This window comes from Homalodisca vitripennis, chromosome 7 (genome assembly GCF_021130785.1).
Source record: "Homalodisca vitripennis isolate AUS2020 chromosome 7, UT_GWSS_2.1, whole genome shotgun sequence".
NCBI classification, from domain to species: domain Eukaryota; kingdom Metazoa; phylum Arthropoda; class Insecta; order Hemiptera; family Cicadellidae; genus Homalodisca; species Homalodisca vitripennis.
This window is the reverse complement of record NC_060213.1, coordinates 127,627,411-128,707,606: the sequence shown is the minus strand read 5'-3', so window position 1 is coordinate 128,707,606 and position 1,080,196 is coordinate 127,627,411. Positions and strand designations below refer to the sequence as shown.

At 34.7% G+C, this 1,080,196-nt stretch overlaps 12 protein-coding genes across 25 annotated transcripts; 7 read left to right on the top strand and 5 right to left on the bottom strand.

Moving 5' to 3' along the window:
• Nucleotides 1–51,656: 51,656 nt before the first annotated feature.
• LOC124366307 lies at nucleotides 51,657–169,307 on the top strand. 2 transcript variants are annotated; one of them, XM_046822748.1, is made up of 47 exons: nucleotides 51,657–51,697; nucleotides 52,580–52,663; nucleotides 59,971–60,091; nucleotides 61,369–61,478; nucleotides 62,449–62,658; nucleotides 63,331–63,409; nucleotides 68,276–68,317; nucleotides 69,511–69,656; nucleotides 71,135–71,341; nucleotides 72,109–72,187; nucleotides 73,965–74,024; nucleotides 76,715–76,815; nucleotides 78,243–78,458; nucleotides 81,327–81,405; nucleotides 82,292–82,339; nucleotides 84,188–84,309; nucleotides 85,437–85,652; nucleotides 87,638–87,719; nucleotides 89,850–89,879; nucleotides 92,047–92,082; nucleotides 92,570–92,679; nucleotides 95,366–95,590; nucleotides 96,790–96,874; nucleotides 98,305–98,373; nucleotides 98,571–98,720; nucleotides 104,088–104,260; nucleotides 104,374–104,589; nucleotides 105,081–105,153; nucleotides 124,412–124,468; nucleotides 126,883–126,939; nucleotides 128,593–128,690; nucleotides 129,767–129,982; nucleotides 130,366–130,441; nucleotides 131,328–131,503; nucleotides 135,321–135,464; nucleotides 136,352–136,421; nucleotides 140,043–140,129; nucleotides 152,538–152,659; nucleotides 153,646–153,780; nucleotides 155,836–155,908; nucleotides 157,258–157,364; nucleotides 157,451–157,666; nucleotides 158,743–158,833; nucleotides 165,933–165,986; nucleotides 167,214–167,333; nucleotides 168,739–168,860; nucleotides 169,182–169,307. In XM_046822748.1, the coding sequence occupies exons 3-47, from the start codon at nucleotides 59,999–60,001 to the stop codon at nucleotides 169,264–169,266; spliced, it is 5,163 nt and encodes a 1,720-aa protein (XP_046678704.1). In that variant the 5' UTR covers nucleotides 51,657–51,697; nucleotides 52,580–52,663; nucleotides 59,971–59,998; the 3' UTR covers nucleotides 169,267–169,307. The 2 variants fall into 2 exon arrangements, with proteins under 2 accessions (XP_046678704.1, XP_046678705.1); XM_046822749.1 differs by lacking the exon at nucleotides 68,276–68,317.
• Nucleotides 169,308–172,027: 2,720 nt separating this feature from the next.
• Nucleotides 172,028–214,416, top strand: LOC124366306. Its single transcript, XM_046822747.1, has 19 exons — nucleotides 172,028–172,257; nucleotides 172,948–173,044; nucleotides 173,122–173,214; nucleotides 176,289–176,348; nucleotides 177,841–177,921; nucleotides 178,907–179,046; nucleotides 182,094–182,303; nucleotides 182,594–182,666; nucleotides 183,318–183,380; nucleotides 188,335–188,376; nucleotides 188,877–188,930; nucleotides 189,727–189,860; nucleotides 191,711–191,917; nucleotides 193,716–193,812; nucleotides 199,064–199,117; nucleotides 207,311–207,444; nucleotides 208,511–208,723; nucleotides 212,019–212,112; nucleotides 213,328–214,416. Exons 1-19 carry the CDS (start codon nucleotides 172,091–172,093, stop codon nucleotides 213,571–213,573), a joined length of 2,259 nt encoding a protein of 752 aa, XP_046678703.1. The 5' UTR covers nucleotides 172,028–172,090; the 3' UTR covers nucleotides 213,574–214,416.
• A 7,186-nt stretch (nucleotides 214,417–221,602) lies between these two features.
• On the bottom strand, nucleotides 221,603–235,862 carry LOC124366305. The gene is made up of 3 exons (XM_046822745.1): nucleotides 235,702–235,862; nucleotides 224,188–224,312; nucleotides 221,603–223,435 (listed from the first exon to the last, which is right to left on the bottom strand). The coding sequence occupies exons 1-3, from the start codon at nucleotides 235,783–235,785 to the stop codon at nucleotides 223,303–223,305; spliced, it is 342 nt and encodes a 113-aa protein (XP_046678701.1). The 5' UTR covers nucleotides 235,786–235,862; the 3' UTR covers nucleotides 221,603–223,302.
• Nucleotides 235,863–304,061: 68,199 nt separating this feature from the next.
• Nucleotides 304,062–309,586, bottom strand: LOC124366304 (enolase). Its single transcript, XM_046822744.1, is given in 8 exon segments — nucleotides 304,062–304,332; nucleotides 304,412–304,481; nucleotides 304,483–304,546; nucleotides 304,785–304,930; nucleotides 306,932–306,988; nucleotides 306,991–307,110; nucleotides 308,643–308,763; nucleotides 309,466–309,586. Coding segments are annotated over 7 exon segments (771 nt in total). The 5' UTR covers nucleotides 308,706–308,763; nucleotides 309,466–309,586; the 3' UTR covers nucleotides 304,062–304,081.
• A 23,080-nt stretch (nucleotides 309,587–332,666) lies between these two features.
• Nucleotides 332,667–517,184, top strand: LOC124366884 (hemocytin-like). Its single transcript, XM_046823484.1, is given in 86 exon segments — nucleotides 332,667–332,815; nucleotides 340,561–340,641; nucleotides 341,746–341,838; nucleotides 344,531–344,586; nucleotides 346,584–346,644; nucleotides 358,017–358,144; nucleotides 359,223–359,382; nucleotides 360,689–360,816; nucleotides 362,041–362,136; nucleotides 362,237–362,428; nucleotides 365,400–365,646; nucleotides 367,066–367,217; nucleotides 369,555–369,697; nucleotides 371,834–371,984; nucleotides 400,357–400,472; nucleotides 402,970–403,135; nucleotides 404,235–404,303; nucleotides 409,858–410,020; nucleotides 411,219–411,249; nucleotides 411,252–411,416; nucleotides 411,678–411,870; nucleotides 413,268–413,356; nucleotides 415,539–415,761; nucleotides 426,837–427,007; nucleotides 431,111–431,363; nucleotides 432,255–432,408; nucleotides 433,759–433,937; nucleotides 434,934–435,114; nucleotides 436,029–436,159; nucleotides 437,375–437,495; nucleotides 438,593–438,736; nucleotides 439,774–439,892; nucleotides 441,297–441,427; nucleotides 443,090–443,218; nucleotides 447,536–447,692; nucleotides 448,621–448,849; nucleotides 451,137–451,314; nucleotides 452,100–452,234; nucleotides 453,826–454,026; nucleotides 455,510–455,693; nucleotides 456,842–457,014; nucleotides 458,201–458,272; nucleotides 461,149–461,268; nucleotides 465,837–465,955; nucleotides 466,660–466,901; nucleotides 468,573–468,864; nucleotides 469,341–469,581; nucleotides 471,210–471,367; nucleotides 472,315–472,470; nucleotides 473,707–473,854; nucleotides 475,332–475,509; nucleotides 476,460–476,565; nucleotides 477,964–478,258; nucleotides 479,378–479,679; nucleotides 480,613–480,793; nucleotides 482,310–482,437; nucleotides 483,229–483,354; nucleotides 483,999–484,307; nucleotides 486,024–486,226; nucleotides 487,087–487,292; nucleotides 488,959–489,147; nucleotides 491,513–491,637; nucleotides 495,906–496,019; nucleotides 498,565–498,723; nucleotides 498,957–499,115; nucleotides 499,163–499,321; nucleotides 499,370–499,486; nucleotides 499,576–499,734; nucleotides 499,782–499,898; nucleotides 499,988–500,104; nucleotides 500,194–500,310; nucleotides 500,400–500,516; nucleotides 500,606–500,801; nucleotides 502,539–502,646; nucleotides 502,874–502,986; nucleotides 503,486–503,657; nucleotides 504,905–505,029; nucleotides 506,392–506,505; nucleotides 509,027–509,150; nucleotides 510,248–510,364; nucleotides 511,394–511,606; nucleotides 512,019–512,122; nucleotides 513,343–513,540; nucleotides 513,897–514,019; nucleotides 516,216–516,371; nucleotides 517,042–517,184. Coding segments are annotated over 86 exon segments (13,191 nt in total). The 5' UTR covers nucleotides 332,667–332,717; the 3' UTR covers nucleotides 517,168–517,184.
• Nucleotides 517,185–520,917: 3,733 nt separating this feature from the next.
• LOC124366302 (mediator of RNA polymerase II transcription subunit 1) lies at nucleotides 520,918–569,083 on the bottom strand. 3 transcript variants are annotated; one of them, XM_046822741.1, is made up of 13 exons: nucleotides 568,772–569,083; nucleotides 564,211–564,409; nucleotides 563,238–563,371; nucleotides 558,643–558,781; nucleotides 557,105–557,209; nucleotides 554,963–555,101; nucleotides 552,464–552,647; nucleotides 549,277–549,502; nucleotides 548,667–548,847; nucleotides 544,074–544,163; nucleotides 540,743–540,826; nucleotides 532,082–532,277; nucleotides 520,918–530,871 (listed from the first exon to the last, which is right to left on the bottom strand). In XM_046822741.1, the coding sequence occupies exons 2-13, from the start codon at nucleotides 564,322–564,324 to the stop codon at nucleotides 528,228–528,230; spliced, it is 4,236 nt and encodes a 1,411-aa protein (XP_046678697.1). In that variant the 5' UTR covers nucleotides 564,325–564,409; nucleotides 568,772–569,083; the 3' UTR covers nucleotides 520,918–528,227. The 3 variants fall into 3 exon arrangements, with proteins under 3 accessions (XP_046678697.1, XP_046678698.1, XP_046678699.1); XM_046822742.1 differs by lacking the exon at nucleotides 544,074–544,163; XM_046822743.1 differs by lacking the exons at nucleotides 540,743–540,826; nucleotides 544,074–544,163.
• Nucleotides 569,084–590,447: 21,364 nt separating this feature from the next.
• Nucleotides 590,448–758,074, top strand: LOC124366301 (protein alan shepard). 10 transcript variants are annotated; one of them, XM_046822737.1, is made up of 12 exons: nucleotides 590,448–590,837; nucleotides 604,736–604,892; nucleotides 685,503–685,700; nucleotides 723,724–723,938; nucleotides 727,458–727,516; nucleotides 733,644–733,768; nucleotides 743,378–743,535; nucleotides 745,011–745,170; nucleotides 746,517–746,714; nucleotides 747,627–747,731; nucleotides 749,540–749,675; nucleotides 751,328–751,446. In XM_046822737.1, coding segments are annotated over exons 2-12 (1,503 nt in total). In that variant the 5' UTR covers nucleotides 590,448–590,837; nucleotides 604,736–604,745; the 3' UTR covers nucleotides 751,330–751,446. The 10 variants fall into 10 exon arrangements, with proteins under 10 accessions (XP_046678693.1, XP_046678689.1, XP_046678688.1 ...); XM_046822733.1 differs by lacking the exon at nucleotides 590,448–590,837 and adding an exon at nucleotides 590,867–591,120; XM_046822732.1 differs by lacking the exons at nucleotides 590,448–590,837; nucleotides 751,328–751,446 and adding exons at nucleotides 591,098–591,228; nucleotides 751,832–758,074.
• A 10,196-nt stretch (nucleotides 758,075–768,270) lies between these two features.
• Nucleotides 768,271–771,328, bottom strand: LOC124366883. Its single transcript, XM_046823483.1, has 2 exons — nucleotides 771,118–771,328; nucleotides 768,271–770,608 (listed from the first exon to the last, which is right to left on the bottom strand). Exons 1-2 carry the CDS (start codon nucleotides 771,326–771,328, stop codon nucleotides 770,052–770,054), a joined length of 768 nt encoding a protein of 255 aa, XP_046679439.1. The 3' UTR covers nucleotides 768,271–770,051.
• Nucleotides 771,304–790,901, bottom strand: LOC124366300. Its single transcript, XM_046822729.1, has 6 exons — nucleotides 790,764–790,901; nucleotides 788,096–788,292; nucleotides 779,951–780,094; nucleotides 774,328–778,871; nucleotides 773,038–773,139; nucleotides 771,304–771,438 (listed from the first exon to the last, which is right to left on the bottom strand). Exons 1-6 carry the CDS (start codon nucleotides 790,781–790,783, stop codon nucleotides 771,346–771,348), a joined length of 5,100 nt encoding a protein of 1,699 aa, XP_046678685.1. The 5' UTR covers nucleotides 790,784–790,901; the 3' UTR covers nucleotides 771,304–771,345.
• A 6,239-nt stretch (nucleotides 790,902–797,140) lies between these two features.
• On the top strand, nucleotides 797,141–808,010 carry LOC124366299 (40S ribosomal protein S9). Of its 2 annotated transcripts, none has more exons than XM_046822728.1 (5): nucleotides 797,141–797,215; nucleotides 800,761–800,993; nucleotides 804,603–804,721; nucleotides 805,455–805,522; nucleotides 807,800–808,010. In XM_046822728.1, exons 2-5 carry the CDS (start codon nucleotides 800,771–800,773, stop codon nucleotides 807,969–807,971), a joined length of 582 nt encoding a protein of 193 aa, XP_046678684.1. In that variant the 5' UTR covers nucleotides 797,141–797,215; nucleotides 800,761–800,770; the 3' UTR covers nucleotides 807,972–808,010. The 2 variants fall into 2 exon arrangements, with proteins under 2 accessions (XP_046678684.1, XP_046678683.1); XM_046822727.1 differs by having other exon boundaries at nucleotides 797,170–797,235.
• A 3,729-nt stretch (nucleotides 808,011–811,739) lies between these two features.
• LOC124366298 (methyltransferase-like protein) lies at nucleotides 811,740–823,158 on the top strand. The gene is made up of 6 exons (XM_046822726.1): nucleotides 811,740–811,924; nucleotides 813,463–813,615; nucleotides 815,824–816,243; nucleotides 817,476–817,589; nucleotides 817,718–817,890; nucleotides 822,987–823,158. The coding sequence occupies exons 1-6, from the start codon at nucleotides 811,761–811,763 to the stop codon at nucleotides 823,133–823,135; spliced, it is 1,173 nt and encodes a 390-aa protein (XP_046678682.1). The 5' UTR covers nucleotides 811,740–811,760; the 3' UTR covers nucleotides 823,136–823,158.
• Nucleotides 823,159–827,128: 3,970 nt separating this feature from the next.
• Nucleotides 827,129–1,069,046, top strand: LOC124366297 (Ca(2+)/calmodulin-responsive adenylate cyclase-like). Its single transcript, XM_046822724.1, has 27 exons — nucleotides 827,129–827,501; nucleotides 924,428–924,499; nucleotides 950,518–950,845; nucleotides 970,393–970,656; nucleotides 974,610–974,759; nucleotides 979,678–979,796; nucleotides 981,059–981,170; nucleotides 982,636–982,763; nucleotides 984,424–984,582; nucleotides 985,639–985,783; nucleotides 1,001,258–1,001,440; nucleotides 1,004,079–1,004,084; nucleotides 1,009,145–1,009,231; nucleotides 1,010,577–1,010,762; nucleotides 1,013,504–1,013,650; nucleotides 1,016,823–1,017,063; nucleotides 1,018,263–1,018,401; nucleotides 1,021,004–1,021,124; nucleotides 1,028,949–1,029,068; nucleotides 1,034,461–1,034,622; nucleotides 1,043,620–1,043,961; nucleotides 1,045,500–1,045,674; nucleotides 1,047,188–1,047,404; nucleotides 1,049,107–1,050,354; nucleotides 1,059,712–1,059,814; nucleotides 1,060,160–1,060,343; nucleotides 1,066,434–1,069,046. Exons 3-27 carry the CDS (start codon nucleotides 950,552–950,554, stop codon nucleotides 1,066,724–1,066,726), a joined length of 5,325 nt encoding a protein of 1,774 aa, XP_046678680.1. The 5' UTR covers nucleotides 827,129–827,501; nucleotides 924,428–924,499; nucleotides 950,518–950,551; the 3' UTR covers nucleotides 1,066,727–1,069,046.
• Nucleotides 1,069,047–1,080,196: the final 11,150 nt, after the last annotated feature.

Here is a 1,080,196-nt window from a genome sequence, read left to right as displayed (position 1 = left end):
CAAATGTGAAGGTGAACATTGTAATGCATTACACTTTCCTCAGCTTGTTACCTATATTTTAAATTTAGTGGAACGCCTGCTGTTATGGTGCCGATTTTGTATATGTAGAAATAACTGCTAGTTCTGCGGCTGTAAAGAGTCTTTTAACACAATACAAAATTGATTATTCAACGAAGACGATTTGCCTGCGAGAGCAGACCAGTTTTTAACGAAACATATAATTAGTTTAGAAGGCCACTTGAAAATTGCTGCTGCGCGAAAGGTTAGTTCCATAACCTTGGATGAAGCGCTTTCTGATATCGAAAAAGAAAGAATCTCAACAATGAAAAAGTCGACTGAGTTCGAGATAAAAAAGTCGCATTCTCGGACCATAACGCAGCCTTTAGTGGCCACAGATTGGAGTGTGTCCATATTATTCAATAAGAAACTGTCCAGGTGGTGCACACAACTGCATTAAATGCAAAAGCCGATGCACATTACCTTCGAGTCATGTTCAAAAGCAATTAGGTTTGAGGAAGGTTTTGGGCAGAAAAGAATATGCACATCTTGTTTCACAGAAAATTTGCCTGAAGACATATCTAGAGAGATCTGAAAGGGATTAGGATATTTTCTAATTAAATATATTCCCCACCAAAGCAAAAGTACGTACGATTCAGAGGAAATAACCAGTTCATTGAAAAGAAAACAGGAAGATGATATTGATAAGTATTGGAAGAAGACTAAGAAATTAAATTATAAATCTCACTTGATTAAGCAACCTGATATAACTGACGGAGGCATCTTAGGCATAGGCCCAAGACCAGTCGGTGTCCTAAAAAATGGCAACTGTGCTGTAAACTTGAAGGCAATTAAACATTCGGCAGTTTTTCACAAATTTTAGCCTACTGTTTTAATGATATTGGGATATTTAAATCATTCGTTGACGCATTACAGGACCCCACCATAACAACAGAGTTTTAAAAATTTTGCCAACAACACATATAACAATATACTAAAATTACTCCTTCAAAGTTTTCCAGAGCAACACACCTATCCAGGTGCAATACCTGCACTATATACTGAGCACACTATTACCACTATGATATAACAAATGTTGCAAGACTTTCCATCAATGAAATAAACCATTACTGCGAACTAACTAAAACGTTAAAACGGTGCAGTGTTGCGGTTTCTGTGTATGAAAACACAATAAATTATTTAAATAGTTAATTTATTAAACGGTATGATGGAAAATGAAACAGTCCTGTGTAATGACTGTAAAGGTCACAAATATATGTACAGATTCCTATCTGAGAAATGGATTTTCTTGGAATTAGTAAATAATATGGAAGAAGATAACTCAGACATTGTACGGGAGCTTGAGGTAGATATAACGTATTTTTACATTACTTCTTAAATTCTTGCTGTTGTCTATTCCAATATGTATTATTTTAATTGAAAAATAATTCTTTACATATTACATTTCTAATTGCCTTATTTTTACGTACCGTACTTCATAGCTCATTTTTGTTTCTATAATCTACCTGTGTACATAGGATTGTACAGAAACATCCTTTGAAACATTTAGGCTAGTACGGATATGTTCAGACCATAACATTAACGTTTTTGTAACGTGAGATATCCTTCTACTTTCAAGTACACAATATCTAGCCACCATGTTTAATATTTCGCCCTACATGGATTTGAAGGATATTTTATAAATTGTGTTTAAATTACGCACATTTGTCAAACGCACTTGATTTTGTAGTTACTTTTATACACACATTTTCTGGTAGACACAAAATCTTTAGTATCTTTACTGAATGACATTTTCATTAACATAGTTTTTAAAAGAAGTATTTTGTACTACGTTTTTTTATGTTGACTCTAATAACAGGTAACTTTGTTGCTTCTCTTTTATTAATGTCGTTTGAGTACCTTATACATGATTTTTTTTTTTTTTTTTTTTTTTTACTTCCTTGGGGCGGCCTACTGCCTTGCCACTTAAGCCTCAAGGGGCCTTTTGCGCACCCGAAAACACCATGAGGACTACCAGTCTACAACTTCAGCAGTTCAACAAACCGCCGAAAACAACCTATCAAGTCCTCCTGGGAAAGCTCGCCACCCCTGTTCAAGCTACCAAAGATGGCATTACCGCTCCTCTTGCTATTGCTGGGCAATCAAAGAGCAGGTGCTCAGCAGTCTCCTCCTTGCTCATTACACCTTCCACAGAGCGGATCCTCCTGAAGGATACCAAACTCTGTGTAGATGCTTCTTCAGGTGACCATGCCCCGTAATGAGACCAATGACCTTGGAAGACATTGATCTGTTTAATGAGAGAAGGTCCGAGGCCACCTTGGAGGAAGGTGACTGTAATACCATTCTACTCACTCTCAAACCCGGATGCAACCTCCACCTTCTCCCATGCTCCGCGCGAATCCATTTCGAGACAACCCTAGAGGATTCACACCTTGGAACACCGCAGAATGGTTGAGGGCCCGTCATAATTGTTGCTGAGCCCTGGTTGGCCAGGGCATCAGCTCTTTCGTTCCCAGAAATCCCCTTATGACCAGGAACCCAACAAACGGTTACATTGTTGATTCTGGCAAGGGAGGAAACGGTCTGATAGCAACCCCAAACCATTTTTGGATTTGATTGCGCAAGAATCCAGCGCCATCAGCGCTGCCTGGACTGTCCGTGAAAATGTTAATCGTCTTGCCCCTATATCGCAGACGAAGATTCTCACGAGCACATTCCATAATGGCTGCGACCTCCGCTTGAAAGACTGTCGGATACGGACCCATAGGAACCACCCAGCTCCCTACATGGTCTCACTCCCAGAATTCCAGCACCTGTGCCGCTTTTTGTTTTAGAGCCGTCTGTGTACCATTCGAGCTCCGCTGGTGGAAGAGGTTGCTTCCCCTCTGACCAATCATCCCTTGAGGGCAAAAATAATCCTAAAAGGGTTTGTCAAAGGAAAACTTTTGTGGCATCTGATCAGAGATCATATGCAAAAACATCCTCCTGTATCAGAGTGCTAATTCTGCAGTGCCCACCCGCTGCAGCCCGACCAGAATCCCGTCTGCTGCAGACAGTAGGCACTCTTCCTGGCCATCAGCTCGAATGACAATGTCCAGGGGGGGCGAGATTAAGACAACAGTCCAGAGCCGCGCCTGGCGCACTAGGAAAGGCCCCTGTGATAGCGACGCAGGCCATCCTTTGGATACCTGCCAAACGTGCTACCACCGTTTTGGCTTCCATTTTTTTGGCCACCATACGACAGCTCCGTACATTAGTGGCAGGTCTGACCACGGAAACATAAAGCCAGTACAAGAGCCTCGGCTTTCAGTCCCCCAGGGCCCACCTATCACACGTCTGCATTGCATTAGAGACCACTTACCCCTGGCAATGACCCTTTCTAGATTGAGAGGTCCCCCAGTTTAGAACCCTATCTAGGATCACGCCCAGGTACTTGACCTCAGGCTTCAGCTCAACGGGTGAGCCCTTTAAATAGAAAAGGACCAATGCCCTCCATCTGTCGCCCTCCTGGTAAAGGCAACCACGGCAGCCTTGGTGGGGTTGACGGTGAGGCCAACCTTATCACACCAGTTTCCCACCATGTTCAGAGCAGCATTGGTCAATTCCGTGATTGTTGTGTTGAACTTGCCACTCACAAGAATCACAATATCATCTGCGTACCCTTGTGCAAAGCACACCGCTGCTATTCAAAGAATTCAGCAGGTCATCCACAACCAGGTTCCACAGAAGAGGAGAGAGAACGCCGCCCTGCGGACAGCCCCTCGTAGCCTTTGCACAACACTTGCTCCCATGAGGGTTGAAACAACAACCCTGTCCGTGAGCAAGGCCCCTATCCAGTCACACACCCTGACCATCAACGCCACGTCCCGAGACCGCATTGATAATCGCCTGAGTGGCTGTATTATCAAAGGCACCTTCAATGTCTAAAAAGACTCCTATGGCTACCTCTTTTGCCGCCAGCGTCTTCTCAATCCTGCATACCAATTGATGCAGGGCCGAGTCGCATGACTTTCCTGGAGTGTAGGTCATGCTGGTTAGGATGCAAAGGTCGCTCCAGAAGAGCTCCCTCCCAAACAAACCTGGCAACCATTTTCTCCATGGTTTTGAGAAGGAAGGAGGACAGGCCATATCGGCCTGAAAGACTTCCGGCCGATCCATGCCCGCCCCTCCCCTGCTTCGGTATGAACACCACTCTGGACACTCTCCAGGGTAGTGGGATGTACCTGAGAGCCACGGAGGCTCTGAACAGTCTGCACAGCTGTGGAAGGAGAATGTCCAATCCCCGCTGCAAGCAAACCGGTCTCACCCCGTCGCCCCCCAGGAGCCTTGTAAGGACTGAATGAGTTAATAGCCCACTCAATCCTACTGAAGGTAACAATACGGTGCGCCAGACTCCACTGCGAATGAGTGGCGCGACCCGCATTTCTTCCCCTCACTTTCGGGGTGGTTGTTCACCCTCATGAACAATACAGTCCGGGAAGTGTGTTCCCATCATGACTTTCAGATAACTCCTTCCGGCTCAGTAATGTAAACACCTTGATCGTCCTTGAGACTACCAAGCGGCGAGATGGGATTCTTTGCCAATAGCTTTTGCAGCCTTGCACTGCCCTGCACACTGTCAATATCGGTGCAGAGCTTCTTCCAGGCTAACCTCTTAGCCGTACGAACCTTGCGGTTGTACAGTGCAAGAGCCTCGTGGTAGTGTCCCAAGTACACCAAGTTTTGGCTCTCCTGAATAGAGCCCTGACCCTCTTCCTCAAAGAGGCCAATTCAGAGCTCCACCAGGCTACCTTAGATCTGTTTTTTGTTTATAATCGGGCAGCTGAGATCGAAGGAGCCGACAATCGCAGAAGTTAGACCGTCAGCAGATTCGTCAAGCTGCGCCGCGCTGTGAATCCGTTTTCCCATTAGTGGAATCAGAATCCAGCCGTGCCCTGAGGTTTTTCCTTGTAGGATACCCAGTTTGTGTTCCTCGGATTCCTATACTGAACTTTTTCCAGCATCTGTTCACACCGATCTTAAAACAGATGTGAGCATGATCAGAGAGGGAAGGCTCGTCCAGACACATGCCAGCCATTGCATCCGACCAGCCATACCCTCCGACATCATGGTCACATCTAGCACCTCCCTTTCTTGTCCTCGTGCGAAACGTGGGCACATTTCCCACATTTGCGATCATTAGACTACGGGACATTATGTATTCTAGAAGTAACTTACCTCTGTTATTAGTGTTGGTGCTGCCCCCACGCCTCGTTGTGCGAGTTGGCGTCGCATCCCACCACCAGTCTCCGCTCCACTCCTCCCAACATGGTCCACCAAGGCAGCCAGTTCCCTGGAGGGCGTGGACTCCCGCATCATCATTACGGTAGATATGATGATGCAACTAGCAGGGCTCGTCCAGTACCAGCCCACCATCAACCTGACTGTGGCGAGATCCTGCAACAAAATTCCAGAACAGGAATGCTGTCCACCCTTGTTGCTTACAACAATACATGTCCTGGCATTTTCAACCTGGGCACTAAATATTTTCACCCCTGTCATTGAAAGCCCTGATATTTTTCCCTTGCTGATCCAAGGTTCCTGTATCAGAGCCACGTGAAAATCTTCCGACAGGAAGCGTCTGCAGAATACAGCCGAGGCAGCCTTATTGTGCTGCAGGTTGATCTGAAGAACCTTGATCCCCATGATCAACCGCCCCACCCCGCGCCCTCAGCTGGACCTGCTCCACACCAATGAACACCCTCCAGCCCCTCCCCTTAAGAGTGGTTGAAGACTGTTCATCTATTAAAATTACAAGAGTTCTGGAATCTCCCGTGTGGACAATCTCCAACAACCCTCCAGTCCGACACAGAGATCCCAGCATTCTGTTTATTAATGGCCTTGAGAATGGTCGCAGAGTCCTTCCCGGCCATGGGACCATCGACCCTTAGGAAGACCTTGGTAGATCTTATGAGGTCTTTGTAGTCCCCACAGATTCACCCCTATTCCCCCAGGGGCCACCGATCCCCAGCCCCGGAGCCCAGACCCCGCAGCCAATCCCTTGTCTCGTCATTGCCACAAAGCATGACGAGAGCCCCCCTTTCGGGGAGGGAACACCTTTTTGAACTGCAGGCACACACCCTCTGCTGAGAGTACCTCGTCGAGAATGCGCCCCCGAAGTTCCATAGCCTCCTCCTCTGAGAGGCGCCTCTCAGGAAAGTTAGCAGGGACCAAGACTAGCTTATGTCCCCGTTCAGAACTTCCCTGAATGTTTCTCCCCAACCCCTCCTCCGTTGAGGGATTGGTACTCGTCGCATGCGCTGCTTGCTCAGGAGGTGCGGTCGGGCGCCTCTTCGGCAGGGGTTTTTTCCGCCGAAGAACCGCCCCGAGCGCCCTCTCTTCCCAATAGGAGTAGAGACCGCACCTGCAGTTGCCTCCGGTGCTGCCTCCCTCTGTCTTTTTAATCTTCCTTCTTTCATTGGCCGACCTCTTGCCCGTTTGCCTCCTCCATTGACTGTCCGGAAGCCAGGTGCCGTCGGCCTTTTTCTGCTCCATCGCCCCAACGTTTGCGCAGTTTAAAGGGGAGCTTAAGGTTTGTAGTCCATTACACATGCTCCAGTGTCTGTGTCCATGGACTCAACCCTTCCGCTAGCATCATCGAGTACTACATCGTCGTCGATGGTGGTATAGCGCTAGAAGAACAGGCAGATACATCCAAGGAGGCCTGGGTGCCGGATGCAACTGCCCGTTGCAGTTCTTCCAGATCTAAATCTGTTGGTGTTTTTTGTTTATTTTTAAAAGACTCCATAAAAGGTCCCACGAGTACCGAGGAAAATAACAGTCCAGTTTATACATGATTAGGCGGTATTTATTGTTCAGACGCATTTTCTGATCATAATATACAATATGAATTCTTGTAATTCATTATATTCAATTGTTCTGATTTTCCAACTTAAAATGCATTTAATGCAATGAATGTTCAATACAATTTAATTACACTTATGTAATTAAATTGTATTGTAACGTTCAAGATTATATTTTTTCAGATCATACCATGTGAGTTACCTATTTAACTCACTGTAAAAAACATCAAATATTAACTAAGAGAACTTATAGGGTTTAGTGGAAAAAAGAAAGTATTCACAACGTAGGCCACTACAACGCGTTTGTTAAACGTGCCAATGACGCATGGAAGATGTATGATGACACCAAAGACACAAACTTTATACAGTGTATCCCAAGCGCATCAGTACCCTGCCAGGTTGTATTGTATACTGTTTAATCATAACCATCATAGTTTAAAATGACTATGGATTTATGTATTTAATTATTTTTAAGTATATAATTTATTTTGTAGTGTTTAAATCTGTATAGAATGGATTGTAGTGATCTTAATCTTTTTAATTCGTTAGTTAATAACGTTTGAAATTTTATATATATCACTACTATGTGACGTACTGAATTATGTATTAAAATTTAGGTATTATAAGTTAATGTTATATTATGTAATGTAATGTGTAAGAGTTGATGTTAATAAGGATATATAACTTGTAAAACTCTGTTTTATATTTTCTATTGTCCATTAATTGCATTAAATAACAGTAATATTCATGAGTGGTTCCATTATGATATATCTTCCTCTATTGTTTAAGTGGTTTTAAATTTTACAGTAACGAAATCTTACTTGTTGTTTGGTAAAAGATGTACAACTATGTACCATTTTGTTATACTATTTTAATTCATTTGTAATATTTTATAAATATAGTTCATTCTCAATTATTTTTCATTTTAAGCTATTGAATCATTTTTACGAAAAGTTATGTATTAGTTGTTTTATTCTTGTTGGTGTGGCCTATTAGAAATCTGCTAATGTTAAACTGTTTTAACTATACAACACCAGTATTATTAATGTTCTTTACAACTCTATTATTTTCTCCTGATATTTGATAATTATTATGCGAATTGTATATCTATTTATTATGTTATATAACAAGAATATTTAAAATGTTTATTTTAATTACTTTTTCAAAAATACGGCTTAAAAAGATTTTCAACTTAACCGACTCTATCATTTTATATAGATGAGTGCCCCCAATTATTTCCCTATGCTATGGTCCCAATTTACTACAAACGCATGGCAAAGGGTCATTTATTTAAGAAGGACATACTTAAATTTGTATTGTTTTAAAATAATGTAAAACATTCTAACGGTGATTCTAAATACTGATACTGATCCTGAACATACCAACACGTTTAAAGTTGGTACGGTATTGTAGATTAGATCTTTTACTTCCCTTATCCAGGCTGGCGTAAACCTTCTTTGTCTCTTTTATTCATTTTTGTTGATCACTTTTTTAAAGAAAGGGTTACAACTATCAGCAATTTGTGAATAATTAGAACATCGCTGGCCCGGCCACATGTTTTTGTTAAAAACTGTTTATTGCTTTGATTATAAAATTATGGTACGGCTGTACAAATTATTTAAAAAAATCAGTACTAAATCGTGGTATGATTATTTTTGTTAAATTCCAAGATGGCTGGGTCTGAGGGATGGTCTGGCCACTTCGTTTTTATCAATAATTTTCTATTGCTTTGGGTATAAATTCTGATACTTCCGTACAAATTAGTACTAAATAAGTACTAAGCTTTGCATAAAATTGTTTCCAGGAAATTCCACCAACGGCATAAAATTCTAACACGTTCTAACGGACATGTCGCTCGCCCGGCCACTACGTTTTTGTTTATAACCTTTTATTGTGTGGAGTACAAATTTGGATACTGTAGTAAAAATTAGTACAAAATGAGTACTAAATCGTGGTGTAATTTCTTAAATGGAATCCAACATGGCCGGGCCAGCGACATTGACATAAAAAGAGGAATGTTTATACAAATGTATTTATCCTTCTGTTTTCTCATTGTCATCTTGGTTAGCCATAGGACTAATGTAAATAATTTGCGAATGCTTAGCCAAATACTAGGGACTGACATGCATCATCACTTAAATCAATATTGTCTATGTAGAATAAAGATTCATGCAAAGTTTAAAGTGTATGGGAGCTATTATTTTGTCATATCGTGCGGATTGACAGACAGAAATTAAATTTCCCCATCCCCTTCGATAGGCTTAGCTAGATTTCAGTCACCAATCAGATGTGTAATAAATTAAAGGCTTAGCAAACTAAATTTTAAAATGGTGTGAATTGAAGAAATACTTTTATTTTTGTTAAATTTTGTACTGTGGTTATGTAACAAAAAATAAAACCTAGTCAATAAAGTAACAGAATAAAAGGTTTTAATCATCTCAAAACAAACCATATAGTCTAAGAGACCGCGACGCCCAGGAATTCGTTATTTCATAAAATCTGACAACTTGTCAGTATACGAGTACTATACTGGTATAAACGTACCTTGAGTATGGAGCCTGGGTCGCGGTGGCTTCGACAGGTAACAGGTAGTAAAGGTGAGTGAAATCACAGTTTAAATTCGTAATAGTGTAAAGCTCAGTTTTTATACATTTCAACATTAAACAACGATAGAAAGCTGCATGTGCGATGCCGGACACTTAGTATAGTTCCAACCCCCTGCCAGGCACCCCTAAAGTACGATTAATAAAAATAGTAGGTACTTTCGTCATATTATAAAACCTGAAATTTATATATGTTATTAGGGGAACTATAAAACGATGTTTTCTCAGTTCCCAGACACTTTCTATGGTTCCTTCATGCAGCCAGGCACCTCAAAAGTTACTCTAGGTGCGAGCGCGAGAGATATACATACAAGCGGGTGCGAGTGAGATAGTACGTAATGTCTACGGCGACTTTTACTGCGCATCAGCTGTCTTATACTCCGAACGTTTGTTTGAATACATAGTAGTGTGAACGGTTATGCGTATAATATGTGTATTATTGAAATTTATTGTTTTTAAAATCGTGGTGCGTTTTTGAAAAAGTACTATCATGGAAGTAGAAGGAGCTCAATTACGTTGCTTTGTATGTGACAAGAGTGACGGAAAAATCAATCTATTTTCCGAAGAAACATTAAAAAAGTGTCACAGTGTTTTGAAAGCTCGAAAAAAACATAGCCTCAAATATTCTAATGTTATTTTGCCGAAAGAATATACGGATGGAGGATATCACCGTGCATGCCACAAAACATTCACCGGGCTTAATAAGCAATATTTTAAATCCGAACCAATCAGTTCTAAAAACCAATCGACTTGTATAGTTATTGTTCAACCTTCTACCTCGACAGAGCAACTCAACTATCCAGTTACACTTTTGGAACCTGTAATAACTACACAACCAGCTTTAATACCTGATTCGGAGGCAGTACCAGGCACTAGTGGTCAAGAAGGCCTGACTCTTAATGAAGCAGACATTAGTCACGAACATCATGCAACTGAAGAAGATAATATTTCAATCAGAATTGATGCTAGCGTTAATGACTCTACAGATGTTTGTATATTTTGTACAAAAAAAAAGAAAAAAGTCAGGTCGAAAATGCTTCCACTTCATGCTGCTGAAACAAAAAAAATTTACGTCTACTGTTTTACTTTCTATTGAGGATTTGGAGGAATACCAGGAATTATTTAAAAGACTCGAAAATTATTCTGCTCCGAAAATATACTACCACGCAGATTGTCGAGTAGCATTTAACAATGATATAGTACTGAAAAAAAATCTAGTAAAAATCCATGGCATTTCCACCGGGAATTTCATAAAGCGGTATTTGATGATATTAGCAACGTAATCGAAGAAGACGTAATCAAAAAAGGGCGCTGTTTTCTATTAACACATTTACATTAGCTATATATGGATTCCTTAGGAAAGCTCTTGAAAGAAAATTCACTTGACATGAACGTAGCTTTCACAGCACACCACCTTGAAGAAAAAATTTTGAAAATTATTCCAAAACTGTACAATTTTTTACTATTCGTAACAAAAAAGTAATGGCTCCGAAATATTTGCAAAGTATAGACGAGACAATACTTAAAAGCTTACAGACAGAGAATATTTTACAAAAAACTGCATTAATTTTGAGAAAAGTTATTCTGGGAATAGACAAAAAAATTACCCTCTAAAAATATTACAGCACAGCATTTAATCGCAGGAGAAGTATCTATACCGCAACCTTTATTGGAACACACTACTATGTATTCAAACAAACGTTCGGAGTATAAGGCAGCTGATGCGCAGTAAAAGTCGCCGTAGACATTACGTACTATCTCACTCGCACCCGCTTGTATGTATATCTCTCGCGCTCGCACCTAGAGTAACTTTTGAGGTGCCTGGCTGCATGAAGGAACCATAGAAAGTGTCTGGGAACTGAGAAAACATCGTTTTATAGTTCCCCTAATAACATATATAAATTTCAGGTTTTATAATATGACGAAAGTACCTACTATTTTTATTAATCGTACTTTAGGGGTGCCTGGCAGGGGGTTGGAACTATACTAAGTGTCCGGCATCGCACATGCAGCTTTCTATCGTTGTTTAATGTTGAAATGTATAAAAACTGAGCTTTACACTATTACGAATTTAAACTGTGATTTCACTCACCTTTACTACCTGTTACCTGTCGAAGCCACCGCGACCCAGGCTCCATACTCAAGGTACGTTTATACCAGTATAGTACTCGTATACTGACAAGTTGTCAGATTTTATGAAATAACGAATGCCTGGGCGTCGCGGGCTCTTGCTCTAATAGAAAATAACAATACAGAATAATAAAATAAGTTTTGACAAAACACATGTAATGTAACTCTGCCTTACAATTCTCTTCAAAACAACACTTTTCTCAAATATTAGTTGCCAGATTGATCAAGATGGGCTATTAAAAGGTTTTCTGGAATGAATAAACATTCGTTCATAATGTTCTGTCATAGTAAAGGCCTAATAGAATATAAGGAATTAGTTAAGACATACTCCCATTCATTTATTCTTTAATTGCGACTTTTTAGCAACATTGAAATAGCCTTCCAGATTATGCCGTTGTAATGTTCGATCTTCCCAAGAGGATTCACTCCTGGCTAGTAATGATGATTTGATAGGTCTATTCTACTGTGGGAGATGTTGGAGTTGGTGGGGTTCGTTCCCTAAAAATCAAAGGTTCTTGTCAAACAAGACATAAGGGGATGTCACCTCCTCCCTGCTTTGACTGGAGAGGTTGGCTTCAGAGCTGGCTTTCCCTTCTTCCGAGAATACATGACTTGAGATTATAACCCTAAAATTTTCTCATAAATCTCGGCAGAAGGCAGCCCCTACTCCCAACCTTTCTTTCTAGACTATCCTCTTACTCCGGAAACAGCGCAAATGTCCTTATATGATTAGGTGCAAATTTGTAAGCTTCTTGTCCTAAGAGAACAAAAACACTCGATCTGGCCATTACCTTGAGGATTATATGGTGTAGTTCTACATGTCGCTATGACTTTAGAGTTAAGAAAGTCTTTAAGATATTTTGACATGAACGATGACTTCCTGTCAGTATGAATATAAGTGGGTAGTACAAATAAACAAAACAGGTCACATAACTTTTCCATTACCGTGCTCGACGTTATGACGGGGTATGGATAAGCAAAAGGAAAACGTGAGAATTCATCAATATACGTCAGTAAATTTTTGTTTTTGAAGTTTGTTGGCAATGGGTCCCTTAAATCTATGTTTAATCTTTCAAATGGAGCAGTACATTTTATTAACACTTTTTCTTGCAGTTTATAAACGCGAGGTTTTATTTCTGCGTAGAAACCATCTTCTTTATTTCCTCCAAAGAACAAGGTAGATTCCGACTTCTTACCCAGTGAGCTATCCTAGTAATTCCAGGATGACAAATTTAAGCATGGAGTTGATAGAGTTTATTGTTGCCTGTTGATCCGCAAACTCTGGACACTCACAGCAATAGAATGATCAGATGCATCCGTTTCAACTCAAACAAAATACGTTTATCTATGGCAGAAATGGCTGATTTCATTATTTCAAGTTTTCTAAGTCTGAAGCAGCCTGAGATGAAACTGGAAGTGTTTTCGTTTGTATTAAACTTCAAACTTTGTATGAATAGTGCGGTATCGACTTAGAATAATGTCATAGAATACCAATAGTTCTTCTTAACGGAGTTGTAAATGAAATGAAAATTCCTTTATTTAAACAGGCAAAGGTAGGGCCTCATGGCCCTTTCTTACACTTAACCTGTCTGATCAATAATTATTAACAAATATTAACCAAATTAATATTAACACTGTGTCTGTAGGTAGTGGTAGATTTTCTAGTGGTTTGAGTGTGATCAGGTCTAATAGTTCTGTTAATTATTTCATAGCCTAATAGTTTTATTGGCCGGAGAGAATAGCTGCTTTTCTTATCATTTATGGTAAGTCAAAATTTCTTGACAGCAGCAAGGAACTTATTTAGGTTAATATCATGTTCAAGTTGATCCCTTTCCACAAACTGTAAAGATTCCATCTAGATTTTCAGATTTTATAATGCCATCGACCACCCTCTGGAAACAAGCTACACCATTTACGTTACCCCAAATGTAATTTTGGTAAAGTGATAAAGCCTACAGGTAGCTTCAAACGCAGTTTATTTCCTTTTAACATCTCGTATGGGAATTTGATGATAAGCACTAGACAATTCGATGGTGCCAAAACAGAATATTTCGACACTTGAGAGACAACATGCTCTATGCTAGGTAGAGGATAAGCATCTAAGAGAGTAAAGCGGTTGATATTTTGAGAATAGTCTATCACCATTAGTATTATTCTATTATTATTATTATTCTAATCATTATTACCATTAGAGAATATGATTTTCACTAGTAGTAACAAGAGTTTTAGTTCTTGGTGATTGACTTTCCTCTATTACTCCATCTGCTAATAATTTGCCAACTTCATTCTGAATTAATATTATTAACTGAATTCCTTTAAGACTTAGTAGTAATCGGTAGTAAATTTTAAATCAGGTTTCCGAATAAAGGAGGAGGTTCAAATCGAGCATGAGATAGAGAAAAAACAATAAGTAGAGATTTGAATCCACCAAAATTCAGTTGAATTTGAAAACGATTTTTTAATAAATCATGACAACGTCATCAGCACAAAGATCTTTTAATACTGCAAGTATTGCTCTTGTGTATGAATCCTCAAGGCAGAGGCCATTGAAACCTTACCAAATCGAGGGATAAGTCTGATGTTAATCCCAGAAAAAACTAATCACTTTAAAAACTCTGAGCTTCCAGTATCTATTAATGCCTCCGCTTCGTATTTTTAATGGTTACTTTAACAACAGCATGTTTAAAGGGTGAAGGAGAAGTTGTTGTAACAGTAGCAACAATATTTGAACTAGTTGTAGAACAGCATTAGAAGTTTTAATGTTGTTTTTCTTTAGTCTTGACCTACAAACCTTAGAGTAATGTCCTGATTTTGAACAAATGTTATATATATCGTCTTTAGCAGGACAGTTTATGCGCGGATGTCGACTGTATCCACAAAAGTAGCATTTAGCAGAAGGGACAGCCGAAATCTGTGAGTCTTTATTGTCAGGAGGAACATTTATGGGTATAGAAGCATTTAAAACAACATAAACATTAGAATAGCATGCTGATTGATGAGCTACTCTAAAACAAGAGCCTGCTTAGAAGCTTGTTCTATAGTTAAATTATTATTTTCTAAGAGCTGTTGTCGAAGACAACTGTCCACTTAGAAACGCATCTCGAATAAAGTTATGTTTTGTGATTTTCAGCAGTAACTGCTCATCTTCTTTGGATGATATGTTATTTACAAACGTTCTAAACCAGTACCTACAGTAATTCCAAACTTTAGAGCAAGAGGGGTCAGTATCAAATTAGTCAGGTCTTAAAAACGTACCATGTAAATTAGAATTAGAATAAAACAGGAAACATACTATTTAACATTTAAATTATACGATATGATTAAATTATAATGAAAAATAAAACCGTTAATAAAGTGACAGAATAAAGGTTTCATCTCAAAACAAACCATAAAAAATTAATACAGTCGTACAATACAGAATAATAATAAGTTTTAACAAAACACATGTGATGTGAACATATGATAGTTTGTGTTAATTAATTATTCACCACAAAGTCCTCCTCCGTAGACTAATGGTTATATATATATATATATATATATATATATATATATATATATATATATATATATATATATATATATATATATATATACAAGGTGTTTGAAATGTCTGGGTACGGCTTAATATTTTACAAACCATATCAGATAACATCTATAAAATTTACACAGTGTCATATGGCTATGTAAACTACTTTTCCTTGCTATTACCATGATATGCCAACCATGGGGTGACGGCCCACAGAGGAAAACATGGAAATCTTAAATTAAAGCATGGGTCGAGTGATACCTCATTTGAAAGAGCTCACTTAGTAGAGTTGAATGCCGCAAACCGCATCTCAAAAGGTTTATCCAATTAGAAATGGCGGGTTGTTTTAGGTACACGTTGTGAAGTACATTATGCGCTGCCATTTCTGGCTGGATCGTCGTATTCTGATACGGTAGGCGGCGTTTCTTATATCCTTTTTGAGAACGACATTATGTCGAAGTATTAAAGGATTGTACTTTTTCTTTTATTGTTGTAGGAGCCTCTGCGCATTTATATTTTCCACACAACACACACAATAATATATATACATAAGCAGGCCTGAGAAGCCAATTTATGCCAAAAGGTAGTTACCATTAAGATGGGGGTTTATGCACGTCTTTAAAATTATAGTACCAGTTAGAAAGTAACTTGGTCCTCTTTATGTATTCGATTAATATAAATATGATACATGTAAATTTCATAACGAATTAATTTCATAAGACCTTTTACGTTTTCATTTGAAAATTGAAATGTAATTTATGAAATAAACAATAAGGTTAATCATGTTGTTGTTTTCAATTAGGGATATCATTCAGTTAGCTTTTTGTGATATACTATATTTCCATCTCAACACAGTTATGTCCTTTTCCTGTCCGTTATTTTGCATCCATAGAACCTCAAAGCCAAAGCATTTAGCTCCGACGAAAATGGCGTCTGTTTCTGTTTAGAAATAATAACATTAGTACTATCGTGCTGTATTAGAAGTAATCTATATTCGTATATTTTTGTCCATAGTTAAGTTTCGGTAAGTTATATTAATTTTATTACTTACGTAAATTAGTGCCTACAAATTAGTTTCTTTAATCCATTATTCGATGTTATTCAGGGATTCCAAGAGTAGAAGCTCCTTTCAGTGGTCATATCGTATGATCTGAAGAGTATCATAATCCATACTAAAGGAGAGGTTTCTGCTAGCAAAGTCGTACGCGTTGTTATTGTGATTCGCTAATTCAAATTAATATTGTTTATAACGTGATTGATTACTAAATGCTATAGGCCTAATTGCTGGAAATTGCGTACACGATACAGTTTAATCTGTAGCTATTTACACTGTAAAGTAACTTTGCTGTTTTTGAATAAATAGTATCCCCTTTGTAGTTCATTATTGTAGTATTTTAAGTTTCCTCTATATTCATTAAAAAACCCAAATGATGAGCAAAATACATTAGAAAGAAAGAAAGGATATTCGTGTTTGATTTAAATTGTTAAGAGATCCTAAATAGGGTAAAAGTTTATTTTTTTATGATAAATGCAAATTTGTTGAAAGAATATTGCAAACATCGGGGGAGACATGCTCTTGAAGTCAAGTAATGAAAGAAGTGGCATAATAGAGGAGTTTTGGGATGGAACCCTTAAAAAAGCACTAAGAAATTATAAAAAATATAGATAGGCCTAGTCCTAGCTCATTATAACAATCAAACTGGTTTGAAATAGGCTTTAAGCAGACCAGTGTGAAACTGCCAATGAATTTCCCCTCACTACTCCCAATATACTTCATACTTAATTCCCACTACTTCCAAATCAAGAGAAGAAAATGGTGAATGGCAGTCATTAAAACTAAGTTCCAAATGTAATCTGTTTGCTAAATAAAACAATCTATGGGTTGCTACATTACGTAACTAAATATAAATTTATTGTTTATAATTAGGCCTACACTGACAGCAACTGAAACAGAAATAATCTATAAAAGTCACAACGACACAAATTCATAAAGATTGACATATATGCATTTAGACAGTCTGAACTGTACTTTTCCTCTAAAATACAAAACAGCTCCAGCAAGCCACATATATTATGTGAAAGTATGTAATATACATTACAAAATAACATATGATATATCTTGTTTTACACGCTGAGAATTGTTTTATTAAGCTACCAATGAGTTCATAATCATACATTTGTACATAGAGGGTCCAAACTTTTAAGTTAAAAAAAAAATACAAAACGGCTCCAGGACGGCACATATACTACTTAAAAGTACATTATGACATACAATACATCTGGTTTTAAGTGCTGAGAAATTTTATGTTAGGCTAATAATGAGTTAACATTCTTCAAGTTTTGCTGGTAGGTGGTCCGAACTTTGTTTTTCTCAAAAATAAAAACGGCTCCAGGATGACACATATACCACATGAAAGTACACAATATATACTACATAATGACATGCAATACATCTGGTTTATATGCACTGAGAAATTGTTTAATACTACGCATTACATTTCTACATGTAGCAAAAGCTAGATATAGCATGGGGTTTTTTCATCTTTCCCAACTCTGAATAGATAGCAGAAGTTATGCTAAGTATAGTAGAATCTGATAGATATATAATGTTATATGTAGCACTTTTCAAACTGAGATGTTGTACTTGTAGCAAATATTATATAATATTTATGTATATATGTAGTACTATCTGGTATAAGTAATTTTTCTATGTTATTACTAATATAGTTATTTAACTAATGCTACATGTAATATTTAGCATATTTTGCTACATGGTGTAAACCCGCCTTTATATTGGAGTTCAACAAATGTAATTTTACATGGAATTAGATAAAATCTATTTTTCCGTATCTCCTAGTGCAGGGGCTCTCAAAATTGCAGGCTTTGTGCCTCCCTTAGTACACTAAAATTTGGTCACATCTCCCTTCTACAACCATCACCTTATGAGGTCAACAATTTCAATAAACTAGTTTCAAACGTCTAGGCCACATGGTGTCATTACTCAAAACAGCATTTGCAAAAAAGCATTGAATAATAACCGTTATTTTTAATACAAAATTTATCCATTTTTAATATAATCATCACTATACCATCATTGCTTTTGAAGTATTCTAGGCAATTGTTAGGCCTACTACAACACTAAACTTGTCTGTCGCACTTTTTATGTTTACTGGTCCAACAAACCGCAGTATACTACACTAATAAACCATGCAAGCATCACGAATCACTCAATAAATAAACTGACACATATTGCATTATCCAAGTTGTTCTTCAACACTTTCCTATTATTCTAATACACTGACGCCTCCCTTGAAAATCTGCCACTCCTCTCCAGCGGGGCGCACCCCCCAGGTTGAGAACCACTGCACTAAAGTGTCATATGCTTTTCAATGAAATTCATCAACCCCAAAAGCTAAAGCCTAGTTACGCCACTGAGTGAAACATAAATAGAAATATTATATAGCAATTTTATGTCAAAAGTCACCTAGTTTGAGAAAAAAAAAACTGGTTATTTATTGGGTTTTGGGATATCACCGATAACCATTTAGAAATCCTTTACAATATTCACTGTAAATTTTGACGAGTTAGCACCATGAGTTTAGGCATGAAAACTAAAAGTATCAATTTGTCATATAAATATCATTCATGATAAGGCCCTTTGGAATTTTATGTTTCCTGATAAATACTATGGTATCTCAAGAGCTTGTTTTTTGTTCGTTGCCATCACAAGAGGTGCTGCCACACTGGTGGTGAGACTTTGGAAATTTAATACATTACCTCTTAATTTTTGTTCTTAAATTTGTTGTGCTAATTAAAGTTTACATTGTTGGAAAAATTGTATTGGTGGTTTGAGATGACTTTTTACCATCCCCCAGTCCCGTAGTTCTTTAAATTATTAGGTTAAATTTGGGTAAGTAAGAGTAACTCAATACCTTTTAATGGTTTCGTGTTAAAATTGATGGTTCTAATGACAGTTTAAACCAATAAGAATATTGTAAGTTGGTTTTAGATTGCTGTTAAAGATACATTGCTTTTTATAATCGGCTAATTTACAGATTTCATCAATCATTTTCATATGACTGGAATATGAATTATACAATTAATATAAATAACAGTTCTGGGGTATCTAACTGATAATAGAAAAACAAATTATGTCCATATATGGTGTATGGAACCGTACTGAATTTACAAAACGAAATGCCATAAACAACCTACTATGTTAGACAAAAAGATGAATGACACAAAAACCTGGAAAAGTCCACATTTGTGTTTGCAATATATGACTTCCTACATCACATCCTAATAACAAAAAAAAGATCTACAGTATAACCTTGTGTAGCTTATTTCCTCATTGATCCAATAATGCATTAATAATTGGTATTAGGCAGTGCATATAATTATTATAAAAAGATATAGTAAAAAGGGGATGGTTGATTGACAAAAAGTGTTAAACTAACACTAGAGAAACATTGTACCTTGGTCAATAGAAAAGTCTATCAACACACCAAGGTTGAATTCAAAATTGTGTGGAGTTAGGATAAAAAACAAGTATTTCACCCTTTCAAAGCTGGTGTATGGGCTGTTATCCAGGTTCTCAGATGGTTGGAGACCTCCTAAATTGGAGATAATGTCAATAAAGAGAAGTATTTTTTTAATAAATTTGAGAACTAACTTTTCTGGCAAATTAAAAGTAATTGGGTAAAAAAATGAACTGAAGTAGAAAAATGTAGTGTTAATTAGTAGTTTTCAGATACCTGCTTATCCTACAGAATTTGCTAACTTAATCGCATACAACTAAGATTTAAACATCTGACAATTTAGATCACATTTTCTTAACCCGGCAACTGGAAGCCTGCCATATATCTGGTAGTAAAGGTCATGTCTAATATATAATTGTTACGTTTGTTCTTGACAGAAGTAATAAAATGTAATACGGATACCCTGTCTATCCTTCTGTCTGATATAATGTTTGGTCAGAATTAACCCATAGTCAAGAGCAACAACATGCATTGTTTAGTTTGATTTGTGATAATCTTCCATATGACATGTACAGTATGAAAATGGATAAAAGTGAATATTCAATTGTATTTAGATATAGCACATGATCTCTTAAGCATAAAATTACTAAAATTGGGATTGGAGATGAAGAAACGAGGATAGATGACTAGGAGGAGGAAAGTAATGTGTACACAATCACTCTAACCATCACTGTGATTGTTTTACACAATGCGATGCCATCAATCATTGCTCCATCCAATAAATGAATTGGTAGTAAAATTCACATTCATATTATTGGTAGTAATAGTAATAAAAAGGATCAAAAACAAATACCAGGTTGCTCTTACTTTCAGTGATTTAAGGGTGCACTGTATTAAATGAGATTTCTTAAGGGTTTTTTTATCATACATATGAGTGTTGTTTTATACCTAACAAAAACATGTCACAAAATATATATTTTCTTTTCAAAGAAACAAAACGCTTATAAAATTATTGTTAGTCAAGTTATATGACTGATTTGAGACCAAAAGTGTGTCATGTGAATTAATTAATTTAGCCAATAATTTAATTAAAGAGTGGTTAATATAGGAATAAAGGATAAAACACTTCTATATTCAACTGACCTAACTTTGAATAAAGCTTCAGAAGTCTTTTTTGGAAGTATAAAACATGTCTAATACCTTACTTACCACTTCCATCTAGTATACAATGCAGAAAACTTAAGAGTCTGCAAAATCAACCCTTGTACAGAAGGTATAGTTAGTGGATGTGAACTTGTGATTTCAAGCTTAAAAAAATAATTCTAAGGAACATATGTTACTGCACCCAATTCCAGAGTTTCTAATGGCATAAGGTAGGAAGGAATATCCACCACATATTTTCCAAGGTGAGAAACAATGTTAAAATTATTTCTCAAAGTGTATTGAAATAGGAATTTTACGCTTAATGTGTTCTCATGCTGTTATTCAACTTAGGTCTATTTTCATTAAACCTAAAATCCCAAAACACATTGGTAATGCATACAATACATGGTTACTGGTTTATCTTTTAAGGAATTCAGTAGTTTGTGAAAATTTAATCGTGTAATGACTAGTTCCTAATACTGCAATTGTCAAGGGATGGCTGAGCGAGCAATTAAAATGTAAAATGAATCTTGAAAAGAAATATTTCATGAAGAAATCTTAATTGCACTGTTGGTTTTAAAAAATAAAATATTAATTAGAGATTTTAAATCATGTCGGTAAAAGTTGCAATTATTTTAGAAACTTAATTTACTCGTATAGAACTTTTTTGATATCCCAGCATTGAGAATAGTTTTATAATGTCATTTTGTGAATAAGTTTATTACACTTTTATTCTGCGATCAATATTTTAAAGTAACTCAAGAATGTCAAAGTATGCTGCTACATTAGTGAGACCTCAAGTATTGAATGGTTACAGAATATAAAATACTGTCACAAGTTCTCCTAATCATGCTATTGGTAAGTTGTACAAAATTCATGTAAATGAAGAGAGACTTTAAAACCATTATATGAAAAGTACAATACTTGGCCTGAGAGTAAAAGCAATTAAATGTAAGGAAGGAGTTCAACAACCAAAAAAATCGTGAGACATAAAAAATGATAATGAGGCAGTAATAAATGTTATAAGAAATCTCATTTTTACTATGCATGAGTTAATGCATAAAATATAATATTGGTAACATATTATACCAACTCGAGTCTGCGCACAGGCATCATAGCCCATGCAGGCTCATTTCCCGAGGACAATGTTTTTATACATGATGTTATTTTTTATGATGTTTATTCTATGATGATTATTTCTTATTCTTTGTTCACATTTCAAATTTCGTTCGGTATTGTAAAAATTTAGAAGTTAATTGTACAGATTATATTGTAATATTGTACATAGCCTATATTTGGGAAATAAATCAATTCATTCATTCATTCATATTATCGGTACGAAGCTGTTGAAGTAAGATATACAGTTCCAAATTTAAGTTTGTAGACTATTTGGATAACCATAACTTAAAAACTGTCTTCTACAAATCTGAAAAAGTCTACATACTTACATGAGACTAAACATGCAGAAATAAATATAAATATTTGTATTTTAAGATACTTTAAGGTGAAAGAGTAGCATGTACTGTCCAAAATTTAAGTTTTTTTAAGAACTGTACATCTATCTATAAATAATGCAATAATCTCATCTAGAAATCCAAAAATGTAGACATAATTATGTAACTCAAAACATCCATAAACAAAAAATAAATATTTATGTAATAAGAAAACTTTATGACATACTTGTAGAATATAGAACCAAAAATTAGAACACATAGTTACATGAATAATTTACTTATTTTGTGTGTGCATTACCAACTGTCGTAATCACATCTATGTTTAGAGTAATTTAACTAATATGTGTCCATAGTGGGTTTTAAACTTATCTAGGTGTTAGATTTATATGGGTTAAACATGCTAGCAGTGTGTTTATTTAAGTTAATCTCAACTAGAATCAAGAATTGTATTGCCATTGAAAATACAACTTTATGTTGAATAGGCAATTTATATTTCTAATTTACACAAACTGAACTGATTTTAACATTGGAAAAAAAATAAAAAGCTAAAATCAGTAGTTATAGCATAATGAGAACTATTACAAATAACTATTAAGAATAGTTAATTTAGGTCAATTACTTTGATCAACTATAAATATACAGTTTAAAATAAACTTAAAAGTAAATAACATATACAATTATTATTAAAAATGTACAGTTTAAAAATATATAATTTAAAATATACTTTAATACATACTAAATAAAACAGTATAAATTAATGGGGTTTTCTAAAACTGCTTAGTCACAATGGTTAAGAGCTAAAACTGTACATCACAATTGCAATTAAAAAACTCATTTGTACTCTAAAATGGAGTTTGTATAAGCCAATTATATATATATTGTGTTTGAAGAGTCTAAAATTTACATATTTTGCACTATCAAGCAGCCTTAAAAAAAAATAAATACAGTCTAGTTTGAAAGAGGTGACAGTTTTAGCCAGTCAGTGAGGAAGTATATTAAGTTTAGCTCCACCTCTAGCATTATACTGGTGAGTATCCTTTCTAGTTAGAAAATTCTGTACGTTTGTTTTGGAATATAATAGTACCTTTACAGTGAGCAAGCAAACCCACTCCTGCAATGCTACAGACTGGCTTTTTCTGTAATAAAAGAATGTCATGTACATTTGGAAAATGTCCCCAAGCTAGTATTGATTACTCTGGCAAAATGGACTACTGTTTACCTACACAGCTAGTAGGTGAAGAGTAGGTTACTTGTGATCTCTTGGTAAAGCACAAGTAGGACAGCCCCACGTGTCCAGGGGCAAAGACAGCTTTGACGAGTTCCTCTACTTCCTGTTCTTTGAAATGTTCTATTATTTACTGTTTATACCATGGTAGTGCCTCATTCGCTAGATGGAAGTGGTGTGAATGAACAGTCCCAAATAACAAGATATGAAATCTTGTGTGCGAACATTATAAAATGAGAAACTTTTTACATTTTGAACAATAATAAAACATTTTATAATTTATAATTACAAGGGAATTGTGAAGTATTTGGGTACAAGTTCGCAACTGACGGTTCTGTTTGGCTATGATTGCTGACCTAGAATGTGAAATGCTCCTTGGCTATCACACAGATTAAAGATCCAAGAAAACCTGCCTGATTTAAGTTCTACTATAAGTTACAAATTATAATTTAAATAACCCAGTGTTACTCAGAATACTTTTGTTGTATTTTTCAGAACCATGAGAGGTAGAAAGACATCCAGACTAAAAAATGAACCGGTAAGTAAAAATAATTAGTGAAAATTATTTACAACTCTTTTGCGGTTTTTGGGAATTATCAGTTTTATTATGTTTTAATAGATTTCCCAGATTAATTGATGAGAATGAAAAATGATCAGTTTTTTGGTGAATTTAGCGCATAAGAACAACATTGAGTTTTGAAAAATAGTGTTAAGTTGAAAATACTTGAGTAAAGCAGCGTTTACTTTGCTCAACTTCCTTGATTCCAGTTTCTTTCAGGATTTACACTATAGTCAAGTAAAATTAATCATTTTTGTAAGCTTCAATTCAAGTGGAGCACTTGAAAGAGTTTTAAATGCTACTCTTTCAATGAGGAGTAGGGGGGAGTAGGATATTGGGATTTCATAAATCTCAAGGAATTCAATAATTTGTGCACTGTTCCACTTCTTTTTTTTCAGACATTGTTCAAATAACATGCATGGAAAAACCAGTGAATATATCATCATATTTTTAGGTAACCTACTCTATATCTTAATTTGTAGCAAGTACATACGATCGAACTTGAATGTGGGGGATCAAATAAACTTGAATCAAGTAACTTGACCAATGTAAACAGTGATTTAAGAAATCAATATTTTCAGTAAATTAAAGTAAGATTCTATAAATATGTGAATTAAACAATATTCCAACGTTCCTGAAGACCAAAAGGCGTTGTGTAGTACAGTATGTGAAAATGGCCCGCTCGAAAATGCTCATGAATGAAATTTTCTTGTTGGATTCTAAGGAGTTCTAAATTCCTTTAAACTTGCATGGAGCTGGCAGTGTAAAATGAAGGAGTGAATTTCTACAGTTAATAATTATATAAACATCTTAAAAATGGATGTGTACCAGGTTTGTTTGAATATTAAAAAAAGTGAATAAATCTCAGATAAATATATTTTATATTGGCTGTAAAGGAAGGAATGTACAGATGAAATTAGGAGACTTTGTGGCAGATTAAAAACAATGATACTACGGGATACTGTTAAGCACTGATTTGTAACAGTTATAGGATGGAATTACTCCTATATCCTAGAATACTGGATTGCACGGCTCGCCAAGTATAATATATTTTGTGTGGGGTAAAGGAGGGAATATATGCACTGGTAGTCAAAGTCAAAATCTCTTTATTTACATAGTCTTCAAGACTAGTAGTGGCATCAACATGATACAATACATAGTAATAAAGTGAAACAATGTAATAGAACTAAAGTAAAAATATTACATTTAACTTTTAGTCTTTATAAAAATGATTGTCTCCAATTGTAAAATTTGTTCAAGAAATAAAACGGTTGTTCTTGCAGCCAGGTTGTTAGGTATCTTTTAAAATGAAGGTGGCTGGTTGTCTTTATTTCCTCTGCTAGTATGTTCCATATTTTTCCACCAGTGTAACTTGGTTTCTTCTCAGTGGATGTTAGTCTGTGTACTGGAAGGCATAAGTTTCTTGCATTTCTGGTGTTGTATTGATGATATTGTACTTCGCTGCATGCGGTTTCATGTGCATTAATGTAGACGTAGGTAGCAGTTTCCAGAATATAAAGGTTGATGACTGTAAGAATCTTCAGTTCACAGGAAGATTCCTCTACAGGTTTGTCTAGGTGGTAATGTCCTCAGTATTCTGATGGCTCTTTTTTGTAGATTTGTTGAAGACATGTTGAATGTTTAACATAGTGGTTCCACCCCAAACAACAATCCCATACTGTAGGTGGGTTTCAAAGAGAGCGTGATAAGCAGTTTTGGCGGTAGTAAAGTCGCTTATGGTCATCATTCTACGCATCACAAATAATTCTGAACTTAGTTTATTGCAAAGAGAGTTAATATGAGGTGTCCATGATAAACTGTCATCTATTATAATGCCAAGATATTTGGTTGAGGTAACTTCTTCAAGATCAGGGAGTCGCCCTACGGTCTTTCTGTCTCTTCGAAATATTATTTGTTGACTTTTACTTTCATTAGCTACTAGTCGTTGGTAGAAGAAGGAGAGACTTTACAGTGGGTTCAATACAAAAACAATCACTAACCTATATTTTGTGTTGGTTGTATGAAGGAGGAAATGTATATACATCACAATATTGAAGGAAATCTTCTCGATCGTGGTCATTTGACAATTGACTTTGCTCTCTTGAATATATGGACAAACCAAAGCCAAATTTCATCTTGTGTAACTAGAGTTGACAAAACTATTATTTCAAAATGGTCAAGACATTCTCGGATGGCATTATTTCTGTTGATTTTGTGTGCTTCAGAAAACTTCTTGAACATCCATTTTGCTTACTAACTTGCAATATTTCGATTATACTTTACAATTTAATGAAATTCTGTTTTGAAAAGTTTATACATAGTAGTCAAATTGTGCTCAGAGAGAAGACTTACTTCAAACTTCTGCACTATGTGCTTAGAGAGAAGATTTACTTCAAACTTCTGCAGTATGCCGTCACAATGGACAGCCGTTTACTCCTCCATCACGAATATTTGTCCTTCCAGAAGTGTGTTGATATTCCGTTGTCTGCATAAGTTAAAAGAGTTTGTTAAGAATCATAGGACGTTCATGTCCTTAGCATCTGTGTTCTGCTCAAGAATCAAGAGAATCAAGAATCAAGAAGCTCACTTTGCACTTGGCAAGAACTGGAATGAGGATAAGTATTTCTACCCTTTACTTTCAATAGCTTCTTGCTATTCAGCAGTTATACCGATTTGTCCCATCAAAATTCCCTGGAAGAGCTACATGCCTTGCATAATCTTACTTTTGAAAAATGCTGTAAGCTTAAGTACTGTAGAGGGAAGGTGATTTTTGTATGTGTGTTGCGGAACTAATTTCCCTATTAGACTGGTAACCTTAGTTTTCTGCCAATGCCATTGTGTGATCCTAATGAAATATTAAAAGCGTTGGCTGGTGGGATGGATAGATATATGTGTTAATAGACTTTACTTATAATTTGTTATGTATGTTTTACAACATAAGTGATAATATTTAGATTAAGATATTTTGGATTTTGAATTATAACATTGGGTAGCTTCCTGCATGGTGCAACATCTTTCAGTGGTGTTGGATGATCCTCAGCCACAAATTAATGTCATATTCTTATGAAAGGACAACTTTTCACCAATTCACTTAACTCTAGATGTGATAAAAAAAAAAACATTAAATAATAGGTCTAATAATTATTATTAATATTTCATCTATTATTTTATATTTTATTAGTGTTAAAATCTTGCACTTATTTATTTTTAGGGTTGTAAATAGACAACTTAGGAAAAAAAAAATAATTTTATGATAATATCTTTATAGACATAAATTGAAAGTGTGGAAATGTAGCTTAAAGTATTGTTTTACAGGATGCTCCTGTTCATAAGGAGGAGGTAAAAATGGAGATAAAAGAAGAGTACAATTCTGATAACGAGTACAGAACCGAAGATGAGGTATTTATTGATACATTTAGTTTTTTTTCTTCACTTGTTCATCTCATGCTTTTTTTAAGGGTAATATGAGTTTATTAATGTAGAATACTATTAATAAAGTAAATATAAAATGCAAGGAATGTGCGTTTTTGAAATAAAATATCTATTCACCCTAAAAATGTACTAAAAATTGTTTTATTTTTGAATAGTTGCAAATATTAGATGTGGGAAATAGGATGTGGGTACCTAGTTTTAGAAGATGACTTAGAGGAATGTGTGAAAACATAAAATGAAATTATCATTGTGGGTAGTTTCAGTTGTTTAGTTCTGGCAATATTCTCCTGATAATGGCAAAGTAAATGTCAAATGCTTTGCCATTTATCTGGTGTAAAAACCTCCTCATTTAACTAATTATCACAAAGTAAAAACAAATGAACCACAATTATTAAACAAATCTTGATCTACACATTTATACAATAAATAAGTAATCTAATTTTTACAAGCTGACATAAAAAATTTAAAATAAAACCAATACAAAATCACATAAACTTTTAATGTTTAGAAGATGTCTACAGGAAGAAAAAAAATTGAACAATGGAATTTATTAACCAAATGACAGAATACAGTTGTTAAAATACTTTTGTTGCACTTAAGAAAAAGTAGTCAAGTACTTCTTTTCAGTTATGAATCTATACATAGCAGTTTGTATTTTCTGAAGTTAAAAGAGTAGTAATTATTACTGTTATCTCAAACTAATGTGAGATTACACGCATTTCTCTTTTGTTTGTTTGAAAATACGTAACTGTTTCAAAATTGTCAAAAACAGTCTGGTGTGTTTGTTTCAAATTTCCTAATGGTAGGTAATTAACCCTGTGGGTCTGATATAAATAATCCGTTGTCATTGTTTTATTTATTTATAGTTATTTCAATGTTTTATGCTATAAAAGGATTAGGTATTAATATCATCAAAACGAGCAACAGTGCAATGTTTCTGGAAAATACCACAGTCATCCTATAGTTTATTGCTGTCAAAAGGTTAATTAGTCTTTCAATATTGTTAGCTTATGATCTAAATTTTCTGGTTCACATCATGTTGAAACATTGTTAATACAATTCTAAAAATCTTTAAGTTTCTCAATCTCGCTGTGGAAAGCTATATTGTCAACAGAGATGTTAAATATTTCAAGATTTTCAACTTTGAAAACAATTTTTAAACGTGGTATGAGACTTAGATTATAGGTTTTAATACTTTATTTTATTTTTAGCTTGTAATTCAAAACTATCGAAGTAGCTTGTACAAAACAATTAGAAAGCAGTTTTTTTACCACCACTTATAAACAATCTGTGGTAGAAAAAATTGTAAATACAAACATTATTTTTTTACTTGGGGGTATGAAATAATCTATCACGTTATTTAAAAATGTTGAACTATGGAAGGTTTTATTTGGTTCCAAAATGAAACATTTGGGGTGGTCAAGATGTTTTAAAATATGTTAAAATACTAAAACTAAACGTCCACGACCACCATTTGGTACACATTTGGTCCATGTTTACATTAAAATTGGCGATAAGACTAAACGTCCATAACTACCATTTGGTCTACGTTTACATTAAAAATGAGTGCTAAGATTAAACGACCACAATTTGGACCACGTTTACATTAAAAATGGGTGTTAAGACTAAACGTCAACGACCAGCATTTGGTCCACGTTTACATTAAAGATTCTTTGAATTGAACCCATGACTTTAGATTTTCAAAGTATCATACAGTTAGAAATGATTAAAAAGTTAAAAAAAGAATTTTCATTGTCAACTGTTGTAAATCTAAGACTACAAATATTGCCTTAAACACAATATGTACTGTAATGTATGTCTGCTAGGTGCCCGTGCCAGAGTCTGAAGTACTGCCTGGACCAAAGGGACAGCCCATGTACTATGATGGCATGGGTTACTACTATAACCAGCTCAGAGAAGACAAGACAATCAGGTAGGCATACTCTGTCACATTTCTCTGTGAAGAAAGTAAAATCCGAACAACTATCAGTGAGCAGAGGAGTACCTCAAGGCTCCGTACTCGGACCTGTTTTGTACATTCTAGTAACTAATGACTTCTCAGACTATCTTAAGGACTACTGCAAAATAGTAATGTACGCTGATGACACAGCTCTGATTTTAGCAAATAAGGACAAGGACCAACTCGACATAGACTCTTTTATTGCATATAACCAGGCAAAACAATACTGCTGTCTCAACGATCTGGTTTTAAATGAGTTTTTTTAAGACACAGCAATTAATTTTCACAGCTAGACCAAACAACTTCCATGGCGTCCCAGAAATAACAACAATAGAAACAGGAAAATACCTTGGAATAATCTTAGATCAAAATCTCTCTTGGGAACCCCATATAAACCAACTCTGTCACAAACTTAACAGCAGCCTATATGCAGTACGGAGAATGAAACAAATCAGCAGCACCCGAGTAGCTTTAACAGCTTACTACTCCCTGTTAGAATCTCACCTGAGATATGGTCTGATCGTCTGGGGAAGCACGACAATCGCAAACCTTCAACGGGTACTTATTATCCAAAAAAGTGCTATTAGGATTCTAAAAGAACTAGGACCACTAGACTCGTGTCGAGCTGCCTTCAGGGAGTTGGGAATCTTGACTGTGGTAAACATCTACATCCAAGAAACAATCCTCTTTGCAATAAGAACAGGCCAAGCAAGAACTGGTGACAACCATCCCTACAGCACCAGAAACAGGAGCAACTTCCTCCTCAATCAGCACCATCTGAGCTTGTTTGAGAAAAAACCGTCGTACAGAGGAGCGCTGTTTTTCAACAAACTGCCCGAATCCTTGAGGAAGCTTCCAGAGAAGAACTTCAAATCTTCCTTAAAATGCTGGCTTCTGGAGCGTCCACACTACACCGTACAAGAGTTCACCCAATGGAGAACCAGCATCTTGTAATAACAGACACTGAATTGAACACAAATTGTAACACTAACACAAGTGACCTTTGCTCTGTTCTCTATGAATATGTGCAATAAAATAAATAAATAAAAAATAAAAATACATTTGTTTACATTTAAGTTAAAGGCCGCCTCACACCGAACGTTCATCCATCCACTGGACGGATTTTATGCCTTGGAGGTCCGTGGGGTACTACCTCACACCTCAAACGTCTGTCCACTAGGTGGGCGAATTTGTTTGCATCTTGTCTTTCAGTTGAGTTGTGACCTCCATAAAAAAAATTGAAATAATTGCATTTGGTGTATAAGTGTAACAGTGATATTGTGAGAAGTGTACCATAGATTGCTGCTGACAGTTCCAATAGTGATGACGAAAATACAGTCATGCTGTATTCAGTTATTAAACGAAAACATTGGAGAGATTCAGACGGTACTTTAGACTAAGTAAAGAACAATTCAAAGAGGTTTTGACATTTATAGATTATGATATGAAGAGGGAAGATATGAATTACAGGAAATCAATCACAAGTAGTGGGCGGCTGGTTGTATGCTAGAAGTAAGCTTTTTAAAATTATTAAGAACCAGCAAAATTCCAAAGGTATTTTTTTTTTAGTTAATATCGGAAAAATAATTTTATACATTCATAAAAACTCAAAATTCATATTTTGCTTTTACAATAAAAGGCAAGATATTTTTTGTATTTTATTTCTTATTTCCGATCTGGGCAATAGCAATAACGTGTATGAAACTGTAAAATTATATTTTATTTAGAAACATTTTGTGTGCCATACAATTTTATTGCAAAAGATTTTATTGCAATCTGCTCTGTACTCCATTGATGAGTTCTATTTTCTGTAATTGGCTATGTTTTTAAACTCACAGTAAAAAGATATAGCACTTTGGATAACCAGATGTTTTCTTAATAATAGTGGTAGCATTCCTCATAAACTTTAATAAAATGAAAAACAATGTAAAATGAATTTTTTTGTAATTTCTAAAAATAAATTTTGTGTTTACTTATAAGTATAATGATGACTGTAAGATTTTTAGACATAAAATACACTATTTCATGTAACTGTTGTTATATTTATGAAAAAGAGATTTTGAATTGAATTGAATTGAACAGTTTTCTGGTGGATCAGAGGAAACAATTCTACAGATGTAGTAATTTGATATATAATAATATTATGACGTTTTACAATAATGTTGCTTTTAACGTTTATTTTCTCTAAACTTGTAATAAAATTTAACAGCTCCTTTCAAAAGATTGTAATGCTGTTAAATTTTCTTTCTCTATTAGTGCCCAGAGATTGTCTCCAATGCTGGCTGTTATACTTTCACTATAGTACAGTGGCCAGTTGCTATATATATTGTGTCTTTTTAAAGTGTAGTACCAAAATCTTTCTGACTTTTTTACTTAATGCCTATTTGTTTGCATTGTCAACTGTTAGTATTAACATTTTTTGTATTGTTTGTTCAGAAGGTTCTGGCTCATTCACCAGCACCTTAGAATATTAAGACATTCACTTCCAGAACTGACACATGCTGTCTCTTCTGAGTAGTCCATAACTAGACGTGCCACTTGGGAGCCAAACTGTTAACCCTATGTTCTCTAAGGCTTACTTACAGAAACTGCCTAGAGAAAACCGTTTTGTTTTAGTGATCGATGGTTATTGTTCTAGTGTGCTCAAACTTGTAATGGTTATAGCACAAACAGTGTCCTGTGTTTCTATAAAGGCTGTTGTGTTGGAAGGGTGTTGGTGTGTTGCCACACCGGATGTGGTGCAACGGCAGAGATGGCACTGTACCCTGGCGCACCTATCTCTCTCCTGGGCTCCAGCAAGTGTCACAACCACCCGCCCAACCAGTCACGGCGTGAGCGTCTCTGCTTCTTGCAGAATATAAAGACTCGTCATGCTGCCGAGAACATTCCTTTCACCGTCATATTCCAAGAGGAGGCTGAGAAGTAACATTTATATTTTATAACTTTCATCCTCCATTAACCTGTTTAGAATTATAAATTTTCAGATTTTCTACGATAATGAGATGGTCAAGTTTTTACAAAAATGAGAAATAGTATCGTCTGCACTATACAATACAAATATTCAAATGATGTTTTTCATTAAGACAAAACAGTTCAAATATAGTTTGTTTTGTTCAGAAACAATTTATTAACCTCTAAAACTATGTTTTGCATATAAAATTTTAGTTTTTGTTTGAAACAAATTTGGAAATATAAAATAAAGAAAACCCCTTATTTTATAATTTAGCTAATAACAGGGTGTAATCAACTGAGGCAAAAGCCCTTGAATAATCAAATGAACCAAAAGGGCTTCTTGGAAACTCAACATTGTGAGTTATCCACAGATATACATGTGGAGAGTATTGACGAATTGTAGAAATTCATTTATTTGATAGTGCACTACTCTCTCAAGTCCTTTAGAGAGAGAAGGAAGATTGCTTATTGGTCTGTAGTCTTGTGGGAGCGAAGGGATGAGATCTTGTTTAACAACTAGCTGTACTGTGGCCATCTTTATTTTAGCCCCATAAGAACAATGTTAAACTTCAAACTCTTTTTAGCACTAAGTTTTAGTCATATAATTATGTAAGATGTCTCATTTTAAAATTATGAATAATGAGCATCCAAATGCTTTTTATTTTGAAAAAAATCAGCTAAAAAGCGTTTGAATGTGTATTAATGTTATCTTTGTAATGGAACACCTTCCATAATTTTATCACCAAAAATGACGGAGTAAAAATTTAACATTGTTTTTTATGGTGTCATTTCACTACAGCCAGCTCTTAAAGTCAGACACGTCTTAAAGTCTTAAAAGTCTTAAAGTCTTTTTTGACAAAATACCAGACTCCAGACAGATTAAAAATGTGCAGGAAGAGTAGCAAAGAGAATTTTAATTTTGTGAGCTCCTATAACATTTGTATGTATTTGGTAAATAGCTTTGAGAGTGTTCGTATGTAATTACAATACAATCTCATTTATCTGTTTGAAGAATAAACAATATTGTAGAATTTCAAGTATAATTTGTTTTTCCATGTCGAAATGCTGTGATGAACTCTTGAGCTTATTTTGCTGCATGTGGACTTTTAAACATGTTTTTCCACAGTTTAAAAATGGAATAAAAATGTTATAGAGTATACTTCTTGAAATTTGAGGAAACTCCTCTGATAACAAAGACATTGTGAAGTTTCTGTTCCTTTTCACTTTCTGTACCAGATCGTAGGTGACCATTGAGGGTCATCCACTCCGATTCTTATGAACATTCTTTCGGCCATCTTTTAAAGGTCTCACCTATTTGAAAGCCATTTCATCACTCTCAACGTTTTGTCCGTATACTTCACAATTCTGACAGTGAATTTCAACTACATTGACGCCTTTAGCGGCCAAGAAAACAAATAACACCAAATTCTTCTCGATGACAGAATTCTCAATTGACAGTGGTATTTGAAATATCCAATAACATGCAAAAATGATCAAGACAATATGCAAGTGCACGACACTGACCGCAGCGCTGCAGTGGCAGAATTTTAAAATGGTACTTACTTTAAAAATGTGCCTTGTGTGTGTGTGTGTGTGTGTGTGTGTGTGTGTGTGTGTGTGTGTGTGTATATACGTATATAAATGAACTTTTTTCTGATTTGTGTGATATCAGAAGAGATGGCCCCTGGAGCATGGCGGAGAGCTGGGAGGGGACAGCGTTTGACAGAAAATACTACTAAATTAAATTTTTTCCCAATTTGTTGTCAAATAAATAACTTAATAATTTTTTAAGGAATCCCATTGGAGCAAGTTTCTTCTCGTTTGACAAAATCGAAAAACATCTGAAGAAGAAACTAAGTGAAAGCGAGACAGTTTTGGAGGTAAGCATTCAAGCGTATTTACTCCTGTACAGTACATTTGTTCTACTGAAACAATTGATATAAGGCGAATGAGTTGCTAGCATGGGTTCTAAATTTAGGGTTGGGATCTTAAATGACTACAACTGTTTATTGTCATTTAGCCCACCAAGGGAAGGATACCTGCAAGGACAATAATGAAGACAAGGGGCCGTCCCAGCCCTCAGGAGGAGCCCTTACGGAAGAAAGCAAAGAAAGAAGTACCCACAGGAACGTGAGTAGATTGTATATACACAAATCTAATAGTGTACTTTAATTTTTTCCAGTTTCATTTAGGTTGTCAGCTGACATTGTATTTTTCATTTAATTTTGTTGGTATATAACAAACTGTTGGTGCTTTATGTAATGTTATCTATTTAGAAAATCTATATACATTACCTTACTGTTTTATACGCCATGTTTTATATTTGTAAACAAAATTTCACCAAATTTTAAGTTGTAGTAAACAAACTCGTTACAGTATGTTATTCAACTATTTGCACAATTTTCTCAGAGGTTAAGTTAACTGAGGGCTGACAGACAGGATAACAGGATTTCGAACCTTTGCCATCGTTATGACTGGAATCGATGCTCTTCGTCAGATCGAAATGAATATATCCTCAAATTGTGTGATACCTTTTGTCACCATAACGATGGTAAATTTAAAAAATTCTGTTATCCTGTCAAACCTTCCATCGTCAGTAACAAACTTTAAACAAAGAACTGAGGGCTAATGAGTGCCATCTTAGTGCCAACCAAACTTAGGCACTTCTATTTTCCATAATTTATAAATAGAATGAATTGCAAAATGAGGTATCGATATCTAACTTTTACTCCAGATTACACCAGTGACGAATTTGAAATATCTAATGCATTGTAAATATTATTTAAACACTGTTATTTAATTATTGCTGTAGTAGTGGCTTAAAATGTTCTACTATAAGATTATGTTTATTATTTTAGCCCTGGCAACTTGTCAAAAAAGTTGGAGCTGTTAAAATCTCTGCAGAATATTCCATCAGGCGCAGACACCAACTTAAGTGAAGGGGTGAGTTCAGTTTTTTTTAGCATTTAGATTAAAAGTGAGGCATCTCATATAAATTTTAAACACAGGCTAAATTACATAATTTAGTTGGTTGTTTAATCATAAATGATGTTAGTTTAAGAATGTAACAGGATGAAAGGTGGTTCAAGTTCAGCCGAGTAATGTAAGTCATCTCTATTAGCACATTTTACACTATTACAAATTGTAATACAAAACAGGTGCTTCGTCATAACATAAACTTCCCAACTAAAATAATTTAAAACTATTAAAACATACAATTAAAATTCACAATAAAAACGGTTTATATATATATAAAGTTCTGAAAATTGACTGAAAAAGAAAATTTGTCATTTACTGAGTAATAGGCCTTATGTAAGAGAAGGTTTTTAATTTTGTTTGAAAATTTTTTGTATGATGAATTTTCAAATCATTGTGGTAAAGAATTGAATAGCTTAATTTGTACATAACATGGTGTTTGTTCGAATAATTTGTCCTATGAATTGGAATTGAAAGCTGATCTCTGTCTTGTATTATAACTATGGGCAATGACGGTTTCTAGTGCTAAATATTGTTTCGATACAAATAAAGTAAAATCTCAAAAATATAAAGTACTGTAAATATCTTGTAGCCTTTTAAACAATATCTGCGTGTTGTCCTGGAGCTAGATTTGGTTAATATGCGTACTGCTTAATTTGTAATTTGAATGCACCCTGCAATTTATGTGACCATGCCCATAGTGTAATACCATACTTCGTTATGGAATGGAAGTACCCATAATATATCATTTTTAAAACTTCAAAACTCACTATATTTTGTAAAAACATTAATACATAGCAAGCAGAACTGAGTTTTTATAACTTTTCTATATCGGGTATGCCATCTTAAATAGATGTTCATTCAATTTTATACCCAAGAAAGAAATGGTTTTTACTTTCTCTAATTCGATTGTACTCAAAATAGCTAGGCTCAAATAATTTTTATTTTTAAATGTTCTAAAATTAATTAACTTTGATATTGTGTTATTTATTATTAAACCATTTGAATGCAACTATTCATTTAATTTTGATATTATTTCTATAATTTTATTTTCTAAAAGATGCATGTTTGGTTCTTTAAGAATTACCGATGCGTCATCTGCATATGAAGCAAGTGAGTAATGTGAGAGTAAGGTTAACACATTCGCTGCGGTAAATGATGCAAAGTACGAACCTAAAATGGGGAAAATACAATTTGTTTCACTCACCTAAAACTGACGTTTGGGTATCCAAAAAGTTCATTGAAGATGTCCAGGAACCCTAATTGACTAGAATTGATGATGTTGTTTAGAGGCTGGAATTTCAGCAAACTGGAATTAATGAATAGAAAATCAGCCTCTTCTTTGAAAAAAGTTTCAATCTAACATAATTTACGTAGTACAAAATTGTTATTCGACTGTTGAGTGGAAAATTTGTATACATTTACAGCAACTGTTGCAGGTTGATAAGCCATCAGAAAGGTTGCCTGGACCTCACCCTCACGCCTTTGTGTATTACGATGGGAAGGGACATTACTACAAAGCCTTGTCCATATCCGACAATACACGGTTAGTAGGGTAACAGATTAGTTATTACTGATCACAGGCCTGCCATGTGTAATGTACTAAGGATAATCACATTGACAGCCACATTCAGTGTGCAGTAGAATAGAATTAAATAAAATATTTTACAAGCAGGAGAGAAACTAAGAATAATTTTTACTGGAACGTTCTTTTCTTCAAATCTCTCTGTATTTTTCATACAGTTATTATTATTAACGCATAATAAATTAATTTATTTATTTTTTAAATATATTTACTTTAATAAATTAATGAGAATAGAATAAAATAATTATGAAATACAATATTGCTAATTCATTATTAATTTTGTTTAACCCTTTGGCCACCAACATCCGATTGACCAGACTGACGAGGTTCGGTCGAAGAATGCCAAATTCCAACTGTTTGGGCAGAAACTGGTAACATCTGTTTGACTAGCCATTCAGGAAAAGCATACTAAAACATTTATTTTATAACTTTTAAAGTTTGTTTTAATTGTTTTGGAGTTTTATTGAAGTAAATAAGACTGACTGTACACAATCACCAAGTTGGTAGTGCTGATTACATTGTCACAGCTGTCTGTATTGAATTAATTAAATTATTTAATGGAATTTGTTTTGTAAGCAATAGAGTGAGTAGTACAGCTAAAGGTGGCAAAATGTAAAAGTACAAGGTACTTTTCTAAAAACTGCAAGTAAAGAGTTCACACACTATGTAATCCTAAACATACTATGTATATTCAAAGTAATATGAACAAATTTATATATTTTAAAGAAATAGAAGAAACATTTTTCACCATTCTATTTACTATTGTTATTGATAGTATATGTTGTTTTTTATTAATTTATGACGCAAATTCTGTACTTAAAGTTCATGAATAAAGCATGCTGACTTCTGACTTCTGACTTCTAAAATTTTAAAAACTAGTTATTATTGGATTTCCTGCTCCTTTTTTTTTTAAAGAAAATCTTTAAAAATAACTATAGACAATGAAAATGGCCATTGTTATCATAATTTACTATCATGCAATAGCATATAAATATTAGCAAACATATATTGGTATTGCCACATTACAAAAGTAATATTTAAAGTTGTGTTGATTATTATACAATTATATATATTCAATAGTACATATAATTAGCTACAAAAAATCAGTTTGCCTAAATGCTAAGTACAATACATAGGAAAATGTAATACATTGTAAAAACGTTTAAGTAAACTTTAGGTAATTTCAGGTGGTACCTTAGGCATAAATGTCCAAAGGATTAACCTAATAAATATTATACCTTAATATTTAGTTAAATTAATAGGTAACTGTTATATTGAAAATTGCCTTATTTCATGTTGTAATTCCCTGAAGAAGTATATAACTTTTAGAAAAGTGAAAAGAATATTATAGTTAAAATTACAGTATTATTACTATGGTAAAAGAAATTCATGTATTTCTATCTCGTGGATTTACTTGGTACTGGAATCTATGTTTTGAATATTACAACCTTAGAAAAATAATTAATATAATTAAATACAAGGATACTTCATGGCCTTCAGGGATTTTAATCAAATCATCACTCACAAGAAAAGTTAACGATTATTGTTTTGTCGTGGATATTAATTTTTCCATTGATCAATGAATTCTCTTTAATTCACATTGTGCCACACTGATAAGCAATCACTAAATGTTAATTTCACTACATTTTTTCCCTTATTATAAGAGTAATTTTATTCTATAATTATAAAGTTGATGGAACTATGTGTTTTGTTGTGTTTATTTTACGGTATATTGTTTATTTAGAAATAAAACTATTCATTATGCCATAACTGTAACATTTTCACAGTAAAACTATTATCTGATGATCAATTTTGACTGGGTTGATTCTGGCGTTTATAAGAAAAAGAAAATGAGAGTGAACAGGTTTGTCAACACCGTTCACGGGGGTCTAAGAACATAGATAAATCAATCTTTGTACTGACAGTCTAGAAAAGTGTACATGCATCTTAACTCATTTCCGCTGACAAGCCTCATACTTCCTTGTAACCCTTTGGGTGCTGAGTTTTCAACGGTGCTGTCACCAAATACTACCCGGTTTATTTACCATGCACAGAGCTGCTCCACAGTCAGCATATACATTTAGTATATTTCTCGTCCACTACAATTAATTTCAGCAAAATCTTCATTTATCAAACTTCCAGAATATCCTGAATCGTCACATCAGATCGTGGTTAATAAATTGAGTCCAAATCCCGATCATCATCATTCTCAAAAAATGTACACACGGTGGATGCGAACTCACAACAACACATCTAAACAAATTTCAAACTGATAAAACATCCTTTTCATTATTGCAAATAATTCCTGATATAATGACTAAACTACAAAGTAGAAAATAAATAACAATTAAAGCAGGAAACGCATTTGAAAAAACTGAAAAACAACAACATTGTGTCTCTAACGTCCAGGTAAAACTTTACCATGTGCTTTCGTGATAGTTCCTTTGTTGATCATCAGAGTGTAGCAGCAATTAAACAGCACTACTGTGGATTTGTAGTAGTTCAGATAAACACTACTAGAGGTCAGTGTGTATCATCTTACAGCTGCTAGGTGTCGTGTAGCGAAGCATCTGTTTGGTACGTGATAACACAGGCGTAACATTTGAGAGCAAAGTAGGATCGCCTGTGTTAACACGGACGCAGCAGTTGAGAAGTTAAAGATTTAAAAAAAATTATAGTTTGATATTAGAAAATTGTTAAATAAACAGTATGTGTAGTTAAATTGTAGCCATTTCTAGTTTTGTAATGCCAGTGTTCAACTATGGAAATTCATAACAGATTAATAAATATCAATTTAGAATATAATATCTCTTCTGTCCTTGTATTTTTGATCAATATAAAATGTGTCTGGATGTGTACGTGTTCTCAGATACTTGAAGTGTACAGTCAACGAGTGTCTGGCCAGAGCTGTGATGAGGCTGGAGGACAATTCTCCCATCTCTCTAGAGGTGTACAGTCCACCCCACAACCATCCCCCGCAGGTCAGTGGAACAGTGTAATTATTTCAGTAGTGCATTGTCAAAATACCTTAGAACGTGTCAAGAAGTGACTATGAGGTTACGATTATCAGGTATTTGAAGAAAAAATGTATTTACTCCAGATATATAGGCTAATGCATCAAAATGTTTTCATACTTGAAGTTATTATACACTTATGTGTTCTGAAAATAAGTAATTTGATTTGATTTTGAATACATGAATCACCTTTATTTTCAATTTTATTGAATATTGCAGTGGTATCAAAAAATAAAAACATTTAAATTATTGTTGCGAGTTTGGTTTTGGCTGTTTGCATGTAAAATAGCGTCTTGTATGTATGAGACAGTGGCCGCCACTATTGTGATACAAAGATCCTTAAGGACCCTAGTGGCTCATTTCTGTATAACAACGCTTTTGTGAGTGGATTTTCAAGTAAATCCCAAGCAATATCGACTCATTCTCATTTCAGTTTTACGGTTCACACAGAATACAGTCTTAAGATTACTATGAGTACAATTAGTGTATTTATCTCGTTAGTTATAAATTGTGACTGATGGAATTTAAGAGGACTGGTGAACATAACAGATCATAATTGTAAAATTCTCAAGTATGGAGCCGCAAAAGGCCGAAGAAAGCCTAGAAACCAGATAAAAGTGGCTAATTTTTTTGTACCCATTAAGCATAATTTTATATTGTTAGAAACACTGTATGTCTCTCAGTTATTTTGTAAATTTTATGTTTGTTTTAATACAAACTATGTAAACCTGTAGAAAATAAACCTATAAGTAATTTTTTTACATCTATCTGAAAGGTATCTTAATGTTAATTAATAATTATTCTAAATTAGAAGGGAAAATAATCCACTTTCTGAAAGAATAACATGATTTTTAACATTTGTCATGGTTATATGCTACAAAGATGGAACACTACACTCTAAGGGTTGGAATATATCCTCTTCCTTATGTGTAAAAAGACTTAATACATATAGTTGTCATTTTTACATCTGAAGAAAAGGTTAGATTCCAATCGTCGAAATGAGAATCCACCTACTGTCCAAACAAAAAACATCTGTCTACTGTAAAAGGCAATTCTAACTAATTAAAATGCTTATAATAATAAGAAACAAATTTATTCTGAATAAAGAGTCAAATATGAGTGTTATTAATTAAACAGAAAGTCTAAATGGTTTCTTGCTTTTCAGCCTAAAGAAAATAAAAGAGTGAAGCTTGATGCCCCAACCTCAACTCCTGCCAGTTCATCAACTACTAATAAGAGCACTGTGAGTTCTACTTCGTTTTACATCATTTAGTTTAGTTTTATTCAAATTCTTTATTGCCACAACTTACATAGTATATGTTCTTTTAATCCAGCACAGCTGAGCTGGGGGAACAGGTGACATTGTCAGGGTATAAAATTGAACTGTCAGTTATGAAAATTCGTCACAGTAAAGTGTATGAATTTATGACGTAAACATGTTTAATGTTATTAAATTAAATTGCAAAATGTTATCATCAAAATTAAATGTATTTATTATTTACAATGTTATTAACTTATTGTATCACATAAATATTCGTCGATAGTAGCAGGCAATTCATTGTATAATTTTTCTCTAAACCACTGTGGTGAGCACTCAGACAAACAATGTCTATGAATCGGAAATTGCATTATATCTCTCTTTTTTTATAATCATGTATTATAATTATTGTTATAGTGATTTGCAAAGAAGAGCTTAGCATTCTGTCTTACAAACAATAAACATCTCTGCAAATGAACTAATGGACTGTTTAATAAATTTAAATCTGTATATATTCCTTTGCATGAAGTTCTTTTGGAAAACTTCATCATCCTTGAATATTTCTTGTGGATTTTGAAAATGTTTTCCAACCTACTAGAACTTCTGCAAACTTCAATGCTATGTTGTATGACTGAATCAAAAATAGCAAGCAATAAATTATAAGCTTTATTTTTGTGTCTACATCATTTCTCAAGGTTGACATCTAGAAACAAGCTGAGTTAAGCTTTCTTCCCAAAATTTGAAAATATTCTATCCATTTTATATTTGAGTCTATGCGGATTCCTAAAATATTTGATGGTTTAAAACCTTTAATGTGTTGACTTTTTAACTTGATATTAAAGTCGATGGTTCTGGCTTTGAATAATTTGGAAACCAACTAATTGTATTTTAGTAGGGTTCAATTTTAAACCATTTGCTATGAACCATCTTCATAATTCAAAAAGAGAGTCTTGAATCAAAATGAAGGGCCAATATTAGAAGTGGATTTGAGAATTGCTGTTGCACATCTACATATAATCTTAAACTAGTATTTGTGTTTAGTGTGTAAGTTTAGTGTCCTCATGTCCTATGGGAAGAAACTTTTGGCCAATTCTGATCCGTCAAACAACTCTGGGTCGCATGAAGTAGGAGGTATTTCTTACCGATGGAAGTACATTCAGTTTCTTTAAATAAACATCCAAACAATTACTTTCCAATAAAAGCACATATATGAAGGGAAAATAGGTGCCTTAGGTGCCCAGCATTGAACTTCTTGGGTTCGTGTTTTTAAGACGCTGCTGTGGATTAAACACAAGATGGATGCACACTCAGTGTGAGAGGTGTGACATGTCTGACTGTGCTCTCTCAGCACAATTTTGCAATGCTAGATATTTCCCACTGAAAGGAAGTAACTTCCAAATAGCAGCGGAATATTTTTTGACTGGTAGGCAATTCTACCCGCATTAGTTGCATTGTTATATAACACAAGTTAAACATAAAAACTGTACAAAACTCTTTGTTTAAGGTTTGTCATTAACTACAGAAGGTTTGAAGGGATAATAGGACGTTGTTCACTTGCTATCATTATCGAATGTCCATTTTGTACCTATAAAGATGGCAAATGTTAGAAAGCCTGTTATCCTGTAGAAACCTCTTAACCATTTTTTTCAAAATATGTTTTGTCTACTTATGTTATTGTGAAGTATAGTTTTCATCTAAACAATTTTTTACGCTCAATGTGTCTGAGATGATTGAGGAGGTGGAAAGCCATATCACTGTTAAATTTTAAATTCTCTCATGATGCAAGCATATATTTTAAGTTTCCTAAGTTTATGTTGCTGGCAATAACTAATTTAAAAGGAAATTAGAAAAATGGAATCGTACACATTTTATAAGACTGTAGTGTAAGGGGAAGGTTGCAGCTCCCTAACGAAGAGGCATGGGTTCAATTCCCAGTCAGGTTAATACAAATTTGCAAATGGGCTTGTAATTTTCCCTGATAAAAACATTTAGTGGAATCTCGTATTAAAAAATCCCACCGGTGTAGAAATAACACCCTTAACAGATTTTAATCAATTGGACTGTAGATTTCCATCAATCCTAGGACCACAAGATTCGTATCTATCTTCATTAAAATATGTTCTGTTTATGTTTCCAGACCAAGACACCAACACCAAGACGAACAGCAAGGAAGAAGACGGGAGTGTATAGAAGAGCTTCACATTCTGAATTTGATTCTGCTAAGGATACTTCACTGGTCAGTATAAAACATATTTTGCTTTTAAGATGTCATTGTGAGTCTTGACCATGAAAATGTCGGATGAAGTTTCTTAATTTCTTGTCTTTATCTATTTAGTTTGAATATTAACTGTAATACCTCAAGAGACAACATTACTGTACTTTTTAAATTGTGGTCAAGGGCGGAGATTTTATGAGCACTCAGAGATTCCGTTTAGAACTGAAAATATTGTTATGCTTTGATCAAAAGTCAAGTGTGTCTTATATTTAATCTGTTGAGTAGTGTGCGCAGCATATGTTGTGTATTGTGACGGCTAAATTCACATGCATACTATTTGACTGGTAACAGACGATCAGGTAATAAAAGTTTCAAAACATCAAATCATTACAGAATAACCATAAAGATTTAAAAAGATTACAAAAAAAAAAAAAATGACTTTATGAATAATTCCTAATCCGACACACTTCAATATTCTGTAGAGTATTAAATGTATGCTAGCTGGTAGTTACATGAGTGCTTGCCGGTGCACCGACAGGACATCACCTAGTCAATACTCGCTCACACAACGCTCGTGTACGTCTACGGGAGTCAAAGGGTTAACATTGTTCTTATGGGTTAAATCGCACAGTTTTTTTTACTACAGCTGCCTGTTAGTGTAATTCAAATGGAACCACAAAAATAAAAATAACAGTTTAAATTCATTTAAAAATTTACAAAAATTAAAATTCAAAACAGCAACTAATCGGAAAAATTACTAAAATAAAATTTAGAGAACATATTTAATTTTACTCTAAAATCAAACTGGCATGAAATCAAAGTTTTCTGAACATTTAATATCATCAAACCATTCTAATCAAGGTCTTGAAAAAAATTTATAAATTTTAAGTTTTGAGAAAAAAGGTGTAAAAATGAATACCAAAGAAGAATTACAAATTATTATTTACTTTAAGAAAGGTTCTCAAAATTCACTCAATATTATACAAATCAAAAATAAAAATCGTAAAGGAAAAGTCTACATAAAACTACCAAGAACAAAAAAAGTTTGATCCATCATACGTATTTACTCCTTTATATTTATTTATTATATTTAAAAAAATATTATTATAGTGATCATGGGTTCGGACCGGGAAGTAATAAAAAATGAAATTTGTTAGGGTTCCGTGGTTTATTACAACTAATTTGTAATATATTTATAGTATGCCTATGTAGTGGATTAATGAATAAATCGTATATACTGTATTCTCTTGAATATTCAATTCAATGCATTTCAAATTCCTTGATTTATTAAGTATGCAATGTGTACAGTGAGTAGCATCAACATTAATATCTATACAACTATGTCATACAGGGTGGAAAAAAAGTATGGAAACGCTTTCACTAATTTTGTATGGCTTCACTTATACAAATTAAATTTTGTACATCACCACTTGTATTAAGAACCTAGTTTTTGAGACCAGTGGGGACATTTTATCTTTTCAGGGGGACGGCCCGTGAGGAGTCGGACGAAAATCTTAAATGTAAGCATAGGCCGAGTTTGGTATCAAATTAAAGGTATAGTAAAGAGAAACTCATTACCGCAAACCGCACTTAAAAAGGTTGACCCTATCCAGAGTACGGGCCGTTTGAATTTCATAAGTAACGTTTGATTAATTATATTATTTTTCCGCAATTTCACAGTCTCAAGTAAACTGTTCTGACTGAAAATGACACTTTATGAAACACTATTATCCAAAAGAATTAAATTAAAAATTATCTATGTAGTACAAAAAATAACCATACCTTTTAAATAAGGTGCTCAAACTGCTCTCCGAACACTTGTTGGCAATGAGCTAGTCTATTATAAAAACCTACTGCAGTTACATTTTGAAGCATCTCGGGTTTAATTCTTCTTGCTTCTTCTAATAAACGATTTGTCAGCTCCTCAATGTTGGCTGGTTTAGTTTTATACACATTATCTTTTAAGAAGCCCCACAAAAAGAAATCTAGTGGATTAAGATCCGATGACCTAGCCGGCCACTCAACGGTACCCCTGCGACCAATCCAACGGTTAGGAAACACTTCATCTAACAGATTGCGCACCCGCAAATAGTAATGGGGCGGTGCTCCATCTTGCTGAAACCATACTGCATTAAAATTTGCCCCAAGAAGAGCACGCACTGCTGGCAAAATGTTATTTGTTAACATATTGAAATAAATTTCGCCTGTTAGATTTCCATCTATCACAAACGGTCCTACAATGTTATTGTTTATTATTCCAGCCCACATATTCACTTTCTGAGGCCTTTGTGTGTGGCCTTCTATCATCCAGTGTGGATTATGGTCGGCCCAGTAACGGCAATTATGCCTATTAACTTGTCCATTAACAAAGAATGTAGCTTCATCTGAAAACAATATCGAACTTAAAAAATTTTGAATTTCTTCACACTTTCTCATCATTATTTCGCAAAATTCAGTCATTCGGTCAAAATCGTCCTCTGCAAGTTCTTGGATTAGGGTTACTTTAAAAGGGTGATACTTGTTTTTGTGTAAAACATTCAACACTGAGGTATGGCTCATATCAAGATCTTCTGCAGCCACTCTGGCCGAGGTGCTGGGATTTTCAACAAATGTTTGGAGTACATCCAAAGATTTTTGTTCATTTGTTGCCGATTTAGGCCTGCCACTTCTTTCGCGATCTTTGACTGTTCTACTTTCTTCAAATCTTTTTACTGTCTTAAACACTGTTGACTTACTAATTGGGGGTCTATCAAGAAAAGTGTCATTAAACAAATGCGCTGTTTCTTCATAGGGACGAACTAGATATCCATACCCACGCATCATAAGCAGCGTGATTCTCTCAAACTCACTAAGTGACGTTGCTTTTAAAACTAGTAGAATAAAATGTAAACACTTAAGTAAAAAAATGTATAACTATCGCAGTACCTTCTAGTGAAGACTTTCGACTTTATCTTACGTGGACGAAATTATAACGTAGACTAAAAACCAATCTGATATTGAAAATACAAAACTGTGGAGTTTTGCTGAGACAATACTGTTTGTATTGCCTAAACCGGTTTATGTTTGCCTGAGATAAAAGGGCTGGAGGGACTGGACCTTGACCTCATGTTGATAAGGAGTTAAGGTGGTATTATTGAATACTCTCAGTTTCTTGAAGACAAGACAGGAAAACCCCTATTTACTGCTATCCAACAAATGTAGAGGTAAAAAAAATACTTTTTTGTTGGAAATTGTTTTTCAAATTTACATAACCGATATAAAACATACTACTGAAAGTAAATTAGTTACTTCACAAGACAAAATTACTAAATTTCTTTACCATGAACTTCATACGGCCCGTACTCTGGATAGGGTCAACCTTTTTAAGTGCGGTTTGCGGTAATGAGTTTCTATTTACTAGACCTTTAATTTGATACCAAACTCGGCCTATGCCTACATTTAAGATTTTCGTCCGACTCCTCACGGGCCGTCCCCCTGAAAAGATAAAATGTCCCCACTGGTCTCAAAAACTAGGTTCTTAATACAAGTGGTGATGTACAAAATTTAATTTGTATAAGTGAAGCCATACAAAATTAGTGAAAGCGTTTCCATACTTTTTTTCCACCCTGTATATCCTAATATGAACTATTCATATCCTAATATGAAACTATCCTAATATGACAGTTTACTGTGTTCTAAACTTTAAAAATAGTTGCTTTAAGTAAGATTCAAAATAATTTATTTTTAAAAATATCTTCATTGAGTAAAGAGCCAGATTCGTTAAGTATGATTACACTTTGTATTTATAATTATTTACATTTGTAATTGTACTAGTTCTAAATTCTGTGGGAGAGATGTAATTGGACCTTTATACGCATAAAATATATTTTCTTCAAAAAAGCTTGAGTTTATGTACCTGCAAGGGACAATTTGTGTAGCTTTTGTAATTATCTTATTTGCTAAGTACAAATTTGATTTTCTCTTTACATACAGCACCATCTCTAATACATTCAAACAATAAACAGTAATAATGCCTAATTCCCCAAATATATTTATATATTTAATGCAGAGGACTAAATATATTTTGACGATTCAGACAATGAAAGTGGCAGAAGAAGAAGAAGAAGTCCCTGTAAAGAAATACTCTGAGAAACTGTCAGGCCCTGAGTTCTACCACGATTTCAAAGGAAACTATTACTTCACTGTCCGAGTAAAACATGGCATAAGGTTAGTTTCACTTATATATTACACTATGGTTACTTATAAAAGTAATGTATGCATATTTTTTTAGAACAATAAAGTATTTATTTTAAGGTGAATTTTTTACAGTACGTCCAATTAAAAAAAGATTCATAGCTTTATGCAGTTGTTCAATAAAATACAGCATTCATTATACAATCTGATATGTAGATACAAGATCTTTGTTGGTTTATGTAATATCACATCACTGTTGTCTTCTTATAGTGTTATCTATAGAAGCGTTATCGCTGTTGCCAAACAGATTGTCTGGATCATTGGTAACATTTGGCTTGGTAAATATAATCTGCGTTACACCCCATTCTAAATTTTCAATATAATATAATCTTTATTATTTGTTTTTAACTAGAAAGTAATAAATCAATACCCTTAAGTCATGATACGTTTTAAAATACAGTATTGTTAATCTGAAGTAACTGGTGGATTTTAAATGAATTGAAAAGTTAACAATTTAAGGGGACTGGGATGGTCTATTTGGTCAAAAATATAAATTTTTAGTTTTTACAATTTTGCCATGTTTAGATTTTCTTCTTTTATTCATGTCTAAGATTATAACTTTCTGAGAAGTAATGAAATAATTATTTTGATTATTGTAATGTTGTGCAGGGTAGTTTGGTGCCTCAGCTTAAGCTTCTCAAAGATTGAGATTTGGCATCAGTTTTTCTTCATGCTAATTTTATGTAGAAGAATAAATACTTTAGTTCTCACATAATAATAATAATAATTGGGATCGTTATCAACCATCATAATCATTTAATTAACTCAGGTTTAATGTGTGAAAGTCTTTGTACTGTTAGTAACAACAGATTTTATTAGATGACGATTGTAAAACAAGATCAAGTTAGGATACTTCTGGGTGTGGAGAGGTGTGAGAAAGTATAATAAGTTTGCTGGAGAGAACTATTGTATGTGGTATGAAGCCGTAAATGAATGCGGAAGTCAGAACCAGAGTAAATGTTTGGTTTTTGCAAAGTTAAAGCTTTGCAGAAAAACTAAATTCAAACAAGTCTCTTAGAGACTTCTTAACTACGAGGGCTATCCAGAAAGTGGTTTATGTTTTGATATAAACAAAAAACAAAGTACAAGAAAAGTTGTATTATATACATTTGAAAGTGACACAAAATAGTATTTTTAAACATAGTCACCTTACAAATTTAGGCACTTATCATAGTGGTGAACTAGTTTTGAAATTTCAATCACTTTTGCCTGAGACTTCAATCAGATAGTTTCACCTTCCCACAGTTTTTAGAGGAATGTGTGTACCCCACTCTGTAGACTAATTTGGTTTGATAATTCACATTTTTACCCAAGTCTAATCTCCTGTAATGATTCGATCGAGCAGCGAGTCACCATCTTTTCTGTAAGTGTCCAAAAATTTCAACGAAGCAGCTGTACACTGATTTTATGGGTTTCTGTTAATATTTTTCTGTACCCATCTTGCACAAAATTTTATGATAACCTAACTTCTGTGCAACAATGTTGTGTAACAAATTCCTTGAAATTTGAGAAAAACTAAGTGAGAGTCCTGTTATTCTTTAATCTTCTCATCAACTTTAGAGACAATTTCATCGGTCACAATGCTCTGCCATCCACTTTGTTCGTCATCATGCACATTAGTTCGGCCATTTTAAAACCAAATGCACCACTAAAGCACTCCACCTTCAGTGATCACATCGTTCCCATAAACTTCACGGATTTGGCAATAAATCTCAATTGGTTTATTAACAGCAATTTTATTATAACAACACAAGCTGTGAAATGTTGAAGATGGAGCTTTTATTGGCTACTTGTTAACTTATTTACATTCAAACACAAACCAATATTTAAAACTTTTATTTTTGTGAGGCTTTTCGGTAGCAAGGCTATCTTCGTCAGACACATCACAAAAATAAAAGTTTTAAATATTGGTTTATGTATTTGAATGTAAATAAGTTAAAAAAAGCTTTATTACCAACCACACTTCACAACTAACCGATTTTCAATTATATTACATATTTTAAACTGCTATTGTAAAACAATAAGGATCGACAGTAACATTTCACTAGCACGGCTGGATAGCCACTGAACAGAGAAATGCTCTGACATCAAAATTGCTGTGATGGTCCCGCCCCTAGTCTCTACAGAGCGAAACGTAATCTACTTTCCGGATAGTCCTCGTAATACACCAACCATTAGCCTACTCTAAGTTCATGTACTGCGACTGCCAGGTGCCTGAGATGTCTGGTCCCCACATGCCAGGCTGAGGCTCGTATGAAGGTAGGAGACAATGCAGAGATCCAGCCAGCAAAGGGAAGTCGTCCCCACAACCATCTACCCGATCTTGACACCCGCTACTGCGATAAGATCAACCAGGTACCCCACAGATCACAGTTTGTCATACCTCAAAATTTGACAGTATCCATTGTATGGGATTTGGAAAAGAAAAAATAAAAGTAGTAAAAATAATAAAAATTCAAGAGTATGATAATTGTTTTCTTTCATTACGAACATGCAAAAAGTGGTAATGCTCATAGTGTATGGTTCTCTTATGTGTAGTATATTCTTGAAATGAAAACAAAAGTATTTATTGATAGATGGTCATTAATGTTTGTCTGTTTGAGTAAATCGATAATCAATGATTAATAAAAAGCCACCTTAGTTTTTCTCCACTCTGTTATTTCAGTTTGTTAAATATTTAGTATAAAGCATTTTCTCAATTATTTATGAACTTCTGTAGATTAAATGAGATGTATACAAGAACTGTAAGTATGGAATATTGTCAGTATGGCAGTGGATGGGTGTTTCAGTTGGAAAACCAATGGTTGGAGTGGGTACCGTCCGAGCGGTTGCCCAGCCTGAGTCTGCAGTACTGCTGCTACTACGACGGCAAGGGATTCTACTTCCACCAGACGACGCAGAAGGACAATATACGGTATTGTAGTGCTGCTATTATTTCCTTGAAAAATATTAAAGGCAATAGAAAATTGTTAGCCTTTTAAAACCCTTATTGAAATACGTTTATAATATGTAGACATTCTTAATATTTTTGGTTTTGTAATAAGATTAATAAACTAAATTAGCCCTTAAGTGTGTACAGGTGTTTACATTTAAACCTAAAATCTTTAATATTTTAGAATAAACAATCCTGTCTGTTTGCAATTTTTATTGAACCTGACCAATCATAATAAGAACTAAGTTATGGTGGAAAATGTTTAAAATTATTAAAAAATAACCAGAATGGATACACGTGTGTTCCAGGTATCTCAGTTGTATCGAGTCAGGGTGTCCAGTGAGGGCGCACATGTGCACACAGAAGGATGCCCCCATCTCAGTGACCCCGCTGAAACCCCCTCACAACCACGCCCCTGACTATACGCTGCGCGACGCTCTGCTGTTCATCGATGCGGTGAGAGTGCGTGTCCGTTCTGACACAGAGCCTCGCGTCGCCATCCAACAAGAGACTGCCAGGTCAGTTTGAAACAGACATATTGACTGCAGAGGTTGCAGCTCATTGTAATCAAAAGGATTGAATTTCTGGCTTTTGCCATTGTTATATGTTACACAATGTATAACACAACATTTCGAGAATTGACATCTATTCTCTCCATCGGGTGAAAAAAATAGTTCATTACAAAACCAAGAAAAAGATGAAAAGGATGGATTTCAATCCTCGAAACATGTTAAACGGTTTGTAACATATAACAATGGCTAATGTCTGAAATCCTATTATTCTTTAAAAATCTTCCATCATCAATAACAAACTTTAATCATTGTAATCAAGGTGCTAATTTTCATTGATTTAATTTCAGGAATCCAGTCGGAGCCGAAAGAGTTGATTTGTCAATGTTGGAGTCTTGTTTGGATTTTGCGAGTGAGGTACGTTTGGTTTACTCAGCAATACTTATCACATTTTTTATTGATAGGGTACTAGAGATTCAATCATAAAAAGTACTTTTTTAGCTAGGTATACTTGATAAACACTATTTGTACTTCATTGACAATTTTTGCTTCACTCTTCTAAATTGTTGATTTTATTCTCCATATCTTAATGTATAATTTGTATTTTTCAGATTTCCGAAAATATGTCGAATAAAAACGTCACAGAAGACGAAGTAAGTAAAATATTTTGTAGTAAATAAAAAATAATTTTGCTGATCAAAACTATTATTATTGAACTTAAGTTTATGAACATCATAACTAACTTCATGAACTTATCTGCAAGAATAAGTTTTTTCTCCTTCATACTTTTTATAGATCTGCACTCAGGCAGATAAAAAGATTTGTTTTCGGTTAAAGTAATGTTTTTAAATTAAAGAATTAAAGCTGAGAGAGTATAACTAAGAGATTTACACAATTGCTATGAACTACCAGACATAAGACAACAATTGTTAATTTAAAATTAGGCCTGTGCTGGGCCTAAAACATAAACATAAACCAGAGCCCCCTTTCATGTAAATATATCAAATTAAAAACTATAATCTCAGTATAAAGAGATTTGAACCCATTCCCAGGTGAAGTAGTCAAATGAGACAACACTGTATACCACGAGATTGGAATCTCACTAGTGAGACAAAACATCAAGGTGTTCAAATCTCCAATTCATGAAGTAAAAAGTGCAGAAGAATCGCAGAATATGACGAAATTGAAAATATGTAAATCACTGCTAGTAATGGTTAGAATTTACACGTTTATAAAACTTGATAATCTCTTGTTTGCAGTATTTATCCATATTGTTATATTTGAATAATAATAATAATAATAATACATGTTGACTGTTTTCCAATGTTGAACCTATAATTCTGAAATAATAATAATAAATTCTAAAAATAATTTTTACTACACTATTTTTTTTTAATTATAATAAAAAATATTACGTTTGTTAAGAGGGTGTATTTTAATTTAGTGTAAATAAAGGCCTATAATTTTGTTAGCAAAAAAGAGTTTTGTCTATCATTAGTGTAGGCCTATATTTAATTTTTAATTTTTGTTTTTAGGTAGATTTTACATCATGTATAAAGCCACTTAATTCGGTCTCTTCTAAGAATTCTGCTGAGAGTCTACTACATGTAAAAAATCATGTAAGTATAATTCGTAAGAAGAACAGTCAGTATCGGTTTGTGACAATGGCAGCCTGTTGTGTATGTGAGTTTTTATTTTAGTTCAGTTATTAATTCTTTGACTCGTAATCCCGCAGTAAATTCGGGAGTGCCCTATGTGCCGCCTGCAGTAATCCCGATAGCCATAAGGGAAGCGCTATGGTGCTGAACAGTTTTCACGATAATGTTTCGTGATGAATAATCTCTTGCTTGAATATGAATGCGATCTAGCGGAATAAATGAGAAACAGTTTCAAGTAGTTTTCATTGTTCCCACTAGATCACAGTTGTTCTTTTATTTATTTCTTTCAGACCCAATTATTGACGGTATTCAGGCCATATGACTGTATTCATTCGGTTGTTCCAAGTAATCAGCTGATTCTATTACTGTTTGTGTAGTGAATACAGGTTGTAACCTCACTTTTACGTTACCGGTTGCCCTGATTTAAAACGTTTTGTTGTGTTTGTTGAGTAAATAAACATGGCTGTTTGTGTAATTACGTAAAATGGCGCAAGAAAGACTTACGGACGAATTTTTGTCTAAGATACATGAGACTTGGTAAATAAGTTCCTCATGGTCCAAGTAAAAATTCTGTTTTTTTTTTTTGGGGTGAAAAGCTCAAAGAACAGCAAAGTTAAGGGCAACAGCTTTCTGACACCGTGTAGGTATTTAGTGAAATGTTGGATACCATATATGGATAACAAGAGATTGTATGTATTTTATTCAGTTGTGTTCTTAGACACCCCTTTGTATCAATTTATTAAAATAAAAATAAAAATGTGAATTCAATAAAAATTTCTTTAATCCTCAGTTAAGTACATTTTAAATAATTCCGAGCCATTTCCATTTTCGTTTTTAACTCATAATTGCTGTTTACTTCAAAATTCCTCTTTATTCCTGTCAATCAATCAATCAATCAATCAATCATTTATTGTCAGAACACAAAGTGTATAACAACGTCAACAGTTAAAGGATAACAACAATCCACACTAACGTATAATTATTAAATACAAATACATTTTAAAAATACATCAACCCTTAAATACATGTTTTTATTTACTATATTAAAGATTAAAGTCTTTGGTCATTTTGTAAGACATTGTCAAAATGGTGAATATTTTGTTCAATAAAACTAGGCCTAATTTAAAATTACAATTTAACAGTCTAGGTTTTAAAATGAACTAAAAATTTATAAAATACAGAGATGCCAGAGGACCGAAACCAGGTTGAAAGTTACCCTATACATCAAAGTACTCACTTACACTATACAAGCATCTTTCAGTCAACCATAACTTAATAGCAATTTTAAAACCTGTTTAGGGACATGCCTTTGACGTCACTAGGTAAATGCATTGAATAACTTAATGCCTTGATATATAAAGCTGTTTTGAGTGCTAGAGTAATTATATCTTTTTGTAACAATATTATGCCTATTCCTTGTTTCATAGCCATGAATATCAGTTATATGTTGAAAGCCATAGAGGTTTTTTCTTTAATGTACATTAGTGTAGAAAAAACATACATTGATGGGAGGGAAAGAATGCCTAATTTTATAAAATATGGTCTACAGTGAGTCAAATCTGGCAAACTGCAAATAAGCCTAATGATTCTTTTTTGCAAAACAAACAACTTATCACAATAGCCAGAGTTTCCCCAAAGGATGATTCCATAGTTTAGCTGACTATGTACAAAGGCATAATACACACTAAGCAGGATGTCCCGAGTTACTTTATTTCTTAAAGATCTTATCAAGAATATGCCTTTTGATATCTTTGTTGCCCACATAATCAATATGATGTTGCCATTTTAAATCACTCTGCAAATATATGCCAAGAAACTTGAGAGGAGGATCACAGCCCCCTTTATTTGAAAGACTTAAAGTGAGATCTTGTGTTTTTTGAGAGTTTAGCTTAAGTTTGTTGGCACTACACCAATCGAGGATGGTCTCAGAACTGTCTGTTAAAATGGCATTGGTATTATCTACACACTTATCTTGTATACACATTCCCAAGTCATCTGCAAACAAAAAGGTCTTTATACTGTTACTTTGCAAATTGTATGGAAGGTCGTTGATATACAGGACAAAAAGCATTGGCCCCAAAATGGAACCTTGTGGAACTCCATGGAGTACATACAGTGTGCTAGAAAAGTTGCCGTTTAGGAACACGGTTTGACGTCTATTTTCTAAATATGATTTTAACAGGCTTACAACAGAATTACTGAAAAAGTAAATAAGGTAACTTATTTACCAAGATGTTGTGGTCCACAGTGTCAAAGGCCTTGGACATATCATAGGATCTCAGAACTACACTATTATGGTTCTCAATACCTTCATAGGAGTTTGATAATTACTTGTTGAACAGCTTCAACAGTGCTCTTCTTTGGTCTAAAGCCAAACTGACTTTTTGACAATAAGTCATTGATTTCCAAAAAGTGCACAAGCTGACCATGTAAAAGTCGCTCCAAGACTTTTGACACTGTGGGCACAATAGATATAGGTCTATAATTGTCACATAACTCTTTTGCTCCTCTTTTGTGTATGGGTATTACCTTACTAACCTTCAATAAGTCAGGAAAAACACCTTGAGTGATACTTAAATTGAATAAGTAAGTGAGGACTTCACAAAATAAAAACAGAAGCAATTTTTAGAATGGCAGCATTTAGCCCATAGACATCCAAGCATGAGCTTTCTCATATTTCATTTATGGCTTTAAAAACTTCTTCTACAGTAAAACATTAATATTAAAACTATATTTACAAATCTATTACAATCACAGTTGACACTATTTACATAAAAGATATGGTCCTTCTATACTACAAGGCACCTTGGTTGTAATGTCATTTACACAATCCACAAAATATTTATTAAATTTATCTGCTGTCAAAGAAACTGGCGTTGGCAGAGGTTACTGTTACTCTTCGTACAGCTATTGATAATTGACCAAGCAGCCTTGGTTTTATTCAAGGAAGCATTTACCATATCACAATTTGCAGATAATTTTTGCTTTTTGAATTTCATCATCTTGATAGAGCTTTTTAACTGACTTATAACTATTGTAAATCTTGCCATCAAGATCTATACTATTCTTTAACAAAAAATGCAGCCTATCTAGATCCCTTTTAATAGAAACAAGACCCTCATGATACCAATTGCTACTTTTGGCTTTTTCTCCCAGTTGTGCTACCACCAAACTTAGTCCTAAATGGGAAGGAACTAATTTACAGCCCCATATGAGAGAATCAAAGAACAATTGAAACTTATGATTTACAATCACTACCATTACTATATACATCAAGCCAACTTATTTTTCTTTAAGTAAAACAAAAATATATTTTTGTTTTCACAGTTTAGTATTCTAGAATGACCGACAGGCTTGAAAGGTCGGTTAGATTGTATTTCATTATCGATACATGCCTTAAAAACTATTGCATTGTGATCGGATACACCAATATGTAACTACAGTCGCTGTCCATCTGTCTGGATGCAATGAGGTTATTAATGTTGTCGATACATGTACCGCCCCCATCAGAAGTGGCGTTAGGTCTTGTAATCTCAACTACTGCTGGAGTTAGATTAAAACTGTTTTATCAAGTTTTGAAGTTGTAGAGTTTCACTAGTGTTAGACATAAAATCTATGTTGAAGTCCCCCACCAGAATAAGATTTAAGTTCCCACCATAGAGACTGGAAAAAACATCATGTAGCTTATCTAGGAAAGCATAGGTGTTTACCTTGTGGTGGACGGTAGAATGACACAACCACATTTTGAAATCACAAAGGAGAACTGCTGCCGCCTCGAATTGAAGCTCTTCAACCACTGATGGAAGTTCTGTCGTAGATCACAGAGTTTATGTGTTCCTTTATGAAGATCAAAGTTCCTCCTCTCTGTTTGGTTTTCCTACAAAAATAGCTGACAGTACGGTAGCCAGGGATAACAAGATTGCTGATATCGTTATCAGAGATCCAGTGTTCACATATACAAATAACATCTAGATTGTTATTATCAGCAACTAGTTTAAGAATATCAGTTTTATTTATCAAACCTTGTACATTCCACAACATCAGTGAAAAATTATTCTTGTATAGGCCTAACGTATTTGGTACCAACACGGTCTTCATCTCCAAAAAAGAATGTTTTGAAGAATCAGAGTTGCCTTTGTTTGAATATCTAAAGCGACTTATGTAAATACCTTCAGCCAAAAATCTGCATCAAACACCTTATTCCACAGTGATAAGGGAACACCAACCTTAAAGGAACTATATCCTGGACGTCTGTTTTTTAACTTGGTTACCTCATAATTAGCTTTAGCACTGCCACTCAGATACTCTTTGATATCTTCACATTCCACATTTTCAGAAAATCTTGAAACAAAAACAGTCTGTACCTTTCTACTACTTTTAGTTTGGCATCAGTCACAGTTGCACGACCTGTAAAAAAACTTATGTTTGTTAGCACCAGTCTTGCGCTGAGGTGTGTATGAGGTGCGCTTATTGTGCTTTTTATATTTAACCTCAACAAAACCATCATTGCTGTCACTTTCCTCCAACTCCGTTAATGTTGATTTAGGCCTAGGTGGTAATACTGCAGATCTTCTAGTGTGTTGATAACCCTCCAAATCTGATGCACTGTCAGATTTACATAGGTCAATAGTCCGACCAGTTTCACGCCGGTCTAAACTGTCAGATTTTTCCAGATGTAGACATAACATGTCTGTTCTCATTATTACTATCTATCATAGGATAGAAAGAGTTAGTATTTTTAGAGGTAGATTTCAGTATACCAGAGTAAAGACACTCGCTCACTGTCACTTGGCCTAGTCAAAAAGTCCCCAATTGCCTCTGTGTGGGCCTTGAAGAACGGAAGATAACTTCACATTATCAGATTGCACTGACCTAATCTGTTCTTGAAGTTCTCGCATATTTTTTGTAAGATCAAAAATTTGATCAGTCAAAATTCTAATATGTACAATACAGTCACATGAGCAATTACACTCAACTTTCTCAGATAAATTAGACGAGTCACTCACAGTCCTCTCACGTTGCTCCAACCGTTTACAGCTGTCACAAACAAAATTAGATTTTTCGTCTTTAGAAAACGAGAAATCTTTCTTACTTTTCCCGGCACATTTAAAGTGAAAACCACTTCATACAGTTTCCTTCACATCTGTTAATGCAAAATTTTACACATTAGCAATTTGGAAAAAAAATAGTTCTAACTATCAATAAATTTATAATCTATTTGAAACATTAAAACTAAATTAATACCCTGGATAATTTAAGTTTTTGTGGTTATGTATGTGAAACAAAACACAATACAAAAGGGTATTTTATGTTAGAAAAAGTAAACATTCAGTAGTGTTCATTGAACAAGTAATAAACAACTATCCTATCTCTACAACATCTCCTATACCATTATCAGTTAAGGAGTGTGGTTGAAGGGCTAGTTCGTCACCTCACCATTGGACTCACGAGTGCAGAGGGTTGGAGCCAGCCTGGTACTTGGCTATCTGCGGATCAGTCATCTGTCATTCCTATGAACACAACTGCATGATCATGGAAATTTTACTGTGTTATATATTGTTTGGTATCATTTTTCTTGTAATGATGTTTACAGTTTATAAATATTATACTTAGCTTTGCAAAACGGATATCCGTTGATTTGGCCCGCGGTCCCGCCCGCCCGCCCGCTTAATTTCATTTTTTATAAAATGTAAACAATCTATATAATACGTATGAATCAAGTATTGATTTGATTCATATACCATTGGAAAGGTAAAGAATTGCAGAACACAGCACTTATTTTTTTATTGTTCTATGACAGCTGTGTAATTTTATAATGACGTTGCTATTTTTGTCTTTGTAAGTATTTTGTAGTTTTATAACAAAATATTACTATTTATAAAACAATAAAAAATTTATGGTTATTTTAAAATTTTACAAAACCCCAAAACATTATTAGAGTAACTGTTTTATCTGGTAATTATCCCTTTCTTAGGTACATATTATAACAATTCTGGTTTCTACTAACCATAAAAAGTGAAAACCTTTGGTTTTCTCACAATAATTATTATTATAGTTTATTCTAAATAAAATGATACCGAATATAGTTATTTTTACAGTTTATAACAATTTATAAACATTATTACAAATTTATGTGTTTTTGATTTAAAAAACCACGCTTCTTATACTACTTTCAGTTTTTGCGCTAAAACTTAATTTATTCACCGAAAGACTCATACAACTCGTATAAATTTTCTGAAATTAGACTAAATTTGTGACTTTTTGGCTATTTTGGAATTTGAAATGTATAAATTTAACTATATTTTTCAGGCACACCCCCTTTCCCTTTTTAAATGCAAAAAACAACAAAAATGTTTCCACTCACAATAAAAAATTCAAATAAAAAATATTTACCCCAGTTACTTATTATTATTGTATTATATTGTTCATTGTGAACAAAATACCAGATACAGTTAGGTTTGCAGTATTATATTATTTATTATAGTGTACAGGTTTATAGAGTAAGATAAGTATTACACACTGCTGGAAAGCATTCACATTGATTGATACATTGGGATAGTATTGGACGAGGAGGAGGGTTTAGGATTTGGATAGAGAGGGGTATCAGGCAATGACCACAACTGTGGTAAGGCAAGGTACTGATTGCGCACAATACTGAAATTGCAGACAACTAACAAGCATGATGACAGTGAGGTGATTGGCATGGGAAGGGGAAGGATTTCATTTATGTCACTTGACGCGGACGTTACAACCAATGCAGCTGCTATGTAAACAGCCATAGTACATTTGTATACTGCCACATTCTTTTAGGAATCCCAAGTTTGGGAATAATATACAATAGACAAAAATTTTGATTTACACAATACAAGTATAAAATATCTACATTGTTTAGTAATAATTAAAATATTTAAAAAAATTTACATTGAAATTTCTTTATATAAGACTGTCCTATCAAATTAATGTTCTTGACATACTAAAGGTCCTTGCAGGTGGTAAGACCAGCCGTTTTAGGTTATAGCTGAGAAGAAGATATTGAGGTTTAGCATTGTTGTTGTTCTCTTGCAGGTTGGCCACATATATGGGCCCAATAATCACAGTTTCCAAGTTCACGCAAGACAATATCTGCTGCCTAATCTATGTCACAATCTATATGCTTATAATAGATGAAATTCATCTTTTTGTTGTTACTTCAATAATACTGATTTGGTGTCCTATGTTTATGTCAAACTGTGGTTGTAATTCTGCATTCAATCTTGTTGTTTTTACAGTTTTCTACCAATGCACTTGTCTTAAACAATGTTGAAAAGAAGAAGCAAAACTGCTGAAAATGGAATTTTCCAGGAAAACAATATTTCCCAGGATAACAAGTCACAAGATAATGCTACAAAGGTGAGATAAATAAAGATGATCTATTATAACAAATGCAGAGGTAATAGGCAAAATGTGTTGGACTCTATATTGTAAAACTAGATTATAATTCAACATGTATATATGGTAGGTCATTGTGGCTTTTGTAAAATGGCTAAATAAAATGAATGTGTGGTGTGAAGGTACTTTAACCCTCCAAGAGCTGAATATATTCACTTGTAATGCTTCATGATTTTTGGGAGTTTTTCAAGCGTATGTTGAAAGTAAATCAACATTGAAAATAGTACATTGAAATTAACAAAGTGTAAAGTAGTATATATTTTTTTCAACAAAAGCTACAGGATGATAACAAAATAATTATAATTACTTACCATTGCATGTTGAAAAGTTATAAACCGTTTTAGAGAAGAACACAATTTTCTCAGCTAAAAATACAAAATTAATACAAATATATTTTAAATAAAAATAAACACAGGAACAAAAATGTGTTGTTTGTGCCCGTTGAAAACCCTACAAATCTGCTAGTGAAACAATTACTACAACAGGTGAGTTTGATAGCACCCAAAGAGAATCCAAGTGAGTATTTTAATTATTTTGGACCTATATTATGATTAAAAAAGCTAAAAATCTCAAATACACTAAAAGAAAGTTAAAAGTTAAACTACTTTAGTTATAAACAACATCAAAATAACTTGGATGGAGTGACTCCCACAAGTAAAGATGATTCCAGCTGATGATATGCATAGCTAAAATCATCTGTACTCTAACGATGGTATTAAGTTATAAAAAACTAGAGACGGCATGTGGATAAATTAATACTACTTTTTTTGTTATTACTATATAAAATACAATGTGAACTATTATCATTTATGAATGTTATCTCGTTTACCGTAAATGTTGACCTAACCTCGTCTAGTGCATTGTCAATTGTTTGTGGATTAAAAAATATATATTAGAAATATATAACTGTTCATTAACTAGTAATTATCCTTTGTTTAGGGTTCGTTATTAACCATTAAAGAGTTGAAAGGATACGAAATATTTTCAATCTTTATGCTGTTATGTAATATTAAAACTCACATGGTGTTTTGCATTTTTGAGTCATAAAAAACTGTCACCGAACTTTTTCTATTTTTTGAAAATTGCATTTCTATATGGTGGAGTGTTCTAGTGGCATTTATGAGTTTTATTTGCTATTACCTCCCCCCCCTCCAGCGTGGCTGTTAATAATGTCTACCATACTGATAAGCTAGTATCAGCTCTGTTATTTGTATATTGTACTGACACGTTTCTTGCAGCCTACCTGTATCATGTCCGAGAAGGTACCTGCCATGCTGTTGGACTCTTGGCTCTACCACGATGGCAATGGCTTCTACTACTGCACTAGATGTATCACCCAAGATAAAAGGTACCAAAGATTTACGTATTCAAATAATACAGTCAGGAACTAAACTGAAACTGATTAATAAACGTACAAAATATCACACTATTCAGTATGTTGTGTGCTCAAAGTTTTATTTATACTATACTGCAGTTCTATTTATCTGTTATTTTCTACAAAATATCTGTGATAATTTTGGTTAATCGGAAAATTTGCGTGATCCAAGAAGAGTTTTGTCGTTTTAACTCTTCCCACGCTGTAGACCGATATATCGGAATGGTAGACTTTGACCAAATACAGTTAAATCCGATATTATAGATAATGTATCTTGAAGAGTTTTTTTAGTTCACAAAAGGCCTTAAAAATCCCTTTGCACGCTCTGTGCTTATCGCGGTTTCCAAGGAAGTGTATTTATAATTGACCTTCACTCTGTGGTAGGGGAGGTGAACTCCGATCACCCACTTGTCAGTTCTACGTGTCCTATAGAGCCATAACCAAACATATCTGTGGCGTGTATTTCTGCTTTTCTGGTTGTCACAATAGTGCCCTGAGCGCATACATACGTATCTTGTTATTATTCTTCATCACGTGGTAGTGTTGAGATTAGTTTGAAATATTTATCTTGTTTTACTATAAAATTAAAATTAATTTAAAATAAACAGTTTTTTTAAAATAGTTCTTTATTATTTTTATCAATAAATGCAACAATTTTAAGTAAAATGCCCTGTTTATACTTTTTTTGCTTTTACCTTTTATAGTTGAGTTATAATAAAAATTAGCTTTGAACTTTAAGAATCACAATGTTTTTACTTGTCTTGGCGTTATAGGAAAGTTAATATATTTATTAGTGACGTGTTAAGGGGTAATTTGACTTAATTAAACTTTATAGTTTGAATGTGTAATACTTGTGTATTTCACTCATTGAGATTTCTGTACTTTTGAGTTTTGATATGACTCAGTCGGGATAATTCATCGAGATTTGTCGTTGATGTAACAGATACTTGAGCTGTTCAGTGCCTAAGTGTGAGGCGCGGGGGTGGATGACTCTGGAGCGGGGGGCTCCCATCACTCTTCGCCGGTCCCACAACCACGGACCCCAGCCCCCCCACTATCTGCAGGAGCTGTGGTTCTTCCATAGACTCAAGCTGAGAGCACAGAGGGAGGTGGACATTCCGTTCTCCAAGATATATCAGGAGGAAGCCACTAAGTGAGTCATCTGATAGTTTGTTATAGCTTCCGTAATGCAACAAGGAAACTACGTTTTTGAATAATAATACCCTCCTCAAAGATTGCTCATTTTCATGTGGGGAGGAGCTCTCATAGCAAACAGCACACTTTATTTGATTACAAGTCCTTTTTGTATTACATAATTATATTTTATATGAAAAAAGAGTATTCATTTGTGAGGTGGAAATCAAAAAGGGACATCTTTTGTGCAATTTTCAGTTTTTAGTTATTAATATTTTTAAACTCACATTTAAATTCTAAATAATTGTGTGCAAGTTCTGGGTCTCTACGATCTTTTTTGTTTTGAGTTACGGAAAAGGGCATTCTGAGAAAAATTAATTTATAAAGTTTTAATGAGGTCAGAACCTCTCTTCAAGACCATATTAAAATAGTCCGAAAATGTCCTGTCAAATCTAGAACTTTGTCCTAGTACATTGAGTATCTGCTAGAATTCAGGAGACCTTTGACTTTTTGAATAATTGTTTGTTTATGTATTGTGTGCTGTCCAATAAAATAATAATTTTATGAGATTTAGCCTTGTTGCAGAAGTTCAATAACATCTCTAAATATTACTAGTATTCAAGGCCATTTGTTTTATTTGAAACATATGCATTACTAAGATTTAAAATAATATTGATTGTGTTTCGCGTAGGAACCCTGAAGGAGCTGCCTTGATCTCGGAAACAGAAGCCATCAACCTGTTGGAAAAGTTGTTTATGTTCAATGTAGGGGTAAGTTAACAAATTGTACAATTTAATTATTCTTAAATTTCTGTTGTTTTAAAAAAAATATCACTGAGCGGGCACTAAAGAATCTGAGTGCCTGGTGGATCTCATCTTGTATAAAATTTAGCAGATCAGATATAAAATTTATTCAAATTTAATATAGAGAGAGATCTGTTGTGACTAAGTGAAAGCTTGGTAAGTCTCCGGTAATGAAAAGTTACAGCTAAGCTTCTTGAAAATTAGTAAATACCCTAAGAATACGTTAAAACTAAATTTTATTGATGGTTAAATTTTTAAAAATGGTTTATTATATGGTTCTTCTGTAATATTGAATAATTTTCCATTACGCATTATTGATTTCAAATTAGATCACACATTTTTTTTGTAGGTTATGGCTGCTTTAATTTAACACATTCGAGTCTACGCTCGAGCCAGACGCGAGCGCCGTTGTTTAAACCCCCGGCCGGCGCTCGAGCGTGACTCGAGCACAGCTTTGCCGATTGATATACGGAGTTGCTCGAGTGATATTCGAGTGCCGTCTGCTGCATTAGAAAGCCAGCGTTAATGGTTAGTTCAGAACAATTCCGCTAGGCGCTACTACGTCATACCCGCTTGAGGCTTTTGTTTATCCACTGACGTGGCCTGGCGCGTCGTCAGTCTGTCTACGACAACAATAATTTTTTTAGCATTTGAAATTTTTTTGGCAATTAAAATAATTATTTGTAAATATGTATATAGTAAATGCCTTTAAAAAAATTGAAATTACTTGTTTTATTTATTCAAAAGTTAGTTTTCAAGTAACACCAAACATGCATGAGTTTTTATTTTTCTTCAAAAAGTGTAAGTTTTGAAATTTTTTTTAAAATTAATTAGATTTTATAGGAATACAGTTTAACATATCATTTTAAAGAGGAAAGTAGAACTTTCAAGAAAATATAATATCTTATACATAATATTTAACAGTTTTCTAAAAAAAAAATCTGAAAACCAATTAATTTATGCAGACCGGGTTATAAAAACAGCAAATAGCGAGCCAGACTCCAATGTGTTAAATGCTGTAACTATGAAGTATTACTTTATTTGTTCGAAGACGATTATTTTTATATTTTTGTTATGGAAGTTTCTAACATTTATTTCTAATGTTAGAGCTGTGATTCCTCCAACTGGTTCTGTCTACAAGATAATGTCACAACTTAAGGATTGTAAATAGTGCCGAGTCACTTTTACAGCTCAAATCTCAAAATACTTCATTATATCATTGTTGAAAAGCTGTTTATTGTATTGCCAACTTATGAAATGACAATTTCATGCAAAACATCATTCTGTATTTTTAAACCAAATTAAATCAACCTGTACAGTGTGCCAGCAGCACCAGAACACATTGCTACAATCAATCTACTCTATTTAATAATTTTACATTTAAGAATTGAAATTTACAATTTATTAGTAGGAATTTTATTTTTGTAATGGGTAGTTAACAAACTTATTGTCAGTAAAATGTAAAAGGTGTTTTGTACTGTTATGAATAAAAAATTCATTTAATCAACGATCTATTAGCTTTTTGTGTACTTTATTTACACTGCTTGGTTCAGAATAAAATATTCTACAAGTTTTAAAAATTTTGATATGTTTCTTGGTGAAATTACAAAGTTATTGCTGCCCAAAAATGAAAAAATGTGTTTTTTTCACTCCATTTTGCATTTACTTAACTTACAGTTATGGGACCTGGGGAAGTGACTTGGGCAGTATTTACAACCCTTACATTGTAACATTATCTTGGAGATGTAACATAGATCTTATCTAGTAGCAGACTATGTCTAAAATTGCAATTTAAATCAAAATACTACTGTATCGAATATGCACGTGCCTTTTGTGCCTGTTCACACCCATTTTATATGTCATGCACATTTCCCTGTCCACTTACTTTATAAAATATGCAATTAAAATAAAATAATTATCAATCTTCCATGTATTAGTTTTAGTAAATTTTGAAAATGATTTCACTTATTTTGTTAGTTAATTGATTTTCATTACAAAATTTGTATTACAAGAAATCTTAGTCAGGCGTCAAATCATAATTATAATGTAACTATTATAATTATAATTAATTTGCTGTGTTAAAATAATATTGTGTCATAGTGAATTGAAATACAAATTTTAATCTAGCTAATTAAATACAACTTAAATTTAAATATCAACAGTTTTGCTATTAATTTTCAAAGAATACATACAAACATTCTTTTAAAAACTATAGCTTTGACAATTTATTAACTACTCACTTTCAGTAGTTAATACGCAATCTGGCCGTCACAATATAAGTAGAATGATATTACTATGTTCATATATTTTTATATTAACCTCTCAACTGCCACAACCGTGTTAACATGTGTAACCCTGCTTTGCGGTCAACTACCACAACTGCACAATTCTTTTCCCAAAATTTTCTCAAACTCAACCCAGAAAAAACAAAATGCATGGTCATTCAGACCCAGCAAAGAAAATCCAAAACTGAGCTTTCAGGAGCCCCTGTCATTTGCATTGGTGATGTTGAGTTGGAAACGACCTCAACAGCAAAACTGTTGGGGGTGATGTTGGACGAGGGTTTGTGTTGGACTGAGCAGTTGGTGGCATTAGAAAGCAAGCTCTCAAAAGGAATCTTTGTCATTCGAAGCCTCAGTGCTTTCAAAAATCTGAAACTCATGAAAAATGTCTACCACTGCTTGGTCGAATCGCACATCTCCTACTCAATCGCCCTGTGGGGAGCAAAGGAGTCAGCCTTGAGCAAAATTTTCATTGTTCAAAAAAAGGCAATCAGAGCAATGCTGAGACTGCCCCCTCAAGCCCATTGCAAGCAACACTTTCAAAGGCTGGAAATCTGTACTATACCTAGTCTTTACATTTATGAAATGGCAAACTACATTAAGTTCAACCATCTTGAATTTGTTAATAACACCCATAGGTACGATACTAGAAACAAACATTTGTATTCTGAGCAGCATAACCTAAAAATGTTTGAAACAAAACCACTCTACTCAGGTCTTAAAATTTATCAAAAACTACCACTTTCCATTAGAAACATTCCTGTAAACAAATTCAAGAGTGAACTCAAAGATTTTTTAATAAAAAAAAGTTATTACTCATTGTCAGAGTTTTTAACAGAAAGTTAACACCCCCCCCCCCCCCCCCCCCCCCGTGACCCTTTCCTAGGGCACTAATGACTCGTCCAACGCCGTTACCAGGCCAACTGGACATGACATCAAGTACAAGTAAGTAAGTAAGTAAGTTGTATTTAACCATTTGCATACAGCTGTCTGGTTACGCAATGGCTGAAAGCTGGAAATGAATTTTAATTTACTCTAGTGGTGTTTCTTTGTACTAAGTTAAATCTTCGATAATGCTGTTTGATTCCTATTACGTTCTAGTGGAAAATTTAGGAACTATTACCAAACCACTTTGCGCGTCTTTATAACCTGCTTGTTAAAACAGAACGTTGTCTGCTGCGTGTTTTCATTTTGCAATCATGAGTTTAGTGTTTTACATTTTGATTTGTGTAAACCCAGCTGGGATCACTTCTGGCTGGTTTATATCTTCCAGTTGAACCTACTACTGGGTACAGCAAAAACCGATGTGTCACTTCAATCTGGGTAACGTTATGGATGTCCAGGAGCAACACATCACTAACTGCAAATGTTGAGATTCTGGGGTGCAAGGGCAATTCGATAGGTCTAGTCTACTGCGGGAGATGATTGTTGGAGTTCGGTGGGGTTCGTTTCCTACCAGAGGTAATTGCTAGCCTCAAGGGTGTGCCACCCTCTGCCTGCTTTGACTGGAGAGGCTGGTTCAGAGCTGGCCTCCACTGGCCTCCAAAGCTGTCCCCCCAGGGGACATGACTTTGAGATTAGTGCCCTAATTCTTCCTCATGGATCTCGATAGGAGGCGGCCCCTACCCTCTAACCTTACCCATCCTGAATATCCTTTCACTCCGGAAGCAATGCTAAGGTTCTTATAGGACAAAGTGTAATTTATAAGCTTCTTGTCCTAAGAGAATTTAACAAAATCTTGACGTAGTTCACCAACTATTGGAAAGAAACCTTGAATCTCGGCTCAGATTCCAGAATAAAGGAGGACGTCTAAAACCAGGAGAAACACCCCTGAGACTTTCTGAAAGGCATATGCCTTTGCTTGTACCGTCAAAAGAAAAGAAAAGAGCATCTTCTTGACAGTATAATGTTTGTTATAAATAGTGCATCTAGTGTAAAATAATACTTTTAGTGTGTAAAACTTCCATTTCAACTTTAAAATTTTATAAGATTACAGAGGTAAGAGAAACAAATATGTTATATTATTTCCTCCTCCCTCTCTCTACCGATTTTTCTCCCCCCCACCAAAAATTAGAGTGACCACTCATTCATCAATCATCTATTACTTGTATACTTTCATGCGTTCATTGTTAATAAATACCCTGTTAGTTTGGACAGGGGTGGTGAATTTTCCCAGGAGGACTTGATAGGTTGTTTTCGGCGGTTTGTGGAACTGCTGAAGTTATAGACTGGTGGGCCTCATGGTGTGTTTCCGGGGTGCGCAAACAGCCCTTGAGGCTTAAGTGCATGGCAGTAGGCCGCCCCAAGGGGGAAAAAAACTTCAAACAATAAAAGCAATTGTTTTTAATAGCTTGTAAAATAAAGTCGGCAGAGTGCCATTTCACTGCAGCTTAAAAGTCAGCTGTTAAGGGGTTAATGAATGTTGTTATTTTACTTGTTAGCTATTTCTATGTAACTGTCCCAATCATAATTCTAATATTTAAAAGATATTCTCTATATTTATATCAAATGATAAGCATTTTTATTCTTGATATTGTTTTTAATTTTACAGGCAGTAGAGTCTGGTTCTGATCCAAAATCCATAAAACGTGTGGTTAGTATTTGCAGTTTTCATTGTACAGCTAGTGTAAAATTTGACGAAAATGTCACTTTATTTTTGAATTATCTCTATGCATAAATTTCGAATGGGGTTTTTTTATGGATTTTTAAGAAATTTTCCTTGATTTCCATTTAAGCACAAAATACTGTATAAACGTGTGCCTTAAAATACATAATTTTTCTGTACAGTGTACGTTAGTGTAACGTAGATCCTATTGAGATACAGTTTTGGCTGAAATAAAAATATATTTCCCGCGGTTGTAGATTGGTGATTGTTTTAAAACTAAATAGCAGCATAACATTACTCAAAAACAAAATAATAAAAAAATATAAAATGTTTATACATGTTTATTAAAAGCAGGTGAAACTAAGTGAAAATTAAAGTAAAAAAATGAATACTAAAGAAGAATTACAAACTCTAATGAACTATTAAAAAGATCCTCAAAATTTATAGAATATTATGCAAGTTAATAATACAAATCCTATATTAAAACAAATTGTGAAATTAAAAGAAAAGTCCATGTAAATTGTATGGATATTTTACCAACTATTTGCATATCTGTTTGTAATTTTTATTCTAATTTTTGGGGTATTAATATAAAGTTACTGTGATTATTGGCTTAATCCCAAAGCATGTCAGTATAACATTAATAAACTAAAATGTTTCAAAGCTGATGAATTTACTATAATTTCATACACATATATATATATATATATATATCCGGGTTGGAGTCTCGGCGGAGCAAGTACTTTTTGTGATTCAATGTTTATAGAAATTAAATTTGGCTATTGACATTTATAGAAATTTAATTAATCTAAATAAAAGTTGTGTGACAGGTACTTGGTCTTCCGAACATATGTTAGTTTGGTTATTTAAACGCATATGTGACAGAAACGGCCATGTACAATATAATTGAATTGTAAAAAGTAAGGGCTCTGTGGTGTAGTGGTAGCACACTCACCCGGCAAGTGAGAGATCTGGGTTCGAGACTTGGCGGAGCAAGTATTTTTTGTGATTTAATGTTTATTGAAATTAAATTCTGTTACTCCCGTTTATACAAATGAATGTATGTGTGTATGTATAAACATCCTGAAAATAGTGAAATTCCTTAACAAGCAGAAAAAAAATTCCAATCGAAGTAAGTTTGGAAAGATATTACTATAATACTGATAGTGATATTGTGGCAGACTGTGGAGCCGAGCGACATGGTGAACGTTCCGTGCACTCAACCGGCAGAGAAGCTACCCGCTCCACAGTTGGACAAGGAGTGGCACTACCACGACGGCCAGGGCTTCTACTACATTGTGGACAAGCACCTCAAGAGCAATGTGATGTGAGTTTTCTTGGCTTGACATTAATTTGTTTATAAAGACACCGTAATAGATCCACTTACTTGGCGTTTCTACTGAGTTGTTAGCGAGCATCTCAAGGTCAACAGGAATTGTCTGTCTGTATATGTTAGTGGTGTAATACCATGTGTGAGGCTATGAGCCTTGATTGGCAATGTTCTGTTAAAACAAGGTTGTGTGCCTTGCTCTCCACCTCTCCAGGTGACTGAAATCTGTCATCTGCTGTAATGGATTTACTAGTAACTCATTGTAACTGCTCGGTTACCAACTCGAATTGTATTACAATTTTATAAACTGAGGTATATTATTCAGTCTGTAGTAAATTTTGAAAACACTCCTAGTAAAAGGAGTTTTTTAAAGCAATTTGAACGCTTATACTGCCAAGTGGAAGTCAGTGGAAGTGTATCAATTTGATGTATCCTCACAATTAACATTGTCTCGTTGTGGTTTCACACCTAACTACGACTGAAGAGACTAAAAAAAGTCGTAACAATAATAGCACACTCGATGACCCAAGAAGATGGCACATATATATTTTTTTTCTCTTAGGACAAGAAGCTTAAAAATTGCACGTAGTCTTAAAAGGACCTTTACACTGCTTCCGGAGTGACAGGATGTTCTGAATGGGTAAGGTTGGGAGTAGGGACCACCTCCTGTCGAGATCCATCAGGAAGAATTTAGGGCATTAACCTCAATCATGTCCCCTCGAAAGAAGGGGGAGCCAGAAGATGTCAGACCCTTTTGTCTAGATTAGTAAGAACCTTTGACTCTTTCCCACCAACTCCAACAGTCATCAGCTGCAGTAAACTAAACCTATCGAACTACCCTTTCAACCCAGAATCTTGAAAATTGCGGTTAGTGATGTGCCGCTCCCGGACATCCATAAGGTTGTCCAGATTTCGGTTTGCTGTGCCCAGTGTGGGTTCAACTGGAAGCTATAAACCAGCCAGAAGTGAACTCTTCTGGGTAATAGAAGATGGCATGTTAGCATTTAACTAATCGCAGGCTCAACAAAATTTTGAAGCTCTAACCACACTGCTAATGCAGAGTCAGACACACACGAGGTGATATGTGCACTGACTACAGTGCTCGCAGAGGCTGAGGTTTTGGTTTTGAACTTTAAGATATACGGAGAACCGTAATTACAAAGAGTTAATCTTTTACTAATCGAAAGAAAATTAATCAACATGTAATTAGACCTAGTTGAACAGAAACAATTTTATGCTTAATTGGGTTTGAACACCGGACAAATTGTGTTCAACGAGCGTAAACGTGCTGCTGTTTCTGAGATGACAGTGATCTAATCGTTCTCAGTTGAGTCTAGTATGACTGGACCTCCAGATTGTAACTGCATCACTCTATCACTAACACTATCATCCAGTTTCCATGTTGAGTGTTATGACAATTAGGTGCAGGTATTTCTTTGTATCTACTGTTTTGTAAATTATAAATTTTGTCACAGGAACCTGAAGTGTCTTAGCTACCACTCGTGCCCTGGCCGGGGCTCCCTAACGGTCCAGGCGGGGGCTTCCATCCTCCTCAAGGTCAGACATAACCATGAGCCAGACCTGTTGTACCGTGAGATCTGCCTCTTCTCTCACACTGTCAAGCGGAGAGCCAGAGATGAGACTACTCCCATCTCCACAATTTACACTGAAGGGGTTGCTCTGTATGTACATGTCTTTTTGTTTTTATTTTAGGGTCTAAATTAAATTAATCTCTTTTCTCACCAATATATACAATGCATTTAAAAATAATTAACTGACTATCAAGTGTCAACATTTTGTGACCCGCTTCCGGCCCCATATTCAGAACTAATTTTAAACATTTTTCTGTGTCTTCTTCAAGACCACACTTTCATTAAAGACTACCCGACAGGGCAGGACAGTGTTAAGCTCTTTCCTCTTTATGTAGTTTAATATTTATAGTGAATTAATCAACTATGATTAACTAAACTTTCGAAACAACCAAATTCTCATGAAATTGTTTAAAAACTGTGTTTAAATGTTTAATATTTAAATATTAACTTTTTAGAATCATAAATTGTTAACAAGAATTTTATTTAATATAAGGTGCTACGATTTCGACTCTAGAAACTTAACTTTTATGTGTCATTATGATGTGGTATTTTTGAAAGTTATTTCTATAAATCTGTGAGAAGCTACTTTCATTGCTAAATTGTATTACCTGTTTAAACCAATTGATCAGCGAATTAATGATTAATGTATTATCCTCATTATTAGTAATGATTATTATAATACAACATTTTTATACCAATTTTAAATAAAAAATGTCTCAGTACTGGTCTTTGTGGCATACCTGTTACTTCATTTACATTTATTACAATTGCTATTATTTCTCCTTGCCATCATTCATTATTGATTATTGTATTATTCTCTTGATGCTTCATTCATAACAAGTGTTTGTTTGATGTAGGTACCCAGCTGCCGCAGCCACCATGCAAGAGAGTAAAGTGAAAGATAAACTTATCAAGATAAGGAAGTGTATAAAGGGTGTAAGTCAACAGTTTATTAGTCATTCATAGTGGCGTAACTATTGGGGGGGATGAGGGGAGAAAAGATTCCCCCGAAAACCCCCAAAAAGATTGTACAATAGTAACAGTTAAACTTGGTTTGAAACACAGCATTTAAGTATTTTACTTGTCTTTTTAACTTATTCAAATTTATTTTATAACCCCTGTGTTGGATACTCTGCCAGATTCATCCCCCAAAACCGAGTTTTTGTTACGTCACGGCCATTAAAATGATTGTAATTGTTGCGATGAATTTAAAAATAAATTATGCCAAAACTGGTCTTCTCTACTAAAAAGTTAATTTATTCATTAATTCAATAAAAATTACACATTCTGTAGCAGAGCTAAAATAAACATGTGAATTGTCAGAATCAAACCAACCAACAAATAAAGAGAAAGAGAAATCAAAAGTACAAATAACATTTGGGCTTAATAAAATTATCTAAGGCATATAAGAAATATAAATTAAGTACTAAAGTACTCTTCAACATAGTAATATGCCTTTTTTAAAAGATTCTGGCAATTTATTGTAAAGTTCTATTGCAGAATAATACACTCCCTGCTGATAGTTTTAACCGATAAACAGGATAGTGAAGTATCTGATTCCTTGTATTGTAAGGCTAGTTGCACACACACCGATTTTGGACGACCGATTTTTTACCGGCCGTCCAAATTCCAATAGTGAACTGAATGAGGGAACGGAACCTGGCACACACGCCGACAGCTGATCGGCGCCGGTTCACATTGGAATTTGGACGGCCGGTAAAAATCGGTCGTCCAAAATCGGTGTGTGTGCAACTAGCCTAAGGGTGAAATATTTGATTTTTATGGAACTGTTTACTATTATATTTGTAAAAACTTCAAAAATGTACAGAGATGGGAGGGTCAAAATGTTCTTATTTATGAAAAATGGTTTACATGACTGTTGGGATCGGAGCTTAAACATAATTCTTATAATACGTTTTTGTAATTTGAACACAGTTTTTGAGTTCAATTTCCTCAAAATGCCACCGAATATCTCAGGTGCGAGAAAACATATGCGTAGTAGACAGACTTAATAGTATAAAAATTTGTTACAGAGCTAATTTGTTCTCAAAGCAAAACAAACTATATTTAGTTTTTTTTTTATTAGTTGCTCTACGTTTTTGCTCTAAGTATTATGTCACTGTTTCTGGTCATGAATGTCTGCATGTTAGTAAGAGTTAGTAAGTTCCTGTAAAATCTAATCTAATCTAAATTAATGGTAAAAAAATTTAAGTTGTCTATAAAAACTGTCATTATCTAGTCAAATATCATTTCCATGTCTAAACATGGCTTCATCCACAATTACTCCCACTGCTGATTAAATGTATAATTCCATAATAATTCAAGTAGGTTTGAAAGGCTCAACTAATATTAGATCCAAAACTGACCACGTTTTAGTTTAAAAATTGCATACAGTTTAGTTTAAAAAAATTTGTTATTCAAAGTGTAATAAACTCACACTTTTAGTATTTTGTTTTATATAGTACTTGATTGAATTTTAAAATTGCAAAAATACATTTTAAATGTCAAAAGTATTGCTATTTTTTTGTGTTTCCTGAAACTAATGGAAAAAGGTCAGTTTAGGATGTTTTTACTCAAATGTACTCAACCTTTATCTTTTATGTTGGTAATTCTTATTTTAGGTATAAATAGGTGTTGTACAGTTGTAATTTTAAGTAAACCATTGGAATTCTTTCATTACACAAAGGTTGTTAAAATGTTGTATTTGTTACAGCAACTGGATTTGCCTTCATACAGTGATGATTATGGTGATAAGGACCTTTACTATGGGCAGGTAATAATATTTTCTGGATATTCACACCTATACATGTCATTGAGACACAGCACAACGTTGTGTGTAACACATGGAAACTGCTGTCTTGATTATGACACACGGTATAACAACAATCATGTATTGCTCTTACAAGAGTGGTTGTTTGTTAGTTAACCCATTGAAGAAGCAATTAACCTAGCCTGTCCTGGACTGAATGTTTGAATAGATTTCAGATACTGTCCAAGTATCTGTCTACTTTTGAAGTACGCAAATTGTCTTGTTCCATAGAGTAGTGGAGGAACTTTAAACTCATTCAACAACTATAACAGTTAAACACTAAACATTGAGAACACGATACATAGAATGTAAGCAGAACATTAAAGTGATGAAAATTGAGCACATGGCAAAATATAAACAATAACTAAACAAGCTATTAGTTGTGGTTCCAGTGTGCAGACAAAACAAATTGAAACGGAATAATTGCTTATAAGGATGCACTAGGGCACAAAACTGCGATCTAGCGGAAAAACAAACAAATGCGTGATCGTTAGGGTCTAGAAAGAGCACATTGAGTGCCGCTCGGGCAAGATTCTTCAGTCCCGCTCGCTCGCGACGAGTGATGCTCGGGCAAGTTCCCCAGTGGGTTAATCAAATGTATATAACTTGTTGATAATACTTGAAAGTGAAATTACCTACAAATAGATACAAGGATTTCCGGACATTTGCCATTGTCAGTCACACAAGAAATCGATAAACTACGTTTCGAGATCTGCAATGTGATATCTTCCTCAGGTAGTAACTAACCTAACACATAACTAAAATCTAGGTTAAAATAAACAAATCATACCAGAGCGTTGTGTCACATATATCAGGTATCACAACAGTAATGTTGTGTATCAAATCCATGCACACTATCAGAATCAGAAATTTATTGTCACGTAACGTTACATAATTAAATGAACAGATGACTCGTCAATATAGTTTAAAATATACTAATCCTAATAAAAAAAGTTATAAACATAATTAATAATTCATTGATAAATAATCAATATTAATTTCACAAACAGTGATCCAGTATGTATATAAAACATTAAATTCTAATGGTACAGGTACAGGTTATAATTCATATTAAAATTAAATAAATCTAGATGTAGCTATTATTATCCTAAAATAAAATAATTTACAAGACATAAAACATATTTAAAAATAATTTGTGATAAAATAAATACAGTGGAATTATATATATATATATATATATATATATATATTAGATAGATAAGATTGTCGTGTATGCTTAATATAGAGATCATATTTTCTCTTCTCAAATGGTAAAATACAGGGTGTTCATTTGAAAACTTCAAACTTGTATTAAAAGATTTATCGTCCAAATATCAAAATTCTGTAAACAGGAGTGTATAGTACTAATTGGGGGGGAATTATTTTCAAAATGGGGGTACTCACCCCCATGCACCCCATACCCAAAGCCAAAATTTTGAAATGGCAACTATACCTTGTGAAACCTCAAATTATTTCATTTTTTTTACCAAAATACAGCATTTTTTATGAGCTTAAATTTTGGCTTTGGATACATGGGGGTGAGAACAACTCCCAATTTTGAAAATAATTCCCCCCCAATTAGTACTATACACTCCCGTTTACAGAATTTTAATACTTGGGCTATAAATCTTTTAATATGAATTTGAAGTTTTCAAATGAACACCCATATATATTATATTGAAGTTGAAAAAAATGAAAATAATTCTTAACACAGGAGTATTCTTCATTATTAACAATACGTGCGTAATGATTAATTAATTTTATTTCAACTGAGGAAGTTCTTAAGTATTTTGTCCAGATCAGATAGATTCTGATGTTGGGTGTACTACAGGGTGCAGTTCTCTCCTCCTAAAGGGACTTTTAACACCAAGTGATCAGTGTGGATATCAGTGTGATTAGTGTGTGACACATTATCACTCATTCCAATAAAATAGTGTGAACTCCACCAATCCTACTTAAATAACTAATTGGAACTTCTGAGGGTCTTGACTCAGGTAAATGAGCTACTCGCGTGACAATTTAATTTCAATAAATAATTTTATCTTCGAATCTTTACTCACTTACATAATCGGTCTTTAAATCAGTGTTATGAAGTAATATACCAACTAATTTAGAAACAAATTAATTTTGGAAGATAATTTTAACAATGTTAAATTAACTAGAGAGAGAGAGGACGCAGACTGAGATGTTAACTACCTTTAATTTTGAACGCGACTGACGACCACCGGATCAGCAGGTCAAGCGGTGGTCATCGCCTAAGTGGCCGTGGTCAGTCAAAAAGGACTAGGGCCTGTGTTAGAGGCTAGCTAGCACTGGTCAGCAAGACACAAGGCTAGCTGCACAATTCCAGGTCCATAACTTTGTACAACTTCTATTGTAATAATATTTAATTCTAGTTCCTGAACTAAAAACTTTAAATTACTTGGTTGGTGATGGGTTAAGTAATATTGAGAAAATTAGTTTCTTTTAAACCGGAATAATTATGTGACCAATATAGGTTATATTTATTCTCGCAGTTAACATATGTTTTATCTAGCAGTAACGATTTCAAAACGCGTTATGGCGTTACAATAGCCTCAGACTTTCTTTGAAATTTGGCCATCTGTTTGTTGCAAGACTACGCCAGCTCTGTCACTGTGTGAAACGTGTTTCAGTGCCTGAAAGAGTCTGAAGTGTTACAAGGACGTTACAAGCCTGTGTACCATGACAGGAAAGGTTACTACTTCCTGGAGACGTTCTCTTCTGACAGCCTCAGGTACGACTTAGTCTAGTGTTACCTACTGAGAACAGATTCAATTTTAAATGGGTTGTCATGTTAACCCTTTGAGTGCCAAATATTTACTGAGTGGGTGTACTGAAAAGTGCCAGATATTTTTCTTGTGGACGTACCTAAAAGTGCCAGCTGTTTCTAAGGCATTTTGCAAGGTTTCAGTAAAAGATTCACAGTTTTATTGTTTAATAAACTATCTACATATTTTTTTCTCTGAAAACTCTGCCTAATTAACATAAAATAATAAAGTTACTATAAAATTAAATTTAGGAATACAAAAAATGGACTTACCTAAAAAATTCCAGAATTTATTTATAAATTTCATTTTTCAACCAAATTATCATTACCAAAAGAATTCATATCCAGTTCTTTGTCCATATCACTGGAAAGAGTATTCAATTGTCTATAAATCTTGAAAAATTCATAGCATTATCTTCAATAATGAGTGAGTTATATAACTTTTAAGTAACTGATAAATATGCGTCACAATCTGTTGACAGTGATGTCAGTGTCTTCTAGATTGATTTTTGTTAAAGTCAGTTGATTGGAAGTGTACTGTAACAATTTATTTTTAAAAGAACAGTTCCTCATGAACAGCTTAATATGATATTAGTTTAAAAATGTAAATAATTTTGTACTTTTAGTGATTTTTTTCTCGAACATTCAGTAAAATTGGATGTTGGTACTCACTCAACGGGTTAATATACCACCACTTCCAGAAAAGTTTTGTAGATCGATGATGGTGCAGGTCACTGGCATATTGTCTGCCTGCAAGAATAGCACTGTAAACAAAATAAACGACTGACCTGGATCTTATTGGTTAAATTTAATTCTTAGCATTTTGCATTCATAACACCATAGGGCTGGAGGCTATAACAACATTCACATTCATTGTTGGTTTATCTGATGTTGTTATAATATTATTCGCCTCAATTTTTTGTGGTGTTGTGAATGAAGATGTTATTATTAATTAATATGTCACCAAATCAATAATAAGTTAATTTAAGATTTCCTTCACATTCATGAAAGCCTTAAGACATCTAGAAAGTAGAAAAGAGAGACTAAAATCATCTAAAACGTAGACACTAAATGAGCCTCCAATTACCTTGACGTAGAAGCGAGTTGAAACTGAAAGTACCTTGTACCTAGATACTGGTTTAACCTAGTATCCTGAGCTAATAATTAAATTCAGTGCAAAGTTAACACGTTTTTAATTTTGTATTTCCTTATGTCAAGTGAAATATTTTCTATAATCGTATTTATTCAATTTCAACGAGAAATAAAAATATTATTTTGAATGCTCCAAACTAACTTTAGTTTACGAAAGTGTACTAAATTGGTACTCTACTCTTTTGTTCCATACTCATATACCAATAGAGAAGTGATTTAATGAACTGTATCTGTATGTACAGGTACCTGATGTGTGTTGAGCCGCACTGCCTTGCTCAGGCCAAGATGGCTCTGGAGGACAGTGCTCCTGTACTCCCACAGGTCACCTCGGGCAGTCACAACCATGCTCCGGATCTGCTACGGGCCTCCTGTTTCTCTTTCCTAGACTCTCTACGGCACCGGGTGCGCTCAGAACTCGGCAAGGACGTAGATGCCATCTACAGGGAAGAGTGTGACAAGTGAGTTGACTGATAGCTGTAAACACGGTTCCGTCTGAGCACAAGGTTTTTACTATTGAAGAGATAATTTTCTTTATGAACATTATATTAACGTTTAGTGTAGTTCAACTTAAACTTTATATTTGGGACTAATATGATGTTGAATTGATACAATTTAAATTGGTAGAACTGAGGTGATTCATTAATTGGTACAAAAAAACTGAGGAAGGGAGTTTTTCATATTTAAAAACTAAGTGAGTTAATCCAGCTAAATTTGTGTTATAATTCTGAGTAAACTACAGCAAATGCAGTATAGAGGAAGCACTAGGTAATAGGTGACTCCACCTTGTGCAAATTCTGTATAGAGGAAGCATTAGGTGATAGGTGAATCCACTTTATGCAAATGCTGTACAGAGGAAGCACTTGATGATATGTCACTCCACCTTATGCAAATGCTGTACAGAAGAAGCACTAGGTGATAGGTGAATCCACCTTGTGCAAATGCTGTATAGAGGAAGCACTTGGTGATAGGTGAATCCACTTTATGCAAATGCTGAATAGAGGAACCACTTGATGATATGTCACTCCACCTTATGCAAATGCTGTACAGAAGAAGCAGTAGGTGATAGGTGTATCCACCTTGTGCAAATGCTGTATAGAGGAAGCACTTGGTGATAGGTGAACCCACTTTATGCAAATGCTGTACAGAAGAAGCACTTGGTGATAGGTGAAACCACCTTATACAAATGCTATTTAGAGGAAGCACTTGGTGATATTAGACTCCACCTTGTGCAAATGCTGTACAGAAGAAGCATTTGGTGATAGGTGATTCCACCTTATGCAAATGCTGTATAGAGGAACCACTTGATGATATGTCACTCCACCTTATGCAAATGCTGTACAGAAGAAGCACTAGGTGATAGGTGAATCCACCTTGTGCAAATGCTGTATAGAGGAAGCACTTGGTGATAGGTGAATCCACTTTATGCAAATGCTGAATAGAGGAACCACTTGATGATATGTCACTCCACCTTATGCAAATGCTGTACAGAAGAAGCAGTAGGTGATAGGTGTATCCACCTTGTGCAAATGCTGTATAGAGGAAGCACTTGGTGATAGGTGAACCCACTTTATGCAAATGCTGTACAGAAGAAGCACTTGGTGATAGGTGAAACCACCTTATACAAATGCTATTTAGAGGAAGCACTTGGTGATATTAGACTCCACCTTGTGCAAATGCTGTACAGAAGAAGCACTTGGTGATAGGTGATTCCACCTTATGCAAATGCTGTATAGAGGAACCACTTGATGATATGTCACTCCACCTTATGCAAATGCTGTACAGAAGAAGCACTAGGTGATAGATGAATCCACCTTGTGCAAATGCTGTATAGAGGAAGCACTTGGTGATAGGTGAATCCACTTTATGCAAGTGCTATTTAGAGGAAGCACTTGGTGATATTAGACTCCATCTTGTGCAAATGCTGTACAGAAGAAGCACTAGGTGATAGGTGAATCCACCTTGTTCAAATGCTGTACAGAGGAAGCACTAGGTGAAAGGTGACTCCTCTTTATGCAAATGCTGTATAGAGGAACCACTTGATGATATGTCACTCCACCTTATGCAAATGCTGTACAGAAGAAGCAGTAGGTGATAGGTGAATCCACCTTGTGCAAATGCTGTATAGAGGAAGCACTTGGTGATAGGTGAATTCACTTTATGCAAATGCTGAACAGAAGAAGCAGTAGGTGATAGGTGAATCCACCTTATGCAAATGCTGTATAGAGGAACTACTTGGTGATAGGTGAATCCACCTTGTGCAAATGCTGTACAGATGAAGCACTAGGTGAAAGGTGACTCCACTTTATGCAAATTCTGTATAGAGGAAGCACTAGGTGATAGGTGAATCCACCTTGTGCAAATTCTGTATAGAGGAAGCATTAGGTGATAGGTGAATCCACTTTATGCAAATGCTGTACAGAGGAAGCACTAGGTGAAAGGTGACTCCACCTTACGCAAATGCTGTATAGAGGAAGCACTAGGTGATAGGTGAAACCACCTTGTGCAAATGCTGTATAGAACAAGCACTAGGTGATAGGTGAATCCACTTTATGCAAATTCTGTATAGAGGAAGCCCTTGACGATATGTGAATCCTGTGCAAAAGCTGTACAGAGGAAACTCTTGGTAATGGTGACTCCACCTTGTGCAAATGCTGTATAAAAGAAGCACATTTGTGATAGGTTTCACCATCTTATGCTAGTATCTGAGTTAGTACCTGCTTAAATTCACATACAAAATATGGACTTATAAATAAATGTTGAAAAGATAAAGATAAATCCATATATTATTTATTATAAATTAAGAACCAATGTAATGTTAGGAACTGGACTGTTATCTGTAACTCTGTGAAGTGATCAACATCCTAGGCCGTCATCCATTGAAACAGATCCATTCAATCTACACTAAAGGCTTTCTTCGACTCTGGTATTAAAAGTTTCTGAATACTATTAGGAATAGCTATTTTCAGATTGGCTATTAAATTATTTCATGTTAAAATAATCAAATTTGAAAAGTTATCAAACTTAAAACAGTTATTTATTGTAAAAATAGAACATAAACTAATTCATTTTCCATAGAAAAAATTTATACAATTGAAATTGGGAAATCTTGACATTATATGCTCAATTAAATGATGAGTTATGATGATGTTTATTCTTATAAAATACTGTAATTTCCTTTCTACAATGAGATAACTAATAAAACCAGGTTAAGTTGTATTGTGTTCATTATGGAATATCTAAAACTTCTTAATATAAAACATAAGCACTATAATATTGTCCAATAAGTGCCTGCAGTATACATGTGACATTGCTGGCTTGTGTTGCAGAGAGCCAGTGGTGGCTGCTCAGTTATCGAAGAATTCTTTGCTGAAGATTTTGTTGGAAATTCGTCATGATGAAGAAAGGGTGAGGATTTGTCTAAAGTTTTACTGTATTGTGTTGTGTTTAGCTTACTATGAAATTGTTAACCTCCTACTAATGATTTGTACTGCTAGTATATACAGTTATGTTTCAAGTCTTAAATAAGTCAGGGTCTGTGTTATCGAGATCTCAGAAGGAACTACAGTCATACTTGGGATGGACAAGTGTTGGGAGTGGAAGAAGATAGTAGTGGCAGAGAGACTTTAGGTTAGGGGCATCGACATGCTCATACATCCTACCTTTGGAATTTTGAATATTAAACATTTTAATAAAACTGTGTTTTTGATAGTAAGAAAAGAATTTTTTATATTGGAGATATAAAAAAATGTGCAGTAAAATTTATAATTTTCTTAAAATAAAATGGAAACTGTAGCAAACCTTGTTACTTAATTAATTTCGCTAAAACTTGTGAAAGACATTTGTCTAGTTACTGTGTTTGTTATATAGAGCAGTTGGTTATAAGAATAGTAGAATGATAGAATTCAATTTATTAATGTACAGTAGAGGTAATTTAGGTTACAAATTTTTTAAGTTTTGTTGAAAAGATTTTGGATTTGTTTGTTTTTTTTCTTTACTGATTACTTTCTGTAAAGTTTTTATTTGATTTGAGTTTTTCAGGCTACATACAGAGAGGTATTATTTTACTTTGGTTTTTCGATTATCGATTTTTTTAAATAAAAATAATTTGATATTGAATTTGACTTTATTTTATTTCAATATAACAATAAAATTTCACTATTAAAAATTTATATTTATAAACCATATTTTATATTTGTAACCTCTTACATCTATAAAACTTTAAAGTGATGACTTTTCTAAAACTATATTCTTATAATTGGTGACAATGCTTACTGATGAAGTTATGTTTCAGGGAATTGACACGAGAATACCCAAGAACGAAAATGACAACCAAATTGAGGTGAATAAAATTTTATATAAAAACAAGTTGAGTAAATGTCATAGTTTTATGAGAATACATGCCTCATCTCATACTATCCCTCAATTAATTGATGTAAACTTTATTCTTTCTTTTATATAAAGCATTCTGATTCTGATTATGTTGTCTTACAAGACAAGTTTTTTTAGCTCACAGTGTTCAAAGTGATGTGTAAAAAAAGAGGATGTTAAAATTTATATTTTTTATTTATAATACGAGGGTCGTCCACAAAGTAACCTCTGTTTTGAAATAAAAAATAAACCAGTTGAGATACAAAAAGTTTATTATGTAAATGTTAAAACTACGGTTTTTCTCTACTTTTCTATATATTCACCATACAAATTCAAGCACTTATCATATCTTTTAACAGTTGTTGAAATTCCGTCTTTAAAAAAATCTGCCGCCTGAGAACGTAGCCAGCCTGTCACAGTGTTTTGAAGCTCTTCATCACTCGCAAACCTCTGAGATGCAAGCCACCGCTTCATGTATGGTAAAAGATGGAAATCACTGGGAGCCAGGTCCGGGCTGTAAGGGGGGTGCTCAAAAACGTCCCATTTGAACTTTTCCAAAAGTTCTGTTGTTCTTTGAGCTGTATGAGGGCGGGCGTTGTCATGGACAAACACACCACCATATGTCAGAAGACCACGACGCTTGTTTTGAATCGCTCGTAGCCGTTTTAAGGTTATAAGGACCACAGTAAGCTGCTGCTGTAATGGTCGTACCACGCTCCATAAATTCAACGTGCAAGTTGCCCTTAGCATCCCACTTTGTTCACCAAGTCATCACTGACAGGAGACGTCCGGTCTTCATTGTGAACGTTCGTTCTTCCATTTTAAAAAAACGAACCCATTGACGGACTACACCTTCGCTCATAATGTTTGGGCCATAAGCCGTACTCAATTCACAATGAATTTCAGCAGCTGTGTAACTTTTCGACCACAGAAATCTTATTACACCACGCACTTCACACTTGGCGGGATTTTCTATCACGGCGCTCATGTTTTTACGTTGTAGCAAAAGAACGCGCGATCGCACGACGCTCTCTCTTGCACAGCTACAAGTGTACTGAACGGCTGTGCACACCGATGTGAGAATGTCGGCGCTACCCCCACTACTTATCGCGCCACACCCAAACGGCGGTTACTTTATGGACGACCCTCGTAGTTGCACACCATTATTTTTTTAATATATCACTATCTGCATGCAAAGTTTGGTATCTGTAACTGTAAAGTTCTAAAGTAATTATTTATAAATTTACAGTTTATTTATAAAAAACTGCAATGGTGGCTAGCGGCTAAATGACACATTCTCTATGTTTATGGACCATTTTTTGTTTGATATGATGAGTACCATCAGTCACAGAAGTTTGTGACATCCTTTTTTGAACAACCTGTAATATATTATATATTACGTTAAATAAACAAATATAAATAAGTATAAGTTTTAGGATTGGATATTTTATAACTTATCTAATTGTCTTAAATTCACACAAAAAGTGTACTATAAAGTTTTAAGCGTTTTAACTTGTTCTGAAGTTTTCTTACAAGAAAATGTGAATTTCTTAAAAAAAGTCATAAGATACAATAATCACAATGAACTCAATGTTTGCTTTAAAATAAAAGCAAACAGTTTGAACGTGACAATATTCCAATTAAAACTATTTTACTGTATTACTGGCTAATATATGACATGAGGACATTGCCTTTCTACAAATGAATATTATTAGATTCATTATTGTTTCTTATACAATTTGAAACTGCTTTATAGTATTGAACTTTGGATATTGATATTTGAAACTGATCTAAAAATACGGGATGTTGTCATGTATAGGAGGAGGAGTTGTGGTGTAGTGACGTGCCGGCTGAAAGGTTACCATGTGAACAATACAGAGGGTGGGTCTACCATGACTCCAGAGGCTACTACTATTGCTGTCATCGTACTGTCAACAAAAGGTACATGTTGATTCTCTGACTTCATCTTCTCTAGTTTGTAATCTTCTCAGTGTATTTGTATCTTCTAGATCCACTAAAGATCTATTTGGTGAATTTACAGCATTATCATGAGGTTAGATCATTTTAAAGCTATGATTTTAAAGTCGGTTTGTCTCAAGAAGGGAGTACATTGGAAGTCTGAAAATTGAGTTTGGTCCTGCAGCACCATTCCATGCTACTATTTTTAGGTGGTATTCGGAATTTCAAAGGGGGTGAAATTCGCTTGAAGATGACGAACGTTCAGGAAGGCTGCATTTCTGTTGTCACTCAAGAAAACATTGATTGGGTGCTCTTCCTAGGGATTGAATCTCTGTGTCAGAGCGAATAATTATGATGACTTTTCAAAAGTCAGGAAAAATTATTTCTCGATGGGTAACCCACAATTTGACAGTGAGCAAAAAGCTGAGTATGTGAGAGTCAGCCAACATAACCTTCAACTGCGTAATAATGGTGCTCATTGCATTGTTTCCAAAATTGTCACTGGTGATCAGATGTATATCCTATTTTTACATTCCAACTGGAGGTGAGGTTCATGTATGGTTGTTTGAAAATGAGCCATCACCCACAATGATTGAGAAACATTAATGTACGCTGTTTTCTTCAGGGGCGTGGGATTGTTGAAGCCTATTGAGATGGAGGGTCAAAAGACAGCTAGTTGGTACACAGAACAATACTCGCCAGAAGTTCTTCTGGACTTGAAAATTTAAAATTAAATTTTGCATCATGACAATGTCTCTTGTCACACTGCTGTAAAAATCATGATATTTTCAGCTAATATCGCTGTATGCGATTTTGAGTTATTCATCAATCTAAAGCAACATTTAAAATTTATGATGAGATTAAAAAATTCAGTGGCTAGGTTTTTTGAAGGAGTTCCAACAAAAGTGAATTGACGTTGTAAGAGATTACTTTGAACACGATTAACGTTTGGTAAGTCAGCACAAAAACTCTTCATATGTCTCAAAACTTACAGTACCGTAACCTTTTTACTCATTAAATTTTTTAAAAATCAGTGTTGTAATATCCTATGAAAGATGATTAGTTTGAATATTTTTGTGTAAGTACGTTATGTATGTTTGGTGATACAGGAGACATTTGCGATGCTGCGAGAAGCAATGTGACGCAACTGCCTGGCTCGATGAAAAGCCTGATGCTCCTGTGAGTCGTGCGAGAGGTAGCCCTCTACACAACCATGCGCCGAATAAGCATTGGTGGACTCTGCTGAAGTTCCTGCACAGGGTGACGACCAGAGCTCATCATGAATACCTCCCTCTAACAGCAATATTCGAGCAGGAGGCCAAGACGTGAGTATCGGCTGGTTTTATGTCGGGTTTATTGCAATTCTATTTGAACTCATAGCACAAGAATAATTTATTGTAATTTTGAGTGGAAAGCAATAATAACTAAATTGCTCTCTCTTTTAACCCTTTCACGGTTTTTGACGTAATATTACATTCGTAGCGAATGTGTAAAATTGTGCTACTAACATAATATTACATATCGTTTCTGTTTTGTTCTGTTGTCTGCCGTAATATTGTGCAAGAAGCATTTCTATGACAACCCCATGTCACGTAGGTAGTTCTGGTGTTTTCTACTAGATGTCAGCACTTCCTTCGTCCTCTGTCAGGAGTTTTTGCACCTTTTTGAGTTCTCTGTAGTCGCATAATGCAGACAGCTACCATGTATTGTTGCATATAACCCACCTATCCTGAAGTATATATCTAAACTCTACAAACCTATCTCTGTTGAAAATTAAACAGCAACTACAGTACATTCAGCAAAATTGTGATAGAACAGTAAAATTCTTACTTTAATATGATACTTGTTCAGAGTTAGTCAGGTATTTATTTGTCACGTAAGTTTACATAATCATCTAAAAGGATGTTAAGAATATATCTAAGAATGAGTGTGATGCCAAGTTGAATATGATGTTTCATCTTAGTGATCCATTGGCCTAGACTCACGTATATACCACGTGCAGTGATGCACGGACCGAACCTGGACTCACTTGCGCAGCACGATCTGTTGACGTTGCGATGTACTATTTAAAGTATTTATAGTTTTTCCCGTTAGATGGTATGCCAATACGCTTTCTGCAAACCTTTTGAGTTGTTGGTGAGTTCAGGTGTGCCAACTATGGCAGAAAAATATCACTTTTTTCAATAATTGTAATCTATTTACCAGTGCTTATTTTGTGTTGATACTAGGATTATGTTAGTCAAAAATTACGGCTAGCACTTCTGACAATATTATTGAAAGTTTATTACAGTAGTTTTATAAAATCCATTTAAATATTTATTTGTGGTATTCGGTAAAATTTTGTTTTGTTGCAAGGCTAAAGGCTAGCCTGCAAAGTAGAAACTACGTTGTTTGTCGTTTGTTTGTGAAGTTTTATTTTTTTCTTTATTATTTTTAATTTTAATTTTTTTATTTTATTTTTACAGTGTATTTTTTTAGTATAGTTCTGTGTTTTTATATGCAAATTGTGTGTGAATGCTACAAAATCTGCGACCCGTGCAAACTGATGGAAAAACTGCACTTGATGAGTACTCAAATATAATTTTTTTAAATAATAAATGTTCAAATAAAAATTTTAATATGATTTATGTTTCATGACAAAGAGTTACTGAACTAAAGTTTTTTCACATAAAAACCCAACATTTTTGTTATAATTAACATTATTAGTAAATTTAAAACTAAATAAAAATTAATTTTATAGTTGTAAAATGTAGCCTAGTGTTGTACAATTTTATAGTTGTAACATGATGGTAAAATAACCATGGTAATAACTTAATTAGTTAGGTTTCTATAAAAATTATACAAAACCTTTACACTTTCAGCAAAATTAATTGCTAGTTCAGGTCCATGCAGCACCAGAAAAACTACTAGGCCAATGGGTTAAGCTTACGCAGTAGTATCCATGACTATCATCTAAGTTTTTTGTTGATACCTTCAAAACATTGTGTTGCACCTATGTGCAACACAGGTGCAACACAATGTGCAGGTGTGAGATGATAAGTCATGAAGTGTAATGCCAAGATGAATGTAATATATCTTCTGTGTACCCTGCAGGCTATATTTTTGGTTTAGCAGATAAATATAATTTATGTTATTGAACTTTTTGTGTTTAGATATTTGAGAACAAACTAATAATAAATTAAAAGCCAAAATTGTGGTGGCTAGATGAAAAATAAGTTATAGTAACTAATCAACAGTCAAATATTTTTAATCGTGATCATTACCACAATTTTATTTTTTAAATAGTGTTACCATTTACGTTTGTTGGCAGACATCCAGAAGGTGCGGCTTTGATACCACAACACAAAGTCAGAGAAACACTTTATAAACTCACCGTCAACAAATATTTTAAGGTTTGTTATAGTTATAGTTTACTGCTTAGTTATTGCTCTAGTTAATCCTTCAGAAGCAGACTAAGACTGCTATATGAATTTCAGCAAATGAGTGACAAAGCTGTACTGTACTAAATAATGCACATTTGTATGTACGAAGATTGTTTGGAAAATAAGTTGCTTTAACAAATAAAACATTGCACATACACTTTTTGTATTATATATATTTGAAAGAGTAACAATTAAACTATTTTTAACATTTATAGCTAAGCACTTATCTAGGTAAAAGTTTTTCAGTAACTATTGAACAAAATTCTGCCGCCTATGCACGTAATTGATCACCGTAATTTTCATGGCAATGAGGTGTGGCACCATTCCATTGATTTTCTTATTTTTTAACCTTGATTTAAGAAACTTGTAATTCATTCCAGTGACAATGTGGTTTTAAAAAAATCACCTTCTCTATGGTACCGGATAAGAAACTTTAGAACTGGTTCCATTCTCTTTGTTTTAAGTTCATCGGTCAAGAGTTTCGGTACCCACCAGGCAGAAGTTTTATGATATCAAGTGCCAAAGTCACAAGTTCTGTGTACACTAGATCTGTGATTTTGAATCTTTGATTATACTAAACATAATGATTGATTCATTGGTAACTACTTTGCCACTTCGCTTTTTGTCCTGAACATTGGAGGAAAACTGCCACCATTTTAACTGCAGTATCGTTCATAGTGTCATCTCCATACACGGATCAAAATTCTCGATGAATTTCCATCGAGTGCATGTATTTACCAAAAGAAATCTAATAATGCTGTGTAGTTCACATTTTGCAGGAGAGTTGAGTGCAGTGGCTGTTTTAAACACCAGTTTAGAGCACATAGAATGACAATGACATTCACTGTGACACTGCCAAATCATAATAAACGCAGCTACACGGCCCCACTCAGATCACAACGCTATTCCTACATGTTCTGCAATCAGATGCCTTGGCAACTTACTTTCCGGACAACCCTCATATTTGAAGAAAGACCTGTATCTTAAGTTGTATCCAACAAACATATTTTGGTTATGGTTGGGCTGTTATGTTGGAGTAAAATTAAACACAACAAAAGTAGAAGGCAACAAAGTGCTGCGCGTTTGTAAATGCATGTAACTTGATTACAAACTTGCGTTTGAAGGTTTATAAACATTATGATGAGTCTACTATTGGTAAACATTATTATCTAGTGGTTACTTACATGGCCAATAATAAAACAATATGGGCTACCTCCATAACGAGACAGATTACAATTAGTAGATGTCAGCAACATTGATAGCTGGGTAAGTTTACTAGAAGGGTAAAAATAATTAGTTACAATATTGTTTATTTCGTCAAAATGGATTTAAAATTATTTATAGTGTAATAAATAATATTGAAACTGTTTTGGAAACTGATAACATTATTATACTACCAAGTAAAAAGTTTAGAAATGCTTTGCAATTTTGGTATGGTTGGTATCTTTTGCATAAATAACATCCTCCCAACAATCGACAGCTGGTCCTCAGGGAGCTGGATACCAAACAACCAAACTGCACTGCAACTGCAACTGTGGGGGTTGGTTTGGGGGGGGGATACTGTGTTCAACCAAACTGTTTAAAAGTTGTCTACTTATCAGAAAACATTTGTAGAGAGTTGCTGCTAGGTCAACCTACCCTTATTTAAGGCTCATGTTGTATAATAATTGTTACTATGGTTAGGTACTTTACAGCTAATTCCTGTACCAATTTCAAATGTAGGTCACATAATTGTAACATAACCACGTGACCTTTACTCTGATCTCTAGGAATATGAATAATAAAGAATTTCTGATTCTGAATTTATGATTTCTGATATCTCAATAAAATAAATTTTTCTATATAAAAATTTGCTGCTCACAACAACATTTTCTCTAATTTTTTCTAAAATTATTTATATAATCTACAGTGTTTATTTAGTTATGTGTGTAAAATTTGTTATGGTTTTATGTAGCTGCTAGGAAAAAGCATACTTTTAAAACATTTAAATTGCGTTAAAGAAAATATTTTGCAAAAAATTGTATTATTTTTTTATAGTAGGACTAATTAAATACGCTATCAGTATTTTTATACAATAATGGAATTTTTTTTCTTTTTCAGGATATAAGTACAGAAGAACTTAATCCAGGGGTAAGTGATTAAGCTGTGATTAATACTCACAAGTAATTTAGAAGTATTAAATGAATTACTAGATATCCATGTCATGCACTCCTGTATTGTTTGTGTATATTGCTGCATCATGAATAGCAGTGAATTATCTTATGAAAAATGATGTTATCATTATATATAAAAGTTCACAATCTCAATCTAGGATAACAAATCACATCTATAACTTATAAAGCTTATTATTTATGTGTTCTACAACAACCTGTGTGTCACCTCAATGGTTGGAATAAATTCCAATCATCCCCTACCACCTACCTACCCCCTTTCCTATACTTGTTATAGTTCTGTACCTGTGACTATGCAAGAACACAGTCCTGTGAACTGTCCACATTTACACATGTAATAGTTTAAATTGAGATTTTTTCCACTATAAAAATCATGTGATGGCTATTTAACCTTTCTACACATAATGTAGATATGGTGGAAAAGGTTGGTTCAATGCGAATGTTGTTTAGCTTTTTCGCTCAATGAAACTAAAATTGACATGGCTATTGGTTGTTTTGGTTTAACAAATGAAGCATATTCATAAAGTAAGGACCGTTTGGTCACAGGAAAAAAAACTCATTAGAAACACATTTTATTGGCATATTTAGTTAGCTACAAATCTACTTCACTTATCTACATAATTGCCATTAAATCATAAGCATTTTTCGCATTGTTGCATTCGAGCATTTGAAGCATTTTTCAGCTTCTTTAACCTCTCTCCATAGAAGCTTGCCACCTGAGAGCTGAACCAGTTGATGCCGTTCTTCAATTCCTCCTCTGTTTCAAAACATTATCCACCGAGCCACCGTTTTAAGTACAAGAAGGTAGTAGCTAGGTACAAGGTCAGGACTGTACTGTGGGTGGTCAAACAGTTGCTAATGAAAATCTTGAATTTTCTCCCTAGTTTTGGCAGCAATGTGAGGACGTGCTTTATAATGAAGGAGGATTACGTTATATGACAGTTTCCCACATCGTTTGTTCTGGATAGCATGTCTCAGTTTGTTAAGCTTTTCACAGTACACATCACTGTAATTGTTGTCCAACTTTCTATCAAATGTACCTAAAGAACACCCTTTATGTCCCAAAAAATGGTAGCCAGCAATTTTCGATTTGTGTTCGGAGTTTGGTTAAACTTTTTAGGTTTTGGTGAAGATGAGTGTAGCCACTGCATCGATTGCTGTTTTTTTCTGAACTGATATAGAATATCCACATCTCATCCCTGGTAACAATGGGAGAAAATTAGTTCTCCCCATCTAATGGTAAAGGCCCAAAATCTCTCACCCACTGGACATTATTTGCTCTTTGTGGTGGTCGGTCAGCAGTTTTGGTACCCATTTTGCACACAATCTGTGGTAACCGAGGTTTTCCGTGATAATATTGTAGACAGTAGTGCGTCCAAATTTAGGAAATTGTTCAGCTAGGCCATTAATCGTCAAACGACAATCAGATCGCAGTTTTTGGTCTAATTGCGAAACAATTTCATCGGTGAGGATACTGGATCTGCCATTCCGCACTTCATGTAATTCAATTTTAATAGAGCACTCTAAATATTTAGAAATAATAGTTTTAATCACTAGGTCTTAGGAGCAAATGGGGATCTTTTCTGTACGCAATAGTGTTTTATGAGCTTGAAAATACAATTATGTGCCTAGACAATGAATTGTTCAAAGAACAATCAAAATGTTTTTTATCATACGGAAAACAACGTATAAGTTTTATTTGATTTTTATCATATAACTCGTTATAGTAACACTGCATGCAACATATATGTGGTTATAGTTCACACATTACTTTTTATGCTTGTTTTAAAATGTCGTCAGAATTTCCATTTCACAATATCCATTGTATTCTTCAAGTTCTTCCATTAATAGAGGTTTATAAGATTGGCACTAGCAACTGGAGGGTCAACCTGTCTGTTGGTTGCAACACAACAGTAGCAGTTATAGCTAGCTTAATGTGGAATAACCTTAATTATGAGTCAGAATTGGATTTGTAGATTACCTAAGTATGTTAGTCAATATGTAGATTGAAAATAAAGTTTTATGAGTTAAGTTTTGCTTAAATTATCATACAAAATTAAACATTTCCCCTTATGGTCAAGATTTGATTTAAATTTCTTTTAATATTAATCTTTATTCTTTTTCAGGTCAGAAGGATTGATGAATTGTTTCAAAATGATGATGTGAGTAAACATGTACAAATTTCTGTATTTTAATTAATTAATATTTTTATTTAAAATAACAATTAAGTGATAAAGGTTAGGGGAGTTTTTTTGGGAAAAGATGTAGCAAAATTATCCCCCTCAGTAATTGCCCTTAGTTCAAGTTGGCCCTACACTAAGAGAATGTGAATAGCGAAATTACACATTATAAAATTGTAATACTATCTATGTCTTAAAATCAATGGCATACATGGCTTTAAAAGTACCAATGGAAAGATTTAAAAAATTCAAATACAATAAAAATGCATTTTGTAATAAATTAATGAAATATATGAGTCTTTAGTGGGTGGGGTAGTAGGTTGGTAGCAATTTACCCTTTTTAATATTGCTACTTTTATCATGACAAAACTGAGGCAAAGCATTAGACAATAGGATAAGAGGTAAGTATATGGCGCAAATAGTTAATGTGAACCTATTACAGTACTAAACCTTGTTACATGTGTTGCAGTATTCCATGTCACCATGTGAGGTGTTACACTCTGTGCACTCTGGAAAGCCAATATATTACAACGGGTCTGGACATTACTATAGAAGTCACCAAGAGACCTCAGACAGGAAGTAAGCGTATTGCTCTGTAGTACTCAGAAAGGAAATAAGTAAAGTATCTGTAGTAACAATTCAGGAACCATTTAAATGGAGTTTTTAGCAGTAAAGCACCATAACTGATTTTAAAATCTAAATTTAAAGTAGTCTTTTGGTTAAATAAATGTGCTCTATTACAAGACTAGTGTTACATGTTTAAACTAAGTTTTTTAAGAATTCAGAAAAGTGAACTATTGGTTATCTGAGGAGGTGGCAAGTTTTTTATAAAAGAGTACAGTATGCCTATTCTAAATTGAGTTGAAAGTTATGATAAGTTTAAATTTTTGATGTATTTACAACTAGATTTTTTTTCCTTATAGTATTGATACGCCATATTTAAGCATATGTATAAATCTTGCTCATCTGCTGTGTTAGTGAGAATGAATGTGGTGTCATCTGCATACGTAAGCAAGTGCTGAGGTAGTCCAAATATTGTGGAAAATGTTTAACCCTGGAACTGGCGGTCATATTTCTCTCAGTGGCAGAGTGTTTTTGGTACTTCATACATTGCCGTATATTTATTTTATTATTACATGTTTACTATAAAGTACCTATGTCATATTATATATTTCTTTATTCAGCATTGTTCAAGGAACATTTTTCACATAATATAATTAAAACAAAAAAATTCCCTTATTCTACCTCTTCATGAAAAATAATTTTCTTTAGAAAAAATAAAAATTAGTTCAAAGTTTTTGATTTGTAAAATTATTGTTGTTAGTGATATGCAAAATTCAAAATATAAAAAAGGAAGAGCATTTAATTCTGAGTAAAAATAAAACAACACATAGTTTATAAGGTATTTATTTTTACATGTGGTAAACGATACAAAAATCATACACTGACATTCGAAAGTGCTACTTACCAACAAAAGTAAGAACTTCAAAACTCACTTGGATTTGTATAATCTTGTAACTATTAGTTTATATTAATTTTTTATTTTTTTTATTTTTTATTATATATTTTTTTAATTATGTTCTGAGTAAATGTCTAAATCGGAATCCTAATCCTTGCTTATTTCATGTACAACTAGTTCTCGAATGTCACTTGAACGATCGCGGAAATTACGATCCATTACGTAAACACATACAAAAAACTTACATTATTGTGTTATATACACACACCCATCATTACAACTAACTCAAACAAACAATAAACCAGACAGAACACCATGCAGCTGACGAAATAACAATAGCCGAATGAACCAGTTGACTCACGCTGCGTGCGCAACTAGCGCGGTACGCGGGAGATGGTAAACAAACAGTTTAGAGATTATAAAACATATGGACGTATAACGAAAACGATAAAATTATTTATTAGTGTATTATTTACATAAATTGAACCTTTCTCTTTTGATTGGTATCAATGTACAGCTAGTTTTCGAATGTCACTTGAACGATCGCGGAAATTACGATCCATTACGTAAACACGCACAAAAAACTTACTATTATTGTGTCATATACACAACCATCATTACAACGAACTCAAACAAACAATAAACCAAACAGAACACCATGCAACTGACGAAATAACAATAGCCGAATGAACCAGTTGTCTCTCGCTGCGCGCAAAACTAGCGCGGTACGCGGGAAAAAGTAAACAAACAGTTCAGATATTATAAAACGTATGGACGTGTAACGAAACGATAAAATTATTTGTTAGTGTATTATTTACATAAATTGAACCTTCCTCTTTCGATTGGTATCAATACCGATACTCTTTGATCCAGTTTTAAGTACGTAATATTGAGAAATAAAAGACGTATTAAAACGCCCGATATCGGGCGCTGCCATCTAGGATGCGACTAAAACGCCCGATATCGGGCGTTTGCCAGTTCCAGGGTTAATGAATAAAATGAACAGGATAGCACCCAGAACTAACCCCTGGGGAACGCCTCCATTAATTTCTTTTGGGCTGGATTTCACATTCTGCCATGTTTTGTTTGCTGTACAATTTTAATTCTACCACTTGGCTACGTTTGTTCAGCTATGAGGTGAACCCTTTTTTTTTGCTGTTCCCGTCATGCCCAGTGATTTCAATTTAGAAAGTACAAGATCATGTCCAAGAGAGACAAAAGCATTACTAAAATCTAATAATATTCCTGTAGTTAGACTCCCTTTGACAAATTGATCTAAAACATGTACTTTGAGACTGATTAGTGCTGATGTTGTTGATGTACCTTTTCTAAATACATGTTGTTTGCTTGTTATTGGATTTTTTTTCTCTAGCTGTTTTACCGGTCTTGCAAGAACTACCTTTTCTATCACTTTGGAAAGTTTGATACAAGATATGTGTCTGTAGTTTCTAATATCTACTGTGGAACCTTTTTTATGTTTTGGTTATTCATGATTATAACATTTGTATGTTTTAAGCTTTAAATCTGCTGCTTTAAAACAGATTGAGTTTGGATGTAATAGAATATTAAAACCTGTAGAAGTTTAGTTCAGCTTTCTATGGGTTTCTCTCTTTTAGTTGATTTCTGAAAAAAGTATATGTTTTATACGATTTGCTATCATATGTTATAGAAAAAGTATTAGATAGTTGTTTTATTAACAAACTTATGTAAAACAGTACTATCTTTGGGAAGCCCATTAATTTCTTTGTTTTAGCTGTGTATATTACTTAACACACAGAAATTACATGTCAAACCATGTTTGCTTAGATACCTGCTGTGTGTGAAGCCCTTGTGCAGTGCAAGAGCATACGTTGTGCTGTCAAACCCCTCAAACTTCTTCGAGTCATCATCGCCCAAACACAACCACGAGGCTGACCTCTGCTATCGTGACAGGCTTGTGTTCGTCCATAGCGTGCGCAGTCGTGTCCTTAGTGAGGCCACACCTGTCGATACCATCTTGGAGCAGGAAGTTATGTTGACACCACACACTGTGTAAGCGCAACCATATAGGAAAATTTAGATTTTTTGTGAACTCATGCATTTTTAAAAAGATCCTCTATATCAACTATTATCATGCATTTTTAAAAGATCCTCTATATCAACTATTATACGCTTGAGTTTTATCAATCTGGTGGAGTTGCATGTACTCCACATGTCATCAGATTAATCATAGAAGTGATTGATGGTGCACTAATAAAGGATGATATTATAAAGTTTCCTTGAGCTGCAAAATAAGCAGAGCCAAACGTGTTAACTTGATTTCTTTCAGAATTGATGTATATATTTCCAGTCTAAAACTGCTTAATAACTGTTGAATACAGAACTGTATTCAACCCATGCCTCATCCTTGAATGAATGAGGCCCAGATGGTTTTAAAGGCATAACTATCAATAGTCCTTAGGAACCATTAGAACCAGTGGGTCACAAATTATCTATGCCTTTGTCCTTTTGTGCTGATAGTGTACATTTTAAGTTTTATACAATACTTTTATAACAATGATTGTTTAGTTAGTGAAGTTGTTCAACATATGGAACTGCATGATGAGTTTCAACTGCTGAACTGTACTTTCTGGTAGATGATTGTAATGGTTTATGTATTTGACGAGATGAAATTAAATAACATTAGTGGAAGTAATAAAATGCAATTAGGAGATAAAAGTGTTATAAGTTTATTAGAATCATTTCAACAATTTTTGTAGATAATAAGACTTAAATTTGAAAAACGATTACGGGAGAAATTAAAACACAGTATAGAATGCTTTATTTTTAAAACTAGTGGGTAATGATTAAATATGTTGTCCATTAGACGATATGTTTTCTTATGGCTAAGGGTGGTTTTAAAAGTTTTAGAAGGCCGCTCTAACTGGCAAAATTTCCTTTAATGGTTATGAAACGAAATTGTTTAACCTTTTAAATCTTAGTTACTAATAAAACAGCAATTATCAAATTCCGAATCAAGAATTGAGACCACAATTTTGTTATCAGTATCTGATTCGAATTTATTTTGCATGGGTCCATACCAATGTATATATATATATATATATAATGTACTACATTAATTTGGAAACATGTGACAAATTAGTCATGGGAGCTAAAAATCATAAATTTTGTAACCATCATTCAGTAGTAATTGGTATCTTTTCTCTTAATGTTGTTTTCTTGCAACATAAATGCAATTGTTTTCTGTTCAGGAAATCTCACGGAGCAGCAGACTTGTCTAAGGATCCTTCCATCAAAAACATGATGTACAGATTACGAAAATCCAAAAATATTGAGGTAAGTACTTTGCCCTATTGTAAACGGATGAAGGTTCATGCTGTGATATATACTTAAGTTCAAATTGACATCTACTTATGGCCCAGGTTAAATTTTCAAACCTTTGCACTCAACAGGCCATTAAGTGTGGTCCAAACTTATCTCTTGCACAACTGAAGTTGGAATTACAGGTAGTTGTCCTTTCAGGTAGTGGCCCTGCTGGGTTCTGCATTACCTTTTGGCGCTTGCGTAACCATGTACATTTCTTCAACTCATATTTAAATGGCATTATTTGACTTCGGCTCTTTAACCCATTGCGGATCACTGAAAAGCTGGGCTGGTCACGTAGCGGCCGGGCCTAACGGCACGATGATGAACGGCGGATGACGAGCTCAGGTCGCAAAAGCGGTCTGCTTTTATGTTTCCCTCCAAATAGTTCTTTTAATGTCTGATAGATCGGGCGATCGTCTTCGTTTGTCAACTAAGAGTGTTTAACAACGGTGTACGTTTAGAGTTTTCAAAAGTTTTATAAATATCCTACAGATCGCAGTTGTATGTCGAAGTTGAAAAATCATTCATATGAGTTTACTCTCTGCTTTTTAGCGCTTCTGATTGGGTGTTTTCCTCAGTTGTTACTATAATACTTTTGAGGTTAGTGACACAACTAAAAGACGCTGACGCACATGTTGGCGGGTTTAGTCTAGACAATGACCCGGATGTTGCAATCGCTTCGCCCGAGCCGCTTTATTTAGACTATGATTCAAACATCATCCCTGCCACCCTGGAACCTTGCTCGTGTGTTATCGTTCCTACATCACGGATACCCCAGCAGGCCCATGTTCCATCTGTACGAATACCTTCACAGCTGAATTTTCTAATATACAATAGTGAGCGATACGATGTGGCGCACCATTGCTGTTCGTGCGGCTGCTGACCTTAAATTAATTCGTGCCCGCTGGTGCCCGCGCGCCACAACACGTTCCGCAATGGGTTAAATGACTGATGTTTAAATGCAAACTTTTTCAATTGATTAATTATTACTTGCTCTTAAACATGCCAAATTAGCATGTAATTTAAGTTATAGGTTAACCTATTTTATAGCCATTTTTGTTTGCGAAATAAAAATATAATTAGTCTGAAATGGGTCTCTAATATCAACAGACTGTAAACTCGTTTCCACTGAGTAGGGTTCTATTATTTGTATTCTAACAATATAGCCATTTCGTCAGTGTTGAGCTTAAATAATGTTTTTGTATTTTTAATTGTACATTTAAATGCTTAGTTTTCTAACTTGTTATATTTTTGAATATTCTGAAGAAAAATTGTGATTTTATGTATTTGTTTTTAAGTAAATACTGTAACAAATTCATATTTTTGTAAAAATTTGTTAATAATGTGTTATACTCTGAAGAAGTTAAGTTAATGCTAATATTGTTGTGTAAATGTTTCAGGAACAGTTAGAAGATCATGTTATAGAAGACATTGATGACAAGACAGACCAAGAGAGTATCATGAGTGAGGTAATTGGTCTTCTATATAATTTAAGAAAGCATTTGAGCTCTTTTAGATTAAATATAGTAGTTTTTTATTCAGACATATATAAGTGAAAATTGAAAGGGTTTTACGTTTTAATCCCTTTCTAAGTATCGTTGATTAGAAATATTAGCATTCTTATTAGGATATTGTATGCTTAATAAATGTAACCTATTGTTTATAGGATTCCTACTTGAATTTGGATGAGCTAAAGGACAGGTGTAATGTGGATGATGTCATCCATGAGAATGGATCTGTGGAGGACACAGACTGGGAACAGGAATACACGGAGGAGGAATATTTGGATGAGGACAGACCGGAACATCTGGACCGTGTAAGTGATTTTCTCCGCATTTCTCTGCATTGTTACGAACCACCAGTTGTGTTTCCCCCAATCTGGCAAAATTTTAATGTGGTAAAGTACACCCTTTCATACCCAACACTCTTACATCCGAAATTTTGTATTGAACTCATTACACGGGAACACTCGTATTACAATTTTTAGTAATATAAATATATTCAAGTTATACTAGAGAGCAATGCTTTTAGCATTATTAGTAGCATGTGATGTTGTATAAAAATATAAACTTGTACGCAATATCAAAGTGTGGTATGAAGGGCAGAGAGATGACTGTAGTGCAGTCATTGAAGCGAAAAATACGGTCTTACCTCCGAATTTTTTTACTGTGAACCGATTTGCATGAAATTTTGGAATTAGGCTCATCTTACCCTTAACTTCAAAAGTGAAAATAATCTGAACTCCGCCTATTATTTTTAAGGGGTGTAAACAACCCCTTAATGGAAAAATCGACATTGAGCCATTTTATCGCTACAAAACATGTTTAATAGTAAGTGGTGAAATTTTAAAGTGTTTTCTAACACAATTATCTCATATTAAAATCACTTTCAACCCCTTGAAAATCTTACAACCCTTGCAAACAACCCCTAAATTGAAAAAATCACAAAAAAATACTTTGGTATGACATAAAAAGATGTAAGTATAAAGTAATATTTTATATTCTCTATAATAATTATCAAATTTTTAACCCCCTTTCAACCCTTGAAATCTACCTCTTGATAAAAAATTGTTAAAAATTGTTTTGATAAAATGAAAAGGATTTAAATATTATTCCACACTCTCGAAAATGATTATCATATTATTCCACACTCTCGAAAATGATTATCATATTATTAAGCTTTTCTACCCTTAAAACTATTCCTAAATTAAAACAGTAAATATATATGATTACATATTTCAAAATAATTTAATTTAGAGTAAAAAATTGCCATTTATTGAATAATATATTTACAAATTTTATAAAATTCACTCAAATGTGTTATATATACATATAAGAACGTTGGTATGTATTCATGCCTACGTTTCCAAAATATATGAGCCATATTATGTATATATATATATATATATACACATTACAATAGTTTTGGATCTCTATTATACTGCGTACTTTCACATTGCTCAAAATATTCACAGTCCGAAATTTTCAGTTACTAAGCAGAAAAAAATATGATAAGTTTTTTGACCATAACTCCTTCAATTTTCATGCTATCACAATTTTAAAAAACCATTTTAAAGGTAATTAAAAGAGCTACAACATCCTTCATTGCAATATATAGTAAAAAACCTTTTTCTCAAACGGTGAAGGGTTAAAGGGCTTAAGAGAGGCTGCTACGCGCTCTTTAACCCTTTCAGTGCCAGACATTCTCCCTAGTGCGCGTAGAAGAAGAGCCAGGCTATAATTGCCAATTTTTCAGCAGTTTGCAAAAACTGTCACAGTTTTGTTATTTATTTATGAAAATTGTTACTTTTTGTTTTGTTTTGCTCTAAACAATGTGCTTTAAATTAATACTGGAAAATAAATTTACTACAACGTGCATTAAAAATATAAAACTAGAAAAACTTTTTACTTACATAAAATTTTATGATGAATTTTTCAGTTTGGTGTAAATATAAGGCCAGTAAAAAAATCCTTATTCACTAAATTGAGTATGTATTTGAACCTCCACATACTTTTGAACACATACACAAAAAAGTTTTACATCTATCTTCAAAAATAAAGGTTTTTATCATTGTTTTTAAAAAATAACGCGTATTTGGATTTTTCGCACATCTTGCGGTACTTTGGGATTATACCGTCCACACCAGTATGAAGAACACAAAAATAAAAATTTTAAGAAATAAACATTATAGAACGAAAAAACAACTCTTTAATTACAAAATTACAAACTTACAACGATTATCAATTGTTAATGGGGTCAGATTCCGTTATATGCCCCCAACGCTTAAACGTTTTTCAATGAACTTATAAAACGATGTAATTAAGTAACAGAACTAATATTCCATTTATCAACAAGCATTTCCAGGTATTGTGATCGGTATTATTGTCGCTGTTATCTTATCTTTCTCGAGAATCCCGATTACGGCAGGTCGCTTATCTTTCTCGAGAATCCCGATTACGGCACGTTATCTACTAGACCGCTCGACTTTGACCCTGTCTGAGGATGGGGAGGGGTTTGCGATAAGACAATTCCTGTTTTATATTGACGAAATATTGTTCTAAGCTAATCTAGTAATCAGTATAATCAAAATGTCAAATAACGATTCATGTTTGGGTGTGGTCGGTATAATCCCAAAGTACCCATCTTGCTAAACACTCTCCGTTTCACTATCACTCACAACAACATTACTATCGTCTTCTAACACTCTCCGTACAGTGTTTTCACTAAGAGGTGATGCAATACGCTTCATTTTGTAAAAATTTTACAACAATAAACGAAACAACAAGTTAGCTCGCAATCGGCGAAACTGCGTAGTTGGTTAGTAAACAACAGACGACAGCTGACTCAGACTAGCGACGTTCACAGCCACTTGATTTTGTTTTATTTATAACACTAATGTAATGGAAATACATTCAACTGAATGTTTTCTATTAGTTTATATCTTTATAAATACAATTATAACAACATTTGGATTGTTTAGATATTTTTTTGTATTTTTTACGAATATTTTAAAACACGTCCGTGTAGTCGGACGCTGGCTCTTCTTGCACATTTTATGTACGTCCGTGTAGTCGGACGTTGGCACTGAAAGGGTTAAACAATCATATTTCCGTCAATTTTTGTTTGACAGAAAAATCTAAAAATCCAAATTGTTTGTCAGAAATATACCTACATTTTTCATCCCTACACTTTTATACGTATATGTCGTCATTTTTTAGATATTATGAAAAAAGGTGTTTTTAAAAAAAATTGAATCTTTTTTTAATCGTGACCTTTTTGAAAAATATGTGTCTTGAAGCAGCCAAACTGATAAAATCTATCAAAATCTTCATAATAAAGTAGATTCTAGGCAGAATACGATTAATTTTAATTTTGGTGGAAATGGCACTTATGAAACCCATTGATTTAAAAGAAAAAACATTAGATGCTCCTCTTATTTGCAATACAGCTCACTTATTTTACGTGCAAAAGACTTTTAATAGTGCTCATTTTAAAGCTTATTTCAAGCACTATAAAACTCTTTTTTATTAGAATGCCTAAAATGCATCTGCTCGCCGCTAGATGGCATTGACCACATCGATTAAATTTCAGACAAAATAAAAAACGGCTTTGATTTTTAATATCTAGCTTAATATTGCCGTTCATTGTTGTACCTGCTACAATTGTGTTCTTTATACAATTTTCGATAAAACGTATATTTTTGGAGATATTTGCAAAAAACCGATGAAAAACGTAAAAAAATTGCGAATTTTCAATTGCCAATAACTTGAAAAGTATTGGATTTTTCAAAAAACGTTATAGATGTTTTTTTGCTTAAAATTAGGCCTTCTATCAATATCCGAGGTTATTTGGAAAAAAATAAATTCACCCCCGAGAAGGGGTGGCAACCACCCCCAGGGTGGTTGCGGAGTTCAAATCATTTTCACTTTTGAAGTTAAGGGTAAGATGAACCTAATTCCAAAATTTTATGCAATTCGGTTCACAGTAAAAAAATTCGGAGCAATAATGCTTCAATGACTGCACTACTGACCTTGAATGTAAAAGTGTTATCGTACTATGTTCTGATTGGTGGCTATATATCAGCAACTGTACAATGTTAGTGTCAAATTCCTAGATGCTGAAAACACAAAACATGATACATGGTGCAGTTTTAGTTCTATACTGCTTTTTATTATACCTAAATTTACTAATCCGGATTATTCCGTATTCGGATTACCCAACTTTACTTTAGTTTGAATATTGGTGCTTTTACTATATTTTAAACCAAACATTAGTCACAAGTTGTTTGTGCAGCTCATTCAAAATATTCTGTCAGTAACTAACACTTTAATGTTTTATTGCAGAACAATAATATAATATTAAAAATAAACACTTGTGTTCCTGTGGACTGATAACTATACAATTAGACCACAGATAATGTTTGCATATTTTTTGCTATATCTGACAATGTAGTACTGTAGTACAAATTATATTTAATACAACAAATTAAATATGCACATTTAAGTCAGTCAATCTGTTAAAAATTGTTTCCGCAAAATGTCACTTAATTTGTTTTTTTGCGTAAAGTTTTAATGAAACAAAATCTATGCTAACAAATTGCTTGATAATGGGGTTTTCACATAGTTTTTATGTTTCTCATGTGAGTTTAATAGCTTAATCAACTCCTATTCACTTGTCAGCTTTTGTGGTTTCAATTTAATCCTCCAACTGCCATTCAACGGATATCCATTGTTTGTTTTTGTTTCTTAAAACGCAATCAATGGATATCACCCGCCCGCTTAATCTCATTTGTGATAATATGTAAACAATCAATTATCGAAGTGATTCATACACCATTGGAAAGGTAAAGAGTTGCCAAACACAGAGCACTGGATTTTTATTGCTCTATGACAGCGGTGTAATTTTAGAATGACGTTACCATTTTCGTCTTTGCAGAACAAATAATGTCACCCACTTTTTTGTTCTTGTAAGTGTTTTATAGTTTTATGACATAATATTACTATATCTATTTATATACAATACTATAATAATCTATGACCTTTAAGTTATTATAAAATTTTACAAAACCCCAGAACATTATTAGAATAACTGTTTTATCAGGTAATTATCCATTTTTTTTAGAAACATTATAACAATTTTGGTTTTTAATAACAATAAAAAATAAAAATCTTAAGTTTTCTCAAATATTTACTATTATAGCATTCTCTAGTTTATTGTAAATAACATGAGACATAGTTTACATTTTATAAGAGTTTATAAACATTTAAAAATGTTATGTGTTTTTGATCACAAAACCCACGTTTCTTGTACTACTTTCAGTTTATGCGCTAAAACTAATTTATTCACCCAAAGACTAATACAAAACTATACATTTTCTGCAACCAGACTAAATTTGTAACATTTAGGTTATCTTGGAATTAGAAATTTATATACTTCACTGTATTTTCCAGGCACACCACTCCTCCTTAAATAATTTGTACTTAATTGCTTTTCACCTCATATTTGAATGTGTGTGGGTTTTTGTCCAAACATTAAAAGAATACATTTGTTATAGGAATGCGACTATACATACATTTTATGTATAGTTCCAGTCCATAATTATTTTATATATTTTCCAAATTACTTTAAAAAAACCTTTTTGATTTATAAGTTCTTTCTGATCAAGTTTTATGCTCTGTTCTAGCAAAAGGACGAAAAACTTAAAAACAACTTGAAGAAAGAGTTGACAAATATATTCGAGAAGCCTTACGGCAAATATCCACCTTCGGAGAAACTGGCCAGTCGCAGCAAAAATTCTATAGTCCATAATGGGGAGGGATATTACTACCACTACGCCTATGCCAAGGGAGATATTCAGTAAGTCTTACTAGTATGTGAGTGGTAACTAAACAGTTTTGTGAAATTCTTGATCTCATTACGATAATATTAGAGAAGTATGAGCTGTACGGTTGAAGTATGGTTTGTGTCAGGTACATGCGGTGTACTGAGAGCCAGTGTAAGGCCCGCGGGTGGATGCCTTCGAACAATCCTGGTGAGCCGGTCATCCCTACCAGGGGTAGTCCCGTACACAATCACCAGCCCAACTTCACCCGGCGCAAGCAGCTTCTGTTTGTACACAGGTGCAAGTTGCGAGCTGCAAACGAGACTCTGTCGATAAACGAGATATGGGACGCTGAAGCTGCTCGGTAATTATGTTGTGCTCTCATAATGTTATCGAGGAGGAGATGCGTCGAATATAAATTTTGTGTTCATAGAAATCAAATTAAAAAAGTTTCAGAAACTGTTCCTTTGATTTCTTGAACTGTTTTGTAATCACTTTTGAGCGAAGATTTTGATTTATTATGGCCTGTTGGAAGAGATTACCATTTAAATTGCCCCATGTCCTACTATCGCAATGTGTTGGGAAAGGCCACAAATAAAACTAAAATTAAGCAATCTTTAATTACTCTAATAATCATTTCCTGAATCATTGAATTATTTTTCTTTACAATTCAGTTTCCAAGCTATTATTATTGGTTACATCATGTTTCTAAATGTGTTAGAAAATCAGATACTGGTGTCTGCTCAGTGCTTACTTCTTATGTTTGTGTCTATTTTACTGCTTTGTAAACATTTTGTAAGTCTAAACAGAAGCGGCAGTTCTCTGCAATGTTTGTGACAAGATGATACGTTTCAGAGATCCTGTGACTGCTAGTCAGGTGTCTGCTCAGAATGTCAAGTCTCAAATGAAAAGATATCGCTCGGAGAGTGTAAGTGTTTACATCTTCATTCATTATATAATAACTATCCACGTATTATTTTTTCATGTTAAATTTTGAGTCACTGAACTGCCCTCATATATATTAAGGACACAAAGAACTTCCTGGATCGTTAATGTACACCAACCTACTCTGCTCTTATGCCTCATGCACATGAGAAATTCTTGGACCAGAGACCAAACAACACATTTGCTGGAACAGATATCAACAATTCTGGTTGACTCATCACTACTTGTAACAACTACAGTTTCTCAATAACATCCTCAAAAAAGACTTCAAAACTTGTCAAGTCCAACCTATACTAAATGCCTCCTTTAATTCCCCAAACTACTGTGTTTAGGCAGCTGTCTAATTAAAAACAATTCTTGCTCATCCCAAAGTTCCTGATCCCAACATAACATAGACCACCATAGAACGTGACTCTTATCCACGTGGAAACCAGAAGTGCAAGACTTGTAATGTGCATGAGCTTACAAAGAATTTTAAGAGCTCACTCACCCGAGCGTTCTATTAAATACTTGTGGCACTGAAAATCAGATGTGCAAACACTGTCCTGCTCAGTACATAAACCCAATATCCAATAGCTTACACTCCTACAAACCAACTCGCAGTCCTGTACCAACTTGAATGCAGACACTGTCCTGTTCAATACATATACCTAATATCCAATAGCCTACACTCCTACAAACCATCCTGCAGTCCTGTACCAACTTGAGTGCAGACACTGTCCTGTTCAGTACATAAACCCAGTATCCAATAGCCTACACTCCTACAAACCATCCACAGTCAGAATCAGAATCAGAATCAGAAACATCTTTATTCATATTAATACACATGGTGTACATAAAGAATGGGTGTCAATCCAATATAATTAAATAACATTATTAACATTAACATCATTGTTAACAATAGTAACAGGTCACCAATTCATTATATAATACAATAGTTTCATACTAAAAATTATTAAAAATTACAAATGAAAATTTAAAAAATTAAAGTTAAAGAAACAAAAATGTAATAAACTGTTTTTATCCATGTTTTCCACTATGGATTCAAAAAATTCAGAAAAACGAATACAGGGGAAGGTTAGTTAAATATATTTTTAGTTTAACATTGAATAAATTATTATTTTCCAGTAATTTTATGTAGTTTTGGCAACAAGTTGAAGAATTTAGCTCCCATGTATTTTGGTTTTTTTACAAAAAAATTCCAAATTATGTCGGATTGACTGCCATATTATTTCTATTTCTTGTATTATATGAGTGGTTTTTACCACATTTTTCAATATCATTTATTCGATTTTTCACTGACAGTATAGTGTCATATATGTATGCACTATAGACAGTCATGATTTCTAATTGAGGAAAGTGGTTTTTTACGGATTCATTCCATTGTAAGCCGAGCATAATTACGAATTGCCTTTTTTTGTTACAGTTAGGATTGAATTTAAATTTCTAATTGAAGTTGATCCATATAGGGCAATACCAAAAACAATATGTGAATGAATATGAGAAAAGTATACTGACTTCAAAGTATTGTTTGTACATAATTTTGATATTCTTCGAAGAGCATAAAGACCAGAACCCATTTTTGAAAGTACACTGTCTATGTGTTTATTCCATGACAATGAGCTATCCAATGTTAATCCCAGAAATTTTACCTCCTCGACTTTTGCTATAGAAATTTGATCCATTCGTATACTAGGATTAATTTTGTTTCTACACCGGTTAGTATTAAATTCAATATAGTTTTGTTTTGGTTGGATTTAGAATTAAATTATTATTTTCTTGGAAAAATTGATTTAAATTGGATAGACTAAGAAACGCATCCATTTCAATGTCATACTTAGTTGGTGCGCTTATTCGCAGAGTGGCATCATCAGCATACAAACATAATTTTTCCAATTCAGGAAGACCTTTTAGGTAGCAGAGAAATAGCAGAGGTCCCAATATGGAACCTTGAGGAACCCCAAAAATGGTTTGTTTTTAAATTTGATTTGTAGTTGATACTAAAATTATTTTTAGTGTTTTGGTGAGCTATTTCTACAAATTGTTGCCTATTTTGTAAGTATGATTTAAACCAATTGTATTCATTTTCTTTAATACCTAGTAATGCTAATTTAGACAGTAATGTGGTGTGACAAAAACACTATCAAAAGCCTTATGTAAGTCCATGAACACTCCTATCACTTTATCTCCTCTATCAATAGAATCAATCACGCCTTCTAGAAACTCAGTGGCAGCTGTGACAACAGATTTCCTTTTTCTGAAGCCGTGTTGTATGTTATCAATTAAATCATTTTCTTCTAGATAACTGATCAACTGATCAGCCATTGCCCGCTCAAATATTTTGATATAACTGGTAGCAAAGCAAGTGGCCGATAATTTGCAGCATCCATCTGATCGCCTTTTTTGAAAAGAGTTTAATTTTTGTTATTTTTAAGTTTTTCTGGAAAAATTCCAGATAATAAGGAAGAATTAACTATATGAAGCAAGGGATCAATTAGAAATTCCATTACACTTTTTAATTACAGGTACTGGTATGTCATCATATCCAGTGCTATAACTGTTATTTAAACTGCTAATAATTTTTTACCATATCTTTTCTATCAAGTAATCTACATTTGAACTGATTTGGTATATTCTTGTATATTAAAGCTTGAAGTGGTTAAATTAAATGTTTAAATTTACTTTGTCCCTAATTATGTTAATATAATACTCATTAAAAACTTCACAAAACTTTTTTAGGATGTGTTATTGTAATATTGTTGTGCCTTAGTTGTATGTTTTTTATGTTTAATTTAGGCTGACCAATTTCGGAATTAATAATTTTTCCAGGTATCCCTTTGACAATTTTTGGATTTTTTTAATTTTTGTATCATAGTAACTTTGTTTTTCTTGTATAATTTTCTTTTTAAAAAGGTTGTATTTATGTTTGGTGAGCTCAATATTTCTTTGTGATTTATTTGTTCTGGCCAGATTACTTTCATGGATTAAATTCCTTTTTTTCTATTTTTAAAATCTTCAGTAAACCAGGGTTTTTTATCTAAGTGTTTACGAACTTTTACTATTGGAAAAAAAGTATTAAAATATTGTAAAAAAATATACAAATAAATATGTCATATTTAAAATTATCATTAGCTGTATATAGTTGTAACCATTTCTCTAAAGCTTAATGCTTGTTTAAAATTTTTCATATTTTTCATCAGAGAAAATCCTGGAGTATTTGAAATTCATAGTTTGGTGGCTTTTTTTATACTAAAGGTATTGATTCGTATACCCTAATGAGCTGACCATCGTGATCCGACAACAACGTATTCAAGCACTCGACTTGTATCTGTGATTGTTTAAAATTTGTTAATACATTGTCAATAGCTGATTGTGTGTATTTCTGGTGATCCTGGTGAGAAAGTCAACCAAGTATTTCATATTTCATATCATACTGTTTTAGAATTTGCTCCAATTTTTTTCCGAGAATTATTTTTTTCTAAGGTATTGATATTAATGTCTCCAGATATTATTATGTATTTATACTTATTAATTAGGATGCTTAAGAGGTAGTTCAACTTTCCCATAAATATATCTATGGTTTTCACTGATTGGAGACCTATAAATTCCCCCCAACAATATTTTTATTTTTCCAAACTGAATTTCAACCAGACACAATTCAAAGATTTGATCATTTAAAAGGGATTTAATAGCCGGAAACATAATTTTTTTTTACCTTCATAATGTTTTTTGCTAAAATAATTTACACCTCCTCCCGTCATACTATCTCTAGAATAGTGGAGCATAAATGTTATAGTTAAGGACATTAAGTCTGTTAATTTCATCTATTTTCATTTTGTGTTCTGTAATAACTAATATGTCTGGTTTTATTTCGTCAATTGTAATTTCTAATGATCAATTTTTGGGAATTAAAGAATTTATGTTTTGGTGAAATATTGTTATACCAATAGGAGTGTTCTCAACATTATTCATTACCCTAGTAACATCCCTAGTATTGAAATTATCATTAAATGAAAGCATTGTGCACAATGCTTTCACCAGATTTCTACATATGGGATCCTCCATACATATGGGTCCACCATTTACTAGAACTAATTTTTAAGCTAACAGTTTTGACATGGTCTTGAAAGTTAACTTCATTGTTTTACATGGCTTAACCCTTTGGATGCCAAGCAAATTTCAAGATTCGTTTTTGAGTAATGCCATGCATGTGAGCTGTGGATGTTTCCTGAGTGCCAGTGGTAAATGGCCTATAACAGCCAAGTGTGCCAAGCACAAAACAGCTAATTTTGTTATGTTAGACTAAAAATTGTATAACTCCAATCCTAATACTGATAAATGGACAATTCTTTTTTTGTTTTGTAGGTTAGTTATGAAATATATGTTATGTTATAACAAAGTTTTATGATAATATCCAAAAATATATAATAAGTAAACTAAAAAATAAATAAAATAAAAAAACTTTTTTTATTTTATTTTTTTTTTAATTAGAAAACTTATATTATTTTACTATTTATGTAGACATATGTTACATTTTACATTAGTATGTATAATTATGAACCAATATAGAAAATTTCAGAAAGAAATATTGAGAAATAAAAGTTTTATAAGATCTTTAATAATCAATCAATCAATCAATCAATAATATCTTTATTCAAGACATACATAAAATGTACATGAATGCGTCATTCTTAATAAATAAATATTTTAAGGTGATGTTATATTAGTTGTACATACATTACAATCCTTTTAATGTCAATTATTTTAAAAATCTTAACATAGTTAAAAAATAGGTTTAATATTATTTAAATTAATTTTATTACCAAATTATAATTAATTCCACTAGACTTCAGAAATCAAAATCAAAATACAAGGCTCTGGGAGTAAAACTCTTCAAAGTTATAACATGACAAATCAATTAAAAACTGTTTTAATTTATTTCTGAATCTAACACTATTGTTTTCATTTCCTGATGCTACCTGGCAGGTTTCCCCATAAACTTGATTCCCATATAAGTTGGGCTTTGCTTAAATTTTTCTTTATTATGTTGTTTTATTACAAAGTTATTTTTGTTCCTAGTGTTATAATCATGAACATGTAGTTGTCGTGGTAATTTAGTCTCATTATTTTTTTACATATAATAATACTGTTCTATATATGTAGAGGCTGTATACAGTCATAAACTCGAGCTCTTTAAAATGTAACTTACATGACTCATCTTTTTTGAGTTTTAGAATCACCCTAATTGCCTCCTTTTGTAGACGTAAAATTTTATTCAGGTTTACAGCACTTGTTCCCCCATACACTTCAATCCCGTATGCGATATGTGAATGAACCATGGCATAGTACACTGATTTCAAGGTTTGTTTATTACAAAAAGGTGCTAGCCTTCTTAGTGCAAAAATTCCTGAACCTAATTTGTTACATATTTTTTGTACATGAATGTTCCAATTAAGTGTACTATCTAAATGTAGCCCTAAAAATTTAGTTTCTTTATCCAGGTTTTTCATATTAATTTTGTTTGATTCAAACATTTTTGCAAGTAAACTGTATAAAAGTAGTTTTATTATCATTGAGTAAAAGATTTCTGTTATTTAAATAACTTTTTAACAATGAAACTGATTCGTTACATTTCTTTTTAGTTGTACCTAATTCCATATCGGCAATGCACAAGCTTATATCATCCGCATACAAACAAACAAATTTTTACTATTATCAATTATATCATACAGATAATTAGGTAAACCCCCCAAGTAGCACAAAAAAAAAACAGAAAGGGCCTAATATTGACCCCATGTGGGACAGAGTAGGTCACTTTTTTTTTGTATGAGACCTAACATCATTGCTGATTATTTTTATTTAAATACTTAAACATTAACAAACTGTTGACGGCCTTCCAAGTACGACTTAATCCAGCTAAGTTCTTTACCAATGATACCATAGCTTTTTTTAATTTTTCTAGTAATATTTTATGATCAACACTGTCAAATGCTTTGGTCAAATCTAGGAAGGCGCCAACAATGTTGTATCCCTCATCTAAGTTCTCTAAAATGTGTTCAATATAATTTCTTAATGCTGTTAATGTGGATCTATTTTTCCTGTATCCATGTTGATCAATGTCAAGTAGTTTATTGTTTTCAAAATAGTCAACTAATTGAATCAGCACACACTTTTCAAATATTTTAGATAATGACGGTTGAATAGACAATGGTCTGTAGTTAAAGAGGATCAGTACAATCCCCTTTTTTATGTACTGGTATTACTTTTGAAACCTTTAATTGAGAAGGGATATATTCCAGTTATGAGTGATGCATTAATTACATGTAAAAAGAGGTTTAATTAGTGGTAATTTCGCTTCCTTAACAATTTTCATGGGTATGTCATCATACCCTGCTGACCACTTAGGTTTTATTGAATCAATTATCGTATGTAGAGTCTTATCATCAATTGTATTACAAATAAATCTGGATTCCGTTACTTGCTGTATCGAATCCTCTGTTTGAACATCATTTTTACTTAGATTAGGGATAACATGAGTATCAACCATTTCAACAAAATTGTTATTAAAAATATTTGCAACTTTGTATGGATCCTCTATAAGAATATCATCCTTTTTAAGTACAATGTTATTAGGTGACTGCTTTTCTTTTTTATTTTTTGTTTCACTATTAATGATATTCCAAATTGTTTTGTTAACATTAGTGGACTTTTTTATTTTTAAATCAAAATGTTTTTTCTTTTTACATAAAATTGTTTTTTTGAGATATTTCTTATGTGCTTTCATATTTTCTTTTAGATTTATATTACTCTTATCTTTCCTATACTGCTGATGCATGTCAATAAGCTTATCATGCTCATTAACAATTTCATCATCCACCCACTTTTTATTTTGGTTTCCTTTTGTAATTTTAGTCAGAGGGAAATGCAAATCAAAATAATATTTGAGCAAGTTGTAAAAAATAAAGAAAACTTATCTTCACCAGAACTTTGGTAAAGTTCGGTCCAGTCTTGTTTCTCCAAGTCGTCTTTAAACAAGTCAATTTTATCTTTTCCATACTTCCTGCCATTACTGTATTTTTTGTATTATGACCTCTTTTATTATTTATGTTTACTATTTTAAAAAGTTGTGCATCATGGTCCGATAGAGCTGTTATCAAACATTCCACTTCAAAAGAATTTTCGTCTAGGTTTGTGATGAAATTATCAATAGCAGATTCACATGTTTTCTGTTATTCTAGTAGGTATTTTTTATAGTATATTGAAACCCATGCATATTGATAAGACTAACAAAGTCTGTTTTCTTTCTGCCCTCCCTCAAAACATCCACATTAATATCCCCACCTATTAAAACATTTTTGTTTATTTTACAAATTTTCTGCCAAAAATGTGTTTAATTTTTTCAAGAAAAATGTCTATTTTCTCAGAGGGTGTTCTATAAAGTCCAGCTACAATAAATTTTGTCTGGTCTATCTTAATTTCTATAGCACATGACTCAAAAACTTTATCTTGATTTAAAGTGTTTATAGCATTAAAAGAAATTTTTTTCACACTACTTTAATTTCTCTGATACTTAGTATTAAAACCAAACCCCTCCCCCCTGACAAGAATTTCTTACATACCAGTTTATGCAAGAATAGCCAGGTATTTTAATTTTATCTATTATATTTTCGTTTAGTTTGTGTTCTGTTAGAAACTACTACATCAGGATTTATTTCCTGTAATATAATAATTAATGCGTCAATTCTAGATTCCAAATGTTGGATGTTTTTGATGGAAGACAATTAAGTCATTTGTTAACATATTCCCTGTATTATTATTATTTTTTAGATGTATGACTAGTGCCTAATTTTCTATGTCTGTTAGAATTGATGCAGTTATTATTTATGTTAATGGTGGGAACACCGTTAGATCTAAAAAAACTTGAGCTCTTATTCTCTATGTCCACAGTCTTAATTAAGCTTGACATTAAGTTATTCTTAGGTTGGCTTGTCCTGCTAGTAGAAAAAAGATTCCAGTTGCTTAGGGCTAATACTAGAGTTTTCTGAACCTAAAAACATCACTTATCACTTCACTATCCCCCATACTAACTTTTTCACCCCCCTCCACACAACACACCACCGGTGACAACATCGATGCAACCCTTAGGAACCTCGGAGAAAGTGATGGATTTTCTTTGCTGTGACCAAAGAGAGTAAATTTTGTGACGAAGATTTCTCTGCAAAGTCAGTGACTGATAGTCCATTCCACAGTTGTCGGTTTGAATTTTCATTACGTATGATGATTGAAATAGAAGCTCCTGTGGTCTGCTGAAAGTTCACTATATTGGCAGCAAAGATGTCTAATGGAATATTATCCGAACACAACCCATGGGGGAGCATATTAATTTCTTTAAACCCCTTCTTTTAAAGTCTTCTGTGAAATTTATGAATGCAGTGTTGTAATCTGATATATGTGGTTTACTATTATAATGTGGTTTTGTGACTAAACCGTAGAAGTTCGCTCCATTTGGAATTTTTTGATGGGTTAGATATTTACTCTGGAGAGATGGTGGTTTACCAATTAGATTTTTAAAAACTGTTTGCCACCCCCAGCACTCATATTTCTTTCATGATCAAGGTCTCCAGAAATGCAGTGGGCAAAAGCCCAGAGATCCTTGTTTAAGTTTGTTTTAATTAATTGTTTCATGTCAGATTTAATTACATCTATCTGGCAATCTCCCTTCATTGATTTAAAAGGATCGTCTTTGTCACCTGTTTTATTATTTGGTAATTCCCCATCAGATATAAATGAGCAATTACTAAGAGAATTTTATTAACATATAAGCCAACTTTCTTTTACCTCGATAATTAAGGTGCAGGCCATGTCGAGTAAAGTGAAACCTTTTCAGCTCTTCAAGATCAATGACAACTACTCTGTTCATCCTCACTGCAAGTTCTCTTATATAGCTGTTTACCAAACATATTTCATCATGAAGAGGATCACCCAGTTCTAGGTCGTAACGATGGGGTATAGTGGTTATTAGTATAGTTTTACTTTTACTTAGCAATTTCAAGTCTTTTTCTAAGTTACTGTAAATGTTCATAGTTGTTTTATTTGTAACATCATTTGTACCCGCAATTATTACTACCGGATGGTGGCCAGATCTTTCAGCTTGTCTATAAACTTCCTGAGTTGATGCCCCGGGTATAACTAGACCATTTATTCTAATTATTGCCCTTACTACAGGTGTCGATTATTTCTGGAAGATCTCTCCCATGGCTATCTGTGTAAAACTCAACTGTCATTGGCAGAGCCTCATTCACACCTCCTTTATGAGTTTCTTCCATGGTTGTAGATTTGTTATCATGCTGCATCCTCATTAAGTCAGTATTGTTATTAAGCCCGCAGAGGAGCCAAACAATTGGCTGCACTTTGGACCGAAAGAGACTCCCTTACCCACGATTTAAATAAGAGTTCTTTTACTGTAGAGCAATCCAATTTCAGATATTGGTTATTAAACCATAAATAAGCAAGACATGACCTCTCATTATTATGTCACTCTCATGTATGTAGCCAATGATGAACTATTATGATCAAATTTGAGATGTTGTTTTCAATGATGCCTCTCATCAGCCAGTCAACGAAACAGCAGCATGTATATGCCGCAGTCAAGTGAATTGTTCTGCTGGGGACAAACAACGCTTTTAAAAGTAGCTTGTTCAGAAGAGACACACTTTGTTAGTTTATTGAACATTTCTACGGCTGGTTTTAAGTTGTATTGTTTGAATTGAATCAAAATAGTAGAAAGTATTGTCAGTTCTAAGATAAAACAAGAGACTCCAGTGTGTGCCTGAACCCTCCCCTTCATTACTGCATTATTAACTGGAATAAAAATGTAGCTTTTGTCTTTTAGCGAAGATACCACCAAATTGATATCAGTGGAAACTCCTGATGGCATGGCTAACCCTGGGTCTATAAAAGCAATATTGAGAGCTTCCATTTCACAGTTGTTTAAAGTTTTAAAATATACTTCAATAGTATCGTCGGTTATCCATTCATTCCCCAAGAGAGCAAGACCGTAGCTACTATTGTCTATGGTTTGACTGCCAATGCTTTGTTGATTTATTTTTAGTTGTGTATTGCTGGATGAAGGTAGTATACACTTTTTCTGGGATGAGTTTAGAAGCGATTTCAGAATTTTATGTTCTGTTTTCAAGTTATTAAGTTCTTTCGATACATTCTCATGCACTGAAATCAATTCACTTTTTTGCTTGTCGGCACTGTTTATAAGCATTTTAAGGTGTTTTTACTTCTTGCAAGGCACGTTTCAATTTATCTGTACATTTTTGCTTATCCTCTTCAAGTTCAAAAAAATAAGATTACTTTGGAGTTCTGCATCAGTTTTAGATTTTTCATGTAAAAAATTAATTTTTACTAATTTAATTCCAGTTTCCATCCTCTCCTTTTCCTTTGCTAAGACATTGTTTTTATTTTCCATTTCCTGTATTTTGCAATCCATTTCTAAATTCACTTTTGTTTCATAATTTTTTTAATTGAAAAATTTGTTGCTTTAATTTCTCATTTTCTTCTACTAATAAGGTACCAGCTGTAGCAGCGAGTGTGAAGAGTGGAATTAATATCAACATCACTCTCATTGCCAAGGTTCTGAATTTGCTCCTTTAAATTGTCCAAACTGATGTTTAAATTGGGATTATTTAAGTTATGAATGCAGTTTAAACATTTCCAGTTGTTTGAATTTTCTTTACTCAATTTATTAAAACTCTGCATCGGTCAAGCTAGTACATTTTTTATGATACCACAATTTACACACACCATTACAAAGTACTTGCTGATGATCTAATCCCCGACCCACAAACTCCACAGGGAAATTTAGGCATTTTTTTATATATATATATATTTTTTTTTTTTTTTTGCAGTGATAAGTTTGGTAGTTTAATAATAAATATAGTTAAAGGAAAGATAAATTAATAAACTGTTATTATCACAATTATTCACATATAGCAAATATATGTATCTCAATAATATTGTGACTGTAAATAATTACTGTGTTTTATCTGAACTACACAAAATAATATTGCTGGTAAAAAGTAGTCTCAGTTTGAACCCAATCCTGGGAAAGTAGGCAAACAGTAACAGTAAAGTTGCCAGTGACCTTGACTATTGAGCCATTCAGGATGGCAAGATAACAGCTGCAGTCTGTTTAAAGTTAAAGCTGTTTGACATTTGTCTGGTAATAATTTAGTGTGCCTGTTCCCTGTTTCAAAGTTACTAACATGAATCAGAGTAGTGTTTCACTTCCTGTTCAGCCACTAATTTAATCAACCAATATTTAATTAAGACAATTTTTATTTTTACTTATATATCTCACTTGTAACTTTGGATATGATAAAAAATAAAGTCATTATTATACTTTTCATCTCATAGAGTGCTTCATTGTTTAAAAAAAAAACTCCAATTAAAAACTGTGCTTAAAAATGTGCTTTGACAATGCCAAAACTGTAAGTATTTTTATTTCTAATACTTTCTTTACTGATAAAAGATAATTGAAACCTGATACTTGTGTTGAGTTATGGTGTCTATTAAACTGTAGTTACCCACTTAAAAAGGTATCCCAATCACATATTACAGCACCCAATCATAAATCAAAACTGACACTGAAATCACCAACACTTCATACTATATGATTACATCCAATACACTTCCAAAACTTTACATTTGGACTAAAATGCTAAAATATTGACAATGTAATGTAAGGGAATGTTATTGTAAGGGCTTTTCTAAACAAAACTATATTTTATTAAACTAGCATTGAGATGGTTGAAAAACATTGGTTAGGACCCTAATGCATGTTCACAAAAAATAAAAATCTTGACAAATTAGCCTATTTTTTTATATTATTTGCTTTTACTCTCACCCTCAGTTATTGAAAGGCAGAAAAAGTTCAATCTTCAATCACTCACTATTTTTAGTGCCCTATAGTCTATAGCATAGGCCTATTGAAAAATGTTACTAAGTTTATAAAAAACTATGCAAAGAAATGTCTCTATATATACCAATATATACATTTTTACATAAACGTTCAGTCTATTTACACTCGTGGCGGGGGAGACAGTCAAGGTGGCAACCCCGGGTGCACTTGACACATACTGTCCTGGACCGTTATATATATATATATATATATATTATATCCTGTCCGACAAATTATATATTAATTTGTTTAAGTAACTCTTCCCCTTTCGTTTGATGTATCTGTTATGAAGATTCGCTTACTATATGATTTAAAAAAATAATATAATCGCAAAGCCGAAAATATCGGCCCGCGGCACACCTCGGTTTAAATATAGTGAGCCGATAATATCGGCCCTTGGCACCCAAAGGGTTAATGGTGTTCCTCTAAAAAAAGATTTTGGCTGGAGGGTGAAGGATGTGCTTGAGTCCGTTTGTTTGCATCCACAGCTGGACTTTTCTGATTTTTTGTGGCTTCAGCATAGCTGTCCTCCCCTGGCATTGTTTTGGCTTGTGTTTGGCCGCAAAGATCACTAGCCGATTTTCTATGTTCCTCTGATTCCATAGAGATGGGTCCTTTTTACTAGATATTAACTCTTTTAGCTTGATGTTGAACTCATCATGACTTAAACCGTTCCTTAATACCCTATAAGATTTTTGAAAGTAGGATGAAATGATTATTTGAGCTCCAGTTTGCTTTCGGAACTCAAGAAGGTTCTTTGCAAAGTGTTCTAGCTGAATCCTGTCCCTCACACATCCTATTGGGGAGCAAATGAGTTTTTTTCAAATTGTTGGCCAAAAAGTATTTTGTCATAAGTTGAAAAGCCTTGTTGGTGACCGTAGGTTTATCGAAGAAGTGGTCCTTTGTAATCAAACTGAAGATTGTAGCTCCATCGGTTGCTTTCTGCTGAGCGAGATGGTCTTCCACACAATGAACCGTTGCAGGTCTCCCAAAGTGTCTTCTGAAAACCACCGCTACGCCAGCACTCATCTGTCTAGGTCTTCAAAATCTGACGGAAATGCTGTGCGCAAATCCAACTCTCTGGTCCTTGTAGTGTTCTTCAATTAGACACTCCATATTTGTTTCCACAACTTCGATTGGAGGGCTCTCAACTGTTCGTTTTGGGCTAGAGTCCTGGTATACTTTAAGTTTACCATGCCAGATACAAATTTTACGAATGATGAGATGTGCCAACTTCACTTTTCCTTGTTGGTTGAGGTGGAGACCTTGTCTTGTGAAATGGATTCTCTTGAAGTCATCCAGACATAACAAATGTGCATTCTCTACTCTGTAAGCTAGTTCAGCAATGTAGTTGTTTACTTCTCTCAGTCGAATGTTTACTGGGTGCTTAAGAGGGTAGTCGTATCTGGTTGGGATTGTCGTTATAAAGGCAGGCCTAGATTTACTAAGTTGACTGAGTTTAGACTCCAAATCCTTGTATATCTCGGGAACAGTTACCCTGAAGACTGTTATTACTTCCACCAATTGATTACAACTGGATATTTTTCTTGAGTCATTGCCGAATCAACCAATTGACCAAGAGTTGTATTAGCTCTTACATAGCCGAAAACATTAAACTTACCTCCAGTTATATACTTTCAATTTCATTAGCAAGGGCCCTTCCCTTGGCTGTCTGAGCAAATAGTTAAATTTGTTTTTGGGGTACATTACCACACATTTTCTTGAAAATACTTTTTTTTTTATGATTTTGAGTCTTTGTTATGCAATTTTTACCATTAAGTACTTTTTTTGAAGTCCTGGGCTTTTTTGGAAATTTTTTGAAGTTGGCTGTATCTGATTCTTCTTGTGCACTGAGGTTACTTTCAGATTTAGATGGTCTTAGTAAATCGTAACGATTGCTTGTGGGTAACTGAAATTTGGCTGGGCCTCGCTGCTTTTGTCCATAATGCCGTGAGGATGCCACTTTGAACCATTGACTGTCGCCTCCCTGCCTTCTTTCTCCCCTCTCTAACACATTGGGTTGTGTATTGTCCCTCTTCATGACGTTTTCCAGGCTTTTTGATCATTAAATCATATAGTTCTTCTTTTGTAATTTGTAAAGAGCTGTATAATACATACGCAATTAATGATCTTTTGGTTATTACTTCTTTTGCACTAATAGTGGCATTTTGCAAAAAGCCAAAGTTCAAAGCTGAATCCATGGTGATGTCTTGAACTAGGGATTCCACATTCCAACATACAAAGACCCCGCAGTCAAAGCCATTCGACTGCTGAGGGCTCTTATAAGTGACACAAACTCGGAGGTTTCCATGTCAAGACCCAAGTGACTTGCTAGTTTCTGTGCTACAATTTTTGCTGCCGGTAGGTTAAGGTTTGTTCACTGAATCTAGGTAGAAAAACTTGTTTAGCTGCACGATCGTAAACTAATGTGCTCCAATGCGTCCCATGGCCAACTGTGTACAGATCCTCTGAATCATTTACTGGCATAATAATCACGTTCTTGGATTTCAAGTCGTGATGTTCCGTTAAGAAGGAAGAATCTGTCAGATTTTTTTAAGCCGTGTACAATCAATGGGTTTGAGAATAATACAGGATTTTTTTTTAAGAAACCTGTTATTCAAAATTTCTAGGTACGGTTGTATTGTAAGATCAGTGAGGTATTTTTTACTTAATAGCTCTTTTGTACGATCAAGGTTATTTTTCTCCGTTGTACCACCCCTATCAGTCAGGAGTTCTGTTGTTAGATCACGCGCAGCCTCCTCTGCATCACTTTGGTTTGATTGGGATTCTTGTGGAGTTATGCAGGAATCTGTTACACTTTCAGTTCCATCTAAACTCTCAATTGGAGTGGTGATTGATGTTTCACTGTTAGGGCTTTGACTTGTAGAGCTTTCAGCAGATGACATGGTGCGACCCTTCTTTTTCGCACCAGCTGAAAAATTGTCCTGTACCAACTTGAATGCAGACACTGTCCTGTTCAGTAGATAGAGCCAGTATGCAATAGCCTACACTCCTACAAACCATCCAGCAGCCCTGTACCAATTTGAGTGCAGACACTGTCCTGTTCAGTACATACACCTAATATCCAATAGCCTACACTCCTACAAACCATCCAGCAGCCCTGTACCAATTTGAGTGCAGACACTGTCCTGTTCAGTACATACACCTAATATCCAATAGCTTACACTCCTACAAACCATCCCACAGTCCTGTACCAACTTGAGTGCAGACACTGTCCTGTGCAATACATACACCTAATATCCAATGGCCTACACTCCTACAAACCATCCAGCAGCCCTGTACCAATTTGAGTGCAGACACTGTCCTGTTCAGTACATACACCTAATATCCAATAGCCTACACTCCTACAAACCATCCCACAGTCCTGTACCAACTTAAGTGCAGACACTGTCCTGTTCAATACATACACCTAATATCCAATAGCCTACACTCCTACAAACCATCCTGCAGTCCTGTACCAACTTGAGTGCAGACACTGTCCTGTTCAGTACATACACCTAATATCCAATAGCCTACACTCCTACAAACCATCCAGCAGCCCTGTACCAATTTGAGTGCAGACACTGTCCTGTTCAGTACATACACCTAATATCCAATAGCCTACACTCCTACAAACCATCCAGCAGCCCTGTACCAATTTGAGTGCAGACACTGTCCTGTTCAGTAGATAGAGCCAGTATGCAATAGCCTACACTCCTACAAACCATCCAGCAGCCCTGTACCAATTTGAGTGCAGACACTGTCCTGTTCAGTACATACACCTAATATCCAATAGCCTACACTCCTACAAACCATCCCACAGTCCTGTACCAACTTGAGTGCAGACACTGTCCTGTTCAGTACATACACCTATATCCAATATCCAATAGCACTCCTACAAACAAACCATCCAGCAGCCCTGTACCAATTTGAGTGCAGACACTGTCCTGTTCAGTACATACACCTAATATCCAATAGCCTACACTCCTACAAACCATCCAGCAGTCCCTGTACCAACTTGAGTGCAGACACTGTCCTGTTCAGTACATACACCTAATATCCAATAGCCTACACTCCTACAAACCATCCCACAGTCCTGTACCAACTTGAGTGCAGACACTGTCCTGTTCAGTACATACACCTAATATCCAATAGCCTACACTCCTACAAACCATCCCACAGTCCCTGTACCAATTTGAGTGCAGACACTGTCCTGTTCAGTACATACACCTAATATCCAATAGCCTACACTCCTACAAACCATCCCACAGTCCTGTACCAACTTGAGTGCAGACACTGTCCTGTTCAGTACATACACCTAATATCCAATAGCCTACACTCCTACAAACCATCCCACAGTCCTGTACCAACTTGAGTGCAGACACTGTCCTGTTCAGTACATACACCTAATATCCAATAGCCTACACTCCTACAAACCATCCTGCAGTCCTGTACCAACTTGAGTGCAGACACTGTCCTGTTCAGTACATACATACACCTAATATCCAATAGCCTACACTCCTACAAACCATCCAGCAGCCCTGTACCAATTTGAGTGCAGACACTGTCCTGTTCAGTACATACACCTAATATCCAATAGCCTACACTCCTACAAACCATCCAGCAGCCCTGTACCAATTTGAGTGCAGACACTGTCCTGTTCAGTACATACACCTAATATCCAATAGCCTACACTCCTACAAACCATCCCACAGTCCTGTACCAACTTGAGTGCAGACACTGTCCTGTGCAGTACATAGAGCCTAATATGCAATAGCCTACACTCCTACAAACCATCCAGCAGCCCTGTACCAATTTGAGTGCAGACACTGTCCTGTTCAGTACATACACCTGATAACCAATAACCTACACTCCTACAAACCATCCAGCAGCCCTGTACCAATTTGAGTGCAGACACTGTCCTGTTCAGTACATACACCTAATATCCAATAGCCTACACTCCTACAAACCATCCCACAGTCCTGTACCAACTTGAGTGCAGACACTGTCCTGTTCAGTACATACACCTAATATCCAATAGCCTACACTCCTACAAACCATCCAGCAGTCCTGTACCAATTTGAGTGCAGACACTGTCCTGTTCAGTACATACACCTAATATCCAATAGCCTACACTCCTACAAACCATCCCACAGTCCTGTACCAACTTGAGTGCAGACACTGTCCTGTTCAGTACATACACCTAATATCCAATAGCCTACACTCCTACAAACCATCCCACAGTCCTGTACCAACTTGAGTGCAGACACTGTCCTGTTCAGTACATACACCTAATATCCAATAGCCTACACTCCTACAAACCATCCAGCAGCCCTGTACCAATTTGAGTGCAGACACTGTCCTGTTCAGTACATACACCTAATATCCAATAGCCTACACTCCTACAAACCATCCCACAGTCCTGTACCAACTTGAGTGCAGACACTGTCCTGTTCAGTACATACACCTAATATCCAATAGCCTACACTCCTACAAACCATCCTGCAGTCCTGTACCAACTTGAGTGCAGACACTGTCCTGTTCAGTACATACACCTAATATCCAATAGCCTACACTCCTACAAACCATCCCACAGTCCTGTACCAACTTGAGTGCAGACACTGTCCTGTTCAGTACATACACCTAATATCCAATAGCCTACACTCCTACAAACCATCCCACAGCCCTGTACCAATTTGAGTGCAGACACTGTCCTGTTCAGTACATACACCTAATATCCAATAGCCTACACTCCTACAAACCATCCCACAGTCCTGTACCAACTTGAGTGCAGACACTGTCCTGTTCAGTACATACACCTAATATCCAATAGCCTACACTCCTACAAACCATCCCACAGTCCTGTACCAACTTGAGTGCAGACACTGTCCTGTTCAGTACATACACCTAATATCCAATAGCCTACACTCCTACAAACCATCCCACAGTCCTGTACCAACTTGAGTGCAGTGCAGACACTGTCCTGTTCAGTACATACACCTAATATCCAATAGCCTACACTCCTACAAACCATCCAGCAGTCCCTGTACCAACTTGAGTGCAGACACTGTCCTGTTCAGTACATACACCTAATATCCAATAGCCTACACTCCTACAAACCATCCAGCAGTCCTGTACCAATTTGAGTGCAGACACTGTCCTGTTCAGTACATACACCTAATATCCAATAGCCTACACTCCTACAAACCATCCCACAGTCCTGTACCAACTTGAGTGCAGACACTGTCCTGTTCAGTACATAGAGCCTAATATCCAATAGCCTACACTCCTACAAACCATCCAGCAGCCCTGTACCAATTTGAGTGCAGACACTGTCCTGTTCAGTACATACACCTAATATCCAATAGCCTACACTCCTACAAACCATCCCACAGTCCTGTACCAACTTGAGTGCAGACACTGTCCTGTTCAGTACATACACCTAATATCCAATAGCCTACACTCCTACAAACCATCCCACAGTCCTGTACCAACTTGAGTGCAGACACTGTCCTGTTCAGTACATACACCTAATATCCAATAGCCTACACTCCTACAAACCATCCCACAGCCCTGTACCAATTGAGTGCAGACACTGTCCTGTTCAGTACATACACCTAATATCCAATAGCCTACACTCCTACAAACCATCCAGCAGCCCTGTACCAATTTGAGTGCAGACACTGTCCTGTTCAGTACATACACCTAATATCCAATAGCCTACACTCCTACAAACCATCCCACAGTCCTGTACCAACTTGAGTGCAGACACTGTCCTGTTCAATACATACACCTAATATCCAATAGCCTACACTCCTACAAACCATCCTGCAGTCCTGTACCAACTTGAGTGCAGCACTGTCCTGTGCAATACATACACCTAATATTCAATAGGCCTACACTCCTACAAACCATCCTGCAGTCCTGTACCAACTTGAGTGCAGACACTGTCCTGTGCAATACATACACCTAATATCCAATGGCCTACACTCCTACAAACCATCCAGCAGCCCTGTACCAATTTGAGTGCAGAGACTGTCCTGTTCAGTACATACGTGATAACCATGATTGGACGCTTTAAGTTGGATCTATCTGTAGTTTACAAAAAGTCCAGTGATCATGAAATATTTATTTTTGTGTGTTAATTTTAATGATGATATGTAAGGAGAAGAGGATTAATCTTTCAATTTCTTAATGTTATAAAAAAAGTAAATGTCAACTAGAATTTAAGTTTTTATACTTATTGGTATAACAATATGTTTTTTTATCCCAGACTGATGGTCCAACCACCTTAGATTCCGCAAGGTCCTGCAATGGTGGAGAACAATCTGTAAGTCTTTCCTTTACTAAATTTGTTCTACCTTAATGCATACATTTCACACTTCTGACAAATGTCTTTGTGTGTCAAATATTAATTTGCAAGATTAGTTATCAAATCCTTAGAACTCCATCCTATACTGAAAGGCAACAGGCAAGCCTTTCGTCATCAGAGTGATCCCAATTCTAATTATGTAGTGTGGGCGCACGGACACCAACCATGGGGAAATGTGTCTTGACTAATAACATTGTGCTAACAAATATGAGCAATGCAGCTACATTTACCTTAATTTTGGAGGAGGTTTTGAGTTTCCTATAACCAACCCTTCATTTACACTGTCCAACCTGGTCCACAATTGGCATGTGTTCTCTAATTACTATCATGTACTGGTTGATATTGAAATTACAGGGCCAAGTTTGATAGTGAATAGAGTTCCACAACTGGCTGACTGGATGATGTTCCGTGAAGCTCTACAGATAACCTTGGGACATTAGGAGTCATATTTTCCGGACACAGACAGTCTTGAATAAAGAATCAATAGCCTGTACAGTGCTATCCTCAAAGCCTATGATAAAAGCTTGTTTGGGTAAGTGAAGCAGGAAATGGCTAAGTGAAGTGTGTCCTGGTGGAATAGTAAGCTAAAGGTTTTGTAAACAGAGCCAGAATGCTCCTTAACAAAGCTAAGAGACTGAGCCAGTTGATTGAATACAATGCTAAGAGACTGAGCCAGTGGGCTGAATACAAAGCCAAGAGACTGAGCCAGTAGACTGAATACAAAGCCAAGAGACTGAGCCAGTGGACTGAATACAAAGCTGCTTTGGCTGATTATAATGAAGAACTCCACAAGTATAAACGAAAGACACAGACAGACTTCTACAGCATGATAGAATTGACTCCTGTAATGTCCAGACTGCAGTTAGCCCTTATAAAAGACATACCAATGATTTAAGTGAAGAGGACGGAGGCAGTTTTCATTCTGCCTCCATGAAGGGAACAAATAATAGTTCAGTACAAGCATTCAGTTACGTGTAAATTACAATTTCAACTCACCATACACTCTTGTCGTCTTGTATAAGTCTCTGGTTCTCCCTGTTCTGGAGTATGGATCGGTCATTTGGTCGCCCTACCAATTCAACCATATCGCCCAACTACAGGGTGTCCAGGAGCGCTTCATCAGGATGCTTGGCTCCAGGTTGGGTTTCACTTACCGCACAACTCCTATAAGCGAAGTCGAGAGTCAATTTAACCTCCTACCTCTACATAGAAGACGTCAGCTCACGGATCTGGTGACTCTTTTCAAACTGGTGAATGGACTCCTTGACTGCCCAGGTCTCCTCAGTGGCATTGACTTCTCCATCTCAAGAGGAACTCGTTCGATGACCATCTTCCGTAGACGCTACCATCCTACTTACTACGCTTACCACAGTGGTCTCTCTAGACTTCTTAGAACTGGAAGTGATGATGCTGCTCCACATGTTGATTTCTTCAATGAGACTGTCGCATCCTTCAAGAGAAAAGTGGCTTCCCTTGTAAACAACTAACTAGTAGCCTGCCCCCTCGCGCGCGCGCACGCACACACACACTCAAACACGCACGTCACTGGTATGCATGTAGTGGATTTAGTTTATATTTATTTAAATGTTAAATTATTTAAGATGTTAAGATGTTGTTGATTATTTATTAGGTTTACGCATGTTACTGATTATTTATCTTTTTTTGCATGTCGCTAGTTATTTATTGTTACTTTTGCATGTGTCAATTTTTGTTATCACTTAGTTGTTATTTAATTCTTATCATACACTACACATTTATTACTGTTGCTTCGTTTTTATATTTAACTATTTATTATTGTTTTTGTTTTTTTTTACCTTTTCGTTGGTTATTTGTTAACTCATATTTATTACTAATTCGCTGTTTTTTTTATTACTTATTTTAACACTGTTTTGTTATTTAATTATATATGTATACATTATATTAGTGCTATTAATAGTTTATACTCCTTTTAACTTATTACATGTACAAGTGGTGTAATTCCGTTGGAAGAATAAATAAATAAAATAAATAAATAAATAAATTTTAAGATTATTATTTTCTTAGATTGTGCTTTCTTAGGCACAGAGCTGATTGGAATTGTATAGAAAAAGTAAACTCCTAATGTATTATAAGTTGAAATAATTTGTTAAAATGATTGTTCTCTGCATTATTCAAATCTTGAATCTTTGTGCTCACACTCCCTGAGTTGTTACGATACACTCGACGGGTATGTGGCATTATCAGTTCACGATCATACAATAATAAATCACAGGAAACAAAATTGTCACAATTAGCTCTGTTATGAATTTACTTGCTTCCCTTCTAGTTGTTTAACTTAACTGACCTTGCTTTTTTACATTTTTATAACTTTTTAAAATTTAATATGTTTACAGAAGGATGCAGCTGATGTTAAACACAACTTTGCCAAAAATGAACCAGATGATATTGATGTAAGTAAGCTCTGTTATATCACATTGTCCCATTTTTACTCGTCATGTTTGCACACAGGAACCACAACCAACAGCTTGTTTTGTTATTGTTTACATTTTACCATATGCTCAATTTTCGTCACTTCAATGTTCTGCTTACATTCTATGTATCATGTTCTCACTGTTTAGTGTTTAACTTTTTATAGTTGTTGAATGAGTTTTTAGTCCTTTCGCTACCTCATGGAACAAGACAATTTGTGTACTTCAGATGTAGACAGATACAGACAGTGATATTGAGATATAAAAGATACTCAAAGACTGACACAGAAGTGAATTATAAAAAGTGAATGAATGGTCATTGTATGTAATGTAAATAGTTTATTTTCATTTTCATTTTAATAATAACAATTGAATGTAACAAGCAGTTTTGTCTCATCTCCCAGACAAACTAATTCAAGAGCTTGTCATTAAATCATAAGAAAGTGAAAAAATGTAAGAGAATTTGGATTGTTTTGCTATTATGCTTTATAATTAAGTAATCCAATAAAAACTGGTTTTACATGTATAAAAACATTGTGCTGTTTTAAATAAAAACATTATTGAAATAGATAAACAAAAGAAGTAATAAAATGCTGATAGTTGCTTTTAATTTTTTGTTTTTCTTACTACAAAAAGTTGTAAAAATATACTAAAAAAATTAATAAAAATTATTTGGAGAAAGCAACAAACGCTATTGTAGAGCAACCAAACAGACTAAAATGTCCTGAAATTTTGACTAATTTATCTGTATCCAAACTCATTTTATTAATATTTTAGTACACGCTTGCATTTTTTCCAAAATCAATTCAAACATTCAGTCCTAGACAGGCTAGGTTAATTGCTTCCTCAATGGGTTAATTATCATGTAGTAAATTTTAGTGAAAAACATTTTGTTTGGTTTAATATTGCTAAATAAAATGCACAACCAACATCCACATAGTTTATTGCATTCAATAGAGCAGCTCTTCCGTTTTCTTTCTAAGACTTGGTTGTCTATATAATAACTGGCCTAATTTAGCTATGAAATAATCCGTGTGTTCTATGGCCATAAATATACACTGCACCGCATCAGTATAGTTGCAAAGACAAAATAACACATTAATATCTCTAAAATTGTTGACTATAGCAGATCGCCTGTGAAATGAGGTGTTCGACAGCTAGCAGTGTACCAACCCTCAGGTACCAATTGTGAAATGTTTTCAATATAATTATTAATAATTATATGACTATGTAAGATATATTATACAGAAAAAGCACTGTGATTTCTGTCTTTTGATTGGGATTAATATTTCACACTGAAATGTTTGATGTGTTAAAAGGATTGCACCAACAGCAATCAGATTGCTCTGCACCTTTTCTTGGGTTATCAACAATGCAAATGTAATGCCACCAGAAAGCAGAAGTGAAGTTTGAGGTGGTTATCCATTCAGCAATATTTAACATGATCTGGAAGCAATATTGAACTATTAATAAACTTAAAAGAAAGAATTTAAACATTTCCGTAACTTCTGTAAATGAACTAAACTGCCCGTCAGCTGTACATGCTACACGCAGATCTCACCATTAGTTACAATCTTGTTCATTGTAAACATTACATGTGTGTTGGGTAAAAGTGTTGAGCCTCCAATGTTACAGGGGGAAGTCGCCGAGAGAATTCCCTCCCTGGGCGAAGACACGTTGTGGCACGTGGCCGGTTACTTCTACTCCACCTACAAGACCATTGGGAGTGTAGAGTGAGTTGTATTCATCTAAGTTCACCTAGAAAACTCCAATAGTATTTTTTAATCTTTTTTTAATTTCTAATAATTAGCTAGTTAATGATAACATGCTTGTTTATTTAAAACCCTTAACCTTTTATTAGCAGTCATTGTTAAAAGTATATACCAAAACTGTATTAGATTTATTTTAATCTCAGACGTTATGTTACACAATATTTTCAGCAATTTTCACTCATGAAACTTCATCAACTACGTAAATTCCACATACTTTCTATTCTATATTTAACTATCAAAACCAAATATCCTGTTTATCTGTTTGATCATTTCAACTTTATCTGGGGAGCCACATTACTATCAATTCCAATTCATAGATAAAAAATGTTTAATAGGTCCTTTACTTTTGAAACTTGTCGTCTTTGAAATGCTCTCCCCGATGATATTAGATGTATTGAGGACCGTGCACGCTTCACGGCGGGGGTTAGAGGTCTGCTGCTGTGGGGGTGACAGGTGGTGCTGCTTGTTGCCATCATGTGGTCAGCTGTTGTGTTAGACTGATTGAATGTGTCTTTTTGTTCTTCATTTTGAATTTTTCTTGTATTTATTACAATATTTTTTCTTTTGTATTTTAAGTTTTGAATTCATTTTATATTTAGATTTTTGCTTCATATAATTTAATTTTGTATAGGTTAAGCAATTTTGTTATTTTATATTTAAAGTATAAGTTAATAATTTAATGCAATTTTGTATCATACTATTGTATATCTACGTATACAATATGAGATTTAGTGGTAGAGAGAGCTTGATAGCCCTAACTTCGCCTCTTTAATAAAGGCATTTTCCATTTCAAAACTATTAATGATATTTTGTAAATAACCTAATAATAATAATACTAGCATAATTTTCCCATTTAGAAGAAGTTATTGAATTTCAAAATATAAGAGCATTGTGTTTTATGTAGATAGACATTAGTGTATACAGATGTTGGTTACTACATCTAAAGTCGTAGTACACAATCATTTAAAAGTAATTGCTAACTGTTTGCTTAGCATTCATTTAAAATGTTAAATATACCAAGGTGTTCCTGTGTGCAGGAAAGTCGCCTGTGTGGAGAAGGGCTGTGATGTCAAGGCGGAAGTGACAGTGCCAGACGATGGAGAGCCAAGTCTCCGATTGGAGGAGAACAAGAGACACTCCCATGTGCCGGACTGGCACCGTCGCAGAGAGCTGCTTTTCATCGACCGGTGCAAACGTAGAGCTGTTACTAGCCAGCAGACCGTTAACGAGATCTACCGTGAGGAGGCATCCAAGTGAGTGCTGAGATTTTAAAATAAAACTGTTAGTTCCTTCAAAAAGAGACAAAGTTTTTATTTTTATGCCTTGGCCATCAACCCTTTTTGGCGACTTATACTTTTTAGATATTAAAGTAGGCTGACTCAGGAATACTTGCCCAGAAAAATTTAATGTTGTGTTGAAACTGAAGATTTTAATTTTACCCATTTAAAAATCATTATTAGATAAGATTTGAAGTGCTTTTGTTTTATCCAAAATGTTGTTGATACAAACTGAATTGGTCCTATCAAGTTTGAAATTTTGTTGTGAAATAAACCGCCTACCATTCTAAGAATTAGGTGATTTTCAATTAAGTTTTCTTTTAATAATTCTTTTAGTGATTGACCCTTTTTTGTTGCAGAGAGCCAGAAGTTGCAGGCAAACTCAGCGCAGCGAGAGTCAAACAAGCTATGGTGGCAGCAAAAAGAACCCACAAGGTTAGTTTCTAATATCGATCAACAAATAATGTATAACCACACTAATATAAACCATATCTTATGTGCAAAATCTTTAGTGAGAGAAAAAAATAGTTTCAATATTTAGTGAAGCAAAACTACGTATTATAGCACATTGCCAAAAAACTTATTATTAGGGATGGGTCAATTCCGATCTCGATATTTATTCTTACTGTTATTGATGTATAAGAGGCATATCGAGAAAGTAAGTTTACTAAATTTTTGTAGGTTACATTAGTACATATCAAAGCTATTTTTCGACATAGTTACAATTCCTCTTAATGCAGTTGATGAACCGGGATATTACTTTTTTATGCCTTTCTGGGAGTTGTTTCCCTCTAACCCCTTCAACCACTCCTCTACTTCCCCTTCTCCTCCTCGTTGGTTGAAAACCTTTTTCCACCCATGTGGAACTTCAAGGAGGTAAAGAGGTAGTAATCTGAAGGTGCTAGGTCAAGGATTGTGCGGGATAGTTCAAGACATCTCTTTAAAATGAGTTCCTTCGGAGCATTGGCTGTCTGTTGTTTGGCATTGTTGTGCAGCAGGGAATGTATTATTTATACAGGAATCAGTACCTAATTCCGAATTGAGGCCAAATTTTGGTTTAAATATCAGATTTTTTGTATTGGCCCATCTCTAATAAATTTTTTTTAGAATCTGGATTTATTCATATTTCTTAGAAACAAATAACAATAATCAGAATCGAATTAAGAATTGAGAATCAAAATCAAAATGTAGATATCAGAATCAAACTTTTTTAATCCGATCATCACTATTTTCTTGATAGCAATTATTACACAACCAGTTATGACCTTGAATCAGTCAACAACTGGGTTTGATAATGATATGTGTTGTTAAATTTGCTCAGAATAAGATGGATTACATAATGGAGGAGGGACAAGATAATGAGGATGAAGGGCTGGACGAGGACGAGTCTGCAGCGAGTCAATCAGAATGTCTCCTGAGTCAAGAGGATGGAGGCATGGTCTACCACGATGGCTCAGGTCACTTCTACAAGGAACTCGCTGTGGAGAAGTCCATCAGGTGAGTATTGCAGGAGGAAGGAATTAGGTTTATATTCTAACATCAAACAAATCATCTGTTCTTACAATGGCTTTTTTTCCTTCATCGTCGGACCTTAGTATCTGTGGTGGTAGGTGGCTTCATCATAAAATTATAATAACAACAAAATAGGCATTTTTGCCGAGTGGACTGAATAATCTTGCCCGAGCGGCACTCATTGTGCTCTTTCTAGATGCTAATAATCACGTAATTCAGGCATAAGCAATTATTCCGTTTCAATTCGTCATGTTTGCACACTGGAATCACAACTAATAGCTTGTTTTGTTATTGTTTACATATTGCCATATGCTCAATTTTCATCACTTCAATGTTCTGCTGTTGTTGTTGAATGAGTTTTTAGTTCTTCTGCTAATCCATAGAACAAGATAATTTGTGTACTTTAGAAGTAGACAGATACTTGGACAATGATATTGAGATACCAAAGATACTCAAAGACTGACACAGAAAAGTGAATTATAAAAAGTAAATGAATGGTCATTTCATGTAATGTAAATAGTTTATTTTAATAATAACAATCTAATGTAACAATCAGTTTTATCTCATCTCCCAGGCAACTAATTCAGGATCTTGTCATAAAATTATAAAAAAGTGAAAAAATGTAAATGAATTTTGATTGTTTTGTTGTTATGCTTTATAATTAAGTTAACCAAAAATAAACTGGTTTTCCAATTTTTGTAAAAGAATTGAAATTATTAACCCATTAGCTACCAATGACGTATATTGCTTGTCATTAGTTGGCATCAGTGTAATTACCTTTGACGGTCGCTGCCCATCACCTAAATTCATAATGTGGCAGTCGAAAAATATTCCCGATATGGTCTGTTAAAATATAACATGTTTGATTTTTGAAGCTGGTCGACTCTCAAAATTGGTTGTTGTTTACCGTTTCATCTGTTGATTGTTTGTTATAATTAGTTGCTGTCTGAAATCGTGTCACGGCCAGATCACGTTCTTTTCTGAGAGTTCTAGTTAACTTTGTGGAGAACATACTCAGTGATGGTAACTTTGTTGATGAGATTTTAAGTGAAAAAGTAGTGAAAGAAAGAAGAATTTCTTGAAGATAAAAATTATGTGACAAGCCTAACCTTTAACCCTAGAACTGGCGGTCATTTCATCCTGTAGTGTCGGGCTGTTTTGGAGCTTCGCGCAAGGTTTTTTTAAAAAAATTATTAAAAATATAAAATAAAAGCAATATAAATAAGAGTATATATTTTTGTGTTCAGAATTAAACGTAGAATTGCACTATATTGTAAAATTAACCATCAAAAATTTTCTAATAAACACTTTTTTTAATCAAATATAAAATTTACGAAAAATATTTCTTAAATTTGGGGGGGGACCATACCTAGCAAATGAAGTTATAGTGAGAAATATTTATAAGTGAGATAGCCATTCTGTGTCAAATTTTATCTAGTTTCAGAAAAACATAAACATTATACACATTTATGAAAGCATCATAAAGCTATAGAACAAAAAGCAGCGATGCGTATAAATTCTGAAAATCGGGTGTACACGTAAGACTTTGGTAAAACAAGTTTTGCTAATACATTTATCTATGAATACATGTTATTTTGCATATTTTATTACTTAGAATAAAATAGAATATACAGTAGTAATGAAATAATTACCATAAATTATTTTTTGAAAAGTAAAAAAGTTAAATTTTTCCATTATTCAAAAATTTTGCGAAAACTTTTCATTCAGCAAAATATAAAATAGTTTCTAAAGCTTGTACTATATCAAAATTTATAAATTTATGGTTTATAAGTAATATGAAATATTATGTAGTTAGAAAACTATAAATATAACTAAAGATATTGAAAAAATATAGAATAACCCAAACAGTTATTATATATAACCAAAGAAATTACAGGCAATATATATATTATTGTGAAAACTATCTATTTACCAAAAATAAATAGTTACCTCAGAGCTAAAAGAGTGCTATAAATAACGTTTAGTAAGTGAAAACAATAACAAACTATGTGAAATGAATTTTAGCCAAGTCATTTTGCCATAGCCTACACAAAGCCGGTAATTTCTCAAACATATTTCAGTAAATAGAAAATGATTTATTCTAAAATATATATGTTTACACTACTACGACATCAAACAACACACTACACATTAAATACGACACTAAAACACGCGTAAAACTATTAAAACTTACAAATATCCACAGCTCGGCACGAAAGTGATTACAGAACGGCAGCGGCAATATGGCGGTCACAACAAACGGCGTCGCGTTTTCTTTTACGTTCAAAATAACAAGCTTGCTACGTCATCATAACCATAATACAAAGAGGAATAAAACTCCTCTGTTCCTTAGCATTTTTCTTCCCGAATCCAATGGTGCATGAATTATATCGATACGTTACCGGAGTATATTATAAAAAGTAATTATACGAGGGAATGTTTGATCGACAAAATTTTGACGGTTAACACCACAAAAGCGGCATTAACCGACATAATTATGTCGATTAACAGTTCTAGGGTTAAACTTGGGAGTGGCCAAGGCAAGCTAATGATCCACAAAATTTTATTTTTAGTGGTGGATCTGGTATAAATCTAAAGGTTGCTAGGCAACTAAATACTTAATATACAAGATAATAAAATACAAATTTATCATTTTATATGGTCATTTGATATTTTTAATTCACCTTAAGTCTCACACAATGATTTCGATTGCATATTGAAAAATTAATTCTTTACTGAGGGTAAAAATATTTGAATTTTAATTGGTAGTCACCCATTTTACCAAATCCTTTGAAATTCCACAGACTTGCTTGGACAAATGTATTGCATTGAAATATAGTTTGTAAAGCTTTGCTATTTTAGAAATTTAGAAATTGCTATTCATGTCAGCTGACTAGTCACAGCAGACAGATGTATTTCACTACGATTTGAATATTCCACTTTGCTTTATGTTTTTAGATCAAAATGATAAAGAGTTAGTATAGGAGTTAAATTTTAGTTTGTAATTTATTTGATTTGATGATGATTAAAAGGAATCGTTCAAAGTCTCCCGTAAGCAAAAATACACCAATTAGTAACTTAGTTGCAAGTAGCGTGCATGTGGGCAATGACGTCAATTTGAGTGAAGCGATCTTGACATTCCGAAGATATTTTCTACTGATATAAATTTAAAAGTTTTTTTTAATATATGGTATAAACAGTTTTAATAATTTTATCAGAAATAGCTTTTGTTTAATGTAAAGTATTATGAATTTCAAAACCTGTGTTACATTTACTTGCTCAGAAATGGCAAAAAAGAAAAATCGTCAACGCTTCCTTACAAAAATTGATGTTACTCGACTTGTAAATATAGTAGGCATAAAACTTTTGTTTCTTTTAATTAAGAATTAAGTTTAACATAAAATAAATAGATATTTGTGTGTCAAACATTTTTTTAGCTATATGGTTTAAAACAAGCTTGAAAGTTTAAAATTTTTATTTATTTTCTATATATAAATATTTAAAAAAATCATGTTCAAGACACTACATATTTAATTTGTTTTTATTTCTGTAAACTACATTTAATAAGAAGTAGGACAAAGAAGTATTAGCATGATAACTAAAAAAATAGCCTATTTATGAGTTGTTTACAAAACTAATACATTTTGTCAAAGAATGGCTTGGGATTCTTGGGATATCTCTTAATATAATGCCCGGTGTTAAAAGGGTTAAGGTTAACGATTTAGCTGGAACTTTATTTTGTAACAAAGTGATATAAAATTTGTGGAAGCACAGAGTTGCATCTGATAAGTGTGGTTGTCAGGTTACTGAAGTGCCTGGACTGTGCGGTACAAGCTAAGATGGCTCTGACACCCGCCAATGCTCCGATAGTACTCTTGGACAGCTCGGCTCAACATTGTCACACGGCAGATCTCAACCGTCTCAGTCATAGCTCAAATGCCAATTCGTGAGTCACAAAAATGTGTATATTTTATTGACAGTGTTATAAAACACTCACCAACACTCACAACAAAATATGCTATTACATGATTATCCTATCATGTAAACACATCTTCCTCAAGGAGACTACTATTCATGCGAACACAACATGTGAGCCCATACAAACCTCAAGTATTACTCCTTGCTAGCAGTTTTTATGATGAACTGTTATTTCAGCAATTTTAAGTTTAATAATCAAAATTGTAATATTTAAAATAACACAAAAGTATTTTTTTCATTTTGGTTCATATTTACAGTGGCAGCTTGTTTTAATCCTATTGATCTGTCTATAAACACAATTCTTAAAACATAATTTGTCATTTAAGATTTGTCGTAGTATGTATAAACTTCAAGATATAATTAAAATATTTTTAAACACTGACTTTTTCAGTTAACACAATTTTATAGATGTATATCTCAATAAGCTTTGTTGAGGTGATGTAAACACATTTATCTAAAAATGGTTATGAAAAATGTATTTTACCTGTTCATGTTTTTAGGAAATGCTCCACTAGTTCACCTGACAATATTATAAACACAAGTAGACCCGTAGTCTCTTAAAACACTCATTGGACTTTTTTTGCTCAGAGCCAAACCTGTATGGACTAAGTATTTTGTTATATTTCTTGTATATAATTCCTTGTATTCGAGTATATAAAAACGTGTTTTGCAGCAGTAAAATTATTTTAATTTGGATAATAGCTTTGAATTACTGCTTATAAAATTATGGATGTGTTTAAGTTTTAGTTGGAACATTCCACTGACTGCTGATCATTAGACTGTGTCTGTCCCTCTCAGACCTCCTTTGGACATACTTTAAACAATTTACAAGAATAATATATTTCTGTTTTCTAGTGAACCAAAGAAGCCCAGGCCCAGGCTAGGGCCCAAGTCGGTGAAGTGCCAGTTGTCTGATGAAGAAGAAGTGAGTACACATATTTGTCCTGACCACATAAATATTTAGATTTCTTAAAAATTCCAAGTGTATCAGGACTTAATTTACACCCTGTATGTAGGCCAAAATGCGTTTAAGAGCCGGCTGTATTAAAACAACATTGAGTTTTCCTTATAAGAGCAATGTAAAAACTCATTCACTTTTACACCCTTACTTGTCATCATAGCGTTACGGTAGGTCTCTCTTTTTAAAGAAAGAATAATTAATACGCATCCAAAAGCTATTTAGTTCTTTTGTAAAATGTGTAATTTCTTAACCCTTTGGCTGCTAAGAATTTTTTGACATGTTATCCCAAAAGTGCTCAGGTTTTTATCGGATTTTATCCCAAAAGTGCTAAGCCTAAAATGGTGAATTTGTAGAGTTTTACTAAAAAAATCATAAGTTCCTCAAATTTTAACCTATTTCATTGATTTATGTTTTGTTTTGTAGTATAATATATGTAAGAAAATAAAAAATAATACATTTTGAAAAATACAAAACTATGTAAAGAAATAATTAAATATTTTTTTGTTTTTGTTTTTTTTTTTCAACATTGACACAGAAAAACATAATTAAATTTAACTTTTATTTTTTTAAATACATTTTTACCTAAAACCATATGTTGTTTTGAGTACATACTTAAATGTTCATGCAAAAATATAGATTTTTACTTATGTAATGAAAAAAACAAAAAACTTACCCTGTGCTATCTAGATCACAGCTGTTTTTGACGTTAGTGTACTTTAAAAAACCAGCAAATACAAGTGTTGTTATTATTTTTAAGGAAAAGTAAACTTATTCAACTGTCATTTACCGCAATCCGCGTGTAAATAATGTAATATTTAGTGCTGGAAAAAAAATTCGCAACAACGAAGTATCGTTCCATAGCATTTTTCGGAACAAAGGCCAACTACGATATATCGTTGCATGCCATTTTTTGGCACGATTACCAAAAACGACATATCATTGCATAGCAGCCAAAGGGTTAATATTGAAACAATGAAGTACAAACAAATTTTAGAATTTTTTGGAATAATCTATAAAAATATCGAAATAACTAAAAAGCGCTTGGATGTGTGTTAATTATATTTCCAAAATAAGACACCTCCCATAATTCTGTGTTTAGAAATAAAGTCGTAAAAGTAAATTATGGGTTAACATCATTCTAATGGAGCTACAATCAAGATGGCCACCAGTAAAGCATTTTCAGTAACTTACAAATACCAACAGTTAAAAGTTAAATTCTTCTTCTTTTTGTTTGCACAAACAGAATTATAATAGCGTAAATCATAAAAAAAAAAAATTAAAATTTTTGTTGTATAAAAATTGTTTACCGTTAATTTGCTATACAATGTCTGCTAGAAAAGTATCTGACCTTATTTATTTTGTGAAAACCTGATGGATGTAAATCAAGTGGGCTTCCATGAACCGATCTTGAATCTTTACGGCTATTTGTGAATCTTCCCACCTGTGGATAGTGTCAGTTGCTAAAAATGAGAGTTAGGCATGTAGGATCATATATATTTATAAAGACAAGAGTTTCAATAATTAACGTGTAAGTATTCCGATTCATACCACATTGAAACTTTGATTACACAATAAATTAAATTCTTTAAATATTTTGGCCTCACTGTGGAGGGAAGTGGGCCAACATCGGAAATGTTTAAATCTCCAGAGATACAGAGAATTTGAAATTGCAATCTGTGCATGTGTGATGTAGTATCTCTAAATTTAAATTCCACTCTACGCCCTTCAAAATACACCGGATGACTATACACATGACAAGTACATTACCGGTTTATAGAGGACCTATTATAGTTCCTTATGGTTTCTCAAAAAACATTTAACCCCCTCCCGTACAAGAGGCCCAAATAGACTTGCTGTCCAAACGGACCATGTGGGAGGCGGCCATATAAGTGGTCCGAATCAGCCTGCCAATCATAAGTACGCAGTATGTTAGTTCCTTGACAAGTGCTGCATTGTAGATATGATATTAGGAACTATTTTGATTAGTTGGTGGTTGCAGAACATTTCCCTGTTCTTTTTTTATTTTTCTCTTGCTTGTTTATGTTTTTGCACATGCTTATTTGCTGATATATATATTTTAGTACCTCTGCAAACATGGCGAGTTCAAGTCGTAACACTAGTTGCAGCAAAATAGGTCATAAATTAGACAGCTTCAACATTGTTACAAGTATGCTGTTTTAAAATTATTTTACTCTGTATTTTTGCAACTTTAACATTAAAAATAAAACAGTGCCCACCAATGGAAACGAAAAACTAAGAATAATTTATTTATCACCTTAATAAGTACCTTTAAAACACATTTTGGTACTTTAGTGATTGTTACTTTTGAAGGCATATTTTAAAGCTTTAAAACGGTACTAAAAACATAATTTTAGCTTAGAAGACAACTTTTGTATGAAGTAACGAGTTAACCAGTATGTTTTTTGCTTGAGCGACTGGTTAAATAGGTCTTTCTACGGGCACATCGGAACTACTTAACGCATACAGGAGAGGATTAAACAATAGTTATAATAATACAATTCCTTTGTTTAAAGGTTATTTTTGACGATGGAAGGATTGTGAAGGAAACAGGATTGAGTCAGAAAAACAGAATTGTGATAAATTTGCGTTTATGTCAATCCCTTATGTGCCGGGATTATCGGAGAAAATTAGAAGAGTAGGTAGAAAGTACAACATTAGAACCGCGTTTAAAACACACAACACTCTTAGACAAAGTCTCGTAAAAACAAAACCAAAAAATGGCACACAGGATTCCAAAAACTGTGTTTACAGTATAAAATGTAGCTGCAATAGGGAATACATAGGCGAGACAAAAAGACCACTAAACGTAAGGATAAAAGAACACAAAGAAAACACGAGAAAGGGTTTCACAGAAAAGTCAAAAATTGCACACCATTGTTGGTCCGAAGACCATCATATGAATTGGGATGAAGCCCACATAATACATCGGGAACCACATTTCTTCAAAAGGAAATTAATTGAGGCAACATACATTAAATTGGCAGACCAACCAATCAGTCAACCATCAGTCGAGATTAGGCCGCTTTGGTTGCCAATTCTAAAAAATGAACTAAAGAGAAAACCAAAAGTATCAAACGGATCGGATATTTGTAATAAACCAATGCGGAGTCACAATATGGTTTTAAGAAGTTCATCTCGCATGAACCAATAATAACGAAAGGGCCCATTCCTGTTCCCCTTCCCTTGTATTTCCGCCATCTTGTTTTAGCCAGCCGTCACGATTGCCATTGGCTAGCCCCTCTGGTCAGTCGTAGGTGGTTAGTAGACGAGTGAAGACGTATTGTGACCTGTATTCCGTAGTTTAGTTTTAATGATTAGTGTTTTGTATAGTTTTGTATTAAGTGCATGTCTTTAGTGTTAGTGAAGTTGACAACAACATGTAGGTTGTGATTCCTGACTTAGGCGTGCCACAACGCTTTAGTAAGATTTGTTTATTTTAACCTAGTTTGTAATTATGTATTAGGTTAGTTCTTTACCTGAAGAAGAGATCAGATTGCAGATCTCGAAACGTAGTGTTACTGTTTTCTTGTTTCACTGAATACAATTCCATTCCTCTTGTTCCAGAGAGACAGTGACGTGGACGCTCAGGCTGACCAGAGGTACACGGACTACGTCACTCTGGAGGATGAAGAGGACAACTTTGACCAGGAGGTGACTATTCTTCAGACCAACTTCACATCTGTAGTGTATAAGTGAATTCTAATAATTATGTCACATAAATATTATACTTGCATTATTATTTTAACCACTGCCAGTGTAAGAGAGTTCCAAAATAAATTTTTATTCTTTCTTAACTTGTCTGTTGCGATTATATTTCATTTTTCCCGATTCCTAGGAATTCCTGTGTTTTCCCATTTTTAGTGAACATATTTTTCCAAGCTTTAGTTGAAAGTATAATTTTTTTAATTACACCTTATGATAAAATATGCAACACACCAGATATACCAGTACCTGACGGTACATGATTTTACATGGTACTTACTACCATTTCTTATGCATTAGAAAATTCTCTTGAATATTTAGTTAAAATTGATCACTATAAAGTGGGTAAAAATATTCACGGCCATTCCTAGGAAGAGGCAATTTTCTGTCTAGCTCTATTAACTAGATTTTAATAGCATTCCTCTCTCTTGCCAGCTTTAACAAATCATAGTTAGGGGAACACGGGTTTTACCAGTAGCTCTGTCTTACCGGCAATGCAGTGACACAGAAAATATACTAGCTTTGCGTCTCATTCTCAGTGAAATATAGGGAACATTCCGGTTTCTTTAGCAATTCTGATTTGCCAACCTCGGAACAATATTGGAAATATATAAGCTTTGCTGACAGTTTTTCTTACAACTCTGTTTTAATCAATCCAATAATAATATAAGATCGTTTTACTATTTTTCAAATAGTGATTTTTTCCATATTTCCTAAATGGTCTCCACAACATTCTTGGCTGAAGATGTAGTATTGGACTTTTTTCTGTATTTTCTTGTATGATAAAATATATTGAACAAATATAATGTGCACATATTGTGCAACCCATTTTTTGAAATTAGTTTATGTGATCTTTTTGGCTGAAGAAGCAGTATTTGCCTTTATGGTCTGAAAAATATAAGACTGTGCCTGAGACATTGATGTTTCAATACAAGATTGTGGGCTTCGTCTCAAAGAGCGGAGTTGTGTTAGTCTTTTTTTGGAGTTGAGGAAAATCAGGTTTGGCAGAGAAATCATTGCTGATTCAATGGTATTCATTCAATTCATTTCAGATGTATTCACAGAGGAAACATTCTCTCACATGAGATTATAAAAATAAATTTGTGAGTTAGCTCATGTTATTTATTGCAACATAGCAGATAAGAGCATGTGAGTTAAGGGGAACATGTATCAATAGAAGAAACGTTTTTGGTTAATCAAATCCATGTGATAATTTTTTTAAACATCTTGTATCTATAATAATACACAATATTCAACAAAACAATCCTCTCACCCATGAAGTATAAGTTGATATGTTTGAGTCCTCAAACTAAATTCTTGGATACACTATTATTTATCAATATAATTCCTGTACAAGAGGAGTACCCCAAGGTTCTGTCCTGAAACCAATACTCTTTATTTTAATAAAATGACTTTCCCATAGTAATCTAAAACAAAAACAAAAACAAAAATACAGTTATGTATGCTGATGACATTATACTGTTAATAAAAAACAACACAGCAGCTGAACTATTCTACAACATTAAAACAGCTTTGAATACAACAACACTGTAAAATGGTTTATCTAGCAACAAACCCCACCAAGATGACTCAAATCCACTTCTGTACAAAAAAAGACTCTCCAACTGAGCAATTATTACGGAAGAAAGTTATACAAAATTGCTTGGCATGGTGCTTGATGACAAGTTAACTTGGACAGACCACATGCAAAAAAAACAGTACAAGCATGTGTTGTCAGAAGAATAAAATGGATCGCAGGACTTGCAGCAGCTAAAACATTTGTCCTGGTAGAAATCGCACATCCATTATGGTCTACTAGTCTGGGGAGGAACATCAGCATGCAATGTCAACTGGATTCTCCTCCTCCAAAAAATGTTGTTAGAGCTCTGGCAAACCTTGAACCATGCCAAACCTGCAGACAAAGGTTTCAAGACAGAGATCATTACAATTGTATCTGTACATACAAGAAAGTATTCTCTATGTAGATACACTTCAACCACTTGTCAGTTCATCGCACCACTCTATCAGAGGGAAAACTATCTTATGCTGAACGCAAGATTTGGAACCATCTATCAGCATTCATGAAGGACTTCACCTGAGACAAACTCAGCAGAGAGTTAAGGATGTGGCTAATAACCATACTACAGGCTAAGCGAATTCCTTAAAGACAAGTACTTCAATAAACTGGACATATCTGAAAATTTATAAATTGACAATGTTTTGTTATTGTTGCTGAATTTACAATAAAACATGCTTTGACTTTTGACTTGAGTTGATTATTTTGGGAAATATTAGTAATTTATAGTTCTATCTAAAATCTTCAGTTTTCATTAGAATTTTATGTACTCTATTAATCATTGATTTCAATGCAGCCTTTTTTGTGATGTGTGTGATTTAATGAGGAAAGATAACTCAATGTGTGTGTTAGTTTTCTGTAAATTTTGAAGTAGTTTTACTTCTTATTGGTTATGATTAAATCAAAGTAGTTTATTACATCCATTTCCTTCAATGTAATGAATAAAATATAAGTTGTTTTTTTAACACATGTTACTTTAATTTCTATATTGGTTTTTATTATCTATCTTATGATTGTTTCATTAGGACTGAAATGTGTTTAGAGTGGATTAAAATGTGTTTATGCTTTGTTATTATTATTAATTTTACTAAACATTTTTGTTATTTTAAATTTTAATAAACATTTTTGGATGACTACATTACTACAAAATTTTAGTCTTATGGGAAAAGGTTTAAAAAACTTAGTACATTTATCTAAAACAAAATTTTAAATATTAAATACTGGTCAGTAAATTTAAAGCATTCAACAAATGAATGAAGCTTCTTGGTGCATTGGAAAGATTTTAATTTGACAAGTAAAATTATTGCCCACTTTCTGATGTTAAATTTTATTTTTACAATAAAAAACTAGCGCTGGAAAATGTGTTATGTACTAGTGGTTTTAAAACATTCAACAATTGTTTAATCTGTAGTTGAATAATGAATATGGGTTATTCTACCAAATAGAAGGAATGTTTATTTTTAAGCAAAAGAATTCAATGTTTTTTTTTTCTTTTATTTGTGTGAGGAAGAGGTACTTCAAAGGCTTTTGAGATTTCAATTTATATTAAAATTGCAATGTACTCCAAGTTTGCATGTTATGTATGAAACCCTAGTTGGCACTAGGTATTTATTGAAAAAGCTCTGATGGTCTGAAATGTGTCTTTAAAATTTAATAAATTTACTTTCTTTTGTGTGTATTTTGTAAACTTTTGTATTTGGAGTATATGAGGGCAGTCCAGAAAGTAAAAAACATTTTGAAATAAAAAATGATCACAATGAAGGCAAAAATTGTTATTATATTCATGTTAACACTAAAAGGCATGTTTTTTTTAAAATAAGTACCGTTTTTAAACTCTGCCACTGCAGCGCTACTGTTGATGTCTGTGCTTCTGCCCTGTCTACCTTCATCTATCTGATGGCAAGCCACAAACACATCTACGGCAAAATCTATCTTTTGTATCTTTTTAATGCGTATTTTAAATGCCTCTGTCGATTGAGAATCACGTCGACTATGAAAGAAGTGCCGTTATTTTTTCTTAGTTATAAATGCGTGAAAGCAAATTAAATTCTAGTCAGAACTGTGGAGTGTATGGACAAATTTCATATGAGTGATGGAATGGCATCTAAGTGATCAAGAGCATTGTATGAGACCGAAAAAATGTTCTTATTGAGTTATGAAATGGACGATTCTTGATGACGACTGACAGTTTGGTGCAGAGAGCGAATGAAAAAGTGAAAATGACTGAGGTTTCACAATATTTTCATTATCAGAGGAGTTTCTTCAAGTTTCAAGACGTATCTGTTTGACATTTTTATTGAACGTTTTAACAGTTGAAAAAAGGTTTGTTTTGCTGTATGACATTGCCCGTCCACATGTGACAAAACAAAGCTTTAGATCACATTTGGCCAATAACAATCTGTGCATCCTCCATGCAGCCCCAATCTGATTCCTTGTGACTACCAATTTTGTAACTGAAGAAGCATCTTGAAGGTCCACGGCATGATGAAATAGAATGAAAAGGATTGTGTTGCAATCGCTGTTAAATCTTTCATCAAAATTCTATGACAACGATATACTAAAGGTTGTTTTTTTATGTGATAAATGCCTTAATAATATTATTAACAAACATGTGGAAAAGTAAAATAGTTTGGGCTTTCATATAAAATTGTTACTTTCTTATTTATCAAAATGGTACTTACTTAAAAAGCTCTGTAAATTTTTAGACTGTTTTTCAACTTAATCGTCATTCAAATTAAAGGCTTATTCCATCTTTGAAGAAATCCTCCACTTGAGATTCGGCGTCACTATTAAAGCGCTGTGTTGTGAGCCAGGTCTTGATTGCTGGAAAGAGGTGGTAGTCACTTAGTGCAAGATCTAGGCTGTATTGATGATAATCGAACACCTTCGATCCAAATCATCAAAGAGCTGTATGATAGGCTGGATGTAGACATGCATTGTCATGAAAAAAAAATATTTTTAGTTCAGTTGTCCCTAACGCTTGTTGTGTATTGCCCCCCCTGTAGTTTTTACAGTGTTTAAGAATACCTTTCTGCATTGATTGTAGAGCCCTATTCAATGAAACCAACCAGAATCATATGTGTATTATTCCAGAACAGTTGCCATGATAATGTAGGCTGACAGAGTTTAGAGAAATTGTTTTTGTTTTTGGAGAAAGTGTATGTCTCCATTCCATAGACTGCTTTTTTGTTTCACAATTAACATGCGTAACCCATGTTTCACCACTTTAAGATCAAGATCAAGAAGTTTATTGCCATGTTTATCAAAGTCTGCAAGGAAATCAGCAAGTCTTTATTTTTTGAGGAAGAAATGTAAGACTGTAAGAAATTTTGAAACCCAAAATTTGTGGCAGTTAAGCTTCTTCACAACAATTTCTTGAAAGAATGTTCTGAAAGTTCAGTGACCACAAAACAGTGATTTTCATACATTTTTTTTATTGCTTTTTGTAAAAAAATCTTCAGTAAACAGGCTGGATCAACTACTGTGAACATTGAAGTGGAATTTTGAAAATCAGTACACCACTGCATCATGGTGCATAAATGTCACAAAATTGGAGATGGACTTCAATCAGATTGTTGTAGGTTTTTGCCAATCAGCTCTTCATACATGGTAGAATTTTGAATTGCAGCGTACTTTTAACAAGTCACCGTGAGAAAAGTAGGAGAGATACAGACCACCTGCTACCGCAGCTCGATACATACTGAGCATAGGAATCTTTTTACCCAAAACCCAAAGATGGAGGCTGTAACCCCATTCACTTCTGAGCTATTCCTAAACGCCTAGTGCTTTCTGAGCAATCCTTTTTAATTGAAAAGATATATCTTTTTAGTGGATTTTTAACTACTGATGGAGATACATTACAGTGTTCAATGTTCTGTCTCCTAAATAATGAGGTTATTTCTAATCATTTAAACGTTCTAAACCAAACAAATTTAGTTATGAAACATATAGCTAGAAATATAATAAAGGAGAAAAAGTTAAAACATAATTAAGATATTTGAAATCTAAATTAGTTCAGCACAATGTAAACATAAAATGGATGATTGCTCTATATGATCATTATTGATCTCTGCAGTATAAGGCAAAGATAGTACAATTCATTTTTGATATATTTATATAAACTAGTGCAACTATCCCCAGAAGGATTCACTTCTAGCTGTTTCATTTATATCTGGGTAACCCATTGGGATCACTGGAGTGTGCCTATGTGGCCTAGGCGATGCCTTTAACCCGCGAGAACTCGCGCTACAAGAAGTTACACAAGAACTCGCGTTGTTAGATCGAATCTAACATCCTCCAACCAACCAAGAACGGCTTTTTCATGGTGGTCTTCATTCATTGCAATAATTGTAAAGTCATAAAAGAGCAATCTACGAAACATAACTCAAAAGCAAACTGAAAAACAAGAAAAATCACTAAACTGATGGATTTAAACTGGCAGTTACGCGATCACTCGCGCCGTTAGATCGCTCCTAACACCGGGCTGACGTAATCACTCACGCTGTTAGATTGAAACTAATAACCCGCGAGGAGCGTCCATCCCCCCCCACCATGACGCCCCACCCCAGCGACTTCTACTGTCTAAACATGATGCAATACGCAGCAGACATACCCATAGAAGCATAAATTAAGGGTTCAGTGTTGTAAGGTAACAAATAAAAAAAATGTTATATAACACAACAAATATGTTAGATTCAATCTAATAGCGTGAGTGCTCCCGGGTTAAATGCTGTCCTAACCCTTTTAGGACCGGGCAGTAACTGCCATTTTATAACAGACGAAAAGAAGTATTTTTACTTCTTAACATTCAACCAAAGTTAGAAATTAAATTTTTTATGATAGTCTTAGACATGCTATTTAGTAAATCAAAATAACATTTTGCAATGAAATTGTAAATGCTTTTAACTCCTCATACGTTGCTATGGAAATCTGTTGTCATCGTAATCGTCAGCTGTGATACTAAATGCAAGTATCTGCTTTGTTGAAGGATGAGCTTTGCTTATTTGAAAAACTGTTTTCTATTATTTGATACATAAAACTCACAATTATCGAATAATTTTATAAAATTATTGGATAATTTTGAGTTTTCTTTTATCAAATAATAGAAAATCTGCTTTGTTGTTTATAACTAATTATTCACACCTTACAAATTAATAGTACATATAAAATTAATCGGGAGTACCAATGGCCAAGCGGTCTAAGTCTTTGGACTTTGGGTCTGAGTTAGAGATAGAGTAGGTTCAAATCCTGTCTGAGACCTTAACACTTTTTATCAGTATAATCAACCTTGTACAATATTGACACTCCCCTTTCTTCTGTTTGATAAGATCCTCACACAGACCAGTGGCTTATATGGACGGACAGAATAAGGCTTAAAAGTGGATCGGCCTCTCCTTTTTTATAAAAAAAAGAAAGAATTCTACTGTCATACTATGTTGCCTCCCTAAATAAAAATAGTTATTTCTAATTTTATTACTTGTTTTATCAAAGTAAACTCTTTAAATTATTTTTATTTTTATAAGACTAATATATAAAGAACATTTAATAATAAATATTTTGGTACCGTAAAAATACGGTTAAGTGTTAAAAAAATAAGAGTATACAAATTTATGTTAAGGAATATTTTATCTGGTGCTAAAATGGTTGCTTTCTTGAAAATTGTAATCCAGCCAGTAGAGAGCCTATCATCTCCAGCAGCAATGACACTGGTTAATTTGGCGTTAGCAGTGGCCACTGTAAAATTAGTATATTTATCCAGGGAGATGTCTAGCGCATGATCTCTTATCGAATGCCTCAAAAGCTTTCCTCGGAGAATCCCTAGGGCAATCATCTCTCCCATAGAAATTTGGTCTGAGAGGAGCAAAATCCATCTATTAGCAGAGCCTCAATGGTTTACTTACAGCTTTAAGACAAAAAGTAGAACAGGTGTTAAAATTTCAGGGATGAGGTCATATAGGAAATTGGTGAACTTTTGGATTTTTGTTATACAGTTTTCCAAGCAGAGATGTAGTGTTCTTGTAATAATGTTTTTCTGCAGTATAGAGCCAATAAATTAAACATGTTCACTCATAGCTAGGTGATTTAACTCCAAAATTGTCTGAAATTGCTACCAAATTGTTTCTTCTGTCGGTAGTATCAACAAAGTTATTGTTTGTTGGGTTCCAGGCTGCAGAAATGCAGAGGTGTGAGAAATATTTGCTAAGAATCAAACATAATAGGGTCATAACATTCTGTGGCTTTTAAAGCTATTTTATTTGTTTTCTTTTAAGTTAACATAAAGAAATATTATCACTTATACTTTGTGTTCACTCACCTAGACATTAATCATTGAGTACAGTCGCATTAATTCTCTACAAGTACGTATGTCACTCATTTGAAATTAATGAGTTTTTTGTTTGTATATAATAATATTGAATCAATTAAACAATAAATCGTACTATTCCCACATGTGAGGAATATTTCTATTGTTTAAAACATTCATAGATAACACAAAATTGTTACAAGATTAGTTTATACAAAGAGGTGGATTTAAACGCACAGAATGTATCGACTCTCAGAAGATAATCAGAACAGAAATATGATGGAGGGTAAATGAGGTTTAAAATAAGTGTTGTTTCATCATTACACAACAAATAGTCTGTATTTCATTGTTGATAAGACACTTTATTACGCAAAGCAATGTAAACAGATACTGGTCAACTTTGAGTCTGCATAGTAGTAATAACAATCAAATATCTTCATAATTGTCATTTTAATATTTTACACCAATTGATAAAACCACAATAATATCAAATAACTATTTAACGTAATCTTGTAATAATTTATTAAAACCTAATGAACTATAATCTAGAAAATTAAATAATTAATTGAGGTTTAAAATAGTATAGGAGAGCCCAGAAATTTAAATAAATTGATAAATAAATATTAAATAATAAATTGTAGTGTCTTATATGACTAAGCTGTTAAAACATTATCTTTTCATATTAGAGTATGTATTTCATTTATTGATCACTAGATTGTAAAGTATAAGCTGGAACATTGTTTCAGACTTCATAATTAAAACAGCACTTTTACGAGAAATAAGAAGTCCTTGGTCAATTAAAATGTTTTGGTGCAAGAATTGTAAGCCTCCGAGCACTGAGACATAAGTAGTGAAAATTAAATTAATGCTTTTGAAATGTGTTTGACACGGTTTCAATTTTTGAAGATGTGCGTAAATGAAAACTGTAGAAAATGAAAAAGCGCGGCTATGAACTCTGAAATTGATTCAAATTGCTGTTTGTTTGATTATGGTTAATGATTATTTACAGTATGTTTAATTAAAAATTCCCTTAAAAATCATTACAAAATTATCTTGGCTTCAAAATAAATACTTCTTTAGAAACAAAAATTCAAGTTTGTGGACATCATGCCACTTTATTGTATACTAGCAGTTACCCACAGCTTCTAACACAATTTTGTTTTGAAAAACATGGACACCATAGCATATCCTTTTTAAATGGCATTTCAAACAATCCTTAGATAAGTGGTAGTCACTGATAGGTATTCTAATCTCTTGTTCTATTTTAGATTTAGGTTTATAGGGTCCTGAAGTTGGAAACTGAAACTGTTTTCAATAAGTACCTCCAAAATTTCTCCCCGATGTTTCATGATATTTTATCGAATAGTTACAATGATACAAATTCAGTAACAATTGAACTATTTTAGGCCAGTGTGGAGAAATCAGAAAATTTAAAAGAAGACTAAAGTCACAGTTTTTAGCTATTCAGCTATGATGTAATAAAGGATGGAATTTTACTGTAGTTGATTAAAATCCCCCAAAGAAACTCAGACAAAGAAAACTTTTTGTGTAACATGACATTTGTATACCTCTCTTTCGAGTTTTGAGAGTAACAATACTGTTTGTATTTCATGTCACCAGAGAGTGTCAAGGTTCCGTAAGGTTCACATCAGCTGGTATAAACAAAATGGTATTTGTAAACTGTACTAGTTTTAATTTTCTAGTTGTTTTAGTAAAGCAAGTTTTTTGTGTTTGGTGATTTCACAATTAATCTAGGAAAGGAGCAATACATTTCTCTGAAGTTAGGCAGAAAGTTTACATAACATATGGTGTTGCAAGTCGCTTTTGGATATAAATCCCAAAGTGCTGTCATGAGTGATATAACAGATTTAGAAGGATGGACATCATCATTAACTGACAAAGAACTTGTTACAAGAGCAAACACTCCAGTGCAATTAAATATCATAGGAGGTAGCTAAATCACCTTATTTACAATGTGATTCTTTAATTAAGAGTAGAACAAAACCTCTTTTGGACTTTTCATGAATGACCTCTATATGGATTGGAAGCAGTTCTGTTAAACCCAACTTGTATATTATAGTCATAAACACATTTTACTTAAGTTTGTGCATATCATAGTATAGATCACAACAAAACATTGTATAGATCAGATACCATAAATACAAACTCTTAAAAATCTAAGTCCAAGAAATTAAAAAAAAATATTAATGTAATAATGATCTGAGCTCCCTGGTAATGGAGTAAGGGTAAAAGATATTCAAAGTGTCATAAAAAATCAAATTGGTTACTGACAAAAACGTAAAAGTCATCAAAATTCAAACGGTATGTCAAATGAATTAAACTGCTGATACCATTCTGCTTGTCAAAATGAATAGTCACTCAATTTTTAAACATTGATATTTAAGCTGTATAATATTTAGGATATTTTAAGTGTCCCAATATTTTTTATATCAAATATTTTAACAGATTAAGTTTATATTTTTGTAAAGTATATATAATTTAAATAATTCTTATTGTTGTTACATTTAAACAGGATATAAAAAGACACTTAATTTCTATTATCAACCTTTTTTAATTTTTGAAGTCTTAATTTTTCAATGTAATTAATAGAAGTTTAAGTCTGGAAAAATAGTTGGAAAGGTGGGATTATGCCATCCTGATGGCTTGCAAGTTGTGTATGTTTTAAAAGCAGAGCATATGATCAAACCGTATCTCAAAGTTTAGTTTTCTTGTCTGGAGATGCCTGAAAAAAGTAGAATGATGTGGAAATCTTGTATTAAAATAAAACAGGATTTATATTTTTGTTAAGCAATATTAAGAGGCAATGCATATTTGTTCAGAACCCGTAGTCAGTTCGATAAGGAAGCATAAAAGGCGGAGATGTTTTCCACACATTAACAAGTATAGACTAACATGACCACGCATGATGGCAGACATGCCAGAAGATCCAATTAAAATTTCAAGCCAATAGGATTTTTTGTTTTAAGTAATTTTTCAATTTTACAAAAATGTGCAATAGGGATCCTTGCCAACCTTTAAAAAACGGAAACATACCAAAATGCCTTCAAGGAATTAAACATCGTGACATTTGTTAATTTGTATTATATAAAAGATTTAATCTTACAATATATCAAACAAGACATGCATCTGACTTTGTGACTACATGACAAAAAATGAGTGAACACTTTTTGAGGAATAAACCTAACTATATTGCCATTAGACTGCATAACCATCTCCCAGATTATCTAAGGATACTGACTGGCAGATCTGAAGAAAAATCTAAGAAATTGGCTAATGGACCAACCAGTCTATACTTTGGATGGGTTCTATCATTTATGAGATTACAAATTTTGTAAACTGAATGAAAGTAATATGACGTCATTGTTTTTTTTTTTCAAAGAAAATACAAATAAAAAGATTTATTCTATGACAAAAAATGAGTGAACACTTTTTGAGGAATAAACCTAACTATATTGCCATTAGACTGCATAACCACCTCCCAGACTATCTAAGGATACTGACTGGCAGATCTGAAGAACAATCTAAGAAATTGGCTAATGGACCAACCAGTCTATACTTTGGATGGGGTCTATCATTTATGAGATTACGAATTTTGTAAACTGAATGAAAGTAATATGACGTCATTGTTTTTTTTTTTTCAAAGAAAATACAAATAAAAAGACTATTCTATCCTATTTTGTAAAATACGCTGCAACAACGTAATTAATACAAGTTCCACAGAATTCTGGTGCAAATGTATGGATCCCTGTTCTTTAGTACTGTGTTCAAGCCATGCGTATTTGGAACAACGATCTGTCCTGACAAGTTGGTATTTACTGGGAATAATTTCAACATTGTGGCAGCAAATGTTTTCAAGAAAGTTCTGAAATTCAATTTGCACAGTAGGCCTGTCTTATAGTGTGAACGTTACGTTTAGATCCAGTTCTCCTTCCTCTTACTGCAACATCTGAAATCTGTCAACTCCTGGAATTTGGAGTTATATTCATCTGAAGAGATAAAAAAAAAATAGGTGACGAAGAAGCTTAAAATGAACTCTGCATTGTTCCAACATCTGAGATATCTAGTCTATGAAATATAGTGTAATATTCGTGATGAAATATTCTCATTGTCTCATCGGGTGCACAATTGAGTGCACTACAATGTTTTCGACACAATATCTAAACTTCATGGAACATCCAAATTTTCTACAACATAACATTCACATTGTAAACTTAAAATTCACATTAAGTCAACCCTTCCCACCATAGCTACGTTGTCTTATAGTGTGTTTAACAGTTTCAAAATAATTAATATAAATAAACCCACTCAACTAACACAAGAAATACATAGATCGTAACACAAGGAATCACCTGAATCTAATTCGTTGTGAGAGAAAAATAATCAGTTGAAAACAATGGCATGTTGTAACTGTGACAGTTGTCTAAATCATGGCAAAAGTAACACGTTTGAATTGTTTCAGGCGATGAACGTTGATGATGATCCTGACTTTGAGCCTTCGCCGAGGAAGTCAGATGAATGTACAAAGTTGTATCATGATGGCAATGGGTACTACTATATGCTTGTGAAAGACAAAAACGGAAGGTAATTAGTTGTTCTGAATGAATTATTTTGTTAGATGTTTTAGTAGTTGTGTTTCTATCTATACCATTAAATTTGACAGAAGTTAGTATTGTGCCCTTGCCTGTTGTTGGGAAGGTAAAAAGTAAATAAATAACAAATGTACCAAGATAGACCATACACGTTATTAGTGGGTTTAATGCATGATTAGTTTGTTTCATGCATTTGTTTCACCTGAATTAAAAACTGGAAATAGGAAACAAATAAAGTACAGATTGTGCATTCATGTTGTGTTCAGGACAGTACCAGTAACATCAGTAAAACCATTGGATAATTCAGCAGAGTATAAATCCACAAGTGGTGTAGAGGATTTTTTCTGATTTATTTTTGAACGATTATATCCGTCCAATGAAAATGAGCTTAATGCCAGATACCACTTTACAGCTTAATCTAATACACAGTCACATACATACATTTGTAATTATTACTAGATTCTTTGACTAAAGGGACAATAAAATCTTATATTCATACTTTAATTTTGATAAATTTTGCACTTTCTGCATTGAGTGGTGTTTGGATGGAAGCAGTCTGGTAAGTAGCTTTTGGCTATACACAAAATTTAATTTCCGAGATCTATACACAAAATTTAATTTCCGAGATCTCGTCATCCTTATCTGGAACACTGGTGTGTGGAACCTTCACACTGTCTGGTCTTGGCAGTAAATTTTAAAAATGTTGTACCATAAATAAACATCGTATGGTTTGAAGCAGTGAGTGAAGATGTATTTGGATGGCTGTCTATCAGTTAAAATTGGCCTAAACTTCTTCCACACTTCTCAGTTTCTTTACACAACTTTAACTAAGAGAATTAATAAAATCTTGAAGATTTTGTTACATTAAACACGAAAGGCTTCACAAAAATAAAATTTCTTATTTATTGGAGTGTTTATTCCTAAATTAAGTATTTTTCCTTAGTTATAAAACATTGTATAATATGATGTGGTGGACAGGAAGCTACACTGCAAGACGAGATGTGGTGTGACCGTCGCTCTTGGGCCGAGGGAGAAGCCTCTGACCAGACTGCTCAACTCCAGTATTTCTCATACACATCCTCCAGTCCAGCTGACCCCCAGAAGCAATGTCAGGTCAGTTACTGAAACCATAGGCCTCAAGTATTAATAATCCTTTTGTAAAACAAACATTGTGGAATTTTATTCCAAAACCTCCCAAAATGTCCCTAATATTTATACATTTGGTGGCAATCCAATAAGTAGCAAATTTTCTGTAAGTTTATTAGGGGCCCATCTTGATTTTGACATGAAATGGAATACTCATTTAAACACATTATCGAAGCAGCTAAATTCATCTACATTCGCCATGAGGTGCCTTTCTACATTTGCCTCAGAACAAGTTCTTAAACTGTTCTTAACTTAGGCTTATTTGTCAAAGCTGAGGTACGGAATAATATTTTGGGAATTTTCTAGTGTCATCAACTTTAATAGAGTATTCTCTCTTCAAAAGAGAGCGTTGAGGGTCGTCTGGGGAATGAGATCAGATGAGAGCTGTAGAGAGCGTTTCCGATCTAGTGGGATCCTTACCTTGGCCTCCCTTCTCATTTTTCATTCGACAATGTTTGTTTATGAAAATAAAAATCTTTTTCCACATTGAAATCATGATTTCACACGGCACAGAAATTACCTAATTTCATACCGTTTCAGACTCAATCTTTCAAAAACTCAATTTAAAATTTTGCTTCTAAACTGTACAATTTACTTTCAAATGTAATCAAAATTCAAACAAATGTAAACAGTTTCAAAAATTATTTAAAGACTTACTTGATAGGGAAGGCTTTCTTCAGTCTCCACGAGGCTCTCGTGATACCCATGTTAGACCGATTTTTTTGCAGTAGGAATATCTTAAAAACGTTACAAGAATTTATTGTGTTTTACCTTTAAATTGTATGCTGTTCTGTTGCTTTTTTATAATTACTTTTGACACTGATGTTTTGACTTGCACAGAAAACCTTTGAGTTCTATTGTGTGAATAAATTATTCTTATTCTTAGTACATTTGAAGTGTATTAATCATTAAAATGCGAGTTGTATCTATCAAATAAAGACATCTCCCAAGATTCTATGGCTAAAAATGAGGCCATAAAAGTGAGAAAGGTTTTATCCTTCGCACGCCGCTAATAAAGCTATTGATTTCTTTATAACACCAAGACATCTATAAAATATATTTTTGTTTAAGTTTAAAGCTAATTTTTTATTATAAATATGATATAAGAGGTAACACACAAAAATATTAAACTGGGAATTTTAGTTAAAATTAGCATATTTCTTGATAAAAATAACAATTTGCTATACTCTAAATTTTATATAAATTCAAATTCTTGGAAGAAACTAATAAAACTGATAAATTATGTAAACTACTAGTTATTAGAGCATCTCCTTATCTAAGGTTTCACAGATAAAGTCTATCATCTGATCTTATCATCTGGGTAGACAAGGGATATATTTGGTTATGGCTCTGTAGGGCACACAGAACAGAGGAGCAGGTGGACTGGATGGCGCTAGACAAAGGGCATCCCTCTCCCCCTACTACAAAGTGAAGGTCGTCTCTAAATACTTCCTCACCAACCGTGATAGGCAAGGAGCATACACCTGCCATTTCGAAGGTCTTTTGTGAACTAAGAAAAACTCTTCAAGAAACACAATGTTTAATGTTTGATATACTCGTGTTTGACGTTTTGGTCAAAATCTACCATTCTGATATATCTGTCTATGGCGTGGGAAGGTTCAACATTGTTCTTTTGATGTTATAACTAAGATGGCCACCAGTACACTCGGCTCTTTTTGTAAAAAAGAAATTCATATTTTTGTAAAACAGAGGTGATTTCCTGTGTAATTTAGTCAACCCATTTTCACATATTGAAACTGTTTAAGGATATCATTAATCAGTTTAACGTTCAGTAATATAGAAGGAGGGGAAGGCGAAAAAAGAAGATGTGTTATAAAATTGGCCCTAACCTCAACCCTAATATAGTGCCATCATTATTGCACTTATAACATCGTTAATTAGAGTTTGTTATAGTAAGGCTTCGAAGGAAACTCATTAAAAAAAATTTGTTAAAATATAAAATAAATTATGGAAATGGTGATTTTCCACATTATTTTTTGTTAAAAAGATTTTTGTTTCCAGGAACAGTTCTGATGAATCTGATAGTGAAGACGAGTATACCCAGGAAGAATATTTAGATGATGATGACATGATGGTGAGTTAAACTTATCTCTGTATGTATTTTAAAAATTTATATTTTTATTTATATACATAGAGGCATTCTATGTTATGTCTAGTGCACAGACTGATTTTGAGACTGACAATATAATAATAACGCATGGCCCATAATTATTATCTATGATGTCTGTGTTGTTTAATCAATCTCTTTTGTGCTTATTAAGAATACAATCCTGCTACCACACGTGTAAACTTTAAAAACAGAAATTAACATTTAAAGAAGAAAATAATAAATAATCCATTGGTGTGAACTGTGAATGAATGAGAAACGTGACAAAAACCAAAGATGTGGACTGATGGAACACAGATTGACAGACAGCATACACAAAGGATAAAATCTGATGTGACATACACAAAATTGACCAAAAGAACTAAAGCTTTATTGCAATATAAATTTCACATTTCACTGCTTTAACAGCTTGCATGGGAAGAGGAAAAAGATGGAAGTTCTGCAACTTTAGTGGTTCTACTGTTATTTCCATTAGATATCTAGATATTTTTATTAACATTCACCATCAGTAAAAATCAATGTGAGTTATTTACTCATACTAAATTAGATTGATTTAAAATAAGCTAATTATTTTCATAATCTGATCTGAGTTTATATTAATAATTTCTCCTGGAAACCAATGTGATTTCATACTTTTATCTCTCTTTAGTTTTAACATAGAGTAGTTAGTTATCGTTATAGCTCATTAAGTGTATATGTTTATAATACAGTAAATTTTAAATTAATTGAAATGTAAAATTTGTTGGTGTCTCCTATTGTGTATTAATATAAAGTTCAATTTTAAGACCATTTAAAAAATTGAAAAAAATTAGATACTTGATTAAATTTAGTCATTGGAATTGTCTTAATTCAATCTCTTCACTCACGTCACTTAAATCTGGGCAACCTTATGGATGTCCAGGAGCAGCACATCACTAACTGCAAATTTCTAGATTCTGGGGTGCAAGGGTAATTCGATAGGTCTAGTCTACTGCAGGAGATGACTGTTGAAGTTGATAGGGTTAGTTCCCTAATTATCAGAGGTTCTTGTTAGTCTCAACAAGGTTGTGCCACCCCCTGCCTACTTTGACTGGAGAGGCTGTTTCAGAGCTGGCCTCCCCTTCTTACGGAGGGACATGACTTTGAGATTAGACCCTAATTCTTCCTCATGAATTTTGATAGGAGGCAGCCCATACTCCCTAACCGTACCCATCCTGAATATCCTGTCACTCCGGAAGCAGCGCTAAGGTCCTTATAGGACTAAGTGCAATTTATAAACTTCTTGTCCTAAGAGAACAAAACAAAATCACTGAATCCTTGTTCCTCTTGTTTACTAGGAAGGGAAACCCTCTGAGCTGGTGCATGGACGTAGGCCAGGCAGCTACAACTTCCACGATGGGAATGGGTTTTACTACAAGACACATATGACTACTGACCGACACAGGTTTGTCCTCAGAAATTGTAACATACTTAGATCATCAACAGAATAGTGAGGTAGCAGACAGAGATCTAACAGTGAAGTGGGTGCAGGTACCTGAACTGCGTGATGCATGGTTGTAAGGCACGTGCTTACATGCACAAGGATCGGGACAATGCTCCAATTTTCCCACGACCTACGTCCTGTGAACACAACCACCGGCCTGACTTTACTTACAAGAACTTCACCTACTTCCTGGAGAAGTGCAAGACCCGTGCTCTCGAGGAGGAGACCCCCATCAAGCAGATCTACGAGGAGGAGACTGCTCTGTGAGTCACCCAAACACTGACATTTCTTTATGTGTTGTATTCTTAATTTTTATATCATGCTTTGTGTTCATCATTTAAAATTAATATACCAATTCATAATGAACAAAGCAGATTGTTTCTTTATAAAAGTAATGTATTGGTCGATATTTTTTAGTTGGATTTAAATCTATTACAAATAAGTTTTATACATTTGGTGTGTATGTTGTGGTTTATATTTATAAATTTAAGTACTTTTAGATAATAAGAATAATTTTGGACGAAGCAGGATTTTTCCTGTTATTTGCCATTGTGTCAGTGATACACAAAATCATCACATAATCACAATAAAAGTTCATCTAGAATGAAGCAATAATAAAAAAGGCAAACTCCTGTTTCCTGTTCTGCTGACATCTTGTTTCTGCCATTTTACTATTGGCCTCTGATCAATTCTTAATGGGTGGTCATTTAATGCAGACCTATTGTGACCTGTATTCTGTTGTTCAGTTATAATAATTAGTATGTTGTTTTTATTAAGTACATTTTCTAGAGGTAATGTTGATGAATTTGACACACAATATAGTTGTTGTGATTTCGGACTTGTGCATTTCATAATGCTCTGGTACGATTTGTTTACTTTAATCAAGACTCTAGTTAAGTTTTAGGTTTGTTACTCACTCAAGTAAGAGGTCAGATTACAAATCTCAAAACACAGTGTTACTGATTTCATTTATCACTGATTACAAATGTACAGAAAAATCCTGTTTCCTTCACAGTCCTTCCATCATTAAAAACAAACTTTTATATGGAAGAATAATTTTATTGTGATTTTTGTAAAAACCAAAAATGTTTGATAATATACAGTGATAAGCGTTATACAGGACGTTTAAAAAGACTGTTACAAAATAATGTTAATTTATTTGCAGACGAAGAGTAAGAAAATCATGAAAACTGCATAAAACAATTTGTTGCATTAATAAGTTTTAATATATATTGCAAAAGCTTTTAATATACACTACAAATGCGTGATATGAGTTACTCCACAAATGTCCAGCCGATACTGTTTTGCTTGAACTAAACCAGCTGATTGTTATTTCCAGAGATCCAGTATCTGCTGGGAAAATATCAAAAATAAACTTGATCCAAAGAATGTCACGAATCCGGGCTGGTTTCACAGGAACCAAGTCAATGGTAAGTGATACTGTTCTTGCACTTAGCTTCTACTGTATTATGAAATTAAAATGGCTGATTAATGGAATATCAGTCATCTAGGAGCTACTTTTTGTGTAAAAAAAGTATAAAAAATCTGCAATCCATAGTTTACCTTGGACTTGCCAAAAAACATTTGACGGTGATGTGCCAGCTTTTTACAACACAAATTTGTATTCCCATTGCCTTTGAAAAAACCTTATCATACAATCCTCAGGCTGGTGGAAGGGTCATGTCATGCTAGAAGTGTGTAGTTAAAGGAAGTGCGATTCCATTAGCTGTGACCAGTGTAATGTGAAGATGCTGCAGTGCACATTCGTATAAGGGGGGATCGTAAAATTAGGTTCCTAAAACTAGCATAATATATAAAGCATAACATATATAAAGAGCATAAATAAGACTTGAAGGCAAAATCCGATAATATATGCATGTGGGGGTGGGAGCTCTGCTCAGCTGGGTACACTACCAAGATCCACTACCAAGGACATCCGAGACGGGACTCTCAACTGCCACTACCACCAGGTGTGAAATTCATGCTGTATTATGTTTTTTAAATGCAGAAAGATTTTACCTATAAATATTTATTACCGAACAAAGTTTATGGAAAAAATTACAGCTACTCTTCAATATGTATTCTAGTGGTGTAAGGAAATTCACTCAGAGTTGATTGGAAATTCAGAATAGATAGTGGAGCAAAAGAGTCTTAGTTTCAAACGAATTTCTTGAAATCCAAAAAAAGGTCTGCAACAAAGAAGCTTAAAATGAACTCTTTACATCATTTCTACATCAGAGACACCTTGACTACAAAATATTAGAAAATAGTGTAATGTAGGTGAAGAGGTATTTTCATTGTATCAACAGGTGCACAATTGAGTGCTCTATGATGTTTGTGACACAATCTCATGTCACGAGATCACAAGGTCCATCATTGCTGTCATATGTGGAAAACTGTGCTGTCACAATGTGTGCATGCTTTGGATACCTTCAATATTCCTAAAAGACCACTACTAGAAATATTTTATGTTTTGGTTAATAATTTCTTAGACAATACAAAAATAATGAAGTTGTTGCATTGCATGGTTAAGGGTGATAAAATGAGGTTTATTTTAGCTCTGGAAATCAAGCAACTACACACCTTTGCTGAAGTCAAAGAATTAAAAAAAATTGCAGTCCGCTTTAGCCATCTTTTGGAACATGAAAGGGCTATTGTTGGCCAACATATCTCCAAGGTCAACAACATACTTGAGATATTATGACATACAGCGAAAACTAAATTCGAGTGATCCAGGATCACTAAATAGAAAGATTGACTAAAGGTTTGATTTTTTCTTACGATGGAACTTGATCCCTCCTCTCTCTCGTGAAACCCAAAAACTGTTGACTGAATTTGGCAGAACTGCCTCTCTAAGGCTCAAACCTAGACTCATCTGACTATCCTTCTTTCCCAAAATTAAAGGAACATCTTGATGTCCTATACTTTTTGACGGATGATGAATTGACAATAGACAATAGACAATAGACAAAAAATTCCTTTATTAACATGCTCATTGAGAACAGTTATTAGCGTCATAGTAAACACTACAAGTGTTTTTTTTACAAAATATAAAGTTTTGTAATGATATAAAAAGATTACATTGTAAAATTTAAATGTCAAATACTCTTTGAAAAAATTCTTCTATGGAGTAGAAGGGGCGGTCAGCAAGCCATTTGTGTAGTGGCTGGTTTGAGTTCATTCTCTCCTTTGTCTCTCAGCTCTGATGGCAGGTGGTTGTGAAGCTTCCTCCCGATGTATGTAGGCTTTCTTTTCGAACTGTGACAGTCGGTGGGCTGGAAGGTCATACAAAGTAGTGTCTCTGAGGTTGTACTGATGAACTTCACCCCGCTTTGGTAGGCCCTCTCTTACTGTGTGCATCACAGTTTCTTGAATGTATAGTGATACGATAGTGAGGATCTTGTGGGTTCTAAAGGCTTCTCTACAGCTGTTGGTGGTTTGCAGTCCTGCAAGTGTTCTGACTGCGGTTTTTGTTTTTTGAGAACCCTTTGAATCTGACCAGCTGATGTTCCTCCCCATGCTACTAAACCATATCTTATGTGAGCCTCAAACAAAGCGAAATAAGCAGCTCTTGTAGTTGTTTCATCAGTAGAAGCTTTGATGTTTTTAATTGCATAGAGGCTGGAACTTAACTTCCCACAGAGTTTGTCTACATGAGAAGTCCAGGATAAGTTTTTTATCCAGAGTTTATGCCCAAAAACTTGACTTCGTCATTCATTGCAACATCTGGTATACATGGCACACATTCAGATTCAGATCTCCTTCCAAAAGCTATTTGGGCAGTTTTGGTAGTGTTTACTGCTAAGTCATTGTTATGACAGTAACTGATAGGGTCATGTTGAGGGATAGGTAGGATGTGATTGCCATATTTTCAGTTGAGGTTTCACTAAACATCAAGGTTGTGTCGTCACATACATCAAGGTTAAGCATGCATCACCAATGTATTGAGTAAGTCGTTAGTGAAAAGGATGAAGAGTACTGGTCCAAGAACAGATCCTTGGGGGACACCTCGGTTTACAGGTAGGAGACTAGATCTTACATAATTGGATATTCCATTTTCTGTTTTGCTTAGCTCAACCAGTTGTTTTCGTCCTCCAAGGTAACTTTGGAACCAATTTTTAGCTGTTCCTGCTACTCCTAAGTTTTCCAGTTTCCGGATGATGAGATCATGGCTAAGACAGTCAAACGCTTTACTAAAGTCTAGGAAAATTCCAGTAGTTAAATTCCCTTCTTCAATACTATCTATAAGAGACTCTACCATTTTTATTATTGCAGTGGTGGTAGACCTGCCTTTAGTAAAGCCATGTTGACAGTTTGTCAGTAGATTATGTTTTTCGCAGTGGTCCAGTAGCCTTCTGAGAACAATTCTTTCGCACAGTTTTGAGAAAGTGGATACAAGAGAGATAGGTCTATAATTACTGGGATCTAAGTAGCTTCCATTTTTATATTTTGGATACACTTTTGATAGTTTTTAGAGCTGAAGGAAATTTACCACTTCTGAAAGACTTATTGAATATGTCGACGAGGGGCAGTGCAAGTTCTTCAGGGCAAAATTTGAGTATTTTTGAAGAAATCTCATCTAAACTGATGAGTTTTTTGATTTGAGGTTGTTAATGATTGTTCTGACTTCATTTTCATTTGTTTCTCGAAGGTTTATGAGCTGTTGAAGTGTTGGCTGTACAGGTGGTAAAAAAGTTCTTATTATTCCATTATTTTTTTCTAACGTTTTTTCAGCTATGTGTAAAAAGTGAGAGTTTAGATGGTCTGCTACTTCTACAGAGTTGTCAATGATTTTTCCATTAACTTCTAGCTTTATTTCGTTCACTGACTTTCCTTTCTTGGACCATGTTGTGTTTATAACTTCCCACATAGCCTTGGATTTATTGTCGGCACGGGCAATCTGATGCCGCTTGTTTTCTGAGGAGTTTCAGGTCGTAGGTCATAGTTTTTTTTACATCTTATTGATCTCTTCCTTGTCATCAATAGATCCTGTCATTTTCATATTTACTAAGGGCTATCAGGTATCTGTCCTTTAGTCTATTGGCTTCTTGGTCAGCAAAATATTTAGGTTTTAGTTTATGGCGTGTTTTAAATTTCCTCTGAGGGCATGCTGCATCCATGGCAAGTCGTAGAGTAGAGCTCAATCTTTCAAAAGCTTCGTCAGCATCTTCAGTTTGCAGAATGTTTGACCAGTTCTCTTTCCCCAAGTATGCATTTGAGCTCTTGAAGATTTTTTCTTCTGAGGCAGCGACTCATTCTGAGTGGATTATCCTGTATTACTGCGAAGTTGACCTCACAGCTTTGGGCAGTATGGTCTGAGATGCCAGCATGGATAACCTTTGTGTCAAGCTTCTTCAGTGTCAATATTAGAACAAATCCAGTCGATAGAGGATTGTGTAGTTGGGGTAATTCTGGTCGCTGGAAAGTTGTACCCTCTTGCTGTTATGAGAGGCCAGAGTCTCATCTAATAAAGTACTTCTTCTGTCAGGATTTAAAAATGTCAACGTTTATGTCCCCCATTATGACCAGAGGATAGTAGTCTATTCTTGTACTAGTGATTATATTAGACACTGTTTCTAGCGCTAAATCAAAATCTCCGTTAGGAGATCTGTATGTACCAAGAATGTGGATAACTGATTGTTTAAGCCTGATTTTGATCAGAGCAGCCTCAAGCGTAATCTCTCTGCAGAACTGGACAACAATAAGTTCTTTCTGTATGCCTCACAAGGTTTTTGTCAAACATAGATAGCAACCCCACCTTTCCTATGTTCTGTTCTACAGAAGTGGGCCTTGAGATAGTATCCTGTGATTACGGTGTTTTCTATTTGGTCTCGTTTAAGACCATGCTCTGTCTGAATTAGTACGTTTGGCTTAATTTTTTGAACTAGATGTTGAAGTCTATTAATTTTATTTGAAATTTCTTGTGTGTTTTGATGCAGAATGAGGAGACTTGATGGATTTTTAAAAAATATTTTTGTGTGATGATCCTGGAATCTCTCTGCTGTGCTACACTAATATTTTGTTCCAGAATATTTTTGTTTGTATCTTTTCTTTTTTTGATGATTCTCTTCTAAAAAATGAGAGTTTGGAATGGACATTAACAAGTTTATTTGGTGATAAAAAAGGTGATCCTGCAATGTTGCTGGAGTCACTGTCATAATTGTCATATTCGGTAGTATTGGGACAGTTCTTCAGTTGGAGTTTGACTTTGGTTGTGCAGTTTTTTTGACGGAGTTTGTCTGATTTCTCCCTGTTGTTGCATTAGTCGAGAGTTTTATTGTTGGATCTTGACGGGTTTTCCCAGGCTGATTTTGGTTAGATGTGATTTTACTGGCTAGATTTTTATTAAAAAATTCTTCTATGCTTTCATTTTGTCTCGGAGTTTAGCAGAAGTAGGGGGGAGTTTGTCTATCTTATTAGTGTTATTAGAGATCAAAGGCATGGATTCCTTATTGGTTTCCGAGCTCTGTTGAGTAGATATGCTGGTATCATACATGGTTGTATAGATTGTGGGGTTGGGTTTTGAGGTTTTCATTTTTTGAACTTGTAAGGAAATACTAAATTTGTTTTGGATTTTCTTAGCATTATTTGTTCCCCAAAAGGTTTTTTAAGAGGGGTACGGCAAGGTGTAGAATTCTTTGTTTTCCCCACTGTTTTTTTACTAATGTTTTGTCCTTCTTGTCTGCCAGATTTTTCACCTCTGCTTCCAAAATTTTGAGTTTTTCTTCAAATAAATTCTGATTTTTCCTTAGAAGTCCTATTTCTGTGGAAAAGAGAGGAAGGGTTGAATTTATGAGTTGGTGTTATGTTCTGTTTGGGATTCAGCGTTTTTCATCAACTTTTTCCTCTTTATAACTTAAGTTTTGCCTATTTGAGAGTTTTCTTTTCAAATTTATAATTTCCTTATCGAGTTCATTTATTTTTAATTCAATATTTATTGAGAAGTTCTGCTTGCTTTCTGTCATGGTCTTCAAAAATACTTTGCACTTTGAGAAGATTTTCTTTATCCCTGATTCCTTGTGATTCCAGTTCAGCATTTTTTTCTTGAAGTTTTTCCATGGCAAACATATATTTTTTCTTCACAGTTTTCTAATTCTTCAATTTTGGCCTCCATGTTGGTCAGCTTACTACTTAGTTTGGTATTTTGTGATTTTAAAAAATTGTTCTCGTCTAACAATGCAGAACCAATTTTAGCAGCTGCAAGTAAGTTGTCTTCAGTATTTTCTGGGTTAAGTTCCATAATACTTTGTTCAAGTTCTTGGATTGAAGAGTTAGAGCTATTTAATTTCCATTTGTACAGGGAGTTGCGTTTTCGGACTACATATCTGTGAGGAGCTGCATTTCTTGCACATCCAGTTTGTGTAGAGTCTTTTTTTGAGAGATCTTCAATTCCTTACTTGATAGGTTGACACAGTCTGCATGGTACCATGTTTTACAATTGCCATTACAAAATATTCCTTTATAATCTGACCCCTATTGTACAAATTCCACAAGGATATATTGCATTTTAAATTCCACAGTCTCTACAGACTGTTTGTGTTTGTGAAATATATTAACACATACACATATACATGTATATGGTCAAATAGTAGTAAGGTTAAAAATGATAAAATTTCAGTTTTTTTTTTATTTTATTTTTTTTTTTTTCTTGAGAGTTTGGCTGATTTTCAAAGTTTAAATCAAAAAATTCCACAGATTGTCAAGGATAATATTAGTGCTCTTGTATAGGGAGATTATATAGAGAGAACTGAAGGCCATTCAGTTCCTGATAGAACTGACAACAGAATTGTATATCATGGGAATATAAACATTGGATTATTGTCTACTGAATGCTTGAATATAAATTACCACTTAAAACAAATGGCAGAAATTTAAAATTTTAAAATTAAGCATGTTACAATTTTAATGAGTTGAACAATGTTGTCTATTAAGAAAAAGCCTCATTTTGCAATATCTCCTCATATTTGTATTAGATCATGTGCTGTAGTATTATAATTAAAATTATGTGTCATAATGTCTTTGTTTCTATCATGAATCGTAGAATTTCATATTATTTCAACAGACATCTCAATAAAGACTTCAAATGTGCTTGGTACTTTTAGCAATGTGTAAGGTAAAAGAAAACTAAAGGGTTACAATATTAGTAACTAATTCCAAATAGTGTTAATATGGTAATAATTACTGTTAAGTATCAGTACTATTTTGTGCTATAAGAAGTTTTGTTCTAAAAACATTGGTGATAAAACTCTAATTTATATCTAACATATTGATTAACTAAATTTCTTCAGATATTGTTGAATGTTGCCTGTTTTGGTTACAAAATCTTTCACTTTCTTAATAAAAACAATTCAAAAGTATGCACAGTTTCTCAAAACTTGGTGTCCTAAAAGTTTGAAGCTTACAGGTTCTGTTCTCAGTGTACGTAAGCATATAATTTTCTCAGTTAATGTCTCTTATTGTAATGATTATTTAAGTAAAGAAACCTAAAGTTGAGTGATTATAAATTAAAAATGCTATAACATTTTTCAGCCACCCACTCAGATTTTGCTTGATCCGGCTGAGGAGGCAAGGAAAGATGGACAGGTGAGTCCAATCATAGTTCTTTGATCATATTTCAATTTTTCAAATGGACTGTACAAGGTCTGTAAAAAAGAATGCCAGGGTTCTGAACGGCTATTACTTAAATACTATTTAAGACAACTCAACGATTTAAACATCAAATGGAAGTTGGAAAAACTAAGTTTTGTTTCCCTGTAGCATGGGAGAAAACGTTGATCTTGGCTTGTGCAGTGGCAGTCAGCTATTGTGACTGATGCGCCTTGTGCCAGTCGTGAGTACGATGTTCATGGTACAACATAAGACACAATACAATCTGTGGTATGCAGAATTGAAATCTATTGTTAGTGTGCAGTATCGGTTTCGAATTATGTATCAAGGTCAAAATTCACCAGATGATAATCCAATTCGTCGCTGGTTTAACCAGTTTCGTGACACAGGAAGTGCATTGAAAAGCCATTCAACTGGCATTTTAGAAGCTTGAAGTATTAATGTTTTATGAATAACCTCTTGGGCTCTCAATTTGAGTATATTTAACTAAAAAACTTCGTCAGACAATCAGTTTTTTTCAAGCTTTCGTTGCAAGATTGTCAGATTTCTTTGATTTTGTCATCACTTGTTTTTAGCCAGCTAGTTAACTGTTAAACTGGTTAAACCAGTGACGGAATTGCTTTATCATCTGCTGAATTTTGACCTTGATGTGTAACTGGAAACTGACGCTGCACACTAAGAATCAATTTCAATTGATCTGTGGGGAGGGGTCTGTTAAACCCTTTAGTTAAACTGTTTTACTTAATACAGTTTTTACACTCAAATCAAATTTGTATTAGTGATGGTCAAGGTTTGTGACATCTAGATTAAATACTAAATTATATATCGTTATTAAAAAAATATAAATGGAAACCTTGAATTCATGTTTTTAACATTGATTTGTAATTGCTTGAAAGGAACTTCGTCAAAAAGCTTTTTAAGTCTTAAATATAATTATTTCAGTAGTTCCTAAATTTGAATAATCATAGCCCAGAATTTGTCTAGTATGTTTGGGTCAATTATGCACACTAAAAAATCTCTGGTTATGATTTAATTAAGGAACTTGGAAGAAAGAATTTTAGGAATTACAATGCTATTTTATTAAATTGCATTATTGATTATATATATATATATATATATATATATATATATATATATATATATATATATATATATATATATAAAATATTATATTATTTTGTGAAACAGAATTTTATGTTTTAGTCAAAGCTGTCAGAGTTTTTGATGGACCCTTCTGACATTCATAAGGAGGACTTCACTGATTTTGAAGATAACAGTCAAAATGAGCAAACTACTTTCAAAAGTGAGGCGAAGGGTGGAAAGGTAAGTAACTGTTGTAGTGGAGGAAGGGGTCAAAAGCCTTGTAGACTCGTGTATGTATGGTTAAATATAGGCAGTCAATGGTTTGAAAGAGTCTTTCGGTTTCCAATAATTGAATTTTTGATGTTTTAAAAACTTAAAAGAACCACCAAGCCTCACCTAAATAGCAGGCTGAAATAAGTCGCATTAATGAGAAGATTAGTATTTTGCCATTACTAATAGTTTTTTTAACCCTCTGACTGATAATAAGAAACTCCCAGAATGATACACCGGTTTTTGTCTTTGTAAAGCAAAAAAATGTGCAAAAAATACGTGCTTAATGGTAAAAAATATATGAAAATAAGTAATACGTGTTATATATAAATTTGTTTGTTAGAAACCAGAGAAAATGTTAAAATAATACAAATATACACTTGCTTGAGTATTGTTTCTTTTATCTGTACATAAATTAAAAAATGTGTATTTTAAATTTTTTGTTTTCTAAGTTTCTTTTCATGTAACTTTCACATGACTTGAGGTAGTAAGATATTGTAAATGAACAAAATATACAGTTTTGTAGTGAACAAAAGGATTATAACATATATATATATATATATATATATATATATATATATATATATATATACTTATTTACAACACAAAACAGTTTTTGGATAAAAATGTAAAGTATGTACTACTTTTTTTGGCAGTACGCATCAATTTGGTGTTTGATGAATTCTTTGGCCAAGAGAAATATCAGATAATGATGAATTTTTTCACTGTTACTATCAATTTTCACAACCAAACTCTTAATAATCATCCAGACTACCTGAAAACAAATCTGATAAGAAATATCATCCTGCACTTCATTTGCCGATATGTCACTTTCATCATCAGAAATAATATTTTCATCATCTAATAGTTCACGTATATCACTTGAACAACAAGGATCGGCCATTTCACAACATAACAATAAATTATAAACAATTATCCTACATAATAACCTAGCAACAGTAGTAACAAAGATCGTCAAGGCTGTGCAGCACGTCACCAGCTGCATAGTCCGTTAGCTGTATGCTGTACGGTATTTGGATCGATATCAGCTGACGAGTAATATTACGAATATAAAATGAATTGATATTCATAAGTAGAGGATTCGACTGGTGCAAGTTATGTCTTTAAATTGTTTTAGCCTCGGAATTTACACCAAGTTGGACTAGTCGGCTCTGGTTCCTGACAAGATTGGAGGGTCAGTAAACTAACCTGGTTGGTCTTGTACAAATCTGGGAGAGTGTAAATTTTATGTTGGTCTCAGGTAGACATGCTGTTGGTAACAGACAATGGTCTCTTTCTAATTAGGAATGACAAATGTAGATTTTTAATGAGAGTGCAGTTTTAAAGATGATACATGTTGGTAACACTGTTGCAGATAGGAGAACATGGCAGCACACCCCAGTCAGAAGTATTGCCTGGTTTACGCCCCAACTCCAGCATGTACCATGATCTCCAAGGACACTATTTCATTTTCAACGCACTCAAAGAAAATAAAAGGTAACTCTTCTGTAAAGTCAATTTTAAAATTTCAGCACAATTTTATTTCTTTGATAGACAAAACTACAAAAAGGGATCAGTTCTGTACAGTACGTACATGAAATATGGCTGAGGAAGTGACATGTTTTTTTAGATGTATAAAAACATAATTTTCCTAAGTAATACTAAATGCAGTCATTATTTTACCCATTTCGTGATCAGTCTATTTGTTTATGTCGAGTTTGAGCCTCCATGTGGGTTTGCAATGGCGGCTCCGTACACAACCACCGACTTCCGTCGCAAGAACTAGTGATATGAGAAAGACTACCCGACATGTTGCAGGTACCTCCGTTGTATTGAGCCAACATGTCGAGTGCGAGCCTCCATGCGGCTGTACGATGGAGCTCCGATAGTTCTGCAGCGGTGACTCCGTACACAACCACCGAGCCGACTTCCGGCACAAGAACTAGTGATATGTGAAAGACTACCCGACATGTTGCAGGTACCTCCGTTGTATTGAGCCAAACATGTCGGAGTGCGAGCCCTCCATGCGGCTGTACGATGGAGCTCCGATAGTCTGCAGCAGTGACTCCGTACACACAACCACGAGCCGACTTCCGGCACAAGAACTAGTGATAAGTGAAAGACTACCCGACATGTTGCAGGTACCTCCGTTGTATTGAGCCAACATGTCGAGTGCGAGCCTCCATGCGGCTGTACGATGGAGCTCCGATAGTCTGCAGCAGTGACCTCCGTACACAACCACCGACTTCCGTCGCAAGAACTAGTGATTATGAAAAGACTACCCGACATGTTGCAGGTACCTCCGTTGTATTGAGCCAACATGTCGAGTGCGAGCCTCCATGCGGCTGTACGATGGAGCTCCCGATAGTCTGCAGCAGTGACTTCCGTACACAACCACCGACTTCCGTCGCAAGAACTAGTGATTATGAGAAAGACTACCCGACATGTTGCAGGTACCTCCGTTGTATTGAGCCAACATGTCGAGTGCGAGCCTCCATGCGGCTGTACGATGGAGCTCCGATAGTCTGCAAGCAGTGACTCCGTACACAACCACCGAGCCGACTTCCGGCACAAGAACTAGTGATATGTGAAAGACCTACCCCGACATGTTGCAGGTACCTCCGTTGTATTGAGCCAACATGTCGAGTGCGAGCCTCCATGCGGCTGTACGATGGAGCTCCGATAGTCTGCAGCAGTGACTCCGTACACAACCACCGTGCCGACTTCCGGCACAAGAACTAGTGATATGTGAAAGACTACCCGACATGTTGCAGGTACCTCCGTTGTATTGAGCCAACATGTCGAGTGCGAGCCTCCATGCGGCTGTACGATGGAGCTCCGATAGTCTGCAGCAGTGACTCCGTACACACAACCACCGAGCCGACTTCGGCACAAGAACTAGTGATATGTGAAAGACTACCCGACATGTTGCAGGTACCTCCGTTGTATTGAGCCAACATGTCGAGTGCGAGCCTCCATGCGGCTGTACGATGGAGCCCGATAGTCTGCAGCAGTGACTCCGTACACAACCACCGAGCCGACTTCCGGCACAAGAACTAGAACTGATATGTGAAAGACACCCGACATGTTGCAGGTTACCTCCGTTGTATTGAGCCAACATGTCGAGTGCGAGCCTCCATGCGGCTGTACGATGGAGCTCCGATAGTCTGCAGCAGCAGTGACTCCGTACACAACCACCGACTTCCGTCGCAAGAACTAGTGATATGTGAAAGACTACCCGACATGTTGCAGGTACCTCCGTTGTATTGAGCCAACATGTCGAGTGCGAGCCTCCATGCGGCTGTTACGATGGAGCTCCGATAGTCTGCAGCAGTGACTCCGTTACACAACCACCGAGCCGACTTCCGGCGCAAGAACTAGTGATATGTGAAAGACTACCCGACATGTTGCAGGGTACCTCCGTTGTATTGAGCCAACATGTCGAGTGCGAGCCTCCATGCGGCTGTACGATGGAGCTCCGATAGTCTGCAGCAGTGAACTCCGTACACAACCACCCGACTTCCGTCGCAAAGAACTAGTGATATGTGAAAGACTACCCGACATGTTGCATGGTACCTCCGTTGTATTGAGCCAACATGTCGAGTGCGAGCCTCCATGCGGCTGTACGATGGAGCTCCGATAGTCTGCAGCAGTGACTTCCGTACACAACCACCGAGCCGACTTCCGGCACAAGAACTAGTGATATGTGAAAGGAACCTACCCGACATGTTGCAGGTACCTCCGTTGTATTGAGCCAACATGTCGAGTGCGAGCCTCCATGCGGCTGTACGATGGAGCTCCGATATTCTGCAGCAGTGACTCCGTACACAACCACTGACTTCCGTCGCAAGAACTAGTGATATGTGAAAGACTACCCGACATGTTGCAGGTACCTCCGTTGTATTGAGCCAATATGTCGAGTGCGAGCCTCCATGCGGCTGTACGATGGAGCTCCGATAGTCTGCAGCAGTGACTCCGTACACAACCACCGGCCGACTTCCGTCGCAAGAGAACTAGTGATATGTGAAAGACTACCCGACATGTTGCAGGTACCTCCGTTGTATTGACCAACATGTCGAGTGCGAGCCTCCATGCGGCTGTACGATGGAGCTCCGATAGTCTGCAGCAGTGACTCCGTACACAACCACCGAGCCGACTTCCGGCACAAGAACTAGTGATATGTGAAAGACTACCCGACATGTTGCAGGTACCTCCGTTGTATTGAGCCAACATGTCGAGTGCGAGCCTCCATGCGGCTGTACGATGGAGCTCCGATAGTCTGCAGCAGTGACTCCGTACACAACCACCGAGCCGACTTCCGTCGCAAGAACTAGTGATATGTGAAAGACTACCCGACATGTTGCAGGTACCTCCGTTGTATTGAGCCAACATGTCGAGTGCGAGCCTCCATGCGGCTGTACGATGGAGCTCCGATAGTCTGCAGCAGTGACTCCGTACACAACCACCGAGCCGACTTCCGGCACAAGAACTAGTGATATGTGAAAGACTACCCGACATGTTGCAGGTACCTCCGTTGTATTGAGCCAACATGTCGAGTGCGAGCCTCCATGCGGCTGTACGATGGAGCTCCGATAGTCTGCAGCAGTGACTCCGTACACAACCACCGGGCCGACTTCCGGCACAAGAACTAGTGATATGTGAAAGACTACCCGACATGTTGCAGGTACCTCCGTTGTATTGAGCCAACATGTCGAGTGCGAGCCTCCATGCGGCTGTACGATGGAGCTCCGATAGTCTGCAGCAGTGACTCCGTACACAACCACCGGGCCGACTTCCGGCGCAAGAACTTTGTCCTGTTTCTGCAACACTGTAAGCAGCGAGCTCTCGAGGAGACCACCAACATCCAAGACATTTACGCTGAAGAGGCTAAGAGGTGATGTTTCAACCTATCTGTTGACTAGGTGTCAGCAATGCAATAAGATGTTGTAGTCTAGGATGAGTGCAACATATACATGTATTATTCATTACCAATTGACCAACATAAACAAGAGATCTTGTTTAAAATAAAAGTCTTATTTTAAGAAACATACAAATGGATTTTACTAACAGATCTGAACATATAAAGTTTATTATTAGGGTATGAAAAACTGTTACTTAACTTCTGTAAAACTTAATATTACGTCGAAACTATTCATTGTCATTAACTTGTTTTAGATACTCAATTGGTGTTACTATTACATTTTTGTTGTAATGTAACCTAATGACTAGAATGTTTTCATTTTTTTGTTATTTTCATGTATTTATTTAAAATTCCGGTTTGAATATTTTTTTAATGTGTCCATTTATTTTTGAAAACCTACCTTGTTTCTCATTAACCCTGAAAGATTTGTATAGAAAGAGGATCTTCTTGACAAGTATAAGTGAACAATAATTTTTAGGGTAAATCTTATTTGACGATAACATGGTAGTAGTGGATAAATCCTCAGATGGTAATGAAATTGATACTTAATTAGTGCATTTTTCACTCTTATTCAAATTGTAAATATTAGTGTACTATGGGATTAAAAAAGGGTATCTTGACGTGAATTACTGTGGTGAAATAACATTGTCGGTTGTGCCACAGGGATCCTGTGTCTGCCGCCATGATCTCCAGTTACAACCTGATACAACGGATGATGCGGGCCAGGAAGCACACTACCAAGTACTACCCTACAGTCGAGGTACTTGACTACTCTTATTACGTTGTTTAAGTAACTTTACATCGGTAGATTCTTACGTTTGCTATCTCTGACCTCAGGACCAGTCAGAGTTTGTGCAGGCTTGTACCTCGACTCACACATCTACCGAGGTCCCTCCCAGTGAACTGGTGAACGAGGACTCGTGCTCTCAGGTACTAAATTTGAATCTAATTTTTGTTATCTATCATATCAAACATTTGTAGTGCATATTAACTCTTTGACATCAAATTCATATGATTGTTCTCTAATATTGCCAGGCCACAAATGTGGCCATGGGATGTTCTCTGCCTCAGATCGGTGATTTATGACCACATCTTTCCCACGCCCAGTGGCCCTTGCTGTTGTGCCATTCAGCTCGCCGGGCCACTAAGTGTGGCCTACTATATTGCACAGTTATTAAATTCGATCCTCATCCAGTTGTGGCTGGAAAGTGCTGCAATCTCTCGGCCAAATAAGTATCTAAATTAATATTTCTCTCTTTGCAGCACATACAACCCACACATCGCTCAGATTAATTTATTTTTCCAACTGTCAGTGTCACTGTAGCTGCGATGGTGTATCCTATATATTTATTAAAATACTAGTGCATTTGGCGGAGAAGAAGCTCAAAATATGGAAACGAGATAACATTCTGTTAATACTAGAGACCTAAGTGAGACGGATTGTATTTTTATCCTGGAAGTAAAAATACTTTTAAAACAGATCAACCTATAGCTTAAATTGCATATTACTTGTTTAGTTTAAAATCAAATAATAGATAACCACTTGATAAAATTTAAACGTTAAAGCTAATAAACTTTGTAAATTATTTGGGAATTAAATTTAAATCTTAGTAATTAAAAGAGCTGAAGATCAAATAATGCCATTTGAATCCGAGTAAAAGTGAAGTACATGGTAGCGCAAGTGCTATGTGTTGACACAGAACTCAGCCGGCCACTATGAGAGGCCTGGCAAGCTGAGAGGAAAACCACATGAGACTAAATCTGAGCTGAACGAGAGGAGAATTTAGGCCACATTTGTGGCCTCCCGATCACATAGAGTTAATATTTTTGTAATGTACATTATAGCTTATTAATATAACAAATTGTTTGGAGTTTCATGATTTCGTCTGCAAATTAATTAACCTTATTTTTGCACATTTATTTTTGAAAATCCCGGTATTTTGTTTTCAAATAAGATATATAGTTTTACTGAGATAAACTTTGTATGAAGTAGAAAGTGTTTTCATGGCTAATAAATGTTAAATATAGCTCTCCTTTGTACATACTTTAGTGAATAATTTGTAAACATATCACGTAAATAAATAATAATAATATCACAGCTATACAGGGGTGCTGAAAAGTCCCGGGACGGTCTAATAACTTTTGAACTAATTACAATATAAGAACCAAAATTTACATCAAGCTTTTGCTCATATAAAACTATTATTTTATGTATTTCACCATGATATCCTGCTTATGGGGGACGTCCCGCTAGGGGTTGGTGAAAATTCTTAAATAGAAGCATAGGTCGAGTCGTACATCAAATTAAAGCTCTTTTAATTAGAAACATTTTGGCGAAAATCTGACGTAAAACAGTTGACGCATTACAAAATGGCGGACACTCAAAGATTATAAAATACAGAATTTTTCAAATGCAAACATTCTGGTTGTTGGAGAAAACTGAGACACTTAATTTTTTTATTTTACTTCAAATCACTTACCAAATCAGTTACAACAAATGTTCAAAGTGTTTGCCTTCAGTTTGCTGACAATATCCCAATCGATTGTAGAACGCTGATATCGCATTGTTTATCTGGAAATTCCTTATCAGCAGGTAAGGTTATTACCTTCCTTATCTGGAAGGTAATCAGCTGGAGCAAACAAGACCAAAAAGACAACAATGAAATTGCCAGCTGACAGATACAGTTGTTTTATCAACTCAGTCACTTAGAAGTCTTCAAGCCCTAATTTTGCAAGTAGTTTCAGTAGTGCTAGTTTATTTTGCTATGGCGCTTTCCGAGAGAGAAAGAATAACTTTATTAATGATGCGCGGGTTTGGTGACCGTATTAGATCATGTGATGAGGTAAGGCATCTGTTTAATGAAAATATCTGGTTTCAGCAAGATGGAGCCCCCTCCACATTATGGCGTACATGTAAGACATTTTTTAGACAATGTCTTTCCACATAAGTGGATTGGTAGAAGGGGAACAGTAGAATGGCCTGCCCTTTCTCCAGATTTGTCCCCTTTAGACTACTTCTTTTGGGGCTACCTCAAAGAAAAAGTGTTTAAAACAAAACCTCAAAATTTGGATGAGTTGAGAAACCGTATTGTAAGAGAAGCTCAGGGTGTTCCTGTCCAAGCTTTAAACAATGCGATATCAGCGTTCTACAATCAATTGGGATATTGTCAGCAAACTGAAGGCAAACACTTTGAACATTTGTTATAACTGTTTTGGTAAGTGATTTGAAGTAAAATAAAAGATTAAGTGTCTCAGTTTTCTCTAACAACCAGAATGTTTGCATTTGAAAAATTCTGTATTTTATAATCTTTGAGTGTCCGCCATTTTGTAATGCGTCAACTGTTTTTACGTCAAATTTTCGCCAAAATGTTTCTAATTAAAAGAGCTTTAATTTGATGTACGACTCGACCTATGCTTCTATTTAAGAATTTTCACCAACCCCTAGCGGGACGTCCCCCATAAGCAGGATATCATGGTGAAATACATAAAATAATAGTTTTATATGAGCAAAAGCTTGATGTAAATTTTGGTTCTTATATTGTAATTAGTTCAAAAGTTATTAGACCGTCCCGGGACTTTTCAGCATCCCTGTATATGTAGAGGTATAGACATAGAAAACATTTTGAGTACCGTACATCTAGATCCCATATAAGTAAATCTTTATTGACAGGATGGCAAAATAAGATGATTTGGGCAAAATTAAAAATTTTGTATAATATGCTTTTAAGTGATTCTGTAGTCATCCTGATTGTAAAGTTAATTTCAATGTGTGAAAAGCTGCTTATGAATTCACCATTAACCAAGCATCATAATTTCAACCTTATTTACACTTTTGTGAATACTAAAATTTAAGTTTTTTCTGTGACAAAACTGTAGTTTAAAAAGTTGTGTCTTTTGCTACATCATAAAAAGTGAATAATCTTGTATAAATAACCTACTGATAATTTTACTCCAGTTTTATATCCAGATTTAGTTGACTAACTGAATAATTATTTAAATTTCAGGATGTCGACATCTGTGATAACATTCAGGCTGAGACAGTGTTTGGTGAATCTTCAGATGAGGTGTGTCTAAAGTCTACTGGTGTAATTTATTTTATATCGTTTGTTTGACTCTGTAAATGAATAAACGTGATTTTAAAAAGCCAGTGCCATATTCTAGGTTCCTTGTTAGTGATAAATTGAGATAAAGCTAAGTGTAGCTGAGAGGTTCTATACAATCACAGAACAGAGAACAGACAGAACGACAGCCTCACCAGTAAAAGGAGGTTGATTGAATACTCGCTGAAGTCACGGCATGTGATTTGTTTCCTAGTTCAGATCGACTAGTGTTCAATCCAAAACTTTTTCCAACAAAATGTAGTCATAGCTGAGTGTTGTTTAATTATTTATATCACATCATTACCAATAAATTATTAAGGAATAGATAATTTTTTATTTATAACCATCTTAACTGATGAATAGATCATATTTATATAGACTTGCATGAGTAGCAGTTGTTATTAAAATACTGTACTCCATATTGTGTATTATAATTCAACTCAAGTAGTCAATTATGATTTAAGTTTAAAATATCCTTTAGTCAGAAGAAAGGTAGATTCCAAAAGGTCATGGACAGATCAGGAACAATCTGTTTTTAAAATACTCAAGTTGGAGTCCCACAAGGCTCTGTTTTGGGTACATTCTTGTTTGTAGTTGCAGTAAATGATTGTGATTTCAATACTCCATGCAAATCAATGTTATTCAGCCCAATATTATGACAATCAATACACAAATGTTTAAGTAAATAAACAAACAAATAAACAGAACATGTTTAAATTAAATTAAAACTAAAGGTAAAAACCAAATGATTACTAAAATCTTAACATACTGATATCAAAAACCAAAAACATGGTAACTCAACTTTTCTTTCTCAATACTCAACATTTAAATAGTCTATTTTAGAAAATGAAAGTAGTCCAAGAATGGTTTAATTGATTGTCATCATATTGTGCTTAATTTGTAAGCAACTTTATAAATTTTCATTTTTGATCAAAGTTTTATTGTATCAACTTCTCAATATTTATAGTTTATGTAATACATTAAGTGACATGTAATTTACTTTGTCTATTGCCATGTGCTTAACTGCAATTAAATTCTTTATTTGGTTTTAATATAAATGCAATGTTTTTTTAAAACACTAGAATATATTAAAATATAATATTTTTATTACTTAACGGTAAAAATTTAGGGATTGAATAAAAATTATGAAATTTGGCTTTAAATTGGCTTTTTGAAAACTTATTGTTCAAATTTTATGCCTAAAAGTATTTTTATGTGTGTTTGCTACGATACAATATGGTAAATATATTTTTAACCGGTATCGTGTGGAATATGAATGAACATTTAGTATCTAAAAGTATAGATTATAAAAGTATATCTAAAAGCGTAGAAATATGTATACTTTATACTTGGTTGTGTCAAAAATAAAAAGATTATACACAGTTAAAATATTGAAATTGTGAAATAAAGGAAGTTTGTGAATATTCTAATAGTAGAATTACCATTCATGTTTTAGGACCAGGATCAGGAATCGGAAGCCATAGAGAAAGCCATCAGCCAACTTGTTCATGAGCCTGAAGATGAAAAGAAGTTAAAGGTTTGTTGTATTTTGTACAAAAGTCTTTCTTTACAAAATGGACAATAATATGTTATTAATCTGGGATCATAAAAATGTTGTAAAATAACCTAATTTCTGCCCCTTACAAAGTACAGGATAAGGATGGTCTTACCTTTATGGTCGCACAACATTCTGGAAGTTTATCCTTCTTGTCAGTAGTGAGATATTGAGTAGGAATATTGTGTTCCAACTCAGCACATCTTCAGCCAGAACAGAAGATAACAGAGAAATCACTGATTTTAAATTTTTGAAATATCCACAGCCGCCAATATAAAATCGTCAACCTTTCCTTGCTGTCTATTTTATATATTTGTTATATTTACAAACAATACTACATTTACCAAAAACATTTACTACATAGACTGTTTTTAGTTATAAATGTATACATACATATGTTAGTTTAATTTGTATGAGGTTAAGTGGTAGAGAGGACTTTATAGTCCTAACTTCGCCTCTAATAAAGTCATTTTTCATTTCATTTTACCCAATATGCCCAGTTCATCTTTCTAGTTATTCAATAAGACTTTAGGAGAGGGAGGAAGTTAATGGGATATTTACGTCTGGCAGTTGTTCTTGAATATGTCAAGCAAAGGAAAGTATTATGTGTGATGTAACTTATCATCTGGTATTTTATCACTTCCATTCCAGACCAGCCAAAATAATGTGACTGATGATTTATTCCTTATTTCTTTTGGAAATAACACTGATCAGTTCTACTCTATAAGTTTAGTAATGATAAATTATTATGAAGTTAATCTAATTTATTTATCTAATAAATCAAATTTTTTGTAATTATTACATTTTGAGATTTTATAAAGTACATTGAGACTTGAATTATCCATGATGATTGCCTAAAAAATGCACCATTGCAAATTTATCATTGTTATTTAAATTTCTGGCTTTACGGTTAGATATTTTATACTTCAAAATCAAGTGATGTAAAAAGCTGTGTGTGTGTTCGCAGGAGCAACAAGAGAGAGGTCCGGTGCCTGAGGACCAGCTGGAGGCTGCGGAAATGCTGCCTGGTATTCGCCCTAACTCCACCATGTACCACGACGGGAGAGGCTACTACTATGTTTTCAATACAATGAGAGAAAATGTCTGGTGAGGTCAACAAACAAGAGAACTGTACTACTATCTCTATATTCTAATTTCATTATAAATGGAATAAAAAATATGTTTCGTAGAGTATAAAACTATACAAAATTTGAATAAATAGATCAATTTTTGTGATTATTTACCATTGTTTTGTAAAATACATCATATATCGTACAGTACATATATCGAGATACCTACTAGCTACTAGTTGTGTAACAACAAGGGGTTCCATTAGCTTCTAGCTGGAGCTGCAGCAAAGTACTCTCACCAAGTCATAGTTGGACCTGCAGTAAGGCACTCTCACTAGCTCCTAGCTGAAACTGCTGCAAGGCACTCTCACTAGATCCTAGCTGGAACTGCTGCAAGGTACTTTCTCCAGCTCCTAGCTGAAACTACTGCAAGGCACTATCAATAGATCTTATTTGTATCTGCAGTAAGACACTCTCACTAGCTCCTAGCTGGGACTGCTGCAAAGCACTCTCACTAGCTCCAAGCTGGAACTGCAGAAAGGTAATATCAATTGAGCCTAACTAGATCGGAAGGAAGGCACTATTACTTGCTCTTAGCTGGAACTACAATAAGGTACTGTCCCTAGTGTCTTGGTAGATATGCAGGAAGGCACTCTTGCTTATGCCAAGATTGAGGTTTCTCGTTAAACAAAAGGGTATACAATAACTTGATATTTTGGTACCATCTGCAAAGTATGCAGATCAGGAGTCTAATAAATAGTATATTTATCTACAGGAAACTGCTGAAATTGTGCAATTCTGAATGTATCTATTTTTGAATTAAGTGAAATTTCATTTTTCATTAATATAGTTTTTGCTGTATAAATCAGAGAAAATTTAAGAGTTTAAGTACCGGATGCTTTTCCTCATCCAAGAGTAATCACCTAGACCTGAATATCTGGTCTTAAGAGTCTGGATTGTTTGGATGGATGCCCTACATCTGGAATTTTGTTACAGCCCTCCTAATATTGGACACTGACCTACCATGTAAATGCTCTGACACTCAATCTTGAACTACAGTCGTGTCCTGATCATGTGTTGCATGAACACGGATTTAGTAATGAAAATGCAGATTAATGATTACAGATAACATACTTAATACTGTGTTCCACTGAACGCTGCATATTGTACTGGATCCCATAAACCCTTAGACATGATTAAAGTTAGCAATCTTAATGACATTGTTTACAAAGGACTTGTTCGATTCTGATTTTACTTTATTTGATTTTGAAAACCTGGTTTAAAAAATGTTTTATGAGCAATTTTGTGTTTTTTAGTGTTCTAGAAGAAGTAAAGAACACCTGTACTGGTCTATGGTGTATTTATTACCATAACACAGCTACTTTTAATACATTGTATATAGTGTCAGCACATTGTGGAATTCCTTTGCAAAAAAATCCTTGGAGAGCCGGAATTGGTTTACTTCAGCTGTTAAACCATATTTTTTTTACAATCATCAGTCTTTTATAGAGGCAGAATGAATGTGTGAGTCTATATTGATTGAAAATACTGCTTAATTTGAATGTAATACACATAGACTATTTGCTTTTATTTTATCGGAAGCATTATTGTTTTATTACTGTAAGACTAACTAAATAATGTATTATTTTGTTTTTGTGTGAAGTATTTCATTGTTAGGTTATGTTTTCAAAGTTAATATTTATTATTCATAAAAATATTTAGTTTTATTTTTTTATAGTGTTATAAATAATTTGTTGTACTTATACAAGAGTTATCCAGAAAGTACTGGCTTTTATGTATAGTGGAGGAAGCACCGCCATATTGATCTTGGTGTGTACAGTGGTTCAATACAGTTCTAACTGTGCAAGGCAGAGCATCGTGCCTACACGCATTATCTCTTGTATAACCTCAAAACATGAGTGCATTAATAGAAAAAGTAGGAAGTAAGTGGTTCTTTGTTTAAAGTTTGTTATTGATGATGGAAGGTTTAACCAGGTAACAGGATTTTGGACATTTGCCATCGTTATAGTTACAAAAGGTATAACACAACATTTCGAGGATTGGAATCTATCCTCTTCGTCAAGTGGGGGTGGTATTAGTAAATACAAAAATAAAGAACAGAAAGAAGAAGAAAAGAAGGGAGAAAAATGGGTTCAAACATACCCAAAAGCTGCTTGGAGTCTAGTCCAGGTGTTGTCACTGCAAAGAATGCAAGTCCCGAGCACAAGCCACGAGAACAAGAAACACATCACACCAGCACAGATGAAAAAATTTCTTTGGCACCGCGTCGTATCATCTGAACGTCTTTATCACTTTGTCTTTAAAAATTACTTATATTAGCCAAGATTCATTGTGTGTTGTGTGTGGTTTATGGCCCTAACATGATTGAAGGTGTAATGGGTGCGATTGAAAAAAAAAATGAAAGAAGCCTGTAAACCTTTGTCAATGAAGAAAGTCATGACTACAAAGACTCATGACTTTTTGGGATGCTAAGGGCATCTTACTCGTGGAACATGGTACGATCATCACTTCTGGAGCCTACTCTGATACTTTGGAAAGACTAAAAAGAGCAATCCAAAACTAGCGTCGTGGCCTTCTCACATGTGGTGTGTTTTTACTTTGGGTGCATTTTTAGCCCAAGTTCAAATGCAACATATTTTATCAACCTCCATAAAGTCCAAACATGGTTTCTAGTGATTATCATATGTTCCTGAATATGAAGCAGTGGTTAGCGTCCTAGCGGTTTACTGAAGACAAAGAGCTTCAAAGTTCTGTGACAGGTTGGTTACATTCATACGTAGCAGATTTTTTTTGCAAGGGGTATTTTTAAGACTGTTCAAAGATATGATGAATGTTTGAATCGATTTTTGTATCTTCACAGATCTACTTTATTTCAAGACAGGTTACTTTCTGGATACCCCTTGTTTATTTATTAGGTTAGTCTAAGAAAGGATTATTCAACCTTAACTTTATGTAGTAGAAAAAGAGTAAAATCATTCAATACCAATATAACTGTCTGAATGAGTGTGTATTGTAATCAAAATCATCAATCTGATAATTTGGCCCGAATCTGAATAATTACAGGTATCTACGTTGTATAGAGCCTCAGTGTCGGGTGAGGGCCCACATGATGCCAGGGGACAACAGTCCCGTAGTTCAGTCAGCCAATACGCTACACAATCACCGGCCTGATTACAAGCGGAAACAGTTTGTGCTGTGGATGGAGCACACCAAGCATAGAGCAGCCACTGAAGACCTACCAATACCCACCATCTACGCAGAGGAAGCTGCTAGGTAAGAAAACAGTCCTGTAGTTTAATCAGTTAATACGCTACACAATCACCAGCCTGATTACAAGAGGAAACAGTTTGTGTAGTGGATCAACTACACCAAACAGCATAGTAAGGCTTTTCTTTTAATTTAAATTTTTATTGTACAAGTTGTTGTATAAAGAGTATCTCTCAGTATCAAAATATTAAATTTACAGTTCAATACCCACTGGTAACAGTGTACCATTCACCTTACTATTTTAAAAATAGTCGTGCAACATTTGTATGTTTTTCACTCCATTACCGTTCTTTCAGGGACCCAGAATCTGCCAGTCTCATTTCAGCAGAAAACATGAAGACGAGGATGCACCGAGCACGAAAATCCAATGTAAGAATCTCAGAAGTATGTTTTTACCGTGCCGTATCTTAACTGTAGTACATTGGTGTTTGAGTTTCTTTAACACCACTGAGATGGATGACTACTTCAATTATGATTTTGCAAACGATTATTATTCTAATTACCACGGTTTTTGACTCAATTATTGATTACCCACCTGGGCACTTAACCATCACAGCCATCTTAGTATTTTATCAATATAAACAGTATGGTAATTTTCCCTATTTACTAATGAGCTTTGTACAAAATTTATCGGTTTCTTTCATTTGCTACTAGGTAGAGTGCAATCAGAATCTTTCAAGAGGGAACAGATTTCAGCATTGATATATCTTGTAATAGATTGTTGTGTAGTGTAAGATTGTGTGAGGGCAATGAGCTGGCCAGTTTGTTCAGCTGCTAAATGATAAACAATAAGCGAAACGTTACTTACTTTTCTAAGCTAATAATGCAAGTATGTATCGGCTGATTTGCTGACATCTGTTTACAATGCAATTCGTTCAACATGAGTAGAATAAAGTGGATTAATGGAACAAATTGCAAATTGTTCCCGATTTTAGAGTTGGGTGAATTATTGGAAATATAGTATAGTATTGTGTATTGGCTGGCTCATTTATTATATACATTGTGTAACTCTATTTTCAGAATTTCAAGATGGATTTTGGTGAAGGAGAAATAGGTTCTGCTGAAGAAGCAGTTGAAGAGCAAGTAAGTATTATCATAGCTACTGTGTTTTGGGGGATATTTAATGAATGTAGGACAGATTTCTAAGTTTTTATGAAAATGAAGTATGTTGAGTGTTTCATTATACTGTCCGGTTTTGTTGAATTTCATGATGACATGACATAACCACTTATAAGTCTTAAAACCTTTAAAAATTCTGTTTACTTTTATATTTTCTTGACACTTTATTAGTGCTAAATGCTCACATTAAATTAAATTCATTAATCACCCTATAAACACAAAGATTTTAGTATAAATTCATTTTATTTGTAGTATGCAATCTAAAAGAGAATGAACAAGAAGTTTAGATAAAAACTTAAATGTTACACAAACTATTTATATAACTATTGTGTATATACATTTCAAGAACAGTGAAATTTAAGGCAAACCAAACCAGTTTTTGGTATTAGATTTTCGGCAGGTTGTGAATAACATCAGGCGTACCTTTATCGATTGGAAGTATATACCTCCTCCTCCTCTTCTTCTTCAAGTGTTAAAAATTTTGAATAGTATTTTGTACTTACTGGGCACTACATTAAACTTTGAGAGAGATTAAACTTAAATGTTCATTGTTATCAACTTGAAGAGACGGATAGGTTGCAAGAAACAGATAGATTGCAAGAGACAGATAGATTACAAGAGAAAGATAGTTGCAAGAGACAGATAGATTGCAAGAGACAGATAGATTACAAGAGACAGGTAGGTTGCAAAAGACAGATAGATTGCAAGAGACAGATAGATTACAAGAGACAGATAGGTTGCAAGAGACAGATAGATTGCAAGAGACGGATAGATTACAAGAGACAGATAGATTTCAAGAGACAGGTAGGGTTGCAAGAAACGATAGATTGCAAGAGACAGATAGATTACAAGAGACAGATAGATTTCAAGAGAAAGATAGGTTGCAAGAGACAGGTAGATTGCAAGAGACAGATAGATTTCAAGAGAAAGATAGGTTTCAAGAGACAGATAGATTGCAAGAGACAAATAGATTTCAAGAGACAGATAGATTACAAGAGACGGATAGATTTCAAGAGACAGGTAGGTTGCAAGAGACAGATAGATTGCAAGAGACAGATAGATTACAAGAGACAGATAAGGTTGCCTCTCCACATTTTCTAAGGTCTTGGAAAGGCTCTTTCTTATCCGTCTTGAATCTTTCCTTGAATTGAACAAGGTGGTCTATCACCAACAATTTGGGTTAGAAAGGGTGTTTCTACTACAGATGCAATATTTTAATTTTGTATCAGAGATTGTTTCTTCGCTTGATGATCACAGGTACACCTTTGCTCTGTTTTTGGACCAAAGTAAGGCGTTCGATGTAGTACCTCACAATTTGTTACTTGAAAAAGTCCGACAGGTCGGTATTAGAGGCAAGGCTATATGATTGGGTTTCATCTTTTGTGCTCAACCGAAAACAAGTGGTGGCTGTTCCATATATTGACAGTTTCGGATTGCCTGGGCACATACGAGTCGAAGGAGTTGTCTACTTTGACAGGTGTGCCACAGGGTTCCGTTCTCGGACCTATACTTTTTCTCTTATTTGTGAATGATATCCCTACAGCTGTAAATATGGGTAACTTATATCTTTTTGCTGATGACACATCCTTCAGCATTTCCAATGGAAACAGAGAGCGACTAGAAACTGATATATTTATTCAGAGTAGTTCTTTGTTACAATGGCTGGAAAAAACCAACTTCATGTAAATGTAAAGAAGACAAAACTTGTTGAATTCTATTTAAGATCGTCTCGAACAGATGCAAACTCTTCTGATATAGTCATTGGCAACTTTCGTCTTAGTCCTAGTCCCAGCGCTGATTTTCTGGGTCTGGTAATTGATTGTAATTTGTCCTTTCACAATCACATCGACAAAGTAATTAAAAAATTAAGCAGCAGTCCTGTTCATCTTACGAAGATTGGCTGCTTTTTTCTAGTAAAGATGTTTTGCTGACAGCTTACTATGGGTGCTTCTACACTTACATGAGTTATGGCTTGATCGTCATATGGGGTCATGAATCCACTAAGACTAAAGCCTTGTTTACCCTCCAGAAGAAAGCCATAAGAGTGATATGTGGACTCAAATCGTTCTCAGTCATGTAGAGGATTTTTTAGACAAAATAAATTGTTGACGTTTCCTAGTCTATATATACTGGAATGTTTGACATTTGTCTTTAAAAACAAACACCTTTTTCCCAGTACAACAGTCAAATTATAATCTCTCCGCGGTACAAATTCCTTAACTCTTCCAAAACATTCAACAACATTCTTTGAAAAACAAACCCTTTACTCTTGCATAAAATTTTTCAATAACTTGCCATCTGGGTTCAAGGAGGCCAACACTTCAATATCATTTAGGAGGAAGATAAAGTGCTTGTTATCTGAAAAGGAATATTATAGTACTAATTGTTTTCTAATTGATAAGGACCTTTAGTTATTTTAGAAACTAGGCTAGTTCATTTTCAATGTACACTAGACGATTGTTATGCATGTAAAATGTCTTCAACAATAAAAATAATTTGATTTGATTTGATTTGAGACAGATAGGTTGCAAGAGACAGATAGATTGCAAGAGACGGATAGATTACAAGAGACAGATAGATTTCAAGAGACAGGTAGGTTGCAAGAAACAGATAGATTGCAAGAGACAGATAGATTACAAGAGACAGATAGATTTCAAGAGAAAGATAGGTTGCAAGAGACAGGTAGATTGCAAGAGACAGATAGATTTCAAGAGAAAGATAGGTTTTGCAAGAGACAGATAGATTGGCAAGAGACAAATAGATTTCAAGAGACAGATAGATTACAAGAGACAGATAGATTTCAAGAGACAGATAGATTGCAAGAGACAGATAGATTACAAGAGACAGATAGGTTGCAAGAGACAGATAGATTACAAGAGACAGATAGAATTTCAAGAGACAGATAGGTTGCAAGAGACAAATAGATTTCAAGAGACAGATAGATTACAAGAGACAGATAGATTACAAGAGACAGATAGATTTCAAGAGACAGATAGATTTCAAGAGACAGATAGATTACAAGAGACAGATAGATTTCAAGAGACAGATAGATTGCAAGAGACAGATAGGTTTACAAATCTCTCTCTATGTTCTTTTTGTCACCCATTTCCTATGGTGAGGAGAAAGAACTGAAAACAAAGTTGGAATGATTTTTTTGAAGTAGTTAATAGGGTACACTGGTATAACTGGTTATAACTGGTAAATGCTGATAATAAAGGTATATGTATTTATATGAGATACTTATATAATTAGGGTGCAACACAAATAATACGTTATGTTAGCCTGTTTCTTGTCCACAGTGGGAGTTAGGATGTGAACACTATTAGGTGATGTTGATCTTTTAATTTTCAATTCTTATATGATATACTGCCTCAAGTATTTAAACACATTCTAATAATAATTCAATACAAAATAAGACATACATTAGTTAACAAATTATACTTACTTATATTTACGAATTGAAAAGTAAGTACAGGGTCCACCAATGAGACAGGAAGATTTGAGGTCAGGCTTATAATGTGTGTGGTGAAGTAGTGGGGAACAAATTCACTGACCTGTTCGAACCCATTTGTCTTGCCATTTAGTTTAAAATGAAGCATTGGACTTGTGAGCATCGCAATTACGCAGTTAAAGCCTACTATCAAAATGGCGAGAGTTTAGTGCAAACGTGTTGTGACTTTTGACAGCATTTCAACATACAGCGCAACCAACCTGTTCCGTCCGATACCGCGATTAACACATGGGTAAACAACCTAGAGCTAACTGGATTGATGTTTAAAAAAATAGGTGATAGTGTCAAAACAGTTCGAATCCTTGAAAATGTTGAACGTGTTTGACAAGCAATGTTGAGAAGTCCATGTTGATCGGCCATTCGACAAGTAATTTCATTGGTGGATCCTGTATTAGCTTACCTAACAACAGTGAATAAACAAAACTAAAATCCTCAATTTAAACATATCATAAAAATATCAATTTTAATTAAAACATATGATTTTGATTTTTGTTATTATTAGGAAATGAACTAATTTGAATGTATGTTATAGAGGTAAAGACTGAGTAACGTCATAACGTCTTTCAAAACGTACCATTATTATTTGATAAATTGGTTTTTTTAATCGGTTTAACCCTTTGTGCCGAGTTTTCAACGTTCCTGTCCCCCGGTACTGCCGTGTTTAAGTGCTGTGCACAGAGCTGCTCCCTGACAACATACATGTAACGTGTTTATTGTCTACCACAATCAACCTTGGCAATATCTTTATTTATGAAACTGCTGCCAGAATCTTCTGATTCGTTACGTCAGATCGTGGTTAATATATTGAGTCCACATCACAACACCGTAATTCTAAGAAAAGTTACAAACTGCTGAGCGCCTAACTTACAACAAAGTATCTGGACAAATTTAAAATTGATCAAAAGTCCTTATCATTACTACAAATAATTCCTGCCATACCTACTGAACCATAATCAAAATAATATCATAAACAAAAATTGAAAACAACAACGTTCTATTTTTAACGTTCAGGTAAAACTTCACCATGTGCTTATGCGATAATTCTTGAATTGATCTCCAGAGTGTTGTAGCTGTAACATGTGTATAAATACTCTAGTTCAGGGTTTTTTTACACAAATCTGTTTTCCACACTGTTGATAAGCCAAACTGCTTTAAATATAATTTTTTTTCTTTGTTAATTTTATTTTATTTTAAAGTTTTGGATCCATGTTTGAGTTTTTGAATATGTTATTCAGCTAGAATATATTTGGCTACATTTTTTAATACTTATATAAAGTTTAGAGTGAAATCAAATAAAACTAACATTTTTCACATTACATTTGGAAGAATAAAAGGAAAGTGGTGTGGAATAAGTTTGATTATTATATTGAATAAATTTTCTATATAAATTGTCTTCTGTCTGTGTAGGAACAATCTGAGGTAAAAATGAAACAAGAAAACGTCTCAATTGTAAGTAATAGACAGTATTATTTACCTTCATATTGTGCATTCTACTTTGCACATTACAAGTACGGTACAAATTAATATTAAACCACCATAGTGTATTTTTTTTTTTTTTATACTGTAATAGTAACTCTTATTTTCTTTTAAAGTTATAGATCCATGATTGGGTTTTTGAATATGTTATTCTTGTTGAAATGTAGTATTTTTCCAAATGTATTAAATTTATTTTTTAAGAAAAATCATGTAAAAAACTTACTTTTATGTGGATATCTTGTGTTTGTGGTATCAGTAGTGGAGCAAAATTTTAATTTAGAGAATACGGAATGAATTACTGTATTTAAATAATTATTCACCTGTTGAAAGATATTTTCCATGATTTTAGTCAAAATTGGAATGATAGAGATAGGCCAATAGTTTGCTGAATTATTTTGTTCACTGTTTGTAGTTGTGATTAGGAATAACTGAAATTTAAATCAAATGTGTAGTAATCCTTTCTCTGAATGCAGGAAAAGGATGTTGTACAAACTGCGCAAGAAGGAGCTGAGGAACAACAGACCTTTGTAAGTTCACTTCATTAGAATTTATTCTACCTTTATTTCAGTTAGTCCTGTCGTTATGCTTTGATCTCAATTTTTATTTTTATTTTAATGTTTTTGGTTTCATTCAAATAGGAATTTATTGTATTTGTCCTGGAAAGAGTGACCTAGTAGAGAAAATATTTTTCTCTATACGTGGCATATAGCTCAAGATGTACATTGTTTTAAAGTGTAATGTAAGATGTACATCAAGTAAAGTCCAAAGCCCAACCTAAAAATAAGAATTTTATATTATAATAACTGATACCAGGTTTTTTCCCTTTAGCATTCATCTCTGCTAAAAACTCCTTTTTAATGATGTACGTCTTGAGCTAAGCTTTACGGTAAAAACTCCTTGTAGACCATTCTCCGTTGGATGTTTAACTTTTACAACTTATTAAACACAAGAACAACACTTATTAGACAAGAATATTAAACCATGTAGAACAGGACCTATATTGTAAATGTTTCAAACTTTAAAACAGCATAATTTTTTAAAGAGTGAACCCTTTAAAGTCGAATTTGCGACATTGTACTCTACTAATAAAGATTTTTAATTTGATGTACTACTCGATCTATGCTCTCATTTAAGATTTTCTTCTGACTCCTTGTGGGCCATCACCTTGATATGACAACAAAAATTGTAGTCACTTCAAAAAGTAGATTTATAGCTGCATTAATGATGTACCAAGTTTTATTGCTTTACCTTAATCGTTCAGGAGTTAACAAGCCAGTGCGGGGCTTTTTTTACACCCTGTATATTAATAATGTGATGTGACAGGAGAGCTTAGAAGACAGCAATACAGTGTACTTGTACCACCAGCCGCCTGTCAAGACATCGACGACTCAGAAACCGACATTCTACGACGACAAAGGTTACTGCTATCAGCAGACCACCATACGCAGCCTCGTTAGGTAAGTTAGTAGTAAACTTAGTATGTGGCACGTGCCATTTCCAGGTTTATTATTTTTTTTCTGAGAGAAATAGACGATTGTCCCCGCACTTAGTCCTAAAAAGGATCTTTGAACCTCCCTTACTTATTTATGTTCTCAGAATCTGAGACTTTTACAGAGGCCGATCAGGGCTCCTTTTCTCTAATGTCTTTGGGGCTGAGGAGATATGCTCCTAGGAATCTTTTCCAAATTGTAGATATGGCAGGACAGTTGACCTTTTGTGCTCCGCTGATTCCTCCGCTTCTCCGCAGAGTCTGCATTCATCAGCCTGGCTTAGGCCCACCTTCATAAGGTGTTTTCTAAGAGGGCCATGTCCTGTCAGCATCCCTAAATTATCATTCTTATATCCTTCTTACTCTGATCTAGGAGAGATGCCCACCCTTTAGCATAAAGAGAGATAAACATTTTGATTGTCTTAATCCTGAGGTCCTACTCCAATTAAAGTATCCTCTTTTCCTAATCTTTTACAAGAGCTTTGCTGTAGGAGAAAGCTATCCCGCAATCCGGCTCTGTGCCCACCATAATGGACTCCACTCCCTTTTTGGCGAGGGTATCTGCTTTTTCATTACCATGAATGCCCTCATGGTCCGGCATCCAAATGAGTGTTACTCTATTTCTCTTAGGCAGTTCTACCACAGCATTCTTGCATTCCCAGACTGCTTTTGAATCAAACGAACTTTTGAATCAAAGGTATCAAGTGCCTTCAGTGCATTTCTAATTTCAAAGGTTGATTAAATATTCTGTTAACCCTTTGAGTGCCAACAGCTGATGTGATCGGCCTGCGGGTATTTCCTAAAAGTGATGAGGGCCGACTAGATTGGTTTCTCAAATATTATTTATTCTGTTACTAAATTTTGAGATATGGGATTGTACTTAGTCTCATTTTATACATAATAAATCAAATAAACATAGATTATATATCTTGATTTGATTTTTATACAACTAGTTAAACCTATTTGCCTAATATGAGACACCTGTTATGTGAGTGCAGATTTTCAATATTTTGCACTAATATATAAGAAAAGTCACACTCAATATTACAGATACTTACTTTGAAACAGCATGTTATACTTGTTACTACTTACATGTGAAACAATGGAAAAGTTGCACACAAATGTGTTATAGAAATGTTTGTGTATAAAATTTTAATTTAAAAATTTCAACAGATTTTATCATCCAAATAAATATTAAAAGTCACATTCTACTTTTCCCTCGACACAATAAATAAAAAATCATCACATTGTGTTTATTTTTTTTTAATTTGTAAATTATGTTGTGGAACACTACACAAATACCAAACTTAAAAAATCAAAACTCAGTTATTCAAATACTTAATTTTTTGAAGTTTGATATTTTTGTTCCTACGTATATAAGGAACAATAAAAAAGATGCATACAAATAAATTAAGATAAAAAAATTAAAAAATTGTTTACTGTAAAAACATTTTGTAGTTACAAAATTTAATATTTTGTTTGTATTTTTATACTTAAACATTTTTTATAATCCAGATAAATATAATATGTTTTATAGATAAATTTATAGCCTACTTTTCCCCCTAAATAATAAAAACACATCAGCTCATTATGTTTATTTTTTTAAGTTGTGAATTATTTAGCTGTACACTACACAAACACCAAAAGAGTGCTTGGCACTGAGAGAGGTGACCTGTCATAAATGCTTTAGCCACTGAAAGCGCCACTCCCTCAAAAGTGCTTGGCACTTAAAAGGTTAATGAAAGTCCTTGAAATTTTCAAGTCAATTAGAGTGGTCTTTTGATAATTTGTTCTACAAGACAATGTTTCTTTTGGCAGGTACCTGAAGTGTATAGAGCCTACCTGCAAGGCTCGGGCTAGCATGCATCTAGAAGAAGAGTCCTCCATCATGCTGAATAAACAATGCTCATACCACAACCACGAACCTGATTCCTCCGAGATCACCATGCTGCTAGACCCAGATGGGCAGTTAGTTAGTGCAGATAACACACCTATACAGGTCATCTACACGGACGAGAATGGCGGGTACGTGAAGTTAGGCAACTCTTAACAAAAGTCAACATCTTTTTTATGAGAAAATTCATTGGTTTAAAATAGTACATATATATCAAAACAAGATTATTTTGATAAGTTTTTGTAATGTCTGGCATAAAACCATAAATAAGTACAATTACTATCCGCAAGAGCAAAGAAGAGCTCTTGCTCGGTCAGCTGTATATCTAAGCATTTGTGTTGCATTTTTACTTAACGATTTGAGCATACCTAGTCTATTAGCCAATGATTAAATCGTTTTAAAATGTAACTTGGTAATTTGGTTGATGCATTAATTGTTGCTGTTATTCTAAATAAGAGCTGATATTATTAAATCGTTATTGGAAATATACAGACAAAGTGTTATTTTCAGAAAGAGAATGTTTTTAAAGTTAATGTTTAGAAGTATTCGTTAATATACTTTAATTTGACTTAAGAGATCAACACTTAAATTTATATATATATATATATATATATATATATATATATATATATATATATATATATATATATATATATATATATATATTTAACTTAAGTGTACATATTTCAGGGGTGTGCATATGCTCAGCAAAACCTGAAATTTTGTTAACTTTGGAAAACTCAGGGAAATCAAGCAATTTTAAAAATATCTCGGAAATTCCTTAAAAGCTGTTGTCACCGAAAATATTTCATCTTTTTGTTGAAAATCTCAAATTTAAATAAGGAAGGATCTTTTAATGTCTTGGTTAAAAGTTGTGAATCACTGAAGTGGAATGTTTAATTTTGAATGCACCGAATCTTCAGCAAAATTTTTGATTCACAATCGAATCTGCCGTAATTAATTATCACAGGACACTAATTACTGAATGCTGAAAGATGTTTTTGCTGTGCTTTGTGTTTTTAAAACCGTAAATATAAAAGTCCACTGATAAATTATCATACTTCTGTAAATAATGTTTTGTTTACGATTAGTATTTTCTATATTTACATCCAGACATCACCGTGAGTCTGCTGCATCTATTTGCAAACGACCGCTGATTGACAATGCGCAAACTACCAATCACTGGAACATATTTTTGTTGTGCTTTGTGATTTTAAAGCCGTTAATGTATAACCCAATTAACAATTATCGTATTAAAAAAATAATAGTTTGCTTACAGTTTTGTATTTATTTATTTGCATTTCCGCAAGTCTGATGTGTATTTTCTGAACAGAGCTTTTACGAAGATAGCTGCTAACAGATTTAATGAGTTACCAGTTTATAAGAAAAGTTTTTTGAAGAAACATATTTAGTTAAAGAATTGGAAGGGAAAGTTAAAGTTTTAGTTAAAAAATTAGCTATCGTCTAATAGTAGCTTTGTTTTTTATGTCCAAGTTACAAACACTGAATATTGTGTCAACAAATATATATATATGTATATATATATATATGTATATATATATATATATATATATATATATAATATATATATATATATATAATATATATATATGTATATATATATATATATATATATATATATATAATATATATATATGTATATATATATATATATATATATATAATATATTTTATAATATTCATTCTTTGCTATATTGTGAGTGCCAATATGTTTTCATTTTTTCCAGACAGTTTGTGAACTTTACTATTATGACTTAAAGCGTGAGAATAGTTGTTGCTTTCCATCTAATTATATTTATACTCTTTTGTCAGTGTCTCTAGAAATTCCTAGAGTTTGGTCTGATATTCAGGGAATTTCATTCCAGTAAATGTATATCAATTCTCTACTGATGTAAGATGTTTTTGCAGAGAGCAGGTAGCACTGTGTCACATCGCTGAGACACCAACGCCGCGCAAACGACCGTACAAGCAGAGACAGATGCCTGAACTCACCATCGATCCTGACGTGAGTGAGAAATCTACCTAATATTTTTTTACTGTGTACCAAATGGACAAAACACGGGTTGGATACCGCTGAGGTCGTAGTAATGAATAATCGATTTGCAGAGTTTACTTATATTTTTAATTGTGGCAAATAAACATAAAAGCACCGCTTCTAGATGTTCAAAATAAAATAATGTAAAATTCAATTCAATTCAATTCAATTCCAATTCGTTTATTGCCGTTAAATAACATATGTTTACAATTGGCTTTGGCCATTAGAGTCAATTAAATGGTAGCACATGATACCAATAAAATAGCAGACATTTGACTTCAGTGAAGAATTTATGTAAGGAGTGCTTGTGTTTGTCAATGTTGGTCTTAAGTCTTAATCTAAATATAACAATTAACAATATATAAACAATTAACAAAATAGCAATATAACAAAACATAACAATTAATAAAAATTAACAATCAATAAATACCTAGTAATACAATAACAAAATAATACAAAATTACAAAATATGAGAAATAAATTATGATATAAAAATATTACACCTAAAATATTATGTCATCTTATGAAACATTGTTGAATTCGTCTAAACTATAAAAAGCTTTTTTAAAAACCATTTCTTAAGAAACTAATTTAAAACTATTTACAGACAAAGACTTTACATTTAAAGGGGTAATTTGTTAAAAAGCTTTATTCCAATATGTATTAATTACTTTTTGTCTTACTTAGACGTACAAATTCTTCATCAATAAGTTTTTATCTTCTGGTGTAATATACATGTTTACATGCTTCGTAAATTAAATTCTGCATAATGGTCTTTAACATACATAATTGATTGAAACATGAACACACAGGGTAACGTTTTTTTTTTTTTTTTTTTTTTTTTTTTTTTTTTTTTTTTTTTTTTTTTTTTTTTTTTTTTTTTTTTTTTTTTTTTTTTTTTTTTTTTTTTTTTTATTTTTTTTTTTTTTTTTTTTTTTTTTTTATTTTTTTTTTTTTTTTTTTTTTTTTTTTTTTATTTTTTTTTTTTTTTTTTTTTTTTTTTTTTTTTTTTTTTTTTTTTTTTTTTAAGAAAATACTCAGATCACATAAAATGGCGGTGCTACATGATTCTTGTCCCAATTCCCCACTATACATTCTAACGCCTCTTTTGCCATATAAAACCTGTTGAGCCCCAGAGGAGTTTTCCCCTGCAAGAGTTTGTACCGTATAATCGCGTGACAGGAAAAAAAGATAGTAAGCATTTAAAATAAGTTCCCTACTAGACATGTTTTTAGTTTCCTTAATAAGAAAAGAACTTTACCAATTTTTTACACAATTGATTTGTATGTTCCATTCCAACAAGCTTGCAGTCTAGATTTATTCCTACGGAGTTTCTAACAGATCTATTTCGAGTGTTTTTAAGCCCAAAAAACAAGTCTTTCATCAGTCTTATTTTATTAAGTATAATTATTATTTCAAGCCATAATGGCAAGACTTCTTTAAAATGTGGTTTCACTGTCTTCGTTAATATATTAAGATCTTTTCCTGCATTTAACAAGTGTTGTGTCATCAGCATATAAAGCACAATTAAAAAAAAAACACTATGGGGGAATAATGACAAAACTTTGGACGGTCATTTGTAAAAAATAATAAAAAGAAATGGGCCCAAGTACGGAGCCCTGGGAACCCCGGTTTAATACTTTTATGCAGGCTGATTGTTGTCACCATTTTAACCATTTGATATTCTATCCATCAAGTACGACTCTTAATAGAGTTAGCTCATTTTGCAGAAACCGTAAAATTCAGTTTTGTCATAAGAATATCGTGAACAACAATGTCTAACGCTTTACTTAGTGTCCCAACAAGGTTGCATGAGTATAATTTTTTTCCTTCGAATCCTGAAATACATAGGACACAATATTGTCTATAGCTTTGAGGTTATAGATAGACCCTTCCAAAAACCATATTGACTTGATGATAGAAATCTATATTATTTTCAAAGTACTTATTGAGTTGTTCCTTAATTATACTTCAACAACTTTTGACATACAGGGACTAGTGATATTGACGAATCAAAGTAATTTTGAGAGTAAATAACTACCTTTCTTAAAAACAGTAATGGAATGGTATACTCTTTCAGACAATTAGGATCAGATTCCCTCAAAAAAACTGCTATCCACGGTTTATCAATAGGACCAGAAGAACATAAGCAAAACACTGTAACAATGCTTTAATACATAGTTTGCGCAGAGATAAAACCATAAAAAATCTCTCGGACTTGATACGACTGCAGTTTTTTATACATCTTTCTACATCATGTTATCAGAGTTACATCATTCCATTTAAATTATCGGTCACAATGCGTCCTAAAGCAATGTGTGGTTTATCAGCATTTTGTCTACATTTAACAATATTGGCTGGTTCTTTCGAGAAATTTTGTATAACATATACATTACACAAATATTTACAAAAGTACATCGGCTTCAAAATTCTCTCAGCAGAAGAAAGGAAAACTATGTTTTTGGTTTGCTGCTCTCACCTCCCCATTTCTGAACTTTAATGACCTTCCAAGCTGCCTTACACTTGTGTACCAGAAGTTCTAGTTATCTAAAAAACTGATCATTGCTCTCAACCATTTGCCTATTCTAATTTTCATACCTATACATTTTCTTTTTAAATCTAGCATACCTCCTTTGTACACGTGATTGGTTATAGATTAGTCCAAAATAAAGTAAAATTAGATTTTTTAATATTTTTTACATTTTATGAGTGTAAACCAGTTTTTTTAACAGATCCGAAAATCACTGAGGTTTTTCACGCGATTGCTCCATCTTTCTTAATTTATATATAGGACAGACATGGTATTAAAGAATCAAGAGACCAGCCCCTCCAAGCAAAAATTGAAAAGCCTGTCAACAACAACAAAACTTTGACAGTTCCCAAGCCAATCTATTCACCTTAACCTAAACTTATAACAAATCGTATTTACAGAATAATTATATTCAAAGTCTACAAAGTACTTACTGTTGATTTGCGGGCTCCTCTGCAACTTACATTTTTTAATTTCCTGGCTATTGATTTTCAATTTAACATCCATTCTACAATGATCTCTTTATAATTCCAAATGATCGGCAGAGATCTGTGGCTGAATTATTTCCACATGAATATTCTCATTATTTGTATTGTAATAATGTTAGTCAAGATAGCGCATTTAATCGAGTTGGGTTTTTGTTTAAAACAATACACGTTTATGAGATCTTAACATATCCTGAAAATTAATTATTTTTTTATCTGTAAACCCGAATATCCAAATTAATGTCACATATAACCAATTAACAACTCTTAATTTGCGTTACCTTTATTCAAAAAGACAGTATCCAAATTGAGCAACACGTTGCTGCCAAATAGAGTGATAATGAACTAAATGATATCATGGGGGTGGGCCTAATTGTTCCATCGTTCTATGGGAAATTTTGAATAAGAACTTGATAATTATTAAAACTTAAAATTGACTTCCCTTCACATTGATGTTGACTCACAACCGCGGACGTCAGCATCTTGGCTCAACATTGCAGCTGTAGTCAGAAAAAGTGAAGATTATTAGACTAAAAGTCTAAAAATGAATGCTGGAAGCACTCGAAGTTGTACTCATAGTTAAAATCAAACTCAGATACTCGAAGTTAAACTCGCGGACAAAGCAAGTGAGGTGTTGCTTGGCAGCAGGAATGGCAGCTACAAAGTTCACGAGAGAAAAATAATACACGTCCCAATTAGGTTATTAATGCACAAAGAATTTAGTTCCAAGAACATCGGATGTAACTTATATTAACCAGTAAAGAGTAACAGGGTTGTGAAAATATGTATTATATAAAATATGACTAAATAATGGTACAATTTGCTGAGACTATAAGATATTTGAAGTTGAGTCCAGTACAACTCTAATTCGTAATTTAGCATCAAGCCGACGTTTTCAAAGCTTATTTTGTCCTTCCAGATGTTATGCTACTTATACGTTATAGTAATCTGACGTTGAGTAAGTAATTTGGATCTACTAAATACCAAAATATGAACTAAATTAAAATGAGTAAGTTGTACCGTTATTATAGTACATATATTATATTACTTTGGAGCTAATACTTTATAAATCAAAACCACTTTTCGGAAATACTTGATTTATTCCGAATTAAAGTTCACCCAAAAAATTTAACAAAGTTTATAAACTTTAGATTTGATTTTCTTCAAAAACTTCTCACAATCAATTTTTTTTTTACTTTTTACTTTACTTTACTTTACTTTTACAATCGGTCAAATCTAATTAAGAGTCTGTTAAAAAAAAAAAAGAATTAAAATTAAAATGAAACTAAAAATGTATACTTCTCCAAAAATGGTTTAAATTAACAAAATAAAATAAAAAGTTCTCTTCTCAAAATATTCAAAATCAAAATAACACAAAACTTGATATTAACTTTACGATCACAGTCTAATTGACAATACTTCAGAAATTGAATTAATTCACAGACTCTGTAATATGGGAAACTTTAGAAATTTAATCACAACAGTATAAAAATAAAAGATATTAACTAAACGCTGGCACGGGACTTACTACTTTGAAGACTATGGAGGCTGATAGGAAACTAATACGCACTAAAGAAAATTAATAACTTGATTTAAATTACACCCGATAAAAAGGAATTACTCTATATCCCAAACTAGAGGATTAGAGGAAGAACTACTGCTTCTCAACTGGACGTCTGCACCCTGTCGTCGATACTCCAACACTGCTCCCCCTCTCTCAAGCCAACCGGCTCGGGAACGTATCACCGTAGACATCTCGATCAGCTGATTTACTTGTCTCGAACCAACAAACAATGTCCACGCACAGCGTCTAGTTAACAAAAGAGCCTACTTCCTACCGCGATTCAGCATAATAATTACAACTACGGTACAAAGTTCAGATTCTCTATTGCTCAACATAAATCTATTTGTGGATTTTTCAATGTTTATTATCTAACTAGAGATAACATTTACAAAACCTCATGTTTAGTTGCACCTCAGAATGAAAATAAATATATTATTGTAGTTCCTAGTTTCATCGTTCTTGGAACAACTGGAAACTAACAACAAAATGTCAAGTTGCGGTTTTTCTAGAAACACAATTGTTCATTCCGCTTAGAGTCCTATCTTATCACTTGTTAGGACGTGCCTATTATTGAACTATATCTTTTCCGGCGTACAGTAATTATTCTGCTTCTATTATAATGCATTCACTATTTTGTTTCAGGAACCTGTAGACACAAATTTGTCTTCTGAGGTGGATGTTGCTGCCGGGGACTATGTGAGTTATATAATGAAATATCATTCCATATTTCATTCCATATTATATATATATATATATATATATATATATATATATATATATATGCCTCATATTATGACTATACACCTCTTTATTTTGGGCACATTATAAAAACACTTTCAAAAGTTACAAATACAATTATTAACCCTTTGGATGCCAACGTACCGGTATATACGGCCGTCGGCTACTCAACTGAAAATCGCCAACGGCCGTAATATAGGTACGTCACGTTTTTCACGCTGTAATTTTCTGTATAGTTTATCTTATTGCCGCGAAATTTTGACTAATCGATAGTCGATTAGTTGCTTTGCAACCAAAAAGTAGTTAATTCGTTTTTATGGACTGTTTGTTTGGTTCGTATTTGAGCTACGCAGCTGTTGAATTGATTTGGTCGAGATTGAGGTTACGTTCGTGTTGCTATGCGTTGTTTACGTTTGTAATTCTCTCATTACTTTTGTTGTTAGGGCATTTTTATTATGCCCCTTTTATTAGATACATTGGTACTTTGGGATTATACAGACTACACCCAGACATGAATCGTTATTTTTGACATTTAGCTTCAACTGATTAATATATTCTATGTAAAACAATATTTTCGTCGATATAAAAACAGGAACTGTCTTATCGCAAACCCCTCCCCATCCTCAGACAGTTGACATTTAGCTTCTACTGATTACTAGATTAGCGTAGAACAATATTTCGTCAGTATAAAACAGGGGAATTGTCCTTATCGCAAACCCCTTCCCCATCCTCAGACAGAGGTCAAAGTTCGAGCGGTGTAGTAGTAGAATAACGTGATTGCAGAGTCTCGCCACCGCCCGTTGTCCTCCGCTTTGTGTTGTACTTTCGTATTTTACCCCTACATTTCTCCAAACACAAAAATTCAACAAAAACAAACATTACCAAATAAAAACTAAAACTCTTTAATTGAAAAAAAAACACACACACAAAACTTGTCATTATTCTTGATCAAACTCCTCCACCCAAAATGCGAGTGCCTCCGGCACGAAGGTGCTTCCCGAAGCTCGCGCTGATGTCAACGAATGATAAAACATCCCTCGAGATTAGTATCTATCAGTAAATATAATTCTAGAGGGGCTGATCAGAAATATAAATTGAATTGTAATGCGAAATGCCCAATTATGTACCGTGCAAAAAAACTTAAATAAATCATGTGATGCCGGCGCGGCTCTGCCGTAATCGGGATTCTCGAGAAAGATAGAGATAACAGCGAACCACCAATACCGATCACAATACCTGGAAAATGCTTTTTTATTGATTGTTTGGAATGTTAGTTACGTTACTCAAATACATCGTTTTATAATGTTCTAAGTTCATTGAAAAAAGTTTAAGCGAATCTGACCTCATTAAACAATGCTAAATCTTTGTATGTAGTAATTTTGTAATTAAAAAGTTGTTTTTTCGTTCTACAATGTTTTGTTTATATAAAATATATCTTATAAATTTATATTTTTGTGTTCTTCATAGTGTGTGGTTGGTATAATCCCAAGTACCGATTGGTATAGTGTCAAATATTGATTTGTGAATATAGTGTAACGCATATACATACAACGTCCATGCAAATTACCTAAAAACTGTGCCCGTGGTCACATTTAGTGAAAAAAAAATCATAACTGGACTTCTAAATAAGGTAGGCTTTTAAAATTTGTAATTAGGTTAAGGGTTAGATATAGTTTACATAGGATATAACAGGGAAATCAGTATACATTTTCATTTTTAAACCACTTATTTGTGCTAAAAAAAATGTTTTTTGGAAATTTAATTTTTTTTTTCTTAATTTTTAACTTTTTATAAGTTTAAATACATTATGCAACTCAAATTTACGTAACAGAACAAGGGCATTTCATAAAGCAAAATAATGGTAAAAAAATCATCAATATCTGTTAAAAATAAAAAAGTTATGATACATTTAGTGAAAGCTTGCAAAACTGCTGTAAATTGCCCTTGGCGTTTCTGGGTAGTTACTTTTGGAAAATGGGCCTGGCACATCCAAAGGGCTTAAATATACGAGGGTAATTCGGAAAGTAAGGTCCGAATTCGCGTTAACCAGACATAACAGTAAGCGAGCAATGAAATGCGCATGCGCCGTGACTCCCGGCATGGCATTGCGCGCAGTAACGACGCCATTTGCAGTGAAATCGTTGTAGTCTGCCGTTTTCTGTGGCTTTTTAAAATGTTTTTAAAAACTATTTGAAAGAACGTCCCGCCGACTGTGAAATAACGGTCTGTGATACAGTTTTTGACAGCCAAAGAACGTTTCAGCAGCGGATATTCCATCGACAGGATTAGCATGAAGTGTAACGGTCCAATGCAATGAGTGGCAGAAAAGTTGCGGAAGTGGGTGATAGGTTTTAAAGATGGACGGGAAATATGTCCATGACGAACCACGATCTGGTCGACGACCGTCAGTGATCACCGAAGATTTGGTGAAAGCCGTTGATGAAAACATTCGTGAAGATCGGCGATTCACTGTTTCTTCATTAGCATAGAATATCCAAACGTGAGCACATTGTTTAAAATTTGTTTCTGAAAATTTGGATTTTTGCAAATTTTTGCTCACGTGGGGTTCACAGGCTGCTTACTGAGGAACACAAACAAAGAAGAATGGCTGTTGCTCTTGAATTTTTGATCCCAATATCATCATCAGGAAGGTGATAACCTTTAGACCACATTGATGGACGGGTGACGAGACATGGGTTTCCCACATAACCCCAGAAACGAAACGCCAGTCGATGGAGTGGTGTCACTCGACGGTCACCTAGGGGGGTTTTTAAAGTGGTTTAACAAGACTGGGTTATCGTAGACCCCCTCCACCTGGATGTCATCAGGAAGAACAGTCGACATCGGTTGAAATTATACCCGGTTCTCTACAAGCGTCTCCATCTACTAAATCCTGGGTCGGGAGGATAACTGTCCACTGAAGGTCCAGCACTCAGTTACTTAACCCACAACTATGATGACAATTATAACCCTATCCTCTAGAGTTAAGTGTAATTTGGTAAACAAAACATACTCTGGGGTCTAGTCTTAGATTACTAATCTTAAATATTCAGTCTCTAAGAAATAAACTTAATTGAGCTAGACATAATATTAGATCTGAGTTGAACATTGGCTGAAAACTAATGTGGTTTGTCTGAGTGAACATTGGCTACATGAGGATGAAATGATCAATATTTGTTCCTAATTGGAGATTTGATACTGAGCGTCATTAGATTACTGTAGGAAAACCTCCCCGTTAAGTGTGTGGTGGCTCATTCCTAATTTTTAAATGTATGAACCTAGACTTAAGTTTCTAGATTTTAGAGTTTTGATAAGTCTATTTCTACTGACTTAAATCTGTAAATTTAATTCTCTTTGTGAACTGGCCTCTGCAATTAAGCTGGCTTGATTTATTTTTCTTATTTATTAGATCATAAATGAATATGTATTATAGCAACCCCTAGAAACATGCTCTGATTTTTAGACACTTTTTGAATTGATTATTTGGATAAAGTTTATCATGTCTTTTTTAATGATTTTAATTAAAAATGTAAATACTTATTTTAACTGGAGATCTGAATGTGGATCTCATTTATAAAGTTGGGAGAGTGATCTGAATGTTTCAGTTTATTTGTAAATAAGAGCTTTAGATTCAAACTGGGATTTATATTCCATAAATAGTTTTTACCAACTAGAAACACAGGCCTTGACTAGACAACATGTACACAAATATTGCATAAAAAGCTATGCCAATTCTACCTTATTGAAGCAACCGATATTTATTGTCCGATCAATTGCTGGCATTTTATGTTGATATTTAAATTGGAAAGTTTTAACAACTCCAGGAATATGGATTAGTTCTAAGATTATAAATGAGGCAATCTATCACATTACACCTGTTATAGAATAAGTAATCTTAAGGAATGCTCTCAGTATATTGACAAGGAAGATTGGGATTTTTATTTAACAAGTGATAGTTTAGATGTAAATGCAAAATCTGTTTAAAATGTTCTTAAATATTTTGAACATACTCATATATTTAATATACTGTAATTTGACCACTTTTCTTTTGTTTTACAATGTTAAACTCTTAGTAAAGCTAATACAAAAAGAACCGAAACAGTTGTCATGGTACACTCCTGAAATGTGAAGCGGGTATGAGGTCTTTCCATTTTTGTCTTCCCTATGATAAATGGAAAAGTCACACTTAAGTATAATCACCATTTATAAGATTAGGTTTAAGAATTCTTAAGAAGCTATTATACAGTAAACGGGTTAGGCAATCGACTAAAGCAAAAAAATCTGCAAATGATTTACTCATCATGAACTCCTTAGCAAAATAATAGAAACCTGTATAATTGGATGGCAGTATAAGCCAGAAAGGAAGCAGGGGGATTTTATTTCCAAAAGTAGAGACAGGTAATGATACCAGTAACTCCTGATTATTTAGACAAATCATTTTGTAAGAAGAACCTGTTAATCTTGGGCCTTGGAAGCTTTGATACTCAATACTCTGTCCTTACTTTTGTGATATTTGTTGCAAATAACTTTTCTTCTTGCCATCCAAAACGGTTTTACAAGTAACTTTAGTTGGGAAGCTTTTAATACTAAGTGAAATGGTAAGAGCAGCAGTAATTTGACTTAAGTGTATCGAAGAGTGAAGATATTTATGGTCTTTCCAATTTTGTCTTTAAGAATATAGTTGTCATCGATTTGAAATCTTATCACCCATTAACCTGCCTTATAAACCCAAATATTAAATTGTTATAAGTGTATTTCCCAACTGGTCTAACAATACTGTAAAGTTCAGGCCCTAGGAGCTGCTGATAAAAAAGGACAAAAAGAAAAGCCCGAGAACTATAAGACCCTATTACTATGGCGTGTAACCAACCCTTAGCAAAATAGGAAAGAGAATACCTGATTATGTTTTAAACCAATTATATACAAGTATTTTACCGAAACACAATCTACTGTACAAAAAACCAATTTGGATTATCAAGGGCCGAAATTCACTCTACTGCTAAGGCTATAGAATGTCTAGTAAATTCAATTCTTAGTGGGTCTCAGAACGGACGGTGGGTTACCATTTATAGATCTAACAAAGGGTGGTATTTTTGATGTTGTTACTCCACTCTATTGGGGTGGGGTGTCGTTGAAAAAACTTAATTTTTAATGGTGTTAAGAAAACAAAAGAATTAAAGGTTGGATTCAAAGTTACCTAAACAAATAGAATGCAAATGGATAACTGTAAACCATGTTTCGTTTAGGGAGTATCAGAAGGTGGTAAAAGAGAGCAGGTGGTTATCCCCAAGGCTGCTTGTACTCGGTCCGTTTTTGTATTTTTAGTCTTTAAGAAATGATTTTCAAGTGTACATGTTTCCATCTAATAGTCTGTACTTTATGCAGACGATACAACTCTTCTTTGTTCTAATGTAGATGTGTGGCCAAAACTTAATGTACATTTAATTAAATGCTCTTCAACAAGCTAAAAAGATTGGTATTTGCAGCCCAACAACCTTATTATAATGAAAATAATGACTCAAAACATAATTTTTACATACAATAATAATTTAAATTTAGACGATAAATACATTAAACCTGTTAAGCTCTTGGGGATTGTACTTGACAGTAAACTTAGCTGGAGGCCACATGTGGAAGGTATCTGTAAAAAACAACTTTCTAGAGTAATCTTTCTCCTACGTAAACTTAAGTACTGTGTTATATTTTGAAGCATTGTTAATGACCATACTTTGGACTGTTTCATATACACCTTTGTTATGGTACACCGTCTATGGGGCAACTCTGGTGCCTCCAAAAAGTTTTTCTTGTGGCTAAAAAAAAGGCAATCCAGGTTAATTGGCGGATCTTTTATAATCAAGAGTCACTGCAGACAGTCTTTTTGTAATTTTTAAAATAATGGATCTCTTTGCTTGTATTTATTATATATCTCAGAATTTAGTGTCGTTTGTTAGAGAAAATATCAAAACCTTTATCTCTCATTGAGATTTAGTACATGATTATAACACTAGGTTTCGATATAATCTTGTAGTTCCTCAAAGTAAGACTAACTCGGACTTATAATAGTTACCATTCCTCAACAACTAGATTATTCACATAAACTACCCATTTTTTAGCTATAAGAGAACGTACCGAATTAATAAGTTTAAATTAAGGATTTCAACTTGGCTTAAGACAAAAGTTTTTTATTCTGTTGACGAGTACATGAAGTGCAACATGTTTGATCTGTTACAAAATACCATCTGGTTAATGTATCTAAATTAGTAGTAAGCAAATTAGTTTTTAGTTTGTTATGAGAATATGTATTTTATTCATGACGAAGCCTATTGTAACTGAAAATGTTTTTTAATGGCCAATAAAGATCTTGAATCGTCGCAGGCGGCCGACTTCTATGACACCGGGATTATAAAACTTGTAGATCGTGATGACAAGTGTTTGAACAAAAGTGGAAATTATGTAGAAAAAATAGTGATTGATATCAGGAATAAAATAAAACAAGTTTTTTTGAAAAAATCTGTTGTGGTTTGTTTTAATAAAAAACGGACCTTACTTTCCGAATTACCCTCGTAACTATACTAATCACTATAATATACCCTAGACAATTACTGTCACAATTTTGTTAAGTTCATTCAAGGACAAGTCGAGTATAGTCCAAAGTCTAGTTCTGGTTGTGGTTCTCCAAGGTCATTTGGCGAGCTTAGATTTTATGTTAACAATTCTCTTTCTATTTATGTACTTACTTATGTCCAGAAAATTTATTGCGATATTTATATTTACATCCCCCCTATATTTACATATTAAGTAAGTATGTTCCCTCTACTTTTAAGGTCTTCATTGATTTTTTTCAGCAGCTGCAACACTCTTCATCTTTTTTTCTTGGTTACACAATCCCTCAGCCTTGTATATAATAAAGCATTGGTTAATTAGTATTGAAGTAAATTCGAGTAAATAGAATTGTTGTGAAGATACGTTGTATCTTGGAAATGAAAATGAAAATGAAAATTCGTTTATTTAAACAGACAAAGTTAGGGCCTCATGGCCCTTTCTTACACTTAACCTGTTTGATCAATAATTATTAACAAATATTAACCAAATTAATATTAACACTAATCTACCTTACTAAATACATTAAATTAAACATTATTCTAAACACTACAAAATTATAAATATAATACTTCTAAATAAAAAATAAATAAAAATATAATTATACAATCATAACGCAAAATAATATTACAACTTCCATTTTTAATAAGAACCAAAAACTATAATACCTAATAAAAATAATTTATAAATATATAATAAGAATATTTTTGAAATAGATAATATATATGCAGTTTTGTCTCACTCACACTCCTCACACACAATGCCAGCAACCACACCCACAGACCCCTAGGATGGACCCACCCCGACCATCCGTTCATGGTACAAACGTCTTAGTTGAGTGATGAGTACAATCTTACTTTGAAGATGTGACTCAGTAAAGCCCATAAGAGCACTTGTTCTTCATTTATAATAAATGCATTTTTCATGAATCTTGTTTTGGTTAGTAGGTTCCCAGAATTAAATATAGTTCTATAACGAAACCTCTGGGCTACATCCTTTGTGATTATGAGATGGGAGTTTGTGGTAATTTTTGATGGTGCAGAGACCTCCTCCAGTTTTATTATATATAATAAATATGTTTTTTCACAGATCTGGTTTTGGTTAGGTTCCCAGAACTAAATATAGTTATATAACGAAACCTCTGGGCTACATCCTTTGTGACTATGAGATGGGAGCTTGTGGCAATTTTTGACGGTGCTGAAACCTACTCCAGTTTTGTTATATATAATAAATCACACAACAGAAACCTAAATTCTCAATACTTTGAATTTTGGATGATTTGTGATCATACTGATTTTGTAGGGAAATTTTGTGTCTCCCCGAAATTTGACATTACAAGAATTGTAAATACACTCAATGCTTTACAATGCATGCACAAACTAGAGGACCTCTAGCATTATGATAGAGGGGGAAGAACACATTGAGAGTAGAGGAAATCTCGTAATTAATTAATGTAATTTTTGAACTTTCAATCCACTAGGTAATATTTAGTACTAAGATAACAACTTTAGAGGAACAAGTGATGAGATTTCCCGCATGTCTTGTTTACAGTACCACAACGAGGACCAGCAGCGGTATCCGTTGCGGCCCTCGGAGGTGATACCTGGCCTGAGACCTGACGCCAACAACTATCATGATGGCAATGGTTTCTACTACGAACTCAACCGACTTAGCCAGAACATCAGGTCAGACACACAGCAACTGCTGTTATTTGCAGTTATTAACAAAGCAGGTTACATATTACTGTAGTTGTTTTACAAAAGTGGTACAACACAAAAGAAAGCACTGATTCTACAGACACAGTCATTATAATGTTAACCCTTTGCGCTCGAAAGGCCAGCAGCACTGGCCACACCGAAGTTGTAGACAGCTTGCATTAGTTTTGCCGTACTTTGTCCTCGCAACTCGTATGGCCAATACACATGGTCGCGCTACTTTCATTGTCAGCTTGGCGGCCATATTTGTCGTTTGCCTCCCAAATCGGAATTATTTTTCAATATCCTCTGCGTTATTTGCAAGTAATTATGTTTAATGAAAACTAATTCTAAAATTTATTAAAGATAAACATTCATTTGGGAAATCTAACTCATACATATATTTTTAAAAATATATGTAAACAAAATATTATAAAGTAGGCATTTACAGGTATGTTATACACAGACATAAACTATTTTACATTTTTCTGTCTTTAAAATTTTTCACGGAATAAAACATTTTTTAAATACACACCTATGTATACTCAAGAATAGTTAGCACATGTCTTCTAGTAAAGTTTCTAGGTTTCTATCCCTTCTATCATTTCAGCGTGTAGGCCCACTGTGTGTTATTCGTCTTATTTGCACAGTCAATGTTTAGAAAATAATTATAAGCTAATTTAACATTTTACTGCTTTACGTAATAATTACTTAAAAAAAAAAAAAAAACAACTGATCGATAGATTTAGCTCTCACCATTCATTATAAAACAAAGAGAATATTAGAAAATAACTGCTATGTTTAGTGGCCAGTGGTGCTGGCCTTACAAGCTATGGACATATTATATCTTACAGCTGGACATACGAGCTGAGAAAACATTATTGCAAAAATTAATCTGTGCTTCCGACAAAATGGTGGCTGGCCATACGAGCCCAAGGACAAATTATAAATAATGCCTTCGAGTGCATAGGGTTAAGGATATTGCCATTGTTCATCATAATGAGGAAGGAATTAACACCAAGCTAAGTGTTTCACATGGAGTTATATTCTTCTGTAGGTATCTCAAGTGTCTCATCAAGGACTGCAAGGCCAGAGCATACATGGACACGCTGAAGAAGAATGCTCCCATCATCCAGACGAACTTCGCTCGACACAACCACGGTCCGGACCTGTTCCGCAAGCAGTTCACAGTGTTCCTGCATCGCGTGACGCGCCGCGCTGCCATGGAGGACACACCTATCAATGTCATCTACCAACAGGAGGCTGAGAGGTAACCGACCATGTTTTAATTTGTGATTTTTGAACAAAATATCATTTTTTATTGTTGTACAGCCTATGTCATAACTGTCATATATCATCAAAAAACTGTACACACAATTAAATTCTTAGGATATTTCCACTGTTTCTTTTCACCGGGTTATGGCTCAGTCTGCAGTAGGTAAACAAATCTTAAAGTGTGATACCGTCTCCAGTTTGTGAACACATTAGCCACACAAATAATAATAAATAAATAATAATGAGGACAAAAAAGTCAGCCATAGCAGAATAAATAGTTACAAAACCAAACATACACTATAATTTAATAAAACAGAATACATTTCCAGAATGCTATACTATTGTAACTTCTTGTATGAAGATTTACTATTGTCATAATCTTCAGGATTTTAAGAGCTTCTCTACAACTTTCTCCTAAGCCTAACTCAGCTAAGGCTCCTATGGACCTCTTTTGCAATACCAATACTCTGAATATTTCTTACCGAGGTTCCTCCCCATACCAATAGGCCATATCTGAGGTGTGCTTTAAATAAATAATGGTAGGCAATGTTTGCAGTAGACTTGTTACATGCAGATTTTGTGCGTTTTATCACATAAAGAGAGGAATTTAGCTTTGAGAGGAGATTGTCTACGTAACAACAATGAATTATTTGGCTGAATTTCATTCTCTGTTTACTCATTATTTCTGTAAATAAAACAAAGATAGTTTACGGAAATTTGGACTTAGGAGACAGGTGTAACAAGTGTTTAAGGTTTGAGGTTGAATGGATGAGATTGCTTTACAGCCGTCACTCAGCCTCTTTAACACGTTAGCTGCCAACCCCGAAAATTACGTTTTAGCGCTAAAGTGCCAAATTTTTAAAAGATAAATTGTTGTAACCTTTTGTTATTTTTCTCTTCTTTGGTTACTAATAAACATGATTTTATGATTTATGTATATTTATTACGTTTATAAAGCGTCGTGCACATTGGCCTGACAGAGTTTTTTACAATGCGATATATTACATAAATCGTTTGCCGTCGGGCCTATACGCCAGACGCCTGATTCAGGGATATTCAGTTTTGTTGATGTGCAGCCTCAATAATTTCTGTGCTTTAGTTCTCTGTCTGCAATTGCATCAGCTTACTTCTAACCTGCCTTTTCCACATAGCTGAGTGCTAATTGACGCGTTTTGTTACTCGAATCCTACATTGTGTTTTTTATAAGTAATGTTTCGATAGTTGTGCGTGTATACTAGTGATCAGTAAAAATGAGTGGCGATAATCTTCTTACGGATGAAATAGAACGTATGATTGAGAATCCGTCTTCCCCGGGTGATATATTTGCCGTTATAAGTGATGATGACAGTGTGGAGTGATGATGAACGTGCAAGAAGAGCCACGCATTCCAAATGTGACCACTATAGGGCACCACTACCTGACGTCATCTGCTTTTGTTGGTGGAGGAGTACAAAAACGCCGACACACCAAGTATTTAGGTAGCAAGAAATTTGACACAAGTAACTACGTTTTGCAGTGAATGTCCTGAAAAACCATTTTTGTGTGAAACATGTTTCAAAATTATACACAAATAGTATATCTTCATTCATCTTTTGTATAGGGTAATTTTGTATTTACTTATTTTTCTTTACTTATAAGAATTGAATTATTTGAATAGTAAGGAAAGCAAAAAAAATGAAAATAAATAAGATACAACTTTTTATTTACTACATTTACTTTTTGTGAAACTTATGAAATAAATCTCTTTTTACTGTAAAATAACAAATCATATATTTTATTCTTCCTGGTAGCAATAATAAGGCTAAAACCTTATTATTTTATATTCTAACACTTATAAAAATACCCGTCGGGCAATGTGGCCCGACGAAAATGTCCAATGTAGCAATCTCATTCATATCACTAATAACGAAAATAAACACAACAAACAACGTTCTATTAATAGCAGAACTCTTCATAGTTCAATCAGTTTCAGTTAGAGTCGTCAGGGTGCAGCACAGGCACGAAGGTAATCACAATGGCGGGTACCGTCATTGTTATGCTGTCGGGCCACTTTATCCGACGTGCAATCTCTTAAAGACGTAGAGCGTCGGTCCATTTGGCCCGACGTGGCAGCTAACGTGTTAATAAAGGTATTTTTCATTTCATTCCATTTAAAGTGTTACATCTGGACAACAAAACTGTTATTTCCATCTGTTCACACCTGTTTCTTCTCTCCATATCAATATTCTTCCCACCAACACATAAATGAGGTACCAAATCAATGAAAATGTGTGGTGCTTGGCTTTTTAATTAATTACACTATGATGTAGTTATTGTTTATTATTATCTATAGCACATTTCTGATTAATTTTGATAACCTGGAAATGCGTGATTCACACAGAGTATTTTCCTAATCAGTGGGACTTGCGTGTTGTGAATTCTAGATAGAATTAAAATTAATGGACACGATTGGTAGTACTAATTTAACCCTTAGAGGCCGTGCTGAAATTGGCTAATTTTCCTTTAGGGCTCACTTATTGAAAAACCCAAAGATAATTTTTCTGAACACCTTATTATTTATATTTGTATCTTTGTTAAAAGTTAAAAAAAGCATAAACAAATATTTTTGTAAAATTTTTGGGTAAGAGTGGCTATATATAATTTTTTTAAACTTTTGCTTGAACTATAATTGTTTTCTGCGCCTTTGCTGTATGTAAATTGTAAAAAGCCAAACGAATATTTAATTTAATCAGTTTTATTACAAATATGTTGTTATATATAGAACATAAATGTATAAAATCAAGTACGCACAATATAAGTGAAACGCACAGTGGTTGGATTATGACTAGCGCTGCGCGTATACGCTTCATTAGCACTGTTCGTTACCTTCAGCCACCTCGCTTCACGCTATAAATAGATGCAAAGTAGGCGTTGAACCACATTTTGTAGTCTTTGAAACCAAAACCAGATTCGTGTTATTCCATGCGTGGAATAACGCGTATATGCGTCAAAGGCGCTAAGAGCAAAAGTCATGAGATTGTGTATATGCGTCAAAGGCGTCAAAGGCGCTAAGAGCAAAAGTCATGAGATTGTGTATATGCGTCAAAGCGCTAAGAGCAAAAGTCATGAGATTGTGTATATGCGTCAAAGGCGCTAAGAGCAAAAGTCATGAGATTTGTATATGCGTCAAAAGCGTTTGGTGGGTTAAATATAGTTTTTTGTCGTATTTTTATTGTTTAAGCTCATGTATATGTTCTGGTTTCTTAATAGTGATCTCATATATTCCAATACATAAAACCATTGTTTTTCAGAGACCCACAATCAGCAAGTCAGATCCGTATGGAAAATGTAAAGCAGAGGATGATGCGGTTCAGGAAGAAGCACAGAAAAGCTAATAATACTGATGTAAGTCTAGTGCTGTTTGCTGTTGTAAGATCCAAGTAATTTGTTGGCAGTTGATACACTAATAGTCCATACTTGCTACATTAGTTAGATCTTTAGCTTCGGTAATGTATTTTCTTGTCACCCTCTTTGTATGACCCTCCCTAATACATTTAACAAATTTGTTAAGTTCTATTAGAGTTTAGGTTTCTGAGTTGGGCAAAAAAATAAAATCTGAGCTTTTTTAAAGATTTTATACTTTGTATGTTTTACAATGTCACTAATGAATTGATCAAAGTTTTCATTATCTGGTTTAGCCATTTTTATAGTTAGTGTAATGTAAAACTATAAAGAATTCACTGCGAAGACAGATACAATCACTTAAAGAAATAAGACCTATTAGTCGCAATATTATACAGGAACAAAGCTTACACGCCGGTCTCAAGAGTTGCACTGGCACTCTTGCCATATTGAAAAACACGCCAGTGTACAGTCCAAAATTGCGATCGGAAGGTACAAAAACTAGTTTCGAATCGATAACAGGAAGCCAAGAACAATGAATGGAGTGTATCTGTTATCTGATGTTTATGAAAAAAAATTAAATTATGAGATTTCCTGTCATACGCGTCATGAGCCAGTTTTAATGCACGAGCTTTCCCGTAATACGTGTTGGAATGGTTAAATTTGCATATATTGAAGGAAACAGGATTTTTCCGGACATTTGCCATTGTTCAGTAAAACAAAAAATCAGTAACACTACGTTTCGAGATCTGAATAGTTAGTATTGTGTTTAGTTTTTTATTAAATGCGTGTTTTAGAGTTAGTGAAGTTGACACACAACGTGGTGGTTGTGATTCCTGACTTTGGCATGTCACAACGCTCTGGTATGATTTGTTTATTTTAACCTAGTTTGTAATTATGTGTTTGGTTAGTTATTTATCTGAAGAAGAGATCAGATTGCAGATCTCGAATCGTATTGCTACTGATTTTTTGTTTCATTGAACAAAGGCAAATGGCCAGAAAAATCCTGTTTCCTTCACAATCCTTCCATCGTCAAAAATAACTTCAAACAAAGAATTGCATATATTATCAAAGTATGAGGTGTCAAACTGTATCTTTCTATTCCTTTTGGTCCATGACCGATTGACCTCAAATTGTGAGGTAAGGTATGTGTAGTATGTATTGAAATCTTCTGTTTAAAGTAGAAATAAAAAATTAATGTTGTATGTTTTCTAACAGGTCGGAGAGGAGAAGGGTGAAGGGGGGGTGTATCACCTGGTGGAGGGAGACCTGGGGGAGAGTTACTACATCCAGTACGGGGAGGGGGAGGGGGAGGAGGAGGCTGGGGTTGAGGGAGAACCGTACCTCGGCCAGTACGAAGGTCATGAGGATGATGAGGCTGATGAGACCAGTATGTATCAGGGCTATGTGGTCAGTGAGGTGGAGGTGGAGTCGTCTCAGCAGCATCAGTTCGGGTCGGCTTAAGTCTTGTACAGAGCAAATAGACTAAAAATACTTTAGGATTACTTTTGTACATGATTTTATTTTTACTTTTTAATTATTTATACATAATTCTGATGTGTTGTTTTTGCTGTAGTTTGACTTTTTGAAACTTGAGTGCTGAAATTATTCAATATAAGAATTTTTTATGGGTGATTATAACATTTAAACTGTCTATAATATGTTTAATTGAATAAAGCAATAATTGTAATTTATGGTTTATATATTCAAACAAAATTATTTTGTTGATTACTTGTAAAATACCTATGTGTATTTTTTTAAACAAAGATGGATTTTCTTTTGAAGTTGTGGATGTAAACAGTTAGGCTTTGCACAATCCATTGAAATGTAAAACATTTCAAGTATTAAAGTATACAAACAAAGTTTTGGTTTTATTTAAAAATATTCAAAGAATAAATTATTTATTAAGATTATTTTTGTTTTGTACACAACATAAGAGTAAACACAGGTTTAATAAACTTTTGAAGCAGTTTTGAATTTAGATAATTATTGGATTAGTTATGTTATTTTATATTTGTTTACAATGGCTTGTGAAATATAGGATTAAGTAATTAATGCTGGTTCGTTTTCTTTATTTAATAAAAGTCTTAACAGTATTTAAAAATTATATAATTTAAAACAATAATTTATTATTTTATTGTTACTATAAAATTGATTTTATCACCTTAATTTAGTTTCTCTAAACATTTTAGAACATTTATGAGAATCCAAACTCCATTGTAAAAATTACGTCTTTAAGTCTTGGATTAAAATGTTTTTGATATAGAATATTTTTGTGTATAATAAACCAAGAAATGGAAAAACAAACACATTTGACTGTATTTTTATTTACAACCCCCTAAAAGGTGATCAACTATAGTTCCTGTACGATTTATTTATGAGGTCTTTCATCATAATCGTTGATGAATGGTAAATTCCCGGAATACTGGAAAGAAATATTGTTATCCCTTTGCCCAAAGTAACCAGACCAACTGCACACAGCAGCTATGACCAATTACTATTCTTCCTGCCATGTCGAAAATCCTTGAAAAGATCGCTATCCGCCAATTAAACAGCTTCATAGAGGACAAAACTACTACCAAATCTGGCTTCAGGAAAGTTTATAGTACAGGAACAGCACTATTGAATTTGTTCAGTGACCTTTACGATGCAAAAGATACTGGGAAATTAAGCTCAGTTGTGCTACTTGATTACTCTCAAGCATTTGAATCTATTAATCATGAGATGCTTGAGATTTTATGGATGTGATGATAAGACTGTGGCCTGGTTTCAAACTTATTTGAATAGTCAAGTGCAGGTTACAAAACTGGGGAGTGAGAAAACAGAGCCGCTACAACGACAGCTTGGTGTTCCACAGGGCAGCTGTTTGGCGCCCATATTGTTCAATCTGTACACTTCTGATTTTCCCGGTACTGCACTGTTCATCAGTATGCTGATGATTTCCAATTGCACTTGTCATATGAGCCTAGTTTGATGCATGAGGAAATTGACACCATCAATTCTTATCTGCTCAATATTCACAAATGGTCAGAGAGCAATGATCTCAGACAATGTGGGCAAGTGCACTGTCTTGCATACTGCTCCACAAGAATTAGTGTGGGCCCTCAGTGAAAATTTTGTGCAGGTTATACTCGACGAAGAGAGCTAACAGTCTCTGATAAGATTAAGACTCTTGGAGTTGTGTTACTTTGTCTGACCATGTTACTTGCACAATTCAGAGAGCACTAGGTAGGCTGAGAGGCTTGTGCAGATGTAGAGATATACTTCCGGGATCTGCAAGGCTGTGGATCATGGACTCACTGGTACTGGCGGTATTTCAATACTGCTATCCTGCATACAGTAACAGCATCTCTGTGGGAGCCAAAGAAAGAATCCAAAAAATGCAAAACAGCGATGTCAGATTTGTGTATGGCTTGAGACATTATGATCATGTGTATCCCTATAGGGATGCTGCCAATCCGTTACCAATGGTAGCCGTTTGTATGATAATGGTGTTACGTTTGATCCACAAGGTCCTTGTTACTGGGGAACCACTGTATATAGGCGAGAGGCTTCAGTACAGAGGAGAGGTTGCTGAACATTAGCACCTGCCAAGGCTGATAGCAATAGGTAATACAAAATAAATATCTGAAAAAATACTGAATGTACATAACGATGCATTAGACAAACATGTTTGAAGCAATGGGCTGTGATTAGTTTATAGTGTTTTTATTCATTTTAGCTTTAGAATTTTAACTTTATTGTACTGCCTTGTATTTATCCTTTTTGTTACTTAGTGTAGTTAGAAATTAAGTATTCTTGTAGTATTATGATCAAAGTTGATCTGAAAAACAGTTTGTACTGAAAATAAAAATATACATGAAAATAAAGGCATTTTATTATTATTATATTATTATCAGGTGCATAATAATAAGTAAAATTGAATCATCAGATAAAAAAAATAATTTCTTTAGACCAAATACCACAGAATACATTAAATCTTAATATCAAGGAGATTGTTATGCTAAGCAAGTTTACAACACCTGGAGTTATAAAGTGAATTTAGATCAGCTGGTGACTTTACAAAAATGGAATTTTATTCTTTTGAATGATGGCTTAATAGGAGACTGAGAAGAAGCATTTCTCATCAAAGTTTAATTGAGTTATTAAATACAGTAATACTTTTATTATTTGTATTAAATTGGTGAATTTCGATTTTTGAATCCAAGAACAGAAAAGACATTTACTAGATGATGAACACTTGAATATTGGATGACAACCAGAACTCTCAGATCTGCAAAGATTACTACTACCAGTATTAAATCTACACTAAGCCGACAAGGATGATTGGAAGATGAATAAGTGTCAATGGAACATACAAAGTAAAACTGGATTTGAACTCAAGTAAGATCTACCCAATTTATGATTCCAAATTTTTCAAAATTTAAACCTATTTTTGTATAAATTCAAATTTCATATGTACCTCAATTTTTCCTATGTTGGATATAATTTTTTTTATTTGCCCATGGCAGTATAATCCATGAAACCCTGTATGTGACAAATAAACTCAATAGCAATTATTGTAAATCAAACGTTTATTTATTTTATTTATATCAATAGCTAGTAAGCAAGGGCAAAGTACGGGTTAAATAAATAAATAAAGCAAAAAGAAAAATTTAACAATATTATAACGTATTTATTAAGATGTTTGGAATAAATTCCTTTATGAGGAAAAAGAATACATTAAAATAACCTTAAGTAGGTGACATATACAAATAAGGAACAACAAAATGTTTATTTTTGTTTTACCAATATTTCATTTAAAAAACGAAAAATACTTTTACAATCAAAACATTTTAATTTGAAATCCATGTATTATAGAACAAAAGTATATACAGTTTCAGACAAATTAAGAAAAAAATAATGCTTCTATGGATTTTTCAACAAAGCACGTTAGCAGACAAACCCATGCATTCAGCCAGCTGGGAATGAACAGAAAATAAAGAGAACTAAAAGATTCACTAGCCATCCATAAGGCCTTTTTTGCGCAAAGAATAAAATTATAATCAGTAAAGCTGCACAGACGATCTTCACGGCCTCAAACATTACAAAAACACAATATACATGTAATTAAATAGAATTGAAAATCTCTTTATTCATTGAATATACATTTTGTATACATCGAATAGCGTCATAAAAATTACTTAACTAATATACTTATAAACTAAGAGGTTATAATGTGATAAAATACTCTAATCCTATAGTCAATTTGATCACAAATACCCCAATAATTGCAGCTTCAGCCATAACACAGATTTATTTTAAAAAATACAGAAATAGTTGACAATATAAATAATTAAAATGAAACATTTTAAAACTATAACAATAATTGGAGCAATTGGAAAAACTTATAAATATTAATAAATGTAAAGAATACATAATATTTCCAATTTATTTATTTTTCGTGCAAGGCCTTTCAAAACCGAAGGTTTCCTCATCAGGCGACTCCACAAATAAATATTTACATAATATTTATTACAATTAAAATACCATATGGTGTAAATATGTAAATAAAAAGATTTTGGAAGCATTTTAGCCAGTATGAAAATTAGATATGGCTGCGGTGTAATTTTTTAATAAATTGAGAAGAAAGAAGACTGGAATTTTCAATAGGGCCCTCTTCATTGTTTATGAGTTTTTCTTTATTTATGTTTATGTGTAGTGTTTCCCAAGCATTTAAGTTCATTGGTTTTATGTTCTGTGTCCTGATTCGATGCAGTGCTTGGCTACAGCAGATTTTTTCAACTCTTCCATATTTTGTGTTCGATAAATGCTCTTTAAATTGTGTTTTTATTGTTCTTTTTGTTTGTCTAGTATAAATTTTGTCACAGTCATCGGATCCAATTTCATAAATTCCCGATTTATTGTCATTTGAAATTTTGTCTTTAGGGTTTCCCCAAATTTGGGATAGTTTGTTGCTTGTTCTGTGAGTGACTGTTTTATTTGTATGTTTTTTAAAAATTTTACATATTTGGTTCGAGAAAGTGCTGTATGTTGTGCAAATAAATTCTTGTTTTATGTCTTGAGGTAGCCTTAATGTTGTCTTATGTTTTATAGTTCTTCTTTTCAATGCTTTTTTCACCATATTGTCAATAAGTTGTGAAGTGTAACCATTAAACATAGCAATATTTCTTATGTAATTTAGTTCTTTATTGTAGTTTTCTGTTGAAAGTAGTGTATTTAAAAGTCTGTAAATCATAGAATTAAATGTTGCCCTTTTTTGTGCAGGTGGATGATTAGAATCATTGATGAATTTATTAATTTACTTTCTTCTCAATTTATTAAAAAATTAGACCGTAGCCATATCTAATTTTCATACTAGCTAAAATACTTCCAAAATCTTTTTATTTACATATTTACACCATATGGTATTTTAATTGTAATAAATATTATGTAATTATTTATTTGTGGAGTCGCCTTATGAGGAAACCTTTGGTTTTGAAAGGCCTCACATGAAAAATGAATAAATTGGAAATATTATGTATTCTTTATATTTATTACTATTTATAACAATAATAATAATATATTTCACTAATCAACAATAAATTAGCAACAATAATTTGAATAAATTTCTAACGACGTTATCGTATCACCTATTGGCCAGCTGGTATTTTTCGCATGGATATCGATCGACTATATATAGTCGTCCGGTCGTTTTTGTATAGTTATCTAACGGTAATATATAGTCAGCTGGTCAGCGGAAGGTGAAATAGAGTTGAACTCAACATTCGCATTGAATCAACACTTCCCACCATAGCTATGTTATGTGTCGTACTAAATTGATTTAAAAGATGAGTTTTTTTAGAGAGTTTGATTATTTTATTTTATTAAAAGATGTAAAAGCATTTGAAAAAAGAAGTTTTGACTCTAAATTTAGATATCTGAGAATGTCAATGAATAGGATATTTATAGTTTTTATGAATGTTTGACTATTACTCCACTGTAAATATCACAAATACCGTATAATGGAACTTGACAAAATATTAATTTGTTGTAAGGAATATTTTGTTGGTTTTATCAATGTATTGAAAAACTTGATTGTTCTGAAGAACTAAAAATTCAAGATTTCTATTCAATCTGAACAGACGAGACGTTGAAAAAGATTATCAGAACATGTAAGTATACATGAAAAAAAAGTGAAAGACTTTAAAATATATGAAATGATCAAATTTATACAATATTCAAGATGTTCTATTACATGCAGAGTTGCTGCATTTCGATAATAAAAAACATATATGAAGGAATATATCGATTTTAATACTAATATGAAAGCTTGAGCTACAAGTGATCTCAAAAAAGATTTTTATTAGTTAATAAAGAATTCAATCTTTGTAAATCAAATGAGCAATTTTCATCTTCCATTTTTGAAGCCTCTATCACCAGATGAAACCATAATCGAATTACATTTACTAAAAATGAAAACTATATGCTTAAGATTCATAGTAAAGGCCTAATATTACATAAGTATAGTAAAATAATTAAAAGGTACACTGTAAAATATTTTTATATGGGTTATTATTTAGCAATTTACTACAATTTATTTTTATAGAGGATGAGAACCCTAAAAAATATTTTTCAAGAAACAATTTGGAATAAACGACAGTTATGGGAATATTAAGAAAAATTGGAAGACTAGTAAATGAATATCCAAAACTAAAACTGCTATCAGTTTCAAGTGAAAAATTCTGAAAGATCCATAAAAAAATCTGTTAAAATATAAAAATATGAAGAATTTTGAGAAAGGTGTAATGGCTAATTAGGCTAGCTGTTGAAGTAGGAACATTGTGTGAATTTAGTGAAATACTGAATTGTAGACAAATTAATTAGTTTTTTTATGTTGAAAAATGAAGATCTATGAAGGTTTTTATTAGTTTTTAGTGATTATAAAATAGTCAAAAAACTGTAATAGACTGGTGAATACTCTCAAGGTCTAGCATTACTAGTCAACAGATGTATTAGCCAAATGAATACAATTCGTAATAGATTGCAATGAACAGTTCAAGGACAAACGTTATGGATCGAAACTTGGAAAGTCAAGGAATGTCATGTGCCATTCAATAAATCTAGTATTCTTTTCTCAAATGTGATTACGGTTTTTCTCGTATTCTCACATTTTTTTCAGCAAACTCAAAGAAGTTTCCCATTTGAAGTAAATGAAATGTTGATCTAGATCTATATCTAAAAATGTAATAAATAATTCTTTTTTTTATTTTAACCAAGGATCATTCAAAATGATTAATTCGGTAATCTACTGAATTTATTATAATTGTATTCTTTTATACATTCTTTAAGTACTAAAAATCATAGAGACTTTTCTGAGTTCATGTTTCATGTTATATTTATACAGGACGAATTTGACTATTTAACAATTAATTTTTTTATTTAAGAGTTTCTCTTAAAATTTTGATACATTTTCACGAATTGTATATAAGCTTTTTTAAAAAAAAAAAATTTGTTTAACCTCAATAATTTTTCAAGACCAAAATTTGATTTGTAAATTTCCTTGAATGTTTATAATCGTTTAAATATTTTGTGATATTCATGTTTTTACTTTATTTTTATAAGAGTTTGATTGATTTTAGATGTTTTTAGTAATATGGCAATAAGTTTTATAGATTTTCTAATCTTCTCGGCTTTGAAGTGTTCCAGAAACAATAAATTATTATCTGCTTATAATAAAGAAGTCAGTAGTCACTGATTGTTTAGCTTCCACCAATAAAAATACAGCTCCACTCACTTGTATAAGTAGATGTGTATTACTGTCTCTTCCAGTTAAATATTTTTACTGAAGATGGTTCGCAACAACAAGGCATACACATGTTCGGCAAAACAACTGGTACTGAGTTCAAACATATTTTATAACGAGTGTACAAAACAACTTCAATAAACTAGTAATCTCATCGGTTAAATACAGCAATCACCTGATTAACTGCAACTAAACAACATTAATAACTCGATTTGTTTGTTATAAATGAGGGATGGTACTCTGTAAAACTTTCAAAATCTTTTGTTTTTGAATTAGTATAGTTTGATAATGTTGTATGGCAGGCATTGTAAAACCTCATACGATATTTTCCAAGGATTAATTTTCTAAGGACTAATTTTGAATACTCATCAGCTGAACCTCCAAACAGGGAAAAACCTTTTTCTCTCTCCACACCAAAAAGCACTTTTTGAAGAAAAGCCATGTTACATCCTCTTTTTGAAGAAAAGCTTTCTTACATCGGCTGAAAACTGTGGAACACTCTCCTAGACTATTAAAAGACTAACGAGAGATGCTCTGTAGAGGAAACTTCACAACTTCCTTGTAAACCAGCCAGTTTACACCCTTGAAGAATTCCGGGAAGCATTCTAACATCATATATTGTCAACGATATTAATTTTTGTCTATTGTCTAAAACAATAAAAGGTGATGGATGACTCAGGAAAAGGGTTGCCGTAAAGAAAACACAAGTTTGGTACGAAAATATATTGTATTAGCCTAAGATGTCGTGAAATGGCACATAGTATTGATGAGAGTAGAAAATTACAAAAGTAGCTCAACAATACTGCAAATCTGACTATCACTATCTTAGGAACGGCTATAAAAATACAATACTTTAAGGTAGGGTTTTACTCGATAATAGTCTTTATTACATTGTGTGTTCTCATATTATCCTCATATATCAATACAATGATAGGGTGTATACAACATGATTCGTCTACATACAAAAATCATCAGCTTGAGTCGGGGAATGGAGAACCGTGTACGCTATGAGCAGAATAGACACAATAAATACAAATCTTAAATGGTATGTTACACGACTACGTGAACTGAGTACAAACGCACATAAATAAGAAAAGCTGATTTGGATGCCGGCTACCTGGGTTAAAAATTAATTTCACAACTTATCCTGTATAATTTAACTGTAGTTGTAATGATTAATGCTTAGGTTGTAGTACATCATTACAATGTTCAGTACGGTTAGACATAATGTTTATCACAACACTAAGCAGACTCGTGCTGATGTATCTGATGTATTTTACATCTGAATTGTGTTTACGTCTGCAGCATATCCGCTCTTTCCAACTGATTAAGAGAGTTAAGTACAATAGTCTAACAATACTGGAAGCAGTAACTATAACTTGTAAACAAAATTTTGGTGTAAAATTTGACTCCTTTACTATCTACAAACTATCGTATACCCTTTTGAAAAGACTAAAAAACAACACGTTCACTGTAGCTATAAACTTGTACGGTTAGAAAGTTTACCGATGTTCAGCAAACGTGTCGATCTCAGAGTTTACGAGCAGCCAAATTTTACACCACGAATCTAGAATGCTCTACATAAACTAGAAGCTAGTAGTACAAAATCGAACTACATTAAATGGTATCTTAAAATAATGACATTGTAAAAAAACAAACAACTAACTACTACTGTAATAAATATAGATTGACAAGATCTGGAACTAGCCCCGACCGTCATACAGGAACATAGATAGCAGAGTCTAACACAACAGATCTGGCGTAAAGGCTCTGGACAGGGGACACTTCAGTGTTTGTGGTAGCACCTTTCGAATATTTCAGAATAAAACTACAAGCGAAGTATCACAAATTCAGGTCTACAAGGTGGTACTCATCTTCGTGAGCTACCGATAAATTTTTGTCAAAGTTTGTAATATTTGTTCTACGAAGAATTTGTTTTCGTGATTTCAGTGTAAAGTGTCAAATGTGTAATACGTCTTAGGAAGTCCAGGATGTCTTCACTTGTTATGATATGTGTTGGTACTTATAAAACACTTGATAGAATTGCAACTTTGAAGTGCTTTAGATTTTTCTGGCAATTTGAACGTTAGTTTGACACAAGTGGAGATGGTAAGTCGCGATTGTAGCGAGGAACATGTGGTCTGAACAACCACCACACTTTAGAACAAGTGAAGAGATCTTGGACTGCGTTAAGACCTAAGCGCTCATTTGTCATTTTACACAGAAAATGAAGAGCCTGTAATTTTACAACTAGTCATTACTACTCGAAAACTTCTGTTTTCACGTCAAGTCCAAAAAACCCGTCACCAAAAATCTATAAAATGTCATGCTGATAAAAATATTAAAAAGTGGCAGTTCTAGAAGGTCCAGTCTTGTCCATTGCCTTTAGTCCCAGGAGTCCAGGAGAGTTACGTGGTGGCGGCTGGAGGCTCGGTGTCGGACTCCGAAGGGTTGGCCTCGACACGGCAGCGGTAGACGTACGCGCTCACCGAGAGGTCGTCATCCGTGCGGAGGCAGGACTTGCCCTTGGGGCAGACGCACCTGAGACACAGACAGAGAGTTCAAGATGAGGAGAGCAGTAGGAGAGAGTTAGTACTTGTAGTAAAACATAAAAAATAGATGTAAAAAACATATTAAAAAACTAGTTTTTAGCCTGAAAGAACAAGGAGAAATGTTAAAGCATGGTATTGAAAACAGCAACAAAGATAAGCGGTCATTGGATTAGGAACTTTAGAGATGAAATATGGCTTTACAAATATAAAAGAAACTAAAAAGACATAATTTAGGTATTTCAGATAAAACACGATAACAGACCAAAGATTTGTTGTTTGAAATTTATTGAAATACAATTTAATATAACTTACAAAACTGAAAAAGGTGAACACTGTAGTGTGTAGGGTTTTAGTGAAATTGGAAAACACGATATAAGAATCTAGTATAGTCTAACGAAATGTATGTAGCTTTCGTGACCAATTAAGGGTTGAGAAATAATCAAGCTGGAAAGGTTACAAATATTATAGTTTGAAAGATAATCAGAAAGATTAAATAAGACGTTTCTCGATCTTGTGACGAAAAATTAGTGTTGGAGCGCTATCAGCAAAGCCGCATGTGAACCTGACGCACCGATATTCCAGGAAATTCCTGGATTATCGCAAATTCTCCTGATTGGTCGCAGCCCTGGAGGGCGGGGCTTCGCTCTCAACACTCGCTGAATGAACTGTGAAGCGATTGATTTTATCTGTTTGAAACTCTCATCTCCACGGTACAAACACATTTCCACATATGAAACTTACGTGTTCTTCATGAAGTAATCGACTGTGCGAGTAAAGGGGATGTAGACTGCCCAGCCACAGGGGTTAGCGGGGTGACACTCCTTGTCGTCCGAGCTGTTGGAGGTCGACTCTGAAGAAACGGCCCGCTGGAACAATACAGACTCTTCAGTTATCGCTCCCAGAGCGAGAGGAACCTGGGAATGTGGGAGAGAATAGAAAAACTGTGAGGTCATCGGCGAGGATAACATGAATGGAAAGGTAAGAGAGATATTGGTCACGGGGCACTCGTTATTCCTAAAATATATACTGTTTAATGAGTATCGCACAGTTTCGTTAACAGCCATTTGCTTTACTGTACAGCATCCAGTAGGGTGGTACAATTTTTCATCCCATCAAAATTTAAATCCGGAGAAAATCTCTTTTCTTGTTTAATTTTATGGATGATGGTTAAATCAATCTAAATGGTTGTTTTGTCGTAAGTATATCCAAGTCCACATTTCATATCTTTGAGACATATCTCATCTTTGAAGTGGAGGTTCCAGTGATGAAGTTCCAAATGTTTAAACGTGCACGTGGATAACGTGTTCAACTGTTTAATTTCAAGTTCCCATTCCTCTTTATCTTTACAACATGGCTTTTAAAGCCACCCGAATTGAATTGTATGGATTTGAAAATATCCCATTTTAAAAGTGGAGAGGGGTTCTTCAATAGTTATAGTAATATGCCTTCGCCGTAAAACTCCATGTGAAGTATCAATGAAACAAAGCAGAGAAGCCTCTTAAACGAATTTTTAAGAGGGTAAAGTAGTGAATGGGAAGTAATTCTAAGATACATTTGACCTTCTCTCACTAAGTAGATTGATGACTTCTCCGGTTATAGGTCTGATTACGGGACATGGTCACCTGAGGAAGCACCTTCACAGAGTTGGCATCCTTCGGGAGGATCCGCTCTTTAGAATGTGTGACGAGCAGGAGGAAACTGCTGAACACTGCTTTTTGATTGTCCTTCAATAGCAAGGGAGCGGTGTGCCATCTTTGGTAGTTTGGACAAGGGTGGTGAATTTCCCCAGGAGGACCTGATAGGTTGTTTTCGGCGGTTTGTAGAACTGCTGAAATCATAGACTGGTAGGCCTCATTGTGTGCTTCCGGGGTGCGCAAAAAGCCCTTGAGGCTTAAGTGAATGGCAATAGGCCGCCCCATAGAAGAAGAAGATACATTTTAAGGGCAATTATAAAATCCAGTATTGCAATTACTAATCCCTCAAGGTTGAATCAAAACATGCATTTGGTAAACCGATGTTTTAACACATTCCTCCAAGCTCCTAAAACACAACACTTTGGTCAAAAGTAATCCTGCAGGCTCTAGGGAATTCCCAGACAATAATTTCCCGGCGGACATGAAATGTGGGTCATCCCGGCATGTTGGAGCATTACCACAAGGAACTGGCAATGATTGAATGAGGTGTTTTAATATGCCTACTGTACTGTTGTTAGTTGTATCGAAAGAGCAGAGAAAACTTGTCACTACAGCGATAACAACTTCAGTATACTCTCCCCCCCCTTGACTAACTCATTGTGACCTTTTATCTACGCGCTTTGTACGCCAGTCGATACTTTTGCGACGTAATTGTAAGAACGTATGACAATAAAACGTGATACCATGCAGGCACGTGTTTTGCGTGGCGTTTTCATCAAACCGACAAATCTTGATCATCATCGCTATATTAATGAGTAAATCATTATGATCACTAATCTATTTATTATTCACTGAGCTTTAGGGAAACCACTGATGGGAATGGACAAATTTCATTTATGTCTATCTGTCTAATCACAAGATATCCCGAAAACGAACTTACCCATAGACTTGAAAATTGTGCATGATACTTCAGTTGTGTATGAAGAACACTGAGTTTGATGATGATGCATGTTACACCACGGCATTTAGCTGAGCGTTAGAGAATATATTTACATTGGTGTTATAAGGTAACCATGATTGCAATGAGAAAATATATCTGAAAAAATAATTTTGTAAACAAACTCAATACGGGTAGAGTACGATAAGCGGACCCGGTTTTTTTATATCGAAGTATGTAATCATCGATACCTAATATTCGCATCTAAAATTCTAGACTATTAATCGATATAAAAGTATCTATAGTCCTCTATAACAAACATATGTTTTAAATTAAAATATGAATTTAATATTTACAGTGATGAAACAAATTATTATAACCAAAATTAGGAAAACTGAAGACGACCATATTTGCTCCTCTCACAGTTACAGTTGTTTCTCTCTCACAAATTTCACATAATGGGTTTTTCAGTCCAACATGTTGAAGCCACGTAAAACATGTCTTATCATCAAAGCAATGTCGTGTAGTTTTCTAAAGTTGACTGCTATCTTAAATAATCAAATGTTACTTATGTAAAATTGAAATATTACCTTATGTTTATTATTTGAAAGTGTTTACAGCTGTTCATATAGATTATTTAAGTTAATTGTTCAAAATAATTAATCAGTATCTATTGATTATATCGAATGTTATGATTAAGTAATATCGTTTGCCAATTTCGATATAAAAAACCGGGTCCGCTTATCGTACCTTACCCCTCAATACATCCATAGAAGATTTTACACATGTGAAAATATTAACACATGTAGCCTAACTATTCCAATACATACAACATAACTTCACAGTGACTTAGTGTGTAAGACTTTTATTATTTAAACAACTTATATGAAACCCAACTTAATAAAAAATCTGAATTATAATCTAGCAAGATACAATGTCGATAAATAGTTCATAAAATATGTACATTTAAAATTTTGCAGAACACTTCATATCTATAAGAATGGGTTCTATGAATTTTTTCTTATTTTCTGTTTATCTATCTGTCCGCATGCTTATTTGAGAATGAAATTAGCTGTAGGCTTTGAATTTGTCATACAACCTCAAAGAAGACTGTTACGACACGTGTTGTGGCGCACTTCTACCTTGTAAATAGTCAGTGGAAATAAAACAAGACTTTTGAGTGAAACGCATTCTATTGACTAATTCTATTGACACATGTTGAAGACAAGAGATCTAAGACGCAATTAAATCGCATTATTAATGAATGAATTGTGTAACCATTGTATAATTAAAGACATCATTACTTCTTAATATAAACATAGACTGAGCTCGAAATAATACATAGATTTTTTGCATCCTTAAAAGAAAGCTACACAGCGCTACATCGCTTTCTATTCGAATCACTGATTCAAACGCCTAACTATCGCATTGTCAATTGATAACGATTAGTATATTGTATTGCTATTTATTACAAAATACATTTATCGCTGGTTTGACGGCAATTGGAAATAATAATACACAAGTCCAAACATGCAATATCATTTTTACGAACTTTAACTGCGAAAAATTGTTCTTTCAAGTGCAAAAAATAACCAAATTGGTAACAACATTAGACTTAGAGAATGTTAAAATCGTCGGATTTTAAAATCAGTATACTAAAGAGGTACTCCCAGTCTACCAAACACAGTTTGGGTTTTTTTGGAAAGGCAGCATAAGGGAACGCTTCTGAAGCGTTGGGAACTTCTAGTACAAAAGTTTTCTCAGAATTATAGGTTAGAATGGTGGTGAGCTACATGAAACATTTTAGCCTCCTTCTAAGAACCGAAATAATAAAGGCCGGAGATAATTATGTCAGTGGCTATAAAAAGCAGATCGAATATCCGTGCCGCCCAGACGAGACACAAGATGGCGCCAAAATACTTCGCCAGACCATCTGCAAGTCAAGGTCATGTTTACTACGCAGTGGTCACGTGTTTTGCTCATTCAGGCAGCGCTGGCTGACTAAACCCAACAGCCGTTATCTCTCCGTGGAATGTTGTTTGCCCTGCTGTTTATTTTCTGACCACATTTTTCAATCAGATGGGAGCCCATTGTTTATCCTTTGTTAAATCTGAAATTATTCAGTTACTTTTGTTTGTTCGGATAATTTTACCCGTGTATTTGATTTGATTACGCGCAAAATTTAGTTTCAGTGGTGAGTTTCTATTTAATGTCAATTAGAACAATAGTTAATTTAGTATATAAATTCATAACTGACTATTATGGTACAATGTTTAGAATCAAGTTTCACTAGGAAATATTTTTCTGGAGAACGTGTGGTGTTAGTTTTATTATCGTACGATAGCGTAGACTATACGATGACCCAACCCCAAGGTTATCTAAAGTGAGAAGGTTAGATAGTAGTAGACATGCGTCATGTCAACCCTTCGATTTATCATCAGTTTTGTGAATTACATTAGACAAAATCACTGGCATAATTTAGAGCTCTGCTTATGTATTGTAACTACACATTTCCAATACAGTTATCATTCCTTGATACCTTTATCGTGCATTATGACTCCGTGAAAGATAATGGGACTTTGTATTATTCGGAGGTCACTATTTTTGGAAGAGTATTTCTCACTGAGGACCTAAAAAACTACAATATTGGAAAGAACAGACTTTATTTGACTTACTGTGAAAATTGCATGCCATTATGTCTTTCGGTTCTTGTTTCTGGCTCTCAAAAGGAAGCCATGTCGGCGAAAAGCACACTCTGTCCCTATCTACTACTTGTTATTACGCGATATAAGTAGGTATATAGATTAGATTATCATAAATATGTTACTTGTAGTACCTACCAAACTTAAAGATAAGCTTTATGCTCACGTGATCTGAGCTTAATTTACCTCGAGGGATGATTTTTTTTTTTTATTAGAACCCGCATTGATGGGTACTTTCCCGACCTCAGATCAAGAGCTAGATCATCCAACGTGATTTGACGGAAAAGTTGGATGATCTGGGACGTGATCTGAGGTCGGGAAAGTACGTCTCATTTTCGCGCACCAATAAATTTATTACTATCTATATTTTTATTTTGACACATATAAGGAGTTAGAGCATATTTTGTCACCGCAGTGACCGAAGGAGTTGACTGGTAAAAATGGCCTAATTTGTATTGGCTTATTATTCCAAAATATGTTTAGTTTTTTATAAAACAAGTTTAAGAACCGTGTAAAGTGGTGTTTAATCTGGGAAAGTATATTTTCACAACCCAGCGTGCTTAAAGACATTCAAGATTTAAATATTTGAATACACTGGTGCCCATCAACTAAAAACAGCCCCCGCGGCTCCCGAGCAAGATCCGCCCCTGGACGAAAGGTGCACCGCACCTGCACTATTATCCACGGCAATGCCGGGACGAGAGAGTAAGTAAACGGTGCCTGCAACTGCAATCTGCAATAATTGCAGGTTGCAGTAACGGAGGCTGAGGTCATTCTAATGGTGGAAAGGCCGACCGACAAATGTTGATCTGTCTGACTTCTCTCTGGATAACAATATGAAGAAATCGGACGCAGGCCTATTAGTTCCTTTTACGGGTTATCCAACGGTTGTGTTACGGCACTGTAAATGTGTATGAATCAGCGAATCGTCTCTTGCCCATTTCTCTAAGTTCAGGGAATCTAGATGGACGTCTACTGCAAAGGTGCGATTGTGTCAGCAGCGGACTTCAATCAATCGTTTACTGTACTGTAGTGGATAACGTTGATCCTTACCCCCATTAAAAAACTAATCTAACACCATTAGAACGCCCATTAAACGTTAAACACTCTTATCTATGCTATATAACACGCTTGTGGAAACGATAACTGTCCCAAAATAGCGCAAACAAGTTGAAACTTGATACAAAAATAGAATTTTATATACGTCACGGCTAAGTTCGTTGACCAGCTTGGTAAGCCATTTCGTTTCATTAAGGCGGCTGTTGAGAAAATGAGAAAAAATCATAACTCCGTAATTTACTGACCTAGAGAAGAAGTGCCCTGGAAAGATTAAAACAGTTTATAAACTTTGTGTTATTAATGTTTTTGTATCTCGAACTCCTTTAGAGATGTCGTGTACATGTGAATCCCATAAGAGATCCAAATCACTGAAAACTGCAAAAAGAAGCGCTGGAAGTTGAAATTTGGTACAAAACTGTATCTAATAACCATTGGCTAGCTTAGTTCACTATTTCGTCCGAATATGGCGGCTCTTCAAATGATTAAAAATCATAACTCATTTATATATGGATCTAGGGGGGGGGGAATTAAGATTGGAAATAACATTTTATATACTTTTTATTATTAAAAAGCGGGTTTCAATATGGGGACATGTAAATTCATAAAAAGCCTAAGATTTTGGTGTTTCTGGACCTGTTAAAAGTATCGAAAAATATAAAGTTCTCTTAATGTTTAAAGGTTAACATTGTTATTATACGGCTAAAATCAAGATGGCCACCATCATAGCTAGCCCCATAGAGGAAGAAAACCAGAATTACTTACTTGGCAATTTCTGAAATATGATTTGAATAAAATTAAAAAGAAAGGAACCTACGAAAATAAATGTTTTTGAGACGCATGACGTTATTGCAACGGATAGTGAACACGAACGTGAACAGTCCCCTCCACCCATCCTTCTCTTGGTGAACTTCTCAACCAAAGATAGAGAACACGAACGTGAACAGTCCCCCTCCACCCATCCTTCTGTTGGTGAACTTCTCAACCAAAGGTAGAGAACACGAACGTGAACAGTCCCCTCCATGCATCATTCTCTTAGTGAACTTCTCAACCAAAGGCAGAGAACACGAACGTGAACAGTCCCCCTCCATCCATCCTTCTCTTGGTGAACTTCTCAACCAAAGGCAGAGAACACGAACGTGAACAGTCCCCCTCCATCCATCCTTCTCTTGGTGAACTTCTCAACCAAAGGCAGAGAACACGAACGTGGACAGTCCCCCTCCATCCACCCTTCTCTTAGCGAACTTCTCAACCAAAGGTAGAGAACACGAACGTGAACAGTCCCCTCCACCCATCCTTCTCTTGGTGAACTTCTCAACCTAAGGTAGAGAACACGAACGTGAACAGTCCCCCTCCATCCATCATTCTCTTAGCGAACTTCTCAACCTAAGGTAGAGAACACGAACGTGGACAGTCCCCCTCCATCCACCCTTCTCTTAGCGAACTTCTCAACCAAAGGTAGAGAACACGAACGTGAACAGTCCCCCTCCATCCATCCTTATCTTAGTGAACTTCTCAACCAAAGGTAGTGAACACGAACGTGAACAGTCCCCCTCCATCCATCCTTCTCTTAGTGAACTTATCAACCAAAGGCAGAGAACACGAACGTGAACAGTCCCCCTCTATTCATCCTTCTCTTAGTGAACTTCTCAACCAAAGAAATTGATTTATAATCATTTATCGTTGTTGGAGCTGTAAAGATTGAGAATTGAAAAACAATTTTAGAGGTGTTCACGTAAACTATTTACACGATGTTTTTAGTAAATTACCAGGATGGTAATTTGTCCATTGGTAATTACCAAGATAGTATAAATTATGTCAAGGTTTGTGATTTAGGTTTTATGAATATAATTCGTCAGACTCTCTAACAGCTTGGCTCGCCGTATGACCGAGGCTCGTCAGGCTACAACCTGTCACATTTCACACATGGGCGGCCGATGATTCCTGTAGAGATTTAGTTACGTCAGCCTCTGCTCGTGTGGGGCTTGTTTACATAAATAGACTTTCAGCCTCGGACACAAGGCGAGGAAATATTCTTTAGTCGCCACGTTATTGCTATGTTTGTTATTGCTATGTTTGTCATTGCTATGTTTTGTTATTGCTATGTTTGTTATTGCTATGTTTGTTATTGCTATGTTTGTTATTGAACTCTCTCTGCAACAATTAAGACTGCCACGAAAATCCATAGAAATATAAAAACCCTTAATATTGGTTCTACATAATACATCATGTATTATTTTTTAATCAGACAAAATTGTTAAGGTTATGTTTCCCTATACCTGTTTTTTTATTTACTCAAAATTTCAGTTGTAAGCCTAAAACACTAAAATATTTCTTTTTTACTACTAAAAATTTCAGTTGTACGCATAATACACTTCAATATTTGCTTTTTTTGTTTTTTTTACTCAAAATTTCTGTTGCAAGCCTAAAACACTAAAATATGTCTTTATTATTCAAACTTTTAGTTGTACGCATAAGACACTAAAATATTTCTTTTTTACTACTCAAGATTTCAGTTGTACGCATAAAACACTACAATATTTGCTTTTTTTGTTTACTCAAAATTTCTGTTGCAAGCCTAAAACACTAAAATATGTCTTTATTACTCAAACTTTCAGTTGTACGCATAAAACACTACAATATTTGCTTTTTTGTTTACTCAAAATTTCTGTTGCAAGCCTAAAACACTAAAATATGTCTTTATTATTCAAACTTTCAGTTGTACGCATAAAACACTAAAATATTTCTTTTTTTAATTACTCAATTTTTTAGTAGTACGCCTAAAACACAAAAACATTTGTATTTTTTAATTCCTCAAACTCTTAGTTGCACGCCTAAAAACACTTAAATATTTGTTTTTTTTTAACTATTAAAACTATCGGTTGTAATCCTGAAACACTAAAATATTTTTATTAATCATTGAAACTTTCTGATGTAAGCCTACAAACACTTAAATATTTAACATCATCACTACATTTAGAACATACAAACCAATAAAACTTTTATTTTTGTGACGCCTTTCGATAAACACACCACAAATTGTAAAATAAAATTGTGATGTGTCTGACGAAGATAGCCCTGCTATCGAAAGGCCTCACAAAAATAAAGGTTTCAAGTATTGGTTTGTATGTTCTAAATTTAGTGATTAAGTTAATAAAATCCAATAGAAGCTTCTTCTTCAACTTAAATATTTGTTTTTTTTTTTATTACTCAAACTTCCAGTTGTAACCCTAAAAATTTCAAAGGTGCCTATAATTAATCGTCTCTTAAAAATGAAACTTTTTCCAAAGCTTATGTCTAAAAATAAGAAATGTAATTATCAATATTGTCATGACTGTACAAAAAACAAGATTGCAACTGACGAGAACACTGAGAGGTGTAAAAAAACAAACAAAAACACGTGTCGACCTAACCTAACACCTTGGCAAGCAGGATCGTGGAGGCGTAAATCTCTGACCTCAAGTAACTTTACTCGGCTAAAACATCACACATAACTGCGTTTCCGAAATGTGTGCAAGACCTTGTATAACTTTATATGAGAAAAATGTACGTAGAACGTTGCAGTATAGGTGCCGTAGATTTGCTACAATTACAATGTGAATCGTTGAGCATTTCAGTCGCACAAGTAGCATGTTTCCAATTGGGAGATTTTAATAATAACGAATAGAGTCAAAGTTTAGTTTTAGCTTTTTGATGTGGATTTTTCCAACTTGTCACCCAGGGCAATGCCTAATTTGGCAGTGGTTGATGGCAGAAGGGGGAGGGAGGAGTCACGGGCAAAACGAGCTGATGTAACTCACGGGCGAACTACGTAGTTACCTCGATATCACCGCCCGTGTGCCAAGAACAGAACAAAATACTAAAAATATAACTATTAGTTATGTAACCGAACTATTTTTTGGGGAAATGTAGATAATACTACTTACTTTAGCTTAATTCAGTACGAAGATAAATAATAAAAATCTAGAATGCTGTCCAGTATTATACTGTTCAAATGCTATAGACCTAATAACTATACATACGAGATTCGTAAAATTGGGTAAACTGATGAACTGATTAATATATTTTTCAAAGTGCATGACAGAGCATTGGCAAGTTGAAATATGTTAGGTTTGGATCTTTAAGTCAAAAAGGTGGTTTCGTAAATTTGCCTTCCACACATGTAAGCATTAATTAAGATCAAACGTGCCGGACTTATTTTATTTTAAATTACAGTTTAAAGTTATATGTCATGTTTTCGTAACTTTTAATTTAATAATTTTTTCTCAAGATTTAATGTTTTAGCCGAAAAAGAAACTATTTCAAATATAATTTTATCAATTTTGATTTCATTTTCAATTAGTCACACAGACTGAATCCTTCATGAAGTTGTAATTCCAAAACTCTTAAATTTTTCATTTTGTAAAATCCAAGTGTTGGTAACACTGAAAATTTGGTCAGTTACACAAGAAATCAGTAACAATGCGATTGATCTGCAATCTGATCTCTTCCTCATGTAGATAAATAGGGTAACACATAACTAAAATCTAGGTTAAACCAAGCAAACAATACCTAGAGTATAGTCATAGCGCGAGTTCCCTCGTAGTTTTAATCACCTGAGGAAGAGATCAGATTGCAGATCTCAAAACGTAGTGATAATTAATTTTTCCATCGCCAAACAACGACAAAATATGCCAAAAAATCCTGCTAACTGCTAAATCCTTCTATCGTCAACAACATTCTTGCAATAAATGAGACAGTGATATCGTGATACGATACGCGTGGTTATTATGATTTTGATCAAATGCTCTTAAATTAAGAAATGTCTCCAGATTAATTTTATTTAATAATTTTAAGTTTGAATACGTTTTTTTCCATATTTGTTAAATCCAGAAAATTAGTATTTTGTATGCATGGTGTATTTTTGTATTAAATATATAGACATTTAAATTAAACTATCACTATGTCATTAGGCCTAGCATACAATTGTTGAAATAACATCTGCATAAGAAGTATTTCATAAATATTTAATTTAGGAGTATTCTTAAAAGACAATTTATAACTATTGGAAACCAACCTGCCTTTAGTAGAAATTGCATAATACTAGTAGGCAAAAACAGTACGTATTGTATAAAGTGAGAAAAACATATGAAAAATTGTATATGTTTTTATCTTAAAATTACAAAGGAAATCCTAAAATCATCAAACCGGTCTAAATATATATGGTTTGTCGTCACTTGATTTATGTATTATACTTATGTGTTCAAAAAATAATATATTTTATTAATTATTTGTTAATTCGAATTTTAATACCTGTCTTGCCAATAACTGTTTTCCAATATTGAGCGAGTTGTAATATTGTTCTCCATAATTAATGTGTAATTAAAATATACACGAGTTTCGTTTAAGTAAAATAAGACTAATTACATTTTAGGATACACTTACAGTATAAATTTAATAAAACATAACTTTGATATAACTCAATACAATTGTAAATGTGTTACATTATATAAACATATTTAATCAAAGAAAGAAGAATACTAGAAATATGTTGTAAATTTAAGTAATTCGTTAATATTTTAATTCACAGGCTAACAAAGCTTTAGTTGGGATTTAATTAAAATTAAAATTGTTATAGGTAATTCATAAACGTTAACAATATTATTTGGCAGCAAGAACGTTCTACACAGTAATGTACATACTTATGTATGTTCATCACTGACTGAAGTACAGAATCGAAAAATGTTCTGTTTTATCGCGATTTGTTTAAGTGATTAAAATCACTTGTCATGGTTCTGGATAATTTCACCAGACAAATATTGTGTGTTATTCTAGAGTATTTATTATGAAATGAGAAATTTCATAGGATTAAACTTATCTGATGTAATTTTAAACAGGTTAACTCTCGCAAAAAAACTCATTACTTCAGTAATAGAATTTCCTTTACCTTGGACACTTCGACGGAGGCCGAAGAGACCACCGTGACGAGGAGTACAGCGGCTAAAGACAGCCGGATAACTGAAGACACCATCTCGGACACCGGAAGGTTCAGGTTCACACTACAAGATCCTCTCTAGGCTATGACTGAACGGTCTACTCAATGGTTGAATATATAGAGCGAGTCTCTTGCGGGGAGGGGGGAGTAGTTGTAGACTGAGCGGCACCGCCCCCTCCCCGCGTCAGGATCAGCTGATCCTCTCTCACTCACTCAGTACAGTTTCCGTTTCCGTCAGGTCTTCAACGGTCGACAACGTGAACTCGGGGCGACCTTTCCAAGAACGGTCCAGCCCGTCTTCCGCGCAGCAATTTACTCCGCCGGCGCGGCACGAGTTGTCATTAACAGCGAATTAACATCATTAACCAATTCCAGTTAAAAACTAACTTGTCACGGAATTTTGGCAATTTCCAAGCATGTTTTCAATTTCAAAGAAATTGATTTTGACTCAATCAATAAAATAATTTCGTTTAATAACGTTTGTATAATTCTTTCTTTATGTCATTGCCCATAGGTGGTTTGAAAAGTTTTACGGCCAGCGCTATAAATATACAACACAAAGTTTCGAGGATTGAAATCTACTCTCTTCCTCAGGTGTAAAAAAAACCTTAATACAAATACATGCACTTATATCTTTTTTTGAGTGGCAGCTACACATTTTAGGGTTTAAAAAAGTAAAGGATGTATTATTTTACCAGGTGAAGTTAAAGCTAAGTCTGACTGTTGAAACGTTTGGAATAACCGCTTAAAGGTGACTTCCGAACCACCACCAACGGCAGGGCAGGCGGGCTGCTTGCAAGGACAGGATCGCTCAGCGGTCACTCATCCAAGCAGCAGCCACGCTCGACATCGCTTGATTCGGTTATCTTGCGATAATCGTTGCACCCACTACACTGCACCCTTGGTATTACGTGGTTGTTTATATATTATGATGTTTTACAACTGAAGAAAGGGGTAGATTTAAACCCTCGAAACGTCGTGTTATACATTTTGTATAATAGTGTACAGTATTAATTACAAACTATTATGCAATAGTTTCATTGTTATTATAGTATAAACGGTAGGTAATTTTTTTAACAGTTTTAACAATGTATCTTTGATGTATCCTACATTTTACTACCTATCATAATAAGGCGGGCACTCTGTACTTTTCCAAACGTCCCAATTCGATCCATTGTTTATTCTGTACCTACTACAAAGAAGTTTTTATTTATATTCTAGATTGCAACATTTTAGTTTATACATGGCCAGAGAAATGAGAAAGTGTACAAAAGTAAATATAAGTTACAGCTGCGTTATCATAATACGTAGCCAAAGCAAATAAAAACAACAACATTGATTATTCAACCAAGTGAGGTACATATTACATCATCGTATGTTTACATCACACTCTGTTAGTCGTCTTTGGCTTAACCGCGAGAGAAACATCACAGGGTTTATATAATTAACTCCAAAATATCGGGTTATCCATAATAATTAATATTAAAACAAGAAATTAAAGCCTTTTTTAAACATTTATTTTCTAGGCATGTGTTTCAGCATTAAGACATATTCTGTAGTGTAAAATGTAATAACCTCTGAAACAAATAAATAACTAATCAAATAAGTAAACATACACGAATGGAAAATTTAGACGTGTATTAAATTTATAAACGCACTTGGAATAAACGTCTCCAACCATATTTTAGTTGAAGATTCTATCTTGTAGTTCTCAACAGAGAAACGCCAATCCAAGAGGCAGAAATCTGGGGAACAAACTGAAAACGTGGCCAGGACAAAAATTGGTGGGGGAGGGGATGTGGTCAAAAGGAAATTGGAGGCCTTCCCCGGATACATTCAATTTTTAGAAACTTTCAATTTTAAGAAGGAAAATAGTGAGTTTTTCGCAAGATTCTTTAGGTCTTTGAACAGGTTGTATTGACGATTGATATTCCTAATTTAGGAGGCACTGCTTTAGTAGGCAGTGCAGGATTAATAATCGAAATTGATTAGACTTATGTGATAATAGAATTACAAAAAGGTACTTTTATTGTCTGCAAAACACAATATCAGAGTATAAAAATCCTCATTGAGAAATTCTAATATGTATAAGAGCTTTTTGAAAAGTAAAATTCTTCTTAACGTCTGAGTGATCGCATCTAGTAGGCTACTTACTCTGGAGAAACTGATGTTTTCTTGTAGTGGACAGAAAGTAAGGCAAGTGCAATCAACCGCTTATTCCCCGTTTTGTTCCTTAAAAGGTTCTTGACCCGTTTAAATGTTGAGAACGGTGTTTTAGCAGTAAATGTCAGTAACACTGAACTATTTATATAATAAGAATCGTTAGCTAAAAAATTTATTGTAAATTTGGGGTCTTAACTTTTCCGGAAGTTGGGTCGAGACAAAAAAGCCCACTTGTTTAACGTTCGTTGTCTTAGTCAATAAGATGTATACTTTGTACAATATGTGTAATCATAATTTTATAAATTGATAAAACCTGTTTGTATATAATTATAAATGTTATGAGTATTTTTACAAATAACATAAAAAACCTTAAAATTGTACTTTAATTATATTTCTATCATTTTAATATTCTGTTAATACGTTCAGTATTTATTCTCGTTTTATATTGCCATTGTACCGTTATTTGCCATCGTTTCTTAATTTGTGCTCTTTCTACATTACTGTTAAGTTATTCTAATTTGTTTTGGTATTGTTGTCATTGCTAAGGAACTATTGTCCATTGTTTTGTTGCTACTCTCCATCTTGACTTGTTAAAATAATTTTGTAAAAATGGTGGTATTGTTGAATGAGTAAATAAATAAATGAAGACAATATTATATTATAGTTTAATAATAGTTATAGTGTATAGTTTAATAAACCATACAAGAATTCAGAGAATGTTGAAGTGAAGAAATTGTTGTACCAAAAAATGTTTCTTTAGTACTGTATATACATGAAAATAATTCAGTAATCTGGAGCGAGAACTCTAAAATACGTGATGCCCCCATTGCAATTTATTAGTTAATACTATGCACTTGCTTTTCATTGTATTAAACACTTAGTCGTGGCGTTGCAGTAACATACAAATTTCATATTTCCAATTCATTTTAAATACTACTCACTCGTAAACACATAACTCATTTGTTCGCCTGATGGTGAAACCACAGATTTTGAATTATCTCGTCTAAAAGTTAGAATGGAAAATGTGTGGTATTATGAGGGCAGTTAGAAAAGTAAGTTGTTAGGCATCTGATTACCGAAAGGGGAGAGGGTAGGTTGATTTTTGACGGGTAGATTTAGTTAGCTTAAAATATTCAATATTTCCTAAGGTCTACACTGATTTTAAATAAATAAAGATATTGTAAAGTTAATAGTCTCCCACGAACAAAAACTTCTCTGGAGCTCTCTCCCACTTAAACCACAAATTAGGCGAACATCCCTCTCTGCATCGCAAAAAAATTTTTATTAAAGCCTGTGATGCAGTTTCATAAAAGATAAACCCATGTGACATTACAGATAAAAAGTAGCCATAGTAAACCAGGTTAAGGCTAAAAGTTTAAAATTTCAGATTCATGTCCCAAAAGAGATGAAACATTTAAAAGTAAAAGTAAAGTAAAGGTGTCTTTTTTACTAGGCGAAGTTAGGGCTAAGATGATCTCTCTAACACTTAACCTGGTCACCCATCCAAGCAGCAGCCACGCTCGACGTTGCTTGATCCTGTTATCTTGCGATAACCGTTGTAGCCGCCACGCTGCGCCTTTAGAATCTACTATGATTAGTACAAATTATGTTAATGTGATTGCTCCAAAGGGAGCATCTATATTGAGACAGGAGAGAAACGGAGTTTGTTTTTAAGACCGGCAACATCATCAATTAAATCAATAATTTTTGATTGAAAGAATTATGGACGAAAATGGACAACAGCAGTATTCTCATTATCCAAATCGAGACCGTTGAGTGAAAACCATGTCCTACGATTTTTTAAACTGGACGTTAACAAATTATTATGATGTATAAGAGAATTCGCCACAACAACCACGGTAGTGTCATCCCCATATTTAAATACAGAATTTAATAATTAAACGGGTAGATTAATATCATTAACATATAAAATGAACAAGGGTCCAAGAATAGATCCTTGTGGTACGCCTTTCGTTATTGGACTTCGTCACACATGTCTTATTGATGTACCTCTACCTACACATACTGAAAACGATATGTATGGTATGATTTGAACCACAGTTGTGCGATGAATCTAATACCAGTAATCTCTAATTTAGAAAAAAAAGAGCTTCGTGATTGGTATTATCAAAAGCTTTACTGAGAACTCAGAAAATCCCATCTGCACATTGGTGAGTGTAGAGAGTTGCATGTATAATTTGAAGGAACTCTGCAATAGCCTCTGAAGTGGACTTACTGTGTTTTAGATAAGATAGAATGACTGGATTGAAAATCCACCGCTATATTATTGACCAATTTTAAAAGATTTTATTGAAATTGTCATTATTGAAATTGGTCTGTAGTTATGTCCCACAGACTGTGTGACGTATGTAAAGTCATTAAATTTCTTTTGGTAAACAAAAGGCAACTGATGGAAATTTATCGTGAATTGTGTTTTGAGCATGGAGAACACATTGTAAGATATACTGCAGCTAAAAATGGTGCCAGTTGGTTCGTGAAGAACAAACCAGTGTTCACGACAAAATGCGAAGTGGCCGACCACCCGTGGTTGCCGATGACCTCGCCGAACTCTAGTTTCCTATCCGGTACTAGGAAGAAGGTGACGATTGTTTTAAAACCACATTGTCACTGGTGATAAAACGTGGGTCTGTTATATCAGGGTCACACAAATAACACAATCAATAGAGTGAAGTATGATCTCGCCGCTGCTATTCGTTACGTGTGTATGCGGCAGAATTCTAGTTAATCGTTACTGAAATGCTTTTACCTAGATAACATAAATGTTTAAATGTAAATGATATATATATATATATATATATATATATATATAAAAATTGTTTAAGAGTTTCTCTTTCAAATATATACAATGGAAAATCTGTAAAAGTTGCATTACGAGTTTTATTTGTTAAAGTAACGCATTTTCCGAAAGTCCTTCGTATTAGATGGATTTTGTTTACAAATACCTATTCATTATTCAAAAATTCCACCCCTTTCGGAGAAAAAACGTTTTCTGTTTCTACTTCATAATGAGACGTCAGAATATCATTCAGTTTCTCTGTTATGAAGCATAATTATCTGGAATTCTGCGTAAATACAAGAGGTCAATAGACAGCTACGGTTACTCATTAGTGAGTTTCAATTCAACCGTTTTTATTTTCTTAGATAAACAGTTCTTGCGTCAATCGGATTCTTAGAACTATTTGGGGATTTTCAGTTGGAATCAATATTGATACAGCAGTACTGCTTCCGACTGAAAATTAGAAATGCATCAATGTAATGAATAAAGTGAGTTTAGAAATAAACGGATATATAGGGTGTCCCGTAATAACTGCCCAAAGTTTTACCATGTTATTCAGTAAGACAAAACATATTTTTTGTCATATAATGTATAGTCCTATCTTGCTTAGTTGCTTAGCAATAGTTATCAATTTTAAAATTTTTTAAAGACTTTGATCCAATTTTCTGTAACCGATTATTGTACGAATTTGAATAAAGTACTAATATGTTTTTATTTAAATGGGCTTTTATCTTTTATGTGCATTATCATTTTTCACTACAACTACCCTTTTTAAAAGTTATTAAGAGTTGAAATGTTTAAGTAGCTACCATTTTGTTTCAGTAAATAGCGATGTTTTGAGACTTTTGTTTATCGTGTAGACCGATAAGATAAACAAACATACAAAATTTTTAATTTAATACCTCAAACCGTTACAGAGATAAACAATATTTTATAAAAACAACAAAAAGACAAACATATGGACAACTAAGCAAGATCTATACATTGTATGACGAAAAACTATTTGTTTTGGCTTATTGAATAACATATTAAAATTTTGGGTAGTTATTATGGGACATTCTGTACAATTATATAGAATTGATCCTCCATAAGCAATGAAAAAGCATGTCCGGAAACATTATTGAATACATATACGTGTAAGATACAAATCAATGTAAGAATATGGAAGTTGTTGAATCATCCAAACCGAAAAGTTACAAAATAAAACAACGAAAATATTTTTATTCAGTGTCCTGGACAACTTTATTAACTTTCTGGACAAAGAAAGGTATACCAAGATATTGCTCAGGTCAAAACAAACATATTTCACCATATGAACATGGGTCTCCGAGGCTTAGTTTCCCATCTGTCTATCTGTATGTGTATTTTTATAAAAATTAACATCTTAAAAATTAATAAATAAAACTAAACTGAATTTGGCTAAAATTTTGACGATAACAAGACGTTACTGAAAAATATCATTAAATTATCTTTGGTATTTTCAAAATGGCGCCCATTAAAACTCTAAAACTTTAAATATCATAAAAAACCAGCAGTTTTTGTCACGAATTAAGGTTCTCAGCGAATAGGCAACAATGCAAAACTGAATAAACGGCAGCTATCAATGTGGGCTATGCCTTGTCACAGTAAAATTGCTCTAAATCGTTTAAGTATTTGATTTAAATAATTTAGTTGTCATTAGATTTGTGATAAAAATACTCTAAAACTGCTATTCTTGTTGAGAAAAATTGGTGGTTTTAAGATATTCAAAGCTTAAAAGTTTTAATTATCGCAATTTTGAAAATGTCAAAGATAATGTAATGACATATTTTTCAGTAACTGATCCTGTTATTGTAAAAATTTGTGCCAAATTTGGTATAATTTACTATTATTCTTGAATCGCATATACAGACAGACAGATGGGAAACTAAGCATCGGATACCCATGTTCAAAAGGTGAAATATGTTTGTCTTGACCTGAGCAATAACGTGGTATACCTTTGTCCAGAGAACTATGGGAACACTCTGTATAGTTTTGAACTAAACGAATAAAAATAATCACGATTCTAACCTTACTGTATATAATTTTATATGTTTCGACAAATATACACATTTCTATACATATACACACAAATATTCATCGACCACCTCACCCCCACGTGTTCAATGGAAATACGATAAACAAATCATGCAACTCTAGGCATACCCCGATCTACCCAGGTATAGTGAACCTGAAATTAGGTGACACAGTTCGAACGAGTTATAGAACTAATGAGACTATCGACCATTCTAAATTAGGAATAGGCGAACAGAAATAAAATAGTGTCTTGCTTAGAAATGCCGTCAATTTCATGTTCTGTCAGAGTAACTTCCATTGTAGTATTTTTACATTTACTCAAGTTTGTGTATGAATCACCGGTTACTGAGAACGTATACACATCATTTGTAGAATGTGTTTACACTGCACTGACTCGACAGTTGTCAGCGAAATGACAGACGTGACTTACATCTCGTCAAGAAACGTCACAGAGAACGTTTATACTCTGTGCACGAGGCTTGTTGGAGAACTATGTCAATAATTTTGTTGCTGGGTCAAAACATGTAAAGTGTGAGATAAAACAATTTTTTTTATTCAGGAAATTAATGTTCACGACTGTGCATTGTTATTCAATGTTATGACTTCATAATCGATCGTTTTATCGCATTAGTTTTAAAGCGTTTGGGAACAACACTTGGCTTTGAATTTCTTTTTAGATTTAAAGCTGACCATTTTACCATTAATTTATAGAAATGTGTATATTTGTCGAAACATATAAAATCATATACCAATTATAGATGAACTGCTACTGCAGATGTATTTACTACTTATCTAATATTATTTCAACATTTTGTAATCATTAATGTTACTGGAAAATATTTCATTTCATACTTAATTGTATTTTATTTATTCTATTATTACTTCTATTATACATACTTTTCCGTTGCATTAATGTTGAGTGTATATTCGATTTGTAAATTTCATCTCAGCATAAAACCCAATAACCATTAATACTCTGCACATGAAGAATCCAAGGTTCTTAAAATGTTTTCTTTGCATTATACCTTTAAGAAAATAAAAACACCTTTAGTAAGAGTAACCCAGGTAAGTATTGTTTACGGTTTGTGTCATGCAGATTGGTGACCGAATCGTATGAGATGGACGATGTGTGGGCTTGTCTGAATAATTGTGGTCAGTGAAAATACGAGTAGAGCAGTATTGCAGTCAATGCAGGATAATATTGTTGACTGTTTGTGTTATGCAGATTGGTGACCGAATCGTATGAGATGGAAGATGTGTGGGCTTGTCTGAATTGTGGTCAGTGAAAATACGAGTAGGGCAGTATTGCAATCAATGCAGGATAATATTGTTGACTGTTTGTGACATGTTGCAGATTAGTGACCGAATCGTATGAGATGGAAGATGTGTGGGCTTGTCTGAATTGTGGTCAGTGAAAATACGAGTAGAGCAGTATTGCAGTAAATGCAGGATAATATTGTTGACTGTTTGTGACATGTTGCAGATTGGTGACCGAATCGTATGAGATGGAAGATGTGTGGGCTTGTCCGAATTGTGGTCAGTGAAAATACGAGTAGAACAGTATTGCAGTCAATGCAGGATAATATTGTTGATTGTTTGTGACATGTTGCAGATTGGTGGCCGAATCTTATGAGATGGAAGATGTGTGGGCTTGTCTGAATTGTGGACAGTGAAAATACGAGTAGAGCAGTATTGCAGTCAATGCAGGATAATATTGTTGACTGTTTGTGTCATGCAGATTGGTGACCGAATCGTATGAGATGGACGATGTGTGGGCTTGTCTGAATTGTGGTCAGTGAAAATACAAGTAGAGCAGTATTGCAGTCAATGCAGGATAATATTGTTGACTGTTTGTGTCATGCAGATTGGTGGCCGAATCGTATGAGATGGACGATGTGTAGGCTTGTCTGAATTGTGGTCAGTGAAAATACAGTAGAGCAGTATTGCAGTCAATGCAGGATAATATTGTTGACTGTGACATGTTGCAGATTGGTGACCGAATCGTATGAGATGGAATATGCGTGGGCTTGTCTGAATTGTGGTCAATGAAAATACGAGTAGAGCAGTATTGCAGTCAATGCAGGATAATATTGTTGACTGTGACATGTTGCAGATTGGTGACCGAATCGTATTAGATGGAAGATGTGTGGGCTTGTCTGAATTGTGGTCAGTGAAAATACGAGTAGAGCAGTATTGCAGTCAATGCAGGATAATATTGTTGACTGTTTGTGACATGCAGATTGGTGACCGAATCTTATGAGATGGAAGATGTGTGGGCTTGTCTGAATTGTGGTCAGTGAAAATACGAGTAGAGCAGTATTGCAGTCAATGCAGGATAATATTGTTGACTGTTTGTGTCATGTTGCAGATTGGTGGCCGAATCATATGAGATGGAAGATGTGTGGGCTTGTCTGAATTGTGGTCAGTGAAAATACGAGTAGAGCAGTATTGCAGTCAATGCAGGATAATATTGTTGACTGTTTGTGTCATGCAGATTGGTGGCCGAATCATATGAGATGGAAGATGTGTGGGCTTGTCTGAATTGTGGTCAGTGAAAATACGAGTAGAGCAGTATTGAGTCAATGCAGGATAATATTGTTGACTGTTTGTGTCATGCAGATTGGTGGCCGAATCATATGAGATGGAAGATGTGTGGGCTTGTCTGAATTGTGGTCAGTGAAAATACGAGTAGAGCAGTATTGCAGTCAATGCAGGATAATATTGTTGACTGTTTGTGTCATGTTGCAGATTGGTGGCCGAATCATATGAGATGGAAGATGTGTGGGCTTGTCTGAATTGTGGTCAGTGAAAATACGAGTAGCTCAGTAAATAACACAACTAGTTTTTAAACTTTCTGATAAATCCAGGTCACAAGCGCGTAGAATATGCTCTGTAAAAATACATACAACCCGCAAACGAACTCCCCCTCCCAAATTCCAAGAACTGATGTGGGCTTAAGTGAAGGTAGAATTGAATAATAATAAAACGAAGATATGTAGGAAAATCCTAAGATGTGACAAATTATCAAATCTGTGTTTAGTGTTGTAGACTGAGTACAGTAAGTCTAGTTTCTAAATTTAGTTTTCTAATCACAGTCTTGGAGTGAAAACTTTGAAGAGTCATATTTCACTTACGTTTTTAAAAGCGATTATTGTATGTTTCCATTAACCTACTCAATGTAGAAAAGAATTTTATACCTTCCCTGCTGGATGAAGCTTTTAGAAATAGCCCGCTAGAGTACAGGTTTTTAATATAGTCACAAGAAACACAAGAAATCCGCTGTTCTGATTGTAGAACATGTGATATTGAGGACAATGGGTAGTTGAACAATAATACACGTCTTTGTGTTGTAAAACGCGTACCATACGTTTGTGTCATGTGTTAAGGAACTTAGCTAATAATATAGTCACTTTTCTTGATAACATTCAAAATACATTTCTGAAAACTGTTTTTATGTCCCATATGTAATTAAAACACGACTCAAAGTTTTGCAAAAAATTTTGAAATTTAAAAGTTTTTCCTTCTGATAAAACTTGAAACTTTAGCAACATAAGCGTTGAATCTCATATGTCATATTAAATCTTTTCGCAATTGTAGCTATCAAGTACAATAAATACCAACCATTGTATGATTATATCCTGCAAAACTAACTAAACAAAACTACCAGAAAGAAAGATGACGTTAAAACAAAAATATTGTTTTATTCTGTTTGTCCAATCTCGTTATATTTAGAGATAACACGAGTTTACGCTGCCATTTTATAACGAGTTTTGATTCATTACTTTACCGCTGACCGAAGCTGGCGTAATCTTGCTCACAGATTTCTGAGAAATTTTAAGTCTTCTCGTTATTTCTCTTGAAAAGTAGTTATTTTCGTCCAAAAAGACTTTGTGAGGAGAAAGATCAGTTTTCTATTTAAAAATAGATCACACATTCACAAATTTCCCGTAAAACCTTTTAACACAGACAAAAGTGGCATATAATCATAACTAAAGCACTAAAATAGTCAAGCAACTCATTTAGCGAGGTAACACAACAAAGAAAGATGGGTTGAAACAAATTTGAGGTTATGGCATAAAAAGGTGTAAAAACAGCTGACTGTATTTTTGGATTTTTTTCTGAGTTAGTTAAGTGGCATTGAAAAGTTAGTAGCGAGTGTTATAATATATAACGTGTAACATCTGTTTCTACCAAATATACGAGTACAGATACATATTGATTACAAATATTCTAAAATTGATTTAACAACACAAATTTTGGAAAAATTGGTTTGAGCCTTATAATATTAGTCACCCCTCTGCACAATGTATTGTGTCCAGGACGTAGAGAAAAACACTTGTATTTTAATACAAATTCAGAGCTATCCATTAAGTACTGCATAAATCAAAATCCAAGATAGCTATAAATTAATAATAGGGACACTTTAGAGTAGAGAACAGTTCTAATTTGTTTGCAACACATTTTAAAGACATGAATTTTTAAGGTTTTGCTTTGGGTACATTAAAACTCGATTTTAAAAATCATTAAAAGTGTTAAGTTAAACCATTATTTGCTTAGGCACCATTGTCTTACCTGAAACAACACTTAAATATGAATTTAATTTTTGTACAAAAAGGCCCCTGAGTGAGAAATATGTAACCAGATGTGTATTGAACGACGAGTACGATGGTGATTGACAGTACTTAGCGCCTGTGCAGTGACTATATCCTCCATTCATCATTATTCTTCATATATCAGTTATCGTTCGACCTATTTCACTTTTACTACAGTTTTTCAAAAAAAGGAATGACTAATAAGTAAATTCGAAATTTTCTTAAGTAATATTATTCGTAAGTTTAAATTACATAAGTATAAGTAATATTATAACACAACTTAAGTAATATTAGTTTTTCCTTTTTTTTTAAAAAAACTGTAGTAAAAGTGAAATAGGTCGAACGATAGCTGATGGATGAAGAACAATGATGAATGGAGGATATAGTCACTGCACAGGCGCTAAGTACTGTCAATCACCACCGTACTTGTCGTTTTATATTCATCTGGTTACATATTTCTTACTCAGGGCCTTACTGCCTGTGATTCTGTAAGCTGCTCAACGTGAAAACACAGACCACGGCTTTCAGGACACCAGATCACCTGCCCGCCCTCCCAGCCTACTCTCTACCCACTCTACGGCCCCTCGAGGAACGGACTGGACGACGCCGTGTTGACGAATCCGCTCTACCGCCAAATGTTCACCTTAGCAAGGTAAGTTACATACAGTAGAGGCATCTTCACCTTGTAGATGTAGATGTGTGCTTCTCGAATAGATTATAACCATAGTTTCCCAAAGTTTTTGGACCCAAGGCTCTCTTTAGGTCTGTACCTACTACTTCCCGCGGCGCCGCCTCCTCAGTTTATCTCAATAGAGGCGATGAAGAAATGAGACTTTATAATTCACATAATAATTCATTCATATCGGTAAAATATTTGTAAGTATGCCTATTGTATATTGGCCATCAAAAAATATGAAGTAAGACTCGTGTTTTTAATAAAATATGTAAAACTATGTACTACTCATTATTATTGATTTTTAAGTGCAGTTCCTTAATGAAATGTTCAGCTACTAATGTTTTTTCTATGGATCATGCAGTAGGTCCAAATCGTAATGGTCGCTCTCGATGGAACGGAGCTTGAAGTTTCACTTTCGACCCGCCATTGAAATGCCACTATCAGTAGACTACATATTACAACACATTTTTGCCAGTCAATGTCTTGCTTATTGGCTTGTGAGTGCGTCTCGCCATAACGCAATTCATGCGATGGCGTAGCAGTCTATTTTGTTCATGCTTAATTGTTTCATTGTAAAAGTAATTTTAATTAATTTGTGGAGCTTTAGGTATACCAATGATAATTAAATAATTCAATACGACATTACAAATCTTGTGTGAAGGGCTCACCTTTTACTGTATAACGAACAAAATATTAACAAAGTATTATATTTATATGGTTAGATTTCTCATTAACATTGTACCACATTAGAAATTAATTAAGGGTGGCTTGTTTGATAATACTGAAGAAGTTATAAGATCTCACTGTCATGTTACTTAGTTTATATTGATTTAGATAGTTAATGCCGGTTAAGAAGAGGTGATGAATTTTTATGAACACATTCATTTAAATAAAATTAAAAAAACTGCTTGCTTCAAGCAAAATATATTTGAATTTGCCATCTTTATGTGAGCAAAAATTATTTTCGAGTGAAACTCCACTTCCGAGTTTTGAGGCCGGGGTTCTAAGATTTGTACAGGTCACTTTGTACTATGGAAAGCCATGGCGACTACAATATATATTTTTAAACAATTTTTCAAATCAATTTACAAATTTATGCAGTCCTTAGCACTTTCAATTTTCGGCGCTCATTGGTCTACAGTCCACGAACCACGAATCTTCACGTGGGGCCTCAGCCACTAAGAGTAATAGTACGAAACATATTGCAAGCGTGGCCGTTTGGCTTTACTACTTATTAATAATCTTAAGATGTATCAATTAATAATTTGTAAAGAAAGAACTAATAGTCTACACTCTTGCAAAGTTTAAACAATATCCGGCTAAAATGCAGTAAACAACAGTTTTTTGCCACAACCTTACCTACCTGCCCCAGGTATAAAATTGTGTACTTTAGCTGGTACAGTATGGGTATTTAACATTGCTTGTTTTACCTAGTTCTTTTTTGCTGTTTGAAATTTTGTATTTCACTAATAGTGGTGTGCCTGGAGAGTTCAAAACGTCAAAACCTCGGAATACAATTACAGTGAATGAATTTATATGATCGACTTGGCATTTGGTTTTTTAAACTATTAATTGCAATGTTTACCAAATATTTTTTTGTTGATTTGATTTTTTCATTTTACAAATTATTATAAAAGACTAATTTTTTCCATATAGTTTTTGTAAAAATAATTATAACTATAACTAATGAAAGCTAATTATAAAAATGAGTAAATTAAAGATACGTGTTTATCAAGGGCAGTAGGGATCTTGAACAGGCTTGTGAAATGTGGAGGAGCGAGCGCGCGCCTGCGCGCGCGCTCTTGTTGGTGTCATATAAATGAGCATATTAAGGAGAATGAAACAAAAAGAAAATTATTAATATAATATTAGTTTATATAAACATTTTACAATTTCGTATGCATCACATACTTTCTTCAACTTCATTTATTGCTATATTTCACTTTCGGCCCCTAGGTATCTATGTTACAATACAGTAAGTTTAAAAATCATAACCATAATCATGAATCTTCACGTGGAACTGCAGGTCTTAAGTAAGCACATGATACGTAATAAAAATATGTTACTTAAACATAATCCCTAGTTATACAATTATTACAATATTCAGAGTCAAGATTCAGTAGAACCTCTGTTACTGTTGGTAGGCGAGACCCGCAATACGGCGTAACGGGTGGAATATGACTATTTAAGTTTTTTACTTTTGTTTGAGAAAAAAATCATTGCATTTTGGCTACCGTATCGTCGACGGAAAAGAAAGAGGTTCAATCGATTCTGGTTTCGTCCAGTTGATCAGAGACGTGAGGAAGTCGGGACCTTCTACGCATTATTTGATAACCTGAGAAATGACGATCTTTTGATTCAACTAGTGATATAAAATATAAAAATCTTAAGCATCATTTCCTTCCATAACTTTTAAATAAGTCACTGAAACACATACACTGAAGACAACGTCAAAACTCAACTTGAAATGCCCGGATGACAAATCGTCTAGTGTGAAAACGTGCATTTGGTCACATAGGCCGCTGAGCAGGGAGGACGACACGGCTACCGGTGACTCCAGTGGCAGAAGACGGTTACAACGCGGGTACAAATCGTGCTCGTGTTGTGACCGTACATTGTGATAGGTCTCGTGCACGTGAAATTGACCGTCCGGTTTCTCCCCCGGGTGGGCATGACCGTCCGGTTTTCCCCCCAGATGGCCAGAATCGTGCAACTTGTAAAGGGCTTTTACTACAGTCATTGTAGCAAGCTAAGTACTAAGTCTAAACCAGATCCCTGACATTCAGATATTACCTACTATCCCCTCCTATACAAGGAGACTGGAAGTACATAATTATAGCTTTACCTGGTTAAAGAATTATTATATTTTAACTGTAGTGTTAAAAGTTACACATGACTCAATGTTAGCCGATTAAGTGCAACGGTCCGTACTGTAATGAAAACTGTCATAGTTCAACAGAGTTTTCAACTTAAAAGAGACCCGAAATCTGATCAAATAACTCTTAAATTGTACTGAATTGCAACAAATGTTGAAAATGTCGTCCATCCATTTCCATACACTTGTGAAGGAAACAGGATTTTTCTGGACATCTGCAATCTGATCTCTTCTTCAGGTAATAACTAACCTAATACATGTACCATGTACCATCGACAACATTATGAACAAGTTCAGTTACTACATCAATGGCCTATTTATTTTTCCTAAACCCGAACTATTCAGGACAGATAATTTCGAAGCGGTCAAGGAATTGTTCAAGCTGTTGAGGAAAGCTTTTTAAAAAATTCGCTAAGAACTGGGAGGATGGAAATTGGACAATAGTTGCTTGAGGTGCAAGATCGTCTTTTTTGTAGTTTGGAATCACAGTGGACATCTTCAGTGCGGACGGAAAGACACCCTGTGATTATAATTATTCTATCAAAACAATCCTGTATCATCTCCATACAAGAGCGAGCTGTATGGCAAGTGAGACCATCCTGTTGCAGCCAGCAATAACGCTCATCCTCTTGCAATACACATATGAACTGCTGGATAATGTCTTGGTAGAGAGCAGCATTCACAGTTGTTTCAAAACTGCTATTATTATTAGCAAAAGGTGCTATTATTCGTCGCCTTGAAACCGAAGACCGTACGCCTATTTGTGTGTGTGTATGTGTGTGTGTGTGTGTGTATGTGTAGTTTAGATAAACATATGCGGGTTGTCAGTCCACCATGTCCGGTAGTTTTCGCTATTAACACAACCTCCAAGATATAGCCAAGCTTCATCTGTAAAGAACACTTGATCTAAAATGTCAATCTTGACCCTAATGAATGTCTTGAACCATTGGCAGTAGTAAACCATTTTGACATTATCAGCATTCTTCAGTTCATGGAAAACCTGCATTCAGTAAAATCTTTTCCCGGCTTAGTCTTCGCAAAGATTATGTGGAGATCTCGTGACTGATCCTCTAATATCCTGAACGGAGTTAATACTGATCGCTGCCTGTTTAACTACAGTGAACCTGTTTCATGAAACTTTTGAACTAACTTCTGTAATACACTTTTAACTGATGCTTCTTTTTTCTAATTTGTCCATGAATCGTTGCCGACACACAGCGGGAGATTTCATCACTAAAACGTTTTAATCACGAATACACGTTAATCAACAGTTAAACGCCTTTTAACAAACATAACCTCAACTAGGCAGCAACATAACCTCACTTTGTTCAATGCTTGACCTTCACTGGTTCAACTGCAATACACGGGGAATAAACAGCCGTCCCCACTCAAGCTCCAGTCATACCAACATTAGAAACAGTATTTTACCCGTTTCACACAAATATACGCATAAAACAAATAGTATACAGCCTAATGATCAATGGGGCCTCTTTTGAATTGAACAACCTGTATATAGTGCGTGGCACGGAACTTCTTGTAGGTACAACTAGCATAGATGTATTATGATCGATCTCTAGTCAGAGCTAAGAGAACTCAAGGCCCATCTGTTTTCTTTTAGAGTAAACGTGTAAACATTGTTCGACCGTAATTTAAGATACATGGCTTGTTTATGTCGCTAGTGATTAAATTCAGTACAGAAATTATTCTCTTTTCGATTTCAACAGTAACAACGAAGTCTTTCATGACTCTCCAAGGAATTAGGCTCACCCAGCAGAGATAAATTCTGGCCGGGTTTATACCTTCCAGTTTAACCTACCACTGGACACAGCAAAAACCGATGTGTCTCTTAAATCTGGGCAACCTTTTGGATGTGCAGGAGCGACACATCACTAACAGCAAATGTCGAGATTCTGAGGTGCAAGGGTAATTCGATAGGTCTTGTTTACTGCGGGATATGACTGTTGGACTTGGTGGAGTTCGTTGCCTAAGTGTTAAAGTTTCTTGCTAGTCTATACATAAGGATGTGCAACCCCTGCCTGTTTTGACTGGAGAGTTTGGTTCAGAGCGGACTTCCACTTCTTCCCGGGGGACATGACTTTGAGATTAGTGCCCTAATTCTTCCTCATGGGTCTCGATAGCAGGCGGCCTCTACACCCAACCTTACCCATTCTGAATTAGGTACAATACAGCGTGTATTAAAATGAATGACCTGATTTTAAAACTCAATATCTATTGCTAAAAATGTACTACAAGAATAATATTTATTGCAAAATACTCACAAAATCTTAAGCTTAATCTTAATCTTAAGCACTCTTGTATATAAGCTTCTTGTCCTAAGAGAAAAAAATGGGGCTACTGTACTAAGTTGATTTAAAACAACAAATAGCTCATTACTGAACCATATGTTGAGTCTCATAGTTTTATATTCTTACGTGTACACAATTAAGTGAGAATTATTTAAGCGGGCTTATACCTGAGAAATAGCATTTATGTGTAGCTTTATTAAATATAGAATAATTGTATTTTTAGATTTCACATTTATTCTTGATATCAGCAGAATGCTTTTATTTAAACTTGTTCCAAAAACCTGAAGGTCTTTTAGTTGATTTTAAGTTTATGTACAATAACTATGTAACTACAATACATCTTTATATGCGATTAACATCTTTAAAACAATAGCCTAATTAAGCTAACTTTATAAATGTGTTACAAATAATGCCATGTTTACAATACTGAAATTTAAATAATGCAGTGGTCCAACCGACCTATAAAGAAACTGATTTATCAGATTATGGATATTTAGAATGTGATGCAATTTAAAAAGCAAAATTATATTGAAAACTTTGTATCAGGATAAATTGAATGTGATTACAATAAGACTGTGAGTGTGACTGTCAAGGCAGTGGGATATATTGGCCGTTGCTCCCATGTAGTTTCTGTTCATATTAAGAATGGCGGCCAAGCGCTGGTTGAATCTGGATATAATTTAAAACACTTAACTTGGCCCACCTTGTCTTGGCATAGATTAATACCGGAAATGGGTTAAGTGAAGGCTGGGACAGTATTAGTACAGAGCTCATGACATTCTATGTTTCAGTGCTGACAAAACTTGGCCCATCGTATCTTCATCGGAGTAATGCCAGGAAGGGATTGAATGAGCGCGAGAAGTATATTTAGCACACGGCTGAACACGTATCTTTAGTCATGTATTGGAATCTGAAAGTCACGTGATCCATGTCACCATCGGTTCATAGAGGTCGCTCCAAGCATTATGACGTGACACGATTTACAATGGCAGTGTGGCGGTCATTCACAGGAATCTGTAGTTCACGTTATTCAATATCACTACCAAAATTGTAGTGCTCGCTCCATGGATCATGACGTGACATGATTTATAATGGCGGAGTGGCAGTATTGTATCGGCATCTGTAGTTCACGTTATCCAATATCACTACCAAAATTGTAGTGGTAGCTCCAGGGATCATGACGTGACATGATTTATAATGGCGGAGTGGCAGTATTGTATCGGCATCTGTAGTTCACGTTATTTAATATCACTACCAAAATTGTAGTGGTAGCTCCAGGTATCATGACGTGACATGATTTATAATGGCGGAGTGGCAGTATTGTATCGGCATCTGTAGTTCACGTTATCCAATATCACTACCAAAATTGTAGTGCTCGCTCCATGGATCATGACGTGACATGATTTATAATGGCGGAGTGGCAGTATTGTATCGGCATCTGTAGTTCACGTTATTTAATATATCACTACCAAAATTGTAGTGGTAGCTCCAGGTATCATGACGTGACATGATTTATAATGGCGGAGTGGCAGTATTGTATCGGCATCTGTAGTTCACGTTATCCAATACCACTACCAAAATTGTAGTGCTCGCTCCATGGATCATGACGTGACATGATTTATAATGGCGGAGTGGCAGTATTGTATCGGCATCTGTAGTTCACGTTATCCAATATCACTACCAAAATTGTAGTGGTAGCTCCAGGGATCATGACGTGACATGATTTATAATGGCGGAGTGGCAGTATTGTATCGGCATCTGTAGTTCACGTTATCCAATATCACTACCAAAATTGTAGTGGTAGCTCCAGGGATCATGACGTGACATGATTTATAATGGCGGAGTGGCAGTATTGTATCGGCATCTGTAGTTCACGTTATTTAATATCACTAACCCAAAATTAATTGTAGTCGTCGCTCTAAGCATCATGACGTGATACAATTTATAATGGCGGAGTGGCAGTCTTGTATCGGCATCTGTAGTTCACGTTATTTAATATCACTACCAAAATTAATTGTAGTCGTCGCTCTAAGCATCATGACGTGATACAATTTATAATGGCGGAGTGGCAGTCTTGTATCGGCATCTGTAGTTCACGTTATTTAATATCACTACCAAAATTAATTGTAGTCGTCGCTCCAAGCATCATGACGTGATACAATTTATAATGGCGGAGTGGCAGTCTTGTATCGGCATCTGTAGTTCAAGTGATCCAATATCACTACCAAAATCGTAGTGGCTTACGACTTATACTACCAAAATGAGGTATCACCTAATGGGTCTTTACATTTAAAAACTTTGAACAGTCCCCCCAAAATCCCATTTTGTGGAAATGGGCAACGTTGTACAGTGACTTAAAAAGTTCACTTCTATTTCCTAAACGAGTGTTCTGAGTTCCATCACCTCCACATTTATCCATACAAAAAATAAGCAGAGTGTATCTATAGCTTTTACTCACACTGTATATTTCGTTATGATTAATTTAAAATTTCCAACATAATTGTTATAATTAGCCGAAAAAAGACTATTACGTGGTCGACTATTTTAATATAAATGCTCTTAGGGGAGCAGGTCCCGTTCATCCCCCTTCAGTGCGCCCCTGCTAGGTCAGAGTCCTAGAATTCTAAGATCCAGCAAGACGCCTTCCAGTCTGTGCTGCAGTTTACTGTTTGAGCCTGGGATATTTGCTGATGTCTCTTTTTGGCTACTGCCACAAAAACTAAAAATGCTTGACACGCATGAATTATGCTGGAATCTCGATGTTTGTTTATAGAAAATAAGGCAACTTCTACGAGTATCTTATCGATGTTAAGGTTCTCTGTGTAAAGTTTACTGGATGACGAAAAAAGCACAGGACATACAACTCTCACCATAACGTGAAACAAAATTAGTTTCACCACGTTTCCATATATGTAATATGATGTCTTCCTCAAATTGGCCGGAGGATGATCTTGATCCTGTCATCTTGTACTTCGGGTAGCTGAAGCAGTCAGATCGATTCCAGTTACCAAATCCAGTTCCTTTGTATTTACGATATATAGATGCAAAATGAATCTTTAAACCTTTGCATAACACTATTTTTTGCTTCATTGATGATTTTGTAAGGTTCATGAGCTTCATCACGTTTAATTTATTTTCATTCATGTTGCAGTAATGACAACAATAACATATAGTTGTGAAACTTCATTAAATATATATATATATATATATATATATATATATATATATATATATATATATATATATGTTGTTTTTGCTTTTGAGAATTCACGGGTACATTGAGTGAATTTATATACACATTTCTTATAGACTTGTGAAACTTCGTGACATCTATTTTGGATGCTTTTTAGTATTCGCGGGTATATTGAGTGAATTTATATACACATTTCTTATATATTTGTGAAACTTAATGACATATTTTGGATGCTTTTCAGAATTCACGGACATATTGAGTGAATTTATATACACATTTCTTATATATTCGTGAAACTTTGTGACATCTATTTTGGATGCTTTTCAAAAATTCACGGGTATTTAGTGAATTTTATATATACACTTCTTATATATTTGTGAAACTTAATGACATATTTTGGATTGCTTTTCAGAATTCAAGGGCATATTGAGTGAATTTATATACACATTTCTTATATATTCGTGAAACTTTGTGACATCTATTTTGGATGCTTTTTAGTATTCGCGGGTATATTGAGTGAATTATATACACATTTCTTATATATTCGTGAAACTATGTGACATCTATTTTGGATGCTTTTTAGGATTCGCGGGTATATTGAGTGAAATTTATATACATTTCTTATATATTTGTGAAACTTAATGACATATTTTGGATGCTTTTCAGAATTTCACGGACATATTGAGTGAATTTTATATACACATTTCTTATATATTCGTGAAACTTTGTGACATATATTTTGGATGCTTTTCAAAATTCACGGGTATATTGAGTGAATTTATATATACACTTCTTATATATTTGTGAAACTTAATGACATATTTTGGATGCTTTTCAGAATTCAAGGGCATATTGAGTGAATTATATATACACATTTCTTATATATTCGTGAAACTTTGTGACATCTATTTTGGATGCTTTTTAGTATTCGCGGGTATATTGAGTGAATTTATATACACATTTCTTATATATATTTGTGAAACTTAATGACATATTTTGGATGCTTTTCAGAATTCACGGACATATTGAGTGAATTTATATACACATTTCTTATATATTCGTTGAAACTTTGTGACATCTATTTTGGATGCTTTTTAGTATTCGCGGGTATATTGAGTGAATTTATATACACATTTCTTATATATTTGTGAAACTTTGTGACATATATTTTGGATGCTTTCAGAATTCACGGACATTATTGAGGTGAATTTATATACACATTTCTTATATATTCGTGAAACTTTGTGACATCTATTTTGGATGCTTTTCAAAATTCACGGGTATATTGAGTGGATTTATATATACACTTCTTATATATTTGTGAAACTTAATGACATATTTTGGATGCTTTTCAGAATTCAAGGGCATATTGAGTGAATTTATATACACATTTCTTATATATTCGTGAAACTTTGTGACATCTATTTTGGATGCTTTTTAGTATTCGCGGGTATATTGAGTGAATTTTATATACACATTTCTTATATATTCGTGACTTTGTGACATATATTTTGGATGCTTTTTAGGATTCGCGGGTATATTGAGTGAATTTATATACACATTTCTTAATATATTTGTGAAACTTAATGACATATTTTGGATGCTTTTCAGAATTCACGGACATATTGAGTGAATTTATATACACATTTCTTATATATTCGTGAAACTTTGTGACATCTATTTTGGATGCTTTTTAGTATTCGCGGGTATATTGAGTGAATTTATATACACATTTCTTATATATTTGTGAAACTTTGTGACATCTATTTTGGATGCTTTTTAGTATTCGCGGGTATATTGAGTGAATTTATATACACATTTCTTATATATTTGTGAAACTTAATGACATATTTTTGGATGCTTTTCAGAATTCACGGACATATTGAGTGAATTTATATACACATTTCTTATATATTCGTGAAACTTTGTGACATCTATTTTGGATGCTTTTTTAGGTATTCGCGGGTATATTGAGTGAATTTATATACACATTTCTTATATATTTGTGAAACTTAATGACATATTTTGGATGCTTTTCAGAATTCACGGACATATTGAGTGAATTTATATACACATTTCTTATATATTCGTGAAACTTTGTGACATCTATTTTGGATGCTTTTTAGTATTCGCGGGTATATTGAGTGAATTTATATACACATTTCTTATATATTTGTGTGAAACTTTGTGACATCTATTTTGGATGCTTTTCAGAATTCACGGACATATTGAGTGAAATTTATATACACATTTCTTATATATTCGTGAAACTTTGTGACATCTATTTTTGGATGCTTTTCAAAATTCACGGGTATATTGAGTGAATTTATATATACACTTCTTATATATTTGTGAAACTTAATGACATATTTTGGGATGCTTTTCAGAATTCAAGGGCATATTGAGTGAATTTATATACACATTTCTTATATATTCGTGTGAAACTTTGTGACATCTATTTTGGATGCTTTTTAGTATTCGCGGGGTATATTGAGTGAATTTATATACACATTTCTTATATATTCGTGAAACTTTGTGACATTATATTTGGATGCTTTTTAGGATTCGCGGGTATATTGAGTGAATTTATATACACATTTCTTATATATTTGTGAAACTTAATGACATATTTTTGGATGCTTTTCAGAATTCACGGACATATTGAGTGAATTTATATACACATTTCTTATATATTCGTGAAACTTTGTGACATCTATTTTGGATGCTTTTTAGTATTCGCGGGTATATTGAGTGAATTTATATACACATTTCTTATATATTTGTGAAACTTTGTGACATCTATTTTGGATGCTTTTTAGTATTCGCGGGTATATTGAGTGAATTTATATACACATTTCTTATATATTCGTGAAACTTTGTGACATCTATTTTGGATGCTTTTTAGGATTCGCGGGTATATTGAGTGAATTTATATACACATTTCTTATATATTTGTGAAACTTAATGACATATTTTGGATGCTTTTCAGAATTCACGGACATATTGAGTGAATTTATATACACATTTCTTATATATTCGTGAAACTTTGTGACATCTATTTTGGATGCTTTTTAGTATTCGCGGGTATATTGAGTGAATTTATATACACATTTCTTATATATTTGTGAAACTTTGTGACATCTATTTTGGATGCTTTTTAGTATTCGCGGGTATATTGAGTGAATTTATATACACATTTCTTATATATTCGTGAAACTTTGTGACATCTATTTTGGATGCTTTTTAGGATTCGCGGGTATATTGAGTGAATTTATATACACATTTCTTATATATTTGTGAAACTTAATGACATATTTTGGATGCTTTTCAGAATTCACGGACATATTGAGTGAATTTATATACACATTTCTTATATATTCGTGAAACTTTGTGACATCTATTTTGGATGCTTTTTAGTATTCGCGGGTATATTGAGTGAATTTATATACACATTTCTTATATATTTGTGAAACTTCGTGATATCTATTTTGGACGCTTTTGAGAGTACATTGAGTGATTTTCAGACAATTGGAGTAGCCAAAAATCGAAATACACAGCACTGGGATTAGCTCAATGTCAAATATTTATTGCAGGACATATTCTTATATATCTTTTCTTATCAAAGATGGTTTTTTATCAAGTAAGTATCTCGACAAGTTTTTAGTAGGTTTCCACGTCATACATAGAAAGCTCCAAAGTTCAAGGCCTGAGCGATGGACCCCAGAGCTGACGTAATGGGCAGGTACACGAAATGAGTCCGTACAAATACAGCACTCGTTTATTTCCATACCATTTTCTTCTGTTTACATTCTGTGGTATGTTTTATGTATGCTGACAATGGAAGAACTGTAACAGCGCAACTGATCACTTTCTAGAGCTTGAATGCAACAAATCTTCGTTGTGCAAGTGTTTATCACCTCCGCCCCTTAAATAATTCATAGCCACTGACGGTCACTCGGTTAACGTCTGCTGCATAAAGATTGGCCAGTTACGGAATATTATGATTAGAATCTTCTTCTTGAGACTGCATAATACAAACGGTGAATCCGTGTTATAAGGGAACACTTGCATTAGTAACCCCATACATAGATCTCTGTTCCATATTTTACACAACAGATGCAGTTGTGTAAACCACATAAATGTTGATGAAGCGTCTTCAGTGTTATCCAAGTGGCTAGGAACAACAAACAACTGAGCACGAAAATACTCGCTGTCAAACCACCAAGTACAGAAAACTATTCGAAGTCGTCAAATTCCAGGAGTTGTTAAAGGTATCAAAGAATGGAGAGTTCCCTTTATATAAAATAATCGTTTAAAGCCTGTAATGTGTATTTCCCCCTAGAGATAATCTGTTGGAGGTTAAGATTGTGTAATGTATTAGTGTAATTTTGCTACAGTTATGTTTTTTTTTTTAAGATTGATAGAAAAGTCTGCTTTAAAATAATTTAAAAGTCCTTCCGTCATTGACTTGATCTACGTTTAATATAACATGGAATGTGTATAATTTCCACTTACTCCGATGTGTAACATTTGAAAGAAAGAAAGAAAATTTTATTTCTCACAAATAAAAAAATTACAGATACAATTTTTATAATATTGCACAGACTGACCCAAAAACATTACACGTACTTATACATAAACAATACATACATATGCAACTACAACTACAACTACAACTACTATAACACTATACATCACTATGAGAAATGAAGTAAAAACTCCAAGGCAAAGCCTGTTTGGAGTGATACATATTATCAAGTTAACAGAAAACTCGCAGCATTTACAAACAAATTCAGTAAGATTTTATCAACACTTATTTATTTTAAAATCTGAGTGAAGTTCGTGAAACCTCTACTAAATTAATACAAAAATCAACTATGTATAAAATAATCAACTAAGCCTACATGTAAAAATTTAAACAAATAAATATGAAGAACATAATGTTCTTATACGAGGCATTATTATAATTATTGGAAACAGATTACATTTAAAAATCTCATTTCAAATATTAATTTTAAAAAGGACTTGTTCAATATCTTTCATAGATAATAGCCACTTTTTAAGCAGTTTGAGAAAAAAATGTATTGAACATCGACTCTTATATGCTGCGGTAACAGGTTAAAAAGTTTTGGTACTAAAAAAATAAACGTTTTTGTGAAGAAAGTATTTGAAGGTTTTGGTACTGATAAGTATTCTGCATTGATAATATCAGAGCTCTAATTGGAAGATCACGACCTAAAATTTCAAAACGTTTACCCCATCGTATCCCATGAGCTGATGGAAGGCGACCCACAGTGGTTCAGAGAGCGGAAAACTTAGAAAATAATTCATTGTTTTTCACGTTCTTTGTTTGAAGTTTGTTTTTACGACGGATGATGAAGGAAGCAGGGGTTTTCCGGACATGATTACGATAGTTCAGTGATACAATACAATCAATGACACAACGTTTCGAGATCTGCAATCTGATCTCTTCCTCAGGTGAATGATTGGCTTAATAAATAACTACAATCTAGGTTAAAATAAACAAAACGTACCAAAGCGCTGTGACACGCATAAGTCAGGAACAACTGTTTATTCCATGCACACTAACTATAAAACATGTACTTAATAAACACTAAACACTATAATCGAAATTACAGAATACAAGGTCAAAATAGGTCTGCACTCACCGGCCAACCGAATAGAACTGTTTACTTTTATTTTTGTTTATTTACACAAACATTCTGGAATAGAATCTTGCTAAATATCTATATAAACACAGCGTCTATTGTTGTTCCATATCTCGTTGTATTTATGTTTTTATCGTTAAATTTAATTTATCTTTTGAAAAGTCAATTAATGGTTTTGACGTTTCTTCAGCAAAATTTGTATTAAAATCTGTTTTTACGTAAATTATTTTTAAGCGAATGATAAAGAACCAATGTAATTGAGTAAAGTTTATAATTATAATCAATAGAAAGACTAATTTCCTTCCAGGAATAAATTACACTACGACTTTGTAAGCTAGAAAAGATATAATCAATTCATTTTTAATCCTTTAAACATAAGTCCATAGCCCACCAAAAGAAGTAGTCACTTCAACAAAGAGCGACAGTAACCAAAATACATTATTACAAATATACATATGTATTCCAGAGAGAAAATGATCTCATGTAGTTTGTCAGCTATCTGTGCCTAAAGCTGATTCAAAATATTTTATCGTGCTAAATACCTACACGTCTTCTAGAGACGTTGTGCACCTGATGAGACAATGAGAATACTTCTTCACCTAGATTGCACTACTTTTTGTAGTCTGGGTGTTTCTGATGTCTAAACGATGTAAACAGTTCATTTTGAGCTTCTACGTCACCGACTTTTTTTTTGGATCTCGTCAGACGATCATGACTCCAGATTTCAGGAGTCAAGTCTGTAATAGGGTCAGATCCCGTTTGTTGCATTAAGAGGAAGGTGAATTTGAGCTTAATTCAACATTAACACGATTTCGGCAATGTTATTACTGTTATTTTTTCTTTTTCAGATGTTTGTTAAAATATTAGTTCAATTATAATTTTATCTGTCTATGTGCAGTTTTTGTGACTTTTATGTCACACGCATATTTCTTCTGAGTGAAAGATTTCATTTCATTTCATTTTCATTTATTTATCTCATTTACATATAATACAAACATATGATAATAATATACACGAGAAGGTACCCACATGGGCAAAAGCCTGTGTGTGAGAACCGAGTCCATCTTCACTCGAGTTTGCAATCACAATAATACTAATTGATATATAATGTAAATATTAGAACAAAATTACAATTGTATGATTTAAAGATAACTAAATAGTAAACATACTCTGTTTGGATGCATATTAACTAAATTCAAGCAGTGTAAAAAATAATAATTTAATCAGTTATGATAATGGAACGACATGACAAAGATGCAACAAATTCTAGTATATGAAGTTTTATGGCTATAAGAAGTAAGACAACATACGGGATATGCTTAAAGAGTGCCCAAGAAACCTTATTTTAAGACCTATAAAAAAGGAAAAGAATAGAAAAATAAAAAGATAAACAGAAACAAATCATTTTATTGTTGTCGATTTCTGGAACCTACACTATATCGAAATTAATGCATTCCTTAAAAAAAAAAAAAAAAAAAAAAAAAAAAAAAAAAAAAAAAAAAAAAAAAAAAAAAAAAAAAAAAAAAAAAAAAAAAAAAATGTCCCTGGTTTAACTATGTAATACTTATTATTCTGTAGTATGTTTTTTATTGGCTTGGGAGGTGTACATACTGTTTTGGTTAAGATGCTGCACAGGCTCGTCGTACTGTATGTCCTGTTATCAAGCCTGCATATTTGATACATCGCTAAACCATATATTGCGTCTGGTTAAAAACGGTTTAGTATTTTCAAATAAGTAGTTTGTGATTTAATTGTAAATATTTATTGACAAATAAATCATTATTTCGTATGTGAGAAAATTGTAGGCGCACAACGCCGAGTCCCAAACACCTGATAGTCTTGTGCCATTGCACCTTGTAGTCTCAAAATATGTAACGTTTGCTGTACGGATGCTAAAAGTTAGCAAATTTCTGCAAAGTTCTAATCCAATACGAGCTTTGTACAAAACAAAACATTATTTTAATTTACAATGTGGTTTACTACTTTGTTATTTAATAGATAATAATTATCATTCATAGTTCTCATTCACATCATCCCCCCTCTCGCCTATATGCAATGTAAAATGAAGGTAATGTTGATTTTTTCCTGTTAAAAATGATTTATTTGACAGGGATGATTTAATTTTGTTAGTTAAGCATTTTAGATCCTGACGTTAGACTGACATTTTTGAACAGTTAGGGATAAGGATAACAGGATTTCGGACATTTGCCATCGTTATATGTTACACAACGTTTCGTGGATTGGAATCTTTGAAATCTATCGTCTTTGTGAGGTGGGAGGGAGCTATTGTGGAATCTATCCTGATGAAGAGGATAGATTCCAATCCTCGAAACGTCGTGTTATACCTTTTGTAACATATAACAATGGCAAATGTCCGAAATCCTGTTATCCTTATCCCTAACTGTTCAAAAATGTCAGTCTAACGTCAGGATCTAAAATGCTTAACTAACAAAATTAAATCATCCCTGTCAAATAAATCATTTTTAACAGAAAAAAATCAACATTACCTTCATTTTACATTTTTTATCCTTTCAAATCGTCCATCATCAATAACAAACTTTAAACGAAGAGTTAGAAATAGAAAAACACTTCAAATACAAAAATGATGTTTTGTAATCTCTTATTATAAACGTTTTGCCACATTCTGTATATATTGTTTAGAATAATTAACATTTACATTTTTCAAAAAAAATGCAGTGTCGCCTTTAAAATGATGCTTCGTACGACGTAAGTTCACAAATTAAAATGTATAAAAAAATCACTCCCATCCCTCAGAATCGGCGGGGCCATTTCGAGGAATTTTTCAAAGTTGGGAATAATTTTACTGCATTTCCTGGGTCAGTAAAATTAGCGTGTGTAGATAATGACAAAGTGCTATAGATATTTGGTTTGGTCAATGTCTATACAGCAAGGGTGGTCTACCTCATACTTGCTCAGCCCTTGATTAGGGTTTCCCTTAATTCTCCCAACAAGCGTGGCTGTATATATATTTTTTACTACTGATTAAGCTTGCTTTTAACCGAAAAGCAGTCTTCCCTCTTCGTCAAGTCTCAGAGAAAATTCTGCGTGGTTCCAAACTGGGAAAGTTCCGTGATGGTCAGAATGATGAAAGTTTTGTAGGAACTTACCAAGACTATCTGCATCTTTGCTAAGGCGTAGTTTTTCTGTGAATTCCGGCCTCTTTGGGAGCGATAACGAACGCTACATCGATGTGTACGCTCAATGACCCGAGCTTAGGACTGACGTAACTCGACTACAAAACAAACCCAATTTTCTATACTTGTTTTTTAATTATTGTTTTAATTAAAAAATAAATAACATACGCTTGAATCTCATTCAGCTCCCCGTCTTAGTAGACCATGAATCTTGATGATGAATTATTTTATTGAAATAATAACTGTTATAGTGCATTTAATATGCACTTGTTTTAGCATTCAATGAGCAGTGCATAAAACTAGTAGATCAATCATTTGAGCCAAACGATCAAAAGTTGACACGATTTTTTTGTTTTTGCTTAGACTGAATATACATAGATTGCAGTTATTGTTTATAATATATCTTTAATGTGATATAATTTATTATTAATGTTGCCCTGAACGTCGGTTTCTTATTTGGGCATTTTTCTAATAAACTTTATTGAACTTTAGATATGCACGATAAAATTTAAACACAACTTTAAGTCTACATCTAGACGTTAGAATTTAACATGTAAAAAATGAAAAGAATATCTAACGAACGTATCATTTTTATGATAACAACTTTACGTAATCTATTTTGTATATAACGTTTAAACAACGCTAGAATTTCTGAAAAACGTATTATTTTGGTGATAACGACTTTATATTGTCTATAACATGTAAACAATACAAAGAATTTCTAATAAACGTATTTTTTATGATAACAACTACTGTATGTTGTCTATTTGGTGTATGACATGTAAACATTGCTACGAATTTCCTAACAAACAGTGCATAACTAATCAAGCACTATGTATATGTTTTTAAATCTGCAACAAATCGTTACTTTATAACAGTTCAAACTGCAGTTTGCGTCAAAATACATGTTTATTATTCAAATATAGCTTGGGTTGATAAGCGCAAATAAATATAAAAGCATTTTGATTCTATCAGCGACTAGACATAAACTCGGTAATACTATTAATAATATTCTTTTTCTCGCACTAGTGCGTTGAATTTCCTTCAAATAGATTTTATTTTTACGCCAGCCTTTACTTTAGAAGGTTGAATGCATTACATAGCTTTCATTGTACACAAGATGGTCCCGACAGAATCTATACTAACAAAACTTGTTGCGGAAATTTCAATAGTATTAAGATTTCTTAATCTGTACTCATGAGAAGTAGGCTTACATTCGTAGGGATGGTAATTTTTCGGACAAATAAAGCAGTGTTCAAATGTATACATGGAAGAGAATGTAAGAATTTTAATATCCGAAATAATAGATTGCACAAAGGTCTACTAGATTTACCAAAACATATATATACCCTTTACCCTTAGAGGTTATATAATAATACCCTTTTAGAGCTTAAATTTAAAATGATTTGTAGTATTTTCATTTCTCCAGATGGAAACAGCATACTCTAGGAATGAGTGTATTACGCAATACCAAGTTGTTAATTCGTAATATAAAAATGTAGATAACTGTTGTAAAACGGAAAGTCCTGAATGAACTTCCCACAAAACATTTTCTATGCTGTAAACTTCAAGTTGTCGATTACTAAATCTATTAATTTTGTTGCCAAAGATTAGACAACCACAGAACCACCAATCATCAATGACAAATCATTCGTACGAGGTTGTCGATGCTTATCATAAATTCAATTGTTCGAGTTCTATTTGTGTTTAAGAGCAATAAATTTTGTAAAATTCATTGAAACAGTGAATTAGCTTCAATTATAGATTTGATCTCTAGATCATGCTGATCTTTGGAAGAATGTGAGAAGGAGGATTTTTCTGCAAATAAGCAGACTTTACAGTCAGCTACAGATAGTTTCTTCAATAAATAGTAAAAAAAGATTGACACTAGGACTGAACCCTGCGGAACACCTATTCAGATTTCAGTATCACAGCGTTGAGTACTCTTTGTACAACCCCACTTATCTCTGACTATAATACGTTCCGACTGTTGTATACCTTCCTCTTATAAGGGCTGGCCCTATAGCACCCAAGAAACCGAGTTTACTTAAGAGTAATTCATAATAAACCATGTTGAATGCTTTTATGAGAAAACATTACCAAGAGATATGTTTTACCATTGACAATACAAAAAACTCTATCTCATCTACGGATTTTATCTCGGAAAAAATGGGGAAAAAATACTATTCTTCATTATTAGTACTAAGAAGTATTATTACTTTCAGGACTTGTACTTTCAGACAGTGTAATTAATAGTTTAACCCGTCACAGCCGGGTACAGTGTGTCCGTATGCTTCCCACGCTGCTTTCAACATCTCGATGGATTGAAGTGGAATATGCCTGTATGGTGGATTCCTTCAATAATTTATAAACACACATTCGTTTATGTGTTATTCCAGTCTGGTCATACAACATTTCAACCCCATCGCCTCAGTATTGTTTGTGTGGTAGAAGGACAGGCCTCTGTTTATTCATGTAAACTTTCATATATATATATATATATATATATATATATATATATATATATATACACACACATAATAATCAGAATGATTCCACATAATGATTAGGTACATTACGTACAATATTTTGTTGTGTTAGGTCTGTTTCATAGACCTCGTGCATTGTTGATTAATACTTAATTTGGTTTATTTGTTGCAGTATTGCAATCCAAATACATTTCCATATAAATGCTGTTTGCTAATTGAACATCTGATGAATAAATAATAAATGAAACAAACGTATTCAGAACCAATAATTAACTGCTAAAAACGGCAATCAATTTTGTAATACTTTTTTTTTACAAAAAAACCTTAAATTTCCGAAATAATTTTGTTTATGAGTCTAATAATAAAATTAACAGTAAATTCAAGACTTCTTGAACGCACAGATAAAAGCAAAACATGCCAAAATAAAAATACTCAAATCGTCGAAAAACAAATTTGTTCTTGCATAATTAGTTCTAATCGGAATATACATTCGGAAATATCCAGCTACAGTTGTAAGTTATTACTTTTTAATTTAGATTGAACAATTAAATCCAATTAACTTCCAAGCAGTAGAAACCGCTATAGCCAGCCTCTACGCTAGAACTAGTTACAACAGGTATAGCCCTAAAAATTAGTTACTTTACTTCCAGACCGTTAATTCTAAACAATAAATTTTGTTGTTACTCCATGATTCAAAACATAATCCAATATAAAACGGTGAAATAAAATCAAACGATCAAACATTCTACTTTAACTTACTTTTTTATTTTCAATCTGTACTCGTATTTCTATATAATTATGTTTTACCTCCTCGAAATAAAGCCAATCATAATAAAGCACTAGCCCCTTACCAGACCTGCAGACGTACAAGACTGTTTCTGCCAGTTTAGGTTTAACGTCTGTTGTTTTTACAGCGCGGCCAGTCGTAATAAAGCACTAGCCCCTTACCATACCTGTAGACGTACAAGACTGTTTCTGCCAGTTTAGGTTTAACATCTTCTGTTGTCTTTAGAGAGTTCCAAATTTTCCTAAGATTATAATCAATTGTGTTAACAGTTTTCCCATGTGGTTTGAACCGCAGAACACAACAGTAATACAGTAATACCAGACCTGCAGACGTACAAGACTGTTTCTGCCAGTTTAGGTTTAACGTCTGATGTCTTTACAGCGCGGCCAGTCGTAATAAATCAGAAGCCCCTTACCATACCTTTAGACGTACAAGACTGTTTCTGCCAGTTTAGGTTTAACGTCTGTTGTCTTTACACCGCGGCCAATCCTGATAAAGCACCTGCAGCCCCTTACCATACCTGTAGACGTACAAGACTGATTCTGCCAGTTTCGGTTAACCGTCTGTTGTCTTTACACCGCGGCCAATCATGATAAAGCACCAGTAGCCCCTTACCAGACCTGCAGACGTACAAGACTGTTTCTGCCAGTTTCGGTTAACCGTCTGTTGTCTTTACACCGCGGCCAATCATGATAAAGCACCAGTAGCCCCTTACCAGACCTGCAGACGTACAAGACTGTTTCTGACAGTTTCGGTTAACCGTCTGTTGTCTTTACACCGCGGCCAATCATGATAAAGCACCAGTAGCCCCTTACCAGACCTGCAGACGTACAAGACTGTTTCTGCCAGTTTCGGTTTAACGTCTGTTGTCTTTACACCGCGGCCAATCATGATAAAGCACCAGTAGCCCCTTACCAGACCTGCAGACGTACAAGACTGTTTCTGCCAGTTTCGGTTAACCGTCTGTTGTCTTTACACCGCGGCCAATCATGATAAAGCACCAGTAGCCCCTTACCATACCTGCAGACGTACAAGACTGTTTCTGCCAGTTTCGGTTAACCGTCTGTTGTCTTTACACCGCGGCCAATCATGATAAAGCACCAGTAGCCCCTTACCAGACCTGGAGACGTACAAGACTGTTTCTGCCAGTTTCGGTTAACCGTCTGTTGTCTTTACACCGCGGCCAATCATGATAAAGCACCAGTAGCCCCTTACCATACCTGCAGACGTACAAGACTGTTTCTGCCAGTTTAGGTTTAACGTATGGTGTCTTTACAGCGCGGCCAATCATGATAAAGCACCAGTAGCCCCTTACCATACCTGCAGACGTACAAGACTGTTTCTGCCAGTTTAGGTTTAACGTATGGTGTCTTTACAGCGCGGCCAATCATGATAAAGCACCAGTAGCCCCTTACCATACCTGCAGACGTACAAGACTGTTTCTGCCAGTTTAGGTTTAACGTATGGTGTCTTTACAGCGCGGCCAATCATGATAAAGCACCAGTAGCCCCTTACCATACCTGCAGACGTACAAGACTGTTTCTGCCAGTTTAGGTTTAACGTATGGTGTCTTTACAGCGCGGCCAATCATGATATAGCACTAACCCCTTACCATACCTGTAGACGTACAAGATTGGTTCTGCCAGTTTAGGTGTAACATCTGTTGTCTTTACAGCGCGGCCAATCATGATATAGCACTAACCCCTTACCATACCTGTAGACGTACAAGACTGTTTCTGCCAGTTTAGGTTTAACGTATGGTGTCTTTACAGCGCGGCCAATCATGATATAGCACTAACCCCTTACCATACCTGTAGACGTACAAGACTGTTTCTGCCAGTTTAGGTTTAACGTATGGTGTCTTTACAGCGCGGCCAATCATGATATAGCACTAACCCCTTACCAGACCTGCAGACGTACAAGACTGTTTCTGCCAGTTTAGGTTTAACGTATGGTGTCTTTACAGCGCGGCCAATCAAGATATAGCACTAACCCCTTACCATACCTGTAGACGTACAAGACTGTTTCTGCCAGTTTAGGTTCAATATCTTCTGTTGTCTTTAGAGAGTTCAAAATATCCTAAGATTATAATGTACTAGCGGGCCCGGCGCGCTTTGCTGCGCATTTCAATAATTTTTTGCAAAAGTTGCCCGCGGCTTCGCACGCAATTTCCCGTTGAAAACAGTACACTATATTCACTTATTCTTTTTCTATCACATTCTAAACATTGCTGAGATAATTGATAGTCGTTCCATCGTGAGCCTCTTGGGCGTATTATGAAGGTATGTACCATATTCCTGCCTCTATCTAGCTGTTACCCACGGCTTCGCACGCAAATCTTAAGAACCGAAGTCCTTATATTACTTAGTAAATTTTTTTTTTACTATAATAAATTTTAGATTAAATTAGTTATATCTCCGATGCCACGATTGAGCTTGCTTTGTTGTCTCGATCGAGAGAATATGTACACACGGAGTTTTGAGAACCATACTTCTGTCAAAAAAAACAACTAAGGTTGATTTTATAACATTCTTTATATTTGTAGCCAACGTAAGATAGTAATTATGATATCTGCATTACTCTTCTGATCAAGCATGAGCATGGTTTATATTAAATAAATATTGCAGTTAAAGGTGAATTTTTACGTCAAATTTGAATTGTATTATCTGGATAGTAAAGTCTATGTTTAACAGTGATTGCAAAAACAGTTTAAACAAAATTTGTCGTTTCTCTTAAGCTTACTCTATGCTTTAAAACTATAAGTGTAATATATGTTTACAAAGAACAGCTGATTAAAAATTTGAAAAGACGTTAACATATGTTTGCTGCAATGTATTTCTTATGGGTATTTCTGTAACCAGTGGGGCGGAATCCTGAATCGGGAAAGGGATGGGCATAGCTTATAAACCTTCTCCGTGGAAAAATACATATACGTACAAATTTTCATCATGATCGGTCCAATAGTTCACGATTCCATAAAGGACAAACATACAAACATTCATTTATATATATATAGATTGTGTTAACAGCTATGTATAGTGAACCGCAGAACACAAATGACAGCAATAAAAGTTCTCCTGGCCTTGGCCTTGACACAAATGACTTGTACACATTGGCAGAATCAGAAACCCTGTGATAGGGATTTTAAGAGCATCGTCATAGAATTCAATGAAACATATCCGTATTTGGCGCTTACAAGATTGACGCCGACTACTCCCCACACACTTTCCGGAAGTAATGACGCAAAACACAAACAAACATTATTTTGAAAATATTATTATTTTTTCACATTTGTTTCTTAATTACTGACGCACATGCACTGCGATAAGCGTCAAGTCCGATCGGTGCCAACTGATAACCATGATAGCGTAGCGCGACCTTTGCGAAATCACTAATAAATCTGTCAGAAACAGTGTTTCCTTAAAATCGAGTTAGAAACAAATTAAACGTTACATATGTAATTAGTACTAACAAACAGACGTAATTAGTACTTACAAAAGTGTGTTAGTGGTTGATGTGTTGACTTAAATACCAACAATTTTTGACTCATTTAAAAATTCAGTATTTCATATTATGTCATTTTTGTGCACTATATTTGTCTAAGTTTCATGTTAAAGTCGTAATGTTCGCTCTGTCTATCACGTATTCATAACTTTCATGGATAGTCATAACAACTCTACAACTTATTTTTACGTATAGTTTTATAATTTGTGGCATTATGTGGACTAATGTTTCCCACTCGTCTTATTAGTGTTATTACAACTCTTCAGAAAGCGAGTCATATGACTAATACATGGTCGCCGAGATCGTACCTCGCGGCTGGCTGTGTTTGTGGCCGATATCCTTTTAGAAGAGACTAATTCTGAAAAAATACTGGGAATGATCATGGATAGACGTAGAGGGTTTATCTGGGGCGAGCACGTTGGTACCGTTTTTGCTAGAGTCACCTCAGGCATCTATGCTCTTCGAAATCTACCAATGTTCCCTCGGAGTTGTAAAAATGGCCTATCATGTCTTAATCCATTCAGATTTTGCGTCTGGAGTGAGGATTTCGGAAGGTTGTAATTAAAACAAAATGGAGCGAATCCTCGGACTCCAAAAAGGCTGTTAGAATAGTTTGCAAAATGAATTATAGAGATTCGTGTAGGAAAGCTTTCATGGAGTTGGGATTGCTGACTCTGCCTTACCTCTAAATTCTTCAGGTGATCTTGTACTGCAGATTTAGATGCGCTTTGATTGGTGACGTTTGATGATGAAACCAGAGGTAAGGACAACTCTAGATCTCTCCAACACAGACTGTTATTACAACACCTACCGCAACAAGTTGGTGTCAGACTAATCAATAAACTCCCTAGAAGTATAAAACATTCTGACACCCAAAATCTATTTAAACTCCGTCTAAAACCTCTTTTTGTGTCTAATGTGTTTTACTCTGATGATGAATTCATGATGAACCGTTGGGATATTTTAAAGTGTTGGATGTGAAATCAGTGCGGCCGTGTTTGAATACACGTGTGTACAGTTGTAAGTCTGAATATGTGTGAATGTCTGGATCACCTATCAAACTTAAAAATCTGTTGACGATTGCGATTCAATTTCTTATTGTTACTATAATACAAGAACGGATTATTATTATTATTATCGATTAAGAGCTGGAGAGTACAGTTGTCTGATTGATGACCGAAAGAAACCTTGATGTGGCGATCTGGATTTCTTCTCTAGCTCCAGCACCAGTTACAGGAATAGGGAGATTTCCCTAATCGATCAGAGATTTGGCGTTAATTTAAGTCCAGATGCTACACTAATGAGAATGTATTTCTTCCCCCTTTTCTCTCCCTCTGCTACCCTTCTCGTTCAAGCATTAATTTTTCTCTCCCCTTTTCCAATCTCATTTGATTTTTCTTAACTTTCCCCCATGATGTAGCTTAAATCGTTGTTAAGAGAAAACAAACCATAACCCTTATAGTTATTTTGTTGTTTATGTAAAAATTGCTTACTTTACAAATCATGTGCTATATTATAACAATTATTTTTTCATTTATAATCTTTATTATTATTATTGGTTATAGTTGATTTGTTTCATCAGTACTGTTAGTGTTATGTGCAAGTTAATAGTTTTAATGCTTGTTCATGTAATTGTTACTATTACACTGTATTGTTAGTAGAGTTATTGTTTGTAATTGGTTATTACACCACGATACTGGTACTGTTTTTAGTTTTGTATAATCGGCAATAGACTTTTATTGTCATAATGTTATTGGTTATTGTTATTAGATATCGGCTATGGATCTATTTAGCTCTTGAGTTAGCTACTGAGACAGCAGTTTTGTATCAACATTGTTATCTCTTCTTAATTTTATTAATTCTGATATTGTACATTTTGTTTTTGGTTAATAGTTTTATTGTACGAGATTATATAAATACCAAAAAATTACAAGTTAAATCAGTTATGTTTGCATCCTTAAGAAAAGCGTTACCTACATAATTTTTGTACAAAACATACATTTTTGTGATATTTGGATTTTTGTAGTACTAATTATTTTAGGATTCGCTGCTGATTTCTTCCACTCACAGCTTTGTAAATGGTGGCTCTATTTAGACTACCAGTGTAATATCGAGGTAAAATCAGTTAATGCAATGATTGTGAGCTTTTATTCAAAGATTAATGGGTTAAAAAATAATTAGTACTGAAAACTGGAAAGTATTTTACTGGACATTACGATTACATAATAAAAATAAAGTTTCAACGTGCAAGACTGCCACACGAAACTAGTTTCAGACCGCGCTTCGTCTGAACATCGTACAACAATAACTATACCGTCTGAAACGATCCATTGACGTACCAATTTACATGGTACGGCGCTAGAAGAAGCCCATGATTTAGGGGGGTGCCAAACTTTTTAGAACATTTTGAAGTTTTCTCTTGATTGGGGGTAATTTAAGGGGATAGTTTCGAATGTTGAGTGTCGAGTCCTGTACACTGAACAAACTGTACACCGAGTTTATTTTAAGACCACATTCGGAACTGTACACCGAGTTTATTTTAAGACCACATTCGGAACTGTACACCGAGTTTATTTTAAAACCACATTCGGAACTGTACACCGAGTTTATTTTAAGACCACATTCGGAACTGTACACCGAGTTTATTTTAAGACCACATTCGGATTTGTAGTTTTATATTATTTTTATGTAACTTTTGACATTCTAATACAGGTTTTTTATTATATTAAAATCTACGATGTGTCAAGATAACTAGCATATGCTTTAGCGACATTATGGTTTAAATAGATACGAGTGTTGAATGACAAAAATCTTCAAATTCTAACATTTTTATTCATGAATAACCATTTGTTTACAATGCAGTTTTTGTTTTATCCCCTCTAGCCGAAGCTACTTGAGATGAAAATCTAAGGATAAAAATATATAAACGCATACTATAACCATCATTTAAAAATACAAACGTGGAGCTGAAAATTCGTTAACATCTTTCGAAGGTTGAGTGTCGAGCCCTGTACACTGTACAAACTGTAAGCCGACTTTATTTTAAGACCGCATTCGGATTTGTAGTTTTACATTATTTTTATGTACCTTTTGACACATTCTAATACAGGTTTTTTATTATATTAAAATTTACGTTTTGTCAAGATAGCTTTCGTGTGGTTTAGCGATATTCTGGTTTAAATAGACAGGAGTATTGAATGACAAAAATCTTCAAATTCAAACTTTTTTATTCATTTGCTTACAACCATTTGCTTGTAATCATTTGCTTACAATGCAGTTTTCGTTTTATCCCCTCTAGCAGAAGCTATTTGAGAGGAAATGTAAGAAAGAAAACATATAAACGCATACTACAACCATAATTTAAAAATACAAACGTGGAGTTGAAAATTCGTTAATATCTTAAATTTAAATTCCAAATATATTGTATCATTATACATTAATAACTTGATAAATAACCTAAAACAAAGACTATTGATATATATACAGCATGTAATAACACATAATTTTATATATTTTTACAATTTGGTATATTACTATTATATTTACATAACAGGAAACCCAAAAGAAATAAGGTATGAAACATATGAGAAATATATTTTGATCTCAATATGAAATACTAATTACTAATTAAGTATGTCAGGCAATATTGACATGATTCTAAATGAAAATTGAGCATAATTTTTGGGCACATAATAATTATAAAGAAATAAAAAAAAAACATTTAGCTCTTTCTTCGAGTGGAATGCGTGTTTGGTCTGCAAAAATAAAATTTCAAATCACATACAGACGGTTAACTGATCATCTCTGTCCCATCTTTATCTATATTGATGCTACTATTATATAAAAAATCTGTGTGTGTCTGTGTGCGTCTTACTCAAACACGTAAAAACTACTGGATCGAATGTACTGAAATTTTACATGCACATTTTTAAGGTCCCTGGGACACATATAGGCTCTTATTTCGAGAATCTCTCCAGGTTACGACCCACTGGTTTTCAAAACTCCCTTTTTGGCTTAGTCAGCATTTAGTAAATGTGTTTTAATCATCTGTCACAGTCAAAAATAATAAGAACTAGTAGTTACCCACGGCTTAGAACGCAATTTCATTTTTTAAATAGGGAAGCCATGAGCTTATTTATTTTAAATTTTATTGCAATTCTGAATTAAGTTGTAGTAACTGAAATATATTCTAATTTCTTTATCGTTAGAGGTATTCGATAAAATATAATGAAATATTGGAAATACATCCGACATGTTTCAGGGTTGATTATAAAAATCCGTTTCACTCTTCGACCTCAGGCCTCATCTTTAAACTTAAATCTAAAGTGGATCAAGAGTTTGGAATGTCTTTCAATGACTATCACATATCTCATCGAATTCAGGATTGTTTGGAATGCCATTTAAAAAGAATATACTCATGGTGTCCCTGTTTTTCAAAATGGAATTGCGTACGAAGCCGCGGGTAACTGCTAGTATTGCGTGTTTGTTTTTGCCCTGACCCGAATAACAACTGCTAACTAGATTTCCGAAGATTTTAAAATCACCCTGTACAAAGTTATATTTCTTATACATTCTTCATGGTAAGGTGTGAATTTTATAAATAAGTATAGACCAATTAAAAAAGTACAAATATTTACAATTCACATTCTTTATCTCCAATATATTTTCTTATACCTGAGTGCGATATATTTCGTTTTACATATGAGTTGAAAACATTAAAATGTATGTTAACTGTTTGACAGGTAAAACATAAATTGTTTATGAAATTGTGTTTTTTAATTGCAAATACTAATATTCAATTTCAATCTACGACTCAAAGTCAGGTATAAATTTGTTGTTCTAGTATAATTGTTTAAAATAACTTAACCATGACATGTTTTTTTCATCAGTAAAATAGCATGTACCTATCCTTACAACTTCATTTCACACGATACTGGTGTATGACCAACTTTGTAATCACGACACATTCAAGTAGTCGTGTTTTAATAATATTTCTTGATAATTTTTATGCAACAGACCATGAATTTAAATTTGCAGTAATTTATTTACAGTCTTTTATTACAATATAATTTTTTAACATTTTTCGAACCTGTCACTGTCTGGTCGTCAGTGAAGCTTATTAGAGGGCTGGTAAAATTTCTCTTTGTAGTACATAATAATATGGTATGCGATACATGGTCACGTGGTCTGGAATACTACTTCCCTGTAATAACAGGGTGGTAATAAACAACTTCAGTCAACACACAAAAATAAATTACATAAGGAACAGTGAAAAAATGGCAGTATAAACACTTACAAAGTATAACCGCGTATTTACAAAAATCAGTTTACGTTCAGCCCCAAATGTATGGTTATTGTTCCAAAAATTTACAATTATTGAAGATTACAGATAGCTGAAAGATTCCTAGAAAGAACTAATGTAACTTTTTTGCCATGCTCCTCTCTAATATAAATATAGTTGAATGGCAATAATAATTACAATGGCTGTTATCAACATTGCATGCAATGTTATCGCAGTTGCAGCAACATCAAGTGATCTTTTACGTCATCATGCTATTATTAAATGTTGCGAAATTCATTATATTTTTAATAAACCTCCAATGCAATCAAATCACATCGATCCTAACCTATTTTAGTCTCTTCTTACTCTACTTGCAGAAGAATGAGTATATTGATATTGGTGCACTTCTCTAGTAAAGTCTCTCTCTCTTCATTTCATACAATGATTGATAAGATCTCTCAATTTCTCAACTATTTTTGACAACGGACGCTCCGTGTTTTGGGTTGGGGGGGGGGGGGTGTGGAATCGAGTCATTTCTCGGCACTATTAATTTGAAGCATTTTAATTTAAAAGTCTGCTTTTAATAGTGCTTAAATTTTTAAGTGGACTTCGACCGTGAAAAAATAAAAAATACGCGACAAACAGTAGCCTATATATTTTACGGTTACTAAATTATCGTAAACTTTTTATCACCATTTATAAGAATTATCATTCGTACTATATTCGTTGCTATCTTCGTAGTACAGAATTATTTGTATACAAAGTGTCGTAAACTGGTTAGTTTTTTATGATAATAATAACTAATGATTTTTTTTATTTTTAAAACTATTCGTCATGTTTGAAGCCTAATGCTGATTTGCTACTTACCAGTGAATTTTAATTCGTTATGCTTATTACTTAACTTTCTCTAAATACGTCTTGATTCAAACAATACCATTAGAACATATTCATGTTATAAATAAATAGTCTACACAATATATTAAACATGTATAATGATACAAATTTGCTCCTGAAAAGTTTAAATTTTAAGTTAATTTTTATTTTACTCTATTCTCATCTCTATTTCTATAAGATTTCAACTATGATCCTAATCTTCAAATCCCTCTATTTAATCCATCTTTTAGTTTCTATTGGCCGTATTTTGGAAACAAAATTTTCACTATTGCCTTTATAACAATAATCTTAATTTTACATTATACGAATCTTCTGACACCAACTGTCCGTATCCATAATGTTATTCTAAAATAGGGTGCTAAAATCGAGTAAAAGTGTTAACACGTTAAAATAACGAAAGAGGTTCTTATTATTGGTTAGTTTTTCGTATATCTTCTGTGTTTGTGTTTTTCTATCAAATAGTACTTTACTAAGTAACTGTTAAAGCTGTGAAGAATAAATTTGGAACATATTGTGTTAACTAAAAATGGTACCTTACCTTGACAAACAGTTCCAGAATATTGTAGATGGTCACTAAATTTTTCGAAAAAATTATTTCACCGTCAGGTGGTTACAAAGTTTAAAAAAAATGCTCCACGTGGGGTTGTCAACGATTAATTTTTTTTAAATAACACAAAGTAACAACATCATAAAATAAATAAGGACAGTTGTCGATACTCTCGGAAAGTATGAAATATATAACCCATTTCAAAGATTAAGATTCAAATTGTAGTTTGGTAAACGAGAAACTTCAGATTAGCTCACATTGTATTTTTTTTATAGCCTACGTACAACCTATCACTGAAGTAATATTAATGTTTTCCTGTACAAAACCCAAAACCCCCGACTTGTAAGAAAGTGTAATGTTAAATTCCACAAAAAGCTTACTCTGTAAGAAAAATATACATGAAAGACAAGCATTTCTAAATGTTGTGCAAAGTGTGAAGGGTTGCGTTTTTAACGAACAGGCGCCGGCCTTAGCAAATTAACAAACTTTTTCAATTCAACCGAATTAAAAATTAAAATTTTAAACTCTGGTGTTGAAAATTACACGCAAAAATAACGACTTAAGAGCTCCTTAATGTGACCAATGCTAATTTCTTTTAGCAGCTCGATTAAAAATGCAATTTAAAACTGTAATATGATAACGTTTTTCTTAGAATTCCAAAATCCTGATATAACATAATTAATTAAAAGCAATACGCGTATACCTATCTTGTATGCAATTGTTTGTGTGAATTTGGTCTAAGTATAATCACAAGTTTCTGAGTTATGAATTTTCAAAGTTGCAGTGTGGATGAAAAGCGCCAAAACTGGCACATTTTCGTTCTCAACGATAATAAGACTTAAAATTATAACTTTCGTAAAATTTTTAAACGCCGAAATAAAATAGCTAAATTATAATGTAACTTCTATAATTTTAAATCTATTAGTTTGTATATAGTTACCGTCCAAACTCGGGTATATATTCTTTTTGATCCAGGAGTTGGACATCAAAAAGTTCAATATAAAGTGTAAATCCATTAAGATAAAAAAAAACTAAAATTTTGTTTGGAAAATAATGTCATAATCTTAAAAATTTATTTATTTTTCACGATACCATTAGCATTTCTTTGTGACGCCACAGATACAATCTACGTTTTGATACTAAGCATATAGAGCTATTGAAATGTATTTTATATTTTATTTTCGAATTCTATTAAATTTAATATACACTAAAATATTCACTAAGACATTTTTTTGTATTCGCACATATTAATTTAACGTAAATTTGTTGTAAATTGTGTATAAAATTAATTGTATGGTTTTTTTTATTTGTGAAATTTATAGCAACACAAACATATAGTTCAGTTAAGACCTTCATTTTTATGTTATTTTGATATTCCAATAATATTATAAATTTGAAAGTGCCTTTGTTTGTTTGGTTTGGTTTTAACGCGTAAACTACTCAACCGACTGTTCTGAAAGTTTAGAGCAACACTTACACGTACAACAACAATGTAGTTACAAGCATTACAAATTTACAAGCAATAATAAATAAATATTATATACTGTAGGTGATAACAAGGAATAAATATAATTTGTGTGTGTGTGTGTGTGTGTGTGTGTGTGTGTGTGTGTGTGTGTTTGTGTCCTAAAAATATTATAAATGTGAAAGTGCCTTTGCTTGTTTGGTTTGGTTTTAACCAGCACCAGATTTGTTTGTTCTGAAAGTTCAGAGCAGCACTTTCACGTACAACAACAATGTAGTTACAAGCATTACAAATTTATAAGCAATAATAAATAAATATATACTGTAGGTGATAACAAGGAATAAATATAATTTGTGTGTGTGTGTGTGTGTGTGTGTGTTTTGTGTCCTAAAAATATTATAAATGTGAAAGTGCCTTTGCTTGTTTGGTTTGGTTTTAACCAGCACCAGCTTTGTTTGTTCTGAAAGTTCAGAGCAGCACTTTCACGTACAACAACAATGTAGTTACAAGCATTACAAATTTATAAGCAGTAATAAATAAATATATACTGTAGGTGATAACAAGGAATAAATATAATTTGTGTGTGTGTGTGTGTTTGTGTCCTAAAAATATTATAAATGTGAAAGTGCCTTTGTTTATTTGTTTTGGTTTTCACGCTTAAACTACTCAACCGATTGTAACTGAAATTTTACATGACATTCTTGCTGCTCCTGGAACGAATATAGACTTATTCTTATTTTAAAAATACCACCGACCCCACTGGTGTTTAAAGTAGCTAAAAATCCCAACTGGTTCTCTAAAATGTTTTAATATTAATTGAATGATATTGTCAAATGTAATAAACTTTTCTGCGTAAACATTGTTTGTTATTTTCAATTTGTTTACATTTATAGTCAGTAAATAGTCAGTAACCATAATTTCGAACGCTATTTTATATTTCAGTAATATGGTAAGTACTTATATACCTTAGAAAATATCCTAAAACGCAAGAAGGTCGGAATTGACTCCAAAGACCCCCTTTGAAGGAAGAACTGTACAAGATGAAATTTCGCTGAACTGTTTTTTTTTTTGTTTTTGTTTTTTGTTTTTTTTTTTATTTATAAATTCCAGTTCTAAATTTCTAAATTATTTTAAAACATATTGTAAATTTAAAGACTGATATAAAACCCATGTTAGTTCTACTTTGACAGAAGTAGGCTTCTCTGATCTGTGTTACATATTTTATTTATCGAGAAACAAAACAATATAAACTATGGAACAAACATACTAAGAACGAAGTAAAATACAATGGCCCTAATTATACACTTTTTGACATATTTTATTGTTTGTGGCAACAAGGCAAACTCAACATTGGCGTCGAATGTATAATTCACTCGAACCAGCAGTGTTCATAAACGTGCAACGCCTGCTAAATTGCGGCGAAAAAGCGGGAACTGCTAGTATAAAATAAGACTTCCGTACCTCTAATTAACTAAAAATGAAAGGCAAATTGAATGTTTATCTTTACATTTACATTCAGCTGAATGTTTAATACATCACATGTTAGTGTTGATTAAATACAAATTTGGTATAATGTGCATGTAAATCACAGTCTGCCTGAACATGGATGAAACACAAACTCGCTGGTGGGTTTAATGCAGAGTTCTATGTACAGTTTTGCGATGTTAGTAACAGGGACAAGGCTTTAAATGAGTTTTCATTGGCCACTGGGCCGGCAAATTGTTAACGATGCCATTTACATAACAGAATTTGCAACCACCACCCATCAAAGTGTCGCTGGCCATTACGAAATCACTGGCTTTCTAGGCTGAAGGGATGTTTTTAATTAATCCGACTTTATACCGGTACAAGACTACATATACAGGGTGTTCAGTAAAAGTGTTCCAATACTTTGGAATTTTATTCTACACATAAATGAACAGAAAAGTTCATATGAAGGTGTCTCCTAAAACTTTAGCTTTCCGCCTATCTGTCTGTATGTGTTTTATTTAAAAAGTATATCTTTTGAACCAGTTAAGATAATGTTATGAAACTTGAGAATTGTATTAACCTTTGTAAAGTCCAATCACCCGTTTCAAAATGACGTGTGTTTAAAATTGTTAAAACCAAATAACAAAAACATCGGCATAGTTATAAAAGACAATGCATTGGATACCAACTATTTAATCATTTTTATACAAATTCCAACGGTACCTTTTCAAAGAAATCCGCCCGATAGACAGAAAAACTAATGGTTTTAGTACATACCTTCATTTGAACTTTTTTGCTCATTTTTATGTGTAGAACAATTCCCAAAGTATTGGAACAAGTTTACTGAACACCCTGTATAAGTTGTTCAGAAAAGGGTGTCACAAAGTTCTGTGGCTAATAGTATGCATGGATACAAGAAATTATAAATTCATAATTATTAACATACGTCCAGAAACGTATCGTTTGCTAACCACTATTTTTGTAAAACAGGTAACTAGTAAAGTTATAGATACCAAGCTTTACAGATAGGTTATGATAAATAACGGGAAAAATAAAAAGTTATTTTGTAATTTGCTTTGATATTTAAAAATGGCACATCTTGAAAATGTTTAAGTTAACAAAAACAGTACAGTCATAACAATATACAAAAGGCAACCCGTTTTGCAAAGTTTATTACAATTCCAACGTTACTTTTTCAAAGGAATCTATCAATGAGCGAACACAACCACTTTCAAATTCCTTATACCGGAAGTTAAAACAGCTGATGTCTCTCAACTGATAACGATTGATGCTTCCGGCATGAGCAAGTATACCTTGAAAGTGGTCGTGCTCGCTTATGCATTGATAGATTTCGTTGGTAAAAAAAACCGTTAGAATTGTAAGTAAAATAGCAGAATAGTTGTAAACTTTTACAACTTTACAGTTTTTAAATTTTTTTACTATACTAAAAAAGCTACAACAGGCGCCATTTTGTTAATCTCAAATCAAATCACACAACTTTTTTCTGTTTTTCTCTCATGTTTCATAACTCTATGTGCAAAGTTTCGTATCTGTAGTTTTACTAGTTCTAGTGATTTTTTTTAATAAAAAATTACTGTTAGCGGCTATTTTATTTTCGACCTATGTTTAAAAAAACACATTTAGTTTGAAATCATGAGAACGGCCAGCCACAGAAGTTTGTGACACCCTTTTCTGAACATTCTGTATACGAGTCGTTGTACGAAATTCCTTATTTCGTCTATGAAATACAGGTAATTGTAGGACCCGGTTTGTAAAATCAATATTTTTTAAGGTATAAATCGTCATGGTCTAATCTAATGAATAAAAACTCAACAAAACCTGAGACACGTTTATCTAATGACCAGTAGTATATTTTATTTCATTAACTATGCAATCAATACATCGGGTTTCTTTTAAAACGTACATCGCACCCGTGTGCAAAGGAGTCTACACTACTGAGTTACTGACACATGGCTGTCGGATGTTAGCTCCTACATAGGACCGAATTACTGACACATGGCTATCGGATGTTAGCTCCTACATAGGACCGAATTACTGACACATGGCTGTCGGATGTTAGCTCCTACATAGGTCCGAGTTACTGACACATGGCTATCGGATGTTAGCTCCTACATAGGACCGAGTTACTGACACATGGCTATCGGATGTTAGCTCCTACATAGGACCGAGTTACTGACACATGGCTATCGGATGTTAGCTCCTACATAGGACCGAGTTACCGACACATGGCTGTCGGATGTTAGCTCCTACATAGGACCGAGTTACTGACACATGGCTGTCGGATGTTAGCTCCTACATAGGACCGAGTTGCTGACACATGGCTGTCGGATGTTAGCTCCTACATAGGACCGAGTTGCTGACACATGGCTGTCGGATGTTAGCTCCTACATAGGACCGAGTTGCTGACACATGGCTGTCGGATGTTAGCTCCTACATAGGACCGAGTTGCTGACACATGGCTGTCGGATGTTAGCTCCTACATAGGACCGAGTTACCGACACATGGCTATCGGATGTTAGCTCCTACATAGGGCCGAGTTACCGACACATGGCTGTCGGATGTTAGCTCCTACATAGGACCGAGTTACTGACACATGGCTGTCGGATGTTAGCTCCTACATAGGACCGAGTTACTGACACATGGCTGTCGGATGTTAGCTCCTACATAGGACCGAGTTACTGACACATGGCTGTCGGATGTTAGCTCCTACATAGGACCGAGTTACTGACACATGGCTGTCGGATGTTAGCTCCTACATAGGACCGAGTTACTGACACATGGCTGTCGGATGTTAGCTCCTACATAGGACCGAGTTACTGACACATGGCTGTCGGATGTTAGCTCCTACATAGGACCGAGTTGCTGACACATGGCTGTCGGATGTTAGCTCCTACATAGGACCGAGTTACTGACACATGGCTGTCGGATGTTAGCTCCTACATAGGACCGAGTTACTGACACATGGCTGTCGGATGTTAGCTCCTACATAGGACCGAGTTACTGACACATGGCTGTCGGATGTTAGCTCCTACATAGGACCGAGTTGCTGACACATGGCTGTCGGATGTTAGCTCCTACATAGGACCGAGTTACTGACACATGGCTGTCGGATGTTAGCTCCTACATAGGACCGAGTTGCTGACACATGGCTGTCGGATGTTAGCTCCTACATAGGACCGAGTTGCTGACACATGGCTGTCGGATGTTAGCTCCTACATAGGACCGAGTTACTGACACATGGCTGTCGGATGTTAGCTCCTACATAGGACCGAGTTGCTGACACATGGCTATCGGATGTTAGCTCCTACATAGGACCGAGTTACTGACACATGGCTGTCGGATGTTAGCTCCTACATAGGACCGAATTACTGACACATGGCTATCGGATGTTAGCTCCTACATAGGACCGAATTACTGACACATGGCTGTCGGATGTTAGCTCCTACATAGGTCCGAGTTACTGACACATGGCTATCGGATGTTAGCTCCTACATAGGACCGAGTTACTGACACATGGCTATCGGATGTTAGCTCCTACATAGGACACTCCGCTATGGTGTTGTTAACCGTCTTTATTCACCATGACAGCGGTACTCTATCGGCATTTGTGAGTAATAAAACAAGTATATATCAGTATAAACAAATATAATTAAATATTTTACTGTTTGTGACAAAATGAATTAATTGCTTTCATAATTATGCTAAATTCATGGTGGCATAGTCACAAAAAGTATTGTATGAATTATGTGTGTAAGAGGAGATACTTTCATCTCACTGTGCTCGAAGGAGTAGGCCTACCTGTAATCTTTCCAGTACCGGAACGCGAAAGTGGGAAATGGAATCTTAGTGGCAAAAATCTGGGAATCCTCCCGCAGCAAATATTTAAAAACATATCCTCTGAAGAGGGGAAGTGATACATAATTAAAGCTATTATATCTCTATATACAGTGTCCCGTTATAACTGCCCAAAATTTTACCATGTTTTTCAATAAGCCAAAAACACATAAATTTTGTCATATAATGTATAGTCATATCTTTCTTAGTTGTTCGCCGGTCTGAATTGTTGTTGTTTTTATAAAATATGTTTTATTTCTGTAACGGTTTGAGATATTAAATTTAAAAAATTTTTAGATTCGCTAAGTCTAAAAACATCGCCATTTACCAAAACAAAATGGCAGGTACTTAACAATTTCAACCATTTATAACTTTTAAAAAGGTTAGTTTTAGTGAAAAATGATAAGGCACATAAAAATAGCCCTTTCGCATGCAAACATGTTGATCCTTTATTCAAACTCGTACTAGGCCTATATAAGAGGTTACAGAAAAAATTGCAATAATTTAGTCAGATTTTTATCACACACATTTTGTTTTAAATTTGAAGAGAAAGTTGCACTATGAACATTTTGTTTATTAGTTGAATGTATTAAACACCTGTTCATAATTTAAGTAACAATGGAAAATTGTGATGATTTGTTTACTAAAATTCACAAATAATGTAATACAGTTTTCAATTGTTGTTCGTTCATATCTATAAAATAGAAAGTTTGTTTACAGTATTTGTGACTTGTTTTAGTTTTAATTAAATTAATAATAATTTCAACTAAAAATGGAACAATTTATTGTAGCAGAATACAATGGATGTACAAACCTACAAAATGTTAATTTAATATCTCAATCCATTACAGAGATAAATATATTTCATAAAAACAACAGAAAGACAGGCAGACGGACTACACACTGTATGACAAAAATTTATATATTTTTTTAATTTAATAACATGATTTATTTTGGTCAGTTATTACGGGACAACCTGTATATATAGGATGTAAATTAAGTCCTGATACGCCTGGACATATTCCCAACGGATTGAGATATCGATGTAAAACCTTCACCATACTTATTAAAATACTTTTTCTGGCATTTTTTAATGATAAACAAATTTTATCCCCCTTTTCAAATGAGAGTAAGCTACGGGGGTAACTTTAAATTTTCAAATTGCAACTCCTATCTTGTGACATGTCATGTTAATGGCCTATTTAATAGAAAGACAATGACATGAATAAAACATCTCTACGACGTTCCTATCAAAAGTTATGGGCAAATAACTCCCTACATCTCAGGATGTAAATTAAGTCCTGATCTGGATTATATTCCAAACGGATTGAGATATTGATGTACAATCTTCTCCATACTTATCTAAAATACTTTTTTTGAATGTTTGGAACGATAAAAAAAATTTACAACCTTTTCAAAGAAAGGGGTACAGGGGGTAACTTTAAATTTTAAAATTGCAACCTCTTTGGCCTATTTAATAGAAATGACAATTACATGAATAAAACATCTCTACGACGTTCCTAGCAAAAGTTATGGGCAAATAACTCCCTACATCTCAGGATGTAAATTAAGTCCTGATACGCCTGGATATATTCCAAACGGATTGAGATATTGATGTACAATCTTCTCCATACTTATTAAAATACTTTTTTTGAATGTTTGAACGATAAAAAAAATTTACAACCTTTTCAAAGAGGGGTACGGGGGTAACTTTAAATTTTAAAATTGCAACTCCTATCTTGTGACATGTCATGTTAATGGCCTATTTAATAGAAATGACAATTACATGAATAAAACATCTCTACGACGTTCCTAGCAAAAGTTATGGGCAAATAACTCCTTACATCTCAGGATGTAAATTAAGTCCTGATACGCCTGGATATATTCCAAACGGATTGAGATATTGATGTACAATCTTCTCCATACTTATTAAAATACTTTTTTTGAATGTTTGAACGATAAAAAAAATTTACAACCTTTTCAAAGAGGGGTACGGGGGTAACTTTAAATTTTAAAATTGCAACCTCTATCTTGTGACATATCGTTATAATGGCCTATTTAATAGAAATGACAATTACATGAATAAAACATCTCTATGACGTTCCTAGCAAAAGTTATGGGCAAATAACTCCTTACATCTCAGGATGTAAATTAAGTCCTGATATGCCTGGATATATTCCAAACAGATTGAGATATTAATGTACAACCTTCTCCATACTTATTAAAATTCCTTTTTTTTTCGATTTTTTAATGGTAAAAGAATTTTCCTAAATTTCCTAATGTAATAAACATTGTATTTTGTAGCCATGAGTTATGTATTGCGCTGAATGCTAGTTCGTGAAAATATGAACGTTAACATCTTGTAGTGTCACTGTGGATACGAAATCGAACCAATTTATTATGTATCCGCAAAACAAATAATAATAGTCATTATGTACGTATCCATGTAGTTTTAATATATTTCTTTTAAATTAATATAATCAAGATTAGTGATATTATTAACAGGAATTTCATTTTTAGACAACCGAGGAGATGATCAAGTTGAGAGAGGAAGCAGGAAATTTGAACAGGAAACGGAATTAATAACGAAATTTCCAATGGAGATACACACATGCATTATATTAATTTCAATATATTTGAAGATTCTAGAATCACGACTTACATAGTATGTAGAATGTGTAAATAATTCATCTTTTGTAAGAAATTGTTGTTTTATCATACATCTTACGTGTGAAAACAATAAAATGTACTAAATAAACACGTGTTTTAGATCTTGTGCGCATGTGCGGGCAGAGCCAATGTGTGATAACAGCTGTGTACATTTTGTTTTTTACCAAATTTCAAACGTTTTGTACTGCATTCTCCGAAAGAATAGAAACTCATTTGATGCAGGATAATCGTTTTAACCGTTTTCATTTGACTTACGTATACGCTTAGAAACAGTGTGCTTAACGATTTTCCAGAGTTTTGACAGATCTTAAAAATAATTTTGAATCCCATAACCCCTACATGAATACTTTAAAATGACAACATAAATTGGCCGTTGCAGCGCATTTTAATGCTGTTTTTATTAGAACAGAGACATGAAAATGACATAAAAAGCATTTACTTAACAACCAAAAACATCTGCATGTATATGTAATAATATACATTATTCATAAGTATTAATTAATTGTATGAGTTACAACTCCTTTCTTATGCTGGAGAAGTGATTATCAATATTATTTCACAAGTTTCATTTAATAATGATTTTAATCATCCATTTAATCATAATATTTACCCGTTGCTCCAATGTCCTTTGGTAATGACCATAATTAAGGTGGCCTGCTTGAAAACAATCGTAGTAAATAAAAATGAATGAATGAATGAATTGATTTATTTCCCAAATATATGTACAATATTACAATCCAAACTTTACAAATAACTTCTAAAAATTTTTTATTACATTACCGAACAGAGTTTGAAATGAGAACAAAGAATAAATATCATAAGAAATAATCATCATCAAATAAACATCATAAAAATAACATCATAATAAAACATTGTCCTCGGGAAATGAGCCTGCATGGGCTATGATGCCTGTGCGCAGACTCGAGTTGCTCACGCCTGAAGAAATAACGGACTGGATATACATTAAACAAATGAATATATAATATAATACAAAATAATACACTATTATATACCACATACACACGTGAATCTGGAATGAATATATTAAAAGGAAAAACCCGTGTAATTTTAATATGTACCTGTTTTAAAGAATTGAATATTATTAATTTTAAAAACATTTACATATTAGCAACAAGGGTAAATAAGCAGGGTCACCGCAGATTATAATGGGGTAGTGATAATGAATAATGATGGGATAGGAGTGGTGGCTGTTCACATGTCAAACTGTCCGCCCGTAGTTCGTAGACAACACTGCCTCGGCCTCCTCAATAGACAATGATAATATCCACTGGTTAACTTTCCTTTTAAAGATAATTGTAGAAATTTCATTGAAAAAAACTAAAATTAGGAAACTGTTTACTTATATTAATAAAAAGCACGTGAGCTAGATAGTATGAGTTGGTGTTTGAATAAGATTTAGTTAATTGCAGTGGTAGAATTCCTGTTGATCTAGAATAACGTGTGTTATGTGTGTTGAGTTCTTTCAAATAAATCATCTAAATTTTTATACATGTGTATTAAAAGAAATTTTATAAAAAGTTGTCTTATTGTAAAAATTTTTGTTTCTTGAAATAAAATGGATGTTGAAAATCTATGACATTTTTTAAAAGCTACTTTCAAAATTGATTTACAACAGAAACATTACAACATTTACAACAGAAATATTACAACAGATTAGTGATACTGTAAAAATTGACATGTTTATCTTTAGCCATCTTTATTTGGAACTGTTTACAAAATTGCCTAAATTTACTACTTTTGAATGCCTGTAAATTTTACGTGGTGTGATAAAAAAATCAATTATCGAATTCTGGTAAATTATCAAATGCTATAAATTCAACATAAAAACTTATTTTCCAAACCCAACATCGATTGCACAACATTAAATAAGAAGATGTGCTATGTACCTGTAGTCTAGTATTTTGATTTAATAAATTCTTTATTTTTAATATTACACTGCTGTTAAATATTGCATTACACTTTAAGTACATATTTTCTACATTTTATGTAATCATATTTTATAATTATTTTGTCAGCAGTATCGAACATCTATCGATAATAGAGATTAATAAGTTTAAAGTTAATATTATTAGATTTTTTTAATTTAAGTAATTAAAAATTTGCCCCGAAAATTCGAATTCATCTGACTGTAACCGAATGCCAAACAGTTTGTGTATTTTGGGGCTTATCTTGGGCTTTGACTCTTTTGCTGTTATGTTCAATTTCTCTAATTAATGTCATAGTTTTAAGAAGGCATTCTTGCTGGAACATTATTTGTAAAACGCTAGGTCGTACACCAAGTGTTTTAATTTTAGTGTAATAAACCTAAAACTGAAAAGGAATAAAAGATTATATCCTGTTTGCTGGAATTTTCAATGGAAAGATTTCATAGACAGTTTGTTAACAGCATGTACAATGCGAGAAATATGTCCATGTTGGCTGCTCTCCTCTGGTAAACGTCCGATGTACTTCTAGAGTGACTCGTGTATTGTAGTAGATAAGCTAGTGTATGTATGTCAGTAGTCAGACAGTTCACATAGGCAATCACGCTGAAGCCCTTAGTGATGATGACCCTTGACTCCACAGTATCACACTTATCAAGGTCGGTAGTACGGGAACCAAAGTCAACTTTGATAACAAGACATAGCGCCGTCCATTCAAAATAGACCTTTTCTTTTGTTTTCCTACTTCTTTCTATCGGCCGCGTTATCAAAACATGCTGTACGTTCAACTTCCCCTATTGTCTTCTTTAATATATTTGTTTCTCCAAAATGCGGTGATCTAGAAACATTCAAATGTCTTGAGTATAATCAAGAACCTTAACTGAGGTATTATCCGAAACCTGACATAAATCGGGATATTTCCTTAGCATATTTGAAATAAGTAAGTGGTAGTCATTCAAGAAAACCCGAATCTCAACATTTATCTAGCGTTATACGTGGGGGGGGGGCATCTTGTTGAATTGTAAGTATGAACGGTTTTCCCCAGGAGGGTTCTTTTCTGGCTGGTTTATACCTTGCAGTTGAACCAACACTGTGCACAACAAAGACCGATGAGTCACTTAAAATTTGGTAACCCTATGAATTTCCAAGAGTGGCACATCATTAAACACAAATATAGGGATTCTGGGATGCAAGGGTAGGTCTAGCCTAGTGCGGGAGATGACTGTTTAGTTGGAGTTGGTGGGGTTCCCTAAGAATGAAAGGTTCTTGCTAGTCTAGTCAAGAGCGTGCCACCCAGGCCTGCTTTGACCGGAAAGGCTTGTTCAGAGCTGGATCCCCCTTCTTCCGAGAGGACATGACAGAGTAATGCCCTAAATTCTTCCTAGTGGGTCTCAACAAGAGGCGGCCTCTACCACCACCAACCTTACCCACCCAGAATATCTTGTCACTCCGGAAGCAGTGCAAAGGTTCTTTCAGGACTAGACGCAATTTCTAAGCTTCTTGTCCTAAAAAAGGATGGACAGTAAAGAAGATAAAGAGAGAGTCTACTGGGGTCTTCTGGCATTCATGGAATTTCGGGATGGATAATGGAGCTGCAGACAGTGGAGTTATCTTTTAATAATTATCTCGTACTTCAAGGTTGATAGGGAAACTTAACTGTTTGTGATAGGATTTCGAATGACCTCCCCGGGCATGTTAAACCAGACCTGTAACAGATAAATATAATGAAGTGCAAAGTTAAGTACCTATAAATTTTACCAACTCAGATTTCAGTGATGCTACAGCATTGATCTCATAAGAGATTTCGTAGTATAGCAGAACTTCGAGAGGGTGTTATGAGGAGAAAGGACTTCTCCAAATACTGATGCTGTCAATGACTGTTCTTTCAAGGTGCATCTATGTAGGAAGCAAGAAACGGCGATATCGTGTAGAGATCTGGACGTCTTGAAATAATCAAGTATTATCTCACAAATACCTGCGAAAACTTTCTTGTTTATGTCAGAATTCCAGGATGGAAAGGCCATTCCAAGAGGCCTTTAGTACGTGGAATAGATCAACGACGAGGAACAGGTTGTAAACATGGAGTTTTCTTCGAATGACCGTAATTTATCCAGGAATGCGAGGGACCACCTGTTGTTCGTGTTGTGGGTGTAAGAAACCCTCATTTCCATATGCAGTTCAGTTTCGCTACACCAAGTCAGATAGCTGACGTGGAAGAGATTACTCAGCAAGAAATGCTGAAGCTTGACAGGATTGCTGATTCCTGAGATGCTGAGTCGCCACAGAGGTCCGGAATTCTTTGAAGGGAATATAATGACAATGGCTAGCTTGCAAACAGTGATTCAGCGTAGTGAAACTGAAGTTGTGATGGGTCAGTTAAGATTGATGAGTCCTGAACTGCTGAATCAACACGGCACAGAAGAGTACAACGTATTCTAGTCTACTTTTGACCTATACGTGTTGCATTCCTTTGGTAAAAATATTGAAACTCCGAATTGAATTAATATTGACCCTCTCGTAAAGTTCTATGTAAATGTAACATATTATGAAATTTTAAAATATTGTTATGATGAATTACTAATTACAGGAATCTGTTAATGTACGATATATTTGGATTGCGCAATCAAAACCCTGTCAATTAAAATTTTTACCTATCTATTTATTGTGCATATATAGTTTCTATGTTATACGGAGGACTATCCAGTAGATGATAGAAGCACTGAACAGTATAGCCAAGAAGCACGCAACCACGAGATGAATGGCTGAGACTACTACGACTCGACCACACTACGACGTAGTATGACGTCACTGTCACGCCATTCATAAATGTAGGCCACTCGCGACGGGCCAGTAACTGATACAAACACTGTTTTGTGTCCGGGTCAAAGGTCGGTGCTGACCACATTTATGACGGCATGGCCTACACTTTACTATGGACCCTCGACCACGCGATCAGTTGCCGCGTAGAACAGTCCGGTACTTGTGTTCCGTGTAGCTCAAGTGTGTACCAAGGCCAGCTGATTGGTGGTGAGAGGGGGGAGGGGATCTTGTACTCATAAAGATAGGTACAATACATACAAGATATGAGTCTAACCTAAGTATGGTGTATTAATTGATATAGTGTTCTCACACACCCAAGATGTGAACCTACCATACCGCAGAGATAATTGGAGTAAAAATATTATATACATTTTATCATTGTTAATAACGTAACAATCTAAACTATTGCAAAACGTAATACAGACTCTTCGTTCAGCTTCATTTAAATGACAGTTGTGTTTAACACGTTTTAGCAGTTTATCTCGTTTCAAGTGTGTCTTGTCAATTCTTAAACAATTAATTATATTCTGTCAAACTTATTTATTTATTTCCATTACGGGGGTGATGTCCGAGGGTTGTGTACAAGAGAGGATGCGTTTACAAATCTCCTGCCCAGTTCTCACCCGAACTAACTGATTTCTGATTCGGAACTTCTGATTCGAAAATGACATATACACTAACACCTGCGCAGTGTACACTACAATCAGCACGTACACCAACAGGTACATTACTGGACTCTGTGTAACAAATACGAGTTGGCGGTTCAGTTCCCACTCGTCCTGACTGCTGATCCACAACCACTATTGACACTACAGAACACCTGTTCGCAGTGTACACTACAATCAGCACGTACACCTGATCAACGACTACTATTGACACTACATAACACCTGTTCGCAGTGTACACTACAATCAGCACATACACCTGATCAACGAGTACTATTTATACTACATAACACCTGTTCGCAGTGTACACTACAATCAGCACGTACACCTGATCAACGACTACTATTGACACTACTTAACACCTGAAGAGCGTACACTACAATCAGCATACGAGGTGAGACAATAAAGTAATGGCACTGATGTGAAAATAAAATTATGTTTATCGTTATAGTTTAGTGTCGTCTCCTTCAAAGTAGTTCCATCCTGATTGCACGCGCCTTTTCCAGCGCTTCTGCCATTGATGGTAACATTTCTGGATCTCATCTTCTGTAATATCCTCCAACGCCCTCGTTACAGTTTTTTGGACATCTTGAGTTGTTTGAAAATGGCATCCCTTCACCGCCGTATTGACTCTTGAAATAGAAAAAAGTCGCACGCAGCCATATCTGGTGAATAAGGTGGCTGTGGTAGTACTGAAATATGTTTTGAGGTTAAACATCGTACAGTATAGGATGGGGCATTATCGTAATGCAGAGTCCAATTATCAGCAATGTTGGTACGGACACGGAAGAACTCTTTTACAAAGTTATTACTAGAGGAAATGTTTATCGATTGATGTTCAGTTGTTCTTCAATCATTTTCACGGACAATCTTCGATCAGATCGTACGAGTTCACGCACCATGGTCAAGTTGACATCCGTCCGTGAGGTTGATGGTCGTCCACTGCGGCCTTCATCTTGAAAATTCGTTCTTCCTTACTAAACATTTTATGCTAATGAAAGACTTCACATAAACCCCTCTCCAAAAGCCTTTCTGAAGCTTACCATAAATGTTCGTTGCGTTTTCACACAAAGTAACACAAAATGCGCAGTATTATGCGGTTCCATTTCCGTGGCGAGAGATACAAACATGTGTTAACTTATTACAGTACAACTCAAAACTGAACAGTTGCATCGATGTGCCGATTAGACTAGAAACAGCTTATAGATCAAGGTTAAAGAAATTATTGTACCTATGCAAGCCTGCAGGTTTGCCACATCTTGCAAAGAAAATCAGTCTCAGTACTTTATTGTTGGATCTCGTATATACCTGGTGCACAACTAATATTGACACTACATATGACACCTGCACCTTTTTCACTATAATCAGAACATATATCTGATCCACAACTACTATTGACATTACATGTGACACCTGCACATTTTACACTACAATCAGAACAAATACCTGATCCACAACTACTATTGATACTACACGTGACACCTGCACCTTTTTCACTACAATCAGAACAAATACCTGATCCACAACTACTATTGGCACTACACGTGACACCAGCACATTTTACACTACAATGAGAACATGTACCTGATCCACAACTACTATTGACATTACATGTGACACCTGCACCTTTTTCACTACAATCAGAACAAATACCTAATGCAAAACTACTATTGACATTAGATGTGACACCTGCACATTTTACACTACAATCAGAACAAATACCTGATCCACAACTACTATTGACACTACACGTGACACCCGCACATTTTACACTACAATCAGAACAAATACCTGATCCACAACTACTATTGACATTACATGTGACACCTGCACCTTTTTCACTACAATCAGAACAAATACCTGATCCACAACTACTATTGACATTACATGTGACACCTGCACATTTTACACTACAATCAGAACAAATACCTGATCCACAACTACTATTGACATTACACGTGACACCTGCACATTTTACACTACAATCAGAACAAATACCTGATCCACAACTACTATTGACACTACACGTGACACCTGCACATTTTACACTACAATCAGAACAAATACCTGATCCACAACTACTATTGACATTACATGTGACACCTGCACATTTTACACTACAATCAGAACAAATACCTGATCCACAACTACTATTGACACTACACGTGACACCCGCACATTTTACACTACAATCAGAACAAATACCTGATCCACAACTACTATTGACATTACATGTGACACCTGCACCTTTTTCACTACAATCAGAACAAATACCTGATCCACAACTACTATTGACATTACATGTGACACCTGCACATTTTACACTACAATCAGAACAAATACCTGATCCACAACTACTATTGACACTACACGTGACACCCGCACATTTTACACTACAATCAGAACAAATACCTGATCCACAACTACTATTGACATTACACGTGACACCTGCACATTTTACACTACAATCAGAACAAATACCTGATGCCACAACTACTATTGACATTACATGTGACACCTGCACATTTTACACTACAATCAGAACAAATACCTGATCCACAACTACTATTGACACTACACGTGACACCCGCACATTTTACACTACAATCAGAACAAATACCTGATCCACAACTACTATTGACATTACATGTGACACCAGCACATTTTACACTACAATCAGAACAAATACCTGATCCACAACTACTATTGACATTAAATGTGACACCTGCACATTTTACACTACAATCAGAACAAATACCTGATCCACAACTACTACTGACACTACACGTGACACCCGCACATTTTACACTACAATGAGAACAAATACCTGATGCACAACTACTATTGACATTACATGTGACACCTGCACCTTTTTCACTACAATCAGAACAAATACCTGATCCACAACTACTATTGATATTACATGTGACACCTGCACCTTTTTCACTACAATCAGAACAAATACCTGATCCACAACTACTATTGACACTACACGTGACACCCGCACATTTTACACTACAATCAGAACAAATACCTGATCCACAACTACTATTGACATTACATGTGACACCTGCACCTTTTTCACTACAATCAGAACAAATACCTGATGCACAACTACTATTGACATTAGATGTGACACCTGCACATTTTACACTACAATCAGAACAAATACCTGATCCACAACTACTATTGAGACTACACGTGACACCCGCACATTTTACACTACAATCAGAACAAATACCTGATCCACAACTACTATTGACATTACATATGACACCTGCACCTTTTTCACTACAATCAGAACAAATACCTGATCCACAACTACTATTGACACTACACGTGACACCCGCACATTTTACACTACAATCAGAACAAATACCTGATCCACAACTACTATTGACATTACATGTGACACCCGCACATTTTACACTACAATCAGAACAAATACCTGATGCCACAACTACTATTGACATTAAATGTGACACCTGCACATTTTACACTACAATCAGAACAAATACCTGATCCACAACTACTATTGACACTACACGTGACACCCGCACATTTTACACTACAATCAGAACAAATACCTGATGCACAACTACTATTGACATTACATGTGACACCAGCACATTTTACACTACAATCAGAACAAATACCTGATCCACAACTACTATTGACATTACATGTGACACCTGCACATTTTTCACTACAATCAGAACAAATACCTGATCCACAACTACTATTGACACTACACGTGACACCCGCACATTTTACACTACAATCAGAACAAATACCTGATGCACAACTACTATTGACATTACATGTGACACCTGCACCTTTTTCACTACAATCAGAACAAATACCTGATCCACAACTACTATTGACATTACATGTGACACCTGCACCTTTTTCACTACAATCAGAACAAATACCTGATCCACAACTACTATTGACACTACACGTGACACCCGCACATTTTACACTACAATCAGAACAAATACCTGATGCACAACTACTATTGACATTACATGTGACACCTGCACATTTTACACTACAATCAGAACAAATACCTGATCCACAACTACTATTGACATTACATGTGACACCTGCACCTTTTTCACTACAATCAGAACAAATACCTGATCCACAACTACTATTGACATTACACGTGACACCTGCACATTTTACACTACAATCAGAACAAATACCTGATCCACAACTACTATTGACATTACATGTGACACCTGCACCTTTTTCACTACAATCAGAACAAATACCTGATCCACAACTACTATTGACATTAGATGTGACACCTGCACATTTTACACTACAATCAGAACAAATACCTGATGCACAACTACTATTGACATTACATGTGACACCTGCACATTTTACACTACAATCAGAACAAATACCTGATCCACAACTACTATTGACATTACATGTGACACCTGCACATTTTACACTACAATCAGAACAAATACCTGATCCACAACTACTATTGACATTACATGTGACACCTGCACCTTTTTCACTACAATCAGAACAAATACCTGATCCACAACTACTATTGACACTACACGTGACACCTGCACATTTTACACTACAATCAGAACAAATACCTGATCCACAACTACTATTGACATTACATGTGACACCTGCACATTTTACACTACAATCAGAACAAATACCTGATCCACAACTACTATTGACATTACATGTGACACCTGCACCTTTTTCACTACAATCAGAACAAATACCTGATCCACAACTACTATTGACATTACATGTGACACCTGCACCTTTTTCACTACAATCAGAACAAATACCTAATGCACAACTACTATTGACATTAGATGTGACACTTGCACCTTTTTCACTACAATCAGAACAAATACCTGATGCACAACTACTATTGACATTAGATGTGACACCTGCACATTTTACACTACAATCAGAACAAATACCTGATCCACAACTACTATTGACACTACACGTGACACCCGCACATTTTACACTACAATCAGAACAAATACCTGATCCACAACTACTATTGACATTACATGTGACACCTGCACATTTTACACTACAATCAGAACAAATACCTGATCCACAACTACTATTGACACTACACGTGACACCAGCACATTTTACACTACAATGAGAACATGTACCTGATCCACAACTACTATTGACATTACATGTGACACCTGCACCTTTTTCACTACAATCAGAACAAATACCTGATGCACAACTACTATTGACATTACATGTGACACCTGCACATTTTACACTACAATCAGAACAAATACCTGATCCACAACTACTATTGACATTACATGTGACACCTGCACATTTTACACTACAATCAGAACAAATACCTGATCCACAACTACTATTGACACTACACGTGACACCCGCACATTTTACACTACAATCAGAACAAATACCTGATCCACAACTACTATTGACATTACATGTGACACCTGCACATTTTACACTACAATCAGAACAAATACCTGATCCACAACTACTATTGACACTACACGTGACACCCGCACATTTTACACTACAATCAGAACAAATACCTGATCCACAACTACTATTGACATTACATGTGACACCTGCACCTTTTTCACTACAATCAGAACAAATACCTGATCCACAACTACTATTGACATTACATGTGACACCTGCACATTTTACACTACAATCAGAACAAATACCTGATCCACAACTACTATTGACACTACACGTGACACCCGCACATTTTACACTACAATCAGAACAAATACCTGATCCACAACTACTATTGACATTACATGTGACACCTGCACCTTTTTCACTACAATCAGAACAAATACCTGATCCACAACTACTATTGACATTACATGTGACACCTGCACATTTTACACTACAATCAGAACAAATACCTGATCCACAACTACTATTGACACTACACGTGACACCCGCACATTTTACACTACAATCAGAACAAATACCTGATCCACAACTACTATTGACATTACATGTGACACCTGCACATTTTACACTACAATCAGAACAAATACCTGATCCACAACTACTATTGACATTACATGTGACACCTGCACATTTTACACTACAATCAGAACAAATACCTGATCCACAACTACTATTGACATTACATGTGACACCTGCACCTTTTTCACTACAATCAGAACAAATACCTGATCCACAACTACTATTGACATTACATGTGACACCTGCACCTTTTTCACTACAATCAGAACAAATACCTGATCCACAACTACTATTGACATTACATGTGACACCTGCACATTTTACACTACAATCAGAACAAATACCTGATCCACAACTACTATTGACACTACACGTGACACCCGCACATTTTACACTACAATCAGAACAAATACCTGATGCACAACTACTATTGACATTACATGTGACACCTGCACATTTTACACTACAATCAGAACAAATACCTGATCCACAACTACTATTGACATTACATGTGACACCCGCACATTTTACACTACAATCAGAACAAATACCTGATCCACAACTACTATTGACATTACATGTGACACCTGCACCTTTTTCACTACAATCAGAACAAATACCTGATCCACAACTACTATTGACATTACATGTGACACCTGCACATTTTACACTACAATCAGAACAAATACCTGATCCACAACTACTATTGACACTACATGTGACACCTGCACATTTTACACTACAATCAGAACAAATACCTGATGGGGGGGGGGGGGGGTGGGGGGGGGGGGGGGTGGGGGGGGGGGGGGGTGGGGGGGGGGGGGGGTGGGGGGGGGGGGGGGTGGGGGGGGGGGGGGGTGGGGTGTTGTTTGCTCGTCAAGATAATTTGTTATACCTACTACTTAAATCCAACCCTTCCAATCACAATATTTTTTAAATTTGGTGTACAGGTTAGGGATCAACAGGAAATACCTGTTACTTGTCACTCGTTAGATAGTTGTGCACTTGAAGAAGTAACATCATACGGATCCATCACCATTACCCTCGAATGGATGGGTAGTTGGCGCGGTTGATGTTGCTCCACGCATCCCAGTCGGTCCCTTGGTCTGAAGGGATCCTCCTCTATGTCTGACAATGGGAACTCTCCTTGATGAATCCCTGGTTAGATTTTCAGTGAGTTGAGTCATGTCAACCCCATTTGCTCTTTGTCTGAGTTAGGGTTATCTTGAAGTCCAGGTTCGTACTTGGCCTTCCCTACAGCCACACTTATAAACTTCGTTAGCATGGAATAATAAATACCGTATTCTCTAGAATTTAAATAGAAATTAAGGGGTAGAACAGTCGCTAAAATTATTGAATTTTGTTTTTTGTGATTTTACTGAAAAATTCTTGAATTCTTCTTGGGGAAAATGGCAACAACACCACCAACAGTAGCCTAAAATATTATTTTTTTTATATTAAAACACTTGGTATTGTTAAACCACGGGAAGATCTTGATTAAATATATAATAAATATATTGTGTGGTTCAAGTGTTTTAGCGCCATTTTTCTGTAGAGAAAATCGTCTCCAGAACTCGTACCTTCTGTATTCATTCTCATTACATTATTTTATTTACTACGGGTGTTATTTTTAATTTACTCTGCATGCAGTTTATTGAGATCACTGTACTGTGCACCAGCTACGCAGCGCGTGTTATTGTAGGTCTTGGACAAGTTTTATGTTTTATATATATGTGCAGTTAGTTTGTTTACAAAACAGTTCTTCAAGATGGTGCTGAGTGAAGTGTTGAGCTTATTAGTTATGAAATCAGTTTTGCTGTTGGCTGTTTGAAATATAATGCCTGCTAAATGACTTAAGTTATACTAAAAGAAGAACCTTCCTAAGGAGGGAGAATAAATATACTAAACAAACAAACATTAGGACATTAGAATGCTAAATGAAACTGCTCAGTTCTAGCATGTAGTCTCAACTCTAGGTTTATGGAATATCCTAGAGTCCTAGTTTTGAAAGTGCATCAAAGAAAAAAACTTTCCTATTTTGTAATTAAAGCCTAGTTATAAAGAATATCTGAAGGACGCAATATTATCCAATCAAATGGTATGTAAATGTTATCTGTTGATTGTAAATACCCACTAAAGTTACTCTCAATACCTTATGCTAAATGCAAACATTACGCGACTCTAATTTGGCAATTAAAAAATTTTCTGAAGGACTCCAAAGCTATAAAGTGAAAAGGTATTGTTTCAAGTCTTCATTACTGCACACAACTGTTGTTAATAACAAGTATGTCCAAAAGGACAACATCAGTGAAAAGGAAAAAGCAAACTCTACAAAAACTAACATACTAGGTTTGTTTATGGCACCTATACGTTGGCATAGGAGTACGCCTAGCCTGGTGCTCTGAGAAAAATTTATAGGTGCTATTATGTACACATGTACCCTCCTCTAAAGCTAGTCGTAGAGGCTGTACAAGAATGAGATGAGGGTCTGAAGAAAAAGACAATGTAAAAAGGAAGCTGGAAAGATTGCAGTAGAAACCAATGGGACCAGCCACTATGGTTGACGCTGGAGCATTGCTAAAATTTATTTGTACGGTCTTTTTACCATATGAATGGAAACTACTATAGTTTGATTTCAATTGCCGTTTTCCGACAAATTGTTTGTTTGGTTGAACTTATGTACCTGTAGCTCCAGCTGATTGTTTAAGTTAGAAAGCATGATAAGATTTTGTTATCCGCTATGTCTCCTTGTAGCTCCAAGGTACTGTTTAGCTTATCAGATGAACTGGTAGTAAAATCATGACTATAAGAGAACATTCTTACATATTTGTGTACTGAAAGTATAATGAATAAAAAATCATATAAATTAGTGTGGTAAAAAATTACTTGTTTATTGGTACCTGCAATAAACAATCTAGTGTTCTATTGCTCTAAAATGTTTCAATCTACTACAGGACTTCAATTTCTAACTAAACTTAATACCAGAAACATCACTGTAAAAATTGTATTGTAAATATATATCTTGGGACTGGTTAATTAGGATACCTGCCAGGTACACTCCGAGAGTTAGTAAAAGTTAACTCATATATTAAGCATAGGCGACGTTCTCCCACTTTAGAAATCCTCGCTGTTTCTAACTATACCATCTTTTCACCAAGGAATAAAGTCTTGAATTTTAGATTTCAAATATAAATTTTATCACACTGCAAAACACCACTTTTTTCTATATAAACACTAGGAATAAAATTATATTTATCGGAATATATAAACTTGTTACTAATATGCTGTCAGTAAAAGAATTGGTCACAGTGAAACAAGTACTAATTGATATTGTTTTCACATACAGTCAGTTTGATGAATTTTTAATAAAATTATATACTACTTGTCAATGATGAGATATTTCTCATTTATTAGTTGTGTATACTACCTATTATTAAAGGAAAACAAAAAAAAAAACTGCTACTTGGAGAAAGCTTGTTACTGGTTGACTTGTAACGCAGTGATAATTTAAAAAATGTCGGAGTCATTATGGATTATCTGTGAAATTGAAAACATCAATGTTGTTCAAGGTGTGATGAAATATTTTAAAGCTCTAAGAATTAAAATCCATACATTTGGTAGATGACAACTAGAAGTTGGTGCAATGGTTCAAATGTTATAATACAAAGACTGGAAAGGCTACATTTTTCCAATCAAACAACAGAAAATAGGTAATACGAGGGCTATCCAGAAAGTTGATTTACGTCTTGATATAAACAAAAAACAAAGTACAAGAAAAAAATTGTATTATATACATTTGAAAGTGTCACTAAGATACTATTTTTCAACATGAATTCACCATACAAATTTAGGCACTTATCTTAGCGGAGAACTAGTTGTGAAATTCCAGAGTTATTCGTATAAGATTGTTGCCACCTTCGAATCGGTATCTTCTACAATCTTCTCATCGTCTTCTCATAGAGACAATTTCCATCGGTCACAATGCTTGGGCTATCCTCTTCGTTTGTCATCATTCACATTAGTTCGGCGCCCATTTTTAAACCTAATGCACATTGACACACTACACCTTCAGCAATCACTATCGTTCCCATAAACTTCACAGAGTTGGCGATAAATCTCAATTGGTTTATTGTGCTCAGCCAACAAAAAGACTATTACCCACTGCACTTCACAATTCGCAGGATTTTCAATTGAGACACACATTTTAAATTGCTATTATAAAACAACAAGGAGTGACAGTAACCTCTCACTAGCACGGCTGGATAGACACTGAACGGGAAAGGCCCTGATATCAAAATGGCTGCGACAGTTCCACCCCAAGGGTCTACAGAGTAAAACGTAATCTACTTTCTGGATAGCCCTTGTACAATGTAAAGCTCTAGTATCAAAGTACAAACCCGTTTATTAATTTTTTAAATCCACTTTTTACAATCGTGAGGAGGATACTCAGTGAGGTACTCACTTGTGGAACTCGGAGGCAGCAACATCCATTCCGATATCAATCTTGCCAGTGTAACCGGCATTCTTGATGGCCTCCTGGATGAGAGCCAGTCCCTCGTGGTTGTCCAGGATGTTGGGGGCGACGAATCCACCTTCATCTCCCACAGCAGTCGCGTCCAGATAGCCCCGAACTTGGGTGTTGATCACCTTCTTCAGGTGGTGGTACACCTCCGACCCCATCTTCATGGCCTCCGTGAACGAGCTAGCACCTGCAATACACACCCCGTTAGTAACATTCAACCGGCAGGTCTCCGGTAAACACCAGAGTCTAGTGGGTATGTCTCTCACCGGTGGGGAGGATCATGAACTCCTGCATGGCCAGCTTGTTGCCAGCATGAGAGCCTCCGTTGATGACGTATGAAGGCAGGCACAGGCAGGACAATGTTGTTGTTACCGGCCAACTCTGCGATGTACCTAAACAACACCAAATTTATCATGGAGAGTAAATATGTTTGTCACTAGAAACTAGAGCTCACGAACAGCGCTGTCACTTTAAATTATTATTCCAAAGCAATCAACATAAATTATTAATTAATATAAATTTTAAATTAGGGAAAGCTCTTTTAAAGTTTGTTCCGAATACAAAATGGCAGTGGACAATCAATCCAATATGGAAGCTATAACTAAATTGTAATGTAAATTGACACTTACTTGAAGAGAGGGAATACCCTTCTTGGCTGCCCCTGCCTTGGCAACGGCCAAAGACACTCCAAGGATGGCATTGGCTCCAAACTTGGACTTGTTCTCTGTACCGTCCAGCTTCAGCATGAACTGATCAATCTCCTTCTGCTGAGTCACCTCCAGTCCCTGGACGAGAACATCAATCATCAGTTTCCAGCCATTCAACAATACATTCACTACTAGCGTTTCCGATCGGAGACAAACCGAAATTTACCGCAGCAAGTGCTGCCATCTCCAATCAGATACCTTCCGCGATTGTTTTCTACATACGCTAAACTTTCTCAGCATCCCAGATGACGTTTTAATATTTTTATAACAGTGAATAAGTTTAAAACACAAGGGATGTACCTTTAAAATATACTATCAATCATAATTGAGGGTGATACACGCTTATCTCTGACTAAAATATGAGTATGTTCTTTAACCCATTGCGGATCGTATTGTTTTGGTGTGCGGGCACCAACAGGGCACAAGTTAATTTACGGTCAGGCGGCCGAACGAACAGCAATGGTGCGCCACATCTTATCGCTCGCTATTGTATATTAGAAAATTCAGCTGTGAAGGTATTCATTCAGATGGAACATGGGCCTGCTTAGGTATCCATGATGTAGGAATGATAACACGCGAGCAAGGTTCCGGGGTGGCAGGGATGACATGTGAATCATAGTCTAAATAAAGCGGCTCGGGCGAAGCGATTACAACATCCAGCCATTGTCTAGACTAAACCCGCTAACATGTACTTCTGCGTCATTTAGTTCTGTGTCACTAACCTCAAAAGTATTATAATAACAACTGAGGAAAACACCCAATCAGAAGCGCTAAAAAGCAGAGAGTAAAACTCATATGAATGATTTTTCAACTTCGACATACAACTGCGATCTGTAGGATATTTATAAAACTTTTTTGAAAACTCTAAACGTAGACTGTTATTAAATATTCTTAGTTGACAAATGAAGACGATCGCCGATCTATCTGACATTAACAGAACTATTTGGAGGGAAATTTAAAAGCAGACCGCTTTTGCGACCTGAGCTCGTCAGTGATCCGCAATGGGTTAACCCAGCATTAATCATACACAATCACATTTTATGCACTAGGAATCATTCTGCACTATCCTTTAGTCTAGCTGACATTAATAACCGTGTTCTTACTTGATACAATTGGTAAATACTGTTCTAGTAAATTGACAACGGTTAGGTTTTCTTTTGGTTATTTACCGTTTTCCAGAGCAGTATTCTTATACCTACACTTTTTATTGAATTAAACCATATTTACTGTAATTATTTAACTAAAATTATTGTTTTTAGTATGAGTCAGTACTGAATAAAACCTTTTATGAATATATTTCAGTACAACCCAAATTTAAAATTCTTATAATGAATTTTAAGATTTAAAGATATTACAATTTTTTCTTATTAAGAAACATTGCTACTTTAAGACGATTTGTTATTTATGTGTTGTAAGTTCATGATCATGTTTTATGTGAAACAATTGCCTTATACCTGTTTTCCAGGCATTATTTACTTAAACTCAGCTTTCGAGACAAAGTGTTGCTGACAGAGGGTTAAAAGCATAACGATTCTTCACGGGTTTCGTGTTTCGTGTGTAGGAAAGTTCCTTGAACTAAAGGTATGGAGTAACTACACCACTTATAACATTTTATATCATGCCGCATATTCCTTGACTTCTCTTTCTCAAAGATGTTAAACTTAAACTGACGAATGCTAGCATATGCTGGCAAGGCAGAATTATAAGGCCTTGTCACAGTCAGCTTTTTAACTAGCACAAAACCAATTTTCATAATTGTTTCACATCAATAATCGGAAAGAGTTATATTTTTAAAACTAAGCTAATAACCTCTCACACTCCAAGTAAAACAATAACGTAACACATAAAATAAGCTTATATAAATAACTTTTATAAATAATAAAAAAATTTTGCTACCTAAAACTCATATTGAGTTAACATGTTTAGGCTATATTTACACTTAAGTATATCAGGGAGATGTTTAATTACGTTCTTTTATTTTTAAACCAATTCTATTCTATATTTTTAGATATCACTTATTAACCTTCTATACTTCAGTAAGAGACCAAGATCGCAAAGTTTTATCTATAGTTAACTTACAGCCTTGAGGAGGGCAGGAGCGATATCATTGTTGATATTGCCGACCGCCTTGAGCACACACCCTTGCCCAGGTAACTGCTCTTGTCTCCATCCCTCAGCTCCAGGGCCTCATAGATACCAGTAGATGCCCCGGAGGGAACGGCTGCTCGGAACAACCCCAGCTCAGTCACCAGGTCCACCTAACAAGTTCATATCATTATCAGTCAAATCATTTCATCAGCTAGGAAACAACCCCAGCTCAGTCACCAGGTCCACCTAACAAGTTTCCATATCATTATCAGTCAAATCATTTCATCAGCTAGGAACAACCCCAGCTCAGTCACCAGGTCCACCTAACAAGTTCATATCATTATCAGTCAAAATCATTTCATCAGCTAGGGAACAACCCCAGCTCAGTCACCAGGTCCACCTAACAAGTTCACATCATTATCAGTCAAATCATTTCATCAGCTAGGAACAACCCCAGCTCAGTCACCAGGTCTACCTAACAGGATTCACATCATTATCAAAATTCACATCATTATCAGTCAAATCATTTCATCAGCTAGGAACAACCCAGCTCAGTAACCAGGTCCACCTAACAAGTTCACATCACATATTATCAGTCAAATCATTTCATCAGATAGGGAACACAACCCCAGCTCAGTCACCAGGTCCACCTAAACAGGTTCACATCATTAACAGTAAAAACATTTCATCAACCCGGAACAACACTAGGTCCACCTGATGGGTCCATGTCATTAACAGTCAAATAATTTCATCAGCTTGTTAGAACCCTACCTCAGTCACCAGATCTACATAACAAATTCACATTAGCAATAATAAAATCATTTAATCAGCTCGGTACAACCCAGCTCAGTCATTTGACCTACCTAATAGGTCTAAATATTAACTAAAAGTAAAAAATTTGTTTGAATTATAACACAGGTTTTAATAAGAAAGACCTCATTATAATATATTATGAGTTAACTTTTTAACTCTGCTCTTTTGAGACTAAACTATTGTAATTTATATATGCATATTACACATATACACATATTACATATATAATAATTAACTTGGGTCATTTACCATTTTAACCTTAGGTTATTTACACAATAAATACATGAAAAAAGAACAATTATTGATACTGGCATTTTAATGCACATTACCCATTTATCCTCTTTTTCTATACTTTCCCCCCTCACTGACAGACAAGACAAAGTGAAACATTTAAATTACCGGGAGGTGTAGTTGACAGAATTTATTTAATATACACATTTGAATTTATATCTTACTTTTAGAAAATTAAAAGAGTATTAAAAATAACAAGATAAATTTTATATTTAATTACAAAATTAACTATTTACATTAGTTAAAATGTAATTTTCAAAACATTACTTTTTATTCTGTAAAAAATTTTAAACTCAGATTTTTAACAAATACAAATTTCATTATTTTATATTTTTATGATTTGTAGAAACAAACCACAGCTTTTACAATATAAACTGTCACAAAACAAATATGAAACACTAAAATAATTGTGATAATATTAAAATCAACTCTTACCTCAAATATCTGGTACACTGTATAACCACACTCGTGAGGTTGTCAGTTACATCCGATTGAGGTTTCAAAAAGATTCTGCATGATAATACGTATGTTAACACCAAAACTAATTTTGATGTGACTAAAAATACGTAACATTCTAAATACTCTCACACAAGCTCACCTCAACAGTGGGGTTACCACGGGAGTCAAATATCTGGCGGGCATGAATCTTCTGGATAGGCATCTTGGAATGTGCTGCGGAGCTGTAGGATCGGCGGAGGACTTCAGCGACTGAACCTCTCCTGTAACACATACTGAGGTTAGGCTACAAGCTGTTAGGACAGGGCGTCCACAGAAAAACATCTTATGAAGGTGGGTCTTAGCCAGACTGATGAATGCAGACTCTGCGGAGAAGCAGAAGAATCAGCAGAACACATATGGCTAAATTGTCCTGCCATTACTACAGTTCGGAAAAGATTCCTAGGGGCATATATCCTCAGTCCCAAGGGTATTAGAGAACAGAGCCCTCAAATCTGATTAGTTTCTGTAAAACTCTCTGATTTTGAGGACATAAATACAAGTTCGGGAGGCACAAAGGTCGTTTTAGGACCTAAAAGTCCTTTTGCAAGTAAAAAAGTCTCTTTCCCTCAGGAAAAAAAGGCTACAAGCACAAACAATCTCATGCGCATATACGAGGTGAGGAGAGTGGCACACAACCGATCTTACATAGGGTTTCGCCCAGCTCTGTCATTGACGTAACTATATGTTTAGCAAGTCGTAATTTGATTATAAAACAACGTTTAACAAAAAATATTGTTAAATCTACTTAATTTCTGAATACGTGTAAATTATACAACTGCAAGTTGTCTGGGTACTGCAATTGAGTCATACATTGAGTTTCATGTGAACTAAATCATTGTTTACAAAAAAAATTCTATGAGTTCAATATCACTCACTAGATGGAGCTTTAGGCTAGACAGTAGGCTATTCTAGTGAACACCCACCTTTGATGGTAGACTGGTGAGACTGAGTGATACTCACTGATACTCTTCCGAGAGAGCTTATCAGTGACGTCAAGGTGGAGGCCAAGACCACTGATAGCACTAAAATAGCACTGACAAAGTTTCATGTACTTGAACGATACAATCAAAACTCTCAAGGTTATACTATACAATTTATATTGACCATTTACAGTTTCAATTTTGTTACAAAATGCATTATGGTCTTGTTTCTCACCTTGAACAGTATTTTATTCAACATAAGAGAATTTTTAACACTTACTCCTAATGAATACACAATGATTGTTGTTTCCTGTTGAAATTTGTAATTTTATTTATGAACAAATTAAAAAACATGTTGATTAAATTAGTATTTTCTGTAATTCACCATTTTCTCACTGTCTTATTCTGTGCACGGAATCAAGTCAATTAAGAACAGGCTAACCCTTTTAAAAAATAAGCCTTAAAACCTTTTTAATATAATTTATGTTCTACAAGTCTATTGAGAATGGCTCAACAATTACATTGTATTTACGGTTTCATTTTAAAACGTATTGAAATAGTTTAAAATTTTATTACGAACTAAGGTCATTTTTATGAAGGAAAACAGGATTTTTCCGGACATTTGCCATTGTTCAGTGAAACAAGAAATCAGTAACACTAAGTTTCGAGATCTGCAATCTGATCTCTTCTTCAGGTAAAGAACTAACCTATTACATAATTAATAATTAGGTTAATTAATAATTAATAATACGAAAACGTAGTGTTACTGATTTCTTGTTTTGCTGAACGATGACAAATGTCCGGAAAAAATCCTGTTTCCACAATCCTTCCATCGTCAAAAATAACCTTCAAACAGAGTAATTTTTATATTTCTAACAAAATAATGGTAAATCACCCCATTTCAGGTTGTGAATTAATTTTTGCACTACAGAATACTGTTTAAAAAATTTCCTGAAAATCTAAACTAGTCCAATAAGAAGACAACAAGTAACATTTTTCATCTGTTATAATTTAAAATTCGTAAATTTCAAGCATAGTATTTTCAACACCAAAATACAGCTTACACTTTGAAATAAATATGCAATAAGACCAACTTAAAACCATTACTGATAATAGGACGTACAAGACAAATGCCGAGATGTAGAAGATGTACTGAACTGAGGTCGCACCCATGGCTGTAGAATCACTGACCAGAAATGTAACTAATACTCAGGGGTGGTAACATCACAACATAGCACCAGGCTATAAATAGTGACAATAATGTCATACATTTATGTTATATTAGGTCAAAAGATAGTGGATGTCCCAGATCGGTATACAGATAGTGGAAATGACGAAACTTACTTTGTTTCTTTATTACTCTCAGCAATTCACACAAAATCTTCTATTAAGTCTCCCAAGAAATAACTTTAGAAAATTATATGAGTAAAATTAGCAAAAAAGTAGTTCAACGGGTAAAAGATCAAAACACATTATCCACTATACGAGAATGATGAGAGATTACAGTAAAAAAAACATGAGAATCTTCACAGTCTATGTTGTCCTAAACATTTCATCATTATAATTAGTTACATTTTATTTTTAATGACTTTACAGTAGTATATGAACTGTAGTTCATTTTATGGAAAGTATTTAATTTGTTAAATGCTGGAAAATAATTAATGCTGAAAAATACAATGGCTAATATTTTTATGCCAATGTAATTAAATTGTCTAATTAAATTGTCTAAAACCAATATTTGTCAGCACGTGCTGTGCCGCTTGCCAGATGCCAACTAAAAGAAGCGTGAGCAATTAACATGTTTAAAAGTGTTCAGCTGGCCAGGAATATTTCGACGGCTACTTCAAATAAAAAAAATTAAATATGTCAACGGTAAAATACAACCATTCAATTCACAAAACACTGTGTAGAACAGGTTATTATAATATTTGCCATAGCTATATTGGATGATTGGTTTGTGCTTCTAATTTTGTGACAATTCTATCGACCGGCAACAGCATTGTTTTTGAGTAGTTAATATAAACTGACAGTTAAAAATGAGTTCAACAAAATTAATTATTAAGACAAAACAGTTCACAATACAAAAACACATTTACTGTAGGTGTAATTTCAAAACACAGTTAAAATGTCTCATATCGCATTAAGGACCGAGAACTGTTGTTTTCAAATTTGGCTATACTAAAACCTTTTTTGTCCACAAAGACAGATTTCCAATAAAGTATTATACTACGTCTGGTAGTATAATTATTACGGTTTCTATATTAGAAGCATTTATTTATAGATTTATAAGACATAAACAATAAATCAGAATTGTAATTTGAGCAAATAGTTGCGCACAATTTAATATCATCCAAATTTAAAGCACAAATACAAATGTCACTTCAGAATATGAAATTTATGTATTTATGTATGAGTGTGTGCAAGACTACATATTCCCAGATTTAAGCTGAAAAATCTGAGTGAAACTTTATATGGGGTTTATAATTGATTTGTAGACTGTGATGGAAACAAACAACTGTTTTTGTGGGTACTGAATTAGGACAAGAAACCTATTGAAAGAAAACTAGGACTAAATTAACAATTTAAAAAATTATAATTAATGTTATAGATACAATTATTTTCCAGTCGATCTAAGCATCTGTACTGAGCATGTTAACCCATGAAAGAGATCACGTGAGCTATTGTACCCTCAGGTTGAAATAACATTGACCTAGGCCTAAGTCAACAGTTGGCATCGGCCACTGGCAATGACCAGGAGAGGCCGTAAATAGCAGTCTGTCAATGCACCCAACTGAACTGACAATTCTATTCTAGTTGTAGTATTTTCAATTTAACCACAGTAAATTTTACTTTTTTAGTTACAATTCAAGGTCTGTGGATTCGTCAACAGGAAACATCATCCTACTAAGAAACACTCCCTAAAATTATAAGGAGCAGTGTTCATGGGTTATTATACAAAATAATGTATACTGTCATATAAAAATCTAATGGTGTCTCTTTCTGTGTGTTACTCAATCACATAAAACCTACTGGACTGATTGTTACTGAAATTTTACATGGACATTCTTAGTATCTTTGGTTAACATATGGGTCTATTCCTATTTCAAAAAATCCTCCAGACTACACCCCACTATGAAGGAAACATTTGTTCAAACTTCAACACTACTGGTCTCGAATAACTCCATTTAGTCCTTATCAGCAGATATTAAATGTGTGGCAAATTCAAGAATAATTAAGTATTATAATTTATATACATCTATACAGGGGTAATGTTGGTTATTATTAATCTGTCAAAGAGAGATATGCTTATCAACAGTAAAATGCCATAGTTTATTACATCATAAGTGTGTTAACTGAACATTTGAACACTTCGACTTTAGTCTGCTGTAGACGTCTCCACACTGGCCTAAAATAGATAAATTCTTACTGAAATCGTTGGAAGCTATTCAATAAAATACCATGAAGTATTAGAGAGAAATTTCAAATGGAAAGTACAAAAACAGTTTCTCACCAACTTCAGGGTCCCTTCTTTAGACAAATCTAAAATGGATAGAGATTGGAATATCTAAGTGACTATCACTTATCTCAGGATTACTTGGAATGCCTACTTACTCTGTGTCATGGTAAATTTTTGAGTTCTGGTTGGAGAACAGAGAAAAGCTAACAAAATAAACAGCCTCTCTTTAAAGAACTAAACATGTACATGTTACTAATATCTCGCAAAATTTATAAAAATACTCAGTTACCATATACTGTACTTTTTTATCTAAAATAGTAATAGTTAAAGTTAAGAAAATTTTAATTTATTTCAAATAATAGATGATTGAAGACTTATGCCAACAATCCTAATCAGCCTTGAATCTGTCTGCTCTTGCCAATCTGATTCGGAAGCAGCCACCTGATCTGTCTTATAATATATTATATACACTAATTTATTACAAGGACGCTTAACTGATGTAGATCATGTGGACACTTTTGAATCAGGAATTACAAGTGCTTGTAGTTCCAACCCCAGCTGGCTAGCAAGTCTGTTATCCTCATTGCAATAGATACAGCCAAGTATATCTAGACAATAATGACATTGTTAATACTTGTAAAAAGTCTTATAGCAATAAATTGATTGGTTGATAAGGCATTTGACTTTGGATTATTTCACTGAAAATACCACAACACGGATTCCTAGTAGTTGTTATAAATGGAGACACTGTACGTTTATGTACATTATCAGTCTTTCGACTATCTTTTGATATCAGATAAAAATATTACTCACAAGCAGAATAATTTAACCATTAAATTCACTCACTATCTTAAACAAATAAAGAAAACCACTTTTCATTGAAAATAAAATTTGGTAGGGATATAAACCAACACTGTTCACAACTTTCAGGAGACTAACATAATATTTAAAATTTGAAAAAAATACACAACTTAGAGATTAAAATATGAAAAAAAAAATTGAATACAGCTGTAAACCCATGGTAATTGGAAGTAAACTCAAGCAATTTCTTGATTATACCACTGAATACTTGATCAGTGAAACTTATCTTTATTTTTTTCTTTAATCAAGTGGTAATACTTCATCGAACAAAGTACGGTGTCTTTAATTTATTACAATATAAGGTAAGAGTTTACCACCACACCAACGTAGTCAATGTAACAGGTAACAGGCTTCGCTGGAGGTTGTGACATTACAAAATTTCTAATTCTATAACTCACTTAATTAACAGGAGACTCGATAGTTGTGGCCTTATTGATAGGTGAACAGATAGACAGACAGAAAATCACTACCCCCCCCCCAACCACCCCCCCCACCCCCCACCCCCCCACCCCCCACCCCCCCCCCACCCCCCGAGAAAGAAATAGATTAAAAAAATTACGTTCAGGCAATTTCTTGGTTGGATAATATGGTGTACCATCTTAGAACGTATTCTGTGTCTACCGTTAGAATTCCTTAATTTCAACAAATTATAGTCTAGACAAATGACAATCTACCTCGAGATTATGAGTGTATCCACATGATACACGTCAAATATTTGTTCACCAAGTTAGAGTTCTTCATCAACAATATGTTCAAATAATAAATGTTCAGTTGTGAGTTAGCGAGGGTACAATGGTGAAGAGTGCTCCTAATAAATCAAATCCTTGTCACCGAAAAATTTAACTTTGTTTGTTTCCTCTATTATTCTTCTTCAATTTTTACTCAATGGGAGTAAAAATGTCACATACTGCAAATCATTATATGATTGGCTACTACAGTTTGTTGGACAAATTGATATTTACTTTCTATTTTCTCTCATTGCCATCATGGGTTTACCCCTATAGACCAATGTATAAAAATATTCGTTTGACGGCTCTCAGCCCAAAAATCCCAATGGAGTGGACATACACCATTCAATCGAACTCAGTTTTGGTGTGATACAGAAATGAAGCTTTTGTTGGCAAAAATTTCAACTCTATGAGCTCGTTTTTGTTTTCAAAATTATTTTGCAGACAGAAATGAAAATTTCTTCGACGGGATAGGCTTTACCACAGCATCCCCCCCCCCCCCCCCCCCCCCCCCCCCTCTGGTGTAAATATAAAAACTTAAAAAATCTAGCTCAGTTGGTAAATCAAATTAATAAACACCTTTCTTCGTTTGAAACATTATCTGACATATTTATAATAATTTTGAATTTGTGGGGTGGGGGGGGGGGGGGGTGGGGGGGGGGGGGGGTGGGGGGGGGGGGGGGTGGGGGGGGGGGGGGGTGGGGGGGGGGGGGGGTGGGGGGGGGGGGGGGTTTATAGTTTTCCAAAATCCCTTCAGTGTGCATACAATTTAGAACGAATTTGGAATTTCCTTATAAAATATTTCTCCTCTTCTTCATTATTTGTGAAAATATTTTGTTCGAATCGTAGGTTGAATACAGTTTCACTTTGCATTTAGTAAAAACCAAATAATGTGTATAATTTGTTACAATGGTTTTTATATAAAAATCTTAATCAACAAGCTTGCTGTGTCATAGATATTTATTTGTTTTTAAATGGTTTCAGATCAAGACAGGAGCACCGTGTCGGTCTGAGCGATTGGCCAAATACAACCAGATTCTGCGTATAGAGGAGGAGCTGGGCGCAGCGGCCAAGTATGCTGGCAAGAACTTCCGCCAACCCTCGTAATCCCCCAGCAGTAACGGTTACGCAGCCAGTCTGACGCAGTCTGTACTCCCCACTGCCACCAACGGTTTTCTTTCATATCATTATTTGCACAGGGTCACTATAAACTCTCTAGAGAATCTTGCCCAGAACCTATTTTGTTTTCGCTTAAAAGACAATAAAGATTTAAATTATTTATTTGTAAAGCTTTATTTAATAAGTCATATAGTGACTATTTTTGTTATTATGAGGTAAACTACCACATTACTAGATGTTTAACATCAAAATTAAGTTATATTCAAATATATGAATGTATGAATACACATTAAATGTTGTTAAAAATATGTTTTTTCAATTTATTTAATATTCTTTATAACCCTTTGACTGGTAATCCAGCAGTGAATTCGATTTCTTTTCAGTTCCAATTTACTGCCCTATGACGGTGTTCAATAACTTGTTTCCAAGTAATCAGCTGATTCTATTTCTGTTTTTTACAATTATTCTGTTATATCTTATATACTGTATGTTATAACCTAATTTTTATGTTGTCGGTTGACTTGATAATTTTAAAACATTTTGTTGTGTTTACTGTGAGTAAATAAAAAAATTTGTAGTTTATAAATACAAGAAAATACTTTAACAAATGATAAATTGAGTGATTTTTATATTACTTTTGCAAATAGTAACTTTTTGGTAGACCTATATCCCAGTGTTGTCGAGGTTACTGTAATTTGAGGAACAACATTATTAGACTCACTAGACTTGTGGCCAGCTCATCTGTAGGCAATACATATTATAAGAAGAAGAGCTTGCAGTTAAGCTTAATGAATCAAAACAAAATAGACATTAATGCTGTCAATAGCTCTCTATTAATTCTCTGAATGTTTCTACATAATTTTATTATTTTCTATTCTCAGTCTCTGCAGTATACTTGAAGTTAGACCATTTTGCATCAAATTTTCGATTTTTATTTTTCTGCAGTGTAATTTTTTTCTAGAAAATGCATTTTGTTAAATAAAATTATTCCTCTTTTTTGAATGTTCAAGCTATGTTTGAACAATGAGTATTACAAACATTGAAACTATAAGAGGTACAGTAAAGATTAAATGGACAAATTTTAATTAGGTTTACCAACCATCCTAATAGCTCCAGTTCACCTTCCTTTTATTGCAGCTTCTTGTATCTGACGCTGTCTCCGACTTGACTCCTGGAATCTGGAGTCATGTTTGTCCAAAGAGATCCTTTTGGACATTTCTGTGTAGCCTAAAAGTATTTGTTTATGGTAATTTCAGTTTCAAAGTTTTAAGTATATGAAACTGGAACAGTTCTGGTCTTCATTTCTTCCAAGATGGCAGACGATCACATTTCTGAAATGCAGTCTCATCATCCTATCTCTACGAAAGCAGTAACACAATACTGTTTACAGTCAACACGTTTGCTTTGATGGTAAATGTGGTAATCTTTCTCATATTCCAACGTGAGTCACAGATAGCTCATAAAAATGTATTACCTGTTCCAGTGTGAACTTAAACCTATGAGCCATCACGATGGTGAACTTTGGTGTCTGATAGTTTAGTGTAGGTCAGCTTTAGAGTGCTCGAGGTAAAATTGGCAAGGCTACCACTTTGTGTTCTTCTGTTAGGGAGTGTCACAGTGTACAGTGTTTACCACCCATGCCGCATACTCTTTATATTTGTTAGACTAATATTGAACTATTTAATAAATACCAAACATAACACGTAAAGATCTACCCGATGACTTGGAGGCTAATGCAATAACATAGCAGACACTTCTCTTTTTTTTTTTTTAGGGAGAGGCAGGAAAAATGCAATTACGCAGGCAGGTGGCCAGCCTGTAGTGTGGGACTCCCCTAAAAACGGGTTTACCCACTAAAAAACTTGGATTGTTTATCACATTACTTCAGGCTAGGCCTAAAATTGGCTTAAGTCCGTGGGGCTCGCTCCTTATCCAGCCGCTCGCTCAAGGGATCTGGGCCACTTCACGGTCCAGATCGGGTTTCTTTTCCAGGAGGATGCCCCGGTCGAACTGTGACAAACAATCCCAGTTCCCCTCATCCTCCATAATCTTTTTGTAGACAGTATCCACAGAAAAAAGCTCGAGTTTTCTTGTGGCCTCCAGGCGGGGCCTTTCCCAACGCGGACAGCGGAAGAAGGTGTGTTCCGCGTCGTTGGGAACGCCCGGGCAGTAGATGCAATCCGGTGGACCGGTCTTGCCCATCTGATTCAGGTACAACTTGAAATAGCCGTGACCTGTCAGGAGCTGCGTGAGGTAGTAGTCAACCTCGCCATGCCGCCTTTCGACCCATGGTTGAACCTGCTCGATGAGTCGCGCAGTCCATCGTCCTCGGTTTCGTGCTCCCAGCTGTGTTGCCACAACATAGCAGACACTGGCATAAAATATACTTATCCTTATTTCAATCCAAAATTAAATCATTATAAAACTTTTAAAATGTTTGTCCTGCAAAATAGGGTGGGCCTTTTAAAGAAATTTTAAAATTTTGTTTACGACACTATTAGTACTACAAACGTACGAGTAATTAGTTCCAACATAATTGATGTACAGACTTTTATGGTGATGGAGCATGAATGTGACTTCGATACAATGATTAGAGGGAGTAAATCTCGTCATATTCAATCATCAAATCTTTTGAATAAAATTGGAATCTTATTTTATTTAGTCGTGTTGAGATTTGGCTTTAGATATATCACATAATATAAAAGTAATAAAAAAGGTTTTCATTTCAAAAATAAAAGTATTATATTTTTTGCATATTTTATTGTCTGATTACCATGTAATTTATTATAAAATATTAAAAATTAATTTTTTAAATATTTTTTATGGCGAGATCTGAAATGAAACCAGTTATTGTTCACTACATACATATATATTTAAAAAAATTAGGTAGATTTCCAGAAATGTTTTAAAGATTTTCACCAATCATGTCCCCTCAGTCCAAAACCACCATAATCCAAACATGTACATATATTATATACAGTATGTACCAAACTTGGTACATGGCTGTGCTAGTACATAGATTGGTTGAGTTCTTTAGTCAATTGAAAGTTTCAACCCTTGAAAAGTTTCAAGATGGCGGCCATTCACATTTGAGAAAAAATTTGAACTCAACTAATTCACTATACCAACAGATACATATTTACATATATTACTTAATTATAAACAACTTTTATTCTTTCACTTTTTTCAATATCTCTTTAAGGTTTCAAGATGGTGGCCATTCGAAGTATGGAAAAGGAATGGTTATATATCTGTTATTATTCTATATAGCACAAACAAAAAAATGCTTTAAAGTTCTCAGGTCATTTAGAAAACTGATTGTTTCAATGTGTTTTTTATGTCAAATGGTTTCCAGATTTTTTTTCAGGCGGGTGTACTATTTTTTAACTATTTTGCAACATTGTGGGAGTAATTGTAAGCACGATAACTACCCTAGTTCTTAATAGATACAGGCTAAACCGTGCTGGTACAGAGGCATTATTTGTACATAATGTGGACAAAATAAATTTGTAAGCTAGTCTTAACCAATTAAATGTTTCAAGATGGTGGTCATTTGCATTTGAGAAAAATCTTTATCATGAGTATTTCACAAAATAAATCAAAATACTTTTCATAAAATTTTCAAGTAACTCCAAGAAACATTTATTCTTATTTATTTTTTCATAATTTTTCATGTTTCAATACGGTGGCCATTGAAAATTATAGAAGTATACAATGGAACTACTACCAGTTGAGTATCCTTTTGGTATAAGTGAATATGTTTACAAATAATTTCAAATTAATTGTAACTAAATCAAGTCCACTTTTTTTATAAAGAAATTGATATGGTTGTAAAAATTATTGCCTAATAAGGTTTCAAAATTATGGGCTTTTTAAATGTTTGAAAGTGTTAGATTACATTAACATGTCAACAAATTCAAAGTATTTATAGCACATTGACATTTGAATAATTATATACGAGGGGTATTAGAAAAATAAGGTTCCCAAGATTTTTAAAAATAAACAGCTCTATATTTCTACTTAGTGTTATACATCAATTTAAAAGTTAAGCTATTTTTCCATATAATCACCGTTTCTGTCCAAACACTTTTGTAGACGATGCTTCAACTTTTCTATCCCCATGTTGTATAATTCTGCCGCCAATCCTTTTAGGAATCAAGTAACCTCTTCCTTGACTTCATCATCGGTACTGGAGCGTTGGCCACCCAAGTGTTCCTTTAGTTTTGGGAATAAGTGATAATCACTTAGGGCTAGGTCTGGGCTGTAGGGGAGATGGGGTACAATAGTCCAGCCAAAATTTGTCAGCAGTTCTTGAGTTTGACGTGAGACATGAGGTCGAGCGTTGTCATGGAGAAGCCTCATACCACTGGACAATCTTCCTCTCTGGCGGTTCTGGATCGCGCTGGAAATCTCAGTAATAAGCAAAGCAAGTTCGTGAATGGTGATTCTCCGATCTTCAAGCAAATATTGTCTCAACTTTTTCAACAACTCCATCTGAAACTGAAGGCTGTCCACTTCGGTTTTCATCGTGAATTTCCATGCGGCCTTCACTGAATTCTCTATACCATTTCCGAACGTGTTGAACAGATATGCAGTTTTCCCCATAAACTTCGATTAACTGACGATGAATTTCAATAGGTTAAATCTCTTTTGCATTTAAAAAACATATCACAGCACGAATTTTGCATCTGGCGGTAACAACGATAGAGAGCTCCATCTTCGAAGGCAGCTAGGCCGGCACTGTTGGACATAGCGAGGCGCGAGTGGTATGGATAGAGAGAGGGACACCTGATGAGTAGTAGAGTGTTGCCAGATTTCTCCCAACATATCGCATTCTGTCTCGGCGGTATAGGGAACCTTATTTTCTAATACCCCTCGTAAGTAATACTAACAGGTGCATAGTCAAGTTTTTTTAAAGTATATCTAAAATACAAGCGTTGCAGTATATACTGCATGTATTGGCTATATTGTATTATGTTTATAAAGAATAACAAATCATCCTTATTTTATATAGAATGAAGTGTTAATATGGTATGATAATGAATAATTGCATGGGTTGGGATTTTAAAATTGATTAGTTATATTATTTGAAACACAGGCCAACGATGAAAAAACTTTTTTATTAAAAATACCTTATTCTAATGTTTTTTAGGTCGCTGAATCCAAATATGATGCTTAAAAAGCTGTATTACCCACAATTTCTTCACATTTTGAAGTAACATTTTTTTAACTAAGCGATTTCTACAGAGTTTAAATATAATCAAAAAAGTAGAGGTAATGGACTTAAATTGTGTTGGTAGCACTGCTGAAACACACTAAAAGATCAAAAAAGGTAGATTCCATTTGAACGTTAACAGCTGATGTTTGTTTACTGTCAATCTAACCTCACTTTCACGGTTTTTGTACACGTGCTCAACACAATGTCTAACCGCGGTTGTAAAAACTCTGTTGACAGTTTTTGTTATATTTGTGGTGAGTTTGTGATTAAAAAACACCAAAGAAACATTACGGACTTTGTGAAAAAGGTTTATCGATCATACTTTGGAACTTTACTTGGAGATCAGGATAAATATTGGGCGCCGCATAAGGTATGTTATGTATGTGTTGAAGATCTAAGAAAATGGTCAAAAAAGGAGAAAAAATCCTTCAAATTTGCTGTTCCTATGATATGGAGAGAGCCAAGAAATCATTCTGATGATTGTTACTTTTGCAGTGTTGATGTAACTGGTCACAACTCAAAAAATAAGAAGGTAATAAGCTACCCTAACCTTATGTCTGCCATCCGACCAGTGAAACACGGTCAAGATTTGCCGGTCCCTGAACCTCCAGATGATTTGGATTCCATTCAAACTGAACCATCTTATGATGTAGAATCTGAGTTAGATGAACAAGATGATGAAGAATTTCGATGTATTACAGAAAATGTAGAGCCTAAATTGTTTACTCAGATTGAACTTAATGACTTGGTTAGGGATCTAGGCTTAACTAAAGAAAAAGCTGAATTGCTTGGCTCTAGACTAAAAGAAAAGAACTTGTTGGGTGCTGGAACCAGCATTTATGTGTATAGAAAGAGAGAGCAACAATTTTCAAAGTTTTTTTGAACAAGATGGTGATTTGGTGTACTGTACAGACATTCCAGGTCTGATGAATGAATTTGGTGTTGAGTACAAAAAGGAAGACTGGAGGCTGTTCATTGACTCATCCAAAAGAAGTTTAAAGGCTGTTTTATTACACAATGGAAACCAGTACGCATCTATACCTGTTGGTCATTCTGTACACATGAAAGAAAGCTATGAAAACCTAGAAATAGTGCTGAATAAAATAGGCTATTGTGATCATGGTTGGATGATATGTGGTGATTTAAAAGTAACATGTATGCTACTTGGTCAACAAGGTGGTTTTACCAAGTTTCCATGTTTCTTGTGTGAATGGGACAGTAGGGCTAGAGATCAACATTGGTGCAAAAAGAACTGGCCTGCTAGGGAATCTTTAAAACCTTTAAAACCAGGTGAAAAGAACATTCTTCGCAAAAACCTCGTAGATCCAAAAAAAGTGCTCCTACCACCTCTTCACATAAAGTTAGGCCTCATGAAACAGTTTGTCAAGGCTTTGCCTAAAGATGGGCCATGTTTTATGTATCTCTGCCTAAAGTTTCCACACCTTTCAGAAGCTAAACTGAAAGAAGGCGTCTTTGTCGGACCAGACATTAGAAAAATAATGTTAGACCTTAACTTTGAATCGACAATGACCTCAAATGAGAAAGAAGCATGGGTGTCATTCAAGCAAGTGGTTACCAAGTTCTTGGGGAATAAAAAAGATCCAGAATATGTTGCTATTGTTGCTAACATGTTAAAGAACTTTAAAAAGTTAGGATGTTTGATGAGCCTGAAAGTTCACTTCCTGAACAGTCATCTTGATTACTTCCCGGAAAACTTGGGCGATGTAAGTGAGGAGCAAGGAGAGCGTTTTCACCAGGACATTAAACTGATGGAAAAACGCTATCAGGGCCGCTGGAACACTAACATGATGGGGGACTACTGTTGGTCACTTCACAGAGAAGTTCAGCAGGCGACTCATCGTAGAAAAAGCTACACAAGAAGTTTCAAAGAAAAGAGGGAAAGAAAATACAAACCAATCCCAGATGACTAATGGAACCTGTATTATACCACATGTATAACTCTTTCAAGTAACCTATTGTATTAATATATTCATAATTATGATGTAACATAGTGTTTCATTAATTTCACCATATACCGTATTTATACTACATAAGAAACTACATAAAAATGTATACTACATAAAAACCCAAATTGCAGAAAAACTATGGGTGATACAAAAAAACTAAGGCCAGATTTGGATTCAGCACATAAAAATCTATAAAAATCAGCTATTAAAGTAAAAAAAGTGTTCACAAAAAAATTTTTCGTTGGCCTGTGAAATCTTTCTGCATTTCATTTACACTGTAATAAGCTTTTTCTATGAGGAGGTTTTTAATACTTTTTTGAAAATTATTATTTTTAAGCTCTTTTAATGATAAACGTAAACAATTATATAATTGTGTATGCGAATTCCCATATATAGTGAACTTTTTTCAAATAAAGAAGCTTTATGATTTTGAAAGGCAAGAAGATTTGTGTGTCTATTGGGATTATGCTGATTTTTGTATTAGTCAAAGGTGTTTTGATTTTTTTGGACTAATTTCACAAATCAAAAATATATAAACCTGGTAGTGTGAGTATTTTAGATTTTTTGAACAGCGTTTGGCAGCTCTCTCTGAAGTTTGGGCAATGAATACTTTTTCAAAATCAGTAAATGAACCCCAGAGCACAATACTATATTTCAGAATCGATTGTACATAGGCATAGTATACAATTTTACAAGTAGAAATAGATACTGAATCTGCTCATATTTTCATTGCAAAGCGAAAAGAGCTTAGTTTGTTTATTTTTTGTTTTAAAATGCATTACATTTGTTTTGGATTGATTTAATAACAGTCCAGCAGAATTAAACCATTCATCAAGTTTTAGGGTTCTTACAATTGATTCCTCCACACTCATTATGTTATTTTCTTGAATTAGTATACTTGTATCGTCAGCAAAGAAAATAAAATTAGTATTTGGAAAGTCAATTGGTAAATTATTAGTGTAGGCTAGAACGAGATTTGGACCTAAAGCTGAACCCTGTGGAACACCATAAGCTGTGTTTGAGAGTTATACTCCCATCAGTGCTGTGCTAAGCAGACATCTACACTAATAACACATCTGCAATTTTACATTTCAAGATCATAGCCTCATGTGAAATCTACCTGTTTTCCAACGGAGCCAAAAAGGATATTTTTTAATCTTATAGGCCAAATTGTTTATTAAACCCATATGAACTTGTTTTTACACAAACAAGTCTTACAAGTTTACAAGATATTTAAAAATGTTATCTTATTATGAGTTAAAAGGTCATTTTTGTTACTTTTTCAAATTACTTATTACTCCGTTAAGGAGGAATCAAATTTGTGATGTGTGTTGCTATTTTCCATCACATGTACCAAATTTTTAAACATTTTCCGTGCAAGAGTTTGTCATTGTTTTGTTTCGAGGAGGCTTTAGTGGATTATTTTATTTTATGTATGTTTAGTTAAACACAAATCATATTATTTCCAGAAATTCATACTACCTTTTGACTTTTCCACTTATTTTATTCAACAATTATTTTGAACTTCTTATTCTTCTGGATGGGCCTCTAACAGTATTTTGATTGTACAGAAAATTGTATTTTATTATATATTAATATTGTTTTGTATTATATGTTACATTTTAATATACATTACATTTTATTATACGTAATAATATTCATTATTATGTTATAGCTTATGTTATCTGAATATTAGTTGATCACAATATGGGCTAAATTTACCTTTCAAATCCCATCTGACTATAAATTTTAAACATCACTTTCTAGAACAAAAAAATTTAGTATGAAAATATTTTCATACACCAGCAAACAAAATACTAATTTACCGTTTGTATCGTGAAATTCATTCATTTAGATTATACCTTAAATGTCTTTCAATATATTATGTAATGTAATACAACCACTTGTTATTCCCTTCAAATTTGGTACTGGGAATGATCTCTATATTTATCAGTAGTTCTGCGTTTGAAACAAACATTCGCAGAATTCCACATTGATAATTCCTATGTTATATGGGTCAGTTAGAGATAGCTGAGAAACATCCTGCCTGCCCCTTCCTCCATTCCTTATCTGGTCTAAGACTCCACGCTTCCTACTTGCGGTAAATGCCATTTGACCTGGTTTTACTTCCTGACTGATAACGTGGTGGTCTGTGACCACAGTACTTAGCTCCTGTATATACTGCATAAACCACAGTTTACATCTAATTGCAGTGCAACACGTGTGAAACATGAAACACATCACTGATTAAAAAATCACATGATTTCGGAATTTTATGAAGTGATTACATCAATCAACATAACCTCACAATCAAACCATAAACAGCTAAATATAACAGATAAATATAAATTATGACCAGTCACGTATTAACCCTTTCAATTTTTGGATTTTTCAAGGGTATCTGCGTGAGTTCCGGATCCTGGCATCCTGGATCCTATTCCCAAGTCCCAGCCAAGTTTTACTAGAAATGTAAACAATAGCTAAAAATTGCACAGAATTTTATTTATGGATGGGAATTCATATTTTGTATTACTACAGTATAATCTATAAAATTAATTAAACTATATTTTTCTAAACCACATATAACATTTTTTTATAAAGAAAAGTGATACCAAAAATTATTCATTCAAAATTTTAGATTCACAATGGTTGACAGTAATCACAAAAACTCCCAAGTCAAAATCAATATGTTTTTCTACTATCTATATATATAAAAATGAAACTGTTCGTGTGTAACAGCATCACTCACAAACGGCTGGACGGATTCGCCTAATTTTTTTAAAAATTTGTTCGTCTTGATCTGTAGAAGGTTATAGGATACTTTTTATCCCTTTCCCGATTCAGGATTCCGCCCCACTGGTTACAGAAATACCCGTAAGAAATGCATTGCAGCAAACATATGTTATTAAGTGAAAGAGTCTTTTCAAATATTTAATCAGCTGTTCTTTGTAAACATATATAATGCGACAAAAAATTGTTGTTATTTTTGACAGTAACTAAGTAAACATAAATATTTTTGACGTTTCTATGTAAACAAACATTTTTTGACATTTACAACGTGTCACAAATGTCAAATTTTTGATAAACGTGATTTGATATCTTTTTTACAATTTCCAAGAACAGTGTTATTTTCCATCAGTAAAAGGTTTAAAAAAAATAGGCAAGTATTTTTGTTTTCTCATGTAAATATTCTTTGAAGAATGTTTTTCTCAACATTTTTTTTTACAGAATTCCTTTGAGCAGTTTTTTGACGAATTTTATTGGAAAATAACATAATGCCGCCAAGAAAAAAAAGTGCTTTAAGCCGTCACAGCGCACGTGCGATAGCAACAAAACGAATTCGTAATAATCAAAGCAACGACCAGCGCGCAAAGGTAAACGAATTGAATCGAATACGAACATCAGCATCAAGAATGATTGATTGATGTAGCCCTCTCTACTGCCACGCGAGCGGAGCCGCGGGTTTAGGCTAGTTACACATAAAAGTAAACTAGAACCCAAGTTCTCATTTAGTTATATATTTAAAAACAGCTGAGATAATAATACAAGAACAAAATTAACATTTTTTTTTGGTTCCATTGCAATTTGTTACTGGAACATTTAATTGCAATAACAAAATGAAAAAGTACAAAGTTATGATACAATAGTTTAAACTCAATAAAATGTCATAATTCTTTTCCTAAGAGTTGTAACCCTTTTAAACCTTCTAGTACGATCTCATGTCATGAATTACATGTAAGTATTGGGTACATTTTTAATATTGTCAGAGTTCAATCAATATAATATGTTTTATACTTCTCTGTAATGTATTTATCACTCCTGTTTCTTTCATTTGCCAAGACCTAAACGTTTTAGTTTTCCAAATGACAGGTTTTCACTTTTCATGAACTTCTCATTGATTGTTACATTAACAAAGTTGTATGACTGAGGAGAGCAATATGGTGGTCATAAATTGGAGGAGGGGACAGAGCTGTCACAATGGTTCAAGGACAACAGATTTTCAAGTCCACCTCAAGAACATAACCAGGAAAAAATTTGGGGGGGTCCAGACAGCTGATATTTTTCCGTACTGGACAGAGAGTAAGGCCCCATTTTGTTCCTTAAAAAGTTCTTGACCTCTTTCTCGATCTTACAGCAGTACATGTCAGTATTACTGAATTATTTAAATAATAATAATTCTTTACTAAAAATGTAATTGAAAATTTGGGGGAGGGGTGTGACCCCTTGGACCCTCTGCTGGCTACGTCCTTGATCCACCTATGTTTTGGAATATGAGGAAGAACATGTAATGGAACAACATAATACAAAATGTCAATTTGACTGATTAAAAGGGATGCGGTCACCACATTCTCAGTAGATCATAAACCTTAAACCTCTTAAACTGTATTAAGTATGTAAGAGTAAATTGTAAACTATTTAAAACACTGAAAATTATATACCAATATAAAGCAGTGCAGCAGGACCTGTAGTATATAAATAATTAACAGCGTATATTCTTGTTCTATGTCAAGTTAATTATTACTATCCACCAACTGCACGGTTATTGCTTTTAATAAACATGAAATGGGTGTGTAGACAGATGTTAAGCTATAATTTATCCAAAACTGGTAAGGAAGGTCATTGTAAAGAATGTGTTAACAGCTCCCAAAGCTGTCCTTTGTAAGACTGACAAATAGACAATATTCTTTATTTGTACATTCTTAGAGAATTACATTAGCGTCAATACAAAATAATAAGATTTTCATAATGGTTTATGTAGTCCATTGAGTTCTCCAGCTCAGAAATTCTTCAATGGTGTAGAAGGGATGACTCAGCAGCCATCTTTTTAGTTCCTTCTTAAAGTTCAGGCTTCCTTCTTGAGATTAGATGTTATCAGGCATCATGTTGAATAACTTTTCTCCCATGTAGGAAGGTTTTTCTTCAAACAATGCTAACCTGTGAGCTGGCAAATTGAAGTTTGCAGCGTGACGAGTGTTGTGACTGTGGAGATTACTGCCTCTTGTCAAGTTTTTGTCTATTGCATACATTATCACTTGAAGAATGTAGAGTGCTACTACGGTAAGGATACCATACTCGACAAAAGCTGTTCGACAGCTCTCTCTTGGTTGCATTCCGGCCAAAATTCGCAGGCACCTCTTTTGTAAAACAAGAGGTCTTTGTAAATTCCGTAAACTAGAATTTCCCCATAAACAAAGACCATATCGGAGATGGGAGTCGAACACTGCATAATATGCAACAGTTGCTGTTTTCTTGTCACTAATTTCTTTTATTCTTTTCACCACATACAGTCCAGTACTTAGTTTTTTACATAGGTTGTCTATGTGCTGAGTCCAACTGAGGTCAAAGGTAACTAAATTGTTATACTGCACAAATCCATTTACAGAAATAAAGCGAACAGTTTTGTTGAAAATACTAATATAATCTTATTCAATAAAGATACTACTACTGGATACCAATATAATAAAGAAATGAATTAATGAGAGTCGAACTTATCTCAGCTGATAATGTAAAACATTACCTAGAAACATGTCATCCAACAGGTTCGTAAGCTCCATGAAGAAGGACAATTCCTGATTAAATCACTCGTCAACTACACATAACTCGCGAATTATAAAATTGCTGAACATATTGAAACTTTATTAATGCTGGAAGTGGCAAACGACTAGTACTAGTTAAAAAAAATAGTTGCAATCTCCTTTTTAATCAAATTTTCACTTTCAAACAATAAATTCAAATAGTGCACCAAATTATTTGGAATGATTTGCCGTTTAATTGATGTATAGTTCATTGAAATATAACACATAATACAAACACTGAAAATATATAAAGTTGCAGTACAAACTTTGGTTTACCACTTCTGTTCGTCTAGTGTTTTCTAAAACATTCAAATGAGTTTTTATACAAGTAGGACCTCTTTATTATTTTGCCTAGAAACCTTCTATGGTGCATTTTGTATATCTTAAAAATAAAAATAAATACGTTTTGTAATTTTTCTGAAGTTTTACTTTGGAAATTTTGTTTATGACTTTTGTTTATTTTCATTTTGAATGAAAAAATTAAAAATTAAATCTGTTTAAATAACTATTTACATATAAATATTTGCTGTAATGTACCAATCAAGAAAATATATAAAATAGTATAAACTTTACTTCAATAATTACATAATTCTGGCAAATAGTTACAACCCCAGGAACTCATATAACATACTTAAAATTGTAGATTTTGGTAATAACTCACACCAAACTTTAGTTTTTTTGGCACAGTTAATCTGTACACAATATAGCGTAAGTGAAAACCATAGTGTAGTATCTGATTGGCTTGAATCCTCGGACCTCCTACCCGAAGCAGCTGATGAATTTGTTGATTTTACTGCCAGAAATATTAAAGCAAAACTATTTTACATTTAATGACAAATTTTATCAGCAACCTGATGGTCAATCTAAGGTAAGATCTAGCTCAAATAGCTCGACGTTATGTCTGAAATAACAAATACGTTATGTAAAATAATAAAAACAAAAAGATTTGTTATTCTACCATAGATGTGTAACTAGGTTAAGTGTTAGAGGTCGCTTATTAACCCTAACTTCACTTAGTAAAATAAGATATACTTTACCTTTTAGATAATACATTTTTTGTTCTTTTAGGACAAGAAGCTTTGAAATTGCACCTAGTCCTAAAAGGACCTTTGAGCTGCTTCCAGAGTGGCAGGATATTCTGGATGGGTACAGTTCGGGGTGGGGCCACCCACCTCCTGTCGAAAGCCACGAGGAAGAATGTAGGGCATTAATCTGTCGTGTGCCCTCAGAATAAGAGGAAGCCAGCTCTGAAACAGCCTCTCCAGTCATCTCAGGCAGGGGGTGGCACACCCTTGTGTCTAGAGCTAGCAAGATCCTCTGGGTCCCACCAACTCCAACGATCATCTTCCACAGTAGACTAGAGCTATTGAACTACTCTTGCACCCCATAATCTCCACATTTACAGCTAGAGATGTGCCGCTCCTGGATATCCATAAGGTTGCCCAGATTTAAGTTACATATAAGTTTTTATTGTGCTCGTGTGGGTTGAACTGGAAGGTATAAACCAACGAGAAGTGAACCCTCCTGGAGTATAGATTAATGTTTTAATGGAAATGAAGAACAGCTGAATACTTCCATACTAATTTCTACTAATTAGCTCCCTCAGTGAAATTTATGCTACAATTAGAAAGATATAATAAAAGGCTTAATTTCTTCAACTAAACTTTGGGTTAAATTTATGAATTAATTTAATTTAATTATTTATAAAAAAAAACTACCACCACCAGCCAAGCTAATTCTACCAGCCCATGTCACAAAAACATGTTTCACTAAAAAGTGTCCCTGCAATGCATTAATTCACAGGAAATTAAGTGTCCCATTGAAAAATTAAAATTATTCAAAATAAATTGATGTAATTAAACATAACTATAGCTGGATACCAAAGAGCATGGTTGGCAGTATTATAACTATTCACATAAATAAAAACCATACAGTAGTTGAAAGTATAAATAGTCAAGATAACAATGTTAATACAAAGAATTGTGTTTGTATAGAGTTTAGCTACAAATGCAACTGACATACTTTTAGCACAACAGTGATAAAAAGATACTGAGGCCAAAGAATCCTAATTACAGAAACTAATGTATATAAGCTAAAAATGAGCTGATTGTCCTATAGTGTCTGTACATTGGTGAAATGGGAGAAGGATTCAACACTAATTTTAAGAATCGTCAACGTAACCCTAAAATAAACAAATATCTGTTGCGCAACACCTAATCAGTCATAGTCATTTGGTAGGTGAAATAGACAGTTTATCAGTAGTATACTTTTGTAATAAAAGTGTAATAATGAAATAACAAGTTATAAGAATATGAAATTATACATTTCAAAAGTCGTGAAATGTAGCTTTTAATTTATTTATTTATAATTTTATGGCCTACATTGGACCACTTTAGTCACTTTATATTTTCTAGTCTTTCTTCTTTTATCCACCCAATATTTCTTCATCCTTTCCGAGCGTAATTTCCTTTCCTCCTCCGGAACCACTCTTCCTATTCGTTGTTTGTTTCTTTTCAGCTGTAGTATAGAGTGTTTGTCATTTAATGTCTTTAATGTGTTTGTCTTGTGTTTTAAATCCTCTACTGTAATTTGTAACTCTCTCATATCTTCCCTTAATTCTGTGATCCATTTAATGTCACTTTTACTATACCACAGTTTTTCTACTATTTTCCTGCTAATTCTATTTTCAGGTGTTCTCAACAAATGCCCCAGGAATGATATTCGTTTCTTTTTAATTATACTTGTAATAGGTTCTATATTTTTGTAGACTGTTTCATTGGAAGCTAGTCTCCAAACTCCGTCTACTTGATAGTTTTTGTTTAAGCAAGTTCTGACTATTCTTCTCTCCATCTTAAGAACCTTATCTATTGCAATAGTATTTGTAGTAGCTTTTAATACTGAATTATAAGTTAAAATTCTGCTCTAAAATTATTTTCAACACCCTCCATATATCCTGTCTCTTTCCGATCTGATAAGGATGGTAAGCCGGGTAAGGAACGACCATTCTGCCCTTGCCGTGTTGTGCGTGGTGTTTGTGTCTGTCAAGAAATCTGCCACTGTTTATTACATTATCTGTGTTGTTCCTTTATTTATTGACTGTGTTGTGTTATATATGTTTTGTTATGTATTATATTTGAATTTATCAGGACAGAGTTTTCTGGTTAGTCAACAACTTCCATATGATTAACAGGCTAGTGATGATGACACAGTTGCATTGAAACATGTCCTATGCAAACAGTTAATAAGCTAAACAATGGTATGTAAGTAATCAAGTTAATTTCTACATATTTAAAGTAATATAGATCTCTAAATCAAAATTTTATTTGTTGATTCAATGTTGTGAGAATGGAGATTGACTACCTTGTAATTCTGTCCTTCTTAACATTGAATAGACTGACCTAGGGCTGATAAATTAGTGAATTCACTCACAGATTGTAATTTGAACATTTCCTATTTATATATTTCATGCTGTACTGTATTGTTGGGTATACAAATTGTAGGTTCAAGTTAGATGTTGAGTTCTGTAAACCAGAACCATAATAATTTATCACATATCTAGTTTTGATATCTTAAAGAAAATTTACATCTACATTCTATGGATCAAATTTTAATAGATAACAACTAATTAATGAGTAGCTAGAAATAAATGAGGAGAACTCCAAGAAGTTAATGGTTTTTGATCATCAGCTAATATATAATAGGTTTTCTCTATTTGAATTAGGTGCATAGCAATTAAATTATAAAACAAAACAACGATAAATGCAAGATTAAATAGCACACATCTCACTTAAATGTTGCTAAGAGTAGTATTGTTTGGAGATCCATTTATTTTTTTCACTGTTGTCTAAACAATGAATAAGTTAATTAGATAGAAGGTAGAAATACAAGACAACTGATTTTACTATGCCTACTTGAGAAAAGGTACCCGTAAAACCAAGAAAAAAATTTAAAATTGCCAATTACGTAGGTGCAGTTTCTTCACTGGTGTTCAAAGTTCAATTGGGTTTGTTGAATTTACATAAAAGTTGAGTATTTTATAAGTCTAGTGGTCAAAATAAGGGGTTTCTTTTTCTTTCTGCTCACTGCCTACAAAACAGAAAAGTAAGACTTTACTAAAAATTAGGACAATTATATTCTTATTCTTATTATTAGGACTTATATTCTTGGAAATAATTTTATTGAGACCATTAAAGAGTTGGCAAGTCTATTATATTTTCCCAGTGATAATGCGTTCCTGGTAAATGATAAGCAATCACCAACATCCTGTGGCAGAAGTGAGTTTGCAAGTGACCCAGCTGACATTGCTGGACCAGTCGTCTGTCCGGCACCATGTACCGGTACCATGCCGTGTGTGCCATCTTGGCTCTTGTGCCTGCTATCATCCTGGGCTTTGACCCCGGGGACCAGCAGCAGGAGGACTACGACAGGTCAGCAGTAGATACAAACAGTTTTTATGCTAATTTCCAACTTTATATTTCTCCTCTTGTCTACTTGTATTTCTTAATATCCTACAAATTTTGTAATTTAATTTAATCTTTTTTGTAAACTTGTAATATTTATAGAAAACTTATTACTCTTTGGAAAATTGTAATATATATATACAATGTTTCTTGTAAACATTGTAATGTTTATAGAAAACTTATTACTCTTTGGAAAATTGTAATATATATACATACACACACACACACACACACATATATATATATATATATATATATATAAAAACATACTAATAATTATATAATATTTTGGCATTTGCCGTTATAAAAAAAGGATTCTAAAAACTTAAATGAAAGTAACATATTCAAGTAGAATATAAAAAAAACATTTGTTTAAAAAATACAAAATTAACCTTTATTAAAAAATTGAAAACAAATACATTTTGTATAAACTAAAACAAACAAAGTATGGCACAATGAATTGATGAAGGCATGTTGGAATGACAGTTGAATTCAGCTATTAAGTATTGTTCTAATCTTTGAGATATTTGTTCTATTTCAATTGAAGATACTGTTTTAAGAGTTAAATGTTCTGGGGGAATATTATTCCACTAAATTTCTATGTTTTAATTTTGATATATATGGAATATAATATAATTAATGTGTGTTTATATATTACATTGTATTGCAATAGTCAATAATAATAATACCAACTTTTCACTCTATTTATCTTAAAAACTAAATCAATTCTCTCGACTTTCGGTACAATTCCAGGCAGGAATACATTCATGCACGTAAACATACAAAATTCGTGGGGTCAACTCCCAGGATTTTAACTGCCGCGAATATCAATCCCGAGTGTGCTCCATGGACTCACTAACTGCAAGAATATAGGCAGCTAGGGGGTTCAAGGGGTCCGGACCCTACAAATTTTCAATTACTTTTTTAGTAAACGATTATTATTATTTCAATAATTCATTATTACTGACATGTACTGCTGAAAGATCATTCTCAACAAAGAAACAGGCGAAGAACTTTTTAAGGAACAAATGGGGCCTTACTCTCTGTCCACTATGGGAAAATATTACTTGTCTGGACCCCCAAAATGTTTTCCTGGCTACGTTCTTGGCAAACTAAGTAAAAAGCACAAGACACCAGGTACTGTTTTAATCGGGTTTTGAATTGTTTGGATTGGTTTCTGAATTAAGTGTTTCAGGATGAGTGTCAATGAGTCTGATCCAGCTTTTGAAGGGAGGCGTATGTCACTGCCTCATGTAAATATATTCATTTTGATTTTGATTTTTGTCCAAAAGACTTGTGGGAGTAAATACCAACAGTATAAAGTTTTTGATAAATATTTACTATTGACAGATGCTATAAAAAGCATTCCTATGTAAATTCTGGTCTAAATGTTGTGTACAAAGTTGCATTCAGCAAAACTGCTAATACTGCTTTACTCACTCTCAGCATGCGTTTTCATGGTGTTTTTAAAGGATTGTCAGTCTATATAGAATCCCTTATACTATCCCAGTAGGTAAAATTATGCCTAATTAATATATAATCCTTGAGACAGTGGAAAATTATTGTTTATGAGAATTAACCAAAATTAGAGCTAATCAATTAAAATTATTGTTTTAATTTTTAGTACTGAATAAAATTTTTGTTAATGAGTTTTACTAGTACTAACTAACCTAAAGCTTATATTTCATGATGCATAAAATCTATGCTTTCTTATTATTGAAGAAATTAATAGCATTATGTATTTTAATTTTTGAATTAAATTGTATGTATCATATTTAATTTTTCACTTGTGTGCTTTTCAGAGGATATTCAAGTGTGTGTAACAAACCTTATGCAACAAAGTTTAAAACCAATCGAGAGTGATTTAGCATTTAGATATATTCTTAATCTAATGCTAAAATTTTTACTATTTTAACGTGCCAAAATACAAAGTACAACTAAGAAGTGCTAAAAAATTACACAAACATTCTTTCATTACATACAAGACACTGTATTTCAGCTACTTGAGAGTTCTGTAAAGTCAAAGTCTGTGTTGAGTGGGTTTCGTAGTGAACTATTGTGTTTTTCCTTGGAATAAAAAAAAGGAATAAAAAGTAATATTTAATAGAACAATTTTGTGCAGATGTGGTCTATGTAATTTTTATTTATTGATTAGCAAGAATAATTTTTCTGGAGGTATTTATAAATTAGATTTGCTTGGAAGAATCTCATCAATACCAGACATTCAGTGTAGTCTTTTTAATGGTTTCAGTTACATTTTACTAAAAATGAATATTTTATATCTTTGAGATAAACAAATTTAGAAGTATGCAGCTATGTTCCACTTTTTAAATAGGTTTAGGGGTTTGGATAGTGAAAATTTAATCAGAACGTTAAGAATATTTTCTCTAGAAATTTTGGGTCCTTTGGCAAAAAATGCAGTTTTTGAATAAAAATAAAAAAAAAACAAAAAGACATATTTTTTTGATTGTAGATAATTGTCAGCAACTAGATAAAAAGATAAAGTCACCTTACTTTTCCAAAGAGTTGGTCTTCACAGTTAGTTCAAGCTTATTTAATTTTTATTCGCTTGTCTGATGATTTAGTGCTTAAATGTGCTGAAGCTTAAAAACATAATCTGAGAAAAAAGTATTGTTTGTTAGTTTTAATTACAACAATACGAAGTAAAACTAAGAAGTGATAAAAAGTTACACAAACTTTCTTTCATTACATACAAGACACTGTATGCTACTTGAGAGTTCTGTAAAGTCAAAGTCTGTGTTGAGTGGGTTTCGTAGTGAACTATTGTGTTTTTCCTTGGAATAAAAAAAGGAATAAAAAGTAATATTTAATAGAACAATTTTGTGCAGATGTGGTCTATGTAATTTTTATTTATTGATTAGCATGAATAATTTTGTTGGAGGTATTTATAAATTAGATTTGCTTAGAAGAATCTCATCAATATCAGACATTCAGTGTAGTATTTTTAATGGTTTCAGTTACATTTTACTAGATAAAGATAAAGTCACCTTACTCTTCCAAAGAGTTGGTCTTCACAGTTAATTCAAGCTTATTTAATTTTTATTCGCTTGTCTGATGATTTAGTGCTTAAATGTGCTGAAGCTTAAAAACATAATCTGAGAAAAAAGTATTGTTTGTTAGTTTTAATTCCTAGAGCGATTGATTTCATGTGGAATTTGTTTTATTGTAGTTGTTTTAACTATTGATTGACATGTTACGGAAGAGACCCCTGTAATTTCTAGAGAGTTTCAGAATTTGTATTTGTACACATACACATTAAATTGATGCTGCAGAGCAGCAGTATCAGGAACAAAGTCACATTAAGTTAAAAATAATCTTAATCTAAAACTAAAATGTGATTTTAATATCTAAGTGAATACATTAAATTATTGTCAATATCTAAAACATAACAAATAGAATAAAATAAAATCAATATTACTCCAAACATGTGTAATTTAAAAACTCATTTGTACTATAATAGGCTTTTCTCAATAATAGTTGTAACATTTTTCTCAAAGTATTATTTTTGTAATGTTATGGTAATTTGTTATAAAATTTAATGCCTAAGTAAGTTGAACTATTTTCAAAGATGGATAGTCTATGATGAGGACATTGAAATGTCCTTTCTTTATAATATTATAATTATATGAAAGTGAAATAAAATGTTATGCAAATCTGTTCTATTTTTTAAACATATTAGTGTTTCATAAATAAATAAAGATGTTTGGGTTACTAAGTAAAATTTTGGAAAATAGGTTTGCAAGATGCTCGGAAAGAAGATTTTTTATTATTCTTACACATCTCTTTTGTAATTTAAAAACCTGATTTCACCCAACTTTCTACACATAATTAGACTGTACTGCTAAATTGACTGAATAAATGGACAGTATACTGTTCTACAAAACTCCGTTAAAGGACACTGTGATAAAACTTTTGCAATGATTTTTCTTGTTACTTACATTATTGTAAATTAAATTAAAGATAAAATCTGTAAATGCCAATTTTATAACTATAGTTGTAATTGAATATTGAAATAAAATACCAGTACCATAAAAACCTGTTGAAGGAGAAAAAAATATTAGATAGATTAGATTTTTTTTTGTATTTAGATAGGGCGCATGGATAGTTAATAAAAACATAGAAGTTGATATATATTACAAATTTGTATGAAGTACAACAAAATTAAAAGTACATTAAACCACTTAAAGATTATCAAATTGTTAGTAACTTCTTACAGAATAAAATATTCCAGATACAGCAATTTTTAATTAATATATTTCAAATTGTTTCAAATATATTACCATTGATGAAGTCTACATAATGGTGTAATAATGTACAGTAGTTGAATAATGAGGTGTAATACTCATTAGTGATTGACTCATTCCTGCCTCCCCACTCCTCATTGGTGACCTGGCTTCACTTACCTCTTGCCTATGCCCATTCTATTTCTTTCTTGGGTCTGTGGTCAAGCAGTAGAACATATACTATTTCAATTTAAGGCTTGAATGAAAGACGTCTTAAAATGAGTAGTAAAATCACTTGAAATGAGAGACGTCATTATTAATATTTGATGACAGATTTGAAGACAAATAAATATAATATAAATAAAAAGAATGGTCAGACCAGCTTGTAGTAGATTGTATAACTTTGTTGAATTTTTACAGTTTTAAGTTTAATACTACAATTTGGTAAACATAATTTTGTAGTAATAATTTTTATGTTGACATGAAAATATTTTGTTTGTTTTGGTTTCAACAAAATGTGAAAAGCACAGAGGTCATGGCTGATAACCATTAGAGAAGATGTATGTTTTCTTAAATGAAATAAGGTTAAAGACAGAAAAATGAATACATTTGCTATAAGGGCAAGTAATAAAAGTAAGGTAACTAAACATTGTTTTTAATTATATTTCACTCAAAGATTAGTCTTTTTTGAAGTTTAATGATAAATTTGTGATTTGAAACATGTTGGATTTGTAATTATCGAATGCATTGTACTCCCAGGCACCCTCACCAACTTTATAATAAAATAATTTTAATATTTTCATAATTGAATTTAAAAAAAACCCATATGGTTTACTTAAACTACATTTTTACTACACTAGTTTATATTTTCACAACATTCTGTGTAGGTTTGAATAATTTCTGTTATTATTTTTAGAGGCCATCCCTAAATTACATAACGCCTTAGGGGTGAGGGAGGGGGGATTTTGACACAGCTTTACATAACTATTGCACGTGAACAATTAAATACAGTGTCATCGAAAAATAATGCCTAGATTTAATAAAATTATAACATCAAAACCTTTCATGTTAAATGAGTAATTCTTTCACTGGACGATAACTGGTGAACGCAAGTTTTGTTTTTAGTTCGTCTGATTGTGACAAGCTGCGCAATCGTCAAGGTCAGCCGGCCACAGACGCGCCGCCGCTCAGTACGATGTTGACCGTGCAACAAAAAGCACAGTGCGTGATTTGGTACGCGGAGTCAAAGTCAATTGTCAGTGTACAGCGGCTCTTTCGGAGAACATATCCGGGTCAAACAGCACCTGATAACAAAGCTATCGTTCGATGGTTTAACCAGTTTAGGGAAACAGGGACCGTCGGCAAAAAATCTAGACCAGGCCGACCAAGAACATCAGAAGAGAATGTTGAGCGTATCCGGCAATCTTGTGTTAGGAGCCCAAAAAAATCCATTGCTCGACGAAGTCTTCAACTAAACATTCCAAAAACAACAATACAAAATGTACTGCACAAACGGCTAAGACTTCATGCGTATAAAATTCAGATAAAACAGCAAATAAAACCTACCGACCGCCCTAAACGAACTGAATTTGCAAGTTTTATGTTAAATGAAATTGATGATAATCCAAATTTTCTACAGAGAGTGTTGTTTAGTGATGAAGCTACGTTTCACATAAATGGATGTGTAAATCGTCACAATTGCTGTGTATGGGGATCGCAACAGCCAAACGAAATCCACGAGTATGTGCGTGATTCTCCCAAACTCAATGTGTGGTGCGCGTTATTTCATGACAAAGTTATTGGACCTTTCTTTTTTGTAGAAAAAACCATTACAGGCCTAGTTTACCTGGACATGCTTGAACTGTTTGTGTTCCCCCAATTAGACGATATCGAACAACAGATTGGACAGCGTTTTATGCAAGATGGGGCTCCACCTCACTACCATCGCGAGGTACGCGCTGCACTAAACGCACGCTTCCCAAACGGTTGGATTGGTAGAGCAGCCCCCATTTCATGGCCTCCTAGAAGTCCTGATCTTACCCCTTTGGATTTATTTTTCTGGGGGTACATAAAAAATATAGTTTACGCAGAAAAGATTCGGGATTTGGACCATCTTCGGGAGCGAATTTCTTAAGCAATCTTAACTGTTACGCCAGATATGATTGGACGCACGTGGCAGGAAGTTGACTACAGACTTGATATCTGCAGGGCAACGAACGGTGCTCACATTAAAACATACTAAGGTATGAAAAAAAAATTTATTTCTTACCGCACATTTTAAGACTACAACCTTTAAATTACCTTTAATAGTTTTTTTATGACAGTTATTTAAAATCTAGGCATTATTTTTCGATGACCCTGTATTTAAATTTGTTTACAAAGTTCACCCATTTCCACTCAAATATTTTAAAGTTAGTATTATATCCTCCAACCCCCCCCCCCCCAAAAGAAAGCAAACGGAACACAGCCTAAATCATCCATATAAACGCCACCTTAAATGACAAAGAGTTTAAATCTGTTTGTGTCAAGCGTTTTGGCAGAGTAGGCGTTTTGTATGCTTGAGCCAAATGTTGAGAGCAAAGATTAAACTTTGCGAATGTTGTTTCTGTTATAAATCCAAATATGCGATTTGGTAAAAAAGAATGACAAAGCGATCCGCCATGGTAGGAGACAGGAAGTGTGTTGCCTATGTCTGTACACGCGTGTACAAACAGGCGTGAGGTGCTGCAACTGGTGTAACAAGCAAGCATAGTCATATGTAAGTTATACATGTGAATTACGGTATAGTGTAACAGCACAGTGAGTGAGTGCTATGCCGAGCGATGCTGTATTGATTGTCTCGTTATGTTGAGGTTGAATTTAGATCTAAAAAATTGGCCAAAATTCAAACTCTGAGAAGAAACAGCAAGCAGTTTAAAATATGGACGGTTATAGAATGCTAGTTTCATATTAATACATCATGCTTACTTTGGAGTTTGAAATTGTCTTTATTATATTGTAATTTATAGAATAATATAAAAAGGGGGGAGCGTTGTTTGCGGTGTTCGTAATTTTTGAGGAAGTTTAATGTTAATGTTATCATTATAATATCTTTACAAAGGAAAATCTGAAAGTCTGATTTTATCATTACGTAGTCAATCATGGAGCTGCTTAGCAATTTAACCCCATTCAAAATTAATATATCCCAAAAAAGTCAATATATAGAGAGAATAAGGCTCATGTTTTTGTTATTCGTACTGATACTTTCTCTTGACCTCAGTAAAATATTGACATGCTCGTTTGGAAAGCCCCCAATCCATATCTGGAAAGTGGGAGTTTGTTCAGCAAGAAGTTTAAGCATAATCATACATAGATATAAGTTACATTACTTCAATCCTCTCCTAGTTGGTCTGGAAGCTGTTTCAGACAAACGTAATTTTATTGTCAACAGAAGTAAGATATAAAACACGTTTCTCTTTTCTCTTTCAGTTATGACGCATCTCAGCAGCAAATGATGGACTTATTTGCCCCCGAGGAATCACAGGTTCATGAAGTGATTCAACAGCCACAGTGAGTTTACTACATTACTTTCTTTCCCATTATACATTGTAAGGTAATACTAATACTGCAGCTCTATACTGAGTTGGGACCAAGTACTACCAATCTGTGTGCCGTGAGGTGTCTGTCGCCGGCAACGTGTTAATTGTTTATTTTTAGTGTTAATATATCTTTTGAACTCTACTGGTTCTACTAAATGTATCTCTATAATTGTGTGTACATGTAAGGATTGGCCTTAACAATTCGAGTGGGCCGATTATAGTGAAATTTGTCTTGTTTGTGTGCCAATGATCGCCAAATATAAATTTGTTCTATTTCTGAAAATATTATTATTACGTGCCTTACGTATTATATGGTACAAGATACACAATTCAGGTGTATCGCCAAAGACATAAATATAAACTAGCCTAACTAAAGCTAAAGTACATTTTGTATATCAATTTGCACTTACAACAGATAATATAATAAAAATAAAATAATAAGAAAAATTAAAATATGAAAAACAGGTGGGTGCAGTGAATTAGTTCCAGCTATCAAGCAAAAACTTTCCAAGGAGTACAGTAATATGCCTCCTTCACCAACTTATCCTTTACAGCCTTTAACATTTTGTCTTTGATTAAGACAAGCAATATTTTATTAATTTTTTTCAAACAAGGAGAAGTTATGGTGGGGATACTGAAATGTTGTATTATTCCTTGTATTAAAGTGGTGTGTGGAAGTAAACTCATTATACAAGGCAGGCCTATCAACAACTCTATACACGTATGACAAAACGTACTACTTCAATTGATTGGTTGCAGTACCTGGTTTGTTAATTTTTCTAATGTTTTAACTTTATGACTTCGTCAACATATATTCCTGTTGGTATCAACACCTCAAATTGTCTAAATAATGTTTGACAACTAGTTTGTTTATTTTTTTTGAGAAATTGTTCTAATTATACTCCTCTGTGCAACCAATATATTTTTACAGCCTTTTTGTGCACCCCAGACAACAATTCTGTTTCGTAAAACAGAATTGTTTACGATAAGTACATTAATCATTCTTAAGGTATCTAATATAGGATGAATGAAGTAAATGTTGGATGAAGGAATAATAGACGTATTTGTGTACCAGACATGGGTTGGGGCTGTCTATACCTGGTCTTGGACAAATTCTGCATCAAAATCCACCACGTGGCGTTCAGGCAGACCCAAGCTACTTTCAAAGGTAAGTTCATTTTCTCATCATTATTCATAATTGTTGGTCATTGACTTTTTTCATATTGAATCGTTTATATACCTTGCCATTTTAAGGTATTAATAGTACAATTTGAATAAGTTTTTTTTAGTACACTATATTCTGTTTCTTAGCAGTAGTGTAGGGGGAAGGTCAGGGAATATCGGTCAATGTACCCAGTCTGCTTCGTAGTGGCACAATGGTATTTTGATTTTTGAAATTTGGTCTAAAACAATGTTTTTTAGAAACAGATCTAGTAGTGCAATGATTATTGTATTGATATTCCAGTAGACCTGTTATGTGTGATTGATCAAAACATGATCATTGATTAATATTACAATAATGGATGAATTCATTTCAAACAACAGGTTTAATTTCAAATTAAATGATTTATAATTAGCCCAGTAGCCACAGGCAGATAATGAAGATTACGTATTATATAGTTATGATGGGTGATAAAGAGATTGGATTGTATTATTATAAGTTTGAGTTAAAACTTCCATCATGTAAATACTTTTCTTACTTTCAAAATTAAAAAAAAATTGACCTCTACACAATTGATCAAATTCTAAATGTCCTAGAATTTGAATTGCTCTCTTTTGAGTTTTTAAAATCTCTTTAATAAATCGTGAATCACCCCAGCAAACAATTCTATATCGCAATTCAGGTTAAAAATAGCCAAAATAATTTGTTTTAGCTGTACCTCAAATTTTATGAACAGCATGATATGCTGAATTTAGTTTTCCAATTAACTGACTGATTTGATTTTCCCACCTCAGATTATCATCCAATGTAACACCAGAAATTTAAAGTATTTTGTGGAAGTGAGTTTGTTTTTGTAAAAAGTTATTTCAAGTTGTCCTCTAAGGTTTTTAATAAAAAGTGAAAAATGGATATTTTTGAAATATTTACGTAAAGTTTGTTAGCCAATTAGAATTCAAATTAATGTTTTCATGTAATTTTTGAGATAGGCCAAGTTTCTTTTCAGATTTAATCAGACTTGTGTTGTCATCAGCAAAGAGAATTAATTTGTCATGTAAATTGAGCTGCTTAGTTGTCATTTATGAAAGTTAAAAATAACGTGGGGCCTAAAATGGATCCTTGGGGTACACCTGCCTCTAAATAGTGGAAAGGAGATAGGATACTTATGGACAAAGCCAGTACTGGTTGAACTATCTCTACTACCTGGCTGCGATTCCTCATAAAGCCACTAAACCGATTGAGAGCAACTCCTCTGTTACCATTGATGAGTAATCATCTTTTTGGGTATTCCCCTGTGTAGCACTAACTAGAGAAAACAAGAACAGAAACATGTTGTACTTCAAAGTTTTATCCGACTTTAAGTATCAGTCATAGATCTCAATTACACATGTTAACCAAAGTTTAGGTTGTATAAAGTAACATAGTATATAAAGAATCTTCTGAAGCATCTGAATGTTTCATTCTTCTATCTTAGCACATGTACAGAGCATCAGTGATGACAGACTAAAAGTTGAGTTTCTCTAGTAAGCTTAGCAGTAGGGTACTGCCAGTAAGGCAGTAGTGATCATTAGTTTGACAGTTCAGTGTTCAAAATGAAAAGTACCCAGAGAAAAAGAGTTACCAATTAACATTCGTCAATATTGAGTTAAAAAAATATTAATGTCCTTTGTGATAATTATGTGTTGTGAATTAAATTAATATCAAAAGAAGATGTGTGAATTACTCTATTGAAGAGTCTTTAAACATAAATTGTTACATATTAGTTTAATAAAGTTCCTTTTTACAAATTTAAAAAGCCTTTTTTTTATTTTTTAAATCTGCAAATTTACAAATTTAAAAAGTGGTGTTGGCGGACTTTATTTGAAGATATATAATATGTAACTGATTAATAGATCAACAAAAATATTTTAAAAATAAAATTATTTGCCTGAAATAAACTATTGTTATTATTTTAAATTTCTGACTTATTGTCTTCAATTAACTACTAGCTGATTCAATTATCTGTGATGAATATTCTTAATTGAACGCTAAATGTGTTCAAAATTTTGAAAATTATAATGCTGAGTTACATTAGAACTAATAATCAACGTGTGGCATTTAGATATTTTTTATCCAAACTAAACAACAGCAAAAGATTCTAAATCCAAATTGATTGACATTTAACAATCAGTTGTTGCGTGATCTAAATTAACAACATCCCTTTTATTTCAACTTTATCACCTAAAGTGAAAACTGTATGTTCTTAAACCTTATTTATTTAAAAGAACCAAATGAATACAGAAACAGCAGCTTTTACAAGTGAAACATTGGTGAAAGTTATGGAGAACTTTGAAGGACATTTGTTATGCTTACATGAGGAAGAACATCACCTTTTACTACTGATTTTCTGTACAAAACACTTTAATTTATCCTTTCCACTAAACTTTTTAAAACTGGTTAAGTTTTAGATTTCATATACACATACACATACGTATTATGTTAGCAATCTTAGTTCTGTGTAATCAAAGGTGATAACTCTTTACACACCATTTTGTACATTTTAAAAATAATACAATTAGAATATAGATTATATTCATGTCCATTATGTTTATAGTAGTTGTTTAACTATTTTGTGTTGGTGGTTGGTTGTTGTGGTTTTGGGTGCTATGACAGTGAATAAATCCAATAAACATTATTTTTTATTTCATGGTTTATTTTACAGTGGTGCTTTGGGCCATGCATTGGGAAGTCTGAGATCCTTGAAACATTTTACATTAGGTAAGTGCTAAGTAGGCTGTAGAGTAGGTATATAATTTGGAAAAACACAAAACAGTGAAGTTGTTCAGAAAGTAATGCCAATGAATTTTTTATGCAACTGTACATCGTGACTGTACCAATTATCCTATAAATAATTTTTAATTAATTTATCAAAGCTGCCTGCCCCGGAACCTTGAACATTGACTTCCATTAGTTCATAAGTTTTTTAATTTTTATTATGGGAAAACAATACAATACAAGATTTATTTCTGCCTATGATTATTATTTATATCTTCTTGTAGATTACCATCATGTGGATGTCTCCTTTGCAAAATGATTTTTCCAAGTCTATGACAAACATGTAAATTTATTGAAAATGTTTTGTTTATTTCTATTGAGTGTCTTGAATATTACTTTTCTCAGTTTCTTTAAATAAAAAAAATAAAAACAAGAACACTTAAAAAATATTCAAGTAGTCAGCAAGATGATTCCTATTGTGCATTAGACTATTAGACAGTAATTGTTGACTGATAAGGCAGAGGTTAGTTCGGTCAAAACAATCAGTTATCAACACTTCCTGAGATAGAGACAGGATCTGCGTGGCTTGCGGCTTGTGGCTTGCCGTGACAGGATATATTTGCAGCGGAAGTTGGTTCTTACCTACCTCTGCTTCTGTTGCGGTTAACTGAGACAGGAAAAGTGCAAAAGGAAGGTTAATTGTATGAAATATTAATACAAATTTTCTGTAAAGTCGTGCTCTTTCCTTAATTTTTAAATGAGGACAAATGGAAACTTCAGTGAAAGTTTATAGGGTATACTTCATTTTAAATATATTGTTTTAAAAAGAAGAATGGAAAAATAGAGGTCACTATGTTAAACCAGATAAAAATTGTATGCAACTAAAACTTTTGTTTCAGAGATTGCTATATGTTTATTTATTTTACTTTGCTATATAAGATATTTTAGATTCAACAAATCAAATTGTATCAGGATTAAGAAGCAGAAGGATGTATTGATTTTATTCATTTTTACTGGTATTTTATCAGTTACCTCATAACAATTTAAAATAGTAAACATTAAAAAAATGTAAAAAGTAATACTTTAGTTACTTTTATCAGATGTACTCCTCAATGAGATGAGTGAGCCAGACCATTTTCTCCAGCTTATGCAATTTGATATAGTATCTAGCTTTTATCTAATAATGTGCACTTTATAATGAACAGTTGTAATGTGAAACATAAATCTAATGACTGAATTACATCTAAAATGATGACCATGTTGATTGCTATATGCCTAGAGACAATACAGATTTTGATTTTCTTGAAGCTTATTAAATATCAGTTTTAAAAATTTGCAGTGTTTGATTCTGAATGCAGTTCTAATTATAACTGTTTATATGAATTTAAATGTTTAAATTATTCTTTTACAAACTTTTTCCATTTAAGAACTTATGAAACGACCTTGAGTTTTTTCTTATAAGAACAATGTTAAACCTTATTTACTTTTGCAAACCTTACTTTTGGTTGTAGTCTTATGAAAAATGTCACATTTGGAAGATCGTAAAATATGCATCTAAATGCTTTCTAGCTTTTCTTGTAAAGTTTAAACTAACCAATATAAATATTGAAAAAACTAAAAAAGTGATTAATGCATATGAATTATGTCTTTAAAATGAGACATTTCCCACAACACTACAAATAAAGTAAGGTGTAAGATTGTTTAACACATTCTTATGTGGCCCAAATTAAGATGGCTGCTACTACAGCTGGCTTAAGGACACTGGCTGTACCCTTATATATGTAAATAGTAACAACCTATATTAGTATGCCGGTAGATAAAGAGTTCATAACTTTGGAAATTTATAAAATGTACATGCACATAGAAAACATGAGTGTGTATTTTGCAATAACCCCAACATTGAATGTTCCTACCTTGAGTCACAAACATGCAATAAAATATGTAGGCAATTGTTGAAATCTGATTTGTTCAACATTGTAATCAATGGTTACGATGTACAGGAAGTTGCTCAACTCGTTTGACCTCTCCGATGAACTCTGCCCTCAAATGTTCTACTTACAGGTTTGTAAAGATCACTTAATTAATCAGATGACTAATAGTTACATACATACATAATTATAACTTCAAAGTGATGATGAGTTGTTAAGTGATAACACCATTTATCAAAACTAACCTCAAATAATTTGTATAAAATTATAATTTCTTATTGTTTTACTTTAAGTGATAACACTATTTATCAAAACTAACCTCAAATAATTTGTGTAACATTTTCTTATTGTTTTACTAAAGAGGTAATTAAAGAACTTTTGAATATATTTCTAACCATCAATTATTGCAATAATTGATAGTGCATGGTTGATTATTGATAACTTACTAAAAATCAATAATCTTGTTGCATTGCTTTCAAACTATACATGTGTTATATGCAAATACAGTGGAGTCCCCATATGAAGTATTCCGAAATAATAAATTTGTCAATATTGAATATATTTTTTAATCACTTTCAAAAGTAGGTAACACTCAATGTTTAAAATAATCCTCTTTTACAAATTACTTTGAATTAGTTTGCAAAAACAAATCTCAATGTAAAGAATTTTTTACAAATACAGAGGGAACATAAATCTCAATATTATGAATATGAAACCCCAAATATAGCAAATGCAATCTCTAATTAACAAACTTCTTAGACTTGGAACGTAGTTTTAATGTAATTGATCAAAAACTACAGAAACACGCCTCAATATGAAAAAATCTTCCCGCTTCTTATCCTCTCCTAACCATCAATCAGTCATGAGCCAGTGCTGCTGGTCAGTCATGTTATCTCTGATATGATGTTAACATCAGATACTATTACAGTTAACAGTGTTATCTATGTCGTATTTTTGTGAAATATTTGAGAGTGTGATGGTGGAGAAAACCTCGAGAAAATTTCTTTTAATAGAATTTAAGTTTAAAGTGTTGGAAGTTGTTTGACAAGACAATTTGAAAAAGAAGAAAGTAGACATTGCTAAGGAATTTAATATTACTCTGGCAACGCTATCCACAATCTTTAGAAATAAAAAGAAATAAGAGTTACGAAAACTGTTTGCAGGAATATTAAGCAAAACAAAAATTCTTAAGATTTGTTTGTAGTGAAAATTATCATTTGACCTCAATATAATAAAATGAATGGGAATGTGAATGTAATTAAAAGGTATTTAAGGTATTGGTTAGACTAATTAGTGTTAATGAATGAGTAAATGAGTACAGCTGTTATGTTTGGTATAAACAGCCCATTCTGTACTCATAGCTGTCTGTACTCATTTCCTCACTCATTATCACTATCTTTCATTACTTTTAATTACATTCACATTCAGACATAGCTTTTTTAATGCTGTCCTTAGTCCAAATAAACATAGATCAGTTATTAAAACTGTCTCAACTGGTAACAGAGTGTAGTGTGGGGGAGGTAATTAAAAGTAAACTGTTGTCATCCTTTCACATCTCGACACGCTGTTGTGTTGTGTAAAGATAGGCATGTGTAGCTTTAAGGTATTAGTGTGAACTATGTACCTTTTGTTATGAGATGATTTTTACGATTTTAACTACAAAACAAATCCATTTGGTGAAGTTATTTTTATACTGCATTCTGATAATGGAATGTTATCTCGTGTGCAAAAAAACCAACACCAGTTAATTTTTGCCCAGAAGTAAATCAATTGTTAGATTGTTAAATCGTTGAAAGTTTGGCACACATATGCTTCTCAGATTAAATAGTAATTCATGTCAAAAGAATTTTTATGAGCATCATACATCTATAGTTTTCATGTCACTGAGAAGAATTTTGTGGCATTATTAATTCAAAGTAAACAGTTACAATTCCATAGTTGAAATTGACGTCCAGAAGATTAATAAACTGAAGATTTGGCAAGTAGATATTTTAATGTGTCTGTTTGGACCATTATAACTGTAATACATTTTGATGGTTGGTGACTTTAATGCTCGTGTTGACTGGTGTGAGTGATTTACTCTTCCTTGGTTGTAGTTTGTGAATTATTTTAATGTTACTACTCCATTTACGTCATGAACTAAAATCAAGTTGATTTTTGCTTTGGCATTGCTGTACTGGTGGGGGAAGACAGATTTCATCCTCCTCTTGGGATCTGTATTCATGGCATCAGTTGGTTGAACCATTCATTCTTTTTTCAGTTTTACGGTTACTGAAAAAGAAATTATGAGAAAGGATTAGTAAGACGATAGGAGAGAAATGATAGAAACATCACTGGCACCCATAAAACTGACTCCACTGCCATGTACATATGTGAGAAGTGGATCAACTTCCTGAAACTCAACCTAGTGGTTAGCTTTCCATAAACTCATTCGGATACCTCAGTGACAATTTTCTTGAACAATTGGAATGAAAGACCTAAACAGTACCCTATTTTGGTGGAAAATTTTCATCACACAATGATATATACCAGAAATCCTCAACAGAAGCACAAGGAGAAGGATCAGTATAACGAAATCGTATGTGAGATATTTGTACATTCAAGACTTCAAAATCGGTATGGTTGCTCGGTCTACCCTCAGACACAGGAGTTGGCCTTGAAATGGCATGTTCGGGAGACTAAATGTATTTTAATTGGGCTGAACTATGGCATGTACGTAATCTAATCCTCTTATAGTCCCACAGCTCAGGAGTTATAAATATGGATGGTAATATACCTTTTACAATATTCCACATTTTAATCTGGTTTTTTTATTGTATCCTAATGAACGTTTATCTTCTTTCTAATATCCTCTTCTAAAATTGTATAAAAAATCCTTTATATATTTTTATCTTTTATATCTTATCTATTTATATCTGTTATATATTACCAGAACTTGGAAACTCACAATTTTTGTATGAGCTTCAGCATTCCTCATATATCTTGATTGAACAAAATTTAATTTAAACCTAGAATCTTTACTGGTTGAGACAGTATAATTTTTAGGTTATTTTCATTGTGTTGAAACTGTGACAGTAATTTGTAACCACTGCATTTCTGCAGACATAAATCAGGAAAGAAACATGAGTGCAGGAGTAGCCGTTATCTTCAAAAACCACTTTGGAAGACCTAAACCATCAGATTTTCTCAACAAACACTTAACCTGCCAGACTGTCAACAATGGTCCTACTGTGTATGGGTTGGTGACCAAAGACAAGTATTATAAGAAGCCATCAATGCAGGATTACAATCTAGCTTTCAACAGTCTAATTCAAGATTTTAAAAATAAACCACTTGAACAACTAATATGTTCCCCCATGGGGTGTACAAGAGATAAGATTTCAATTGATATTTTTTCAAAGAACTTGGTGCAATTTCAACAGATGACTGGAGCTAATGTTAATGTGGTTGTATATAATGAAAAACAAAAAAACTCACTATGGAATAAGAAGAGCTTTCCAGAATTTGTCAATGAGTTACGCTCATCTATTGCAAGTTACTATATTCAAACTTGTGTTCGAGTGATGCTTTGAGTCCGTCTTCTAATCAAGATTTTCCACTATCTAACCCTGAAGAATTGATGAGACCAGCTTAAGGGCAGCACCAGTCAGCGAGGGGAATAGTCTGATATCTGTCCCTGACAGCCCTACTACACACCCAGCCAGCAGCCACAAGTGCAGTACAGTGAAGAAAGTGTTACTGAAAGGTCAAAAAACTCTTTTTAGTAATGTAAGAGACTCTATCATAAATAAACACAAAAAATAAACCTGTTTTTTTAGAGAAAAATTTAAACCCCCTATAGATACTAAGCACTTTTGTTGTATTCCATCAAAATATAAGAGGACTTCAATCGTCTATAGAATCTCTCGAAATAACACTTGAAGAAATTAAACCTGACGTAGTTGTACTTTCAGAACATAAAATGGTTCAATCAAATTTGGAAAGATTAAAAATATCAAATTATAGAATAAATTCAAGTTTTGCCGCGTGAGAGATCTCGAGGTGGTGGTGTCATAATTTTGTCAAAAATACATATCAAATTTAAACCCATTGTCATTCATGAAATAAATCAACTTCTCTCTGAAACAATTTTCGAATGCTGTATGGTAGAATACAAAGGAATTCTTCCAATAAAAAATTCCAAATTATTAATTGTAGGTTTTTATAGAATCAATAATGAATCAGAACCAATATGAAAAACTCAATAAAATGTTTGAAATTTTTATTAAGAAAAAACTATAACATTGCTGTTTTTAGGAGACATAAATATTGATGTGATGGAAAAACAGCAGAAATGCTAGGGATCTCGATAATATGTTAACGGCTAATGGGATGAGGTATTTGGTGGATTTTCCCACTAGAATCACAGATAGATCAGAAAGTACGATAGACAATGTGTTTACGAATATTGAAAAGAAATATGTTTGTGTTTCAGGGTTGAATACCCAACTCTCAGATCATGATGGTCAGCTATTATTTATAAGTTCAGGTAGTAATATCTCTAAACCACCAATAGTAAAACTAGAATACTTAAGATTGTTTTCTGAAATAAATACTCATAGCTTCATACAATCATTAGAATGTGAATCGTGGATAGGGATGTATATGTCGGAACCTGACTGTAAATATGATATTTTCTATGATTTATTAATGTTTTACTTTAACTCTCATTTTCCAAGGAAGTTGTGTAGAAAACAAGGGAAAAATAAACCATGGATAACTTATGATCTGAAATTTAGAAAAACAAAAAATAATAGAATTTAGCCAGTTAATCAGAAATTCAAAAAATAAATGTATGTCTTCAGATTTAAGGAAGATAAATAAGTCTTATAGAAAAAAGGTTTACGAACATAAAAAGAATCATTTTTAATGAAAGGCTTAAAGTCTATACTAATGTAAGTAAGACTATTTGGGAAATTATTAACAATGAAGTCAGTAATAAAGAACCAAAAAATTAACAATATTAAGATAAAAGTAAATGGTCAAACCATTGACAATCCTTTGAAAGTTTGCGAAAATTTTAATAACTATTTCAGCAACATTGTAGAAAACAGAATTCTCCCAAAATTAAATTTTGATACATCTGACAAGCCCCTGTTTTACTGAAAATAGCCATGTTATTTAGTACAGAAAAATGTTTTCGATTGTAAGCCGATTGATGAGGAGGAAGTAGAAAAAAATAATTAACAATCTAAAAAACAAAAAAAGCAGTGGTTTCGATGAAATATCGATGAGTCTAATTAAGAAGGCAAAAAAACCATTAATTAAACCAATTACTCATCTTATCAATTCATCTTTTATTTTAGGTAAATTTCCATCAAAATTAAAAATGTCCAAAGTTATACCTTTTTACAAAAAAGGAGACAGAAGGAATGTTGAAAATTACAGGCCAGTATCACTCTTACCTTCCATTTCCTTCTTTTGGGCTTCATTTAAACAAATTGCATCATTCTTCTAGCGCTATTGGTTTTGTACGCCCTGGTGGTTCGTTCCAAGCAAGTACTAAATATGGAAAATATTGAGTCCGAGATTCAGGGAGCTAAAGACATTTTAGTAATGATATGTGGGACAAACGATGTAGCCCGAAATGAATCACAAGAAGCCTTAAACTGCATTTCAGACACTCTACAGCAATGCAAGGAGAAAAATGTAGTTCTGGTAGATTTGCCTAATAGATATGATCTTGCAAACTGGTCATGTGTCAATGAAGAAACAAGAAGGACCAACAGTGCCTTAAAGGATCTCATGTCAACACATAAAAATCTCAAAATTGTTGAAGCGAGCAGAGCTGAGAGGGAGATGCATACCCGGCAGGGCATGCATTTCAACACCAAAGGAAAACAATGGTTGGCTGAGCAGATCATTACAGCGATACAAGAGTTCAACCTGGAGCAACCCATAGCATCAGCGGGAGGCAGACAACTCAGCCCGAGATTGAGAGACCTGACGACCCAGGAGGGAAACGGTCAACCACCCCCACCAGGAACCAGCCCATAGAGGACGACACCTGCACTGCCAGGAAAGATTTTAGTTTTAGTTTTTAGTGATAGCAATTTAATTGGTAACTCTAGTTGTTTGTTAATACACTTAAATATTCAGGGAATTAAAAGCAAACTGGATGAACTTAACTTATTGCTTGCAGATTTGGGAGAAAAAATCTGTATAATATGCTTGAATGAACACTGGCTTTCAAAAGAAAATGTAAATTTATTGAATAATATTGAATTTTTTCAAATTAGCTGATTTTTATGTTAGAGAAAACTGTACTAGAGGAGGTTCGGCAATCTTGGTCAGAGAAAACTCTGGAATAAACTTTAAGGTCCGAAATGATTTAAAAATGTACAATGATAACTATTACTTTGAATGCTCCGTAATAGAACTTTTGGATTTAAAAACCCCAATAATTATAATATCTTTATACAGAACTCCGGATAATTGCACCCTTAATATTTTTCTTGAAAAACTTGGTGGCTTATTGGATAAATTCAGAAATAAAAAAAATGTCAATATTTTTAATAGCTACAGACTGCAACATCAATGTATTAAATAAAAAAGGAACCACAAACATTATATGAAATACTTAATTATAATGGCTTTAAAATAAATATTGTTGAGGTAACAAAGACCAGCAAGTTGAACATGTCTAGATAACATAATAACAAAAAAATAGGTTTAAGATTGATAATTTTTTCAGTTACGAATGTTGGCCTCTCTGACCACAATGCTATTATAACAACTTTGCCCATATTTGAAAATAGAAGTAGGGATAAATATGTTATTCAGAGAGATACACTAAAGAAGCTAGACATGACTTTATGATCAACGTTAAAAATACTGAATGGGAATTCAGCAATGCCAAAAAAGTGAATGAAAACTTTGATAGTTTCTTAAGAGAATTCCTTTTCATGTTTAATTGTTCTTTTCCACTTAAATCCGTCAAAATTAGAGGGAAGATTAGAGCAAAGTGGATAACAAAAGGGTTACAAATTTCAAGTAGAAATAAGAGAAAACTCCACAAACAAGCACAAGTTTCAAATGATGAAGAAATTAAAACCCATTATAAAATATATAATACAATTTTTAAAAAGGTTGTTAGAGAAGCTAAACGTAGAGCTAATGATTTTTATACATAGAACAATCTAACTGCAAGGGTTTAAAGCAGCCTGGCAAGTTATAAAACAGGAAATTGGTATAAACACAAAAAATCATGATGGAGTAAGAGAAATAGTGGTTAATGGGAAAGTAATTAGAGAACATAGTGAGATGGTTAATCATTTTAATGAATCTTATTTAAAGACTGTAGAAAACAATTGAATATAAAAAGCTCTCCGGTAAAAGCAGTGGGAAAATTACAAAAAGTTAACAGTACGTCTTTTCGTTTTTAAACCTGTTCAAGCGAAAGAAATTCATAAATTAATATCAACGTTGCCTAACAAGTGGTCTACTGGCTGGGACGAAATTCCCTCAATAAATTGTTAAAGACTGTAAGGAATATCTTGTGAAGCCAATAACAAATTTGGTTAATCAATCGTTAGGAACAGGTGTTTTTCCAGACAAGCTTAAATATTCAGTAGTGAAACCCATTTACAAAAAAGGTGAGAAAACTCAAGTCAAAAAACTATCGTCCAGTTTCATTGTTACCAGTGTTTTCCAAGCTATATGAGAAAGTAGTAAACCATCAATTATACAAATACCTAGAAAAAAATAGTCTGATTACTGGATGTCAACATGGCTTTAGAAAAAATTACTCAACTGACACAGCACTTACCAACCTTGCAGAGGAAGTTTACAGTTGCTTTGGATGGATCACAGTCTACAGTGGCAGTGTGCTGTGATTTATCAAAGGCATTTGATTGTGTAGATCATGATATCTTAATGAAGAAATTAGAATTATATGGAGTAGAGGGCACATCTTTAAATTGGTTTAAGTCATATATTTACAGAAAGAAAACAACAAAAAACAACTTTAGTATCAGACTATAAAAAGTATCATTCAGAGTATGAAAATGTAGTGTCAGGAGTTCCGCAAGGATCGATTTTAGGACCATTACTATTTACATGTATACAAATGATCTACCACAAGACATAGACACGAAATTAGTCTTATATGCTGATGACACCACAGCTATAATCAAGGAGAAAAAACTTACATGTAATGAAATTATTAGTAGAACAAACTATAGTTAAATTAGAAGAGTGGTTTAAAGTTAATGGAATGATTCTGAATACTACAAAAACAAATATTATTCACTTCAAAAACAGACAGCAAAGAGAAGAAATGTTTACAGTCACAATAGATAAAGAAAACAAATAAATAGCTGCAAAAAATGTAAAACTGTTGGGAGTTTGTTTTGATGAGCATATGACTTGGACAGAACAAATACAAAACTTATGTAAAAAACTCAATTCTATTTTGTTTCAATATGAGCTGTGTTACACACATCACAAGTTTAAAAACAAAGATGACCCTATACTATGGCTATTTTTACTCAATAATGAAGTTTGGAATTACATTGTGGGGCTCAGTAGAGATAACAGAAAAAGTGTTAAAAATCCAAAAAAAGATTATAAGAATAATGACATTCTCATCCAGAAGAAGTTCTTGTAAAGAAAAATTTAAGAAACTGAAAATTCTTACTGTCCCTTTTGTGTACAGTATGAAGTACTGAGTCAAGTTTCATCAAAATTTGAACTGGTTTTTCTAAAGAAAAAACTATTCATCAACACAATACTAGAAATTACCAATTTGTTAATATATCCTGTACACACCACAGCCATATTTGAAAAAAGTTTGTATTATATGGGTATTAAACTTTACAACAAATTGCCTAACAATTTCAAACAAATGCCACAAGTTGAATTCTTAGATAGAATAAAAAGTATGTTTGTCAAAAAGGCTTACTACAAGATTTTCCGAATTTTCTAAATGACAAAAAACATAATAATTTAGTTATGAAGATTTAAGTGTTTTTCTCCTAAGAAACTTAATTTAATATAATACAAAATTCAATAATTGATCTCCATTTTGTTATTTGAATATTGTTATATTGTTACAATTTTATTGTTTGATTTATTCATGGTTTTATTAATTTTATTGTTTTACTAATTTTATTGTTTTATTTGTTAATTGTTTTAGTAATTTATTGTTTTATTTGTTAATTATTTAACTAATTTTATTGTTTTATTTGTTAATTAGGTTAATGAATGATTGTTATTACATTATGGTGTACTACAAATTTTAATGTTATCTGACTCAGGAATGCTTTACAAAATAAATGTTTGACATAGGTTTTAATACTGTTAATTAGTTTATAGTTAATTTATTCATAGCTGAAAATATTAATACTGTTATTTAGAATAGAGCTTATTTATTTGTTAGCAAATCATTTTAGCTAGAATCTTGTTAAATCTATTAGTACTAACGATGGGAGACCGAAAAAAGGGAAATTTCTGACTATGTCATCTGTCTTACCAGCATAGCTGGATCTTGTAAGATGTAATATGGACAATAAACATTCATTCATTCATTCATTCATTCCAAAATATTTGAGAGAGCTATGTGTAATCAACTTGTAGATTATTTGGAAACAAATAATTTAATTCATAATTGTCAACATGGTTTCCGTAAAGGGAGATCAGTGACGACAGCAGCCACTTCCTTTATTGAATCAGTAATAGATGCTTTGGATTGTAATAAAAAAAAACTGTTGGACTTTTGATAGATCTTAGCAAAGCTTTTGATTCTATTTCTCACTCCAATTTACTAGAAAAATTATACAAAATAGGCATTAAAGGCAAATCTTATGACTGGATTAATATCCTACCTTGAAAACCGTAAACAGTTTTGTTAAATTAACCTATCTTGATGGTAAAAATATCGTAAATCATTACAAATCTAATGCAAAACTCATAAAACATGGCGTCTCTCAGGGATCAATTTTAGGACCAATACTATTTGTTTGCTATTTAACAGATTTTCCAGAACTCTGTTGTTCAAGTGGCATTTGCTTATATGCAGATGACACAAGTATTAATATAAATGAACCTTCCTGGAATGATTATAGAAAATTAAATTGCATAAAATATTAACAGACCTTTCACAGTACTTTACCAAAAATAACTTATTGCTTAGTCTTGATGAAAAGACTAATCTCATCTCCTTTCAAAAAAGAAACATTAAAAATAAATCTGATCCAAAAAATCTGTACAGGTGATTTTTGAAAATTAATCAAATAAATGAAAACAAACTTTCTAGGTTTGAAACTGGACCATAGCCTCAGCTGGGACGCACATGTCCAGAAGGTTATGTCAAAAAATATCATCTGGTGTTTATGCATTGAGCAAATTAAGACACCTATGTGATCATAATACACTGAAAATCATATATTTTTCTTACATTCATTCAATTATCAGTTTTGGAATCTCCTTATATGGTGCAACTAGCCAAAAAAATCTTGATTCTATTCTAAAAATGCAAAAAAAGTCTATTAGAATTATTCAGAACCTGAAACCAAAAAAACCTCAGTTAAAGAACACTTTTCAAAATTAAACATTCTTACAGTTTATGGCCTTTATGTATACGAAGTAATTGTATCTTTAAAACAAAGATATCATGATCAAATATTTAATAGTGATTTTCACATGTATAACACCAGACAAAGTAAAGATTTTGCCATTCCCACTCATCATTCGGCATTTTTTTGCGAGAAACCTCAGTAATGCAGGAATTAAATTTTTTTAACAAAATTCCAGAACATATTAAGGCTGAACCATCATTCAATAAGTTTAAAAAAAAATACTTAAGGATTACCTAACAATCAAAGTATTATACTCTTTTAAGGAATTATAAATGCAATAAAGTAAAATTAGCCTAATTTTAAGAAATGTTGAATACTTTTAAGTTAATGACACTATTCAATGTATTGACTGTAATTACCTATGAATAAAGAATTATCTGAATCTGAATCTGAATCTGTAAATTTCCAAGTCACTATGTCAGACTAGAGACGAGAAACAAGACTGCATCTATTTCAAATGTTTAATTTTAACATCTCATTTTTTTCTGTATAAAATCTGAAAATTGCTATACTTTTTCTCCCTTTTCTCCCTGTAGTGATGATATAGAAGAAATTAGATTCAAATTTCATAGGAACTGTGGAGGTGGATGTTTGCTGACAGTATCTGAGTTTATTGGATTAAGGACATCAGTGACCTCTAAGAGACTGGGCAGAATCCCCAAAATTTCCTATAATAACGCCATCTTGATATTTTATTATATTCATAAGAAAATCTTTCCCCCTGCCATGAACATTGAAATTGATTCATAGGGGTGATTAAGACATACATATAATTTCAATAAAGATTTAATCACAAAATGTACTTACTTCACCAGGACTCAAACCCGGATCTCTCACTTGCCAGGGACACTTAGATATGCCAAACATTGCTCATGTATTTGTTGTGTAGTGGGTGTCAGGCCACTTGCAAGAAGGGCTACTTATTTCCCAGCGGAGACACTCAGATATTCTTCGTCTGTGACAACGCCAAGTGGAAGGTCAAGGGCAGCACCGATGACACCATTCCCAACTGCAAGCGTGAGTCAGCCCTCAACTAAATACTGTACATGACTGTTTATCGCACTAAAGAAAAATATTCTATTTTATACTTCCAAACTCAATTTAATTATTTCATTTTAAATAAATACTAAGTTATTTGATTTTCATCCAGCTAGTATGTATTTTATAGTTATACTTAAATGAAGGTTTACCTTTGAATTTATAATGTTGGCATTGTTTACAATAATATTTTGTGGAATTTTCTGTTGGGTTTGTTTACTTGTGTGTCAAAACGTATTTTATATATATGAAGAAACATTACTAATTTACAGGATATGTTAGTTTTAAATGTCCAAGACATCTGAATTATGTTGTAAAATATTTTTGAGCAGATTTGGATGTAATTTATTTGAAAAATGTCATTTATGGGTTAAAAATCGATTTATAATCAATACTATTACTATAGAGTGCAATAAAATACAAGAACAAGAAATAATTTTAAATTCAAATTAATGTTTGACTCTTAATAATCAGGCAATATATTTATAAATTTTCAATTGTAATACAAACTGTGTGTGGTAAAAAATAACATTTTATGATCTGTCAATATTTTATTCTATCTTATTTAGTATAAAGATTCAAAACATCTTTACTTCTAAGCAAATAAAAATTACATTGTCAATAAACATAAAAATAAAACACTTGGATCAACAATGTAGGCAAGAAAAATGTGTGGAGGGAGGGTCCAGACAACTGATATTTTTCTGTAGTGGACAGAGAGTAAGGCCCCATTTTGTTGTTTACTGAATTATTTAAATAATAATAATTATTTACTAAAAAATTAATTGAAAAAATTGAAAATTTAGGAGGGTCTGGACCCCCTTTTTGGCTACGTCCTTGACTGGGATGGTACGAAGCTTGGATGATTTTAGAGTTTCCATTTCTAGACTGGTGCTAACCAAAATCAGAATGTATTATGTTGCAATAATTCCTATTTCACTGCATTAGAATGATTTAAAAACTAAAAGTCAAGTAGCCTACTACAGTTTGAAATAGAACAAATTTATCTCTTATAACTGTAACGATGTTGGTCCTGATGGGTTTACTTGTGTTGTAGCCACGTGTATCCCACCTTGTCAGCATGGAGGCTCGTGTTCCTCTCCCAACACATGTGACTGTGTGGAGCCGTTCTCTGGTCCTTACTGTCAGTACGAGCGCAAGCGTTGTCTCGGCTACCCTCCTACACCCAACAATGCTCGCAAGATCTGCAACTCCGAGTGAGTATCATTAAAATTTCCAAACTGCTGATTTTGATGGCTTAACAATATTTTGTGTCTTTGGTGGATAATTAGTAAATTTAAGTGTGAAATAGTTTTGAAAAAGATGGGAATATCTTCCATTGTCCATCACTTACCTCAAGTTACTTATGCCACTTAATAAGGGTGTGCCTACCCAGCAGGGATCACTTCTGGCTGAGTTTATACCTTCCAGTTGAACCTACCACTGGGCACAGCTAAAACCAATGTATCACTTAAATCTGGGCAACCTTATGGATGTCCAAGAGCGGCATATCACTAACCGCAAATGTCGTGATTCTGGGGTTCAAGGGCAATTCATTAGGTCTAGTCTACTGTGGGAGATGACTGTTGGAGTTGGTGGGGTTTGTTCCCTAACCTCAGAGGTTCTTGCTAGCCTCAACAAGGGTGTGCCACTCCCTGCCTGCTGTGACTGGAGAGGCTGGTTCAGAGCTGGCCTCCCCTTCTTCCAGGGGAACATGACTTTGAGATGTAGTGCTCTAATTCTTCCTCATGGATCTCGATATGAGGCGGCCCAAACTCCCTAACCTTACCCATCCTGAATATACTGTTACTCCGGAAGCAGCACAAAGGTTCTTATAGGACTAAGTGCAATTTATAAGCTTCTTGTCCTAAGAGAACAAAAAAAAAAAAAAGGGTGTGCCTGTAGAAGTTCCTGTTAATTTGCAGGAAATTGTGTGAAGCCGCAGGTACAATAATAACGCTAGTACAATAATAAGTATCTTTTTTAGATACAATAGCGATATACATAGAACTTTCTATTCTTGAACACTATTTCCGGTAAGCAAACCTCTTTTCCTTGACCAGAAGACCTATCGAACTTTTGAGAGACACAAGCTAGGGTTTTTAATCTTCTATCATCTATAATTTATTTCACTTGCATAATTGCAGCAGTAAACATAATAGTGATGATTCCATAGGTTTTTATGTAATTTTGGTTTCTCTTATATGTAAATAGTTGTAATAACTTACACAACAGATTATTCATATACAATAAAACAGGTAACACTAAATGTGAACCAAATTCCAGAGCTAAGTCAAGTAAAAGCTTGAAATACTTCGATCTTCATTCTTTAAAAATCATACTGATTTGAAAATATGACGATCAAGGTCAGTAAAATAATTTTTAGGATAATGGTGACTGTATTTTTAGTCTCAACTTTTTTGTTCTCAATATTTTTGTTTTTTAGTCTCTAATGTTTGTTCATAATCTTACTTCTAAGGAAAAATTAATGAATTTTTCAATTAATATTTTGAATATTAACAGAAGTTGCACCATCACGTGTTTGGACAAGCATCAGTTTCCTGATGGCTCGGGAATAGCCAACGTGTTCTGCAAGGAGGGGCAGTGGTCTCCTGCTAGGCCTGACTGGCCCACCATACCGGACTGCAAGCGTGAGTACATTGTGCTTTTTTCCAAATTTCAATAAGGTAATTCACCCTTATATTATAGTAACCACATCAGTATGAGCTCAGTATAATAAAATTTGTAGTGTTCTCAATTACGTTGTTTTCATGTGTTTATTAAAACCTTTGTCACCCATGGCTACAGCTTCTATAGTCCCCCCCTCTAAATATGCCACTGGCTGTGTCCTCATTTTTATGTTCCTTTCAACAATAGGCATTTGCCAAAATTAAATCCTCAATTTTGGTGTATCGTACATCAATTTCATCTTTAACTAGCCAATGCTCTGAGATGCACAGTACATTTAATCTAGTTTCCAATATAAAGAAAGGTTGAACCTCCACCACTTTATTTTGCACTAATTTATTCTAAACTGAATTATGGTATAGAAAATTGAGGAGCTCCTGACAATATAATCATACAACCGTTGAATGTAATACAAAATCACTTCATAAGAATAATTGTAAAAAGGAAAAGATATGAATCTGCATTACCTATTTATAAATATCTAAGAATATTAGCACTAAAATATTTATTTTTATTCAAAATATTAAAAATTTTCTATGTGAAAGGTGGAAACAGGAACAACAGAGTTTACCAAAGAACAAGAGGTGACATACTGTGGCTGTTCATCTTTGCCTTTTCAAATAAAAAAATTGTAAAAATAGAAAATAATTTTAGAATTAATTGTAAAATTACCTTTTAAAATTTGTTAATATTGATAACTTTTCAATTTTTAGTATAGGAGTTTGTACAGTTTTATAAAAAAAGTGTTTAATTTGTAAATTTATAACTTAAATATGTTATGTTGAAAATAACTGTTAATTGTGGGGTTTGCATACTGCAGAGTAATTGCATGATTTACTTGTTAAGATTAGACTGAACACTATACAATTAAGAACAACTTTCAGTTGAGCTAGCCATGCTTACTGGATACTGTGGCTAGTAATTCCTACCGGTACTGATGTCAAATTTTGTTAATCTTTATGTTCTTGAGAAAAGTATGTTCTATATTCTATTTATCGAGTCTATTATCTTGTCAGAGCTTTAATTTGTCATAGGCTTATTTAACTCAGGCCTAGGTTTGGGATATTAAGCTAGGTGGAAAAACATTGACACTAGGCTGAACATTATACATTTCAGGAACTAAATTACTGATTGGTGTTACTGATTTCTTATTATAGTAATCACAACTAATAATTTCTTTATTGCAGCTGTCTGCATTCCTGAATGCCAAAATGGTGGAAGTTGTATGGCATTCAACAAGTGCAACTGTGCGCAACAATTCAGAGGACCTTTCTGCCAATACCGTGAGTAGCCCTCCTTTCCGACACTCTCAATATAGAATCAATGTTACTGATGTAGACCATTCAGGCTTCAGTCACACTAATCTGGTTGTGAATATTGCAGCGGTGGATGGGTGTGACTTCCGCAAACTGAACTTCAATGGTAACTACAACTGCAGCGAGAGTGGAGGCACGTACTCTTGTAGCCTCACTTGTCCACAGGGCATGGACTTCAGCTCTCCCCCCGCCCCCTTGTACTCCTGTATGTACAGTGAGGCGCGGTACAGACCTCCCACTCCACCCCAGTGCATCTTTGGTGAGCAATCTTACACCCTTCAGTTGTGTAGCAGAACAAGATTGACCAAATATAATACACTCCTTTTATAGAAACAGATTTTAATTTGTTACTATTTATTCCTCTACAGTGGAGTAACAAGGAGATGTGTAAAACAAATTAATGCTCATTACATCATACAGTAGAAGATTTGTGAAAATTAAATTTGCCCTTCATACATGTTTTGTGAGACTTCTGTTGTGATTCACTAAACAAATTTATATTTTATGCTGATAATTTTGAATAAATTATAAAGAAATGTTTTTTTAAATATATCCAAGTACAACTTGGTTACTGTCATTGTTCCTTTAAATGTTGTTTACCTGTGGACTTAGAAGTATACTCGGACTTAGGGTCTTGAAAACTCGGCACTTGATTGATAACTCAGCGATCCGGGTAGAATCGCTAGATATATAGTAGTAGAAATATAGTAGTAAAAAACTGCATAGTAGTAGTATATAGTAGTAAGTAGAAATATAGAAGTTTCGCTACATCCTGGCAAGGTAAAGAACCCTTCACGCAGACTCGTTCAAGTTCCCGCATTCTTTTGTCTCACTCTCATACTCCTCCACCATGTCTGGTGCCGGTGGCTCAGTCATTTTCAACCTGCAGCCAGCCAGTCGATTTATTAACTGCGTTGCTAACTCTATGTGAGTGACTGCGCGCACTGTATTGTTCATATCTGTTTCAAAGTTTGTGCGTGCTGGACAGAACTTTGCGATAGTAACTTCCGTCAAAAGAAAACAAGTGAACTTGTCTATGGAGCAAAAGTTGCAGGCATTAAAGAGACTGGATAATGGGGAAAGTGTTCAGTGCAGTGGCTAAGGACTTTGGAGTCGGCATAAGTACGGTTGGAGATTGGAAGAAAAAGCGGATGGAAATCAAGTCGTGGAGTATTAAGAGAATGTTTACAGAAGCATTGAAAGAAAGGAAAAGTATGAAGGAAAGTGGCTTTGATGAGGTAAATGAAGCACTTAACATTTGGTTTCGCCAAACAACAGAGAAGGGCATGCCAATTAGTGGGCCCAATCTTGCAAGATATGGCCTTAAAATTGTATGAAGAATAATGATTCTAAATTTTTCGTAAGCACTGGCTTGCTTGATAGCTGGAAAAAAACTATGGAGTCTGGCAGCTTAATATTTTTGGAGAAAAAATTCTGGAAATTAATCAAAGTTGAGGCTTGAGTGGAGAGTAACTGAACTGTGATAGAACGGGGTTGAATTATAAACGTATACCAGCAAAAGGTTTTGCTTTCAAAGAGCAGTCAGCTCCAGATATTAAAAGGAGCAGGGAGAGGGTAACAATCCTAGCATGCAGTAAAACCATGTACATTTAAGAAAATTAAAATGGATAAACTTTCATTTTGTTACCAAAACCAGTCAAATGCCTGGATGAGTTGTGCAATTAAAAAAAAAATGGTTCCATAAAGCAATGAAATGGTTTTATCGGTTGAGCAATTTAAAAAATATAAAAACTCCCTAGAAAGGCTATTCTGATTTTGGATAATGTGTCTTTGCACCCAGACATTTAAGATTTAAAAATGGGGACATACAAGCAATATTTTTACCATCCCAAAGAACAGTGAGAGTTCGTTGAACATGATGAAGAAAATGTTAACTTACTCAACCTCCTGAAAAGAGTTCCTGGATTTGCAAAAGACAATGAAAATGACATTGAGCAATGGTTCCAGAATGATACAAAACAAGAAATTATGTCCAATTTAGAAATATTATTGCTGCTGTCACACAATTAATGGAAAGATGCCAGAAAATGAAGAAGACTTTTACGTTGAGAAATCCACTAAGCTCCTAAAATATCACATAGTGAAGGACTAAAGGCTGTTAAAACTGTCCTTCAGTATTTTTAACTACAAGGTGTATCGGTAATGGACTTACTGTTCCTTTGTGATTAATCGTTGTGAGGCAGCAAAATGCATAGTGCATTGTAGAAAACAACTGGACATTTCGCACTTCTTAAAAAAAAAAGTAGCCAGATTTTGCAGTTAATTTTCATTATGGACAACTTTATGACCATGAAGTACGTACTTTTCCTTTGTTTAAGGGTGTTTGGACAGTTTATTATCTTCTGTATTCTCAAGCAAATAATAGATACAATTACATTACTGTATTTTTTGTACTTTTCTTTTTTAACTCCATTGCTGATAACCCAGCGTTTTCACAAACTCTCCAACTCTTCGGTCCACAATAGGCCGAGTTTTTGGGACTCTATTGTACCAACTTGAAGATTCATAAACTTCATAAAAAGTCATTCATAAGTATTCATAAAAATTCAGTATGGATAAGGACTTTGTTTATGGTGTTTGGAGGTGTGAGAAAGTGACAGGATTTTCTGGATGTTTACATATATTCAGTCGTACAAGAATCATTTGCACTATGTTAAAAAATGTAATGTAGATTAATAACAATAATTTCTTTTCTATTAGAGGTTATCTTTATTTTAGTTACTAATTTATCTGAACAATAATTATAGTATTTAAATATTATATCTGAAGAAAAATAAGAGTTAGAGCTGTGAAAAATGTATATTAATGTATCTTTATTTGATTAAATTATTTGATTTTGTATAACAAATGTTCAAGTACGAGGTGGATCAGTGCTCAAGGATGTAGACAGCTAGGGGATCCAAGAGGTCTGGACCCTCCCCAAATTTTTAATTTTTTAAATGAATTTTTTAGTAAATGATTATTATTATTTAAATAATTCAGTATTACTGACATGTACTGCTGAAAGATCGTTCTCAACAAAGAAACGGGTCACCAACTTTTTAAAGAACAAAATGAGGCCTTACTCTCTGTCCATTACGGAAAAATATTAGTAGTCTGAACCCCCCAAAAACTTTTCCTGGTTACGTTCTTGTCAGTGCTGTATCTTCTAGCTTTTAGTGTATAAAATGTAGAATGTATTTAAAGATAAAAATGATTGATCTGCTCAGGTGAAGAGGACAAAAGTTCTGGCCCAAACCTAGTGTTTAGCAGAGGAGATGGAGGCAGCATACTGAGTGAGACCGAGATAGTATCTCGCTACAGTGCCCCCCGCAAGTTCCACATCTCGGACCTGCCGGTGGGTTACTCAGACCTGGTCAGCAGTCTGTTTGTGCTGGAGAAGAAGACCCCTACTCCTGGCACCTGCTTCGCTTGGGCCGGCTACCACTACAAGACCTTCGATGGCAGAATCATAAGGTACCTTTTTTGGGGTAACAAAACTGTTCTTGATTTCTCAGTACTTAAAATTGAATGGAATATTGAACAACACGTTAGTTAAGCGAGTTAAATTCTTTAAACTTATCTCAACTAAATAATATGTTTACAATTAACAACTTAATATTGAATGCAATATTGAACAGCACAATAGTTCAACTCATTAAACTTATGCCAATTAAATAATATGTTTACAATTAAGAACTTATACTGAATGCAATATTAAACAGCACAATAGTTTGACTCATTAAACTTATCACAACTAAATAGTATGTTTACAATTAATTAACAACTTAATATTGAATGCAATATTAAACAGCACAATAGTTTGACTCATTAAACTTATCACAACTAAATAATATGTTTACAATTAATTAACAACTTAATATTGAATGCAATATTGAACAGCACAATAGTTCAACTCATTAAACTTATGCCAATTAAATAATATGTTTACAATTAAGAACTTATACTGAATGCAATATTAAACAGCACAATAGTTTGACTCATTAAACTTATCACAACTAAATAGTATGTTTACAATTAATTAACAACTTAATATTGAATGCAATATTAAACAGCACAATAGTTTGACTCATTAAACTTATCACAACTAAATAATATGTTTACAATTAATTAACAACTTAATATTGAATGCAATATTGAAACAGCACAATAGTTGTGATAGTTCATCTCTTTTAACTTATCACAACTCAATAATATGTTTACAATTAACAACTTAATAGAATGCAATATTGAACAGCACAATAGTTGTGATAGTTCATCTCTTTTAACTTATCACAACTCAATAATATGTTTACAATTAACAACTTAACATAGAATGCAATATTGAACAGCACAATAGTTGTGATAGTTCATCTCTTTTAACTTATCACAACTCAATAATATGTTTACAACAACTTAACATAGAATGCAATATTGAACAGCACAATAGTTGTGATAGTTCATCTCTTTTAACTTATCACAACTAAATAAATTGTTTACCATCAACATAGAGTAGTTGTAAATCTTGGTGTAAAAGTTCACAATTGATTTAAAAATCACTATGATTATAAGGAAGAGGAGACATTTGTATGGAGTGAAGAACAATCCCAAGGGGCAGTAGGTGGAAATTACGATATAATTTTACACCTCTGGCTGTTCTATTGAATATCTAAAACATAATTTTAAGCTTTTACCTACATTTGGAAATGGGTAGGGGTGAGACTCAAACTCCTAGAAGGTCACCCAATCACACTCAGAAGTCGCCTATTTAATTTAAACTTTAAAATGTAATTCCAAAATTCTTGGATCATCTCAAAGGCGATAATGTAAAACAGCATAAAACCTGAACATTTTCACTAATTTTATTTACAACTGATGTGATGATTTGTGCGTCAGCTTCAAGAGTGGATGTACGTACACGCTGGCCAGTGACATCGTAGACAACACCTTCCAGATACAGAGCTCTACGCACAACTGCACGGCTGGCTCCTGTCACTTCAAAGTCATCCTCTACATCAACGACAAGAGATATGAGCTAGCACTCTCTGGTTAGTCATTACTATTAGATGAGACTTTTGAACAATTTAAAATAGTACTTTAACAAAACTTTCTCATGCATACTAATTAATTATTATTACATTTCTTTGCCCAAATCAAAGTTGTGACTTTTAAAATTCAAGCCACCATCCTGGTGTTATTACTGTGACACTTTAATAATATCATGGAACAGTCTTCTAAAAAAACAACCCTTTCAAGCCTGGTTTAATGGTACACAGCTCAAAAGCAACATGTATTCACATGCTTGGTGGTCATTGTAGATGGAGCTCTTACTTTCAAGAGGCATCTATAAGTCAGTAGGCAAGGTAAAGGCATGGGTTATTTTTATAAGATATGATCTATTGCTAAGGGCTCAAGCCTCAAGAGAATATTGCTCACCCTGAAAGTATAAAATAAACAGTTTACAGTTTAAGAACAAAATGCTTCTTGTGTTTTCTGTGTACATCCGGTTTGAGATAGCTCTGTAACACGTCCGATGGGGATCTTTATGGTATCCGCTGCCACCACCGGATGATTCCGGAAAAGAAAGAAATTTTCCTCAACAAAGTTTGAACTTCAGAACACTATTTATTATACTGATTGGTTTAAAAGGGGGAGAGCACTTCTGAATAAAATAAGATATTTAATTACATAGAATTTAGAAAATTGTTATAATAGAGCTTACAGAGAATCACATGTTAACGAGTCTGAGGCCTGATCTAGACTGCCTTCCAGCACACGTAGGTGCTGAGTCTGCGTTGTCAGCAGTCTTATTGCTGTCCTATTCACTTACTTTCAACACTGCTTTACACTTTATAATTATTATGTCTTCAGTTAAATATTAAGACATTTTACCGATAGGATGAAATTGTTATGTAAACAAATAAAGCATAATTTCTGTATAAATTGTTATACCTAGTTTAATTTTATTGTCAATATTATTTGAATTATAGTTCATATTAGGTTCGGGTCGTTACAGCACTAGACTATCTGGGTATCCACAGATCGGTTAAGATACCAAGATATGTTCTGTCACGTTTCATGTCATATTACTTGTCACATTATATAATTGTAAAACTATTATGCCTGTGGTACAAGGAAACTACTGCAGGTTTTAAGAATTCTTATCTGTTCTTTACATAACAGGTTTTTACAGTTCTAGCTGTTGAAGATGTTAAAAATCAAAGTGTTTTAATTAACTGTTTATATTTTAAAAAGTTATTTGAAAAGAAACTCCTGAATAACACTGAGTTAACTCATGAGAAAATGTAGAAAAGAGTAACTGTAGTAGAAAAACACCTTTTAACTGATAAAGATAAGTCAGAACAACTTTACTTCAGAACAAAATCAACAAAAATTTATTTTTGTAAATCAGAAAGCTGTGTCAAAAAGACTAAAAATGAATGTCTATATATTGTATGTATATAAAATATACAGACATATATGTATGTCTATATAATTATTATCTAAATATTATGTCTATGTATTGTTAGTTTCCCTGTTTCTTAAGTGCAAAAGAGGCATGGTTGACAGAGATCTTTAATGGGAACTTTAGGATTTGATCGCTCTGGGTACAATGAGACAAATATCACCAATATACACATAACTGTGCACATAAAACCATCAAATCAGCTGCTATCCAATACAAAACGCTTTTAGCAGTTTCACTTTTAACAATTCCAGTATTAATAAACTTGAGAATGTGTTTAGAAAATCAAACGTTAATATCTGTAGTTATTACAGTATATTCAAAACTTGAGTACAATACATTTTTACTTTGCAATTGTCCAAGGTGTCAGCCTATGAAGAATGCAAAAATGTCCTGATTTAATCATGATAAAATCTACCAAGATAACATACTTGTAAATCTTGAGTTATACTGCACACACAAACGTATTTTGTTCCATATGCAATATCTTCAGAGTCACAGTTTGCACTTGCTGGGGGAAGATTTGGTGGTTTATTTATTCAAGTGCAGAACACAGCGTTTTAGAATTCTGAAACTTGTACTAATTAGAGTTCTTTAAATATGTTGATCCATTCATTGGACATATTAAATGCAGAATTTTAGAATTCTGAAACTTTCACTAATTAGAGTTAAATAAAAAAATATTTTAGTCCATTCATTGCTAATGGTATCATAAAGAGTAGATCATAACATACATCTCTTATCTCAGCATTTGTGATAACGGACATGTATTTGTTATTAATAGCATTTTTATATACAATAATATGAAGTCCGTCTCAACTTTGACTTGCATGCAAAGTTCAGAGTGCAGCAGATTATTCAACAGCTGAAAACACTATTAGAAATTTTTGTGATGAAACTGACCGCTGACTGTTTGCAGACCAAGGACTGCCGGTGGTTGTGGGAGAGTCTCGACAATGGACTGTGCCTAGTCAGTTGGCAGACCTGCGTACTGAGATCGTGGGCTATTCTGTGGTGGCAACCCTGCAAGGTCTGGGTGTCTCCGTGCACTGGAATTTAAAGGTTTGTCACAGTAAGATTAAACAAAACTGCTTTATTCCACAATATATACAATGTACAAAGAATAACATCACTTCAATAATACTATTCCAAAATCAATTATGGAAGAAAACATACTAAGAACAAAGTAAAATACAATGGCCATAAATTTACTCTTTTTAACGTATTTTTTTGATTGTGGCAAGAAGGCAAACTCAGGATTGGCATCGAAAATATAATTCACTCGATCCAGAAGTGCTCATACAGATGCAAAACCTATGAAATTGCGTGTGAAACCGTGGGTAACTGCTAGTTTACTTATAACCTTCCTCTGAGTGCCTTAAGTGGTTTGCATATTTATACACTCAATGATAAATTAACTTCACTGTCCATTAAAATGTCCCGTATGTCGAGAGTATCAATGTGTCACGGTTGGGACTTCAATTGAATCCAATCCAAATTAATATTTGGATTAATTTCACTTACTCTATAAGTAATTATTGGTCCTTCATCTTATATAGCTGTATTTTCATTGGTAAAAGAAAAATATTTACCTACACACGATCTTTCACAACTGCAGTTGTCTACCCGAGCTCTTAGAGTAAAGATGTTAAAAGTTTGCCTTTTGGCTTAACCTCATTAAAACTAGAAGTGCTGTAATATGTTAGAACAAACTTCACTTTTTACCAAGCTGAGAGATAATGGGATCCCTACTGAGTCACAATAATCGCAGGCAACAACATTGAAAGGACTGGAAAAATAATTTTACAAGCCAATGAAACTTAAAATCAACCTAAACTAATAAGCCCATTTTTGCCTTTATGGCAGACTGTCATGGAAAACAAATTTCACTACTTCTGGAAAAAGAAGAGTTGGAAGAACTGTGGAAGTTGTAACAAATTTAGAAGAAAAATAGAAGTAAGGGAATGTTTAACCAAGTTATCTATGTATTCTTTTCAAGAAGTTTGTGATACGAATAATATATCAGTTATGTAAAAAAAAATTTAACTTAATTGTTATAATCAGGGTATATATCGGGCTTTCAAAAAGCGTGTCATGTGCCCGAGGAAGTACACATGACTGTGCATTTCCTTATTGCATTTTTATTGTTTGCTTGTCTTGGTGGTTTGTTAAATTTGATCCTGCAATTAAATAAATACCTCAGACTACTTTACCCCGTTGGGCGCACAATTGCTTAATTTTTAAGATAAATTAATTTTTTAGGTACTCCTTGGGTTACACATAGGAACATTGAAAAAACACATTGAAATAATTTTTTTTGTGCACAATTGCAAAGCCTACATACTTTTCTTGTTGTACTTAAGCGTTTAATGTAAAAAAAACATTATGGTTTTTGACCATTACTATTTAAAAATTCGACGGCATGTAAAAAAGTCCGGAAATCATCTGTCGTTGTGGACGTGTTAAGAAAATGGCAATCAACTTATTTTACTGTTATTTTTTAAAATTATTAACGTATAGTACATTAATACTAACGTAATTGGAGTAAAAGGGTAACATGTTATCTTATAAATAGCAGAAGTGATGTACTTTAATGGATACGTTATTGTAAAATACTATGTAAATAACTTTGTGATTACATTTTACTCATGAATTAGATGAGAGAAGGTGTAAGTACAATAGCGGAGCCAAACTAACAATATTCATTCAAAGTGGTTGAGTAATACATCGTACTAATTGCCTAATTAATTTATTAGAAGAATATTTAGTTAATTTTTATCTTTTACTTTTGCTGTTGTCTCATCATTTCAGTAAGTTTATTCAAATTACATTGTTTATTAGTTATAAATAAAAATAATTACAATGATTGTGTTTGTTTTCAAATAAAGCAGTGCGAGTTTTAGGACATCCAGTCATAAATACTTCAGGACACTTCTTGGGACATATTATAAATTAATGGCCTGTAATTTAATTTTTTGATGAAAATCATCTCAGACTTAATTTTGTAGATTTTCAAATATTGTTCTTTCCAAGATTCCTGAAGAATCTTTTCATAATTCAGAGTTATAAACAAATTATAGAAGATTAGTACTATCGATTCTATGTATATAAAATAATTCATATACTACATGTATGCTTGTTGATTTTATGAATTTGAACTGTACGTAGAATGATAACTTCTACTGGTTATTTGGTCAGGACACGGTGGAGGTTCAGGTGACGGAGGCGTTGTGGAATCGAACTGGAGGTCTCTGTGGCCGCATGGATGGACACGCAACCAACGACTTGGAACGTGAGCAGGACAGCGTTGTCGCGTACGCGAACAGGTGGCAGGCAAACCCACCCTCTGGTGAGTGGATATCGTCAAATTAATATGTTTACATTGCCAATTTCAGGTAGATTTCATGCAAACGCCCGTATGACCAAATTTCCAGGAGGATTTTTATGTTTTTCTGATCGTGACTCCCAAAAACTGAAACTACTATAATCCAAAAATGTATATACATGTATTATATGTATGTATGTAGTTCTTAACAGATTCAAACACCCCTTGATGGACTTCGTTACACAATCTTAAACAATTAAATGTCATTCGCATTGGGGCAACATTTAAAACTCGAAGAATTTCCATCATAGACCTAAACCCATACATTTACCAAATATATTAAATTATTATAAACAATTTGTTCACTCTAACTTTTTTCTATATTTCATAAGGTTTCATGATGGTGACGGTTTAAAGTTACAGAAGACGTATACAATTGAACCGTTATAAGTGGATATATTTACAAACATAATTTCGAAATAATAGTATCTAATTCAAGTCCATGTTTTTAGAAAGAAATTTTTATTAGAACATGCTAATAAAAATGTTTTTTGTTTAAGTTTTTGAGATTATAGAGTTTATAAAAGTTTAGAAGTGTGTTATAATTATATAAACATTGAGAGTTATTGTTCCATCAGTGTTGTGCAAATTGAACATCTAAACTAATAATGCATCTTCAGGTTGACATTTAGAGAGGATGCTTACATGTGAAATCTACCTTTCTTCCGACTAAGACGGTAGGGTTATTTATATTCTGGATATTTTGGTGTGTTTCCATACTGAGAAAGAGATTATGATGTGTAAGCACGCGAGTTTTCACTTATAACACATTATTTCGTATGACAGATAACCAGCGTTTCCCTTCTCTCATGATACTTCAGAAATAATCAGTATAACATTATGATGATATATTGAACCCTTTCTTGGAGAAATAAACAATGAAAAATTATTAAATTATAAAAATTATAATGTCCAGTGCTTTTGTACGGATCCGAAACGTGGAGGCTAAATAAGAACGATGAGAAAAAGCTTCTAGTTTTTGAGAATAGAATTTTACGTAAAATTTATGGGCCATCATATGAACAAGGGGTATGGAGAAGAAAACATAATAGAGAAATCAGGGAGCTCTACAATAGTACGGATGTAATAGGAGAAATAAAGTGCAGAAGACTCCGTTGGGCAGGCCATGTTTTGAGAAGAGAAGAGGAGTGCAAACTGAGGAGGGTAATGTACGGTAACCCAGAAGGAAGACGACCCCGTGGGAGACCGAAAGTGAGATGGTGGAACCAGGTGAAGGCTGATATGGAGAAGGTGGGCGCTTCAGAGGAAGATGCAGAGGACCGTTCAAGATGGAGGAGCTTTGTTGGTGCGGCTAAATATCACCTCCGATATAAATGGCCCTGGGAGTAAGAGTAAGAGTAAGTAAAAATTATAATATAATTAGTAGATTCATCTCAACCTGTTCCTGAAAATATTAACTATTGCGATCAAATATCAGTCCTTGTACAAAAATATTGAATGTCAGAAATTAATTGATTCTGAGAAATATTATTCAAAGTAATAATACACACACATACTACTTTCATATAATGTAACTATAGTGGAGGGTTTGATTCAATGCAAATGTTGATTTAGATCCATTTCATCATCTGCTTAGTGCAGTGTCTGAAATCTGAGTCACAAACTTGACTCCTGGAATCTTCATTCATCCCATGAACACCTCTTCATCTGGATCACACTGGATGTCTGCTGAGTAACCACACAGGCCTCTCTTGTGGTCTAGGTTTCTTGGAAGTTGAAACGATGCAGATGTGTTTTGAACGTCTTCGTTGCTGACTTCTTTTTGATCTCGTCAGGTGGACGTTGACTCCAGATTCCATGAGTCAAGTTTGTGACATTGTCATAATTTAGACACTGCACTAATCAAAAGGTGAAATGTAGCTAAAGTCAACATTTACACTCTACTTTTATCAGGTTTCCTTATAACTTTAATTAATATAATTAACCATAAACTGTTTTACGTTTCCAAATCATTTTTATTTTTAACAAAAACAGACAACCATTGGAGACAAGAATGGTCCCTTCCAAATTAATCTAAACCTTTTCTAAAAATTTGATAATTTTTTCTGGAATATCAAATCATGCTCGCTAATTATTTGGAAACTGTTATTTATTTGTAAAACGATTATATCTGTTCTGTTCGATATGGACATATAATAGTAATAAACACTTAAAGCGTGTTTACAACTACACTTTCTGCAGCCTAAAGTTTATTTGGATCATATCTACTCAATACTATTTTTTTAAACAAATTAGAAGCAGCACAGACACTTTCCTATTTATTTAATCTGTCTGTTTTATTAAATGTTATGTGTTTTTAACTTCTGTTGACTTTCTCATTTTTATACAACTGATGATGAGACTTTTGCCCCAAATATATTGCTCGTTCTACAAAAAATCTTTTGGAACTGTTGACTAGTAAAGGTACCATATATTTGTCTGTAATTAAAGTTTTGTGGATATTACAAACATGGATTTATACAAAAACAAGAAAAAAGAGCAACCTGGTTTACAGTTTGCAATCTAAGTTTTAAAAATACCTACTTATTCAGTCTAATTAGTCATAAAAATATCTAAAATTAAAGTATTAACAGTTGTAGATGAATGGAAGAGGCCCATAAACTCGTTATGATCATGAAACTTAAATGTTGGTTTAAGTTGAGCCATAATTATGATCAGAAGGGGTATACATTTTTACAAAATCTATCTAATTAAAGTTCAAGCATTAATTTTTATAAATAACTAACTGGAATTACACCATATTGTACAGTATATTGATGTGTGAGTATTAATATTTCCACTGTCACATAATTGTGTACAAGAGTATCCCATTAAAGATAAAATATCAACGACTTTGCGATAGTAAGTTTTTATGAGATTATATGCAGCCGATAAGAGACTCATGTTGATAAATTTTGTCGGTAAATTACACAACTGAAATCTACAAGAGAGAGAGCCATCTGTCGACTGTTTCTACGATGGAATCCCAGCAAAGTGTGGAGTGCACTATGAACTCTCCGTCACTTTACTACATCTACGGAGATGAAGATGTGGAAAACTTCAACGGATCTGTCAAGAGACCTTCACCATCAGCACCTCTTTATGATGAGGTCCTCCAAACAAACCAGTTGTTTTCAAATCCGACATTTCTGTCTTGTGATACACATAATAATCCCCCAGCTGACCATCTGGAATTCGGTCGTGTAACAAAGAAAAAGTGGAATACAAACGGTTTTTGCCTTTGGTTCAAAGAAATTCCGGTATGGATTAAGGTTTCCTCAATATTGGTGATTCTATTGTTGTTGCCAATTTTTTACTTTGTTATTGATTATAATTATAAAATCAACCAACAAATACTAACTAACTTTAGTCTAAATCCTTATACTGACACTGCATCTACTCTTGGATTTGAATTGCAAAAGCCATGGTTTATCTGTGGGAACACCCCTAAAACCTCATGTGTACAGTGGAAAATTATTAAGGAAGTGAAAATCCAATCGCTGCAAGTCAATGGTTACAGTTGCGACAATATACCGAATTGTAAAAAACTCATCAAGGCATATGAAGATAAGAACTATTCAGCCAAATACGGCTTCTATATCGATCACGAAGGAAATGTATATGGTGGGTTAAACTTGATGTGTCAGAAAAGTGCAGGAGAACTTTGGGTTGCAGTGATGGTTAAAGACTTCCAGAAGAACACACCTGCTTGTGATGCCTTGCTAAATCACTTCAAACAAGAAGTTTTAACTTACGGGACACAGAATAAGTTAGTGAGTGAGGACTTCAGAATCTCTTACGAGGATCCATATTGTTTGCAATGTAGGAGGTGAAAATTGTTAATAGAAGTGGTGCAAAATTCTTTGCTCTTTGTGGAAAACAGAGGCTGCTTGGCGTTGTACACACAATTTCATTATACAGTAGAGTGTCATTAATCTGTACATTAAAAATCCAAAACATCCAAAATCCAAATAACCACTTTAAACATGTGAACTATATTTTGGATGGTGCTGTGAAAAAACAATTACCTTAGAAGTGTTTGTTTTGAACCACCACTCCCCAGTGGGCGAGCTTTTTTTTTAACCCCATCGGCGTCTTATCACTGTCACCAGTCAGTTCAGTTGCTTCACTTGTTCAGAAGTGTAGTAGTAGTTACATGTTAGCGGTTTTTAGTGTTTATTAGTCTTCAGTAACATTTGTTAAATAATACATAAATTGTTTATTTTTATTTTATCATGTAATTTTTAGTGGAACTAGGAATTTCTAAGTTATGTTCAATAATCAGAACAAATCAGAAATCTGAACTGCCGTCAACCCGAATTCATTTGGATTTTTGACGCTCTACTGTAGAGCTGATCTCATTACAGTAACAGCTACTGTACTTTCTATTGAAATAAGAAAAATTCAAACTAAAATTTAATGGCAAAATATGTTTTTAAGTTTTAGAATTTGCACAGGAACCTCGAAAGAGTACTTGTATTAATGATTAATGAGACAAAATAAATATCAAACTCTCTTTATAAAAATTTAAATGCTTAGGAACATTTATTTGCCTTACAAATCTATAATATGTGATACTTTGACAAATAAATATTCTTGTTCAAGTACCTTTACTATTTGTGTGTAAAATAAAAATGGTAAAATATACTTTAATGCAATCTTAAGTTTTTAATTTACTAACATTAATAATACTATAAGGACTATAAGATCAATACATAACACATACATGGTATAAATTTAGTTTGTTTTGCCTTGATATGAAGTGAATATGTTTTACACCTTCTTTGCTCCAAAGAGATATTCCCAGCATAATGAATTGAAACTTTAACAGTGTTTTGAATGCAGCACTGTTTTCTCTACTGAAATGGACTGTATGCTATATAGTAAAAAATTCTAAAAATTAAATTATATAAATTTAAAATTCTCTTAATTTGCAACAAAACCAGTTCTGAGTCTATAAGTATAAAGAAAATTTAATGAATTTGGAAATGCAACACTATAAAGTCATATCTCTTCTCTCAAAATGAAACGATAGAGTTCAAATTCAAATATATACTGGGTGTCTTAAAAGCCCTCCCCCCAGTTAACTTTCTTTTGAATGGAGATGGAGTGATTTACTTTGGAGGATGTTTATATGACAAACTGAGGAGGTTTTTGACGTATGAAAATTTGTGACTCCCCATGTTATGTATTTACAATTAGTTTATTTTTTTGAGGCAAATAATATATTTTATATAGAATATCGTGGATTTTAGAGCTGAAAATCTTAAAACCACTGAGATACATTTCATAGAAACCATTGTAGACAATATTAATAAAGGGAATGATACAATTGGTATTTTTATAGGTCTTACTAAAGCATTTGATAGTGTATTACATGAAACATTGATAGAAAATTTAAAGAATATCGGTATTAAAAATGTTACAGTAAATTGGCTTGCTTCTTATATTTAAGAGACTACAATATGTTGACTTGCCATTTGTTACTTCATCAAATTTAATTACAAATGGAAAATCTTCTTTACAAATAATACAGCATGGAGTATCCCATGGTTCCATTCTAGGACCTTTCTTTTTCTGGTTTATTTGTGGGGTTAAAAAAATGTTTCAACAGGTGATCAGAGCAAGCTTTTTATGTGCAGATGACTCTAGTTTAATAATTACTTGAAGGAATTAGAGCTCATGCATATCAATAATCATTTTTGTAGTCAAGATTTATGACAAAACTTTAACAAAACAAATTTAATTACTTTCTGACAATCTATTAAACAAAATAGAACAAAATATAACAATTGGCAATGTAACAATTTCTCAGTTAAGATAAGCCAAATTTCTAGGATTACTTTTGAATGAGAACCTAACTTGGAATGAGTACATTTTGGCTTTGTAAAAAGTATCTCTTCCGGATTATTTGCTCTTAAATCCATGTATGTTGCTCAATAGAAATTCAGAAAACCATTTACTATGCCCGCATACAATCTCATATAAACTAACCTTTAGTAATGCATCTAGTAATAAAAATCTGCAAAGCATTCTGCAACATTTAAAAAAGCAATTAGAATAATACTAAATTTAAAGGACCAGGATTATGTGAAGGAGTATTTTTCTAAATTGGGAATTTTAACTGTTTTTGGAATTTATATACTTGAAACAGTAATGATAGATGAAATGTTTACAAATCATCTCGATTAAGGTCAGCACAACTACTTTACTCAAAATAGAAACCAATCAGCCATACATAAACACTCGTTGGAATTTCATTATAAGGAACCAAGCTCAGCAGGTATTAAGGTTATAAATAAAATCCAAAAAACTGACTTATAGATAGTAATGTATTGTTAAAAAACACTAAAAAAAATATTTTTGACTAATAAAGTTTTAAATTCATTTGAAGAATTTATGAAAATATAAAAATATTTAAAATAAAATATAATTGATGCCAATCTGTATTTTTATAATTTTAAATGTAATTCTACAAATTATATAAATAAAGTTGTTTTGAATTTGAATTTGAAAGTATTTTAAAATGAAAGTTTAATTTTTTAATTTAATTAAAAGGCTGTAATGAAAAAAGTCATATACAACCATATTACTTTCAGCAATATACTCTTTACAAATACAAATAGAAGAAACAATGTATTTACATTTTTTCATTCTACAAGTTTTATTTTATGTTAATATAATAATCTGTCACCACAAATAAATTAAATACTTAAATAATCATAATTTTTAATACAGATTACACAAGGGGGAGAGGGTGCCACACTCAAAACTTGGGGTAGGGCTCCAAAATCTTTAGATCCACCACTGAGCCCACTGGGCACTTTCTCAACCACAAAAGAAAAATTAATGTCAATATAAAAGATTTTTGTAAATTTTAATAAATTTCTTTAGAAATGAATAATCCAGTACGGTAATAATAAATTAGTACTATTCAATCAAAATTAATACAGTATTTCTTTGTGTTGTTAAAAACAGAAAGTGCCCTGTGACAAATTGGTTTTGAAAATTGTATCCCAACAATTTACTTTTTCTAGATTTTTGAGGGTTGAGGAATTATTTCTTATAAAACTGTCACCTAAAACTTATATGAGGTTTCTCGAAAAATGTGTTGTTAGGCAAACTATATAGTAACAACTCATTAGATTTTACCATCTTTCTTAATCTGAGAAATGGCCTGAACAGTCAACCGAAATTAGTTGTAAAGCCCTTTCATTATTTACAGCAGTAACAGAGTTTTTAGGGGTAATATTTACAAAATGAGTTATAATTGAGGTGATATCTAATTTTAAGCAAATTCATTTTCGTAATTTAATTCCTTCTAGTTTAAAATTAAACCAAATTAATAAATACATATTTTTGAGCCTCACTATGTCTTTAGTGACTTAAAGCACCTTATTGTTCCATTTTTAGATATTGAATAATAGCAAATCATGTGATAGATGATATTACTGTTTTAAAAAGTAAAGCTAGATTAATTTTCACCAGTTTTAAAATGAGGTACATTTTTAGCACGTTAATAAGGGAAAAACTTCCTTGTTCCTTTTGTTAGGAGAGATTTAATAAATATTTTCCTAGAAGGTTTAAAAGATATCAATACTAAAAAATTATCAATATTTATTCAGTTTCAATTTCAGATCACACTGAAAATCGTGAACATTATTTTAGGAAGGAATATTGAACATAATGTTTTGGTCTATGAAACATTACAAAACAATTTAATGTGATGATTTTATATGAATTTTGAATCCTGAATAGTATGCTTTAGTGGGGGACGAAAAGAAAATCCTTTTGATGTAACAGTTCCACAATATTAAAAGTACTGTAAATAAAATCAAAATCACATTTGATGGATCACCAGCAAGATGTAGAGTTCTTCTGACGATCTCTTAAACATTCCTTAATCTGCTTTATGGTAATGGTATATTCCAGGAGTAAGTCTGTATTAATGGTGAAAAATGCCAAAAAAAAGAGGATGAAGACAACTTTGGCCCAGAGTGGGCGATCTCTATACCAGCCACAGTAGCACGATTTTAGCCTTGCCATTTTATCTCGCTTTGTCTTCAGTTCTTCATAGGTCTCATCATGAAGCCGTGATTGCTTACAGTTTTTCACAGTAGATTGTACCTGGATGACTTCATCGTAAGAGTTCGATAACGTTGGCATGTCAACGTGGGCATTGCCACTCAAATCATCATAAATGTAGTAAAGTTCAGATGGGGATACTGATACTTCTTCTGCAGCTTCAGATTCCATCGGTGACAAACTGTATGTACTTGACAACTCATCACAGTTTTCCATTTGTCATGCTCTCTTATCACTGTAGATATCCTCTATCTTCATGTCGTGTTCTGTGTATTACATCTTTATTTCATTAACAACCAACCATTAATGAATAGTAGTTTATTTGTAAACAAACTATTGGAGATGATATGGTTGAATTCCATAATCTTCTTATTTCATACATTTTTAGGACAGAGCTTATGTTCTTGCAAATTTCTAAGATGTTTAATTAGACGATGTAACTGAATGGAGTCAAACACGTTTTTTAATTATTAGTCTTCCAACAAATTTCAGCACTAATGAAATAATAAGAGTTTTGTTCTTGGTAGGATAAGACGCGTTGTATAAAGTTTATTGTTGTTAGTGGGTAATTTTAAAGGTTTTGTGAACATACTGATATTAATTTTTTCCCAGTCTCCTTCTCAAAATTATCTATTAATAATAACATTTTCGAGAGTACACATTTTTGGTTCTATTTTAACATTAATGATGAATAATTTTTTGTAATTTTGATTAATAAATTTGAATTATATTATTTTTATTTAACTTAACCTTCTTATGTGTACTGTATGTGTTGTGTGTGTGCTTACAATGTGTGGTCATACGGTTTTTGAGGGCAACAGGAGTTTCTGACATTTACTACCATTCCCACTATGTTTCTAGATCTGCAATATACGACCTGATAAATCAATTAATCGCAATAAACATGTTGTGTAAAATTTATGCACACAACCTCTAAAACAAAGGTTACAATTCATTCCCAGTAACCAACCACTAGCAACTTACCAGGGCCCAATAGTAATTAGCGATCATCACAGTGAAAACAATTTTCTTTGCAGGATTAGGCCTGCAATTCCAAGTGAAAAACTGGTGACCTAAATGAATTTACCAATAATCATGCCAGCCTTAAAAGTTATTTTGCTACAAACAGCCTTATACAACAAATATTTTGTCCTTATAGTTAAAATTCATAGAATCTAAACATTTAAAATTAAAAATAAACGTGATTAACATAAAAATCATACAGGCATTCAGCAGTATTATCACTGCAACATGATGAGACTTACAAGGGTACGTTCTTGTCAAATCGTGCTAGTCTTTTGGAATATAGTAAAGGGTTCATTATTAAAGCATTGATAGTGATTTTGTTCAAGCGTGTTATAAAGCTAAAAAATCTTATTTGTGAGTATAAAACAAAAATGTTTAAAAATAAAGTAGGTAGGTTTTAGAAATTCTACTAAGATTTTTTTGTTTAAATTGTTTTTAGCAAAACTGCTTTGCCTAATATTTTAAAAATAAAGTTCTTAGTTTTCTATCTTATATTTGTATTAAATCTGACCATATCTACAATATGAATCACAACTGATATATCAGTATACCAATACTTACCAGAGTGAGACTGAAGAGTGATTGGAAGGAAGATAATTAATTTCACAAGTTAAGTGGGATAAAGTCTCATAGAACATGCTTTGCTGAGTATAAATCCACATTTGCATCTCAACTTGTTCTGGAGATATCCTGGAGACAGACACTGATGAGAATCTTTTCTACCCCTTTGAGTAATAGGCGTTGCTAACCACTAACACTAAAAGATTTAAAGTCTACAACTTAGTTTGATTTCAAGATATCCCTGTGTTTGGCTTGGCTAGAACTCAGCCAAATCCTATGGAAGAACATGCACCATAATCATTCTCCATCTTGCACATGTAGAAATTAAGTTGCATGCAAAAACTCAAGCCTACAGCCAATTTGTTCTTGAATTATCTCATTGAGTGATAGACTTTGTTAATGCTCAGAAAAATCCCATAGCAGGATACACACCATCATCAAACTTGTTGTTGTCTATGTACAATTGAAGATTAATACAAATTAATCAATATATCCTGCGGACAGTTAGACTTAGTGATGCACAGCAAAGTAAGACGTAATAATGGTTTAAAAAAATTAACTGAATCAGGTTACTGGAATAATCAAGAGTTTAAGAAGAAACACTTTTGGATCATTTTAAGCAATGATTATGATTATTTTAAGCAATGATTATGATCATTTTAAACAAAATGGCACTTTAACTTATGTTATGTTGACTGAAGATAGATCTCCTTAGCAAGGCTGAAATATATCTCAATACATGGTGCCAGAAAAAACATAACTTTTTTTTATACTTTGTTTTATGTTGTACTTATCACAAATTTGTGTTCAATTCATCTTGAATTTTTTCATGAAGAGATGATGAGAAACTTTTACCATTTTATATGCAGATGACACAACCTTCTTTAACGTCAGTAAAAATTTTAATGATCTTGAATTGTTGGTAAATGATACATTAAAAATATCTCAAATTGGTTTCATGCAAATGGGTCGTTGCTTAATAAGGACAAAAATAAACGAATGTTATTTAATCTTAGGCACAATTCGGATTCATTGGATGGTTTCTCAAACATAGTAAAGTTCTTGGGTATTATAGACAAAAATTTGATATGCGGGCACACATTGATTACTTAAATAAAAAGCTGTCGCGGGTTATACTTATCAATCAATCAATCAATCAATAATCTTTATTCAAGACATACATATAAATGTACATGAATGCGTCATTTCTTAATAAATAAATATTTTAAGGTGATGTTTATATATTAGTTGTACATACATTACAATCCTTTTAATGTCAATTATTTTAAAAATCTTAACATAGTTAAAAATAGGTTTAATATTATTTAAATTAATTTTATTACCAAAATTATAATTAATTCCACTAGACTTCAGAAATCAAAATCAAAATACAAGGCTCTGGGAGTAAAAACTCTTCAAAGTTATAACATGACAAATCAATTAAAAACTGTTTTAATTTATTTCTGAATCTAACACTATTGTTTTCATTCCTGATTGCTACCTGGCAGGGTTCCCCATAAACTTGATTCCCATATAAGTTTGGGCTTTGCTTAAATTTTTCTTTATTATTGTTGTTTTATTACAAAGTTATTTTTGTTCCTAGTATTATAATCATGAACATGTAGTTGTCGTGGTAATTTAGTCTCATTATTTTTTACATATAATACTGTTCTATATATATAGAGGCTGTATACAGTCATAAACTCGAGCTCTTTAAAATGTAACTTACATGACTCATCTTTTTTGAGTTTTAGAATCACCCTAATTGCCTCCTTTTGTAGACGTAAAATTTTATTCAGGTTTACAGCACTTGTTCCCCCATACACTTCAATCCCGTATGCGATATGTGAATGAACCATGGCATAGTACACTGATTTCAAGGTTTGTTTATTACAAAAAGGTGCTAGCCTTCCTTAGTGCAAAAATTCCCTGAACCTAATTTGTTACATATTTTTTTGTACATGAATGTTCCAATTAAGTGTACTATCTAAATGTAGCCCTAAAAATTTAGTTTCTTTATCCAGGTTTTTTCATATTAATTTTGTTTGATTCAACATTTTTGCAAGTAAACTGTATAAAAGTAGTTTTATTATCATTGAGTAAATAAAAGATTTCTGTTATTTAAATAACTTTTTAACAATGAAACTGATTTCGTTACATTTCTTTTTAGTTATGTACCTAATTCCATATCGCAATGCACAAGCTTATATCATCCGCATACAAACAAATTTTTACTATTATCAATTATATCATACAGATAATTAGGTAAACCCCCCAAGTAGCACAAAAACAGGAAAGGGCCTAATATTGACCCCTGTGGGACAGAGTAGGTCACATTTTTTGTATGAGACCTAACATCATGCTGATTATTTTTATTTAAATACTTAACATTAACAAAACTGTTGACGGCCTTCCAAGTACGACTTAATCCAGCTAAGTTCTTTACCAATGATACCATAGCTTTTTAATTTTTCTAGTAATATTTTTATGATCAACACTGTCAAATGCTTTGGTCAAATCTAGGAAGGCGCCAACATGTTGTATCCCTCATCTAAGTTCTCTAAAATGTGTTCAATATAATTTCTTAATGCTGTTAATGTGGATCTATTTTTCCTGTATCCATGTTGATCAATGTCAAGTAGTGTTATTGTTTTCAAAATAGTCAACTAATTGAATCAGCACACACTTTTCAAATATTTTAGATAATGACGGTTGAATAGACAATGGTCTGTAGTTAAGAGGATCAGTACAATCCCCTTTTTTATGTACTGGTATTACTTTTGAAACCTTTAATTGAGAAGGATATATTCCAGTTATGAGTGGGATGCATTAATTACATGTAAAAGAGGTTTAATTAGTGGTAATTTCGCTTCCTTAACAATTTTTCATGGGTATGTCATCATACCCTGCTGACCAATTAGGTTTTATTGAATCAATTATCGTATGTAGAGTCTTATCATCAATTGTATTACAAATAAATCTGGATTCCGTTACTTTGCTGTATCGAATCCTCTGTTTGAACATCATTTTTACTTAGATTAGGGATAACATGAGTATCAACCATTTCAACAAAAATTGTTATTAAAAATATTTGCAACTTTGTATGGATCCTCTATAAGAATATCATCCTTTTTAAGTACAATGTTATTAGGTGACTGCTTTTCTTTTTTATTTTTGTTTCACTATTAATGATATTCCAAAATTGTTTTGTTAACATTAGTGGACTTTTTTTTTTTTAAATCAAAATGTTTTTCTTTTTTTACATAAAATTGTTTTTTTGAGATATTTCTTATGTGCTTTCATATTTTCTTTTAGATTTATATTACTCTTATCTTTCCTATACTGCTGATGCATGCTCATTAACAATTTCATCATCCACCCACTTTTTATTTTGGTTTCCTTTTGTAATTTTAGTCAGAGGGAAATGCAAATTCAAAATAATATTTGAGCAAGTTGTAAAAAATAAAGAAACTTATCTTCACCAGAACTTTGGTAAAGTTCGGTCCAGTCTTGTTTCTCCAAGTCGTCTTTAAACAAGTCAATTTTATCTTTTCCATTTACTTCCTGCCCATTACTGTATTTTTTGTATTATGACCTCTTTTATTATTAATGTTTACTATTTTAAAAAGTTGTGCATCATGGGTCCGATAGAGCTGTTATCAACATTCCACTTCAAAAGAATTTTCGTCTAGGTTTTGTGATGAAATTATCAATAGCAGATTCACATGTTTCTGTTATTCTAGTAGGTATTTTTATATAGTATATTGAAACCCATGCATATTGATAAGACTAACAAAGTCTGTTTTCTTTCTGCCCTCCCTCAAAACATCCACATTAATATCCCCACCTATTAAAACATTTTTGGTTTATTTTACAAATTTCTGCCAAAAATGTGTTTAATTTTTCAAGAAAAATGTCTATTTTTCTCAGAGGGTGTTCTATAAAGTCCAGCTACAATAAATTTTGTCTGGTCTATCTTAATTTCTATAGCAACATGACTCAAAAACTTTATCTTGATTTAAAGTGTTTATAGCATTAAAAGAAAAATTTTTTTTCACACTACTTAATTTCTCTGATACTAGTATTAAAACCCCTCCCCCCTGACAAGAATTTCTTACATACCAGTTTATGCAAGAATAGCCAGGTATTTTAATTTTATCTATTATATTTTCGTTTAGTTTGTGTTCTGTTAGAACTAACTACATCAGGATTTATTTCCCTGTAATATAATATTTAATGCGTCAATTCTAGATTCCAAATGTTGGATGTTTTGATGGAAGACAATTAAGTCATTTGTTAACATATTCCCTGTATTATTATTATTTTTAGATGTATGACTAGTGCCTAATTTTCTATGTCTGTTAGAATTGATGCAGTTATTATTTATGTTAATGGTGGGAACACCGTTAGATCTAAAAAAACTTGAGCTCTTATTCTCTATGTCCACAGTCTTAATTAAGCTTGACATTAAGTTATTCTTAGGTTGGCTTGTCCTGCTAGTAGAAAAAGATTCCAGTTGCTTAGGGCTAATACTAGAGTTTTCTGAACCTAAAACATCACTTATCACTTCACTATCCCCCATACTAACTTTTTCACCCCCTCCACACAACACACCACCGGTGACAACATCGATGCAACCTTAGGAACCTCGGAGAAAGTGATGGATTTTCTTTGCTGTGACCAAAGAGAGTAAATTTTGATGACGAAGATTCTCTGCAAAGTCAGTGGACTGATAGTCCATTCCACAGTTTTGTCGGTTTTGAATTTTCATTACGTATGATGATTGAAATAGAAGCTCCTGTGGTCTGCTGAAAGTTCACTATATTGGCAGCAAAGATGTCTAATGAATATTATCCCGAACACAACCCATGGGGGAGCATATTAATTTCTTTAAACCCCTTCTTAAATAAAAAGCTGTTACGGGTTATTTATCTCTTGAATGGAATGAACAATACAATACCAGTAAATTACATTAGAGCTGCATATTTTGCCTTCTTCCAATCTGTTTTTAGATATGGACTAGTACTGTATGGTAACTGCTCTAGGATTGAAGAAATATTATTACTGCAGAAGAAGGCTATTAGAGCTCTTAAAAATGTGAGCCTAGAGCATTGTAAAACACACTTCAAGAACTTTCAATTCCAAACTGTTATAAATTTATACATATATATATATATATATATATATATATATATATATATATATATATATGTGTGTGTGTATATAAATTATTTATATATAAAAATATAGATTTACTTAAATTCAAACATGAAATTCATAACCATAACACGCGTAATAAAAATGACGCTAAAATTGGACAATGTCGGTTAAAGTAAAACCCTTTAACATCCATGTTGTGGTATCTTTGAAGTTTTATAATTTTGTTGGAAGGCAAATTAGCTCATATCCCTTTGACAGGTTAAAAAAATTCTATTCCTGGCTGTTAGAGAATCCATTTTATAGCTTAGATGAATTTTTCAAAATTAAAAATGTGGATTTTTATTGATTACTGTGTTTTTGTATTCTGTTACAATCACTGTTGTGCAGTATAAGCTTAATTATTGTTAGTTTTAAGATTTTGACGTGGCTGTAACAACAAGCTGTATTTATGACTTTGTCAATTATGTAAATTTTTAGGGCAAATAAAAATGATGAAATGATGTCTTTGACTTGTGAGAAGAAAATTCGGTCACCTCTTTGTGATAAAATGGCATCTTGATTGCCATTGTTGATGTGACTATCTTAGAGATGTATAGTAGGAGAAGGCTCCTAACGACATTTGAGTTTTGTTGAAATTCCTAACTTTTAGTTTAATGTTTTGTTCTTAATTTTCCTCAGGGGTTCCGTAGTTATCACTGATTAATCAGTTGAGTTCTGTAATCTGTATTTCAACCAAACAAGTGCCCAATTTTGTATCGGTGATGCTGTCAGTGAACGATAAGGGAAGTTTATATCAGTTTATATGAAGGAGTTTCAAAATCCAACAAAAAAACACCACTTTTTCAGTAACCTTCAAAGGGAACAATGGAATGCCTGACACAGCTATGTGCGGTTGAAGTACAAAAATAGGAGTAAAATCACTCCAAAAGACTTCCGTTTAAGTCATACATAGGACTGCAACTTGGACAGAACATGTGATGGTTAATTCCATGGGAGTGCAACTTGGACAAAACATGTTGATGGTTAATGTTTCAAAAGCCTTAATGTTAGGAATAAAAGAACAATAGTTGTTTTAAGATTCAAGATGTCTTTATTCATCATTAAGCAACAAAACAAGTTACAATATACCATCAAACTATTAGGCAGTGATAAGTAAAAAAATAATAACTTTAGCACTAGAGACTTCTTTTATTGTTGCATCTAATTTTACTTTACAATCATAAAAGTAGCATAATAAATCAATATGAACTCCATTTACAATTTATTCGCATTATAGTGAGTTATATTTGAGAAACAATAATAGGTTTTAAAATACCATGTATATAAAGATTATAAATTACAATATAGCTTAAAAGAGTAAAATATTCATGAAACTTTGCAGTTGTAAATTTAAATAAAAAAATCTACAATGGCAATAGATTAATTGTTTTATAAAACAAAGAAACCACAGAAAGCAGATTGAAATTACCTTGATTCTAAGGTATAAGTTAGAATTATGCACCGAAAAAATATTGTATAACTCCAATCATATGGATGTGAGTCAATTTCTGGTACACTTAACGTGAGTTTCTCTCCCCTAAGTGTAGCCCAATCACTGTAGCCCAATTTATTTGTCCACCATTCACCAAAATATAATTCATGCATGCCAATACTTTTGATTTCATCTTCATATATTATCAGAAGCTTTCATAAAATTCTATATGAAATTGGACACAAAATGAAATGAGCGAAAGGCAGGCAAGAAACATGGCAATTTTTACCCAAAGGGGTAGATTGGCAGCACAATTACAAAAGCACTTCAGTTTCTTTTTTATTTCATTGTTGTAGTTTCCTGGAGTTCTTAATTGAGAATTTGGAATATCTTTACTGTGAGAAGGTGCTTCAGGCTTGAAAACAGATGGCTGTGAAATATCATCGTATAGAGGAGACATAGCAGGGTGGCTTATGCAAGTGTAAATGTTAGCACTCTCTTCCTCACCATAAATATAGAAGAGCAAGTTTGGGTCCAAGTCTTCAATTACAGACTCTGGCTCCATAACAAGTGTTACAGGTATATCACACCTAATACACTCCTTCATATAAACTGATATCAACTTCCCTTATCGTTCACTGACAGCATCACCGATACAAAATTGGGCACTTGTTTGGTTGAAATACAGATTACAGAACTCAACTGATTAATCAGTGATAACTACGGAACCCCTGAGGAAAATTAAGAACAAAACATTAAACTAAAAGTTAGGAATTTCAACAAAACTCAAATGTTGTTAGGAGCCTTCTCCTACCATACATCTCTAAGATAGTCACATCAACAATGGCAATCAAGATGCCATTTTATCACAAAGAGGTGACCGAATTTTCTTCTCACAAGTCAAAGACATCATTTCATCATTTTTATTTGCCCTAAAAATTTACATAATTGACAAAGTCATAAATACAGCTTGTTGTTACAGTGTTGTTATATATATATATATATATATATATATATATATATATATATATATATATATATATATATATATATATATATATATATATATATTATTTGTAGTAAATTACTTTACAATTAAAACAAAGTGTTTTTAAAACATTGGCACTATATTTCGGTGAAAACCGTCTTCAGGTGCAAAAATTGTATAAAATATAAAAATATAAAAGAAAACAGTACAAACGAAAGTAAATACAAAAAAAAGTAAAAGTAAAAAAGAATATATATATATATATATATATATATATATATATATATATATATATATGTAAACTATTCTTCAGTCAACAGTTTCAAAAAAAAGAAATTTAATGTGGAACTTTTAATTTTAGTTAGCCATTAACAGCCAAATTTTATCTGGTCTCTAACACTATATAAAGTGTGTTTATTATGTAAAACATACTCAATTTGTGAATAAAAATGTGATTCAACACAAATCTAAAAACCTAACCATCTTTTACTCACACAAACCTTTTGTTTGTTCCTTTAATGTATGATATGATATATTACATTTATGCTTGAGATATACAAATTGGTAAGATAGGGAAGTCAGTAAAATCAGTATATCTTGAATGTCACTATGTAAACAAAGATAAGAGAGCCATATAAGCCAATTTATTGCTATAGCACTGGTAAAATGAGACAGCCAGCAGAATTAGTTCAATGTTTATATGGAACAAGTCAGATAGGATAGCCAATAAAGTCAGTATATTACTATGCCACTATGGAGCCAGAGAGGTGGAATAGCCAGTCAAGTCGTCACAATGCAATTAATAATTTATGGTGTAGGGTAACTGGCGTTCTTCTCATGATGTAGCAAGATTAGTTTAACAAGTGTATTTATTTACAAAAGGATTTTTCAGAAACATAATATTCACTGGTACAGTCGTGGGTGTGAAATTAATCAGTGGTAACGATGAAACCGTGTATCAGATTAGTGATATCTGCCATATGGTGAAGTGTTTCAACAAACTTGACACTTACATGGCAACCTTCGCTAGGGATCCAGACCACGTCACTTCAGCTCTTTATGGATAAAACACGTGAAGCAGGAGCTCACCAACAAATCATTGAAAAGAATGAAAGTTTCGGTGTTTGGTGCTGCGGGCTGCCTCTGTGGATCAAACTGATCATCGTTCTTGTTATCTTATCCATGTTTGCACTTTACTTTGATTTCAAAGAGGAAGTAAAATATTACTTCTGGACAAGGTAGTAAGAGTTGGATACTTTGCAGAGTGTCAATTCATTGCTGTATTTTTGAAACATAGTGGTTAATATTAAATCTGGATAAGATACCTATAAAATATTTAGGAACTGCCTACTGTACAGTTATTATGGACATTTTAGTAAAACGACCGTTTTATGGAAATAGGTTGATACATTACTTAAAGAAGGTAAAATGTGGGAATACTTGTCTTGGAATAAAACTAAACAGCAAGACTTGTCATCTAGAATAGATATGTCCACAAAAATGATGAGACACAAAAACCCCATTGGAACAACTGTTGCAATGTAATCCAATCCTACAGTCAGGCCTAGTACCACCATCAATGGGACCTAGTTATTAATCTCCCAGAGACGCCTTTGTTTCGACTGTCTTTGCATCTGCGACATGAAAATGAAAAGAATACAATCAGAAAGAAATCATTGTGAATAGAAAAGGAATACATGTGTGGCTAGACAACTATACTACAAGATAAAAAAATCAAGTATTCAAACAAACTCATGATGTGCTCATGTGGGATTTAAAAGACATAAAAGAATCTAACACCAAAATTGTGTTATTGTACAAGAATTAACTAGTTAAAGTTATAAAACGTCAAATATCAGTTGTGATGTAAAGTAACGTAACTATTTGATGAAGCCACAAATATATCCAACATCAAATTAATCGTTACATAGTTTTATATTTCACTGAAACAAAAAGCAATGTTCAAGGAAATGCTTGGTTTTATTTTGAAATGTACCTATTCATTATTTCAAAATACCAGTTATACCAGATTTCATAATGTTTTTGTGGTTATTTGATCACTATTAATCCATATTAAAGTTTGTCACTTTTTTCTTCGAGCGAAATTAATCAAATCTAAATGGATTTTCATTTGACCCTCCTAATGCCAGACTGAATTACACAAATTATAGTCAGATAATTAATCATGCGTTTGAAAGTCAACTCATTACTAAACGATTTGTAGTTTTTATTTAAGGTACCGTAACTAAAACAGTTTTGAAGAGTAAAAATGTAAAATAACGCAGAAAAATGTATTTGTGTTATGGATTTGTTGATGGTTTATTGCTTATTATTATATTTAAAAAAAATTATAACAGTTATTGGCTGAGTGTTAGCGAAGCCTGTTTCTCGTGGGCTGGTAAAAATTCACTCCTGTCTGTCTGTCCACATATCTCGAAAATGAACTGACCTATAGCATTGAAATAATTATTCATGAACCTTTATTTATGTATGAGGAACATGAGTTCGATTATGGTGTTGGTCATTCCAAGGAATTTAGCTGAGCATAAGCAAATATTGTTATATTGTTCTTATGGATAACCATGAGGTTAATGAGAAACTAGCACAATAAATAAATTTGTTAACAATTCCAGTATACTATTGCAAGATTTTTAACATATCATTTTTATTCATATAGTAAATATCCCAACACATCCAACATCATCTTATGATGAATTTTAAATTAAGTTTATTGCTAATACTTTTGGGATAGTAAAGTTGTTTAGGATAAATAGATGGCAACTTTCCTCTGTGTAAACAGTTTAATCAAGACATAGGTGTCAGTCCTAAACAACCAACATTGTTGTTACTGTACTAACTGTAGAATTGAAATACACAAATAAAATATATTACTAAGGCATAACATAATACTTCTGTACCATTCCATTTTTCTATTTCTTTACAGCTGCACCTCACTTTCCACTTCTTTGAAGTTTGGAAAGGACAAAAGTACTATTTGGAGAATATGTAGTGGTAAAAATAATTCACATTAAAATGGATGTTCCTGTAATTTAATATCAATGCCTAAATTACATAAATGTAGTTTAAGTTTTGATAATGCTTTGTATAAAATTAGTGAATTGCCTGTTCTTCGACAGCCTGCTTTAAGAATAATACCTTTATAAAATTAAACATTTACTCTGATTTGGTTTTTTTTTTAGTAAATAACGTGAAGCAAAATATTATTGTATTTTCACTATTCCTTTTTCATATTACCTAAAAGGCAGATAATTACAAAAAATAAATTTTTTACTGTAGCAAATTATAATATAAGAATGGCTTACAATTTAATATTTCCTAAAATAAAATGACTCATTGGGTGTAGCTTATAGTCTCACATATATACGAGTATGATTGGTTGTTGACCTGCTATTCAATTTACTTTGTTTTATTCGTTTTGCCTTCCTACATGAATAACCCCATTATGCTTATACTACTAATACACTTTTTTGACAATCCTTTGTAATATATGAAGCCTTGCTGGTCTATTATTGTGCTGTAAAATACACTAAACAATGAAGATTACAGTAGTACTCTCAACAAACCATGGTTCTGACATATCTTCCATCCCTCCCCCCAACACTTCCACGGCTATCAGCCATGACTAGTTAGTGTATAATGTTTAAGTGAAAAACTTTCATTTTCCAAGCAGTTTCCTTTAATAATTTTATATAGAAATTTTGATATGCATTTTTACAATCAAAACTAATCCGCAGCCATCCACTGCCTTCAATCATTTCAAATCTTTAACGGTTTGTGCAATCAAAAAAGTAAACAATGATAATTGCAGTAATCATAAAGATTTTTTTAAACAAAATGACACATGTAATGTTCCTTACGTTTTGATTTCACCTCCATCTCCCACCCACTCTCTTCATTATATAGTCAGTAAAATTTCCATTGTAATAAACACAAGACAGTGAGATCACAACAATGTTTAGAGAGCCAAGATAATGGTTACATTCAAGATTAAATAAAGTTTTTACGTATTTAAATTTGTATTTGAGAAAGTTTAATATGTGAACTGTTTGTAATGTAAAACTATCCTAAATATTTGTTGAGCAAATTCTAAAATTGTATATTGAGCATTATTACTTTAGTGTGTAATTAATGTCAGTGTTGGCAACACTGGTTGTTGATTATTGTGTGACAGTGTTGCCGACAATGGTTGCTGGGTAGTGTGTGACTGTGTTGCCGACAATGGTTGCTGAGTAGTGTGTCTCAGTGTTGCCGACAATGGTTGCTGAGTAGTGTGTCTCAGTGTTGCCGACAATGGTTGCTGAGTAGTGTGTGTCAGTGTTGCCGACAATGGTTGCTGAGTAGTGTGTCTCAGTGTTGCCGACAATGGTTGCTGAGTAGTGTGTGTCAGTGTTGCCGACAATGGTTGCTGAGTAGTGTGTCTCAGTGTTGCCGACAATGGTTGCTGAGTAGTGTGTCTCAGTGTTGCCGACAATGGTTGCTGAGTAGTGTGTGTCAGTGTTGCCGACAATGGTTGCTGAGTAGTGTGTCTCAGTGTTGCCGACAATGGTTGCTGAGTAGTGTGTGTCAGTGTTGCCGACAATGGTTGCTGAGTAGTGTGTCTCAGTGTTGCCGACAATGGTTGCTGAGTAGTGTGTCTCAGTGTTGCCGACAATGGTTGCTGAGTAGTGTGTGTCAGTGTTGCCGACACTGGTTGCTGAGTAGTGTGTCTCAGTGTTGCCGACAATGGTTGCTGAGTAGTTTGTCTCAGTGTTGCCGACACTGGTTGCTGAGTAGTGTGTCTCAGTGTTGCCGACAATGGTTGCTGAGTAGTGTGTCTCAGTGTTGCCGACAATGGTTGCTGAGTAGTGTGTCTCAGTGTTGCCGACAATGGTTGCTGAGTAGTGTGTCTCAGTGTTGCCGACAATGATTGCTGAGTAGTGTGTGTCAGTGTTGCCGACACTGGTTGCTGAGTAGTGTGTGTCAGTGTTGCCGACAATGGTTGCTGAGTAGTGTGTCTCAGTGTTGCCGACAATGGTTGCTGAGTAGCGTGTGACTGTGTTGCCGACAATGGTTGTTGAGTAGTGTGTCCTCGAGAACCCAGTGGTCTGGAAACATGCTTTTTTATCAAAGAATCCTCTCCAATTTAAGCAGAAGTTGTGAGGTGACAATGGAACACTTATTATCGCAGGTTTCAATACTACAACTAAAATCAGTCTGGCTGACTAAACTGAATACACTATTTGTAAAATAAGTACTAAATGTATCGCTTGTAGTATATTTCTAATTTTGTTTTGATAATTTCCTAATATGAAAAGCATTTTCAAAAGTTGTTCATGTAATAAGTAAAAATTACCACTACTTTAGTTTTCTGGCTCACACTGTTTTAACAAATTGCTAACTTAATTATTACCAAGGTATAATTTGAAATAAATTTGTGCTATAAGAAATGTTAACAAGCTAAGAAAATTTCGAAAACTGAAAACTATAGAAATTAGGTCAGAGTACTCTCCTCCCCTCATTGTGGTTTAATTGGACCTCATACACGAAAGCAATTAAGTTAAACATAAAAACCGACCAGGAAAATTATAAAAATTTAGATTTAAAATTAATTATTAATTCAGTACTATTTGTTTGATTTTATTACAAAATTATTCATATTTGTTAGCCCCTAGACTGTTTAAATTATATGGTAGAAAAGTAACTAACCTTAACAATCCTTGTTTTATTTTTTTCTATTTTACACCTGAGATTGATGTTGAAACATAATTGTCAGTCAAATTATGAAAAAAGTAAATACTTATTCCTTCTGCAGAGTCATCAATGATGAATAAGATGTAGAAAATACACACATATTCCAACATGAAGATTTAAAATGATTTGACATTGAAATTGGCCTCAGGCTAAAATAAAAAAGAAACCAAAAATTGTTAAGGTTAGTAGTTTTCTATCATAAAAAATTATGTTTTAGGAGTTTAAAAAAGTGTTATAACATTTTTTATTCACATTTTAACAATAACAATAATTACGTCAAATATGGTATTTAGCTTACCAACATTCAATCAAAATCAATCTTTAGGAGTTTAATATAGTTCATGAATCTTAATTTTTTTTTAGAAGCCAAAAAATGAAGATTATTCTTAGTACCAGTTGGATGTATTACAACCTTCACTGCTATCAGGATCAAAACAGTAATCATCCAAGTAGTCTCTCTTATAGGAAGTAACAAAATAATTGTTCTTGACACCAAAACCAGTAACATCAGTGTTAAAGTGATTTAGTGTCTGGTTCGCCTTTGAGGAGTTTGGTTTGAAATCGTCATCGAGCACAGCGACCCACAGTTCTCCTGATATGTACTGACATCCCCATGCCCGTCCGCTGTAGACAGTTCCGTCACTATCTATGTAGAAGCTGTATTTGGCAAATGGTTTGGTGTCACATTTATAAGCTGCAATCAGTTTCACACAGCTCTTTTGATCATCACAGTCCTCATCATCCATCTTCAAGGGCTCAAATTTTACGATATTCACCTGTGCCTCAACAGCGCAGTCGTCAGTCGGGTTCCAAGTAGTTACGAACCAATCCTGGTGGACATAGTCTGGCATGACATTCGGTTCTCCTCCATTCTTATTGGTTTCCATCCTCCAAAGGAACACGGCTACCACAGTTATCACCGAGATCAATATGATCATGATGATGACTTTGAACCAGGTGAATAAATCGCAACAACAAACACAATTTGACATCTGGGCGGCCGCAGTCGTGTCGCTTATGTTATTGGATCGCTGTTCTTCAACAGGTCGCATTTTGTAACACGGTGTGGCTTTGAGTGGGGGATACTTTTCTTGGCAGACTTCGTCGTACAGCTGATGAAAGGATAGCCCGTTCGTATCGAGAGTTTCGTATATTTCTTCACCGTTCAGGTAGGGAGATCCCGGTTTGGTATCCATTATCGCTGTTAATGCTTTAGAAGAAGGGCCTTGAAACTGATAATTTTTTATCTTTAATCACTAATGGAACCACTAACTGTGGCAGTACCGATGTCAGCCACAGAGTTATCACTATCTTTCTTGATAATCAGAAATAGTTACATAAATTATCATAAAATTTTGTTGGGCTGTTTTCCAAGTAAAATTATATTTGATTTATTGATCTGTGTAGGTTAAACAGAAATGTTTAATCGTGGATATGTTTCAACGTTACTTTTTTACAACAATAATGTTTTGTTCAGTTTATCTTTCCAAACATTGAAACAAAATAAATTTGTAAATTTTTATTTACATTTGAATTAGCTTGAAAAACAGTTGGACAATATGAATTTTTTGTCTAAATATACTACTGATAACTATGGATAATACTAAGGCATATACTAAAACAATGTACACCTAAATCAGTAAGGCACTTAACAGATTAAAATAAAAACCCTAATATTCATAAAATACTCTTTTAATAAATTGTTTTATACCAATGAATCATCATACAAAATTGTAAAATGTGTCAACTGGGACATTTCAAGTATTTGTATTTAAATTGTAACCAGCAAGACTGTTTAGTAATAGTACATAGGTCTGTGATGAATATATGAAAACTGTTCCACTGCCATCTCAATTAATTAAATTCAATTAGAGAAGAATTTCAGCATATAAAGCAATAATTTCCACATTAAAATAGACTCTCCCAACACCTATACAGAACAGAAAACTAAATTTTTAGTCTTAACAATAGATACTTACCTTTCCTGGACTACTTATTGGTTAGTAAACCCCATGAAAACAATGTTAAACCTCAAAAACTTTCGTGCCCTTATTTTTTGTCATAGAACTATGGGACATGCATGTTTCAATTAAAAGATATAATTAATACATGCAAAAATTTTTTTTTAGATTTATAATTTAAAAAAATTCATAATTTTTTATACTTTATTATTTGAATAACAAAAAAGAATACATTTTACATAAAAAACTAAAAGCATCTAAATATATATTAATGATATATTTAAAATAAGAGTCAATGTCTCAATTTAAAGATATAATTAATATGCATACAAATGTTCTTATTGTATTTTTTAATTTTCAAAATTTATTTATATTTATCATTTGACTAACTAAAAAAAGAATACATTTTTCATGAAATGATTGAAATATGTATTAATTATACATTTCAAATAAGACATCAACCATCATTCCATAACCAAAAATAATACCATAAAATTGTTTGAACTTTAACATTGATCTTATGGAGTAAATCTCAAGATCATTTCACTATTGAATCATACTAAGAAATATCACACGAGTCAATAACAGATGATGTATTTCAGATTTGAAGTGATGTCAATTTGATGAGAGTCCCAGGTTACGGTGCCAATTTGATGAGTGTCCCAGGTTATAGCGCCAATTTGCTATGTGTCACCCCCACGTTGGTTGCGATAATTTGCTGAAAGTCAGTTCTTTAGAGTTATTGACTCACCATGTAGTTGTACGCCCCTTGTCACCAGTGGCACGTTGTTGTACCATGTTGCTCATCATGGTTTCGGTCGCCATCTTGCCCAATGCTAGCTGTATTCCCTCGGTATTACTCAAAAATTATTAGATTTGAACGTCTCTGGTGTTATCACCAGAGACAAGTCTGTGTGTATGTCAGGGTTCCAAAATATGTTAAGTAATGATTACAAAATTTAACATCACTCCACACTTTTTATAAAAGGGATATTTAAAGAAAGTCAAACCAAGTGACCACGAGATTAATTTATTAAATGTCACACTCTCAACACATATTATAATTTCACTCACCTTGCAGTGCTTTGATAATTTTAAAAGTCTAAACAATATCCCATCCTTGATTAAATTTCAATATACTATACAACAGATCATTACTATCCCAGGAGAACTAACACAACCTCCTTGCTTCGAGTCTGGTGAAAGAAGAGCGAATCTCCGTATAAAACGACGGATACCGACTCAAAACAATACTCATCCCCTCTCTCGTTCAAATCAGCGTCTTCACGAATAAATTTAATTTAATTCTTTTTTTATAATTGTCGAAATTTATTACGTTTACTATAATTAATCAATTTAAGTATTTCTATTTTCTTTTTATTATTTTTTCAAAGCTTTTTATTTAAATTTTTAGCAACATGTGCTTTATGACGTCATCAATATACAAGTCATTCATACCACAATTGGCTTTTCTGCGTAATTCTATTTAATGTTTTTGTAAAACACGAATTTTGGTTATGTTTACTTCATTTTAATTAATCAAATCTTTTCCCGAATAAAGTTCAATAAATTTCTTCGTTATTAAATAAATCTCAATTCCGACAACATGTGATTCACTGATGTCACAGTCTGCCGATTCATTGACGTCACAGTCTGCCAATTCCCCGCGAATATTCAAATGTCGTAATTTGACCTGTTACACAGAGACATATAGATACTTTTAAAAGGTAAATTTTCCGACATTATTAGAACATTTTTTTACTTCTTACTTTTAAAAGCAACAATCGACCAAATATTTGTTTAGTAATTCAGTTATACATTTTTTAATGGAGTTATTTACAAGGTGTATATTAATACCGGGCGTCTTAAAAGTCCCTCTCTCCCTATTACCTTTGGGTTATTTTGGGAGTAAGTCAAAATTTTTAAATAGGAACCCCTAGCAAGTGACAGCTCATTTTAAAGGTATTACAAGGAGAAGAAGAATGGCACAAATTAGAGGTCTCTAATGTCACTCTATCAAATTTGGTGGCAAATTAAAGTTTGAGTTGTTTTATAAATCCCCACAGTTAAATTTAAAGTTATTGTAAGGCAGAAAAAACATTCACTGACTAGTTATTTTGAAAACTTACAACACCAAATCTTAAAACAAGTTTGACAAGAATAAAAAAACATCAAAAACTGTAATTGACACAGCATTTATTAGGTTTTCTTGTGTCTGACTGAAGCCCATTAGGAAGTTGTGGGAATACCATAGCTTGTTTCGCCATGTCATCTCTTATCGGTTACCAGTTAGTATGTGAGACACATTCAGTCTAGTTACTATGTCAAAGTGTACTATTAACTGTAAATGTTTACAAATGTTAAGTATACAGTGCTTGGTCAGTACTGTAATGTTGATATGAAAGACAAAATTACTATCTAACCTTTGCTATATAAGTAAAGTATGTTATAAAACCCATCTTAGTTGTCTGACAAAAGTAGGCTTCTCTGTCTAGTGTATGTATATATATTTTCTTGTTCAGGAAACCAAGCAAAGTCAACTGTGGAACAAACTATGCAAAGACCAGAATAAATTACAATGGCAATAAATATACATTTTTGACAGATTTTCTTGATCGTGGCAATAAGGCAAGCCTAACATTGGTGACGGAAATATAATGCATTTAAACCAGAAGTGCTTGTATATGTGCAAAGCCTACAATATTGCGGGTGTAACTTATTGATAATATGTAACAGTTGAGGGAAATCAGTTGTTTGTTACTCCTGGCTTTTACAAGCATATCTTTAAAGTGGTCGTGCTCGCTTATGAGTTTTTCCAACGGATTTTGTTCAGAAAAACACTGTTGGAATTGTTATGAAGTTTCAAAATAGTTAGTATCGTGCAAATTTTTGTATAACTGATGTAATACAGCTGATGGCTATCTAAAGACAAAATGTTTGCTGCTCCCGGCTTGTGCAAATCTACACTTAAAGTTGTCGTGCTCGCTTATGAGTTTTTCTAACGGATTTCGTTGAGAAAAGCACTGTTGGAACCGTTATGAAATTTCAAAATAGTTAGTATCTTGCAAATTTTTGTATAACTGATGTAATACAATGATGGCTATCTAAAGACAAAATGTTTGCTACTCCCGGCTTGTGCAAATCTACCTTTAAAGTGGTCGTGCTTGCTTACGCATTGTTGGATTTCATTGAGACAAGTACAGTTGGAAATAAATTAAAGTAATTAAATTGTTCAAATAGGTGGTGTCTAGTAAATGTTTTATAACTATACTGGGTGTTTTGTTATTTACTTTCAAAATTAAAATTTATTGTACTTGAATTTGCCTATGACAGAGCGATGCACCAGCTCTGTGGAGGAAGATGCCTGTGTGGATGCAGCATCTCAACAAAGTGCTCACGAGTTCTGTAATCGTCTTATGGTGGACAAGCGTTTTGAAGCATGCAGGAAGGTATGGACCTTCAACTAATTATTACCTATTTTAAGATGTGATGACAAATTTGTGTACATACTTTGTTAGAGATTAAGGTCCAAGTATTCTGTATTTATTCTCAACGTTATTATTATTTATTGATGTCTTACACAATTAATAACACTTTGATTAGCATTCTTTAATAAATAAATATTAAGAACAAATTGTTCAGCAACTTATATCCCTGCAGGAGGAAGCTTTGCAAGTTCTTATATTTAGTATGCTTGGTCGTAAGATCAAAACGGTTTTTGTGGCTTGTAAACTTTGTAGTCCTGTACAAAAGAGCTGTACAAATTTAATTGTATCATTGTGAGAAATATTTTTAAAATTTCAGTCTATACATTATTAAACATTTCGTTATAGTCAACGTTAAAACCCTTTTAACAAATATAGTATTGATAAGTAAATTAGAATTATTAGATTTAGTATCGCCTTGTAATTAAAGAGGATGGAAAACACAACTATTGAAAGAGGGATACATAGAAAATATAAGCCCTCTTTACAATCTGTCTTTTAAATAATAATGTTCATATAAGAGTAATAATAAGCGTACCACCTTAAATTTACCTCATTAAAAAGTAAAAATTATGGTTTTACTCACTCATTTTAAATAAAATTTATGTAATTGAATAAAGGTATTTGTGGATGCATCGCGGTTGCAAGATGCTATTGTGGAACATGGTATTCCTCAGAACGCTGTGCTCTATCTAGTTTTATTCTTAATTTATATAAATGATCTACCAGTTTTATAGATTTAGATAAATACCAGATTTATATAAATTAATTTCAAAGTTACCACATTGCTTATGCAGATGACACTTAGTTCCTGAACTTTACCAACAACTCAGAAGATTTACAAGAAATCTCAGAGAATGCACTGAAGATGCTCTTATGTGGTTTACATGTAATATTCAATAAAACACCATAATTTCCTTCTCTTTGTGGTCCTTGAGTGCAGTTTGCAATGATGGTAATCATACTTACTAACTGTGGCAAATATTTGTGAATTTTCTGTGATGGCCACCTGAATTGGGGCCCACGTAGTGATTACACCTTTTCTAAATTATCATCTTTAGTTATATTTTGAGGTACATAATCTCATATGTTCCAAACATTTACATAAAATCAGCCTATTTTGTATATTTTCAGTCTATATTTTTATGCGGACTTTATGGGAAAACATACAGAGTGTTAACGAACTGTCCAGTCATATATTGCGATTTGTTCTTCACACCAAGCAAACAAAAATTTATTATAACCATGGGTTTGAAATGCTTAGTTTACAACCTGTTTGTCTGCATAGGGTTTTTACTTTAGAAATCATTAGAGATCAGAAATAAAAATTTTCCACATTATTCTTTTAGTCTTATATCAAGACAATATTATATTATTACATAACATTTCTAGGTTGGGGATGGTTGAACTTTTAAAAGCTTAAAGCCATAAAAACTAATAAGAATATGAAAGTTTTTAAAGAATAATAAAAGGTGCTTGATTTAAATACATACCTCTTGATATCTAGATCATATAAATTGGTCAGTAAGTAATATAGCTATGAGCTTTTAACTATTGAAATGCATGGTTAAAGATACTGTAAACATATAAACAATGAAACTACCGTCTTATACTTTCTTTGATATCTCTTAAGGTTTAAAGTTTGGAGAAGGAATGGTTATATTTAACTAAATATGCATTGTAGAGCAAAAAAGATGTTTAGAATTGTCAGGTAATTTGCAATAATATTTACATGTTAGTGTTTCATGATGGTGGCCATTTTTGAACGCCCATTGTTAACCCTTTGGGGTTCAAGGTGGTGACTGTTCAAAGTTTGAAAAAGGGATGGTTATATCTCAGCTGTTGTTATGCATCATAGACTAAAACAAGAAAGATCTTTAGAATTTTCAACAAGAGGTATGTATTTACATGGTTTTTAATTTTTCATGAGAATTCAAGATAAAGCTGTAAAAAAATGGTTAAAATTAAACAATAACAATGAACTGTTTATAAGCATATAGAAGTGAATATTGAGTTTAGCTCCAGTTCACCTTTCTCTTAGTGCAGCTCCTGAAATCTGATGCTGTCACAGACTTTACTCCTGGAATCTGGTGTCAAGTTCGTTTTAAGAGATAAAAAAAAGTTGGTGCATAATAAGCTCAAAATGAACTATTTGCATTGTTTTCAACATCAGAGACTACAAAATAGAGTGTAATCGAAGTGAAGAGTTACCTCCAGTCTGTGACCTCGAACCATCAATATTGTTGAAATTAACCATCTAAACTACATCTACATAAAAATACATCTATAGTTTGACATTTTAAGATGACATACACATTTGCTATACGTGACATTTGCATATTGACATACATTTGCTATATGTGACATTCACCTTTATTCTGACTAACTTAGAAGGATATTGATTGTTTTATAAAGTACTTGTAATTTTGAAACTGTAACAATATATTATTGTTTGTATCAGTTCCTGCCCACAAGACAGTACTACGAGGCTTGTCGTTGGGACTATTGTTCTTGCCGTGACTGGAATCAGAAGGCCTGCGGTTGTCGGTCTATCGCCATGTTTGTGCGTGACTGTCTCCAGCACGGCGAGAAGAGCGTGGAAAACTGGCGTGACGAGGATAACTGCCGTGAGTCTGCTCCTCACTAACATTTGGGTTGTATATTACAATGAAAGAGGAATACTTAAGGAAAGAACGTGTTGAATTGAAATATAAATGCTTTTTTAACAGTTTCTTTGTTTGAATATTGTTTCTGTTTTCAGAAGTCGTTATTTTATTGTTATTTTTATTTAAAATTTGTACTGTTATTTTTGTTTTTGTGTTTAAAAGTTAAATATATCAAATGTTTAACTTATGAGAACTGTAATGTTAGTTTAATGTTTCAACAGGACATTGGAGAACTGAAGATAAGATACCGAATTCTGTGATGATCAGATACCTGAATTAATGAAATCTTATTTATTCTAACAATTTCATTTCTAGAAGTAATATAATATACAAATACAGTTTCTGGTTTTGTTTCCATAAAGGTTTCAGTGTCAGTAGTTTTATTTCTGATCCTGATTCGTAAAAATGTATTATTGAAATTAACTGTAAAAATATTGAAAGAGACTATTGTTGATCAACAAAAACTACTACTACTACTACACCACTATTGATATGGGTTTTTAAATGGTTCCTTTGCTATAACTACTTTTAAAAATATTATAAAATATTTCAGTTATAATAAAATATTGTATGAATTTTCAAAACTTTTATATATCTTCAGAAAAAGGATACTCCTAAAAATGGGAGTTTCATTTTTTAATTCTTTATCTAAAGAGATTCCATTTGGAATAACATTTTAAAATTGTGTCATGTAAAAGTTGAGTTAAAAACCTTTCTTCTTAACAATGTAGACTAAATTGAATAAATAAAAGCTTAAGCTACAAGCATGCACGTAGCCAGCAAGGGGATCCACTGGGTCGAACCCCCCCCAAATTTTCAACTGTTTTAATTTACTTTTTTAGTAAACGATTATTATTATTTAAATAATTAATTATTACTGACATGTACTGTTGAAAGATCGTTCTCAACATAGAAACAGGCCAAGAACTTTTTAAGGAACAAAATGGGACATTACTTTCTGTCCACTATGGGAAAATATCAGTTGTCTTGACCTCAATAATTTTCCTGGCTACGTTGTTGGCTACAATAAAGATGGTGACGTCTTTTTCTCATGTTACAGCCGTAGAGTGCAGTGGAGGCAGAGTATACAAGGCCTGTGGTCCTGCTTCTGTGGCTACGTGTATGACAGGTTCGTAAGCATTACTACGCCTGATCTCTTTGTAATTCTGAAACCACAATATCCATAAGTTCTGATATGAAATTATCTGTCATCTCTTTTAATTGATTTTTCTAAATAGATTTAATGTATTTATATTGACAGTTGTATAATTTTCACTCATATACATGTATTTAATGAATAAGTTTGGTAAATTAAACCCTAAAATGGAATCCAATTGTTTGTAACTGATATATTATCATTTTTTAAGCACAGAAGGAAGGAAGTTTTTTTTTTTACAACAGTTTCTAATGATTTATCATTACATAGACTAACGAATCAATAGAGCATCACACAAGGTCTGTGTTAAACTATGTCAAGGTTTAAAACATTAATAAATTGTAACAAAAACCGAGACTTTAGTGAAATTATATTTCTTTTTCGTGTTTGGTATGAAGACAAATTAAAATATTTACAGAAACAGCATAAACCTTATGAATACAAGTAATGTGTAACCAATTCAGCTACCATCCCTTATGATTTAATAGGTTCTCTCAAAAAAAATCTTGCTTCTGCCTCAGTAATATTCTGGATAGAACTGTAAATAAAACATCCCAGTAGGCAATATGTCTCTTGTTTCTTAAACATATTCTGTAATGCAGACAGACACATTTATTTATAAATCCCTCCTTTTCTAAGTTTTTATAATAATCTGAGTGTTTTGTGAAGAAATACTGACTTACATGTATTTATATAAATAAAATGATAGTCCCTTTATAAACACTTTTAAAATAATTAAACTATTGGTGTTTCAATCTCAAAATACAAGCTAGGCACCTACTTCTTGATTATAATTTTCTTCCATGTAAAGAGGTTCGTTTTATTAAGTTTTTGTGAAGTATTAAATTATATTAAAATTTTTTAAATGAAACTTCATGTTTTGAAACTATTTGTTCAGGTAAATTGATGTAGAACAAATAGATGAATCCATCAAGAGAATGGAAATGCAAATTCATCAGCTAAAAGTTCCTACATCTCTCAACAACCCTACCGACTCTCTCTACACTACTGACCCAGAGCTTAACAATACCTTATACCAAGCACCGATCAACTTTTTGACCACAAATATGGAGAATAAAACTAACCAAATTACCCCAGGAATCAGCCAAACCTGTAGTCAAAAACTGTATTACAATGAATTCGACTGTCAGACAAACAGCAGACAAAAATCCATCCCAGACAAACGGAAGTATAAAAGTCCACTGACATTTGGCAGAAAGGGGAAAAATATTTTCAGTGTATCTCTCCAAGTTGCAAAGCATGCAGCTAACAATTACAGAAAAATAGAAAATCCCCACCTTTCAGCAACAACTCGAATAGCAAAACCACCCTTTACTGCAAAAATCCGTGACAAAAATGAAGATATAGAAATCTTTTATGACAACTACATAGACTTTTACAAAATTATTAATACCCATCACGCAAATAACTCAAACAGACAAGCCTCAGAAACACAACTCTGTTTCCCAAACATTCAACCAACTCCACAAGTAAATAGAAATTTTTTAGGGTTGACAGAGAGACTAAAGTCCAAAACCTAAATTGCTGTTACAAAATAATAGACAGGAAAAGGACAAGATCTGACAAGCAAAATAAACCCTCTTTTACAATATTTCACCAAAATACAGACAGAGTATCTAATAAAATTGACAAGCTAAATACACTTCTTAACTCAATTGAACCAGACATTGTAATTCTAACAGAGCATGGACAAAAAAAGGAGACATTAGACAACACAAGACTCTTAGGATACTCATTGGTGGCAGCATACTGTAGGGAATTACACACCAAAGGAGGTGTAGCTCTTTATGTTAAAGAAGAACTAGAAAACAAAACTGAGATTGTTGACACACAAAACATTTGTGCCGAGATGCTCTGCGAAGTGGCAACATTAAAGATTAACCTAAGCAAGTCATCGTTCTATATCACAGGAGTTTATAGAACAGGAAATAACGTGGCAGAAGGCCTGGAGATCATATCGGAAGCTCTTCAAGGGATTGAAGCAGAAAAACACCCAACACTCCTCATCGGTGATATAAACATAGACTGCCTCAACAAGAAAAAGGACTCTAGTCAGCTGACTGACACATTAGCAGCATTCAACATGTACAGAATTGACTTACCTCTAACCAGAATAACACCTACTTCGATGACCTCAATAGACAGTGTGTGTACCAACCTCGGCCAAGAAGAGATCTATGTTGAAGTTTTAAATACCGGTATCTCTGACCATACAGGACAACTGTGTACAATATCCAGAAACAAAAACACATCCTCACCCAAAATGACTGTAGAAAGAAGAAATATGAGCAACAGAAACCTACTAAGGCTCAAAGAATTACTGAGGCAGCAAGAGTGGGAAGATATCTACAATACTGATGACACAAACGAAACGTACAACAAATTTAATAATGTCCTAAACCAAGCTTTAAATCAATCCTGTCCAGTAATAAAATCAAGATATAGTAAGCAGAAAAATCATTACCTTTTGAATGACCCAACTGCTCTACTCCTAAGACAAAGATTTACATCAGCTCAAACTTTGTATAACACAACAGGTAGAGAGGATGACAAGAGGAATGCTGCATTACTAAAAAAAGACTATGACCTAAGACTCCGATACCTAAGACAAAAAGATACTGCATCTAAAATTGCTGAGGCTGACAATAAAACAAAGGCACTCTGGAATATCATAAACACAGAAAGAAAATCAAAAAATGAAAAGAATCTGCCTATTAAACTTGATACAGGAGATGAAGTTACAACTAACCCAATAATAATGGCAGACTACCTAAATAATTTCTTTATTGATGCGGCTAAAAAGATTATAGACACGAATGGACTACACAAAACTCACACACTTCTGTCACCTGAAAATGTAAACTTAACACCATTACTACTCACTCACGCCAACCAACAGTTTAGAAATGTCCAAGATTATTAGGTCATTAAAAACAAAAACATCAGCTGGGTATGATAAAATCTCATCAAAGATAGTTAAGTTATGTGAAGACGAACTAATACAACCCTTAGTTAATATTACTAATAAATCATTTCAATCTGGAATCTTCCCGTCTGCATTAAAGTTGGCTAAAGTTTACCCTAAATTTAAGCAAGGCTGCACAACACAAGCACTAAACTACAGACCAATTTCTCTTATCTCAACCTTTTCTAAAGTGATTGAAAAAGTAATGTTAACTAGACTTATTGAACATCTGGTGACCAATTCTTTACTAACACCTGATCAACATGGCTTCTTAGCTGGAAAATCAACAACAACAGCCTTGATTAGTCTTACGGAGTTCATAATAGACCAACTTGAAGCAGGCAATACATGTACAGCTATTTTACTAGACTACAATAAGGCTTTCGATTGCCTCTCTCATAAACAACTCCTTGAGAAACTGTCAACACTTGGCATACAAGGTACTTCAAAAACATGGTTCACCAGCTACCTGACAGGACGAAGCCAAGTGGTTGAAATAAATCACACAAGCAGAGGGAGTATAAAAAAGATTAGATCAGTACCTAAATTTGTCTCACGCGGAGTCCCACAGGGATCAGTATTAGGTCCAGTTTTATTCATCCTCTTCTCAAATGACTTTCCTAACTATATACAAGACTATAGTAAAGGACTTATGTATGCTGATGACACAGTTCTATTACTAGGGGAAAAATTACCAAAAGATCTCGAAGTAAACGCATTTATAGCACTCAACATGGCCATTGCCATAGAAATTGCCATAGAAATGAAAGAAAAACAAAAACAAAACAGTTAGTAGGAAAATACAAAGAGGATACAGGGAGGCTGACTGAATTAGAAGAAGTCACTTCCACTAAATACTTAGGTATAACTATAGACGATGACCTCTCATGGACTCCACACATTGATTCTGTGTGCAAAAAAATCAGCACAGCACTGTATGTAATACGGCGAGTGAAAAGCATAAGTGACTTAGTTACAGCAAAAGTTGCCTACTATGCGCTGCTTGAGACACACCTCCGATATGGAATCATCGTATGGGGAGGCACCACAACAGGAAACATACAAAGGTTACTGGTGCTGCAAAAACGAGCCATAAGAATTCTGGGAAGTCTTCAATACAGGGAAACATGCAGGGATTCCTTCAAACAACTTAGAATACTAACTGTTGTAAATTTATACATCCTAGAAGCTGTGATGCATGTTCACATCAAAGCACCAGAGGCAGCAAGGACCTATGCACAAATGCATCAATATAACACAAGACATGCATCTGATTACTGCCTGCCTCGCCATAGGCTCACAGCAACTGAAAAGAGTCCAAGCTATGCTGGCGCCAAGATGTGGAACGCACTTCCTGAAGACTTGAAAAAAATAGACCGGAAACACTTCAGACTAACCCTTAAGAACTGGCTACTGGATCGACCATTTTACTCGCTAAACGAATTCTACGGAAGGAGGACCTAAGACCAACAAGACAACTAGACCTAAACCTTTATTTGTTGACACAATTACTAAACTTAAAGTTTATGTAAATAAAGATGATTTGACTTGACTTGACTTGACTTGACTTGTAGATCCGTTTTTAATTCTTGTTAATTGCCCTTTGTTGTTGCGTCGTATGTCGCAGATCAGTGTGGATTCTGTGTTAATGTTTATGGTTCCATGTTGTTATATCATAATGAAGTTATATCAGAAGTTAATTGTCATTTTTGAAAATTAGGTGTGTTGGTCAATTTTGAATAATATTTATCATAAAATTGTTTGTTACATGATAATGTTCACTATTTATATCGTGTAATACTTTATTATAAGTGTGTAAGATTTTCAACTGCTGCAACATTCTCTTTTATAATAGTAGATTTAGTACTTCATTGTATTAGTTGAGTTTCATAGAACTGATTTCACTCGCTGGGAAATAAAATCATTTACAATGCGTTCATATCATCAATTTATTAATTGAATTCACTACAGTACTTCAAACATCTTATGACATTCTCTACATACACACTCAGCACGTGTACACCAAACTTAGATACGGTAGTCTCATTTGAAAATTGTTATTAATTTTCAAATGAGACTACGGTATCTAAGTTTGGTATACACGTGCTGAGTGTTTATGTAGAGAATGTCAATTACAGTTAGATATCACATGTGGAGTAACAGCAAAGAATTTTAACACGTACTTCCCTTATGGTCTCAGTATTCCAAAGAAAGAATCAGGCCGAGATCTTTCTAACAACGTGCTGGTTTACACAACGGGGTCTACAAACCGAAAATGGAGAGAAACCAGCAGCTCTTTAGCCTCCAACTCAAACCAATATGTTCAATTTGAATGACAAACATCCTTTTTTGCATTTATTTTCAATTCCCGCTTACCGTTCTTGGCACAAACCTTTTGAATTTAAATTTAACCAATATTGATCTGTTACTAAAATATATTTGAACAAAATTGTATACATGGGAGGTTTGCAAGATCCTGCACTTGGGCTCTTTTTGTTCCTGACCTCTGCCTACGTGACTGATGATGATTATGCCTGCTAGGTGACATAGAGCTGTTGAGCTCTCAATGCGAGGAGGGCTGCTACTGCCCGAATGGCACGAGACTCCACGAGGGCAAGTGTATCCCGCAGGAAGAGTGTCCTTGCTACTTAAGAGCCAAGGCTTTCCAAACCGGTCAGAAGGTGGCTAAGGATTGTAACACTTGGTAGGTGCCAACATGTAGAAATCATATATGCATTTGAAAATTTTTAGTGATTAATCTTTCTTGTTTCCTGGATTATGTGTACTTTTAGTTTCTCACTAGGATTTGCTTTTCTGGAATTTGAATTGTGAAATTTTCAACTAATCATCAAAGTGCATAACATTTAAAAAATATAATTCTAAAAGTTAGATATTGTTAATTTTTTCTGTGGAATAAGTACTTCATTGCACAAAATTTTAATATATAAATTACTCAATCCATTCACAATCGCATAGCTATTCAGTTACTAACAGCTTTGAAGCTGAATAATATACGTTCAATTAGGCTGAACTTTTTTATTAATTTGCATCGTTTATGGGATACACAAATTTTATAAAATGTTCAGTATGGTAAAATGTCCCATTAATTAAGTTAACAGTGATACTGGTCAGGATATAAATCCAGAATTATTATAACATTAATACATTTGCTTATCTCTTTTGAAATAAAATTAGGAAAATAGTGAAGAATGATTAATAAAATTAATTGGCCAATCATATTTAATCATTCTTAAATCTTTTATTACCCTCTAAGATATTCAAACTGCATAATATAAATGTAAGTTATTCTTTGCTTTAAAACAAGATAAATTGGTTATCGACTAATAATTTATTTATCTTTGCCTTATAGTATTGGATTCTTAGTAATTAATTTAATAATCGCTTATGCAAACGTAATATGTTAATTTCTTGGATAGTCTTAACAGTAAGGAGTATCTAAAAATGGGGTCTTGAATTATGTTATTCTTGCTACATTGAGATACTATGATTATCATAGTATCATCTGATCATCTTACTTGATCATCGTACATGATAGTATCATCTATCATCTGAAAATGAAGTAACTTTTTCTCATTCCGTTCTTAAGACAAGTCAGAACTGTACAGAATAACCTTTTATCTTTTGGTTATCCTAAAAAATCAATGCTCATTTAACATATGATCAATGATTTATTACATTTTCCTTATTGAAGGCCTTTGTTAATGTTGAATTAAGTTGTGACTTGATCTTCAGAATAGTAAAATATAATGAAGAAAGTAATAAAATATAGAGTATATAAATTATTATATAGAGTCTATAAAAACAGATACTGAAATAAATATCAACTGGCAGTTATTTGTATGATATAGCAAGCTCTGATGGCTATATGTTATACTGTTTAGTGAGTGTGCGAATGGCAAATGGGTCTGTACGGAAGTTCAGTGTGTTCCGCAAGATGCGAGGCGATCGGAGACCCTCACTACCAGACATTTGACGGCAGACGATACAACTTCATGGGGAAGTGCTCTTACTATTTGCTCCATACTGACAACTACACAGTTGAGGCGGAGAACGTGGCATGTGACGGCAGGATATCACAGGTGAGACTCCTGCATTGTTTGGATTTTAGAGTTTAAACTATCGGAGACGCCCACTATCAGATGTTTGACTAAAGATGATAAGTATAATTTGCAAATTTGATGAAAAGTGGAACATTTGTCCTATATACGTACATCAGTTATACCTATTGCTTGTTAAGATTGTTGTAAAATGATTTATCACGTGAAGGAACATTTTTCAAATTGGCGATATTTATAAGGAATGATCCACTGGGAAGAAAACAAAGATGATAATTGTTGCAGAATATGGGATTCTCATTATCGACTGGCTTTACACCTTCCTGTACCAGGACCGTCACTATTAGGATGGGAAAAGATCAGGTCCTACGGCTCAAGCAACACAAGGAGATCTCTGTAAACAACGAGGATGTTGAGAATCTGCCTGTGGTTCTGGCTGGAGCATATGTTCGAGCAGCATCCTCCATGTTTGTGCAAGGTTTGGACTACGATATTTCTTATAGTGTGGGCCAGATCAATTAGTATTTAATTCAGGAAACCTCTGCTAGATTTTCTTTCAATAACTTGTTAACTCTATGTTATAAGTAACAGGAATACCTTCCCTTGAGTCAGAAGTTGGAAAGAAGTGTGCTTGTGGATGGAAGCTTTACTCTGGGACTCAGGTAGTTAATAATCATTACTAATCTTTTCTATAAACGACCCTGAAGAAATGTTTATGGAAATATGGTTTTTATCATAGGGCTTTTTATCATAGCTTTGAACTGAGAAAAAAGACCCTTATTAAATTTCCACTGACAAAATTATGTTCCTTCAGACGTAGGTGTTCCATCAGTATAGTTCCTTAGCGTCATGTTGGACAGCATTTTGAGGTGGCCTTAAAATTAAGTCTATCTTTGAATTTTAAAATATTGAATGGATTCATCGTTCTTCTACCATAACAGCCTGCATATTTTTATACATTTGTAAACACAATTTCTTCTCTTTGTGAGGATTTAGAATATTTGTTCAATTTATGACAATCTTTTCCTATGGTACTACTTTATTTAGTACTGTCCTGGGATGATGTACTTATATTTTCTGAGTGTGCTAAAGCAGTTATCTTATTTTTTATGCAAGTAGGACATTTTTGAACATTTTATTCTAGATAATGCCCTTTGACTTGATACTTGAACATTGTGTTCACTAAGTACTGTATTTAAATTTCCGTTATCGCAATTGGCTGAATTAAAATTTGTCATAAGGCAATATTATCAGTTTCTAATACTTCAATTGATGATAGTTTTAAGATTTTTTATACCGTAAAACCGATAGTATAAAGATTCACAATAAACACAGTTTGTGTACTGTTATCCAGTTAGCTGTATTCAGATTGACTTTTTAGCATATTATTCTAGAGTAAATGTTTCTTACTTGACAAGTTTGTTTACTTGAGCAAAAACTAAACATTAAAAAAAAAATCATAAGGACAATATGATTATTGAACTGTTACTTTATGTACATTATGCCCCTAACAATGTCTTTTAAAACAAGTCCTCTAGTTTTGCTCAGGTCTAGGGATTCAATTTTTTCCAACAAACATAGATCATTTAAGTTGTCGGCCACTTAATATTTGTGAATCTGGATGGATTTAATCAGATTAGCCAAATTACTAAAAAGTGACAAATTTATACATTTTATACAGTTTCAATATTTGAGGTTGTTATCTGTGCTAGATCAACTGCCTTTTTAACATGAGTTATGAGCATCTGATGGAGTATTTTTACAGATTCGGTTAGAACTGATGTTATGGATATTGACTTAAGTAATAAACTATAAGATTAATTGATAAGAAGAGTAAAGTCGGTACAATGTACGTGAAACTGTAATGTGTTCCAGTGGAGATGCCGGACGGTGTGGAGGTGTGGTGGGACGGTCAGACCAGAGTCTACATCACAGCTCCTCCTGCACTTAAGGGAAAGACAAAGGTGAGGAACACAGAACTTCTTTAATACTTTAACAGTTACTTGACCTCAATTAGCACGTTCACGACTACGTATACCCCACCAGGCACACGCGATCTTTCACAACTGCCATCTTTCACCGGGCTTTTGTAAAGTACATCGTGCGCATGTTGCATGGATTTCCTTATTGCGTTTTTATTGTTTGCCTGTCTTGTTGGGTTGATATAAATAAATGAATACTTCTGACTTTGGTATTCCGTTGGGGGCACTATTTCTTAATTTTTAAGGTGACTTGAAGTATTTTGTTTTGGTGCAAAATTGCAAAGCCTACATAATTTTCTCATTATGCTTAGACATTAAGCGTAAAAATTATGATTTTTCGCCATTATTATAGAAAAATTCAATAGCAAATAAAAAAGTCCGGAAATAAGCCGTTGTCCTGAACATGTTATTCATATTCATATTCAAATTCATTTATTCACAATTGCACAACATGTACAGAATAGTGTCATTACATTACTTTCTACAAACTCTAAGATACATTTTAAGAAATTCATGTACAAAATTCTTCTGTTAATATATCCTGTACACACCACAGCCATATTTGAAAAAAGTTTGTATTATATGGGTATTAAACTTTACAACAAAATGCCTAACAATTTCAAACAAATGCCACAAGTTGAATTCTTAGATAGAATAAAAAGTATGTTTGTCAAAAAGGCTTACTACAAGATTTCCGAATTTCTAAATGACAAAAACATAATAATTTAGTTATGAAGATTAAGTGTTTTCTCCTAAGAAACTTAATTTAATATAATACAAAATTCAATAATTGATCTCCATTTTGTTATTTGAATATTGTTATATTGTTACCAATTTTATTGTTTGATTTATTCATGGTTTTATTAATTTTATTGTTTTACTAATTTTATTGTTTTATTTGTTAATTGTTTTAGTAATTTATTGTTTTATTTGTTAATTATTTAACTAATTTTATTGTTTTATTTGTTAATTAGGTTAATGAATGATTGTTATTACATTATGGTGTACTACAATTTTAATGTTATCTGACTCAGGAATGCTTTACAAAATAAATGTTTGACATAGGTTTTAATACTGTTAATTAGTTTATAGTTAATTTATTCATAGCTGAAAATATTAATACTGTTATTTAGAATAGAGCTTATTTATTTGTTAGCAAATCATTTTAGCTAGAATCTTGTTAAATCTATTAGTACTAACGATGGGAGACCGAAAAAAGGGAAATTTCTAACTATGTCATCTGTCTTACCAGCATAGCTGGATCTTGTAAGATGTAATATGACAATAAACATTCATTCATTCATTCATTCTGTATATTAAAAAGAGTTGGCTAAGGCTTTTTATAATATTTTTTTACAATAATTTTATTTATAAAAATAATAATTTATTTAATTGTGATCTATTTAGCATACTAAAACAGCTTGATTATACTTTAATTGATATTTTACACAAATGATATTACAAACTACACATAACAATATTACAAATAATATTTAAACTATCGGTATATTATTATTAAAATAAAATAAAAAACTCCTCCAATGCATACAGGGGCCTGCCCAGCATCATTGTTTTCAGCTTAGGTTTGAATTTATATAAGTCCTCTATTGTTTTAATTTCTTTAGGCAGTCTATTGAAATATTTTATACCTGAATATGATGGTTTTTTCATACATCCTTAATTTATGTTGGTCAAAAGCCAGGTCATTTTTACACCTTGTGATTGTCTCCGTTTCTCACAAAATTATTCAAATTTCTTTTGATGAACAGACACAGCTCAAAAACATACTGGCTATAAACAGTGAGAATACCCAGCTCTGAAAAATGAATCTTTGCTGAATCATTCTATTTTAATTTTAACATGATACGAAGTGCTTTCTTTTGCAAAATTAGAATTCTATTCAGATTAGCTTTACTTGTACCACCATATACTATAATACCATAGGCAATATGTGAATGAATTAATCCGTAGTAAATTGTTTTGAGTGTATTCAAATTAGAAAATTTTGACATACGTTTCAACGCAAACAAACCGGAAGATATTTTGCTACAAATTTGGTGTATGTTTGCGTTCCAGTTTACGTTTTTGTCTAATTTTAATCCCAATTAAAGAATAAAAAGTTAATTTTTCAAAAACAGTGATTAGTGTGGCATGATCTGTATAGGGACTATGCGGCACGTTCAATGGTAACCAGAAGGATGACTTCCTGACTCCTGAGGATGATGTGGAGCAGGAGCCGTCTGCCTTCGCTGACAAGTGGAGGACTCGAGAGACCTGTGAGAACAGTGCGACTGTCTCCAGTAGCAGCCACCCCTGTGACAAGCATGTACAGAACAGGGCAGTAGCAGAGAGTTACTGTTCCAACATCACCAGCAACCTCTTTGCAGGTTAGTTCCAATCTGATTTTCAGTAGTGAATTACATTTTTTTTTTTTTTCTCTAAATTCAAGAAGCTTAGAAATTGCACCTAGTCCTGAAAGGACCTTTGCACTGCTTCTGGAGTGACAGGATATGCTGGATGGGTAAATTTGGGGGTAGGAGCCACCTCCTGTCGAGATCCATGTGGAAAAATTTAGGACATTTTCTCAGTCATGTCCCCTCATAAGAAGGGGAAGCCAGCTCTGAACCAGCCTCTCTAGTCAAAGCACACAGAGGCTGCCCTGCCCTTAAGTCTAGGCTGGCAAGAACCTTAGACTCTAACTAGAGGTGGATCTCACACAGTAGACTATACTTATTAACTACCCTTGCCCTTGCACCCCAGAATCTCGGCATTTGCGGTTAGTGATGTGTCGCTCCTGGTCATCCATAAGGTTGCCCAGATTTAAGTGACACATCGGTTTTTGCTATGTTCAGTGTGAGTTCAACTGAAAGGTATAATCCAGACAGAAGTGAACTCTCCTACAGTAGTGAATTACGTTAGTTTTTATTATTTTGGCACAGAAATAACTCTTAAGGTTAAGATTTTTAAAATAGATGTAATAATACATCATGAACTTTTCACAATTTCGTTAACTTATCTGCTATGACATATTCAAATTACTATATAATAAATTTTGTTTGTACATAATAGTTCTTCCTTTCACAATTCAGTCTATAAAAGTTTTAAGTTTTAATTTACTATACAAATTATTATTGTATTTTAATTTCTGACAATTCCAGTTTCATTTCTGGGGTGTTTGTGAACAGCAGTGCTTTGTTACTTAAGGGGATCGGTTTTAATACAATATTAAATTATCCATTAAAAAGGTTTAGTTATATTTATATTGTACATGGTTTTCTTCTTTCTGAAGTGAATGTACCAGCTTGACGAGTTTTTAAATACAGTTGCATCCTGTATGTAATTCTGCTCATCCTACCACACATATTCAAATTCAAATTCTTAATTGCCACTATTTACATAATATACATTTTTTTTTAACCAACACAGCTGAAAGAGCTGGTGACATTGTCAAGGTATGAAATAGATTTTAATACTACTATCAGTTATGAAACATTGTCAAAGTCAAATGTATGAATAAAATATGTATAATGTTATTAAATTATGAAATAGCCATACAAATAAAATGTATACATTTATGTATCTATATTCATAACGTTCTTAAATTATTGTATCACATTGATATTCTTTTCTTTTTAACATGTCTGAAAATTTTATTTTAAATTTTTTGTCTTTTCTTCCAATATGCTGTGGTGAACACTCAAACAAACAGTCTATGAATTGGAAAGAACAAAAATCTCTATTTCTTGTATTACAGTTATGGTTATAGTGATTTGTAAAAAAAGAGCTTAAAATTCTGCCTTATAAACAATATACATCTCAGCACGTAAACTGATGGACAAGTTAACATATTTAAATCTTTAAATATTCCTCTATACACAGAGTTTTCCTTTTCGAGAATGCCATAATCCTTAAATATTTGTTTTGAATTTTGAAAATGTCTTCCAGCTTACTAGAACTTCCCCAAATTTCAATGCCATATTGCATGACTGAAGGAAACATAGCATGATAAATCATAAGTTTTGTTTTTAAGTTAGCGAAATTTCTTAAGATTAACATCTGGAAACATTCAGAGTTAAGCTTTCTTCCCAAAATTTGAACATCCATTTTAGATACAATCCAATATGGCTGCCAGCCAACAATCTCAGTGAAAGTGCTCCAGTAATAAGTTATAGTTTTTAGTGGTAAAAGTAAAAAAAAACAACACCTAACTTGTGCACACTAACAACTGTCAAGTACTGTGAGTATTTTCCATTTTTTTAAATCAAGAAAACAAGTTCAATAACAACAACTTTACTTACTGCAAGAATCCTAAGCATATGACATCAACAAAAGAACACTCAAGTAACCATTACCAAGCTTAACAATACAAAAATATATGTATATTTTACATATTGAACAGCGCTATTACTGACAAAGGAGAAGCTCTGTTTAATCTAAAATAACATTTATAGGAATAATCTGGTACCATATGGTGACCTACTTACACACAGAAGTGATGAAGGCCGCCAACTGACAATATTTTGCACAGCCTAGCATCAACAAGCTGACATAATAACAACAACTCAGCATTGGCACACATTTCTACAGAGCCTACCTCAACTCTATTACTATATAGCTATTTAATTTTTTTCCTTTCTGCTATTTTTAACAACTTGACAAAATCTACTAGATATTACATTACAAAATTTATACAGGCCTGTATAATATGGACAAGCAGAATAAGACAACTTTTTCTGTAGGTGAACATGTGTTTGCAAAACTAAAAGGTTGTCCACAATGGCCAGCTGTTATTACTGACACAAATCTTGGCAAAAATGAAAACAAATACAGAGTTACCTTTTTTGGTGACAATAAAACTGCAGAAATCAAACACGCTAATCTGCTCCCCTATATAGAATATAAGACAACCTTTGGCCAACTAAAAGCAGACAACTTTAAAAATAAACTAATAAATCAGGCATTACTAGAAGCAGAGCAATCTTACAATGGCTGTAAATGTGATGACCCAAATAGTGTTCTCCATGACTCCAAACAGGATCTTGAGGACACGCAGCAGGTGGAGGCACAAGAATGTGAGCTAACCATAAATGACATTCAAACTAAAATACAGAATAGTAACGACTCAGATCTAGAAACATCCCTTTCTCTTGCCGCTGAAGCTGGCAACATACTTCTTTCAGAAAACTATAAATTAAAGCAAGACCTACATGAATTGACTCTAAAAAACTCCCATCTGGCCAAACAAATAATGGACTCCGACCAACTGGGCCACATGAAATACGAAACACAAATTGAGGAACTGGAAAATGAGAATAAAAAACTACTGAGTAGATCAGCATCCCTTACAGATACCATACAACAACTGCCATCTGACAATTTGATGCTACAAGACGAACTAACCACACACAACATAAGAAGGCTTCCCCTTTCTGCGACACGGGTAACAGCCGAGACGAGATCCTCGATAGACTGTGTATGCACCAACATCCCAGAAGCAGAGGTCACTGTAACTATTTTACAAACTGGCCTCTCCGACCATACAGCCCAATTGAGCAGCCTTAACCTAAATCAAGAGACCAACTCAACATCAAAACTAAAGCGACAAATGGGGAAAAAGAACCTTGAAAATCTCAAATCCATCTTCTACAACAAAAACTGGAATGCTGTTGAAACTGCTGAAGACACAGAAACTGCATATAATATATTCCATGACACCCTTTGTACTGCCCTAGATATCTGCTGCCCACAAAGGAAACACAAGAACAGAGGCCCTACCAAACCATCTCACTACTATGACCTGGAATCTGCCGATATGAAAGCCTCCTACCTACGAGCCCTCAACACCTATGAAACAACAGGAGACATTCGAGACAAAGAAATAATGAGAAACAGTAAGAGGATATATGACCAAAAACTAAGAACACTGCATCGGCAAGCAAACTCAAAGCACATAGAAGAATCTGACAACAAGACCAAGGCTCTATGGAGTTTGATTAATAATGAGAGGCGTGGGAAACAGTGCAACCAGGAGTGCCCTAAACTTAACATCAACAACACCACCGTAGATAATCCTACAGAAGTAGCCGAAAGCCTTAACACTTACTTTACTCAGATGGCTGGCATGACAATTCAAAACCAAATACATACCCTAGCACCTGGGTGGACAGGAATAAACCCGACCTTATTGCACATTCCCTTGCCACAGTCATTTTGCATGACACCAACAACTTGGACCGAGGTGAATCAAACAATTTGCAGCCTGAGAAACAAATCGTCCAGTGGCATAGATGAGTTTTCTTCAAAGAGTGTGAAGTTCTGTGCAAATGAATTAACCCAACCCCTTGTAGCAATCATTAACAAATCTTTTGCCAACGGTCACTTCCCCTCAAGGCTTAAAGTGTCAAAGGTCTATGCAAAACACAAGAAAGGGAAGAAATCAGACCCTCAGAACTATAGACCCATCTCGCTAATATCTACATTTGCAAAAATCATAGAGAAACTTGTTCTGAAGCGATTGATGGCCTACCTTAAACAACATGACCTAATCACAGTCAACCAACATGGATTTCAAAAAGGAAAATCAACCATATCAGCAATTATTAGCCTAGTAGAATCAATCATTGACAGCATAGATGACGAAAAGTATGTAACAGCCTTATTTCTTGACTACAGCAAGGCTTTTGACTGTTTGGGACATGACCTAATCTTAAAAAAGCTGGAAAATCTGGGAGTAAGAGGCATAGAGAACAAATGGTTCTCCAGCTACCTCCGAGGAAGGTCACAACTTGTGGAGGTACAGCATACTGAATCTTGCATCACCAGATCGTACACATCAACTCCAAAACCACTGGCACGAGGTGTGCCTCAAGGATCGGTACTTGGCCCAGTTCTTTTTATTCTTCTAACTAATGACTTCCCTACTTTCATCGCCAGCTCCAGTACTGACTGCATAATGTATGCAGACGACACTACCCTTCTTATAAAAAATGACACAGCAGATGAACTATCCCTTAACTCCTTGACTTCTCTCCAACAAGCCATCAAATACAGTGCACTGAATGATCTGGCAATAAATCCTAATAAAACAACGCAAGTGCATTTCAGTAGGAAAAAGGAAATACCAACAAATATTCCAGACATATCAGTAGTTGATAAAACACAATTTCTGGGCCTAACTATCAATAGTACACTTTCATGGAGTCATCATGTGAGCACCATTTCCAATAAAATATGTGCAGGCATATACGTTATGAGGCGACTCAAATCAGTGGGTACTCAGGGATCCGTCAAAGCTGCTTATTACGCACTGGTAGAGTCCCACATTAGATATGGTCTTATCATCTGGGGCAGCTCTACTGAAAACCTGAAAAGGATACTCTCCCTTCAAAAAAAGGCAATTAGATCCCTTGCCAATCTTGAACCTCGACAAAGCTGCAGGGAAGCGTATCCAAATTTAGGCATTCTGACTGTACCAGCCTTGTATGTATACAGGCCCGGCGACAGGGGGGGGCAAGGGGGGCAAATGCATAGGGGCCCGGGGCCACAGGGGGCCCGGGCCGACTAAAATATGTATTTTTATTTTTTTTTTATCATTGCCCATTACCATCGGCCCAGGGCCTGTGCGGTGAAAATATTCAGGAAATAACATGCAATGTTAATTTAAAACTACTTTCTATTGCTCCGATTTAAAACCAATAAAATTGTAAACACTGAGGTGGCGCGAACCGTTGTGGTTGTGGCTGTCAGACGTCGGGCCCGGGGTCCGCATCGCCCAGACGCGAAGGCAGTGACTCTTCTCCACCCCCTCCCCTCCCGGCCCCTCCCCTCCTTGCTCACTACAAGTTGCAACCTGAGCGTCGGATGACAGTGATACCGACACGATAATAAACCTAATGTTTCTTTCAATCTTGCATTTCTATGCTGGTTGCTGGTGGTAATGGTTTTATTAAGTTATCGTGATTGGTTGTTTTGTACACTTTCTAGTTTTTAGTTTGTTGTCGTGCTTAATTAGGTTTGTTGTTGTTGTTGTTGTTGTAAGGAGATTGAGATTGATTTAACCGTGAATTAAAGAAACATACAGGTGAGTTAGTAAATATTTTTATCATTTAATTTTAGAAAATAAGTTCCAAATTTCCGAAAAAATTAAAAAACTGAATAAATTTTACCATGGATCCCACATTTGATTGCGGGCCCTGTTACAGGATCAGGCTCAGGGCCCGCTCCTTCTGTTCACTTGTCATGCTGTTAGGGCATAATTAAAACATGAGATTTTTAATTTTAATGTAACGCAGATTTTTATTTTAACTGATGATTATAATATAAACATAATAAAATAAAAAATTGTAAAATATATAAACAATTAGGGACAGAGCCGGGCCCCCAGGGGCCCAGGCCTGGGACCAGGGGTCCCACCAGCCCAACCCATGTGAGCCATGATTTTTACCCCTCATTATAAATTTGAATTATACAGTAATCAGTTTCATAAAATAAATTAGGCTTACAGTTTAACTCCCGATTATCCAAGGGCTGGTTAAACCTTTAAGACGATCAACAAGGTTCCATAACAGCAAAAAATACAAATAAACTTAATTATTACTGGGTCTGCAAAATTTGAGACGTTGTAATCGTCTTATAAACGTACCTATGTAATAAGACGTGAAATTATAAATGTTACTGACGTTACTGTGTATCTAAATCTAAACTAAAACATATGAGGAGTAGGATGGTTAAAAAATTAAAAAAAAACAACACATAAATTCGGTTTGCTACTGCTACTGAACGTCGTTTTAAGTTTCAATTAATCAAGTTTATCCTATTAAATCAGAGAGAACGACGGCTCATCGCTCACTCTTTTTGTGGTTGTTCACATGCTTGTATGCCAGTATGCACGTTAGCACGTAGAAAATATATTCAATGACGACATAGTTTGGTATTGTTTCGTGGTTGGCTCGTTGGCTGATATATTGGTTGTTATGACAACCAACTTGAGGCGACGCATCGCATCACTAGTTGCGCAGTTTACGAGAGGGGAATGGGGAGTGAGGACAGGATAAACAGAGAGAGAAACAGGAAGTAAAACCCCCAATATGTTGGCAAGACAGGTAAACAATAGAGATCGCTGGGTGAACGTCTTAAAAAACTTGACCTTGGAAATCTGAGTGAGAGCGCAGCAAGCGATACAGTATCCGAAAATAGCTCAATGACTCATCACATCCCCTCACGTGTCCTGTGATTGCACCTGTCGGTTTTTGATTAGTTTAGCCCAGTTGAGAATACATTACTACTTTAAACGCAGCGTTTGATAATTTACATTCCGTATTTATTTTAGCAACTGCTCGGTTTAGGCCTAGTAATCAATACTAATTTTTAATTGTCTAATAGTGTTTATGATCAATTTGATACATTTTTAAATTTGTATTTTGATATTTAGGTTCTAAAATTCTATTTCAAATATTATTTTATGATCTGCCCACATCAATTTATTATTCTTGACTTAATCCAAGATATTTATTTTTAGGTCCATTCACAGTATTTTATAATCATCATTTCGCATAAAAAAACACCGTTATATCTCAAAATGGACACTTACAAACATAAAATTCTGGTGCTCAAAAACGTAAAGAAAGGCAAAAGAAAATTGAAAGTTCAAATAAAGGATCCAGGACATTATTTGACGTTGGAATCAAAGTAGACGTAGCTACAACTAGTTCTAACAGCGGCCCTAACGACCCTGGCGCCGCCAGGGAGAAACTTTGCGAAGTTTCTCACAGTTTTCATGAACACCCTAATACTGAAGACAGCGAAGATCTTGAAAGCTGTAGGCCTAATGCTGATGAAGGAGAAACAATGGTAGATAGCTTTACCTCAGAACCTGATCCTAAAGATGATATTGTTTTGGAAGATCACAATCGTGACATTCTAAATGCTAATGTAGATTCGGGGTTAGGAACTATAATTACCAGTTCAGATTTGGGACTTCTGAAAAACAAGGTGGTGACTGACAGTGTGTGATTGAGACTTTAGTGAAAATGGGTCCATCTTTGATGCCGTCAGATTCTGCCAAGTGATGGAAAAAGAGCGTTTCCAAAAACGGTTCTTTTTTCAAAAAGGCCGACCGAACGGAGAGAGCGTCAGAAGAGATTGGCTTGTATGGAGTGAGACTGCTGAGTCCTTATTTTGTTTTCCATGTAGACTTTTCAATAATAATAGTGGTGGGTGAAAAACACGATTCAAATAAGTCAGTTTTTGTTAAGTAACGATGGATGGAAAAAGGAATATGGATGGCGGAAGCTTTACAACAAGCTACCTTTGCATGAAAACCAGCGCTTCCCACAAAAATTGCTACATCCAATGGAGAGAGTTAGAAAGGAGGCTAAGTGATGGATCAGACATACATTCTCAACTCGACTCAGAACTGGCTTCAAGAACCAAATATTGGAGGGATATATTTCAAAGATTGCTCTCCGTGGTCATGTTCCTTGGAGAGCGAGGATTAGCTCTCAGAGGGACCTCTGAAAAAATTGGGGATCCCAACAATGGAAACTTTCTGGGTCTGATAGAGCTGTTAGCGGAATATGACCCTTTACTAAGAGAACATATTGCAAAAGTAAAAAAGGCCCAAGAAGAGGGAAAACGTGTTTCAAGCTCATTATCTGTCTAAAGACTCTCAAAATGAATTCATTCAAGTTTGTGGGGAAGGGAAAGAGTTCGACAGAAGGTATTGGAAGAAAGGAAGAAATCAAAATATTATTGCTATTATTGCTGACTCTACCCCCGATGCCTCACATACTGAGCAAAACAACGTTGATCTTGAGATATCTCTTAGATTTGTGAATCAGAATTTAAAATTTGCGAACGATTTTTAAATTTTGTTGACTGTAACAAAAAACTGGAATGGATGTGGCTAAGTTGATTATTAGCGAGCTCAACAAACACTCAATTCCGTTGAAGGAATGCAGAGGCCAGGGGTACGACAATGGATTCCAATATGGCTGGAATATACAAAGGTGCCCAAGCCATCATAATGGAGACCAACAATTTGGCTTTTTATAATAACTGTGCCGCACATAGCCTCAACCTGTGTGGGGTTAATGCTGCTGAATGCTGCGAGGGAAGCTACAACATTTTTTGGCATGCTGCAAAAGACGTATAACTTCTTTTCTAGAAGTCCCTCAAAGATGGGAGTACTTAGAAAACAGAATAGGCTCTTCTCTGCACAGTATTTCTCAAACGAGATGGTCAGCCCGAGTAGATAGTTGTGCGCCCTTTCGTAAAGCAATTTGCCTCTCATCATCAATGCCCTCAATGATTGTAAAGAACTGAATCTATCTGCAGAATGCAAGACAGATCTGAAAGGGCTATTGAAATATCTACAATCGTTTTCGAATGTATCATGATGTCGACAATATGGCTAAAGGTTGCTTGTTGCAATAGACAACAAAAATAAAGTATTACAAGCCCCGATCAACAAACTCTAGACGTTGAAAACAAAAAATCTGAATGATTTAATAGAGGAACTAAAAGTACTGAGAGACAGATGGAGCAATCTCTACACTGAGGCCCAAGCTAGTGGCAGGCAACATGGCTGAGAGTGTAGATTGCGAAACTGATTTTAAGGAAAAAAAGATTAAAGAAAAGAAAGATTTTTCATGACGAAAACAAGGGACGGCACGGAACATCAATTAAAAAACGAAGAGGAACGTTTTAGGATTGATGTCTTCTTCAAGATCTTAGACTCAGTCTTAGGGGGACTGTCTCAGAGATTCGAGTTTGCTGGAAAAATCAGCAACCTTTTCCAATGTCTTTGGAAATATATTGAGGAAGACGACAGTTTTATTGAGCAGCAATGTTTGAGTCTGTGTCAAACATACAAAGAGGATATTGAGATGGAAATTTTAAATGAATTTAAACATTTGAAATCGATTCATCGCACTAAACTTGGGGGAACAAACTCTTCAACCATTAAGTCTAATAAACGCTCTAAGGAAGAACAAACTAGATAGTTTATTTCCAAATATCACTACAGCGATCCGGTTGTTCTGTTGCATACCTGTATCTGTCAGCCAAGGGGAGAGGGAGCTTCAGTTTGATGAAAAGAATTAAAAGTGCAAATCGTTCTACGATGACGCAAGACCGCATGAATGACCTGAGTATTCTAGCCATGGAGTCAGATTTGGCACGTAGTTTGAAATATGACGACATTATAGAAGACTTTGCTGGGAAGAAGGCCCGACGAGTTGTGTTTTAGTCATGTTTAATGTTAGTGAGTAACATAGCCCAATGTTTTCTTTATTAATTTTCAATTTATGTTTTGTACAATGTTCATTAGGTTTTGTTCATTTAATTTTTTTTAGTTTTGTTCGTTAAGTGATTGTTCAATGATATTTAGTTTTTGTTTCATTAGGTTTTCCAGGAAACCTATCATTAAGTTTTGTTTTCTACTAAAAAAGGAGAGCGACACGAGTTGAACTTTAATTTTAATGATTTTATTTCTTTGTTAATTATGTTTTGTCCATTTAGTTCATTAAGTGTATATTTTTTAAGGATGGTGTTTTTGATTTTAATTAAGTTCAGTGAGTTTTGTTTTGTATTGATTTAATAGTAAAAAAATAATCACTACATAATTATAAACCTCAATTCTTTCCATTTGTTTAGCAACATTTATTTATATAACTTAAATTGAAGTAAATACAGGAAAAATCACGGATTTGGCATAATTTTGAAGAAGTGAATCATTTAACAAATAAGTAAATCAAGTAATGGTGTAGTAAGTTTTGGAATAAAATAATGCTTGCTATGTTAATATAACCAATATGGGGAATTTTGTTCTAACGTTGGGGGGGGGGTGAATTTTAATGTAATTAGGTTGGTTGCCTGTTGAATCTTTGGGGGGGGGCCCCCGGTACTTCATGATTGCATAGGGGCCCGAGAATCCTGTCGCCGGGCCTGTATGTATACGAAACAATTCTACATGTTGACAGACTCAATTTTGACACTTACAACAATTTCCATGACTACAACACACGACATGCCTCCAGATATGTTCTACCCCGCCATCGAACAGCCCTCTTTGAAAGAAAACCGTCCTACATAGGACGAAAACTCAGAAATCAACTGCCAGAAGACTTCCAATTGCTAACTGGAAACGCACTGAAGAAAGCACTTCAAGAATTCCTTGTCAAGACTCCACTCTACACCCTGGAGGAGTTCCTGGATGCAACAAACACCTAAGTGACTTTTCCTATTACATTATACTATGTTTGACTATATTACTGTACTTAATGTTCATGTAATAAAGAAATATTGATTGATTGATTGATTGATAGATTGAGTCTATGTGGATTCCTAAAATATTTGCTGATTTCAAAACTTCAGTGCGTTGGTTCTGTAACTTAATGTTAAATTCAAGATGGTTCTAGCTTTGAACAGTTTAGAAACCAACCAATTGTATGTATGTCTGTAGACTGCCACTACCTGGTTGATCCTGCTCCTTACTACGAAGACTGTCTGTATGACGTTTGCTCGTGCAATGGTCGTTTGTCGGAGTGCCTGTGTCCTGTCATAGCTGCCTACGCCAAGCAGTGTACGTTCCAGGGCGCCACCATAGACTGGAGGGATAAGGTTGTAGAATGTGGTAAGTTAAAAATCTATTATTACAAATTAAAAACAAACTAGTTTATCATCTAAAATGGGGCTTCAAAAGTGATTAACTCCAAGCTAATAAGTGAAAATTACTCTAATTTTCATTAATACAAGAGACATGCTTAGAAGCATGTTCAGAGGAAACTTTTAAACATGAGTGCAGTAGATCTGTATTTGAATCCTCATTAATAATCCTTCATTGTTGTCAGTGTGGATTCTGTGTTAATGTTTGTCACTACATAACGTTCACTATTAATTGTATGAGACTTATGTGTGTTTTCTTATTGCAGAAATTCTCTCTTTATAACAGTAGATTCACTTCATTGTATTGGTTGATTTTCACCTCATTTATTTCATTCACTGGGAAATTAAATAATTTGGAATATATTAAAATCAGTATTCAATTGTTAATTTATTGAATTGAATTGAGTTCTTATTTATATATATATATATATATATATATATATATATATATATATATATATATATACAGGGTGTATATTATGTCTGGAAACACCCAAATATATCCTTTAATAATTTAAATATAAATTTGAAACCTCTTACAATCGTGATAGAGATTGGGCATCTACTTTTTGGAACAATGTTTTGTTATGTCACACCAACGGGGGACGTCCTGCCGAGGGTATCGTGAATATTCTTAATGGAAGCCTATACCTTGTGATACATAATTTTAAAGGTAATAGCTTACTGAATTGAATGCCACAAACCGCATCTCAAAGGAATTATTCTATCAGAAAATAGAGCATTTTTAGTATTGAAAATTTACTGATGTTCAACAATGTAATTTTAACATGGTTCTTGCCACAAAATGTGTTACACTAATTTTTTAGCATTTTTTTAAATGTTCAATTAAATAAAACAAAAATTTCATTTTAAGCTGGTTCTATTAGCACAAATTTGCCAGTTTTTATTACAGTACAATTATGGAAATACTTATGTTATTGATTTCTTATTACAAATAAAAAATAATGTATGCTGTTAGAAAAGTCTTACAACAAACGTTTTACCTGCATTTGGTGTCAAAGCAATTGTTCGAACTGTGTTCCTTCTACGGTTTGACAATGAGCCAATCTTGTGTAAAATGATTCGACAGAGTTGCCTAACATTTCTTCAGTTATCAAAGCAATCTCCTCTATAATCCTGTTTCTTAGGTCTTCCAAATTATGAGGCTTTCTTCTATAAACATTGGATTTTAAATGACCCCATAGGAAATAATCGATTGGTGACAAATCCGGAGATCTTGGAGGCCATTCGATTTCTCCTCTTCGGCCAATCCATTTATGAGGAAACCTTAAATCCAAATACTCTCTTACCTGTCTCCCATAATGGGGTGGAGCACCATCCTGCTGAAACCATACATTATCAAAGTATTCTCCTGATGCAATTTGAATAGCTGGGATTATTTCATTTTGGAGCATATTGTAGTAAAGTTCGGCATTTAAATTTCCATTGATGAAAAAGGGTCCAACAATTTTGTTACCTAAAATTCCACACCATACGTTCAGTTTTTGTGGTTGCTGTGAATGGGACTCAGTAATCCAATGTGGGTTTTCACTAGCCCAGTAACGGCAATTGTGCCTGTTAACATTGCCATTTAGGAAAAAAGTTGCCTCATCAGAAAATAGTATGTTGGTCAGAAAATCTCTATTGTCATCACATTTGCGCATCACAAGTTCACAAAACTCAACTCTTCTGTCGTAATCATCCTCACTTAACTGTTGGACTAAATGAACTTTAAATGGTTTGTATTTATTAATTTTCAAAATCTTACTCACAGACATAGGGTGCATATCATGTTGCTGTGCAGCTTTTCTGAGCGATGTATGTGGGTCTTCAATAAATGTTTGCAAAACATCTAGTGCATGTTCTTCATCTGTTGCAGATTGTATCCTACCCGACTTTGGCCGATTACGTACACTCCCTGTCATTTCAAAACGCTCAATAGTTTTTGATATTGTTGAAACACTTATGGGATTCCTTTCTGGGAAAGTGTCATTAAACAAATTACAAACTTCCCGATAAGATCTTTGACGATCGCCATATCCTCGCATCATCAACAGAGTAATTCGTTCTCTTTCAGACAATTCCATTAAAATGCCAAATAAAAACTGAACTACTGTAATTAGATAACTTGTTGACAGCAATGCTTCAGAGACACTGATTAACTCGACAGGAATGATATGACCTTTGTCCATTTGTAATTCCCAAGCTTAGACCTGTCTAGTGAAAGCTCCATGCTCAACAAACTGAAACCTGTAGACCAGATGATTAATAACACAATAATGTTTCTCATAGGCTAGTGACCTTTGTCTCTTTAAACCTTCCTGCTGACTGGAAAACACCAAGTACAGATTCATAAGTAATCAGAGAAAGTGACTCATAAGTTTTATTCATTGTAATAAAAACTGGTAAATTTGTACTAATGAAACCAGCTTAAAAATAAATTGTTTATTTTATTTTAATTGAACATTTAAAAAATGCTAAAAAATTAGTGTAACACATTTTGTGGCAAGAACCATGTTAAAATTACATTGTTGAACATCAGTAAATTTTCAATACTAAAAATGCTCTATTTTCTGATAGAATAATTCCTTTGAGATGCGGTTTGTGGCATTCAATTCAGTAAGCTATTACCTTTAAAATTATGTATCACAAGGTATAGGCTTCCATTAAGAATATTCACGATACCCTCGGCAGGACGTCCCCCGTTGGTGTGACATAACAAAACATTGTTCCAAAAAGTAGATGCCCAATCTCTATCACGATTGTAAGAGGTTTCAAATTTATATTTAAATTATTAAAGGATATATTTGGGTGTTTCCAGACATAATATACACCCTGTATATATATATATTATATACAGGGTGATTCGGTTAGTGTTACCGGCACTTTCTGAGCTGATTGTACTATAAAAAATAAAGAAAAAAGTTCATATAAACATGGGTCCGGAAATGCTTCCTTACTGGGTTATGGCCAATTGAAGATTTCACCAAAAATTGTGTGCAGGAGGTCAAATGATGATTTGCCTACTGTGTTTATGAAAAGATATTTATAGGCGAATGCAACTTTTTCTAACGGATTTTTAGATGAGAAATTGAATAAAGTTCATCTCATAGCTGTATCTCATTTAGTTTTTTTGTTATACTACAAAAAACAGAAATAAAATAATTTTGAAAACACTTTTTTAAGGTTTAACGGACAATTATTTTGTTAAATAGGCATTAAAGACCCACATTTTTACAAAGAAACTTGCAGAAAATTTAATTCTGAATAAAATTATGTGCCACACGGCTATTAACAGCGAAGTATTAGTTTCTGGAATTTAATTTTACAACAAACATTCTACCAAGCAAGAAATTCCAAAGCAAAGGAAAACCGCATTTTAATGACATAGAGTAGCCTACACATAAGATTTATTAGGATGCAATTTAAATTAAGTTTTAAATAAATTATTGTTTTTCATCTAAGGTTTCAGAAAATTGTATAAAAGTGTGGTCTTCACAGTCTTTATAAAATATTTCTATTATTTCATCTGAGCCTTAAAGATTATTTCATTTAATATTAAAATACTAAATAACAGTTCACCTTTATGTTTTTTTTATTTTAATACTTATGTAACTTTACAACATGAAAGCACTTTAATATCTCTTGGATGCACTATAATAGTCTAACTTTAATAAAGTATTAGAGACCAAAGTTACAGCACTTTATTGTTGTCACTTTTAATTGATAAATCCTACAACAATCGCTCATCAAGCAAGTAATTTTGGAATTTTCTACTAGATGTCAGCACTACCTTAACCCTTCATGAGAGTTTCCACCTTAGTGAGTTCACTATAGTCACACAGTACTGATTACTAAGAGTTCTTTTTGCATCTGGAGTATTTTGCGATTTTACTTCGTGTGTTTATCCGCAGAAATATCTGACACACAAATAGACGATTGATATTGTTTCCGTGATGATGACACCAACAAATCTAGTGAAAATAACAGTGGTAAATATAAAAAACCACGATAAAATACATAAAACAGTATTCTCCAAGGTTCTGATCAGAGTCCATGGTTGTCCCCCAGGGATCCAGTGTCCTCACGGACAGCAGTACCAGGCGTGTGGGTCGACTTGTGCGCACTCCTGCAGTGACCTTGGTCGTGAGTGTCCCCGCCACTGGCAGTGTGTGGAAGGCTGCTACTGTCCATCGGGACACACCCTGGACCCTAGGACCGGGGAGTGTGTCAGCGTGGCCACATGTCCCTGCCAGCACCATGGGATGGAGTACCCACCCAACCACAAGGAAATACGCCCAGGCACCAAAGCTCTGCAGTTTTGGTCAGTGAAGTATTCTAGTGAACCTGGAGTGTTTTTCTTTTTTTCCTAAAAAAAGAAAAACACGCTTGGCTTGGCTTGTATTTTTGCCTTATTTTCCCAACTAATTATACTGGCCTGTGTGAGGAACTTATCAAACAGAATAAGGGAGAGAGATGGTATAGTAACATCAAAAGTGTTTTGTTACAGATAGGATTTGAATGTTTGCTATCTATTATAGCCAAAATTTCCAAATTCCAGCCACTTTTCCAAATTATTTTCTGGTTGTAAACAGGATCTTTTCTAGTTTATTTTGTTATTTATCTGTCGGTATTTGTGTGTATTGTGTAACCATTGAACTAAATGACAAATTTATTTCTTCACATTTTGACGCCTAGTGACTTGATGAAAATTAGTAATAAACAGCTAAATCCAGGTTTGCAATAGCCACGAAACTGTTATTGTGACAAATGTATTCTACTTTATCTTGTCAACAGTTCCAAAATTTGTTTTTGTAGAAATATTACTACATATTTTGGAATAAAAGTCCCATTGTCAGATGTATAAAAACGCACAAGTCAACAGAAGTTAAAAACACATAAAAATAAAATATAATAAAACACAAAAATTAAATTAATTAGACATATACCTGATAAATAATTTATGGTACACATAGATGGTTGACCTACCGCACACACACAACCATGGACCCAAACTGACTGTTAGGCAGCGCATCTTCTGAGGACAAAGGTTATGTCACTCCACTTCCCCTACTTCCTGATTCATTCTTATTTCTTCTTTTATATTTTGCAGTATTTTGGAATGAGCTATATCTGCATAATATTGTGGTTTTGTCAACAAATTGTGGAATAACTGTAATCAACTCGGACTAATGGACTAATTCAACTGTGACAGTGAATGTACCAACGGAGTGTGGCGCTGCTCCGCAGCTAGTGCAGAACAGATCAGAGACTACCCCAACCAGTCCTTGGATCTGACAACCTCCTGCAGTGCTACAAGACACCAGGAGTACACCCACTGTGAACCTCCGGAGCCAATCACCTGCAAGGTGAGTTCATTGTAGTGGGAGTCCACACTATGATATTAGGGATCAGATACAGATTCTCTCTGTTGTGTAGATTTGAGAGCTCTGTTTAAACTTATTCAGTCAGTACTTATATTTTTATTTTGTAAGCTTCATATTAACCCTTAGAACACTGCATATAAATTTCTGTATTCCTCCTAACGTCACAAAATTTAAATATCACTTAAAGTCATTTGCTAAAAATAATGTTCAGATGTAATGTATAGTACACAATTTGACGTAGGAACAGAGGTTGTGAGTAGACCTCAAGAATTGCTCTGTCATCCTTCTTAATAGAAAGAGCTTTTAAACGCATCAGTGTACAGGGAAAATAGCGTTCCGTTGCTATGACAACCAGTTTCAGATTGATAATAAGTGGTCGAAAATTACTAATACAGCGCATCTATTGTCTGATGTTCAGGTTAACATTCCAATGCATTTTATCACCAGTTTGCAAACTACTATGTGTGATCGGCGACAAAAATTTTAATTGCAAGAATTGTTTTTATACGAGTATTGTAGTCTTCTTTACTGCAGGGATTTCCTGTAGTGTGTGTGGGAAGGGTAAATGGTATGACCACTATTGGAGGACTTAGTGTATTGGTATGTATTTTATGCTTTATATAACTCATATCCGGCTACCAATTACACTAGGAATAGTCTTAAATATCTTATTTATTACAATACCAAACAGTATTTACAACGGGTGGACCTATACCAAAAAAAAAAAACTTTATACCAATACAAAATTGTGCTCTTAATTCTCAATTCTGAATTTGATTCCTTTTTCATTTATAACTAAGATTCTAAAAGATGAAAACCCAATGATTTTCTTCAATTGTGTTTAGGTCAGACCTTTGAAAACAAAAGGCCTCAAAAATAAAAATAAGAATGATTGGATCATTTGATTTGAAATCAATAAAGACAATAAAGACCAAGTATATTTAGTATGAAAGAGCCTCTACAATGTAAACTATGTGTTTATAAATTGTAACATTGGACTATATAGCTAATTAGTAAACAAAATAATGGTATTGTTATTTAAATAAAACGTCAGCAGTATGCTCCACCATCCTTGATGGGTTAAGCATATAATTTTTTCTCAACATTTGTTCGGTGAAGTTATGTAGAAATTTTTGGTAAGTGCTACCATTAGGAGAATTGCAATAGACTGATTTTGTATAAAAAATCTACTTTAAAATGACAAAATACTTAGTCAATTGATTAAAACCAGAATTTTCACTTTAAAATTCAAAAACTACTTTGAAGTTTAAGTTAAATATGTAATACAATAATCCTGCAACTCTCTGAATTTTGCTATATGTGTTGTGACAGAACATGCACGATCCACCAGCGTTCAGTCCATCTATCTGTCGGTCTGGTTGTATCTGTAGACGAGGTTATGTGCTTGACTCTCTCACTAAGGAATGTGTCAAGCCGTCCCAGTGTCCTTGTCATCATGGTGGACACAGCTATTCTGATGGTGACAAGATACAGGAGGACTGCAACACTTGGTGAGTTTCGATGCCAGTGGAATTTGTTGTATATGTAGACGAGGTTATGTGCTTGACTCTCTCACTAAGGAATGTGTCAAGCCGTCCCAGTGTCCTTGTCATCATGGTGGACACAGCTATTTCTGATGGTGACAAGATACAGGAGGACTGCAACACTTGGTGAGTTTCGATGCCAGTGGAATTTGTTATATATGTAGACGAGGTTATGTGCTTGACTCTCTCACTAAGGAATGTGTCAAGCCGTCCCAGTGTCCTTGTCATCATGGTGGACACAGCTATTCTGATGGTGACAAGATACAGGAGGACTGCAACACTTGGTGAGTTTCGATGCCAGTGGAATTTGTTGTATATGTAGACGAGGTTATGTGCTTGACTCTCTCACTAAGGAATGTGTCAAGCCGTCCCAGTGTCCTTGTCATCATGGTGGACACAGCTATTCTGATGGTGGCAAGATACAGGAGGACTGCAACACTTGGTGAGTTTCGATGCCAGTGGAATTTGTTATATATGTAGACGAGGTTATGTGCTTGACTCTCTCACTAAGGAATGTGTCAAGCCGTCCCAGTGTCCTTGTCATCATGGTGGACACAGCTATTCTGATGGTGACAAGATACAGGAGGACTGCAACACTTGGTGAGTTTCGATGCCAGTGGAATTTGTTGTATTTGTAGACGAGGTTATGTGCTTGACTCTCTCACTAAGGAATGTGTCAAGCCGTCCCAGTGTCCTTGTCATCATGGTGGACACAGCTATTCTGATGGTGACAAGATACAGGAGGACTGCAACACTTGATGTCTCCTTGAATGCCATGAAGAGTCTTAAACCTTGTTGGGTAGAAAGATTGCTACAGCCACTAACTAAAAATCTGAATAACGAGTAATTAATATGCCAAGTATGGATGTCAGCTGGTATCCAGGCTGTTGTTAACGAAACAATTTTGGACATTTCTGTCAGTGAAATTTTCTATGGATCCTTAAACATTTTTCTCTGTTACAGTACATGCGAGGGAGGCAAGTGGACCTGTACCCAGCACTCCTGCCCAGGTCTGTGTAGTGCTTGGGGAGATTCACACTTCCGTACGTTTGATGACCGGATCTTTGACTTCCAGGGTGCTTGTGACTATATGCTGGCCAAGGGCTCTTTGTCTGACTCTGACTCATTCAATGTGGCCCTTGAGGTAGGTCATGTGAAGTTACAGTCAATCTGAAAATCATTTACAACTTTACTAAAGGCCTATTTTAACTTTTTGTATAAAATTGGGTTGCCATAAGGGAATGTGCGAGAAAGAGGTGTTAGCTGGTGAACCCCTATAATGAGAAGAGGATGACCTCTCAAAAATATTTTGAAAATAAAATATTGGAAAAGCGTTTTAATGCATTTTAAAATAAGAAAACAATTACAGCATTAAATAAATTATATACTATAATATAATTTATCTGTATCATTTACTATGCGTACAATTCCCAAATGTTTTTGGAACAACCTTATGGGATCAAGTGATTGTAATTAATGTAATTTCCCGTAAATATCAAGTGTAGATATAGAATTTTCAAAAATTAATTTTAAATTTTAAATAACTTTTAAAAGATATTTTGAGAAGTCTAAACAACATAATCTGAAGCTATATTTGAGAAATAAAATGCTTTTAATTGACTGCCATTTGCTCTCTCTTTTTTACATTAAGCAGACAAGAGAAAACACCCTTTAACAGTTGCTAACCAGAAAAATATTGTCTTAAGAATTAGTTAAAAATACAGCTGTCACTACATCACAGTCGTAATAAACTTGCATTAAACATTAAAAATTGTAAGCTTACAATGTAATCTAAATTGTCAATGTAAACAACTTCAAGAATCAAGAATGATTTAACACAACCTATTCATTCAGGCATGAGGCGAAGTCTCCATCAGGAGATGCATAGTTATAATGGAATAAAAAAATGTTCTTTGTAGATAATCTACTGATCCATCTGAGTTTCAAATACCTTTGACTGTATCAATGTTCCAGAAGTCATTAAATAATAGTGTGAAAGAGACCCTCATGTTTGGTCATTTGGTAACCTGATGCAAATTATGTTTCTTTTGTGTTCAGATTGTCTCTTGCGGAACGTCCGGTGTGAGTTGTCCTAAAGCTGTCACTCTGTCAGTGGGCTCAGGCGACAAACACGAGACCATCACCTTCTCAACCAACAAGCCACTTCCAGTCAGCATAAACCTGGACAGGTCAGTCCACTATCCACATACTGTTGACCAAATTACCAAACTTTATTGAGGATATACTTTTGTAGTTATAATAGTCAGTTACATATTTTTAATAAATCAGATATTAAGGGCCTGGTTGAGTTAAGCTCCAGTTCATCTCGCTCTTAGTGCAGCATCTGGGATCTGACGCTGCCACAAACTTGAGTCCTGAAATCTGGATTTATGTTCGTCTGAAGAGCTTCAAAAAAAGTCGGCAACGAAGAAGCTCAAAATGAACTCAATACATCATTTTGACAGCAGATACACCTAGACCACAAAAAAGTGTAATATAGGTGAAAAGGTATTCTGATTGTCTCATCAGATTCACAGTCTAGGTGTTTCTTTTGTCAAAATGATGTATTGAGTTCATTTTGAATTTCTTTGTCACCAACATTTTTGGATTTCTTCAGACGAACATGACTCCAAATTTCAGGAGTCAAGTCTGAGACAACGTCAGATCCCAGACATTAAATCAACTCTTCCTACCATAGATATGTTATATGTAGTGAGGGCCTCTCATTAGCAAAATTTTGTACTAATGACGACAGGAAATTAATATCTTTGACAATCATTAATCTGAATCGGAGTCAAACAAAGTATTGAGAGAGAAGAGGTGGATTGGTTTTGATGTGTTAAGTAATAGAGGAATTCAGTGTTGACTAATAAGATGCATGATATTGTAAGGAAGTAAGGAGATATCTCGGTGAGTATGCTAGGGGAGAAAAGATTAGAAAATAAAAACAGTTGGGGAAGATATTGTGTCACAACACCGACCAAGATTGGAATTAGTTGAGGGCGATACATCTAGATCAAACTCAGTCTGATTCTAATAAATCATAATAAATGCGACCTTACTAATTGTAGTGAATATTATTAGACAATGCCTTTTTAAATTAATATGGAATATGGTATTGTCTTTCCATATTCTATGATTCAGTTTCAGTGTACAATTACTTTCACACCCTCTCAGTACGTTTCCGAGCAGCAAGATTCCTCAAGTGCATTTTTGATTGGCTACAAAAGTGGTCTAGGAACAGCACATACTGTATATATTAATTTTTTATGATTTGTAATAATGTAGGTCACAGCTAATAATGACTAATTGTGAATTAAGTAAATTTTAAACATGTCATCCAGAAGCTAAGAATGTTGTTGTTGTAAATATAATTTTGTTTTGAATTTCTTTTTGACTTGTAGAATCACAGTAAGACAAGCAGGGTTATTTGTGTTTGCCGAAGTGGCAGACTTGGGCATCGTGCTGCAGTGGGACAGAGGCACCAGAGTCATTCTCAAGGCAGATCCCAAGTGGAAAGGAAGGGTAATAAAGCTGTACTGTTTTTATTATAAATCCTAAAATTTATTATAGAACATTTTTCTCATAGAAAATATCCAATATTTTGTATTCCTCATTGGATAATAGACCATTAGAAAGTTGTTGTATCCTAATTATTTTCTAATGTTAGTTCTTAATATATTATTAAGTAAATTTTATGTTGATGTACTTGAACCTCTGAACGGTTTTCACTTACAGTATGATCTAAGCTGTTATGCAAGCTATCCCTGTGATTTTGCTAAGTTCCTTATGATATTCTGTTTTATTGTGCTATTACTGTATGCTAGCACTGTTTTATTCTTGTTCAGATTTTTACAAGTGAACAACATGCAGCTGTGAAATTTTGTTGGCCATTCAGTAAAAATGCTGCTGAAACTGTTTTAATGTTGAGAACAGCTTACCAAGATGACGCTATAGGAAAAACTCAATTGTAAAGTGGTTTTTTGCTCGATTTAAAAATGACGACATGCTGATTTTGACAAACCTTGTTTTGGACTTGGACCAATTGCCTAAATCGAGGGAAATGTTAAAAATTCAAGAGATTGTGCTCAGAGATTGTCGATAGATGTCGTTGATAGATCAACTGTCAGAGATTAGTTGGTTTTCTTGGATCTTGGTTCAGTGAATTTTAAAATGTCATTATACACCCTGCTGTTTGTGCACAAGAACACACCCTGCAGCAATTCACTTACATCTTGTATACAGTAGCAATTTTGTCTGGTAGTTCATACTTTTAAACATACTGTGTCTATAGACTTTTAATACATATTGATCATATATAAAATTAAATACAACAAATTTAGCCACCAAGGTAGTTCAAACATATGACAATCTGGTTTACCTTAACCTAAAAATGTACCTGATGATGAATTCTTAGAATTTGAAATGTACATCGTACGAAATAAAAAAATATATCAAAAGTGTTAAAAAGGTTTATTATTGTATATAATTTTATCAAACACTTTTTGAGGCTACATCTCTAATATTGATGCTTTTAATCAGGATGTGCTTGATTAATTGCATGTTATGTAGCCAAAATAATAAGTTTTTTTGTACCTAAATTTTGACTCAATTTGTTGCAGCTTAAAGGTCTATGTGGTAACTACAATGGAGATGAAAAGGATGATTTCCAGACACCATCAGGAGGTGTGAGTGAGGTGTCTGCCCAACTGTTTGGGGACTCCTGGAAACTGCAACCATACTGTCCTCAGGCTCGTCCTGTACTGGTGAGTATGTCAGTTGACTAGTCTAGAGATAGATGACAAGTTTCAACACTCAAAAAGTCTTCGGTGTTCCGGCCCTGACACTCAGAAGTACTGATCGAACCTTGCTTTGTGCCATCGTGGGTTAAAAATTTATCTTTGTACAGGACACCTGCAAGCTTCATCCTAATCGTAAGTCCTGGGCTGTCAAGAAGTGTGGTGTGCTCAAGTCTTCATTGTTCCGCCCCTGTAACTCAGAAGTACTGATCGAACCTTGTTTTGTGCCATCATTGGTTAAGAATTTATCTTTGTGCAGGACACCTGCAAGCTTCATCCTAATCGTAAGTCCTGGGCTGTAAAGAAGTGTGGAGTGCTCAAGTCTTCATTGTTCCACCCCTGTCACTCAGAAGTACTGATCGAACCTTGCTTTGTGCCATCATGTGTTAAGAATTTATATTTGTGCAGGACACCTGCAAGCTTCATCCTAATCGTAAGTCCTGGGCTGTCAAGAAGTGTGGTGTGCTCAAGTCTTCATTGTTCCGCCCCTGTCACTCAGAAGTACTGATCGAACCTTGTTTTGTGCCATCATGTGTTAAGAATTTATCTTTGTACAGGACACCTGCAAGCTTCATCCTAATCGTAAGTCCTGGGCTGTCAAGAAGTGTGGTGTGCTCAAGTCTTCATTGTTCCACCCCTGTCACTCAGAAGTACTGATCGAACCTTGCTTTGTGCCATCATGTGTTAAGAATTTATATTTGTACAGGACACCTGCAAGCTTCATCCTAATCGTAAGTCCTGGGCTGTCAAGAAGTGTGGAGTGCTCAAGTCTTCATTGTTCCGCCCCTGTCACTCAGAAGTACCGATCGAACCTTGCTTTGTGCCATCATGTGTTAAGAATTTATATTTGTGCAGGACACCTGCAAGCTTCATCCTAATCGTAAGTCCTGGGCTGTCAAGAAGTGTGGAGTGCTCAAGTCTTCATTGTTCCGCCCCTGTCACTCAGAAGTACTGATCGAACCTTGCTTTGTGCCATCATTGGTTAAGAATTTATCTTTGTACAGGACACCTGCAAGCTTCATCCTAATCGTAAGTCCTGGGCTGTCAAGAAGTGTGGAGTGCTCAAGTCTTCATTGTTCCGCCCCTGTCACTCTGAAGTACCGATCGAACCTTACCTTGACAGGTCAGTATATCACAGATTGTGTGGTTTAGTTTCATATTATGTACCAATAATTTTTTAACTTTTTCATGAAATACTGTTTCTAATTATAATTTAAATGTCTTGTAAACCATCATGGGTCTATTTTCTTACCTGAATCAGTGTCTTACCTGTCTACAGCCGAGCTGCATCGGTAGGCCTACTAAACGTTGTTATAGTGTTTTTAAATGTAATAATTTAACTTAGTGTTCATATATGTATGTGTGTTTTTAATTAATGATGACACCTTCTACCGAAATATTTTAATGATTGATTGTATTACTATTTTGACAATGATGTTGTAACTTAAAAATGTGTAAGCAAAATATTGTTTTGATATTGCTGATGAACGGTATATAAACACCTATTTAACACGTCCACAATGACTTGTTTCCCATCGGGTACATTCGATCTTTCACAACTTCCATCATGTATCCGGTGACACACCGGTCTTTCGTAAAGGACGTTGTGCGTTTTTATTATTTGTATGTCTCGGTGGTTTGTTAAATGTGTCCCCGTGCTTAAATAAATACCTTAGACTATTGAGTACCTCGTTGGGCACAGGATTGCTTAATCTTTTAAGTTAAATTAATTTTTTAAGTACCCCTTGAATCACATAGAAAAAATTGATGAAATATATTGAAATAATTTTGTTTATATGAAACTGCGAAGTCTACATCCATTTCTAGTTAAACTTAAATGTTCAACGTAAGAAAACCGGTTACGGTTTTTTGCCATTATTATTGAAAAATTTGACAACAAATTAAAAAAGTCCGGAAAAATCTTTTGTTGAGAACATGTTATATATTGTTTATTGCAACCCAGGGGCTAAAACATGAGTTTTGATTAATCTATTTTAATGTTATTGTTTAGTGATCTTTAATTGAATCCTAAATAGTTCATAACATTAACATGTTGTATATTACAATGGAAGATTAAAATTTTAAAGACAAGACAGGAGTAAATGTAAATTTGGATATATTTTAATACATTTAAGCTGATTGTTATTTATTAGGGTCTAAGGCTACATATAATACAATTTTTAATTGTATCAGGTTGGTTCATAAGACTTTTACATTTTGAAAAAAGCCCTAGGTTCAGCACACCAGCTGTGTGGCTACTATCTGTTTTGATAATATTTTCCTATTTCGATATTCTTAGTCTACTTTATGAAGTTGTACAACTTAAGAGATAAATCCTTTATGTAGGCCAGTCATAACAAAAGTGACAAGTGCAACTTCTATATGTTTCTGTAGATATATGTAAATGTATAAAATTAAATAATCCCTAGTTTTCCTTTTGCACAGATGCAGTTATAGTAGTTTAACGAGTTTCTCCAAGTAATAATGTTGTCAATAAGTTGCTACTCTGACGTCATGAATGTTGCAGGTGTATATTTGACACTTGTGGCTGTGACCAAGGAGGGGACTGTGAATGTTTGTGTACTGCGTTGGCCGCGTACGCACAGGAGTGCAACACACGCGGAGTACACATCAAGTGGCGTACCCAGGCATTGTGCCGTAAGTAATTAATATAATTTATGTGTACTAATTATTCTTTTCTCTGAACATCCAGAAATGTACTTGATAGTGAATTGGAAGTGTTTTTTTATACAATGCAGATGGAAGCTGAACAAAATGTAACAATAATAATGATGTAATAATTAACACTGTATTTGCATACAATCAGTTTTTTAACGTGTGTTGTGGTCCCATGTTGGCTGTGTCATATTGCTCCAAATCGGTGTTTAAATAATGGTCAAACTTCCAATTCCTACGTCGATGTGTCTTATGCTGTGGAAATTGTCTGTAGTGTTATTGGAAGTATACTGAGTGTTAGTGAAAGTACACGTTATATGTCACTAGCACTAGGTCTATATTTATCTCAGGTTTTAAGTAGGTTAAATGATAGTTCAAATTGAATATCACTGTATTGAAGGCTCCTGATAAATATGGTTATTTATATCAGGATAAAGTTCACAAATGTTCACTGGGTTCTCATCAATCACTTTGATTTTAATAAATTTTGAAATGTAATATTCTTTGAGCTAAAGCTTATTTTCTTTACTTACCACACTTCTTCGCAGATGGGATAGTCAATGATATTAAAAGAAAGCAAATCACTTTGATGTCAATTTATTTTGATGTGATACAAACAAATAATTGTAACCACTTTGCTTTGTTGTTAATTTATTCACTAAAACAATATCTCATCGCCTGGTTATAACTTTTAATGCACTATTGCACAATTCCGTATTGCATCACTACCAGGTGGATCTACCCTGCTTCAGCTCTCAAGACAGAAGAAAGATTCTCCAGCTAAAATCCTGCGTATCGGCTCAAACAATGCTCATCCCCTTTCCCGTTCAAATCAGCGTCTTCACGATTGAATATAATTTAATTCTTTTCTCATAATTATCGAATTTTATCACGTTCACTATAATTGATCAATTTAAGTCTTTCTATTTTCTTTTATTATTTTTCTATCGCTTTTTATTTAAATTTTTGCAACATGTGCTTTCTGATGGCATCAATACGCAAGTCATTTTATCCCACAATTGGCTTTTTTGCGTAATTTTATTTGGTACTTTTGTAAAAACGAATTTTGGTTATGTTTAACTCATTTTAATTATTTTAATTTGTTCCCGTATAAAGTTTAACATATTTCTCCATTATTAATTAAATAAATCTCAATTACGATAACATCTGATTTACTTACGTCACAGTCTGCTAATTCCCCGCGAATATTTAAATGTCGTAATTTAACCTGTCACATATACTAGTTCCTATACTATCCCTGGACTAAAATTATGAACAACTATTGAGAAAATGAATCATTATTACACCTTAGATAGTTTTGTTTTTATATAAAAGTAACCAAATAAAGTATACATGTAAATTAGATGATGAAATTATAATATTTTAACTAGCATTAACATTAATTATACAGCACTGAACTGATACCATCATTGCTAAGCCCTTTGTGATTAGTGCTCTACAACATTTTTGCTGTAACAGGCAAATTGTAACAAAATATAACAGTTCAAATAGTTACAAATGACTTCTGGCTTGGAAACTGGAACAGATGCAGAAGCCAGGAGATGTTACACCAGTAGGGGGGAGTGATAGATGATATTACGGACAGCAAGTTGACAATAACTCAACAGTTGTGTTGTGTTGCAGCCATACAATGTGATGAGACTTGCTCCCAGTACCAACCATGTGTGGAGACCTGCCCACTGGAGACCTGTGACAACACGCTGATGTACAAGTCTCTGTCAGTACTCTGTCAGCAGGATACCTGCGTCGAAGGTGTGTTTAAATTATTCTGTATTTATTGTGAATGCTCTTTTACTCAGTTGACTTGCTTGTGATCTGAGAAAATAATATATAAAATAATTGTTTTCTTTAGAAGCTTTATATAATGTATATGTATGGTGCAAACAGATCTTTATTATATGCCAGTTTACAAGGGGGTACCCCAAAAAAAAACCGGAATTATTTTATAAAAATTATATATTATCAAATTTTTTACAATACGACCTTATCACCTTCAAAATAATCTCCATTACAACTAATAAACTTGTCCCAACGGTATTTCCATTGATCAAAACATTTTTTGTAGTCATCTTTAGAAATGGCTGCAAGCTCGAGCTTCGTTTTTTTCTTAACCTCTTCAACGCTGTCAAATCGTTAACCTTTCAAGCCTCTTTTCATGTGTGGAAATAAAAAAAAGTCGCATGGAGTGACGTCAGGTGAGTAAGGTGCGTGGGGCAGCGGAACCATGCCGTTTTTGGCTAAAAACTGCCTAACTGAGATGGCTGTGTGTGCCGGTGCGTTGTCGTGGTGGAAGAACCAGTCTCCAGTCTGCCACAAATCGGGTCTTTTCTGGCGAACTTTTCGCTGAACCGAGCTCCAAGTTTACCCACTACTCTTTGATAGTTACTCAATTGTCTGTCGACGGTCGGTGAGCACAAGTTCACGAATTTTCACAACATTTTCGTCCGTTCGAGAGGTTGATGGATGTCCAGAACGAGGTTTGTCTTCAATCGACATGTCGCCATTTTTAAATCGAGCGAACCACTCGTAGACCTGAGTTTTCCCCATAGCATCATCTTTGTAAGCTGTATTGAACATTAAAATAGTTTCTGCAGCATTTTTACCAAGTAAAAAACAAAATTTCACAGCTGCACGTTGTTCACTTAAACTTGCCATGACAAAAAACGAAACAAGAACAAAACAGGGTTAGCGAAAACAGTCACTACGAACGAACAGAATGCACTAGGACAACGGAACTGGGGTCACTGAGCTCGCAATGGGTTGCGCGACACACGCCTAGCGGCAGGAATGTGTACGACACGCTGCCGGCTGCCAGCAATACAATTCCGGTTTTTTTTGGGTACCCCCTCGTAGTTCCAATGTTCTTCAACTCCAATTACAAGTTAATGTTAATCACCTGTACAAATTTTCTAATCGTGTGTCTAGTCTTGATAGTCAATCACCTTTACAAAGTGCCTTCAAACGACCAGCAAATCAGAAGAAACACCAAACAGGATATATACTTTAAATAGATAAACCACTCTCAGCAAATAGATATGGAGATCTACTATGTTCTCCTCTAGTATTTATTCAGATTCACTCTGTCTGCTGTATTAGCTCAGATTATTAAAGTGTTTGGTCCTGTTGCTGGATCATCGATCTGTACCTTCACTTGGTACTATTGATAGACCTGCAATAGTTAAAACTGTTACATTAGGTATAGTTACATTGATACTTAAGAAATTTTTCAAAAATGGTTACAAATTAGCAATTTTTTAAAGATTCCAACAGGAACGCAATAGTTAAGGTTACTCTTCTGTCATTATTTATACAGGGTGATTCATGAAGTTCTCCCCCACTTCTACAGCACATTGTACTAGTAAAAATAATGAAAAAATGTTATATAAACATAGGTCCGAAAACGCTTCGTTAGCGAGTTACAGCTAGCGAAAGATTTCGCCTGAATTCCTGGGTAAAGAGTAAAATAAAAGCCATACTGAACTTTTGGAAAGGTTAATTAAGTAAGAAATATCGTGGATTCTTATGTATTTTTACCTGATAAAGCTAATAAAATAGGTTTCAGAACTGTACCTGTAGTAGTTTTTTGAGGGATTCAGGGTTAAATGCAAAAAATTGGGGCACGAAACAATGTTTTTTTAAGTTTGATGTACAATAACTTTGTTAAATTGGTAATAAATACATAAATCAAACAAACATTAATTGTAGAGAATTTAATTCTGGGAAAATTTATATAATCAAAGTCTAAAATAAAACAGAAATAAGTACCAAAAAGTCGGTTTTATTCAGTATAATACATTACTAGCTGTAAAGAAATACTGTACGGTATTTAGTTAAAATAAAACAAAAAACAAAATGTTTGTTCCTTAATGATGAGATAAATTGAGAAAACAAGATTAACTGTTAAATAAATTTGTTTGTAAATAAAAATATCATGTTTTATTACGTTGTATTTTTTTTTTAAGTAAAAATTTACATCAAATGTTTCAAAATAAATGAAGCAAACATTTTCCTATTATTGTTTACTAATCATCGAAATGCAGTTTTTTGTTTTATTAATTTCTAAGTTGGTAACGCACGAATAACAGCTGATCAACAATGGTATTCTGTACTGTTACGTTAGAACTGTGTATTAGTGGTGTTTTGCAAGCTACAGCAGGAGATCGAGTACTGTGAATCGTGTTATTGAATGCAATTTTTCTGTGAGTTATAATTCGAATGTTTGTTCAGCAAAAAAATGCCTTACTTATTTACATCAGAGGAATACGCTGATATGGTTTTTATTTTGGGTTACTGTAATGGTAATGCTAGAGCTGCTGTAGAAGAATATAAACTACGTTACCCTAATAGGAGGATTCCAGATACAAAACAATTTCAGGAACTTTTCGTACTCTTCGGGAAACAGGGATTCACTACCAAGTACTAGAACCAATTATGAACGAGCTGTCCAACTTGATGATTGATATTGTTATTAATGCTGTTCATCGCAGTCCAGGTGTAAGTACACGACGTATTTCTAGGCGGATAGGAGTTTCGCAGTCAACGGTGTGGAGGTCACTTAATCGAAACAAATTTTATCCGTTTCATAAACAAAAGGTTCAACATCTACAGCTAGGAGATGGTCCGCTTCGCTTGGAGTTTTGCAACTTTTTGAATATTAATAATCAACTCTACAAGCGTATTTTGTTTACGGATGAGGCACAATTCACTCGGATGGTGTCAATAACTTGCACAATGAACACTCATGGGCAGAAGAAAATCCACATGAGGTAGTGGAACAGAACTTTCAACACCGATTTAGCGTCAATGTCTGGTGTGGCCTTTTGCACAATCGGCTGATTGGACCTTTCATATTACCTGGATGCCTAAATACTGAGTTCTATTTGCATTTCCTTCAAGAAGAGGTGCCGCAGCTGTTAGAGAATGTTTCTTTACATCTCAGACAAAATTTGTACTTCCAGCATGACGGAGCACCTCCCCACTTTTCACGTGCCGTTTTCTGCTTACTTAAATCATCACTTTCCTGGACACTGGATTGGTCGTGGAGGGCCTCACCCTTGGCCACCAAGATCACCAGATCTATCTCCATTGGAATTATTGCATCTGGGGATGGATGAAAGCATTGTATACAAGACAAAAGTGAATTCTCGTGATGAATTAATTGCCCGTATTATGGATTCGGCTGTGCAGATACAGGGAAGTCCTGAAAAATTAAGAAATGCAACAAAAGCAATACACAAACGTGCTGCAAAATGTATTGATAATGATGGCCTCATTTTCGAACATCTATTATAAAAAGGTGCGTACGGTTGGCCCAACCTGATTAATTTTGCTTAAAACTAGTAATGTATTATACTGAATAAAATCGATTTTTTGGTACTTATTTCTGTTTTATTTTAGACTTTGATTATATAAATTTTCTCAAAATTAAATTCTCTACAATTAATGTTTGTTGATTTATGTATTTATTACCAAATTTAACAAAGTTATTGTACATCAAACTTAAAAAAACATTGTTTCGTGCCCCAATATTTTGCATTTAACCCTGAATCCCTCAAAAACTACTACAGGTACAGTTCTGAAACCTATTTTATTAGCTTTATCAGGTAAAAATACATAAGAATCCACGATATTTCTTACTTAATTAACCTTTCCAAAAGTTCAGTATGGCTTTATTTTACTCTTTACCCAGGAATTCAGGCGAAATCTTTTCGCTAGCTGTAACTCGCTAACGAAGGCGTTTTCGGACCTATGTTTATATAACATTTTTTCATTATTTTTACTAGTACAATGTGCTGTAGAAGTGGGGGGAGAACTTCATGAATCACCCTGTAGTGCTGTTGTCGGAAATATTACTTAAGTGTCTTGTTGTCTCGTAGAATTATAGTTAACTTGACTTTTCACAAGAATCTGAGTTTGCCCATCATACGCTTCCTAATAGTCACTCCAAAATGACCTGATTAGGAAATAATATAAATCTTACAAAAGCGAAAAAATGTGCTGATTTTATATTTTGTATTCTCATTTTGCTGTTTCCCTGTTGTGGCATAACCAGCAAGCTATGATGAACAGGTTGCCAGATGAAGCCGTGTCCTCCGGGTCAGGTGTACCACAACATCACACACCCAGTCTGTGTGCCTGTGGCCGAGTGCAAGCCTGTCTGTCTCACGGTTGATGGGAAGGAGTACTTTGAAGGTGACTTGATGGAGGGCGATGACTGCTACAGTTGGTGAGTTCTTGGTATTTAACACAGAACAAATCTAAGTGAGGTTTTGCCGAACTCTTCACATTTGCGTTCATTTATGAGATATCTTTTTTTTGTCCTGAGGGAAAAGGATGGTTTGTCCCCACGCTTAGTCCTAAAAGGACCTTTGCGCCTCCCTTACTTAAATTTGTGTCCTCAAAATCCAAGGCTTTTGCAGAAGCCGATCAGATTTGAGGGCTCTTGTTCTCTGATGTCCTGTTCTTTTCCGAGTTTCTAAGATAGCAGGACAATCTAACCAAATATGCTCTGCTGATTCCTCCTCTTCTCCACAGAGTCTACATTTGTCAGTAGATGAAACCCACCCTCGTAAGATGTTTCCTTAGGGGGCCATGTCCTGTCAACATCCCTAATATCATCCTTACTCTGATCCAAGAGAGCTGCCCACCCTTTATCGTAAGGAGAGATAAACATTTTGGATAGTCTCAATCCTGTGGCTCTACTCCAATAAATGTTTCTTATCCTCTCTTCCCAATCTTTGACAAGAGCTTTGCTGTTGGAGAAAGTTATCCCGCAGTTTGAGATACCTTATATATACACATTTTGTAGCAATTTGTTTTTGACGATGAAAGGATTGTGAAGGAAACAGGATTTTTCCGGACATTTTCCATTGTTCAGTGATACAAAAAAATCAATGACACAATCACTGATGTATTAAAACAGAAGGTAATTTAAGTTTAATTTTTAACTGTTGGGATCACTTACAGTATTAATCATTTTGGTAAAGTATGTCACAAAATATTGAATACATTATGGTTAAAAGAGAAAATAAAATGGTCATAATTTAAGATGTTCAAGCCCAGCCTAAAGTATAGTGTAACATCCTAGGCACCAATAATTGTTTTATGGAATTGTACTCATTTAACATTGTAATTAACTGCTGACTATTGTACAGTTACTGTTCCCGCCACAAGAAGACATGTACTGGCCAGCCCTGTACCACCCCCAGTCCCCCTCCTCCCACCACCACCCCTGCCCAGGATCAGGCCATGCAGTGTGTCCCGGGTTGGTCAGAGTGGATGAGCAATGATCAGCCCATTCCGGACAAAAAGGAGTCAGACATTGAACCACTGCCTTCCCCTAGAGATTTCAAGTCTGCTGCGTTCTACGCCAAGGGACTTAAGGTAACCAATTAATTACATTGGCTGTTGGAACATAAGGAAAGTAAATATTAAATTATGCAGGATTAAAATACATCCTAAGAGCATCTCAGACATTGGGTCGACTTTGTGAGACCAGCAGAACTGGTAAACAGTTAACATGGAATGGATCACCAAGCAAGCCAGGGATCTTCAAATCTGCAAATTCTGCACAGAGATGATTCTCAGATTACTGGCCATGTTTCTTAAGAGTTAACCGCCAGTTGTTGAGAGCCCATTCCATAACGGGTACCTCCATTTTGAAAACATTACAATCAGTTTGATAGGATATATCAAACTATCCTGGAGATGAAGCTATAAGTTATTTTAAGAAAAGAGAACACAAATCTTATAAATAAAAATGAATGGTTAAATACGTTGCTGAGAACTAATCTCGAAAACAGGACCAAACAGGTTTTTTTGTATATATCTGTTGAATTCTGAGGAAAGTTTTTATGAAGATAAAAGTAAGAAAAGTTTGTCGGAATATTTAAGAATTCGGGAAAATAATTAAAATATGTATGACGCGTAATCTAAAGTTAAATGACATTAAACAGCTGTTGACACTTTCAGCTAAAGTTCATCAAAGAGGCAAAAACATTTGTTGACACTTAAATTTGTATGAAGTATAAATTGCTTGATCAGCTGTAAATGCAAATTGTAAAGACAAAATTACTATCTAATTTTTACTACTGATTACACAAGTGACAAATTTAAACCATCTAACACATTAGAAATACTATTTCAAACCTGTTATAAAACTCACCTTAATGAAGAAAGCTGTAAATGAACAAACCCAAAACTGGTTGGTTACCTTGAGCGTGTGTATGACATTTTTAGTGTGCTTTATGGAAGAACGGAGACACAAACATGCCCCAGCAAGCCATTCTTTCCCATACTAAGTTACAATCCAACAAACAAGATTTCTATCATGCAATACTTATTATAGCCTACACGTTTTTTTTGTAATGTTGAGTGGACTTAATTTCAACGATTTTCAATGGCTATTCAACTTATACCAAGAGCAGAACACAGGTGATGGAAGCTGTTACTTTTCTACCAGAGTAGCCTTTGTAGATTTAAGTAGGTATACATATATTTGCTTGATGGTGGTAACAAAATCAAAATTAATTATAGGACCAGAAATACTGTAGACCAGAAATAGAAAAGGTGGTTTCCGAGACCTACATATATATTTTCTTGGTCAGGGAACAAAACAAACTCAACTGTGAAATTGTAAGTAAATTAGTCAGGAAGTGAATTTAAACAGTAAAAACTGTTTGACCACAGTCATACTGAAGTATGTATATTTTCTTAATCGTTATAAAAAAGCCAACTCATCCATGGTACTTTAAATATTTCTTAGACCAGAAGTAGATTACAAGGACCTGTAGTAGATGCTTTTTGAACAAAGTAAGTCTTGAAAATCTACATATGTATCATGTATTTATTTTCTTATGGCACTGGGGATAACTTAGATCAAAAGTAGATCACAAAGGCTGGAGGTAGATGCTTTTGATCGAAGTAGGTTACCCTGACGATTCATGATATATATATTCAGATATATATTTTCATGATCGAGGAATACGGACAGAAAAACTCAACTCTGGTGTCAGAAATGTAATTGATGGAAACAGAAATGTTTACCCCCAACACTCACAAAACAAATATGAATCAGTAAATATTGTATTTAACTTTATAAACTCAGACCCATAGGCACTGTAATAATAAGTACCAGTTATATACATACTTCTGTTTAAAAATTATCATAGGGTCCCATCATATTACATCATAGATGCTTTCACTAAGAAGGCTACACCCATCTATTTTGAAAATTACTTGTGAAGCTGTAACAACTAGTATTTAAGTCAAATTTAAATCTGGCAAGAATAATTTAAAGAAAGATTGGAACAGTATAAAAAGAAATTGCATTCATCAAAATTGCAACAAATTTATGAAGTTAGTAAATTTAACAGTTTTAATTTTTACAAACTGGATTTATTTGATTAAGATTTTTAGTCTACAATGGAAATCACAAGTGTTTGTATAACCTTCAACAGAAGAGGGAACTGGAAACGGGTATTACTTAGTAGGTTAGGTTTGATTCACAGATGAGATGAACTACTTAATTTTAGATATTACGACATCAGTTTATTGACTCGGATATAAAAACATTGAGTTAAATATATTCTATTCATATAGATACAATGTGTAAGATTTTAGTACTCTATGGATTTCAAGCTGTAAGTGCAGCTATTGTGTGTGTGTGTAGAAGTCGGCCGCAAGAGGACAGTGTGCGCGAGAGATGATGGCAGACATTGAGTGTCGCACTGTTTACACCAATCAACACTACAAGGAAACAATGCAGGATGTAGAGTGTAGCCTGGAGCAAGGACTGGTGTGTCGAGGACAGTGCGACGATTACGAGATTAGAGTGCTGTGTCACTGTGGTCAGTATTTCTGTAATCAGTTTTATTTGCTCTGTCATACACTGAATTCTACGTTAAAATAAAATAAATGACTCATGACATTAAGATTTTAAAAATGTACACAAAGTGTAAAATCGCTTGATTTTCCGTTCTCCCTTGCGAGGTATTCACAACCTGTCATCGTACATTGTGCAGGAGATTATCAAGTATATCTGTTTAACACCAATCTCACAATGTAATAGGAGTAATTTTAATTCTTGGGTTATATTAAAGTTGTTAATTCAATAGTTTTTGGTAGCATTCAGATAGAGTAGTCACTGTGACTTAGACCCAGGAACTTTCAACAATTCAAAATATACTGTTAATTTTATTACAGGATTTTTAAAAAACTTTCAGACTTGTCTGTATTTTGAGATGACTCAGTTGTACCGAACATTAATTTCGCAGCATTTGTTTGGTTATTTGAGCACCTTGTTTGAAGCGAATCACTTTTCTGTTCTCTACATCCGAGTATATGTATAATTTATTAACAAATATTAACAGAGAAATTATTGTACTTTAGGTTCACGTATTATGCATATTTATATATTTCTAGTGAAGAATATGCATTTGAAAAACCATGGAATATGCACTAGAACGCTGGATTTTCCCAGTCTGTCCATTTTTTGTAAAGAATTGTAAAAATACTTTGAAATGAACTACAACACTTAATTTCATTATCAAACGACCATTGTTTTGTATTAAATATTTACAAATCTTGATTTTTAATTTTATTATTATTATATTTAGTATGATTTCGTGAACAGGGTCCACGACTGTAACAACTCCAACAACAGTGACAACAACTGAACTGGTGACAGAACCTTCAACAACAACAACGACGACGACGACGACAACTACAACCACTACAACATCTACTACCACAACAAGTGAACAACCAGGTGAATTTTGAATACTCTGTATCATTATAATCAATCTGGTTTCCAAAAAAAATTATGATAAATGAGTGTCCCTAGGAGTCTCTGCCCTCCTGTAACAGTAAGAATTTTGTCTATTTTCTTTTAGGCCATTAATCTTTCATTTCTGTTTCCTTACATTGGCTATATGAGAAATAAAAAAACAGTATTATATTAGTGCAGTTGAAGATTTTCTACTGCGTATATTGAATGGTTATGGAATAAATTAAAAAATGTCTTTAAGGGAAGACCAAACATGATCTGTTACACCTGGTGTAACAGCTACTTCAGCCCTTCTTGAGTTCATACAATCTTAACATATTAACAAAATAACATTTCTAAAATCATAATTATTCTGAAATGTGTTAAGTTATCTTACAGGTTTTTTTTTAACACTGATGTTAATATTACTCCCAATGTAGTTTATTCAAATTCAAATTCTTTATTGCCAGAACATCTTTACAGTGTATAACAGTGTCAGAAACAAATTCAGCATGAACTATCATTTATGATATACTTTGCCTAGACCTAATAACAAATGTCTATCCAATTGCAGTATAATAATCACTGATATCATATTGGCTGATATTAATCAATAGCTTTTTTACACTTTTCTTGAAACAGTTAATTTAAACAGATTTAAGATGAGAAGGAAGAGAGTTGTAGAGTTTATTGTCTGTTTCAGCAAAACAAGTTAAAGTGGTTTTAAGACAACATTGAGATATTCTAAGAGAATTTGAGTTTATAGTCATATGGGTATGTACAGATCTATTTGTAGGTACGGCATGTAAATTTCTTTTTGTATAAAATATAGGCAAAATACACAGTGCAGATACTGTAAGAATACCATACTTTTTAAATAAAGGTTTACAATGAGTCCTTATGTTTACATTAGCTATAATCTTAATAGCACGTTTTTGTAAAATTAATAATTGTTGTGTTACAATCATTGCCATATACAATAATTCCATAAGATAAGAAACTATGGAGGTAGGAATAGTAGACAGTAATGAGGGTGTCTGTAGTTACAATATATCTTAGCCTAATTAATATAAAAATACCCTTAGACACTTTATTGCATAACATTTCAACGTGCCTAATCCATTTGATGTTACTCTGAAGAATGACCCCGAAGAATTTAACGTAATCAATGCTCTGTTGGCTAGACGGTTTTAAACAAAATTCTAGAGTCTTGGTTTTCTCTTTATTAAGACAGAGTGAATTGGCAGCTGACCATTCCTCGATAGTGTCACTAACATTAGAAAGAACATTAGCAAAGAAAACATTATTACATTTAACTTGTACGGCCAGGTCATAAGCAAACATAAAAGAGCTTACATGGTTAGTAGCAATAGTACCGGGTAAATCATTTACGTAAGTAATAAAAAATACTGGGCCAAGGACTGAACCCATCTGTACATCTTTGTATTAATACAAAATAATAATAAAGATTACATGCGGCAGCTTGTTTAACCAGTCAATAATTTTACAGCATCCATCCTCATATTTGAAATAAATAAGTTTTCACACAAGGTTAATGGTGGATCAAACATTGAACTAAACATAACTGTTGTAGTGGTGGAGATAGTGACGTGCGATGTCTTGAAGCCCGTGTCGGTACACCCCGGGGACTGCAGCAAGTACTACCAGTGCGCTGAAACCGAGAGGGGACTGGAACAGCTGGAGCGGGAGTGCGCTCCACTCTTGTGGTTCAACCCGGAGAGTTTGAACTGTGATTGGCCCGAGACAGTGAAGCATATTCGCCCTGAGTGTACAGGTACTGTGTGTAGTTGTGTGAGAAGAGCGGATAGCCCCTCCGCCCCGAGCATTACTGTCCATCTTGTACCTTCTCTCTCTCTCTCTGCTTCTTGAGTTCCGTGTACAGATCTATAGTCTTAAAGGAATATAAAAACAACTTGTCCTTGTTTTTCCTTTACTAAAAAAACATTCAATAAAAAAATAAGATAAATAACATGGTAGGCCTCAGGTGGAGATTATGTTCCACTTTTACCACTACTTTTGGTACATTTTTATCAAATGGAATGTTATCATTTGCTAATAAGGTATTCTGGTGACCGAGTATCGTAATAACCAAATTGAGAATTTGCGTTTAGAATTACACAACTTGGATTTTCATCTGCAGATTTTTGTAGATTTCATATTCATCAATTGTAGACTATTACCAATGCCCCTTAAGTTGTAATTGATTTCAAAAATATCTTGGACTGTAATTTTTTGTTTATTTATTCATGAGTCAGGCAAATGTTGTAAACTTTAGTTTTACATGTTTGCCAAGTTTGCTTAATGTATATGCTGTAACATTCCCCACACTATTTTTAAGCTTAATTGTTCATTTGTAATATGCTTGTTTTTGTTACTAAGTGATGTAATTTTTTTAATAAAAATACATAATTTAATAAAAACCAATCAGTGCTCGTACCTGATGAGAGTAATTTGAGAAGCCATGGCATAATTAATGAATTATTGCTAGTGTTCAAAATAAAGAGAAAGAGTAATTCACAAACTTTAATGGATTTCAATAGTTAAATTTAATTACTCAAATTTTAATTTTTAATTCGATTACATTACATTAGATGCCACAGGGACTATGAACCTTTGAAGTGACAACAAAGAACTTTAATTTTAATTTTAGCAAAAAAGTGTTATCTGTTACTTAAACTCATTGTTTTCGACCAGGGAATTATGTAAACTAAAGTAAATTTTACTATAGTATCTACAATCAAAGGCTTCCCAAAACCTTCATTGAACAACACTCAGTAATATTATAACATGGGTCTGCCACTATCTATTAATATTGAAGTGTTGCTGGAAGTTATTTATAGAATGTTATACATTAATACTGCTGAAATAAGAAAACAGCAATGATGTAAAATCTTGTATTATTAATCTTTGACAGTTGATACCACCAAGGTGTAGCAGTAATTATTGAATTTTAATTACAGATCTACAACAAATGACAAAAAACTTGGGGAAACAAATGAGTATAATGATAAAATCTTAGAACAAAACTTACAACATACAGTATTAAATTTATTCTTTTATCATCCTCTGACTAGAGTTTATTATGCTTAGAAAGTACGCTATTTGTAATCTACTAGTGCTGCCACTCACTCTCTCTCTCTCTCTCTCTCTCTCTCATGTAGTGTACCCTTATCTTCAAAAAGACACTACCAAACCCTGATTCTTGCAGCTTTGGTGGTAGTCAGAAATATTCACAACTATGGAATGGAATGTTACAGTGACTGAGGGCAAACCAGTCTGCGAGGAGAGCTGGAGTGAGTGGGTGAACGTGTCACATCCTGCCAGCGAGGATGGGGACTTTGAGACTTTCTCTAAGATACAGGAGGCTGGCATCTCCTTGTGTCCTGGTGTCAACGGTCACATCAAGGACATACAATGCCAGTATCGGGCAGCACCACCCACGTCAGTAACAGTCTTGTAGTATTTCCATTGATCTTCAGTATTGATGCAAATGATGTTTTCAAATGTTTTTTTTTTTAACACACAAACATCTAAAAATGTTTTGTTTTACTGATACCTCTCAACTGTGACATGTTTGACGCTCCAGGCTTGTGGAAGCGTATCTTTAAAGTGGCCGTGCTCACAATGTATTGATAGATTTTGTTAAAAAAAGTAACTGTTGGAATTGTTATAAAAACTGCAAAATAGTTAGTGTCGTAAAATGTTTATTACCAGTGTAAAACAGGTGATGCTTATCGAAAGACAAAATGTCTTCTGCTCCCAGCTTGTGCAAGTGTACCTTTACAGGGTTGATCTACATCAACATCTAATTGTGTTCATGCTCGCTTATACAATGACAGATTTCGTTGAAACAAGTATCGTTGGAATTGTAATAAAATTGTTCAAATAGTTGGTGCCTGGTAATTTATTTATAACTATAGTGTTTTTTTTTGTTATTTGACTTGAAATGTTTTCAATAGATGCCATTTTGTTAAAGATAAAAAAATTATTTTTTTAAATTTTCCTCTTATCTATTCAAATTTATTTGCGTATATATCTAATATTAAAGTGAGCCACTTTAAAGATACGCATGCACAAACCGGAAGCACCAAACATGTCACAGTTGAGAGGTATCAGTGGAATGTTTTATCGATTTAGAAACATCGTCATTTAATAAATAAGGGTTCCAAACTCGACCCTTGAGGAAACCCGTAGGTTACAACATAATTTTTAGATTTGTTCCAATTGAATAACGCATACTGACTTTTATTTTAAAGAAATAGTTAAATCAGAACACTAATAAAAACTTAATATTGCATTTTATTTCTTAATGTAGAGAAATAATTCTATATTATAAAGCTTTTTTAATATTTAACTCTTATTATTGTTGGCAATCATAAGCTTCAACAATATTTATCATTTGAAACAATGGAACACTAAGTGAACAAGCTGTGCTCATTGTCAGAAATAATAGGATATGAGTAGGCAAAGATTTTAAGTGATAAAAACCTCCTGTATGACATCCCTGCCGTAAGAATTTATACATTTCTTATAGTAGACGTATAAATTTATTATGAGCCAGAATTGACATAACCTATGTAATTTTGCAGTAAGACTGCAACCAAGAAGGGACGCAAGCCCAGTCGGTGGACAGATAGAGATTATAGAGAGTCGGACGATGTGGATGTGATTTGTTCTCCGCAGACAGGACTGACCTGCCTCAACTACAAACAGGCAGACGGGCAGTGCCAGGACTATAGCATCAGGGTGTTGTGTGGTTGTGGTGGGTACTGGCTATAGTGTGCTTTTTATACCTCAAATAAATATAAAACTCAAGTAGTTTACAGTCTTTTCAAATATCCGTCTTTGATGTGTTTGAACCCGACGATGAACCCATTACAACAGATAAGTTAAGAACAGGACATTTCTTTACAGTTTGTCCTGAGTGATCATGGCAACCAGGCTTAGTGATTAAGTGGACGCCTCTGAAAGTCAACAAAGGAAGGAAAGGGTGCTCGTTGATAGATAATCGGTGGGAGGGGGGAGGGAAGGACTAATTCCTGTCTCTCTTTCTGGACCCCAAGGTCATTGTGTGCTTCTAAATTCTATTGGATAGGTATATATTTTTCTAATTATTTGTACCCAAATTAATTCACCAAAAGATTGACTTAGTGATAGGCCTGAAAATAATTTCAAGAAGAGGGATGAAGATATTGATCTAGCTGTTGTTCGTGAACCGTAAAACTGTATGTTACTAGATTTTAACTGTACTAATGACTCATAACCTATATACAGCTGACTAAGGATGGTATAGAAAATATTTTTATTGATTGTTACAACGTAGTAATTGATTGTTAGCAGTTTTTGTATTGAGCCACATGAGTTGTTCAAATCTCAGAATAGGGAGAGGTTTTTAGAAACATTTTGAAGTTAAGGGACCTGATTTGAGTGCAAACCACAGGCCAGCTTTTTATATTGTTTGAAGTGTGTAGGTGAGAAATATTTCAGTGTTCCTCTGTCAGTTCTTATTCTTTTATTAAAGACTCTTGTTATTCCTTTTGTATGATCTATGCAATAAAACTTTTGCACCAATGTATCTTTTGATTAGTGTAATTGTAAATGGGTACTATTCAAAAAGCCAATTAGGTTTTAAATAAAAAAAAAAGATTTGATAGTGTTGTGTTACTTATTTGGAGATATAATTTAACAAATAACAGCAGAAAATAGAAAAATAATTATATTATATTTTGGAATAATATTAATTTTCATTCTTATAATTCTTTAACAATGTTTCTTTTTCATAATACATATTTTTTTAAATTTCCCTATTAATTTGTGTATTAACAATAAATTGTGTATCTTTTTAGCCAACAACTTCAGTCCCAATACGATCAGTTTGTCTTTCTAAATGAGTTACTCATGTGTGAGATCCTTTCTTTTCTAATTGAAATTTAACTTTTATGTTCCAGAAAAAGAAGTAGAAATTGGGGTACACGAGGTTGGAATAACAGAGCAACCAAGGATCAACCCTGTGGCTGAAGGTAGCCCTGATGAAATTAAAATTATCTTTATTCATGACTTGTACATATATACAAAGAATGGTGTCAGTGTTAAATGTACACAATTAAACTAATGCTTGTGTCATGTAAATTATTCGACTTCTAGAACTGAAGGTAGCAGAACTTAACCTCATGAGTGTGTGGAAGTATGGAATATCTCCCAGAAGAAAGGGAGATCAGGGGGAAGTTCTGAATAAATGAGGTCTCAATACAGTGTATTAATGTATTTATGAAGTGTAGGAGAATGTTCAGTTTAGCTCAATTCCATCTTCCACTTAGTTTTAGTAGCAACAATTGAAATCTTGAGTCAACATCCGTCTGAACAGATCCAAAAAAATTTGGCGTCGAAGACATTCAAAACAAGCTTCTGGTATCGTATTGACATCAGTGACACCTAGACTACAAAGAAGTTTAGTAAACCCAAATTCAGTTGCTCTGCAGATGGAGTTTATTAACTGTAAACCATTCAAGAAGTTGGATAGAAGTTGTATGAAAGTGCTGGGAGAGAACTTAATAATAATTATTATGATTGGAAATTAAGCACAAACAAAAAAAGTTAGTGATTGACTATTGTGTTCACGATATAGGCCAGTAGTTTCCCATATCACTCATTTTTCCTTTTTTGTGCAAGGGTATGATCTTTACAGTTTTCATTTTACTTGAGAAACAACCTTCACTTAAACTGAAGTTAACAATGTGAAGTAAGAATAAAATTAATTCCTCCATGCTGTGTTTGACCATCATAGAAGAGTACTCATCTAGTCAGGCAGAGAGTTTTAATTTCATTTATGTTTTTATTGTTCTCAATTCTTTTTCAGAGGAAGGTTGTAACACAGTTAATGATAACCTGACATTCAGAGGAAATGTTTTTCTTACTTCTGGTTTTTCTAGCAGATTCATTTTTTAATGTTTTATTTGCTATAAAAGTAAAGAATGTATTAAATCTATTAGCAATTTCTGTTGCAGCCTCAAGTTTTGAATTGGCAATCATGATATGGTCTACGTATGAGTTATTAGAGGCTTTTTTCCTTTGACTGTTTACCAGGGTCCAGGTAGCTTTGTTTTTATTGACAGATCTTTCATGATAGTCAATACTTGCTTGTCGTCTTAAATCCTCTAGCTTCAATTTGGGTCTCACAAGACTTTCTTAAAGGGTATGCATTGTACCGAAAAGGAATGCTTTCTTAAGGGATGTTGTCAATATATAAAGAAAGCCATCATAAGCTTCTTCTGCCAGGGCTGCTTCAAAAACCTGTATCCAGTCTTGAGAAGCAAGAAGCATTTTCTGAATCGTAGTACCAACGTGTGGATGAAGTTAGTATAGTCATAGTTGCTTCAAACTATAAACTAAAAAAGTTGTTCTGTATGAACTAAAATAGCTGTAGGAATGATCAGGACATTAATATCATCCCTGAAGGCTGAGGATATGCAAACTATATTGATGGAAGGGCTTGTGTCACATGTAATTCTTGTATGCAGCAGCAAAATCCTTCCAATATCAAAACTAATTAGGAGCTCATTTAGTGTCTTTGAATCATTAGGAGTTTTTAGGCAATCAACATTGAAATCTGCAACAATGAGTTTATGATATTGAGCAGGCTTTGATTCAAAGATGGATGTGAGAATCTGGAGGGCAAGATGAAAAGATTCTTTATCTTGCCTGGGAGGTCTATAAGCACCCAGAACACACAAGTGTTCTATCTTATTAACTTTCATTGCAACTGCAGACACTTCACATACCAAGGAAAATGCTAGGGTATTTTACTTCATTGGAAATACTGTTACACTTGTATACAGTATCTTCTCCCTTAGATGTGTTTATCCTGCTAAAGGCATAAACAATTGTATAGTTTAGATATCTTGTGTTTAAAATATTCTGCTTTGCCCATGCTCTGTGATTACTAGAATTCCAGGGTGGAGAGATAAAAAGAAGATCATTCAACTTTTCTATTTTATTCCCCACTCTGTCTATATTTTGATGTAAGGTTTATCAAATTCCTGCCTTTTTTCTGCTTGAGTTTGTGAAGGCCCTGCAAGTTTTCTTGGTTTTTTCTTTTATCTTCTGACCCTCTTCTAAAAACTTTGCTGTACTTCCAGAAACAGCAGTCAGAAACAATTCCCGGTATACTATTTCTTGATGGTGGTGTGGGGGATGAAAGAGAAACTTGTGGTTTGTAACTTATTTTCTGAAGTATTATTTGAAGTAAAGTGATTGATGAAGTCATCAATATTCTCACTGAACAATCCTTCTGTGGTCTGTGCAGTTTCAGTAGTTTTGCAGACATGAGAGGTTCTTTGACTATAATTTAAAGATGTTAGTGGAAGAAGGAGAATCCACAACATTGTTGAGATTCATAGTGCGGATAGAATACTGATCTATATTTTGAAAGGTGTCAGACTTATTTTTTCTTTCAAGTAAGGATACTCTTGTTTCTTGATAGGGAGGGAAACATTCCAAGGTTGTTACTGTGAGATCTAAAGCCTTGAAACTGTTCATTAAAATGGTCATCTCCTCTGAATTTTGTACTCTCAATTTGTCTTCTGCTGATGTGGCTCTTATGTTCGATATGTTTAAAGCCTTCAGCTGTTCTTCCAAGTATAACAATCTTTTCATAGTGACGGTACTTCTTGTCTAACTGTATTTGTTTATACTGTAGCTTTATCTAAAAAGTGCTTAATAATGAATGTCAATTATCTTTAACTCATAGTTTGCCTTCGTCTGATTATTCAAAAAGGACTTCTAAATTATTGTAATATAGGAAATTAAAATATTGATCTTTCATATGTAGATAGCAATTTACACTTCTTGCAGGGTAGCTAATAATAAATTCAACATCTGTGCTATATTGTGGTTTCAGGCTGCCGAAGTGATGAACAGTGGGTTGAGTGTAATCTGCAATGTGACCAGTTGTGTCTATACTACGATCATGTGCTTCAGGTTGAGGGCAAGTGCACCACAGGGCGGAAGTGTGTTGCAGGTAGAGTATCAATCTTATTGTATCCATTGTAAAAAAGTAATTATATTTCTATAGAAGTTTTTTTTGATTTCAGACAGTTGAGATTTCTTCAGAGTTGTGAAACTTTAATTCTGATAATTTTTTGTAGAAGTTAAATTCCATGGAAATAAAATTTCTATCAAAGACTTTGTACCGTTATTTTGTTGCATTATATGCAATATATATATAATATATATATATATATATATATATATATATATATATTGTAACCTTTTTTGCAACCTTTTTACTTATAACTGGTTAGTATATTTTTCTTTGATGTTCTTGGAACTAAATCCTTGGCAGAGTAATAAACTAATTGATGTGCGCAGTAATTTTCTTTTTTATCCTGAACTTTCTAGCCATTTAACAGCTCAAGCGCGCCTTATCAACAGCAAGGGTGTTCAAGGGTCCGGACCCCCCCAAATTTTTTCAATAATTTTTTTAGTAAACAATATTATAATTATTTAAATAATTCAGTAGTACTGTTATATACTGCTTAAATATCGTTCTCAACAAAGAAACAGGTCAAGAACATTTTAAGGAAAAAAATGGGGTCTTACTCTCTGTCTACTATGGAAAAATATCTGTTGTCTGGAAATCCCCCAATTTATTTCCTGGCTACGTTCTTGATTTATTGTATTATAAATTAACCCTTTCATGTGAGACATCTATTTGGAATGTATTATGAAGTAAGTAATTTTGTATGTTATATATACGGTACTGTATATTGTGTTCATTTTATATTATATATTTATATATTTGTATTTGGGTTAATGTTTGCTCTATGGGCACAGTGAACATTTCTAAAAATGATACAAGTTCAAAAGGGTGTCACTGATTAGAAAATAGTATTGATTTAAGTTACTTACAACTTATTCATGAAATAAATATCTTCTATTATACATGAAATATACCATGTGTTCCAAATTGTATGCACACTGAAGTGATCTTGGAAACTATAAGAGATACATCAAAGATTAAATGGACAGAGTTGTGTGTAATAACAAGGCCAACAAATTAATTGAGTCAAGTTGATTATTGGTTGCCCTGTTCACACTCGCTGCGCTCAAAAAACTGTTTTAAGACCAAATTTTCATTGAGACAGCTCTCTTATTAGTAGCTATATTGAAACTTTTTTTACACGAAATCTGCATGAAATTTTTCTAGTTTTAAAATATTTTTTTAACAAAGTTTTAAGACAAGTAAGTAGGAGAATTAGGGATTGAGTAGATATTTTTAATACAATAACCTATTTTTTACCTAATTAGAAGAAAGTAGGTTTTTACTGATTTCAAAAATACAATATATTATGTTTTCTTTTACTTGTGGTTTTTATTAAATAATTCATGAAAACCCGTTTTTGTATGGTTGTGTGAAGGGAATTTTTATTCTACTATTCAGACTAGTTGGTGAACCTGATGATATTTCACTTGCATATAGACTTGGAATCAGATGTTTAGTAAAAAATTATCAGACAAGGACAGTCCAATAGTGACTGTTACTGACATTTTTTAAATAATTTATTAGCCAAATGGCTAGTTAGTTTCAAATTGTATCATAATTTATAATTTTATAAAAATTAAAAATAAAAACATCATGAAAAATAATTAAACAAACTAATTTAATTTGATTACAGCTTTTTTACTCTACTAAAAAAGTGCGCTGGCCCGCATGTTTACAAGACTTGGCACAATTGGATATTTTTATTTGGGAATAAATCAGCCATAATTAGGTTATTTAATTAGTTTCTATGATGATTTTTATAAAATTTTAGCATTAGCAGGTAGCATTATGCAAAGGTAGCAATAATATTTATTTGTATTAATGTACAAAATTTAAACTCCAATATACAGGGTGTTTCTGAAAAAAGGTGCCCATAAGTCAGGGCGTGATTCCTCACATCAAAATAAGAAAAAAAAGGTCTAATTAACATAGGTCCGAAAATGCTTAGTTACCAAGTTATACAGGGTGAAAGATTTCGTCTGAATTTCAGTTCCCTGCTGCAACGAAGCCCTACGGGTATTTTTTGGCTGTTAATTAAGATGTACAATTTAGCGTACTTTATGTAAAATGAACTGAAAAATTGAATAAAACCGTTTCCAGACCTGTAGCTACAGTAATTTTTAAGATATGTGACGAAATACCGCGAAACTTGGTCCCCGAAAAACAAGTTACATTTAGGTTTGAAGCAGATTTACTATGTTAAATGTACAATAAACACAAAATATTTTTTCACGGTACTTGTAGAAAATTTAATTTCGAAGAGAAAGATGTAAAAAAGTCTATAATAGACAAACGCAAAACTTTAAAAAATAATCCTTAATTACATACAAAACGCATGAAAAATAGACAAAATCTGTTAAGCTCTCTACAAATGTAATATTGAAATTAAAACAGCTGTTTTATTAAAACAAATTAATAAGTTACTATTATTTTTTATCAAGTAAATATTTTTAACAATCATACATTATCATACATAAAAAAAGTTATCTGAAATTATCATTCAACAAAAAAGTTACACTTGTCCTAAAAAACTAACCACGTCACAGTAGATGTTCAAAATGTTTCCCCTCATTCAAAATACAAGCAATCCAGCCGTCTTCTCATAGACTGCCGAACTCTTTCGAAGATCCCAGGTGTCTCACGTATCCTTTGAATCCCGTTAACAATCCTTATTCGCAACTCTTCTATGGTATCCACAGGCGAGTCGTAGACAAGCGTCTTTAAATGTCCCCATAAGAAAACGTCTAGAGGATTGAGGTCAGGTGACCTTGCAGGCCATGCTACTGGGGCTCCTCGACCAATCCATCTGTTTGGATATGCTTTCATTTAAAAATTCTCTTACTTGTAATGTGTAATGAGCTGGAGCTCCATCCTGCATGAACCACATGTTGTTGCGTGTGTATAGTGGCACATCTTCGAGTAACTCATTCAGATTAGTCGTCCAAGAAATGTAAATAATTTTCACCATTGAGCGTATCAGGTAAAAAACTAAAAAAATTTTATCACCCAGAATAGCAGCCCATACGTTTATAGAAAACTGATATTGGTGACGGTTCTCTGAAATAGCACGTGGATTTTTCAATTGCCCACATGTGAGTATTGTGGGTGTTAAGAATAGCCATTCTTGAAAATTTTACTTCATCAGTAAAGATAATGTAATTTAAAAAATGTGGATTTCTGCACCTTTGGATAAGCCATTGGCATAGCTGGGACACGAGGAAAGTAATCTCGAGGCAAAAGAGCCTGGACCCTTTGATAGTGATAAGAATGCAACTGCTGCTCGTGTAAAATCTTCCAGACTATTGAATTACTAACACCGAAATCCTAGGCTAGTTCTCTAGTACTTCTTCCAGGATGATTCTCTATTTCGTCCAACACGCCCTCCCTCCTCCAATTCAAGCTGTACACGTTTGTTACGTGGCCGTCCTGATCTACCAACTTTTCCAGATTTAAAGGTTCCCGTCTCGCTTAGCCTTCTATGAATGGAAGAAAACATTTTATGAGTCGGTAACTGTCTATGAGGAAAATGTTCCTGATAGAGTCGTCTAGCCTGACGACTGTTGCAATGTGCAAGACCGTACATTAAATGCATGTCTGCCATTTCACCATTAGTGTACATAATATTCATATTACCTGCCATGATGAATAAGATATTATTAGCTATCAAAAATTAACTTCAACGGCACTCGCACTAACTTGTATTAAAGTACAGATCAACACACGCACTTAATGAGCAATGGAAAAATAGCTGCTTGTAATGTTTATTTAAATTATTATAAACAATGTTACATTGTTAAAACATATGTTTTAAATAGAAATTATTTTGTTTCTCAAATCAATATATTTTAATAAAACAGCTGTTTTAATTTCAATATTACATTTGTAGAGAGCTTAACAGATTTTGTCTATTTTTCATGCGTTTTGTATGTAATTAAGGATTATTTTTTAAAGTTTGCGTTTGTCTATTATAGACTTATTTTACAATCTTTCTCTTCTAAATTAAATTTTTCTACAAGTACCGTGAAAAAATATTTTGTGTTTATTGTACATTTTAACATAGTAAATCTGCTTCAAACCTAAATGTAACTTGTTTTTCGGGACCAAGTTTCGCGTATTTCGTCACATATCTTAAAAATTACTGTAGCTACAGGTCTGGAAACGGTTTTATTCAATTTTTCAGTTCATTTTAACATAAAGTACGCTAAATTGTACATCTTAAATTAACAGCCAAAAAATACCCGTAGGGCTTCGTTGCAGCAGGGGAACTGAAATTCAGACGAAATCTTTCACCCTGTATAACTTGGTAACTAAGCATTTTCGGACCTATGTTAATTAGACCTTTTTTCTTATTTTGATGTGAGGAATCACGCCTGACTTATGGGCACCTTTTTTCAGAACACCCTGTATATTTCTATCCAATTACCTATTGAAAAGAAATAAGTTGTGAATGGTATTGATTAGAAAACAAAAAAAGTTAATTGAGATCAAGTTTATATCTGATAAATTAAGAAGTGTATTACAACAGTGTTTTCTACAATGTACAGGATGCTGGCCTACGGGTTCCGCAACTGCTTGCCCTCCTGGGTTCCGTTGGAGAGAGTGGGGTTCCTGTGTCCGCATTGATGACTGTACCTGCAGGTCAAACTCTGGAGCAATCGTCAAGGTTTGTCTTTACTTTATATATGAAAGTGTAGCTTTCGTATGTTTGTGGGTGCAAAATGTGAAAAGAAGTTTATAGGTTGCATGACTATCAATGAGTGTTTTTATATCCTTTTTAATTACTCCAATGTTTGCACATGCACAGAAATGGACCATAATTATTATTGTTTTGTTACGTTCCTGGAAAATGTAGGAAAAATAGTTTTAAATAAAAAACATGAAGAACTCTAATGACACTGTGCTGCAGTAATGCTATTTTCTATATGAATAAAACCTGAAATTGTTTAATACATTTCAAAATACTGATAGAAGTTTTAAATTTGAGCTATAGCCAAATATATTTAAAAGATTTTTAATCAGCAATCAAAACTAAAGTACTAATTTCAATTGTTTACGTAAATGTTGTGTAATTTGTTCAGTATTAAAATTAATTGGATTGGATGTATTAATTACTAAATATTTCTAGATTAAAGCTTCACCAAGTCAACATGACTTATCGGTGAGGACAGTGTTAAAGAAAAATGTACATTTATAACTTCATTAATATTATACTTTAAATTTAGTGAAAGTGATTACAACATAAAAATGAGTGGCTGTTGATAAATAAAAGGAAAATAAACCATGAGTGACTGACATTAGTTGAAAGTTTGTTGTAATAGTTAAAGAAATGCATGTGTGTAAAAATATATTATCTGAGTGACTTTGCAGCCAGGAGAGGTGATTCACGAAAGTGACTGCAAAGTCTGTATCTGTGAGAACAACCATTACACGTGTGATGACTCTGCCTGTCACACAACTACGTCTACAACCACAACCACAACTACAACAACAACAACAACAACAACAGAGACTCCAACCACAACCACAGAGCCGGTCACCACCACAGAACCAACCACAGTGTTCATACTACCCAGCACAGTGTCCCCACCCCCACCTTGTGATCGAGACAGGTCAATGCTGATTTTGTATTCCAGTACTTTTCAATTAGCTAATTTTTGATACTTTAATAAATAATGTATGTAACTTCTTTTTATAAAATATTTCGAATTGTGTTACAACGTCATACAATATTTACAGTGGTTAAATTTTTAGTACCTAATACAAGCAGGGCCGTGCGCAGAATTTTATTTAGGGGGGGGTTCTATACTTATTTTATGAAATAAAAAAGAAGAAACTTAAATAAGTAATAGATTAAAAATTAATACGTATGGAAAATGAGTTTATTATAAAATTGTAAAACTACATACTTTTAATACATTTGTAACTCATTCTTTAAACAAAGTAAAAACTTTTTCAAATAAAAACATATGTGATCTACTCTTTCAATAAGTTGATGCGTCGAGGTACAGAAAAAAATTCATCTAATACTGAGTTCACATCTACTTCAATGTCTCGATGAATGTTCAGTGATGCCAATCCGTTCAATCGATTTTCACTCATGGTAGAACGCAAATAATTTTTCAACCTGCGTAATGTTGAGAAAGAGCGTTCGTTTGTCGAAGTTGTTACTGGTAGTACAGCCATTACCCTCAAGATTTTATGGACATTAGGAAAAGCATCCTCATTGCAGACATCAAGAGCATCGAGAGAACTCAGAATTAAACTGATATATGGAAACAATATGATATATCCCAATCTTCAAGGGGGGGGTTTGAACCCCCAAAACCCCCCCCATGCGCACGGGCCTGATATACAAGTCATTTGTCATTGCCTTAAGATAAAAATCCATACCAGTCCTTTATTACCCTTGTGCATGTGAAATAGTATATAGTAAGTAATATTGATCTATTTTGTAGGATATTCATAATGAGTGAAAATAAATTCAGATACATTTAATGTAAGCTCATTACAAGTTCTTACTGTACATAAGAATGAATCTTTACTAAATTGTTTCACATAAGTAAAAGTAAAGATTCAGGTTTCCATCTAAAGTCAGTACCTGTAGTTTAATTTGAATATAATTATAATTTTTTATTTCATTAGGTTCGTTTTATTTTTTATTATATATTGATTGAGAATCCAATTAATTGGAAATTGTTACTTTTGTAGGCTCACTGGTTTTTATCAATAGAAACATATTTGTAGACACAGACATAAGTAAATTTTATTAAGGACTGAACAAATAAGTTTGTCTTACATAAATTTTCGCTTTTAGTAGGAATTTTGGAGTATTTTTACTAAGGTATTTTAAGTATCCTCAATCTTCCATAACTGGCACCAAATTTAGATATAATTATTAATAAATATTATTAATTTATATTTTCGAAAAAAAATGTAAAGATAATTTTTTAAGTATAATAGGATTTTGCCGTCGTTATATATTATAAAATATATAACACAATATTTCTAGGCTTTAAATCTGTCCTCTTCTACAGGTGAAAATATAATTAGTACACAAAAAACGAAAGGAAAGAAACAGGGTCAAACTTTTTTCTTCTTTATTTCATGTACTAATTATATTTTCACCTAAAGAAGAGGATAGATTTCAATCCCCAAAACATTGTGTAATATATTTTGTAACATATAACGATGGCAAATACTGAAATCCTACTATGTTTTCAAATCTTCCGTCGTCAATAACAAATTTGGACAAAGAATTCTAAGTGTCTGTTACATTACAGATTGGTTCCTCTGCTGGTGAGACTACCTGACTCAGCATTCACAGCATCTACTAGTCAACTGGGGTCGGAGCCGTGGCAGACACGACGCCGGGGGACTACAGGCCTCAGTGTGTGGAGACCTCAAGTATCCAGACAGAACGAGTTCTTGCAGGTGGATCTGGGCATGCCAGAACCTGTGTATGGGGTGCGCAGTGCAGGTGCCAACTCGACACAATACGTCAGTAGCTTCCAGCTGCTGTATAGCATGGACAACAATACTTTCAGCTACGTCACCCTCTACAGCCTTCCCGAGGTTAGTTCAGACCTACATTCCATCTGATCATACTTTGTGTGGGTAATGTGAGAGCCAGGTGAAAATTATCATTTTAAGAGTCATGTGTGCATAGTTTAATAACTAATGGTATTCGGTATTCAACAATTCCTAGAGTGCAGGACCTACCCAATTAAACTAAAAATATTATTTTTGTGCTCCAATTGTTTTTAATTATTGATGTCTGAATTCAATTCAAAACAATTCTAGAAATAAAACCACTTACAAAGACATAGCTTCACGTACTTAGTAATTTAGGCAACCTATTTGTTAGTTTTGTACCATGTATATTATGTGTCCTTATGACAAATCGCTTTCATAGGTTGATGGAAATAATATGTGGCTTCCTACAGACTAAGGCTGAAGACTCACAATTTAATTAAAATTAAATATAACCGTATTGAATATTTTCCCTGATCTCATTGCCAGTGAACAGACTTCCTTGTGGATGTGTGCAGGTGTTCCGAGGTTCGGTGACAGGAGAACCACTGGTACAGATGTTTGGCCAACCTATAGAAGCGCGATACATCCGCGTGTTGCCAGAAACATGGGTCGGTGATATCGCGCTCAGTCTGGAACTGCTAGGATGTGGAGAACCCACCACGACTGAGGAGCCCACCACAGAGCCTGTTACCACCACCACGGCACTGCCCACCACCACAGAACTGCTCACCACAATCCCGACCACTGTAGCGCCAGGTATGAAGCGAGGTCCAGTGGGACACTTGCGCAAAAACATATTTTTCTTAAAAGATCAATAGTAAGGCTTGAAAAATCTGTCATTAACATGTACTTGAGTATATGCTAAATATTTCAACTCTTTTTAATTGAACACCCATAATTTTCGCTTTGAAATTATACATATGATATTTAATTTTTTAATTATGTTTGTTAAAAGTAAAAGGTTCCAAATTACGGTATTCGAAAGAAAGAAATTTCTCCCACATGTGTAGATTTATTACTTTATCCCTATAATACTTTGGTAACCAGTAAACCAATATTAGATTTTCGTAATAGTATTTCATTGTCCAAATATAAACAAAAGGATGTATCACTATTAACTGAAAACATAAAGATGCTTGTTAACATAGCGATGGTTAAATGTACGTCCTACTCTAACTACTTGCTACTGAGGCATTCTAGGTAGATTTTGTATACAAAATTAACCTACTGCAATTACCCTCATGGTGGCATGTAGAGAAAATTTCTGCATAACTTCACCAAAATGATCCCCAGAGCCCAAAACAAATATATATATATATATATACTGTATATGTTGTATATATATATATCAGTGCTATATAACGTGGCTAGAAACGATATCTGTCCTAAAAAAGTTGAAACTGTTTTAGATCTTAGAAATGTCTTGGCTAAGTTAGTTGACCAGCTTGATACGCAATGTCATTTCAATATGGTGGTTGTTAAACATTTAAAATATTTAAAAGTCAGTTATTTATAAACCTAATTGAAAAAAATTCTGAAATGTCTATAAGATTTAATAAAGTTTTTGTAATAAGCAATTTATTGGTATCCCAAATAGTTTTTGAGATATTGGTTATTTATAAATCCCATAAGAACTTTGCTATCATCAATGGTGATAGGAGTGCTGAAACAAGTTCCAACTTGGTAAAAAATTGATCTTTTAAATACCTTGATTTTCATTGGCCAGCTTGGTACACCATTTTTTTCCATTGTGGTGGCCATTAAACTTTAAAAAAAGTCACAACTCCGCTATTTATGAACCTAGAGAAAAAACTAAAATTGTTCTGTAATGCTTATAGCGTTTCCTAAAATTTTTTGTCTTCCAAGAATTCAAAATAGCAGACCTGTATAGTCTTTTTTTAAAAGCTCTATACCTGCCAAATTTGAGGTCCTAGTTCAAACTGGACTACATAATCATAAAATGAAATAAATCTACAAAATAGTAGTTACTTTTTCTCATACCTCCAATGGTTAAGCCACAAAACGCCCCAAAAGTCAAAATGTGTAAAAATGTTGGGCAATTTTATAGTGGTATAAAACAGTAACTTGTACAAAAAGTTTTATCCTTGCATAATTTTACAACTTCTAAAAATTACTGTTGTATTTGTTGTGCAACTGATGGAAAATTCAGAAAATGAAACATACCTTTTGGTCTACATAACACACTGGCAAACCTCATCTTCGAATTCAATTCATCGCCTATTTTAGCTGAGCCTCAGATTTAGCAAACACTAAAAGACGTCGTAGGAAGAAACCAACAAATGTGTTGAAGCAGACGACAATTGAGTATCACTCACAATGTACTCGCACTTGTGTCTCTGCCTCATTGTGTCTTGTTTTGTCAGTCTGCACCGACGACATGGGCCTGGACGCTGGACTACTGGGAGCCCACCAAGTGACAGTTTCATCTAGTAAACAGCTCCACTTCCACCCAAGGGTGGCAGCCCTCTCTCACCCCCATGGGTGGATCCCCCTCCTGAGCTCTCCCAGTGAGTGGATACAGGTCAGTAGGCTGTCTAAATCTTTGTCTATATTTTTCTGTGAATGCTTCAGAAATATTTTGAAGGTTTTTTCAAGGCGTTGTGTATTTTAATTTGTGCAGAGTTATTCAGGGTGTTCAGTAAAAGTGTTCCAATACTTTGGGATTTTGTTCTACACATAAAAATGAGCAAAATAATTCATATGAAGTTATGTCCTAAAACCTTTAGTTTTCCGTCTATCTGTCTGTCCATGTTTTTTAACAAAAATGATATTGAACCGGTTAAGATAAAGCTATTAAACTTGAGAATTGTATTAACCTATGGTAGATATTTTTGATCATATTAATATAACATATAAATATTAACAAAATCCTTCTACTCGTTTCAAAATGGCGTCTGTTTAAAATTTTTAAAGCTAAATAACAAAAACTGGTATAGTTATAAAAAATACATAGGATACCAACTATTTAGTCATTGTTATACCGATTCCAATGGTACCTATTTGAAAGAAATTTGTCAATGCATAAGTGAGCATGATCACTTTATATGAGTAGGTATGCTAGCAGAAGCCGGGAGCAACTAAGATATTGTCTTTTGAAAAGCATCAGCTGTTTTAAATAGCTTTTAAAAATTTTACAAGATACCAACTATTTTGAAATTTTTATGACAATTCCAACGGCAGCTTTTCCAATGAAATCCGTAAATGCATAACCGGCCACTTTAAACATATGCTTGCACAAGACAGGAACAACAAACAATTTCTACCTCTCAACTGGGACATGTTCCAAGTTTCATGGCTATTTTGAGTCTGAATTTCTCTTTCACTTATAATATAAGAGCCTGTACAATATATTTTTAATCTTTTCATATTCTAGTGCCTTTTTAGTATATTTATTATTGAAGTTGTTAAAAATGTAAAGAAACTTGCTTTATAAGTAAGAAAAGCATGACAGTACTTGTGGTATTGCAGTTTGACTTACTGGAGGAGCGTATACTGACGGGTGTGAAGACCAAAGGCAGTCCTGAGGCCGTGTACGAGCCTGCCTGGGTCACCAGTTACAAGGTCACGTACAGCCATGACGGACAGAACTGGAACCTCATTCTGAGCCCAGAGCACACTGAGAAGGTAATTTATGTAACACAACACTAATATTGTAGGATCTAGTCAACTTTTAGTGCTTTTTACATGCTTCAAATATCCTGAAAAGCTGTAAGAAAAGTTGAGAATGTGGGCTGAGAGTTGTAACAAGGATTTTCAACATTTGCAATTTACTGAGTCAATGATCTGTGTAAAGACAGAAAAAAGTCCTTGTGTCTGTTTACATAATGGCTGTATATGAAGAGAAATCTTACTTCCTATTTTTTTGTTTTCTTCGGACAAGAAGCTTATAAATTACACCTAGTCCTATAAGGAACTTTGCACTGCTTTCAGAGTGACAGGATATTCTGGATGGGTAAAGTTGGGTGTAAGGACCACCTCCTATCGAGATCCATTAGGACGGATTTAGGGCACTAATCTTAAGTCATGTCCCCTCGAAAGAAGGGGATGCCAACTCTGAACCAGCCTCTCCAATCAAAGCAGGCAGGGGGTGGCACACCCTTACGTTGAGGCTAGCAAGAACCTCTGAGGTTAGGGAACGAACCCCACCAACTCCAACAGTCATCTCCTGTAGTAGACTAGACCCATCTAATTGCCCTGCACCCCAGAATCTAGACATTTGTGGTTAGTGATAAGCCAATCCTGGACATCCATAAGGTTGCCCAGATTTGTGACATATCAGTTTTTGCTGCAGTGGTAGTTTTAACTGGAAGGTATAAACCAGCCGGAAGTGATCCCTGTTGGGTGATCTTACTTCTTTGGTAGTGTATGGATCTTTCATAATTAGAAATGTCAAGATAAGTATATCCCATTTCTTGAAAAACATCGGCTCACCAGCTCATAAAAATCCCTTTAATAATAATCTTAAAAATCTTTATTATTCTTTATAAAAGAAGCATTGAAATATGAATTAGATGAAGAGCATGATGGAACATAATTAGAGCAAACATGTTTAAACAGCTGTTTTGTAAAGGTTTCTATTAAACCCATCTAGCAGGAGAACTATCAACTATGAATATGTTTGGCAGCATGTTCTCAGTGGGGGTTTTTTTTGGATCTTCCCTCATACTTCATAAGGAATAGTTAACGTGAAACTTCATTAAATTGCAAAAAACGTATGTTTTTAATCATCTGAGTCACTGGCTAAAAGATTACAGAAATGAATGTAGATAACTTCATGATACAATATGAAGTGTACTTTACATTTAACCAACTCTGTTTAGTTGTCCAGACATATACAGAATCTGTGGTCACCATTTGCAGGTATTTCTGGGTAACTACGACAGCGGATCTGTTCACACCAACTACTTCGACAAGCCAGTGCACGCGCGTTATGTGAGGGTCTACCCCAACACTTGGCACAACATGCCAGCTTTGAGATTGGAGCTACTCGGCTGCTACGAGCCTTATCGTAAGTTCTTCTTGTTATAATATCAGTAGTCTACTCATACAACAGTGCTAATCAGTTTACTTTTTTATTTTGAAACTTTTGGTTGAAACAATGTTCTCAACTGTTGATAACGGTATTTTTCAGAGATAAGCCAATTAAATTTATCAGTAATTTGGATAAGTAGCTCTCCTATTAGACTATTATCAATAATGAAATGTTTGCCTGAGTGCCCCAAGTGGTTTGCTTTTAGTGGAGTAGATGGACAACAATTTTGCCATCTTCCTTTATGGAGACAATAAATTAAACCTTTCACCCACATAATAACTCTTCCTCCATTAACCAGACCATAAGTGTAGAAGTCAAAAACAGGCTTCTATTTCAGGTTGTGTTTGTAATAAGGGATAGTCACATCCTGAAGATAACAGTACATAAAAAGAGCCTTCAAAATTTTGTCAAGTAAAGAGTTGCATACAGCCGTGAGTTTGTCCTCCGACAAATTAGGCTTAGTTGTAAACTCAAAAAGTTGAATCAGATCTAATATAGAACGGATACTATCAGTTATAAATAAATTTAAAAAGTAATGATCTTAGAAAAAATAAGATCACAGGAAACCTTATGTCAATCTTCTAATATTAGAATTATTTTAAGACAACATAAAACATCCTTAGCCATAATTTGTAGAACACAAGCAATAAAAAAGAATGTACAACTAAAAAACAGTGTTTTCAGCATATCATGTCCTTGTGTTGAGGAAGGGGAGAAAAACAGGAAAATTGGTGTAAGAGTTAACGCTCACAAAGACAGTATGAGAAAAGAGCTAATTGAAAAGTCTAAAATTGTTTAACATAATCTATATAAATAACTATCTGTTTCAAGCGGCTTTACACGCTTATCGTTAGCTTTGCCCGTGTATGAGCACTTCTGGTTCAAGTGAATTATATTTCCAATGCCGATGTAGAATTTTACTTGTTGCCTCGACCAAGAAAATCTGTCAAAGTGTATGTTTATAGCCATTGTACGAGTCCCCGTACATGTACTTTATTATAAAGTGGTCTAACACTCAAGCTTTTAACCAGAAATTTATATTAAAGACAAACGTACATAAAGACTTTTCAAATAGTGTTTGGCTATTTGATATTCGTAACTGTCTCGTAATTGCAGTTTATAATGTGCAGGAGGTTTGATAACTTTTATATTTTGCAGTGCCGCCCGGTGGCGAGTTGCATCAATGGACATAGCATATAAACCTTCTCCGTGGAGAAATACATCTACATACAAATTTTCATAATGATCGGTCAAATGGTTTCTGAGTCTATAAATTACATACAGACAAACATTAATTTATCCACATTATTTTATATATATATATAAAAGAAGTAGAACAAGAGTAGATGGACTTTAATATGTACTTTTGTATGTATTATTTCATACTCCATATTTTCACTACACTTGGGATGCTACACATTGCTTATGAAGACTGTGCACTTGACTGTTGTAGCCACAGTGACTACAGAAGCTACCACAACAGAAGAACCGATAATCACTACAGAAGGCCTGTGTAACATCTGCGAGGGCGCACCCTCTGTCAGCCCCTGCCCATGCTCTGAGACTGCCTGGTGGGATGGGGAACAGTGCACCACTCGCACACAGTGTCCGTGCTACGTCGGCCATATCACGTGAGTTTGGCTCCCATAGGATCTTGGCTTTGATGGTCACAAGTAGGAATTCAAAACAACATGTAGATATCATCGCAAAAGTGAGTTGTTATGTCCATCAAAGACTATCCTATACATTTGTATACATGAGATGATTTGACTTCTTAATCAATATGTAAAGGGAATGTTCACATTAATTCTAAATACATTTTCAGAAGTTCAAATTTCAAACTCTGCATATTGACAGGAAAACGTTGTATCAAACAAATTTAAAATGTGCTAACCATTAATGCTGCCCTTTACATATCATGAACCTATGTAGATACATCATATTGACTGTGTCTAATCTTAGTGATGTACACTTTCATTATATACAGCTAAGTAAAGAATTAAGATTGTTTTTTTACATAATATAAAATATATAAGATAAAAATACAAGGTAAGGTTAAAGTACCTATGCTGATGAAGTTATTTTTCTGCTATTCTGTTGTTAATTCTTAAAATGGCTTTTAGACAGAAATACAAAATGGCCTTTGCACAGAAATACTTTATTCTCAGAAAGCATAGCAGCTGAAGTAATTTAAAACTAGGTTAATAGTTGCACATATTTCTTGTTAGAAAATAAACTCTAGCAAGCCTACTAATTTGAAAATGATCAATTCTGTTAAATCAAAGTATAAAAATAATGTTTTGTTTAACCTTAGCATACTTAATGAATCCATTGTTTATTAATTTTATAGGTAGTTATATTTATCTATCTAGTATTTACGTAAAAATGTGAGCAATGTTGGAATAAAAATTTATACAAATGTGCCTCAAACTATCTTATTTTTAGCTGTGATGTTCAATTTTGAAAATAATTGTAAATTGGAAGGGGGTTTTCAAGGAGGTAATGAAATTAATTGAGATTGCTAGACTTTAATTAATCTGTTTGAGATCAGAAGTACTGTATGAGCTGTGTCTGTGTCCAGGTACGCTGTAGGATCCACATACGACACCGAGGACTGCGATCAGTGTATCTGCAGCCTCAACGGCCAGCCTCGGTGCTCCAAGAAGATTTGTCCCTCTTGTGCCAAGGTCAGTATCTGATTGTCAAGAGTTATTGACAGTCGACTTTTATGTAAAATTTTTTGACTTTACTGATTTGCTAAACTGAGCCTTTAAACCAGTATTGTTAATGTACTTTATATTTACAACGTCATTGTTTGGCCTCACCTGAATTTCACTCGTTTCCTCAGTTCTTTGACACCACAAAGAAATCAGTGCCATTGATTTTTCTTCACAAGCCTTTAACTCTTTGTGATCCTTGCTCCAATCACTCCATGAACACTGCATATACAAGAGAAGGACTGAAGAAAGAAAAATAGCTTTTTTTATATTTTTCTAGTTATTACGAGAACGATTCCCCATTCTCAGAATAGAATACCTTTGTTTGATACCTCTGCGTTAATTTAAAATTACTAAAGAACAACAGATCCTTTGTGATCGGCATCAATTTCATATGATTATCCTCTCATATCGCCAAGCCACAAATGGGGCCAAGGGATGTTCTTTGCCTCAGGTTGGTGATTTATGACTATTTCCTGTCCCCCAGCTTGGCGGGCCACGCCCAGTGGCCCTCACTTTTTTGCCATACAGCTCGCCAGGTCACTAAATGGTCATTAAATTCGATCCTTATCCAGTTGTGGCCAGAAAGTACTGCAACCTCAGCCAAATTAGTAACAAAATTAATATTTTTATATTTGCAGCACATACCATAGTAAACATTGTTCAGAAATATATTTGATTCAACTGTAATGTCCACTGTAAATGCCATAGTATAAGTTTATACTATCTATTTATTAAAATACTAGTGCATGTGGTAGAAACAAAGCTGGAAATATGAAAATGATATAATATTATGTTGATATTAGACACCTAATTGAGACGGATTGTACTTTTACTGTGCAAATAAAAATACTTTTAAAACAGATCAACCTACAACATAAATTGCATATTACTTGGTTTGTTTAAAAGCAAATAATAAATAACCAATCAATAAAATTTCATCCTTGAAGCCAATAAACTTTGTATATTACATAAGGATATAATTAAAATCTCTGTAATTTAAAGAACAAAAGGCTAAATACTGCCATTTAAATCCAAGTAAAAGTGACTTATGTGGTAATGCAAGGGCCTCGTGATGATGCAGAACTCACCTAGCCACTATCTGTGAACCGGCAAGCTGAGAAGACAACCCTGACAAGCTGACAAGTGACTCCGTCAGAGCTGAGGAAGGGATAAGCTTAGGCCACATTTGTGCCCTCCCAATCACAAGAGTGAAAGGCTCGTGAAGAAAAATCAATGGCCTTTATTTCTTTGGAGTGTTAAAGAGCTAAGAATTGTACATTTGACATGACTGAACTCTCATAAGGCAATGTTCAGAATTTGCTGATACTGTAATGTTGAGAACTATCAGATATTGTGTGCCTCCAGGATCTGCTAGCTGTGCTGACCCCCAGTTGCGGTTGTGTGTGTAAGCCTTGTCCTGAGGGTACGCGGATGTGCCCCACCTCCAATATCTGTGTCAACATCACTTCCTGGTGTGATGGGGTCCTGGATTGTGCCGATGATGAGGTGGACTGTACCACCACTCCTCTGCCCACCACTCCTCTGCCCACCACTCCTCTGCCCACCACTCCTCCGCCCACCACTCCTCCGCCCACCACTCCTCCGCCAACCACTCCGCCCACCACGTCTACCACACCGGCCACCACCACCACCGCTCAGAGTAAGGCAGCTGAAACCTCAATGTTTTAAATAGATTTATCATATTTTTGTCATCTCTATATATTTGAAATTGGATACTAAATCAAGGTGCTTATAATACCACCAGAAATTATATTAAATAGTGATGGGTCGATTACAAAACAATTCTATTCAGATTCTGATACCAAAGCCTGATTCCTGCATTATTTGTTACTGAAATAAGAATATAGCCTGATTCTACAAAAAGTGTATCATAATTTTGATTAGGGGTATGCCTATACAAAAATGTCTTCCTCGCCTATATAAATTCTGATGTTAAAACTTGGCTTTTTACACAAGAAATTCAAAAGTTTCAGTGCATCCTCAGCACCACACCACAGCTCAATCCTTGATCATCCCAAAATTGGTACAGCCGAGATTATGAGAGACACAATTTGATGGAAAACAATACATTCCAGTTAGAACTAATTAACATTCTAAAAAACACTTAACCCTAGAACCAGACAAAATCCCATTGAGTGTTCTATTTGATTAGTTCTTCTATAACATAACAGTGGTATGATTTGTTTAGTCACCATTGGGTGTCCTAGCATCTAATCTGTTTAAGTTCTTTAATTTATTTAAAGATTAATATCATTGTATTCGTCAAGTGTGAGTTTTTGAAATAGAAGATCAAGTCATTTTTTCGTTTGTTTCATTATTACTGTCATAAAATGTTTATTCAATTAATTTTCCAAAACAATAATTTGCACTTAATTTCATGGCATATTAAAAGATGAGTTAAATAAACATTTATCACTGTTTAGTAAGTCCGTTCCTCTATTTTAGGTAGATTTGAAGTGGTAGTTCCTTCTCTGTGGTATTTATTTTCAGTATTCGGTTATTTTCAGTTATTGTAATGTACGGAGAGATCTTTAGTCAGTTTTCTTGCCATATTTACCCTAAACTGTTAATTATCTTGCATAAACAACTTCTTGTAATTCAGTAGAAACAATAGATTTGCTGATAGAACTTTTCTACTATTCAAATATTAGCCTTAGAAACAATGTTTGGGTAGGTTTAAGTTTAAATCTGTTCTAATGAAATGTTTTATGAGGATCCTGCCAAGTGGTCGTGAATAACGTGGCTCTCCATTTTACAGTTTCAAGGATCGTAGCGTGCCCCACAGTGGAGTGTCCTGAGGGGTTCTTGGTAAATTACACCAAGCAGGAGCCAGAGAGTTCAGGATGGAGTCCATTTGGTAGGAAGAGCAAGTGGGGCTCAATGATCAAAGGACGAGCCCGCGGAGGGGTGAAAGGTGGTCGCAAGGGGGTGCCCCCCCACAAGACACGTCGACCCCCCACCAAGACACCATTGGTCTGCCCAGAGTACAAATGCGTGCCTAACAAACCTAAGGAGAAGTTCTGTCCTATTCCGAAATGCTCAGATGGATATGATTTAAAGGTAAAGACAATTGATTAGTTCTAATAGATGTACAGTGGAGTCCCGCTAATCCGAACACGTGTAATCCGAACAGGTCCAGGAGGAATTATTTATAACGATAATGAACAGTTATAGGAACTAATGTCTTAAAAAATGAAAATGGGTGCATCATTTCGTACATAAACAAAGAAAACTTTAATTAAATAGACATACAGTATTTTATTAAAACAAATTGTGTACGGTACAGTACATAAATAATGAAGTTAAATACAGTACCAAATTGAAACTTATAGGTTAAGTATGAGTTAAATTACTGTATTAAGAAGTGAAATCAAAAAAAAATTGGACGTACAGTACTGATATTATTATTGAGTACAGTATTAATTGTTAAAAGACATAAGTTCAGTTATTGTCTTCTGTCGCATTGAAGAGAGTTTATTGGATGACTCACATTGCTTAACAATAGAACTCTCACACTAAATACGGTAAATGTGCTTAGTATTCGCAAACACGTTTATTTGTCAAGAAATACAATGCAACAGTCAGAAAACATGTTTTAATAAACAATGTTGATAATTCTATAACAAAATAGACCCATTCTCAAGTTTAAAACCGTATTTTTCTGTAATTCTGGCTAATCCGAACAATCACATAATCCGAATAGGGCTCGGTCCCAATTAGGTCGGATTAACGGGACTCTACTGTACTTAATTTGTAACGTAACTTTTAATTCCAAATAATTTACTACATGTAAAACACTAACGTTTGTGTACAGTAACTTTTTTATTTGCCATCGAATTTTTCAATAATAATGGTCAAATGAAAGAGTCAAAAATGTATCAGTGTTATACTCACAATAAGGTCCAGTCCTTATGCAAAATATTAGTTTAGTATTAGAATACTAACGAACTTGAGTATTATAGAAGTGATACTAGGGTCTGTCTGTTTGTGCAGACGATAGAGGTGCAAGGCGATAAGTGTCCTGAGTACTCCTGCGAGCTGCGGCATGTGCCAGACGGCAAGTGTAACGTTACCGGCCGCACCTTCGACACCTTTGATGGCACCGAATATAAATACGACATCTGCGACCACGTCCTGGCCCAGGATACTGTCAACAAGGAGTGGCAGATCAAGTGTAAGTTTGATCACTTATCGCGTATATCCACAAGGTATAAAACTCTTACTTTATAGAGAAATAGTTACCTTTAAAAATGTGTTGGCTTGTCTGGAACAAATTTCAAAAACAGCTTTAGGTATTATTGCTGAAACCTTTGCACTGCAATGATGGCACTGGATTTGTAAACCACATGACTGAATGTTTGGAGTCTCCACTCTGTTATTGCGCAACAATGTACATAACTCTGACTCAAATTTTAATGTCACTATTTAAGCTTCAACCCTTTAAATAACTAAGATTTAAAAGTAGTTCTCAAACACAATTTTTACTAGCATTATGTTTAAAAACTTTTTAAAATTGGTTATTTATTTTTGTCTTGTAAACATACCTGTACAAGTATGTAATTACGTACATGGTACATAATTTACGCTTCTGTTTTGCTTTATTTAAAAGTATTTATAGATTTTAATTGTAAATACACAATTAGTCTGTAATATCAGCAGAATGTAAACTTATTTCCTTATTTTTAGGTTTGGCTCTACAAACTAACTGCACTTGTGTATCAATAACTTGATAGGATACACTTTAGTGGCACTGGTAACTCAGATAAAAAAACAACTCTAAATAACGTTTACCATGAAATTTGCTGCAAATAGTGAAATATTAATTTAGTTCCTTATTTTGCTGAGAGATTACAGCACTTTCCTCCCACACCTGGGAGAGGATTAATTTTTTTTAACTTGCGTAAAATAGTGAGCCACGTGTAATGATCTCCCGAGCTGAACTTAAATATTGCAGAGGGACTGACATGGTCACAATCCTCCATTTAAAAAAGGCAACTGTCATGGATACCCATAATGACCCCAAGCTGAGAAGACAATCACTTACTCTAGTGGTTAATAACAGTTTTTCATTAAGTTTCTCTCTATGTTTCTAGCCTTTGGGTGCTAGTAAGAATATTGGTCTTGCCAACAATTCTCTGTCATACTAACTTCAAAGTAATATTGGAAATAAACCAATAAACACGTAATTTTTATCCAAAATAATTGAAAAAACGAGAATGTTTATAGAAACACTGTTCGTACCATTTTCTTAAGCACTTAATGAGCAATCAATAGTGGAAGCTCATAAAAAAATAGGATTCTTATCAGAAATTTAATTAAAAAAAATGTTATTAGTTGATTAAACTAACTAGAAAACAGTAAATAATTTAAATATATATTTAAAAACATACACAAGTCATTTTTACATTACAAATTTTGTACAAATCGGATCTGTATAATCTCTCACAGAAGTCATGCAAATGGGCAACAAACATATTTCTTTACAATTCATGCTTTTATCAACTCACACCCAATATCTCTACCAAAATCTTTAAAACGGCTTTCTGTACAGATCTTGTGTGAATGTTCAACACTGCGTGTAAGGAATGAATGGGAAACAGTACTGTAGCAGTAATGTATTGCTTCTCATATACGATTTTTGCTGTTACACAAGCTTTTGTAACTGAGGCATTGGTCTGTTTTTTCTTCAGTGAAGAAGATTTGCCCCTATATTGGCTCTTGCTCCAAGGCTCTCATCATCTTCCAGCACAACCACACTCTGCAGTTCAACTCTGACCTGAGTATCCTGTACGACGGGTATTCCTACACTGTGCCTCAGGTACAACAGTGGAACTCTATTATAATTTATTAAATCAGAAGTAACTAACTACTATGCTTAATTCATGAGGATGAAACAGAATCCTCATACTGTTGCTTCACAATATGTTCGTTGAGTTTTTCGAAATATCATGTTGAGATCGGAATCATTAAACGGTCATCTTCCAACTATTTATGCCACCTCTTGTATTTAATTTCCTTGTGTTTTTGTTTTGTAAGCAGAAAATAAAGTCAAATGTACTGATAGTTTTATCACACAATGTCTTCTGATTATAGTCTACAGCGTAGTGGCAAAAATCTTGAAGTTGTGGATTTTGTTGTTTATAATTTATTTAAAACTTTATATAAATAAAATGAAATGACATTTATTTTTCATAAAAGAGATAATGGTATATACATAGGTAAATGTATGAAATACTAAAAATGGAGTGTTTAAAACACACAAAATAATTTAATTGCATCATAGCTCTTAACCAGTTATAAGAAAAAATGGCTACTACTTTCATTATAACTAATAAGATATATAAGTATTTTATATCATAGTTTGTGTGTTAGAAGATCTTTAATATGAATTGCAATTTGATCTGAGACAACATTTAAAATATTTTCAGTTCTGAACTACTTGTGATCACTAAGGTAATTGATATTACGAAGTTTAATTTCAAGTAAACATATACCTTCAGCTGAATTAGTTGATGGACATTAGTGAATTTAGTTATTTAAATGGTGTAATATGAGGACAATACATTTGTACCATTTTGAGTATTTAGTTTGTGATGATTCTGTCCACAGATGCAGAAAATTGGTCAACAGACTCGAGACTTTGCCATGAAGCAAGTGAGCAACAAGTTTATCATCTTTGCCAGCATCCTGGACTTTACAGTTATCTGGGATGTCCAGGGCAATGTCAGGATAACGGTGAGTGCCTGTACTAGTGAGAATTGTTTCATCAAGCAATAAGCAACAAGTTCATCACCTTCGCGAGCATCCTGGACTTTACAGTTATCTGGGATGTCCAGGGCAATGTCAGGATAACGGTGAGTGCCTGTACTAGTAAGAATTGTTTCATCAAGCAATAAGCAACAAGTTCATCATCTTCGCCAGCATCCTGGACTTTACAGTTATCTGGGATGTCCAGGGCAATGTCAGGATAACAGTAAGTACCTGTACTAGTGAGAATTGTTTCATCAAGCAATAAGCAACAAGTTCATCATCTTCGCCAGCATCCTGGATTTCACTGTTATCTGGGATGCCCAGGGCAATGTCAGGATAACGGTGAATGCCTGTACTAGTGAGAATTGTTTCATCAAGCAATAAGCTACAAATTCGTCATCTTCGCCAGCATCCTGGATTTCACTGTTATCTGGGATGTCCAGGGTAATGTCAGGATAACGGTGAATGCCTGTACTAGTGAGAATTGTTTCATCAAGCAATAAGCAACAAGTTCGTCATCTTCGCCAGCATCCTGGATTCACTGTTATCTGGGATGTCCAGGGCAATGTCAGGATAACGGTGATTGCCTGTACTAGTGAGAATTGTTTCATCATGCAATAAGCAACAAGTTCATCATTTTCGCCAGCATCCTTGATTTCACTGTCATCTGGTATGTCCAGGGCAATGTCAGGATAACGGTGAGTACCTGTACTAGTAAGAATGGTTTCATCAAGCAAGTGAGCAACAAGTTCATCATCTTCGCCAGCATCCTGGATTTCACTGTCATCTGGTATGTCCAGGGCAATGTCAGGATAACGGTGAGTACCTGTACTAGTAAGAATGGTTTCATCAAGCAAGTGAGCAACAAGTTCATCATCTTCGCCAGCATCCTGGATTTCACTGTCATCTGGGATGTCCAGGGCAATGTCAGGATAACGGTGATTACCTGTACTAGTGAGAATTGTTTCCTCAAGCAATAAGCAACAAGTTCATCACCTTCGCCAGCATCCTGGATTTCACTGTTATCTGGGATGTCCAGGGCAATGTCAGGATAACGGTGAGTGCCTGTACTAGTGAGAATTGTTTCATCAAGCAGTAAGCAAGAAGTTCATCATCTTTGCCACCATCCTGGACTTCACTGTCATCTGAGATGTTCAGGGCAATGTCAGGATAACAGTGAGTACTTGCACGTACTTAAAGTTCATCTTTGCCAGTATTCTGTAACTCAGATTTATTAACAAATATATGCCGAGGAGCAATGTTCTGAGCAGGCTAGTGGTTTTGTGTATTGAAACAAGGAGATTCCAGCTACGGTACATTAACAAAACTTGCTCAATTATATCTGTGTTAAAAATGATCATTTTAAAATAGCGATTTGTAAGATTATACACCCAAGGTAATGACTTTAAGTGCTCCATAAAGTGACCAATGCCAATTTGTTTTGGCCTGCCTGATCAAAAATAAAAATAAAAATCGTAATTTAATAATCAATTGCTATGTGAACTACATGTGGTTTGATTAACTCTGGCGGCATAACCATTCAATGACAAAACTACTTTGTTGTATTTTATAATTATATGTAGAATCTATTATTTCAACAGTCCAAAGAGGAAAAATTGTTGGCATGCTCACCCTCAGAATAATTTTATTGTTGCATTCCTACACAGTAAACATGTTAAAGATAGGTTGTAACCTTCTGTTTAAAATCATTTCTAATTGCTTTATAGGCACATCTTCATGTTTTGCCTATATAGTACCAACCTTAGGAGTTAAACAAAATTAAAATATATCTTGTTTTAGTCAGTGGTGTTGTAAATGTTTGATCAAAAACTAAAACGTTGTACACATACAAACGTAGAGACACATGTATTTATACTTGAGGGTACCAATTTAATTATAATCAGGCAGCACATGATCGTAGAACATCTGTAGTTAAGCTGTGATAATGATTGCATGTGTAATAAAATTTCTGATTCATAATAAACCAGAACTTTATTGATGTCCATGAACATATCAAGGTGTGAAGTGGCAATATGCCAGTGGATCTCACCACTATCAGGAAAACAATCCTAATGTCCTAAGATATAATTGAAGATGAAGCTTAAGTAACAGATAAACAAAGACACAACCTCAGTATTAAGTCTCGAGGAAAGATATAACTGAAACACAGAACCCAAGACCACACTATGAACAAAGACACAACTAGACATAGCCCAAAAATCAATCCCAAACTAAAGTTTAATATAACGTGGTATCAAAGATCTTACCACAAACAAAGATGCAACTTGACATAGTCCAACCTATAAATCCCAAACTAAAGTTTAATTTAACGTGGAATCAAAGATATTTGCTACAAATGAAGACACAACTCGACATATAATGAACTATTATGGCACAACATCATGTAGTTATTGATAGCTAATTGGAATCAAGGAACAAATATTTGGCTACCAATTTTTGTTTTCCTCACTCTTTTCCCAAGAATTCAGGTGAAACTGACTTCAGAAACAATACACCACTAATAAGAAGCAACTCAGTTATCTTACCTATTTTCTCTTACCAACAAATTGTATCAACACATCCATTTCACACCGTTTTCTGTTGGTTCGTAAATAACTCAAGACCATGCAGTATAGTTTATGTGAATTTCCCAGGTTCCAGGAAGTGCTCAAGGCCAGGTGGATGGACTCTGTGGATTCTTCGACGGAGATAAAAACAATGACCGTCGCAAGCCGGACGGCAGCCAAGCCCACACCAGTGTGGAGTTTGGTGACAGTTGGGGCCGCACAGACTGTGACACGCACGTGTGTCCTCTACACATTCAGAACATGGCTTGGGAGATGTGCAGTATCATCAAGTCAGTACCCTATCTCATACCAAGGCCGTACTATAATACAAGCCAGAGTGCATCTCACCATCAGTCGCTAGGTCACACTATCCGTCCGGAAACCTTATACTTCTCACGTATTAATCACATATGATTGATTACAAGCATGTGAATCATCTTTTATTAGTGGTCAGCTACAAAGTCTTTTGTTGTATAAACGTCTACAAAGTATTTGTCACTTTAAAATCTAATGTTGAAAGAAAATATATTCTGTTTCAATAAACAAACTAATCTTAAAAAGGCAACAGTTTCTTTAGCAAGTATGGTATTTTACTTGATTATATTTAATTGCAAAAGAAAAACTATGAAATAATAACAATTATGAGGCTGAGCGCTTGTTATTCCCAATGAATGTAGCGTAGCGGTCGGTCAAATATGTGACATGACGGTATCAAGACTCTGACGTGTATTATAGATTGATCTTGCTCATACTAAACAAGTATAAGTATCTAAGCTGTTAGATAAATATTTGCTCTTCACTCAAAGAATTTGGGTTTGATAATTTCCCAAGCCATGAATATTTCATTTAAATGTTGTTCTTGAACATAATTGTTTACGTGATAGTAATATTTTAACTCAATAATAAATAAATCTGAGAAAATATGTTGGTAATCTGAATATCTTCATTGAAGCAGATTGCAAATGGACCCTTGATCGTATCAGTATAAACATTCTCTAAATTACTTAAGGATCTCACTTTAGTGTTCACACATTGGTAATAATCATACGATTGGTCTGATTTTTTTGCAATTTTCAGAGTTAAAGAATGCAAAAATTTCAAAATATTGTGAACCTATTTCTAATAGTGTCAGTTTCTCTAACTTCTACAGAAAAGAGCCGCTGAACCAGTGCGAGGGAGCCATCAACTTGGACAAAGCTGTGTCCGTTTGTGTGGAGTCCATATGTGCATGTATGGATAGAAACGTGAGTGATCCCGAGGCCTGTCGCTGCCAGGCTCTGCTTGATATTGTCACAACATGTCAGGCCCTGCAACCACATGTTGACATGCATGCATGGCGCATGCACCACAACTGCCGTAAGTTTGTAACATCTTTGGATACAATGTTAAATTGGATTATTTTAAAAGTTTTAGACATATTTGTGACTTGTTATATTTTTTACATTATTCTTTTAAGTGATTATTATCCGAATTTGAGTGACTTAAAGCTGTAAAGTAATGCAATACAAATTACAGCAGTTATTGCGGTTTAAATAAATATTCTTCTAGTATTTTAAATCACAATATGTTAAATTAAACAGTGATGATTATTTTTAAACCTATTTATTCTAAATTTAAATGATATATTTACATGATTTTTGGCCATTTAAAGTGAATTCCTTCTATAAAATAAAATGAAAATTGTACGAAAAAGACCTCTTGATTGTTAATAAGCAATCAATTTGTCTGATTTTGTCATATCACAAAATAGTTGTTGTCTAAAATATTTACTGATGATAAAATATATAATTGTGTACACATACGTGTACTACTGACATTTCACCTTCTCTCTGCTTGCAAAAATCAGTCCATCTGGACAACCCAATGGATGTCATATTTTATAATTACAATGTAACATAAATAGCTAGAGGTGACAACATTGACATTTCTTTACCTGATATTTATTTAACAACTTTTTAACGAACTTTTTATTCAATGTCAGTTGATTGACATCAAAATTATTTCCTTATTATTTGTTGTTGAACAGTAAAATTTTAATATAATCCAACACACTATAGTACAGCACACTTGTAATCTGTCACACATTTTGGAAAAAGTAATGTATTCCGGAACAATACAAAACAACAATAATTTATACTCAACAATGTTTTTTCCGTTCTTGGTGAACACAACATTTAAGTGGGCGTGGAGAAGGAGCCAAGCATCATATTTGGCTGACTTTAGGTAATATCGACTAAACTCGAGTCACGTGACTAACCATGGTCATTGGCTGTCAGCCTGTGTAACCAGTTGCAGTCGTATCGTCTTGTTATACGTTCACACCTACTTAGTTGTCATTCTTTCAGTCTGTATTTAGTGTTAGTATACAGTAATAACTTTTTAATAAACTTTTACAGTACTACTCGTATTATAGCTCTAAAAAGCTTGCGAGTGATTGGATTGTAATCAACTAGTCACATTGGTCCTAAAGTTAATGTGTCTTCAAAAACAAACACTTGACTCTTAATATGACTCAAAAGCTTGATGTAGGGAAGTAGCTTGAGAAACCGGGGCTATGATAGCCAAGATGAACATGACCGCGACCTTGACGTTGTTCTGTCCCAATTTTTTTGATGCGTAGACAGCGAACTGTAAATATACCATTTAAAAAATTGTTTTCATAGATCCACACATAACGAGGACTACCTGAAGATTATATTCTGGCCTGTACTCAGACCGGTTTTTCGGACAATTTTATTGGGGCCCAGGCCTCGCCACACATTTATTTGAAGGGACCATGTCCACGGACATGAAGGGGTCCAGCTGAATATCTTATCCGAGGCATACCAAAGCTGAGTATGGCCCTGATTATATTTGAATAATTAAAACGTGTTTTACTTTGATTGTTTCTTTATTAGTTATGTCTACATTATTTCTCTGATATATACCCAATAATCCAGAGTAACACCTAAACTGTTTATCGTTATATAACAGACCCCAATCGGATGTAGTGCTAGAGACTTTGACACGTGTATTGTTGCAGCGGTGAACTGCTCTGCACCGTTGGTGTATAAGGAATGCTACTCACGTGCGTGTGAGCCCAGCTGTGATGATTTAATGCAGGAGGACCCGTGTCCGGCTATGGACGGAGAGTGTTTCCCAGGCTGTTACTGCCCTGATGGTCTCGTGATGGATGGCCTTCGCTGTGTCAGACCGACGGACTGCAGAGACTGTAAGTATTGTCACAGTTGCCTCCCAAGAGGAACCTGATTTTTAATAAAGATTTTTAATTTTCGCTCGAATCGTGTTACAATCTAATTATACATTGATAAATTATTCACGCACAGGCCCGTACTAAAACCGTTTTTTTTTTAGACAATTTTACCAGGGAACGGGCCCCCGCCATACGTCTGTTTGAAGTGACCATGCAATAGTGGTGGGACATTAAGAGGCCGTATATCTCTTCCGGGGGTCCCCCAAAGCTGAATACAGCTGTGCTTACACAGTATAATTATACAGCATTGCAGTTATAATTGTAAAATGTGTAGTAAAAAATGTTCCTTTTTTAAAGCAGCTGGTTTTATTATTGAACTGTAGAAAAGAAAGATAAATACCAATTAAAAATATTGGGACAAACTGACAATTGGGGGAGGATTACAGTAGGTACACAAAGGAGAGAGTCTATGTTATAAAATGATTGATGTTATAACGATTGAATGTGTCATAAATGAAATTTCATTTATCATTATGTTATTAAAATCTACGTTAACACAGAATTACTTTTGACTAGAGGCTACCAAAAATAAAGACAAGTTATTATCGTGAAATTTGTGGACTGAATTAAAGGGGAAAGGGACTGCTGCTTTCCGAGATAGGATTCACCAGGCACAGGATAAAGCAAACGACCTGGACAGTCTGTACATTCCTTGAACTTGTGATATTTGCATTGTCCGATGGCAGGGGGAAGCAAAGCACAACACAGTTTGTTTTTCAGTAACTCAGTCTTGCATTGCAGCACAGTTTCATGATGGCATGAAAGGATGTCAAGAGACAGAGAGACAAAGGTGGTGAAGAGTTCCCTGTACTAGTTTTAGAGAAAAAAGAGAGGGGGACGCCACACTATGGATGAGTTGAGAGAGTACAGGTAGACATGGGTATTTAGACATGAAACGGTTTGGGCATGGAGGGTAAGGCTTTTATGGCTAGTAGCACTATTGTAAAAAATCGGTCTGATTTTCGTCTAGGCTTTTATTGTACTTCGTTAACATAAAACTTTAGGGTACTGCTTTTCCTTCTATTTAGAAAAGTTGTATATTATTTCATCAGGTTTTTACAGTTTTCAAAATTGAAGGACTTGCGGTGTCCATTGTAAGCACTGATACCTATGTTTTTAGTTACGCTAGTATGCACTTCACTCGTGGAGCAGACAGAACTGTCTGCGTTGATCGGATGAATGAACGTTACACGTCTAGGTAATCTATCAGTACATAGAGATGGCACAACGCAGGGAAGACCTTCACACATATGCGGTCAAATGGGAGAGCGATTACTACTTCATTAATGTTAGAGCTCCGGACCAAAAGTGACTTAAGGGGCTCAAGTATCGGCTGCATACAATGTGATTGACAAGGGGCTTACTCCAAAAGCCAATCGTGTGCAAACAACTGGTCATATGATTTTATGTTCACAGCTGACTTTACTGAGCCAGTAATACAAACAGAGGTGTTATGTATAAAAGTGGCATAGTAACACAAAAAACATTAATTAAGGTGAAATTAGAATAAAGATGTTGTAAATACTATAAAATTATGGTGGCAAACCTGTTTACTCTTTCTAATGTTTTAACATTTTATTCATGACACGTTTATGGACCTCTTATGTTCTCATCATGAAATTATTTTCTTTTGAGTGTTTTCAGCAAGTAACTTAAAAACCACTAAAGAAAGGTAAAATTATTTAAAAATAGAACTTATAGGTATAACAAGTGGATTATGTACAATTTTGGAGTAGCAACGTTGAACTTTTTGAGATGTTTGTTAAAGTTATTCTGTGGTTAGAGTATGAGTGAGTGGGATAAAGTAACCATAAAATGTTAACTTACTAAAATCTCAAGGTTCATCTGCATTTCAATGTTTTATCATTCGTTTGCATTAGTAATAAAATAATATATTTCGATTCCGCTTCCCAGTGTTTTTCCAAACTAGAATAATACATGAGAAATACCTCTGACTCAATCATAGGTGCTTCTAGACAGGCAACCACCACTTTCTTAGTTTTTTAAAGTTCCAATTATTTTTATGAAACTGGATATTAAACTAACTCACAAATTCTTTTGAGTTTGTTTATTGCTAGGTTTACGTAAATACAAAACATGTGAATTCAGAGTAGAATATAAAATATATGGGAACCAAATCCATGTACCGTATACTAGATCATCTTAAACATTCATATAACATTTTTCATATACAACCCTCATGGTACAATTGTATTCATAGAGATGATACTCTTTAATTTAACTAGGGTCTACTTATTAATAATCCTTGTTTTATAGAGAATTCATGTATGTACCAATGATGTGTGTGTGTGTGATGGCACAGGTGTGTGTAACGGGTTTGGAAAGACAAGATTTGTCACGTTCGACAGAGTAGACTTCAGCTTTGACGGCAACTGTACACATGTCCTGGCCAAGACACTGGAACACTCTCATGGCCCCAAGTTCAAGGTGAGGTTCGGAAGGTATCTCTCAGAATATGCAGTCACATTAATGAATGTACAACCGTTATAAATAGTTTTATGCATGATTCTGATCCACTGACAGGAATTAAAAGGGAAACATGCACACAAGTGTTTGTTTGTAAACTGTTTTGTTTGTAAATCAAATAATGTAATGAATTTTTAAATATATACACACAAACATTATCAATAATTAAATTTAATTATCTTTATTATTTTGTTAAAAACACAATAGTTAAGTGGTAGCAGTTATATTTTTTATAATAAGAAAATAAACTTTCCTATTTTAAAGGAAAGTAGATTTTTAAATATATTTTTAGGCAAAATTTCTTATTTATAACAAAATTTAAAAATGTCAGAATCAGAATCAGAATCAGAAATTTATTGTCACATAACGTTACATAAATGTAGTAGATAAAATCTACAATGAACAGGTGACTCGTCAATATAGTTTAAAATATACTAAACCTAATTTAAAAAAAGTTATAAACATAATTAGCAATTCATTGATAAATAATCAATATTAATCGTACAAACAGTGATCCAGTATATAAAACAGTAAAACTCTAATGATACAGGTACAGATTATAATTCATATTAAAATTAAATAAAGATAGATGTAGCTATTATTACACTAAAATAAAATAATTTACAAAACATAAAACACATTTAAAAATAATTAGTGATAAAATAAATACAGTGGAATTAATATATATACATCAAAATGTTTTGATACGGTTGGGGGGTAATTTAATTAATGAAGGTTGCATCATTTAGAAAATCAGCTTCTGAATAATATTCTTTCTCTTTCTCTATTAAAATATGTTTTTTAATTTTACAGAGAACTTTTCTGGAGGCAAAGAGGATAGAGATATTGGAATTTTATTGTAAAAATTTTAGTCCTTTGTAATAAGGGGACATTTCAAATAATTTAGTTCTATGGATTGGGTATGTAAGTCTGTCTCTCTGTCTTGTATTATAATCATGATCTTTTGTGGTGATATTATTAAGTAAGTTTTTTATGGGTATACATTAAGACCTCATATATATAAAGTGATGGAATTGTCAATAAATTTAACTGTTTAAATATAGACCTACAAGATGATCTAAAATTTAATTTTGTTATGATTCTCAAAGCTCTTTTTTGCAATATAAAAATAGAAATTGCTTTGGGGGAAGAACCCCATGCCAATATACCGTATTTCATGTGAGGAAAAAAATAACCATAATACACTGTCATCATCACTCACTTGAAAACTCACAATATTTGTAAAACTTTTAAGGCAAAACACGCAGAGCTCAGCTTATTTTCCAATTTTTTCAATATGATGTTTCCAATTAATGTTTTTTGTCAATGTATAATCCTAAAAACTTTACTGTATTAGAAACACCTACCGATTCATCATTGAAATTCACGGTCTGAAGAATAGATTTATTTTGGTGTGTTTTAAAATGAACAATTTCTGATTTTTTGCTGTTTAAAAATAAACCATTTAGATTGAACCAATTATTTAATTTTAAGATAAGTGATGAGATTTTACAATGCAAACTTACAGTGTTTAGGTCTTTTACTATTGCTGTTGTATCGTCAGCATACAATATTAAAACCTTCGTCTGTTTACTTCCTGTAGGTCATTTATATAAATTAAAAATAATGTTGGCCCTAAAATGGATCCCTGAGGCACCCCCTTACTTACAGACTTCCATTCAGATTCATATTTTATGCTTCCAATTTTAATCAATGTTTTTTGTTTCCTAGATTGGAAATAAGACCTAAACCAGTTTAATTCTCTCACACCATAAAATTCCAATTTTTTAATAAGATTGTTATGTATAACGCAATCAAAAGCGCTAGATAAATCGCAGAACACACCAGCAGTGGCCCGCGACTCATCCAAGGCTTGAGAAACCTCATTTACCAAATGAGCAAGGGCCCCTTCAGTGCCATGACCTCTCCTAAAGCCAAATTGATTTTTATGAAATAAGTCATATTGTTCCAAATATCCAGTCAACTGAGAATTTACAACACTTTCAAAAATTTTTGAAAAAAACTATGGGAAACTGAAATTGGGCGATAGTTTTCAATGTGAGCTCTGTTTCCTTTTTTAAATATAGGTGTTATCACCGAATATTTCAGTCTGTCAGGAAATTCGCTCTTCATAAAAGAGAAATTAATTAATGTAACATAGTTGGGTGCAGATGTAGGGATTCACTTTTTTTATAAGGAAGGTAGGAACATCATCCCATCCTGTGGAATTTTGTATTTTTTAATTTCATTATGGCTTTTGATACATCTTTGTTTTTTACAGTTAAAAATTTGAATTCATGAGGCGTTTGTTTTCATATTATGAAAAATCATATCCTTGTTATAGGGTATACTTTTGGAAGTTTGTTTAAGTTTCTCTGCAGCTAAAGCAAAATGTTCATTGAATTCTTGAACAATTCTATTTGGATCAGATATTGTAATCATTGTCAATAATTAATTGTCCAAGACTTTTTTTTCCTTTTGACCGAATCCCAATTCAGATTTAACGACTGACCAGACAGCCTTAGATTTATTTCTTGAGTTGGAAATTAGTTCGTCATTAAACATTCGTTTAGCATTGTTAACAACTTTTCTAAATATTCCTCTGTATGTTCTATAATATTTTAAAAGAAATGGTGATTTGTTTGTTTTGACTAAGCTGTGTAACTCTCTTTTTTTTATACTTGAAATTTTTATCCCCGTAGAACACCAGGAGTTTTTAGTAAATTCTCGTCTTCCCACTAATGGTTTTCATTGGAAAACATTTCATTAAATATTAACAAGAATTCTGACAAAAAAGCATTAAAGTTATTGTTTACATTATCAGATGGGTCCAAAGTCCAATTTAGTTTTTTTTATTCTTGATTCAAAATTGAAGACATTTATTGCAGAAAAAAATCTTTTACTTATTAAAATTGATTCTCTTTTAGTTTTCTCAGGTAACTGGATGGAAACAAACAAAGAATTATGATCTGACCACCCCATGTCAAAATTTATTTTTATCATTTTCCATACAGTTCATACTTGTGAAAATGTTTGTCCTATGCATGACATTGTGAAAATCAGTAATTCTGGTTGGTGCCAAAAAATTATATAAAAACCCATTTTGTGTCAGAATGTTTTTAAAAGTTTTAACATTGTTACAATTTTCATTCAATAAGTTGATATTAAAATCAGAAGCCACCAAATACTCTGTTATTTTTATGTTTGCTAACCAAATCTAACCAATTCTGTATTTTATTTAAAAAGATTTCTGTGGAGTTTGATGAACAATATACAGCTGGTGGTGGAGTTCTATAAATAGATGCTATTGTAACATTATAATCAATTAGATTTATAAAGCAACCTTCAAAATGAAAGTCAGCATTAAAAAACATCTAAGGTTAATGTTTTTCTTCAAACTCAATACCAGATTTGACTAAGATACACGATCCACCTCTAAGAGCTGTTTTTCTTACAAAGTAAAGATGCAAGTTTAAACCCCTTTAATTTTTTTCAAAATTTCAATATTTGATTCATTTAGCCAATGTTCATTAAAAACAAATAATAGATATGTCTTTGCCTTCATGTTCAGAAAAATTTCAATGTCATTTATTTTACACAAAAAACCTTGAGTATTACAAAACATTATCCAAATGCTGTTCCTGTAATTAAATTTTAAACCATCAAATATTTTGTTATCTATACAGTATTTTTGCCTGTGAAGGTTAGTATTATTGTTCAAGATTGAAATAGTTGAATAGTTATTTGAAACTTAACACTTACCAAACACTTCGTCAAAAGCTAGTATCTTCATATTAGGGATGCTTAGTTTTGCAGTTGAAATACCATAGGAACGTACACTGATAATAAAAGTAAATTCTTCACAACTTTAGAAAATCAGTAAACAATTTTATGTATTTTATATTATTTTATTGTGTTTTGTCGGATATTGCCTAAGTATATTGTGTTGTTGTCGGATCTAGGCTAGCATATTGTGTTGTTGTCAGATACTGGCTAAGTATATTGTGCGGCTGTTGAATACTGGTTAAGTATATTATGTGGTGGTTGGATACTAGCTAATTATATTGTGTTGTTGTTGGATACAGGATAAGTATATTGTGTTGTCATCGGATATTGGCTAAGTATATTGTTGACGTCAGATACTGACTAAGTATATTGTGAGGTTGTTGGATGCTGGCTAAGCATATTATGTTGTTGTCGGATACTGGCTAAGTATATTGTGTTGTTAGGTACTGGCCACAAATGGACCGTGTGCTGATGAGTCTGGGGACACTTGTGTCAAGAGTCTGACAGTCTTGTACTTGGATCATACTGTACACCTCAGCAGCACGGGCACTGAACAGGTACTCTACCATCTACTGTTCATACTTTGATGAAAATTTAGCAATGGAATGAAATATTCTACAACTCTTATATTTAAACTTTGGTCTCTGGTTTGGTGAATGTACAGAAACAAAAATAAACAAAAAAATCTTAACAGTTTAATATTACGTTTCAACTTTACGATGTAAAGTCAAATTAGTTCCAACTGATGGTTGGTGACCAGTGGAAGAAAATTATGTAGGTAATATTCAAAATGAGTTGTAATATTCTATAAATATTAATTGATACTTTGTATCAATTATCTTTATGATTTAAAATTTAATAGAGGTGAAGGAAATTTCATTATTTAGTAATAGACCAGTTTTTACTGAGATAGTTAATTTTAGCACATGGAGGATCTCAAGTGCCAGACATAGTTATGCAGATGAGACCCCTCAGAAGTTACATAGATGAGACGTCTCAACAGGTACCGTACGCAGATGAGACCGACAGCAGATACAAAGATGAGATCCCTCAGCAGTTAAGTAGATAAAACCCCTCAACAGTTACACAGATGAGATCCCACAGCAGTTACACAGATGGCACCTCTCAGCATTTACGCAGATGAGATACTTCAGCAGTTACATAGATGAGACCCCTCAGCAGTTAAGTAGATAAAACCCCTCAACAGTTACACATGAGATCCCACAGCAGTTACACAGATGGCACCCCTCAACAGTTACACAGATGAGATCCCACAGCAGTTACACAGATGGCACCCCTCAGCATTTACGCAGATGAGATACTTCAGCAGTTACATAGATGAGACCCCTCAGCAGTTACGCAGATGAGACCCCTCAGCAGTTACACAGTTGGTACCACTCAGCAGTTACGAATATGATACTCCTCAGCAGTTACGCAGATGAGACCCCTCATCCGAGGATTTTTTCCCATTTTGATAGTTTTTGACATATTTGTTGAACACGTTATTTAAAATGTATTTATTAGAGCAATTCATTTTAAATTTTTGTCAGGATCAACTTAAATTAAATTGACACATTTGTCAATTTGTGTTTTAGTAAAAACTGTTTTAAAATTTATTTCCTTTTAATTGATGAGGGAGAGCAATGAGGGGAGTTGAAACATAGAAACCTTTCATTCTTCATATATACATCCAACAACTTGTGAGGGATGCATCTGCCATGTTAAACCTTTTATATTTGTTGATGAAGTTCAATATTCACTCCAATATTTAAGCTGTCTTCATCAATAACCTGGCGTAAAAAATAATGAAGTATTAAATTTTGAAGACTCATATTTTTTTGATGTTCTATTGCCATAGTTTTTATGCATTCTTGCTATAAATAAATTATATGATTTGTGGTACCTTTTAAAGAAATGTAGAAACGTATTGGAATTATTTTATTTTCCCGAGCAAATAAGTATTGTTTATATATATATATATATATATATATATATATATATATATATATATATAAACAATACTTATTTGCTTGGGAAAATAAAATAATTCCATTTTATATAAATTTTATATATATAAAACTTGATTTTTGGACATATACTATCTAATTTATTGTATTAGATTATTATTGTAAATACTATTTTTATTAAATAAATATATAATAGTAAAAAATAGTAAGTGTTATTAACATAAAATAAAATTTAATACAATAATGCAACTATAATTTTCTGAAATAAGGCAACATTTTGAAAATTCGTATAGTGTGCTCCAAATTTTACACACACTGAAGGAATCTTAGAAACTATAAGAGATACAGTAAAGGTTAAATGGAGAAAGTTGTGTGACAAGACCAACAAATAAACATGGTTAAGTTAATATTATTGGATGCCTACGTTCATTCTCTGTGCTCGTAAAACTGTCACAGCTGTCTTAGTAGTACCTACAATGGAGCATTTTTTACATTAAATCTGCATTAAATTTCTTCTAGTTTTTAAATATTATAGTGACCATAAAAAATGTTTTTAACATTTTTCAAGACCAGCAAGCGGAGGTGTAGGGTTCAAGTAAATTTTTATTAATGCAATGTCCCACTTTTTACGTAATTAAAAGAAATTTGGTTTATGCTAATTATTAAAAATACCATTTATGTTACACTTTCCTCATGGGTTTCATCAAATAATTCATAAAAACCATTTTTGAATGATTGTTTAAAGGGAATTTTTGTTATACTATTCGAACGGTTAGTATATGACTAATATTTCACTGGGCAGTATTTAAAAGTATTGTTTTACCACAAAAGACATTTTTAGAAAAAATACAGACAATATACAACGTTTTTTTTATTATTTCTCTATGTGTTATGTTGTATATTCACATACACGAATTACTGTCTGCAACAATGTCCTGGTTGATGATGAACCAGCTGCACTGCCCCAGTCCCTGGGTTGGGCCACCCTGAGTCTCTCAGCCAGGAAGGCTGTGACAATCTCCATCCCTGACATCCACCTGGCCCTGGTGTTCTATGGAGTGGATCATGGCTTCTCAATCTCTCTATGTCTTATGTTGTATATACAAATATTACTATTGATGTCTATTTGCAGCAGAATGTCCTGGTTGACGATGAATCAGCTGCACTGCCCCAGTCCCTGGGTTGGACCACCCTGGGTCTCTCAGCCAGCAAGGCACTGAAATTTTCCATCCCTGACATCCACCTAGACCTGGTGTTCCATGGAGTGGATCATGGCTTCTCAATCTCTCTATGTGTTATATTGTATATACAAATATTACTATTGATGTCTATTTGATGTCCTGGTTGACGATGAATCAGCTGACCCAGTTCCTGGGTTGGACCACCCTGGGTCTCTCAGCCAGCAAGGCTGTGACAATCTGACATCCACCTGGCCCTGGTGTTCTATGGAGTGGATCATGGCTTCTCAATCTCTCTATGTGTTATGTTGTATATACAAATATTACTATTGATGTTTATTTGCAACAGAATGTCCTGGTTGACGATGAACCAGCTGCACTGCCTCAGTCACTGGGTTGGGTCTCCCTGGGTCTCTCAGCCAGGAAGACTGTGACAATCTCCATCCCTGACATCCACCTGGCCCTGGTGTTCTATGGAGTGGATCATGGCTTCTCAATCTCTCTATGTGTTATGTTGTATATACAAATATTACTATTGATGTTTATTTGCAACAGAATGTCCTGGTTGACGATGAACCAGCTGCACTGCCTCAGTCACTGGGTTGGGTCACCCTGGGTCTCTCAGCCAGCAAGGCTGTGACAATCTCCATCCCTGATATCCACCTGGCCCTGGTGTTCTATGGAGTGGATCATGGCTTCTCAATCTCTCTATGTGTTATGTTGTATATACAAATATTACTATTGATGTTTATTTGCCAACAGAATGTCCTGGTTGACGATGAACCAGCTGCACTGCCTCAGTCACTGGGTTGGGTCACCCTGGGTCTCTCAGCCAGCAAGGCTGTGACACTTTCCATCCCTGACATCCACCAAGACCTGGTGTTTCATGGAGTGGATCATGGCTTCTCAATATCTCTATGTGTTATATTGTATATACAAATATTACTATTGATGTTTATTTGCAACAGAATGTCCTGGTTGATGATGAACCAGCTGCACTGCCCCAGTCCCTGGGTTGGGCCACCCTGAGTCTCTCAGCAAGGAAGGCTGTGACAATCTCCATCCCTGATATCCACCTGGCCCTGGTGTTCTATGGAGTGGATCATGGCTTCTCAATCTCTCTATGTGTTATGTTGTATATACAAATATTACTATTGATGTTTATTTGCAACAGAATGTCCTGGTTGACGATGAACCAGCTGCACTGCCTCAGTCACTGGGTTGGGTCACCCTGGGTCTCTCAGCCAGCAAGGCTGTGACACTTTCCATCCCTGACATCCACCTAGACCTGGTGTTTCATGGAGTGGATCATGGCTTCTCAATATCTCTATGTGTTATATTGTATATACAAATATTACTATTGATGTTTATTTGCAACAGAATGTCCTGGTTGACGATGAACCAGCTGCACTGCCTCAGTCACTGGGTTGGGTCACCCTGGGTCTCTCAGCCAGCAAGGCAGTGAAACTTTCCATCCCTGACATCCACCTAGACCTGGTGTTTCATGGAGTGGATCATGGCTTCTCAATATCTCTATGTGTTATATTGTATATACAAATATTACTATTGATGTCTATTTGAAACAGAATGTCCTGGTTGACGATGAATCAGCTGCACTGCCTCAGTCACTGGGTTGGGCCACCCTGGGTCTCTCAGCCAGCAAGGCAGTGACACTCTCCATCCCTGACATCCACCTGGACCTGGTGTTCCATGGAGTGGATCATGGCTTCTCAATCTCTCTACGTCTTATGTTGTATATACAAATATTACTATTGATGTTTATTTGCAACAGAATGTCCTGGTTGACGATGAACCAGCTGAACTGCCTCAGTCACTGGATTGGGCCACCCTGGGTCTCTCAGCCAGCAAGGCTGTGACACTTTCCATCCCTGACATCCACCTAGACCTGGTGTTTCATGGAGTGGATCATGGCTTCTCAATCTCTCTATGTGTTATATTGTATATACAAATATTACTATTGATGTTTATTTGCAACAGAATGTCCTGGTTGACGATGAACCAGCTGCATTGCCCCAGTCACTGAGTTGGGCCACCCTGGGTCTCTCAGCCAGCAAGGCTGTGACACTCTCCATCCCCGACATCCACTTGGACCTGGTGTTCTATGGAGTGGATCATGGCTTCACAATCAGTCTGCCCTCTCAAATTTACAAGGGTGTAACCGAAGGGTTGTGTGGTACGGTTCTACACTTAATCAGTTTACGTTTAGTGTTTAGGATAGAAGTGTACTGTCATTGGATTCTTGTTGTAATTAATTGCTTTGTAGCTTGGACAGTGTCACGATTCTTAGGTCTTTAACCACTACTTATGGCAATTATTAAGTCAAACAGAAAATTAGTTGGACCCTACATATAATAATATTCAATTAATTTATTCAAGACAATTTATTTGTATTAGAAATTTTCTGTAATTGGAGCCTTGCTCCTGCTACCTGTGACATGTCATATAAATATTTAAGAATAAAAGACCATAAATATTAAAATAATTGCAAAGCTACGTAACATTCATTTGACTACTGATTCAATTCCAAGCTATCTGTCAAAAAGTAACATGAAAGTAAATTATGCAGACAAAAATTCAAATTATATGTTTTGAATTGTTTTTGCCTAACTATTGAAATAATATAAGGTTAAAATCATCTACTTTATATAAACACTTGGTCAGTAATATATTTTCAACTTGTTACTGAATTTTTCAAAACAGTTCTAAACCCTCATGTTGTCAGGTAGTTCATTAAATAAAATAATTCTGTGTAATAAAGATAATTGTAATGGAAAATAAAACCAGTTAGTAAAGTAACAGAATAAAGGGTCGATAGTTTGAGAAATATTCTATCACTATTCACCTTTTATGATTTTCGTTAGTAGTAACAAGAGTGTGAGCTCGCCATGGTGATTGACTTTCTTTTATTACTCCATCTGCTAATAATTTTTCAATTTCATTCCAAATGAATAGTATGTTATCTTTTACTGGATGTCTTCGAAACTTAGTAGCAATCGGTTGTAAATTTTCAGTCAGGTAACGGAATAAAGGAGGAGGTTCAACTCTAGCATGAGGCAGAGAACAGATAATAATTGGAGATTTACTTCCACCAAAATTCAGTTAAATTTGAGAATGATATTTCAGTAAATCATGACCCACTATGACATCAGCACAAAGGTCTTTTAATACTGCAATTTTTCCTCTTGTGTATGAATACTCAAGGAGTTTTACATTTACAGTACAGTAGCCAACAATTTGAGAACTAAGTGAAGCAGATGCCATTGGAAACTTGCCAGATCCAGGGAAAAGTCTGATTTTACTCTGAGAAATAAACAAATCACTTAAAAAAACTCTCTGAGCTTCCACTATCTATTAATGCCTCCGCTTCGTAATTGTCAATGGTTACTTTAACCACAGCATGTTTTGAGCATGAAGGAGATGCTGGTGTAATAGTAGCAACAACGTTTGAACTAGTTGTAACAGCATTAGAAGTTTTAACGTTACTTTTCTTTAGTCTTGACCTACAGACCTTAGAGTAATGTCCCAATTCAGAACAAATGTTACATATAGCGTCTTTAGCTGGATAGTTTATGCACGGACGCCGACTGTTTCCACAAAAGTAGCATTTAGCAGAAGTGACAGCTGAAGCTGTGATTCTTGATTGTCAGGAGGAACATTGATGGGTGTAGTAGCATTTAAACAACATCAACACTAGAATAACATTCTGACTGATTATGAGCTCCTTGTAATGCAAGAGCCTGATTAGAAGCTTGTATCAGAGTTAAAGTATTATTTTCTAAGAGCCGTTGTCGAATTGTCGAAGACAAAAGCAGTTTATCTCTGAATTTGGAACTGATACCCATTAATGTAAATGCTAATGTGAATCTAATATTGATCTTTTTTAATTCACCCAAATTTATCCCTTGATTAGGAAGCTGTAATAACAACCAGACGGATGACTTCAAGACCAAGGAAGGTGAGATAACAGAAGACGCTGACAAGTTCGGGAAGAGCTGGAAGGCCACTGAACTTCCACCAGGTATTTTACATTTTTCATCAGTTTTGATAAACCCAGTTCAATTAGAAAATTAAATTAATTGTAAAAAATGAAAAATTTTGCTGTTTATATGAAGTAACGTAACTTTTCAACAAAGAAGATTTCTAGACAGAACAACTAAACACTTTGGAGCACTTACCTCTCTAATATACTGCTAAAAACATTATTTTTAATTAAATTGTGTGCCACTTAATGTTGTATTTTTTCAGTTTTGGGCACAGAAGAGCAGTGCTCTGTGAATGTTAACAAGAACAACTGCACTCTCCCCCCAGCAGAGAATGATCTCTGTCTCAAGCTCTTGGACACTGCTCTTTTTGGAAGAGTAAGTAGATTGTTTTGTTGAACTTTTATTTAAGTTATTATACTAATATATTCTTCACATAACATATGTTGTATGTGATTAAAATAATACCGTACAAACTAGTGAATTGTCTACATTATAATATAAAGTGCAGTTAAGTTAAATAAACATACAAATTGGGTGTTTAAAATTTATTAGACAAAAAAAGGATTAATTTTCGAAGAAATCAATATTGATCAAATTCTTTGTATAGATCCTTGTTACTTTCTACTAGTTACCCAGAGTCCATAGATCCTTGTTTCTACTAGTTATTCAGAATTTAAGAATCCATGTGATCTTCTAATAGTTACCCAGAGTAAATAGATCCTTTTTTCTACTAGTTACTCATAGTTAATAGATCCTTGTTACTTTATACTAGTTACCCACAGTTGAAAAATCCTTGTAACTTTCTACTAGTTACCCAGAGGTGACTAGTTGTTTCATATTTCCAATCAGTTTGTGATGTGGACTCATGTTTCAGTGCCATGCTGTGGTGGAGCCAGAACCATTTGTGAAACTGTGCCACGAGAGCTGGTGCCATAACAACCATACCGGATGCCAAGACCTGGAACCTTATGCCAAAGAGTGCCAGGCGACCGGTATCTGTCTGTCTTGGAGAGGTCCTGATCTGTGTCCTTACCAGTGTCCTCCTGGTACGTTACATATTCCATATCTTGGCTTCCTTATAAGAAAAATAACGTGTATGAAACAATACAAACATTATTACAATTGAATTATTCTCAGTCACATTATACAGAACACTTGTATTTTAAATCAGATGTAGAATTGTAGTGTGTTAAACATGCTATTGTAATTGTGTCAAGTGAATTTAACAAAGAAATATGTACCCATCAAGAACTATATTTTACTTAAACATTTGGTCAGTACTCCTAATGGCTGGTAATGACTGTAATAGCTAACTTATATGTGTTAGCTAAATAATGCAGAAATATGCAACTTGAAACATAATCTTTGCTGAAGGTTTGCAAAAAAAAATGAAGAAACCTGTCAGTACCAAATTTAACATTTTTGTTCCCATCATATTTTTAAAGTATGTAAAATACTGCTTAGTTAAACCTCTTATTTGTGTAATTAATTTATCCTACATAACTGGTATATTCCCAGAAAAAACTAAAAATAACAAAAATATAACCTCTCTAAAAAGAGGGAAATTGTTCTGAAATTACAAATTACATGCCCATAGCGCTCTTGTCGTTTTCTCCAAAATTTTTGATAAATCAATGTGTTTTTGGCTCATTAATTAAACAATTAGAAGATGGTAATCTTTACAGAATAGCATGGTTTCAGGTCATCTGACCATACCTCTGCCAAGACAGTCATAAACTTAATTAATTCTATAATTACTTCAGTGGGTCAAAGTGATAAGTTATAGGAATTTTGTTGGATCTGAATAAGACATTAGACTGTGTTAATTGATAAACTTTCAAATTTTGGAATGTATAACCTTACTCTTAGATGGTTGCATTCCTATTTATAGAGTAGAATGAAATTTATGGAACTGAGCCCACTGATAAGCCACTGACAACTTACTTTGAAAATTTCCAAAGTTACTAAAACAGTTACAAAAGATCGTTACTAACACTAATAAAATATAAAATGGATTATAAATGCATTAATACCGAGTAAGTTTACCAAGAACCAACTATGTACTGAATCCTGAATAAACTTTGTGTTGTCTGGTAACATTGTAACAAGATAGTTATCACCATAATCTCCACACAATTGAGGTTGAAGTTCTGCAGCCTTTACATTTGGTCATAGAAAATACGTGATGGTCAATAAGAGGTCTATATGTCACATGTCCGTAGTACATGGTCTATATGTAGCTGCGGTAGGTGTACACTGAGCTAGCTATACAGTATAGTGTGGTGTGTGGCAGGTCTGCAGTATCAAGCGTGTGGGCTGGGCTGTGACATCACCTGTGACAACGTGGAACTCTACCGCAAGAACCCTTCTGCTTGTGCTGCCCCCAACTCTGAGTCTTGCGTCTGTCCTTACCCTCAGGTAAACATTGAGATCAGGAGTTATGGAGGTATTTAGTTGAAAACAACAGCTAATACTAGGAAACCCACTCACTTATCAATAAATTTAAAAGTTGGCTTTGTTATACTGTAGGTGAGTCACGAGACGACCCCTGGCCCAGTACACGGTGCAGTTGTGTATTGTAGTGGTATCACCTGATTTTGCAGGCACTTACTCAGTAATGATGACAACACTAGAACACACTATCATAGCTGAAGTTTCAAGAAAGATGGTTAGTGTTCTCAATTTTCCGGTATGCAAAGAGACCAAGGGGCATCTCCTGACTCTCGTACAGTAGTGGAGTTCTTAGTCAACATAGTTTTATAAAATAATCACACTATTTCAAATTGAAATTGATCTCATTTCTTACATGAGGTTACAATTATTTAACCTTGAACTGATACGGTTCTCAGAAATTTGTTGTAATATTTATATCAGACTGAAAACTGGCCTTGAAGTCAGGGAGATGATCATGGATATTTAGATGAGTAGAGTTGTGAATATTACCCATATTGAATTTCACACTTTAGACTAGGATGCTGTGAAGATAGGGTGAGATAAGATCTCTTGGAAAGAGGGTTAAATGATCTCTTGGCCTTGATTGTTGGCCATGTTATTGGGGGGAAGGCTTTAGAGCATTGAGGACAATTTTTGCACAATTGAGATTTGCCGTCTAGGATGGCTTTGGAGACACATCAGTCTAAAGGTTCAATCTGGTTGGGAGTGGTATAAGAGGGAAAGTGAGTATTCAAATCCTATTCAGCATTCCTATTGTTTGTGACCAGAAATAAATTATGCAATTTGAGCTTGTAAGGATAGGGTTTTATTTTTTAGTCTTAAAGAAAAGAGAAATGATATGAGCCAATCATATGGCCTGATTAGTGACAATTTTGCTATCTGCCAGGGAAAGTTAGAATTTTGTAAGGACATTAAGAATGTTTATGCTGTGGTGCATGGTATCTGGTAGGAGGAGTAGAGGAAAGCCTTGGTGTTTTTGGATTGTTTCCAAAAATACTCTCAGCCAAGGTGGTTTTTAGGCCTCCCATAGGATAATGGTGACAATGAATTCAACTGCCACTAACATCCTGAGGTATGTAGTGTGTAGTGGAATCCTAATTGGCCTTGAATAAAAGATGTGGTGTGAAGTGTCAGAAGATGTGGTTAATTTTGACAAGGAGAGCCTTTGTAGAAAACATTTAAGGCCATCAAGTACTCTAACCGGTTGGGATAAGTACAAAACATTATTTTTAATGCATTGAGTTAGCTATCCAGTAACACGGTACTGGTACCCGTTATTTTTATTTATACTAAGTTCAAATTAATTGGGAGTTATAATATGTGTAGGTATGGAAGAACAATAGCTGTGTGCCTGAAAACCGCTGCCAACCCTGTGATGTGGAAGGTCACTACCCTGGGGACTCCTGGCAGCCTGATATCTGCACTACTTGTACCTGCCAGGTATCATTAATACTTTATAAACAATGTGTGTGTGTGTGTGTGTGTGTGCGTGGGAGTGCCGATGGCCGAGCAGTCTAAGTCGGACTTTCGGTCTGAGTTAGAGATAGCGCAGGTTCAAATCCTGTCTGTGACCGTTGCACTTTTTATCAGTATAATCAACCACGTACTGTATCGACTCTCCCCTTTATTCTGTTTGATAAGATCCTCGCACAGGCCAGTGGCCCATGAGGACGGACAGAATAAGGCTTAACCCTTTGAACGCCGATATAAATGTAGTTTTTTTTTATATTACGCTCATTTAAGGTGAAAAAATAAAAATAAAAATTCCTTAAAGCTATTTTTTTATTCATTCCTAATGACTAATAGTCACACACAAAAAATAAATTTTACAAAAAATGTAATACTTGCATTAAAATAATCACATTTTTTCATAATAATGGAATATTTCAATCAAAATCAAATTCAGGTTACAGAGTAATAAATACATGTGATGAAAAATATGAAAACTATGTACAAGGATAAGAAAACAAATAAAAGTGGTATATGCTGATCTGCTAGTTGATTAGTATAAAGTTCTGATAATAGATTTAGGCAGTTGTATGGTAAACTTCAAAACACAAATCGGAATGAAGCCATGGGGTCTCGAGACATGACTTGCATCCATAATTCAACAACAGAAAAGAAACAATAAAAACTTGATTATAACACCTAAAACATGGTAACAATAACTTTTTACAACTGTTTGTATATGGAATGGCAACGCAAGAACACTTCCCAAAGGCACAATGTGTTCTCCACTGATAATCGGTAATGGCGGATAGTATCGTCATCGGCGTACAGACGGGAGTAGGAAAACAGCTGCCAGCAACAAAACAATTTATTGTTTACCTACTGCGGCCAGCTGACAGCTGCAACTGGATTATTTGGTTAAGGCAGTACATTACTTAGTATTGTGGCTTATATATTGAGCTTATAAACTTAAAAAAAACAGTAATAAAATATATTTTTATCGATCGGCGGATTATTTCGTCTTTGGCGTTATAAGACCAAAAACAAAAAACATCGCGGATTATTCCGTCTACGGCGTGCTAAGGGTTAAAAGGGGATCAGCCTCTCCTTTCTTAAAAACAAAATGTCATTAAAATATTTCTTGTGATGTAGAAGGGTACTTAACCTAACAACTCCTGGCAGCCTGATATCTGCACTACTTGTACCTGCCAGGTATCATTAATACTTTATAAACAATATCATTAAATAACTGTTTATGCTTTGGTGCACCAGTCATGTACTGGTTCATAAACAAATTAATATTAATTTTGTATTATTAGAATAAATACAGCGCTATTTATAATGAATTCAATACGGTACTTCTAATTGCTTGTGGTTTGGTGCGCCAAGAAGTTAATTATTTGTTTTTTATAACCGTAATAAAGTAATACAATTTTTAATATAATGGATTTTTAAATAGTTATACTTTGGTGTACAAAACTATTTTTGGCGCATAAAGGAGATTTAGATACAATGCATTTGTTTTAATATAAAAAAAGTACAATATGGTGCATATAAAAATTGGATGGTGTCCTGAATAGTTATAATTAAGTGCTGTTTATGTTAATAATTTTATTGCTTTATTATAATAAGATATTAAAAAAGATTTTGTGCACAATTAAAATTTGTTTATATGAAATAGTTTGTCATTTAATTAAATGTAATAAAAGTAATTTCCTTGTAATTAAATGTTTTGTGCACCAAAATATAAATAATTTTTAAATTGTTTACGTTAAATATTTAATTACTTTGTTTTATCATCAGGAATTAATGAATAATAACTAGTCTTTTTTCTAGCCAAACTGTTTTTAATCTGTTTTTCATTTACAGCGTTGCCATATGGTCATTCATGAACATGACCAATTCATGAACATGACATGTTTCCGTTAGAAATAAGACCAATAGATGCTTGAAGTTCGAGAATACGTCTGAACTGCGTATATCCCTGCCTGTTGGTTCCTTCCACAGTTTTGTGACCCAATTGTAAATTTTGCTTATAAATAAAATAAAAACAAATATAGTATTGTTACATATACTTACTGTATATTAGAAGTCAAAATCAGATTTATAAAGAAAACAGCTACTAAAAAACAAGAATCAGGAAAAACCTAAAATATTTGTATATATTTTGGGTTCTCCAGGATTCCGTACCCCTCGCACCTGTGATATGTGCAATACGGTAAATCCGCCTCTGGTGTACCATATGATACTTTGAGTTTGTGTGTCCATCTACTCTTGCATAAGGAGACTGCAATACTCATCTGGTTGTTGTGCTTCTTCTGAAATGCAAGTAATTCAAATTCTGTTCTCTTGGCCAAGGTTTCAAAACTTCTTCTTGCAAGCCAATGTTCCAGATATAATTAAAATGTATCCCATGCCTTTGTAAACATCACACTACCATTATATTGCAGTGTTGGTTCTTAAGCTAACGGCTCATTTGCCACAGAAATATACAATAATTTGGTGTTCTCAGGTTGGCAACAGTGTGCAGTGCCAGCGGACTCAGTGTCCCAGCACTGCAACAGTCTGTGAGAGAGGCTTCAAGTCCATTGTAGTTCAAGGCACAGAGGCAGATTGCTGTCCTAAGTACATGTGTGGTTAGTGCTCTTACATTTTTATCTTAATACTATAGTTTAGTATTTTATTACTCTGAAGTTTAGTACTAAACAAAAATAAAATAAACAGATTATTTGCGATGCTGGAGAACTTTTCAACTGATATAAATGTTAGTTTCTAACGGCATAAAACTTCCAAATTTAATCTATATATATATATAAATGAATGTTTGTGTGTTTGTTCTTTATGGAATCGTACACTATTTGACCGATCATTATGAAAATTTGAATGTAAATGTACTTTTTGACGGAGAAGGTTTATATGCTATATTCATTTATAAAACTCACCACGAGGTGGCGCTGCAAAATATAAGTTTTACAAAGCGCCTGCACGTTATAAACTGCAATTACGAGACAGTTACGTATGTATGTATGTCTTTATGATAAATATATGGTCGAACTTAAAGCTTGACTGTTAGACCGCTTTATAATAAAATACATGTACGTGTATAATGGCTATATAATAAGCATACACAGATTTTCTTGATTGTGACAACAAAACAAACTCTACATCGGTGTTAGAAATATAATGCACTTGAACCAGAAGTGCAAATACATGGCCAAGGCTTACGTAAAGCATGCGGAGCCGCGGGAAACAGCTAGTAAGTCATAAAAACGGCTGGGAAATTCACACTGTTCTTTCCTGTTTATTCAAGCTTAAGTCAGTGTGTTATTGATATCTTGCAAAATATCTATTTGCCTGCTCATAAATCTAACACAGCAGAAAACAACATAGTAATGTATAATGTTAAAATTAAATATTTTCAACTGACTCCTTGTGTGCGGTCTCACCGATATGACACGAAACCGATAATAACTTATAAAAGTACATTTTTATGTCTAGTAATGATGTACCAAGTGTTGTTGCTTTATCTGTACTCATTCATAAAATATTAAGCCAGCCCTTTATAAAGACCCTATATACCAGTGCTGATGAATTACTTGTAAGTTGGTTACAAAGTCATCATCAATAAAAAAGTTATTTTTTTTAACATCATTGTTGGTCCTTTGTCATGGGTGAGTTTTGAACGAGAAAAATATATAATTTATACATTGTATGAATTGTTGTTGTTTGGCAGTTCTGGAACCTCGGGAACAGGAGGCTACCTGTCCACCTCCTCAGCAACCGGTCTGTGGCTACGGGCAAGTGCTGAAGACAGAGTCCGGCCCCAATGGATGTCAGGAGTTTATCTGCCGTGAGTATCTTGAGCTTACCAGTCCCTTTAAGTACAATGAATGTACAATAGCCAATCACAGAGAGCGTTTACTCACACAAGACAGTTTTCGTCTTTCACCACAGCACAGGAAAATTAACATCTGTTACACATAACGTAGCTATGGTGGGAAGGGTTCATTCAATGTGAATGTTGAGTTTAGCTCCAGTTCACCTTCCTATTACTGCAGCGTCTGGAATCTGATGCTGTCGTGGACTTGACTCCTGAAATCGTGTTTGTCTGAAGGGGTTTAAAAAAAGTTACCTACAAATAAGCTTAAAATGAACACTTTTTATGAACCATCCTGAGCCAAATGATGCCATGAGATCTCGAGTAGACAGTCTGTTGTACCTCATGTGTGTAGGCGTTGTCATGCAAGAAAATTATACTTTTTTTGATAGTTTAAATGTTCAGTAAGAATGTAGAGTAGGGAACACTTCTTGGAACTTGAGGAATCTCCTCTAATGACTAAGAAATCATAATTTGTTCACTTATTTACATTTTTTCGTTCACTCTCTGCACAGAATCTCAGTGATCATGAAGGCTGTCTACTCCGTTCCACGTCATGAACATTCTTTCAACCGTCTTTGGAAGCTCGTGCATACCACATCCCATCACATTATGTTTTGTCTGTACACTTTATACATCCGTGAATTTCAACTGTTTTCACATGTTTATCACTAAGAAAACAATAACAGTATGTACTTAACATTTAGCAGAATTCTTAATCGGCAAAGACATTTTAAAAACACATAAGCAAATGTAAACATGATCAATTGTTACTGTAAAGGCATAGGACATTGACCACAGCGTTGCAGTGGTGAAATTTCAAGACTATACTTTAAAAATACGCTTTAATACAGTTTAGCCTTGTACTGTAGGCATTGTCTATTAAGCTTATGATCGCCTTTAACATGTAACACTAAATAGTATGAATATTGTTTGTTACCTGCAGGAGTTGTCAGCCACTGTACGTAATGTTTACAATAACGTAGTGTTTGGTGCGTACAGAATGTGTGCCGAGTGACGAGTGCCCGGACGTCGATGCCATGTTAGGGCATACCGAGGAGCCTGGTATGCAGGCTGTAGTCAACACCTCAGGGTGCTGCCCCCGAGTGGAGGAGTTGTGTCGACCGGAGACCTGCCCCCCTCCCCCCACTTGTCCACCCTTTATGGAGGTGACCAAACGTGATGTTGAGCGCTGCTGCTTCGACTACAGATGCGGTTAGTACATGAAGGAACATAACTGAACCTCATGGCAGTTCTTAATGTGTTCACTGCGTTACACAAATATGTTAAACAAATTGAATTATTTAGTTGAATTAATATAAGTTGATTATGATTTAGTTTTTGCTTTTTATGTTTGTTACTTAATTTTGTCATGTGAATTGCATATATTGCACTATTTACAACTATATGTATTACTTCCTTTTCTAACAACAAGGTAATGCAATGAAAGAATTGTTTTATGTGATGCCTTGAGATCTGAAAATTATCATTAGTAGGAAGAAGCTAATTTTCTGCAACAAAGATCATAATAAAATAAAAAATATTAATGGTAATTATGCTATAAATAGTAATTGTATAAGGAATTAAATTTGTCGTAACTGATAACATAGTTATGGTTATGTTATAGAACCTCTTAAAGAAACTTGCTTGTACGAAATGGAGTTCATTGAAGACGCTGAAGGTGGAGAACGCAAACGCAAACCATCAGAGCGGTTCACTGTCGCCAAGAAGGTAATAATCACAGACTATTTCCGCTGTTGAACCTACATTGTAGTTTTTAACCTTTTAATTTTGAAGTTTTTAAATCATTGTTTTGTGCTCTTAATTTAGTAATAGAAATTGTAAGTTTTATAACAAAATAATACAAATAATATAATATAAAAACAAATAACTATGATGTTAGTTTGTGAAAATAATTCATAACTATTTGAGACATATTCATCTGTATCTTACATACAATTGTAAATAAAGATACAGAATTATGAATGGTGGAATGGCTAATACATTTAATTGTATCTTTACAGATTTAAAAAATATTACTGCAATTATTGTAATATGTCAGTTACAATAATAACTTAACTTACTTGTGTGTTGTATATGTTGTGTTATTGTTACTAGTCAGTTGAAAATCTGTGTTTACCAGCTCTAGCACTACCTAGTTTTTTAAGAGGTACAAAAGGTCCAATCACCTTCCCTAACAGGTGGTTTCAACCAACTCAAGGATGCTTATAAAATTCAAGAGACCTGCTTCTGGGGTAGGTTTGTGAGAGAGTTTAGTATTAGCTCCAGATCGACCAGTTGAAAGGTTCCCTATATGAATTCCCACTTGTGTCACCAAAACTATACCTGTGTTTCAATGCTCTCATCAGGCATGAAAAGACAGCCTCGTCCATTTGGTCTGATCTTCTCAACTGGCTTTCAGGTGTTTCTGGGCATCTGAGATGTCAGAGCCCTTATATCAACCATAAAATGCAAATATTGAGTTCAACTACTTTGCACTTAATACAGCATCTGAAATCTAACACTGCCACAGGCTTGACAACTGGAATCTGGAGTCCATGTCCATCTGAAGAGATCCAAAAAAAGTTGGTTATCACCAACTTTTTCACAAAAAGTTTGAAAACTTTTTTCAAAGAGTTCATTTGAAAGAGTGATAAAGATGTTCAAATTAACTCTTTGCATAGTTTTGACATCAGAGACACCTAGACTACAAAAGAGTGTATATAGTATTACCCAGTAGCCATCCATTGTAATCTAGATGAAGAAGTTTTCTCATTGTCTCAACTGGTACAGACTTACCGCCAAACAGAAGGTAAAATGGAGCTGAACTCAACATTCGCTATTATCGACCCTTCCAACCATAGCAATGTTACGTGTAGTATCAGAACTAATTAAGAATACTCTAGGTCTTGTGTGTAGACAGCGTAATATATTTGTCTCTCTGGTAACAGAACGGTGAGGTTTGGCAAGATGGGCCCTGTCGGGAGTGTGAATGTCAAAGCAACGTGTGGAGAGCCAAGTGTACAGTACAGCAGTGTCCTGCCCAGCCGTCAGACCCAGACTTTGTCTTTGAAGCCCAGCCACAGGCCAAGAAGTGTTGTCCTGAGTACAAGAAAACAGCCTGTCGAGTTGGCAACACCATCTACAAGGTAAATGTTTCTTCAATTAGTTATGCATTATGAGCAAGGCCCTTTGACTTCAGTCACTATTTCATTAGGTATTTAAAAAATTCCATTTTAAGCACAATTTAAATCTTGTGTGTCGAACTGATCATTTCTTTACATATCTTTTTGGAACTTTGAAATTAAACCTATCGTGTTTTTGTTTTGGAATGAAACCTAAAATAATCACAAGGTGCTTGATGGGTTTTGCTGCTTGAAATGTTTTGATAATCATTAAGTGGTGAATTTAATATTAGTAGCAAATTTCTAACAACAATAATTTCTGTAATCTCCATTCCATTCTGAATGGACTTAACTTGAACGAAAAATGTTAAACATTACAGGAAGGAGAAGTTCTTGTTGCGGCCGACGGTGATCCATGCAAGAATCTGACATGTCTGAGAACTGACTCCGGAGAACTGGTACTTCATAAGAGCACCCAGGCTTGTGATACCGAGTGCCCACTGGTGAGTTGGATCATAACTATCATATTAACATAACTTATTAGGTAAATTAACAGTTTTAGAGAGAGAAAACAACATGTATATATGAATAGCTACAAGCTCTTGTATCTGTCAACTCATAAGAAGCACTTTACAATGGTTAAAAATATATATATTTTCTTAATCCTCTGACACTGTTAATTAGTGCATGAGACGACCGCTATGGCGGGACTTTATGGAGTAAAGCTTTTATACATAGACAAAGGTTTCGTAAAACCTCAATATCTTAGCTAATTTAGATAAGATCTTCATAATTATTTTACACAAATCCTCAATGAAACTTGCAATAAATTGAATATAATTATTTTGTTATTTCTTTGATTTTTATGCTTAAATTTATTTATTACTGTCAGACAACAAAGAAACATTATAACCAGTGGTCGATTTTGCTGTCCTGCACTACCTCACTTTTATTTTGGCAGTCTTTGAGACAACTCATTAAAAAATCAAACACTTAAAAAATAAATGTTACGGAGTTGCATTTCAAATAATGCATAGTATGCAGTGATTGCAATTTTGACATCACTTATAGATTTAATCCTGAATCCAGAGCTTAATTTCTTACAAAAGTTATCCACATGAGGTGTTTTATTTATTCCAGTGACAATTACGATCCCCAGATACTTGGCTTTCTCCACTATGTCAATGTCTGGTATACCACTGGAGGAGATGACTGAATATCAAACTTCGTTCTTTCTTCTCCCAATAATTAGCTTTTTTTTACCAAGTTGTTGTTATGGCAATACTTAACTAGCCATCTTCATTGCAATGTACAATGTTACATCAAGCAAATCAGGATGTTTGTCTCGTAATAGTAAAACCGCCATCTGCGTATTTAGAGGGGTCATTTGTAAAAAGCATAAGCAAACAAGGCCCAAGACTGAACCTTGTGGCTGCTTCTAGAAATTAGTAAAGGGCTGAATCTCACTGAATGGAATGTACCTCTGTCTGAATGGATTAGCTCAACCACCTGCTGCTATGGCCTTGTTATGGCCGTGTTGTTGGAGAATGACCTTTTATAGAACTGTGCTGATTATTTTTGAGTGTTACTTTGTAAAACATGGTCCATGAGGCGAGACAAGGCTACTTTTTCAAATCATTTTGAAAATAATAGCCTCAATAGTATTGCCATTTTTGAAGTGTAGCATTACTTTAGCCAGTTTGATACTTGAAGGGAACTTCCCTTCTTCAAAAGACATGGTAATGATGTAGGTTAGAGGTTCAAAAAATCTGTTACTGCACATTTATGAATTTCAGATGTTTTAGTTTTAAGTGAAAAGATTGATTTTTTCACTTCCTTTACTGCAGTATGATTTAGAACTCAAGATAGAGAGTTGTAATTATGTGTTACTATAGGTAGGAATTGTCATGGATTCACTGCCAGAGCATTGTCAGCTACACTTATATAAACACAAGATCTAGACGACTTCACAAACTGCCACCAATTTTCTAGAGTCCCTTGCTGCCCCAATACTGAAAAACATGAGTTAAGGCAGTCTGAGAATTTTCTGGGGTCCTATTTTTTCTCCAGTTGAGGTTATATAAATTCCTGAGGTTTACATAACGTTTTTGTTTTTTTTATCCATTCACAAGTGCCCATGAAGTTTTTATTCTCCTTTCTGAGCAAGCTCTATTGTCAGCCTCCTGGCACCTCAACACTTAAAGTGTTAAGTCATATGTTTTCCTTTTAGTTGCAGTTTCTTCTTTATGCTCTAGAAATCCTATAGTATTTTAAAGTGTCTGAGCTCTTAAAAATCTTTTCTTAGTCTCTCTGCTTTGTCATCAGTTGTACTCTTTCTCCTTTACCTTTGTAATCTAGATCTTAAAAAAGACTTGCTGATAGTTCTATGTCGGAGACAGTAAAAATGTCATCCTATGATTTCTGCCATAATCTTGCTTGGATGGCCAACATGTTCCTTTCAGTAAAGATTTTTGGGTTTCATGTTTTTGGCTGCTTGCTTTGCACAGTTGAGCTGTGTAGTCAGAATTCCTGCATTCAGTATTTGAACAGATGTTCAAGATTCAGGCAACAATGTTTGCGTCTCCCATTACTAAGATAGGACAGCTCCATGTTAAAATAAAGAAAAATTAATTAATTTCATTCTGTATCATAATATATAGAAGGTTTCTTATGAATAACGAACAATGTTGTTGTTGTAGGGCTGGGAGTATACAGAGCCAGTGTTCTCGAGCCACTGCTGTGGAGAGTGCAAGCCAGTAGCGTGTGTGGTCAACGGGACTCTACACAGGAGAGATAGCAGCTGGCAGTCTCCAGACAACTGTACATCCTTTATGTGTGACATCTCAGGCAAGCAGGTTAGTCATTTGTTATAAATATGTAAGTTAATTTAACAACCAAAGGGAACCCAGCAGGGATCACTTTTGGCTGGTTTGTACCTTTCAGTTGAACCCACCACTGGGCACAGCAAAAACCCATGTGTCACTTAAATCTGGGCAACCTTATGGATGTCCAGGAGCAGTACATCACTAACCGCAAATGTCAAGATTCTGGGGTTCAGGGGCAATTCGATAGGTCTAGTCTACTGTGGGAGATGACTGTTGGAGTTGGTGGGGTTTGTTCCCTAACTTCAGAGGTTCTTACTAGCCCCAACAAGGGTCTGCCAACCCCTGCCTACTTTGACTGGAGAGGCTGGTTCACAGCTGGCCTCCCCTTCTTCTGGGGAGACATGACTTTGAGACTTAGTGCTAGACTAATTTTTCCTCATGGATCTTGATAGGAGGTGGCTCCTATTCCCTAACCTTACCCATCCAGAATATCCTTTCACTTCTGAAGCAGCGCTAAGGTTCTTATAGGACTAAGTGCAGTTTATAAGCTTCTTGTCCTAACATAACAAAAAAAGAAGAAAAAAACAACCAAAGAGGTGTAAGTAACTTTTTATAGTCACTTGCTCAATTCAATGACCAATAACTGACTTAAATCTAAATAACAATTCAGGGCTGTCCTTATTTCCTGATGTTTGTGCAGGTACAAGTGATATCGTCCCAAGAGCAGTGCCCGAGTCTTCTTGACTGCCCGGTAGAGAACCAGTACCAAGATGGCTGCTGTCTCAAGTGTAACCAGACAACAGCTGAGTCCCACAGTGAGTACTGAGATATATCTGGACTCAAGCTGATGTGTTTTACCAGAATTAAAATGTGTGCTATAGATGTAAGAGCATTAGAACTTTAGTATTAAAATTCAACGTCAAGTTAACTTTTTTTAAATGATCAAAGTTTATGTTTTCAAAGAGACACAGCCAAATGTGGCATATATGGTATAACAAGGAATACAAAAATTACAACCACATAAGAAAATTTGAGAAGTGATCAGAATTTAAATGTCTGTTCTTCAAATGCTTATTGCTCAATAAAATTTCATTGTTATTTTTTGAAATAGATCTGACACCATGGTTCTGTATTCCCTTTTAAATCTGCAATCTAACACGTGCCTAGCCTCAATGTCTGAAAGATTTTTAGTAAAAATAGAGAAACAACAAAAATTTGAATTGGAGAAATCGGTACAGTACAAAGTCGACACGCTAGTTGTTTCCAGGACAACAGGTATAATATTTAATAGGTAACTGTATAACACAGAACTTGAGATGAGTTTTGCAAATCAGTAAACAAATGAATGAAGATGGAAAATCTATTTTTTGGAAAAGAACTAATATTTGAGTTAGCTGAATAATTTCAGCTATACTCATGCTTAGAGATGATATGTATTGTTACTGTACAGTACAATTATTGGAAAGTTCAGAGTAATTATTATTGTACGCCTCATTACCTGAGTTAATTAGGACAGAAACAAAGATCAAGAGATTAATTAGGGTCGGTCGGGGTTTAAAATCGGGTACAAAAACATGCTCTTTTTAACTTTTAAGGGGCCTTTTTAAAAAGTTTCTTGAAATAAATTACAAAATAATTAACAGGTTCCAAGCTTATCATTGTGACCTCTTAGAATAGTTTAAATATGTAATAAAAGTTAATTAAAACTATTTAGTATAAAAGTAATTATTTTTTTTATAGTATACCTATTTTACCCCATGGTTTGGGGGAAAACGGGCGTATAGTAACATTGTTTTCAATAGTAAAACCACAATAATTACAAGTGCTGTAACTTATTTTACCACCAGTATTTGTGTAAAGTAGGCACAGTAAAAAATAACTAATGAAATATTTTGGTCACAAAAAAATTTATTATTACTAAAAATATCAGTTAGACAAGTTAATTTATTTAAAAAATTAAAACATAGGATAAACCAGTTCGTTGAGAGGGGCAACTTCACTACAAACTTGAAAAATCTTCCATTATAATCTGGTACAGAAAAAACATTAGAAATTTGTCCTAAATCAACCCACTCAATGTCTTCTTTATCAGGAAAAATGTAACCGCTCTCCTTCACCTTTGCATATTTGTCAAAAACTTTACGGAATATCGCTCCTTGTTGCGAAGATCCTTTGTGCAGTAATTTGTCCCCTTGTACTCCTTCACAACCGTGCCACATTCACTTTGGTAGTTTATACCTACCCATGATCCTACAGTGGGTTTCAGTAGGTTTTACGTTTTTAGGTAGGCTGCTTTCATCGTCACTTTTCTGCCGTATCAAATAAGCGTTTAGTAGCTCTAGGTTTTTTTTGCGGCTTTGCTTGGACCAATTCCAGGCTCTTGTTTTATTGTTTTTCCTAAGGCTGTAATGGGTTTAGGCCTATTAGTTTTACTTTTTATTTTCTCTTTTCTGGCATCTTCTTCTTCTTTCAGTCTGTCCATTACTTCATTTGTTGTCATTACTCTCCACAAAACTTCCTTGAACTCGTCGCCTTTTTGTCTTAGAATTTTTCAATGCATCTTTTACACTTGATGACTGTTCAGGTGACAATGTACTTAAAATTGCTTCTCTCAGTTTCTTCATTGGGTGAAGGAGAAATTTCAGGTAGGCCTGCTAAGAACTTGATGGGCCGGTGGTAAATTCTTGTACAGGGATTAGCTAACTTTAATCCAGTGGGTTCTGGTCGGCCAATGGGTGCCTCTGCGATGTCTTTGGGTGTTTCGATGGAGTTTTGCTTAGGTTGTGCTCACACTTTGTAAGTCCATTGGCCCTAGTTGGTTGTACTGAAACAATCCTTTTTTCTAAAACAGTACTTATTCACAGGATAGATCCCAGAGCCCTTAAAACCACCAATAATGTTGACTTCAGATTTGAATGAAGTCGATACCAAGTTTACTTAGAAGACTTGGAAAAAACAGCCTTGTCACACATTTTTAAAGCCGCGATTTCACGATAACCAGTTTCTTCAAAATTTCTCTCACACGCACTTTTCATAGGAGCAAATACCCCAACATCCAAATGGCTGAAGTGCATGGGATGTTATTTGGGGGCAAACACAGAAGAATTAAATGTCATTGTTCTTGCCACTCGGGTTACGTTATAGGTCAAGTGACTTCCATGTCCGTCAAACAAGACAAGAACTGGTTTTTCAAGATTTTTTTTGTCTGATTTGCAAAATTAATGAGCCATTTTTCTCAAAAAATGAAATCTATGCATCCAGCCAGACTGTGTGACTCCATAGAGTGCACCTGGCGGTCTCACTTGAACCCAAGTACTTTGCAAATCTCCCTTGTCTCTTTAAATAAACAACACACAGGTGGGTAGCGTTCACCGGATGCACTTGGCTACAAAAAAGGAACACTGTATTGCAGTCTGCCAGCTCCTCCTGATCTTGAATAGGACAACTTTTGCACTTTTAGGGACACAAGACTTACCCTTAGTGGGATCTGTGCCTAGGCCAGTTTCGTCCCAAGTTGAAATATACGTTTGGGTGATTTTCTAACCCATTTTCCACAACGAACTTGCTCCATAAATTTTTAAAAAAACTCATCTACCACAAACTGATGGACAGTCCTTCAGCCCTTGCTTTTGTTAATATTTCGGGTTTTCCGTTTTGATAGTTCATGTGGTCCCACCTTTTTTCAAACCCTCTTAAAAAGTCATACCCTGGCATATCGTCCTTGAATGGCGTCTCTTCTACCCTACTGATTTTACATAGCTTACACAACCATATATTGCAAGTCTTTTCTATCTAGTGGATAACACATTTTGCTGCATAACAATAAAGCCTCCACAATATAGTTTCTCCTCTTCCTTTTGATAGCACTGTTGCCTTTCCAGAACCAGGAGTTTTTAGGAGGATTTTTCACTCCACCGGGCCGAAGGGTTTCATAAGGAATGTTATATTTTCTTGCTGGCAGCATATACTGAGCTTCCATTGTCAACTTCCTTTACTGCTTCCTTCAAAGAATCTTCATCATATTTTTGGGTTTTTTATTCTTTATGTATGTTGCGTGGACATGATCTAAAACAAAAAAGTGAAGGTTAGTTTTTCCAGTTTTTAAAATATTATACCTATTCTTTTACCCCATTGTTAACAAATTATGAATAGCATAAATGGGGGGGGGGGTGGGGGGGGGGGGGGGTGGGGGGGGGGGGGGGTGGGGGGGGGGGGGGGTGGGGGGGGGGGGGGGTGGGGGGGGGGGGGGGTGGGGGGGAAATTTAAAAAAATGGATCTATTTTTCTTGAATTCTTTTATAAAATACAGGTTTTTTATAAAAAAAATATAACTAACTATAATCACAGCCTGACATTGTTATTTTTCTAAAAACTGTTGTTTTGCATTACAGGATCCCAAATTAATTATTTACACAACTTGCAAAATTATTGGCTAAAAAACAAAATGTATGCTTTCACCTAACAGAATTTATACAATAAGAAAATAACTATAATATACTTTGTGAAAACAAATAACAAAGAAAAATAAAAAAATATTGCTTCTAAAATGAAGGTACACAAAAGAACTGACCAATCACTATGTTCTTATCATTGTTTTATTTATCAATATATATTCATTTCTTTAGTGTTCGTACACTGGCAATAATCAGTCTAATGTACAATATAAACATCACTTCAACACTTTCTGTAAACTGTACAAAATATGTAACGTCACAAACACGTCTTCAGCTTGCACCATTTAACTCTGAAAATAAATCACACTGTACAAAATACCTAAATTGACACACCGCAAGAAATAGATCTTATCTTCTCTAGGAGCACATAAATATTATACATAAAAACAGTACGTTCTACCCAATTTGATAAAAAAAAAACTGTTTTGGATATAGAAAAAATATTTTAAGCATGATTTCAAAAAAATTTCTACACTTACAAACTTTCTTTCTTTTTTAAAAGCATTTTCTTAAAAATACACCAAAGAACTAAAACAATGTATTTATTTATTTAAACTCAGGATTAGATTTTTTTTAAGAAACTGTTCAAGTTTTAATTTCTTGACAAAGAAGTGACCCTAAAAATAAAATTAAGTCTGGCCATGATACAAACATATTATTAAATTTGTAAGTAAAACCTACATGCTAAATTTCATCATAATCATACAATCTTTTGATTAAGAAAATTTGTATCAATACAGCAGCTTGTGCCATTTTGATTAGCACCTAATAGACTAAAACTTGAAAATTAAATCAAATCACTAATCCATTTAGTAAAAGTGTTTTTTGCGAAAAACATGGTTTGTTTGAATAATAAGTTAAAAAAAACTTAAAAACTAGTGAAATACTACCACATATTTACCAGACATATCTAATTGCCATTCTCGTAAAAATCATACTACAGAAACATGGAAGCTTTGTTGAACAAATGAAATTTTTTATGATAGGTACTCATTTTTTCTAATTATAAGTAGCCTAACACCGCAAAATGAACATTTGGACTGAAATCTCTAAATCAACGTACTGCGGAACCACAATACATGATTAAAAACAAATGCAAGTCTAAAAATTGCAATTTATCTGTGACCTATCTTATTTTTTAATTATGAAATAAAATAATATTAATTACATATAAGTAAATGATAAATGATGAATGGATTTAAAAAAACTGATTTATTTTTAGGGAGGGGGAGCTTGGGTCCCCTCCTCATCTTTCAATACTAGTCATAAAATATACTATTCCTTTTGTAACAGCTGTCTCATGATGTTTTTCCTAAAAGTTCGGCTGTATTATTCATGAACGTCAGTTGACAATTAATTGAGAATAAACGACGTAATATTATCAAAATCTTAGCCAATTTATCTCTTTGCACTAAACACTAGAATACATCAAAATATGGTCAATACAATACCTACACAACATAACATCAAGGTCACTTCTAAATGCAAGGATTTTGAAGAATAACTAATTTGTTATAGTTTGACATAATTAATTATTGGTTCAGAAAGTGTGTGTCCACAACAATACAAAACTAAGAATAAGATTTTTAACACATTCACTCCCAATAGCTTAAACAAGCTGCCTTTTACTTCACATAACAACCACAATAACAAATCACTTAGGACCCAATGTGTTAAAACTATATAGCTACAAAGTTGAAAATGTTGCAGAACAAAGATAAGAATTGTTTTCCTGCGGTGTGTCACAGTACAAAATCTGTACAGTTATTGTAATTACTTAATAATAACTAAAAAAAACTACATGCTACCTACACTAAATATATTACAATACAATTTACGTCAGTCAGTCTGCGATAAATAACAGGCCGTCAACAATAATGTCGTTCTGTAATCAGGATATATGTTTAAGACAGAACTTTTATTTCAACAGCTTCTTCCGTTTCACTAAAAGCAACATTTAAAAAACAAATTCAAAACGGATGAAAATGCTCAATAATTTATGAATTTATAATGTCAATAAAATGTAGGACATTTATTAAGAGCTGTTGAACTTAAATTAAACTTCAGTTTTACCCCCAAAAGAAACATTTAGACATGCTTTTGCTTTATCCAATCCATGTTACTGTATACTGAGATAAAAAATCAAATGTAAATATTTTCAAATTTTAGATTGAATAATCAAAAATAATTTTGGAAAACTACATCACAGTTTAGCATTTATGTGACAAACCTCCAAAATCATATTTTATTTTCGGTCTATAAAACAAACGAACCTCACAAAACTCTGCTCCCAAACTAAGTGAGCAAATTGTTTAAGACCGTCATCCGAGTTTATTGTTAACACAATTAAATTCTTAAGCCCTCACCAACATTTTGACACAAAATGTACTCAATGGCTAAACTTTTAAGATTACGAAAGTGGTTAAATGATTTTATAATAAACAGAAAAACTATCCTGAGCGAAAGCTCATCTTATAGATTTTAGTGCTTGTCTGGTTGCGTTTATAACTTAAAAATTCATAACTAAAAATCTAATTTAACAAGTCACCACAAAAAAAATCAGGATTCATATAAAAATTATTATTTAGAATACATCATTTTATTTAATAACACAAATTATATTATTTTTAACTACATAAACACATGCGTAAAATTAGATAGAATACCGGTAGAGTAATTGTAACTATTTATTAGTTACAATCTTTTTAATACAAAGTAAGAGTACACTGCACTATATGTCACGTAACAGACTTCTAATAAAGTTGCATGAAAATTTTAAAAAGCTAATTTCATTTTCTAGATGTCCTGTGGACAGATAGACATACAGAAAAGAAATTATTATATTCCCCCAGTAGACAAATTAGAAATTGTATTAGCCTACTAATAGACGGGCATCAATGATGCTCAGCAAAATTCCATGGTTTGATATGCACCATCGTAGAACTCATTCTTATTTATGTAGGAATGAAGTTACATGCAAAATCCAAAGCATACAGATGAAATCTTTCATGAGAAATATTGCCACAAGATCCAGTTACATTTTTTTCCGTAATGTCAGTTTTTAAAGCAGTGTTCAAATAAAGTTCCAGTGAGCTACCAAGGACACTAACAAATACGAGTGCACTGAAGTCAAATATTGTCACAGACTTTTAACACTGACTCCAGTCAATTATATTTTATTGTTACTCTATGAATAAAAGTGTCACTTGTTAAAATCTCATACGATTGAACACAGTTCATTTACAAATGTATTTATTCAGCTATTTTCTCGTTCATTTTTTGTCATAACACAAATGTAAAAATATTTCTAACGCTCAGCCAAATCCCATGGAGTGACATGCACCATCATCGAACTCAGTCTTTCTTTCATATGAATGAAGCTTCGTGCAAAATCTCAAATCTAAAGGCTAACTAGTTTTCAAGATATAGTGCAAACAATTAGATGGACAGACAAAACAAAATTTTTCCAACCCCATGAATGATAGGCTTTGCTAAACCTCAGTAAAAAACAAAACAAACTGCGATAAAAGTCAGACATATTGCACTTCACTATCCACTTAGTTATCACCTTCATTTTCAATCTTATTTACAACATTGAATTCCATTCAAAAAAAATCATGAAGGACTTCAAAACCTATCTGAGAGTCTGATGAATTTCCGATAGAAAACTGATGATCAACACCAGTTCACGTTCTTTCCCTGCACGTTTTAACAATTTAAAGTAACTATTCACTACATAACAAGACTGTATTACATAATACTGTACAACGGTAATAACCAACATCTGTGTTATAAAATATCTACTCAAATGGTTGGTATTTTTATAATAAATATAGTAGTACGTCATACTTAAGTAAAGTGACCTTTGAGTTTTTCTCCAAGAAAAAAGGCATCTCCTTGTAGTATACTCCCTTTTTAATTGTAGAATTCTTGATGTCTTATTTTACAGCCATAATTAATACAAATCCAAATGCTTTTTTTTAGTTTTTCTTTCTTGTGCGTTATTCAGGAAAAAATATCTCACCTTTTTCTTGGTGGAAAAACTCAAATGTCAATTTACTACAGCCGGCTCTAAAAAAGGACTTTAAGATATCTGGCCATTTGGTTCAATAGATCTACAAACAGTTGTCTATGTACATACTACAAACTATAGAAAGAGAATACTCTTTCATCCTGAGTATCTTTAGACAAATGTTTACGCAAGTAAAATCGTCCCTTTCATTTAGACAGTTCAGCCTAGCAAGACTGGATACGAGACTACAATCTAAATCATAGTTGCTCCAACAATAAAACTATTCCATTAGAAAAATAAATCAACTTATTTTATTCCAGACATTGAGATATCATCAATAAAGAATTACAAAAAGATCTACAGTCGCTGAAACATTATCCAGTGAATATACTTATTTGGTAAAGCAGTTGTGGGCTTTTACATAAAATTTTATATGAAAAGAACAAAAATTAAAGTGACAAAGTGACTTGGGACAGTTACATTTCTCGTAAATTTTATTTTATTTTTGTTTAGCCCTTAATGACTAGTAGTAACTTAGTACTTTATATCTACAGAAATAAATTTCATTCAGGTGGTTTAGGCAAAACAATACCTCAAACCGATATCAAGTTATTAACTTTTTTCCCAACACAATGTAAAATTGCAGTTATGTCAAAACAATTTTTAGGACAATTCATTTTTAGGTACATTTTTAAAATTTTAAACATAAAAAAAATCAAAGGAACATTATATTTTAATGCCTGTTTAATTTTACTTATTACGTTTGCTTCTTAACTTGGACCGTTTTTCATTAATTTTGATATACTATTTAATTTCAATAAGACTGTTGAAACAAAAAATCACAACTCCATTATTTACAAATTCAGAGAAAAAAACAAACAGTGTTCTGGAATACTTAACACTTTGTAATTAACAATTCTTTTGTATCTCAAATGGTTTTTGAGATTTTTATTACACGTACAGCCCATGAGAATAAATTAATAATATTTCAGATGTTTGTGATTTTTACCTAATTCTTCCGACTAATCCGGAAAGACTACTTAAATTTAATTTCACTTGATGAAATAATTAGATGATACTGTTCAAATATTTAAAAGTATAGAACATTTTAGATACCTAACCTAAGGCTCTACAGAATGGATCAACCGTATATTGTCTACTACTTCACTAGAATGGTTAATCAAAGTGAACGTTATAAAAATTGGAGGATTTTAATACTACTCCATAATGTACAGGATAATTCCATAGTGAGTTCACAGATTGTGGAGAAAATTTCTTAGAAAACAGTGAGTAAAAACGTTCTTGTGAACAAAGGTTTTTTTTACTATTTATTCGATCTTGCATGTTTGTATGGAATATTTACTTGAACAGTTGCACATTCACGATAGATGTAATTTTTTTATAGGATTTGTTTAAGGCCCTGTCAGATTCATAGAAAATCATTCATAAATCATTACGACGTTTCGACACATGCCCCCACATGCTAGATGTCATGACTTCAGCAACTTACATTTAATAACCCACAGGGAGCCTTTTTAACACAAAGTATTTCTTAATCATGGCCAGATAAAAAACAACTGTAAAATAATCGGTTTCGGCCATAACCCTTTGGCTGTATTACAACAATATATTGTGCATGTGTTTTCCGAAAACTATTTCACAACAATGTATTGAAAACTGCTATACAATAATATTTTGTTGTTGCAAATTACTTTTCTGTAACGTTATTTTTTCATGAAACTAACGCATCTATATACCATATATAGATATATATTCAATAAATAAATTTCCTTCGTAATTTTGTACTTTCCTTTATGTTTTCATACAGGGTTGAGCGTAAAAACAATGTGGTGATTTGGATGGCCATGGTGCGCACTCAGTTGCTATGGCAGTGGAGTGACTTTATTCAGTTTCTTGTGTACATTGCGATTAATTTTCAGGATCTGTTCTTAATTATATTTACTTTTTAGATGTTCAACTAGCAATAAAAAAAATAAATCAAATATGTTGTATAACTACAAATTAAAAATTATAAAATGATAAACATATTAAAAAATGTAAATCTTTTATATTCTTGAAGATATTTTTCTCTGAAAGACAATTTTATTACCTGAGGAACAAGGCCAATTCAAGCAAATATCACGCTTCTATGATCTATAAGAAGTTACAAATTTTAAGTAAAAACACTGCAAAAAAGTCAACAGCTTGAGCTGAACAGTTTCGGGTATTGTGTTTATTTTTTTGTGAACAGCCAAAGGGTTACAAATAAAAAATATACATTTAGCTGTTTACCTTGTAGTATTTACACTCTTAATACAAACAGTATTAGGCTATACCATATATTCATAAAATACAAATGGCTTTAGCGTGATTTTCATTTATTTCCCTATAAATTATCTAAACATATTCACTACTCTGACATCACAGATATCCATTGACATCATTAAAAAAACTGTGCTGCATATAAATTTACAATCACTTATCAATTTAATCTTAAATAACATTTCTAAAGGACTAGACCAGGAGTATATTAGAACAGAATCATGTACAACATTAATTTATAAAAAGTAACAGGCCCATGTTAAATCAACAATTATTAACATTTTCTGTAGGCCTGATAAGGCCTATGCATGCCTAAAATTAGATATACTATATAGGAATAACTAGAATCAAAGTGATGGAAATAAGGTATAACCATTTTCGTTCATTAATAGTCATTTTGACATAATAATAATGAATACAAAAATATTAATGTCAGTGTACAATTGTTATACTTTAATATAAATGCAACTAAAAGTAATCACACAAAATACTATTAGTATACATATTATAACAATGAAGGTATACTTCAAATGAATTTAAAAAATAAATGGTTCAAACAGGCCAGAGCACTAAGAGAGTTGAATATTTATTTTGCATTATTTTGATTCTACTTTAACATAACCTATACAATAATAAATAAAATTAAACTAATTTATTTTGTACTTTTATTGTATAAAAAGTTTATTTTATGGCTTTTAAAAAGCCACCAAAGTTTGCATCAGATTTAAATTGCCTTTAACTTTATTAAGTTAGACAAATTATTCCTCTGAACGATTTACAATCCGTAATTTGATTAGTGGCAAGAGAATCTATCACATACTTCAATATAAAACTGAATAAAATAATAACATATAAATTAATAAAACAAAAACAATAATACCAATTAAAAACAAAACTTAAAACCATCATCGTGTGATTAGAAAAAATATAATATAGAGTATGTATTCTATCATTTGTGAAAACCACTAAATAATACTGTACAAATATATATATTCATCTTATACTAATATAAATATATATTAAACGTTTATTTGGCAATATAAAATTTACAGCACGATAAACGTATCTACATGACAATGACTGTTCCGAGACGTAGTTGCTATTTACCGATCCCCACCAGTGCCTCGTCCATAAGTTCATCATCAGTGATACATGGGGAGGCAGAGTGTGGGGAGGGGATGACTAGGGGGGAGGGTGCAGGGGACTTGACAATGTGAACCGATACAGATGGGGAAGCAGGGAATGCCGGCGGAGGGAGGGGTGGGGGAGTGTTCTTCCTCAACGGTAACACTGAACCCAATACTCTTTCTGGAACTGACATCAGCTTTTCTGGTAGAATTGATTTGGTCGGGAGAGTTGAAAAATCCAGAAGGATTTCAGCAGCTTCTTGAGGTGTCGGCATTGTTTTGGGAGGGTCAGGTGGCCGTATCGGTTCAGAGACTTCAGGCGATGGTTCATCAGAGGCAAATGACATGGATCCAATCGGGAGTTCTATTTTTAGACTGCTCAGTATGTCATCCTTGGCAGATGATACCGCTGACTCAAGTACAGGACATTCGTCTGAAATATCAATCTCCAAGGATTTCACACTTTGAGAAGGTGATATCTGTTTAGATTCACCCATCAAATCGTCTAATTTAGATACCAGTGGATATTTGGAATCTGCCTTCATGGACAAATCCATGAATTTGTTTTGATCCAAAACCTTGCTTCCATCGAATTTGTCTTTCTTCATGTTATCGTCCACATTTGAAGTTCTTTGAGACAATTTAGGTATTTGGAACTTTGTGTCTAACTGTTTCATGAAACCCTGGACCACTAGCTCTGGGGAGATAGTTGGGGGTGTGCTCAGTAGCTTGTAAGAGTCAGCATCCTCTCTGTGTGAAGTAGGACTTAGCTTCCTTGCCTCACTCTTCGATGAGCTGAAGATTGACTTATCTCCGGGCTTGGTAGATCTCGGCCTGCTGTCTCTACTGCCACTTGACTTTATAGACCTCACACTGCTCGAAGAACTTTTAGACGCTCCTAGTATTTTACTGCTTGTCTTTGTTGATGTAGTTTTGACTGAAGGAGTTTGTTGTGGTTTCTTGGAAGCAGGACCACTGTTGACTCCCGGTTTTAAACCTGTATGTGTCTTTGGAGAACCACTGCCTGAACTGCTCACTCCCGACCCTGAACTCGAAGACTTCCCTGATTTGTTTGGATCTTTCGTCCTTGTTTTATTTATGGTTATTTTCATACCGTCTGAGCTAGGCTTCACCATGTATTCCCCTGGATTTTTGCTCTCACCGGGTTTGTTACTTCCTACCCCACTTTTATCCCCAGTTTTCCCTAGTGTCGCTCCGCTTCTGTCTTTTACTCCCCCGGATTTACCATTCCCCTCCACTCCGGGCTCCCCACAGTGCTGTGCAGACTTAAGCTTGTCAACGATAGCTGATAGAGAACCTTTCCTATTCCTGACCATGGGTTGACTCTTACTGTCTGCTCCACAACCAGAGGGAGGTGTCGAGCCCCCGCTCTGAGTTGTTACCGTCAATTCAGTATTCGACAGGTCCAGCTGCTTTAATTTCACACTGGATGACTTTAATTTAGGGCTCTGATGGCCAGAACTACCTGACTTTCTATCTTTGTCCCTACTCGATTCTTTACTACTTGAGGACTTTTTTCCTGAAGATTCTGACTTTGGAGAACTAACTGCGGACTTTAGAGCAGACATACTAGGTTTCCCTGAACTACCTTGGTGTTTGGGGGATGAGGTACCGTGTTTAGGACTACTCTTTGGGCTGGACACAGAGTACGCTGGACTGGGGGAATGTTTAGGACTGTGTTTAACAGACTTAGGACTTCCTTTACTACTTACAAGTGACAAAGGTGTTGGTGAACTGCTGTATTTCCGAAGATTGGAGTTTGGGGACGGCGGACGGCTGGGTGATCCACAATCAGTCGGTTTTATAGACACAGTTACCGGTTTTGTTAATGGATCTTGTTTCAGCGGCAGTTTATCTGGTGGTCCCATTCCAGAGTCCTCCTTCCTCCTTTTCCTCTTCTTCTCAGTTCTAGACTTGTCCTCACTTTTGCTGCTTTTGCCACTTTTCCTCGACCGATCCTCTTTGCTACTGATCGGTGTAATCGTGATGGAACTCGGTAAAGAGGTCTGCACTAAAGGGATGATCTCGATCCCAGGCCTCCTCTCAAGAACAGAGTTAATACTCTGTGTAGGAGATATCATTGAACTACAGGTGATTGGTGTTATGCTCACAGAGGGTGGCACTAGATTTTTGTTCTCCAAGTCTAACAGAATCGACGGTGGTGATTTCTTCTTCTCGATGAGATCCAAATCAAAATCCAAATCTTTTGAGAGAATGGACTCGTCACTCGAACTGTCCACAATTATGTTGTCACAATCGTCCGCTTGTTTCTTCTTCGATGACTCTCTCTTCCGCTTCTTCCCTTGTTTGGTCTCACTGAGCAGGTTTATCAGGCTCTTGTCGTCGGCCAACTGAAGGCCCGGGGGGCAGCCACCATCAGGTCCTGAGAACGGTTCAAAGGGGGGGTCCAAGCCACCACCACCTGGTTCCTGTTTGATGATGATGTCAGGGTCCCCCCCCATGCCGCCCCCCGGCAAACCCCCCAAACCTCCCATTGGCCCGTTGTTGGAGCTATCCGATGCTTCCTTCATTCCGGAACCCTCTCGCTGCCAACATTTGATCAATGCTCTCATCGTGACTGGTATCGACAAGCATCTACAACACAGACAAACAGAGTTTTTATAAATATGTTACTAATTATTGGATACAATACAAAGCAAATAATAAACATAAGACGTAACTGTAATTGTGCATTACTTTTGATCAAAAATAACCATGAATAATTAGTTGATAGACCATTGATAGGCACTATGTAGTAGGTTGGCAAATGTTAAATGAACCATTCATTACATTAAACTCAATACACTTCATGCACTTTAGCAATCTTAATTTTAGTCATGCAATTATGGGAATATCTCATTTGAAAGATATAACTTACATGCATCCAAATAAGTTTGAGTTTTTTACAATATGTTGCAAAGTTATTCAGAAAATAAATCTCAAACTTTCTTATATTTAATTGTTTTAATATTAAAATATTATGCACTCACTACTAAGAATATTTTTTTAATATAAAAATAAAAAATGCTTGGATATGTATATTATTTTTTTAACGAGACAACTCCCATAGTACAAGAATAAAAATAAGAGCTAAACGTCATGATTCCTTCGCCAGACAACAGCTTGTCTCATACTCCACAGGTTATCAAGTGATGGCAACAGTTTTTCCCCTCTTAAAAGTAAAATCTACACTTGACAGTCAAACTGCTGGAAGGAAAAGCGCCAGAGACCTTGAACATGCTCTGACCAGTGGAAAACTCATATCAAGCGGTGCATGGATCATAGAGGGAAATACATTGAAGTAAATGGGTGTGATTCAGAAGTAAAAATAAATAATATAGACTACTGATCCAGTTATTTATTTACCCCTCTTATGTGACTTTACAGTATGTTATTTGTTATTAGAGCAGAATATTTAACAAAAATTATATAGGTATTAGAAGTAAAAAGAGTACACCATTCAACTTTCATTCCTCACACATTAGTTACACCAATAATAAAATAAAAATCTATATACAGTCGCTCAACAAAATACCTAAGGCACAATTCAGTGGATAACAATATGACTGGACTACCGGATGATCCAAAAACATAATTCAAACTCGGAGATATATAATTTCTACTCCAACAGTACTTGCATTAATATTGGAGTTGTAGTTGGAAAATTTTTATTCTTCCCTTTATTGTGCTTGTACAATATTTAATACTGTCCTCACATAACAAACAGTTTTATTTCAGGCCACTAATAAGCTAAATAATGTACATTTAATATTTATTAAACTAAAACATCTGCCACAGCACTGACCTCTGAAACACCTTGGTGGCATAGTCCGGACTGGTGTCCCCGGCCGCTGTATATATCTTGCAAGTGGGTTGCGTGATATCAGACAAGTCCAGCTCCACCGTGGCCATGCTCTCTTCCAGCGGGTGTTCCAGAGACACACTCAGTCGTTGCCATGACAGAGCTGACACCTCTAACATCACAGTCTTGTCCAGGTCTCCTGTAAATACACATCCAGTACAATAAAACAGAATACTGATATCAGTATTAAGAGAACCCAAGATAGAGACAATGCCAGTTCCACCATGATAATCTTCTCTTCAAGTGGTTTCCAGAGACACACTCAGCCACTGCCTTGACAAACACCTCCAGCTTCACAATCTTGTCCAAATCGCCTGTACATGCACACATAGTGTCATTTAATTGAATATACAAGGGTTTTCCAGAAATTAACTGCCGTTTATGTATACCACAAGAAGTACTGGAGGTAGCGCCATAGCGGAACATAGTACATTGACACGTTGTCGAGTTATAACCTAAAAACATGAGAGGCATAATAGAAAATCCCACAGTGTGATGTGCGTGGTGTTATAAGGTTCTTTGGGCGAAAAATAACTCATGAGCCAAGATTCATCGTGAATTGTGTGGGGTTTATGGCCCAAACATTATAAGTGAAGATGTAGTCTGTCAGTGGGTGCAATTTGGAAAAGAAAAATGGAAGAATGAAAATTCGCAATGAAGAAAGGGCTGTAAGCGTTCTCTTTTCTGTGGTGACTAATCATACAAAAGTGAATTAAAAAGTTTGAAAGGACCGTTACTACTAAATTTTCAGAACTTTCAGATAATTTTTCTAAAAGTTCTTAGAGTTTTGTACATGAATAAATTGGAGACAGAAAAGCTAGGTTACCGCAAGTTTTCTGCTCGTTGGGTATCAAAACTGCTTGCCTTAGCACAGCTTGAAGAACAAATAATGAACTTTTGACCAAATTCAAATGGGACGTTTCTGTTCATTCCCCATACACCCTGCACTTAACTGCGTTTTCCGACTTGGCTTCTAGTAACTTTTACCTATTTCTGAACATAAAGCTGTGGTTTACATCTCAGTAATTCACCAATAACAAACAGCTTCAAAACGCTGTGACAGATTGGTTCCATTTACAGGCAGCAGTATTTCAAAGACCCTTCAAAGATATGGCAAGTCCTTGAATCTGCTTAGTGACTACGTAGAAAAAAGAGAAAAGTTAGAGTTTCTAGATGTATACACAGCAGAAGTACGCTACACCATATATTGCGTAACAGGCTTTACTTAAGTTGCACTCAAAATTTCAAGTCTTTAGCTCATTTCATTCTTGAGATGTCCTGCGTACAGATAGATGGCAGACAATCATACAGAAAATAAAGTTTTTCAGCCCCTCAGCAGAAAACCTATCACTTAGTGTCAGCCTACTAAGTGATAGGTTTCAATAACACCCAGTCAAATTCCATAGTTGACATGCAACATCATATCAAATTTAAATCTACCCATGAAATCTTTCTCAGAAAGACAGTGACTATATTATTGTCTACACAACAAGTCCCCAAAATAAGATGTTGTGTGTGTTGGGCTACATATGTTAATATGTCACATGCTAATGTTTAAACTGGTTGTACTCAGTTTGTTTAAATACAAATTTATTTATTCTACTACTTTCTCGTTGCTATGATTACAAATAAGGCCAATGTAAAAGTATTCACTAACGGTCAGCTGAATCCTAGTAACTGTCATGTATCATCGAACTCAGCAATGCCTATATAAAAATGAAGCTTCATGCAAAATTTTAAGGTCATTTCATTTTCGTGTCGACAGACAGACAGAAATAAAATCTGTCAGCCCCTTGATCGATAGGCTTCGCTAACGCTCAGTCAATAATAAAATGTTTGAATCATCGCTGGTTGGCACATTTTATTCCAAACCGGAGGTAACTATCTGGATAACCCTCGTAGGTATCAGTACAAAGAAACACCATGATACAGACAAGACCAGCTCCAGCACGACCATGCTCTCTTCAAGCAGATGTCCGGAGTACACCCCTATCGCTGCTGTGAAAAAACCAACACCTCCAGCATCACAGCCTTGTCCAAATCTCCTGTACATGTACACCTAGTACAATTAGCACTGGTATCAGAACTCATGGCTGTTTTTTACAAATAAGTGAAGTAGATATTTTCTGAAGGGCGCAAGAGAGGACAGGGATAAATTTTAATGTCATGCCAATTTATATGAAAATTTATTCATTCATGATCTCTTCATTGAGTGCAAAAGTACTGTAACAGTTTTCAAGATCGTGTTTATTGCAGTCACTTTATCCTGATCTTAAGACAGCGGTATGCGTTTACTGCTTAATACTCAGCTGTGCTTGAGCGAGACCACTGGTGGTCCCTTGCTGTACTGTCTACTAATAACCACCTCTTCCTTACCCCCTCCCCGTCCATCATCACCCCACGCAGCTTCCACCACCCTACTTGTTTACTGTTTATTGGAGTGTCGTGCTTTTAGTACCATCATCTTAATTATCAGTTGTCTTTTAGTGATAAAGTAGTGATAAGTGATAAACCAGAACACGAGTAAGTAAAAAAACAAATAGTGTGCAGTTTAAAAACAGGAACCAAAATCATGTTTTTCCTGAAATACAATCACAGCGAATAAAATCAGACCATATTCATGGCAAAGAATTAGGCCCGAAAATAAATCTCGAAAATACTGTACCAACCCCACACTGTTTAATTTCAGACACAAACTTTCAACTTAAATGTAAATATTTAACTGCCTGACATACCTTCAGAAGATTCAACCACTACAGAGCAGGAGCCTAACATTGACCTCTTAAAAACAGGATTGAAAATAATTTCGAATGTAATCCAGACAACGCGGCATCATGGAATGTAAAAAACACTGAACAAGTGCAAAAAAATGTTCATTCTGACCTGAAACAAAACTTACAGGCTGATTTTTTAAGTCAGAACAGTATTACTATACAGGTGTCAAAACTACACTCTGATCTAATAACAAATGGTGAATTATAAGTAGATTTTGTATACAAAATCGATTGCAATTGTTCTCATGATAGCAATTACGGAAAAGTTCTGTATAACTTCACCAAACATGACTCCCAGAGCCCAAAACCACTCTCCTTCAAAAGTTTACATACAAATTGTATTAAAAAAGTAACGAGAATATTTAAGTGTCGTGGGTTTGCAGTCCAATTGTAAAGATTTTTTTAATGTTGATACTAATGCTCCCAAAGTAGAATAACATTTCCAGCTGTATTACTGTTTATTTTTTCAGTGGAAGCCACTAACCCTCATGCCCTTAAGGTTACTAAAGTAGTTCCTGTGTACAAAAAAGGAGACAAATTTAGCCCATCAAGCTACAGGCCGATTTCGTTAGTACCAATTTTTAGTAAAATATTTGAGGCTTGTATAAACTGGCAACTAAATTCATTTTTTGTTAATAATAATCTATTTTGTAAAGAACAGTTTGGGTTCATACAAAACCGAAGTACAATAAAAGCAGTTGAAAATATTGTGGATACAATTTTATCAAATTTTGAAAGAGTGGTGTTATCATCTGCAACATTAATCGACTTGACCAAAGCATTTGACTACATAGATCATCAGTTTTTACTATCCAAACTCTATAGATATGGTATTAGAGCCAAAGAACTGCAATTAATGATGTCTTATCTAAAAAATAGAAAGCAGATAGTTGTGCAAAATAAAGATAGATCCGAACTAAAACCTATTGAAGAGTCCCACAAGGTTCTGTCCTGGGCCCTTTTTTGTTTGTTGTTGCTGTTAATGATTTCTCGTTTAATGTACCATGCTCCTCAGTATTATATGCAGATGACACCACACTCTTGAATTTCAGTGGAAATTATGAGAATCTTATTATGGAAGAAAACTTTGCAGTAAAATCGGCTATGGAATGGTTTGAGACAAACTACTTAGTAGTAAATGATCAAAAGACTGAGAAAATACTGTTTACTTTAAATAGGAATTATGAAGTTAGTAAACCTGTAAAACTATTAGGGGTATACCTTGACAGCAAACTAAGCTGGGAACATCACATAGATCAATTGTGTAAAAAAAAATCTAGAGTAGTCTATCTCTTGAGTAAATTGAAACATTGTATAACTATGGATATGCTCCTAGCCTCCTATTATGCATTTTTCCATTCACACTTAAGTTATGGTATAACTCTATGGGAGAACAGTAGTAGTGCAATAAGAGTATTGAAATGGCAAAAAAAATGCATTACGTGTTATGAAAAATGTTTCAAAAAGAGAGACAGACTTGTGTTTCAATTTTTAAGGAATTAAAAATAATGACTATTCCTAATATGTATATATTCTACTGCCTTATAAGTGTAAAGGAACAACTTGAAACATTTACAACTAGGCAGGATATTCATGATTATCCTACTAGAACAAAACATTTGTTACAACTCTTACCAGTTAAATTAACCAAAACAAAATGCAGTCATCTTTTTATGAAAATTAAATTATTCAATAAGTTACCATTAAATGCTAGATCTGTATCTTTAGTCAAATTTAAAACAGTTTTGAAGTGCTGGTTAAAATTTAATATATTTTATTGTGTTGATGAATTCTTAAATTGTGATACCACAACAATAATTTTTTTTAAATTTTGTCTCTTAATTCATTTATTTATTCAGTTTTAATATTGTTGAGTTTTAAAATTTTATCCATGTTAAATGTGTTAATAGTTATTTATTATTGTTAATTTATATAGATCTGTTGGTTGTTTGGTTATTGTTGTTATTAATTATATAGATCTATATATTTGCTGGTAGGCTGGATTGAGTAGGTAGAATCTGAGTTGCTTGTTTTAGTTTTAGTTTAGTTTTTAGTTTAGAATATTTTAGTAACTTGACGAAGTCTATTGCACTATTGAATGTTTTTAAAGACCAATAAAGATCTTGAATCTAAGGTTAGACACGTTTCATGAACTCAGTGATTTTCATTTGTGAAAAAAATGGGTCAAAGAATGTGTATGAAATTTTGTGTAATAAATCAAATAAAGTGTAACAAAGTGCAGGGAATGTTAACAAAGGCCTATGTTGAGTCTGCTATGAGTAAAACAAGGGTTAAGAACGGTATAAATGTTTCAAAGATGGCCATGAACACATTGAAGATGACAAACGCTCCAGCCTTTCCACCACATCAACAACTGATGAATACATGAAAAAACTGGAAGATGCCGTTTCAATTTGGCGGTTGCCAAAAATTCACATCTTTGTTATTTATTAACGTAGTGAAAAACTAAAAGTATTCTGGAATGATTATAACATTTATTAAATATGTTTTAACTAAACATATCTTTGTATCTTAAACAGTTTGAGAAACTAAGTACATGTAAATCAATTGAGAATAAATTAATATTTCAGCTGGCACAAAGTCTACATACGTCGTCCGACTGAGCTGGAGGGAATATTTTTTTAAAGACTGGCTATTGTATTTGAAATCTACAAGCCATGTATTCGGCATGCTCTGCTGTCTGTTTCCACCTGAAAATAAACAAACACCTTTTTCCAAAGGTTTCAATGGTTTGAAGCATTATTTTGAGAATACCAAACAGCATGAACAACTGACCACTGTATAAACATCCATAGCACATTTCTACCAAAGTTAATGGGTAATAGTGATTGGTGACTCAACATATTACTCTGCACCGCTTGGTAGTGAAAATGTTAAATTTATTGCAAGAAAAAGTCTGTCTATTGAATCTCTAGTGTTAAAACAACATTGGAAATAGGTAAAATATTGGAGAGACCTTATAACTAGAATGATCAGTGTCATGAAAATGTTTCCCTTTAAGGGTGACAACTAAAAATTGGGTGTAGTGGTCTTTTTTTTGAGTGCTGTGAATTAATTAGCGAGTTTGGCCCATTCTTAGCTTAGCAGTTTGCCAACTACGACAATAGAGGTGAAGGGTTTCTTGAAGAGACTACATTTTCCTGATTAGGTTAGGAGAAGAACCCTATTTAACATATCGCAGCCAGGTGATGAATTTCACATCAGCATTGGGCAGAAACTCTTGGGTCCTGGTGAAGGTACAGGAGTAGACAGGCTCTACTAGGGAACTTGGGTTAGGATGTGCAACTGGTTTGTAATCAAGAATAAAAGGCAAAAACCATTTAGTACTGTGCTCTTTCCTTTCTTTTTGTGTGCAGCCAAAAAGCCTGTGCCAAAAAGCCAAAAAGAAAAACAGTAATTTTTTACTGGCCTGTGCGAGGATCTTATCAAACAGTATAAGGGGGAGAGTCGATACAGTACAAGGTCGATAGGACGATGGTACTGATAAAAAGTGCAAAGGTCACAGACAGGATTCGAACCTGCGCTATCTCTAACTCAGACTCAATGTCCAACATCTTAGACCGCTCGGCTATCGGCACTCCCCGATAACTAGCTTTCAGTTTTTTTATTTATTTGCCTTCAGATTTTCTAAATCTATGCCAGTCAGTCAAGTGATCAGTTTTCAAAGATTACAATATTCACAGTATTTGAAGTACTCAGTAATACCTTACCAAATATGTAGTTTCAGTAGAAGACACAGGCATAATTTTGAAGTGTATTTATTACATATCTTGTTAAAAAATATTGTTCACACAATATCTTGTTTAGTACAAACAACATTCATACTGCAATTGCCACATTATATGTGGCAGAAATTGTTTGTTTGTGTTCCGGAGGTTTTGATTTAGAAACAAGTATTGTTCGATCAAAGAACAATCGCCATAAGGCTGGTAGTTAGTGTTAATCTGATTCTCTAAGTTTTCTAGTAGGGATTGGTCGATTTCAATACTCGATTCTTAGTGGTATCTAGGTTTCTCAATACCTCTTTTCACTTGATTCCGATACCAATATTTTTAAAGTAATTTACGAGGTGTGTCTGAAAAGTATCCAACCTTGATGTCTGGCATGAACTGACGTTACTCGGCGGCAACGGCAATCTGGTCCCCTTCAAAGTACTCCCCTCCACAAGCCACTACCTTATTCCAACGCTCCTCCCACTTCCAGAAACACTCATTAAATTCATTTTGCGGAATGGCTAACAGGTCCTTCGTCGCATTTTGTTTTATTTGTTCAACATCATCAAATCTTTCCTTTCAAACGAATTTTTAATTTCGGAAATAGCCAGAAGTCACAAGGAGCTATGTCAGGACTGTAGGGAGGCTGTCGTAGTTGGTCGATGTCGTGTTTGACCAAAAAACGCTGAATAAGATTTGAGGAATAAGCTGGCGCGTTGTCGTGGTGCAGGATCCAGTAGGGCTTGTCCACAGTTCAGGTCGTTTCCTTCGCACTGCATCTCGTAGCCGCCTTAGGACCTCAAGATAATACTCCTTATTCACTGTCTGGCCTCTTGGAGCATATTCGTGATGAACAACACCGTCCTGGTAAAAAAAAACTGTCAGCATTGTCTTGACATTGCTTCGACTTTGTCTTGCTTTTTTCAGCCGTTGCTCTTCGTGAGTTTTCCACTGTGAAGATTGAGCCTTTGTCTCAGGGTCGTAGCCATAAACCCATGACTCATCACCAGTAATAACTTTTTTAAATAGCCCTGGGTTACTTTTTAAATCCAGAGTGTCCTGTGCGATTTCAAGTCGACAGTTCTTTTGGTCTTCTGTCAGCAGCCGAGGAACGAATTTTGCCGAATCACGGTTCATTTTTAAATCTTTGTGTAAAATGTTACAAACTGACGATTTTGGTATTCCTAAATCTTCTTCCATCTCTCGGACAGTCAATCAACGGTTTTCATTAATTGCTGCATGAACACATTCAACAATTTCAGCGTTTCTGGCCGTTGAAGGCCTGCCAGATCGGTCATCACTCTCCACTGATATGCGGCCATTTTTAAACCGCCTAAACCACTCTTTTATTTGTGTATCGCCCATAAACACGTCACCATAAACTTTCTGTATCATAGTAATCGTCTCTGATGCTGAATGGCCAAGTTTTGGCAAAATTTAATGCAAATGCGCTGCTCAACACGTTTAGTCATATTAAAATGCGACACACACACACATAGCAGTACTGTACGGAACATAGCGCTGTGACTCACTGAGTGACCGGATCGTATTCAATGCCTAATATGGGAAGGAGTAGGCTCGTTCCTCCCCTCCAATAACTGGTTCGAGCCAGTCGGTTACGTCGTGGCCGCCTACTGGTCGGCGGTCGGATACTTTTTGGACAGACCTCGTATTAGAGTGAGAGGATTGTCTGTGATACCTCAGAAACCAGACTGATATGCTTGCTGCCTTCAACTCCAGAAATGTAGACATATTGTTTATTTATTTCTACATTTTTTATGGTTGCCGTTTGGTAGTCCAGAACACTATGGGTACATAACTGGTGAATAATGGAAAGACTCTCCAATTTCAGAACTGAAGGAGATTTTCCCGAACCAAAACTAGCAAAAGAAAGATGTGAAGAATTTTTTTTAACAAACTAAACCTGCACACCTTGTATTGGATGAGGAGGTGGGGGAGGAGGGCACAATTGGTTATAGACCAATAGCACAGTGTATGTCAAAAACAGTCATGTCAGTACAAAGAAAAACCAAAATACAGATATATACACTTAAATTTTAATGACTTATAACATAATTTAATTAACTTTGACCTACTAGACTCTTCCAGCAGATGATCCAGAGGCCCACGCGGTAGCTGCCATGACAAAGCCGGCTCTTCCAGCATCGCAGTCTTGTCTCCTGTACAAGCACATCTAGTATAATCTAACGGATATTGGTATCCGTACTAAAAGGAGACAAAATACAGACTAGCTCCATCGACGTAATGCTCTCTTCCCACAGACGTCCAGAGACCAACTCAGTCAATGCCACAACAAAACCGACACCACCAGCATAACAGAATTTTCCAAATCCTATATACATGCACATCTGGCATAATCTATTCAAATATAGTATCAGTTCTAAGAAAAACAAAAATCCACACAAGTCAAATTCCACCGTTACCAAGCTCTCTTCCGTCGAGTGTCCAAAGACACACTCAGCCTATTCCATGACAACACTGACACCACCAGCATAACAGACTTGTCCAAATCCCCTGTACATGCACATCTGGCATAATCTATTCAAATATTAGTATCAGTTCTAAGAAAAACAAAAATCCACACAAGTCAAATTCCACCGTTATCAAGCTCTCTTCCATCGGATGTCCAAAGACACACTCAGTCAATTCTGTGACAACACAGACACCTCCAGCATCACAGCCTTCTCCAAATCCCCTGTACATGCACATCTGGTATAATCTAATCTAATATTAGTATCAGTAATAAGAGAAACAAAAATCCACACAAGTTAAGTTCCACCATGACCATGCTTTTTTCCATCGGGTGTCCCAAAGACACTCAGTCAATGCTGTGACAACACCGATACCTCCTGCATCACAGCCTTCTCCAAATCCCCTGTACATGCACATCTGGTATAACCTAATTAAATATTAGTATCAGTGATAAGAGAAACAAAAATCCAGACAAGTCAATTTCATCGTGACCATGCTCCCTTCCATCGGGTGTCCAAAAGACACTCAGTCAATGCTGTGACAACACCGATACCTCCTGCATCACAGCCTTCTCCAAATCCCCTGTACATGCACATCTGGTATAACCTAATCAAATATTAGTATCAGTGATAAAAGAAACAAAAATCCACACAAGTCAAATTCCACAGTGACCATGCTCTCTTCCAGCAGATGTTCTGAGATTCAGTCAATATCACCCCCAATATCACAGTTTTGTCCCGTTCACATGCACGTCTAGTTGGCTGAGTGTTACCCTATCACTCAAGGGACTAGTAAAACATCAATTATGTCTGCCTGCACGATATCTTGAGAACGAACTGACCTACAGACTTGAAATTTTGCATGAAGGTTCATTTCTTTGTAATGGTATTTGGATGGATGTTTGCAAACATTTTTACAATGGTCTTAAGAGTAACCATGATGGCAACAAGAACGATAATAAATAAATAAATTTGTAAACAAACTAAGTACAACCTTACGACATTTTAACATCTGACGTAGTAACAAATGTAGCTCCTACCTCCTATAATCTAATCAATTTTGTTATCAGTACTATGAGAAACTGAAATTGATAAGTTCAGTCCCTTTATTGCCTTGCACTCTTAAGAGGGTCAGAATGTTATCAGGAATATCTCTTATCATGAGAAAGTCCTATGTGCCTATGTGATATATAACAATTGATATTAAGTCCGGTTGAGCCAGATTGGGGGATCAACACACTACAACACAAGACACAGACACAACTTCCCTCGACACACACCACAACAGTCTTTTAGAGAAAAAGACCCCCTACCGAGATACTGTCTTCAACAACTGTTTGCCCGAAGAAAATACCATTGAGAAATCTGAAGCCATTACTGATGTAGGCCCTGCTGGGGAGATCCTTTTACACTCACTGGAGGATTCCAACAAGATAGAAGGAAATGTAATCATTTACCTACTAAAGCTCTGATTAACTGTTCTTTTATTGTATTTATTAATTTATTGTATTTCTGACGCAATACTGTACTCTATGTACATGTAAATAAAGATGATTTGTTTAATTGATTACAACACTTAATTTGTTTACTTTTTTCAAGTGAAATTAGATCAGATTTGTGATACAATCAGAGACATTGCCTGTTGCCACTTCAACTGTAAGATTGGCAGGAACCTTTACATTGATCTCCTTTGCGATCCATTCCTAAACATCACTAAAATCTGTGATAATCAATAGAATGTTACTGTCATAATCATTCATCACTGTAAGCAAATGTTTTTAATAGCCAATCCATATTTCAGGTCTTGGTATCCAATACTTACAAAAACGAGTTCATGCGAGTCAGTGCATGAGTTTCAGTGATTGCTTACGAAAACATGCAAAAAAAATTATTAACATCACAGTTTTTCCACAAATTTCAGCAAACCCCCTTTAAAAATCATCCAAATCTTAACCTGAGATAAGTCCTTCTCTTCAGCAAGCTAACAGTTTCTTGTATTTATTCACAGTAATAACAATGTCTCATCCGTGGATCATTACGGATTTACGGATCCCAAAAGGGTAACAGATCTCTACACATACAGTATGAGTTACGGATCCCAAAAGGAGTGAGTTACGGATAACAATAACTAGTAAAAGTAAATTGGCAACCCCCTTCCCACATGAACTCTGCAACCCAGACTGGACAGACAAGTGAAATACTCTTTACTGGTTGACAAAGATAGAAGTACACTCAAAAATTTCAAAATATGTGTACTTTTCATATCAGTGGACCCTATAGGGTAGTTTTCAAGGTAAGCACATAGATTTGCCTATCCATTAGTAATAACACATGATTAAATTATGGACCACGATAGAAAACTCACTACCAACCATTATATGCACCACGAGATAGTAAGCACTACAATACCGTCTTAATACAATGACAGTCAACTCGCAATTATCTATACACAGAAGTGACCTCTCTGTGAGAATTCTGTAACAACTATCTGGAGAAAAACGTTTATATATCCCTACACTCCTTGCTCATGTGCTCAGAATAGAATTCTGGAGAGAAGATTGCAAAGTCAGCTGCTGTAAACAAATCGAGTAAAAAAGATATTCTCGCTTTATTTGAAAACCGAATCATATACTGTATATGTTTGTATGAGGGAGAGGGACAACCGGCTATATGACAAAAATGCCTATGGTTCGTACTGTGCAAAGTATTTAGGGTCAATGTTCTGCCAGCAGCATGGCACTTTATTTTGTCTTTTTTACTGATACCTCAGTCTTTTTTTGTCTTTTTTTTTTTGTCTTTTTTTGATTATGTCTGAACCTCTTCGTGTATCAACACGAAGAGGTTCAGACATAATGCTACTGTGTTGTATATTACTACCTCCCACATTTAGTCATTTAATTCATAAATTAAAATATTTTAGTTAACTTTGACATACTACACTCTTCCAGTGGGTGTTCCAGAGACACACTCTGTCTCAGCCATGACAAAAACGGATCCTCCTGCTTCACAGTCTTGGCCACAATCCCTGTACAAACAGATGTAGTATAACTGTATAATCTTACTATTGTATCAAAAGTAAGAGTAACCAAAATACAGACAACTCCTGCAGCATTTTGGGCTTCCTGTCCTCTGACGGACACACTCAGTACCTGCCATGATGAAGCCAGCAACTCCATCATCACAGTTTTGTCTCCTGTACACGCGCATCTAATAATCTAATTGAGTGTTAGTAGCAGAACAAAGAGTAATTGAAACACTGCTCCTTTTTGGGCATCCTCTCCTTCGACGGATGTTCTGGAGCCAAACTCAGTCCCTGCCATGACGAAGCCAGCAATTCCAGCATCACAGTTTTGTCTCCTGTACACGCGCATCTAATAGTCTAATTGAGTATTAGTAGCAGAACCAAGAGTAATTGAAACACTGCTCCTTTTTGGGCATCCTCTCCTCCGACAGATGTTCTGGAGACAAACTCAGTCCTCTGCCATGACAAAGCCATCAACTCCAAAATCACAGTTTTGTCTCCTGTACATTCGCATCTACTAGTCTAATTGAGTATTAGTATCAGAACCAAGAGTAATTTGGACACAGATAACTAACTCCTGCAGCATTTTGAGCATCCTCTCCTTCAATGGTTGTTCCGGAGACAAACTCAGCCCTTGCCATGACTAAGCCATCAACTCAAAACCCACAGTTTTGTCCCCATGTGCAAGTGTATCTAGTAGTTTAATACAGAATTAGTATCAGAACTAAGACAGGGTGGCAACACAAAACCTCTTTTCAAATTCCCAGCTTTCCCGGAAACCTTTTGATTGATTGTAAAAACCGGCAACATCGCATTGTACGCCCAGCTAGGACATGCTCAGGTTTCACTATCCATTTGTGATGTTCGCTGTTGCTGGAGGTGCGCCTGTCGCGTTCACGATCAAATTTTGTCACCCAGATAATATGAGTTCTTGTAGGTTCCACTGGAAGTGTACTTTTATTACCAATCAAATTTTGACGTCCAGATTATATGGGCCCTTGTAGGTTCAACTGTAGGTGCACCTGTCGTGTTGCCGATCGAATTTTGTCACCCAGATAATATGGGCCCTTATAGGTTCTGTTGGAGGTGTGCCTGTCACGTTGCCGATTAAATTTTGTCCGCCAGATAATATGGGCCCTTATAGATTCCACAGGAGGTGCGCCTGTCACGTTGCCGATTAAATTTTGTCCGCCAGATAATATGGGCCCTTATAGATTCCACAGGAGGTGCGCCTGTCACGTTGCCGATTAAATTTTGTCCGCCAGATAATATGGGCCCTTATAGATTCCACAGGAGGTGCGCCTGTCACGTTGCCGATTAAATTTTGTCCGCCAGATAATATGGGCCCTTATAGATTCCACAGGAGGTGCGCCTGTCACGTTGCCGATTAAATTTTGTCCGCCAGATAATATGGGCCCTTATAGGTTCCGCTGCAGGTGCACCTGTCACGTTGCCGATCGATTTTTTTGCCCAGGTAATATGGGCCCTTGTCACTGCCCACGTCAGCGGTCACACCACAATCCCCTATTACATTGTTCTCATCAGACACTTATCAATACTTTTTAGGAGTTTAAAGTGAATGAATGATACAAAGTCAAACGATCAAACATTACAAGCTTGAGTGATCCAGATCATTATAAAGTATAAGGTTGAAGCTCGGTCGTCGAATTGGTTTGTAGTGAGTAGTGGGAGCCATTGTAGAGCCAACAAAATTGGCCTGGTTACGCACCGCTTTGTAAACAAACAAAAATTTACATACTTTGGAAGAGAGTTGGTTTTGAGCTCTGAGGGTCACGTTTGGTGAAGTTATGTGCAAATTTTCCTCAAGCGCTACCATGAACACAATTCCAATATCTATTAACTATTGTATTTTTATAATACAAAGTCTACTTATTTATGAACCAAATGAAAGGGCAACTGAAAACAGTTTTATTGGGTCCACATGCACTGTTTTCTCCATCATTGCTAGAAGGCTCTATTAGTAAAGATTGCAACTGATGAACACAAACCTATGTATGCTTTACAGTTTTCAAAGACCTAATCTGTAATTAGAGCACAATATACGTTCTTTATTAACTTCCATTGTACTCACCTAAGTGACGGCAAGATCCATAAATTGTATCATCTGTTTGTGAACACTAAGTGTTAATATGGGATAACCAATAGTGACTGAAGGATGTGTTGAACGAGTGAAAGATTCTCTCACGTGTAGTCCCAAGATATTTGTTTGGAAAGCTAATTATGAGTTAGCAATAGTATGGAGATGTTATAAGGAGTCACTTACAACTAGTCCTCATCGTTTTCAGTTACAAACTTCAAAATACTGACAACCACATGGCAATTTCACAATTGTTTTTAAGTTTTTTAAAAGGAAAGACAGATCTCCTTACACTCTTACTCAGCCCATTCCCCAAAGACTATAAATCTGTGTGGAGAATTCAGTAAACACAGTGAGAGGAAGAGTCGGTACAGTATGAGATGGACAGCACTGATAAGAAGTGCATAGGTTCAGCGTGACTTGAGCTTGCGTTATCTTTAACACTTACACTGCCAATGTTATTTGACATCATGCATGAAATTCTATAGACTGCCGACAATGTCTTTTGACGGCGCCAAGTTAAAAAATGCATTTAAATGTATTTGGACTTCAGCATTGATAGTCACTCGCTACTTCAATGTTTTTATTTAATACTCTATGGATTATGATCTATAAAATGCTCTTGGCAGTAATCTGGAATATCGCAAAAGTGGTTTGTTTACAAACTCGTCATTGCGTCGAGTAGGCTGATTGCTGTCGTCCAGCTATCGTTCTGCTAATTCGTCGTCTGCATTGTTATTGTTTGCTTGCTATTAATTTAGTTTACGATTGTTTTGTAAGTAAATACAATGAATCATGACAGTATTGAAGACAATCAAGTGCTGGAAGAGTTACTCGGATTTTCAAATAACAGTGAAAGTGATGAATTATTTCAAGATCACACAGATAATGATCTTGATTTTATTACTGTTTGACTTCTTGGAGATGCAAGTAATTTGTTGATATTTTTTTTTTTTTTTTTACTCAAATAACAAATATAAGCAAAATAGTAATAAAAACTTTTATTATGCTCTTAGATAACTAAACCAAAATAATCAGACAAGGCTGCAAGAAGAGATACTAGCGAGTGCAAATTTGCCATGTGCAAAGAACCATGTTTCAAGACTTTCCACACTAAAAAAAATATTTAAACATAAGTGGATTTCAATTGTAAATATGTGTAGCTATAGTGACAGTAATACTAATGCTGAATACAGCAAATAATAATGAGAAATATATTTATGTTATAGACTAGAAAATGTTGATTTTTTTTTGTCAACTTTTTATTTTTACAAAAACATTATGTATTTTAATCTTAAAATAAGACTTCCTGTTTTAAAATATTTATGCGTAAACATTTGGGTGTAAAGAGAAAAATTTCATCTTTAAAAAAATAAGTCCCATAGTTTTTTTATAATTGGTTAAAAAATTATATTTATTTAAAAAAACATTAAAACTGTTGGCAGTGTAATAAAGTTGTCAAAAATAGGAGGTGGCAGTGAAAGTGTGGCTTGAACGCAATATCCAATGCTTTAGTCCGTATGGCCCTTGGCTTTCCAAAAATGAATGGCTGCACGACGATGAAGATTTTCTTGATAGGTCATATTCAATGATGAATTGACATTTCACTTACGTGGAAATGAGAACATTCATAATGTGTTTATCTGGTGGTAGCAAATTCCTACTAGATAGTACAGTTGCAACGAAACTCCTCAAAGTTTACAGTTTTGGTGAAACAACTGTAACTGGTGTTAATTATTTTGATATCACAACCACGGCTCTTCCTCTTTTCTGTATCAGAAGAATAAACCAAAGAACTTCATTTCGTGTCGCATCATGATGTTACGCAATGTAACCAGATGCTGAACTAGATTGCTTGTTTCACGTAGCCTACACATATACTATGCACAGAAATATACAACACTAAAGTGGTTCATATGTACCGTGCAATTTTTACCTCTAGGGCTTCATAAACGATCATGTTCTTGTTCCTCTTTTATTAACTAATCTAAGCGACTCAAAAATCAGAATTGAAGCAATTGTAGCAGCAATTCTAAATAAAGTCTGATCAAGGTATGGTAAATGACTTGTCTACAAACAGGATATATAACATTTGATGGACTGTGCTTACATCGTAAGAAATACAACTGCGAAAACAATTGTAGGAAAAACAAAAATTGTTTGGTTTACTCTCTTTTTATTAAATGTCTCACTTAAAATTTGAGTTAAGTGGAATAAATAATATAATGCCCTAAGGCCCCGTATCTATTTTCAAATCCCCTCCACTGGTATACATTTTTAACGATGGTATGTTTCAATGAATATTTCCAAGACATTACACTGTACTGACGACAATTTTGCACTGAAAAATCTTCTTGTTCCACAGAGTAACATGACAGACATTTGTTACTGGTATCGGTCACACTCACCGTGTCTGGTGTTCATTCTGATACAGCTGCTGACTACGGAGTTGAACAGTGCCTGTTGACGCAGCAAGCTCAGGATCTGAGGCACGTGCTGAGGCAGGCTGAAGGGGATATTGTGGATCAGCACCGCGTCCAGCTGGGGACTGTCGGTCATGAAGTAGCAATGCTGTTGGTCCGGCAGGTTCTACAACACATTTCACACTTACTTGCAACTGGTATAAAGAGGATTCCACACATAGCATTGTGATGGTCAAAAATATCTGGCTAAGCGTTAAGGGTTGAAAAAAGTTCATTTTTGTCTGTCTGTCAGCACAATACCTATATTCTTATCTAAAATAGATAGACATGAAAATTAGCATAAAAATTGTACTTAGACCTAAAAGGACCTTTGAGTTGCTTCCGGAGTAACAGAATATTCTGAATGAGTAAAGTTGGGGTAGGGACCCCATCTTCTTTCAAGATCCAAATAATCCAGATCTATACAATCCGAACTATATCTCAAGAAACATTGAGCTATAAATTTGAAATTTTGCATGAGGTTTTCATTCTATAAAGGTAACACTGAGTCGATGATAGACATATATAGATGAAACAAGTGTTGACGTCTACATACCACTAACAGTCCCCTGGTGTCCAGCTTGCCCTGGGACACGTGCTGCGTGATGAGGCTCAGCAAGGGAGAGGGGTTGCTGAGGTCTCCACACTCTATCTCTGTCACACTCTGTATTCGGTGTACCAGCGCCAGACAAACCGGCATGGGTTGGTGCAGTTTCAGCACAAAACAGGCTGGCAGGCTGGCGCTGTTCTGGCTAGTCAGGGGAGCATACACGGGCGTACATCTGCGGTCAGAACATCTCAAACTTTATCACCTCCAGCATGTAGGAAATCACTTTCAAGCACAAGTTTTAAAACAAGCAGGTGCTTACTGAGAGTGAACATAGTGAACCCACTAAACCTTGGAGTCGGCAAAAGTTTGATGTGTGAATTTGTTTGCTTATTTGTATACATTACACCGAGTCAACATATATAAAACTATAACTGTAACAAAACCATCCCATAATTATGGTAGTATATTGAGCAGAGATAAAATGTTGCAGGAACATTACAATATATCACTGAGGAAATAGTACATGTTGTTTCTTTCAATTTATACATAGGTCTTGTCCAGGTACACAATAATGATTATTTAGCTGTTTATTCTGAGTACTCTGTAACATGACAGTAACAGCACAATAATGATTATTTAGCTGTTTATTCTGAGTACTCTGTAACATGACAGTAACAGCACAATAATGATTATTTAGCTGTTTACTCTGAGTACTCTGTAACATGACAGTAACAGCACAATAATGATTATTTAGCTGTTTATTCTGAGTACTCTGTAACATGACAGTAACAGCACAATAATGATTATTTAGCTGTTTATTCTGAGTACTCTGTAACATGACAGTAACAGCACAATAATGATTATTTAGCTGTTTATTCTGAGTACTCTGTAACATGACAGTAACAGCACAATAATGATTATTTAGCTGTTTATTCTGAGTACTCTGTAACATGACAGTAACAGCACAATAATGATTATTTAGCTGTTTACTCTGAGTACTCTGTAACATGACAGTAACAGCACAATAATGATTATTTAGCTGTTTATTCTGAGTACTCTGTAACATGACAGTAACAGCACAATAATGATTATTTAGCTGTTTATTCTGAGTACTCTGTAACATGACAGTAACAGCACAATAATGATTATTTAGCTGTTTATTCTGAGTACTCTGTAACATGACAGTAACAGCACAATAATGATTATTTAGCTGTTTATTCTGAGTACTCTGTAACATGACAGTAACAGCACAATAATGATTATTTAGCTGTTTATTCTGAGTACTCTGTAACATGACAGTAACAGCACAATAATGATTATTTAGCTGTTTACTCTGAGTACTCTGTAACATGACAGTAACAGCACAATAATGATTATTTAGCTGTTTATTCTGAGTACTCTGTAACATGACAGTAACAGCACAATAATGATTATTTAGCTGTTTATTCTGAGTACTCTGTAACATGACAGTAACAGCACAATAATGATTATTTAGCTGTTTATTCTGAGTACTCTGTAACATGACAGTAACAGCACAATAATGATTATTTAGCTGTTTATTCTGAGTACTCTGTAACATGACAGTAACAGCACAATAATGATTATTTAGCTGTTTACTCTGAGTACTCTGTAACATGACAGTAACAGCACAATAATGATTATTTAGCTGTTTATTCTGAGTACTCTGTAACATGACAGTAACAGCACAATAATGATTATTTAGCTGTTTATTCTGAGTACTCTGTAACATGACAGTAACAGCACAATAAAGAATGTCGTCTGCTAGGCATTATAATATGTTTTGTTAGTATTGTTGTCAATATAAAATTAAATTTAAGATATTATGATAGGTCTTAAAATTATAAAACAAAAATACATATTAAACATATGAGTACAACTTAACGCAGTTGTACGGAATAAATGTATTTTGTCTGTAATGATGTTTTGTAGGTTACATTTTTACATTTTCAGGATGTAATACTTTTTGTTAGTGACAAGCAGAGATATTAGAACTGCTTTTAAAACACAAAACTCTTAAGCAAAGTCTCGCAAAAACTAAACCAAAAATTGTTCACAGGTTTAAAAACTCATCACATAAAATGGGATGAAGCCAACAAAATAAACCGAGAGGAGAATTTTTTCAAAAGCAAAACCTTTTAAGAATTCATATATAAAATTAGCAGACCACCCCTAAGACAATCTTCAGTTAAAGTAAGGCCACTTTGATTACCAATATTTAAAAAAAATAATTAACTAAGGAACCTAGAAAGATTATAACAATTGAACAAACTTCAACCAATACACATCATACACACGTCATGTCACAGGGCAAGTACCAAAACATAAGGCTGGAGGCGGCTCTTTTACCCTTTTCCCTCCAACCATTGCCTTAGCTGTTCTCTTTGTTTCAGATGACATGCTGCAATACCACAGGATATACCAACATTTATTTCCTTGTAAGTGATCCACATTCACTTGTTCAGGTGTCATGTGTTGTTTATGCTCTTGACTCCTGTGCAGTGACATCGCACATTCCCTCCAGTCTAGACTTCATGCTGTTTGTATACCAGTCACGTATCACTTAACTACATCTTTAAGTGGCAGTTGATTGCTGCATTTTTAGTTTATAAGTTTTTTTTTAATATAATAAGGCTTTTTACACCTGAAGAAGAGGGTAGAGTTCAATCCTTGAATTGTAGTGTTGTACTTTTTGTAACATATGACAATGCCAAGTATGTGAAAACCTATTATTCATGCAAATTATCTATTGACAAACTTTAAACAAAGAAAATCCCAGGCTTTTACTCGATACACAATTTCAACTTCCACGACCCAGTAACAACCAATAGTAAATCGATTGCTACGCATGAATGATTATAAAATTATCAATAAGTGTTCATTATGTTATGGTCAAATGCACCTTAGAAAATAATAGATCAACCACAAAACTAAATATTGTTGCTCTAAGGTTAGTATGTTTTTCATTTAAAACCAACACCAAAAAAATGTGTGTAAATTTTCTGGGTTTATCAAGCATTTGTTTAAAAATCTGCATTTGTTTTAAATCTTGTAGAACACATTGTTTTTTTTACTAGAAACTTTAGTAGTAAATTAGGTTCTTTTAAATTAATATTGCATTTAGATCTAAAACAAACATAATTTTACCACCAACATGTATATTGTGACCACTTACATTTTAGTTGAGCGGTTGATGGACACGAGGGTGCTGGTCTGCAGCTTGTGGGCGGACGAACCCTCCATACACACGGTGACGCTGTGACCCACTTCTAGACTCTCAGTCAGAGGCCTGGTCACCTTGTTGACAGGATCTAACAGGTCGTACTGGCTGACAAAGTACACCAGCTTCATACAGTGACCTGTCCAAGTAACAGAATACAGTCAATAGTATAAGACACCTTTAATAAGAGAATATTCTAGAAAGCACATATAAAACCAGAACACCTCGAGAGATGTATTATTCCTAGCCTAAAATAATCAGTGGCTGGTGAATATTTACGAAAGACCTGTTGGTAGACAAAATTTAAAATTCTTGGATCTTGTACCATCTAAAGATAACCTGTTTGCAATGCAACAAACATAGGCCAAATAGAGTGCTCCACAGCTCTTATGTGGATTACCAGAAACATTTAGTCCTCCACAGGACAAAATATGTTACACTATTATTGCTTAGCTATGTCTAGAATTATATAAACATATTTGTCATTAATATAGCACATATATGTTTATCTTCCATTTTCCATCTAACAGAGCAAACCAAAAATGACATCCTTGAAGTTTTTGAGGTTCAAGATGCCTTATATACATCGACAGGATCAATGCTCGCCTATCAAGATTTTTAAAAGTGACAGCGTTCAAGGTCCTTTTCTGCAGTTGTCAGAAACTTGCCCTTACCTAAATTTTAAAATATCTATATGAATTAACACATCTCTCAATAGCTAGAAGAATCTGTGACAAACTTTAGTATTATTTAGTATATTGAGCTTAGTAAAGATTGCAAGACAATGACATTGATATTTTTAAGTTTTTTAAACTTGATAATAATTAGGCAATATTTCTTCCCTGTTACAGAGAATCGCTACTCCACCAGAACAAAATATCTTCTCAAGGACTTCATACACATCCCAGAAGATTCAAAGATGAAATACAAAACTTTCTTTTGCAACCATAGGTTTTACACCCCTAACATGATCTAAACTTTGGATGTATTAAAATTGTCATTATAAAAATTAACTTATATTTATAGTTCGCACTTACCCCCTCTGCACTTGTGGAGAATACAGACAGGACCCTTTTGGACTAAATTGTAGTGCTCTTTTAAAAAAGATTGTAGAGATGCCAAAGTCTGCAGATCTGTCCCTAGTGATGTTTACAGTTCGACTTACCTCCTCTACGCTTGTAGAGAATACCAACATGACTCTTATGAACAAAACTGTACGGCTCTTTTGTGCAAGACTGGAAAGATGGCAATGTCTGCAGATCTGTCTCTAGTGATGTTTACAGTACACACTTACCCCCTCTGTGGTTATAGAGCATTCAAACTGGACTCTTATGGACTAAATTGTAGGGCTCTTTTGTATAATACTGGAGAGAATCCAATGTCTGCAGATCTGTCTCTAGTGATGTTTACATTACACACTTACCCTCTCTGTGCTTGTGGAGAATTCAAACTGGACTCTTATGGAATAAATTGAAGGGCTCTTTTGTATAATACTGGAGAGAATCCAATGTCTGCAGATCTGTCTCTAGTGATGTTTACTGTTCCCACATACCCTCTTTGTGCTTTTGGAGAATGCAAAAAGGACTCTTATGAACTAAACTGTATGGTTCTTTTGTGTACGACTGGAAAGATGGCAATGTCTGCAGATCTGTCTCTAGTGATGTTTACAGTACATACTTACCCCCTCTGTGGTTATAGAGCATTCAAACTGGACTCTTATGGACTAAATTGTAGGGCTCTTTTGTATAATACTGGAGAGAATCCAATGTCTGCAGATCTGTCTCTAGTGATGTTTACATTACACACTTACCCTCTCTGTGCTTGTGGAGAATTCAAACTGGACTCTTATGGAATAAATTGAAGGGCTCTTTTGTATAATACTGGAGAGAATCCAATGTCTGCAAATCTGTCTCTAGTGATGTTTACATTACACACTTACCCTCTCTGTGCTTGTGGAGAATTCAAACTGGACTCTTATGGAATAAATTGAAGGGCTCTTTTGTATAATACTGGAGGGAATCCAATGTCTGCAGATCTGTCTCTAGTGATGTTTACTGTTCCCACATATCCTCTTTGTGCTTTTGGAGAATGCAAAAAGGACTCTTATGAACTAAACTGTACGGTTCTTTTGTGTACGACTGGAAAGATGGCAATGTCTGCAGATCTGTCTCTAGTGATGTTTACAGTTCACACTTACCCCCTCTGTGGTTGTGGAGAATTCAAACTGGACTCTTATGGACTAAATTGTAGGGCTCTTTTGTATAATACTGGAGAGAATCCAATGTCTGCAGATCTGTCTCTAGTGATGTTTACAGTTTGCACTTACCCTCTTTGTGCTATCGAGAATACCGACAGGACTCTTATGGACTAAATTGTAGGGCTCTTTTAAATAAGATTGTAGGGATGCCAAAATTTGCAGATCTGTCTCTAGTGATGTTTACAATTTGCACTTACCCCCTCTGCGCTTATGGAGAATACCGACAGGACTCTTATGGACTAAATTGTAGGGCTCTTTTATATAAGACTGTAGAGATGCCAACGTCTGCAGATCTGTTTCTAGTGATGTCAATGCTGCATAAGCTTTACATTTCACCTGCAACATTTTAATTTAATAGCTGACGAATATTTTTGAGTCAACTGTCTTAGTAGAAAAACTTCTTTACTGGTAAGAATAACATTACTTACTTTACGTAAAGAATTAGCGGAAAAACATAATTTCTTTGTACCTATGCCATATTGTTATCAATATTTTAATAAATTAATATCAATCTTTGTTTTACAATCAATCAATAATTTATTTTGGTGACTACAGACTATAACCGGTTACTGTATCAAAATCTCATTTAACTTGTAAATTACAAAGTAATTAGATATTGTAGAGCACAGGTACAGAATACCTATTACCTATAGGTAAATACCTATAGAATACAGAATTTGATGTTAATATGATGTATCATACTGACTGCAATATTTTGCCCACAAAAAAAACCATCAGCTGTTTTCTCCATTACCTACTCAAGAACCGCACATTTGGCAACATTCCCATGTGCATTACTCTTGTAAAAGTAAATAAAGTAATTACCCACTGTAATAAAGTGTTTTTTCTATTTACAACTATACTATTCACCTGGTTAAAAAAACTATATACACAGAAATATTAACAATTATTGTCACAAACGTTGCTCTTTCAATAAACATACCCCATTTGTTAAGTTTTAATGTGTTGAATTATCAGATTTTTGTGTTAAGAACAATAAAATTTAACCTTTCCCCATCCTATGTCGGATATCTTCCACCATGATGAAATTCTTCCCACTACATCCTTTGACGGAGATATTCCGATGAAACATTCACTGTCTGTAGCCTACTGTTATTGGCGATTATCTACATAGTTGACAATTATCCCGATGAATCAAAACAAATCAAATCTCTTTATTGTCATAAGGCAGTTACGTCAAAAATTTTAACAAGCGTATATCAGATTAACATATTCATTTGGTCCGAAGCTAGTATTAAGCCTAGTTTGGGTTATAAACATATATTAGAATTTTGAATAAGTCTACTTTAACAGTTGTGTAAAAATTTAATATTAAACAGCCTAACAGAAAATTATACAAGTTTTATATTGTTAGCATACAGTATACTAAAAATTAATTAAAAGTTTCATAAAATTTGAAGAGAAATAACAAAATAACAATAAATAAATACAATTTTTATAATAAGTAAGTACAATTCCAGTAGCATTAACTTTATTTCGAGTTCTAAAATTACAGTTCTACATAATCTGTTTGTGTTTTATCTGCAATTCAATATGCCGATGTTGGATTGAAATCAGTTTACATCAGCAAGTATGGCATCATTAAGTTTCATTTTACAATACAACATGAAAACGTCTACAACAGATTGTGCAGTAGTTTGTAGGTTTGGAAGACGAAAACCCTTATATTTTGTGCAAATTGTAAAAGAAAATCAAGTTTACATCCTGAACTTTGTTTCAAAAATACTATTAGTACCAAAACATGTTTTAAACAAAATAAAACAAAAATATTTTGTTCCTAAAAAGTAGATTCAGTTTAAATATAACTTTAATAGCATATCTAGTTGTAACTATAACAACCAGAACTACATAAAAAACAATGTAAGTCATTGCATACCATTTCTCTTATTTCATGCCTAATATTATTTTAGAGTGCACTAGGAATCAATGTACAAACAAATGGACTGGAAAAAGTTAAGAATGTGTTATAAGGACATTTATAAGAAAACTGTTGCAATATATAAAAGTAAAAAATTCAAATTTCTTAATTATTTACAAAATATTAAACGTAACTATTATTGTTGCAGTATTATAGTTGTCTGCTATAAGACTAAAATTGAAAATAAGAGTTCATTTGCTTATATACACAACAAAAATGTTAAAACTGTAATAAAATGTTGTTTAAAATGTTTAAAACAGTATCTCAAACAAGAATACAGTTGATACTTATTTTTTACTAAGAGAAAATATTGCAGCCAAAGTATAATCAACTGTTTTACATACCCTACTTAAATTTGACAAGAAATAATTACATGCTTGTATACAAACAGATATATCACCTTTTTCTCAGCGTTAAGTTGGTAGATGGATGCTAGTCCCTCCAACTGTGCAGTGAAATCGGAGAAATCTCTTCGACTCAGACAAGCCACCAACTCCTCACAGCTCTGCAAAGACAACAACTGTTAGCGAAGTCCTCCCCAGGACATATCAGATTACGCAATTATTGCTTAGCTACAGTTGCGCAGTCAACAAATTTCTATCAATTCTATTTTTTTGAATTGAATTTGAATTTTAAAACAAAATCTACTAATTTTTTTTATATTTTGACAAATTAATGCATATATTCAATTTTTACACACAAAAAAAAACAAATTAGACAAACATTAACTAGCAAATCAATTATTCAACTTAGTTTTCTAAGACTATAATGACTTTGAATTTAAACACTGATAAGAAGTAAGAACACGTCTGCTCTTGTATTAAGAAGGCACACAGCTCAGTATCGGAACACATTCGAGTTGTCCTGTTACCAACATAATGTTGGAACATTTGTTTCCCAACTCACTCTGAAAACACGGATCCCGCTACGTAAGCATTCCATTCACGTGATGCACTGCAATCTGAGTGTTATACAAGACACACAAATTGCTTTTGTCTATCAGCTTATATAACACTCACTTCTGTAAAAAAAAAAAACTTCTTTATCGACAGTTGTTCATAACAACATCCTTATAGTTTTACAACATTTCTGTTCAATGGAAGTCCAGAAAATTATCACTTTGGGTGCGAATCCGCCGAGAGAGTTCTTCCACACAAAGGTGGAAGAGACAATTCAATCTGAATGTTAAGTTCAGCTCCAGTTAACCTTCCTCTAAGTGCAGCGTCTGAAATCTGATGGTGTTGCTCTAAAAAGTCGGCGAAGAAGAAGCTCAAATGAACCCTTTGCATCGTTTCAACGTGAGAGACAACTAGACTAAAAATATAGTGTAATCTAGGTGAAGAGGTATTCCCAATGTCTCAGAGGGTTCTGCTTACTCTGTGATGAATGTCAGTTACAATTCACCTCTAGAATGTGATCAATGTATTGAATAAGCTTATTGACAAAGCAGTAGCTTTTGGCTCATTTTGCACAATAACAAGGTGCAAAAACACAATTTAAAATGTACATACAAAAAAGTCAGTCATCAATGCAACGTTGCTATGTTCAAATGAGACGTAAAATGAATGTAAATATGTTTAGTTTAAAGTGTTTGTAATAAAACATGTCTAAACAATTTTCCTTTTCTAAAAGCATGTCATAAAAGATTATTTGCAATTATTTTATTTTCAGCTGAATCTAACAATTTTATTTTAAATAAAAAAGAGAAGAAAACCAGAGATATACAGGTATGTACACAATTTGTATATATGAAAAGTATTTGACTAAAAATGTCCCACATTCTATAAAGGGATTTCGAAATGTAATTCAAAGCCAGTACTCAAAGTGTTAAAAGTTGTTTCACAAGTTATATCAGCCAAATTTACACTCCCCAATTTCTTGACTTTATGTAATAATCTATCACTGTTTATTTTCTATAACAAATAATGAGTATACAACCTGTGGCTGCTCCACTTTGCCCTCATGGTGGACCTTCACGTCCTTGACTCCTCCGGAAGGCTCCAGAACTAGCTCCAGGTAGAACATGTCCGTAGAGATGAAGAAGTCCAGACCTGATGGTCCAGCCACAAACTTGAGCCTGCACACCGACAGTTTTGTGAGAACTGACAAATCACTACGCTACACACGAAGTTTAGAAACCATTTGTCACAAAGTCCCATACCCACCATTACTTTCAAATGGTGGAAATTTTTCAAATCAATTTAAGTGTAAATCAAAGTATGTTTAATAGATTTCATAATTACCTTCCCCTCTCCCAAAATAGGGAGTTCAAAAACTTCCAATACGATGATCTATATAGTAATACTTTACTTAAAGGTTTCGGTGGAAATCTAACCAGAAATCACAGGTCACAGGATTGCAAAGAAGAATAAAACAAACTGCAGATAAATGGGTAAACCTGCTGGAAGGGAGTATTGAATTTAATTGAACCTTTATTTATATAGTTGAACTTCAAGTTTCTTGTGTATGTTAATACAGGTCAGCCAATAAATAAATTAACAACTGATAATAACATTTTTAAAAACTATTCAATTCAATTTACTTAAAATAACAAAATTGCATATATGACAAAAAGTTTAGAAAGCAGCAAGAAAAATGACAATAAAAATAAGTAACCATCCACGCTTAAGAAACTAAATTTAAGAAAGTAATTGGATCTGCTGTACAACAATGGGATCTATTCAAGGACATCTTGTAGAATACAGAAAGCTCTTCCGGCCAAGTGGTCCTTTAAATTATTTTAAACTATCCTGATTTCTATTGAACTAAGGAAGAGAATTAAATAATTTTGGACCGAAGCAAGAGAATGTTTGAATAGATATAGTCTGAATTTATTTTAGTACAAGATTTTGTTTGTGCGTTGTATTGTAAGAGTGATCTAAAACATCAAAATTACTTCTAATTTGAAAAATATATAACATGAAATGATATATTAAAAGGTTTGCCAATGCTAGAGTATCACTTGATCGGAAGAACTCCTACAAATCCCCAAACCATTCTCAGAACCTTCTTTTGGAGACAAAACACTCTATTAAATGAATTGACATTACAAAACCCCCAAAAATATATGCTGTATCTAATTCTTGACTCGAATAAACCACCATACACCAGTTTGAGAGTTTCCTGGAAGGCAAATGAAAACAGGCACAAAGATTGCACACTGGCAAAGAACTTGTGCTGGGCAAAGATTGCTGCTTCAGAAGGTAATTAATGTGAGAATCGCATGACTGTAATCGTGGACATTGGTAAAAGGGCACTGTACTCTGAGATCACCCACCCAAGAACTTGGTGAAAAGGGCACTGTATAAAGCAAGATGGGCAAAGATTGCTGCTTCAGAAGGTAATTAATGTGAGAATCGCATTTAAGACTGTAATCTAAGTGGACACCCAAGAACTTGGTGAAAAGGGCACTGTATAAAGCAAGATGGGCAAAGATTGCTGCTTCAGAAGGTAATTAATGTGAGAATCGCATTTAAGACTGTAATCTAAGTGGACACCCAAGAACTTGGTGAAAAGGGCACTGTATAAAGCAAGATGGGCAAAGATTGCTGCTTCAGAAGGTAATTAATGTGAGAATCGCATTTAAGACTGTAATCTAAGTGGACACCCAAGAACTTGGTGAAAAGGGCACTGTATAAAGCAAGATGGGCAAAGATTGCTGCTTCAGAAGGTAATTAATGTGAGAATCGCATTTAAGACTGTAATCTAAGTGGACACCCAAGAACTTGGTGAAAAGGGCACTGTATAAAGCAAGATGGGCAAAGATTGCTGCTTCAGAAGGTAATTAATGTGAGAATCGCATTTAAGACTGTAATCTAAGTGGACACCCAAGAACTTGGTGAAAAGGGCACTGTATAAAGCAAGATGGGCAAAGATTGCTGCTTCAGAAGGTAATTAATGTGAGAATCGCATTTAAGACTGTAATCTAAGTGGACACCCAAGAACTTGGTGAAAAGGGCACTGTATAAAGCAAGATGGGCAAAGATTGCTGCTTCAGAAGGTAATTAATGTGAGAATCGCATTTAAGACTGTAATCTAAGTGGACACCCAAGAACTTGGTGAAAAGGGCACTGTATAAAGCAAGATGGGCAAAGATTGCTGCTTCAGAAGGTAATTAATGTGAGAATCGCATTTAAGACTGTAATCTAAGTGGACACCCAAGAACTTGGTGAAAAGGGCACTGTATAAAGAGTGATTCTAAAGAAGAAAATTATGTGGAAGGTTTTGTGTACTTTTGGAGTGACATTCCATGAATTAAGTTTTAGACAGGTTAATATGGAGTTATTTCCAGTTTATTTCCATAGATGTAGGCAAATGTCTTAAGCTCATAAGAGCAACAATTAAACGGATAAAAAATTTGAAGAATTTATCCAAGAAACAGTACAAGTATGCAAAAACTGTGAGATTGATCACAAAAGAGACACTGGCCGCCGGAAACAGAAGTCAATGACAATCCTAGGTCTTGATGATTATTTCGTCATGGAAACTACTGGCAAGGGAAGATCCGACTCGGAGAGTAAAATTGATCACTAGACAAAATTGAAAGAAGAGTATTTTAATGTTCTCGATAACATATTATGTGAAATGAACAAAGATTTACCGATAATGACATCCAAATCGATTGTATCTCAGCTTGTGACTTAAAATCAAAAGATTTCTTAAATCCAGAAGTTTTGTATCATTTTGCAGAACTTCACGGCAAGGATAGTGACTTTACATCTACCTTAAAAGTGCCTTGTGGTTTAGGTATACCAATGTTTAGCGACTCTAAAAATAGTATGGATCTGTTGAAAGATTTAGCCGATTTCCCATCATTTGAAGAGTTACAACATATTATGACAATTTTATTGACAATGCAAGTCTCTACAGTGACTGCTGAAAGGACATTCTCTACAATGAGAAGAATAAAATCAAACTTGAGGGCTACAATGGCTGGGAAGAAACTGAATAGTTTGGGAGTGTTATCCACTTAAAAAGAAGCAAGCTATGAACTTCTCAGCCACACTGATCCTGTCATTGATGAATTCGCTTCTCAGAAGGGCAGAAGATTGTCATGAAACTAAGATTGTTCATTTGAATTATCCTAAATTTACATATTACTGATTTAAGTTGTATTACCGATCTGTACGGTTTATTTTGATTTAAATATTATTCTTAACAACTACTTTTGTGACTCTTATAGACAATAATATATATATATATATATTTTTTTTTTCTTGAAATAAAAATTTATTTTTTATTTTTTGCGTAGTTGAGCTGGCTCCATAGTTTAAAAGTAACAGTGTGATATGCTTTTATGTTGATCAATAATTTAAAATGATAAAATGTTGCATATCTAAAATCAAAATGTATAAGGCTACATAATACACCTAACCCAATTCCAATACACTTTCAGTTGTGGCTCATAATCCTTAACCTGTTGGGGAGTACTGACGGCTATAACAGTCATCCTACCTAGTGTATACTAGAGTAAGCAAAATTATCCTTAATGAAATCCAGGGAGTAAAGAAAAAATTTTTGTTGTTTTCATTCAAAATGTATTGAAACCTTACAAAATATCATAATAATGCATTTTTTGGATCTACAACTTGATAAATTCATACATTTTGTTTTTTTTTAGAATTTTACAAACGTATGATAGTGTTCAAAACACGGGTACACACAAAGTGCTACTTCACATTTTGTGCACTCATAAGCAGTTTCTTTCCTTTTACGCTCACCCCGTGTTGTATTTGAACACACAAAGCAGCGTTTTAGCTTCCTTCGGCCATTTTCCCTTACTGGTAGTGGGCGGGGGAAATGGCGACCTGACAAGCGTAGCGGCTGCTGGGCTCCGCCCAACGGGCGCGTCACAGCTGCGGCCTCTTCTCTTGGTGCAACATGTGCTTCCAGTATCTGTCTGATAACGTTAATTCGGAAGTCCATGATGTGAACCTTAGCATTTGGGTTTTTTGATTCCATGTATAGCCTATAAATGGACGTGGCACGAGAAAATGACAGAACATTTGGCGGCAAATCTGTGATTATGTATTCCTTCACTAGGAGCCAGCACCGTACAGCAATAATTACTTTTAACATTTCACAGTCGAAATAGTATGTAAGAACGCCACTAGAGTGCATAAACAGTTGCAATATTGATTGTTTTAGCAACCCCGTCATGGACGGTCATAACCGTCTACTCTTTTGGATCAAACGGCTATAACCGTCTGTACTCTTTTGGAACAACTTTCAGCTACTCCTCAACAGGTTAATAGACAACATATAAACTCAGTTTACTAAAAACCACCTAATGAATAAGTAATTACAGGCTTTTCAAATAAAGGTAAAAAATAGAATACAACAACTACTCATTCCGGGCATGAAACTCTTGTCTACTCTAGTGCGCATTTGGCGCAACACAGGCTCGCCACTCTAGTCTGTTGCCGGCTGCTACCTCAAGCTTGGGTTCAATTACAAGTTGAATGTCAAAACGTTATATTAGACTAGCAAATACAATCAGTTCCCTTAGAATATATCTGTAGTAAAATACTGACCCTAACTGTCTAGAAACACTCTCCAGCCTCTCCACCATAGCCTGGACTGTTGTCACCTTAATGTTGTGTTGTAACGTGTCCAGGCACTTGTGTAGCTGTGAACGCTCGACGCTGTCCACAGGGTAGCGCTTCTCCTGCAAGGGTGACAGAAATTTAATGGACACATATCGTCATTGGACTTAAAAAAATAACTTAAACACTACATTTCAAGTGCTGCTATCTACATGTTCTGTTTTTCAACCGATAAAAACCTGAAACACAAATTGAAATATACAGAAACAGAAACACCAGTTGCACCAACCGAAAACCACAAGCAACATAAAAGAGCAAAAAGCATCTACAACGTCAACATAAGAAAGCAATCTACAGACAATGACAGCAGATGGAGTGGCGTGCACCTGAAACCGAAAAGACAAAGCAAAATGACAGAAAGCGAGATATGGTGTCGGACAGCTGGAGTCCTTTTTATTACATATGTTTCCCATTTGCAAACTTTCGCTGACAACAAAGAACTAAAAATGTAGTTGAGAATCTAAAATACTACAATAGAGTTGATTTGGACTAAGAGAAACTTATGAACCAAGGTTTATGATTTTTTATTAATAAGTAAAAATGAATTGCTGAACTAAATAATGTACTAATTGAAATAATAGAGCTGGAGCAAGATTTATCTTCAAATATATAATAAAGCAGGAAAAATGTAGAAGAAAATTAATTTTGTGTACTTGTAAAACAGCTTTTCTGCAAATTCTTTGTTTTATTTTTTTATTGAAATTAATATCCGTTTCATCAAATTGATGGTAGGTAGGTTTTTTTTATTTTAGTACAAAAGTAAAAAAGAAACGTGTTTCATTAAACCTCTTAATTACTTACTTTTGACAGAAATGTTTCAGCACATCATGTCAAAAACAACGTTATTCTATATAGAACATATACTGCCCCTTACTATACAAAGAAATCAACGACTACTTACCAATAATGCCATCCGAAGCGCTTTGGCACTCTCGTAAAAACTTTTAAACTGCCCAGTCTTCGCTCTTAGTTTTTCCATCAGCATTTCCAGCTCCCACTCCTTAGTTTTGTCCATGTTTATAACAACTGGATTATAGCAGTACTAGTAGGGTAAGTCTGTTTAATCTGTCTGGTCGCCTTCACAGCTCTTGTTATAAGCTCTATTAAACATGAAAAATTATCCACTCATTAGCCATCGACATGATTAAACTATCAACCCTACAGATTTGCCATATAATGTTGTGCTATAACACTGAACTAGTTTCCAGCATGTAAAATACAGGGTGTTCACAAACCCTCTAACAATCTCTTGGGGTTTTGTTCTCAAAGAAAAATTTAATATATACATGGGTCTTAAATGCTTAGTTTACCGTCTTTTCGTGTGTTTTTTATAGATTTTATTATTACTTGTTTCAAAAACCAGTTGAGATAAAAAATATTGAAATTTAGCACTAAATTATTGTTCCTCTAATCTCAAATTGAGAAAAAAAAATTAATATTGGATAATAATCATTTCATTTTTAAAGATAGCAAAAAACAGAATTTTTTTAAAATTACTTATGTTAAAACTTAAATTATGAAAATTTCCAAACAATAACTTAATCATATATCATAAATTTACCTAATATTGTTATGTTTGTTACATTTTATAAATACACATACATAAATAGCTTTTTATTCATAATTTAATTATTACTTTTTTGGATACAAAACTGTTAAACTAGGCTATAGGTATACTGTAATCTGACATACGTATGTTATTCAGCTCAAAATTTTGGTTTCAGTAGTTTGGATAGTCTAATCAATGATTTAATTGAGGAGGTGGCCACTTATTATACTGAAGATGTGTAAAACATTTGCAAATTTTATATTTAGCTTATAATTTTATTTGACATAATCATAATCTATATTTACTGAGAAAAAACTATGTATAATAATTTATAGTTAGAGCAAATGTTGTAAGTGTGGCAAAATATTTTAAAAATAAGCTAGCAAAGTACTGAAAATGGGGTGACCATTTTCAACATTTAACCCTGGTAGTGTTAATCGACAACATTTTGTCGATCAAACATTCCCTCACATAATCACTTCTTATAATATACTTCGGCAACATATCGATTTGATTCATGCACCATTGGATTCAGGAAGAAAATGCTAACAAAAACTAAAATTTTATTCCTCTTTGTTATTATGAGTGTAACGTACCAAGTTGATTATTTCAAAAGAAAATGTTGTCTATTTATTGTGAACATCATCTTGCTGGCGTTGTTTACTTTTACCTCTATGCTGAGCCGTATATAATTGTTAGGTTTAGTAGTTTTATTTGTGTTTTAGTATCATAATAAATGTATAGTGTGTTGCTGGATATTGTAATAGTGCAAATAAATTTTAGAATCAGGAAATATCTTTTTACTGAAATCTGTCTTATATAGGCTATTGAAAAATCACTTGGCTAAACTTCATGTCATGCTGTTTGTTACTGTTTATCACTTACTAAACGTTCTTTTAGTTCTGAAGTAACAATTTAGTCTTGGTAAATAGATAGTTTTTATAACCAAACATAAATTTACCATAATTTCTTTGGTTATATATGATAACTGTTTGGATCAGTCTAGGATCACTGTTTGTCATGAATATACAGTTATTTGATAACCGTTGTAGTTGCAGAATAAAAATTTAGTCTTGGTCAGATTTTAGTAATAAGAAATTGATTTTATCTCAAATATTGGTGATAAAATAGTAATTTATTATTGACTACGCCTAAGTGGTGGATCATGCTCTGGCCTCAAGTGATTTAAGGAACTGGTGAAGCAGATCTCAGAAAGTGAGGGTAAGGTCCAATAAGCGGACCCGGTTTTTTATATCGAAATTGGCAAACGATATTACTTAATCATAACCATCGATATAATCAATCGATACTGATTAATTATTTTGAACTATTAACTTAAATAATCTATATGAACAGCGGTAAACACTTTCAAATAATACAATTAAGGTAATATTTTAAATTTCACATAAGTAACATTGTGTATTAAAAATGGCTGTCAATCTTAGGAAGCTTCACGAAATTGCTTTAAAAGACGATAAAACATGTTTTTTATGGCTTCAGAATGTTGGGTTAGTACCTAAGAATCCATTATATGATATTTGTGGAAAGGTAACAAATGTAACTGTCAGAGGAGCTAACATGGTCGTCTTCAGATGCAAAAAAGAAGGTAATGGTAAAGGTTATTTGTTACATCATTAAATTCACATTTTAATATAACATATGATTGTTATTACTTTTATATCGATTGATAGTCTATGATTCGATATGCGAATATTAGGTATCGAATATAAGGTATCGATGATTATATTCAATATAAAAAACCGGGTCCGCTTATTGGACCCTACCCGAAAGTGAATCTAGTAGTGGGATAGATGTAGACAATGTCTTAGTGAAATCATATTATATTGATATATCTGTTTGTTTATCTTATTATTATTGTTCTAATTCATGTTCAGATTGATGTAAATAGAGATTAGCTAATTTAGTAACACTGTATATGCTATTGTGAATTTGAATTTTTTCTAGTTGGCGTGCATTTTCATATTTTCTTTTGTAAATTTTGTATTATTCTTCATATATTTAGACATATAGTTTATTGTTTTCCAAAACCACGGAACATTTCTCATCAGTTATAAATCATAAATTTTAAAATTTTGATACAATAGAAACTTTCAAAAACATCTTGTACTTACTTTGCTGTATGAAAATGTTTCAAAGAATTTTTGAATAACATCAAAAAGTAACTTTTTAATACTAAAAAAAGTGAGTTAGGGAATTTATATCTTTGCTGCTCTATAGTTTATTTCATTCTGAGTAAGAAAATATGCAATATAACATATATTCATCTACAATTGTACTAGGAAAATGTATATTACCAAACTTTTACACACTTGATTTTCAAATTTTATGCGCATTACAGCTTTTTGTTTTATAGGTTTATTATGGTTTCATATATTTGTATAAAGTTTGTTTTTATGAAACTAGATAAATTTTGACACAAAATGAGCATTTCACATTTACATACTTATCCTTACATAATTACACACTATAACTTCTTTTACATTTTAATTTTGTTTTTCAAAATTTGCCTATTATTACAGTTTGTTTAATTAAAATTTTTGGTATTTATTTACAATACCGTGACCATGAAAAATGGACTTTTTTTCATGGGTTGGGCATTTATAGCCAAGTATTATTATCACAGGTGCATATAAACTGGGGGGAAAGTATATCATTGTATTATATTGATGCCTTTCGGGCATTATTGCATTAAGGATGGAAAATAACCGACAAAATTTTGTCGAACAACACTTGGAGGGTTAAGGATCAGGGGCATCACGTGATCTGGGATTCGACTTTTGCAAGCTCGAGTTAATTTTTTGGTATTTATTTACAATACCGTGACCATGAAAAATGGACTTTTTTTCATGGGTTGGGCATTTATATAGCCAAGTATTATTATCACAGGTGCATATAAACTGGGGGGAAAGTATATCATTGTATTATATTGATGCCTTTCGGCCATTATTGCATTAAGGATGGAAAATAACCGACAAAATTTTGTCGAACAACACTTGGAGGGTTAAGGATCAGGGACATCACGTGATCTGGGATTCGACTTTTGCAAGCTCGAGTTAATTTTTTTTCTAAAAGAGCAAGCAGTGCGCAGCACTGCGCAGCGGGCAGGCATCGTTGACAGGATTAACGTCATCATTTCAGTAAAATTGCCAGAGGTACTGTCAAAAACAGAGTTTTCAGAGGATTTCAAAAAATCGTAACTCCTTTGATTTTCGTTGCCGACGAATTTTTTCTTCACTATTGTTTTCAGGAAAAATTGTAGTTTTCAGGAAAAAAAAATGAACATACCTTTCCATGGTCACGTTATTGTAAATTGATACCAAATTTTTTTATGGCCTACTTTAAATGCAAATAATATTCTTAAATGTTTAATTATGAACACAAAAATACATACATTTATTATATATATATATATATATATCGCTCCTAATTTATATTTTTAATAATTTTTTTACCTTGCGTGAAGCTCTAAATCAGCCCGACATTACAGGATGAAATAACCACCAGTTATATGGTTAACATTGCACAGATCTAGGGTCTTTCATCATGAGTCATTTGCTAGTTTTTTTATGGTTAACTTACAGATTTTGTTTATGGATAGAATTCAAGAACAAAAGATAACCTACATACATTTTTAAAAATAATTATTTTTTAACTGTGGTTAGTACTAAAATGTTACATTACTCAGAGTGTAGATCAATATAGTATGTTTATACTGCAATAATACTCTTAATTGATATAAAATGCCCAGTCTGCATATCCCAATACAAGGTTTCACACTGAATCTCAAAAAATAAACATAACCTTAAAACATTCACAAATTAAAATCTAAATACTTAATTTAGCTATTATACCCAACTGAACTATACCCTATGTTAGGATTTCTTTATATTACCTGGTGTATTTGGTGATATACAAATTAATACTTTACGATTAACTGTACTGCAGATTCTATACGTTATTTGTTTTGTGGCCTATTAAACAAACATGGAAAACAGTCACTTAACTTTAATTATATATATATTTGTTATATAGATGTAAGAATTGCGTACGAAAAAAAATTACAGTTTGTACGAAATATCCAATGACACCAGCCAATAGGAAAAGAAGATTCACAATATTAAAATGTTAAATGTTTACGCCGTATTCAACCAGCACCACACCACAAATCTACACAATTACTTCACTGACAACTTCCATATTTCGTTTCATTTTAATTCTTTTCTCCCCTCCACAACCACAAAAACCAATTCCGTCTTTCTTATTGGTGCAGAAACAGAAACCGAAGTACAAAATCAGCTGACTTAACACAGGATTCGGCAAATTATCTCAACTATTATACAGTTACTGGTATAAACATGGCTTAAATGCATTTGGTCTCTAATATTATAATGGACATCCAAATCCATGAATATAAATAAGTTACATTCTGCACGAGTCAATTGGAAATTTACGAAAGTAAGCCAACTTAACAGACTAAATTTAAAGATTTTTAAGATGAATATTGTATAGGTATGTAGTCTATGTAGAAAATCGCTCTTAAAATCATTTCTCTCACGTTTCTGGGGAAATGGTATTTACCGCTACTCTTGTCCAGGAAATCCTAAAATAAAATTATACAAACTTCGTTACTAAAACGCAATCTTCAATAAATAAAAGTTTTGGGAGTTCAATATATACCTGCCTTTAATATACGTTAATATGTCATGATATGATAGAATATGCCTTTTATTGTGTAACAATCTATGTAAGCCTGAGAACTGCATTAAACAGTATAGTAAGGAAAATCACTGCTTTTCTCCATATATTCTTCAGTGCTCGTACTGCCTTCATAACCTTAAGTTTTTTGGGATTCAATACATCAATAATTGTCTTCTTTGCCTCTATGAGTTTAAAGGGCCTGAATGGGTAAAGTTTGTTAAAAAAGGTTTAACAAATCTTATTAATAAGGACCAGTATCAGATTTATTATGGACAAAATTAGGCTTGAAGACATCAAAGAACTGTTAGTATATAAATCGGCTTCCCACGAACCATCTGGTTTAGTTAAAAGTGGAATTGGGGTGCTTGGCTTGTTTGTGCCTTTAATAACTTTGCATAGGCATAAAGTAATTAGTCGGCTCGTTCAAGGAAAATTATAAGTAATCCCTTGAAACCTCTCATTTTTACATTTTGTAGTATATTTTTCAATTGCTGACATTTTTTGCAATGGATTATTACAATTTTACCAAACACGTCTCAGACTCCATCTCTCAGTTTTTTCTGCTTAATTTGTATGACTACGATGACTATTAACTCTAATTTTCAATGAGAGGGTAGATTTCCAAACAGAAAACAATTTGTACCAAACAGTTAAATAACTCAACTTCATCATCTATGCTATCTTTGCAGCTCATAGAAAGAAGTTTTCTCCAGTTGGGTGTACTTATTAGTTAGAGTAGGCTGGTTTCTAGATCTGGTTCTGGAACCGATGTGCTAATTGTTGCTATCAGGGGAGTATGAACTGATATAACTGGCCGCAAAAATACTAAAGGGTCTATTTATGATTAGATCATTGAGAGGGAATGTGTCTCCTGATATTCTTCTTTGTATCTACTATGGTCATGAACATAGCCACTTGTCCTATGGAACTTCGCTTTGGGCGAATTGTTCTTATGCTCATAAATTATATGTGCTACAAAAAAGCTGTCTGTCTTATCTGTGGTGCGGACTGGCAGGCTCACTGCAAACCATTCTTTTGTTAGGCTAGGTATCCTTACTCTACCGCCATGTATGTTTTTTCAGTTCTTACGTACATAAAGGAGAACTTCCAAAGCACAACTAAAGTTTGTGACGTACATAACTATATAACAAGAAATATAATAATATAGCACAAAAAGATGCATGTTTTTAGCAACTCAACAAAGCTTTGTGTATCAAGGGATTCAAATGTACAATGGATTACCTGGAAAATTTAAAACTCTGATACCTCAAAGTTTTAAGATAGCACAAGGAAATGCTATTGAATAAACGACTGTATAATGTTACTGATTTTTATGGTGTAATAGCTGCATTATTTCCTTAAGTTTATAATTAAGTTGCAAATTGACGACTGACATGCATTTTGTAAAATGTCAACGACATTAAAGATTTCTGATAACAAGTCATGGAATGAAACCATACTCAATTTTGAAAAACACGTCTAGTGACAATAAGTCTAGAACGTCTGTCATTTCATTTCTAACAGTTGTCTAATTAGGTTCTCCCGTTGATATATTATAATAATTTTAATTATTGTTATTCGTACATTTCAATAAGTTGCTTTCGTGGTGATTAACTAACCTAGAATCCCACATTATATTTAGTACTACAGTCTCCATCTACTAGAAATTGTGGACCTAAAGTTTTTAAGAATTAATCAAACTGTTGAACATTTTTTCCTAGATGGACAATAAAATACAGAAACAAAATTAAAGGACCTGGTCAGTCTTTCACGACAATGGTAGTTCCTTGAATATATTATTATGAATATTCGGTCATCTTATGATATTGAATGTTTTGTAATTAGCACAGCATTTCCTCCGAAATCAGCACTATCAGGATGATTTGTGGAGTAAACAATAACATTTGTAACTTTAAAATAATTTTGATCTGTATAATGAGTTTGGGATGTAAGCATAATTCATCTTCTGAGTCCAATGGAGAAGGTACAAGTGGTTGATGGATTGATAGCATTCAATGGAATACAAAATACTGTCATACTGCAGAATCAATGTTAATGGGTGTCAGATATTTTCATTTTTTAAGTCAAACTTTTTATTTCCATCTTTATACTTTCGTGGTTTTATCGACTTGTTTTTAAATTCTTTACTTTAAATATGTTTAATCTTTTAGTCCAGGAGCCAAGAATCAATTTGCAATATATATTAAGCACACAACCTGGTATCAAAAATATGAAATAGCTTGACACATTTAACTGAAATAAATGGCATCAGCTAACTATATACAACACTTTGAAGTGGTGACTTTGTGTTCTTATCTAGCCTTCTGGCAGTGATAGAAGTATTACTTGTGTGGCTGACAGTTGTAGGTTTAAAGTGTATGAGGATAGAAAAAATACAATCTGAGAAAAACATTTGTTTCATAACCCTTTTGATACCTTCCTATTCCAATCTCCATCACAATCAAGGCTGACAATCTATTTTTTTTTTTTTAGGAAAAATACCTTTATCGATTTTATGAAAAAAAACCTGTGCAAATTGGCTCTTGGCTGCCAGACTATTGTTATGTTCCAGAGCTTCAATCTTGAAGAAGAGGATATACAAGTAGAAATCGAAGAATTGCATGCTTGGTAAAATCCACATAATAAGGTATGGATTGCTGTTAGACTGGTAGCAATCAACTGAAACAACAGAGAACTCATCAAAATGATGTCATCTTTAGTGTTGGGTTTCAGGTGTACTTTGGTTTTTGAAGTCATTAAAACATTTTAATTAAAAGTTTTTTGTTTGGTGTGTTTTTCAAACATTTTACTTATTTCGATAATTAATCTCGTATTTCAGAATATAAAGTCGAAGAGAGCAAATACTACTTAAATCCCAGATCACAACGTTTGGTACAATTTGACAAAAAGTTACTAATGGGTGTTGGATTAGTAGCATCATTCAGTGGAGTTTAATAAGTTATGCCCCAGAACTGTGCAAAATAGAGTCAACAGTAGAACATTGTAATGCTCTTCACATGTATATGTGTTCTTGAAATAAACATTTGTTCATATTTGACTTTAGTGTGTTCAATGTTTGGTTTTTGATTTGTTTACTTTTTCCATGCTTAATGTTGTGTCAGAAAGTCATTTTTGGAAGACATCAGAAGAAATATTGGTAGCTTTCACTGGAGATGGTTGAGAGATCAGAAAAGTGTTATCATAGAAGAGTCATGATAATGGGTTCCATACGTTCATATTTCATTGAAGTAAAACTGTTTATCATCTTAGACAATAGTATGTTCATCATTTTAGACAATAGTATGTTTATCATCTTCTTTCTGAATTGTTTATTTTTTCATGCTTACCCTTAGTTTTAGTATGACACTTCAAGAGAGCAGTTACTGGCTGAAATCACATCTAAAAGCTTGGTCATCTGAAAAAAATCACAAGTTGCTGCTGGATTGGTATCAATCGCTGGGAGGAGGCAGAGCTCAGAAAAATGTTGTCATATAACTCACCAAACCGTTGGTGATGGGTTCCAGATGTACAAGTTTGTTACTGAAAAAATATCCTTGATTGTTATCTTTTACTTTGTTGTGTTCACTGCCTTTTTTAAATTGTTTTTTGTATGTTTAATTTTATTTTTACATTATGGAAATTGAAAATGTAGATACTAACTAAAATACAAGATTTTACTGCTCGTTGAGGTCCTAAGAAGAACATACGAGTACAATAATTGCTTGTTGGATTGGTTGCAACAGATGTGGATACAATGCGACTGGGAATAACAGTTAAATAGTAGACATGGTATAGTTTGTTTTTAAAGTAAAAGATTTGAATGTCATCTTTGTTTTGGTTTGTTCATGCCATGTTTTCGATCATTCACTTTTCACTGCCAAATATATTTTCAACAACCTTATGGATGTCCAGGAACAGCACATCACTAACCGTAAATGTCGTAATTCTGAGGTTCATGGGCAATTCGATAGGTCTAGTCTACTGTTGGAGATGACATTGGAGTTGGTGGGGTTTGTTCCCTAACCTCAGAGGTTCTTGCTAGCCTCTACGAGGGTATTCCACCCTCTGCCTACTTTGACTGGATAGGCTGGTTTAGAGCTGGTCTCCCCTTCTTCCAGGAAGACATGACTTTAAGATTTAGTGCCCTAATTCTTCCTGATGGATCTCGACAGGAGGCGGCCCCTACTTCCTAACCTTACCCATCCTGAATATACTGTCACTCCAGAAACAGCGCAAAGGTTCTTACAGGACTGTGCCATTTATAAGCTTCTTGTCCTAAGAGAACAAAAAAGGAAAAGTGTTTTGTTTCCGCAACGCAGACTGAGCCACAGCTACAAGCAATTTCGTAGAATCCCGGCGTACACAGTGGAATTTTGTACTTCACTGGTTTCAAACAGCTTACAGCTGTATTCAAGCCAGCCTGTTTCAACTGCCATATGATTGCTCTACAATGAGGCTGAAATATTTCAAGACGTTAATTGTGTAAACAATGTTTTGACATGGTGTGGACTTTGAAATTAGTCATGACACCAAAGTGTAAGCCAAGATATAAAAATAATGTTGCATCAATTTCTTCACCATAGAAAATTAATTTAAATTCATGTCACCACATCACAATACTTACATTTGAGAAAACAAGTTAGTTCCAAAGGCAGACCTAAGAAACAGTGAACAAAAATGTAAACTGTTTCAAAATTAAGAATTTATTATGTCATAAAATGATTGGCAGTGATTTCAATTTGAAAGATTAGTATTTAGGGGAGAGGAAGGGGTTTAAATCCCACCCCATATAACAAATACTTGACCAGCACGATTCTGTTAATTATTTTTAGGACCTGAAAATAGAAATTAATAATTTGAACACTATTAAAACACAACCACCGTTTGAATAACAAAATTTATTTAAAAATATAAAATACATTCAATACTATAAAGGGCGTAAAATACAGTCTGGTGTACAAAATAGCATTACAAAGTATGAGGGCTTTCCAGAAAGTAATTTAATTTTATAGATCGCTCTTCCACTGCCATCTTGATAAATGATGTTCTGTGACTCAGTATACAAAGTCATGTGATTTTTTATAATGTGCGCTTACAAAAATCCCACCAATTGTAAAAAATGGACTTCAGTATTTCCACAAACATCTTGGTGAGGTTTACCATGGGAATACAATGAGTGAAAGAGAAGAGACGCAATGATGCATTATGATGAAAAACAAACACACTATAATTTCTATGGGATTGAAAACTAACTCAACATAATGAAGTGACACAATTATTTTGGTGAATACAAAGAAAAATGGCTTGTCTTCAAGGCTTTTAAAGATATTTAATAGAATTTAATTCTTTCTGGATGACCCTTGCATGTATTTGTTTTAATACCGATATCATAAAATATTTTACTGTTAGAAAAACAACGTTTTTGTATCACATGTATTTTTTATTTCGTACATCCTACTTTATATTCATCATTATTAATGTTGTCAGTTGGAAATATGACTTTGTACTCCAAGTTTAAGGCACTAAAGTTAATAATGAAAGTATTTAAGTATACAACAATACTTTGTTAGTTGAAAAGCAGAATATATCAAAAACCTTAGTAGTACAAAAATAGTTTCATTTGAACAAACATACAATGAGATTAGTATAAGGTGTGTTAGATTCATTGTACAACTGAAAAAATTATCATAATTTAAAAAAATAAACGTTAAATTAAATTAACAAGACGTTTATCACTTGCTTTAAATATTGTAAATTTTAATTGGCAATTACACGATAAATGAAAGCATAATCTGTCTCCAACTACCTGTCAATAAAACAAGGAAAAGCTGCTGTTACGACAAAACTAAAATATTTTGTATTGTCATGTTCATTATTTGATCTACGCAACAGTATCAATAAATTGACAATACTAATCTAAGATCTAGATCTGTTCTACACATGGAAGATATTTCACAGAACTTGGTATTACAATAAAAGTACTATCACAATACTCAGACTTCGAAATGTCAAGATCTTTGTGGTGAAGAGTATTAATATAAGTACAATAGTAATGAAAATAAATTGTCCTATAGTCAACAAAATTACAGATACATGTTTACTCCACCAAATACTTTCATAATACACTAGAAATATAATTTTTTATATAAAAGAAAGCATCTTTTTAGCCGTACTGCTGACGTCTCCAAGAGGCCTAGGTTTGTGCAGGGATTCAGATTGTTCTAAAATCAGTTTAAAAATTATTTTTTAGACTGTGTTAAATTAATTAATTTATACCAAATTAACAAAATCAGACATCTTCAATTACTACAAAAATACAAGCTGTAAAAGGATATAAATAACATTATATTAACCTCCAAAAAAGAAATTACAACCAGAAACAAAAGTAAAATTATCAGTTTAAAATTACATAATTTTTTACAGAAGAAGAATGTCCAAAAATATATCTTTTATTGCCTACAATACTTATACCGGTTGATTTTATACCTAGATTATACGAAAGTGAAAACAAAATCTGTTTTCTACAATTGCATTTCTAATGTATGGAGTAAACACTATAAAAACCAATGTTATAGCATGTTTAAATTTAAAAAAATGTATAGACCTACATAGACATTGTTCAATATAAACTACAATTACTTTATTTGAACACATCGTCATCATGATAACACAAACAAAATATCAATACTTGTATGATATTTTAACACTGTACATTAATTCTGGGTTAGTATTGTTCATGTATCAAATTCAAATATTATTTCCGTCCACTTGCTTATACAATATACAAAATATGTATTGATTAACGCTATGGAATAAACAAAGTGAATCTAATAAAATTGTTCCTTTAAGTATAAACCAAATTAAGCATATTCATCAATCATTAACAAGTACATTTAAGCGTTGAGAATATATTTTTAATGCAAATTTACAAATAACGTAACAATAAAGAAGCTTATAATTACTAAGAACACAATATTCCCGTCATGGCAAACTGATGCTTAGTCGCTTGATGTGTCAGTTCGCTACAAGGTTCCTTCACAAGCACCTTCGTTCCTGAAACATAAAACAACCAATATGTTTACATACATAATAGCACGCACAATGAATCAGTTACAAAACATTGATAATATTGTTTTATTTGATTAATATAACCCAAGTAATATCTGTCATTTACTCAGCTACTGCCAAAAAATATTGGGTAATTCAAGAAACACTGACTTGAAATTTGGTACACAGCTAAATTTAAAGTAAACACAACAAGGAAGGAAAAGATCCTATTTTTCTATTTTAAAGGGTCAAAAGTATATCCAACATTCTTCATTAAAAACTACATATAATAAAGTTAAAATTCATACAAAACGTTAAATACTGAACAACAGTACTAATTCAGCACTGCATTTTCTGAGATATGTACAATCCAAAAATAAACTAAAACGTATCCAAATCCTTATTTTGAAAGAATTGAAATGGGTAACAATAATTCAACCAACTGTCTAAACAAATACTAATTTAAATCATCTCTTATTACATATTTCCAAAAAAACTTACATTTGTCTAAATTTACAAAAGAGGAAAATATCGGAAAGTGATACAAAATGTTTTGGTTTGGGTTTAACACTTGCTTACAATTTAAATAAGGGGGAGAAAAATTAAACAATTTGAAGGAATAAAAGTTTTAGTTTTTTACCCAGTACAGCCAATAATTAGATGTCTCAAATTAACCCTTTGAGGACCATAGCAAAAAATCTTTTTTCAATGTTGCATTACCGCATTCAATGCCCGTAAAACTTGTACCATAGTTCTAATTCTTTATGCTGAATCGCGGTAGGAAGTAGGCTCCTGTTAACTAGACGCGGTGCGTGGACATTGTTTGTTTAGTTGAACCGGTAATCAGCTGATCGGTCTACGTTCCGACCCGGCAAGCCTGGAGAGGGTCAGAAGTAGTCAGTCGAGTCTTGAAGCCACGACGAGAAGGTGTACCGGTCGAAGCTGAAGTTTTCTTCCTCTAACCCTATAGTTGGGATTTAGAGTAATTATTTATCGCGTGTAAATTCAAATTCAAGTATTTAAATTTTTAGTGCGTTTTATTTTGCGATCTGCCTCCGTAATCTTCAAAGTAGTAAGTCCCGTACCAGCGTATAGTTAATATCTTTTATTTTATAATACTGTAATTAAAATTTCTAAAGTTTCCCATCTTTCAGAGTCTGAAAATTTAATTCAATTTTTTTGAAGTATTGTGAATTAAATTTTGGTCATAAAGTAAATATCAAGTTTTGTGTTATATTAATTTTGAGTATTTTGAGAAGAGAACTTTTTATTTTGTTTTGTTAATTTAAACCATTTTTGGAGAAGTATACATTTTTAGTTTAATTTTCATTTTAATATCTTTTAATCAGACTCTTAATTAGATTTGTTCGATTGAGTGACATTTGAAGAAAATTGAATCAAAAGTTTGTAAACTTTGTAAACTTTTGGGTGAACTTAAATTTCGGAATAAAGCAAGTATTTCCGAAAAGTTGTTTAATTTATAAAGTATTTGCTCCACATAAATTTAAAATATATGTGCTATAAAAACGGTACATAATTTGCGCCAATCTGCTATTTCTTTTTGAGCATAAACTTGTACAACAGGTTATTTACAGGAAAGAACTTGTAAACTGGTATAAACTTGTATAATTCATGAAAGTGTGTGTAACTTGTATAAGACTTGTATGAACTTGAACATTGTGTATAAACCTGCATAATTTTGTGTAGTGAGTAAGACTTAGGACTTAGAATAATATTGTGAGTTTGGAATATTTGATTTATTTTAAGAAAATTATTTTAAAATAAAAATGGAGCTAGTGTATGTGGATCTGTTGCTCAAAAAGGAATTATATTTGAAATAAAATTTTATGGGCGGAAATGCTTCTGAAAGCGACACCGTTAGAATTTTAGAAAAATGTCGAGGTCCCTTCGGAAGTTAAATATAAGGGCCAGTGCTAGTAACCGGAAAGGGGTTATAAAATAATTACAGTTATGAAAGGTCAATAACAATGAGGGCAGGAGAGAGGATTATTGTGAAAGTTTCCCGTGTAAATATAAAAAGGTCCGGCTGTGCCCAAGCCCCTGCCCGTTGTAAAAGTATTTGTAAGTAAGAGTCCGTATCGTAAAGTTTTATTACAAGTGAACCTGATAAGTGAAAAGTAAGTGAGCCCGATAAGTGATAGCATTTATGACTTGATAATAAAGATAGGACTGGGCAATATGATTGAATATTTTCATGTTAAATGCTTATCGGAAATAACAAGGAAATATTGATCCTGGTAAAATGTGTTTTTTGTTTTAAAATAACGATAGTTTGTTTTCTTTTTTTTTAAGATGCATATTTCTAAATTAAAATTTAAATACAAAATGTGAAATTTTAGAACTCAATAAACATTAGCCCGGGGCAAAGGTCAGTATGTTTTATTTTCAGGACAATTATATTGTTGAAAAGGAATTGAAGATGGGTCTAAAAACAATAAAATGACAATATAATTTATTTCTAAATTAACTTCAAGAATTGATTATATAATTATGTATTAATTTGGCCCAAAACACAAAACAAGTTAAGTATGAGAGTCCAGTAGTTTATTATAATAATACAAATAAATATTGGAATATGAAAGGGTGATGTGACGACGTTTTTATTTCAGCAATTGTATGGCTAAGATGAGAAGTCATAATATAAAATGCCAGTGTAAGTGTGTGATAGGAGTGTTGTTGTAAACCATGTAATTTTCAGGGACAATGAATGGCATTAATGGTGTATGAAATTAATACACAGAGGTATTGTGATATATCATGAGATATATTTCTTCCCTGTTCCTTCAAATGTAGAAGGACAGGGTAATTTTGGTAATGTTGTGGTGTTTTTGTCCCCTGTTCCTTCCAATAGAGAAGGACAGGGTAATATTTTTTGGTATACAATGAGTTGTATTAATAGTGATATTTCTTCCCTGTTCCTTCAAATGTAGAAGGACAGGGTAATATTGTTTTTTATCACTATATGAGGTTTATTGTGTGTAAACAATTGATTATTGTGCCATTGTAATCCCTGTAAATTGATTGTATTGTAATTAACAACATCTGGTAATGGTTTACATTCGTGACACTGGCGCAGGCGTACAATAAGAACACCGTGAAAGACTGACAGCCATACAATTATACGGAGGGAATATTTTGTAAAAGGAATGTCCTCCAAGAGCTCAATGCCTTGCTGGCTGAAATTGTTATTAGATTGGAGGAGCAGGTAGCAGTGCTATTAGCGAACCAGAGCCAGCCAACCACGAGATCAACGAGGCCGCCGCACTGCACCGGCCGCACAATCATTGGAGAAGCTACCTGCCTCGACTCCTCACCCACCACATCCCTCTGCGATGGCTACCTGGGGAGCCACACTGGACGTCGGACACTCCTACCACATCACCCCTCGGACTACACATCACAGCCTCCACGTAGTGATAAGTACAAAAGAATTGTTATTTAAAAGTGTGCATGTGGAGGGATATTATTGTACTTAGTCCGGGATGAGTGTTTAAAGGTTTAGGTTCCTACCGTGATTGCAGCTTCGGGCTAGGGAAAATATGTACCATAGTTCTAATTCTTTATGCTGAATCGCGGTAGGAAGTAGGCTCCTGTTAACTAGACGCGGTGCGTGGACATTGTTTGTTTAGTTGAACCGGTAATCAGCTGATCAGTCTACGTTCCGACCCGGCAAGCCTGGAGAGGGTCAGAAGTAGTCAGTCGAGTCTTGAAGCCACGACGAGAAGGTGTACCGGTCGAAGCTGAAGTTTTCTTCCTCTAACCCTATAGTTGGGATTTAGAGTAATTATTTATCGCGTGTAAATTCAAATTCAAGTATTTAAATTTTTAGTGCGTTTTATTTTGCGATCTGCCTCCGTAATCTTCAAAGTAGTAAGTCCCGTACCAGCGTATAGTTAATATCTTTTATTTTATAATACTGTAATTAAAATTTCTAAAGTTTCCCATCTTTCAGAGTCTGAAAATTTTAATTCAATTTTTTTGAAGTATTGTGAATTAAATTTTGGTCATAAAGTAAATATCAAGTTTTGTGTTATATTAATTTTGAGTATTTTGAGAAGAGAACTTTTTATTTTGTTTTGTTAATTTAAACCATTTTTGGAGAAGTATACATTTTTAGTTTAATTTTCATTTTAATATCTTTTAATCAGACTCTTAATTAGATTTGTTCGATTGAGTGACATTTGAAGAAAATTGAATCAAAAGTTTGTAAACTTTGTAAACTTTTGGGTGAACTTAAATTTCGGAATAAAGCAAGTATTTCCGAAAAGTTGTTTAATTTATAAAGTATTTGCTCCACATAAATTTAAAATATATGTGCTATAAAAACGGTACAAACTCATAGCAAGAAGAAGTCAAATAACTTACGAAATTAGATAGAGTTGTACGAACGACGGTTGACCATGTTGTCCGAGCACTTGAACGGGAACATGACTCCGGCCAAGAGCAGGTCGGACACGTTCTTCAGTCCTGGGATACAAGGCGTCAGCACACTGACTATCAGGTACGGAACAAACGCGATGGAGGCTACCCAGAAGGATAGGAATATCAGGACTAGCAGCCAGAACAGACCATTGAACATGTCACTCATCTTGACCTGGAAATTCAGAGTTTACATTGAAATTAACTGTAGGTTCAGGTAAGAAGAAGTTTCTGCTCGCCCAACAGATGTGTGATGTTAAACATATTTAACCCTTTGAGTCCTACCAATTTTGCTAATTCACTTCCAAGAACCCTAAGACATGTTGGTTGCTTGTGATTCAGAGCCCCAGCACTAATGTAAAATCCTCTATTCTATAGCTCAATACCAATGTTGAGTTTAACTCCATTTCACCTTTCGCTTAGTGTAGCTTCTGAAATCTGACACACAAACTTGAGTCCAGGAATCAAAGTACGTCTGATGAGAGAATGTGAATTCTTCTTCATATATATTACACTGGATAGCTGCTGGGTAAAAAGATACACAGCTCTTTTGTAGTCTTGGTGTCTCTGATGTCAAAACCATGCTAAGAATTCATTTTGCACATTTTCATCTCATAGTTTTTTGGAACCCTTCAATTGGACGTGGACAGATTCTACAAGTCCAGTCTGTAACAGTGTCATATTTCGGATACTACGCACTAAGCTGAAGGTGAAATGAAGCTAAACTAAACATTCATATTATTAAATCAACCCTTCCCATCAGAACTATATGTATATATTGTAGCTATTTTACTCTTACAATGTTTGTCGGCCATTTGCTGCCTAAGAATCCAGCAAGTTTAAAAGATGAATTTCACTAGTTTTAAGGAAACATTCATAGCATACTTAAAAAATAACAAAGTAAATTTATAAATTTCTAAAGATATATTCTTTCATATTATATTGTTACAGATACATATTAGATTTATAAAAGAATATAGTTTTGAAATTTTAAAACATTTACTATGCCAAAAACACAATATGCATGGACATTTTTCAACAGACATTACTAATTTACACTCTATTCATAGAGTAACATAATAAATTAAACCGAACAGAAATTGCTATATACAGCTACATCTAAAATTATCACAGAAGTTTAATTTTTTTTTAATTTCACGCAGCAAACGTCTCAAGTAAAAGAAAACCATAGAAATGCAGATTGTTTATACACTCCTGAGCAAATTTATCCCTTTAAAAACAGGTTTTCAACTGCATGAGACTTTATAAGTGGTTTTGGTATCAGCAGTAACGTAAATATAAGTAAGAGCACTACAAAAACATGTTAGGGGAAGGTAATAGTTCCTTACATTTTCTACATTTCCTTATCTATGTGTGGTACCAAAGTCAAGCTGGATTTTTAGTCTTATTTTACAAAATTTTTATGAGCGTTCCTTCTTGTTTGGACGTACAGAATTGTAATAAGTGCTGATTATTTCTTAAGTTTAGGGTGAAAAGTGTTTCTTTTTAATCATGCTTCGCTATATAAATGCTGCTGAAGCCACCCTTCCAAGGTGTTGAGTGCAACAAGGTAGGTGGGTCAAACAGGGTTGCAGAAATGTTACATGTCCATCATACCACAATTTTTAGAGCTGTAAGGCGGTTTCCAGAAACTGGATCCGATGAGAGAAGGCCAGAACAAGGCCAAACAAATGAACCTATAAGGACCTTTGCGCTGCTTCTGGAGTAACAGGATATTTTGGATGGATAAGGCTGAGAGAAGGGGATGCCTCCTGTCGAAATTCACAAGGAAAAGTTTAGGTCACTGATCTCAAATCATATCCACTCAAAAGAAGAAGTCAGCTCTGAACCAGCCTCCCCAGTCAAAGCAGGCAGGAAGTGGCACACCCTTAAATCTAGGCTGGCAAGAACCTTTGACTCTTAGGGAACAAACCCAACCAACTCCACCAGTCATCTCCCACAGTAGACTAGACCTATCAAACTACCCCTGCGTCCCAGAATCTCGACATTTGTGGTTAGTGGTTAGTTGATTAGTGCCGCTCCTGGTCCTTCATAATATTGCCCAGATTTAAGTGACACATCGGTTTTTGATGTACCCAGTGTGGGTTCAACTGGAAGGTATAAACCAGCCAGAATGAACCCTCCTGGGGGTAGACACAGTAAGGTTAGCCATCAGGAGACCAACTATAGGCCCTAATTTGACCAGGCAGCGTGGTGTTACTTGGCTTGCATTTGCTCGTGATCACATTAACTAGACTCCTTCAGCAATGGAAACAATTTTTATTCACCCATGAAACCAGAGTGAGTTTGAGAGATCAAGATGGATGTATGCAAATGTGGAGATGAAGTGGGTAGAGATATTCTCAAATATGCTTTGTTCAAAAGGAGCCTTTGGAGGTGGCTCTGTCATTTTGGGAAGACATGAATTCTAAAGCCTGCACAGCAATAGTAGCTGTTCATGGCCAGCACTTAATGCAGAAAGAGACATTCTGGACATCTTAAAAGACTATGTTATTCCATTTGCGTCTTTTATTGGTGAAAATGTTCTTCTAATGCAAGATAACGCCCACCTACACAATGCAAGAGCAGTTGCACGCTACCTAAGGAAACCAAATTGGTGTGCAACAAATTGGATTGGGTCCTGACATGAATTCTTTAGAACATCTGTGGGACACTATTAAAACACTGATCCTGGCTTGGAGTCACACACCACAAACTTTACAGGAAGTCGAACAAGCTTTCTAGGAGTGGAAAAACGTCCCCCAAGGAACCATACAAAATGTCATTCGAGGGATACATAAAAGGTTTCAAGCTGTAATTCATGCTAGAGGGGACAATACCAGGCATTTACAATGTGCCACAACAGAATTAGCTACAAAGACATAATGAATAAAAAAATTATTAATTTATACTCTGTACTACTTACATAATTTTTGTTAATAAAACTTGTTTAATCAAAAACAACATTCGTTTTTTGTAAGTATTTTCACAACAAACAAGTTACCGGTACATTTAAGTAAATGTACACCCTCTTCCTCTTAAGTAAATAAAACATTCAAGCTAATCAAACTAATCAAGTGGTGCAATAATTTTGCACAGCAGTGTATATTATATACAGTATAATTACAATTTGGTTTTGTTTCAGAAAATTATAATACTTGTAAAGAATACAAGAAATACAATAATACAAGAAACATATACTGAAAATTGTTATTAACTTTAAAGCCAAATGAAAATAAATGCAATATTATATTTCCTCTTTATTACAGTATGTTGCAAAAATCACATGTCAATTTTAAAATAGGCTACTGAAAAGTTGAAATTTTTCCTACTAGTAAAAGTAGAATAAATACAAACAACAAAAAATAAAAATGCATGTAAATAGCAAAAAAAGCAATTCTCGCCGTTTCAAATTTAGTCTTCTAAAGAATGCATATTTGATAGTATAGTTCATTGGAAAAAAATGTTGGTTTTTTTAATAATTTTGATCATAAGATTATTTACAAATTGGTATTGTAAGTGTTCATAAGAAAATTATCTAAGCAACTTATAATGCTGTTACCCAAACGTACAATTATACTAAATGAATTTAAATTTAAAAAAAAACCCCTAATAATCAGTTTTACTGATCAATTAGTAGATTTTTAAATTTTATTAACTGAGTACTACATTATCACCAAACAGGTTTTGGTTTTGAAAAGTAAACATTTTATCTTATCAAAAGAGATACTGAAACCAGCACACCATTAATTTTGAAGCATGTAAAACCAGGGATAACTTAGTAACAGATCTGTTGAAAGCATACTATTTGAATTTGCTCAATCATTATTCATTTTACCATTACAAGTTACCACACTACAAATTTCATTTCGCGAACAACAGGTGTTATGTTAAACCATTGATTATTTATTGGAAATCATTTAAAAAAACTTAAACAAATTTGAACCCATGTCAAAATTCTTGCAAACACCATCTTTGTTAATGAATGACATAAAACCAAATTAAAAATCTGTAATGTACTTTCTCTTTCACATTTTATGACAGCAAGCGCAGGAATTTCAAACAGTTTTATCTGCTTTGTTAATTTTGCTTTTTGTTCCTTTATTCTTGACTTGAAATTTAAATTATAAGATTCTGATAATTAGCTACATCAATTTATGTCATACAAATTTATTTAGTGTTTGTTGTCTATTAATAATATAATATTAAGGCTCACTCATTGCCTAATGTCAATGTGCTTATTGATCACTGAAATTGATTTTATGGACACAGAAATTCTCCACAAAATACGTACTGAAACCATCCATTTTCTATTGTACAAACATGTTCAAGTAGCTGGAAGCCAGGATGAGCGATTTCTTGGATCACACTGTCTCTCACGGCAACCTTGGCAATCAATGCTGTATGGACAGGTACATTGTCTTGAAGTAACCGGACACCTCTGCTTAAGTTACCTTGACTTTTCTGTGATGGCACAGCGCAAACGGTAAAGTAGGGTTGCAAAGTATTTTTCATTCACTGTGGTGTTCCTTCTTAGAAATCATTCAGCAGTATCCCACTAAAATCCCAAAAGATTGTTACCATATTCTTATTACCATTGTCTTCACTATTCCACGGACTCTATTTTACTGAGAGGGTGATAGTATAGAACCATCATTTCATCCTCAGTCACAATTGTGAAAATGTGTGAATCAGTATTTTAGTCACTTAAAAATTCATTGGAGTAGCAAACCTGCTCTTTTTGAGCAGCTGAAATAATTTTTACCACTCATTTTGCACACACCTTCCTAATATGAAAATTTTCTTTGATGGTCCTTAAAACACATTTATTCAAGTCTCAACCTTGAAGCTATTTCGATAGTCTTCAAATGCCAGTCGGACAGTTCTTAAGCTTGCATACTTTGGATTGTTTCAGGTGTGACTATTTCACATGGCGATCAGAACGTGGGTTACTATCCAAACTCTCTCTCTCTCTCACCTGAATATGTACTTTACCCGTTCGTTTACAGTAGAATATAAAGGGAGTACTGTCGTGGACACCATTCAAGAAGCCCTGGCCCCTACTGAAGAATTATTGTTTCACTGTTGTTATTTGAGGTAAATTAATAAAAACTAACCTAATCCTAACTACCTGACTTTCAGACCTATACTCGAGGGCCAACTGCCCTACCTGAAAGCCAACCAGCCTATCCTATGATTACGATAGAATAATTTAACTTGAGATAAACAAATTAGAACTAACCTCAGCCTACCTAACAAATTGTCGGATCAAACCAAGGGTCAGCCTAAAAGCCAAGCATAACTTATTTTCCGCCATAACTTCTTTAATTCATGTTTTCCACAACATGAATTTTCCTTTTCTATATTTTAAAAGCATGATATAGGAGAGTTCTGAACAATTCTTAGTGCAAATATTAGGAAATAAAATACCTTTTTAGTTTCATTTTCAAATATTTTTTAGAACTTCTATATTGAATTCTGTAACATTTTAGGAAATTTAGAAAAATGAACCCTCAAAACAAAATTAGGTATCAGTTTAACAAAATCGTGACCATGGAAAGGTATGTTAATTTTTTTTCCCTGAAAACTACAATTTTTCCTGAAAACAATAGTGAAGAAAAAATTCGTCGGCAACGAAAATCAAAGGAGTTACGATTTTTTTTGAAATCCTCTGAAAACTCTGTTTTTGACAGTACCTCTGGCAATTTTACTGAAATGATGACGTTAATCCTGTCAACGATGCCTGCCCGCTGCGCAGTGCTGCGCACTGCTTGCTCTTTTAGAAAAAAAAATTAACTCGAGCTTGCAAAAGTCGAATCCCAGATCACGTGATGCCCCTGATCCTTAACACTCCAAGTGTTGTTCGACAAAATTTTGTCGGTTATTTTCCATTCTTAATGCAATAATGGCCGAAAGGCATCAATATAATACAATGATATACTTTCCCCCCAGTTTATATGCACCTGTGATAATAATACTTGGCTATAAATGCCCAACCCATGAAAAAAAAAGTCCATTTTTCATGGTCACGGTATTGTAAATAAATACCCAAAATTATTCTAGTGTTACTACTTATAAAGTCTCATTGCTTTGCCAGGAATAGTCTTTAAATTTACTCCTCTCCAATTTTATTTGAGTCTATTCAATTTACAGGCGTTTAGATCTTAGTTACATAATGGTGGGCCAACTTGTTTCCATACCTATGAAAAAATTATATTGAAGATCTACTAATAATTCAACCACGACGTTTTAGTTTCTTGGCTAAGTATTATTTTGCCATTTAATTTAAGCAATATATTTACAACAAAATAATTGATGGCAGTTACATAATATTAGTTTAACCCATCATAAAAATTATGGCAACTGACCTGATTATCTTATTTTTAGAAAATTGTTTACAAATTCAGCAATGTTTATTAGAATTATTAAATCTATATGTAGTTTATTATGAGACAAAATACCTTATATGGGAGAACTTCAATCTGAATCTACAGATATTCAAATCCAACACCGCCCAAGCAACAAACAGCGACACTTCCGTAGTTTCGACTTGACAGTGACAATAACCTTAGAAGATCCAGCTGGTTATATAACTACCCAAGATTATACAACTACTAGGAAAAAATGAGCTGGTCTAAAACAGCTGAGTGGCATCACAAATAATACTCAAGGACAAAATACTGTAATGTTTTATAATTTTGTACTTTGCTTTGAGGTAATTGTCATTAACGCTCTGATAATTTAACATAAAGCACATTTTTACTTTGCAGTGGAACACAAGAATTCAGTCTAGTTTTGTTTTATGTCATTTACCTGTTACCGCTTGAAACGCTGTGGTTGCCCGCTACCTTGCGGCGAACGAAAGAAACAGTGTTTATAAATAATTCACTAAACGTATTGTAGGCTACATGTTACCGTACCTATATTGAGTAAGCGCATATAATAATAAAATATATGCTTATTTTTTAAATTAAATCATAAAAATAAGGTCATACCAAAATATTTAGTTTAGTTTAGTTTAGTTCTAGTACTATTTACTAGCTACACAATTTGCTTTGTTGAACAAATTTGTTCACAACTATCCCCATAATTAATGCTTGACTTTGATACTATAGATAACATATAAACTAATAAAATTAGAGTGGGTACAGATTCTTTGAAAAATAGGGGCCTACAATTAGTTCTCTAATCAAAGTAGTAAAGAATCCTCACAGCTTTCTCTTAATTTAGTAAGTATTAATCTACGAACCGTTTCCTAAAAATCGCAACACTTGCAGTATCAACTAGTTTAAGGAAATAATAAAAATTGACATTTTTCAAATCACATGGACACATTTTTCTTGACCAATCTAAAAAAAAATACTACTCTAGTAGTCTTCCAAACATCTAATTAATATAATCATATACCGTAATGGTAAATAACGTTGAAGAGATCGTAGCTGCTGTCAATGCATGTGCATTATCATTCTAACATTTTTTCTTTGCTTGATATATTTTGTTCATATTTTAATGTAAATTATTTAACATTATATTATTTTTTGTATAGAATTGGCAAATGCCGTTTGAATAAAGAACAAAGACGTAGGTAATTATTGTAAATTGTAAACCTTGACATAAATCAGTATTACCGGTAGCATACACTTTTCTTAAGATAAAACAGATGTTCTTCAATACAAACTGTTTCCCCACGCTTCGAAAGGAACGGTTCAAAGAAAGTAATTCGAGAACCAATTTTATCTTATTGAGTTAATTTAGAAAGCAGATATGTCCCTAGGACACAGTCGAAAAGCCTTGATAAGTATAAAAAAAAAAATTATGGTTGCCTGTAAAGTCGGTTTTACGGGCGAAGATTATACGTGACAACGTCTTTTTCTCGGTAGAATATTTATTGATATGAATATTATTAAATTGCACAATAGGAACAAGGAATTGAATGAAAATAAGAATTGCACAAATTTTAACTATAGAAATATATTTTGTTTACTAAAACATTGTACATAATTTGAAATTAATTAAAATTTGTTATTGTAAATGGTAAAGTTGAATAAAACATTTACTAAAATTGGAATTTGAAATTCTTGCTAAACACAGTTAAATTCTAACTCCGCGCGTGGTGATTGGTCGGTTTAGTTCGTTTGTTTGGTCGCACTGTTATGACAGGTTAGAGGTTATAATTTGTTATTTTAAATGTTTGACTAGCAATACGCGCTGTTTCTTCTCAATCGACTGAATTACGATTGATTGCAGAGTGATTTAAACTAATAATTTACTTAACACTATCAACATTTGTCAATAGTATGACATAACCTATAAACTCAGTTTCTCAACTTTTGTGTCAATCTAACAATTAATCAATCAATCATAGTTTACGATAATGAAATATCAGTGTACAATTATTTACCTTTATTGTTGTAGTTGTTGTAAATGACGAATCTAAGCACTCCACATTTTCACGAATAAACATAGTTATCTGCTTTATCCCGTGCGGCGGACCCACAGTTATCTGCTTTATCCCGTGCGGATTCCGTGCGGCGGACGCACTGGACGGGCATCGTAACGTTACCGGGCGTTACACTTTTTCATGAGTGACTCCGAGCCGCAACCTAATTTAAGACGTTGTCACGTCAAAAAAAAAAAAAAAAAAAAAAAAATAGAAGCTGAAATGACAATAGTTCTTTCACAACTATTCAATGCCGGCGGTTCTGGGATCATATTTCTATTGAGAGTGCCTCCTAAGCCTTAACTCTAATATAATCCTAATTAGGTTTGTTTACAAAAGGTTTGACCTTTTGGCTAGATTTTGCAATGACCGATTGATTACCTTCTTAGACCTTGAATATTTATCTCCGCCAAATCCAAAAACTACAGATGAGATGTTGTCACCAGTTACATGTTTTTTAAATTATACTCCATCATCTACATAACATAATTATTATTATATGCAAAATAGCTTAGTTTTACATAGCCATAAAACATACATATCGATACAAAAAAGAAAAAAAAACAATTAGGTAGAAATATTTGATTCTGCACACAAAAACACGTAGAAATAGTTGTTTTCGAATTTGACGAAGTATGGATACAAACTAAATTTTCAATTTAATCCAAAATGGGACACACGCCAGTGTTTTTTAATAAAAAAATTAGCCTCAACGTTTTATATGCATTACATCAATTGCGAATAAATACATTGGCCAACATAATTAATGTTTTCACGTTTACAGCTATGGTTTTGTATGATCTGCACTGCATTCCTTTCGCATCTTTTTTAGTTTCACAATTCTCTCGTAGAGATCGCTCAATGTTACTTTTTGGCTGTGATATTGGAACGCCCACTTGCTAGTCAAATCAGTGTTACTGTCAAAATTGTCCCGAAAACCGCTATTGCAATCAGTGTTGTTAAAACTTTACTTAAAATTTAATATTTAAAAGCTAAAAAACAATACGTGCTTCTAAATTAGTTATACTGAAATTATATAGCCAATTAATATATATTTTTACATATTTACAAGCTCAGTATCAATCACTAGCAGACAAGTTTAGGGATGGGCTTTGCCTAGCAGACGGGGTGTAGTGACAGTCGTGTTTAGGGGTGTGTCTGTAGTACGCTTTTAATTAATTTACAAGTAAATAATGAAGTAATTGTTTATTTCACTGGCCAAGAGACTGACAGCAGTGCCTTCTGATTCTTTCCCTTGTATTAATAATTCATTTAGGTCCGGTGTTGTCTCAAGTAAACCTTTTTCGTGTATGACGTTTTAAAAATACTCTTGGTAAGTTGTCTGCTACTACAAGGGAGTTGGCTTGCAAAATGGTTGTTAGTTGTCTTTAGATAAAGTGAATTGGGAGAATTATATATGTTTACTTTTTCATTTTAGTGTAGTCTCCTAGGTTAATTGGTTTAAAGCACCAAATGTTATAAATTCGTATTTAAAAAATAGTTTTAGTAAGTGTTAAATTTGATGACGGCTGCTATCTTGGTTTCTTTCAAAATTTGCCGAACATCGCTGTCATTGATCTCAAAGTTGGAATGTATAGCTGTTACAACAATGATATGCAAGTATTACATTAATTGAGTTAGTCAATTTGTGCTATTTGGTGAAGAAATTTGTCAGAAATAAGTTATAAAGAGAAAATGGTTTCAAATTTGTACATAAACCTAAGGTAAATCTTTGTCTGGTTAACTCATGCCTAGTGAACTAGGCCTAGACCTTAAAAAAGCCTGTTACATATTTACAATATTTTTAGGTTTATTGCCTAATTTATTGCAGGATGGGTTTTACAATAGTGTCATTTATTAAATGCTTGTACCTTGGCTAGCTTTTATTTTATAAACAGTAATTTAAATATAGTAATAGATATTGCCTAGTTATTGTAATATAGCTAAGTGTGTAATAGCCTATCCAACCAAATAACTAATGTTATTAAGACGAGAAACTTGTGACATTTTTCTAATGTGATTTTTCAAAAGTTGTGAAGTTTGCCAAATTTGGATTAAGATTAAATCAAGTTCAATTGGATCTTGATTGGAAATCCAAATTAAGATTCTGTTTTATCAGGAATAAACTTGATTGAAAAAAAAAACATTTAGGCCTATATTACAGAATACAAATTAAAATAAGCTACTATTAATTTAAATTTAGTACATATGTAATTTTTAATGTTGGGACATTATTCTTTAGAACCAAGTAATGCTTATGCTTTAGGTAAATTGGATTTCAAAGTTAATCATTGTTGCTCATGGTTCTGTACTTTACATTTTTAACCTAAAATCCTGTTTCAACCAGACTCTAGACACTACTGTAAACTACTTTTAAATTTATAGGTTCAGTAGTACTGACCATATAGGATCTGTCATAACAGACTATCAAAAAACAAAAATTAGACAAACATATTTTCTACACATAGCATTATTCAAGTGTTATTAAAAGAGACTGACATTTAGAGTGATGCTTGTGTATATGTAGATATACCCTCCAGGATTCAGATTCTTCCACCAACTGCTTCTCATTCAAGTTCATCATTATCTCAATTCTTCAAGTCATAAATTATTTGTTTCTTTTCCTTTTTTATCAGCCACTACAAATGGTGATTGCTTTTTTAAAATAGCACCCTAACTGGCAGGTACTGTTGCTCATTCAGGGTCAACATAAGTCCAACCGATTAACCAAATTACCCTCTAAACTGAACTTCAATCAATATTAAAGTGGCAGCATCTTGATAGACGGTACATAATTTTGTCTTAATGAATTAATATACAAACAAGAAACGAGATATATCCTATATAACTTTTATCAGACAACCTTCTTCCTTAAGGTTTGTTGCTAAGAATCAATTAAAACAAAGATTTTAAAGTTAGTTCCTTCTGGAAAAATGTTCCAAATCACCATCTCTTACCATACTTGTTCTATACTTTCAAGACACATTCAGTAAATGAGTGGTTACTGTCAAGAATTAACTCAGTTTTGATATAATATAACTTTCTTTTAATGCTTAGTTTTCAATTATAACATTAAAAATTTCTACTGTAGCCGTGAGTACTATGTGTTTCTTTGGCTTTACCCTCGGACTATGCTTCACAGACCATTAACTCTCATGATAATTTTTGAGCTTTGCAGTAGCGTGATGAAATGCTTGGGGGCCGTAGATTGGGTGGACTGACATATAGGCTACAGTGAATGCTGAACTCAGGAAGTGTATAATGTAAATATTGTCCAAGTTGTTGGTTTGTGACACTCCCCTAACTCTAGAAAAACAATTAAATGTCCTTTTTTACTGTCCATCTTTCGAGGTAAAATAGTTGTTGCCTTTTCAAAGCCCGGAATTCCTAGCTCTGTAAGCAGTAAATGTGGTTCAACGCGAATCAAGTGATTGAGAAGAAGGCACTTGTAAGTTACATTAGCCGTTATCTTTTACGTGAAATAAATCTGCAAATATAGACTGAATATAGTGCATGCACCCCTACTTTTCATTTGGGAAATCTGCAGTTAATTTTGGGATTCATATTGGCAACACTGCAACGCAATGTCAAGCATCTGTCTTTCTTATCACAGGTTTGCAGGTGAACGTCTTCAGAAAAGGCTCTTTCAAAATACAAAATTTGTATTTTTCTTTTACGATTTATAATATCTATTAATAAAAAAATTATTAACCTTGCATTCATTAAGTTATAATAAATATGTAAAAATAATTCGGACAATTTTAAGTATTGTTTCTGTTAAGTTAAAATATAACATAAAACATTGGTTGTAACTGTTAGTTCTTTTTTCAGCACTATTACTTCTACAAACTGAAATATTTATAGAGATATTCATGATCATGAGATAATAACCATATTTATAACTAAATGTTAATAGTTTTGAGGAAAACGTGTGGTTTCCACAAAAAGCCTAGTTATAGTGATCACTATCCTCAGACCGAACACGTGTGGCAAGCGGGACAAGATGGGAAGCCTGCTGTGTTGTCAAACTGTGAATATTAAGGGAGCATGCACTATAAAGTAGTGAAAATGTTTCGGTTTTACTGAAATCCTGCAACTTGAGCACAATTTTTCTGTTTACTCATTTCTCACTATAAAATGGTAATGTCTTCTAAATTCTAAATATCCGACAGGATTAGAGTCTGTCTCAGCAGAGCTGTGTGTTTTAAAGAAGGACAGGCAATAATTTGCTGTCATGGTTTGTAGAAACTTGCCACTTCTTAAAGATACAGTCATAAGATGTGCATATACTTCAAGCTATCAAAATGCTATCAACTGCCCTGTGGGCTATAAACAAACTTAGCCTGTTAAAAAAAAACTAAAAATAAATTGTTTCATTAGAAGCATCATTTAAATAACTTAATATTATAGGTAGAATGTTTTTTAAGCATTAAACACTTAATGCAATACAGGTATAATTTGTACTCAGAGAAATCATTTTGAAAATATGTATAGTAAAAATCAATTTTTAATTTTGTTTAATTTAGGTTTAGAAAAACAAAGTAAAAAAAATGTACATTCACATTTAGTTTTGTTTTAAAATAAGCGTACTCGTTATCACAGAAAAAAAGGTAACTTCTGACTGGTTGAGCGTAAAAATCAATGTCTCAGTTACATCTGGGCGACCCAATGTGGTTCAGGAGCGACATGTGACTAATCACAAATGTCAAGATATCGGGGTAAAAGGATGAATCAATAGCTGTAGTGTTCAACAGAGGAATGATTTTGGAGTGGGTGGAGCTTAGTGTTGGTAGCTTGGAAGTGAGGGAGTACAGTGCTATATTATCTGCTTTGGCGGGGGGGGGGGGGGGGCTGATTCAGAGCTGGACTCTCCTTCCAACCTGACATGTATCAGCAAAATCACAGTTTTACGTAAACTTGTGGTACTTACGGTTTAATTATCACAAGTGACAATTTTGCTTATGTCACATATATCAGAATATATATGAAGATTTTGATTTCTGATAACCATATCCGGATTTTGAATGGGTGTGTACAGAAAAATGAAACTTGGGGATATTCTAGGTCAGTATTGCGTACTTATTTATATTTTTTAAATTTCTGGTGTTGCCCCCGAATGGAGCCCTTAACTCAATGATTTCATATTATAAACCCTCCATTTAGGCTTATTTTTTTAAATGTTATTGAAAAAAAATAAGGTTTCAGGTATAAATTTTGCATTTCCATCTCTTTATTTATTTATTTTTTTTGTATATTTCCGATTGCACTTATTTATAAGAGCCATAAGACACCTTTAAATCATCCGGTGAAATAAAATATCGGTGTTAAACTTTCAGCTTTGCAACTAATTTCAACCTATAAACACATGATTAACAACAAGAGTTACGAAAAAATTGAAAACAATATACATTTAAGAAATAAGACATAAAAAACCTCTTCAAATGCTCTTCAATTAAAATATTTCAAATTTAACTCCCACAAAGTTAAAAAAAATTCAATTTACATGAATTAAGTGAAAATTGTTTGCCGCTGGTAAGAAATTGTTTATGAAAAAATGGTGGTAAATGGTACTGCCAGAGTGGTGGACTTGTCTGGTTTCCAAGACACATCTATCCACCCATTAGCCTCTGGAGCCTCCATGGAATCCAGAATTAAGTAGAATCATTTTGGATAGTAATTGTAATATATTATTACTGAAAAATTACTTGCAGAGCACTCAACAAATTCCACTAGTACATACAACATTTCCTTAAACTTTGTAATGTGACTGCCTACATCTTCTACGGCAGTGCCTCCATTTCTTTAGTGATATGCCCTTAGGTATGCTCATATTCAGGAGTCAGATCTTGCAAAATAATAATAATTTTAATGTGGAATTTAGTTCTGAATTTCATAATGTTTTTCATTACCGCATTCATGATGACGTGTAACCCATCGTGTACACACCAGGTAAAGAGCCTTGTGTGCCCAATGGGTACACATTGCTATGCATTTCCTTATAGCGTTTTTATTGTTTGCCTGTCTTGGTGGTTTGTTGAATATAAACCTGCGCTTAAAGAAATACCTCAGACTATTGTGTACCCTGTTGGACGCACGATTGCTTAATTTTTTAGTTAAATGAATATTTAGGTACGCCTTGGGGTACTTGGAAAAACATTGAAAACATACATATATTATGAAAATAATTTTTTTGTGCAAAACTGTGAAGGCTATATTATATTATACTTTTCTCTAAATACTTCTAAGACATTTAACGTAAATTAAGAAGATTACGGTTTTTTTGCCATTATTATTGATAAATTAGACGGTGTACAAAAAATCTGGAAATTAGCTGTCGTGAACACGTTAAAATAACCAAAAATATTATAAAAACAAAAACTTCACCAAAGTAACAAATTGTTTTGTTTAAAAAATACAAATATAAACTTAAACAACCACAGTTGTCTGTTTGATGCATATAGTCATGAATATATAATAACTACACCATAGTAATTAAAAAAAACATTTTAAACACAATTTGAAGTGCTGATTAATCACAAAATATTACAAACAATTATAGTTAAAAATATAGTTCATGCCCAATATTTATTTAATAACACGAAAACGGCAGGGGATTAAATTGTAAGCTTGTGTAAAAATGGTTAAATTAAGTTATTTAAATAAATCAACTCTCCAACATTATGTGTTCTTAGTAATCTTTATATTATGTATGAAGAACACTCCTTACGCAAAGCTCAAGAATAGCTTACCAGTTAGCTGCAAAATGACTGCCAGGTGAAGGTATAGAGTAATGTTATAACTCTTTAATTTGGTTTAACAGAAAAATTTCGAAACGTTTTACATTGACTTGGTTAATATTCAAAATTTAATCCCTAAAGTTGAAATATAGCCATTTTATGTTTAATGTATCGCACAATTAGTAGTCTCGTTATTTAAAAGATAATTTATTCGTGTAATAACATTGTATACAAAGTAAGGACAACCAATGATGTGTAAACTGCAAGGTTACATGTCGTCGGGAGTCAGTCATCAATCTTGTTCTTTCCCTGACGAAATATTGGGTTTTTGAAAGCTTTTAATCTGAAGTGAGAGAAGCTTTTTGCTTTCTAATGTGCTGTAGACTGTGCGCTTCGCCTGCAGCATGCATTAACAGTGCAGATCTCTTCTCTCTTCAAGAGATAGAATCTTGGCAAGATCTTAGCCAAAGTAAATAAAATACCTTCTGTAAAATTGAAGTAAATGCCAAATTTTTTCAATGTTATTTAACAATAATTGTGATGCAAAATGTGTTTTACTGTTGAAATGAACTTGTGGAAAATTTAATAAATATCTTATGCTTATTAAATGTTGTGATGAATTAGTACTTTTAGTTGTAATGTAAGTAATCAACTCTTTTAATTAAGTTTAAATGGTCGACTAAAACAGTTTTTTTGTTTAGCTTGACTTAATATTTTAAAATGAAAGTTTATTGTATTTTATTAACGAATCAATTTATGTTAAATAAACACACTCTTTTTATCTAATCATTTTAGATTTTCAGATATAATTATATGAACTTGTTATAAATATTGTTTTCATGAATACCGAGTGAAAATTAAGCAGTTAAAACAACATTAACATTCAGACACATTACAGGAGTTAATCAGGTACAGTGGAACTTGGAGAATTCAATTTTCAAGAAACTAATCTAAGGTTTGAATATTGTACTTTATTACCGTATATAGGGATGTCAAGAAAAATTAAAATTTAAAAAATTTTGAATTAAAATTGGTGGAATTATCCAAGTTTGACTGTACATTAATTTATTCCATAAAAGCAGCGTGTTTTTTAAAAATATTATAAATTTTTTGTACATACAATCATCGTCACTGGTTACTTTAATTTCTAAAGATTGGACATGCCTTTCTAAGTTTATTAATTTGTTTTATACTGCTCACCAAGGGAAAGATATTTTTATTTCTTGTATTGTGGCTAAATACACAATGGGTATTCATAGTAGCATTTGTATTTGTTTTTGTTGTTCTATAAACAAGGTAAGAGTACGCCTGGCGTACCAGGCTTTGCTGAGATTACATGCGAAATTTCAAGTCTATAACCCATTTAATTCTGAAGATGGTGTGTGGACAGACAGACTATCATACAGAAAATACATTTTTACATTCCCCAGGCAGACAAAAGAGAAATTGTGCCACCCTGCTGAGTGATAAACTTCAATGAAGCTCAGCCAAATCCGATGGTGGGACATGCACCATCGTAGAACTCATTCTTGTCCATATAAAAATGAAGTTACATGCAAAATTTTATGTTTTTGAACTCTTTTTAGGGATATTTTACGGATAGTTAGGCTACAATTATGTCACGAGTTAAAATGTCATGTTCAGTTTAAAAATTTATTTATTATGCAATTTTCTCGTGTGCATCATGATTACATGTTTAGACTAATATAAAAATGTTCGCTAACACTCAGCTAATATAGTTTTGTGCATATGCTGTCGTGGGTGTACCATTATATTATTAATTTGAAATGTATTTTTTATATGTCTGCTTTTGAGACTAATAATGGTTGCTATTTGGGGTGTAAAAATGCAATACTTTAGAATATAAAATTTACCAAATTATTATGTCATAGTTGAGTAAAAAATAAATTTGCAAAATAAACAGTATCTAAAATATTTGTATTTATCAAATGCTGTAACAGTTTAAGTAATACATTTGGAAGTGGATTCATAATGTATATTCACTGTACAAGTTATATAGAAAAATAAGTATCAGTATATTCACTGAAGATAAAATGTTAAGTATCATTATTATTTAAACATTATGAAAGCATTTAACTTTTTACGAGTTGCAGCTGAAACATTGAAACTAATAGACCAGTTAGGCAATGATATCTGTATGGAGAGTTGATATCTGTATGGTACAGGATGATGATGCTTCCTGTTTCCTCCCCCTCTCCCCTCCCCTATTACCCCCACTCCTGTAGTCAAATTAACACAATTCTCACACACCATTCACTCCATGACAACTGGGAGAGAGTTCCTATATAATAGACTTTAGCTATTTTCATATCCTACTCCGATTGAGCACTTGGTAATATTGACAATTTCTATACTTGTGGGCGTGTCAGATTTTAATTGCCTTGGATTATTGATTTAGCACAGGTCTGGGTAGGGGAACCCGGTTTTCCTCATTGAAGTACTGGTAAATTAAAACAGAGAATACTGATCAATTACTAGATTACGTTTAGTAGAAGTATAATTCACCAAATAAATAAAAATTAATATAATAATCACTTAAAGAAAATGTAAATGAAATTTTCATAACTTTTTAAACCAGTTTTAACTATAATTGGTAAGTTCTCTATTAATTTTTCACTGAAAGGTTTTAAAATGTAATTAGAGTTTCTGCTAGAAACTCATGACTAAAACAATTCTGCTGAAATGATTGTACTTTGAGAAAGGTTTTGGGAACGAAGCTCATTTAGCTACCAGTTGTTGTAATGGGCTGGTAGCTTTTCCATTGAGTCAGTCCAAGTAATTTGTGCTGGAAAAGACTTAATAAGTAGAAATTGCCGGCTTAAGAATTTAAAATTAATATTTGCACTTAATCATCCTGGGTAGGCCATCTTAATTGGTCACGGATGGTAATTATAAGTGGAATATAACACTTTGTACACAATTGTATCAAATAATTGTAATCTACACGTTTCTTAATCCAAATTGTAAGTAAAATGGTACAGTAACGTATTTATTATTATAAATTAAAATCATATGGATCTAATAACCATCGTATAGTTAATTGAACGTGCTATTCATTCCCTGTTTGTCTATAGAAGATAATAAATGTATAATATATGGATGTCCATAAAATGTAGCCTTTCCCTAAGAACGCTGCATCTATCCACTTTAACAGATTATGTAAGACTCTTGATAGATAGCAATTCTGGTATTGCTCTTAATGTATACAACCACTTGTTACCCTTAGTGCTGAAGTACAATCAAAAGATATTTTTAAATAAACATTACTTACGGGTATTACGGGGACAACAAATTTTATGGACTGTGCAAGTTCATCCAGTTCAAAAATATTTTATTTTGAACTTTCCAATTTCATTGACTGTGTCCTTGATGTATTTTATAGGTAATGTTTATATTTTCAACTTACTTGGCTATATATGAAAGCTGTCATAAGACTTTGTTAATGATCTGTGATTTTGTGGCAGTAAAAATGTGGATTTGGTTGTTTTTAATTTGACTTAACTTTTGGATTTAGGCAGATAGGAACTTTTACAACTGTGCACATATTTTTTTATTCAAAAAATGTATGTTTTAGTAAATTTGTTTCATTCCTAAAACGGGAAGGTTTGAAAAAGTTTAAAATTCTTAATTCCCAACTTAAAGTGCCTAATTTGTAGAATCCTGATAAAAGAAAAGGTCAAATCTATCCAAAATGGTGACGATCAAAGGTGACTTTTAACTTAAAATGGTTTCATTTTAATTGTTGAGTGAAATGCTTCTACTGTATTAACATCTCCAGATATTTTTATATTATCTTTTAATCATATAAAAATTAAATTTGTAATGAACTCACATTTATATGAATATGTTTGATGTCTTTTAAAAGGCAAGAAAACATTTTTTTGTTTGATCAAAATATTAAACAGGATATTTTACTTATTTAAAAAAAAAAATTAAATATGATACTAATCCTAGAAGATACCTACATATTAATCCTTAGATCTACCTAATAAAATTGAACTATTTTCATTTGAAGTAAACTTTGATAAACCCCTCTTTCCTATAGAATCTACTTTAAGAACTTAACTTATCACATTTCTTTTTCTTTGAGGAAGAGTTCATGGGAGGAGGCACTACAGTACTCTATTTAGATAGTACTTGGAATCTGATTAGTTTATCACCAGTTCATTATCACAAATATCCAGCTAGGATTTCCTGTCATCAATTTTACCTTTAGGTTATATAGGTTTTAATATGTTTTGATGTGCATAAACAATTGTAAAATTCATATTGTGTAAATAAATAATTGATTTATTTTCAGAATTGTTTTTAGATAAACAGTTGCAAGTGGGAAGTTTATACAGGGTGTCCATAAAGTCACGTCACTCTTTTAAATAATCTTTTTACAAAAGTATATACAGCAATAAGATTAAAGAATATTTTTTTAACAGTTTTACGTTAGTATATCTGAGCTTTGCCTTAAATACTGTGAAGCGCCCTACAAACGTCCAAGCGAACTTGATTTCCTCCCATATTTTGATAATGATTTCTGGCGTAATTGATTAAATTGCATCTCTGATTCGTTAATTTAAATGTTCAATATACAAACATTATGATGAAGCACACTTCTAAATAAGTGAAAGGTTTCCTCGTCCTAACTAACACTAAACACAACTGTGGTTTATCAAATTTTAATTCAGTCCATTTTTATACAGAATAACAACAGCAAAGTCATGCTTATTTAATTTATCAGGATTTAAAGCATGCAGTATATGAGGTTTTTAACCAGTTAAATTGATGTATTTTCTTCAAAACTTTGTATGCTTAAAGACATCAGACTCGCATCCACATTTCCTAACAGACGTTTTTGGATTTCTTACACAACTGTTTTGATTACTCTTGGCAGTTTTATCTCCTGTTTTAGCCTACTTGTCCACATTTTGTCCAATGAGCTGTCTGATTCCTTAAACGTCTTATCCCATCGATAAATTGCTGCACCAGTTACGCGAATTTTAATGACAAACAACGATACTCACGTTGCACTGAAATCACTGAAGTAAACTTTGCTAACCACAAAATATCTGAAAATGTATTGGCAAAGTTGCCATAAGAAATTTAGCCACATATTACTAGATTGCAAATAATGAAAACTAAACTTTATAAACAGCTGTTAAAATTTACATCGTCTTTCATAGACTTGCGATCGATAGTAGATTGGCTATAAGCAATTAAAAGTGTGACATGACTTTGTCGACACACTGTATTTTTTAATTACCTTCCCCATCTATTTAGGGAAGGGAGAAAAATTGATCACCTTCTAAAAATTGTTCAGGCCTTATAAGCAGTTACTTGGTTATTGAATTTAAAGTTTGTGTTGTATAAAAGTAATAGGAAGCCAAGGCTATGGGCATCCCATATATATTATAAAAATGATTGTGAGAAAAACAGTAATGTTAAAAAGTATGGCCAAAAGCTGGAGTTTGTCAGTTTTTCTGAATAGTGGTGGGTTTCGCAGAGTGTTTGATTATTACATTATGAAGTCAGGCAATTTTCATATAAGTTAATAGCTGTTACCCGCATCTTCACTCACATTGCCTTGATGAATAACAGGGCTATCTTAGTCAGTTGCGTTTTTGAGGCATCCAAATATCCTAGAGGACCTTAAACACCATTACAGAGTAACAATTCCCTGACATCATATTCCAAATTTTGGCTTCCTCGTTTCTTCCTGTATTACATTAGATCACCTAATATGTTACACTAAGAGATAATCAAGGTAAAGTTCTTGTCAACCCTTTAATTTATTAAGAGCCGGCTGCACTGGCGGCCATATTTATTGTAGCTCTATAAGAAAAGTGTTATATCTTATGCACTTTAACAACCTTTTTTTAAATCGTAGAATTTGGAAAAATGTCTTATTTAAAAGTTAATATTAATATGTATCCAAATGCTTTTAGTTTTTTCAATATTTTTATTGGTTATTCAGAAAATCTATTACTTTATCGTTTAAATACTCAAATAGTAAATAATAAACAAATCTTTAAAAAAAGTATTAGAATGCTTATTAATGATATCTTTAAAATGAGAGACAAAGATTAAAACCACAAATATGAAAGTACGAGGTTTAACATTGTTCTTATAGGTATAAACTAAGGGCTGGTTTTATCCAATAAGTTAGACAATAAATTTGATCCCACAAAAATGAATTTTGTTTCCTTTTGCAACTCTTAACACTGTTCTATTATTTTAAATATTCGTGAAAAAAACTACTAAGATCTGTAGTAACAGTGGATAAAATTTATTACAAATCGCTATAACAGTTCTGATGTAAAAACTATTCATAAATGGAACTACCAAATTATAGTACAAGTTATTAAAACCCAACTCTTCACTTATCAGACTCTTGATAAGTGTGATAAATGGGTATAGAGAAAATGTAACGCTTTGTATAAAACTTTCTTGGGTGTACAGCATCCTTAGGTGGTCACGTATTATCACTGTACAAAAGTATGTTTAATATTCAAACTATAAATTATAAACACATTTCATTCATTGTTTCCACACTATTACTGTTTACAAGGCTTCTTGTAATATTGGTGTTCCAGCGTGGAATTAAGTAAAATAGCAAAGTACTTTGCTATACACATTTTGTTGCTTTAACATTTTAAAACCTTTGGTTTTCATGTACAAAGTTGGTTGATTCTTTGTCAGGAAGGCCATAAATAAAAAATGACAAGAAAGCTGTTGATTTCAAAAATCAGTAGTTCTTCATATATCAGCTGGCAGTTGACTAAGCCATTAGTTTCCCAAAATGTTCTAAGTTTCTGAACTAACTGTTGTTCCCAATTAACCGAGTTCCAAGCCTCAAGTTTCTGGGCGACTGTCCTGTCCCCCCACCTCCTCCCAGCTAAGTTATTCATCTGTTTTAGGCACAACAGGAAAGGTGGATAGTGGAAATATGGAGAAATAAAAACCACTTATGGTATTTTAATTTAAAAATTGTATAGAATGAGCTCCTTAAGCTGTAAAAATTAACTCCCCAGTATTGACTTTATTATCTCTAACTTTGTTTTTATTTATTTGTAACCGAAAAGTTCTTACAGAAATAATAAGGTTACTATTTTGTGATGAATAGTGATTCATTACAATTTTATAATTTAGCAAAAGGAACTCGCTTCATCATATCCAATGTTCAGTTCCTTCTCTTCCAAACTGTGTCATTCTCTTCAATTTTCAGCTTTTCTTCACAACCTAAAGAGTTGGAATTTGGAAAACTCATCTAATCTTAAAAGTAGAAAGAAAAACCGTTTCCGTCAAGTTCCCAGAAATTAAAAGATAATTTAAGTTCCCAGGATGAATTAAAGATTGATGAAAATTGTTTTCTTGGCGTGAAGGTTCTTGAGTTGTCAGCATTCTTCTACCAAACAAATTCTGTTACTCTTGAGGTAACCCTGTGTAGCGGACGTGAGATTGGTCTTAAAACACCTGGGGTTCTAAAATCTTGTCAATATTAGAGTCACAGGTTTTTCCTAATATTATAGTTACACATTTCTTGACAGAATCTTGTCTAAATCTTGACAGAATCTAATTACAACAGAAAAAATTTGAAGAATAATTTTTGACCTAAACCAAAGAGATACAGTGAAACAATATTTTTCTCAACTTCAAATTATGACTGTACATAGTTACATTAAATTTACTGTTGTTAATTATGTATATTTATGAAACTGTTCTATATGTAAAATAATATAAAAACCCAAATCATATTTTTAATCACCATGATCACAATTTAAGATATAATAGGTATGTGGAACAACATAGACTAAAGTTTTATGAAAAGAAAAACTAGTTTAATTGGCACAAAAGTCTTGTTCAATCTTCCTCTTAATATTCAAAATGAGCAAAATTATGACAGATTCACAACACCACTGAAAGATTACTTGTTAGCCTTATCCTTTTACTCTTTTGATGAGTTTTTTCTGTAAATATATAAATAACTTTTAAGTATTATTAGATTTTTGTTTATGTATAAAATCCATTTATGTATCTGAAGTATGACGTATCTGAAATCTAAGTAGTTAATAAGCAAACTAGTAAATAAATTAACTTGCTCTAGAAGTCCGTAGAGGTCAAACAAAAAGTCAAACTGGTTTTTGTTTGTTGCCATTAGTTGTGGTGGATGTATATTTAAGTTTATTTTGACGCTATTCTTGTAATCTGTACTTACAGTACATGTATGAATAAAGAAATTTTGATTTTGAATCCGTTTCCTCAACTTGATAAGGACCATACAATCAACTCGGCTCTCTTGATTTCCTGTCTTTTGGTATATACAACCGCGGCTTACAAGTGCGTAGCAATTTGCCCAGTGACTACATCCACATCCGACTAGGGTAAAGTTAAACAAGAGATATTGACTAGAGCAGATGTTGACAGATTAGTTGTGTGTATCTTAGTATTTTTCTACATAACTCTTGATGATTTCGTGTTGCAGGTGTGGCCAGATGCAAGGGTACCCCCAGCCAGTCCAGCACGGCGGGCCTCTGTACGCCAGCAACACTGCAGCGTACTACAGGCCGCCTGCTCCCGCCCCACGCACCCCCCGCCCTGTCCCGCCGCCACCACACATAACCAACCAGTCCTACACCAATGTGAGTACCGACTGCATTTTGTTGTTTACTCTCAGTTTCACGTTTTTCTTCCAGTTTCCTGCTTTCTCTAAATTCAAGCTTTGTTATGTTTTAAACATGGCATAATCATTCTTTCCGCTCAACACACTATTAATACATGAAGCCTTGCTCATCACCTGTCCCTTATATAAAAATTCCAAAACTTGTACCAGGTCCAAATTAAAACCGATAAAATATTTCTTCGTGTTATATATAGTTTTTGGAGTGATCCGAGAGTTTTCGCTCACCAGTTGACAGAATTTGTTTAAATTTTTCTTTAAATCAGACTACATGTGTACACGTAGGGTTCAGAAAATTATCTGTGTGTTATATTTTTGACTTCTCTGAAAGAATTATACTACAAAGCATTTAACATGAGGCTGCATATTGTCACAGTGCATTTCTTTGGCCATAAAACTATTAAATAATTAAATGTAAAATAAATAAAGTTAAATATCACAATTCATTAATTTAGTGAGAACGTGACAACAAAATTGTTTTCCACATTAATATTTAAAAATGCAACAAAATTTTAATTATAACGATCATCTACATTAAATAGCATTGTAATCATAAGAAATATGCTTAAAAAATAATATTAAGAAGTAAAATATGATAGAATAATAGTGTCTCCCACAGAAATGGAATTTTTTATATTAGCTACCTATACACTGTGGTCTTAAAATCGTAATAATAATCACGGTCATATAAATATAGTGGAATTTAATGGTTATTCGTTTTCAATATAAGAAGTATTAATGGAGTATTTATTTATAAATAAAGTTTTTTTTTCTTGGTGTATATTTTTATCTTATATACTCTGTATTGGCAAATATAACAATTCAAAAGTTGTATGGAAATCTAATTTTAATTGTGTATTAGGGATATTTTGGTTTCACAAGTATAGTTAAAACAAACTTATAATCACTCAGATTTTTCGTATTTCCTCTTTGTATAGTTATAAAACATGTGTTTCCAATAACTTAGACTAACTATTGTAGTTTGGTGTTTAATTATTTGATGTAATTTTATATATATATGTGTGTGTATGTATATATATATGTGTGTGTATGTATATATATATATATATATATATATATATATATATATATATGTTGTACATATATTATTATACCTGAAAGTTATAAAACTATTATAATGAAATGATATATTGGTTGAATTTTTATTTATACTTACAGCAGTTATATCAGATACAAATCAGTTGAAAATAGTGTGTCACCGTATAATAAGCAGTGAAATACATTAAGTATATTAAAAAAAAATTCATATCAGTTGTTTATTGTCAGTCATTAGCAACTATACAATTATAAAGTTGTACATCTCTTGTGTAAGTATTTTTATGTGAGATTGTATAAGATTTAGGCCAGTCTTGTTTTTACCAAAAGCAAAATATAATTTTTTTTATTTCTTACAATATAAATGTTCATGAATTTGTTTTTGTGCAGTGTGTTTTAAAGTGGCTATGCAATTAAAAAAATGTAAATTAATTAAGAAATATGAGACATAATAGTTAGGTAACTCGTACTTAAATATGCTAAATTATAGTGAGATTTTAGCAAATGCAAGTACGGTATTCTATTATTGTTAGGATTTTATAGGATATTATAGGCCTATTTTATATTAATCGAATCTGCATGTTTAACCCTCCAAATGCGGATTACATTTTTATTTAGGAAATTTAGGGTGAATAATATAAAAATAAATTAAATCATTAACTTTACTTAAAAACAATGGCCATCTTTTAGTAAAATTTGCAACATTTTATTTATTTTTATTTTTACTTGATTGATGCTTGTGTAGATCACATACTAATAAAAAAAATGAAAATCCATTATATGCAAAATATTACCTATTTATTTGTGGACATATACAATACTTGTTCATTCAATGGATAGAAATAATAAATGTCATATAAAAGACAGTTGATCAGTTGAAGTTATGGTTACAGGTATCGATATACGATCGTTCAAATATATTGATTGCGTCATATTTTGATAGAGATTTATTTCCGAGTTATACTATATAAAATATACTGTTATATGAAAAGAATTAATGGACTAATAATGTAATTAGTTAACCTATGTTTTAACCATTCCGATCAAGATGGTTAGCTCTTAGAGGGTTAATGTGTATGCTTTATTTAAGTAATTCTTCATTTGCAGTTGTTGTTTTGTATTATCCATGTTAATATGACAGCTGTAATCATTCATCAGTTTGCTATCTGGTGAATTAACTCTATAGCTTCAACACTTCACCTCGAGCTCACTGGTACAGGTTCTGAAACAACAAAAAGTTAAAGAAAACATAACTGCAGTACAGTATTATTACTTTCAAATGTGTCTCAGACGGCACACTTGAAGCTGGGAATTGCATATGTAAGATGCAATCATACGCAATGACTGGCATAACTCCCAAGGACTAACCTAACACCTTTTGACGTCACAGCTGATTAATTAAGATTCGGTTTCTATTGCTTTTGCTAATCACCGATCACACATGAATGTGTAATTGGCTGCATTATGCGGCCGAATATTAGCTTCTAACTCACCTCTTGAGCAAGCATTACAGTTGGATAAATATTGGCTCTTTGTCAGTGACATTGTACACTTTTGTGATCTGACACTTTCCATTGTCTGGTTTAAAATTGTGTAAGATAATATCCATAATTCAAAACTAAATCAATTAATGTGAAAATCGTCTCTCTTTTAATGCTAATACCGGATATCCTTAACTTCTGGTTTCTAGGATGTACTGTAGATGTCAAAATAAGACTTGTTCATTATGTACAGAGTTTTACAAAAATTAGTTCTTTTTGAGTTTGAAACGTTCAGAAAAAAACTAACATTTAATTAGCACCTGTGGCAGTTGATCAAAATGTATACATCATACAGTAGTAAGATAGACCAACACAACTAGTAGTTTTGTGTTGGATTGGATATATAAAATACCTATACTGCAAGACTGCTATATTTCCATTACCTTCAATCTTGACAGTTATATAAAATGGAGACAGCACCTTCGGACTTGGTTATCAAAAACAGTATGTTGTTGTTGAAAAATGTGTCATATACCATTTCTTCCATATTTCTCATGCAAAATCTAAATTGGAAGTTTTATGGTCCATCATAATCGTCCTTTGGTACTGAATATAAAATCAAATTTAACCCTGCATGAGTGAAACATTATCCAAGTTGGCAAGACCGCGGACTGTGGCACATGTGTAGTTGTGACTATCCAAAGCTGGCTGCACTACTGCACATGTGCAGTTGTGACTATCCAAGGCTTACTTGACCACGGCACATGTGTTGTTGAGATTATCCGATGCTTGCTAGGGGCGTGGCACATGTGCAGTTGTGACTATCCGAAGCTGGCTGGACTGTGGCACATGTACAGTTGTGACTATCCGAAGCTGGCTGGACTGTGGCACTTGTGCAGTTGCAACTATCCAAGGCTTACTTGACCATGGCACATGTGTAGTTGAGATTATCCAATGCTTGCTAGGGGCGTGGCACATGTGCAGTTGTGACTATCAGAAGCTGGCTGGACTGTGGCACATGTGCAGTTGTGACTATCCCAAGCTGGCTGGACTGTGGCACTTGTGCAGTTGCAACTATCCAAGGCTTACTTGACCATGGCACGTGTAGTTGAGATTATCCAATGCTTGCTAGGGGCGTGGCACATGTGCAGTTGTGACTATCAGAAGCTGGCTGGACTGTGGCACATGTGCAGTTGTGACTATCCCAAGCTGGCTGGACTGTGGCACTTGTGCAGTTGCAACTATCCAAGGCTTACTTGACCATGGCACATGTATAGTTGAGATTATCCAATGCTTGCTAGGGGCGTGGCACATGTGCAGTTGTGACTATCCGAAGCTGGCTGGACTGTGGCACATGTACAGTTGTGACTATCCGAAGCTGGCTGGACTGTGGCACATGTACAGTTGTAACTATCCGAAGCTGGCTGGACTGTGGCACTTGTGCAGTTGCAACTATCCAAGGCTTACTTGACCACGGCACATGTGTTGTTGAGATTATCCAATGCTTGCTAGGGGCGTGGCACATGTGCAGTTGTGACTATCCGAAGCTGGCTGGACTGTGGCACATGTACAGTTGTGACTATCCGAAGCTGGCTGGACTGTGGCACTTGTGCAGTTGCAACTATCCAAGGCTTACTTGACCATGGCACATGTGTAGTTGAGATTATCCAATGCTTGCTAGGGGCGTGGCACATGTGCAGTTGTGACTATCAGAAGCTGGCTGGACTGTGGCACATGTGCAGTTGTGACTATCCAAGCTGGCTGGACTGTGGCACATGTGCAGTTGTGACTATCCGAACGAAGCTGGCTGGATTGCAGCACATGTGCAGTTGTGACTATCCGAAGCTGTCTGGACTGTGGCACATGTGCAGTTGTGACTATCCGAACGAAGCTGGCTGGATTGCAGCACATGTGCAGTTGTGACTATCCCAAGCTGGCTGGATTGCAGCACATGTGCAGTTGTGACTATCCCAAGCTGGCTGGACTGTGGCACATGTGCAGTTGTGACTATCCGAAGCTGGCTGGATTGCAGCACATGTGCAGTTGTGACTATCCCAAGCTGGCTGGATTGCAGCACATGTGCAGTTGTGACTATCCCAAGCTGGCTGTACTGTGGCACATGTGCAGTTGTGACTATCCCAAGCTGGCTGGACTGTGGCACATGTGCAGTTGTGACTATCCGAACGAAGCTGGCTGGATTGCAGCACATGTGCAGTTGTGACTATCCGAAGCTGTCTGGACTGTGGCACATGTGCAGTTGTGACTATCCGAACGAAGCTGGCTGGATTGCAGCACATGTGCAGTTGTGACTATCCCAAGCTGGCTGGATTGCAGCACATGTGCAGTTGTGACTATCCCAAGCTGGCTGGACTGTGGCACATGTGCAGTTGTGACTATCCCAAGCTGGCTGGACTGTGGCACATGTGCAGTTGTGACTATCCCAAGCTGGCTGGACTGTGGCACATGTGCAGTTGTGACTATCCGAACGAAGCTGGCTGGATTGCAGCACATGTGCAGTTGTGACTATCCGAAGCTGTCTGGACTGTGGCACATGTAGTTTGCACACCACTAAGTATTCACCAGGACAGCTACAGACTCTCTAGGTGCAACAAGATGACCACCAGAACTCCAGGAGTTGTACCAAATCAAATAGTCCATACACATGTGGGAATTATACCTAATAAAATCGTCACACACACGCCTTTGGTTGAAGAGAGTACAACATAACATAAATACGTTTTATTATGTACTAAATTACTATTCTTTCATAATAATGATGCTATGGTTTCTGGAATAGAAATTCAAGCATTTTGAAAATATTACTCGTCATAAAGTTTCAGATACAGTTTGAAAGTCTCAAATGAAAGTGATATAATAATATTTCAATTTAATTAATAACGTTGAAATTGTCCAGATCAGAGACACTTGTATTTTTCAATATTCTTAGTAATGTAATTTCTTGCAATTTTTCGTTCAACAATCTTATATTAAACATAGGACAACCAGAGATGAACCCATTATTTTGTTGGCAATGAATTTAAATATTTTTGTATTCAAGCTAATGAAGAATTAAAATTTGAATTCCAGTTATATTGTATTCCTAGTCTTTAATGATGTTTGTTAATATATGCTATGCCTTAGTAATAATAAAAAATAATTATATGTTCTTCTATGCATATATATTGATATGTGCCGTATTATTTGGATATGACCTTGTAAAAAGGTAATCAGAACAAATACATTGTTAATAAACACTTTTAAATGATAACTCAGGATATGACCTTGTAAAAAGGTAATCAGAACAAATACATCGTTAATAAACACTTTTAAATGATAACTCAACAATTTATTTATGTGAATGTTACACTATGAATAAAAGTAGTATTGCTATATTACCATATTCACTGTGGTACAATACATCTGGCTAATGGAAATAATTATATTAGATAATTGATCTGTTGATATTAAAGCTAGCTTTATATTCAGTATGATTTGATCGCAAATTGATCAAACTTCTTGTCTAGGCTTCCCAAGGTGCATAATCATATCAGAAGTAAATTCAATTTTTATATTTCAGCACTATTAAATACTGCTGGAGATAACTGATAAGAATCTTTTTGAAGGAAATCCACAGCCATTGATCAAATTTGAAAAGAGCTTGAACCGATTCGTCTCCACAAATCAGTCAGCTCTCACCTAGTACCCTATGTTGCTGTGCTCGGTTATTATGCCCATTAATTGAGGAGTTGTCAGAGCAACTATTTTAAGAGAGAAAGTCATATACAAGCTCTACTGATCAGTAAATGAAGAGTAACCGGATCAACAGAAATCCAAGATGCATCTAACTGTTGTCGATAGCCTCAGAGGATCTGAGATGTCAGATCATATGCAGAATACCTAGATAGGTCATATGCAACCTTTTAGTACAAGTGAAGAACAGCTTTCAAATTCTTGGATCTAGCTATAATGTGCATCTGATGGAGCTATAATCCATGTATCTAACAGATTTTGTTTACTGTTATTTAACAGATGGTCAGAATAAGTGTTTTGTACATGATCAAACTTCTTGTCTAGGCTTCCCAAGGTGCATAATCATATCAGATTTTCAGCACTATTAAATACTGCTGGAGATAACTGATAAGAATCTTTTTGAAGAAATCCACAGCCATTGATCAAATTTGAAAAGAGCTTGAACCGATTCGTCTCCACAAATCAGTCAGCTCTCACCTAGTACCCTATGTTGCTGTGCTCGGTTATTATGCCCATTAATTGAGGAGTTGTCAGAGCAACTATTTTAAGAGAGAAAGTCATATACAAGCTCTACTGATCAGTAAATGAAGAGTAACCGGATCATTCTTGGATTTGGCAGAAATCCAAGATGCATCTAACTGTTGTCGATAGCCTCAGAGGATCTGAGATGTCAGATCATATGCAGAATACCTAGATAGGTCATATGCAACCTTTTAGTACAAGTGAAGAACAGCTTTCAAATTCTTGGATCTAGCTATAATCAAAAGTGCATCTGATGGAGCTATAATCCAAAATGTATCTAACAGATTTTGTTTACTGTTAACCCTTTAACAGATGGTCATTTTTTTCTCAATTGGCAGGCCATTTTTAAGTGTTTTGTACCTGAATTTTTAAAACTTTGTAAAAATACATTGTAACTGTAAACCTATATTTGTAATGATTTTTTTCTGGCAGAATATAGAGATAGTTATGATATAAAAACATTATGCTCAAAATAAAAAAATATGACTACATTAAACAAATTTTTCAAAAAGTGGTAGGACTGCACTTGTTAATGTGTGAGTATATAATAAATATTAATATCTGAGATAGCCAATTTATTCTTCATTTTATCTAGTTTCAAAAAATATTTAATGCTCTTCAGGTTTTCTTGAAGAAAAATTAAATTTATTGTAAAAACCACAAATAGTACAGAAAAGGCTAATTTTGTTACTATGGGTACGAGTATTTTAAACATTACAAAGAATATAATTCTTACACTAAATGTTCTAAAATATACCAAAATTTAGAGAATTATATAAACTACAAAATAATAAATATAAATAACTAATTTCTAAATTTAATATTTTAAATTGGTGAGACTGGTACAATCATTTTCAAAAATTAAAAATATGATTTTTACACAAAATGTTTCAAAAAATTTAGAGAATTATGCGCGCTGCAAAAAATAAATTAAATACTAATCAATAATTGATATCCTGCAAATGTATGCTCGAAGGTGCATATAGGCGCCATGTGGTGACAGCGACAGGTTACGGAAAAAATCAAAAGTTTCATATTTAAATTTTTCCTGTGGAAATATTTTACTGATAAAATTAATATTACATGAAATAAATACTACTAATTTTGAACTTTTGTTGAAATATTGGCTTAGTTTTGAAGTTTTAGAAAGCATAAAGTGAAACATAATTGTCACTGTCAAGGCCTAGGTTGTATGAATCTGACAGGTCAACGAGTTCTCTGTTAGAAGACCTATCAGCAAACTTTTGAGACATTATTGAAATGAGAGCCTAAAATTAAGCTATAATAATCTATTAACCAACATAATAAACCACACACATAGTAAATCGCTAATTTTTTAAATGGCTAAATGAAGATGATATTTCTGGTAAGTTTTATGCCTGATATTTCTGGTAAGTTTTATGACATCACTGTTTCCATAACAGCAAAACAAATTTCACAATTGAGGTCAGCAATTCTTTCTATTTGAAATTGTATATAAATAGTGGAGGTAGTGTTGATTTAGGTACTATACTAGCCCTTACCTGCGGCTTCGCACGCAATTCCTCTGCATGGCATTGTATCTAAAATTCCTTGTATTTGATTGAATAATTCCAATGATTTCAGTAACACTGGAACTATTTTGTACCAATGTGAAGAAATCCCAGTTGAAATTTGTAGCTTTCTTAGTCAAAGCATTTATGATTAATTACATTAGAGTAAAAAAAAATGAACCCAATTTCCTTTGATGATTTTACGTCGTTGAAAAATTGCATTTAGTGTCTGGTGTATTGCTTTGTGATTCCACTTGCAATTATCCGTGGCTTAGCACGCAATTTCGTTGGCTTTGTACTTACATGAGCACTTCTCATTCAAGTGAATTATATTTCCAACGCCATTGTTGACTTTGCCTTGTTGCTATGATCAAGAAAATCTGCCAAAAGTGTATATTTTTGGCCATTTTAGTTTAGCCTGGTCGTAGCATTTTTTTTACCATAGTTTACTTTGCCTTGTTTCCCGATCAAGAATATATACACACAGATCTGATAAACCTACTTCTGTCAAAAGACAATTAAGATAAGTTAGACTTTACTTGTATAGTAAAAGTTAGATTTGTCTTTTATATCTAATACTCTTAATATTTTCAAAAAAATTGCAGTTAAAGTGTATTTTTGTACAAAACTTAAAATTTTCTGATCTAGATATTGACTTACTCTATGCTCGACATTGGTTTCGGAAAAGGCCGAAATAAGAAGTTTTATTACTATGAAGCTTACTCTATGCTTTCAGGACTATAAATGTAAACAAATTGAAAATAGTGGTTAAATTAAATTAACATATGTTTGTGCTATCATAAAACAATGGTCATACAGAACAATTCATTATGTTTTGCAGTGTCTTTTAATTAATATTTTGCAACTTTTAAGACGAAGATGGGATATTTTGCTACTTTATACCCCAGTGGGGTATTTCCTGGAGGGATTTTCGAAATAAGAACATGATTATATTCATACCAGGGAGTAAGAATGTCCTTGTACAATTTCACTACAATTGGTTGAATATTATAAGATATAAAAGTACATTTCATATGTACACCTTTGTTTTAGTATTAAAAATAAAAAATTATCTATTTCAATTTTTTTAATACTTGTATTAAAGGTTGAAAAAAAATATTATCGCCAAGTATATGCCCTCTTTGAGTAGAATAAATTTGTATTTCTTGTCATTAATTCTACTTCAGACTGAAAAAATTGTTTTTTACATTTTACAACCTTTAAATATTTATGAAAATGTAACTTCTAAACTTAAACAAAAAATTTTTTCATATATTTAATGTTACAGTAGAACCCCTCATATCCGGCCTCGGTTTTACCGCACCTCGGTTTATCCAGCCACTTCTCGGAAGACAATATCGAAATTTATTTACCACGGCTTGCAGACGCGCAGTTGCACGCACTAGTCTCCCACGACTCTTGCGTTATTTTTGTGTATCTATTTGTTTACATTTTCCTGTGTTGTCCTCAGTTGAGCTAATAGGTTTAACCTGTAAACAGTTCGTTGATTATTTCCAGTGCGGTTAGTACAGTACAGTACAATTGTTTTGTTTCGTCAAGTGCTGTGTACTCTAGGTTGGTTTATCCGGCCGAATCGTTATCCGGCCAGGGGCTCGGTCCCGTGGTGGCCGGATATGAGGGGTTCTACTGTATTTCTATTTGATACAACATTTTAGCAGTAAATTTGAATTTTACTGAGGTATTGTCGACAGAATTTTGCTCATTAAAGCTGAAAGTAATAGCTATTTACTTGTGGATTTAGATCCTGCAAACATACACTTGATGACGACATGTGTGGGCTACTTCCCTCATCTGTATCCTGGTAGACCTTAAAATGAGAACAGACTTGAGTGGGTGTTCCTGGAATGTGTAATCGTACATGATTTTGAGACCGAAAGTTCGTTTAGTATTAAATGAACAATAAAACGACCAAGTGCGATAATGCATGGGCGTAACGGATCACAGAAACAATATAGCCAAATGGCAGAGATATCACTTATCTAGCTCTGATAACTGGATAGCATTCATTCACTCTAAAATGCGTCAGCTGTAATTGTAGCTTGAATATATTATTTGATTTTTGAAAGAATGTATCGTCAGCTGTCAAAATAAACCAGTGTAGATGAACCTGTCGAGGCTTCTTCATCTTTAATTTTCTTGCAGGAAGGTTTAGCCTTTGCTATCCTATATCAGCTGTAACTGTACATTGACTTTATTATTTTATTTTCCGGATGAATGTACTAACAACTGTCAAAACAATCAATGTAGATGAACCTGTTGAGACTTCTTCATCTTTAATTTTCTTGTGAGAAGGTGTTGCCTTTGCTATCCTATATCAGCTGTAACTGTACATTGAATTTATTGTGTTATTTTTGGAAGAATTTATCGTCAGATATAAAAATAAATCACTTTAGATGAACCTATCAATGCTTCTTCAGCTTTAATTCTCTTGTGAGAAGGTGTAGCCTTTGCTATCCTAAATCAGCTGTAACTGTACGTTGAATCTATTATTTTATTTTCGGATGAATGTACCAATAGCTATCAAAACAATCAGTGTAGATAAACCTGTCGAGGCTTCTTCATCTTTAATTTTCTTGCAGGAAGGTGTAGCCTTTACTATCCTATATCAGCTGTACATTGAATCTATATTTTATTTCCGGATGAATGTACTAACAACTGTCAAAACAATCAATGTAGATGAACCTGTCGAGGTTTCTTCATCTTTAATTTTCTTGCAGGAAGGTTTAGCCTTTGCTATCCTATATCAGCTGTAACTGTACATTGACTTTATTATTTTATTTTCCGGATGAATGTACTAACAACTGTCAAAACAATCAATGTAGATGAACCTGTCGAGGTTTCATCTTCTTTAATTTTCTTGCAGGAAGGTTTAGCCTTTGCTATCCTATATCAGCTGTAACTGTACATTGACTTTATTATTTTATTTTCCGGATGAATGTACTAACAACTGTCAAAACAGTCAATGTAGATGAACCTGTTGAGACTTCTTCATCGTTAATTTTCTTGTGAGAAGGTGTTGCCTTTGCTATCCTATATCAGTTTTAACTGTACATTGAATTTATTGTTTAATTTTTGGAAGAATTTATCGTCAGCTATAAAAATAAATCAGTTTAGATGAACCTATCAATGCTTCTTCATCTTTAATTTTCTTGTGAGAAGGTGTAGCCTTTGCTATCCTAAATCAGCTGTAACTGTACATTGAATCTATTATTTTATTTTCGGATGAATGTACCAATAGCTGTCAAAACAATCAGTGTAGATAAACCTGTCGAGGCTTCTTCATCTTTAATTTTCTTGTGGGAAGGTGTAACCTGTTATCCTAAATTAGACGTAACTATATTGAACGTATTATTTTATTTTTGGAAGAATGTACCAATAGCTGTAAAAACAATCAGTGTAGATGATCTGTTGATGCTTCTTCATCTTTAATTTTCGTGCAGGAAGGTGTAGTCTGTAATATCTTAAATCAGCTGTAACTGTACATTGAATCTATATTTTATTTCCGGATGAATGTACCAATAGCTGTCAAAACAATCAGTGTAGATGATCTGTTGATGCTTCTTCATCTTTAATTTTCGTGCAGGAAGGTGCAGTCTGTAATATCTTAAATCAGCTGTAACTGTACATTGAATCTGTTATTTTATTTAAAGATGAATGTACCAATAAATGTTAAAACAATCAGTGTAGATGATTTGTCGATGCTTCTTCATTTTCAATATTCTTATGGGAAGGTTTAGCCTATTCTATTACTATAAGTTCTTGGTCCCTTTAGTGCCATATAGATATCAGTTGCAAAATAATCCTTCCTGCGGTGAAGGCTGGTTTAATTATATATACATATATATATATATATATATATATATATATATATATATATATAAAACATGTATGTATGTAAAATCTACAAGAACTATCATATCATCATTGGTACTGGTAGTCAATTTAAAATAGAACTTATTCAATGTAAATAAATTCTTTTGTCCTGTCTACAAATTTGTACATGTTATTTCTTAAGATTTAAAACCAAGATTGAATTACATAGGTGTGATTCCTTCTCTAGGTTTCTTTTTAGATTTTATAGTTTCAAAATATTACATACAAAGCGTAGAAAATTAAAAAAACGTAGAAAAATTGCATTAAAAAATATAATATGTTTTTTATAAACTAATTTTTAAGATATCAGTATACTGTAATAAATTTAATGTAACCAATACGGGAGGAACATTGTAACTAAATACGCAAGTACATATAACTAAATTGAAATATAATAAAACCTGTTGCTTAGTAATACTCATAGTTAAATCTTTTTCTTTTGTATGCTGCAAAAAATGAAGTTATATGAATTCGCATGTTACGGTGATGCTTTGCAAATTAAAAACACTCTTAACTATTTTTCAAGGTTATTTTTTTCGGTTTTGACCTCAGTAGTGAATTAAGAGCACTCACCACAGTCCTGTATCTAACATTTTATTTGAGGGGGGAGGGACAAACCCATCATTTAATATTTTTCCACTGGAGCGGAGGGAGTAGTTTTATTTACATTTTAATAATAACAAGTTTTAAAATTTTTATGCTATATGTTTTAATTTCAATCTTTGTGACATCCGAGAGCATGGAAACTCATGTCTATAGTAACCTTAACTTTGAGCAATACCGTGTATTCAACATTTTTTTTAGTGTATACTGTTTTAATATTTAACAGTGCAAGAAAGTTTAAGATTCTTTCTGAATAACAATATTGAAAAGGCGTTTAGAAGCGTAGTAATTATAACTTTGAATTATACATCACTCATAATTGTACGACTAAAAATAAATATGTAAAACTGCAACTAAATAACACTTTGTAATAACGAAAAAAGGAGTCATTTAAATTTATGACGTATATACGAATGGAACGTTCCAAAGCCCATCGCGCCACGCACTGAGTCGGCAACGACCGCAACGATCTCGGGGATTTTCGAACGAGTCTTGGATTTGGGTGAAAGTAATCAGTTCTTTCGAATCTCAGCCTTCAGTCAACTGTTTATAACCGCAAAATATCGTAATTATTTGAATGAATATTGAAATTATCAGCAAAAGTACAGCCTTGTCGAAATACCTCAATGGCGTACACATATCATTATTTCGGAGGGGGCTGACGCGATGGGTTGTTCAAAAGGAATAAACAGGGCTGTACTCAGCTTTGGCGGGCCACCCCGGAAAAGATATTCGCCCCCCCACCCCCACCCGTCATGTCCCGTTACCGCTGATACGATCTTTTTACATACGCGAGTGGCGAGGCTCGGGGCCCGGTAAAATTGTCCGAAAAAGCCGGTCTGAGTTTAAACCTGGAATAAAGTACCCTCAAAAACATAGACTCGGGAATTATTTCCCTAGGAACATGTTGAGCTTTAAAATATCATAGTTGTAATATATAAACAAACCAGTGGGTAAAATTGCATTGTTTTTAAAATTTGGGGGGGGTTGATTGAGCTCCCTGACCCTCCCCTCTTATATACGCCCCTGAGATTATTTCATTACTTTCATCGACAGCTTTGAATAGTTCGCTGGTGCTCGTAATTTTTCAATTACGATATCGCTAACTAACTCGTCGTTATATCGGTAGTACATGAGCGACCTGAGATGACGGAGACGTCATATCAGCTGGCGGAAGTGAGATGGTCAACCGGATGTGTGGGCGGTGTTGCTGTGGCGAGACGGTGGGAGGGGGAGGGGAGGGTGTTATATTATCGATTCGGCCGCTCCGCTGTCGCTGTCTCGTCCCTGTCCCGCAGCGGGCTGTCTGTACGCCTGCTACGACCGCTGTCATCTGCCACTGTCGCGGGCCCCACCCACTCGGTCGCCAGATAGGGTCGTATCGTCTCCACTCATTGAAAATACGGAGACGGAAACAAATGTGGAAATTATCGACCCATTTCGCTACTGGAAAGGAAATCGCCAACGTGAGAAAATCACCCTACGCTCTTAATTCCATCTCCGGTATGCTCTTGAATGAATGACTCCCGTACACCACGCCACGTGTCGCGTAACAGGCTTCGCTGAGTCTTTTGTGACCACGTGCAGAATGTCGAGTCTTGAGCTCGTTTCATTCTTAAGATGCCCTGCGGATAGATGTAAAGGAATGCATCATACAGGAAAGAATTTCTACATCCTTCCAACTGGCAAAAGATAAATTGTGTCAGCCTTCTGAGTGATATAAATTCTAAAGTTGGACATGCAAAATCATAAAACTCATTCTTGTCTGTGTATGAATGAAATTTCTTTCCAAATTTAGAATCTACAGATTAAATATTCCAGTTATCTTGCAACATGAACATTCATATTTTTTGTTTCATTGGGCTAAGTTTCACAGCAGTGTTTAGATGATAGAAGTTCCAGTACTGTAGAGAGAGCACTGTAACACAAGAGTGCGCTGAAATCAAACATTGTCACCGAATTTATTAGTTTTGTCTTTTAACTGTATGGATAACCAACTTGTGTTAATATATCACCCGTTAAAATCTATTGATTGCACTCAGTTTACTTAAACATTTATTTATTGTCATGGTTACCTTATGGGCTCGTGTAAAAATATTTGCTACCGCTCAGCCAAATCCCTCGGGGTGACATGCACCAACATTGAACTCGGTTGCTTGTATAAAAATGAAGCTTCCTGCAAAATTTCAATCCTCTGGGTCTGTTCGTTTTTGAGATATCGCGAGGACAGACTGACAGAAAGGAAATTTTTCAGCCCCACGAGTGATAGGCTTCGCTGCCGCTCAGCCAGTAGTTGTCATGACAACACATAAACAATATGCTATCGTCATATCGGGCCCGGATATTTGCATACTCTGACTGCAGACAAAAGATCTTTCTAAGTTGCTGTGTATATTAGCGAATAACTTCTAACGGAGCTACCAGTATTAATTCTGAGGTGGAATCGACTTATCCATTTCAACATACTTTTTTACACAGTTCACACACACACACACGCGCGCGCGCGCGCGCGCACACACGCACACAGTTCAAAAATCTTTATTTCTACAATATATTATAACAAATACATATTGTCAAGTGCAGTAAGCACGTGTGACAAATCTTTACACATAACACATAAAATTTTAATATAATTTGGTCGACTGCACATTAAAACAAACTAAATCCTGTTACTACCATTGTTATACAGTGTTTATATGGTATATGACTTATACTATATTAAGCTAAAGAAATGCCAACAACAGACTCCCAGCTCATACCAGATCCAAGTTTCACATATGACAACCATAATAACAAGTCTACATATTCACACATACATTCATAAGCTAATAATAAGTACATATTAAACTATTAATACAAATAACAACAATATACATCTATATATTATAATAACAACAATAAATAAGCAAGTCAAACAAAATAACAATTCATGTACAATAAATAAACAGATAACATTATAAAATCTCTAATTATAATAACAATACAAATAACATTTAAATATATATATATATATATATATATATATATAAAACAAATAACGAACTGTAATAAATACTCTAACAAATTTGAGTCATTATAAATACACCAATATCATCAAATATAAAAAAATTCAAGAATTATTCATTGAAAGAAGGGCTATAGACTTGGACAGATTCACATAATATTGTTATGAACATATTCTTTGACTTTCATTTTGAATTTGGGCTTACCTTGAAAAAACAGATCATTACCACATTCCTTCAAAAATTTATTATAAACTTTAATACCGTTATAACAAAATTGGTGCCTGGAGATTTCTTTCGTAAAATTAGGAACAATTAATGATATTTGACTAGATGATCTAAGATTTAATATACTTTGCATAACACTGTAATTAAAGATATGTTGTTGAATGTAATTTAAAATACATGACACATAAGGTTAATGTTCGGTATACGGTGTTCTATAAACATATTGGAGACAGGTTCAAACATACTTAAGGACAGACCCTTAAATCCTTATTCAGCCCGTCCTCATGGGCCACTGGCCCGTGCGAGGATCTTATCAAACAGAATATGAGGAAGAGTCGATACAGTACAAGGTCGATGGTACTGATACAAAGTGCTACGGTCACAGACAGGATTTGATCCCGCGCTATCTTTAACTCTGATCCAAAGTCGGACGTCAAGTCAAATCAAAATCTCAAACGTCTTTATTTTTGTAAAAAACCTGTAGATTGCTCCAAAAATTAAAAAAAATTTAATTTATTGGAGTGTTTGATCATATATTAAGCATTTAGTTTCCAATAAGAAGAAGCTGGTAAAATGTAACCTGTAGATTGTATCGAGTCACGATTTATTTTCTTGTTCTAATAAAAAATGTAATAACATTACAATTCTAGTCAGTTGTGAGTAAAATAAATATAATTATTATTCCCATTGGGTGATCCTCAAAAACTATTTCAGCGAGTAAAAAATGTTACTACTACGTGTTCTTTAATTTAGTTTTAAAGAATGCTCACTAGCACAGTCCTTGCCTGCTGCAGGTAGGTTATTAAATATTCCGAGCCTAAATACTTGATTGACTTTTGAAATTTACTTGAGTGGTGTTGCGGAACCGCAAGGCTTGATTAATGGCGAATTTCATTAAGTTCCAATCAGTACGTTTTTATTAAATATGAAATCGCGTGAACTATGTCCTTAGGGTCATCAGAGTTTATGAGTGAAACATTACTTGTATTCCTTGTTTTATTTGTCATCCATGTGTTGTTTGATTGGTAGCAAGAACCTACAGTTGCGTTAATATCGGATCTTGTGCACACATACTCTGCGACATACATGTAAACAAACAGTGCCGTACTCGTACCACTGTGATTGTACAACGCAGATCGATGTGGTGGACGATCTCCGAGATCTTCGACTGCACCGCCAGGCATAGAGTAGTATATCGTATTATAATAGGGTCCAGGGGTTCAGTACGTCGATGTGTCACCTCCCCTCGCGGCTTGTTGGGAGTCCATCCCAGTATCGCAAACCCACGACCGTACAAAGCTGAGGCGAAGGTTTCTGTTCGTGACTTATACCTAGGTAACAGTACGCCACACCGCGTGTCGCAACAGGCTTCGCCGAGGTTGTGTGCAAAATTTCAAATCTGTAGCTCATTCCATTCTCGAGATGGCCTGCGGACAGATAGGTAGAAAGACAATCGTGCGAAAAAAAGTTGACGCGAAAATGATGTAGCCTACTGGTATGATTCATTCTTGTAGAAATAAAGTTTCGTGCACAATTTAAGGTCTACAAATGAAATCTTTCTCGACAAATCTTGCCACATGATACATTCAGTTAAAGGTATGGATACACTTAATGGATAAAGATGGAGGGATGGAACTCGGCACACCTTTCTAGGAAATAGAAGTGAACTTGAGTCACCGTTACGGCTTTGCCAATTTCTCCAAAATTGAAATTTTTTTGGGGGGCCTTAAAAATGTTAAATGTGGAGAACCATTAAGTCTTGAAAGGTCTCGATAAAAGAAGAAGAACAGTGGAAACTAGAGCTTTCTACCTTATCCCAGTACAAAATGATATTAAAATTAATTGAGGCAAAACATCAACATCCGCATTGATAAATGTAACACTCAAATGGGCTATATAAGATTTTCTATCTGATAAAAGATACACTAAGTTATAACTACTCATAGTAACTAAGTCTGATACAGTTGCACTCTGTCCATTATCGGACTCAGTGTTCCTTCTGTAGAATTGACGCTAGTGCACAATTTCAAGTCTACATGTTAGTTCGTTTACGAGACATCGTGTCCACAGACAGACAGAAATTAATGTAGTTTTTCCAGTGTCACGAATGATAGGCCTCGCCAAAGTTCAGCCAATATTATTCTCTACTTTGTTTAAAGTTTGTTAGTGACGATGGAATGTTTTAAAGGATAACATGATTTGGGACATTTGCCATCGTTATAGGTTATAAAAGGTATAACACAACGTTTCGAGGATTGGGATCTATCCTCTTGGTCATGTGGTCTATCCACATTCAATGAACATTACACAACTTTAGAGGCCAATATGGGATTTTTCGGTACTTTAAACACCACCGTAGGGTATAGCTCGAAAGGATTTTCGAAATAATAATAGGCCTACCTATATTCATCCCAGTAACCGCAAGAATGTCCATGTAAAATTTCAGTACAACCGGTTGAGTAGTTATCACGTGAAAACAAAACAAACAAAGCCACTTTCACATTTATAATGTTATTAGTATTGGTGTTACAGGTTAGCATGATGGCAACGAGAAAATTACAGAATAAATAAATGTGTTAACAAGCTAAGTATAATCCAAAGAAAAATATAATATACTGGACAGTTTATGATTAAAGTCGGTGGCAATGTTTGATTTCAGCGCTTGATTTCAGCGCCTTGATGTAGTGTTTGTTATATGAAGTATGAATTTAGTGAACAAAAATCTGAATGTATCATGTGGCAAAATATCTCGAGAAAGATCGTCTGGAGTAAATGTTTAACGTAAGTTCATTTCTACAACACAGACACGGATAAATTCTATGACGGTACCTGTCAAACCATGGAATTTGGCGCTTTCACGTAAACAAAAAAATGTATCTTTTAGTTGCCGACGGACGTTAAAATTTCTTTCCTCTATGACCGTCTGTCTATCTGTCCGCAAGGCATCTTTTGAGTCGAATTGGTTATATAATTGTACAATTGCGTGAAAGCTCGGCGAAGCCTGCTATACAGTACGTGGTACAACTACTTTGTATTAATTACTTATGAGGAAAATCACGGAAGAGATGTGCTGATTTCGGGGATTTTCAGTTAGTTCTGAGGTCTGCCACCAGGGCTGCGCCACAGAGGGCAGCCCAAGCGCTCACTTTTACCGTGCCTCAATTTATAGCATTGGATGAGTTATCTGTTGTGTAACTAATACAATCAAAGATATAGCACATGACTAGGGAATTCTATTTGCAGGATCTCGCAAAGACACCATTGTTAAGACTCTACTACGTTAGTCTGTCTTAGCTACATATGCTAGTTGCGTTTCTCTCGTCCTGTACTATGATGTAATCATCTGACGCAATTCCGACCTTGACTATGCACCTGTGTCATTTGAATCGTTCAGTCAATGTTTCTGCAATAAAGGGTTACAAAGAAGTAATCTGTGTGCAAGTAGGATGCCCCGTTGAGTCTGATATTGTGTTAATTTTAACCGAAGCGAGATTTCGACATGTAACTCGTTCGTCTATATACAGGTGTTCAGTAAAAACACAAAATGCTGTGGGATTTTGTTTCTACACATATAAATGAGCAAAAAGTTCATATGAAGGTATGTCCTAATACCTTTAGTTTTCCATCTATCTGTCTGTATGTTTGTTTTTTACTTAAAAATTATATCCTTTGAACCAGTTAATATGAAGTTATGAAACTTGAAATTGTATTAACCTTTGGTAGACCACTTTGAAAATAAAATATGAACAAAATGCTTTAACCTGTGTAAAAATGCATAGGATACCAACTATTTAGCCATTTTTATACCAATTTCAAATAAACGTGTCAACGCATTAACAATTCCAACGGTACCTTCTCCAACGAAATCCGTCAACGCATTTGTTGTAAGCGAGCACGGTCACTTTAAAGATACGCTTGCAAAAAAAACCGGGAGCACCAAACATGTCCCAGTTCAGAGGTATCCTATGCAGTTTTTACAACTATACGGGGGTTTGTTTTTTGTAAATTGACTTACAAATTTTAAATAGACGCTATTTTGAATCGGGTTAAAAGATTTTGTTCATATTTTATTTTTTACAAGGGCTACCAAAGATTAATACAATTCTCAAGTTTCATAACTTTATCTTAACTGATTAGGAAGATATATATATATATATATATTATATATATATATATATAAAAAGACATACAGACAGATGGACGGAAAACTAAAGGGACATACCTTCATATGAACAAAATCCCAAAGTATTGGAACACTTACTGAACAACCTTCTGTGTAATAGTGGTAAACCCGAAACTTATGAATTTAACGAGGTGTCTCATTTTAAATCATGACGAACTGAAATATCGTTGCCATTTTGTAAAATAAATACAGTTTTTTTTTCTACGTAAGCATTTCATTTGAAATGTTGATATAGTAAATAAATAACAATAACATCGTCAACTTACATGGCTACATGTTGACTACTTTAGTCTTGTGTGAAAGAAGCTGCGCCTGTGTGACTTGACATTCCGGTATTAAGGGTTATCCATGTGTTAAGTGACTTGCACGCAGCGAAGGTGGTCTGGTATGTTGGCCTTTGCAGTGATAGACTAGTTGTTAGTCTATCAGATCGTCTTAGAAGGTTTTGTAGTCGAGTTTAGTCTGCTACTGTGGCTGGGATGGTCACTGAAGAAATTGCGAAATGCAACATTCTGCTGCACAATCTTCATCTGAGTACGCTGTAACACAGTGACAGCTGAAGTCTGCTTTCTATCTGTGTCTGAAGAGACGAAACAACGTCAAGAGACGAAACAACGTCCAGAGACAGCTTCACTAGGCGGAGCGTCTCCTCCTTTGCTTTGCTCCAATTTGGTTTTCTAAGCACTATCTAGAATTCCACAAGCTTTTGCAACCCATCTGGGACTGCCTCAACCTTACTTAGGGTGTAAAGCAGTGCTCATCCGCCCTGAGGGTCCTGCTGTGGGAATTTCCCCACTGACCGGGAAAATAAGGAAATTTTGGACTCACACGAGTACATTAGTGTGGTTCAGCTTGTCGACACAGCAAACGCAGCTGCAACAGCACCTGTAGCTCATACTGTCTGGGCAAGGATATCTTCCTTACCTGGTCGTCAAGTGGTCCTCTTGCTCTCTAGATGAGAGGTTCCTTCGTAACATGAGTTAAAACGGTTTGTTCTCCTTATCAAAATCCATGCCGTCCGCCTCCCATACTGGCTGCTAAGGCATAGGGGGGCCGCATCTGTGCTATGCATCTGGGGTGCTTGGGAAACCAAGTTTTGAGCAAAGGAGTAGAAGCTCCGCCTAGTGAAGCTGTTTCGGCGTTCTTCGTCTCCTCAGACACAGATAGACCGCAGATTTCAGGTGTCAATGTGTTACAGCGTACTCGATTGAAGATTGTGCAGAAGAATGTTATATTGAAGCCTTTCAAGCCTTATTCTGGAACAGCCAAAAAGTTGTGGTTGGCACACCATTACCGCACCCTGGCGATGGCTGAATTGTAGGAGTCACGTAGCATAGGATGATCATCCATTCTGTCACCATCCACCCGTTTATCAGTTCCGTGTGTGGGGAAACCGATTCCCTTTCAAGCCTTATTCTGGAACAGCCAAAAGGTTGTGGTTGCCACACCATTACAGCACCCTGGCGATGGCTGAATTGTAGCAGTCACGTAGCATAGGGTGATCATCCATTCTTTCACCATCCACCCGTTCATCAGTTCCGTGTGTGGGGAAATCGATCCCGTTTTATGCCTTATTCTGCCCGTCCTCATGAACCACTGGCCTGTGCAAGGATCTTATCAAACGGAGTAAGAAGGAGAGTCGATGTAGTACAAGGTCGACGGTACTGATAATAAACCACGTGTCGCGTAACAGGTCTGGCTGAGGTCGAATGCCAAATTTTAAGTCTATTTTTTATTTTATCCCCGAGATTTCATAGATTCACAACAGGCAGAGTGTCATACGGAAAACTTGTTCTTAAAGTTGAGTTTCAAGGGAGTGTGTTAATAATAGCCTCCTCACTTTTATTTTACTGTATGCTACATACAAAGTCACCAAAATATGATGTTGTATATTGTTGGGCCAGTTAGGCCACACATATTAATATGTCACAATAAGTTAAAATCTCATATGCGTATTCTCAGTTTAGCTGCAAATTTATTTAATTCTGTTATGTTCCTGTTGCTACCATGGTTACCAATATGTAAAATTGTTCGCTAACTATCAGCCAAATCTCGTGGAGTGACATGCACCATCATCGAACTCAATGTTGTCTGTATAGAAATGAACAATTATGTAAAATTTCAATTCTTAGGTTACTTCGTTTTCGAGATATCGTGCGGACACAAAAATGAAATTTTTCTAATTTCTCGAGTGAAAGGGTTTGCTAACGCCTCTCCAATAATGTTAACATTTTGGACTATTCGATCAAAAAATTGCAAGTTTGGGACTTGTAATTATACATTGACCTTCGTATCATAAATTCAAAAACGTCTAAGGAGATTTTGGAAAGATTCAAATTAAAAACAATTTTTTTACAATGTTCTGTTGCTGAAGTAGACATTCAGTTTGAACAAGGAGATCTAATAAAACGGGTCGTAAACATTATTTACCGAAGTCGCCGTCACTATCATAATCTTGCTGAGTTTGACCAATAAAATCCTCAATTTCAAATCAGGAAAGTTTTCCTGCAAACGATTCCATTCGAAACACAGGAGTGATATGGGACCGTAATGGGCTATTTTCAGTACTGTTCATTGCATTATACGTGTTTAACAGTTGTTTGTTAGTTTTGAGGCTGGTTTATGTAACAGTGGGTTTAATAGATCTTCTTTTCATATTTATAGGTTCAAGATTTTAATTTATAGTGTTCCGGATTGGCGTTCCACGTTCCATTTTTGGGTAAACGATATATCCGACAAACGGGTATCCGGATATCAGACAAAGGCTTATTTTTACCATCCTACAGGCGATATTACTCCGCAGCATGGGCGCACATAAGGGGGGCTCAAGGGGCTCAAACCTCCTCCCTCCCGAAATTTTGGAAGACAATCATTAATATTGCAGCCAATAGTTTGTTTCAAGTTAAAACACATTTGTGGGTCTTGAAGCTCAAGAATATCCCTAGGTAAAATTCCCTAGCCCCTATTTCGGAGGACGATTTATATTTACTATATCAGCCAGTGTGTCAGCGCCCTCCGCCGAAATAATTTTCTATATTGCTCCACGGTTCCTGTAAGGGCCGCCCCATTGGGTTGGATGCTCGGTAAAAATTTAGTAACCTGCTTATTAAATCGAACACCGAAAATTAACGAAAATTCGTCTAGTGATTTTTAAAAATCGTCCGCGTGAACGTTTTCAACTACGCATGCGCACGACATCACTTTAAAAGACACGTCTTCGTGGACCCTTTTCTTGGTATACACTAGCCTTTTTGTTATTGGAAACAATGTTTTGAAACAATGTTACTTTCTTAGTACAAAGTGAAAAGTATAGAAGAATTAAAATTCAAGAAATATATAATAATACACTTGTGTTTTATTGTGGAAAGCAAAATATAAATTTTGAGTTTTGATGAATGTATACAATTGTTTTTTCCTATATTAACTAAAAAATAGCTTAGGATTTTGCTGGTTCCTAATTGTTAAACGATCCTACCTCAAGCATACAACTAGTCGTTCTCTACTTGTGATTGACTTTCTGTAATCCTTGTTTTCCCTCTGTGTATCATTCTCTATAAATATCAAAACCTCTTCGAGTTGTTATTTACCTAGTCTACAATACCGTCTGAATCTCTCTCTTCACCCCCCTCAAAATCTGCTATCAAATGGTGGTATTCACCTAACATTTTACTTTTTTATCAATGGGGCGCACCCAATGTTTCCTGTTCACTAACTGAATACAGCAGGACTTTATTTTCGTCACCACTGCTGGAACTGTCAGCAGCAATCCACGGTAGACCTCATAAAATCATCTTTACACCAAGGTACACAAGGAACATGGTATTACTTCAATGTTTCCCTGACAGAGGTCGCAACTCAACTGAAAGACAAGCAGATAAATTCTTCCGTCCATCCAGTGGATGGAAGGCCTCAAATTTTAAATACACTAGCAAAAGTGAGTTTTAAACGTTTGAAAATTAAAGTTTCTAACAGATTGCAAGAATGTAAAAAGTAACGTGTTCAAAATTCTGAGAAGGTTTAACACTCCGAGGCGAGACTAGGGTCTGTGCAGGCCACACGTAAGAGGGAGGGTGGTGTTATCACCATCAGGCATCGGTGATAAGGGCTCTCAAGGAGCGCCGGGCGACAGTTCTCCCCCCGGGCTGGTCGAGCTCTCTGGCTCTTTCTCTCTTCGGCTCGGCTCTTGCTTATTTCTGCCTCACATCGGGTTTTACTTAAATTTTTTTGGTGGTGTAAAGAACGTTTTTACTAACTATGTTTGTCTCTCTTTTTAAAAATTATTAACTTTCATCCTTTATAAATCTTGAATAGATGTATAAAAATGAGTTAGGAAACGTAAGTTATATTTTTGAAAAGATCTTCAATCTGATTCTTTACCAATACTTAGGCAAGGCATAGTCCAGGAGCCAAGAGGCAATTCAAGCGGAAACCTGGTTTTCTTGGATTTGGTGGAGAAATATTTCCTAAAAGGTCGATCGTCGGCCCCGAAAATGTACGTAACAAAAGGGTTAAAATTACGAAACTATAAGTAAATGAGACTTGGGTCGTTGAAATGTTGATTAGTCTAATAAATTTAAAGGCGTAACGTTTAAAATATACTACAATAATTTAAAAAAGCCGGAAAGTGGTGTTTAAATTTTGTTTTGCTTATTTAATTCATTACAAGCGCAATAGTGTGTGCCAAACAAGGTAAGTGTTACAATAGCAGACTATTCAAATATTATGGTGCTATGGAAATTCTTTTATGACGCATTAAAGTAGCCCTTTGCAACACAATGTGGTACAATCTTGTGTAGTTTGGGGGTTTTCCAATCTTGTTTAATTTGGCGTTTTCCAATTTTGTGTAGTTTGGGGGTTTCCAATCTTGTGTAGTTTGGTATTTTCCAATCATTGTTTAGTTGGGAGCTTTCACACATTTTTTCCCACCCTGGAAATTATTAGGAACTTTTTGAACGAGTTAAAGAATGTCAAGACATTGCCCTGGCGATTCACTGTGTAAATAAACAAGTGAGTCGATTGTTTCCACTAAGTAATGCAAATTGTCCCTCCTGTTTTGATTACCAATTTTGAACTGTGTGGGAACCTGTTATTTAACTATTTACAACCCACATATAGATAGATGATGGTAGTGATATTTGGCGCTGGTTCTACAACCTAGTCCTTAGACGTGCACCTCTTGTGCGAGTATTATTTAGCCGGGAACCTTTAGACAATTCTACAGCTTAAGGCAGTAATTAAAATTGAAGTAATGTCTGCTATCAGCGTTCATGTTCGGTGATGGAACCCAGCCAGAGGATTGATAAGAGCGGGAGGCGTCACGTCACATGGCCGCCGATAACAGTGATAGTGAACCAGACACTGTGGTATGGCATGCAGATACTACTCGCTAGATTGTAGCGTAGGTGCAGCCAAAACTTGTGGTTGCACACTACCACCACCACACACACCACCACCACCGCACACCGAGGTGACGGCTGGACTATGCGTGTGTGTGGTGTGGTGTGGTACGTCCGACACCGTTAACCCGATACAGTCCGTGAGTAATCGACACTGGCGACTAGTGTATGGTGTTGCTACGACTGGAGGTTCGGGTGCCAGGAAGTCGGTCGCAACATACCACAGCCACCGAAGGCTTGCCTTAGACAGTATGTTCGCTAACACAATGATTTCTTCGTTGTGAATCATCACTTGCTAACGGGTGAGTTGGGCCTCGCGTTTCGACGAATGGGCGACTACCACTTGGACACTCCCAGACAGTAAACCTTTACAGTCTGTGGGGGTTTAGTCCACCATCCACCAGTCCATCCGTTATCATCCACCGATCCATTAGATCATCACCCATCCACACGTTTACCATCCTCGGTCTACAAATCCATCCTTCATCTACCCGTTAACCATTCACAGTCCACCCATCCATCAGTTCACCATCCACAGTCCGCCCATCGACAGTCCACCCATCCATCAGTTCACAATCCACCGTTCACCATCCTCAGTCCACCCATCCATTAGTTCACCATCGACAGTACACGCATCAACAGTACACCCATCCATAAGTTCACCATCCACAGTCCACCCATCCATCAGTTCACCATCCATTAATTCACCGTCCACCGCTCACCATCGACAGTCCACCTACACCATCCATTAGTTCACTATCTACCGTTCACCATCGACAGTCCACTCATCGACAGTCCACCCATCCACAGTTCACCATCCACCGTTCACCATCGACAGTCCACCCATCCACAGTGCACACATCCATCAGTTCACCATCCATTTGTTCACCATCCACCGTTCACCATCGACTGTCCACCCATACATCAGTTCACCATCCATTAATTCACCGTCCACCGCTCACCATCGACAGTCCACCTACACCATCCATTAGTTCACGATCTACCGTTCACCATCGACAGTCCACCCATCCACCGTTCACCATCCATTAGTTCACTATCTACCGTTCACCATCGACAGTCCACCCATCCACAATGCACCCATCCACCGTTCACCATCTATTAGTTCACCATCCACCGTTCATCATCGACAGTCCACCCATCCATAGTTCACCACCCACCGTTCACCATCGACAGACAGTCCACCCATCCACAGTGCACACATCTATCAGTTCACCATCCATTAGTTCACCATCGACTGTCCACCCATCCACAGTTCACCATCCGCCAGTTCACCATCCACCGTTCACCATTGACAGTCCACTCATCTATCAGTTCACCATCGACAGTCCACCCATCCACAGTTCAGCATCCACCAGTTCACCATCCACCGTTCACCATCGACAGTCCACCCATCTATCAGTTCACCATCGACAGTCCACCCATTCACAGTGTACACATCCATCAGTTCACCATCCATTAGTTCACCATCCACCGTTCACCATCCATAAGTTCACCATCCACCAGTTCACCATCCACCGTTCACCATCGACAGTTCACCCATCCACAGTGCACACATCCATCAGTCCACCCATACACCAGTTCACCATCCACCATTCACCGTTTGATTGAGATAAAGACCCCTGGTTTGTGGCATTGGTCTTCTTTTAAAAGGAAGGGTCTTTAGTGATAGGGTTTAACAGTCATCCCCAAAAATTGGTGTTGTTGTTCTCGTGTATCCAAAAATACTACAATTTCTTTACTCTTATAACGATCCTCCATGGATGTTGTTAATATATATCTTAGCAAAAGTTAATGGGGAGGGTGGACGTTTGGGACACGTGATGTAGGTTATAAACAGTAATGTAGCGTCAGTTTGAAGATGCGAAACTGCATGAAATGGCAATGGATACTACTATTTTTAGTATAGACGCGTTTCTCTGTATCCGAAAATTGTATTATTTCTCTAAAACAATCTGAATCTGAATCTGATGGAGGTCTCTCGAATTCATAGCTGCATACTGGAGCCCCGTTTTGGTAATTATCATATATTTTTAATTGACAATGTTATGGCGACCAAATCATTCGAGTGTAAACCGCGATATACTCAAATTTGTAACTCCTCTCCCTTCTGACCAACTGGCTCGATAGTTCCTTGAATGAAAACACTTTTCTCTGATTTATTCATGAATGGGGAAAATAAATTCTGTTTTATATATATTATATTTTATAGATTTAAATAAAAACAAGTTTATATTGGTTCTCTGTATAGTCTAACTCTAAATGCTTATCATTAGTAATAATATCGTACTATACAATTTTTTCTAAAAATGTTAAGACTTTAAAATTTATTATGAAATTAACATGTTTGAGCAGTTTCGGTATTAGTGGATCAATACAGTACTACTAATTAATAAATGAATACAGGTACCTTCTCATTAACACACACTGTTTCGACAGTAACCTGGTAGTGATATGGTTTGATGAGCAGATGTTGGTAGTTTACACTGAAAGCGCTTGGTAGTTTACACGAAACGACACAATTAGACTGCAGACGAGTCAAAGAAACCGAATTGTGCAATAAAAACCTCAAGTTTCCCTTGTTTGCATGACATAAATTCAGTAAAATATCTTTGTTATTGTTTTGTGAAACCTATACGAAAGCTCAATTCTGAGAAGTTTGAGTGTTCCGAGTCAAATTTTTCGGGATACATTATGTCATGGTAAAAAACCGGGACAAACCCGGTTTTTCCGGGACGTTTGGTCGCTCTATCCTGTGTACTTTGCAAATAGACAATGGGACATGAAGTGGAGTCTCTGGCGTCGTCGTCGTTCTCGCCGAACGTAACCGGAGTTGCAACCGGTTCAGGAACCGCACATTAGGCGCCACAACCGTCCTGACAACCGGTGCTTACCACACTCCGGTAGCCCTCTCCACGGTTTGTTGCTGATTATAACTTGTTAGGGGTTTATTAGCAAAACAACCGGACCGCAAGCCGTTGTAATTATATTTGCAGCCTCATTTCGCACAGCTTGTGCTCTCCGGGGTCCCTGAGTCATAAAGTGGAAACCCTACTCATAATGTGGCGTAGGAGTCACATAGCTCCTACCGTCGAGTCTCAAAGCTCCTAACGTCGAGTCTCATAGCTCCTAATGTCGGGTCTCAAAGCTCCTAACGTCGAGTCTCATAGCTCCTAATGTCGGGTCCCATAGCTCCTAACGTCGGGTCTCAGCTCATAACGTCGAATCCGGCGAACGTAAGTTAGTGAGGTGGGACTCAACCAGTCCCAGAGCAACGTTTTATTTATCGGGTGGCTTAAAGGAGTTATATCCACACATAAAGTAGCTATTAAGGAAAGGCTCAATTCAATGCGAATGCTAAGTTTAGTTACAGTTTACCTCGTAGTGGCAGCGTCTGGAATCTGACGCGGCCTCAGACTTAACTCATGGAATTTGGAGTTAAGTTCGTTTGAAGAGATTAAAAACGTCGGCAGCGAATAAGACGAAAATGATCAAAACGAACCCTTTACATCAAAATTAGTGAGGTATCGGATGGTTTAAAGGAGTTATATCCACACATAGTAGCTATTGTGGAAAGGCTCGATTCAATGCGAATGTTAAGTTTAGTTACAGTTTACCTCTTAGTTGCAGCGTCTGGAATCTGACGCAGTCACAAACTTAACTCCTGGAATTTGGAGTCAGGTTCGTCTGAAGAGATTAAAAAGTCGGCGGCGAAGAAGCCGAAATGAACTCTTTACATAGTTTTGACACCAGAAACACCTAAACTGCAAAATATAGTGTATGCTACCTTAAGAGGATTTCTCATTGTCTCAGCTCAGTCAATTGTGTAACTGATGACACAATGAGAATATCTTTCCAGATTCCAGGAATCAAGTCGGTAACAGTTTCAGATTCCAGGCGTTGCACTAACAGGAAGGTAAACTCGAGCTAAACTCGACATTCACAGTTATATCCGCTTAGTTTTTTATTGTTTTAGATGTCACCCCTCTTTCGTGTCAATAAGCAAGTGGCTGTGGTGATATAAGCTACAAATAAGATGTGCACTGTCGTAGAGATCTTGAGCAGAAGAGATTTCCGTGAGGGCAATCCTGTACGACTTATATTTCTTGGGGGGGGGGGGAAGAGGATTTAAATATTTACAGTTGCACATTAAAATATGTAGGTCGAACCTTCGAGGTGGGTTGGCGAATTTGGTAGCTAGGAAACCATAAAGAAGCGACAAAGCTTTTTCAACCATTTAAAAAATTTTTCGCCCCCTACTGAATCTATCTGTGTATGTTACGTTGTGTATCTTGATCTAACGAATTAGTATAGTTTCTCATACTTGGGTAAATCATCGACCAATGAGACAGTGAATAATGCGAAATTAAAATTAATAATTAATTTTACAGATTTATACGACCTGTAACGGCTTTTTTAACACACAGCAAGTGGATTGTAACATTTCCAGAACCGAGAGCCGATTTGCATTTTATAAGCGTACAACCTGGTTTTTATTAAAACCGATAGAGACATTTCCTCTAAGAATGAAACCGATCAGTCGCGCTAGTTTTGTGGGAGGTTAATAGGAAAGTATCAAATGGGTTAAAATAATTTTTCACCGTCACATACGGAAATCACGTAAAAATCTATATATAGTTTACAACGTCAACTAACCATTTAAGGTGGTGACTTTCAGTCTACGTATCTATCTAGATGTCTGACAGTGAAATAACTATTATTTGCGTGTAAGAAGCTAGACAAAAACTAATATCTGTGGAAAATATTTTCGTTACAAATATTTGACTGTCGTTTCCTACACATTTCGATCTCCAAAAAATTAGCGTCTGACGATCATCTCTTTCTGAGGAAAGATTCCTCTATAGATTTCAAGAACAACATAGCCTATACAATGGAAATTGGCTCTTCTGGACTGGCAGGACCGATCAGAGGTTGGATAGAGTGGAAGTGGTCAATGAAATTTGTCACTACTACATTTTTGTATTTAAATCTTGAGTGCCGTTTGTTTTTGTTAATCTTACTAAAACTCGAAAACAACTGGACCGATTTGACTAATTTTGATTTTGAAATATTTTTAGAAGTCCAAGGAAGGTTTAAGACATGAAAATCATGAAGTTTCTCAGAATATTTAATCATTCTGGAAAATAATTGTAATATTTTCGACACGTAATCCAAAGTTAACAGCTGTTAACACTTTCAGTGGAAGTTTACCAAAGTGGCAGAAACATTTTATTTACACTTAAATTTTAGAATATATTGAATTATACAGTGCTTGATCAATAGTGTTATACAGATTGCAAAGACGGTTATTATTTTATATTTGTTTTCAATTACACCAATGACGAATAAACCATCTAATGCATTGAAAATATATTTAAAGGGTGTTCTAAACCCCACCTTGATGAACAAAGGTATAAATGTTTTGCACAGAAGGTTATCGAAACTGGTTTTCTCCCTTAACAATTTTACTGTAGTTGAAGGAAAACCAAAGGGATGGCACGGTTTCCCTTTACATCAGAATCTGAATACAAGCGACAGAAGTAGATGTATTTTGAAAAAAAGTAGGCTTTTTAAGCTTGCGTATGAACATATTTTCTTGATCGGGGTAAAAATCAATATTACTTACAGCACCAGAAACATTGCAGAACTTAAATAAACGCTTTTAAATATAAGTTGGATCGCAAAACCCACGTTCGTGTTTATTTTCTTGATCAGTGCAAACAACATAAACTCAAATGTGGAACCGTAAATAAATTGGAGCGGAAATGAATTTAATCGGTCGTATCTGACTCTTTTTTACTGCAATAACATTTCAGTCGTGTGTAAGTCTTACTCTTTCATTATTGGGAAAAAAGCAACTATCACTATGGCACTTGAAAAATCTTAGACAAAAATTAAGTTAGAAGAGCCGGAAGAAGGCGCTTTTTAATCGAAGTCTGTGTTTGATGGTATATATTTTCTTGATCGGGGCACAAGTCAAACTCAACTAAGGCACTTAAAATAACTTAGATATAAAATTTCTAAACAGAGTTGACTCTTTTTGGCCAAATCAGGCTTTTGAGACTTATTTATATTTATTCATACAAAAAACCTAAAATAGTAAGACATTTTTTTTTCATTTTGAATCTTTCAACCATGGATACTGAAATAATATGTATCTGATATGTGTGTTAATTGCGGGCTCCACCATAAATGCTTTCACTAAGATAGCTAAGGCTTTCGATTTTGATAATTGCGTGTGAAGCGGCGGGTAACTGTTAGAATACATAATCTATATTCCTGACTAATATCTGTTTTCAGAGGGGTTTATTATTTTTCTCAGCCGGAATGTTGGCACCGGGAATGTGCCGTCCGCATTGAATATGCCGGTGACTCCGCAGTTCAGGAATTCCGAAGATTCGGGTCCACTAGGTGTGATAACGGCATTGTTACGTTGCCCATACACCTGTGTCCCCTACACGGTCCCTGCAAGAGCGGTCCGGTATGTACCGTATGGATTGGGGCGTCACAAGGACCTCTGAAATTCGGTATTGTCAATCAGTCACTGGTACGGAATCCACTTAATATGTAATTGTCGTGGTTTCTCTGCAATTGGCCATTTTTGAGGTCAGTAACAAGACTACACAGTGCATACACACTCATTCTATACAGTATTCGTATTCGCCCATGACTTGATATCCTTTCGTTTTTCGGTGTAAAATATAGGTCACAATGGATATCTAAATACCTTCGCCTGAGAAATTCTAAAGGATAAACAAATAGTACAATTGTGAATGTTGAGTTAAGCTCCAGTTCAGCTTCCTCTTAGTGCAGCGTCTGGAATCTGACCTGTCACAAACTTGACTCCTGGAATCTGGAGTCATGTCAGTCTGAAAAGATCAGAAGAAATCACCGACGAAGAAGCTTAAAATGAAATATTTTCATAGTTTCGACTTCAGAGACACTCAGACTACAAAATATAGCGTAATACAGGTGAAGAGGTATTCTCATTGTCTCATCAGGTGCACAACTCAAGAGTCAAGTCTCTGACAGCGTCAGATTCCAGACGTAGCACTAAGAGGAAGGTGAACTGGAGCTAAACTCAGGGTATCCCATTAATTGGCCCGGAATCAAAAATAAACAAAGAATGATTAATACAGATATGTATGTCATTTGAAATACTATTGTCCCATTGTGTTTTAATAATAAACATCGATTCAGTATTTTTTTAATCTTTGTTCAGATAAGAAATAAAACCGATAAATATTATTTTCATTTGTCCATTCTGACGTATTATCATCACATAAATACGTACTTTTGCTTTTCGTGAGTTTTATTTTAAGACTAGTTAGTCATAAAAAGAAGGTTTCACATTTCCCCTCCTGTTTTAATGATTTTTTATATGAATCATTAATGAGAATTATCTTTTCTTTTTTTTTTACAATTTGGTTTTGGGCGAATGTCCAATCCTTTCTAATTATTTTGTCAAATTTCCTTGGACATTTTAACTGTTAATTACTCGATAAAGAAAGTTCAAGTCCTATTCCTTGAGTCTTACACGAGGAAACAATTTTCAAGCGAAGGGAAAGGAGAACTGGGGATATGCAGTTCGTTGAGAGACCAATCGTGGATACCCAAGCAAGACTCCTAGGAATTGTCGACTTGAGGAAAACTGCGAGATTTCCACCGCACTCAAGTTGACACATTGAGATTGAGGCAGAGGGAAGGAAGGAGTCAGAATAGAATGCGCGAGGAGGGGAGTGAGGATGAATGGCGAAGAAGAAGTGGGGTATGCGGAAACGAAGAGGAATGTTGATGTGGCATCAGCAATCAGCTGGGCTGTGACCTTCACGGCAGGGCTGCCGCGGCGGGCAGCGGAGAGGGAGAAATCCCTCACATTTACCTCCGTACGTCGCGTCACCGCTAATCTTGGCAGATACATTTCAACTTCGGTTGGTTATCTTTTATCGCCGTTTGGGAAGTGATTTATTTTTTAAAAGTCTCGTTTTATTTAATTTCTATATTTTTTATAACGCTTTAGGTTTCATTGGTACAAAGTTTCATTGGTATTAAATAAAAAATAGTTTAAAATATTTGACGTCTGTAATTTACTATACTGTATTTTGTTCTCTTGTGCTTTACTGATCGTAGTTATAAGCTTCCGCATACTTTAATTATATGCTGTTTAATGATATAGTATTTAATTTGTGACCTCGTTTAAAACGTATTTAAACGCGCTGTAAATTGAAAACGGGTTTAAATTGGGTGTAATCGCCAGACAGCACTAATGACCAATGATGACACATTTCCAAAAACCAAAAGAGTGGCTGACATAAATAGCTGGCCACTGCAGCGCGGAATTTCACTTTGTATTCGAAGACCGCAATAAAAATTACTTCACAGTATTGAAGAGAAAAGACTCCTTCACGAAGTGAAGGTGCGCTGTAGTTATCTAATGGAGCACTCAGGGGTTCATCGTAGCGGTGAAGGATGGACTGTCAGTTATGAATCGATGTCTGCTAATGAATTAAACACGCGCGCCGGGAAAGTATCTCGTTTCAGCAAAAGTTACGCGCATTAATCAATGCGCCTTCGTGGCTCTGGTAGTGTGGATAAGTTTATGTTTAGGGGTGTAACTCATACCTCTTATAATTTAAAGTTATACCCTAACTTCACTTTTCGCGTAACAGGCTTCACCGAGGTTGGGTACGGAATTTAAAGTCTGTAGTAAATGTATGAATGAACTCAAAGTCTATTTATTCTACAATACTCTCGTTGCCTTCATAAGACCCATGGAAAAATGTTCGCTAACGCTCAGCCAAGTTCCACGAAGTGACATGCACCGCCATCGAATTTCGATGTGGCTGAGACGGAATTTAAGCTTTCAATTAATTTTTATAAAATAATTAATGATTAGCTCATTTTCGTGAAGCTTACCACTCGGTGTCAACTCGAAAACTTTGATGTTGTATTAAGAAGACAACGCACGCATAAGTCGTAAGAACTAATACCTTTCAAAGTTGTCGAAAATGTCCCTCTGTTCCGAAGAGGATAAATGAATAATTAAAGCATTATAGGTTCAGCGAATATATACAAAAATTATCTGGATGTGTGAATACGACGTAGCGAAGTCTTCGTTTATCATTTATATGAAGTACAATCGTCTCAGAATGTGGAAATTGTAGTGCTCAAGGACATTCAGATTGTTTTGTTTTTTCTTGTCAGTTGATAAAAAAATTGTGTTCAAGGTGTATTTTGTTGACACGACGAAGTTTAGGTTGACGCTTGTGCTGCTCACACGTGCGGTCAACACAAGTGGGTGTTTGTGGAATTGCCAGTGCAACACAGGAATGGGGGTTTAGAATTAGAATTTGTGTTTTCTGCTCAGTAATCTTATAACCAGAGCTATCACATTTTTAATTTCTTTGATAAAATTCTGTATTGGCTATTAAAATAGTACTTTTAATGATACATATAGCAATCATTTGTTAATTTTTGATTATGCAATGACATGTAGTTTTCTACCGACACTACTGCAATCTTTCGGATAAAAATGTGCACTTTAAAGGTTTCACGGATTTCGTGTTTACTTGCAGTAGACGACGCACCAGTTCTTGGCACCAGTACGGTAAATACTCGGCTATTATCCTGAAGTGTCAAAGTAGACAAGATTATGAGAAAATTAAATTCGCCCAGTTTTAATTTAAGAATTTCATTAAATGTGCCATGCACATGTTTTGCTTACTTCTCATATGTGTGAAACTAAAATAAAATGCGTTCTTATAAGTTAAATAAAAGCCGTGTGAATTACGAACAAAGCAACGTTTATTGATTTTTCCTAAGGATTGCTAAATTATTTTTTTTTTTACTAAAAGCCAAAGAATCAGTTCATAAAGATCATCGAGGTTGAAATATTTTTAAAAATTAATTTTTTAACCAATGTTGTGACGCATCGTGAACTGGAAAATTTGATGAAGGCCGATGGAGTAAGAAAAAAAAACAATTTGGGGAAGAATAACGCATTAGACACATTTTTTACTATAGGATACAATACGGGCTTGATTTCAGTATTAAGACTGAATCGTGTTCGTTTACATAATCATGTATTCACTGTGAACATTAAACAATCATTCGAAATTACATTTTTGTAGAAATAATATCATAGTACCAAATAACTGTGATGCTTGTAAACTTAAAAACGACATAACACATTGTGTGTCAAATATGCAAATGAAAACTAGTTGACAATCTAGAGAAATTCTGAAACAGTAATCGCAATCACCTTAGAATATCGATCACTCCGTAACACAATTCACGCTGCGCTAAAAAATATATTACAAGGTCAATGTATATATCCGTAAATAGTACTAAATGTTAATAAAACAATACTTTTCCAAATGATTTATTTGTTCAAAAAATAAAGCATTTGGAAAAGTATTGTTTTATTAACATTTAGTACCATTTAAAATGTTTCCCATTGCTCCAAGAGTCTTCAAGTATCTATCCTTGTTTATTAAAAAATAGTAGAGGTATGTTTACTTACGTGATTTCGTGCACATATTTCCTGAGTGTATTTTGTTATAGTTATACCGTTCATAAATTATAATATTTTTGATTGTGCTAAAACAATCATACGGAAATCTTCTTGTATTTTGCGTGGTTGGAGTTTGGGAGTGCCGATGGCCAAGTGGTCTAAGATGTCGGACTTTGGATCTGAGTTAGAGATAGAGCAGGTTCAAATCCTGTATGTGACCACAGCACTTTTAATCAGTACCATCGATGTTACATCCCTTTACTCTGTTTGATAAGATCCCCGCACAGGCCAGTGTCCCATGAGGACGGGCAGAATAAGACTTAAAAAAAAAAACAAAAACAAAAAGACACCCACATCCGGTATAAGAGTGGAGAATGCCGTTAGACGGAATTGGCACGTCTCAGCCACGAAGGATGAATCCCGCGAACTCTGCCCGCTGGTTCGTGGTGACAGCATTTCGTGGTGACAGTATTTCGTGGAGCCAAGCATTCTCAGTCAGCATTTTGTCGTCGTCTAGTTTAAGGGAAGTCTATTTATTCGGAAAACTGGGGGGAGGGGAGAATTTGCTATTTCAAAAAGGAAGTGTTCAGGAATTAGGACACTAATTCCTGAACGCTTAGGAAATAGTGTCCATCCTAAAGGAATAGTGTGTTCCTTTTTTTAGGTGGTGTTGAAATAGTAGCTCTATTCACTGTTCACTTAATCTCTATTCTTGTTATTGTTACCTGATATTTCTATTGTTGTTAGTATATATAGTGTATTTCTTAGTTATTATAAATACTGCAGCCCTATACACTGTTGACTCAATCCCACTCTAGTTTATCCTACTGTTATCTTAGATTCTTTACTGATGTTAGTCCTTTTTATATAGTTTATTTACCGTGTTTTCTTCATAGTATTTAATTAATCGTTGTTGTTTCTTATTTTAATAGCTCTCCTTAGGTTCTATGTTCTATGCCCTATTGCTATAAAGTGTCCTAGTCCTAGTACTAGCCTTACAATTTCCAGTCTTTTACAGTTGTTGCCTGTGTTGTTTGCTGGTCATGCCTCCTTGTTGTATGTTACTGTTTGCTCTCTGTTTTGTTAGCTCCTAAGTAAACATTAGTACATCTTGTCCATAATTATTTTTTTGTTATTACTGTATAAAATTGGCGTTTGCCGTTGAGATAAATGAATAAATAAATTAGCACTATTCGTACAATGCGAAGTGTTAATATCAGAGTGTTATAATTTATTAGGTATGTTCTGTTGTTTCCAGTCTTTACCATTCTCCGTCCATGCCCGCCTTCCAGTACCTGATTTAGGCACAGCTGTGCTAAACTGCCACACATTTCCATGGATCATTCTAGACTGAGATATCTCGATTCAGGTCATGATTCAATGTCAACCGTAATATCGTCATCGTAAAAACATCGGTTTTCACAAAGTTTCGCGCTGGTGGCACGCCTTCGTTACACGCCAAACGGAATATCGTCATCGTAAAATCGATATAGTAAAAAAATCGGTTTTCACAACGTCTCGCGCTAGTGGCTCGCCTTCGATACATGCCAACCGGAATATCGTCATCGTAAAATCGATATCGTAAACTCGATATAGTAAAATCGATATAGTAAAAACATCGGTTTTCACAACGTCTCGCGCTAGTGGCACGTCTTCGATACATGCTAACCAGAATATCGTCACCGTAAAATCGATATTGTAAAAACATCAGTTTTCACAACGTCTCGCGCTAGTGGTATGCCTTCGATACATGCCAACTGGAATATCGTCACTATAAAATCGATATCGTAAACTCGATATAGCCTAGTAAAAACATCGGTTTTCACAACGTCTCGCGCTAGTGGCACACCTTCGGTACATGCCAACCGGAATATTTTCATCGTAAAATCGATAGTAAAACATCGGTTTTCATAACGTCTCGCGCTAGTGGCACGTCTTCGATACGTGCTAACCGGAATATCGTCACCATAAAATCGATATCGTAAACTCGATATAGTAAAAATATCGGTTTTCACAACGTCTCGCGCTAGTGGCTCGCCTTCGATACATACTAACCGGAATATCGTCATCGTAAAATCGATATAGTAAAAACATCGGTTTTCACAACGTCTTGCGCTAGTGGCACGCCTTCGATATCGTCATCGTAAAATGGTATAGTAAAAACATCGGTTTTCATAACGTCTCGCGCTAGTGGCACGTCTTCGATACATGCCAACCGGAATATCGTCACCATAAAATCGATATCGTAAACTCGATATAGTAAAAATATCGGTTTTCGCAATGTCTCGCGCTAGTGGCTCGCCTTCGATACATGCCAACCGGAATATCGTCTCCATAAAATCGATATCGTAAACTCGATATAGTAAAAATATCGGTTTTCACAACGTCTCGCGCTAGTGGCTCGCCTTCGATACATGCTAACCGGAATATCGTCATCGTAAAATCGATATAGTAAAAACATCGGTTTTCACAACGTCTTGCGCTAGTGGCACGCCTTCGATATCGTCATCGTAAAATGGTATAGTAAAAACATCGGTTTTCCTAACGTCTCGCGCCGGCGGCACGCCTTCGATACATTGCATGCTGAGTGTGCGAGTCGCGAGTAAACTGGTAAATCACAGTCGGAGCGGGGCGGCTTGAATGTAAATGCAGGCCCATTTCTTGGCTGAGCGCGGCGCGACTGTTTTAACTTGTCTGAATTGGAGAAATCAATTTCCACACTAAATCCGCTTTCATCCCCGAACGCCGGGACTGTTTAGGCGGATTTTATTCGGATTTGGGGATGACAAATGATCGAGAGTGAAACCTCTCAGCCTCTCAGAGAGTAGCTTCACTTGTAGAAAAAATAGAAAATAAAATAAATTCTAGCACTATGCTGAAGGCGTTTCATAAATTGTCCGGCTGTTAATAATTAATACAATTTTATTATTTACAAAACAGTAGTAAAAGATTGACATCTATTGTTTAATCATTGAATGTGCCAGTATTTATTGATTAAAATATAAAACGGCTAATGTATTTAGCACATGGATCCTTTACAGTACGGTATCAAACGGAACACAAATATAACATGAGTGTGAAGTAAACAAGTGTTCAAATATATGGAACTGTATGAAGATGTACTCAGAACTTGACCAATGTTGATTCCGAATATTTGGAATTGGACGATAGTGGGCTGAAATACATGATTTCTGAATTATATATGGTTCCCCAACATCGATTCCAATGGAACATTAACGTATTGACTCCAAAGTATCGGCGATGAACCAATGCTGACTCCAAATTCCCAATTGACGTCGTGGAATGGGTCGGAATAGACTAAAATATATCGAATAGATGAGAATCGATTCCAGTATCTCGGCGTTGGATGATGTTCCTAAATTGAGCTCATATACTACCACTGCAATCTGTTTGAATAGTTGTAATAGTCTTAAAATGTTTTTTTGGCGTGAACAAATTTTGAATTGTAGGTATTTTGCAAATAGTGCTCGTAAAATTAGTATTTTTTTGTAATTATATCTTTGGGTTATAAAGCAAAAAGACATTCTGGTAAAGTTAAGTTAAAGACAAAATGGAGGCTGTTTAGTAAACATTGAGTTTCAACAAATTCGAATATGAAATTTTAGCTTGTCGGTCCTTCAATAATACCCGAAAATTTGGTGGGGTTGTGGGACACCCTTTAGATTAATGGCGATGTGCTCGTCCCTAGGTTTAAATAATAAGTGGAGCAATATTTTTATCTGGTCATAAGTTTTTTAAAAATATTTATTAAACGAATTAAAATGAAAGGTATGGCTGTCAAACAAGGTATTTAATAAAAAATTAAGGATTAAACCTCCCAGAATGAATTCTGGGAAGGTTCAATGTCATTGAAATGTGAGCGCCGTATTTTTACAAGTTTTTGCTAACGTCTTGAAAAACCTGCTATGGACTTGTTGAGGTACATTTGTAAGCACTTGCTGGATCCATTCTTTCAGTTCATCAAGATTTACAGGATAATATTGTATTGTACTTTTACAATTATACATTGCATCGCAAATGTCAGTAAATCATTATTAATTGTAAATATTTCTTCGTTCACACACGCACCCAAACTTACACTCCCACACATTCACTCAAGCACACTCTCACTGACCTCAGATACTATGCCTCTCATAAATCCCAGCGGCTCATCATGAACTCATCAACAGAGTAGAACGCACTAGACACCAATAGGCCTTTTATACGAGTTTTGAATTGATTTTGATTGTTGGGAGTTTTTATGCTTTCCAACAGCTTATTGATAAATCTGACACCAACTTGTTATGGCAGAAGCCGCGTAAGCGTCAGCCTGTAATGTTGGGCTCGATAGTTGTTCCTGCCTCTTGTCTCATATCGGTGAATGTCCTCACCACGGACCAAAGTGCAATTTGACCTGCAGTACACGACCACGTCAATATGTAGAGGCAGGGCAAAGTCAGAAATTCAAGCTCTTTAAAAGATTCCTTGCACGACTTTGTTTAATTTAACTATCCTATTATTCTGATAGCCACTTTTTGGAGTCTGAAGAATCGCTCAATTTTTTTGGCACAGCCTCCCCAAGTCTCATTACATTTGCAAAGTGTGGGTGAATTAGGTTATAGTGTGCCATTTTTAAACCTTTAGGGGGACATAACTTTGTTTGGTAGCGTAATGCGTATATGCCTGCTGAAATTCTAGCACACGTATTGTCGACGTGGTCATCCTTTGCCCATAATTTGCCCCCCCAACACCAGAGAAAAGTTACAAAGCGTGAGATCCGGACTACGAGCAGGCCATTCGTGTGGTCTTCGATGACCTAACCAACTTCATGACCCTCCTTTCCCTAAGAAGTATTCCATCCACCAACACCCCGCCCCCCTACCGATTGGGATATATTTCCCGTTGAATTTTTGAGTTTAGCTCCAGTTCGCCCTCCTTTTATTGCAGCCTCTGGTATCTGACGCTGTCTCAAACCTGTCTCCTGGAATCCGGAGTCATGTTCGTCGGAAAAGACCCTAAGAAAGTCTACGACGTAGAAGCTGAAAACGAAACATTTACATCGTTTCGGAATCAGAGACACCTATAAATAGGTGACGTGGTAGTCTCATTGTCTCATCAGGTACACAATTGAGTGCACTACGATTCGATAGACACGATCTCTAAGCACTGTGGAGCAACCGAGTTTTCTATACACATAACGTAGCTGTGGTAGGTAACTGAATTTTGAGTTTAGCTCCATTTCACCTTCCTTTTATTACAGCCTCTGGTATCTGACGCTGTCTCAGACTTAACTTTTGGAATCTGGAGTCATGTTCGTCTGAAGAGATCCTAAGAAAGTCAACGACGAAGAAACTCAAAACGAAACATTTACATCGTTTCGACATCAGACACCTATAAATAGGTGAAGTGGTAGTCTCATTGTCTCATCAGGTACACAATTGAGTACACTACGATGTGATAGACACGATCTCTAAGCACTGTGGAGCAACCGAGTTTTCTACACATTACGTAACTATGATAGAAAGGATGGATTCAATTGAATTTTTAGTTTACCTCAAGTTCACCTTAATTTTATTGCAGAATCTGGTATTTGACGCTGTCTCAGAATTGACTCCTGGAATCTGGAGTCATGTTCGCCTGAAGAGATCCTAAGAAAGTCGACGACGTAGAAGCTGAAAACAATACATTTATATCGTTTCGACATCAGAGACACACACACACACATATATATATATATATATATATATATATATATATATATATATATATATTCCGTCTTTCCCATATAGAATTTCGGTATTAGTTAAATCGAATTTACTTTCAACCTCAAGCACTAAATAGTTTTCATAAGTACAATATTAACAAGTAAACGCAGTTCCAAGTCACACAGTCCAAAATCACCACCTGAGCGGAACGAGCCCGGCGTGCCGTCTGCTAGAGCAAATTAATTGATTTTTTTTTTCTTAGAACTAAGTAAGTCAATTAATTAATTGTAGTAATTGGACCGTTTCTAGCCTGCGGGACGAAGACAGGAGCGAGTCTAATAGAGCGCAGTGAGCATTAATTACTCGCGATGACGAGGTTTACGGCGAATTAACTCCACGTATCAGCTGTTATTTGCATTCCCCTTCATAAACCGCCCAGTGTTGCCACACCCCGACTGCCCAAACGAAGAATTCCCTCGAGAACCCAACTGTCCTGTTTGTATTGTTCAGTTCGCTGTTCTCTAATTTTGTGACCGATTCAACCCATTCCGTTATAATCATACTGCACAGAGATGTAGTGGAAATAATATGAATATAACACAACAAACAATTAACTAAATTATTTAAAAAAAGATATATTTCGGCAATAATGTTTTGTTCTAAACTATATTACTACATCTTTACAACATTCTCCCAGCAGGCCAATCGCCCTCCTAACAATTTAGACTGAATCTGGCTAGAATTCCACAAATAGACATTGAAGAATCAGTATCGACAAGGCTCAAATATACTGATGAATCAGTATGTGGAAGGTCTAAATATATTGAAAACCCAGTGTCGATAATGCCCAAATAATTTGAAGAATCAGTACCGACAAGGCTCAAATATACTGATGAATCAGTATGTGGAAGGTCTAAATATATTGAAAACCCAGTATCGATAATGCCCAAATAATTTGAAGAATCAGTATCGACAAGGCTCAAATATATTGATGAATTAATATAGATAAGTCCCAAATATACTGAAGAATCAGTATCGATAATATCCAAATATATTAATGGATCAGTGTCAATAAGACCCAATTATATTGAAGAATCAGTATCGATAAGGTCCAAATACATTGAAGAATCAGTATCTATAATGTCTAAATGGATTGGAGAATCAGTATCGATAAGGCCCAAATATATTGAAGAATCAGTATCTATAATGTCTAAATGGATTGAAGAATCAGTATCGATACGGCCCAAATATATTGAAGAATCAGTATCGATAAGGCCCAAATATATTGAAGAATCAGTATCGATAAGGTCCAAATACATTGAAGAATCAGTATCTATAATGTCTAAATGGATTGAAGAATCAGTATCGATACGGCCCAAATATATTGAAGAATCAGTATCGATACGGCCCAAATATATTGAAGAATCAGTATCGATAAGGCCCAAATATATTGAAGAATCAGTATCTATAAGGCCCAAATATATTGAAGAATCAGTATCTATAATGTCTAAATGGATTGAAGAATCAGTATCGATAATGCCCAAATATCTTGAAGAATCACTATCGATAAGGCCTAAATTATTAAAAAAATGAGTATTGATATGACCTAAATATATTGAATATCAGTATCGGTAAGGCCCAAATATATTGAAGTCAATAGATATCTCCAGTCAATTCTTTTGTACTCCATGTGCCTAATGCTCGTTATCGTGAAGGAAGGTAAAGTGGGGCTAAGCCAAACTCAAATGTATCCACTAGTAGTTTGTGATCATGAATCGATTTACTTAGTAGTAAGCCCATAGTTCATTAAAAACTATAAGCTATATATACTCTGTTAAGAAGATAATTGAGGTTTAAGACGAGAAGATAAGTGAATGACTAAAAAGTAGTTAAGCCTAGTCATTATTACGTTAGTTGAATTGTGTCATGACAAAACGATTCATTCTAGTCCATGGAAGAAAATCAATTAAGTGAGTTGTTTAAAATTTTGCTTTAAACGTTACTGAATGTTGTGCTTCAGAATCGATAGTGTGCTGAATCCATTATTACACCATTGAAGATTGAACCTTTTTTGCAGTAGTGGAAACATGAAGTAAATAATTTAAATAAACAATGTTTGGAAATTATACATGTACACATTATGTCTATGATGCAGCATCGACAGTAATTACATATTCGCTTATTATATAGAAGAGTTTAACATGTGAGAACCAAAGAGTTAAATGTGAAGAATATTCGTCAAACTGTGTTGTTTGCATGACTCTTGAGTCATCACCCTTACAGAGAAGACTAGTATCGTCGGCAAACAAAACTATTTTTGGGTTGTTAGGAGAGGCAAGATCGTTTACAAAAGAAGGTAAGTCATTAATGAATATTAGGAATAGCAAAGATCTCAATATAGAGTCCTGAGAAACACCTGTTTTAATTTTGTTCGTTGTTAGGAGCGGCAGGGTTGTTTATAAAAGAAGGTAATGAATATTAGGAATAACAACGGTCTCAATATAAAGCCCTGAGAAACGCCTGTTTTAATTCTGTGGGTTGTTAGGAGAGGCAGAGATGTTTACAAAAAAATGTAATGAATATTAGGAATAACAACGGTCCCAGTATGGAGCACTGAGGAACACCTGTTTTAATTAATCAAAATCAGGCTGACACACAGTTGTAGGTAGAGAGAATCGAATCATGTTTGTCAGATAAGAAGAAAACCATTCAGAAACCTAGCCTTTGACACCGTAGTGGTGGAGCTTACCAAGAAGAATTTGATGGAAGGATTTGGTAACTTGGATGCTTCTGAGATGGCTTACGGTCAGTAAGTACATATAAAAGCACAGGGCAGATTTGAACCCACCTGAAACCCCAAGTTCCAGGACCAGTTTAAGAGATCTGAAAGTTTACGTTGGTGATGGCTCGGAGCGTATTCCTGAATTATTCCGATGAAATATTACCAGGCTGGCCGGAGGATTAACCTAGTAGCTACAGTCTAGGCCTTGAGCTGCGGCTGCCGCGGTCGGGACCTTGGGGCCGCCATATCAATTCCCCCGGCGCGGCTCACCTCTCCGTAAACTCCTGTACCAGTTTTTGTCCCCTTCTCCCCCTCATCGCGACACCCGCCACCTATGTGCCGGGCCCGGCAGAGGAGTGTTGTTATATTTGTTTCTGGACACTGAGTTCACAACGGAAGTCCGTATTCTTCTAAACAGATCTGCCAAAGGTGTTTTTGGAGCCATTCAAAAACTCTTTCAGGAATTGAAATTTTACTGCTGTCGCCAACTGGAATATTCTATCGTGATCATGTACGTGGCAAAATTCTTTAAAGACCACCTTCAGCACTTAAAATTAAGATATTAGCAGCAATTGAAGTATAAACTGCTGGAAGTACACCAGCAGGAAGTAGTAGATTTTCATGGCGTGCTTCGACATAAAAGCAGTTTCTCAGTAAACATCTAAAACGTCCATCCGTCCCAGTGTGTCACCCAGTGGTACTTTCTAATTTTGCACCCTCTCGTGGTTGGACAGCTGTTAGATTTTAGATTAAAGCTCAAGCATGACACTTATGCATGCTAATGATCGAAAACTTGTATATATATTCTCATTTAAGCCTCGGCGTTAGCTATACCGGCTTCGGCGTTCACTGGTTTTTATTGTCAAAGTACATGATGGGACCTCCCCGGTATTTGAACCCTTGATCTCTCGGTTAGAGAGCCGAGACTATAACCATTAGTCTACGGAGGAGGAAAAAACTTATATAGGCTTGCTTGTCTTGAGCTGATCAGGAATTTCAGTGAACAATTAAATATTTCTTTGCGGCTGTTGGATTTTCTTTGTATGTTTAAAATGAACTAATGTTCAATTTGGATTGTTACATTTTATTATTTCCATTTTTGCTAATATGTCAGTTTTTGGGATATTTGAAATAAAATTTTGTAAACAGCCACCATTTAAAACTAGGAAATATTTGTACTTATTATGTGCGTACAATAGGTATACAAAATTATAATAATGTAGCTTTTACACCCGTTATGCATTTTAAGCAGCGAACCGATGGAACAACTTGCCGCTAAACGAACATTTATATTCGTTGTTAACGGGAACTGCTCTCTTTATTTTTGTGCCCCAGTGGTGCCAACTTCTCGCTAACTCTAACTACTGCACGTTCAATGCTATATCCCTGTGTTCAGTACTACCAGTTAAGCCTCGCGCGCACTACGACGGAACGGACGGAACGGATGGAAACGACAGAACGGACGACGGGAAATTTTAAGATGGGGTGCGCGCATTAGGACGGAACCGCCGCGCCACGCCAGACTCGTCTTGGGTGTTTTAAGTTCTCAGTCTGTGTTAAAACATGTCAAAGATGCTTCAGTGTTTAGATGAAGATTAATTATTGTTGCTGCATTCGTAATAGAAGAAGAAGAGGCAGAGAGAAGACGATGAAAAGCCAGGTTTTGGGTACATAACATAAACACTAAAAGGTTAGCTTTGGGGGAGTTTCATACGTTATTCCCAGATTTGATAGAAGACGATGAAAAAACTTTTTTCATCCCAAAAAAAAACCGATTTCTTCCCAACAATTCTCTCTTCTATTGACGTTAAAATATTCAGGATGACGCATGTTGTAAAGCTCGGTGTAGTTTTGAACAAGAGAAATTAACTTGGAGACATCCATTTTGGCTCAAAAGATATAGCTGGAATAGAGAAAATTTCCTTCCGTTCCGTCTGAGGTGTGTGCGCTTACAACACCGGACGGGACGGACCCGACGTCGCCGACGGAGCCGACGCGCAGAATTTGTTCAAAAGTTCTTTTCCTCAGATAATCTGACTGACGTCCGACGCGTCCGACGCGTCTCTTCCGTCCCGTCCGTCCAAGTGCGCGCATCTCCATAACAATCAATACTATTCATATTTGAAAAATTCTGTCGTGTGCTTCCGTTCCGTCCGTTCCGTCGTAGTGCGCGCGAGGCTTTACCCGCGGCTTCGCACGGAATTTTGGCTTTGCACGTGAATTGGTACTTCTGGTTCGAGTGAATTATATTTCAGACACCAATGTTGAGTTTGTTTTCTTGCCACGATCAAGAAAATATGCAAAAAGTGTATATCTATGAGCATTGTAGTTTACTCTGGTTTTAGTATTTTTTCCGTAGTTGATTTTGCCTTATTTTCCGACCAAGAAAATATACACACCAGGTCTGAGAAGGCTGTCAAAAGACAACTAAGATGGGTTTTGCAACAGTCTTTAAATTTATAGTAAAGGTTAGATAGTAACTTTGTCGTTGATAAAGCAGTACTGACCAAGGGCTGCATACTTAATATTTGCTAAAATTTACAGTTTTTACTAAACTTTTAATTTTTTTATTTGAATACTTTCTTATTCTGTATTCAACAGTAGTCGGAGAAAGGGTTGAAATAAGAAGTGTTTAATAGATGATCAAACACTCCAATAAATGACAATTTTTTATTTTTGTGAGGCCTTTCGTGCTCAATGAACTCATCGTCAGACCCACATAACATGTCTTCATTGAGCACGAAAGGCCTCACAAAAATAAAAAATTGTCATTTATTGGAAGCTTACTACGTGCTTTTACACCATAAATGTTAACAAATGTATAATAGTGGTTAAATTAGTTAAACATGCGGTTGTGCTATCATAAAATAATGTTTACACAGGACAGTTGATTAGATTTAACTTATCTTGACGTATTGGGGTGTTCAAACAGCAATGATCTGTCAGCCTGCAATGACGTTTTCGAATGGAAAAATCAATGAACACCGCGAAAGTCTTGTTCGAGAGGTAAATTTAGGCACACGACAGAACAATATTCCTTTTTGCGACTCGATAAAGTTTATAGTCATTCTATCTCATGCCGTACTGTCATATTCTGTTAATATATTTCGAAATTAAGTATCACGATTTCACCAGCTTCAACGGACAAAAAGAAACTTACATTGAACTACATTTAAGCGGGAAGAATTTTATGTACGAACTAAAATTTCATAACTTTGTTCAATCATCTTCGATCTTAGTTAGGCAGTAAACTCCTTATTTTAATCCAAGAACTGGTAATTAACATTATAATGTCGATCTAACACGCTCTAGTTTGGACAGTTCATTTAGTTCATAAGCCAACATTACCACCACTTTTTATATCCCATTTCAAACAGACAACAGTGATGTCACAGTGAAGTCATAAATCTTTCCAAAAAGATCGTCTTCATCTAGCCATTTTGTAAATTAGTGATATATCATGGGTATGGTATAATGTTGGTTTATAGCTTTGTTTCAGGATACACTACGCTAAATTGTGGCATATTTTGGAAAATTCTTGTAAAAAATATATTTTTGAATGATAGTTTCCGTAGTAACAAATTTAGGTACTTTCCGCCACTTAAAAAAATATTAAAATTGGTTATTAATTATTAATTGTTTTTTAGTGCATATAGTTCTCTAGTTTTGGTATGTTTTGAAATACTTAGTGTAAGAATGATATTATTTGTAAGGATTTAAAAATAATTGTAACCATAGTAACAAATTTAGCCTTTCGCGTACTGTTTGTGGTTTTTACAATATTTATAATTATTCTTCAAAAGAACCTGGATACAACTATATATTTTTTGAAACAAGATAAAATGAAGAATGAATTGGCTATCTCAGATTCTAATATTTACAATATTATCAAACTTTACCAGGGGCAGTCCCACCACATAAAAAAATAAATAAATAGACTTTTGGTATTTTTTTATGGTTTATGCGTAATAAAAACAGTACAATAATTATATCAACATTTTTCTGAGAAAAAAATAGTGTATTACACATTTTATAGGTTGATGGAAAGAATTTATTTTACATTAAGTACGGATACAAACACTAAAAAAGGGCCTACCAAAATGGTTAATTCAATTACCATCATTTTGAATTCTTCATGTTAAAAAAACTTATTTTTCTTCACAAAATTAGGATGTTGTTGCGCAATATGGTTTTTGTTCAAATTTGTTATACTAATGACGATGAACAGTTTGTTATTGTTGTATTCTCCACATTTAAAGCGTAACTAAATCTACTCTATCCTGTCTCCCCCCCCCCCCATAATTAAGTAATACTCCAAATGGATATTCGAAACCTAATCGCGCTACATTGGTAATGATGTAAAATAAATCTCATCTCTATCTTGTTGAACTATTAATGAGCTATTTTAAGAAATATACAAATATAAGCGTTGCTTTGTATGTTATATTTTTGAAATGGTATTTACACGTTGGGTAAATGTTTCTAGTTTTGTCCTGTTTGTATTTTTACTTTTATAGACCAAGTTGATCTACGTTCCAAAATTCAAGTCTCTGCTCCCAGCAGGTCGGCGAATTTTGTGATCGGAATGTTTCAAGAGTCCGGCTAGAAAACTCGTAGCTCTTGTCCCGAACATTTCCTTATAGTGTGACGCTATTTGTGTCTGTTCTTTGTACGGCCACCCTTTAGTAGACTCGGTTTGTCAACTCGATGTGTACACGGCGTGCTGCCAGGTCAGAGTTCACAAGAGCGACTTCTGGACCGTGACTCAGTGCCTGAACACACAGATACCGTAATAGTATTGTCAACACTGATGTAACATGTGCTGAGAAACCCATTATTGACCGTTTACTCGCTCGGTTTCTTCTCACACAGGCTGATCCAACTCGTAAAGTTTGAATTTTTCTACCATTGATTCAGTTGAAACCTTGTATAGTTCTTTTGTCAGAAACAGGTTTGTAGTTTGAGATCCTATAAGGACCATTTTAAAATTACCTTAAATCATGCGCAGTCCTAAAAAATTGTCTTTCGTCAAAACAATATTCTGACTTTCCCGTATATTTAGAATTTTCAACGTCTTTCCTTTTACAAAAAGAATCAACCAAATTTCACTGTTACCAACAATGTCAATCGTAATTATCATTTAAGGATTAGAAATTACCTTATATTACCTCGCCACAAAACAAAATTATTTGAAAATCAGTGATTTTATGCCTGCATTCGTCTTTTTAACTCTTTGCCTCTTTACTTGAACAGTGTTGCTGATGACAGGGAATTCCTGAATAAATTTAAAAAGTCTTTTATTTTAAAAGAATACTACAGTGTTCGAGAATACCCAGAAGAGAGGAGAATGTAGACCTCCATAATTAGTTTACCTTATTTTAGGTTTCACGGGTAACTCTGTATTGATTATTTTTATATACTATATCGTATATACATGTACTTTGACGATTGTCCATGCATTTTATGTTTTTGGACAACAAATAAATTGAGTTGATGTTGATCCATCTTCAATTGGCAGTATTTCAGCAATTGCACAAGTACAAAACAAATTCCTTCGATATTTATATTACAAAAAATGTAATTTTCCTTGTGACCGAGACCTTTCAACGGCGATTCTTAGACAAATTTTTCATATGATACACTTATATCCAGAAGGAACAAATCTGGTCTTACGTTAATTTACAAAATTATTCATGGTTCAATAGACAGTTGCGTTCTTTTAACCGAGATTCAGTTGTTGGTCCTAGAAGCAACTTGCCTCCATCAATAGTTTTTTTTTGTCCCCAGATGTAACACAGTCCAACACTACAATTTTTCAATTTTTAAAATCTTAAGACTTTTAAATCTATTTAAGCATGAGGTAGATGTGTTCAATGACATAGTTGGTGGTGAGTTCAAATCCCAAACTGACAAAAGTTTGTTGACATTTTAAAGCAAACCATTCAATTTTGTATTGCTATAAAGATTATTGTTTTGTTTAGTTAGGTATACTAAGTGTATGGACTTGTACAGTGCATTATTTTAATTTATTAATTTTTGCTTACCCTAATATTTTTATATAAAGTATTTTTTTTTTTTTTTTACTGCAATGTATTGTATTTATTTTAGTCTTATGAACTGTTAAAATAGCTATAAGGATATTGCAACTGTGGCTATTGTATATATAATTAAATTATTTATTTCAATTAATTGATTGTCGAACGATCGCTGGTATTAAAAACGGGCCCGAATCAATCATTGGTCTATTCAAAATGTTGAGTAAGTCTTACAGGTAGACTGACAGACAACCTCCCCCCCCCCCCCCCCCGACAGACAAAAGAGATATTGATTCAGCTTGTCGGTCGGACTTCAATGACGCTCAGCCAAATTCTATGGTGGGACACGCCCCACCACAATATAGAAATAAAGTTTAATGCAAAAATGAAAGCCTACAGATGAAATACCTGACCACAGGTTTGTTCGTTTAGTTAGATTTCGAGTAATAGTAGTTCCGCTGCGCTAGGGTGGTTACTACAAACCCAGGGTGTACTGAAATTACATCTGGTCATCTACTTTTAACAGTGATTTTCCACTCCATTATTTCTTATTTCTACTATATGAATAACATTGTCGCATTATAAATGTCATACGATTGGACTCAGTGTTTTAACCAATTTATTTTCTCGTTGCCATCATAGTTACCCATAAGAGCAGTGTGGAAATATTCGCTAACGCTCAGCTAAATTCCACGGCTCCCATGGTCACCGAACTCAGCGTTGTAAATGTAAAAACAAAGCTTCGTGTAAAATTTCAAGCCTTTAGCTAAGTTCCTTTTTGAAATACCGTGTGGACAAACAGACAGACAGAAATTTAAATTTTGTCAAGCCCCTTGAGTGACAGGCTTCGATAACGCTTGTCCAGTCGTTCAAACAATTGAGAATTATGGCCAAAAACTAAATTGACCAAACCGAAAGTCGATTCGACCGCCGTAAAAGGTTTTTCCTGTTGACGAGTTTCTTGCGAAAAAGTCTCTTCTTTAAGAATATCGCCAGCCTCTATACACGTCATTATTTACGGTATTAGCATGTACCGCTATCTCCAATGTATAAAAAATTGTCGATGGTGGAGTTTGCTGTATCAAAAACAGACGAAGTCCGAAATATCGCAAAATTTGCCAAGTTCTGAATCACTAAAAATTCAATACTCTTGAGAAGTGAATTGGTTTTTAAGTGAAACAGGTGAAGTTCTCGTGGCCCGAAGTCCATGTGGGAGGTCCGTTTGTGAAGAAGGAAAACGAGGGCACTGGTCAAGAATACACCTTGGGTTCACAAAGGAAGAACAGGTATAGAGGAGTTGAAGCTGTCTGTACCGTAGGTCCGGCACGTGCAGACGTTCCCTGTTGCTATTGTACAGGGAACTAGGGACTGGTCTGTTTCATGTAAGCGTCATTACGGTATTTTCGCCTGAGTGTAAGGAGAATAACACAGGTTCTTGGTACTGGACGTCGACCCCCCGGTCCCTGTTTGGGACACGAGAGCCGATTGACGTCGTAAAAGAATTTCAGTCCGTAAAGAGTTAGCTGGATCTCATTTAACATAATTTTCTTGCCTGATGGCTATTCTTAAGTGTTCGAATAAAAAAAATGTTGTTTGGTAATTTTAACCATTTTTGGTACCCGCCCATTTAGACCAACCTTGCGGCTGGCGATTTCTTTCTTATAGGAAAAAAAATCCATTGAGTTGCCAAAAAAGTTCGGTTGCCTGCTTATTCAATGCAAATTTTCTCTAGACTCCTGCCTTATTATACCAGAGTCAACAAGTGACGTATATAAAAACGTATTTCGGGAGGCTGAACCACAAGGTGGTTTAGTAATTATAAATGTCCTCAACAAATAGACGGCCAGGATCATTCCTTCACAACATAGTTGTTGAGCTTTAAGACTTCATAAATGTGTTCTAGCTTAAAACAAACTACTGGGTGAAATTTTATTGTTTCTTTCAAAATTTCAAAGTGGGGGGGGGCTTGAGCCCTCTCCTTATGTACGTCCATGGAGTCAACCACGTGATAAATTTAGTAGGATGCAATTTGTTTGTTATTTCATGCCATTAAAATATGAGCTGTCTAAAATTTTATCGTTTGGTATTGGTAAATGTTATGGTATGTAATGGTTTAGAAACCGGTGTCCTTCCATTTCTACCTCCCACTGTGTAATAATTTCTTCCGTAATGAAAAATTTCTAAGTCAATTTCAGAAAAAATTAGGTTGCGTTCTTATGTAATGCAAGTTTTTCCCGGTTTTTGGGCTACCAAGATTCTTAAACTTGTCCCTGCAGTTTAGACCGAAATTCAGGATGATTGGAAACGTGACGTCTACATTTTGCATAAATTTAATGTAGAGCATTAGTTTAGAGACAGGAAATCAACAAAGTTTTAGCTTGTTTTATTTTTTATTTTACTTATAAATTAGACCGTTCGGTAAAAATCTAAAACGTGTTGTAAAACTTAAACGAATTTTTTTACAACTTGGGTAAATCTTTTATTTATATGTCGTGTTTACAGTACTTTCGTATGTTTACAAATTTAATGTATTTAAAGTACGGTAAAGCTTCACCATCTAGTAGTGAAATATAATTTTGATTCTCGTAAAATTAAATCGTGAATTAAAACTGTAACTGTAAAAATGTATGTACGAATGTAAAAACAGTTGTATTTTGAGCATTTATGTACAGTACCTTTTCTTCGGACGCCATCTAACCCATTGTATTATCTGGTATATCGTATTATAATGTAACACATTTTTTAAAGACACTTTTAGACTACGATATATTCAATTTTGTATTTTACTAAAAATTGTATTGATGAGAAGTGTTACATATAATCGCCATGACACACATAAATGTGTTTTTAAGTAAGGAGTTGAAAATGTTTAAAGTAATTCCCAAGCACTGAACCAGTACTGGGTTTACTTAAAATATTAAATTGTTGGAATAAGTAGGTATTTGTTTTAGTTCATACGTAATTCAAAAATTTTAACAACGACCTACGGTATTATATTATGTCCGGGCTAAGGGATACGGGAGTGTGTTATTACCGTTATTATAACAGCGCTAACACAATGTTGTGTGAAGCACTTTATTTCACGGTTCCGTCATTTGAAGCCGATCATAAATTAGCCTTATACGAAATTGCAGCTATTCATCTTAAACTCTAAAGGTATCAAATCGTTGTATTAACTTAAAGTGTGATGTATTAAAGTCTGCTGGTCTCGGGTGTGAATCTGGTACCGCACTCCCACAACCTAGCTGGCCTCACTTGGCGTACGCTTGTCGTATCGTGAGAACCCCTGTTGTGTTATTTTTTTCTACATTAAAAAAATTAATTTCAAATTTCCCGTTGGAGTTCAAATAATAAACGATTATTGTAACAGCAAAGAAGAACGGATCAAGTACTTCCTTATTACACCTGAACTTGACCGCGATTCGTAGAAGCTAAAGTACGGTTTGAACACTATATGACGTCACTAAACTGCTTTCAGTAATCCTCACACTTTGTTCGCAGTTTTATCATGAATTTTCCCTTGCCCTCGTCGTTCTTGTGGGGGAGGGGGCGTTCCCTGCACTTTCCGCGTCTCACTGCAGTTTGTAGCATCATTGTAATCTGTATGATGCTATCGATTCATCTTAATGTTAGATTTTAAAAAATATGCCGGACCGTGAAATGACGTGTTTTGTACAATAATCGTCGAGTTAATGTGGACATTTTTAACTAATGTAATTTATTATAGCTTTCGAGAATTATTATTTATTTATGGCAGTATTGTCATATGATGTAACTAAAATATTGATGGTCCTGATTAAACAGGGGGTACACATTTACCAACGGTTACGAAGTGTTAGGTGTAATTAAAATTGATTATTTTTGCGTTATTTTGTTCATGATAGCATTTATCCAGATAATTCGAAGGCGATATGTTGCACAAAATAATCAATAGTTTTTATAATTTTTTTCGATATTTTGTAATCTTTCCTGGCAATCTTATTCGTGATAGCATTTACCCAGATAATTCGAAGGCGATTTGTTGCACAAAATAATCGATAGTTTTTATAATTTTTTCGATATTTTGTAATCATATTCGTGATAGCATTTACACAGATAATTCGAAGTCGATTTGTTGCACGAAATAATCGATAGTTTTTATAATTTTTTCGATATTTTGTAATCATATTCGTGATAGCATTTACACAGATAATTCGAAGGCGATATGTTGCACGAAATAATCGATAGTTATTTTTGACAGGCGGCGCGAATCGTTATCTCGATAAAGACTCGTCGTAAAACGTGGCGAGTGTGACCAACATGATGGTCGACCGATCGTCGCCGCCGCCGTCTCCACTATTGACTGGAATCGCGGGGGATTTTCTCGCCGCGACGTTGGCACCGCGGTTCCGCTGCGGAGTGGCGCATTCTAGCGGTGAACTGTGCAAGCTCCGGCACTATCCGCCCTGCCGGCTAGTCGGGGAATTAACCTGCCGATGTAATGGCGTTTCTATGGGGAGGGGCAACCAAGCCCTTTAGTGTAGTTTAGACCTTTACACAGTTGATATCTATTTACGAGGTTCGTCAGCGGTTTTTTAAGTTCGGGAACAGTGTGTAGCGACGTGCGTGCGGTGTGTGGTGTGAGTCTACCCGCGAGTAACGGGTCGGGACCTACTGCAGACGATGCGCTGCGACCCGAGTTTGACGTATGGTGAATTTGACGTGTAACGCGAATCCTCGGTGCCAGACCGCACAGTATTTATTATATAATAGATTCCCAACAAGAATTTATCGTATCAAGTGAGTAACACTTATCTCACGCTGTCTGTGATCGTTGTCCTTAATTTTGTTGTTCGCTTGTTTTTATTTATTTTTTTGTAAATATCTCACTAATTTGACCTTCAACTTCAATTAATTTTCACGAACCCATTTAATAATCACAATTCTGGTTGAGTGCTTTAATTGATGTGTTTAACGCTTTAGTAATTTATGGCTGTGAGAGTTAACAATAATAACAATCCGACCAAAGTCAACTACAAAATGCTGGTAAGTGACTTAGCCTGGTAAAGTGACTCGACTAATTTAGTGTATAGTGGAATGCCGCGCGTTGGCAGGGTTTTAAGTTCGCCTGTCAGGGAAATACTTGTGCCGTTCCCTCCGCGGTCCATCTGTCAAACGGACGGAAAATGCATTGTTCGCGTGGTACCCGTGGGTCGCAGTTTTTGGCGACTCGGGATCCTCCGGATGTCCGACGTGGCCGCCGGCTCTGGGCCTATCCCAACCGGCCCGACCCCGGCGTACGGTCCGCCGACAGCAACGGGAATCCCCATATGGATTGCGGTGTAGCGTGGAGTGCCACGCCCGTCGAGGGGCGCGCTCGGGGAGGTTATTTCGGGGGAGTCGCCCGCAATATTGTTCCCCGGCTTTTTGTCGGACTGCCTTGTTTACACGGCGAAAGCGCTGTTTAACTTACTATCTTCCAGTCCTATTATTGCATTTTGTGTTTGACTTCCTTTCAGACCCGGCCGCCGAAAATGAACTCCGATATGAAACCGCCTCGCGTCTGTAAACGGATGTATTTCGCACACTCATTACTTTCTCCTCTCCCAGTCATCCGCCGTGTCGAGGGAAAGCATTCCCGTTGTCATCTATTTTTAGTTGTGTCAAACCCTCACCACCGAGCATGTATCGTATTGTATATTTAATTATAAAAATAAAAAACGGAAATTTTTAATCGTAGAGCATGCAAATTACTTAGAGATGTACTGTTCATTTGTTGCTTTTTTTATAGTTTTAATATTTTATATGGACGGTTCTATGAGATAACTGTTTATATACGGACGATACGACGATGGTTAAACTATTATAATCAGAGGAATTATTCATTAAAATACGTGTAGGAGAAAGGACTGCATTTTAAAAGTCCAAATTATTTTTTAAATTTTAATTGCATCCGGACAACTATTTTGAACTCGCCTCTGCAATATTAGAAATTTTATACAGTTCATTTATCGGTTTTTTAAATAGTTATTTTAATTTTTATGTGAGCGGTTCTATGAAAAGATTGATTAAATATGAACGATTGTTAAACTATTATGACTAAAGGAACTATTAATTAATATACGTGTAGGTAAAATAACTGCATTATAAAAGTCCAAATTATTTTTTAATTGTTAACTGAATCCGGACAACTATCTCGACCTCGCCTCTACAATATTAGTTTTTGTTTCGTTGCCCCCACAAACAAATCGCAACGGCAGAGAAAGTAGGATGTGGTTTTACAGTAATTAAATCGATAACAATGTAGAGTTGTGCACTTCAAGTATTAGTTAAAACTAAACTCATATCATATTTGTTAAATATAGGTTTGTACATACGTATGTTTTATTACCGTTTATACTTCAATTTTCTGAATTTTACGGATAAATTACCATTAGTAAATATGAAACGTTAATTATAGTTGCTTAAATTTAAAATTTTACCGATATATTTGTTTTTCTTTCCTCCGTTTACTTAGATAGATGTACATTTATTAATTTCCCTCTCCTCTCCCAACCCCCTTTAACTTTTATTTGTTAAATTTTATCACGTTTGTTAGCCTTTACGTTTATAGATGTTACTTGTATGTATTGTTTTATTCAGCATACCACTTAGCATAGCTTTCCTAACCCACTCTGTAATCTAGTGAGATTTTCTTGGTATACTGTAATTGTAATAGTATGCATGGTGTAGTAGTGATTGTTATGCAAGCCCCTCGACATTCTTGATGGTAGATATAAACTTGAGATCTAGACTTGTGGTATTTATTTTATGGTATAGATATTCAGGGATGCTACAGGTCAGGGAAATCAGGGAAGTCAGGGAAAAAACAGGACTGGAAATCAGGGAAAAGTCATGGAATCCGGTCTCAAGTCAGGGAAAAGTCAGGGAATTTCGATGTTGGTCAGGGAAAAATATAAAATCCCTTTACACAAATAAACTTACTGCCGCCGCGCCGAGTCCAAGCCTGCAGACGACGCGGCGCATATTTTACTTCTGTGTTGTAAAAGATCATTTAAGTCAATCTTTTTGTACGTATTAAACTGTGTTCACTTTATTTTTTGCTTTTTTATATTTGCCACCCTGTTAGCCTCAACACCGCTTTTTTCCACCCATTAATTGCCAAAAACCCTGGGGATTGCGTCGAAAAAAGTCAGGGAAAAATGAAAAATTTTGTCTGGAAATCAGGGAAAAGTCAGGGAATTTCATTATTGGACTCCTGTAGCAACCCTGATATTGCACACATTGAGAAGCACCCTACCCTCGAGACTTTCAAAATGAAAGCTAAAAAAATTCGAATTTCTGTACAAACCGGGTGTGGTTATTTATTTTGTTTATCTCCGATTTTGAAGGTCAATTTAAACAATCCCATTTAAACACAGATAAAAAGATTAACTATTAGTGACAAATACTGAGTTGATCCCCCCCCCTATCCTTACCCATTTGGAATATTTACCCCCTTATAGAGATGTGAAGATTAAATTTGGTTTAGTTCAGAAAGCAAATTGAAATATTGACCTTGAATATCTCGAAAAAAGTATTATACTCATAAACATAAGGCAATACTGTCACTATCGTCTTTGTTTTCCCTAACAGAATTATGTGTTTCTTGTCCATGAGTTATTTACTTGTGGTGTACAGTTACTCAGTTTGAGGAACCGAAACCCAGAGAACTAATTTACCACCTGTAGACAGTATTGTTGTAAAATGGCCGTTTGTTGTGGTTTATGTTATAATGTTTCAAAACCAAATAGTTTTTGAAAAATGTCAAAATGTGCAACTTGTGATTGTTCTGTTATTAACGCATGTTAATAGTGTAGTACGTAGATTAGCTATCAAAATTCCCTATCGATTATCGATTTTGTCACATCTATTACATGCTGATAAATAGGTATCAGATATTGGATTAGCTACATACGAACCTGTGATTGTGGTGATTACATCACTATCCTACATATATTGTATAAAGTGTTCGCTTTTACAAAATCAATATTAAATTATTTCATACAGAGTTCATAAAATGGAGTATTCACGTCCGAAAGGATTGAATAAAAGGGGCATCTGGCTTTTAGTGTCCCTAGGAATTCTTTTATTATTGTCTCCCCACGTGTGAGTCGCTGTTTCCACAAGTGCAGTAAAGTAAACAAGGAGGTTATGCCTGATACAAGGGCGTTCACGTTATCTGCTCCTGTACGGATGAAGGTTATATCCGGTACGAGGGCATTCACGTGATCTGCTCCTGTACGGAAGGAGGCTACAACTGATACGAGGGCGTCCACGTTATCTGCTCCTGTGCGGAAGAAGGTTATATCCGGTACGAAGGCGTCCACGTTATCTGCTCCTGTACGGAAGAAGGTTATATCCGGTAGGAGGGTGTTCACGTGATCTGCTCCTGTACGGAAGAAGGTTATAACCAGTACGAGGGCGTCCACGTTATCTGCTCCTGTACGGGAGGTTATGTCTGATACAAGGGCGTTCACGTTATCTGCTCCTGTACGGAAGAAGGTTATATCCGGTAGAAGGGTGTTCACGTGATCTGCTCCTGTACGGAAGAAGGTTATATCCAGTACGAAGGCGTCCACGTTATCTGCTCCTGTACGGGAGGTTATGTCTGATACAAGGGCGTTCACGTTATCTGCTCCTGTACTGAAGGAGGCTACACTTGGTACGAGGGCGTTTACGTGATATGCTCCTGTGCGGAATGAGGATATACCGGATATGAGGGCGTTGACGTTATCTGTCCATCTAGGGCAAGAGATCACATCGAATGCAAGGACGGGAACGTGATTTGCCTCTATATGAAAAAAATAAAAAGAGAACTTTCGAATGAAAATAAAAACATTTATACATGATATTATTTCACCCCATATCAGTAGGGAATTTTAAAAGCTGTTTAGGTATTTTTGTTTTTTCTTTACTTTAAAATTTATTTGCTAATTTGTGTTCTTTAGTACACGATAAAAACGTATTTCCTCGCTCATTACTTGAAAACGTCTTAAAGAATAATAAAGATTTTCAGTTGTCCAGGATCTCGTCTCCTCACTTTCTTCTGACTAGTGAATACCAGCCTGTCGTGCTAGTTGTATCTCAGACTTATTATGAATATTATATGTGTATAATTCTTGGTTTTTTTTATAATTGATTTGTGAACCCCTGTATAGACTGAAGGGACAAGAAAGTAGGTAGCGACCGAACAGTGCAGTGCAGTAGAGCGTGAACAAGTACAGTACACTGTACAATGCTGTTGGCACGGGGTATCGCCCATTGATGTAGCAGGGTTAATGTAAACTTGTAATTAAACAAGGCCAGTCATTTACCAGCCCGCATCTTGTCCCTCATGCTTCCAGTTTTTATTGTTGTCGAAGATATTGTAGAACGCGTATTACAGACAGAACTCGCCCCCACGTTATGGTGCCACACGCCGCGCTCGCTGTTTAGAGTAGAACTAACTCCACCATTGTTTGCAGATACTGTGTTCTGTATGTGTTGGTTTGTTTATAGTGGAAAAACGGTGTATTGATAAAATTAATATCCACTAGCAAAGCAACTCATATAGGGTGCTAATCGTTTTACAAAATAAATTCACCAGAAAATAAACTATTTAGGACATTATATTTGCTTTTTTAGTTAGTAGTTACAGGCTTTGGTAGATTTTCGGAATTATTATTATTATTATTATTAGTTTTTGGTAATGTAACCGATAAGTGAAAGAGTGGTGGGTGACAAATGTTTTAAAATTTTATTCTTCAAACTTTTCGTTAAAGAAATTAAGGTTTCGGACTGATTCTTAAAAAGTGAATTTGTTTAAACATTTTATGCATTTAACTTTTAGGTAAATTATTTGTGAATACTTACAATATCGCAGTTAATTACGAGCAGCGTTCAAAATTCTGAATTGTAGCCGCTTTAAATGTGAATTTCACACATCGTGTTCAACTTTTTTTAGAAATAAAATCTGTGTATATTTATTTTAAATGAAGAATGTCGTTCTTTGAAAAGCATTTTTATTCATGTTAAAAACTCTAAAACTATGGATTGTATCAGCAGCGATGTATGAAGTGTAGCCCTCTGTGGAAGTTGTTAGTATGCTGTTTGCACACGCGCGCTCACTGCGCATGCGCGTTCTACCGCTACCACTGCAACTGCAGCTATCTATTGTGAATATACGTGCAATACATACTACATTCGTCCGCAGTTAGAGGGAATAAATTAAACTTTTTATTTTTTTTTTTATATTTGCATCACCCGCTATCGCTTAACAACATGCTTACATTTTTAACGTTTTATGTCATTTTATTAGTGTAAAATTGTTTGAACACAAAGTAGAACCGTGTATTTTAAGTTTTAAATTGTTGAATTTGCTCTTTATTGTCGTCTTCATGTTCGACTACATAAGGTTGGTGCAAAAAAATGTCTACATTTATGGACGTTTGGAATGAACACACACACACACACACACACACACACACACACACACACACACACACACACACACACACACACACACACACACACATATATATATATAAATTTCGGGGGTTTATTTTAATTTTATTGAGTCCCAGTAACGCGATATCCGGTGTTGTGTACGACCAAACACCGTCGAACTAAAACCACTTCGAGGAACGAACCTATGATAGTATTGCACCGAATGAACTACAATACACATGGGGTTGGATAGCGCTGAGGTCGTAGTAATGTATACTAGAAATTCGAAGTTTACGTTTATGTTTAATATTGGCAAATAAACATAAAGCACCACTTCCAGTTGGAAAAATAGAATAAAGTATTACCACGTTACTGCCAAATAGAGTATGAATGATACCACGGGATGGGCCTAAATATTCCAATTTTCTATGGATTGTGTACCTTCGAAATTATTAATTATTAAAACTTTAAAAATAACTTCCCTTTACGATGAACTCGACTCTAAAACGGCTTCAGCATTCTTGGCTCGACAACGCAGCTGTAGTCGGAAAAGGGGAAGATTAGTAGACTGGAAGTCTAAACTTGAAGTAATTGGGCTTGAACTGAAGAAGGGAGCACGACTGCAACTCGACTAAAACAAAATCGCGACGGTATTAGCCATGTATCGAAACTTATAATCACGACAAGGTGGTCTCGTCAGAACGACATCGCCACAAATATTATCCAAGTTGATCTGGCAAATAAAACACATTCAAGGTAAGTTACTTTACAAGATATAATTTTACTTTACAATACGTTCAAATTTAGATGTCTCGCATGAAACGGCTAACTTATAGTACGAAAATATAAATGTTTACTTACAGACAACACGTGAGATGTTACTCGGCAGCTACAAAGTTCACGAGAGAAAAAATTAATACGCGTGCCAATCAGGATATCGATCCGCCAAGGATTTAGTTCCAAGAACATCGGATGTAACTTATACTAACCAGTTATAAGTAACTGGGTTGCGAAAATATGTACTATATGAAGTACAACTAAATAACGGTACAGGATAGAAACAGGCGTTTATCGATCGATTCTGAACAAATTCAATTGTTCACACTACATACAAGTGTCGTTAAATTTGACCACCATGAAATTTAGAGAGAAACGAAATGATAATGATGTGAGCCCCTCCCCCACTATTTAATGAACCCCTTTCTGACTTTTTTGTTATGAATTTCCAGACTCGATTATGTAAGTTTTATAAATAGGCTACTTGTGTAAGAACTTTCAGAACCATTCATTTATCTTCACGATTCGATGAAAGGAAGTATTTCAAAATCACCTAATTCTACTTTGAATTGCTGTTTTTCTTTCTGCGTGTTCATTTTTGTACTGAGATATACAATACTGCATGAAAAATATGTTTTAATTTAAAATATATGGATCCTAGTACGTTTATGCGTGGTTTAAGAAATATTTAGTTCAAATGGTTATGCATGTAAATATTGGCCTGTTAATACTGAGTTTTTTGTGCAGACTGACGTACTAAAAAATCAGTGATGTGATGAAAAAATTTGCCCAAACATAATTTATTCATGAATGTATTATGCATGGAAATAGAAGTTATGGTCATCGTCCCAGCGTGCAAACCACTAAACACGATGGGGTTCAGAAAAATTTGTATTTTTTAATTCGAGAACCCTGATTTACACTTGTTTTAATTTCGTAGACGCTTAGTTTCGCAAATTATTTATTCAACTCTTAGATTTATGAAGAAAACAAGATTTTTCAATGTTACAAAAAATCAGTAACACTAAATTTCGAGATCTCTCTCTCTCTCTCTCTCCCCCTCCCTCTCTCCCTCCCTCCCTCCCTCCCTCAGATTGAATCTATCGTAAAAAACAAATGTTAAGTTTAGTTTCGCGATCATGTTATATAATGTAATTATAGTACAGTGTGGGACAGATTGTACTATGAGTCATGTGTACATTGTGACAATCGCTCGAACATATTACAGCATCACACAAATATGTTCGGGAACAATTCGCAGTCGTTTTGACAGATATCAATGCAACACGGTGATAGGGAGATGCAGCTGACCTTGAAACAGCTGTCTGCGCGTTGCCAACCGCGGCGGGGATAAAAACGAAAATTCCCTCGCCACTCCACGGTGGCGCTCGACAGAATTAAATGCCTCTCCGTTAATCCCTTTAAAACTGGTCGCGGCATTTTTTGCCTCGGGCCTCATTTTTATTCAGGTCCGCTTTATTGGGTCATCTTTTGTTTTTACCACGGCTGTCCCACCCGTCTGTCGTGTTCTAGTCGCGGCCAGACGTCAGTTTTTGTAACGATGAATGTCTCGCGCTGGCTGATTCACTCGATTCTGCATAGACCTCTTCTAAGCCACCATGGCTTGTCATGCACGGTCTATTTATCTTATTGTCAAGGTCACCACCGATAATTAAGCTAACGACGTATTTAAAACTATGTATGTGTATTCTGATTGGCTGTTTAATCACAAAATCGTTCATGCAGTTTTACGAGTTAAACGTGATTTGCTGGTGAATCCAACTATGGTTGAGCTTACTGTTTTCACTGAAGGTAACTCTAGACAGTTATAGGTAGTCTTGTTCTCAAAGGCGGAGGAAGACATTGCAAACCCAGTTAAGGGCTCTAAACTCGTTTACCTTGTCTCTCTCTCGTGTCCCGTTCCCGTCTTCTGGGGATGGATAAATAATACATGCCTTGCGCGTGCTGTTGCTCTCCCCCCGTCCCTCCACCACCTCAGCGCTCAAACACTCACTGCAGTACACACTCACTGCTTCGCTACGGAACAAGATTGTCTTCGCTTAAGGGTTACCTTGTTGTTGGCTGTCAAAGTTGGCTCTTCTAGACAGAGGGAGGTACACTTTGGGAATTTTGTTCTGAAGCAACAAATTTAAAAACGTAAAGGAAGAATCGCAGCTCCTAGGGGAAGTCCGTAGTAACCGCAAAGCCAGATAAAGTAAAAGAATCGGATTACGAAAATCAATGAGAGTAATCTTTGTATTAATTATTAATTGAATAATTACCGTATGTATAAATTGGGTTGAAATAGTTGTAATTAAATTTCAGTACGTATACGTAAATTAATCAAAAAGCCTGTTTCATAATTTTCGGCTTACACATTTGAAATCCACAATGTTTATGGTCAGTTGAAAAACATTTGTTGGATTCTTATAGGATCAAATGGTCAGGACAAAGGTATAGAGTTGTTACTTAATTTAATTAATTTAAAGTGTTTTCATTTGAAACTGGTGAAACTTGGGCACTCAGCTACAAGTCAGAAACGGAATCTTGCCGGGTTTGGTATTTGTATTACAATTCAATTTTTGATGTAAATTGAGTTCACGGGAACTTTCAATTAACCGCTAATCCTTAATTGGTTGTTTTAATTAACTTCCGGCGTTAAATCCTTCCCCGGATTCATATATCTCGGCAGTTGTGAGCGAGGGAAGTCTGTCAGTGCCGACTTAGAACTGTCTAAGCGACTTGCTTGTGATACAGTAGGTTATTGATAACAATAGTGTGTTTACTGGGAAATTTTCTGGGGGATAACAGTTAGTTTTTAACCGCACCTCCTCCCCCTAACAGTTCTCCAATTATTTTAAGCATCCGACCCGGTTTGGACACACTTCGTCTAAGGCATAAGGATCACGTTTTAACATTTTCGACTATGGTCAAATTGAAGGCGTTAAAAAATAACTCAACATTTTGGAATAATCACGAGTTAAATGTCAGCGAAACTTCACAAAACGCTGAAAAATAATTTATGAACTAGGGGCCCTGAGAAATGAAGCATATTATATGTCTGGATTGTGGGTACAAAATTAGATTTAGTTCACCAATTTGTCCGAAGGGATGGTCAATAAGGAGCCGTAATGGAATAGTCAAAGACCAAATTAAATGGCGAAAATTGGATATCGGATACAAATTACTTAAGTGCATTGTTGCTTGGGGTTGGGTTGACTCACGTCTAATTAAAACGATGTAGCTTATTATATATTATATTTGTATTGCAATTTACATATTTGGAGTAACCACTCGTACGAGCAACAAAATTAACAATATTTCTTTATTCTTTCCGATTCAAAGTTTTTTTAATGGTATAACTGTTGTTGATTTACAACCCAAATACAAGAAACTAACAGAGTACTACAACAATCGAGTTCCGAGCTCCGGTGGAGATAATGGACGTGGGCAGGGCGTAGAATCCCAAACATGAGTACAGTTTTCTGTATGTGTTGTCTAAACATTTGATTCGTTGTTGATTTACAACCCAAATACCACAAACTAACAGAGTACAACAATCGAGTTCCGAGCTCTCACTGAGATAATGGACGTAAGTGGGCAGGGCGTAAAATCCCAAACATGATTACTGTATGTGTTGCCTAAACATTTCACCCGTTGTTGATTTATTAGAACAGATAAAAAAACTTTACATAGCTTTTAGCTATAGTATGCTATAGTAATTAGATATTCCAACTATGTGTCCGCTTAGTTTTTGGCGGGACAAATGAGATAATCAGAGGATAAAAGTGCTGATTAATCGGAAACTGAGAGATGAAAGAATTTGCAATTTTTGTGCTTTAGGTAGAGTTCAGGAATTCCAATGAAACAACTCCCCCAAAGCGGGAAGAATTCAAAAGACGCCCAGTCCTGTAGGTGTTCTCTTTACCGCGTCCTTCTTTCTTCATACAAAATTCGCTTGGCAAATTTACAAATTTAGTGAGAGATACGGTACTTGTTATTACTTAATATTATATTATTGAGTAATAGACAATCTATATAATTTCCTATTATGTTGTATAAAATAATAAAGGATTCGAGAAGTTTCCGCCATTATGTCTTAATAATTAATTATATTGAAATGTCATTCCTCTTTAGCATTAACAATGAATCAGTATTACCTTAGTAACATTTGTGCTTTGGATGGCTGAATTATCCTTTTTCAGGAGTATATCTTATCAAAGACCACCACAGCAAAAACATACACCACACACACCCGCCCCCCCATCCGTACACATAATACCTGATACCCGGACAGTTGCACAGTAGCAAGGATAGGGATGTATGAGGCAGACCGTACAGTAGCTGACGTGGACAGACTAAACTGACGTGATTTATTGCTGGCGACCCCCAGCTGTAGACGGCAGAAACATACACCACACCCTCCACCCTCCTACCGTAGACATAAGACCTGTAACCAGGACAGTTGCCCAGTAGCGAAGGATAGGGATGGATGAGGCAGACCGTTCAGTAGCTGAGGTGGACAGACTAAACTGACGTGATTTATTGCTGGCGACCCCCAGCTGTAGACGGCAGAAACATACACCACACCCTCCACCCTCCTACCGTAGACATAAGACCTGAAATCCGGACAGTTGCCCAGTAGCGGGGATAGGGATGTATGAGGCAGACCGTTCAGTAACTGAGGTGGACAGACTAAACTGACGTGATTTATTGCTGGCGACCCCCAGCTGTAGACGGCAGAAACATACACCACACCCTCCACCCTCCTACCGTAGACATAAGACCTGTAACAAGGACAGTTGCCCAGTAGCGAAGGATAGGGATGGATGAGGCAGACCGTTCAGTAGCTGAGGTGGACAGACTAAACTGACGTGATTTATTGCTGGCGACCCCCAGCTGTAGACGGCAGAAACATACACCACACCCTCCACCCTCCTACCGTAGACATAAGACCTGTAACCAGGACAGTTGCCCAGTAGGGAGGATAGGGATGTATGAGGCAGACCGTTCAGTAGCTGAGGTGTACAGACTAAACTGACGTGATTTATTGCTGGCGACCCCCAGCTGTAGACGGCAGAAACATACACCACACCCTCCACCCTCCTACCGTAGACATAAGACCTGTAACCAGGACAGTTGCCCAGTAGGGAGGATAGGGATGTATGAGGCAGACCGTTCAGTAGCTGAGGTGGACAGACTAAACTGACGTGATTTATTGCTGGCGACCCCCAGCTGTAGACGGCAGAAACATACACCACACCCTCCACCCTCCTACCGTAGACATAAGACCTGTAACAAGGACAGTTGCCCAGTAGCGAAGGATAGGGATGGATGAGGCAGACCGTTCAGTAGCTGAGGTGGACAGACTAAACTGACGTGATTTATTGCTGGCGACCCCCAGCTGTAGACGGCAGAAACATACACCACACCCTCCACCCTCCTACCGTAGACATAAGACCTGTAACAAGGACAGTTGCACAGTAGCAAGGATAGGGATGGATGAGGCAGACCGTTCAGTAGCTGAGGTGGACAGACTAAACTGACGTGATTTATTGCTGGCGACCCCCAGCTGTAGACGGCAGAAACATACACCACACCCTCCACCCTCCTACCGTAGACATAAGACCTGAAATCCGGACAGTTGCCCAGTAGCGAGGATAGGGATGTATGAGGCAGACCGTTCAGTAGCTGAGGTGGACAGACTAAACTGACGTGATTTATTGCTGGCGACCCCCAGCTGTAGACGGCAGAAACATACACCACACCCTCCACCCTCCTACCGTAGACATAAGACCTGTAACAAGGACAGTTGCACAGTAGCAAGGATAGGGATGGATGAGGCAGACCGTTCAGTAGCTGAGGTGGACAGACTAAACTGACGTGATTTATTGCTGGCGACCCCCAGCTGTAGACGGCAGAAACATACACCACACCCTCCACCCTCCTACCGTAGACATAAGACCTGAAACAAGGACAGTTGCACAGTAGCGAGGATAGGGATGATGAGGCAGACCGTTCAGTAGCTGAGGTGGACAGACTAAACTGACGTGATTTATTGCTGGCGACCCCCAGCTGTAGACGGCAGAAACATACACCACACCCTCCACCCTCCTACCGTAGACATAAGACCTGAAATCCGGACAGTTGCCCAGTAGCGAGGATAGGGATGATGAGGCAGACCGTTCAGTAGCTGAGGTGGACAGACTAAACTGACGTGATTTATTGCTGGCGACCCCCAGCTGTAGACGATAGAAACATACACCACACCCTCCACCCTCCTACCGTAGACATAAGACCTGAAATCCGGACAGTTGCCCAGTAGCGAGGATAGGAATAGACGAGGCAGACCGTTCAGTAGCTGAGGTGGACAGACTAAACTGACGTGATTTATTGCTGGCGACCCCCAGCTGTAGACGGCAGAAACATGACCCTCCTACCCTAATCCTGTTTTGGTATGTAGTCGTGGTGGTGCATGGGAGGTAAAAAAAACACTATTGTTATGATTTGGGTGGGGTGCTAGGTAGCCATTCACAGTAAAGTGTTTGGAGAACATTTTGAATCGAAATTCTTGAGTTACAATTACAATGTTGTTTTCTCCCAATGGAAACTTAACTTTTGCTAAACAACAATGTTTTTATAAATTTTTACTGTCCGTGTCATTAATAATAGGTATAAAGGGGTGATTCTTCTTCTAAGAGCATAATACAAACATTTTTTGCAGTCTGAGTGAATTCATCTCTATGTACTGAGATTGTGCTAGTGACGGAAATCTGCTATACTGAAAATTAAGGTCAAAGGCTGAAGGTCCTGAGATGTCATATGAAGCAGTAGCATCGTAGGACGTCGCAAGGCACTCTGTGTGGAGCCGAGTAGATAGATCGTCTTCTCTACATTAAAACTGTACGGGGTGTTCCGTGCCGCTAGTTTTTTTTTTTTTTTTTTTTTTTTTTTTTAATTTTCCAGACAAATTTGAATGGTGTCTGGTACGTAATATTGCCGTCCATCCGAAATCTATTAAGGTATTTTCTCGTCAATAATCGATACTTTTAAAAGTCCCATAGTAAATCCCGTGTTGGTTATTAAATTATTGAATAACGCCTATGGCTGGCTTAGATCCACTAGAGCAGAGCTATGTACTAAATCCTGGGTTGTAAAAGTTTGAAGAAAATAATTAGCTGTATTTTCTAAACGTTTAATAAGGTAAAAATTAGTGGTAATTTAAATTTGGCGGTCAGCAAAATTATCAATAAAAACAAAAATATTGATAAGTAAACTGTGAAATTTACAGCGATCATATTACTGTCTTAGCGTAGGCTATCTAAATCTTTTCCAGATACTACTATCACAATCTAAGTAGAGTACTATTTGTTGGTGAAATATTTCTAGATTGTTGGTGAAATATTTCTAGATCAATCCTGGGGCGGATTCAGCATAAAGTTTGAGGGGGTCGTAACCATGGAGTCTGGGAGGTATGAGAAATCCCCATGGAATGGGCCTCCATTAAAAAATCTAAAAAACACATCTTAAAACACGTGTTTTGTGAGTAATAGAGTCTAAAATTTACTTTTTTACGAAAGTGAACGTAAAATTGTGTATATTTGAGAGGGTTATGACCACTAAAGGACTCCCTTCCTCTAAATCCTCCATTGGATTAATCGTGAAAAAACTTTAGAAACTTAATTCGTATACTACTAAGCATATGCCTAAACAATACGTAAAGGTAATAAATTGTATAATGTTTGATCTGAACATGTCTTTACCCCGTTGGCCATAACCAGAGTTTTGTTGTGTTGTTATCCGAACACTTCAACGTATTGTCTGCTATATGAAATCAATGTCAAGACAGACTAAGATAGAATCCACTGGTGACAGCACGTCACTTCTTGTAGCATCAGGGTCTGAGGGCGTGGAGACGCAACTCTCCGTCCCCATCACATCATACTACCTTACCCATCTCCACACCTCATTTGGAGAACTAATGATTGTCGTGATTGTTTGTAAGGATATCACATTTATAAATGAATAAAGATTATACGTAGAAAACTGATTATAGTGATTATCTCTAAACCCAAATGTTAAGACCCCGTGGAGTCTTTTCTCCAACTCAATCCTTCACTTCACCGATCCTTTTGGCCAGTGGGGAATTCTTGAAGCACGGATTTGTCCAAAATATACCATAGGCCTAGGCATCTAACACATGAAAAAGATCATTTCTTACTTATAAAACAAGTTAAGAGCAAGAATAAGTCACAATACACATTTCACGCACACTTCGTAAAATCGTAAGTAAGTTTCTTTCTAAGAACTCTAAATCCTTTACAAAAACTTTTGGAATGCCACTTTATCTAAGCACCGTATCATATACCAACATACGCTAACAAACTAATGTGTCTTACGAAATGTATACCCCGAAACTCAGACCTATCTTGTCCCTTGGTAAATCTTAACGATGTAGAACTCTTCAAAAAGCAGGTCTACCTCAGCAAAATGAGCTAAAGAAGCCAGAAGTCAAAGCTTCTTTCGTGTATCTTTTTCAACTGACTCAGGATTCTTCCAGAGCTAACGCTAACGAACTGATGTCTCTTACAAAATGTATACTCCGAAACTCAGACCTATATTATCCGTATTATTAACCGTACAGAACTTTAAAAAAACAGGTCTATCTCAGTAAGATGATCTGAAAAAGCTAGAGTCGAAGCTTCTTTCGTTTGTCTTCTCCAACCGACTCAGGATTCTTCCAGAGTCTTGATTGCTGTATCTTCGTAGGCTCGGTTGCACCTGTGCAGGACAAGGTAGATTGGGACAAAAATGTGTAAAGGATTAGAGAAGGAAAAGTCTTCATGAGACCGGAGAACTCCGAGTTGCAATTTAGTGGAAGATCAGGATCCTGCCGTCGTGCTTTCTCCTAATTGTACTACTTCTATTCTCGTAAAAAGGAACGAAAGTTTCGTTAAACCGGTAAAGGTACAGTGGACATTCAAGGACATACTGTTGATTTCAGCCCAATCTATAGCCGAATCAGTGGGTCAGATCCGACGATGTCATCATCTTTATAACTCAGGTCATTTACAAACAAAAGAGAAAAAGGAGTTAACACTAGTATTAATCGCTAATCAATTGAGGTGTGGCTGGGTTTACACATTTATTAACGATAAAAATCACCAGATTTATGGCGAAAAGTTTCGTGGTATCTCCACGGTACATACAATGTCTTATATAACAGTAACATCCTATCTTAGTCTGTATTCTGTGGATACCACAATCTGGTTGATGGGTCATATAGCTTTCCTGGTGAATGTGCATTTTTTCAGCAAAGTTTAGACTAGAGTTTAAAACACGGTCTGGTCTTGCATAAATTTAGGAGTCCATATCGTCTGCAGCCTTCAGTTAGCTTACGTGGATTCAATTCCATGTATAATGTTGATGTAACCATTTGCCCCCCAATGTGTGGAATTCTGAACAGTATACATGGCCCTGATCACTTTACAACTAGTTTTGGGTTCCCATTTCTGGGAATAGTGGACGTTAGAAGCGTTTCAGACGGGTTATTTTGGAAGTGGAATTCGCAATCAGTAAGGTGTGGTTTTCTTTTTCGCCTACGTGGATTCAATTTCATATATATTGTTGATGTAGCCATTTGTAACACCAATGTGTGGAATTCTGAACAGTATACATGGCCCTGATCACTTTACAACTAGTTTTGGGCTCCCTTTTCTGGGAATAGTCGACACTAGAAGCGTTTCGTACGGGTTATTTTGGAAGTGGAATTCGCAATCAGTAAGGTGTGGTTTTCTTTTTCGCCTACGTGGATTCAATTTAATATATATTTTTGATGTAGCCATTTGTAACACCAATGTGTGGAATTCTGAACAGTATACATGGCCCTGATCACTTTACAACTAGTTTTGGGCTCCCTTTTCTGGGAATAGTCGACACTAGAAGCGTTTCATACGGGTTATTTTGGAAGTGGAATTCGCAATCAGTACTGTGTGGTTTTCATTTTTGACATTTGCCGAGTCTCTCCGGCCGACAGCCAGACCCGGTGGTGAAGTGTCGGTGGGGTGGGAGGGGGGATAGTCTGCGGGAAAGCTGGGAAAAGCGGGCCTGCTGTGGAAGAATGTGCGGCCGCGACCTAGCGAGGTGAATGGCCTTGGGCAAGGTCACCAGCGGTCTCTGTACCAGTGCCGTACCGTGAGGTTGGCCTGGGGGGAGGGGGCATTGTGCCACTTGTCAGCTGAGAGCATCCACAAGGAAATTTGAAAGTATGTCGAGAGGCACGTGAAGATGGCATGAAAGCTTTATAGAATTCAACAATCCTTTATCGTATTTTGCTGTTGGAAAATTTGAGGTCTAATATCCTAGACAGAATCTTTTGTATTGGATATTTACCGTACGTAAAGTTGTCTCTCCAAACGTACCTATGTACGTTGTGGTAATGGAGGGCAAAGTACGATTTAGGCAGTAGCTAACTCAGTCTTGATTGAATTATTCCCATTGAAATGGATCCGGTCAGTGTCTGAGCCCCGGAGGCGCTATACCGACCGACCGGAAGTGGGAGCATCGCACGCTGTCTGTCTCGGTTTCCGGTCCCGGCACTGCCGTCTTAATTGGCTACATGAGCCTCTATTTCCCCTCCCCTTAGTCATTCCCCACCACGCTGGCACGGTCGGCGCTGCCACCTCTCGAATCTCGATTGGCCTTTTGATTTCTGCTTGAGCTCATTACCTCGTGGCTTATGGTCCCACGGTCGCGGAGTTCTGTTCCTCCCGGGAGGTTCCCGGCTCTGGGGACTTTCGCTGGAACACTTCGTCAGAGAGCATTGGGCGGTGACGTATGTAACTTTTGGGAGGAAGTGGGTAGACGTCATCAACCATATCTCGCTGCAGCGTCAGGACGACTATCCAGACCGTGTCGGGTGGGTCCAGCGATAGTATAGGATTCTGGACGTGATAGTTTATCGCCCTCATTAATTATTAATACTGCCCTGTAAATTATGGACATTCTGGAGGACAGCAATTGGAAAGGTTCTATTGGAGATGGCGGCGAGGGGGCAGTGATCCAAACATATGGAACTCTGCGGTCGATAGAGTCATGCATGATGGAGGATCGTGGATGGTTCATCGTTGCGTTCTACCCACTAAACCTCATTGAGTAGCCTAGACGAGAGGATCAAGCAGGTCATTAATTATTTATAGTATTAGAGAGATGTGCAGAACAAGGAAATCGTGCCTTAAATATTAGATCATATCATGATTATGTATTTTATACATGCATTTGCTCGAAGCACGAAGTGTAAGTTCGGCGTAATAGAAGTTTGGGACAAAAGTCTCCGCCTCTTTTCGTTTTGTGGAAATCACAACTAAAGATTTCTCAGAACCTTTCGGTCGACCAGCTGCAATCCAAAGGCCTTGTTTTCTCAGCAGGACAGTCGCTGTAGATAGTTCCGAAACATTAAAGTGGCCAGGTTTATGGTAAAAGGGGGTATTTATGATAAAAAGCTGTCGTAACTGAACAAAACATCGTGGAGTCTATTGATGGAGTCGTCTTCATGAATATTGACACGGGCACATGAGAGGCCCGGCTGCGGTAACTCAGCAATAACTCTTGTATGTGGAGGCATAGAGATAGATGGTAAGAGAGAGGGACCTAACATCTTTATAGTTCCAAAGTTAGCTTTATTCCCTAACAAGATATTTGTCTTTTCAGTGCCCTTGGTACGAATACATTTAGATTCTTTTAATTGTATTTTTTTTTAAATATATAAGTAAGTATATCGACAAGAGCAACAAGCTCAGTGCAGCCCAACACCCAACCAATGATACACCCCTATGCTTACAACTACATTTATTCATACCCTTCAACTGGATTCCCATTGGTGCTCGACACCTATTTAAATGAGTGACTCATATATTTTCAACATGTCGAGCACCAATGAGAGGCCAGTTCAAGGGTCAGAATACCTGTAGTTTGTGTTTGTAGAGAAAGCAATGTTGACAAGATCTGAGTCACTCATTAAAGTTGGTGTCAGGCACCAATAGGAGGCCAGTTTAAGGGTCAGAATAACTGTAGTTGTCATTTGTACAGAAAGCAATGTTGACAAGATCTTAGTCACACATTAAAGTTGGTGTCAGGCACCAATGGGAGGCCAGTTTAAGGGTCAGAAAAACTGTAGTTGTCGTTTGTACAGAAAGCAATGTTGACAAGATCTGAGTCACACATTAAAGTTGGTGTCAGGCACCAATGGGAGGCCAGTTTAAGGGTCAGAAAAACTGTAGTTGTCGTTTGTACAGAAAGCAATGTTGACAAGATCTGAGTCGCACATTAAAGTTGGTGTCAGGCACCAATGGAAGGCTAGTTTAAGGGTCAGAAAAACTGTAGTTGTCGTTTGTACAGAAAGCAATGTTGACAAGATCTTAGTCACACATTAAAGTTGGTGTCAGGCACCAATGGGAGGCCAGTTTAAGGGTCAGAAAAACTGTAGTTGTCGTTTGTACAGAAAGCAATGTTGACAAGATCTTAGTCACACATTAAAGTTGGTGTCAGGCACCAATGGGAGGCCAGTTTAAGGGTCAGAAAAACTGTAGTTGTCATTTGTACAGAAAGCAATGTTGACAAGATCTTAGTCACACATTAAAGTTGGTGTCAGGCACCAATGGGAGGCCAGTTTAAGGGTCAGAAAAACTGTAGTTGTCGTTTGTACAGAAAGCAATGTTGACAAGATCTGAGTCACACATTAAAGTTGGTGTCAGGCACCAATGGGAGGCCAGTTTAAGGGTCAGAAAAACTGTAGTTGTCGTTTGTACAGAAAGCAATGTTGACAAGATCTGAGTCGCACATTAAAGTTGGTGTCAGGCACCAATGGAAGGCTAGTTTAAGGGTCAGAAAAACTGTAGTTGTCGTTTGTACAGAAAGCAATGTTGACAAGATCTTAGTCACACATTAAAGTTGGTGTCAGGCACCAATGGAAGGCTAGTTTAAGGATCAGAAAAACTGTAGTTGTCGTTTGTACAGAAAGCAATGTTGACAAGATCTTAGTCACACATTAAAGTTGGTGTCAGGCACCAATGGGAGGCCAGTTTAAGGGTCAGAAAAACTGTAGTTGTCGTTTGTACAGAAAGCAATGTTGACAAGATCTGAGTCACACATTAAAGTTGGTGTCAGGCACCAATGGGAGGCCAGTTTAAGGGTCAGAAAAACTGTAGTTGTCGTTTGTACAGAAACCAATGTTGACAAGATCTGAGTCACACATTAAAGTTGGTGTCAGGCACCAATGGGAGGCCAGTTTAAGGGTCAGAAAAACTGTAGTTGTCGTTTGTACAGAAAGCAATGTTGACAAGATCTGAGTCACACATTAAAGTTGGTGTCAGGGACCATTGGGAGGCCAGTTCAAGGGTCAGAAAAACTGTAGTCGTCGTTTGTACAGAAATCAATGTTGACAAGATCTGAGTCACACATTAAAGTTGGTGTCAGGCACCAATGGGAGGCCAGTTCAAGGGTCAGAAAAACTGTAGTTGTCGTTTGTACAGAAAGCAATGTTGACAAGATCTGAGTCGCACATTAAAGTTGGTGTCAGGCACCAATGGGAGGCTAGTTTAAGGGTCAGAAAAACTGTAGTCGTCGTTTGTACAGAAAGCAATGTTGACAAGATCTGAGTCACACATTAAAGTTGGTGTCAGGCACCATTGGGAGGCCAGTTCAAGGGTCAGAAAAACTGTAGTCGTCGTTTGTACAGAAAGCAATGTTGACAAGATCTGAGTCGCACATTAAAGTTGGTGTCAGGCACCAATGGGAGGCCAGTTCAAGGGTCAGAAAAACTGTAGTTGTCGTTTGTACAGAAAGCAATGTTGACAAGATCTGAGTCGCACATTAAAGTTGGTGTCAGGCACCAATGGGAGGCTAGTTTAAGGGTCAGAAAAACTGTAGTTGTCGTTTGTACAGAAAGCAATGTTGACAAGATCTGAGTCACACATTAAAGTTGGTGTCAGGGACCATTGGGAGGCCAGTTCAAGGGTCAGAAAAACTGTAGTCGTCGTTTGTACAGAAAGCAATGTTGACAAGATCTGAGTCACACATTAAAGTTGGTGTCAGGCACCAATGGGAGGCCAGTTCAAGGGTCAGAAAAACTGTAGTTGTCGTTTGTACAGAAAGCAATGTTGACAAGATCTGAGTCGCACATTAAAGTTGGTGTCAGGCACCAATGGGAGGCTAGTTTAAGGGTCAGAAAAACTGTATCGTCGTTTGTACAGAAAGCAATGTTGACAAGATCTGAGTCACACATTAAAGTTGGTATCAGGCACCAATGGGAGGCCAGTTTAAGGGTTAGAAAAACTGTAGTTGTCGTTTGTACAGAAAGCAATGTTGACAAGATCTGAGTCACACATTAAAGTTATTAAATGCATTAATAAGAGGTGACAATTTTAATGACCTATAATTAGAATTTCTAGTGGATCATCTTGTACCCTGATTAGATTGTGGTGGTGGCCGCTTACTATACTGCAACAACTGAATATATCCTAACGGAGATCGATCGTTGGGTGGTGTCTAAATGGAAGGTTATCGAAGCGATGTTTCCACACTTTTTAATCATCTGTTTCAAATATTGTGCCTGTAAGGGAGAGTTATTGGGGTAACATAACGGAAAATATTTCGTACCTTCTCTTTGCTGGCTAGCTTCAAGACGTTATTTTAGTAGCCTTTCTTACCTAGTCGTTAAACTGTGGACGCAGAGCAGAATGCTCTTCTCAATACTTGAAGTGCAGTATGAATCATATTCGTGAATCATATCTTGCTGTCGTGCACATGTTGACTATTAACCTAATCACGAGAACAGAGTATTTACTAACCTTACGTTACGAAATAACTGTTCCTAAAACAGAATAGTTGCCTTTATTTGTGTTTTTAAAACAACTTCCGAAGCACTACCGCCGTACTAGGCTCTAGGTTTGTGCGTTTTGAAGAATAGACGTCGGCCGCGGATAATTAACAAAACCTGATTAATATAATCTGTGTTAAAATTAAACATATGAAATAGTGGTTTACAAAATTACACGCCCACGGTGGTTTAATAGCTTACCTGACCATTTCCCATATTGTTTAGAATACCCGTTAAGACTACAGGGTAAGATGGCAATTTAATAACTTTTTAGTAATTTTTAAATAACATACTCAATAACAGTGCACCTATCTTGTATAAAACTTGATCTTACTCGAAAAAAAAGTTCTCGTTGTTGTGGTTTTTCAATGTTGCAGTTCGGTTGAAAAGCGTCCAAAACCGGATCCATTTTTCTTTGTTATTGTTTGATATAAAAACTGGAAGTTCTTGTTGGTACGTTATTTGCTTTATGTGTCTAAAAACGGAAATAAAGAAGCTAAATTGTAGCTCCATTGTTCGTGGTTAATTTTAAACTTGGTACTTTTGATCCAGGAGAAGAACCGATTGTGACTACCAGTAGTTTCGCAGATGGTAACGTGGCTTTGCATTTATACGTGGTGATAAATAACCCAAGGCCAAAGTCTCATCAGCTTTTAAAGTCAAGTGTATTGCTTTATACATTTTAGTGACGGTGCCTCTGGAACGAACCCGTCTGTATTGGTATGGCGCTTGGACTGGGTTGTAATATACTGCACGATATAACTGAATCAATTAGAGTCATTAATGCTTAATTGGCACAGTCGGGTTCTTTCATTGCGAATCACTCGTACAGGCGGTGTCATTCGGTGGTGTGCTCGGATATCGATACAAACAACCGACCATGATACGATTTCGATCATCGTATCGATGTCGTGAGTCGAGTCACGTATGCCAATGAAGTATGAGTGACTCTACAACGTTTTAGGTCAAGGACGTCTTCTTCTACAAAGCATACGTGTAAAAAGCAGGCGTAATCGAGATAGGTCTCTTCAAAACACTTACTTTCTAAGGCGAAACTCCTAAGGTGTTTTTTTAGAAATTTGGCATCCTTCCTGGCAGGGAAGTAATAAAACTAGATTTTGGCCATACAAATGTGTTCTCGTTTTTGGACTGTTTGGAGAGTTGTGTAATTTCTAATTTAATGCATTATTATATATGTGGTTCGACGTTTTGGTCCATGTATCATAGAATGTTACTATGTTTTATCACTTGGTAGCATCATGCAACAAAATACAACAGGAAGTTATCGTCCGATATCAAAAGTGTAAAAACAAATAAAATTGTAATAACCTTAATTAAAGATGTTCCATCATGTTATGTGACAGTGACAGACTTTTAAAAGCTATAAATCGACGATATACAGTAGGTACGTAACTTATTAGTTATTGAATTTGGTTCCCTAGCGAAAGTGTAACTTTTCCTCAATTTTTATCATTCAATGGTCATTGAGTGTAAAAAAACTTACCAAGTTTCTTGTCTTGTTCATTTTCTGTTCATATAAACAGTTGGTTGAAAGCCAGGCACTGTCTCCCCTGGGTGTCTCCTAATAAAAAGAGGCGCGCCGCAACATACCCAGTGTTTTACATAATTGAACAGGATCGCAAAATTACCAACCGAACCATCGATTTTATGAAAATACTATGCGATAAACTGTTTCGATACTTCATCCTCTGATTCGGTATGTTGTATCGATATCCCACATCGAGTGCGATCCGATCACACTCACTGGTCTGGGAGGCCGATCGCGCCGAGTAAGGAACAACGCGACTGAAGTCACCATTGACCTTTGACCTTGTTGACTCTCATTGACCTTGATTACGGTGTTATCGGACGTTGTATACTGTCTTGTAGGGAGCCCGCGACGGCGACAACACCGATGTTGGGTTTCACGTCAGTTTAATTATCCAACCGGTTTTCATCGGTAAAATCCACGCATATGTTGTTTTTTTTAACTGAACGAAAAAACACACAAGTGTACACATAATTCTTCTGAGATAAAATACATTTTTTGCCTGTTAATACACTACCAAGCGCTATATTTACAATTACAAGTTATGAAATCTAACCTTAGCCTTAGCTTGGCTGTTATTACGAGATTCATTGCTAAGCGATATGTTTACTATTCGCAGCAATGAGAGTGAATCTTAGCCTTTCCTTTGCCTAGCTGTTGATACATGCACTACTAAGTGATATATTTCCTATTTGCAGCTATGAGATTTTACTTTGTGGCCTTAGCTTGGCTGTTAATACAATCTGTGATATATTTACAATTAGCCCTTAGCCTTAGCTTGGCTGTTATTACGAGATTCATTGCTAAGCGATATGTTTACTATTCGCAGCAATGAGAGTGAATCTTAGCCTTTCCTTTGCCTAGCTGTTGATACATGCACTACTAAGTGATATATTTCCTATTTGCAGCTATGAGATTTTACTTTGTGGCCTTAGCTTGGCTGTTAATACGATCACTACCAAGTGATATATTTCTATTAGCAGTTATGAAATCTAACCTGAGCCTTAGCTTGGCTGTTAATACGAGATTCATTGCTAAGCGATATGTTTACCTATTCGCAGCTATGAGAGTGAATCTTAGCCTTTCCTTTGCCTAGCTGTTAATACATGCACTACCAAGTGATATATTTCCTATTTGCAGCTATGAGATTTTACTTTGTGGCCTTAGCTTGGCTGTTAATACAATCACTACCAAGTGATATATTTACAATTAGCAGTTATGAAATCTAACCTTAGCCTTAGCTTGGCTGTTATTACGAGATTCATTGCTAAGCGATATGTTTACTATTCGCAGCAATGAGAGTGAATCTTAGCCTTTCCTTGGCTGTTGAATAAATGCACTACCAAGTGATATCTTTCCTATTCGCAGCTATGAGATTTTACTTTGTGGCCTTCTCTTCGCTATTAATACATTCACTACCAAGCGACATGTTGACTATTCGCAGCTATTATATTTATCTTTTTGGCCTCGTTAATACGATAACTACCCAGTGATAATTTTCTATTCGTAGGTATGAGATTCTGAGCCTTACCTTGGCTGTTAATAAATGCACTGTGATATCTTTCCTATTCGCAGCTATGAGTTTTACTTTGTGGCCTTAGCTTGGCTGTTAATACAATGCACTACCAAGTGATATATTTCCTATTCGCAGCTATGGGAGCGAACCTTAGCCTTCTCTTCGCTATTAATACATTCACTACCAAGCGACATGTTGACTATTCGCAGCTATTATATTTATCTTTTTGGCCTCGTTAATACGATAACTACCCAGTGATAATTTTCTATTCGTAGGTATGAGATTCTGAGCCTTACCTTGGCTGTTAATAAATGCACTACCAAGTGATATCTTTCCTATTCGCAGCTATGAGTTTTACTTTGTGGCCTTAACCCAGCTGTTGATACAATTACTACCAAGCGACATGTTTGTGACGTGTTTGAACAATAAACATTTTATCACTTGTAGCGTTACTGCATCGTATCTGGAAACCATTGAGAATTTTATATAAGCTGGACTTGGGAATGTTCAAGCGGGTGCCAAGGAAGAGCGGAGGGTTCAAGGGACGAACTTCAGTCCACCCTGCCCTGGTCCAAACATTTTGGTATAGCTCTTGCTTGCAGTAATCCTTTAGAATCGTGTATGTCAGATCCAAGCTGCCATCTAATTAGTAATAATATCTGGTGGTAGTATAAATAGGCTACTCATGGTTGGTGTTTGTGTGTTCCAGGGGACCAACGGGCCACGCGCCCCCGCCTCCCCCTACCCGGCGATGAAGGGAGGGCCCCGCACGGGCGGCAACCCCTACCGAGCCGCGGGGGTCAGCTGGGGGCCCCAGCCCGCCTACACCGGCACCCCCCCTGCCGCCACACAGATCCGGTACACCACCGGCAACGCTGTGCCCTACACTCAGCCGTATCCCGCCTCGGTGAGTACTTTACAGGGCCGTACCTACCCCCCGTAAACAGGGCAAACACCCATTGTGCAGAAATATCCGGGTATTACAAATTCTAATTCTTGTCTATGTTGAACCTTGGGAAGTGTATGAAAACTCATTTTTCAGAGTTAACACTAGAAAGTTATTTTTAAATTAACAGAAATTAGCATTGAGACTTAGTAATTAGGTTAAAAGATTAGGGAATTAAATTAAATTGGCTTAACCCCCCTCTAACTTGGAAGTTCAGAAAAAGTTCCTTATAAATGAATAATAAATTTTGATTATTTAAAGGCAGATTCATAAACTTCATCTAGTATTTTTTTTTTTTATCTTCCGCACATATTTAATTACTATTATTTGTCCTATTTGAGCTATGAAAGTAGGAAGCACCCTCTGTTCCCACATCCATAGTTGTTATTTTTCAGTATTATCATTGATGCTTTTCTTAAAGTGGGTATTTGACAGTTTTTATTATAAATAATTGAGCCGACTTTACAGTAACCGAGTTGGCCGAGTGTTAGCAGTTAGCATTCGAGTGGTTAGAATAATTTCATTTGTTTGTCCACACGATAGCTTGAAAACCAATTCACCTATAGACTTTGAATTGTGCATAAAGTTTTATCTCTGTACTGTGTATGCGATTTTGGTTTCGAATAAAATGCGGGCCACTCCAAGGGATTTGGCTGAGCATAAAACGAACATGTTTGCATTGGAATTTTGGGAGAACCATTGAATTTGACGTAAAAATTAAATGTTTGAGTTATCTTTAACCCCACCAATAAATTTTTAACGGTTCAATAAAACAACCTCAGTTATTAAATGATAAATAGTTTACTACACAACACCGGAAGTATCGTCCTGGAGATTGTGTATTACTACCTCAAGTACTTTTATGGTCGGAAACTGTAGATAGTATGTGATCTGTCAAAAGTGACTCGAATACAATTCCCTGACTATGATTTGTAAGGAGCCTTAAGAGCCCCAGAGGATTAAGCGACCCTCGCGCCCCGACGCGCACACCGTCACACGCGCAGATCGGCCTACCTGCCCTCACTTTTGTTCGATGACTCACATACTAGGCGCCAGGCGAAAAAACTGTTATTTTTATTTGAGGTTAATATGGTTGTAATTTTAATTCTGCATTTTATTTAATGTAAATAGAATCCAAACTCGAAATGCCTACGACATTCTTGACTGACGCAACTCAAAAATAAAGGGTTCAATGATCAATTAAACTTTCTAATATCAGTTACTTAGACATTTAAGAAAATCGTGTTAATAAAGCAAATAACTATTGTATATTACAAAACGATATCGATATTACCATATTGTTAATGATACATAACGATTATAATACATTTTTTAAATTTGCTCATGAATGTTAAATATTAAACAGGTGGATTAAACATTCTTCACAAATACGCTAATCTTGTTATCGTTTTGTAATATATATTATTTATTTGCTTTATTAACAAGTGTTTATTAAAATAACATGTAAGTAACTGATATTACAAAGTCCAGTTGATCGTTGGCACCTTTATTTCTAAGATATGTCAGAAATGTCCCTAGTAGTTTTTTTGTTCGGAGTCAATTTTTATGAAAATGTAGATTTCAAAAATTACAAAAATATTAACCTAACATACAATTGATTACGATAAATAGTTTTTGCAGACTAAGGCCTACTATGTGTCACCAGCACAGGGACGGCAGGTAGGCCGGGCTGCGCGTGTGTCGGTGTGTGCGCGTTCGGGTGAAAGAGTCGCTTTATAATCCTCTGCGGCTCTAGAGGCGACGGATACACTATAAGCTCCCAACTGTATTTGTTCGTCCGCTTCAAAAAGTGGATGGCTGGACTGAGCGTCCGGTGAAGGCGAAGGGCTGATGAAAGCGCTCCCCGTGGACAAAATTTGACTTGGGCGCTCAGTCCGGACACCCTTAAATGCCTGGTCTCGGTTTAGCTGTGATAGCAATGGGACTACAGGCTCAACACCGTGCCAGTACAAGTACACACACATGCAGTGTACAGTGTATGCGCCTATTGTAGTCCACAGCCTATGTTTGTCATTCAAGTCTGCATTGTGTCCTCGTTACTGGCTTTGTTCTTTTTACATTTCAGATTCTATTCTCCCGTGCGTCGTCGTTTCTGACCACTCGCGAAAAGCGACAACGAGGTCGTTGAAAACAGCACGATTCTGTACCGTAAACTGGTGTGTCCTAATTTATTACAACTTGTGATTGGTACTCCGTCATTGAGGGTTGATCAAATCCAAGCTGGATTTTCAGTGGTCTTCACCGTTTTGTACATTGTAGAGTTGTCATTTTAAACGACTCGGGAATATAAGCAGGGCTACAGGCGTAGGGAGCTTGTACAGTCGCACACAGCATTCTTATTCTCGCCTCTGTGTTTATTTATCAAAGTTTAACTTTTATTTTAAAGAATGAACGTATTTAGGACATGTTTGGAAACAGACTGGTGTGAAAGAATAACCGGTTTTCAGCCATTTGCCCTTTTTATAGGTTACAAGAATAGAACACAACGTTTCGAGTATTGAAATCTAACCTCTTCTTCAGGTGTCGGAAAAATTAAAGCGTTATGTTAGGCATGCAGTAATGTAAAAATGTAATCGATGTACTGCGAGAATTCGCTAAATTCAAAGTTACCGACAGGATAATTTGGACGTAAAAAACTCAATTATATTTCTGTACCTGGAGTTCAAGAGTGGTTAAAATAAGCACACTCCGTGTCAATGCACAAACAGAACTGACACAAATTGAACAACACCTACTACTTGCACTAGAGAAGGCGAAAGACCAGAGAGGTTAAGTTTATTGAAAGTGACTGAAGAGAGCAGAGGAAGAGATTTGACAACTGTGCTCTTGTTTGGATCAGACAAATCGTTACAAGAGATCCCAAAATGCCTTAAAACTTGAGTTCTGGGACCTCTAACGGTTGGTTATTAGCTGAGCGTTAGCGAAGCTTATAGCGCGAGAGACTGGAAAAATGTCATGTCTCTGTTTGTCCGTCCTCACGATATTTCGATATCATACTGACCTATAGACTTCAATATGAGGAGCATTAAGTTCGAAGTGGATGTCACTCCATAGGATTTGGCTGAGCGTTAGCGAATATTTTATATTGGTCTTAAGAGTACCCATGATGGAAACGAGAAAATATCAGAATAAAAAATAGTTTATACAAACCCAGTGCACTCATTATGAATAGAAACATGTGATATATTCACACATGTAGCCTAAATATCCCAAACAGGTACAATGTCATTTTATAGTGACTTACTTGGTGTGTAGAGTTTTATTATGTAAACACTGATGTTAAACCCAATTTGGTGAACAACATGTGAATGTATCATCAGGCAAGATATCTCGAGAAAGATTTCATCAGTAGACTTGAAATTGTCTATGAAACTTCGTTTCTTCATAAACAGAATGAATTCTATGATGATGCAAGGCCAAAAACGGAATTTGGAAAACTGAGCACCAAAATTTTGCCAATTATTGCTTGATTTGATGTAATTGAAATTCCCGCCTTGATCCGCTGACAGGTTAAGTTCCTCTTAAGAGGAAATAGAGGGGAGAATTTGCAGTCAGGAGATCGCGACGTGCAAATAGGATCGTGGGGAGAGACGGAGAGGAAATATGTGCTGGGAGTTGATCGTCAGCGCCATCTATGGAGTAAGCGCGGAACTACAGGTGGCAAGTGACACAATTTGTTCCGCATTACTGGCGTGTCTATAGTAGCTCGACAGTCTGGCATGGAGGAGATGGATTTACATTCTTGGGGACTAAGTTTTGTTACGCTTAATAGCAAACTAGAGATGCTGGGCTGTAGCTTTTTTAGATGAGTTTGGTAAGAGGCCCAATCCTCGGTCAAGCTTTCTTTTCTTAATATTGTGTGTGTAAAAATATGTACGAAAACTTCGAAACTTATTTAAATATATTAGTATACAAGTTTTGGCCCAACATATGTGTTGTTTATGTACCATCCGTCTACTTGAGCTTAAAATTCGTAGTATACAATTTATTGTCGGCATGCAAAACTGACTAGAATATTTATTTTGTATAGTCTTATAGAAAAACTTTAGTTGAAATTCCATCTTTGATAACTGCCAAACTAGTTTATGTCTCTAACAAACACATTTTGTACACGTTTTAGTAAACGAAATTAATCCCACTCTTGGGTGGTGACGAGTTTATTTCTTGTTGTTAAGCACTGTGGAATTATAATAACTATCTCAACACTAAAATAAAAAAGTAAACAGTAATTTGTATTTGATATCGGTAATGCGCAGAAAATATTAAAGGCTTTTGATTAAATAAATACATTTGTAATAACATCTAATTTTTTATAAATAATGTCTTTGAACAAATCGCATAGTCAATTTATTGTAAATAATATGATTGGCATGATATGCTTGGTTAATATTATAGCATCTGCCATATCGTTTCATGAAATATTGGATTTTAAACTTAATTTATTGTATGTATGCGGTTAGTGATTTTTACTAACCTTGTAAATAATATTTATAGTATTATAGTAGGCTATTCTATGTTTGATGGATGTATATGTTTTTCACATTATATCCTTCTTTATTATATGTTGAATTATTAAGTATTTAAGTTACGCTGATGGCGATATTTTTCTTTTCAGTTTTCTGCCAGATGCTAAAAGATAATTAAAAATGATGCTATGGTTTTAAAACGTTTTAAATTTCTAACCAAATGGTTTTAAAATGACTAGCCATACGAAGCTAGTCATTTTAATTAAAAATTATAATTATGTAAATATTAATTGGAAAATAAATAATGTTTTCATTTTATTAGTCTAAATTACGATTTCTGAAATATCCAGGTATTACAAAACGACCGATGGCGCCGTGGGGAATAGATGTAACTATCTCTATCTTAAAATCTTGTCAAAGTAGAGTGATGATAATTATATCGTGTCTAGAGTACAATTTTCTTTAGTTCTTCAGTTTTATTAAAAGAAAACTCTTTTCAGAGAGTTTCTTTGTCTACTAACGTTGGGGTGTGGCTCCTACTGAATATATCGTTAATGAAGGGAGATTACTTGTATTCATATACACCCTGGTTGGCGCGATGTGTACCCCCTCACAGTGGCCATGACGTTTTCAACAACGAACAGATTAACTAAAGTGCTCTTACGCGCCTTCTAATTGGCATAATGTTTACTTCTCCACATTCTTCACACAGATGTATACACGACAGAGGAGGTAGCAGTAGTTGTGAAGGGGGTTTAATTGCTCTCACATATCCTAGTTGGCGCGATGTGTACCTTCCCCCCTCCCACAACTTCTCTCACATACACACTAGTTGGCGCGATGTGTACCTTCCCCCCCTCCCCCAACTTCTCTCACATACACACTAGTTGGCGCGATGTGCACCTAATTCCCCTAAATTGTCTCACATACACACTAGCTGGCGCTATGTGTATATCATCCTCCTAAATTCTCTCACATACACCCTAGTTGGCGCGATGTGCACCTAATTCCCTAAATTGTCTCACATACACACTAGTTGGCGCGATGTGCACCTAATTCCCCTAAATTGTCTCACATACACACTAGCTGGCGCTATGTGTATATCATCCTCCTAAATTCTCTCACATACACCCTAGTTGGCGCGATATGTACCTTCCCCTCCAACTTCTCTCACATACACCCTAGTTGGCGTTATGTGTACCTCATCCCCCTGAATTCTCTCACATACACCCTAGTTGGCGCGATGTGTACCTCCCCCCCCTACTTTTTCTCACATACATCCTAGTTTCGGTTCTCACACACAGGCTTTTGCCCATGTGGGTACCTTCCCGTGTATATTATTATCACTATATTTGTATTATATGTAAATGAGATAAATAAATGAAAATGGAAATGAATGAAATGAATGAGTTGGCGCTATGTGTACCTCATCCCCCTAATTCCTCTCACATACACCCTAGTTGGCGCGATGTGTACCTCCCCCCTCACAGTGGCCGTGAAGTTTTCAACAAGGAACAGGTTAAGGTAGGAGACGAGGTACGCAGGAGTTGTGAAGAGGGGGGGTTCAATTTCTCTGACACTTACCGTAGTTGGCGCAATGTGTACCTGTCCCCTCACAGTGGCCATGAAGTTTTCAACAAGGAACAGATTAAGGTAGGAGACGAGGTAAGCAGGAGTTGTGAAGAGGGGGGTTCAATTTCTCTGACACTTACCCTAGCTGGCGCGATGTTTACCCTCCAGATTGGCCGGTGCACGCGCACACGACCTCGTGACCAGAATCACAACTCGCTTGACGCGGTCACTGCACGGGCCCGAGGTCCGGCCGTCTTACCGGATGTCTGCTGCCGCTCGTACCGGAAGTGCCTGATTGATAAGCCACAGTAATCTGAAGGAAGCTCTTGGACTCGTGATACTCAGATAATGTTGAACCCTCGCCCGACCTTCCGCGAACAGCAGCGACCACAGATGCCGGTCAGTTTGGGTGAAACCGCGCGAAAACGCCCACACAAGAATCCCGTCCCTGCAGGATTCCTAAGTGGTTATGGACCCATTTAGTTTAAAAGACACAAGATGTGCTAATTGTCAAGAGGAATGAATTCGAACTAAACATTATGTGAAACCACCCTTACAAATTTAGTTAAAAAAAGCACCACATACTTACCAACGACAGAGAGCGCCTTCCTCCAGTGTGGCGTCTGACCTTCTCTCACTAAATAGATCAATGTATTCTCGTGTTATTGGTCTCATCACGGGGCATGGTCACCTGAGGAAGCATCTTCACAGAGTCGGCATCCTTCAAATAAAATAAAATCGTTTAATTGCAGTTGACAATATTACATTGCATAATAAACATCAATTTTCATATCTAATTTTTTTCATTCATCAGGGATGCTACAGGTCAGGGAAATCAGGGAAGTCAGGGAAAAAAACAGGACTGGAAATCAGGGAAAAGTCAGGGAATCCGGTCTCAAGTCAGGGTAAAGTCAGGGAATTTCGACGTTGGTCAGGGAAAAATATAAAATCCCTTTACACAAATAAACTTACTGCCGCTGCGCCGAGTCCAAGCCTGCAGACGACGTGGCACATATTTTACTTCTGAGTTGTAAAAGATCATTTAAGTCAATCTTTTTGTACGTATTAAACTGTGTTCACTTTATTTTTTGCTTTGTTATATTTGCCACCCTGTTAGCCTCAACAGCGCTTTTTTCCACCCGTTAATTGCCAAAAACCCTGGGGATTGCGTCGAAAAAAGTCAGGGAAAAATGAAAAATTTGGTCTGGAAATCAGGGAAAAGTCAGGGAATTTCATTATTGGACTCCTGTAGCAACCCTGTTCATCCCACATCAAGTCCATATTTAAACTTACAACATTCAAACATTCACTCCCCATTCATTCCATGCCAATTACGCCCACTTTCGGCATTGGAGTCAGTTTCCTCATCGCGTGGTCTTCCCAGTAGAATGCCTAAAACTCATCAACACTGTAGAAAGTGTTTGACGCCAGGCAGAGTTTGGTACGAGTTTTTAACACCTTGGGCGTTGAGGCATTTAAAATTTTGTTCGGCAATCTGTTTGTAAAATGAACACCTGCCTGCGAGGGCAAACGTTCATAAACCACCGTTCTGTGCATCCCCGAACGGTAGTTATCTCTGCCTCTTGTCTCATATTCATGTATGTCTCGTCCTTATGTACAACCTGCCTCGTCCACATACAGGAGGATCCGCTCTGTAGAATGTGTGATGAGCAGGATGAAACTGCCGAACACCTGCTCTTTGATTGGCCTTCAATAGCAAGGGAGTGCTACGACATCTTTGGTATTCCGGGCAAGGGTGGTGAATTTCCCCAGGGGGACCTGATAGGTTGTTTTCGGCGGTTTGTGGAACTGCTGAAATCATAGACTGGTTGGCCTCATGGTGTGCTTCCGGGGTGCGCAAAAGGTCCTTGAGGCTTAAGTGCATGGCAGTAGGCCGCCCCATAGAAGAAGAAGAACCAACGTCATCTTCCGAACTTAGGTCAAACCCGCTCCCCAGAATGATTGGGTGCTATCGTAGGCGATGACTCACAGTGACTCAGTGTGACTCAGAGGTCACGTCAACTGTAACCACTATCACTATCACTGTCACTGTCACTGAACACTATCACCGGAGGTTACAAGTTAACATTGCGCTGTGGCGTCTACAGAACATTTAACACCATCCGGTCTTCATCACGATTACGTTTTGTTACAACTAAATAGTTCATATCCTACCATACGAGCAAACCCCCTCGAGACGGATAAATTTACATTTAGCGGTTTAAATGCTCACCCCAAAATGCCTATACGTTATTTGATATTTTTGGTTGGTAAGTAATTTATTTTGACGTAGATTTTATATATGGCCGCCATCTTGGATCTGTTTCTTCACATATTATTAGGGTGTGTGAACATGATTTTGGACATTTTTTACGATGAGTAAGTAGTTTCAAACCGTTTTAGTTTATCCTTTGTGGATCCCAAAATGGGGATTAAAAATCCAAATTTCACCAAAATATCGTGTATTTTTAGAACGCATCTATGATTCTGTAAGCGGTTTTGATTTTTTTATAGTTTATCTAACTTTTCTTTCGTTTTCACCTGTTGAATTTCATGGAGATACAGTCAACAGGTATCTGCACGATGCGAGTAAAATTATAGTGTAACAATCCTTAAAGATCGTGCAAATCTCTTGGAAAAGATGATGAAAACTTAATCTTGGTAGATTTATATAAAGGTTCAGCACAATTTTCTTTTAGCTGTATACACTTTTTTCGGAGATTTATGCGTCTGTTTTTTAAGACGTCCAAAAAGTTAGGCTCCAGAAGGTCTAACGTTTCTTCAACAAAATGTGTCTCTGTTTCGAGTAAATGGTCTCCACGTTGTAATGTATCAAGGATTTGAATGTAGAAATAAAAATTTAACTACGGGTCAGATCGGTAGATCATGGTCATTCGAATTTTAATTGCGTATACAATTATAGCTATCGAAACCGCGCCGGTAAACCCTCATGCATTGTCGTCGCGGCAAAGGAAAAAACGGAAACATTGTTTCAAAATGGCGAATCCATTACGGTGTCCGAAAATGACAACTTCTGTGTGTAAAAACAATGTATTTACGACCCAATATCGACCGACGGTTCGGTATCGATGGCTGAAGAAATGTAGAGAGACGAGGTTGAGAGGGCATAAAACTGATCCCGTAAAAAGCTCCATTGGTTCTCGTGCCGGGAACTGTGTCGCTATGCTAATCCTTGTACTCGGAAATAAAGTTTTGTCTCCAGAGGAAATGGCAAACTTGTGTATATTGTGTATATATTAAGCCCTGAATTTATACCCTCCCCCCTCCCATCCCCACGGTCTCATTTGTCCGGAAAATTGGGGAATTGGTAATCCAACCGGTGTTGTGGATGTGTATGTGGAACATCCATACAATAAAGATCAACTGAGTCTTTTGTCAAAATAATTGTAGTTTGTCAGTTTCTTGTAGAACTTAAAACTTTAAATCCGGATGATATTTCTAAGTGCTTACAATTCGTTCTATTGTTGAAAGGTAACTTTTAAAGTGTTTTCAGTTTTGAGTGTGACTCTCCAACTTCGTATATGATTGTTACCTCCAGGGCGAGTAAGGGAACTAAATTATCTCGTGCGCATGCGTGGCTGAGACAGTTCAGTATATTTAATTGAAGGAGAAACTCTTTTTATTGGAAAACACTATTTAAATTTAAAAAAAGTTTACTAAGAAAAAGAATTTATTAAAAACGTCAAGAACTACTTTAAAAAAGAACAAAAATAAAATCGAAACTGACAATCCATGAGTTATGGTACATTTTATAAAGAAATAAAACAATATTTAGACACAATGTTGACATGAACATAACATTTTGCACAACGAATAAGATAAATAATCTAATTGGAAATCCAAAAGATACAATTTTTTAGACGAAAATAAAAGTGAAATTTACAGAATTAACTGTGAAGATTGTGATAAGATTTAGATTGGCCAGACAAAAAGAACAGTAAAAAATACGGACAAATTAAAAAATCAGCTATTGCCAAACATGCATTAGAAAAAAATTACACATTTAAAAACTTCACTTTAATAAACAAGTCCATAAACAAGAAGAACGCTTATGAAACATTATACATAAAAACATAAAGATAAAACATTAAACAATGATTTTGGACCGATTCAAATTCACCCTTCCTTTAAAATATAACTAAATTCTTTTTGACCCAAACTGTTATACATATATTTATATTTATTTTATTTTACTTTTAATTAGTCAAATCTTGTATTAAGCTTTATTCAGCTGATAATTGTTTTAAATTGTAAAATATTTGTACTATTTCAAATTGTTGGTTCACACCTGGTTCACGCCTTTTGTGAAATAATTAAATTATTGGCTAATTATGACTTTTCTTTTTATCGAATAATACAAATAGTACAGTATATGTTCCGCCACAATTAGCTGATGTACTGACATTTCTAAAAACTTCCCGTTCTTGTTCAAGTGCTTATAGACAGGAACGTAGCTGTTCCCGGACAATTGTCATCTTATACGCCCTCGTTTTGCCCGTTAAATTCATTGACAGTTGCAAGTTCAAGTTAAAGAGCGAATATGGGGCTAGTAGCGAAACGAATACTATAAGAAGGCAGTAACCATCCGTCACCATTTCCTCACGGGAAGGTTCAGTTTCATAACTCATTCCGTAGGAGGTTTTTTGTTTCCAACATGAACAATTATGGTAATGATCGAAGACAACATTTTCAGTATCGCCCACATTTTGAAGAGTCGCAACTTTGAAGGTGAGCAATGAAAGGTATGTGTTTGATGAATATCTCGTTGTTACATGTGGAAAACCCTGGTGGCATGAGGTTTGAGTAAATACGGTATAGGCCGCGGAGACTGTAGTTCTTTAGTTGGTGTGATCACCACGTGATATATGTTCCATTGGAAGGAGTCCCTTCAACGAGAATAGAGATACCTTATGCCTGTGCCTCCTAGGGCTTGATCGGCAGTCGTATAGCTTCGCCTTAGATGTACAATCTTGTGATTAGATAGAGTTATACGTCTTTAGCGATATCACTTCAATTTCAGAGTAGCGTAATATACATTTAACGAACAAGTTATGTAATGAACTCATTACACCACGAGTTGCACAAGTGCCATGGCAGAGGTGGAGTTGTCTCCCGAGTGCTTTATATAGCGTTTACTCTATTTGCTTAGTACTAAGTTTTATTTAACGCCGTTTTCAGAGTATTCCATAAACCGAAGGGTACAACCAAACAGCGGTCTAGCAGTTGACCTATTTACGTTATCTTTTGTATCAGTGATAAATCTGTAGTGCAATAAATTTTTGTCTTGGATAACACATATCAGATGTTAGGTTATAAATGGTGTATAACATTCTCGTTTCAATATTATTTACTCAGACCATTGATAATGATCGGTTAGTCGAAGCGTCATGTTATGGATGTTATGCTATGGTAAGTAAATTAAACTGTTATATTATTAAGTTATACACAGAATCGTTACAACACTAGTGCGTCAACAGAAGTGACTGATGACATAACACTGTTATTTGATCTAAAATGTTAAAAAGAGTTATCTCAGCAGTCACATAATGTTATCTTCATTAACTCGCTAGTGTCGTAATGAATTTGTAACACAAGCGTTTATTTGACCGAACATCTAAAAGTTATGAGATGGTTTATTTTATTGTAGCTGCACAATATGAATGTTATTTGTCAAGTTTCAAACTTCTGTTATTCATTCGTAGGTTCAATCTAACCTATATATATATATATATATATATATATATATATATATTATATATATATATATATATATATATATATAAATTTACTCAGACCCCGGAGATATATTATAACATCAGTATCGTCGTAATTCTAATTGCCAATCAGCCCAGTGACTTGCAATGAATTATTCAACAGAGTAGAACACATGTATTGTACCAAGTAACGTTTTAATCGAGTCTCGAGTTGTTTGGCGTTACTTATTCCTTACAGTACGATCGTCAGACCTCGAAGGCTTGTGGCCGTTCTCACTGTAAAATAGTACCGATTTAGTACTGTACGTGTGCTGAATCCTTTAGAAATACAGTAGAATCGTCAGGTCCTCAAAGGCTTGTGGCCGTTCTCACTGTAAAATACTACCGATTGAGTACTTGTACGTGTGCTGAATCCATTAGGAATTCAATGAGATCGTCAGGCCTCGAAGGCTTGTGGCCGTTCACACTGTAAAATACTACCGATTTAGTACTGTACGTGTTCTGAATCCATTAGGAATACAATGAGATCGTCAGGCCTCGAAGGCTTGTGGCCATTGATACTGTAAAATACTACCGATTAAGTATTGTACGTGTGCTGAATCCATTAGGAATACAATGAGATCGTCAGGCCTCGAAGACTTGTGTCGTCAGACACAAAAGTGTTATCTCTTTGCCTTTCGTCATATCCCATGTATGACTCTGTCTTGTATCTGAACACGTAAAAGGATGATAGTCTATACATACCCTGTATACAAGAAGTATGGACGTATTTGACCGAATTATCTCAAATTTTAAGTACTTTGGACGAGCGGAATTATGCTTTAATACACGCGTTATATGCAATAGTCGTATGGATCGTACGGTATCTTTGTAATTATCGCAAATGAAAACTCTTTGAAATTTAAAAACATGTTTAAAGTCTTAATTTTGGTTGAGCTCTACCATTACTATTAGTTGTTCTTAACTTTCCTCCAGTTCGTAGGCGAAGGGTTTCGTATTATGGCCGAAGAACTCGGTGTCTGCGGCGGACTGTGCTAGGACCTGGCGGACTGGCCAGCCGTATCCACGTGTTGATAAAGGGCCTGTAGAGGGAGCAAGGCTAAGGCCATAATCCAGATGGCACCCGGGGAAGCCCTGCACGGTATATCGAGCGAAATGACCGCGAGCCCGGCCTGGCCCGTGGGCGTCACAAGGGAAACCTCCCTCTCTCGGTCACGTGCTGTCAGCCTTCACCCCGACACTAATTACCACTGACCTTAGACGCAGAAACTTGTTTGTTTTGGGTCCAGGGAGAAGAACACAGTTGACCTTAGACGCAGAAAATTTTGGTTGTTTTGGGCCTGGGAGAAGAACACAGCTGACCTTAGACGCAGAAACTTTTGTTCGTTTTGGGCCCGGCAGAAGAACACAACTGACCTTAGACGCAGAAACTTTTGTTTGTTTTGGGTCCGAGAGAAGAATAGAATTGACTTTAGACACGGAATTTTAGTTTGTTTTTGGCCCGTTAGAAGAACACAACTGATCTTAGATGCAGAAACATTTTTGTTTTTTCTAGGCCCGGGAGAATGACACGATCTTTATAACGAATGTACGGGTTCATTGGAAAGGGGGAATATGACCATTCTTTGGTGTAGTAAACTAATTAGGAAGCCACCTCATAATGATGAACCAACGTAAATCTACTTGTGGGTTTATGGTGGCGTTATAGTTAGTTACAAAGTGACGGTCGAATGTCTGTGTGGAAACTAAGCATACCACAACGTGTATGTACCAAACCTATTTGTGAGTTCCTTTCGTTTGAATAATACAAGGTAGATAGATACCTGTATATAATAAAAAACGAATTGAACAAAATAATAATTGAATTAATAATTCAAGTCTATACACAGTTTGTTTAAACATTTATTTGTCCTGCTATTTTATCGTTTCCAATAACCTTCGCTAACGCTCAGCGAATAAACTTTTAAGTTTAATAAACATATCGTTAGTTGAAAATGAAATCCCACATCACGAACTTATCGTTCGATGTTATGAAGTGAATTCTGATGCCAAAAGTCTTATTTCAGGACTACATTTCCCCTCTGGAATATCAGTAGCTCTAAGAGAGGCCCTTGTGGGCGCCCCTGACATTGCGCTATCAGCTGGTGTCGGAAGTACCGCGATAAGGCCGACAGTAATGTTCAATGGGAAGAATGCGAATGAATCAGTCAATTATCAAGAACTCCATCCTAACGTAATCCCTTTGATGAAAGAGTAATAAAATGTAAGATTATTGCTGTGTCTGCTACTCGTTATTATAACTATGTAGAGATTGACAAAATGGGTTAGGAAAGCCACTGTAAAAATTGAAGTTCAATTTATACATTTATCGTCTTTAATATTAAGCGTAGGCTGATTCCTCTTAGATATACATTGCAAAGCGGTTTTAAATGTAATTATCGCTACCAAATAATTGGGATTGATCAATGTTTAGTTCGTTGTTTCTGCAGTTTTCATCTTCGTTTAAAGAACATTTCTGTCAGCCAATCAGTTCTTCTAGGAAGTAGGAATGTGTGCATATCCATTTGAACGTCGTCATCTTTCAACTTTGCGATTTAAACTTTAAATAGATGAGGCGAAGAGGGTTTTAGTATTGTAAAGGAACTTTTTTGTGACCCAGTTTTAGATGAAATGTTACAACACTCGAAGGAAGGATGATTCGTAATATGCGTTTGAATAGTTTGGCCCTTTTCCAAATAGTCAACATAGATTGTTTCTTGGACACTCCCAAAACACCACTACCCATAACTTTCTCGGTCGAATGTCTCAGTTTTTTTTTAATACACGCTCCTCTCTCGCAACCATTTTTTGGATTGTTCTCTGATGTTAGATATTTAGTAGTGAATTAGGGATTCATCAGTACACGATGAAAGTCGTCTGGAGTCCACCGAAATAGCCGAATGTAAACCGTCCTTGGAATAAATCGCTGGATTTTTGGAACGATTCCATTCGCTAGGATCTTTCGACTGGCACAATTAATTAACACGAATTCCAAACACAACGTAATGATCCAGCAATGCGAAGATTTTTGTCAGCTCCCCAAAGAGTGTCAACTACAAATAACCCGATACTCTTCCCATCGATTCCATCTCGAATTTTTCAAATTACCTCCTCTGTTAAAGCAACTAAGGTCAGTCTCACACCAGTTTTATTTGACTTTTTCGAGACGATTGGAACAGAATTTTGTCCTTTTCATACTGAATAAGGGTGGTTTCATAAAGGCAATTTGGTAATGTCACCCACATTAACATACGGTTTGATAAGAGCAGGTTGATTTGTTTTCAGATCAAAATCAAACCACTCTTTTATTGCCAAATCATCTTAAAATCTACAGCAAAAATCGTACGTACAGATAAATTTGCAAATCCTCCCACCTCCAGCAACGGTGTCTTATTGGCCGGCCTCCCAGTCGTATGCCAGAAACTCGTTCACATTATAACATGTTTGACACACTTAAAAGTGTTACAAACAAATTTTTAACGCCGTCAGCACTTGGTTTTTTTTTATTAAATCTTAAAATTCAAATAAAAATGTTCTCTATTGCATTTCGACAATTTAGAAATTGTATTGCAAGCGTTAATACAGGTATAGGTAAATGAAATAAGGTGTTTAGTATAACATAACCATTCGTTTCCCCATTTATTCCATAAGTATTTAGACGCAAAACTACCATTCACTCAAGCAGTATCATAATTCCTCATCAACAGAGCTGGAGTTAATTTACTGATCCCAGCGGTTTGCCATGAACTCATCAACACTAGAAGATCTCTTAATCGAGCCTTAACAAGATTCTTACTTGCCAATTCGTGAATACAATGTGGGCGTTTATTGTTTAACTTGATACCAACATAGGATGAACGTTGCTTAAAAGCAGAAGGTTGTGAGTTCGAGTTCTCAGGTTGTCCCTGCCCTTAGTAGGCTATTGTATCCGTATACACCGAAGTCCAGAGTCAACACACATTTGTGCCGACAATACTGGGTCGCTTCCAGAATGTAGAGGTAGGACAAAGTCAGTGATTAAAAACTCACAAGGCATTTCCACTCGAATCTCTGAAATTTAATTTGGCAATGATTCTTGCTGCATTATTTTCGACCCTCTGCCAATTTGTTGATAAAATGAATACCTACCTGCGAGGGCACATGTTCGTAAACTACCGTTCTCTGTCTGTCAGTTCGGTAGCTGTATTTACCGGTGGTTTCGTATGTATCAGGAATTTGGCTACGTATCATGGCACGTTCATTTCGACTTACAAAACAACGTTGTTTCTAAGATATATAGGCACGGTAGAGTTAAAAAGTTTCAACTTTTAGAAAGCTTTCTTTCAAGACAGTCTTGAGTTCTCGACTGTGCGATTGCTTGTTTTTGAAGTTTAAAATAATGTCCTCATGAGGTGATTGTTTGCTCAAGCTTCCCATAACACCAGTTCGTATGTGAGGTGGGGGTAATTAAAGCCATAATACGCCGTCATCAGAATCTGAATAGAGTAAGGATATCATAACATAAATCAGTACCCGTACAGTTCGGGACGATTTGCGACGAAACTTCGGTTGCTGTGTGACGTATCACGTCTGTGAACAGACCCTCTACTTGGTTGCGCTGTGAACACGACCTCTGCTTGGTTGCGTTGTGAACACACCCTCTGCTTGGTTGCGCTGTGAACACGACCTCTGCTTGGTTGCGTTGTGAACACATCCTCTACTCGGTTGCGCTGTAAACACACCCTCTGCTTGGTTGCGCTGTGAACACGACCTCTGCTTGGTTGCGCTGTGAACACGACCTCTGCTTGGTTGCGCTGTGAACACGACCTCTGCTTGGTTGCGCTGTGAACACACCCTCTGCTTGGTTGCGCTGTGAACACACCCTCTGCTTGGTTGCGCTGTGAACACGACCTCTGCTTGGTTGCGTTGTGAACACACCCTCTGCTTGGTTGCGTTGTGAACACACCCTCTGCTTGGTTGCGCTGTGAACACGACCTCTGCTTGGTTGCGCTGTGAACACGACCTCTGCTTTTTTGCGCTGTGAACACACCCTCTGCTTGGTTGCGCTGTGAACACGACCTCTGCTTGGTTGCGCTGTGAACACGACCTCTGCTTGGTTGCGTTGTGAACACACCCTCTGCTTGGTTGCGTTGTGAACACACCCTCTGCTTGGTTGCGCTGTGAACACGACCTCTGCTTTTTTTGCGCTGTGCTGTGAACACGACCTCTGCTTGGTTGCGCTGTGAACACGACCTCTGCTTGGTTGCGTTGTGAACACACCCTCTGCTTGGTTGCGTTGTGAACACACCCTCTGCTTGGTTGCGCTGTGAACACGACCTCTGCTTGGTTGCGCTGTGAACACGACCTCTGCTTGGTTGCGCTGTAAACACACCCTCTGCTTGGTTGCGTTGTGAACACATCCTCTGCTTGGTTACTCCGTCACTCGGCGACGTCAGCTTCTCGCTCTCTGAAACTGTCTATGAATTCCAACCCTTTTTTGAGATTGTTTAGACATAGAACATTATTATTGGTTCACAAAATAGTTCCTGACCTATTCAAAAAACTTACTGTCTCATTAATCTAAGGTTGTGGCTGAAAAACTTAAAAAATGTAGACTTTTGATTGAATTTTGAGTTTAGCTGAAGTTTACTTTCCTTTTATGGCAGCGTCTGGTATCTAACGCTGTCTCAGACTTGACTCCTGAAATTTGGAGTCATGTTCGTCTGAAGAGATCGCAAGAAGGTTGACGACGAAACAGCTCAAAACGAAACATTTACATCGTTTCGACATCAGAGGCACCTATATAGCTATATCCTGCCATAGCTACGTTATGTGTAGACTTTCAATTTGATCCACACCCCATCATGTTTGGCTATGGGTTATCAACTGTCTCCAAAGCGAGCAGTTGATTAGTCTGAAAGAGAACCAATTATTTGGCAGAGATGACTACGATAGAGCCAATTCGAACGAAGTGTATCCAAGAGGAGAAACCCAACACTAAAAAATAAGTACGATCTAAACCTAAATTCAGGCATGTCACTTCGTTTTTTCTGATCGGTTTCCAACTAATTTTTTTCCACTGTTCTTCCTCTACACAAGAAATTTAATGGAGAGTAGATCTCCGTTTAGTGAGGGCCCTAAAAGTAGGATTTTAAGGTAATGGGATACTCCGGTGTTGGGTGGTTGGTGGAGGAACCCCCCCCCCACTATTCTCGGACAAAGAGTACGGCCCTGCCCTGGTCCCAGTCTTGGAATGTAAGACAATATTCGCCGAGTGACGTCACAGTGAATGCGAGAGGGAGAGTGGAAGGGGAGATGCTTTATCCTCCTTCGCGGGACAGTAAACAACGATGGCTTTAATTGCCTTTGCCCCACGCCCATCGACTGGTACAACCGATTGATTTCTCCTTCACTCACCACCACCTGTGTGGTCCTGTCCCCGCATGAAGTGGAAGAACCTTGATTTATAGTGGGTGATGAGTTTGTAACACCGTTGTACTGGTAGGTAGTTTGGTGAGAATTACAAATCTGAAATTTTACTCGTATTCCTCTTCATGTACATAGAGAGCTACACTACAGTCCTTCCTACATCCTTCATCTAATAACAATACGTACCATGTTATTTGAATGTTTCCTACATCTTCACACCGGCCTTAATCGAATTCCCAAAAGATGCTTGATTTCCCGATGAAGTGCATTGGAATCTGGTCTCGTGAGCTGAACGTCTCTAACAGTTGCGTTAACATATTTAGAAGTGTATAAGGAATGAGGAAATACAACCATACAACCAAATTTTGCCCATTCATACTAAGAAAAGATCTTCGTTATCCAAAACGGGGTTGTCGTCTAAAATCACCGATGGCTAACAAGTAAACACCACTAAAATATAAATAAAAAGAAGATAAAGAAAAGGGACTCCGTTTTGCGCTCTTCTTTTCTTTTTTTTTCTAGTGGCAGCCCATTTGCTGCACGTTCTATCTTTTATGAAGGCTACTAGTGTCTCCTCACCTGACGAAGAGGGTAGATTTCAATCCTCGAAACGTCGTGTTGTACATTTTGTTACATATAGGGATGGAAAATGTTCGAAATCCTGTTATCATTTCAAACCTTTCATCGTCAATAACAACTTAAAAGAAATAAGTGGGTACCAATGAGCGCCGATTAAATAAAAGGTTCTATCCTGGCTGAACGCATGTTTCTTCAAAGTGTTTCGCAGTGGTTTCCTAATTGTGAATTTTTGTATGTGTAGTTCCCTATTCAGTCTCTAGTAGACGGGAAGAGGTTTCGTGTTACCGCATTCTCTGTGCGTCCCACCGTCATTATCTTTAGGCCAACAGACGTTAAACCGAAACTGCCAATAATACAGATCCGTCTGCACATCACAAGCTGCCAACTCTAACAATTTGACGCTGTCTTCTTTGTTGAAATCGTTTTCTTTTTTACTTAATTTTTGAAATATATTTGCGTCGCTTTCAGCAATCATCTTAGGTCAACATACGTTAAACCGAAACTGCCAATAATACAGATCCGTCTGTACAGGTGGGTTGCAAGGAGGTGAGGCTGTATCGCGATTGGTTGAAGCTAGACCAACAGGGCTTTTATATCACAAGCTGCCAACTCTTTAAACATTGTACCCTGTCTTCTTTGTTGAAGTAGTTTTCTCTATTACTGATCAGCTATCCTATACATCACGAAATACTCGTACAAGGATACTATTTGTCTGGTCCTGTGTGTATATTGGGATTACTACTTGTTTAAAGTTTCTTATTGTTATATGTTATAAAAATATTTAACACTACGTTTCGAGGATATTTGTCTACCATCTTCTCCAGGTGAAAAAACTACCTAAGTTTCTTTAATGCCTTACGGGTTGTCCACCTGAAAAAGAGGGTAGATTTCAATCCTCGAAACGTAGTTTTATACTTTTTTGTAACATATAACGAAGGCGAATGTCCAAATTCCTATTATCCTTCCATTGGAATTGTATTCTTAGGATCATTCTTCCTTCTTATCGTCCTGTCTACATTTTGAGTATGATACGGTAATTCATATGATGAATGTATCATATTAACTCAGCGGGTGTTATTAACTCAGGTGTTAATTACGCACACCATATATGCGGCGATGATCTGATAACATTGTGTAATAACAACGTGTATAATAGGACGGCTAGCCGTGCCAGCTCATGTTGTGTGTAACAACAACGTGCATAATAGGACGGCTAGCCGTGCCAGCTCATGTTGTGTGTAACAACAACGTGCACTAGGACGGCTAGCCGTGCCAGCTCATGTTGTGTGTAACAACAACGTGCATAATATGGACGGCTAGCCGTGCCAGCTCATGTTGTGTGTAACAACAACGTGCATAATAGGACGGCTAGCCGTGCCAGCTCATGTTGTGTGTAACAACAACGTGCATAATAGGACGGCTAGCCGTGCCAGCTCATGTTGTGTGTAACAACAACGTGCATAATAGGACGGCTAGCCGTGCCAGCTCATGTTGTGTGTAACAACAACGTGCATAATAGGACGGCTAGCCGTGCCAGCTCATGTTGTGTGTGTAACAACAACGTGCATAATAGGACGGCTAGCCGTGCCCAGCTCATGTTGTGTGTAACAACAACGTGCATAATAGGACGGCTAGCCGTGCCAGCTCGTGTTGTGTGTAATAACAACGTGCATAATAGGACGGCTAGCCGTGCCAGCTCATGTTGTGTGTAACAACAACGTGCATAATAGGACGGCTAGCCGTGCCAGCTCATGTTGTGTGTAACAACAACGTGCGTAATAGGACGGCTAGCCGTGCCAGCTCATGTTGTGTGTAATAACAACGTGCATAATAGGACGGCTAGCCGTGCCAGCTCATGTTGTGTGTAATAACAACGTGCATAATAGGACGGCTAGCCGTGCCAGCTCATGTTGTGTGTAATAACAACGTGCATAATAGGACGGCTAGCCGTGCCAGCTCATGTTGTGTGTAATAACAACGTGCATAATAGGACGGCTAGCCGTGCCAGCTCATGTTGTGTGTAATAACAACGTGCGTAATAGGACGGCTAGCCGTGCCAGCTCGTGTTGTGTGTAATAACAACGTGCATAATAGGACGGCTAGCCGTGCCAGCTCATGTTGTGTGTAATAACAACGTGCATAATAGGACGGCTAGCCGTGCCAGCTCATGTTGTGTGTAATAACAACGTGCATAATAGGACGGCTAGCCGTGCCAGCTCATGTTGTGTGTAATAACAACGTGCATAATAGGACGGCTAGCCGTGCCAGCTCATGTTGTGTGTAATAACAACGTGCATAATAGGACGGCTAGCCGTGCCAGCTCATGTTGTGTGTAACAACAACGTGCATAATAGGACGGCTAGCCGTGCCAGCTCATGTTGTGTGTAATAACAACGTGCATAATAGGACGGCTAGCCGTGCCAGCTCATGTTGTGTATAATAACAACGTGCATAATAGGACGGCTAGCCGTGCCAGCTCATGTTGCTTTAGCATATGCGGACAGAAAGCGTGGACAGACTGTCTTTATCGTCTTTAAGTAAAATAGAAATTTTACACTGATCTAAATATTTAGTATACGAGTGATACTCGAAGTCTTTAGCAAAGACAAATCAAATCGGACGAAGCCGTGTGTTCTTTCTTCGGGAGTAACCGCAGCAAATTGTAATATGTTTGCACCATAATGCAAGGCATATTTTAAATTACTACTGGCTTTATCAAAATTATGACTCCAGAAATCTGGAGTCATGTTCATCTGAAGAGATTACAAAGACGGCTACGAAGAAGCTCAAAATGAACGTCTACTCCTGTGATCCATAGTTTCAGGTAAACCTTGTAGTTTATAACAGCTAAAACTATTCTTTGTTGAAAGTTTGTTTTTGAATTGTCAAACCCTACCCCTACCCATTGGGTAGGGTTGTCGAAGCTACGAAGAAGCTCAAAATGAACTCGTCACATCGTTTCGACATCAGACACCTAGACCGCAAGATATAGTGTAGTATACAGTTGAAGAGGTATTCTCATTGTCTCATCAGGTGAAGGTGACTAAGAGAAAGGTGCTTAGAGATGGTGACTATCACATAGCAGTGCACTCAATTGTGCACCTGATGAGACAATGAGAATACCTCTTCACATAGATTACACTATATCTTGTGGTCTAGGTTTCTCTCATGTGGAAACTATGTAACAAGTTCTTTTGAGCTTCTTCTTCGCCAACTGTTTTTTATCTCTTCAGACAAACATGACTCCAGATATCTTCAGAACTGAGGTTTCAGGAGTCAAGTCTGCAACAGCGTCAGATCCCAGACGCTGCACTAAGGGGGAAGGTGGATTGGAGCTAAATCAACATTCATATGGAATAACACCTTACCATATTAGCTACTTTATTTGTAGTATTGTGCATTTAAAAGCTATACCTCCTTGAGGAATCTAGTAGAATTACTGAATGCTTTCGGTCAGTGATACAAAAAATCAGTGAACAATGGCAAACGTCCGGAAATCCCCGTTTCCTGTACAACCCTTCCATTGTCAAAAACTAACTTTCAACAAAGAATAGTTGTAGCTGTTCTAATTACAGGGTTTACCGAAAACTGTGGATCACAGGAATAGTCTAAAAACTACGCTTGTAAGTTGTAAACATGGTTCTTGTAGTAAATAATTTTAAATAAAATAAAAAAGTAATAATTTAGTTATTTTAATAAGCTATTTCAAAATAGAATTCGTAAATTAAAATAGTTTCTCACACACAGCATTTTTCTTTAGAACTAATTATGAAATATAACTAATGGGATATGATTACTTGGAGTGAAACAGCTTAAAACAACTTTCGCTTGTCATGAATTTTTTAAATAACAAATTTCTACATTTTCGGAAAAAATTCAAATTGTTGTACCCAAAACTGTTATTTAGGGTAGCTCTGTTGTGTTGTACGTAATTAAACGCAGTTAAAAATATTTACATGTACACTCTTTCTTTGCGCTATTACGATAAATCCCGTATTTCAGCTGATTCTTGAAATGTGTTTGCTTTTACTCAGAACAAGCTGTTTCATTGTATAACACCAATAGAGAATCAGGTTATTAAATTGACGTACGCTAGTGCATGCGGCAAATAGGCTGGATACACACGTTTACCTTTGTAGCTTGCAAGACATTTAGATAAAACTGAGTTTGAATCTAACATTTTCTCTCTTATTATCTTTTTAAATTATGCAAAATGTAACAATATTTTGAAATATCTTTGTTGCTCTAATTTTCTTTGTTTCTAAAGATGCTTTTTAGTTACAGTTCTTTGAATGGTGGTTTAGTCACGTATTTTTAAAACTCATTTCTTTCAAAAAGTTTTCCAGCCTTAATTTTAAATTTATTAATAGTTATTAAAGGATGTGTACCTCGCGATTAATTGTTTACTAAAATGTTGGATTTGGTATAAAAATTGAAATTGCGTACAACACAGATGAAGGTTGCAACTGAAATTGTCTAGGCTCAGTTGAACTTGATTGTTTGTGGCACTCTGTATTTTAATGCAGCTGAAAATATTTTAACCGCGTGCGCACATTTTATTGCCAACTAAATATTCGTAATACATCTGATTCTTTCTAATACTACTGGTCCGTCTTCGTCTCTGACAGGAGACAATAATAAAGCCGACATAAAGAAGTGAGTCACTCCGTATTTCCAAGTGAAATGTGTGTGATTTAACTACAACCGCGCCCAATTTATCCAGTTTTTACGATTTTTTCCATGACGCGTGCAGGAATGAAATGGCACGTAATTCCGTTAAATTTGTTCAGCGTAGTTTTACAATTCCTCCTTCGGGCAACATTACTATCAAGCGCGTAATGGAGTCAGGAATTGGTTTAGAAACTATTCTAGAAGTGCGCGATACTGTACACTGTTTCCTCCCCCCTCACTCCCCGGAGCTAGCAAGCCGCGGTACCCTTCACCCCCCAGCCCGCTGCTGCATAACCAAGACCTGCCGCAGGCGCTTGTCAGAGCTCTCTATTAGTCATACTGTACAAGCTACGTTATTCAGCCCATTGTCGCTACAGTCTATAGCTCGGGCCGCCCGCTCACATTGTCCAGCCGAGCTGTTATTAGCTTTCTGCATTCGTTACGACGGCGTCGAACTCGGTGCCGGTTAAAATTTAATTTTCCCCGTCGATTTTCTTTCCGAGAAGTTTGAACGGTCCAAGTGTTCGCGCTCGGGGTGTAGGCTATCGTGCAATTTCGCCCCAAACGATACGAAAGTTAACGCACTTGTAGTAGTGATTCGGCGAGTTTGTTGTGATCTGTATTATCGTACTTATTGTATTCATTTCATTGTTGTCCCGAATTGTCTAAAGGCTGTTTCAATTAAACGAGCACGACTTGTTAGAAGTCATTGAATTTTTAAAATATTCTATTCTCTTCAAGACATGCGTACGCCGCACACAACTGTCCCAAAAATTTTGTTTTTTGGAAATTTGCAACTAAATAATATGTATCATGTAAAATCACATCAATTGATGAATTTGATAAAACAATACCTGTTAACCCCCCTATAGTAAATAAAAAACCAAGATAGCTAGTCACATTATTGAAATTGATATTCCTTTTGATATTCCGTGTATCAACTAAAACTTTTAATTCCAGTCGGGACAGCAATAATATTATAGTGGCTGTAGTAAAATATGCTCCAGTGTCAACATCTATACCAACTGTAAAATATATGATGAGCTCAAACTACAAATCTTAATAATAATCCAATAGATATTATACCATAAACTGTACCGATAAATCCAAAGGATTCATTTTTTCCTCTTTCTTGAGTAATAATATGAGAAATTAATACAAACCCCGGTAAGATTAAAATATAAACTTCTGGATGTCAAAAAAAAAATCAAAATAGATGTTGGTATACGGGTACCCTATCCCGGAAGGGTAAAAAAATTATGTATTAATATTTCGACCTGTAACCAAAACCAAAACAGAATCTAATTTAACATCATGTTCCTCCTCCACCCCCTACCCTTATGTTTATTCGAGTTCTATTAATATCTTTATCTTATCCTCTTAGTAGTAAGTCGTGAGCTCAGTACGTAGTTAGAACATAAAATGTTTTTGAATGCTGGGTTTAGCCTCATTTCACTTTCCTATCAGTTCAGACTTCAGTCCTGGACTTTAGAATCATGTTCGTCTGAAGAGATCCTAAAACGATTCCAGACGCTGCACTTTTAGGCAAAATGAATTGCCAAATTTTAAACCATGATAACAGTTTTATTGGACCAATCTGTTGTACCATTCACTGCATACGCCAAGGTATAAACTCTTGTCTTACATTTTGAGAACGAACGGGCTACTTTAATAATCCCAGATGATAATCAATAATCAAGAGTTGACAAAAGAAGTACGAGCAGCTGAAACATATTAACAATCTGTGCCTCTTCGTTTTTCTTATTTGAATTAAAATTGGCACCACAGTGCCCATCAGTACTGTGAGCAAACAATGATTTAGGCATACTTGAGTTTTGGAAATTCTGGTAATATTTTCGGGTGAACATCAAACAAAACTTAAGGTTGCGATAAAATAGTTGCATCACAATTGTACTTTCAGGGATTCGGAATGAATTATTTAGTGTTTCAAGTTGTACACGAAATTTTTACTGCATGTGGATGACGTCACAAATAATTAAAATCCAATGTTTTTGAATATTGGAACACAACAAACATGAGTAGGTAACTAACTCATTAGCAAAGCCGTGTCGAAGTCGCCTTCTCCTTACAAGTAAACGCAGTTGCAGGCCATGTGTGTAGTGCAACAACATTTCATCATATAAAACAAACAGGTGGTGCTTGTAATTTATGCTGTTTACACTTTCAGGTGTCACAGCAGCAGAGTTTAGAAAAAATTAAAACCACCAACTCAACACAAGAAAGAATAATACATTTATTTCTCTAAAAAAAAAAAAATACTTTTCAATAAACTAATTCAATAAAAATTATAAGAAATAGAATTAATATTGTAATTTACTATTTATTTTCAAGCCAAGAATTTAATTGTATAAGCAGTGTTCGACGCGGGGGTGAACAGGAAAATCTTAGATCTTATGTTAACGAAATGACCATTTCTAAAATATGACAAGAATTTTGGTAAACTAATTTACTCCTTGTTTTAAAGATTGTTATCGACGATGATTAGTTTGAAAGGTTAATAGGCTTTTGGACATTTGCCACCGTTATATGTTATAAAAAGTACATTACGTTTCAGGGATTTAAGTCTACCCTCTTCTTTAGATGTCCAAAACACTCTGTAAGCTAAAATGTGTCCATTGCCACATTTTTTAGTTTTTTTTTTTTGTGAATTTGTATTAGGCTTTTTGGACACCTGATGAAGAGGGTAGATTTCAATGCACGAAACGTAGTGTTTTACTTTTTGTAACATCCCTGAATAACATCCCCACACCCTGAACAACGTAACACTAAAAACTAATTAGGTATTATGTAGTTCAAGGCCTAACCTTAGTACTGCTGTTGGACATACATTTTTAAAGAATTTTTAGAAGAATACCAGTTATTTAAAACGAACACTGAGTACTTAACAGAGTTCTTTTAACTTGTTCAATAACTAACCGTTAGAAATTCATAATTTTAAAACGCAGATGTGTAAATTATAAGTTGCTGTGTTTGTTGGTTTACAATTATTAGGCCTATAATTTTAACCATATAGTTTAATAATTAATAGGTAATTTTGGACAGTTGCCATTGTTTTATGAGTATATTACAAATTGTTTTAACACGACGTTTCGAGAATTTAAATCTACCCTCTTCGTCAGGCGTAAAGAAATTACATAAACCTCTAGTTTAAACCAACAACGTATTGCGGTGGACTGCCACTGTAAATATGAAAAGAACAGAATCATACTTGACAGTTGATTAAAGTCAAGACAGGGGATATCAACCCAGGCGTTGTCCCTATCTCCTGTGCAGTGACAACGCCTGGGTCCATTTTCTGGGTTATTTTTTTATTGGCAGTTCGTTGAAACACGTTGTAAGCTTTAAGTACGTGTTTATGTACTATTTTATCTTAACACCTGAGCACTCTAAAGCATGCACTTAATAAAAACTAAACACAACACTAATTATTAAAACTGAACACCAGAATACATGTCACAGTAGGTCTGCATTCGTCGACCAACCACCTACGATCTACAGTTAGAGTTAGTGAAGTTGACACAAAACATGGTGGTTGTAATTCCTGACTTAAGCGTGTCACAACGCTCTGGCATGATTTATTTATTTTAACGTAGTTTGTAATTATGTGTTAGGTTAGTTATTTACCTAAAGAATAGATCAGATTGCCGATCTCGAAACGTAGTGTTACTGATTTTTGTTGTATCACTGAACGATGGCAAATGTCCGGAAAATCCTGTTTCCTTCTCAATCCTTCCATCGTCAAAAACAAACTTCAAACAAAGAAGTGATTTCTGTCATCGAAACGTAGCATTATACGTTTTCTAACATATAACAAAGGCAAATATCCTTTCAAAGCTTCCATCATCAGCAACAAACTTTAAACGAAGCATAAATAGTAATTATCACCATTTTATTATCCTGTCGTGTTGTAAAATGTTATGTTGCATTACAGCTTCTAAAATACGCCCTGCGTTTGCCTATGTAAATGTATTCTTTCACCATTTGGTGTATGACATTCTTGTAATTTTTGCCCCTTCCATGACAGAAATTTGGTTTCTCCGAAAGACACCTGTGCCCATCACCAATTACGTGGATTTTTCCTTCCGGCCCCGAGCCCGTCCAGGTCTCCTGGTATGAATTCCGCGTGTGATCACTATCGCAAGATTGCTACAAGTCACGAAGATCACACACAATGCAGCCTGGGCTGGGTGGCTAACTTGGTGACATCACAGGTGCATAGTTGAGTCACTCAAGGCTGGCCGAGTGAGGTCGGCCTTGCCTCACTGCCAGGACACCTGCAGGTGCACGCAGCTGTTACTCCCAGTACAACAATGCACGACGGTGTTTGTGCAAACACTGTTTCGGCCTTGTCCGAGCGTTCATTTGCCGGCTTTTCTTTGTTGGTGATCTTTCTTTCGTTTTCTCCCCGTCCACTGAGTGCGTTAGAAAGTCTAACCAAGAGCGTTTTCAGAGAAAGCGGAATTTGCCTGAAAAGTACACGAATTTCCGCACAATGGTTTACACCCAGCAAGGACCACTTCTGGCTGGTTTATACCTTCCAGTTGAATCTACCACTGGCCACAGCAACAACCGATGTGTCACTTAAATCTGGGCAACCTTACGGATGTCCAGGAGCGGCACATCACTGACCGCAAATGTGGAGGTTCTGGGGTGTAAGGGTAATTCGATAGGTCTAATCTACTGCGGAAGATGACTGTTGAAGTTGGTGGCGTTTGTTCCCGAAATATCAGAGATTCTTGGTAGCCTCAACATAAGGCTGTGCCACCCCCTGTCTGCTTTGACTGGAGAGGCTGGTTCAGAGCTGGCCTCCCGTTCTCCCAGGGGGGACATGACTGAGGTTAGTGTCCTAATTCTTGCTCATGGATCTCGACAGGAGGCGGTCCCTACCCCCTAACCTTAACCATCCTGAATATCCTGTCACTCCGGAAGCAGCGCTAAGGATGTTATAGGACTTAGTGCAAAGTCGACATGAGAAAGTAGGCTATATTTCAGTAGACTGCCCATTTTAAAGATCGAAATGTCCGTGGTTCAGAATCTCCATAAAACAATTGGACTCCCTATATTCCGTTGAATATCAATGAAACTACAAGTAACAACTATTTCTACCGCATTCACGCATTATACTTATTCTTTGAGGTGGGGGGAATTCGACATAAAAAAGTATATTTCAGCAGACTGTCTATTTTAAAGATCGAAATGTCCGTGGTTCAGACTCTCCATGAAACGATTGGAATCCCTATATTCCATTGAAATCAATGAGACAACTCTTTCTACCACATTCACTCATTATACTTATTCTTTATTCATATTCTCTCCTGAATACACCAGCTTCTCGTATTTACGATTTCAGGTGTTATTTATTTTTGAACCTATTATGAAATTAAAGTGAATTTTTTGTAAGCTATTACTAACCTTAATTTCAAACTGCAACAGTCAGAATATTTTGGACACTGGTTTGCTGAACAACGTTTTCAAATTGTTCACTAGTGGAAATTTAAATGTCAGTACGTACGCTCGAACTGGAAACTGTGTGGTACCTGAATTACCTTACCGCGTTAGCCAAACTTTAATTTTCTGTTGGCAATAAATTACGAAATGCGGTATTGCTAATAATCCTGCGGCTGAGGTGGTGTTATGGTTCGCTTTTAAAATCTTAGCGTGCTAACGAACATTCCGGCGGAGGGTTCCCCATTGAATGGCTCACCGCCAAAGTCCAGGGCCAATCTCGGTCGTGAATCTTGTCCCGCATAAGCGGAGTGACTTATTGTAATTGTCACGCAGCAGAACCAACGGCGGTGTAAAGGTGTTTCTGCGTAAACGTTACCGACTTCGTGATTTATATAAACCTCTCTTTGGTCAATAAAGTAACATTCTCATTGGGGTAGCTGGTGGAAATCTCGGGAAATTTAGTGTCGAAAATGCTCCGTACAACTTGGGGCCATGCGTATTCTTTGGTTGATGTAGGAACTTAAAAGGTTGGTTTTCACTTTTGACAACTGAAGGAAGGTAAAATAAAAGTTTAATAAATTCCTATATCCAGCCTGAATGGGGGCGCGCATTAAAATTGTGTCTTTATAGACCAATAACTATTTTACGTTCTTTAATATCAAAGTCGTTTTGCTGCAAGTGTTAATATTAAACGTGATATGAAAATTCTCAAAATAGTTGGCTTTATAGGTTATGTTATTGCAGTTTTCATAACGTCTAACAATTACTAAGCGTAAATGTAAATTTCCACTTGCGGAATTAAGCGTCACAATGCTGCCAATCGATTAATTTAAATACGAGTATATTCTGTTTTGCACGAGACGAACATCGTAGTCGATTATGAATAGTAACAATCGAAACATTGTTATCCAGTTGAAGCAGCGTCTTCAACAGCGGCAATTATCTATCACTCGACTAGTTAACTATGGGCGGTTTAACGACTCGTATGTCAAACCAAACGAGATAAACTGGGCTCCTACTTCGGCTTTCTGGTAACCTAACCTCAAAATACCAGAGCCGAAGCTCTGTTGCGGAGCAGCGACAGCGGACGGATGCCGGTGACGGAAAACATATGACGATCAGCTGTAGGACAAGTGACTCAGAACGCTCTCCTTCGGTTGGTCGCCTCTCCACCAATCACGAGCGCGTACGCCATGTTCCGGGTGTTGCTGTCATTAGTGCTTGTAGTTCTGCCGTAGCATCCTTGTATACTCCCCAGCACGATGGTGTCGAACTATAGAAGAGTGAGAAGAAAGGTCAGTTTTTTGTTTGGTATTTTTTTTTTTATTCCAACGCTTTCGCGGAAACGAAATTTATTAATATTCACTTCCGTACAGCTATTGTGATTATTTCGCTTTTTCCATCGGTTATAGTAAATTTTGTGCAAGTTTTTTCCTTGTTTACATTGCAAGTTTCTGTAAATTCCTGCAATAGTTTGCATGTTTTTCTGTAAAATAATTGTTCTCACATTTTTTAAATGTAGGAAATACATTGCTCAAACATTCTTCACTGTGTTGAACCCGGAATCAGTGTATTATGTTGATAAAGAATCAGTATTCAGAGTAAATGTATTATTAATTTAATTAAACCGGAACTAAATTTAAAGTACCATATTTGGCCCGTTGCTGTAATTTTTTGGTGTACTACATGACTACAATATTACCAAATAATATGTTTAATATTCATGATAATGCATTTGTTTTGGTTTTATCAGTTTAAAAACGCTTTAAAAGTGTATTTATAGCACTGCGACATTTCGAAATTCGAAGAGAGTAATAAGTTAATTTTTGTTTTAATAAATACTTTGACCAAAACAGAAACAATTCTCAATAAATGTGTTGACAATTCACAACCACATATACAGAGGAATATTGTTCAGCTACTATAATGTGAAAGATTCTGTACAATTTGGTTGCTCTATCTTTTGATTTACCGCTATCAGTCTGTTGGTCACCACACAGCAGTCAGAGCTGTATAAGGCAGGCCGTTGTTTTGTTGTGTCAGTCAGTGTAGTGTAGTGTTGCAGTGTTGCGGGAACAGTCAGAGTCTGATGACCGTGAGTCACTGGCCCAGTTAGTCATTCTGTACACTACAGTCTCTCTGTGCTTAGTCAGACCACCAAACTTAATCCTTCTTATCTTATGTGGAGTGCACTCGGTCTTCATTGTTTCTCACCAGTTTATTTCTCTCTTATAACAGATTCGTTAATAATGTTTTGGGGTTTTTTTTTTACAGGACACATTTTCTTGTTAGGTATTGGCGACGGCGACAATGTTTCTTTGCCTGTGCCTTATGCCCCCCTTTAAGTAGTGGTGGATCTAAGGGGAGGCCATGGGGGGCCATGGCTCCTATATTTGGAAAAAGATCTTTGTATGGAAAAAATAAAACAATCACCCTTTTATTGTAATCATGAAAAATAAAGTTAGATTTTTGTTGTACTATCTACATGGGAAATCACCTGTTACAGTAAAATATCACGATAACTAAAACCAAGGTTGCCCTAGATCAGTACTATCTTTTGCTGATTTGTCATTTCCTATAGAATCAATTACATATATATAATATAAAAATTGTGTATAAAACAATGTATAAAAAATATGGCACACATGTATAAAACAATATTGTATTATATCTTGTAGCATAATTATTTTACAATACAAGTAAAAAAATTGATCTTGACATAGGCAGTGAAGGTTGCTAGGCCTGAGAAAGTAAAAAATATATGAATCATCGTTATAATATATGGCATGTTTGGGTTTTAGTAATTATAAATCAGAGTGAACTATATTTTTTACTCATCATCAGCTCACAGGAAGCTGTTGACAGTTCTTAAAAGTGAAAACAACGGTATTTATTTGTCACCATGTTATTTTTATACATTCTGCATATACAAGCTATTTAACATATTAAAAAAACTAATTCTGAGAGTAGAAGGTGTATTAGGAAGGAGTCGTTAAATTCGGCACCTCAGATTACATTACTTTTGATTTCGAAGTACCAAAACAAAACACCAAAATACTAAACTTTATTGTTTTTTACACCTTGGCATCCTCTTCTTTGAGGAGATTTACATCACCTAAGGAATTTTTTTCTGAATAATGAATAACATTTAATAACCTCGCATATCCTCCAAAATGAGAAAGAGGTGTCACTCAAATATTTTAAATTAAATAGTCTATTCACTCACACCTCAAATTAAAGGTCTTGGTGTGAAGGTGGGAAGGAGTCAATTTACAGATCTCTAATTGTCTAATGAAAAGCAATGGTTTACTGTTTAAACAAATCATACAAATCACTTTTTTGTGTACACCAAAATAATACTCATTGAGTCATGTAAATATTCACTCAGGGAAATATCTTCATTTGAACTTGTTAAAAAAAGTAAATGAAGGATGGGTTTTTGGTGTATGAAATATGTTGTTCAACAACTGTCAATACTGTACAGGTAACACATGTTGTTAGCAAATTTTACATTAAATTTATTATTTGGAAATGGAAATACTGTACTCTGTATTTTGTTAAGATGTTGAAACAAAAGTAACATATTTTTTATTATAATAACATAATAAATGATTTTGTCTTGTGGCATAATCAAATAAGTAAAAAAAATTCTTTGAACAAAAATACATTTAAAACATGAGTGAAAATTGAACTAATGCGAGACAACATATAAAACAAGGCAATTTCCCAAGTTACTAATGCTTAATGATAAATAAAGTTATCTTGTTTAAGTTAAAATATAGAATGGAGAGCGTTTTTGTAACTATTTACTGCGTTCTCCTTGTATTTAAAACAAGAAAATATTTTGGATTGAGATGATCGAAAAAAATTAATTTTCATTTTTATGCGTGAAATATCTTTGTATTTATTATCCTCTATTTAAATTCTGTAGTTTTGATACTATTTATACTTGGCACACCATTGTACAATCACCTCGTTTTTTAAATTCCGCAACTTGGAGCTGGAATCTGTAATAGTTAAAACATTTAAAATCAAGGAATAAAACAAATGTTACGTTAACTGGAAAGTGTGTAATGCAGATGCAGAAACTGTTACGTTAATTAGTAACTAGTAAGGAAATTGTTACATTAACTGTAAAGTGAGTAATGCAGAAATGCAGAAACTGTTACTCGTCTCCAGAGGTTTATAAGTGACAGTTTACCACAGTCAGCATTTAATTATTAGTAACAAGACTACAACATGCTTTTGCCCCATCATGCACTAGCCATTAATCTGCAACATACCACACTCAGTGTTTTTATTATGCAGTAATATACAGTACGTAGTAAGCAGTGCATTAGTGTTGTCAGATGAAATTTTAAGTTAAGGTGCAATTTTTGAAATCCCTTTAAAATCGTTGCCATCACACTATTAAATTTGGGTAATGAAAAGAGCCACATTGGTGGCTAAATATAACCCTTCAATTACAAGATACTGAACGGCCTGTTGGTTATTATCAGCTGAGGAGAACACTGTACGACTGTGAACGTCAGCTCTCTCAAGGTAAACAGAGTCATCAACGCTACTTGTTTATTGCAGCTCCTAACATAAATCTAACCATTTGGGTTTACCAGCCGTGGCTACGATGGACGTCAAACAATAGCCAGTATGTAGTCTTGTTATTTATTAATTTCTCTTGTTCTATTGTGCGAGAGTGGTTCGTTTCAAGTGACAGAAGATCAGAATTACAGTTAATATTTGTGTGTTTCACTAAACGGCTGCTAAAACAATGTTAGAAACGAACAGTTGTGTAGAGGTAAGTTGTCTAGTGCGATACATTGGGGTAGTCCATACTTAAAAATAGCTTTAATGTGTATAATCTAAAGATCCTTAGATTGATTTTAATTTTCTTATTGAAAAGTGTGAACATAGAAGTAACCCTTAGGTATGGTCAACGTAACGTACGTACATTTTAACCAAATACCATTTATTTTGTAGATTAGTAAAAATGCTGTACTGTCAAATCAATTTGTAGAAGATTGTGGATTGTTTAGGTCCAAAAAATATTAAACGTTAAATTTTGCAGTACGTATTTGGATATTCAATTACTTTTGGATGCGTTTATTTTGTTAAATCACTTTGTTAATTTGGTTACTATCTATGCTTACCTGCATGCTTACACTATTGCACATTTTCACGAAAACCTCTAGTTTGGTGTTTAGCATTACCAAAACGGATATTTCCACAAAATATGGAAATTCATTTTTTTTTCATCATCTCAATTCAAAACATTTTTCTTGTTTTAAATACTAAGAGGATGAAGTAAAATAGTTACGAGAGCTCTCTATATTCTATATTTTTACTTCAACAAGATAACTTTATCAATTTATCATTGTGCATTAGTAATTTGGGAAACTTCCTTGTTTTGTTTGTTTCCAACTGTTTTAACTTCCACTTGTGTAGCAGCAGCAAAAGCCATATAAAACATTACCTCTGTTATATAATAAACTGCTAGCAGTTACTTTAGTGAAACAACAAGTTGTCTCTTTGGAAGAAAATGTTGGCACTTGGAAAGGAAAGGTGCATTTATGTAATGATGAATAGCAAAAACTTGATTGGCAGTAGGCTGACTGGTGAGTCATGCAGAGATACTTACACTTGTATGAAGATTTCACATGAGTACTAAGTACATTCCAACATCAATTATCTCATCTTTAAGTTATGTATTAATTACTGTACATTATACTTATTTCAATTAATTGGACAAGAAAAGAGACATAATCCAAGCAGTCGCTATGATAAAGTATAAACACAAGACCAATTAGTATCAGCCACCTTGAAAAAATTGAAGTAAATCTAACCTACAATTGTACATAAGATAACTGATATCATATTGATAACATATCTCAACTTCCAGCATTCTGTGTTTTGTGTGCGTAGTTCATGATCACAAAATGTGCAGGCCTATAGCTTTAATTGTTGTAATGTAGCATTTTAATGTGTGTACAAATTAAATTAGACATTTCAATTATTAAATTTCTTTTCTGTAAAATATATGAGTTATGAAGTGAATTTTATTTTGTAAGACGCATTTTGAATATTATTTTATAACACGTTTGTATTTCCCTGTTATTGTTTTACATTATGCTTCAAAAATGTGTGTCATATTCAAGCTGACAATTATTTTGTACCAATTGGACCTTTTCAATATGTTTTTAGGTTGATTTAATAGAAAAATGCAAATTTAGATTTCCCCATACACAAAGCACGCCTGTTTAAAAGTTATACACACTTTTGTTGTTTGTAATTCTTGTTTCTTTTTCTAAACAGCTTTTTAAGTCCTAACAAAGTGCCTAAACAAAACACTTTATAAACACATCTCTACAACTTGTAGTTTCGTCGATTTACATGTGTATCTTTTAACCTGTACGAAAAACATTTTCCACTCTTTAATTTTGTATTGACAGCTATAACTTGTCTAGATACATGTACGAGTATGTAAAGAATACACAATGTTTGGCACCTAATTTGTTAGAATCAGATTAAAATTAACTGACAATTGGATGTACCTACTGTCCTTATTGGCTTTTGAGATAGGTACAGCTATTGTTTGTGGGTAAGATAACCGTGTTTTTACAAAGAGATGCAGACCAGATTTGATTGTGATTGTACTTGTCTTGGTTGTTTTCATTACCATGGCACAAGGTGTATTCATTCAAAGTGTTCATCTCATAGAACTAAAATTGAAAGTACTTCAGAAACGAAGTTGTCACTGTAAAAAACTATTTGCTCTTAAATATTTCTTGATATTTCCTAAGTTTTTTTAAAGCTGGTGACTATTTCAAAAGTGTTAGGTATGTATGGGTTGTATTTTAACTATAACAACATTTTTGTTCTTGTAAGTTTGCTGGTATCTGGAGAAATTGTATGATGTTAATCGTATAACATATTTACAATATTAGTGAAATTGATAATGTATTGGAACTGATTTCCGCAGAGCGGTGTGTCTGTTATATCTATATAATTAAGTTCAAAAGTTCGTAATCCATGTCCTTTCAAAACGATTACTGTTTAGGTTAGTGCAAAATTTCTTGCTTGGCTCTTAAACATTGGAGGGAAAAAATAAAGAGTATTTTAGAACTATTAATGCTTTGTGTGCTACGGCATCACCAAATGACATGATGGGTTTACTCATTATAAAAGAGATGCTTCATATTTAACTTATAGTATAGTACAAAGTGAAAAAAGGTCGCAATGAATTTGGGCAGTGAAATATTTGCTCATTAAATATGGTTTAATTTATTCTTTCACTGACCAATCACAGTGAGCAATTGTTAGTCTTGGTGTCTGGTACTGGACAATGAGCCCTGATACATTATACACTTGAGTGTCCCCCCCTCCCCCCAACCATTCACCCACCCTTAGGATCTCAATTGGGAGTGAATCTTCTGTGATTGGGCCTTTACATTTAACTCCTTGTGAGTGATTCATAGACGGGGGTTGTCATCGTTACATTATCCTCTAGAATTTGTACCTTGTACCGTCAATAATAAAACTAGTATTATGATATGTTCCGTGTTGTTACAAGTTCAGTGTTTGCTGAAGAATATGTTATTAAATAAGTCTTGAAAGATCTTGCAGTATTTTGTGACTCAAACGAAGTTTTTATAAAATTATTTATTATTCCAAGATTAAAGAATACTTGAAATATTCTACCAGAAAGAAAAACATGCCAGTATCACTCAAGTCACACAGTATAGTATTTCTCTGTACTGTGATATCTTTGTTTGTATCATGAATGTTTTTACAGCTCCTATGTGTATGTATTTAATTGGTTTTTCTGCCCTGGCATATAAGTTAAGATTATATTTATATCGCACCTATATCAGTACTATCCGCCTTGTAACGTAGAATCCCCTCTTAGTCTGTTAAATAAGATCCTCGTACAGGGTAGTGGTCCATCATAAGATCCTCGTACAGGGCAGTAGCCCATCATAAGATCCTCGTACAGGGTAGTGGTCCATCATAAGATCCTCGTACAGGGCAGTAGCCCATCATAAGATCCTCGTACAGGGCAGTGGCCCATCATAAGATCCTCGTACAGGGCAGTGGCCCATCATAAGATACTCGTACAGGGCAGTGGCCCATCATAAGATCCTTGTACAGGGCAGTGACCCATGAGGACTGGGAAACAAAGGTTTCCTAAAAAGATAGATGGTGTTATTAGAAACCATTCGGGTAGTAAAAGAAATTTTTTAAGAGATTAAGAATTATTTCTTGTTCTTTACTGTAGTTGCTGTTCCCTTAACATTAAATACAGGTGGAAAGTTGATAATCTCAATGAACACGAATAGATGACTCTAAAAACAACAAATTTTACAATTACAATGTTCACAATACCTTATAACAGGTAGAATCTAATCATCAATTGAGAAAGCTGCCAAAATGTGATTAGAAAAGCTTCTTAACCCCTTCACGGTTATTGACATAATATTATGGATTGTTATATAGTTAATGTTTTATTCTGCTGCTTGCTGAAATATTGCGCAAGAAGCATTTCTATGAAATCCGTGTGTTGTACTAGTAATTCTGGCATTTTCTACTAGATTTCAGCTCTTCCTTGGTCCTCTGCCATGAGTGTTTGCGCGTTGATGAGTTCGCTGTAGCAGCATGGTGCAGACAGTTACTATATCTTGTTGTTTGTCACCTCTCCTGGAGTATTTTATGGTTTTATTTCTGGTGTTTACTGTACAATGAACATCTGACACACAAATGACGATTGGCTTAGTGGACAATTTATAGGAAATCACAATTTGGAAAAAAGAGTCTAGAAATAACTTGCTTGAAAAAGTATATATCTAACTCTAAAAACTTGTCTATGTAAAAAAAGAAAGAAAGAAATTCAGCAAAATAACAAAATTTGAGGTACAAAAATTAAACCGTTAAGGGGTTAAGACATGGACAATAATTGGTTCATCAATGAGTTTCAAAAGAATTTGTGAAGTCTTTCACATGTCAGTGACGGTGGGTGTTGTTGTGTTGCAGTATGGGGCGCAGAGGGTGCCGACAGCAGCGTCACCCGCCAACACCAACTCTAGCAGCAGCAGCAACACGGGCTCACAGAGTGGCACGCTGAGCACTTCACTCAGCAACAACATGGCGCCTCAGAGTGGGGAGCAGCAGCTCAGCAAGACCAACCTGTACATCCGCGGGCTCACACAGAACACCACGGACAAGGATCTGGTCAACATGTGTTTACCGTAAGTAGTCAGTAGTCGTGTCATGTAAATATTTAGCCTCTATAAAGGTAATTTTTTCTTCAACTGAGAACGATAATCAAGTTTCGTTTCCTGTTTGCATCATTGGAGTAAAAATTGTTCTAAAGTATGTACGAAGTATGAAATTCAGGCCAATAGCAGACCAAAAGTTATATTTTATGATCAACTAAAAATTTGGAAAATATTTACCGATGAGTTGTACAGATATTACCAAGAAACATTTTATTCATTCGAAACTGGTGATCTTCCACATAAACTTTGACAACTTTTCCAGTGTTACATTTCTCTAGTTTTGGTTTGCAGGAGCATATATAAATTATTAGATTAGTTTTCATGGTGCAATTTTGCATAAATCACTACTGAGAATGTCCATGATAACAAATGATTACCGTATGATTAGTAAACTAGAAAAATGTTTCTGCTGCAGACTTTTGAACAGAGTACTCATATTCTGCCTCAAACTACGAATCATTTTCTACTAGTGTTAACAGTGTATTGAGTGAGAATTCAAAAGTCAAGTGGAAGGTGGTGGGATAATTAAGTTTGGAAAGGAGTTTGGGCCATCTCACTGTCGGCTGTATTGTGATCGTCAGCCCACCACAACTATGCAGTTATAAACCTTATAACCGCGGTCATTAATTACTTGGAATTTTTCTTCAAGTTTAAGCCGTTATTGAAAAAATGTTGCTATAAAAATATTGGATCTAAAACAGTTCCTTGTGAAACACCTCAATCAGCAGTTCATACAATCTTACAGGTAATAATTATTAAATTTAAATATTTTCAATTTCCAAAGCATGCTGTATGTTGGCCATGAATGAATATCTATGGGAATATCTATGGCATATATCTAAATATGCACTTCTTTATATCCTAGAAATATTCCTTGAAATAACTGTCCCTTTAATATCTAATGCATCCTTGCTCCATTTTGTTTTTATCTACAAAACCACAAGTGCTTCTTTCTTCCAGTGTCGGAATTACACACAGAAAGCTATCAAATCATAAGTGTAACGGAGCTAATGAGTTAGAATTAAGTTATATTAAGTTTGTTGACAAATTGCTTAATTACAATATAAAACTAAATATCTACAGTAATTACGTGCAGCACCACTGTTAATGTGGTGTACACAATCGTAAGGTACAGAGCTCACTGGCAGCTGGGAAATCAATAAGAAAGTGGTGTTAACCTATAAGATCCACTTCTCTATGTAAATAATTAACATAGTTGATTTATACGTTAAAATAATTAGCAATAGATTATTTTCTTGGATATGTTTTGGAAAATCCTAATCTGGGATGACTTTGTCAATTAGCACGATCTTTTTGAATTACAGGAAAAATCAGTTAAGCTACGTAGAAGTTATCTGACCATTTCACAATTGCGTTTATCTTAAGTTTACATGGTAAATCTCAGTATAATAGAAGTATGGAATAAGTAGTAGTTGTAAGACTGTCCTGCACTAGCAAAGGGTTCGCTGCACCACTTTTGGTAGTCTGGACAAGGTTGGAGAAATTTTTCCAGGAGACTGTACTCCTCAGTTGTTTTTGGCGGTTTGTAGAACTGCGGAAACCGTAGACTGGTTGGCCACATGGTGTGCTTCCAGGTTGAACAACAGGTCCTTGAGGCTAAAGTGCATGGCAATAGACCGTCGCTTAGAAGGAGAATAAGAAGTAGGAATTTCACTGCCTCAATTATTTAAATGGAGGACACAACATGTGTACAATGTGTATAAAATGAGGTGTGCATCCTTTCCAAAGAATGTAGCGTTTTAAGTGTGAATGTCAAGGATTAAAAGTATTACTTAAGAGTTTTTAGAGTAGAATATTAGAACATTGACATCTACCCATTAACAAAAAAATCTTATTGTATCATAAAAATCTGTTCTTTCCCACAGAAACATTTTAGTTCTATATTTTAGTTATTTAAGTGACAGTTTGAGTTATATTTTTAATAGATTTTTTTACTGCTTAACGGTTTTTAACGTAACATCACGTTCATAGTGATTGTGCGAAAGTGTCGTACTGACAAAAATATTATTTATTGTTATATTGTTCCTGTTAAGGTTTTTCCCTCAAGGTACTCTTTTCCTCATTTACTGAGACACACAGACTTCCAAGAAAACTTGAATTAGTTATTAGAACACAAGCATTAAATAGATTTAACCTGGGTACTTCCTGATCCGGATTAAGGTTTAGCCTTCAAGTTACTCTTGTTCTCATCTTCTGAGACACACAGACTTCCAAGAAAACTTGAATTAGTTATTAGAACACAAGCATTAGATTTAATCTGGGTACTTCCTGGTCCGGGTCCGGATTGAGGATTTGCTCCTTAAGGTGGTTTCAGCTCCCTAAGGGAGGCTTTAATCTTTGCAAGCCTCACAAACATTGAATAAACAGACTCATCAGATTATCAGACAAAATGTTATGTCCATAAGAAACTTTAATTGCTTAGACACCTACACCTACATACAAATAATAAAATAATTTGATTTGATTGTAGTGTTGGGTTATTCATAGGAAATGCCGGTAACATGACAAATCTGTCAAATAATATTACAGTTATGTTTTGTCTTTACGTGGATGTGTGTGTGTGTGTGTGTGTGTGCATGGTTAATATATACAAAAAAGTGTTAAATATTTTACAAATTTGGCTAAATCATAGAACAAACTTACAATCTATCAAACCACATTAAAAAGTAACAAATTAGTTTGCGTAAAATGGTAGAAATGTAGAAAAATTGTTATTATTAATTTTTAATTGAACTACCATTGTTGAAGTGCCATAATATTAGTAAACTGTAAAAATTTATAGTAGTGAAAGTAATGAAACTGTGAGGTGCGACTCAGGATAACTGTGCATTTACTCCACACTCCTGATTGGTGAAACCACTCCGACATGGCTTCACTTCCCATTCAGCCGTGCCCGGAGGGTTTTTTCTTTGGTCTCTGTGGTTGCTTACGTACATTTTTAAAAGTGTGCGTAGTTAAAAAATACAGTCACCTTGATAATTAAGTTTTTACTAAAATATTTGCCATAGTAAACCACACAAAGAGATTGTGTAAGCTATCACTTGTGATCGAGTTGAGTTTCGTATTTCGTGCGCTGAGTCCGCTTTGGCAGAGATTGAACTGCTATGGGATCTCGGAAACTTTGGCTGAATGGCTCAGAAAGTAACCATTTGACCAGACAGGCATAACCTCAGGAGGTTTGCGCAAAGTTGGGTTCAAATTACTAAAATGATAAAGTGAAGAGGATGTTTGTTACAGGTATATTACAGCAGTATTACATTATCTGAATCCAATTAGCATTTAACCCACTCCTAGCAAAATGAGAGATGGATAGATAAGACCGTCTTATTTTTAGATAGTTAAATCATTATTTTACTTTTTTGTGATTCTGTTCTGCCTATATCTGAGGTATACTTTCAGTATGTTTTAACTATTGTGTGTGATAATGTTGATTTAACAGTGTTTTAATTTAACGTTCTTGTGTTTCAGATTTGGATCAATTATTTCCACAAAGGCAATTTTGGATAAAAACACAAACAAATGTAGGGGTGAGTTTTACACATTACCTGTTGATATGCTTGTTATAATTATTAACTGTATGAAGTTTCTCACTGTCTGTATTTTAGTATGGACTTATTAAATTTGTACGCTTGTAGGTTTTTTATCAAAATTAAACATTTTAAAGTTGTGAAAGTTGGAACACACAGTTTTGTACATTCATAGTAATAAACAGCTTACTGAACTATTATATTAGTGGATGCATGTTGAAAGGTAGTATATTTTTATAGATTTTTGGCCAAAGTGAGATTTTAGTTACGGTTTATAACTTGTTACAACTGAATATCTTCAGGGGTGTTTTTAATACAGGTATCGATTCCACGACTAAACTGGTGGCAAGGAATTACCATAAAACACCTCGTGGATGTGATTTTGGATGAAATTTTGTCCAATCCTTAAACTTTTAATTGTAATTCAAAATATAAGATAAAGTATAAAAGATTTCTGAAATATGAAAGGGTTCACAAAAGGGTAAATTCTAGTTCTATGCTTGGCAACAACACCCAAGCATAGATTTCATTCGGTTCAAAATTTCATAGTTCAGTTGACACGTTTTCTGCAGAGAGCACGGAAAGCTGCTGGTAATTTCTGACGGAAGGAATTTCTGTTGGTTTGATGGGTTTTGAATTGCCAGTTTTGGAGGTGCGCCAACTATAAATTTTGCATTTTGCTGGAGAAACCTTTTGAGACTCTTATGGTGGTGAAAAGAGCTTTCAGGAGAATGCAATGTAAAATAACAGCAGTGTATCATGTGTGCTGTGAACATATCGTGCAAATCGCGAAAACATTGAAGTTGTCTTTGTGAGTGCTTGTCCTTCCAATTCAATTTAAGATGAGAATAATAATTGTGTCCAGGAATTGTGCCTCTAGTCAGTTGAATAACTAATGTTGTTATTTTTTTCTGAATACGGTCATTTATGAACTTTTCAAATAAGAGTATTCTTCATACTTTGTTTTGAACATTTTATCATGTGAACTGAAAGAAGAGAGAGAGAGGGGACATGATCGACAAGTCTCGTATATATTAGACTACATCGAATAAGCACTTGACGGATTGAGATGAAGATTTTACCCTATCTTAGTGAAAACATTGATCAATTTAAATGTCCATTCAATGTTTGGCTTCCGTGATTGATGAGGAATTCCATATAACTCATTCACTGATTGCACTCTAAAAAATGTTTCTAGTACGCAGAAAATAGGTTAGAACCACGTACAATAGTCGTTTTAGTTCAGAAAGACGTAATTATTCACCGTAACTGAACTCTTAAGGAGGTCCTAGCAGTGGCATTCCTTCAATTTTTCAAAATTGTATCTGTTATTAACCTGTGTATATGTTTGTCTATGCATTATTTTAAAACAAAATGTTATAACTTAACACAAGGTAGGACGACACCAAATATCACGTAAAAGACTTTGCTGTGGTTGTATAAAAGATTTAAGTCTATAGCTATATGTGTTCCTATGTCTCTTGTTGAATGTCATATGACATTGCACTCAGATTGTTTAAATATTTATTTATTCAGTGATTTTCTTGTTGCCTAATTTTAACCGTCAGACCAATATAAGAAGCCAAATCCCATGGTGTGACGTGTTTCATCATGAAACTTAGTTCATAGAAATGAACCTTCGTGCAAAACTTCAAATCCATAGATCAGTTTGTTCTCGAAATATCATGTAGACAGACAGACAGAAATGAAATTTGTCCAGCTCCTCGAGTGATTGGTTTCACTAATGCTCAGCCAATAATAGATAATAATTCATAGAGAAATTATGAGTAATAATAATAATAATCTTATTACAAAAAAAAACACTGTTAAGGTCATACTGGACTACCTGTTTTGTTAGTCGTACTATTAAAAAATTTAATTACCTATGCTAATTAATTAGTTGTTTTCTATTTGAAGTGAGAGAGACTTCAAGTTCACAAAATATCACACCGTCTATTATATTGTGCTATCCTATGCCTCCTCCACCACATCCTACTATACAGGGGTGCTGAAAAGTCCCGGGACGGTCTAATAACTTTTGAACTAATTACAATATAAGAACCAAAATTTACATCAAGCTTTTGCTCATATAAAACTATTATTTTATGTATTTCACCATGATATCCTGCTTATGGGGGACGTCCCGCTAGGGGTTGGTGAAAATTCTTAAATAGAAGCATAGGTTGAGTCGTACATCAAATTAAAGCCCTTTTAATTAGAAACATTTTGGCGAAAATCTGACGTAAAACAGTTGACGCATTACAAAATGGCGGACACTCAAAGATTATAAAATACAGAATTTTTCAAATGCAAACATTCTGGTTGTTAGAGAAAACTGAGACACTTAATCTTTTATTTTACTTCTTTTACTTCAAATCACTTACCAAAACAGTTATAACAAATGTTCAAAGCGTTTGCCTTCAGTTTGCTGACAATATCCCAATCGATTGTAGAACGCTGATATCGCATTGTTTAAAGCTTGGACAGGAACACCCTGAGCTTCTCTTACAATACGGTTTCTCAACTCATCCAAATTTTGAGGTTTTGTTTTAAACACTTTTTCTTTGAGGTAGCCCCAAAAGAAGTAGTCTAAAGGGGACAAATCTGGAGAACGGGCAGGTCATTCTATTGTTCCCCTTCTACCAATCCACTTATGTGGAAAGACATTGTCTAAAAAATGTCTTACATGTACACCATAATGTGGAGGGGCTCCATCTTGCTGAAACCTGATATTTTCATTAAACAGATGCCTTACCTCATCACATGATCTAATACGGTCACCAAACCCGCGCATCATTAATAAAGTTATTCTTTCTCTCTCGGAAAGCGCCATAGCAAAATAAACTAGCACTACTGAAACTACTTGCAAAATTAGGGCTTGAAGACTTCTAAGTGACTGAGTTGATAAAACAACTGTATCTGTCAGCTGGCAATTTCATTGTTGTCTTTTTGGTCTTGTTTGCTTCAGCTGATTACCTTCCAGATAAGGAAGGTAATAACCTTACCTGCTGATAAGGAATTTCCAGATAAACAATGCGATATCAGCGTTCTACAATCGATTGGGATATTGTCAGCAAACTGAAGGCAAACACTTTGAACATTTGTTATAACTGTTTTGGTAAGTGATTTGAAGTAAAAGAAGTAAAATAAAAGATTAAGTGTCTCAGTTTTCTCTAACAACCAGAATGTTTGCATTTGAAAAATTCTGTATTTTATAATCTTTGAGTGTCCGCCATTTTGTAATGCGTCAACTGTTTTACGTCAGATTTTCGCCAAAATGTTTCTAATTAAAAGGGCTTTAATTTGATGTACGACTCGACCTATGCTTCTATTTAAGAATTTTCACCAACCCCTAGCGGGACGTCCCCCATAAGCAGGATATCATGGTGAAATACATAAAATAGTAGTTTTATATGAGCAAAAGCTTGATGTAAATTTTGGTTCTTATATTGTAATTAGTTCAAAAGTTATTAGACCGTCCCGGGACTTTTCGGCACCCCTGTATAATGAATATCAGACTCAGCCTATGGCTACCTTAGTGGTTTTCTTTTTTTTTTGTGTCCTTTTAATTTTTTTATGAACCTTGTACTCTTCTCAGTATGTGCTCTACCCATCTCATTCTTCTTGTTCCTACACATGCTCACGTATGGGTCATTTATATTTCCCAAAATCTGCAAATCTCGTATATAAATTTCTCATAAACGCTCCTTTTCCTTTTCAAAGTTTTTATAAAATAAAATAATTTTTTATATTTTGTTGTGTATGGTCATATTTTACTACTGTGCGCTCTAAGGTTTACGTAACCAATAAACCTATTTAAAAAATATGACAAATTAAATATGTATATTTCATATATCGGTAAGAATTTCCATAAACAAACCATGTTTGCTTACTCCTGAAATAAGTTTTAAATTAGAGTCTAAGCAGAAAATGTTATCTCTAGACCTCAATTTAAAAAAATTACACAGTGAAAATATAGTACATCCCTCCCTCTCTCTCTTCACAGGTTGAAAATCTGAAAACATTGTTGAAGTCAATTATTTACTGTGCTCACCATAAATAATGTGTAGCATTTAATATAGTTCACTTTAAGTATCAATAATAATAAATTCCTGCTAGTTGAAGTGGCCACATTTTTTAGATTATATCAGTCACTATTTAACTTACTAATTCTATTTATGTTCTTAACCTCAAAGAAGTCAGGTACATGTGAAAACTATCTCGAGAAAATATGTAATAGGAAGCTTGTAGTTGCCTGTTATAAGTCAATATGTCATACATATTTTTGTAGGTTAAATTCACACTTAGCTTAACTAGCAGCTGATATATATATATATATATATATATGTGGCGGATATGTGTTTCCTGACGTTTCAAGAAGTTACATTATGGCCAAACAATCAACGTAGGTATTGTTGAATTTGGATGAATTTTAATACAAAAGATAATTTAAAGGGTTTACTTCTTCGCCCAACTTATTGGGGCTAAAAAATAATTTCGCACTTTACCTAGTGAAATAGAAAATATGCATGCATACATACATCCTAGAATATTGGCTATGCAAGTTTTTAATGTTGTTATTTATTCTTAATTCTGCATTTGATATACAAATTCAGCTGTTTGAATAAATGTTATAATATTTATATTTTCACATTCTTTTTCCTCGACTTGTGTTTAAACACATTCCCTGCATTATGGGTTCTACTTTTACCTCTCTGTTATCTATTTTCAGTGTCCATCCTCATAATGCTCCAATAAATTTGTCTTTTGCTTGTTCAGTAGCTAGTGTAGGCTTCTGAATATTCAGTCGTTTGATGAGAAAGACTATTTCGGATGTCTTTTGATAAATGTTTACTATCGTATTTGGATTATAAATTAAAACATTCACAAAATAATCTGATCCTAATTACACAGATATGGCTGTCACCTTTGGAGGCTTGAAATGTTGACAAGTTAAGGTCATATCTAAAATGTTAATTAACTGATAAAGTTGCTGTCATGGATGTCACATTGCTCTTGAACTCAAGAACTTGTTCTTCAAAGCGTTTGCAACAGTCTTAAGTAAAAATTCTAATCACTTGATTTCAAAGTAACATTTTTATTGCAGTTCATTTTTATTTTTCCAGTTTTTTTTCAAGTCTAAAATTTAATATTTTTTGTAATGGTTTGAATTTTGAAATTTAGTACCAAACTAATAATTTTAGGATTTACATGTAACTGAGTTATGATACATATTAAAATCTTAACGATAAAATTACAAATGCCTTAATTCAAATAAATCAAAGGCAGATGACCTCCTCATTAGGAACAAGTGATACTAGCTCACTATTACGAGTCCAGTAGATTTTAACCGTGGTAAATAACATAGCATGACCTCTCTTAAACCAAAGTATATAAAGCCAGAGAGCTATTACATGTAAGGAATGATGAGGTTATGTCTAAAATTTTTAGATGCAGCAGTGAATGCTTTGCAGGCTGGAATCCTAATAGGAATAATGAAATAAGCATCTTGTAGGTAATTTCTTTTATTTTTCAACTCTTCACGATAAGAGCTTTCATTGTTGCTTTTGAAGACAATGAATGATGCACACTTCTGGTTACTGATTTGTTGATTTGTCAATCGGAAACCGCAATGAAAACTCTGTATAATGTAATGCTTTAAACAGTATGGATAGGTGCCTGTTAAAGGTTACAGGATTGTTGACTGGGTCAAACATGCGCGGAAGCAGCAGTGAAAGCAGGCTAAGAGGATCCAGGCACAGATGTCGAAAGTGGATATCACACACAGCAGTTCTCTGTATAGTATAATGATTTGCACTTGTTGCAGTTTAGGGGTTTGTTGAATGTGAGTCAAACGTGTACGGAAGCAGCATTGAAAGCTCTGCAGACTAAGGGGATCCAAGCACAAATGTCAACAGTGGGTATCACACACAGCAGTTCTCTATATTGTAGAGTATTGATAAGCGCTTGTTGCAGTTTACGGGTTTGTTGACTTTGAGTCAAACGTGTGCGGAAGCAGCATTGAAAGCTCTCCAGGCTAGGGGGATCCAAAAGCAAATGTCGACAGTGGGAATCACACACAGCAGTTCTCTATATAGTAGAGAATAATGACTGGCACTTGTTGCAGGTTACGGGTTTGTTGACTTTGAGTCAAACATGTGTGCGGAAGCAGCAGTGAAAGCTCTGCAGGCTAAGGGGATCCAAGCGCAGATGGCGAAAGTGGGTATCACACAGCCTCGGGCACCCGCAAGTGTACGTGTGTGCATGCAAGTATTCTCTAATACACTCCACATCCAGGTCTGCCCGCTTTAAACACTACACTGCATATGGGACACGTAACTAAAATAATTTGTTTAATATTAATTTTTAAATATCTTTTGTACGAAAACTCTAATATTATTAACAGTCTTTTCTCTGATTGTGATGTAGTATTCAAATTAAGTTTACAGTAAATTAAGATGGATTGCATTTAGCTGCAGTATCCAGAAAGGTTTAAAATTCAAATAGGTCGATATACATATTAATATCAGGTTTAGTTTTTTACAATTTTAATTTTGTTCGTATATAATCAAGTAGAATTCAAAGCGAGTATTAATTTTCTAATTATAAAATTTCCTTTACATAAAACAAATTAGGAACATTAAATCATTATTATTACTAACGCCATCTTTTCAACCTTTACTATTGTAAAAACATGTTTCTAGTAGTAATAATTTGGCTATGTGTAACTTAAGTTGAAAATAGTAAAAATATCAATGAATTTCTCAATTTTTACATTCCACTTTCTATTAATATAAATTTTAGGATCAAAATATTAATTAATCTAAACACAACACATTTTGTTTAGCGCAGGTATATTTTAGTCCGTAAGGCTGGCAGACCTGGGACCACTTCTGTAGAACTTATGGTTTAAGTAGTGTACTTGTAATTCTGTCTCGTAGCCTAGGTTTAGCCTTACCTTGTCTGTACTTCATGTGGGCCGTCTGCCCAGCGAACAAAGCACCCCCTCAACTTGGAAATGGTGGTAACATTAATCAAACAAGGGCTGTTGTAAAGATTGTTCCATTTCCAATTTGAATTCTTAATAAAACCCGTACAAATAAATATAGAATATTTTATTTTATTTCAGATCGGTTTATTTCATTGTAATAATAATGAATTTTTATGTTTAAAAATTGATCAGAACAAATGAATATTAAGTCATGTATAATTTATGAAATTAAATGTATTTAACATGTCTATTGAAAAAATTATGTTGCTTAATGTTTATTATAAAAAAAGCACAACCAATAATTTCCTAAACCAACTGGCAGGTAAATCACACTACTTAAGCTACTTCGAACTTAATCTCATTTTCTTGGATTTCACCGTATTGCCTCAGATTTTAATTGACTTTTTTGGACATTTTTATACAGATATTACTATTTGTTAAAATCAAATTGTATTCAACTAATTTTTACATTATCGATTTTTAAATGAAGGGTGTGATACTGTTAGTGGCAATTTTTATGAGTAGTTTCCGACTGTAAAAATACTATTTCAAACGCTTCTCAAAATGATTGCTGAAATTTGTGAAAACTGTGACATCGTTAGTGATAATTTTTAACATCACAAAAGCTTTGAAACTATGGAGCTGGAACTTTGTACACACTCATCTTATCTCTTAGATGCAGCTAAGAAACAGTTTCCAAATTTCACAGCCTAATCGCCCTAACCGTAAATATATTCTATGTATACATAAACTAAATATTAATATGTACTTTTATTCCCTGAATTAACTCTGCAACCCCATTAAATAAATTTCTGTGTTCACTTTTAGATTGGCATAGTCAAAGCAGCAGCTCTGTTATAATCTGAGCCCTGAAAGTTTCCTTGTCTTACAACTCAATTTCACTATGTCACAATATAGCTTACAGTTTTAAACTCGAATTTTCCCAACAAGTTCCATCAATAAAGAATATTTTTCTAAAAAGCCTGTCTTTTTCGAAATTGATAATAACTATCTGATTTTTTATACATGAAGACTTAGAAAAGAACTAAAACTTCTCAAAAAACCTTCCATAGTTGTAACAGATTTATTATAAACAAAAGTCTGTTTGAGAATGTATAAATACTACAAGTACAAAATTTTGCAGATATCCAATTATTTCTTTTATAACAGTGGATGCTTTAATTTTTTGAGGGCATAACTTGCTCAGGGAGGGTCAAATTTTGTAGTCCCATGTTCTTACACAAAAGACCTTAATTTTGATTGTTAGAATATCACCTAAGAGATTTCACATATACATAGAGAAATATTCGTTATTTCCTTATCTAATGTTGAAATGTAATTTTCTTGTCCTGAGTTTGTTCGCTGGGCAGGCTCTTCTCTAACTGTATTACCATGTTGACTTCAACAACTCACACTGTGGCTTTCTTGGGTCATCTTCTTCCTCTGTACTCTCTTGTCTTGGACATCTCTGTTAGGTTACATTGTCTGATAAGGTTACCATTATTATCAATTAGTATTAAATTCCTCCTTGTTGTTGGACATCTTCGCCACTATTTTTTGCTATTGGTGATGTAAATTATGACAGGACATAGTAGAGAGGTCCTGAACCATTGAGCTGTACACACCTTTTAATCATTAAATTACCATACACTATTCAAGTGTCACTATAAAATTTAATTTGGGAGTAATTTTTGGAGATCTATTACTTATTAATGGTGCTTTAGAAGTAGAAAGTAAGGGGTTGATTCCTGGTAATTTGTCCTTTTTTCACTCTAAATTAGGACTTATAAAGATAATTCTTTTTAAAGTACCCCACATGCAGTGATGTATGTACAATCATAGTAAAAAGTGGTGGCTACCGGACAATAATGTACAGTCATAGTAAAAAGTGGTGGCTACCGAACAAAGTCGGGTCTCTTGTATAAACAAGGATTAGTTGTAATGGCTAGGCCTTGACTTATTGAAATTACTACTATGAATAGTTTATTAATTAAACTAAGCACTACTACTAGCACTATCTCGGTTATTACGAAATTTCGATTTACATTGATTCACAGCTTTACCTGGTCAAGATGCTCACGATGCTGGATGTGTCACAAATTGTGTTATTTTGACATTTATATTTACTATGAATACTGTCCATCTGTAATTCAGACACATTTTTTGTAAGGAATTCATTTAAACAAATTATTATTTATATGTTTTGTACTAATAGATACCATACATTTTTATGAGTTTAAGTTTACATTATAGTGTGGTGATTTTGTGGTGATTCATATAAATCAGAAAAGAATTAATTTTTGTGAAGGTTTTTGATGAATAAATTTTCTCAATGAAATTGTTTAGTACCTAATGTCATCACTATTAACAGGACATTAGTTTTTATATTTCTAATTATAATATTATTGTACCAGATATTAACCCTCTGACTGACCTTAGTATTTCCCTTAAATGCCAAGCAGTTTCTCCCAGTTTTGGAAGCTTTCTTTCTAAAATCTGTAATAGTTCTTTACTGCAAACCTAACTTTATTTGGTATCATTTTGTTCGCAATGAACAGTATACTACAAGCATAATTAGTAACTAGGGTAAATATTTTTATTTAAATTTTTTATGGTGAAGGGGAAAATGTTTTTCCATGTAAAAAAGGAGGAGGGATATGCCTGGAAAATATAGTTAATTATATAAATTTAAAATTCTAAGATAGCCCAAATGTCATAAATTTAGTCGTTTCAGAAAATGTATAGTTTTGTATTAGTCTTTGAGTAAAAAATTAGTTTTAGCGTAAAAACTGAAAGTAGTACAAGAAGTGTGGGTTTCGTGATCAAAAACATATAAATTTGTAAAAATGTTTACAAATTGTTGTAAATTGTAAACCTATCTATATTTGGTATAATTTTATTTGCAATAAACTAGAGAACGCTATAATATTCAATATTGTGAAGAAACCTAAAGTTTTTATTTTTTATGGTTAGGAGAAACCCAAAATGCTTTAATATTTTCTATAAAAAGGGATAATTACCTTATAAAACAGTTATTCTTAATAATGTATTGGGGTTTTGTAGTAGTTTATAATAACCTAAGGGTCATAAATTTAGTATAGTTTATATTTATATATAGTAATATTTTGTTACAAAACTATGAAGCACTTACAAAAACAAAAAAGTGGGTGAAACTATTTTTCTTCAATGACAAAAATAGCAATGTCATTCCAAAATTACTCCACTGAAATAAAATAATATAAAAAACCAGGCAACTTTTTACCTGGTATATGAATCACGTTGATACTTGATTGTTTACGTGTTATAACAAATGTGATTAAGCGGGTGGGCCCATGGGCCAAATCAACGGATATATGTTGATTGACGTTTAAGGAATGAAAACAAACAACGGATATCCGTTGAATGGCAGTTGGAGGGTTAAAGAATAATATAGGTTGATATTATTGTTTGTATAAATATTTTAATTTCCAATACATTTGAAAGGCTGTAACTATTTTTTTTTTTTTTTTTTTTTTTTTCAATTTCATATAACATAAGGTTGAATCTTGAAAGTGATGTAAGGCTAGTGTTGATGTATACCAACATAGTAATTATGTATAAATTATGGACACGTTGTAGATACGCTTTAATGTGTTGTAGAACTATTTCATTACGTATTTATCTTCAGTTAGGAGTATAATAATACATAATTTTAAAGCAACCTTGTATTTTTATTGGGTTATTAGTATGCAAGGTGGAGGAGATTTCAAAAGATGGTGGATATTTTTTAACTACATAACCTTTCACAAAGTATCGAAAATGTAGGATATTAAGCAGTGATTGTGACATGACGTAAAATCTCCATTGTTGAAAAGAGGTAAAAAAATTCTTCCAAGAAATTAAGGGAGATATAAAATGTTTTGATATTTGAATGTTTATAGTTATTATGTGTAACACTTTGTTACATTAAGTTCTGAAAAACTCCTCATCAGTATAGAGTAATGTGACTCATGCCAGAGATAAGTGGCTAATGATAAGGCAGGGTCCCTGATAAACAGTTCACCACAAATAATGTGCTTTTCTCTTTGTTCACAACATTTGACTTCTGTGTCAAACCGAGTGTTTGGCTATTATGTTGAACATGTCTGAATAAAAAATTGAAATATTTGACTTCAACGGATTTACCATGTTATTACATTTGATTGTTGGTTTATATTTTCGATCAAAGCTAAATCTGATATTTGTTTAACAAAAACATTCACGTTTCGTAAATCATACCATAGATAATAATATATTATTATACATATTATTATTTATAATATATATAATAAATAATAGGTAATACTTTTTAGTCTCTTGAATATATTATATAGGTGTACAAGTATTTTTGTTATATTTTCATATCTGATTACCAGTATGTGTTTTTATTCTGCAAAAATTGGTAATACTGTATTTTTAGTATGTATTTTTCATATTTTCCAGATACTTACCTCAACTATCCTTCCTATTCTTGCTCACAGAACTCTTCCCAGTCCCTGTCCAATCAATCCAAAAGGTTCCGTATTGAAATAATACAGCTTTATTGAAGTTAAATGTAAGTGTTTAAGTAATAACTTAACAAGAAGTTTTCTATTTCAGTCTAAACTCTTTCGTTCCCAACCAGATTTTTACATCTACTAAAAATCTCAGCATTTACTGTAAGGGATATGCTAAATATCCGAATACAATTTAGGCCTTTCACAGTCATTTTCAAAATCATTATTTATTGTTCAACCAATTTACAAGATTATTCTTTTTATTTAGTACAAAATACACTAAATTATAATTATGTGAAAAGTATTATTCATGCAATAAATAATACTTTATTAATGAAAAAATTAACTCACCTAAAATAAATTCTTCAAACATTTTACACTTTGTCATGAGAGGTAAATAAAATAAATTGTTATCACTTTATATAAAGGAACAGATAAAAATAAAGAACAAATTTTATTAATGTATGTGACCAAGTCCTAGTATAAAAAATAAGTGAACTTTTGCACTTAATGTTCTATCTGACCATTTGCTCTATAAAAGTGCAGATGTTTCCTCAGCCCTTCTGAGTCTAAAATTGGGAGTTCCCCCTTTACAATGCTCTACTATCCATCCATTCTTAGTTTAAAGTTGATTGTTGATTAAAAATGGATTAGTTGAAATGTTTGCAGGATTTTTAGCATTTGCCATTGTTATACATGTTTTTGTTTTCTTAGGACAAGAATCAGAGAAATTGCACTTAGTCCTAAAAGGACCTTTGCGCTGCTTCCAAAGTGACAGGATAGTTAAGGTTGGAAGTAGGGTCCTGTCAAGATCCATGAGGAAGGTTTTTGGGCATAAATCTCAGTCAAGTGTCCTTGAAAGTAGAGCAGCCAGCTCTGTACCAGCTCTCCAGTCAAAGCAGGCAGGGTGGCATCAACTCCAACAGTCATCCCCCGCAGTAGACTAGACCTATCGATCTTCCCTTGCAACCCAATATCTTGCGGTTAGTGATGTTCCGCTCCTGGACATCCATAGGGTTGCCCAGATTTAAGTGACATCGGTTTTTGCTGTATCCAATGTAGATTCAACCGGAAGGTATAAACGAGTTGTAAGTGAACCCTTCTGGAGTTTTTGTAACACATATAACGATGGTAAATATTCAAAATCTTGTTAGTGCTCATCCATTTTGTGTCAGCTGGCTGAAATGAAAGAATATTAGGGAATATTGAGCATTTGCTATTGTTATCATTACAAAATTGAAATCCTTCGAACGTTTGGAAAAGCGATAACCATCCATCCATGTTTTCCCACCCAATTTATGATAAAAACTTGTTCTCATACATAAATTGTTTAAAAAAAAGTATTATGTATTTTACAAGCATTTAATTCATGATTATGTAACATTATTGATTGGTTTTTAATTTATAAGTATTATTGCATAAATATAGTGTTTAAGAGTGTTAGTACGTATCCTAAGTAAATAGATTTCACATATTCTTACATGTAAACAGGTGTACAATGATTACGTAGCTTTAAACGATGCCCCGTTTGTACTTGTATTGTTGTGGTGCTGTACATACTGACTGTATGATGGTGTGCGTCTCCCACTGTAATAGTTAGCCTGTCGTAAGTTGACGTTTGGGGAACGTAAGTTGTGGACTCAGCCTGCCGTCATAGCTAACGTAGCGCATGGCCTTGGTACAGCGTACCGTTCTTCTATAAGCTGTCTACTTCTCTGTCTTCACAAGAAACAAGTAGTCGTATCCAGTTGCTGGCAAAAGATTTTTATTTTCTTCACCTATTTAGAAAATTCAAATGAGCTGTCTTTATTTTCTAATTAAATATTTTTGAAATTCTCGTTCATTTAAATGCCCAACAATAAATATTTGAAATGTTTTATATATTTTTTTATTAAATAACATATTTCATAAGATGTATTTTGTTATACATCAAAATAAAGTAATTAAGTAATATTATAAGTTGAATTGAATGGAAAATTTGTTCTTATATTCTGCTAAAGTATAATTTGTTCACAATAATAATAGTGAAATTTCAGTGTCCACCAGTGTACACATTGTTAGCAAAATAATACTTTTTTTACTTCTATCTTTATCAATTTACTAGGTTTTCTTTACCTAGATCAGTAAAGCCTTTTAGTTTTAAGAATCTTAAGAAGACAGAGAAGTTTGCCATATTCATAGAAACGCTTCCTAGATGCAATTAAGGTAGTTTTTAAGTATTGTACTATAATATGTGTCAAACCATACAACTAAATGTGATTTTGATAAAAATATTTTTATGGATAACAAATTCTTAGAGTATTAACAAGACGTTGAATGCATCTTTTAATAGTGTACGTTACGTTGAGGAGTACGTTTTTAATCTAATTTCACATTGTGTTTTAGACTGATTGGTTTGACACGTTAGACTTAGATTACAGCCTAGCAGTAGGCTTATGAGTGATTTTGACAGACGGTACTTAGTGTTGTATCGTAGGTAGAGTACTTCACTAGCCAGTAGGAGGTAGACAGTGGTGTATCTTACATTATTGTAGTTAGTCTACATTACGTTAGCGGTAGAGTGCGTAGACTAAGTTTGGTTAGTTAGCGTTATCGTACTTTACTCGCTAATATGTCTCATGTGCGTAGGTAGGTAGGAACCCTCTCACTAAGACCATGCCCTGCTGCTTTCGCACGCCTAGGTTTTGTATTGAAACTGACAGTAGAGAGCCGTTAACCACAGTGTCCCCGAGTGTAAGATCTCTGATGGTATTAATAATCGTGTCATCATTCAGCCGTTGAGAAATTCGATCATCATTAGATTTGTCACGATATTTTACTCTATATTTTTTGTGGCTTTAAGTACAAATGTTGTTTTCCATGGACGGAGTAACTAACTGAATTAATCCAGTATTTGAATGGTTCAGTTCCCATATTAAATGTTGATCACTGAGGGGTTCACCCTGATCCCGGTGACAAAGTGTCAAAATTCCAATAGAGTACGCTGTTCCCATTTTTCTTGCTCAGTAACAGGATCTGTCTGTTACTTGAATTCCAAGACAATTTTATATCATCCAAGAGCAGCTTATTTAATGTGTGGTTTTTATTGAAAATTTACTACTCGTTTCATAAATAATGTCGGAAACGAACAGTATAAAGCTTGTCTCATGGAAAGGTCGAAAGAGGAGTTAATTTCTTATGGTACCATCATGTTGCTATTTGTAACATAGGCACACAACCATTAACAGTTGAACCATTACTGACACCTTTCTATGTAATTAAAGGACTCTTGCAGATATTTCATTTTTGCTCTATCTTATTCTGTGGTTGAATTAAAATTCAATGTTTTAACATTGAGTGGCTGTGGATCCACTGTCCTCAAATATTGTACAATATCTTAATATTTTTGAACCAGTTAAATGGATATCCTACGAGTAATTTCTATATTAGCTTTTATTGAATCTTGGCTGTAGATCTGATTACACCAGTGATAAACCATTTTCGTAAGTTTAGCTAACCACCCCTTAAAATTGTGATTTACTGTAGTAAAGTTATTAACTCACCTAACACTTTGTAAGAGCACTCACTTTACCAAGAAGGTTGGTTCAGATCAGTTGTCGATACTCATGTGCGCACTCATCCACAAAAGTGGATTGACTTGTGAGTCTGGTGGTCATTGATTAGGAAAAAATTGTAATAATTATTAGGCAAATTTCTTTTGAAAATTAAAATTTTTCATTGCTTCCAGGGTTAATCTATTTGTATTAAGCAGTTTCACAGTTTACAGTTCATAGTTTGGTTATCTATCTTGCGTAGCTTAGCAGTTGGCGGAAACATATGGAACAGGAGTGTTGTCTTTATTTTCTATTAACAATGTAATTCTAACTTTTTGTGAAACCTCTTAGAAAAATATTCAGAGTTTAAATTAGCAATTTTCCTTTAAAAGTATGATTCGGAAATTGTTTGTTTTTTTAACTGTGAATCGATCTACTCGAGTTTGAGCTGAAAAATGTTTCAATAAATGAATTTTATTTTTCAAAATTGACGTAATCCTTAAAAACAATTCCAGAAAGGTTATAACAGACTTTTATGAACAGAATCAAACCTACTGTGCTTTGTCAAATTAGTTTTGCCGGCATGGTGGAAAAATAATTTCTAGCACAATTTTGTCTTTCCAAAAAAAATGAATTCATAGATTCCAAAATTCATGTTCATCGGTGGAAAGTCTGAGAGCTTCACATAGGTTCAGATATGTTCTGTACATTGAAAGAGGGCGAGAGTATCGGAGAAGCGTGTTGCGTATTGCGTGTTGCGTGCAGCAGGGCGGGCAGTGAGAGGCACCCAGTCCCCGCCTGACGTCTGTCTGTCTGTTTGTAGCAACAGGAGCAGGACCCCACCAACTTGTACATCGCCAACCTGCCCTCCCAATACAAGGAGACTGACCTCGACAACATGCTGAGCAAATACGGACAGGTGGTCAGCACCCGCATACTGCGAGACCCTGATGGCGTCAGCAAAGGTGTCGGCTTCGCCAGGTCAGTACACATTGATATAGAGTCGGAACGATTTTAGTGCTTTCTCCAAGAGAGAGGTGAAAGTTTAATTTTTATTACTTAATACAGTAAGTCTCATGTAAAATGCAGATTGACATTAATGTAAACGTTACTGCGGAAATTAAAAAATGACTTATTTTCTTATTTAGATCCTGTTTTTACTTTCAATTTGATCTCAAGTCTTATTTTACAAATAATCACAACAATATTAGTTTCAGTTTCATTATTTTTATTTTAATCGATTTTTATTTTCAACAAATTGATTCCTGGAAAAACGCTTCTGTTCAAGAACATAACTTTTACTTTTTAAATGTGGTTATAACATAATTTTTTCTGTTAAATATATAATATATAAATAATATAGTGTGTAAGCTAAAGCTTTGTATATTATTAATTTATAATGCTTCATGTAATAAATTACTTATCAAGACCAAGCTCTCGTGTGCACAGTACACATTTACAGTTCATAATTTACGCATACATGCACTTATATTATAATCTTTGATCCAATATTTATTTTTACCAAAGGGAAGTAATGGAGTTTCCTTTTTACGTAAGAAAAATGACCAAAACGGCCGAATAATAACGATTTAATATCAAGTAAACAAACATAGACAGTTTCTCCGCACTAGTAGTCTGAACGATTGGCTGCTTTATTGACTTTTTTTAATGTCGGAACACCTAAATTTTACAATATTAGTAACAACAACCAATAATCAGTACTAATTCGGTTGCCACATTACTGATCAAAGTAACACGTGTTGGGTACAAACATGCAACCTGTAAAGCTGACAAAATTAGCATCCACACTACACATACGTTTTGGAAATGATAAGTTTAGCACTGTCCTTACGGCAAGGAAATTGGCATTAAAAGGGTTAATAAAAAAGAAAAACACTTCTCTAACAGTCTTGTAATATGCCTCTAGACAAAATATGTCTATATTTCTATAAATGAATGCCTAAATAATAAGTTTAAAATTATATTGTTATCTCTACTTTCTTTTATTGCTTTACTGCATAAAATACATACTTTTGAAATAGAATTTATTTAATTAAACCTAATTTTAATAATTGTTTTACTTCAATTTTCTTTTCATCTAGCTGTGTAAAAATGTAATGTAGCAAAAGAGACATTTTGAATTTGGATGTTGAATGTTTCTTTGTCTGAATAAAATCCAAGGTCAACTGGTCAACCGTAGAAACGGTCATAATAACTGTAGACGCAAAAACAGACTTAAAGATTAAGGGTAACATTTTTTTTTAATATACTGAGAATCAACTATGTGATTAAATACAAGTAGTCAAGCCGCTATTTACTAAAATCAGATAGATAAAAAGTTCTAAGTAACTATGTCATTTTTGCTCCTTTTACATCAGACATGTTATAAATTACTGCTTTCATTTCATCGCAAGAAATTACTGCTTTCATTTCACCGCCGCACCGTTATGTCACAGGATGGAATCAAAGGAGAAATGTGAACTGATCATCTCCACTTTCAACAACCACATGGTTCAAGGTTCGAAGGAGCCGCTGCTGGTCAAGTTTGCCGACGGTGGCCAGAAGAAGCGAAGCCCTTTCCGCAACGACAACCGCATGTGGAGGGAAGCCACTGAGGTATGACCATCATTATTATATTTAACCTCCCCTCTTAGTCAAGTTCTCTTACAGTGACCAGAAGAAACGAAGTCCTTTCTGCATTGACAACCGCATGTAGAAGGTTACCACGGAGGTATGTTTTTCACACTTTTGAACCTCCCCCATTCTGCAAGATAGTACACTGTTTAACCCTTTTAGGACGAGCGGACTATTAATAGTCCGCACTAGTTTTGCCGAAGAAGACGATGCGGGCTTTCAATAGTCCGCACTAGTTTTACCGAAGAAGACGAGCGGACTTTTATGTGCCCGCCGGTTTACGTTTGCATAATACTCACGTAATATCGAAAATACGATGAACAAAATTAGTTTTCCTTGTAGAGGCACATCCTGAGACAGGAAATGGAGTATTTCGGAACTTATCTTGGCCAAACAATACAACATATGTCTATTTTTAGAACAGCTGCACGTGAGCGCCTATTGTAGTGCCAGTCGGCGGAGCGCGCCAATTCCGTCTAGTTTGTTTACATTCAGTCAGTCACAGTGCGGTCGCGTTGACTATAGTTGATTGTTTCAGATCAGTTATAAACTTAGTGTTTATAGATTTATAGTGAAATGTGTTTTGTTCAACTTCTTTTGTGAATATGGATCAATTTAACTTAGCTGTTTGACTTTTATTTTAGTCCGTTTTATATAATTTGGTACTTTGTAGTAATGTAAGTTTTTTTGTTGTAAAACAATTATTTCTCAACCAATGTTAATAAAATTTTGTATTTAAACTGAAAACTATGTAAGAAACATAGTAATATTAGTTCCCACAGTAAAAAATTTTTTTTTTTATCATAGTAAACTGAAGCCAAACTAATAAAATAAAAAAATAAAATAAAAATTCTAAAATTTTATTTAATTTTTAATTTTTCTGGTTATTGTAAATAGTAATAAATGCTACCATATTGTAGACAATTTAATTATGTACATGTGGATAAAAAATGGTGTAAGGACAATTTAAAATAATGGACTTATAATATATTTATCAAACTACTACATTTTGCCCAATTTCACCGTCGTCGTCTTTGGTATGTTCGCTATGAAATATGGTCACGTCAAAAAATGCGTACCTAAAAAATAACCAAAATTTTTGTCGTCCTAAAAGGGTTAACAAAATTAAATTAATAGAATATACTAGATAAACAAGATTGAAATTCTCTATCCAGTGAGGTAGTGATTGATTCTCATTCCTTCTAGGTATTATTGTGCTATAATATTGTTTCCATATGAAATTTACTGTATGCATGTACTTTTTTACATTTACGAATAAAATTGTTTGCAGTTTAATTCAATAGAACAATGGTGAACTCTGTTTGCAGGCATTATGTGCTCAGGGAGGCCACGTTACCTACGACCCAACCGGGCTAACACAGAACGGTGTGGCTGCCCAACATATGATTCCCGCGTACAACCCTCGCTACGCGACGCAGCCCCTCACTACGTACCCACTGCACACCCAGGCCCACTGGCCGATGCAGTACGTCATGCATCCGCCTCCGCACTTGACCCAAGTGGACGTAAGTAATCATTCCTCCTTCCACAGGATTCCCACAACTATACCAATTAGATTTTGTATAAGTGGGAACACAACATGTAATAACAAACCACAAAGTGTAAATACACTAAAACATCAAATGTATACATTAAATTAAAAAACATGCAACATAGTTGCAAACACATGTTTTGGCAGTTATGTCATGATCATGATAGGTTAACCTTAAGTAACTATAAACAAAGAACTAAACATTAAATAATAACATTCGAGTACATGTTTTAATTTTTATAAATAAATCAAACCATTAGTCTCTAATGGAAGTTTTTCTTAATTTAATGATCATATTTTAAATTTGGAAATTTTTTTTATATTCGATTTTTTTGCAGTAATTTGCATGGCATTTAACATATTTTTTATCTGTCTTGTAATTAAATATATTTATAGTTTGAATATAATTTTCATGTTTGTAATTGTGTGATTGTAAATAGTTTGTAAAAGATTCTCTGTAAATTTTGATTCTGAAAAAAAATTTTTTCTGTTATTTGATTGTGAAGCTTGTATATTGTGTTCTTTGAATCTCAATTTGAAATTTCAACTTATCTGGTCAATACAAACATGTGCGTAGAGTAAAATACATACACGCTTTGTAAATAACAAAACTTGTGTTTTAGAACATTTCAAATCATAATCTTTTAAATCACTTTCAATTTTGTGATTCTCTCACTATTGTCCAGTGCTCCACTTTATAAAAGCAAAACAAGTAAAAAACAGTAAATAAGTTTCCTTTGCAATGTTACAGCGCTTTGGAACAAACGGAATAGGAGAATGGCGGATAGTAGTTTGAATGTTAACAATAAATGTACAACTAGTGGTGATTTTCCAGAAAAGTGTTAATACATCACTATTAATATCAAACTGTTGTATACATTTGCAGAACCATGGAGTGTTGCAGATGATGCAAGATCCCAGCGCTATGCAATACAATGTGATACCACAACTGACAACCCAGATGCATACTCTTCAACTGACCACTCCTCCGGTAAGTTGTCTGGCAGTGTCGACTGTGGTTATGCAATTGCTTGTGGTTAGTTTATACGTACTACGTAACTATATACGTACTTTGGTCGTTACGATAGCAACAACATAAAAGGATGAAGACGGTTGGTTGTATTAAACGTAACGTGTTAGTATGTTGGTCACATATATGCACTTTGTGAGTTGTTTAATTTAGCGAAAATCGTATTTCTCAAAAATTGATGCTCCAGTCCTGAGCATCAGAAACATTTGGCAAATTTTTGTGATAAAACATGTTAGATGTTATGTGGAATGAATTGCGATGGAAGATTGACTGCTAATTATCGAATTGGTTCTCTACAAACACAGCTTGTACGCATCATGGAATTGAAACGCTCTCTGAAAATCCTTTGCAGGAGCAAATGGATGCTCCTGATTTGATGGATGGTGATGTCCTCATGTCCTGACAGGAATGATGATGGCAAAAGAATGGAGATTGTTGGATAGGCAAAGGTGGAGCGTGGGTGGTAAAACATATTCCAGTTCCCCACTGGCAGTTTCCAAGTTTTTCTGACCTAAAATGGCGTTTCCTAAAACTTGGAAGTGGTATTGTAGATACTGGGAAGATAATAATACCAACCACATCTTCTTCTGCTAAAGATAGTGGGAGTGATGATGGCCGAGTGGTCTAAGACATCAGACTTTGGATCTGATTCAGAGATGGCTCAGGTTCAAATCCTGTACTGACCGTTGCACACTGTGTCAGTACCACTGATCTTGTACTGTATTGACTCCCCCCTTGTTCTGTTTGGTAAAATCCTCCTTGCAAAGGGTGTGGCCCATGAGAATGGGAAAAGTAAGGTTCAAAAGGATATTGGCCTCTCCTTTCTAAAAAAAATTTTAAAATTGTAAGGGGAAGGAAAGATAGCGTGAGTTACTTACTGGACTTGGTCTAGAAAATGGTGTCTGCTCAATGGGCTTGAATAAGAGTTTTGGTTGCATTCCTCGAAGTGGTGGGTTTTTTTAGGAAGTGGAATACCAATTCACCAGTGCTTTGTGCCCGTAGTTTTGCCACACAGATGGGCCTCAGACAGGGCTGCATTTTGAGTCCGTTATTATTTTCTCTTTTTATTAACGATTTACCGGATGTTTTGGGAGGAGGATGCAGTTTTGGAGGCAAGCGAGTTAATGTGTTGATGTTCGCGGACGATATTGTACTGATAGCGCCTACAGCCGCGGGCCTCCAGCACATGATCAGCAGATTGGAAACTTATTGCGAAAATTGGAATTTACAGATAAATTTGAATAAATCAAAAGTTGTTGTTTTTAGGAAAGGGGGTAAACTGGGAGCCAATGACAAATGGTTATACAAAGGTAAAAGGGTGGAGGTGGTGAATCAGTATAAATATTTGGGAATTAGTCTTAATACAACTTTATCCTGGAAATTACATTTTGAAGAAAAATCAAAATCGACAAAATTTGCAATCAGTTCAATTTGGGGGGGATTATTCAAAAATAACAAAGTTCCATTGAGTGGTAAGTACATGTGTTACAATACAATAATACAGTCTATTTTGTGTTATAGCGCTCAGGTGTGGGGATGCATTGAAAACGAGAAGGTTGAGTCGGTTCAAAAATATTTCACTATTCTCTCTCCCTACTGATGGTGGATTAGCATTTTCAAATATTCCTGTAGAAAATTATTTTGGCAAGCTTGTCTAAATGTGGCCAGTGTGTTTCAAAAACACGCTGGAGGACTAGCCTGGAGATGGTTGAGCCCCACAACTCACTTGATGTGCTTTGATGTATGGTAAATACTGTTTGATGTTGCAGTACATTGCCGGTGCTCACCCATACCCATTCTACTCTGCCCCCTCCATCATCCACCAGCTGCCCATGGCGGACAATGAACATAATTCCAACACTGCGTCGCCCGAAGAGGCGTATACCGCCTACCCGCCGCCCAAGTGTGAGTATTTCCACTCCTCAGAGGCTATTGCACTAGTTTATTGTATTCATTTTAATTGTAATAAAAAAAAATGTTATTTTAAACCTATTCGCAAAATATTTATGCCATTCGTTTTCTTTTATTCTGTGTAATGAATGGAATTCATAGGAATGGGTAGAAATATTAACTTACACAGTGTAAGTGTGTTCAAACATTGTTAGCCAATCTTTTTATAATTTGAAACAGTTCTATTCTCTTTTCGGGCAAACTGATTCGGATAAAAAGAATATTTAAAAGTATAAATTTTACTGATGATTTCAGTGAAAACTCCACCTATGAGCCATATTTCACGTTAGCATAAGGAAGTGTGAGTGTGATAACTATAAGATGAGAGCAACTCATTTATTTATAGGTGTATACTGTGCTAATCATTTTAAATGTTACCTTTATTACTATTCTAAAGATAATTTATCTAGCATTATTTTTTTAAATTTCGTGTTGGTGGCTAGATGCAACTAACACAGGCAGATTGTCCATGTAGACTCTCCAGTATTATTACGTTTTATAGTATTATTTTTTTTATTTTTCCTAAATTTTTTCTAGGTATAACACTGTTGTTGTGTTTATAACTATGGCCCTTTCATAAGATGGCATGTAAACATTATCCAGTATACAGGATGTTTAAACAAGAATATACTTACAATGCTTTTCAAATTTATGGATTATAGAATTGATATACTTAAAAAGGTTACTTAAATTAATTGCCAACAACAATCAATACATATTGGCTTGGGTAAAGATTCTGTACTAAAGTATTGATTCCAATGACTGTCAGATAACTCATTGGCATAACTCTTTGGGTGGAAGTAACTCATTGGCATAACTCTTTGGGTGGAAGTAACTCATTGGCATAACTCTTTGGGGGTAAGCAGATGATTTGATGTTGATGATTGTATCTTAAAAAAGATGATATATTGTCAATGTAATAATTCATGTTACGTTAAGTTTTTTATATTTTTATGTAAAAAGTGTGGTGCATTTTTGACATTCAGGCTGGCTATTAATGTATAAGGGTTTTGGGCACATTGGAAAGAATTTTTGTGGCTCTACAAATCTAAAACTAGATTTAAAATTCAAATTTTTTATGTAAAAATATTTTTTAAAAGCTAAAAATCTATTTTTACCTTTATTATTTTTTACTTCATTAACGTTTCCACTTATCAGCTGACCTTGTATTCTTTTTTTTTCATTTTATTTAACATTTTTATGATGTATGTTCTTAGCATAATTATTTTCTTTACTATTACCCAATCAAACACCCCGTATTGGATCATGTAGGGAGTGTTTACTGGTTTATTAACAGTCGCACGGACTTGTATAACACATTCCTGTCAACACTCAGTACTTTTGATACAACTTATCGAATCCTCAATCGAATAAATTTAGCTGAGGATTCACATGGTCGCTACACTCCGCGAAAACTCGGAATTTTGTTAAATTCTGGGGAAAAAATCAAATAATTTTAAAATCACCTCTGGAATTTCTTAAATTTTGTTGTCACCGAATTCCTTTTCTTCCCTTTGTTGTAAGTTTCTTTGTTGTAAAAGGTAGAAGGATCTTTTAACGTTTTAGTTCAAAGTAGTGATGTGTCAATGTATTACGTTCTGTTTCAGGAGACACTGCTACACTCCAGACTTGCTGTCAAACACCCAGCGAACAATGATAAGTGATCCTCACAACAGCTTGTAACTGTCGTCGTGTCCAGTGTTTGTCTGACAACAAACTGTGTTCTGTTTCAGGAGACACTGCTACACTCCAGACTTGCTGTCAAACACCCAGCGAACAGTGATAAGTGATCCTCACAACAGCTTGTAACTGTCGTCGTGTCCAGTGTTTGTCTGACAACAAACTGTGTTCTGTTTCAGGAGACACTGCTACACTCCAGACTTGCTGTCAAACACCCAGCGAACAGTGATAAGTGATCCTCACAACAGCTTGTAACTGTCGTCGTGTCCAGTGTTTGTCTGACAACAAACTGTGTTCTGTTTCAGGAGACACTGCTACACTCCAGACTTGCTGTCAAACACCCAGCGAACAGTGATAAGTGATCCTCACAACAGCTTGTAACTGTCGTCGTGTCCAGTGTTTGTCTGACAACAAACTGTGTTCTGTTTCAGGAGACGCTGCTACACTCCAGACTTGCTGTCAAACACCCAGCGAACAGTGATAAGTGATCCTCACAACAGCTTGTAACTGTCGTCGTGTCCAGTGTTTGTCTGACAACAAACTGTGTTCTGTTTCAGGAGACGCTGCTACACTCCAGACTTGCTGTCAAACACCCAGCGAACAGTGATAAGTGATCCTCACAACAGCTTGTAACTGTCGTCGTGTCCAGTGTTTGTCTGACAACAAACTGTGTTCTGTTTCAGGAGACACTGCTACACTCCAGACTTGCTGTCAAACACCCAGCGAACAGTGATAAGTGATCCTCACAACAGCTTGTAACTGTCGTCGGTGTTTTTTCTTATACATAATGTAGATTCATAAAATTTTCAATGATTTCAGTCAGGTACTAGTCATAAATTATTGTAATAACAAAAATGATATATTAGCTTAGAATGTTAACAAAATTTTGGAAATCGAGCTTGATAATTATGGCAAAGGGTAGCGTGTGCCAAGTTCTCACACTTTTCTTCTCTCTCCCCCCTTAATATCAGCTCAAAATGAATAAAAGCGTGACAATAAATTAGTGAGATTACCTCGGGCTTAAAACAAATATTACATCCTCAGATCATTAATCACGGGCTTAAATATTACAACCTAAATCTCAGAGACGACCTATTTATATTTTTGTACCAACTTGGCACACTTAAAGTAGACTCACAAGTGAAGACACGTTCATTCGATACATTTCATATACAAAATGTACGTCTCTATTTTAAGATGGTGCTAAATTATACACGATATTTATTTACACAGCATAAAATTTATGGAACGAATATTCTGTACAAAATCACTACATCTTCTACCCTTCCTACAAGAGTAGTGCAATATGTTGAAAATCGAGTGCACACAGTTGTTACAGATAATTTAAAAAGTATATGTAAAAGAAGATGATATATCGATTTATTTATAAATTATATTTATAAACTATTGTTAAAAGTTAAAGCCATTACGAGTTGCCATGAAAGAAGCTGGTGTAGAAATCGTCTGATAGAGGTTGGTTCTTGCGGTTGCGCAAGCAAATACTTGAAACAGGCTTTTAAAATGTTTTATCTGTCAAGGGTTTGCTGTGTACACATTGTTGCTTAGGCTTTACGTAAACAAATCCTAAAAGTTTGCAATTTGAAAGGATTATTATAAAAAAAATAAAAACGATCAGCTAACGATACATTACTCGATTTGAACAATTTTGATTTTGAATGATATACCAATGGTCATTAGCTGATTGTTTTTCCAGATAAATGGCAATACAGAATGTTTACACCGTAAATCCTTTGATCGATTTGCCCTTTCCGGCTAAAATTTGTTCTCATATTTTTTATTAATAATTTTCCACAACTAAGTATACAAGATTCAGTAAACTATACATATCAGAGTTGAAGTTATATTTTAGGCTAGATCTGTAACTCGTGTACTAGCAACCTAGCCATCTAAAAGCTCGATACTAGACCCAGAAAGTACCATTTGGCCTCATACCATGATTAGTTTTTTTGGATATGCCATTGTTGATTTTTGAAATATTTATATTATGTTATAGCTATTATTAGTTGTTCTATGCCAAAGGAACTAACCTCTAGGCTTCTTGCGAAGCGTCCAACTAAGGTCTTTCTTTATTTACATTTGGTCCGCATTTTTCACCCTCCGGCCGATTTTATTGGGAATTGAAAATACTGTTCTTTGGTTATGCGACCGACGAGGGTTACTCCAACGTTCGTTCATTACAAATAAACACTCGTTTGCAGGAGACGTTTGCAATTTTTAAGGGTTGACGGAAAAGTATTAGATATTTTTTAAATTTTACTTGTCCACTGATCTTCTTTGAAACAAACAAAACGATCGCATGCGAAAGTCCGATTTGGTTTTATAAACGTGACACGGTCTTCTTTGACACTTTTGTGCCCCTCGAGTGTGTGTGTAGGAACGGAAGGGAGGGTGAGCAAAGCGGACACGGACAGCATATCGTATTGTAACGGTAGAGTAGATAAGGTGTGTTGTGTAATTCAAAGTCATTGTTTGTTACATTGTTATATACAGTGTCTGCGCAGTCCGTTCGCCACTGCCACCGCCTTGTATTTGTAACTTCCAGCATATCTTCTACCCTCGTAAACGTAATGTATTGTGTCGTGTCCATGTATAGCTGCTTCCATATATAATAGCATGCATCGACGTTTTTATATTTAACACCTAGTTGACGGCTGACATACCCATTGCCTTCACTCGTTTAATCGAACTCCGTTTATTCTTCGTTTGAATAATTTCTTTAGAATAAAAAAAAATCGTTAACCAGGTCTGCAGTTCTAAAACATAAAAATAATGTCTTTAATTGGTACTCATGTGAGTTGAGTTTATTATATTTATGAAATTTATTTTGAATTATAACATATGGAATAAAATTGGCGTCGTGCTTTAAAACTTTTTTTTATCAAAGTATTGCATGGTTAAAAGTGTCAGTGAAAATGATAAAATCTGTATTCAATAAACAATTCTACGACATTAGTGTAAAGCAGCGATGATAACTTTTGCAGAAAGTATGTATATTTTATCAGTGAATTTTTTACACTGAGCCCATATATATATGATGTGTTTTAATTGTTTCAGTAGTATTGTTTTAGCACGTAATATCGTTTTCTTAAACATAATCTTATCGAAACATGTCGAAAGCGGTAAGCAGTTCAGTGTAAGCTCGTGAAGCGCACACTGAATGTAGATAGGCTGCGTAATGTTACAGGTTGATATAACGATAGGCCTACTGTAGTTTTGGTCTCATCAAGCGTCAATCCACGTACTTAAACAGATTTGGACAACTGGAAGCTTTAACTCATCCGTCATATTATCCTACTCTTACAAATGTTGAGCAGTCATTGCACATTCGAATATTTAATATAAATTACCATTAAATTCATTCCCTGTAATTTACCAAACATTGGAAATTTAATGTAAATTTTGAAGGCTGCAGATCTTTTCTTTTGTTTAATCCCTTTTCTAATCGAATGTATATTTAGCGTCAACCAAATTATTAATACTTCTTCGCTAATTTATTAATAAAGTCTTTCTGTGTGTTTTTACTATACTATTTAGGAGAGCGAGTTGTTAAATATCTCACTCGAAACCCTTTGTACATGTACTAAAAGATGAAAATTATAATTACTATCTATCTAAATGTTATATATATCCCAGTTAGTCTTCTTGGTGTCTGTAAGAGAATATTCGGGGACCAAAACCATGCAGGGAGTCTCTTTCTGCCTTATATAGTGATTGTTATGTGTCTACCACGACTATATTACATCGTGTGATCTTCATTGGCATTCCTTGTACTCTTGAGCTTTCAGTGTCACGGGCAATGGGTGTGTCCGCGACGAGTGAGCCTCTTCAACTTTCTCCAGCCGTGTAGCTTTCTTTTACAAATTATCAGAATCATTTACCTGTATAGAATGTTTCATTTCCACTAGTTCACCTCTATTTTTTGGCACTGATTACTTCAAAATTATCGAAACAGAAAATTTGTCAGAAAACACTTATTATATTAATCTTTCTGTACTTTTCTGCCATTGTCCTTATTTTTATTGTTATAGATCATTTATCAGCTGGCATTAGATTTCCAGTGCAACAGTGCATTACAACCTGTTGCGATCATTAAGTAACATTAAAGAATTTTTATTTTAATAGCGGATTTTAAAAATTATTGGTTTTACTTGAGCGACCTTTCAGTTGTAGTTAATTGAGAAAGTTGAACGTCTCACGATAAAGATAGCGTAGATTACACTACTGTATGTAATTGACACTACTATTTCCGTGATAGACCGGCTAAGTAAGGTGCGAAGCGGCTGTCACTCGTAGAAATCACATGTTTTCCTTGTGGAAAATTGTTCCTGATTTGAAAACAGCCGCTCGCACCCCAGTCTACTAATGTTCACTAGTGGGTCTTCCGAACTCAGAGGGATATATTTTGTACGGGAGTTTACAACTATTCGTTTTTCGGTGTACAGAATCAAAGTGCCAAAAGGGCAGGGGCGGGCAGACCGTGCTGACACAGACAGAAACTGTTTATTTTGATAAACATGTTACGTAGGACCTATTTTTATAAACAATGATTTTAAAGCCGGACGGCGGCGGTAGGAAGGCGATGCCTTTTGTACGTTTCGTTGTGCGCCTTGTTTTGTTGTCTTTTGACGACCTGATTTGTGAATATTTTGTTTTATATTTGTAGAGTATACAGAGAATTATGCGGCATAGAAGCCGTTCGTGTAAATTAATTGTAAATAAAATGCGCCTTAATGGTAAAAACTTTGCGACATAGATCCCGTGCGGGCACTCTTTTAAACAAACGGATTTCATTTTGGCAGTTCGATTTGGAAAATGCTATTTTTAAATGTAATCGCTGCAAAAGTTCGGGATAAGTCTAGGTTTTAAGTAGGTTAGGTAAATTAAGATTTAAATGATTAGGTAAGAAAAGTAGAGTAGGAGTAGATTAGGTTGTAGAATAGAAGAGAATTTAGGTTTTAAGATGTAAAGTTTTTGAGCGGAATTCGGATTGCGGACAGTTTATTTTTAAATATTATTTATTTTATATTTATCGAGGATTTTCATTCCATGTTGGAATATATAAATATTATATATATCGTGAATCCGAATTGCGCTCACTGCTAAACAGAGTTATTTATAGCTATTAAGATAGGATAGATTCGAAGAATTGGGGAAAGGTTTGAAAGAGTTGTAAAAAAAGTCAAAGTAAATTTATTTTGAATTTTGTAAGTTAATGTCTCGTGATGTCTTGTAGTATAGTAGTACCACTTGTAAACTGAGGCCCTGACGCCACATTATGGGTGGTATCGATAGTGGAATTTGTAAACGTTCCATTATTTATACCTTCTTTTCTTGTTCCAATTTTTCCTTTTTTTGTAAAATAAAGTTTAAGGCTAGATTGTAAAAAAACTAGTTCTCTTAGTTAGTACTGTTGATAGTGGTTAAGATTTGTGTGAAGTTAGTCGATATTATTGGGAAAGTCTGATAGGACATCAACTGGTTCCAGAGAGCATTCTAAAGGTATTTAGTTCACAGCTCAATCCGGTCAGGTCAGTTCGGAGAGTTAGCGTTTCAAAATACAGTAGTGGACTTCAAATTAGGGTAGGTTTTATACAATTTTTTGGGGGCCGAGAAGGAAACAGGGATTGTAGAGTAGAATTTTTGACATCTGTTATATCATACTTTGCCAAGATTTTGTACAAAAGCCACTTACATTGACTAGACTAGCCTCGGGTACCGCTGATCGGACGGCGAGATGTGAGTGAGCGGTAGTAGTGTCCGACCACTGATGATCGCTAGCGCCTGGTGCAATATAAAACTGTGCTAACATTAGCGTTACAAAACTAAGACTTCATATTCCAAAGATTCGTTTTTACTTGTCTGTGAGTAGTGTCGGGAGGTGATGTTTTGTTATTTTAAATCCATGACAAAGAGTTGATAAGTAGCATAATTATTGTATTTATTGTCACTGTTACCGTTATCGAGTTTGATTGTGTTGTGGTGGAGAGTTTGCTACATTCCGTGGTTAGATAGTCAGTCGTCTCACTGGATGGGGACTGCAGGATTTGTTTTTGTTGTCCTTTATTTGTATAAACATTTTTATTGGTACTACTATGACATTCTAAAATCGTGAAACACACTTACAAAAACTGTTGATTTATTAAATTTTCGGATTTAATGTCTATTTGTATTTTAAATTTCAGTAATGTTTATTGATTGTTTTGTGTAATTTATTACTGTACTTTGTAATTATTTGTGGATAAAAAATAACAGTTGTAGTAATTACTTTGGATTTTGTAAATAAAAGTATTGTAATTGTATTACTTTGCGGTTTTATTCTCATCTGCAGATGAATACACCGTTATGCAATCGGTCTGTCAATCTTTTTGTTTTTGTGATGCTATGCAGCTGTGAGGCGCTAAACACTGGTGGCCTCGTCTGTCCCTTCTCTTTTCCTCACGCTCCAGACGCCCATGAGGGAACCAAGTTATCTTAGATAATTTAGTGGTAAGCAGCGAATGTATGTGACAAAGTTTGGATATATTTTGTTTTCCAAAGGTAAATGAAAGTTAACAGGCTTTCCGTATTTGTTTAATTCTTTTGTTTTTTTTTTAAGAAATGATGTAATTTGTCCAGTTTGTACTGATCCTAATAAAGATCTGTATCTTGGATAATTATCATTGTTCTTTTCTACCTTTGAAATCTTCTCACTTTGACCAAAAGTATGACGAGCCGTTCGACTGATCCCAAGAAAAATCTGTATCGTAGATAATTATCTTTTTTCTTTTCTACCTTTGAAATCCTCTCACTTTGACTGTAAGTATGACGACCTATTTGAATGATCCTAATAAAGATCTGTATCTTGGATAATTATATTTTTGTTTCCTACCTGTGAAGTCCTCTCACTTTGACTAAAGGAATGACAAAATTTTTGACTTATCCTAATAAAGATCTGCATCTTGGATAATTATCCTTTTGTTTCCTTCCTACCTTTGAAATCTCACTTTGACTGAAGGTATGATGAATTGTTAGACCTCTGGCCGCCAACCAGGCAATGTTTTGTCATGAATAACATCTATTAACCAGTATCTTATGTTTCACAATTCTTATATTTGTAGATCTTACAGTTACAGTGTTAAGTTTAAAATTGAAAACAATCCAATAAATGTCTTTCCGTAAAATATTTAAGTTTGGATGAATTTTTAAAATTAAAAATTTAAGTTTGTTTTTAGTTAAACGATAAAAGAATATTTTTAAAATGCTCTTCTTGTAATTAACATTTTGTTCTCGTTTGTCAACTTGTATCAAACATTTATATGTCAGTTCCTCAGCTCCATGGGCCATTTTGGCTCTTGCTATTTTTCTGTTAAGCTTGTCAGGCCACTACGTGTGGCCCAGTGTATTCTGCAGTAATAAAATTCAATTGGTATCCAGGCCTGGTTGGAAAGTGCTGCAATCTCTCTGCCAAATAAGGAACAAATCCCACTATTTATAACTCATACCATAGCAAACGTCATGTGGAGTTGATTTTCATCTAAACCTCATTGCCACTGTAACTTCCATTGTATATCCTGTCAATTTATTAAAATACTTTGTCCTTTTGGTGGAACCAAGCATCAAAATGTGGTAATGAGTTGTAATTGGTAACACTGAACCTTAAATTACATCCTACTTGTACATTTACGAGAAAAGAATAAAGAACCAATAAAAAACCGTTTCAAATGTTAATAAAACAAAACTTTTCCATTATAGTTTATTTTTTTAAGAGGCCTTTCGGAACCAAAGGTTTCATCATCAGGCGACTTCACAAATAAATATTTACATTATTTTTTTATTATAAAGATGCAAATACAAAAATTTTGTAAATATTTCAGCCAGTATGAAAAGTTAGATATGGAGATATGGAATGTATATGGATTGCATATTTACACTATATGGTATTTTAATATTAATTGTAATAAAAATAATGTAAATATTTATTCGTGGAATTGCCTGATGATGAAACCTTTGGTTTCAAAAGGCCTCGTCAAAAAAATAAACTATATTGGAAAAGTTTTGTTTTATTAACATTTACCATTATTTAATAAAAAATTTCCAAATGCTCCAAGAGTCTTTAATTAAAAAACTGTTTAATCAGTTATTGTGTTAGCCAGTGATATTACAAAGACACATTGAGGATGTTTTATCCAAATGGATACATGCTAATTAAAGGATCAAAGCTAGTAACATTGTAAGTGTTTGTAATTGTAACATTGTAACTACGAGTTGAAGTTACGTATATAGTTACACAATTACAGAGTGGAGACTCGGAATCCATCCAGCCACTGCACGTTGTCCGACAAGCTGAGAAGACAACGACCTGAGATTTCGTTCGAGCTGAGCGAGAGATCAGTAAGAGCTTCACTTAGTGGACCTAAGAGTGCAAAGGGTTAAGCTTATTAGTGAAAGTTGCCTGATATTCAGCACGAGAAGTCATTGTGTAATTGAAATAACAAGTCTTAACATCATATATACAGGATATAACAATAATTAAATACAAACAAATTATTAACATATTGTACTTTGTTATAAATATTGATATATTTTACTCATATTAGTGTGTATTAGATCAAAAATGTCCTCTCAACATAATAATTTCTTATAATAAACTCTGATCAAGGTCTCGTCGTGATTTAGGCACCACTGGATTGCGAAAGAATTGAGCTAAGAAACTCATATGGAATTAAAATATATCAATTTACAATTTTATTTTAAAACTGTTATTTACAAACCTTTACATATACACCTGTTTTGATCGTTTATATGCATAACTGGTTCAAAGTTAACAATATTAGCCTAAAAAAACTCACAAACATTTCTTTTCCATTTCAAGCTTATAAAATGGTCAGAGAATTAAAATAACACAAATTTGTAATCTAAAAATTGTATTAAAATACAAAATAAACAATTTAATGAGATTTCTCAGCCTTTATGTAGTATGCAAAGTAAAATTGTTTTAAAAATAAATTAGCCTGTCCAAAACACTTAACAACAATCTGAAGATGATTTAAAATTTAATATTTTCATGTACAAAAAACATTTATATCATAGAAAGGATTATCAAGTAATCAATAAAAAAACATTTGAAATAATTTGTCATACTTATTGATAAGATGTTTCAAATAATAAAAAATATTTAAACTTAACATAGTATAACTATTTAAGGGGTTTTGGGTTTTTAACCTGCAAAAGTTAATTAATTGTAGCGTTACTTTCGTGCCTTGTGTTGTAAGAGTAAATATTGTGTGCAAATTGCAAAAAGTTACGATTTTGAAATAATATATATAATGAGGTCATACACATAAAGAATGATGATAGTTGGTATTTTCAAATTCTTAAAGAGAGGTATATAGTGGTATAAATATCCTGATTTTTAAATTACATTAAAATTATATTAAGAAAAAAAATCATGTGTTGTTGAAGAATTTGCATGGAAATTGGGCCATATTTAAAACAGAGTGGAAGTATGCGAAATAGGCTCTTTTGAAATAGCTGGGTGTGGGAGGTAATATTATTTTACTGTATTTTTCTTTACATCCACAACAGAAATTGAACATAATTCATTGAAATCATATGGCAATAAAGCAATTTTATCTTGTTTTTTTAAATTTCATGATGTTACCCTTGGTAATACTCCAAGCTGCCTTATACTTATTAATACTTGTTTCAATATATCTCTCATTGTAGAATATTTAGCTTCTATAGCCGGTTTACAATCCTTTCTCAAGTCAACATAGTTTAGTTTTCCTACTTTATCACTTTTTTATATTTAAAAAATTGAAAATAAACAACCTATTTTTCATTTTTGCAACGTCGGGAGTGAAACAGTTGTAATTCCCTGCATAATTCAATTTATTTTCCCTAGAACTGTTTTAAAACATTAATATTATTTAAAAGGAAATTTAAAAAGTACTTAAAAGTAACATAGCTCCATAGTCATAATGTGATCAGATTGTATCCTAGTCATAAGATAACAGATGATTAGAAAGATCATTAAAGACAGATTTAGTAATACAAACAGTACATGTATGATTGAAGTAGGGAAAATCAACAACATACATGTGGCTTGATAGTTTGAGATATTAATAAAAAGATTATGTACAATAAAGTTCGTTTTAGAAAATAGATGAAATTTGAATCAAAATAGCTATCTCACATTTTATAATTTTCTCACAACTTAATCTCACAAGCATGGTCCTCCCTAAATGTTAAAAAACTTGGTATATTATTAAAAAACATTAAATATTTTGTTTTTGCCTGTTTTAAACCCACACATTATTCATTTCATCCTGAAAAATACATATAACATGTCCATACTCCTTGTTTGTATTTAATGTCCAAAATGACAACACATGATAAAATGACTGCCACTAGTGGAGTTAATAATTTGTAGAAACTCATAATTAAATAAAGTTAAAGTGTAATTCTTTGTATTTAAATAATTACAAGAAAGCCTTAACAATACCAAAAAATAAAATCATATTCGACCACTCTGATACAGTAGCTGGCCACATGCACCACAGCGTCCTCAACAGCTGATCCATGACACTCACCCTGAAATGAGTATAACTCTTTGTACTTATAATACCAAGGTGACAAACCTGAATTTATTTTGCTTCCTCTATGTTCGCTGTACAAATTACTCCTACCTATGTATAGGCTGTAAACAGCTGTTATTTGAGTTGCACAAAGGTCATGAAAAGTAGCTTAAGCAAAGGTTTTCTTTTCATATGATTGGGGAATCTCTCAGATAAGAACGTCAATGGCATGACTAGTACTTTTCCCCTTTCTAAAACCAAATTGTAATAATTTCAACTAATTTGGAGGCCATGAAAAGTAGCTTAAGCAAAGGTTCTCTTTTCATATGATTGGGAAATCTCTTAGATAAGAACGTCAATGGCATGACTTTTCCCCTTTCTAAAACCAAATTGTAATAATTTCAACTAATTTGGACAATACTGTTGATATTGAAATTGGACGATAGCTTTCTTACCAATTGTTTGGCCCCTTCTTGTAAACTGGACAAATCAGAGAAATTTTTAATTCATCTGGGGAGATACCTTCCATCAAACATTGATTAATAATACGTCAAAGCGGTTTTGACAATACTTGAAGCAGTATACGAGTACTTAAGAAGATTACCAGACATTAATAAATATCAGAGCTTTTTAGCCTTTTTAATAGCTTCAAATACCATTTCAGGAGTAATTAGTTCCCAATAAAAAACAACTGATTTGGGACTGGCTTTTTAAGAGCCTTTCTAGTTACAATAATGAGTGACCATTTTCTGATTTTGTTTTATTTTTCCTTTAATTTTCCCTAAATGGATTGTCTTTACTGGGAATAACTGTTGAATAACAGAAACAGACCATTTCTATAACCATTTGAGTTCCAGACATTTTTTGAAATTTAAGGGTATATTTAGAGAAGTTATCCAAAAAATACCGAGCCATTTTCAGCAATTTGCATACTTACTTACTGCCGTGGCTCCTGGTACCCAAGGCGGTACTTTGCCTCGCCAACACACTGCCTCCAGATCTCTCTATCCATTGCCTCTTCTTCCCAGTTTTCTTATGTCTCTTCTGATCTGGTCTCGCCATCTCAACTTGGGCCTTCCTGGTGGTCTTCTGCCCTCCGGATTGTTTACAAGGACATTCTTGACTAAGGAGTTGTCCTCCTTCCTTAGTAAATGGCCAGCCCATCTCATTCTCCTACTTCTCACCTCGGCCACTATGTCTGGGTCCATATATAGTTGCCTCAACTCCACATTATGCTTTATCCTCCACTCTCCATCTTCAAGGGTTGGCCTATAGATTTTTCTCAATAATTTGTTCTCAAATACTATCAAACGTTTTTCTGTTTTTTTTACTTAACACCCAGTTTTCTGAGCCATATAACAGAACTGGTCTTATAATGGTTTTATATATACGGAGTTTGGTCTTGTGTGATAGTAGTCGAGAGCTTAATAGCTTGTGGCATGCTGATAAACTTCTGTGTGCTGCATTTATCCTTTGTTGTATTTCCATGTCTTCTTCATTATTATTCGTCAGCATTACTCCCAAATAAGTGAAGTTGTTTACTTTTTCAAATTTGTGCCCTTCTATTTCTATATTATTCTCATTGTTTATTTGGGTTGTTCTCCCACACTCCATTATTTTGGTTTTCTCTTCATTTATGCTTAAACCAACTTTTTGTGTATGGTTTAGGAGTTTTGCGACCAGCACTTCCAGCTCTTCTTTACTCTTCGCTATTATTGCAACATCATCCGCAAATGCAAGAACATTTATTTTGGTCCCTATTGTAATTCCAGCTTCTGTTTGTCTTACTTCTTGTAATGCTTCCTCTAAAGCTAAATTAAATAGCAATGGGGACAATTTATCCCCCTGTCTTACGCCTGTGCTTACATCAAACTTTTCCGAGATTTCCGCATTTATCTTAACCTGATATTTGCATACAGTATTTAAAAAATGTCAACTTAGTTATTTATTGGTTAGTTAGTAAAATTGTTTAGGATCTATGCTCAAAGAAGTATTAAAAGATCCCACTAGGAAACCAAGCCACATGAAAAAAACAATTAACTTTCTGCTTATCAACAAATTTTTATTAGGTATCTCCTAAAATAAAAATAGAGCTTTTTTAATAGATGTCTGCCCATGTTGATCATTGTCACAGCTAACGATTGATCAGCTACGTTTATGCAATACATAATACGTTTAACAGGAAGAACATTTATTTTTAATGTAAATTGATATTAAGTCAATTTATATTTTTATCACAACATCCAGTAAATTGGAAGTTAAATTTTGATGCATATTTCTATAATGTCCTGTTTATCCATACATTAGCATTGGTGTCTCAGTTGAAATAAATTATATAATTTTTAATTTGTACACAAACACTCCAATAATTATTAAATTTTATTTTTGTATGAATAAAATTTAACAATTATTGGAGTGTTTGTTTATAAATTAAGAATTATAGTCCAATAAAAAGAAGCTGGTAGAATTTATCAATTATACGAGGACGGTTTGATAAGTCAGGTACATTTGTATGAAAGAGCAGAAAATTTCAGAACCTGCACTGTTGTTAGTTATCCTGACATTTCCATGGATATTACAGCAAGTTTTGAGAGGCAGCTGATATTAGTTGATTGTTGGCAGCCAGCTGAAATAGTATAGGTATTTCAGGTAATCAAAAAGTTGACAAATTAGCAAAGATGGCACTAAAATAGAACAATTACATATATCCATAGACGATTCCAAAGCGTCCAAAAACAATTATACTTCTCAAATGTAACGATCTGTTTATAGGAGTAAATAAAACCCGATGGTATAAAGAGATTGTTGAAACGATGCCAAAATATACATGATTCAAAAATGTTTAAATGAAGATATGGGAAATAATCAACATTCTAAGATTAAGATTTGGTCACGCCAATATAAATAAAAACCTATATATACTATTGGTGAGTACTTCACTCCACTATGTCTGAGATGTACTTTAGGTCATAGTGAAACTTTGGAACATATCTTTTTAAGTGCCCTGCATATGACCATGCTAGAAGCCAAGGTTTAAAATTAATTAAGTATGGGATAAATTTCAAAACTTAGCCAAAATTCTCTAGTCAAACAATCAAGAAATTTTATTTAAAACAAAATAATGCTCTATAGACTGGTAACTTTAATGTAACCTGGATAAGGTGCTTTATCCAAGGAAGCTTGATGGATCCTTAATGAGAAGTTATCCTAGATCCTTACCAGACTACTACGTCAAGAGTTAAATAGTACATTGAGGCGGCATGGGATTTCCCGAAGCCTATTAGTCTAGAGCTAACAATTAGAGAAAAAAAATAGTAACTGCATAGTTAGTTCTTTAGGATGGACAAATCATACTTGCATAAATCAACATAAGCATATACTTCTTATAGAATGAAGTGCTAACAAACTAAATGTTTTTTTAAATAGCCCAAGCATTATATTTCAAATAAAATGTATATTTTGGGTGTATTATTAATAACGGTGTTCCAAACAATTGATTAATTGTTCAGGAATTGGTTCAGGCCATCAAAATAAGATAAAAATTGGAACATATGTTCAAAAATGTTTTAAGCACTAAAATCTGGCACACAAATTGTATCTTAAGTATTAACAGTGAAAAATAAAAAATATTGTACGTACAGTTTTAAAATGGTGACAATTGTATAACTTAAATTACTAAATTTCATGGAAGCTAAAGGTTTTTATTAATATACAATAAGTTAATAAAACATGTGCAATGTAATCACAAAACCAATTTTGTTAAAATCGTTCAAGGATTGATGATTATTACCCTTTTACTGAGTAATCATATTACAATATTGAAATACCAGTAGGTTTAAGTTATATAGGTTAAGTATCTTTCAACAACAAATTCTACAATCTGCTGCCCTCTCCCCCAACTGATAACAGTCATATCACTCCCCAGTCTACCACATTTCATAATGTAATAACATCACAATAAGGTACACAAGCTACAATCTGTTGCCATGTAAGTTATTGTGTGTTATATAGTGACAAAAAAAAATCAGGAAAGAAATATCAGGAAACGAGGATCTGGTAGGGCAGTCCTTTTTTTCGAGTTGCTGTTTCTTTATGTGTACTAGTGTAATTCCCGAACAGGTATTTTGTTACCTCGGGCTTTATTGTTGATTTTAGTTTAAAATCTACTGTATGTAAAATGTACAACTGACAACAATAAAGAAAATTTTTCATTCATTCATATATTACAGAAAAGTATCGAACATGTTATATTGATAAACAATAACAAACACAGAAAATTTAAATTTGATTCATCAAATTGAGATCAGTATTAGAAGATCCAAATGGATTACAATTCTTAGAAAATGTATATTATGGTATTAGCGCTACTTAGTATCAACAAATCACCTCACAGAATTCACGAAATTTTCAGGACACAATCCCAGAGCTTATTACCGTGCACCATTTTGACAACTGCTTTGACACGTAGAGATAAGTTATCTTAATGATTTAAAAAGAATTCAAAAATATGATAAAACCAGTTTTCTTCACAACTGTGATCATTGTACCTGTACAGCAGCAGTGGTGGCTGACTAAAGAGATATCAATCAACATCCTACACACTATGCTTCTGTGCTCTGTAGCGAGATTGTTGCAGATTCTGAATTACGCACAGTTATCACATAGTGTGTAGTTGATTGTTCAGGTAGTGCAGATATCTTTTTGATGGCCGCACGTTAAATGAAAATGTCCATCTTTCTCTATGAAATTTTCATAAAAGTCCACAGAGTATCAAGCTGATTCATCTTTTTTTATCAGTGGCAGAAGGGTACTTATAAAACTATAGCAAAAGGCTATTTTAATTTGAAGAAAAGGCTATTAGCCACGATACTAGCGTGGCTTTTGAACTGTATATTTCACTATGTTTTAAAAGGTTTATTACAATGTTTTATCACAGTCTTTAAACTTAATTCTTTAGTTTACAATATTTCAGAATTCTAAACTGCCGCCCTTTTCTATAGACCTCTTAAGCCCACATGTAAATTGAGCCCTGTCTTTCAAATGTTTGTTCTCTTAGGACGAGAAGCTTAGAAAACTGTACCTAGTCCTATAAGGACCTTTGTGCTGCTTCTGGAGTGACAGGATATTCTGGATGGGTAAGGTTGGAGGTAGGGGCCGCCTTTTGTTGAGATCCATGAGGAAGAATTTATGGAACTAATCTCAAGTCATGTTCCCTCGGCAAAAGGGGAAGCCAGTTCTGAACCAACCTCTCCAGTCAAAGCAGACAGGGGGTGACACTCCCTTATGTCTAGACTAGCAAGTGCCTTTCTTTGACTCTTGAGGAACAAACTCCAACAGTCATCTCTGGATTAGACCTATAAAATATCTTGCATCCCAGGATCTCGACATTTGCGGATTAGTGATGTGCCACTTCTAGACATCCATGAGGTTGTCCAGATTTAAATGACACATCGGTTTTTGTTGTGCCCAGTGTGGGTTCAACTGAAAAGTATAAACCAGCCAGAATACCTCCTGTGTGAACCCTCCTGAGGGATTGAGTCTTTCAAATGTTGGCACAGTGTAGTGGCAATGATACTACCACATCATAACATTAGGATATCTTTTGCTAAAGCCTAAAAAAAGCCTAGGAATTCCTGTAGGCTACGAACTCACAGAGCTTGGGAGTTCCAGGAACTGCGAGTTCCATAGACCAAAAAGCCTAGGAATCCCTGTATGCTACGAACTCACAGAGCTTGGGAGTTCCAGGAGCTGTGAGTTTCATAGACCAAAAAGCCTAGGAATTCCTGTAGGCTGTGAATTCACAGAGCTAGGGAGTTCCAGGAGCTATGAGTTCCATAGACCAGCAAGTCCAACAGACTGTTAAACTCTTAGAGCCCAGGAATTCCTATAGGCTGCGAACTCACAGAGCTTGGGAGCTTCAGAGGATGTTAACTCCAAAACCAAGAACTCCAGAGGCTGTGAACTTCCAGAAATTGTTTCAAAAGTCAAAAACTTTCAAAGAACGGAATCTTATAAAACATCTTGTTTTAAAATATAATGTATATTTTTCATAATTCTAAATAAACTTTTGAGGATTTTAAAAGAATCTCTAACTTACTCTTATGAACAATATACAAGTAATGTTAAAAACGCATACTTTGTCATTCATTCTTTAAATCATGTATAGTTTTGTATAAGTATATCATGTATATGTATTGTTTTGGGTTTTTAATTATTTATTTATTTAGAGTATTTTATGTTTTACTGCAGTCTTTAACAGGCAAACATTCTAAATAATGAATATACTATAATAATAAAACAGCAGAACAAAAATAGCTTTATTGCTGATGTTTTGTATAACAATATAATATACATAAAAAACAAAAAATCTTCAGTAGTAAATCTCAGTAAATTTACAATATAGTACACTTTACAGTATAATACAGTACAGTATTCAATATAAATAGTATGACTAGAATAAAAATATATTACAGGTACTAAAGAAATGTAGGTCCAATTTCATTGGAAAAGGGAATAAACTAAATCCAGGTGAATATTAAATAAAAAGGATACTATAAAATCATAATCTAAACAAGTAGTTATATATTAAAAACAACATTCTAAGAAAATAAAATTTATCGTACAAATATTTCAATTTTCTAATCAAAACCATCCATAATCACAATCAAATAATACTATTAATTTTAAACTCAATAAAATGAAACTAACTCTATTTTGATCTCAAACATAAATAATAACGATTATTATATTATGTATTACAAAAATTCTATTAATTGTTTATAGGTCTGTACAGTACCATAAATAATCTTGAACGTTCTAGCTGCCATTACAAAGTTACAGTGAACTTAATTGAAAACTTGAATAACTCTGTAAACATGCATTTCCGGGCCTTATAATAATAATGTAATGTAAATTCATTATAATATAATGATAATAACTTTCCTCCCTTTACACTATATGAGAAATCCATTTCTGAAATTTTGCATTGAATTCGTATAAATAACAATAGTCTAATCTGATTTAAATACAGATCGATTCACATTTTTAAAGTACCTGCTCCGCCATGAACCTGAATCTCTCAATTGTCGGGTAAACATGTTATCACTACACTACAGAGCCCTCACTTTTTGTGATTCAATTATTTTTTATTTGGATGTCAAGTTTTAAGAGCACAATTTTGGTTATTTTTCAATTGTTTTGGTTGATTGGATTACATAAGAAAATGTTACAAATTGCAAACCTCTACAAATTCAAGTTTTCAAAATGATTTTTTAAATTCTATTTTTTATGAAAAACTTTGGTTTTTTCCCAACACAACATTTTGCTTTATGGCTTCAACAATTTTGATTAGATTTTCACCAATTGGGAGTGCCAATCGCCGAGTGGTCTAAGACGTTGGACTTTGAGTTTGAGATAGCGCAGGTTCGAATTCTGTCTGTGCCTCTTGCACTTTTTATCAGAACCATTGATCTTGAACTGTATTGACTCTCCCCCTTATTCTGTTTGATAAGATCCTCGTACAGGCCATTGGGCCATCAGGATGGGCAGAATAAAGCTTAAAAGGATCGGCTTCTCCTTAAAAAAAATTGTAGCATATTAATTAAATGCTTAAACATTGCATGAGCCCTAGTTGAATAACAATCCTCCTGTAATTCATATTTAATTTTGATTAAAAAATAAAACACTTTTGTGTTAAAACGTAATTGAAACCATTCACGTATTTGTGTGTCTCACACGTACATACATACAATGTAGACTTTGCATACCTCTGATGATAGTGTAGAAATTATGCAAATATGTACAGAGACAATGTTGGACCAAATTTTGAATCATAGTTAGGTTTTAAAGCCTTATCTAATTTTTGATTATTGTGGCACTTTTACAATACAAATTCTCCCATAAGTGTTATTGATATTTCAAAATATTACTATTATATTATCTGTATATGAAAAAAATAGATTAAATATAACTGATCAGTCAAGTTAAAAATGAAAACATTCCTAGAGACCTGCAAAGGCCCCAAGTTGGTGGAACAGGCAGAGGAAATATTGAGTGAAACTGGTATCCCTAGTTGCTAGCCGTTGCTGTAGGCTAAGTTGCTGTAGGAGGCCCCAAGTTGGTGAAACTGGCAGATGGAATATTGGGTGAAGCTGGCATCCCTAGTTGCTAGCCATTCACTGTTGGTTGAAGTTGCTGTAGCAGACCCTAGTTGGTGAAACTGGCAGATGGAATATTGGGTGGAGCTGGCATCCCTAGTTGCTAGCCATTCACTGTTGGTTGAAGTTGCTGTAGCAGACCCTAGTTGGTGAAACTGGCAGATGGAATATTGGGTGAAGCTGGCATCCCTAGTTGCTAGCCATTCACTGTTGGTTGAAGTTGCTGTAGCAGACCCTAGTTGGTGAAACTGGCAGATGGAATATTGGGTGGAGCTGGCATCCCTAGTTGCTAGCCATTCACTGTTGGTTGAAGTTGCTGTAGCAGACCCTAGTTGGTGAAACTGGCAGATGGAATATTGGGTGAAGCTGGCATCCCTAGTTGCTAGCCATTCACTGTTGGTTGAAGTTGCTGTTGCAGGCCCTAGTTGGTGAAACTGGCAGAGGGAACATTGGGTGGAGCTGGCATCCTTAGTTGCTAGCTGTTAACTGAGGCCTGAAGTTGCCTGCAGGAGGTCCCAAGTTGGTGAAACTGACAGAGGGAATTTGGTGGAGCCATCCCTAGTTGCTAGCTGTTAACTGAGGCCTGAAGTTGCCTGCAGGAGGTCCCAAGTTGGTGGAACTGACAGAGGGAATTCGGTGGAGCCATCCCTAGTTGCTAGCTGTTAACTGAGGCCTGAAGTTGCCTGCAGGAGGTCCCAAGTTGGTGGAACTGACAGAGGGAATTCGGTGGAGCCGTCCTTAGTTGCTAGCTGTTAACTGAGGCCTGAAGTTGCCTGCAGGAGGTCCCAAGTTGGTGAAACTGACAGAGGGAATTCGGTGGAGCCATCCCTAGTTGCTAGCTGTTAACTGAGGCCTGAAGTTGCCTGCAGGAGGTCCCAAGTTGGTGGAACTGACAGAGGGAATTCAATGGAGCCATCCCTAGTTGCTAGCTGTTAACTGAGGCCTGAAGTTGCCTGCAGGAGGTCCCAAGTTGGTGAAACTGACAGAGGAAACATTCGGTGGAGCCATCCCTAGTTGCTAGCCGTTCACTGTGGCCTGAAGTTGCCTGCAGGAGGTCCCAAGTTGGTGAAATTGACAGAGGGAACATTCGGTGGAGCTGGCATCCATAGTTGCTAGCTGTTAACTGAGGCCTGAAGTTGCCTGCAGGAGGTCCAATGTTGGTGAAACTGACAGAGGAAACATTCGGTGGAGCCATCCCTAGTTGCTAGCCGTTCACTGTGGCCTGAAGTTGCCTGCAGGAGGTCCCAAGTTGGTGAAACTGGCAGAGGGAACGTTGGGTGGAGCTGGTATCCCTAGTTGCTGCATCTGAACAACAATAAATTTTTTTAAGGATTAAATGTTAACCTTATGTTAATTATTTGATAATTGGCAAAACTCTGATTGAAAAATAAGCGAGATTGTTTACCCACAAGATTCTACTTTGGGCTTAATTTTATATTTTATTTGTGATTGTTCTTCTTTGCAATATAAATACAATGATCTGTTACTTTACAAGTGATATGCAGATGATACGTCAGCTGTGGTCATTGGGATAGATCTGCAGTCTTTACAACCTGACCTGAGTGCTTTAATGGGTCAATAATGTTTGTTACAAATTGCCTAAAGCTTAATGAATATAATACTGTATTAATTTTACCAAATGATGGCCTAATAAGTCTCCCTGACCTTTTTTTAGATTCAAAACTAGGTTTTTGTTTTCACATTAATCACGTAGAAAAAATAAATTCTGTCTGCTCTTTGTTTTGGATTTTGATTTACTGTGTATATATATATATATATATATATATATATATATATACACATTATAAAACAATATTTTTTCCTGATTTTCAAAATATACTATAGTTTAAGTATAATAAGGTGTAGCACAATTTTTTTATTCAAAAGAATAATATACACAAAAACTCCAATTACCATCACATAAATAATTATTTTTTACCAAGTTTGTACATTTTTTTAATTTGTGTAAATTTTTATGTAACATCAGTTCTATAAATAATGGTTAGTGTTCTTTTCCAATAAGACATCACTCTGTCTCATACCCAGTTAATTCTACAAGAAAATTTGAAGTCTATCTATTACATGGCAGGTAAAATAATAAACAAAACTGTAGTATTTAATAGTTTCTTTCTTAAAATTTTATTACAGTACGGTTCTTTACAAAACCGTGATTCTTTGGATGAATATTTTATACGAGCAAATACATTTTTTTATGGATACTGTATAATGAACTGAGTACAATCGTTGTAATGTTTTTTCCATATTTATTAGTTAATTGTTTACAATTAGGAAATAGTTAAAATAATGTATTAATGGTTGGACAGTAATAGGCAAATAGGCAGATTTTTATGAAGTACACAGAGATAGACAGAGGTGAAAATATGGTAAGATGAGTAATGCCTAACTATCAATAGTTACTTTGTCTAGAAAATAATCTCTTATAGTATGGCATATGGGAATGTCCATACCAATCGAGATCAGTATAATCGTGGTATACGGATATCCATATTTTCTTATTTTAGTTTATTGTGTACATTGAAAAATTCAGAAAGGTGTTGCAAATAATCAGAAATGTGTAAAAGTATTGATTTAAGACCGATAGGAATTAAACTGGGATGCGTGTCATGCCATCAAAACCCAACGTTATTCTCTATGCGTCGTTTCGTATGGTGATGTGTGTGAAGCGGTATATGGATATAGATGTACGTGTCTATCGAAATGAATTGAACTTTTGGCGATAACAACGATTTTTAAAATGCAAACAAAATGTAAGCGCTTTCCGGCCACATTTTCATTTGCTTTTTTAGCATTGGTCAGCAAAAAGAATGTAGAAAGCAAAATTTCGACAACTGGCAAACGCACATGATAGATGTAAAGGAGAGAATATTTCTAGATCGCTCTTACCTGAGGAGTCAGATTGGGGTTGAAGTAATCAGGAGGCCTACCAGTAGGTTCACTGTGTTTGCTTACACTCGGGTGGAACGAATTTGTTCCTTGAACTGCTCTCTGTAACGGATTCACATTGGCTATTTAGATTTGTAGGCTTACACTGCCGGTTTCATAACTAACATCAAAGTCTTAAGATTCACACTGTGTCAAAACACATATTATATTCTTGAAATACTTTGGCCTCGCTTGGGAGAGCGATCTTCAGTCAACAGATGCTCCGCTGAAAACATTTTTAGCCCATGATTGCTTATTATTGGCTGTTCCTGTTTGAAAATATTGAATGTAGCAAGGGGAAAATATTTCAAGAATTTAATTGTGTAAGGAATGTTTTTAATACAAGTAAGTTAGTAAGTTTGTTTACAAGTTTATTTACTCTGTGATATTCTAGGTGGCATCATGGATAACCATAAGAAAAATGTAAAAATGTTCACCAGCAGACCATTTATTGATAGACTTTGCTAACACTCAGCCAATAGTATACATTGTCGATGTTATCTGTGCCACCAGAGGTTACTTCAACTTCACCTAATTTCAAGTGACAATTCAAAATATTTTAGAATTTCATAATTTTGTCACTCATTTTCTTGCAATTTTGGATATAAAACAATGTTTTAAACATTTTATTCTTGGAAATTTTGGTATAACTTACTTGTTTAGAAGCTACAGCCTAGTAAAGTTTTTTTAATGATGTTTTTCTCATGTTCAAGAACCGCTGTGTGAGTAACCATTTGTAATGAAATATGGGTGATTGAAAAGGTCTCATCGTAGATGTTGTCATGGACTTCTTTGAAGTCTCTCACCCCTTACACATTTCACCTTCACAAATTTATTAGACAGGTTTCTTGCTATGAAACACGTATCACTGACTGAACCTCACCAAAAATTGGGGTGTGCAATTTGGTAATCTTGAACATTTTAAAAACACAGAACTGACTGTACGGATTACCTACAGAGCCGCAACTGAGCACAGTTGTTCTAAACAAATATCAAGTCTTGACAAAATCAATCGTCGTTTTTCACGTATATACAGAACGGCCTTTACTTAAAAACTTGTATGTTGGTCACTAAACAGTTTAAATTCAGCAATATGGTTGGAAAATGATTATTCAACCTACTAATCTCTCAAATTTATCAGCTTTTCTAAATTTTAATTCATTTAAAACTCCAAAACATTGCAGTTTACAATATTACAGGTTAATAAAATTTATAATTTTTGGAAACATTTCAAAGAGAATGTTCACTTACCTTATCATTGATCTCTGGAAAGATGGTGCTCAAATTGAAGTTGGTGAGTGACGTAGTGCCTTGGTGAGAGGGGGAGGAGGTGGTAGGGCAGTGGGTTGGGGGAGGGGGACACTTGGCTCTGGCACCCATTGGGTACACTTGGGAGGTTTGTAAAAACTGTGGCTGAGGGGGAGGAAATTCCTCCCTTCGTTTGGCTGAAGGGTTACGTTTGTTAGGAACGGTGCGCGAGTCCTTCACACCGTGAGAGGTCTGACAACTGGTGGAACTTCTTGACGAAGGATTGAAATTGTAGAGAGGATCCAAACCGACGTGGTAGTCGTTCTCTAAAAATGAAGTAGAAGAATAGTGTGAATTGTGCGTAGGGAAGTTGAAGCAGTTTTGGTGCTGATGGAATTCCAGAGGCTGTACATTTTGGTGAGAGAAGTCTGCACTTAAGTAGCTCGCAGAGGACACTATTGTGGTGTGGTTGTACTGGTTTGCCATTGAGAACGGAGGGAGTTCCGAAGTGTGATCTTGTGCCGATGGTGCGGGTTCACCTATCAGGGACTCAGCACTGTAGCTACCTTTATAATGAGAAGACCGGTGAGTCTTGTTATTCTGCCAAGGAGGTGGGCCCACGTTATTGTTAAACCCAACACCTGTATTGTGGTTGTCCTGGTACACCGACTGGATATCAGGTTTTCTCTGGTTAGTCATCACTGGGTTTATCGTATTTGAAGGGTGATAGTTTGCAATGGTCATGTTATTTGTCATTTTGTTGTGGGTTGTTTTATCCGTTTGGTGGTTACTCATATTTCTCTTCTGAATGTTTGCACTGTTCTTGCTTGCTACCGATTGTTTTCCAGCCCTTCTTGACGAGTTTTGTTCTGACTTGACCTGATCCACGAGCTGGCTCACTGATAAGAAACTTGATGTCGTATTGGTGCTCTGATGCGAATGTGTTTTCTGTTGGCAATAGTCTATCATGTTCCTGTTGCTGTTACGTCTCTCTGTTGTTGAAAAACATACTTTCTCCGGAGACTTACTAGTGATGGATTTCTGTACATCGTGCTTAGGGTCACATTTCTTGACTTGGTTTTCTATGTTGAATGGAGTGGTGGGCATACTTAAATTTTTAAACGCATCTATAGGTCCTGAGGGTGTAGTGGTTCCCAAGGCCAGGTCTCCAACCAGTGTGGGAAGTGTTGAAGGAATCATATGATTCTCGATGTGCGGGAGTAAAGGGATGGAAGACTTGCTCGGAGACCAAGAATAATGGTGGGGATTCTGCTGGCAATTGGATACCGTGGCTGAAGTTCTTGGTGGTTTATTAGAAGTTATTTCTGGGAAGGGAGCAAAGTCTAATTGAAAGTCGATTCCAGAGAAGTGAGAATTGGGATAGAACGTTTGTGGGTTGTTGGATACAGAGGAGGAAATGTTAAAGGGAGTGATGTTATTAGAAGTATTCAACATGGGATTGTTGGCAGCTGAGTTGAAATCTAATTCCTTTTGAGGTTGAAACATTACGTCCGGAAGTATTGGAGCTATATTAGGATCTGGTAACACTGGCCTTATATCGGGAGTGGTCATCCAGTTCACCGGAGGTCTTTGAGAGTTTGTTTTCTGCTTCTTAGTCTTTGTTTCAATTTTATAGTTAATATTTTCTGTTTGATTTGTCTGAGGATAATTGTGAATGTCTTGATTTGAACGGTTGTTGAATTGAAAATTTGAAGAGAACTTAGGCAAAGAGTTGTTCGTTGAAGTGGATTTTTCCTTTAGTCTTTGGTCTTCAAAGTGATTTTGTTGGAGCTTTTGAGACACATTTTTGTTAGGCGGGTTTGTACATGTTTTTTGAGGGTAAGCACAGTAGGGTGTTGAGTAATCATTGCAGTTAGTTGTTGTAGTGACGGAAGATGTTTGCCAAGATATTGAATTGAAATTTGATGATGTATGTGTCGGTTTTGAAGTCTCATTCGTAGATCGATTAGTTGGAACATAGTTTGAATTTGGAAGAGAAAATTCATGTCCACTTGTGAATGAATTGTACGAATATGGTTGGGATGAAACATTATATGTATTTTGATGCTGCATTATATTTTCCGGAGGAAGCAGATTTTTCTTTTGATTGTTGGTGCTTGCGACTTGTCTGCCCTGATTAACTGGAGGGTTCTGAACTGAGTTATTATGTCTCACATTGTTTGGAGGAAACTCAAAAGGTTTTTCCAAGAAGTGAGATATACTCTCTGACTGCATTGGATAATCACAAGTTCTTCCAGTTGATCTTTTCTTGTTGCACGATAAAAACAAATCTTGCTCTTGCAATCCAGTAAAGGTTTTCTTCTCCTTGCAGTTGCTCCTTGAGAAATTTTCATTTCGTATCAACTCGTTCATTTCCATCTGTTGAAATTTATTATAGTGTTCAACACCTTTCATTTGTTTGGTCGTATCATTCTTGACGTTATCACATGGTTTGTTTATTTTCATGGTGTCCTGCATATTGTTCACATTGTTCTCTATCGTAAGAGAAGTCTGATGGTACAAATCATTGCCAGGAGGGTCTATATTGCCGATCTGTAAGATGGTGGTCGGTGTTGCGTGCTGACTATCACCAGCCTCGGTTTCTGCAATCAACTCTGAAGTTTTAGAAGTGGTCACCAGAGGGAAGGCCAGGAGGAAAGCAGCCGTAGGTGAGATGGACTCTGGATGCTGACCACCGGTTGGAACTTGCAAAGAAGAAAACAAATCATTGGAAAAGTCTGAGTGAGGAAGAGAGAGTCGAACTTCATCCATATACGAGTGACCTATCGGCATGAACAAGTTACGATCTCTGAAGTCTGTATCTTTAAACAAGTTTTCTGGACAAGACTGGAGTTTTGGGTCGGTAGGGAAAAGATTTGTTAGTTCTTGACTATCATCTTGGATGACAGATTTAGGTAGTGGCATATCTTTACTCTCAATAGTATTAGTTTTTCCTGAATCATCTTTCTTTTCATTACCACTTGAGATGTTTTGAGGTACATTTTGGGGTTCATTTGGTTTTGGTGCAGTTACTTGACAATTTGACTGACCAGAAGATATCTGTGTTGATTTGCTATTTTGCAAAGGTAAATTCTTTACATTTTCTGTAATATTTTTATTGGCATCTTCAGTGCTGATATTTGTTTTTTCAACAGTAGATTTTTCATTGGTACGTTGTATTTCACATGGAACATTCTTGTTATTTGTCATTTCAGTTTCTATGTTAATTATACTACCATTGTTCGGGTTTCCTAGAGTGCAACCTTTTTTATTTTCTGCACTAATATTATTTTGGTTGTCAATTATTTCAATAGTTTCTTTTTCTTTCAAAACAACTATAGTTGTTGGTGCTGATGCGTTTTCTCTCTCTACCTCTTTACTAATATTCAATTCCTGTTCTAGAGGTTGAACATTTTCAGAAGTATATTGCTCATTTGCTAAATACTTACCATCGTCTGGTTTTGAAATTTCATTTGTGTTTTTAGGAATACTTCCATTATTAGAACTATTGATGGTAATATTACTGTCATCACTTTTTTGCCGCTTACTATTTTCAATACTTTCATTATCTTCAACTGATTTCCTTTTAGTAGAATTTATGTTGTGTTCTTTCTCCAAGTCATTTTCATTCGATTCCTTTGTATTCTGCTCAAGATTTATTTGTGCAGGTATATTTTTATCGATTTTGATACTCTCAGAATTTTCCTTTTCAGTTGGTTTCACTACTTCTTGTTGTTTTTCATCATTTGGTTTCACAGCTGCTACTTCATTTGCTTTAGAATTTCCACTCATGGATTTCTCACAAATTTCTTTATTAACAACCACTTTCTTTTTGTTGACAACTTTCTTACCGGTTTTCGTCTGAACTGTCTTCGTTTTCACCGAGGAACTGCTCACAAAGTTCGACAGTCTCTGAGTACTAATGGCCGGTATAGGAACCTTGTTAACAAACGTTGTCTTAGTGGTGTCACGCCGCTTCAGTTTTGGTACGATAGGCCTCAGCTGACTCTTTTGGACCGGTTTGACAGGTGTAAGATTCTGCATGACGATGACTGCCGGTTGGCTGGCTGGACTGTTGACGACGGTCAGGACAGTGGGGGCCGGATGGGGCGGTACAGGCATGATCCTTCCGTCTGGCATGATGAGGGTGCCAGGTCCTAGGGTGCTGAGACTCGGATTGCGCTGCAACACTGGCTGTATTCCTGTAGCCATGATAGGAGCAAGAAGGCTAGGCTTGGCTGCGGTCACTAAGCTCGTCTTGGTATTCGACAGCACCAAAGACATAGTGGTACACGGTAAAGTGATTGTCCGAGTCAGTATGCTGCTGTTTGCTTGTGTGTTATTTATTTCCCTTAATGGTGCGTTTTTCGTTGTGTTTTTCATTGAATTCGATGGAATCTCCACTATTTTCACTGACGAAGGTTCGCTATTAGGCTTAGTTTTTTTGGCTGACTTCTTTTTATTCTTAAGAGGTTTCTTTTTCGTGGGCCGTTTAACATTTGCGGATTTTTCTTTGGTAACTTCAATCTTGAGCTGTGCTTCTGAAACTGATGTAAAACAGAGTAATTAAAACTGTTATGTAACCTTTACAATTCTTATTTTTGAAGTTAGTTACATTAAACAAATAAACATCAAATTAAACTAAGAATACATGTTTACCCATTGGGATTTCATATTTTTTACTAGTGATCTCTCTGCATGGATTCAATTAACTCTTCAGCGCAGCATACATATATGTCTTTACCGACAGAATTGTAGTAAACACATCCATATTGTCTTATTTTAGTTTATTGTGTCCATTATAATCTACAAAAATTCTGTGAATGTGTACATGTATTGATTGATGACCGTCGGAAAGTAAATTGGATTGTATATTGCATTAAAAATCAATTAAAAAAACAAGTGCTATTCTTTTATGAACGTTTCGTTTTACGATGAAGGCGCGGCATCCCTAGACAACCGTACGACATGCCCACGTATACTGATGGTCTATGTATACAACTGATCTTTGTTTATTTCTTCTTCCAACAAACGTTGGGAAATGATCTGCAGTAGTAGTTTGAGAAATTTTATATAAAAATTCGGAAATAAACTGTTTCTGGATTTCTGGCATTTGCAGACCTATTGGATCGCAGATCACTTTCTACTAATACTTCATAGCTATCTAGAATTGCTTAAACTACTAATTTTTATGAATATCGTCTATAGACTCGGAAGTCAGGTTTTGTGTATCACAGAAATCATTTCTGAAGTAAAATGGCCACAGAATAGTAAGATTTCTGACATTTACCATCGTTATATATAACAAAAAATATAACACTGTGTTTTGAGGGTTGAAATCTACTCTCTTCTTCACTTGCAGTGTGTTGACTAATACATAAAGAACTTAAAAACTAAAAAGTGTGGCATTGGACTGCTTAAATGTTTAAGTGATCCCTGACGGGTACACCAAAAGTACGAAGTTCAGACCGGAGAATATGAACCCAAGTGATGCAACTGCACAGGAGACAAGAGCACAAACAACACATAACACACCTACTAGCGAAGGTGGAACACTGACGTTGTTCATTCTAAAATTGAGCATCTCTTTGATTCTACATTCGGTTACAATTTTGCAGTAACTTACCTGACTTGCTCGTCAACTTTCCCACCCACTTGCGAGGGGGGGTGAAGGGCAGGGGAGACTTCTGCGAACGAAGTAGTTCTGTCAACTCACGATTTCTCTGACGCAGATCACTAATTTGTGTTTTCAGTGAGTCCATCTCCAACACTACAAAACATGTCAGCTTCAGTTTTAAAGGTAGACGTTGAACTTCTACTTTACTACATTCAAAATAGTATGACCATAGTTTTTACAACTCTATAAAAATCATATTAATGGCATACACAAACACTAACACTTTTTTATAATGCTCATAAGACTTCATTCTGATGTTTTATTGTTTTACCTTACAAAATTTGTCTAACAATATTTTTTTTATGTTCATTCAAAAAAATTTTCCCCTTTGCATTTCTGTGGTTTTAAACTTGATAACTTAACCTTATATTACATTAATTTTAGTGTATACATTGACTCTGTAACCATTCTTGATGAATGTGTAAATAAAGATATTATTGATTGATTGATTATGTGTTGTGTCTTTTACCTTGCTTTAATAATTATTCCAATTCATTAATAAAAAGTAGTCCCCTGTTCATATTACCTTTTTCATTTATGAGTTAAAATGTTATTTCTTTTAATGTTCTTTAGTGGAATTCTAAAGTTTATATTATCTTAAGAAATCTGTAAAAACCCAGTTTTTACTGACAACAAACAACAGAGGAGGACCATCCAGAAAATATTTTATTCTGTATATTGCCATTGTGGAAGAAGAGGGAGAGGTATTGCTACCATCTTAGTTCTACGATTCTGTATGTAATCAGACTTGCTTGATGATGTCCTTCAGAATAACACTGGATATGAAGTGCGGTCTGTAATTAAATTTTTGTCAGCAGTGGTGAAAAACTATACCCAATGGTCGCTGTGGAAAACTCCTTGAATGTAATTTACTGTCTGCAAGCCTTCCTTACTTTATTAACAATATCTTTAAGATAAATTATTTTGAGAATAGCTGACTTGAAACTCTAGCTCAGAACCATTTATCACATTAATTCAGATAAGACTCGGACGAGTATTTGTTAACATGTGAAAACACAATGATTGAACTAGGATCTGAACACAAGTCCCTGGGGTGATAAGCTGGGACACTACAGTTCATCAAATTAGGAAAAGTGATAGTGGTGTACAGTTGTTAATGTACTATGAGAGTATTAAATTGAATAAGGTGAAAAGCCAGAGTAGACTACTTTTTGGTATGTAAAACTTTCTGTTTCCCACAGAGGTATCATATTCATATTGTACCTCCTGTGATATCAATCCTTTCAGACATTTCATACTCTTATTGAACAATATTATTCCAGCATATGACTTTTCAGATTCGCTGTTCAATGGACTGGTAGTGTACAATCTTTCATTCATATGCTGTAAGGGCAGTGCAGATTGATTTGGAGGATCTTAGACTCTGCAGTACTTGTCAGAATATGAATAGATATTATTACTGTAATATTTCTCACTTCTTATAATACTCAAAATACTCCTGCAATTCTCTCTGGGCCCTATTTCTCCCAGTATGCTTAATGCTTTTGTGCATAATTAAAGACGAATAAAGATTACCTTGTACAAAACCGTCCCTGACAGGATATATACCACGTAGCTCAGTGGTTTTCAAAACATACATAATACATTAAAAGCTGAATGTACACTCAGTGTTTTGATAGTCTTTCACACCGTATTTATTTATTCATGGTAAACACCATGTTATAACAGATAATAATGTATAATACATAAAGAAATCTTATAAAATTTTAGGAAAAAGTTCAGTTTAAACAAACAAGTAACAATATTATAATCATACATCAAGCACGAGTAAAAACAATAATGAAAACAACAAAGCCATAAACATGAAAATTATAAATATAACAACAATTATTAATCAAGAAGTGATAAAAACTTAAATAATAAATTAACATCAACAAATTGTCACTTTAAAAATACAAGCTTGAGGGACTTTACACTGTCAAGAAAGAAATCATGTGATTTAGTTACTTCATTTCCAGTTCTATGTAGCCTTGGCATAGACCTATTATATAAATATGATTTTGAACTGCAGACATGAAAGAAGAAGTCGTTTGAGTGGGTGGATGTTGGCACTCTGAAATCAACTTTAGCCAGAAGATCAGGGCAGTTAATATCATCAGTTATAATTTTCTTGAGGAAGACCGCATCCGCCTGTTATATCCTGGAAGCCAGTGATCTAAGACTTAAATATTTAGCCGCCAGATCCATGGGGGCAGTAGAGTAGCCGTATCCCAATCTGAAGGCAACAAATCTTAGGAAACAACTCCGAATTTTCTCAAGCTGATCGATGTGGCCAGACTGGAAAAGACTCCAAAACACACTATTGCTCTCCTTGATACTTCTAGAGAGAAATGTAGGGGATCTTCATAGCTTCAACACTTATACCATGCTTGGCAGCATGGAAAATTAACCCCCGTGCTCTTGACACTCTATTACAAACGTGGTTTATTTGACGGTCTGGTCTGAAGTCCAACGACATTAATGTTCCAAGATCATTTACACAGTTCTCCTTTGATAAAGTGGTGGCTACCATAGCTAAAGTTGCACAATGGTTTTTCCCAAAAAGTTTTAGAGAGCAAGAAAACAATGTAATAATGACATTTAAGATGTACAGTTATCATAAATGTCTACATAGAAAACAATAATATTAACTACCACAATGAAGTTAATAATTATCTGTATATGGCCCATCGGTATGTATAGAATATGGCCCCATGTATTGTACTGTACCTACTACTACTATTTTTACTTATTTGACCTCAGTATGTACATCCTTAAACACCAAAGATAGATTAAAATTTAATCATGATTGTCATAACTATGATACCAGCAAAAACGTGACACTGTATATTACTGTGACATTGGATATTACTGTCTAAGTAGGCCTATGACCTTAATTAGTAGCCACATCCTTTTGTCTCTGAAAATGTTTAATGTGTTAAAACCTAATATTACTTTGTACCCCGAAACAACTAAATTTAAAAGTAGATTTTATTCTTGGCTCTTAAAAACCCATTCTTTTAGCATTGATGAAGTTTTTAATACAGATAACATAACTTTTGCAACATATATTTTTATTCAGAATTCATTTTTTTCCTCAAATTATTTCACACTTAGTTTTTTGTCTTTCAGTTGTTGCTCTTAGTTGTAAATAGTAATTGAGATCAGCTGACTTTGTTATTTGGTGAACATGTATTGTATTTGGTTCTGTGAAATTTGTTATAAACTTGCTTTTTTCTCGTGAAATAGTTCACAAACTGATAATAAGGACTGTTATTAATTGATTTTCGTTTATTTTGATAATAGTTTTGATGTAGTTTTACTGTTCGTAATGTAATGTTTTTTGTTCTTCCTGTTACATAACCTTGTCTTGTTTGTGTTTATGTTTTGATTGTTTACGTTTTTTGTAGACTCTCATGATGCAAACAGGTTCCAGTTGTGAAAATGCTTTCACTGATGATAGTGCTCATGTTCTACATGATCACAGTTATAATCAGACAGCAGTAATATCTACAGGTATTCCAAACTCCCGAAACTCTGAGGAGAAAGAAAGTAATGACGGCATCCACTGGCAAACAGTGACTGGTTCATTCAAAAGACCTAGGAAATTGGTTTCGAACGGTCCCGACATATCGAAGAAGAAATTGTGTTCAAACCCAAGTAGCTTCTCATTAACTACAAATAATCGTTTCGATGCTATTGGAGGGTCAAATACGATGGATGAGAGCACCACAACGACGCCGCCGTCTCATGTTGGCGAAGATAAACCACCTCCGATCTTCGTACCCAACGTTGTAAACGTTAAGAGCATGGTAACCGCTATTGAAACTGTTATCCCAAATGACAACTACACATTTAAATGCCTCAGCCAAAACAAATTCAAAGTTAATACAACAACTATTGACGGTTATCGGAAGCTGGTGCACAAACTAAAAGAGCTGCAGGTCACCTTTCATACCTACCAAATCAAACAAGAGAAAGCATATCGCGTGGTTTTAAAAAATATGCACTTTTCCACTGATGTTGCGGACATCAAGATTGCTATTGAATCCTGTGGGTTCCAGGTTCGCAACGTAATGAATATTGAGACAGCATAAAACCAAAGCACCTCTTTCAATGTTCTTTGTTGATCTGGAACCAAATCTGTGTAACAAAGATATATTTAATATCGAGTACCTCCTTAATGCAAAAATTACCTTTGAACCACCGCTCAGGAAATCCGAGATCGTTCAGTGTAAGCGATGTCAAAGTTATGGACACACACCAAAACGTATTGCTGGCACCCTTACAGGTGCGTTAAATGTGGTCAGAACCATGACACACGGGCATGTTTGAAATCCAGTGATAACCCCACCCACCTGCGCTCTATGTGAGGGGAACCACCCGGCGAACTACAAAGGTTGTTCTGTGTACCGCGAACTTAAACAAAATCGTTTCCCCCGATCAGACCCAAGGTACCTGAAAGTAAAACTCATGATCAATCACCTCGGGAGCCCAAGAAGTGGTAAGACCTCCCAGTCCATCCACTGTTCGAATCCTGCCGGGACGATCATATGCACAGGTGGCATCCAACTCGATGTCTGAAGATAACAGTACTCAAACGCTTTAAGTAAAACACTTAACGACTTTTTCAGCAAATTTGAAAAAATAATGATACAACAGGCTGAACAGATAGGTACTTTAATGAACCTATTGTCTTCCGTCATTTCGAAGCTAAAAATGAATAATTTTTATAGAATAGCACTTTGGAACCGCCAATGGCTTGAGTAACCATACTCAAGAGGTTAAAATATTTCTTGAGTCTTCATAAAGTTGATATTATGCTTATCTCCGAAAACTCACTTCACAGATATGACACATTTCAAAAATTCCTTTTTACTCTCTGTATCACTGTAATCATCCAGATAATACTGCTCATGGTGGTAGTGCGGTATTAGTTAAAAATAGTATAAAACACCATGAGATACCTGCTTATAAGTATAATTATATTCAAGCTTCCAGTGTTGTGATTGAAGACTGGTCAGGTCCACTCACGGTATCTTCCTGTGTATACCCCTCCTCGTCATAACGTTTCATACCAGCAATACAGCGACTTCTTCAATACCTTGGGTTGTAGATTTATTGCGGGGGTGACTTTAATGCGAAACACACCATTGTGGGGCTCTCGGCTGTACAATCCCAGAGGCCGTAATCTCCTTAAGACTATCAACGACAATAACTATCAATATTTTTCTACGGGAGAACCGACTTATTGGCCTACTGATCCCTTAAAAATTCCTGATTTGCTTGATTTCTTCGTGACTAAAGGTATTTCCCAAACGTACACACGTGTAGAATCTTGTCCCTTGATTTATCCTCAGACCATTCTCCATTGATCTTCATTTTAAGTTCATCTGTCATTACTACAGAGGGTCCACTGCGGTTAAGTTCTAAATATACTGACTGGGACCAATTTCGATCTCTTCTTGATGAAAACTTGCATTTACACGTTTCCTTGAAGACAAATGGTGAAATAGATGAAGCTGTTGAATTGTTTAACAGAACAGTCCAGAAGTGTGCTGGCAATCAACGCCGCATCAACGAAATGGAACCACTAATGGCCTGAACTACCCTCTTAGCATCAAGAAAAAGATTGCTCAAAAAAGAAGACTTCGTAGGATTTGGCAAAATTCCAGGAATCCTCGTGATAAAAACAACTTCAATAGAGCGGCGCGGGATTTGAAACGTTTGTTATCTAACTTCAATAATGAAAGGTTTCAGGTTTTTACTGCAAGTCTAACTCTTACAGAAGACACGAAATATTCAATGTGGAAAACTACTAAACACACATGACTAGTCCAAGAGTGCCGATTCCTCCGATTATCTTGCCAGATGGTGGCTGGGCCAAGAACAACAAGGAGAAAGCTGAAGTATTCGCTACGCACTTACGCGATGTGTTCAAGCCCAGTGACTCAGCTCAAGCTCCTGACCCAGAAATTGAATACTTATTAGAATCACCTATCCAACTACCACTTCCTGTTCAGCCCTTTACTCCCTCTGAAGTAACTGAAATAATTGTGAAACAATTGAAGCCGTACATAGCTCCTGGGTATGACCTCATTACAGGAAGGATTTTAAAAGAACTGCCGAGGAAAGCTATTATGTTTTTGACTTTTGTCTTCAACGCAATATTGAGAATTGAGCATTTTCCAGCACAGTGGAAATTTATCGGAAATTGTCATGGTAGCTAAACCTGGGAAGCCTCCACATCAGGTTAGTTCTTATAGGCCCATAAGTCTATTGCCTGTGACTTCAAAAGTTTTTGAGAAGCTTTTTCTAAAACGATTTTCAGCAAGTTATTGATAGCGGCAACCTTATCCCCAACCATCAGTTTGGTTTCCGCCAGAAGCACTCTACCATTGAGCAGATTCATCGTGTGGTCAATGTAGTGAAGGAAGATCTGGAAGCAAAAAGATACTGCTCGGCTGTTTTTCTGATATCAGTCAGGCTTTTGATAAAGTTTGGCATGAGGGTCTCCTCTATAAATTAAAACTACTAGTTCCTCATTCTTTCTTTAATGTCATCAAGTCCTATTTGTCAAACAGGTTTTTTTCGAGTCAAATTTCAAGATGAATACTCCAACCTCCACAAAATTGAGGCGGGCGTTCCACAAGGCAGTGTATTAGGTCCCATCTTCTACACCCTCTTCACATCTGACATACCTGTACGAGCCGATGTCACCATGGCCACCTTTGCTGATGATACCGCTATACTAGCCTCTCATGAAGTCCCAGGAATTGCATCCCAACGACTACAATCTGAGCTGGATGACTTGTCGGAGTGGCTTGTGAGATGGAGGGTGAAAGGTTAATGAAACGAAGTCCACTCATGTAACTTTCACAACAAGGCCTGCTAACTGCCCACCTGTCTCTCTTAATAATGTCCTCCTCCCCCAATCTGAAGAAGTGAAATATCTGGGTATGCATCTAGACCGAAGACTAACTTGGCGTTCTCATATCTGGCACAAAAGATTATTTTTAAACTCAAAATTCAAAAAAATATCCTGGCTTTTAAACAAGAGGTCGAAATTATCATTAAGAAATAAGTTGTTAGTATACAAGGTGATTTTGAAACCTGTTTGGACTTATGGTATACAGCTTTGGGGTACAGCCAGTAACTCCAACATCGAAATTCTCCAACGTTTTCAGTCCTAAAGTCCTTCGGAACATCCTGGAAGCTCCGTGGTATATAACTAATCAATTAATACATCAAGAGACACCAAAATTCCCACAGTAAAAGAGGAAATAACTCGCTACAGCAAGAAGTACCAAGACAAGCTGTATTCTCATCCGAACTATCTTGCGATGAACCTGTTGGATAATAGTGAGTACCGCATTTCCCTATAGGCCCACTAGGCCCAGACCTAGGGCGCAAAATTTTAGGGGGCGCATAAATTTTAAAGTACACAAAAGAAAAAAGTTGCGGCGGCGGGTGGTGTTGGCGCTTCGGCGGGGCGAGTGGCCAAGGTCAACTAGGTCCGGGGTGCGACGTTGACTCATTCGTTGGTTCATTGCTTTTATTTATTCAAAACACTCCTATATATATATATATATATATATATATATATATATATACATACTATTTGTAATTATCTTTTCATCAAAATTACGTAATTAAGAAATTTACTGGATTTCTACGTCTGTAATCAAGAGTCCTCTGGGGGGGGGGGGGGTGCGCTCTTTGGTCTGTAGGCCTAGGAGCACCGAATTTGTAAATGCGGCCCTGATAATAGTGCGTCAGTTACACGTCTGAAGAGACACTCAATCCTGGACTTACCTCTTAGGTTCTAATTTCAAACTTTCTTGTTTATTTTGTGTTAGCTCTATCGCTGGATAGAGTCTAACTCGTGTTAATTTATTATTTTTATCTAATTTACTTATTGTTCTAAAGAATGTCTGAACAGATTGTAAATAAAATTGTCAAAAAAAAAAAAAAAAAAAAAAAAAAAATAGTAATTGTGTAACCTACATGTGTGCTGTAATTTATAATACTGTCAATAATTTAGAAGAATTCAAACAACGAATAAAAATTATTTTTATTACTTTAGGAACTTACCTTGGGTGTCAGTGCAGTTGCTCTTCACCAATTTATTATTCTTCTCCTGCAACTCCTTGATGTATATGATTGATCTACTGAGAATTTCAACTTTACTCAATGATATTGTGGGGTCGTGTTCTGGTAGAAGTTTGCTTAATTCTATAAATGTAGAGTTTAAACGGTTTCTTCGATTCTTTTCCCATTCAACATTTTTCCTGAAAATTAATTGACAATTATACCTAAAAATACATTTTTCGTCTTTGACCAGAAACTGAACGGAACATCAGATTAACTAGTTTACTTTAAATGATCACTTTAAAGTGCTCATTGCATTTTTCATTGCACTGTGATACCTCTTTGTTTTGTCATGTTACGAGCAAATGGTTGTCAATATTTGTGGTCTTTGTAAAGTAAAACATAGGGAGGATTCCTCTATGCACTGATCAGCTAAAACTATACCTACTAATTCCAAAGATTATGAGAAGTATGAGAAATTAAAGGAAGCTGAATCAGTCACCATGTGGCGCCTTCCTGTTTCTAAATGAAATATGATGAGTACTTTTTGCTATCTTTACCTTATAGAGCATGTTTTTATTTGAAAAAATTATGTATAATACTTGATATTTTAATGCATTTTTTGTATTAATAACGTAATTTAAAAAAATGTAACATATGCTTGAAAATGGGCCAGAACTATTCACACTACTGGCGAAAAAAGAAAAACATCCCTCGAGATAGTACCCAAATTCAGGCTCATATCATGCGTGCGCGCATAAAGGTTATCTTTAACTTTGCTATTACTATTAACACATTTATGATAACCAAATCTAAATCTGCTTAAACCAGGTAACAACAAGAAGTAGATAGGGACAGAGTGGTCTACTTTTCACCGACATTACTTCATTTTAGGAGGCAGAAAACAAGAACTGATAGTCATAATGACATGTAATTTTAACAGTAAGCTAAATAAAGTCTGCTCTTTCTAATATTGTAATTTTTTTAGCTCTCCGGTAAGAAAAAACTGCTCCAAAAATAGTACTTTGCATAATACCAAAGTACCTAAACTAGAAATTTTATACTTTGCTATCACTCATCGGACTGGCTGAATTCAACTTCTAGAATAATCGTCTGTTTGTCTTTTGTAGGACATCTCAAGATTAAATTGAGTTACAGACTTGGAAATTAGCATGTATCTTCATTTATATCCTAGCCTGCATTGGAAAGATCAAGTTCGATGATGGTGCATGTGATTTACATGGACTTTGGCTGAGCGTTACAGAAAAAATGGAATGAATGAATATTATTATTATTATGTATGCCACTGTTTATTGTCTATCCAAAAAGGATTTGGTATCAGTGAAGTTAACGACCGGAGTTGCCAATCATAATTTCGAAATTATAAACATATTCTGCTTCTCCTCCTGAACAAAAGTATTAAGTTATATGGTTTTCAATGAAAAATAAAAATGACCATGCTTTTTAAAATTAGAAATAGAGATGTAATTTGTGGTTTCATTTATGTACCGTTCATCTTTTTATCTACTTTTTACAGCGTTATCTACATCCGATAGCTTATCGGAGTACTCTGTAGTAAGAACAGCTTAGTATAGCACAAGCTCCTGTAGTACCTTCAGTCTTTTGGATAACCATGGTGTCCATTATTCAACTACCGTGGCGCGTTAACTCTAATTACCTTCATTTAGTTTCTAAGATTATTTATGTGTTTGATTGTGGATTACGTAAGCGTTTAAAAATATTAAGAAATTAATTTCTTGATTACTTTAATTAGTCATCGTGGTTTTTGAGTGAAAGTATAAGTTTGCGTGTAATCACGTGTTGTTTTTACATCAGGAAACTGATATTTGTATGCGATCAGAAGTTACCAGGTGGGTATGTAGGTTTATGGTTAGATGAATTTACAATATTTGTTTGCTCTGTAAAGTTGTTTTCTAGCTTGCAATAATGGCTGGATCTGGAATTTGATCTTTTAGTGACTGGGTACTAGCCTACCTAGAGGGATGTTTTTCTTTTGTCGCCATCAGTGCGGGACTCTGCCATAGATCTGCCATAGTTTGCTGCTGTTGGTCTGAGGGGCTCGTGTTAGCTGATTTTAATATTATTTTCAGGAGGTATGAATTAATAAAGATGTTGTTTATTTGGGTCAAAATTCCCCAGAATGCTATTTCACATATTCAAAGATGCCGCAATGCCTAACATCATAAACCAGTAGAGGTTGACTCACAGTCACAACTAGATCACATGACTCCCCTTTGAGGTACACAACAAATAAATACTGCTCCACACAAGAAAATTAGTTCCACTTTTTATGTCCTACAACTTCTTTATTTGGCATTTCCATCCCATGAAACCTTACAGTGTTTCATTCAGGAGGATTATAGAAATAGGTTAATTATGCAAAACTTGTAGGTTGCTTCTCCACCTATTAACTTCACATTTCCCTAAGATAATTTATAAACTAAGATCTTAGCTAAGAAAATAAACCTTATACAATTATCATTAGTTACGTTCCCTAAACAATTTTTCAAGTTGTGGAGTAGGATAATTTTAATTGAAGACCTAGATCACCACTTAACAAATGTATATATTTAAATGACAGATATCAAATAGACAGTCTAATTTTTTAATACCATATAATTTTAATGTATAGGGCTAAATTTTTACTTACACTCTCTTAACTGCACCCATTCCAAAATTAAGTCTAATATCTTATCCACTAACTCTTACAGCATCAATAGGTTAAACCGTTTCTGTTTGTTTTGTTTTCATTTTGACAGAACAACATAGAAGTCATTGGTGACTTTTGGAGATGTCGGCCTGTTAATGAGGAGAGTCCCATTTTCCATAATACAGTAATGCCGAACATCGTTATAATCCTAATGCTGAAGTATAGAATTTGACATTGCATGCCATGTTGAACCAGACTCAATTTTATTCTATGGCCTCAACTCATACTTGTTTTAACGGAAATTTCGAAATACTCCTGTAGTGTTGAACTATTATAGAGGAAGTTAAAACTTCCAGTTTCGTTTGTGTACATGTTAGGATCAGCAAAATCCTTGTTATGATTGTTTTCCCCGTCTTTTGGTACATTGAATGTGCTTGAACTGCACGCCATAATATGTACCAGACTGGTTAACGTTATACATTTTTGAGACTGATTAAAACTTAGTTTAATTCAATAAATCTTGATCAAGAAACAGATATCAGAATGTATGTTTAAATAGCTCTTTTCCAACTAGGCTCATGAACTTTTGAGTATATCAGGGCACATATAAGATCCAAATTTGTTTATATATTGTACATTTGTGATTTTCCTAAACATTTGGATAGTCCATGTAGGTACTAATTATTTGCTTTCTGCTGCTGAACTTAGTTTTGTGAAGAATAAAAATCCATTATTTCCCTGATTAAACCAATATGAAGTCTTATTTATAATCCGTGTAAAGCCAACAAGGGGTAGGGTCCAATAAGCGGACCCGGTTTTTTATATCGAAATTGGCAAACGATATTACTTAATCATAACCATCGATATGATCAATCGATACTGATGAATTATTTTTTAACAACTTAAATAATCTATATGAACAGCTGTAAACACTTTCAAATAATACAATTAAGGTAATATTTTAAATTTCACATAAGTAACATTGTGTATTAAAATGGCCGTAAATCTTAGGAAGCTTCACGAAATTGCTTTAAAAGACGATAAAATATGTTCTTTATGGCTTCAGGATGTTGGGTTAGTACCTAAGAATCCATTATGTGATATTTGTGGAAAGATAACAAATGTAACTGTCAGAGGAGCTAACATGGTCGTCTTCAGATGCAAAAAAGAAGGTAATGGTGGACCCAACTTTAGTAAAAACGTTTTCGTTCTGTTTCATTTAGTTAAAGTTATGAGTTTCCCTGATTTTGGTTATGTTCATTTATTATTTGTTATCATTAAATTCACATTTTAATTTAAACATATGATTGTTATTACTTTTATATCGATTGATAGTCTATGATTCGATAGGCGAATATTAGGTATCGATGATTATATTCTTCGATATAAAAACCGGGTCCGCTTATTGGACCCTACCCCCAACAAGCTACAATTAAAGGGTGAGAAAATTCAAGATTTTTTAACACTTATAAACAGAAGTAAGATGATATTACAACTTCAAAGATCTTGGCTATTATTTTGTAATCTAATATGAAATGGTAGTCATTACGGCTCTAACACTTCCAAAATGTCCAATAGTCTTTTGGGTATACTGCAGATACTTTTTTAAATAAATCACGACAATTTACAAAGTTTATTAATACTTGGGGCTACCTTGTAGTCAAGCTCTGGTTATGAGTAAAACAATTGTATTTATGTGATGTACCGTAATAGGTAGTGCTCACTGTGGGCGTCTGTTTGTTTTACTTGGTTTTCTTTCTTTTTCCTTATACGTATGTATAGGGAAAAACTGTATCTAGATTAGAGATAAATTTAAATGTGCTAAATTATCTAACAAGAACGTCAACCGTTAACATAATTGATAAAAGTTAAAATTTACAATACTATAAAATGTTAAGCTTTTCACAAGAATGAGCTAATATTATTATGATTTGCTTACGAAATAACGTAAATAATCACCACATACTCAATTTGAAACACGTTGAAGGACCAAGCGTTGCTTTTCAACGCAAATAAGTTCTGTCGGACCCTTTTCTATGTAAAATTAATTAGTTTTATACAGAATACAGAAATCGGTACTTTGGGATTATACCGACCACACCAGTATGAAGAACACAAAAATAGAAATTTATAGAAACAAACATGATAGAAACGAAAAAAAAACAACTCTTCAATTACAAAATTACAAACTTACAAGCATTTTCCAGGTATTGTGATCGGTATTGTTGTCGCTGTTATCTTATCTTTCTCGAGAATCCTGATTACGGCAGGCCGCGCGGCATCACGTGATTTGCACGGTACATCATTGCCTTTCCATTACAATTTCAATTTATATTTCTGATTAGCCCCTCTAGAATTTGATATTTTACTGATAGGTACTATCTCGAGGGATGTTTTTCTTTCGTCGACATCAGCGCGGGGCAGCACCGAAGGTGCTGCCGGAGCCCGCGCTGATGGCCGGAGGCACTCGCATTTTGGGTGGCGGAATGTGATCAAGAATAAAAACAAGTTTTGAGTGTTTTTTTAATAAAAAGTTTAGTTTGGTAAATGTTTTGTTTTTGTTGAATTTTTGTGTTTGGAGAAAATGTAGAGGTAAAACACGGAAAGTACAACAAAGCGATGCACCAGCTGAACGGGCGGCGAGACTCTGCAATCACGTTATCTACTAGACGCTCGACTTTGACCTCTGTCTGAGGATGGGGAGGTGTTTGCGATAAGACAATTCCTGTTTTATATTGACGAAATATTGTTCTCTACGCTAATCTAGTAATCAGTAGAAACGAAATGTGAAATAGCGATTCATGTCTGGGTGTGGTCGGTATAATCCCAAAGTACCCAGAAATCTTTATTCACAGTCTTGGAGGTCGGAATGGTGTCAATACAATTAAATTACAAAGTCTTCAGTTTAGGTTACAATTTTGCCAGTCCATGTACTCTTTGACACTATAAAACGGCATCTTCGAGAACCAGCTAACTAGTTTCTTCTTCAGAGTCATTGGGTTGTCATCCTTCAGTTCTTGAGGAAGATTGTTGAAAAATCTCGCCCCGGCCTATGATGGCTTACGTTCATACAGAGTCAGGCGATGAGCAGGAAGGTTAAAGTTTAACCCATTTCTGGTTTCATATTGGTGGACTTGCTCATTGCGTTTCAAAGCTTTGGTAGGGGCCAGAACAATGGATTCGACTATGTAGAGACTAATAACCGTTAACAGATTATGTGCTCTGAATACTTCTCTACAGCTATCACGCCATCCCACACCAAACATGATCTTCATAGCTTTCTTCTGTATTATCAATACTCGCTCCAGATGAGTGTGGGCAGCAGACCCCCAAACAGCAACTCCATATCTCAGATGACTTTCAAATAGGGCGTGATAAGCCACCAGTACAGCGTCTTGAGTGCTAGTAGACTTGACTCTTCTCAATGCAAAAAGAGAACTGCTAAGCTTTCGACAGAGATGGTCTAAATGGTCTTGCCAGGAGAGACGATCATCCAGCACAACTCCAAGATGTTTTGTGTTATTCACAGCAAGCAGATCTGGTAGTGGAGCAATTTCATCCTTTATGCTTCCAAAGGTAAGCTGCTTAGTTTTTGACTCATTAAAAATTAAGTCGTTGCTGCTGCAGTAATCTTCCGCGTAACCAAGCGCCACCAATGAATCGATCTCAAGAGATTCTGCTGAGCTTCCAGATGTCAAGAGAACAGAGTCGTCTGCGTACATGACTGTGTAGCAATGGTCGTTGAGAAATCCTGGAAGGTCGTTAGTAAAGAGGATGAAAAGAACCGGTCCAAGGACCGATCCCTGGGGCACACCCCGTGACATCGGGAGAAGACCGGATCTGATTTTCGACTTGCAATTATTCCGCACATCGTCCAGCTCCACCAACTGCTCTCTACCTTGAAGATAGTTGGAAATCCATCTCAGCGCAGTGTTCTTGAAGCCCAATAAACTAAGCTTCTCCAGAATCAGATCATGGCCAAGGCAGTCGAATGCCTTGGTCATGTCAAGAAAGATGCCAGTGACCGTATCCCTTTCTTCAATTTTATCGATGATATGCTCAACCATGTCCGTCAGTGCAGTTAAAGTCGACCTCCTCCTTAAAAATCCATGTTGTCGATCGGTTTGAAGGTGATTTCGAGACATGTGATCAAACATTCGCCTGAGGACTATCTTCTCAATAACTTTTGAGAAAGTTGAGATTAGGGATATAGGCCTGAAATTGTCGACATCTTCTTTAGGACCCTTTTTTATGCAGAGGAACCACTCTGGAAACTTTCAACTTGCTTGGAAATTCACCGAGCTTGAAGGATAAGTTTGTGATATGGACTAACGGAGCTACTAGCTCGTTACTGCAGTTTTTCAATATTTGTGAGGAGATCTCATCAAGCCCAGCAGATCTTTTTGGTTTTAGCTGTCGAATAATCTCACTCATCTCTTTTACATTAGTTGGGGATAAAACGGTCAGTGGAAACTCTACATCAGGGGTTTGTGCATGCACTTTGTATAGATGTCCTGTTTGCTTTTCATTCAATGTTTTGTCAGCTATTATTTCCAACACTGTAATGATTACCCATCCATAATTGTATGTTTCACTACAGTAAATAAATTAATGTAATTCGGTGCAAAATTTGTTTACTTTTAAGATATTTTTAACTTTTAAATTATTAATACTAGTTTAGTTGTCTACTCTAAGCATCAGCGTAATGAAAAAACGAATAATATATATTTAGTTTCATTATTATAATGAAAAGTCAACTAAAACCCTTTTAAAAATGTTTTTAGTGCCACACGCGTGTTTTGGTATTCAACTATCATCAGTGTGCATTAACCTCTAAATAAATAATAAACAATTAAATATAGACATGTGGACCAGTTAAACATATGTTAAATTTAAATTACACAGTTGTAAATTTTGATTAGTAATCTGTATTTAATATTTTTTTAAATTTGGTTTGTCTTATTATCATATTACTATTTAAAATGTTATAAGGATCTTTATCATAATTTAGATAGATATGTAATTTTTCTTTTGTGTTTAATTTCTCTCCTTTTCTTTCGATATCTAAAATTCCCATGTTCTGTTCAATATTTATGTAGTTATTGATTTTATTGTAGACATGTTATTTGTTTTAAAAGCTTGTATATGTTCTTTAAACCTTTTATAAAAATTTCTGCAAGTTTGCCCAATATAATAGCTTTCACAGTCACTACAGTTAGTTTGGTATACTCCAGAGTATATAATTCTTGTTTATCATCATTTTGGTTCACTTTATTTTAAATAAGTTTAAATGTATTATTTCTTGTTTGGTAACTGATCGAAAATTTTGAATTTTGAAAGGTTTTTCGAGCAGCTTTGTTTAATTTAGTTGACTTTTCATTACAATAATATAAAGATAACCCTATAGCGTGGAGTTAATAACATATTTAGTTTTATTTAGTTTCATATTCGTTAATATAGAATATATGATTTTATTATCTCATGCCTCAACGTGATCATTTATGCAATCTACCTTATTACCTACATTTGGAAAAAAAACAATGTGCAGTAAGAGTATTGATTTAAAGATCATAGGCATATATGTTGATACTTTGTAAATTATATTGTTATTTGCATCAATGTGTTGCAACTACTAAACTGCTGACTCGATGCGGCCTGTTCTACATTGCTAATTCTGGTATATAACCGGTCATCATGGAGAATAATGCCAATCTAGTTGACCTTCTCGTTCTCAGGTGTGTCGCAGTGGTAAATGATAATCTTATAAAAATTGATTTAAAAATTTCTCCCAGGAAAAATCGATCATCAGCCAGGTTACTTTTGGCGAAGGTCGTAATGGGAGGGTATCGAAAGGATTTGAAATATGAAATGGCAATTTTATTCACAGATCACATTTTTATTATATTGATACACTTAATACTGACCATCAGAGGCATAAATAAAAATTGTATCCCAATCAGGTAACTAAAAAAAGAGTGAACCCTTTGGAGGTCGGATTTGCGGCATTGTACTCTACTAATTACCTTCAATTACATACCTTTAATTGTACCTTTAATTTGATGTACTACTCGACCTATGCTCTCATTTGATTTTCTTCTGACTCCTTGCGGGCCATCGCCTTGGCATGACAAAAATTTACATATGTAATCGTTCGGGAGTTACCAAGCCAGTGTGGGACATTTTAACACCTTTGTATATATTTAAGGATTATTGTCACAACTAAAAGTTTTCTTAAATTATAAAATGTCTTCTATCCAATTTAACCCTTGTACTGTTACATATGAGGTACGAAAATAAATGTTCTGTGCCAATGTCGGTAGTAGCCGTTGGTACTCATGCTTTTTATAGATATTCTTCATATTTTACGTCACTTCCTCTTTTTTTGTATCTGCGTTGCTTCACTCATCACACATCCGCCCAGTTCATTTCTTCGTCGTATGAGTTCGTGAAAGGTGAGGTGTTGTTGTTAGAAGTAAGAATTTTTATTTCATTGTATTTTATTGTAGCTACAAAATGTTAAGTAAATCATTAAGTTATTATTTTAATTACGCTAACAATCTATTTTAGAAAGATTTTCCGATGATTTTGGATATTCATTGGTAGGCTATCTGTGTTGACCACGTGAATTTTCTGTGATGCAAGCGTATATCATATTCTTAGGAAATTATCATTATGCTTAGTAATCTTCATATCTATTAGTTGTAAATGTGCATATATTTATTTTCTGCATGTAACATTACCCCGGTTATTGTGAGAATTCCAGGTCCTAATTTGCATGCCGCACTTCACATTATTTGTCAATTATTCTAATGGGAAGAAGTGATAGTTATACTAAGTTAAATAGAAGTCAAGGTCTTAAAAGCTGTAAAATGTGTTCTCTCCTTAAACTAAGAGAGAAAATCCCTCTGGGGTCAGGTGATTGAGTTAGTTGATCAGAGCAAGCATTAGCTTTCAGGGATAGTGGGAAACCCTTGGTTAGGGTGGGCTGCAGTATTATAAGCACTCACCATAACAATCAAATCTTTGATATTCATGAGAAATGAATCCTCGATATAGGTAACTACTGCAACCAAATTACGTTATCGGTATTTCAGATTATAATGTAATTGGGATGTTTTTATTTTTTCAAAGTAATAATTAGCCTATTGATGAATAAAGAATTATAACATATCACGTGCAACTAGGATGTAAAATGTAACAAACTAAACTGTGCAACATTTAGATGGGTTACTTTTTTATATTGAATGATAAATGGGGTAGGGTACGATAAGCGGACCCGGTTTTTTACATCGAAGAATGTAGTCTTCGATACCTAATATTCGCATCTAAAATCCTAGACTATCAATCGATATAAAAGTATCTATAGTCTTCAATAACAATCATATGCTTTAAATTATAATATGAATTTAATAGTATTTATAGTGATCAGACAAATTATTATAACAAAAATTAGGAAAACTGTTGGGTATTTATTTACAATACCGTGACCATGAAAAATGGACTTTTTTTCATGGGTTGGGCATTTATAGCCAAGTATTATTATCACAGGTGCATATAAACTGGGGGGAAAGTATATCATTGTATTATATTGATGCCTTTCGGCCATTATTGCATTAAAGATGGAAAATAACCGACAAAATTTTGTCGAACAACACTTGGAGGGTTAAGGATCAGGGGCATCACGTGATCTGGGATTCGACTTTTGCAAGCTCGAGTTAATTTTTTTTCTAAAAGAGCAAGCAGTGCGCAGCACTGCGCAGCGGGCAGGCATCGTTGACAGGATTAACGTCATCATTTCAGTAAAATTGCCAGAGGTACTGTCAAAAACAGAGTTTTCAGAGGATTTCAAAAAATCGTAACTCCTTTGATTTTCGTTGCCGACGAATTTTTTCTTCACTATTGTTTTCAGGAAAAATTGTAGTTTTCAGGAAAAAAAAATTAACATACCTTTCCATGGTCACGATTTTGTAAATTGATACCAACTGTTGACTACCTTATTTGCTCCTCTCACAGTTACAGTTGTTTCTTTCCCACAAATTTTGCATAATAGGTTTTTCTGTACAAGACCAACGTGTTGAAGCCACAAAAACAATATATTTTATTTATGTCTTATCATCTTTCAAAGCAATGTCTTGTAGTTTTCTAAAGTTGACTGCCATTTTTATAATTACAATGACTTATGTAAAATTGAAATATTACCCTACGTGTATTATTTAGTGTTTACAGCTGTTGATATAGACTATTTAATAATTCAAAAAAATTAATCAGTATCGATTAATTATATCGATGGTTATGATTAAGTAATATCGTTTGCCAATTTCGATATAAAAAACCGGGTCCGCTTATCGTACCCTACCCGATAAATGTGTTGGACAGAGTCTGCAGTATGGTAAGCGACCAATACTCGAATATTCATAATTAACGAATCAACTATCAATTAAGACAATTTAAATGCTGTCAAACATGTTAACCTTCCCTTGAGTAATTGTCATTATATTAGCATTGATGAAAACACATTTTTTCTTTAATTTTGCAAATTTATAGGCCTAGCTGCTCCGAGTCAAATATCAAAGATGAAATATCTACACTACTTTAGTATCAGATACAGGCTAGGCTATGTAAATGCTGTGAAAAAATCAATTTTTATACAATGTCCCACCAGAAATTATAGACCTTCAATAAAAAAATTAAATGTTCAAATTAAAAAATACCTTAAACCTGGTTTAAGGCATAAAATTATATTTTATGCTAGTAAGATATGCAATCTAACAGAACAAAAAGTTTAAACTAAAATATATCAATTCTCTTTTTGTTAAATTTAAATTTTCAAACAGTTAAGATTTCTACTTCTTTCAACACCAAACTTAAGAGGCTATTTTAGGAATAAAACAGAGCATTTCGAGCTAGTTCTAGCTCAATCTATTGATCAATCCAAAGAATCAATTTAATGCTTACGTCTGTAAAGCCAAAAATCACCAGATTCTTGTGAAAAAAGGGCTGCCACACATAAGTTAAACTGCAAAAAATAAAATTCTTTAAAAATCATTTTTGCACCTCTTATGAGTAGGTGGTAAAATAAAATGTTCAAGCATTTAATTTAATTTTTATTGGATTACTTCATATGGTTAACCCTTAATTTTTTATTCTTTCAAGTTGTATCCTACATAGTGGCAAGGGTTAGAGGTATAGGATTTAGGGTTTGGATTTTACTGGTATATACTAGCTCAAGGGATTTTTCAAAGGTCTAAATTAAAATAAACGTCTTATTTTAATTCCCCTATTTTGGCAGTATTATTTTACGTATCAAAGATGATGTAGTGGCTGATGTCAGCATCAACAATAGGAGGTTGATCAGGACAAGATACTGTGATGCCCATATAATACAATATTATTCCGCTTGAAAAAGAAGTTTCACTTTTAATTTTTTGTAACTTTGTCATTCCCGCCCACTTAAACCTTATATTGTCTTCTCAGGACCACGATAGCAATAGGTTAATAACGCAAAACTCATTATGCTGTGCCAGTGATTAAGTTTACAATTACGAAAATAGTTTTTCTTGTTTAAAAATAACACATGATTATACTATGAACTTGTACTCTCATTGTGATAAAGCAATGACCAATTAAAATGGAATAAATTAATTACCTGTATTAGAGTAATAAATTAGTACCGCGGTTGTGTAATAGACACGCATCGAGAAGGCAGTAAAGGGTATGGGATGAGATAATTGATAATGTTAACATTTTTATTGGATATTCCGGCCGTTAACCTCATTTTCAATATTTGTTAATAACGTATTACAAAATAATGTATCAGGTCAACGGCTGTAATGTGCAAGCAGGGTTGATGGTTTTTCCACTTTCCCACACGCTTTTTGTGTCAATTATAGTTTAGCCAAAGAAGAGTCAAGTTATATTATTAATTTCAGTTGGTAAAAAAAAGCTTGTGATTTATAAGAGATTGAATAAAATATTAGAGAACTTCTGTATCTTTTAGCTAATTCAAGATGGTGAATGGTCGTATCCCGTCCGTTCACAGTAAGACCTATGTCACACCCCGCAGACCATATGAGAAGGCTCGGCTTGACCAGGAGTTGAAGATCATAGGAGAGTATGGTCTACGTAACAAACGTGAGGTATGGCGTGTCAAGTACACCCTGGCCAAGATCCGTAAGGCTGCACGAGAGCTGCTGACATTGGAGGAGAAGGATCAGAGGAGACTCTTTAATGGTGAGAAATTGTGAAAATAAGTTTTTACTAAAGTCATGTTTTTAGAATATGAAAATGAATGTTTTTGCTAGCTAGCATTTGTTCTATAAAAAAAGTTATATTTTCCAGGTGTAAAACATCTGTTTGATATTTTGATTGACATACGGTATAAATGCTTAGTGAAATATGTATATTCTTTATGAAAAATATTGGTTACATTTTAGTAGCTCTGCATGGTATTGATTTGTTTATAAAAATTGTAATTTGAGTTCATAACAAATATCTAACAATTAATTGCATTTGTTTGGATTTTTTATTAATATCAACTTGTTTTGTAAAGAGTGTTGACTTAAATACAACTATGTTTAACCCTTTTAACCCCGACGTCCATACTATACGGACGTCGTAAAAATGGCGGCAACTCCCGACGTCCGTATAGTGCGGACGTGCACTTTTTATAACTTTACTGGCCACCTATTTCACCAAATGCTTTGAAATTTCATAGACTTGTGCACAAAGATATTTTGCATCGAAATATATTAGTTTGTAATGGTTTGACTTCATATGTTGTCAGTCTGTGACTACGCAATTGCAGTTCGTCTCGACTGACTGCTCACGCTTGTTGCAGACAGCTGTATATCACGTGGTTGTGAATATTCCGTTTTTCTTCACAGTTTTAGGTTAAAGCAGTGTAAAGTACGGCAGTTAAAGTTTAGTTTATTATTTGTTTGATTTCAAAATGAGTAAAAGACATTGTTCAAAGTCTCCCGTAAGTGAAAATACACTAATTAGTAACTCAGTTGCAAACAAACAATTCACCCCAATTGTTTTGGTGACCACAAGTGCTAAAACATTTTGTACTGATGTAAATATTGTTTTAAAACTTTTTTTTTAAATTTAGATTATGAACAGTTTTAGTTATTTTGTCAGAAATAACTTTGGTTTTATGTTTATTTTAAGTGCTGTGAATTTTAAAGGTCTTGTTACATTGCCTTGCCCAGAAATGGTAAAAAGAAAAATTTACACGGCTTTACAAAAGTTTATGTTACTTCACTTTTAAATAAGGTAGGCCTATAATTTTTGTTTCCTTTTATTAAGGATTAAATGTACCATAAAGGAAATGGGTATTTTCGTGTCAAATATTTTTTTATCTATATGGTTTCCATGATCAAACTTGAATTTTTTTCATTTTTTTATTTTTTTATATCTATGTATATGTATGTAAAAAAAATTACTTTCATAATAATAATTTTATTTGTATAATTCTGTAAGCTACATGTATATAGAAGTAAAACAAAAAAAGAATTACCTAAATATCTTAAAAAATAACTAAGTTATGAATTTTTTACAAAACCCTTACATTATGTCTGAAAATGGCTTGGGATTTCTGGCACATCACTTGATTTAGTGGCCGGGGTTAAAAGGGTTAATTTGTATCAGTTTTCTGATGTATTTTTATGGACTTTTGTTGATCCAACTATTGACCTCAAATAAATACTTTTAATAAAGGCCATTTCACATTGGCATCCATGACAGTCACCAATGTGCCAATTCACACTGCATGATGATGTAGTTTTAGCAGATTGTCATTTCCCCATTCATTCTTCTCTAGTTTCACAGTCTTCGTTGGCGAGATTGTTTTAATACCACAGTGTAATAATGAATATTTTAAAGATGTTCTTGTCTGTACAGTTATATTTTTGGTAGTGGTGAAGAATAAGTATTTTTGAACAATTCATCGTACAAAATTTGTCTTAGAGTGAAAGGGGCTAGAGTCTCCGCATTTAGTCGTAAAAGAACCTTTGCACCTCCCTTTATGTTTAGGTCCTCAGAATCTGAGACTTGTATACAGAAGCTTACAGGTTTGAGGGCTCGTTTTCTCTGATATCAGAGATACACCTCTAGGAATTTTTTCCTAATTTTACATATGGTAGGACAGTTGAGCTATGTATGTTCCGCTGATTCTTCTGCTTCTCCACTAAGAGAGTCATGTCCTTTAGTGTGCCAGATAAAATGTTCTAAGGGTGATATATCCTCTCAGTGGTTCTGCTGAGAAAATTATGCAAGGTTACGGCACATAACACGCAAATTCTTTCAATGTTTTATTACGTGATTTAAATACGGACAGATAATTAAGGGTTTATACAAAAATTACTGTTATTTTGTTTTTGTACTGTTTTTTAAATACTGAATGCTGACACATTTTGAAGCCCGTGCTCTTGCAGACTTTTTATTTCTTAGCCCCTCCTGATCAGTATTGAGTTTGTTAAATAAAAAACTCACTGCTGGAAGTTTTGCTTTAAAGCCCTGGCAATAGATTTTTTTATTTTTTAGCATCACAATACTTTGCCTTTCTTAAAAGTGGGAGAAAGGAAAAGGTTGTCTTTATTAACTTTTTAGGAAACTAACAATTGTCAAGATTTCCAATTGCAATATACTGTCTTTTCCACGTTTAGCAGCAATTTCAATTAACTTTTAAATCTAAATTTCTGAATTCTTTACTGCCTCTATCCCAAACAACTCTTAATTGGTCGAAATTCATCGATTAGCTGTTCTATTTTAAATAAATATCACCTTACAAAAATTCTTCACAAGATGCTGAACAACAATGGTCAATGAGTTGAACGCAAATGGTTTACTGGAGCACAGTGCGTTTCTGTGCAAAACCATGTGTAGGCTATGGGCCGACTGTGCAAGTCCGTTCACTTTAACGTTTCAATGTGATTGCTCCCTCAGCAATCTGCGTGATACGTCCATGGCCACTAATATGTTAACCCTTTGCACCGTGCTAATAAATCCATTGTTTATCATATAACGCAAAGACATCTATACAATCATCTGGGCAGACAAGGGTATATTTGGTTATGGATCTGTAGGACAGCATAACACAAGCACCTGGACAGTGGCACTAGGCAAAGGGCCACCGCCCGCTCCCTACCACTGAGTGAAGGTTGCCATCTATAAATACTTCCTTACCAACCATGATAGAGGCATGAAACCATGCACCTGCCATTTTAGAGGTCTTTTGTAAACTAAAAAACTCCCGAGAGACCATGTGTAATATTGGATATACTCGTGTTTGGTATTTTGGTGGAGTCTACCATTCTGATATATCCGTCTGAGGTGTGGGAAGAGTTATGTAATTTTTTCCCCATTCCCGTCTATGAATGCAGTGTGAATTGGACTTTATGTAATAGACATTTCTCAATATAGGAACTTGCATGACTTGAGTCCAAATTCATCTGGATGGCATTTAGCTCAGTTTATACCATAATACATATTTGTATCATATCCTATAATGTATATTACTTATGTATTCAATCAATCTTGTAACAAGAAATATTTGTTTTTAGATTTTTCAAATCGGCTAACCGTTTTATAAATTTAAAAGGTTGTAGAAATTTTTAAATGTTTCATTTTTTTATACTATGCATGGCAATGAGTGTTTTTGTTGCTACCATATACTCTGTTCTGTGTCTAACCGTGATGCTATTAACAAAACTTATTCTGACACTTCTTGTCTGATCATCTGTGACTGATAGTTTTAACTGAGTGGACACTGATACTACATTATGTCCTAGAGTTATATTCTGTTGCCTTGCTGAGATTGACCGCTGTCAATGTTATTAGGTAACGCACTGCTGCGTCGTCTTGTTCGTATCGGAGTATTGGATGAGAACCGGATGAAGCTTGATTATGTGCTCGGTCTCAAGATTGAGGACTTCTTGGAAAGACGTCTGCAAACCCAGGTACGGACTCGGAATCGTAATTTTTAAGTAAGAATTGTTCGTTTTATTTCTTGCAAGTTGGAGGTGTTGCTGAATTTTAAAGTAGTTTCTACGTATTAGATAGATTTATGGAAAAAGTTAACTTAAAACTTAATTGGAAACAAATTCAGATCAATCAAAGTAATACTAAAGTTGGCGCTACAGTAAATTAAAGCTTCCACAGGTGGCAACAAATTCCTTGGCACTGCAATAGGATTGCAGCACCAATAGCTGCTTGACCTCCTCTCAAACCACGAACTTGTATTTTACTTTCATGGGCTCTGGAAGAGTTGTGGTCAGTTTAATGCGGCTGATTAACACGTTCGCTGCTGCAAAACGGACAACCATACACGACGAGTGCTGAGAGCACACTGACTGGGTTTCTAAACAATGGCGCTGTGCAGTAGATCTACGTCATGCGCGCCTGGCGCGAGGCAGCCGTGCAGTAGATCTACCGCAACCGCATTGAACGTGTTAATAAATTACCTAAGAAAGCTTGTTCAATGGGCAGGCTAACCTTATGTGCTGCTAATATTAATGATTCAAAATAAAATTTTGTCAGTATTGTAACACATTTTATTAATTTTGATGGTATATATATTTTTTTTTTTTTTTTTATTAAATAAATCTTGAGATTTATTTTTATGTGCTTACCTTCAATTTTTGTTTAGTACCTGTAGGTATTTTTGTTTATGAGAATGATTTATTTTTGCAGGTTTTTAAACTGGGGTTAGCCAAGTCAATCCATCATGCTCGAGTACTCATCAGGCAAAGACACATTCGGTAAGTTGAGTATACACACTTCAATTTGCTTCTAAATGTTGATTTTCTTTTTACATAATTATTTTCAGGTTTATTTTATTTGCTGGGTCTGAGATGGGTGGAATAATTTTAATATTATTTTACTGTCTGCAGTTCTATTCTCTCTCTCTTTCTCCATGTGTGCATGTTTTACTATGTAGTATATTTATGAAAATAATCTTGAAATCGATACTTTAAAAATCTGTTCTTTCCTTAAATTAAAGTTAGAATTCAATTAATAAAGTATATGTACAGTATATTGTTAACTAATATTTTTTATTAATTATTAAGCCTGGCTGACTCGTTCTAATGTTGACCATGTTTCTACAGGAGATGACTGGAAGGTAATTTAAGTGGATTTGTGATGAAACCACTTACCTGAATGATTCTTTCAGGCCACTTACAAGTTACACGCTTGTAATGCCTAGAAATATTTGTGTCCCCAGGAGGTAAATACATGTATTAAGTGTTTTATTTCATACAGAGTGGTTTCCTGTATAAAGTAAAATACTAATTGGTTATTATTTGTTAGTTCTCTTCTGTTGCCGACTTTTTATTCATTTACCAGTTGAAATGTCGATCAACTAATGTTAAATTTGCATTAGGATTAGCTATTGTAGATAAAGTGATGTGATATGTTGCCTTGAGGTACTGGGCAGGAGAGAACCTGTCTTAGGTTTCTGCTCCAATCTCCCAAGGCCACAGCAAATCTGTGTGTTAATCCCAGCTGGCCTGTTGTGGTCTGACTGATTCAGATCACAGATATATTCAAATACCCAAGAACTATAAATGACAGTTTGTTTAACATCCAGTCTGATATGATTAACAGAGTTTCTCTTTCCATGGTCTGCTAGCAGGTGGTCAGGATGAGCTATTGTAGATGAAGTGATGTGTTGCCTTGAGGTACTGGGCAGGAGGGAACCTCTTGTAGGTATCTACTCCAATCTCCCAAGGCCACAGCAATTCTGTGTGTTAATCCCAGCTGGCCTGTTGTGGTCTGTCTGATTCAGATCACAGATATATTCAAATACCCAAGAACTATAAATGACAGTTTGTTTAACATCCAGTCTGATATGATTAACAGAGTTTCTCTTTCCATGGTCTGCTAGCAGGTGGTCAGGATGAGCTATTGTAGATGAAGTGATGTGTTGCCTTGAGGTACTGGGCAGGAGGGAACCTCTTGTAGGTATCTACTCCAATCTCCCAAGGCCACAGCAATTCTGTGTGTTAATCCCAGCTGGCCTGTTGTGGTCTGTCTGATTCAGATCACAGATACATTCAAATACCCAAGAACTATAAATGACAGTTTGTTTAACATCCAGTCTGATATGATTAACAGAGTTTCTCTTTCCATGGTCTGCTAGCAGGTGGTCAGGATGAGCTATTGTAGATGAAGTGATGTGTTGCCTTGAGGTACTGGGCAGGAGGGAACCTCTTGTAGGTATCTGCTCCAATCTCCCAAGGCCACAGCAATTCTGTGTGTTAATCCCAGCTGGCCTGTTGTGGTCTGTCTGATTCAGATCACAGATACATAACTCTTTAAAGATATTGAATCCAGTTTTATTACTATTTATCGTAAACTTTAGGTTACCTTGTCTTTAAATTTGTATTATATTTGGAAATTATGTAGCCTATTGATTGTTACTACATTTACATGGGCCCTATGGCATCATTCATATCTTCACAATTAATAATCATCAACTCAGAGCAAATGATTTTATCAGTGCTACAATTTTATGATATTGATGTGTGATATTAGTAAGCTAGGCTGTCGTGTACCTTGTATCGGTATAATTTATATCATAGATGCAAAGAGTTTCTAGTCAAGTGGTTTCAAGTCTATTTGGAAACATGTATTTGTTATACATAGAAAGAAGTTGTATATTAGATGCCGTAATATCTGAGGCTAAAATTTAAATTGTTTTAAAATGTGGAAACCATAACTACTTGCCATTCATTTTTTTGTGATGTGATGTTTTTGAGCATCTTGAAAGGTGTTATGGACTTTAAGGGGATATATTAAAGAGTATTTATAATGTTATATAAGTTGTGTTAATATTGCCTTGGGTACTGGGCAGGAGAGAACCTATCATAGGTATCTGCTCCAATCTCCCAAGGCCACAGCAATTCTGTGTGTTAATCCCAGCTGACCTGTTGTGGTCTGACTGATTCAGATCACAGATACATAACCGTCTAACCAAAAATGTCAGTTTATTGAAATTTAATTTGATTGTGACTAACACAACTGTCTCTCCCCAGGGTCCGCAAGCAGGTGGTCAACATTCCTAGCTTTGTGGTACGTCTTGACTCCCAGAAACACATTGACTTCTCTCTGAAGTCACCGTTCGGTGGTGGTCGACCTGGCCGTGTCAAGAGGAAGAACTCTCGTAAGGGAACTGGTGGAGCTGCCCAGGAAGAGGACGAAGATTAAACTGTACCTCTTGTGTTAATAAACTTGTTTTATCACTTCCATACTTTTTTCTTTATATTCATGACTTCATCATTTTGTGGTTTTAAACTGGTTTATTTTTTAATTCTGGTCACTGCTACCTTGTAAGGAAGGTTGTTATATTCTCTCAATTGAATGTAGTGGAAATGGTGTGAAGGTATGACGGGTTTTTGCAGTATAGTACGGCCAAAACTAGAGGGAACTTCCCTAGCATCCATTGCTCATGCCTGGGAGTATATATATATTCAGCGCATTGGCTGTATGTTCATAAATTCCCTTTTCCATGGTTGCACTACTATTACTATTTCTCCCCCTTAAATAAACTTGATCTGAATGTGTTGTATATCAAGTGTATATAAATGTCAAACCCCCTGCCTGTGACAGATGCTAGTTCTTATCACAAATATAGGCTCATCTCATCCTCTGTAAGACTACACCCCCCCCCCCACATTTATGAAGGTTGTATCTAGTGTTACTAGATAGTATGTTGCAGGTGGGGTCAGTAATGGAGTTTATGCTTCTTTTGTGGATAAAGATTCAATTTGTGCTTAAGTTTTGATAAGTGCTCAATATCAGTAGCCAACATTACTGGTTTCCAAACAGCAGTGGCAGATCTAGATACAAAAATAAAAGGAGAGATGTTATTTTCCAAAAACAACTTGTCTGTTGCTAAAAAATTAATGTATAATAGATACTTTTGTTAATATGATGTACCTTACAAAAACTTTGTCTTTATTCTTCACATAATTATAATCTAATATGGTGCTGTATCATTTTGAATGGACCAGAGTGTCAGTGCTAAAAGTACCTTGTATCTTTTTCTCAATCAAGTCTTGTTTGTCAAGGAACATTGACAGGAATGGATTAGTAGCATGAGAACAATAATTGAGTTTTAAAACAAAATAACTATTCTTAACAAGTTTAAAACTCTTACTTTGTTTAGACTTAATAGTTCTAAATTCCTTTTTTAAATGACAGGGAATCTAGGAACACAATTAGTGACCACGTTTGCCTGGGGAAATTAAAATTTTTTTGCAAGATCATAGTAGTTGTAGATCCTGAAAATAAGCAGATAAAAGAGAGGAAGAAACTAAAATACTATAGCTCAGGGAAAACAAGCTTATGACCTAGTTCAAATTTTACAACTGAAGAAATCCAAGATCAACATGGTGAAAAGGGAGTTCCAGGCAAAAAAAAGGATTGGACACAACAATATTTCTCCACCAGTAACCAGTTGTTACTCAAATAATGTGCATGAAATTCCAATAACCTATGATGAATGTTTTTTATTTCGCCAGCATATATTTAAAGATCTACTTATAGAATGCACATGTTATGTCTTGGAATACAGTATCACAACTCCACAAGACTAATAATAAAGCTTGCAATGGACCTATTTTCATTTTCTAAAACCGTCAATTTGTATTATTAGCACATTTTTTAAAGAATAAAATTTCATTTATAAGTTATAGAAAACATGTTCGCAATGATATATAGACATATCCACAATACAAAATGCAACCACTTTTAGATCACGTTTGTTGAAAACCCCGAAAGTAGTTGGTTTTGTCAGTTTATGTAAAAATGATAACATTGTAACAGTTCATAAACATTAAACCATTAGTGACAGTGACAATTTTCAAATAACGTTCTTTGAGATTAGAAAACTTGTTAAAGTTTAAGGTTTTGAAATCTGCTCTAACACGTTGTCCATTACCTGAATATTTTATTGGATCTTTGCACCGCTTCTGAATTTTTATTTTCTTTTCGGCCTCCGTATTGCTCTCCGATATCCTACATTCTCCTTCCAACTTGAGTGAAGAGTTGCAAACAAATTTGGCAAGTATAACCCCTATAAAGAATGCTCTATAGTTTTTTATGGTTTCAACAACCAATATTTAAACAAAGGGGTATGGGAACTTGTGTGTTGACCCTTCTAACAACTGCTGCACCCAGAAACCTCTAGGGGGTGTCCGGAACACCGAGGAGTCTGGAATATAGAAACTCTCGATACCAATAGGAGATTTCGAGGGCCCCCTCCGAGAAATTATGAAATATTAGGTTCTAGAATCGTTAATTTGCAGTACTTAAGTAATAAAAGGAGGGCAAAGATCAGGTCAGAGTGTATAGTTCACAGTAAATCGACTCTACCACCAATCACCAGGGAGTTTATAATTAAAATATTCTGAAATAAATACAGTTTGTATGAAGTATATTTAACTACAACTAAATCTAATTATAACATTAACAAAATTGTTGAGTTTAAATCAAAACCAAAGCTAAACCTAGTTGTCTACTCCTCGATAAAAAAGTATTGATATCTGAGTTGGAAGTTTGGCCACGAACTACCTCACAGGCTACAATACCGGAAGTTATATTAAAATTTTGTTCCTTTATTTTTTCCTTTCCACTTATAAAACTGTTCACTAAAAATAACTTCCAGTTTCATATCGATAACAACAAAAATATACCTGTTTTGATTCTTGACCTGTGGTTCACAAAATTTGGTACTCGTCACGTTATGGAGCTAATATTCATTATCTTGAGCGTGTAATTGTGTAAACCACTATTTAAAACATATAATTTTTAATACACATTAAATTGAGCAAGTTTTGTTAATTTACCTGTAATTGTTCGTTTAAAGAGCAAACCGCCAGGATGGTGTTGCCTCGTGGTGACAACGAATGACAACAAACTAACACAGGACAGAGCTCGGGAAACTCAGTTCCTACTGTGACAACTGATCACGTTGGCACTACTATTACAGATACTTTATATCGGACACTCGTCTGTCCCGAGAGTAGGAACAAGTTACCGAACCGAAAGTACCCGGTACAGGTAACTGCTAAAGATGCTTTTACGATACAGATATTTTACACATATACTGCCGTTCCTGGTAAAAAGTAATCTGACTCATTTAGCAGTAACAGTAGCTGGAACATGGACAGAACTGCACCATTTTAGGAGCACTCGGTTATGCATTATTCTATATCAGTAAGAGTGCATTTCGTGATCGGTTACTGAACGTACCAGGCACAGGCGAAATTACTATTATTTATTTTATTTTTGCAAGGCCTTTCAGAATCTAATATTACGTTATCAGGCAACTTAAAAAATAATGTTTTATTAATTTTCTAAACAATAAATATAAAAATAACATATGGTAACAGAATTTAGAAAAATGGTTGGCCACTATAAAATATTTAATGTTGTAGTTTAATTTTAATTTTCTTATGAATTGAGATGAGAGTGGAATTGCATTTCAATAGATATGATTAGTAATACGTTTTTCTAGATGTTAATTTATGTAAAATGTTTCCCAAGCATTCAAGTGTGTTGTGTTTGTAACTTCTTTTTGTAATCGAAAATGTTTATTAGAGATTACGTGTCCAGATTTAATACAGTGTTTTGCAATATCAGAGTTTACGGTTCTTTCATATTATATATGTGCAATGTGTTCTTTGAATCGTGTCTTGATGTTCCTTTTTGTTTGGCCAATGTATAATTGACTAGTGGTATAAATTTAAAATATTCCCAATACTCCAAGAATCGTCATAGTTTTAGAGATAATACCAATTTTAAATGAAAAATGGCGGCTATCGAGAAATGTATCAACCTATATTTATAATTTATTATTTATATAGTTTGTGAATACTATCACCCACAGAAGTTTGTAATGCTATATAAGTATAACAACCTAGCGAATTAACTACACCACAGAGAATTGAACCGCTAAGCTGCATGTTTTATTGTAAGCCAGCCGCTGTTATTATGAACAGAAAAGTTGAGTTTTTATTATGTGTTTACAAATTTCGACTTCAATTTAATCTAAAACGTCTGAAGAATAATGATATTAAAATGGATAATTTGAAAAGACCCATGTTTGGTGGCAGGTTTTTAGAAGACTCCAGTTCTGTTTTCCAGCACAACGCTTGGTATGAAATAACCTAAATCTCTATAATAATAGTACCTTACCTAGTTTTTGTTTATGGCCTAATGAGTATGATTAGGCTATTTTGCAGAGTATTCCTTATTATATATTTCTTGTAATAAAAGTATAGGTTACAGTTGTAAATATTACTAGACTAATATTATGAATTTTCAGAAAACTGTTGAATTGCAACTAGCCTCAGGTTAATATTTTTAACTTGGCTTCAAATGACTGTATTGTTGAATTTTGGGATGGAAGGTATTTAAGATGTGAATAAATTAGCAATATTAATTACATTAAGGCCTAAAAACAAAACGTTCTATTTCTTCTAAAAGAGGAAGTCCTTATTGGGTGCGATGAAAGGGTTAGTAGATTGGGTACTGGACTTAGTTCTCAGGTAGGGCGATAGGCCTTAGGAGGCTAAATCTCAGCATATGTTATTGTTAACATATACTGATGGTCAGGGGTATTTCAGTTTAGCCTTTTAGCGGAAAGGGGCTCTCACGTGATCTAAGCTTGAGTTTAGGTACTAATCGAGGATGTTTTTCTTTATTCGTATGGATTTTCTTGTTTGATTGTTAAAATCTGGGTACTTTCTGATTAAAAGGAAGTCATCTATCTAAAGCACGCTGCGGCTGTTGTGGTTAGGCGGTTTATAAACCTAAATCGCATATCATAACCTAACCTAACGTAAAAGTTAGTATTTATTGTGTAACTGCCCACCAAAAGTTGTTAAATCCTGTATATTACCGGACAAAACATTCCTCCTTATAACTTTCACTACTGGTGGAATGAGTGGAGAAGGCAAACAAAACTCGAGCAATGGGCATGGGAAAATTATGTGAATGGCCATATAACATTCAGCCTTATTGCATTCGTTCTGTGTTTTCAACAATGCTAATCCAATTTTTTCTAGCCAAACCTAGTATTCTAAATTAAACATAATTTTTATTGCAAATAGTGATCCATTAAATATATAATAGTTCTGAATAAAATAAGAGTTGAATAATACTTTTAATACTTACTTGATTATTTGACCAAAACATTGATTTTGAGTCAATATACCCTACTGATAGTTTTAGTTTGAGTTTTTATTCAGTTGTTTTGGTATCATGGTGCAGAACTAAGGCCATTTAATGTACGTCTATTTTTCAACAAAACCTCTAGTAGATCAAAACACAGTAGACCAAATAAAGCCTAGATATTGCATTACACGTATATAAGTTATGGTCATAGATAAGTTGAACTTTAAAATTGTAAAAATATAAATCATATTAATGAGGAGTATAATCATAGTAATAATAGTAATCATATTAATGCATAAAAATATACAATAGGTTAAACACTTTTTTTATTGTCAAGTATTTTTGTGAGAAATCGATAAAATAATGATGACATAACTAATTAGCAATTATGTGTCCATTGCCATCCATAATTAGTCTACAGCTGTTTGGTATATTTAAACTGTATTATATTAAAACTAAAATGTGTATTACAGTTTTGATATTTACTTTATCTGCATATATGAATGGTTTGTTTTAGGGACAATGTTGAGTGGGATGCTGAGCAGGAAGAAGCAGCTCGGAAGAAAGTTGAAAAACAGGCTGAAAAGAAAATATCAGATGAAACTAAAATATTGTTGACGCAAGAAACTGATAAGCAGTGGGACAAGTTTTATGACATACATCAGAATAGGTTAGAATTGAAATATTCTTTAGTCAGTAAAGGGTACTTTAGGATTATACCGACCACACCAGTATGAAGAACACAAATATAAATTTATAGAAACTAACATGATACAACGCAAAAACAACTCTTTAATTACAAAATTACAAACTTACAACGATTATCAATTGTTAATGGGGTCAGATTCCGTTATATGCCCCCAACGCTTAAACTTTTTTCAATGAACTTAGAACGTTATAAAACGATGTAGTTGAGTAACAGAACTAACATTCCATCAATCAACAAGCATTTCCAGGTATTGTGATCGGTATTGTTGTTGCTGTTATCTTATCTTTCTCGAGAATCCCGATTACGGCAGGCCGCGCGGCATCACATGATTATTTAAGATTTTGAACGGTACATAATTGCCTTTCCATTACAATTCAATTTATATTTCTGATCAGCCCTCTAGAATTTGATATTTTACTGATAGGTACTATCTCGAGGGATGTTTTTCTTTCGTTGCTATCAGCGCGGGAAGGTGCTGCCGAAGCCCGCGCTGATGGCCAGAGGCACTCGCATTTTGGGTGGCGGAGTGTGATCAAGAGTAAAAAGAAGTGTTGTGTGTTTTTTTTTCAATAAAGAGTTTAGTTTTTGTTTGCAGAATTGTAGGGGTAAAACACGGAAGTACAACAAAGCGACACACCAGCTGAATGGGCAGCGAGACTCTGCAATCACGTTATCTACTAGACCGCTCGACTTTGACCTCTGTCTGAGGATGGGGAGGGGTTTGCGATAAGACAGTTCCTGTTTTATATTGACGAAATATTGTTCTCTAACGCTAATCAGTAGAAGCAAAATATCAAATAACGATTCATATCTGGGTGTGGTCGGTATAATCCCAATGTACCCAGTAAAGTAATACATAACATAAACTTGCATATGACTGATAATTCACTAACAAAAACTTATGTAACATTTCCTAAGTGTTCATACAATTTTCTCTGGGCTGTAAATAATAGTAATTTTTCAGCATGAAGACAAATCACGTTCAACTACAAGGGCTATCCAGAGAGTAGACTTTGGTTTGATATAAACAAAAAATAAAGTACAAGCAAAAAAGTATTATATACATTAGAAAGTGACACTAAAATACTATTTCTCAACATGCAATTTTAGGCACTTATCATAGTGTTAAACTAGTTTTGAACTTCCAGCATTATAAAATTTTGCTACCTGAGACTTCAACCAGGTAGTCACACCCTCCCGCAGTTCCCCGTCATCATCAAACTGCTGTGTTGCAAGTCAGGTCTTCATTACTGGAAACAGGTGGTAGTTGCTTGGTGCAAGGTCCGGACTGTAAGGCAGATGTGGAAACACCTCCGACTTAAAAGCATCCGGGACATCTCGAGACCAATTTGCTGTGTGTGAATTTTACCCATCTTGCACGAAATGTATAGTAACCTAACTTCTGTGTAAGAATTTTGTGTAACAAACTCCATGAAATTCGAGGAAAACTAGGCAAGAGTTCTGTTATTGTAAATCAGCGATCTTCTTTAATTTTTTTAGCAACCTTAGAGACAATTTCATCGGTCACAATGCTTGGCCGTCCACTTCATTCGTCATCATGTACATTGGTTTGGTCATTTTAAAAACTAATGCACCAGTGACGCAATCCACATTAAGTAATCATATAGTTCCCATAAATTTCACCGAGTTTGCGATAAATCTTAATTGGTTTATTGTGCTAAGCCAATAAAAAAACTGTATTACCAACTGCATTTCACAATTCATGGGACCTTCAATTGCGTCACACATTTTAAACTGCTATTGTAAAACAACAAGAAGCCATTGAATGGAGAAAAACTATAACATCAAAACGGCCGTGATAGTACTGCCCCTGACTACAGAGCGAAACGTAATCTCCTTTTCTGGGTATCCCTTGTATGACACTATTACTAAGAAACTAATCAACACAAGTTCACTTGTTTTTGCGAAATAAATAACAAAATTCCAATTTGTCTACCAGCATTTTATTGTGATTTTTTATCAGTGAAGGATTGCTTTCATTAATAGACTGTGTACGTTCTACTCTTCTTCATCTAATGTTATTCAGTTGTATGTCAGTTTCTCAATTCTGTATATTATTGTGGCAAACTAAACATATCCTCATTTTTATGATAATTTTAGCTTTATTTTGTTCAAAAATCCTTTTTATTTATGTGTCAATGTTTTCAGGTTTTTCAAAGACCGCCACTGGTTGTTCACCGAGTTTCCAGAGCTTGCAGGGGACCAACAAAAATCTGAAACACCCGTTCGTGTATTTCCTTCCATAGAAGATAAAAAATCCCCAGAGGAGTTAAAAAGTAGGGACAAAAGTGAAGACATGGTAACTGTGGTGGATGTCGAGACATCATCGTGTAATAGTCAGCCTGCCAGTAATGTTTTGACTAGCAGTGACGTGCATGGTGAAGATAAATTGACAAGTTGTGAGAAAAATGAAAGGAGGAACTACCTCGAGATAGGTTGTGGTGTTGGTAACACAGTGTTTCCTATATTGGAATATAACATAGATCCTAACCTTTTTGTCTATTGTTGTGATTTCTCCAAAAATGCAGTGGATATTTTGAAGTCGCATACCAATTACAATCCTAGCAGGTAAGTCATTCGTTGGAATTTTGTTATGAGTTTTATTATTGAAAATTTGAACCTGTTTTGTCCAATGGTGATTTATGGGAACATGACACTTCATTGTAATTGAATATTTTGGAATCGGGTTGAAAATAATAATAATAGACGACATAATTTACAGTTGAATTGATTGGAATCTTAGCAGTGATACAAACAATTTAAACTGCAATGTTTCGTAGTTTAAACCTAAGATGTGTAATGCTGAAGTTAATAAAAACTGTTTAAATCTCATTTTTATAAATTCAGAAATTCCATCTATAACTAATAATCTTTAGTTTTCGATATTTTTAACAATTTAGCCTATAGATAAACCAAAGTGATTAAAAACTGAATAGTTCTCTAAATTCTTTTAATATGTTAAAAAAAATATTATTGATTGCTTTTCAAAGAATCAACAACCTATAAGTCATTTTATTTCTACAAATGTTTAATTTACTGGAACCTTTGGTTAATAAATATCAGTGTAGAATATTAGAGAATTTTATAGATTATAGCATTTGAAAAACCTCTACTTTATTATCTTAAACTAGACAGACCCTTGTGACATTTTTTAGATAAATTCCTGTTAGGAAATGTGTAGTATGTCGTTTTATTGTTTCTATTGTAGTAATTTCTTTTATTGCTTGCAATTTTTATTTATTTAGTCTAGAAGGTGAGAGCAACTTTGCACTGTACAAGCCATAACCTGGTTTTTCTTAAATTGATAGAGGAATTTTTCATAAGAAGAAAAACGGTCCCTGAGTGTATCGAAAGGGTTAAAAATATGAAACAATAATTATTTCTCACATTTTCTTAGCTTGAAAAGTCTACTGACAAACACAAAAATAATTATATTAGTGTCAAATAACATGATAAAGAGACTGAAAATCACTACTTTCGTTGTCTTTTTATGGTTAGTTGACAATGACAACTTTTTTATTTATTTGCTTCTGATGGTTGCATTTAAGTGTGTGAAGCTAAGAAAAGTCAGATATGAGAAAAAATTATCATTATATATTTTTATTCCTTTTGATACTCTCCCATTTTGATCTCCATTAAAACTAACGTACTGATGGTCGATTCTTTATAAGAAAATATTTCTGTTGAATTCAAGATATACTGGGTTTTCCGTTTATATAATGTAAATTTGAACTATTTGATTTGACTTAGAGCCATAATTTTGACAATCAATAATAATATTAATTAGTAACTTATGTCAGGTGTGAGGCGTTTGTCTGTGATGTAACGGCTGAAGAGTGGAACACCCCATTCTCTCCTGGCAGCATTGACATATGCACACTCATCTTCGTACTCTCCGCCATTCAACCCCATAGGTAAGTATTTAGCATAACTACAAAAACTATTTTTATTTATAACTTTAAAATCCTTACCTAATGTGGGTATTTACTTCAAAAAGTTATCATAAACAATTTATACAGTTTTGCCAACTTTCCATATCTAGGATGCAGCATGTAGTGGAGCAGTTATACCACTACTTGAGGCCTGGAGGCCGGGTGTTGTTCCGAGACTATGGCCGATACGACATGGCCCAACTCCGGTTCAAAGAGGGACAAATGATGGAAGACAACTTCTATGCTCGTAAGGATGGCACATTTGTCTACTTTTTTACACAAGGTAATTACGCTTAAAATGTCAAGTGTTTACAGTAAAACTGTTTTTTTGTTGAGCTTGATATAGTTAATCCTTGGAGTCCCAGCATCATACTGATGGGATATCTCATTAATGCTTGAAAAATGCTAGCACTCTTTATCTGTAGGATATTTAGTAAATATTTGCTATTTATTAATAAAGGCAATTTTAGCTTGTATAATTAATACATATAGTTAAAACGAGGATTTCTAATATTCATCAAAGAGTTTTTTAAATTGCTTCTCCCAATTGAGCAGATAGATGTATAATACAAAAGAGATATAAAGAGAGTGTTTGCAATTGAACAATTGATTAGATATTGAATAATTACACGGAAATGCAAAGTATGTTTAGTAAATATTTTTTGTTTATTACTAAAAGGAGATTTTCCCTGTTCAATCCAAAATTTATGGTTGATAAAGACTTTATTTATAATATTGATCTTAATAAAAATAAAACTATTCCCTGTAAGAGGAGTTTCAAAATTGTTAAAAAGTCTGAAGTTAAAGGGAAACATGTCGTAAGCGTAAATTATTGTCACAAACACTGTACAACATTTTATCAACTTCAGAATCATGCAAGTTTTCACACTCCATCATTACATAATGTAAACAAACAGTCAGAGAACACTCTATAAGATGAGCTATCAGCTGATTAGCAGCGAAACAAACACAAAATATTTTAAAAATCAGGTTAGCCACAGTATGAAAACAAAATTATTTATTTGTTAGTGGCATTTAGTCAGTGGTTAATTTCAGTGGGAACGCAAGGGAACGGCGTTCCCTTACCTCCCAAGAGTGCCGGAACGCAAGGGAACGCTTTTAAAACTACGAGTACAAGTTTTAGTTAAAAAAAAATTGTAGGTAGGATCAATATTATGCTATGCTTTGTTTGCGAGTGACTCGTAAGCAGATAGTAAGCGCCCGTACAAGCAGTTGTGAGCTGTGCTGTGATGAGTCTTGCACGGAATCAGGTAGTGGTTAATTTCAGTAGGAACGTAAGGGAACGGCGTTCCCTTACCTCCCAAGAGTGCCGGAACGCAAGGGAACGCTTTTAAAACTACGAGTACAAGTTTTAGTTAAAAAAAAATTGTAGGTAGGATCAATATTATGCTATGCTTTGTTTGCGAGTGACTCGTAAGCAGATAGTAAGCGCCCGTACAAGCAGTTGTGAGCTGTGCTGTGATGAATCTTGCACGGAATCAGGCAGGAGGAAGGTGACGGGCGAGTCATCCTAGTTCGCGCATGCGCGGCTGCGCCTCTCAATAACAAAGCAATACCCACCCCACCCCCTTCCTTTCCCCCTCCATTCCTTCACCGCGCCACCGCCCCAGTGATCACAAGTGTGTTGACTAGTTGACTTGACCTTGGTGTGTTTCGCGTTTAAGTTACAAGTTGCATCGCATCCCATCACGCTTAAGTTCGTTTTTGAGGTGCAGGTCGTTGATTGTGTTCGTGTTTATGCTTATTAGTGCTGGTGCAGCTAACAGAAAAATTGTTGATTTCTTTAAACCTAACCCTAAGAAACAAAAAGGTTATGCGAATAATGAGAACTGCAGTTCGGAAGCATTGACTACAACTTCAATTGTTGATCAAGATAAAAAAGAAGACGCAATCGGGATCAATGAGGATAATTGCGATTACCATTCCCCTTCGACTTCCTCGTCGGTCAAAATAGTATCCAGGTTGGTGGGTTTGGGATCTGATGCAGACGAATCTAAGGTTAGTAATGAAAATAATGATTTTGTTCATTGCTTTGAATTCATGAAAGACCATATGATTGCTCTAACTTGTGATGGTGCTTCAGTGCTACTAGGCAAGAAATCTGGCCTTGCTATACAGCTTACTGAAACGTTCCCCAACTTGTTCATTTGGCATTGTTTGAACCATCATTTAGAGCTTGCCGTGCACGATTCCATAGAAGAAGTAGCTGGAATCAATCATTTTAAGATATTCATGTTTAGTTGTTCACCGAAAAACAGCAGGGAGTTGGCAGAAGTTGCTAAAGGACTAGAGGAGCAAATGTTGAAAATCGGCCGTGTTTTAGATACTCGTTGGGTAGCCTCCAGCTTAATGGCGGTGAAAGCAGTTTGGACAGATTTTAAAGCTTTGTACAATCATTTCATTGAAGCATCTGAAGACAAACAAAGGGACTCGAAGCAACGTTCAACTTACAAAGGGCTTTGTAGTACATTATCTTCTACAACTTTTGTACACAACCTGGCATTGATGTTCGATGCTCTAGAAGAGTTATCGGATTTGTCCTTACAGCTTCAAAAATCAAGCCTCAACCTTATCCAAGCCCACAGTGATGTAACACTGTTAATCAAAGTGTTTGAAAACCGAGTTGAAAACATGGGTAGACGTTCAGTGGAAGCTAAAATTGCTATTGACGATTTGATGTTTCAAGATGTTAAACTTTGTGTAAGATCCAAGATACCCAGTATTCCAGAAAAACAGTTCTATCGGAGCCTCGCTAACAACTTGACTTCAAGGTTGCTATCATCATCTTCAAATGCGGCTGAACACTACACCAAAATCATGAATGACATCAAAGTGATCCACCCCATGTATTGGCCAAAAGACTTATCCATCACCTACGGAGAATGTGAGATCCAGCGAATCTGCTATAGATTTAAGATTAGCAGCTCTCAGGATATAATTAGAGACTTCAGACACTTCAAGCAGGGACTGAAGCCTATGTTAAGTGGAGAGAAACCTACTATTCTAGAGCAACCGCCGTCGTTTAAGAAACTGATTTCCATCATAAATAGTATTGCAGTGTCTAGTGCTGAATGTGAATGTGGGTTTTCTGCAATGAATCTAATTATGTCTCCTCTTAGATCTTCACTCTACATTAGCACTGTTTGCGATTTATTGCGGATCAGGCTCCTAGGACCTCCTGTGGCTAGATACAATCCCGAGCGACACGTCAAAACCTGGCTGGCGAAGGGACACCATTCTGCACTTGACACCAAGTCAAAACAACGAGGGCAGAAAACTTACCATGAAGACAGCATTGCATTGTGGGAACTTTTTTCCTAAATCTGTTTTTTAAATATCTTTTAGAATTTCAGAACATTAAGTTTTCATTAAAATAACTAGCCTATGCCTAACTTATAGTTGTGTTCTGAACTCAAGTTTCTGAGTTCTTTTTTGTACTTACAGTTAGTTTTGTGTATTGTTGTTTTGTTTCTTTTGTAGTTTTCACTTTAAAATATTAACAAACAACTAAAACTAAGTTTACCAACAGTCTTGGCATTGCCTTACAATATTATACTACAAATCCGTACATATTTGTTATAATAACTAATAAGCAAATAAAATAATCAACCTTAACTTTTTAAAACTACACTAAATTTAAAAAAATGAAACCGTGTTACTCCACTCTGTGTGTCATTTATTTTGTGTGTAATTAAACGCTTCCTTTTCCTTTCCAAGAAGTTGGTTTATTTTGAATGTATTAATATTGTTTTGTACCCATAAGGTATGCAATTTTTTTGTAAAATATGCAAACTTGTAAAAAAGCTGTTATATTAACAAACATCCATTTACATATTAATATGTATTATTATTACTACTGTAATGTGTATAAATAAAACTGTGAATAAGGCTCAATTTGTTTTTATTTTACCATTCATTAAAAAATTAATATTGGCGAGCTTCATTGATTCAAACAAAATGGTCAATGAAATCAAACCAAATATTTCTGGGAAATTTAAAGTAGGCAACAAGGTGTTAATGGAGTAGAGTAGAGTAGAGAGTAAACTCAATAATTTAAATTCATGTTTTTATTTTCTTACATCCTAATCAAGCACCTTAAAGAAAATAAACAGCATTAAAATATCACTTGGTATTTTATAAAAATGAATGTATTATTATGTCTGGGTGGCCTAAAAACAAAGGTTTACAGTTATAATTTTCAAAAGTTTTCCTGGGTGAGGGCCCCCCTCCTTCCTGGGGTGTATTCCATACCCACCGGTCTAAGCTTCCCGCTTTAAGAGTTCCCACACCTAAAATTTTAGAAATTAAGCACTGCATTTAGTTACTTAGTAAAAGACATACCAATGATATCTAATGAATAGTGGTATTTTATAAAAATGAATGTATTATTATGTCTGGGTGGCCTAAAAACAAAGGTTTACAGTTATAATTTTCAAAAGTTTTCCTGGGTGAGGGCCCCCCCTCCTTCCTGGGGTGTATTCCATACCCACCGGTCTAAGCTTCCCGCTTTAAGAGTTCCCACACCTAAAATTTTAGAAATTAAGCACTGCATTTAGTTACTTAGTAAAAGACATACCAATGATATCTAATGAATAGTGGAAATATAGTGAACAATGTAATGTGAAACCATGTAACCTGCACGCGACTCAGTGTTCGGTCCTGGTTGAGCACACATAACCAGCGTGTATGTGTACCTCAATGAGTTAAACATGTTACATTCACATTGAGTAAACTCTGACAGTAATGAAAATACCCAACATATAAATTTAATACTTCATAATGAGGTAATTACTACAAGATTCAACTAGGTTACACTTCTATATAAGCAAATGATTTAGGTTGTTAGCACAATCTACAAATTGCCGCACAAAACTGATTGGTACAGTCAAAATTTCAGACTCACCATCGCCATGTGGATGCAAGGTCTTATTTTCTCTTTTTAAAGAGAAAGCTTAAGGAATGTGTTGGAAAGTTTTAAATTGACAATCCAAAAAACAATCCAGTTCGTATACATGTTACTCCAGATATGAAATACTGTTTGGTGGGGTAAATGTGTGTGTGAAGGTGGGAATGGTGAATTAAAAATTATGGTAAGAAAAGTGACCAATGTATATAATGATGTTCTTAAAATACATTAAATGTTGCTACTATTTTCTTGGTATTGATTTTGACAACATTAATCAGGAATTTCTTTTATATACCAAAAAAGAGGTGACCTAAAACATCAGTTCCTGGGAAGCACTGAACGAAAGTCCCAAATAAAATCTAATCTTGTTTGTTTGAGTGTTTTATTCAAATTGAAAGTGCATTTTTAAAATATTTCATATTATTGGCCTTGATCTGAGTTGGAAATTGCAGAGGAAGTGCGGGAGATGTTCCGCAAGGCAGGATTTGAGGAGGAGCACAGCCACGTAGACAGACGACTCCAAGTCAACCGTTCTCGCCAGCTCAAGATGTACCGGATCTGGGTACAGGCCAAATTCCGCAAGCCTCTATCTCCAAGATGACAATAAATTGTTGGAAGGAAAAACAGTTTTTACCATACACCTTAACCCCCAGAAAAATACACACATAAGACGAAACACTTTATACATTAACAACCCACAACTTTTTAAGCTGTGCACTTGTTGATTTTAGTTCACTAACAATAAGACCTAAAACAACAGCATCTTTAGCACCCCAAGAGTCAGAAATAAGCATGCTTTAAGAAAGGTTAAGTTAGTATTTGTGATTAGAATCGCATAAAAATGACAGACAGGCAGGCAGATGTTAATAACATTATACTGTTGCTATTTTCTTTCTCTGGTAAAATCCTAATAATATTATAAATGCGAAAATGACTTTGTTTGTTACGCTTTCACACATAAACTATTCAATCGATTGTACTGAAATGTACTTGGGACATTTTTAATGACCCTGGTTAGCTTATAGTCTTGTTCTTATTTCAAAAATCCCTCCGGGCTATGCACCACTGGTCTCTAAAGTAGCAAAAAATCCCATCTTGGTTACATAAGTTGTGAAATATTAATTGAAAGAGCATGTTAAATATAAAAAATTTTTCTGTGTAAACATTGTTTTATGACAGCACAACCATATGTTTAATTAATTTAATCACTATTTAAAATTTTTTTTACATTTATAGTCTGAAAGAATAGAGTAAGCTTAATAGCTCGTAACAACACTTCTTATTTCAACCTTTTCTGCAAGCGCTGTTGATCACATTCTAAGAAAATATCCAGATAAGAAAATTAAGTTTTATAAAAATTATACTTTTAACTTTACATTTTAGCAAATATTAAGTATGCAATGATTGATCAGTACTGTACTGTAGATATCAAAGGCAAAGTTACTATCAAACTTTTATTATAACTTTAAAGACTGTTAAAAATCCCATCTTAGTTTTTTTTGTAGAAGTAGGATTCCCTGTAAAGTGTATGTATGCAGGGTGTAAATTAAGTCCTGATAAGCCGTGATATATTAAATGGATTGAGATATCGATGTAAAAACTTCACCAAACTTATTAAAATACTTTGGTAGATTTTTTAGAGGATAAAAAATTCCCCCCTTCCTTTGATAGGGGGGTAATTTTAAATTTTCAAATTGCAACCCATATCTTGTGAAATGTCATTTTAAAGGTCTATTCAATAATGAATAAAACCTCTCTACGACATGTCTAGTAAAAGTTATGGGCAAATAACCCCATACATTTTACATCCTCTTGTATTTTCAGCCTTTAGTGAAATGAGACTAAGTACGCCAGCCATACAGTTCCTATGATTAGTCCGCTAGCTAAGTACAGTACATCGGACAGTGCCCAGGTTTCGTCCATAGAAGGTTAAGTCCAGTATTTATTTACTTACCTTTCACAACTTGAGCCAAGACAATATTAAACCACCTAGAACAGAATCTACATTGTAAATGCTTCAAACTTATCCCCAAGTATCCAAAGTAGTATTCTTTAAAAATATGTGCAACATTGAGTATTAAGAAAACTTTAGACGCTAACACAACAGCTTCTTTAGCACCGCAAGAATCAGAAGTCAGCATGCTTTAAGAAGGTTTAAGTCAATATTTGTGATTAAAATTGTTTAAAAAATAACAGACACGCAGCCATTAGAAAACTTAAGGATGAGAGGAAAGAGGAGGAGTAGTGGAGAGGATAAAGGATCTTATGGTAGAAAAGCTGGATTAGCAAATAAGTTATAGGAGTTGACTAGGTAGCTTAAAGACGCAAATAGTAAGTTGCATAGAGTAGTTGAACATTTAGGTTTTCAATCACAAACTGACTCGACAATAAATGAGATCAATTCTATTACAGCGCAAAGTGAGCCTGCAGCTATAAAATATGTTCTCAAGATGAACATGTGGAGGATCTGCAAAATAAATGTAGTAAATGTAAAATACTTAAAGAACTACCAGTACATTGTTATATTTATCTATGAGTATTTTTTTGAAACTTCCATGTTGCACATGGTGTACCCTAGGGTTCCATTTGGTGCCCCATACGTTTTATAGTTTATATTGACGACATTCAATGTAGGTATTGCATTTATGTAAAGGCCTATTTGTTGGCTGACGATCTGGGTCTTGTGTAAAGCAGAACACTTCATGGGATGAATGATTAACTCATTTTCATACTAACGTCATAAGTGCAGCTATCATACGTTCCCTTAATGCAGATAAAGTTCTTGATCTTCCACTTAATATAACACAAAGGAAGAGGAAGTAAGGTCTTTTGGGGGTACATATCGTTCAGATTTGAAGTGGTTCAGTTGACAGTAGTGCTGCATGTATTTCATGAGGGTTGTTTACTCTAAGAACCTTAAAGAGCAGTGTGACGATTGAGATCCTTTGTGACATTGCCCTTAATCTTGTACTGTATGCCTTACTTTTTGTAAAACATGATCTTAACAACTTTATTAATTTTACCGACACGCATGATCACTGTACAAGGAAAAGGTTTAATCTAACAAATATAGATGTACTATAGCAATACACAAACTAGCAGATAAAGAATTTACCATTGCTCAGGTTGAAAAAGTCAATTAAGAGTAGTTGCATACCTGAGTATAAAACAAGAATTTTACTGCAGACTTTTAATGTGTTAATCTTATATATTAAGTTATATATGTCATGCATTATATAAAATGTTAACGACAAAAAAGAATTGATTGAAATTTGGACCGGCCGAAGACAGTGGAGAATATTATGTTATCACTAATTAAAGGTGCATAGCTATTGTACCAATAATAAAAGTAGTGACAATATGGAGGAGTGATACAAGGTGAAAGCTATTAAAATCAATTAGTAATAGCTATTACAAGCTATTAGCAATTAGTTGAATGATATTACAACCCATTTTAACTGTAGGATGTTATAGCTTGTTAAAACTTTGAAAACTCCTGTGATCAATGATTTTTGTGTAGCCAATGGGTGCGACACAAACTGCCGAAATTGTGTTCTTTTTCTCATAGGACAAGAAACTTAGAAATTGCACCGTGTCCTATAGGAACCTTTGCGCGTTTCCGGAGTGACAGGATATTCTGATTGGGTGTAGGGGCCACCTCCTGTCTAGATCCATGACGAAGAATTTAAGTCACTATTCTTAAGTTATGCCCCTTCGGAAGAAGTGGAAGACAACCTATGCAAGGAATGGCATACCCTTATATCTAGGCTAGCAAGAACCCTTGGCACTTAAGGAACGAACCCCGCTAACTCCAACAGTCATCTCCCACAGCATACTAGATCTATAGAATTACCCTTGCACCCCAGAAACTCGACACTTGCTGTTAGTGATTTACCGCTCCTGTACATACATAAGGTTGCCCAGATGTAAGTTACACATAAGTTTTTGCTTCGCTCAATGTGGGTTCAACTGGAAGGTAAAAAAAACCAGCCAGAATTGACCCCTGCTGGGCTACATCGAAATGGTTATATTATACAAGTTTTCAAGAATGTTACACAGCCAATTGATTGCACACTTGAAAATTCAGAGCGTGCCTAAAGTTGGATATTTTAACTATCATGATGAAACGTTTGGCTGAACAAGGAGTTCAATATAACACACCACTGATTTTTACAATTGTTCACAATTTATTATTCTGCTGGTAAACATTTAACATCATAATCATGGAAGATAGTATATATGCTTTAAAATATATTGTATTAAATCAATGATTTTCTTCACACCTATCGCTGCTACAAAATTATTAAATTTGACTTCGCAATACAGTTATTATAATCCCGACGATAAATAGTTAACAGATATTGTTTTGTGTCAGTAATAAAACGAACTCTTTGATTGCATAAAAACTCATCTGTGCGTTTTCGTAACTGTTATTCTCTCTTTACCTCTGATAATTAGGATATTCGTTAAATATTAATTTCATATACCGTTTTCCAGTATTGTCCGAGTCGATCGTATGTTCTATGCACAGATGGTGTTTTTGATCTGTAGTGCAGCTTGTCTGGTCTGTCTCTAGCTGTTGCTCCGGCTGTAGCGGCTGTGACTGTCCCGTCGTCTCCTCATAGCTGTCTGTATGTGTGTGTGTAGTGTGTGGGAGGAAGCTCAAAGCCGTAATGCAGTTGAGGGGGGAAGAAAAATGAAAACATTACTGTGACAGGCACTAAACGGTGGGATTGATGCCTGTTTCTTTGTCTCGGGAAGATGGTGAATCGTAGTGGCACGGTGCTTGATCGGCGTGTTTTGCTGATAATTTAAGTGTCTTAAATGAATAAGTGCAACGAAAATTTTTGTTTGCCAGTGAAAGCTAGTGTTTATGTGATAGTGTTGTGTGGTGCTTTAGTTTTGGATACTTCACAGTCTTTGGAAGGAATTCTCATTTCATCCCAAGAAACTTCAATTTTATGAGGGTAAGTATATTTCAAATTTGTTTCTCACTATGTATTCAGACCTATTATTTCAACTAGCCTAAATTACGGTGCCTGCTCTAATAAATATATTTAGATATTTGACATATTGGTAGAATTAGTTTTATGTAGGTCTCATCTTTAGCCTCTTTACAATATTAACCTCTTTATGAGAAGAAACAATTGATTTGGTTTAACCTTGTTAAATACTTATTTGGTAAATTGTGCAAACATGGCCTATGAAAAATCATTTTTTCAGTATATACTACAGTATAATGAAGTCAATTATATATCACAACATTATATACCTTATTTGGTTTTTTTTTTCAGTGTAATAAATTTTAGATCCCATGTTTATATGAGAACTTCTAATATTGGTATTTATTTACAATACCGTGACCATGAAAAATGGACTTTTTTTCATGGGTTGGGCATTTGTAGCCAAGTATTATTATCACAGGTGCATATAAACTGGGGGGAAAGTATATCATTGTATTATATTGATGCCTTTCGGCCATTATTGCATTAAGAATGGAAAATAACCGACAAAATTTTGTCGAACAACACTTGGAGGGTTAAGGATCAGGGGCATCACGTGATCTGGGATTCGACTTTTGCAAGCTCGAGTTAATTTTTTTTCTAAAAGAGCAAGCAGTGCGCAGCACTGCGCAGCGGGCAGGCATCGTTGACAGGATTAACGTCATCATTTCAGTAAAATTGCCAGAGGTACTGTCAAAAACAGAGTTTTCAGAGGATTTCAAAAAATCGTAACTCCTTTGATTTTCGTTGCCGACGAATTTTTTCTTCACTATTGTTTTCAGGAAAAATTGTAGTTTTCAGGAAAAAAAAATTAACATACCTTTCCATGGTCACGATTTTGTAAATTGATACCCTAATATTTTATATTTTTATTATCGTTAAAACATCACCTATTTATTTTCATTCAAAATTGTCATTTAATGTAGGTTAAATGTTTCACGATCCTTAAGAATACATATATAATATGTAGCATCAGGTGAGATTTACCCCTGTGTCTGATTTGAATAGAGCTTAATGAACACCACATATCATCAAATAGAACAATTATATAGTTTAATAATTGTTAGAGCTAATTTATAGCAAGGCTCATATTAAATTTTTATCATATTGTGTTATCATAGAATCTAAAAGAATCAAATATTCTGTGTTTGTAAATATGACCCTACCAAATTAGGCTACTTGCTAAGCCTTTTGTTTTTTTGTTGACCTAAAAAAGTAGGTCTATTTAAAAAATTAAACATTGATAATTCTATATATTATATGAGTAGACTATCATTAAACTAGCCTATGTATATATCTGATGGTTGATCCATAATTTAAATCATGGTAGAGCTCAGACTAAGTAGTCTTTGTTATAAACTATACCAATCATATTTTAAAAATACACTATATCTTTAAGAACGATAAAATCTGTTTGAAATTAATTTATGTGGTGCAAATATAGTCTATTTGCTAGTTGAGCTAGTTTTATATCTAAGTGTAGGCCGTAGTTGGTTTTGTTGTTTTGTAATGTTATTGTTAAATTGATGTTTTTAAAATTGTAATGTACGAGATTCTTCTTGTTACGGTAATTTATTATAATTCTTAATGTGTACGATTTTTACTTATCAAAGTTGTGTAATATATAGACTTGTTCGATAAAAACAACCGAATAACGAGTGTATGCCGCTTATTAAAGTCTCTCCAAAAGGTTTATTTTATGCTACCTATTTGAATGATGCTTATTAAGTTTCATAAACACATTAGAGCTTGCAATTTTGTTGTCTTTAAGGTATTAGACTTCGAGTCTGAATTATATATAATCTTAAAGATTGTGTGTAGTTTAATTAAATACATCTTCTTGATTTAACAACTTGGACATGTTAATTACCAGCAAGTTAATTATTCTACTTGTGGTACATGTTTGTGTGTATGATATAAATCTTATTCATCACAAACAATGTTTTACATTTTCTATTTTTTTTTAATGTATCTCCACTTGTAGAGCTGTTCCACCAGGTAGAACAACACTTGGATCTTTGTTGATTCCGGGCAGAGTTCTTAGCTGATTAGTACTTTTTCTACTCTTCTCTTTTATATCACTCTAAAAGTAACTTATGTCATCGTTTGGATTTGAAGACTAGAAAATTAAATAAAAGAGTTAATATTTTGTTATCTCGTAATTAATGTTTAAATGAGATGATCTAACATTTTTCTGCACTACAAAAACTATTTGCATCTGTAGATTGAAATCCACTCATTATAGTGATAAGTTAGTTGATTTTGTCAACAGAAGAACAAGCGTTTAAACCTACTTAATCCATTTTTGTCAACTGTATGGAGAGCTCCGAAAGTTGTGATGTACGGTATGCTATATGTGTTAACTGTTTTAGTCACTATATCTGCACATAGCTACCCATAATTGTAGAGAAACACTAGGCTGCAGTATATACATGATATCTAACTATTGAAACCGAAATGTTGAATCAAATTAAATTACGTTGCAGGTATTTCAAATTACAGTAACTTATTGTTCGGCTGTTTTGATATCTTAAAAAGTAATAAATGAATAAAAACTATCTAGGCCATGTATATCTATAAAATGTAACAAATAAAACATTGTAACATTTGTTACATTATACTATTTTGAAGGATAAATGTGTCCGACACTTTGTGATACAAGTAACACACATTCATCACCATTGTACTTACGGCCATTACTCAAATACCTTACACATATTTAGTTTGTTTTAATTAATTTGCAACAATAATGTCGAACCGAATTATGTTATAGGTGATTTTATTATAAAGCTATATTTTTATATGTAGAAGAAATATAGGTATTTAAGATTGTAGAAAATAATAATGAATTAGTTATATTTTGTAACCATATAAAACAAATGTCTCTACAAAATGACTGCCAAACTGAAATGGTATTTCTCCAGGTACTGCTGATCTTAAAATTATGCTTATTTATGGTCGTAATACATTGTAGTTGGTTTGATTCAAACTTAAATAGTAGGCCACATCATTGTTCATATATTAATTTAAAACCAAATTTATAGTGATAAAACATTCTCTCAAGTGGGTTTTTTATAACGTCCTGTTTGTTTTGTCTTTTCTTGCAACGAAACACTATTGGATTTCCACCTTTAATTCTAGTTTTAGTCTTCTTACTATAAACTGGACACTTTGGATTCAAAGGAGCAACATAAATTATTTCGAACGTTTATGGCGTCGGTCGTCACCATTGTCATTATTCACTATGGAATTGATGTAATTTGATTGAATTAACTTAATTTTAAGCAACAATAGATATTCCATAAGATAAAAACAATTGGCAGTTATTAATTATGAATATCTATAGGTCAAATGTTTTTATATTCAATAGTTTAGACATTTATAATCTATAGTTGATTCAATTGTCGAGATGGCTGCTTATTATACTGCAGCCTAAAATAGCGTTCATTTATATGGACATATCAATTACTCCTAAGAAATAATAACATCTAGATATTGGGACAGTTTGATTAATAGGATTGTATTTTTTACAAGGGTGCATTCTCTTTTTTTATCCATTATTAATCTCAATGAGGTGTTGAGATTTTGGACTGTTTTTGCACAGTATGGGTCACAGAATTACATTTTATATTATTGAATTAATGAATACATCAATGAAATCAATATTTAATTAAATAAACATCTGTTTTTTATGAATAAAAACTTAATATGGTTGACAAAATAGTTAAAAAATACTCACAGTCAATAAGAATATAATTTTTTTTTAAACAATCAACACCATCAAAAAGAATAATAAAATTAATTGGCACATACTCTAATAAAATTTAAAAAAACTAGTTGAGCCTTAGAAAATAAGTAATGGCAAAGTTTCAATTGGTGGGACTTTTCGACTACTTCACTGGTCAAATGGGCAGTTTATTCAAAAAAAAGAAACAAGGATTATGTAAAAACTTAACTTGATTGTTATATGTATAATTTTGCTGAATATTTATTTTTCAAGCATAACTTTGAAATCTTTGGAACAATAAATGTTAGCGAAGGAAAAAAGGAGTTCTTTGTTTTTGAGGAAAATAGTGGAATACTGTTTTCCTTATGTGCCTGATTTAACAATCATACATACAAGAATTTCACCAAAACTTTTTTTGTATATTCAAGATGCATCTGAATGCAGAAGAAGATGGATCTGGATGGATAACAGCTTGCCTTACACCTAGTATTAATTAAATCTTTTTAATGGTGTTCTAAAGAAAAAATTTGCCTTGCTGTTCTATGGAATAAATTTCAGACCAATTTAATTAACCCAGGGCTATTATTCAGTACCGATGGTGCCTAGGAAGTGAATTTTCATGGCAGATTATTTGGAATGCAACTGACCAAGTCGTACTGTGGTTATAAACAAAGTCAAATAAGAGGCCGACTGGGTCTAGAGATCAGATAGTACCGCTACAGTAGCAGGGAGGGGTTTCAGTAATCAGAAACTTCAAGAGATGGCAGGGAGGCTTTAAGAGCCACTTGGACTGAGAGGTTAGGAGATTCTTATCGTAAGAGGCAATGATGCTCAGAAGACAGAGTCTATTGCAGTGGCCGAAGGTCTTTAAATAGCTAGCTCTGCTGATATGCCAAAGGCTATTAAAGGGCAAGTGGTTCAAAAAATTGCAACTCTTCAGAGGATGAAGTCATACAAACTCAAGAGGCTAGGTGGTAGTGGGAGAGATGGAGGATTATTATAGGCAAGATCGACCCAGAGAATTGCTATTACAGAGTATTCAAAAACTTGATTGATCCCGGAAGTTCTTCTTTTCTATGGGGCGGCCTACTGCCATGCACTTAAACCAAGGGCCTTTTGCGCACTCCGGAAGCACACCATGAGGCCTACCAGTCTATGATTTCAGCAGTTCCTCAAACCGCCAAAAACAACCTATCAGGTCCTCCTGGCGAAATTCACCATCCCTTGTCCAAACTACCAAAGATGGCATACCAAACACCCGGAAGTTTCTATATGTCTTTGATCATTAGATTCTTCAATAGTCTTATAGATGGACCATTGTAGAAGCCAGTAGTTTATGTAGGCTTGCATAGGTAAGATTGCTCAGATGTGTTTACTCAGACACCAGAAGGTTTCAGGAACTGGTTCAGTTTGCCGAAGATAAACATTCTCATGGACTATGATTGGAATCTAGAGTAATACTTTCGCTAATGGGGTAAATGTTGCATTTCTAATTTGTCTCGACACATACATATCTTTGATATTTCGATAACCAGTGGAACATTCAGACTAAGAGAGAGGAAAAATTAAATTCCTTTCAAACTATCCATCTGTAATAGTTTTCAAGTTACAATAGAAAGGTTTTGACGCAGTGTTAATTTTAAATAGGATTTTGTACCAGACTATCGCTCTCGAAGCATCTTAATAAATTATCACAATGTAATGTAGGTCTAGTGTCCTATAACCTACAACTTAGAAGTTATTTGTAAAATAGTGTATGCTTGTACGGTGTTCTTTATAAAAGTAGTAGGAACAAGAGAGGTTCGAAGGTCAGCTGAAGACGTGATGCACGTCCTACGTGCGTAATATCAAACGTGGCTGCTCACGCCCATAAGTAGCGATAAAAATAAGTACGTATTACAATATCATAATGTTTGGAGATAACTGCTAAGCTCAAAATAAATATTTCGCTCATCAAGCACCGGCTGTTGTTACTTAACCGTGAGTCAGACGGGAATAAGGAACTTCCTAGTGAAGGGTGACCCTTTCTCTAGGCTGGCCTCGAGGTATAGTCACACTCGAGGAGATGATCTTGCAGTTCTTGCCGGTGTTGGCGAACTGTATTATAACGAACGTAAGGTTTTACAGACAAGTTCATCGAAACAATTGTAACGCAATCTAAATCTTGAGATATCCCGGTCTAGATCTGGAGAGCCATTTTTGGTCAAGAGATTTTAAACTACGAGGCAGAAATATCTGAAGATTTTTATTGGATTAGCATTTTTCGACGCTGTATAAACCGGAAAAAACGTGGACAATAACCATTTAAAGATGTTTCGTTCTTCCAACAAAGCAGCTGAGGCCTTAACCTCGAAGAGGCGTCAGAAATTGCTAGTAGCTACGTAATTCACGACGAAGGCCACATCTGTCACATTTTTTATTGAAGATGTACATCACATTGGTTCTTTCACTATCATTCCTATCCATATATTCTCGTATACTTTCCAGCTGTGGAGGAACATCCAAACTCATCAAAAATCCAAAGGAAAGGTTAATTTTAATAATCCTGCAGCAAAATGTCTTTCTGTCTTGAGTACATCTTAATTTTCGAGCAAGATCAGGAGTTTGCAATGGAACTGTTTTGTTTAATGCCAACTTGCCATTGTAGTAGTTTGATAGAAATGTGACTTTTGAATAAACTTTATGGTTGAGAACTTTTCTGTTGGCATATTGAACTTACACAACACGTAGCATGACAGACAGGTGGAGTAGAGGCGGAACGCCGCGGCTCGGCAGGGATCTGTCGTACATTATGCGCGCCCATGCCCGTGCTTGTGCACGGAGCTGACATGCGAACTTGTCTCCCGCATGCAACAAGGGCCGGAGGAGTCGTTACCTTTTCACCCGTCGAGTTATTTACCAGAGCATGGAAAACCATGCTTTCTTTCTCTACCTTGGAACTGCTAGAAGAAACCGACATGTTTGATTGGATGTGAATGTTGAATTTAGCTAAGTTCACCTTCCTCTTACGTGCAGCACCTGAAATCTGATGCTGTTGCAGAAACGATGCGGGGGGTTCGTTTTGAGCGTCTTCGTTCTTCGTCACCGACTACTTTTGGATCCCTTCAGACGAACATGACTCCAGATTTCAGGAGTGAAGTCTGCTACAGCATCAGATTTCAGATGCTGCACGTAAGAGGAAGGTGAACTGGAGCTAAATTCAACATTCACATCGAATCAGCCCTTCCCACCAAAGCTGCATAGTTACTTTGGTATTATTCGGAGACGTCCAGTTTTTCATCCCGGGAACATAAAAAAACTACATTGTTAGAAAGAACGGACTTTATTTAACTTACTGTGAAAATTACATAAATGTCATCGTAAACGTCATCTTTAGCTTTGAATATTTATAATACGTACGTGTGTATAGCCTAATAACAAATAGTAGATATGGACATAATCTAGCCGACATCGCTCCCTTTTGGGAGGCTTAATACAAGAAGCTATCGTCATAATGACAAGTAACTTTCACAGTAGTTCAAATAAAGTCTGTTCTTTCTAATAATGCAGTTCTTTTAGGGAAAAGTGTCCCAAAAGAAGTTGCTTCCAGTTAATACCAAAGCAGGCTACCGATTGCTTTACAGTTTTCGATCATCGTGTTGATTTAAATCAACAAGATAAATGAATAAAGGTATTTTTCGTGTGATCAGAAATGGTATCTCAATGGCTGTGACAAATTTGTTTAAATCCGAAAAACCGATTGAACCACCCTTTGTATGGTAACTGAACATTGTTTTTTTAGATCACTTCATAGCTAACTAATGATTTTCAGTCAGATTTTTGGTTCGGTCACTGTTGGTTTTTAAATAAAAGCCTGCACGGAATTGAAATTTCGCCATTTTGAATATTTTGAACTGTTAAATTAATTCCCATTATTCTGACCTTCTCCGGTAGCTACACGGCAAAACTGCGAACGCGCAAAATTTGAAACGGATTAGTACTTCCAGGAAGTGGTTTAGAATTACTGTACCATTAGTCGGTCAGTCAGTCGGTAATTTCAAATGCCCTGTAGTCGCACTCAACTATTGTGACCTACCTATAACGCCTCAAGCTTGAGTGGATTACCGCAAGAGTGGATACGTGGCATCTGCATAAACTATCAAGTCAATTTGTGCCGTTTGCGCCGACATTATGTCTTGTCGGGTGCGGTATCCTCCGACCTCTCTCTTCCATATTGTCGACGTCAGCAGATAACAGTTGGACATGGGAGAGAATTGCATCGGCTAGGAGGGGGGGGGCACAACAATGGCCTACAAGACATTTTCCGTCCAGAATAACTTAATTAATACACATTAATTGTACAGGAGCAAGTTGAAGTAACCAGGTGTAACTAAACGTCATCGCGTTCTGTCACAGGAAAATTTGATTTGTGTACACATATCGGTGTGGTTTAGCTATTGTTAGACGTAGATATGTTTAGATGTCTTTTAGGTAGATTTTGTGTACGAAATCACCGTATTGCAATTTTGCCCTCGTGATAGCACTTTACCGAAACTTTCTGTTCGTATACTGTATATAACGTGGCTTGTGGAAAACTATAACTGCAAGAAAACGAAAATACGGCGGCTAAGTTCGTAGGCCACCTTAGTACGCCATTTCGTTTCAACATAACGCTCGTTGAAACTTTAAATTCATTCACAACACCGTTATTTATAGATCTACAGAAAAAACAAAAGGTGTTCTGGCATGTTTATAACACTTCTTAAGCATTTTGTAATAAATGCTTAAAGGTTATTACAAAGGTATAGGTTACATATGAGTTCCAAAAGAACTGTTTTATTGCCAGGAACCTGTGAAAGAACTGTTGGATAACAAGTTCAAAATACAACTACAAAAATATATCTTATAAATATCTTGGCTAAGGTAAGTAATACAAGTTATGTCATGTTTACTCAGGCTATTAAATTGTTACAATCAGGTTATAGCTGTCATACTCAGTCGCAACATTGAGGTACCGGCATCACGTAAGTTTACAAATGTCTTTTGCACAATACTTTAAACCAACAAGTTATGTAAATTACAATACGTATTACAAAGCAGTTACCTTATTCTTAATCTTTCCTCAAGCAATGAAATTTAATATCTTTTATGTAAATGGCATGCCGAGAGCGTCTTCAACCAAAAAATAAGAAACAAAGCTCAATAAAAAAGTAATTTAGAAAATTGTTAAAAGGTTAACTGCAATATTAGGATCCACCAACCGACTAATTTTACGCGCCTATTTTTCTTTATAATAATACTGAAGTTAATGACAAAACATGCTTCCTTATTCTGACGAGTATTCACCACCCAAGTAATACAATTACACAACTTTGAATTAATATTGTTGTTGTGGGTGAACAATTACAATGAGATATTTTACAAACACTAAAAGGAAAAATAACCTGATTTGTTCATTGTCACAAATGACGTTCAAGTGAAAGTGTCGAAATTCTAAAATGGGAAACTGGATACAGCCAACCGGATTGCAGCTAAGGTCGAAATCACAGTGGTTCATTCTCCACAGACTTCCTTGGTCGCTACTGGTAATGAGTCTGTTGTTTTAAGAAACGTTAGTTGCTGAAATAAGGTTACGGCACTCTTCTAGCTTTTACACTTATGGAAATGTCTTTAACTATGTCTCATAATTGATCAGCATCGGGAAACAGGTTGCTCGGATACATATCCAACACTCCGAATTGAAATCAGGATCCAAGAAGTGAAGAGCAGTGTCCCTAAAACAAAACAAAAAAAAAATCTGTGACAGTTTCGCTCGGGAACAAAATGTTTTCCACAGTTTCGTAACACAGTAATGTGTTGTTTTCAAATCACTGTTTCAAACATGTTTCAACATGTCCAGAAGCGTCAGCATTGTAAGTGAAGACCGAAATTTTCTCATTAGCCCGAGCCGGGGACCTTGGAGCCGGCAGTAAACAAGGTTCGTGATAGGGAAGTGGATTTCACGCCTCGGCTATCTCATATTGTTGGCCGCAAACATGTCACTTTGTATTGAGGCCGGTGCCATCGCCGGTAAACTGTGTGTACACAGGCCGGTTACCGTACAGTTCGGTCGCACGGGATTTATCCATTAATGTGGACCCGTGAAATCTGTCATTTACGTGTAAACGTGAGACGTGTAGTTGGGTGCTGTGAACATCACATCGGCTGTTCTGTGACGTAATGTATATGTGATTCGCGAGAGCGTGTTTTTTTTCTGTTAAAATAAATTGAAATTCTTTATTTAAACAGCTACAAAAGTCACGTTGTATCGTCATATCGTTGTCAATTTTACATTTGTATTACTTTTGACGTAGCAAATGTAGACTATAACACTTTTACACACAGATCTACCTACAAGTCTACTTTTAATTATGTGAACTAACATTATTGTGACAATATATTCTCAACGCTGTATTGGCAACCCTGCAAGAACTCCTTTAACTGCGTCTCAAATACACGCAGACTACAGTCAGTCTTCAGCGAGTCCGCAGAGAGCTGAAGAGCCTAGAAGTATTGCTCACTAACTGTCTTTCATAGAAGTGTTTTATGTTTTGGAACAATTGTGAGACTGTAGTGTTATGATTAATCTGAAGACTCCGGAACAGGTGCATGTATTTTTCTAACAAAGAGAACCGATCTTTGTTTATAGATTGAGGCAGTGTCATCTTGGTTTTTAATATGCCCTACAAGAACGTTTGGGTGGGAGATGAAAAATCGCTTGAACAACCATTTCTCTATCCCCCAGATTTCTACACTTTACCTAAGATAGGGGCAAATTAGCTTGCTAACAGATGTTTTGTCTCCAAAGTAGAAGAATGTGTTTTCAAAACAAAACATTCAGTAATTTTTGTGCAGACCGATTCAGTGTGATCAGTAAACCTTACATTTTTCTCTACTCCAAGATATTTCGCGAAAGTAAACGGATATGTAAGTGAATTACCAACGAAGCAAGAAAAGGGACGAGCACGTACTTAGATGAAATTAAATTAAATCCATCATTGTTTACAGAAAAACGAGTGAAGTAAATATCTCTTCCATGATGATATCTCATTCACTCAAGAGGGAAGTAAAAGCTCATGAAATTCTAACTGTCGATTCCAGTATGAACCACGCCGCGGAGAGGTGAATGGTGAAGTATATTCCATCTGATTTCTCGAAGCGTTATTCCGCCCCTCTCCCCCTAAGGAACAATGAAGGGACGATCAGCAAAAGTGGGCAAATATCGAGAGGTCGTCCCTGGCTCTGTTCCAAACGCATAATGCCGTATCCGATAACGTTGTCTTACCCTCGTGTAGCAGTCTGGTCGTCTCAGTGTCGACCCCAATCTGTTCAGCCTTTTCCAAATTTGGACTAAAATCCCATTTTTTCTGAGCAACTGTTTGGAACATATTGACCAAATGCAGGTGCTCACACGTACTGGTAGGTTCAGTAAGTGAAACAAAAAATCAGTACCACTACGTTTCGAGATCTGCAATCTGATCTCTTCATCTAGTAAATAAATAACCTAATACATAATTACAAACCAAGTTAAAATAAACAAATCATACCAAAGCGTTGTGACACGCCTTGATACAGGTCACAATACTTCTGCATTCGTCTACCAACCACCTACGACTGACTCTATTACGGCAGTCGTAGGTGGTTGGTAGACGAATGCAGACGTATTGTGACCTGTATTCTGTTTTAATGATTAGTGTTGTGTATAGTAAGTTCTTTTATTAAGAGCATGTTTTAGAGTTAGTGAAGTTGACACTCAACATGGTGGTTGTGATTGCTGACTTAAGCGTGTCACAACGCTTTGTAACTATGTATTAGATTAGTTATTTACCTGAAGAAGAGATCAGATTGCAGATCTCGAAACGTAGTGTTACTGATTTTTTGTTTCACTGAACGATGGCAAATGTCCGGAAACATCCTGTTTCCTTCACAATCTTTCCATCGTCAAAAATAAACTTCACACAAAGGGTGGTTCAGTAAGTTCGCCCGCTTGTCGAACATGTAACAGTTGGAAAGGCGAATTAGATGATCCCATCCATCCTAGTCCTGATTTATAACCACCATACACCGATTTTCATGGCTCTTTCTCTATATTTTCCGGCAGTTTAGCCGCTAGTGAACAGTGCAACTGCACCAAGTTATAGAACCACGGTTGTAATCGATGTATAGGACTGGGAGAGTAAGCTGCTTTGTTTTCTGCTACGCGTTAATCGGCTTTCATCGAGTTGTTCTAGTCGGGCTCCCGACACATTCCTCACTCGAAAATCACGGCCAGAATAAACACTTATTTATTTAGGACATGCGCTCGCTGTTTCGTGTAGATTTACGTTCAGGAAACAAGCGAATCAAGAGTTGCATGTATGAAAAGAAAATTGTAGTGTTGGAAAGATGACCACAAGTAACTTTAAGGAAAAACTGCACAAGAACGACACATTTATTTTGCCCAGAGACGAATCATTTTATGGTTGGCTCTCTCTATTTACTCTGTCCAGCGAGCCGTGGTCTCTGAAGGATTATGGACCCTTACCACTATACACACATGTCCCGTAACCGGCCGCCGCAAACCTTTACATCTCCATCTCCCTAGTGCGAATCATGTATACATTACAATGTCAGCTTTAATATTTCGTAAGTACAGATTGTTCCACGAAGAGGTTTAAACGTTTGATTTTATATTACTTTCCCATTTATGCACCAACTATTTTGAAAATCTGCAGAATTAATAAAGTAGGCTTTAAAAAGATTTTGTAAAAATTAAAGCTCCCTAAAATTGTAGGAACAACATGCTGACATATTGAAAATTTTACCATTTTACTTCCTAAAAAATTCTTACGACATTTCAAACAGTACAGTGACTGGGAAGTATGAACAGGTTTTAAATGAACAAGTCTTGCCTCATTTTACGGTTCCAGAAATGGATCAAGCAATCTTCTAACAAGATGGTTCTCCTCCTCATTTCGCAAATCCTGTCAAGCGATTACTAAATGATAACCTTCATTGCCGTTGGATTGGTCGTGGAAATGATTTTTATTTTACTACCCCCAGATCCCCAGATTTAACTGTGTGTGATTTATTTATATGGAGTTACTTAAAGAAACAAGTTTATACTCGTAGCTTCAATAATGATGAGGAATTAAAACAATCGATTGAAGAGGAAATTTTCCGGATACCGCAGAATTCTTTGTAAGAGCTTACGACTCATTTGTTAAGCTCAGTGTGTCGCTGTGGATGGATAATATTTCGAATAATTGTGGACTGTAATTGTAGGGTTTTTAATAGGCTATGATCTAATTTTCTGACTGGAATGCTTTATTCCTATAGAATATAACAATGAACCAAAAATACTGTTTTTAAAGTAGTTTTTCAAAATGTTTTTTAAACCCTATTTAGTGAATTGTGTACAGTTCGGTGCATAAATGGGCAAGTGATATAAAATCAAACGTTTAAACCTCTTTGTGGGACACTTGGTATATGCATTACAATGTCAGCTTTACTATTTCATAAGTACATCGTATTCGGACCCATTTTCTTTATTTTGGAATGAAATTTTTATTGTTTTGTAATTCAATTAACTGAATTACTAATACAACTGGTAAGATTTTTGTTTTAAATTTGTTATTGAACGTCAAGGGTTTGAAAGGATAATAGGATTTAGGACATTTTGGCATCGTTACAAAATTTGTGACGTAACCCTTTTTGTAACTTATATATTTCCGAAATCCTGTTATCCTTTAAAGACTGGTTAATGCACAATGGGGAAGTCTTTGATTCCTTGGCAGTCTGATCATAAGGGTGTCACTGTGCGTGTGAGAGCGTGCGATATTTGATACTGTCCCAGAATTTGACCCCTGCATCTGGAGTCTACATCTGTCTCAAAAAAGGTCGGTAATGGAGACGTTCAAAGTTAACTCTTTGTATTGTTTCGACGTCAGAAACATCTGGAGTGGAAGTTTTGGAACTCTTCAGATGGATGTGGTGTGCAGATTCTAAGAGTCAACCTTGTGACAGAATCTGATTTTAGAAATGGGGAAGTTGGGCGAAACCAAACCTTTGCTTTGAATCAACTCTTACCACCACTGCATTAAGCGTATTGACAACATTGAAAGCTAAATTCTGACCAAGCACCAAAGTCGGTGCCCTAAACCGATTGAAGTAGGAGTGGTGGTAGTCGGTTTCCTACCGTGATTGCGGTTTAGAATCACGCTCTGATGAGTAACCAGGTATTGGGCAAAAACTTGGAAGTGACTCACGTAACTATGTGTGCTTGTACATTGACAGTGTCAGTTAATTGTAAATATGGTGTAGCTGGAAACTGGGAATTGAAATGCACGACTTCAAATCTAATACTAAGCGACAGTCAGCGAACTTATCTTAGATCTGTGAAAGGACAAATTTCTGTAAAAGGGATTGCGTCGGAACTGAATCTAAAACGCATCGTTGATAAACCGCTGTGTAGAGGACTGCGAGAGAATAAAATATCGGGGGGGGGGGAGGGGGTGTCAAGGTTAAATATTTTTGGAAGATTTTAAAATGTTCGTTTTGGTGAGGTTTAATTTACCGTAATTGTTTCCCTACAAGTGGCAACACAGCAAATATGAATGTCTGTCTCCGACATATTGTTTGTTATAGGACCACCAACATTCGATAAAAGTAAAATTAGACCTTTCTGTTATTTAGTTTCAGCTTATTTGTTTATTTGGTAACCAATCCGTAATTGAGACGGTTTCCGGTATAAGGGTCCATCAGCCATTTTGTCATATGGAGAAAATCAAGCCAAAAAATTTATTTTACATACAATTTCTTGGAAAATTTTTGTATTATTTATGTGACTATTTTTCTTACAGTTTTAAGTATTTTTGTTGATATGGCAACACACGTTTTAACACGTAATTATTACTTAAAGAAATAAAAGTCATACAGGACATGTTTACAAAAAATATACTTGAACTTACTAATACAACCAATCCGTAATTAGTATACCTATAATAAAACACCCAAGAATAAAATTGTTCTTCATTTCCAGTATGTTTTAAGAAGAAATTAAACATTTCTCTATTTTCTATTATTTGATAAAAGAAAACTCGCAATTATAAAAAAATTTTAGTTTTTGACACGAGGCCTTTCGACATCAAAGTGCCATCGTCTGGTGTGAACCAACAATTTGAAATAGTTTAAATATGTTACAATTTAAAAAAAATTATCAGCTGAATAATTAAAAGTATAATAAAATAAATATTAATATATGTATACAAATTTAGTTATATTAATACAAAGGAAGGGTGAATTTTGAAACGGTCCAAAATCATTGTTTAATATTTTATCTTTGTTTTTTTTATGTATAATGTTCCATAAGCGTCGAGTTCTTCTTGTTTATGAACTTGTTTTAATAGTGTGAAGTTTTTAAAAGTGTAATTTGCTTCTAATGCATGTTTGGCAATAGCTGATTTTTGAGTTAGTCCATTTTTATAATATCTTTCGTATTCTTTAAATCTCTTTAATGGTTCTTTTTGTCTGGCCATTGTCAATCGTATCACAATCTTCACAGTTAAATTCAAGTTAAATTTGTATATTCCAGTTTTATTTTCATCTAAAAGTTAACCTTTGGACTTCCAGTTAGATTAGTCTTTTTATTTGTTATGCAAAATCTCTCTATTTCTTCAAGCGTTTTGCACGCCTGGACCCGGCGTCTTTGTATATAAAAATGAAACAGGACAAGAACGCCTGTTAATCCTGAGCAAACAGCGATGTAGTCCTGAGCAATTCCATTTGCATTTCAACTCAATCCTCACCGCTGTCTTGTGGTTACTAAAATTTCACACTGTTTGTTGTGATTTCTTCACCAAACTAAATCCATCGCGAAACAGTGCAGAGTATCAGAATGTTTTCAAAACTTTGATGGTTCTCTAAGCGTTCATTTTGGTGAATTGCGCGTATATCAGGAACCTATAAGAAGGGCGTTGATAGGAACTTATACGGTGTTGTGGGTTCTCCTTGGTTACCCGAGTTGCAAGCAGTGATGTAAAATTCCCGGGAATTTAAAATCAATGAAATACTCCTAGGTCATTGTTCCAACAACATTCTCAAAATTCATAAATTATCGGGAATGTATTATTAATTAGCAAGATAGCTAAAAAAACTGTAAATTAATAAGTAAATGTATTAATATATAATTAAATAAAATTCTTAGGAATTTCTCATTTTAAAAGCAAACAGGATTTTTCCGGACATTTGCCATCGTTCAGTGAAACGTTTCACTGAACGATGGCAAATGTCCGAAAAAATCCTGTTTCCTTCACAATCCTTCCATCGTCAAAAATAACCTTCAAACAAAGAATTAAAAGCAAAATTGCTTAAATAGCGATTAATATGGTAATTGTGCGGTAAAACAAACTACAAACACTCTTATGTGTTTAAAAATATTATTATGGATTGAATAAAAACGTCAGAAAAATAATGAACATTGAAAATTTTATAAAAATCTAATTAAAACTACTAAAAAACTTAATGGATTTTACATATAAAACATATTTTATTTTCCACATTCAATCTTTTTAAAATCCTCTAGTTACTGTAATTCTCAATGTCCATTCTTCTACATTTCCAAATCGAAAAATAACATCGTCATCATTACTTGAATTGATCTCATCATCTTCCTCAATCTCAAGGATTTCTTCGTCATCTTCTTGTCCTGCTGTTTCCTCTGGGTTGCCTTCTATTTGCTTGCGTATTTCTTTCTTCTACTTTTTTAGAGGTGGAGCATTATGTATGACCATTCAAAATCCGAAAATTCTAATAAATCGATGATTTTTGGGAATCTTCTCGGGCCTAAGAAATATTCCCGTTTCATAAGTTCTTTCCTACTGGGAATATTCCCATGGAGCATTCATGACCATACAAAATCCGATAATTTTAGTAAATTCCTAATTTTTGCGAATCCTATTGGGCCAAGGAAATATTCCCATTTCATAAGTTCCTCCCTATTGGGAATATTATTCCCATGGAACATTCATGACCATACAAAATCCGATAATTTTAGTAAATTCCTAATTTTTGCGAATCCTATTGGGCCAAGGAAATATTCCCATTTCATAAGTTCCTCCCTATTGGGAATATTATTCCCATGGAGCATGCATGACCATACAAAATCCGATAATTTTAGTAAATTCTTAATTTTTGCGAATCCTATTGGGCCAATGAAATATTCCTGGAAATATTCCCATTTCATAAGTTCCTTCCTACTGGGAATATTCCTGACCCACGTTAATTATTTGTTGCTAGATAAGCAGGCTAGGTGTTAACAACGGAAGAGTAGGAACCCAAACATATACACGGCTCAACGGGTTCAATTGAATTTATTGTTATATTCACTGATATGGTATTACGAAATAAAGGCAGCCCCACCAAAATATTCTCTACATTTATTATTTATAACTGCTATCTACGAATATTTTACACAGAAATTACTCCCAAGACTCAAAACCATAAAGCGAGTGCACTGTCACATTCTGCAGTCTGCAGAGACCGATGCAGCATCAAGTCCTCTGAGGGATCTTAAGGTTGGTGCAATCACAAAAAAGTTCAAGATCCATTTAGAAGCTTATTGAAAACTACTCTTTAATGGACATCGTAAAATTAGTTTGATTTTAAATGTGCTTCGTGAATATGACTAGATCAGTACAATTAGTCGTGTTACGCTTCATCTCTCAGGCATCTCTTTCTTTTTGAATTTGTTGTCCAACTATAAAAAAAATATCTATACATTTGTACGTGTCGTAACCAGTTTATCGGCATTGTAACTGCTTCTGTTCGGTTCTAATCTTAAAACCCAAATTGTAATCTAGTATGCTCTAACCAGTCTCCAAAATTCCGTCCAAATCCAAGGAACTAGATCGATCATTGTGATTTTCACTTATTCACGCGTAGGATTAAGTAGACTGCGGTCAGAACCAGACAGTGTATGTAAATGAGGGCGTGGTCAAGCTCTGTCTGTCTGTCTGTCTTCTGTACAATAGAAATGTTTATTCGACCATAATCGTCTGCGACCCGCCTACACAACAACCGTAATCCTCTCGTTAATGTTTCAACAAGGCTACTGGCGGTCGTACTTGATCTTGGTATTTTCGCGTTGACCACGCTGTGCATTATTTAAGGAATGTTTTGTCCCTTATTTCGCCCTTATTCGTGAGCCTCGGCCTTTGCGAGAAACAGCGTAATGTGAAGAGTTACAAGGTTACAACAGTAGTGAGAAAAAACGGTACAGTCTCAGTAATGATTTCGAGACTGTATCGCGCAGATGGAAACTATTGCCACCTCAACATACTGTGAGGCTTCCCGCTCTCACAGCTTCGTTGTGGCCTCGACATTTAAGAAATCTTTGCATTGAATTGTATACACAAAGATGTTCAGATTATAATCCTTTTTTATCGCGCGTTGCTGTGTACACGCAAATTGGCCAACAGATGCAAACTAATGTTGCATCCATGTATCCAGGGTTTAAATTTAGTAAAAGCACGAGTGAACACTAATTGATAAGACTCCTTTCTGATCAATTTCAACATTCCTCTTATGCACCATTTCTAAATTTTGACAACTCTTTGAACATTTTTACTTGACATGCTCCAAAACATAACTCCATACCTTAAAATTGACTCCACATAGGAAAAGTATACAACGAGAAGGACTCGGATGCTGCATACCTGAGCAAGGCGGCCGACAGCATAGCAGGCTGGGCGGAGCCTTTTGCAGATGACATCTACATGAGATTCCCAGCTGTGAAGAGCATCCAAATGCAGCCCAAGAAATTTGGTGGAAGAAAAATGTTGCAATGAGTTGTTGTAGGTGAGTCCACTGTCTGGGAATATGTGACTGCTAGGGGTTTTAAGTATTGTGAAACGGATAAAGCCTGCCTTGGTTGGATTGAGAACAAGGCCATTTTTGAGAAACCATTCAGAAGCTTGATCGAGGCTATAGTGTTGCTGCTGACGCAGTAGACTCTGATGATTTTAAAGTGCAGTCGTCGGCGTACATGATAATCTTACTATGATTTATATTTTTGAGAAGATCATTTATATTGATGACAAACAGGATTGGTCCCAAAATGGAGCCCTGTGATACGCCGCACTTAATGACTCCCTCCTTTGAATGGTGAATACCTGTATTTGTGGATATTTCTACGACTTGTTTTCTGTCTTTTTAATAAGAGGAAAATAATTGAAGCGCAACACCTCGAATGCCATATGCCTCAAGTTTGCTCAGCAGAACGTCATGCCTGACACAGTCAAACGCTCTGCTGAGATCGCAGAATATGCCTATTGAATACAGTTTGTGGCGAAGAGAAGTTATAATGGAATTAATGAAATTAAAAATTGCAGAAGACGTAGATTTACCTTTGAGGAACCCGTGTTGGTGAGGACTAAAATTATTTTGTTGCTGACAGAATTGGATAATTTCTTACGCATAAGAGTTTCAATGATTTTTGAAAATACCGATATGATACTGATTGGCCTGTAATTTTCTATTTGATGTTTAGAACCTGATTTAAAAAATTGGTATCGGCTTGCTTATTTTATATATACATGGAAAAATGCCGTGGGTTAAGCTGGAGTTTACTAAATGAGAGAAGGCAATAGAAATGAATGGAAAAACACATTTTTATAATAACAAACCGGATGCTGTCCATCCCAGTTAAACGTGTGTTCCTTAGCGGCCTCACAACATCTCACACTTCAGAGACTGACACCTCGCTGATGAACATGTTGCTGACCGGTCTGGGGGGCACAAGCACCGCAGGCTCCGATGGGTGCGGGATACTGGTCAACATACTCTCGAAAAATAACTATTAAAAGTGCTCGCTAACAAGCTGCCATCAATTGTTTTCAATCCATTTACAATAAGTTCATATGTAAATTTATTTTTTGTTTTAATCTCATAGGTACTGTGTCATTAACAACATTCCACAGAGCTTTAGACTTGTTGTTTGAGGTCATAATTTGTTCATCGTAAAACTTTGGTTTTTTTAATTCTTTACAAGACCATTATATTTACTGCTAGCATCCTCGACAACATTCTCAGGTACTAAATTCATAGGAAGTGACTTAAGGTTAAGATTCGACTTTCCTACTTCTCAAGTTATCCAGTTCATGATTGTAAACAAATCATGATCATAATTCCAGCGGCTCCTTATGAACTCATCAATAGAGTTAAACGCTCTGGTTTTCAGTTGATAATGTATGGCATGTGTATAGAAAGAGCGGCATCGCCCGCCGGTTGCTCCGTACAAGATGATGCGAACGTGTTTCACAAGCAATGCGTATAAAAACTGGTTGTGAATGTAAACAGATTTAATACTAATTTTTTTGTATACAGTACACGTTTATGGTGTACTAATCAACGCGTTAATATTGCTATCTGGACAAATCAGTTTCATCGTATAACAGAATGGATAAGTCTAAATTACTATTATCTGATACTGACACAAGTATCACTTGATGCGACCGAAGTGATCTAAGGGAGTCTCGTCCCATCTTAAGTTTGGGTAAGCAATTGTAATATACATGGTTACAATAATAATTGTTATTGTTTAAAGACATTGCCTGCGTCAGTAGAGTACATTTAAGAAATGCATAATTTAAATGTCAACACAAAAACGTGCGATTGTGTCAACCTTGATATTTTGGTCGGGAAGCTTGAGTGCTATGGCTTTGGGGGAGTGGCCCTGAGGTGGTTTAAATACTTTTTTTATCACCAGTGTGTAGTGTTGAATTCTGAGACGAGAAGTGGATTCCGGAAAGTGACTGCTGGTGTGCCATAAGGCTCGATACTAGGTCCCCTTATATTTTTTATATATTTCAATAGTCTGTCTGATGTTGTCAATAACAAAAATGGTCCTCTGCGCTGATGACACATCAGTAGTTGTCTCAGATAAAAATAAGGTCAATTGGTTGAGACATTGGTAGAGAACTTGAATTTAATGAAGGAGTGGATTTCGGCAAATGGGTGAAGCTTAGCCCAGAAAAAAACTAAATTTCTCTATTTCCATACTAACTACAGAAATTCTTCCCATAGTTATTCCTCTTTTTCCCCAACAGATTTCAACTTGTACCAGCAACAAAGTTATAGGAATCAAAGTAATGCCTAACTTGGCACCACCACAATAATGAGTTACTGACAAAACTTATTAAAGCGTTCTATGCCCTTCTCACTCTTTCGCGTGTTGTTGACACACACTCTCAAACAGGTTTACTTTGCCTATGCTCATTCTCATCTATCGTATGGAACGATCTTATGGGGAAATCCCCCTGCCTCTGAAAAAGTTATTTTTGTCTAAAAGAAAATATTAAGACTGATCAATTCGGCTCCTTTTCGTGACCCATGCAGGAAGCACTTTAAACATTTGCAAATACTTCCTTTACCTTCTCTTTTCATTCTTCAGAGGCTTCTTTACGTCAAAACGGACCAAGAAAAGTTTTTATTAATTACAATCACCACCACTCTCATTTCACAAGAAACTCTCAATTGCTCCAGTATCATATTCACAATACAAGCTTTCTGGATAGGTCCCCACTTTATACATGTATAAAAATTAACTTTATCATATGCCACTTTCAATAAAGAAAGAAGAATCGCTTCCAATATTCAAAGTACTTTCAAAATACTATCTACTATCTCACTGTTTCTACAGTGTAGCTGAGTACTTGGCTTCTCCGTCAGGACTTTGAGGTATTCGACTTGCTACAAGAAAAAGAAAAGAATTGTACAATTTGTTGTGTATTGGTGTATTAGAAATTTAGTTTAATTAGTTTAGTATACAATTTGTAATAATCGACGTCTTTGCGAAAGCATTGTACTTGTAAGGCGTCTGTGACAATTATGTAAATAAATAAATGAATAAAACATTCAATAATTGTTCTATATCAAAACCTGGGGTTTTCATTGTTGTTTATGCTTTAAAAAAAATGCAAGATCAGCTAGCGGCCCTTCATGAATGAATACATCAATAGAGTTAATCGGCTTTGGATTTTAGTTGGTAATGTATGGTATATGCATTGGTATTAGTGCTATTACAAGTCTTCCGTATCAGGAAGTCTGATATCAATGTTCTCTCACAGTTGGGGAAGGGGAGCGGAATACGCTACTGATGGGCACAAATTCAGAGTAGACTGCTATACCTTTGATAGGACGTGATCTACATAGAGCGTAACGAGTCATTGGTCAGTTATTTGGGAGGTAGCCTACAGTTTGCACGATAAGCTGTAGTTGGTCTGTATACAGCCAAAAAACCTCAATACTAAAGCTAAAACTAATTTTATGTCGACCGTCAAATGAAATGCTCTTGGCACAAGCTCAGTATTGCTCAATCTGGAAGTCCTCTTAATAAAATTCAGAGAAGTGTATCGCCATGGAACCGTCGCCTCATTAGACTGGAAGTGAATTATTCGTCAGGCGCAAACCTCAAAGCGTCGTTGGTAATTCAAAGTGTTGGGCTGGGTGTGGTTGGGCTGAGAAGATCAAACCGGCGAAGTGTCAACGCTAAGGTAGAGTGGCAACGGCGAACTTGTTAGTCGATCGAGCGGGGCCACGCGAAAATTAATTAATCAATTTGTACTAAGCGCCAAGAGCACAGTTTGTGCACATTAGTTTTCAGGGTGTGGGCGGAAGAAAATTGACGTACTTTCCGTTTTTAATTCCAGTAAGTTGGTTATTAAGTTGTAATTTTGGCAATTAAATAGAAATGTAACGCACACAGCATAAGAGATCCTTCTAAGAATCGTTATTTGGTAATTCGAGTGAGACTTGAACATTAAACCTTCGTACTGGCAATCGACATTATTATGTCGATCTAAATAGTTTTACAATTGACAATCGACATTATAATGTCGATCTGACAGTTCATGTATCAACACTACCACCACTATTTATATACCATTTCAAACAGAAAGGATTGATGATTTCAATGGTGAAATCTGTTTTGCTGTTTTGGCAACAGTGATGTCGCAAAGAAGTCATAAATCTTGGCAGAAAGATCGTCTTCATCTAGTCATTTTGAAAATTAGTGACATACCATGGGTATGGTTTATAGCTTTTTCAAGTTATGTACTATGCTAGATGTTGTATTTTTTTTTAATAATTAGTCTTGAAATAATAACAAAATTATATTTTTTGTTATTCTTTTAAAATAGTTGTATCCATAGTAACAAATTAGGTACGTCCCACCACTTTTCAAATATAAATCTTTTTAGAAATGGATTATTAATTAATTTATTTTTTTATAGTGCATATAATTCTCTAAAATTTTGTATATTTTAGAAACATTTAGTATAAAAAATTAGGTATCTTGTAAATTTAAAAAATAATCGTAATTATTATAGTAACAAATTTAACCTTTGTACTATTTGAGGCTTTTACAATATAAATAGTTTTTCATCGAGAGAACCTGGATACCATTATAGATTTTCTGGAAGTAGATAAAATGAAGAATAAATTGGCAATATCATATTCCAACATTTCATAATTTTAACACGCTTTACAAGGGGCAGTCCCACCACTTTTTTTTGTTTATGCATAATGTCTTTATACTGTAATTGTCTCCTTAATAGAATAATGTATTACACATATAGGTTTATACTCGTAGTAAGAATGTATTTTTTTTAAATATTGAAAATACGGGTACAAAACACTAAAAAATGGCCTGCCATCTGTGGAAGAAATGGCTGTCAGTTCGAAGGTTAAAGAAACAACGCCTCGAGTCGTATTGAAATAGTCATTGCTTATAGCAGTAAAACAGGGTAAGATTACGCCACAAAACGTGTCGCGTAACATGCTTCGCTGAGAGATTGCCCATAAAATTTCAAGCCTATATCTCATTTTATTAGACCGCATTTGTGTCTATGCCATAATATGATTGTACTCAACTTTATTTAATTAGCTAAATCTATTTTGTACTGCGAATTTCTCGTTACTATCGTTTACCCGTAACGCCAATGTAAAAATGTTCACTAGAACTTTAACAGTTTCCTAAGAGCATAAAAAAAAAAAAAAAAAAAAAAAAAAAAAAAAAAAAAAAAAAAAAAAAAAAAAAAAGAACTATACATTACATTAAATATATGAATGTTTATCCAATCTGTGGCCTTACCTTGCTAGCCCCTAGCAGAAACGATGTATCAATACCTCAACTTCCAAAATTAACAGAATAAGTGAACTTCGAAGCCTCGCGAATAAAATTCAGGCTGCAAAATTAATTGTTGACTGAAAAAACAAACGCTTAGCCATATCCTATGGAGTGATGTACACAACCATCGAACTCAATGTTGCTTATATAGAAATGAAGCTTCATGCAAAATTTTCGAAATCTATAGGTGAGTTCATCCTCGAGATATCGTGCAGAAATGAATTTCTTCTAGCTTCCAGACTGATTGGCTTCGCTAACGCTCAGCCAATATATAATATGAAGTAGATAATACATAATACAAGCATCACTGCGTTCCAGCCAGGAATAGCGTGTATGAATTGTATGGTTTTGAAAAACCAAAGAGGCACAGATGTGTATTATCATTGATGCTGCGTTAAGTGGTTTGTACGCCGCAAAATAGGATCACGTATCTGAGCTAATTTAATCTACACTATTCTGTCATTATGGTAGTGAATATAATCCACAAGAATTAGGCGGTTTGAAGAGTTCAAGAAGGTTTTAACAAGTCAAAAGCTCTGAAGCGCAGTTATGAACTCGAACTTCAGAGGCTATAGATAAGTTCTTCCCCGATATCGTGCAGAAATGAATTTATTCTAGCTTCTCGTGTGATAGGCTTCGCTAACGCTCAGCCAATAATTACTATAAAGTAGATAATACATAATACAAGCATGACTGCGTACCAGTCGGGAATAGCGTATAAGAATTGTATGGTTTTGAAAAACCAAAGAGGCACAGATGTGTATCATTGATGCTGCGTTAAGTGGTTTGTACGCCGCCGCGAAAGAGGACCAAGTATCGAGTAAGCTAGTCATCTTGTGGAAGCTAATTTAATCTACACTATAATGTCCGTATGGTAGTGGATATAACCCACAAGAGTTAGGCGGCTTGAAGAGTTTAAGAAGATCTTAAGTCAAAGTGCTTCTTCTGAAGCGTAGCAACCAACCGTAATAAACGACATCAAGTGATTACCCAGCGGCTATAATTTGTCGGTGAATAATTCCTGTAGCGGTATTCCCGTCAGCGGACATGCCTGGAGTGTTCCTTGGAACTAATGTGGGACGTATTCGTGCAAGATCTATGCCGAGAACGTTATGCCTGAACATAACAAGTGGAAGTGTGTCGAGAGCCGTACAAGGCTGAAGAACAAGGCGCTTAATACATGCAAACTATTATTACTGGTAATGAAAGTTGTCTTCTTCACCGTGGCCGTGAGAAAAAACACCGGCTCACCCACTCGAAAAGACAAAGGGCTGTTCGATCTGTTAGTAAGATAAATGATTTCTGTCTTTTACCACCAAGGAATGAGTAGTTTATCAACGTGCTATAGTTCTCATGCTGAGAAATTACAGATTTTTGTGTATCCGTTATACATCACCTAATTTAACGTAACTGAAGAAAAAGTCTCGAGCAAATCCTTTAGGTTAGCGTGCTCAACACTATTTAATGTGGTTTATGGAATGGGAAACTATAGAGCCTTTGTTATTGTGTGCAAACCCTTCCTACAGCCCAGTCTAAGCCCCGTGTAGACTCATGTTATTTCCTCAATCAAAATTAGAGGTCCATGGTCATCGTTTTAGGCCAACAATTCCTGACATGAGAAACGGAGGAAGTTTTAGAGATGACAAGACATTGCTTCCAGTATCTCATCCTGGAGTAGAAAGCTCACTGGACAAATTGGCTTTGTATTTTAGCCATTAACTCACTTTAAAGAATTGCACTTATAATAATGGATCCCAACTATTTTGTTTGGCAAAATGCCAGTCTGCTAGATGAAGTTCAAAAAAGAGAACATAGCCTACGAACCCCAAAATAGATGTTGCAAATCCAGAGTAAAACTAAATAATAAGGAAAGAATAAAGAATTTTATTTTCTTAAATTCTTAACCAAACCAAATTAGAAGAGGTTTCTCCTGTTTTTTTTTTTTCAGAGGAACTCTCGCAAACGCAACTGTAAATTGTGTAAACATCTTACTTTATCCCATCGACTGAACAAACAAATTCTTTAAAATAGGTACCGGAACAAATGGCTGTTTTGGAGTTTTAAATGTTAGTGTCGACCAGTGTCATGAATGGATTTTTAAATTAATTTACTTTATTGTGCATAATTTTTTTTACATTTGAATAAACTTTCCTTGGCCAGTCGTTAGAATTTTGTTATGAAATAAATACACCGTCTATTATAGTGCAGTATCGCCGGGTACGTAATCTAGTCATCTCGTAGCGCAGTACACGCCTTCGGCTCGCTGGGGGCTGCGGCCCCAGGCACCTAAATGGGGTTGTTTCCAAATCTGGATATAAGCGGGCTTCGGTAGCGGGTTAAGTCCGTACATTAGATTAGGGATCTGGGAGTTTAAATAAAATTCACCCTGTCCCTATCTACTATTGGCGCTTCGCTGACGCTCAGCCAATTCGCGATGTGGACTATTAGACGTACACTAGCCACTCGTTTAAGTAGTAATTCAAGATCAATCCGGAATGAATTGGGCAAATTGTAGACGGAAAAAATTATAAACACCTAAAATTGCCAATTAACCAGAACTGCAGGAGCTGCACATAGGTCAATCCTTCCACCCGTCATCCCATGGGATTAGTGGTGTGGGTGTTGGCCCTAATTCCGCCATTCCTTTCCTGTTTCCAACCGTTTTCCAGTTATTCCTGGCCGTGTAAAAAATACTTATGTCGAGCTCTGATTCCTGAATCTTGGTCTCATTTTATTGATTATCCAAGATAAAATATTTAATGGAGGTTACTTTGACTTTTAACCAAGTATTGTACTAGCGGAACTATTACGAAACTAACCAAGCCTAATTTCCAATTTGGAAGGACTTTTACTCTTCTTTGCAAGTTGTTAAAGTACTTGTGGACATAACACAACACATTTGATTGTTCGAACATGCTTTTTTGAACACTTTTTTGGCTATTGTGTACCTAGTACTTATTGACATATTATTGGACGGTGCTCATAAAGTCGCAGGAAATTCTGGTGAGGTGAATTTCGTCATTCAGTGCAAGATAGACTACTCCTAAAAAAAAATTAAGTTGAGAGTAATTAAAACTATATGCAAAAATTATACAGATGTACTGCTACTATAACGTATTGTTGACGTGACTCACAAAATTATACTTATCCAAAAAGCGTCCAACGCGCACATAATACAGTCAGAAATAGTCGATGTATTAGTGAAAGTTTTATAATAAACATCGGTGATTCTGAGACCAGCGATAGTGAAGAGGGTAGTGAGTTAACACCGTTGTAAATAATACAGTTATTGCTACGGATAAAGTATATAATTGCAATAACAATTAAACCCACAATATTTTTAAGACTAATAAATTAGTTAAATTAACTTGGTTCTTTCGTAAAGGTATTTTTATTGCACAATAAACTAATTTATTGAGTTAATACGGTATCAGTGAGCCAATGCGCCAACTACAGTTCCGGCAGAAACGTTCACTCATCACTTCATACGCTACTACAGGCTAAACTAAACTTCCAATAAAAAAATGATAAATTACAAAAAAAATATTCATCTATTTTCACACAACTTTCTCGCTGACAAATTTTGTCTGACCAAAAAATAAAAAAAAATCCTCGCTTACTACTTTTTTCTTATCATTGTAAACGCTATGTAAAATGTAAACAATAATCAAAATTATTTCGAAATTTTTTTAATATTTAAAAATGTAACCAATAGATTGCCAATATTAAGAGCTTTAATTTGACGCATCTTACAGAATTGTACGACATTGGCTTCACTTTTAAATCGCGAGAGGAAGCCGTAGAGGTCACTGATTTTCGCAGTCTGTTTTCATACTCCGCCGGGACAGTTTTAACACAGCAAGACTGACTTTTTCATGCAGGTTAGTAGTCCGCGGCCAAGTCTACGGTTAAAATTTTAAAGGCAAATTAGAAAAAACCAGTACAGTTATAAAAAACTTACTAGACACCAATTAAATGAAAAATTACATTACAATTCCAACGGTACTTGTTTCATTGAATTCCGTCAATCCAAGTAAACACAACCACGTTAAAGGTAGGCTTGCACAAGCCTGGAACAACAACCAGTTTGTCTTTTGATAGGGATCAGCTGTTTTACATAGATTATTATCATTAGCATGTCGGTGACGCGAACCGAGGATTTTACCCTCTACCAAAACGCTCAACGCGCCTAAAGAAGTTTTCACTTCAAAAACTGGTCGAAACCATCATGTTTTTACCGGCCTGAAGCTGGATGTAAAGTTCAGTTTCATCAAGAAATAAAACGATCAGAGACCGATGTTTGGCATTTCTCGGATTTCCTGCAAATTTGACTAATGCCAGTGACCTTCCCGCCGCTGCGTCACCGCGGCTGCAGACTCTCCCAGCGTGATGTCAGCGCCATTGTACCATTCAGAGGCTCCGGCTCTGGCTAGACTAAACACGACCTTTAGTGCGCTGACAACGACACCGACAGACCATCTGGCACTGATACTTATTGCGGTTTTAGTGACAAACTGCGACGTGACGACTACCACTCTGTGTCCTGGCCTGACGCAGACCTTTATCCAGGCAAGTGGAAAAGAATTGCCTGAGGCGTTGGAGATTGGTCGGTGTTTCAGGGGTTTCCCACGTTTTGAATCGTACAGAAGGATTATTAATGTAGGCGACGTCAAGACTTAAATGTGTTTAATGAATCTCAAATTACTAGCGACACTGTGGAGGAAACTTAAATGGAGAATCGTACTTAGATTTGCTAGAAAACACTATTGACCCTCTTATTGTGGAAACACTTGAAAACCAGGTAAATGAACTAGATAAAAAGAATGATAAGACACTTGCTTGTCTTGTTTACTTATAATTAATACTGATAGCGAGATTAGTAATTATATGATATTCCCTTTGCTTTTTGGGAATATCATTGCATTTAGTAAGTAATGCTGTTGTGTCATTAGCAGTAGTATAGCAGTTTGTAGACTAATCATTTTATTGTTGTGTAAGAAATTACATAATTGGCTGTTGATACCAAACGGCTTGGCCGATTTCAATTTTTTTTACCAAAATACAGCATTTTGTATGAACTTCAATTTGAGGTGTCACAAGGTATTAGTTGCCATTTCAAAATTTTGGCTTTGAGTACGGGGGGGGGGCATGGAGGTGAGCACCCCATTTTGAAAATATTTTTTGCTCCCCCAATTAGTACTATACACTCTCGCTTCCAGACTTAGGCTACTTGGCCTATAAGTCTTTTAATACGAGTTTGAAGTTTTCAAATGAACACCCTGTATAATCATAAACCATCATTGATTTTTATCTTCAAGAATTAAATCTTTCAAAAATAAAATTATATTCTTACTATGTTACATGAATAAAATGGTAATAACTGCTAAGTTTGAGGATCTAAAATTATACTAACGTAGTAAATCTACTACTAGGGTTTCCTTAACTAACTAGGTAAAGATTAGTTAATCTTGGATTTCATTACTATACTACGTAATGAAGTGTGGTTTGAACCTCTCAACCAATCAGAGCTAACGCGCCGTCCGTTTTTTTGGCCATAAGTCACGCAATAAAAACACGTGGGCTTTAAACGTAATACCTATTACCAAATTATTGATCGAAGTTATTTGCTTAATGAGTAATTTGAACTAATGTTTACGTATCTTAATGCATTGCTATGGATACTTTATTGATCTAAATAGCTTCGGAAATGCCAAAAAACATATAAACTTTAGAAGAGAAAATTGGTTATTGTGGGTTATTCTTTGGAGATAGATATATACCACTGTAGATTTTTTTAGGCCTTTTAAAATTTACAATTCCGTAGTTCATTATTTTGTTTTACAGTAAGTCGTAAGGTTTAGCCAGTATTAACAATGAAAGCACTCAAAAATATGAATTTTCGCATTATGCATACTATTTTCTACTTAATATGATTAAAATATTGCTGTATCATACCTAGGGACCTGTCCTAGTTCATAACGAAGCCGACAGTGAAAACCGTATCAAAATCCGTTGAGTAGTTTAGAAAATATAAATGCACAAACAAAAAGCGACTTTAATTCAATACTATGTATTGATATGTACTGTATGTTAAAAGATTTAGTTATTATACAAATTTTAAAATTATTTAACTATGATTAACATACAGCTTTTCAAACTTAATTGCAGATAAACGAAAGCTATAAAATAATAAATATTAGTTCTTTACATTTTGTGTGAAATTATATACAATGTAGGAGTGTTGATGGCCGAGTGGTCTAAGACGTCGGACTTGGATTCTGAGTTAGAGATAGCGCAGATTGAAATCCAGTCTGTGGTATTAGCACTTTTTATCAGTACCATCGACCTTGTACTGTATCGACTCTGCCCTTATTCTGTTCGATAAGATACTCGCACATGCCAGTGGCCCACGAGGACGGGCTGCTTAAGGGTTGAAAGGAAATCGGCCTTTTTTTAGTAAAAACATACAACATTTAGAAATATACGATAAAATACTTAGTTTCAAGGATGTCTTTCAGTTCCTTCTTTGGAAGGGACACTCCACCAAAAGAGCAATCTTTAGTTAAAGTTTACGTGTCTTTCTCTCCCATTACGTTAAGAATAATTTGAACTCGACAACTTTTCTAGAAACTTCTTGTATTAATAAAAAAAAGCCATTGAGAATGACGTTATTTTTGTTTTGTGTCACATGATAAAAAGATTGGCATGATATAAAAAATTAACATACTGTAATTAAAATGAGGTTAGCTAAACATGATTAAGATTACTGTCTTCCTCTCAGACTCGTACTTAAAGTTGCTCAGTACTTCCACTCTAGTTTGAAAATATTGGACTATGGTACAGAAAGCATGATAAAAACGGAATAGAAAAGTCAAATGACTCTGGAATATTAAATTCCTGACTATATTCGTTTTATTCCCTCATAAAGCGGCTCTTCTAGTATATTTGTGCACGAAAACTTTATAAACCCCAAGGTTCAGAGATAACTAATAGTTGTTGTATTGATAAAAGCTTTGATAAAAGCTTTGTAAATTATAGGTGGTGACAATATATTCACGGCGGATCGTCTTGATAACAGTGTATTTATTGCTCTTACTATAATTACTAAATCGTATTCTTATAATTTACAATTTGAGGCTAATCTGCTTAAATCTATGAGTTTTTAATTGTGCGTGCTAATTGTACAATTTATTAAGGGCTACTTTAGACATTGTAGACAGCATTGGGCCTATATAGAATGAAAATAAGGCAACCCTTCCCTTACTGAAATTAATGTTTTCAAATCTTGAATATATCACTGCGTTGAGTTGGAAAAAGTACTAGAGTAGTGCTGCGATCGGTTATGACACTGAGATTAGGCTCTACATAATTCCGAAGAATGTTAATGTTTCCGTTGTAAAATATTTTAAAATTGTAAAAAAACGAAGAACGTCACATCCTTCAAAAATTGTAAAAAGACATTTTGAGTTACCCATCTCTCGAGTTTGCAATCAGTGTTTGCAGAAATAAGTGGTTTGATTGAACGGCAGTTTGATTATGCCTTCTCGCCTTTGACCAGACATTTCCAATCAGACGGGTCTGAGTAGGGGAAGTGAAGCCGTAATTGGATTTCTGTTGTGTTGACAGGCACGGACAGAGAAAGCCCTACATGACCCTCCAGAGAGAAAACTTGTCAGGAGTCAGACACGTATTGTATGAGTGTGTACGACAAGTCATATAACCTCACATTTGAGGAAAGTGACATGTTCGATGTATCATGCAAACTCTAGGAAATGAGTCTTGAGTAGGGGAAGTGAAACCGTAATTGGATTTCTGTTGTGTTGACAGGCACGGACAGAGAAAGCCCTACATGACCCTCGAGGGAGAAAACTTGTCAGCGAGTGGACACGTATTGTGTGTAGAATGTATCAGTTCGGTCTGAGGGAAGGGAAAGTGAAACCGCAATTGGTTTCTGTTGTTTTGACAGGCGCGGACAGCGAAAGCCCTACATGACCCTCGAGGGAGAAAACTTGTCAGCGGCCTGGCACGTATTGTGTGTAGAATGTATCAGTTCGGTCTGAGAAGGGAAAGTGAAGCCGAAGTTGGTTTCTTTTGTTTTGACATGCAAGGACAGCGAAAGCCCTACATGACCCTCGAGGGAGAAAAAACTTGTCAGCGGCCTGGCACGTATTGTGTGTAGAATGTATCAGTTCGGTCTGAGTAGGGAAAGTGAAACCGTAATTGGATTTCTGTTGTTTTGACAGGCACGGACAGCGAAAGCCCTACATGACCCTCGAGGGAGAAAACTTGTCAGCGGCCTGGCACGTATTGTACGAGTATGTACGACAAGTCATATAACCTCACATTTGAGGAAAGTGACATGTTCGATGTATCATGCAAACTCTAGGGAATGAGTCTTGAGTAGGGGAAGTGAAGCCGCAGTTGGTTTCTGTTGTTTTGACAGGCACGGACAGAGAAAGCCCTACATGACCCTCGAGGGAGAAAACTTGTCAGGAGTCAGACACGTAGTGTATGAGTGTGTACGACAAGTCATATAACCACACATTTGAGGGAAGTGACATATGTTCAATGTTCGATGCAGACTCTGGAAATGGGCCTGAGTAGGGAAAGTGAATCCATAATTGGATTTCTGTTGTTTTGACAGGCACGGACAGCGAAAGCCCTACATGACCCTCGAGGGAGAAAACTTGTCAGCGGCCTGGCACGTATTGTGTGTAGAATGTATCAGTTCGGTCTGAGAAGGGAAAGTGAAGCCGCAGTTGGTTTCTGTTGTTTTGACAGGCACGGACAGCGAAAGCCCTACATGACCCTCGAGGGAGAAAACTTGTCAGCGGCCTGGCACGTATTGTGTGTAGAATGTATCAGTTCGGTCTGAGAAGGGAAAGTGAAGCCGCAGTTGGTTTCTGTTGTTTTGACAGGCACGGACAGCGAAAGCCCTACATGACCCTCGAGGGAGAAAACTTGTCAGCGGCCTGGCACGTATTGTGTGTTGGTAGAATGTATCAGTTCGGTCCTGAGAAGGGAAAGTGAAGCCGCAATTGGTTTCTGTTGTTTTGACAGGCACGGACAGCGAAAGCCCTACATGACCCTCGAGGGAGAAAACTTGTCAGCGGCCTGGCACGTATTGTTTGTAGAATCTATCAGTTGGGTCTGTAAAGGGAAAGGGAATCCATAATTGAATTTCTGTTGTTTTGACAGGTACGGACAGAGAAAGCCCTAAATGACCCTCGAGGGAGAAAACTTGTCAGCGGCCTGGCACGTATTGTTTGTGTAGAATCTAGCAGTTGGTCTGAGAAGGGAAAGGGAATCCATAATTGCATTTCTGTTGTTTTGACAGGCACGGACAGAGAAAGCCCTACATGACCCTCGAGGGAGAAAACTTGTCAGCGGCCTGGCACGTATTGTTTGTAGAATCTAGCAGTTGGGTCTGAGAAGGGAAAGTGAATCCATAATTGAATTTCTATTGTTTTGACAGGCACGGACAAAGAAAGCCCTACATGACCCTCGAGGGAGAAAACTTGTCAGCGGCCTGGCACGTATTGTGTGTAGAATCTAGCAGTTGGGTCTGAGAAGGGAAAGTGAAGCCGTAATTGGATTTCTGTTGTTTTGACAGGCACGGACAGAGAAAGCCCTACATGACCCTCGAGGGAGAAAACTTGTCAGCGGCCTGGCACGTATTGTACGAGTGTGTACGACAAGTCATATAACCACACATTTGAGGAAAGTGACATGTTCGATGTATCATGCAAACTCTAGGAAATGAGTCTTGAGTAGGGGAAGTGAAACCGTAATTGGATTTCTGTTGTGTTGACAGGCACGGACAGAGAAAGCCCTACATGACCCTCCAGAGAGAAAACTTGTCAGGAGTCAGACACGTAGTGTATGAGTGTGTACGACAAGTCATATAACCACACATTTGAGGGAAGTGACATATGTTCAATGTTCGATGCAGACTCTGGAAATGGGCCTGAGTAGGGAAAGTGAATCCATAATTGGATTTCTGTTGTGTTGACAGGCACGGACAGCGAAAGCCCTACATGACCCTCGAGGGAGAAAACTTGTCAGCGGCCTGGCACGTATTGTGTGTAGGTAGAATGTATCAGTTCGGTCTGAGAAGGGAAAGTGAAGCCGCAGTTGGTTTCTGTTGTTTTGACAGGCACGGACAGCGAAAGCCCTACATGACCCTCGAGGGAGAAAACTTGTCAGCGGCCTGGCACGTATTGTGTGTAGAATGTATCAGTTCGGTCTGAGAAGGGAAAGTGAAGCCGCAGTTGGTTTCTGTTGTTTTGACAGGCACGGACAGAGAAAGCCCTACATGACCCTCGAGGGAGAAAACTTGTCAGCGGCCTGGCACGTATTGTGTGTAGAATGTATCAGTTCGGTCTGAGAAGGGAAAGTGAAGCCGCAGTTGGTTTCTGTTGTTTTGACAGGCACGGACAGCGAAAGCCCTACATGACCCTCGAGGGAGAAAACTTGTCAGCGGCCTGGCACGTATTGTGTGTTGGTAGAATGCATCAGTTCGGCCTGAGAAGGGAAAGTGAAGCCGCAGTTGGTTTCTGTTGTTTTGACAGGCACGGACAGCGAAAGCCCTACATGACCCTCGAGGGAGAAAACTTGTCAGCGGCCTGGCACGTATTGTGTGTTGGTAGAATGTATCAGTTCGGTCTGAGAAGGGAAAGTGAAGCCGCAGTTGGTTTCTGTTGTTTTGACAGGCACGGACAGAGAAAGCCCTACATGACCCTCGAGGGAGAAAACTTGTCAGCGGCCTGGCACGTATTGTGTGTAGGTAGAATGTATCAGTTCGGTCTGAGAAGGGAAAGTGAAGCCGCAGTTGGTTTCTGTTGTTTTGACAGGCACGGACAGAGAAAGCCCTACATGACCCTCGAGGGAGAAAACTTGTCAGCGGCCTGGCACGTATTGTGTGTAGAATGTATCAGTTCGGTCTGAGAAGGGAAAGTGAAGCCGCAGTTGGTTTCTGTTGTTTTGACAGGCACGGACAGAGAAAGCCCTACATGACCCTCGAGGGAGAAAACTTGTCAGCGGCCTGGCACGTATTGTGTGTAGAATGTATCAGTTCGGTCTGAGAAGGGAAAGTGAAGCCGCAATTGAATTTCTGTTGTTTTGACATGCACGGACAGCGAAAGCCCTACATGACCCTCGAGGGAGAAAACTTGTCAGCGGCCTGGCACGTATTGTGTGTTGGTAGAATGTATCAGTTCGGTCTGAGAAGGGAAAGTGAAGCCGCAGTTGGTTTCTGTTGTGTTGACATGCACGGACAGCGAAAGCCCTACATGACCCTCGAGTAGAATGTTTCATTTCGGTCTGAGAAAGGAAAGTGAAGCCGCAATAGGTTTTCTGTTCTTTTGGCAGGCACGGACAGAGAAAGCCCTACATGACCCTCGAGGGAGAAAACTTGTTTGTCAGGGGTTAGACACGTAGTGTACGAGTATGTACGACAAGTCATATAACCTCACATTTGAGGAAAGTGACATGTTCAATGTATCATGCAGACTCTGGGAAATGGGTCTTGAGTAGGGGAAGTGAAACCGTAATTGGATTTCTGTTTTGACATGCACGGACAGCGAAAGCCCTACATGACCCTCGAGGGAGAAAACTTGTCACAGCCGACACGTATTGTGTGATAAGTCTTAGAGCCACAAACTTTAGGGGTAAGTATTATTCACCGTATCGTACAGACTCTAGGAGACATATTCAGGGAAAGTATTCCGCGTTCATGTTTAGACATATTACACGCTCCAGGGATTTTATAGTTGACTATGTACGTCAGGGCGTGTATGTTTTTATTTTTCTATATATGGTATACGTATGCTGTTGGCAGTTAGTTATACAGTAATATATAGGTGGTATATTACCTAAGTGCAATCACGTTGCTTATTTAATGCGTTAGTAATGGACAAGTAAACACCATTTTCTTTTACTTAATATTTACAAATATATCAGTTTGTATTTTTAGATTGTGTAATAAATTGTTGTCTTGTTTTAAAATAATGTCATATACGAAAAATAAGTACTAATCATTAGAAAGCAGTTAGAAGCAATGAGAATAACTTTACACGTCCTCTGGCGATCGTCTTTGGGAATGCTGTTATATTATGACTATAGCTATGTCGCTAGCTTTTTCAACGTAGTAGCTTAACTGACATTTCAACTCAACAAGAGGCTTATTTTTTTTTGGAAGAGATATGCTTATTGCAATAATGAAACTTTTATACATGGCATTGGTGCGACTAAGGGGGGATACATCCCCCCCTTAAGCTCTAAAAATGCAATAAATATTCATATGACAGGCAATCAACTTGTTTGAAATACAGCAATTAAATGTTTAAATATACATTCCGTTTAAAGAGTTTATTCAAATTTAGATTTATTTTATACCGCCCCCCCCCGGATGTAGTGTGCTCTACAATTAATTGTATTCACCCCCCCCCTCCAAAGCCAAGTGCTACTTACGGCACTGATATATTTGATCAGATCGTCTAAGGGTTAACACATAGTTCAATGTGTAATGTTCTTCGGAAATGCCACAGAGCCTCCTGTTGGCTAGGAGGCGCAAATGCAGACGGAGTCCGTCCTGCCCGATAATCAGGACTCACGCAATGCCGACTGGGCAGCGAGCCTGCGGGGACCGACTGACGTTGACGTGACCCCTCTCGACCCGTGATCTCATCCGTGCACGACACAACAACTGCAGAACCGATGGTTTGGATCACAAATCGGCGGTTTAGTGGAGTCTCGTTGGGCAACTCCTGTCAGCTCGCGCTCCACGTGGCGCAAGGTGTAACCATAACCCAAATTTAGGTACCTTTATTACATAACGTTTGTATGGTACATTATTTTTGTAGGCCCTTGCCATATTCTGCCCGTCCTCATGGGCCTGTGCGAGGATATCTTATCAAACAGAATAAGGGAGAGAGTCTATACAGTACGAGGTCGATGGTACTGATAAAAAGTGCAACGGTCACAGACAGGATTTGGACCTGCGCTATCTCTAAATCGGACTCAAAGTCCAACGTCTTAGACCCTCGGCCGTTGGCACTCCCAGTTCTGTCACTACTCAGAAAAGTCACAAATAACATATATATTTATTTATTGGTGAGTTTCTAATTCTGAAGATGTTCTCGTGCAGGAAGGGTAGTGTATTTGGTCATAATTTTTCTTACATTGTGGGATCTTAACTTTTAATCTCTCTTCAGCCTGGAATAATTCCAGTAGTGCATTAAAACATATGATCCGTTGCAGACGAGATGCGTGTAAATATAATATAATAAAATATAGGAAAATATTGATATTTACTACATTGTGAAGGCTGTACTCATTGCTATAGAACCGTGCATTGACATAGATTTTTGTATCTTTTTCCATTTGAACTAATTGTTGAATGTTGTTTTTGATATTAAATCATCTGTTTTTCACGTCATTACTCCAATAAATTTTATAATGATGTCCATTCTCAATAATGTTATGTCGTTCTTTTATCAAACGTTTTCTGTTTCGAGTATCCCCCAATAATTGGTTATTGACCTGATCTCTTTAATGTTGTTGACCTATCAATGTATATGTCGGACCCAATCTCAATTGTTATATCAATCCGAACTCTAACAATGTTACGTTGATCTTGTCTCATCTCAATGATGTTATATTAATTCAATCTCAATTATGTTATGTTCGATACTGATCTTCAATACTGTTGCGCGTCGCTTCTTTATCTCAATAATGGTTATGTCGAATCTTGATTCGTCAATAATGTTTGCGTCGCCTCTTATCTCAATAATGTTTGCGATCGCTCTTATCATCTATAATGTTACGTCGTAGATCACATTTCAATTATGTTGTGCAGAACGTTAGTGTGAACGAACATTAACACATAAGGCGGTAAATTGATTTTGTCCCCAAAATCGATTCTTGTCGGTACGGAAGGACTTATCTGGCAAGAAAAATATGTTTATTAACCCTCCGCCGCGAGCTGGCAGTTGAAATTTCCTCAAGTGGAAGGCCATTTTGAGTGTGTCTTTTGGCAGTAGTATTGGTTTTTTAATTTTTTTTTTTTTAAATATTAATTTGATTATTAAACTCTATATTTTATTTATATATCACTGGTTTTCAACAAGAAAATTTACTTTTTATTAACATGGAAATAAAAAACCCAAAAATATATGAAATTTAAATCACTTTTTTGGTAACTAAGTTTGTTATTCAAAAAAAATAAAAAAGGTATAGTAAAAGTGGTGGGGGTGCATCCTAGTAAAAGACACTATTGTGTGAAAAAAAAATATTTCCTTCCAAAATACCTCCAATAAAATTTTTTATAGTCTTTAGTCATAAAATGTATAGTTTACTACACTTTTTAAATTAAAACCAATTATGAAATACCTCTAAATCTGAAGAAGATCAGTACAATTATACGGCCTAAAAATCCGTTGCTATTGGGATACGACTGTGCTTACAAAAAATTCATCAAAACCCTTAATTAATTACTCGAAAAATTCATAAAAATACATTAAAAGTAAGCCTATAAAAATAAATAAACAAAGCTTGTATATCATGAATCATCGCATATTGAAAATGAATCCATAAATGCTAAGACTCTAAAAACAATCACAACACTTGTGCACCATGCCTAGAACAACACAAATCTCACTAATAATATAGTTTTTCACATATAATTCCTTCATAACATGACAAAATAAACTGATAAAAACACAATTATACGAGAATTTATAATACGCATAAATAAACACACTTATTACATTTAAAAACACTTATTGTCATGTTAATAAACTTACGTTTTTAGATGGACAAAGAATTAACGCGACGGCCGGGGTAACCAATACAACAACAATGTGCCGACTGTTAGTACAAACAACTCTCGTTTTTCCAATATGTCATACTTTAAATCATGGCATACAAAACAAAACCAAAATACATCGAATCAAAATCAGCAACTATTTCTGAGTTCCAGTGGGTAGATATAAATCGTTGCAGTTTAAGTTCGTGTATTGATTATAACAGAATGTCAAACGGCCGGCCACGTGTCAAATCGACTGATTTTCAGGGCGGAGCTGACCAACGTTGTAGGGGTGTTAAAAATACTTTCTCCCCGGACCAAATAATACTATGATTTAGAAACCAAAAGTAGTGGTATATTGCTTTTCAGTGGAGTTTTTCTTTTAAAACCAATCCTCAAGTTGTTTCCTGTAATTTGTAATGCTAAAATTACACTTTTATACGATTCCCCAAAAATCCAACCTCCCTTAAGTAAGGGGTATATAAGAGTAAAACCGTTCAAAGAACGTTTTTTATCGACCATTTGAGCACGGTTTAGATTGTATACAAGAAGACACTTTTACAGTGGAAGAAGTTCCGATAATTTCTTATTCGATTGACATGGCTCTCTCATTTCTAATTAATACGAGAGATGAAATTAGGATCTCTTGACTAAGCGGTACAAAGTATCAAAGTCGATTACATGATCCAAATGGATATTTCCTCGCTGATTGAGAAGCAGAGTCGATCTTGCTGAACCATTTGGTGTTTAAAGTTTTATATGAGCTTTTCCGTCTTCCCAAAGTTAAATGTGTTTGATCCTATTCGTGGAATTTTATGGAATTCACGTCTTTTTTCATCTACTCTACAATTTATTCACATTCTGATGGTACCATATAACAAAATTATGTAAACCTTGTTGATATAACATTTTTCCAAAGCAGTAATTAGGGGGAATTGAATAAGTTTTTTTTAGCTTTCAATTTCGCATCAGTTTGGGTTAGTGATCCTATTTCAGTCATTCTTCTCAAAAAGCTTGAGAATTAACTCTGCGGATTAACGTTTATATTCAAGTTTTCTTGGAAAATTAACTTACAACGTTGTAGCCAGCGTATTTTATAATTAACAAACGTGTGTAACATTATAATTGGTATGTTGTTACGTTTTTGTTACCCCCCAGCCCGTCCTTGGATCCTTCTTCAATGTACTTGTCCATTTATATTTTATTTGATTATGATGCATAGAAACTGATATTGTAATTAGCTTATTATATCTTAGTGTAATTTACATTTAAGACATTATTTTTATTGTTAGAGAGTAGAATTGGTCACAGTCTTAAATATTATGGGTATCAAATATAATTATATTTATTGGACGAGGCTCGCTCTAGAAGAGGTAATTGCTACTTTAAGGGAGCGGTCAGAACTTTCACTCCCAGACAAGAAAGTGGGCCTTCCATGAATTAAGGGATTGTCCACTCTCCCAAGCATTCACATTTTTAGTTCATTAAGTTAGTTTCCCTTAACAGAGTATTTAAATAAATGTCTCCAGTACGCTTAAAACCAAAAACTATCTACCGAATTTCCAAAAGTAACGGGCCATTTCAGTGTATTTTTATCTATTATTAAATCTAAGAATAAAAGCCACATGTTGAAAACTCATACGAGTAGAAATAAGAGTATTTCCTTCCACATTTGCGTATTCTGTTCTGCTATTTTCATCGCTTGCCCATGATGGTCAGTTGTAAAAAATGTTCGATAACGCTCAGCCAAATCGTTTGCACCATCAATCGAACTCAATTGTTGTCTACGAAGCTTCGTGTAAAAGGGTCAGACATGAATTGGTTTCCATCCCCTCGAGTGATATGCTTCGCTAAACGGCCTCAGATAATTAGAGGTTCATAAATTTGGTTATAAAATTACGCCAGTTTTTGGGATGTTATATATTAATCAAACCGCTTAGAAATGTACAATTCGATACAGTATTGGTAAAATGTCCACGACATTTGATGTAACAATTGTTTGTAACGTTGCAGACGTAAACAGTTTGGTACCGACTGGCAGAGATCCTGATCAGCTGTTGATTTCATTACCCCTCTCCAACCCCGCCACTGCACTGCCATTTCCCGCGGCTCCCGATCCCCTACTGTCTGTCAATTGACCGCCGCAATTACAACTGCAGCAGTTTGCAACCCTCCCCTCATTTCTGTTTACCTGGAAGACATGGTTTTGTGGAATCAAGTCCCCGCCGTTGTGAAACCCACATGCCCGACCTGGGATTGTTTAACTTGACATTGCGATTGACAAGCATCCCGCGTTATTTTCGGTTATCGCAAATGTTTTATCCACAAGCGACTGTCGAGTTGTATATAGTACCGATACGTGGGAGTGGGGTTTGGAATGATAATTTGAACTCTGACATGTGGTTTTGCAGTCGGGGAGAAGGGAGGATGTTGATTATATGCTACTAACTATATGCTCAAATTATTGTTAGAGCAACGAATGATTAAAGCTTCCTCCCCCAGTAATTTATTAGGGATTTATAATAGATTTTTAAGTATATCAAAACCAATTCCTACGTATTATTAGTAAGTGTAGTTTTGTTTTGCGGGAAGTGTTAGTTTCAAAAACAGAATTCATTTTACCATACGGAACGATGCCCCCAGCGAACCTATTTGTGTTTTTTGTATTGCCTTAATATTAAACGTTTCTCAACTCGTTTTTTTGTGTTCGTGGAGTGATTGGAAGGAAGTAAATTATTTAAATGTGTTAGTTCCTCCGCGTCTAAAATGGTCCTTAGATACTATTATATAGTTAATTTATTCCAGAAAAATCTTATAAAGATTTTTCATTAAATCGCTTTAATTACACACAGTAATGTATTGATCTGTGTTTTTACTATACCTTTAAATTTAGGATTTACTTGGCGAAGAGTTGGGATAGGAACTCTAGGGGTAGTAAACATTTTAAGATTAAAGATTTATTTGATCCTATATACAACAAAGAGGGGCGGTCTCCTATTTAAGCCATGTTTTTTCCCGTTTCACATGGGTCCCTAGCATTGCGAGGATGTGTTGCGTCGCTCTTATCTCAATAATGTTACGTCGATCACATTTCAATTATGTTCTGCTGAACATAGTTGAACGACATTAACACTAAGGCGGAAATTGATTTATCCCAAAATCGATACTTGTCGGTACGGAAGCTTACTGCAAAAAATACGTCTATTAAAAATACTTTCCCCGGACCAAATAATACTATGTTTAGAAACAAAGTAGTGGTATGTTAGTCTATTGCTTTCATAAGTGGAGTTTTTCTTACAACCAATCTTCAAGTTGTTTCCTGTAATTTTTAATGCAAAATACACTTTTACGATCCAAAATTCCAACTCCTTAAGTAAAGGGTATAAGATTAACGTTCAAAGAACGAGTTTTTATCGACCTTTGAGCACGGTAGATTTTATAAAGAAGACACTTTACAAGGAAGAAGTTCAATACTTTCTTATTCGATTGACATGGCTCTCTCATTTCTAATAATACGAGAGATGAAATTAGGATCTCTTGACTTAGCGGTACAAAGTATCAAAGTCGATTCATGTCAAAGGATATTTCCTCGCTGATTGAGAAGCAGTCGATCTTGCCGAACCATTTGGTGTTTAGTTTTATGAGCTTTCCGTCTTCCCAAAGTTAAATGTGTTTGATCTATTCGTGAATTTATGGAATTCACTCTTTTTCATCTACTCACATTTATTCTCATTCTGATGGACATATAACAAATTTGTACCTTGTTGAATAAATTTTCCAAGCCAGTAATTATACGAATTGAATACGTTTTTTAGCTTCACTTTCGGATCAGTTTGGGTTAGTGATCTCTTTTAGTCCATCTTCAAAAGCTTGAGTGATTTTCCGTGGATTTATTTTTATTTAAGCTCCTTGGAAATTAAAATGTACAATGTGTAGCAGCCTATTTTATATTTACAACTGTGTAACATGTAATGGTATATGTTACGATCCGTTCTTGTTTCTTTTCAATGTACTTGTCATTTATAGTTGATTTATGTTGCATAGAAATGTATTGTAATTAGCTTATTATCTTAGCGCAATTTCATTTAGACATTATTTTTATTGTTAGAGAGTAGAATTGGTACAGTCGTAAATATTATGGGTAACATGTATAATATTTATTGACAGGCTCGCTTAGAAGTGGTAATTGCTACTTTAGGAAGCGTCAGAACTTTCACCCCCAGACAAGAACGGGCCTTCCATGAATTAAGGGATGTCACTCCCAAGCATTCACATTTTTGTTCATTAAGTTAGTTTCCTTAACAGAGTATTTAAATAAATGTTCCAGTACGCTAAAACCAAATACTATCACCGATTTCCAAAAGTAACGGCCATTCAGTTATTTTATATATTATTAAATCTAAGAATAAAAGCCACATGTTGAAAACTCATACGAGTAGAATAAGTGTATTTCCACATTTGCGTATTCTGCTATTTTCTCGCTGCCCATATGGTCAGTGTAAAAATGTTCGATAACGCTCAGCCAAATCGTATGCACCATCATCGAACTCATTGTTGTCTACGAAGCTTCGTGTAAAATTTCTAGTCGTAGGTCCGTTTGTTCTCGAGATACGGAAGGGTCAGACTTGAATTGTTTCCATCCCCTCGAGTGATATGCTTCGCTAACGCTCAGCTAATTAGGTTCATAATTGGTTATAAATTACGCCAATGTTATATTAATAAACCGCTTAGAAATGTACAGTTCATACAGTATTGGTAAATGTCACGACATTTGATGTACATTGTTGTAACGTTGCAGACGTAAACAGTTGGTACCCCTGGCAGAGATCCTGATCAGCTGTTGATTTCATTACCCCTCTCCCAACCCCGCCCCTCACCCATCCGCGGCTCCCGCTCCCCTACTGTCTGTCATTGACCCCGCATTACACTGCAGCATTGCAACCCTCCCCTCTTCTGTTACCTGAAGCACATGTTTTGTGGAATCACGCCCGCCGTGTGAAACCCACATTCCACCTGGATTGTTTAACTTGACATTCGATTGACAAGCATCCGCGTTATTCGGTTATCGCAAATGTTTTATCCACAGCCGACTGTAGAGTTGTATTTATTACCGATAGGTGGAGTGGGTTTGGAAGATAATGAACTCTGACATGATGGTTGTCAGCGGGGAGGGGGAGAGGTTTATTATATGCTAACTACTGCGTTATTAATATAGACTCAAATTATTTTGAGAGCTACGACGATTAAAGCTTCCTCCCCCAGTAATTTATTAGGGCTTTTAATAATTTTTAATATCTCAAACAATTTCTACGTATTATTAGTAGTGTAGTTTTGTTTTGCGGGAATTTAAGTTCAAAAACAGGAATTCTTTTACCACACGACGATGCCCCAGCGAACCTATTGTGTTTTTTTTTGCCTTAATATTAAACGTTTCTACTCGTTTTTTGTGTTCGTTGAGTGTTGGAAGAAGTAATTTTTAATGTATTAGTTAGTCTCCGCGTCTAAAATGTCCTTAGATACTATTATTAGTTATTTATTCCAGAAAATCTGATAATATTTTTCATTAAATCGCTTAATTACACACAGTAAATGTATTGATGTGTTTTTACTATACCTTTAAATTTAGATAGGTGGCGAAGAGTTTGGATAGAAATTAGGGTAGTAAAATTTAAGATTAAAGATTTCTTATCCTTCCTTATACACAAAGAGGGCGTCTCCTATTTAGCCATGTTTTCCCGTTCACATGGTCACTAGCATTTGCGAGGATATTATGGATTAGATAAGGGATAAAGTTGGATTGTTCCGACATTTAAAATCGCTATGGTCAGACAAGATTTGAACCTGCACTCTTTCTTACTTTGACCTCAATCTTGACGCCTCTGTCCTTCGGCTCTCCTAAAATTTAATTGTGTGTACGTAAAATTGTGGAAACGTACATCACTGCGTTTGAAGTGGAAGTAAAAGCGGAGAGTGTCCTGGGGGGGGGGGGGGGGGGATGGCCGGTGGAGGCCCACGGGCTGGGCGCCTTGATTAGGCTCCCCGCAATACAATGTGTGACGTCACGGCCAACAATACAGGCCCTGGAGCACAAACAAGTTCCCTTGATCCTTCCTAAATTTGTGGGTTGCGAAAGGAAACGTTTGTGTTATTTAAATATTTTGTGTACGAGTGTTTGAATTACACAATGAAACAGAGTACCCAGTGCAGAGGATTGTGAAGAAGGAAGGGAAGGGAAATGAAGAGATCGAATTTGACCTTGAATGAAGCTATACGAAGTTCAAAGTCTCACTGATTCAATAAACTCCCAATACACCTTACAATGAACCATCAATAACAAACAATCTTCAGGAAGTGGCTCCGTGAGCTCCTCATAATGGATGGATGGCAGGTTCTTCTCAGTAGACGAATTTCTTCGACGACGCTGGTGGGGCTCTTGACTTTTAGGTGCATAAGATTTCATACCTGAAGTTTATCAAAATCTGGCAAATATGTATTATTTGTTAAGTTTATCTGAATTTGATATGTATTCTTTAATACTATTATAGTGTTCTATTACTCTTATCTGTTGTATATTTATTCAGTATCATTAATAATAATATAATATTTATACTAGCATTTAAATAAAAATTAGATTATATCGACGAATACTACTTGTATGGTTAATATAGTTTAAAGTAGTTGGACAATATCACCTGTCACTATAGCACTGCTATAATATGTAACGTTTTGTCACAAATACAGATTTGAATTTAAACTTCACGTAAAAATTGTAGAACCTCCTTTGTCACTAATTGAACAAGGTACGCCACGCCAGGCTTCGCTGAGGGGTGTTTCCTAACTAAAGTCGTATGTTTGTAACAGTTTTAAGTGTTCTGCAATTTTCTCGTTGCCATCACACTTACGCATAAGACCAATGTAAACATGTCCGAAGACGCTCGGCCAAATCGCAGTGTGTGACGTGCACTGTCATCGAACTCAGTGTGGTGGCCTATATAGAAATGATGCTTCGTGCAAAATTTTTTGGCCGTCGGTCAGTTCGTTTTCGAGATTTCGTGCGAGCAGAAGTACAGAAATGGAATTCTCCAGCATTTCGAGTAATGAACTTCGCTAACGCTCAGCCAAGAAGAGCGCCTAAAGCCCATTCTAGATTATAATTTTACCATGTAGAACGAAGAACCATCAACCATAAAACGTATATCGTTTGATACTGCACCGTATTCGTTGAATAAGATATACAGTGTAATAGGATTCCGGACATTTGCCAACGTTATATGTTACAAAACGTATAACACAAAGTTTCGAGTATTGAAATCCACTCTCTTCTTCAAGTGTAAACATTTATATGAACTTTTCAAAAACCTACAACATGCTATATAGGACTGCTACTAAAAAACGTAAAAAAAAGAATTATTACGATACCCCACAGCCGTTTGAAGTTCCGAGAAGAGAAAATGAACCCAGGCGTTGTCACTGCACATAAGTTAAAATCGGGTTGGACCTTGAAGAAGAGGGTACATTTCAACCCTCGAAACGTTGTGTTATACATTTTGTAACATATAACGAAGAAAAATGCCTGAAATCATGTTGTACTGTATATCTTATTATTACATGTTGTAACGGATACGTTACATTATAATAAATTGTAACAAGATAGGTTTTGTGAAAAATATATTAGCTTTAGACTCTTTGTCTTTACAGGGTCGTTTTACAATGGGTGCGGCGTAGGGCAGCTAATGTGTGGTAAAATGAAAATAAAATTTTGATAGAAACAAATTTTAGATTTATTGAATAAAAACTAATACTAATGAAACATGATTTTGATGAAATGAAATTATGGCTATGTTTAAAATAACATCCTACAACACAAAATCAATTAGCTTGAAATAATTAATTAGAAAATACCCCTACTCCCTAGCAGTTAAAATTTAGAGTCTGATTAGTTAAAAATATTGATCAAAAAGGTTTTAAATACTCTTAAACATATTCACCAAATCCCATGATGGCGACACGGCGGTCCTCACAGATAATTGAAAAATTTTAAATTTGGATCACATTAAAAAAAGACTGATTAATAATTGAAAAAATTTTGAAAACTGTTTCACAACGTACTACATCATCAAGAGGTCGAGGAAGAAGACTCTCTCTTTCCCAAACTCCGCGTCAGTAGCGCAGGAGAGGGAAAAGTGATACCCTTCAAAACGGAAATTTTTCCGTTTTTCTGGTCGAAAAAAAAATGATCCGCTTTTTACTTCTGCTGACAACCCACTCGAATTCGGTGCGCAGAAAACGATGTTTGCGTTCCCGCGGGGTCGCTACCCTCCAATGAGAATATTCGTTACGTTAGCCAATCGTGGCACGCGTTTTGCCGTGTTTAGTTTTGTTCTTTGATGTTGATGAGAAACTATCGAGTTTTATTAAATATGGCCGCTTTACCATTTGAGATTATATGTTTGAGGTTACAAAACTGTCAGTGACGGGCTATGTCACCCATGCACAATTAAGCTTCATAATAAATTGAAATTTGATTATTCTCAATATATGAGAATGATAACATTAACTAAGCAATTAAATTGTCGGTTTGGATTCCTATTCATTTAGATTTGTTTATTATTAAATAGAAAAATATTGTTTATTGTATTATATTATTCTCGAATTTATTATTAATTGTAAAAAGTTGATTTAGGTTTACAGGCTAGGCCTATACCCGTTACAGATACCCCCAAATTTTGTGGTAAAATTGAAAATTTTTATTACAAAATTTTACTCATTAAAACTTTTACAGTGAATGATTTAAAATAACAAAGATATACATATTAAACAATCCGAACAACAAAACAAATAAAATTGAAGAACAAAGAACAAACAACTGTTAATTAAATCTAATATTACAAATTTTTCTTCATGCTTCTTGACGAACAAATTTTTTACTTAAAGTTAAAATTTTGTGAAGTTTAAGTTTTGCTATTGTCTACAGGCTAAGTTATCACAGTTTACTTTCTTAATTCATCATAGACGTACAGTCATGGTGAGTTATCACAGCTTCTATACTTATTGGCCCAGCACTTTATCTGTCTGACTTCATTTTAACATCACCTTTGGAAGTTGAATTTTGATTAAAAGTTCTTGCCTTTCCACATTTACTTCATTTAAACATCACCTTTGGAAGTTGAATTTGATTAAAAAGTTCTTGCCTTTCCACATTTACTTCATTTAACATCACCCTTGGAAGTTGAATTTGATTAAAAGTTCTTGCCTTTCCACTTTTCTATTTCCTTCTGGGAGAACAGTTTTTATTTCATCACTTGTTACAAAGTGAATTTGTATTATTGCAGTGAATTGATCCAAACGTTTTTGACTTTTCTCACATCCAATGCTTTTAAAATGTTCCATTTTAAAACACTATTCTCATCTTCACTGACAAAAAACTTCTTCAAACTTATGTGTCCTTAGACTTATTTTCAGACATAAAGAAAAGCACACCATGACTTCAAAGTGTCCATACTTGTGGTAGATTCATAAAAAAACACACCATGACTTTAAAAGTGTCCAAGTCCAGTTGCTTTGGTGATTTAATTTGTTGATTTGCCTGTGATATTCGCGCACTCACTTTCACATCTTACACTAAACATTTCCTAATATTTAAAATTAAAGTTTTTCACAAATAGTACTTACATTATTTATTAAACATTCTTACAACTAAGTCAAAAACAATCAACATAACATAAATATGAACCATTATTTTTTCAAATAAATTATTACTACTATTGTTACTAGATAAAAATTCATTCTCAGCATTTTTCATCTTACAAATTCATTCATAATTAACTAACAATCTCTCCACACAGTTTATAAAATTTGTTTCTCCTTTTTTTTTTAGAAATTATACACAATAAATGGTAAAAAATTTATTTAATTATTTATTTTAATCGAGGTTATAATAATTATAACCTGTCTATTTTGTAGTTTATTTTTATTTACCCTCCTTGTTACCTATTTGTTGTACTATTTTACTTCAACGCACTATCTAATAGTTATCACCTTTTATTAATTACTTATCAATTTTTTAACTAATGAAATTCCTTTGCAACCCCCCAAGTCATAATAATACAATTTTGTCCTTTGTTTTTTTTTTTTATTAGCTGAATTCTTTTCTTTCTTACTCATTTATTTGTATTCATTTAATACAATATTCTCCTAACTTCCTCATACCATAAAATTACCCATTTCGCACAGTAAAATCACTTTTAAGTGTCATTGCACTTCATTATTATAAGTTGATTAAATGATTATTAAACCAAATATTTACTAGCCTAATGTATTTCCTTTTTATTCATCCCCCCTCTGAATTAATTAATTTAGTACTGACTTTTGAATTTATTTTATTGGCTCAATTCTATTTCATTACATTATCTGTAACTCCTATTTTCCATTCCACTTTTAATATTGTTCCCAACCTCTCAATTTCCACTCCTATTCTCTACTATTATTTATCCACTCCATTCACAATTATATCCTTCACCTTTAGCCTTTGTTCAGTGTATTTTACACACTACCCCTCTATCTATCATTATCATATTAACTATTAAACAGGCCTACTTGACCTACCTCTAACATTTTACTTTAAGAATAATTACTTTTATACCAGTATACCCCCCAGTTTGCTTTATTATTATTATCATCTCAGTATCCCCCATGTTACTTCATTATTATTATTATTTTCTCCGTACAACAAAATAAACTAACTCATCAGAAAAAACAATACATTATTTCAATAATGAATATTTTAATTAGTCTTTTTTGTGCTTTTGCTTTTCTCTTCTTCTTTCTTTTCTTTGAATTTACTGTAGTTTCAATTTAAATAAACTGTGTTTCCTTACTTGAATGTCATTCTCCTATTCAATCCAACCATATTTAATAATTTGTTATGAATCTTACACTTTTAACAATTTACAAACCCAGAAACAATAAACTGTGTGTGATTATGTACCTTGTACTGTAAGTTGACTTCAATCGTCTTAGATGAGTATGTTTTTTGTGTTAACCACCCAGAAACAAACTGTGTGTGATCGTGTTCTGTACCTTGTACTGTTGTCTTGAAAAATCATATTTCAAGTATGTTTTTTGTGTTAACCACCCAGAAACCTAACTGTGTGTGATATGTGGTTTTTGACATTTATTTGTCCCATGGCCGTCAAATCGTACAAAATCCAGCCATGCCATTTTATTCTGTTTTGTAAGACTTTTTTTATCTTTCGAAGGGGAAAAAAGCTACAAAGGAATAATAAAAATCACGAAAACCCATATTGTTTTAACCCTCCATCTTTGAACTAAACCAAATTTCGATAAAACTTTTTTAATTGTGTTACATTAAATGTTCCTATCACACCACCATCTTCGTTGACCACAACATATGCATTTTCCAATTTTATTTCTGGACACCCTATACGGGCCCTCATAAAGCAGAAAGAACTTCTTAATTTTCTTGTCAAGTTTGTCAGACAGATAATGTGTTTTTACTAGAACTTCATCTCCTATACTAAATCTAATTGGTTTGACCTTATTATCAAATTTTTCTTTTCCTTTTTTCCCCTTTTGAAACTAGTCTATCTTTGACTAATCTTATTTTACCTGGATAATCAGCTAACATTCTTTTCTCTTTGGGAAATTGAAACCATATCCTGTAAAAAAATTTCCTATCTTTCCTACCAAACCATTAGTTCAAATGGGATTTCTTCCGTGGTCTCATGCACGGAATGATTTAAACACTTTTCAATGAAATTTTAGTTCTCTAATGGCCATTTGGTATGTTTCTCATGGCAGTATATCCTGCATATTTTAGTAATTTCCTTATTTAGCCCTTTCAAACTGGATTTGAGGCTGGATGCCAAAACAGAACTATGAATAGTTTTAATGTTTAAGTCTTCTAAGGGTATTATACCATAAATTACTAGTGAACTGCGAGCCATGATCGGACAAAACACTACCTATCTCACCTACCTCAGGTATGTATTCATTGATCAATTTATTTAGTAATACTCGGCTAGTAGCTCTTTTGACCGGATACAACTTCACAAATTTAGAAAACAAATCCAACACAACAAATATGTATTTTACACCTCCTCTTCCTACAGGCAATTCTCCTATCAAGTCAACTGAGATTATATCTTTCAATTTTTTAGGAATTATTGGTTGTAAAAATCCTATTGATTTAACAGTGGTGTGTTTGGCACAATTGACACAATTGACAACATTTTAACTGATTCTTTACTGAAAGTTCCATCTTAGGAAAAAACACAATATTCCCTTAGTAAATTTTAAATAGATTTTATGTCCCCCCAAATGACCATATTTCAAATGTGTAAATTGAATTAATTCTGATTGAATTGCTTTTGGTATACAGACTTTAAAAACTATCACCATCATTTAAATCTTTCTTAAAAAGTATTCCATTATGAATAAACAAATTGATCTTTTATTTGTTGATCATTACCATCCAATTTAGTAAAAATAGGCCCAAATTTATCATCACTCCTTTGTTTTTCTTCTATATTTCTGAACATTGGTTTAATCTTCCTATCGCTAACTTCAATTTCAATTTTATTTTGTAAAACCATTACCGAATTCCTTTCAACTGGATTTTTATAATTTTCGTCCGTTACTCTTGAAAGAATGTCAGCGGGAATATTTTGCCTTCCGCTGATGTACTCAATAGTGAGATTGTATTCTTGTAATGCCAAACTCCACCTCAAAATTCTACCATTGAGATAGCCTACAGGTTGTAAGGAAAGATAATGCCTTGTGGTCTGAACGAACAATTACTTGAAAATGTCCAATAATATAAGATCGGAATTTTCTACAAGCAAAGACCACAGCCAATAATTCTTTTTCTGTTATGCTATAATTTTTCTCTGTTGCTAAAAGAGTCCTACTTGCAAAAACTTATCCACTTCATGTTCCCCCTGATCATTTACTTGATAAAGAATGGCTGACACGCTGATGTCTGATGCATCTGTACTTAAATAGAATGCCCTACTCCAATTTGGATGATGTAACATAACTGAGTCTAAAAAATGTTTTCTTTTATTTTCTCAAACAGATTTTGTTTTGTCTTATCCCAAAACCATTTACTTTTAGAACTCAAAATGTCACCAAACTGACCCGTCAAATCTGAATAGTTCTTCTGAAATTTTCTGTGTAAAATTACATAAACCTAAAAACGATTGCAGTTCTTTTAAGTTCTTTGGGGTTGGAAAATTTCTGTATCTTTTCAACTTTATCCTCATCCATTCTTTATCCCATCTTTACTAAAGAAACAAAACCTAAAAACTTTACTTCCTGTTTCAAAAAAATCTGATTTTTTAAGTTTAACAGTCACTCCACACTCATGCAGTCTTTTCAGTACTCTATCGATATGATCTAAATGTTCCAAAAAAGTTCTGGACGTAATTAGAATGTCATCAACGTAACAAGTTACGAAATTGCTAAACTCATGGCCCAAAATTTTATTCATCGCTTTAGTAAAATGAGCCGTGCTTACATTCAAACCAAATGGTAATCGCTTAAATTGCAAATTCTTTCCGTTGAATGTGAAAGCTACAAATTTTTTAGATTCTTTATCGAGTTTGATCTGGAAAAAACCCTTGCGTTAAATCTAATGTTGTAAAATATTTAACTCCCATAAATTTTTGAAATATATCATCAGTTGTTTCTGTACTTTGTCTATCCGGAACAAGATACGAATTTAATTTCCTACTGTCTAAGCACAATCTTATACTCAAATCTTTCTTTACTACACAGACTAAGGGATTAGAAAAAGGACTATTTGACTCTTCTATAATATCTTGTTGTTTCAGTCTTTCTAATTCTTCCTCTACAGATTTTCTTTTACTGAACGGAACCGGATAAGACTTGCCAATATATGGGACTTCACTTTTAACATTCAGCTTTGCTGTGTATCCTTTGACACACCCTGGTTGATCTGAAAAAACTTCTTTATTTTTTCAAAAAAGTACTACTCTTAATTAATTCTATTTCCTCATCCTTAATACTCAAAATTATCTGCCTCTAATTCACTTATTCTTGTCTACTAACCTTTGTTCAATTGCTTCTGATTCAGATTCATGTTTGATCTTAGTAATATTTTGTTCTAGGCCTACTTGATTTGATCTGTGTTCAAAAAATGGATTTAAATTCGATTAAAGTATTGTCTATTTCATTTTCATCTTTATACAAGTTAATTCTGTTAACATGTATTATTCTTAACCCCCCCACAAATTCTTCACCATTTCTATACACTAATTTAGTCTCTAGATTTTTCCCGTCATGTCTATAGCATAAAGTATTGGTATCAAAGTTTAGTACAGCCTTATGATTGCTGAAAAAAGTCACAACCAAGTATCAACTCAATTTTTAGTCCTTGAACAATTAAAAAGGTTATTGGGACAACTTGTTCACCAATATTTACCTCCAGTCTTATTTGAACATTTATTCTTTTGGACCTGACTCCTGTAACACCTACAATTGACAGATTACTAACAGGTAGCTCTGGAATGTTGTACCCCACTTGATTTTTTATTTTTCTTATAGAATTCATCTGACATTTATACATGCTTGACTACCTGAATCTTACTAAACACTTGTATTTTACCCCTCCAATACCAATATCAATTTCTGGTAAAGACTGAACCCTATCACGCATTACTCCATCATTGTAGTTGCTTTCATCTAAAAAATCATCCGCTATATTTTGATCCATAATATGATTTGATTCTGGTTACTTTGCACAAAACCCCTTTCAACTCTTCATTTGTTTGATTGAAAAACTCATCAATGCTTTCTTTTAAAAGTTTCAACCCATCAATATTCAGATGAACCAAATCAGCAAATGTTTTTCCCCCCAAAGTTGATGTTTTGTTCAAAAATATTTTAAATTACACCCTAACTCATTGTGATCAACAAAGTGTGGTGTGACATGATTAATCTTGATTGTATCCCCATTTGTCTAATGCCCGTATGAACCTGTTAAAATCTTTAACCTTTCCTCTGATTACCAATGTCTTTGGCAACTTTCGGAATTGGAGGTAGAGTCAAAATGATTAATTTCTTATTACTATTTATTAGGTATTCAACTAAATCTTTCATGTCAGTTTTCATTTGCTCAAAGTGAATATTTTTTAGAAATGTCATTTGTACCAATAAAAATCATTAGGGTTTTCAGATAAACTTGATGAATGTATTTTTACCTGCTCATATAATTGTTTAATCGTTTGACCCCCCACACAAAGTCCTATTGATGTTCTACCACAGGGGTTTTAACTGTATCCATTTGCAAAATTTTTGTTTGATAGTCTACAAAACTGACTATCGCCTATCAATTCAAAGTTGTTTATTTTTGGTCTTTCGTCAAAATTTAAGTTCCGAGTTATTTCCCCTGGAATTGTTGGTTGTCAATCTTGACCATTTTCAATTTCCCTAGGCCCATCAAAGTTTTCTGAATTGTTCCTATAGTTGTGTCCCCCCCGGTAATTTGGTCCACCCCTGTAATTTCCCCTACCTCGAAAATGTTCTGAAACCCTCGAGTCTGTTGTATCCCCTATTATTTTCCCGATTCCTTTCAAAATGATTCCCATTAGTGTGATTGGCCCCTACCATTGTTGGTATGAGAAAATTGTGTGGTGGTATTTACTGCCCTGTTCTCATGATTTGGCCTATACTGCTGTCCTTGGGTACTGTCATGAAAGTTTTGTGTTGGCCTTCCTGTGTATGTTTTTTGTCTATTTCCATTTTCATTGATTAGTGTTGTATGTATCCCTGAAACTTTCTTTTTTGAAAGGCTTTACATAACTGAGCTGATTTAATACTACTTCTAGTTCTTCCCTACCAGCAAGGGATTGTAGAATTGCCAGAACTGGCACTTATGTGTGGCGGCAAATGTCGACAAATAAAGCCAACAACAAACGTAAGGTTATCCATCTGGTTGTCCCAATTTCTTTGCTATGTCAAAATATACCCAAGCACATTGTTTGTCAAATCGGTTTTACCTTCACAAAAATTCCCATTACCCATCAATTTGTTTTCAAAATCTTTTTGTTTAGTAATGCCCCAGATCTCTTTTTGAAATCATTTTTAAATTGTTCAAAACTCTCCCATTTGTCAATGTTTCTCCGAGCCCACTCAGATGCTTCCCTCTTCAAGTATTTTACAATATACAAAAGTTTTGTTTCCCAGTGTTCTTGATTACTATTAGTAAATTTTTCAGCCAATTTCAAAAAATTCATAGGGTGAGTCCTATCATTACCCTCATCAAACTCGGTCAAATAGAGTTCCGCCATAATATTACAAGCCGGTTGTTGATTAAGACCGCTACCCTCCATTTTTACGCTTTTCACAGTGGTCTGAACTTTGTTCGACTCAACTAGTAGGTCTGATTCCTCTTTTAAATTTGATTTAGATTCTTCCCCGTTTAGGCCTACCTTAGTATTTTTCACTCATCCCTACATAATCTTTTATGCTCAGTATCTCCGTTGCATGTGTATCGATTTTATTTACTATCTCATCAACCCGAGAACTAATCTGTGAAACCTCTTGATCGAATTTTTGATTGACTTTAGCAATTTTAGTTTCAACTTCTTCCCCACAACTTTAATCTCCTCCCTTCAATTCACTTTGAATGTTTCTCAATTTTTTGTGTTTAATTTTTGTTCAATTTGTGTCATGCCCGTTTGAACGTCATCCATTTTGCTATAAATATCGGTTTTTAGGTCATCCATCTTGTTATAAATATCGGTTTTTACCTCATCCATCTTGTTATTTAACCCATCAAATTTGTCATTGAGTTTGTGTCATCAAAAACAACAATTGCTGATATGCATCAGTTCTATCTAGGCCTACCATCGTTTTCAACATTATTCGCATTAGCCAAAGAGCTGTCTGATCTAGGCCTATTAGCTAGTTCCGCAAGCGTCATCTCACTACTACTGTCCGAATTGTCAATATTCTCTAAGTTCTGATCCATCATTTTTAAATTTTGATTTAGTCTATTTCAAATTAGAAACCCCTACACAATTATTTAAGCTAAACCACTGCTGCCCCACGTTTGCTGGGTGCCATTTTGTAACGGATACGTTACATTATATATAATTGTAACAGATAGGTTTTGTGAAAAAATATATTAGCTTTAGAATCTTTGTCTTTACAGGGTCGTTTTACAATGGGTGCGGCGTAGGGCAGCTATGTGTGGTAAAATGAAAATAAAATTTTTGATAGAAACAAATTTTAGATTTATTGAATAAAAACTAATACTAATGAAACATGATTTTGATGAAATGAAATTATGGCTATGTTTAAAATAACATCCTACAACACAAAATCCCAATTAGCTTGAAATAATTAATTAGAAAATACCCCTACTCCCTAGCAGTTAAAATTTAGAGTCTGATTAGTTAAAAATATTGATCAAAAAGGTTTTAAATACTCTTAAACATATTCACCAAATCCCATGATGGCGACACGGCGGTCCTCACAGATAATTGAAAAATTTAAATTTGGATCACATTAAAAAAAGACTGATTAATAATTGAAAAATTTTTGAAAACTGTTTCACAACGTACTACATCATCCAAGAGGTCGAGGAAGAAGAAGACTCTCTCTTTCCCAAACTCCGCGTCAGTAGCGCAGAGAGGGAAAAAGTGATACCCTTCAAAACGGAAATTTTCCGTTTTTTTTCTGGTCGAAAAATGATCCGCTTTTACTTCTGCTGACAACCCACTCGAATTCGGTGCGCAGAAAAAACGAGTTTGCGTTCCCGCGGGGGTCGCTACCCTCCAATGAGAATATTCGTTACGTTAGCCAATCGTGGCAACGCGTTTTGCCGTGCGTGTTTAGTTTTGTTCTTTGATGTTGATGAGAAACTATCGAGTTTTATTAAATATGGCCGCTTTACCATTTGAGATTTATGTTTGAGGTTACAAAAACTGTCAGTGACGGGCTATGTCACCATGCACAATTAAGCTTCATATAAATTGAAATTTGATTATTCTCAAATATGAGATATGATAACATTAACTAAGCAATTAAATTGTCGGTTTGGATTCCTATTCATTTAGATTTATTTATTAATAGAAAAATATTGTTTATTGTATTATATTATTCTCGAATTTATTATTAATTGTAAAAAGTTGATTTAGGTTACAGGCTAGGCCTATACCCGTTACAATGTGCAGGCATATATTAACCCTTTTGGAAAAAGGATTCGTTACTCGATTAAAAATATCTTGCTTTGATAACGTTTAATTAATTATATTTGAACATTGTGATGACACTGGATGTTGAGAAAGATCTTCACATCAACCAAAAGTAATCTGAAGTAATCTGTCTTAATGGTTTCTCTGACTTTGTTTGTATCGCTTGAACTGCACTATGTTCACAGATCAACCGATGCTTACTTGAATTCCGGACTAGTATGGCAAAACAGTGATCTGTACGGTTTGGACATTTTAGTAGTGGAGCCTACGATCGAAATCTCCGTGGTTCGGAATCCACGCAGAACTATATAAATGAATAAATGTATTTATTTTCTCATTCTGCCACAAAACATACATCAAATATATGAAAAACTGACATAATTAAGAATTATAACCAATATAATTATGATTGCCAAGACTGACTAAATGCACTAAATGAAAACTTAAACATTTTTATAGATTTTAAAAATAACATAACTTATAAAGTAACTTAATATAACTTCTTTCAGTCTCCTTACATGTCTAATCATTATAGAAACTTGTAAATATACTGACTTTTGTTAATAGTGGAGGAGGAAATTTAGGGCCCCAAGGCACTTGGTCTGTTTGGGGGTTCCAATTATTTAACATTAAACTTATTTTACAGCGTCTAGATTGTGAATTAATGAAATTTTTTATTTAATCTTTTTCGACCAATGTTTTTTTTTACTATCAGGGCTTCTTTGCTTTGCTGCATGAAAAATTATTGAATTGAAAATTATTAATAGAAAAGATGTTGAAGATTTAAAAAAGTACTGTTTGTGTATGAGCATCTAAGCAAAATAATGATGGAACATATTTATGGTGTACAATAATAAATAATAAATAAATAAATAATAAATAAAAATGCCTTTATTGTGAAGCGTTTCTCAGGTACACTGATTTACAGAACAACTCAAGTCAATACTGTACATAGTTCCATTAAGATATAAATAAATTACAAGTGACATACTTACTTACTAATGAGCATTTTTCTTAATCTACGTTTGAAAGTATCTAGCCTACAGATATGTTTTCTTTAAGGCTATGCGGGAGGTCATTATACAATTTTGGGCCAAAAAATGAAAAACTTTTCCTCCCACACTCTTTTGATATTTTTGGAAAGTGCAGCGCTCCACCATGGCGACGCTCCCTCTGAGACACCTCCGCCCGAAATGAGAGCCTCTCACCTAGGTATCGCGGTTCATTGAGGGAAAGAATTTTGTGGACCATACAGCCGCTGAACATCCTGCATATTTCCTCCATCGGCAACATCTTGATTTCTTCTCTGAAAGAGGATACGTGATCAAAGCGTCTAAGGTTGAAAATGAACCTCACGGCAGAGTTCTGAAGTCTCTGGATTCGATCCCGATCCTCCCTCAATAAACTGTTGCCGTAGGCAGGATAGCAATAGTAAAATACTGATAGGATCAGTGAATTAACTAGATGTATCTTAGCAGATTCTGGAAAAATGCTTCTAAATCTGTACAGACCCTTTAATCTACCCAGTGCTCGCTGAATAGTGTAAGTGACATGGTCTGAAAACGAAAGTTTACTGTCTAACACAAGCCCCAAGTTTTTGCAAACCCTAAGGCTCGTATCGAACAGAACAACCGCCTTCCCATTCACTTCCAAGGTCTGTACTAGTTCTGCTGGTGCGGTGTGGAGAACTGTGCACTTACTCACATTCAATTCAATCGTTAGCAGCCACTCTCTAAGTCTTTTCAAAAACGTGTTAATATTCCGTAATTCTTTAATTATTGTTTGGAAATTTGCTAAAAATCCTTGGTGCTATAAAATTGTTAATGTTCTTGTAAAAAATGTAGAATTTCGTTTTGGAACTGTAAATTGATTCCCTGACGACCGGGACTGTGAACTGGACGACCGCTTTGTTACCATTGATGAATTGGCTATTTCTTACTAACACGAGAAACAGACGATATTAGGTTACATCGCACTCAAGCAGAAAACGTACCTCCCACGCTCATGTCGGTCTTCACGTACGTACTAAGTTATATCGGCGCCTCTAGTCGGTAATCGGTACAAATTGGTCAGTTCCCGACCCGAGTACAGTAATAGTCTTGTACTATGTCAACTAAACCCTGTAATGGCCTAATGGCTTCCCCCGGGCCAAAAAGTAGCTCGGGTGTGCTCCCATCGTGGCTGGTTAACACGCAATTAGAGTCAGCCGGCTCCTCGTTAAGTATCATTAATTAAAAGAGGCAGTCACAATTAACTTTGGGCCACTTTAGCGTTGTAACTGAGTTAGAGAAGTTTTATCATCAGTGGTGAGGGTGTCGTTCCTTCTGGGAAACCCTAACTCTTTTAGTTACTCTGCCTGTCGTGTTTGTGCCGATCTTCTTTTTCTCATTGAATGGTGTAATGTAAGGGACTAAAAGTTCATGTCTTTTGTCTTTTAAAATTCCAAAGCAGTGTTACGGCTGTTTCTATCCCCATTTGGTGTATTCTGTTGCTATTTGGGACCATAGGCAGTACCCAGACAAGTTCTTCCGTCTCCAGAAGAAAGCTTTTCGAACAATTTTCGGACTGAATAAAAGACAGTCAACTTTTAAAAAGTAATGTTTTGTGAAGCTGATATACTGACATTTCCCAGCATTTATTTTTATGAGTCAAATGATTTTTTTTTAAGAAATGTGACAAAGTTTCTTTTGTCTTCTCACTTCGCTAACATTGCTAAGAAAAAATATTTTTTTACAACTGCTTAACCACGTTCAACTCTCTTCTAGCTTCATAGAAGGTTGAGTTTCTGTCAAAAACGTTTCAGAAGAAAGTAAAAAGGTTCATAGTTGATGGGTATTTTTACGGTGTGACGAACACATCCATTACAGATAGGTTTGCCAAGTAAATGCCAATAAATGTTCTAATTCTTATTCTTCTCGTAAAGGGATGTGTGTCGAAAATAATCCCACCACTCATCTGTACCAGACCTGGAAGGTCAAAATCTACAACAAGGGCTTTATCCGGTACCTTCTACAGGATGGTGCTGACAGCGTCCTGGAGTTAATGGTAAACGCAGAGGAAAATGTTGATCTCTGCTACCTGTCAAATCTCTCTGCACTACAGTTTGATTTTCTAAAGTAGGCTCCTGACGAAGCCGGGTCCTGGCGACCTCTTTCAACAAAACACACACTTCGGAAATAACGTTGTACTAATTGGTCAGTATTCACCCATGTATTAGAGGAAAAGAAAAATATTTTGCGTGGATTTGTGGACTATGACAACGAAAAAATATGGAGAAAAACGAGTGTTTTTGTTCAATCTGTAAGCTTTCTACACTTTTTAACTCATCAATATAAAAAAAAAAAATAGTAAACAAATACAGCATTTGTTGTATGCTTCTTGGAAAACGACATGTGTTCTAAACATTGAGAATTTAAAGTTTTATTAATTAAAGGCGTGTTTAATGTTTTTAGAAACTCTCGCTAAATCGGTTGTTAGCTATTTTGTTTTGTGATTTTTAAATTTTGTATGATACTATAGTATGAAATTGATGTGAATATCGAGTGCTGTAATTGTAAATTTAATCTAGATGGTATTACATTTAAATTACGTTCTTAGATAAAGTGGCGAGAAACAGCATTTCTGGTATTTTTCAGTTAACACTGTATAGTATTTTGATGATTTCGTTAAAACATATAGGGCTTAAGAATGAATTTGGTAATAATAATAAGTCAGAATTATCTAACATAAACGGAAATGTTGGAAATGTTTACAGAGTATTCCAAAATTAAATTTTTATTTACACAATAAGCAATGCTCATATCTGTCAACGGATCAGACTTTGGCAGTGAATAGGCAATTTTGTATTACAGTTAGTGTTGTGCAAATTGGTAGTGTGGTTTACACCGTACAAAAGCCAGCCCGGTAAGTTATATAAGTTAGGAGTTATAACAGTTAATAATACGTGTACCTTTGGCAAACCATGCAGATATACATCAGGGACCTGATCTCATTTGGGGTGAATGGTTGGCCGGGGGGGGGGGGGTTAACAGTTTGTACATTTACTACTGCGTTCAGTTAATATTGGGGTAGGGTACGATAAGCGGACCCGGTTTTTCATATCGAAATTGGCAAAGGATATTACTTAATCATAACCATCGATATAATCAATCGATACTGATTAATTATTTTGAATAATTAACTTAAACAATCTATATCAACACTTTCTCTTTTATCTGTAAACACTTTCAAGGTAATAAACACATAAGGTAATATTTCAATTTTACATAATTAACATTTGATTATTAAAAGCAGCAGTCAATTTTAGAAAACTACACCGCGTGGCTTTGAAATAAGATATGTTTTTCGTGGCTTCAACATGTTGTATTCGTACCGAAAAACACATTATGTGAAATTTGTGGGAAAGAAACAACTGTAACTGTGAGACAGTTGTGGTCGTCTTCAGTTTTCCTAATTTTGGTTATAATAATTTGTTTGACCACTGTAAATATTAAATTAATTTTCATATAGGACTATAGATACTTTTGTATCGATTGATAGTCTAGGATTTGAGATGCGAATATTAGGTATCAATGGTTACATTCTTCGATATAAAGAAACCGGGTCCGCTTAAACCGGGTACCCCAATATTGTTAGTTATTTCATTACAGAGATTAAATATTCACTAGCTAACGCTCCCACATAACACAGAAACACGTCGTAATTTCTTCGATCTAGTTATTTATCAGAGGGTTGATTCCCAAATCATCCCCTAGGGGGAGCTAGTGGCTTGTTTTTGTTTATAAAAACTTCTGAGTTACCGTGTCACGTTCCACCAGAGTTTTAACGCATAGTTCGTCTATCATGTGGACGGCCTCTCGCTCTTATTTACAACCGAACTTCCGTGTTGACAAGGTCTGGTTTGTTCGAGCGCTAATGTTGTTTAGACAAATACAGTTCGCGTGCAGAACTGCCGTGGGCGACAGTGCGACAGGCGACACCGGGGTGATAGCGGAGTAAATTATCAGCGGCGCCTTTACATCTATTTATACTGCAGCTCTATCAGACACGGTGGTGTAATTCGTCTCACAAACTAGCTAAAAAGACGCGGCTCATTAGTCAAAGAAATACAATACAGAACTCCAGATAGCGAAACCTTGCATGACAACCTTGTGCTTATAAACAACCAGCAGTTACCCGCGGCTTCGCACGCAATTTTCTGTTGAAAAACTGGACAATATATCTATGTATTCTTTTTCTATGACATAATAAACAGTCTAGAGATAATCGATAGTCACTCAAAGCTATTCCAATCTCCTGATCCAATTTAGATTTAAGTTTAAAGAACAGAGGTTTGGGATCCTGAAGTTGTAAAGTGAAACAGGTTTTATAAGATTATTATTTCCCTCCCACATTCCATGATAACTTATTGAAGTTCTTCGATGGCTTCAGTAACAATAAGAGTTAGCCTTTTTATCCCAATGACGAAAGTGTATCGTACAACTAAAAAGCTGCTGCTGTCAATATGGGTCTGTTCTGGTCGTTTAAATTCACCCCCGGTCTAATCTATTTACAGTTCCACAATTGATTTACGCTGTTGCACTAACCAAAACAATGGTCTCATATGTTGGTTTCGGAATCTAACTTAGGTTAAATTTTGATGATTAAGTGATTTTGATATTTTTACCGATCACTAAATATGTATTAGGGGTATATGCTTCAAGTATTAGGACAATGCTATCTCCATTTGCTTTTCAATAACTACAGTAATAAGGCCATACACAATGTTAAAGGAACTAACCAGATTAGATTACGTTATGTGCAAACATTCACAGCTTTATACAATAAGGTAGTTGTTATAACATCGTATAAATAGCATTTCTATTATATTAGATGGATTATTTATCATTGGCGCAATCTAAATTTAAAATTAAATAACTTCGTATTTGCAATCTGCATTACACTATTGATTAAGCACTTTACAATAATTCAATATTTATTTACTAACATTTAAATGTAAACACATGTTTCTGCCTCTTTGATGAACTTCAGCTGAAAGTGTTAAAAGCTGTTAAGTATCAGTTCAATTTATATTACGTGTCGTAGCGCAATCTGCCGGATCCAATGTAAAACACTCCAATATCATAACGTTCGAATGTAAACAAACTAATTTTTCAATTTGAATTCGACTTTATTTGGTGAAATGAACGTGTTATGGGTGGTAAAAAGCACGCTAAGTGTTAATTCAGACCAAAAGCTATACCTGTTCCAAATTTCAGCACAATCCGTAAAGCAGTTTCAGCGTGATTCGAGGACAAACATCCAAACATCTAAACATCCAAACATCCAAACATCCAAATATCCAAACATTCAAACTTTCGCATTTATAATGTTAGTAGGATACTAATATGTGTTGTAACACTGTATTAATAGAAATAAATGCGGCATGGTATTAAGTCTAAAACAAATCATTGAATTATTTTATTCGGGGCTTTGTATACCACGTAATTGACGCGGTAGTTTACGAAAGTCAAGAATTAATTTTACTACAGTCACGATTGACGGTTTAAAAAAAATGCATATACATTCTTTGTTTGAAGTTTGTTTTTGAAGATGGAAGGATTGTGAAGGAAAAGGATTTTTCCGAGCATTTGTCATCGTTCAGTGAAAGAAACAACACAATCGTGTAAAGAAAATGTCCATCTGTAGACTATAAATTTCGTATGAAACTTGGACATAAACTAGTTCTATGACGGTGCACGTCCATCCGCGGGAAGGAAACGGGATTTTGCTGGACATTTGCCATCGTTCAGTGATACACAAAATCATTAACACTACGTTTCGAGATCTGCAGTCTGATCTCTTCTTCAGGTAAATAACTAACCTAATAAATAATTACACACTAGGTTAAAATAAACAAATCATAACAAAGCGTTGTGACACGCGTAAGTCAGGAATCACAACTTCATTAAGTCTAAAACATGCACTTAATAAAAAACTAAACACAACACTAATATTTAAAACCGAACAACTCAATACAGGTTACAATAGGTCTGCATTCGTCGACCAACCACCTACGACTGACCAGAGGCCAATAGCAAATGGCAATCGTCACGGCAGAAACAAGATAACGGCAAAAAAGGAAGGGAACAGTACGTCTGCGTTCGTCTACCAACCACCTACAACTGAATATACATGCTATGTAACGAAATCACGTTCTTTTTCCTTGAAAACACCAAGGAAGCGTGCATTTGCTGTGACCGCGGTGAAGTCAGAATAGCCAAATGCCAAATGTAGTAAGAATGCGCAGACATCAACAAGGAAGCTCGCAGTTCCGTGACTTTGCTGACGTACACCCAGATGCTAAAAAACCAAGGATATTGGATAAAACGTGAATGTTAAACACCACTTGAAATATTGATTCCTCGAACGGATCCGACTCCGACACCGACATCCTGCCCTATCGTCTCCCCCTCCCCCCCCCTCTTGTGTGGGTAGCGTCGCGATGCATTATTCAAACTAATTATGTTGATTATTTCATATATAACGTTGCTGAAACTCTTTTTACGAGCCGAGATGACGTCACATAATGTCGTCTCTTGAATTTCGTACGACGCATTCAAATCAATTTCTACAATACGTTATACGAAATTTTGGTTCTGGTAGGAACAGGATAATGAATTTTTCCTTTTTTAGAAAAATTTAGTCGTTAGTGTTTTTCGTTGTTAATCGTGATTTTCAGGGTTTCAAATTTATGTCTGTATTGTTACTATTAATGTAAGTGTCAGTGCAAGGCGTATCGCCAACTATTTTAAACATTACTAATTATACTAGTAGTATTCGTAGATATAATATAATTTAATTTAAATGCTGGCATAAAATTATCTTATTGTGACTATCATTATGGTGATTTTTTTGTTAAGGATAAGTTAAAGATAATTTTTAAATTGTCACTAAAGAAACTGATACTAAATAAAAATATACAACAGATTTTAGTAAGAGAACACTATTGCATATAAGTCTAATAAATAGGAAATGCATACTTAACAAAATTAATCAACTTAACAATAAACTTTTGGTCTGGTTTTCTTAGATACGTATATATTGGATCATAATATAATCCAATAAATAATAATTTATAATTATTAATAAATAAAAATTGATAATTAATAAATACTTAATAATTCATTATTAATTCATTAATTTCTTTAATACAATAAAATATTTTTTTAAATTTTTATACATTAAAATCCGTTTATTATTTAGCTAGGCGTCTAAGAATTATGTTTGGGGATTGCGTGAATGGGTATTTTTTCAATTTATATTTAACATCGGAAAATAAGCCTTTTTTATTTTTTATTTCCCGGCGTTTTCGTGCGTTTAAATGTCTTAAAATTTATTGACGCGTTAGTGGTGCTTTTTCAGTGAATGCATTTATACAATTTTAAGGAAAACCTTTATTTTTCATACCCAATTAAAAGCGGAAATAATAACGTTGATGTCTCGGAAATCTGTTCTCCCCGTTGCCGGCAAGTTCCACCACATTAATTAATGATTAATTACGCATGCCCCTGGTTAATTAACTAACGAGGAACGAGCGCCGGCCGCCTCTCGCCTCAACGTTGACATTTTACAGGTTTGGTCTCCGCGACCCCATCTCGCCCCCCCGCCCCGCGCCACCCCCGCACCACCGACACTTTGCATAATTAACAGTACCTTTGAGGTTTGGGTCCTGCGAATAATTCACTTTCACTTTGAAGACGTGACGGTTCGGTGCAAGTATATTTATTCCAAAGTTATGGCGGTTATGTTTTTTGGTGTTTTTAATAAATTAGGGGGGTTGCTCTCGAAGCTTGTTAATTCAACTTTCTAAAAAGTGGTTCCAATAAAATGAAGTAAAATTGGAAAGTTCTAATGGATTAATTTAGATCCTCTATGTGTATTGTCTTTTCTCATTTTTTACAAAAAGAAGGAGATGACCTATCCCGCATAACTCCTTGTTCTCTTCCGTAGACTAATGGTTATAGTCTCGGCTCTCTAACCGAGAGATCACGGGTTCAAATCCCGGGGAGGTCCTATCAGGCATAGACACGATTCATAGTGTACTTTGTAAAAAAATACTTAGACACGATTGATAGTGTACTTTGTAAGTCAAAAATACCAGTGTAATAAAATATCAGGGTACATCGAAGCCAGCATAGCTTAAAGCTGAGGCTTAAAAAAGAATAAAAAAAAAATCCCGCATAACTCATTTGTGCCGTCTAGACGTAGTAGTGATGGGAGAATCGAATACTCAAAAGAATCGAATACTGTGTATTCAAAAGCAACCTTGTATTCGAATACTTTTTTAACAGACAAGTCTAAACTTGTTTTACTTCCTTCCCGCAATCCATTGTTTCTTGGTTATTTGGAATTCCCCTGCCAAAAAGGTGGGGAAATCTTTTTACTTTTTGTTCCTCCTGCAAACATATGTCATGCTCATGATTTTTGAACTCCAGAAAAACTATATTTGTTTACGTGCTACTTAAATCCCGTCAGAAAGATTCTTTTCTACTGCAGGTTTTGTCACCAATGATCGTAGAAATTGAAGCTAAATACCTCAACCATATTTTGTTTTTACACAACAACATGAAATAAACATTAATTTTTGTCTTTATTAATGTATTTATTGAATATTTGCATAATTATTTTGTCAAATTCGGACATTTTAAATTACTTATTCCAAATTATGATATACTCTTAATTCCATCAAGTACAGCTGAATATTTTATTCAAATACTATTAGTCCAAACGAATGAGTACTGTAAGTTTGAATTCGATTCTTCTAGAGAAATTGTGTTCATTTCAAAAAGATTCGAATTTATGTTGAGGTATATACCCGGGCTGTATTCGAATACTATTCGACTCCCCCATCACCAAGACGTAGTGAGAAATTGGGCTTGTATGAGTTATACACTACTAAAATCAGTATAAACCTTATTCTCCTCGTCCTCCTGGGCCACTGGCCTGTACGAGAATAGTATAAAGCCTTGTACAAGGTCGACGGTACAGTAATAAAGTGGAACGGTCACAGGCAGGATCGAACCTGCGCGATGTCTAACTCAGATCCGAGTCCGACGTCTCAAACAGCTCGACCATCCGAACTCCCAATACAGTAGAACCCCTCATATCCGGCCACCACGGGACCGAGCCCCTGGCCGGATAACGATTCGGCCGGATAAACCAACCTACAGTACACAGCACTTGACGAAACAAAACAATAGTACTGTACTGTAGTAACTGGACTGGAAATAATCAACGAACTGTTTACAGGTTAAACCTATTAGCTCAACTGAGGACAACACAGGAAAATGTAAACAAATAGATACACCAAAATAACGCAAGAGTGGTGGGAGACTAGTGCGTGCAACTGCGCGTCTGCAAGCCGTGGTAAATAAATTTCGATATTGGCTTCCGGGAAGTGGCCGGATAAACCGAGGTGCGGTAAAACCGAGGCCGGATATGAGGGGTTCTACTGTACATGACAGTTCAAAAAGAAGCTAGAGGTTTTTAAAGTTAATGGCATGCTATGTTGGGAGATTCACGCTGTAAATGTTCATGGCATTGTAGGCTATTATGCTACTTAAAATACTAAAAATAGTAAATAAACAACATTTGTGTGTAGGATCGATATTTAAGTTTGATGAGAGTTCTAATATCACATCGAACCCCACTTAGTGATTCAAGGCAGGCATTTGTTATTTCGTGTTGGATGCCTTTCTGAGGACTATCGGAGATATGATTGAACTAAGTCGCTTACATCGCTCTACGTTGTTATTGAAGTTATTTTGTGTTGGATACTTACCTGAGGACTATCGGAGATATGATTGAACCAAGTCGCTTACATCGCTCTACGTTGTTATTTAAGTTATTTTGTGTTGGATACTTACCTGAGGACTATCGGAAATACGATTGAACTTAGTCACGGTAAACGGACTGTAGGTCCACGTCGTAAAACTGTCGGGGTAATTTCTTACCTGTTTCTGAAGGGGTGGACAGTGGGTCCCAGGCCGGGACCGTGGACCTACTGTCCGACTCACGGGTTTCTTTTGACGAGGGTTTGACAGGGGATCGCCGTACTCACTCTACTGCCCTTGAACGGTTGTTTCTAGATCTATACTCTATATCTGATAAATATTATTCAGTAGACTACTGTATTTTTACTACTTCTTTCTGACCCGCTACAGAAGAAGACCACCTACAGAAAGATTGAAACAAAAAGCTAAATGCATAAATGAAAGTCGGGTTTATTTTCTTAAGTGTATTGTTAAGTTTTTTTTTTCTGCGCTAATCGTCATTGAATTTTTGTACGTTACTTTTTATTGCTATTATTATTATTTTATAAATTAATTTTTATATTTACATTGTATTAATAATTTCCTATCATCGTTTCTATGTGTACATGGTGTTTGAGAATAATCGTATGTTTTGCTCATTCTCATTTATTTAAATTATTTGTTGTTATTTAAATAAATTATTTAACTTTTTACTAAACCAACCAATGTATTAATAATCTTTCCAAAATTTATATAACTATATGTATGTATTTTTAATAACTGTTATATGCATTATTGTCCTTCAAAATATATCCGTTACTTTATGTTAATAAACATAAAGTTCGTTGTTAGTACAAATAATCAACAAATTTCCCTAATTGAGTTATACCTATTTTAAAAGTTTAATTTTTAATAATATCTTACCTCTTGATACTAACGATGGACCAAGATAAGGTATAATTAAAACAAACTTACTGTAGATGTTTATCATTCATTAGGATATTGCGGAAGTACTCAGATAGTGATGTAGTGATGTATGGAATTTGTTCAAATTTAATTCCAATTAGCAACCCACTTCATATGTGATACCTTGAGTTTTGGTTTAAGTAAGCTGTTGTTTATATTTACTTCCTAAGCAGTACGCTGGGCGTGTGTAGTGGAAGTATCACTCACATTCTTCCACATAATGAAGAATGAGTGCAGGTAGAAAAATTATCGCACGGCCAGGTCAGTTTTGAAAAGTAGGACAGTTAGTCCACGGCTGTCGGCGTGGACTAACTGTCCTACCCTGCAGAAAAGTGACGTCAGCCACCCTCGTCAAAACTAGGCGTGGACCTACAGTCCTACAATCCTTAGTCACACTCCTGTGCGTTATGAGTGAATTTATTTTGTGTTGGATCCCTTCCTGAAAACTATTTGAGATGCGATTGAACCGAGTCACATTGTTCTAAGTTATTAGTGAAGTTATTTTGTGTTGGATCCCTTTCTGAGGACTATCTGAGATACGATTGAACCGAGTCACATTGTTCTACGTTATTAGTAAAGTTATTTTGTGTTGCATCCCTTTCTGAGGACTATCTGAGATACGATTGAACCGAGTCACATTGTTCTACGTTATTAGTAAAGTTATTTTGTGTTGCATCCCTTTCTGAGGACTATCTGAGATACGATTGTAACCGAGTCACACTGTTCTACGTTATTAGTAAAGTTATTTTGTGTTGCATCCCTTTCTGAGGACTATCTGAGATACGATTGAACCGAGTCACATTGTTCTAAGTTATTAGTAAAGTTATTTTGTGTTGCATCCCTTTCTGAGGACTATCTGAGATACGATTGAACCGAGTCACATTGTTCTACGTTATTAGTAAAGTTATTTTGTGTTGCATCCCTTTCTGAGGACTATCTGAGATACGATTGAACCGAGTCACACTGTTCTACGTTATTAGTAAAGTTATTTTGTGTCGAATGCCTTTGTGAGGACTATCTGAGATACAATTGAACCGAGTCACATTGTTCTACGTTATTAGTAAAGTTATTTTGTGTTGCATCCCTTTCTGAGGACTATCTGAGATACGATTGAACCGAGTCACATTGTTCTACGTTATTAGTAAAGTTATTTTGTGTTGCATCCCTTTCTGAGGACTATCTGAGATACGATTGAACCGAGTCACACTGTTCTACGTTATTAGTAAAGTTATTTTGTGTCGAATGCCTTTGTGAGGACTGTCTGAGATACGATTGAACCGAGTCACACTGTTCTACGTTATTAGTAAAGTTATTTTGTGTCGAATGCCTTTTTGAGTACTATCTGAGATACGATTGAACCGTGTTACTTACACTGCTCTACGTTATTAGTGACTATTTTTGTGTTTTAAAAAATGTCAAGGAAACATTAAATTAACCAAACAAAAAATATAGAAAAATCAAAACAAATTAGTTGCCTTTTTATTTAACAGACTAATAAGGAAGGTGACCCTCGTTAGAGGAGGACTATCGCGTTAGAGCTTATCAGTTTGGAGTGAAAATGTGTTTTAGTAAAAACTGTTTATGTTGGAGTAGATAAAATAATTTTATTTGTAAATATGGCTGCATATTAATAAGCGGCCACCACCGCAATCAAATCATCGATGTTTATGATCATCTAAACTACCGAAACCAACATGTTGAACCGAATTACATTACAGGCATTTCAAATTGTATTAAACTTATTTTTTATATTAAAAAAGTAATAATTTAATGACAAATAAAAACTATTTAGGGTATGTGTATTTATTAAATGTACAAAACAGAGCAGTGTAATGTTTAGTTAATTTGTATTATTTAGAAGTAGCCTATGTGTCCGACAGTGTGTGATACATACAACGCAGGTTCAACAGCATTCTAGGTGCGGCTATTACTCAAATAGCATACATAGGATTTTAGTTTGTTCGAATTAATTTTAGACTATCCAATAAAATTAAAAGAACGGACAGTAGTTAATTTTCAATAATTATAACTATAGAATGTTGTTTTATTTGATAGTTTAGACATTACTAATCGATACTTTAGTTCCCTGATTCGATTGTGGCGGTGGCCGCTTACTATACTGCAGCCACGGCGGCTAACGTAAATACACGCATGTGTCATTGGAATTGAAGTGCATTCACAGCCGATGAGTCACGTGACTAACCTTTAGTGCGCTAAATAACTATTATAGAGTGACTATAGAGGTTGAGTATGCTCCGTGTAACGTTCTAAGCGTTAATTATCGGTGATATATCCTCCTACTCATTAAAATTTTTAATGAAAACTGTAGGATACGATGTGTAAGGCGTATTCAGACACAGGGCGTAGCCTCTAGAGATAGTGAGTGGCTTTTTTGCTATATCGGTGCGGTTTTAATTTAGATTCGTGAATAAGGGTACAGTTTTAATTCTTAGAATTAAAATTGTTTTAGCTCACGAATGTTTATTTTTGTCTCCTTGGTAATATACCTCTTGGGTGTGTTTAAGTCAAGATAATTTTATTATAGCTGGGATTCTTGGAATCTGAGGAATTCCTAGAGAAGATTGTGGCGCATATAAAATACGCTTGTCAGTTATTCATCACAGAGAGGTCACATAATGCTTTTGAGGACTTTTAAAAGGCCTGAAGAGCAACTACCTCTTTGTTTAATTAAATTAATACGACCATTTTTCAAGTTTTATTCCACATTTATCTCTGCCCCTATAATACATATTAGTCGCATACGTGTTGGGTTTGGACTTCAAAAGTCAGATTCTGGACGCGCCTTTGATGCCGGCTGTGTTTTTGGCTTTGGGAAGCCGATGGCCGAGCGGTTTGAGACGTCGGCCATAGATCTGAACTACAGTAGGGACTACGAAAGATGCTTTGGCGGCGACCAATAGGATGGACAGGCCCGTGCGACGTTGCCACACCTCAAGTTTGACAACGTTGCTCAGTCTAGAGATGGGAAATACCGTTATTTGTCATAACCTACTATCAAAATAACATGGTTACGTTCCAGTAACCTGTTACCGTGGTAACATGTTACCAGCCGACCCACGCTCCGTATTGGCATCAAGCTGTTACCGGAGTGACGTTATTAAGTTGCAAGGAAACCGAGTCAGACTACATCTACATGTGTGGGGCTGTTTATACAAATTATACGAAAATTTAACTGTCAGTGAAATTGAATTTTAGACTACTTTGAAATGTACTTATTACAAACTTGTTATTTAAAGTGTTCACTGCACAATACAACTATTGTTTAGTATAAAAAAACTTAACTAAATCACTACAATGTAATATTTAAATTAGTAGACTACTTTTAAATAGACTACTTATAATTAATTATGAATGAGAACAAACAATTGAATGAGAATAACTTTGTTTCCATTTTTTCCAGAAACAAGTCTATGTTTCTATTTTGATAAATATATTTTATTTATTTATTTCAATCTGGTATTTTATTTCCTGTCCCTCCCGTACCATCCAGCTAACTCCACTACGTTATAGGTTTCTCAGTAACCTAATATCAGAAAGACGTTATGAGAACGCCAAATCATTCAGCCCACCTGTTACTGAAATAACAGGGTGTTACAGGTGACACGTTTTCGTATTAATAGGTTACCACTGAATAACGATGTTACCGACACTAATACGTTATATACCGCACATCTCTAGCTCAGTTTTCGTTGGCTGCTTCAAGGTCAAATAAGCTCCTCCCCCACCTGCACTCTCTCGTGGTCCCTACTATAGAGATAGCGTAGGTTCAAATCTTGTCTGTGACCGTTGCATCTTTATCAGCTTCATCGATCTTGTACTGTATCGACTCTCCCCCTTATCCTGTTTGATAAGATCCTCGCACAGGCCAGTGGCCCATGGGAACGGGCAGAATAAGGCTTAAAAGGAGATCGGCTTCTCCTTTTCTTAAAAAGAAACAAAAGATCGTACTTTATAAGCATTTCGAAATCATGGTGATATGGCAGTGGCTGAATGGTGAAATGGTTTGTATCCATACAAAATTGATAATGGAGCGATGAAACGAACAATAATACTGTACGAATGGCCTTTCAGACCAATTCTGCGCCATCGACTACAATTGCGTCAGCTTCGTTAATCTGACTTTCACCCCGCAGCGTCCATTCTTCTCGCCGCCCGCTATTGCTCCTCTTAATTGGCCGGTGGCCGTTTATAGAAACAAATACAGGTTATACGTCACAAAGGGCATCGGAGATTTTCCACAATTATTTCATTTTGTTTATTGCCGGTGACATTTAAACGGAGGAATCGTGGAAAAGAAGTTAGCGGAATTGAAATGGGAGGACGCCTAAAATGACATTTCGTTCATTGATCTGTTCAAGGGGTTTAAACACGTACTTATGTTCGAAATTAAAATGACAAGGTAGACTAGAAAATGTAGGCTAATTGAAAATATGATAATCCTAATATTACATTATAACAGTTATGGATTACATAACCTTTAAATTTAACTAACAGCAGCTCAGAAACACAATTGTACGTTTTTTTTTCAAGTAAAACGTAAAAAAATTAAAAGAAACCTCTTTTTTGTGTATTTTTTAAAAGCTTCCACGACATTGTGCCTTGAAGACAACGTGACCGGTTTGTACAACTTTTTGACGTGTGTACTGTGATGACACAAATTAAATTGATTTTATATTTGTGACTGACGTAGTGCAATTATCCATTACCTAAACGGAGGTTGTGTGTGGAAAAAAATGTAAACACAACATATGGAGTATATAACGAAGTTGGCCGGTGACATTTAAACGGGAGAATCGTAAAAAAGAATGTAAAGCGGAATTAAAATGGGAGCACCCCCATTTTGAAAATATTTTTTTGTTCCCCCAATTAGTACTATATACTCTCGTTTACAGAATTTTGATACTTGGGCTATAAGTCTTTTTATACGAGTTTAAAGTTTTCAAATTAACACCCTGTATGTGACATTATAATAAAGAACAAGTTAGGTAGTGTGAGTGTTGAGTTTAGCCCCATTTCACCTTCCTTTTTTGTGCAGCGTCCGAAATCTGGCACTGTCACAGACTTGACTCCTGGAATCTGGAGGCATTTTCTTGGGAGAGATAAAAAAAGTCGGAGACAAAGATGCTCAAAATGAACTCTTTACATCAGAGACTCCTACACTACAAAACGCAGTGTAATCTACAGGAAGAGAGGTGTTCTCTTTTGATGTATGTCAGATTTGATGTAAGGGCCTCGTTGCTGCGCCTTTTTGATATATGTCCCCCGGTTGCAGCGCCAATTGATGAATGTAAATTTGAAGTGATGCCAATTTGATGAGAGTCCCAGGTTATAACGCCAATTTGCTGTGTGTCACCTTCACGTTGGTTGCGATAATTTGCTGAAAGTCAGTTCTTTAGAGTTATTGACTCATCATGTAGTTGTACGCCCCTTGTCACTAGTGGCACGTTGTTGTACCATGTTCCTCATCATGGTATCGGTCGCCATCTTGCCCAATGCTAGCTGTATTCCCTCGGTATTACTCAAAAATTATTAGATTTGAACGTCTTTGGTGTTATCACCAGAGACAAGTCTGTGTGTATGTCAGGGTTCCAAAATATGTTAAGTAATGATTACAAAATTTAACATCACTCCACACTTTTTATAAAAGGGATATTTAAAGAAAGTCAAAGCAAGTGACCACGAGATTAATTTATTAAATGTCACACTCTCAACACATATTATAACTTCACTCACCTTGCAGTGCTTTGATAATTTTAAAAGTCTAAACAATATCCCATCCTTGATTAAATTTCAATATACTATACAACAGATCATTTCTATCCCAGGAGAACTAACACAACCTCCTTGCTTCGAGTCTGGTGAAAGAAGAAGGAATCTCCGTATAAAACGACGGATACCGACTCAAAACAATACTCATCCCTTCTCTCATTCAAATCAGCGTCTTCACGAATAAATATAATTTGATTCTTTTTTTATAATTGTCGAAATTTATTACGTTTACTATAATTAATCAATTTAAGTATTTCTATTTTCTTTTTATTATTTTTTCAAAGCTTTTTATTTAAATTTTTAGCAACATGTTCTTTATGACGTCATCAATATACAAGTCATTCATACCACAATTGGCTTTTCTGCGTAATTCTATTTAATGTTTTTGTAAAACACGAATTTTGGTTATGTTTACTTCATTTTAATTAATCAAATCTTTTCCCGAATAAAGTTCAGTAAATTTCTTCGTTATTAAATAAATCTCAATTCCGACAACATGTGATTCACTGACGTCACAGTCTGCCGATTCATTGACGTCACAGTCTGCCAATTCCCCGCGAATATTCAAATGTCGTAATTTGACCTGTTACACTTTGTCACATCAGGTGCACAACTGAGTGCTGAGTGATTTTTTTTTACTTGATCTGGAAGGATGGTGGAGCAACCGAATTTTCCATACATAACTTGCTATATAGCCTACACATCTTTGATGTCGAAACGATGTAAAGAGTTCGTTTTGAACTTCTCCGTCCCAGTCTTTTTTGGATCTTTTTAGACAAAATGACTCCAGTTCCCAGAGGCCAAGTCTGTGACAGCGTCCGCAGATTCCGGACGCTGCATCAAGTGGAAGATGGACTCAGCATTCATTTTGGTGCGACCCTTTTCACTATAGCTACGTTATGTGAAGTTAGGCAAGGAAGATTTATGCACACCCGCCTGGGGATCAGCGTGGGAAGCTTCACGTCGGTACAAATATTACGTAACTTACTGATAGACTCACACTCCACACGCTCGCCTCAACTTCTGTAACAATTGCTGCTACAAAGACGGTAGATTGTCTCAACGAGCAATGATAGTCACTTAAAATAGTAATGTATGGTGCATTAGGCTGCGTGACGTTTATTGGTAACCTCCTCGACCGCGACGGACATGTTGAATGTGCGTTTCCTGTATGCATCGGCAGGGAAGGGAGCTAATGTATTGTTAGTCTATTTTTATAATGAATTGTAAATCAGTATCCTCGTGAGTTGTGGCTGGTTCGGTGATAATTGAAATGATTATTTTGAGGTCTTTAATCAACCGAAGTTTTGATAATTTTAGTTTTCAAGCCACTTAAACGTATTGTAACTGTAAAAAAATATTCTTTGGAGCTACGTGTTGTGTTTCAAATGTCACATTAGACATGATTGATTATCTCAAGTGAAAATAAAAGTATAAATTTCGCCGGTGAGCATTTTTGTATAATTGTAAAACTTTAAAACTTGTATTCTACAGCAAATGTGGATTGTGAAATTTGAACCCAGATTCTAACGCGTCATTCACACGTAAAGATAATTTTTTGTAATTCACACATCCTACGAAATTGTAAAAGTCAATTTTAGTAGGCTAATTGTAGTGTTGATAAAAATTACAGCATACATTTTTTATTGAAACGCCCAAAAAATCTCTTAACAACTGTAATAAGGAGCTACAAGTAATTTTAAGTTAAAATCGGTAAAAATATTAGTAGAACGCATAACGGTATGTTTTAGTGTACGAATAGGAGGTACAAGAAGTGAAGATTGTAACCTAAAAAACTATCGTAAACGAGTATCAGTTACAATGGCTGATTCAGTGACAGTTGAAATGATTTAAGAGCTATTTTTAGAGGTATTTCATTTGATCAAACCGGAATATAATTGAAAGTGTTGGTCATACTTATTTTTCAAGCCTAAGTGGATCACTTATCAACATATTGTGGATTTAAACGTACGTTTTTTTATGAAAATGAGAGACCGGACCCCGTTTAAGCCTTATCTGTCCGTCCTCATGGGCCACTGGCCTGTGCGAGGATCTTATCAAACAGAATAAGGGGGAGAGTCGATACAGTACAAGGTCGATGGTACTGATAAAAAGTGCAACGATCACAGACAGGATTTGGATCTACGCTATCTCTATAAATCAGACCCAAAGCAAAGTCCAACGTCTTAGACCGCTCGGCCATCGGCACTCCCAATGCACTTTGGAAAATAGTCTTTGGCGCTAAGTGTTCCTTAAATTGTCACATTAGATATGATTATCACAATAAAAAATAATTGTAACAGTTCTGACGGTGAACATCCTCATGTTAATTTTAAACATTGTAAAAGTCGATTTAAATATTAAACAGTTCACATTAATGAGCTGTTGATACAAAAATTACAACATTTATGTTTGAGTGAAACTCCTTTTAAAATAGTCTGCAGCGACAAAACATAAAAAAACATTGTAGTAAGGAACTAAAAGGAATTGTAAGATAAAATCGATAAACAATTATTAGTGGTATAATGGTTTGTTTTGATGTGCGAATAGGAGATACTGTACATGAAATGGAGATTGTAATCTAAAGACTATCGTAAACGAGAATCGGTTATCGTGCGCGACGAATGAACTCGTAAACAATTCTCCTCAAACATACGAGAGGCTGTTGGAATCACCGGTTTCTATGTAAGCATGTGTTGAATTTCTAACAACGATTTAAATTATATCTAAAACTATTACTTTATACAAAGTGTAAAAAAGGCCCGCACGGGCTTGAAGATTACAGGTAAAGAAGCAATAAAACTAGGTACATCATTACTGCACCTATAAATGTACTTTTTGAAGTAACTACCATTTTTATCATGTCAGGCGGATGGTCCGCAAAGAGTCAGAAGGAAATCTTAAATGAGAGCATAGGTCGAGTAGTACATCAAATTAAAGGGCTTTATTAGTAGAGTACAGTGCCACAAATCCGACCTGAAAAGGTTCACTCTTTAAAAACTTACGCTGGTTTGAAGTTTGAAACATTTGCAGTACTGTTCTAGGTGGTTTAATATTCTTGCCTTGACTGAAGTTGTGGAAGTTAAACGTAGTGAATGAATACTGGACTTATGAAATAGTTGTAAGGTAATTTAGCGACTCTTCACATCCAATGAAGGAAGGTCTACAAGGAGTTCGGTAAAAAAATTTAACGTAACCATAACTCAAGATGTACATTGTTTTAAAGTGTAATGTAAGATGTACATCAAGTCCAAAGACCAACCTAAAATAAGAATTTTCTATTAAAATAAATGATACAAGGTTTTTACCTTTAGCATTCATCTCTGCTAAACAACCCCTTTATACATTACAGTATGTACATTTTGAGCTAAGCTTACGGTAAAAACTCATTGAAGACCATTCTACATTGGATGTCTACTACCAATGTAGTAGGATGATGTATGTATATATATCAGTAATGTTTTTACACCAAGTATACATATTTTGTATCAATCGAAAGCGCATATACTCTAGATTATTGCCCTTTGTGGATTTAAAATACACCTGTCTGTATGGCTCTGCCTCATGGAATACCATATTTATGAGAGTATCGTTGTTTAGTTTAAAACGACTGATTACTAAAACACACACGTGCTGTTCAAGGCATAATCTCAATCCAGTAAACAATTTAATATCAGTTGGTAAACAAAAATAGTGTCCAATATTTGACAAGGGGGTTACTCTCGCATATTTTATTGTCCATTTTTAATTAATTATTTGTTTCGGTCGTAGTAGGAGTCAAGAACGAGTTCTCTAGGGTAGTTCTCAGTGGCCGGCAATTTAATGTGGGATCCGAACCACTCCGAGATAGTTCGCGAAGTCGGATGCTGCGTTACAAGACAGATGCGGAGAATCTTCCAGAATTGGTTAACTCGTCAGCTGGTCTGGCGTCGTCTGTGGCCCTCTTCACCCCCCCCCTCACTCCTCACCCCCCACTCGACCACGGCATAACGTAAATGATGTAAACTAACAGAATTCACTTCGGAGGCACTGGTTTGCTATTTTTGTGCGCTCTCGTTTCCGTCCATTCAAAGCCATATCTTCATTCACTTCTCTTTATCAATGGACCGTTTTGAATTTCGATTCTCAATTTCTGTTTTGATAACAATTGTACAAAATGTGTAATTATTCTCACCCCCCCCCTCTGATCATCGAAAGTGTTGTAAAAATTTGAGACATACGAGTTCAAAACCCTTTATTCAAGTCAGCGTTTCATAGATCCCAATGCGCCTCACAAGACGCGTGCGGGAGAAGTTGTTGACAGTAACATGTTTACAAATTTTGAAACTTTTTGCAGTCCAACGGCGGTCCCTTTTCTATCTTCCACCACCACTAAAAATATCAATCTGTAGTCCTCAACTAAACCAACATATGACTGATAATGAATACGATTTCTGTATATAGTAGTGTGCTATTAAAACTGACGATTGCGATGTACTTTTTGGTTTGTGCAATAATGGAATTGAATTTAACCACAATTTCATTATTGATTATGATCAATTGTTTCAAAATTACAACTTGGGAAGTAGGTCGGATCACGTTTCACGAAACAGGATTCTCTGAGGTGACATGCGAAATTTCAAGATCATTATATTAGGTATCAAATGTAACATGTTACTCAATGTTAATGTCGTTATGATCAGTTTATTTGTCTGTGATTTTGTCTTTGCTGTCACATCTATAATAAGGCCAATGTAAAAATGTTCGATAATGCTCAGCCATATCCCATCGTGTGACACGCACGATCATCGAATCCTACGTTGATAATATAGGAATGAAGATTCTTTGAAAATTGCGAGTCCATAAGTTATTTCGTTCTTGAGCGGACAAATAAACTGACAGGAAGACAGAAATTTAATTTTTCCAACCTCTCAAATGATAGGCTTCGCTAACGCTCAGCCAAACTATGTTGTATAGATATAATTAACTTGACTTAAGAAAACTTGAAATCTGGAAATGTCTCGATGAAATTGTCAGGATGATATATTACATCAGTGTAATACCAAAATACAGGTACTGCAAGTAAGAGGAACTACTGCCTAACAAGTAATAATTAGTAGTTTGTAAGGATGATCAACTGAAGGCTATTAAACCGGTTGGTTGATCACGTTCAACGTGCAGTATTATGATCATCACTTACAGTATATACATCTGGTGACCCTGTCTATATTTAGTCGTGACAACTGGCGCGTGGTGCACATGAGACGGTCGTCACTACACAGTGACCGGTTGGTTGGTCGCGTGCAACGTGCAGCACCGAGAACATCACTTACAGTATATACATCTGGTGACCCTGTCTATATTTAGTCGTGACAACTGGCGCGTGGTGCACATGAGACGGTCGTCACTACACAGTGACCGGTTGGTTGGTCGCGTGCAACGTGCAGCACCGAGAACATCACTTACAGTATATACATCTGGTGACTCTGTCTATATTTAGTCGTGACAACTGGCGCGTGGTGCACATGAGACGGTCGTCACTACACAGTGACCGGTTGGTTGGTCGCGTGCAACGTGCAGTACCGAGAACATCACTTACAGTATATACATCTGGTGACCCTGTCTATATTTAGTCGTGACATCTGGCGCGTGGTGCACATGAGACGGTCGTCACTACACAGTGACCGGTTGGTTGGTCGCGTGCAACGTGCAGTACCGAGAACATCACTTACAGTATATACATCTGGTGACCCTGTCTATATTTAGTCGTGACATCTGGCGCGTGGTGCACATGAGACGGTCGTCACTACACAGTGACCGGTTGGTTGGTCGCGTGCAACGTGCAGTACCGAGAACATCACTTACAGTATATACATCTGGTGACCCTGTCTATATTTAGTCGTGACATCTGGCGCGTGGTGCACATGAGACGGTCGTCACTACACAGTGACCGGTTGGTTGGTCGCGTGCAACGTGCAGTACCGAGAACATCACTTACAGTATATACATCTGGTGACCCTGTCTATATTTAGTCGTGACATCTGGCGCGTGGTGCACATGAGACGGTCGTCACTACACAGTGACCGGTTGGTTGGTCGCGTGCAACGTGCAGCACCGAGAACATCACTTACAGTATATACATCTGGTGACCCTGTCTATATTTAGTCGTGACATCTGGCGCGTGGTGCACATGAGACGGTCGTCACTACACAGTGACCGGTTGGTTGGTCGCGTGCAACGTGCAGCACCGAGAACATCACTTACAGTATATACATCTGGTGACCCTGTCTATATTTAGTCGTGACATCTGGCGCGTGGTGCACATGAGACGGTCGTCACTACACAGTGACCGGTTGGTTGGTCGCGTGCAACGTGCAGCACCGAGAACATCACTTACAGTATATACATCTGGTGACCCTGTCTATATTTAGTCGTGACATCTGGCGCGTGGTGCACATGAGACGGTCGTCACTACACAGTGACCGGTTGGTTGGTCGCGTGCAACGTGCAGCACCGAGAACATCACTTACAGTATATACATCTGGTGACCCTGTCTATATTTAGTCGTGACAACTGGCGCGTGGTGCACATGAGACGGTCGTCACTACACAGCACCGAGAACATCACTTACAGTATATACATCTGGTGACCCTGTCTATATTTAGTCGTGACATCTGGCGCGTGGTGCACATGAGACGGTCGTCACTACACAGCACCGAGAACATCACTTACAGTATATACATCTGGTGACCACCCTGTCTATATTTAGTCGTGACAACTGGCGCGTGGTGCACATGAGACGGTCGTCACTACACAGCACCGAGAACATCACTTACAGTATATACATCTGGTGACCCTGTCTATATTTAGTCGTGACAACTGGCGCGTGGTGCACATGAGACGGTCGTCACTACACAGCACCGAGAACATCACTTACAGTATATACATCTGGTGACCCTGTCTATATTTAGTCGTGACATCTGGCGCGTGGTGCACATGAGACGGTCGTCACTACACAGTGACCGGTTGGTTGGTCGCGTGCAACGTGCAGCACCGAGAACATCACTTACAGTATATACATCTGGTGACCCTGTCTATATTTAGTCGTGACATCTGGCGCGTGGTGCACATGAGACGGTCGTCACTACACAGTGACCGGTTGGTTGGTCGCGTGCAACGTGCAGCACCGAGAACATCACTTACAGTATATACATCTGGTGACCCTGTCTATATTTAGTCGTGACAACTGGCGCGTGGTGCACATGAGACGGTCGTCAATACACAGTGACCGGTTGGTTGGTCGCGTGCAACGTGCAGTACCGAGAACATCACTTACAGTATATACATCTGGTGACCCTGTCTATATTTAGTCGTGACATCTGGCGCGGGGTGCACATGAGACGGTCGTCACTACACAGTGACCGGTTGGTTGGTCGCGTGCAACGTGCAGCACCGAGAACATCACTTACAGTATATACATCTGGTGACCCTGTCTATATTTAGTCGTGACATCTGGCGCGGGGTGCACATGAGACGGTCGTCACTACACAGTGACCGGTTGGTTGGTCGCGTGCAACGTGCAGCACCGAGAACATCACTTACAGTATATACATCTGGTGACCCTGTCTATATTTAGTCGTGACATCTGGCGCGTGGTGCACATGAGACGGTCGTCACTACACAGCACCGAGAACATCACTTACAGTATATACATCTGGTGACCCTGTCTATATTTAGTCGTGACAACTGGCGCGTGGTGCACATGAGACGGTCGTCACTACACAGCACCGAGAACATCACTTACAGTATATACATCTGGTGACCCTGTCTATATTTAGTCGTGACAACTGGCGCGTGGTGCACATGAGACGGTCGTCACTACACAGCACCGAGAACATCACTTACAGTATATACATCTGGTGACCCTGTCTATATTTAGTCGTGACATCTGGCGCGTGGTGCACATGAGACGGTCGTCACTACACAGCACCGAGAACATCACTTACAGTATATACATCTGGTGACCCTGTCTATATTTAGTCGTGACAACTGGCGCGTGGTGCACATGAGACGGTCGTCACTACACAGCACCGAGAACATCACTTACAGTATATACATCTGGTGACCCTGTCTATATTTAGTCGTGACAACTGGCGCGTGGTGCACATGAGACGGTCGTCACTACACAGCACCGAGAACATCACTTACAGTATATACATCTGGTGACCCTGTCTATATTTAGTCGTGACATCTGGCGCGTGGTGCACATGAGACGGTCGTCACTACACAGCACCGAGAACATCACTTACAGTATATACATCTGGTGACCCTGTCTATATTTAGTCGTGACATCTGGCGCGTGGTGCACATGAGACGGTCGTCACTACACAGTGACCGGTTGGTTGGTCGCGTGCAACGTGCAGCACCGAGAACATCACTTACAGTATATACATCTGGTGACCCTGTCTATATTTAGTCGTGACATCTGGCGCGTGGTGCACATGAGACGGTCGTCACTACACAGTGACCGGTTGGTTGGTCGCGTGCAACGTGCAGCACCGAGAACATCACTTACAGTATATACATCTGGTGACCCTGTCTATATTTAGTCGTGACATCTGGCGCGTGGTGCACATGAGACGGTCGTCACTACACAGTGACCGGTTGGTTGGTCGCGTGCAACGTGCAGCACCGAGAACATCACTACAGTATATACATCTGGTGACCCTGTCTATATTTAGTCGTGACATCTGGCGCGTGGTGCACATGAGACGGTCGTCACTACACAGTGACCGGTTGGTTGGTCGCGTGCAACGTGCAGCACCGAGAACATCACTACAGTATATACATCTGGTGACCCTGTCTATATTTAGTCGTGACATCTGGCGCGTGGTGCACATGAGACGGTCGTCACTACACAGTGACCGGTTGGTTGGTCGCGTGCAACGTGCAGCACCGAGAACATCACTTACAGTATATACATCTGGTGACCCTGTCTATATTTAGTCGTGACATCTGGCGCGTGGTGCACATGAGACGGTCGTCACTACACAGTGACCGGTTGGTTGGTCGCGTGCAACGTGCAGCACCGAGAACATCACTTACAGTATATACATCTGGTGACCCTGTCTATATTTAGTCGTGACATCTGGCGCGTGGTGCACATGAGACGGTCGTCACTACACAGTGACCGGTTGGTTGGTCGCGTGCAACGTGCAGCACCGAGAACATCACTTACAGTATATACATCTGGTGACCCTGTCTATATTTAGTCGTGACAACTGGCGCGTGGTGCACATGAGACGGTCGTCACTACACAGCACCGAGAACATCACTTACAGTATATACATCTGGTGACCCTGTCTATATTTAGTCGTGATGGCGCGTGGTGCACATGAGACGGTCGTCAGTCATTACAGTATATACATCTGGTGACCCTGTCTATATTTAGTCGTGACAACTGGCGCGTGGTGCACATGAGACGGTCGTCACTACACAGCACCGAGAACATCACTTACAGTATATACATCTGGTGACCCTGTCTATATTTAGTCGTGACAACTGGCGCGTGGTGCACATGAGACGGTCGTCACTACACAGCACCGAGAACATCACTTACAGTACATACATCTGGTGACCCTGTCTATATTTAGTCGTGACAACTGGCGCGTGGTGCACATGAGACGGTCGTCACTACACAGTGACCGGTTGGTTGGTCGCGTGCAACGTGCAGCACCGAGAACATCACTTACAGTATATACATCTGGTGACCCTGTCTATATTTAGTCGTGACATCTGGCGCGTGGTGCACATGAGACGGTCGTCACTACACAGTGACCGGTTGGTTGGTCGCGTGCAACGTGCAGTACCGAGAACATCACTTACAGTATATACATCTGGTGACCCTGTCTATATTTAGTCGTGACAACTGGCGCGTGGTGCACATGAGACGGTCGTCACTACACAGTGACCGGTTGGTTGGTCGCGTGCAACGTGCAGCACCGAGAACATCACTTACAGTATATACATCTGGTGACCCTGTCTATATTTAGTCGTGACAACTGGCGCGTGGACATCAGACGGTCGTTACCACACGGGGACAAGTTAGTCTTTGAGTTACAACTGTCACATTTATAAACGTCAGACTCTTTGTTGTACAGGGGAACAAGAATGTGTAAAGACGGTGAGCAGATTTATGTAGCTCGATTTGTCTAGACACTTACTGTTTCTACGCCTAAATAGTGTAAAATGTTGTATGAATAATTGTATTTTGCTGTTTTTACACTACTAGTGAGTTCTGGGTGGGCCTGTGTGTCCTTGGTTAAATTTGCGTATGTGCACTAAATGTAAAGAAAATTTTAATTGCAGATTTGATTTATGCACTTTTTGTTATGGTTAAATACAATTTGCTATATTTTATGAAGAATAGATTAATCGAAATATAAAATGTTTAAATATTATAAAGATCGACCTTTAGTTAAAACTTTGTTTAAGAGTATAATAATAGTCTAGGTGGTGACAGCCAATGTGAATTGTTTAAGCAGACAACCTTGTTGTTGGAATCGATAGAGAAATTTCCCCTAAGAGAGTAATATTTCGTCAGCCAAGTATTCCGAATTGTGGGGATCGGAATGGGAGGCTATAAGAAGGGATAAAAATTTGAAATGAATATTCTTCTCTTATATCACTTTCTATATGATATACTTTTTTCTGTTTAATCTTCACTAAAGTAAGAAATGTATGCCAAAAAATAGGTTGTGCTAAAATAAAGGGACCTGTTTTATGTTTTTTTTTTAATTTTGAACTATTTTTAATATATATAGTCCATATTTTTTTAAATAACCTGCTTTTTAACCAAATTTTAAAAGTTAATTTTTTACTGTTGCTAGGCAACAAGAAAACTTTGTATGTGTAGTTGTGATAATAAATTAATAAACATGCATTTGGGGAATTTTATTCAATAATACGAAAGATTGACTGAAAAAATAAAAGATTTTAAATAAAACTCTGAAATGTAATAATAAGCATACAGTACATCAGGCGCTAAACGGAGTTTTCCTCCGTGTATTTTTTATTATTAAAAATAGTACTACTTTTCTGATGTTGGCAGTAGTTTCCCGCAGTGTACTTCACGAGCATCTTTCGGGGAAGCGAAACTATAGCCCCCCGCTTATCTTTGTCAAAATCTGTCAGTATGAGGTCTACTTCCGTGCGAGACTGGACGATTCCTCCGTGAGCGCCTTATTGTGTTTAGTTTTTATGGAGTAATAATCCTTGTGCGCCTAAATGTGTGACCTGTGATGGTTTCTTTTTAACTTTTACAATATATTTTATTTGAATTTTGTGAAATGGAGAAATGGAGAGACTTGTCAGTACAGTACCAGTGTGCTAGGGAACATTTCAGTACTGTTTATGGAGTGAACATTGTCGTTATAAGAACCAGAAGCAAAATGTTTTTAAACTTTGTGTAGTGTGTAAAAAAATGTTTAGTAAAGAATAAATTTTGATTTCAGAGTAATAATTGAAATCACAATTATATAATATTTCAAGAATTGAAGTAAGTTGTTTTTGTAAGAAGTTAAAAACTAAGTTAATTTCCATATATTATTACAGTAGGTTAAACATTTTTACAATTAATTGCACTATTCCTTAAAATAAATCATGTTTTTATTATACAATACAATTTTTTAAGATTTTGAATTTCTTATTTGGAAAATTCATTACATAAGAGAGTAATTTTTATTTAATTTCTAAAAATGAATATATTACATTGTAATTAAATCAGTATGAATATTTAAACAAATAAAAACTTCAGTTTAAACGACTATGATATCCATTATTCGCTAACCTAGAGGAAACCTCCGTGAGCGCCTGATGGAGGGATAAATATGGTTTTATTGTTTTGGCTATACACAGAAACCTTCAATATCATATCAATAAGGTCTTGTAAAATAATTTTGAATACAATAGGCACAGTACTTATGGAGCTATTCAAACTAATGTTGGTAAAAAAACTGCAAAAACGTACTTCCCAGAAATAAGCATTTAAGGTTTATATACGAGTATGAATACTTTATAACTCCCCCACACCGTATGAAAGTCCTTTTCTTTTCTCTGCGTCTCCTCCCTCAGTTGGGCACTTTTCAGTAATTTTCTATACTTCTTGTATTTTCTGTGTCCTTCGCTTAACGTGGTTTCAGATGATGCTCGTCCTTATCTGATGAAATTCCAGTTTTTGTGTTTAGGTTAGTCGTAGTAATCAAATGCCCCTCATTATATATACACACACACAATATGCGTCTAAACCCTCAACCTTACTTTTGCCTGTGAATACCGTTTTTGAACGTTTACCCCAAATCGCTCCGTGCAGGGATTCATTGGCATTCTGGGGTCTTCCAAAAGAACACCGGTTCAGTAAGTAATCTGTTGAAAGCCGTTCGAAGAGATGAAAAACAAATTTAAATTCATTTACAAAATAAATAAACTATCAAACAGTACAATGAAATAAGTTAAATTTTTACATAGCATTGCTGAAAACATGAAAATATCCTAAAATTTCTCTTAATCGCAAAACGTATTGCATTGTATAATAGAAAATAAAAACATTAAATAATTGTTCAAATGGCCCAACATTTTACATACAAGTTCAGAATTAAATGCGCTTTAAAAAATGTTAATATGAGGAAAATGTAAAAAATGTAAAAATGCGTATTCCTTAAATACATGTTAAGTCAGCTTCAGCTAACCATTTTATATACCCTTAAATTGGTGAGTTACATACTCTTGACTGTTATCACTATTATTGATGTCTCTGGCGGTCGGTTTTAAGTTTTATCACCTTAATTAGAGGAAAATTATCTTACACAATGCGAACTAGCTCTGCTCTTTCTTGAGTCATTTACTAAGACGTACATACATGTACGTAGTCATATACATTTGGAAACGTTTATTAAACACCAATATCAGATGCAATGTGAAAACATTGTGTTACCTCTTACGATAAGAAATATCTCAAACCGATTAAAGATTAATCTGAGTCTCAAATACTGGATAAATGAAAGAATAAGAAATCAATGTGGTTCTGGACATTTCAGATGTTTGTTTACACCGGCCGTAATAGTCCTAGAGATAGTGATAATCTATTTGTGTTCGCTCTCAGATAAAGATAAAATCAAATGATTTATCGTTAACTGCATTAAAGGACAAAACGTTCCGTTAGTCATCGATTAAAATAATGTAACTAATGTTGACCTTGATTAAAATATATCTACACCACAGGATGTTAATTAATTGGAATACACTTAGTAATTATGGAAAATACAATAATTAATAACATTATTACCATAGTGTGTATAATTTCTTTTATAATACATTTAAAGGTTTTTTATATTAAGGAAAATTGAGTTTTTTTTGTTTAAAGAGACAATTTGTTATTGAATGAAAGTAAAGATATTTATGTCTGTAACAAAGGGTATTATACGATTGTAGTAATGGTTCCTTTTGATACAAATTAAATGTAAAGTGTGTGGGTAAGGTAAAATCTGTCCCTGAAGTGTTTTCAAAATTCACAATTATTCAAGGTTTTTATGTCACCACCGTATTTTTCGTCAGTTGAAGATCTCAAAATGGTTATTGCACCCTCACATAAAGCAATACGATATAGTACAAAACCCCTTGGTATAAATTGTGTAAGTACCTCGATTACCACATATTTGTATTACAATTTTCTTGATAAATAAATAACTTGTGTAAGTGTCCTATAAACGTTGACTGTACGAAATCAGGAGGTCGCTATCGTTATCCAAGCACTTTCCAGGAATATTGCCTCCATCGTTCAGTAAATCACTAATGGACTAAATATTGATCTAGTTTTATCTTAATTGAACTGGTCCTTTAGCTTTATACCGCATTTCGTAAGTTTTGGGTAAGTTTTAAATTGACTAGATTTGAGACATTTGCATGTGTACTGAGAAAGCTGGTATCTTCTTTATAGTCTACATTTAAAAATAAAATGACTTTTGTTAGTCTCATTAAAACTCGAGAACGTCTGGACAGATTTGGATAATTTTGGTTTTGAAATATTTGTAGAAGCCCAAGGAAGGTTTAAGAGATGGTAAGGTTTCTCAGAATATTTAATAATTCTGGAAAATAATTATAATAATATTTACGACAAATAATCCAATGTCAACTGACCGTAAACAGCTGGTAATATTTTCAGCTAAACTTCAAAATAGTGGCAAAAATGTTGAATAATTTATGTAGTGCTTGATAAGTAGTGTAAAGCAGGTTGTAAAGACTATGTTACTATAATTTTTATTTTAGATTGTGCACCAGTGACGAACAAACCATCTAATGCATTAACATAATATCTAGACGGTGTTCTAAAAGCCACCTTCATGAATGTATCGCACATGAAATTACCCAAACTGGTTACTGCAGTTAAAAGAAAAACAAAGGGATTGCCCACTCTTCCCCTTATATCAGAAGCAGAGTACAAGCGACGGAAGTAGATGCATTTCAAAGTAGTCTGTTTAAGCTTACGTATGCTCATACTTTCTTGATCGGGGTAAACATAAATATTACGTAATAGAAACATAAACATCTCAGACAGCAAATAAACGCTTTTAAACCTACGTTGGAGTCGAAAACCAACATATTGTGTTTATTTTCTTGTTCAGTGCAACAACATAAACTCAACTGTGGAACTGTAAATAAATTAGAGCGGAAGTGAATTTAATCGGTCTTATCTGACTCTTTTGGACCACAACTACTTTTCGATCATACGCAAGTTATATATTTATCGAGAAAACAGCAAAATATTACAATGGTATTTAAAAACTGTAGACAGAAATTAAATTAAAAGATCCGAAAGTTAACACTTTTTCATCCAATTAGGTTTTTGAGACTTATATGTATATATTTATTCATCAGTCGCAACGCTCTGGTGTGATTTGTTTATTTTAACCTATTTTGTAATTATTTGTTAGGTTAGTTATTTACCTGAAGAAGAGATCAGATTGCAGATCTCGAAACGTAGTGTTACTGAGTTTTTGTATCACTGAACGATGGCAGATGTCCGAGAAAATCCTGTTTCTTTCCCGTGGATAGACATGTACCAGTATAGAACTACTTTATGTCTAAGTTTCATGCGAAATTTAGAGTCTACAGATGATTTTTTGGATATCTTGCGGATGGTTAGACTACATGTTTTATGTTGTCGTATATTGAAATATCGTATGATTGTATTCACATATATAATTACTCTGCAATGTCCTTGTCGCCATCATGGTTATCCATATCACCAATGTAAACATGTTCGCAAATCCGATCGAATGACATTAACGATCATCGAACTCAATGTTCCCTTATAAAATGAAGCTTCGAACCAAATTTCCAAGTCTTATAAACGCCAAACTGTAAACGAAGCCATTCGGCAGATTCAATTTTACGCTGTTCTCTGAAGATAGAGTGTCATCTCCGAAACATACAGAGTGGAGCAGGTGTAGCTATGAAACATACAGGGTGGAGCAGGTGTTGCTTCCGAAACATACAGGGTGGAGCAGGTGTTGCTTCCGAAACATACAGGGTGGAGCAGGTGTTGCTTTCGAAACATACAGGGTGGAGTAGGTGTAGCTATGAAACATACAGGGTGGAGTAGGTGTAGCTATGAAACATACAGGGTGGAGCAGGTGTTGCTTTCGAAACATACAGGGTGGAGTAGGTGTAGCTATGAAACATACAGGGTGGAGTAGGTGTAGCTATGAAACATACAGGGTGGAGCAGGTGTTGCTTCCGAAACATACAGGGTGGAGCAGGTGTTGCTTCCGAAACATACAGGGTGGAGCAGGTGTTGCTTTCGAAACATACATGGTGGAGTAGGTGTAGCTATGAAACATACAGGGTGGAGTAGGTGTAGCTATGAAACATACAAGGTGGAGCAGGTGTTGCTTCCGAAACATACAGGGTGGAGTAGGTGTAGCTATGAAACATACAGGGTGGAGTAGGTGTAGCTATGAAACATACAGGGTGGAGTAGGTGTAGCTATGAAACATACAGGGTGGAGCAGGTGTTGCTTTCGAAACATACAGGGTGGAGTAGGTGTAGCTATGAAACATACAGGGTGGAGTAGGTGTAGCTATGAAACATACAGGGTGGAGCAGGTGTTGCTTCCGAAACATACAGGGTGGAGCAGGTGTTGCTTCCGAAACATACAGGGTGGAGCAGGTGTTGCTTCCGAAACATACAGGGTGGAGTAGGTGTAGCTATGAAACATACAGGGTGGAGTAGGTGTAGCTATGAAACATACAGGGTGGAGCAGGTGTTGCTTTCGAAACATACAGGGTGGAGTAGGTGTAGCTATGAAACATACAGGGTGGAGTAGGTGTAGCTATGAAACATACAGGGTGGAGCAGGTGTTGCTTCCGAAACATACAGGGTGGAGCAGGTGTTGCTTCCGAAACATACAGGGTGGAGCAGGTGTTGCTTTCGAAACATACATGGTGGAGTAGGTGTAGCTATGAAACATACAGGGTGGAGTAGGTGTAGCTATGAAACATACAGGGTGGAGCAGGTGTTGCTTCCGAAACATACAGGGTGGAGTAGGTGTAGCTATGAAACATACAGGGTGGAGTAGATGTAGCTATGAAACATACAGGGTGGAGCTGGTGTTGCTTCCGAAACATACAGGGTGGAGTAGGTGTAGCTATGAAACATACAGGGTGGAGCAGGTGTTGCTTCCGAAACATACAGGGTGGAGCAGGTGTAGCTACGAAACATACAAATGGAGCAGGTGTAGCTACGAAACATACAGGGCGGAGCAGGTGTGGCTACGAAACGTACAAGGTGGAGCAGGTGTAGCCCGAACTGAGAAACCTACCTCGTTTCACTGACACGATTTTCGACAACCTTTGCGAATAATGTTCGCGGCCCGGATAACGTTGAGCGTACAGAGTTATTGGATAAGTGTAATGAAAGTCATACTTTGGTATTTGTATATTTTAGGTTTTACGACTTTGAAATATCCCAAATTTGTATTATTAAAAAAAAATTGGATGTATAGTGAAAAGTGATAACTGTAGGCCAACATATTTTTAAAATGAGTATTTCTTTTTTTGGTTACGTTGGATAAACATTTGGATTTTGTACAATTTTTAACGATGCAACAAGAAAACATATGTGAAACCGTATTTTTGGGATACCCTATATACAAGAAGAGAAATAAATCAAAAACCTTTTTCAAAACGATCAGTGAATAGAGAGACCTTTAAAATGAATTACGGATCGACCTACCTTTACAATTAAAACTCTTTTACAAATAGCCTCTACCAATTGCTATTTTGGGGGTTAAAAAAATATTTTTCCCGAACTCTTAGGGGTCGAATATGGAGTTTTACGTTAACACGAAGGTAAGTTTCTCGGTTCAGCCGTTATAAAACGCGAACGGGTGTTCTGCCTCACCCTGTATAACTAATGAACACTCCTAATCGGTTGTTTTTGGACTTTGAGGAGGTAAGGATACGTAATTAACTGTCAATAAGAAACCAATTAATGTAATTGGAAGTGCTGATGTGGTCTAAGACGTAGCACTTTGGGTCTGAGTTACAGATAGCGCAGGTTCAAATTCTGTCTGTGACCGTTGGGCTTTTGATCAGTACCATCGACCTTGTACTGTATGGACTCTCCCCCTTATTCTGTTTGATAAGATCCTCGCACAGGCCAGTGGCCCATGAGGACAGACAGAATAAGGCGATGAAAAACAACAAAAACGTAGATTTCCACATTTACATCGTAAATTGTAAAGTGTGCATCGGAATAATTCAGTTATTAGAAGTCCCTCAATTACATGTTAACGAACACGGCATGTCTCTCTCTGACAAAGAATGAGAAATCAGTAACGCCCTGTAGATATATTGCTAAACATCTGCCTCAATTACACGGAGTGCTGAGTTGAGGACAAAATTAAGTCTGGCCGGTTGATGTCAAAATCGTCCGTCCATAAGCGATAAAGACCTCCCGCTGATAGACAAAGCATTCTTAAGACAACAGTCTGGCTGCACGGATGACGAAACACCCTGTTCGCTTCCACGAAGTATTTTTAGCAGTGACCCATTCCCCGGTTATCTCACAGTGGCATCTGACTTCATACTTGATTAGATTATGCCACTAACTTCACTGTGAATATATGAATTTGTTTTCTGTGGTTTACAAAACGGCAATTTCTTGTAATGATTCATGGGATTACATAATGTTTAATCACACTCCAGGATAACATTTTGATAATAGTTAATCATCCGTCATGCGTTTGTACATCAGTTTTGTTTTGCTTTAATCTCGTTGAAGTTCTCTACTGAATTATCATTTTTAAAAGATATGGTTGTTTCAGAAATCGGCCATTAGTGTTTAAGATGAATTCCTTCGGAATATGTTGTATTAGGCTATTTGTTATAGAGTGTAGTTACAATTTTCTTGTTTTATTAATGTTGAGGTTATATTTTTATATCCACGAATTAAATTGTTTTTCACCCTTTACATACAATTCATCTTAGATTTGCGGAATATGTTTCCCACCAACCACATTAGTTTAGGTACTTTGGTGTTATATGGAGACCACTATTATATACAGCGCGCTCTGCTGGATAAGTTATTTTGGGTTATCATATACGATATGTTACTAGTAGTGCTAAAGTTAACCATATTACAAGCGCTCACGTCATCTGAGTTACAATTTGGGTACTATATCGGGACATGATTTCTTTTTACGCCAGAAATGCGGGTAGGCATCAACGAAGCCAGCACTGATGGCCAGGGGCATTTCCGATCGATGCATTCCCGACCTCAGATTACGTCCCAGATCGCCCAAAGTGATCCGAGGTCGGAAAAGTACCGATCGGAAATGCCCCTGGCCATCAGTGCGGTATTCGGCCGCGTCACCAAATATTCTGGCGAAAGAAGAAAAACATCCCTCGAGATAGTACCTAAATTCAAGCTCAGATCACGTGAGCGCTCGCAAATGTTAAAATAAACTTTCTAGTTATAATATACGTACCTGTATAGTGTAATAACAAGTAGTAGATAGGGACAGAGTGTAATACCAAAGTAGTTTAATTTATTATTGTACTTAGTCAAACTGTTTTCCTCATTAACATTAAACCTAGATGTTAAATGGACACAACCATTAAGTCTTTTTAATTCACAAGGGAACAGTTTCGAATGACATTGTCTCTAGGTTATTGTGAGGTGGGTTTGCAAAATTCCTTTTTAATAATTTGTTACCACTGTTTTGTATGGAAATGGACTCCTTCTTCTTCATTCCCCATTTTAATTCGTGATTACCACCTTCTCTGTAGCCTTTGTAGCCTAGACCTTTGTAACTTGGCAATTCGATAGTGTTACAGGTACTGCTTAATGCTTTGGACTTCTGTAACTTTCAATACCCAGCTGTGATTGGAACCCATCCGATATGATGTCTGATGTCTGATGTCTGATATCGGAATGATGTCTGATGTCGATATGATGTCTGATGTCGTGGAGTAATCCTAACTCTTTGTACTAATGAATGTTTATTTCTAAACTTGAAATAATACTGTATACCTTGATTATTTCAAGCTTGTATAGAATATTTCAAGTTTGTACTGTTCCCATTTGAACTGCATCCAAATGTGAACATTTTCTCTAGCTCAATGTGATTTGTTTTTAAATATTTCCAATAAATATGGTTAAATAATTTATGAACAATATTTTACAACTCTTGAACAAAATTATTAACGTGTTTGATTTTTGTATATTTAACATTGATATTGATTGTGCTTTTTAATATATATCATTTACTATCAAGTGGTCCAAGGTTATTTTCCAAATAACTATCACAAGCTCTGTCATGTTGATTTTTATTTGTAGATAGGTCTTAAGTATGCTTTTAAACGAGTCTTCAAAATTTGTTTAAGCTTGTTTATACTATAAGATTATTAAATTTACTTGAGGTTGCCATATTTATATTGTAACATTTTTTGTCAGTGCATTGAGTTTTAACTTTCTTTGAAAGATATTGAGATAAATAATTCATACCTTGGTAGTACAGTGGCATTTTGATTAGGGGAGGGGCATAACTAATGCCTTGAAGCATGGAAACATATGTTTGTATTTCGTCTCATGTTTATTTTTTGGCTGAGCAATTACACAATTTTTTCCATTAACTCATGAATATGTGTACACATGTAGACTACACTATACCAATTACTTTGTGTTCGACCAGTACATCAGCTGATCGAAGAAAACTGAATTATAATTATTATAAAGCCATTCATTATAGGTCATGGAAGAAGAAGAAAAAAATGTATATTTTGGAACTTAATAAGTACGTGTATTTGTTTAGATATTTAAAGAAACTACAAAATGTAAAACATATTATTGACTACGAACTGTCTTTGAGATATGCAATAGCAATTCATGCATTCTTAGTAGCCTACTATTGTGGGCAACACCACCACATCACTTAAAGAGTTACAATTATATTTTATCAAACCATCACAAAAGAATATATAAGTGGACGAATCAAATAAGTTTCATAGATTTTACACCATATTTAGGCACCTAAAACTTTACATTTTATTTGAATTACCTTTATATCCTTCTTCTTTTATGTGGGTTGATATAAATTTACCTCAGTTAAAGGTGACCTGAGTCCTGACTTGGAGAAAGTTACAGTACGTATTTGTTAGTTGAGGGGCAATAACGCCAAGTCAAGAGTTGTTTATGTCGAGTATTGACGAGGACTCTACCCCAATATTTGACTTGTAACAGATCACTCCTGTTCACCCCTCATATCTCGAGTATCTGATGACGAGAATCTCTCTCTCTACACCTGTAAGTTTGTGTTACTTGAGGGCTCTACCCCAATATTTGACTTGTAATAGATCACTCCTGTTCACCACCTCATATCTCGAGTATCTGATGACGAGTATCTCTCTCTCTACACCCATAAGTTTGTGTTACTTGAGGGCTCTACCCCAATATTTGACTTGTAACAGATCACTCCTGTTCACCCCTTATATCTCGAGTATCTGATGACGAGTATCTCTCTCTCTACACCCATAAGTTAGTATTACTTGAGGGCTCTACCCCAATATTTGACTTGTAACAGATCACTCCTGTTCACCCCCTCATATCTCGAGTATCTGATGACGAGTATCTCTCTCTCTACACCCATAAGTTTGTGTTACTTAATGGCTCTATCCCAATATTTGACTTGTAACGATCACTCCTGTTCACCCCTCATATCTCGAGTATCTGATGTTGAGTATCTGTCTCTCTACACAGGGTTGATTCGGTACTAAATAAGGTGGTCATATGTATCACAATGACCAATGAACAAGTTTTGTAGAAAAATGGAGGGTTTACCAAATTATAAAATCAGACTTGTTATTTCAATTTTATATGAAACAACAGTTTAATGAATAGTACCAATTAACATTTCCTTGTGGTAATTTCAATCCTAGAGAAACTTTAATTCCACCAATTTGAAAGCTTACTGGGCCAGCCTAAGTGGTGTGGTGTGCTAAAGTTAAATTTAACAACATTTGTTCTTGTAAAATCGTATACATTTTTCCGTACAAACCATGTATTTAAAAAACAGTTTGATAAAGAATCGAGGAGCACTGTCAGATTCTCTGACCTTTATGTCATCTGAATCATTGAAGTCTCTATGTGACTGTCACACAATTTTGAGAACTCATACTCCTTTTTTTTGCCTAATTAGTAATACAATTTAGTGTTTAGAAGAAAGTAATGGTAGTTTGTAATGAAACTAACTTATAATAATCAATAATAACATGAGCCATTGAGACACATAAATATGAAAGTGTTACTAATGAAAAATTGTAAAATATGGAAGGTTCATGGATGAGCCTGGAAGAGTTCTTCAATTGGAAGGATGCTTGAGAATCCGACTTTTGAAGAAGAAGAAATCTTTATTTTTGTATATTAAATTCAATTAACTTTTAAGAAGAAAAGTAACATGTGCAGTATTCGAATCTTGACAATTATAAATAAAGAATTTCTGATTTATAAAATGCAAGTACTAATAGAGAGACTCAGGTTAACTGAATAAATTGGTAATAATTGTACATAAACAGAAAAAAAAACTTAATTGAGCACTGTCATATATAGAACAGTTTTTGTGAGGGGGCTGACAAACTGTTTAGGATATAAAAAATACACGCCAAAACGGAAGCTCAGGAATCTGCCCCCCTTAAAATTGTTGAGCTTTAAGACCTCAAACTTTGTTGTAACTTAAAAAACCGCTGGGTGCAATTTTCATGTTTGTCTTTGAAAGTTTTGTGGGAGCTAGAACCCCCTGCCCTCCTCCCCCATTATATATTCTGTGTAATCATGTGATGTTCTGTTGCAGGGCCTAAAGAGGGAGAAGACTGACCAGAGTTAGTCTTCCAGTCTGAAAAAGCACATCTCCATAGCCTGTAAGGTGAGAAATTGTGGTCTCTCGTGTGAGAAGTCAAGCAACTAGCCTCTGTAATTCAATACCATATTCATTTCATATTCAGTCAAATTGCTAATTGATACGGATATATAGCTGTAAAACATGTAAGACATCTTCATTTTATGCTAATGAAGATGATACTCTGTATCTCTCGGATCATTCTGTGATTTTGTGTACTGCTGCATTACTACATGTATTTCAGACTGGGTTTTGTTGGAGATATTCAACTGTTTTTGTGACTTCAGGATGAGATTCCGTTTTTTTATTTATATGAACCCTGCCCATTTTGATGGAGAGCAGATAATGAAAACCTTTAAGTTCCTTGCTTCCTATGGAAGCATTAAAATTCTATTTTTTTAAACAAAAAAAGTAAAATTTAAAAACCAATAGATTTGTGTGTATAATTTTTAGTAGAAAAATATCTGTTAGCAATAAATATAATGCTATCATCTAAGCTGATAATCTGAGTTTATGATTCATATACAGCTTACACTTTTTGACACTCATTTTTACCTTTATCGCAGTTGAGATACTTAATCAACGTCATGGTCAGCAGGAACAACACCTCAAATTTTATGTTTAAATAAAATATATCAACATCTTTTAGCAGTTATAAGTTTTTGATAGTTTACGCCATTAGGAACAATTAGGTAACATGTTTATTTCCCTAGGCTAAATTTTGGACCAAAGCCTCTCTTAGAACGATCACACATACCTCATCTGTGTTCAAGACTCAGTATTGGAATCTCTGCTTTGAAGAGGACCAAAGCTATTGGTACTCCTGGAGCATTGAAAACAACATATTATGTGTATTATGTGTGAGGCACATGTCAAGACGCAGAATAACTCTATGGAGAGTCTCATCTGCTGGAAACCATGTATCCTGATGCTGCAGAAGCAGGCTCTACAAATAATGGCAGGTTTTTAACCACAAGAATCCTGCCAAGACTTCTAATTCCTTTGAGAACAAAACAATGGTATCCATCTATATTATTTGAAGTTATTACTCATGCCTCAAAAGGAAACTTGGCAAAGGTTTTTGAAGTTCACAGCTACAACACACAAACGCAAATGATCTTTCTCTGCCAACACAGAGTTACTTTATAAATCAAGAAAACTACCCTTCAATGGGGAGATACTCTTGAACTTGCTACCAGGTAATCTATAGATGTGTTCCTCTCAAAATCTCAAGAAAAGACTGAGCAGTTTCCTAATAAATACCACAACCTATATATAGCTTTAATGAGTTGTCTAATATTGTTAGCACTGTTTTTTAACTACTTTGTAAGATTTAATTTTAATGTGTTTATTGTTTTACTTTACAATATTTAATATTTGTTGGACAAAAATGTTTGTGAACTTGAATTCAAACAGATTTTCCCTGTTACATTTCTATGGTTTTGAACTTGTTAACTCATCCTTGTATTACATTAATTTTAGTGTACGAATTGCCTATATGTAACCATTCTTGTTGAATGTGTAAATAAAGATATTGTTGATTGTGTTTTAAGTTAATATTTAAATTGATGGTTCAATACATGCTAAAAACAAACAGTACACTTTCGAATAGATTCTAGTCAATTGCACTTTGAAGGTTTGAGCAGTTAGATTCATTCTGTTGTAGATTAATTCCTAAATTAAACATTTTGCAGAGATACTAAACGTTATTTCATGTTTGTTACATGTAAGTTAGTGGTAGCTGTGGGGATTACGTTGAGGTTTATGCGCTTCTAGTTTTTCGCAGTGTACAGTCACAAAAAAATTTAAATTTTGTACATAAGTTAGTGAAAAGGTCCTGTAGAGGCATATGACCAAGTTTAGCAACACTGCTAGGACTCTTATCAACATCTGACAGCTCAGTACAGCCATAAAGGGCACGGTTGTACATGCAATATTAGTTCTGAGCATGACACACGACATGGGGCGTTTCAGGTTAAACGAGATACTAGGATTGAGGTAGTTCATTGGTGCACATCATTTGATTTATAAGTATATAAATTCCTAAGGAAAAGTTGATTTTTTGCTTTGTAATCAAGGATTGAAATACCATCTACGGTGTCACTATAATATTGGAGTTTCTTATATTAAAAGAGTTACTAAGATTGAGATAGATTCGATGATGTGCAAAGTTTTATTTATAAATTTAAAATACTGTCTAATATAAAGAAAAATGTAATCTAGATTTAGCCCCATTCAACTGGAATTATGGGAGATGTCTTATTTAAAGATACGATTATACACATCAAAACGCTTTTTAGTGTTTACAATATTTCATTTGTCATTTGAAACGATTTTAATGAAGGTTGAGGTAGATTCAAAGTTTTATTTATAAGTTTATATTGTCTTATTAAAGGAAAAGTTGATTTATTGTTTTATGGTTAGGGATCAAAACACCTCAGAACACCTTGTTGCAGCCGTTTAATTAGAATTTAATTTGTTTTCAGTGGTTTGGGATAATATAAAATTGTTATACATTAATGTTATTAATAATATAAAATTATTTGGTTTTCATAATATATAGTTTGTATTATTTATTTATTTATTTTCAATTTTACATGACAGCTACAGGACATGATATAGCACAAACAAAGTACAAAACTTTCAATTATTCCCAAAACAGCTATCTTAACTAAAATTAATGTACTCTTAATATGAACTTTAACATAACAAACTAAACTAAACTAAACTGCTGGCAGTTACACAAATTAATATTAAAATTTCTTTACACAACATAAATAAATGAACTCTATAAAATTTAAAAAAATAACAACTTGCTTCATTGTACACATACACTTCTACAATGAAAAATAAATTAAATCAAAATAAAAGGTTGCTGCATATCTTTAAAATATTTTCCAAATTATCATTAAAAATATCTATGTTTGATTGGTTTAAATTAAGAAACCGTAGAGTCTTGTACAAAGGAAAGTTATATAATGAGAAACTGTTCTACATGTAGGTAAAGTTTGTGTACAATGCTTTACTCTCTCACCTAAGAATTAAAAATGTCTGACACCAAGAGAAATTTGTTAATACATTAAAGGCACATAAATTACATTTTTGTCAAATATAAGGATTCCAACATCATAAAAGATTTTTTCTCCTCACTTCATTAGATGATACTCACTTAGTTGAGGTACTACCCTACTGTTTCGATGTTTGATGAAACACTGATAAATTAAGAATATTTAAGAGAACGGAAAGAGAAAAATTCAGACAAGACTCGTATAAATTTAAATTAAGTTTAAATATTACTTTGAAATAATATTTAGGTTTTTTTTTTTTTGCTGAACATCTCTAAAAGTTTAAAAGTTTTCAATGAGGTAAGACACTTGAAAATGACATGTTTACCTTGAGAAGAGTTTGTTATTAAAATATTGGTAAATTTGACGTAGAATATACAATCTCAGTTCAGAAAGTGTTTATTGTGCTTTACAAGACCCAATATCAGTCCCAAATACACAATACATATTCAAGAGAAGTGTCATGTCACAAGGTGTATAACAACTATGACCTTTACAAGCTTTGTCTTGGGATGGCTTTGTTGTCTGAAAACTGATTCAGACCCATTGTATTCTCCACTATGTCAGTGTTAAGTTAGAATTAGATTTTGGTTACCTGGCATTTTGGGTAAAAATTTGCTATTGGGTACGGAAAACTAATGACGGTTATGTGTGTATTTTTCAAATAAAAGCACACTTTTGCGATTTATTACTCAGTGGTACTCATTTATTTCTGGTAAAGATTACGTTGCAATTTGTCATACATTGTCACATTGAAAGCACATCATGGTACACTTCAATGTTAAAAGAAATGCAGTTCTACAGATCTTTAAAAGAAGTAACACATTAAATAAATAAAAAAATCAATTAAAACAAATCAATTAATTAATTAAAAACTAATTACAACACAGATAAAAGAATTTCCTAAGAGCAACAATAATTGTTTAATTCATGATTAATCCTAAAAAACTCATCCCCTTCATAAAATGGGTGTTCCAAAAGGAAAAAGCCAATTTGTCTTTTGAAAATACCAAATGGCAGTGATCTTAATCTATTTGGCAGTGAATTCTATAATTTTGGTCCAAGAGATAATGTAGCTAATGAATATTGGTTGGAAGTCAGTTGTTTGGTTACAGTATTGTTTGCGCTCCTTGTGTTATATTGGTGGATGTTTTGATATGTTCAGTTGTTTGACGTAGCCATATAAAGCAACAGTTTATACACAACTAAACATATAGTTGCTATCCTAATATTTGTTTTGTGAAGGATTCTGTACAATAGTGAGTAGTCTTCAATGATCTAATTCGTAATTAAGATTTTTTTAAACTAGGTAAGTGTTTAATTATGATTTATAGTTCTAATGCATATATTTGTTCTCATTATTCATTGGTGCGCTAAATGCAAAGGCAAAACATTGTACATTAAATTGCACAAATTGAGTTTCAATTGAATTTATCGTCTATAATAAATTGCACCACTTTATATGATGGGCTTAGTAAAATATTAATGATAATATACTTTGTATATAATATAAAGAAAAACTACTGTATAAAATGGCTGTACCCAAGATATTACAGTTCTCAACATGTTATATCGAGTCAGAATCCAGTAAGAGTAAGGCCTCGCTCGTGTGACAGTTGTTGGCAGTATACCAGGTCTAGAGATGTATACAGCGAGCTGCTCCGTCGACAGTGACATAGTAGACTCCAGAATTAGGGCACGATACCACTCTGGCTTTTCACGCTTCTGTAAGCTTTAAGGTTAAGGTTTCCAGTTCTTTTTTTTAAGATATTATTATTTGGTGCTTTTTCTTCAGGATCTTTTCAAGGCTTGAGAGGTTATTAAGTTGAAATGGCCCCACAGTTTACATTTGTGGAAATAGTAATGTTAATCAAAACTCATCACATTTTGTTATGGAAGACTTTTCTTGTTTAACCCACGTCCTTAAATGAATACGTTCAAAGGACAGAATTGGAAGGAATATGGAGATTGTGAGATGAAATTATTTAAATCTAATTTTAATTAAAGAACCAATTCAATGTTGATTTGAATCTCTAATATGGAAATCATAAAATATTCTTACATATATACAGCATATTGTAGTGTTATGTCTTACATATATACAATACGACAATTCTAGTGTCGTATCTTACATATACAGTACAATTTTAATGACATGTCTTACATATATACATAATAATTCTAGTGTCATGTCTTACATATACAGCACAGTTCTAGTGTTGTCTTACATATATACAACACAATTCTAGTGTCGTATCTTACATATACAGTACAATTTTAATGACATGTCTTACATCTATATATATAAAAATGAATGTTTGTATGTTTGTCCTTTATGGAATCGTGAACTATTGGACCGATCATGATGAAAATTTGTACGTATATGTATTTTTCCACGGAGAAGGTTTATAAGCTATGCCCATCCCTTTCCCGATTCAGGATTCCGCCCCACTGGTTACAGAAATACCCATAAGAAATGCATTGCAGCAAACATATGTTAACGTCTTTTCAAATTTTTAATCAGCTGTTCTTTGTAAACATATATTACACTTATAGTTTTAAAGCATAGAGTAAGCTTAAGAGAAACGACAAATTTTGTTTAAACTGTTTTTTGCAATCACTGTTAAACATAGACTTTACTATCCAGATAATACAATTCAAATTTGACGTAAAAATTCACCTTTAACTGCAATATTTATTTAATATAAACCATGCTCATGCTTGATCAGAAGAGTAATGCAGATATCATAATTACTATCTTACGTTGGCTACAAATATAAAGAATGTTATAAAATCAACCTTAGTTGTTTTTTTTGACAGAAGTATGGTTCTCAAAACTCCGTGTGTACATATTCTCTCGATCGAGACAACAAAGCAAGCTCAATCGTGGCATCGGAGATATAACTAATTTAATCTAAAATTTATTATAGTAAAAAAAAAAATTTACTAAGTAATATAAGGACTTCGGTTCTTAAGATTTGCGTGCGAAGCCGTGGGTAACAGCTAGATAGAGGCAGGAATATGGTACATACCTTCATAATACGCCCAAGAGGCTCACGATGGAACGACTATCAATTATCTCAGCAATGTTTAGAATGTGATAGAAAAAGAATAAGTGAATATAGTGTACTGTTTTCAACGGGAAATTGCGTGCGAAGCCGCGGGCAACTTTTGCAAAAAATTATTGAAATGCGCAGCAAAGCGCGCCGGGCCCGCTAGTATATACATAATAATTCTAGTGTCATGTCTTACATATACAGCACGGTTCTAGTGTTGTCTTACATATATACAACACAATTCTAGTGTTGTATCTTACATATACAGTACAATTTTAATGACATGTCTTACATATATACATAATAATTCTAGTGTCATGTCTTACATATACAGCACGGTTCTAGTGTTGTCTTACATATATACAACACAATTCTAGTGTCGTATCTTACATATACAGTACAATTTTAATGACATGTCTTACATATATACATAATAATTCTAGTGTCATGTCTTACATATACAGCACGGTTCTAGTGTTGTCTTACATATATACAGCACGATTCTAGTGTTGTGGGGATGGGATTAATGCTTGCATTTTAAATTACGTTTGTGTACATATTCTTTAATCAGTAATCTTAAAACTATGATAATACAATTACTTTGTTTAAAGTTTGTTATTGATGATGGATGATTTGAAAATACAATAGGATCTCGCACATTTGCTATTGTTATATGTTACAAGAAGTATATCACTATAATATTTTGAGGTTTGAAATCTACACTCTTCTTCGGGTGTCAAAACCCTAAACACATTAATGCATAACAATATGTGATAGTTCGGGTGTGACATGTTTGTTCTTGTTGTTCATGTTGTGTGACATGTTTGTTCATGTTGTGTGACATGTTTGTTCTTGTTGTTCATGTTGTGTGACATGTTTGTTCATGTTGTGCGACATGTTTGTTCATGTTGTGTGACATGTTTGTGTTCTTGGCTCCTGTGCAATGACATTGCTTGTGTTCATTCTCTCTAAACTGAACTTCATGCCGTTCTTTTACCAGTCAGGTATCACTTAAATATACGTTCGAGGTGCGGTTCATTTCTGCATATTTATTAATTTATATGTTTCTTATGTGTTAGGATTTTAACACCTGAAGAAGAGGTTAGATTTCAGTCCTTGAAACGTAGTGTTGTATATTTTGTAACATACTGTATAATGGTGGAAAATGTCCAAAATCGTACTATCACTGCCATATAGTTTCAATCATTTAATTTCAGTAAGGCTAAGGTCCGGTCCCATCTCATTTGGGATCTTCTCCATTTTATGTACAGAAGTAATTTCTGAGCATCTGAGACTGTCTGTTTCAGAGTCTCTTAAAGTGCGTTCAAGAGTCATTGTTCAAGAGTTGTCATTGTAGTCTTCAAGAGCATATGAGGGAGTCAGCGGATTATGTCTATTGCACCTACATTCAGTCTAATACTAGTTTGGCATTTTGCCATGTGAAATTCTGTTATCTACGTAATAATTGCACCACTGATGACACTTCTCAAGATTGTAACGACATATTTTGGAACAAGGTTTGACATGTAATAGATGTATGGAGCAAAGCATTGAGGTGTATGGTAATGCGTCAAGACTAAAGTTCGGAGCAACTGAATGTATCCCAGTTGATATATGCTCTTTGTTTGACTTGTAGGGAAAGACTGTACCAGTAAAGAAAAGTACCGATACGATTTTCTGTCTACTAAATGATCTAGAATTATTTTTTTATTGAGACGTCTATCTTGCTGCTTAAGTGAGAATTATTTTCGGACTGCATATTTTGGCTACTTTCATTCAGTTTTGAGATATGGATTAATACTTTGGGGAAATAGTGCTAGAGTTCAGGAAATACTGGTGCTTCTAAAGAAACCTGTTTGAATTGTTGGTAAAGCTGAATATCTCGATCATTGTAAACCTGTTTTCATTAACCAAGGAATTCTTACAATAGTTAATTTATATTTGTTTGACTTATCTGTTTACATTTTAAATAATAAGGACTTAATAAACCATACACAAACACTTAATTATAACAAAATAAACAGAAATAACATTTTAATTGAGTATTGTCGACTGAGCAAATCTTTGAATAGTCATGTTTTAATTGGCATAAAAGTGCATAACAAATTGAAACATCTGATAGAAAAATACCCTCTTAAAATTTATAAAACAAACTGTATGAAATGCTGTTAAAAAACCCTTTCTATAATATTGATGAGTTTTTTTCTATTAACAAAATAAACTTTTAATGATTGTGTTAAGATAAACTCATGATATAATCAGTGTTATTCTGAACTAGACAATTAATGTCTTATATTATTATATATATATATAGTATTTTGAATTATACTTATTAAATATTATTTAGAGACAATGCTATTTAGTCTGTAACTTAATCAGACTTAATCAATGAATGTAACATGTTTTGCGACAAATAAACAAATTTATTATTATTATAATAAAGATTCCTTATTTTATTATAAAGTTCAGTTAATAAAAAATGTATAAATTCAAAATGTAAAAATAGTGAAATTGTTTTGATAAATTATACTGTAAGTAAACAATTAGCAACAACCAACCACTGATTCCCATGAATAAACTTTACTAAATGAATGTATGTAAAGTATATTTAGTAATTGAATAATAGCAAATTACAATAAATTTGATCATATAAATATGTTTGATATGTTTCCCAAATAATCTAGATTTATGTTCATTATTTTTAGGTGAAGCTTGCATGGTCATCAAACAAATGTTTGTTGGATGGATATAAAATTGAAACACAATATTAGCTACTAAACTTTAAAAACAATCAATATCGACATTCAAAGTATCACTCTCTGTAGTTGAATTGTAACACAACAGTCGAGCAGAGTAACACAATGTGCTACAGTAGAACGGAACGTCAACAGTGCAATGCAACAAAGTGTAATACAGATTTTTACGTTTTTCCTCAAACGAGAACAAAGAATTTAATTAGTTTTCTTTACAGAGGAACACCACACGAGACGAGGAGCTACTTACACAATAGACCCGGGAGCCAACATTGTAGTCTCCCACTGAACCATGCGTTCTGAGTGTTCGGTCGTAATTTAGCTGTCTGTGAAAAGAATCTTATTGAAATAATAATAATACAATATTTTCTGTAAAACTGTGGATTTAGCCAATTATACCTGTAAGTTTATACGTATACTCAACTGGCAAACTGTTTAATTTTAATGGAAATTTAAAGATATCTACATTAAAATCACCAGTAATAAGTCAAGTTTATATTTGAAAAATCTGTACTATTAAAAGAATTTGTTCAGCGATTTTAGGGATCTTAAATTATTCCAATTTTTATTCCAATTCCAAAAAAAATTCCAATTTTTAAGAATATTTTTGTTTAGATTAAAACAGCTAATTGTTGCAACACATGTGTTGTTCTGATAGTCATTCTCAATACAATAAACAACTTAATGAGGAATAATCAGCTGATCGGTTATAACATTCAGTGTACAACAAAATTCTCTATACAAACTTTACGATATTGTTTCATGAACCAAGCAAGAGGAGCTAAAAACTAAATTCAACTGATGGTCTACTTATTTTCGTTTATCGTCTGTCTGTATGTTTTTTAATTTTTATTTTTTATAACTAAAAAAACAAATACAGACAGATGCTAAACGAATATAGACAATTGGTTGCATTTATTTTTCGGCTCCTCTTGGTAAATAGAATAATGATTTGTGTAGAGTGTTTTGTTACACCATACAGGGTGTCCAAAAAGTCCCGGGTCGGTTAAATATTTTCCAAAATATTTAAAATAGAGCTACAAAACCTTACACAAAGTTACTGGACATAAAAATCTATTTTATCACATATTCAGTGATCCGCTACCTCCTCAGGGAGGCGGCCCGCTAGGAGTCAGAAGAAAATCTTAAATGTAAGCATAGGTTGATATGTATATCAAATAAAAGGTCTTTATTAGTAGAGTACAGAGCCATAAACCTGACCTCAAACGGATAACCGAGTCAAAAATGACAGCAGTTAAAAGATGGCTAGAGTTTGCAACTGGGGTTAATGTAAAAAAATACACATCTTTGAACGGCTGCAATTTTTGACTCGGTTATCCGTTTGAGGTCGGGTTTGCGGCTCTGTACTCTACTAATAAAGATCTTTTATTTGATATACATATCAACCTATGCTTACATTTAAGATTTTCTTCTGACTCCTGGCGGGCCGCCCCCCTGAAGAAGTAGCGGATCACTGAATATGTGATAAAATAGATTTTTATGTCCAGTAACTTTGTGTAAGGTTTTGTAGCTATATTTTAAATATTTTGAAAAATATTTAACCGACCCAGAACTTTTTGGACACCCTGTATATGTGTAGCCGTTACCTTTGACTTTCCACAGAATAGACCTTGTATCCATCCATATGGGGATTACGTAGAAGATATTTTGTTGGGTGAAGCTAGTTCTTATTTTTAAAGCTTATAGATAGCTTTACTATACTAAATCATACGTTCAGAGATTTCATATATTTTAATCTTAGAGTAGTTGCCTCACTTTCATAAATTAAATGTATAATCTTTAAGGATTAAACAATATCAGCTGATCTATTATATGACATCCACTAAGCAATACCAACTTATTTCTTTATGATGATGTACACTCGTTAATTTTAAATAATTAGTTCAATTACATATTTATTACTAGTACAATATTAATGGTATATTCAAAAATCAACTGTATGATATTTGTCCAAGTAAATTTTTTATTGATTGCATGTAATAATGTGAAGTAATATAACGTTATTTTATTGGTACCATCCAAAACATTCACCCTGTCGTTTAAAAAAAATGTAAAATACATGAAACATTTGTTGGTCTAAAGTTAACATGTGCTTTTTACATCGGTAAAGTGGGGCTCAGGGGGCTCCTCCCTCTCCCCTCCCCCCCGAAATTATGAAAGGTAAATATTAAAATTGCATCCGCTAGTTTGTTTAAGGTAGAACACATGTATTAGGTCTGAAAGCTCAACAATTTTCCGGGTTAAGATTCCAGAGTACTAGTTTTTTGGATGGTATTATATACCTAAAATAATACCCAGCGCCCTCTGAAATAATTTTCTATACACGCCACTGGCTCTTTTTGTTTGCGTTTAAAACTGGAACTGTCAACTGCACTACACTACACTACACTTCCACCACAATTGCACCACCATAGATCACAATCTAACTACACCCATGTTAAATGTGAATATAAGTGTAAATGCGGTTTTTATCATCCCTGAAACGAAATAGCGAACATTGTCAGAGAATCTCAGCATCTACCTATAAGTGGCAGTTGGTGCACGAGACGGGATAATCTACGGAAGTTTGAGTTGTAAGCTGCTTTCTCTGTATGAGTACGGCTTCCCGTGTCTGGCGAACCAACTAATTCGCTTTCGAAATAGACAACTCAGGTTTGACATGTTTGTAATTTTCCTCTCTGTATTGTGTAGGTGGTTGTTGGTGAATCCTCTTAAGCCTGCATGTTAAAACTTGTCGCTAAATCAGGCAACTTATACAGCATTTTTAATTGCTACTGGATTGTTGTACGTAATTAAAAATAAGTTTTCATTTTTAGTAACAAGTCAACACAGAATACATTTTATTTTATAAATACAGTAATCCAAGTGTGTATTAAGGTGGGATTATAATTTTTTTTATATGCGTATTTCGTAAGCCTTTTTTCTGAATGCGACACTTTTAACCGTCTGATTATTGGCATTTAAGGCAGAATTTTGTAAGACTAAGGCAAGTGAAATTACTTATGAGAAATACATTTTAAAATGACTGATATGAAATACATTTAAAAATAAATTTTTCAATTATTTGTGTGAAAAAATGTAAGTTACTTTCTGCCATTTGTCTTTGTCTGATTTCATGATGGCCCAAGTTATTCATTAGAATAACCACAATTCTTCATGGAATAATACAAAAAATTTATAATATCCATGTCTTTAGGGCATTATTCTAATAAGCTCTGACGAAAGTAATCCTTAAAGTAGAAAAAAGTTAAATAATTCAAAACTAATTACGCCAGCTGTACTGGCAGCCATTTTTATTTTAGCCCTATAAGAACAATTTTAAACTATAAACACCTTCATGCACTTATTTTTAGGAGTAGAATTACAGGAGTTGTCTCATTTTAAAGATATATAATTAATATGGATAATATATAATAATATAATAAAACGCTTTTTAGTTTTTAATTATTTCATGTGTTTCTTTATTACTCTTATTTTTAGGTGTAGAATTATAGAAGTTGTCTCATTGCAAAGGTATACAACTAAAATGGTACCAAACTATTTTTATTTTTTAAATATTTAATGTGTTTCTTCATTACTCTTATTTTTAGGTTTAGAATTATGAAATCGTGGGAGGTAGCTCATTTTAAAGATGCAATTGATGTGCCACCCAAATGTTTTTTAGTTGTTAAATATTTGTATCGGTTAAAAAAAATTCAATTTTGTTTATACTTTATTTAAATATTTAGAGGTGTACACTTTAAAAGAAGTATTTGAAAATTAAACATCTTCCATAATTCTAAGACCAAATATGAGTGGGTAAAAGTGTTTGATGGGTAACATTGTTCTGTAGAGTACTACAATTCAAAACTACAGCTGGCTCTTTTAGAACAGACATCAATAGTCAGGTAGGTTGACTGCTTGCAAGGACAATGATCAGCCATCCAAGAAGCTACCCACTCAGTATTGCTTGGCTAGTCATAATTGCTGTTACAAGGCCATTGTGCATTGGCGTTATGAAATTAACTCTATTTCCTGGTCTTTGCATCATTGTAAGTTTAATTTCAAATTACAAATTTCAAGTGGTTAGTACCAATAGCAACACAAAATTAAAGCAACTTCCTGAACTTTCTGCGGAATTTACAGTTAACTTTTAAAATTTTGTACTGCCATCATATTCTAGCCCTTTAAAATGATATGCATATTAACCTACGCTTACTTTAAATGTTTTCTACTGACTCCTTATGGACTGTTTACATAGAAGAATAGCAGGACACTGAATACATCTTAACGTAGGTGTTTATGTACAGTAATCATATGTGAAGTTTTGTAGCTTCATCTGATATGGTTACAATAAAATTAAGCCATTTTTGAACTTACACATAAGATCAGAATTGAAACTTTCGAGCGCCACCATTTTGTTTAGGATTAACCTTTTGTGGTCTAATTTGCGGCATTATATTCTACTAATTAAAACCTTTGAAATGATATGCATATTGACCTATGCTTATATTTAAGATTTTCCACCAACTCCTTACGGGCCATCCCTTTGAGTGGTGAAGAGCTAGTGATTGCATCAAAAAGTTTAATTTTATGCCCTATGTCATTGTAAAAAGCTTTGTGTTTGTACATTTATGAGTACAGAAAATATTAGACAAGAGTTTTCAGCACCCCTGTGTGTGTGCACATATAAAGGGTGTAAAAAGTCCTACAAGGCCTTGATAATTCTGAACGATTACAGGTAAAGCATTATATTATAGGTACATTATTACATTACAGAGCATAGTAGTAGTACATAAAATTAAAGGTCTTTATTAGTAGAGTACAATGCTACAAATCCTACCTCAAAGGGTTCAATGTTTAAAAGATTATGCTGGTTTAAAGTTTGAAACATTTACAATGTAGGTCCTGTTCTAGATGGTTTAATATTCTTATCTTGGCTCAAGTTGTGAAAGTTAAACTTAGTAAATGAATACTGGACCTAAGAGAGAGTTTTTAAGGTAGTAAATGACTCTTCACATCCAATGGAAGATGGTCTACAAGGAGTTCGGCAAAAAAATTTAACTTAAGCATACTCAGGATGTACATCGTTTTAAAGTGTAATTAAGATGAACGTCAAGTAAAGCCCAAAGCCCAAAAATAAGGACTGTCTGTTGTAACTGATACCAGGATTTTTCCCATTAGTATTCATCTCTGCTAAACAACCCCTTTATAATGTAATAATAATTACAGAATATAAAAATATTAAAAACATTTGATATTGGACAGTTATTTAAAGTTTGGTTTGACCATAATTTTGTCAAATTTTGTTCTATTATATAATGTGTTAAAAAATATGAAATATGAATTGCCCAATATTTTTTAACTTTATTTTCATAAATATAATTTTATTGTCGCAAAGGCGACATCTTTAATATAGTTTGTAACTGCGGACTAACGAGGTACAACAACTCGCTAATTGTGTGCATCGTAACGTCATCGTCTGTAGTGTCCTTGTGTTCCAGACATGGGGTTAACGCATCAGTTGATCTCTCAGTTATGGCGAAACTCGCGTTTAACACGTGTATTTGATCCATGACATTTTGCCACATTAATTTTTGTCAAGTTTATCTACCTGCAGGGGATGGATTGGTCAAAAATTTGTGTGGAACCTCAATAAGAGTTTGTGAATGTCATCATTGTTACTGCACTTTTTAATTTTAGTTTTTAAAATGTTTCATTGGACACCTGGAAATGTTATAACGTTTGTGTAAAATAAATTGCACGTAATCTGAATGTACTGCTTTAGAAATACTTATCCTAAAAGAGTCTGTAATATGATAACACAATTGACTTACAGTTAGCGAAGAACAATTTGAAACCTCGAATTTTTTATGTCCTTATTTGGATACAGAATTATTGGAGGTGCTTATTTGTTTTAAATGTGACTAATACACGTCTAAATGTCTTAGTTTTTCTTCTAAAGTGTGTATACTTATTGTGTATTTTATTGGAAAAGTAAAAAAAAAGTTCGAGATTTGTTTTCTAAACAATCAATAAAAATATCGTAAAAACTAAAAAGTATTTGGATTTGTAACAGTGCTATCTTCAAAATGAAATCTCTCATAATTCAACAACCAGAAATAATGGCATGAAAGTGTTTCAGGTTTAATATCATTGTTATGGGATAAAATATAGGGTCATTTCACTACAGGGAGCTCTTAACCCCCCAGAATGGTGCATGCGCATTAGCCAACATGGAAGTACTGTAAAACTTTATTCACTGTAATATTTCTAATATGAGGCCACTGAGCAGAGCATTATAATGTACCGTGGTGTGTTAGGCAGCAGATGCAAAGTTGTTTGTAATGATGATGTCAATGTGGGGGTCGTAATTTCAGCTTATTAACATACGGTACTATACATTTTCTGTGGCATTACTGTTTAAAATTAAAAAATAAGGGAGTGCCAATCTAAATTTTATAAACCTTTATTCCAGCTGTACAATATTGTAAACCTATCAACTGAAAATATACCTTTATTTAGAAGTGTTCGTTGAATTTTATTTCATTGTTGTGCGAGTCATTTATTGCTATAGTCACGAGAGAAATACAGTACTCGCAACGAGTGTTGTGCTGCAGAAAAAGAGTGGCGTATGAAAGGCTGTGTTGACCCAATTAACAACTTTAATTAAACCACAAACGGTCGTGAATGAAACAAAAAAATACTGTTCTGTTCGTTAGCTGTCGACGGTTGAATACATTCAGAGCTCTAGATGTAACTCGCAAATGTACTGCAACTTAATCCTTGTCAAGCTGTTGTTTAATCTGTTGCAGATGATTGACAGTTTAGTGACTGGAATTATCAACTAGTAGTTAATAGTTTGTTTATCCTTCAGTATAAATGACACTTTTGAGCTGATATCAGTAGTAGATATAAACGCTTAGTAACTAATCAAAGCCAAATTTTATCCTCTTAGAAAATCAAACTAAGATTAACAATAGTTGTGCATTACTAGTTACAAGATAAAATTGGACGGACAGGTTTAGTTAGAATTGTATTGTACATTGGGATGTTTTGAAGAATATTCCGAGGAAAATATCGATAGCAGTAATATAAATGATAGATCTAATATCTGGTACATGTTTTCCAAGTGAATATACTTATATAACTCATTGCGTTAGGTGATACCCAGTGATATTAATTCAGTGGGTCAAGAATCAAAGGAGACATTGTAAAGTACGACAAACTTGCTAAATTAATAATGAATCAAGGAACATAGAAAGTGATTAAAGACCAGGATAGAAGAGAACAGGATGAAATAAAAGGCGGGTTTTTTCATAACTAACAAGACAACTGAAAAACAAACTAAAAATTCTTTGCAGTTGGGACGCTGACAGAAGGAAGTGGCCGTCTAACCTTGAGCCAAGTTTTGTGATGTCCTAATGTTCATTGAGGTCTGCTGTTGGCAAAGTGTCCAACATTGAGTTGGCAAGGTTGTATATCCCATCGTTAATCATCTTGTCCACAGCTGTCACCTTGCGTACCCTACAGCTGTTGTAAGGACAAACATGTATCAACACTGATGAAACTGAATTTTAGGTTGTAGTATCTGTTATGTGGAAGTTATGATTATGGCATCTAAGATTTGTGACTGCGGACCAAAAGGCAAAACAGGTAGCGAATCTCAAATTTGTGTGTTAATTCTGTGATCTTGCACAAGTTAGAACCTAGAATTTATGGTGTAATACAGAAATAACATCAAACATGGCATAGTATTCTACTTTCTAAGTGATTTATAATTTATGGCAACGTTCTGTATTCTCAACTCAAATTGATAGATCACTCATGGGATGACGCTGTACTCTCTCAGTGATTTATAATTTATGGCAAAGTTCTGTAATCTCAACTCAAATTGATAGATCACTCATGGGATGACGCTGTACTCTCTCAGTGATTTATAATTTATGGCAAAGTTCTGTATTCTCAAATCAGAGTGATTGATCACTCATCGGATGGCGCTGTACTCCTTCAGTGATTTATAATTTATGGCAAAGTTCTGTAATCTCAACTCAAATTGATAGATCACTCATGGGATGACGCTGTACTCTCTCAGTGATTTATAATTTATGGCAAAGTTCTGTAATCTCAACTCAAATTGATAGATCACTCATGGGATGACGCTGTACTCTCTCAGTGATTTATAATTTATGGCAAAGTTCTGTAATCTCAAATCAGAGTGATTGATCACTCATCGGATGGCGCTGTACTCCTTCAGTGATTTATAATTTATGGCAAAGTTCTGTAATCTCAACTCAAATTGATAGATCACTCATGGGATGACGCTGTACTCTCTCAGTGATTTATAATTTATGGCAAAGTTCTGTAATCTCAACTCAAATTGATAGATCACTCATGGGATGACGCTGTACTCTCTCAGTGATTTATAATTTATGGCAAAGTTCTGTATTCTCAAATCAGAGTGATTGATCACTCATCGAATGGCGCTGTACTCCTTCAGTGATTTATAATTTATGGCAAAGTTCTGTAATCTCAACTGAAATTGATAGATCACTCATGGGATGACGCTGTACTCCTTCAGTGATTTATAATTTATGGCAAAGTTCTGTAATCTCAACTCAAATTGATAGATCACTCATGAGATGGTGCTGTACTCTCTCAGTGATTTATAATTTATGGCAAAGTTCTGTAATCTCAACTCAAATTGATAGATCACTCATGAGATGGTGCTGTACTCTCTCAGTGATTTATAATTTATGACAAAGTTCTGTAATCTCAACTCAAAATTGATAGATCACTCATGGGATGACGCTGTACTCCTTCAGTGATTTATAATTTATGGCAAAGTTCTGTAATCTCAACTCAAATTGATAGATCACTCATGAGATGGTGCTGTACTCTCTCAGTGATTTATAATTTATGACAAAGTTCTGTTATCTCAACTCAAATTGATAGATCACTCATGAGATGGTGCTGTACTCTCTCAATGGTTTATAATTCATGGTATAGTTTGTAATGTATTATATTTGTAAAATGATAATTAAGGCAGTTATATCTGTATAATAAGCTAATAACTACCCACATTGTAAAGAATTAGACTCTGTCACTTTTGGACCATTCTTTGATAACTTTACAATATAAAATTTATATAATGATAAAACTTTTTCCATTGGTCAAAAAGTGTTTGCCTTCAAAGATATTTCCTGCAGGTACTGCACTACTTTCTGCTGTACACATCTGCTCTGCAAATTGCGGAGTATGTAAATGAAGGGTGAAGGCACACTAATATTGTCTTGCATGTGAAATTTATATACACTAAAGGCCTACTGCTAGTAGATATTTTTGATGCAGAAAATACTCGTAGTTGACAACTGGTCTTACTCAACAGAGTGGCCTGTACATAAACGTACAGTTATTCAATCTAACACTCCTCTAGGCCTCTTTATTCATATTAATTGAACAAATGTAATAGATTTTGTCAAGAGTTTTTAGTGTGTTGACATTATATTGTATTACTTACATTAAATTTTACAATAGTTAGATTTATGTTCGTGTTTTTAAGTGTACACGCAACACTGTCAGCTGTCTCTCTGTATCTCTACTATATTTTAATTATACACAGTATGTCTTCAAACAGTCGTTGCAAAACTTTACAGAATGAATAGATCCATGTGTTTTATAAATGAACTAGCCGATACTCGTGGCTTTGCATACAATTTCATAGGCTTTGCATGTGTATGAGCACTTCTGGTTCTAGTGATTCATGCTCCCAATGCCAATGGTGAGTTTGCCTTTTTGCCACGACTAAGAAAGTATGTCAAAGAGTGTACATTTATGGCTATTGTAATTTACTGGTCATAGTATTATTTTGTGCTCTGGTTGATTTCAACTTGTTTCCCCAATCAAGTAAATATGTACACAGTCTGAGAAGCCTACTTCTGTCAAATGACAACTAAGATGGGTTTTATATCAGTCTTTAAATTTATAGTAAAAGTAAGGTAGTAACTTTGTCTTTTATATCTGCATTAATCTGCTGACCAAACACTGCATACTTATTATTTTGCTAAAATCACCAGTTAAAAGTACCCAATTTTTAAATTTTCATAATTGAATATTTTCTTAATCTGCTTAACAGTGGCTGCAGAAAAGGTTGAAATAAGAAGTCTTGTTACTATCAAGGTTACTACATGCTTTCATGATTATTAATTGAAAATAGTAGTTAAATTAATTAACATAATGGTTATGCTGCCAGAAAACATTGTTTAGTCAGACTACTTGATTATATTTAACAGGCTCTCTAAATTAATATTTTACAACTTAAGAGGTCAAGATGGGATTTTTCACAACCTTAGAGAACAGTGAAACGTAGCCCGGAGGGATTTTTGAAATATGAATAGGCCTGTATGTTAACCAGGGACCCTAAGAATGTTCGTGTAAAATTTCAGTACAATTGGCTCAGTAGTTTTTATGTGGTAGAGTGAAAAAACACACACAGATAGACAACTTTAGATTTTTGTATAATAGTATAGATTACCAGCCTGTATGTGGAGGAGGCACACCGTACTTGTCCTGCTTGTGGGTACTGCGAAAAAGTTTATAACAACTAGTTCGGTATGGGAATTTTTAGTCTGGAGTGATTTTCAGCTGCACAGGAAATAAATCAAATGTCAATCCCAGTGTATCCAGATTATCCGGGCATCCAAACTGCTGTTGTTATTGAGCACCCACTCTGTCCCGTAAAGTTGAAATAACGCCAGTCAAGACCCCCCCCCCCCCTACACCATCATCCCCTATGTACACTACACAAGCAATTAAAATGTAGGATTCCACCTTCAAATTATGTTTATTGCCAAACAAAGTAGCCATAAATGAAAAAAAAATGATTTGCTTCTACTTTTTGTGTTGTACACTACTTTGTGGTGGTAAAACTAAATTTCATAAGCATTAATTTAGTTGATGGTATAAAAAACTTTATTCAAAATTTTTTTGTAAACAAATGGATTCAAACATGAAATGGTGTCAATAAACATAATAACCTAACTTAAATATTTACAGTGTCTTAAGCTAGACCTGTACTATTTAGTTAATGATGAGTATTAAATGTTTGTTTTAATTGTACAATTACGCTCAAAATATGCTTTGAACTTCTAAAATGATTTTTTCATAACCAGAAATGAATACTGACATCCTAGAAACCTCATCTTCTGTACCTACTGTCCAAACAGTGTAGCTGCGAAAATGTTTAACTACAATAAGCATTCAATATAATATGTAAATTGTGATTTGTTCTATAGTATTTTAAATACTTTAAAAGGTTATTCAATAAAAATATATGGTAATTATTTTAATCAAAAAGGAAACACAAACAAATTTTGTTGCAGTAACATTAGGGAAATAAAAAAAATTAAAGTTTAACAAATTAAGGTTACCATTTTTATTCTAACTATTGTTAATTTAAAAACTAAATGTATATCTAGAATATCTAGAAGTATGTAGATTACATTTTTAAATAGTAAATGAGTGTTTTTAAAAGTGGAATTTTAGTTTATTACACATCTTATTTAACAATTGTTTTCAAACTGTAGTGTATCCATTTAGGTCGTCATACATAATTACAAATATACATTTTACGTGCGACTTCTGAAAATTCTGATGTTTTAAAGGTGTGACAGACCTTGAAGATTCAAAGCCGACCATCTACTCGATTATGTTCATTATATTTTATGAATCCTCTTGATGGAAGTGATATATTTTATGAAAATATAAGTTATAATCTAATTATATGTACTTCAATTCATATATTTTACTTAATTTTAAACGTAGCCCAACTATATATAAATCCAATTTATCATGCCAAACTCAGAAAAAACCATACTTCTCTCATAAAGTCTCAATATTTGTTCAGATTTAAAATTTGTAAAGCTCATAACAACTTTATTTCTTTTAATAATATTGATGTATTTCAGATTTGAAGTGATGTCAATTTGATGAGAGTGGCAGATTATAACGCCAATTTGCTATGTGTCACCCCCACGTTGGTTGCGATAATTTGCTGAAAGTCAGTCCTTTAGAGTTATTGACTCACCATGTAGTTGTACGCCCCTTGTCACCAGTGGCACGTTGTTGTACCATGTTGCTCATCATGGTATCGGTCGCCATCTTGCCCAATGCTAGCTTGCAGTGCTTTGATAATTTTAAAAGTCTAAACAATATCCCATCCTTGATTAAATTTCAATATACTATACAACAGATCATTACTATCCCAGGAGAACTAACACAACCTCCTTGCTTCAAGTCTGGTGAAAGAAGAGCGAATCTCCATATAAAACGACGGATACCGACTCAAAACAATACTCATCCCCTCTCTCGTTCAAATCAGCGTCTTCACGAATAAATTTAATTTAATTCTTTTTTTTTATAATTGTCGAAATTTATTACGTTTACTATAATTAATCAATTTAAGTATTTCTATTTTCTTTTTATTATTTTTTCAAAGCTTTTTATTTAAATTTTTAGCAACATGTGCTTTATGACGTCATCAATATACAAGTCATTCATACCACAATTGGCTTTTCTGCGTAATTCTATTTAATGTTTTTGTAAAACACGAATTTTGGTTATGTTTACTTCATTTTAATTAATCAAATCTTTTCCCGAATAAAGTTCAATAAATTTCTTCGTTATTAAATAAATCTCAATTCCGACAACATGTGATTCACTGACGTCACAGTCTGCCGATTCATTGACGTCACAGTCTGCCAATTCCCCGCGAATATTCAAATGTCGTAATTTGACCTGTTACAATATATTGTACAGTAACTAAAACATTTGATATTCTTTTATAAATACCACTATAAATTATTATGTCTATTGCTTTTAAACGGGTTAATGAGTTCACAATCACATAGACTTTTTGTTTATAAGCAATTAATTTTAGTGATATTGATTTAGTTTTTGGTGTCTTAAGTGTTTCACACATTGTCAATAAAATTTTTGAGAAAAAATGGATTTTGTTGTAGGTTTGTTAAGAAATTATGAAAAGTGCTCTTTAACAAAATAATTGTAATATTGTATTGACATTGTATTAAGCTTTATTCATAAATATTATTAATTTCATTAGTTAAACTTATCAGTGGAATAAATGTCTTTAATTAAATACGTGTTATATGAGTGTAATAAAGTTCATATATTAATGCAGATCTGGCAATTAAATATTGTTTGTAATTATTAAATTGACTATCAAAATATTGTATACTAGAATTTATAAATTAGTTCGAATATGTTTAAATAATAAAACTGTTTATTTATTTAATCTGTATTGATAGGTATGTGTGTACATATTTAAAATTTAGAATGTGTTCTTTGAAAAAATAGTGTTATTTTTAAATATATTGAATCTTTTTTTATATATAAATCAATTGAGTAGTATAAACAATTAACTAATTAATAATCAATTCATTCAAAACCAATATAATGAAAAATAATAAGTATAACATTTAAAATTGTAATACCACGTCACAAAAACCAATAAAACTATTATAACCAGTCAATTGACAGGTGTAAAAACATACTGAAAATAAATAAAAGAATGGAATAGTGAAAATACCAAAGTGGAAAGTACAGCTAATTGTGAAGAAAGTAAGCTCATCCGTTTCAGAAGCTTTATTCGGCATTTGTCAGCAGAGAGTGGGGATTACTGTCTTTGTATAATTCAACGTTAGTTTTCTCCTTCGGTAAATACTGCCCTTCTATTCAGAGATTGCTTAATCAGCTTGTGCGTTTCCACTGGTAACATTAATGGTATTACATGGTTTACTTTCCAGTCGAGTGACTAAAACTGGAGATATCGTAAAAATTAATTACTTAAAATATCCTGTATTTAATTGATGTTGAAGTCCGTTATTTTTGGAGGTGTATTTAAGTATTAATATCCCTATAATTGGTTTTACTTTATTTGGTAAATTTGCCTTATTTGTAATTGTTTACAAAATTGATTAATAGTAGCAGATTGGTATTTTACCTTCTTAGTAAAATAAAACTCTGATGATTTGAAGTGTGTGTATACTTTATCTGACTTAAAAAACTGTGTCACCTAGTACAATGATTACTTCCTTGACATTAGTGTTTTATTTCTATGCTCTTTAACATCATCACATTTTGATGGTATGTAGAGAGAAATAAATATTTAAACATCCCTTTTGTTGTTTAAATACACCAAGAAAAACTTTTAAGAACAACTAAATAAATTTTTAATTTTCAGTTAGGAATACAGTACATAGTAGTTGTATGGGGAAAATTCCATGATTTCCAATATTCCAAAAAGAATATTTTTCCCCAAAGTTGAACTTCATCGGAAAAGATATAGCCATCAAGGTGTTACAGAGATTCAAGAAAATATAATAAAGCAAGTCTACACAGTTCCAAGAAGTAACTTTAAAACCAACCCTGACCGGTGGAAACAACATAAAGTAATTTATTTAAAAACTACTTATGAGAAACTACTTTGGTGATTATAAGTTTCAAACGTGTTAATAAAGCCTTTATTTGTAATACTTTCTCTTCTGATTGTTATTGGCTAAGCTTTAGTGAAGCCTGTCACCCAAGAGGCTGGAATATTGTCTGTTTCAAGACATGTCTATCCGCATGATTTTGTGAGATCTAACTGACCTGTAGTCTTAACATTTTGGATTAAACTTCATTTCTATATAGGCAACATTGAGTTATAAACTCAATGTTAATAAACTCAGTTAATAACAGTTAATAACCTGAGTTGTTAAGGCCACTTCTGTTAATAAACTCCTTAATGATAATGATCACTTAATGGGATCTGGTCTTGAATTGAAGTCTATCACTTAGTAGAATGGCACAATTTCACTTTTGTCTGTCGTGGGGATGTAAACAGTTCTTTTCTGTGTAATTGTCTGATTGTCTGTCTGCCCGCGGTTACTCATGCCATGTTTTAATAAATCTAAAAATATCCTGTATTTAAAATCCTTCAAAAGGAATTTTAAAGGTTTATAATTTTTCTAACACTGCACTTCTCCTGTTAATACCTTGAAAATTATGTGCAACTTGACCAAGCTTCTGCTTAAAACTTAAGATTTTTCACTTATTCATCATTGAATACCTGCTTTTGCAGAATCCACCAAAAAAAGATATTTAATCTGATGTCATCTTTTGCAGATGACCCAGTGATAGTAGAGTAGACCACCTTGGGATGGATCACAGAGTTAACTTGTTTTCATCTGTTGCAGATGATCCTGTGACAGTAGAGTAGATCACCTTGGGATGGATCACAGAGTTAACCTGTTTTCATCTGTTGCAGATAATCCTGTGACAGTAGAGTAGACCACCTTGGGATGGATCACAGAGTTAACCTATTTTCATCTGTTGCAGATGATCCTGTGACAGTAGAGTAGATCACCTTAGGATGGATCACAGAGTTAACCTATTTTCATCTGTTGCAGATAATCCTGTGACAGTAGAGTAGACCACCTTGGGATGGATCACAGAGTTAACCTGTTTTCATCTGTTGCAGATAATCCTGTGACAGTAGAGTAGACCACCTTGGGATGGATCACAGAGTTAACCTGTTTTCATCTGTTGCAGATAATCCTGTGACAGTAGAGTAGACCACCTTGGGATGGATCACAGAGTTAACCTGTTTTCATCTGTTGCAGATAATCCTGTGACAGTAGAGTAGACCACCTTGGGATGGATCACAGAGTTAACCTATTTTCATCTGTTGCAGATGATCCTGTGACAGTAGAGTAGACCACCTTGGGATGGATCACAGAGTTAACCTATTTTCATCTGTTGCAGATAATCCTGTGACAGTAGAGTAGACCACCTTGGGATGGATCACAGAGTTAACCTGTTTTCATCTGTTGCAGATAATCCTGTGACAGTAGAGTAGACCACCTTGGGATGGATCACAGAGTTAACCTATTTTCATCTGTTGCAGATAATCCTGTGACAGTAGAGTAGACCACCTTGGGATGGATCACAGAGTTAACCTGTTTTCATCTGTTGCAGATAATCCTGTGACAGTAGAGTAGACCACCTTGGGATGGATCACAGAGTTAACCTGTTTTCATCTGTTGCAGATAATCCTGTGACAGTAGAGTAGACCACCTTGGGATGGATCACAGAGTTAACCTGTTTTCATCTGTTGCAGATAATCCTGTGACAGTAGAGTAGACCACCTTGGGATGGATCACAGAGTTAACCTATTTTCATCTGTTGCAGATGATCAAGTGACAGTAGAGCAAACCACCTCGGGATGGATCACAGAGTTAATACGTTATCTTCTGTTGTAGATGATCAAGTGACAGTAGAGCAAACCACCTTGGGATGGATCACAGAGTTAATACGTTATCTTCTGTTGTAGATGATCAAGTGACAGTAGAGCAAACCACCCCGGGATGGATCACAGAGTTAACCTGTTTTCATCTGTTGCAGATGATCCTGTGACAGTAGAGTAGATCACCTTGGGATGGATCACAGAGTTAACCTGTTTTCATCTGTTGCAGATAATCCTGTGACAGTAGAGTAGACCACCTTGGGATGGATCACAGAGTTAACCTATTTTCATCTGTTGCAGATGATCCTGTGACAGTAGAGTAGATCACCTTAGGATGGATCACAGAGTTAACCTGTTTTCATCTGTTGCAGATAATCCTGTGACAGTAGAGTAGACCACCTTGGGATGGATCACAGAGTTAACCTGTTTTCATCTGTTGCAGATAATCCTGTGACAGTAGAGTAGACCACCTTGGGATGGATCACAGAGTTAACCTGTTTTCATCTGTTGCAGATGATCCTGTGACAGTAGAGTAGATCACCTTAGGATGGATCACAGAGTTAACCTGTTTTCATCTGTTGCAGATAATCCTGTGACAGTAGAGTAGACCACCTTGGGATGGATCACAGAGTTAACCTATTTTCATCTGTTGCAGATGATCCTGTGACAGTAGAGTAAACCACCTTAGGATGGAACACATAGTTAATATGTTATATTTTGTTGCAGATGATCCAGTGACAGTAGAGTAGACCACCTTAGGATGGAACACATAGTTAATATGTTATATTTTGTTGCAGATGATCCTGTGACAGTAGAGTAGATCACCTTAGGATGGAACACATAGTTAATATGTTATATTTTGTTGCAGATGATCCAGTGACAGTAGAGTAGACCACCTCGGGATGGATCACAGCGTGAAGGCGATGCAGAGCCACCGCAAGATTGCGTTCTCGCGGCTACTCAACCGCCACCGATTCGAGAACGATGAGCTGGAGTCCCTCTATCAGAGGTATATCTTCAAGCTGCAACACTCATCGGTGGCCAGTGTGGTAGCAATGTTTGTCCTGCTCACTGCTGTGTTGGCCAACCTGAGTCTGGCATATGCGCAGGCTGCCACACCACAGAACATCTACCATCTCGCCCACTGTCTTCTCTTCGCCCTTCTACTTGTCTTCCTCAACACCAAACTGATGCAGGTAAACAATGCAGTCATCTGTAATTTGTTCTTGTGAGACACCTTATACAATGAAATATATAATACATTTGTAAAATGGTTTCATTTTGAACTGTCCACCGTAATTATATTGTGCAAGTAGTACATTCAGCTTTATTAAAACTATTTATTTTTGGCCATTAGTTTTGTAATTTTCTCTATCGTGGTCATAAATGTTCCCATTTGTTAATTAATAATACCTCAAAGATGACTTTATTTGCAGATTTGATAAAAGTGGGTGGTTATTATACTGTACACCTGTTTACGTCAATATCGAGTTAAAACCTTATAAACAGCGGTGTTAAAGTACTGTATGGCTTCATAACAAACTCAATTTGAAGCAATTGTGAACTTCAGTTAATAAACTCCTTAATGTTATAAAGCTTGTATCAAGTTATAAAAAAATGCTATTTTTATTTGATTTTTGGTATATTTAGTAAATGATGAAAAAGAAGTTATGTAACACACTTTTAAATATTACTAAATTTTAATAAAAACAATACTTTTCCAAATTGTTTATTTTTTGGACGAGGCCTTTCGAAACCTAAGGTTTCATTATCAGGTGACTCCATTTATTTAATTAAAAAAATTTCCATTTGCTCCAAGAGTCTTCAATATTCACACTTGATAAAATGTGAGAATAAATATTTATACAAATTATTTAAATCACTTAAACACTTAAGTAGATGTGTACAAGTAGTTCTCTGTAAGGAACAGATCACAGTCAGAGGCAATTGCAGTGTGATTTCCACCTAGCTTATTACCGCTTCCTGTATCATTAACTGCTGCTATATCATAATCAATATGAGCGCCAGATGTGACCACAACGTACGTGTAGAGAACTGTCTAATTCTACATCATTTGTAAAAATGATGTAGCTCTAAACAAAAAAATCTGTTGGGGTTACACACTTAAACTGAAAATATAATAAAACGTTTAAAAGTGTATAAGAGATCGATGCCAATTTCCTGTTAAAATACACTTTTACTTTACAAACAACCTCTATGGTAAACAAATAAAAGCTATGTAGTTTACATATAACTGCCCAAGCGCTAAAGTAAAGTAAACCAGCTGCCGCCAAGGGTTCCTGTCCCATAAACAAAAACATCAGATGTTGATCGTTAACATGTACTCAATAGAGGCAGAACATCATGCCCTAATTGTCTAGTGGTACGCCAAGATGCTAGGTATTAATGTTCAGTTCACAGTCTCTTTAGAATTTCGAATTGAGACTCGGGTAAAGGAAAATAATAAGGACAACGGTGCCTAACAGAATTACTTGTCATTGGTTCTTTTACAGTAAAATCTTAATAATTTAAGAGAGATAGTAAAGCCTATCACTCGAGGGGTTGGAAAAAATTTAATTTCTGTTCATTTGTCTGTCTGGCCGCATGATATCTAGAAAACAAACTGATCTATAGACTTGAAATTTTGTTAACATACTGAGTCCAATAATATTGGATTTTATTCGTAGAGTAAAAAAAAATGATTGAGTGGAAAGTCAGCGTTGACAGTTGGTGACAGGTTTTTATATCAGCACATTCTTGCGTTGTAGTACTGTCCCTAGCTCATTGGAATATTTATTATTTGAACACTGCTATGAAACCTTAATTATGAACAAACATGTGATGTATTAAGGCCACTGATCAGAGAGACTGCAGCAATGGCAATGTTAGACAGGACGAGATCAGGTGGTCACTGATAAGAGAGACTGCAGCAATGGCAATGTTAGACAGGACGAAATCAGGTGGTCACTGATCAGAGAGACTGCTGCAATGACAGTGTTAGACAAGACGAGATCAGGTGATCACTGATCAGAGATACTGCAGTAATGACAATGATAGACAGGACGAGATCAGGTGGCCACTGATCAGAGATACTGCAGTAATGACAATGATAGACAGGACGAGATCAGGTGGCCACTGATCAGAGAGACTGTAGCAATGACAATGTTAGAAGGGGCGAGATCAGGTGGTCACTGATCAGAGAGACTGCTGCAATGACAGTGTTAGACAGGACGAGATCAGGTGATCACTGATCAGAGATACTGCAGTAATGACAATGATAGACAGGACGAGATCAGGTGGCCACTGATCAGAGATACTGCAGTAATGACAATGATAGACAGGACGAGATCAGGTGGCCACTGATCAGAGAGACTGTAGCAATGACAATGTTAGACAGGACGAGATCAGGTGGTCACTGATCAGAGAGACTATAGCAATGACAATGTTAGACAGGACGAGATCAGGTGGCCACTGATCAGAGAGACTGCTGCAATGACAGTGTTAGACAGGACGAGATCAGGTGATCACTGATCAGAGATACTGCAGTAATGACAATGATAGACAGGACGAGATCAGGTGGCCACTGATCAGAGATACTGCAGTAATGACAATGATAGACAGGACGAGATCAGGTGGCCACTGATCAGAGAGACTGTAGCAATGACAATGTTAGAAGGGGCGAGATCAGGTGGTCACTGATCAGAGAGACTGCTGCAATGACAATGTTAGACAGGACGAGATCAGGTGGCCACTGATCAGAGAGACTGCTGCAATGACAGTGTTAGACAGGACGAGATCAGGTGATCACTGATCAGAGAGACTGTAGTAATGACAATGTTAGAAGGGGCGAGATCAGGTGGTCACTGATCAGAGAGACTGTAGCAATGACAATGTTAGACAGGGCGAGATCAGGTGGTCACTGATCAGAGAGACTGCTGCAATGACAGTGTTATACAGGACGAGATCAGGTGGTCACTGATCAGAGATACTGCAGTAATGACAATGATAGACAGGACGAGATCAGGTGGCCACTGATCAGAGATACTGCAGTAATGACAATGATAGACAGGACGAGATCAGGTGGCCACTGATCAGAGATACTGCAGTAATGACAATGATATACAGGACGAGATCAGGTGGCCACTGATCAGAGATACTGCAGTAATGATAATGATAGACAGGACGAGATCAGGTGGCCACTGATCAGAGAGACTGTAGCAATGACAATGTTAGAAGGGGCGAGATCAGGTGGTCACTGATCAGAGAGACTGCTGCAATGACAGTGTTAGACAGGACGAGATCAGGTGGCCACTGATCAGAGAGACTGCTGCAATGACAGTGTTAGACAGGACGAGATCAGGTGATCACTGATCAGAGATACTGCAGTAATGACAATGATAGACAGGACGAGATCAGGTGGCCACTGATCAGAGATACTGCAGTAATGATAATGATAGACAGGACGAGATCAGGTGGCCACTGATCAGAGAGACTGTAGCAATGACAATGTTAGACAGGACGAGATCAGGTGGTCACTGATCAGAGAGACTGCTGCAATGACAGTGTTAGACAGGACGAGATCAGGTGGCCACTGATCAGAGAGACTGCTGCAATGACAGTGTTAGACAGGACGAGATCAGGTGATCACTGATCAGAGATACTGCAGTAATGACAATGTTAGACAGGACGAGATCAGGTGGCCACTGATCAGAGAGACTGTAGCAATGACAATGTTAGACAGGACGAGATCAGGTGGTCACTGATCAGAGAGACTGCTGCAATGACAATGTTAGACAGGACGAGATCAGGTGGCCACTGATCAGAGAGACTGCTGCAATGACAGTGTTAGACAGGACGAGATCAGGTGATCACTGATCAGAGAGACTGTAGTAATGACAATGTTAGACAGGACGAGATCAGGTGGCCACTGATCAGAAAGACTGTAGCAATGACAATGTTAGAAGGGGCAAGATCAGGTGGTCATTCATCAGAGACACTGCTGCAATGACAATGTTAGACAGGACAAGATCAGGTGGTCATTCATCAGAGAGACTGCTGCAATGACAGTGTTAGACAGGACGAGATCAGGTGATCACTGATCAGAGAGACTGCAGAAATGACAATGTTAGACAGGACGAGATCAGGTGATCACTGATCAGAGAGACTGCAGCAATGACAATATTAGACAGGACGAGATTAGGTGATCACTGATCAGAGAGATTGCAACAATGACAATGTTAGACAGGAGAAGATCAGGTGGTCACTGATCAGAGAGACTGCTGCAATGACAGTGTTAGACAGGACGAGATCAGGTGATCACTGATGATGAGAGAGACTGCAGCAATGACAATGTTAGACAGGACGAGATCAGGTGATCACTGATCAGAGAGACTGCAGCAATGATAATGTTAGACAGGACGAGATCAAGTATCAGTTCCAAAACATTTTCATTGTTCAAGCTTTGTTAAGGTACAAATGTAAACAATTAAATGTTTCATTGCAAACACAACCTTTGTAATGGCAGACAAGGATAACACTTGATATTTTAAAATAAACTCTTCATTGTTTCGTATTAATCTGGAAATTTTCAAACTTAGCCAAACAGTAATAGCTTTATAATTAATATCTGGTTAAATTCATTACCGTTTTTAGAATTTCTTTCATTTAGTCTCTTAGTCCTTGTGCATATTGATAAGTGTGAAATCCCAACTATATTTAGTTTATTAAAACAGCCAAATCTTACAAGGTGAATTTTTGAAAAAAAGATAAGTACTAAATTACGTTTATTATTTATTGCACAATATATCAATATTTATACTGTTTAGATGTTCTCGTCTTTTGAACTATTAACTAACTATTAAAATACAAAAAATTAATAACTATGGACAGAGATTGTTTTATCGTATTATTATTCATTATAATCAGCATAAATATTTTACAGAATATTAATTGAGCCCAACTAACTTTAGTGCATTCATAAATATTATGACAAAACACATTTAAAACTTAGTTAATAAGAAATAAATTGTACTGATATAACACTTAAATAGATTATACGCATGAACTCTTTGGTTACGAGATATGATACATTACAAAATTTAGTACAGCCTGACTGCAGAATTTGGCTTCATATTTAGGAGAACTTTCCACTTGATGTTTCTGGTCAAAAACAGCCCAGTTTGTTCACTCCTGAACACAGCACTAGACCAGTGCAGTAGGGTCTGCGCTAAACCATTGCAGTGGGGCTAATAATAAACCAGTGCAGTGGAGCCAGCATAAAACCAGCGCAGTTGGTCAACACTAAACCAGTGTAGTGGGATCAGCATTAAACCATTGCAATGTGGCACACGCCAAATAAGTGCAGTAGGGTCAGCACTAAACCAGTGCAGTGAGATCAGCATTAAATCAGTGCAATGTGGCACATGCTAAACCAGTCCAGTGGGGTCAGCATTAAACTATTGCAGTGAGATCAGCATTAAACCATTGCAATGTGGCACACACTAAACCAGTGCAGTAGGGTCAGCACTAAACCAGTGCAGTGAGATCAGCATTAAACAACCAGTCCAGTGGGGTCAGCATTAAACTGTTGCAGTGAGATCAGCATTAAACCATTGCAATGTGGTGCACACTAAACCAGTGCAGTAGGGTCAGCACTAAACTAGTGCAGTGAAATCAGCATTAAACCAGTCCAGTGGGGTCAGCATTAAACTATTGCAGTGAGATCAGCATTAAACCATTGCAATGGTGGCGCACGCTAAACCAGTGCAGTAGGGTCAGCACTAAACCAGTGCAGTGAAATCAACATTAAACTAGTGCAATGAGATCAACTTTAAACCAGTGCAGTAGGGCCTACACTAAACCAGTGCACCGGAGTCTATGTCATTTTGTAAATTTATTCTATTTTATACATAATATAATTATAGTATTTAAGAAATTTTAAACTAGTTAATTGTATTTAAAAAATATGTTGGATGCTCAGATTCATGTCACAATGTACCCTGGGCAGATGTTCTAGTTCTTTTCGGTGAACTTTTATATATATTATTTCCTATTAACTGTTAAAATGCAGCATCTCAGGGGGGTAATGAAAGCTACAAAGTCAATCTTTGATGACATCAAAGGAAACGCTTCTTAAAACATGTATGCATAAACACACTGAAAATCCTAATGAGAGCTTCTATAGTGCCATGAGAGTCTTATAGTGCCATGAGAGTCGTTTGGAGTTCACTTCTCAAAACTCTATTTGTGGCCATAAAAACAGTTCACTTTGGTGTTTGTGAAGTTATTACTGCTTTTAATGATGGCCACTGTTGTCAAATGTGGATATGTGTAAAAATAAAAACTTTTGTATTTAGAAAAAAAATAGTTGTATGTATTTTAATATTAGAAAATCAGGATATTATTTAAACATGTAAAAATATCTATAACAACAAACTACAAAAGTTTCATTGGGCTATCTTTTAGACAAAAATCGTGCAAACGTTCAGAGAGTTTTAGCATTGGTTTCAATGGCCCTATCCTGTCCTTACCCTTTCTCCTTAAAGGATGACATTACGCTTTTAATTGAAAATTAAAGATAAGAATCACGTCGTTCAAAAAAAATAAACAGAGGAATATGTGTCAGCGACGTAAAAGATGATGTGGATGATGTGGCGTTATTCTGAGCTCAGGAACCTTTACAGACAGACGGAACATCCCCCTCCCCCCTTTACCTACACTACCTTCAATCTGATAAACAACATAATCAGTATAAAAACCCATAACCATAAGTAATAAATTATTAAAAAATTATTTATTCATAAAATTGTAAAGTTGATTGAATGTGACAAAAAGTTATGTATGCATACGTAATGTTGTTTGGAATTTTTAAATGTATAAATAAAATGTTCCCTTCAACGAATTTATTTTCCCTTTTAAAAAGTGTCATTAAAGAACATCCTTATCCAAATTGATATTTTCTTTTTCCAATTATTTACGATTTAAAATGGTTTTCAATGATCATATTTTTTTCTATTAGAGTGCAACAAGATTGCCGAATGCAGGTAGTGTAAAGTAAAGCCAGACAGAGACATGGGCTAATAAAGTGAGGAAATGCACTCACACAGGGTCACCGGGTCTGCCTTGAAGCTTATATTGTTGTATTAGGTATGCCGCATGTGCCCTCCATTGTTCGGCTAACATGGCCTTCTTCGCCGGTCGTATTGCATCCTGCATTGTGCGGGATATGAAGGTAATCGGTGAATAAATCTTTCTTAGCAATGGACCCGAGAAAGTTTAGCTTCTTTATGGTGTGTAATCACTAAAGTTGTTATTCGTACTTGAGTATTTTTTCACAAAATGTCTACTTTTTGTAAATAAAATTTTTTATTTTTTAATAATTGAAAAATTAGACAATTTGCTCTATAAAATGGAAATTTTTGGGATCTTTTTCAAGTAACTTTACCAGTTTTGTTTTGTTCAGTTCAGTTATGGCCAACGAAATAAATGTTCATTGCTTCAGCATACCATATGTGAATGATACTGTTTGGAAATAAATTTTTTAAAGCGGACTGATTTTTTTTTTTACAAAGAACAATTATTGACTGCAATAAATGATTTTTGTAAGTTCTTATAAAATATGGGTGTGTGTTATGTGTATGCAAGCATTCTTGTTGTGAGAAACTTGTTCAGATTTCGTATGTTTGTTTAATCTGCTGATATCTTCTGTCTATGTTTTACTTTTTAAATTATTTTATTGTTTATGTTATTTTACTCTAAAACTTGTAAAGTTTTTGTGAAAATCCCAAATTTATGTTCAGAAACAATTTAAATTACATTTTTACCATTTATAGCGCATTTAGTGTTACAGAAAATGTTATTAACTAAACAAGCCTAAAAATTCTTGTTCAAAGATTGTAATATATTAAATTAATTTATGGTAAAAATGTAACTAAAACCATAAATTAAATGATAAGAAATGGTTGGTTTTGGAGAAATTTGATGTGAGAGTTTTGTGATCACATTAAAAAATTTAACTATTTAAATTAAAACTTCTTAACATCTTTTAAACCCAATAAATTTGGTACAAAATATACGTATCTGGACAAAAAAATTATCTTTCTAATAAAGCGCAATTATAATTAAAATTATATTAATTTAACTTAATGTCTATTTTGTATGTGGGATAAAATAAGCCTATAATCTTTCTAACATAAGGTCTGATATTTCGTGAAATTCGTATGGTATAATCTTATTCATATGGACAAAAACTTATCTTTCTAATGAAGTGCAATTACAATTAAAATTATATTAATTTAACTTAATGTCTATTTTGTATGTAGAATAAAATAAGCCTTATAATCTTTATAACGGAAGGTCTGATATTTTGTGAAATTTGTATGGTGTAATCTATTAATTCCACTTGAAACTTTTGCTTTTATAAGATTTTTAAACTACGTTTAAAAAATATAAAAATAGACTAAAATTTTTTTTTTACGAAAAACTTAATAGTAATAATATAATATATTTTAATGAAATTGTTTAAGTCATATACTGATTGGATTGTTTAAAGATAGATAAGATTTGTATATAATTGACAAAGCGTAACTTCATACAATACTTATTATTAACAAATATATTAAATTTTGAGGTACTGAATGATAATGAAAATACAATGTTTATTCCTCCAAACTTCATGAAGGAGGACTGTGCCAACTCTGACATTGTTTCTCTACTTAGCAACAGTTAAATGACTGCTTGGATCTGTGTGTGCGGAGATGGAGGTGAGAAATGTTGAAGGACAGAGAACGGAGGAGTGAGCAGAGGTTACGCCAAGGTGTGATGTTTACATCAGATTCCCGCAACTCAACACTGTTTACGCGCGAGATGGCAGCTTTAAATATCTCCACCTCCTGCACCGCTTTACATCTCTATTAAAAACCGGACATTTCTCTCTGACTGGAGTTTCCAGTGGTTTATCCGCACTATTTATAAATTTGGCAGCCCAAGTAGAAACTGTTGCTGTTGAGCATTAAACATTGCCTTAGTACACAAGCCACGGATTGAAGAGTTTCAATTTCCTCAGTGAATTTGTCTTTGAGCAACGGTAAAATCTCATTCATTGGAAAGAAATATCAGCATCATAGACAAATTTTAAAATTTACTTTAGAAAAGGTCTGCAGTGTCAGAATAAATAAAAACATTATTAATTAGTTTAGTTATTTGTTGAATAAACATAAATAATTTTAAAAATTGTTTTAATTGTTCAACAAATCTCGATACAAGTTTGTTTCAAATAAATATTCTTAAAATTTACTACATGACTAAACAATTTGAGAACATTAATTGAACGAAGATGTCAAAATAAAAACAAAATAAAATAGAATCAATTTAAATTCAAGAGCAATGAGGAAATACTCAATAACAATTAGGATACGGTATTTTGAAACTAACCATTATAAATAACAAGATATGTTCCTATTTAAAGATTTTCACTGTTACTTTGGACATGGTCCTTTTGGGTTCCTTGATGTTTTTAGCCATAGAATTTTGGGCAGAATATATCTTTACTCTTAACTTCTATTTTCACTCTACTGTAAGGAAATAGAGCTAGTTGCCTGGTTGATGGATGACTTCTTTTTATGGTAACAACAGTTTCCTTAAATAAGTTGATTTTCACCGTAGTCAGAGATTAAGGCTGCAGGTCTTAAACCGGGGGGTCATAAATTTGATTCTATGGGAGGTGAATACGAGTTTGCAGATGAGCTTGGATTTTTTTCCTTACAAGTTTGGCATGCTCAAGTAAACATGCCATGAACGTTGAAGGGACTCCTGAAAATATTACTAAGGATAATTTGTAAAAGGATTTCATGGATTAAGGCATTCCTCCTGACACATACAATCTTTGTAAACACACTGATAAATCCAGATATGTGGTCACCGAGTTGTACACAAAACATTCCACGTACAGCAGAATTTTGTGGTTTTCTTTATTCTGTGGTTTGCCCACTGTCAAATCATTATATTGTTCCTGTTTTGTTTGTTATAATATTGTGTAAGAAGTATACTGTATGACAATCGCGTGTTGTGCAGGTAGTTATGGTATTTTATAACAGATGTCCCCTCTTCCTTGGTCCTCTGTCATGAGTGTTTGCACCTTGAAGAGTTCACTGTAGTCACACAGTGCAGACAGCTACCACGTGTTGTTATATGTCACCTGTCCTGGAATATTTTATGGTTTTTATCAAGTGTTTATTGTACCATGGAAATATCCAAGGCACAAGGCACAAATATCCAAGGTGAACAAATAGACTAGTGGATTCGATTACTTGATGATAACACAAACACGGATAGTGAAAATGATTTAGTGGACAATGTATAAAAAAATAACAAAAATTAAAAAAGACATAAAAAAGTATATATCTAAATATAAACCTGTCGCTATAAGAAAACAGTAACATAGTTTAAGGTACACAACAAAAACAGTTAAGGGGTTAAGATATAAAATAACGTTTAAGCGTTGTGAAGGAAACAGGATTTTTTTTCTTGTTGTGTACATGTTTCACTGAACGATGGCAAAGGTCTGAAAAAATCCTGTTTCCTTCATAAAATAGCGCTTAAAAAATGTATAAAAATATTTTAGTAACACGAAGTGAAGAAGGATACATTACAATGCTTCAATACAAAGATATAGAAATAAAAAGACTTTTTGTGTACTCTATTGGAGTGGTTTTACATTTTATATTAGTAGATTTTAATATTTCTACTTGACTTACCTGATGCTAAAATCTAAGTTGTATAATAATTCTGATATTTTTGAATAAAATATCAGAATTATCATACTGTAACCATACAAGTATTCATGAATAATACATGAACATACAGTTTACCGAATTGGTGGAACCTTTATGTCAAATTTCACTCTTTGAAGCAACAACTTCATATAGAGGGTGGAAATTTTAACAGGGGTTGTTTTGTATAAACCAGGTAATGGCTAATCACTTATTTTATTTATTTTATTTTATTTTCATGCTATAAAACAGGAAATACACCCAATTACATTATAGCAGTACAAACAAATCAAAATGTTAAATAAGTGGTTTGAGTCCAAGTCCCATATCCATTGTATCACTGGAATATTTATAAGCAAAATAACTATAAATACATATTATTCTAAACGTTACATAGGCACTATTATAAATAAATAAACAATAAATAATACACATTCAGATAAATAACAAATACAGTATATGGTAATGACAATATCAGGAAATTAGTTTAATAAATTAATGGAATTTTAATTAATAAATTAATAATAAATCAACATTTAATAAATATAGCTTGAATTTAGCACAATTCAAGCACACACAATCAATTTTCCCACATATAGCAATTTTGAAGGGAAAATTGATGAATCAACTTCGTATTTATAATTTTCTTAGACAATTATGCCCATCAGACGTACTTCGCACGGTTTACTTTTCTTTAATTCATAGTAGGCTTGATTACGCTCTCTCCTGCTGGGGCGGAATGTATATCACAAATTTAGGAACATTAATAACAATACAAAAAATTTTTATAAGACTAATGACCAAAGCTAATTTTAGGGAACATTCTTATCCCTTATTTGTAAGCATGAACATATTACCCCTTCGTTATATGTACATTTATAAAGTATTAAAATTGTTTTATATGAGAAGTGGTAATGCTCTGAAAAATGTAAATAAAGCAGAAATGAGATTAAGAAATGCAAATAATTTTTGTGTACCAAAGCCTCAAAAAACACATTTTACAAAATTTTTTTCTTTTATAGCTCCGAGGACATATAATTTACTGCCGGAATTAGTCAAAAATAGTAGGAACATAAATATATTTTCTAAAAAAAATTAGAGGATGGTTGATAGGTCAAAATGATATTGAGTATATGTTTAAGATAATAAATTAGTGTATGGTTAGTCTTATCTGCTAAGTCATAAATCTATTTAAATAGAGACGGTAGAGCATTATAAAAAAATTATTTGTAATATAATATTTAATGTTACATGTATAAAGCCTAACATTTTAATATTGTAAGTCATGCATAAATCCTTTTTATTTAATACAGCACAATAGTTATAATAAATTTAAACTTTGAAACATACCTAATAGTACATTATTTACTACATAAGCTACAATAACTCATTTTTATAATTTCATTCTTGCTCGTTTCCGCAATTTTTATTTTTTACCCTTTTTGTATATAGTATCCCCAACACAGGCACAGCCTTATGGGGTACCTAAATTTCCCTTATTGTATAAATTTATTGGCCTAATTATTGGTTTAAAAAAAGGAAGAAAAACCTAAAAGGATGTAATCTGCTTATTGTATTTTATTACTCTAAGTACATAAAGTAGAAATAAAATAAGTGGAAAACATTTTTTTGTATTTTTTATTTACTGCTATTGTAAATACGTTATGTAATAGTATTATTTATTATTAAGCACTGGCAATAATATTTGTTTGTAATATCCAGTTTGTTATTTTGGGGAAATAAATGATTTATTATTATTATTATTTTATTTATTATAATTTAAGAAATTGTAAAAGAAAAAATATACTATGAAGGACTGGTATACAAAATTAATGAAATGCATTTCTCTTTAAAGATATTTAAACTGTCAAAGTGAACATCAATGTCGGATCCACCCAAAAGCATTGTGTTATAACCCCTCATCATCCGCAACAGAGGAAAAGACGATCGCATCACTTAAGAAAATATCGTAAAATTTCTACTTTTATTTGTTAGAAAAAGAGTTAATCCTTGTGTATTCTCTTCGTCATAACAAGGACGTTTAAATATTTATGAGTGGTCGAGAACAATCCTGGTCTCCACAAAATCCAGTCAGATAGTACTGACAGTTTTGGAATTGCAAAAATTGGATCCTGAGTAACGAGTATGTAAGAATCCTCGGTTTTTTCGTACAGACTATAAAAGTGATTAACAGATCGTTCAAAACTCGTGTTCACTTGGAATTTAGACCTATGTCAAGTATGAATGCTGAGCTGTGTGTTTCCGTGCCAACTCGTAAACACGGTTGTCGGCCAAGCCAAGACATGTGGATGCTGTTACAGTCATGGCCGCGGGCCAGACGTCAAGTGTTCGGAGGCCAACCGAGTCAAGTGTTTCAACAGATTTCAATCAACTATCGGTATTAAGATTGACACCTCTGAGGCTGATAAAATTAGTTATTGTGATGAGTGTGTTGCTGAGATTATAGTGGGATGTCTAGATGGTTTTACTCGCAGTCAGATGTGCTGTTCTGCAAACATTGATTCTCACATTGTACATTTTTGACTTCAGGATATTTTCCCCAAAGAAATGTTTAATAAGTTTTGTTTGTTTTTATAGTTTCTGACCTTAAACTACTGTAGATTAATTGTGATAATATTAATTAGGGGTACTTGTATCTACTTTGCAGACAACCCCAGGTTCACTGCATTTACTGATTTCACCCCCTTTCACATTAAAAATGTTGTTGCTCACTTAAGGTTGGAATATTTGTTAGAAACAGGAAAGAAATTAAAGTATTTGTTTAATTGTACCTAAAATATTTTTACTCACATTCTTATACTTCACGAATTAAAGAAACAAAAATAAATTGATTTTGGAGTTCCAGTAAATGATACATGTGCATCAATTTAAGTTTTTTACTTACGTATTAACTACATCAACATTTATTCAAATAATTTGTTATTTGATTACATGTAACTCAGTTAGTATATACATAAATTTCTGTATTTATTAAAATATATTCAGCCCCTTATTGTTTGTTGAATAACAGGAATTTTAAAATAAACTGACTTCAGAAACTTGAATAGGTGGTTAATAACAAAAACAAGAAACTAAAGCGTAAAAAAAATTATAATTTGAGTAAACAACAGTTATTCAAATCCAAATGTAAGAATGAGCAAAAAAATATTTAGTGATAGTAGCAAATTTTAAGAAACATAAACTAGAAAATTAATCCCAAAGTTATCCATTATATATTCATTTTCCCTTTAGTGTAGTAGTCCTTGCAATTATTCTATAATGTATAATGTTCTACAACAAGAAAAACAGTCAAGGAGAATAAAGATAAGAACGTGTTTATTGTCATAAAGCTTACAAAAATATCTACACAAGTTGTGTATAAGACAAATATAAAAACTGGGAGAAGTTTTGATTGAAAACTTTGCTAGCCTAAACATGAAGTTGCCAAAACAGTTACACCACAATGCAAATATTATTTGAAATTTTAGTATTGATTGTTTTATTTAGTCTATAAAAGTCTATGGATAGATTTTTCTCTATTTCGAGTGTTTTACATATGTCTACATCATTACAATAACGTATGTATAGATGACTATTGGAGCCAGTTATAGCCATATAGGTAGCTGTAATAAACGCTATTATTGCTGCAATAGCTGCTAAGTACTGTATCATTACATTATATATATATATATATATATATATATATATATATACATAGGAGACTGTAACCTTGATGTAAGTATTAATATAATTAAAGGTACTTGCGTTGAATTGCCTTTGCCAGCAGAGTAATTCAACAGCAGTATTCAAAAAATAATCATTGTTCTAAGTTAGTTAGGTTCAATTAAACTTGTACATAATGTTGTTCTACTTTAAACATGCATCAAATTGTTTTTACTCTCTCTTAATTACGTTTTAACCTGATTTAAATTTAGCACTCATTTTGTGACGTATCGACTTTTAATGACTTTTAATTTTCTCATTAAAAAAATTACTTTTTAGTTTCTTTTTATTTTTACATAAGGTTTTTCATATTTTTGAAATAGGATTATTTATATTTAAAAATCCTTTTATTTTTAAGTAGCTAATATTTTCATCCTATAATGTAATTAGTGTAGAATAAATAAATTAATATCCATATATTTTAAATTTGATATTCATAAATACTAGAAATATAACTATCTACAAAATAAAAAAAAAAACTTTTTTGAACAGTTAACAAGAATGTATTAATGAAGAATTTACAAAAGCTGTTGTAAAGAAAGAGAAAGCACAATTGGGGATTACAATAATTTAGGAACCAAAATTAATTTTCTTTTACAAGTAATTTGTGACAGATGCAGATCTGAGAAGGCCTTCTTTTCACAGGAAGAGGTTATCGTGCAATAGGTCATTGTTTAGATAAAGATGATGAAGGTTTGTTATAAATTTAATTGAAAGTCAAAATTATAATAAGAGTGCGAGTTTTGATATAAAAAAGATATTTTTGTGTGTGTGTGTGTGTAAAATGATTTTTTCAGATAAGATATCAACAATTGAAATAGTTAAATCTGTAGGCAGTTAACTTTTTATAATGAACAAAACAATGATAAATATATTAAAAAAGAATCCTCCAATGTGTATTAAAATTAAGTCTTGGTCTTTTAAATTATAATAGGATGGTGACAATAAGAATCAGAGATTTATAGTCACTTAACATGACAATATAATGTAGTAGACAACATCTACAATGAACAGGTGACTTATTAGTCAATATTTTAATTACAATATCAATATCCTGTAAATAAATCAATTTATAACATAATTAGTCATTAACGGTTAAATAATAATGACACATAAAAACAGTGTTCTGATATGTATGTATATATGAATCGCGATTTGTTAAAAGGGCATTAGTCCATTTTTTTGAGAAATTCACTTTTTCACTGTTTTGCATTCTTCAGACATAGATTCATCTAACTGTGCTAGAAAGGCACAAATCCACAACATAGCATAAGCTACAGAGCTTGTTTGGTATTGAAAGTTTTGTTAAAAGGGCACTAGTCCGGGACTTGTGCCCCTTTAACAAAACGTTTGTTGGCAGCACTGTCTCCAGCTGTGTTGTTTAGTTTGTGTCTCAGCTATTTCCCATTCCCAGATTGTTGTTCCAGACTAACCTGCATTTTAAGGTTATAACTTGCTTTTGTTGTCAAATGCTTTGTGTTTAACATGTCTAACGACGGTTTCCTGTTTTAAATGACGAAGTTGCAATTGAAAATAATATTTCAAAGAAGAGGAAATATGATCCTGAGTGACAACTCTGAACAGGCACTAGCTGAAGAGCCCCATGTATTATCAATTTCAATATATTTTATGCAAAACATATCTTTGCCTAAAGTCCCATTTCAGGAACTTTTTTATCTCAGGCAACTGACCATAAACGTATTTTGTATTTCTAACATAGCACTATGTTTGTCTATGACGAAACAGAGGCAAAAAAGGCCCCAATGAGGTCTGCTCTTTCATTAATGACTACCTGAATGATTTGCCTAAAAACCAGTATTCTGAGTTAAGAATATTTTCTGACAACTGCTACAGGCAGAATAAAAATCAGGCCTTGAGCAGATTTTTGTTGTATCTAACAGATTATAATCAGTTTTCAAAAGTGCAGCAATTCTTTCCTGTAAGGGGACATAGTTTTCTACCATGTGACCGAGATTTCGGTCTTGTGAAAAGGCAACTTAAGAAATATGACAGACTCTTCACCCCCTATGAAGTTGTGGAGCAAATAGTTAAAAGCAGCATACCAGGAAAGTGTTTGGTTAAGAAAGTGAACTGTGATGAAATATTGGATTTCAAAAACTGGTGGGGCAAGCATTACAAACTCCGCACAGTTTCTGATGAGACGAAAAACTTGAAAAGAGAGAGTAGGGTTTGCTTTGGTATTAGTAAACTATACCACTTTGTGTATAGGCCAGACTTAAAAGGGTACATCACAGCCTATTCCACAATTAATGGCCTAGACAACCAAACATTTTTCATGTCTGCTCAATCAGGTACGCCTTCAGCTCCAACCAGACTTGCATACCCGGGAGGGAAAATTCCCTTGAAGGAAGCCAGGGCCAATGACATCAAGAAAGCTCTTCAGTATGTACTAGTAGAACATCTGGAATTTTATAATGAAATTGTAAATGGGCCCATTGGAACAGCTGAAGAAGAAGATTTGAGTACCAGATGTTGAGACCTTATAACACATTAAAAAGTGATCAACTAATACTATGGCTCAAAAATATTTTCTCAATTCAAATTAAATGTTTATTTTGTTAATTTGACTAATTTATAATCCAAATGCTATACCAAACTACTAATGTAAGCAATAAAATCATAAGCTTGAACAGAAATTGTTTATTTTTTATCCTTTTTTAGTGCATTTTGTTAAAAGGACACAATTCCATAGTTTTAAATAATTTAAAAAGTAATATAAATGAACAAAAACACAATATCTATTGTTTCAGTAATTAAAAATAGTAATAAACTAAATATAACTAAAAAAAAATATAAAAGATAAAGTAAATATTTTCCAAACAAGATGGTTTCTTGTTAATTCCTGAAAGTTTTGCCAAATGGACTAGGGCCCTTTTAACAAATCACGATTCATATATATATATATATATAAAATTAAATTTTAACAATATACAAGTGAATTGTTATAATTTTATTCCCATATTATATTGGTGAATGAATATCTGACATTTGCTCTAGCAATTTTTACATCTACAATATTTTAAAAGGGATTGTGATTTGTCTGTTGTAACCAAGCTGTGTATAGTAGAGAATTTATAGCATGACCGGTGACTTCGAGATGCGCCGTAAGGAAAGACGGAACTAAAGTGGTGGGTGTTGGAGCGGCTCAGTCTGTTGCCGTATTTAGCCTTGTGAACTTCGGTCTCCAGTCTTCTATACGTGCCGCCCAAAAAACATTCGCTTGTGCCAATTCACGAGTTGTAATACAATTTGTGAATTAATTGCGTTGTGCTCATTACGTTTTAAGTAAAGAGTTTGAGATGGATCATAATGTAAAAAGTAAAATTGGAGGTAGAAAGGTTATACACGGCCAAACAAGAGAAGTGCTTCCCATTTTATGAAACGGGAAGCAGAAACCAACACACTTATAAATTTGAAGAAAGTTCAACAGCAAAGTACGCTGAGATGAATTTTGAAGGAGGAAAAAAAATAAGTCCAATTGGCAATTCTTTTAGTACGCCCAACAAAGTAAGAAAACGCAAACATACTAAAAGTAATCTGGACAATTTTGATTTGGGTGTAGTTCGAAGAACAATAAATAATTTTCATCGACAACGGGGTTTTGTTATGTTAACTATTGCGTGTGGATCGTTGGCGTTATTGTTATTTTAAGTATACATCATTAAATTAACTTGATACAAGTTGGTAGATAAAACTGAGTATTTTCTTATTCTACTGTGTATATTGACAAATTAGTTTAACCATTTTTTATATTAATTTTTAATTTAGCAGCTAGGCTATGTCAGTTGAAAATTTTGTAGTGTATAGTTGTATCTACTATCGTAAATCCTGAAGCTTACACGGTTAGTATATGATAAATTGAATTTTAATGGCTAACAAAGCGTAACAATTACAATTCTGAACTGTTGTCGTGGTTGGAGATCAAGAATAATATAAATTCCTACCCTTTCCCAATTTATGAGAACCCTTTCTTACCACCAGGTATCTCTACTGCGAACTCATTAAGAAGGGTGAGCTATGAACACAATTTCGGCAGAACATAGTCATTGTTAAGATCACGTACATCCGGTCCCAATATTTCCAAGATTTCCTGTATTGAATTTCCCATCATAAAAGTCCGTCGCCGTAACTTCAAAAGAGTCTAGACATGTTCAAATATTCTCAAGGTCTTCTATACTAAATTGCTCATCATAAAAGACCACCGTGGTAAGAACATAAGGGTCTAGAAATGTTGGCAAACACTACAATATTCGGCTCCCGCCACCACTATGAGCCGGGAGCCGAAAACTCTCAGTAGGGTTAGTAGCACCGTATTCACTCCCCTACTTTAGATTGTGCTCCCACGCGCTCAACTCCTCCACTCCTCACGCGCATCCCACCGGTCATGCTATAACTTCTCTAGAGTAACTCTCTTTCTTTATTCTAATAATTCTTATCCTTTAGTACACTAAGAAAGTTTCTAATTTTGTTTTTTAACTTACGGTTTTCATTGGAAAACGTGCGTTAAACACTAACAAAAATTCAGACAAAAAGCATTAAATTATTACTAACATACTCTGTTGGGTCTTTGACCAAATTTAGTTATCCTATTCTCTATTAGATAAGTAAAAGTATCTAAGCGTTGGCCCAACAAATGGATAGACCTGGCAACCCTTCAGTCATTTGTCGTAACACAATCACTGAGGTACTGTAGATGAGTTACGAGTTACCTCTGGCCCAGTACACGGTGCAACTGTGTATTGTAGCGGTATCACCTTATTCTGCAGGCACTTACGTGTAATGCACAATCAGTAATTAGGTCTACAACATTAGTGCACATGATTATAGAGTCTCAAGATAGGTCATTATCGCCTTGAATTTGCCAGTATAAAAAGAGACTAGGCTCATGACTCGCTTAAACTAAACGATTAGATAACAATGAACAAAATCTCATTAGATAAATTTTATTTAAAAAATTGTCACCCGTCTCATTTTTGCTCAGTGGCGTAACTAAGACCTGGTTTGTGAGGGGGAGGGGAGGATCTGATTACATCTAAATTTGAAAAAATGTAATATGCCTGGTTCTAAATAAAACATTCAACTGTTGTATTTCAAACAAGTTGGATTGCTGATATAAAATCTTTTTTGTTTTTTTAGGGTTTATGGGGTGTTTTATCCCCTTCATCCTCCCATAGTTACAGTTTTGTTGTTACTTATTTGGTAGCTGTGCTGTAACTGAGCCTTGTTTGCAGGATGCGTACCTGCTGTGGGTCTGCTACGTGATCCTGTTCTTCTGCGCAACATTCTGCGCAGTGAGTTTACCTGTAGTGGAGACACGGCGTGGAGCTGCCGTGGCAGACGGCGCATGGCAGGTGCTCTTTGTGGTCTTCCTGGCGTATGCGATGATGCCACTCAAGACCTGGGTTGCTGCACTGTTTGGGCTGTCATTACCGGTCGCGCACACCGCCGTCGCCACCACGTTTGCGACAGAGTTCCCCCAGCTGTTATGGCAGCAGGTATATACATGTGATTGTTCCTTTTTTTGTTCTCTTAGGACAAGAAGCTGAAAAATTGCACTTAGTCTTAAACGGACCTTTGGGCTGCTTCCGGAGTGACAGGATATTCTGGATGGGTAAGGTTGGGGATACAGGCCGCCTAAAGTACATGAGGAAGGATTTTGTGCATTAATCTCAGTCATGTATCCTTGGTAAAAGGTGAACCCAGCTCTATAACAGCATCTCCAATCAAAACAGGCAGGGGATGGCATGCCCTTATGTCTCAGCTAGTAACACCCATAGTAACATTTAGAGAGCAAGAGTCATCTCCTGCATTAGATTAGACCTACCAATCTACCCTTGCATGGCAATATATCGACGATTAAGGGTGTCGTTCCTGGACACCCATAAGGTTGCCCAGATTTAAGTGATACATTGGTTGTTTTGTGTTCTTAGTGAAGGTTAACTAGAAGGTACAAACCAGCCTAAAGTAAACCCTCCTGGGAAGAGGTGATAGTGCCTTACATAAAAAATGTGATGATGGGGTGGGTCGAATTTAGCTTAAATGGAAGGGTTATACGGAAGGAATTACCTTTAAAAGTTACTTGAAAGTTAAAAGTAGTAATTTTAGTATATATACCAATAACATCATCGTAACACTTTTAAAATATCCACTTTTGTAAAACAGATTTCTTCAATATTGAATTTGAAAATTATGTTGTCATTAAAACCTGTATAATATATTTTTATAATAACATTAGTTGAAGGCACTAGAGGCGTTTTTGATTGAAATTTTTCTGCAGATCATCATAAAGAGAACAAGATTGATGAAAGTATATTTTTTTAATTCATAAGGCTTCATCGGTCCTTTTCGAAAATTTACCAAATTAATAGAATTTTGAGTACAGTAATCAATTTTGAGATCTTGAAAGTTGTCGATTACGCTCTTGTTTTCTCGCATCTTGGGTATGGAGTGACGGTTTTGGAGGCACTCAGTGGACTGTCATAAAAAGTTCAAAGTTCAAAAGAGAATTAACTGTTCAATAGTAGTTCAGTTGAGGTGTAAACAATCCTGTCAATATTATTTCATTAATATTAATATCACAATATTGGCTTCCTTGCACATTTATAAAATTAACCACCTGTACATGTTCAATATTAATTATCTCATTTATTAATTAAGCAAGTTTATGTTTAAACACTATACTTCAGTAACCAAAATCAAAATTATACCATGTATGTTATTTAAAACAGTATTTTCGGTTATTTTACAATTTTATTCATGAATTGCCAAGTAATCTGGAAACATTTTGTTTATTTTTATATTTGTCCTTTCTGCTTCAATAGTAATGAATGATAAATTTAGTTACAGTCAAGTGGGTCATTTACAACTCTACTAAACATGATGTAATTCTTATATTTTTACACAGTTATTTGAAGAGCAAACTGTTGCAATGGCCACATTGTGTTTGGCCGCACAACACAGTGCAAACTTGAAACGTAATTTTTGTAGGATTTTGAGGTATGTTTGATTTACACTCATCCTGCCTCATTTAGTTTCTCCAACACTGTTGCTCATTACAATGTTTAATTATGAAAATACTATGCACATTTCGTATAAGTACAGAGGCATTTGGAAGAGTATAAGCCAAACAAAGAAGATTAAAGGGTTTTAATTGTTCTTATGCTGGTAAAATCAGGTCGTTTCAGTACAGTCAGCTGTTTAAGATGAGAATGCCAATATAGTATTACAAGCCAGAATAAAAATGGACCTGTTAAAAATGTTCTAATGGTTATCAATAACGGACCATTATATTATGTATATTATGGTTAGTAATATTATAAAATTCAAATTGAGCGAAAATACCAAAATCACTCCTAGAATGACTTGAAACCAGGGATGAATGCCAGAATATATTTTATGTTGTATAACAGAAGTCTCACCCTTTGCAAGAAGTCAACTATAAGTAACGGACCATTATATTATGGTTAGTAATATTATACAATTCAACTTGAGCAAAAATACCAAAATCACTCCTAGGATGACTTGAAACCAGGGATGAATGCCAGAATATATTTTATGTTGTATAACAGAAGTCTCACCCTTTGCAAGAAGTCAACTATAAGTAACGGACCATTATATTATGGTTAGTAATATTATACAATTCAACTTGAGCAAAAATACCAAAATCACTCCTAGGATGACTTGAAACCAGGGATGAATGCCAGGATATATTTTATATTGTATAACAGAAGTCTCACCCTTTGCAAGAAGTCAAACAAGAATCGTAACAGAAAGGAGAATGAAAGATTGAATGAAAGACAAATAATTGTGAGCCGCTAATTAGGGTGGAGGTACCAGACTCGGGAACAGACTCAGACATTGAAATGTAGAGTAAACACGGCAGAAACTAATTAGATGGGCAGACATTGGGTGTAAACCTACTGCAGTCTCGCATAACTTTTGTTACATCATAACAGAACTGCTGGCTCGTGCAATGTGCAGCAGCTTTTCAATACCAATAGCAACGAGCTTTTTAGTATATACAGAAAATATGTGTAGTATACTTTTAATAAAAATCCAAATGTTGTGTTTTTTGTCTTCAGTCATTAAAACTGACTGCTATAAAATTAGTTTTTTTGGCATAATTTTTGCCACCAGTGATTTAGTGATCTTCACACTATTGGGAAGGCTGATACCATCTATCACATGGTAATTTGTTATTCCTTTTACATAAAAAATTAAAAATCAATATTATAAACAATTTTTTAAATAGGGGGTTTGTGTAATTTCTTAAACAACCCTCTAGCTATGAATGTGCAATAATTTAATTAAAGTACGGTAAACACTCTCTTTTGAGAGAACTACATTTTTATCAAAATTACTTTTTCATGTATCATAAGGGTTCAAAACTTTATTAAAATTAAAAAAAAAACTGAACTAAATTGATTTATTTGCTTTAAAAATTGTTGTAAGTTTAAAGAAATGGATAGGTCTTTGGATGCATTTGTGAATGTGTTACTGTATATGTTGGTATTCATTTATGACTGTAAGGAAATATACAGGGTGTTTGAAAAGTATGGGTACGGCTTAATATTTTAAAAACCATAGGAGATAACATCTATAAACTTTGCACAGTGTCATATGGCTATGTAAACTATTTTTCCTTGCTATTACCATGACATGCCAACCATGGGGGGACGGCCCACAGAGGAAAACATGGAAAGCTTAAATTGAAGCATGGGTCGAGTCGAGTGATACCTCATTTGAAAGAGCTCACTTAGTAGAGTTGAATGCCGCAAACCGCATCTCAAAAGGTTTATCCAATCAGAAATGGCGGGTTGTTTTAGGTACACATTGTGAAGTACATTATGCGCTGCCATTTCTGACTGGATCGTCGTATTCTGATGCGGTTGGCGACGTTTCACTCTACTAACCAATGTGTTTTCACTGACTTTTTTTAATTAGCGAATTATGTCATAAATTTATAACACAATAAATACCGATGTTTTTTTAGTTTTATTTATTGTGTTATAAATTTATGACATAATTTGCTAATTAAAAAAATATTTTAAGAATAATAATATAAAACTTTAGCTGCATTTCTTTAAAAGTTTATCAAGTAATAAAATACATCCGAAAATTGAACAAAAGACGAGTAAATAAAGTAATCAATGGAAATTCATTACATTTATTTAGTAATGAAAGAAATCTGTACTACTTAATACAAATGAATATTTATCGATATTAAAAACACAACATTATTTAACATAACTTCACCACTACTATGTCCACTAAAATCTTCTTAATTTTATGTCTGAAAGAGATTTTATCCACATGGATGAAACAAAGACAACTAATTTGTGTGTGTTATTTGTTAAGTCGTCGGGCTGACTTTTGATATTCTAGTAATTATTTAAAATAGTAACCCATGATATAAAAATTAGTTATTATTCTAATATTGTATGCGTAGGTAACAGCCAACGTGATCGTGTTTGTATGTGTGAACGTGGTCGGCGTGCTGCTACACACACTGATGGAACACGCTCAACGCCGTGCATTTCTCGACACCCGAAACTGTATTGCGGCACGGCTAGAAATGGAAGACGAGAACGAGAAACTGGTAAGAGCCATCATCTATCACATTGACTACTTGAGTTAAACAAATTTTGGGTTTTTCTAAGATTTAAAGTATTTAGTATTTTAATTCACTTAACGGCATACTAGTTGTATGTTATTTGAATGATTTTAAAAATTACAAATTAATTATGTTTAAAATTTTGAGTATGTTTTACTCAATTAAATATCCTCTTTCTTAAATTCCTTTGTGATGCAAATTATCTAAATTATTTTTATTATTGAGGGATAACTAAACATTTCCAAAGTGTTATATGACTTGCTGTAGTGTTTCTAGGTATTCATTTTTATATCCTTTTCAGGAAAAGATTGTTCATTATTTATAATACTAAAATTTGTGTCATTATATGTAAATTTAGTGTATGAACGTTAAAAAGCTTGGTGTTTTGAATTTTTTTTCCAAATAAGTGGTTCTAATTTAGAAATATTTTAGTTTACTACTATGTACTATATAATAACAATGTACACATTATAGGTAAATAAGTGAAAGGGGTTTACCTTAGTTCAACCTTGTTTTTATGTAAAATCAAAAGAAATTGGGTAAGTTCAGGTACATTCCTTGTGGGAACAAGTTGGGCTTTTTATACTACTATTTATCAGTAAACCCCTCATATATTAAATTTAATATTTCTAATCTAATCCAACAATCAAGTAACTATTATATTATTGTAGTTATCAGTTAACTACTGACTATCTGCATGTGTCAGGCAAGACCTTAGATTGCATGTCACTTCTCGTTGATGAGTGATTCGATTACAATGATTAATATCATTTTTGTAGTTGTCCCATCTATTATTTAAACTTCTGCTGTCGGAGATTGATCATTGATTTCATATCTGGATTGCTTTAGTCAGAACTTTATGTCAGGTATTAAGGCAGCACTCCACCGTTAAAACAAAAACTGAAAAAAATACATAACTAATTTTAATGTGCTGTTGTGTTCTGTATGTTTGAATGGTTAGTTTGGTAGATGACAGTTTTAAATACAAATAGGTTTTTGTTTTGTGGAAAATACAGAATATAAACCAAAAATGTTTGAAGGTAAAGACATTCAGGAATCAAAATCTTAAAAGAAAGGGAGAAATGTTAAGTATTAGGAAGTTTTAAAAGAGAACTATTTTATGGTTCAGCCAAATTTTACTGTAGAGTTATAGTAAATAAATATATGTATATAAACCATACATGAATGTTGAGTTTAGCTTTAGTTCAACTTCCTCTTAGTGCAGTGTCTGAAATCGCACACCATCACATATTTGATTCTTGGAATCTGGAGTCATGTTCATCCGAAGAAATCCAATATAAGTTGGTGACGAAGAAGCTCAAAATGAACTCAACTTCAAAGACACCCAGATTACAAAATATAGTGTAATCTAGGTGAAGAGGTATTCTCACTCTCAATGTGAACCAGAGCTAAACTCATCATTCTTATTGAATCAACCCTTCCCACCATAGCTACCTTATGTGTACAAACCATATATTGTAACTTGATTGTGAATATTGGAACTCTATATTATGTATTGAAATATGGGTGAATTTTGTAACTCATCTTCAACAATAAAACAACTTTTCATTTCGTAAAACAAGTACCTGTTTGGTGGTAGTCTCTAGTGTGTATCTTAAACCTGTAATAGGACAAGTCTCTGTATAACGGTTCATGCAAAAACAAAATTGCCATCAGTATGCCCACGTGTGGGCGATGAGAGAAGAAAGTACATCCAAGATTGAGAAAATGTGTAGATCAAACATTGTACTGTTTGTATGGATGCGGAATTTGAATTGCGTTATTTTGACGTTGTGTTAAATATACTGGAAAACAGGTGGTTTATTATATTACAATCTACAGTATTGCCAAGACACTTAACTAACATGTGGTTTAACAATGTTTCAGCAAAACAACCCCATGCGATTTTGTTGTTAACCTCTGTGCAGCGGAGATCACATCAGTCCTTTGTTCGGAAGTTTTGTTATTCGAATTGAATACATTTTTATCATACACTGTTGATTATAATACTTCAGAGTGGGTTATCCTTGTAGATCAAGTAATATTTTAATGAATCTGGCATGACTGACTTTGTTGTGTCTGAAGTAGAAGTGTTGTATCCTGTTTTCTTTATTGTTAATTTTGAAGTAAAAGACTGACTTACACACTGTTCTACATCAGCTAACTTCATAAAAAAGTAGAAAAACGTACATTTCCATGAGAGTCAATTTTATTATAGTTATTTTTTTTATGTGTGTTTCTTAGCAAATAAAAATGCTCTAAGATGGGTTTTTGTGATACTTTAAGTTGAAATGTAGTGTTTAAGTGAACAAGAGCGTATTATGATTCTGATGATGTGAGGCTATGGAGACCAGGTGAGATATTATGATGAAGTAAGGAATTAATAATCTTTATCCCAATTGAAACCCTGAATCTAAATCAGGAGCTCAAAAAACAATCCAGCGTTTCCAGGAAACAGGCAGCGTTAAAGACCACCCAAACCTGGACAATTAAAATCGACAAATCATGTATATATTTATATACATTTGTATACATTTATAGAAAAGAAACACGTTAATAACTTATAGAAGCTAAGATATAGGTGTTCTTAATAATTGTGAAAACTTCCTTTGTTTAAATAAGGGAAGGAAGAGAGTACTGATTTGAATTTTCTGCTGTTGTTCATATAGTCATAAAATGTTTGTAAGCTATTTTCATTTTTTTTAAAGTAAGATATTTCATAGTTATTTTATTGTGGAACATTCCTTTAATTCCTGCACAGAGTAAATAAACATTGTAGCAAAAGTATAAGTAGGAACAGAGCTACTTCAATCATCGATTGGTTATAACTCCAGATGTAGAGTACGGAAAGTAAGGAAGTTTGGATCTATAAAATGAGTCAGAGCTGTAAACATGGAGGGTGAAGTTATTGCTGTTTCCCCTCCTACACCCTCCGCACCCCTTCCCATGCCGCCACAGTCAGCAATCTGAACTCATACAAACTTTGCCCCGAATGGTAACACACAAATTAGAATGTTTCTTTATATCAAAGTGTTTTCATATTTATTCTTGTGTAAAAATTACATTTCTTTAAAAAGGAAGCCATTAAATATTTTTTTATTTTTGTTTTTGTCTGTTTTTTTAAATTTATTTATTTGCCCAAAAGGTCATGAATTGAGATGCAGAGCTAAACTTTTGCATATTTGTCATTTATATTCAAAGTATAGAGGGAAACCGAACGGAAGTTGTGTCATTGGGTTTTTTGCATCCAAACAAACTTATGTTCTGAAAGCTTAATCTTTTGAGATCCTTCGTCCACACTTTTCTGCGTTTAATCAATATAAAAAAATAAAGGGAATCTTAACGTGAATTTAAGACATTCAAGTAATAATATTTTCTTTATGATCCATTGGTAATTGTTAGTCCTTGATTCTGCGTGATTATTTGTGCTGTGGAGGTGCATGATTCATTCTCAGTTTAGTATAATTTTGTACGGAACTTTGTACTGGTTTTTATTGGTCACCAATGTTTTAAAACTGCAGTAATGATTTTGAACCAACCAGTACTCCATCTGTGCATTGAGATATCAAGTCAGCACTGAAATGAAGTTTTTACAATTTTAGAGCCTTTGGTGACTTATTTCTTTCAATGTTACTCACACAAAGTCTTTTGCAGCCAAAACTAAGCATCAGAAATATGTCTTTCGTGGTCGGTGTCGTTACTGACATCTAAGTTTTCAGGTTCACACTGCACCCAAACATTGCTCTCACAACAAAATTCTTGAAATACGGCCTAATCTGTTTTGTGTAGCCTGTATAGTGTGTTCACTTACTCAAGTAAATATTAAACATTTTCTGTCCCCAATGACTCAATCTACATCCTCAAAAAACGTGTTTAAAAACATCAGTGTTCGGAAAAATAGTAGAACCCATTTTCAAAACCAGACGTGCAACTGTATTTGAGAAAACAAATGAACTTCTTAAAATTCTCTACTATTTCTAAGGATAATTAGGTAAATATTAGAAATTATCAAGAAAGAAATTAACTTCAACAAAAAATACAGCGTGGAGTTATTGAAAAGGCATGTGATAAAGAAGTTAATTATTGGTTCGTTAATTTTAAGCCAATCACGATAAAGCTCCACCTCTTTCTACTCACCTGTATAGGTGACTGCCTATTATTGGTAGTTTCAATTTAACATCTGTTGACTAAATATGTATCTCCACAGTGAGGCCAAAATATTAAAAAAAACTCAATTTTGTAAGTAATGTTAAATTGTGGTTCGAACTGGAAAATTGATATTGCTTGGTGATGGTATTTATTTTCCCAGCGGTGTTACCAATTTTACATAAAACCAAATATATAACCTATCTTATTAGTGTGTGTCTTTAATTAACAAGAATAACATTAAGTGACTAACAATTATAATAATTTAACAATATAGCAAGTGATATTAACATTAATAAAAGTATCACAGTAATAAACAACATGTAATCATCTGATATTAACATGTTTAGGAATTTTAGAAACATTTTGCTAAAACGAGCAAATTAGTACAAATCTTAGCACACAGATGTACAACTATATACATCCAGATGTATGACATGCATATACAAATGTACAAACGTGGATTTACGAGGTTTTACGTTATAAATTATTAGAATTGAGAGGCCAGAAAAGGTGCAGTGACTTTTAAATTTAAATCAAAGTTGTAAGCATTTCATTGGCCATCTCTTATCGGTAATCACCCCACGTCCTTTTTCGTATGTTTTGTGTGTTTCAACATACACAATCTGATCACACAGAATTCAGTATGTGGTAAAACTAAAATATTCGTTATGGGTTGTAGTTTCTTTGTGGACTACCCCACAGTAGTCGTTGTAGTCAAGTAGTTGTAACGCAATAACGCATAAATGTGGTGCAGGAGAGGCTGCTGCTGTCAGTGCTGCCGCAGCACGTGGCCATGGAGATGAAGGCAGACATCATGTCCCCGGTAGAGGGACAATTCCACAAGATCTACATCCAGCGACACGAGAACGTCAGGTACAGGTCGCACCAATCGGGGTGGCGTTTGTAGCTGTGAACATGTCATATAACTAATGCTCATAAATAAAAAAGTAAACAATCTGTGTTGTTGTGTGCAAATAGAGCTGGGCCAGAATGTGAAAGCATTAATTGTGCAAAGTAAATAATATAGTAAGTAGCTAGTTAATCCACACTGACAGATCCAACATCGCTTTGCTTGGTAGCACTTTCCACTCTGACGGACTCCAATCTTTATGGATATTTAAATTATTTTATAGTAAATTTTCAGTAGTATTCATAATAACTCTTACTATTAAAGTAATTTTGTATTCTTTTTAAGAATATTTCCTTTATACATGTCTTTAATGTTAATAAGTTAAAAAATAGTTCTTTAAAATTGCAAGAGTATATGAGTATTTTAATTACAAAACAGTGTTTTAACCCTTCAAGTTGGCACAAATTTTAATCTTTTGTGGCACATCATGTTGACCCCTTGCACAGACTTTTTAGTTTGTTTATGCTGTAGAATCAGTAGAGTTTATTGTATAGAAGTAAGGCAAATCAAATCATATCTTATCTCAGCTAAAATCCTAGGAGAATAAGCTGAAATCATTGGATTTTTTGGATTTTCCTGAAATTTGTAATTGTTTAGTGGTAAAAAATACAGTAACACTTTGTTATGAGATCTGCAATCTGATCTCATCCTCAGGTGACTAACTAACCTAACATACTACTATTGGTTAAAATAAACAAATCGTACCAGAGCGTCATCAGCAAATAACAATTTGTACCAGTTCTAAGCAAACATGTGGAGAGGTTATTATATTAATATATTTGATTGTATTAGTTACACAGGATATAAATCATTCATACAGACAAGGTGTGCTAAGGTCCAGGGGATTATGTTAGTTAGTTCTGAGTAACTTTAGTTAGTTCTGAGTTACCGTTCAAATACTTACTATCTGAACTACTTGAGTCTCTCTACAGATGGCAAATTATAGCAGTAGATGAGTTATCTCTTTTGTAACTAATGCAATCAAAGTTAATATATAGTATGAACAAAATTGGCCCCAATATGGAGCTCTGAGGGACGCCAAACCTCACAAACCTACTTGAAGAAGATGAACGATTTATTAATAACCTTATTTAAGCAACAGTCTCATGTCTTTTGCTTAAATAAGATGTACCAAAATCAACTATATTATTGACAAATATGTAAAAACTTTGCTGTGCATCAGTAAAATAATAATACTGTGATTGCATAATTGTGGATGTTTCAGTATCCTGTTTGCTGATATCGTAGGCTTCACTGTGTTGGCATCGCAGTGTACAGCCCAGGAACTAGTGAGACTACTCAATGAACTTTTCGGCCGTTTCGACCAACTTGCAAATGTGAGTGAAATCTTCCCCTTACTTTACTGATTGTTTTGTATATTTCAGAGTAACGTGACTTGTGCAAAATACACATTTTTCACACTCTATCATTAAAGGTTTTTTTGCAACTTGGTATACTATCAAAGTCTTTCCCATATATTGCTTGCGCAAGTAACTATAATATCACCCCAGAAGGATTCACTTCTGGCTCGTTTATACTTTCCAGTTGAACCTACAGTGGATACAGCAAAAACTGATGTGTCACTTAAATCTAGGCAACCCTATTGATGTCCAGGAGTAGCACATCACTAACCGCAAATGTTGAGGTGCAAGGGTAGATCGATAGGTCTGGTCTCCTGCGGGAGATCACTGTTGGAGATGGTGGGGCCCCCTAAGTGTTAAAGGCAGTTGCTTGCCTGGAAACAAAGGTGTTCCATCCCCTATCTGCTTTGAGAAAGGCTGGTACAGAACTGGCCTTTCCTTCTTCCAAGGAGACATAACTGAGATCAATGCCCAAAATCCTTTCTTGTAGATCTCAACAGGAGGTGGCTTCTACCCCTTTTAAGACTAAGTGCAATTTTTCAGCTTCTTATTCTAAAAGAGCAGTAAAACCAATATCAGAAAGAGCCATGACGTATTCCTTTCTATAATAAACTTAGAAGCCAACTACATCTCATTCACTCATTCTTACATCACTGTATCTCAAGAACATTAATGCTTATTATAATATAATTGGATGTGTATTCCTTATTTGTAGTGTAGATGTGCAGTCATACTTGGTTTAAAAAAATGCATCACTTCAATGGTTTAAATTGTGATATTTGTTGACTAAATTTCACATCATAATGGCTACTTCAGATTCTCTCAGCATTGATATGTGGTTTTCTCGGCTACAAAACTTTTACACCAAATTAAATAACAAATCTTTTATTGGGAAAAACATGAATAAACTATGGAGTTGCTACAATAGTCATATTGTAGAAATATCTAAAAGATGGCAAGAAACTGTTACTTCTATCTCAAATACGCTTCTTTGCGCCCTCTAGAAGCAGATGTGTAAGTTTTTTAGACTAAAAAAGTTTCATCTTGGAGAGAAAAAACTTCTCTAAGATTCCAATGAAAATGTTTAAAAACATAAGAATAAACGTATACTTATGTCTTAGGTACGCCAAAACCCATTAAAATACGTAACTAACTTTATGTCTTCCTTTATAGCTGTTGGATGGCTGTATTTCAAGATTAGCTATGTGTATTAAACTGAAATTTCGCTTGATTTTACACACCACCATGTGCTGGATATGCTATAGGGGGTTTTAAGAAGTTTGTCTTAAAAAAGTTTAATTGTAGAATCAGGTTCTATTTATTTTATAAGCTACTTAGATGCATTCAACACATATGCATTAAATCAATATTGGCAAAGTAGATATAACTCAAGTAAGTTTAAAAATGACTATGAAACAACAATAAAAAGAGGATGTTTCAGGATAACCATTGTCTGAGGATCAAGATCCTGGGAGACTGCTACTACTGTGTGTCAGGGCTGCCTGAGCCGAGATCTGACCATGCCCACTGCGCTGTCGAGATGGGACTGGACATGATCGATGCCATTGCGTAAGTTCGTTGGATGCAAATCAAATTGTAGAAAAGAAAAATGTTTTAATGGTAGTTGATGTACTTCATACTCTATTCACCTTCCGCTTTGAGCTTCAAAACAACCAAAGCTATTCCATCTGAAGCTGTCGTAGGTTTGACCTCTGAAATCAGGTAGGTACACCTACCTGAACGAAACAGCAAGTACCTTCTACAACAGATGATGAAATTAGTAGTAATTTTTGTGTGAATATATTCTTGATCCTTGATTGCAATCATCCAACAGGTTCAAAGGAATAATGGTTAAACCATTTGATGATGATGGATGATTCAAACCGATCATCCATAGCCAGTCCGCGAAAGGTTGTTCTGAAAGTCATTTGTTAGAAAACGTTCTTGCTGTTTCATCCGCTTGGATCTCTTCAGGTAGGTGTAGACCTCAGAATTTCAGATGTTTTTACAACCTATGACAACTTCAGATGGAATAACTTCGGTTGTTTCGAAGCTCAAAGTAGAAGGTGAATGGGGTAGGAATTACACCAACTACGCTGATTACCCTTCTCACTAAAAGCTTTGGACTATATCCAACCTACGTAGTGTCAATGGTCACTTTACAAATTTCCTGTATCATAGCATTCTGGAAAATGTCTTATTTTAAAAACAATTTTGAATCACCTAAATGCTTTTTTTGTTTTATTTAGTGTATTTAAAAAAATATTAAAACAATACATTTGCTTCAAACGTTTCAAATAAATTCAATTAACCCATTGCGGATCACTGACGAGCTGGGCTCGTTACGCAGCGGCCGGGCCTAACGGCACGGTGACGAGCTGAGGTTGCAAAAGCGGTCTGCTTTTAAATTTCCCTCCAAATAGTTCTGTTAATGTCTGATAGATCGGGCGATCGTCTTCACTTGTCTACTAAGAGTGTTTAACAACGGTCTACGTTTAGAATTTTCAAAAGTTTTATAAATATCCTACAGATCGCAGTTGTATGTCGAAGTTGAAAAATCATTCATATGAGTTTACTCTCTGCTTTTTAGCGCTTCTGATTGGGTGTTTTCCTCAGTTGTTATTATAATACTTTTGAGGTTAGTAACACAACTAAACGACGCAGACGTACATGTTGGTGGGTTTAGTCTAGACAATGGCCCGGATGTTGCAATCGATTCGCCCGATCTGCTTTATTTAGACTATGATTCAGACATCATCCCTGCCACGCCGTAACCTTGCTCGCATGTTATCGTTCCTACATCACGGAAACCCCAGCAGGCCCATGTTCCATCTGAACGAATACCTTCGCAGCTGAATTTTCTAGTATACAATAGCGAGCGATACGGTGTCGCACCATTGCTGTTCGTGCGGCTGCTGACCGTGAATTAATTCGCGCCCGCTGGTGCCCGCGCGCCAAAACAATACGATCCGCAATGGGTTAAAAAGTGTTCTTTACTTCCTGGTGTCCATTAATGAAAACTTTGCTTAATCTAGTGACCCTAGGTAGGTTAATAGTTTTAGCCGTCAGTACTCTTCAATAGGTTAATACTTAATTTCAGTAGAATTAATTCCACATCATTATAGTGTTTTTTTCCACATAAATATTACACATAGTATAATGTTATTTTAAATCATTATAAACACAGGTACTGTATACATCTGTTAGAAATGATTCTGTTACAATGTAGGTCTGTGGTGGAAGCGACGGATGTCCACCTCAACATGCGTGTGGGGATACACAGCGGCCGGGTGTTGTGTGGCGTGTTGGGCCTGCGTAAGTGGCAGTACGATGTTTGGTCCAACGATGTCACCTTGGCCAACAACATGGAGGCCGGGGGAGAGCCGGGGTCAGTATTATAACTGTGCAGTTAGAGATAATGAGATGTTTTGGGGCACTGGCAGCCTTCGGTTGGTTCCCTTGACAGTTTGACAAAATAGTTATGCTCGTTCAGCAGGCTGCTTAGGGGACAGGTGGTAAAGATTTTTTAAGGTTAGTGGGGAATTCGAGTTCCCTGTGCTGTCAGTCATCACACAAGTACCATTGTAACATGGAAATTGTCTAGAGAATTATCATCATTACAATTTGATGATAATTGGATGAAATTAAACACTTGAACTGGAAATGAATCAATCTTAATTACAGTCTAGATTGAAATATGTAATGTCCTGTGCTATTTCAACTTTATAAAAAATATTAGTAAAAAAAATTATAACTCCTCTTATCAGTAAAGTATAGTATAGTTCAGGAACCTCCTATTAGGCAAAGTGCCTTGGAGGCCCTAAATTTTCTTATTTGCTTTTCTATTTAAGAATATAATTGAACAATTTCCATTGTCTTGTATGTAAGAATTATATATAGATGTATAGTCTTGTCAGACTTGGCAAGGACATTATATTTATCTAAGTTTTTTATGTAAAAAGTCTTATTTATTTATGTATTGATGATTGTATGTAAAAAATTGCTAAAGTATTTTGCAAATTGAGAAAATAAAGAATTTATATATTTTATTTCTATTTAAGTCTAACATTCGACACGTAATGAATAATTTCAATTGATTTTTTTGTCTTTAAACACTGTAATGTCCGTATTTTAAATCTGATTTTTCTTACTTTGATACATTTTTTCATGTACTTCTAAAATTTAAGTTTACATGAAACCAGAATAGTACCTAACAAGGCACCCAGTGATATTCCTTAAACTCATCTAAATTTTCCCACATTATTCTGTCTGTAAACACCATCATATTCTTCTCCTCCACAAAATCCCTCTTCTTGGATAGTAATGCAGTTACTTGATGTAGAAGAAGAGATATTATCTAGTGACGTTAATTTGTTGAAATGTTCTGGAATCAAAGTGGTCGTTGTACAGTGCGGTGACAAGTTAATTTTACCGATGCCCACAGGCGAGTGCACATCACGCAAGCCACGCTGGACTACCTGGGTGGAGAGTACGAGGTGGAGCCGGGCCATGGCGCGACGCGCAACCAGTACCTGCGTGACAACAACGTCACAACATACTTCATTGTGCCTCCCGCGCGTCGGAGAAAGGTTACCCTTACTCACTGCATGCTTATGCTCATACTCACTGCTAGTAGCTTGCTGGCTCTTCCGCAGTAACCTGTGTCAATCTGTTGAGGAATGGAGTGGTTGGGATTTTCACAAAATAAAAAATTTAAATAAAAAAAACTTGCGTTAGTACCATTTGTGTATTTTTATGCAGATAATATGTGTGTGCTAAGCGCAATATTGATCAAACACTTTTTTGAACACACTATATGAGCACTAATTTAATTTTTCTACAATACAACATATAACTTTAGTTAATTTATTTATTTGACACCTCACGGAATATTGTGCATTTTTAAATTTTAGCTGCAAAGGTTCTAGTGCAAAGCAATATCAAACTTATTGTCAGAAGTGTGGTTAGTCTGTAGTATTTGCAAATAACATATATACCCATTATCCTCGGCTGTGTTATTTGTTTCAGCTCTTAGTCAAGTCTGTTTGTTGCATTGCTGTCTTCAGAAGTAAACTAATCATATAAAAGCTATACAGATTTCCAAAGGTGATATAAAATCTTTCTCTTTCAATACCATCAGTAGAAATTTGGCAGAGCGACACTAGGGAAATCTAATGTAATTTATCTTACTCACAAGTCACAAGCATCTTCACAACTTATACTGTAGAACCTCATATTTTCTTAAATACATTTCTCTAACTGTTGTTTGGTTGTCTAATGGGGTATTAAATGGTTGAAAGGACAAAAGACTTTTTTACTTATAAATATTATAACTATATCTTTAATCTGTTTAGCTTTTCAACATTCATTATGGTGTGAACTCTATCATGCATATTGTGCAAAAGACTATGTCTTTGTTAAGGCAGATATAGCTAGTGCATGTTATAACCTGCCAGTGGGCCGCACAGCAGTTCTTTATAAAAGATTTTTCAATCGTCAGAGACTAGATTTTATATCTCAAAAGGTCAAAAATAAGGTCAATTTTAGATGAATTTTTTATCACATCATGGCTGATTTAAACATTAAACACATTAAAAAAAACATCTTTATTCCAAGTAAAAAATTTTCTTTTTTCTATCAACTATAGAAAGAAAAGCATCCAAATAATTGAAGACCATGTAAACTGCATTAAAAAAAAAAATTAAATACCCATACGTCACATCAAACTGGCATGCATACACACCACATTAAGGTATTTTTGTTCTCTTGGCACAAGAAGCTGAGAAATTAACATTTAGTCCTAAAAGGACCTTTGCGCTGCTTCTAGAGTTACAGGATATTCTGGATGGATAATGTTGGGGCCACCTCCTGTTGAGATCCATGAGGAAGGATTTTGGTCATATCAGCCATGTCTCCTTTGAAGAAGGGGAGGTCAGGTCTACACATGCCTCTCCAGTCGTGGGAGGGGGGTGGCTTCATGTCAATGCTAGCAACTGTCTTTTAACACTTAGGAACCCAGGAACCCACCAGTTCCAACATTCATTCTCCACAGTAGACTAGAGTTTTCGACTACCCTTGCACTCCAATATCTGGACATTTGCCGTTAGTGATGTGCTGCTCCTGGACATCCATAGGGTTGCCCAGATTTAAAGCGGCCCATACACTAGACGTGCATTGCACTCCGTGCAGTTTTTTATACTGGCACGCCGTGCTTGGCATGGCACTTTGTGCCCCACACACTGACAGTTTAGTCAGTCCCGTGACGTGCTAATGTTGGTTGTGGTATTGTGATATTGTGTAGTATTGTCGTGCTGTGATATTTTACTACTATCCTCTTATATTTTACTACTAAACATAAAGCGTTAACAGTATTGTTGATTGGTGCGATTCATGACGATAGCAAAGTGAAGAAGACAATTATGGACGAAAAATTTGTTAAAAGAGAGAGAAATGTATTCCGATATGAGACTAGTGAAAGACTTACGTGAAAATCATAAAAATGATTACAGGATCTACTTGCGAATGGATGACGAAACATTTAGTTATGTGTTGGAAAAGGTTAGGCCACGCATCGAAAGACAAGACACTAATCTGAGAAAAGCTATAACGGCGGAACAACGGTTAGTTGCCACGAAAAATGTTTGTGTCAGCAGTCGACGTGGTAAATATAGGAGAGTATTTGCTGCGAGAGAACGAAAAATAACCTCAAAAGACACTCCACTCTCAGCACGTGGCGCGGGACTGGTCCACACACTTGCAGGATGGCACGGTGGCAGGTGGCACGGCACGCCGAAAATCAAACCGATCTTGATTGCCATCGTGCCATGCAATGCACGGCGTGCTTAGCACGGAGACCTCCACACACTGGCACGTTTCGTCCAATTGTGGCACGTCGTGCTTGCACGGCGTGCATGCATTTGCTCGTCCAGTGTATGGGCCGCTTAAGGGACATTTGAGTGGGTTTTTGCTGTACCCAGTATAGTTTCAACTGGAAAGTATAAACCAGCCAGAAGTGAACCCTCTTGGGGATCAACCACATTTTGTTGAGTTCAGGATAAAATTAAAGCACTTTAAAAATTCAAAACAGAAGTCTTTTCCGTAAAGGATTCAGTACTGTGGTAGAGTGACTTCATAGAAAACTACTAATACCTGTTATATGTGGCTCAAAATTGTTTTTTTTTCAGTATGGTTTTATTTAGTCAATATGGTTAAAGGAGAAAATTATTAATGTCCTAATAGTATGGAACCAAAAAAATAACAATTAGTTTCCAATCTTAAAAAAAAAAAAAAATGGTACAAATATTTAACCAAAAATTTGGCCTAGTCTTGACTGAATTTTGATATTGTTAACAACTTATATGAGTTCTTACAACAAATAAAGATTATTGAGAAATGGGTTAGCTTCAATATTTTAAATTGTGATTTGGAGGTGGGCACATAAATAATTAGGACTTTGCATCCTTTCAGACTTATAAAAAAGTAATAATCACACTTCTGTGTTACTAATTGTCTGTCTGTACTTATTTCACAATAGTTTTTCCATATTTTAATGTTTACCGATGCTTTACATGTAATGTTAGCACTTTGCATGTTTGGGTGATGGTCTCTTATATTCTTCTATGTAAGGTTTTACATGTGACAATAATTGGTTGGTGTAGTTCTTATATGTCTTTAATTACTCTGTCCACTTAATATTCCTTGTGACGCAATGTATTGCTTAACTGTTCCGTTTGTCGTGGATTGCTTGTTTCAAATTTATCAAGTCCAGTAGTCCAATTTCTAGTGTTCCCTCAGAATTAGGTACTAACGTCACTCTGCTTCCTGATATGTAAATAAAAAAGTAAGAAATTTATTTTTAAAATATCTTACTTGTTAGACGTTTATTACGATACATAGAAATGCTATATACACACCAAATTTTTGAGATTACTACTAATGGAAAATGCACACAATTTTTTATATATGTATTTAATTGGTGGTCCAATAAAACCTGACACTTTTTAACAGCTGTTTCTCCGCTGTTATTATGTTTAGAGTCTTAACTGTTGCAACAATTAAAAACACAGCTGACATTTCAACATCTTGCTTTTGTTATTAAAGCTTTCTTTAAACATAATGAGTCCCTGACTGTTACGCAACGGTTATTTTGGAACAAATTCCATTTTCCTCGTAACGGAGCTGTTCCTTATAGGAGTACTATTAAAAAGTGGGCGACGAATTTCAGAAATTTTGTGCTTCTGCATTAAAAATGAAACCACCCAGGCAGATCTGTACGCACTCCAGACAATGTTGAAAATATGCTTGTATCTGTTCTGCAAAGCCCAAATCGATCAACCCAGAAGCAATCTGCCACATTAGGAGTTTGAAAGACAAGTTTGGAACGAATTTTACATCGTGATTTGAATTTTTATCCCTATAAATTAGCAGTTACACAAAAGCTAAATCTTGCTGATCCTTAATTTTGTGTTATTTTTGGTTAAAGAATATTTATTGCAGCTCATTAGTCATGGAAACATTCTGCAGCATTTAATAATCTCTGATGAAGCTCAATTTGAGCTTTATGGTAATGTAAACATGCAAAATTGTTGTTACTGGTCAAGAGAGAATCCTAGGGATATCCATCAACGACCTATGCATATTGAAACCACCCAACTGTATGGTGTGGTATTGCACGTTTTGGTGTTATTGAGGCCTAGTTTTTCAAAAATCAAAACTGTGAAGGAGTTATTGTGAATAAAGAACGGTACATTGAAATGATTCAGAATTTCTTGGTTCCACAATTGATGGTAACACTTGGGAATGTAAATGAACTTATTATGGTACCATCAAGATAGACCGACTGCGCACACGGCTGATGTCTGAGGGACTCTCTTATGAAGTTTGTTCCCGGAACATCTCATTTCCCGTTTTGGCGATGTCGCATGGCCTGCCTGGTCCTCGGATCTCACTGCTTGCGATTTTTGGTTTTGAGGCCACAGTAAGAGCAAATATTTTGTTATGAAACCTCATACTATTGCCGATTTAAAGAACTGCATAGGTTGTTGCAATACCAATGTCTATGGTACGCCGAGTAATGGCAAATTTTCAAAAAAGATTACAAATGTGTGTGTGTTGATGGGGAACATTTACGTAATGTTATATTCAAGATTCAAGATTCAAGATTCAAAAATTCTTTATTCGTACATAGTACAGCGTGTAACATGAATAGTGTCAATAAGTTTTTTACAATATACTAATTAATCTATATGTCATTTAAAATTAAAATTATACAATGTAATAAGAAATAAACAATCCAGAAGCTTATATACATGAAATACTAAAATTACATACCAGCATTCCCCAATCTACCTTCCCTCCCAAAACTCATCAAGGGAGTACAGAGCCAGATTTATCAAATATATTTTTAACTCTTTTTTCATTTTAATAAAATTTTGTTCATTTATTATTTTTGTTGGTAGTTTTGTTAAAAATTTATGGCCCATAAAATCAGTTCTTTTTTTGAAAAATTCTAGTTTGTGCTGAGGGACATTTCTTTTAAATCTAGTATTATAATGATGTAAAAGTTTTGTAGGTTTTGCATTTTCTCTCATTTTGTTTTATATATATCACTGTCTCATATATGTATAGACTGTAAACAGTTAAAATTTTGTGTTCTGAAAACAAATTTTTGACAGATTCTGTTTTTTTTAGTCTAAACATTGCTCTAAGAGCTCTCTTTTGTTGGCGTAAAATTTTTTTCTAAATTTTTCTTTGTCGTTGCACCATATATACTAATTCCATAGGCTAAGTGTGAATGGTACTAGTGAGAAAAATATATAGTCCGCAATGTCTGTATACTACAAATCTGCGACATCTGTCGGAGTGTGCATAGATACCAGAAGACATTTTATAAATTACGTGCTCAGTGTGTTTGTTCCATGACAGATTCTCGTCAATTATGAGTCCTAAAAATGTTGTGTGCTCAACTTGGGATATATCATTATTATTTAAATTAATATCAAATTTGGGTGTTATTCTTGATTGTTGAGTGGAAAACGAAATGAAATTTGATTTAGTTTGAATTTAAGAGTAATTGTTTGTTATCTAAATATTGTTTAACTAAATTTAGACTAATGTGAGAAGATATTTCTATATCTTCTTCTGAATTACCTGATATGGTGATGTTGGTATCATCTGCAAACAAACAAATGCCACAGTCCTGCGGAACCACCTTAGGTAGTCCCATTAATGTAACAGAGGAAAAGTAATGGGCCCAAAATGGATCCTTGAGGGACTCCGTATTTAATGGTTTCTATTTCAGACTTATATTTTCTTATAATGTGACACCTGCTCGGTTTTAAATTTAGATGATGTGTGTTCTATTTCCACGTATTGTTTCCTCTCTGTTAAATATGATTCAAACCATAATAATTCTCTATTTTGAATACCTAGATTGTTAAGAGAGATTAGAAGTTCTTGGTGTGAGACGCTATCAAATGCCCGTGTGAGATCCAAGAAAATTCCAATTACCTTTTCACCCCTATCCACCGAGTTGATTATTGACTGAAATAAAGTCAATGCCAGCGGTAGTAGTGGACTTTCCCGATCTAAAGCCATGTTGTTGCTTATCTAATAATTTATTGTTTTCTAAATAATTCACTAATTGAATATAAACTACTTTTTCAAATATTTTAGAAAACACAGGAAGAAGAGACACTGGCCTGTAACATGAGGGGTCATTTGGGTTACCTTTTTTGAAAATTGGGATTAATCTGGCAATCTTTAGTTGATTCGGAAAATAGCTTGAAATTAGAGATGAATTTATTAAGTGGACTAATGGCTGTAAAATGAATGGAAGAGATTGTTTTATTAGTTGTATAGTAAACCTCATCATTTCCAGATGATGGTTTATTTTCAAAAGACATGACAATTTTTTTTAAATGAGTTTCTGAAATCTGATTAAATCTAAATCTATTATTTGTCGTATGAGCATGTGGAAAATTTAGTTTTGTTTTTCATTTCTAGAAGGTAAATTGGGTAATACTGTTTTATCAACTACGTTTACAAAAAAACTTATTAAATATATTTCCAACCTGTATTGGATCACTTACAACTTCCTTGTTTATATCTCTAAAAACTGTAATATTTTTTTTACAAACTGGTTTTTTATTTATTTCTGTTTTAATTAATTGCCATGTTGATTTTGAAATGTTGCAAGAATTATTAATCTTTTGATCAAAGTATTGCTTTTTTTCAATATGTATAGCATTTTTCAATTCCTTTTTCATTTCTTTAACTTTTGATTTTAATTTTATATCCTTAAGTATCCTACAGTTTTTTTTTCTAAGTCTATCAATTTACACTGCTTGTATTTAATTTCATCAGTTTATCCATTTACTTTTGTGATTTTCTTTTTTGGTGACTATCAATTTAGGAAAATGTACTTCAAAATTATAACTAAAAAATAGAATAAAACACATCATATTTCATACGCACTGGTGCTTGGTAGACATCCGACCATGCCGTATTTGCTAGGCTGCTTAAGAATGACTTAATATTACTCTGTGTAAATTTTCTAATATATTTATTCATTACACTGTTCTGCCTTTCACCAAGATCTAAAATTTCAATTATCTGTGCATCATGGTCGGAAATGTGTGTTATGATGCCAGAGACTCTAGTTTTATTAGAAGGTAGATTTGTAATAATATTGTCAATTGCTGTTTGTGATTCTAAAGTGACCCTGGTTGGAAAATCTATTTTGTAATGTAAGTTAAACGATTTTAAAATACTATTGAATTTGTTGTAAACAGTATCCTTATTCAAAACATTAATGTTGAAATCTCCTACTAATACAATATTTTTGAATTTACTACACAAGATATTAACACAAAACCTCCAACTTAGACAAAAAAAGGATCAATGTAGCAATATTTAGGACTTCTGTAGAGACAGGCCAACACAAAAGAGTATGTGCCAACATGCACCTCCGTAAAGACAACATTCAAACTCTTTCTCAGTCCAGCAGTGATTGTATAGAGGGAATTAAAAATGTATTGCATTTAATATAATTTCTAGCTAAAATCAGGGTACCTCCTCCAATAGAGGTAGCTCTAGAAAAATGTGAAATTTTGTTATAATTTGTAATATTTAAAACTTCAAGTTCTGAAATATGTCATTTTGTGTTCTGTTAGGGCAATTATATCTGGTTGAATTTTCATCTGCTATTACTTTTAATAGATTGATTCGTGATGGCAAATGGTGTACATTTTGGTGAAAAATAGAGAATTGCTTCTCCCACGTCCCCAGAGGTACACTTGGACAACCCCAGTGCTAAGTCAGACCTGCCTCCACATTGTGCCCTGCTAAAAAAATTTCTCCATAATCAGAGCACTCAAGAAATTCATTTAGCACCACTTCACTAGACTCATCCGATGCGTCGTTATCCCGATTGTGTAGTGTGTCTGTGGTCTGTCCAATTCGTGGACCGCTGGCCTGCTGGGTTGGTGGGTTGATGATCCTGCCCATCCACTGCTTCACTGGACTGTCTGGTCGGTAAACCACTGGCCTGCTGGGGTTGGTGGGTTGATGGTCTGCCCATCCACTGTGTCTCTGGACTGTATGGTCGGTAAACCACTGGCCTGCTGGGTTAGTGGGTTGATGGTCTGCCCATCCACTGCATTACTGGACTGTCTGGTCGGGTAAACCACTGGCCTGCTGGGTTGGTGGGTTGATGGTCTGCCCACCTGCTGTGTGATCATCGGTTAGTGGGCCACTGTCCTCGCATGGCTGGTGAGTTGTTGGTCCATCCAGCTGTTGAGTCATCAGACTGTCCGACCACAGAAGTGATGTCTTCAACTCTGTCAGGAATTGAGTCTTGTGTATTTTCAACTGTAGGCAACCCCGGGAAGACTGTGAGATCTTGTAGCCAATTATACTCGTGCGATGCCCTAGTCACCAAAGTAACCGGATCTTTCCAAGCAGAGACGGACTCAAGGTACTGCACATGTAGGAGCTTGTCTGCACTCAACAGTTGTATTTCCAGTTTCACTGGAGATTTCAGCTGGAGCTGTGTGTAAGTGGCAGCTCTGTTCTGAATACTGCATTGAGATGAAATGTTGCAGGGATTTGATGAACTCTGAGTGTGAAATATCCATTGAACAAGATTCTTTTAGCAGTAGGTTTGTTCAAAGGTGACAATCTTTACATTTGCTCCAGTGTTCAGTTGGAAGTTTACTATTTTTGCTGCAAAATCTTCAACTGATATTTTGTCTCGGACGCATCCCATGGGGGAGCAGATCAGTTCCTTGAGATTTCTTTTTTAAAATCCTCTTGGAGTTGTGCAAAAGCTTGAGGCATAATCGTAAGATGTTGGCTTTGTATCATATTTCGGCTTTGTTACGAGGCCGTAAACTGTAGCTGAACCATCAGGTACTTGACATGTCAGGTGGCTGTTCACAAAATCAGAATTGGGAAGGCCTTCCAAAATGTCTTTTAAAAATGACTGCAACGCCTGCAGTCATATTTCGAGAATTGCTCACATCAGCTGAAATACAGTGAGAGAAGGCAGTGGTTTTGCATTTCCCCCCGAATTGTTTTTGATTTCGTCCTCCATATTTTTATCTAGAATTGTGATGTGCTTTGTTTTCCGGAATTGTATATTGCAGTTGAGTTTATCGCAGTTGAGCTTGTGTTAGTCCTTGAGATCAATTTGTTTATTTTATAACTTAAAAAACTTTTTGCCTAAATAACTGAGATGTATTCCTGATGCATCATAACCACAGTTTGATAATCCTGTCAAATCCAGAAAATAGACGCCAGGAATTGAATGGGATAGCTCATGGATATATAGATTAGCTCTCATTATATCTTCGTTGATTTTGGTGTTGAAGAGCCAAGTCCACGTCTGAATGGTATCGTTTCCAATTAGGATTTTACAAGGCTTGAGAGCCATTACTGCAGGTCTTAGGTTTTTCAAAAATGTATATTAATTTGTCCATTATAAATGTCATTGGCCCCTGCAATTAGTGTTACAAAGTTGTTTCTGTTTTTTACTAAGTCACTAGCACCACTCATCACTCTATCCAGGTTGGCTCCCGGTATTACACAACTTTTCACACTAACAGTTGAGTTTAAATTTTTTTTAAATAATAGTCCAAATGTCTGCCATGACTGTCGCTCAAAATTGTCAAGGTTGCAAACTCCCCTGCTTGTATATTTTTCCCAATCACTAAATTTATGTTGCTTTTCCAGATTCATTTATGCTATTCTTGCTATTTTCTATATTTGATATTAACTGATTTTTTTTCTAATAAGGCATCCTGTAGACATTTTTATTCTATCATACATATCCAAATTAATTTTAGTGATCTTTTTTTCCTTTTTTTTCCTGATTAGTCTGAGAGCTGTTGTTAACTAGAACTTTTTGGAAAGGTGTTATTTTTAGGCAAATGAAAATTTGGCAATTGTACTCTGCAGATGAAGCACTTCCGCTGATTTTTCACTTAACTGCTTCTCCATAATATTATTGTTTCCAAGTAAGACTTCATTTTTTACCCTTTTCATTCTTGATTTTATCCTCCAGATCTTGGTTTATTTTGTTCCATTATTTCAATTGCTTGTTTCATCTCACTCTGATTACTCCTGTGGCAACATAACTTACTGTCTGTACTTTGACTACTTTCTGTGACAGTGAGATTTATTAGATTCCATTTTAAGTTTTCCAATGTTATATCCTTTGTTTTTAAATCTTTTAATAAGCACTTTGTTTGTTGAGATCTGTTTTGCATGTAGAGATTTTTCAAGTTTTAGTGCGGCTTCTAGTTTTAACATTTTATTAACTGTGTTTCTGTTGCTTTTCTTTCATATTCTAAACATAAGTTATTTCTTATTTCTACTTCTTTCTTCAATTTATTATCCTTGAATTTTATTTCCAATATTTTTTCTCTCAATTCAGAGTCTTTATCTTCTAAAATTAGTTTATTCATCTCTTCAAATTTTTTTGATTTTATCTTCACACTCGGTGTGCAAGTTATTCATTAGCATTTTCAAATCGTGTAGCTCTTTTCTTTTTTTCTTCATTTTCTTTCAGTAACGCATTGCCAACCTCTGCTGCAATCGTCAAAGATGTTTTCAAGATCTAATTTCTCATCATTTTCAAGAGCAGATATTTTTACTTGGAGTTTTTCAAGGTCATCCGAACTCTCTTGACCGCTACACGGGTGACACTTCCAGCCTGCATTGCTTTCTTTTGATAGTTTAACGAAAGACTTCATCTGTCATGTCAATACATTTGACATGATACCACATACTACATGGCCCATTACAGTGAACTGCTTGATGAACGAACTCCTTTTTTACAAATACCACAAGGATAATTGTTTTTCTTCATATTTTAATTGATTTTTATTTATTATTGTTAGCTAGAATCAAGTTTTTACATAGCTGAAACATTAATGAAATAGTTTATGTAGTTATGAAAGAAAGCTTTATTCTCTTTCTCTTTTGTATTTATATTTTCAGTTTATTATATTGTAGTAGGATGTTAATGATCCAGAATGTAAACAAAAACAATGTAAACATAGCAGACAGTGTCCATGCAGTAGACAACCTGAGATAACACCAGCTGGCTATCGGCTGATTTGACCTTGACCTGTTTGTGCAGGTGCTGTCAGTTGGTTAATGTCTAGGTTAGCTGCTTGGTTGAAATAAAACTTCCTGTCACTATACAAGTTCAAATGCAGTGTACAACTTCCTGTCAGTTACTATTTTTAGAACCAATTATTTTGCAAATCTTTATAAAGAGTTTCAAATTACTTGTAAAGCATATAATACAACTATTCCAATAAAATTCATAGATGTTAACAGTCACAAAAATGTTAAAAATCACTGATCATTTCCTTTAACAAAAACATGTGGTTTCATCTCCAAAATGAGTAAGTAATTTTATTTACTAGTTTTTATTTCAAAGTAGGTTATTAAAAATTGAAACCTAATGTCTCAATATTATCTTTATATTTGACTCTACAATTTTGCTGCACTATATTTTGATTATTACTTTATTATAAGTGTAAAAATTAGAAATAACTGTCACCTGCACCACACCACCGCACCGCACCACCAAAACATTGACTCATTAATTCCAAAATTAAAATGTCATAACTATGTAGGTACTTTGACTACTTTCATAAATTTTAAGTATTATTTTGTGTAACGTAATTTGATTTTAAAAACTGTCAGGTTATTTTGGATCACCCAGTGTATATATCAGAACTTTGTATGCATTATTTGGTATAGAGATTTCAACATTGAACGGTGCCAAAACATTGCTTACTGTAATTGAAATGCTTTCTAAAATTAATGAATATTAATAAAATCAGTAATAATGTATTATTTTAATTTAGGTATGTTGTAAAAACTGTCATATTCAAAATTGTTGAATCCGGCCGGGTGACACATGATAAAATAACTAACTGTAAGTTTTGCGAACCACGAATGCTGCGCAGGGCAAGCTCAATCTGTTTGGTTGTAGGGGTAGGGCTTATTTGGCTATTTTTAGAAACAATGGCCTGGACAAAACTGTGATATCGGTGCTATTGTATTAGCGTTTGTATGTGCACTAGGATGCTTTGTATTGGTGTCATAGCTTTTTTGACTTTTCATTATGTAAAGATCAGAATTTTAAATACTGTGCATTACTGAATGTTTCATTTTTGCTAAACTAACTGTTAATTTGTATTTATAACCTTTTGAATTGTATTTTAAAGTACATGCTTAACCATAAAACATGAGGAAACCTAGTGCATAGTTTAATTTTACAGTTTCAAATTGAATACATTTTTTGTATTGTTATAAAATTTTATGGGAAAAAAGTTCTAGTGCAGAATTAACTCTTTCCTAATTACGTTGTGCATTAAAAAAAGAAAGACTGCAACAGCAGTAGTGAATTTAACATAAATAACTTGTGTTGGAATATTCAAATTGCCTGCTTCATATTTCCACCCATCCCTACATCAGTTTCTTTACTTCCCACATGACCAGTACATGTTTATTTACACATCTGAAGTATTCTCAGAATGTTAAGTTCCTCACAGTATAATGAACACAATCAGGTTCAATACTAAGCACTGAACTTAGCACAAGAGCAGTTCACATTCAAACACCAATCTTTAATAAATTGGAGTGTTTAACATTTTGCTGGTTGGTTTATTATGCTTGTTTGACTTAAGTTGTTTATTTACTTTTCACAACGCTTAGTTTAAGTGTGATCGTGGTTTTATAAAACAATATTAAAGCTATTTTATTAATATTAATATTTTTTTAGAAAACCACTGCCTTTCAACTGCCTCTTTTTACTGTATATTTTGTTGTTATTGTTGGTTGGCTACTCATTTGTTTGTGGTCATAGCTAGTAATTTTATTTGCTGATGGCTGTACAATTATTTCTTCTGTATTCTTTATCGTTGTTTTTATTGTGAATTTGCGCCTCAAAGTAGCTTACAGTAGTTTTTTAGGTTAGAAGATTTTCCAAGTTTTATTTTGACTAATTCTAATGTTTTCCTTCACACAATAGTAAACTTTCCTGTCTGATTCATTGTTGGAGAGACACTAAATGTATATTTTTATTTGTTTTTTTGGCAAAAATGCATCACCGGCTTAGTGTTGTTTGGTTTATTGTTTTTATGCTCTAGCTTGTTGAGGATTAAATGTTTTATATGTTGATGTATGGTTGTTCACTATTTCATCATTTAACTGGCATTCACCTTCGATTTTCTGTTTTTTATGAATCCTCTCTTTAAATTGGTTGAGTTTGGTGTTATATGTGATGACATAAAACACTAATGTTTTACAGAATTCTCTTTATGTCATTGTCTTTTATTATAGTTTAATTAACCCTTTGTGGATTGAGTTGTATGCAGGAGCGTGCCCTGACGGGTACGGAATATGCATAGTGGCTGAACAGTAATGTTATAGGCTAAAACTCGTACAATCATTGCAATTCTGCAATCCGGAGCATCCAACACGAATTTAAAGTAATAGAATACTGTGCCGTACCACCCAATATTACCAATTGAAACACTTTTACGCGTACTGAATCTTTAGGTTTAATCATAGTTCTTAAATCTAAATAATACATGCAATATTGCATAGATTTCACTATTTTCTGTACTAATGCAAAATATTAATGAAAAAAAAAAAATATATATAATTCATTTTGGAACTTAGTAGTAAGATTATTGTAGGCTAAATTCATCCTAGCACCTTGTTGTTTACTGGAGATTTCCAAAAAAAAGCTTGTAACTGAAATAATTCCAAAGAGACATTGCTAGTAGTAATAATAATGCTATGAACAGATCATTTTGTAAATTGAATAACTTGGGGCTCAACTCAGAGATACTAATTTTAATTTGTTGGATATTTATGAAGGTTTAGACTGTTGATAGTTTTTATTTACTAAATAAGCCCATACATACTACCAGATATTATGAAAAGTATAACGAAAAGATTTAGACCCAACGATCTGTGATCAGCTGACGTCAAATAAGGCTGTACCACTTTGCGATAGTGCCTTTGTCTGCAATCCACAATGGGTTAGTTATCATAATAAAGTATTCTATTAGATAAAACCATATTAATTATATACAACAGTGCCTCACAAATTTTACTACAGACCATTCGAAACCATTTTTGTCTAAAAAAAGTGAATAGGAGAAAACAAATTTCTGTTTGTAATAATCAATGTAAACTTCAAAATTAAATCTTTAAATGAAGATACATTCTATAAGCATTAGAATTTGAATGAGAACATAGTAGTTGGCTCATAAATACTGACTTTGAATCATATAAATTTTTAGAATGTTCATTTGAGAAGTTTGTGTATACAGTGTTTTGTGGACATTTTTATATATGCTTGTTTTGTTTATTATGGTTCTGAGTAATATTTGTTCAGTTCCTTCTGTCCTTTCCAAACTACTGAATTTGTAACTTAAAAAAAGAAAACAGATTTTTTCCAGACATCATATTTAATGATACAACAAAATCAGTAACACTACATTTTGTTATCTGCAATCTGATCTCTTCCTCAGGTGGATAACTAACCTAACACATAACTGCAATATAGGTTAAAATTTTAAAAATCATACCAAAGCATTGTTACACAGTTTGCTATCAACACGAGGAAGAGATCAGATTGTAGATGTTGAAATATAGGGTAAATTTTTTTTCTGTATCACTGAACAATGGCAAATGTCAGGAGAAATCCAGTTTCCCTCACAATCCCTTCATAGTTAAAAACAAACTTAAAGAAAGAATCATTGAAAGAAACATTCATGTCAACTTTCTTAAATGATTTGTGAGGTTGCAACTCCTAATTTTGATGGTGGTTAATAAATAGTAATCGAGATAGACGTTTGGAAGTTATGACTGAAGTAATATTTTATGACACCATTTTAAGATGTAAACTTACTTATTCTTGGCTGGATGAATAATAATTGTAATGTTAGTTTATAAAATTACTATTGCTAAAATATATACTATTAGGAAAAGAATTGCCTGATTTCTTTAGGTGTTATGTGTGTTCTATAATAACTTCTTCAAAACTGTTGCTAAAATTTTCATTTATAAGCACCAAATTTATTCTCCCTCAATGAGGGTTTAAATAAAGGTCACAATCTTAACTGCACAATTGGGAAAAAATTGAAAGTTTAACACAAATCTGAACACAAGATTCAGATTGTGATATAAGAATATTTCGATAATGGTTAGGTAATATAGCAAATGGATTTTGGATTCTAAAACAAGCCTATTTAAAGATGTTTACAAATACCAGATGTGGATACTTCTCATATGAACAATCTGCCTTATGTATTTATTCATTAGTTTTGGAATGGATCGTTTGAACTGCTCTTTTTAATTTATACTGAATTGATAATTTAAAATAAAAAGCTGGATTACGTTGAAATTATACCGTTATTCCAAATTATGAACATCCAGTAGTCAAAACGAGCTGTGACACATCAAATGAATGGGTGCCGCCAATTGCGCGGAAGGTAACATTGTCTAACCGGCACCTGTCTGACCGACAGCCGTTGTTGTTCAACACCCTGCAGGTGCGGTCGGCGCTGGGTGCTGCGCAACGGCGCAAGCTGAGCTTCAAGAACGTGTCCAGCGTGGTGGTACAACTGCTGCACTCCATCAAGTACTCTGTGGAGGTGCCGTTCTCCAACATGGCAGCCGGGGCTGATCTCAAGGCCAACACTGCTAGGAAGGTAAACTGTCAGAACATTGTCAGTTTAGTGTTTAACTACTGTACTATAGTAGTGCAAATGCAGATTACCTGCTTCAAAAAAATGTGCACTCTGTGAACCTTTCCAGACACGTAATAATGCTTTCTTTAGAACGGTGGTAATAAAATTTGAGATTACGTTGTTGAGTGTATCATAAACTAATTATGTGTTTCTGTTTTTGTACCATAGAAACAAACAAGTCTGTAACAATTAGGTGTGTTTCAAAATTATCCGTAGTCTTATAAAAATTGTTAAAACACGCCTTTTCTTGTGAAAATAGTTGGTCAATAAAGCAAACCAGCATAACACTAATAAATTTGTTAAATCTATTTTGTAGAACATTTTAAAATTCATTCTTCAATTTCGAGACTTGTTTCAACGTAACGTAAATTGCTCATATGTTTTAATATTGCTGAGCGTTGTGTTTTACTACAGATAAATTACTTACTAATCTTTTTAGCTTATATTATTTTCTGTTATGGTCACATTTTTTGGAGAGTACATTTCTAGAAAATGTATGGCTGCTTCAAACTATAATACAGAACACTGTGTTAGTGCTGTGTGGAAAAAAATTATCATAATTTTATAATCTCACTATTTCTGAAATTAGTTTTTATTAAACTGGGAATTCATACATTTTTAACATTTTCAATTTAAAGTTTCAATTTATTGTCTCAAATCTTGTTCAGCACCTTAAACGTAAAAATATGAATTGGGGTGAAGCTCTGTTATTAGTGGATTGACAAAACTGATTTGTTTACAAGGGGGTTTGTAATTGAAAAGTGATTATTTAGTTAACCGACAACTCTCTGCTGATGTTCCTGAAGATATAGATAATTGTAACACAGTGTTGATTAAACTATTGCATAACAGCTGGAGTTGCAGGTGGTTTCATTAATAGTTACGTCAGTGTTTTGTAAAAGAATGTATACCCAATTAAAAATCTTTAAGTCTTTGAGTCAATCTGAACCAGAAGTAACATTCACTAACACAAAATGAGACACAAACGGAAAGTGTTATATATATAGTGTAATATATTTTTATTTAGTAAATTTTGAATTCTCAAAATTTATGGGTGGGCATTTTGTCAGTTTGGTAAGTGAAATGTGTATAATGTTACTGAATTAGATGTAAAATTTCTGTCTACATATAATATAATTAAGATATTGTTGTAACTATATTCGTTAAATCTCATCATATTATCTCGCTTTTATTTATTCTTAGATAAAAGTTGTTTGTATCTCTGTTTTTATTGTCAATGTTAGTGGTTAGATCATTGTATAGATTTTTTAAAAATCAAGTGCTTTTTGTACATCTGTGGTAGTGCAATGGTATTGCATAGTCATTTAAATAGTGGATGAAACATCATTAATGTTTGTATGTTTGAGATAAATATGTTATTTTGTTTGTGTTTATACACTATAAGTGCGATTATTTTTTTAACTGTGGTATGTGTGTACATATTTATTTATTTATAAATATATACGAGTTGATTTCTGATAGAATATATTTTATACTCTATTTTTGTCTTATTAGGAAGAAATGATTTCAACAATAATGATATAATTGGCTCTGATATTTTATTTTGTTGTTAGTTTGTGGCAACACTTTAAAATGGAAATTGACTGTGAAAAAATGCGGAGATCCACAGGGTTCAGTTTTTGATCCAGTACTCTTCCCTCTATAAAATGATCTGTCAACTCACCTACAGGAGGTCATATAAAACAGTCATATATGCCAATGATACTGCTGTTAAATTTGCAGAAAAGGAACAAAAAAAGTCCAAAGGTACTGTGGTAACATGGAGGCTGATATAAAATTGGCCAATCATGCAATAAGCTCATCACAGGAACCTGTCTCATTCATAGATTCATGCAAGTAAACACTTCAGAAGTAACTAGACCAGCTCAATCCTTTTAAGATACGTCGTAATATTTTGTGCAGGATCTATTACAAAATTAAAAAAAATTTTATAACCACAAAAAAGAGCTGTTTAAACTTTGCAGTTAGATCTTGTGTTCCAGTGTTGAATAATAACCTTTGTTGAATATTGAGTTCTCAAAGTGGTAACAGTTTATAAGTAAGAGATATCCACACCAACACAGTCTACAATTCAAACAAGATAACTATCTAATAACGTTGTCGGTTGTACAGTTGCAACATTTTTGGGATGTCCAATGCACAACTGTGGGTGTGACCAGAATAGTGCATGTTGGTACTGATGTACAGAGGTCTCTTGCATGTTGCAAAATTATGAAAAATACAAAGAGTGAAATGATATTAAAGTATCGAAGTTAAAATTGAATAAAATATGACCAATAAATACAATAAGCAGTGGATCAATAATGTTGTACCGTACTACAGTTGAAATTTCAGTTTTTATCCTGAAACATGAGACGTATTCCTAGTTTTTAAATCGTACGTCCGAGATGTTCAAATGGCCCTTGTACGCAGATAAGACGTAAGTTAGTGTAAGAGCATTTTGCCATGGAACAAGGTTGTAAGTACTGTGTAATGTATTGTGGCTTGTAGGACATTAAGAGATGTTGGTTTACCACAGCGATGTTGTGTAGCGTCAGTAGTCTGTATGTAGCATGTTGATGTTGTGTTTGTGTTCTAGGACGCGGTAAGTGTTTGTAGGCTGCACACCAAGGCACACTCACAGGCAAGTTTGCTAGTGTTGCACACTCGTACCACAATTAAAAATACTAACATCGGATCTCAGCCAAGGTTTTTACAACACTTTTTATATTTAGCCTGGGTTTTCGATATAATAATAATTTGTGAATGGTAAGCAACATGATAGCTGAATTAGCGATGGTAGAAATTAAAGTAAGTTAGAGGTTTCACATTAGTGTATAGAAGAAAGTTAGAAACATAATTAAATCTTTAACGGAACAGTCTTTATTAATACTATTTATAAAAATGGATTGTTTTTTTATTCTTTTTTTTAAGTACTATTGTAAATTTTGACTCTGTAGCCAGACAATGAATGAGAATGGTTAGTTACTTCTTAACCATTTCCCCTTGGTGGATAAATCTATTTAATTGTCCGTCAGAATTGACTTGAAGTGTGTAGTTAATATGTAATAACAAATTACATATACATTTTTCCACATTTTGAAATAAGAAGTTTACAGAAAATTTGTAAAACATTTTGGCTTTTTACAATAATAAAATTTAAAAAATCGGGTATAATCTTTTCAAAATTTACATGTAAAGTAGAACAGTCAAAGGCGAACAAAACAAAATAACAAGTATGTAAAAAACAATATGTAGTGTATGTACTTTTTTACTGTTTTATTTAAATAAGTTTTCATAAAAAAGTGTTTTTTTAAGGTTAAAACCAAGCTCTTACATTTCCACCATTTTAATTGCTGCAACCAGGTCTGCAGATGACTATATAAGTAAAGTAAAAGTAAAGTAAAGTAAAGATGTCTTATTTTACCTTATTGTCTTTTTGTCTTATTGGTCTTATAACTACTACCGCATTGGGTTAAGGTTAAGTTATCGTTACATTGGCGATTGCATGTTTGACGATTTTTCTGTTTTTAAATGAGATGAATTTTAAGGCATAAAAGTAGTATGCATTTAAACTGTATTTGTTTATATGGAGGAATGTTATAAATGTTTTCTATTTGATCCTTACAAAAAAATATTAAGCAAACCAATGCAGAGTACGATTTTGTAGTAACAGCAACAAAGCTATTTCAAATGTAATTACGTAACATTTTTATTTTATCGCAAAACGCAAATGAATAAAATATTATTTGGGATTGATCTTTATTTATAGAATGTTCTTATAGCACATTGGTTTTTCTGGTACATTGAAGTTAACACATGTAGAATCTGAAAATATGTTAAAGGTAGAATTTTATTATAGTTTTAGTACAAGATAAACTCAGCTTATTTATTTAATTTAACAATAAAAGTGTGTAAACTCTGAAACTTGTAGTACTTTTTAGCAACACTAGACTAGTTGACTAGATGGTTGCTTGGCTGAAGAATTTGTCATGTTAGTATTTTCTATTTAGAGTTTTAGTAATCTTTCTCACTTTACAGTTCCAGAGGTGTAAATCTAAATCTAAAGCATGGTGAGCATGATTTTTCTTAAATGACGTTACGTCAACATTTTTAGCAGAAATGTTTTAGGGATTATTATGTATTCGGGGAAACCAAGAATGTGTGGTTCTCAAGCAGTAAACTATTTCAATAGAGATGAGATGGGCTGATTCCATAAATTTTCAAACTCAAATTTAACATTTTTTCTATTTTGAATGTGAATTTTCAATTCACTTGTAACTAGGAAAAGACGAGTTCAAAATGTTCCATTATGAATCATATTTTGGAGGGTTATTTAGAACCCAAAATATTTATTTTCATATTTTTTTGTTTGAATTGAAATTGAATGCATAATAAATTATGCATTTGCTGTGTTTTCTGTAGTCTACTAATTATGTTCCATATTTTCCTTTATATATATTAACCCTCCATCAGGCGCTTAAAATTAGAAACACCATCAGGCACTCACGGAGGTTTCCTCCAGGTTAGCGAAAAATGGATATCATAGTCGTTTAAACTGTTTTTATTTGTTTAAATATTACATTGTAATATATTAATTTTTAGAAATTAAATAAAAATTAGTCTCTTATGTAATGAATTTTCCAAATAAGAAATTCAAAATCTTAAAAAATGTTATTGTATAATAGCAACATGATTAATTTTAAGGAATAATGCAATTAATTGTAAAAATGTTTAACCTACTGTAATAATATTTGGAAATTAACTTACTTTTTAACTTTTTACAAAAACAACTGAGAGAGATAATGAGATTTATTCCAAAAAAATATAAACTTTACAAACAAGATTATTAAGGACATACTTCAAACTTACTTCAAAGTACTTACTTCAATTCTTCAGATATTATACTATTGTAATGTCAATTATTACTCTGAAATCAAAATTTAATCTTTACTAAAACTTTTTTTACACACTGCACAAAGTTTCAAAACATTTTCCTTCTGGTTCTTATAACGACATTGTTTACTCCATAAAACAGTACTGAAATGTTCCCTAGCACACGGGAACTGTACTGACAAGTCTCTTGTCTTCATTCTCCATTTCACAAAATTCAAATAAAATATATTGTAAAACTTAAAAAGAAACCATCACAGGTCACATATTTAGGTGCACACGGTTTATTACTCCATAAAAAACTGAACACAATAAAGCGCTCACAGAGATTTCGTCCAAACACTACAAACACAACATCGGGCGCTCACGGAGGAATCGTCCAGTCTCGCACGGAAGTAGACCTCATACTGACAGATTTTGACAAAGATAAGCGGGAGGCTATTATTTAGCTTCCCCGAAAGATGCTCGTGAAGTACACTGCGGGAAACGACTGCCAACATCAGAAAAGTAGTACTATTTTTAATAATAAAAAATACACGGAGTAAAACTCCGTTTAGCGCCCGATGTAGGGTTAAAAGTTTGTTATATCCAGTGGATATTCAAATCCAGTGAAATTTCTGTTCCTTAATAAGAGGTTTTAGTTTTCGACTCCACTTGTACTACTTTTTTGTTGAGAAACAGTACATCGGTTGGCAGCACTTCAGAGCACATCTTTGTGCTGTGTTCATTTTAGCTGTACTGTGTCACATAATTTATTATCAATAAACAGTGTTTTGTTTGTTGGTCTGTCATTTGCTACTTTTCCGCACCTTGAAACTATCAGACGCAGCTCAATAATTGTCGTAGGACAAGAAATTGTGCAAATTTCCCATATCAATGATGGTATGGTTCATCATTACAAGCTGATAAAGATGTGATACAGTCGTAAGTTTAAACAGCATTAACCTGGTCCAATTACTGCTGTTTTTCCGAGTAAACCTTTGAGTGTAAGGGAAAATGTGGAAATTGTACAAAATTTAGTTCAGAATTTTTTCGTTCATTTTTGTCTTGGTTAAAAATTTATATAGGTAACTAATCCTGTATTCAAGATAAATTATGTGGTAAATTCTTAACAAATTGATAAAAAAAATTAAGAAAAATCTATATTATTTTATATATGTTTATATAAAAATAATAATACGAACAATACAAAAACGGTTTTTAAACTTGTACTTAAACTGTTATACTCGACAAATTGTTGGTAAGTAAAACGTGTAAACAAACACACTATGAGCCAAAGAAGTGAGAATTATGGATTTGAGGACATTTAAAGTTGAGAATCGGATTCAGCCCATCCTGAACTTTTAATAAAAATATCCAATTGTGAGCTCTAAAATTTTTACCCTAAAAACTATTGTGGGTGTAGCTACTAAAACTTATTGAATATGGCTTACACCTATCACAATACTAAAATCCTCATCGAATAAGTTGTTTTTAGGATTTTTGTATTTTTTTTAACATTATGAAGAGTGTTCTTTAAATCATTTAAATCAAATGCTTTTAGGCTGTTATCTACAATATTCTTCGCAAATTTTTCTAAAATTAATATTTTTTTATGAAGGTTAAAGTGATGAGTTGAAATAATCATTGTTTATATTCTTATCTACTGAGTTTGTAAATAATTGTGGTCGAATCCCATGCGAAAAGTAAAAGTTTGATATTTGTATTTGAAAATCTGAAGTACTTACGCACAAAATACATGTCTTAAGCCATTTATAATTTGAGATCTGCTATGGAATAAATATCTGCAACCGAGTATTTTAATATTACAAAGTACGGGAAGTTGATGTTGCTGCCAGAAATATCTAAGTCAGGGGAGACACTTGCACACAACCGACTCTATCCTCGAAGGTAAGATGGTTGGTTAAATTACTAGGTTGGCCACATTGTACAGAGAACAATCATGTTTTAAATATAGTATCATTTATATTTAACACATAAATTATTATTTAAATTTAGAATTTAATGTTGTTCATTTTTACCATTCGTAAATTTATTTCGATTGGACTTAATCTATTTTAAATCTTAATGGTGTTATAAAGTTTTATGGTTTTCAACGACAGCCTTACTACGAAGTCCATAGTCATTCAGTTTGATACATCTTTGGAAATAGAACAAAATATTTAAACTTTACAAAATCCAATTTAAATATCAGGAGAAAGTTAAATATTTAGTTGAGCTCTATTTCACCTTTCAATTCACCTCACAATTCAATTCAATACACGATAGATATGTTATGTGCAGAAAACTTAACTGTCATCTTGTCTGTGATTGAAAATTCTTTCATTAGGGTTTCTTCTGTAGTTTTAATTTATAGATATTTTCTTTGTTTTCCTCTTATATATGATATGGTTCAAAATTTACAATGGGGAGGGGAGAGATTTTAAAATCAGTCTGTGTATAAGCTGAAGGTTATTGTTTGGCTTAAACGCCATACTTAAAGTTATTCATCTTGGATTTAGTACATCACAAACTTGTTGAAAAATGAGAAATTGAGGTGTATATTTCTATATATAGTAACTCTTAAAACCCTTCAAGGTATCAAATAAAGGAACTCAGGAACTCTTATAAAAGTTATTTCGTTCTTGTAAAATATCGAGTTTTTACTACTGAACCAAGCGCAGTGTACATATAAAGAGGCATAAGTTATCATGAGTAAGGAAATTTAGTGAGCAGAATGTGGCCAGCCTGGTGGTTCGTTGTAGGCCTACTGTAGTGGAGTGTGACTTGCAGGTTTTAGATCTGCAGAGGGCTCTACATGCAGATCCAACTAGCGCAGGCCGTGCCGACACTCTCAGTCTGCGAGACATCACGGCTAAGGTAGGCAGAAGCTGTTATTGTCTCTGTCTCTTATTCTGTCTCTGTCCTTCTGTCTTTCTATCTCTGTCTCTGTCTATTTTATCACAACTGATAATGAGTACTGTAAATGGGGTTTTTAATTTACAAAAAGACTCCTGGTACTCAACATAAACTAAATTTTTAATAGGAGTATACATTTTTAATAAAGTGTTATTAATTTTTTTGTGACATAAAAACTCCCCAGCTACTTACTACATTAAAGTGTTTGGTTCTCAATCAGATTATAAATTTACAAAGTTATATTTCTTAGAAATATTAATTTAGTTCCTTGTATTGAAAATATGTAGTCTACTACAGTATATATTTAGATTGGTCTTGTAAAATGCTTTAATCATAAATAAAATCGAGAATTTAAGAGAGCAACAACATTTGTATAAAATATAAAATAATAAAAATGTATTTATCGTATAATATTAGCCTTTCATTCTTATGTGTATTTTTGTCTTCAGCTCTTCAAACTTCATTTTTCAACTTCTTTAAATTTTCTCATTCAAAAACTCTTTTCTAGATCTACCTAATGAGCTACTTAATTTTAATATTTGCAAAATTATATAATACAATGTATATGTATTGTAAAATTATACATTATATAAAATAAATGTAATGAGGGAAAGAAGTTTGTTAAAAACGTTACCTTTGCCATTACGTATATAAGGTTTGTTTTTTAGATACTTGGGCTTATTGAAATTATTTTAAGCCTGTGATAATTTTAATTTAAAATCGTTTAATAGCCTTGGTTAGCATCAGGTCTAAGATTGAATATTGTTTATAAATAACATTTTGCCTAATCCAATAGGAGGTTGAAAGATAAAAATTACCTTCGGTCCTTACATACGTCTTTGTTCGATGTATATCCTTTGCTGAAGCTCATATTAATTTAGTTTTCTTGTTCAGAAATGGCAGCACTGTGGAGTTGCACGTGAGATTACACATCGAAAAAAAAAAAATAAAATTGGATCATTAGACATTCTCCCTGACCCTATTGTATAGTCAAATTCGTCACAAAAAAATTTGTTCATTTGAGGTTTATCCTTTGTATTAGGGGAAAATAACCATAATTTTACTGCCCTAAACTTGTGCAGCTCAGTCCTCATTCATCATTATTTCATTCACGTATTTCTAAAATTGAACTTAATCCAAGCACCAATAATAATACATCAGTTAATCCAACAAAACCAATAATGTAACAAAATACGAAACGCATCTTAGCAGTATTTTCTGCTCTGGTGAGTTGCGTAATGTTTTCAAAATTCAACTGAAATTCACATGCTCTGTATTGGGAATTGTCATTGTTACCTTTGCGCAGAACAAAGTGACGGACAAGTTCAAGCGGCCGTTCAAGAAGCGCCACTCGAGTGTCTACCACCAACCCTCCAACCGAGTCAACAAGTACCTGAGTCAGGCTATCGAGGCGCGCAGCGTAGACCGGGAAAAGAGCAACCACGTCAACCTCATCACTCTCTGCTTCAAGGACAAGGAGAAGGAGAATCAGGTAATCGGAAGGTTTTGTCTCTCATTGCCTATTGTTTGTGAATCAATCTAGATAGAAATTCATGTTTGAAAGAAATATAAAGAATTTCAAAACCTTCACATTTTTGTTCTTTCCGGGGGTGTAATAGCCCTGCAATTAGTTCTCAGAGCTTGTTTAAAAAACATTTTTTACTTTTAGTCCGAATTTCTCTTTCTTTTCTTAGTTAACCCCTTGACTGCCACGACCGTGTTGTCAAGTTCCAAACAATTGCTTTGCTACACAGTACCAGACAGTTGTAAGATGATATACATTGGTAGTGTTTATTTAAACTACTATTTAAACACATCCAGAGTAGTGCTTAATTGTTACTATACTCTGATGGTCAATTAAGGAACTATCACGAAAGCACATGGTGAAGTTTTACCTGGACGTTAAAAACAGAACATTACTGATGTTTAGTTGTTTTTTCAACTGTGGTTTTATTTTCTATTTTAATTGTGGTTCAGTCGTTATGGCAGGAATTAGTTGTAATAATGATAAGGGTGTTTTTATCAATTTTAGATTTGTCCAGATGCGTTGTTGTAAATTAGGCATTTAACAGTTTAACTTTTCTGAGAATGATGACGAATCAGGAGATTCTGATGTCAGTTAGGTAAATGAAGATATCGCTGAAGTTCATTATGGTGGGTGAGAAACTCACTAATTTTGTGCTGACTGTGGAACAGCTCTGGGCATGGAAAATAAATCCGGCAGTATCCTATAACAACAACATTGGAAACTCTGTACTTAAAGGGTTAACTGAACTCTTGGTTTGCTGATGCAAAAGTTTTTTGTAATTTAGGTTGGTTATGTGAACATCGTACTATCTATTTTTACCCTCTTGGATTAACCCTTTGCGGTCGGTCGTCGACTATAGGTCGACCGCGGCAGTTTCGCTGAACGCTCGCATGTCGACAATAGGTCGACCGGATAATGTCACTGCTTGTTTGTCCATTTCTAACCTATTGCTGTTCGGTATTTGAGTTATTTGGTACTTTGGACTTCTATTTTGGTTACGTGAATGCTACGTCGATCTTTATTCACGATATAGGAGGCATTGGAAGTGAAAATAGAAGACCAATACAACTGACGTCTGCACTTGCGCCGTGTTTACAAATATGGCTGGTCCAAGTACAAGTTTTACTGACGATGACGAAATATTAGATGAATTAGATGATTGTGATAGTATTTTCAGTGAAATTAGTATCCAAAATGAAAAACAGATTATTGAAGAAGACCGTGATAGTGATTGTTTGTTGAATCATGAAAATTCTTCTGAAAACATTGTGGTAAATGACGGTAACCTAGTCGCCGGTAACCTAGACGACGAAAGTGATTTGTTTAGATTGGAAACTAGGTAATGATGGGGAAGAATTTGATCAATTCGTGGATAATGTGATAGAAGTAGGACAAGGAGATGCAAATAATACAGTTAGGCCTAGGCTACAAACTAGTAGACTAAGAGGAAGAGCTAGACATGTTACCCAAAGTAGGCCTAGGGCTGGACTAAGGCAAAATTATAATATATATAATGTATTATATATAATATCATATAATGAATAACATGTATCTGATGAGATACTAGTGCCTTTTCACCTGTATTCATGTAATTTTGGTTTATTACATCTTATAAAAAATAAAAATTATGTTTTTATATTTTTATACTTCTTTTTTATATTTTTTAAATGTTACTTAAAGTTATAAAAAAGATACTATAAAATAATGTAAACATTCTTTTTAGGTTATTTACATTGATATATAAAGAGAAAAAAATAAAAAAGTTGCAGAAAAAGGGATTTAAAACTTGCATTTGTGTATTGTCAAAGAACTGTAAACTAACAGAAATTAAATACGACCTGAGGACAGTCGAAGCAATTTTTATTGAGACCTCAAAGGGTTAATAATCTAATCCAATTCCAACTTTGTCATTTTATGATTTTTGTTTTGCCTAAGTTGGTAACAGTTTCCATTGTTTGTCATTTTGGTATTGAATATCCTGTGTGTGCCTGTACAGTGTCTATCATGTTATCCTGGGCTAGTTCAGTAATAAAAGAGCTATAAGGATTATTTTAAAATTAAATCGTCCTATAGAGGTGTCTTTCACGAAAATAATATCCTGATGTTCCCGTCTATTTGCATCTTTTGAGCCACTCCTTTTACAAATAATATCCCCAACTCCTCACTGTCAATGATAATGCTACTACTAATTAATCTTTAAGAAATAGAAACGAACTGGACTTCGAAACAAGACAAAAGTTTTTTTTAAAGTGAGTTTATATTCTCGAATCCGTCTTTTCAATTCCTTGCCTCCATGCTTAAAGACTGTTGCCAATGATGGGAAATTTCTAGTTCAACTTAGTAAATTTTTGTTTTGAAAGAATACGTAATACCTGTATCTGAAAAAATATAGACTATTATGATTATTTTAGTTTTAGCTATAAATAGAGATGATTGTTTAATCTAAATCATGTCACTTTACAAATTGTGCATATACTGGTAATGTCTCTTGATGAATGCCCATGCATATTATGTTTTTGGCAAAAAACGAATTGACTATTGAGTAAGATTGATTTTTACTTTGTTTGATTGCCCTCATCACTCTGTTCTGCATGGTCTTTAAAAGTGAACATTGTAAAATCCTGAATCAGACAGTCTTTAAGTGTTCTAGTTGTTTCTCTGAAATCCAGCAGTGCCCAGGTTTAGAGCAGTGTTCTCTGTTGCAGTACCACACGGACGTGGATGTGGGCTTCAGCAGTTCCCTGGCCTGCAGTCTGGTTCTGTTGTTCCTGATGGGGGGGCTCCAGGCTGTGATTCTGCCCCGGACCATCATCCTACTCCTGCTCTTCCTCACTGCATTCATCTGGATATCTGTGAGTGATTAAGCAATTGTTTTATTGCAGCTTGTAAAAATGAAAACCAAATGATTCTGAATCAATTTTTCGGAGAAGCATAGATTTAAGTTGGTTTAAAAATCATATAACCGGCATGGTTGGAAATGTATCTACTTCCTCCCACTCAACCTGATGGTATAGACAGGGAGGTGTATGAAAGGAAGAGAAATCTGAAGAAGTATTTCTATCAAGCCATTAATGAAGTAAATATAATCCAAAAATAGTGCTCTAAACAGTCTGTAAACAACTTTTGAAATACATTTTTTGTGTAAAATTTGAAAAGATAGATATTTTTCTGGATGTTAATTTTTTTTCCTTAATTAACTATACTGTTAAGAAGAATTAAAGTGCATTGTTGAAAATATTGTGAGAATTCAACTTAATGTGTCATTACAAAATGTGTAGGTCCACTTTTTAACATTTTTGTAAAGAAATTATTATTGTTGTTCAGGCCTACAAAAGCATTGACAAAGTTAATCAGATTGAGCAATATTGCCACATCACTAACTTACTTAAATAAATATAATATAACAATACTTAAGTTATGGCAAATAAGTCAATAAATCAAAATAGTTGAAAAAGTTATAAGTTAATAAAATCTCACAAACTTAATCTCAATGAAAACTAGAGACCAAAATAATAATAGAAAAATAAAAACTTATAAATATACAAACAAAACACTAATTTATTTGATAAAATTAGACAGACACTTATTGTAAAACATTAATAAATAATTATGCGTAGTATAAAAACTAAATTCCTAATTTAAAGCTTGATCACAGACATTAAAAAAATTCATTTAAAAAATAAAAAGGATTGTTGAGTAACCACTTATAAAATTTTTGTTATATACGTTATAAACATATCCATTATGAACATTAATGCTGTGTCGAGGCAAGGTTTTTTGACTATGACTATTGGTAATGTCTACTTTTTTCTTTAGTCCAGGGAAGAAATAGTTTCATTAAAAAAAGAATCAGCTTGCTTATTTTGCATACAAGAGATTTTTTGTCTACTCAGCCATGACACAACCGTCGAGTACTGAACTGTGTGAATCTGGTGTTACTGATGACCCAGTTGGACCCAGTTGGAGTGTCAGTTGGACACTCTGTGATATTTCGCAAAGCTTCTCCTTGCGCCTGGCTATCACCGTGTTCACCATAGTGCTTACGTTTTCCAGGTGGTGCTGATATTGTTGTTGCCAGTTAGGCTGAGTTGGACACTCTGTGATATTTCGCACAGCTTCTCCTTGCGCATGGCTATCACCGTGTTCACCATAGAACTTATGTTTTCCAGGTGGTGCTGATGTTGCTGTTGGCAGTTAGGCTGAGGTGGATACTCTGTGATATTTCGCACAGCTTCTCTCTGCGCCTGGCTATCACCGTGTTCACCATAGTGCTTATGTTTTCCAGGTGGTGCTGATGTTGCTGTTGGCAGTTACGCTGAGGTGGATACTCTGTGATATTTCGCACAGCTTCTCCCTGCGCCTGGCTATCACTGTGTTCACCATAGTGCTTATGTTTTCCAGGTGGTGCTGATGTTGCTGTTGGCAGTTAGGCTGAGGTGGATACTCTGTGATATTTCGCACAGCTTCTCTCTCTGCGCCTGGCTATCACCGTGTTCACCATAGTGCTTATGTTTTCCAGGTGGTGCTGATGTTGCTGTTGGCAGTTAGGCTGAGGTGGATACTCTGTGATATTTCGCACAGCTTCTCCCTGCGCCTGGCTATCACCGTGTTCACCATAGTGCTTACGTTTTCCAGGTGGTGCTGATGTTGTTGGCAGTTAGGCTGAGTTGGACACTCTGCGATATTTTGCAAAGCTTCTCTCTGCGCCTAGCTATCACCGTTTTCACCATAGTGCTTACGTTTTCCAGGTGGTGCTGATGTTGCTGTTGGCAGTTAGGCTGAGGTGGATACTCTGTGATATTTCACACAGCTTCTCTCTGCGCCTGGCTATCACCGTGTTCACCATAGTGCTTACGTTTTCCAGGTGGTGCTGATGTTGCTGTTGGCAGTTAGGCTGAGGTGGATACTCTGTGATATTTCACACAGCTTCTCCCTGTGCCTGGCTATCACCATGTTCACCATAGTGCTTACGTTTTCCAGGTGGTGCTGATGTTGCTGTTGGCAGTTAGGCTGAGGTGGATACTCTGTGATATTTCACACAGCTTCTCCCTGTGCCTGGCTATCACCGTGTTCACCATAGTGCTTATGTTTTCCAGGTGGTGCTGATGTTGCTGTTGGCAGTTAGGCTGAGGTGGATACTCTGTGATATTTCACACAGCTTCTCCCTGTGCCTGGCTATCACCATGTTCACCATAGTGCTTACGTTTTCCAGGTGGTGCTGATGTTGCTGTTGGCAGTTAGGCTGAGGTGGATACTCTGTGATATTTCACACAGCTTCTCCCTGTGCCTGGCTATCACCGTGTTCACCATAGTGCTTATGTTTTCCAGGTGGTGCTGATGTTGCTGTTGGCAGTTAGGCTGAGGTGGATACTCTGTGATATTTCGCACAGCTTCTCCCTGCGCCTGGCTATCACCGTGTTCACCATAGTGCTTATGTTTTCCAGGTGGTGCTGATGTTGCTGTTGGCAGTTAGGCTGAGGTGGATACTCTGTGATATTTCGCACAGCTTCTCCCTGCGCCTGGCTATCACTGTGTTCACCATAGTGCTTATGTTTTCCAGGTGGTGCTGATGTTGCTGTTGGCAGTTAGGCTGAGATGGATACTCTGTGATATTTCGCACAGCTTCTCTCTGCGCCTGGCTATCACTGTGTTCACCATAGTGCTTATGTTTTCCAGGTGGTGCTGATGTTGCTGTTGGCAGTTAGGCTGAGGTGGATACTCTGTGATATTTCACACAGCTTCTCCCTGCGCCTGGCTATCACCGTGTTCACCATAGTGCTTATGTTTTCCAGGTGGTGCTGATGTTGCTGTTGGCAGTTAGGCTGAGGTGGATACTCTGTGATATTTCGCACAGCTTCTCCCTGCGCCTGGCTATCACTGTGTTCACCATAGTGCTTATGTTTTCCAGGTGGTGCTGATGTTGCTGTTGGCAGTTAGGCTGAGGTGGATACTCTGTGATATTTCACACAGCTTCTCCCTGCGCCTGGCTATCACTGTGTTCACCATAGTGCTTATGTTTTCCAGGTGGTGCTGATGTTGCTGTTGGCAGTTAGGCTGAGGTGGATACTCTGTGATATTTCACACAGCTTCTCCCTGCGCCTGGCTATCACTGTGTTCACCATAGTGCTGGTATACACAGTTGCGCAGGTCAACGTGTTCACATGTCGCACCGAGACGCCGTGCCATCCTGCCAACATCACCTCCGCCACTGGGGACCACCGGGCCTGCCCGCTGCCTCACTACATTGTCATCTCCTGCTCACTGGGTCAGTGTCTGTCATGCTCGTTAGAAAGTATTAAATAAGTTTCTTTGATCTATGTTAGTGTTATTCATTGGTAATTGTTTTTGTAATTGAAATGTTTTATTCTCAGTACAAAACATCCAATTCAGTACATGTTATATATTGTTTTTCAGCAACAGTGCAGAACATGTAGAGGTATGTTGAAAAAGTATTTTCATTTTTTGGAAAAAGTATTTTTTTATTCGTCTACATTAATGTCTACCTTCAAAATAGTACCTATTAGATATTCACTTGGGATAGCCTTTAGCTCTTGCAGTGATGCACTGTTACTGTCATCTATGCTTGTAATACGACGGTCCTTAAAGGTTCTCTTTATTTTGGAAAATAAAAAAACTCACACGGAGCAATGTCTGGAGAATATGGAGTCTGGGGTATTGTTACAGTATTGTTTTTGGCAAAAAATCCACGAACAAGCAATGAAGTATGAGCAGGTGCATTGTCAAGTTGCTAAAGCCATGTTGTTTTACCATAAATCCTAGCATTTTTTCGGATTGCTTGACACAAACCAATGTCATATCCTTAAATCCATGTTTCATCATCTGTTCTAACACTTTTTTAATAATTCTGCATCGTCATTGACTTCATTAAGTAACTCCTAAGCACTGTTCAGGAACAAATTTGGCTGCCACACGTTTCATGCCCAAAAAATTAGAAAATATTTTATGGCATGAGCCAATTGAAATGTCAACACCATCAGCGACTTCTCTGATCATAATACGGCAATCGTTCATAACCATTTTCCCACTTTTTTCAGATTTTCATCGACTGTTGATGTGCTGGGGAGTCTAGAGCGTTCGTTATCTTCAACGTCTTCGTGGCCATCTTTGAAACGTTTATAGCACTTGTAAACCCTTGTTTTACTCATAGCAGACTCACCATAGGCCTTTGTTTACATTTCACACACTGTTATACTTTATTTAATTTTCAAAGAAAATTTTGTACAACTTCTTTGATCTATCTTTTTAACAACCTAAAATTGCTGAGTTCATGAAACATTTCTAACCTTAGCAGCTGCCACTGAAAAAGTAAACAATGGATACAGCTGAAAATTTTATTATACTTTAGGAGCATAAGTACCAACATAATAAAAAAATCTTGAAAAAACGAAAGATAAAACTTGCCGTTATTTTTTGAACGAACCTCATATGACGGATGTTGAACAGGTTACATGGCAGTAGCAGTGTTTCTCAGGCTGCCCATCCTAATCAAGTGTGCTCTCCTGGCTCTCATGGCCACGGTATACATCCTGCTGATAGAGCTGTCCCACATTAACATCTTCCACTGCTACGACACCAGAGTACAGTAAGTGTGCCTAGAATAGAATCATCTTCTTGAGATTCGATTGTAGCATGTTATTTCATTATTTCCTTTATGGAGGGTTATTCAATTTTTGATTCTTGTATATTTTTACTGTAAAGAATGAGTAATTTGAGAATGTTGACTTGTGATTTTAAAGTTTTGCAGATAACAGGAGAAATGAAATATTCCTGATATATTGAAGATCGCTAAAGTTATCCCAATTTGTAAAAGAGGTAGTAGGTTTGCTGAAGAGAACTACTGTTCTTCCTGTTCTGTCAAAATCATTAGAAAGACTAGTTGAAGCAAGGCTGATTCAGTTTTCATAAAATAAAACCCATTTTTTGAAACCGGTTTGGAAAAGCCCATTAATTTATTGATTTATACTGTTTTATTTAGTATGTATTAAAGTATATTTTTAATAATATATTTTCAAATTGTACATTTTTAATAGTAATACTTGTATATATGTTATTTTATTTTTAAGTATATTATAAACTGCATATAAATTATAATAATGATTATAAATGCTCAAAGTAATGAACCTAAATTAACTATTCTTAATATTTATTTGTAATAGTTCTCATTGTGCTATAACTACTGATTTTTGTTTTTTTATTATTCAATGTTATAATAAATTAAGTTTGTTTAAATTATAAAAACCTAGTTGACTGCCTATTTAATGTAAATTTGTCTCAAAAACAATAGAATTCTTGATTTTTTATTTTTTTTTGTCAGGTCAGTGTGGCGTCAGGGAAGGTCTAAGCACTGAATTTGCTCTTCAACACTTTTTGTGAAGTTACACTTATTTTTTAATAGTGTAACTGACAATAAACCTGCTGGTTTTTTTTAGATGGGAGCAATGCCTTTGATACTTTGGATGATTAAGTTATTGATACATAAGTTTGAATCCTCAGGAATTAGAGAGGTGCTACTTTTATGTTTTAAATCATTTCTCTGTGTGAAGGAAGCAGTTAGTCAAAATTAATCAGAATAAAATCACTTTTAAACAATAATTTTAGAGTACAACAAGGATCTGTGCTTGGCCCTATTTTGTTTTTGGTATTCATTGATGACTTTTGCCACATTTTTAATGGATGTGTTACATCTTTTGCTGAGACACGACATTGTCATAAAGTTTCAACTATTTGGATTTGTTAAGACAAAATTCAAGATGATTTATACATAGGATATCTCTTTGGTTCAACTGTAACAAGCTTACTTTGAATGTGTCCAAAACTGTATTCATTTTTATTTTCTTTCTCAATCAGGTAATTTTGTATCTATTTTAACATTTCACAAAGCAGAGTGTAGTGAGAACAGTTTTTCCTGTGAAATTATAATGCAATGTAAGTTTAAAAAATATTTAAATTTACAACTAGATGAAAATTTCTCATGGAAGGCTCTTGTTTATCATTTAATAAACTCAATACTTAGATAATTTTTTCATCTGAAAAATCTATGTCCTTTGGCTATACTGAAACAAATTTATTATTCTTTGATAAATTCAAAACTAGCCTATGGCATTTCATTGTATTGTAGTATTTATGTGTCCAATTTACGTTCTCTCATAATTTTAGAGAAAAAAATACATTAGTTTACAAATGCTCATTTTTACAATTATTCACTTCCTTAGTTTTTCGTTAAAAACATTCTGCCCTTCAAGTATTTATATATATTTAAGATGCTTGTTTTTTCTGTAAATTAAGTGATAATACAAGACCAACTGTTGACAATATACATGATTACCCCACTTGACAAACCTTTAGGAATACTTTATGTTAACCCAAGCCCAACTGCTGCTTGTTATTCTTTATTGAACATATTCTTAGAGAACAGTACAATCGTCAGATTTTATTTTGTTACAGCAGGTTAGAAAGTTCTGTTTAAAAATTCATTTATTGTGTAAAATGGATGGTCTTGAAGCCAGAGTTTTAGTTTGTTTAAACATTGTTTTGCCTATTTATCTTATACATTTTTCAGTATTATTTCTAAATATGTAAAGAGCAATAGATCATTTTCTGGATAAAAAAAACATTATAATGGTAGTTATTAAAAAAAAAAGTAATGAAATAGAATTAATTTATTAATTAGAATGCTGATTTTACAGGTTCTGTTTTTCTCTTATCTTTTGCTTATCTTATCTTATTTTATAATCTCTGCTTATCTTTTGTCAACATTTGCTTGTCTATGCAATTTAAATACTTTCTTTGTTTTAAAATACTTCCTAATTTTTGTTTCCTAATTTTTATTGTGTGATTAAAAAATTGATCTTGTTCATAGTTGAATTTATGCTGGTTTGCTTGATGTTTAATAAGTAAATGTTTACCTGTGACTCCTACCCCAACACAGTATAGGTTAGTCCGCTTTTGGGTGTGTATTATTTCTCTGCACGAAATGATGTAATTATATTTTTAGTTATTTTTTAATTTTAGAAACTTTGTAGATAGTAAAGGAAGTTTATTTATTATAAGTATATTTTACCATTTTGTCTATATAATTTTTTTCATTTTTATAAAGAGACATAAAGATTATTATTATTAAACTAAATGTATTGCCTCATCAAATCAAATTGTTATTTTTTTAACAGTTGGCTAAACTGTTGCAGGAGTGTGGTACCGTCGCATCTGCTCAGTGTGGTCTATGTGCTCATGTTGCTGCTGGCAGTCATCATCCATGGGCGTCAGGTTGAGTGGACGGCCAGGCTCGACTTCTTATGGCAAATTCAGGTATAGAACGTCATTCAATGCCAAAATATGACTGTAAGACTTGTTTACTAACAAAGGTTGTTCGGAAAGTAAGTAGCTTTAATACATAAAACATACACACGACTTAATAAGCCTTTTTTATTATACATTTGAAAGAACAACACAAACTATTTTTTAAAACTTGATGTCACCACAAATCAATAGTTGATGGCAGAGTTTTAACTGTATTACTGTATTCTCACCCCAAAATTACATGAACTGTTCATTGTCCTCAACTCTTCCTCTCCATTGATTGTTTATTTTGTTTGACATTGACAAAAGAAACCCATAATTCATTAACAGTGACTATGTGGTTGGGTAAGAAACGTTAGATCTGATCCCAATTTTGTCGTTGTTGCGTTCATCAGTCAAGAGTTTGGGTGCCCATTGGGCACAGAGTTTATGTTATCCAAGTTTTTCAGTCATGGGTCTATCCACTAAGAGTTCTTAATATGTGTGAAAAATGCTGTGAATGATTTGTAGTTGTGAACCTTCAATTTTCTCTAACCTTAAATTTAGTTTACTTGACAAACCCAATGGGTACAAACAGTTAGCCACTTTGTCCTTTATGAAACAATTGGTACAATTTTTTTAACTACAGCATAGTTTATAATGTCTTATCCATTAACAGAACACAATTCACCATGAATATCCACCTTTTGCGTTTTATTTGCGAAAATAAATCTAATGATGCAGCATACTTCACAGATGGAAGGGTTGATTGTGGTGACCATTTTGAACACTAGTGTAGAGTGCTTAAAATAACATAATGACTTTCTTTGTGACAGAGCGAAATGCGCACTGAACGTAGCTACACAGCACCATTCACATCGCGCCTTTACCCCCAGCCATTCGGTGACAGATACTTCGCCAACTTACTTTCTGAAAGAAAGAAATTTATTTCTCAAACAACACCTTACATACATACATACATTTAATAAGTATATCGTGAGAAATATTTAATCCTCCAAGGCTTAGCCTGATTGGAGGCTTTACTGCAATCCTAAATATCACCGTTCATATGGCAACTAAATTATATAAACAAAAATAAAGTAATTATACTTAAATCTATAATACACAATCAAATATACAATAAATACTACTCTTCCAAACTACTACAATTTATAATACGAACACTTACAAAATCATTAGACAAAACAACTTAAATACTTATTGAGAGAATTTATTATTTAATAACTATAATACTTATCATAACTATAATAATTATAATACATGGCAATATACAGTAAGTAAAGCAACACAGTTTATTACAGTGGAGTAAAGTAGGAGGGAAAACTAAAACAACTAATTACAAATATAAAACAATAAATCTTCAATATTCTGAATTGTAAACAACCATAGTCTTAATTTTTTAAGAAAAACATTTATATTACTTAAATCTTTTATGTTGTTTGGCAATTTGTTAAATAATGTAGATGCTAAAAAATTAAATGATTTTGTAAAATACGTGTTTGTTGGCTTCGGTACGAACACATTTTTTATTACTACGCAGTCTGTTAATATACTCATAATTTACCCTACAGTTTCTACTTCTTAAGAAAAAAATTTTGAGTACCTTATATACATAAATATATCTTAAAGGAAGAACTTTTAAGGAACAAAAAATTGGGAAAGAATGTTCAAATCGATTACTTTTAGTTATTATTCTCATAAACTTTTTCTGTGCTGTAATTATAGGTTTTAAGTTTGAGACATATGTGCCTCCCCAACACACTATTCCGTATTCTAACCTACTATGAACTAATGAAAGATATAATGTTCTTAATAAACTATCACTACAAATACTTCGAATATAATAGAAGAGTCTTGTTGTATTATTTATTTTTTGTTTGAGGTGTGTTATGTGATCTTTCCAATTTAACTTTTCATCTAATATAATTCCTAAATATTTCACGCTCCGTGCTTCCTTTAGTTCACAGCAACCATCGTTGCAAAAACCACCACTCATTATACAAGTAATGCATTTCAAAACAATTTTATTTTCCTGTTTATTATTCTTTTTAATAGAGAAATTGATAAATTGAGTTTTTTTTTCAGGGCTCAATGCCATATTGTTTTTACAAAATCACCATTGAATCGAAAGCAAATCCCTGTTCATCTTAATAGCTACTTCGTTCCAAGACTCTTCGGAATAAGACAAAGCAGTATCATCAGCAAAAGAAGTGATACTAGCATTTAATTTAGCATTTGCAACAGTCATTAATGTATATTAAAAATAACGTAGCCCCTAAAACCGACCCCTGCGGCACACCGTGTTTGATTTTTCCCCCCATTCCACTTACTACTCCGTTAACTTTAACACATTGCATCCTCCTCTGTAAATAACTTCTAAACCAGTTGTGTACTATTCCTCTAACCCCACAATTATGTAACTTTTCTAGCAAAACTCTATGATTCACAATGTCGAAAGCTTTTTGTTTATGTCTAAAAATAGGCCACTAACTTTTCTCCCCATCGTTTACACCTTTAGATAACCTGTCCATAAATTCTATTAGTGCCGCTTCTGTATTTATACCACTTCTAAACCCAAATTGGTTTCCGACTAAGTATGTTATTTTTTTCCAAAAAATCAACTAATTTCTGTTTCATAATCCTTTCAACAATTTTAGCAAAGGAAGATAGTAAAGATATTGGTCTATAATTATTGCAAGCATCCCTTGAACCCTTCTTAAAAAATCGGAATTACCATAGCGTTTTAAGCCTTTCAGGAAAAACCCCTGTCTCAAAGCTTAGATTTATAATGTACATGAGTACAATTATTTAATTTCCTTAAAATGAATCTTAATCACTGTCGAATTTACTCCCATCAAGACCTGGTGTAGTTCCATTTTTTTATAGTTTACTGCTCTTTCTAGATCATTATCTAATACAGGAGATAGAAACATCGATTTTGACAACGGTTGGTAGTAAAGCTGTCTTTACAATCTATCAGCTCAAGATCAACTGTTTTATAAGTTTTTTGTTTATCTATTAATTGTTTCAGAAATGTACAAGAAATATGTATTAAATGCTTCAGCTACAGCTAAAGGTTCAACTATGCTTATATTGTCTTCTTTTAAATAAATCAAACCATTTACTTTGGTTTGTTGACCACTTACCTCTTTTAAAACCTTCCAAGTTTTCTTAGAATTTCCCTTATATTTTTCAAATAAATTACTGTAATAACTATCTTTTTGATTCCTTATGTCTATCTTTAACTTGTTTCTAAATGTTTTTAAAATACGCTAATAATTCCATATTGTCAGGATTTTTTTAATTGCTTTTAATAAAACTGTTACGCTTTTTAATTAGTTTACAACGTTTCATCTGTAATCCATGGCTTTAGTTTAGGAAATTTACATTTTTTATGCACAACCTTCTCGCTTTTTTCTTAACAAGTTACAAAATTTATCGTGGAACAAAATCAAAAGCGTGAGATGGCATTCTTTCCTTAAAAACGAAATCCAATTTACATTATTTAGCTTATCACTGAAATATTCGTGATTGTTACTGATAGAGGGCACTGGCTCCGTAACCTTGATATTGCTAAGTGTGTCTTCCCCCTCCCGCACTAACAGTACAGCTGATAAACAATGGTCAGTCAGCCCGCTATCAATTACCAGTGCTTGTACTCCTATTTTGTTTCTGTTCCGAATTCTAACTAATACATGATCAATGCAAGTTTGTGATTTCTGTGTTATTCGTGTTGGTTCATTTATCATGGACTGTAAGCCATTTAAAGCTAAGGTAAGCTTTATAGTTATCTATTAGTTCCCTATCCTCCAAAAGATCAAGTTTATATCCCCAGCAATCAATAGGTTGTCACAGTTCTTGACCTCTGAGTTCAATAAGAATTCTGACAATTCATTTATAAACAATTCACCAGACGAGTGGATGTTAGCCTATATACCACTAATAGATTGAAATTGTAACCAAATTCTTTAAATTAAATTTGTAGTACATCGGCCGATACAAAATTGCATGGAATTTGTGATACTTTAGTAACGTTTTCATTAATATAAATAGCAACTCCTCCGGCCCTATAGTTTTCATTTGTATTAAAAAATGATGAGTACTTAGGTATAGAATAATAGGAAGTTTCAGGATTATTTATCCATATTCCTGATAGGATTATTATATTTGGTAATTTATTCAGCACAGCAAGCTCAGCTAAAAACATATCAAAATTTTCTCTCATGCTTCTAATATTTTGGTGGCATATTAAGAAGCCAGTTAAAGTATTTAAAAAACTAGTTTGTTTGTAAGTTTATAGTTTTCTTTCATAATAGGTTATTGATAAAAGGAAAGCATTTTCAGAAGATTGAAGACATGACTACCCAAGTACCACCACTTTCAAAGGTAAAATAAAGCTTTATAACAATTATTAGGCCTACATCTAATACAAATTTACAAACACAAACCAAAACAATAAATTAGATAGTCCTTCACTATATTTAAAATATGTAGTGTAATCAACATACCTAAAGGTTGTCAAGGTCAGCCTGGCACCTTATCACAGAAACGGGTCCCTTTTCATCTTTTCGCATAAAGATTTTACCTCCTCTCACCCACACAAACTGGTAATTGTTCTTTTTCTTAAAGTCCCCTGGTCATATCGAGCATGTCTTCTTCTGGTTGGAGTAAGAGACTCATTGACATAAATTGGTTCGTCATTTGTTAAACCTATGTGCCGAGTTTGAAAAGTCCTTCTTTGCTCTTCTTTTGGCCATCATATTTTCCGCATCAAACCTCCTAACAAATTTTATAATGATTCCAGGTGGCTTTGAATCACTGGATCGTTTTGCTAGAGTGTGGCATGCATCAACCATGGTATCAGTTACTTCCATACCAAGAGCCTTTCCCACCTCCTTCACTGTGTCTAGCACATTGCCTACCACAGGTACACCTTGAAGCTCCACACAGTTACGCCTAGAGTACTGCTCCATGTCTTCAACCTTCTGCTCTAGGTTGAAAACTTTATCTTTTAGCTGTTTATTTTCTGCTGTGAGAGCATCAATCCTATCCAGGTACTCTATAATTTTCACCGTGTTCTCTTTCAGGGCAGAGGTATTTTCATCAATCTTGCTATTCATCAATTCATAGGATGTATTGAATTCAGTAACATTTGTCTTTTGATCACATTTTAGTTCATTTATTGCTTTCATTACATCCTCTAAAGTTAGTTTACCCTCTAATCTTAGGCTACTGCGCCGCTTTTTACTGCAGGGATCACACCGCCACATCATACTTTCATTATTTAGGAACTCAATGTCAGCCTTGCTCATCTTCACACAAGTACCGTGGAAACTAACATTGCAATCAGAGCAGGTTACCTTAAGTTGCCTTTGAGTAAAACCACTATTACATACTCCACAGGTTTGCCATTTTGTAGGTTAGGTTTGCAAACGTAACTTCCAACAGGAGTATTACTAACTCAACAATATTGCTTATTACTTTAATACTTACTGATAGGCTCTCAATATTGTATTTTACTACACACAACACATTTAATTAGTGATATTAATAACACTTGAACATTAAGTTTGGAAGAGCGATATAACTACGTGTATGCTTGTCAGCCACTGCCATCTATAATCTATAAAGATCCTTGTACTTTGTAATTTACTGTTACATTACCAGAGAGTTGTGGAAGTCTAGGTCAGTATGATGTGCTTTACTCTATAGGATTTCAATTGTATTTCTAGACAAAGTGTCATGTATAATTATTTTATTACTAAATGTCATGTATAATTATTTTATTACTAAATCATTTTAAACTCATTGTCAATGATGAAAACAGTATATCAACAATGGCCCATAACTGTGTTGAGGTTGGCTGACTAACGAAAATATTTAAGAAAATTAAATAACTTAAATATGATCTAAGTGTACCTTGCATTAACTTATTAAAACTCCACGTCACTGTTAAGGTCTTTAAAAACAAAGAAATAGAACCAATTTCATTCATCAAATATAAAACAATGAACTTGCAAAAACAAAACAATGAACTTGCAAAAACAAAACAATTTAAATTCGAAATAAAATAATTCTTTACAACTCTATAGTACGGAGCAAATCAAATAGTACATTTTGAACAACCTTTAAAATTGGTCAAACACCATACAAAACAGAACCAAGTAATTTATTATGAAGTGCTCTATATTATTAAACAAAACCTTTTTGTTATAAATTAACGAAAACGCACAGTAGACTTTCATGATTTATGATCCTATTCAAAATATACACATTGACAGACCAACACAGAGACTACTCTTTAAATATTTGAGTGTGTTTAAGCGGTGATAACAGAAGAGATGAACACTTTTACTAGAAATGACTTATAGCACTACACTTAAAATGAGAAAAATCACATGAAATGAAAATTAGTAATTGAAGAGGGTTCAGTTTTAAAGAAGACAGTTGTAATTGTTTGTGGGTTAAAATTATCCAAGCCTGAGACAAACTTTTTTTGAGCCATACATAATATTTTGGGTAATTCTAAGCAATATATGGGTCAACCTCGATTTTTCTCATATTACAATATAATGTTCCAATAGTCAATTAGAAAAGGAAATGACTAGAATTTCTTGCCGGAAAGCAGTTATAGGGAGCAGGCAACTCATATTACAATATAATGTTCCAATAGTCAATTAGAAAAGGAAATGACTAGAATTTCTTGCCGGAAAGCAGTTATAGGGAGCAGGCAACTCATATTACAATATAATGTTCCAATAGTCAATTAGAAAAGGAAATGACTAGAATTTCTTGCCGGAAAGCAGTTATAGGGAGCAGGCAACTCATATTACAATATAATGTTCCAATAGTCAATTAGAAAAGGAAATGACTAGAATTTCTTGCCGGAAAGCAGTTATAGGGAGCAGGCAACTCATATTACAATATAATGTTCCAATAGTCAATTAGAAAAGGAAATGACTAGAATTTCTTGCCGGAAAGCAGTTATAGGGAGCAGGCAACTCATATTACAATATAATGTTCCAATAGTCAATTAGAAAAGGAAATGACTAGAATTTCTTGCTGGAAAGCAGTTATAGGGAGCAGGCAACCGCGAGAATTACCTATTAGTGATCAGGGGCACTGACATGATCTGGGCTTCAAATTTGGAACTACTCGAGTTAATTTTTTTTCTAAAAGAGCAAGCAGCGGGCATTGGCGGGCAAGCATCGTGCGTGGTCTTCGTCTATACTGAATTGATTCAGGCCAAAGAAATGACACAGATTCCTTTACCAGATTTTTACGGAGATTATGTATTGGGCGGATTATATTGGTTTACTTTGCTTTCCAGCATGTAATTATGTGTTTAAAATTGTTTTACATACATTACCTACATTATATTGTAATATGTAATAACAATTTATCATAAATTTTTAATAAAAAAAGGATCACGCACGATGCCTGCCCGCTGCGCAGCGCTTTGCGCTGCTTGCTCTTTTAGATAAAAAATTAACTCGAGTAGTTCCAAATTTGAAGACCAGATCACGTCAGTGCCCCTGATCACTAATAAGTAACTCTAAGCAATATATGACCGTCTGGCGGTTGCCTGCTCCCTATAACGGCTTTCCGGCAAGAAATTCTAGTCATTTCCTTTTCTAATTGACTATTGGAACATTATATTGTAATATGAGAAAAATCGAGGTTGACCCATATATTGCTTAGAATTACCAATATTTTGTTCACCCTTCGTAGTTCAGATAAGTGTAGTATGTGTAGCATTAACCACCAGTAACAGTGTCCATGACTATGATGCACAGTAGTTTAGTAGCGTTCAAAAAGTAACGATGTCTGCAGGCCACGGAGGAGAAGAGGGAGATGGACGCTCTGCAACACAGCAACAAGAGGATACTGTTCAACCTGCTGCCGGCCCACGTGGCAACCCACTTCCTCGACAACCAGTTCCGCAGCAACATGGTAACCCATCATAGAGCATTGATAAACACCATTAACATTGAATGCTGTGACAAACACAAAAACAAATGTCATTCTCTTATTTGAAAAATACGTGAAGAGGGGGCTTCAAGTCCGTAATTTTTTGAAAATTTAATCTATTTTTAGACACGTATTTTTACTAACACAATTTTAAAACTTGTTTTCTATCCATCAGTGAAAGTAATATTTTGTTCTCACCGTAATTTTTTAATAAGAGTAATAAGAGTAGTTTTTAATAATTGAGTAATAAGTACAGGTAACATTAATTTTATACCAACATTTATCATTGCGGGCATTTATGATTCAGATTATTATCCTTATTCTTAATAATGGCTAGGCTTAAGAACGTAATAGACAGAAGGAAAATATGTTTAATTTATCATTTTACACTTTTTTCAATCATCTCTGTCAGCAGGATTAGAAGCAAAGTGTAGATTTCATGAAAGGCTATCTTATTGATAATATATAAAACCGAAAATACATAAGTATTTTTTTAAACACATTAATCAAAATCGTGATTAATTTCAACCACTGAAAAATATTGTCACTAGCACCAAACTGAAACTCCCATAACTTTGCTATTTTTTCCCATTATTACTTCAATACTAATGTCTAAATTCTCCCTAAACTCGCAGTATTAAATGTTTGATTTCCAAAATTACTTCCAGAAGTTTATCAATAAACTCATCTTTACTATTGTTATACTTTCAATAATATCTGTCATATTTTTGAATATTGAAAATGGTATTTTATTTGTGGGATTGACAAAAATTTAAAGCTCAATACATAGTGCACAGAACTGTGTTGTTTACTTCAAATTACATAGAGGTAACAAGTAAAAAAATAATTAGGATGAGCCAAATTGAAAAATAATCAAAATGTCGCCTGCGTGGAACATTGGAGGTCATAAATTAACGCCAGTAAATAAAAACCGTGCCTTTCATCAAAGTGAGTTGTCTAAAATGTTTTTCTGCCTTCCTGCCAACCTTGAAAATTTTAATACTCTCTAACCTCAAAAACCGTTCTTATAAAACGTCTATGCCGTACAATCACGAGTCCTTCAACATCTTCAACATTCTTTAGCTTTATCTGACCTTGTATATTGATAAAAATTCAACAACCACTATCCAACATTTACAAAATGTCTTCTAACTACATCTTAGTAAGTGGAATTCCCTACACTCCCATTGCAGCCTAAAAACCTAATCAAACTTGTTTGTAATTGTTTCCAATGACCCATTAAATTGAGTCTAGCTGGTTATCCTTCAATTTCTCAATTTGATTTTGTCTACATGGAAACGTCTGCCTACGTTCCATGCTTACGTCTGCCTGTGTTTCATGCTTACGTCTGCCTACGTACATAGGCATTGAGAGACGTTTTTCTACTTGGTCAAACGTTTTTGACCCAAGCTATCCTCAAACCTGTTTTGAAAATAATAAAAACTTAGTTGTGTAGTTCACTCAAGAACATTTATTAAAAACTAAGACATTTTTGTTAAAAAAAACTCAGTATCCTATTGGAAATATTTGGAACTACATCTTGAATTTCACAAAGAATCCACAGAAATGCGTAATGGTTACTACGAGCCTTGTCATAACTGTTTAGAAGAACCAAAAGTGACCACTAGCTTCTCACTTATTTTTGTTGCAGGAACAGCAGTCAGAAGGTTAAAACCTCCTAAGTTTATAATTTCTAACAAAACGCAGTGTTTTGATACAAAAATTAACACATTGGAGTCTGACCGTGTATTAACTCAAATAATGGCCTGGTCTGGGCAATATTACCAATTTTTGGATATTTTTCTCAGCGTACTATTAAATATTTTCTTTAAAAAATTTTATATTTATTTGAAAATGTGTAATTACGTTTTTAAAATGGTATATAACACTCAATTCCTTAATACAAACTCCTTAATGTGAGAGGTTAAGTGGAAGAGAGTACTTTTTAGTCCTAACTTGGCCTCTATAAATAAAGGCATTTTTCATTTTTTCAAATAAAATATTTTCTAAACTTAACATTTTTCAAGTAAAGAATTTTCTATGTTGTAGATTTGTTGTTTAATTCTTAAAAAACTATCTTCATAAACAATAAAAGTTAAATTCTATATGTTTTAGAATATTTTTTAATTATTGGAGTATAAAAAAAACCTACAACACGTTTAACACAACTTTTGACACAAAATTGAGCGATATTGATAAAAAGAGCAGTGACGTACGGAACTAAACAGTCCAATCCAAGGTTTCGTTTAATATTTTGAATGGAAAAAATGATTAACCAAACTCATCAATATTAAACTGGGGATCTTCATCAGAATATAAAACCACACCAGAGTGTGATTCTAAATGCGCGATCTTCCCTAGTTTCATTTGAATGATGCTCTATCTTTTTTTCTGTTAACAATAGGCGACAAAAAATAGTCCCAAAACACCTAGTGTTGTTGTAGCTCTAAGCGGAAGTCTTTTAAACGTATCCTGCTATATTACGAGCCAGATGACACCCAGTTGTTGCTGGTGGGAATTGATAAATAAACGGAAAAAACTCAAGCTTGAATGATGTTCGAGTGCCGGCTGCGGAACTAAACAATATTACTCGAGCAAAGATTCCAATGTGTTAAAAATCATTTACTGGTATCTTATATCTTTATATTGCGATTTTCACTGTTAAGTATGTAGTTAATGAAGGTCGTGATAGAGTGAGATTGTGCATGCTGTAGACGTGTCGTAGCTATATATGTTGTACCGTTCGGCTGTGTTTAGTTTGGCGGTGTTTGGGCTCTTGTATCGATGTGCTTTGTCAGTATAGAATCATTATACGACGTGTGAACTTCAGTTGAAATATTTGTTGTCATATTCAGATCCTTTTAACATCTGTATGACTGGTTTTCATTAGTAGAGAAATACACCAGGTGTGGCTAGAAAATAACAGAACTACTAAAGGGGATTTATGTGCCAATACAATGATTCCACCACTAATAAGGTGAAAAGTAAGGATGATCTTGTTACCTTCTCCACCCTGTTTCAAAAACGTAGAACCTTCAAAAAGCACATTGTAAAATCTTTCTGACAAATGTGCATCAATAACATTTTAAAAGCTTAACCAGTACAAGAAATACCAGATTGTTTAAGTGGTCATATTATTAAAATGTCTGTGCTGACTGCCATGTTGGGACAGACCAATTTCTACAAAGTCAGAAACTAACCTAAGTTTGGAAAAATGATTCACAGATAATATGATTCACAATGCTTGTCTGACAAACGTTTTTGTCAAGAAAAGCATCTCTGTTTTTGTCCTACTGCTCTACTTGAACAATGTAGCTTTCAATGGCTTTTCATTCCCTAACGTATTAGTTCTAAAATATATATGATTTGGGTTTTGTTTAACAGTTGTTGCAACAGTGATAGGTTAAGAACATATCTACTGAAAATTATTTCCTTCTGGAAAAGTCTCATAAGGCAGTTGGGAAAGAGAGAATATTTAAGGAATTAATGTAAAATTTGCAGATCAGGTTTTTTCTAGCCATGCCTCATACATATGATGTTGGTAAATTATTTGAAGTCGCATCATCATAAGTAGACTTGCATCTTCCTGTGTCATACTCATGTGAGATAAAGTAAGAATGTTTCAACAATAATTATGAATACTGAAGCACAGTTTGATGAGGGAATTTCTTTTTCTTGTGGTGTACTGTACTTCTGGTGAAGTGCCCGGTTGTTTTGTTATTGACAAAGTCCTGATTTTATTCATTGAGTGTAGAAATTTTATCTTTACAACAGTGTTCCAATATGTATAGATTTGTGGTTTGATTGAGAAAACATTATCGGAAACCTTGACATGTTGAAAAGAGCATACATAGAGAAAACAAAGGAAATAACATTTTCATTGGGATTATAAACAAATTAAAATGGCCTTGTAAATGGTTGCTCCCCTGCTTTGATTACTGATAACAATATTGAATGTTTGATAATTTGTAGTAGAGTCCAATATTATTGATGCTATTTCCTCAGAACTGTACTTTGGTTGATTACGAATTTGGGAATTATTCACAGCAGTGTTACTAACTAATCATCCATTTTTTTGCATGATATGTAGTTTTTTTGCATTTGTACGGTTCCGAACATGTTACCCCTGGGCCAGAAAAAGTTAGGGTAAACATGTCCAAATGTAAATTTGATATGTGTGATAGAAAGTGCAGGTTATGTTATAATTTGCTTCAGTAATTACTACAAGCAGACAACTTGATACTTTCACTAGCATTGCTGCCAACTACAAGAAAAAATTCTGCAAACATATGTTTCAAAAACTTTTTTTGAAAATGTTTTAACTCTTTTTAATATTGTGTTTCTGATCTAGAATCGATTTCTTGAGAGGATTGTCATTAAAAATAATTTTCATAGTCAACACATTATTGTGTGAACTGGTCAACAAGAGAGGGTCCTTGTTGACAAAACTACTATTATCTTTTCCATTACATTTCCTCCAGATCGTTTTAGGTTTCAACTGGCTGCTCTATTTGCATTTACAAACATTGTTGTACATTTTTGCTTTGGTACTGAGATGATTTGGTTGGTTAATTATGTACAATCTTGTTATTTAGCTAATTCTTGAGTGTCCAAAGAATTTAGTAGAGTTATTATTGTACCAGATTAATTCTCCACTAGCTATATCTAGAAGATGACATTCTTCCAGCTCCCAAATGCTCTCCAGATTAGAATGTCTAATTGCTAAACCATCACTTTCTCGTAATCTCCATGGTATGCCAATTATAACGTAGGCTTCCTATCAGGAGTAACAAATTAACAGATGAGTAGTACTTACACATAAATATATTTTAGTTCTTATATATTGCTTTAATATTTTGTCAGAATAAGTTTAAATCTAAGTGCAAGTCACTTTTATCCTCAAGGCCTAACCTGTTCTATCAATCTGCCCAAATATTTTACTTCTGTTGTGTTAGTATTGCAGGAGAAACTAACTGTTAAGACTACAATAATGATAGAGCACTTTCTGACTCTCACTTATGCTTTAGCTTTAGATTTGATTTTTTCCTCAAAGATGAAGAATTCTTTTTTTTTATCTTGACATTCTATTATAATTATATTTTGAAACACTGTAGATATTCAATATATATATTACAATAAAAAGTCCTTTCAAGGTTTTTTTTCGTATGGATTATTTTTACAACTTTCATCGTACTTATGAAAACATTTCCCCACATTGTATTGTAAGATTAATTATTAAAGATTTGAAGTAAGGACAAGATTTCATAACATTTCATGAACCATTCTGTAAGCACGCAGAGAGCTGTATACTTGTAGTAGCTTGTGGCGTGTAGTGGCTTGTAGACGCTTGTAGTGACAAGGGCTGGTGTGCCAGAACACGCTGTCACAGGAGCTGTACCACCAGTCGTACAGTCGTGTGGGGGTGGTGTTCGCTTCCATTACCAACTACCACGAGTTCTACATGGAGTTGGACGGCAACAACCAGGGTGTCGAGTGTCTCAGGCTGCTCAACGAGATCATCGCTGACTTCGACGAGGTAACTGGAAAATTGAAATTAAAGTGAAAAATGACTGTTTTTTTAATTGGCCGGGCATTAACAAAGCCACTCACTCGAGTGGCTGGCAAAATTTTATTTCTGTCTGTTTGTAAAATATCTTGAGAGCAAACTGACCTATAAGCTTCGGATTTTGCATGAAGCTAACTTTTCTATATTAGAAACATCAATTTCAATGATGTCACATGTCACTCCATGGGGTGTGTCTGATCATTAGTGAACATTTGTACATTGCTCTTATAGGTAACCATGATGGTTAACAAGAAAATTATCGAGTACACAGATTTGTAAACAGAATTTAGTAAACTCATATGATATTTTAACTTGTGTTGTGACATTTGGTGGATTGGTTGGTAAGAATTTTCTTACATTCTATCCTTTGATTCTCTATTGTATCAATTTATTTCTATGTAGACAAGATAGAGATTGATAATGGTGCATGTCCCTCATGGGATGGCCTATAACACAGGAGGATAACTCGAAAATAAATTGAACTATCAACTTGAACTTTTGTATATTTTCTTTATCTGTCACTAAGGGTTCTAGCAAAATTTCTCCACCATTTGTTGTCTGTCTATCTGCTTGTGTGTCTGTATTCCATTGGATATCTGAAAAACGAATTGAGCTTTAGACATTTTTCATATAACATCATTTCTACTGAGGCAACATCACGGGGTGTTTGATGATGAACATGCCTGATGGGAATTTGGCTGAACCTATACGTAGTGTAACTATTGCAGGATATTTCAGTATGATCTCGTCTGTAGGCTTTGAATTTTTTGTGGAGGTCCTTGTCTATCTGTGGGATTTAACTGAGTGTCATTGAAGTCTTTCACTCAGTATAGTTGGCAGATTTACTCTTCTGCCTGCCTGGGGGCTGTATGAACTTTTTGTGGAGGTCCTTGTCTATCTGTGGGATTTGACTGAGTGTCATTGAAGTCTTTCACTCAGTATAGTTGGCAGATTTACTCTTCTGCCTGCCTGGGGGCTGTATGAACTTTTTGTGGAGGTCCTTGTCTATCTGTGGGATTTGACTGAGTGTCATTGAAGTCTTTCACTCAGTATAGTTGGCAGATTTACTCTTCTGCCTGCCTGGGGGCTGTATGAACTTTTTGTGGAGGTCCTTGTCTATCTGTGGGATTTGACTGAGTGTCATTGAAGTCTTTCACTCAGTATAGTTGGCAGATGTACTCTTCTGCCTGCCTGGGGGCTGTATGAACTTTTTGTGGAGGTCCTTGTCTATCTGTGGGATTTGACTGAGTGTCATTGAAGTCTTTCACTCAGTATAGTTGGCAGATTTACTCTTCTGCCTGCCTGGGGGCTGTATGAACTTTTTGTGGAGGTCCTTGTCTATCTGTGGGATTTGACTGAGTGTCATTGAAGTCTTTCACTCAGTATAGTTGGCAGATGTACTATTCTGCCTGCCTGGGGGCTGTATGAACTTTTTGTGGAGGTCCTTGTCTATCTGTGGGATTTGACTGAGTGTCATTGAAGTCTTTCACTCAGTATAGTTGGCAGATGTACTCTTCTGCCTGCCTGGGGGCTGTATGAACTTTTTGTGGAGGTCCTTGTCTATCTGTGGGATTTGACTGAGTGTCATTGAAGTCTTTCACTCAGTATAGTTGGCAGATGTACTCTTCTGCCTGCCTGGGGGCTGTATGAACTTTTTGTGGAGGTCCTTGTCTATCTGTGGGATTTGACTGAGTGTCATTGAAGTCTTTCACACAGTATAGTTGGCAGATTTACTATTCTGCCTGCCTGGGGGCTGTATGAACTTTTTGTGGAGGTCCTTGTCTATCTGTGGGATTTGACTGAGTGTCATTGAAGTCTTTCACTCAGTATAGTTGGCAGATTTACTATTCTGCCTGCCTGGGGGCTGTATGAACTTTTTGTGGAGGTCCTTGTCTATCTGTGGGATTTGACTGAGTGTCATTGAAGTCTTTCACTCAGTATAGTTGGCAGATTTACTATTCTGCCTGCCTGGGGGCTGTATGAACTTTTTGTGGAGGTCCTTGTCTATCTGTGGGATTTGACTGAGTGTCATTGAAGTCTTTCACACAGTATAGTTGGCAGATTTACTATTCTGCCTGCCTGGGGGCTGTATGAACTTTTTGTGGAGGTCCTTGTCTATCTGTGGGATTTGACTGAGTGTCATTGAAGTCTTTCACTCAGTATAGTTGGCAGATTTACTATTCTGCCTGCCTGGGGGCTGTATGAACTTTTTGTGGAGGTCCTTGTCTATCTGTGGGATTTGACTGAGTGTCATTGAAGTCTTTCACACAGTATAGTTGGCAGATTTACTATTCTGCCTGCCTGGGGGCTGTATGAACTTTTTGTGGAGGTCCTTGTCTATCTGTGGGATTTGACTGAGTGTCATTGAAGTCTTTCACTCAGTATAGTTGGCAGATTTACTCTTCTGCCTGCCTGGGGGCTGTATGAACTTTTTGTGGAGGTCCTTGTCTATCTGTGGGATTTGACTGAGTGTCATTGAAGTCTTTCACTCAGTATAGTTGGCAGATTTACTCTTCTGCCTGCCTGGGGGCTGTATGAACTTTTTGTGGAGGTCCTTGTCTATCTGTGGGATTTGACTGAGTGTCATTGAAGTCTTTCACTCAGTATAGTTGGCAGATGTACTCTTCTGCCTGCCTGGGGGCTGTATGAACTTTTTGTGGAGGTCCTTGTCTATCTGTGGGATTTGACTGAGTGTCATTGAAGTCTTTCACTCAGTATAGTTGGCAGATGTACTCTTCTGCCTGCCTGGGGGCTGTATGAACTTTTTGTGGAGGTCCTTGTCTATCTGTGGGATTTGACTGAGTGTCATTGAAGTCTTTCACTCAGTATAGTTGGCAGATTTACTCTTCTGCCTGCCTGGGGGCTGTATGAACTTTTTGTGGAGGTCCTTGTCTATCTGTGGGATTTGACTGAGTGTCATTGAAGTCTTTCACTCAGTATAGTTGGCAGATTTACTACTCTGTCTGCCTGGCTGTATGAACTTTTTGTGGAGGTCCTTGTTTAACTGAGTGTCATTGAAGTCTTTCACTCAGTATAGTTGGCAGATGTACTCTTCTGCCTGCCTGGGGGCTGTATGAACTTTTTGTGGAGGTCCTTGTCTATCTGTGGGATTTGACTGAGTGTCATTGAAGTCTTTCACTCAGTATAGTTGGCAGATTTACTCTTGTGCCTGCCTGGGGGCTGTATGAACTTTTTGTGGAGGTCCTTGTCTATCTGTGGGATTTGACTGAGCGTCATTGAAGTCTTTCACTCAGTATAGTTGGCAGATGTACTCTTCTGCCTGCCTGGGGGCTGTATGAACTTTTTGTGGAGGTCCTTGTCTATCTGTGGGATTTGACTGAGCGTCATTGAAGTCTTTCACTCAGTATAGTTGGCAGATTTACTCTTCTGCCTGCCTGGGGGCTGTATGAACTTTTTGTGGAGGTCCTTGTCTATCTGTGGGATTTGACTGAGTGTCAATTGAAGTCAGTATAGTTGGCAGATTTACTCTTCTGCCTGCCTGGGGGCTGTATGAACTTTTTGTGGAGGTCCTTGTCTATCTGTGGGATTTGACTGAGCGTCATTGAAGTCTTTCACTCAGTATAGTTGGCAGATGTACTCTTCTGCCTGCCTGGGGGCTGTATGAACTTTTTGTGGAGGTCCTTGTCTATCTGTGGGATTTGACTGAGTGTCAATGAAGTCAGTATAGTTGGCAGATTTACTCTTCTGCCTGCCTGGGGGCTGTATGAACTTTTTGTGGAGGTCCTTGTCTATCTGTGGGATTTGACTGAGCGTCATTGAAGTCTTTCACTCAGTATAGTTGGCAGATGTACTCTTCTGCCTGCCTGGGGGCTGTATGAACTTTTTGTGGAGGTCCTTGTCTATCTGTGGGATTTGACTGAGCGTCATTGAAGTCTTTCACTCAGTATAGTTGGCAGATGTACTCTTCTGCCTGCCTGGGGGCTGTATGAACTTTTTGTGGAGGTCCTTGTCTATCTGTGGGATTTAACTGAGTGTCATTGAAGTCTTTCACTCAGTATAGTTGGCAGATGTACTCTTCTGCCTGCCTGGGGGCTGTATGAACTTTTTGTGGAGGTCCTTGTCTATCTGTGGGATTTGACTGAGTGTCATTGAAGTCTTTCACTCAGTATAGTTGGCAGATTTACTCTTCTGCCTGCCTGGGGGCTGTATGAACTTTTTGTGGAGGTCCTTGTCTATCTGTGGGATTTGACTGAGTGTCAATGAAGTCAGTATAGTTGGCAGATTTACTCTTCTGCCTGCCTGGGGGCTGTATGAACTTTTTGTGGAGGTCCTTGTCTATCTGTGGGATTTGACTGAGTGCCATTGAAGTCTTTCACTCAGTATAGTTGGCAGATGTACTCTTCTGCCTGCCTGGGGGCTGTATGAACTTTTTGTGGAGGTCCTTGTCTATCTGTGGGATTTGACTGAGCGTCATTGAAGTCTTTCACTCAGTATAGTTGGCAGATTTACTCTTCTGCCTGCCTGGGGGCTGTATGAATTTTTTTGTGGAGGTCCTTGTCTATCTGTGGGATTTGACTGAGCGTCATTGAAGTCTTTCACTCAGTATAGTTGGCAGATGTACTCTTCTGCCTGCCTGGGGGCTGTATGAACTTTTTGTGGAGGTCCTTGTCTATCTGTGGGATTTAACTGAGTGTCATTGAAGTCTTTCACTCAGTATAGTTGGCAGATGTACTCTTCTGCCTGCCTGGGGGCTGTATGAACTTTTTGTGGAGGTCCTTGTCTATCTGTGGGATTTGACTGAGCGTCATTGAAGTCTTTCACTCAGTATAGTTGGCAGATGTACTCTTCTGCCTGCCTGGGGGCTGTATGAACTTTTTGTGGAGGTCCTTGTCTATCTGTGGGATTTAACTGAGTGTCATTGAAGTCTTTCACTCAGTATAGTTGGCAGATTTACTCTTCTGCCTGCCTGGGGGCTGTATGAACTTTTTGTGGAGGTCCTTGTCTATCTGTGGGATTTGAACTGAGTGTCATTGAAGTCTTTCACTCAGTATAGTTGGCAGATTTACTCTTCTGCCTGCCTGGGGGCTGTATGAACTTTTTGTGGAGGTCCTTGTCTATCTGTGGGATTTGACTGAGTGTCATTGAAGTCTTTCACTCAGTATAGTTGGCAGATTTACTCTTCTGCCTGCCTGGGGGCTGTATGAACTTTTTGTGGAGGTCCTTGTCTATCTGTGGGATTTGACTGAGTGTCAATGAAGTCAGTATAGTTGGCAGATTTACTCTTCTGCCTGCCTGGGGGCTGTATGAACTTTTTGTGGAGGTCCTTGTCTATCTGTGGGATTTGACTGAGCGTCATTGAAGTCTTTCACTCAGTATAGTTGGCAGATGTACTCTTCTGCCTGCCTGGGGGCTGTATGAACTTTTTGTGGTGGTCCTTGTCTATCTGTGGGGTTTGACTGAGCGTCATTGAAGTCTTTCACTCAGTATAGTTGGCAGATTTACTCTTCTGCCTGCCTGGGGGCTGTATGAACTTTTTGTGGAGGTCCTTGTCTATCTGTGGGATTTAACTGAGCGTCATTGAAGTCTTTCACTCAGTATAGTTGGCAGATGTACTCTTCTGCCTGCCTGGGGGCTGTATGAACTTTTTGTGGAGGTCCTTGTCTATCTGTGGGATTTGACTGAGCGTCATTGAAGTCTTTCACTCAGTATAGTTGGCAGATTTACTCTTCTGCCTGCCTGGGGGCTGTATGAACTTTTTGTGGAGGTCCTTGTCTATCTGTGGGATTTGACTGAGTGTCATTGAAGTCTTTCACTCAGTATAGTTGGCAGATTTACTCTTCTGCCTGCCTGGGGGCTGTATGAACTTTTTGTGGAGGTCCTTGTCTATCTGTGGGATTTGACTGAGCGTCATTGAAGTCTTTCACTCAGTATAGTTGGCAGATTTACTCTTCTGCCTGCCTGGGGGCTGTATGAACTTTTTGTGGAGGTCCTTGTCTATCTGTGGGATTTGACTGAGCGTCATTGAAGTCTTTCACTCAGTATAGTTGGCAGATTTACTCTTCTGCCTGCCTGGGGGCTGTATGAACTTTTTGTGGAGGTCCTTGTCTATCTGTGGGATTTGACTGAGTGTCAATGAAGTCAGTATAGTTGGCAGATTTACTCTTCTGCCTGCCTGGGGGCTGTATGAACTTTTTGTGGAGGTCCTTGTCTATCTGTGGGATTTGACTGAGTGCCATTGAAGTCTTTCACTCAGTATAGTTGGCAGATGTACTCTTCTGCCTGCCTGGGGGCTGTATGAACTTTTTGTGGAGGTCCTTGTCTATCTGTGGGATTTGACTGAGCGTCATTGAAGTCTTTCACTCAGTATAGTTGGCAGATTTACTCTTCTGCCTGCCTGGGGGCTGTATGAACTTTTTGTGGAGGTCCTTGTCTATCTGTGGGATTTGACTGAGTGTCATTGAAGTCTTTCACTCAGTATAGTTGGCAGATTTACTCTTCTGCCTGCCTGGGGGCTGTATGAACTTTTTGTGGAGGTCCTTGTCTATCTGTGGGATTTGACTGAGTGTCATTGAAGTCTTTCACTCAGTATAGTTGGCAGATTTACTCTTCTGCCTGCCTGGGGGCTGTATGAACTTTTTGTGGAGGTCCTTGTCTATCTGTGGGATTTGACTGAGCGTCATTGAAGTCTTTCACTCAGTATAGTTGGCAGATTTACTCTTCTGCCTGCCTGGGGGCTGTATGAACTTTTTTGTGGAGGTCCTTGTCTATCTGTGGGATTTGACTGAGCGTCATTGAAGTCTTTCACTCAGTATAGTTGGCAGATTTACTCTTCTGCCTGCCTGGGGGCTGTATGAACTTTTTGTGGAGGTCCTTGTCTATCTGTGGGATTTGACTGAGTGTCATTGAAGTCTTTCAGTATAGTTGGCAGATTTACTCTTCTGCCTGCCTGGGGGCTGTATGAACTTTTTGTGGAGGTCCTTGTCTATCTGTGGGATTTGACTGAGTGTCATTGAAGTCAGTATAGTTGGCAGATTTACTCTTCTGCCTGCCTGGGGGCTGTATGAACTTTTTGTGGAGGTCCTTGTCTATCTGTGGGATTTGACTGAGTGTCATTGAAGTCAGTATAGTTGGCAGATTTACTCTTCTGCCTGCCTGGGGGCTGTATGAACTTTTTCCTGTCCGTAGGACATCTCGGATGAAATGAGCTATAGGCTTGAAATTTTCAATGCAACTTCAGCAAAGCCTGTTGCGTGATGTGGTGTGGTGTACTTTTTTGACAAAGCAAACAGCACTGATGTACTTTGGCAAGTCCAAAATGCCAAATTTCTCACTGACTAGAGAAATCGCCTGAAGTTATAAATTGTCTTGTTGGACATGGGTGTTGTTCCCTCAAGTCATTAAAGTCCCAGATGGAACGCAAGTTCGTGAAATGGGTTTATACTACTCGATACAGAGTATCCAGTTGAAGATTTAGTGCTTTGCTCTCTCTTTGAGTACCATCCCAGCCAGTGTAAGAGACTAAACTCTACTATTAATGTTATTGTTGTTGAGCTATGATAGCTGAAAATCAAAAGACCTTAACCGTTCTGTGAAATTTTCAGGTGTGTAGCCTTTTGGTGCTGGCTCACAGATGAGTAAACTGTTCTTCATTCATGTCTCTTATCAGGGTAGCATCTAATCATCTCTGAGATGAGAAGTTTATCTTCTTTTGAATAATGAGCCTAATCATAGTACAACGATATGTAAGAGAACATCTGCACAGAGTGGGGCTAGGATAACCATTCTGTAGGTTATAGAATGAGCAAGACAAAACTGCGGAACACTTTGCTTATTGACAGTCCTGCATTAACTAAGGACCACTTTTCCTACTTTGGATAAGGATGTTAAGTTTTCTCAGGAAGACCTCATTGGTTACAGGTTTCAGCTGTTTGTAGGGCTGCTGAAACTAAACTGCTAGGCCTTCATTTCATACTTCTGAGATACAATAAACTTTTGAGGCTAAAGTGCTTTTGCAATAGGTGTTGAACACAAGACTCATACCAAATGCAAAATCAAACAAATAAATGAAATTACATCAAAACCATTTGATTTATCATTGATCATGAAAATGCTCCATCTCATTATTTATAGATCTGTTTAAATAGTTAAGTAAGAGTTAGAGAGGAGCAGAAACAATTAATCTTTATGGTCTGGCTGTCTCATTAGACTATTCTGGCGATCACCCAGATGTTATTCCAACAACCTATCTTATACGCAAGCACCACATGAGGTTTTGATGTCTATAAACAAATTAAGGGCAACAAATGGAAAATCCTGAATTTTAGATCATAAAAAATTGTATTAATGAATATAATTTTAAAATGTACAGGTTGTACTTCTTCCTTCAATAGGGTATAGATTGAAGCCGTATAAATAAAATTTTGTGATTTTCCAAACGGTTTCACACATGTTTGTTGATTTTATTTGTTATTATTTCATGAAATTATTGGTACCATATTTGAGTGAACAGAGCCATGGTGTTGAGGTATCAATGATTTTTGATACTGCTAAATATCAGAATGGATACATACCTTATTATAAATTGTAAATTGTTTGGCCCTCTACAGTTTTATACTTAATGTTTTATTATCACTATATTTCATGCACCAAAAGCTGTTGCTATTTCATTCGTTAGGTTATTAAGCAAAAGCAATGACAAATCTGGTTTCCATAATGTAAAAGCCATTACATGGGCTTCTGCACTATGATACCAAAATGATTTTGTAATCAAGTATATTTTATTTTAATTGAACCATATATGTACCGAAATTAAAAAGATTGTAGTTTTAAATTGTTTGGTGTTTTGTAACCCATATTAAGCAAAGCAGTTAGGTTTTGATGTACTTTTAGTCTTCCAATTAAAAATGTGATCCTTCAACCTTCTTCTCTTCTAAATCAGGCATTGTCTCCAGTGAAATCGTAATGAGTTCAATGGTCCGCATTAAAAGCGTGGTGGGTTTTGTGCAGCTGCTGGGAGAGGAGAGGTTCCGAGCCATAGACAAGATCAAGACTGTGGGCTCGACGTACATGGCGGCCGTGGGGCTGATGCCAGAGTACAGGATACTGGACGAAGGCGGCTCAGCGGCACTGCATCTCTCTGCTCTCGTGGAGTTCGTGTTCGCCATGAGGGACAAGCTGGTCTGCATCAACGACAACAGCTACAACAACTTCATGTTGCGAGTGGGTATCAACATCGGCCCGGTGGTGGCGGGAGTTATCGGTGCCCGCAAGCCTCAGTATGACATCTGGGGCAACACCGTCAACGTTGCCAGCCGCATGGACTCCACCGGCCTCCCCAACCACACTCAGGTCAGTGTTTCATTCAACTGTTTTAAATCTCTCAAGAAAACTTTCACTTTTATAAATATAATTATCTACTAAGTCATAGCGAGGTTAATTTTACAGGTCATGTAGTTCAATTAAATGTGTTGGCTTTGTTTATTATAGATGTTTTAAAACATGAATACTTACTAATAATTTTGTTCAATTCTCCACTGCACTAAGTTATAAATAAATATTCAAAATATATTTAATAAATATTGGAATATCAACACTTTTGCCACAGACATAATAAACCAATATAATCTTTAAAACGTAAAAATTCAATATTAAAATTAAAAACTAGTTAAATTCTTTAGACTTTTTTGTTAAGAATATTTTTGGTCCTTTCTGAGGTGATCGTTGAAAAGCAGTGATTTAAAATATATTATAAAACAGGCAGTAAATGATAGTAATTAGTAGAAAATAAATGGTTTAGTTATTTGTGTATTGAATTATGTGTGTTGTTTGTAAGACTAGATCACTAGTAAAATATATTAGCACAAGAAAATAGTACTTAAATGGTTTTAGTTAATATCTTACAATTAACTTAACAATAAGGGAACCAGAGATGAACTGATATACACACGAATGTTTTTAAGCAATTTTCCAGGAAATAGTGATATTATATTTTTAACCTGTCCCTATTTAAGTTCTTTTTATACGTTATGTTTTATCTGACTATAGTCTGCCCACTACTGGTGGAATGTTACCTTCAGTCTAACAATAATTTACATTCTTTTTAGTTTTGAGCTGGCTCATTGGGATAAGTAAACCTTAATAGGGATCATGCTCACATCTACCATAATTTAAATTTATCTCATGCTTAACTTATCAGACATTAATAATGTTAGTTTGTCTCTTTGTTGTTAAATGTTAGTTAAATATTTTACACCAAAAGACTGATATTTTCCAATTCACAAGATTTTAGTTTTCTCTGGGTTTGACAGCTATTTAGTGTTAGTGCTGATCTTGAAATAAACGACTTTATTAAACACTGGCCTTGTTTCTTGATTTTCCATAAATAGTTATTAAAAAAATATATTTAGTAATGACAACATACTCACATGGCTGGGAGCCTCTCACTTTCTCCTTAATAGTGTTACAAAGAAATAATAAATTATATTACATGTCATGAAACGGCTTTCATTTCAGATGAAGTAATTTAAACGCAGTGTATACAATAATTGAATATACTTCATGTGTACATAACAAATGTAAATGTCTTTACTAAACAACATTTTTTTACGTTTACTCCTGATGAAAACAAACAACATAAAGATGAAAAGCATTTATATTGTGAACAAGTTGAAATAATTCAATGTGCCCAAACTATAGGTGAATTGTGTTACTAAAGCCCCTGACATCACGTGTGACATCGTGCTGCAGACTTCATGTATTGAACAAAACTCTGATCAGATACAGCAGTCGTAATATAGTTACATTGAAAATATAGAGACGTTCTAGAACATAATCAAAATTATTTTTGAAGTTCAAAGAGGCGTTTACGTATTAATTGTATGTTGCAGGTGACGGAAGAGGTGTACCAAGTACTGAACAACCACCCGTACGAGTTCCAATGTCGGGGTAAGGTGAAGGTGAAGGGGAAGGGGGAGATGACCACGTATTTCCTGACGGACAGAAAACAACCTGGAACTATCCGGGTGGAAGATCTGACAAGTCTCCGTGGAGGTGCTGCTATAGGTGAGGCGCATTGTGACAATTCCACTCGGAAAACTAATTTCTATGTATTTCGTATTTTCGGCATTGTGAAACACAATACCAAAATAAATTAGATTTACAAACAAATTACCCTAGTTTAACAAATAATATTTCGATTCTAATTTGTATTTGGGCAACCATCACGAGTCTGTTGCATCTAATTGTGGTAACACGTAAATTCCTTTGAAATAGCAACGCATTCTTATGTTTGTTTTTTTTTTTCAAATGAATAAACAAAATTAAAAGTAGAGTTCAGTTCATACTAAAAGTTCGTGCACTACAGCCCGCTACCCGCAATACTACTATCTGCGCTGGTTGATAATTGCTTTTATTCTTTATTTTTCTGAATTGGATACATGGATTTTCCAAATATTACAGAAAGGAAAATTATTAGATATACAAAATATTATACTGTCACATTGAAATACACAGAGATATAAACAAAGGAGCTTAAAATAAGTGGTCACCGAATTTCTCTTATATACAGCTAGCGATGAAATTTTGTTGGGCTACCGTAACTTTGTGTCATTTAATAAAGCTGGTTTATATTTGTTTTATAAATGGACTAAATAATCAAAAATTTTCGACCGGGAAAACCAAGAAAAAACTGAATTAAAAAAAAGGTTAGGACAGACATTATCACATATTATTTGTTAGTTTTTACTTTCTAGTTTTGTCAAATGGTTATGAGAAACCCATGTATAATGCACAATTTAAAACCCTGCTAATATGCAATTTTAAACTTTTTATAAGTTGAGTTTTTTATAGATTGTGTATAGTTGTTTCATATGTCTCAAATGGGTTATGAGCAATCCTCTTATTTTTAACTAAATAAAAATAAAAGAATTTTTAAATAAATATAAATAAAAGAATTTTTAAATAAATATAAATAAAAGAATTTTTAAATAAATATAAATAAAAGAATTTTTAATGAAAATAAATAAATATTTTTTTTAATAAAGAGAAAGAAAATAATTTTTAAATAAATAAAAACAAAATAATTTCAAATAAATAAAAATAAAATAATTTTAAATAAATAAAAATAAAATAATTTTAAATAAATAAAAATAAAATAAATAAAAATAAAATAATTTTAAATAAATAAAAATAAAATAAATAAAAATAAAATAATTTTAAATAAATAAAAATAAAATAATTTTAAAATAATTAACAATAAAATAACTTTTAAATGAATACAAATACAAATATCAAATATCTATATGAATAAAAATAAAATAAATATAAATAACAGATTTTTAAATAAAAGTGATTAAGGTAATGCTGTGTAAATAGCTCATATTTAAATGTATAAAATAACAAAAAAGAAGAAACAAAAACAATACATACAGTAGGCAATATTATTAATATATTCTGAAAAAAATAGAATATTTTAGTGAATTGGTTCAGGAGAAGATTGAAACATGAAAGGTAGCATGTAGATGTCAAAGTACTGTTTTGTGACAAGTATGAAAGACTAACATGCATGGTTGTGCAGGCAACATGTACGGAGGTGTGGCGACACCCCTGGCCTTCCTACACCAGCAGTTGCAGCAGTCTGGGGAGAGGCTGAAGGGACGCCCTCGCCTGGCTCCGCTGAGAGAGAGTCACCGAGGCCCTGAGACGGAGCCTCTGCTGCCGCCACATCGACCGCCCCTGCCTCCACACAAGGGCATCGCTCAAGTCTTCCCTCCCCTTCACTCGGACACGACCAGGTACAGGAGGCTATAACAGAGTTTCTAATTGTACTGCATGTTGGTTTACAGTAAAGTTTGATAGCGGAATTGATCATGAAGGAGCCGATTCCAAGACACTTACCGGTGAGTTCTTTTTTGAAAATTTGTTATTGATGATGGGTGGTTTGAAAGGATAATAGGATTTTGGACATTTGCCGTCGTTATATGTTATACATTTTGTAACATATAACAATGGGAATGATTTGCAAAATCATATTACTGGATTAAGATCGTAGATAGTGTGGCTGTTTCTGTAGAATTCTTAATACATAAATTTCTGCCTAAATATTAAAAATACTTATATAAATTTTAAGCTTGTACACAATAAATTCATTTAGTATCAACGGAGGATTTCCTTGGAGCTCGTGTAGATAATGTTGCGTCACTGGCAGTTGGACTAGAAATGTAGGAAATGGACTTGCTACAGCCAAATTGTAAGTCACTGGTAAGCTTGTTGTAATTTTGGAGTTTTTCCCTTTCCAAGAACATCACCGAAGAGTCCCTCGGAAAAGAAGTAATGCAGTGCAAATGTCCAGTTGTATTGAGTTTGACTCATGGCATACAGGTATGGTTCGTCATTGTTAATTGGAGCACATTTGTGACAGATATGTCACCTTCATTTTTCTTTCAAGTCTTCCAAATTCTGTAATTAGGAGTATCATTAAAAATAAAAGTATTTCTGAAGGATATAAACATGTACACCACTACAAGAGTAGTTCAAAAAGTAGCAGGATTTCAAATATAAAACTAAAAAAAAAATGAAAAACCAAATGTTATTTTATACATTTAAACGTTAGGCAAGGTTAGCAATAAGATACAAGGACTAAGCAGAGAAAACAATATGAGTGATAGTGTTGCACGTGAATAGCATGAAAAGTTAAAAGATGGCCGATTGTCAAATTCAAGAATCAATTCAAGAAGCGTCAAAGCTGAAGCCATTCAATGACTTTTGTGGGTGTCAGTCAACATCTTTGGCTTTCTACATCACTCATGTACATCAGTTCATAATGTTTTCTCCATAAATACAGTACATTCCCGATGGATTTCTGCTGCACTATTCCCCTCTGCTTGCAGGAAATAAATAAAATTCCTTAATTCACATTTGCAGGATAATCAATAGAGGCATCTATGTTTATGCGACTGCAGCTCAGCGCAAACTAGCTACTTGAACTCTGCAGTGACAAATGTTGTAGTAGGGAAGATGCGCGATCGACTACTGTACACACCTGCCACGTGTCTGGCCATCATGGCCTCCATTTTTTATGGAGGCTGAAAAAATGACCATAATATACAAAAACCAAAATATGTGGGAGGAGGGTTTTATAATTTTCACCAATTTATTTAAAGCTAATAGAAAACTATAAAATGTTCAAACTAAAACTTAAAGGTCATGTAATAAATTGACCACTGTATTCCTTCTCTGAAATGTACTAATCCAATCCTATTTAAAAATGAGTTTTCTCTATTTCTCTAAACAAATGTTAATTTATATACATAGACTGAGTCCAAATTTGATAATAACTATGATAATAATAGTTGCACTTTATAATAATACCATATATAATTCTATATATTGGCATGTTATTGCAACTTTATACCTAACTATTGTTTTAATGTTGTGACACCATTCATGTTCACTGTGTGAAATAATTGAATAAAGATAATTCTGATTCTGGTGTAGGTACGCGCCACCTTGGCCTAGAGGAGGAGGGGTGGGGGGCAACTCTACAGTAAGTAACAGTGAAGCAGCTCCTCGCAACCACAACAACAACAGCAACAGTAACAGCGTGCCGCAGCGGAGACAACCCCCGGAGCCGTACCTGAAACCTCTGCCCAAACCCCCGCCTCGGGCCTCCCCTGGCCACCGCCCACGTCAGCCTTGGCTGCAACGTCACTACTCGGACGAGAGCCTGCAGGGCTCAGGACTACACTGGTCGGGCAACCCTAGGGTTCACTCCTCGGCTGACGAGATCAGCTCGCTCAATCACTCTCCCAGCATCAGCTCCAGCGACGAAAGTTACAGCCGCACGACAGATGCCTCCCCTTCCCCTTCACCTCCACCACCACCCCAGGCCAACCTCCAACAGTGGCTGTTCCCTTCGGACATCCAAGTCAACCCGTGTTCCTCACCTGAGAACTCTCCTCGGGCTTCCCTCGACTACATCCCTCCCCAGTGTTACCTGTCCAACAACAACCCGCCGGAAGTTACCAAAACCCCACTTCAGGACACAACCCCGAGTTTACCGTCTTCACGGAGTTTCTCACCGGGCAAGAATGGAAATAATAATGGCAGTCGAGGTAGCGGGAGAAGTTCAAAGTTGCGGGAATCTCCAAGGAATGTACACAGAAGTAACTCGAGCTCGACTAGCTCTCGTAGGACAAATAATTCAGATAAGATCCCGCCCTCGACGCTGCTGGCTCTGGCGGCCTGTGGGGACAATACTCTGGATTCTCACGGTGTGACGGTGGATTCTTACCGCGGTGACACTTGTGGCAGTTTCGAGTACCAACGTGCCAAACACCGGAACAAACGGGCTCCCGGCGGTAGTTTAGAGAAGCACACGGAGAAAAGTGCCAAGGACAATGGGGAGACGACGTCGTCGAACAGTGCCAAGTCCTCGATGAAAAAGGACGGCTCGAGTCAGACAGATTTGAAGATGCCAGTTGTGTCGGAGAAGTCGACGTCGACTCCGGGTTCGGACAATCCTGTGGTGGACTTTGAGAAGCAGATCAGGAAACTGCTGGACGAGCAGAGCGTGTTGCGGACTGATGAGCCGGCGAGGTACGTACCACAGCCGGAACCTCAGCCTGTACCACAGCCAAGGTTTGTACCGCAGCTCATCTCCCCCAATATGGCCTGCATCACGGAGCTGGCCCAGCAGCAGGAGAGGAGCCTAGGTCTCGGTCCTCAATCACCAATCAGCGTCAGGTAACTGCACTGTATATTTTCCAATTTATTTCGTTTTTCCAATCCAACTACGACTAATTGACTTCAAAACCTTTCAACTTCAAGTTGTAAACTTGCATCTGTGTTAACACAGCAAGAATGAATAAATCAGTTTTAAATTAAATGACAGGATATTTTTCTTGCCAGTGCACTCTCTGAAATAATATTATCAGTATAATATTAGTTCAGAGAGTTGACCTGTCTTAAACTCAGTAACCATCTAGAACAACTTAGAATAAAAATAAAGAATTTAATTATTTTCACAAAAAAGGTCACATAAATGCTGCATAGTTTCACAACTTTAAATACTATTTAGGACTAAAAGTCTAAAGAAACTCATATAAAAAATGACACACTTTAGTAAACTCTCTATAACAATACATATTTTATTACTTTTATATTTTAAAATCCTATTTTCTCTACAAAAAATTAGACACTTTATTGATGTAAATAAATTATTAAAGAAACATAATCTGTAACAAGGATATTGAAACCTTTATGGTATTATAAATGTAGTAATATAAAATTAATTTATATTTATTTTTTTATTGTTTAAAGACACCAAGGTTTCATAATATATAATTGAAAAACATTTAAATTAGAAACAACAAAACAAAAGATGCCTAGAAAGATTTTGATTACTCTTTTTTCCTGTATACACCAATTTTCCACATGATTATGCCATACTACAATATTCATTCATAGACACAACTGTTCTGCACCACTGTAATAATCTGTGGTAGAACTGAATGGTCTTACAAGAATAGGCAAGTTTAAAAAAAAAGTATCAAATTTTAAGCTTTCATTTCATACGTATGAACTCCAATAAACAGATGAGATTCAGAAAACTAAACAATTTTGTTTTACACGTTTCCAAAATTTGTTGTACTGTTTTTTTTTTTTTTTTTTTTTTTTTTTCAGAACTGTATATTAAACATGTTTTGAACAAAATGACTCTAAATTATTTTTTGTAAATTTCTGCCAATCACTTGTACCATCCAGAATTGATTTTAATTTATGGAATTTATAAAGAGAAGTGAACCTAATACTAAACCCTGCAAGAGACTGTAAACAAATTGCGCAAATTTATCAGAACTGTAAGTGTTTAGTGAATAGCAGACTTATTAGATCTATATAATTATCCAGGTCAGTGATTTAAATTAGCTTCTGTTTGAATTTAATTATTCTAGAGCCATTTGTAAACAAACCACTGTATTAAAACATGCCATTAACTTTATCAGTCATAATTTATTATCGTTGAGGTCACGATTTCTTTTAATTTTGTTGATAATGCAGGTAATAGTTTTGTGTAAAATCTATATAAATAATTAATAAACAGTATTTTAATCAACTAATTACTCAATATAATGGAAAATGATAAAACTACATTGTAATGAAAAGGAAAGGAATGAAAACTGCTGCATTTCATTCCATAACAGTTTTTGTTCAATTAACTTGTTTGTGATGCTTTACTGAAAATGGGTCACTGATGAATTAACTAGTTAAGCAACATTGTCTTATTGTTAGGTTCTTTGTCACGTCTAAAATAACAGAGAACCTTGAACTAAATATCAGTACCTAGTTTCCTGTTGATGACCAACAACAATTTCTTTTTTTGTTTTGAAGGCAGTAAATCTTAGTGGAGTGTAATATTTTGTTTAAAGGCAGAGCTGCATTGCTTACGTAATTCCCATTAAATTTTCAGTTTCATTGAGTAGGCCAAAGCCAGTTAAATTTGACGGTTTGTCAGGGATAAAAGTTGTATAAATGGCAGTACATGTGAATGTTTGCCCCTTCATAAAGATACGTCTGACAATAACAATGACAATGGTGTGCCATTATTTGACGTTATTATTATAGAAGCAATGCGTCAGGTGATCTAGGTTTTCTGAAATCAGGCTAAATTCATTTTGAGGGGTACAAATTTATAGTGGCAATTATTATTATATATTCACTTTGAGGGTCATTAGTAAAAAGTGCAGTAAAATAAGTTTTAAAACAGTGAATAACATAACAAAATACTATTAGACAATGTAACAGAAGGTTTTAAAGTAATCCGAAATAATAGAAGAAAAAACTGTAGGCTGAAGTAGAAAGCTATTATGCACATACTATGTGCAATTTTGCAGATAATTTGCCACATTATTTACACTGTTTAACTTCACTGATAAGGAAGAGTTCACTATGGTGAGAATTTGTGTTTCCTACAACTACTTTCTTTCTTCTGTAAGTTAATCATTCTCTTATTGATAACAATGTGTAAACAATACACAAGTAGATAAAATCATGTTCATAAAAACGAGTTTTTTACTAAGAAAATATATCTACTAAAGTAGTGTAAGTATATTAACCACGTTATTTTAACGTAAAAATATATTTTATTTTTCTTTCCACAATAAATATTTTTATGAAAACAGTGATTAATATTGCAATATTCCAGTAAATCTTAAAGAATAGTATACCTATTATTACAATATTCTAGATTTTTGGTTTCTTAAAGGCTTGCATAATATTCACAGAATGGAGTGTAATATATGTGGAATTAGAAGCTGTTTGGAGGAAAATATGAGGCAGCAAAATACAAAACCATTGATCTTTTTTATACAAAATTAAAATAATGATTTATGTGACTAAAAATCATGGGGGGCAAAATATTGTAGATATAGTAGTCTGTCTTCTGAAGACATAAGTGTGCAGCTGTCCTTTATGCTTGCTAAATTTTATTTTTAAATTATTGTTTGTTTTATTCTCTTCTCTTGCCTTTTACTATTTCTCTACATACTACTGCTTATTGCCATTCTTTTCTTGGATGAAATTATTTATTTCTCTCATTGCTTTCATTAAATTGGCGTAAATTATGTTTAAACTTTCTTTATTATTTTCAAATATGAAAATAAAATAAACTGTCCAAAATAAATCTCTGTGTCCTATCATAAATAATTGTTGATGTTTTGCTCATTGGATTCTTCAGATAAGAGAAGTAAAACTGCTATAATACTGTCTTGTCAACTTGTACAACTAGAAATAAACTCTGGATTGTAAAGTAGGTAATTTGTATAGATTTTTGAATAAGGTATCAACTCTTCAGAGACCGTCCAAACATTATACACAGCCAAAAGACCAGAGTCATTTGAGCGATTTTGTATAGTTTTACCAATTAATTTGATTGTAACTCTATATTTAATGTCAATTAGCCATGAGAAGTTTATAGACTGAGTTTTTTATTGTAGGAAATAAAATAACAATAAAAATAAGTATTTCTATTCACTATCAGGAAATTAACTTAACTTCATCTATTCTTTATCTGTTATCCGTTCTTCTAATATTTAAAAATATTATTACCAACTTCAGTCAACATCTGACTGAATCTTCATAGCATTCATAATTCTTTTGATCAAATTTACGTACACAGTAAAATTAAAAGTTTTTGCAAATAATAACAAAAAATACCCACTTATAAAATTATATATTTTTGCTGTTGTAATCGCAACAAAATTGTTTTCACAAAAATGTTGTGTTATTAAATTTTTGCTACAGAATATTTATATTTAGAAAAATGTAGCCTACGTAAATTGCAGATCACTCAAATTTTGTTTCATCATCGTAAAGTAAAACACACTATCTATATTAGCAATGGAAAATAACTAAGCAAGCAAAGAAATAATGTAAGAAGACATGACCAACTGTCAATGTCAAGTTCAAAAGAACAAGGAACGAAATACTAGCTGTCTGTGTTTGCTGGCAACAGTTATTTAGAGTGCACAGAGTATAAAAGTTATTTATATCTCTTTCATAACCGGGCATAAACTCATTGAAGTCGTTGTTACATTTGGGTGCAATGGTTAGTAGTTACAACTCAGATACTATATAATATATCTCAGTATTTTTATGTGATTTACTCAACCACATAAAATGTACTGGACCGATTGTACTGAAATTTGACATGGGTGTTCTTAGGATCCCTGATGAAGGAAGAAGCCTATTCATATTTCAAAATTCCCTCCAGGTTACGCCCCACTGGTTTCCAAAGTTGCATTACAGCAAACAAATGTTATTAATTGAAAGAGCCTGTTAAATGTTATCAATTGTTCTGTATAAATATTGTATTATGGCAGCACAACCATATGTTTAATTAATTTAACCACTATTTTCAATTAGTTTACATTTATAGTCTTGAAAGCATAGAGTAAGCTTGGTAGTAACGACACTTTTAATTTCAACCTCTTCTGCAACCACTATTTTGAGTACAGAGTACAAAAATATCTAGAAAAGAAAACAAACTTTTAGTCAGAATGTACTTTTATTGTACATTTTAGCAAGTAATATTCAGTGCTTGGTCAGTACTGTAATTCAGATATAAAAGACATACTATCAAACTTTTAAAAGAAGTAAGCTTCTCAGACCTGTGTATGAGGTGTGGCTAGAAAATAACCGGATTTGTATTGGCGGACCTAAAGAACAAACGCAATAAGGTTGAAATATCGCATGGCCGGTCACATGACTCCCCCTCCCACCCCTCCAAGAGTTTCGTCCGGCTCCCATACTTATTCCGCCCATAGCATCAACTTATAAGTTATAAACACCTTTTATTTCTGTGTCGGAAAAATGTTGAGTTTCCAGAAAGATTAGCGTGTGATCATCGAATTTCTTTTCAAACTTAGAAAATCTGCAAGTAAAGCATTTGTAATGTTACAACAAGTGTACGCTGACGACTTTTAATATATGCTTTGGAAATCCCTTTTTTCTAATTAGATAAAAAAGCACGAGTGACAAACAAAATTTAAGGCCATGATGATTGTGTTTTTGAATAACAAAGGGATCGTGCACATTTATTGGGTACCGGTGGGACAGAGAGTGAATCAGAATTACTACTACATTAGTGTCTTGACTACACTATGTGAGCATGTATACGGAGAAAATGGAAAGATTTGTGAAAAAAAAGTCATGGATCCTTCTCCAGGACAATGCTCACAAACTTTGTCAGTGAAGACGTTTTTGGACAAATACAACGTCCAAGTTTCAGATCATCCACCCTACTCGTCTGATTTGGTCCACTGTGACTATTTTTTTTCTTCTTAAAGTCAAGTCATCTTTGGAAAGAACGAGATTAGAGAGTGTTGAAGTAGTAAAAGCGATGGAAGTTGTGAACAGGACTATAGAAAATTGTCTTCAGCATTGTTATGCACAGTGGAAAATTCGCATAGAGCGGTGTAGAGATCGAGGAGAGGTGTACCTTGAATTAACATCAAATTGTAAATATTTGTAGTTAAAATTTGTTTTCAGCCTCAGTCCGGTTATTTTCTAGCCATAACTTGTATGCATATTAGACTTTCTTGATCGGAAAAACAAGGCAAAATCGATATTGGCGACGGAAATATAATTCACTTGAACCAGAAGTGTTTATACACGTACAAAGTCCACAAAATTGTGTGCGAAGCCGTGGGTAACTACTAGTCTATATGTCGGTACAATTTTTTCAGATTTTCTTCTTGATTTAAAAATAGTAGACTTATTTGAATAAGTGCCTTTTAAAGTTTGAATGTTTACCCTTGACCTAACAATAACAGTAACGCCATGTTCAGTCTCTACTAACAGGGATCTTCATCTGTTGGTTGGTATGTATGTGTTTGTACTAATGTGTTTTGTTTTCTGTGTTGTGTTAGTGTTAGCTGTTTTGTAACATTGTTTCACTTTGTATGAGTTGTTTGGCACCAATTATGTTCTGTTGCAAAATTGTATTTGTTTTCTTTGGACTTCTTCTGGTAACTGTTTTGTATACAAACTTCTTTTGCTTGTTAGCAATACTTCATTGCAAGTTTCTGTGTTAGGTAATTACCTTAACTGACTGTGACAAAGAGGTAAGCTGTCTTCTTCTTCTTCTTCTTCTGTAATACATTTACTACATTCTCTCATTTTTAGAAGTATATCACACTTCTTGAAAAAAGAATTTCTGATAACATCTCTTAGGTTGGTTTTCATTAAAGTGAAACTTTTACCACTCAATAATATTACTTAAGGTATTTTAGTTGTATTAACGTTTTGTTTTGATAACTTATTTACAACTATAGTTTATTTAATTACAATGTGATTATTGTCCAAACGTTCACTCAAACTTCTGTATAAGATTTTCTATGAGTAAAATTTGCACAATGGCCTGTTAACTTTTCCAGTGTACTATCAGATGTAAAAAATGTCACTTCAGCAATACTGGAAAAACTAACTGCTGAGTTTGCACTTTAAAATTAAACTAATTTGCTTAATTGTAAGTATTGTATTAACCTGACTATTATAGTATTTGTTTGTAATAAAAACAAAATAAATAAATAGATATATGCCAATTAAATGTATACTCTCAAACAGAATGGTATTCTTAACAATTTTATTTACCTTATGTAACATCTAGACTTTGTTTCAGTCTTACTACACTCTCTGTTTAGCAATAAATTTTCAGGATTGTTAATTAGTACTGCTGTTCTAAAGATGGTTCTTAAACTCATGTGTATGTTTTGAACTACTGTATCAATAAATAAGTTTATTTCCAGAAAACAAGTAATCACCGGTGAAAGTTGCTCATTCCATGAATGATAAGTCAGTATTCATTCAATCATTATTCTCACTAATTCCAGAGTAAAATTAACATTTGTTGTTTTAATTTTTCTGGGATGACGGAATATTTAGGAAAGAAGGGTTGGAACCATCTGTTGCTCAGATGCCATGGAATAGAATCTCAGGAGGTCGTAGCTTTATTCTGCCCGTCCTCATGGGCCACTGGCCTGTGAGAGGATCTCATCAAACATAATAGGGACAGAGTTGATACAGTACAAGGTCGATGGTATGATATAAAGTGCTACGGTCACAGACAGAAACCTGTGTTATCTCTAACTCAGATCTAAAGTCCGATGTCTTAGAGCCTTGGCCATCAGCTTCATAATCTAGTTCTTAATAGTTGACACCTTGAAAAAAAATAGAAGACTAGCACTATTATGGTCCATCCCAGTTGAAGTACAGGAAGTGGTGGACTCCACCAGGGTCTGGCTTCTTTTGTTCTCTTAGGACAAGAAGCTGAGAAATTGCACTTAGTCCTAATAGGACCTTTGTAGTACTTCCGGAGTGACAGGATATTCTGGATGGGTAAGGTTGGGGGTTGGGGCCGCCTCCTGTTAAGATCCATGAGAATGGATTTTGGGCATTAATCTCAGTCGTGTTCTTGGGAGAATGGAAGCAAGCTTTGTACTATCAGCCTCTCCAGTAAAAAACCTGGGAATAACTATCAACAAAAGCCTGGGATGGGCTGATCAGGTGTCACTAATGTGTAATAGGGTTTTTGCCTGTATACATGGCCTCAAGCGATTTGCACAGTACTTGCCGTTGGATGTTAGAGTGATGTTGGTGAAAACTCTAGTTTTACCTCACTTCAATTACTGTGACGTGGTGATCAATGACATGACTGTTGACCTTTCTAATAAAATTCAGCGTGCACAGAATTATTGTATTCGGTTCATTTTCAACTTACGACGTGATGATCACGTATCTCCTTATTTTGAGCAATTATCCCTATTAAAATCCAAAGAACTTAGAGATCTTCATGTACTTAGTCTGTTGCACGCACTAATCCACAATGGTTGTCCAAGTTATCTGGCCCAAAGTTTCGTTTTTATGTCTGATATTAGTGCACGTAGAACTCGTAGGGGTGCATCTTTATTATCAATTCCAATTCATAGGACAGCCTTATATAATAAATCTTTCACTGTTTCCGCATGTCGATTGTGGAACGCCCTCCCAGACAACATCAGAAGTATTGACAAGAGCGATCGCTTTGGGGCGGAGGTTAGGGCCTTTCTGCTGCGGGCTCGGCGGGAGTGACGGTTGGTGGTTCTTGTGGTCACACTTGGGGTAACTGTATGTAAGTTGCGTGGATGGGGAATGAATGCTGTTAGGATAGGATAGTTTTATTAGTTGCCTGTTGTATTAAGAGATTTCTGTTAGAGTTTAATCGACATGGTTTATTTTAATTATAATTGGTATATATATACATTATTATGTTAAATCCAATATGTAAGTAACTATTAAAGTGATTTAGTTTACGTGTCACTTACAATGTATGATGATGTGTGTATAGGTATGATTATATTTTACTTTGTTTGTTTTGTTTGGAGGTTAAGTGGTAGAGAGGACTTTTAAGTCCTAACTTCGCCTCTGTAAATAAAGTCATTTTTCATTTCATTTCATTTCAGTCAAAGAGAAGGTGGCATGCTCTTATATATAGGCTAGCAACAGCCCTTAACACTTAAGGTGCCCCACCAACTCCAACAGTCATTTCTTGGAGTAGACTAGACATATCGATCTACCCTTGCACCCCAATATCTGGAAATTTGCGGTTAGTGATATGCTTCTGGACGTCAATAAGGAAAATATAAACCAGCCAGAAATGAACTCTCCTGTGGAGGGTCTGGCCTCACTACACGGCCTTTGACACTAAGGACACTATCCTCCACAGTAGACAAGAACCGTTGACTTAAGTTACACTTACCTAATCGGTATTGTAATATTACTGTTAGTGACTTACTGCTCATACATTGAGTTAGTATAGTGACTTACTGCTCATACATTGAGTTAGTACCGAGTAGGTCCTACTAGACAGGTATAAGCAAGCCAACATTGACCTTCAGAACACTTGCCAAATATGCTATTTGAAATATAATTTAAGTGTATTTGGGTGAAAGATCAAAACTGAAGTTACAGTATGACAGCATGAAATCAAAGCTGTGAGGTGACATTTTGAAATTAAAACTTAAAATATGTGGAATGAAAGGGAAAAATCTAACATATATGTACGTGGAATGACAGCCTGAAAGCTAGGGGTATGTGATGTAACATTTTGAGACATAAAATGCTGTATGTGAAATGATAAATTGAAATTTGAGGTAAGGGTATATTATTTGCTGTCGCACATAACATGGGCTGACTAACAAATCGGTTTTTTAAACATCCACGTAGTACATATCACCGCAGTCAACAACACTTCAATGTGATAGCTCCTGCAAAGTGTTCCACAATGTGTAAAACTCATGTGAAGAGTCAGGAGATGATCAATACAGTTTAGATCCTACTTTTAACGAGAACCTGACATAATGATCACAATTTGACTTTTACAACAACAAAAAATACCTGTAGTTCTTAGTGAAATGTAGAGGCCGTTTCGGGGGCTAATCTGAAGATTTTGTGAAAATTGAAGTTCACTTGAGGATACAACGGAATATTTTATTTTACAATACTTGTTTTTAAACAAGATACTATTTCAGTGAATGTAAAAATATGATGCCAATGTGATGCCTGTAGGAAGGAGAGAGAGCAGACTGAGAGTGAGGAGGATGAGGAGAGTCGAGAGAACCAGAGGTTCGAGGAGGAAGAGAAAAGGATAGCGGAGGAGGTGGAAAGACAGGTATGTTATGTAACACTAATTTATTCCACTGATCCACTGTCAGATTTTTCACTGTATAGAAATGTCCTATATGGTACCATTCCTATTAAAATAAATTTTGTACTAATTTTATTCAAAGATCAGTTGATAGTCAAAATCAACATGCATTTTGAAGTTATTACTGTATTAAGTGATTATGTATTTCAACTAGGTTGTATGTAAATTTTGCTTAAAATAAATAACTGGGATTGAATTCGGAGTAAAAATACTATTTCTTTAAAGAAGTTTATTACTCAAATTGAAATTAAAGGGAAAAAAATTGGCAATTACCTTTTTGACGGAGGACTAATGAATGGTGACTGACAGGAGGCAGCGGTCAGGAGGATCCTGGAGGAGTCGAGTGTACACCTGGAGTCGGAGTGGAGCGACGAGGAGGGGGCAGTGAGTGAACCCCTCCTTGCCGACAGAGACAGTACCGGCTACACCACCGATGATCCGGCACTGGAGAACATCTCCATGATACACGAGGCTGGTCTAACTGATGCTGAAGGTAAGCTACACAAGGCGTTTGACTACTTTATACCATAGCATCTGTATGTTTCCATCTGCCGTATCAGCTTTGGGCCTTTTAGGGATCTATTTGATTAGGTAAAGTACAAGAGAATTATTCTATTGCCATTAGGCAACAGTGTGCCAAGCCACAGCAGGAAAAACTTTGATGATAGAGTTATGTAAGGATAGAGCTTTTTGGAGTTGGAGCCATCCGTAAATACATCATCGTTTTTCACCAGTTTTCAGACCCTTTCACCCTCTGAAAACATGAACAAGTCGCCTTGCATTCATATGCTTTTCTATACATAAGATCGTGGATTAGAACTTCCATCCTGTTAGAGATGTGACAACCATTTAATTCTTTAAGTTTTTGATGTTGAAATGATTGCCCTTCACAAGTTCTTAAGCTACACAACCATTGCAATGAGTTTACGACAAACTTGAACAATACCATTGCACCTGAAAACTATAATCAGTTCATGATTCTGCATTTAGCTGTGAAAATCTGAACTTCGAAACTTTGCTTAAAAATTAAGTTTTTGAAATAATTTGGCATTTTGGTTTAACATCTGTTGACCGATGATAGTTTATGAGAACAGGTTTTTAGAAAACGCTAAGTTCGATCAATGTCAGGTGTCAGGGAAAACCTTATCATAATTACAAACAGAACAAAGAGGAAAAGTTATAAAATACTATTGATGTTTCACTTTATGCTTCATCACTCAAAGGGTTAATTTCGGTTTATCCATCTAATGAGAAGGGTGAAAATTGTGAGGATAAAGTCATGAATCGTATGTTACAAGTTGTCTCTTATTGCACAATTATTAGCTTGTATAGCATGCGATATGTATCTTTACATTTGTAGTCTGTGATAGTGCCCAAATTCTGTTGTTTTTTAGTAGGAGTGCAGAAAATTATATCTTTCCAAGTTAATCAGTGTTTTAATTTTTTGGTTACAGATGTATAATTTCTCTAATATTACATGGATTCTAATATTCTCTCTCTTTTACATGGACTTTTTACATATGGTTGTTTACGCTTGCGTTCACAGCGCAATTGTCTATTTTGGTTAATCAAATATTTGAAAATTACAGTTAATTATTATTATTTTGCTCTTTGGAGTTTGAGCAGAAATTTATCACTATTTTTGATGCAGGAAATAAACATTGCATTTGAATTTAAAATTGTGATTGCTCCTTGGTGTAATTAAATTTTGTTGATTCTCTTAAAGTATGGTGAAAAAAGAACTACAACAAAAAATGTGCAAACTTTTGCAATTATTATACTGTTGTTTCATTCACAATAAAGATTTTTAATCTGTTTATAAATATTTACTGAAATCTGCTTAATCTTTTATTTCTTCTCCGTTCAAAACTTATTGCTTTGTTAAAACAATTTGTGTATCTTGTACAAGTTTTTTTTTTTTTTTTAGCCTTTCAATTCCATTTTGCTAGAAAATTGTTTTTTTCTGTTTATTTGAAACTAAAATATTTGTACTGTATGTTCTGACTTGTTTTCTTTTTGTTAAGTTTGCTACCTGTTGAAATCAGAATGTAATTGGTGCTGTATTATAAAAGTCAAAAGTAAGGATAACTCTGGAAAAACACAATTTTAATTTAATTGAATAGTTTAAATAAACACAGTCTTAACCAAATAAATTTTGAGACATTTGAAAAAGAATCAAAACACATGTTATGGTGTAGAAGTTATAAAATGTCCATAGGTTTATGAAAGAACCAAAAACCTATCTGTATTGCCTGTTTCTCAGCCTACGCCTGTAGAGTAAATTTGGCTTGAAATGTCTCTTCAGTGCGAAGATATTTTTTATCACATTTCAGAAGTTTTCTAGTCAAAATTCCTGTAGCTGATAGAATATTAGTGTTATACAAGTACGCAGTACACAAGTCTAAACATTTTCAAAGCCAGTATTATTCGTATTTAGGTCAAAAATGTCTTTAATTTTACACCCAATAAATAATTTTTGCTTCATAAAAGAGTTACAATTGTTTAAACCACTATTTCTTGCCACTTCTAGTTTTTTAATTACTACCAAAAATTGTAAAATTTTTCAGAAAACTATGATAGAGAAAAAAAAACCATGGATATAAAACACAAGTACATTTTCATGGTTGTGTCCACCATGTAAATTTATTATAAAAAGGTTTAATTTTCCTTACACCGTTTGTGATCTACATAGATAGGGCCTACCCTAAAGTCATGAACATTTTGAGAATATTACGCCATTTTATCAAACACCTGTACAAAAATTTCAGTTCAATCACTTATGAGTATTTTCATAACTATAAGTAGTAAGGAGAGTTATGTTGTATAAATTTAATATGTGTATTAAAGTAGTTTAAATTTTGATTAACTCAATAGGAGTGAATTAATGTTTTTATAGAAACTTCTGATGAAGGGATAATTGTTTCAAAACTGCTGACATAAACTTAGAGCATTCGTGCAACTTAGGGTTAAATGTACGGTAAATTAAAGTTATTTTGCTAATATTTTTTCATATGTCATATGGTTACAAATGTAAATGTTATATTTAGAGAGTTTATGAACACCCATGTAAAAAAAACCTCTAGAGTTTATATATTCTAGGGGTAAATAAACCTTTCTCTGCATGAACAAGGTTTCTTTCTTTCTTTCAAAAGCTAAAGGGCTCTCAATTTAGTTCGCACAAATAAATCTTTTTTACTGAAACTGGAGGGCCTCATAACTTTTTTAGTCAGAATCTTAAATAAAAATACGTACACCATGCATTTTGAAGTGTGCAATGATGTATCTTATTCTAAGTGCCTAAAACAATTTTTTTATTTTCAAGATTATAAACTTAAGATAAAAATAAAACTACATATTTACTTCTTCAATATAAAAAATGTATACATTCCTTACAAATTTTGAAAGAAAATATGTTCTACTGAAGTGTAAATAAAATATATTAAAAGTTATTGTGTACCATAATGCTATAAATACCAAAATTTTACATATACATACATAGAGTTGCTTTTAAAAATTACTGTTTCCAATTAAAAAAACTCCCTTAAAACATAATGAATTTTACAATAGTTTGAAAAAATAGCTCCAGTAAGTTCACCACTGTACTCCTAAAATTGCTTAACAATGTAAAGCATGGCATTTAGAATCCTTTTCAGCATTTACCTAAAAATGGCACATCCTTGAATGGCATTGCACGTTTCATTGTGCACAATAAAAATCAGTTTACTATTAGCGTTTTGAAAATAACATTGAGACGTTTAATCTTTTCTTACCCATTAAATATTTAATTTGTGATGAATAGTGGCAGTGTATAGATAGATGTATCTATAGTGTGTCTATACTTGAGCACTGTCTGTGTCTGTGTTGGTGGCAGGTCAAGAACCTAAGTCTGCCGAGACTCCCCACGTTCCGTATGTTTCGCACCAGAAGCTTTCGTATTCACTTTTCTCTCTTTACCTAACTTTTGTTATGTGCACTAATTTGTTTGGGAAGCAGCTAGAGTAACATAGAGCAGCCTGTAGTGAATCAGCAGCAAGCCTAATCACCATTTGGGACTTTGCTTTAGAAACGTGTTTGTTTATTTTGTATCAATTGGCAGTGTTTACAAAGCTTCTTAACCTAGCTAGACTCAGCAATTTTCGTGAATAGCCGTCTTGAATCACTAGCTTCATTAGCAATAGTGATAACCTCTTCAGTAAAATTTGATATGAAAGAGAAATCACTTGCGTAGTAACTCATGGACTAGATCTGTTTCGTAGCTATATAAATATTTAGATGAAAATTATTTTCAGCAGCAATTAAAATAATCTTAATTTTACATTTTGACCCTGAACTTATTTGTCTTTCAAATACCCTTATTATGCCAAGGCACCATTAGTGACCCCTGAGCCACTTCTATATGTGCTGAGCAGTATCAAAATGCTGTTGGCAAATCAAGAACCTGAAAAAAAAACAGCAAATCAACAGGAATAGATCATTGTTACTATACACAGTTTTCTTTGTACATTAATTTATCAAATACACCAGTACACATCAAGCCTCTAATTTATAGCCTTCAAGTTGATAGTGCAAGTTTTCAATAGTGACTGACTTTAATGGTTGTTTGGTTCATTGTAGTAGGTAGAACCATTATTATAATAATCATATAATTCATGAACGCTCTATAATGATCCAGTAAAATGAAACATGTTTTACAAATCGTGGAATTAAACAATGGCAGTGAAAATTTGGTAAGCATTTAACATTCACTTGTGTTTTCATAACTCGAGTTTTAAAAGTTTACATCATTTTTGCTTGTGGCTGTACAGTAGTTTTTTTTTATTGTTATGACTTATGGTCTTCTTATTTTCCTTATTTTATGTTTATTATATACACTAACTCATGAGAGCAACTTAACTGTGTGTACAGTCATTCGAATTATGGTATAAATTAACGGATCATTAAGTTTAATTTTTTCGAATAGTACTTCTTTTGTCAAAGAAAGTTTTTTAAGTGGCAACATTATAAATTTGTTTAATTTTGGTAGGAAGAGCGTTTTAAAGTTTTATAAGCTACAACTAGGGCATTAACATTTTGCTTGAATCAAGTAAGCATGTCCAAGTTCATTGTTATAAAGTAAATATTGTCCTTCATATAGTTCATATTTTAAATATTTAAATTCTAATATTCTTAAATTCTCATAAATAGAAGACGCATGAAGATGTGTTTGAAGTAAAAGTCATGATTTGTAAATATTTTTTCCCACATTTGAAGGTAGTATCACGTCTGGTACAACTCCCTATATTGCAAAATTTAAAAAAAACATTGCTTGAAAACCTGTGAGATTTATTATTACAGCAGTATGAAGTCTACAAGTTAATGGTCAGTTAGAATTTCTAAAACTTTTATGATATTTAATAAATAAAATTTCTAGTTTCTAACCTAAATGAAAACTGTGCTTATTGTTTTTGAACTTGACTTGAACGGGAACGTTTTCGGGCCAGTCTTAACTTGTTAGTTATTAGTAATGCTGTGGTTTCATCAGCATACAACTTTGGTCAGTACATTTATTGATATATCTGTAATATATATTGAAAACAGTAGAAGACCTAAAATTGACTCTTGAGGAACGCCATCCACAATTTTTCTCCAACTAGAGTATTTTTCTTTTGAATCAAAACTGCTCTACTACAGAAATGGTCTTATTTTTAAAGATGGCTAACAATTGGTTGTAAATTAGGACAGCCAACAGATTCTGTCAACAGTATTTTTTCAACAGAATTTAGAAAATAAGGTAATAATGTACTGGACGTAATTACCTGCAACTTTGAGGAACCTTTTTCGTATGAAGGCTTACTTCAATTTTGAATAAAATATTCCTTTATTGAAACGATAATCAATGTAAAAAGTGGCTTAGAAATGTTAAAGACAGTTGGTTACATTGACATACTATATCTGGAATTGATTTATTGGTAATAAAGTAATCCCATCTGGAAGAAGAGCTTGGAAGACTTGGGACTTGGGAGCTTGTAAAGAGTATATGCAAAACTCACTTTCTATAAGTTACTAGCTGTTTCCCGCAGCTTTGCACAATTTTCCTAAGCTTTGCCCATGTATGAGCACTTTCTGGTTTAAGTGAATTATATTTTCAATACCAATTTTGAGAGTTTCCTTGTTGCCACGATAAAGAAAATCTGTCAAAAGTGTATGTTTATAGCCATTGTACACGCACATATACTTTATTATAAAGTGATCTAATACTCAAGCTTTAAGTTCAACCATAAATTTATTTTAAAGACAAATACATTATAACAGTGCCTTCAAATATTTGTTGGCTATTTAATATACATAACTGTCTCGTAATTGCAGTTTATAAAGTGCAGGTGCTTTGAAAACTTTTATCTTTTGCAGCGCCGCCTCGTGACGAGTTACATCAATGGGCACAGCACCTAAACCTTCTCCGTAGAAAAATACATGTACATAAAAATTTTCATAATGATCGTTAAATAGTTTCTGAGTCATATATACAAACATCCTCTTTTTTTTAATAGACTACAATAAAATTTGTAAGTAATTATTGGTTAACAAATGTAATTTGTTGTAACAGGAGCTCTGAGTGATGTGAACTCTGCGCTGTCAGGAGGTTGTCACGACGACGGAGACAATACATCGCTTTCGTCTCGCGCCTCGTCGCGCGTGTTCGACTCAGACGCAATGCTCAGCGTGGACTCACTCAGTGCGCTGTTCGACTGTGAATATGACAACTACAGCGAAGACCTGCGGTACTACGCGGCGCACACCACGCCTGACATCACCAGCTTGGCGAACATCCGGTCGGTCAGCGAGAGCATCACACGCAACTTCGGCCAGCCACGCAGTGAAACGGACAGTGACATTTAGTGTTAGTGAATGTTCTTGTGAATTCACCCAGCTCTGGCTTCCCAGCTCATATCCAGTATAAATCTTGTAGACATCGCTGAGTGCGTTCATTAAAGTGCCAACTGTAGCATGAAAAATATTGAGGAGTGTGTTAATTTTTAAAAAACACTTAAGTTTATTCAATATCTCTGTCACACAAAGTTTACAGACTTTCATAATCCTTTTTTGATGCCAATTTCCAATTTTTTAAGTTCAATTCCTTTTGGTGGATTAAGTTTAATTGGCGATTTTTAAACAAACTTTCAACACTTAATAGTGTTTTCTTATTACATTTAATGATCTCTGTAGCTTTACTTCAAATCCTATAACAGGTTGTAACAAAATTCTTTTTCTCTACAGATTTGAAATTACTTGTCTCTACATATAGGCACAACTGTGACTTGAAAACTAGAACAGCAGATCTTAATAATGAGCATACATCATAAAGCATTAATATTAGTAGGGATTAACACTATTAAGGATTAAAACACAACTCACTCATATATACAAAGGTGAATTTAACGTGTTCACTGTAGCGAAAGTGCCAACATCATAAAATATGTATACATAAGTTTTATTGGATTGATATTATTGGTCTAAGAAATCATCGTTTCACATTAAAGTACGTATTTATACGTGTTGGGCAATTAGACAATCCTAAGCGAACGTTTTAAAAGTCAAATTTAACCTGGTATATCTGTTAGAAAGATATCACATTGATTAATTAAAAATTTATTTGTTAGCGTAATCAATTCTGTGTTGAGTGAATATTCCAGTGGATGATTATGTGATTTTACGGATATCAGCTGAGAAGCGAGAGTTTAGATTTTCAAGTGGTGCAGTTTTGACCTTGAACATTCGGGGCAAACTTGTAAATTTTCTATAAGCTTAGTATTTATTTAATTAGATTTGATTAACAAATTATGTATCATTCAGGCAGTACTTTCTCATTGAATGAAGTCAGTGAACTCCTCATTAGTTAAGTTTTTATACGAATTTCTAAGAATACATAACTGTATACTTGGTGTAACTTAATGAAATTAAGTTACATAATAGAATAAATAACGATATTAATTTTTTGAGAGATTGAAGTGAAAATAAACTATATATCTCGACAAAAAGAGCCTGTTGCAGTTCTTAAAAATGAACTATTTTTATTATCAGTAAGTAAAGCTGTGAAATTTCCCAGAACGTGGTCAGAAGAATCCAAATACTGTTATCTCAGGGGCAAGGTTTAAATTCTCTTTGTATTAGAAATATTAATAACCGCATTCTATTAACTCCAATCACATTTCAATTAGGGGCATACATAAGTGAGTTTTTCGAAAGTTGGGATGTGAAAACAAGACATTACTTCCTCCAAAGTTCAAAAATAAATATGGGAAGGATTTTCTCTCGCCTTTTAATTTTTTAGCTACGTGAATTTTAAGTAAGTGAAAATTATAAATCTGTACTTCCTGCAAAATTGTAATTAAAATACCACTTTGAGTTACTAATAATGGTTTCTTTTAACTATTATTACTCAAATTTTGGATTCTTCCCAGGCCATGTTGTTGAAAAAGTCTGCTCCTGTAACAATCGTCCGAGGAGTGTCTGATATCTAATTTAAAATGGATCAGAAACTACTGTCTGAAAAAACAGTATTTATTTAACTTTTACGGGTGTCCATTTGTGTAATTGATTATGTAATTAGAACTAAGGAGACTTTGAGAAAATTTACTATCTTAAGAATCAGCTTTGACTATTTATATAAAAATGCAATTTTAACGAGTGATTTACAGCTTCAAGTAAGATCGGTACCTGTTAGGAATATTGTCAAATCCAATTTTTTAATATAGAAAAAAATGTTGTCAGTGAAAGTAAAAAGGAGTCGGTCGCAAATGTAATAGAAATATTTCAGGGTGCTTATTACTGCGATTAATGTATGTATTTAGGCCATTCTCTTAGTTATTGAATGTTGCGTTTGCTCAGTCACGGAAAGGAGAAAATTGTAAACTGTTCCAGCTCATTCATTGTTCTTGTTTCATTTTAATCATATGAAACGTTTCATGTAATTATTTGTTCATTATTTCATTATGTATGTGTTTTTCATCAGTGTGAGTAAAATATCTTATTGTAGGTCTAAAAAATGTGCTGTTTCTATATGTTATTTATTATTTTTATAATTTAACAATGGTAAATATTTATAACAATATCCTGTCATCCTCGTTTACTAAACCATTATGTACCCAAACAATTATTTTCTCTATGATGATTAAAAAACTTATACTCACATTGTAGTGACAATGGACAGAACAGATAACTCGCTAATTACTACTTACATTCTTCTCAAAACCAGAGAATATGAGTAGGTAACACATGCTTAACCCTTTGGCGTCGGTGGTATTTGACTCGGGCCGCCCTTAAGCAGCGGTGCTCTACAGATCTGGACGGCAGCAGGAACCATGCATAAATCTCACGCTCCGCGCACTGCTCTAGTTTAACGTATCTCACTTATTACTCAGTTCATTGGTTCGAAACGGATGATTTCTTGTAGAAAACTAAAAAATTACTAATATTTGAGCCAATCAAACATACTTCTTGACAAATTAATTATTTTGATGACCTTGGATTACTTTTAATGGTGTTGTTTTTTTTTTTCTTAACAATAATACTAATAAGTACAGAAAAAGGTTGTAGTTTGGATAAGATTCAAAAATTTATCAAAGTTCCTTTATAAAGAAAGTATGAATAACTTGGTTATGTATAACTAGAATGTTCAGCAGATTATTTTAGTTGTTGTTTACATGAAAACAAAAAAACAGTTGAACATAAATTGCATTTATGTAAACCAAAAAACAAATTAGAATTTTCAATGTATTTTTTGAAACAAAATCCTTAATCATGTTGGCAGTGAAAATTTGATATAAAAAGTTTTATTTAAAATCAGGTAAATAAATAAAGAAACATAGAATTACAGTACGGGAGACATCACGTATATTATGTGTCAATCAACTACCAACACGCTTTCCTGGCCGACCCCAAAGGGTTAACCAATTTTGGTTGCATATTGATAATAATTTTTTTAACTTGTATGAGAGCACTTAGTAGACTCTAAAACGGATTAATTTTTTTAGAATGGCACAAGTTATTTGAAAATTGTAATTTATAAGAAAGTAGGTAGACTTATTATTGCTATTGCCAGTTAAATTAAAACGTCTGTCAAAGTCTCTGATCAGAACCTCTTTATTTAAACGCAATGTCTGCTACGTTATCAATTTGTGCCTTATTTTTGTCAATTAAAATTAATTTGAATTTAACTCGCCTAAAAATTTACAAAATGTTATGGTCTTCAGTTAATTTTTTATAAATAATTAATTTACCATAATGACTGTTTGTTTATTATAAATAATTTTGCATACGTCGATGGACACCCAAACGTTTTAGAAATGTTTTTATACAAAGTAATACATGACAAGTGTTTTGAAGTAGTGTAGAAGTTGGACTGTGTTGTTACAAGGCACGCTGCCTGGTGCGACAGAGCAACAACAATGTAGTCTAATGTTTGTTTGTCTTTGGTAGCAATCATTTTGACACTCACTTTCTTCTGACGAGTTTGCGTTGTTTGCGCTAGGCCTACGTAACATTTTGGTTGCATAATCTCTTAAAGTATTATATTTATTAGTAACTCAGTGTTTATTTCTCAGTATATTTTTGTAGTTTTTAAACATTTATTTGCAGTGCCTTATAGTTCTTTTTGTATTTTTTAGGAACAAAAAATGGCTACATTGGTCGAGTTGTTTATTCTGATTAATTTTAATACGAGGGTTTTGATTCTCCTGTTTATGAGTTACGCAAATAAGATCAGTTTGAAAAAAAGGTGTCACTGAAATATTGTGTTTAAATCGTCTACTGCAGTGACAGTCAGGCATATGTGTCGAATGCTGTAAACAAATAAATTGTTCGTTTACCTGCGAAAATTGACTTCCCACCTTTGTTATGTATACTTAAGGTATAGAGTAATCTGTATCATCTTCAGTATCTTTAAAACAACAGTTGTTAAAGCAACAGAAGTGTTATAAATACTTAAGTCAGTTGTAAATAAACTTCTGACATGTTTTGGCGCTATTTTACAAACTGCAATTTATTGACTTCCATTTCAGAAATAATTATCTCTATGTAAAACAAGAGATTTTCATAAAATTTTATATTAGTTAAAGTTTCAAATATTTAATGTTGTTTATTATTTTTCTACAAATCATTTGTTTGGCAGCTGTAGAATTAGTGTCAAAAGTTTTTGGAATTTCTAAGTAATCTGTTTGCTTTTCTGTAAACAGGTCACAATATAAACGCAAATTCTTACTTTTACAATACTCATACTTAAGGCTTAATTAAATTGTTATATTCCAAAGAAACAGTTTCTGTAGGTACTTATTTCTGCTTGTGATACTCTAATTTTGTCTGCTTTGCTCATTGATAGTTTTTCCAATAATAGATGCATTTAATGGGTGTAAGTTACTTAAATATTTGTAATTTTGGTTAAAGATATATTTTCCCCAACAGAAAATGTCTGTAAAGAACGTTACAAAGATAGTTACATAATATCCTGCGTATTTATTAGCCAAAAATGTACCTTTTTAACTCATGATAAAAGAATTTTATTGAATTCGAAGTTGTGCTTGGTTGTAAATTATATTTATTCTTTTTTGATGTGGTTTTTATTAGCAGTATTTGTATTACATCACATCCTTTTTGGATATGTCTCCTTTCTGCTTAGTAATAATGCTACTTTAACTCTAATTTCGTTGTGATTTATTTTTAAGTAAATATTTTATTTATGTTTTAGAGTCCATATTGATTTGTACATTGACGTTTCTCAATATTTTGATATCGATGTTATAGTTTTAGTGAATAGTGTAAACGGTTCAGCTTATTTTAGGAACACAAGGTCGCTATTATTTGTTTTTAAGTGCTGTCGGTGTTTATATATCGTGTTTTATATTTGTGAATTATTTCAAGCTTCCATAATACGCTGCCTTATTTTCGGCCTATGGATATTTTGTCAACACAGAGATACACATAGCATCTATCACTCTGAACCTACGTTGTCGGATCGGATAGCTGCAGTCGGTATTTCTCGTGGCTCTAGTCATTGGAATACTCGTAGCCAACTGATGGTTTTCACCCGAACACATTTTTACAGTTTTTTATATAAACGCTAAAAACTTTAAGATACAGGTTTCTTCCATACAGTCGAAACATAGTGCTATTGACAGAGTAATAATTAAATTTGTTCATCGCAGTTTCGTTTAACAGCTCAATGATTCCGATGAAATTGAGTTGATCCGAGAAGAGAGTAGTCGTTATTGGTCCGTTTCTCACATACGCGAGTTGGTAATCGGTATGTGATCATTGAAAGTTCAAAAGCTTTATGGAAAGAATATATTGTTACTTCATTTAATATAATAGAGTGTAATGTGTTTTGTTTTGAAAATTTATAAGATGATATAGTAAAATAAGTGATAAAAGTATATAATGTGAGAGTACAGAATAATTGTGTTGAGTAGACGTTTATTTATTCTCGTGTGCTGTACTGTACAGGTTAACTGTTAAACCCTTGCTTTTTGTACAGGTTGTTCCTCCGTAACCGCTTCGTAATATTGGAATTCTCGTTGTTATTTCGGTTATTGTTTTATAATTTGTCTCTAAGTGAATGCCAAGTTATTGAATCGGTAATTTTATATGCAGATGAGTAAGAAACCATATTTGATACAGTAGAGTAGCGTAGGGAGGGTAATCTGTGAGGGAGTCGTTACGTTGCCGTTTCAAATTATCTTGTACATAATTTATCTATCTGACGTTACGGACAACACACATAAACTCTCTCTCTCTCTCTTGTACAAACTTAACTTGCAATAAAGTGATATTGATCTTAACTTATCTTCTTGTTGTTTAATTTCCTTACCCACTAGTGACTTCTGTTATGTAGGTTTGAATTGTCAATTTTTGTGATGTGAGAATGATGTTTTTTCACTCACAGGTTTTGACAAATTGGGACTAATAGCAAGATTGTATGTTCCAGCTACTTAAGGGAATTAGAGAACATATAGGTAATTGTGTTACTTGAAATCCTCTTTAGTCTAAATCCTTGTTGTAACACAATAAATCTGATTGTTCCAAAAAGTTCTTTTATGAGGGTGTAGTTCCATGTTATCTCAAGAGCGATTTGTCACCAAAGTTGGTCTATTGAGTAATAATTTACAACCAGAGAGAAATGAGATTTTTCACTCAACTCTCTCTCAAGACCGGTAGCAGATAATAAAAAGTAAAGTTAAGTAGACACATTTTATCTGAAGTAGGTTACTAATACCTATGTGTGTATAAATGTTTTTAATTGGGGCAACAAGGAAGACTAAAACATAATAATTAGCCATAGCACCAGAAATATTTTAGACGATCTATATTACAAGGGCTGCTTTTTGAGTAAAGAGGCTTGACAGACCTACCTAAGTATGTTTTTTTTTTTAATGGGATAAGAAGACAAATTCAATTATCTGATACTTTCAATAGCAATTGAAAAATATGAAATAAGTACATTGCTAAAAATTGCAATACTATTACAGGAAGAATGAGCAAACTCCTAATTATGGTGTCTTTTAAACATTTCACTCTTGGGTGGTAAAGCGATGGAATTTGTCGTTGGAATTTGATCTCTGGCCAAAAGTTTCTGTGATTCAGATCACATGTACAACTGTATTTACCTTTCGTTACCATTGTTTACTGATCTACCAAATCTGGCTTGTGTGTATTTAGCTCCTGTGTAAGAAGATTTGTACTTTTTGAAGTTCTGACGGGCATTTGTTGTCGGATCAGCATTGGTGAAATCATTTCTCTCTGGTTAGTCCACTACAGTAATGTCAGATCACAGGGTCATTATAAAATAAAATTTGACTTATGCACTGTTCCGAATGATCAAGAAGCAAGACTGACAGTCAACAGCAAACAAGAGATTTTTTTTATTTCCTTGGGGCGACTTACTGCCATGCAATTAAACTTCAAGGGCTTTATGCGCACCCCGGAAACACACCATGAGGCCTACCGGTCTATAATTTCAGCAGTTCCACAAACCGCAAACACAACCTATCAGGTCCTCCTAGGGAAATTCACCACCCCTGTCCAAACCACCAAAGATGGCATGCTGCTATTGAAGGGCAGTCAAAGAGCAGGTGCTCAGCAGTTTCGTCCTGCTCATTACACATTCTACAGAGCGGATCCTCCTGAAGGATGCTGACTCTGTGAAGATGCTTCCTCAGGTGACCATGCCCCGTGATAAGACCAATAACCCGAGATGACATTGATCTATTTAATGAGAGAAGCTCCGACGCCACCCTGGAGGAAGGCGACTGTAATACCATTCTGCTCATTCTCAAGCCCGGATGCCACCTCCACCTTCTCTCATGCTCCGCGCGAACCCATTTCGAGACAACCCTAGAGGATTCACACCTTGAAACACCGCAGAGTGGTTGAGGGTCCGTCATAATTGTCGCTGAGACCCGGTTGGCCAGGGCATCAGCTCTTTCGTTCCCAGGGATCCCCTCATGACCAGGAACACAACAAATTGTCACATTGTTGATTCTGGCAAGTGAGGAAACGATTTGATAGCAATCCCAAACTAGTTTGGATATGATCACACAAAGAGTCCAGCACTGCCTGACTGTCCGTGAAAATATTAATCGTCTTGCTCCTATATCGCAGAGGAAGATTCTCACGAGCACATTCCATAATAGCTGCGACCTCCGCCTGAAAAAACTGTCGGATACGGACCCATAGGGACCACCATTCAAGCTCCGCTGGTGGAAGAGGTTTCCTTCCCTCTGACCAATCATCCCTAGAGGGTACAACAATCCTAAAGGGTTTGTCAAAGGAAAATTTTTGTGGCATCTGTTCAGAGATCATTTGCAAAGCATCCTCCTGAATCAGGGTGCTAATTCTACAGTGCCCACTGCTGCAGCCCGACCAGAGTCCCATCTGCTGAAGACAGTAGGCACTCCTCCTGGCCATAGCCCGAATGACAATGTCCAGGGGGGCGAGGTTGAGACAATAGCCTAGAGCTGCACTTGGCGCACTAGGAAAATCCCCAGTGATAGCAAGGCAGACCATCCTCTGGATACCCGCCAAACGAGCTACCACCATCTTGGCCTCCGTTTTTGGCCACTAGACGACAGACAGCTCCATACATTAGTGCAGGTCTGAACACGGAAGCATAAAGCCAGTAAAAGAGCCTCGCCTTCAGTCCCCAGGGCCCACCTATCACACGTCTGCATTGCATTAGAGACTATTTCCCCCTGGCGATGACCCTTTCTAGATGAGGTCCCCAGTTTAGAACCCTATCTAGGATCACGCCCAGGTACTTGACCTCGGACTTCAGCTCAATGGAAGAACCTCTGAATTGGAAAGGACCAATGCCCTCCATCTGTCGCCTCCGGGTAAAGGCAACAACAGCAGCCTTGATGGGGTTGACAGTGAGGTCCTCCTCATCACACCAATTTCCCACCATGTTCAGAGCAGCATTGGTCAGTTCCGTGATTGTTGTGTTGAACTTGCCACTGACAATATCATCTGCGTACCCCTGTGCAAAGACACCGCTACTATTCAAAGAATTTAGCAGGTTGTCCACAACCAGGTTCCACAGGAGAAAAGAAAGGACGCCACCCTGTGGACAGCCCCTCATAGTCCTCGCACTAATACTTGCTCCCATGAGGGTTGTGGCAACCACCCTGTCCGTGAGCAGCAAGGCCCTTATCCATTCACATATTTGACCATCAATACCACGTCTTGAGACCGCATTGATAATCGCCTGAGTGGCTGTATTGTCAAAGGCTCCTTCAATGTCTAGGAAGACACCTATGGCTACCTCTTGCTGCCAGCGTCTTCTCAATCCTGCATACCAATTGATGTAGGGCCGAGTCGCATGACCTTCCTGGAGTGTAGACATGCTGATTAGGATGTAGAGCTCCCTCCCAAACAAACCTAGCAACCATTTTCTCCATGGTTTTAAGAAGAAAGGAGGACAGGCATATCGGCCTGAAAGACTTCGGCCGATCCATGCAAGTCCTCCCCTGCTTCGGTATGAACTACTTTGGACACTCTCCAGGATAGTGGAATATAACTGAGGGTCACGGAGGCTCTGAACACTCTGCACAGCTGGGGAAGGAGAATATCCAGCCCCCGCTAGAAGCAAACCGGTCTCACCCCCAGGAGCTTCGTAAGGACTGAAAGAGTTGATCGCCCACTCGATCCTTCTGAAAGTTACGACACGGTGCGCCAGACTCCACTGCAAATGAGTGGCGCGCTCCGTATGTCTCCCCTCACTGTCGAATGGTTGATCACTCTCATGAACAATACAGTCCGGAAAGTGTGTTCCCATCATAACTTTTAGAACTCTTTCCGGTTCAGTAATGTAAACACCTTGATCGTCCTTGAGACTACCAAGCGGCGAGATAGGATTTTTGCTAGTAGCTTCTGTAACCTTGCACAACCCTGCACACTATCGATATCGAGTTTCTTCCAGGCTAGCCTCTTAGCCCTACCAACCTTACGGTTGTACAGTGCAAGAGCCTCGAGGTATGTCTCCCAAGTTTTGGCTCTCCTGAATAAAGCCCTGACCCTCTTCCTCATCGAGGCCAGTTCACAGCTCCACCAGGTTACTTTGGATCTACTCCTATTAATAACCGGACAGCTGAGATCAAAATAGCCCACAATCGCAGAGGTTAGACCATCTTCAGATTTGTCCAGCTGCACCGCGTTGTGAATTCGTTTCCCATTAGTGGAATCAGATTCTAATTGTTCCCTGAGGTTTTCCTTGTATGATACCCAGTTTGTGTTTCCTGGATTCCTATACTGAACTTTTTCCAGCACCAGTTCACCGATTTTAAAGCAGACGTGAGCATGATCAGAGAGGGAGGGCTCGTCAGACACATGCCAGCCGCGTATCCGACCAGCCATACCCTCCGTCATCATGGTCACATCTATCACCTCCCTACGCGTCCTCGTGCGAAACGTGGGCACATTTCCCACATTTGCAATCATTAGACTACGGGACATTATGTATTCCAGAAGCGACTTACCTCTGTTGTTAGTGTTGGTGCTGCCCCACGCCTCGTTGTGCGAGTTGGCGTCGCATCCAACCACCAGTTTCTGATCCACTCCTCCCAACATGGTCCAACCAGGGCAGCCAGCTCTCTGGAGGGCGTGGAATCCACATCATCATACGGTAGGTAAGATGATGCAATCAGCAAGGTTCGTCCAGTCCCAGCCACCATCAGCCTGAGTGTGGTGAGATCCCTGCAACAAATTCCAGAACAGGAATGCTGTCCACCTTGTTGCTTACAACAATACAAGCTCTGGCATTATCAACCTGGGCACTAACCTGTCATTGAAAGTCCTGATATTTTCCCCTTGCAGATCCAAGGTTCCTGTATCAGAGCCACGTGAAAATCTTCCGACAGGAAGCGTCTGCAGAATACAGATGAGGCAGCTTTATTGTGCTGCAGGTTGATCTGAAGGACCTTGACCCCCACGATCAGCCGCCTCACCCCGCGCCCTCAGCTGGACCTGCTCCACACCAATGAACACCCTCCAGTTCCTCCCTTTAAGAGTAGCTGAAGACTGGTCATCAACCAAAATTACCAAGGTTCTGGAGTCTTCCTTGTGGACATCTGAACTTCTCGCAGAGTCCTTCTTGGCCATAGGACCATCGACCCTGAGGAAGACCTTGATAGATCGTATGAGTTCTTTGTAGTCCCCACAGATCACACCTATCCCCCCAGGGCCTCCGTTCCCCAGCCCTGGAGCCAGACCGCGCAGCCAATCTCTGGTCTCGTCATTGCCACACAGCATGACGAGAACCCCCCTTTCCGGGAAGCACCTCTTGAACTGCAGGCGCACACCCTCTGCTGAGAGGACCTCGTCGAGGATGCGCCCCCGCAGTTCCATGACCTCCTCCTCCGAGAGGCGTCTCTCAGGAAAGCTCAAAGGGACCAAGGCAAGCTTGTGTCCCGTCAGAACCTCCCTGAAAGTGTCTCCCACTCCCTCCTCCGTTGAGGGATTGGTATTCATCGCACGCTCTGCTTGCTCAGGAGGTGCGGTCTGGCGCCTCTTCGGCAGGGGTTTTCCGCCGAAGAACCGCCCGAGCGCCCTCTCTTCCCACTCGGAGGAGAGACAGCACCTGCAGTTCCTCCCGGTGCTGCCTCCCTCTGCTTTTTCAGCTTTCTTCTTTCGTCAGCTGACATCTTGCCCGTTTGCCTCCTCCATTCACCAAGAGATTGATTATATTTGTGGCAATTTTCACAAGTATCTAATTTTAATTTTTAAGCAATTTAAATTTAATATTCAATCTTTTGAAAGTAAAATTAAACAGTAATTACGGTTTTGTTCAAGACTTGTAAAGAAGATTGAGAAGTATTTTTTAAAGAATGTTTAGTTTAATTTTATTAGGAGAAGAAATTTTAATTTAGGAAGATAGCCATACTCTAGATTTTTTTTAAAACAAGAATTGTAAAAACTTTCCAAACTATCTCTCTAAAAAAAGCTACCAGATCTAACTGCAGTTGGAACCCTACTATTGTAAATAGCTCAATCTATAAATTTCAGTATATACTTCTACTTAAGTAGATATTTTCTTAACTATTTTTATTCACTTTAATATTGTTATAGAGTTAAATTTTAATTAACATTTCAATCAAATTAAACATTATCTTAAGGAAGGAAATATTTTAAACCACCTAATTAGCCAAATACCTCACAACTCTGTGAACTTGAAGAGGACATTTCATAACAGCAGATTAGGTTGATGAACCCTGTGAGTGATTCAATTTATTGTTTAGTTTAATGAGGAATCGATTTGAATAATCCAACTTGAGGAATAAATACTGTTTTTCAGTCGACTTATCAACAGTAATTATGATTTAATGCCTCTTATCAAATTGTAATTCTCTTATCACAAAAAACAACTTGCTTGTCAAATTGTTATCAATTTATGATTATCATGTTTCAATGAAAGCATTTGACCTGTTATATAAACTTGATGGAGGTTTTGTAGATAGCAAAAATGATATGGTTTTTTTACTTTGCAAACATGCAAGTCACTCGTTATCTGCTGGTTGGTCTCTGAAGAGGAGGTGTTTGGTATATTACATTGATTAGGGATTATTTAAACATTTTTTGTTTAGTTTGTTTTTGACAATGGATCATTTGAAAGGATGATAGGATTTCAGACATTTGCCATTGTTATATGTTATAAAAATAAAATACTACCTACACTTTGAGGATTAACAAAACTTTCAACGAAAACTAAACAGTGTGACAATGCACACACCACTCGCTAAACTAAATTTGATAAATGGAAATGTATGTCAAAAGACCAAGCATAGACTTTACTGGTACAACAGAACAAGTCCAGACTGGTGAGAATGAACCCAATATGACTACTGCACACAACCAAGAGCACTACATATCGCATGCATCAGTGAAAGTGGAAGACTGACCTAGGCTTATGTGATTGATAGAGCTTCTGAAGGTCCCATAATCCACAGTAAAAATTACCCAGTCATCACAGTGATCCTATTGAAATATTTTTTTTATTCTATGAGATTTACTGTGGAGGATCAAGTTGGGTCAGGATGATAACTTTATAAAGTGTCTCCAATGTAGAATTATTGAGAGCCACCGGACAGAAATTTCAATCCTTTTCAAATCCGACAGGGTTTTTGAGGTCAGAGACCGTATACTGTCAGTAGGTGGTGTCCATGTACCTGTAAAAGTTGCATTGCCATTATCTTCATAGTGTTGAGCTGGTTTAGAGGACTGCTTTACCAATCAAGGGTTTACCGTATTGTGTAGTTTTACAAATCTCCACCATCAAGTTTGCGAAATGTTTGATATATTTTCGTAGAGAGAAAGTATTATCCGAGGCTCAACCACTCTGCACACTTCAAGGCTAAGCGCCCTTTGTGATGAGTTTATACACAAGCATTATCAAAGTTTTCACGAGTTCTCGTTAAAAACTCATCTGAAGTGTATCTATAGAACTCATCTGGAAATTGTAATGTTTTAACAACTCTGTGATGAAGATTCTCATTTAAATTATCATTGTGGATTTCCATGTTTAGACTACAAAATTTTCAATCCTTTCTTAATGAGCTTTAAAAGAGATCAACATGCCTACTAAGTTCTAAGTAAATCCGTATCATAGTTTTGGAGATATTGTGATAAATCGGCCACTGGTGTTTGGCTTTTATCTATATAGATCGGTTTGTATTCTTATAGAGTATATAGACCTATTGGTTAGGCATAAACATCATTCAGTATTGGTGGTTCATATAATTTCTGTGCTTCTTGAGACAACAATAAAAATTTGTAATCTTTATCTCATTAGTTTGAATCAGATTCAAAGATAAAAAGGACAATCAATGT

Excerpts from the sequence above, each read along its gene's own strand:
- LOC124366305 (XM_046822745.1), bottom strand. The coding sequence starts at position 235,785 with ATGGTGTCTTCAGTTATCCGGCTGTCTTTAGCCGCTGTACTCCTCGTC. Across the intron at positions 224,313-235,701 it reads CCTCCGTCGAAGTGTCCAAG|CGGGCCGTTTCTTCAGAGTC; the intron begins GTAAAGGAAATT and ends GTATTGTTCCAG. Across the intron at positions 223,436-224,187 it reads GATTACTTCATGAAGAACAC|GTGCGTCTGCCCCAAGGGCA; the intron begins GTAAGTTTCATA and ends TCTGTGTCTCAG.
- LOC124366300 (XM_046822729.1), bottom strand. The coding sequence starts at position 790,783 with ATGGGTGCAGTTAAGAGAGT. Across the intron at positions 780,095-788,095 it reads CAACTGCACTGACACCCAAG|TGTTGGAGATGGACTCACTG; the intron begins GTAAGTTCCTAA and ends CATGTTTTGTAG. Across the intron at positions 771,439-773,037 it reads ACCCCAATCTGACTCCTCAG|ATGCAGCAACTAGGGATACC; the intron begins GTAAGAGCGATC and ends ATTGTTGTTCAG.
- LOC124366298 (XM_046822726.1), top strand. The coding sequence starts at position 811,761 with ATGAACAGAAAAGTTGAGTTTTTATTATGTGTTTACAAATTTCGACTT. Across the intron at positions 813,616-815,823 it reads TATGACATACATCAGAATAG|GTTTTTCAAAGACCGCCACT; the intron begins GTTAGAATTGAA and ends CAATGTTTTCAG. Across the intron at positions 817,590-817,717 it reads TCCGCCATTCAACCCCATAG|GATGCAGCATGTAGTGGAGC; the intron begins GTAAGTATTTAG and ends TTCCATATCTAG.
- LOC124366301 (XM_046822732.1), top strand. The coding sequence starts at position 591,200 with ATGGTTTCAAATTTGTACATAAACCTAAG. Across the intron at positions 733,769-743,377 it reads AGCCTCGGGCACCCGCAAGT|CAACAGGAGCAGGACCCCAC; the intron begins GTACGTGTGTGC and ends GTCTGTTTGTAG. Across the intron at positions 746,715-747,626 it reads CGCACTTGACCCAAGTGGAC|AACCATGGAGTGTTGCAGAT; the intron begins GTAAGTAATCAT and ends ATACATTTGCAG.
- LOC124366299 (XM_046822728.1), top strand. The coding sequence starts at position 800,771 with ATGGTGAATGGTCGTATCCCGTCCGTTCACAGTAAGACCTATGTCACA. Across the intron at positions 800,994-804,602 it reads TCAGAGGAGACTCTTTAATG|GTAACGCACTGCTGCGTCGT; the intron begins GTGAGAAATTGT and ends CAATGTTATTAG. Across the intron at positions 804,722-805,454 it reads AAAGACGTCTGCAAACCCAG|GTTTTTAAACTGGGGTTAGC; the intron begins GTACGGACTCGG and ends TTATTTTTGCAG.
- LOC124366297 (XM_046822724.1), top strand. The coding sequence starts at position 950,552 with ATGGATCACAGCGTGAAGGCGATGCAGAGCCACCGCAAGATTGCGTTC. Across the intron at positions 950,846-970,392 it reads TCAACACCAAACTGATGCAG|GATGCGTACCTGCTGTGGGT; the intron begins GTAAACAATGCA and ends CCTTGTTTGCAG. Across the intron at positions 1,021,125-1,028,948 it reads ACTTCTTATGGCAAATTCAG|GCCACGGAGGAGAAGAGGGA; the intron begins GTATAGAACGTC and ends CGATGTCTGCAG.
- LOC124366302 (XM_046822741.1), bottom strand. The coding sequence starts at position 564,324 with ATGGACAAAACTAAGGAGTGGGAGCTGGAAATGCTGATGGAAAAACTA. Across the intron at positions 549,503-552,463 it reads ATCAACCGCTCAACTAAAAT|ATGTACGCCCGTGTATGCTC; the intron begins GTAAGTGGTCAC and ends TTCTGACCGCAG. Across the intron at positions 544,164-548,666 it reads CAGAATGAACACCAGACACG|GGATTGTGGCCAAGACTGTG; the intron begins GTGAGTGTGACC and ends CTGTTTGTACAG.
- LOC124366883 (XM_046823483.1), bottom strand. The coding sequence starts at position 771,328 with ATGGCTCCACCGAATGTTTCCTCTGTCAGTTTCACCAACATTGGACCT. Across the intron at positions 770,609-771,117 it reads CTCCACCGAATGTTTCCTCT|CAACTAAGGATGCCAGCTCC; the intron begins GTCAGTTTCACC and ends GTTAACAGCTAG.
- LOC124366307 (XM_046822748.1), top strand. The coding sequence starts at position 59,999 with ATGTTGAAAAGAAGAAGCAAAACTGCTGAAAATGGAATTTTCCAGGAA. Across the intron at positions 82,340-84,187 it reads AAAATGACAACCAAATTGAG|GAGGAGGAGTTGTGGTGTAG; the intron begins GTGAATAAAATT and ends TGTCATGTATAG. Across the intron at positions 89,880-92,046 it reads CAGAAGAACTTAATCCAGGG|GTCAGAAGGATTGATGAATT; the intron begins GTAAGTGATTAA and ends ATTCTTTTTCAG.
- LOC124366306 (XM_046822747.1), top strand. The coding sequence starts at position 172,091 with ATGCGGCTGTACGATGGAGCTCCGATAGTCTGCAGCAGTGACTCCGTA. Across the intron at positions 173,045-173,121 it reads AGTACTACCCTACAGTCGAG|GACCAGTCAGAGTTTGTGCA; the intron begins GTACTTGACTAC and ends CTCTGACCTCAG. Across the intron at positions 191,918-193,715 it reads TACACGGACGAGAATGGCGG|AGAGCAGGTAGCACTGTGTC; the intron begins GTACGTGAAGTT and ends ATGTTTTTGCAG.